This window comes from Scyliorhinus torazame, chromosome 4 (genome assembly GCF_047496885.1).
Source record: "Scyliorhinus torazame isolate Kashiwa2021f chromosome 4, sScyTor2.1, whole genome shotgun sequence".
Classification (NCBI taxonomy): domain Eukaryota; kingdom Metazoa; phylum Chordata; class Chondrichthyes; order Carcharhiniformes; family Scyliorhinidae; genus Scyliorhinus; species Scyliorhinus torazame.
In genome coordinates this window covers 199,974,815-201,128,247 of record NC_092710.1, presented here as the reverse complement: position 1 = coordinate 201,128,247, position 1,153,433 = coordinate 199,974,815, and the positions used below count along the sequence as shown (strand labels likewise).

The window sequence follows — 1,153,433 nt, the reverse complement described above, 5'->3', positions numbered from 1 at the left end:
AGTATGGGGAAAAGGCTAGTCGGATGCTGGCACACCAGCTCCGTAAGAGGATGGCAGCGAGGGAAATAGGGGGAGTCAAAAATGGAAGGGGAGCCACGGTTCGGAGTGCGACGAAAATAAACGAGGTATTCAAGGCCTTTTATGAAGAGCTGTACAGATCCCAGCCCGCAGCGGGGGAAGAGGTGATGAGACGATTCCTAGATCAGCTGAGATTCCCGAGGGTGGAGGAGCAAGAGGTGGCTGGTTTGGGGGCACCTATTGGGTTGGAGGAGCTGAGCAAGGGTTTGGGGAGCATGCAGGCGGGGAAGGACCCAGGACTGGACGGATTCCCGGTGGAGTTCTACAGGAAGTACGCAGACCTGTTGGCCCCGCTACTGGTGAGGACCTTTAATGAGGCAAGAGAGGAGGGGACCCTGCCCTCGACAATGTCGGAAGCGACAATTTCTTTGAACCTAAAGCGGGACAAGGACCCACTGCAATGTGGATCGTACAGGCCGATCTCGCTCCTCAATGTGGATGCAAAGTTGCTGGCAAAAGTGCTGGCCACGAGGATCGAGGACTGTGTCCCGGGGGTAATCCACGAGGACCAGACGGGATTTGTAAAGGGCAGGCAACTAAACACCAACGTGCGGTGGCTCTTAAACGTGATAATGATGCCATCGGAGGAGGGAGAGGCGGAGATAGTGGCAGCTATGGACGCAGAGAAGGCCTTTGACCGAGTAGAGTGGGAGTACCTCTGGGAGGTGCTGCATAGGTTTGGGTTCGGGGTAGGGTTTATGAATTGGTTTAAGCTCCTTTACAGAGCCCCGATGGCGAGTGTAGTGACGAACCGGCGGAGGCCGGAGTACTTTCGACTGTACCGAGGGACGAGGCAGGGGTGCGCCCTGTCCCCCCTGTTGTTCGCATTGGCGATCGAACCATTGGCCATGTCATTGAGGGAGTCTAATAAATGGAGGGGGGTGGTCCGAGGGGGAGAAGAGCATCGGGTGTCGCTATATGCGGATGACCTGTTGCTGTACGTGGCGGATCCAATTGAGGGGATGGTGGAGGTCATGAAGACTCTAAGGGAGTTTGGGGAGCTTTCGGGCTATAAGCTCAATGTAGGGAAGAGCGAGCTCTTTGTATTACAGGCGGGGGACGAAGAAAGAGGGATAGGGGACCTACCGCTGAGGAGGGCGGAGGGGAGGTTTCGGTATCTGGGGATCCAGATAGCCAGGAGTTGGGGGACCCTATATAAACTGAATCTGACGAGGTTGGTGGAGCAAATGGAGGAGCATTTCAAAAGATGGGACATGTTACCGCTCTCGCTGGCGGGTAGACTGCAGTCGGTCAAAATGGTGGTCCTTCCGAGGTTTCTGTTTGTGTTTCAGTGCCTTCCCATCGTGATCACCAAGGCCTTTTTTAAGAGAGTAGGCAGGAGTATTATGGGGTTTGTGTGGGCGAATAAGACCCCGAGAGTAAGGAGAGGGTTCCTGGAACGCAGTAGGGACCGAGGAGGGTTGGCGCTGCCAAACCTGGGGAGCTACTACTGGGCAGCAAATGTGGCGATGATCCGCAAGTGGGTTATGGAGGGAGAGGGGGCGGCATGGAAGAGGATGGAGATGGCGTCCTGTAAAGGAACGAGCCTGGGGGCGTTGGTGACGGCACCGCTGCCGCTCTCGCCGACAAAGTATACCACGAGCCCGGTGGTGGCAGCAACGCTAAGGATCTGGGGCCAGTGGAGACGGCACCGGGGTGCAATGGGAGCATCGGTGTGGTCCCCGATCAGGGGTAACCACCGGTTTGTCCCGGGGAAGATGGACGGGGGGTTCCAGGGCTGGCACCGGGCGGGGATTAGAAGAATGGGGGACCTGTTCATTGACGGGACGTTTGCAAGCCTAGGGGCACTGGAGGAGAAGTTCGAGTTACCCCCGAGAAATGCCTTTAGATATATGCAGGTGAGGGCTTTTGTGAGGCGACAGGTGAGGGAATTCCCATTGCTCCCGGCACAAGAAGTTCAAGATAGGGTGATCTCGGGTGTATGGGTCGGGGAGGGCAAGGTGTCGGAAATACACCAGGAGTTGAAAGAAGAGGGGGAAGCGCTGGTAGAAGAGTTGAAGGGTAAATGGGAGGAGGAGCTGGGTGAGGAGATCGAGGAAGGTCTGTGGGCTGATGCCCTAGGTAGGGTTAATTCCTCCTCCTCGTGTGCCAGGCTCAGCCTGATACAATTTAAAGCGCACTTGACGGGGACGAGGTTGAGTAGGTTCTTTGGGGTAGAGGACAGATGTGGAAGGTGCTCAGGGAGCCCGGCGAACCATGTCCATATGTTTTGGTCATGCCCGGCACTGGAGGGGTTCTGGAGAGGAGTGGCGGGAGCAATATCTCAGGTGGTGAAAGTCCGGGTCAAGCCAAGCTGGGGGCTAGCAATATTTGGAGCAGTGGACGAACCGGGAGTGCAGGAGGCGAAAGAGGCCGGCATTCTGGCCTTTGCGTCCCTAGTAGCCCGGCGAAGGATCTTGCTAATGTGGATGGAGGCAAAGCCCCCAAGCCTGGAGGCCTGGATAAATGATATGGCTGGGTTCATAAAGTTGGAGAGGATTAAGTTCGCCTTGAGAGGGTCTGCGCAGGGGTTCTACAGGCGGTGGCAACCGTTCCTAGACTATCTCGCGGAGTGTTAGAGGAAGGTTGGTCAGCAGCAACCTTGGGGGGGGGGGGGGGGGGTGGAGGGGACGTATTGGGAGGGGGGGGGAAAGGGGGGACTGCCTGGGAGGGTGGATGAACAAGAGATAACATGAAGGGTTTGGGAAACTGGCACGCAAGGGTGAGGGCCAGTGTACAAAGCTGTGTAAATATATCATTTTGCCATGTATATATCTTGCTCTGCGCGATTTCTCGTTTTTTTTTGTTACGAGGGGGGGGGGTGGTGGTTATTGTTTGTAAGGTAGAAAAATTGTGTTAAAAAACTTTAATAAATATATTTTTTTTAAGTATTGAAGAGTGTGTGTTGTCAAAATCCCAAGGATGGACTTCCGGGTGCGGCGATGACCAGCTGAGTCGCACGTTTCGGCAGCTCCCTGTGAAACGGACTTTTGGGCTCTTGATAGGAGCCCCAACGGCAATTTTGACGGCTAAAAACACTGTGCGGTAAACCAGAAGGGAATCCCCCCTGGATACGGATGGAAAAAGGAGGAGAGTGTGGCCAGATTGCAGTGGATCCTTTAGAACAGCGGCAAGGAAGGCAAGCAAAAACCAAGATGGCGTCGGAAGGTGGCAGTTTAACATGGGGCCCTGAACAACAAGAGTTCTTGAAATGCTGTGTGGAAGAGATCAAAAAGGAAATGAAGAAAGAGCTGTTGGCCCCGATACTACAGGCGATCGAAGGGCTAAAGGAGGAACAAAAGACCCAGGAGCGGGAGCTTCGGGTCGTGAAGGCAAAGGCAGCCGAGAATGAGGATGATATACAGGGCCTGGTGGTGAAGACGGAGACGCAGGAGGCACATCAGAAACGATGTGTGGAAAGGTTGGAGGCACTGGAAAACAACGCAAGGAGAAACAACCTGAGGATTCTTGGTCTTCCTGAAGGTGTGGAGGGAGCGGACGTCGGGGCATATGTGAGCACGATGCTGCACTCGTTAATGGGAGCAGAGGCCCCAGCGGGTCCGTTGGAGGTGGAGGGAGCATACCGAGTGATGGCGCGAGGACCGAGAGCAGGAGAAATTCCCAGAGCCATAGTGGTGAGATTCCTCCGTTTTAAGGATAGAGAAATGGTCCTTAGATGGGCGAAGAAAACTCGGAGCAGTAAATGGGAGAACGCGGTGATCCGCGTTTATCAAGACTGGAGTGCGGAGGTGGCGAGAAGGAGGGCGAGCTTTAATCGGGCCAAGGCGGTGCTTCATAAAAAGAAGATAAAATTTGGAATGCTGCAACCGGCAAGACTGTGGGTCACATATCGAGGGAGGCACCACTACTTTGAGACGGCGGATGAAGCGTGGACTTTTATTGTGGAAGAAAAACTGGAATGAGCGGGTTATTAAAAAGAACGTTCGAACAAAGTGGTGGGGCGAATGTGGGGGGCAAAGAGGGGTTTTATGTACTAATCCTGCGATGTGGTAACTTTTCTCTCTCCCACAGGTGGTGATGGGGGGAGGAGGGGAGGTGGAGGAGATGGGGCGTTGGCCATTGGGGGCGGGACCAAGGGAGAAGCGCGGGCTTGGTTCCCGCGCTATGATAATCATGGCGGGAATAGAGAAGCAGGAAGGAGGGGGCGTCGCACGGTGCGAGCCGAGGTCACGGGGGGAAGCTGAGGTCAGCCAGAGTTTGCTGACTTCTGGGAGCAACATGGGGGGAGTAATTACGCTAGCGGGGGATCTAGCGGGGGGGGGTGGGAGGGGGGAATTACTGGGTTGCTGCTGCTGGGGAGAGGGGGGAGCTGGTATGGGAGAGGATGGGCGGGGGGGGCACCGCCTGGGGGAGATACAGCTGCGTGGGAACCGGGTGAGGAGCTGGAAAAAGGTGATGGCTCATCGACAAGGGGGGGGGGTAGGAAGCCCCCCAACTCGGCTGATCACGTGGAACGTGAGAGGGCTGAACGGGCCGATAAAGAGGGCATGGGTACTCGCACACCTTAAGAAACTTAAGGCAGATGTGGTTATGTTACAGGAAACGCACCTGAAACTGATAGACCAGGTTAGGCTACGCAAAGGATGGGTGGGGCAGGTGTTCCATTCGGGGCTAGATGCGAAAAACAGGGGGATGGCTATATTAGTGGGGAAGCGGGTAATGTTCGAGGCAAAGACTATAGTGGCGGATAACGGGGGCAGATACGTGATGGTGAGTGGCAAACTACAGGGGGAGACGGTGGTTTTGGTAAACGTATATGCCCCGAACTGGGATGATGCCAATTTTATGAGGCGGATGCTAGGACGCATTCCGGACCTAGAGATGGGAAAGCTGATAATGGGGGGAGATTTTAATACGGTGTTGGAACCAGGGCTGGATAGGTCGAAGTCCAGGACTGGAAGGAGGCCGGCAGCAGCCAAGGTACTTAAAGATTTTATGGAGCAGATGGGAGGTGTAGACCCGTGGAGATTTAGCAGACCGAGGAGTAAGGAGTTCTCGTTTTTCTCCTATGTCCATAAAGTCGACTCGCGAATAGACTTTTTTGTGCTGGGTAGGGCATTGATCCCGAAGGTGAGGGGAACGGAGTATACGGCTATAGCCATTTCGGATCACACTCCACACTGGGTGGACTTGGAGATAGGGGAGGAAACAGGAGGGCGCCCACCCTGGAGAATGGACATGGGACTAATGGCAGATGAGGGGGTGTGTCTAAGGGTGAGGGGGTGCATTGAAAAGTACTTGGAACTCAATGATAATGGGGAGGTCCAGGTGGGAGTGGTCTGGGAGGCGTTGAAGGCGGTGGTTAGAGGGGAGCTGATATCAATAAGGGCACATAAAGGGAAGCAGGAGAGTAAGGAACGGGAGCGGTTGCTGCAAGAACTTTTGAGGGTGGACAGACAATATGCGGAAGCACCGGAGGAGGGACTGTACAGGGAAAGGCAAAGGCTACATGTAGAATTTGACTTGCTGACTACAGGCACTGCAGAGGCACAATGGAGGAAGGCACAGGGTGTACAGTACGAATATGGGGAGAAGGCGAGCAGGTTGCTGGCACACCAATTGAGGAAAAGGGGAGCAGCGAGGGAAATAGGGGGAGTGAGGGATGAGGAAGGAGAGATGGAGCGGGGAGCGGAGAGAGTGAATGGAGTGTTCAAGACGTTTTATAAAAAATTATATGAAGCTCAACCCCCGGATGGGAGGGAGAGAATGATGGGCTTCTTGGATCGGCTGGAATTTCCCAAGGTGGAAGAGCAGGAAAGGGTGGGACTGGGAGCACAGATCGAGGTAGAAGAAGTGGTGAAAGGAATTAGGAGCATGCAGGCGGGAAAGGCCCCGGGACCAGATGGATTCCCAGTCGAATTCTATAGAAAATATGTGGACTTGCTCGCCCCGGTATTGACGAGGACCTTTAATGAGGCAAAGGAAAGGGGACAACTGCCCCCGACTATGTCTGAAGCAACGATATCGCTTCTCTTAAAGAAGGAAAAGGACCCGCTACAATGCGGGTCCTATAGACCTATTTCCCTCCTAAATGTAGATGCCAAGGTCCTGGCCAAGGGAATGGCAATGAGAATAGAGGAATGTGTCCCGGGGGTGGTCCACGAGGACCAAACTGGGTTTGTGAAGGGGAGACAGCTGAACACGAATATACGGAGGTTGTTAGGGGTAATGATGATGGCCCCACCAGAGGGAGAAACGGAGATAGTAGTGGCGATGGATGCCGAGAAAGCATTTGATAGAGTGGAGTGGGATTATTTGTGGGAGGTGTTGAGGAGATTTGGTTTTGGAGAGGGATATGTTAGATGGGTGCAGCTGTTGTATAGGGCCCCGGTGGCGAGCGTGGTCACGAATGGACGGGGATCTGCATATTTTCGGCTCCATAGAGGGACAAGGCAGGGATGCCCTCTGTCCCCATTATTGTTTGCACTGGCGATTGAGCCCCTGGCGATAGCGTTGAGGGGTTCCAAGAAGTGGAGGGGAGTACTTAGGGGAGGAGAAGAGCACCGGGTATCTTTGTATGCGGACGATTTGCTACTATACGTGGCGGACCCGGCGGAGGGGATGCCAGAAATAATGCGGATACTTGGGGAGTTTGGGGATTTTTCAGGGTATAAATTGAACATGGGGAAAAGTGAGTTGTTTGTGGTGCATCCAGGGGAGCAGAGTAGAGAAATAGAGGACCTACCGTTGAGGAAGGTAACAAGGGACTTTTGTTACCTGGGGATCCAGATAGCTAAGAATTGGGGCACATTGCATAGGTTAAATTTAACGCGGTTGGTGGAACAGATGGAGGAGGATTTCAAGAGATGGGATATGGTATCCCTGTCAATGGCAGGGAGGGTGCAGGCGGTTAAGATGGTGGTCCTCCCGAGATTCCTCTTTGTGTTTCAGTGCCTCCCGGTGGTGATCACGAAGGCTTTTTTTAAAAGGATTGAAAAGAGCATCATGGGTTTTGTGTGGGCCGGGAAGACCCCGAGAGTGAGGAAGGGATTCTTACAGCGTAGCAGGGATAGGGGGGGGCTGGCACTACCGAGCCTAAGTGAGTATTATTGGGCCGCTAATATTTCAATGGTGAGTAAGTGGATGGGAGAGGAGGAGGGAGCAGCGTGGAAGAGATTAGAGAGGGCGTCCTGTAGGGGGACTAGCCTACAGGCTATGGTGACAGCCCCATTGCCGTTCTCACCGAGGAACTACACCACAAGCCCGGTGGTGGTGGCTACACTGAAGATTTGGGGACAGTGGAGACGGCATAGGGGAAAGACTGGAGCCTTGGGGGGGGTCCCCGATAAGAAACAACCATAGGTTTGCCCCGGGGGGAATGGATGGGGGATATGGAATGTGGCAAAGAGCAGGAATAACGCAACTGAAAGATCTGTTTGTGGATGGGAAGTTCGCGAGTTTGGGAGCGCTGACCGAGAAATATGGGTTGCCCCAAGGGAATGCATTCAGGTATATGCAACTGAGGGCTTTTGCGAGGCAACAGGTGAGGGAATTCCCGCAGCTCCCGACACAAGAGGTGCAGGACAGAGTGATCTCAAAGACATGGGTGGGGGATGGTAAGGTGTCAGATATATATAGGGAAATGAGGGACAAAGGGGAGACTATGGTAGATGAACTAAAAGGGAAATGGGAAGAAGAGCTGGGGGAGGAGATCGAGGAGAGGCTGTGGGCAGATGCCCTAAGCAGGGTAAACTCGTCGTCCTCGTGTGCCAGGCTAAGCCTGATTCAGTTTAAGGTATTACACAGGGCACATATGACTGGAGCACGGCTCAGTAAATTTTTTGGGGTGGAGGATAGGTGTGCGAGGTGCTCGAGAAGCCCAGCGAATCATACCCATATGTTTTGGTCATGCCCGGCACTACAGAGGTTTTGGATGGGGGTGACAAAGGTGCTTTCAAAAGTAGTAGGAGTCCGGGTCGAACCAAGCTGGGGGTTGGCTATATTTGGGGTTGCACAAGAGCCGGGAGTGCAGGAGGCGAGAGAGGCCGATGTTTTGGCCTTTGCGTCCCTAGTAGCCCGGCGCAGGATATTGCTAATGTGGAAAGAAGCCAAGCCCCCGGGGGTGGAGACCTGGATAAATGACATGGCGGGGTTTATAAAGCTAGAGCGGATTAAGTTCGTCCTAAGGGGGTCGGCTCAAGGGTTCACCAGGCAGTGGCAACCGTTCGTCGAATACCTCGCAGAAAGATAGACGGAATGGGAAAAAGAAGGCAGCAGCAGCAGCCCAGGATCGGGGGGGGGGGGGGGGGGGGGAGGAGGAACCAGAAGGACTCTCAGGGTTGTTAATATATACTGTATAGTATGTATAGGTCGTTGCTACAGATAATTATATATTGGACTGTTAAATTATATTTTTGGAGAGTGTTACTTGTGACAAGGCAGTTGTCAATTAGGGCTAGTTTTCATTTTTGTTATTTATTATTTATTCTTTTTTTGTTTTTGTTTATAAAATAGGTCATTGTTATTTGTGTTGTTATAATATTGTGTAAAGGATGCACAATGTACTGTGTTGGTTGACCAAAAATTTTCAATAAAATATTTAATAAAAAAAAAAAAGTCGGCGGGGCGTTAATGGCGCCGCTGCCGCGGAGAATGTCACGGGTCTGCGCAAGGCAGCCAATTTTCGGCCTGCCGATATTCTCCCTTCCGGATGGGCCGAAGTCCCGTCGACGTGATGACCGTTCACGTCGACGTGAATCAAACCTCCTTTTCATCGGCGTGACCCGGTGCTCCAGGCTCACGCCGACCAGCGAGGAGGTGAGTGACGGCCTGGGGGGTTGGCTCTGGGCAGGAAATGGCGTGGCCGCAGACTGATTGCCTGAGGAGAGGTGTGTCTCGGCTTGTGTGTGTGTGCGGCTGGGGGGGGGGGGGGGGGGGGGGTGGTTAGAGTAGGCTGGGCTCCGGGGGAGTGCCGGGAGGGGGTCCGTGCCGGGGTGGAGGTTGGGGGTTGTGGAGGGGGTCCGTGCCGGGGTGGAGGTTGGGGGGGGGGCCCGTGCTGGGGTGGAGGTTGGGGGTTGGGGAGGGGGTCCGTGCCGGGGTGGAGGTTGGGGAGGGGGTCCGTGCCGGGGTGGAGGTTGGGGAGGGGGTCCGTGCCGGGGTGGAGGTTGGGGAGGGGGTCCGTGCCGGGGTGGAGTTTGGGGGTTGGGGAGGGGGTCCGTGCCGGGGTGGAGGTTGGGGGTTGGGGAGGGGGTCCGTGCCGGGGTGGAGGTTGGGGAGGGGGTCCGTGCCGGGGTGGAGGTTGGGGAGGGGGTCCGTGCCGGGGTGGAGTTTGGGGAGGGGGTCCGTGCCGGGGTGGAGGTTGGGGGTTGTGGAGGGGGTCCGTGCCGGGGTGGAGGTTGGGGGGGGGTCCGTGCTGGGGTGGAGGTTGGGAGTTGGGGAGGGGGTCCGTGCCGGGGTGGAGGTTGGGGGGGGTCCGTGCTGGGGTGGAGGTTGGGGGGGGTCCGTGCCGGGGTGGAGGTTGGGGGTTGTGGAGGGGGTCCGTGCCGGGGTGGAGGTTGGGGGGGGTCCGTGCTGGGGTGGAGGTTGGGGGTTGGGGAGGGGGTCCGTGCCGCGGTGGAGGTTGGGGGGGTCCGTGCTGGGGTGGAGGTTGGGGGGGGGGTCCGTGCCGGGGTGGAGGTTGGGGGTTGGGGAGGGGGTCCGTGCCGGGGTGGAGGTTGGGGAGGGGGTCCGTGCCGGGGTGGAGGTTGGGGAGGGGGGCCGTGCCGGGGTGGAGGTTGGGGGGGGGTCCGTGCCGGGGTGGGTGATGGGAGGGCAAATGAGTTGGTCCACCTGGCCAGGTGCCAGCCTCCAACAGTTGGACCCATGCGGTCCATGCCACCTGGCTGGGGGGAGGAGGGGATATGGGCAATGATGACATGTCGTCGTTCCCCTCCCCCCCACCAGGCCGTCATGTTTTCAGACCATCCAGCGATGTTGGCCGCCGTGGTGGCAGCTGCTCATGTCTATGTTGCCCTGGATGAGGAGGAGGAGGAGGAGGAGGAGGAGCGTGCCAGAGAGGCGGCGCAGGCTGCCGCAGAGGGGCAGGCGGCAGCCGCCCAGGCTGGAGGGACACCTGACCGACAGGACGAGGAGGGGGAGGAGGACGTCGCGGCCCCACGGCAACGGAGGCACCCGAGGGCGCCCCGTGTGTACCGGCCCCGGCAGTCATACCAGGACCTCACGGACCGGGAATGCAGGAGGAGACTCCGGATGAGCCGGGAAACCGTGGCACACATCTGCCACCTGCTGGCACACCTGTCACCGCGTGGCACTGGCGGGGGACACCCTCTCCCCGTGTCCATCAAGGTTACGGTGGCCCTGAACTTTTATGCAACGGGGTCATTCCAGGCACCGAGTGGGGACCTATCCGGCATATCGCAGACATCGGTGCATCGGTGCATCCGGGCAGTGACAGATGCCCTTTATGCCATGGCGCACCGCTACATCCGCTTCTCCGTGGACCGGGCCAGCCAAGATGCCCGGGCCGTGGGCTTCTCTCTGCCGTTGCCGGGTTCCCCATGGTCCAGGGCGTGATCGATGGGATGCACGTCGCCGTGCGGCCACCTGCAGATAACAGGGCCGTGTTCACTAATAGGAAGGGGACATATTCGATGAACGTACAGGTGGTCTGCGACCACCGCATGATGATCCTGCACGTCTGCGCCCGTCACCCAGGCAGTGTACACGACTCATTCATGTTGTCGCGGTCATCCATCCCCGGCATGTACGAGGGACGCCATCCCCGGCTGAGGGGCTGGTTGCTGGGCGACAGGGGCTACCCATTGCGATCGTGGCTGATGACGCCTATACGGAGGCCACGCAATGAGGCGGAGAACCGCTACAATGATGCCCATGTAGCGACAAGGGGAGTGATCGAGAGGTGCTTTGGCGTGCTGAAGATGCGTTTCAGGTGCCTGGACCTCTCTGGGGGTGCCCTCCAGTATCGGTCAGATAGGGTCGGCCGCATCATTGTGGTGTGCTGCGTCCTGCACAACATAGCCCAGCAGAGGGGCGATGTGCCGCAGGCAGAGGAGGGCGGAGTGGAGGAGCAGCAGGAAGAGGTCCAGTCCTCCCCAGATGAGGGGGATGGGGGCAATGGTCAGGGCAGACGGGGTAGACACAGACGGGTGGCTGTCCACCGTTACCAGCTGGCCCAGCGGGCACGGGACAGACTGATAGACGCCCGCTTCACTGACTAGATGGGCGTGGGAATCGGGTAGTATGGCCACAGACCGCACACCATGACAACAGCCGACCACACACCCCCCACCCATCCACCCACCCAGCACCCTCACCCCCCTCCCCAACCCCACACACCCCACCCGCATGCACACCACCCCCCCACTCCCAATTGCCGATCCACCGGCGGCACAACGGGCCGGGCTCACCCAGTTGCGGGTGGACGCGTGTCTATCGCAGGCCATGGACAATGATGACAACCCGCCTCCGATGAGCTCCTGGCTCTACATCGTTGGACTATGTCTGACCCATGGCCACAGTACCACCATCCACCCGGACCATCCCTGCATGCGGCTGTGACACTGCAGCGCACGGTCCCGTCCTCTACCCGGGGTATGTTGATGGCGGCCCAGGGGGAAGGGGGCAGACTCACCTGGGGCTGAGGTAAGACCACCCCTCACACACACACTTGCGCTCAACGTACATGACACCCCCGCACACTTTGGACAGAGCACAAAGGCAGCTTCGGTAGGTGTAACATTGACTTTAATAACCAAAGGAGTTCATGCACGTGCCCTAGCGCCTAAAACTCATCTGTGCCCTGCACCCGTGCCAACTTACTCAGTGTCTAATTGTTTGGCCTTACGGGCCCTTTGACTACGTCTACGTGGTTCCCCAGACGGTACAGCAGAACTGGAGGTGGACTCCTGTGATTCCTGCCCTCTGACACTGGATCCCTTTGGCGGCCGTTTCCTGGGGCGTCCTGGCCTAGATGGGCCAGGCTGCGGCCCGGGCGACTGGGATGGCGAGCTGCCAGCCTGTCCTGCCCGTTGCCCACCCGATGCACCTGGGACGGAAGGGGGGGAGTCCGAGGTGTCGCGGTGTACCGGGACCTCCCCTACAGAGGGAGCCGGGACGGACCACACCACCTCCTCCTCCCTCGGGGTGCCCGATGGCCCCCAGGCCTCTACATGGGTGGGGGATGCGAACGGACTGGCCATCCGACGCGCCCCCGACATCTGGTGCTGCCAGTCCTGGAGGCCCGTGCTGGTATCGACAGGGGTCTGCAGGTTTGCAGCCATGGAGCCCAGGGGGTTGTCGAACCCTGTCTGCGACAGTGCGACGCCAGCTCGCACATGGCCACTGGCGCCGATGCCCTCAGCGATGGCCTGCTGAGACTGGGCCATGGCCTGCAGAGACTGGGCCATGGCCTGCAGAGACTGGGCTATGGCCTGCTGAGACTGGGCCATGGCCTGCTGAGACTGGGCTATGGCGTTGAACGCCTCTGCCATCTGGCGCTGGCACTGGCTCATGGCCTCCTGTGAGAGGGCAGCCATTTCCTGGGCCACAGACGCCGCCTGCACGGAAGGCCCCAGGCCTCGCAAACCGTTCCCCATGTCTGACACCGTCGCACCCATTGCCTCCACCGCGGACGCCACCCGTGCGGTGTCAGCCCTGGTGGCACGCATGACCGGGACCACTCCCAGCTCCTGGACGCGGGTGGACTCCTCCACCTGCGACCGCAGCCGCCGCAAGCCACCCGTCACCCTATTCGCTCGTCTCCGTGTCGGTGGTTGCATCGGATCTATGTGTGGGTGTGGTAACTGCAGGAACCCGGGATCCATCTGGGCGGCAGATGTTCGCTTGGCCTGGGCTGCCCTCCGACCGCCCGGTCCCTCTGCTGCTCCCACCTCCACCTGCTGTACCGGGACGGCTGTGTTGTGCGCACCAGTGAGTGTACCAGACGCCTCATCACTAAAGTGCCCAACCGTGGTGAGTGTTTCTGCGATGGTGGAGGGTGTTGGTGACAGCAGTGGCGTTGTGTCGTGCTCTTCGTCCCACTCTGACTCCATGGCACTTTGGGGTGGGGGTTCGTCTCCACCCATCCACTCTGAGTCACTGTCCGGTATTTCGTCTTCCCGGGTAGGGGTGTCCTGGGTAGTGCTGTCCCGGGTAGGGGTGTCCTGGATAGTGGTGTCCTGGGTAGTGGTGTCCTGGCTCGGATGTGACGGGGGCCTGTGGCTGCCCCCCTCATCGCTGGGTGGTCGCTCCCGCACGTGACGGGGGTGTCGTCTCCCTGTTGCTCCAGGTCTCTCCGTCTCCCGTGGTCTCCGAGGGGCATCCTGCGGGCGTCGCATGCTGGAGGGTTCGGGTCTCTCCGTCTCCCGTGGTCTCCGAGGGGCATCCTGCGGGCGTCGCATGCTGGAGGGTTCGGGTCTCTCCGTCTCCCGTGGTCTCCGAGGGGCATCCTGCGGGCGTCGCATGCTGGAGGGTTCGGGTCTCTCCGTCTCCCGTGGTCTCCGAGGGGCATCCTGCGGGCGTCGCATGCTGGAGGGTGCGGGTCTCTCCGTCTCCCGTGGTCTCCGAGGGGCATCCTGCGGGCGGTCTGCATCCGCGGGGATGGGTGCCTGGACGTTTGGTCCTGCGATACACAATGAAGCATGCATGGTTAGACATCAGGCAGTGATCAGGTGATACGGGAGAGGGGGATATAGGGGAGGGGGGATATGGGGACGGGCTGTTGGTGGCTCACTTGCTCGTGGGGCCCCGACCTCTGCATCAGCAACCTCCCGGTCCTCAGGTCCGCCAGCCAGTTCCAGGGCCCTTTCCTCGTGTACGGTCAGTGGCCTCTCATCAGCGGGCCCTCCTCCAGTCCTCACATGCTCCCTATTGTTGTGTGCGCGCTTCTCCTGGGGGGGGGGGGGGGGGTGGTGGCAGGGGTAAAAGGCAACAGTGTTAGGCAGGTATATGAATGCACACCATCGGTTGCGCGTGCATTGCAGAGGTTAAGGTTAGGGCTGGATTCACTTGGGGATATGGGGGATATGGTGGAGGGGGGATATGGGGGATATGGGGGAGGGGGGATATGGGGGAGGGGGGATATGGGGGATATGGGGGAGGGGGGAATATGGGGGATATGGTGGAGGGGGGATATGGGGGATATGGGGGAGGGGGGGATATGGGGAGGGGGGATATGGGGGATATGGGGGAGGGGGGATATGGGGGAGGGGGGGGATATGGGGGATATGGGGGATATGGGGGAGGAGGGGATATGGGGGAGGAGGGGATATGGGGGAGGGGGGGATATTGGGGAGGGGGGGATTTGGGGGAGAGGGGATATGGGGGACGCTCACCCTGCCTGCTCTGACGAGGTCGTTCACCTTCTTGTGGCACTGGGTGCCTGTCCGTGGTGTTAGGGCCACAGCGGTGACGGCCTCTGCCACCTCCCTCCACAGACGCCGGCTGTGGCGTGGGGCAACTCTGCGGCCGTGCCCGGGATACAGGGCGTCCCTCCTCTGCTCCACCGCATCCAGGAGCGCCTCCACATCGCGTGACTCGAACCTCGGGGCTGAGCGACGGCCAGCCATCAAGTCGGGTGTTGCGGTCGGCTGTTCCGGTCGGGTGGGGGGGAGCTGCGCGGCCTTATGAGCCGTCACGCCGTGCAGCGCGTATGACGCTGCACGGCGTGAACCACTGCGCAAGCGCGGATCCCGTTACGTCGCTGCTAGCCCATTTCGGGCCGCAGACTATCGGCCCATTTTTATGACGTGACGCAAGTGGGATTTGCGCCGTTTTTTGCGCCGATCGGCGGAGTTTCCGCCGATAACGGAGAATTTCGCCCCTTGTTTTAGCCATGCGTTGATCGTGCAACATCGAGTCTAAACCTAGTTAGGGGTCTTGACTAATTTATACTCGTAGATAACTTACTGCTTTAAATACCTAAGTAAATTGTTGTTCAGAGGCCTGTGCTACAAATTGTTCTAGAATATAGGTATGACTGTAACAGTGGAAGGTGGGCTGTTTTTGTTTAAGTCAGCACCTCCCGGGTATATGAGTAATGCTGAGCTACTGCTGATTTGAGCCATATGTTTGCTATTACCATAGGGTTTCCTTAGAAGCCGGAAGTGGAGTAAATTCCCAGGCCCTTCTATATTTAGCCTCCAGTTACAATGTGCATTTCTGTTGAGAAAAGTAACTGAAGTGGGGAAGGGAATGTTTGCTGTTGATTTTCTTTTTAAATTATCCCCATCTTTAAATTTAAGGAACCTTTCAGATTACAGTAGGAAATAACCCTTTAAGCAGTTCATTTCCTTGCAGCTTTGTTAAAACGGTACCTGCTTCCTATTATATTTCATCTGTCACAGTGACTTTCTGACATTTTGTTACTGTTGTGTATTGTCATCAGAACATTACACACAATCACACATACAGAATTTTTGAACTTTGATAACTGCCTCAAGAAAGCTTTCGGAAAACATTTCCTTCTTCTTGTCATCTTGAAATTCAGCATTTTAAATAATATAGATGTTGCCAGATAATATGACCAAATGCTGGAAAATACCACTCAACGTTCACAAAGTTACCCTTTTCATGTTTTCCAAATGGTGATGAAGCTTTTTAAATCTTAAATACTAAGATGCTCTAAAGTTCTGTCTATTTTCATCCGAGGGAAGCTACAAAGCGTCCTCATGACAAATAAAAACATAAAATATTGGCAAAATTTGACTGCCCCTCACCAGGTTTGCAGGTGGGCAAGCTCTTAAAATTCTCCAGGTGCCCTTCGCCATACCCAACCTGTCTGCAATTTTAAGGAGATAGAGGTGGATGCTCTCCCCCACCTGGCTACTTGAGTGCTGCTTCCTTCCCAGATGCAAGCCTGAGGCACATGGGGGAGGTCAGGCACAGAGAAGCCCAACAGGTTATTCTGCTTGGGTTTTGGGTGGGGGCATCTCCCTCCTGCGCCTCCTTTCCCAAACTGACTCCCCATCCTCTCCCGGTGTTCCTTAGATTTTCCAATCTGCTCCCAGAATCACAGAATATACAGCACAAAAGAGGCTATTTGGCCCATTAAGTCTGCACATGATCATGAAAAATACTTCACCTGCCTACCTAATCCCATTTTCCAGCACTTGGCCCATAGCCTTGGATGTTATGATGGTCCAAGTGCTCATTAAAGTACTTTTAAAGGATGTGAGGCAACCTGTCTCTACCATCCTCCCAGGCAGTGCATTCCAGACCGTCACCACCCTCTGGGTAAAAAGGTTTTTCTTCAAATCGCCCCTAAACTTCCTGCCCTTGACCTTGAACTTGTGACCCCTCGTAACTGACCCTTCAACTAAGGGGAACAGCTGCTCCCTATCCACCCTGTCCACACCCATCATAATCGTGTACACCTCGATCAGGTCGCCCCTCAGTCTTCTCTGTTCCAGTGAAAATAGCCCAAGCCTATCCATCCTCTCTTCATAACTTAAATGTTAACTTAAATAACTTAAAAGAGAGAGCTTAGACGAGCAAGGAGGGGACATGAGAAGTATTTGGCAGGAAGGATCAAGGAAAACCCAAAAGCTTTCTATAGGTATGTCAGGAATAAAAGAATGACTCGGGTAAGAGTAGGACCAGTCAAGGACAGGGATGGGAAGTTGTGTGTGGAGCCTGAAGAGATAGGCGAGATACTAAATTAATATTTTTCGTCAGTATTCACTCAGGAAAAAGATAACGTTGTGGAGGAGAATGCTGAGACCCAGGCTATTAGAATAGATGGCATTGAGGTACGTAGGGAAGAGGTGTTGGCAATTCTGGACAGGCTGAAAATAGATAAGTCCCCGGGGCCCGATGGGATTTATCCTAGGATTCTCTGGGAAGCCAGGGAAGAGATTGCTGGGCCTTTGGCTTTGATTTTTATGTCATCCTTGGCTACAGGAATAGTGCCAGAGGACTGGAGGATAGCAAATGTGGACCCTTTGTTCAAAAAGGGGAGCAGAGACAACCCCGGCAACTATAGACCGGTGAGCCTCACGTCTGTTGTGCGTAAAGTCTTGGAGAGGATTATAAGCGACAAGATTTATAATCATCTAGATAGGAATAATATGATCAGGGATAGTCAGCATGGCTTTGTGAAGGGTAGGTCATGCCTCACAAACCTTATCGAGTTCTTTGAGAAGGTGACTGAACAGGTAGACGAGGGTAGAGCAGTTGATGTGGTGTATATGGATTTCAGCAAAGCGTTTCATAAGGTTCCCCACGGTAGGCTATTGCAGAAAATACGGAGGCTGGGGTTTGAGGGTGATTTAGAGATGTGGATCAGAAATTGGCTAGCTGAAAGAAGACAGAGGGTGGTGGTTGATGGGAAATGTTCAGAATGGAGTACAGTTACAAGTGGCGTACCACAAGGATATGTTCTGGGGCCGTTGCTGTTTGTCATTTTTATCAATGACCTAGAGGAGGGCGCAGAAGGGTGGGTGAGTAAATTTGCGGACGACACTAAAGTTGGTAGTGTTGTCGACAGTGCGGAAGGATGTAGCAGGTTACAAAGGGACATAGATAAGCTGCAGAGCTGGGCTGAGAGGTGGCAAATGGAGTTTAATGTAGAGAAGTGTGAGGTGATTCACTTTGGAAGGAATAACAGGAATGCGGAATATTTGGCCAATGGTAAAGTTCTTGGAAGTGTGGATGAGCAGAGGGATCTAGGTGTCCATGTACATAGATCCCTGAAAGTTGCCACCCAGGTTGATAGGGTTGTGAAGAAGGCCTATGGAGTGTTGGCCTTTATTGGTAGAGGGATTGAGTTCCGGAGTCATGAGGTCATGTTGCAGCTGTACAAAACTCTGGTACGGCCGCATTTGGAGTATTGCGTACAGTTCTGGTCACCGCATTATAGGAAGGACGTGGAAGCTTTGGAGCGGGTGCAGAGGAGATTTACCAGCATGTTGCCTGGTATGGAGGGAAAATCTTATGAGGAAAGGCTGATGGACTTGAGGTTGTTTTCGTTAGAGAGAAGAAGGTTAAGAGGAGACTTAATAGAGGCATACAAAATGATCAGGGGGTTAGATAGGGTGGACAGTGAGAGCCTTCTCCCGCGGATGGAAATGGCTAGCACGAGGGGACATAGCTTTAAACTGAGGGGTAATAGATATAGGACAGAGGTCAGAGGTAGGTTCTTTACGCAAAGAGTGGTGAGGCCGTGGAATGCCCTACCTGCAACAGTAGTGAACTCGCCAACATTGAGGGCATTTAAAAGTTTATTGGATAAGCATAGGGATGATAATGGCATAGTGTAGGTTAGATGGCTTTTGTTTCGGTGCAACATCGTGGGCCGAAGGGCCTGTACTGCGCTGTATCATTCTATGTTCTATGTTCTATCCCAGGAAACATCCTGGTGAATCACCTCTGCACCCCCTCCAGTGCAATTACATCCTTCTTATAATGTGGCAACCAGAACTGCACACAATACTCCAGCTGTGGCTTCACCAAAGTTCTACACACCAACATGACCTTCCTGCTTTTGTAATATATGTCTCGATTGATAAAGGCAAGTCTCCTATATGCCGTTTTCACCAGCCTATTAACCTGCCCTTCTGACTTCAGAGATCTATGGGCAAACAAGCCAAGGTATCTTTGTTCCTCGAAACTTCCCAGTGTCAGACCTTTCAGAGTATACTTCCTTGTCACATTACTCCTTCCAAAGTGTATCACCTCACACTTCTCAGGGTTAAGTTCCATCTGCCATTTATCTTCCCATTTGACCATCCCATCTATATCTTCCTGTAACCCAAGACACTCAGCCCTACTGTTAACCACCCGACCAATCTTTGTGTCATCGCAAACTTATTGATCTCACCCCCGACATAGTCATCTATGTCATTTACATAAATGATCAACAATAGGGGTCCCAGCACAGATCCCTGCGGTACGTCACTGGACACTGGCTTCCAGTCACTAAAGCAGCCGTCTGTCATCACCCGCCGTCTCCTTCAGCTAAGCAAATTTTGAATCCATCTGATCAAGTTACCCTGTATCCTATGTGCATTTGACATTTTTAGAAGTCTCCCATGTGGAACATTGTCAAAAGCTTTGCTGAAATCCATATAAACAACACCACCCTCATTTACACACCTGGTCACATGCTCAAAAACTTAAATCAAATTTGTTAGGTATGACCTCCCTCTGACAAAGTCATGCTGACTATTCCTGATCAAACCTTGCCTCTCCAAGCGGAGATAGATTCTCTCCTTCAGGATTTTGTCTGATAGTTTTCCTACCACTGATGTGAGACTCACTGGTTTGTAGTACCCTGGCTTGTCTCTACAACCTTTCTTAAATAGTGGGAACACATTAGCTGTTCTCCAGTCCTCTGGTATATCCCGAGGCCAGAGAGGAATTAAAAATTTGGGTCCGAGCCCCTGTAATCTCCTCCCTCACTTCCCACAGCATCCTGGGACACAATTCATCCAGAACTGGAGATTTGTCAAGTTTTAAGCCTGCCAACACCTCTAATACCTTGTCACTGCCTATGACAATTTGCCCCTCCCGTGAACCTCTCTGCCAGTTCCAACAAGCAGCCCCTGAACCTACCTGGTTCTGGGCTCCCGGCACTTAGATTCATGGGATTTCATGTAGTTCTAGCATTTCTGGGACTACAGAGTTGCTGGCCAATCAGACTGGCCGACAGCCCACTTGAGGTGGGATTTCTAGGAAGTGTTAAATGGTTTTGGAGTTGCCATCACTCGCGGGAATGCACTCCAATTTTTCAGCCACTAAATCAAGACCTGGGTCAGAATTCTCCCAAGCCCCCACCGGTGGGAGAATATGACGGGAGGTGCAGAAATCAGTTTCACGCTGGCGTGAATTTACAGCAGGGTCTTCCACTTGTGCCCGCATGGTGGATCGGAGACCCGCCAGGGGCTGGCATGAACCTCATTTGTACCCTGTTAATGGAATGCAAATGAGGGTCAAATCCCCACGGTTGATTCTCCGTGGTGCCAGCAGGAAATACATTTGGAACAGTGTGACATGCAGATGTTCGGACTTATCTGAACAATGCTGGGGCTGCTTCCGGCATTGGGGATGGGGGCTGCCCACAACCCTGGACCCCAGAAAACCACAGAAGTAGGTTAGGGGCACATCTGCAGGTGGTCTTTCCAGATTCACTGTCCTGGAGGGGCTCCATCTTCCAGCCTCAGAATATCTCAGGAGGTCCATCTTCCAGTCACAGTGTGCTCCTGCACATCGACCTTCATTTTCAGGAAGCCCACCTTCTTTCTTCAATCATGGGCCAGTGATGTTGGCCACTGTTTCAATATTGGGCCCAGACACAACAACAAACCACACAACTGCCAGGCCTGCCCCGCCACTGAGTATGACATGAAACAGCTGGGTGCATAATTAATGAGGTCAGGCCGGATGATTTGCCATGGTTTTCCGGTCGACTGCCACAGCAGGATGCAAAACAAACACTCATAGAATCCTAGAATCATAGAATTTACAGTGCAGAAGAAGGCCGTTTGGCCCATCAAGTCTGCACCAGCGCCTAGAAAGAACACCCTACCTATGCCCACACCTCAACCCTATCCCCGTAACCCCACCTAACCGTTTTTGGACACTATGGGCAATTTAGCATGGCCAATTGACCTAACCTGCACGTCTTTGGACTGTGGGAGGAAACCGGAGCACCTGGGGGAAACCCAGACACGGGGAGAACGTGCAGACTCCGCACAGACAGTGACCCAAGCTGGGAATTGAACCTGGGACCCTGGAGCTGTGAAGCAATTGTGCTAACTACTATGCTACCGTGCTGTCCACTTTCTTGCCCCTGCTTTAGCACTTAGTCTCAAAATGGGAGAATCTTGTCCATGGATATGCTAGTGTTGTACAATGCAATGCTATATGACCAATCAGAACCATTCAGAACCTGATTATCAACCATCAACCTAGAAACAATCCTGGTATCGAACATATACAGAGCATAGTCATGCTTGAAACCAATGGCAGCACACGAATACTGATTCTTAGAAAAGATACCGAGAATGAAATAGGAATGACAGCAAAGCAGGAGCATAACCAAGGGCTATAAAAGAGCTTTAATTTTACTCAATATCTATAATCTCATCTACAGAACATAATATTAACATAATTTAAAACATTGTGACAGCAACTACTGCCACATATGCAAAAAAGCTCTCCAATTTAAATAATAAATGTAAATAATGCATGAAATGTAACTTCAATCTTCTATGTGAAAGAAATTCTTATTGTGTGTTGATGTTTGCTATGGCACGGAGTGCCAATTTGCTCTGAGCACTGGGGGTTAAGGTAAGAGTGGGAATTTAGGGAAGTGGGGGAAAAGAGATTTAAAAAGAATGGAAGATGAGAGTCAGAGCAGAGATTTAAAAAGAGCAGGAGCTCAGATCAGGGGCGTCATTCTCCGACCCCCCGCCGGGTCGGAGAATCGCCAGGGGCTGACGTGAATCCCGCCCCCGCCGGTTGCCGAAGTCTCCGGCACCGGATATTCGGCGGGGGCGGGAATCGGGCCGCGCCGGTTGGCAGGCGGCCCCGCTGGATTCTCCGGTCCGGATGGGCCAAAGTCCCGCCGATAAATTGCCTGTCCCGCCGGCGTGGATTAAACCACCTTTTGAACGGCGGGACAAGGCGGCGCGGGCGGGCTCCGGGTCCTGGGGGGGGCGCGGGGCAATCTGGCCCCCGGGGGGTGCCCCCACGGTGGCCTGGCCCGCGATCGGGGCCCACCGATCCGCGGGCGGGCCTATGCCATGGGGGCACTCTTTCCCTTCTGCCTCCGCCACGGTCTCCACCATGGCGGAGGCGGAAGAGACTCCCTCCACTGCGCATGCGTGGGAAACTGTCAGCGGCCGTTGACGTTCCCGCGCATGCGCCGCCCCGAGATGGCATTTCCGCGCCAGCTGGCAGGGCAACAAAGGCCGTTTCCACCAGCTGGCGGGGCGGAAATTCCTCCGGCGTCGGCTTAGCCCCTCAATGTTGGGGCTCGGCCCCCAAAGATGCGGAGCATTCCGCACCTTTGGGGCGGCGCGATGCCCGTCTGATTGGCGCTGTTTTGGGCGCCAGTCGGCGGACATCGCGCCGTTTCAGGAGAATTTCGCCCCAGAGCAGAGATTTAGAACGACTGGGAGTTGAGAGTCAAAGCGCAGATCTAAAAAGAGCAGGAGCTGACAGTCAGAGCGCAGATTTAAAAAGAGCGGGAGCTGAGAGTCAGAGCGCAGATTTAAAAAGAGCGGGAGCTGAGAGTCAGAGCGCAGATTTAAAAAGAGCGGGAGCTGAGAGGGATACCTCCGGGCAGTGGACTGAGTTTGAAAAACAGTTCAGGAGTGATATCATAGGAAAACATTATGTTAATTGGCTGGTAAGCAAGTGCCAATTTACATTATCTTTTCTAAATTGCTTTCAGATTAAAGGTAAAAGGAGAAATAATTTACAGATTAGAAAGACTAAAAACCAGCTGGAAATTTAAAATAAGAAAAAAACCAAATGAAAAACTAATAAAATAGAGATGCAGGGCCAGGTGTTGCACCTGCACGGTGGCAGCTGGTGAAGCCCATTGTGGTTCCTCGTGAACACATCTGTAGCAAGTGTTGGTTGTTTGAGGAACTTTGGCTCAGAGTTGCTAAGCTGGAGTCTGAGCTTCAGATACTGCAACACATCAGGGAGGGGGAGAGTTACCTGGATGCTGTGTTTCAGGAGGCAGTCACACCCCTTAGAATAACTACCTTGAATTCAACCAGTGGTCAGGAACAGGGGGGTTTCACTATGAGCGAGGCAGGTAGAGGGATCCAGGAGGTAGAGTTGGAGGAGCCTCAGCCCTTGTTCTTGTCCAACAGGATCGAGGTTCTTGCTCCCTGTGTGGAGAACAGTGGAGACTGTGGGGAGGATGAGCAAATTGACTACAGCACCGTGGTACAGCGAGTCATCCAAGTGGTGGGGGGAGGGGGATGCAAGAAAAGAAATGTAGCCATTATGGGGATGGTATAGTTAGGGGTATAGATACCATTCTCCGTGTCCAGTATCAAGAGTTCCGAAGGTTGTATTGCCTGCCTGCTGCTCGGGTTCGGGATATCTCATCTGGGTTGCAGAGGAACCTGGGGTGGGAGGGTAATGATCCAGTTGTCTTAGTCCACATAGGTACCAATGACATCGGTAGGACAAAGGTAGAGATTATGCTGAAGGAATCTGAGCAACTGGGGGTTAAATTAAAAAGCAGAACCACAAAGGTAATCATTTCCAGATTACTACCTGAGCCACGAGCTAATTGGCACAGGGTCAATAAGATTAAAGAGGTAAATGCATGGCTCAAAGTTTGCTGTGAGAGAAATGGGTTTGAATTCATGGGACATTAGCACCAGTACTGGGGATGGCGGGAGCTGTTCTGATGGGACAGTCTTCACCTGAATCAAGCTGGGACCAGAGTCCTGGCGAATCGCAAAACTAGAGCTGTAGGGAAAATTAGAAAATCACAGTTAAAGGAGAAGGTAGAAGTGCAGGTTCATGATGAGGACTTGAAACGAGTTAAAGTGGGGGAGCGGGGGTGGGGGGGGGGGGTGCTCAGGGGAGATTAATAAACTTTCCAGAACATGAAATAGAACAGAGAATATGGAAAGTGGCAGGAATCTAACTTCAGGCACAGCAGATACTGGGACAACAGTGAGAAGAGGGGTGGTCAACACAGGACTGAGGGGATTGTACCTAAATTTTCACAATATACAAAACAAGGTAAATGAGCTTGTAGCGCACATTGAAATTGGCCGGTGCAATTTTGTGGGCATTACAGAGACGTGGCTGCAAGAAGATCAGGACTGGGATCTAAATATCTCAGAATATGTGTCCTATTGAAAGGACAGGCAGATGGGCAAAGGGGGCGGGGTTACCTCATTAGTAAGGGATGAAATTAAATGGATAGCAAGAAGTGATATAGGATCAGAAGGCATAGAATCTGTGTGGGTAGAATTGAGGAATCACAAAGAAAAAACATTCATCCCAAGGAGGAGGAAACAGGCTAAGGGGAAGGAAGAGGCATCCATGGTTGACGAGGGAAGTCAGGGACAGCATAAAAGCAAAATAAAAAGCATACAATGTGGCAAGGATTAGTGGGAAGCCTGAGGATTGGGAAGCCTTTAAAAACAAGCAGAGGACAACTAAAAATGTAATAAGAGGGGAGAAGATGAAATATGGTGTGTAAGCCAGCTAGTAATGCAAAAGAAGATTGCAAGAGTATTTTTCCATATATAAAAGGTAAGAGGGAGGCAAGAAAAGACACTGGACCATTGGAAAATGAGGCTGGAGAAATAGTAATAGGGAACAAAGAAATGGCAGAGGAACCGAATAGATACTTTGCATCAGTCTTCACGTTGGAAGGCACCAGTGGCATCCCAGAACTTCAAGAGAATCATGGGGGAGGAAGTGAGTGTAATGGCTGTCACTAAAAAGGCACTGGGGAAGCTGAAAGGTCTGAAGGTGGATAAATCATCGAGACTGGATGGAGTACACCCCAGTGAAGGACGTAGCTGAGGAGATTGTGGAGATATTGGTGGTGATCTTTCAGGAATCACTTGAGTTAGGGAGTACCCCAGAGGACTGGGAAATGGCTAATGTAACACCCCTGTTTAAGAAGAGAATAAAATGGGAAATTATAGGCCGGTTAGTCTGACTTCAGTCATTAGTAAGATTTTAGGGTGTATTATTAAGGATGAGATTGCGGAGTACTTGGAAGTCCATGGTAAAATAGGACCGAGTCAGCATAGATTCGTCAAGGGGAGGTCATGCAAAAACAAATCTGTTAGAGTTCTTTGAGGAAGTAACAAGGAAGCTAGACAAAGGAGAACCAGTGGACGTGATCTATTTGGACTTCCTTTGGATTTCCAGAAGACCTTTGACAAGGTGGCGTAGAGGAGGCTTCGAAATAAGACAAGAGCTTGTGGTGTTCGGGGCAAGGTACTGGCATGGATAGAGGATTGGCTGACTGGCAGAAGGCAGGGGGTGAGGATGAAGGGGTCTTTTTAAAATTCCCCTTTTGTGTCCAAAAGGTTAGGTGGGCTCACTGGCTTACGGGGAGAGGTGGAGGTGTGGGCTCAAGGAGTATGCTCCAAGGGTCGTTGCAGACTCGATGGGCCGAATGGCCTCCTTCTGCACTGAAGGGATTCTCTGATTGTTGCCAAGTGTGCAAATGATACAAAGAAATGCAGAGCGACAGGTAGTGTTGAGGAAGCGGGGAGGCTGCAGAAGGACTTTGACTGGCTAGGAGAGTGGGCAAAGAAGTGGCAGGTGGAATACAATGTGGAAAAGTGTGAGGTTATGCACTTTGGAAGGAGGAATGGAGGCATAGACTATTTTTGAAATGGGGAAAGGCTTTGAGAATCTGAAGCACAAAGAGATTTAGGAGTCCTAGTTCAGGAATCCCATAAGGTTAACATGCAGGTTCAGTTGGCAGTTAGGAAGACAAGTACAATGTCAGCATTCATTTCAAGAGGGCCAGAATACATCAGCAAGGATGTACTTCTGAGGCTGAATACAGCTCTGGTTACACCCCATTTGGAGTATTAAGAGCAGTTTTGGACCTAAGGAAGGATGTGCTGACCTTGGAGGGATCCAGAGGAGGTTCACAAGAACGATCCCGGGAATGAAGAGCTTGTCATATGAGGAGCGGTTGAGATGGAGTTTAGAAGGATGACGGGAAATCTTATTGAAACTTACAGGATACTGAGAGGCCTAGATAGAGTGGACATGGAGAGGATGTTTCCACTAGTAGGAGAGACTAGAACCCGAAGGCACAGCCTCAGCCTGAAGGGACGATCCTTTAAAACTAAGATGAGGGGGAATGTCTTCAGACATAGGGTGGTGAATCTGTGGAATTCATTGCCACAGCTACTGTGGAGACCAAGTCACTGAGTGTCTTTAAGACAGAGATAGATAGGTTCTTGATTCATAAGAAGATCAGGAGTTACAGGGAGTAGGCAGGAGAATGGGGACGAGGAACATATCAGACATGATTGAATGGCCGAGCACACTCGATGGGCCAAATGGTCTAATTCTGGCCCCAAATCTTATGGCTTTATGGGGCACGATTTAATGGAAAACGAACAGAGTCCCATTTTGGGCATATTTTGGGGGATGCAGCACCGAGACCGATCCCGCTATTAAATGGGACTCTGCTTCTTTTTGGACCCCGCCAAGGAACGCTCTGCCTAGGCCATACTTAGACTCATTTAGACGAGTGAGCTGAGTTTGTTAGTGCAGGAATAGATCTCTGGACCCCCACAGCAGCCTCCTGACCCGCCCCCAACACCCCAGCTTACCAATTAGAGGGTCCTTGAGGCGCGCACACCCCACCTCGGGCATCCCCGGACCCAAACTCTGGCACGGGCAAGATGCCACCTGGGAACCTGGCACCCTGGCAGTGTCCCTGCCAGCCTGGCAAGGCCACCTGGGCACCTTACAGTGCTGCGGCACCCAGGTGACATCGGGAGTGCCTGGGTACCACCCTGCCCAGAGCCTGACCACTTGGCCCCCGATCACCTGGGAGATCCCCGCAAGTGCCGATAAGCTCGCCCCACATTTGGGAAAACCCGTGCTAAACAACGCTCGGCCTCTTGTGAGATTTAACGGCCTTATTGCATCACCCTGTCTGGTGCAATGAGGCCATTAAATCATGGCCATGGTCTTATGGAAAATGGTATCTGAAGATAAACCATTTCAGCACCAAGTTTTTAAGCACCAACTGTTGCAGTTTTCCATGGACTCTTTAACTGTTCGCACCTCAGACTAATCACCTGCATTTCCCAGATCAACGCAAACTAAATATTCTTTACAATCCCTGAAGTTATAAGTATTTTCATACAGGGCATTGGCAAGCAAAAACATTACTTCCATTTGAAAGAAGTATTCTCACTCCCACAAAAACTTCTATGGCATTGAACATTGACTCAAAGTATAGTGAAAACTTGATTAAAAACAGTTTCATTGGAACAATGTGATAAAAAGCACCATTCGAGTCAAACGATCTTTTAGCACAGAAGGAGGATATTCAACCCATCATGCTTGTGGAAAGAGCGATCCAATTTATCTCGCTCCCTTGCTCTGTCCCCATAGCACTGCTATTCTGTTTTGATCTTATCATTTTGCCTCCTTACTGTGCCAGGAATGGTGGTGATAAAAGAAATCTTATCAGTATGACATAAAAATAATCTTATCAACTTTTGGCTTACAATTTGGCCAATTTAAATAAATCTTTCCCTCTCGCATGCATTAGTCATTGGACAAAACAATGCAACCCCAGACAAATCAATTGCTCTTTTCAGACAAAGGTCCAACTCATATACGTAAAACATGACTTTTGTCTGCAACGTTACTATGTACTTATCAAATTCTGCTATAATAACATACAGATAAGAGTCAAGATCCCCCGTACTCTTAGTTGTATTGCAAACCTTAGACCTCGGAATATAATTACATGATATACCAAATGTTCAAAGAAAGCAAACCTAAATTAGCAGTTCAACATATTTTATGCAAAACATATTCTTTGAGTTGAGTCAGAACATTTTCTATGAGTCAGAACTAAGTGGTAAATTGTACAGCCAAGCTGCATGAACATTCAAGCTGACCGCAGTGACGAACAATTAAACAGTAGAACTCAGCATAAAATAGCAACTGATGACAAAATATTTGTTTACGATTTAATGTTTCATGTACCACTGAGCTCTTTTACATAAAGTGGAGGAACTGCAATTTTTCTGAACTGCACATTTAAAGACAATCATTCATTATCTACTGTGAGCTGAAGCAATATGGGGATTTGTTTTATTGAAGCGCCACACCGATAGGATCGGTGATTTTTGAGGGGTGGAGCTGAGTGTTGTGTATATTTATGCTGTATATTAAAATAAAATCTTGCATTTATAAAGCATCTTTCACAACCTCATGATGGCCCAAAGCACACCATAACCCATTTGACTATTACATACTTAAACTGTCAGACTGCAATGCCAATATCCCATTCAAAGGTCCCACACCTTTCCTTCCAGCTGTCTCTGACCATCAGTGTTATTGGTCACAATGTTTAATCACCCTTGTGCATTCCCTTAATGCTTGTTTTCAGTGTGCCTGTTCGAGCGCTCCAATGCACCACTACCCCAGTGGCTGCAGCATGGTTGGTGGAAGGCTGCTGACTTCCAGCGAAGGAGATTACAGACGGCCCTAAGGGATGACCTCGAGCAGCTGAGCCTAGAAAGCTCGGTTGTAAACTGCACCATCACATCATGGGCAGCAGCAGTCTGGGCTGACTGGCTGACCAGCAGCACCAGGGACATTATTGGTGGAACGGCAATGATGAAAGCATGACTGCTATCTTCGAGAGACAGAAAGTGTGTGCTCCATGACTACTCCACTACTACTCGCCAGGGCAACCCCAGAGCTATCCTAATAATTTGTTGGAGGACAGATTGTTGGACTGCTATGATAACCTGCAAGCTCTTTTGCACACTGTAAACCACGGTCACATTGGTGGCAGCCTGAGCTTGTGTGGCAGCAAGCAGACTTTGCATAGCTTACCTGAGTTCCCATTGCAGAGGTCCAAGTCCTGGTGGATCCTTGTTGTACTGCAATAGAAGCTGAAACATTGGCCATGTGCTTTAACATGGCTGGATCCACATGTGCTGATACAAACTATTAAGAAGTAGCTCCAAGATGTGTGCAAAGCCCTGTGCCAAGCTGAACTCCTCTATTTTCCCTGACTGACTGCAACCTTTCTGATAGTCTTCCCAATACTTAAAGCCTTGCGATGTGAATACGCATCAGCCTTCTCCTGTAGACAACACCAAAGTCCTTATCTGAGTTCCCTTCAGCCAAATCAGTGTCTGACCTTGTCCTCGGGTGAGCCTGCACCTTCATTATCTTTGGTCCCTCCCCTGGCCGCAGGCCACTGGTGCCCAATGTCTCACTACAGTGGGTCCAGCTCTATAAAGTATCCTCTAATATACATACAGTGTCTGTATCTGAGTTGCTAGTGTGAAATCAAGTAACAATGTGATTTCATCATCACTCCCTTACTGTTCTGCCACTGTCTGGTCAGGTTGCACTGCTTTAGTATCCGAAAATAGAAATACACAAGAGAAATGAGGAGTCGGGCAATCGAGGAGATTAACTAAGGGATGCATGTTTACACCATCCGGGGCTTGTAAATCAGAAGAGATTGAAGGAGGAAAGGAAATTGAAATACGAGATTACGTATGAGGGTTCAACCCCACCCCTGGCTACAGCCTCCACAGTGGGCGTCCCTATAATGGTCAGCACTGTCTCTTCCGGGAGACTCAGGATTATGCAACTGTGCCACCTCATGCCTCACTGGTGAGTTATTATGCATCACCTTGTCCTGTAGGAGAGAGGAAAGTGTGTCTGTGAGTCTGTTTGGGTGATGGGCCTGTTAAGCTTGAATATCTGGCAGTGAGTGCACAAGTGCCAAATATACAAGGATGTGGTGTAGCATTTGAATGGCAGGTATAAGTCCAACAGGAATGGTGGTAGGTTACTGATGGGGGTTTGGTGGATTGAGCAGTGACTGAGGTTTAATGGTGAAGTTAGTGGCAGATGGCATTTAAAGATGCATTCGCTGACTCTGACCACTAGTGTGAGGTCTTCAACTTCTTGAAGCACTACATCCAGGCTCTTGAGGCTCGACTCCAGGCACTGACCCCCACAACTTTCTAGTTCCATTGTTTTCTGGTTCCTTGCAAAAAAGAACATCATCCTTTTGTCCCACCTTTTTGCTAAAGCTGGAGTTTGGGGTCTGAAAACATTGGAGCCTACACTCTGCACTGTGCTGTGCCACACGCTAACTGTTCACATGTCAGAATCACTTTCTGGACTATTCCCAGAACCTGCTTCAGCTACAGTACACCTGCTCTTTATGAGGCGCAGGGTAGTTTTAAGTACCTCATCTTCTGATTACAACCTCAGCACTGAGTCCATTAATTTTACACCATGAGCTCTGTGCACCATTTTGATTCTGTTTTTTTGGTCACATCTTAAGCTTGATTTTCACGTTTTTGCTTTTGGATAGAGCTGTTCACATTCTGCCATTCACACTCACTCTGAACAAATGCTATGTTTTTTTTACTGCAGTCATTATCATTCCTCTTGTCTTTAGTTCTGTGACATCTTTGTCATTTAATATCACCTGACCTCTACCCTATTCCAAGCTTTCTCTTTTGCTCTTCCACTCCTTCCCTTTCCATAGCAGAAAATAGGATAATATGTTTGTCAAGCAGTCATCCAGGCTCTCAATGTTAGTTCCCTTCTCTCTCCACAGATGCTGTCAGTCTTGCTGGGATTGCCCAATATTTTCTGTGTTTGTAATAACTCTGAAGGAGAATCATATTTGGCCTGAAACATTAACTCTCTGTCAGACCTGCTGGGTATTTGCAGCACTTTATGTTTTTATTCAGATTTCCAGCATCCGCAGTATTTTGCTTTCACTTTATTTTTAAGCAATGTCGGCTGGCCTTAAGTGGTGCTAGTTATTCAAGATATTCATCTTTTCTCAGGCATGCAGCTAACCAACAGCACGGTTAGTTCTGGCGGATTGCTGAAATAGCAAGAAACAAAAAGAAGTCCCGCTGTCTGCATTGAAATCAATAGGCACGATTTTCTGGCCTCCCTGCTGCGTGTTTCTCGGGGGCAGGAGGCCGCCTGCACCGCGGTGGCTGGATCTTCTGGTCCCTCTACTGTCAATGGGATTTCCCACTGAATCCACCATTAGGGGGTGAGCCGTCGGCGAGACCAGTAGATCCAGCCAGAAGATCTCGCCCAATGAATGCAGGTTAAGTGCACATCATGATCCCTGTGAATGTTACAGACACCAATGAATTTGGATCCCCACTGAAATGGCATGTAATGGATAATCAGCTACAACAAATGTAGGTGATGTTTAAAACTGCAGGAGGTCTCGAAGACTGAAGACACCAGTTATTTCTCGATGGTGCTTAATATTTGCATCTATTGTCCCTAGAAATACTAGCATGCTGATGGTTCCCAGTAAATGGGAAGATTTATCCCTGACAAGTATAATTTTGTTCTTAATCAGTTGCAGGTACAGGACTGTTCCTTGCTGGGAGCAATTACTGAGAGATAATTTGTGTGATTATATGTGCTTCCCTCTTTTTTAAAAAAGGACCAGGACTATTAAATTAAACTTGATTGTGCAGTGCAACTTTCTTTGGAACAGATGTTCAAACTAATCAGCAATTCCACATGTCAGTTGCTATATTCTGCTATTGGGAAACATGACTGTTTCTTCAAACTTGATTTCATTAGGACCCAAATATTATCCCTCTTAAAAAATAAATTTGAACCAAACCAAAGTTTCATGGTGAGTCAATTGAACAGTAAAGATTGTTGGACAGTTAGCTGTGTAGCACAACTTGTTTAAGATGTCTCTCTATGTAACTGTTACCATCAGCTACATAATAAGATAATTCAAATAAAAGTCAGTTGTTCAAAACCAATATTTAACAGTAATGAATGAAACTTTCACTTACTCGGTCATTTATTGATATTTGCATACCTTGTCCTTAGCATCATGAGCTCAAGAACATTCAAGTTCAGTTCTCCATCCATCAAATATACGAGCACAACATGTAAAATGATTTATTTAGCAAACGCACTCCAGGTTTCAGGTTTGATTTAATCATTTACATATGGCAGGCATTGTGCAGTTCTACATAACGGAGGTGAGGTATTTGTTTCAAAGCCCTGTTTTATGTCCTGCTTCGTTGAGAGAGGAAGCATGCAATAATAACTTGCTTGACAGCCATTCTCTTTTAGTTGTCAACAGCATAGGTTTCTCAAATATTTGCTACATTATGTCAAACAAATTAAAGCACGTAGGTGCCAAAGCACAGCAAAATGTTCTACGTGGTATTCACAGCAAGGTTTTTTTCAATAAACAGGCAAACCATCCCTAATGGCTTAGAATGTAAATCCGAAGGGGTAGTCTTTCAACATCCTGCTTGGGGCATAAAACTGACATTGCAAATCAGCCGCTATTATTAAAACTACCCAATTTTTGCCACAGCCAGTATTACTCCAAGCAGAAATGTGACAATCTGTCCCATGGTGTAATAAGAGTCTTAAAAAGCTGGAAGGATAACATGGTTGATCCCTGTTTCGGGTGTGTTAGCTGGCTAGAAGTAGAATTCAGCAGGCAAAATTAACTGGAGCTCCCATTGCTGACGACTGGAGAAAGGATATATGTGGGCACTGGGTGAAGATGGAGACTGGCCACCTGAGTGACATGTTACAGGGCTGTCATCACCAATGGCATTGTAACCAGCCTTATGTTACCTCTTCAGGGGGGAAAGAAAGAAAAATGTACTGCCATTTTCAAATCCAAAGCAGCAAATTTGGGTCAAAAATTTACAAAAGCAAAATACTGCAGATGCTGGAAATCTGAAATTAAAAACCGAAAATGCTGGAAATACGCAGCAGGACAGGCGGCATCTGGAGAGAATGAAACAATCAATCATTAGTTCCAATTATAGTTAATGTTTCAGGTTGATAACCTCTGTCCCTATCGCCCCAGATTAACCTGCTAAACATTTCAGCATTTTGTGCCTTTTGGATCAAAAGTTTGTTTTGTTTGCCATTTAATTTGTAGACTGCTTTCAGTTTGACTCCTATCTCAGGATACTTCATTTTTATTTGAAGGGGCTAATGCTGTTTTGTTCTTTTCTTGATCTTCTCAGGCACAAGCCAATTACAACCTGCTTCTATGCCTCAATCAACATTCTGCTGAGCCAGCCTCTAGATGTTTGTAAGAGTGGCACAGGGGGTGGCACAGTAGCACAGTGGTTAGCACTGTTGTTTCACAGTGCCAGGATCCCAGGTTCGATTCCCGGCTTGGGTTACTGTCAGTGTGAAGTTTGTACGTTCTCCCCGTGTCTATGTGGGTTTACTCTAGTTACTCCGGTTTCCTCCTACAAGTCCCGAAAGTCATGCTTGTTAGATGAATTGGACATCCTGAATTCTCCCTCTGTGTACCCGAACAGGCGCTGGGGTGTGGCGACCAGGGAATTTTCACAGTAATTTCATTGCAATGTTAATGTAAGCCTACTTGTGACAATAGTAAAGACTATTATCTTAGATTTTCCCTCCCACTTTGGGATGTGTTTGGCCCCTAAACATGGCTTCTCCCGGCAGTGGAGCTGGAAATTCATTGATATGAGGCAGTTGCAAGTGCAACAACCATATCCCACTATTCCAAGGCCCTGCCTGTTGCTGCACCAATAAACTACGCAATTTTGTTTTCACCCCTGTCATTTTCATAGAGAGTATGCATTTCAACAGATCCAGTTGCTTACAGGGTAGAAATAATTATGATCTTGCTATTTTTATAAGATTTCTACTAATCACAGCATATTTGTCCAGAATAAAGGGAATCCCAGGCCCACAGTAGTGATATGGATGGTGTTTTGATTCCTTTTTGGGGGATTTTAATTGCGTTTATGTCAATTTGTAGTTAATGTATTTGCATAATTTTGTATATTTTGTTGTTTACATGAGTAAACAACTTACTAGCCATCTTTATGAAGCAATTTCCTCACTGCAATCTTAGGTAATTTGGACATTCAGAATTCTCCCTCAGTGTACCTGAAGAGGCGCCAGAATGTGGCGACTAGGGGATATTCACAGTAACTTCATTGCAGCATTAAAATAAGCCCACTTGTGACATTAAAGATTATTATTCTGACTTAATCCAAAATCTATATTAATCAGATGGGAAACTGCATTAATAACAGTGATCCTATAGCAAGACCATAGTTATTATTCTGCAGCATAAGCAGAACAGTTTCAAAGAGCAATCAAGCTCACCACAAATACAAGTTTAAGTGGAATTAATAATTTAGCATTGCACATGTCAGTTACTACAGCTCAAAATTAAGAACAAACTATTCCAGAATGAGACGCTGGCCATAGCCACAAAAGCTAAATGGAGCTTATCCTGACTGAAAAAAACCTGTCAACCACCACACAAAGGTGAGCCCAGCAGCAAACTACAACCATGAGCTTGCGCATAACCTTGATGGACCTCAGAAAGCAACCCCTTTTCACAGAAGAACTGAGTTCCATAACACTTATAATAGCTCCCAGCAACACCGAGCAAAATGTTTAGAAATCCCCATTCCATCCTCCAGTAACAACTCTGCATTCTGCCTTGAAGAAATCAAAAAATCGGAAATAAAGGCAGATACCAAGAACCTACGGCAAACCCAACAAATAATCAGACACAGTAGTAATGTGAACATCATTCTCCAAACCATCCCACTCTTTACCAGCAGTTGCCAAGTAATAAAAAGCAATTATAGCAACGATACCTCTTTACTGGTGAGATGAAGAAGTCAGACACATCAAGTAGACTGCAGTATATTCCTACTCCTCAATTGCTTAGATGAACACTCAAGAGTTACAGCTACATAGTTTTCTTGATAAAGAGCAGTCTGGATTCCAAAGCCAAAATTCAGTGGTAAATCCAGTTTTCTCCCATTACTGCTTATTGACAGTAGGAACAGAGCAGCACACAAAGCAATAGCTTGTTGTAAGCATGCAGGAAGTGAATAACATCTGCTTTCCTATTTAAGCACAAGAGCATCTGTGTTAAAAAGCAAGCGCCCTTTGCAGCCACGAGCAGCAGCCCACCTTCAGGATGACTTCTGCAGCACACAGACGACACTCGAGTTAAAACATTTAGTGGAAAGTAGTTCAGTCAGAGGAGGAAGGTGGACCCATTTCCTTCACCTTCAGACATCAGCGGGTGGCGACAGGATTAGAACATGAACCAGCAGTCTTTCATTGTACACAGTAAGATCTATAACTGACTGAGTAGCCAGCTTGGGCCAGCCGGATCCTATAATTAGTATTTCTTTAACCTTTCCCTCCTGTTCCCAAGTTGTTCAACGTCTTGCAAGGCAGCTAGGAGGAGGAATGCGATATACAGGGAGCAAGAAGGGATTAAGGTACACACACAGCCCCAGACAAATTGCAATCTGTGCGAGAAATGAGAGGGAGTTCAAGGACAGAAACAGGAAATGACACTGAAAATTTTCAATGCTCCAATACAAACTCCCTGATGTGAACCTTTTTTTAAAAAACTGCACAGTCACAAAAACTGCTGACTGAAGCCAGGGAAGGAAAGTCAGCACAACATATTAAATTGAAAGAACATATTAAGAAGATAGCTTGTAAAATATTGCTTTATCTTTATGACTGTGAGCAATGGATTAATGTTATGGTTTACTACGAATTCAGGAAAGTACACAGCGTTACCAATTTCTCTTTCACTTCAACACTACAATCAGTGTGCTGTATGTACCGGTAATATCTTTTATTTGTACTCATCAATAAATCCATGATCTGTTTTTCAAATCAAAGCAATATATTGGTATCAATAAGGTCCCTGGAAGTTTCAAATCCACCCAGCAGTTTATGGCAAAAATGTTACAAGTCATACATTGGAAACACTCAGTCCATTCATACCTCAAACAAATGCTCAATTCTATGCGAAACAACATACCTATATGCTTCATTTGCTTCTTTCAAAGACACACTACCCTTATTTTCCTTGGCAGACCTAGGCACTTGTGACAAACTGACTCCTACAATAAAACAAAACTGATCTGTGCACATTATCACAATGCTCAATGCCTACAAAAGGCTCATTATTCAATACATAGCAAGGCAATCTGTTCTTTTTTAATAAAGTTCTCACACTCTTGTTTTCTCGCTCTTATTTTTGCAGACAACTTAATTGAAACAGCCTGTAGGTTTCCAACAAAACTGGTTTGTAATTGAGAATTAGTGCAGTCTACATTGTCAGTGGTTTCTAAGATCCTCTCTCTATAGACCAACAAAAGACACCCCAACTCTTATGTAGGAGAAACAAACATTATTTATAATTTCTTTTTGAAGGAGGTTTGATCACTTGTGGCAACAGCCTAACATTTTCATATAAAGATAATTATATAGATTTTCTTCGGGTAGACTCTTTGATGCCCACTGATCTGGGAAGAAATGCTGCAACCATTATTACTTGCAATATTAATATTTCATCTGTTGTTTTATTTGCCTTACTTCAATGTTCGCCAACATATCTGGAACTCCCATACTAACAGCACCAGATGGACTGTTTCGGGTCAAGAAGGTGGCAATGGCAATTGGAAATGGGCAGTAAATGCTGGCCTTCCCAGCCACCCCCACACCCCATGAAAGAATTTTAAAAATCTAAGATGATTCGAAGATACATCAGCTTTACCCATGTTAAAGTTTGTAGGGATCAAGGATGAGCGGGATGATGTTGTTCATGCTCCTTATATATGGGAAATTACTCCATTACAGTGATGCTTCACTGGTGATTAAATATATGAGCATGGAGAAAGTGGCAGATCCCGTTATACACGATACCTTGTTAATTTGGCACCATGATAATCTAAGGACATTGGTAAGGGCATGCACTTGCCATGGAAGGAAAGGCATTCAGACTATGCTAAGTGAGCATCAAGCTAGAATCTATTGTGAAGATTCAGAATACATATGGGGAGGCAGTGGCATAGTGGAATTGTCACTGGACTAGTAATCCAGAGACCTAGTGTAATGCTCTGGGGACCCGGGTTCGAATCCCACCATGACATATGGTTAAATTTGAATTCAATAAGAAAAATCTGAAATTAAAGGTCTGTTGTAAAAGCCCATCTGGTTCATTTATATCCTTTAGGGAAGGAATCTGTCATCCTTACCTACAAGTGACGCCAGACCCACAGCAATATGGTTGATTCTTTAATGCCCTCCGGCAATAAATGGTTTCCCAGCAATGCTCACATCCCATGAACGAATGAAAAAAGGCCCATCTCTGCTGCCTTTATTTTTCTTCTGGTTAAATTTTATTTTGGTTCCTTCCTTCTGTACTGTTGTGACAATGGTTGGCACTTTTTGAGAGGCCCAAGATCAGACGGACTTTGGAAAGATTGTGGTTTGGGTTCTAATGTTTGTTTTACAGATATGGAGCAGTGAGAGTCTGATTAAACTTTAACACTCAAAAGTTAATGTTTCCCCATCATACGAAACAGAAAAATGTGGCAAGAAATTGGGCGGGATTCTCTGTCCCGGGATGCTTGGATTGCATTCCATGATGGGGCAGCGAATTGGGCGTTGGGGGCAAAATCGGGGTTGGCGGCAGGCGCCGACCTGAATGCAAGGCTCCGATGCCCCGCTGTCAGCGGGAATGAGGTCCACACCAAATACCATGGGGAACATGGGAATTAATGCAAATGGGCCTTAATAACCCATGCACATCTATTTAGCAGGCCCGGTGCCCTATTCTCCCGTCTCCCGCTATTTTCTGGTCCCCACAGCTGGGAATCACATGGGAGCAAATCACTTGTGGTTTTTAATTAGCGTGGCCTTGACGTAGTGGAGCTCGCGGTGGGTGAAAGTGCCTTTGTCCACCATATCAGGGCTATGCTGGTAAAGACCCCTGAGCCCATCCAAGGGCCCAGTCCCCTGCAAAAATGCATTGCCGGCCCACGCCTCCTCCCACACACCCCACCCATAGGGACACCTGTAATAGGGGACCATAACCACAGAGGCCCCCTGCCTAAAGGGATGCCCTCCACAGACCGCCCCCCGACACAGTCCTTCTCCCCCACACAGGAACTCCCCCCCCAGAAAAGGGACTCCTGTGTGGAAGCTAGATAAAAGTCCAGATAGGGGCAGTGGGAAACATTATCCTGTAATACTTACCTTGCAGCTCCACATGACAATTCCTGTGCCTGCTTCTGGTTCCCACAGAGAATGAAGGGGGGTGGGGAATAGGGCTCCGAGCCCACTAAATAGATTCAAATGGGTCATTACGACCCATTTGCATTTATTTCTATGATCCTGCTGGCGTGCACCATGGACCTCATTCACGCCGCCAGCGGGGGGTCGGAGCATCACATTCGGGTCAGCGTCTGGTGCCAATCCTGATTTTGCCCTGATACCCGATTCTCCCGTCCCATCGGGAAGCATAGTCTCCCAAATGGAGAATTCCACCCATTGACCTATATCTTTTTTAAAAAATAGATTGCATTAAATAAATTTTCCACTCACCTCAAAAGTTAATGTCTGACCTTGCCAACATCATTGTGACTGAAAATTCTTTAACTATTGCCTCAGTTAGAATATTCTGTGCTGGTTTACACCAGGGACAAATGGCTAAGTTAACGAAATCCGGCTCAAATCACCATACTTTCTTCTTGAAAAAAAATTGTTATGAATGGAATAAGTTGGATTATATGGAAATAAAGTAAAAGGGAATGCCAAAATATGAGAAAGAGCGACCATAAACTTCTTAGCATCTGCCAGCAGTCCAGAAATTAGACCAAATTATAATTACATATTGGTTAGCTGATGAAATTACGTCCCACATGCTTGCGTAGCTATGCCAGAAGCATACTTAGCAAACAATAGTTGCATTACAGTCTTCCCAATTCACCCCAAATAAACAATACTCAGTGTCGTTAGAAAATGACAAATGTCTTCCTTGAGAGAAAAAATAGTTGCTCGGGAGGGAAAAGAAAGACTCGGAAATATTCAAGGTCAGCTATGTCCCAGTAAACATCTTCCGGTTTTACAAGTAAGGGATTCAGCTTTAATTGAGGTCCTGTTTCCCGGCACAGTTGGAGAAGGAACAGTATAACCAGGTGGTTCACGTTCAGCTCACAATAACTGCAGTTAAGCTAACAATATTATTCACAGATGACAAGCTGATTCGGTAACTACAATAGGCATATTATAGAGTGAATCCAGACTATTGAGATTCCTTTTAATTCTGAGTTCAAAAAAATGCAAACCTTCATTCCGAGATTGTTAGAAATGTGTCCAAGCCAGTGGACATTAAACAATCTTCAATAAAGAAGATACAAAGAATGTTTTATACTAAAGCATTAGTAAACCACACTATAATCCATAGACACTCTCCCTGTGATAGCTCCTCTCTTTTCCTGGAAATGTGTTGGGTTCCCGAATCACTGACAGCAAGGACTTGCATCAAAGATGGTTTATTCACTAGCTTAGCAGCTGCTTCAACATTTGTGCTCTGCCTGCGCTCCTGGAGATAACTTACGTGCTCCCTTCATGTGACCTCTTTTTTAGCCGTGTCATCACTCTATCACATGACCACTCGGTCCACATCTTACCCATTTAGTTGGACGACCCTGTTGCATAAGATAGAATGGCGTGCGCCATGGGAAATCATGTGCTGACCATTGTGTAAGATATGAGTTATACAAGCTAACAATGCATGACTATTTATATACACAGTGAGGCATGAATTAAGGTTTTGTAGCTGGTGTACTGCATCTCCACAATCCCACTCCTCCCCCCCCCCTGTTCTGTCAGTGTGTTCTGTGGGCGCAGGGCTTGCTGCCTTGGCCTCTGGAGTAGTCTGCATGTCCACTGGTGTAGTGGGCATGTCCCATAGGCCCGATGACTGAAGTGCTGTGTCATCTGTTGGTGCTGATTCCAATACCTGTAGAAGGTGACGGTGGTTGCATACACAGTGGGCACCCTCTGAGGCCATCACAAAACTGTTCCATCAACTGGCCATCATCATGTGTGGTCTGCATCCTGATCTGGTGCTAGAGAGCCGGGGCTGTGGGCATCTCGATCGTAGTGCGTTTTGCTTCTCAATCTGCATTGCATGAGGACATCATGCACATTGATTTCAAGTTTGAGCTGCAGCAGGGCTTTAGGATTCCCTCTCAGTAGACCCCACAGGAGGGTGCAGGACAGGGGCCGTGGAGCATTGCGCTGGCATGGATAGCGCCAGCCATCAGTATCCCTGTCGGCAGGGATGGGTGGCGGGGTTAGGGGTCCTCCGGTGCTATACATCAACAGGGCCAAGGGCGCAGTATGGAAGGCTGACTGTTGGGGGGAACAACCGGGGGTGGGGGGGGTGAGGGGGACATGCGGGGGCAAGTGCAGTGCAGGCCAGGGCCACCATGTAGCCCATTGGACCTGGGTGGGCACGGGAGTATGCACCATTCTAACATGTCTGCCCTTTACCCACTGCAGGCAATGGATTTCAGAGTCCGGCCAGGAATGGTTGGCATCTGCCTAGCCATGGCGGCCCCTTGTGGACGCAATGCGGCTGCACGAGCAGAAGCTGCTCAAGGAGGACCCTGCAGAACAGAAGCATGCTCAAGAGGAATAGGGGCCAACTGGTGAAGCTGGAGGTCCAGTTGTCCAGCAGGCCAAGGAAGAGGTGGGAAGGCAACCACATCAGGCCTCTCATATATTGGCAGTGCCTGTCATTTGAGGGCCTGCCTGACCGAGCATGTCACCGATGACTGCAGCTAAGCAGGGAGACAGGGCGACATCTGTGCCAGGTGATGACGCACCTGGAACCGTGGGGGCATGGGCGAGGACACCAGTTCCCAATGGCTGTCAAGGTGATGGTCGCCCGGATCCTTCCACGCGTTGAGTAGGAATCTGTCTGGGATCTCGCAGACTTCCATTTACCGGTGAATCCACACTGTCACAGATGCCCTATATAACCGGGCAGCACAATATGGCAAATTCAGTCTGGACCTCGCCCACCAGGTTGCCCGTGCAGTGAGATTCACCGCCATCGCAGGCATGCCCCAGGTCCATGGGGTGATCAACCTATGGGTACTGCCACATGAGCGTGTGTATTTTGTCAATAGGAAGAACTGCCACTTGATGAATATGCAGTCGGTGTGTGACCACCAGCTGCCCATCATGCACGTCTGCGCCCTGTTTCCAGGCAGGGTTCACCCGGGCACATGCGACAGTGCCTGACACCTTTGAAGCGCACCCTTGGGCAACAGGTTGGCTCCCTGGCGACAGGGTTATCCGCTGACCCCATGGCTGATGATGCCTAACTGGAGGCCCCAGACTGATGCGGAGACCTGCTACAACGACCAGAAGCATCATCGAGCGGTGCATCGGCCTCCTCAAGTTGCAGTTCGGGTGCCTGAACCACTCTGGTGGGGTCCTCTAGTATTACCCTAGCAGGGTCTCCCACATCATGGTGGCCTGCTGCGTCCCCCACAATGTCACACAGCAGAGGGGCGGCATGCTGGAGGAGGACGAGGAACACCAGGCCTCATGTGATGAGGTGGAGGGCCAGAATGGGCAGGATAATGGGCCTGGGCAGGCACAGGGGAACGCATGGTGTCTGCGTCAGGGCCACCACACCGAGACAACCTGATCGTTGCCAGGTTTGCCGACTAGGGGGCATGAGCACCGGCAGCTCAACCGTCCCTTCCGACACCCATTTACCAGCACCCCTCCTCCCTGCACTCCATCTCCCCATCCTCAGCACCCCCCCCCCCCCCCCCAAGCTTTCCACCGGCTGCACCACAAGCTGCTGGCCCTGGGTCGGCAGTGACAGCGGGTCTGGTCCATGGGGCAGAGAATGATGACAACCTGCTCCGCGATGAGCTCTGGTTCTCCACATCGTTTGACAGAGTATGATTCCCGCCCCGGTGTCACATTCAACTGTACACAGTGATCCCTGCTTGCCTCTTATCAGTCCATCACACGCCCCTTCAGGGAATGCGGGGGTGGGGATGACGTCCGGGGCAGTGGGGGAAGGGGGGCCCCCTGGCCCAGGCCGTCCTCCAACACCCACACCCCATTTCACCACCCTCCAACACACCCAGCCCCCCCTACTGCATCCCCCCCACCACCAACCCCGCCCCCCACCGGACACAACCTCTGCACCCAGCCCAAACCAACCCTTCAGAGAGAGAACCAATGCAGTTTGGAGCACCGGTGATTAGATGACAGCACTATGCACAATAACTGTACCCTAGTCCCCAACACTATTCTATATGCTGCACCCATGCCAACTCATGTCGACCTTTCTTTTTTTTTTTTTAAATAAATTTAGAATACCCAATACATTAGGCACAATTCTCCCATCGGGAGACTAAGTCCCGACGCCGGAGTGAAAACCGGAATGTTTCACTCCGGCGTCGGAGCCGACTCCCAGCCCCCTATTCTCCCGCCCCCAGGGTGCTAGGAGCGGCGTCGCATCATTTACGCGCGCCAGGCCTTGGCGCCACGTAAAAGCGGCGCCGCATAAATGACACGGCCGGCGCCGGGTAAATGACGTCACCCATACATGCGCGGGGTGGCCGGCGCCAATCCACGCATGCATGGTTGCCATCCTCCCCGAGGCCACCCCGCAAGAAGATGTCGGATGGATCTTGCGGAGCGGCGGAGGAAAGGAGGTCCTCCTTCAGAGAGGCCGGCCTGCCGATCCGTGGGCACCGATCGCGGGCCAGACTCCTTTTGAAGCCCCCCCTGCTGCAGGAACGCCCCTCCCCCCACCACAGGCCGCGCCCCCCCAGAGTTCCCACGCTGTTCCCGTCGGCAGCGACCAGGTGTGGACGGCGCTGGCGGGAACCCGTCGTGTTGGGCAGGCCGCTCAGCCAATGCGGGTCAGAGAATCGCCGCTCGCCCGTTGCAAATGGCGAGCGGCGATTCGCCCAGTGGCCAGCCGTGATTCTCGCCGTGCCGGTTTGGGGGGGGGGAAATCGCGTGCGGGCGTCGGGGCAGCGTGGCGGGACATGCGCGGTGCCCCGGCGATTCTCCCACCCGGCGTTGGGGGGGGGGGGGGGAGAGAGAGAGAATCCCACCCATTTTGTCCAATTAAGGGGCAGTTTAGCGAGGCCAATCCACCTACCCTGCACATCCTTTGGGTTGTGGGGGTGAAACCCATGCAAACACGGGGAGAATGTGCAAACTCCACAAAGGCAGTGACCCAGAGCCAGGATCAAACCTGTGACCTCGGCGCCGTAAGGCAGCAGTGCTAACCACTGCGCCACCGTGCTGCTTCTCGTGTCGACCTTTCTAATCTTACATGTCCTAATGCTCCATCTAGGTGGTTCCCCAGGCGGTACATCAGAAATGGAGGCGGCCTGCTGCATATCATGCCCTGTGACCTGGGACCCCTTTGGCAACTGGAGTCACCCGGCCTGGCTGTCACAGGTTACTCGGTGCCACCCTTTTCTGCCCACTGCCCATGGATGCGCCAGGGACAGGTGGGGGGGATTCAGAGCGCCGCACCTCCCCTGTGGGAGTCACTGGCATGGGCCCCATCACCTTCTCGTCCCTTGGGATTCCTGATGGCCCTAAGGCGACTCCTTGGGTCAATGGTGTGGCCGTTATGAGCTCTTGGGGCTCTGAAATCATGTGGCACTGCCAGTCCTGGAGGCCAGCTCACATCTCAACCAGGGTCTCAATGCTCACGGCCGCGGAGCGCAGGGACCGTACCAGGTCCCTCTGTGTCTGGCTCAGGTCACCCAGCGCCTGACCAATGATCTCAATGTCCACAGCCATGGCCCGTTGTGATCGACCACACTCTGGAGCGCTGCAGCAATTTCCATGTGGCCCTGGTACATGGCTGCCTGTGAAATACTTGCGTTGTCTTGCACATTAGCCATCGACTGCACACGATGCCCCAGGCCTTGGACATCCTGACCGATGACCGTGACCCTCACACCCAAGGACTCCACTGCGGACACCACCTACGTGATATTTTCCTGGGTGGCACATATTATCAGGAGCGCCTCCTGTTTCTGCAGTCGTTTGGACTCCTGCAACTGCCACCTGCAGGCGCTGGATGGTTGCTGACACCCCCTCTTGTAGTCCCCAACTCTGCGTCTGCATCTCCAATATTGACGGGACCACTCTTTCCAGTAGCACTAGACCTGTCCAGATGGCAGCTGGTCCCTGGTGATGGGCTCCCCCCTCCAACTATTTGCTCCCTCGGGGGTTCCTACCTCCAGTTGATGCATTGCTGCATTGTGTGTTGTGCTCATCAGGTAGTGCCCAGGAGCCTCTTCACGAAAGTGCCCAACCGAGGAGAGTGTCTCTGGGATGGGGGAGAGCTTGGAGACAGCCGTGATGGGAAGTCAATGTCATCCCCAGAAATGTGCTCTGGGGTGCTGTGGGGTAGAGATGGGAGCGAGCGACTCCATACGGTCCCCTCTCGTCATCAGGTGAGTCATAGAGTCAAAGATGTTTACAGCATGGAAACAGGCCCTTCGGCCCAGCTTGTCCATGCCACCCAGTTTCTATCACTAAGCTAGCCCCACCTGCCCGCATTTGGCCCATATCCCTCTATACCCACCCTGTCCATGTAACTGTCTAACTACTTTTTGAAGAACAAAATTGTACCCGCCTCTACCACTGCCTCCGGCAGCCCGTTTCAGATGCCCAACACCCTGTGTGTGAAGAAATTTCCCCTCTGGTCTCTTTGCATCTCTCTCCTCCCACCTTAAACCTATGCCCTCTAGTTCTATACTCCTCCATCTTTGGGAAAAGATGTTGACTATCTACCTTATCTATGCTCCTCATTATTTTATAGACCTTAATAAGATCACCCCTAAGCCTCCTATGCTCCAGGGAAAAGTCACAGCCTATCCAGCCTCTCATAACTCAGACCAAGTCCTGGTAGCATCCTTATAAATCTCGGAATCACAGAGTTGGAGGGGAGAGCGAGGTAGAAGACCGGAGGTTGTGGGCCACCTTCTCCTGAGGGAACAGGTAATGCACAGTGTTAAACATTCAGACGTGGGCAACACAGAGGGTATGCAGCTGGCCTATATGTACAGCGCACCGGCCATGACAGATGGTATAGGTGTAGGCATGTGGGTGGGGTACGCGTGGACTGCCGGTGGGTGGGGTTTGGTCGCCCACTTGTAGGGGGCAGATGGATGTTGGGGAGTGTGGGACGGGGCTGGTGCCAGGAGCCAGTGACTCACCCAAGCCGCCCTGAGGATGTTGTGCAGTTTTTCTCTGCACTGCTACCTGGTCCTTCGGCGCTCACAGCTTCTGCCACTTCTGCTCAGGCCCGGTTGACGTTGGCAACCTCCTTCACACCCAAGTGAATAGGGTGTCCTGCCTCTCCTCCAGTGCATCAAGCAAAATCTCAAGCTCTGTGTCTGCAAATCCCGGGTCCGCTCTTCGGTGGCATCTTCTTGGCTGGAATAAAGGTATTTGGGGAGTGGAGTGTTTATAAGCAACTGCAGCTTGCCTGGCTCCCCAGTGATATTCCCTACCCCAGCAAGTCACATGCCAGCATGCATTGGAATTGCACTAGTTCCACGTGGCGTGATGCTGGCCCATTTGCATTACATGAATGGCTCCAGCCATTCAGGTAATGCAAATAGATAAGTCCCCTGGACCAGATGGGATTTATCCTAGGATTCTCTGGGAAGCTAGGGAGGAGATTTCTGAGCCTTTGGCTTTGATCTTTAAATCATCTTTGTCTACAGGAATAGTGCCAGAAGACTGGAGGATAGCAAATGTTGTCCCCTTGTTCAAGAAGGGGAGTAGAGACAACCCCAGTAACTATAGACCAGTGAGCCTTACTTCTGTGGTGGGCAAAGTCTTGGAAAGGTTTATAAGAGGTAGGATGTATAATCATCTGGAAAGGAATAATTTGATTAGAGATAGTCAACACGGTTTTGTGAAGGGTAGGTCATGCCTCACAAACCTTATTGAGTTCTTTGAGAAGGTGACCAAACAGGTGGATGAGGGTAAAGCAGCTGATGTGGTGTATATGGATTTCAGTAAAGCATTTGATAAGGTTTCCCACAGTAGGCTATTGCAGAAAATACGGAGGCATGGGATTCAGGGTGATTTAGCAGTTTGGATCAGAAATTGGCTAGCTGGAAGAAGACAAAGGGTGGTGGTTGATGGGAAATGTTCAAACTGGAGTCCAGTTACTAGTGGTGTACCACAAGGATCTGTTTTGGGGCCACTGCGGTTTGTCATTTTTATAAATGAACTGGAGGAGGGCGTAGAAGGATGGGTGAGTAAATTTGCAGATGACACTAAAGTCGGTGGAGTTGTGGACAGTGCGGAAGGATGTTACAATTTACAGAGGGACATAGATAGGCTGCAGAGCTGGGCTGAGAGGTGGCAAATGGAGTTTAATGCAGAAAAGTGTGAGGTGATTCATTTTGGAAGGAATAACAGGAAGACAGAGTACTGGGCTAATGGTAAGATTCTTGGTAGTGCGGATGAGCAGAGAGATCTCGGTGTCCATTAGATAGATCCCTGAAAGTTGCCACCCAGGTTGAGAGGGTTGTTACGAAGGCGTACGGTGTGTTAGCTTTTATTGGTAGAGGGATTGAGTTTCACAGCCATGAGGTCATGTTGCAGCTGTACAAAACTCTGGTGCAACCGCATTTGGAGTATTGTGTGCAATTCTGGTCACCGCATTATAAGAAGGATGTGGAAGCATTGGAAAGGGTGCAGAGGAGATTTACCAGAATGTTGCCTGGTATGGAGGGAAGATCTTATGAGGGAAGGCTGAGGGACTTGAGGCTGTTTTCGTTAGAGAGAAGAAGGCTGAGAGGTGACTTAATTGAGGCATACAAGATGATCAGAGGATTAGATAGGGTGGACAGTGAGAGCCTTTTTCCTCGGATGGTGATGTCTAGCATGAGGGGACATGGCTTTAAATTGAGGGGAGATAGATATAAGACAGATGTCAGAGGTAGGTTCTTTACTCAGAGAGTAGTAAGGGCGTGGAATGCCCTGCCTGCAACAGTAGTGGACTCACCAACATTAAGGCCATTCAAATGGTCATTGGATAGACATATGGACAATAAGGGAATAGTGTAGATGGCCTTTAGAGTGGTTTCACAGGTCAGCGCAACATCGAGGGCCGAAGGGATTGTACTGCGCTGTAATGTTCTATGTTCTATGTTCTAGCAGTCACACCCCCATTCGGACCGTGGAGCACCCGCATTCAGTCCCGCCATCAGCACCTAGTCTCTCAAACAGAGATTCCTGCCCAGAGAAGTTTCAAAGTCATCGTGGAAAGGGATATCGATAATCCAGAAATAGTGTCTGAATTGGGGGAAGGCCGATTTCAATATAATTAGATGGAATATGGTAAACATAGACTGGGAGCAGCTACTTGCACATGAATTCATGGGAGTCTTTAAAAGTGAAATAGTGAGAGTTCAGGGCCAAATGTTCTCTTAAGAGTGAAGGGCAAGAGTGGCAAGTCCAGGGAACCCTGAATGCCAAGGGATATCGAGGGTTTGATAAAGAAAAAAAAAGAAACATATGGTAGGTAAAGAGCACTAAAAACTGGGCAGGCCCCTGCAGGAGTATGGGTGGCGGGGGGGGTGCTTAAAAACCAAATTAGAAGGGCAAAGAGGAGCAACAAAATATCATTGGGCAGATAGGATTAAGGAAAACCCTAAGGCATTTTATAAGTCTATGAAGAGTAAGAGGATGACCAAGGAAAGAGTGAGGCCCATTTGGGACCAAAGGGCCAATCTGTGCATGGAGCCAGAGGACATCTGCGAGGTCTTAAATTAATATTTTTCACCTGTGTTTACGAAGGAGGAAGGCATGGAAGCTGGTTGTGACAGTGAGATTCTATAGCACGTTAAGATTAATAAGGATGGGGCGGCACGGTGGCACAGTGGTTAGCACTGCTGCCTCACAATGCTGAGGACCCGGGTTCAATCTAGCCCCCAGGTCACTGTGAAATTTGCACATTCTCCCCGTGCGGGTCTCACCGCCACAACCCAAGGATGTGTAGGATTGGCCACGCTAAATTGGCCCTGAATTGGAAAAAAAAAGAATTGCGTACTTTAAATTTATAGAAAAAAAAGATTAATAAGGATGGCGTAACGGTGGCGGTGAAGTCGGTGCTGGTGGTGGTGGTGGAGGTGGCACCGATGGCGGTGCTGATGCTGGCCAGTCATCATGGAATTCCGGGAGCGTGCAAAAGTCCTCTTTGTCCTCTTCTGCGGAAAAGGGTCTGGTGGGGTCAATATTGGCGGTGCGGTGGAAGGTGGGGGGCGGGGCGCATTGGTGGGGGTGTGTGTTGGGGTGCAACCTGACGATGTCAGGTCCCTGAGTGAGACAGTATCTTGGCGGCTGTTGGGGAACTCAACGTTGGCATATTGAGGGTTGGCGTGGAGCAGGTGAACCCTGTAAACCAAGGGGTCCGCCTTGTGGATCGGACGTGCCTACAGAGAAGGAATGGTCCTGGGGCAGCGAGCCAAGTCGGGAGCGACACCCCGGATGTGGACTTCCTGGGGAAGGTAGAAACACGTTCATGGGGTGTATTATTATTGGCGGTGCACAATAGTGACCGGATGGAGAGCAGAGCGTCAAGGAGGACCTCCTGCCAGCGAGAGGCTGGGAGGTTCTTGGACCATAGGGCCAGCTGGATGGCCCTCCAAACCGTCCCATTCTCCCGTTCTACTTACCCGTTTCCCCGGGGGTTGTAGCTGGTCGTCCTGCTGGAGGCTATACCCCTGCTGAGCAGGAACTGACGCAGTTCATCGCTCATGAATGAGGATCCCCTGTCACTGTGGCTGTAGGCGAGGAAACCGAACAGAGTGAAGACGGTGGCAGACGTCATATCGGGGCATGGGATGGCGAAGGAGAATCTGGAGTACTCATCGACCACACTGAGAATGTACGTGTTACGGTCGGTGGAGGGGAGGGGCCCTTTGAAATCCACGCTGAGGCGTTCAAAGGGGCGGGAAGCCTTCACCAGGCGCGCACGGTCCGGCCGGTAGAAGTGCGGCTTGCACTCCGCACAGACTTGGCAGTCCCTGGTGACTGTCCTTACTTCCTCGACGGAGTAGGGCAGATTGCGAGCTTTGACCAGATGGTACAATCGAGTGACCCCTGGGTGACAAAGGCTGTGTAGGGCCCGGAGTTGGTCCACTTGTGCGCTGGCACATGTACCTCGGGAGAGGGCGTCTGGGGGCTCGTTGAGTTTACCGGGGCGATACAAGATCTCGTAATTATAGGTGGAGAGCTCGATTCTCCACCGCAAGATTTTATCATTTTTGATCTTGCCCCGCTGTGTGTTATTGAACATGAAGGCTACCGACCGTTGGTCCGCCAGGAGAGTGAATCTCTTACCGGCCAGGTAATGCCTCCAATGCTGCACAGCTTCAACGATAGCTTGGGCCTCCTTTTCGACGGATGAGTGTCGAATTTCAGAGGCATGAAGGGTGCGGGAAAAGAATGCACGGGTCTGCCTGCCTGGTTTAGAGTGGCGGCAAGAGCGACGTCTGAAGTATCGCTTTCTACTTGGAAAGGCAGTGACTCGTCCACTGCGCGCATCCCGGCCTTGGCGGTGTCTGCTCTGATGTGGGCGAAAGCGTTTGTGACTCGGCAGGAAGGGGGAATTGGGTGGACTGAATGAGTGGGCGGGCATTGTCCACATAGTTTGGGATCCACTGAGCGTAGTAGGAAAAGAACCCCAGGCTGCATTTGAGGGCCTTGGGGCAGTGGGGGAGGGGAAGTTCCATGAGGGGGCGCATGCGGTCGGGTCGGGCCGGAGAAGTCCGCTTTGGACTATATAGCCAAGAATGGCTAACCGGGTCGTGCTGAACACACTTCTCTTTGTTGTAGGTCAGGTTGAGAAGAGTGGCAGTGCGGAGGAATTTATCGAGGTTCGCATCGTGGTCCTGCTGGCCATGGCCGCAGATTGTGACATTATCTAAGTAAGGAAAGGTGGCCCGCAAACCGTACTGGTCGACCATTCGGTCCATCTCTCTTTGGAAGACCGAGACCCCATTTGTGACACCGAAAGGGACCCTAAGGAAGTGGTAGAGGCGACCGTCCGCCACGAAGGCAGTGTATGGCCGGTCCGACTTGCGGATGGGGAGCTGGTGGTAGGCGGATTTCAGGTCAATTGTTGAGCTGCGTGTACCGATTGATGGTCTGGCTATAGTCCACGACCATCCTGTGTTTCTCCCCAGTTTTAACCACTACCACTTGGGCTCTCCAGGGGCTGTTGCTGGCCTCGATAATACGCTCCTTAAGCAGCCGCTGGACTTCGGACCTGATGAAGGTCTTGTCCAGGGTGCTGTACCGTCTGCTCCTGGTGGCAACGGGCTTGCAATCCGCAGTTAGATTGACAAAAAGGGAGGGGGGATTGACCTTGAGGGTCGCGAGGCCGCAAACGGTAAGAGGGGTAAGGGCCCGCCAATTTTGAGGATGAGGCTCTGGAGGTTGCACTGGAAGTCCAGGCCCAACAGGAGTGCAGCGCAGAGATTAGGAAGGACATAGAGGTGGAAGTTACTAAATTCTACTCCCTGGACCGTGAGGGTGACTGTACAAAAGCCTCAGATCGGAACGGAGTGGGATCCGGAGGCTAGGTAGATCCTTTGATTGGCAGGGTGGACCACGAGGGAGCAGCGCCTTACCGTATCTGGGTGAACAAAGCTTTCGGTGCTTCCGGAGTCCAGCAGGCACGAGGTCGCGTGGCCGTTGATTTTAACCGTCGTCGATGCGGTGGCCAGGTTGTGCGGGCGAGATTGGTCCAGCGTCATCGAAGCGAGCTGCGGGTAGCCATCGGATACTTCGGGTGCCGAGCGTGTGCGGTTCCGATGTCGGGATGGCCAGAGACCCTGTGGGGGACAAGATGGTGGCGCCCATGGTGCGCGCATTGCGGGGTCGGGACAAGATGGTGGCACCGATGGGGCGCACGTGGCCGAAGGGGGACAAGATTGCGGCGCCCATTGGTCGCTCATGGACCCGGGAGGAGAAGATGGTGGCTCCCATTGTGTGTCTGGCGTGGGACGATAACGGGCACGATCGCAGCGACTGCGCGGGCCTGGCACACCGCCGCGAAGTGGCCCTTTTTACTGCCGACTTTACAAACTGCAGTGCAGGCCAGGCAGTGTTGGCGGGGGTGTTTCTGCAGCGGGGTGCCCCGGAGTGCGCGGATCGGCGTGCGGCGCAGGCATATTGGGAAGGCAGGGCCCCGGCTGAGGAGGCCGTTGGCGGGGTCCAGGAGGGGTAGGAAGGAGTAGAAGGGTGGGCAGCGCGGCGGGAGGGGTACGATTGTACATTACGGGATGCGACCGCCATGGAGAGCGCCAAGATTTTCGTCTCCACCAGTTCGAGCGTGGCCCCTTCCGGTAATCGTTCTCGGATGCAGTCCGACGCAATCCCCGTCACAAAGGGATCACGCATGAGGATATTCGCGTGTTCGGCGGCCGTAACGGCCTGACAGTCACAGTCCCGGACGAGTGGAACTAGGGCCCGCCAGAAGTCTTCGATGGACTCACCAGGTAGTTGCGAGTGGGTGGCGAGTACATGCCTGGCGAAGAGCGTGTTCGCCTTCTGCGCGTCATGTTCCTTAAGGAGTTACATTGCTTTTGTGTAATTCGTGGCACCTTGGATCAATGGGAACACGCTGGGAACACGCTGGAGCTCAGTCTGGAGTACAGGACGTTTATCTTCTGAGCCTCCGTTGGCTCGGGGTCTGTCGCGTTGATGTAGGCCTCAAAACATGCTAGCCAGTGAGTAAAGTCTTCTCTGGCGTCGGGCGAGTGCGGATCCAGCTGCAGGCAATCGGACTTAATTCTGATATCCATTCTGTGGAAAATCTGACTAATAAATTGATGCACGATCAATTGCACAAAGACTAAAGTTGGGTACAACTGTGGTTTTATTACAGTCAGATGCGTGGCCTCCTGCTGCAGCTGGCGAAATGGCAGGGCACTGGAGGTCATACATATTTATACACTTCTCTGTGGGCGGAGCCAGCCGGCAGGAGCTACCGGCGAACCTGTAGTGCAGGTCCTACCTTACACCTCCCATTACAGTGGTTCACCACATCCTGTTAGAATTTTATAGGTTTCTATGAGTGTCGGATGTCAGATGAAGTGTAAGATGACTGGAAGATAGCTAATGTAGTACTTTTATTCAAGAAGGGCAGCCAGGGTAAGCCAGGACAGGCCAATTAGTGTAATGGCAGTGGTCAGGAAAGAATTATATAAAATTCTAAGGGACAGGATTAATCAACACTTGGAAATGCAGGGATTGATCAGGGATAGTCAGGACGGATGTGTTGGTGGGAGTTCCTGTCTAACTAATTTAATTGAGTTTTTTGAAAAGGTAACTAAATATATGGATGAGGGTAGCACATGAACTTCAGTCAGGCTTTGACAAGATCCCACACAGAAGGCTGGTCCAAGCCCATGGGATCCAAAGCAAATTGGCAAATTGATCCAAAATTGGCTTGTTAATAGAAGGCAAAAGGTGATGGTGGAGGAATGCTTTTGAGATTGGAAGCCTGTGACCAGTGGTGTTTCACAGGGATTGATGCTGAGACATTGCTGTTTGCTATGTACATTCAGGACTTTTACATGAATAGAAGGTATAATTCATAAATTTGCAGATTTGTTGTTGATAGTGAGAAGGATAGCCTTAGGCTACAGACTGATATTGATCAGCTGGTAAATTGGGCAGAACAATGGCAGATGGAATTTAATCCTGATAAGTGTGAGGTGATGCATTTTGGGTAAGGTATGCACAATGAACTGTAGGTCCTGAGGGAGTATGGAAGAACAAAGGGACCTTGTTGTACAAGTCCAAAGATCCATGAAAGTGGCAGCACAGGTAGATAGGGTGGTGAAGAAAACATACGGAATGCTTGCCTTCATTAGCCAGTAAGAAGTCTTACAACACCAGGTTAAAGTCCAACAGGTTTATTTCAAATAACTAGCTTTCGGAGCACAGCTCCTTCCTCCGGTGAATTCACCGGAGGAAGGAGCAGTGCTCAGAAAGCGAGTGATTTGAAACAAACCTGTTGGACTTTAACCTGGTGTTGTAAGACTTCTTACTGTGCTCACCCCAGTCCAACGCCGGCATCTCCACATCATGGTTCATTAGTCAGGGCATAGAATATAGGAGCAGGCAGGCCAAGGTACAACTTTATATTAGTTAGGCCACAGATGGAATATTGTGTGCAATTCTGGTCGCCACACTATCGGAAGAACATGATTGCCTGGAGGAGGTGCAGCGTAGATTCAGCAGGATGTTGCCTGGGATGGAAAGTTTCAGCTTTGAGGAGAAATTGGTTCGGCTGGGTTTGTTTTTCCTGGAGCAGAGGAGGCTGAGGGGGGATCAGTTAAAGGTAAACAAAATTATGAGAGACATAGATAGGGAAGATCGTAATAATCTGTTCTCCATGGCAGAGGTGTCTAAGGCCAGAGGGCATAGGTTTAAGGTGAGGATTAAGTGATTTAGAGAGGGCCTGAGGAAACATTTTTTCACCCTTATGGTGGTAGAAATATGGGATGTGCTGCCTGAGAGGATGGATGATGGAGGCAGGTACTCTCGCGGAGGCCTGAGGCTGCTACTGCAGGCAGGGAGGGCCACTAGGCCTGCCTGGATTGCTGGTTCTGCGATTTGCAATGGGTGTCCGCCCCACCCAGTTGACCTGGGGGCCAACTGGAACAATCCAATCAGTGCCCTTTAACTACACAATGCATAATTTAAACTTGTATTGAAATCTCAAAAAGGCTCCACAAAACAAATCCATATAACCCTGAATTATACATATTCACTTATTGACATGCAGAATGAACAGCAATTCAGGCATCTGTGCATCAATGTATGTGCTCTTCAAATGTACAGCATATCATAGAATCGCTACTGTGCAGAAGGGGGCCATTCAGCTCATCAGGTCTGCATCAACCCTCCGAAATAGCACCCTACAAGGCCCATTCCCCACTCTAGCCCCGTAACTCCATCCAACTTGCACATTTTTGGACACCAAGGGACAATTTAGCATTATAAATCCACCTAAGCTGCACATCTTTGGACTGTGGGAGGAAACCGGAGCACCCGGAGGAAATCCACGCAGACAGGGAGAGAAAGTGCAAACTCCACACAGACAGTCATCGAAGGCTGGATCGAACCTGGTTCCCTGGTGCTGTGAGGCAACAGTGCTAACCACTGTGCCGCCCTTAGGCCAGAATTCTCCGGCCACTGGAATTCTCTTTTCCCGCCAGGCGAGCACTCCTACCCATGGGTTTCCTGGCGGGGTGGGTGGGGGGGGGGTGGCTTCAATGGGAAATCCCATTCACAAGCTACGGGAGTAGAAAATCCCACCACCAGCCAACGGTGCACTGCCGAGAAACAGGCGGCTGGGGCACCTGAGAATTCAACCCATAAAGGCTGGCCAGGGTGATTGCTCAACAGATGAGGGCAGATCCAAACAGGGGAAATATTAAAACGCTTCACTGCCTATGAAGGGTCTACATTAAATTTGATTGGTTATGGCAGCATGAGGAGGACAGAGCGTAGGTCTGTCCTATTAATGTCATCCCACTCTTGTTATGTTTTTTTCACTTAATCATGTATTCACTTATTTACAGGCATACTTCAACTCCAAAACCAGCATAAACAGTGTAGTGAAGTGCAAACGCTGTTTGAAGGCATATTTTACAGGCAGTGTAACATTCACTCTTTTGTTGTTATAAATCTAGAAGAACAGTCTGCTACCACAGTAAATGGATCTCAGCAAACGGGCACGACAGAAATCTGTGATATTCACACAACTGTTACAAATAGGTATATACATCTATTTGAATAGAGAACTTCGGAAGGTGTCAATAAATGAGTCACAGTATCCTGCGAAGGGTGCATAATGGTAACAATGGAGGCGGGCAAACTCGTTGCTTGAGGTCTAATTTGGTTCCCACCCCAGCTGCTGCGTCCAAGGATTCAGATTTCATAGGGCTTTAATTATATTTAAAAGCAGATTTACAATTTCCGTTGAAGGCATTTGAATACTACCAAATTACCTCATCGGGCACGATTCTCCCAAAAATGACTAAGGGCGCAATCTAACGGAAAGGTTTCCAGGTGTCATTTCAGGCGGGTTTGGCTGGGAGTTTCCTCCTGACTCTGTGGGCAAGTTGCCCACCGCTATACAACCACACTTAGCCATTTTTTCTGGCCCTGGGGAGACACTCTCCAGGCTAGCCCACACTTGGAATATTTTCCATCACTGGGGAGCTGAACCTGCTGGCCAGACCTGCTCCTCAGAGATCAGGCCACCATTTTGAACGGGTGCCGCAATCTCTAAGTGAGCTGGAGGGTCCCCCGCACACCCACGGACAATACAACCCTCTGTAGACATGGGTATCACCCCCACCCCCCCCACCCAACTCCCCAGTGAGCGCATCCTGCTATGATGTCACCGAGGGCCCCCTCCACCTTTAGCCACCCCCTTTTAGCCCCACCCTTTCATCCCCAACCTTTAAAAAACCCTTTCATATCCCCCATTCACATCTCAACCATTCATACACCCCTTCACCCTCCCTTTAATGTGTATGGTCGTCCTCAGGCCCCAATCCTTGGCAGTGCCAAGCTGACACCTGGGCAACTGCTAACCTGGCACGCAGGCAGTGTCCCATACGCCCTGGCAGTATCAATCTGGCATCCTAGTGGTGACCGATTGGCACTGCCAGGGTGCCTGGGGAAGTGCCAGGGCACTGGCCTCTCGCTGACTACCTGTGGGGCTCCAATGGCTTCCGAGACCCTACGGAGTGCCCATCATCACTTCTGGAGACCAGTACTAACCGGCAATCGGGTGAGACCTCACCAGTGTAGCTGGTGACTCCTGGGCGTCCAGATCACTCCGGGTGGTGCACGCACGATGAGTTATTACTCGTGTTACACATTTCTCTAGTCTGCTGCGAAGCAGATCACTATAAAGTGAAGCCCAGCAGCAGGGTTATGCCGGAGAAGCTATGGATGAGGTGATTTGCTATCTCCATGGTGATCCTGCATTCAGCTCCCAGCCTTTACACTTTTCCTTCCATTGGGAAGGAGTCATAGGCTAGCGATTAGAAATTATACATAATATACCACACTAACAGCATGCATCATGGGAAAATACACTAAAATCACTGACACTTGGCACACAATTGTGTGATGAATTGCTCGTACTGTCCAAAGAGTTTGTTTCCGATTGTGTCGAAGAAAGCACCAGAAAAATGAAGAATGGGCATCATCCTTAATTGGAGACGTGATGAGGGCAATATTGCAAAAGATGTTCAAAGTCATTGGCAGCAAGATTCCTGAAAGACCATAAGATCATAAGACACAGGAGCAGAATTAGGCCACTCGGCCCACCGAGTCTGCTCCGTCATTCGATCATGGCTGATATTTTCTCATCCCCATTCTCCTGCCTTCTCCCCGTAACCTCTGATCGCCTTATTAATCAAGAACCTATCTGTCTCTGTCTTAAAGACACTCAGTGATTTGGCCTCCACAGCCTTCTGCAGTAAAGAGTTCCACAGATTCATCACCCTCTGGCTGAAAAATACCTCCTCATCTCAGTTTTAAAGGTTTGTTTCTTTAGTCTGGGATTGTGCCCTCGGGTTCTAGTTTCTCCTACAAGTGGAAACATCCTCTCCACATCCACTTCATCCAGGCCTCGCAGTATCCTGTAAGTTTCAATAAGATTCCCCCCTTATCCTTCTAAACTCCATCGACTGCAGACACAGAGTTCTCAACCATTCCTCATACGACAAGCCCTTCATGCCAAGGATCACTCATGTGAACCTCCTCTGGATCCTCTCCAAGTCCAGCACATCCTTCCTTAGATATGGGGTCTAAAATTGCTCACAATACTCCAAATGGGACTCCTAAGTCGGTTTCTGCTTCAGGTCTCCGAAGCCTTTTCCCATTTGAAAATAGTCTATCCCTCTATTCTTCTTACCAAAGTACACTTTGGTAACACCTCACACTTTTCCATATCGTACTCCATCTGACACTTCCTTACCCTCTGTCTCAGCCTCTCCAAGTACTTCTGCAGCCCCCTTGCTTCCTGAACACATTCTGTCCCTCTACATATCTTTGTATCATCTGTAAACTTAGCACCAATGTCCTCAGTTCTTTCTTCCAGATCGTTAATGTATATCGTGAATAGTTGTGGACCCAGCAGACTCCTGCAGAACACTACTGGTCACCAGCTGCCATTCAGAAAAATACACCTTTAGTCCACGCTCTGTCTTCTGCAAGTCAGCCAATCCATCCGTGCCAGTGTCTTGCATCAAACACCATGAACTCTTGTCTTATTTATAACCTCCTATACAGCACTTTGTCAAAGGCCTTCTGTGAATCCAAATAGATCATGCCACTGGCTCTTCTTTGTCTAACTTCCTCATTGCCTCCTCAAAGAACTCTAACAGATTTGTCAGACATGACCTCCCTTTGACCAAGTCACTGATCCACCGTCAATTACTACAAGACAAGAATGGTGGAACAATCGAGGCTTTATTGAACAAGATGTTGTGCCTCCTGTAGCTGGAACCAGAATGGCTGCAGCGCAGGAGAGCACACACTTTTATACGCCGCCTGCTGGGATTACCATTGTACCTCTAATATACGGGCAGTGCCGTAATACATATAATATACCACTAGTGGTGACGACCACATTCACCCCCTGTTAAAAAAAGCACCCGGTGAAGGCGTCCCGTCCCTTTGAACTCCTCAGCGTGGACTTCAAAGGCCCCTCCCCTCCACCGACCGCAACATGTATTTCCTGAATGTGATTGATGAGTACTTCCGGTTCCCTTTCGCCATCCCATGTTAAAAAAAAGAGTCCGGCGGGGGTGGTGGAAACATTACAAGTTAAGTCTGTCGAGGGCCTTGACCCTCCTCTGCGATCGCCTCAGTCCTGGTGGTGATGTGGGCGCCGACTTGGTCACCTGCGACTCCGTCACCCCTGTGTGGAACCAGTGGGAGGACAGATCCTGCTGGGGTGGGGGCTGCGGTGAGGTTCGTTGGAGGGAGGGTGAGTGGTGCAGGGGTGAATGAGACAACTGGGGGGGGTGGAGGGGGCAGTGTCAGGTCGTGGGTGGGGATCCAGCGGGTGCAAGGTCCCGGAGGGAGACTGTGTCTTGGCGCATGTCAGGGTGTGCCACGTAGGCGTACTGCGGGTTTACATATAAGAGGTGGACTTTTTCGACCAAGGGGTCCGACTTATGGGTCCGCACATGCTTCCGGAGGACGACGGGTCCAGGAACTGTCAGCCATGTTGGGAGCGAGACCCCGGAGGTGGACCTCCTGGGGAAGGCAAACACACGTTTGTGAGGGGTCTCATTAGTCGCGGTGCAGAGGAGCAAACGGATGGAGTGGAGCGCGTCAGGGAGGACCTTCTGCCAGCGGGAGACCGGGAGAATTTTAGACCGCAGGGCCAGCAGGACGGCCTTCCAGACCGGCCCATTCTCCCTCTCGACCTGCCCGTTTCCCCGGGGTTGTAGCTGGTTGTCCTGCTCGAGGCGATGCCCTTGCTGAGCAGGAACTGACGCAGCTCAAGAATCATGAAATAGGATCCCTGATCACTGTGGACATAGGTGGGGAATCCGAACAGAGTGAAGATGCTGTGCAGGGCTTTGATTACTGTGGCAGAAGTCGTATCGAGGCATGGGATGGCGAAAGGGAACCGGGAGTACTCATCAATCACATTCAGGAAATACATGTTGCGGTCGGTGGAGGGGAGGGGCCTTTGAAGTCCACGCTGAGGAGTTCAAAGGGACGGGACGCCTTCACCAGGTGCACTCGATCTGGCCGGTAGAAGTGCGGCTTGCACTCTGCGGTGACCCCCAGGTGGAAGAGGTCATTGTGGAGAGCCCGGAGTCGGTCCACTTGTGCGCTGGCACATGTACTACGGGATAGGGCATCATGGGGCTCATTGAGCTTCCCCGGGCGATACAAGATCTCATAATTATCAGTGGAGAGCTCGATCCTCCACCTCAAGATCTTGTCATTTTTTATCTTGCCCCGCTGTGTAGTATTAAACATAAAAGCAACCGACCGTTAGCCAGTGAGGAGAGTGAATCTCCTGCCGGCCAGGTAATGCCTCCAATGTCGCACAGCTTCCACAATGGCTTGGGCCTCCTTTTCGACAGAGGAGTACCGAATTCCGGAGGCATGGAGGGTGCGGGAAAAGAAAGCCACGGGTCTGCCCGCCTGGTTGAGGAGCGGCCAGGGCCACGTCCAATGCGTCTCTCCACCTGAAAGGGGAGGGTCTCTTTGACCGCGTACATCGTGGCCTTGGCGATGTCTGCCTTGATGCGGTTGAAGGCCTGGCGGGCCTCAGCCGTCAGGGGAAAAACTGTGGACTGAATGAGTGGGCGGGCCTTGTCCGCATAATTAGGGACCCACTGGGCGTAATAGGAGAAAAACCCCAGGCATCGTTTCAGGGCTTTGGGGTAGTGGGGGAGAGGGAGTTCCAAAAGGGGGCACGTGCGGTAGGGGTCGGGCCCTAGGACTCCATTTTCCACTACATAGCCAAGGATGGCTAAGCGGTTGGTGCGGAACCTCCTTATTGTTTGTGAGATTAAGGAGTTTGGCGGTATGGAGGAATTTTTGGAGGTTTGCGTCGTGGTCCTGCTGATCGTGGCCGCAGATGGTGACGTTATCTAGGTACGGGAAGGTGGCCCGCAGTCCGTAACCGTCAACCATTCGGTCCATCTCTTGCTGGAAGACCGAGACCCCATTAGTGACGCCGAAAGGAACCCTATGGAAGTGATAGAGGCGGTCATCTGCTTCGAACGCAGTGTATTGGTGGTCCTCCGGGCGGATGGGGAGCTGGTGGTAGGTGGACTTCAGGTCTACTGTGGAAAAGGCTCGAAACTGCGCAATCTGATTGACCATGTCAGATATGCGTGGGAGGGGGTACGCATCGAGCTGCGTGTACCGATTGATGGTCTGACTGAAGTCAATGACCATCCTGTGCTTCGCCCCAGTCTACCACTACTTGAGCTCTCCAGGGGCTGTTGCTGGCCTCAATGATCCCCTCCCGCAGAAGCCGTTGGACCTCCGACCTGATGAAGATCCTGGCCTGGGCACTGTACCATCTGCTCCTAGTCCGGGGTGAGGTTCACAAACAGGGAGGGTGGATCGACCTTAAGGGTCGTGAGGCCGCAGACGGTGAGGGGGGGTAGGGGTCCGCCGAATTTTAAAGTAAGGCTTTGGAGGTGGCATTGAAAATCCAGGCCGAGTAACAGGGCAGCAGCACAGAGGTGGGGGAGGACGTAGAGCCGGAGGTTGCTGAACTCTACGCCTTGGACAGTGAGGGTCGCGATACAGTACCCTCGGATTTCAACGGAATGGGATCCGGAGGCCAGGGAGATTTTCTGGGTGACGGGGTGTACCTGGAGGGAGCAGCGCCTTACCGTAGTGGGGTGGATGAAGCTCTCTGTGCTCCCGGAGTCAAAGAGGCAGATCGTATCGTGCCCATTGATCTTCACCGTTGTCGTCGCGGTCGCGAGGTTGCGGGGCCGGGACTGATCCAGGGTGATGGAGGCGAGCTGCAGAAGATGCTGGGAGATCCCAGGCTGGTCAACGGTGGTGGAGGTATCAGCAGGCAGTGAACGGCCAGACAAGCAGAGGTCCTGAGGCACGGCCCCTGGGTCGCACGTGGGTGAGTGTAGAAACGCCGGGCCTGGAAACTGCGGCGACCGACCGGGCCTGGAAAACAGAAACAAAGTGCCCTTTCTTCCCACACCCGTTGCAGGTCACGCTCCACGCCGGGCAGTGCTGCCTGGGGTGTTTGTTTTGTCCGCAAAAATAACACTTGGGGCCCCCCCAGAGTTGGCTGGCTGCCGGCCGGTGCAGGCTTGCGGTGAGCTGGAGTCGGCAGCTGGTGGGGCCCACGATGCCCATGAGGGCGCCACGCGGTCGGGAGCGTATGACTGAACATTACGGGAGGCCACTTCTAACGAATTAGCGAGCTGCCTAGTCCCCTTAAGGGTCGTGATCGAGCGTACCCCCTTCCAGTAGCCGCTGGCGGATGTACGTAGACTTCATGCCCGTGACGTAAGCGTCTCGAATTAAATGTTTGTTCTGCTGAACTGACAAAACTGCCTGGCAGTCACAGTTCCTACCTGGGATCTGCAGGGCACGCAAGAAATCATCCAGAGTCTCCCGGGGGAGTTGCTGTCTCGTGGCCAGAAGGTGTCTGGCGTGCACTTGGTTCACCGGCCGAACGTAATGTCCCTTCAGGAGATCCATCGGTTCGGAGTAGGTGGGCACATCCCGGAAGAGGGGAAAAATGTCAAACCTCACCCGTGAATAGAGGACTTGGAGCTTCTGCGTGTCCGAGGGTCTTCAGCGGCTCTTCTGAGGTAGCCTTCGAAGCAGGCTAGCCAGTGGTCAAAGGTGGACGTGGCGTTGGCTGCTTGAGGGCTCAGCTGCAGGCGATCAGGCTTGATGCGGAAATCCATCGTTTGAAAATCTTGTTCAATAAATTGATGCACCGTCAATTACCACAAGACGAGAATGGTGGAACAATCAAGGCTTTATTGAACAAGATGTTGTGCCTCCTGTAGCTGGAACCAGAATGGCTGCAGCGCAGGAGAGCACACACTTTTATACGCCGCCTGCTTGGGTGGAGCCAGCAGGCAAGGATTTACCATTGTACCACTAATATACGGGCAGTGCCGTAATACATATAATATACCACTAGTGGTGACTACCACAGTCACGTTAACCCAGCCCTATTTTACCATGAACTTCTAATTACTCCACAGTCTCATCCTTAATAATGCACTCTAAAATCTTACCAATGACTGAAGTCAGGCTAATCGGCCTATAATTTCCCTAAGTACTTGATCAGTTCCTCTGTCATTTCTTTATTCCTCCTTGCTACTTCTCCAGCTTCATTTTCCAGTAGTCAACTGCCCATGCTTGCCTCGCTCTTACCTTTTATACATTCCCTTTTATATATCGATTTAAAAAACTATTTTTTTGTATCACTAGCCAGCTTACACTCATATTTCATTTTCTCCCCCCTTATTGCTTTTTTAGTTGTCCTTTGCTTGCTTTTAATGGCTTCACAGTCGTCTGGCTTCCCACTAATCTGCAACACTATGTATGCTTTTGCTTTTATGCCGTCCTTAACTTCCCTCATCAGCCATGGTTAACTTCTCCTTCCCTTAGCATGTTTCCTCCTCCTTGGGATGAATTTCTGTTTTGCCTCCCAAATGACCCCAAAACACCTGTCATTGCGGTTGCACTGTATTCCCTGCTAGGCTTCCCTTCCAATCAGCTCTGGCCAGCTCCACCATCATGTCTTTGTAGTTACCATTATTTAATTGCAATACCGTTACATCTGATTGCAGCTTCTCCCTCTCAAACTGCAGGGTAAATTCTATCATATTGTGGTCACTGCTCCCTCAGGGTTCCTTCATCTTAAGTTCCCTAATCAAGTCTGCCTCATTACACATCACCAAATCCAGAATTGCCTTTTCCCATTGGGCTCTACCACAGGGTGCTCCAAAAAACCAACTCATAGATATTCCACAAATTCCTTTTCTTGGGATCTGGTACCAATCTGATTTTCCGAGTGCACCTGCATATTAAAGGTACAGCTCCGGCACCAGCACTAGGACTCCTAGACCAGCAATTGCTCAGGCAGGACATTTAATACAATGGTTGGAAAGAATCATCAAAGAGCAGGACTTGACTCTTGGACTGTTGACTGTTGGAGGTTATGAAATTTAACTCTGGAATATACTGTCTTCTGACGAGTGGATTCATAGGATACACTGGATCCATCGATTATTGTCTATGGCTCCAAAAAATGTTGTATAACTAATGCATTCTGCAAAAGACTTCACTGAAGTTGAAAGTTTTTTCTGGACATTGTAACCTTTCAACAGATCAGCCTGAAACTTCAATTCTGCTTCCCCCTCCACAAATGCTGCCAGACCAGCTGAGTATTTCAAGCATTTTTTCCTTTTATTCCTCCATTCTGGAATCCCACCCATGGTTTTAACATTAATGCATAAGACACAACCCCACATTTTAAATGATTTATCTGTGGGAGTATTCGTTATGCTCAAGAGATGAACAATGGATAAAGAAGGACCACTGATTTTAGAGCAAGGATGGAGAATCACAGGCCTTTAAAGAAGGGGTTAGCCCTAAGGCATGAATGGTTAGTTGAGAGTTAAAAAGTAGAGTTTGATGAAGACAAAAACCTCCATCTCAATGAGATATCCATTTATGAATTGTTGGATTTCTTGTCATAGAAACCACTGTTTTGCATCACGCTTGCATTCTCAGGACTATACAAATAAAACTCCAATGTGTATCTTCAACCCTAAAACAGGTTCACAATTTTATACCCATTTCTATGACACAAGCCCAGCGACAGAATTCCGTCACAAATTTAAACCCATTGATTGGAAGTAGAAACAGTGGCGGGATTTTCTGGTCCTGAGGTAAGTGTTGACGCCGTCGTAAATGCCGTCGCGTTTTACGACGGCGTCAACAGGCCCCCAGGATCAGCGATCCTGTGTCTCACATGGGGCCAGCACAGCTCTGGAGTGACTCACGTAGCTCCAGCTGCCGATACCGGCATCAAACGGGCGCCGCGAGTCTGCGCATGCCTTTACGACCAGCGCAAACTCGCACATGTGCGCTAGTTGCCTTCTCCACGCCAGCCCCGACGCAACATGGCGGCGAGCTCCAGAGGCCCGGCACGGAGGAACATAGGCCCCCACCAGGAGAAGCCGGCCCGCCGATCGGTAGGCCCCGATCGCAGGCCAGGCCACGGTGGAGGCCCGCCGGGGGCCGGATCCCCCCTCCCCCCCCACCAGGCCGCCCCCACAGGATGAACACCGAGGTCCTGCCGGGTAGGACCACACGTGAACAGCGCCGGCGGAACTCGGCCTATCTCGGCAGCCACTCGGCCAACGCGCGCGGAGAATCGCCGGTGTGGGGGCCGCGTAGAGTGGTCCCCGACCGGCGACGAGCCGGCGCAAATGGCGCCGATTCTCTGGTCACCGGTCACCTTCGCGTGAATCACGCCCCCTACGGCAATTCTCTGACCTCGCCCGTGGTCTGAGAATCACGCCAAGTATCACAGAAAACATTCATGTAAGATTCAGAAATATTCTTCAAAATATACAAAATTCACTTGACGAGTTCGTAATGTTCATCTCGGCATTTCTGTTGTGCTTGCCATCATTTTCTGCTTTTATTTTCATCTCAAAACATCCTTTTGTTTTCACCAAATTGAAATTTTCACTGGCAAACCCTAAACCGTCTGAATGAAGATGTTCTCAGTTTTCGTTTGCAAGTAAAAGTGAATTAAATCAAGGGTGTAAGTTAATTTGATGGAATAATCTAATTTCTAGAGGTACCAATTTAAAGGATGGATTGTACAAATGCTTTGTGGGTGGTCATGTCCTGACTTTCAGTGTGTGGTGTTTTCATCTGATTAATTGCACATTTAAGCCATAAAATGTCATTCGACATTCTGATGTGGATGACTTCTAATGTGTACTGAAGTGGTTTGACGTTCTAAGAATTAAATGCACACAAAACAGATGTGATCCCACATGTTTGAAAAAGCAAACATCAAATAGTATTAAAAGTATAATGTGAAAATGTAAAATATATCCACAATATATTAAAATACTTAAATCATGGAAACAAAATTGTAAAAGAGGTACAGCAGAGAAGGAGGACATTCCATCGTACACAGGCCGTCTCTGCAACAGCTGTCAGCTAATCTCACTACAAAGAACAAAGAACAATACAGCACAGGAACAGGCCCTTCGGTCCTCCAAGCCTGCGCCGATCACGTGTCCTATCTAAACCAACCGCCTGTATCCTTCTATACCCCGTCTGTTCATGTGCCTATCCAGATAAGTCTTAAAGGTCGCTAACGTATCAGACTCAACCACCTCACTTGGCAGTGCATTCCAGGCCACCACCACCTTCTGTGTAAAAAACTTCCTCCACATATCTCCACTGAACCTTTCCCCCCTCACCTTGAACTTGTGCCCCCTTGTAATTGTCATTTCCACCCTGGGAAAAAGCCTCCAACTGTTCACCCTATCGATACCCCTAATAATTTTATAAACTTCTATCATGTCGCCCCCTCAGCCTCCGTCTCTCTAGAGAGAACAATCCCAGTTTATTCAATCTCGCCTCATAGTTAGTACCCTCCGTACCAGGCAACTTCCTGGTAAACCTTTTCTGTACTCTCTCCAAAGCCTCCACAGAATCCAAATGTGGCCTTATCAATGTTCTATATAACGTTCTATATAATTGTAACATAATTTTCGAGCTTTTATACTCAATACCCCGTCCTCTTTGGCACTCGTTTCTCCCAGCATTGGAAATCATTGCATTGAAAACTTGAGTGAAAGTCTGCTGAATGGTGCGTTTCAGCTGGACGTTTCTCGGCCCCTGCAGCACTGAGAAAGACTCCGCTATTAAAGGGCACTTTACCTGTTAGTTTTGACCTCGGCGAGGAACTTCCTGCTATGGTCGCATTTTTTATCATTTCCTGCACTGGTAGGAAGACTACTCACAGATTAGAGTGCCATTTTTAAAGGCAGCCCCGATCTTTCGAACCCCCTCAGTGAACCGACCGTGGCCTCCGGGACACCACCCCCACTTCACCCAACTTACCTCTTCCAGGATTTTTGAGCTTCCCTCACCCCACCTCTTGTGGGCAAGGCTCCCCTGGGCCCGATCCCTGACACGGGCAACCCAGCGCCTGGGAACCTTGGCCCTGCCAGCCTGGCACTGCCACCTGGGCGTTGTGAGCCAGGTAGATCTGAGGAGCTCCCGGTTTCTATCAGTCATACTGTGCCACGGCGAGCTGCTTTTCGGGAGCAGCATGGCCGTTCGATCAAGCCTCTGTTTCTCAGGCACCTTTTTTAAGATCTCAAAGTTAGGTTGAGGGCCCCACATCATCCACCCACGGATATCATGACCCCCCCCCCCCCCGAGACATGGGCAACATGCCCAACCTTTAACCCTTGACTTCCATCATTAAATGTCCTCGGAGCCCATAAGACCATAAGATATAGGAGCAGAATTAGGCCACTCGGCCCATCGAGTCTACTCCGCCATTCAATCATGGCTGATATTTTTCTCATCCCCATTCTCCTGCCTTCTCCCCATAATCCCTGATCCCCTTATTAATCGAGAACCAATCTATCTCTGTCTTAAAAACACTCAGTGATTTGGCCTCCACAGCCATCTGCGGCAAAGAGTTCCACAGATTCACCAGCCTCTGGCTGAAGAAATTCATCCTCATCTCTGTTTTAAAGGATCGTCCCTTTAGTCTGAGATGGTGTCCTCTGGTTCTAGTTTTTCCTACAAGTGGAAACATCCACTCCTAATTCACTCTATACAGGCCTCGTAGTATCCTATAAGTTTCAATGAGATCCCCCTCATCCTTCTAAACTCTAACAAGTACAGGTCCAGAGTCCTCAACCGTTCCTCAGCCGACAAGCTCTACATAATAAAAATAATAATAATATCCAGGATGAGTAAATGTTATGAAATAATCTTCACTGTCACAAGTAGGCTTACATTAACACTACAATGAAGTTACTGTGAAAAGCCCCAAGTCTCCACATTCCAGTGCCTGCTCGGGTACACGGAGGGAGAATTCAGAATCATTCTGGGATGGGAATAGAGGGGTACGGACCACGGAAGTGTAGAAGATTTTAGTTCAGATGAACAGCATGGCTTGGAGGGCCGAAGGGCCTGTTCCAGTGCTATACTTTTCTTTGTTCTTTGTTCTATTCCAGGGATTACAACACCACCCAGACATGAGTGTGTCCCAACCCTACAACAATCCATCCTCGTCAGCAACCAGGACATCGCGCCCCCCCCCCCCCTCCCCCTCGATGTGTGCATACCCCACTATGGGATCACTGAGGGACCCCAGCTTTAAGGTCACTGCTCTTTTCAGTCACCCCCTTTCAGGCCCCCCCCCCTCTCCTCCCCCCCCCCCCCCCCCCCCATCCACCCACCCCACATGCATCAGTGGTTAGCATTACTGCCTCACAGCACTGGGGACCAGTGTTCAATTCCGGCCTCAGTTGACTGTGTGGAGTTGCACTTTTAGCCCATGTCTGCGTGGGTTTCCTCCGGGTGCTCCGGTTTTCTTCCACTGTCCAAATATGTGTAGGTTAGGTGGACTGGCCATGCTAAATTGCTCCTTGATGTGCAGGTTAGGCTACGGGGATAAGGGCGGGGTCTGTGCAGACCCGATGGGCTGAACGGCCTCCTTCTGCACAGTCGGGAGTGGCACAGAAAGAGGCCATTTGTTGTCCCATTGTGCCTACACTGGCCAATAAATGGAGGTACCCTGCAGGTTATGACACTTCAGGTGCATATCGAGACAGCTTTTAAATGATTTGAGGGCTTCTGCCTCTATCAACGTTTCAGGCAGTGAGTTCCAGATGCTCTCAAGCCTCTGTAACATGGTGACCAGAACTCATTCAGTGCTCAAGTTGTGACCGAACTAATATTTTATATTGTTCCAGTATAACCTCCCTGCCCTTATATTCTATGCCATGGCTAATAAATGAAAGGATTCAGTATGTCTTTTTTTTTGAAAAATATTTTATTAAGGCATTTATAATTTTTAACAACAATTTGAGAGAGGAAAAAAAGCAACAGAACAGATAACACCCACCCAACCAACAACCAAACCCAGCCAACGTGGCGTACACACACAGTTCTCCCGTCCCCCCTTTCCCACTAACTATTTCCCACCTCAACCAACCCTCCCTGCCTCCCTCATTCCCTTAACCCCCCTCAACACCCCTCTTATATCTGCTGACAGCTTAATTTTCCCCAAAGAAGTCAATAAATGGCTGCCACCTCCGGGAAACCCTAGCACCCTAGCATCGATGCTCTCAGGGAGAACTTGATCTTCTCAAGCCTGAGAGACCCAGCCATGTCACTGACCCATACCCCAGATTTCAGGGGTTCCGAGTCCCTCCACGCCAATAAGATCCGCTTCTGGGCTACCAGGGAGGCAAAGGCCAACACATCAGCTTCTCTCACCCCCTGGACTCCTGGATCTTCCAACACACCAAATATCGCCACCTCTGGACTCGGAACCACCCGTGCCTTCAATACCGTGAACATGACATCGGCAACTCCTTGCCAAAATCCCCTAAGCTTCGGATATGCCCAAACCATGTGGATATGATTTGCGGGCCCTCCCGTACAACGCCCACACCTATCCTCCACCCCTTCAAAAAACCTGCTCATATGAGCCACAGTCATATGCGTCCTGTGGACCACCTTGAATTGTATAAGGCAGAGCCTGGCACACGACGAGGATGCATTAACTCTATTCAGGACATCCTCCCACAATCCCACCTCTATTTCCTTGCCCAACTCTTCCTCCCACTTTCGCTTTACCTCCCCTATCGGGGTTCCCTCCCATTCCATTAGCTCTTTATAAATTTCTGAGAAACGTCCCCTGCCCCACTACCATTTTCGACACTACCTTGTCCTGTATCCCCTGGGGCGGTAGGTGCGGAAAGGTCGAAACCTGCCTCCGTGCAAAGTCCCTCACCTGCAGTAGTGGAACCCATTCCCCCCGCCGGGCAGCTCAAACTCCTCCTCCAAGTCCTCCAAGCACGGAAAGCTGCCGTCAATAAACAGGTCCCCAAACCACTCGCTCCCTGCTCATTGCCACCTCCGAAATCCCCCATCCAGCCCACCCGGTGCAAACTGGTGGTTGCCACAAATAGGTGTCCATACTGACGCCCCTCCACTCCCATGTGCTTCTGCCACTGTCCCCACATCCTCAAGGCCGCCATTACCATCAGGCTTGTGGAGTACTGAGCTGACGAAAACAACAGAGGTGCCGTTAACAGTGCCCCTAAACCTGAGGCCCTACATGAGGCCGTCTCCACCCACTCCCATACTGACCACTTCCTAACCATTACTATGTTTGCCGCCCAGTAGTAGTTTCTGAAATACGGCAGAGCCAGTCTCCCCTTCCCTCAACCCCGCTCCAGCAGCACCTTCTTTACCCGCAGGGATTTTACCCACCCACACAAACCCGGAGATCACCGCATTCACCCGCTTAAAGAAAGCCTTGGGGATAAAAATAGGCAGGCACTTAAATACAAACAAAAACCTTTGGAGAACCGTCATCTTTACCCTCTGCACCCTCCCTGCCAGTGACAGCAGGAGCATATCCCACCTTCTGAAGTCACTTCTGCTTCACTAACTGAGCTAAATTTAGCTTGTGTAACTTCTCCCACTCCCGCGCCACCTGGATACCTAAATACCAGAAGCTCCCTCCCACCACCTTGGAACGGCATCCCCATCAATCTCCTCTCTTGTCCCCTCGCCTTAATCGCAAAGACCTCACTTTTACCCATATTCAATTTGTACCCCAAAAACCAGCCAAATTCCCCTAGGATCCCCATAATCTCTCCAATCCCCCCAGAAATATACAAAGGTAGGTCGTCCAATGCCCCCCAGAGGGTCAAAAATATACAAAAGTAAGTTGCATATGCCTTCTTAACCACCTTATCAAAGTGCCCTACTACCTTCAGAGATCTGTGAACATTCACTCCAAGGTCTCTCACTTCCTCTACACCTCTCAGTATAGTCCCATATATTGTGTATTCCTTTGCTTTGTTTGACCTTCCCTAATGCATCACCTCACACTTCTCTGGGTTGAATTCCATTTGCCACTCTTCTGACCACTTAATCAGTCCAGTTTACTCCATTTCCCTGGATTCCATGGGCTTTTTTTTAACCAGTCTGCCACATGGGATCTTGCCAAAAGCTAAAATCCATGTAGACCACATCAACTACACTACCCTCATTAATCCTCCTTGTTACGTCTTCAAAAAATTCAATCAAAGTAATCAGGCACAACCTTCCCTTAACAAATCCATACTGACTGTTCTTAATTAATCCACGCCTTTCCAAGTCACACTTTATCCTATCCCTCAGAATTGATTTGAATAATTTTCCCACTAGTGAGGTCAGACTAACTGGCCTGTAATTATTCAGTTTATTTCTCGCTCACTTTTTAAACATATGTCCAATGTTAACAGACCTCTAATCCTCAGGCACTTCCCCTGTATCCAGTGAGCATTGGAAAGTTATGGATAGGCCCTCTGTAATTTCTTACTTGACTTCTTTTAACAGCCTGGAGCACATTTCCTTCGGCCCTGGTGATTTATCCACTTTCAAGGATGGTAATCCCCTTAATACTTCCTCTCCCCCTGTTCAATACTTCACAATCCTCCTCGTTAACTACAATGTCTGTCTTGTAACCCTCTTTTGTGAATGCAGGCACAAAGTATTGATTAAGAACCATACCTACCCCTGCCTCCCCACATAGGTTGCCGTTTGTGGTAGTGCCAGGTATTGCGGTACCTAAGAGGCTGATGACCATTGGTTAGACCCAGGAGACTACCATTGGCTGTTGTACGTGGCTCCGCCCTGATAAGCAGAGTATAAGAAACTGTGCCATCCCAGCAGCCTTCACTTTCTGTATCGAAGCTGCTGGGGAAGAGTTCTAGTAGATTAAAGCCTTCAGTTATGAATCACTTCGTCTTGAGTGTAATTGATTGCGCATCAATTTAATCCACTACAACTTAAGTTGGAAGGATGGATCTCCGTATCAAACCGGAGTGCCTTCAGCTCAGCCCCCATGTGGACAATTCTGCTGCAATTTTTAAACACTGGCTGGTGTGCTTTAAGGGCTACCTCGACACAGCAGTAGGCACCCCCACGGAAGGTCAGAAAATGCATCTCCTGCGCTCACGGGTCAGCCCCGGGATCTACCCTCTTATCGAGGAGGCGGAGAACTATGCTGCCGCGATCGAACTGCTAGAAGGACATTATATCCGCCCTGTGAACCAGGTCTACGCTCGTCACCTGCTTGCGACTAGGCGGCAAAGCCCCGAGGAAATGTTGGAAGATTTCTACCGGGTGCTACTGGTGCTGGGCCGAAACTGTGGCTGCCCACAAGTTTCAGGGAGCGAACACACGGAACTTTTAATCAGGAATGCTTTTGTAGCAGGTATGAGCTTCCCAGATATCTGCCGAAGACTCCTTGAAAGGGACACTCTGGGACTTAGAGAGGCACGGGCCCTGGCAGGGTCCATGGACATTGCCTACAAAAACACGCAGTCCTTTGCGCCCGACCGCGCGATGGCCTCCTGGGCTGCGTTGCACCCTGCAGCGGCACCCCGCAGCGGCAGCCCCACAGGCCTTCCCCCTGTCCCGCAAGCCTGCGCTACGAGACGGCCCGGTAACACCGCCGGGCCCCGCTGTTTCTTCTGCGGGCAGGCGAATCATCCCTGCCTGCGCTGCCTGGCCCTGGCCCACACCGCCACCTGCAAAGGGTGCGGCAAGAAGGGACACTTTGTGGGGGTCTGCCAGGCCCGCGGTCTCCAGCGACTATCGGCAACCCCCCCTTCAGGCCCCGACCGGCCAGCGTTCACCGCCACCCCCCTATCCTCGGGCCACGTGCGACCCACGGGAGCGGCCATCTTGCCCCCCGGACACCACGCTGGACGGGTGGGCGCCGCCATTTTGTCCATCGCCGCCGCCATCTTGTTCATCCCCGGACATCATGTGCGACCCATGGGTAACGCCATCTTGGATGGGGCCCCAGGCCCCCAGCACAGCCGACTACATGCTGCCCGATCAGAACTCGCAATTGCTTCAGCTGGCCTCGGTGACACTGGACCAAAGTCGACCCTAGATGCTCGCAACAGCTACAACGATGGTCTCCATCAACGGCCACGAGACGTCTTGCTTGATTGACTCTGGGAGCACGGAAAGCTTTGTTCACCCCGACATGGTAAGGCGCTGTTCACTTGTAACCCACCCTGTAAATCAAAGGATCTCCCTGGCCTCCAGGTCACACTCGGTGGAGATAAAGGGGTTCTGCCTAGCGAACCTCACTGTCCAAGGCAGGAAATTCAACAATTTCCGCCTGTACGTCCTGCCGCACCTCTGCGTGGCTACCCTCCTGGGGCTGGATTTCCAATTTCCATTTGCAAAGCCTGACTTTTAAATTCGGTGGCCCTATACCCCCCCTTACTGTCTGCGGCCTCGCGACCCTTACGGTCGACCCGCCTTCCCTGTTTGCGAACCTCACCCCGGATTGCAAACCCGTCCCCACCAAGAGCAGACGGTACAGTGCCCATGACCGGACCTTCATCAGGTCAGAGGCCCAAAGGCTGCTGAGGGAAGGGTCATCGAAGCGAGCAACAGCCCCTGGAGAGCTCAAGTAGTGGTGGTAAAGACCGGGGAGAAACATAGGATGGTCATTGACTACAGTCAGACCATCAACAGGTTTACGCAGCTGGAAGCGTACCCTCTCCCCCGTTTAGCCGACCTGGTAAACAGGATCGTGCCATACAAGGTCTTCTCCATGGTGGATTTCAAGTCCGCCTACCACCAGCTACCCCTCCGCACTAGTGACCGCAAGTACACTGCCTTCAAAGCAGATGGGCGGCTCTATCACTTTTAAGAGTTCCCTTTGGTGTCACTAATGGGGTCTCGGGCTTCCAGCGAGAGATGGACCGAATGGTTGACCGGTACGGCTTATGCGCAACGTTCCCGTATCTGGATAACGTCACCATCTGCGGCCATGACCAGCAGGACCACGACACCAACCTCCGCAAATTTCTCCAGACCGCGGAAATCCTTAATTTGACATACAATAAGGATAAATGCGTGTTTAGCATCGACCGCCTAGCCATTGTAGGCTACGTAGTGCGAAGTGGAGTCATAGGCCCCGACCCTGAGCGCATGCACCCCCTCATTCAGTTCCCCCTCCCTCACAGCCCCAAGGCCCTGAGGTGCTGCCTCGGGTTCTTCAGCTATTATGCACAGTGGGGCCCCAACTATGCGGACAAAGCCCGACCCCTGATCCAGTCCACAACCCTCCCCCTGTCGACGGAGGCCCGCCAGGCTTTCAGCCGCATCAAAGCAGACATTGCAAAGGCCACGATGCACGCCATCGACGAGTCCCTCCCCTTCCAGGTCGAGAGCGATGCGTCCGACGTAGCTCTGGCGGCCACCCTCAACCAAGCAGGCAGGCCCGTGGCTTTCTTCTCCCGTACCCTCCATGCTTCCGAAATTCGCCATTCCTCGGTCGAAAAAGAGGCTCAAGCCATAGTAGAAGCTGTGCGACACTGGAGGCATTATCTGGCCGGCAGGAGATTTACTCTCCTCACGGACCAACGGGCGGTTGCCTTCATGTTCGATAATGCACAGCGGGTCAAGATAAAAAATGACAAGATCTTGAGGTGGAGGATAGAAGTCTCCACCTTCAACTACGAGATCTTGTAACGTCCGGGGAAGCTAAACGAGCCTCCTGATGCCCTGTCCCGCGGCACTTGTGCCACCGCACAAGTGGACCGCCTCCGATCCCTCCACGAGGACCTCTGCCACCCGGGGGTCACTCGCCTTTTCCATTTTGTCAAGACCCGCAACCTGCCCTACTCCATCGAGGAGGTCAGGACAGTCACCAGGGACTGCCAAATCTGCGCGGAGTGCAAACCGCACTTCTACCGGCCAGAGAGGGCGCACCTGATAAAGGCTTCCCGTCCCTTTGAACGCCTCAGCATGGATTTCAAAGTCCCCCTCCCCTCCACCGACCGCAACACATATTTCCTGAACGTGATTGACGAGTACTCCCGGTTCCCATTCGCCATCCCCTGCCCAGACATGACCACAACCACTGTCATCAAGGCCCTCCAGGGTATCTTTGCACTGTTCGGTTTCCCCGCATACATACACAGTGATAGGGGGTCCTCCTTTATGAGCGACGAACTGCGTCAATTCCTGCTCAGCAAGGGCATTGCCTTGAGCAGGACGACACGTTACAATGCCCGGGGGAACGGACAGGTAGAGAGGGAGAACGGAACGGTCTGGAAGACCGTCCTACTGGCCCTACGGTCCAGGAATCTCCCAGTCTCCCGCTGGCAAGAAGTCCTCCCTGGTGGCCCTCCACGCCATCTGGTCGCTGCTCTGTACAACCACAAATCAGACACCTCATGAACGTCGCCTTGTTTTCTCCAGGAAGTCTTCCTCCGGGACCTCGCTCCCAACCTGGCTTGCGACACCCGGACCCATCCTGCTTCGGAAGCATGTGAGGGTGCACAAGTCGGACCCGTTGGTCGAGCGGGTCCAGCTGCTGCGCGCCAACCCCCAGTACGCCTACGTAGCGTTCCCTGATGGCCGGCAAGACACAGTCTCCCTTCGGCACCTGGCACCCGCCGGAACCCCACGCGCACCCAAACCATTGACCCCACCCCCACCGCACCTCACTGGAGGGTCAGTACTCCCGCCGCCCCTGCCTAGGCCCGACCACCCCCCACCCACCCCCCGGTCAACCTTTTGCCCCAACAGCGCCGCCTAGGGGTGACGAAGCTGCCAGGGAGGACGACACCACGCTCCCAGAGTCGCAACCGCTGGGACCCCCATCAGAATCACCGCTGAAGCTCAGACGCTCCAGAAGGACGACCAGGCCACCCGATCGACTGATTGCTCCACTATGAACACTTTGTAAAGATCCTCGACATCACGGTACCTCCATACCTGGTCATACCATGCGAAAGGCGACTATTAACGCTGGCCACCACCCACGCATGGCTCTTTTTTAACAGGGGGTGAATGTGGTAGTACCAGGTATTGCGGTACCTAAGAGGCTGATGACCATTGATTAGACCCAGAAGTCTACCATTAGCTGTTGTACGTAGCTCCGCCGTGATAGGCAGAGTATAAGAAACGGTGCCGTCCCAGCAGCCTTCACTTTCTGTATCGAAGCTGCTGGGGAAGAATTCTAGCAGATTAAAGCCTTCAGTTATGAATCACTTCGTCTTGAGTGTAATTGATTGCGCATCACCGTTTTGGGTCTTTATAGGTTCTACTCTTTCCTTAATTATCCTCTTAGTCTTAAAATATAGAAAAAACATCTTTGGGCTCACCTGGGTTTGATGGTGAATATTCCTTCATGCCCTCTCTTTGCTTTCCTAAGTTCCAGGGAGCTCTAGATTTGACCATCCCACCCTTTTTTTTGTGGGAACATGTTTACTCGGAATCCCATGAATCTTCCCTTTGAATGCCTCCCACTGCTTTGACACTGGTTTACCTTCAAGGAACTGTTTCCAGTCATTTTATTTTGTATTTCCTCAGACTGTGCCTATTTGGTACTCCATTCTATTTTTTTTCTCTCCTTCTCTCTTCCTTTAAGTACACTTGCAATGGAAAAATTCCAACTACAGAACAGTATGTCAAGTTACAGGCACGGTGCTGGTGAGGGACCAAGTTCATGATTGATTGGCTGAACGAAAGAATGTGCCCTCTGGGAATGTGATCACTGGTATTGCTGACATTTTATTGTTTTTAACAACTTAACCTTCCTGAAATCATTATAGAGTGTGTAAAATTCCTGCAATGTTTTGAAGATGAAAAGAAAAAAAAAAAACTGTAAACACCGTTAGTCTCAAATAAAAACTGTAAAATGCAGGAAATGCACAACAGATCAATCAGTATCTGAAAGAGAAAATATTTTACGTATGACCGCCCCTGAATCAACTTCCATCAAAGGGCACATGCGAAAAAATCCTTTGTGCATTCCAGGATTGTTTGTTTTTATGTCCTTCAATCTTATTCCCTGCTGTCATTTTTTCCTGATTTGCACACATTTCCAGTCACTGTAGACTTTGTATGGATTTTGCTTTTCAGCAAAGATATCTACGTGCATTGCCCCCCCCCCCCCCCCCCATTTTAATTCCACAAACTAAACTGGAACTTGGATGTGCTGTGCCCCGAATTTCTACTACATAAATCCATTAAAGATCACATTGGATAATATGATTCAGGAGCAGGATTGGACCATTCAGTCCTTTGGGACTGCTCTGCCATTCAATATGGTCATAGCTGATCTGTCTCAACTCCACCATAACTCTCAACTCCCTTTGCCTACCAAAAACCTTGAATACATCCAATGGTCCAGACTCAACTGCTTTCTGGGGAAGTGAGTTTCACAAACTAACAGCCTCCTGAGAGGAAGAATTTCTCCTCATCTCGGATTAAAAGGTAGACCTGTTATTCTTAAACTGTGTCCTCTCGCTTTAGTCACCCCCACAAGTGGGAAAAAACATCCCTATTAAATCTCCTCTGTTTCAATAACATAACCTCTTGTTCTCCTATACTCCCAATATGTTTAGACCCAACCTCATCAAACATTTTTGCAATGAGTCAAGTGAACCTTCTGTAAACTGCTTCTAATATTTTTTTTCAAGTAAAGAGACTAAAACTCTACATGGTATTCCAGAGGTGGGGCTGAATGCTCCAGTTTGGGAGACTATGGGCGGGATTCACTATTCCCCGACGCTGATATCGTAATCTGCAATCGGGCGGAGAATCCCTTCTGACGCAGAAATCGGGGGCGGCGCCAGTTTGACGCCAGTTTTCTATCCTCCACCCCCTCCAAAATGGCATCATCGCTGGAATGGCATTTGCGGGTCACCTGAAGGTCCTCCCAGATGCTCCGCCCCTGATGGGCCGAGTTCCCAACCGTGCGGGGGACGTGTAGTCTCATGCGGAAGCCATGCTATTGGCTGGGGGGGCTTCTGCGAGTGCTGGGGGGACTGGTGGGTTGTGGCCAAGGGGTGGCCAGGGGGGGCACTATCTGGCAGGTTGAGCACGCGCACAGCCAGCGTCATGTTGTACGCGACCATTCTCCAGGTGTTTATATTGTGTGAGCCGGGAGTTTTACCTGGCACGGCTGCGATCCCCTCACTGGTAGCAGGATCGGTGAGGGATTGGCACCGAGTTTACTGTCATAAAACCACAGTTCCCAAGCCGGCGTCGGCACTTAGCCTCCAAAGCGGTGAATTCAGCCTGGGCACACGCCTAGATGCAGAGGTAGAGCACCGAATGCTAAGCACATCAAGAATCACTGAGAGGGCACTGGGGGAAGGGCAGGGGGAAGGGGGTAAGTGAGGAGGTCTGGGAGGGGTGGGGACAGTGGGTTGGCATCATTGGGAGAGTGAGGAAGTTAGGGACACTTCTGTTACTGAATAAAATTTGTTAACCTCAACCAACATGATGCCTCTGCCTCTGGCACTTGCTTCTGCTATGCAGGCCGAGCACCAATCCGATGCCCCATCTCTCTGGACATGGAGGTCATGGACTCCTCTCCAACCCCCCCCCTTGCCCCCGCCCCCCGGCACACCGAGTGTGACGGGTGTGAGCAAACTCTCAGCAGACAGACAGGAGTCAGACTATGGCATTGAATGAGGAGCACCAATGCTCAGCTCTCTGCGAGTTATCATCACCCCCACTTCCCTCGACAGTGGTCCGCTGACAGTGCGACACAGCCCCAGCACCCTTGAGTAATGTTGCATAGACCCTGGGAGGATGGAAATTGGTGGTGGGGGATGGTGAAGGAGGGGGAATGCGGAGGGATGGGGGCGGGTACTGGGAAGAGAGAGGGGGTTAGGGAGGGAGGGGGAAATGCTGGATGAGGCCTGGTCCTAGGTGAAGCGGGCGAAGATGAGGGCCTCTGAGGCCCTTTGGGCTTGGCGCTCCTGCCCGTACTCTATCCTCCGGCTGGTCCTGCGGGTCCTCCTCGGGCTCAACCTCCAGCCACTCATGGTCCAGCATCTCCTCGTCCTCGTACTCCTCCTTGGAGATAGCCACATATTCCTCCCCCTCCAGCACATCGCCCCTCTGCTGCGCCAGTTTGTGGAGGACACAGCAGACCACCACAAAGCGGGAAACCCTCTGGAGGGGGTGGGTGCACTGCAGTCCACCACCAGAACGGCCGAGGCATCGGAATCACATTCTGAGTCGTCCAATGCACCACTCAATGGCAGACTGGCTGGCTGTATGGGCCTCGCTGTATCAGGTCTCCGCATCAGTCACCGGCCTCCGTACTGGCATCATTAGCCAGGTCCTAAGTTGGTACCCCTTATACTCAAGAACCACTGTTGGCCGCATCGTCCATGGTGTTGCTTCCTGCAGTGTCCAGGCACAGTGTCCAGGCATCACAGTCTGATTGCAATGCTAGGCAATAACCCCCAAATGCTACATGGTACGCCTATCCAGGAGAAGCCACTTGGGAAATGTGAGATGCTCATGAAATGAAAATGAAAATGAAAATCGATTATTGTCACAAGTAGGCTTCAATGAAGTTACTGTGAAAAGCCCCTAGTCGCCACATTCCGGTGCCTGTTCGGGGAGGCTGGTACGGGAATTGAACCGTGCTGCTGGCCTGCCTTGGTCTGCTTTAAAAGCCAGCGATTTAGCCCAGTGTGCTAAACCAGCCCCTAACTACGATTTAACTTCATTTAACTACGATTGCCAATTCCCAATTAACAATAGCCTTCAGCCACGCAACCAGAGGCCTGTGAGAGTTATGGGTGATCGGTGGGGCTGGCGATGCCTCCGGGAATGGGACCTGTGAGCGAAGATGGCTACTCACCTCCTCGGGTCCCCGCAGTAGCCCTTCCGCTGGCTTCACAATTTTAAAAAGGTGTTCTAATCGACGCTCACATGACCACTTGCTGAGAAGGCCGTTAGATCACAGGAAGAAGTTGGATAGCTGGTCACCCCCGTTAATTGTATGGAGATTGGGCTTAAATGGTGATTAATGGTTTCTCGCCACATTACGCCGGGATACTGATTTAGCCAACGGGAGCGGGCCGGTTAGATCGCAAATGGATCAGTGCCGGTGCGATTCTTGTTTACGGCCTCTCTGTGATTTAACGGCCTCGTCGCGCACTTGCGACGCAGCCATTAAATCATGCCCTCAGTCACTTTTTTGTACCCTGGGGTGGTTCGCATCGGTTTAGCCCACACTTAGAATTTTTTACTGGGGAGGCCAATAGTTCCCGGGAGGCTGGTACATACCAGGTAAGTAGGTTTAAGTTACGCGAGTCCGACTTGATCCTGCCCGTTGTGGACGGGTTCCTGATCCCGATGCCTCGTGGGACTTAGGTAGATCCCACGAGGCATTTTGGCTGTCGGGAAGCCCGCGGGACGCTTCACCCGGGATCTACCTGCCACATTGCGCTCCCATTGGGCCGCGACGTGGCCGGGAGATCGTGCCCTACATTTCTATTCTTCCTGCAAAAGTAGACAAGTTCATATTTTCCGACATAATATTCCATTTGTGAATTTTTGCCCACTCACTTAGCCTGTCAATATCTCTTTCCAGATGCTCTACCTCTTCCTGACAACTTACTTTCCTAACTATCTGCCGACAAATGCAACCAAGGTACAGTTTGTCCCTTCCTTCAAATCATTGATGTAGGTTGTAAATAGTTGATCCCCGTGGCACTCCACTCGTTACAGCTTGCCAAGCTGAAAAAGACCAATTTCTCGCTACTCTCTACTTCCTGTTAGCTAAGCAATCCTTTATCCATGCTAACATGTTACTCCCTACACCACGTAATCTTATTTTGTGCAATAAACTTTGATGTGACACATTATCAAATTCCTTCCGGCGAACCAAGTGCACCACATTTATAGTTTTCTTTTTATCCATCTTGCTTGTTACTGCCTCAAAATATTCTAGTGAATTAGTTAAACAGAGGGCGGGATTCTATGATCCTGAGGCTAAGTGTTGACGCCGTCGTGTTTCTCGATGGCGTCAACACGGCCTCAGGAACAGCAATTCTGCTGATCCCAGCGTCACCTGGGCACCGCAGGAGCCGGGCATGCGCAGTGGCGCCGGCACCAACGTGCGCGTGCCCAGTGGCGTCCTTCTCCGCGCCAGCCCCGACGCAACATGGCATAGGGCTAAAGGGGCCGGCGTGGAAGAAAGGAGGCCCCCAACCCGAGAGGCCGGCCCGCCGATCGGTGGCCCCGTGTGCCAGGCCACAACGGAGCCCCCCACGGGGTCGATCCCCCCTTCTCCCCACCACAGGCTGCCCCCGGACCCTTCCACGCTAAGGTCCCACCAGCTGAGAGCAGGTGTGAACGGCGCCGGTGGGACTCGTGTTTTCTACGATGGCCGCTCGGCCCATCCCGGGCCGAGAGTCGGCAGGCCAGCCACGTAGAGCAGCCCTGACAGGCGCCATGCCGACCACGCCAGCGCCAATGCTGCCAATTCTCCACTCTGCGGAGAATCACGTCCCGGCGTTGGGGCGGCGTGGCGCGATTCGCGCCAGTCGCGGGGATTCTACGGCCCGGCCCCAGGCTGAGTATCCCGCCCAGGGTTTCCCCTTCACAAGCCCATGTTGACTCTGTCTGATCAAATTATGATTTCCTAAGTATCCTGCTATAACCTTCTTGATAATGGGTTCTAGCAAAATCTTTATGACAGATGTTAGGCTAACGAGCCTGTAGCTTCCTTCTTTCGGTCTCCCTTCTTTCTTGAACAAAGGTGTACATTATCTATTTTCCAATCCACTGGGACCCTTCCAGAATCTAAGGAATTTTGGAAGATTATACCCGACGCATCTATTATCTGAGACCTGGGCACTCCGTCGAGTGTTTTATTTTAAATCCTTGGGTCCCACAGAAGTCTGGCAGAATAATCTCAATCTGGTACAGCTCATGAAACCAGACATAACAAACTGTCAAGTGACAGATATAGGGGGGATTCTGCATTTCTGAGACTAAGGGCTGGATTCTCCAATTTTGAGGCTACGCCTGAAGGAAGTGTCTGGTTTTCTGACTAAAAGGTCGGCGCCGGCCCCGCACCGATGCTCCGCCCAGTGGGGGCTAGAAGCCGCGCCACATAAAACTGGCTTTACTTGCAGATACGGACGGAGAATGGCCGATCCGAGGCCATGCACAAGCATGGCGGCGACCGCGCCGTACAACATGGCGCCAGATATTGGCCCCCCGGTAACCCCCTTGCCACCTCTGGACCACCCCGCACCAGTCCCCAGATCAGCTGAAGCCCCCCCCGCTGCCAGCGGAACGGCTCCCCCTCCTGACTGTGGCGGCGCTGAACACAGTCCGCAGCCGCCACGTGAGGTCCCTGAAAAGCACACGTGACTGACGCTTTTGAGGGGGGGAGCATCCAAAAACCGCCACCATGCCCGATTTTGGCGTAAAAACGGATTCTCCGGCCAATCGCCGAAAGTGATTTTGGCATCGACAATCGGACAATCCCGCCCTAAGTGTTGATGCCAACGCAGAATCCGTGGACTTTTACGACAGAAAAATCAGCGCCCCGCACCTGGACCGATTCCGCTACCATTGAGGGGCTCGCAACCGTGCCGCATGGAACACAATCGATTCCAATGAAAAATGGTGCGGGATTCGCCGGGTCTGTGATCGACACTCAGGAGGCTGACAAGCTACAGCCACACATACGCATTACATTCCACATACACACTTATTCCAGCAAACAAGGCGACACTGGTTGTGCTGGAGCATGCCCATACAGCTGATGGGACAGCTGGGGCCAGATGGCACCCATGGGGGGGCACCTATATGACTCGTGGCACTAAGTTCAAAGTGGGCTGTTGGCGCTGTGCGCAGCTGCATGGCAGCCGCTACGGCAATGATGCTCCATGCCCGCCCACCCCGGCCCCACGGCCCACCTCCTAGCCACCCCCCACTACTCCCCCCGGCCCCTGGCCAGCGGCACAACTATGGCAACGTTAGACACCTTCCCTCTCTCTCCCTCAGCAGCCGCCATGCCGGTTTCACGATTTTTAAAAACTGGATAAAGCTAAGCCTCGCATATGACGAGGATGCATTCACCCTCCTGAGAGCCTCCTCCCAGTACCCAGCCTCCATTTCCACCCCCCCCACCCCCCCCTCCCACCCCCCCACCCCCACCCCCGCCGCCGCCCCCCCAGTTCCTCCTCCCATTTCCGTTTGACTTCTCCTATCAGGGCTCCCTCCCAGTCCATTAGCTGGTCATAAATCTTGGATACCTTGTCCTCACCCATTCCTTACCTTGATAGCACTTTATCCTGCAATGCCAAGGGCGGCAAACCGGGAAAAGGCGGCACCTGCTTCTTCACAAAGTCCCGAACCTGTCAGTATCTAAACCCATCCCCACTGGGCAGTTCATATTCCTCCTCCAAGTCCTCTAAACCCACAAAGCTGCCCCCCACAAACAGGTCCCCAAAACCTCGTGTCCAGCACCCCCCACCCACCCCCCACCCCCTCGGTGCAAAGCTGTGATTGTAAAACAATGCCCACACTGAGGCACCTTCCAACATTAGATGTTGCCGCCACTGCCCATCAGGGCCTCCACCACCACTGAGCTCGTGGAGTAGAATGGCCGGCTAGAATGGCAGAAGCACCATCAACAGTGCTCTGAAATTTTTTCCCCTACAAGAGGCGACCTCCATCCACCCCTACCCCACTACCCACTTCCTCACCATAGCAATGTTTGCTGTCCAATAATAATTCATTACATTTGGCAAGGTCAGCCCAGCCCCCTTAAGCCCCGTTCTAACAACATCTTAACCCAAGGGATATCCCTGCCCACACAAAACCCAAAATAAAAGTGTTGACCTTATTAAAAAATGATTTTGGGACAAAGATCGGAAGGCTTTGAATGACAAATAAGAGTCTCGGCAGCACTATCATTTTCACTGTCTGCACCCATCCCGCCAGCGATAGTGGCAGCACATCTCACCTCTTAAAATCCCCCCTCATCTGTTCCGCTAACCGCGCCCAGTTCAACTTGTGCAGCTGCTCCCATCCCTGCGCCACCTGGATACTCAAATATCTGAAAGTCACCCCCACCACCATGAACGGCAGCTCTCCCTACCTCCTCTCCTACCCCCTGGCCTCAAATGGGAACACCTCAGTCTTCCCATATTTAGCTTCTATCCGGAAAACCGGCCAAACTCCTCCAGAATACTCATGATTCCCCCAATACCTCCCATAGATCCGAAATATACAGCAATAGGTAGTCTGCATGCAGCGAGACCCTGTGCTCAACACCCCACCCCCTGCACAACCCCTCTCCAACTCTCGACACTCTAACCGCCATTGCCAATGGCTCTATTGCCAAGGCAAAAAGCAACGGGGAGAGTGGTCGCAACTGCCTTGTCCCACGGTGCAACTCACGGTGCTACTGGCGCCTTGTGCAACAGCTGGACCCAGTTCACAAACCCCTGCCCGAACCCAAACTGTCCTAACTCTTCCCACAGATACTCCCACTCCACCCGATCGAAAGCGTTCTCTGCATCCATTGCCACTGCCACCTCTATGCCCTGTCCTTCCGGGGCATCATGATCACATTTAATAATCTCCTAACATTCGCCGTCAATTGCCTCCCCTTTACAACCCCGTCTGGTCTTCCCCCATCATGCCCCGCACACAGTCCTCAATACGCGAGGCCAGGATCTTCGGCAGCAACGTAGCGTCCACATTTAATAATGATATCGGGAAGTATGACCCACACTGCTCCACATCTTTATCTTTCTTCAATCTTAGGGGAGTTCTCCCTTTTCCCTCGCCGCATTATATGCCCTCACCAGCAGAAGCCCCAGGTCCCCTTCAAACTTCTTAGAAAATTCCTTCACATGAATAATTAATGGCCTGAGGGTGTTCTCATTGTTTAAGTAAGGATGGTGGAAACCCTTGAATGCTGGAGGGTCACTTGGAGGCCCTACAGCAAAGAAAGAGCTACAACCTGCTGCAGTAGGTAAGTGAAGAGTCTTGAGACCCCTTTCGCATTTTAAAAATTTGTAAGTGTACAAATGTCCATGGCTGCCAGACCTCCACAAGGCAGGCAATTGCTGTGGCCCTGGTTTAACCTGCCTGCCAACGGAAAACTTCCAGTCAGCATGGAGGAGGGGCTGTGATTCACCCCCTACCCTCTTAATTAGCCCAGTAGACTACTCATCCAATGCTGGTGGGCAAGTAAGTGCTTCACCAACTTGGCCTCCTGGAAAATGAGTCTAGATTGTGCCAAGGAACCTGGACAGCAGCAGAAGATTCTGGGCATGTCCACCTACATTCCCGCCTCCAGCCGACCATGAAAATCCAGCCCCAGTTTTCTTCTCTTGTTTTTAATTAATCCAGTAACCGTCCCCGCCGGCAGTGGAATTCTCCGTTCCTGCAGCCGGCCAATGGGATTTCCCACTGTGGCCACCCCACGTCGTCAGGATGCACTGCCGACGGAGAGGAGGATCCTGCAGCACAATTTTGTGAGTTTACAGGTCATTGATTTACTGTCGGTTTTTACATTGGAGGAAGAGCCAACACCAGAAAAGCTGCGGTTGCAGTCCAGTAAAACTGGTTAAAACGTGACCTTTGCTAGTTCACCTGATCAGGTCTTTAACAATGATTATAACTCAACTGTAGAACATGTTTGATAGAGCAATTCTCCTCACAGGGTCCTGACATAGCACATCAAACACAGTTACTATTCAGATTTGAACTTCATTATTGATTTTCTCCACTTCTGTCTTAAAGTTGTTGACTAATGCTTGGATAAGGTTCCAAAGGATCAGCAGGCTATTTGTTTAAGCAGGGAACGCAGCAGAACCAAGTCAATACTGTCCTCACCCACGTATCTACCAGAAGTCACTCGATGGTAATCAAGAGTGGGAACATTGGATGATTTCCCCTCACCACATCATGACTCTACTTCCAACCTAAACCATTTAAGCGACAACATCTTTTTGATTTAAGCGAGGTCAGTTTTATTTACTTATGGGCAGCACGGTGGCGCAGTGGTAGCACTCCTGCCTCACAGCGCCGAGGTCCCAGGTTCGGTCCCAGCTCTGGGTCACTGTCCGTGTGGAATTTGCACATTCTCCCCGTGTTTGCGTGGGTTTCGCCCCCACAATCCCAAGATATGCAGGGTAGGTGGGTTGGCCACGCTAAATTGCCCTTTAATTGGAAAAAATGAATTGGGTATTCTAAATTTAAAAAAAAAAGTTTTGTATATTTATAAATTCATGGTAAACCTATTTTATTTTTATAAAATTGGGAGAGCTGTCTCACAAACTAGTCCGGCAGCAGCCTGATGCAGCCATGTGCACGGAATACAACCGTCTGGAAGTTCCTTTCCAAGTCACCCACCATTATGACTTAGAGCTACATCATCATTCCTCCACTATCGCTGGATCAAATTTCTTTTAAATTAATGTTTTTTTTACTGGCTGTGGGCCTCACTGGCTAGGCCAGCATTTGTTGCCCATCGCTAATTGCCCTTGAGAAGGTGGCGGTGAGCTGTCTTCCTGGAACCCCCTTCCTAACAGCACTGTGAGTGTACCTACACCACATGGACTGCAGCAGTCTTAAAAAGACAGCTCACCACCACTTTCTCAAGGACAATTGGGGATCAGCAACCCAGATGCCGGGATAAACCACATTAGCTAAGGGTTAGAAATAGGGTCCACGAGGGTCTCCTAAGTCATGCCCTGGAAACCCCAAGAAACCTTTGCTGCTTTTCTGTCAGTACTTCTGGGAATGCTGCCCCACAATGTTCGCCCAGGGCCAATTTTCTACAACCCCTACAGCAGCGAATAGCTAAGATGCGTCCATGCTGTCAATGTTGTCCACCAACTTTATTATCATCACAATTACGACAAACCTGCCCAGACCCCCAAAACTCCAGCAGATTCAGGAGAAAACAGTAATTCCTGTTCCATCATACTTAAACTGAGAGTGAGATCTGTTTTTTTGAGTCTTTCTAAAATCTGCTGCCTCATGCATGCATAAGCTTCCAAAGAGCTGGCACCTAATTTGTCCTTCACCCAGGTAAGCAATCCTCGTGTAAATTTTGAGACTGATTATCAGCAGGCTAGCAGGCTCTTGACTTCAGTCTTTTCCCATTTAACTATGCTTCTGATATGCCAGTGGATACTTCATTTGGCACACCGATCCTACGGTAGCTCACCAGAATGGTTATTCTTCATGTTTGAGCCTGAACCATGAGAGTTGGCAAGCTATTCATACACGTGGGTGCTAAATTGCACAAACAGGAGTCATTCATAGAATCACAGAGTCTTTACAGCACAAATGTAGGCCTCTCAGCCCATCGAGAATGTACTGGCTCTCTGAAAGAGCATTTACCTAATCTCACTCCCCTGCTTTATCCCCGTAACCATGCTTATTATTTCTTCACGTATGGCAATCTAATTCCCTTTTGAATACCTCAATCGAACCTGCCTCCGCCCCCATTTCAGGAAGTTCGTTACAGACTCCAACCGCCATCTTCCTCACACCACTTCTACTCTGTTTGCCCATTATTCTGAATCTGTCTCCTCTAGTTCTTCATGTACCCTTGAGAGGGAATGGTTTCTCAATGTTTACCCTGTCCATCTCCATCAGGACCCCGGATACCTCGATCAAGTCGATCAGAGCTAAACAGGGGCTGGTTTAGCAAAGGGCTAAATAGCTGACTTTTAAAACAGACCAAGACAGGCCAGCAGCACGGGTTCAATTCCCGTACCAGCCTCCCCGAACAGGTGCCGGAATGTGGCGACTAGGGGCTTTTCACAGTAACTTCATTTGTAGCCTACTTGTGACAATCAGCGATTTTCATTTCATTTTCATTCATTTTGAGTCTCCTATCAGCCTTCTTTTCTCCAAGGAAAACAGACCCAACATTGGACAGGAAATCTAATTAGGAAGGTGAGCTGCTGCATCTTATCAGTAATCTGGACATGCGGAAATACTGTTCAAAAAAACAATGAAAAGTGAATGTAAAAGTCAATTTTTTGATGCCAGCTTTTGAAAGGAATCATGGGGCAGCACGGTAGCACAAATGGATAGCACTGTGGATGCACAGCGCCAGGGTCCCAGGTTCGATTCCCCGCTGGGTCACTGTCTGTGCGGAGTCTGCATGTTCTCCCCGTGTCTGCGTGGGTTTCCTCCGGGTGCTCCGGTTTCCTCCCACAGTCCAAAGTTGTGCAGATTAGGTGGATTGGCCATGATAAATTGCCCTTAGTGCCCAAAAAGGTTAGGAGTTATTGGGTTACGGGGATAGGGTGGAAGTGAGGGCTTAAGTGGGTCGGTGTAGACACTATGGGCCGAATGGCCACCTTCTATGTTCTATGATGGTAGTATTTCTCCTTTGAGGCTCTGTGGTAGTATGCATTAGGGGGTCATGTGGGACTGTGAAGCCATGATGTCATTGGCTGACAGATCCCGGGTCCTGGTTGGACGTTGACCTCTAGCTCCGCCCTGAAGGCGGAGTATAAGTACCTGGAGTCCTCCCCCGCAGGCAGTCTACTACCGAACTGCGGGGGAAACAGTCACGCTTAATAAAGCCTCATCGACTTCACTCTATTCGTCTCTCGGAGTCTTTGTGCGCTACAATTTATTAAGCGTGACTAAAAAGGACTATGGAACTCAGGATCATCCCGGAATGCCTGAGGATCAGCCCCCACGCAGTGAACGCAGCAGCAGCTTTCAAGCACTGGCAGACTTGTTTTGAGGCCTACCTCAGAACGGCCACCGGCCGGGTCACAGAAGACCAAAAACTACAGGTCCTGCACTCGAGGTTAAGCACGGAGATTTTCTCTTTCATCGAAGACGCAGAGGATTTCCAGACGGCGTTCGCAGCACTAAAAAGTCTCTATGTCCGCCCAGTAAACCAGATATACGCTCGCTATCAACTCGCAACGAGACGGCAAAGTCCCGGAGAATCGATAGATGAATTCTACGCCGCGCTACTAATTTTGGGACGAGCCTGCAGCTGCCCGTCGGTGAACGCAAATGAACACACGGACATGTTAATGCGCGATGCTTTTGTGGCAGGTATTTCGTCTCTCGGAGTCTTTGTGCGCTACAGGCTCATTTTATCAACAGACGTAAAGGCGCAAAAATCAAATTTCTTATTAAAACAGTGAACACTTAGTAATTTCCAAATCTTTCTACCTTTTGGTATTGACCCAATCATAGACATTTTAATGGAATTCTCCAGATAACTATGAGTGCACTTTTTCCATTTGCCCGCCATGAATATTGACCCCAATTAGCAATGGCAACCCCGGCGCATATCCATAGACGTCGGAGCTACATTTGACTAAATTAGCCTGGAATAAATGTTTGAATCACTGACTAATGAAAAATGGAAAATAAACTAGAACTGGAAGTACTAATGACTTGGTCACCTTCATTGATACTGTTACTCTGCTGGCTGTTCATATGATGAAAAGATAAACCTATGTTTGCGCATTACAACATTTAAAATTGTATTTAAAAAGTAATAAATCCAAAACTTTTCTGGTGCTCCTACTATTCGTCCAGCGACAGTTCATCTGAGCTGCTGCAAACTCAGCTAAGGCCCTGACACACGGGCTCACGGTCTTGAGCCAGAGATTCCAGGATGATTTAGTTGGGGCAGAGCTACTACATAAGATCCCCAAGGAGTGGGGAGACTGGAGTCAGGACCACCTGGGGCTGAAGAAAACATTTCCCACCCATGGGACCGGGACCGGCGCCGGTTCCCTGCCATTCTCCGCCCCCGACCGGACGAAGTCCTAACATGGTCCTGCCGGTCGGGATACTAGCGTGGTGACTGCAGCCACCCTGGTCGGGGGCGGGCCAATCGGAGGGCGGGTCAGGGGCCTTATACGCGACCGGGCAATTTTGGGGCGGGCGGTCCGGGTCGGGAGCGCGGCCGATCGGGGGCACTATGCTTAAGGTCCAGCTCCGTGGTCTGAGTCCACCATGGAGCATGGCGCGGCCACTGGAGGCCGCCGCCGTGCGCATGCGCGGCCTCTGATCAGGAAGTGCGGGGCCCATATCTGCAGCAAAAGCTGCTACTTTTATGCTGGTTCACTGCTAGCCCCCTGCCGGGCTATGAATATGTGGCCCTTTCAAGCCAGTTTTTCTGCCGAGAAACGCCACAGTATTACAACAGCGTGGGGACATAGTCCCAAAACAGAGAATCCAGCCCTTGGTCTCCCCAGGCATATCTCTATTGAGCCCCAGAAAGATGCAGCCCACCCAGAGATCTATGTCATAATATGCACCCATGCACATCATGAGGTAAAAACAGGCAGTGACAGACACCCAGGTTAGCCAATCAACATACAGGAAAGAACACAACCAATCACCAGATAGAACACCAGAGGGGGGCTTCCAACTATAAAACACACAAAGCATCAGCACTCCGCCTCTTTCCACTGGTGACAACTGTAGTGACAGTCAGGGTGTATATATCAGTCAGCACCTTCTACACGTGGACCAGAGCCAGCCTGGTTAGTACACTTAGAGAGTAGAGTGTCAACCCACAGCCAGCTGTGTGCATTGTTACAGAAGTTCAATAAATCCTATTGAACCAACGCCTATGTTTGGTGTATGCTTTACTGTTCATCTGCATCCTGTTGCAGTCCGTGTTACCCCAGGGTGAATAACCCGACATGATACCAGGTGTCTACTTCATCTAAGTAATTTACCTTGAATAATTCAGTGACGACTAACAACTGCCTTCCAGCGGCATGGAGAAGATCCAGGCCCCTCCACAACTCCGGATCTCCGGAAATCTCGGCGCCAACTGGCGGGTCTTCAAGCAGAAATTCAGTCTATACATTGAGGCCTTGGGTCTCGAGGATGCGTCCGACGCCAGAAAAATCGCACTGCTCCTATCGACTGAGGGGGACCAGGCCATCCAAATCTTCAATTCGCTCACTTTTGCCGACGGCGAGGACAAGACCAAGTTCCAGACCGTGTTAGCCAAATTCGACAGTCACTGCGAAGTCGAAACGAACGAGCGCTTTGAGCGCTATGTCTTCCAGCAATGCCTTCAGGGTAAGGATGAGCCTTTTCAATTCTACAACAAGGCCATCAAAGTCACACTGCGATTCGAAATCGTCAAGCCTGACAAGGCTTCCCTGCTTGGTGCCCATGCATGCAAGCTACTCAATCTCATCCAGCGCGTACATGTCATGTCCTCTGCCAATGTGAATCTTCAGGCTGACATTGACAAAATCCTGTCACAATACCCTGATGTGTTCAGTGGGATGGGCACGCTGCTGTACCGCTACAAAATCTTACTCAGGCCTGATGCCACGCCTGTGATCCATGCACCACGCCGGGTGCCGGCTCCTCTGAAGGACCGTTTAAAGGCGCAGCTGCAGGAGCTCCAAGACCAGGGTAAAATCTCTGAAGTGACGGAACCGACTGACTGGGTCAGCTCGATGGTCTGTGTGAATAAGCCCGCTGGAGAACTGCGCATATGTATAGATCCCAAGGATCTTAACCGAAACATATTGCGGGAACACGACCCGATCCCGGAACGGGAGGAGCTAACCAGTAAGATGGCACATGCCAAATTCGTCACGAAGCTAGATGCATCGCGTGGCTTCTGGCAGATACAACTGGACGAGCCCAGCAGGAAGCTCTGCACGTTTAATACACCTTTCGGAAGGTACTGTTACAGCCGCATGCCATTTGGTATTGTTTCAGCCTCTGAAATCTTTCACAGGATCATGGAACAGATGCAGGAAGGCATTGAGGGTGTGCGGGTTTATGTTGATGACGTCATTATATGGTCCACGACCCCAGTGGAACACATATCTCGTCTCCAACAAGTCTTTAGACACATACATGCCAACGGCCTCAAGTTGAACAAGGCCAAATGCTCCTTTGGCATGTCATCAATCAAGTTTTTGGGTGATCAAATATCCCAGCAGGGCGTGCAACCGGACTCGGACAAAGTCAAGGCGATCAACACCGCGAAGACCCCAGAAAACAAAAAGGCGGTACTGGCTTCCTGGGTCTGGTTAACTTCTTGGGAAAGTTCATTCCCAACCTCGCATCACACACCACAGCACTCGGGCATCTGGTGAAGAAATCCACTACCTTTCAGTGGCTACACACACATCAAGCAGAGTGGCTCGAGTTAAAGGCAAAGCTCACCACTGCTCTGGTACTAGCATTTTTTGACCCAGAGATGGAGACAAAAATCTCCACAGACGCCAGCCAGGACGGCATTGGTGCGGTGCTCCTCCAGAAGGATGACTCCTCGTCCTGGGCTCCAGTGGCCTGTGTGTCCAGGGACATGACTCCCACTGAGCAGAGGTATGCTCAGATAGAGAAAGAGTGCCTGGGCCTCCTCACTGGTATTGTAAAGTTCCATGATTACGTCTACGGTCTACCAACCTTCACAGTAGAGACTGACCACAGACCCCTAGTCCATATCATTCACAAGGACTTGAATGACATGACACCCAGGCTTCAGCGCATTCTCCTTCGACTCCGCAGGTATGATTTTGAATTGGTTTACACACCAGGCAAGGAGTTAATCATTGCAGATGCCCTGTCTCGCACCATCACCTCGCCCTGTGAACAGGTCGACTTCATCTGCCAAATTGAGGCACAGGTGCAACTGTGTGCCAGCAACCTCCCAACCTCAGACTAACGAGTCGTCAACATTCAAGAAGACACTGCCAAGGACCCTCTTCTGCAGCGGGTCATACATCACCTTGCAAATGTTTGGCAGAAAGGGCAATGTCCCCAGTTCTTTAACGTCAAGGTTGACCTAACAGTTGTCGAGGGGATCCTCCTCAAGCTGGATCGTATCGTTATTCCTCACAACCTCCAGAGCTTAGAGCTCAAACAGATCCACGAGGGACACCTCGGTATCGAGAAATGCAGGCGCAGGGCCCGCCAGGCTGTCTGTTGGCCTGGCATCAACGAGGACATATCCAACGTGGTCCTCAATTGTGCGACTTGCCAGCGTTTCCAGCCTGCTCAGCCCGAAGAAACACTCCAGAAACACGAGATTGTGACCTCTCCGTGGTCTAAGGTGGGAATCGACCTTTTTCACGCTAATGGGCGTGACTACGTGCTTATAATTGACTACTTCTCGAGTTACCCCAAAGTGGTGAAACTGTCCGACCTAACATCAAGGACTGTCATCAAGGCCCGCAAGGAGACATTTGCCAGGCATGGTATTCCGCTCACGGTTATGAGCGACAACGGTCCCTGCTTCTACAGCCATTGGGTGATCCAACTTCACGAAGCTATACCAGTTCAAGCACATTATCTCGAGCCCGCTTTACCTGCAATCTAACGGGAAGGTCAAAAAAGGGGTCCATATCGTGAAGCAACTGCTCTGCAAGGCTGCGGACTCAGCTTCTGACTTTAACCTTGCGCTCCTGGCGTACAGGGCAACCCCTCTGTCCACCGGTATGTCTCCGGCACAACTCCTTATGAATCGTGACCTGCGGACGACTGTTCCGGCCATTCATTTACCTGACCTGGATCACCTCCCAGTGCTGCAAAAGGTGTAGCAACTCAGAAACCGGCAAAAGCTGACGTACGATGCTCACGACACTGATTTGCCTGTGCTCTCTCCGGAAGATGCTGTTCGCATCAAGTTGCCTGGTGGAGGCTGGTCAGCTCCAGCTGTTGGTGTTTGACAGGCTGCTCCCAGGTCATTCGTGGTTCGCATGGCTGATGGATCCATTGTCAGGTGCAACAGAAGGGCACTACGCAAACTTGCCTGCCCACCACTGGATCTCATGTTCCCAGCTGTCGTTATGCCTTTTCCGGACACCTCGCTCAACGAGGCCACCAATCTGGCTGCATTCCCACCTGTCAAGGCGCTGTCGCGCCTTCCACCTCTCAGGCGGTCGACAAGGATCCGACGCCAGCCCCAGAGATTGGATTTATAAATAGTTCCTTTGTACATATTGTTCTGATCTGCACGCTAGACACCTTACATGTACATATGCCTTCAGTCGTCATTTGCTGTAAATAGTTATATCTGTAAATATGTCGTATATGCTCTAAGCAACCGACAAATTTGTTTTTAAAGGGGGGGGGGATGTCATAATATGCATCCATGTACATCATGAGGTAAAAACAGGCAGTGACAGACACCCAGGTTAGCCAATCAACTTACAGGACAGAACACAACCAATCACCAGACAGAACACCAGAGGGGGGCTTCCAACTATAAAACACACAAAGCATCAGCACTCCGCCTCTTTCCACTGGTGACAACTGTAATGACAGTCAGGGTGAATATAACTCTCCCTTATTCAAATCTCGGGAGATTTACCAGCCTCGTCATGCCCCGTGAGATCTAACAAGACCTTGTGAGGCGTTATGATCTGGATCCCAACCATTGAGGTCGGGACTAAGACTCTCATATTCTGGTGAGCAGTTAGTCTCAGTTGAATATGTCTAAGCTGTATCTACCCAGTGCCCGGGACCCAATGGCCTTATCTCAGAGACTCCATGTGGGTGCAGTTTAGCACTGGTTTCCGCAAACGTGGACCAGGCGTACCAGCACTTGGGGAGGGGCTCCCCAGGCAATCAGGGGCCTCTGGATGGTCAGGCTCTTGGCAGGGTGGTACCCTGGCACCCCCAATCCTACCTATGCACACAGTGCCACCTGGTTGCCACTCTGGCAATGCCAATGTGCCCAGGTTGCATCATTCTCATGCCAGGGATTGGGCCCGATGGGGCCCTGCCCTTATGAGGTGGGGTGCGGGGGGGACTCAATGAGCCCCTTTTTGAGGCGAGTCCATATGCTGCAGTGGATAGTCTCGAAATCGGGCACCATTTTAAAAAGCAGAACTCGTTAGTGCAGGAAAGGGGACTAAGTGAAGCCTTGGTAGGGTGTTCCTCGCGGAGGCCTTGAAATAAAGCAGAGTCCCGTTTAATAGTGTGGACATTCTCGGCAAGTGCCGAGGGACACTAGGCTAAACACGTTTCTGTTAAATCGTGCTCAGAAAATACATACATTCATTTCACTGAATAATGGATCATATTTGAGTATTCAAAAAGGCAGTTATACAGAGATCGGGGCTGGGATTCTCCGATCCGGTGCCGGGTCGCAGAATCCCTGGGGGGGCTTGAGAATCGTGCCCCGCTGCCCCAATGCCGGCTTCCCCATTCTCCGGTGCCATTTTTCGGACGCCAGCGGGATCGCCACCACGCCGGTCAGGGGCTGTTGACAGCGGCCCCCCCGGCGATTCTCCGGGTCCCAATGGGCCGAGTGGCCGACGAGTTTGGCCGAGTCACGCTGGCGTGGATTACTCACCTCCCACACAGCGGGATCTGGAAAGTGAGTGTGTGGGGACCTTCCTGGAGGGGAGGCGGGGGGATCTGACCTCATGGGGGGGGCCATCACACTGGACTGGCCCACGATCAGGGCCTACCGATCGGCGGGCGGGCTGGTTCCATGGGGACCTACTTTACTCCACGCCGGGTCTCTGTAGGGCTCCACCATATTGCCCGAGGGCCGGCATTGAGACGGAAATACACTGGCCATTCCGCGCATGCGCGGAATCACGCCGGCCGTTCCGCGCATGTGCGAACTCACGCGGGCCGTTCTCCGCCGGCTGGTGCTGCGGTGACCACTCCAGCGGCAACCTAGCCCCCTAGAAAGGTGAGAATACGTTAGCACCGGTTTTCACGCCGGGGTGGGGACACAGCCCCATTATTAGAGAATCCCGCTCCAGATGATACATATCGATTACCAATATTACCTGATTTACACGATTCCTTTGAATAAGCTTTTGGGCATTGAAATTAATTTAATTCTTCAATAATCCAAAACTGAGCATCTTTTATAGGGTGCAACTACTGTAATTGAAAACCACTTATGCGGGCGTGATGCGTGGTATGCCATCACTGTGGTAAATGGCAGTAAAAATGACACCAAGGTCCAAATTATGTCAAAAGAACCTGATATTTAAATATTATATTGACCCGACCTTCCAGCCACAGTTACTTTCCCGGGACAGGAAAGGTGGCACATACACATATTTCAGTAATGCTGAAGAAAGTGCCCAACTATAATTTTAACCAACCTCCTGTCATGTTGTTAAAAAAAATGTATTCATTTACGGGATAGTGGCTTCGCTGATTGAATCATATGTCTCCATATGCGACCACCACACATCTATAAGTAAAATTGAAGTTATAGTTCAGTGTCCTTGAAAACATTTTGGTAACTGTATCTTGTGTTCTTCAGACTACCAAGCACTTTTTTGCATTCTACATTCAAGTGCAACTTACGTATAACTGATCACATTTCAATAAAACACGGGATCAAAAGGACACACACCCCCATTCTTTCTTGGACATGTGAGAAGGAAGGAGTTTCAGTAAACTATAGTGAGTCACAAGAGAAACTTCACCCTTTGTGAAAGAACATTAAGTAACACAGTAATGCAATGTCAAAAGTCTTTGATCTGTGAAGGTCAAGAAATCTATGCTCCTACGGTTGATTTAATGATGCTCAGAGCTTTACTCAACATTGCGACTTCAAGCAGCATCCACGTAGAGGAAATTCATTAGATTGGCAATGGAAGAATTTCCCCACCCACACGGAAAATGTGCTGGCTCCAAAACATTTTAGCTCCACATTTCTGGAAAGTTGAACCACTTGTGAAAAAAATCTTCTGAAAGCATTCAGCATCGATTGATTTTCCAAAATCCCCTCCTACTCTTAAACATAATGAAGCCCCTTGTGTAGCAAGAGAACAGCAACTATAACTTTCAATTTGCTGCACAAAGTGCGGGAGTAAGTCAAGGGGAATTATTGGGGTCATTAACAAAGACAGACCCTTTGACAATGAGGAGTTTCTGCTTTCAAATTGATAGAACTCATGGTGGCAGCTCACAGTTTTGTGCAATTATCTCTGTAATTATCACAGTTTCCCTACAGTGCAGAAGGAGACCATTCAGCCCATTGAGTCTACACCGACCCTCCGAAAGAACACTCCAGCTAGCCCCACTTTCACAGAATCACAGAATTTACAGTGCAGAAGGAGGCCATTCAGCCCATCGAGTCTGCACTGGCCGATGGAAAGAGCACCCTACTTAAGCTCCACCCTATCCCCTTTATCCCGTAATCCAGTAACCCCACAAAACCTTTTTGGACACTTTAGCATGGCCAATCAACTTAACCTGCACATCTTTGGACTGTGGGAGGAAACCGGAGCACCCGGAGGAAACCCACGCACACACGGGGAGAACGTGCAGACTCCACACAGACAGCGACCCAAGCCGGGAATCAAATCTGGGATCCTGGAGCTATGAAACTGTGCTAACCATTATGCTACCGTGCTGCCCATCCCATCTCTATAACCGTGTGTATTGATCATGGATAATCCACCTAACTGCCCATCTTTGGATACTAACGGACAATTTAGCATGGCCAATTCATCTAACCTGCACATCTTTGGGCTGTGGAAAGAAATCAGGGCACCCGGAGGAAACCCATGCAGACATGCTTAATCGATGTTGCCAGTTTTACACCATCATCCAAAATTATTCCCATTAGCTTTTGCCAGGCTCTTCATCCATGGAGAATATCAGATTAATCCTCTCTTACCCAATATCTAAATATATGCACTCGACAGGTGCAATCATGGGTTATGGTCCGAAGTGCAATTCCCAGTTGCGTTTTCCATGGTTGAGCCTAAATTGTATAATTTCTAACTGACAAACCGGTTCAAACCAGAATGCTGAGCAAAATGCAAAATCCAGTTCACTGTCTTTCCATTCTGTCTCGCTCAGTTGCACACTTACAATAGTTTCAGCAGCTGAACCATTCAGGGAGCTGCAATAACCATCGAACACAATAGAATTTGAATCATGAAAAATCACAAAGAACTTCCGCATTGCCGCACATTTCGGCGGCTCCCGCTCGAACGGACTTTTGGGCTCTCCAGAGGAGTCCCAACGGAAAATTTTTGACGACTTCCCGTGTGGGAAGGTGAGAGCAAGGTCCCCCTTCCATAGTATATGGAGTGGACCAGAAGTGGAGCGGTACAAAAAGCGGCTTTGGAGCAGCGAAAGAAACGAGGGAGAAAAAACAAGATGGCGGAGGGCGGAGATCGAGCAGCATGGGGGCCGGAGCAGCAGGAGTTTCTCAGGCGCTGCGTGGAGGAGCTTAAGAAAGAGGTGCTGGCGCCACTGCTGACGGCGATCGAGGGGCTGAAGGAGACCCAGAAGGCCCAAGGGGTAGAGATCCGAGAGGTGCGGGAAAAAGCCGCAGAGAACGAGGACGAGATCTTGGGCCTGGCGGTGAAGATGGAGGCGCACGAGGCGCTGCACAAGAGGTGGGCCGAAAGATTCGAGGACCTGGAGAACAGGTCGAGGAAGAAGAATCTTTGGATTCTGGGTCTCCCTGAAGGGGTGGAGGGGGCCGATGTCGGGGCGTATGTGAGCACGATGCTCAATTTGCTGATGGGTGCGGAGGCCTCTCTGAGTCCCCTGGAGCTAGATGGGGCTCACTGGGTCCTGGCGAGGAGACCCAAGGCCAACGAGTCGCCAAGGGCGGTAGTGGTGAGGTTTCATCGTTTCGTGGACAGAGAGTGTGTCCTGAGATGGGCCAAGAAGGAGTGGAACAGTAGATGGGAGTATGCGGTGATCCGAATCTACCAGGACTGGAGCACGGAGGTGGCAAAGAAGAGAGCTGGTTTTAATCGGGCCAAGGCGGTGCTGCATAGGAAGGGGGTGAGATTCGGAATGCTGCAGACAGCGCAACTGTGGGTCACATGTAAGGATCGACACCACGACTTTGAAACGCCTGAAGAGGCTTGGACCTTTATCCAAACTGAAAAATTGGACTCAAACTGAGGGCCTGTGGTTGTGGGGGGTTGTCGATTGTATACAGGGTTTTAACTATGCGTAAGGAATGTTCCACGGGTGGGGCGATGGATGGGGATGGGGGAAGAGATTTGATGGGGAGACTGTGGAGAATGTGGGCGCCGGTGCTGGAGGGAGGGGAGGCCCGGGGATGGGGGAATTGGGATAAGGCCGCAACAGGAGCTGCGCCACAGGGGACGGGGCTGGCTCAGGAAAGCGCGGGCTTTTTCCCGCGTTAGGGGAGGGCGGGGGGGGGGGATGGAGGAGCACAAGGAGGAGGGGGGATTTCCACACGGGGGGGGGTCAACGGGAAGGCGGGGGGAGCCGGGGTCAGCAGGTGTCAGCTGACTTACGGAAGTGTTATGGGGGGAGCAAAAGAGCTAGATTTGGATCTAGTGGGGGGAGGGGGAAGAGGAGGGGAGGGGGGAGAGGGGGGGGGAAATAGGGTTGCTGCTGCATTGGCCGAGGGGGAACTGAAAACGGAAGAGGTGGTCGGGGCGGGGGTTCCCCGCCTGGGGGACTGGAGGGTGCGGGAGGCGCGGGCACGGGACTGGCCTAAAACAGGAGATAGCTAGTCGGCAGGGGGGCGGGGTGGGACCGGCTGATAACGTGAAATGCGAGAGGCCTGAATGGGCCAATTAAGAGGGCCCGAGTGTTCGCGCACTTAAAGGGACTGAAGGCAGACGTGGTCATGCTTCAGGAGACACATTTGCAGATGGCAGACCAGGTCAGGTTAAGAAAGGGATGGGTAGGACAGGTATTCCATTCGCGGCTGGATGCGAAGAATAGAGGGGTGGCAATACTGGTGGGGAAGCGGGTATCGTTTGAGGCCAAGAACATAGTAGTGGACAATGGAGGTTGATACGTGATGGTGAGCGGTAGGTTGCAGGGGACGTGGGTGGTATTGGTAAATGTATACGCCCCGAACTGGGACGATGCTGGATTTATGAAGCGTATGTTGGGGCGCATTCCGGACCTGGAGATAGGAAGCTTGATGATGGGGGGGGGGGGGGATTTTAACACGGTGTTGGACCCAGCATTAGATCGTTCCAGATCTAGGACCGGTAAGAGGCCGGCTGTGACCAAGGTGCTTAGGGGGTTTATGGACCAGATGGGGGGAGTGAATCCGTGGAGATTTGCCAGACCTCTGGCCAGAGAACTTTCTTTTTTCTCCCACGTACACAAAGCCTACTCCCGGATAGATTTTTTTGTTCTGAGCAGGGCGCTGATCCCGAAAGTGGAGGGAACGGAGTATTCGGCCGTAGCCATCTCAGACCACGCCCCGCACTGGGTGGAACTGAAGTTGGGGGAGGAGAGGGACCAACGCCCGTTGAGGCGTTTGGATGTGGGATTACTGGCGGATGAGGAGGTGTGCAGGAGGGTACGGGGGTGCATTGAAAGGTATTTGGAGGCCAACGACAACGGGGAGGTGCAGGTGGGGGTAGTATGGGAGGAGCTGAAGGGGGGAGATTTTAAGGGTGGACAGGAGATATGCAGAGGTCCCTGAACAGGGACTACTTAGGGAGAGGCAAAGTCTCCAGACGGAATTCGACTTGTTGACCACAGGGAAGGCAGAGGCACAGTGGAGGAAAGCACAGGGGGCAACGTATGATTATGGGGAGAAGGCGAGCCGGATGCTGGCACATCAGATCCGTAAGAGGATGGCAGCGAGGGAGATAGGTGGAGTCAAGGATGGAAGAGGAACTATGGTGCGGAGTGCGGTGAAAGTAAATGAGGCATTTAAGGCCTTCTACGAAGAGCTGTACAGATCCCAGCCCCCAGCGGGGGAAGAGGGGATGCGACGATTTTTGGACCAACTGAGGTTCCCGGGGGTGGAGGAGCAGGAGGTGGCTGGTTTGGGGGTGCCAATTGGGTTGGAGGAGCTAATTTAAGGACTGGGGAGCATGCTGGCGGGGAAGGCCCCGGGACCAGATGGGTTCCCGGTTGAGTTCTACAGGAAGTACGTAGACCTGTTAGCCCCGTTGCTGGTGAGGACTTTCAATGAGGCAAGGGAGGGGGGGACCCTGCCCCCGACAATGTCTGAGGCGATGATCTCTTTGATCCTGAAGCGGGATAAGGACCCACTGCAATGTGTGTCGTATAGGCCGATTTCGCTCCTTAACGTCGATGCTAGGTTGCTGGCAAAAGTGCTGGCTACACTGTGTCCCGGGGGTGATTCACGAGGACCAGACGGGATTTGTAAAGGGAAGGCAGCTAAACACCAATGTGCGGAGGCTCCTCAATGTGATAATGATGCCATCGGTGGAGGGAGAGGCGGAGATAGTGGCAGCTATGGACGCGGAGAAGGCCTTTGACCGAGTAGAGTGGGAGTATCTCTGGGAAGTGTTGCGGAGGTTTGGGTTTGGGGAGGGGTTTGTCAGTTGGGTTAAGCTCCTATATAGAGCCCTGGTGGCAAGTGTGGTTACGAATCGGCGGAGGTTGGAGTATTTTCGGCTGTATCGAGGGGCGAGGCAGGGGTACCCCCTGTCCCCCCTGTTGTTTGCATTAGCAATTGAACCTTTGGCCATGGCATTAAGGGAGTCCAGGAAATGGAGGGGGGTGGTCCGAGCGGGAGAGGAGCATCGAGTGTCGCAGTATGCAGACGACCTGTTGCTGTATGTGGCGGATCCAGTGGAGGGGATGGTGGAGGTCATGCAGATCCTAAGGGAGTTTGGGGACGTCTCGGGCTATAAGCTCAATGTAGGGAAAAGTGAGCTCTTCGTGGTGCATCCAGGGGACCAGGGAAGAGGGATAGACGACCTACCGATGAGGAGGGCGGAAAGGAGCTTTCGGTACTTGGGGATCCAAGTAGCTAGGAGTTGGGGGCCCTGCATAAACTTAATTTGACACGGCTGGTGGAGCAGATGGAGGAGGACTTCAAATGATGGGACATGTTGCCACTCTCGCTGGCGGGCAGGGTACAGTCGATTAAAATGATGGTCCTCCCGAGGTTTCTTTTTGTGTTCCAGTGCCTTCCAATTATGGTCGCCAAGGCCTTTTTTAAGAGGGTAGGCAGGAGCATTATGGGTTTTGTGTGGGAAAACAAGACCCGAGGGTAAGGAGGGGGTTTCTGGAGCGTAGTAGGGATAGAGGAGGGCTAGCGTTGCCGAATCTGGGTGGCTACTATTGGGCAGCCAACGTGGAGAGGGGGCGGCATGGAAGAGGATGGAGATGGCGTCCTGCAAAGGAACGAGCCTGGGGGCGCTGGTGACGGCACCGCTGCCGCTCTCGCCGACAAGGTACACCACGAGTCCGGTGGTGGCGGCAACGGTAAAGATCTGGGGGCAGTGGAGATGGCACAGGGGTGCGATGGGAGCCTCGGTGTGGTCCCCAATCTGAGATAACCAAAGGTTTGTCCCAGGAAGGATGGACGGGGGGTTTCAGAGCTGGCATCGGGCAGGGATTAGAAGAATGGGGGACCTGTTCATCGATGGGACGTTTGCGAGCTTAGGGGCGCTGGAGAAGTTTGGGCTACCCCCGGGAAACGCTTTCAGGTACATGCAAGTGAGGGCGTTTGTGAGGCGGCAGGTGAGGGAATTCCCGTTGCTCCCGGCACAGGGGATTCAGGACAGGGTGATTTCGGGTGTATGGGTCGGAGCGGGCAAGGTGCTGGCGATATATCAGGAGATGAAAGAAGAGAAGGTAGCTCTGGTAGAGGAGCTGAAGGGCAAATGGGAGGAGGAGTTGGGGGAGGAGATTGAAGAGGGTCTGTGGGCTGATGCCCTAAGTAGGGTTAATTCCTCTTCCTCGTGTGCCAGGCTCAGCCTGATACAGTGTAAGGATATTCACAGAACGCATATGACAGGGGCGAGGCTGAGTAGGTTCTTTGGGATGGAGGACAGATGTGGGAGGTGCTCAGGAAGCCTGGCGAATCACGCCCATATGTTCTGGTCGTGCCCGGCACTGGATGGGTTCTGGAGGGGTGTTTCATAGAACATAGAACGATACAGCGCAGTACAGGCCCTTCGGCCCACGATGTTGCACCGAAACAAAAGCCATCTAACCTACACTATGCCATTATCATCCATATGCTTATCCGATAAACTTTTAAATGTCCTCAATGTTGGCGAGTTCACTACTGTTGCAGGTAGGGCATTCCACGGCCTCACCACTCTTTGCGTAAAGAACCTACCTCTGACATCTGTCCTATATCTATTACCCCTCAGTTTAAAGCTATGTCCCCTCGTGCTAGCCATTTCCATCCACGGGAGAAGGCTCTCACTGTCCACCCTATCTAACCCCCTGATCATTTTGTATGCCTCTATTAAGTCTCCTCTTAACCTTCTTCTCACTATCGAAAACAACCTCAAGTCCATTAGCCTTTCCTCATAAGATTTTCCCTCCATAAACGGCAACATCCTGGTAAATCTCCTCTGCACCCGCTCCAAAGCGTCCACGTCCTTCCTATAATGCGGTGACCAGAACTGTACGCATTACTCCAAATGCAGCCGTACCAGAGTTTTGTACAGCTGCAACATGACCTCATGACTCCGGAACTCAATCCCTCTACCAATAAAGGCCAACACTCCATAGGCCTTCTTCACAACCCTATCAACCTGGGTGGCAACTTTCAGGGATCTATGGACACCTAGATCCCTCTGCTCATCCACACTTCCAAGAACTTTACCATTGGCCAAATATTCCGCATTCCTGTTATTCCTTCCAAAGTGAATCACCTCACACTTCTCTACATTAAACTCCATTTGCCACCCCTCAGCCCAGCTCTGCAGCTTATCTATGTCCCTCTGTAACCTGCTACATCCTTCCGCACTGTCGACAACACCACCGACTTTAGTGTCGTCTGCAAATTTACTCACCCACCCTTCTGCGCCCTCCTCTAGGTCATTGATAAAAATGACAAACAGCAACGGCCCCAGAACAGATCCTTGTGGTACGCCACTTGTAACTGAACTCCATTCTGAACATTTCCCATCAACCACCACCCTCTGTCTTCTTTCAGCTAGCCAATTTCTGATCCATATCTCTAAATCACCCTCAATCCCCAGCCTCCGTATTTTCTGCAATAGCCTACCGTGGGGAACCTTATCAAACGCTTTACTGAAATCCATATACACCACATCAACTGCTCTACCCTCGTCTACCTGTTCAGTCACCTTCTCAAAGAACTCAATAAGGTTTGTGAGGCATGACCTACCCTTCACAAAGCCATGCTGACTATCCCTGATCATATTATTCCTATCTAGATGATTATAAATCTTGTCTCTTATAATCCCCTCCAAGACTTTACCCACAACAGACGTGAGGCTCACCGGTCTATAGTTGCCGGGGTTGTCTCTACTTCCCTTCTTGAACAAAGGGACCACATTTGCTATCCTCCAGTCCTCTGGCACTATTCCTGTAGCCAATGATGACATAAAAATCAAAGCCAAAGGCCCAGCAATCTCTTCCCTGGCTTCCCAGAGAATCCTAGGATAAATCCCATCAGGCCCCTGGGACTTATCTATTTTCAGCCTGTCCAGAATTGCCAACACCTCTTCCCTACGTACCTCACTGCCATCTATTCTAATAGCCTGGGTCTCAGCATTCTCCTCCACAACATTATCTTTTTCCTGAGTGAATACTGACAAAAAATATTCATTTAGTATCTCGCCTGTCTCTTCAGACTCCACACACAACTTCCCATCCCTGTCCTTGACTGGCCCTACTCTTACCCTAGTCATTCTTTTACGGGGTGCCGCTCTCCGTGCTGCCATCTTGTGGCTGGAAAGAGTGTGTGCGTGGGGAGCGGAGTGCTAATATGCGGCTGCAGCCTGTCAGGCTCCCGAGTGCCGGTCCCAACCCCGGCGAATCAGGCGCTGCCATGCATTGTGGAATTGCACTAGTTCCACGTGGCGCCGGTGCTAGTTCATTAACGGGTCCTGAATTGCTGCAGGACTGGCACCGCTTGTGTCAACGTAGAACACGTGCGATTCAGTCCCAGTGTCAGCACATAGTCTCCCAAACAGAGAATTCACCCCATTATTTTTTGATCAAACATTCATTCCTGTTGCTAGTAACAAGATGCAAGTGTCTCATCAATGACACACCAATGTCACTGCAGAGTCAATCAATTTCACAAAGGACTCAGTTCATGTAAAGGGAGGTCACAACATCCCAAATCATGGCACTGCTATTAGTGTGTTCATTCATCCACATGGATGTCACTGGAATGGCCAAGATTTATTGCCCATCTTGAAATGCCTTTGGGAAGCGACCTTCCTCAACTGGTGCAGTCCATGCGGCATAGGAAAAATGCTTTCAGGGAGGGAATTCCAGGTTTTGAGCCAAAAAATAGTGAACAGAGAGCAATATAGCTCCAAGTAGGAATGGTGTGTGACTTGAAGGGATCTTACAGATGGCAGTGTTTCCATGAACTATCTGCCCTTGTCTTCCGAGGTGATAGAGGGCACAGGTTTTTTCATAGAAAATTGTTGTCTAAGAAGCCTGAACCAATTGCTGTAGTGCATCTTGTTCATGGTACACACTGCCACCACACTGCACCAGTGGTGGAAGAAGTGAAGATTTAAGGTGGTGGGTGGGGTGCTAATCAAGCGGGCTGATCTGTCCTGGGTGTTGTTCAGCTGCTTGAGTGTTGTTGAAGCTGTACTCATTCAGGAAGATGGATAATATTTTGTCACACGCCTGACTTGTGCCTTGTGGATGATCAAAAGAGTTTATTGAGTACAGCATACACAGCATCACCACTGGTAGTTCAGAAAAGTGACTCGTTACCATAAACCCTAAACAATGACCGATGAGCGATAAATGCTGACCTTGCCAGCAATGCGCACATTCCAAGAATTAATTTTAAAAAGGATCTCCTTAGTGGAGAGCAAATAAGAAAAATATAGAACCAAAGAGAAAATGCTGGAAAATCTCAGCCGGCCTGGCAGCATCTGTAGGGAGAGAAAAGAGCTAACGTTTCGAGTCCAGGTGACCCTTTTGGACTCGAAACGTTAGCTCTTTGCTCTCCCTACAGATGCTGCCAGACTTGCTGAGATTTTCCAGCATTTTCTCTTTGGTTTCAGATTCCAGCATCCACAATAATTTGCTTTTATTAAGAAAAATATAGAAAAAGATGAGAATGATAGTAACGTTATTTTACAATTTTGATAAATGTATAAATCATTGTTTACGGTGCCATCTGATTTTTTTAATGCATTCATGGGATTTGGGCCTCGCTGCCTCGGCCAGCATTTATTGTCCATCCCTAATTGCCCTGTTAGCTCCTCGCTTCCTCCCTCCTGGCAATTATTGGTTCTACAAATGTATCACATTTACTCATGTTACAGCTTCAGAGAGAAGGAGACAACCTCCTTTTAACCGATCAGCCACGCAACTGTTTTGTCAGCTGGATCAGTAAATGGAGCAGCCAGCAGTTCCTAATCTGAGGAATGACTGACATTCCATCTCCTTTCGCCTGTCAAATGATCCCTGGCAGCTGGCCTTGCCTGCACTCATTCGGCGCTTTGAAATGAGAAAAAACGAGCTGGATAACAGTCAGAAATAGGTAGGTTTCTCTCAGCACTGAACTACATCTTTACTTACCAAAAGCAGCACTTGCTTTCCCCAGTACCACGAACTGCTGGTCCAAAGCAAAAAGCTGCATTGTGCAAAGGCAATAAAACTATCCATCCGGTTAGGGAGCAAACTTCAGTCAGCAGAGCGGATAGTTAATGAGTTAACAAAATCTAGATCAACTTTTCCCATGGGATCATGTTTTAGTATCCTGTTATTGACAAAGGAGATATCACACACAAGCAGAGGTTTACTATTCTTTTAAAGCTGGTGCCTTGAAAACAGTTAGCATTTGACAGTTTAATTCCAGATCTGCTATTTCCTAGATAGACCCAAGTGTTTCCTTCATCACCAATTGTCATCCTATTGCAGTAGTCCAGCACCTTCAAAGATTAGGTGACTGCAACATATACGAAGATAAGATGGCCAAGAACACAGCGTGGATAAAGAGAACACAGGTGGGCTGTGTTATTATTAATCCCTTCCCAGAAAATGTACAGGTAACTTTATCCTGCACATTACAAGCAAGCCATTCATTTATACTTTATAACAACCAACATCAAAGATCGCAAAGGATCGCCACTTTTACACTGACATTTTTTTAAATCCCAGTCAACTCCTTACAGGGTGAAATCAATTATCCTGCACTCCTACAGTGTGCACAGATAAAAGTATGACACTATGCCCATTATTTGACCTACAATGCCTTTGAACACAGTTCCCTAATGGAAGTGTGGGGTCAGTGAATTCAGTGTTGTGATGATTCCACACCCATCACACTCTGAGGAATAACAATAATGGTTTGGGGAACCTCTGCACACTGACACAGATGCTAAAAGCATTCATGCAGCATTTTAAGTACCAAAGCATGAGTGGTCTAGACACAGCAGAGAGAGAGAAACTGTTTCCTTTGATGGAGGGATCAAGACTAGAGGAGAAAGGTAATCAAGAAAAGAACGAAAGGCCACATGCAATTTTCTTTTAATATACAGCAAGTGGCTAGGATATGAAAGCATTGCCTCAAAGTGTGGTGGAGGCAGATTCAAATGTAACTTCCAAAAAGGAATTTGGTGAGCAACTGAAGATAAAAGATCTGCAGGGTTACGGGAAAAGGGCAAGGAAAGAGATTTGCAGAGATCTGGTACACATTCGATGGGTTCTTCTGTGCGGCAACCATTCCATGATTCGAATCATTGTATTCTGAGATGGGGAAATACTGCCCTATGCCACCGAGTTAACAATCTCAGAAATACTGGGCGGGATTCGCTGATCCTGAGGCTAAGTGTTGACGCCGTCGTAAACGCCATCGCGTTTTACGACGGCGTCAACAGGCCCCCAGAAGCAGCGATCCTGCGCACTACAGGGGGCCAGCACAGCACTGGAGCGACTCACGCAGCTGCCGATACCAGCGTCAGAACAGGCACCGTGGGTCTGCGCATGCGCGCTGTGACTGGCGCAAACTCGGCATCCACGCTAGCTTCCTTCTCCGCGCCGGCCCCAACGCAACATGGCGGAGAGCTACAGGGGCTGGCGCGGAGCAAAAGAGGCCCCCACCAGGAGTAGCCGGCCCGCCAACCGGTAGGCCCCGATCGCGGGCCAGGCCACGGTGGAGGCCCCCCTAGGGTCGGATCCCCCTCCCCCCCACCAGGCCTCCCCCCGCAGAATGGACGCCGAGGTCCCGCCGGATAGGACCACACGTGAACGGCGCCGGCGGGACTCGGCCTATCTCGGCGGCCACTCGACGCATCCCACGCGGAGAATCGTCGGGAGGGGGGGGGCACGTAGATTCTCCGACCTGTTCCGGGGTCAGAGAATCCCGCCCACTGTGTTGTGTTCTGTGACCTTGCTGTTGCAAAGACACACAGAGAACTGCTGATGACTTAACTAGAATGATGATTTAAAAAATGAAAACGTGGAAGGATAACATACAGAATACTATACACACTAGGTTACAACTTGAGTTCCGTGAACTCTCCTAGAACTACCCTTTGTGCGACTGTCCTGTTGTATGCCTTACTACCAACTGGAGAGTGTCCCACATCACGTGACCAATGTCTGACGCCACCAGCTGGTTGGAGGTCACATTGCTAACTATGTACAATATTATTCACAGGCATATCACCATATACTGCAGAACTGAAGGACAGAATTCTTCCCTTGGAGATTATGACATTTAGAAAGAGAATCATATTTTATTACAATCTCTAATGGCTAGCCACGGACAGCGCCAGGAGATCTTTCTGCTTGTCCCCTCAGCTACAGGTGATGCATTGTGTGACACAAGCACACCATGGTGAAACGTAGGAAATAGAATAAATCTTTATCATCTCGTGGAACACTGAAGCTGAGAAGTTAAGCCCAATATGGATATTGGATTCTCCGGTCGCCGAGGCCGAAATCCCGTTCGGCGACTGGCCGGAGAATCAAAGTTTACGACCAAATCGGGGGCGGCGCCGCTTTCACAATGCTCCACCCCCTCCAAAGCGGCATCCGCTAGGTGTATGCCGCGCGACGTGTTGACAGCCTCTGGACGTTGCCGGAGGCCCCCCACCCAATGCTCCGTGCCCGACCGGCCGGGTTCCTGATGGTGTGGGTCTCTCATGGTCTCATCTATTGGGAACTCAAAGTGGCGGCTGCGGACTCACAGTCGGTGGGGGGGAGGGGGGGTGGGGGGTGATCCGCGAGCAGGGGGGAGGCATTATCAGGGTCTGGGGCCATTGTGGGGGAGGGGTCCGGGGTGCATGAGTCGGCCAAAGGGGGAGACACTATTTTGCGGGCCGGGTCCGCGGGCAGCCTCCGTCATGTAGCACGGCATGGCCGCTGCCACAGACCTGGCAATTCTCCGGGCCGTATCGGCAGCTGGAGCCGGGTGCTCTACGGTGCCGACATGCGAACCTCCTGCCAAAAGGAGGATCTGTGGCCGTTTTACCCATTTTTTTCTGGCGTAAAATGCCACCGTTCCCACGCTGGTGTGGCAACATAGCCCCAGAATCGGAGAATCCAGCCCCAGATCTTTGTGAGCCCTGTCACACAGTCCAATCCACAATAGTAAATTTTAAATACAAATATCCGCATGGAATTCCTCTCTCAGCCCTTCAGTCCACAGAAAAAATGGGCAAAATGTTCCAATCCAGGGACTGGCTGGGGTGGGGGTGGGATAGGCACTGTGTTCCCTTTGCAGTGTGGGATATCATGCCCGATTTAACACTTGGAATCTCATTAATTATGCATCGGCAAGCAGCTCTTCGAATCACATGGTGGGGCAGGCACTGATTCATCCGTCCCGTCGTCACCTCATGAGGTCGAAGGTCCTGCCACCATAGTTCACCCAGCTATGTTCACCACCAACACTGAGATGGCCCCCTGGACAAAGTAGAGTGCAGCCCCGAGGTTAAGCCACAATCCCTGGAGGTTTTTATGAGAGGTCGCCTCCAATTTCCCCAGGGATGGTTCTAAGAGGTCCACCAATCCCACCTCAGTGGCCATGGTGGCAGGGGCAAAGCAGGTCTGTGCCATAGGCTACTGCTAATGAAATATCCTGCAGTGCACGAAGTGGATGAAGGATCTCATCTGCTTCACCCGGGTACGTCAATTTTCACCTCGCTCCAAACTCTCACTCTCATAATGGCTTCATGCACTGAAAGGGTTTCACTCCTCAGGGATCTCACACAATATTAGTGGGGGAAACCAAAAGGAAAATGCTGGAAAATCTCAACAGGTCTGGCAGCATCTGTCAGAAAAGAAAAGAGCTAACGTTTTGAATCCAGGTTAACCTTTGTCAAAGCTAAGACAGAGAAAGTGGGAAATATTTATACAGTGGAGTGAGAGAATGAAAGATGAGTCATGGCCACAGAAACCAAGGGGAAAGAGTGCTAATGGCAGTCCCCAGAGAGAACAAAAGATGTGACAGGCCAAACAGCAGAGAAACTAACATCAGAGGGTAAACTGTGACAGATTATCATAGATTATCATAGAATTTACAGTGCAGAAGGAGGCCATTCGGCCCATCGAGTCCGCACAGGCTCTTGGAAAGAGCACCCTACCGAAGGTCAACACCTCCACCCTATCCCCATAACCCAGCAACCCCACCCAACACTAAGGGCAATTTTGGACACTATTGGACATTTATCATGGCCAATCCACCTAACCTGCACATATTTGGACTGTGGGAGGAAACCGGAGCACCCGGAGGAAACCCACGCACACACGGGGAGGATGTGCAGACTCCGCACAGACAGTGACCCAAGCCGGAATCGAACCTGGGACCCTGGAGCTGTGAAGCAATTGTGCTACCCACAATGCTACCATGCTGCCCCCCCAGGTGTAGATGTGGGGGGAGGGGAAGGGGGAAGCAATGGGGAGAAAAGGTAAGCATTGTAGCACGATTGCATTGTGGTTAGCACAATTGCTTCACAGCTCCAGGGTCCCAGGTTCGATTCCCGGCTTGGGTCACTGTCTGTGCGGAGTCTGCACATTCTCCCCGTGTGTGCGTGGGTTTTCTCCGGGTGCTCCGGTTTCCTCCCACAGTCCAAAGATGTGCAGGTTAGGTGGATTGGCCATGATAAATTGCCCTTAGTGTCCAACATTGCCCTTAGTGTTGGGAGGGGTTACTGGGTAATGGGGATAGGGCGGAGGTGTGGGCTTGGGTAGGGTGCTCTTTCCAATAGCCGGTGCAGACTCGATGGGCCGAATGGCCTCCTTCTGCACTGTAAATTCTATGAAAAAGGGGGATAAGATAGGGGGTAAATATATATAAAGAAAGACAAGAAAGAAAGAAATGGTAAAATGCAGTTAAAATGAAATGGGATGAAAACAAAGGGGTCGAGGTGGGATACAGTGTGCGGTCCACCTCCCGTGCCACTACCCTCGCACCCTCCCAGAACAAGGACTAAGGGATACTACATAGGTCTCCTGTGGATCCCTGAAATGAGGTGATGATCTTCAGGGGCATTGGCAGAGGGTGGTCTTTCAGACCATGTGGCGTTAGATACCCCCGCAGAATGTGGTAGATTGAGCCACCAGCTGTATTAACAATCGCAGATATGCATGGACCTGTCTGTCACTCATCTCCAAATAGGAAGAGCATCTTCAGTAGATTGTTGGCCGTACCAATCATCTCCGTGGAATGGGTCTGACCTCCTCAACCTCTGGTTTTCCCCTGGACCATGCTCCTCAGGCAATGACTCTACTCGAAGCTGTGCCAGACCGCGCTGGGCCCTTCATCTCCTCCTCACTGATACTGCCATCAGGAAGGCAGCATTGACCACGGCCTCCATTCTGGCACCTTCCTTCTTCCTGTGGGACAGATAGATCCAACAGATGAATGTGGATTGACCTCTCACCCTCTGTCAGTGCCCCTGAAGATCACCACCTCATTTCAGGGATCCACAGGAAATCTATGTAGTATCCCTTAGTCCTCAACACATAAGTGTATAAATGTGGTGATGGACACCCTCTATAGTAAGGCTCATCGTTAGATAAACTTCACAATGGATGATACTAACCAGGGAGCTCGGTTTCTAGACTTTGTGGTAATTTCAGGCTTCTCTAGAGTGTAGGGTGCAACTGATTGCACAGATGTGGTTTTAAGAGCTCCTTGCAACTGTCCCGGATGTTCATTAACAGGAACGGGCTCCACTCTCTCAACATTCAGCTGGTCTGCGATCATGCCTTGGTGCTGCACTCACGTGACTCGCCTTCCCCCTTTGAAGCCTTGTAGCCCAGCCCTCCCTCACAGATTATAGGTGCCTAAGAAAGCCATCCCCACATCCTGGCACGCCAAGCCCAAAGAAGAAACTTCAGCACAGCCATGCTGTGGTGACCCTCATTACAGGCGCTCATTCGATGCTTGATTTGGATTAGAGATTAAACCGGTCTTTCATTTTTGGAATGAATTAATACCTTTTGGCCCTGAATCCATGTCAATTTGACAATGCACTTTGCAGGGTTTGATGCTGCATCTTGCAGATATCCAGCAGCTGTGTCCCTTAATGGCTGGATGCCTCTTCCCCTCTCGCATGTTTAAATGCTCAATATACCAGCCCTGTGAGCCCGTTGATTATTGCTGTCTCATATAAAAGTGCATTATTACTAATTAGTTCCAACTGTTAGTTCTCAATAAAGTATTCATGAATTCTGTAAAGTGACCCTTAATTCTCCATGTTGAGAAGCTAATAAATATGAGACTGCCTGTGAAAGGGACCCAGAACTCTCCCATGATTTCTTTAGTTTCATTTTTAAACTGAGTCATTGATTTGGGGGTCTCAAGATGGTGGTGCTGTACTTCTATTTCCAGATCACTTTTGACCCTCCCCCATCGCCATTCACTTCCCTTCGGTCATCCTGGAATCTCACAATATGGACGTAGATCTCCCTGCAGTTATTCTCCAGCCTCCCCGGGTAACCCTGGATCTCTTTGACATTGTGATGGACGTTCCTGCCCTCCCCCTGGAGCCCGTCACTGGGGATTGCCCATGCCCCATGTGGGGACCTCATCCCTCCACATTCTGAGGTTGTGTGCAGGGTCACTTTCCGAGGCAACCACCACCCTCCCCCCTCCCACACCACGGGAACTTTGAGTAAGTAAACCCCCTCCCCTCCAAACCTTTATTACATTTTTCTCATTTACAGGCTGCAGATGCTTTCCCTGATCATGGCGAACCCATCTGAATCCCAGCACCAAATCAGTCACCCCCATGACGAATGGGTGTGAAACAATGACCATGGCCTGCACATCAAGCTGTGTTTGATACCCAGTGAGCAGATAGGCCATGCCCCTCCCTAGAACAGGAAAATAATGTGCGAGTCATGCATAGCCCTATAGCAAGGCCGCAAAGCCCCAGGACAGCCTTTAATCTCTGAACCCGACCTGTTGACCTCACCACCAGGACTATGCATGTCTGTCACTCAGCCTCCCAGTTCCTTGAAGACTAACCGCGACACCATTTCCCTCCCCACCTCCAAGAATATCTGTGTAAACATTCCCTCTTGTGTATCCTTAACCCCCATATCTGCCCCCCCAAGTCATGTGGCTACCTGCATCATCTTCCACTCATGTAACACAAAGCTCACCCACCCCTTTGCTGCGTTCACCCCTTCCATGCTGGGCTCCAGCTCCACCATCCGCAATCACCCCGCTGTCTCCCTTGGCATGGTGATCTCAGTCAGCCCTCTGTTCAACAGCATCACCCTGGTCAGACATTTTAAACTCTGAAGTGGCTTCCTCACTCTGCACTTCTCTGCCTGACAGCTGATGAGCAATCCAGACAGTCAGGGACGAATCAATGCAGAAACAGTTTTCTTTTCCTAACATCTGCTCGCTCAGAAATAAGCCTTTGAAGCTGCAGCGTTATGAAGTGTCAGGGCTCTTCTAGAAAACCCAGAACACTTGAAAAGGTACCTTTCACTTGCCTGTGATTGACAGCTTAATGGTTCAGACACTGCTGTTTCAGCAGATCAGACCTGGATGAAGAATTTGAACAAAGGGCATCCTGAAAACACCGTGCCAATAGTGATCTTCAGGTTGCCCAGGGCTGGAAGGGACAGTCCAGATACTGGACCCCCATTCGAGAGAGAGTGCAGGGTCCACCCTTACCCACAGTCCGAGCTGTCATTGCCAGGGTGTCAGTGCCATGATGCCAGAGGGTAGTGTACCTTTGGAAATGTCGAGGGCAAGGACTGAAGGGTGAGGCTTGAAAGGAGGAGTGCAGAGGGGTCGGGTGGAGGGTCGGGTCATCCAGATGGGTGCATAGTGTTGGACGGGTGGGCCATTATTCCCGTGGGGGGTGGGGGGGGGGTATGCTGCTCCTTGCTGAGCGGTTCGGGAGTTCTCTCCGCTTCAGCAAGGGGTGATGCTCCTAACGCCAGCGGGGACCAGTCCTGATTCTCCGCTGGCGGGAGCACCTAGACTCCGGAATAAAGAATCCCGCCCAATGATCGTGGGCAGAGCAAGATTATCAATCTCACACAGTTTTGGTGGAGATATTGGCACAACATGAAACTCATTTACTCCATAATTTCCTGGGACCTGTACAATGTAAAATAAACCACACTATAGACGTGGCACTTCAATAGCACGAGTCTCCAAGGAATTCTGGGCTATTGTGTTACAACGATGAGCAGTTTCCCATCAAATCTGAATCAACTATTCCCTGGATCAGTAGGAAAACTGGGCTCAGTTACAAGTTTCCATTTTGTCATGAAAAATAATAATGTTTATCTGAGCAAGCGCCAGAAAACTGCTGGTTTTGGGTTGACTTCAGACAACTGCCCACATTTCAATAAACTCATAATGTGGACCTGGATTTGCACATGCATATGTATAAGATAATATAACACACAGGCAACCCAAACAATAGCCCTGACTCATTCGCTTATGTTTGCACAATAATCGTTTTTATAAGATTTAATCTAATAAGCAATGCATTCACACAACATGGTACAGCAGCACATACTTTATCAGAGATACTACACTATAGGTTTGAGTGCTGTTCCCCAGATAACAAGCTCCCAATCTCACAAATGGCCACTGAGGAGATGGAGCCTTCATTGGGAAAAAAGAATTCGAGGAGGAGGATCAACCAAGAATGCTCTCACACACTGGGTACAGGGGCATTGTTTGAAGCCTCGGAGCAGCTCATTACTTTTGACCAGGCAATTTGAAAAATAGTAAATTAATATTTCAATGATTAGCACCTCACCAGTTAAAGAATAATGCCAACAATCAAAAAAACAAACCAAAATGCCTCACTAGTTGGGGCTGTTGTAGAATTGGGGTGCTATTTAATGGCCGCGTTGCCCGGCGAGGATCCGTGCGGGCCAGTTAGATCACAGGAGAGGCTCAAATCGGGTACCGTGCCAGGCACAAGCGGTTTGCGATCAAACCGGCCTTCTCCTGTTGGCGGGTTCCGATCCCCACCTAGACGGGCGTGAAGCCAATTAAGGGCAATCTCCATCTCATTAATGAGATGGAAACCCGATCTAATGGTCTCCTATGATCCATCCTGCTCCCCGGCGTGTGGTCACCTGGGTGCTGTTGAGTACTGCTATTTAAAAACGGGATCCTAGAACAATGGCTGCCGATGAAATCGGAGGATGTGAGTAGCCAACTTCATTCTCGGGCGCGCAGCCCAAGGGCAATGGGGCTACTGCCCTGGTGCTGGAGCAGGGGGGCGGGGAGATGAGGTGTGGGTTGGCTCCAGGGGAGCTGTGCCTGGTCAAGGGGGGTGGGGGCCATTGTTTTGGGGTCACGCCTAGGTTGGATGGGAGGTTGGGAGCTCAGCGTCCATGGGTCCCAAAGGCCATCGCCCTAAATGTCTATAGCGGGGTAAACTACAGCCACTGACTGCCTGACCTACCGAACACATCCAGTACAATGCCCGGTGCTTGCTTCTCTGCTGAAGGTCACTTTAATTCCCTTTTTAAAAAACAAATATAGGGTACCCAATTCATTTTTTTCAATTAAGGGGCAATTTAACATGGCCAATCCACCTCCTCTGCACATCTTTGGGTTGTGAGGGCAAAACCCACGCAAACACGGGGAGAACGTGCAAACTCCACACAGACAGTGCCCCAGAGCCGGGATCGAACCTGGGACCTCGGCGCCGTGAGGCAGCAGTGCTACTTTAATTCCCTTTGAGTGTGAGCAGCCTCTGGCTGCACAGCTCAAGGCTATTGTTAATAAGGAATTGGCATTGTCAGTTCTGCGAGAGCACTTCACAGCTGCAGGTTGTGTTCGCTGCTTGCTCCTGCTGGTAGCTGCAGATGCCCGAGGCTGCTGTTGCTGTTTCCTTCCTTTTCTGTAGTCGGAACGAAGGACATTTTTTCTAAGATACCTGGGTCCTGGAAGACCGGGCTCAGGGGACGGAGGAGTCCAGAAGCAATTGAGTTTGAAGCAGGAAGACGCTGAGGGACCTGGTGCGTCACATTGTTCCCAATGGGCTACCTGCTAACACAGTTGAAGAAATCCTTTCGCAGATTGCTGATGCTTTTGTTGCTGGTGTGGTGAGTGCTGCGTGTAACTGGCACGTCACCACGGGGTAAAGACACTGGAAGTCAAGGATGTTCAAACCTTGAGCTCCAGTGGAATATGTTGAATGCCAGGATTTGGTTCCGGTCAGATTGAGCCGGGTGGAAGGGCCTGCACAGCTGTGGCTCCTGGACGGAGAATGACACTGATACGTTGGACAAGTCACACATTGATGGACAGATCATTTCTACAACAAAGCTCTGGTTATGATAACACATTCTCAGGCTTATCCTCCATTTCTCATGAGGAACCTGTGGGGTGTGTTTGTTTTTTTTGTGAAAATTAGCTGATATAGCTTTGTATTGGTACCAATATGGAACAGTGACATTTCCTTGTTGCTTAATAGTTAGTGTATGTGGAATGTTACGTAGTTGATTTTGAAATCTTTGTTACCATTTAATAAACAAAATATTATCAAGTACACCCCCATGAATACACATGCCATGTCTCAGATGAGTGTTATTGCCTATCATTTCAATCAACCCGTTAGGCCTGGACACTTTGCCTGAATCTGGGGGGGGGGGGGGGGGGGGGGGGGGGGGGGGGGTCATCACCACAGAGGCAGCAGGCAAAAATCAAACATCCAAGAGCTAGGCTGCACTGGGGATATCCTCTTGACCAGAAGGTGAGTGCGTGGATCAGGGTATCAGAGCATGGTTCCCCGAATGTAGCCGACAGGGGTCTGGGGTTGAGGGGCTCCCACTGTAGCTGGGGGTGAGTGTGCAGGGATGGGTCCTCTGATACTACAGGCTTGGTGGATGGAAATCTGAGTCAGGACTCGTAAGGGCGGGAAGGTCTTGGGGGATTTGAGTGTCCCGAGGTGGACGCCCTAACTCATTGTCAGTGTCTCGCCTTCTCAAATTCCTTACAGATATAGCAATATGGATGTTATTGCTGACCCCGCAGCAGCTGCCCTCATGGTGCTGGTGGCAGCCCATGTACAGGGGCCTACTGCACACCCTAAGGACCCGGCTGTCCATCAGGACAGGGAGGGACCTGGAGGGGGACGCCAACGGCGGCCCAAGGTGTCCAGGCGCCGTTGGTTGTTTGAGGAGGTGACGGATGGCGTGTGCTGGAGGAGGCTCCTCCTCAACAAGGAGACGGTGCGGCACCTGTGCCATGTCCTTGCATACTTGGAGGATATACGGAGGAGGAGGATGCCCACTCCCAGTGGCTGTCAAAGTCACGGCAACCCTGAACTTCTATGCTCCGGATTCATTCCAGGGCCCGACCGGGAACTTGAGTGGCATTTCCCAAGCTACAGCCCGCAAGTGAAGTCACGGATGCCCTGTATGCCGAGCATAAAACTACATAAACTTTAAATTGGACCAAGCCCATCAAGATGCCCGGGCAGCAGGATTCTCCATCATCACCAGGATGCCCATTGTCCAAGAGGTAATAGGTGGCATGCGTGTTGTCTTGCACAGACCGGGGTATCAGGGTATTAACAGCAAGGGGTTCCGTTCCCTGAATGTTAAACTCTTGTGCGACCACCAGCTCTGGATCATGCACATTTGTGCACGCTTCCCAGGGGGTGTGCACGACACCTACATCCTGGGACTCAGAAATCCCCGACGTCTTTGAGGACCACCCCCAAGCTGACGGCTTGGCTAGGGAGGGATATGGGGTACCCACTGAGGTCCTGGCTAATGACGCCAGTCCAGAGGCCAATGACTGAAGCAGAGACCCGATATAAAGAGGCCCATGTTGCCATCCCTCCTGTCATTCTGCGTGCATTGGGCTGCTGAAAATTAAGCACACCCCCAAGAGGGTCTGCTGTTTTGCAGTGGTCTGCTGTGCCATTCACAACAGCGGGGCGATGTGCTGCAAGAGGAGGAGGAGGAGGAACATACGGCCTTGTCTGAGGAGGGGGCTGGAGAACAAACCTGGGGAAGACCACGGGAGTAGCTGGAGGATGGTGAACACGCGGCGGGGAGGGACTGGCATGCCCAGAGGGCCAGAGAGGCCCTCATTCTTACATGCTTCTCATAGGACGAGGCTTTGTCCATCACCTCAGCCCCTTTGCCCCTTCCCCTCACCCCCTTCCCTCCCCCCACCCAAAAAAACTACCTTGTTCAACCCTCCCAGGGTCTGGGTAACATCACTCCAGGGTGATAGGCCTGTGTCGGCACTGTCAGCAGGTCAATGTACAAAGAGGAGAGTGATGACAACTCGCTTTGAGTTAAGTTCTCGTGCTCCTCAGTCTATGCCAAAGTATGACTCCTGTCTTGTCTGCTGACAGCAGCTCACACTGATCACCCGAAAGTGGTCTGCATCGGGGGCTCTTGCTGTGAGACCACTGTGCATGTGGAGTGGGCGGGGGGGGGGAACGCAGTGGGCAACAGGGTGTCGGGGAGAGGGTGGGGGTCTGGGCCGGCCCGCTGTGAAAAATAACGTAACAGGTGTAACATGTTTTAATTGTGTACATTCGATGTCTTGGCTACAGATTCCTAGCCACAAATGGTGTCCTCCCTTCAGTCACCCCTTTCCACCCCCGCCCCCCCCCCCACAGTGCCGCCCCTCTCTGTGCTCCACTATTCTCCCACTCCCAGTGCCCCCCCCCCCCGCCATGCCCTATCAGTGATCATCTTCATCTTCCGCACACTTCTGCTACCTCAAGCTGAGTCCCCAGGGTGCACATTGGAGATGGAGGCAGCGTGCTGCTTTCCACTCCTGGGCCCTTGATGCATTTGGCAGGGGGTGGAAGGGGGGGGGGGGGGGACCTGGGGCTGGGCCCGGCCGCCTTAGCAGTGACACTGGCGTCACCTTGTCCTTCCCGCAGCCATTGAGTCACGCCGCTATCAGGAGGGGAGCTTCCGTGTGAGGTGGAGATCGCTAGTGTAAGGCATCGGGTTGGCCTCCATCGGTCCCTCCTCCTGGACGGTGCCCCTGGAACCCTGAGGGTCTCTATGGGATTGAGGGGCAGCTAGAGAGAGCTCCTGAAGATCCTGCATCTTCCAGCCCTGCTGGCCCTTGTGCCACCTCCCCCCCCCCCCCCCTCCATTGTCTGCCCAATGGTATTGACACCCTCAGCAATGCTCCTCAGTGACTGGGACATGCTCTGGAGAGCCCCAGAAATGTCCACGGCAATGTCCAACTGTATCTGGGACATGCCCGTCAGCGAATGGGACATGCTGTGTGTGGTAAACCACGTTATTGCATTATATGTACTGTATTGTATTGTACATGCCTGGGCTTGTCCCGGCTGGCTCCGCCTGTGGCTCCTCTCCTCGGGCTTCTGTGTAAAGGTGGCAAGTCTCCGCCTCCGGACCCAGTTCGGGTCCAGAGGAAGGAGGCTTGCTGTTTAGTGTATTAAAGCCTCAGTTACGTTCATCACTCGTTGTGTGTTATTGATGGTGTATCAATTTAATACACTAAACTCCTCAAGATAAACTCATCACTCAAGCCTGATCACTTGGAACTGGACCTACAAGCAGTCGACGCTACCGAGACTTTTGAACACTGGCTAAGCTGCTCGAGACGTATCTCGCATCCTTCAACAAAGACCTCACAGGGCCCCAGAAGAAGCAGGTCCTCCACACACGGGTGAGCCCAAGGGTCTTTCCCCTCATCAGGATCGCCCCCCCATATGCGGAAGCAGTAACGCTGCTAAAAGGACAATACTTGAAATCCGCTAACCAGGTATATGCTCGGCACCTCCTCGCCACGAGACGGCAGCGCCCCGGGGAATCACTCGCAGAATTCCTGCGTGCCTTGCGCATCCTCTGCCGGAACTGTGACTGCCGGGCGATATCGGCTGCCCAGCACGCGGAGCTGCTGATCAGGGACGCTTATGTCGCAGGCACGAACTCGAACTATATCCGCCAGCGGCTACTAGAAGTGGGGGACACTCGGCCTCCCAGAGACAGTACAACTCTCCAATCGGAGGTGGCCTATCAGAACATGGGGGCCTACACCTCTGACGGCACCCTTGTGGGCCCCGTGGGCACAGCCATCAACCGACCCGGGTGCAACACAAGCCTGCGCCATGCAGCGGCCCGCCAACACCGGAGGCCTGAGGTGCTACTTCTGTGGCCAGAGTAACCACCCCAGACAACGCTGTCCGGCATGGAACGCAACTTGTTACGGCTGTGGGAAGAAGGGCCACTTTGCAAAAGCCTGCCAGGCCCAATCCCCTCCCTAAACCTTCTAGCCCCAGCAGCGCTGCCTGCTGCCTGCTGCCTGTCGGGTCCGCCCCAGCTGCTGCGCCACCCGCCATGTGCGACCCGTGGGCGGCGCCATCTTTAACTTCGGCCGACACGTGCGACCGACAGGGGCCGCCATCTTGGACACCATCGCCGCTGCCACCAGACACGCGCGACCCATGGGGGCCGCCATCTTGGACACCACCCACCACGCACAACTCATGGGGGCCGCCATCTTGGGACCACTCCGCAGTTCCCCAGGAGCCCAGCTCACCCGACCGCACGCTGGCCACCGCTACCTCCGACCGGCCTACCAACCACCTTCCGACACTCGCCTCCGTCACACTCGACCAGTTCCTGCCGCACCACCTCACGAAGTCCACGATGACCGTCCGAATCAACGGGCACGAGACGGCTTCCCTTTTCGACTCCAGGAGCACAGACAGCTTCATACAGCCAGATACGGTAAGGTGCTCCTCCCTCCCCATCCTACCCGCGACCCAGAAAATCTCCCTGGCTTCCGGATCCCACGCTGTAGAAATCCAGGGGTACTGTGTCGCGACCCTTACCGTACAAGGCGTAGAGTACACCAACTTTAAGCTCTACGTCCTCCCCCATCTCTGCGCTGCCCTATTACTGGGGCTCGACTTCCAGTGCCATCTGCAGAGCCTTACCCTAAAGTTCGACGGACCCCTGCCCCCCCTCACCGTCTGTAGCCTTGCGACCCTTAAGGTCGCCCCACCCTCCCTCTTCGCAAACCTCACCCCGGACTGTAAGCCCGTCGCCACCAGAAGCAGACGCTACAGTGCCCAGGACAGGACCTTCATCAGGTCGGAGGTCCAGCTACTCCTGCAAGAGGGGATCATTGAGGCTAGTAACAACCCCTGGAGAGCCCAAGTGGTGGTCGTCAAGACTGGGGAGAAGCACTGGATGGTCATCGATTACAGCCAGACTATTAACCGGTACACGCAGCTCGAAGCGTACCCCCTCCCCCGCATATGTGCATGGTCAATCAGATTGCGCAGTATCGAGTCTTCTCTACAGTCGACTTGAAGTCCGCGAACCACCAGCTCCCTATCCGCCAATACACTGCCTTCGAGGCAGATGGCCGCCTCTACCACTCCCTCAGGGTCCCCTTCGGCGTCACCAACGGGATCTCGGTCTTCCAAAGGGAAATGGACCAAATGGTTGACCAGTACAGGCTGCAGGCCACATTCCTGTACCTAGACAACATCACCATCTGCGGCCGTGACCAGCAGGACCATGACGAGAACCTCCGGCGCTTCCTCCACACCACTAAATGCCTGAACCGCAACTAGAATAAATAAAAATGCGTCTTCTGCACAACCCACCGAGCCATCCTCGGCTACGTCGTGGAACACGGAGTCCTAGGGCCCGACCCCGACCGCATGCGCCCCCTCCTGGAACTCCCCTTTCCCCACTGCCCCAAGGCCCTGAAGAGATGACTGGGGTTCTTCTCTTACTATGCCCAGTGGGTCCCCAACTATGCGGACAAGGCCCGCCCACTGATCATATCCACCATTCTTCCCCTGACAGCTGAGGCCGGCCTGGCCTTCAATCGCATCAAGGCATTGTAAATTCTAAGGCAGATATTGCCAAGGCCGTGATGCACGCCGTGGATGAGTCCATCCCTTTCCAAGGGGAGAACGATGCGTCGGACTTTGCTCTGGTCGCTACACTCAACCAGGCGGGCAGGCCCGTGGCTTTCTTCTCCCGTACCCTCCATGCCTCCGAAATTCGACACTCCTCCATCGAAAAGGAAGCCCAAGCCATCGTAGAAGCTGTGAGACATTGGAGTCATTACCTGGCCGGCAGGTGATTCACTCTCCTCACTGACCAACGGTCAGTTGCCTTCGTGCTCAATAACACACAGCAGGGCAAGATCAAGAATGTCAAGATTCTGAGGTGGAGGATCGAGCTCTCCACCTACAGCTATGATATCTTGTATCGACCCGGGAAGCTCAATGAGCCCCCAGGTGCCCTCTCCCGCGGTACATGTGCCAGTGCACAAGAGGACCGACTCCGGGCCCTCCACAACGACCTCTGTCACCCGGGGGTCATCCACTTTTTACACTTTATCAAGGCTCGCAGCCTGCCCTACTCCATCGAGGAGGTCAGGTTCGTGACCAGAGACTGCCAGGTCTGTGCGGAATGCAAACCGCACTTCTATCGGTCAGACAGAGCACATCTGATAAAGGCCTCCCGCCCCTTTGAGTGCCTCAGCATGGAGTTCAAAGGGCCCCTACCCTCCACTGACCGCAACGTCGTTGACAAGTACTCCAGATTCCCCTTCGCCATCCCCTGCTCTGACATGACCTGTCTCCGTTATCAAGGCCCTGCACAGTCTTTTCACCCTGTTCGGGTTCCCCGCCTACATCCACAGTGATCGGGGCTCCTACTTTATGAGTGACGAGTTGAGTCAGTTCCTGCTCAGCAAAGGCACCGCCTCCAGCAGGACGACCAGCTATAACCCCCAGGGAAACGGACAGGCGGAGAGGGAGAATGCGACGGTCTGGAAGGCCGTCCTTCTGGCCCTACGGTCGAAAAGTCTCCCAGTCTCCCGCTGGCAGGAGGTCCTCCCCGATGCGCTCCACTCCATCCAGTTGCTCCTATGTGCAGCCACTAACGAGACTCCTCATGAACGTATGTTTGCCTTCCCCAGGAAGTTCACCTCCGGGGTCTCGCTTCCGTCCTGGCTGACAGTCCCGGGGCCCGTCCTTCTCCGGTCGCATGCGAGGAGCCATAAAACCGACCCCCTCGTTGAGAAGGTCCTGCTGCTCCATGCAAACCCCCAATATGCCTACGTGACGCACCAGGACGGGTGGCAGGACACAGTGTCCCTTCGGGATTTGGCTCCTGCAGGCTTTCCGGCGACCATCACCACCACCTCCCACCCAACACCGCATTCCCCCACCTCTCTCATGAACTGACACCCGCAGACTCACCGGCGACAAGCACCACCACCTCCGCCCATACACCGCCCCCCCCTTCGCCGACTCAACATCTGGGTGAAGAAGAAGAAGACAACACGCTCCCGGACGCGCAGGTCTCGACGCCGGCGCCCACACCACAGCCGGGACTGAGACGATCATGGCGGAAGGTCAAGGCCCCCGACAGACTTGACCTTTAAGACCACTTCACCCCCGCCGGACTCTTTTTTAAACATGGGGTGGCTGTGGTAAACCACGTTATTGCATTATATGTACTGTATTGTATTATGCATGTCTGGCTTGTCCAGGCTGGCTCTGCCTGTGGCTCCTCCCCTCAGGCGTCTGTATAAAGGTGACAAGTCTCCGCCTCCGGACCCAGTTCGGGTCCAGAGGCAGGAAGCTTTCTGTTTAGTGTATTAAAGCCTCAGTTGCGTTCATCACACGTCGTGTGTTATTGATGGTGTATCACTCTGCATAACCTCAACAATGGACACCTTCACTAGGGGCATGCTCTGCGTAGCATCAGCAATGTCCACCTGCATCCAGGACATGTCGCTCAGCACCTGGGATATGTTGTCGAGGCCCCCAGTCATGGTCATCACTGACTGAGCCACGCCATGGGCATCACCATTCAGGATGCAGATGTCGTGCTCCAGTGCGGGTGCCACCCGAGAGATTGTTGGAAGCATCTCCTGCGCACATAGCCTCTGGAACTCCTCCAATCGGCTATGCACCTGCCGGAGTGTCACTGTCATCCCCTCCTGAATCTCACGGCTAGAGTCTAGTGTCTGCATCAGCTCTGGGAAAACCTTGTCCTGATACCCAGCATCTGACTGGGACTCAGCTGAGTCCAGGGATCCAGCAAACCTCCAACTGCTGTCTCCCTTGGATGTTCCTGCCTCCACCTGATGCGCATCAGCAACTGTGTGGTGCTCCCCAGATTGTGCCCCAGAAGCCTGCCCACCACTGTTGCCCACCAAGGCGTGTGTCTCTCCGCTGGCGAAGGGTGGGGATTGCAGCTGTGATGCCTCGACGGTGACATCCTCGGAGGTGTTCTGTGTTCTCCAAGGTGTTCTCTTGGATGGCATGGGGGTAGAGGGGGGGGGGGGGGGTGCACCCGAGTGGCTCGGCCCCGTCGAGAATGGACATGCGGTCAGTGTGAGGGAGGGATTATTCTGTCTTACGTGAACAACTAAGGCAGCTCATCTGGGTGAAGGGGGAGTGGCGCAGGTCAACCTCGTTGTCGGTGACCCCTCTGTCCTCAGCCAGCCCTGTGATCTCCAGGGCCTGATCCTCATAGGTGTCTGATGTCCAGGACTCCTCCCCTGGTCTTGGCACTTTCCCGCCTGTTATGGACTAACGTCTCCGGCGGGCCAGAGAAGGAGCATCGTAAGCCACACGCTTGATGCATGTGGCTAGTGGCATGTGTGGGCACTAAAACTAGACATGGTGGGTGCTGGTGGGTGCCTGGGTGTGTTGGGGACTGGGCACGGTATTGTGCTAGGGTGGTGAGGTGCCAGCGCTGATTCTTGAGGGAGGGTGGCAGTGGTCAGGAGGGTGGCAGGCGGGACCAGCGCCGGGGGGCGGTGTTCACTTACCATTGAGGACCGGTGAAGGTCGTTGGTCTTCATAGATTATCATAGAAGTTACAGTGCAGAAGGAGGCCATTCGGCCCATTGAGTCTACACTGGCTCACCCTACCCAAGGTCAACACCTCCACCCTATCCCCACAACCCAGCAACCCCACCCAACACTAAGGGCAATTTTGGACAGTAAGAGCAATTTATCATGGCCAATCCACCTAACCTGCACATCTTTGGACTGTGGGAGGAAACCGGAGCACCCGGAGGAAACCCACGCACACACGGGGAGGATGTGCAGACTCCGCATAAACAGTGACCCAAGCCGGAATCGAACCTGGGATCCTGGAGCTGTGAAGCAATTGTGCTATTCACAATGCTACCGTGCTGCCCCCTGATGTCTTCTTAAGACATTGGACTGCGGTCCTCCTCGTGACGCTGCCTAAATGGTCAGCCACTGCTGCTAACTCCCAGGCGGCATTGGCGGCCCTGTGGTTAGTCCTCCAACCTCTTCGGGAGAACAGAGTGTCCTGCCTCACCACCATGCCATCACCAGCCTGGCCAGGTTGGCGTCCCCGAAATGTGGAGCTGGTCTCCGTGGTGCCTTGGCTGTGTTGCTGAGTAGAGTGTATAGAGGGAGCATTTATGAGCAGCTCCCCCTTGTCCGCAGGGAGCTGCTGGGCATGGCCCAGGTGGACCAAGTGGCAGGACAGCCAGCTCCAGCATGGAGCCCATGAGGAAACATTTCCGACACTAAGTGCCGTTAAATAATCTGCAGCGGTCTCGCCAGCCTGGCCATCGGGAAGTCCCGCCCGCTACAGCACTTAGAATGTCCCCCGTTGAATCGCGGCCTATGAGATTGGAAGGTCATATACAGTGGATGAATTTGACGTGACAGAAAGCTGAACCACTGGCAAATCTAATTCTGATCACATGCAAACGGTTAACAAACAAGCAGGTTTTCTGAAGAATCCTTGTGGCCGCAATACTCAGTTCTGGCACATGACAGCAACAGTTATACCCTAACAGAAACACTCCAGGTGAAATCACTATGCAAGTCCGGACAAAATCTGTCCCTTGTGGATAGTGCCCAGTAGAGCAGCACAGAGGCAGTCACTCGGATTCATGCCTATCCCTGATGTCTTGCACACCTGCACGTTTGTTTCAGTGTCTTACATGATGCTGCATGAGACAATCCATACTTTTATACTAAACCATGAATGAGTGCTACTGATCCCTCAATCTTTAGTAATAGGAAGCAGAAGCCACTTTTCACCAGTGCACTATATCAGAATACGTTCACAAGGAACCTGACACAGCCACTTTCCACAGATAAACAGGAAGACATTGTGAAACTGTGGTTTTTAATGCGTACAATATCATAAGTCAGTTTTAATTTTTCATCTTTGTTTCTGCCCCTTCTATTAAAAGAAAGTATTGCATTTATATCGCACCCTTCACAGCCCTCAGGATATCCCAAAGTGCTTACGTATTTTTGAAGTGTAGGCACTGTGGGAATGGAGGAAATGTGACAGCCAATTTTGTGTGCAGCGAACTCGCACAAACCAGTATTGTGATAATGATCAGATCATCTGATTGCTTATGTTTATTTTGTGTACCTTCACACACTTTTCTTCCTTTAGAGAATGGTGTGAAGTGTTGGAACGATTGCAGGCTGAATACCTAACTATTGAACCATGTTGTGAATGCTTCTTCCATAGTCAACAAGTCCCGCAGTGGGTCCTGAACACAGGATCTCTTGGGACAGGAATCTTTTATTTCCACCTGACAGGGCAGATGGGGCTACGGTTTCATGTTTTCCATTTCTCAGTGTTTTGGCTAAGATCACGCATCAGATCAAGCCCACGATGAGGTAAAATGTATTTTCTTGTCGGCTTGTATCTTGTATGTCTCTCTTGTGGAGACAATGGGCGGGATTCTCCAGCCGCGTGTTTCTCAACGGCGCACCGTTCGCTCGCGGTGGGATTCAGTCTTCCTGCCACGTGTCAATGGGATTTCCCATTGTAACCACTCAACATGGCCGAGAAACCCACAGGCGGGAAAAGTGAATCACAACGACCGGAAAATTCTGAAAATAAGTTGGATTCAATTTGAATTGGTTTTTGGAGCAAGCAATGAGATGGATTAAAGGCTTGCCCTGTCCGCTCTGCGCATTGACTATTTAACTCAAAGAATGGAATAAAATAATTTTTAATGTCTTACCCAAAAGATCTCAGCCAGTGCTGTAAGTGTCAGGTTTTTTTTTGTGCTGAAGTCAGGTGCAGGATTTGAAATCATCACCTTTTGACTCAGAGGTCAGAGTGGCAGCAATTGACATATCTGGGCAGCTAAAAGGAGAAATGTGTAGGGGTGTGGGCAGAGGGTAGCAATGTTAATGATGGCTGTCATCATATACACCAGTATATCATGGTGCAGACACACACACTGATGGGCACACAGTGGGACCAATCAACACACACAACACCGCAGCCAATCACCAGTGAGAGCACAAGCACTATAAAGACAGGGGACATCAGAGTTCCCGCTCATTCGAGTTGCAGCTAGCTAGGAGGACAGAGCTCACAGCCTGTAACACAGACATTCACCATGTGCTGAGTGCATCGACTGGTTAGGTCAAGGCAAAGTCTTTAGATAAAGCTAGTATCGTATTAACTCACAGTCTGAGTATGTTTAAACAGTTAATGATTCAATAAAATAGTGTTGCACTATTTCAAGTGTTGGTGACCTGTATGTGATCCAGAACACCCAACACATCATGATACCAGGAGTTGAGGGATATTAGCACTTCTTAGACCTACCTGCAAGTGATCTGCCTTCCGCCAGCATTCCGTCATCCTGCAACATGGACAACATCTGCCTGCCGCCACCGCTCCACATCGCTGGCAACCTCGGGCCAACTGGAAGATTTTCAAACCGCGCTTCCAGCTCTTCCTCGAAGCCACAGATAGGGAAGGCGCCTCGGATACCAGAAAGATTGCTCTTCTCCTCTCCACAGCCGGGGACTATGCCATCCACATTTTCAACTCTCTCACCTTTGTGGATGATGAAGATAAAACAAAGTTCAAGACGGTTCTCCTCAAGTTTGATACTCACTGCAGCGTAGAGGTGAATGAAAGTTTTGAACGCTACGTGTTCCAACAGCGTTTGCAGGGTAAGGATGAACCTTTCCAATCTTTTCTCACACACTTCCGCATCCTTGCGCAGTCTTGCAGCTACGGCCCCACCTCCGACTCCATGATATGCGACCAGATCATTTTCGGTGTTCAGTCGGACCCCCTACGTCAGCAGCTCCTCAAAGTAAAGCAACTAACCCTAGCGACCGCCATCGAGACCTGTGTCCTACATGAAAATGCCACCAGTCGGTACTCCCATATACAAGCGGCTGAAACGGCGAGGCAAGGTCCCCACGAGGCGGAACGGGTCCAAGTGATTGAGCACCTCCAGGGCCTCAGCCTGGATGAGGGCGGCCATTTCACATGCTTTTCGCGAACTCCCGCCCTTGTGCGCACCAAACGAGGAGACAACGACATGGAGGAACGTAATGCGCAGGCGCACACCGCGCACGACCGCACCGTGCATGCGCGGTGGCGCAGCGAACGTGCTGACGTCACGTCGTGCGGCAACTGTGGCTCCACCCATTTAAAGCGGCAATGCCCAGCAAAATCTCGACAATGCCTCCGATGTGGCAGACTTGGCCACTATGCTGCCTTCTGCCAAGCAGTTCAGTCTGCCAACTCATATCGCTTCAACCAGCCTCGCAGGAATGTTCGGGCAATTCAACCCACGGTCACCGAGTCCGATGCGGACCTCCCACACAGCAGTGACACCGAGGACACCAAGGCACCTTTTCGAGTCGGTGTTGTAACGAAAAACAGGATGTCCCCGAAGCAAAGACACCAGCCGCTGTCCGTCTACAGCATCGATCCAGACGATGAGTGGTGAGGCACCCTGATGGGCAACCAGTCCCAAATATGATTCCGCCTGGACACTGGTGCCTCTGCCAATCTCTGCCAATCTTCCAAAGCCTTTGTGTCAAACCAGCCATCCTTCCATCAGCCTGCCAGCTATTGGACTACAATGGCAACGTCATTCCTGCTAGCGGCTCGTGCCAACTTGAGGTGATGCACAGGTCACGCAAAGCCATCCTTCCTTTCGAGATCGTGGGCTCCTCGAAAGACTCCCTGCTTGGCGCACAGGCAGGCAAGCTGTTGAACCTCGTTCAGAGAGTGCACTCTCTCTCTCCTGATGACACGTCTACCTTCCAGGACGCTGACTTCAGGGCGCAACTCGACGCCATCATCGAACAGCACCGCGACGTCTTCAAAGGCATGGGCACGCTCCCATATACTTACAAGATCCTACTCAAACAGAACGCCACGCCTGTGGTGCATGCCCCTCGCAGGGTCCCAGCACCCCTTAAGGACCGCTTCAAGCAGCAGCTGCAGGACCTCCAGGACCAAGGAGTGATCTCCAGAGTTACGGAACCAACTGACTGGGTCAGTTCCATGGTGTGTGTAAAAAAGCCTTCCGGCGAGCTGAGAATTTGCATTGATCACAAGGATCTGAATCGCAATATCATGAGGGAGCAATATCCAATTCCCAAGCGCGAAGAGATCACATGCGAGATGGCTCGCGCCAAGCTCTTCACCAAACTTGACGCCTCAAAAGGGTTCTGGCAAATCCAGCTCGACAAATCCAGCAGGAAACTATGTACATTTAATACCCGCTTTGGCAGATATTGTTACAACAGGATGCCGTTTGGGATCATATCTGCTTCAGAAGTGGATCATAGGATCATGGAACAAATGATGGAAGGCATTGAAGGTGTTCGCGTCTATGTCGACGACATAATCATTTAGTCCACCACCCAGCAGGACCATGTCAGTCGCCTCCAGCGCGTGTTCAAACGCATATGTGAGCAGGGCCTACGCCTCAACAGGGCCAAATGCTCGTTTGGTCAGACAGAACTCAAGTTCCTAGGGGACCACATCTCCCAGTTGGGTGTGCAGCCGGATGCGGACAAGGTGGCTGCTATCACAGTCATGAAAACGCCAGAGGACAAGAAGGTGGTCCTCCGATTTCTGGGCATGGTCAGGGAAGTTCATCCCTCACCTCGCCTCTCATACCACGGCTCTCAGGAACCTGGTCAGGAAGACGACAGACTTCCAATGGCTTCCTGCCCACGAGCGCGAATGGAGAGAACTCAAAACCAAACTCACCACGGCCCCGGTCTTAGCTTTCTTTGATCCAGCAAAAGAGGCCAAAATTTCGACCGATGCCAGCCAATCCGGCATTGGGGCAGTGCTCCTGCAACGCGATGTGGCCTCATCATGGGCCCCCATTGCATATGCACCATGCACCATGACCCCCACGGAACAGCGCTACGCGCAGATAGAAAAGGAGTGCCTGGGCCTTCTGGTGTCGTCAAGTTTCACGATTATGTGTACGGCCTTCCCCAATTCACCGTCGAGACCGACCATCGCCCCCGCAGGTCAATATAATACAGAAAGACTTGAACGACATGACGCCTCGCCTCCAGCGTATTCTTCTCAAGCTCCGGAGATACGACTTCCAGCTGGTATACACCCCAGGCAAAGACCTCATCATTGCCGACGCTCTCTCCAGGGTTGTCAACACTCCGTGTGACCCAGCGGGATTCTTCTGCCAGGCTGACGCCCATGTGGCCTTCGTGGCCTCCACTCTACCTGCCACGGATGAACGCCCCATCCAAATTCGCCGCGTGACAGCGGCTGACCCTTTGCTACAACGTGTCATGCGCCACCTAACGGACGGGTGGCTCAAGGGCCAATGCCCTCAGTTCTATAACATCAGAGGTGATCTGGCGGCAGTAGATGGTGTTCTTCTGAAACGTGACCGCATTGTCATCCTGCATAGTATGCGCCAGCTCGTCTTGGAACAGCTACACAAGGGCCATCTTGGCGTGGAAAAGTGCCGCCAACGGGCCCGAGAGGCAGTGTACTGGCCCGGCAAAAATGACAACATAGCCAACACAGTGGTCAACTGCCCCACTTGTCAGTGCTTCCAGCCGGCCCAACCACGTGAAACCCTACAGCCCCATGAGTTGGTCACATCACCTTGGACCAAGGTGGGCATTGACCTGTTCCACGCGCTGGGCAGGGACTATGTCCTGATTGTAGACTACTTTTCAAACTACCCGGAGGTGGTACGTTTACACAACATCACATCGTCTGCAGTCATCCGTGCCTGTAAGGACACCTTTGCTCGACACGGCATCCCACTCACTGTGATGTTGGACAATGGCCGCTGCTTCGCAAGCCAGGAATGGTCCAACGTTGCCAGGAAGTACAACTTTGTGCATGTGACATCCAGTCCCCTGTACCCCCAATCCAACAGCAAAGCGGAGAAGGGTGTCCACGTAGTCAAACGGCTCCTCTGCAAGGCTACCGATGCTGGGTCCGATTTCTACCTCGCCTTGCTGGCCTATCGCTCGGCCCCACTGTCCACTGGCCTGTCGCCAGCCCAGCTGCTCATCGGTCACACCCTGAGGACGATGGTGCCGTCCATTCATGTCCCAGACCTCGACCACGTTCCGGTCCTTCAACGAATGCAGCTGTCTCGTGCACAGCACAAGGCGGCTCATGACTCCGGTGCAGCTTATCTCCCTGCTCTGGCTCTAGATGACAACGTCCGCATCCATCTTCTGGATGGTGGCTGGTCTGCAACCGCTGTGGTTCTTCGGCAGGTGGCCCCCGCTCGTTCCTGGTTCGTCTACCGGGTGGCTCCATTCTGCGCCGCAATCGACGTGCCCTTTGTCTCGTTCCACGCTCGCTAGGTGATCCTCCGCCATTGCCACGCCCTCCTGTTGACCCTGACCTGGACTATGCAGAGATTCCAGTCTCTCTGCATCCTCCTCACTCTGACGCAGTCCAACCCGCTCCTCAGCGGGCGGCTCCCAACCCACCCTTGAGGCGGTCAACCAGAATTCGTCTCCCACCTCAGAGACTTAATTTGTGAACTTTGTGGACTTATGGACTTTCTGATTTGTTCTGTTCTTCCGTTTAATCGTTCAAGTGGTTTGTATATAGTGTTCATCTCATTATTCTTGTTGCATACTGTTTTTCTGCACCAGGCACCTTCCCATGTAAATAGCTTAGTTTTCATGTACATAGTCCAGTAAATATTTCACACACACGTAGTCAGGAACATTCACCATATACTATTTATCGCCACGCAGGTACATTTTTAATAAAAGGGGATGTCATAATATACACCAGTATATTATGGTGCAGACACACACACTGATGGACACACAGTGGGACCAATCAACATACACAACACCGCAGCCAATCACCAGTGAGAGCACACGCACTATAAAGACAGGGGGCATCAGAGTTCCCGCTCATTCGAGTTGTAGCTAGCTAGGAGGACAGAGCTCACAGCCTGTAACACAGACATTCGCCATGTGCTGAGTGCATCGACTGGTTAGGACAAGGCAAAGGTCTTTAGTTAAAGCTAGTATCGTATTAACACACAGTCTGAGTATGTTTAAACAGTTAATGATTCAATAAAATAGTGTTGCACTATTTCGTGTGTTGGTGACCTGTATGTGATCCAGAACACCCAACACATCAATGGCAAGTGTCTCTTAATGAATTGCCTGTTTCAGAGATCCACCAGAGACATAACAGGCCAGCGATTTCTGCACTGTAACAGACCCTAGGGCAGGAGTGTTACCAGCTCAACCACAAAACCTTCCTTTGTGCTGCTGATTGAGGAGTAAAAATTGACAGAGATGCTCTTCTTCGGCAGAGAGTCACGGGGAGCTTTTGCATCCACCTGAGGAGCAAGATGGGGTCTCAGTTTAACATCCCATCAGAAAGATGGTTGGCTGGATTCTCCAAAGATGGGGCTATGTCCCCACGCCAGCATAAAAACGCTGCCGTTTCACTCTGGACTTTTCTTAAGAAAGCCCTGAACGATTCTCCTACCTGTAGGGGGCTGGCAGGGCCCCGGAGAACTCCTCGCAGCTCTGGCTGCGGATACGGGGCCCCGCACTTCCGGTCGGGAGTCCGTGCATGCGCACGGCGGCGGCAGTTTCAGGAGTTGTGCAAACGACTCGAATGGTCATTTGCACAACTTCTGAAACTGTTAAAAGAAAACAGATTTGAGGCAGGGTTTAAATCAGCTCACAAGCCCTTGAGCTATATATTTCTTTATTGCACTCACAGATCTTCAAATGTTCTTGGACGATTCAGGATTTTGAGTTGGGGTACAATGTGTATCGCAATGCTTTGTGGAGTGGGTTCACTACTACCTGGCTCTTTCCATGTCACCAACTGAAGTCTCTTGTCATGTCTCCCCAATCTATGGCCATGTCCATAAAGAACAAAGGCTACAATCATCTGGGTGACTTAAAGTTTATAGCTTGTGTTTTTTTCCCCACTGCATACTGAAGCATTGTCCTGGAACCAATACACCGTACAATAAAGAAAGACAAGGCCCTATGTAGCTATCAAGTAATAACCATTAAACTCCTTCCAAAGCAAACTGAAATAACAGTGTTTATCTTTACCCACTGTATCTCTGTTTTAATTGCATATTACATATTAACTTCCAATATGTTGCTTGATCAGCAGTGCATTCTGGCTTTCATTTCGCAAGTGAGCAGGTTACTCCAGTTTTTCTCACAACTTCTGAGGCACAATTGACTGTTAATTTGAGAATGTGCAATGATTTAGAATTCAACTTACTTCCTGAGCTGTAACTCTGGATCTGGTGGGCAAGCTTGCAGCTGCTTTGAAACTGGTGTACGTTAGACAGTGTGATATGTGTGCCGTATTCCCTGGTCCTCTAATAAATTGCAGAACCAAAAGAAAGTCGTCAATTCAATCATTATGCTGCAAAAATATTACTACAAAAGAAAATCATGATTTAGTCCTTGTGGGTTTTATTTCTAAACACAATTATCCTGTGCATCTAAATAATGGGTCTATCACTATTCCATACAAGGTATCTTCCGAATGGCTTTGCCATTCTAGTAGGATGTGGTACAACTTCCATCCACTCCTTCAACCGGGCTGCAACTTAAACCCATTTTCCTGAATAAGGAGGGATTAAAGTGCATGACTGGCTCCTAGCAAAACTCCTGTGATTAGCAGGAAACCCCGATAATTCATGCATGGCTGCAAAGTTCCAGCAGTGCTACTGCAGGGCTGCAATGCAGAAGAGGCAAACAAGTACTGAAGGGGCGGAAGATCTAAAGATGGATGGATGTGGAGCCTCGACAGAGGTTAAGAGTTGCACAGGTCTAAGGTCAGAGGGATTTTAGGGGATGTAACTATTGCTTCCCAGGGCTCACTGCTACCTTCCCCATGATGGCTCCACAAACGCTGATAACAAGCAGGAGGTAAATCAGCTGGGAGTCATGCAACCCTTAACCATCCCCACCTCAACCGCCACCCAGCAGTGGGAATATAAAATTGCTTGCCTTGCACAAGCAGTTGTATGAGGTATTGGGAATTCTCCCCAAAAACCTTGCCACCATGTCTGAAAGTGTGAAGGAGTAAGTGACTCTAATTAATGTCTACTTGCAAAGCTTCAGAAGTCTGCAGTCTACCTTGGACCAATCTGACCACCTTCAAGAATACGGAGTTGTCGATAGCACCAAGGACAACGTCAGGTCAGGATCCCCAGTTTCTGCCATGGGTCTTCAGGTGACTGAACAGGCTGATTCTCACCCTGCACAATTTGCGCATACGGCACAGTGGGATCCAAAGTGCAGGATTTGCTTCTTTTTCTTTCCTTCTCTGCCACTGCTCTGCCTCATCATTAGGATGTTGTGATTCAAAGCACAATGTAGCTTGATGGACAAGTTATTGCTATTCTGAGTAATTGGTAGCATTCTCCACCCAGTCATTAAGGTCAACACTGCTGAGCTTCAAACAGAACTTCGAGAGTCTTTGAAGCATTTTCTTTGTCATCCCCTGGAATATTGGCCATTTGAGAGCTGAGGAAACAGGGCCTTGCGGGGAGGTGGTTTACAGCCATCCAGACACACTGTCCAGTCCATCAAAATTAATTTTGCAGTAGTTTTGCCTGAATGCTTGTGGAGCTGGTTTCAGAACTCGCTGAAGGGCTAGGAGGGCACTTGCGTTTGTTTGACGTCTATCTCAGTAAATCCGGGAAATGCAGCAAAGACATTACTCGTGGAATTTCTCTAGCACTCTCATATGTCACTGATACACAGTCCAATTTCACTGCAGTACAGGAGTGTGTTGCAGACAATTGCCCTGTACAACAGGATTTTTTGTGACTTGCTCAGATCTTTGTTGTCAAACACTCACTGTCGTAATTTGCAGAAGGTTTAGCTGGTGCTGCTGATGTGGTGTTGGATCTCCTTGTCGGTGGTGTTTTTTTGAGACAGGTGGCTGCCAAGGTATGAGAAGTGCTCAACATATTCCAGAGTTTCATACATGGGAGGTGGGTAGGTGTAGATTGACATAAGTATATGCTTTGGCAACATTCAAGGACTGGCTAAGTTTCACGTGTGCAAAATTGAAGAGAACAGGAGTGGGTTGCAGATTTCTATTGGGCAATGCAACTGCAGTCATCTGTAAATCGTAGATCATGTATGTCTCTCGTGGTTAGTTTAGATTTGGCATGGAGTCGACTGAGGTTAAAGAGTTTTCCTACAATATTAGGTATTTAATATTGACACGAGGCGGCAGTTGAACTTTGGTGAATAGCTACTGTTATTCAGATTGTAAACAGCATGGGGGCTATCATAGAGCCTTGTTTGATACCGTCTGGATTTGAAGTCAAGTGTTTTAGATCTCCCACTCAATACCATAGCAGTCATATCATCACAAAGCAATGTCAGGATTGTGACAAAGGGCCGATTTGATGTAAATGAAACAGAATCCCGGTTGTGGAAACCTGTGCTAAACGGCGCCCATGCATGGGGCGCAATTCTCCAGAAAACATTCTCAGTGCGTTAGCGAGCGGGATTTGCCGCAGGCTTCCCGGTGCTCAGCCCAGCGAAGCCGGCAACACAATACAACATTAATTGGCCCACTTAACGAGGCCTCGGTCTTCCTTGTGAATGAAGGCGCGCCAGCTGATACGCCAGGACTGTCTTGCCAGCCCCCGCTAACAAGGTCGAGCAGCTCTTAAGCTGCACTTGCTCAGCCAACCCCAGCCTTCTCGCAATAATGGCGCCGAGGAGACCGGCCGCAAGATTCGGGGATGCAGACCTGGGGAGGCTGACCTCGGATTCAGAAAGGACAGAGGCACACCCAGCTCTCTTGACCCTGCAGAGTTCTCCTCACTAAAATCTGGTGAAAATTTGCCCAAAGTTGTCTTGCCCATAAAACAAAGAAGAGTACAGCACAGGTACAGGCCCTTCAGCCCTCCAAGCCTGCGCCGACCATGCTGCCCGGGGTCCGTATCCCTCTATTCCCATCCCATTCATGTATTTGTCAAGATGCTCCTTAAACGTCACTATCGTCCCTGCTTTCACCACATTCTCCGGCAGTGAATTCCAGGCACCCACTACCCTCTGTGTAAAAAAACTTGCCTCGTACATCTCCTCTAAACCTTGCCCCTCGCACCTTAAACCTATGTCCCCTAGTAATTGACCCCTCTACCCTGGGAAAAAGTCTCTGACTATCCACCCTGTCTATGCCCCTCATAATTTTGTAGATCTCCATCAGGTCACCCCTCAACCTCTGTCGTTCCAGTGAGAACAAACAGAGTTTATTCAACCTCTCATCATAGCTAATGCCCTCCATACCAGGCAACATCCTGGTAAATCTCTTCTGCATCCTCTCCAAAGCCTACACATCCTTCTAGTAGTGTGGCGACCAGAATTGAACACTATACTCCAAGTGTAGCCTAACTAAGGTTCTATACAGCTGCAACATGACTTGCCAATTTTTATACTCAATGCCCCGGCCAATGAAGGCAAGCATGCCGTATGCCTTCTTGACTACCTTCCCCACCTGCGTTACCCCTTTCAGTGACCTGTGGACCTGTCCACCTAGATTTCTCTGACTGTCAATACTCTTGAGGGTTCTACCATTCACTGTATATTCCCCACCTGTATGAGACCTTCCAAAATGCATTACCTCATATTTCTCCGGATTAAACTCCATCTGCCATCTCTCCGCTCAAGTCTCCAGACGATCTGAATCCTGCTGTTTCCTCTGACAGTCCTCATCCGCAATTCCACCAACCTTTGTGTCGTTCGCAATCTTACTAATCAGACCAGTTACATTTTCCTACAAAAAATCATTTATATATACTATGAACAGCAAAGGTCCCAGCACTGATCCCTGCGGAACACCACTAGTCACAGCCGTCCAATCGAAAAGCACCCTTCCATTGCTACTCTCTGCCTTCTATGACCTAGCCAGTTTTGTGTCCACCTTGCCAGCTCACCTCTGATACCGTGTGACTTCACCTTTTGTACCAGTCTGCCATGAGGGACCTTGTCAAAGGTCTTACTGAAGTCCAAATAGACAACATCCACTGCCCTACCTGCATCGATCATCTTTGTGACCTCCTCAAAAAACACTTCCAAAAAGCAGGACAAATCTAATCTGGCCAATTACTGTCCATCAACCTAATCTCAACCGTCAACAAAGTGATGGAAGGTGTCAATAAGAATGCAATCAAGCAGCATTTACTCACCAAAAAGTGTCAATTTCAACTATACTCAAATTATTTGGGATAAAATCAGTATGAAAGGCATAAAGGACAGAGATCTTAAAATGAAGTGTTCTTTAAAGACATTTGGGAATATGTTGAGCCAGTGCGTAGTAACCCAATTTATGGAATTAATCCAGAATCACCACAATCTCAACATGTGCATTCCAGATCCTAACCACACTCTGTGTAAAAAGATCTTTTCCTCCTGTCACTGTTGCTCCTTTTATCAACCACCTTGCCAGTGGGTAAAATAAACTAACTCAACTGTCCCATTCTCTCTCTCTCAATAATGCTGTACCGATCCAAACCAATTCAAATTAATCCCACTTCCCCGTTTTCTTCCCAGAAACTGGGTCAAATCATCCAAATTTCAGATATCAAATGCAGAATTTTCAAAAGAATCTGGTGCCCATTATTAATCACAAATATCAATTGACAAAGAAAAAAGGTAAAGCTCCCAAACCTAGACACCCCTGGAGAATAGTGTTCAAAAAGATGGCTCAGCCTCCTTCTTGAATAGTTAGGGATGAACAACAAGACACTCACATTCCATGTAAGAATTGAAAGAGAGAAGCTTATGTCAGGTGCTGAGAGCTAAAAACTACAAAAAAAACCTGGAGGGGTTTAGAAAGTGTAGGGGTGAAGTTAATAAAGAAATAACGAAAGCAAAGCGAGGGCATGAAAAAATACTGGCAAGTAAAATTGAAGATAACCCAAATATGTTTATAAAGACATGAAGAGCAAGGGGATAACTAAGGAGAGATCAGAAACCAAAAGGCTAATCTATGCGTGGAGACAGAAGATGTGGGCATAATGCTCAATTAATATTTTGTCTCCGTCTTCACAAAAGAGTGACACTGCAGGCATAGTAGTTACAGAGGGAAGTATGAAATAGTAGATGCAATAAACATAAGAGAGAAAACATTATGGGGTTTAGCACCTTTGAAGTCAATAAATCAGCAGGTTTGGATGAAATGTATCCAATTAAAAGAAGCAATGAAGGAAAAAGTGGAGGCCCAGGCATCATTTTGTAATCCTCTCTGTCTACATGCATGGGGTTAGAACACTGGAGGACTGTTAACATGCACCGTTGTTTAAAAAGGGGAAAAGGAATAAACCAAATAATTGCAATATAGTCACCCCCAACCTCCATGGTGACAAATTATTGGACAAGATTCTGAGACAGTATGATCACTTAGAAAGGCACAGATTAACCAAGCACAGTCATTATGCATTTGTTAAGGGAAGGTCATGTCTGACTAACTTTTGTTTGGTCTGTCTAGCTTGATTGAATTTTTTGAGGAGCCAACAAGGCGAATCAATGAGGATAGGATATTTAATGTAGTCTACATCAACTTCAGCAAGGTTTTTACCAAGTTCCCCATGACAATCCAGTCAGAAAGGGAATACCCATGGGACCCAAAGGATATTGGCAACTTGAATCCAAAATTGGCTCAGTAATGATCAATTGATGTTTTGTGAGACGAAATCTGCTTCCAGTCCAGAGGGTTCACAGCATGGCTAATAGATTTGCAGATGAGACAAAAATTGGCCATGTGTTTGATAGTGAGGGAAAAGAATGTATATTACAGGAAGGTATCAACAGACTGGTCGGGTGGGCAAAAAGTATGAGATAATGCATTTTGGAAGGGCAAACAAGGCAAAGCAATACACAATAAATGGTAAACTGATGAAAAGAAGAACAAAGGCACTTTGGAGGGCATGTCCACAGATTCTGAAGATAACAGCACAGGTAGATAAGGTAATTAAGAAGACAAACAGGATACCTTCCTTTATTAGCTGAGGCACAGAATATAAAAGCATGAAGATTCGGCTCGAACACTAGAGTTCTGGTCACCATATTGCAGAAAGGATAGAGCAGATTTATAAAGATGTCACCAGAATTGGAGAATTCTAACTATGAGGAATGATTAGAAAGGCTAGGGATGGTTTCTTTGGAACAGAGGAGACTGAGCAGAGATTTAATTGAGGTATATAAAATCAGGGGCCATGACAGATTGCATGGGAAGGACATATTTCCCTTTGCAGAGAGATCAATAAATATGAGGCATAGATTTAGAGGGGAAAACGCTCTGCTGTTTGGAGTCTTCCTGCTACATGGTTGTGGTGCTTGTAGGTCAATCATCTTAGCTCCAGGATATCACGTCAGGAGTTCCCCAGAGTAGTGTCCTAGGCCCAACCATCTCCAGCTGCTTCATCAATGATCTCCATTCAATCAGAAGGTCAGAAGTGGAGATGGTTGCGGATGACTGCACAACGTTCAGCACCAATCGCAACTCCTCAGGTACTATGTTCTATGTTCTATGTCCAAATGCAGGAAGACCTGGACAATATCCAGGCTTGGGCTGACAAGCGGCAAGTTATATTTGCGTCACACAAGTGCAAGGCAATGACCATCTGCTACAAAAGAGAATCTAACCATTGCCCCTTGACACTCAATAGCATTACCATCGCTGAATCCCCACAATGAACATCCTGGGGATTACCATTGATCAGAAACTGAACTGGACTAGCCACATTAATACTGTGGCTACCAGGGCAGATCAAAGGCTAGGAATCCTATGGTGAATAACTCACCTCCTGACCTCCCAAAGCCTGTCCACCAACTATAAGGCACAAGTGTGAGGAGTGTAATGGAATACTCTCCACTTGCCTGGATGAGTGCAGCTCCAACAATACTTAAGAAGCCTGACACCATCCAGGACAAAGCAGCCCGCTTGATTGCTCCCCCTTCCACAAACATTCAAACCCTCCACCATCGACAAACAGTGGCAGTCGTGTGTACCATCGACAAGATGCACTGCAGTAATTCACCAAGGTTCCTTAGACAGCACCTTCCAAACCCATGACCACTACCATCTAGATACCTGGGAACCCCACCACCTGGAGGTTCCCCTCCAAGTCACTCACCACCCTGACTTGAAAATATATCGCCGTTCCTTCACTGTCGCCGGGGAAAAAATCCGGGAACTCCCAACCTAACAGCACAGTGGGTTTACCTACACCTCAAGCACTGAAGCGGTTCAAGAAGGCAACTCACCACCATCTTCTGAAGGACAACCAGTGACGCCCACATCCCATAACTGAATTTTTAAAAAGTAATTGGTGGAAGGATTAGGGGTGAGCAAAAGAGGAATTTTTTCATCCAGAGACTGTTGTGTGTCTAGAACTCAATGGTTGAAATTTGGTTGAGGTCGAAACCCTAAACACATTTAAAGCATAAATGAAGTGCCTGAACCATACAAGACAATGGACCGAGAGCTAGAAAGTTGAATAAAAACAGAAAATGCTGGAAAAACTCAGAAGGTCAGACAGCATCTTTGGAGAGAGAAAGAGTCCATTTTTTCAGCATTTTCTGTGTTTATTTCAGATTTCCAGCATCCAAAATATTTTGCTTTTAGTTAGAAAGTGGGATTGGGCTGGGTTAGGCACAGACACACCGGGAAAAATGGTCTTCTTCAGTGCTATAAATTTCTATGTCTGTATGAAACTAAATACCAATGTTTAGTTTTAGTTCTACCAGGATCTCTCGGTTCCAGACTTCATTATGATCTTGTTCCAAACATGGACTAGATAACTGAATTGGTGCGATGAAAGTGACTTCCTTAGATATCTAGGCAGTATTTGACTCAGTTTGGTACCAAAATGCCCCAGTAAAATTAAAGACAATGAGAGGCAGGCTGAAATTCTCCACTGGCTGGAGTCATCCCAAGCACAAACAAAGATGTTTATGATTGTTGGAGTTCAACTGTTTCAGCCCCAGGTTATCACGGCAGGAGGTTATCACTCCCATCCATCGCTAAATCAGAAGTAGAGATGTTTGCTGACAATTGCACAGTGTCCAGATCCATTCAAATTTCATATTTAGAAAACATACATAGAAAATAGAAACAGAAGTAGGCCATTCGGTCCTTTGAGGCATCTACGCCATTCATTATGATCACAGCTGATCAACAAATTCAATACCCTGATCCCACCTTCCCCAATATCATAGAAGTTCATGGAATCCCTAAAGTGCAGAAGGAGGCTATTCGCCCCACAGAGTCTGCACCATCCCTTCGAAAGATTACCCTTCCTAGGCCCATTCGCCCGCCCTATTCCTGCAACCCTAAGGGGCAATTTAGCAGGACCAATCCACCTACCTGCATCTTATGGACTGTGGGAGAAAACCGCAAGCCACGCAGACACAAGGGGCGGGATTCTCCGACTCCCCGCCGGGTGGGAGAATCGCAGGGGGACGGCGTGAATCCCGCCACGCCGCTCCGACGCCGGATGCCGAATTCTCCGGCGGGGATTTCTTTCGGGCGGGGGCGGGGATCTAGCAGGGCCAGCAATTCTCCGGGCCCTGCTGGGCCGAGCAGCCACCCATTTTCGGCCAGTCCCGCCGCCGTGGATTAGACAAGGTCCATACCGGCGGGGACCTGGCTTGGAGGGTGGTTAGCAGGGTCCTCGGGGGGGAAATCGGGGCCCACCAATCTGCGGACAGGCCTGTGCCGTGGGGGCACTCGTTCCCTCTGCGTCGGCCTCTGTAATGCTCCGCGATGGCCGGCGCGGAGAAGAAACACCCTGCGCATGCGCAGGAAACACGGCAGCGGTTCTGCGCATGCGCCAGAACAAGCTGGCAGTCCTGCGCTTGCGCCAACTCGCGCCGGCCAGTGGAGACCCTTCAGAGCCGAATGGCGCGGCGGCAACCCCTCCAGCGCCCCCCTGTGGAAGTGCGGAGGATTCCCACCTTCCGAGCGGCCCGAAGCCAGAGTAGTTCATTCCACTCTTAGGCGCCGGTGTGGGCCGGCCCGCCGATCACGGAAGAATCCCGGCCAAGGAGAATGTGCAAACTCCACACAGGCAATCACCCAAGGGTGGAATTGAACCCGGCTCCCTGGTGCTGAGAAGCAGCAACCAGTGTACCACCATGGTGCCCCTTGATTCCTTAAGCCCCAAGAGCTATATCTAATTCCTTCTTGAAATCACACAACGTTTTGGCCTCAACTACTTTCTGTGGTCGTGAATTCCACAGATTCACCACCCTCTGGGTGAACAAATTACTCCTCTCCTCAATCCTAAAAGGTTTATCCCTTAACCTCAAACTATGCTCCGGACTCTCCCACCATCAGGAACATTCTTTCTGAATCTACCCTGTCTAATTCTGTTAGAATTTTGTAAGTTTCTATGAGATCTCCTCTCACTCTTTAAACACCAATGAATATAACCCTAGCCGACTTAGTCTCTCCTCATATGACAGTCCTGTAATCCCAGGAATCAGCCTGGTAAACCTTCACTACACTCCCTCCATAGCAAGAACATCCTTCCTCAGATAAGGACACCACAACTGCACACAATACTCCAGATGTGACCTCACCAACACACTATGGGGGCGATTCTCCGCGCCGCGGACCAAGTGCCCGCGCCGTCGTGAACGCCGTCGCGTTTCCCGACGGCGAGAACAGGGCCCGGGCATGACCTATTCTGACCCCCACAGGGGGCCAGCTCGCCGCTGGAGCGGTTCACGCCACTCCAGCATCCTTACGTAGCGCCAAACAGACGCCACGCCATCCTGCGCATGTGCGGGGAACTTCTTACGCGCGCCGGCCCCTCACCAACATGGTGCCGGTGTTCTGGGGCCACGCATGGAACGAGGTAGGCCGGGGTGGGGGGGGGGGGGTGGGAAGAGGCCGGCCCGCCGATTGGTGGGCCCCAATCGCGGGCCAGACCACACCAGAGGCCCCCCCCCCTCTCCCCCCCGGTGAAGGAGCCCCCTTCCCCTCCTCCACAGGCCACCCCCCCGGCGTTCCCACAGAGTTCCCGCCAGCAGAGACCACGGGTGGACGGCGCCGGCGGGAACCTGTCGTGTCGTAGCAGCCGCTTGGCCCATCCGGGCCGGAGAATCGCCACTTGCCGTTTGCGGCGATTCTCCGAGCGGACCGTCGCAAATCGCGCAGCGCTGGTTTCGAGGGAGTGGGAGAATTGCATGTGGGGGTCGAGGCGGCGTGGCGCGATTCGCGCAGCGCCCCAGCGATTCTCCCACCCGGCGTGGGTGGAGGGTCGGGGGGGAGAATCGCGCCCTATACCTTTGCAGATAATAAAGCAGTCCATCCCCATAGGCAGGAAAACCTGGGCAACACCCAGGCTGGGCAAATATGTCTCAAGTAAAATTTGCACCACACTAGTGCCGAGCAATGACCATCCCTCACAGCAGAGAATTTAATCATCTTGTTATGTTTTGTATGTCTTGCCTGGCTTTGCGTACTTTGCAAGTCAGCACATTGTGGGATTGCAGGATCCAGGTTTACTTGTCAGTTCGGCTGCTGCAGCAATAAAGGACAGTTGCAATTTAATCACGTCCTTTACCTTCATGTGGTTACCACTGTTGCCTCACAGCACCCAGGTTCAATTCAGGCCTCGGGTGACTATCTGTGTGGAGTTTGCACTTTCTTCCGTTTCTGCGTGGGTTTCCTCCGGGTGCTCCGCTTTCCTCCCACAGTCCAAAGATGTGCAAGTTAGGTGGATTGGCCATGTTAAATACTGTGGGGGAGTGGGCCAAGCTGGGGTGCTCCTTCAGTGGGTCTGTGCAGCCTCGATGGGCTGAATGGCCTCCTTCTGCACTCTAGGGATTCTATGTTTCTATGTGAACTCATTGATCTTGAAAAGTAACAGTGCCAAGAACATAACAAACTGGCCATGGGGATGATGGACCTTTGCGTAATGTCAATGGAAAAGTGAAACTAAAGTAAGGAAACTTTAATTTTCACCTGGCCCACATGTTGGATTGGTACTGCAGAGTACAATGAAAAAAACAATTGCAGCTGTTCGGAAGATTTAAGAAAAAACGGCAATCAGAAACGCTGTTGCTTGAAGTTTAAAAAAAACCAGGACATTAAAATAAACAATAATGAACTTGTAAAAAGAAATTACTAGTGAAAAGAACCAGCTCTTGAGCAAACTACGAGCCCACTGGGACTCCCGCAGTTTAGGAAACACAGAGGGCGAAAGTCCATGCCAAGTAAAAAGAGAAGATCATGAACACCATGTGAGGGTTGGACGAGTGCTTTCAAAAAGCGTGGGGACCATTCATCAGCCTGTTCCAAGACCTGTTTGAGGCCAACAGCGACTATGGAAAGAGAGGGGTGGTGGGAAAGGGAGCGAAGAAGACAAGTGAAGACACACACAAGAGAAAGAGGCGGAGGAGGGGAAAGGGAGAAGGGAAACCAAGGGGGCCACAGAGAGGAACACCAGGGGTAAACCCCAACAGAAAGAAACGGAACATAGTGTATGGCGCCAAAGGCAGAAGGCATCACTAAGAAGGATACTAAGCCACCACAAGGGGAGGGGAGGGGGGGGGGTAAAGGGGGGAGGCAGATGGGGGAAACCACACTTAAAAAGCTGTGTAAATAAGAAACGACTTTATTTGTAAATATCAGACACACTGAGCCATTACTCTGTAAAAACTGGAAACTACCAATAAAAACACTTCTTTAAAAAACAACCTCTTAAATCGCCGAAAAAGAACAGAGATTTGTGCTGTGCATTAAGCAGCAACAAAGGACATTTTTAAACCTTTTAAAACAGAAGCAACCATTTTGTTGATGAGCCTGCCTAAGTTCAGGAGACGTGGGAATTTGCAGCAGAGAAAACTTCAGTAACAGCTCGGGGTATCATCCCAGGTGTTACAACTCTTAAAGTGGCAACTCATTTATAATGGCAGCTCCCCGGGGGCAGCACAGGGGCGCGGTGGTTAGCAATGCTGCCTCACGGCACCGAGGACCCCGGTTCGATCCCGGCCCTGGATCACTATCCATGGGGAGTTTGCACATTCTCCCCATGTCTAGATGGGTCTCAACCCCATAACCGAAAGATGAGCAGGGTAGGGAGATTGGCCATGCTAAAGTTACCCCTTAATTGAAAAAACTAAAAAAAAGTCTTCAACTATCTCTTTTCACCGAGGCAAATCAGAGCTGCTTCTTAGTAAAATGTCACCACAGGCCCAGATGTCCACAGGCATCTCTCCCCTTTGAGAGATAGCTGACTGGTGGTGATTTAACCTGAGGGTCACCACACCATGGTTAGCGGCAAGGTTGAGAAGGTGCGGCCTTCATGAATAACCTCAGCTGGAATAAAACTTGCGCTGCTGGCATCGCTCTGCATCACGAACCAGCCATCCAGCCAACTGAGCTAGCCAACCCCAGATTTTTAGTGCAACTAAGTTTGCTGACTCAAGAAACTATACAGAAGCTCACTGAATTGGCATCAAGTCAGGGAACCTGTTCCCTGGAGGCAAGCTCTCTGTAGTCCATTGTTGAAGACACTCAACAAGCTAATTCTGATCTCTCTGACATTCCCTGTCACTTCTCACTTTCCTTGCAAATCAAACGAGACACAATGTGCTTCATGCTGATAATGAATAACGATGTGCATTTTTGAAACAGGTGCCTCAGTGCCCCTGCTGGGCACACTAATGACTCTCATCACCTCTCTAACCTAGAGTTAGGAATTAAACATCCCTACGCACTTACTTTACGAAATATGATATGCCTCAATACCTCAGGCTAAGGTTTTCTGTGATTACCAATTCCATGAAACTGCCCTATTTCATTCATAGTTGCCCTCAAAACTAATTTAAACTTTCCCAAAATTTAATCTTCAATACTTACACATTATTGTGAAGAAAATTAGGAAACTTGCATTTAATGCATTATGCTACTACACGACAGATGTTGGGTCCCTTCTGCTGCTGCTGCTGTTTAGTTGTGTCAGCATCACAGACTAATCTCCATATAGCAGCCCACCCCTCCAGGATTGCCCTGGAGTCATAATTAATTACCAGTTAACCTTTGGATTCTGCTGTGGCCAACTCGGTGAAAACAATCAAAGGGGGATTTTTCCTTTTAGAAATTGGTTTGAAGACTTCTGTTTGTTAGCTGTGAAAACATCAGGCATGGGGGGAAAAGGCTGTAGGCTGACAGTGGCAAACCACCCAATTGGATAATGGAGAGTATATTACCATCCTGGCTGGCGTAATCCATTTTCCCACAGTTTTGCCCTTGAGACTTGTGAGATGGACTTGTCGGGCAACCAACGGTTGGAGTTTGAAGGCAGAAAGCATGTTGTGAAACCTCTTAGGAATATGCAGAACCAGAGTTGTCAACTTAAGGGAGAGGTTATTTTCCTCCATCTTTTCAATAGTTTTGAAGATGTTGTCCAAGCCCCATAGGTTTCATCTATATATAAGTGTCACTTACCTGATGGCACTTTGCCTGTGAAGTCCCTGCTTTCACATCATTCTGGGAAAATTAGATCCATATAAAACATGTGCAGGGACTCAGTCATTTGATTTGGGGTGGGTGTGGGAAGTTTCATTGTTTTTAAGGATTTGCCGATTTCTGGCTTTGTAATCCATTTCTCCCACAGTTTTGCCCATTGAGACTTGTATTTGAGACATTCCCCCTACCCTGCCCCACACAGTCGCACCTCAGCCCTACATATTTTGACTACCACCCATCCATCCACATACTCAGAATAGCTCAAGATGATTTAATTTTCCACATGGGCAATCCCCTCCAAACCATCCTTAAGGAGATGGAAGAGGAACAGCAAGAGAGAAGGCAAAGAGAATAAGACGTGGCAAAGCTGTTTCCAGTGTGTTTCAGTAGTAAGTCCATTAGACCATAAGATATAGGAGCAGAATTAGGCTACTCGGCCCATCGGGTCTGCTCTGTCATTCAAACATGGCTGATATGTTTCTCATTCCCATTTTCCTACCTTCTCCCCATAACCCCTGATCCCCTTATTAATCAAGAACCTATCTATCTCTGTCTCAGTGGCTTGGCCTCCACAGCCTTCTGCGGCAAAGTGTTGCACAGATTCACCACCCTCAGGCTGAAGAAATTCCTCCTCATCTCAGTTTAAAGGATTGTTCTTTCAGTTGGAATTCTTTGCTGTTCATAGTAAATGTATCAATGATTTAAATTTACATGAAGAAGCAGGATTAAAAAGTTTGTAGGTGCTCCTTCAACAGCATGTTCCAAACCCACGGTCTCTACCACCGAGAAGGACAAGGTCAGCATGAGAATACGACTATCTGCAAGTTCCCTTCCACACCACTCACCATCCTGACTTGGAACTATATGGTCATTTCTTCACTTCGCAGGATCAAAATCTTGATCCTAACCCTAACTTGGAACCCTCTTCCTAAAAACACTGTGGATAGACTGCAACAGTTCAAGAAGGCAGCTCAATACTACCTTCTCAAGGGCAGGCACTGCAGCACAGTGGTTAGCACTGTTGCCTCACAACACCAAGGACCTGGGTTCAATTTCAGCCATGGGTGATTGTGTGGAGTTTGTATGTTCTCCCTGTGTCTGCAGGGGCTTCCTGCGGGTGCTCCAGTTTTATCCCACAGTTCCTGCAGGTTAGGTGTATTGGCAATGTTAAAATTGCCCCTTTGTGTCCAAAGATGTGCAGGTTAGGTGGGATTATAGTGATAGGGTGAGGGTGTAGGCCTAGGTAGGGTACTCTTTCAGAGGGTCGGTGCAGACGCAATGGGCCGAATGGCCTCCTTATGCACTGTAGGGATTTTATGAATTAGGGCTGGGGAATAAATGCTGGCCTATCCAGTGACACTCACATCCCATGAAAGAATAAAATAAATTTGACACATGATTAATGACAAGGAAGAATGCTGTAGTCTGCAGCATTCAATCTATCACCAGATTAATCAGATTGCAGAAAAGTGGCAATGGAATTCAATCCAGACAATTATGAGGTAATGCATTTGGGGATAAACAAGGCCAGGGAATTCATAATAAATAGTAGGATTTTGAGAAGCAGAATACATGTCTACAGATTCTGGAAGGTAGTAGGACAGGAAATGAAGGTGCCCAAGAAGGTATATAGGATACTTTAATTTAGTGGCAGCTTCCAGGATACAAGGCCATGGAGGTTATGTTAGAACTGTACAGAACACTAATTTGAGTGCAAGTCGAGTACTGCATACAATAATGTTCACCATATTACAAGAAGGATGTAATTACAGCAGTGAAGGTACAGTGGCGATTGAATGGAGAATTTTAGCTTTGAGGAAAGATTGGATAGTGTTACAATTCCCATAGGGAAACTATAAACCAAAAGAATCAAATTTACTGAATGATGCCCCAAACATTCAAAATCATAAAAGGACCAACCAGATTTCACTTTTTGTAATTTTTACTTTAACACAAATCAGAACCAACACAAAGCACATATGAATTAACAAGGCAAATGATTCTTAAAGCGAGAAAGTAAATTACATTTATAGTCGATACAGTAATGATACGCATTATGCAACCACAAACATTTGCATCATCCTGCGCACAATGAGCACGACAAAACTACACAGTTCTACAATATATTGCTGTTCATTCACACAGGATGGGTCAAGAGTTCTATTCTACAGCAGCTTTCACCACCCCTTTCAGAGTTTCATAAGTACGATTACCATCAACAAGGCATACTTCTACAAACTCTCTCTCCCTTGGGTCACAATAGTCCTCTCCAGGTAACTCTCCAGGGCTCTTTTTCAATCAACTGCCAAGTAACACCCTAATTCACAATTTGGCCACTTCTGTGAAAACACCCAGCTTTTTAGCATCTCTGAACTATTCATGCAGCTTTCCAAACTTTAGACCTTTGGTCTAAGCGTTCCGGTCTCCTTTTCTGAGAAACAGCAAAACTGATGTCTTCCTAAGAGTTATTTTCTTGTTCTCCTCACAAGAATTCTGTGTTCCCCTTTCTGTCTTTCTGCTTTCTCTTTGTCTGTCTCTGTGCGCTGATTGCTTTCACCCTTCAGCTCATCTTCTTGTAGTTCTCCTTTGTATCTGGCCAAACAGCATTGGAAACTGAACTACTTCCTGTGGCATTGCTTCCAGGTCAAGGATCGCCAGGTCACATGGATCAACATTTCTTATTCTCCATAGTCTTAAAAGTCATCTTCAAATATTCTTAAAAATAATTACGACAGATATTTTAAAGAAATTACAAATTTTCCTTGTGGTACTGCTCCCATAGAATAGAATCCCTACAGTGCTGAAGGAGCCATTCAGCCCATTGAGTCTGCATCAACCCTCTGAAAGAACATCTTCTCCCTGCTCTAGCCCCGTAATTCTACCTAACTGCATAGCTTTGGACACTAAGAAGATGAGCATGGTCAATCCACCTAACGTTAGACTGTAGGAGGAAACCGGAGCACCCGGAGAAAACCCACAGTCATGGAGAAAACATGCAAACTCCACACAGACAGTTACCCACGGCTGGAATTGAACCCAGGTCCCCAGCACTGTGAGGCAACAGTGCTAATCACTGTGCCGCCTTTGTGCCACCCTTCCAGGTCAATGGTCATCATAAACGACTGTATTAGTTTTCTTTGGAACAGAGCAGGGTGAGGAGAGATTTAAGTGATGTGTATAAAATTTAGGAGCTGAGACAGACTGGATAGAAAGGATTGATTTCCCTTAATAGATAGTTCAATAACCAGGTACACAGATAAAGCAATTGGTAAAATGTTTTAAAGGAAGTTCAGAGTAAATTTTTAATTCGGAAGCTAATGTGGGCCTAGAACGGACTGAAAAGATGGTTGAAACAGAAACCCTTATCGTATCTGAGAAACTGTGGGAAATACACCTGAATTTCTGTAACCTACTGGACTATTAGACCAAGAACGAGAAAGTGGGAGTGGACTAGATAGCTCTTTTTTGGATCACACAGAAACAACAGACCAAATGGCCTTCTTCTGTGCTGTAAATCTTTCTTTGTTCTCGGATGTTGGCAGTGATTACCAATGCCACTTCCCTCCAGGCAGCAAATCCAATACACCTGGATGGTTAATTACCTGCCCCACCCAGTAATCTGTCCTCCTGCCTACCACCTCTACCAGGGGGGGTAGATCTTATTGTGATAAATTCACAACCCAGCTGTCCTGCTATGATATCCTGTGGGTGTTTCTGGTCTGTAACTGCTCTATACTCTGGCTAAATACATGTCAGTAGGAGGTGCCTTGAAAATGCTATTAAAGAAGGCCCATAGCTTCCCCGTTATTTAAAGACAGCTGCGCCGTAGCGATTGTGCCACTTCAGCACTGAAGGTACCTGGAGCCGAAAAAATGCATCTTCTGAACACAATTGGAGCTGAACCTATATGACTTCATTTGCAAATTAACTTATCCAGGAAACTTGTGTGTACCTCCCTCTGCTGGTGAATGGCATTACTTTCTGATTATGATGCAACAGCAACACATCAGATAGTGAGGACATTTAGGAATCCTAATCTTACACCCCTTCATTTTAATTACCTTGCTTGAAAAGAGAAAATGGTGACAGTGTTCAAGCCAATTTGTTCCACTCATGGAAAGCGAAAATATGGCAGTGTATAACGGGCATCCATCTTGCCGGGAGGTACGAGTTAGGAAGGTGCTGTCGAATTTGCTACAGTGCATCTTGAAGATGGTATACACTGCTGCATCAGTGGTGGAGGGAGTGAATGTTTAAGGTTATGACTGGGGGGCCAATCAAGCGGGTTGCTTTTTCCTGGATGTTAGCACATAATCGCCGTTTCAAAATTAGCAAGCACTTTGGGGCAGCACGGTAGCCTTGTGGATAGCACAATTGCTTCACAGCTCCAGGGTCCCAGGTTCGATTCTGGCTTGGGTCACTGTCTGTGCGGAGTCTGCACATCCTCCCCGTGTGTGCGTGGGTTTCCTCCGGGTGCTCCGGTTTCCTCCCACAGTCCAAAGATGTGCGGGTTAGGTGGATTGGCCATGATAAATTGCCCTTACTGTCCAAAATTGCCCTTAGTGTTGGGAGGGGTTACTGGGTTATGGGGATAGGTTGGCGGTGTTGACCTTGGGTAGGGTGCTCTTTCCAAGAGCCGGTGCAGACTCGATGGGCCGAATGGCCTCCTTCTGCTCTGTAAATTCTATGAAAGTCTATCTATGAAAGTCTATTTCCATTGGTCACTGAACTGAGTGGATAGGAATCAGCTAGATATCTTCTAATTTCTCACCTCATCTGCACAACTTGTGTCACAAAGTCAGAAGGATGAAAGATGGTAATTTGATGCTAAGAGTCAAGTTACACATGCAAAATCAATTGACATGTCAGTGAAGTTTCCACTTTCAGCTTCAAATGCATTCTGAAGACCACTGACATAACAGATCCAGGTTGATAAATTCATGTTTACAAGTTTGAATTCTGCTCGATCACTGAGTCAAATTGCAGTACTACGGACAGACATTGACTATGCTTCGAAAAATTTATGTGGGTTTTTTCTGAGAAACATGATACAATGCTATTTAAATATGATTCTTGCTTTTTCCTTTTATTATCTTTAATATTGTAATTTATTTTATTCATTAATTATACTAACTTAATAGTCAAGCAAAAATATGGCTTGTCAGACCAGATGAATAATAATAGATCATGAAGAATTACAAATTATTAACTACAGATAACTAAATTAGAGAGGAAATCATAAAACCTTCAATGTTTGGCTTTGTCTGAAACCGACAACCAGTAGGCCATCAAGCAAAGATGGTGGACTGAAAAAGAGAGTAAGCCCCCTAAAGCTGTTCAGGAAAGGATGGGAGAGTGGACCTGATAACTTGAGTCATTCATAATTTTTGGAACATTACCACGAGTGTACTTAAATATAAATTGATATGTATGATCCCTAAAATTGGGTGACAGAGTGCGTTTTCTTCTCCATGGTTCTTTATCCTATTACTGGTTCTGTCTAACATGATGGAAAGTTCTCAAGTGTGTTTTTTTAGCATCACAAAAGCAGACAGTAAATGGCAATAACTTGCAAAAGTAGGATGTTTTAAACATTTTTTTCAATTGCCTTGATTAACAACACGCTAATACAAGCTGTACTCTGAACAGAGTGGCACAGCGGAAACGTGCAGGCCCCATAACCCAGTGGTCGATGGATTGAAATCATCCGCTGCTATTTACATATTGGGGGCCAGTTTAGCTCAGTGTGATGCAGAGCAAGGCCAGCAGCGTGGGTTCAATTCCTGTACCCGCTGAGGTTATTCATGGAGGTCCCACCTTCTTAACCTTGCCCCTCGCCAGAGGTCTGATGATCCTTGTGGTAGTCACCATTGTTGTATTGTATATGCCGCATACGAGGGGTATTACGGTAAGGCCCCTGCACTACAGGTATGGGGGTAGATCCCTGCCTGCTGGCTCCACCCAGTAGGCAGAGTACAAATGTGTGGGCTCTCCGAGCTGCAGCCATTTCGGCAGCAGCTGCAGGAGGCTGCGTAATCTCTCGTCTCGTCGTAATTGATAGTGCATCAATTTATTACGCAGAGATTTTACAACGATGGATCTCCGCATCAAGCCTGATCGCCTGCAGCTGCACCCTCAAGCAGTCAACGCCAAGTCGTCCTTCGCACATTGGCTAGCTTGCTTTGAAGCATACATCGGATCTGCGACAGAACCACCCTCAGAGGCACAGAAACTCCAGATCCTTTACACGTGGCTGAGCTCCGATGTCTTTCCCCTCATGCAGAACACGCCGACCTACGCTGAGGCCATGGCGCTACTGAAGGAGAACTACATTCAACAGACCAACAAAATCTATGCCAGGCACCTCCTGTCCACCCGGCAACAACTCCCCGGTGAGTCTGTGGAAGATTTCTGGCATGCCCTGCACGCCCTGGTGAGAGACTGCGATTGTCAGGCCGTTTCGGCCATTGAACATTCTGACCTGCTAGTTAGAGACGCGTTCGTTATGGGCATAGGGTCGGCCTACATCCGCCAGCGCCTCTTAGAAGGGGCTACCCTTGACCTCGCAGCGACCAAGAAACTAGCGATCCCGCTCAGTCACCTCACACAATGTACAGGCATATGCCCCCGACCGCACGGCCCACCCCTCCTGGGCATCAAGGACCCCACCAGCGAAAACCCCATCGTGGACCCCATCAGCGACCACCCCCAGCCAACCCCAGGCCTGCATCGCGCGGCAGCCAACCAACTCTGGGGGACCCAAGTGCTACTTCTGCGGACAGACAAAACACCCCCGGCAGCACTGCGGAGCGCGCTTTGCAAGGCCTGCAGGAAGAAAGGACATTTCGCTGCTGTGTGCCAGGCCTGCTCGATGCTTGATATTGTGCTTGCACCCCCCCCCCATGCGACCCTTGGGCGCCACCATCTTCCTCGCCTCAGACCACGTGTGGTCTGTGGGAGCCGCCATCTTGCTCGCCTCACAACACGTGCGCCCGTGGGCGCCGCCATCTTGCCTGCCTCAGGACACGTGCGGCCCGTGGGCACCGCCATCTTCCCCGCTTCGGGACCCCTGCTCGTCGGTCACCTCATTGGGCCGCTCATCGCCTGCAACTGTCGCCGACCAGCCGCGTCTCGCCTCCATCATGATTGACCAGTCCTGACTGTGTCGTGACAGTGAAGGTCGACGGGCACACGATATCCTGTCTTCTGGACTCCGGGAGCACTGAGAGCTTCATCCACCCCGATACGGTAAGGCGCTGCTGCCTCGCGGTACACCCCATTAACCAGAAAATCTCTCTGGCCTCCGGATCCCACTCCGTGGCGATCCGGGGTACTGCACCGCCGCTCTCACCATCCAGGGCCTGAAGTTCAGCAGCTTCCGGCTCTACGTCCTCCCCGATCTCTGCGCTACCTTGCTACTCGGCCTGGACTTCCAGTGCAACCTCCAGAGCCTAACCCTGAAATTTGGCGGGCCCCTACCACCCCTTACTGTCTGCAGTCTCATGACCCTTCAGGTCGACCCTCCTTCTCTGTTTGCAAACATTACCCCGGCTTGCAAACCTGTCGCCACCAGGAGCAGACGGTACAGCGCCCAGGACAGGACCTTCATCAGGTCTGAGGTCCAGCGGCTGCTATGGGAAGGTATTATCGAGGCCAGCAACAGCCGCTGGAGAGCCCAAGTGGTAGTTGTGAAAACTGGGGAGAAAAACAGGATAGGCATTGACTACAGTCAGACCATCAATCGGTACACGCAGCTCGACGTGTACCCCCTCCCATGCATATCTGATATGGTCAATCAGATTGCACAGTACCAGGTTTTCTCGACAGTGGACCTAAAATCAGCCTACCACCAGCTCCCCATTCGCAAGGTGGACCGCCCATACACCGCGTTTGAAGCGGACGGCCGCTTTTACCACTTCCCTTTGGCGTCACTAACGGGGTCTCGGTCTTCCAATGGGAGATGGACCGAATGGTTGACCGGTACGGACTGCGGGCCACCTTCCCGTACCTGGATAATGTCACCATCTGTGGCCACGACCAGCAGGACCACGGCGCTAACCTTTCCAAATTCCTCCACACCACTAAACTCCTCAACCTCACCTACAACAAGGAGAAGTGCATGTTCCGCATGAACCGATTAGCCATTCTCGGCTATGTGGTCCAGAACGGAGTGCTAGGGCCCGACCCCGATCGCATGCGCCCCCTCATGGAACTCCCACTTTCCCACTGCCCCAAGGCCCTAAAATGATGCCTGGGATTCTTCTCGTACTACGCCCAGTGGGTCCCTAACTATGCAGACAAGGCCCGCCCACTCATCCACTCCACCGTTTTCCCCCTGATGGCCAAGGCTCACCAGGCCTTCAACCGTATCAAGGCCGACATCGCCAAGGCCACAATGCACGCGGTCGACGAGACGCTCCCGTTCCAAGTCGAGAGCGATGCATCAGACGTCGCTCTAGCCGCCACCCTCAACCAGGCAGGCAGGCCCGTGGCATTCTTTTCCCGCACCCTCCATGCCTCCGAAATCCAGCACTCCTCCGTCGAAAAGGAGGCCCATGCTATCGTTGAAGCTGTGCTGCATTGGAGGCATTACCTGGCCGGCAGGAGATTCACTCTCCTCACTGACCAACGGTCGGTTGCCTTCATGTTCAACAACACACAGCGGGGTAAGATCATAAATGATAAGATCTTGAGGTGGAGGATCGAACTCTCCACCTACAATTACGAGATTTTGTATCGCCCCGGTAAGCTCAACGAGCCCACCGATGCCCTATCCCGAGGTACTTGTGCCAGCGCACAAGTGGACCGACTCCGGACCCTGCACGACGATCTCTGTCACCCAGGGGTCACTTGCTTTTATCACTTCATAAAGGCCTGCAACCTGCCCTACTCCATCGAGGAAGTCAGGGCTGTCACCAGAGACTGCCAGGTCTGCGCGGAGTGTAAACCGCACTTCTACCGGCCAGACTGAGCGCACCTCGTGAAGGCCTCCTGCCCCTTTGAACGCCTCAGCGTGGACATCAAAGGGCCCCTCCCCTCCACCGACCGAAACACGTACTTTCTTAATGTGGCCGACGAATATTCCAGATTCCCCTTCGCCGTCCCATGCCCTGACATGACGTCTGCCACCGTCATCAAAGCCCTCAACATCCAGATAGCCAAGAATTGGGGCACATTGATTAGGTTAAATTTAGGTTGGTGGAACAAATGGAGGAGGATTTCAAGAGATGGGATATGGTATCCCTGTCACTGGCAGGGAGGGTGCAGGCGGTTAAGATGGTAGTCCTCCCGAGATTCCTCTTTGTGTTTCAGTGCCTCCCGGTGGTGATCACAAAGGCTTTTTTTTTTAAAGGATTGAAAAGAGCATCATGGGTTTTGTGTGGGCCGGGAAGACCCCGAGAGTGAGGAAGGGATTCTTACAGCGTAGCAGGGATAGGGGGGGGCTGGCACTACCGAGCCTAAGTGAGTATTATTGGGCCGCTAATATTTCAATGGTGAGTAAGTGGATGGGAGAGGAGGAGGGAGCGGTGTGGAAGAGATTAGAGAGGGCGTCCTGTAGGGGGATTGGCCTACAGGCTATGGTGACAGCCCCATTGCCGTTCTCACCGAGGAACTACACCACAAGCCCGGTGGTGGTGGCTACACTGAAGATTTGGGGACAGTGGAGACGGCATAGGGGAAAGACTGGAGCCTTAGGGGGGGTCCCCGATAAGAAACAACCATAGGTTTGCCCCGGGGGGAATGGATGGGGGATATGGAATGTGGCAAAGAGCAGGAATAACGCAACTGAAAGATCTGTTTGTGGATGGGAAGTTCGCGAGTCTGGGAGCGCAGACAGAGAAATATGGGTTGCCCCAAGGGAATGCATTCAGGTATATGCAACTGAGGGCTTTTGCGAGGCAACAGGTGAGGGAATTCCCGCAGCTCCCGACACAAGAGGTGCAGGACAGAGTGATCTCAAAGACATGGGTGGGGGATGGTAAGGTGTCAGATATATATAGGGAAATGAGGGACGAAGGGGAGACTATGGTAGATGAACTAAAAGGGAAATGGGAAGAAGAGCTGGGGGAGGAGATCGAGGAGGGGCTGTGGGCAGATGCCCTAAGCAGGGTAAACTCGTCGTCCTCGTGTGCCAGGCTAAGCCTGATTCAGTTTAAGGTATTACACAGGGCGCATATGACTGGAGCACGGCTCAGTAAATGTTTTGGGGTGGAGCATAGGTGTGCGAGGTGCTCGAGACGCCCAGCGAATCATACCCATATGTTTTGGTCATGCCCGGCACTACAGGGGTTTTGGATGGGGGTGACAAAGGTGCTTTCAAAAGTAGTGGGGGTCCGGGTCGAACCAAGCTGGGGGTTGGCTATATTTGGGGTTGCACAAGAGCCGGGAGTGCAGGAGGCGAGAGAGGCCGATGTTTTGGCCTTTGCGTCCCTAGTAGCCCGGCGCAGGATATTGTTAATGTGGAAAGAAGCCAAGCCCCCGGGGGTGGAGACCTGGATAAATGACATGGCAGGGTTTATAAAGCTACAGCGGATTAAGTTCGTTCTAAGGGGGTCGGCTCAAGGGTTCACCAGGCGGTGGCAACCGTTCGTCGAATACCTCGCAGAAAGATAGATGGAATGGAAAAAAGAAGGCAGCAGCAGCAGCCCAGGATCGGGGGGGGGGGGGGGGGGGGGAGAACCAGAAGGACTCTCAGGGTTGTTAATATATACTGTATAATATGTATAGGTCGTTGCGACAGATAATTATATATTGGACTGTTAAACTATATTTTGGGAGAGTGTTACTTGTGATTAGGCAGTTGCCAATTAGGGTTAGTTTTCATTTTTGTTATTTATTATTTATTCATTTTTTGTTTATAAAATAGGTCATTGTTATTTGTGTTGTTATAATATTGTGTAAAGGATGCACAATGTACTGTGTTGGTTGACCAAAAATTTTCAATAAAATATTTATAAAAAAATAAAAAAACATCAAAGCCCTCAACACTATCTTCGCTCTGTTCGGTTTTCCCGCCTACGTCCACCAGGGATCCTCATTTATGAGCGATGAGCTGCGCCAGTACCTGCTCAGCAGGGTATTGCCTCGAACAGGACAACCAGCTACAACCCCCGGTGGATCGGGAGAATGGGACGGTCTGGAAAGCCGTCCAGCTGGCCCTACAGTCCAGACATCTCCCGGCCTCCCGCTGGCAGGAGGTCCTCCCCGACGCACTTCACTCCATTCGGTCGCTGCTGTGCAGCGTGACCAACGAAACCCCCCATGAACGTCTCTTTGCCTTCCCCAGGAAGTCCACCTCTGGGGTTTCACTCCCAACATGGCTGGCAGCTCCAGTACCCGTCCTCCTCCGCAAGCACGTGCGGCTCCACAAGGCGGGCCCATTGATTGAGAGAGTACAGCTACTCCATGCGAACCCGCAGTCCGCCTACGTAGCGTACCCCGACGGCCGCCAAGACACAGTCTCCCTCAGGGACCTGGCACCAGCTGGATCCCCACACCTCCCCCCCACCCCCCTGCCCCGGTGCCACCCTCCCTCCCCCCAGCGCACCCCACCACAGCCCCCGCTCCAGGACGATCCGTCCTCCCCTTGATCCCACCCGGGGATCAAGAAGAGGTTGACACGCTCCGGGAGTCACCAACGCCGAAATCGCCACCAGAACTGCGGCGCTCGCAGCAACGGATCAAGGCGCCCGATCGTCGGAATTTTTAAACTTTTCCTTAAAACGTTAAAAACCTGAATATAAATAGTTTTCCACCACCCCCGCTGGACTCTTTTTTAACAGGGGGTGAATGCGGTAGTCACCACTGTTGTATTGTATATACCGCATACGAGGGGTATTACGGTAAGGCCACTGTACTACAGGTACGGGGGTAGATCCCTGCCTGCTGTCTCCGCCCAGTAGGCAGAGTATAAATGTGTGGGCTCTCCGAGCTGCAGCCATTTTGGCAGCACCTGCGGGAGGCTACACATCTCTGCATAATATAGCCTCGATTACACTCTACTCTCGTCTCGGCGTAATTGATAGTGCATCAATCCTCAGGTTAAATCACCACCATCAGCTCTCCCCCTCAAGGGGGAAAGCAGCCTATGGTCATCTGGGACTACAGCGACTTTACCTTATGAAGAACACATGTCCAATAATTCTAGTAATATATTCCTTTATTAATTCCTCAATATCCTTGCTCCTAAAACAGGCAAGGAACGGGGATGATTGAGTATAGTATAGAATCATAGTATTTACGGTGCAGAAGGAGGCCATTCGGCCCAATGAGTCTGCATCGGCCCTTGGAAAGGGCACCCTACTTAAGCTCACATCTCCACCTTATCCCCGTAACCCCACCTAACCTTTTTGGACACGAAGGGCAATTTATCATGGCCAATCCACCTAACCTGCATGTCTTCGGACTGTGGGAGGAAACCGGAGCACCCGGAGGAAACCCACGCAGACACGGGGAGAATGTGCAGACTCCGCACAGACAGTGACCCAAGCCGGGAATCGAACCTGGGACCCTGGAGCTGTGAAATAACTGTGCTAACCACTGTGCTACCGTGCCGTCCATATATATGAATCTTCGATGTGATTTTCTGTTTGCAGGAGTTTGTACTACAATGCAACATAGAAAAATGGAAACTCAATACATTAGCAGGTCTATAGTTATAGATTACAAATCCAACAAAATTATTCAAATCATCTGAGTTTTATTATCTACGGAGTTTCTTAGGTGGACAATCATACTCGTTAAAGAGTGATCGCCAATGAAGGAGAAGATTACAGAACTTTCCATACAAAAGCTCATTCATTCTGAATATATATTGAGAGGTTTTCTTAATGAGTCCTGATTATAAAAAGTTCACCAAGTCATGTTCTGCACTCACACCAACATATAACATGATTAAATAAAGTTTGTCTTAATTACATTAAATCATTTCCCTTTCAGCCACCAGATTAGTGTCAGTGCATTGTTATCTAAGGATGTATTTACATTTTGGAGGATAATCTTTATGGGGGTGGTCCCCAATCGACTACCACAATGTTCAAGATCCACAGAAAACCTGGAGAAAGGACACAAGCCATTGTTTTTATCCATTTATGTTGTTTCGTTGAGAAGGAGAAGCAATTCTCACTCCTCTTTACCCCATAATCAGATCAGGGTTTAACTCCATAATTACACTCCGCAAATCCAGTACCCTTTCCTAAACTGAATATTCGAAGAAGTGTGTATTTTACCACTTTACACCAACATCAAAAAGAAAATTTCAGAAAGTTATCCTTGAAATCATTTTCACTTTATCTCCCATCACAATTCCAGATTTACAACATTACATCTGACTAACCAAATGTCCAGTACTAACATTTAAGACAACTGCACAGTAGTTGTGGAAGTAACATGAGATTATGATGTTCAACTCAAATCAAAACACAACACGTTAATGAAGCATTCCAGCCTGAACTCTGAGAAACCATATTGCAAATTAATTTTGTTTAAGGGCAGAAGTGATGAAGCAGTCTACATGGTGTAACACATAGCGTGTTATGTATCAGAGAATACATCCCTGCTGGTGAAGCGTCACGTGATTTGTAATGACGACAGCAGAGAGTGTTTGCATTGGCTCCGGTTCTCCATCTCAGATTGTAAGAGCAACATCCCTAATAAAACCTCTCATCACGTTTGTAAGAATTCAGAGTGTGGCACCTCCATACCTTTCCTTTTCGCGGCAAACTCAGGGGATATAACGGAGAGATACATGTTTTACATTTTTGGATGGAAGTTGACAATTGAAATTGAAAATAAAATCAGTTAAAATAACCCTTCGTCCACCCTAAAAGCCGACATTTCCTTTTGAATATTTTCCCCCTGTCATTAATTTTATCCCATGACCACCTCTTCCTGAAACAATGACTTCCTGTGGAGCTTCCTCCTATAAGAAGGTACACACTTCCTACTGTACGATCGGGCTAATTCTAACTAAAAAGTAACCTTTCTGATTGAGTTGATGATATTCACACTATTACAGCTAAGCTATGGAAGTCTATTCAAATTCACTTCAGGTAGCAATGTCAGGAGGTTTTGACTTTTATGCCAACATGCCTGGCTAAGGTCAGATACAGGTCAAAGACATAAAACCACAGTATCACATACTAGTATGTTATCATCATACAAAACAGCCGGTTGGTCCATCAAGGAGGCCTCACACCATGATAGCTGAGGCATCAGGACTAAACAACCCTTCACTTCTACAGCCATGTTATCTCCAAGAGGCAGAATCTCAAGGTTTCTCAGAACAAAAATACACCAGAAAATTCCTCTCCAGTCCCCTCAGGTAATCTAAACTAGTCCAGGAGGTTACATGGTTCTCATCCTTTAAATTATATTTACAAAAGTTAAATAATGAGCTGCTGGATGTGGACAATGTTGAGAGTGAATTCCACTGTCTTACCGCAGGTGTAGATGACATTGAGGAATTTGCGGATGCCTGGATAACAGGGATCACCAAACTCATAGGAACTGGCATATACACTGCAGCTTCTCTTCCCATGGCATCGTTTAGTCATAATCTGTAAAGCTAAGGTTGACTGGCAGTCTGGAAGAAACATAATAATGAGGCATAAGTAGTGATTCAGATCACCGCACATCCCTACGTTTAATTATTTCAGCAGCTACTAGTCAAAGGTAGCTCTGTCTTTTCGGACAAAATGCACTGGCAACACTAGTCAATTTTTAAACTTGGCTTTACATGTTCAGAACAGAGTTAATAACTGACACAACATATCTACATTTCTCTTAATTTTAGTGCTGTATACATAATACGTGCTTCATTTAAGGGCAGCACGGTAGCATAGTGGTTAGCACAATTGCTTCACAGCTCCAGGGTCCCAGGTTCGATTCCGGCTTGGGTCACTGTCTGTGCGGAGTCTGCACATCCTCCCCGTGTGTGCGTGGGTTTCCTCCGGATGCTCTGGTTTCCTCCCACAGCCCAAAGATGTGCAGATTAGGTGGATTGGCCATGATAAATTTCCCTTAGTGTCCAAAATTGCCCTTAGTGTTGTGTGGGGTTACTGGGTTATGGGGATAGCGTGGAGGTATAGGCTTGGGTAGGGTGCTCTTTCAAAGAGCCGGTGCGGACTCGATGGGCTGAATGGCCTCCTTCTGCACTATAAATTCTATGATTAAAAAAAAATTCTACCATTCAAAGAATACAAGCAGCTGAGGACAAACGTCAAGCTAGAAAGTCCAAAAGGGGAGTTCCAACAAAATCAGACAATTCATCCTTGCCTGCACTGAGGAAAGCCCTTCAGGTCTGCAGCCAGGCTCTACAGCCACATTAGAATGCATAACAAATCATTCTAAGCACGTAGGGAAAGCCATCGTCGATAACATCTGTCACCATGGTCCGAATAATGAGTACCACTTAGATAAAGGTGGAATTTAACAGGAAAAATAGAGTCCCATTTTGGGAACATTTAGCAGGGTGTTTCTCAGAGCCTGCAGCACCAGGAACGATCCTGCTATTAAACAGGACTCTGCTTTTTTTCTGGGTTTCTCGCACAGGCCGCACTTACCTTCATTTCCTGCACTGTCGAACTTGTCAGTGCAGGAAGAGATCGGGACACCATAATCTCTGGTCCCCTACAATGCCCCAACCTACTTGTTAAGGGTCCTCGAGCCGGCCTCACCCCACCTCATAAGGGCAGGGCACCTGCAGGCCTGGACCCCGGTACGGACAACCTGCCACCTGGTCACCTTGGCACTGCTAGCCTTTCCCCCTGGCAGTGCCCCTACCATTCTAGCAGTATCACCTGGACACTTTGGCAGTGCCTGGGTGACACCTCCAGGGTGCCTGGGTGGCAGTGCAAATGTGCCAGGCTGGCAGTGCCAAGGTGCCTGGGTGGCAGGAGTGCCAGGCTACCACCCCTGCCCAGAGCCCAGCCACCCGGGGGCCTCCGATGCCAGACAAGTTCAGCAGATTTCCTTCCCTATAGGACATGAACCTGATGTTTTAGTTAGGTAGCCCAATAACATGACCACTAAACTCTTTTATTGCTAAATATTGTGGAAGCTGAAATCTGAAATAACAAGAAGTGCTGGAAATACTCAACAGGTCTGGCAGCATCTGGGGATGTGAACGGGCGGCATTTTGTGGGTGTAGGTCGAGTGACAGATTACTCGCACACCACCTAGAAGTAAAATAGGCGAAAGGCAACTTGCTCCTGCCAGCCCACCCCTCAGCCATAACATGTGGTGGGCGGACTAAATTGGTGGAGAGTGGGACATCTGCCCTTCGCTCAGAAGTGCCATTCCTTGGGAGCTGCCAGCCAATTCAATTGGCAAGCTCATCAATCCTGGCATGCCAAAGCTGAGTGGTGAGGGCTGCTGGGAGTGAGGAAGATCACTACTGTCCCAAGAAGTTAAGCCCCTGGGCTTTAGGGTGGGAGAGAATCCCAGATCCTAGGGAGTGGGAAGAATGGTGAGTGGGCGGGCTGGATTCTGTCGAGCAGGGGGCGTTGACATCTTTGCCCCGGATGTGCGCAGGGCAACCCCAAATGTAGTGCTCCCCTTTCCTGCCCGTCATTTCTCATGTAGGCCTTCAATAATTCCTGCACACTATTGCCTGATGGCCCAGGCCAACCATGTTATGGCATGGTGAACGTATTATTCAGGTCAGTAGGCTTGTTAGCAAGTCTAAATGACTCTTAATTATTTATTCATTTTTGGCTGACGGTCTGCCAAAATTGGCTCTCATCCACCCACCTCAGGGCGAGCTCAGGGATGGATGGGAAGGTGGAGGATGGCCACATGACCTATTTTACATATCCGTGCCAAAAACATACCCAGAGGGGGGAAATACAATTTAACCAAATATGTCAAGTCAAATATGACTTTCAACCCCACCCTATAGTATCTTGTGGCTTGGGTCACTGTTTGTGCGGAGTCTGCATGTTCTTCCCGTGTCTGCATGTGTTTCTTCCGGGTGCTCCGCTTTCCTCCCACAAGTCTCGAAAGACGTGCTGTTAGGGGAGTTGGACATTCTGAATTCTCCCTCAATGTGCCGAACAGGCGCCGGATTGTGGCGACTAGGGGCTTTTCACAGTAACTTCATTGCAGTGTTAATGTAAGCCTACTTGTGACACTAATAAAAATTATTATGTTATTCATGAGGTTACATGACTTCCTCACTCAGATTCTTAACATATATTTCAAGCATGGGAACCTCCAAGTGTCGTAACAAGCGGGAATAGTCTGGTGCTTCACGACAGCTGACTTGGCGAGACCGCTACCCGTATCTAACGTCTATTAAGGCCGGTAATGATGCCCATGGGTTTCATGTCGGAAATGACTGTCCCGCCAGCTGATTCACTTGGACTTTGCCCAGCAGCTCCCTGCTAATGAGGGAGAGCAGCGCTTAAACCGATCCCGCAGAGCAAACCGCAGACAGCACACAGCCATGCCACCACGTAGACCTGCCCCACAATTTGAAGAAGCCGACCTGGCCAGACTGTTAGACAACGTGGAGTCCAGATAGGATATTCTGTTCCCCCGAGAGGGTTGGAGGGTCAGCCAGTGCCGTCTGGGGGGCAGTGGCATCAGCTGTCAGTGTGGGGAATGTCACAAGGAGGATTGCCACCCAGTGCCCCACAAGAAGCTAAACAACCTCCACCGGGTCACACAGGTAAGTTGGAATCGGCACCCTGGCACCGGTCCCTCCTGCCACTGACCCCCCACCCCCCCCCCCCCCCCCCCGCCGCCTCTGACAACCCAGATATTGGCATCGTACCATCCCCACCCAACACAATACCGTCCCTGTGCCCCAGCACACCCTAGCATCCACCAGCACATCTCACCCATCGCCAGCAGCGGTGCCCACATATGTCACCTGTGACAGCCATTCCTCGCGATGCATGAAGTGTGCAGCTCACGGTGCCCTCTCTCTGCCCCACAGGTCAACTGTCAGACAGGCAGCAGGGTGCCAGATATCACAGTCCTCACCTCCTTCAAGGAACTGGCACGGAGGTCATGGGGGTGACAGAGAACAAAGGGAGGTCACCGACGTCGAGCTTGGCCTGCATTTCCGAAACGAGTATCCACCGGCCCCCACACAGATGACATGTGTTGTCCATGCCAGAATATTGATCCTTCCCTCCCACTAACCACACATACATTCTTCCGCAGGATCCCCATCCGATAGTGCCAGCCCATCTGGGTTGCCCACCCCACCGTCATCCAAGAGAACATCTTGGAGGACAGCTCCGAAGATGCCACTGTCAAGGCGTCACAGCTGTCATTCCCACCCTCCATCAGCACAGAGGCACATACCTCGGTGGATGAAAGCAATGGATAGGCTTCTGGGGCACAATCTGGCGAGCACCACACAGTTGCTGCTGCAGATCAGATGGAGTCAGGAATGTCCAGGGGGACAGCAGTCGGAAGTTCACACACAGATGATAAGCCTCTGGACCAGGTTTTCCCCTAACTGATGCAGACGCAAGGGTGCATCTGTAAGATTCAGAAAGCGATGTCAGCGACACATCAGCGGGTCCATAGCCAATTGGAGGAGTCTCAAATGACGGCGGCAATGCGTGACATTGAGGCTAACACTGCTAGGATGGTGACCGCAGCGGAGAGCCTGGAGCACAACGTCATCGGCATGAGTGATGGAGTCCAAGGCATTGCTCAGTCAGTGACGGCCGAGAGCCTCGACTGCATGTTCCGGTCACTGAGGGACGTTTCCATGATGTAGGTGGACCTTGCTGAGGCGCTACGGAGCATGGCCCAGTCGCAGGTGAGCACTGCCAAGGCGCAGTATCACTGAGAGGGCACAGCGGAGGAGGGGTTCGGCACGATCGGTAGCTAAGGACAGTTAGGGTCTTGATTACTCACCAGTAAAACACGTTTCATCACTGAGGAACATGTCGCCAGCATAGGTGGAAACTGGCACTGCAGAGCATGGCCAGGTCACAGTGGGGCATTGCTGAGGGCGTCAACACCACAGTGGATGCAATGGGAACCGTCAGGGTTGGCAGAGCCAGATGACGCAAAGGCCTCTGGAGCTCAGTCCAGCTGCCCCTCTGTTCCCATGTGACACCCCCTCCTCCCAAGGCCCTACAGGCACCGACCAGGAGGAGGAAGCGTGGAAGCTAGTTCCCTACAATTCCCTCCCATCCCCACATCAATGACGCATCTCGGGGTCAGTAGGCGGGACAGGGTGGCATGATGAGGCATGTGTCCGGGAAGTCGGCCGGGGCCCTCTGGCCCCAGGACCTCCAGAGGACACCCGTCATGGGCATCAAAGGCTCAGGATGTGGTAAGCAGCAGACTGCCTCCACCTCGGACTTTCATTCTGGGGACACACCTAGTCGTAACGGCAGAGCATGGATGGATAAGCAGATACAGGATCACTGAAAGGGCACAGCGGAGGAGGGGTTCGGTACCATCGGTAGCGAGGGACAGTTATGGTCATGATTGCTCACCAGTAAAACACGTTACATGTGAAGCCTCTGTCATGTTATTCCGCACTGCGGGCAGATCTGCACCCCGCTCCCCCAGTTGCCCTCCCCCGGAACAAGCCCCGGGCACGGTGGTCCTGGATCTGCCCCCCCCGCCCCTGTCCAAGGCACACCACGTGCAGGTGATGTGTGTGAGTGTGCTGTCAGCAGACAGACAGGAATCAGACTATGGCATAGATTGAGGAGCAGCAGAGCTCATCTCACAAAGGGTTATCTTCACCCTCCTGCCTTGTATATTGATTCGCTGACAGTGCCGACACAGGCCCATCACCCTGGAGTGATGTAACACACACCCTGGGAAGGTGGAACAGAGCAATTGGTGGTGGGGGGGGGAAGGTGGATTTGGTGGGGGAGGAGGGGGGATAGGTATGGGGGAAGGTGAGAGGGGTGAGATGATGGATGAAGTCACGTCCTATGAGAAACAGGTGAGGATAAGGACCTCCCTGACCCTCCGGGCATGCCGCCCGCCGCCTGTCCATCCTCTGGCTGTCCCCACGGGTCTACTCCGGCGTTGTCCTCCAGCCCCTTCTAGTCCAGCTTCTCCTTGTCCTCCTCCTCTGATGAAGCCGCATGTTCCTCCACCTCCATCACGCAGCCACCCTGCTGTGCCATGTTGAGGAGGGCACAGAGACCACCTCAAAGCGGGCGACTGTCCGATGGGGTGTACTGCAGTGCACCACCAGAGCGCTCGAGCCATCAGAACCATATTTTAAGCAGTCTGATGCACTGCTCAATGACAGCCCAGGTGGTCACATCGGCTGCATTATATCAGGTCTCTGCATCAGTCTCCGGCCTCTGTACTGGCATCATTAGCCAAGACCTAAGCTGATACCCACTTATCTGATTTACTGGACTAGTAAACCAGAAACCCAACGTATTGCCCTGAGGATCCAGGTTCAAATCCCACCACTACAGATGGTGAAATTTCAGTTCAATAAAAGTCTGGAATTAAAAGTCCATTGATAATCATGAAACCATTGTCGATTGTCATAAAAACCCATCTGGTTCACTAATGTCCTTTAGGGAAGGAAATCTGCCATCCTTACTTGGTCTGGCCTACATGTGACTCCAGACCCACAGCAATGTGGTTGGCTCTTAACTGCCCCCTCAAGGGTAACTCGGGATGGGCAATAAATGCTGGCCCAAGCATTGGGGCAGCAGCCTCGTTATCCCCGGGCTGATTGCCCGATTTCTAAGGTGGTTACTCACCTCCTCTGAACCCCACAGCAGCCATTGTGCTAGCTTCACATTAAGGTGTGCTAAAGGGGGTTACAGGACCTATCGCTGGGGAACCAGTTCCCATTAATGAGATGGAGTTTAGCCTTGATTGATGATTGTTGGTTTCTCGCCACGTCGCGGTGGAATCCGGATCTCGGCAACAGAAGTAGGCTGGCTAGATTGGAATCTGATCGTCGCCCGGCGCGGTTCCCAATTTCAGCCTCTTCCGCGATCAAACTGGCTCGCTCAGATTTGCACCCAGCGTGACATAACCATTAGATCGTGCACATAATATAAGATAGGCTAATGTTTCAAGTTAAAAGTGTTTGTCAGAATGTCACCAGAAGAGGGTAGCACGGTAGCACAGTGGTTAGCACAGTTGCTGCCACAGCTCCAAGGTCCCAGGTTCGATACCCGGCAGGGACATTGTTGGTGCGGAGTCTGCACGTTCTTCCCGTGTCTGCGTGGGTTTCCTCCGGGTGCTCCGGTTTCCTCCCATATCCAAAGATGTGCAGGTTAGGTGGATTGGCCATGATAAATTGCCCTTAGTGTCCAAAAAAAAAGATTAAGTGGGGCTACTGGGTTACAGGAATAGGGTGGAGGTGTGGGCTTGAGTAGGGTGCTCTTTCCAAGGGCCGGTGCGGACTCGATGGGCCGAATGGCCTCCTTCTGCACTGTAAATTCTATGAATTCCAAGAGTGTCTGCTCTGAAAAATTAATCTAGCTTTTTGTTTTAAATATGCTACTGGACCCACCATCCAGCGTCTTATGAGGTACTTCCAATATCCAAATTCATAAAGACCTTCTGAAATCAAGCTCCATCGGGCTTTAAAGAAACAGCCTGCAAAATTATATTGAATTTTAATGGTATTTATACAGCTAAGTATTCTATCAGCATGAAGACTTTGATAAGTTTCAATTAATTGTCAAACTATAATATTGATAATGGCAGAGTTGTAATTGGCTCACAGGTTAATATATGCAAAATAGATGATTGTCAGACATAAAGCAAAAATAAACTGACATAAAAGCAGTTGGTTATTCATCTGCATAAATTTATACCACATCACTGCAATTGACTCATATTCTTCCTTTGCCATCTTGACAAGTCAATATGAAAGAATGCACATTTTGAAAAACAGTGGGCTAGATTCACTGATTCTGCGGCTATGTCCTCAGGATCCATTTGGTCTTACGACCAGAAAGTCGACTCCGCCCCCTCACCGACCCTCCGCCCGGTGGGGGGCTAGCAGCCGCGCAGCGTATAGCCCCAGCTTTACCTGCGGATATGGCCGCAGAATGGCCGGGTCCATGGCAGCGCATGTGCACTGCGGCAGCCTGCGCCGGCCGCGCGCGGACTCAGCCGCCATAAACTGCCCCCCTGTAACCCCCCTCGCCCTCGGACCACCCCCACCAGTCCCCCCCAGCCCCCGCCGAAGTCCCTACTGCCAGCAGAACGGCTCCCCCCACCCTGACTGTGGCGGCGCTGGACACAGTCCGCAGCCGCCACGCGAGGTCCCCGAACGTTGTGAGGACACGCGACCGACGCCATCGGGGACTCGGCCCATCGGGGGCGGAGTATCGGGGGAGGGCATCAGGTAACGTTCTGAGACCGTCCATACGGCGTGCGGCATACTCCCTGAGTACGTCATTTATGATGGGACGTAGTATCGCAAAAACAGTGCCGCCCCCGATTTCAGCGTAAAAGTGGATTCTCCAGTCAATCACCTAACGCGATTTTGGCGTCGCTGATCGGAGAATCCTGCTCAGTAAATATATTCCAGGTGGAAAAGCTTAATTGCACAAGGGAGAAAAGCTTTCAGGTTTTCATGAAATTACAGCTGAAATGGTAAGGAAATCTTGACACACCTCAATGGAAACATAGACAAGGAGACCACTTGGAAATACAAGCAAATTATGAAAATGTGCTTCAATGAGCTAAAGAGTTAAAACGTGTCAGAAAGCAGACTCTTATTTTCTTCTTATCCAACATGAAAGGTTCATGCCTTATATCTTGAGGACAGTTGTAGTGATTGATGAGCGGTTTGTCAGTACAATGGATCTCACTGTCATACTGTTCACTGACAAAGGTTCGTAAATAACTTTGCCAAACCCTCTGTGCTCAGATTCCACACCTACACTTTGTTACTTATTGTTATACTCAAAATTACAGTATTTATTTGAACTAGGGAATGTTGCCTCAGGTTATGGAAATAATACATTTCATTCAAAGTATAGTATGAATGGTTGCACAATTTAAATAATAGTGGCATATGGTAGGATATCCTAGTCCCACCGGTAATGGACACCAAAGCAGGTGGGATGGGGAAACCTGGCAGCTGGCCATTTTGTGACCGCTCACCAAATTTTCCCATCTCACCACTGCCAGGACTGGAAAATCACACCCATAGTGGCAGAATCTATTCCCCACACGGTGGACATCATTTTAGTCCTCTACCAGTGGGTTTGCAAGCAAGGAGCCTCTATAATTCTCCAGGTGGCCTTTCTGCTGCCTTCCTGTCGGCCCTTGACCACCTCAGGTACAAGGTTTTGCTGGATCCAGTGTGTTCATCCATTTGTTCATATCATGCAGAGTGAATTAAATGGGCTGAAAACTGGATACTGTGGTGGTGGGGACCTCAGGAGGTGTTTGAGATGGATCATTCATTCAGCATTTTCTGGATAAAGATGGTTCCTAACACTTTGTCTTTTGCACTCATGTGCTGGGCCCTGCTATCATTGTGAATGGGGATGTTCATGGATGTTCTGGCACTGGAGTTCTCAGACAATCCATGACGGGAGCACAGTGCTGGCTTGCACCGGCAAGAAGCAGTGACCCAAGTTACCCATTCTAGTAAAATAGGAGGGGGCCTTCCGAGCTTCCTATCTCGTTCTCCTGAGCTTCCGAGTGTGGAATATCCAAACAACCCATGGAACTTTGAGGAACCTCAGCAGAGCTTAAGATGTGAGGGGGCTAGGAGAAATTCCAGGAAGAGCCGAAAAGTTAAACTGACATTATTTCCAAAAATATCCATTGGATTATGACTTCTTGTGGCCTTCCGGTTCTGCTGTCAAAGTAATATAGATGCAGGCTTCAAGAAGCCATTAATTCACATATGTTTTAGAAAAACACAAGGTAATCTTGTTTTGACTTCAATATTTGGCTGGAAATTGGGTCAAGAAAGCATCTTGCTGTTTTTAACTAATGTTAACGAGGCTGTGAATGAGACGATTATCGACCATCACAAACACGATGGACTGAATGGCCTCCTTCTTTGCTGTACTATTCAATAACATTGTGCATATTATTTTCCAAACTTTCTGCATTTTTACCATGGTTTCCAATACCAAACCATATAAACTGGGCCCAGAGTGTGTCTGGAAATTGCTTCAAAATGTATCTTGGGAGAAAGCATTGCCAAATAATCAGCTTACTTTTAATTGTGTGAGCTTTTATGGAAATTGCTACTTTTTTCTAATTTTTTTATCCAACAGCTCTGGCAGCGCCACACTGGATTTCCCAATGGGAATGTGCTTATTTGTGCCTTTTGAATAGAAAATCAGCAGAAGGCCACCGGGTTGCATCATAGGTGCTCTGGTGGGCAACCTGCAGCTCGCGAGCCACATGTGACCCAACAGGGTTTGGAGGGCAGTCTGGGAGACATTTTCTTGAGAGAGTGAGAGCACAGTTTGCCAGACCGAATGTGGAGGCTGGAGATAAAAAGTTGAGACTGAGAGCGGTACCGAGAGGATCAAAGAGCACAAGGAAGGGCAAGACTCAGAACAGAGTGATTGATTGGTGAGTATTTTACTTGTTTGCATCCTTTACCTTTTAAAAACTGGTACAATTTGACTTCAGGGTGCGGCGATGACCAGCTGAGTCGCACGTTTCGGCAGCTCCCGGTGAAACGGACTTTTGGGCTCTTGATAGGAGCCCCAACGGCAATTTTGACGGCTAAAAACACTGTGCGGTAAACCAGAAGGGAATCCCCCCTGGATACGGATGAAAAAAGGAGGAGAAAGTGGCCGGATTGCAGTGGATCCTTTAGAACAGCGGCAAGGAAGACAAGCAAAAACCAAGATGGCGTCGGAAGGTGGCAGTTTAACATGGGGCCCTGAACAACAAGAGTTCTTGAAATGCTGTGTGGAAGAGCTCAAAAAGGAAATGAAGAAAGAGCTGTTGGCCCCGATACTACAGGCGATCGAAGGGCTAAAGGAGGAACAAAAGACCCAGGAGCGGGAGCTTCGGGTCGTAAAGGCAAAGGCAGCCGAGAATGAGGACGACATACAGGGCCTGGTGGTGAAGACGGAGACGCATGAGGCACATCAGAAACGATGTGTGGAAAGGTTGGAGGCACTGGAGAACAACGCAAGGAGGAACAACCTGAGGATTCTTGGTCTTCCTGAAGGTGTGGAGGGAGCGGACGTCGGGGCATATGTGAGCACGATGCTGCACTCGTTAATGGGAGCGGAGGCCCCGGCGGGTCCGTTGGAGGTGGAGGGAGCATACCGAGTGATGGCGCGAGGACCGAGAGCAGGAGAAATTCCCAGAGCCATAGTGGTGAGATTCCTCCATTTTAAGGATAGAGAAATGGTCCTTAGATGGGCAAAGAAAACTCGGAGCAGTAAATGGGAGAACGCGGTGATCCGCGTTTATCAAGACTGGAGTGCGGAGGTGGCGAGAAGGAGGGCGAGCTTTAATCGGGCCAAGGCGGTGCTTCATAAAAAGAAGATAAAATTTGGAATGCTGCAACCGGCAAGACTGTGGGTCACATATCGAGGGAGGCACCACTACTTTGAGACGGCGGATGAAGCGTGGACTTTTATTGTGGAAGAAAAACTGGAATGAGCGGGTTATTAAAAAGAACGTTTGAACAAAGTGGTGGGGCGAATGTGGGGGGCGAAGAGGGGGGTTAAAAAGGGGGGAAAGAGGAGTTTTATGTACTAATCCTGCGATGTGGTAACTTTTCTCTCTTCCACAGGTGGTGATGGGGGGAGGAGGGGAGGTGGAGGAGATGGGGCGTTGGCCATTGTGGGCGGGGCCAAGGGAGAAGCGCGGGCTTGGTTCCCGCGCTATGATAATCATGGCGGGAATAGAGAAGCAGGAATGAGGGGGCGTCGCACGGTGCAAGCCGAGGTCATGGGGGGAAGCCGAGGTCGGCCAGAGTTTGCTGACTTCTGGGAGCAACATGGGGGGAGTAATTACGCTAGCGGGGGATCTAGCGGGGGGGGTGGGAGTGGGGAATTACTGGGTTGCTGCTGCTGGGGAGAGGGGGGAGCTGGTATGGGAGGGGATGGGCGGGGGGGCACTGCCTGGGGGAGATACAGCTGCGTGGGAACCGGGTGAGGAGCTGGAAAAAGGGGATGGCTAATCGACAAGGGGGGGGAGGGGGGGGGGGGGGTAGGAAGCCCCCCAACCCGGCTGATCATGTGGAACGTGAGAGGGCTGAACGGGCCAATAAAGAGGGCACGGGTACTCGCACACCTTAAGAAACTTAAGGCAGATGTGGTTATGTTACAGGAAACGCACCTGAAACTGATAGACCAGGTTAGGCTACGCAAAGGATGGGTGGGGCAGGTGTTCCATTCGGGGCTAGATGCGAAAAACAGGGGGGTGGCTATATTAGTGGGGAAGCGGGTAATGTTCGAGGCAAAGACTATAGTGGCGGATAACGGGGGCAGATACGTGATGGTGAGTGGCAAACTACAGGGGGAGACGGTGGTTTTGGTAAACGTATATGCCCCGAACTGGGATGATGCCAATTTTATGAGGCGGATGCTAGGACGCATTCCGGACCTAGAGATGGGAAAGCTGATAATGGGGGGAGATTTTAATACGGTGTTGGAACCAGGGCTGGATAGGTCGAAGTCCAGGACTGGAAGGAGGCCGGCAGCAGCCAAGGTACTCAAAGATTTTATGGAGCAGATGGGAGGTGTAGACCCGTGGAGATTTAGCAGACCTAGGAGTAAGGAGTTCTCGTTTTTCTCCTATGTCCATAAAGTCTACTCGCGAATAGACTTTTTTGTGCTGGGAAGGGCGTTGATCCCGAAGGTGAGGGGAACGGAGTATACGGCTATAGCCATTTCGGATCACGCTCCACACTGGGTGGACTTGGAGATAGGGGAGGAAACAGGAGGGCGCCCACCCTGGAGAATGGACATGGGACTAATGGCAGATGAGGGGGTGTGTCTAAGGGTGAGGGGGTGCATTGAAAAGTACTTGGAACTCAATGGTAATGGGGAGGTCCAGGTGGGAGTGGTCTGGGAGGCGCTGAAGGCGGTGGTTAGAGGGGAGCTGATATCAATAAGGGCACATAAACGGAAGCAGGAGAGTAAGGAACGGGAGCGGTTGCTGCAAGAACTTTTGAGGGTGGACAGACAATATGCGGAAGCACCGGAGGAGGGACTGTACAGGGAAAGGCAAAGGCTACATGTAGAATTTGACTTGCTGACTACGGGCACTGCAGAGGCACAATGGAGGAAGGCACAGGGTGTACAGTACGAATATGGGGAGAAGGCGAGCAGGTTGCTGGCACACCAATTGAGGAAAAGGGGAGCAGCGAGGGAAATAGGGGGAGTGAGGGATGAGGAAGGAGAGATGGAGCGGGGAGCAGAGATAGTGAATGGAGTGTTCAAGACATTTTATAAAAAATTATATGAAGCTCAACCCCCGGATGGGAGGGAGAGAATGATGGGCTTCTTGGATCGGCTGGAATTTCCCAAGGTGGAAGAGCAGGAAAGGATGGGGCTGGGAGCACAGATCGAGGTAGAAGAAGTGGTGAAAGGAATTAGGAGCATGCAGGCGGGAAAGGCCCCGGGACCGGATGGATTCCCAGTCGAATTCTATAGAAAATATGTGGACTTGCTCGCCCCGGTATTGACGAGGACCTTTAATGAGGCAAAGGAAAGGGGACAACTGCCCCCGACTATGTCTGAAGCAACGATATCGCTTCTCTTAAAGAAGGAAAAGGACCCGCTACAATGCGGGTCCTATAGACCTATTTCCCTCCTAAATGTAGATGCCAAGATCCTGGCCAAGGTAATGGCAATGAGAATAGAGGAATGTGTCCCGGGGGTGGTCCACGAGGACCAAACGGGGTTTGTGAAGGGGAGACAGCTGAACACGAATATACGGAGGCTGTTAGGGGTAATGATGATGGCCCCACCAGAGGGAGAAACGGAGATAGTAGTGGCGATGGATGCCGAGAAAGCATTTGATAGAGTGGAGTGGGATTATTTGTGGGAGGTGTTGAGGAGATTTGGTTTTGGAGAGGGGATTGTTAGATGGGTGCAGCTGTTGTATAGGGCCCCGATGGCGAGCGTGGTCACGAATGGACGGGGATCTGCATATTTTCGGCTCCATAGAGGGACAAGGCAGGGATGCCCTCTGTCCCCATTATTGTTTGCACTGGCGATTGAGCCCCTGGCGATAGCGTTGAGGGGTTCCAAGAAGTGGAGGGGAGTACTTAGAGGAGGAGAAGAACACCGGGTATCTTTGTATGCGGACGATTTGCTACTATACGTGGCAGACCCGGCGGAGGGGATGCCAGAAATAATGCGGATACTTGGGGAGTTTGGGGATTTTTCAGGGTATAAATTGAACATGGGGAAAAGTGAGTTGTTTGTGGTGCATCCAGGGGAGCAGAGTAGAGAAATAGAGGACCTACCGTTGAGAAAGGTAACAAGGGACTTTCGTTACCTGGGGATCCAGATAGCCAAGAATTGGGGCACATTGCATCGGTTAAATTTAACGCGGTTGGTGGAACAAATGGAGGAGGATTTCAAGAGATGGGATATGGTATCCCTGTCACTGGCAGGGAGGGTGCAGGCAGTTAAGATGATGGTCCTCCCGAGATTCCTCTTTGTGTTTCAGTGCCTCCCGGTGGTGATCACGAAGGCTTTTTTTAAAAGGATTGAAAAGAGCATCATGGGTTTTGTGTGGGCCAGGAAGACCCCGAGAGTGAGGAAGGGATTCTTACAGCGTAGCAGGGATAGGGGGGGCTGGCACTACTGAGCCTAAGTGAGTATTATTGGGCCGCTAATATTTCAATGGTGAGTAAGTGGATGGGAGAGGAGGAGGGAGCGGCGTGGAAGAGATTAGAGAGGGCGTCCTGTAGGGGGACTAGCCTACAGGCTATGGTGACAGCCCCATTGCCGTTCTCACCGAGGAACTACACCACAAGCCCGGTGGTGGTGGCTACACTGAAGATTTGGGGACAGTGGAGACGGCATAGGGGAAAGACTGGAGCCTTGGGGGGGTCCCCGATAAGAAACAACCATAGGCTTGCCCCGGGGGGAATGGATGGGGGATATGGAATGTGGCAAAGAGCAGGAATAACGCAACTGAAAGATCTGTTTGTGGATGGGAAGTTCGCGAGTCTGGGAGCGCTGACCGAGAAATATGGGTTGCCCCAAGGGAATGCATTCAGGTATATGCAACTGAGGGCTTTTGCAAGGCAACAGGTGAGGGAATTCCCGCAGCTCCCGACACAAGAGGTGCAGGACAGAGTGATCTCAAAGACATGGGTGGGGGATGGTAAGGTGTCAGATATATATAGGGAAATGAGGGACGAGGGGGAGACTATGGTAGATGAACTAAAAGGGAAATGGGAAGAAGAGCTGGGGGAGGAGATCGAGGAGGGGCTGTGGGCAGATGCCCTAAGCAGGGTAAACTCGTCGTCCTCGTGTGCCAGGCTAAGCCTGATTCAGTTTAAGGTATTACACAGGGCGCATATGACTGGAGCACGGCTCAGTAAATTTTTTGGGGTGGAGGATAGGTGTGCGAGGTGCTCGAGAAGCCCATCGAATCATACCCATATGTTTTGGTCATGCCCGGCACTACAGGGGTTTTGGATGGGGGTGACAAAGGTGCTTTCAAAAGTAGTGGGGGTCCGGGTCGAACCAAGCTGGGGGTTGGCTATATTTGGGGTTGCACAAGAGCCGGGAGTGCAGGAGGCGAGAGAGGCCGATGTTTTGGCCTTTGCGTCCCTAGTAGCCCGGCGCAGTATATTGTTAATGTGGAAAGAAGCCAAGCCCCCGGGGGTGGAGACCTGGATAAATGACATGGCAGGGTTTATAAAGCTACAGCGGATTAAGTTCGTTCTAAGGGGGTCGGCTCAAGGGTTCACCAGGCGGTGGCAACCGTTCGTCGAATATCTCGCAGAAAGATAGATGGAATGGAAAAAAGAAGGCAGCAGCCCAGGATCGGGGGGGGGTGGAGGGGGGGGGAGGAGGAACCAGAAGGACTCTCAGGGTTGTTAATATATACTGTATAATATGTATAGGTTGTTGTGACAGATAATTATATATTGGACTGTTAAATTATATTTTTGGAGAGTGTTACTTGTGATAAGGCAGTTGCCAATTAGGGTTAGTTTTCATTTTTGTTATTAATTATTTATTCATTTTTTTTGTTTATAAGATAGGTCATTGTTATTTGTGTTGTTATAATATTGTGTAAAGGATGCACAATGTACTGTGTTGGTTGACCAAAAATTTTCAATAAAATATTTATTTTTAAAAAACTGGTACAATTTATTGGTAACTGCAAGACCTTCTTCATAATAAGTTTTTTTATAAAGCTTATCAGGACCAGTAGGGTTTATTAATTAAAATAAATAAAGACAAGTAAATATAAGTCAATAAAAATAAAATAAGTGTCTGAAACACATATCTGTGTAATTAAGAAATTTTTATATTTTAATTGTGGATAGCACTATTTTTGATCAACAAAGTTATAATATACATATGGCAAGTATAAAAATTTATTTAATAATAAAAATCTTTATCATTGTCATAAGTAGACTTACATTAATACTGCAATGTGAAAATCCCCTAGTCGCCACACTCCGGCGCCTGTTTGGGTACACTGAGAGAGAATTCAGAATGTCCAATTCACCTAACAGCACGACTCCGAGCACCCGGAGGAAACCCACGCAGACCCGGAGAGAACGTGCAGACTCTGCACAGACTGTGGCCCAAGCGGAAATCGAAGCTGGGACCTTGGCACTGTGAAGCAACACTGCTAACCACCGTGCTACCGTGCAGCACGTGTCCCATTTGACGTTGATGACAGTTCAATTAATATTTCAATGATTAAGTATTTTCTATAACTCATTATGAAATATTCAGTGTGTATTGTATAAATTTAATCTTATTCATGGGGTCATGATTAGTGTGGCCCACTGAGAAGAAGGGACCCTCATATGGCCCATTCACAAGCCTACGTATCACATTACTGCACAGGACAGTACTCAGATACTGCAATCTACAGGCAGAATTGTATGTATCTGAGTGTGGCAGAGATCCTGTCAAGATCATAACCACCCCTAACTTCTATGCCTCAGAATCGTTTCAGGTTTCCACTCACATCAACAACACGTCAATCAGCTTACCTAAAGAATTTTGCAGCAAATTGATGCTTCATCCAGCAGCTTGATGGTGAAGTAACAAACTGAAAGCTTTTACTAAATACTGTACTTATTTACAAATGTCTGCCTCCCCACTAACCAACACCCAGTGTCCCAGAAGTCTCTCTTTATGCTGAGAAACATTGAGAAATACATGAAAAATAAGCACTGCTTTGAAAGGGTCATTTTTGCTTTACTTTGACTAAAATATAGACTTGAAAGCAAACTTATCAAATTTAAATGACATTTCTGGTGTTATGCACACCCACATCCCCCACTCCCACCCAGCCCACTGGTCATGGAAAGCCTCAAAAGTATCAGTGGATGCCTGGACATCCTCCCTCTCCAGGTAGACATAGCCTTGTCCAATGCAGACATAGCCTTGGAAGGGAAGCAGGCAGTCAAGCCGAGCCTTACCAGCCCGCTGCCTCGATATCTTTATTGCCACCTTGATCGGCATGGGTGCAGACCAACAAAGAGGTCCTCATCTTCCTGCCCGTCACCAATCCCCTTTCCCAACCCCTCCTCCCCCAACAACCCCCCAACCCCTCTCTTCCACCCCCCCTCCCTCCCCCCAACCCCTTGGCAGATCTAGGAACAGAGTAACAAGGAGATCGTCTGAGGTTTAAGGACCTGGGCCTATGTGAAATCTTGTTCAAATGGGGATTCGATTTGATGGGAGTCCACCGTTCACCTAAGCCACATGGACGTCACAAATGCAGTCGGGACCAAACATCATGATGGCCGTGAGCTAGACACCGACAGACGCAACACATTAAAGTGCACCCAGCCTGCTCTTCTGCTATCCAGCTTGCACCAGAGTCTGGTCGCCCCAGCAGCCCTAGCCCCCTCTTCCACCAGCCACGTGAACCCATATTGGTGGCAATGCGATTCCAGAGCAGCAGCTCCCGGACAATAGCTGTCACTCCTGAAGTGAGAGAGCTCCAACAGGAGACAACCATGTCCCAGACTTTGATCAGTTCATGGTAAAAGAAAAACAACTCCTGAAGGAGGCAGAGAGACAGCCCAGGTCTATAGACCAAGGAGCCATATGCCATAATTAAGGCCATGCTCCTGGTGGAAGACACACATTGTCACTGTAAAGGACATAAACTGTTTCATGTGCTCAAGGTGTTTAATCAATCAGAATCCTCCACCTGAATATCCTGAATCATAATAATGTAATTACAATGCTATTAACACAAGTGGTTCCTTATTTGTTTGAGCAAGAACTGTCAAGAGAGTTCTAGCTCTTTTATAGCTGGCAATATTTCCAATGAGTAAGGGTGTGTAGATTTAACTATATGCTCGAATGTACTGTCAATATCTAATAGTTTGAAACTCTCAGTGCTGGATCACATTACCCAATTCCAACCTCTCTCAATGCCTCCAATGTAAACTAATATTTAACCAAAATTACAACTTTCAGGTGAGCTCCGATATAATCACGCCCTAGATTGACTAGATCGGATAATGTATTGGTGTCATGAACTTAGCTCACCAGCTGAGCACAGTTATTATAGTGTGTTCACACTGGCCACAGTTATCAGTGAGTTGGCATGCACCAAAACAATCGGTGAGCGCACCATTAACATGTTGAAACAGCACTTCAGTTCCATGGAGACACCTCATTGAGAATATTGTGCCCAGTTTTGGTTCCCTCATGTCATACGGTTAATGGAATCTTTGAAAGAGGTACATCGCTCGGCTACAAGATTGATTCCCAGTTTACTGCACTTTAGCTTCCCAGATAAGCTAGAGGAACTGCGACTGGAAACGTAGACTCAGGATTATTTGATCAAAGATTATAAAATAACAAAGGGACTAGATTATGTTTGCGTTGATATTTTAATTGGATGGGCTAGGGGTAGTCCAGGGATTATTCTTACAAATTGCCTAAAGGGAATTTGGTTGGATGTCAGGCAATTTTTCTTTTTCCATAGAATAGTAGGCCTGGTTAGCGGTTTATGAACACTGATTCGTTACATATTGTCAAGAGTAACCTGGAGCTCGTTCTAGCTAGAGCATAGCTTACATTATACAAGAGGTAAGCATCCTGTTGCCCAAGTCAGTGTGATCCTTTGGCCTAGTTTCAGTCGCCTAATAGGTTTGTACAAAGTAATATTCCCATTTTATTTTCTTTGAATTGACCTAAATTCTTAATCTGGTTTCTTCATTCTGCAACAGATTAAATGGATCCCAGTTTGAGAGGTCTTCTATTGTGATGCATCAAGCATCACAACTATATGGACAGGTTGGATGGACAAATGGGGCAGGATTCTCCGACCCCCCGCCAGGCTGGAGAATCGCCGGCGGGCGGCGTGAATCCTGCTCCGCCACCCCGACACCAGCTGCCGAACTGTCCGGCGCCTGTTTTTTGGCGGGGGCGGGAATCACGCCGCGCCGGTCGATTCTCCGCTCCATGATGGGCCAAGCGGCCGCCCGTTTTCAGCCAGCCCCGCCGGCATAAATTACACAAGGTTCTTACTGGCGGGACCTGGCTCTGCAGGCGGCTTGCGGAGTCCTCGGGGGGCGCGGGGGGATCTGGCCCCGGGGGGGGGGGGCCTCCACGGTAGCCTGGCCCATGATCGGAGGCCACCGATCTGTGCCATGGGGGCACTCTTTCCCTCAACGCCGGCCGCTGTAAAGCTCCGTCATGGCCGGCACGGAGAAGAAACTCACTGCGCATGTGCAGGAATCACGGCAGTGGTTCTGGGAACACGCTGGCGCTCCTGCGCATGCCCCAACCATCGCGCCGGCCGATGGAGGCCCTTCGGCGCCGGTTGGCGCAGCGCCAATCACTCTAGCGCCGGCCTAGCCCCCCGAAGGTGCAGAGGATTCCGCGCCTTCCAGGCGGCCCGACGCTGGAGTGGTTCACGCCACTCTTTGGCGCCGGTACAGCCCGCCTGCCGGATACTAGAGAATCCCGCCCCATGTTATTGATCTTTTCCTGTCCAACATTCTCACAGATGAGAATCATTTAATTCAATTGCAAGTTGTACACAGGCGTTGTTGTATACTGCATTCAGTGTAACCTCCTCCTGTAAAGTTACTTCATCACGGAGGCATGAGAAGAGGAAATACCCCAGGTATATCCAGGCACCACAAAGAGGTGTAGTCTCAAGGTACTGCAGAGCAGAACCACACATCGACTAGGATGGCCATTTAGTAAGCACAAATATTGACCACCTTTGCTTAATTTACAAATGCACACCCACTGCACTGGCAGTCCTAAACATCATTTCATACTTTCCAAAAATAGGCCTCCACTCAGATTGACTTAAACCTTTCAGGTAACTCTCAAATCTCACATACTTGCTGCCTGGTAACATGCTTGAATCCCTCTGCAGAAACACTCACTGACTACAGCATCATGCAAGCACAAGTGTTTCAACCCTTAGACCATGATTGGTCAGAGGACCACAGGGTATCATTCATGCCCCAAAACAAGTGCTTTTTATCCTTAACATGGGCATTAGGCCAGGAATCAATGTCTGGACTCTTCAGGTTGCTATGTTTGGACAGCAGTCTTCGTGTCCCTGACTAAGAAGTCTTTCAGGCTGGCTGCAGCAGCACATTTTTCTTTCATTCTTCCAGATCATAATGACATGTCAGGAGAGCATGCAAAAGACTCACAAAGTCAGGACTGGTGTGCAGACCGTAAAAATTGCCCTTTCATGTTGAACCTGGTCATATGTGAGTGCTTAGAGTTTTATTCCCTTGTGTGAAATACATATTCACAACCTTAGTTTCTTTTATTACCTCAGTGGCAGGAGTGTGAGATTTGGCTAGCTGCTGTATTGGCAGAGGAGTTCAAATTCCAGGATGGAGCTGCTGATGGCTGTGTTTTCTAGCAGCTGCGCAGCTATCAAGCATCACTGGAAAGACATTCCAGATTTGTTTTCATTCTGATAAACAATAACAAATTCCACTTCCATTTAAACTATGCCTATACTACGAAGCACTGCCTCATCATGGCCAGTGAACATCAGAACAGCATGCCTCATGGCACCAACAAAATCAGTACTATGTGCACTTCATGGTTCTCACTAAACCAGTCAGTAAGCTAGTTAAATTAGGAAGAGATAGCTCATTCAACTTCGAAACCTAAAGCCTCAATGACTGTAGTCTGAGAATCCATGGAAGAAGCACCAATAATCAAAAGGATCTCTGGATTTGGAATTTTACTGCAGATGATTCTGCAGTCACCCCAGGCTCTTTGGCACTCTCCAGTGTTAAGAAAAGATCATGTTGAATTGTGTGCATGCAGTTTGCAAACTTATCCATCCAAGTCAGCATCTACACTTGACCTAAGTCCCCAATCCATGCACCAAGGCAATAATCTTAAAAACAGATCCCCAGGTTCAACAGCCATGGCAGGATGCAAGCTGACTCACCAGGAATCAGGTCTATCCTCTGCCTCTGATTCCCTCACCAATTCATCACCCTTGGAAGATTGGTAGCAATTGTGTCCCAGAAGCAGCCTTCACATATACCTCTCAGTGTTATTGCGGGGACATGGTTATAAGGTGACCAAGGTTGGGAAATAAATATTCCAGGCTACACAAAATTTTGAAAGAACAAGCAGAATGAAAAAGGAGTAGGGGTAGACCTGATAGTAAAGGATGACATAACAACATTGTTGAGAAAAGATCTGGGCTCAGAAAATCAGAAAGTAGAATCAGTATGGATGGGAGATCAAGAATATCAAGGATCAACAAATGTTGGTGTGTAGGTTTTTAGTCCCTTTACAGTAGTTACCATTGGACAGGGCATTAAACAAGAAATTACTGGAGCCATACAACAAAGACAATGTAATAGTTGTCGGGGACTTTAATTTTCATTTAGACTGGACCAATAAAATTATCAAAGGTGATCGGGATGATGAGATTGTAGAATGTTTCTGCGACAGTTTCCTTCAGAAATATGTTGTGGAACCAACTAGGAATAAAGCTATTTTAGATCTAATATTGTGCAATGAAACAGGGTTAATTAGCAATGTTATCTTAAAATATCCATTGGGGAATAGTGACCACAAGAACATAAGAAATAGGGGGTGGGGATAAGGAGATTGGGGTAGGGTGTTATGTGGAGAGGTATGGCTGGGTGCAATATGTTGAGCAGTGAGCAACATGACACCAGAAGCTGTCGGCTAGTTCCTTCTCTAGCTGCATCAAAAACCCTGGTAATCTTTGGGGCCAGCATATATTATTCACAATCTCCCATTTGTGGTCAGTTATATTACAATATAATCCAAACTACATCATACAACATTTTTACATTGTTTACATCTTGAGCAACCAAAGATACTCATGAGTTAATTTACCCTAAATGATATACTGAGTTCTAGCTTTGTTAGGACCTATGAAGGGAATTTAGAAATTGGTAGCCACTTTCAATTACACAATCAATTGCAAACCTGGCAAAGAGTGTTTTATTGCACTGGCATAACTAATAAACAAACAGAGCTTTCTAGTTATTTATCCCTCCCTTTCTGAACCCAGTTGGACCATAATCGCTGCCTTTGTTGCACTGGAAACAGGAAGGCACCTGCCTTCAATATTTAAATGGTCTTATCCCTGTTTTTAACAAAGGATCATGGGCAAGTTCTGCCCCAGATTTGTAGCCTTCCTGAAAGCATAATTATGAATTTTAAAGGCAATAATCTTTTTCATATCTGTAAAGGATTACATCAAAATTATATTGAAATACCCCAACAGTTCTGGGTGATGTTTATCCTGAATATGAACAGCACTTGAAAAACTGAAAAAATATCATGTGCAAAGCCACGACATAGACAAGGAAAGCACCTTCATAAAATTATGGAGCTGTAATTGCCAATACTTCACGGAGGATAACAAAAAGCCTTTGGTCACTCAATTCTGCACTGGCTGCAGGAAGTACTTTGAAAAGAACCTCGAGACCTCATGAGGCTGATGCTTCATTCATGGTAACATTGCCATGACTACAAACATTGCAGCCCAGTGCTACATGACTCTTCATAATACAAGAGGCAAGGACAACGATGGCTTTAACTTACTCAAGATCTTCATAAATCAAAAATGCAAGTTTCTTTATCTCTAAACAAAGACACGCTTTTTTATTGTCACAACATGGATGATAGTACACCAAGCTTGTATAAGTATTGATATCCATGCTACTGATGAATGGGTGTGTGGAAACACCATGATGGATAGGCTTTCTGAGTGAGAACAAACAAAACAGTCTCTCTTTCATCATTGTGCATGTAGATACTTGGCTTTTATTTTGCTTATAATGAATGTCCGACGAAGCTGCTGCTCAACAGTTGCATAGAAAACCTGAACTAAGTGAAATTCCACCTCTTCTTCGAAAACACGATGTAAAAGAGGAATTCACCATAATCAGTCACCTACAGAGCGATTCATGTCAACACTCATGTCTATACAAGTCTTCTGGCCACAGGATTAATGCAAGAAATTGAACAAAGGTAAGAAGGACTTAACAAAGCTGGAAAGAAATGTAATGACCCTTAAAGGAGTAAGTGGCATGAATCAGTTGCCCTGCCCTTGTTTGTGTCATTCTTGGGAACAATAGTCAATTAACCCAAAATGACATACTGATTTCTGAGATTTCATCAGGATAAGCATTTCTATTCAGAGTATCCACAACATAATTGGTCCAAAATCAAATTACGATTCACCCTGAGCAAAGTAATACATGACCATACTGTCTTTGGAGCAGATTTATACTTATCACTAGATTATCAGGAAATGTTTCTTTTATATTTGTTCTTATATGAGCAATGCTGACAAGGTGCCTTTTTTTAAAAATTCACTCAAGGGTTGTATAAGGGGCCTCAACAGGGAACGCGTGGCCGAGGCCGCACACAGCACTGTTTTGTACAGTGAGAACTCTGCTCAGCCGAACTTCCCAGTGTAGCAAGAGATCGGCGTTTAAAAATGGCGTCCATATCTCCGAGGCCCCCAAAAAATCCCCTACCTCCCCCCAGCCCAAACACAATGAGAGGGTCCACAACCCCCCAACACCCACACCGGGCAACCCTGGCCAGATGCCACATGCACAGAAAATGACACCTTGCCAGTGACAATCTGGCACCCTTGCAGTGCCACCTGGCAGTGCCACCTGAGCACCTTGTCAGAACCAGGCTGACACCCAGGTGGCACTGCCAGGGTGCCAGGCTGGCACTTCCAGGGTACCCAGGTAGCACCAGCAGTGCCAGGGTATCACCCTGCTCAAAGGGCAGGCAGCTGGGGGCTTCCAATCCCCTGGAAGATCCCCATGAGTGCCGTTCCGTCTGGTTCCCGTTGAATCCCAAAGCCTCAGGTACCTCAGGATTCTGCACAGTAGAGTGAGGCTAGCTGTCTAGCTCTAAAATGCAAATTTGCCAATGAGATCGCATTGGATCTGCGAGGCATGTCGAGTCGGGAAGATCCCGTGAGCGGGGTCTCCCGGCTTTCATCGGCCACGCTGCGCCATGGTGAGTTGCTTTTCCGGCGCAGCGAGCCATTGGATCGCGCCCACAGTTCTTGTCATGATGATCCTTCCTCAATGCTGCTCGGTGGGGAATTCTTGGACATGGACCCAGCAACAATGACAGAATGGAAATCTGTTTGTTTTTCTTCACTCAAGGCATGTGAATGTCACTAGCTTGGGCAGCATTCATTGCCATCCCTAACTGCCCTTGAGAATATATGGCACACTCAGAAATGCTGTGTAACTTGGTAAGGACAGTGGAGCTGATGGTGTTCCCAGGACATTATTGCACTTGTTTTTTTTTCAGTGACAAAGTTCGGGGTAGGCTAATGGTGTTGACGGCTTTGTTGACTAATTGCTGCAATGTTTCATAAAGGTTATACTGTTGCCACAGATCACCTGGAATGGAGAAGTAGATATTGAGTCCAGTGGCAGGAATGACAACCAAATACTGCTTTGCCCTGAATGGTATTAAAGCGTTATTATAACTATATTCATCCAGGCAAATAATAAGAATTCCATCACACTCCTGAGCCTGGTAAATGGTCCTTGAGAAACTTTGAATGGTCAGAAGTTAATCCACTCAATAAGCCAAATTGTTCTTACAGTCACGCTGTCAATATAGCTGGTCCAGTTAGTGCTGTGTGCGGCCTCAGCCATGCGTTCCCTGTTGAATAGTGGTCAATGGTAACTCCCAAAAGGTTAATGATAGAAGACTCAACAAGGTCAGAGGAATGGGTTGGGGTTTCAGGTCTTCAAGATGGCACTCATAAGTCTGTCACTTCCAAAGCCAGACCTGGGTGTTGGTGAGATTCTTTATTAAAGCTTCTTTATTAAAGGAATTCTAATTGAGCTGAATCATCATGGAATCAGCAATGAACATCCTCACTCCCAACCATATGATCCAGTGATGTCCTGCAGAGGTGATGTCTGGCCTCTGATAACTGCCAACACCTTCCTTCACATAAGCCTTTGAAGAATTTACCTTTTGACCTCCAATAAGTTCAAATTTGATAGAACTTCTTGTTGCTTGTTCAAATGCTGTCTTGATGGGGAGAGCAGATAGTCTCATCTCTCCTCTGACATCAGCTCTTTTGCCCACTTTGAATCAAGGCTGTGATAAGGACTGGGGCTGGGTGGTTCCAGGAGAACCCACAGTGAGCTTCACTGAGTAAACTCTGAGCGATTGGGTGGCACTTAACTCCTCCAATCATTGTGCTGAGAATTGAAAAGAGGTTCAGAGGATTTAATGTTCTTTTTTGTGGATAGGGATTACCTGAACAATTTTCTATATGATTGGGGATGGAACGCCCTGGGCAGGGGAGGCCTAAACTTCCTTTGTGAGGCTTGGAGGAGTGTGCTTCTCCAGGCACTATAAACAAAACAAGTAAAGACACTTTCCTTTTTGCGCTTCTAATCTTGCTCTTCTTTCCATGAAGCCAGGTGTGAAAGTCATATGGCTTCTCAGCATCCCTCTAATTAAAACAACAGTAGGGTCCAATGCCATCATCAGCGCCTGATCTGACTATTTAAAGAAGCCATGATGTGGAGATGCCGGCGTTGGACTGGGGTGAGCACAGTACGAAGTCTTACAAGACCAGGTTAAAGTCCAACAGGTTTGTTTCAAATCACTAGCTTTCGGAGCACATTCCCCTGAGGAAGGAGCAGTGCTCTGAAAGCTAGTGTTTGAAACAAACCTGTTGGACTTTAACCTGGTGTTGTAAGACTTCTTACTGTATTTAAAGAAGGACCAATTGGTTTGTGATAATTTCTCTAAAGCCTGCTTCAATGAGTAGGTTAAAATCAGAACTCAGGGCAAGATATCAATGGGTGTAAGCCCATTTAGTGATTGCCCACTAGTTTGTTAGGGAGGCAAGATTAAGATCTCCTTTCAAGTAAAATTCTGTTTTTGACAGTCTTGGCAATGAATCAAATTAAACCTTCTGTGGCACTCATTTCTTTTTCCCCAGCTCTCTTCTTTAGGTAGACGGGCCTTGATCTTCATTCCTCTCTCAGCAAATATTAATGACTGGCCCTGAATATGTGCTTCAAACCTCTTTAATTGTCTCATCTGGCTTTACTGTTGAACTTTATCACCTCCTTTATCTTTGGCTATAAACTGGATTTAAATCCTTTTTGAACACACCTCCACTCAATACCTTAATATAAATTGTATACAAATCCTTCTATGGTAAAATGGTCAAAATCTCAAACACAACGGCAACACACCCTATCAAATCCAGCAATTCATGACAAAAACTCCAAATATATTCCATGGTACTTGCAGAAAATTTGCAACAGCAGCAGTTAGTCTGTCTCCTCACCTGCACGTTAGATGGTTGGCCCTTTAAATAGCATCAGCGGTGGTTCCTTCTTGCAGTGAAATGTCTGGTCTTTCATGAGTGGATAATGCATACGTTCAGTGGACCTGGGTGGTCCACTTTTCAAGAATGTGCTTCAAATCAGTTGGGAAAGTGGCTGTTTTCACCAGGATTTGCCCAGTTGGACACTACTGGCACACAGCATGCCACGCTAGCACTTTATCAGTTTTGATCTTCAGTTTCTGCAGTATCGGCCCAGTGACGAAGGAACTCTTGGTCCCAGGATTACAGTTTCAAATCCCACATGAGGTAATTATTTTTAGAGATGGAGTGAGTGGCAGGTAGGAACCCTCTGATGCAGACCAGGAGAAATGTGCAGCAGGTCAAGAGTCCTCTGAAGCAGACCTGGAGGAGTGTGCAGCAGGTTAAGATCACTATGAAGAGACTGGGCGGAGCGTGAAACAGGTCAAGATCACGGTGAAGCAGACCGGGAGGAATGTACAGCAGGTGAGGATTACTGTGAAGCAGACCGGGAGGAGTATGAAGCAGGCAAGATCACTGTGAAACAGATTGGGAAGAGTGTGCAGCAGGTTAAGATCACTATGAAGAGACTGGGAGGAGCGTGAAACATGTCAAGATCACTGTGAAGCAGACCGGGAGGAGTGTACAGCAAGTGAGGATTACTGTGAAGCAGACCAAGAGGAGTGTGCAGCAGGTCAGGAGCCTATGATGCAGACCGGGAGAAGTGTACAGCAGGTCAGCATCTCTGTGAAGCAAACCAGGAGAAGTGTGAAACAGGTCAGGATCACTGAGAAACAGACTGGGAGGAGTGTGCAATCGGTCAGGATCATGGTGAAGCAGACTGGGAGGAGCTTGCAGCTGGTCAGCATTACTGTGAAACAGACTGGTAGGAGGGTGGAGCAGGTCAGGATCACTGAAGAGACTTGGAGCAGTATAAAGCAAGTCAAGATCACTGTGAAACAGACTGGAGGGAGTGTAAAGCAGCTGAAGATCACTATAAAGAGACAGGGAGGAACGTGAAACAGGTCAAGATCACTGTGAAGCAGACCGGGAGGAGTGTACAGCAAGTGAGGATTACTGTGAAACAGACCAGGAGGAGTGTGAAGCAGGTCAGGATCCCTATGAAACAGACCAGGAGGAGTGTGCAGCAGGACAGGATGCCTGTGAAGCAGACCAGGAGGAGTGTGCAGCACGTCAGGATGCCTGTGAAGCAGACCAGGAGGAGTGTGAAGCAGGTTGGGATCACTGTGAAACAGACCAGGAGGAGTGTGCAGCAGGGCAGGATGCCTGTGAAACAGACCAGGAGGAGAGTGCAGCCGGTCAGGATCACTGTGAAGCAGACCAGGAGGAGAGTGCAGCTGGTCAGGATCACTGTGAAACAGACCAGGAGGAGTGTGCAGCAGGGCAGGATGCCTGTGAAGCAGACCAGGAGGAGTGTGCAGCCGGTCAGGATCACTGTGAAGCAGACCAGGAGGAGTGTGCAGCTGGTCAGGATGCCTGTGAAGCAGACCAGGAGGAGAGTGCAGCACGTCAGGATGCCTGTGAAGCAGACCAGGAGGAGTGTGCAGCAGGTCAGGATGCCTGTGAAGCAGACCAGAAGGAGTGTGCAGCAGGTCAGGATGCCTGTGAAGCAGACCAGGAGGAGAGTGCAACTGGTCAGGATCACTGTGAAGCAGACCAGGAGGAGTGCGCAGCAGGTCAGGATCACTGTGAAGCAGACCAGGAGGAGTGTGCAGCAGGTCAGGATGCCTGTGAAGCAGATCAGGAGGAGTGTGCAGCAGGTCAGGATGCCTGTGAAGCAGACCAGGAGGAGTGTGCAGCAGGTCAGGAACACTGTGAAGCAGTCCAGGAGGAGAGTGCAGCTGGTCAAGATCACTGTGAAGCAGACCAGGAGGAGTGTGCAGCTGGTCAGGATGCCTGTGAAGCAGACCAGGAGGAGAGTGCAGCTGGTCAGGATCACTGTGAAGCAGACCAGGAGGAGTGTGCAGCTGGTCAGGATCACTGTGAAGCAGACCAGGAGGAGTGTGCAGCAGGTCAGGATGCCTGTGAAGCAGACCAGGAGGAGTGTGCAGCAGGTCAGGGTGCCTGTGAAGCAGACCAGGAGGAGTGTGCAGCAGGTCAGGATGCCTGTGAAGCAGACCAGGAGGAGAGTGCAGCTGGTCAGGATCACTGTGAAGCAGACCAGGAGGAGTGTGCAGCTGGTCAGGATCACTGTGAAGCAGACCAGGAGGAGTGTGCAGCAGGTCAGGATCACTGTGAAGAGACCGGAAGGAGTGTGCAGCAGGTCAGGATGCCTGTGAAGCAGACCAGGAGGAGAGTGCAGCTGGTCAGGATCACTGTGAAGCAGACCAGGAGGAGAGTGCAGCTGGTCAGGATCACTGTGAAGCAGACCAGGAGGAGAGTGCAGCTGGTCAGGATCACTGTGAAGCAGACCAGGAGGAGTGTGCAGCAGGTCAGGATCACTGTGAAGCAGACCAGGAGGAGTGTGCAGCAGGTCAGGATGCCTGTGAAGCAGACCAGGAGGAGTGTGCAGCAGGTCAGGATGCCTGTGAAGCAGACCAGGAGGAGTGTGCAGCAGGTCAGGATGCCTGTGAAGCAGACCAGGAGGAGAGTGCAGCTGGTCAGGATCACTGTGAAGCAGACCAGGAGGAGTGTGCAGCAGGTCAGGATGCCTGTGAAGCAGACCAGGAGGAGTGTGCAGCAGGTCAGGATCACTGTGAAGCAGACCAGGAGGAGTGTGCAGCAGGTCAGGATGCCTGTGAAGCAGACCAGGAGGAGTGTGCAGCAGGTCAGGATGCCTGTGAAGCAGACCAGGAGGAGTGTGCAGCAGGTCAGGATGCCTGTGAAGCAGACCAGGAGGAGAGTGCAGCTGGTCAGGATCACTGTGAAGCAGACCAGGAGGAGTGTGCAGCAGGTCAGGATCACTGTGAAGAGACCGGAAGGAGTGTGCAGCAGGTCAAGATGCCTGTGAAGCAGACCAGGAGGAGAGTGCAGCTGGTCAGGATCACTGTGAAGCAGACCAGGAGGAGTGTGCAGCAGGTCAGAATCACTGTGAAGAGACCGGAAGGAGTGTGCAGCAGGTCAAGATGCCTGTGAAGCAGACCAGGAGGAGAGTGCAGCTGGTCAGGATCACTGTGAAGCAGACCAGGAAGAGAGTGCAGCTGGTCAGGATCACTGTGAAGCAGACCAGGAGGAGAGTGCAGCTGGTCAGGATCACTGTGAAGCAGACCAGGAGGAGTGTGCAGCAGGTCAGGATCACTGTGAAGCAGACCAGGAGGAGAGTGCAGCTGGTCAGGATCACTGTGAAGCAGACCAGGAGGAGTGTGCAGCAGGTTAGCATCACTGTGAAGACACCGGGAGGAGTGTGCAGCAGGTTAGCATCACTGTGAAGCAGACCAGGAGGAGTGTGCAGCAGGTCAGGATCACTGTGAAGCAGACCAGGAGGAGTGTGCAGCAGGTCAGGATCACTGTGAAACAGACTAGGAGGAGTGTGCAGCTGGTCAGGATCACTGTGAAGAGACCGGAAGGAGTGTGCAGCAGGTCAGGATCACTGTGAAGAGACCGGAAGGAGTGTGCAGCAGGTTAGCATCACTGTGAAGACACCGGGAGGAGTGTGAAGCAGGTTAGCGTTTCTGTGAATCGGACCGGGAGGAGTGTCAGCCGGTCGGGATCCATGTGAAATAGACCGGGAGGAGTGTGAAGCAGGTCAGCATCACTGTGAAGCAAACTGGGAGGAGTACAAGTCACTTGATTGCGGTATGCTATATTAGGGATATCGCGGTACCTAGGTGGGATGTATCTTATACTGTAGTATGAGTGGTGGAACCTGACTGCTGGTTCCGCCCAGCAGGCGGAGCATAAGAGTCTGTGTTTCACCCACAGCAGTCATTCTGTACCGGAGCTGCTGGGGTAACTACTTGTTCATTAAAGCCTTCAATTGGACTAAAATCTCCCTTCAGTAGTGATTGATCGTGCATCATTGATTAGATTTATAAACAATGAAAAGGCACAATGATGATGCACTGGTATCAGACATCACTGATAAAGTCTGCTGTTAACATTTTCACCTTCATTATGTTTAATTCAAGAGGAAACCTGAATACCAGTAGTTTGTCCTGTGGCAAAAGGAGAAAAATAAAACAAAAAGTACATTCAACCTTGCTGCTGCAACATACGTGGCAGCATTTAAGCTAATTTTCACAGCAGCCTCTTCCAAGAACTGAAGCTGCCCTAAAACTCTTCTCATCTCATAACAATACTTCTTTAATTCATAATGTCTGTAGTAATTATATCCTACAAGAGTGGCTGTGAGCCACACAAGAGTTCAAAAAGGAATCAACGACAGATTGAACAGTAACCCTGCAGTTGTGAGTCTCGATGAAACTCCTATTTTTATCCAATTTGATACACTACCTACAGCTGATTTGTAACCCAATTTCAAAAGGTAGATTAATAAAACTAAATTTGGGGAAACATCGTAAAAGCACCAAGATGAATTTCAGAGCCTGGAATGTTGCTGAACTTTCGCCATTTAAAGTTATGATGGAAATTGATTTTTCTGGCATTACTGTTAACCCCTTTGCATCGAAAAGGAGAATAATGCCTGCTTTTGTAAATTATTCATGATTTTTTTTTTCTTTCCTTTTTTATAAATTTAGAGTACCAATTCTTTTTTTCCAATGAAGGGGCAATTTAGCGTGGCCAATCCACCTAACCTGCATATCTTTGTGTTGTGGTGTGAAACCCATGCATACACGGGGAGTATGTGCAAACTCCACACGGACAGTGACCCGGGGCCGGGATCGAACCCGGGTCCTTGGCGCCGTGTGGCAGCAGTACTAACCACTTCGCCACCATGCAGATTATTCATAATTAAATGGCCAAAAAAATTATTTATTTTTGCAGCAACTGTTTTTGAAATCAAGAGCCCAGGAATGAGAGGAACATAGGAAGAGAAGTCGGCCATTTAGTTCCCTGAGCATGTTCCGCTATTTAATTAGATCATGGGTGAACTGTGCCTCAAATCCATTTGAAAGCTTTAACCAACAAGGAGAAATGTGTCTCAGCCTTGAACATTTCAACTCACCCATCATTTACATCCATTTGGGGGCGGACACTTCCAAATTCCCCCTACCCTTTAATGTAAAAATGTTACTGGCAACAGATTTCACTTGCAGGTGAACATTTCCAGTGAATGGAACATTTGGAATGGAGACATAAGACCATAAAATCTCAGGTTTGATCACTGAGCCCAAGTGGGGAACAGGTAGAGATGCTACAATTGCCTCTGGCCTCGAAGGTGAAATCACTGCTGCTCATTATCCAAGAAATCTGCTGGAAATTTCATGCCTTGCCGTTAGGCAAGGACAGGATTGGGCTTGGCTCTGGTACCTCCCAGAATCCGATCAATTCTCACTGTATAAGTTTATTCTTATTTCCTATTGTGAGATTCTGGTCAGAACTTGTAAAACCATAACACAGCATACATCACTACCTTTGGGAACAGAACGGAGATGGGGAAGCACAAAAATAACACATTTCCCTAATATAATTTCTCACAGGACTGCATTGGATATCATTGCCATTATAAACAAAAATGACTGTTCAAGTTCTTTTAAATTCAGGAATAAAGAAATGCTTTCCATGTCAAGTTTTGAAAATTGCATCACTTTAAATTGGTGTATAGCAAAATAGTGTCACACGAGTTGAGGAAAAGATTATTGAGTAGAACCAGTTTTAACAAAACTACTGCTGGCTATCTTTACAGGGGTAGGGCTCCAATTATTACCTCATCCATACATCAGTGGCAGTAAATTAAATATTAAATCATCAAGAAAAACAAACAGCAACGACTAAACTAACAAACACTGCAGCAGGCACCCAGCTCTACTTCTGAAATCAGAATAGCAGGTTAGTTTTTCAAAGCAGACTGTAGATTTACATTATCATAAACGTTACTGCTGAAAGAGCAAAGAGTAAGTGGGAATGCTGTTTGCCTCAAAGGGTAACATTTTAGTGTGTGAAAAGCCATCAATCACACATCATTTAAAATGTTTTGACTAACCATTCATGTCAACAGACCTCAGTGGGGCCTCTGAAAATTATGTCTTGTTAAATCAGTCATCTCCATAGTAATAATCACACTGGCTGGACAGTTTCATTGTTGTATAGGCGTAGAAGTAGAATTCTGAAGTCTTTCAGCATAGAGCTGTAAGAGCCCACAGATTGTCAATAAGATGTGGATCAATAGCTATGATGTGGAATATAGCTTATTTGCTGCTGTTTTCCACCCTCACCCCTTTTTGTACATTTGGCCCTATTCTAATAGAGTCTGTATCAGAGGCGCAGAGTTCCAAATGATATTACTGTCAAAGGGGGTTCACAGGAAGAGAAGTAACATCCTCTGGAATTCATCAAATCTGCAAGTGCTAAGCTGCAGACTAAAACTCCCTGGAACCACATTAATTCTGAGTTTCCACTGAGCATTACCTCCTGCATCACCCAACATATTTCTCCAGTCCAATCTTCCTCATGGCCCCTGGAGTGGAAATTGTTCATTTAGTGGTGTGTGACTTCAATTAAAAGTGGTTTCTGAGAACTTATTCAGAAGTCTAAGATGGTGGATGTCACATTGGAAGAAAGGATCAAAAAAGATACAAAGATATTTAAGATAGAATGGGGGAGAGTTAATTGAAAATCTAATCAACCATGAAGAGGATGAAGCTCCTGTTCTGGGTAGACTATTTCCACACGTTAAAAAAAACCACGGAAACATAGAAAATAGAAGCAGGAGACGACAATTCGGCCCTTCGAGCCTGCTCTGCCATTCATTATGATCATGGCTGATCATCCAACTCAATAGCCTAATCCTGCTCCCCCCCCCCCCCATCTTTTAATTTCCTTCTCCCTAAGTGCTAGATCTAACTGAAGTTGTGGAAGAGACAGCAGAGGCACCATTACATATATATGAAAATTCATTTGTAAAGGAAATAGTGCCAGAGGGCTGTCAGACTGCTAATGCGATTTCAATATTTAAGATGGGAGATGGAAGACGTCCAGACAACCATGGACCAATTAGCTTAATGTTTGTGATTGGAAAGATAATGGAATCCTTATTCAAAGATGAAATGGAAGAATAATCCAGAAACTGAAAATATAATAAAACTTAATTTCAAAAGAAGTCATACTTTATCAAAAGTATTGTTTTTTTGAAGTAGAAGAAGAAAAGGTAGACAAGGATAATGCAGTAGACATAAATTATATTTAGATTTTCAAAAAACCTTCAATAAGGTACCAATTAGTCAATGCATAATTAAGGTCAGAACAAGTGGAGTCAAGTACAAGTAGCAGAGCGGATAGTAAGTTGACTACAAAACAAAAAAAGTGAAACTAGGGGTAATACTCAAGCTGACAAAAGTTTTGGGTTCCACAAGGATCAATGGTGGAATCAATGTTCTTCATAATTTATTTAAATTATTTGAATACAGGAGAAAGTACAAATTCAAGAGTACGGGAACACCAAATTGTGGAGTGTAGCTAATACAGAGAATGACTGAAAATTCAGAAAGACATTACTAAACTTGTTTAATGGGCATATGATTGGCCTATGAGCTACAATATAGCCAAGTGGTACATTTTGGTAGAAAGAATAAGGCGGCCATATAATCCTTGCAAAATAAAGGGGGTAAAATTAATTTGCGATATGTAGACTATGGATGTGATTCAACAACCTCATTGCACCCGAATTGGTGTCGGGCGAGGCCGTTGAATCTCACGATATTCCTCTCATGAGATTTGCGACGCTCGAAATGCCCTGTGAGATTTAACAAAATCTCTGAATTTCACCTTCACTGGGCGGGATCCAGATTAGCATGAAATGAAAATGAAAATGAAAATGGCTTATTGTCACAAGTAGGCTTCAAATGAAGTTACTGTGAAAAGCCCCTAGTCGCCACATTCCGGCGCCTGTTCGGGGAGGCTGTTACGGGAATTGAACCGTGCTGCTGGCCTGCCTTGGTCTGCTTTCAAAGCCAGCGATTTAGCCCTGTGCTAAACAGCCCCTTATCACAGCATATTCAAATGATCTATTAGGCTCATTTAAATATGCGATTGTAGGTTCTCCTGGCCCCCTGGACCTAACGATCGTACCTGGGTGGCCTCACTGGGGTGCTGTTTAGTACTGCTTTCCGCAAATGTGGACCAGTCGTAATGGCACCTGGGCAGTTCTCCCAGGCCATTAAAGACCCCCGGATGGCCAGAGACAAGGCAGGGTAGCCCATTAGCACTCCCTCTGGCACCCAGATGCCTTGGCACTGCCAGCCTGGCACCCTTGTTGGTGCCTCTCGGCACTCCTTAGTTAACGGGAAGCTGGGCAAGTGCCATGTTAAACCAAAAAGCCAGCAGACAATTCAGTCTGACACACTTGAAGGTTCTTCTCAAGACACTCTAAGTGTTGTCAGAAGCTCCCCAGCCTCTCTTTTGAAACTTCGCCAGAGGTAGGGGCCATAAGGGCCTCATGATGATTCCCCTTTAGAGATACTTAATTATGATAATTTCATGGGTTTAAGGCATACCAAAAATTAACTGATCATCAAGAACTGGTTTAGCCTCACTGGTCACTTACAAATATTTCCTCCTCTGCACAATTTTATGGAAACCGAATGTAGCTATGAGAGGCAATTTGCAAATTTATTGTACTAATGCAAACCAAATTGAAACTTAGTCAAATCGGAACTATCTGAATTTGGCCCAATTTAAACTCGTATAACATCTTTCGCTTTGTTTTATATGGGCATGATATTGGTTAAAATTGGAACTTAATTTTCTTAACGATTCTTTTAGTAGTTTGCATCTGTATTCTTCTACAACTCGGGCAGGATATTCCCCTCCTGCAATATTCTGAAGTGGGGTTTCCAAGAAGCTTCTCCTATTTGCCCAGGTTTCAACTTGTTTTTGGTAGTTACTGCACTGGGTAATTTCTACGATGGATAAAATGGGTTCTTGCAGGGATATCCATGATTGGAACGCATCAGGAATTAATCTCGCATGAATGGTATTATATTGAAGGCTCCAGATTGCCTCTATAATTATTGAGATGCTGCTAACATGTCTCAGCTGTGTATTCCTCCCATGATAATACGGATTCCACCCCCTCCCCATCGCAGTGCTGTGATCCGCTCCTTCCAGAAGCCCTACCAGCCCGCCCCAGGAGAGTTTTTTTCTTAGCTGCACTTCCTGCTGCGCCATTGCTTGAAGTTCCAGAATGGTGGTCCTCAGGTTTTATTTCCAGACCAGCTTCGACATTCCCTCCGATTGTTCTGGAGGAGTAAAACATTTGGGTTTCCTTCCCTCCTATTACGGTCAGTCCTCCCCCTGTGATTCTTGATCCCATTGTAATTATGATCGATATCTTTGTGTTACCCCCTGAGCCGTTAAAGGTGGATGTGCCTGTGCTGCATGTAGGCCTTATCCCTGCCCCATCTTGAGGTCTACTGCACCATCACATGAGACCATCGACTGCCCACCCCGACACTATCTGTCGTCGTCCCCACAGGCTACAGAAGAGTCTCCTGATTGTAAGTGCACCACCCGTAGCCAAGTACTACACCGGGAAATAACTGGACTGCTGTGCATGAAGTCACCACACCCTGAACGCAACTGACCATGGACTATTATGCCCTCCCCTTCCCTGGACTGGTACAAAGAGTGTCTTTGGAAGGTGAGCAATGTAAGCTCCATGTTGTTCACTCCACAATCCTCCCATCCTGGCCTCAACTCATTTATGTACTTCTGTAAGAGATCCTGTCCTAATTCTGGTGCAGAGAAAGCTTCTTTGCACCCACCCCAGTCATGTGTAATCTTCACCAGTCTTGCCCCGCACCTCCACCAAATCGAGCCCTTTCCTTCCAGCGCCTTCCCCTTGTCTCTGCCTTGCTGGCTTGTCTTCCCCCAGCCAGTCGAGCCCTTGCTCTCCAGCACCTTCTCTTGCCTCTGTCTTGTCTCTCCCCACAGCCAGTTTAGCCCTTACCCTGCAACACATTACAGCCACCCCTGCCTTACCGTTGGTGTGGTATGTAGGCCCTTGCCTCTGTAACTTCCCTTGAAAGCGATGCGGTGCTGCCTGCGAAGCCAGCCCAGAGTCCGAGGAGCCATAAGCACTGTACAATGCAAGGTAGGCAAAATAACCTTGAAGCCATAAGTAAAGTGCAGGCTGCCAGGCGCTAATTGCTTATTTGTGGGTGTGAACCATGCTGGTCTAATTAAACCCTGGCGAGCTACCTTGGTATTGAGCATTCATGATTTCGAATATATTCAAATAGCATTCCCGACAGAGAAAAGCAGAAAAAACACGCTGCCATTGCCTACACAAAGAGGAAGGCACTTCTGAGATTTCAGATCAAATCTGGAGTTCGGCGGGGCTGCCCTTTCACCTGTCCTGCTTGCGTGTTGTATAGAACCTTTTGCCATGTCCAACAGGAAGGATTCGGGCATAAGGAATGATGATCCCAGACAGCGGAAGCACTCAGGTCAATACCTCCCTGTATGTGAATGATGTCACTGTCATCTGCTCGGTTCCAATGTCAGTGCAGAGGCTAATGATCGTCTGCGGCCACCTCGAACTGGCCTCGAGAGGCAAGGTAAACCGTGACAAGAGCAAGGCCATGTTCTCTGGGAACTGTGCTGGCTGATCTTTTGTCCCCTTCACCGTCAGATCAGATTATCTGAAGGTGCTGGGGATGTGGTCAGAGCAGCTGGGGTGAGCGCCAAAACTAGGAGGAGCTTATTGCCAAGATGAGTCAGAAACTGGGCATGTGGCAGCGATGCTCCCTCTCTATTGTGGGTAAAAACCTGGGTCATCAGGTGTGATATGCTCTCAGTGTTGCTGTACATGGCGCAGGTCTGGCCCTAGGATATCCCGATCCTGTGCAGCAGCAGTCAACCAAGCCATCTTCAAGTTTATCTGGAGATCAAAGATGGATTGTGTTTGAAGGGACACTATGTACAAATCTCTGGATAAGGGAAGGAGAAGCATACCCAACAGGGACAGCACGGTGGCGCAGTGGTTGGCACTGGTGTCTCACGGTGCCGAGGACGTGGGCCCAATCCTGGCCCCGGGTCACTGTCCGTGTGGAGTTTGCACATTCTCCCCATGTAAGCAAGGGTCTCACCCCCACGACCCAAAAAGTTGAGCAGAGTAGGTTAAATGGCCACGCTAAAAATTGCCCCTTAATTGGAAAAAACAATTGTGTACTCTAAATTTATAAAAGAAAAGAAAAAAAAAGAGAAATGTACCCAACATCGCCCTCATCCTGATGGTCACCTTTGTGTGTGGCTGCATCAATCTGTGCATACATCCTCAGAACGCAATCACAAAGTGTCACTCCATACTGAGGTTCTACCTGTTCCCTGTGTTGTGAAGGATGGGTCTGGCCATGTTGCCACGGAACGCTCTGAGGAGTTGGATCACGCCGTTATCACCAGTCCCTTATGAGAAAGTTTGTTCAGAAAAACACGTTTTACCACAAGTCCATCAAGCAGTGGTAATATCCTCGAGGCTGAGGGAAAAGGAGATGGTGGATCATGTTGGATGCTTCCCTGAGCAGACTGTCAATGTCATCCAGCAGAACACCACATTGTCAGAGTTTTCAAACAAGCACCAAGACCTAACTTGGCTCGTGGTGAGGCAATCCTTCATGCATGTCCAAAGTTGCACCACCGCAGGCTGCCCTCAAAGCAGCTGGGGGGGTTGGGGGGGGGGGGGGGATTGGAGAGGGATGATAGCCACACACCTCCTTGTGGAATGTGCCTTTGCAAAGGTCTGAAGAGAGAAGCCGTCGTATTTGTCGAGATTCTTATCCCGAGCAGCTCTAATGCATGACTCTGTTCTCTGTGGGCTGTTCCCAGGGATGCACAAGTGTTGCAGACTGGCACATTCCAAGGTCCAGGACTACATGCTGAGGGCGCACTCAAGCTTGGGGCAGTAGCCACCAAGACACAATGGGGAAAGGTCTCTGCTTAATTAAAGCCTTTCTGCCAATGTACATCGAGGGGCTGGTAACTGTGTAGAACCCCTGTGACATTATGAGAAATGTACAGAATTGTAAGGGTTAATGTTATGTCCAAATCAACCACTGGAGGGAGCTAGATGCACAACTATATAAAGCATTAATGCTAAGCCTTCTGGAAGAGTGTTGAGGAGAAGGATAGAAAAAAGACTGTAGGAAAACTAGTGTGAGTGTATTTGTGTAGAGATTAGTGGTAGGTGAGTGTAGAGTGTATATTTATTGTTAATTGTTTATTATAAAGAAGTAAGAGGTCAAACGCAATTAAGTAGTGTAAATAATCTTTAGCTTGGTCTAATACAAAAGCTAGTTGTGGTCTTTGTGAACACTATGCCAACCATCCTAGGATCTGAACCACAAAGAACACCACAATCCCCTCGGACTGTGTGCTTAATTTTAAATGCATGTAATTATATTGAAGCACCGCAGAGTACAACATGATCAATGTACATAGTTTGAACAGAATTGTCCTCTCCGTAATGAAAATATTGAAATGTTTGTAATATTCGCTTTACTAAATTGAAGCACCTCAGAATGCATCAGGATCTCTGAGGAAAATATGAATATCATTACACTTTCCTGTTATGACGATTTGAAATGTTTTGTAACATCTCTTTCAGAGATTTTATGAGTAAAGCTATGAGTGCTGACAATATTCCAGCAATTTTACTAAAGACTCGTGTTCCAGAACTTGCTGCACCCCTCGCCAAGCTGTTCCAGTGCAGCGACAACACTGGCATCTACCCAGTAATGTGGAAAATTGCCCAAGTACGTCCTGTCCACAAAAAGCAGGACAAATCCAACCCAGCCGATTACCAGTCAGTCTACCCTTGATCATGAGCAAAGTGATGGAAGGTGTCATCGACAGTGCTGTCAAGTAGAACCCATTCAGCAAAAGTCTGCTTATTGACACTCTTGAGTTTGCCAGGGACATTCAGTACCTGTCCTTAATACAGCCAGAGTCCAAACGTGGATAGAAAGGCTGAACTAAAGAGTGAGGTTCACTGCCCTTGGCATCATGGCAAAATTTGGCAGTGACATCAGGGAGCCCCAGAAAAACTGAAGTTGATGGGAATCGGGGAGAAACTCTCGACTAGTGGCAGCCACACCTGGTATAAAGGAAGATCGTTGGGGTTGTTGGATGTCAATCATCTCAGTCCCGGGATATTGCTGCAAGTGTTCCTTAGGATAATGTCCTAGGCCCAACCATCTATAACTGCTTTATTGATGACCTTCCTCCATCTTAATGTCAGAAGTAGGAATGCTCACCACTGATTTCACAACGTTCAGCAACATTCACAACTCAAATGCTGAAGCAATCCATGTCCAAATGCAGCAATTCCAGCACAACATTCAGACTTGCGTTCATAAGCGGCAAGTAACATTCATGCCACATGTGCCAAGCAATGGCCATCTCCAACTAGAGAGAATCTAACCATAACCCCTTGACATGCAATGGCATTGCCATCACTGAATCCCCCACTATCAATATCCTGGGGTTACCATTGACCAGAAATTGAACTGGACGAGCCAAACAAATACTGTGGCTACCAGAAGCTAGGAATTCTGTAGGGAATAACTCACCCTCTACTTCCCCGAAGAAGGGGGCACAAGTCTGTGATGGTATACTCTCCACTTGCCTGGTTGAATGCAGCTCCAATAACACTCAATGAGCTCTCCGTCATCCAGGACAAAGCAGCCCGCTGTTTGGCACCCCATCCACGACCTTTAACATCCCTCCACCACCAATACACAGTGGCAGAAACGCCAACCATCCTCATGATGCACTGCAGCAACTCACCAAGGCTTCAACAACACCTTCCAAACTCACAACCTCTAACTCCTCAAAGGACGGGAGCAGCAGGTGAATGGGAACACCAGCATCAACAAGTTCCCCCTCAAGCCACACTTGGAACTATACTGCCATTCCTTCCCTGTTGTTCAAAATCTTTAACTCCCTAACAGCACTGTGGGTATAGTTACACTACATGGACTGCAGGAGTTCCAGAAGGCAGCTCACTACCACCTTCACAAGGGTAACTAGGGAAGGGCATTAAATGCTGACCAAGCCAGCAACTCCGCAGTCCATGAAATAATTTTTTATATATTGTTCCAGTTGCACTGCACCGATTACAGCAGGTATCTAAGTGGAGTTGAGACAGAAGTCATGATCATATTGAATGGAGACACAAGTTGTATAGCCTACGACTAATCCTTTTTCTTATATTCTTATTATCAGTTGCCTCTCTAAAATCAATGAGGGTCACAGTTGCACTGGCTGACCATATTATGGGGGGGGGAGGGGGGGGGGGAACTCTGCACATCTGCTTAAGCAAAAATATAAAATTGTGCACACAGTTGTTCTCAGATCTCCTTCTGTAAATTCAACAGAAGATTCACAAAAACCCTGGAGAAAAAGTGTAAACTTCCATTTCTGTAATTGTTTTTGTATCTCCACTGATCCTGCACCCACAAATATGGTCGGAGAGCAACCATGGACCTATGAACGTAGAGAGCTCTGTTCATTAATTCCTATCTGTTAATTGAATTCACTATGATGAAAAGTAAGCAATGGCATATCTGCGCATTTCATGAAATGGCAGTGGATCTCTTCAAGGGTGAAGCTATTAAATTTTCGATCTTAAAGTTTAATAGATCTACATTTGACTGTCATTCTGAAGCAAGGAATGCAGTATTAATTAGCTAGAAATCTCTGCTTTCCTCTGCTTGTGAAATATATTCAGCATAATTAAAAGGCCTTCTCTTGTTAATATGTATTTTATAAGATCAGAAGATACTTACAGGTGTATAATGTTGCAAACTTGATCTGATGTAAGTCAACTCCATGTTGCAGTTTTAACAGTGTAATAAGTGACAATTATTGCTGAATGACCTCTCTAGCCCTGGAAAATTAAGTTTACAGATGTGCAGTCTCAGCCTCTTAGGGAAAATTAATGCTGCAGATTTATTTATTTTTTAAATTTGTTTTCATTTTTATCTCAAGTCTCTCCCTTCATCCAAGATGTACATCCCGATCTTTATTTTGCTTCCGAGCAATGATTTAAATGCAAATTATATGTCTTATTTTTTACTTCCAGCCCTGCAGTTTACAACAATGTGATAATTTTTTTAATCTGATTGGTTGAAGAACTTCCCTGCTCCTCGATGTGTCACAGATGTCACAAAAAACAGGTGTAATTTATAGGGACAGATTGCACGATGTGTGTGGACAAGGTTTGTGAGGGGGTGAGAGGGACTTCACTGAGTCTTATGTCATCAAAGAATGTGACGAGCTTGGCTGAAATCTCAGCAGCCAGTGTCTGTTGTACATTATGTTTTATGCATATTCAACAGCACTCCACTTTCCGGGGTTTGCAGGAGCATGGCTCCACATCCATATAGGTTACTTACCTGCTGAATTAAATCCATTTTATTTTAAAGCTGCATTTTCCGTAGAAGAGTCTAAAGTGCAATTGCAACTTGTGGGACTATAAATATTTAGTGTCATTTGAAATCCTCAGGAGAGAATTGGGAAGAAGGTGGCATCTTTCACATGGTCCTCCTGTTAAAGCAAGTTTTCTGACCTTAAAACCTGAAAACTAATTCTTTCAAGAAGGCAACTGAACCCTGGCCATTGGGGTCCCGGTTCAAACAGTAAAAACACATCAGAAAATTGAATCTCTCAGGCACAACATAGTCAAGACGCAAGACCAGCAACAAGAATATAGCAGGTCAAGAATATGACAGCAAGACCTACCCTGGTAGAATTGTGAGCTGTTTGCACAAGCACTCTATGATAGAAATGTGAACATATCAAAGGCAGTTAAATTCTTTTTGCAGAGAAAAAGAAGAAATGAGAGCACTTATTTGCCTTTGATGTGGTCCAAAAACTGTCAATCATAGCTATATGTTTATAAACATTATAGTTAGTTTCATAGCAGGCTACTTGAGATTCACTCAAGTGTGAAGTGAAATTAGACTAAACAATCCGGGTGGCTGTCTGTTAGGAAGCCATCAACCACATCCAACTGAAATCAATTGCACATTGATGTGAATGAAAGCCTTGCAGATAAAAGATCCGAGGGTGTTTAAACCAGTTGATGTGGTTTTAAAGCAGTGATTTTTTTTCATTGTCTCTGTCTGGGCTGCTCTCCAGCTTCCAGGCAGGGGTCTCTGTAATGGGGTCTTCCAGCAGAGGTCTCTGTAACAGGGTCTTCCAGGCAGGGGTCTCTGTAATGGGGGGGCTTCTTCTGATGGGGTGCTTATGGTGGGGGGTCTCTGTATAGGGGATTTCTGGTGGAGGATCTTTGTAATTGGAGATGGGTTCTGGTGGGGGACTCTCTTATGGGGGTGCTGGTGGAGGCTGTCTGGTGGGGGTGGGGTGGGCAGAATGTGCATTATTGGTAGGGGGGGGTAACCTTCTGATGGACTTTGGGACAACTCCCTAAAAAAGTTACCCCATTGACCCACCATGCGATCTACCGCGCCAGGGCCATGCTGTGAAATAGTTGCATCAATTTTCACCCACATGATTCCTGGCCCAAAGGACCGGTGATTCATGCGGGCTTGGAAAGTCAAGTCTGTTAATAGGATGCAAATGGATCAATTTGACCTAAGAGTATATGTGTATAGATCATTGAAAGGTAACAAGACAGTTGGAGAGTGATGTTAATATTCTGGGCTTTATTAATAGGGGCATAGAGTACCAGAGCAAGGAGGTTATGCTGAATTTATACAAGACACTAGTTAGACCTCAGCTGCAATATGGTGTACAGTTCTGGGAGACACACCATAGTATCATGTCAGTGTCCCTTTAAGAAATGTTTTTGTCTTATCACAAGGCTTCATGATGTCATTGTGTGGGTGGAGCTGGGCTGTGAGTCTGTGAGTTTTTACTTTCGCTTTGAGTTTTGGAGCTGGTTTGTGGCTCTGTGAGATTTTACTTTCGTTTTCACATTTGGCTGCTGTAGTTAGACTCAGAGAGGTATTTTGGCCTGTCTCTCTATTTTCAATTTTAAAGAGTTATTCCAAGGAAGAAACCCAATGATTGTACTTACCTGCTGTTTTGGTAAAAAGAGATTTTTGGTTTATGGGATCTTATTATTGAATTGGAACAGTTAAAGGGGGAATTCATTAATGGTTATACATAGATTACCGAAACTGTGTGGGGGCTTTATGTTTGTAGTTGATAATAATTCTTACTGTGTGTGTTCATGCAGATGTTAACTAAATTCGTAGAATAAAGCTTGTTTTTTGATTAAAAGCATCTAAGAACTCTGTTGAATAACACCTGAAAGGCAGACTCTTGTGCTCATCATAACCAAAATCAAGAAACAGTTGTAGGTCAGGTGAACTCCAGAATATACTTTGGTGTTTTCTAAACCCTGGCCCATAACAAATGGAAGGATGTGAATGCATTGGAGGGAGTGCAGAAGAGGTTTACAAAAACGGTTCCAGGGATGAGAAACTTCTGTTCTGAGGATAGATTGGAGAGGTTGGGACTATTCTCCTTCGAGAGAAGAAGGCTCAGAAAAGATTTGATACAGATGTTCAAAATCATGAGGGGCCTGGACAGAGTAGCTATTGAGAAACTGTTCCTGCTTGCGAACAAGAGGGGACAGATTTTAAATTATTTGTGAAAGAAGCAAATGTGATGTGAGAAAAAAACTTTTTGCACAGCAAGTGGTTCAGGTCTGAAATGATCTGCCTGGAAATGTGCTACAGACAATTCAATCAGAGTATTCGCAGGGCATTAGATAAATAGAAACAATGTGCAGGGGTGTGGGAAAATGTCAGGAGAATGGCACAAAGACATGCTGGGCATCTGGAGAGCCGGTGCAGACCCAGTGGCCTCCTTCTGCACAAGAAAAATTCTGTGAATTAGAAGAAGGACTACTCACGAAATCTTTGCTTCATGACAAAAACGGCCAACTGCTGATTTGCTTCCAACAAATCCTGTCCATTTTCTCCCGTTACCAACAACGCTCACTCACACCAGCATCAAACTATCACCCATAAACTCAAAACCAGGCTGGAATCTGCAAATGGGCAACTAAGCAGATACTTAGAAACAACTATCAACCAAATCCCACTCCTCTCCGAAAACTATCAATCGAATCCCATTGCTCCCCGAAAACTAACAACTGAATTCCACTCCTCCCAAAAAACTATCAACCGAATCGCACTCCTCCCCGAAAACTATCAACCGAATCCCACTCCTCCCCGAAAACTATCAACCGAATCCCACTCCTCCCCGAAAACTATCAACCGAAACCCACTCCTCCGCAAAAACTAACAACTGAATTTCCACTCCTCACTGAAAACTAACAACCGAATCCCACTCCACCCCGAAAACTATCAACCAAACGCACTCCTCTCCGAAAACTATCAACCGAATCCCACTCCTCCCTAAAAACTACAACCTATCCCAACCTTCCACAAGAAGTAAAACCGTATCCCACTCCTCCCCAAAAACTACAACCGGATCCCATCCTCCCTGAAAACAATACCATATCCAGCTCATCTCTGAAAATTACAACCGTATCCCACTCCTCGCTGAAAATTATAACCATATCCCACTCCTCCCTGAAAACTATAACCGTATCCCACTCCTCCCTGAAAACTATAACCGTATCCCACGCTTCTCTGAAAACTATAACCGTGTCCCACACCTCCCCGAAAACTATAACCGGATCGCACTCCTTCCCGAAAACTATAACCATTTCCCACTCCTCCCTGAAAACTATAACCGTTTCCCAATCCTCTCTGAAAATAATAACCGAATACCACTCCTCCCTGAAAACTATAACCATATCCCACTCCTCCCCGAAAACTATAACCGTATCCCACTCCTCCCTGAAAACTATAACCGTATCCCACTCCTACCTGAAAACTATAACGCTATCCCACTCCTCCTGGAAAACTATAACAGTATCCTACTCCTCCCTGAAAAATATAACCCTATCCCACTCCTCCTGGAAAACTATACCCGTATCCCACTCCTCTCTTAAAACTATAACCGGATCCCACTCCTCTTTGAAAACAATAACCGGCGCCAATCCACCCTGAAACTACAACCGTATCCCACTCCTCCCTGAAAACTATAACCGTATCCCACTCCTCCCTGAAAAATATAACCCGATCCCACTCATCCTGAAAAACAATAACCGTATCCCACTCCTCTCTGAAAACTGTAACCGGATCCCGCTCCTCTCTGAAAACTATAACCATATCCCACTCCTCTCTGAAAACTACAACCGTGCCCCACACCTCCATGAAAACTACAACCGTATCCCACTCCTCTTTGAAAACTACAACAGTATCCCACTCCTCTCTGAAAACTATAACCGTATCCCACTCCTCTCTGAAAATTATAACCGTATCCCACTCCTCTCTGAAAACTATAACCGTACCCCACACCTCTCTGAAAACTATAACCGTATCCGACTCCTCCATGAAAACTACTACCATATCCCACTCCTCTCTGAAAACTATAACCGTATACCACTCCTCTCTGAAAACTACAACCGTACCCCACACCTCTCTGAAAACTATAACCGTATCCCACTCCTCCCTGAATACTATAACCGTATCCCAATCCTCTCTGAAAACAATAACCGAATACCACTCCTCCCTGAAAACTATAACCATATCCCACTCCTCCCTGAATACTATAACCGTATCCCACTCCTCCCTGAAAAATATAACCCTATCCCACTCCTTCTGGAAAACTATAACCGTATCCCACTCCTCCCTGAAAACTATAACCGGATCCCACTCCTCTCTGAAAACTGTAACCGGCGCCAATCCACCCTGAAAACTATAACCGTATCCCACTCCTCCCTGAAAAATATAACCCTATCCCACTCCTCCCTGAAAAATATAACCCTATCGCACTCCTCCTGGAAAACTATAACCGTATCCCACTCCTCTCTGAAAACTGTAACCGGATCCCACTCCTCTCTGAAAACTATAACCGGCGCAAATCCACCCTGAAAACTACAACAGTATCCCTCTCCTCCCTGAAAAATACATCCGTATCCCACTCCTCTCTGAAAACTATAACCGTATCCCACTCCTCCATGAAAACTACAACCGTATCCCACTCATCCCTGAAAACTATAACCCTATCCCACTCCTCCTGCAAAACAATAACAGTATCCTACTCCACCCTGAAAACTATAACCGTATCCCACTCCTCTCTGAAAAGTATAACCGTGTCCCACTCCTCCCTGAAAACGACAACAATATCCCACTCCTCCCTTAAAACTATAACCGTATCCCACTCCTCCCGTAAAACTACAACCGAATCCCACTCCTCCCTGAAAACTACAACCGTATCCCACTCCTCCCTGAAAACTACAACCGTATCCCACTCCTCCCTGAAAACGATAACCCTATCCCTCTCCTCCCTGAAAACTACAACCGTATCCCACTCCTCCCTGAAAACTACAACCGTATCCCACTCCACTCTGAAAACTATAAGCGTATCCCACTGCTCTCTGAAAACTATAACCGGTTCCCATTCACCCTGAAAACTACAAACGTATCCCACTCCTCCCTGAAAACTACAACCATATCCCACTCCTCTCTGAAAACTACAACCGTATCCCACTCCTCTCTGAAAACTATAACCGTATCCCACTCCTCCCTGAAAACGAAAACCGTATCCCACTACTCCCTGAAAACTATAACCATATTCCACTCCTCCCTAAAAACCAGAACCGTATCCCACTGCTCCCTGAAAACTACAACCGGATCCCACTCCTCCCTGAAAACTATAACCGTATCCACTCCTCGCTGAAAACTACAAATGTATCCTACTCCTCCCTGAAAACTACAACCGTATCCCACTCCTCCCTGAAAACTACAACCGTATCCCACTCCTCTCTGAAAACTATAACCGTATCCCAACCACCCTGAAAACTATAACCGTATCCCACTCCTCTCTGACAACTATAACCGTATCCCAACCACCCTGAAAACTACAACCATATCCCACTCCTCTCTGAGAACTATAACCGTATCCCACCCCTCCCTGAAAACTACAACCATATCCCGCTCCTCTCTGAAAAATACAACCGTATCCCACACCTCCCTGAAAACTACAACCGTATCCCACTCCTCTCCGAAAACTATCAACCAAATCCCACTCCTCCCTAAAAACTACAACCTATCCCAACTTTCCACAAGAACTAAAACCGTTTCCCACTCCTCCCCAAAAACTACAACCGGATCCCATCCTCCCTGAAAACTATAACCATTTCCCACTCCTCTCTGAAAACTACAACCGTATCCCACACCTCGCTGAAAATTATAGCCATATCCCACTCCTCCCTGAAAACTATAACCGGATCGCACTCCTTCCTGAAAACTATAACCGTATCCCAATCCTCTCTGAAAACAAAAACCGACTACCCCTCCTCCCTGAAAACTATAACCGTATCCCAACCACCCTGAAAACTACAAATGTAGCCCACTCCTCTCTGAGAACTACAACCGTATCCCAACCACCCTGAAAACTATAACCGTATCACACTCCTCTCTGAAAACTACAACCGTATCACACTGCTCCCTGAAAACTACAACCATATCCCACTCCTCTCTGAAAACTATAACCGTATCCCTCTCCTCCCTGAAAACTACAACCATATCCCACTCCTCACTGAAAACTACAACCATATCCCACTCCTCCCTGAAAACTAAAACTGTATCCCACTCCTCTCTGAAAACTACAACCATATCCCACTCCTCTCTGAAAACTATACCCGTATCCCTCTCCTCGCTGAAAACTACAACCATATCCCACTCCTCACTGAAAACTACAACCGTATCCCACTCCTCTCTGACAACTATAACCGTATCCCAACCACCCTGAAAACTATAACGCTATCCCACTCCTCCTGGAAAACTATAACAGTATCCTACTCCTCCCTGAAAAATATAACCCTATCCCACTCCTCCTGGAAAACTATACCCGTATCCCACTCCTCTCTTAAAACTATAACCGGATCCCACTCCTCTTTGAAAACAATAACCGGCGCCAATCCACCCTGAAACTACAACCGTATCCCACTCCTCCCTGAAAAATATAAACCGATCCCACTCATCCTGAAAAACAATAACCGTATCCCACTCCTCTCTGAAAACTGTAACCGGATCTCGCTCCTCTCTGAAAACTATAACCATATCCCACTCCTCTCTGAAAACTACAACCGTGCCCCACACCTCCATGAAAACTATAACCATATCCCACTCCTCTCTGAAAACTACAACCGTGCCCCACACCTCCATGAAAACTACAACCGTATCCCACTCCTCTTTGAAAACTACAACAGTATCCCACTCCTCTCTGAAAACTATAACCGTATCCCACTCCTCTCTGAAATCTACAACCGTGCCCCACACCTCCATGAAAACTACAACCGTATCCCACTCCTCTTTGAAAACTACAACAGTATCCCACTCCTCTCTGAAAATTATAACCGTATCCCACTCCTCTCTGAAAACTATAACCGTACCCCACACCTCTCTGAAAACTATAACCGTATCCGACTCCTCCATGAAAACTACTACCATATCCCACTCCTCTCTGAAAACTATAACCGTATACCACTCCTCTCTGAAAACTACAACCGTACCCCACACCTCTCTGAAAACTATAACCGTATCCCACTCCTCCCTGAATACTATAACCGTATCCCAATCCTCTCTGAAAACAATAACCGAATACCACTCCTCCCTGAAAACTATAACCATATCCCACTCCTCCCTGAATACTATAACCGTATCCCACTCCTCCCTGAAAAATATAACCCTATCCCACTCCTTCTGGAAAACTATAACCGTATCCCACTCCTCCCTGAAAACTATAACCGGATCCCACTCCTCTCTGAAAACTGTAACCGGCGCCAATCCACCCTGAAAACTATAACCGTATCCCACTCCTCCCTGAAAAATATAACCCTATCGCACTCCTCCCTGAAAAATATAACCCTATCGCACTCCTCCTGGAAAACTATAACCGTATCCCACTCCTCTCTGAAAACTGTAACCGGATCCCACTCCTCTCTGAAAACTATATCCGGCGCAAATCCACCCTGAAAACTACAACAGTATCCCTCTCCTCCCTGAAAACTCCATCCGTATCCCACTCCTCTCTGAAAACTATAACCGTATCCCACTCCTCCATGAAAACTACAACCGTATCCCACTCATCCCTGAAAACTATAACCCTATCCCACTCCTCCTGCAAAACAATAACAGTATCCTGCTCCACCCTGAAAACTATAACCGTATCCCACTCCTCCAGGAAAACTAAAACTGTATCCAACTCCTCCCTGAAAACTATAACCGTATCCCACTCCTCTCTGAAAAGTATAACCGTGTCCCACTCCTCCCTGAAAACGACAACAATATCCCACTCCTCCCTTAAAACTATAACCGTATCCCACTCCTCCCGTAAAACTACAACCGAATCCCACTCCTCCCTGAAAACTACAACCGTATCCCACTCCTCCCTGAAAACTACAACCGTATCCCACTCCTCCCTGAAAACGATAACCCTATCCCTCTCCTCCCTGAAAACTACAACCGTATCCCACTCCTCCCTGAAAACTACAACCGTATCCCACTCCACTCTGAAAACTATAAGCGTATCCCACTGCTCTCTGAAAACTACAACCGTATCCCACTCCTCCCTGAAAACTACAACCGTATCCCACTCCTCCCTGAAAACGATAACCCTATCCCTCTCCTCCCTGAAAACTACAACCGTATCCCACTCCTCCCTGAAAACTACAACCGTATCCCACTCCACTCTGAAAACTATAAGCGTATCCCACTCCTCTCTGACAACTATAACCGTATCCCAACCACCCTGAAAACTATAACCGTATCCCACTCCTCTCCGAAAACTATCAACCGAATCCCACTCCTCCCTAAAAACTACAACCTATCCCAACCTTCCACAAGAACTAAAACCGTATCCCACTCCTCCCAAAAACTACAACCGGATCCCATCCTCACTGAAAACTATAACCATTTCCCACTCCTCTCTGAAAACTACAACCGTATCCCACTCCTCGCTGAAAATTATAGCCATATCCCACACCTCCCTGAAAACTATAACCGGATCGCACTCCTTCCTGAAAACTATAACCATATCCCACTCCTCCATGAAAACTATAACCGTATCCCAATCCTCTCTGAAAACAAAAAACGACTACCACTCCTCCCTGAAAACTATAACCATATCCTACTCCTCCCTGAAAACTATAACCGTATCCCACTTCTCCCTGAAAACTACAAATGTATCCTACTCCTCCATGAAAACTATAACCGTATCCCACTCCTCCCTGAAAACCACTACCGTATCCCACACCTCCCTGAAAACTATAACCCTATCCCACTCCTCCTGGAAAACTATAATCGTATTCCACTCCTCTCTGAAGACGATAACCGTATCCCACTCCTCTCTGAAAACTACAACTGTATCGCAGTCCACTTTGAAAACTATAATCGTATTCCACTCCTCCCTGAAAACTACAACTGTATCCCACTCCTCCCAGAAAACTATAACCGTATCCCACTCCTTCCTGAAAACTATAAATGTATCCCACTCCTCCCTGAAAACTACAACCGTATCACACTCCTCCCTGAAAATTATAACTGTATCCCACTCCTCTCTGAAAACTATAACCGTATCCCAACCTCCCTGAAAACTATAACCGTATCCCACTCCTCCCTAAAAACTATAAGTGTATGCCACTCCTCTCTGAAAACTATAACCCTAACCAACTACTCCTGGAAAACAATAACCGTATCCCACTCCTCCTGGAAAACGACAACCGTATCCCACCCCTCTCTGAAAACTACAACTGTATCCCACCCCTCTCTGAAAACTATAACCGTATCCCACACCTCCCTGAAAACTATAACTGTATCCCACTCCTCTCTGAAAACTACAACCGTATCCCACCCCTCCTTGAAAACTACAACTGTATCCCACTCCTCTCTGAAAACTACAACCGTAACCCACTCCTCCCTGAAAACCACTACCGTATCCCACACCTCCCTGAAAACTATAACCCTATCCCACTCCTCCTGGAAGACGATAACCGTATCCCACTCCTCCCTGAAAACTATAATCCTATCCCACTCCTCCTGGCAAACTATAACCATATCCCACTCCTCCCTGAAGTCTATAACTGTATCCCACTCCTCTCTGAAAACTATAACCGTATCCCACTCCTCCCTGAAAACTATAAGTGTATCCCACTCCTCTCTGAAAACTATAACCCTAACCCACTCCTCTTGGAAAGCAATAACCATATCCCACTCCTCCCTGAAGTCTATAACTGTATCCCACTCCTCTCTGAAAACTACAACCGTATCCCATTCCTCCCTGAGAACTATAACCCTATCCCACTCCTCCTGGAAATCTATAACCGTATCCCACTCCTCTCTGAAAACTACAACCGTAACCCACTGCTCTCTGAAAACAATAACCGTATCCCAATCCTCTCTGAAAACTACAACCGTATCTCTCTCCTCCCTGAAAATTACAACTGTATCCCACTCCTCTCTGAAAACTACAACCTTATCCCACTCCTCCCTGAAAACCGCAACCGTATCCCACTCCTCCCTGAAAACTATCACCCTATCCCACTCCTCCTGGAAAACTATAACCGTATCCCACTCCTCTCTGAAAACTACAACTGCATCCCACCCCTCTCTGAAAACTATAACCGTATCCCACTCCTCCCTGAAAACTGTAACTGTATCCCACTCCACTCTGAAAACTATAACCCTAACCCACTCCTCCTGGAAAACAAAAACCATATCCCACTCCTCCCTGAAAACTACAACCGTATCCCACTCCTCCCTGAAAACTACAACTGCATCCCACCCCTCTCTGAAAACTATAACCGTATCCCACTCCTCCCTGAAAACTGTAACTGTATCCCACTCCTCTCTGAAAACTACAACCGTATCCCATTCCTCCCTGAAAACTATAACCGTATCCCATTCCTCTCTGAAAACTACAACCGTATCCCACTCCTCCCTGAAAACTACAACCGTATCCCACTCCTCCCTGAAAACTATAACCGTGTCCCACTCCTCCCTAAAAACTATAACTGTATCCCCATTCCTCTCTGAAAACTACAACCGTATCCCACTCCTCCTTGAAAACTACAACCACATCCCACTCCTCCCTGAAAACTAAAACCGTATCCCACTCCTCTCTGAAAACTATAACCCTAACCCACTCCTCCTGGAAAACAATAACCGTATTCCATTCCTCCCTGAGAACGATAACCGTATCCCACTCCTCCCTGAAAACCACTACTGTATCCGACACCTCCCTGAAAACTATAACCCTATCCCACTCCTCCTGGAAAACTATAATCGTATTCCACTCCTCCCTGAAAACTACAACTGTATCCCACTCCTCCCAGAAAACTATAACCGTATCCCACTCCTCCCAGAAAACTATAACCGTATCCCACTCCTCCCTGAAAACTACAAATGTATCCCACTCCTCCCTGAAAACTACAACCGTATCCCACTCCTCCCTGAAAACTACAACCGTATCCTACTCCTCTCTGAAAACTATAACCGTATCCCAACCTCTCTGAAAACTATAACCGTATCCCAACCTCTCTGAAAACTATAACCGTATCCCACTCCTCCCTGAAAACTATAACCGTATCCCAACCTCTCTGAAAACTATAACCGTATCCCACTCCTCCCTGAAAACTATAACCGTATCCCACTCCACTCTGAAAACTACAACCGTATCCCACTGCTCCCTGAAAACTACAACCATATCCCACTCCTCTCTGAAGACTATAACCGTATCCCACTCCTCCCTGAAAACTATAACCGTATCCCACTCCTCTCTGAAAACTCCACCGTATCCCACTGCTCCCTGAAAACTACAACCATATCCCACTCCTCTCTGAAAACTATAACCGTATCCCTCTCCTCCCTGAAAACTACAACCATATCCCACTCCTCACAGAAAACTACAACCGTATCCCACTCCTCCCTGAAAACTAAAACTGTATCCCACTCCTCTCTGAAAACTACAACCGTATCCCACTCCTCCCAGAAAACTATAACCGTATCCCAGTCCTCCCTGAAAACTACAAATGTATCCCACTTCTCCCTGAAAACTACAACCGTATCCCACTACTCCCTGAAAAGTATAACCGTATCCCACGCCTCTCTGAAAACTATAACCGTATCCCAACCTCCCTGAAAACTATAACCGTATCCCACTCCTCTCTGAAAACTACAACCATATCCCACTCCTCCCTGAAAACTATAATCCTAACCCACTTCTCCTGGCAAACTATAACCATATCCCACTCCTCCCTGAAGTCTACAACCGTATCCCACTCCTCTCTGAAAACTACAACCGTATCCCACTCCTCCCTGAAAACCACTACCGTATCCCACACCTCCCTGAAAACTATAACCCTATCCCACTCCTCCCAGAAAACTATAACCGTATCCCACTCCTCCCTGAAAATTACAAATGTATCCCACTCCTCCCTGAAAACTACAACCGTATTCCACTCCTCCCTGAAAACTATAACCGTATCCCACTCCTCTCTGAAAACTGTAACCGTATCCCAACCTCCCTGAAAACTACAACCGTATCCCACTCCTCTCTGAAAACTACAACCGTATCCCACTGCTCCCTGAAAACTACAACCATATCCCACTCCTCTCTGAAAACTATAACCGTATCCCACTCCTCCCTGAAAACTACAACTGTATCCCACTCCTCTCTGAAAACGATAAGCGTATCCCACTCCTCCCTGAAAACTACAACCGTATCCCACTGCTCTCTGAAAACTATAACCGTATCCCTCTCCTCCCTGAAAACTACAATTGTATCCCACTCCTGTCTGAAAACTACAACCTTATCCCACTCCTCCCTGAAAACCACAACCGTATCCCACTCCTCCCTGAAAACTATAACACTATCCCACTCCTCCTGGAAAACTATAACCGTATCCCACTCCTCTCTGAAAACTACAACTGTCTACCACCCCTCTCTGAAAACTATAACCGTATTCCACTCATCCTTTGAAAACTACAACTGTATCCGACTCCTCTCTGAAAACTACAACCGTATCCCACTCCTCCCTGAAAGCCACTACCGTATCTCACGCCTCCCAGAAAACTAATACCCTATCCCACTCCTGGAAAACTATAATCGTATTCCACTCCTCCCTGAAAACTATAACCGTATCCCACTCCTCTCTGAAAACTACAACCGTATCCCACTCCTCCTTGAAAACTACAACCACATCCCACTCCTCCCTGAAAACTAAAACCGTATCCCACTCCTCTCTGAAAACTATAACCCTAACCCACTCCTCCTGGAAAACAATAACCGTATTCCACTCCTCCCTGAGAATGATAACCGTATCCCACTCCTCCCTGAAAACCACTACTGTATCCGACACCTCCCTGAAAACTATAACCCTATCCCACTCCTCCTGGAAAACTATAATCGTATTCCACTCTCCCTGAAAACTACAACTGTATCCCACTCCTCCCAGAAAACTATAACCGTATCCCACTCCTCCCAGAAAACTATAACCGTATCCCACTCCTCCCTGAAAACTACAAATGTATCCCACTCCTCCCTGAAAACTACAACCGTATCCCACTCCTCCCTGAAAACTATAACCGTATCCTACTCCTCTCTGAAAACTATAACCGTATCCCAACCTCTCTGAAAACTATAACCGTATCCCAACCTCTCTGAAAACTATAACCGTATCCCACTCCTCCCTGAAAACTATAACCGTATCCCAACCTCTCTGAAAACTATAACCGTATCCCACTCCTCCCTGAAAACTATAACCGTATCCCACTCCTCTCTGAAAACTACAACCGTATCCCACTCCTCTCTGAAAACTATAACCGTATCCCACTCCTCCCTGAAAACTATAACCGTATCCCGTCCTCTCTGAAAACTCCACCGTATCCCACTGCTCCCTGAAATCTACAACCATATCCCAGTCCTCTCTGAAAACTATAACCGTATCCCTCTCCTACCTGAAAACTACAACCATATCCCACTCCTCACTGAAAACTACAACCGTATCCCACTCCTCCCTGAAAACTAAAACTGTATCCCACTCCTCTCTGAAAACTACAACCGTATCCCACTCCTCCCTGAAAGCCACTACCGTATCTCACGCCTCCCAGAAAACTAATACCCTATCCCACTCCTGGAAAACTATAATCGTATTCCACTCCTCCCTGAAAACTATAACCGTATCCCACTCCTCTCTGAAAACTACAACCGTATCCCACTCCTCCTTGAAAACTACAACCACATCCCACTCCTCTCTGAAAACTACAGCTGTATCACACTCCACTTTGAAAACTATAACCGTATCCCACTCCTCCCTGAGAACGATAACCGTATCCCACTCCTCCCTGAAAACCACTACTGTATCCGACACCTCCCTGAAAACTATAACGCTATCCCACTCCTCCTGGAAAACTATAATCGTATTCCACTCCTCCCTGAAAACTACAAATGTATCCCACTCCTCCCTGAAAACTACAACCATATCCCACTCCTCCCTGAAAACTATAACCGTATCCCACTCCTCTCTGAAAACTACAACCGTATCCCACTGCTCCCTGAAAACTACAACCATATCCCACTCCTCTCTGAAAACTATAACCGTATCCCACTCCTCCCTGAAAACTACAACCATATCCCACTCCTCTCTGAAAACTACAACCGTATCCCACACCTCCCTGAAAACTACAACCATATCCCACTCCTCTCTGAAAACTACAACCGTATCCCACTCCTCCCTGAAAACTACAACTGTATCCCACTCCTCTCTGAAAACTATAACCGTGTCCCACTCCTCCCTCAAAACTATAAGTGTATCCCACTGCTCTCTGAAAACTATAACCCTAACCCACTCCTCCTGGAAAACAATAACCGTATCCCACTCCTCCCTGAAAACTCCAACCGTATCCCACTCCTCCCTGAAAACTATAACCGTATCCCACTCCTCCCTGAAAACTACAACCGTATCCCACTCCTCCCTGAAAACTATAACCGTATCCCACTCCTCTCTGAAAACTATAACCGTATCCCAACCTCCCTGAAAACTATAACCGTATCCCACTCCTCCCTGAAAACTATAACCGTATCCCACTCCTCTCTGAAAACTACAACCGTATCCCACTGCTCCCTGAAAACTACAACCATATCCCACTCCTCTCTGAAAACTACCACCGTATCCCACACCTCCCTGAAAACTACAACTGTATTCCACTCCTCTCTGAAAACTATAACCGTGTCCCACTCCTCCTGGAAAACAATAACCGTATCCCACTCCTCCCTGAAAACTACAACCATATCCCACTCCTCCCTGAAAACTACAACCGTATCCCACTCCTCTCTGAAAACTATAACCGTGTCCCACTCCTCCTGGAAAACAATAACCGTATCCCACTCCTCCCTGAAAACTACAACCGTATCCCACTCCTCCCTGAAAACTACAACCGTATCCCACTCCTCCCTGAAAACTATAACCGTATCCCACTCCTCCTGGAAAACTATAACTGTGTCCCACTCCTCCCTGAAAACTACAACCGTGTCCCACTCCTCCCTGAAAACTATAACCGTATCCCACTCCTCCTGGAAAACTATAACTGTATCCCACTCCTCTCTGAAAACTACAACCGTATCCCATTCCTCCCTGAAAACTACAACCGTATCCCACTCCTCCCTGAGAACTATAACCCTATCCCACTCCTCCTGGAAATCTATAACCGTATCCCACTCCTCTCTGAAAACTACAACCGTATCCCACTCCTCTCTGAAAACTACAACTGTATCCCACTCCTCTCTGAAAACTACAACCTTATCCCACTCCTCCCTGAAAACCACAACCGTATCCCACTACTCCCTGAAAACTATAACCCTATCCCACTCCTCCTGGAAAACTATAACCGTATCCCACTCCTCCTTGAAAACTACAACTGTATCCCACTCCTCTCTGAAAACTACAACCGTATCCCACTCCTCCCTGAAAAACACTACCGCATCCCACACCTCCCTGAAAACTATAACCCTATCCCACTCCTCTCTGAAAACTATAACCGTTTCCCAACCTCCCTGAAAACTATAACCGTATCCCACTCCTCCCTGAAAACTATAACCGTATCCCACTCCTCTCTGAAAACTACAACCGTATCCCACACCTCCCTGAAAACTACAACTGTATCCCACTCCTCTCTGAAAACTATAACCGTGTCCCACTCCTCCTGGAAAACAATAACCGTATCCCACTCCTCCCTGAAAACTCCAACCATATCCCACTCCTCCCTGAAAAGTACAACCGTATCCCACTCCTCCCTGAAAACTATAACCGTATCCCACTCCTCCTGGAAAACTATAACTGTATCCCACTCCTCTCTGAAAACTACAACCGTATCCCATTCCTCCCTGAAAACTACAACCGTGTCCCACTCCTCCTGGTAAACTATAACCGTATCCCACTCCTCTCTGAAAACTACAACTGTATCCCACCCCGCTCTGAAAACTATAACCGTATCCCACTCCTCCTTGAAAACTACAACTGTATCCCACTCCTCTCTGAAAACTACAACCCTATCCCACTCCTCCTGGAAAACTATAATCGTATTCCACTCCTCCCAGAAAACTATAACCGTATCCCACTCCTCTCTGAAAACTACAACTGTATCCCACTCCACTTTGAAAACTATAACCGTATCCCACTCCTCCCTGAGAACGATACCTGTATCCCACTCCTCTCTGAAAACTACAACCGTATCCCACTCCTCCTTGAAAACTACAACTGTATCCCAGTCCTCCCTGAAAACTATAACCGTATCCCACTCCTCCCTGAAAACTATAATCCTATCCCACTCCTCCTGGCAAACTATAACCATATCCCACTCCTCCCTGAAAACTACAACCGTATCCCACTCCTCCCTGAAAACTACAACCGTATCCCACTCCTCCCTGAAAACTACAACCGCATCCCACTCCTCCCTGAAAACTACAACTGTATCCCACTCCTCTCTGAAAACTACAACCGTACCCCATTCCTCCCTGAAAACTATAACCCTATCGCACTCCTCCTGGAAATCTATTACCGTATCCCACTCCTCGCTGAAAAGTACAACCGTATCCCACTCCTCCCTGAAAACTATAACCCTATCCCACTCCTCCCTGAAAACTACAACCGTATCCCACTCCTCCCTGAAAACTATAACCGTATCCCTCTCCTCTCTGAAAACTACAACCGTATCCCACTCCTCCCCAAAAACTACAACCGGATCCCATCCTCCCTGAAAACTACAACCGGATCCCACTCCTCCCTGAAAACTACAACCGTATCCCACTCCTCCCTGAAAACTATAACCGTATCCCACTCCTCCTGGAAACTGGGAGCAGCCATGTTATAACCACATCAGTAGCCCAGCCAGAATCAACGCTGGTGCCTTCACTTCACAGCCCCCTGTAAACCAGCCAACAGAGAAGATGCACAAAATGTTTTAAAAGCACAGATGCAGGGCCAGTTTCTCCGTCCCGCCTGGCCCGTTATCCAGAGCGGTGCGCCTCTGCCGGCAGTGGGATTTCCGTATTCCTGAGCGGCCCATGGGGTTTCCCTTTGTGGCCACCCCACGGCATCAGGTTCGCAGGCGTTGGTGCGCTGCCAGCGAAGCGGAGGATCCCACCGACGAAGAATTCCGTAGCAGTCTCTCAAGACTGCCCAAGAGCAGACAGACATAGAAACATAGAATTCATACAGTGTAGAAGGAGGTCATTCAGCCCATCGACTTATTGCAGCCAACAGAATGGCTGGGAAAAGACTTGCTCCCAGGTTCATGAACACGGACATCATCAGGATGCTGTATGTCATGGAAAAGAGGAGAGATACCCTCTTCCCCGGGGTAGATGGAGGCAGCAGCCAGAGGTGATGATCAAAGCCTGGGAGGAGATGACAGATACAGTGAATGCTGCTAACCTCACCAAGAGGACCGACATGCAATGCTGCAAAAAATGGATGACCTCCTTCGAGCAGCTCAGGTGAGTAACCATCTGTGTGCCCCTGGAATCACTCCGATCTTGACCCTTCACATCTGCCCCCAATCCTCTAGATTCCAGTAACACCCCACCTGCCAGCATGTCCCTCAGAACCCACCCTCCAGGAACGCTAAGCACATGTCCTGCCCCCTTTGTCCAGGTGCCTTGTCCATATATTGTGGTGTTGTTTGTGATTCTTATTATAAGGATGGATGTCGTAGTGTTTACAAAGACCACAGAAGCTAAGTTCAATAACAAAGTTAACATTTATTACACTACTTATTAAAGCTCGACCACTTACTCCTATAGTAAACAATAATCTAGTAATCTGCAATCTACACTCTACTAACACTAGCCTCCACACTCTATCTATAACTGTACACTGCACTCTCTAGACCTCTCCTCTGCACTCTATCCATCCCTCTCCTAGAAGCCTGAGAGTCAGTGCTTTACATACTTCTGCATCTAGCTCCATCTAGTGGTCAATTATGATATTACATTAACCCTTTATATTCTAGACATGTTACATACTGTCACACATACCATCAGCTGGAACCCTCACCCCCCCCCCCCCCCATCAAAATGGTGTGCCAATGTCCCACTATGTCCTGTCTGTGTCCCAAGGATAAAGCCAGCCTGGCAATGTCTTGTCATGATATGCAGACATGCAGATAATGATATACAGACAGGCACAGACAGGCAGCTAATGAACACAGAGAACAGGACATGACCAATGAGCAGGCAGGACACTCAGGAGTGGTATCTCACTATAAAAGGCACGAGGCACTCACACTCTGCCTCTTTCCACTGATGAACATCTACAGTGTGAGTCAGGGTGTATTTACAGTATCACACCTCCAGCCCATGGCTAAGTCAGACAGAGTAACCACACTTAGGTTAGCAGAGAGTCAAACTCATAGAGAACTGTGCTAACTGTGCTACTGGTTCAATAAATCAGATTGAACTAACTTCAAGGTCTGGAGTATCTTTTGGTTAAAGCTGCATCCAGTTGCAGCCTGTGTTATCCCAGAGTGCATAACACGACTGTCTGACTCCTATATTTTAGATAACATACCTCTGTCCACCCGGGTGATCCTTGCATGTGTGATGGGGACTCCTTCTCAGGGACTGCCGGGTGTTGGTGAAGCGGGGCGGGGGATGTAGGCTGGTTGGTAGATGGTAAATAGATTGGCCTCGCTCACTGGGGATGCTATCAGACTAGGCAATCTCACACAGCGACCCCAATGACCTGCCACTTTTCAGTGAGGCTGTATGCATGTGGGAAGTTCATGTATCCCAAGCCTGCTGCTTGACGGAAGCGGCAGAAGACAGGCAGGGATATCCCTGATATTCGGGTCCATACCCACTTTGAGGAACTCGAAACATTAGCTCCCTTTTCTCTCCACAGATGGTGTCAGACCTGCTGAGAGTGCCCAGTATTTTCTGCTTTTGTTTCAGATTCCAGCATCCGCAGTAATTTGCTTTTATCCTTAGGGTTTACTGATAGTCAAAATAGTGAGGCAGTGACTTCCCGGAGTGTGGCAGTGTGCCAGGGAGGGTTCCAGCAGCACCGTGCATGGGTCCTTTGTTTGGAGTCAGTTCTGTTCATCTCCTGGTTCATCCAGTGTGGAACTGTGCATTTAGGGACTGCAATGAGGAGTTTGAACACCTGATGGTCCAGCAATCATTCATGACCACGTCCAGCCACTTGATTATACTGCTAAGACATGAGGCTGTTCAGATGAGTGGGCTGAAGGGATCTCCGCATGACCAGGTGACATCAGAGCCTTTCCAGAGTAGCGTCAGCAGTCAACAGTCCAATAGCCGGGAGCATGTAAGTTACATCCATAGTATGGGTTGAAATGAGTTTAGAGCAGCAAAGGGAGGTTAAGCCAAGGCACCCCGAACCCGGTGGGGGGGCACCCCGAATCCACACCCTCGAGGTCAAGTCATTCCCCTTTGTTTGCAGAGCTCCAGGTATACACCCCCTGCAAGCCAGACTAAAGAGAAACACTTTCTTACTTATCCTCAAAGACCATAGCGCCTTGTACCAAATCACGCTCGCATGATTCCTGGCAGTGTGGGGTGGGGCATACCGGGGGGGGGGGCGGAGAATTAAGCTTCCAGCTCGTTAATCACATTCAAATTTATATTTGTTTTTTGCATGATTCCACCAGCGTGGACAACCCGCCCTGGCCAGCGGTGGGGTAGTGCAAAATGACTGGCGCCTGGCACCAAGTCCATATTTTAAGGGACGCTCCATTCTCTGGCTGATCAGGATTCCCGATCATAGCGGCAGGGATGGAGAATCCTGGCCCAAATCAGTTCACCGGGTATAACCGACAATAGGCTACCACAGTCCTCGCATCAGTTCTCTTTAATATATGTACCAGTGACCTCCCTCCCACAAAGTCAAGGGTTTTCTCAAAAGCTGGATTTCCAGGCAAAGAACTTCAGCACATTGAAGCTTATTTTAGAAAATGGAGACTTTGACCTAAAACTGGCACAATGCATCAGCAACATGAGTAGTGTTTTCCACAAATTTGGAATTCTTGTGTCAATCCTGATGAGTGCAAGATGAAAAGCTTTGACAGCATGTCTCTTTTTTCAGCAATACTCTAATTTGAATTTATAACATGAAAGCTATTTGCCAGATGTAATGCATATGTGCACATCACAGTGTCTTAGCTCAGAGGTAGAATGTATAGCTAACAATACAACACATTTTACTAACATTTTTATATTTACTTCAACAGGAAGTATTTATGTTTCAGTCCTTCAAGGAACACTTTTGGACTTCATAATATTGATTTTTGGAGATGCTTTTTTTGAACTCAGAACATTGAGTAGCCAGCATTCTTAGATTTGGGAATGATTCAGATGATTAGAAACTAAATTCACAGAACTTCCTTTTAGAAACTTGGGTAACAGGCCAAAGTCCTGAGTGCAGAACTCCAGCAAGTTTGCAAAATGTGGTCGCAGCCTACAAGGTTTCGTTATCAGGACATTTTTCATCGCAGAGCTTTTTATCTCATGGATAGGAAAATTGCCAAGTGGGGTTTCACTTGGCCCAAGCTGAGCATTAAGAAGCATCACTTTCAACGTAATGATTCTACACTAAGTTCACAGTTGAAAGAAGGTTCAACAATGGCCTATATTTTCCTGTAATAATAGTGAGCCTGTCAGAATTCACCATTATTATAGGGTAAAACTGACAGCAGCTTTCAGCATCTGCACATGCAAAAATCTAGACCTTCCTGTCAGTGATACACTGCTCCTCCACAGGCTACGCTAAGACAGTCCTCACAGATAGACCAGTGATGGCCTGAACTTTGAACACTCACACACACACATCGGGCACGGTTCAACTAATTGGGAAAAAGTCCCCAAGTGAGCGCGTTTAGCCGCGTGTTTCCCGAGAAACACATGGCTATACAGCGCGACTCACATTGTATAAGTGGCCTCAGCGGGGAACACGTGGCCAAGGCCAGACATAGCCCTCGGTTTGTACAGTGGGCAGCTCTGCTAGCTGGAATTCCCCATTGCAATGAGAGATTGGGACGCCATTTGAGATGACCCCCGGCCTCCCCCCAGCCCAAATGCACTATGGGAGGGTCCCCGGGAGAGCCCAGAAGGCTCCCCCCCCCAACCACACACACCCATGCTGGGCACCCCAGCCCGATCACACGCATGCAAACATGCCACTTTGGCACATTAGCAGTGCTCCAGCCAGCTGGCAGTGCTACCTGGGCACCCTGGCTGGGAGCCTCTGATCCCCTGGGAGACCCCCACAAGTGCCGTTCCATTTGGTCCCTGCTTGTGGGGATCAGTGTTGAACAGCGCTCACCTGAGGTCTCTTGAGGCGAAGAGGATGAATCCCAAAGCCTCAGGTACCTCGGGAATCTGTACAGTAGAGTGAGACCAGCTGTCTAGCACAGCGCAGTGGTTAGCACTGGGACTACAGCGCTGAGGATCCGGGTTTGAATCCCAGCCTGGGGTCACTGTCCATGTGCAGTTTGAACATTCTCCCAGTGTCTGCATGGGTTACAGCCCAACCCAAAGGTGTGCAGGTTAGGTGGATTGGCCACACTAAATTACCCCTTGATTGGAAAAAAAAAGTGATCCCTCCTACAATGGGCGGGATTTACATCGCAACATCGTGTTGGATCTCGCGAGGCATTGCAAGCCGGTTAGATCCTTGAAGCAGGGTCTCCCAGCTTTTATCAGCCATGCTGCCACGGTCAGCTGCTTTTCATGCGCACCGTGGTCATTGGATCGTGCCTACCATTTACACACTAAAGATAGCTGAAAATATTAGGGCACATGCAATAAGGAGTGAGTGAGCTGTGTACTGAGTATTAAGTAATAACAACCTCTCTGACCTGAAAGAGTAAAGTAACTTTACAGGTGTGAAGTCACAATCCTTCAGAAGAAAATGAATATTGTAAATTTAGAAAATATCAAAGTGATTTCTTAAAACTTTTTTTGTTGGTCTCTTTTATTTCTTTTGACATAACCTTGTTTCACTATATAATTTAAATCTGATTTATATTTCCTCCTTTATTATTTCTGGTTTGAATGCTTGCATGCCTCAGTAAGGATTCACGAGTTTGATTGGTTAAAGAGACTTGCTGTTTTCTTCTTCTGTCCACAGTTGCCACAAAGCCCCTGTAGAGGGCACTGTGTTGAAACAGACAGACCTGGGGCGGAATTCTCCGCTGTCGGGATGCTCCATTTTGCCGGCATGGGGACATAGTCCCATTTTGGGAGAATCCAGCTCCTGGATTTTCACCGGGTCAGGTTGGCTCATAAAAATGGTGGGTGAGTCCTGATTCCACGGGCTGCCTAACTTTCAGGAGTACCTTTAAAAGGTGGAGGCTTATTCCTGTCAGAAGCCCACATCCAGCACTCCCCACCTGGCCAGCTCTATTGCGGAGAGAGGCATGCTCTAATCCTCCAAAATTTTCATGTAGTCAGGTCAGTGCTTTAAAGATTCGGTATTCACGGCCCCTTAGAGGAGTCATGAACCCTCGTATGCATGTGCAAATGGTTCCCTTCATGCCCGCTATGCCAAACTTAGCCCTTCCACCTAGCCCCTCATGCCCCCTATGACAAGCTCTGCCCTTCTATCCATCTCCATGTCCCCTCATGCACCCTATTCCAAGCTCTGCCCTTACACCCAGTCCCTCATGGCCCCTAGGGCAAGCTCTGCGCTTTTACCCATCTCCATGTCCCCTCATGCATGCTCTGCCCTTCCAGCCATCCCCTATATCCTTTCAAGCTCTGCCATTTCCATGCCCATTGATCCACTGTACAATTTCTAGAACTAATGAACACCACAGTGTAAATTATAATATTTTTTTTTAATCTTGAAAAAATGTGATCCTTTGATCACTTTCTACTATGCTTGAGAGAAAAGGATGGACAAGCAAAGAAAAGTCACTAGTCCAGGTAATTTGAAGTTTCAAAAAACACAGAACTACAAACATTTGAAAGCAAATGAGTTATGTAAACAAACATCGTAAAATTGACCAAAAAGATCAGGGAGCCTGATCTGTCAGTCAAACAATGTTTCCTCTGGAGAGCAGGTGTTCTATTACTCTGATCGATATCTGGGCTCTCAGGCACACCTGATTGTGTATGCTTTAATTGTGTATGCTTTTTGAAATGTTAAAGGGCCTGAATGATTGCTACTTTAATTAGCTTGTCCAGACATTTTTTCTAACCATTGGGAAAAGTGATCAAAGGATTACATTTTCAAAGCTTTTTTTACATCCCACTTTGTGGTGTTCCACTGTGGTGTTCTTTGATTCTAAAAAGTGTACAGTGGGTCAATGGGCATGGAACTGCCAGAGCTTGGCATAGGGGGCATGAGGATGAGTGCAAAATCAGAGCTTGGAATAGGTGGCATAAGGGAACATGGGGGCGGGTGGAAGTGCAGAGCTTGGCATAGGGGGCATGAGGGAACATAAGGGATGGGTGGAAGGACAGAGTTTGGCACAGGAGACATGAGGGGCCTGAGGGTGTGGATGGGGGAATGAGACAGCATGGCTAGGGCAAGGAGAGTATTTGAAGGGTGAAGGTGATGTAAGGGGTGAGGATCTTTGCGGTTTTAATGATGGAGATAGCCTTAGTGCCAATTGCATAACTCAAGGACGCAGCACCAGTTCTGAAATCAAATCAAAAGGAGGTGGCACCAATGTAAATATCATAACTGTAGGCATGAGCAGGAGTATTTACACTACCTCAGAAGAAGGTCACATCAGTGCGAAGGAAACTGTGCCAGTGCCAATGCCAGAGCTGAAGAAAGCAGCAATCTGAGGTTTTAAAGAAGTGATTTTGAAATAATACAGGAATGGTTAAAAGGGTCAAAACTGCGTGATCCTTCCAGTAGATTCAAGGAGTGGGTTACTGTCGTGCGAGAATGACTGGACAGTTGTAAAAGGATTTGGATATGTTGTAAAATGACTTTAGGTACATATAAAAGCATTGTATTGTTTGTCGTTTCCACGAACAATTGTAATACTATCCTTTTCACCCTTTATGTGTGGAGAGCCACAGACCCCATTTTCTGCAATCTGCACTGAATTTACTAAATTATAGCCTGTCATGGCTTCTAGTATCTTACCTTTGATTGCAGGGGTGTAGACCCACTAATCTAAATCATCTCTTATAGTCTTAAATTTCCTAATAGAAAATTTAAAATACAACATAATTGACAGTAAAATGTGCACTTAAAGTAAATTGTGCCACTCTGCCGGTTTGTGCAGATCATTATCTTTCAATTTTCCCAGAGATCTATAACACCATATTTATCAAAGGAGTTTCCTTATCGAATCAATCATGGATGGCAGATTCTGGTTTTCCTCACTCAGTAATAGCAAGGCTTCAGAGGGTTTAAATTGTTTCTCCAAGAGAATCTTCAGAAATGTAAGCAAGGGCAGCACGGTGGCGCAGTGGGTTAGCACTGCGGCCTCACGGCGCCAAGGTCCCAGGTTCGATCACGGCTAGGATCACTGTCCGTGTGGAGTTTGCACATTCTCCCCGTGTTTGCTTGGGTTTCGCTCCACAACCCAAAAATGTGAAAGCTAGGTGTATTGGCCACGATAAATTGCCCCTTAATTGGGAAAAATGAATTGGGTACTCTAAAAAAAAATTTTTTTTAAGAAATGTAAGCAAAACAAACAAAAATGCTTTGATTCAAATTCTGATGGAAGGTCTAATCATCATTTTACAATCCTCACTGGACACAGGTGAGACACCAGAGGATTGAAGGTCTGATAATGTTTTTAAAAAAGCAAGCGATAGACCAAATAATTCCAGTCCAACCTCTATAGTCGGCAAAGTATTGAAATCAATTTAGAAGGAGGATAAACCATTACTTAGAAAGACATGGATTGGGGCGGCATGGTGGTGCAGTGGTTAGCACTGCTGTCCACGGCGCGGAGGACCCAGGTTCGATCCCAGCCCCGGGTTACTGTCCGTGTGGAGTTTGCACAGTCTCCCCGTGTTTGCTTGGGTTTCGCCCCCACAGCCCAAAAATGTGAAAGCTAGGTGTATTGGCCACGATAAATTGCCCCTTAATTGGGAAAAATGAATTGGGTATTCTAAAAAAAAATTTTTTTAAAGAAATGTAAGCAAAACAAACAAATATGGAAAACCAGAGTTCGATTCACTTCAGCAATGCAACTAAGAAACTTTAATACTGTATTCAGAAAACAATACTGATTTCTTGGTAACTGGACTAAGCCATTGGCGTTACAACAAAAGGGCATTTGTGCATTTGGAAAATGAGCCCTAGCTTCTAACAAAGTGTTTAACTTATTGTTTTTACCATTTTCACAATGGTTTCAACCATTTGTCTAGAGTCTGCAACTGATTCTGACAAATAATGCTCGATCCAGAGTTTATAACTCTGTTCTTGCCATTGGACCTGAAGCTGAAAATGATATCTCCTAAATGACCCTCTTATGGACTGACCTCATTTACACTACACCCTGTATGCTTCATCCGATGCCAGTGCTTATGTAGTTACATTGTATATGTTGGAGAATCACCGGGGGGCAGGAAATTCACGCCACGCCGTTCCGTCGCAGCCAGGCTGCCGATTCTCCGGCGAGCAGAGAATTGGCGCCAATCGGGTCTGCGCGGTCCCCACGCCGCGTACGGGGGCTGCTGAAATAGGCCCCCGCGGCAATTCTCTGCGGGTGACGGGCCGAACTCCCGCCTGCGTGGTTCTAACCTGGTACCACCCGGCGGGAGCTCAGACCCGCGGCCGCTGTGGACATCCTGGTGGGGTGGTGGAGGAATTTGACTCCACAGAGTCCAGGCCCGCAATCGGGGGCATCCGATCGGTGGCCGGCCGCGGATTGGAGGGGGCGTACCTTCTTCCGCACGGTCCGCTGTAAAGTCCCCGACATGTTGCTCTGCGCCGACGCGGTAATGGCCATTGCACGCACGCGCGGACCCACGCCGGCCGTGCAGGGCTGCCTTTCATCGCCGGAGCAGCGCACAGCTCTCCAGCGCCGTGCTAGCCCCCTGAACAGCAGTGAATCGCTTGGCCAGGAGGCCCGTTGACGCCGGTGTACACTACTCCGGTGTTTACGCCGGCGTCAACATTTGGCCGGGATTTCGGAGAATCCCAGTAATGGACTTGGCTTTCAACAATGGATTTAAGTAGAGAATTCCATGTTCAAAACATCCTCTGTGTCATTAAATAACACTAGGTGCATGAGTAGATTCAGGGCAACAAATAGCTGTGGGGCAAGGGGTGGTGATTGGGGTGGTGATTGGGGTGGTGATTGGAGTGGTGATTGGGGTGGTGATTGGGGTGGTGATTGGGGTGGTGATTGGGGTGGTGATTGGGGTGGTGATTGGGGTGGTGATTGGGGTGGTGATTGGGGTGGCTGTTTCCAGTGTAATTATTTGATGAGCAAATTAAATGTGAATTTAGGGGAGGAGAAGCGCAACTGATCACTTCCAAAAGTAACTTATTATCCTGTACCATTCCATCGACTTCCTGGTCTTCTAGTGTGAAAATATGTATTACTGCACAAATGTAATCTCGATATTCGCCATTTAGTTCCAGCACAACAGTCCTGACTTTGGTGATAGTGCAATAAAGTCACGGGGGCATTGGCATCGCTTTAATCAATGCTACCTGAGAAGCTAACCATTTCTCGGCTTAGCAGCATTATAAATATTGCCAGCAGAAACAGAGGCCATCACCTTTGCTTGGTCAGTGGCAGACTGCACAGTTCAAGCCACTCATATCAGCTGCCAATTACATTTACCAATTTCTACCTTTATGGCCCATCCACAGGCATTGAAATGATACAGCAGCCAGAACCAAGCTTTTAAATCATTACTTGAAAACATTAAACATGTGTAAGCCTGTGCATCAGTGCTGGCGAGTTTCCTCCACGCCCCCCCCAACCCAATGTACACCCAAAATATAAATAGAATGGATTACACTGCACCTGGACCCTCGAGCAATATTACTGAAACAAACTATAATTACAGTATATTTTCCTTGCTTCATGGTAGTTGTAAACCATGAGACAATAATGTTTACTGACATACCAGCCAGTGGCATTGAAGCACAAAATCCACAGCCCTATAAGTGTGAGTTATGTTGTATTAATGCCTGATGATAGTCTGTTTACAGAAAATTGCCTTTTACAGGTCACTCATCCACATAATGGAGCAATAAGTCATTGCTATGATCATCATTCAAGGCCGAACGTTTCATTGTGTTCAAGCTAAGTAAAACCTTTAAACCAAAGTCGCCAACTTGAAACATTGGGCTGAATGTTACGGCGTGTTTCAACGGGCGGGAATCACACCCGGAGGTGGGTGGATTGCTGGCTCCCGTCCCCTGCTGTCTTAGCACACAGTTTAATACACAGATCATCTCAGCGATGGCTGCAGGGTGGGTTTTCAGCCCACTAAGTCACCGAGTTGTTGTTTACCTCCACCCGACCCATTGGAGGGGGAGGGCTGCTGGCCCAAAACACAGGCTGTGACCCAGAAGGAGGTCATGGCCACTAATTTAAAGGGGCACCTGGCACGGGACACTTACTGCACTCCAAAGACAGAAGGAAGTTTTTGGTTCCTGCAAGAGTCGCAGAGATTGTCTGAAGTAAGTTATAGAACATACAGTGCAGAAGGAGGCCATTCGGCTCATCGAGTCTGCACCGACCCACTTAAGCCCTCACTTCCACCCAATCCCCGTAACCCAATAACCCCTCCTAACCTTTTTTTTTTGGTCACTAAGGGCAATTTATCATGGCCAATCCACCTAACCTGCACGTCTTTGGACTGTGGGAGGAAACCGGGGCACCCAGAGGAAACCCACGCACACACGGGGAGGATGTGCAGACTCCGCACAGACAGTGACCCAGCAGGGAATCGAACCTGGGACCCTGGCGCTGTGAAGCTGCAGTGCTATCCACTTGTGCTACCGTGCTATTATTAATCTGAACAATGTTAGAAATTCTGAAGAGGCTTAGAATTAAGTGTTTTTGGCAGGGAACTCAGGTGGCATGCATTCTGACCAATTGCATAATACTGAGATCTGAATATTGAGCAGCTACTTGTTTTCCTCCGTGGATGGCCGAGAGAAGAGAGCGAGGGGAGAGAGGGGGAACCACCCTGCGTTTCGATGATGACTCCCTCTGAGCCCTCCTCCAGGCTGTGCCCACCAGATGAGGGGTCCTGATGCCAGCGACAAAAAGAGGAGGCCTCCCTCAACCACCCAACCTGCCTGGACAGAGGTGGCTGCAGAGATAAGCAGCATTGGTGTGGGGCTTTGGAACTGGAGCCAATGCAGCAAGTGGTTGAATGATATTTTGAGATCCGCAAGGGTCCTCACTCTCTGTATTGGTGTACAGAGGGGTTCAATAATGCTAGAGGCTTGAAAGAGGACTTCTGAAGTCCAAGGCACAGCACTGTGACACTATTTGTGTTCCCAATCCTTCTTTGAAGGTGACGTTATTGAACTGAGGTGAAGGGGGATGGGGATTGGGTCTTAGACTTGTTGAATGTCCACAGCGTGTCAGCTGCCAACCATTGTGCTTAGTTTGTGCACACGTTCCTCACAGAGCTCAGACACTTGCTGAAATTAAGAAACCTGAGAATAAACATCACAACAATGTCACACTCATCTCAGGAAATGTGGGCCCACAATTCCAGTGAGAGAAACAGGACAGGAGGTGGCATATCCGATCTGGCAATTCTCACACCGCTGGAGGAAAGGTTTCTGCTGTTGTCCTCCATAGAATGGAGCCACTCTGTGAGCAGAGGACAAATTGGAAGGAAGCCTGGGGCTGCTGAGATTGCAAGGGGTTTTAACCAAATCTGGGACACAAGGGGAAGAGGGCGAGGGGGAAGGTGAAACGTAGAAACATCGAATAAAGGTGCAGGAGTAGGAAATTCGGCCTTTCGAGCCTGCACCACCATTCAATATGATCATGGCTGATCATGCAAATTCATTATCCCACTTTCTCTCCATACTCCTTCATCCCTTTAGCTGCATGGGCCACGTCCAGCTCCCTCGTGAATATATCTAAAGAACTGGCCCCAGCAGCTTTCTGTGGTAGAGAATTCCACAAGTTCACAACTCTCTGAGAGAAGAAGTTCTTCCTCATCTCAGTCCTGAGTGGCTGACCCCTTATTCTTAGGCTGTGACCCCTAGTTCTGGACGTGACTGAGGCTTGGCATGGTAAGATGGTACATTGGTGGTTTATGCATTCAAAGGCCAGGAAGCTTCCTGGGATAGACTTAAGTGCATTCACGCCTGTAAGGATATCATATCTCATAATCTATATACTGCCGATGATATTGAGTATCGTGACCATGCACACCCCATGAAGCCTGAAAAAGGCTATTTAATAGTCTTTCTTCTTTGTGCTCTGTGCAGGTGAACATTCTTCTTCTGACCTCTCCAGCCTTGAGGGACCAACACATACCTCGGAGGAGGAAGAAGCAGCTTGGAGGGTCCAGCATCACACCTGCTCCCCGGACAGATCACCAGTGCAGATACCAGCACCTTGACAGGGATTAGCGCATCGGGACAAGGGCAGGCACAATTTGCTGAGGGCACTCAGAGTGTGGTGGAGCAGGCCTTGGTAGTCGGAGGAGTGTCAGGGGGGATCCAGAGACTGAGCCTGAATCAGATGATGAGACTCTGTCATTATCTCTGAGGCGGCAGATAGTGGACATCCAGCGTGAGGCACATCGAGATTTGGAGGATATACCAGAGGGGTTACATGCTCTGGCCGGACTATGGAAGTGTTCATTCAGGTCATGTGCACCATGATCACACACTCTTCAGAGAGCCAAACTTATTCCATGGAGAGACTGGTGACTGTCCTGGAGGGGCAAATCCACCAAATTACAGGGTATGTGCTCTGACCTGCACACTATCAGCCTGGCCCTGAGTTCAGGGGCCCAGGAGTAACAAGGGCCTGGGAGCATGGCACTAAACAGGTCCAAGGATCTCACAGGGAGGTAGGGAGGACCAGTTGGCCCTTATGACAGAGAAATAGCAGCAGCTGCCGTCACCTGGCACCAGATACTTCTGATGAGGGCAGCCTCTCTTCCACCCCTCCACCATTGGCACAGTCCACTTCAGAAAGTCCTCGTGACACTCATTAAGAGTCTTCTAATGTGGCAGTGCCCTCAAGACCTCAGCCACACAGTGGGTAACCCTTGTCACCCAAAAGCCATCCAAGGCACCAGGTCCATTAAACATGTCTGGCACTGGGGAGTTGAGGAGTAGGCTGCTGCCCGGGTACGTTACGCATACCTGATAGCCCTTCCTCTTAATGAATGTACAGGACTGGCCTGCTGGCATCTTTATGGTGGTGTGAGTTCAGTCTGTTGTTCCCTGAACTCTGGGGAAACCTGCAATTGCCACAAAGTCTCTGGCTCGCTCAGGTTGACTGTGGCAATCCATTGGAAAATGCAACATACTGGTATGTCCTTCAGACCATAATGCCATGATGTGATGCAGACTGCGTAATGCCACTGAGTCTCTATAGGCATCTTGAAGAGATTGAGTGGCAAATAAATTCAGTGCTACAGTCACCTTGATGACTATTTGCATTAGGTGACCACCCATGCAGTTGGAAGCTATCTCTCCTGCCAGAATCTCACAGAGAGATTATTGTGGCTCCAGAGAATCCCAGTCTCCTCTAGCAATGTGTCTTTGACATTTGAAGGTAACTCATTCTCTGCCTATGTACTTGGCTGGCAGCATAAGTCCTTGCTCTCTGCCTCCTTTGTTACAGGAAGACACCTGCGTCATCTTCTTGTGCCGACGGAGATCTGCCACCTTCATGCACTAGCACAGCATCTGGCCCTTTCCCTTTTCCAGTTTGGGCCTATACCCCCTAGAGTTTAGAACAGTGTGGGGAGAACTAATTGAGGTATACAAGATGCTAAACGGTATGGATAAAGTAGATGTGGAGCTGATGCTTCCTCTTGTGGGGCATTCTAAAATGAGAGGTCATAGTCTTGGAATAAGAGGTAGCAAATTTAAAACCGATTTGAGGGAAAACTTCTCCCAAAGGGTTGTGAATCTGTGGAATTCACGACCCCAGAGTGCGGTGGATGCTGGGACAGTGAGTAAATTTAAAGAGGAATTAGACAATTTTTAATTGGTAATGGGTTGAAGAGTTATGGTGAATGGACAGGACAGTGGAGGTGAGGCCAGGATAGGATCAGCTATGACTACATTGAGGGTGTTAGGCTCGGGAGGCTAAATTGTCTACTCCTGCTCCTAGGTCATGTGTTCTAAGGAGGAAATGCTCTGGCTGATTTCACAATCCAGCTCTTGGTCTGTCACATTGTAGGTAGCAGATGAGGAACATATCAGCCACGCCGGGATGATGGAGCAGACCCGATGGGCTGAATGGCCTAATTCTGCTCCTATATCTTATGAAGTTATGACCTCGTGACTCTCCAAAGTCAGGGGTGTAATGGAATACTCTCCATTTGCCTGGTTGAGTGCAGCTCCAACAACATTCAAAAAGCTTGTCACCATCCAGGACAAAGCAGCCCGTTTGGCATTCCACCCACAAACAAACATTCACTCCCTCCACCACCAAGGCACAGTAGCAGCAGTGCATACCACCTACAATATGCACAGCAGGAATTCACCAAGGCTCCTGAGATAGCACCTTCCAAACCCACAACCACTGCCATCTAGAACAGTCATTTTCAAACCCTTGGTCGCAACCCGTGCGGGTGGGCCGCTGGCAGGCGTTGGGAGGGTCGTGGGGCCATGCGTCGCGGCATTCCCGGTCATGGGAAGAAGTGCCCAACGGCACGACCAGCTTTAAAAATGCCAGCGGCGATCAGCTTTCAGAATGCCGGCCGTTCCGTGCATGCGTGCCTCTCAGCAGTGCCCAGATCCGGAGCCCAGTGGGGCAGAACGCCTCCTCCGGAGGTCAGTGCTGGAGTTTTCCTGCCTGGAGCGGTGGCAGAGAGCAGGTCATGCACCCCATATGCTGAAGTCCCATGTTCTGGGTGCGAGAGAGATTCCTCCATTTTGCAGCTGCCAGCAGTGCTGGTGTGAACTCCACGGCCGTTGGTGAACAACCCACAAAGGCAAAGCTGTAAACAGGAACAGAGCAGCATAAAGATGATGACTTGAAGTATGGGTTAGTAATTGTGCCAGTGCAAATCAGGATTCAAAGTTCATGTGTGTTACATGCAGGTAAGCACTGGCTAATGAAAGTTTAAAACCCTCAAAACTTCAAAGGCATTTGAAGACTAAATATGGTGAGTTCAAGGACAAACCTTTTTTATTATTTTCAACGGATACGGTGAGATCTTTAATCATCAGCTGAAATCATCATCAGAAATGTCACAGTGAATAACAAAGCAAGTGAGGTCGTGAGGACCAAGCAGGCTCACCTGCCACATTAAAGGTAGATGAAAATGGTGAGTTGCGAAGTTTAGGCGGCAGGGGTCACGAAGGTCGACTGGCATGGGTCACGAAGGATGGCTGGTTGGTAAAAAAGTCTGAAAAACACGGATCTAGAAGGACAAGGGAAGCAGATTCCGAGGGACACCACCACCTGGATGTTCCTCTCCAAACCACTCACCATCCTGAATTGGAAATATATCGTCGTTCCTTCACTTGTCGCTGGGTCAAAATCCTAGAGCACCCTCCCCAACAACACTGTACCTGCCATAGACTACAGCATTTCAAGAAGGCAGCTCACCACCACCTTCTTAAGGGCAATTAGGGATCACAATAAACGCTAGCCTAGCCAGTTAAGCCCACATCCCTGGAGTGAATAAAAAAACATCTATACCCTAACCACAGGATGGGAACTTCCAGCCATTACTGCTGCCGGGACCTTCTGGTCAAATGGACGGTGGCCAGCCACCACGGGAAGGATACGAACAACAGGAGACCCCATTGACAGCGGTAGATCCCATTACCAGGCAATGGCAGGCTGGCTCTGCTGTTGCAACATTTTGCAGCTTCACTTGTCCATCTGTTAATCTGTTGCAATGTTACCAGCACGTCAAGTATCTCTCAGTAAAAACAAACTCCAATACACTGATGAGAATGCATGATTAGAATTGCACTTCCAATCTTATTTGTGTTATGGAAGCCTAAATGGTGAGGAAAGGAGCCACACTAAGGAGGCCAAAAGTGCCACAAAATAAATCAAAGACAATTTACAATCATTTTGAGGTCAGGGTCTAATTTATTTTAAAATACTAGAACTCACTGCTCGGAATGATCAGCTAAATATTTGTTTTCCACACCTCCTGCATTCTGCAACCTCTTAGATCATAGAATTTACAGTGCGGAAGGAGGCCATTTGGCCCATCGAGTCTGCACCGGCTCCTGGAAAGAGCACCCTATCCAAGGTCAACACCTCCACCCGATCCCCATAACCCAGTAACCCTTCCCAACACTAAGGGTAATTTTGAACACTAAGGGCAATTTATCATGACTAATCCACCTAACCTGCACATCTTTGGACTGTGGGAGGAAACCGGAGCACCCGGAGGAAACCCACGCACACACGGGGAGGATGTGCAGACACCGCACAGACAGTGAGCCAAGCCGGAATTGAACCTGGGACCCTGGAGCTGTGAAGCAATTGTGCTATCCACAATGCTACCGTGCTGCCCTTGATACCAAACTTGGCACCACCTAATCATTGTATCTTATTTTATTTTCTTGTTAATCTTCAACCTTAGCAGTGTCCTGCCTTGGCTATTTAATGTATAAAAACAGGCAGGCCAGTTTTCATCTCAGGTCTGATTGCAGTTTTAGAAGTGTGGTGGTATGTATTAGGGGTAATACGGTACACCACGTGTCGACAGGCTATTGGTGGAGGGATGCCAGGTCCTGATAGGATCTGCCACCTACTGGACTCCACCCAGAAATGCCGGTATAAGAACCCAGTTTTTCCCTCCATTTCCCTCAGCAGCTGCATTCTGTAACCACGCTGCTGGGGATAAAGTTCTGCTTAATAAAGCCTTCAATTGACATTACCTCAACCTGCCTCGTGTCATATTGACGGTGCTAGAAGAAGCTCCTCATGCAATCATGATGTGCTGTGAGCAGTAGCAGATTTCCATTCAGGACATTCAAAATGAGATGTTGGAGTTCATATGGAATGTACAGTGCAGAAGGAGGCCATTCGGCCCATTGAGTCTGCAGCAGCCCTTGGAAAGAGCACTCTACTTAAGCCCATACGTCCGCTCTATCACCATAAACAATTAACCCCACCTAACCTTTTTCTTTGGACACCAAGGGCAATTCAGCATGGGCAATCCACCTAACCTGCACATCTTTGGACTGTGGGAGGAAACCAGAGCACCCAGAGGAAAGCCACCCAGTCACGGGGAGAACGTGCAGATTCCACACAGACAATCACGCAAGCCGGGAATCGAACCGGGGATCCTGGAGCTGTGACGCAACAGTGCTAACCACTATGCTACCGTGCCACCCATTGCCGTCCGGTTGGACAGTTCCACTGAATAATCACCGGCATCCTGATCTCGTCATATAACTCTTCAACCTGAACGTTTCAGCTCATGATAACCTCCAATGCACTGAAAGCATATTCTTTCAACTGGCCCTCTATTTTTATTACTGAAAGGGCTGGTAGTAGCTTTTTTTCTGTAGAAGTGATTAATTACAAGTGTCTTTCACATACCGAGCAAATGATCAGGTCCAGTTACTCCAACATCATTTTTTTAAAACAACATACAATACTGCTTTCATGACCTCAGGTCTAATGTGAACGAGACTTCTTGTACAAATCTGAGTCTTTATTATCTCTCTCTCTCTCACTGAAACAGCGAAGAGCGAAAACAAAACTGCTTTCAGCTATGCCCAAGGAAATTATTTCTACTACCCTAAACAGAGACATCACTGTTTCCTATTATTTGTTAAGTTCTTGGCAACGTACCAGGGGAAGCCTCACAGTTCACTGTAACATTGTTCTAAACAATCCACCTTGTTCCCACATATCTGCAGTGAAGTGAGTGCATTTCTTTTAGTTTAGCTCATGAACATACCTGGTCTTCACAATTGATTGTACCACCCATTTTAATCGCAGCAAGAGGAGTCTAACACCGCTGTGCTAAGCAATATCATTACATATCAGCCCTGAAAGTAGCAACACTAAAATGTTAAACCTAAATTTATCTAAGAACTTCAGTATGTTCGTAAGAATTTTCGACCGGATTGTATGAAAATACAAGGTGTATTTTCAGACATGACTGCTTTATGTTGCACTTTGTGGATGTGGATGTGTTTGCTTGTTACAGTACCAGACCAGACCCCAATGTATGTTCGGAAACTGGACAAGAAATCCCAACAACTTTGTAATGTGTAAACTGTGAAGAAAGGATACTTTATCCCCAGCAGTAATTCCACTGATAAATAGGGATTTTTGCATTAAAACAAACTTTATTCTTAACACAGGACCAACTTTATTAACATCATTTAACTGTTACAATTAACAGTTAAACAATTCTTAACAATAAAAGAAAATACTTAAACTTCTAACTTGTACCTTCTCTCACCAATTAAGCAAAACCCGTTACAAGTCAAGAGTCACTTGTAAATAAAGTTAGCAAACACAGAGATACTTGCTGTCCTCAATGTGGAGAGTTGCTTTCAACCTGCAAATCCTTCTGTCTTTGGCAGCTAAAAGTTAAACTGCTTGCTATAGACCTGGCTCCAACCATTAATTACATAATCTCCATCCCACTAACTGTTTTATGACCATCTTACTAAGGCTAAACCATCTCCTCAATTATTGAAACCCCAGGGAACCTTCTTTCTATAGACAAATGTCCATTAGCCCTATATAGGTAAATAATTAGATGGTTATAATCAATGATTATCGCACTTTTACAGCATCTTAATTGCATATTTTGCAGACACATCACCTTCCTTAATGTTAAACTAGGATTTATAAAAAATAAACAAGGACGGGATTCTCCATAGCCCGACGGCGAAATCGGGAAGGGGGATCAGGCGGAAAATGACTCCAGACGCCGGAATTGGGGCAGGCGCCCGTTTGACGGGTCGTGGTGCTCCGCCCTTCCCAATCGGCATCACTGAGGCGCACGCTGCGCGCAGTCACAATGCCATTGGTACGTCATCAGCTTGCCCATCCGCGATGTTCCGCCTCCGATGGGCCGGGTTCCAGACGGCGCATGCCACATGCGGTCCCAGCAGTCGGGATTACAACACCATAAGACCATAAGACATAGGAGTGGAAGTAAGGCCATTCGGCCCATCGAGTCCAAGCCACCATTCAATCCTGGCTGATTTCAACTCCATTTACCCGCTCTCTCTCCATAGCCCTTAATTCCTCGAGAAATCAAGAATTTATCAACTTCTGTCTTAAAGACACTCAACGTCCCGGCCTCCACCGCCCTCTGTGACAATGAATTCCACAGACCCACCACTCTCTGGCTGAAGAAATTTCTCCTCATCTCTGTTCTAAAGTGACTCCCTTTTATTCTAAGGCTGTGCCCCCGGGTGCTAGTCTCCCCTGCTAATGGAAACAACTTCCCTACGTCCACCTTATCTAAGCCATTCATTATCTTGTAAGTTTCTATTAGATCTCCCCTCAACCTCCTAAACTCCAATGAATATAATCCCAGAATCCTCAGACGTTCATCGTATGTTAGGCCTACCATTCCTGGGATCATCCGTGTGAATCTCCGCTGGACCCGCTCCAGTGCCAGTACGTCCTTCCTGAGGTGTGGAGCCCAGAATTGCTCACAGTATTCTAAATGGGGACTAACTAATGCTCTATAAAGCTTCAGAAGCACATCCCTGCTTTTATATTCCAAGCCTCTTGAGAGGAATGACAATATTGCATTTGCTTTCTTAATTACGGACTCAACCTGCAAGTTTACCTTTAGAGAATCCTGGACTAGGACGCCCAAGTCCCTTTGCACTTCAGCATTATGAATTTTGTCACCCTTTAGAAAATTGTCCATGCCTCTATTCTTTTTTCCAAAGTGCAAGACCTCACACTTGCCCACGTTGAATTTCATCAGCCATTTCTTGGACCACTCTCCTAAACTGTCTAAATCTTTCTGCAACCTCCCCACCTCCTCAATACTACCTGCCCCTCCACCTATCTTTGTATCATCGGCAAACTTAGCCAGTATGCCCCTAGTCCCGTCATCTAGATCGTTAATATATAAAGAGAACAGCTGTGGCCCCAACACTGAACCCTGCGGGACACCACTCGTCACCGGTTGCCATTCCGAAAAAGAACCTTTTATCCCAACTCTCTGCCTTCTGCCTGACAGCCAATCGTCAATCCATGTTAGTATCTTGTCTCGAATACCATGGGCCCTTATTTTACTCAGCAAATTTTACTTATTTTACCATGTGGCACCTTATCAAAGGCCTTTTGGAAGTCAAGATAGATAACATCCATTGGCTCGCCTTGGTCTAACCTATTTGTTATCTCTTCAAAGAACTCTAACAGGTTTGTCAGGCACGACCTCCCCATACTAAATCCATGCTGACAAGTCCTAACCTGACCCTGCACTTCCAAGAATTTAGAAATCTCATCCTTAACGATGGATTCTAGAATCTTGCCAACAACCGAGGTTAGGCTAATTGGCCTATAATTTTCCATCTTTTTCCTTGTTCCCTTCTTGAACAGGGGGGTTACAACAACGATTTTCCAATCCTCTGGGACTTTCCCTGACTCCAGTGACTTTTGAAAGATCATAACTAACGCCTCCACTATTTCTTCAGCTATCTCCTTTAGAACTCTAGGATGTAGCCCATCTAGGCCCGGAGATTCATCAATTTTTAGACCTCTTAGTTTCTCTAACACTTTCTCCTTTGTGATGGCTACTACATTCAACTCTGCCCCCTGACTCTCCTGAATTGTTGGGATATTACTCATGTCTTCTACTGTGAAGACTGACGCAAAGTACTTATTTAGTTCCTCAGCTATTTCCTTGTCTCCAATCACTAGATTACCAGCGTCATTTTGGAGCGGCCCAATGTCTACTTTTGCCTCCCGTTTGTTTTTAATGTATTTAAAGAAAATCTCCTAAGTGTTCCCTTACTTTAAAATCTTTTATCAAGTCTGGCGCATTACATAACACTAAGTCCAGAATGACCTGTTCCCTCGTGGGCTCCATCACAAGCTGTTCTAAAAAGCCCTCCTGTAAACATTCAATTAATTCCCTTTTTTTGGGTCCACTGGCAACATTATTTACCCAGTCCACCTGCATATTGAAGACCCCATGATCACTGTGACCTTGCCTTTCTGACATGCCCTTTCTATTTCGTGGTGCATTTTGTGCCCCTGGTCCTGACCACTGTTAGGAGGCCTGTACATAACTCCCATTATGGGTTTTTTGCCTTTGTGATTCCTCAACTCTACCCACACAGACTCCACATCATCTGACTCTATGTCGTTTAGTGCTATTGATTTAATTTCATTCCTAATTAACAAGTCCACCTGTCTTTTCGATAGGTTGTGAATCCCTGGATGTTTAAATGCCAGTCCTGAACCCCCTGCAACCACGTCTCTGTGATGACTACCACATCATACCTGCCAGTCACAATCTGGGCCACAAGCTCATCTACCTTGTTCCATACACTGCGCGCATTTAAATATAGCACCTTTAATTCTCTATTGACCGTCCCTTTTTGTTTTCTTGGTGTGGTGGACCTTGGTTTACTGAGCCTTTCCATACACTGTGTCATATTTTGTGAGATGGGGACTATCGTAACCTCTCCTGAGTTCTGTCTTTTCGTGCCTTTTTGTATTCCTAAGCAGCTACGCTTCCCACTGATTACTTCACCTCTTGGTTCCCTGACTTTTCCTAGCATGCCGTCGTGCGGAGAGTGTCCAACACCGCCACATTCAGTCGAGGTCCGTACCGCTGCTCGAGGGGCTTCTGCCAGGGCTGGAGGCGGGGTGGGGATGGGCGGGGGGGGGGGGGGGTGGTGTGGTGTGGCCTGGAGGTGGGCTGTGGGGTCGGGGTTGGTGGGTACGCGGTCCAGCACAGCCGGTGCCATCTTTTCCGGCTTGACCGGTGTGTGTGGGGGGGGTGTAGGCCTGCGCGGCTCTGCAGCTTGTCAGCCCTGCTGTGCTGTATTTTTCTATGTTCTTTGCGCATGTGCAGCACGGGACCCGGCGATTCTCCTACTGTTTTCTGCGCATTCCGTGGATGTTTCACACAGCACCGGTGTTAGCCCTTCACCAGTAGCGGAATCGGTGAGGGCGTCATGACGATTTTCCCATTGTGAAATACCACGGATCCTCATTTGGCGTCGGCACTTAGCCTCAGGAACACAGAATCCAGCTCCAAGTCTATTCTTCATATTAATTTTACAAATTCTACATCATTTTATTTTGGTTAACAAACACTGATATGTTTCCATTTATCTTTGGGTAATGTCTTGTGTAATTCACAAAGCCAGCAGAGGGTGAAAATTACCATTCCAATTTATTAAATCCTGTTTCATTATAATCGACAAAGAGTAAAAGATTGAAGCATCAGATGCAGGGTAACTTTCCCTGAATTTTCAAGTATTAATTGAGTCAAACTAAATAAACAACTAAGTGGAAACTACTGGCAGGTTGTTTAGAATGATGAAGCTTACATTGAGTGCATTTAATTAAAATAATATTGCCCCTGCTTACAATATCATTACATATATGAGTCATTTGGCTGAAGAAATATTATTTATTTCAGGTAAAGCTGCTCTGCAACAGAACTGCTGTAAAAGTTTGTGAGCTGTAGCTGAGTATCACAGATGCTGAAGCGTACGAACATTGCAACAGGAAATATGTCTAGATTCGTAGAGATTATATAAACCAAGGTAATTGTATTTCTGCTGTGTAATAATTACTGTACTGGAAAATAAAATGTACGATTCAATTCCTCATCATATCCTACCCCTCCCATGATAAATGATTAACTTTCTAATGTTCGAGTTAATGCAATGCTAATGGAAGGAAATGCAAATTAATCAGTTCAAATCAGTAAAAATTTAAATGAACTTAATTGTAATTATAAACTTATAATTATATATGTGGTTCAGGAATGTTCAGTCAGTTAGCTTACAGCAATTTTCCATGGTTCTTCAATGAAAAAGTTAACCTCTTATCAGTTCATTCATTGGAATTGCCATAAAGTGGATCATTCTAATATGATGCAACTTCTGGAACCAGATGCTAGAAAGAGGGGAATTTATAAAATTAATTTACCAGATGTGGGTGTAGCTGGCTAGGCCAGCATTTATTTCTCATCCTAGTTGCCTTTTGGAAGGTGATGGTGAGGTGCATTCTTGAACCGCTGCAGTCCATGTGGTGTAGGTACACCCTCTGTGCTGTTAGGGAGGGAGTTCCAAGATTTTGACATCACATCAGTGAAGGAATGGCGATATATTTGCAAGTCAGGATGGTGAGTGTCATGTGAGAGTACCTTTAAGAATTGGGTGTTTATTACTGCAGTGATGTTAGAGAGCGGATGGAGCTGGGCTGTCAGCTTTTTACTTTCATTTTAGGCTGTTTGCTGCAGGGTGTGTTTTAGTTTCGTTTTCAGAGCCGGATAGCTGCAGTCACGGCCAGAGGGTGTATTAGAGTCTCTCTCTGTAATCTAAAGACTGTAAATCGATCCTGGTGATTTAAAACTAATAACAGTAGTGACTTTAACCAGATATGCTTCTGGTAAAAGGTGTTTTAAGTCTTATGGATGTTAAAAGGAAAGCTTAAAGGATTACTTAGTGTTGTATTCTTTGGGGGTTGTATTTGAATTAGTGGTTGCTAAGATGTTCACTTTATGTTTTAAAAAGGTTAACTTGAGTTCATAGAATAAACATTGGTTTGCTTTAAAAAATACTTTTCCATTTCTGCTCTACCACAGCTGTAGAGTGGGCCGTATGCTCCCCATACCACAATCTAATAAAAGTTGTGGGTCAGGTGAACTCCATGATACAATTTGGGGTTCTCTAAACCCTGGCCTATAACAAATTGGGGGCCCGAGGGGGATAAAAGTCTATCTATTGGATTGGCTTAGTGAACTTAAAGACAGTGAGGAGTGAGCATATTGTGGGTGCTTTTCAGGTATGGTATTCTAGTTTAAGTAGTGAGTGTGTTGTGGACAATGGCTCTTTCAGAGGCTCAGAAGTTTTTGGGGGTGGAGGTGGTCACACGCAGTACCTTACGACAGAGACTAAAAGCAGACTGTCAGATTTGGAAAAAACATTGCAGTTAACATTACCTGACAAAATGCGAAAAGGTGAGGTAATTATGGCGGTGGCTAAGCATTTAAAGTTGCCTGAAATACAGTTTGACTCATTGGAAATGGCAAAAATTCAGTTACAAATTAAACAAATGGAACATGAGAAAGAATTATAGCAGCTGGAATACGAAAGAGAGAGAGAAAGGAAAAAGAAAGAGGAAGAGAGAGAGGAAAAAGAGAGAGAAGAAAGGAAAACAGAAATAATAGCCCTGGATGAACAAAAAGAAAAAGAAAGGGAGATACAGATCAGGGAAAAAGATAAAGAGAGAGAGTTTGAACTTCAGAAAATGGCCATGAAACATGACAGTCAGTTAAAATTGGCAGGCGTAAAGGGAAACGTACAGTTGGATGATATTGATGACGATAGTGAGAAAGAGCATCAAAGGCGAAGGCTTGGTGGAATCTATTTAAATATGTCCAAGCATTGCCAAGGTTTGATGGGAAGGAGGTAGAAGCCTTTTCATTTCATTTGAGATGGTAGCTAAACAAATGAAATGGCCACAAGACATGTGGGTATCACTGATTCACACAAAGCTGATAGGTAGGGCTAGTGAAGTGTTTGCATCACTACCGGAGGAGGTACCTGGGTTGTATGAGGAGGTGAAAAGTCAAAAGGTTTAGAAATTTAAGGAAACAACCTTGTCAAACATTCATGGAGTTTGAAAGGATCAAACAGAGTAATTTTGATAGCTGGATAAGGGCTTTGAAAATAGACCAAATGTATGAAGCTCTCAGAGAAATTATACTTTTGGAGGAGTTTAAAAATTCAATTCCTGATGTAGTGAGAATTCATGTGGAAGAGCAGAGGGTTAAAACTGCGAGATTAGCAGCAGAAATGGCAGGTGATTATGAATTAGTTCAGAAATCAAAGTTTGGTTTCCGACATCAGTTTCAGCCTGTGAGGGATAGAAACTGGGGACATGAGAAATACTCAAGTGATAAAGGTAAAGGTGATCTGATGGGAGATAATAAGGAGAGTGTACCTCAGATGAAAAAAGAAATCCAGGAGGGTGGAAAAGAAATGAAAAATTTCAAATGTTTTCACTGTAATAAACTAGGCCACGTAAAATCACAGTTTTGGCGGTTGAAGAAAAGCTCTGGGAAGGCTGATGTAGTAAAACAGGATAAGACAGTGGGGTTTGTTAAAGTGGTAAAGGAAAGCCCAAGTGATGACCTGGCCCATAACATGAGTGACTTGGAGGTGGTGGGGTTCCCAGGTATCTGCTGCTCTTGTCCTTCTAGATAGTAGTGGTTGTGGGTTTGGAAGATGCTGCATAAGGAATCTTGGTGAGTTCATCTTGTAGATAGTGAACACAGCTATCATGTTTGTTGACGGTGGAGGGATTGAATGTTTTGTGGAATGGATAGCAATCAAGCATGCTGCTTTGTCCTGTATGCCGTTGAGCTTCTTGAATGTTGTTGGAGCTGCACTCATCCAGGCAAGTGGAAAGTACTCCACTATGTTCCTGATTTGTGCGCCTTGTAGATGGTGCACACACACTTTGGGGTGGTTGGGGGGGGGGGGGGGGGGGTCAGTCAGGAGGTGAGTTACGCTGAAGAATTCCCTAGCCTTTGACCTGCTCTGGCAGACACAGTTTTTATATGGCTAGTCCAGTTCAGTTTCTGGACAATGGTACCCTCCAGGATATTGACAGTGGGGCATTCAATGGTGGTAATGCCATTGAATGTCAGGGGTGGCGGTTAGGTCCTCTCTTGTTGAAGATGGTTATTGTCTGATACTTGTGGGGCATGACTGTGACTTGCCAGTTGTGAGCCCAAGCCTGGATATTGTTCAGATCATGCTGCATTGGAACATGCACTGCTTCAGTATCTGGGGAGTCAGAAATGGGGCTGCACATGCCGCAAACATCCCCACGTCTAGCCTAATAATGGAAGGAAGGTCATTGATAAAGCAGCTGAAGATGGTTGCACCTTGAACATCACCCTTTGGAATTCCTGCAGTGATGATTGATCTCCAACCACCACAATCATCTTCCTTTGTGCCAGGTATGACTCCAATGAGTGGAGAGTTTGCCCCCTGATTCCCATTGACTCCAGTTTAGCTAGGGCTCCTTGATGCTATATTCGGTTAAATGCTGCCTTGATGTCAAGGGCAGTCACTCTCACCTCACCTCAGGAATTCAATACTTTTGTCCATATTTGAACTAAGGCTGTAATGAGGTCAGGAGCTGAATTACCCTGGTGGAACTCAAACTCAATGAGCAGGTTATTGTTGAATAATTGCCACTTGATACTGATGATTGAGAGTAGACTGCTAGGACGGTAAATGGCTGAGTTGGATTTGCCCTGTTTCTTGTGTACAGGACATACCTGGGCAACTGTACATTGGCATCTTTTACCGTTCACTATGAACATTGAAATAAGATTAGGTCCAATCAGTTTAACATTAAATAAGCTGTAATAAGCTTAATAAGCTGATACAAATTAATTACGTATTTCAAAAACCTCTTGGTATAATCTAATATAAAAACAGTAACATTTGAAAATGAACCATAATGAAAAATCATGCTATTCTAAAATTTGATACATGGGTCAAATGTTGCACAGACAATGGGCTGAATGATCTCTGTGCTGCATCATTCATTCTGTGGAGTTTGCACATTCTCCACGTGTTTGCGTGGGTTTCCTTCGGGTGCTCTGGTTTACTCCCACAGTCCAACGATGTGTAGGTGAGGTTGATTGGCCACGCTAAAATGTCGGGGAGAGGGCGGGGCAGTGGGCCTAGGTGGGGTGCTCTTTTGGGGGGTCGGTGACGCCTCGATGGGCCGAGAGTCATTGAAAACCATGTCCATTTTGGTCCTATCAAAAAAACATCATCAGTGCCTGCAGTTCCTGTTACACCTCTAGATGGCGCTGTAATAGTTACCTTCAATGCTAAAGACATCATGGCTGTCTGCTGCACACTCGCTCGTGCCTAGCTTTTCTACCACCAATCATCTTTGTGCTGCTGCAATCATAACCTACTTTAGACCCTACTATCTGCCAATCTGATCACTGATTATAACTTGGGTTACTTTGTTTGTTAAAATGTATGTCCTTTTGAAATATTCTAAAATTTACATACATTTTTAAAACTATATAAATTCAAATCCATGTATTATACAATGTCAATAATAATATGTTATGCATTTTATGTGTACATCATAATTAAAATATTTTTTTAAAACACAATCTAAGTGTAGAACACATTTATTATCGCACTTTACAGAAAATAAGTTAATATTACTCCCTCCTCCATTGTCGTGCACATTTCCCACCTTCCACGGTCAGGTACAAACCCGCCCCCCCCACTCTACCTTCCCCATCTCCTCCAGCTTCTCTGCCCCATCTAACCCCACTTCACCTTTCATCCCTCTCTGATCTGTAACCTCCATCCATGCTCTACTTTCCTCTGTCTCCCAGCTTCTAACATTCCTCTGCCACTGACTTCACAGCCAGTATTACTGCCTGAGCTCTCTTTCCCTTCCTCTCACTCCTCTCTAAACCTTATTCCAATTTTACACTTGAAAGATCAGCTACCATCTACAAATTTGAAGGGAGAAGAAGTGTGTAAAGTAACACCGAGTGTACAATGGAGAAGAGAGGAAATGAAGATCATGGTGAAACAAACAGGACAGATTATCTTTGGCAAAAAAAGAACTGTAAGAATTGAAAGAGAGAGTTTTAAAAGAGCCACAAGAAACTTCTCAATAAGATAGAAAGAGAATAAATACTTGTGAAATGATTGGCTAAAATTGAACTAATTGATACATAGCTAACCTTAACGTTTGCAAAATGTATTCTAGACACGTTAACCATCCTTGGCGTGACATTTCCAACTGGCCCAGCATGATGTTGTCGATAGTATTAATTTATCTTCATCTCTATATCTCCTCAAACTGTCTTACCTTTCTAGCCATAGTTCACAGCTGAACCTCGGGCTGTACTCACCCAATATCCACACATGTGCACATTGTTACAACAGCTTGGGCTAGTACATGGTCAATTCCAGCCCCATGTGCCCCAGAGTCACAGCACAAGTGAATTAATCGATACCTCTTAAAAAAATACCCACAGTGTTTGGCCCTAGGCTGCCCAATATTCGCAGTCATCAGGTTTGTAAATGTAAACCTGATTACTGTTTATTTATAACAAGAACTATCATGAAATAAGCAGTAAATGCAACTTAGTAACGACAAGCTAATGCCCAATACCCACTTTAACGTTCCCCCACCCTCTACACACACTCAAGCACGGTAGCATTGTGGATAGCACAATTGCTTCACAGCTCCAGGGTCCCAGGTTCGATTCCCCGCTGGGTCACTGTCTGTGCGGAGTCTGCACATCCTCCCCGTGTGTGCATGGGTATCCTCCGGGTGCTCCGGTTTCCTCCCACAGTCCAAAGATGTGCAGGTTAGGTGGATTGGCCATGATAAATTGCGCTTAGTGTCCAAAATTGCCCTTAGTGTTGGGTGGGGTTACTGGGTTATGGGGATAGGGTGGAGGTGTTGACCTTGGGTAGGGTGCTCTTTCCAAGAGCCGGTGCAGACTCGATGGGCCGAATGGCCTCCTTCTGCACTGTAATGTCTATGATAATCTATGAAGACAGACAAACACAGAGGGGCGGAAAGGGGTTAAAAATCGTAGTGGAGGAATAAATAGCCTTTGTTTCAGATGATGGTTCTTTAACAAACGTTCTTCACAGTAAGCTTGCAGAATTCAGTCTTTGGTTTGCAGCCTGTAATGAACATTCTTTGTAGATTCATTCATTCAGGTACTTGTAATGTAAAAATGCATTACTTGTCGGTTTTCCTGAAGAGACACCTTATTTCTCATCAAACTTTGCTTTCAGTTTGTGGTTTGTCTCAGGTCTCTGTAGTTCCAGGAAAACAGACTGCAGAGACTTTCTGGGGAGAAAGGGGCTGTTTAGCACAGGGCTAAATCGCTGGCTTTGAAAGCAGACCAAGGTAGGCCAGCAGCAGGTTCAATTCCCGTACCAGCCTCCCTGAACAGGCACCGAAATGTGGCGACTAGGGGCTTTTCACAGTAACTTCATTTGAAGCCTAATTGTGACAATAAGCGATTTTCATTTCATTTCAAGTCAACCCTCACTGTGGCCCTCAGGAGCTGGTTCGCTGGATCTTTCTGGAGAGAGTTAGCTGGACCTTTGTTTCACCGTCCTGCCAGAATCAAAACTCAAACTAAACTCAAACCTTGGAACTCTGAAAAATATCCCAGTGGAATAAGATCCAATCACCACCTGTCACCAGGCAGAGCCCAGCCTGATCCAATCACCACCTGTTACCAGGCAGAGCCCAGCCTGATCCAATTACCACCTGTTACCAGGCAGGGCACTGCCTTTTGGGCCAATTCACTGGCCACCAGCCAATCGATAAAACTGAGTCCCAACTCATCACTCAGTCATTGATGCCAGCCAGCCTGCAGCTTTGGTTTAAACCATCACAGCCTCCTGGACTCTTCCTGCTTGAATGAAAGATACAGGCTTCTTGCCTTAAAAAGGCATCACCAATAATCACCCATGGATCAAAAATGTAATGGCAAAAAGTAAAAGAAAGGGGAAAAGGGGATAAACGGAATAAACAGGAAAGACCCGTACAACATCCATAAAATTCACTGGATAATGAACAGGAAAAGATACATGGCCAATTTTACTCTTGCTAACTATAGGTTACTGAGCTGTATTAGACTCTCAGCTGGGATCTGCTAAGTGCACCTTCCCAATCTGTGAAGGTTAGGTAGTCACTGAATAAACTTCCACAGGCATCAGGAGAACTGAATTTAAATATCATGATGAAAAATATACATTCATAGAATCTCCACAGTGCAAAAGGAGGCCTTCGGCCCATCGGGTCTACACTGGCCCTCTGAAAGAGCACCCTACCTAGGCCCACACACCTGCCCTATCGCCGTAACCCTCTAATAGTTTAATAGTTTAATAATTGCAATGAATAGAAGAATATGCAGTTGGAATTAAAAAAGCAACAGCCTATCCATTTTGCCTTTTTGCATGATTTGCTTCAATATTCTCATTGATATATATGTATTTCGTCAATTCTTAGCTTGGGTAACACATTACACGTACCTATTGCCGGGGCTCCAACATTCCGGAAAGGACATTCCAAGCTTCCCTCCTGTGACCGGCCAAAGATGGCAGAGTAGATGGCTACCACCATACTCCGTTTACAGTTCAGCCGTAGTTTGTCATCTTCACAAGCCACTTTACTCTTGTATTCATCTGTAATTACGTAAAATGACTTGTTAAGTTCTCCTTTTAACCAACCAAATCAGAATTCCACCTTTTACCCTGCTTCTGGAAACTGAGAATTAAACTGGCTAAACCACCTTATTAAATCCTTAAGTTCATGAATAATCGACAGTAATTAAATGATCACATTCCTTTGATTGTGCTTAGCTGTCACACTTCAGGATATCTTACCATTTTTCAACAGAAAGAGATGGGAGGAAGGAAAGTTACATTTAATAGTTATGTGTTAATGGAAATATATTTCCACAGGTTTTAAAAAATCATTGGCACAAAAGGTGATGTAAGTTCTGATGAGCTAAGCTTTACTGTTGTTAGCCAGAAAATTTGTTAGCATCATAGATTCCCCACAGTGTGGAAGGAGGTCATCCGGCCCATCAAGTCTGCACTGACCCTCCGAAAGCGAAACCCCCCACCTCATCCCGTAACTCCACCTAACGTTTGACTATCAAGGGCCAATTTAGCATGGTAAGTCTACCTAAACCTCTTTGGACTGTGGGAGGAAACCAGAGCACCCGGAAGAAACCCATGCGGGCAGCAAGTACAAACTCCACACAGTCACCTAAGGTCGGAATCGAACCTGGGTCCCTGGCGCTGTGAGGTAGCAGTGCTAACCACTGCACCACCATGAACATGTGTTAGGAGATCCCTGTTCCAGGTACTTGACAGGGAATGTCTGTCTGTCTTAAGTTTGCAGTCTAAGAATAATTAATTTATAAATCCATTCTGGGAACAAATGGCCAAAAAAGGTCCTGGAATGTGATGATTTAGGGGCTGGTTTAGCACAGGGCTAAAGAGCTGTTTTTTAAAGCAGACCAAGACAGGCCAGCAGCACAGTTCAATTCCCGTACCAGCCTCCCCAAACAGGCGCCGGAATGTGGCAACTAGGGGCTTTTCACAGTAACTTCATTTGAAGCCTACTTGTGACAATGAGCGATTTTCATTTTCATTTCATGATTGACCGCCCCAGGCTTGGTCCATTACAATTTGTTTGAGAAACTGGGCACTCACTACTATGCGTGCCTACAATGCTGCCGATGCTACTCAACACCAAGATCCTATGAGTTGCATGGAATCCTGTCCAAGGGATGTTTCACCAGTATGCTCAGTGTCCCTAACCTTTTGTATCAACTGTGCTTCCACACGTCCTGGGGTAAGATACCAGGTGACATGGCCTGTACAGCAGGTGAAGCAGTTTCTGCATGTGTGTGAGGCAAGCACTTTGTGCAATGTGGCAATTAACTTTACTGTGCTGGAACAACATATGCCAGCCCTGAGCTGCAAGTTTATATCCCCCCTCCTATTCCATCTTAAAACATCAAGCGGCATGGGCAATTAAACTTCCACCTCTGTGATCCCAGTGCAACCAAAATATTCCAAACAAATTCATGGCCATGGTACATTTGTGGTCATTCAGTCCGTGAACGCAACAACTTTCCTTTTCCAGGATCCTAAAAGAGGTAGCTGAGGCGATTGTGGAGGCATTGATGGTGATGTTTCAGGAATCACTGGAGGCAGGAAGGGTCCCAGAGGACGGGAAAGTGGCTAATTAACACCGCTGTTTAAGAAGGGAGGGAGGCAGAAGATGGGAAATTATAGGCCGGTTAGCCTGACTTCGGTCATTGGTAAGATTTTAGAGTCTGTTATTAAAGATGAGATCACAAAGTACTTGGAAGTGCATGATAAAACAGGACTGAGTCAGCACGGCTTTGTCAAAGGGAGGTCGTTGTTGCTAACTTTGCCTTAGTTTAATTGCTCTGTTGTATCACCTTTGCTCTTGAGTCGCCAGGTATCTTTCTGATACTGCCACGTGGTTCAAGTCCGAGTAATGATCAATAATCCAACACACCGCTGAGTAACATTTAAATCAAAGCACATTTATTATACACAGTAATCGCTACTCATGTACAAATTCGACGTCTAAGCTACTTCTACAGTTAACAGGCCAATACTTAACTTGGAACTGGCCCACCAGGTCAGGGAAAGAAATGGCCTTTCGTTCAGGTTCTGAGCCTGCGGGATTCGAAGTTGATACAGATTGGTAGCTAGGAGTGCCTATCTCGCAGCGAGCGTTGAAGTAAGACTTACAGTTTTTGAGCAGCTGTTGAAGAGTTAAGAGAGCTGGAAGCGGTTGAAGAGAGGTGGAAGAGAGAGTGCCTTGAACTTGGGGCTCAATTCTTATAGTCCCCAAGGGCTTCCCGCCTTTCGGGGCGGACCCTGGACTTGGTCCCAAGTGGTTGGACTTTGTCCCAATTGCTTGGTTCGATTTTCTCCAATGCTGGAGCGGTTCCCTGATCGATGGGCGGTCTTGAGGTGGTCGTTCACCTCCTTTTGTGTAGGCTTCTGCTGGCGCCGAAGAGTCTGGTTTTGCTTCATGAGTCTGCATGTTGCTCATTGTTCCCGGGGATTGCTCATTAGTATGCAGATGGCTGCTGTTTTGTTGTGCTGATGGTTGCTGGTATCGATCTTGTCTGGCCTTTCCAGAGGCAAATACACAGCCAACCTGCAGCTGCTCGTTTTTGTCCTGTTGGCTGACTTTCCCATCAGCCTTTGCCGTTCACCATTTTGAATCGGGAGTTAGCCATTTTAAGTGGCTACATCGTGTCTGACAAATCTGTTAGAGCTCTTTGAGGAGGTAACAAGGAAGTTAGACAAAGGAGAACCAGTGGAAGTGGTTTATTTGAATTTCCAGAAGGTCTTTGACAAGAGTCCATGGTGTTAAGTGTAAGATCCCGGCATGGATAGAGGATTGGCTGACTGGCAGAAGGCAGAGAGTGGGGATAAAGGGGTCTTTTTCAGGATGGCAGCTGGTGACTAGTGGTGTGCCTCAGGGGTCTATGCTGGGACCACAACTTTTCACAATATACATTAATGATCTGGAAGAAGGAACTGAAGGCACTGTTGCTAAGTTTGCAGATGATACAAAGATCTGTAGAGGGACAGGTAGTATTGAGGAAGCAAGGGGGCTGCAGAAGGATTTGGACAGGCTAGGAGAGTGGGCAGTGAAGTGACAAATGAAATACAATGTGGAAACGTGTGAGGTTATGCACTTTGGAAGGAGGAATTTAGGCATAGACTATTTTCTAAATGGGGAAATGCTCAGGAAATCAGAAGCACAAAGAGACTTGGGAGTCCTTGTTCATGATTCTCTTAAGGTTAACGTGCAGGTTCAGTCGGCAGTTAAGAAGCCAAATGCAATGTTAGCATTCATGTCAAGAGGGCTAGATTACAAGACCAGGGATGTACTTCTGAGGCTATATAAGGCTCAGGTCAGACCCCATTTGGAGTATTGTGAGCAGTTTTGGGCCCCATATCTAAGGAAGGATGTGCTGGCCTTGGAAAGGGTCCAGAGGAGGCGCACAAGAATGATCCCTGGAATGGACAGCGTGTCGTATGAGGAACGGTTGAGGACTCTGGCTCTGTACTCGTTGGAGTTTAGAAGGATGAGAGGGGATCTTATTGAAACTTGCAGAATACTGCGTGGCTTGGATAGATGGATAGAGTGTGTGGTGTTGGGTGCTCTGGTGCACAGATGAGCCAACACAGTTGTATGTGGTACAACTCTATTTTATTTTAACTCTTATAATACAGTTCGTTCTGGATACTCTGCACGTGCTGTCTCCCTGAGTGTTTCGTGTAGTAGGTCTGTCCTGGTCCTCCTCTGCAGCTAATACTGACCACCGGGGGTCGTGTCTGTGCTTTTATATCTTTCTGTCATTGGTTGTGGTGTTGTGTGTTCTGATTTGTCTGTTGGTGTGTCTATCATGATGTGTGTGTTTGAATATCATGACATCCCCCCTTTTTACAAAGATATGTGCCTACGTGGTTATAAATATAATTGTGTCGTGAGTGCATCTAAGAGTGTGTGTGTGTGTTGTGTACAGCGTGTGTATATGACGTAACTATTTACATGGGCGATGTCGGGTGCGTCACACTAACAAGGTTGTACCATAACAAAACATGGATGCAAGAGAAAAAAAAAAAACTTGAACAGTGGTCCGGTCAGACGATATCTGGAACAATAAACAACAACAGGTTATAATACAGAAGTGTTTGACTTTTTGAACGTATGAACAGCGTTATAAGTCCAGTCTAATGGGTGACCGCCTCAAGAATGGGCTGGTCCTCAAGCCGGTTCAGCTGTGGAGATTTGGGGTCACACTGGTTCACCTTGGACTGTTGGAGGTGATGCTGTTGCCGAAGTCTCTACTTTACCATTTGTTGTACTTCATGCAGTGCTTGGTTTTTCATTCGTGCAAATATAACATTCAACATCTTTGTTAGTGTTGCCTTGGCTGTGGTTTGGTTCTGGTGGCGATGGAAGGGGCATGATCCATGGCATCTCCACGAAGTCATCCTTGGGAACCAGTGGAGGATCCGGCGTGTGCGTACGGTTCAGTTGCGAGCGTGGAAGGCGACGCAAAGCTCGCTGATTGCGCCTACGCACCAATCCATCCGCCCTGCATGCCAGGAACAAGGTGGAGTCTTTTTTCTTTTTATGTTTGTGGTGGACGGCATCTTGTAGCCGATGGGTCGTTGCCATCGAAGTAGCACCATCACTAATATCATGCAAGGCGATGACTGTGCCAGATGTGGAAGTTGGCCGAGACCGTGCACGCTGGTTCCGGCCACCTGCTGTGCCGGAAGGGCGACTCCGCAGAGAAACGTCGAAGCATGTCGCCTTGGAGAGAGAATTGTTGCTCGCATCAACGTCTGGCGATGGCGCGAATTGGTGTGTCCATCTTGGACCGCCGGTGCTGGTTGCCACTGCCGACCCAGTGGGACTGCCACGCGATCCATTCCCTGTCGCCGTGGCATCCGCCGTCACCCTGAGCGTGCCATCACCGAGGCCGCGACACCGCCCGTCCGGAGCAAGGTCTGGCGTGCGCGAATCAGAGTCGGCGCTTGGCTGCTCCCCATCTGGAGTCCGGTCTGCCTTCCGTCGATGCCCCCCGTCCGGAGTCCCAACAGGTTCACTGGAGGCAGCCGAGGTTCCCTGAAGCTGCACTTCTGGAGTCGGAACATGCAGGAATGCACCAACCAGTGGAGAGGCTCGAGCCATCGAGGGTGTAAGCGGTGCGCCGCCACCGCAGTCGTCAGTGGTCCCACCGTGATCGTCGAGTGCCTCGGTACGCACTAGGCGAGGTCTGTCACCTTGCACCTTTTGCATGGGAAGTGGGATGCTGTCGTCACTCGTCTCACATCCCGTGGATAGATCCTCATTAGCAGCTTGCTGTTCACTAGGGTTGGGTAAATTGTCAGAGTTTTCATCTGGTGGTGCACACCATGTCGGTGGACTGTCATTGTCTTGCCGTTGTCCTTCATTTGGGCTTTTCTTCTTTGGAATTTTCAATCTTCCCCCAGACATTGCAGAACCTTGTTTATTACTCCCAAATTCTCCCATATGTATGGTCTCGAATATAGGATCCAATGTTTCTATCGACATTGTACTATTTTCCAAAGAACATTCCGTTTCACTTTTCTTCTCAGGTACCTCATATGTATCTTTGTCTAATGTACATGCCTTCATGGTCTCTGGGTCTGATTTTGCTGGGACTGGCATGGTCACAGTCTCTCTTTTACTGTTCTCAATTGCCCACATTATACTCCCCATACATAACTGCTTAATCACTGGGGTTAGTGTGGTACAATGGATAATCGGGTCGACCTTATCTGCATCTTCACCATTAGTGGAAAGCACACTTGGTTCACTTGAAACTGCTGTGGGTTTTAAATTCGTTATCTGGCTACTCGATGTCGGTGTCCTCAGGATTCTTGCTCCAATGTTCTGCTCATTTATCAGTGGAGTGTGTCTTGGTTCAATGCAATTAATGTTCCCCTCAAGGTTTGAAGAGTCATTACTGACTAACTGCTGGTCACCGACTTTGCGGCGTTGTGTTGAAGGGAGACATTTGTCCCTGCTGTAGATATGATTCAGGTTGTGTTATTTCCATTACCTGAGGATCAATGTCTTGTCCATTTTTTCGATCCGTACTAAAACACTGGCAATTCTCAGTCTGCTCCTCGCAAGTTAAACATTCAATTAATTTCTTTAGCAAATCCTCAGCATCCTTCTGTGGCCGTGCAGCATTATTAATCTCTGTTCGGCTATAATGGTCCTGAAGGTCAGCGCATAAACCTTTTTTCTTCGGGCTTGGACGAGGCGATTCCTTTGGCTTGTCTTCAGTTGGGCTTGAACAGTCTTCAGCGCTGTGCCCTTCATTGTAGCATGAGAGACCGTCATGGTCATGCTGCTGTGTAGTGGAGCATGGTAGGCTGTTATAGCCTTCTTGCTGTTCACGTGCGCATGGCAGACTTGCATCGTCTGCCGCTGGTTGGTCAGGAGAGTTTGCTAGACCCTCATGGTCTTGTTCCTGCAAGGACTGCACATTGGAGTCTTGCGTTGCTTCTATCGTGGAGGCTGTGCACGAGCTCTCTGTGGAGGCTTGTGACACTGGAGTCACTTCTTGTTCGTGCAAGGACTGCGCTCTGGAGTCTTGCGTTTCTGCAATTGTGGAGTCTGTCCACGAGCTTGCTGTGGAGGCTTGTGACACTGGAGTCACTTCTGGTTCATGCAAGGACTGCGCTCTGGAGTCTTGCATGTCTTCTTTCATAGAGTCGGGAACGTTGAGCGGGACGTGGACCACGCTCTGTGTGGCAGCAGGGCGCTCTCCGTGTGCTTGCAGCGCTCCCTGTCTGTTAATGTCAGGCTGCAGCATCATCCGGTACTGATAAGTTGGGACGTCATATCTGCTGGATTGAAGATCCTCAAATCCGAAAAATGAATCCGCATCTGCGTTGGATTCAATGTGGGGGCCGCCAATGTGCAACACGAAAGGTTCGTCCGAGTCATAGTCGTATAGGACCACGGAGCTCTCATTGGGCTCGCGAGGTCCGGAAACACTGTAAAGATCGTCATTGAAGTATTCGAGGTCGGAATCATCGGCTTGTGCGTAGGTAACTGCTTGTCGGAGGGTTCTTCGGAGGTCAAATTCATCTCCTGGGTCAATTTGCGGCAATGTGCTGTCATTCAGGTGAGGGAAGGTTGTTTTACAGCTTTAACAGATTTTTGTTTTTTTGATTTGGGACGTTTCCCTTTTAAATTGGATTTGGGACGTTTCCCCTTTAAATTGGTGCAGTCTGGGGCCTCTGACATCCTGACGCTCGGTATGTAGCACGTAGGAAGCGACTGCGCATGCTCAGATCGCTGTTCCTTTACCGATGGCCGTTTTCTTGACTGCGCATGCGCAGCATCTCGCGCATGCGCAAACGAAACTTCCGGTTCTGCGCACTGCTCGCGCAACTGTGCTAGCGTGATACCTTTAGCAAGATGGCCGCCGACCTCGACCCAGCCCACTCTCAGGCCCAGGATTTCGGCCTCTGGGAATTCGGGCTCCGGGATCCCAGCCACGAGGTGAGTACTGCAGCTTTTCTTACCTTTACTTGCCGATTGGATTGCGTTTTCTTCACAGTACTTGGAGAATTTGTCCAGGACTGCCTGGTAATCGTACCTTTGCTGCCTCCTGAAGAACCTGAACCTTGTGAATATTTCTCTTGCCCTTGCACCGGCGATGGTGAGGAGAAATTCAATTTTTTCGCTATCATCCAGGTCTTGGAGTTCAGCTGCCACCAGGAACAATTCGAACCATTGCCGGAATCGCCGCCAGTTTTCGCGGAGGTCGCCGTGGCACTGGAGCGGCTGCGGAACCGGGAGCTCTATCATTTTGCCTGGGCACTGCTGGTTGTCTCTGTACACTGAGGTATGCCGGCAGGTATCGATCCACTCCTGTACCATGTGGTGTTGGGTGCTCTGGTGCACAGATGAGCCAACACAGTTGTATGTGGTACAACTCTATTTTATTTTAACTCTTATAATACAGTTCGTTCTGGATACTCTGCACGTGCTGTCTCCCTGAGTGTTTCGTGTAGTAGGTCTGTCCTGGTCCTCCTCTGCAGCTAATACTGACCACTGGGGGTCGTGTCTGTGCTTTTATATCTTTCTGTCATTGGTTGTGGTGTTGTGCGTTCTGATTTGTCTGTTGGTGTGTCTATCATGATGTGTGTGTTTGAATATCATGACAGAGTGGACGTGGAGAGGATGGTTCCACTTGTAGGAAAAACTCGAACCAGAGGACACCATCTCAGATTAAAGGGACGATCCTTTAAAACAGAGATGAGGAGGAATTTCTTCAGCCAGAGGGTGGTGAATCTGTGGAACTCTTTACCGCAGAAGGCTGAGGCCAATTCGCTGAGTGTCTTTGAGACAGAGATAGATAGGTTCTTGTTTAATAAGGGGATCAGGGGTTATGGGAGAAGGCAGGAGAATGGGCATGAGAAAAATATCAGCCATGATTGAAAGGGGGAGCAGACTCGATGGGCCGAGTGGCCTAATTCTGCTCCTATGTCTTATGGACTTTTACACAATAGCAGTCCTTCCCCATGCTACCATTGTGAAAAAGCAGCCAGTGCCTCACAGCCTCCGTAGCTGCTTCCCATTCGCGCTGACAAGGTGAAAGTATGCCGTCAACCTATACACAGCAGTGGTCACTGCATAACTAGATCACTCTTTCAGAGCCCACACAAGTCAGCAGGATTTTTAGGAGACGGGGTGCGTTTGCAGGTGACGTCATGGATTTCTGGCTTCCCAGTTTGAAGGCTAGGCCTCATTAGACTGACGCCCCACTGCAGCTCACCAGTTCTGAGAGTGGGAACTGGGCTGGCTCCTGGGCTGAATCAGTTGGTGGCCACAAACAGCAGGCTGAAGTATTTTAGAGAGGCCCTTGAAGGAGAAGGACTCCTGCTCCCACTCGATACACCTTAAGAAAAAACGAATTAAAAGTTTACAGTGCAGTCCCATTAAGAAATCACATCAAATTGATGTGGAAGCTGCAATAAATTGCTGATCTGCTTTTATATCAAATCCTGACAGGCGGTATGAAACCACTGCTCCGGGAAAAGATAACGGCAGCTCTGTGAAGTGAACTTTTACATGTTCCGAAGTGGACCAGCCTTTTTAGCTACATTTTTTAAACTTAAATGTTAGCAAAGAGTTGGCTGGTGTTGGCTAGCATTAAAAATATAACTAACATTGTAAACGGAGCTCTGCACAAATATATTAGCATACACGTTTAGCTCCAATTTGTCAACCAGACTGCAATATGAAGCCAGCAGTATAAGCCACTGGCTGGCTTGCATTTCTATAAAACAGAAGGTGGTGTCAAAGCGCCTGTAATATACGAGTGGGATAGGATCTTCAGACTGCTTTAAAAAAATGGCAAGAGCCTTTGAATACAGTCAAAAGTTACAATGGGTTTCTCTTTAACTCTCCCTTGTTAAATATCTATAACTCCTGTTTCCAATGTGTGCTTACATGCTTTTGTTTTATTATCAGGCTATCCTTTTGCTTCAGTCACGCTTTTACCAAATACTAAAGCAAACACTGGGTTGAATGATGGTCTGTTCTTATAGCCGGATTTTAACGCATTGGGAATGCCAAATATTCAAAAGGTGGAGAAGTATATGCAGTCTGAAAGGTTTTTTAGAATAATGCAGTTCTGCTTCCTCGGAGGTCAAAGGTGATGACCTCCACCCCTCCATTCTAAAATTGTATTTACCCACCTGCCTTGCAAAGAGTGTCTTGGTACAAAAGCTCGTCTCCCTGTACTGCCCTCTCATCAATACAAAAAGCTGCCTCAAAGGCCATTAGTTTCTGTAATGAAATAGTGCCACAAGCACATTACAAAGGCCACGTGCTCCAACAGCACCAGAATGGAAGCTACTTGTGATGGAGACATGAGTGGCTAAATGTAATTGTAGTCACTCTAGAGATAAAATAAATTATCTGCTGAACTAGCAGTAGGACTGGGGATAATCAAAAATTAAAACGCAATCCAATGTTAAGTGTGTTTATATAGGAGATGAATTGAAATTATAGATGGTTTCTATTAAGCAAACACACTGACAAAAGTGCTGTGCTCTGCAGGCAATTTACAAAGGGTTTGACACCTTGCCAGCGAGTATAGATTTGAAAACTTCCTGAAGCTAAATCTCGAATAAAATAAGCAGGTTAAAAAGTGGCATTGGGTGTGAGTTGAAGGAAATCAATGAGCTAGTTTGACCTCAGAATAATCCACCTGACTGACAAACCTAAAAGAGGTGAAGGAAAATCATCGCTTTAAAATTTCAACCTGAAAAAACAGAACAATGTTAGTGACCTTCCAGCCCAGGCTAAATGTGAAAACAAGAGCATTATCTATCTAAAACAGCATTTTATTTCACTCACAAAAGGAAACAAAACTTAACAAACAGAAATAACCACACTACAGTTTCCACAACTTGTGCTTCATTTCAGCTCAGTCTCATCAATGAAGTCTGACCCAATGGGAATGTTTAACTTTCTTTTAAATGTTGAATATAAATTAGGTTTAAAAAAGCAAGCTGATTTCATGGATTTATCTCTGTGCACAAGTGTTACATTTATCTTGAAATGATAAACGTCAGAGGTCGTTCCAAACAGGGAGATATGCTTTATTCATTCTTATATTTGATGTTCCCTACAATGTTAACAAGCAGGGTTTTGTCTCGGAGAAGATATTATTTCAGTAAATAGTTGGTAACCAGATAGCAACCCATGCCAATACTACCTACAACTCTGACGATGAGACCAGATATGGGGGACGCATATTCCACTGATTCCATTAGTACTGACAGTTTTGCAAAGTAACAAAGGAAGCATTAATCATCTAAAATCAAGTGGCATCAAAGTTAGTTGCTTTGTTTTTTTCCCCTTTTGGAGGGACATGAACCACAGGAAGCTGTTGACTGCTAAACTGATTTATTATTTCCTAATGATATTAACAAATTAATTCTCTTTCGGCAAATAATGCTTTTTTAAAAAGGCCCAAAGAATTATATTAGCATTACATGTATTTCTTCTACCATCGTTCCGATGATTCACAACAATATTTTACTGTTGCCAGGAATAGGTTTACCAACTCCGGCTGGGCATATTCCAGGAGACATTGGTGGAAATGTTGTCACAAAATCCTGGTGACCTGGTGTAACTGGGTGAGCCCATCGGGGAGGAAAGGGGGGAGGGGGGGGGGGGGTGTCTAAAGTACCAGACACTGGCGGGAGGGAATGAGTTTCTGTGACGCATATAAATGAACAAACGATAGACCTCCACAGACATACGCCTGCGAGCACACACACACAGATACCCAGGAGCTCTTGAAGGATGATACCCTCAAGCTGTCATTTTGTGTTCCACTCTCCAGCTAGTAGTGGCCCAAGTTTGCTCCCTCCTGTAGGTTACATTTGCAGACTCAAGCACTGCAACTTTGGGACCAAGGGCCAATTTCCTCGCCAGCTCACACCATACTCACCTCAGTGCTGGCGGGGAACGAATATAGACAGGGTACAAGCAACAACATTCATGAGCTCAGTACATGTGCACAGTCTAAGGATCCTCCTGTTAATAACACTGTCTGACCCTTGTTTTTTTGCTTTTAATTTCTGTTATTCTGCTATTTTAAGTTTTGCACCTGGACTGTTAATGTGTCCTGTACCTTTAAGATGGACTTGAACTTTCATTTAAGAAATGAAAACTCCATCAGGATGTGCTGTTTGATTTGACATCAGTGATGACACATCTTGATGGACTTGGCTGATGGTCAGGAGGCTGTTTCAGATTGCAGGGCCTTATCAATTGACCATGCTGATTGTTCAGGTTTTTCTCTGGAATGTTCCTTCCTCTAACAGGCTGTGTTTCCAGTTTTAGTTTCATTTTGAACTCAGAACTGAAGGAAGCTCTTTTGACTTTCTCTATCCCTGAAAGTGTAAACCTCTCTCAAATACCCAGCTGGAGACTCTGTTTTCTCCTCAATAAAGCTGGAGATCAGTCTAGTGAGTCTGGAAACCAAGCAAGAGTAAACCCCTGGCTGAGAACTGGGTTTGCGGGGAGTCAAAGAAAATCTTTGGCCTTGAATAATGGAACGATATTAATGTAACATATTAATGGTCTATTAAAGGCAATGCAGGTGACTTTAGGAGATTTGGTCAGTAGTTTAAAAATCCTTTTAAAATCTTGTGTGAGGATATCCCACAATATCTCGGAAAGGATAGTGGTAATAGAACATAGAACTGTACAGCACAGTATAGGCCCTTCGGCCCACGATGTTGTGCCTAACTAGTCTGAAACTAAGATCAAATCAACCTACTCCCAATCATTCTAGTGCACTCCATATGCCTATCCAATAACCGCTTGAAAGTTCCTAAAGTGTCCGACTCCACTACCATAGCTGGGAGTGCGTTCCACGCTCCAACCACTCTCTGAGTAAAGAACCTCTGACATCCCTCCTGTATCTTCCACCATGAACCTTATAGTTATGCCCTCTTGTAACAGCTACATCCACCCGAGGAAAAAGTCGCTGAACGTCCACTCCATCTATCCCTCTCATCATCTTATACAGTCATTCTGATAGAGTTGAAAACAAATAAGAATTACACAGGCATGAGGCTGTGAGGGAATCCTACAGCTGGGAATTCTGACTGAATGCTCTTGCCAGAAGATGCGCGTTAGCGATCCAACCGGTGGTTTCAATCACACCACGTCCTGGGAGGACTGCCTGCTGCAATGACTTCAATATTTGAAGCAGAGACACTTGTTTTCCATTTCATATTAATCTTGTATTATTTTGGGGGCAGCACAGTAGCAGAGTGGTTAGCACTGTGGCTTCACAGCGCCAGGGTTCCAGGTTCGATTACCGCTGGGCGACTGTCTGTGCGGAGTCTGCACGTTCTCACCATGTCTGCGTGGGTTTCCTCCGGGTGCTTCGGTTTCCTCCCACTAGTCCTGACAGACATGCTGTCGGTAATTTGGCATTCTGAATTCTCCTGTGTGTGCCAGAACAGGCGCCGGAACGTGGCAACTGGGGGCTTTTCACAGTAACTTCATTGCAATGTAAGCCTACTTGTGTCAATAAAGATTATTATTACTATTTTCCCCTCCCCCTCCCTGTGTGCGTGTCTGTCTTGTGTGCGTTTGGGTAGAGGGTGGGACGGGAAAAGGGGGAGTAGTAGATTGGCAAGCCGATATTTTATTATAATTATTGCATGTCTTATCTCTATTTTTGTGACAAATAAACAGTTGTGTGTTTCACTTACAAATCAGGTGCCTGTAAGTCATTGGAACAGTCAAGGGCCAGAGATCTCGGGTCTCCAGGGTATGTGGGGCTGGAATCGACCATACACTAGCCCAAGGTGTCATAACAACAGCCATGACGTAATGTCCTATATCATCACACTGTCCGAGTCTGTACAGGAGTGCTGGCTAACCTGCTGCCAAATGGCAGTCAGTGAAATGGGCTCCGACTGCTAGGAAGAGAGTCATCGATTAATGGGGAATTTATCATTTTAAAAATCTCCTGCATTGCCTTTAATAGACCATTAATATGTATAATATTGTTACATTATTCATAAAAGTTCAGAATCAATTGTAATGCAAATGTATATTCAGGGTGCCACATTTCCTGCTGCTTTGCAGTCAGGTGCAGAGCAACGATGGGTATCACCGCCAGCTACATGGAGACTGTAAGGAATAGACTTGCTAAAACTCCAGTCTAAATGTGTGCTCATTTGAAACTTTTGGAAAACCAAAAGTCATAACAATGGGAACATTAGAATTCATCCATCAGACACATCAAGAAATGCCTACTAGTTTCTAATGAGGATATTCGCTTAAATTCAACCTTGAGAGATTCTCAAGTCTGCTAACATGCTAGTTAGACTCAAAAGAACTTTAAAAAGAGATAAAGTTCACATAAGCAGTCGTAGCTGCACACATAGGAGAGCCATATTTCAGTGCGTATAGCGCATGGAACTTAGGAATCACATTGCGCGTATTGACCACTGTCAGCCGGCTTGCGGTAGATAGTATTTTACAAACTCTGACTGGATTTCTCAACTACCATGTTGAGAAAAGGGAGCTCATTAGACTGTTCCATTTCAAATATGAATTTGAACATGGAATGGAACGTATTATAGTGTGTAAGGAACTTCTTCCATGCTGCTGCAGAATCAAACATAGCAAATATATCAGCTACATATCAGAATTATGCAAGGTGTAATAGGTCAAGGGCCATCCATTGGAAATGCTTTTTTTGTGGAAACCAATGTTAGCAACAGCTAAGCCTGGAAGTGATCTCATGGCATCATCATTTGTTTGGGTATATATGTTGTCTTAATAAAGCTGAACTCAACTCGATGAGTTTCTAAGTTCAGAAGTTCAATAAATACAGATTCAGAAAATTGTACTGCGTCTAGCTTGCCATGATATAGTTATGCAGCACAATGTTTATGGATCCCTTAAGTGGCACAGTAGTGAATAGACTGGCAGTGTCAAACGAGTGCATAGGCATGGCATTGCTATTGATATGCAGGTCACATATAATCTTCACAACGATGAAGGAATTCTTCATCATGGATGTGAAAAACGCACTTAGAATTGGTTGTAGCAATTCACTCAACCATTTGGCCAATTTTTGTGTGTAGAACTAGTTATAGAGAACTTAGGGTGTAATAGGTCATCACATTTGTGTGCCTTGGGCAGCCCAGACATATGGTGGCATTGTGAACCATAAGGTTAAATGCTATCATATACACCACATGGCAGCTCATTACTCTTACACAGGGTTGTGTAGTCATGCTTGGTGGCAGGTCCAATGGATAAAAATTTAGACCCATCATTAAGAACAGCATGAATTTTGTCAATCTAGTCACACTTGTTGAGGATGACTATTGCAGTCCCTATGTCAGGCTTGGAAATAGCTTTACATTGCAGGACAGATTCACAGCATCAGTTGAAATTTAAACAACTGCATGAGCTAGCTGCTCAAAAGTTGCATTCATAATTCTTAGGTTTTTGATAACAAGCCTCTTAACACAGCACCGTCCTTTCTTCCAACTTCTTACAACGTTTTAAAATGGCCGTTATTACCCAAGCCCATTCGTACAGCAGAAAATACTCTCTAATTTTCTAGCTGAACTCCACAGAAACAGGCAGAATATCTAGAATCAGCAATAGACATGAATATAAGACTGTAATGTTTTGAAAATAAAAACATTATTTAAATAATTCTAAGCAGATGTGCCATATACAAAGGGAATCATCAGATCAGACACTCAAGGGCTGGATTCTTTCGCCCGCCGCAAGAACACCACGGGCGAGAGGCGGACAATGGAGAAGTCCATTGATCTCGGGTGGGATTCTCCGCTCATCGGGCAGATGCGGCCAGAGAATCCTGCCCTTGGTCTTAAGCAATGTACGGTTTGAATGTTGTTAGGAACAAAGATTTCTAATGGCTTTATTTCAAAATCAAACTATCCAGCATATTTTCCATTTGACAGTGGGATTCTGGTCTTCATTTTACTTACCTATTTTTAAAACACTGTGTAGAATAAAGACAGGTTTTATCTATAATTGACATCAGTGTAACATTTTGAATGGACCGTCAAAGGAACAGATAGAAGAATGATGGGCAGGATTCTCGCATTCTGAGGCTAAGTGTTGACGCCGTCGGAAACGCTGACGCGTTTCTCGATGGCGTCAACACGGCCCCAGGATCAGCAACTGCGGCCCCTACAGGGGGCCAGCAGGACGCTGGAGCGGTTCACGCTGCTCCAGCTGCTGATCCAGCTGTGGAATGGGCGCTGGGGGATGCGCGCATGCGCACTGGGTCCAGCGCGAACCTGTGCATGCACAGTCCCACCGGCGCGATTTCCGCGCATGCGCGGTGTCTCCCTTGTCTGCGCCGGCCCCGACCCAACATGGCGCAGGAGTACAGGTGCCAACGTGGAAGGAAGAGGCTGGGAGACAGCGAGGCCGGCCCACCGATCGTTGGATCCCGATCGCGGGCCAGGCCACATCGGAGTGCCCCCCCCCCCCCGGGATCTTAACCCCCCCCCACACACACAGGCCGCCTCAGACCCTTCAAAGCCGAGGTCCCGTTCTGAGCCGGCGGGACTCGTTTTATTCTTTACGGCCGCTCGGCCCATCTGGGCCGGAGAATCGCGGAGGGTCGGTGTAGAGCTGCCACCGACCAGCGCCGTGCCGACCATACTCGCCCCAATGGCGCTCTGCGGAGAATCGCTCCCCGGCGTCGGGGCTGCGTGGCACGATTCGCGCAGCCCACTGGCGATTCTCCGACCCGGTGCGGGGTCGGAGAATCACGCCTGACGTTTCTGCTTTAATTTTCCAGATAATTATGGTTTATTCATATTGAAGGTTAAATATTCAAAACAATGAACAGCACAAAAATGTTTGTCATCATTCAAAGTTAAATGAATGGTAGATGCGCTACTTACTTGGCCGACACTTGTACCATACTATGAGGTATTTACTGGTTCCAGGACAAGGATCTGTCCCAAATATTCGACCATTGACAAGAAGCTGACAATTTCTTCTGTCCTGGCACTCATCCAACATTTTCTGGAGAAACACCAAAAGAAATTGGTCAAATGTTATGCGATTTTTGCAATTGTACATCAGTACTCTGAAGAAAATAAGGGCGGATTAATTTAAAGAAGACTTACACAATGGTAAACCTTCCAAAATATTGTGAAAGAGTGAGCATGGCATTTTCCATGTTTACAACATCAGTCCTATCTAAATGATTTCTCCTACTTCCATTTATTCGGTCATCACCTTGTAAGCAAATTAATCTCCACAAACATTTTTTTCATTCTTTTTTTAATAAATTTAGAGTACCCAATTCATTTTTTTTCCAATTAAGGGGCAATTTAGCGTGGCCAACTCACCTAACTTGCACATCTTTTGGTTGTGGGGGGCGAAACCCACGCAAACACGGGGAGAATGTGCAAACTCCACACGGACTGTGACCCAAAGCCGGGATCGAAGCTGGGACCTCGGCGCCGTGAGGACGCAGTGCTTACTCACTGCACCACTGTGCTGCCCATTTTTTTCATTCTTACGCCACTTATCAAGTCATGTTTCCATGATGTATCTATGAGTTTACCACACTGGAAAACCTAGCTACAGAGGACATATGGGCCCAGATCTTCCACTCCCCAAGGGGTCCCACCCCACCAGAGGTATCCAAGAAGATGCAGTGTAGGATCCCCAGAGTTCCACAACAAGGACTGCATGGGAAGTTTAAACTTCCAATGGTAATTAACCTGCACCGAGAACCATCCGATTAAAATCAGAAACTTTGGTTGGTTCCAACTCTCTTGCCAGGATAGTTAGCCAGGACAAATTTAAAATATTAAATCACTTACAACTCCAGGGTAACTATGGTACTGACGCACTCCTGACTCCACCACTGCACCCTCCCGGCTATCTCCCTGAATCTTCAACTACCCCCCCACCCCCTCCACTCACTAACCACCTGACAACCGCCCAACCACCCACAGCCCGATTTCAATGCCAACCCCCGAGTAGTCATTGGCTTCCCTTCTGACTGCCCTGCCAACTCCCCCACTTTCACCACATCACCTTGACTACCCTTTCGGTCTACCCAACTACCCCACCAACCCAACTAACCTCTAACTATGCTCAACAAACCTCAACTGTCCACCCGACCTGCCAACTACCACCCCACCGACTAGCCACTGACTACCTCCTGACCACTTTACTACCCCTCACCCTGCAGAATAACCAATCAACCCCCAACCAAGCCCCTAACTCCTGAGCACACTCCAAACCTCTCCCTGATTACCCAACACCAACCTCCACCCTCCCCAACTGTCTATCCAATTGTCCTGACCAAATGACCCCCCCCCCAAACACCCAACCCCTTCGACCATCTGACAGCCCGCCCTAGCCCCTGACTACCCTGCTCCATCGCCCAATTGCTTTACACATTTTGCATCTCCCTGGTTTCCCAAAGTGTCTGGGACCTTAAACGTACCTGCTTTGTGGCAGATAGTGCCGTAAAAGGGGGAATTGGCTTAATTTCTTCCAACACTGCTGGGAGTTGCTGCACTGCACATTTCCCACCAGGCCCAGGAAGGAACATCTAGCAAGTAATGTGCAGCTCCCGACCTGGGTAAATAAAATGGAGCAGAGTGGCAATGTGATGGTGTCGGCCACTTTGCAGAGGCTCGAGCTCAATCACATCTGCTGCCTGCCCTGTCCTCAGTACAAATAACAAAGAACATTACAGCACAGGAACAGGCCCTTCGGCTTACCAAGCCTGCGCCGATCCAGATTCCTTATTTAGACCTACCACTTATTGCCCATACGATCTATTCCGTCCATTCCCCACCCGTTTATTTGTCTATCAAGACACATCTTAAACATTGCTCTCGTGCCTGCCTCCACCACATCCACTCGCAATGCAAAGGGCAGAAATAGGCCAGCAGAATTAGCCACAACCCTCCTTGACTGAGGGTGCGGGTGAGGAGATATGGGGCAGGATTCTCCCATTCGGCGGCTGAGTGTCCACGCCGTCGGAAATCCCGTCGCGTGTTTCACCACGGCATGAACGGGCTGCTGGGAGTACCGATTCTGGCCCCTACAGGTGGCCAGCATGGCGCTGGAACGGTTCATGCCGTTCCAGCCTCCCATCCCGGCGCGAACTGTGTGCCGCGGGATCCGCGCATGCCCGGTGGCCTCCCTCAACGCGCCGGCCCCGACACAACATGGCGCGGGAGTTCAGGGGCAGGCGCGGATGAAAATAGGCCCGGGGAGTGAGAGGCCGGCCCGCCGACCGGTGGGCCCCGATCGCGGGCCAGGCCCCATCGGAGGCCCCCCCCCCCCCCCCCACAGGCCACGCCCTCCCCCCCAACCAGCGCACAGAGATCCACCGGCTGCGACTAGGTGTGGACGGCGCCAACGGGACTCTGCCTTTTTAGAGCGGCCGCTCGCACCATCCGGGCCAGAGAATCGGCGGCCTGGCCACGTCCAGCGGCCCGCAACCGGCGGTGTGGCCCGGTTGCGGGGATTCTCCGGCCCGGCCCCGAGCTGGGAGAATCCCGCCCATGATTAATGAAATTACTTTAATTTTCAGAGCTTCTGCATAAACAATAACCTCTTGAGATTGATATTGGAGGTTGCCCAACAAATTGGAAACTGTGACACAGCAGGCATCAGCGTCAGGGGAGAGGAGTAAACATCTTGCTGATTGTTGCTTGCCTAACCTGTTAAATAAATAATCTCATGACATCAGGATTAATATATGTATTTTACCTCCAGGCTCACAAGTTATCTAATGCTGAATCACATTTGGCAATGTTTCGGTCTTCACTGCCCGGCAATAGCAGCTCACACACCCAATTATATGGCCTAGCCGACATTCATTCTGCAGAATCAGTAAAAGTCCAGTGGGTCCGTAAACCACTGGGGAGTAGGTTCCAGTAGTGCACCACCTTGCCAGTGAAGACAAAAGTGTACCCACTCTTTATTTCTCTCAAGAATGCTAGCTTCAATTTACAATACTGATTTACACATTTGTTACTAATAAACAGTTAACAGCTTAACAAAAAGAATATATGTTAAAATGGTCAGGAATTGCTGGGTGTAGAGGTGGTCCCGAGTTCAGAGGTGGTGATATTTGGGGCGTCGGAAGACACGGGAGTCCAGTGAGTGAGAGAGGCCGATGCTTTGGCCTTTGCCTCCCTGGTAGCCCGGAGACGGATTTTGTTGGGGTGGTGGGACTCTGAGCCACCAAAAGCAGAGTGTGGGTGAGCGACCTGGCAAAATTCCTGAAGCTGGAGAAGGCTATGTTTGTCTCGAAAGGGTCGGTGGATGGGTTCACCCAGAAGTGGAAGCCATTTATTGATTTCTTTAAGGAGGTTTGAGGAGTCAGCAGGGCTTCAGGAGCGGGAGGTGGGGGGGGCGGGGGGGGCGTCAACGAGTACATCATAAGATAGGGCTACATCACTATTACTTTATATCTCAGTTTGTGAACATAATGCTTGGAAAGCTGGAGCACAGTCCTTTGGGACCCTTCCTGCCTCCAGTGATTCCTGAAACATCACCATCAATGCCTCCACAATCGCCTCAGCTATCTCTTTTAGGATCCTGGAAAAGGAAAGTTGTTGCGTTCACGGACTGAATGACCACAAATGTACCACGGCCATGAACATCGATACCAGCGACCATCAGCATAACAAAGTAGCAGCCATCTGCATACTGATGAGCAATCCCCGGGAACAATAAGTAACATTTTGGACACACAAAGCAAAGCCAGACTCCTCGGCGCCAGCAGCAGCCAACACAAAGGAGGTGAACGAGCACCTCAAGACGGCCCATCGATCAGGGAACCGCTCCAGTATTGGAGAAAATCGAACCAAGCGATTGGGACAAGGTCCAATAACTTGGGACCAGGTACAGGGTCCGCCCCGAAAGGCGGGAAGTCCCTGGGGACTATAAGAGTTAAGCCCCAAGTTCAAATCGCTCTCTTCACCTCTGCATCCTGCCCGGGTCACCCAGCAACACGAACCAACATTGACCGTGACCGGTGCGGTGACCACCGAACAAGGTAAGTCTTAATTCAACGCTCGCTACAAGATAGGCGCTCCGAGCTACCAATCCGTACCAACTTTGAATCCCGCAGACTCAGAACCCGAACGAAAGGCCATTTGTTCCCCTGACCTGGTGGGCCTGTCCAAAGCTAAGTATAGGCCTGTTTGTTATAGAAGTAGCTTAGACGTAGAATTTGTGCATGCGTAGCGATTACTGTGTATAATAAATGTGCTTTGATTTGAATCTTACTAATCGGTGTATTGGGTTATTGACCATTACTCAGACTTGAACCTCGTGGCAGTATCATAAAGATACCTGGCGACTCGAGAGCAAAGGTAATAAAACAGAGCAATTGAACCAAGGAGAAAGTTAGCAACAAGAGAAGGAAAAGAAAGAAAATAACAGATTGATAAGAAGGTGACCATATTATCTGACTTATCGGGCTGGATTTAATGGAGGTGAGGGGGTCTCGCCCATCAGCCAGAGAACCAGTGAGAACCAGTGAGATTCTCCGACCCTCCACGCCAAAATTGCGCTCGACGCGGGGACTGAGAATTACCCAAAATAGGCTCCCACGCCGGCACACGATTCTCCGGTGACCGGAGAATCGCCTCCATTCGCGCTCGCGATGATGGGCCTTTGGAAAAGGCCCCCCCCACGGTGATTCTCCGCGCTCGACGGACCGAGTGCCCACCGAGTCCTGCCGGCATGGTTCTAATGTGGTTCCACCCGGCAGGAGCGTGGGGATCGGACACCGGGGTGGGGGGGGGGGGCTGGACGACGGGCAGGCCCGCGAAGCGGGGCCACCGATCGCCGGGCCATCGTGACCTGGGTATTAACCTGTGTATAATAAATGTGCTTTGATTTGAATCTTACTAATCGGTGTATTGGGTTATTGACCATTACTCGGACTTGAACCTCGTGGCAGTATCATAAAGATACCTGGCGACTCGAGAGCAAAGGTAATAAAACAGAGCAATTGAACCAAGGAGAAAGTTAGCAACAAGAGAAGGAAAAGAAAGAAAATAACAGATTGATAAGAAGGTGACCATATTATCTGACTTATCGGGCTGGATTTAATGGAGGTGAGGGGGTCTCGCCCATCAGCCAGAGAACCAGTGAGAACCAGTGAGATTCTCCGACCCTCCACGCCAAAATCGCGCTCGACGCGGGGACTGAGAATTACCCAAAATAGGCTCCCACGCCGGCACACGATTCTCCGGTGACCGGAGAATCGCCTCCATTCGCGCTCGCGATGACGGGCCTTTGGAAAAGGCCCCCCCCACGGTGATTCTCCGCGCTCGACGGACCGAGTGCCCACCGAGTCCTGCCGGCATGGTTCTAATGTGGTTCCACCCGGCAGGAGCGTGGGGATCGGACACCGAGGTGGGGGGGGGGGGGCTGGACGACGGGCAGGCCCGCGAAGCGGGGCCACCGATCGCCGGGCCATCGTGACCTGGGAGCGACCTATCTTCCTCCGCATGGGCCCGCTGTGTGGCTCCACCATGTCGGCAGCGCCGGGCCGAGGTGGGTCGCTGCGCGCATGCGCGGACGCGCTTGCGGCCACCGTGTGCATGCGCGGCCCCACGGTCTGTACATTAGGGCCCCGCCAGCAGCCAGAGCTGCGGGACGCAAGCCGCGGTCCTGCTAGCCCCCTGGAAAACGGGGACTCACCCCGAACTTTCGAGGAAAATGTCCGGAGTGATTCTTGCCCGTTTTCCGGCAGGCGTGGGGACTTAGTCCCTCAAATGAAAAATCCCGCCCTCTGTGTTCCCTCTTTTAGGCAAGGCTTGACTAACTAAGTGCCACTCATCCAATTAACTGGACAGCATCGGGCCTTCCCCTAGATCAACAACACCACTGGGAACCGGCAGCCAGTACGAGGCTGCCGTCAATGCAAGACCCATCCGACGTCTATGTTCATCACTGGATCACAGGCCACAGGTGAGTAATGGCAGGAGGGAAGTTGTGGTGGTGGGCATTCATGCAGCAAGGGCAGGGGTGGCTTTCAACGGGCATTCCCTCCCTCTTCCCGATGCTGGGTCCCTCTGAGTGCCTTTGAACAACAGGCACCCCATGCCACCCAGAGAACCCGCAAGCAACCTCACATGGGTTTGTTTGCATGGTCCCCACATGGGACCCCTCCACCCATCACTGGGTTAGTACCGGCAGTGGTGAAATGTGGTCCTTAAGTAGGTATCAATTGTCCACCTAAGGGCCTCAACTGGTGACGGTTAATTAATAGCAGAAAGCTATTAATGGTTTTCCCGTTCGCAGCCTTTATTGAGGTAAAGGCAGGAAGGCAACAAGGTGCCCACCCACCATCGTTCCACTTGAATAAGTGCCCCCCCATCACCAATCTCACCATAGGAAAGGGCATTAAATTTCACCCATTATGTGCTGTGCCATAGGATGTCATCTGATATTAAATATTAGCCCCAAGGAATACAAAACACCTTTCCAGCATGATATACAGAACATCTTTGCTATGCAGATGGTGGTGTGTTGTTAGCTAAAACAATGTGATGATTGCTTGGCATTCCTGCACTTGATCTGCAGCCTGGGCCTGGCGGCATGGATTATCACTGACAGACGAGGCGTTAAATTGATGTGCACTGCCTGCAGCTAGGAACAAGCTGGATGACTAAAATATTATTGTCAAACTTGAGAGGTTCCTTCAAATTTTGTCACTTCCTTGTTCAGTAAAACAAAAACAAATAAAACCTTTACTTTGAATTTCCCAGAATCATGCTTGACTGCACAAATCCTTGATTACGAACATAAGTCAGAAATGGCCAAAGAATGTCCTTATCTCATCAGATTCAATTTGTGTCAGTCAGCACCTTGTATTTCTGCTCCTTTATCAATGTTTTCACTACACTGTCTAGAGTTACTGTAGAAAATAAACTCTCACCACCTTTAATGGAATGCGATGGCAGGACTTCGCTTGACTGAAAACAGAAAGCAGTAAAAATTATCCAATCCATTAAAAAATATATTAAATTCAGCTTAGAACATAAGGCGGGATCCTCCCGAATCGGCGCGATGGCCCGACGCCGGCGTAAAAAACGGCACGAACAATACCGGCGTCGGGCCGACCGGAAGTTGCAGAATTCTCCGCACTTCCGGGAGCTAGGCCGGAGGAGTTGGGCCATCGCGCCGATTCGGGAGAATCCCGCGAACGTGGATTAGTGCATGCGCAGACCAGCCGGCGTATTCTGGCACATGCGCAGGGGGGTGTCTTCTCCGCGCCGGCCATGGTGGAGCTCTACAGGGGCCGGCGCAGAAGGAAGAAGTGCCCCCACGGCACAGGCCCCCTGCAGATCGGTGGGTCCCGATCGTGGGCCAGGCCACCGTGGAGGCCACCGTGGAGGCCACCCCCCCCCCCCCCCCCCCAATTCACGCCGGCGGGACTGGCCAGAAACCGACGGCCGCTCGGCCCATCGGGACCCGGAGAATTGCCAGGGAGGCCACTGCCAACGGCCCCCAACCGGTGTGGCATGATCCCCGCTCCCGCCCGAAAACCTGCGCCGGAGAATATGGCAGCCAGCGTTGGAGTGGCAGGGCGGGATTCACGCCGCCCCCGGGGATTCTCTGACCCAGCAGGGAGCCAGAGAATCCCGCCAGTTGTCTTTCAGGAATCCAAGCAGCTATTCAGAACCTCTAAGACAATCACTTCAATGTCTCCTATTAAAGGTCACCAGTTATCAGGAATGGCTGTTTTGCAGAGAAGATGTTCTTTGGATTAATAATTTTGGCAGCAACATGAAAATTCACCACAATCTTTCCAATATCATATTTTTGAATGAGATTTCTCAGAGACTATTTTGCTTGCATAGATACAGCGAAACAAACACCTCCCAACCACCACCCACCCTCCCCACAACCTTGCCATAGGTTAGAGACCCTTTGCTAAATCCTCAGGGGTGACATTATTTGCTGTTCAGGGAGAGTTGCCAGCATTTTCGGGAGCACATTAGCAACACTTGTTTAGATCTGCACTTGCAAAGCAAAACATGCATCTCTACCTGGAGTCCCACGGGGTCCAAGCTTTAGAGTCCTCATAGAATCAGAGAAGCCCTACAGTGCGGAAGTAGGCTATCGAGTCTCCACCAACTCTCTGAAAGAACACCCTGCCTAGGCCCACTCCCCCACCCTATCCCTGTAACCCCATCTAACCTTTGGTCACAAAGGGGCAATTGAGCAAGGCCAATCCAGCTAAACATGCACATCTTTGGACTGTGGGAGAAAACCAGAGCACCCGGAGGAAACCCACACAGACATGGGGAGAAAGTGCAAACTCCCATACACAGTGACCCAAGGTCAGAATTAAATCTGGATCCCTGGCGCTATGAGGCAGCAGTGCTAACCACTGTGCCACCATGCCAGCATTCAGCAAATCTTCAGCTATTTTGACTTGAAATCTCGCCCTTGTAATCAACTAACTTAATCTAGACAAGGTTTGGGGCCTTTTGAAGGCTTCAAGTGGCCATACACTGTCGACCTGTTCCCACTTTGGGTTGAAGTCGTTCAAGAGTGTAAAGGCAGAATTCATGAAGTAGCCTAGGAACTCAATCCGACACTTCCCTTGGTGTGGGAAATTGGGTGGCAGATGTACCCAAGACCTCCCTCCACTGAAATATGAACAGAGTGGAGTAGAATCCTGGTGTAATTGAGTTTTTCCCAAATTATCCCCTCTCCCTCCAAAGCAGAAATCAGATTTATGCCATCGCTAACCCCAGGAATATGAGGACCGTAGTCTTCATATGAAGATTATTAAACAATTTTCAAAATTATCCTAATGCCAAAGGTCACAGAAAATCCACACTATGATTTCACAATGTAATCTCTGTTCTTTCTAATCCATTAGCCTAAATGGCTGATGCCTACCTACAGGGTTGTTGCAGAACTCTTAAGCAGAAGAGGAAGTTTGTTTTGTGTTAATCTATGGTGGTGTGGTGCACACTAAATTTATGCTTGATGGATCAATCTTTTAGTTTTCTTGTCTGGACTGGCCTGTGCCTTAACGATTGTGAGGGATACTATCCAGAGTTACATTCCCTGAGGATTTGTATTTGTACCAGACTCAAAGTGTTAAGTTTCCTCTTTTTTTTTTTACCCTGACATCTTTTATCTGTGGTTGAATATAAGCCCTTGGCACAATACTAATGAGCTTTATCCAGAACATGTTATAAGCTTATTGCCTCTGGTAAGGCACTAATCACATCTATTTTGTTCTATCCTCAGGACTGAAGTCTTATGCTGCCAACTATCTTGCTGCACAGTACTGCAAATGGAAGAATGCTTGGTACTATTAGCTTGGAAATCTTGCAGCACCAAATCTTGACCAACACTGATTATATGGGATTATAAACTGGAAAAAAATCTGCAACTTGCAAATCAGATGTTTAGGGGAGACAAGAACCCTCTCAGTTCTCTTTAAAATTAAACTAATATATTGTTGACAAGTATCAATAGCAACATATTATGCATTATATTTACAAAGCATATTCAAGATTATTGGGGCATTAAAAATTCTTCTTGAAAATCTGAGTTTTGACTGGTGGCTGGGCCTAATTATTTTACAGACTGAAGGTTTGTGTTGAGGACCTGTGTGAATAGGATATGAAATTCATTGGTACCCCCATCTCCATGTGTAAAAGATGACTTTGATGCATTTCCTATGATAGATGTTTCCCTAATAAACCTAGAGTGCTTCATGTAATGATGCCAATGGTGAAGACGACAAAATAAAATGCAAAAAATACTTTGTCCAAGCAGAGGAATCAAGAAAACATGCCATTGCATTCTCAAACATGGCTTAAAAAAAATGTATTTTAAACTGGTCTGCATCTCTCTAATTAGCAGAGTTTAACGTGGCTTTTGACAAGTTTGCAAATTGGTGACCCTTTTCATTTTGTTTTCACAGAATGGGCAGCACGGTAGCTCAGTGGTTAGCACTGCTGCCTCACAGCTCCAGGGTCCCGGGTTCAATTATAGTTTCAGGTGACTGTCTGTGTGGAGTTTCCACTTTCTCCCTGTGGCAGCATGGATTTCCTCCGGGTGCTCTGTTTCCTCCCACAGTCCAAAGATGTGCAGGTTAGATGGATTGGCCATGATAAATTGCCCCTTAGTGGCCCAAGGTTTAGGTGGGGTGACTGAGTTACGGGGACAGGGTGGAGATGTGGGCTTAAGTAGGGTGCTCTTTGCAAGGGCCGGTGCAGACTCGATGGGCCAAATGGCCTCCTTCTGCACTGGAGGAATTCTATGAAAACCCAGCTTTGTGTATACAAGATCAAATTTTAGACCTTTTTCAAAAATAATTAATAGTACAACACATCAATCCTAATTGTAGAACTATCTGGCAAATGTCATGTGGTCCATCTTGTCTAAAATTAGCCATAGTTTCAATTTTCAATTTTATTATACCAGCCATTCTTCTGTGCGTAACTCATGAGTCACCCAAGACCCGGAGTGTGAATTTTTATGTTTACAGTAATTTTGTTATCACTTTTCATGAGTCTGCAATTGATTCATTGCTGTAATACACTAAATTTGCTGAAACGATGTTTCACATGACTGACAGTAAAATATTAAGCACTTGAGTATTCAAATTTGCAGGCTTCATTGATATAATATGGGCGTAATTTTTGTCGCCATGTGAGGCTCTGACTGAAAACCAGTGTGTATCTAGCTACACAACTGAATTTTCAGACCAGGGTGCGATTTGACGCCCAATAAAACAGAGTCCCGATGTTGGCACGTATAGCGGGGTGTTTATCAGCACCTGCAGCACCGAAAACAACCCCTCAATCAAACGGGACTCTGTTTCCTTTCTGGCCTTGATCAGGAACGCCCTGCTGAGGCCACACTTACCTCACTTCCTTCATTGGCGAGCTCAGATCGTCAGTGCAGGAAGAGATCGGGGCGGCATTTTTAAATGCAGCCCTGATTTCTCGACCCCACCTCACACTCCCCACCGCATCCTCCGGACGCCCCCCCCCCCCCAACGCCCCAACATATCTCTTAGGGGATCCTCAAGCCACGCATCTCTGAGCATGTTCCTTGGCATGGGAAACCTGCCACCTGGACACCTTCGCAGTGCCAACCTGGCACCCCGTCAGTGCCAGGGCATTGTTTTTTCCCAGGCATTGGAAGAATCGGGCGGTGACATATTTAAATGAGTCTAATGACTCACTTAAATATGTAAATCTGGATTTCGACCAGTGAGATCTAATGAGATCTCGCAAGGTGTTCAGAGAGCCGCAAATCTCGCGAAAGGCCTGCAAGATTTAACAACTTCATTGCGTCACCAAGTTGGACCCGACGAGGCCGATCAATCACGCTCCAGATTTTCTGATACTCAATGCACGGAAAATTTGGGGGCAGATAGAGCCGACAAAGCTGGCCCCAAAGAGATCAGGGCGTCATTTTGAAAGTGCAGCCCGATCTGCTCTGAAAATATACTCCCCCCCCCCCCCCATGGATATGGTGGTACTGAGCCACGCAAACATCGGCCGTCCCTGAACATGCCTAAAAGTGAACGCGCCCCCTGCTTGGGGATCACTAGAGGGCCCACCCCGGCACTGTCCCCTGGCATAGGTTGGCACTGCCAGGTTGTCAACCTGTACCAGGGTAGTGCCAATCTGTACCAGAAAGATGTGCCAGGGGGAACATACAGGCATGTCCCTCTCTCCCTTGGGAGTTATAGTTACCTTGGCACCCTCTTGGCTCCCTTTGGCTGATTCCCATTCTTATACAGTTGTAAAGCTCACCGATATCGCGTCAAGTCGGCGAAATATGAATGCTTAGTGAGGAGGGGATTATGTGGCTGGGGTGCTCTTTAATAAATGTTAATGTGTTGAAATTTATTGACATATAGTTCCCTTGTTACATCACCGGCGAGGGATGGGGAAAATCATGAAACATGGGGCTGGATCCTCCGTTCTGGAGACTAAGTGCTCCCACTAGAGGAGATTTGCAACTGGTCTCCACTGGTGCAAGGAGCGGTGGCCAGGTACGATTCCCTCTCCTTTACCACAGGAATAACAGGTCACCACCCCACAGAACGCATGCATGGGGGTGACCCAAAGCCCCCGTGATCCCCCAGCCCTCCCATGGCTGCCTTGCTGGCTGTAACAATGGTGTTCGTGTCGATCCACCCCGACCCCACAGCCCACTCCCGGACATCCCCCGCTACTCCCACCGGCCCTGGCAGAAGCTCCCCAGCAGTCGACACAACTGTCAAAAACTATGGCAATGTTGGGCACTTTCTGTACCCCCTCTCCCTTCCTCAGCAGCCGCTCTGGCGGTTTCACGATTTTTAAAAACATAAGTGAACCGTGCCGTCGGAAACACTTGACTACGTTTTTGTAATTCTTCAGGTACAGGATGAAAAGCTACACAAACTAGACTACTAATTGCAAATCACACATACAAAAACATAGCAATCAACCTCCCCCTCATTCCCACTCATCAATATTTCACCAGCAAGATGCTTGTGGATATCAGAGGCCAATTATGCCAGGCTGCTAGAGCTCCGGAAGGCAGTTTCTTGGGCCCAACCATCTTTCGCTTCTTCATCAATGATTTCACCCCCCCCAAAAAAAAACCTCAACATAAGGTCAGAAGTGTGGTTATTCGCTGATGATTGCACAGTGTTCAGTGGCATTCACGACTCCTCAGAGTTCCCACTCCATATCTACATGCAACAAGGGTTGGACAACATTCAGGCTTGGGCTGACAAGTGGCAAGAAACATTCAGGGCACACAAGCGGCAGACAATATGATCATGTATGAACATATGATTTAGGAGCAGGAGTAGCCCATTCAGCCCCTCAAGCTTGCTCTGTCACTCAATACGATCTTGACTGACCTGTCTGTAACCTCCCGCCTACCTGTTATTACCTTTCACCTACTTGTTTATCAAGAATCTATCTAGCTCTGCCTTAAAAATATTCAAAAGATCCTGCTTCCACTGCCAAAGACTCACTATCTTTTGAGAAAAAAAGATTCTTCTCATCTCGGTTTTAAATGGGTGAACATAATTTTTTAAACAGAGCCGCCTAGTTTGAGATTCTTCTGCAAGGGGAAACATCCTCTCCACATTCACTGTGTCACTACCCCTCAGGATCTTAAATATTTCAATCAAGTCACCTCTTACTCTTCTAAACTCTAAACTCTAAACTCCAGTGGATACAAGCCTAGTCTGTCTAACCTTTCCTCATAAGACAACCCGCCCATTCCTGATATGAGTCTACTAAACATGCTCTGAACTGGTTCAGACGCATGTACATCCTGAAATAAGAAAACTAATAATGTACAATCTCCAACAAGAGAGAATCTAATCACCACCCCTTGACATTCAATGGCATTACCATTGGTGAATCCCCCACTATCAACATCCTGCGGGTTAACAGTGATCAGAAACTTAACCGGACCAACCATTGAAGTACTGTGGCTACAAGAGCAGGTCAGAGAGCTGTGAATTCTCTGGTGAGTAACTCTCCTCTTGGCTCCCCATAGCATGTCCACCATGTACAAGGCACAAGTCAGAGGTTTGATGGAATACACTAACTTTCCTGAATGATTGTGGCTCCTACAACAGTCAAACAGCTCAATGCCATCCAGGACAAAACAACCTGCTTGATTGACACCCATTAACTATCTTAAACATTTGTCCGCTGCACCACCAACTTCGTTCCCTGTACTGTTTACAAGATGCGCTGGAGCACCTCACCAAGGCCCCTTCAACAGCACCTTCCAAACTCTCAACCTCTGCCACCTAGAAGGATCCCAACCTGCTTACTCTGCATAGTCCTGACAATAATACTCACACCAAAATTTCATTCAGAGCACAATGCACCAGAAACACAGACCTCAATTTGTGTATCACAATGCATTAACAGATAAAAGAAAAAAGAAAGCATATATTTTAAGGTGCATGAGACAGTTAGGAATTCCTCCCATCATTTTACAAATGAAGTCTGGAATTTACCTGCAAGGATGTGATGGCTGAACAGGACAAATCTTCCTTTTCAAGGTCTTTGAAAGTTTGTGGGTAGCGAGATGGGCACATCTGGTGGCTGGGTGCCCTTCTGCCATAAAATGAAGACTGGATACTGATGGTTGTTCGATGAGGACATCGCAGAGAAATATATTCTCCATCACAGGCATGCTCTGTATAATTCTTCAATACCCTTGACATATACCCTGTCAAAACAAGATAGGGAATTAAAGCTCAGGAAGAAAATAAGGTTACAAGGTTCAGTCCCACATTAACAGCCCAACATTCCCTCCGTGACACACAATCAACATCAACACCTACTCCACTTCTCACCTTCCCATAAAAGTGCAAGAGAGGCAACACCTGCGCTTTTACCTCTTCCCTTCTCACCATCCAAGGTCCCAAACACACCTTACTGGTGAAATTGCAATTTATATTTACTTCCATCAATTAATATACTGTAGTCATTGCTCACAATGCTACATCAGGGAAACCAGATGCAGATCAATTTGCTGAACACCTCCATTTAGACTAGAAGCACGATCCTCGTATGGCACTGAGGACCCAGATTCGACCGAGTCTTACAAAATTGCCAAAAAATATAGTAAGTGTGAGAATTGGGAGCATTTTAGAACTCAGCAAAGGAGGACCAAAAAAACTGTTAAAAGAAAGGGAGAATAGACTACAAACAATAAGCAAGGGCAGGCCATTCGGCCCCTTCGAGCCTGCCCAGCATTCATGAAAATCCTGGGTGATCCGATAGTAGCCTCAGATCTACATGCTGCCTGCTCTGAAAACCTATCACCTTGTTTCTTTTTTTACAGCCAGTACCTCTACTCCTGCACCTCCTTAAGAATTGTGCCACTTGGGACTTCCGGGTGCGGCGATGACCAGCTGAGTCGCACGTTTTCGGCAGCTCCCTGTGAAACGGACTTTTGGGCTCTTGATAGGAGCCCCAACGGCAATTTTAACGGCTGAAAACACCGTGCGGTAAACCAGAAGGGTGTTCCCCCTGGACACGGATGGAAAAAGGAGAGGAAAGTGGCCGGATTGCAGCGGATCCTTTGGAACAACGGCAAGGAAGGCAAGCAGAAACCAAGATGGCGTCGGAAGGTGGCAGTTTCATATGGGGCCCTGAACAACAAGAGTTTTTGAAACGCTGCGTGGAGGAGATAAAAAAGGAAATGAAGAAAGAGTTGTTGGCCCCGATATTACAGGTGATTGAAGGGCTGAAAGAGGAACAAAAGACCCAGGAGCAGGAGCTTCGGGTCGTGAAGGCGAAAGCAGCAGAGAATGAAAACGACATATAGGGCCTGGTGGTGAAGTCGGAGATACAGGAGGCACACCAGAAACGATCTGTGGAGAGGTTGGAGGCACTGGAAAATAACGCAAGGAGGAACAATTTGAGGATTCTTGGCCTTCCTGAAGGTGTGGAGGGGGCGGACGTCGGGGCATATGTGAGCACGATGCTGCACTCGTTAATGGGAGTGGAGGCCCCGACGGGTCCGTTGGAGGTGGAGGGAGCATACCGAGTTATGGTGCGAGGACCGAGAGCAGGAGAAGCTCCCAGAGCCATAGTGGTGAGATTTCTCCGTTTTAAGGATAGAGAAATGGTCCTTAGATGGGCGAAGAAAACTCGGTGTAGTAAATGGGAGAACGCGGTGATCCGCGTCTATCAAGATTGGAGTGCGGAGGTGGCGAGAAGGAGGGCGAGCTTTAATCGGGCCAAGGCGGTGCTTCATAAAAAAAAGATAAAGTTTGGAATGCTGCAACCGGCAAGACTGTGGGTCACATATCAAGGGAGGCACCACTACTTTGAGACGGCGGATGAAGCGTGGACTTTTATTGTAGAAGAAAAATTGGAATGATTGGACTACGAAAATGAACGTTTGGACAAAGTGGTGGGACGAGTGGGGGGGGGGGGGGCGTTGGCCATGGGAGGCGGGGCCGAGGGAGAGGCGCGGGCTTGGTTCCCGCGCTATGATAATTATGGCGGGAATAGAGAAGCAGGAAGGAGGGGGCGCCGCACGGGGCGAGCCGTGATCACGGGGGGAAGCCGAGGTCAGCCAGAGTTTGCTGACTTCTGGGAGCAACATGGGGGGAGTAATTACGCTAGCGGGGGGTCTAGCGGGGGGGGGGGGGGAGGGGGGAATTACTGGGTTGCTGCTGCTGGGGAAAGGGGGGAGTGGGTGCGGGAAAGGATGGGCGGGGGGGCACCGTCTGGTAGAAATACAGCCGCGTGGGAACTGGGCGAGAAGCTGGAAAAAGATGATGGCTAACCGGCAAGGGGGGGGGGTGGGAAGCCCCCCAACTCGGCTGATCACGTGGAACGTGAGGGGGCTTAACGGGCCGATAAAGAGGGCACGAGTACTCGCACACCTTAAGAAACTTAAAGCAGATGTGGTCATGTTACAGGAAACGCACCTGAAACTGATAGATCAGGTTAGGTTGCGCAAAGGATGGGTAGGGCAGGTGTTCCATTCGGGGCTGGATGCGAAAAACAGGGGGGTGGCTATATTAGTGGGGAAGCGGGTAATGTTCGAGGCAAAGACTATAGTGGCGGATAACGGGGGCAGATACGTGATGGTGAGTGGCAAATTACAGGGAGAGATGGTGGTGTTGGTAAACGTGTATGCCCCGAATTGGGACGATGCCAATTTTATGAGGCGAATGCTAGGACGCATCCCAGACCTAGAGACCGGAAAGCTGATAATGGGGGGAGACTTTAACACGGTGTTGGAACCAAGGCTGGATAGGTCGAAGTCCAGGACTGGTAGGAGGCCGGCAGCAGCCAAGGTGCTTAAGGATTTTATGGAGCAGATGGGAGGGGTGGACCCGTGGAGATTCAGTAGACCTAGGGGTAAGGAGTTCTCGTTTTTCTCCTATGTCCATAAAGTCTATTCACGCATAGACTTTTTTGTGTTGGGTAGGGCATTGATCCCGAGGGTGAGGGGAACGGAATATACGGCTATAGCCATTTCGGATCATGCCCCACACTGGGTAGACTTGGAGATAGGGGAGGAAACAAGAGGGCGTCCACCCTGGAGAATGGATATGGGACTAATGGCGGATGAGGGGGTGTGCTTAAGGGTGAGGGGATGCATTGAAAAGTACTTGGAACTCAATGACAATGGGGAGGTTCAGGTGGGAGTGGTCTGGGAGGCGTTGAAGGCGGTGGTTAGGGGGGAGCTGATATCAATAAGGACACATAAAGGGAAGCAGGAGAGTAAGGAACGGGAGCGGTTGTTGCAAGAACTTTTGAGGGTGGACAGACAGTATGCGGAAGCACCGGAGGAGGGACTGTACAGGGAAAGGCAAAGGCTGCATGTGGAATTTGACTTGCTGACCACAGGCACTGCAGAGGCACAATCGAGGAAGGCGCAGGGTGTACAGTATGAATATGGAGAGAAGGCGAGCAGATTGCTGGCACACCAATTGAGGAAAAGGGGAGCAGCGAGGGAAATAGGGGGGGTGAGAGACGAAGATGGAGAGACGGAGCGGGGAGCGGAGAGAGTGAATGAAGTGTTTAAGACATTTTATAAAAAATTGTATGAAGCTCAACCCCCGGATGGGAGGGAGAGAATGATGGAGTTTTTGGATCGGCTGGAAATTCCCAAGGTGGAAGAGCAGGAAAGGATGGGATTGGGAGCACAGATCACGGTAGAAGAAGTGGTGAAAGGAATTAGGAACATGCAGACGGGAAAGGCCCCGGGACCGGACGGATTCCCAGTTGAATTTTACAGAAAATATTTGGACTTGCTCGCCCCGCTACTGACGAGGACCTTCAACGAGGCAAAGGAAAGGGGACAACTGCCCCCGACTATGTCAGAAGCAACGATATCGCTTCTTTTAAAGAAGGAAAAGGATCCGCTACAATGCGGGTCCTACAGACCAATCTCCCTCCTCAATGTAGATGCCAAGGTCTTGGCCAAGGTAATGGCAATGAGAATAGAGGAATGTGTCCCGGGGGTGGTTCATGAGGACCAAACTGGGTTTGTGAAGGGGAGACAGCTGAACACGAACATACGGAGGTTGTTAGGGGTAATGATGATGGCCCCACCAGAGGGTGAAACGGTGTAGTGGCGATGGATGCCGAGAAAGCATTTGATAGAGTGGAATGGGATTATCTGTGGGAGGTGTTGAGGAGATTTGGGTTCGGAGAGGGGTATGTTAGATGGGTGCAGCTGTTGTATAGGGCCCCAGTGGCGAGTGTGGTCACGAATGGACGGGGATCGGCATATTTTCGGCTCCATAGAGGGACAAGGCAGGGATGTCCTCTGTCCCCATTACTGTTTGCACTGGCGATTGAGCCCCTGGCGATAGCGCTGAGAGGTTCCAAGGGATGGAGGGGAATACTTAGGGGAGGAGAAGAACACCGGGTATCTTTATATGCGGATGATCTGCTACTATATGTGGCGGATCCAGCGGAGGGGATGCCAGAAATAATGCGGATACTTGGGGAGTTTGGGGATTTTTCAGGGTATAAATTGAACATGGGAAAGAGTGAGCTGTTTGTGGTGCATCCAGGGGAGCAGAGTAGAGAAATAGAAGACCTACCGTTGAGGAAGGTAACAAGAGACTTTCGTTACCTGGGGATCCAGATAGCTAAGAATTGGGGCACATTGCACAGGCTAAATTTGACGCGGTTGGTGGAACAGATGGAGGAAGATTTCAAGAGATGGGATATGGTAGCATTGTCAATGGCAGGGAGGGTGCAGGCAGTTAAGATGGTGGTCCTCCCGAGATTCCTTTTTGTGTTTCAGTGTCTCCCGGTGGTGATCACGAAGGCTTTTTTCAAAAGGATAGAAAAGAGTATCATGGGTTTTGTTTGGGCCGGGAAGACTCCGAGAGTAAGGAAGGGATTCTTACAGCGTAGTAGGGATAGGGGGGGGCTGGCACTACCGAGCCTAAGTGAGTATTATTGGGCCGCTAATATTTCAATGGTGAGTAAGTGGATGGGAGAGGAGGAAGGAGCGGTGTGGAAGAGATTAGAGAGGGCGTCCTGTAGGGGGACTAGCCTGCAGGCTATGGTGACAGCCCCATTGCCGTTCTCACCAAGGAACTATACCACGAGTCCGGTGGTGGTAGCTACACTGAAGATTTGGGGACAGTGGAGACGACATAGGGGAAAGACGGGAGCACTGGGGGGGTCCCCGATAAGAAACAACCATAGGTTTGCCCCGGGGGGAATGGATGGGGGATATGGAATGTGGCAAAGAGCAGGTATAACGCAATTGAAAGATCTATTTGTGGATGGGAAGTTTGCGAGTCTGGGAGCGCTGACCGAGAAATATGGGTTGCCCCAAGGGAATGCATTCAGGTACATGCAATTGAGGGCTTTTGCGAGGCAGCAGGTGAGGGAATTCCCGCAGCTCCCGACACAAGAGGTGCAGGACAGAGTCATCTCAAAGAAATGGGTGGGGGACGGTAAGGTGTCGGATATATATAGGGAAATGAGAGACGAAGGGGAGACTATGATGGACGAACTAAAAGGGAAATGGGAAGAAGAGCTAGGGGAGGAGATTGAGGAGGGGATGTGGGCAGATGCCCTAAACAGGATAAACTCGTCGTCCTCGTGCGCCAGGCTAAGCCTGATTCAGTTTAAGGTATTACACAGGGCACATATGACTGGAACACGGCTCAGTAAATTTTTTGGGGTGGAGGATAGGTGTGCGAGGTGCTCGAGAAGCCCAGCGAATCATACCCATATGTTTTGGTCATGCCCGGCACTACAGGGGTTTTGGATGGGGGTGACAAAGGTGCTTTCAAAAGTAGTAGGAGTCCGGGTCGAACCAAGCTGGGGGTTGGCTATATTTGGGGTTGCACAAGAGCCGGGAGTGCAGGAGGCGAAAGAGGCCGATGTTTTGGCCTTTGCGTCCCTAGTAGCCCGGCGCAGAATATTGTTAATGTGGAAAGAAGCCAAGCCCCCGGGGGTGGAGACCTGGATAAATGATATGGCGGGGTTCATAAAGTTAGAGCGGATTAAGTTCGTCCTAAGGGGGTCGGCTCAAGGGTTTACTAGGCGGTGGCAACCGTTCGTCGAATATCTTGCGGAAAGATAGATAGGGGAGAACAAAGAAGGCAGCAGCAGCGGCCCAGGACTTGGGGGGGGGGGGGAGGGATGGGGGGGGATGGGGGGGGGGGGTGGCCTGAGACAAAGCAGTTGCCAATTAGGGCTAGTTTTTATTTATTTTTTTTTTTTTTGTTATTTAATATTTATTTATTTGTTGTTGTTTTTGTTTAAATTTAAAAAAGGTCATTATTATCTGTATTGTTACAATGTTGTGTAAAGGATGCACAATGTACTGTGTTGGTTGACCAAAAATTTTCAATAAAATATTATTTAAAAAAAAAGAATTGTGCCACTTATTTAATCAGCAAGAAACATCAAACAGACTATTAAGGGCTATGGAGAGAGAGCGGGTAAATGGAGTTGAAATCAGCCATGATTGAATGGTGGAGTGGACTCGATGGGCCGAATGGCCTTACTTCCGCTCCTAGGTCTTATGGTCTTACGGTCTTAAAGCCTCTATAGGTATGTAAAAAGGAAACGATGAGCAAAGATAAACGTGGGTCCATCCCAGGCAGAGACAGGAAGTTTTTTTAATGGGGAATAAGAAAGTGACAGAGAAACTAATAAATATGTCTTCATGGAGGAAGTTAAAGAAAACCCTCCCAGAAATAATAGTGAAACAATGGCCTAGCAAGAATGGGGAACTGGAAAAAAAATTGTATTAGTGTATTAGCGAATCCTGTTGATTCACTTATTTCCTATTTCTTTTACTTTGTGTTATCATTTTGATCCATGGATCTTTAATGAACACATACTTTTAAGTCAAGCAAAGGCAGTGAGGAACTCAAAAGTTGCTAAATGGTAGTGTTACACATGTTTAGCTTCTGAACAGAAAAAACAGACGTTTTGGCGCCCGAGAGGTTGGAGAGATTTGTTTCAATTGTTTGGCTGATGGCCAATGAATTGGCAAAAGGCCTTATTCTGCCCAGCGACAGGCAGTGATTGGATCCTACCCAAGGGGATTGGTTTTCAGAAGATGCAGGAAGTGACAGTTGGATCCTGGAAGTTCAGAGGAGCAGCTGTGAGTGCCAGTCTCTCTCTCTCTAGAAATACTGCCTATCTGAACCGACATAGAAGGTTTTTTGAGACTTGGATGAATCTACAGTGAACATCATTACAGACTGAAAACAAAAAACCTCCAACTGAAGGCCTCGATTGAATAAAGGTGAACTGAAAAATGTCCATCTGAAACAAAGACTCTTATCCTTTTACTTTCATCATTATTTTACACCCCTCTTTCCCCTCTGTGTCTGTTAGGAATTAGATAATAGTTAACCAGTTGTATTTGCTGTTATAATTATTGTTATTAATAAAATGAATTGTGTTTAAATTTACAAACCTGGTGACTGTAATTATTGGGCAGCCAAGGGCCAAAGATTTGGTGTATCTTTTAAGAATTATTTGTCAATTTCAATTGTGTTGCGACTCTTGGTAACACTGGGCTGCAATTGACTGTGTGATGGACCATCAATAACAGACGAAGCGAGTTATAGAACTAAATTGTGGCTTTAATACACTGAGATGTGTGCCTGCCTGCTGCTGATCCCCCACTGGGGCAGGGCCACAGATCAACCAACTATATACAAAGCCCGAGGGGCGGAGCCACAGGCGGAGCCAACAGAAGCAACAACAACAACAGTAAGTAACAATGGAACAAACAATAACAGTGAATATATATATATATATACAGCAGTCAGTAACAGTGGAACGTGGTTCACCACACTGTGCACCAGCCCAGGGTGTCGCAACAATTAGTAAAAAGATAGAGCTGGTTAAATTACTGGGACTGAAAGCTGATATATCTCTGGAACATGATGATCTATGTCCCAGAGTGTTGAAAGAGGTTACCATAGAGATAGTGGATGCATTGGTGATCATTGTTCAACATTCTTTGGAATCTGAAATAATTCCTGTAGATTAAAAGGTAGTAAATGTAACCACGCTGTTTAGTAAAGAGGGGAGAGGGAAAACGGTGAATGACAGACTTGTTAACCTGACGTCATTCGTGGGAAAAATGCTAGAATCCATTACAAAGGATCTGACAACTGAACATTTAGAAAATAATGATCTGATTGGGAGGAGTCAACATGGATTTATGAAAAGGAAATCACGTTTGACAAGTCTGTTGGAGTTTTTTGAATATATTACTAGCCCAATAAATACAGTGGATGTATGGTGTATTTGGATTTTCAAAAGGCTTTCGATAAGGTCCAAAGCAGGAAGTTAGTAAAGAAAATTAGAGCACATTCCATAGGGAGTAATATACTAACATGGATTGAGGATTGGTTAATGGACAGAAAACAGAGAGTAGGAATAAAGAGGTCATTCTCGGGTAAGCAGGCTGTGTTTGGTGGGGATTTCGCAAGGATCAGTACTTGGGTCCCAGATGTTCAACACCTTTATCAATGATTTGGATGTGAGGAGCAAATGTAACATTTCCAATTTTGTAGATGACACAAAACTAGGTGGGAATGTGTGTTGTGAGGAGGATGCAAAGAGGCTTAGTGAGTTGCCAAGAACATGGCACATGGAATATAATACGGATAAGTGCGAGGTTCTCCACTTTGGCAGAAGAAACAGAGGTTCAGAATATTTTTAAATAGTGAGAGATTGGGGAGTGGTGGTGTCCAAAGAGGCCTTGCTGTCCTTGTCTATAAAACACTGAAAGCGAACATGCAAACGGTATGTTGACTATATCAGAGGATATCAATACAGAAGAAAAAATATGCTTCAATTGTATAGTCCACACCTGGAATATTGTGTACAGTTTTGATCCCCTTACCCAAGGAAGAATATACTTGCCATGGAGGGTGTTCAGCAGAGGTTCACCAGACTGATCTGTGCAATGGCAGAAGTATCCAATGAGGAGAGATTAAGGAGACTAATCCTATATTCTCTTGAGTTTAGAAGAATGAGAGGTGATCTCATTGAAACGTATAACATTTTAACAGGTTTGCCAAGGTAAATGCAGAAAGAATGTTTCACCTAGCCAGGTTCGAGAGCCAAGGAATGCTGCTTCAGGGCACAATCTTGAGCTGGCACTCGCCGTCCACCAGATGGGTGGCACGGGCAGTAAATCTCGCAAGAATCAGGAAACACAATTCTCGTCGGAGAGATCGCGTTTCCTGATTTCCCCGCCCCTCACCAGCAACGTCACGAGATTCACATTCATTTTAATAAATTTAAATTGATTTCAATATTATTAGCACCCCACCTCCACCCACCAAATGGTAGCCCCTCACTAATGCCAGGTTGGGGTTTTCAACAGGTCAGGCATGAGGCAGTTGAGGGATCCCATAGGGGCATAGAGCTAAGTATAGTCCCCGGGGAGTTAGAGGGACATGCCCCCTGGCACTGCCCCAGCACAAGTTGGCATTGCATCAACCTGTGCCAGGGCAGACCCTCACAGAGACAAGAACCGGCTCCAATGGGGTGGGGGGGGGAATTGATGTGTGGTGCGTGGAGTGGGGGGGGGGGGGGGTGCGAGTGGACACTGAGTGTGTGTGGAGGGGAAAAGACTGCTGAGGTGATAGTAAGGGGTCACAATGCTAGTGAGGAATCTTGGAGGGTGGGGGTATGCCAGTAATGAATGTCAACGAGCAGCATGTGGGCGATGAATGTCAGGGGGGAGCCCCCAATACCTCGGTGATGGGGGCTGAGGGTCATTAGGCTGCAGTGCTGATCTGGGTGCCCTTTAAAGATAGCATCACAAACTCTTTGGTGTCGGTATTCTGCACGAGGCCTTGTCCCGCCTGAGTGATGGAGTAAACCACGCCCACTCATTTTCTGTTCTCTAAGGCTCAAGGTTCCATTGGAAAACTGGTCTGTGGAACTGTAGAGTTACAATCTGAGTCTGACACTTTGCCAAATTCTGGTAAGATTCCACCCTCAGAATAAGGGACAGGTCAGTTAAGACTGAGATGAGGAGGAAGTTCTTCACTCAGAGGGTAGCGAATCTTTGGAATTATGTAACAAAAACAGAAAACTCTGGACGATCTCAGCAGGTCTGACAGCATCTGTGGCGAGAGAATGGAGCTAACTTTTTGAGTCTGGATGACTCTTTGTCAAAGCTGTCTTTGTTTCGGATTCCGGCATCTGCAGTAATTTTCTTTTATCTTTGGAATAATGTGCCCAGAGGGCTGTGGAAGCTGTCATTGAATAAGGTCAAGACAGAATTCAATAGATTTCTGTATAATAATAATAATCTTTATTATTGTCACAAGTAGGCATACATTAACACTGCAATGAAGTTACTGTGAAAAGCCCCTAGTCACCACATTACAGCGCCTGTTTGGGTACACAGAGGGAGAATTCAGAATGCCCAAATTACCTAACAAGCACGTCTTTCAGGACTTGTGGGAGGAAACCGGAACACCCGGAGGAAACTCTCGCAGACATAGGGAGAACGTGCAGGCTCCGCACAGACAGTGACTCAAGCTGGGCATCGAACCCAGGTCCCTGGCACTGCAAAGCAACAGTGCTAACCACTGTGCTACTGTGCCACCCAATGACGTCAAGGAGTATGGGAATGGTACAAGAGAATGCATTGAGGTAGGCGATAAGCCATGATCTAGTTGAATGGTGGAGCAGGCTTAAGGGACTGAATGGCCTACTCCTGCTCCGATGTTCCTATGTCCTAAGCAGGCTTTAAGCAAGTTCAGATGTAAGGAAAATAAGGACGGACTGAAGAACAAAATAGGGGGTCTGTGACAGGGCGAAATGTAGAAGCGATTATATGACAAATGGATGATGATGCGAGCAAAAGCAGATGATAATCATTTTAATCTCTCTTGGAATGTATCAAGCATTGATAATGGGAGTGGAAGAAGCAAAAAATGTCTCTCGTAGTAATTGGGAATTACAAAATCATTACCAACAGCTGCTGTCTAAAATAATAAAGAAGTGGCCATAATCTGAAATTACTGAATTTAATGTCAAGTTTGGAAGTAATTTTTCAACATTTTTTTTGACAATTAATTTTAGTGGTTTGATTTCCATGGATGTCAAGACCACATGAAGATGAACAATCATTTCCCTTTGGCAGACCTGAAGAATTCACTAAGTAGTGTCAAAAATGTAATAACAAATTCTAACCAGCCACTAAGCTATTCACCAGAAAATATACACATTTATATAAATGGAAACAATAAGGAAATATTGCTTTTTTTTTACAAAAACCCTGCCCATTAGCACACTTTGCAGCATGATCAGGTGATGAAACGTCAATGTTGCCTGTGTGGCCTAATTAGCCAAATGTGAATATTTCTTGCTTGATTGATGGCTCTCACTTTGCTTACAGATACTTCAAAGAAGAATTTAAGAAAGGAAAAGTACATCCTGTATGTATGATTGATGCCAGGAAGTATCAGATCTGAAGAGGCACAGATAACCTAATTTGTTGAGGCTTGTCATAAAGGCAATCTCAGCCTCTGTCATTCTGAAGAACTGTAGCATATTCCAGTGATTAACAGCTTCAGATAGAACAGAGGAATACTTAATAATTCTCATTTGTGTAAGGGTGAACTCTGAGACATGCTGGTACATTATCATTTGAGCTATTCAAGTAACAGATGAGACTTCCTGTTTAAGCAACTTTTTTTTTTTTAATTAGCATTTGTTCATTTATGAAATGACATATGATAATGGAAGGCTTCTCAGCTCGCTCAGTCCAAGTTTGCACTGGTTATCACTTGCTTTTTTCTGCACTCTTTCCTATGTTTAATAATTACAGCCTAATTCAATGGCTTAAATCTCTTACAGGCAGCAGGATGGGATGCTATATTTGGTTCCAATGTCCTCTCGCAAGAACAACCACAGATCAGCCAGAATCCTGTTCCCAATGATTATCCATCGATTGCAGCTGGAAACTGCCTGTGTTTTTGCATTGGCAAAGGATGCAATTGACTTGGCTCTGAAGTGATTCCTACAATAAAAAGCTTTTTTAGGACCCAATAGATAGACTCATATGAAGCAATGTACAAGAGGATGTCAGAGCAAAAGCACCATGCATCAAGTTAGTACCTCTGGGAGGAAAGAAAGACAACAAGCCCCCGCAACACAAGGGCTGCGCACCCAAAAGTGGGCAACATTCAGACTTCTGAGCTCACGCCTAAAGACGCTGAATAATGCATCAATTGTGCCACTTAAGCGTGCTGGGTGGGTCCCGGACTGCAGATTGAGAGTACCTCACCCAATCAGAACAATAGGGCAGGATCATAAGAATCATAGAATCTACGCCCCGGAGACAGACCCTTCGGCCCAAACTGGTCCATGCCAACCAAAAAGGTTGGGCAACACAGTAGCATTGTGGATAGCACAATTGCTTCAAAGCTCCAGGGTCCCAGGTTCGATTTCGGCTTGGGTCACTGCCTGTGCGGAGTTTGCACGTTCTCCCCGTGTGTGCGTGGGTTTCCTCCGGGTGCTCCGGTTTCCTCCCACAGTCCAAAGATGTGCAGGTTAGGTGGATTGGCCATGATAAATTGCCCTTAGTGTCTAAAATTGCCCTTAGTGTTGGGTGAGGTTACTGGGTTATGGGGATAGAATGGAGGTGTTGACCTTGGATAGGGTGCTCTTTCCAAGATCTGGTGCAGACACGATAGGCCGAATGGCCTCCTTCTGCACTGTAAATTCTATGAAAAGCCCATCTATGCCAACCCCATTTGCCTGCATTTGGCCCATATCCCTCTAAACCTTCCCTATCCATGTATCTGCCCAAAATGCCTTTTAAACGTTGTCAAAGTCCCTGCCTCAATCACTTTGATCGAAAACAGAAAATGCTGGAAAACCTCAACAGGTCTGGCAGCATCAGTGGGGGGAGAAAATAGAGTGATCGGACTCGATACGTGATGCCAGATCGGAGTTTTTCCAGCATTTTCTGCTTTTGCTTCAAATTCCTGCAATCGCAATATTTTGCTTTTATTTCAGGGAGGGCGGGATTTCTGGCATTGAAGCTCATCTGCGTGACCCCGATCAAGGTGACGACCCGTAATTAAAAGGGCCACTCTGGCCTTTTTAGCAGTGCAATACGGAAATGGACCTCTTTGCAGGCTCTTAGATCATGAATTTCAGTCAGTGTACATCAACTTCTTCCATAAAGCGCTTTCAGCAGCCAGAGAACACATAGCAACCGAAATTTAGCAATCGTCCCTCAGGCAACCCACCATTATATAGTGCCTGGTAAATGAAATGGAAAATGTGGCTGGTGTAAATCCCACTCTGAATCTCCCTTCGAATTAACAACAATAATTGAAACAAGGACACTGAAATGCGTTGGGTGGGATTCACCCTCCTGCCGCTGGCAGCAGAATCTTCTGTCCTGGCAGCCGGCCAATGGCGTTTCCCATTGTGGGCACCACCACGCCATTGGGAAGTCCGTGGGCATGAGTGCGCTGCCGACGGAGAATCCCACCCACTATCTCTGTTCCTCTCTCCACAGATGCTGCCAGACCCATTGAATGTTTCCAACATTTTACGGCGTAAACTGGATATCTTGTTTAAGGCATACTGCTGCTACCACTAATTATCTACATATTTTGATAACACAGAAGGGGATCCCTAGCATGAAGAAGACCCATATCACATGTCTTTCAACTATTCAGAGTCTAAAAGCAAGCGTTATATGTTTCTCTGCAGTCTGCCAACTGAGATGCAGAGCGGAATTCTCCCACCCTGGGACTAAGTCCCAAAGCAGGGCGGGAACATGAGTGTTTCCTGCTCAGAGGCTGGCCGGAAAACATGCCAAATGTTCCAGCCCCGACCTCACTAATTAGGTACAACATGGATTTTGTGCCATATTCCATCGTGGGGCAGGCCTGATGACGTGCAATCTGTTGTGGTATCCGGCGCCACAGTGAAAAGGCGCCCAACATCACTGACCTACTATCGAATAAAGAAGGTGGACCACCTAGAAATGAAGATAGATCTCCGGGAACATTCTGAGGCTTAACACCCTCCTGGACACTGAATCTGGAAGGTCCACCTGCAGATAGCCCACTGACTCACTACTGTGGTGTTGCAGGGTCCAGGGTTGCAGTTGGCCTACATCTTGACCTCCAGAGGCAGCAACAGGCATTGTTCAGGTCCCAACATCTGCATGCCACCTTGTTCCAAGCGTGTTTCGCACTGTCGTGTTTTTCCGCTGGCACCACAAAGCATCGGGCATGGGTAGTCGGATCAGCATCCCATTAGTGGGACACAAATGAGTTTCATGCTGGCCTCCTGCACATTTCCCAACCACCATGTCGGGTAACAGTGGATGATCGTACTGCCAGAGTAAAACTGATTTCTAGACCCCCACCCCCACCCCACCCCACTCGCGGGAGCTTGGGAGAATTAACCCAATGTTTCTTTCAATGACTCACCTGCCACTTCAGTGCTGTGACTGTAAAAGACACAGATAGGTTTCCTTATAAGTTTTAAAAGACAAAGAAATAACACTCAATCTGAGTAAAATAATAAAACACTCAACTCTGAATCACACATGTATTGAAGAGTTCACTTGTACACTCAGAGAAAGAAGTTACCAAGTGGGAGGGTAGGTTAAATTGTTTCAGAGTCCAAAAGAAAGTCAATTATACACAGATCCAGTAGATTGATGACTTGGGTGCTTCAGACTGGTCTCGATGGTCTTTCTGGATTCTGTGTTGAGACAATTTGAAAAAGTTGACAGACGATTTCTGTCATCTTCTGGAGTCAGCAGCTGCTGGGTTGATGTTTAAGAGCTTCCTGTGGTGTGTGACTGGTAGAACAAACAGACAGAGCACAAGCTTGCAGGAGTTCTTTTCCTTGCTGGTATCAACTCAGGGCCATTCGGGTCTCACTGACTACCCCCCAGAAGCAGCTTCTTAAAAGACAAAAGGGGTTCACTTGTTCATCACATGACCTCTGGCAACCTGGCCAGTTACCCAAACATTGTCATAACAGGCTGATTTCAGATTCATTGTTTAAAAATCGATTATATCTGGATATTTTGTGAATAGTTCAGGAGATGTGACATTCACACTCATCAAAGTCAATTGTCTTGTTGGGCTGCATAAAAACAGCCTGGCCCCTTTCCGATAGCTTTGTAATTTGTAAGGGGCAGCTATGTAAATGTTTGGCCATCTTAAGAGCTGCTGTTTATGTCACTTAAAATGCTGCTGTTCAGTCTTTTTCAGCTTATCCAGCGGTTGTAGCTTACTCAATAAATATTAATTTATTGATATAAAAACTGCTGCTTTATTTCATAATCTGTGAACCGTTACTTTAAATAAAACTCATCATCATAAAGAAAGCAACAACATTTGTTGTAAAGGAAATAGTTACAAGACGCCAACTTGCAAAAAAGTACACAACTCAGCAACAGAAAGCAGGGCTGCACTGACTGGCTTCTCTCATTTTTAAGCAGTCTAAAGCTCTGACACTACATCTGCAGATGTGCAGGAAGTACTTCCCTCAGTGTTGCAATACAAATAAACGTTATGCTAATTAAAGTGAGAAAGATCACTGTTGATGAATGCAACACCTCCCCATTTCAGAAACCCAGATTTCTATCATATTTACTGCACGGGATTGGGCTATTTGGCCTAGCATGCCACGTCACTATTTCTACTTCACATAGACCACTTTATCTAATCTCATCAGCATATTCTGCTGTTCCTTTCTCCTTCATATGTCTATCTGGCTTCCCTTTAAATATATTTATGCTAGTGGCCTCAACTAGATCTTCTGATCATGGTTCCATAGCCAAACCATTCTCTGGATAAACAGGTTTCTCCTGAATTCCCTTTTAGATTTACTAGTAGCCATGTATGACCCCTAGTTCTGATTCTCAACATTATTGAGCCCTTTTACAATCTTGAAGACTTACATTACATCACCCCTTAGTTTTTCTTTTCTATAGAGAAGAATCTGAGCCTTTGCCAGATATCCTGATCGGCATAACCCTTCAGTACTGATTTCATTCCAGTGCGTCGTTATCCTTCTGACAACACGTGGCCCGTACCGTCGGGAACTCAGCCCATTGGGGGCGGAGCATCACGGGTGGACCGGCCAATGACACGCCAACGCCATTGAAACGGCACGTCGCGCACGTCACGATGATGCCAGTTTGGAGGTGGTGGAGCATAGCTGACCAGCGTCAAACCAGCGGCGGTCCTGATTTTGGCGTGGAAATCCATTCTCCGCCCGATCGCCAAATACGATTCCGGCACGGGCTACGGAGTATCCCGCCCATGATTTTGTAAAAGTTGACGGCAATATTTTAATTCTGTCCATCTCTGTGTATGCTTGCGCTCTGCTCTTAATGATAAATACATGAGTTTGTTACTGCCTTATCTGTATATAAGCATGTGCAAATTCTTGTGGAAACAGTGGGGGGGGGGGGGTTATGGTGGAGAACTCTTATGTTCTATGTTCTGCCGCCCATGCATCTTGATGGGCCTGGTCCAGGTCAAAGTTTATGTAGCCAGCTGCCTGGGCAAACAGGGCTTCCGTGACGTCACAGATGCACTTGTGGGCTCTTAGTTGGGATATGCCAGACAAGTCCCTGCTCGAGGCCTGGAATGATCCTGAGGTGTAAAATTTCAGGGATGCAGTGACCTTGAAGCCACTGGTTGCGATTATCCCCGTCCTCCACATGATGCACAGTCGAATCGGGCCGCCACCCCTCCACTTCTTCTGTATCGGCATCATTAACAAGTAACACACAGTTCCAGACATAAATCAATAAACATTTAAAAGTCTAAGCAAAATATTCCAGCTACGATATCAACAAACTGAAGAGCAAACCCTCTTCTTTCTTCAGCCCGGTAATAGGCCAGGCAAATGCTCCCCATGCCTCATTCCAAGTCAAAGCAGAAGGTCAGCTACAACAGAGACACATCCTCAAGTATTTACAATAGCAGGCTGGCTTCCTCCTCTCTGTCCCCCTATAGCCGCTTCCAGCAGCCGGATTTCAAAACAGGAACAGTCAGTACCTGAGCCTCGGTAACTCAAAGCATAACATAGGAGTGAGAAAGCACCTCCTCCCCTTCTTCAGACTGGTAGTAGGCTTGTTCACAGCTTTCCTTTGCCTCATTCCAGGCTTGAGGAGTAGAAAAGGCAGCCAGCAAACAAAGCACTGAGGTATTCAAGCAGTTTTTGAGTCAAAAGCAAGGAGCACAGAGCACACACAACCTGCTTTATTTTAGGGTCCAATCAACTTAATAGAATAACAGAAATGAACCCAGGAACAAATTAAAAGAGCACTGCCCAAAAATAACAAAGAACAACGGAAATGTATTAACTTGTAGCCTGGGAGCTGTGACGTGCTCACAATGCTAGAATTGCCATTTCCTATTAGCAATAACCTTCAAATGTACGGCCAGCAGCTGCCATAGTCAGTGGGAGTTAAAGTGAGCATTACCATAGTAACATGGACAGGGCTCTGTCATCGGTGTGTTCAGTGGGACAGCAGCCGGAGCTGCCCCCATTATGGGTGTACACCATCCGGGGAGTGGCATGATGGACCGGCAGGCACTGGACCACTCATCCTCCAGCCCAGGGGCAACCGTTGGCAGCCCACCCCGCCCCGAACAAAGCCATCTCTTACCACTCCTCCCCCCCCCCCTTCCGAGCACTGGGGCAGCGGTCTGACTGCCCGATTTCAAAGAAGGTTACTCACCTCCTCGGATCTCCACAGCAGCCATACCATTACGTTTTTAAATAGGTGTACTAAACGGCATCCGCATGATCGCTCGCTGGGGAGCCACTAAAATCACGGGAGGCCGATCGTTTCATAGGATGGAGATTGGCCTTAATTGGTGGTTATTGGTTTCTCGCTCTGACATGGCACGATCCGGATCTTATCGCCGGTTAGATCAGAAAACCAATCGGCACCCAGCGTGGTTCCCGATTTTGGCCTCTCCCGCGAACTAAGGGGCTCACTCAATAAACTCTTTGGGCGCGACATGGCTGTCAGATCACACCCAAAGGGGACGATTCTCCAAATGGAGCCGCACCGAAAGGGGACGGTTCACACCGCTCCAGCCTCCTTTCCTGGCCCCAAATGGGCGCCGCGCCAACCTGCGCATGCGCGGGGGACTTCTTTAGCACGCCGGCCCCAACTCAACATGGCGTCGGTATCCAGGGGCCGGCCACGCCAGAAAGTAGGCCCGGGGGTGAGAGGCCCGCCCGCCAATCGCTGGGCCCCGATCGTGGGCCAGACCCCATCGGAGGCTCCCCCCCCCCCCGGTGAAGGAGCTCCCATCCCCTTCCACAGGCCGCCCCCCCGAACGTTCGCACAGAGTTCCCGCCAGCAGCGACCAGGGGTGACCGGCGTCGGTGGGACTTTGTCGTATCCGCGCGGCCGCTCGGCCCATGTGGGCCGGAGAATCGGTGGCCCCGCCGTTCCAGCGGCCCGAGGCCGTTGCCACACCAAATGCGCCGGCGCAAATGGCGCCGATTCTCCGCACCTCGGAGAATCGCGTGCCGGCGTCGGGGCATCGTGGTGCGGGGCTCGGAGAATCTCCCCCAAAGTGTTTAAAAATACGTCAGGAAAAGCCAGCAAGGCAGCTGGCACACTGCCCTCCTGGTTTGATTCCTGGAAGATAAACTTTAGCATCAAAGCCTTGAAAAAGGTCTTGCAGAAATCCAATCTGAACTTTTCAAAATACTGTTACAAGAATTAAAACAAGCTTTATAAAATAGAACACATTTTACTGACCATTTCTTTCAAATCAAGTTAAATGGCAAATGAAAGAAATGGAAAATTAGTTTATAGGAAAAGGAGACTAAAAAAAGGCAATATGGGAAGATTCTATCCCCATTTCTGCTGTTAAGGACTGCTACATTCTGGCATTCTAGTATTATGTATTTGTGTATTTTCAGTCCACAAGTTCTGAAAGGCTCGACTCACTAACTTTTTCTACTAAGTTGAAGATTTTGTTCAACTGTGAGAGCTAATTTTTTTGTTGTTTTATTTTCTGTAATTTTATTGTGGTAATTAGAAAAATCACCAAAAGAAACAACTGTAAATTACATCATGATCTTTTCTTAAAAGCACATGTTATGTTTTGTTAACAAGTGCGGGTATGAATTAAATCAGGGGTATCGAGGTGAACAAACTCATCAAGGTGTGAAAAATAGAATTTCATTAGAGGCAATGGTGATATTCTAGTTCTTATGTCAAGGTATGGAGCACTGCTAGAACTGGGTTCCCGGAGGACAGCACTGGCCCCACACCTGCGGGAGATGTTCGCAGGCTCGCTAGCTAGGGGCACACTGCCACCTATGCTAGCACAAGCCTCAATCTCTGTAATACCTAAGAAAGAGAAAGACCCCACTGAATGCTGTTCATAGAGACCCATCTTGCTACTAAACGTAGACCCCAAAATATTAACATAGAACATACAGTGCAGAAGGAGGCCATTCGGCCCATCGAGACTGCGCCGACCCACTTAAGCCCTCACTTTCCACCCTATCCCCGTAACCCAATAACCCCTCCTAACCTTTTCTTTGGTCACTACGGGCAATTTAGCATGGCCAATCCACCTAACCTGCATGTCTTTGGACTGTGGGAGGAAACCGGAGCACCCGGAGGAAACCCACGCAGACATGGGGAGAACGTGCAAACTCCGCACAGACAGTGACCCAGTGGGGAATCGAACCTGGGACCATGGCGCTGTGAAGCCACAGTGCTATCCACTTGTGCTACCGTGCTGCCCCAAGATTCTAGCCAAAAGGCTACAAGACTGCGTTCCAGAAGTGGTCGCAGAGGACCAGACGGCTTTGTCAAAGGTAGACAGCTAACATCGAACATCAGGCGCCTGCTGAATGTGATCATGATCCCATCCGAGGACAGAACACCTGAGGTGACCATCTCCCTCGACATAGTCGAGTGGAAGTACCTCATAGAGGTGCTGGAGCGGTTTGGGCTCGGAAAAGGATTCACCTCATGGGTGAAACTCCTGTACAATGCTCCCATGGCGAGCGTATGGACAAACAATACCAGCTCCCAGTACTTCCAGCTGCACAGGGGCACCAGGCAGGGAAGCCTGCTGTCACCACTGCTGTTCGCCCTAGCGATCGAACCATCAGTGATCGTGCTCAGTTCAGCAAAGAACTGGAGGGGGATCCGAAGCGGAGGCAGAGAGCATAGAGTCTTGCTCTACGCAAATGACCAGCCCCTCCACATCTCGGACCCACAAAGCAGCATGGATGGAATCATCACGCTCCTGAAAGAGTTTGGTGCCTTCTCGGGCTGCAAACCTCAACATGAGCAAAAGTGAGATATTCCCGGTGAACCCGCAAAGGGGAGGGGCAGCACTGGTGGGCCTGCCATTTAAACAAGCCCGACACAAATTCCGCTACCTGGGAATCCAAATCGCTCATGACTGGACGGGGATCCACAAATGGAACCTGACCAGTCTGACAGAGGAAGTCAAAAAGGACCAGTAGAGATGGAACACTCCCACTCTCCCTGGTAGGGAGAGTACAGACAATCAAAATGAACGCACTGCCCAGGTACCTCTTCCTACTAAGATCAATCCCGATCTATATCCCAAGGCATTTTTTTTTAAACTCACTGGACAAGTTAATCATGGTGTTTGGAAGGGGGGAAAGAATGCTAGGATCACAAAGGAGGTCATACAGAAAACAAAATCCAGGGGAGGGCTAGCCCTCCCAAACCTACAATTCTACCACTGGGCGGCGACAGAGGAAAGAGTGATGGGACGGACAAAGGAACCAGAAGCCGAGTGGGTACATGCGGAGCAGGCCGCCAGCAAGGGGACCTCTCTCCGGGCCCTCTCCACAGCGGCACTCCCATCCCCGTCCAAGAAAACACTCCAGCAGCCCAGTGGGGATAGCCACCCTCCAGACGTGGAAACAACTACGGCAGCAATTCGGACTGACCAAAATGTCCGACAAAGCCCACATCTGCAATAACCACAGGTTCACACCAGCACTCACCAACGCCACCATGAAAAGGTGGAGACAGGACAGGGGGGACAATGACAGTCAGGGACCAATACATTGACTGTAGGGTCACAACACTGTACAAACTGATGCAGAGATTCCAACTAGCTGAAGGCAAAAAACTCAGATACCTGCAGCTTAAAAACTTCCTATGGAAGGAGACAAGGACTTACGCGTTACCACCACAACAGACACTATTAGAAGAGTTACTGGACGCAGACATCCTAGGCAGAGGGAACTGTAGTGACATGTACGAACGACTGCTAGAGAGGGCCGACACTGAACTGGACATGACAAGGAGGAAATGGGAGGAAGACTTGGGGTTCGAAATAGGATGGGGATTCTGGAGCGAAGCACTGCACAGGGTCAACTCTACTCCACATGCGTGACGCTCAACATAACGCAGTTAAAAATGGTACACAGAGCCCACTTGACCAGAACCCAAATGAGCAGGTTCTTACCAGAGGTGGAGGATTGATGTGAACGGTGCCAAGAAGGCCCGGCCAACCACACCCACATGTTCTGGTCTTGCCCCAGGCTTTCTGGTACTGGACAGCCTTCTTCGAGGCAATGTCCAAAGTGGTAGGGATGAGGGTGGAGCCATGCCCAAAAGTGGCGGTTTTCGGGGTATCAGACCAGCCAGATCTCTTCATGGGGAGGAGGGTGGATGCCCTTGCCATTGCCTCCATGATCGCCCGCCAGAGAATCCTGCTCAGCTGGCAGTCAGCAGCACCACCTAAAGCTGCAGACTGGCAGTCTGACCTATCGGAATTTCTCCAAATGGAGAAAATCAAATTCGCCATCTGTGAGTTGGAAGGGGGCTTCCACAAAACGTGGGAGCCATTCACCCAACTGTTCCGAGACCTATTTGTGGCCAATACATAAATAAATAAATAGCCAGTAGCCAGGGAGAAATAGCCAGGACAGGACAAAAAAAGGAAAGCAAGGGAGGACCCGCAGGAGGGAGCAAGGTGAGGTAGCAAAACCCATCAAGAAAGAATGTGGGTAAGGGAGAGGGGGGGGGGGGGGGGGGGGAAGGGGTGAGAACAAAATAAGGGAGCCAGAAGGGGGAACAGATAATAAAATGGGGGGGGGGGAACTCAGGGGATGACAACAGCGGCAGTAACCACATCACGGCGAGAGAACGCGAAGACAAATGGGAAGGGGAAACAAACAATGGCCCAGATAGGTGATCGATAAAAAGAAAAGAAGAGAGGGGTGGAAAGACCCCTCCCGTCCGAGTATATTTCCTGGAACTTATGTGTTTGGCTTTGTAAGGTATATACCTGTATCCATAACTTGGACAAAACTGTATTTTAAAACAATTATTTTTAAAAAGGAGGGCATCAGGGGGGGATGGGTTGGGGGTGTCAGGGAGAGGGGAGCTGGAGGGGGGGTAGCGAGGATTGTTTGCTGAGCCAGACGGCGACAGACTGAAAATAGAGAAACCGAAGAAGAAGCCTTTTTGAACTGTACAATAAATGAAAACGAACGACAATGCATATAATTTTGAAAATGCCAATAGAAAGATTTTTTAATTATTATTTTGTCAAAGTATATGTGCCAGTCTTTAATTCCAGATATTGAGGCTTCCACATCTAATGCTTGGTCGGTTTCAGTTTTAAATGTTCAATGTTGGGAATTGCGAATTGAATCGGATTGTTTCATTATCCAGGTTGTCCCAGAAAAGTAGTCTGTGTGAGAAACCTCGTACAGAAAGTTTGGGAACAATCGGAGTTTAATCTACAATGCTATCTTGCCTGTTCAGAATGATTTTCTGTCAGAGTTGAGTGTTAGCAATGATTTTCATTGATTTCAATCTCGAAGGATAACATTTGTGGAAAAGTTGAAGCAAAGATACCAAAGAATTAGAAAAAAAAAATGAAAATTGGGTTTGGTTATTTTCAGATTGAGAAAGTTTTCCAAGTAAGGTTACATGATACAAGAAATGACACAGTTTGGTATATCTGAGAATGTTTTGCTCTGCCTCTTGAAGTCATGTAGAAAAGTTAACCCTTCTGCTAAGAACTATTGTGTTTCTTTAAATTCACCACAGAACATTTATCTTGATTCATGAAATTACATTTTATATATTAGACATTACTAAATTTAACATTTCTAAGGCAGATATAATTGAACATATTAACCCTTTGGACTCCTAACCAGAGCCACGATAAATTTGGTTTTGATTTTTCTTTTCTAACGTGTAATGGAGGTTGCCAGATTCACAAGAGGACTGATATAGCACAGCAAGAGATTTAAAAGTTTAAGAATTTATGAATTTATCCATAAATGCCAAATTTTAGATGACAGGCTTTGCCTTTCAAAGGCTTGAATTTTAATAATTCGGGTCACTTATTATCTTTTGAGACAGACTGCTTGAGAATGTGCGATATTAAATGGAAATTAATTCAAAATTGATTGCAAGCACTTCTGTCTGATGCACAAGCACCATTTAAAACCGCAAGCCTGGGCCTAGTTCTGAAGATTGGAATTGATAAAAATAAATTGATACAAGTTTGCTTGAACACAATCTGGTTTAAAATTCAGTGATCTGTCTTCTATTGCTGAACATGGTGAAGTCTCCCAAACAGGTGAAGATGCCACTTTGAAATGCACAGTTGATAATGCTAACGCCAACACGGTTGTGCCATGTCACCACAACAGTTAATCCCTACAGCAACGAACATGTTACGACATCTGTATAATTTGAGCAGATACTCCATGAAAGAAAGAAACTCCCTGATCAGCGTTCCGTAGATTAAAGTCTGTAAAAGGGAGCTCTCATGCACACGAATTGTTCTGCTGCTGGCAGGCATTTATTTCCACATTCTCTGCCTAATCTGAGTGCACCTGTCAGCACACTTCTTTTCTCATTTCACGTCTGGAGCCTTAGGCCTGTGATTTCTGATCTCCTGACTTCCTACTCATTTCAGTTAGAAAATAGAGTCTGCAAAAAATGCTGTCTATTGGGCCTACAAGGCTGAACATGACTGGATCCATTACAATGTTATATTATGTCCATGCAAATACTTTGATAGGCGTTTTCATTTTACTGGTATTAATGTGATATGGGAATCAACTTAGATCCATATCAGACAAAGGGTTTGGTTTGTGCGGTTGAGGGTAAATGTCCTGCTCATCTGACATACCTCCATTTTAAGAGCTGCAGAAACCCTGCTAAAATGGGTGTAATAAAAATGTCTGTTCCTCATATAACTTCTTCTCAGATAATTACTATCCACCTTCCCTATTATTTGCTGTCTTTACAAACATAGTATTCCTCTCTTGGGATAGAAATCATTTTTGGCTACATGCTGGTTTATTTTTCATTCGGTTCACCTGGCAGTCCAAGAAAGTAAATGATTTAAATGAATTGCTTTCTCTCAGAGTAAGATGGGTTTCACTTGCCAACAAGTGTTATCTTCAATAATAATCTAAGGCAGCAGGCCACCCTCAGTCTCCTCTGGCGGGAACTTTTAAGAGGCTGTAAGTAGCTCTGTACTTGGAATGTTTGTATGTCTGATCCCGAGTCAGGTTGGCCTCTGGGAATTGTGGTTGCTTGCTGTGAGAGAAAGCAGTCTTAGTTCTTTTGTTTGTCTTTCCTAAAGCAAACAGAAAAAAAACAGTACCATGACCAGATACTGTTACATCGTGTGAACATTTCCATAAAAGACAGAGGCGCAAACACAATGAGATGTTTCAATATTCCGATTGACTCCAGGACAAATATGTTGTCTTCTCTGGGGTCCTTTAGTTATGAGAAGCTGTAGGGCAGCACGGTGGCGCAGTGGGTTAGCCCTGCCGCATCACGGCGCCGAGGTCCCAGGTTCCATCCTGGCTCTGGGTCACTGTCCGTGTGGAGTTTGCACATTCTCCCCGTGTTTGCGTGGGTTTCGCCCCCACAACCCAAAAATGTGCAGGCAAGGTGAATTGGCCAAGCTAAATTGCCCCTTAATTGGAAAAAATTAATTGGGTACTCTAAATTTATTTTTTAAAAGTTATGAGAAGCTGCTAGATCTGGAGTCTTTGGCAGGACGGGGTGGGGTTGAAGGGATTGGAAATAAAGAGGACCTTCCATCTTAACCAAGGGTGGTTTAATCTTAGGGGCCCGCTGGATCCACAAAGGGCAGGCCCCTAAGATTAAACCACCCTTACTTCCTGCCCTTTGAAGAATCAAGTTCAAAAAGGAACACAATCAGGTTGTCAATTCCAGCCTGGCTGCCCATATCAAACGCTTTATGGTGTGGACAGCATATCACCAGGGTCCATTGGTTCGATAACAAGCTGAATTGACCTTTGATCACCTATTTGAATATGGGGCAGCTGCCGATTTCGGCACTCGCCCACCCGCCATGTTATGGGGTGAGTTTGGGGCTGGGTGGGAACATGCTGGGGTTGGCATTCTCCCTATTTTAGATGCCCCCTGCTGGAAACACATCAGCGGTGACATGTAAGATGCCGGTGTTACATTTAAAGGCCAGTTATATTACACTTTGATACAATTGACACAAACACGAATGTGAATAGAATTTCAAAAAGTGCTGCAACTGCCTCCAAGGTACTGAAAGTTGTTTCACTTTGTACCCGCTGCATTATAGCATCAAATAACTACTTTTGTAATACTAGCAGAAAGTTACATGGTTATTGCTTTGATACCATTAATTATTAATGTGTTCAGATACTGCCATGCATGTGGCGAATTTCATTCTATTCAGACAAAGAAACCGTGGTATAACTCATGTCAACTCCACGTGCCTCTCAGCAGGTATCACCCTTGAATATTGCTTGTTATATATTGTGGAGCTGTCCACTCTGTTCTGTTGGGGAAAATCAAGTTAATCCGTAGCGGCTGCCAACACTTGAGCATGTGTTCGTTTTACTTAGCGTAATACACAACAGAAAGAGGATGATGAAGCTGGGATGGAACTTTCTTTCACACTTCATTTTAGAAATTAAGGATAGCACAACACTGTGTCACACTTTTTGAAACTTCTAAAGTTGTTCTTGGGAAGTTTGAGCAATTTAAAAGATTGCTCCATGTACATATCATGGTCAGGTACACAATGAGTCAGCATGTTACATAATTCAAAAAAGATGGCAGTAAAGACATATTTGTTGGCAAAGGGGGAATACAACCCTAACCAAAAGTGAACTGGTGTAAGTACAAACAAAGGTTACAAAGTTGACTGAAACTGAATTAATTAGGATATGAGGGTAAAGTAAATGGACGGGTGGGGTTCTGCACCCCACCCCCACCTCCTCCGCGGCATGTTTCTCGGCAGTGGGAAGTGGCCAGCCAGTGACCACCGGCAGGATCTGGTCCAGCCACTGTCAGTGTGATTTCCCATTGAATCCACTCCCCTCCACCAAGAAACCCCCGGGAGATCCCACTGGCGAGACTTGCTGGAAAATCAACCCCCCGTCCCAACCCCCACCAATATTTTTCTCACTATGATGGGGCCAGATGCTTTTGAGGTAGTGGCAAATGAATGTTGCCCAAGAGAACTCTGTACCATGAATAATCCTGAAATTAATAAGATTCTGGACTCATATTACACGAGTGCACTGAAAGTTGCATTCTGTGAAAGGAAGCTTTCACAGCCAAGTGAGCCTGTTGCAAATTACACCCTTGAATTAAAGAAACTCTCTGATCACTGTGAGTACAGAGTGAAAAATTGACCTTTGAGATACGTTTGTAAGAGGCCTAAAGAACAATAAAATCCAGCCTGAGCTTTTGGACAAAGGCAATAAGTTGACAGAGCAACAGCCTGCAATGAGGCCACGTGCATGGAAACGGCAGAAAGAGATGGCTGCAGATTGCAAGGGAGTTCTTTTCCTCAGCTGGAAAGGAAGGTCCACCAGCTTTCAGTGAGATCCAGGCAACAGCAGCTCGGTTCACAGACTCAGAGTCATAAGTTTAGATGCTACCATTGCCATGGTATCCACCAGCCATTTAAATGCCCCCATTTTCGGTCAAGATGAGAAAGTTGGTCATATCCAGATGCAGGACTGGAGGAAACAGTAATATTCCAGGTCATGGTAAAACTCCAGATCACACATGAATTAGGAGCAGGAGTAGGCCATTCGGCCCTTCAAGCCTGCTCCGCCATTCAATAAGATCATGGCTGATCTGATTGTACCACATTCCTGTCTACCCCTGATAGTTTAGCACAGGGCTAAAGAGCTGGCTTTGAAGGCAGACTAAGGCAGGCCAGCAGCACGGTTCAATTCCCGTACCAGCCTCCCCGAACAGGCGCCGGAATGTGGCGACTAGGGGCTTTTCACAGTAACTTCATTGAAGCCTACTTGTGACAATAAGCGATTTTCATTTAATTTCAACATTTCACCCCCTTTTTCCTCAAGAATCATTTTAGTTCTGCCTTAAAAATTTTGAAAGGCTTTGCTTTCGAGGAAGAGAGTTACAAAGACTCACGACCCTCTGAGAGAAAAGAATTCTCCTCATCTGTCTTAAACGGCGACCCCTTATTTTTAAACAGCGACCCGTGGTTCTATATTCTCAGACAAGAGGGAATATCCTCTCCACATCCACCGTGTCACTACCCCTCAGGATCTTAAGAGGGTGATCTAGTCAGCACCTGCAGCGCAATGTGGCTGGTAGAAGCCGGGAGTCCCCGCTCCCGGGGTCTACCTGGCTCACTACACCTCGTGAGACCGAACACGATCTTGCGACACGTCGAAATGTGAATCCAGCCCATTGTGGGCGGGATCACTTTTTGGCAAATCTGCATATAAGAGCAAGACAGTCGCATTCTAATATGCAGTTCCCCGAGGTAACCAAGGCATTGGAATCTATCCCCTTTGCCTTTTAAACCTTGGGTTGGTGTAGTTTAGCACTGGTGCTTGCCTCCAGGTGCTTGCCCTCTGGACAGGGTGGCACCCTGGAAGTTCCAGCCTACCAACCTGGCAGTGCCACATGGGTACCAGCCTGGCACTGCCAAGGTTCCCAGGTAGCACTGCCAGGGTGCCAGTTGGCACTGCCAAGGTAGCATTTTTTAATCTGGTATCGGGCCTGGGCGTGCTATGTGCACATGAGGTGGGATGCAGGGGGGCCTCAGATCCCCCTTAGAGGTGTTTTGGGGCTTTAGGGGTCACGTCGGGGGATCGAGAGATCACAACACCATTTAAAAATGGAGCAGGACTCCTCAGTGCAGGGAACGGGATTAAGTGCAGCCTCGGCCACGGGTTCCCCACAGAGGCCCCAAATCTAACTGGAATTGCGTTAGACAGAAGGGTGTTTCTCAGCGCTGCGAGAACCAGAAACACGCAGCTAAATGCGCTCGCTATGGGATTCTGTTCCCATCTGGTTAGATCGGACCCTAAATGTTTTGATCAATAAGCCTTCTAAACTCTAGGGGAATACAAACCTCTCCAACCATTCCTCATTAGAAAGCCCACCCATTCCTGTTATTAGTCTTGTAAACCTTCACTGAACTGCTTTTAATATATTTCCATCTTTCCTTAGATACAGAGACCGATACTGCACACAATGCTCTGTATGTGGTCTCACCAATGCCCTGTATGACTGAAGCACAACCTCCCTACTTTTGTAATCAATTCCCCTCACAATAAATTATAACATTCTATTAGCTTTCCTAATTACTTGCTGGACTGCCTTTTGTAGTTCATGCACAAGGACACCCAGATCCCTCTGCACCTCAGAGCTCTGCAACTTCTCACTATTTAGATAATAAGCTTTTTTGTTATTCTTCAAAATGGAAAAGTTTACATTTACCCATATTATACTCCATTTGCCAGATTTATGACCATTCACTTAACCTATCTATGTTCCTTTGTAACTTCCCTGCATCCTCTTCACAAGCTACTTTATTACCTATCTTTGTCCATCAGTAAATTTAGCAATCAGACCTTCAGCCCCTCCATTCAATATGTTACTCACTATACCATGAGCTTTTATTTTCCGCAGTAACCTTTAATATAATACCTTATCAAATCTGTTCTGGAAATCTAAATACAGTACATCCACTAGTTCCCCTTTATCCACACCACATGTGACACCTTCAAAGAGCTCCAATAAATTGGCTAAACATGATTTCCCCTTCACAAAACCATGTTGATTCTGCCTGATTGCCTTGAACCTTTCCAAGTGCCCTGAAAGAACATCTTAATAGTGGCTTCTAACATTTTTACTATGACAGATGTTAAGCTAAATGGCCGATAGTTTCCCGATAGTTCTAAAGCCAGTTCAGGAGTCTGGAAATCCTCAAATGTGCATTATGATAGATATGGAAACAGAAGTTGATGTTATCGGGCAGGAAGATCAATAGTTATACTGTCAGAAAGCAAGAAAAACAGCACTTGGAAGATGAGAGAAACAGGACTAAAGATGTAATTGCAACACCCACAGTGAAGTGAAAGTCGGAGATTCACTACTTACTTTCATTGTTGGTACAACTGCAGCTATGTCCATTATCTCAGAAAGAGAGTACAAGAAGTTCCTAAGTCACCGTTCCGTTTTGCAAAGTTTGTGTGAAAATAGAACAGTACAGCACAGTACAGGCCCTTCGGCCCACGATGTTGTGCCGACTATTTATCCTAATCCAAGATCAATCTAACCTACACCCATTCAATTTACTGCTGTCCATGTGTCTGTCCAAGATTTGCTTAAATGTCCCTAAAGACTCTGAATCCACCACCTCCGCTGGCAACGCATTCCATGCACCCACCACTCTCTGTGTAAAGAATCTACCTCTGACATCTTCCCTATACCTTCCTCCAATCCACTCTACGCATGCCTCTCATCACCTTGTACACCTCTTTCAAGTCATCTCTCTTCCTTCTTTGCTCCAGTGAGAAAAGCCCTAGCTCCCTCAATCTTTCTTCATAAGACATGCCCTCCAGTCCAGGCAGCATCCTGGTAAATCTCCCGACTAGTTATTCTAATACCCAGTATTAGGTGATGTTAGAGTTAGGGTGGAATATGATGATGCATCCAATTTGCCATTGGTAGTCAGAGGAAACAAAGTTTATTTGTTGGACAGACATTGGCTTAAGATACAGTTAAATTGGGATGAGTTAGTTACAGTGGGAAACAGTAAGAGGAGAAGTGCTGAGCGAGCACAAAGTGGCCATTGAGTAAGGAGGAGCAAATAATGAAATAAGTCATCAGTACGATAATAAATATTGTCAACAGTTCATGTAATCCCGGATGTTCTTTCAAAATTTCCCATGTAGACGGACTTATTTCTAACCACTGAGTTACCAGTGAATTATTTTACATACACAAATGACATGTCAGTATCTGCCAGAGAAATCAATGAAGAAACTCAGAAAGATGTGATGCTCAGTAAAGTGCTCAATTATGTCATGGGAAAGTTCAGGTGTAATTCACATATAGGAATGATTAAGTGTAGATCAAGACTGTCTCCTATAGAGTTTTAAAGTCATTAAGCCACAAAAGTTGAGAGAGAGATTGAAGAACTACATGAGTTGGTGAAATGTGCAGAAAAAGAAATGTACCAGGCGAGATTTTCCACGCAACCAGCCGTGGCGGAGGTGGTCTGCCATTGGTCAATGGCAGGCTCTTCTGACCTGCCGTTGTGAACGGGTTTTCCCGTTGAATGCACTCCTTGCCACCGGAAAAACTGACAGCGCCACATGAACATAATCAATTCCAATGAAAAACAGTGCGGGATTCGCCAGGTTCATGATTGACACTCGGGAGGCTGACAAGCTGCAGCCACATATACACATTACACTCCCCACACACACTCATCCCAGCCAACAAGATGGCACTGGTTGTGCTGGAGCGCGCCCATCCCGCTCATGGGTCGGCTGGGGCCAGAGGGCACCTAGGGGGTTGCCCTGGGGGGACACCCATATGACCTGTGGCCTTAAGTTCACAGTGGGCAGTCAGTGCCATGTGCAGCTGCATGGTTGCCTTGCAGACTGCAGCAATGGAGTTCCGTGCTTGTCCAACCTGACCCTACAGCCCACCTCCTGGCCACCCCTGCTACACCCCCCGGCCCCGGCAGACGTTCCCTGGCCAGCAGCACAACTGTCAGAAAACTATGGCGATGTTGGACACTTTCTGTACCCCATCTCTCTCCCTCAGCAGCCGCCACGGCGTCTGTTTCACGATTTTTAAAAGGACAAGGTGCACCTCACTGTTGGGAATTTGCCCCAGTGGAGGCGGAGAAACCCGGAGGCCCCGGAGAATACCGGGTCGGGTGCGGTAATGATATGCCACTGCTGTTTACTGTACGTGCTGAGTAGAACCCAGTGACGCCGTTGTCGAGGCTTCAGAGAATTGTGATTTGCCGTGAAACCAGCGCCCGCTACGATTTTGGTGTCAAAGTCGATTCTTCGCCCAATCGCATTTCCCGATTCTGGCATCAGCTGATGGAGAATCCCGCCCATGGTTTTGAAATTGGGAGGGAGTATAGTGAGTGGGATTCCAAGTTTCAGAAACTAAGGGCTGGATTCTCCAATTCTGCGGTTATGTCCGCAGGATCCGTCTGGTCAGCCCCACCCCTGCACCGATCCTCCACCCGGTGGGGGGCTAGCAGCCGCTCCGTGTAAAGCCCCCAGCTTTACCTGTGGATACGGCCACAGAATGGCCGGCTCCGTGGCCGCGCATGTGCACGGCGGTGGCTGCACTATATAACACGGCACCGGCCGCGCACGGACCCAGCCTGACAAAAAATATACCCCTCGCCACCCTCGGACCACCCACCACCAGTTCCCCCAGCCCCTGCCGAAGCCCCCCGCCAGCGGAACGGCTCCCCCTTCAACTGTAACACACTGCACAGTCCGCAGCTGCCAGCGAGGCTCCGAAAGGTGCGAGGACACGCGACGCCTCGAGTACGCCGTTTTTGTGGGGGCGGAGCATCGGGAAAATGGCACCACCCCCGATTCCAGCTAAAAACACATTCTCCGGCCGATCGCCAAGCATAATTTCGGCGTCAGCAATCGGAGAATCCTGCCCTACATTTTGACGCTGGGACTGAATCGGTGAACTTCTACAACCCCGAAATTGAGGTTGGTCCTGGAGAAATTCACGGGTGCTTAATGGGCTAGCACCGGCGCCATGTCGCACTCGATCGATTCCAATGAAAAACGGTGTACGATTCGTTGGGATCCAGATTGCCACCCAAGAGGCTGTCAAGCTGCAGCCACATGCCACATATTAACACTCAACTCCCCACGCACGCACTCATCCCAGCCAACAAGATGGCAGCAGGGCGAGCACACCCCAGTTCATGGACGCAGTGCTCGAGATCCTGCTGGGCAGCGTGGAGAAGAGGCAGGCCACCCTGTTTCCAGGGGTGGGAAGGATGCTGCCACCCACCCCCGTACACCGGCCTGGGTACAGGTGGCAGAGGCCATGAGCGCCAGGGCCCCACTGCCAGGACCCGATAACAGTGCCGGAAGAAGCTGCATGACTTCCTCAGGGCGGCCAGGATGAATAAGCAGCACCGTGCCCCTGACACTAACCCCCTCCCCACCTGGAGGGCAACCTAACTCCACAGACCACCAGGATCCATTCGGCGCCTGGAAGACCCGTGGCCTAAACGCTCAGATGGACCATCACCTTGCCAGCCACTGGGAGAGATTGTCCTCCCCCATGCTGGGCAGCACGGTAGCATTGTAGATAGCACAATTGCTTCACAGCTCCAGGGTCCCAGGTTCGATTCCGGCTTGGGCCACTGTCTGTCCTCCCAGTGTGTGCGTGGGTTTCCTCCGGGTGCTCCGGTTTCCTCCCACAGTCCAAAGATGTGCAGGTTAGGTGGATTGGCCATGATAAATTGCCCTTAGTGTCCAAAATTGCCCTTAGTGTTGGGTGGGGTTACTGGGTTATGGGGATAGGGTGGAGGTGTTGACCTTGGGCAGGGTGCTCTTTCCAAGAGCCGGTGCAGACTCGATGGGCCGAATGGCCTCCTTCTGCTCTGTTAATTCTATGATAATCTATGATAATGCTCCCTCGGTGCCAGGTGTGCTATGGTCCGCTATGGTGTTGCACTGTTCCCCTGCTCAGCTGGAGTCTTCAATGGCATGCTCAGTCCGGCAGTTCCTCGAACGACAGGCGCTGACGGTATACACAAGGCCTGATGTAGCGCCTCCTTCCCACCTCCTCCTCGGCCTGTTGGGGGGCCGACTCTCCATCCTCACCAGCTGGCTCTTGTTCCTCTGGGGCAGGCTCTGCTGCTGCAAGGTCCTCCCTGAGCAGCTCCTGCTCGTACAGCCTCAGTGCATCCCTCAGGGCTGTGAGGGCCAGGATGAAGGCCACCATTCCTGGTTGGATTCCTAAATCCATTATGTGCAAGGGATGACGGCAAACATGTTAGTATGGTGTGTACCCCCATACCCAATCAAGTCCAACGGGCTACAGGGGGCTGTATGGTGATCCGCTGGCGGGTGGCGCCTGATTGTGAGGTAACGGTACTGTGGTGGGGTAGAGGGTGGTGGGGTAGGGGCCCATACGTTGTTACTTTGTGCAACCATGTGCCCTGGTAGGCGGTCAGTGGGGTGCACAATATTAAGGCCGTCTTGCTGGCCGCGGCAATGGTGGTCCGTGCCTGGATACTCAAGTCCCGGGATTGTCATCTGGACCCCCTGCCCATCCCCTGGCTGCCCCCACTACCCCCACCGGCCCTGGCAGATGCTCCCCGCACCAACCCCCCCCACCAGCCCTGCCAGCAGTAGGACCGGCAACCCACAGGAAAGGAACGCCTCTGAGGACATGTCCTACCTCCTCTCTCTCCTTCAGCAGTTATGGCGACTGTTCCCGATTTTTAGAACCACAAGTGAACCTCCCCGCTGGCAATTCCTCCTGAAGGAGCATCACGGGAGACCCAGAAAATACCGGCTCGGGCCCGCTAATGATATGCCCATGGCGTTTACTGTACCTGCAGAGTAAAATGCATTGACGCCGCTGGCAAGGCACCAGTGACTGGCATTCTGATCCGCGCCCGCACCGGCCACGATTTTCAGCTCACAAGCAATTCTCAGTCCAATTGCGTTTCGCGATTCCGGCGCCGCTGGATGGAGAATCCCGCCCAGTATATTGTAGAGCTATCCTTTCTGCTGTGTTGTGGAGATGTATCAAACTAATATTATAATGTGGACCAAGGGAACGCATTTTACTTCCACCCCTTTGAAAGATAGTTCCTTCATATTGTATATTGCTCCTGCTCTCGCCATTCTTGTTCCCAAAACCATTCCTTCATGCACTAGACATGACAACACTCCCCCATTCGTCAGGAATCTTCCTGCCCTTTCCACCTGTAATTACTGTTTTGGTTAAATCCCATCATTCTGTTGAGAGAGAACAGGAGAATGCTGTAGAAGCTAGGCTATACAAACATAATTGCAACATTGAAAGCTTCCAAAGATTTAGGAGTTGATTTATTCCTGTGATGATTCTGGGATAGCTTTACCTCCAATATTGTTGTTAACTTTAACTCCGTCTCCACCAGAGAAAACACTTGTGCAGCCAACTGAACTGTGAGAAACAACGGGAAAGAACAAACAGATAAAAGAAAAAGAAAGATAGAAAAATAAAATAATGAGGAGGGAGACAGGATATATTAATTACATTTTGCCAGTTTCTGCAGTCTGTGTGATAAGTGCAGCTTGTGGATTTACCATGTTTATTCTTTGGCGTGAAAACGTTTGTTAAGTTTGCCAACTCTGCACTTATCTCTAATGCATTCAAGACAGAAACAATAACAGCTCCATTCGTTTTCATTTAAATTTTGTATAAAAATCAAGGGTATTTTGATTAACTTTCTAGCTTTAAAGTAAGCTAGGTAAAGATCTCCGCACTGACATTCAGTTATGTTATTTCCTTCACCAATCTAGAGCAATAAGTACAAGTACAACATGACGATCTTCAACAAGAATAACAGTACATCTGCAATTTATTATTATGTGCACAAAACTGAAATTCCAGAATGCAAAGGAAAGCATCAAGGCACATCTGTGAAATATTAGAATTTATCTCATCCATGCAAAATATTTGGTATAATTGTTCCATTTGAAACAACAGTGATCAAGGCAATATGACAGAACCTAGAATGTATTTCCCACTGTCTATTGATATGACATCTGTTAATACTTGAAAAGTTCAAAATGCAATTTCTTTATTTTCCATTGCCTCAAGGAGATAACTCACTCAGATCCCGCCCCCCGCACCCCCTTGAAATGCCTCACCACGTTATAGGCTTTGAAAGAAGATTCAAACACCCACTGGTCATTTCAGGAGGCAATTCAAGAAAAGAGGGGATTTAAAACTAATTAACCCAGCAAAACTCACTGAACCTTGAGGAGGAAGTCTGCAGTGTTATGGGATGGTAACATCATTGTGCTTTGTTAGAAGTCAACAAGTGGCATTGCTTTGAAAAATGATGCCATAAGCTTTTGGTAATTTCAGTAGGACACATGAGAAATTGGAGGCTTTCAAACGTTTGCACCTCATACAATCATGACAGGCCCAAAGGCTGCGACCAAACTCAACCATTTAAGAAATAACTATTTTCAAGAAATGGGTCAGCTTCACATTGCAATTAAATAAAAAATGTAATCATTTTTTAAAATAGCATTTTTAAAATTATGTTTGAAGTCAAATGTTTCTAATTCACAAATAAATATGAAAACAAAAATGAATTTACAGAACATATTTAGCATTTTATAATTTCCTTTGCTACAGTGAAGACGGGTCACTTTTCTACATGACATGAGATTGGATTGTGCAGTGAGTCAAACTACATTTCAATTACTGGTACCTGGGTTCCAATTAAATTTTCAAAGTAAAACAGGGAGTTAGGATTGGAAGGCTGGTCATTGTGGGAAACTTCTCCTGGATTTGAACATCAGTTATGTGAATTCCCAGCAGAGGCCAATTGAGCAGCATACCTGCCCATCTTCCAGTAATCAGCGTGATATTTGGTAAGTTTTTGATAATGTTTAGAATGTGTATTCTTATTCATGCTAAACCACAGGTGAAGTCACATTCGTGATAAGTTTGAGGTAAAACATATTTAGGGTTAGCCAGAGCTAAAGTATGAAGCCAGATGCGTATTAGTCGGGTGGCTTTTTGTTTGTCCAGCCCCACAAATGTTTACAAGCGCAGGGACTCTGACTCCTGAAGAATTTCGGATGAAGGAAATTTCCCAAAACAGTAGGTTCTGTTTTTTTCCATTTCTTGCAATTCTTTATTGGGAATTCTCTATCACACAGAATACAGCTGATGAAATTCCTTTACAACTATTGTAACAAAAGGTGTTAACTTGTTTATTATTCTAAACAGATTAACAATTCCTTTGTTAAAATAGTGCCAGATGTATTTCATACATGTGTTAATGCCTTTGTAACTAAGAAACACTGTGATTCCAACCCAATGTTTGCAGTGGCAACTGGTAATTGATACATCTGAATTTTTCTCTGTCCCGGCAGAGTGCCTATGGTGAGTTCCTTTCACAGTATAATGGTATCATTAGCCAGGGGTACAATTTAGTCAGAATTCTCCAGCCTGTTTGTTGCCTTCATAAATTGTCAACACAAAATAGCCATAAAAAGGTTAGTGATCTTTTAAACAAGAGCTTTCCTCACTGCCCTTAATGTCCAGGTTCACAGCTACGGAATCCAGTGGAAACTGACTTCAGCATATTCTAAATATATCTTACTGATGGTTAAGAATCACCTGACCACACATACAATTTGTCAAAATTAAATGTACATCATTCACCACTCAAACAGAGGCAGGGACTACAGAAACATGAGACTGACATCTATTTGTCTAAGATAACCTTTAGTCACTAGAGAAATACAAGATCAGTATAGAAAAGAATATAATGATTTCCAACCCAAAGCTCCTCAAGATGGAATGTTTCCAATTTCCCAAAGGGCCAGTTTCAACAGTCACCTGGATTATTTTTAATTCTAAAACATTGGGTAGTCAAGAAACACAAACTGTGGAAAGTAGCGAAAAAAACAAGAGGTACATTTGTTTCATAATATGATCCACATTGATTAACAACACAAACCAAACAGCCGGAGAATTGCCGGGTCCGTGGCCGCGCATGCGTACGGCGGCGGCCTGCAGCGGCCACGCCGCGCAACGTGGCACCAGCCGCGCGTGGACCCGGCCTGCCAAAAACTGCCCCCCTTTGAGCAAAATCGCCACCCCCAGACCATCCCCCCCCAGTGCCCCCAGCCCCCGCCAAAGCCCCCCGCCCCTGCCCGCAGAACGGCTCCCACGTGACTGTGGTGGCGCTGGGCTCACGGCGGGTTCCCGAAGAAAAATAGGATACGTGTTCCACACCTTGGGAAACTCAGCCCAACAGGGGCTGAGCATCAGGGGAGGGCCTTAGGCGACGTCCTGAGGCCGTCCCGTCGGTGTGCGACGTACTCTGATAATATGTCGTTTTGGCGGGGGCAGAGCATCGCAAAAGCGATTTCGGCGCAAACGGGGATTCTCCGGACGATCGCCGAACCCAATTTTGGTGTCGGAGACCGGAGAATCCCGCCCCAGATTTTTGGGAACTGGAGCCATAATTCACAGCTTGCCAGCTCTTGTTCAGACTGAGGGTGCAACAAGCTCAGAAAAACCATCTTGTCTGAATGATTCCAGCTCTATCTGCTGCTGAATGCTGCTACTGAACTATGCACACATCAGGAGGTCCTGGCAGCATTGTTTGCAGAAGGCAAGCAGTATTTTGAAGGGAGACATAATTTAAAGATGGATTAGAAATTCTTGCAAAGTAAATACGAGGGCAGAGAGAGGGATTCACAAGGTCAGATGCAGTACTGGAGACATTAATAGTGCAGGAGGAGAGTCACCATGGTCCCAAGGGGGTCAAGATCCTCCAAGACAGCCCTCAGAAGAGTGGCAGCAGGTGGTCAGGTAGATTCTGGACTGAGGACATGGCAGTAGTGCCAGGCAGTCAAATGCCAATAAAATCATCTTCATATATACCACACCCATCACAACACAACTCTCTCGTGTTGCTCATAACACCAACATTCCCATCACTCACTACTTGGCACATCCAGGTATTCAGTGTTCACTCTTAATATCTAGATACTCCACCTCACCCTCCTGCACATATCAATGCTACCAGCCTAATACCCATTCTTGCTGCCTCCATTTAGATCTCCAGCTATTTAACCAAGGAATGCACATAATTTAACACAGTGCTACACAACCACTGACATTCAGTCCTATTGGCCAGGATTCTCCCTTCTGGGGACTAAGACCCTACGCCGGCGGGAGAAACGGCGCCAACCACTCCAGCGTCAACAGCCCCCGGAAGTGCGGAATTCTCCACACCTTCAGGGGCTAGGTGGACGCCGGAGGGATTGGCGCAGCTCCAGCCGGCGCTGAAGGGACTGTGCGAGTTCATGCATACGCCGAAGGCCGGGTGTGATCTCGCGCATGTGTGGAACCACCGGTGTGGTTCCGCGCATGCGCAGACCAGCGTTTTCTTCTCCGCGCCGGCCATGGCGGAGCCCCACAGGAGCCGGCGCGGAAAGAAGAAGTGTCCCCACAGAACAAGCCCGCCCACAGATCGGTGGGCCCCAAACGCGGACCAGACCACTGTGGAGGCATCCCCCAGGGTCGGATCCCCCCGCTTCCCCCCCCCCCCCCACCCCCCGCCGAGGACCACCCCCGCCGGCTTACCTGCCAGGTCCCGCCGGTACAGGAATTGAGTGATCCACGCCGGGGGGGACTGGCCAAAAACGGACGGCCCCTCGGCCCATCGGAGCCCGGAGAATCACCAACGGCCCCTGACCGGCGTGGCGTGAATCTGGCCCCCGCCCAAAAAACTGCGCTGGAGAACATGGCAGCCGGCGTCTGTGCGGCGGGGAAAGACTCGCGCCACCCCTCCCGGGGATTCTCGGCGGAGTTTCGGAGAATCCCACCCATTGTTTGTAGGACCTGATTGCCTGCAATAGAAAGGGATTGAGTAAAATCAGTGGGAAACAAAGACACCATCTCCTGAGACTTAGTGGCAGGAACCAAGGTAAATTGAGAACATTTAGGATGAAAGAATTGTCCTGCCTTATGCCCCACCCAAACTCCCTGCTAACTCTCATCCTGCTAACTGGCCTGGTGAGCAGCTGATGGTGCAACCATGGACCTCAAAACTTCCCACTCCCAACCCCTTTCCTCGAACAACTTTCCTCTTCCCTTTTCCTGCTTTCAGATGCCTAAGAACTGCCATGTGCCCAGCTACAGGAGGCCCAGGAGCAAGAAAGAAAGCAAGAAAACAACTGATAAAGAGTTCCTGATGTTTGATCTGGCATGGGCAGCCAGCAGCTCAGACATTGACACTGCACTTACCCTGGAGGTTAGTATAGAGTTGGGATCATCACATGACAAGTCATTTGGACATGAGTGGGCTGCAGTCAGGCCAGAGAAAAAGAAAAGTTTGTTTTCCAGCTCACTAGTGGGCAAGGTGGCACACAGATACTGCTACAGAGGACTCAGATAAAGGATTTGATGGGCAGCATACAAGAGAAGGCTGAATTGGCACATGGAGTTGCTGGGTGCACTGGCTGGCCTGTCAAACAGACTCCTGTCATTGTTGAGTACGGGGGTGGAGGGATAGTCAGGTTCCAAGTTGGCAGAGATTGGCCGGGTGTTTGCCCTCTCTCCAGCCTCTGCTCCCCGTTGTACTGCAGACCCAGAAGCACAACCAACGCAGCCCTGTACCAATTGCAGTCATTGCATCAGTTACAGGTCAGTTACTCCCATTCCATCCCTGAGAAGATGAGGCGACACGCTGGCAAATGCAGGAAATCGCCAAAACACCTCTAAGACACTCCACAGCACATTTAGACACCATGCAATAAATAATGTTCAAAAAATTACTTCATCTGTAATTAGGGTCCCTTAAATAATGGCACTGCAGTCCCCACCCACCTTGCACCTTCATGCCTCTTTTCTCGTGACTCAGCAACACAAACTCTACCTGTAAGTTCACTGTCCAAGATTGGAATTCAGGCACTACACCAGCAAGTGCTCAGTACGACATCAAGACAGTGCCAAAGCAAAGTTTTCTGGTGCATGCAGGTGCTACTCATATACAGCCATATCGCCACAGAATGCAGTGCGGGCTCCATAGGAGGCAGTGCATTTTCTGCCAGGAAATGAAGGTAGGCATCTATTACAGCGGTGCTGTTTTACTGACTTTCACACTTTATTTTCAAAAGGAGCACAAGGTACTAATGCAAACACATGGTAAGTGACTGAACCTCAACGAAACGAAGAGAAAGTTTCAGTGTAATATAAAGTTGGGTTGTAAAATCATTGACTGCGGTACTATTCTACAGTCCTGGGTGGCCTCATGATGAAAAAAATTCATGGTGGTCAATCCTAAAACTTACTATCAGTTTTGCACACAAACCTACAATTCTTTTAATTGTGGTCAGCTCTGTACAGGCAAACGTAACCACGACATTTACTGTGCACTGTTGTTTGTTTCAAACTCTACCCCATTGATGCTAAAAATGATACATTTCACCATTTATTGATGAAGGATTTGACATTTCTTGGCTCTTGTTGATGGAATAAGATTATGCAATAGATTGGGTCTGCAACAATACATGATTTCCACTGTCAACTTCGAAAAGTGAAAAATTACAGCACCTGCTTATCTGAGAACATGCAACTGATAAAAGTGAAACCCACCCGAAACAATGCTTTACTATTTTAAACAAATATAGGTACCTCGATAAAGAAAAAAATGTTTTGACACATTATACCATGCTGGTACAATGAAATTGCTGTGTTAAGCGGATGCTGTGGGTTGTCAGCTATTACAAAGAATCATTCAAGCACATGTACTATTGAGTTATTTTGAACTTGGCAGAACACATGCTGTCCCCGGAGGTCTGACAAAACCACTGCTGTGAAAATCAGATAAAAGTACAAAGAAATACATGTATTTACGTTGTGTCTTATCATCTCAGTGAAATATCTCCAAATGCTTCACGCGATCATTTTCATGGTGAGGTGACTTTTAATTTAGACGGCTCTGCCCGGAAAACGTGAAAGGGGAAAATAATGTATTATTTAAACTCTACAGTCTTAGAGAAGGGACTTTGATATTTGTTTGCATTATTTTGGCCTGATGCAGCACAAAAAATAAACTCAGTAATTCTCCATTGATGGAAATGTGCAACAGTAAAAGTTCAGCCAGCCACAATCTTATTCCACTCTTATACCAAAGAACGAAAACTTCATTTTGGTTCATTAAGTGAGGCACTCACCTCGCAGACTAATTTTTCTTCCATTTTATGCAATTTCATGTTGTGACACAGGGCTGTTGGAACGTCTCCCACGTTCACATTTTCAGCACCATCCTATTACCATCAGCATATCTGCAAAAATGCTTCAACGTTAATGGATACACAAAACATGAAAGCCTCGCCTGCTTGACCAATTTGTACCACCAAGATAAGGGAATTATGTTTTGCATCTCTGTTTCATTGAACATTTGGAACAATATCAGTGTCTGGATTTCAAATGAATGCTTTTTCATAGAGGGCTTTACAGTAGAGAGGGAATGAGCCCTTCACATCAGTGCAGAAGATAAGGCTGAAGCATTTTTTATCAGTTGAAGCAATTTGTACTCTTGAACCAACTCCAGGCATTACTGCCAAGTGGGAAGGGCAGCACGGTGGCGCAGTGGATTAGCCCTGCAGTCTCACGGCGCAGAGGTCCCAGGTTCGATCCCGGCCCTGGGTCACTGTCCGTGTGGAGTTTGCACATTCTCCCCGTGTTTGCGTGGGTTTCGCCCCCACAACCCAAAGATGTGCAGGCTAGGTGGATTGGTCACGCTAAATTGCCCCTTAATTGGAAAAATTGAATTGGGTACTCTAAAGTTACAAAAAAAAATACTGCCGAGTGGGTGATCCAACTAAGCCTCGTCCTAAGATGCCCAACATCATAGCATGCTCTGAAGAAATGTCATGTGAACTCAAAATGGTAACTCTATTTTCTTTCTCCACGGATGCTGCCAGGTTTGCTGAGTTTTCCAGCATTTTCTGTTTTTGTGTCATAAGATGCCAGTCCTCAGCCAATTCAATTTGCCCCAGGCGATTTCAAGAAATGGTTGAACACATTGGATACTGCAAAGGGAATGGGTCCTGGCAAAATCCCAGTTGTACAAAGAACAAAGAACAATACAGCACAGGAACAGGCCCTATTGGCCGTCCAAGCCTGCGCCGATCACGTGTCCTATCTAAACCAACCGTCTGTATCATGTACCTATCCAAATAAGTCTTAAAGGTCGCTAATGTATCTGCCTCAACCACCTCACTTGGCAGTGCAATCCAGATCACCACCAGCCTCTGTGTAAAAACACTTCCCCCGCACATCTCCACTGAACATTTCCTCCCCTCACCTTGAACTTGTGCCCCCTTGTAATTATCAGTTCCACCCTGGGAAAAAGCCTCCAACTGTTCGCCCTATCTATGCCCCTAATAATTTTATAAACTTCCATCAGGTTGCCCCTCAGCCTCTGTCTCTCTGGGGAGAACAATCCCATGTAATGCTGAATGCTTGCGCTCCAGAACTAACTCCACCCCTGGTCAAGTTGTTCAAATGCTGCAATAACACTAATATCTGTGGAATAAGTAATTGGTTACAGTATGGAACAAGAGCAAAATAACAAAACAAATAGGACATATTATGGTGATAAAAGACAAAAGAAAAAAGTCTAGGTGAGAGAGCTCGCAAAGAGTGGCCATGCTCCGACGCCATCATCTTGGATTTCGAACGGCCATGACTCAGCCCCTGACACCCATATACACTGTCATACCCAATATAGGCGTGTCTTATTATGATCTTTCAATCAATACTTTTAAAAATTGGACACAAACAAGCTGTTAAGGTGACAACCTCAAATTACGTGACTATTGGCAGTTGGGCAAAAGATTGTGTCCAATCTTCAGTGAAAAGCTAACTAAATTTGAGTACCTCACAGCCATCTGCAGAATTCACACATCTCATTGTTGAAGAATGGACCAACATCTATAGAGCATGGAGTTTCCAGATGCCCTGATTCTATGTTTTGAATTAGAATAAAACAGAAATTGCAACTCAATGGTCACTATCTACTTCCCATTGTAACACAGTGGCCTCCCCCATTCAAATTAGACTGAGTAGACCTCAGAAGTCTTAACAAATGGTCATGCGATCAAAACTGGTTTCAGGAACTGCAGCCTTATTACCCCAGGACTTAGCAGATGTATCAGAACCATCAGTTGTCAGCCTGTCTGACAACCGGTTGTGAAACTAGATAAAGTATTTAACGTGTTCCAGTTTTAAAGTTCCACTGAGAACTAACCTCCTCAATATTCAGCTACAAGAAACCTCACAGCTTGCTATGAACCTTTTGCTTGACAAGACCTCACTTCAACTTTAAATCATCAAATTTATTCAAGAAGCAATAGGTCGGCCACTTACAGAACATAGAACATTACAGCGCACAACAGGCCCTTCGGCCCTCGATGTTGTGCCGACCTGTGAAACCACTCTAAAGCCCATCTACATTATTCCCTTATTGTCCATATGTCTATCCAATGACCATTTGAATGTCCTTAGTGTTGGCGAGTCCACTACTGTTGCAGGCAGGGCATTCCACGCCCTTACTACTCTCTGAGTAAAGAACCTACCTCCGACATCTGTCTTATATCTATCTCCCCTCAATTTAAAGGTATGTCCCCTCGTGCTAGACATCACCATCTGAGGAAAAAGGCTCTCACTGTCCACCCTATCCAATCCTCTGATCATCTTGTATGCCTCAATTAAGTCACCTCTTAACCTTCTTCTCTCTAACGAAAACAGCCTCAAGTCCCTCAGCCTTCCATCATAAGATCTTCCCTCCATACCAGGCAACATTCTGGTAAATCTCCTCTGCACCCTTTCCAATGCTTCCACATCCTTCCTATAATGTGGCGACCACAATTGCATGCAATACTCCAAATGCAGCCGCACCAGAGTGTTGTATAGCTGCAACATGACCCCATGGCTCCTAAACTCAATCCCTCTACCAATAAAAGCTAACACACCGTACGCCTTCTTAACAACCCTCTCAACCTGGGTGGCAACTTTCAGTGATCTATGTACATGGACACCGAGATCTCTCTGCTCATCCACACTGCCAAGAATCTTACCATTAGCCCAGTACTCAGTCTTCCTGTTATTCCTTCCAAAAAGAACCACCTCACACTTTTCTGCATTAAACTCCATTTGCCACCTCTCAGCCCAGCGCTGCAGCTTATCTATGTCCCTCTGTAACTTGTAACATCCTTCCGCACTATCCACAACTCCACCGACTTTAGTGTCATCTGCAAAGTTACTCACCCATCCTTCTACGCCCTCCTCCAGGTCATTTATAAAAATGACAAACAGCAGTGGCCCCAAAACAGATCCTTGTGGTACACCACTAGTAACTGGACTCCAGTCTGAACATTTCCCATCAACCACCACCCTTTGTCTTCTTCCAGCAAGCCAATTTCTGATCCAAACTGCTAAATCACCCTGAATCCCATGCCTCTGTATTTTCTGCAGTAGCCTACCATGGGGAACCTTATCAAATGCTTTACTGAAATCCATATACACCACATCAACTGCTTTACCCTCATCCACCTGTTTGGTCACCTTCTCAAATAACTCAATAAGGTTTGTGAGGCACGACCTACCCTTCACAAAACCATGTTGACTATCTCTAATCAAATTATTCCTTTCCAGATGATTATACATCCTATCTCTTATAAACCTTTCCAAGATTTTGCCCACAACAGAAGTAAGGCTCACTGGTCTAGAGTTACCGGGGTTATCTCTACTCCCCTTCTTGAACAAGGGGACAACATTTGCTATCCTCCAGTCTTCTGGCACTATTCCTGTAGACAAAGATGTCTTAAAGATCAAGGCCAAAGGCTCAGCAATCTCCTCCCTAGCTTCCCAGAGAATCCTAGGATAAATCCCATCCGGCCCAGGTGACTTATCTATTTTCACACTTTCCAGAATTGCTAACACCTCCTCCTTATGAACCTCAAGCCCTTCTAGTCTAGTAGCCTGAATCTCAGTATTCTCCTCGACAGCATTGTCTTTTTCCTGTGTGAATACTGACGACAAATATCCATTTAGCACCTCTCCTATCTCCTCGGACTCCAAGCACAACTTCCCACTACTGTCCTTGACTGGCCCTACTCTTACCCTAGTCATCGAGTCATTCTTTTATTCCTGACATATCTATAGAAAGCTTTGGGTTATTCTTGATCCTACCTGCCAAAGACTTCTCATGTCCCCTCCTGGCTCTTCTTAGCTCTCTCTTTAGGTCCTTCCTAGCTAACTTGTAACTCTCGAGCGCCTTAACTGAACCTTCATGTCTCATCTTTACATAAGTCTCCTTCTTCCTCTTGACCAGTGTTTCGACTGCTTTAGTAAACCACGGTTCCCTCACTTGACCACTTCCTCCCTGCCTGACAGGTACATACTTATCAAGGATACGCAGTAGCTGTTCCTTGAATAAGCTCCACATTTCCATTGTGCCCATCCCCTGCAGTTTGCCTCTCCATCCGATGCATCCTAAGTCTTGCCTCATCGCATCATAATTGCCTTTCCCCCAGATATAACTCTTGCCCTGCGGTATATACCTATCCCTTTCCATCACTAAAGTAAACGTAATCGAATTGTGGTCACTATCACCAAAGTGCTTACCTACCTCCAAATCTAACACCTGTCCTGGTTCATTACCCAGTACCAAATCCAATATGGCCTCACCTTCCGTTGGCCTATCTACATACTGTGTCAGGAAACCCTCCTGCACACATTGGACAAAAACGGACCCATCTAATGTACTCAAACTATAGCGTTTCCAGTCAATATTTGGAAAGTTAAAGTCCCCCATAACAACTACCCTGTTGCTTTCACTCCTCTCCAGAATCATCTTTGCAATCCTCTCCTCTACATTTCTGGAACTTTTCAGAGGCCTATAGAAAACCCCTAACAGGGTGACCTCTCCTTTCCGGTTTCTAACCTCAGCCCATACTACCTCAGTAGACGAGTCCTCATCAAACGTACTTTCTGCCACCGTAATGCTGTACTTGACTAACAATGCCACCCCTCCCCCTCTTTTACCACCTTCCCTGAGCTTACTGAAATATCTAAAGCCCAGCACCTGCAACAACCATTCCTGTCCTTGCTCTATCCAGGTCTCCGAAATGGCCACAACATCGAAGTCCCAGGTACCAACCCATGCCGCAAGTTCACCCACCTTATTCCGGATGCTCCTGGCATTGAAGAAGACACACTTTAAACCACCTTCCTGCCTGCCGGTACACTCCTGCAACTTTGAAACCCTACTCATGACCTCACTACTCTCAACCTCCTGTATACTGGAGCTACAATTCAGGTTCCCAAGCCCCTGCTGAAATAGTTTAAACCCTCCCGAAGAGCATTAGCAAATTTCCCCCCCAGAATATTGGTACCCTTCTGGTCCAGATGCAGACCATCCCGTTTGTAGAGGTCACACCGACCCCAGAATGAGCCCCAATTGTCCAGAAATCTGAAACCCTCCCTCCTGCACCATCCTTGTAGCCACGTGTTCAACTCCTCTCTCTCCCTATTCCTCATCTGGCTATCACGTGGCACGGGTTACAGCCCAGAGATAATAACTCTGTTTGTCCTAGATCTAAGTTTCCACCCTAGCTCCCTGAATTCCTGCCTTACATCCCCATCCCTTTTCCTACCTATGTCGTTGGTACCTATGTGGACCACGACTTGGGGCTGCTCCCCCTCCCCCTTAAGGATCCCGAAAACACGATCTGAGACATCACGTACCCTGGCACCTGGGAGGCAACACACCAACCGTGAGTCTCTCTCGTTCCCACAGAATCTCCTATCTATCCCCCTAACTATGGAGTCTCCAATGACTAATGCTCTACTCCGCTCCCCCTTCCCTTCTGAGCAACAGGGACAGACTCTCTGCCAGAGACCTGTACCCCCATGGCTTAACCCTGGTAAGTCGTCACCCCCAACAGTATCCAAAGCGGTATACTTGTTACTAACGGGAACGGCCACAGGCGATCCCTGTACTGATTGCTTCCTCCCAGCCCCTCTCACCGTCACCCATCTATCTTTATTCTTCGGAGTAACTACATCCCTGAAGCTTCTGTCTATGACCACCTCTGCCTCCCGAATGATCCGAAGTTCATCCAACTCCAGCTCCAGTTCCCTAACGCGGTTTCTGAGGAGCTGGAGATGGGTGCACTTCCCACAGATGAAATCAGCAGGGACACTGACGGCGTCCCTCACCTCAAACATTCTGCAGGAGGAACATTGCACTGCCTTCCCTGTCATCCCCTCTAGATAAAAAAGGGAGACCAGAAATGCTAAATCACAGACTGAAGTAACCTGTAAATATGTAATCTGTAAAAGTGCACCATCTTTAGTGTGTCCAATTTCTGTATGTCCCTGTGTATGCACGTATATACAGGAGATCGACTGAGTAACATTGAGTTAATTTAGAGTAAGTGTGTGAAAATCAGCAACCTTCTTCATATGACTCTCTACGGAGAGCCGTGAACACAGCCCAGTCCATCACGCAAACACGCCTCCCATCTATTGACTCTGTCTACACCTTCCCTGCCTAGGGAAACTGGGCAGCATAATCAAAGACCCCTCCCCCGGGTTATCCTCTCTTCCAACATCTTCCATCAGTCAGAAGGTACGAAAGTCTGAGAACACACGCTAACAGATTCAGAAACAGCTTCTTCCCCATTGCTACCAGACTCCTGAATGGCCCTATTCTGGACTGAACTGATCTCTACGTATCTTGACTACTGTTGCAGCACTATACTCTGTATGCTTCACCCGATGTCTATGTCTATGTATTTACATTGTGTATTTATTGTATGGCCTATGTTTTTCATGTATGGAACTATCTGCCTGGACTGGACTGCAGAACAATACTTTTCACTGTACCTCGACAATAATTCAAAATCGAAATTAAATTCATGATATCTGAATTAATTAATTGAAATAAACATTTTGAGGTAAGAAAAGACAGACTTCTTTCCATAAACATATTGATTCTGGAAATTGAGAGAGCACATACATTCTGTCTGTGACAACAGCCTTGGTTAAAACATGAACAAAAGAGTTAAATTCTATGGCCAGAATTCCACAGTCGTTGTGATTCAATTTTCCCACTGGCAGCGTACCCGCCAGCGGGTTTCACGGCAGCCTGGGGTGGTTAAAATGGTAAATCCCATTAACAAGCAGCAGGAGTATAGAATCCCACTACCAGCAACCGGCGCATGGCCGAGAAACATGCAGCTGGCGGGCCAGAGAATCCCAAGGTGAGATGGGAGTGACTGTCCTCAACATCAAGGCAGATCGCGTGTAGCACCAAGGAGCACTAGCAATATTGAAGCCAATGGGGATCAGAGGAAAACTCTCCATTAGTTGGAATTATACCTAGCACAAGGAAGGTGGCTGTGATTTCAGGAGGCCAAACATCTCATCCCCACGACATCACTGCAGAAATTCATCAGCGTAGTGGCCTAGGCCGAACCATCTTCAGCTGCTTCACCAATGACCTTTCGCCCAACGTATGAACGGAAGTGGGGTTGTTCACTGGTTATTCATAAGATCATTCGAAATAGGCCCGTCAAGCCTGTTCCACCACTCATTAAGATTATGTTTGATCGGATGGTGGCCTTAACTCACCTTTACTTCGTGCTCTCTCATAACCCGTGGCTCCCTTGCCGTTAAAAATCTGTCTAATTCAGCCTTCCATATATTCAATGACCAGCCTCCACTACTCTCTGGCAAAGAGAATGCCAAAGATTAATCACCCTCGGAGAGAAGAAATTCCTCTTCATCTCCATCTTAAATTGGATATACATTTTTTTTTAAACTGTGCCCCTCGTTGAGGAGAAGAAGGATCCTCTCAGCATCCACCCTGCCATGCCCCCTCAGAATCTTATATGTTTCAATGAGAACACCTCACATCCTTCCAAACTCTGGTGAGTATAAGTCCAACCTGCGTAATGTTTCTTCATATGAAAATCCCTTCATCTCAGGAATCAACCAAATTAGCCTTCTGGAAGTAAACCCCTCCTGAAGTAATGAGACCAAAATATTCTGCCCAATTTTGTTTTACAGACTGCATTAGGACTTGGGCAACATCCAAGCTTGGGCTAACAATAACGACCATTATTCGTGCCACATAGGTGTCAGGTGATAAGCATTTCTAACGAGAGAAAGACCTGCCCCAGCTATTTTGATCTTCACTGGCATCGCCATCTCCAAGTACTGAACCATCAACGTACAATGGGTTACTGCTGACCAGGGCCAGGATTCTCGGGGCAGCCCGCTGGTGGTTCATTTGAGTTATTTTGCAGGCAATTGGCAGGTCAGGCGCCCAATTCACCTGCCTCCTGGGATGCTCCAGCCCCCCCAGCCATGAGTCCCACTGGCGTGAATTGGTGCAAGTCCACATAAACATGGATCTGGCGGCTTGCAGCCTGAGGGGTGTTCCGGGGGTGAGTATCTTCTCTACAAATACCTCCACGGTCCCAAGGAGCGTCATAAATTTGAGGTGGGATTCAGGGGGACTTGTGCTGAGCTTAAGAGGCTTAGATCGGGGGGTGTTCCCTGAACCTCTGTGGGGGGGGAAGGAAGTGGGGAGCGGGGAAAGAGAGGGGAGGGGAAAGAGGGGGAGGGCAATCGGGGTGAACACGGCAAAGTTGTTTAACAGCTCTTCCCATCTGCAGTATTTAAATCCTTTAAACAGTCAGTCAATATCTCAAAAATACAGTTCTCTGGTAATAAAGTGAAAATGTTTCCATCTGTACCCTAAACCCTTTAAATAGTCGGCCTGTTCAAAGATCTGTGAGATGAAAGCAAAAGTAATCTCTTTAATGTGGTGGAAACCTTTGAAGTGGTTTTCTCACAGACAATGTCATTGTCGTTTACAGTATGGGATTCATCCCCTTCGCCTCGGAGACCTCAGGCAAGTACCTTTTGGTGTTGGTCTCCACAAACCGGGACCTGGCACTACCAAGGTGCACAGGTGGCACTGCCAGCTGGCATTGGCACTGCCAAGGTGCCAAGTTGGCATTTGTTACACGTGTTCGATCGGGCTGGTGGTGTCCTGCGTGGGTGTGGGGGGGGATGGGGCTGGGGCAGCCAAGATGGCGTCCCTCTCGCTATACTGGGGAGATCCGGCAAGTGGAGCTCCCAGTGTACATAACAACCAAACGTTCCCCGCTGAGGCCCCTTATACAATGTATAGCCATGTGTTTCTCGGCGTTGCGAGCGCTTGCTGGGGGGGGCGTTGTTTGCAATTAGTTGAATCATGCCCTTAGTTACTGATTGGCAGAATTGCGACCCAGATGTTTGAATAGACCAACGTTATGGTTGTAATCTCTTGGTGATGGCTGATTATACTGCAACAAGCAGTACCACCACCCACCCCCGCTCCCGAACCCTCAAAGTCTCTCACAAAACCCAAAGCTTGGCACCATCCAGATAACTGCAACTCATTGGCCTCAATATGCACCCACTTGTACGACAGATGCAATTTAGCTGCAGTAAGCAATATCTAAAAGGTGAATAGCAGCAACTCACCAATGTTACTTTGTCAGAACCCCCCCTCTACTATGGGCCAAGAAAATCAAAGTTATGGGAACATCACTTTTCAATTTTTGCCTCAAACCATCCTAACTTAGCCATATGTTGCCTTTCATTCAGTGTCATTGGATCGATAGCCTCAACAAAATCATTGAATCATCACTGCGACAAGAAATTGATGTTAAATAAGGAGGTCCATCATCACTGCTGAGGGTAACTAGAGAGGGGCGATAAATGCAGCCTTGCCAGCATTGCTCACACTCCAAAAACAACTTTAAAATGTGATGTTTGTACTCCAGCAGAAAAACTCTGTAAAAATAATCTAGCTTTTTCAGTTTAAATTACCGAGCAGTTTTTAGGATAAAAAAACCTTTGCCAATGGCAAAGATCTTATCTGATATATATGGGGTCTCAAAATAATTCTTCAACCACAATATTACATTTCTGAACTATGTTTAACAAAGGATAATTGGAATACCCAAGGTCAAAATCTGTAAAATGGTCCTGTGAAGCAATATTATATGACAACTTATTTTTATAACTCCTGTAGGTGGAGTTGTGAGGTAACTTTATATAACTTGTAACTTCCTAACCACTATATATTGAGAAGAAATTAACAGGAACCAGTAAACTGTTTGAACAGAAAGAGAAACCTTCACGTCATAGGCATTTTATACAGTTGGAATCTGTTAACAATTTTATCTTTAAAAAATTGTACTTCATAAAAAGTATGATTGAAGAATTGTTTTCCAAGCCCATTGCTCACTCACCCCACACCCAATACCCCGCATCAACTGAGGCATTTTGAAATTCGGATTTGAGGTATGTTTCCAACTCTGGTGAATGTTCCCTTCGACCTATCTCTCCTCTCTCTGGCCCTCATTCCCTCTCCTACTCTCCCATCCTCCTCTTCCTTCTAATGTCTCTCCTCTCCCATCAGCCACTCAAAATGTTCCAATTGTAGAGATCTGGAAGTGGAGATTACTTGTCGATCATATCAGCATGTGGGAAGACCCACAGGAGACAAGGAGAGAAAAAATTAAGCAATTTTAAAATTAAATGTATGGCAATTACGCAATGTTGCAAAAACAAACATCAATACAAATAGCTTTGTAACAAAGAACCTGAAGTTATAGCTCACATGCTACTAAGAAATTAAAATGAGTTGAGGAGACTGTGTTCCTATATTAAGGGTTGTATGGTAGAACCTGCACTATAGGTTCACCTGGGCCCCTGCATACTAGCTCCACCCAGGAGCCGGGTTATAAATATGCGTGGCCTTCAGCTCGCAGCCATTTCGTCAGCTGCTGTAGGAGGCCACACTTCAGAGACTAATAAAGCCTCAGTTTGAATTCAACTTCGTCTCCAGCCAAATTGATCGTGCCTCAATTTATTAGTCTCTGATTCAGAAGATGGACCCCCGGATTAAACCAGATCGACTGCAGTTGGATCCACACGCAAGCGATGCCAGAAAGGTCATTCAGCACTGGCTAGCTTGTTTTGAAGCGTATATCAAGGCGATGCCAACCCCTGTTCCAGAGGCTCAGAAGATTCAAATCTTGTACTCCAGACTCAACTCAAAAATCTTTCTGCTAGTCCAGGATGCGCCCAATTACGCTGACGCTATGACTCGACTCAAAGAGAGTTATGAGCAGAAGACGAAAACGCTCTTCGCCAGACACGCACTCGCAATGCGTACTCAACTACCTGGTGAGTCAATCGAGGACTTCTGGAGGGCCCTGATCCCGCTAATTCGGTACTGTGACTGCCCGGATGTTACAGCTAAGGAGCACTCAGATCTCCTTATGAGGGACGCTTTGGTAACTGGGATTGGGTCCGATGTTATCAGGCAGCAGCTCAGAGAAGGGGCCACGCGCGACCTCGCAGAGACTAAAACACTAGCGCTTTCCATGATGGTCGCCCTGCGCAATGTACAGTCCTACGCCCCCAACCGCGCGGCCCACTCCTCCTACGCTTCATGGGCCCCACAGGCAGCCGCCCCAGCGGGGGCTACCCACCCAGTACGCCTGCGCTACGCGCCAGCCAGTGATCTCCGGGGGGCCCCGATGCTATTTTTGTGGCCAACAAAGACACCCCCGCCAACGCTGCCCGGCCCGCGCTGCCCTTTGTAAGGCCTGCGGGAAGAAGGGCCACTACACAGCGGTGTGCCAGGCCCGCGCATAGGCAGCGGTCGTCCCCACCCCCCCTAGTCATGGACAATGGGCGCCGCTATCCTCCCCTCTCCCCCAGGCCTTGTGCGAGCAATGGGCGCCGCCATCTACTCCCCCACACAACACATGCGTTTCATGGGTGCCGCCATCTTGCTCCACCCCCGCAACGTGCATTCCATGGGCGCCGCCATTTTGTGACCCCCAGTACCTCCGGGCGCCATCATCTTGTCCGCCCCGCAGGACACGGAGAAAACGGCGTTTCAGGACCCCAACGCAGCGGCCGCCTCACTACCCGACAGTCAACCACGACTCGCATCCATGGTAATCGACCAGACTAGACCACACACTCTGACCAACGCATCCACCAGTGTGAAAGTCAACGGCCACTTGGCCTCCTGCCTACTGGACTCCGGGAGCACCGAGAGCTTTGTACATCCAAACACGGTAAGGCGCTGCTCCCTTAAGGTACACCCTACCAATCAAAGTATCTCCCTGGCCTCCGGATCCCATCGCATAGCGATCCGGGGGTACTGCACGGTCACGCTCACAGTCCATGGTGTAGAGTTCCATGGCTTTCGCCTTTATGTCCTGCCTAACCTCTGTGCTGCACTTATCCTTGGCCTGGATTTTCAGTGCAACCTCCAGAGCCTGACCCTTAAATTCGGCGGACCCTTACCACCCCTTACTGTGTGCGGCCTCGCGACCCTAAAGGTCGATCCTCTGACCCTCTTTGCCAATCTAACTCCAGATTGCAAACCCGTAGCCACCAGGAGCAGATGGTACAGCACCCAGGATAAGGCCTTCATCAGGTCCGAGGTCCAGCGGTTGCTTCGGGAAGGCATCATCGAGGCCAGCAACAGCCCCTGGAGAGCTCAAGTGGTAGTAGTTAAGTCTGGGGAGAAAAATCGAATGGTTGTGGACTACAGCCAGACCATCAACAGGTACACGCAGCTCGACGCGTTCCCCCTCCCACGCATATCTGACATGGTTAACCAGATTGCGCAGTACCGGGTCTTCTCAACGGTGGGCCTGAAATCCGCTTACCACCAGCTCCCCATCCGCAAATCAGACCGGCAATACACCGCCTTCGAGGCAGACGGCTGGCGATATCACTTCTTTAGGGTCCCCTTCGGCGTCACTAATGGGGTTTCGGTCTTCCAAAGGGAGATGGACCGAATGGTCGACTGGTACGGCTTGCGGGCCACGTTTCCGTACCTAGACAATGTGACCATCTGCGCCCATGATCAGCAGGACCACGATGCCAACCTCGCTAAATTTTTCCACACCGCCACTCTCCTCAACCTCACGTATAACAAGGAGAAGTGTGTGTTCCGTACAAACCGCTTAGCCATCCTCGGCTACGTGGTCCAGAACGGAGTTCTGGGGCCCGATCCCGACCGCATGCGCCCCCTCATGGAGCTTCCCCTCCCCCACTGCCCCAAGGCCCACAAACGCTGCCTGGGGTTCTTCTCGTATTACGCTCAGTGGGTCCCAAGCTATGCGGACAAGGCCCGCCCACTCATACAGTCCACTCATTTCCCCCTGACGGCCGAGGCCCAACAGGCCTTCGCCTGGATCAGAGCTGATATTGCCAAAGCTGGAATGCACGCTGTAGACGAGACACTTCCTTTCCAAGTAGAAAGCGATGCATCGGATGTCGCCACCCTTTATCACCTTTGCCGCCACCCTCAACCAGGCAGGCAGGCCCGTGGCATTCTTTTCCCGCACCATCCATGCCTCCGAAATTCGGCACTCATCCGTCAAAAAGGAGGCCCAGGCTATCGTTGAGGCTGTGCGACATTGGAGGCATTACCTGGCCGGCAGGAGATTCATTCTCCTCACTGACCAACGGTCGGTAGCCTTCATGTTCAACAACACGCAGCAGGGCAAGATCAAAATTGATAAAATCTTGCGGTGGAGAATCGAGCTCTCCACCTATAATTACGAGATTAAGTATCGCCCTGGCAAACTCAACGAGCCCCCAGACGCCCAATCCCGAGGTACATGTGCCAGCGCACAGGTAGACCGACTCCGGACCCTGCACGACAGCCTTTGTCACCCAGGGGTCACTCGGTTGTACCACTTCATTAAGGCACGAAATTTGGCCTACTCTGTCGAGGAAGTAAGGACGATCACCAAGGACTGCCAGGTCTTTGCAAACCGCACTTCTACCGGCCGGACCGGGCGGACCTGGTGAAGGCCTCCCGCCCCTTTGAACGCCTCAGCATGATTTCAAAGGCCCCCTCCCCTCCTCCGACCGACACACGTATTTCCTCAGTGTGATCGATGAATACTCCCTTTTCCCTTCGCCATCCCATGCCCCGACATGACGTCTGCCACCGTCATTAAAGCCCTTAATTCTATCTTCACTCTGTTCGGCTTCCCCGCCTACATCTACAGTGACAGGGGATCCTCATTCATGAGTGATGAGCTGCGTCAGTTCCTGCTCAGCAGGGGTATCGCCTCCAGCAGAACGACGAGCTACAACCCCCGGGGAAACGGACAGGTAGAAAGGGAGAATGGGACGGTATGAAGGGCCGTCCAGCTGGCCCTATGGTCCAGAAATCTCCCGGCCTCCCGCTGGCAAGTGGTCCTCCCTGATGCACTACATTCCATTCGCTCATTACTTTGCACTGCTACTAAGAGTACACCGCATGAACGTCTTTTTGCCTTCCCCAGGAAGTCCACATCCGGGGTATCACTCCCAACTTGGCTCACAGCTCCGGGAACCGTGCTTCTCCGTAAACATGTGTGGCTCCACAAGGCGGACCCATTGGTGGAAAGGGTACACCTGCTCCACGCAAACCCACAGTACGCCTACGTGGTGTTCCCCGATGGCCGCCAGGATACCGTCTCCCTCAGGGACCTGGCACCAGCAGGTTCCACCCACCCCCGTCGCCCCAGGTGCCACCCTCCCCCCCCCCCCCCCACTGCCCCCATCACCCCACCTAGGACTATCCGTCCTCCCCCTGCCCACCCCCGTTGATGAAGAGGATTTCGGCACACACCCGGCGTCAACTTCGACCACGACAACACCAACATCGCTGGCTCCACTTCGTCGATCCCAGAGGACGTTCAAGGCGCCGGACCGGCTGAACCTCTGACCAGTCCACCAGATGACCAGAGACATTTTTTTTTCACTGTTCTGTAAATATTAAAGATTGCGAATTGTATATAGTTCTCCACCACCCCCGACGGACTCAATTTTAACAGGGGGTGAATGTGGTAAACCACTGTGTTCCTATATTAAGGGTTGTACGGTAGAACCCCTGCATGCTTGTTCCGCCCAGGAGCCGGGTTATAAATATGCGTGGCCTTCAGCTCGCAGCAATTTCGTCAGCTGCTGTAGGAGGCCACACTTCAGAGACTAATAAAGCCCCAGTTTGAATTCAACTTCGTCTCCAGCCAAATTGATCGTACCTCAGAGACCAAGGAGCCCTTTCCTTGTTGACAATCAAAGATTCCTTAATGTACCGGTTGAATGTTCACCAAGACAAAAGAAAACTGAACAGAATATTTAGGCTAGCACTGTTTGACATCACGGAAGAACAAGCTATGCCTTTCCAACCCAAATGCAGTAGTCTATTACATTTACTCTTTCCCTGCAGGCGTGTCTTGGACAACATGTTCAGCATTGAAACCAAAATTTTATACAACTGCTAGCTTTATTCCCAATTATACTGTAATGCTTTCTTGACCATTAGAATACTTACTAGAATACAAGAGAGGAGAACCAGGGAGGTGGGGGCGAGGCAGGGAAATGAGAGCCGGAAGGAAGGCAGGGGATACAATAATGAACTTGGCATCTCCAGGAGCAGGGAACGAGGAGAATAAAGACGAAAGACGGGAGGAATGGTAGAAGCGGAGGTGAGCGCGATCGGCAGCGAGATCCGTCCGGGAGAAGCAAGCGACAACACCAACACCAAACCCATTCGAGTATTGCCCACTGTAATCGTTTCTCTGGCACTCAAATGTATATTTACCTCCCCAGTCTCCACACCCCCTCCCTCCCCCCCACAAACAGTCGCCTGCCTATGTGTTGTAAATAATTTTGCCAGGTGTACAGAGTTGCTGCTGTTGAGCTGGGGCACAATACCCTACCAATTATTCTATTTTATTTTTTATTTTATTTTTTTTAATTATTTATTATTTTCTTTTCTTTGGTATGTTTGGGTGTGCCCTTCTCTTCTTTCGTATCCTGTGTACATAATGGTAAATATACTTTGTTCAAAAACCCAATAAAAAGCATTTATTAAAAAAAAAAGAATACTTACTGTAAAAGGAAAATATAATAAATCAAATGTACCTTCAAATTGGTGACAAAAACTACTCTTGTTTCTGGAGTCAACTAACTAAATCAACATGTTTTTGATGCACATGTAATGTGTCAGTTTAAGCATTTAAAACTAAAGGTTATAAAGGGAAAATAAATTAAGATTTGAAGGCATGTACCCTCTTTATGGGAACATTCAAGTTGGACCTTCAGTCAACTTCCTATTAACAGACCCTAACCTATAAAATATATTAAGAAGTCTTACAACACCAGGTTCAAGTCCATCAGGTTTGTTTCGAATCACTAGCTTTCGGAGCACTGCTCCTTCCTCAGGTGAAGGAGCTGTGCTCCGAAAGCTAGTGATTTGAAACAAACCTGTTGGACTTTAACTTGGTGTTGTAGGACTTCTTACTGTGCTCACCCCAGTCCAACGCCGACATCTCCACATCATGTGTAAAATATATATATAGGGCAGAACTTTCCCCAAATTTGGCAGACTGAAACCCGGGGGTGCATCTCCTCAGATGCACAGTCGAATTTTCACTCCAGATTTTCTGGCATTCAGTGCACAGAAAATCTGGACTCTGGTAGGTCATGGCCAGATAGAGCCGGAAAGCCAAGCTCCACAGAGATTGGGCTGCCATCTTTAAATGGACCTCCGATCTGCGAGACAAATAAATTCTCTCACCCCCTCACAAGCATTAGGGCGACCCCCATGCCTCACCCACCACGCATGCATCGGAGCTCCTCCACCCCACTATACACAAGGGGAGCCCCCCCAACGGGGCTCCCCAGAGGGCCCACCCCTGGCAGTGCCAACCTGTAAAGGGCGTGAACCTGATCGTGTCATTGGAAAGGAGTGCGGATGATCGCAAACTGAGATCTCATTTTTGGCCTCGCACAATATTTAGCGGCCATGAAGGGATTTGTACCCATGGCCAAACTGCCCGCCAAATTGCGCCCATCGTGATTTTAGAACCCAGCGAATAAAAGTGTCAAATAAACATAACTGCAAGTCTTGATACAGGTCATTAGTTAAACACATTCTCTGATATTGACACACGCTCTGAAGAACCTAAAACAACCATATAGTATCTTCTAAAATAATCTTTTGTTTTAAAAATAAAGTCCAATAGAATGGCACTGGGGGTAATTTAAGAAATACATGATATCATTGTTCGCATACAGATGTGCTACCAAAGAATTTATTGTTTTTTATTTAGTTATTTTCTCTCCTTTCCTGCCCTGTACCATGCATCCATGCTGCCAGAACTCTACCAATTGCAGTCTGAAACTAGGACTGAAACAAAGGTGGCTGATAGTAACTCTCCTTCCAATTTCCTTTATCTTCTTGGTGTTCTGCTGAAATTTGGAACGTGATGCATTGTTGAACTGAATGGCATCATGATTTAGAATTCCAAATGAATGTCCTGCCACTCACATCAATTCAAATATTAACATACTTCAAAATAGTGTATTTCGAGATTCATCTCCCTGGTGACGTGTGTCGTAGCTTTTTGTGCAGTAATTTGTCAGTGAATATTTGGTGTTTACAGGGATTAAGACCAGTGGACTAATGAGATTTTAATCAAAATTGCCACAAGCTGTCTAATTTAATTGTATTGGTGGGAATGCCGAATCACAAAAAACAGCTTGAAGATTATTTATGTGTCACATCTCTGTAGTTGATATTAAGATGGATTTTACAAAGGTCTGCTGTCTGTTCTGAACTGTAAATTCCCTGTCTGCTAAGGGTAACACCATTTATGGTATCTCACTTTAACCCACCATCTACCGATATGTCATGGAGCTGTTGCCTCCTTTCTCCAATCACTTTGGAGAAAACTCATCATCTCAAACTCTTTTTTGTCACTGCCCAGATTATCTTTCACTGCTTTGTCCAGAATCACTGCTGGTGGAGCTCAGGTAGCCTCGCCTCTGGCTACTCGGACTTGGTTTTGCCTAATTCTAATAAAAGTAAAGCCTAAATAAAAAGGCTTTTCAATAGACCTGACCTATTGACAAACCACAGTTAATATTCTAGTATTTGCATAACAAAGGCAACTGCTTCCTTTTAATTGAAAAATCAAATTGAAGAGCCATAGTTCACTACGCCACCAAGGTTAGTCAGCAAGTAGTACGTCAGGAAACTTGGGTGGCAAAATTGAGTACATTGCACAAGGAATAACACAATAAGTGGGGGGGGCACAACATTTTGCATAGCCTTGAGGACTGAGAAAAGCTAAAGTTGAGAGTGGGAAAAGTACAATTTTTATTAATTTAAAACATATATTTTTATTTGTTGTTTAACATTTTATACATAAAGCAAAAAACAAAACAATGCAAAACAACAAGAACAACAACCCCCCCACTCTATCAACCAATGCCCCAGTAACAAAGAATAGCCCCCCCCCCCCCCAACCACCACCCCCTCCCCCAGCTGCTGATGATAACCAACTGTTTAAAATGAAAAATAAACAGACCCCATCTCTTGGGGAACCCCTTAATCGCACCCTGCAAGGTAAATTTAACCTTGTTCAAATACAGGAATTCCATCAGGTCCCAGGCCCTACTGAGGCACTAAGCTGAGGGGCTGACCTCTATCTCAACAGGACCCAGCAAGAGGTCTCACAACACCAGGTCAAATGTTCGGGTTACCTGGCCCTAGCCCTGATGAAGGAGCAGCGCTCCGAAAGCTTGCAATTTTAAATAAACCTGTTAGACTTTAACCTGGTGTTGTGAGACTTATACAACCTATACAACGTCTTATAAAACTCCTCAAATGCCATGTTCACCTGTTCCAGTGCCACCACCAGCCCCGTCACCCCATCTCAGACCAGGACAATCTCTCGGGAGGCCGCCTGCCTGCGGAGCTGTCCCAACAGCAAGCGACTGGTCTTCTCCCCGTACTGGTACACCACCCCCTTTCCCTATCTCAACAGGCGTAACACTTTTCTTGTAGACAAAAGGTCAAACTGCGTCTGACCAAATGCTCCGGAATTAGATACTCCGCATACTTCCCACCAACTTCCAAGATTTCATCCACCAGCCCTCTGCCGCTCCTCTCTTGCCTCTCTATCAACCTGCACCTTATACGAGATGATCTCACCCCTTACCACAGCCTTCAGTGCCTCCCAAACCACCAATAGTGAGACCTCCCCATTCTTATTAAACTCCACATAATCTTCAATCACCTTTGCCATCCTCTCAAAAACCCGGATCCGTTAGGAGCCCAGCATCCAACCTCCACGTCGGCCTCTGTGCAGGGCAGGCCTCCACTCCAGGACCACATCTTCCAAATGTGGAGCATGATCCGAAATGACAATCACCGAGTATTCCGCTCTCGTCACCCCTGACAACAATGACCTCCCCAAAATAAAGAAGTCAATATTCTCGAATATACATTATGCACTGGTGAAAAAAAAGGAATACTCTCAGCCCCTTGGATGTTAGAACAGCTGCAGATCTGCGCACCCCCCTCCCCCTCCCACGCCCATCACCACCACCCACAGAAGGGGTTCAAGGGCACGGCTTAGATCAATCCATCTTCGGATGCAAAACTGTATTTAAATCCCCACCTAAAATTAACTGATGCGTGTCCAGACTTGGTATAGCCGCCAACATCCTCTTCATAACCCTACATCATCCCAATTTGGGGCATACACGCTAACCAACAGCACCAGCCTCCCCTCCTAAACACCCGTTACTATAATGTATCTGCCCCCCCTGATCTGTCACCACCTTCTCCATCTCTTACCCATTAGTATCCCAACCCCCGGACCTTGCTATCTAAGCCTGAGTGGAACACCTAACTCACTCAATCCTTCCGAAGCCTAACCTGGTCCATCACCCTCAAATGGGTCTCCTGCAACAGCACCTCATCGGCTCTCAAGCTCTTCAAATGCAAGAAAACTCTCACCCACGTCACCGGTCTGTCCAGCCCCCACACGTCCCACGTTACTAATCCGACTGGGGGTCTTTCATCTCCTCTCCCCCTCCTATCAGCCATGACCATGACCATGCCCCCCCCCCCCCCCGTCCCCACTCAACAAGTGAGACCAAGCCCTACCCTTAGTCCTGGTCAGCCAACTGCCCCTCCCCCTCTTCCCAGAAACCTCTCAACCACTTCCTCTCGAAATCGCTCTTTTTTGCATACTCTCCATCCCCCTCCATTCACACCTCCCATACCCATCGAAACCTGTCCACAGCTGCAGCCCCTCCCCCCCACCTCGCTCCCGTTCACCAGCCAACTTAGGTTTGCTAGTGAGGTGGCCCCTGCCAGAGCCCCCTCCCCCCACATGCCTAGTACAAAATCCAACAGAATAATTCACCACACCCAGCTCTTTCAAACCAGCCAAACATGATAAACCCCAAACAAAAGGGGAAAGAACACCCCCCCCAATACATTATCCTACCATCCCCAAACCAACCACAACATCAGAAAACAAAGTCCAAACTCAATTCAGTCCAATCCTTGAGCCTCGTGAATGCCTCCTCCTCCTCCGCCGTTGCAAAGTAATTTTTTTAACATTTTTTTTTTAGAACTAGGAACAGGAGTAGGCCACCTGGCCCCTCGAGCCTGCTCCGCCATTCAATGAGATCATGGCTGATCTTTGTGGATACAGCTCCACTCTCCGGCCCGTACACCATATCCCCGAATCCCTTTATTCTTTAGAAAGGTATCTATCTTTTTCTTAAAAATGTTTAAAGAAGGAGCCTCAACTGCTTCACTGGGCAAGGAATTCCAGAGATTCACAACCCTTTGGGTGAAGAAGTTCCTCCTAAACTCGGTCCTAAATCTACTTCCCCTTATTTTGAGGCTATTCCCCCTAGTTCTGCTTTCACCCACCAGTGGAAACAACCTGCCCGCATCTATCCTATCTATTCCCTTCATAATTTTATATGTTTCAATAAGATCCCCCCGCATCCTTCTAAACTCCAATGAGTACAGTCCCAGTCTACTCAATCTCTCGTCATAATCTAATCCCCTCAACTCTGGGATCAACCTAGTGAATCTCCTCTGCACTCCCTCCAGTGCCAATATGTCCTTTCTCAGGTAAGGAGACCAAAACTGAACACAATACTCCAGATGCGGCCTCACCAACACCTTATACAATTGCAGCATAACCTCCCTAGTCTTAAACTCCATCCCTCTAGCAATGAAAGACAAAACTCGATTAGCCTTCTTAATCACCTGTTGCTCCTGCACACCAAATTTTTACGACTCGTGCACCAGCACACCCAGGTCCCTCTGCACAGCAGCATGTTTTAACATCTTACCGTTTAAATAATAATCCATTCTGCTGTTATTCCTCCCAAAATGGATAGCCTCACACTTGGCAACATTGAATTCCATCTGCCAGACCTTAGCCCATTCACCTAACCTATCCAAATCCTTCTGCAGACTTCTGGTATCCTCTGCACTTTTTGCTTTACCACTCATCTTAGTGTCGTCTGCAAACTTTGCCACATTGCACTTGGTCCCCAACTCCAAATCATCTATGTAAATTGTGAACAACTACGGGCCCCACACTGATCCTTGAGGGACCCCACTAGTTACAGGTTGCCAACCAGAGAAACACCCATTTATCCCCACTCTCTGCTTTCTGTTAGTTAACCAATCCTCTACCCATGCTACCACTTTACCCTCAATGCCATGCATCTTTAGTTTATGCAGCAACCTTTTGTGTGGCACCTTGTCAAAAGCTTTCTGGAAATCCAGATATACCACATCCATTGGCTCCCTGTTATCTACTGCACTGGTAACATCCTCAAAAGATTCTACCAAATTAGTCAGACACGACCTACCCTTTATGAACCCATGCTGCGTCTGCCCAATGGGACAATTTCCCTCCAGGTGCCCTGCTATTTCCTCCTTAATGATAGATTCCAGCATTTTCCCTACAACCGAAGTTAAGCTTACCGGCCTATAATTACCCGCTTTCTGCCAACCTCCTTTTTTAAACAGTGGTGTCACGTTTGCTACTTTCCAATCCTCTGGGACCACCCCAGAGTCTAGTGAATTTTGATAAATTATCACTAGTGTGTTTACAATTTCCCTTTTAACACTCTGGGATGCATCCCATCAGGGCCAGGAGACTTGTCTACCTTTAGCCCCATTAGCTTGCCCAATACTGCCGCCTTAGTGATTACAATCATCTCAAAGTCCTCACCTGTCATATCTTTATTTCCATCAGTCACTGGCATGTTATTTGTGTCTTCCACTGTGAAGACTGACCCAAAAAACCTGTTCAGCACCTCAGCCATTTCCCAGTCTCCTATTATTAAATCTCCCTTCTCATCTTCCAAAGGACCAATATTTACCTTAGCCACTCTTTTTTGTCTTATATATTTGTAGAAGCTTTTACTATCTGCTTTTATGTTCTGAGCAAGTTTACTTTCATAGTCTACCTTACTCTTCTTTATAGCTTTTTTAGTAGCTTTCTGTTGTCACCTAAAGACTTCCCAGTCCTCTAGTCTCCCACTAATTTTTGCCACTTTGTATGTTTTTTCCTTCAATTCGGTACGCTCCCTCACCTCCTTCGATATCCACGGTCGATTTTTCCCCTTTCTACCGTCTTTCTTTTTTGTCGGTATGAACCTTTCCGAACACTGTGAAAGATCGCTCGGAACGTTCTCCACTGTTCCTCAACTGCTTCACCATGAAGTCTTTGCTCCCAGTCTACCTTAGCTAGTTCTTCTCTCATCCCATTGTAATCACCTTTGTTTAAGCACAAAACACTAGTATTTGATTTTACCTCGTCATCCTCCAACTGTATTTTAAATTCCACCATACTGTGGTCGCTCCTTCCAAGAGGATCCTGAACTGAGAGATCATTAATCAATCCTGCCTCATTACACAGGACCAGATCTAGGACCGCTTGTTCCCTTTTAGGTTCCATTACATACTGTTTCAGGAAATTATCCCGGACACATTCTATAAACTCCTCCTCAAGGCTGCCTTTACCAACCTGGTTAAACCAATCGATATGCAGATTAAAATCTCCCATGATAACCGCTGTACCATTTCTACATGCATCCGTTATTTCTTTGCTTATTGCCTGCCCTACCATCCTGTTACTATTTGGTGGCCTATAGACTACTCCTATCAGTGACCTTTTCACCTTACTATTCCTGATTTCCACCCAAATTGATTCAACCTTGTCCTCCATAGCACCAATATCATCACTTACTATTGCCCGGATGCCATCCTTAAACAACAAAGCTACACCACCGCCCTTACCGTCCATTCTATCCTTTCGTATAGTCTGATACCCTTGGATATTTAACTCCCAGTCGTGACCATCTTTTAACCATGTTTCAGTAATGGCCACTAAATCATAGTCATTCACGATGATTTGCGCCATCAACTCATTCACCTTATTCCGTATACTACGAGCATTCAGGTAAAGTACACTTATGCTGTTTTTTATGTCTTTGTTATGAATCCTAACACCTTGATCAGTAACTTTTTGCAAATTATTTTTCCTCTTACCCTTTCTCCTAATTTTCCTCGTCTTTGAACCCATATCTCTACATAATAACCTGTCCCGTAACCTGATGCCCTGCTCTCCATTAACCATTATACTGTCCATAGCTTTACCCTTCCCTTCCCCCCCAACTTGCTAGTTTAAAGTCCTTGTGACCAACCTATTTATCCTATTCGCTAGAACACTGGTCCCAGAATGGTTCAGGAGAAGACCGTCCCAACGGTACAGGTTCCTCCTGCCCCAGTACTGATACCAATGCCCCATGAAATGGAATCCCTCTTTCCCGCACCACTCCTTTAGCCACGTGTTAACTTCCCTAATTTTCTCAACCCTATGCCAATTGGCACGTGGCTCGGGTAGTAATCCAGAGATTATAACCCTGGAGGACCGGTTCTTTAATTTAGTCCCTAGTGTTTGATAATCCCCAAACAGGTCCTCTTTCCTAGTCTTACCTATGTTGTTAGTCCCAACGTGGACCACAACAACTGGATCCTCCCCCTCCCTCTCCAAAATCCGTTCAAGCCGATCAGAGATGTCCCTAACCCTGGCACCGGGCAGGCAACATACCATGCGGGACTCACGATCTGGCTTACAAAGGATGCCATCAATCCCCCTGATTATAGAATCCCCTACAACTACCACTTGTCTTTTTGCTCCCCCCTCTTGAATGGCTTCCTGTACCACGGTGCAGTGGTCAGTCAACGCATCCTCCCTACAGCCTTCTTTCTCATCCACACAGGGAGCAAGTACCTCATACCTGTTCGACAAGGTCAAGGGCTGAGGCTCCTCAACTCCTAAACTCAAGATCCCCCTACCTGCCACCCTTGCAGTCACACCACTCTGTCCCTGACCAAATTAACAGTACTTATTCTACCGGATGTGACTGTCTCCTGAAACAAAGCGTCCAGGCAATTTTCCCCCTCCCTGATGTGCCGCAATGTATGCAGCTCGGTCTCCAGCTCATCAATTCTGAGCTGAAGTTCCTCGAGCAGCTAACACTTGCTGCAGATGTGGTCACTGATGGTCTCAATGGGATCCACCAGTTCCATCATCATACAGCAACAGCACATCACCTATCCAGCCATATTCAACTAGTTAATTAATTTAAATAATTTAAAAAAAATGTTTTTATAGCACCTCAAGGATAAACCCGAACACCAACAAAAACACAGCCCTCTCTCGCCACTCACCCAAACTCAGTCACTCACCTAAACTCAGATGCACTCTGTTCCAATCAGCACTCAGTCACTCACCTAAACTCAGATGCACTCTGTTCCAATCAGCACTCCCTGACTAAAGGCACTCCTGCCACACATTTTGTACCCTGCCTGATTTCCAATGAGCCAATAGGCCCACTCCAGGAATTGAAGTCTCCAACTGCCACTCGACCTGCAAACTAAGCACTTTTAAATATGCACTCACCTCTCACAGCAACCCTGCAGCCTGTGGCCTGCTCCAGGAACTGAAGTCTCTTTTAAATATGCACTCACCTCTCCCAGCAACCCTGCAGCCTGTGGCCTGCTCCAGGAACTGAAGTCTCTTTTAAATATGCACTCACCTCTCCGAGCAACCCTGCAGTCCTTGGAGTTATGCATGACTCTCAATTGTACCAGGTAGACCACACGGAACCATACATTACTCTTATAAAGCGCTGCCTTTACCCTGTTAAAGGCCACCTGCCATCTTGCCAGCTCCACCGTGACGTCCTGGTACAAATACCACTGCTTTCTCACTTCACCTCCTGATTCTGCTTGGCCCATCCCAAGACCTTCTCCTTCATCTGATCGCTGTGGAAACAGACTATCCCAGCTCTTGGTGGATTTATTCGCCTTTGGCTTCGGCCAGAGCGACAAATGAGCCCTATCCAGCTCAAAGAGGGAGGAGTTCTCCTCCTCCCCCAACAACTTGGCGAACATCTCCGCAAAGTACTCCATCAGCCGCCTGTCCTCAGGCAATCACACAATCCTAAGATTCTGCTGCCGTGACCTGTTCTCAAGGTTCTCTACTTTGGTTCTCAGCTCTTTATTACTTTCCTCCACCTTCCACAGCTCCTCTCCCATTGAGGTGAGCTGGTCGCTGTGCTGCGGTAACGCCTCCTCCACCCCTTTCAACACCTCTCCCTGCTCCCACACCATCACCGATGTCTTTCAGCGAGCCTCCTTTATCAGGGCCAATGTATCGTCCACCAGCTGCTTGAGCCTTCCCATCATCTCCTTCCCATGCAGCTCAAATACTTGGCAAACTGCTGCTCAAACTCCACCGCCATCACCTCGGCCAGCGTGTCCACCGTAATGGGCACAACCCCACCCAGCGAGCTTGCCCTCACCATCTTTCTCCCACAGCACTCCTCACCCAACTCGAGCTCTCATGGGGATGGCACTCATTCTTTCTCGTCTACATTCTTCCCGTGGGATTTCGACACCCTCGAAGTGCCACAGAGAATCGAGCATCAGAGAAAAAACAGGATCGGTGCCAGGCAGCAATTCGTTTCCGATGCTCTGGCCGCCAGCTGGCGCAGAGATCGAGGTCCTTAGCCGACCAGGTGCCTTATTATCTGGGCCCACTTAATTCTCCAGTCCTCTGGGCCGGAAATCACGTGAGCAGGATTCACCACAAGTATTTCCCAACATGACCCTGACAAGGTGGACCTCGCGTGGGCCAATAGGGTAACGCCTTTAGGGAGTTGCCTGCAAAGACCATCCGAGGACCACCCTACCCCCCACAATGCAAGATCCGCCTACCCCGCCCCCAGAAGACCACCCCCCCTGAGATCCCTTAAATAGTATCCCCCCCCAGAAAGACCCCCCGAATAAAGAGACTCCCCGAGACCCCATAGACAGGTCACCTGGGTTAAGGAGCAGTGGATCCTCACCTCTGCAGTGCAGGCCTACCTCGTTGTCAATGTCTCTCGTGGGTCAACCCTGAGATCTCCAGGGCCCGTTCTACGTACTGGGTGAGGACTCTGTTATCTGTAACTCCACCGCCCGTCTGGCCCCTTTTACACCTTGTAGCCAAGTTAAAATGGCTAACTCCCGATTTATAATGGCTAACCCCGATTTAAAATGGCGAATGGCAAAGGCTGATGGGAAAATCAGCCAACAGGACTAAAACAAGCAGCTACAGGTAGACTGTGTATTCACCTATGGGAAGGCCAGACAAGATCGATACCGGGAACCATCAGCACAACAAAACACCAGCCATCTGCACACTAATGAGCAATCCCCGGGAACAATGTGCAACATTTTAGACACAAAGCCAACCCAGACTTTTCGGTGCCAACAGGAGCCTACACAAAGGGAGGTGAACGATCACCTCAAGACCGTCCATCGGTCAAGGAATCGCTCCAGCATTGGAGAATATTGAACCAAGTGATTAGGACAAAGTCCAATCACTTGGAACCAGGTACAGGTTCCGCCCCGAAAGGTGGGAAGCCCCTGGGGACTATAAGAATAGAGTCCAAGTTCAAATTGACCCTTCTGCTACCCCTTCTGCATCCTCCTGCTTCTTCTTCTGACCGGGTCACTCAGCAACACAGATCAACCCTTGACAGTGACCGGTCCAGCCATCGCAAAACATCCCGTAAGTCTTACTTCAACGCTCGCAACGAGATAGGCGCTCCTAGCTATCAATCTGTACCAGCTTCGAATCCCGCAGGCTCAGAACCCGAACGAAAGGCCATTCGTTTCCCTGACCTGGTGGGCCATTTCCAAGTTAAGTATTGGCCTGTTAGTTGTAGGAAGAAGCTTAGAGGTAGAATTTATGCATGAGTATTGATTACTGTATATAATAAATGTGCTTTGATTTAACTCTTACTAAGTGGTGTATTGGATTATGGATACCTAGCGACTCAAGAGCAAAGGTGATAGAACAGAGCAATTAAACTAAGGCTAAAGTTAGCGATAACAACCTATTATGGGCTAACTTCTCCTGCATGGACAGAGGGGGGGCATTGTGAGCCGTATGTTTGGTGCATGGTGGGGTAGGGGTCTATAGCGAATGGCATGTGTGGGCACCGCACGTGGACATGGAGGGTTTGTGCTGATGGGTGCCAGTGTGTGCTTGGGCACAAGCGCAGTGATCGGATGTGAGGAGGTTGCTATGTGCCAGCTGCCGCATTGTTGGGGGGGGGGGGGTTGATGCTAGGGGGCTGGCGTAGATGTACCCTTGTGGCTCGGTGGAGGTAGCTGGTCTTCTTCCCACATCGTATGGCAGTCTTCCTGGTCACGCTGCCAAAACTGACAGATACTGCCACTGTCTCCCAGGCGGTGTTGGCAGCCCTGGTGCTGATCCTCCAACCGCCTCAGGAGAACAGGATGGCCCGTCTCGCGGGGAGCAGGTCTGCATGGTGCCATGCTTGTGAGCTGGCTGGGAGTGAGTTGTGAAGGAACATTTGAAAGCAGCTCACCCTAGTTAGTGGAGAGCAACTGAAGGGAGAGTCTGAGGAATCAGACGGTGAGGGAGCCAATAATGGCGTGAAGCTTGTAGGGGCTAATATTCAGCACTAAATGTCGCCAACGCAGCCATCGGGAAACATCCGGCCAATCCGGAAATGACACATACAGGGATCCCTCACACAGAACCCTCCAGAAAAGAGAGATAAGTGAATTCAAAGCACTTAGTGCATTCCAATCTCTCAAGCGTGCAATTTCACTGCACTTACCTCCCTTTGATGTGGTCAATATTTGCAAACATTGTGGGATTTCACCACTTAGGCCATTGAACCATGAAGGGAGGTGAATGAATCAAAGCTGCAGATGGTTTGTAGAAGCTTTCAATCACAGCCCATTCCTAGAAACCTATGAATCGCTTGCAGCTAATAGATCTGTGGGAACCAGACAAAGATCGCAGCTGACCTGAGTGGACTGAGAGGCTATGGTGCAGGTGTCCTCTGGTTGGGGTGAGCACTGCTGATCCCCATTTCATCTGCAATAGGGCAGCGCTTCTGAAGCGTGTCAACACCTGGTCGGCTGAAATTGGCCCTTGATAATACAGCTGGGGTGTGTCCAGAGACAGAAGGGTGGATAATGAAGTGTCCAACCTGCTAATCACATCTGAATGCATGCAAATGCCGGTTTTGCATGCCGCTGTGGGTACAAAAGGGCTGGTTTAGCACAGTGGGCTAAATAGCTGGATTGTAATGCAGAACAAGGCAGCAGTGCGGGTTCAATTCCCGTACCAGCCTCCCCGAACAGGCGCCGGAATGTGGCGACTAGGGGTTTTTCCACAGTAACTTAATTGAAGCCTACTTGTGACAATAAGCGATTATTATTATAAATTTTGTTATCGCCATCAATGTGGGACCAGAGCATGCCGCCCAAATCGGCTATTTTCCTGGGATGTGGTTTTAATAGTGACAGATTGGCAGACCGAAGCCAAGTAATCCCACCAACCTGTATTCCAAAATAATTTCCAGGCAGTGAGTTGTATGGTCATTGACATGACAGCAAACCACCTTCAATACTTACTCCAGTTGACCGGGAGGAAAGGTGCAACAAAACCAATAAAGAAAATCATGGAGTGGTTAAAGCAAAGGTGGCAGCCATTCGGCCAGTCAGGTCTGTGCTGGCTGTCTGCAGTAATTCACCTAGTATCACTCTTTACCCTGTAACCCTTGCACATTCTTCCTCTTCAGCTAATGATCTTCTGAAAGCCACACTTGAACCTGCCTTCCCCACACTCTCAGGCAGCGCATTAAAGATCCTGTGTACTCACTGTGTAAAAAGGCTGTTCCTAATGTCACCATTGCTTCGTTCGCCAACCACCTTGAATCGGTATCATCTGGTTCTCAATTGTTTCACCAATGAAAACAGTTTCATCTTGTTTACTCTATCCAGAACCCACTTGAATTTAAAACGCCTCTCTCAAATCTCAATCTTCTCTTCTCCAAGGAGAACAATCCAACTTCTCCAATCTACCCAAGTACTTAGGTTCCTCATCCTTGGAACCATTCTTAGTTGAATCATAGAATTTAAAATGCAGAAAGAGGCCATTCGGCCCATCGAGTCTGCACCGGCTCTTAGAAAGAACACCCTACTTAAGCCCACGCCTCCACCCTATCCCCATAACCCAGTAACCCCACCTAACCACTAAGGGCAAAGCACAGGGCTAAATCGCTGGCTTTTAAAGCAGACCCAGGCAGGCCAGAAGCACGGTTCAATTCCCGTACCAGCCTCCCCAAACAGGCGCCGGAATGTGGCGACTAGGGGCTTTTCACAGTAACTTAATTGAAGCCTACTTGTGACAATAAGCGATTATTATTATAAATTTTGTTATCGCCATCAATGTGGGACCAGAGCATGCCGCCCAAATCGGCATCGGGCTGGGACCTCGATTTTGGCCGGGCGATTCTCTGCCCAATCGCAGTTTGTGTTTGTGGCATCACGCAGTAAAGAATTTTGCCCTCTGTGACCTAGCACAAAGAAACCAGACCACCTTAACCTCTTAACGAAACACACAAATCCTGAAAACATCTACGGATTCTGGGAGATTCATTCTGACATGGCTGGGGGGGAAGGAGAACTGTTGGAACAGGCTTTACTGCTGGTGGTGAATTTAAAAACTCTTAGAAACTGAGGGAAGCATCTGGAGATGTTTGCTTGAAGTTACTACTCGGTGAAGTGGCTCATAGGAACCTATGGGCAGCTAGGAGCAACGGTGGACTGATTCCTAAAAAGAGTGTAAATCAGTGGAGAGTGAGATGGGCGATAAAAAGAAAAGCGGAATGTTCCTCTCTGTAGTTTAAAGTATAAGCTCCCTACAAAAACAAAAGAGTTCAGTCAATAGTGTTTTTGTTCAGTTTTTATTAAGTAAAAGCTTTAAAAATGTGACATTTTGTGTCATTCTTTCCGTTCCTAACTTGGAAGTTTAAATCTCTTCAAAAGTTATCAGTCTCCACGGAGATTGTAACAGCAGTTTCACTTAAGTTATTCTATTCTTTCAGCAACCAATCAGGTTCAAATTTTTAAGAGGGTACGATTTTGTCATTTAAAATGCAGTTAGATAGTTACGTGGGCAGGTGTGTATAGAGGGATATGGGCCAATGCGGGCAAGTGGGACTAGCTTAGTGATGGAAACTGGGCGGCATGGACAAGCTGGGCCGAAGGGCCTGTTTCCATGCTGTAAACATCTATGACTCTATGACTCTATATCACCATGAAGTGTAATAAATACAACTTTCCCTGCGATTAATCCTACACACCAGCCATTTAGCATTATCACACTTTATTTCAACTGTATCCAGAGCTTCCTTCTGTTGATGCATTATAAAGTATTAGCAGATCAAAAGGATAGGTAATGGGAGTTGCATTGCATAGGAAAACAATCAAGGTGCTGTATTGTGCACATATATAGAGGACTGTTGGTCTATTGGTGTATGGAGCATTTAGCTCAAGGTCTTAACTGTTTGAATCGCTTGCAACAAAAACAGATAATTCAACAGAAATGTTTTTTGGCTCATTGCTGTGTCTTGTCCTGCTCTTGACTGTAGATTAACTTTCTCTTCCCCAGCAGCTCCATAGTTTTTTAGCATTCCTACATGGCATCCTTACTAGTTCTTCTAGAGAAAGTTCTTCTCCCACAATTGCTTGCATCCATTTATGTCATTCTCGGAGTCTTATATTTCTATCTTTATGGTACCTTACAGGTACAAACTGTTTTCTACATGAATTGTTTGACATTAGAGTTAAAATTGCAGATGTGGATGTGCAGCAACAGCCTGCTAATATTACCAGCAGTAAGATCCTGGGTGTAGTACTAAAGACTTGAGCTGCAGAGCTAGCTGTGCTCTGTCAAGCTGTTCCAGTACAGCTACAAGACTGACATACAGAGACACATACATAGAAAATAAAAGCAGGAGGAGGCCATTCGTCCCCTTGAGCGTGTTCTGCCATTTATTATGATCATGGCTGATCCTCAAGTTCAATACCCTGATCCCGCCTTCCCCCCATATCTCTTTAGCCCCAAGAGCTATCTCTAATTGCTTCTTGAAATTACACAATATTTTGGCCTCAACTACTTTCTGTGGTAGTGAATTCCATAGATTCAGCACTCTCTGGGTGAAGAAATTTCTCCTCACCTCAGTCCTAAAAGGTTCCCTTTTCCTTAAACTATGCCTAAATACTGTGGCTGCAAGAGGACGTCAGAGGTTGGGAATTCTGCAACGAGCACCTCACCTCCCGACTTCCCAAAGCCTGTCTACCATTCACAAGGCACAAGTCAGTAGTGTGATGGAATGATGTTCACCTGCCTGGTGAGCACAGCTCCAGCAACATTCCCACCATCAAGCTCCCTTCCCAACCACACATCATTCTGACTTGGAACTTTTATTGCCGTTACTTCACTGTCACTGGGTCAAAATTCTGGATCTCCCACCATAGCAGCTCTCCCTGCACCAGACACACTGCAGCAGTTCAAGAAGGCGACACCACCACCTTCTCAAGGGAAATTAGGGATGAGCAACATATTCTGGTTTTACCAGAGATGTTCACATCCCATAAATGAACAAAATAAGAACTATTAGATTATCGAATCGTTATGAGATGTAATAGAATAGGTTAAAAAAAAATCATCAAAATTAGTGATTCTCATTCTTAATGATAAACTTTAACTGGACTGCAGGGAATGATGATGTGATTTGAACCAGGCTGAAGGAGTGCAATAAATCAGAGGGGAGGCGAGACACGTCAAGGCCCAGAAGAAAATCAGTTGTAACTTCAGATTTGAATACTGGATGAAAGGTACTGGGTGCAAGAAAGAAAGAAGCTGTTTTTCAAAGGCTCAAACTATCTTGCCCTGAAAATTTGGTAGAGAACCAAAAAACTCGGATGGGATATACCGACCACCCCGCCGCGTGTTATTTGGCAGGGGAGGTGGTCCCCTGGTCTACCGGTCCCACTGTTGTCAATGGAATTTCCCACTGACAGCACCCCTTGTCGCAGGGAAACCCGTGCGCTGGCGTGCGACTGGATTTTCCCGCCAGTGTGACCAGCCAGTAAATCCCACCCCCCATGTGGAAATTCACACCACTAATTTTATTTAACTTAAATTAATTTTGTGTAACCTATTCTTGCTATTTTCCTGGGATGTGGTTTTAATAGTGACAGATTGGCAGACCGAAGCCAAGTAATCCCACCAACCTGTATTCCAAAATAATTTCCAGGCAGTGAGTTGTATGGTCATTGACATGACAGCAAACCACCTTCAATACTTACTCCAGTTGACCTGGAGGAAAGGTGCAACAAAACCAATAAAGAAAATCATGGAGTGGTTAAAGCAAAGGTGGCAGCCATTCGGCCAGTCAGGTCTGTGCTGGCTGTCTGCAGTAATTCACCTAGTATCACTCTTTACCCTGTAACCCTTGCACATTCTTCCTCTTCAGCTAATGATCTTCTGAAAGCCACACTTGAACCTGCCTTCCCCACACTCTCAGGCAGCGCATTAAAGATCCTGTGTACTCACTGTGTAAAAAGGCTGTTCCTAATGTCACCATTGCTTCGTTCGCCAACCACCTTGAATCGGTATCATCTGGTTCTCAATTGTTTCACCAATGAAAACAGTTTCATCTTGTTTACTCTATCCAGAACCCACTTGAATTTAAAACGCCTCTCTCAAATCTCAATCTTCTCTTCTCCAAGGAGAACAATCCAACTTCTCCAATCTACCCAAGTACTTAGGTTCCTCATCCTTGGAACCATTCTTAGTTGAATCATAGAATTTAAAATGCAGAAAGAGGCCATTCGGCCCATCGAGTCTGCACCGGCTCTTAGAAAGAACACCCTACTTAAGCCCACGCCTCCACCCTATCCCCATAACCCAGTAACCCCACCTAACCACTAAGGGCAAAGCACAGGGCTAAATCGCTGGCTTTTAAAGCAGACCCAGGCAGGCCAGAAGCACGGTTCAATTCCCGTACCAGCCTCCCCAAACAGGCGCCGGAATGTGGCGACTAGGGGCTTTTCACAGTAACTTCATTTGAAGCCTACTTGTGACAATAAGCAATTTTCATTTCATTTCATTTCAGGCTAATCCACCTAACGTGCACATCTTTGGATTGTGGGAGGAAACCGGAGCGCCCGGAGGAAACCCAAGCAGACACGGGGAGAACGTGCAGTCACCACACAGACAGTGACCCAAGCCGGGAATCGAACCTGGGACCCTGGAGCTGTGAATCAACTGTGCTAACCACTGTGCTACCGTGCTACCCCCTTTTTATCTTTTTTTCCCCAGCCCCACCTCTTTGGGGACTGTGGGAGGAAACCGGAGCACCCGGTTCTTCTCAATTCTTTCTGCGCCCTTTCTAATGTTTTCACAATGGTATGACTTAACAAAAAAAAAGAGCCCTCATTAGCGATAAAAGTGTATTAAAGAACACTTGATATCTTTCACCCAAAAACATAAAGGTATATCACCATGAACATCTTTGAGGCACAATAGCCTAAATATTCGCTCACAGCTGCTGGACAATCACTGAATGGGTTGGCCATCTAACAGGTATGGAACCTCATTTAACTGAGACCAGTAAGCTGCAGAAACCTACTGGGCATACCAAGATAACTCACCTGCAAAGAGGCTTTCAACTTCTGGTTGATGCATTGGTGGCAGCGGGTTCAGGTAAATACTTAAAAGGGAACCCCAGATGTTTGGAATGGGAGCAACTGGGAAAGGGAGTGTGTGATTGGAAAGTTCACAATCAGGAGCAGGAGATGGGAGCAGGGGAGTGGTGGCCTGTGGTTTGGATGCAGAAACTCCTGGTTCCTCATCCAGATCGTTGTTTAAGTATATAAAATAATCTTTTTGGTGGCAGCTACAGTAATTAGGCTAAATATAAACCTGGTTTCCTTGGCACAGCTAGCTCCTTATTTGCAAGTGCAAAAGGTTAACATTGTTTCAAGTCCAGACCTGGGATGGATAATTTTTGCCCATAATAATAGAACAAACAGTGTACTTATGACTTGGTAATAAACACTCGCTTTGGCTCCTGAAGGTTGAATGTGGCATTATCAAAATTCTAGGCCAATAACTATTTTAAAGAGCATTATTAATCAAAAAAAAGTAGCTCAAGGGTCAGTGGACAGGAAGAATCTGTCATGTCCTTTGCCTTCATCAAACATGATAACCTGCACTGAAGGGCAAAACCTAGTTTGATAGCATTGCTTGTAAAGCGGTTTTGGTGGGAAGAAAATGCCTTGTTTAATTGGTTGCATAACAATAAAGCTGTCTTTTGTTAGCACAGAACTGTTATGCATCATTTACTCGAAGAGTCCCCTGTCATGTCCTCCAAAAAGTGACTTTGAAACAGATTGGATCCTTCCCAAAGGAAAGGAGGGGAAATCACAGATAAATTTGCCACAATTGAAGAAGGGCAGGATTGGCATAAGCCTGAGAGAAAGTTACTTGTTTGTCACCATCGCTGCAAAATGTTGTTTAACTTGGTTACGTCATCAATTTTAAACATTCAACATGCTTTCCTAGCAGAACAATTCCACCCCGGTTGTAAATGAATTACCACATTTTGATTGTTGAAAATGATTCTGTTCCTGAAGGAAACACTATTTATGAAAAAGAGTCTTTCATGCATGGGGGAATGACTGTATAAAGCTGCATCATGTACTTGCAGAACACAAGAGTTATTGTTCATGGCTCACTGCATATTTTTATTACAGGGTTCCAATATCTGTTTTGCTTATCTGATGCAGGTTGCATTCCAAGAGGTACTGTATTGCAGTCACACTGTACAACATCCCATTTAACCTCACTCTCTGATTGATGTTTTTTGAAAATTGTTATTTTTCAAACTTCATAAGAAATGAAACAAAGAATTATCATTTGATTGAGGTGTATAAAAACATGAGGGGTTTGGACAGAGTAAATAGGAAGAAGCTGTTCCCCTTGGTTAAAGGGTCAATCACGACTTCCGGTAGCAGCCTTGGTCGCGTTTTCGGCAGCTCCCGCCGCTAACGGACTAACGGGCCCTTTCAAAGAGCTTTGACGGCCCTTTTTCGACGCAAACCGGCGGGCACATTAGTGAAGGCCCCCCACATTAGTTTATGGAGGGGACCAGGAGCAGGACGGCCAAAAAAACGACCAGCGAGAAGCGACAGGAACGGGCGCGGGAACAGAAAATGGCGGCCAGCTTGGATCAGGCAGCGTGGGCCCAGTGGTCGTGGAAACAGCACGAGTTCCTCAGAAGCTGCTTTGCTGACCTGAAAACGGAGATGCTGGCCCCAATGAAGGCCTCAATAGAGAAAATGGTTGAGACCCAGAAAATGCAGGAGAAGGTGATCAAGGAGATTGAGAAAAAGGTCTCGGATAACGAAGACGAGATACTGGGCCTGGCCATCAGGGTGGAGGCACATGATGCCCTGCGTAAGAAGAGGTGGCAGGGGAGGCTGGAAGACCTTGAAAACAGGTCCAGGCGGCAGAACCTGCGCATTCTGGGCTTACCTGAGGGTGCGGAGGAGTCAGACGTGAGTGCATTCATGACCACGTTGCTGGGGACCCTGATGGGGACAGGAGCATTTCCTCGGTGATGCGCTAAGCATCAAGAACCACAAAGACATGTGAGACTTTAACTCAGGCTTTAATATACTACATGGGAGGCTTACCCGACACAGACGACCCCAGACAGAATGGGGCCTGTCCCAGAAGAGGTTCTTATACTGACTCCCGGGGGAGTGGCTCAGGCGGAGCTCTCCGTGGCCAGGTCGGGTTACCTACCAGTGACCGAACCTCTGCAGAGTTACAGTACAATACACAGTATTACAGGGCCACGTTACGCACAACTGTTATATACTATGTACAATGGTAGGGAGGTACAGTGGTGTATCACCACACTCGGCCTCTGGAACTGGATGGGGCACACAGATTCCTTGCAAGGAAGCCCAAAACGAATGAACCGCCGAGGGCCATGGTGGTACGGTTCCACCGCTTCTCAGATAAGGAACGAGTCCTGCAATGGGCTAAAAAGGAGCGGAGCAGCAGGTGGGAGAACAGCGTAATCTGCATCTACCAGGACCTGGGAGCAGAACAGGCCGAGAGGCGCGCTGGATTCAACCGTGCTAGGGCGGCCCTCCACAGCAAAGGGGTGAAATCCTGCGAGGCTGTGGGTCACGTATCAAGATCGCCACCATTACTTTGATACACCGGACGAGGCGTGGAATTTCATCAAGCAAGAAAAGTTGAACTCGAACTAAAGGACAGTCACACTGGGACGTTACTCTGGTGGGGACAGTAATTGCCGAGTAGACGGAGGCAGCGACATTATGTTGTTGCCTCTTATTTTTGTTTGTTTCCTGTTTCTTCGGCCATGTTTTCTTTTTTTGCAGAACTCGGCCATAGAGGGAGGAGGGGGCCCTACACGTGGGGCTGCTCTCCTGGCAGCTGGAGCCGTTTCTTTGATGGGGCCGGGTTTGTGCCCAGGGTTTGCTGTTTGTTTTGCTGGTGGGAGGGGGCGGAAAATGTTCTTTGGGGGCCGCTGAAGCAGATAGGTTGGGCTTTCCATAGGGAGGGAGGGGCCCGCAAAATGAGGCACCTGAGTAATCGGAGACAGGTGGGAGCGGCCGGGGTCAGCATGGGTCGGCTGACTCACGCAAGCGTAATGGGGGGGGGGAGCCAGTGTCAAGCGAGGGCTTGACTTGGGGGTTTGGGATCACGGGGCTGCGGGGGGGGGCGGTTACTGTTTGGCTGACAGAAAAGGTGCCAACATGGGGGAACAGAGGGAGAGTCGGAGGGGGGGCCTCCAATGGGAAGGCTCGAATAAGCGGGGGACACGGGCTCGTGGCTGGCCGAAAAAGGGAGATGGCTAGTTGGCAGGGGAGGGTCAGCCCCCCATCCAGGCTGATCACGTGGAATGTGCGGGGCCTGAATGGGCCGGTTAAGAGGGCTCACGTGTTCTCGCACCTAAAGGGGTTAAAGGCAGACGTAGCCATTCTACAGGAGACGTACCTAAAACTTGCGGACCAAATAAGATTGAGAAAAGGGTGGGTGGGCCAGGAGTTCCATTCGGGGCTGGATTCAAAGACCAGAGGAGTAGCAATCCTGGTCAGCAAACGGGTGGCTTTTGAGGCAGGGAATATTGTAGCTGACAAGGGGCGTGGTAGTCACCACTGTTTGTATAATACGTATATGAGAAGTAATACAGTAAGGCTCCTGTACTACAGGTACGGGGGTAGATCCCTGCCTGCTTGCTCCGCCCAGTAGGCGGAGTATAAATGTGTGTGCTCACCGAGCTGCAGCCATTTCGGCAGCAGCTGCAGGAGGCAACACATCTCTGCTTAATAAAGCCTCGATTACTCTCTACTCTCGTCTTATCGTAATTGATAGTGCATCAATTTATTAAGCAGGGATTTTACAGCGATGGACCAACGCATCAAGCCAGATCGCCTGCAGCTGCACCCTCAAGCAGACAATGCCATGTCGGCCTTCGGCCACTGGCTAGCTTGTATTGAAGCCTACATTGGAGCAGCGACAGAACAACCCTCCGAAGCACAGAAACTCCAGATCCTGTACACACGGTTGGGCTCTGATATTTTTCCCCTTATCCGGGATGCGCCCAACTACACTGAGGCCATGGCGCTTCTGAAAGAGAACTACATCCGGCCGATCAACAAACTCGCCGCCAGGCACCTCCTGTCCACGCGGCAACAACTCCCCGGTGAGTCACTGGACGATTTCTGGCGTGCCCTGCACATCCTGGCGAGGAACTGCGATTGCCAGGCAGTTTCGGCCGTTGAACATACTGAACTCCTAATCAGGGACGCTTTCGTTACGGGCATAGGGTCGGCGTACATCCGCCAGTGCCTCTTAGAAGGACTGCCTCGCGGCGACCAAGAAACCTGCAACCTCACTATCGGTAGCCTCCCGCAATGTACAAGCGTACGTCCCCGACCGCACGGCGCCCCCCTCATGGACATAGTGGGCCCCACCAGCGGCCGCCCCCAGCCAACCCCAAGCCTGTGCCACATGGTAGCCAGCAAACCCCGGGGGGTACAAGTGCTATTTCTGCAGGCAGACAAAGCACCCCCGGCAGCGCTGCCCAGCGCGGAGTGCAATCTGCAAGACCTGCAAGGGGCATTTCGCTGCGGTGTGCCAGGCCCGGTCGATCGCCGCTGTATCCAGGCCCATTGTTCCTGCACCCCCCACGAGCGACCCGTGGATGCCACCATTTTTGTCCCCGCACCCCACGGGCGGCCCATGGGCGGCGCCATCTTCCTCTCAGCAGAACACGTGCAGCCCGTGGGCGCCGCCATCTTCCCCCCCATCAGACCTCGTGCAGCTCGTGGGCGCCGCCGCCATCTTTAATGCTGCCCGCCACGTGCGCCCCTGTGCGCCGCCATCTTCGGCGCCATTTTGGACGGCGCCTCAGGACCCCTGCTCGTCGGGCACCTCATCTGGCCGCTCATCGCCCGCAACTGCCGCCGACCAGCCCAGGGCCCACCAACACCAGCCGCAGCTCGCCTCCATCACGCTTGACCAGTCCCGGCCACGCAACCTCGCAACCGCGACAACGACGGTGAAAGTCGATAGCCGCAAGACATCTTGCCTTCTCGACTCTGGGAGCACGGAGAGCTTCATCCACACCGATACGGTGCTGCTCCCTCACAATACACCCCATTATCCAACGAATCTCCCTGGCCTCCGAATCCCACTCTGTGGGGATCCGGGGGTACTGCATCGCCACCCTCACCATCCAGGGCATAGAGTTCAGCGGCTTCCGGCTCTACATCCTCCCCAACCTCTGCGCTGCCTTGCTACTCGGCCTGGACTTCCAGTGCAACCTCCAAAGTCTAACTCTAAAATTCGGCGGACCCCTACCCCCCCCCCCCCCCCCCCCCCCCCCCCTCACCGTATGCGGCCTCACGTCCTTTAAGGTCGACCCACCCTCCCTGTTTGCAAACCTCACCCGGGATTGCAAGTCCGTCGCCACAAGGAGCAGACGGTACAGTGCCCAGGAGAGGGCCTTCATCAGGTCGGAGGTCCAGCGGCTGCTGCGGGAAGGCATCATTGAGGCCAGCAACAGCCACTGGAGAGCCCAAATGGTAGTGGTAAAGACTGGGGAGAAACACAGGATGGTCATTGACTACAGTCAGACCATCAATCGGTACACGCAGCTCGCCAAGTACCCCTTCTCACGCATATCTGATATGGTCAATCAGTTTGCACAGTACCGGGTCTTCTCTACAGTGGACCTGAAATCTGCCGACCACCAGCTCCCCATCCGCAAGGCAGACCACCAATACACTGCGTTCGAAGCAGATGGCCGCCTTTACCACTTGCTTATGGTTCCCTTCGGCATCACTAATGGGGTCTCGGTCTTCCAACGGGAGATGGACCGAATGGTTGACCGATATGGACTGCGGGCCACCTTCCCGTACCTCGATAATGTCACCATCTGCAGCCATGACCAGCAGGACCACGACCTTTTCAAATTTCTCCACACCGCCAAACTCCTGAACCTCACGTATAACAAGGTGAAGTGCGTGTTCAGCACCAACCGCTTAGCCATCCTTGGCTATGTGGGTGCAAAATGGAGTTCTAGGGCCCGACCCCGACCGCAGGCGCCCCCTCATGGAACTCCCACTCCCCCACTGCCCCAAAGCCCTCAAACGATGCCTGGGGTTCTGTCTCATACTACGCCCAGTGGGTCCCTAACTATGCGGACAAGGCCCGCCCACTCATCCACTCCACAGTTTTCCCCTGATGGCTGAGGCCTACCAGGCCTTCAACCGTATCAAGGCCGACACCGACAAGGTCCTGATGCACGCGGTCGACGAGACCCTCCCCTTTCAAGTCGAGAGCGATGCATCAGACGTCGCTCTGGCCGCCACCCTCAACCAGGCGTGCAGCCCCGTGGTATTCTTTTCCCGCAACCTCCATGCCTCCGAAATTCAGCACCCCTCTGTCGAAAGAGAGGCCCAAGCCATCGTTGAAGCTGTGCGGCATTGGAGGCATTACCTGGCCGGCAGGAGTTTCACTCTCCTCACTGACCAACGGTCGGTAGCCTTCATGTTCAATAATATGCAGCGGGGCAAGATCAAAAATGATAAAATCTTGAGGTGGAGGATCGAGCTTTCCACCTACAATTACGAGATTTTGTATCGCCCCGGTAAGCTCAACGAGCCCCCCCCCCCCCCGATGCCCTATCCCAAAGTACATGTGCCAGCGCACAAGCGGACCGACTCCGGGCCCTACACGATGGTCTCTGTCACCCAGAAGTCACCCGGTTCTTTCACTTCATAAAGGCCCGCAACCTGCCCTACTCCATTGCGGAAGTCAGGATGGTCACCAAAGACTGCCAGGTCTGCGCGGAGTGCAAACCGCACTTCTACCGGCCAGACCAAGCGCACCATGTGAAGGCCTCCTGTCCCTTTGAATGCCTCAGCATGGATTTCAAAGGGCCCCTCCCCTCCTCCGACCGAAACACATACTTCCTGAACGTGGTCGATGAATACTCCAGATTCCCCTTTGCCATCCCATGCCCCAACATGATGTCTGCCACAGTCATCAAAGCCCTCAATAGCATCTTCATTCTGTTCGGTTTCCCCAAGTGACCGGGGATCCTCCTTTATGAGTAATGAGCTGCGTCAGTTCCTGCTCAACAGGGGCATTGCCTCGAGCAGGACAACCAGCTACAACCCCAGGGAAACGGGCAGGTGGAGAGGGAGAACGGGACGGTCTGGAAAGCCATCCTGCTGGCCCTACGGTCTAAAGATCTCCCGGTCTCCCGCTGGCAGGATGTCCTCCCCGACGCCCTCCACTCCATCCGATCGCTACTTTGCACTGCGACTAACGAAACCCCCCATGAACGTCTCCTTGCCTTCCCGAGGAAGTCCTCCTCCGGGGTTTCGCTCCCAATGTGGCTGGCATCCCCAGGACCCGTCCTCCTCTGCAAGCACGTGCGGCTCCACAAGGCAGACCCGTTGGTCGAAAGGGTACAACTGCTACATGCGAACCCGCAGTACGCCTACGTGGCGTACCCTGTTGGCCACCAAGACACAGTCTCCCTCAGGGACCTGGCACCAGCTGGTTCCCCCCCCCCCCTCCAATTGCCCCGGCGCCACCCACCAATGGACAGAGGCTCCTAAACATCATCATGATGCCCTCAAATGGAGGGGAGGCAGAAGTGATGGCGGCAACAGATGTAGAGAAAGCCTTTGACCGGGTGGAATGGGCGTACCTGTGGGAAGCGCTAAGAAGGTTCGGATTCGGCCCCCATGGCAAGTGTGTGCACAAACAGGGCGAGGTCGGAATACTTTAGGCTCCACCGGGGGACAAGGCAGGGGTGCCCCCTCATCCCGTTATTACTCGCCCTTGCGATAGAGCCGCTGGCTATAGCGCTGCGGACTTCAATGAAGTGGCGGGTGTTGGTTCGGGGGGAGGGGGCATCGGGTCTCGCTTTATGTGGATGATCTGCTCCTGTACATTTCGGACCCACTAGAGGGGATGGGGGAGGTCATGCAGATTCTGAGGGACTTTGGCAATTTCTCAGGGTACAACCTAAACGAGAAGAAAAGCGAGATGTTCGTGATCCAAGCTAAGGGGCAGGAAAGGGGACTGGGAGAGCTTCCGCTGAAATTGGTCGAGAAGAGCTTTCGGTACCTAGGGATACAGGTGGCTCGAACGTGGGAAGCCCTTCACAAGCTTAATCTATCTCGGCTGGTAGAGCAGATGGAGGGGGACTTCAAAATGTGGGACATGCTCCCGCTATCTCTAGCGGGGAGGGTGCAGACCGTTAAGATGACGGTCCTCCCCAGATTTCTGTACGTCTTCCAGTACCTTCCCATCTTCATCCCCAAGTCCTTCTTTAAGCGGGTGAACAAGATCATCTCGGGATTCTTATGGGCAAATAAGACCCTGCGAGTAAAGAGACTGCACCTGGAGCGCAGTCGGGGGGGGGGGGGGGGGGGGGGGGGGGGGGGCTGGGATTGCCTAACATTTGCAGCTACTATTGGGCGGCTAACATAACCATGATTAGGAAATGGGTATTGGGGGAGGGGTCGACGTGGGAGCGGTTAGAGGTTCATGTAAAGGTACCAGCCTAGGGGCACCTCTGCCGTTCTTGCCGGCCCGCTACTCCTCTAGTCCGGTGGTGGTGGCGGCATTAAAGATCTGGGGTCAGTGGAGAAGGCACAGGGGGGTGGAAGGAGCCTCAATCTGGACCCCGATACGCAACAATCACAGATGTGTCCCGGGGAAGATAGACGGAGGGTTTCAAAGCTGGCATAGGGCAGGTATTAAAAGGATGGGGGACCTGTTCATAGACCGGACCTTTCCCAGCCTGAAAGCGCTGGAGGAGGAATTCAGTTTGCCCCCTGGAAACGCTTTCAGATACCTTCAGGTACCCACCTTTCTGAAAAAACATGTGGTATCATTCCCGCTGCTACCCCCACGCACGATACAGGATAGGGTGGTCTCCGGCACCTGGGTAGGGGAGGGGAAGGTTTTGGACATCTACCGGGAGCTTCAGGAGGCAGAGGAAGCCCCAGTAGAGGAGCTTAAGGGCAAATGGAACGAGGAGCTAGGTAGGGAGCTGAATGCAGGCCTGTGGGCGGACTCCCTAAATAGGGTCAATTCCTCCTCATCATGTGCCAGGCTTAGCTTAATCCAGTTTAAGGTGGTCCACCGGGCACACAGGACAGCAACCAGGAGGAGCAAGCTGTTTGCGGTTGAGGATAAATGTGCGAGGTGTGCGGGAAGCCCTGCAGATCATGTCCATATGTTCTGGGCATGCCCGGCTCTTAAGGGATTCTGGCAGGGATTTGCTGAGGCAATGTCCAAGATCCTAGGCACGCGGGTGGTGCCGAGTCTAGAGATAGCGATCTTTGGTGTGTCAGACGATCCGGGAGTTCAGGGGGCGAAAGAGGTCGACGTGTTGGCCTTTGCCTCCCTGGTAGCCCGGAGACAGATCCTTTTAATGTGGAGGGACTCGAAGCCCCCGAGTGTGGAGACCTGGGTCAGTGACATGGCTGGGTTTCTCAGTCTTGAGAAAATAAAGTTTGCCTTGAAAGAGTCCATGGCGGGGTTCTCCCGGAGGTGGCAGCCGTTCCTCAACTTTCTAGGAGAGCAGTAAAGGTCAGCAGCAGCAGCATCCCGGTGGAAGGGGGGGGGGGGGGTAATCGTTACGTTGTTTTGTTCTTTTCTTTGTATATACGGTTAACATTTATTTTGTTCTGTTAATTGTTGCGTACGGTTATGCAAAAATTCTGTTTTTTGACAAACATTTGAATAAAAATATATATATATTTTTTAAAAGGGTCAATCACAAGGAGGGGGGAGGTAGTTTCAGGGTGAGGGCAGGAGATTCCAACGGGATTTGAGAAAAAAAACTCTCACTCAGGTACCCACCTTTCTGAAAAAACATGTGGTATCATTCCCGCTGCTACCCCCACGCACGATACAGGATAGGGTGGTCTCCGGCACCTGGGTAGGGGAGGGGAAGGTTTTGGACATCTACCGGGAGCTTCAGGAGGCAGAGGAAGCCCCAGTAGAGGAGCTTAAGGGCAAATGGAACGAGGAGCTAGGTAGGGAGCTCAGAATTCAGAATTCAGAATTTGGAATGCACTGCCTGGGAAGGTAGTGGAGGCTGGAAACCTCACAACCTTTAAAAAGCACTTGGATGACAACTTGAAACACATCGCATTGAAGAATATGGGACAAGTGCTGGTAAGTGGGAATAGCATGAGATTAGGGGTGGTTATATTCGGTGCTGGGTCAATAGGCCAAAAGGCCTTTTCTGGGCTGTACGATTCTATGACTATATGCCATCAACTAATGCTCCTATTTATTCATTTTGAGCACCATCAGAATTCCAACTGGGATTGTGTTGAAATTTCTGTGTAAATTGTATAGTAAGCTTTAAATTAGTAAAGATGATAATTAAACCCTTGCAGATAATTTTGGCTAAGTCTGAAATATAATGTGCCTAACTCTGTATATTGCGTTAAGTCGGCTTTTTGCATCCATCTGAACATGGCTCAAAAAGGAAGAAGGGAATCGCAAACCAAGGTTTTAAATGTAAGTATTGCATCCTTCAAAGGATTGAAAGATACATTCACTGGGAAAATCGAAATTGAATTATGATTGAATAAACCTACAGATAAACAATAGCAAGTATGAACAGTGAATATAAGTATAAATAATAATTTAATACACTGTAATCCCAGTGAATCCCGCTAAAAGGCAAAGGTTTGACTTGTATAGTTTTGCAACGATGTTGAACAAATGAACTCAGAATATCAAAATAAAGGTGTACACAAATGCAAGGAAAACTCAGGAGACCGTGAGATATAAAGTAAAACAAGAAAGGAACAGAAAGAAATTAATGAGCAACAAAAGGAATATGAAAAATATATTTTCAAGGGATAAAGCTAAGGGAGCAATTTTAATAAATATATTAAGAGGAGAGCAGTAAAAGGGAATGTGGGCCAATTAAAGGCAGATACAGGCAAGTCTATAGAATATAATAAGGGAATGGCAGACTTGTTAAATATATACGTTGACTGGCCTTGGAGGATGCAGGGGTGCATGGTCGTATGGTGTGTCCAACAAAGGTTCAACAGGTTTTAGCAGTAGCATCTTGTTATAATAATTTCCTTTCATTCTCTGCCCAGCAGTTGACCAAATTGACTTTGTGAGCCCAATATAGACAGGTTAATAAAGTGTCCCACCTCTTATTGAGAATCAGACAAAATTAAACCCAATGCCATAAAAATAGCGACAGAGGGTAACCAGCTAGGAATACATCCCCAGGTTAAAATTTTTAAATCTCTGAATTCTCTTCTGCCCTTTCTGGGAGGTTTATAGAGGCCTTTGCATCCTTTTAAAAGTAGAAAAAGAGGACATCAGTGGTACAGGGAAAGCTAAACAAAAGTCAGAGAAGGAACTTAACAGACTTAATTAAAGTTTCAAAAAATGGCAAAAAGAAAATAATGCGACTTGAGTCTCCAAATCCGATGATTTATATCATGGACAGAAATAGGTGAGGAACTGCAGCTGTGTTAGTTATAATTTTTGAAAGCTTTCTAGATTCAGGATTTGAATTTAAAATTGCAAATATCTCTCCATTATTGAAGAAGGGAGGAAGAGATGGAATGGGGCAGGTGGTGAGACAACTGGACATGATCTGAGGGGGAATTATTGGCCACCATTGGGGAAAGTTTTCAGGTCATGATCAAAGGAGCAGGGAATCTAGGCCACTAAAATCCCAAAGGTTCCTTCTGAGGTCTGGAGCACTCCTGCTCCCACTGGCCGGCTAAAACAAACATAATTTAATTGATCAAAATGATCTGCTTGGCCTCTTCTGGCCCCCAGTAGGTCTGGCCTGACACAGAAGCTTTCACTGCTTCCTCACTCAAGCTTTCAAAATAAATTTCAGGTCGAGTCCCACTGATATTATCAGATCCAATCCATATATTTAGCAAAAGACCCCGCATCCTTTTTGTTGATGTCCCACTGTTCAAAACAACAAGTGAAGACCGGGACACAACAGGAGGACAGCAGAATCAGCTGATGTCAGGACGTAAGCAATTAGCCTAATTTCTTTTTTAAAATAAATTTAGAGTACCCAATTATTTTTGTTTTCCAATTAAGGAGTAATTTAGCATGGCCAATCCACCTAACCTGCATATCTTTGGGTTGTGGGAGTGAAACCCACGCAGGCATGGGGAGAATGTGCAAACTCCACACGGACAGTGACCCACGGCCGGGATTCGAACCCGGGTCCTCAGCTCCGCAGTCCCAGTGCTATCCACTGTGCCACATGCCACCCAATTAGCCTCATTTTAACAGCCCAGACTGAATGAGTTAAATTTGGAGCCAAAGTGACTGAGCACTTGAGCATGTTTCATTTGATCAAAGAGAGTCAGTATGGATTTGTGAAGGACAGGTTATGGTTGACCGAACTTGTTGAATTTCCTAAGGCGGCCACCACCATGCTGGATAGTTCAGTGTACATCAATAATCTGCATATTGACTTCGAAAAGGCACTTCACAAGGTTCTGCGCTCGAGAGTGTTAGCAAAAATAAGAGCCTATCGAATTGGAAATAATCTTACCATACGGATTTGTAAATTTGTTGGAAGGTAGAAGACAGAGCACAGGAATGAAAGGAATGTTCTATTAGTGGCAGGATGTGATGAATATTCCCACCTTTTCATCATTTACGTTAATCACCTGGTTGAAGGAATAGGGAGTTGCATAGCCAGGTTTACAAATGACAATACATTTAGAGGTACAACAAGTTGTGTATATGGGAGCAGAAAGTTACAAAGGTACATCGACTAAGTCAGTGGGCAAAACTATGGCAGATGAATTTCAATATGGGGAAATGCAAGGGCATTCCCTTTTCATGTGACAAAGATAAAGCTAAAGATCATCTGTATGGTGATAGAATAGGCCCAGTGGAGCAGAAAAGGGATTTGGGATTCCAATCACTAAAAGGTAATACATAGGTTCAAAAGTAATTAAAAGTCTTCAGGAATATGGGGCGTCATTCTCCGACCCCCCGCCGGGTCGGAGAATGGCCGTTGGCCGCCGTGAATCACGCCCCCGCCCCCGCCGAAGTCTCCGCTCCCGGAGATTGGGCGGGGGCGGGAATCCAGCCGCGCCGGTTGGCGGGACCCCCCGCTGGATTCTCCGGCCCGGATGGGCCGAAGTCCCGCCCAGGAATTACCTGTCCCGCCGGCGTAAATCAAACCTGGTATTTACCGGCAGGACCAGGCGGCGTGGGCGGGCTCCGGGGTCCTGGGGGGGGCGCGGGGCGATCTGACCCCGGGGGGTGCCCCCACGGTGGCCTGGCCCGCGATCGGGGCCCACCGATCCGCGGGCGGGCCTGTGCCGTGGGGGCACTCTTTCCCTTCCGCCTCCGCCACGGCCTCCACCATGGCGGAGGCGGAAGTGACTCTCCCCACTGCGCATGCGCGGGAAACTGACAGCGGCCGCTGACGCTCCCGCGCATGCGCTGGGAAACTGACAGCGGCCGCTGACGCTCCCGCGCATGCGCCGCATTTCCGCGCCAGCTGGCGGGGCAACAAACGCCATTTCCGCCAGCTGGCGGGGCGGGAATCCCTCCGGCGTCGGCCTAGCCCCTCAATGTTGGGGCTAGGCCGCCAAAGATGCGGAGACTTCCGCACCTTTTTGCCGGCGCGATGCCCGTCTGATTTGCGCCGGCTTTGGCGCCAGTCGGCGGGCATCCCGCCGTTGGGGGAGAATTTCGCCCATGGTCTTTATCTCAAAAAAGGTTAAAATACAAAAATGAAGAGTCCTGTTTCAGTTTCACAAAGGCTTGCTCAGAACCCGTCAGAAATATTGTGCTTAATTTGGGGCAGCGAAATTCAGGAACGACATTTGTCCTTGGAAGCGAAAGTGGCACAGAGACACCAGTATAACACAAGGGCCTAAAGAATTAAATTATTTTTAAAAATAAATTTAGAGTACCCAAATCATTTTTTCCAATTAACGGGCAATTTAACATGGCACATCTTTGGGTTACGGGCAAAACCCACGCAAACACGGGGAGAATGTGCAAACTCCACACGGACAGTGACCCAGAGCCGGGATTGAACCTGGGACCTATGCACCATGAGGCAACAGTGCTAACGACTGCGCCACCGTGCTGCCCAAGAACTAAATTATAACAATCTTTATTATAATCTTTATTAGTGTCACAAGTAGGCTTACATTAACATGTAATGAAGTTACTGTGAAAAGCCCCTAGTCGCCACATTCCGGCATCTGTTCGGGTACACAGAGGGAGAATTCAGAATGTACAATTCACCTAACAGCACGTCTTTCAGGACTTGTGGGAGGAAACCCAAGCAGACACGGGGAGAATGTGCAGACTCCACACAGACAGTGACCCTGGTGCTGTGAAGCAATAGTGCTAACCACTGTGCTACCATGAGGGTAAGTTGCATAAACTTAGCTTATTTTCCTTTGCATGTAGAATATTGAAGGGTGATCTAATTCCGACACTTAAATGACAAAGGAATTTGATAAGGTAGCTGCAGAGAAATCACGGCCGGATTCTCCGAGCCCGCGCCGGATCGGAGAATTGCTGGTGACGCCAGAAATTCCCGCCCGCGCCGGGCAGGAGAATCGGCACCAGTCACGTGCGCGCGGTCAGTCGACGCAACGCCAGCTGGGGGCCACGGGCGATTCTCTGCAGTCGACCGGCCGTTTTCCCGCCGAGTTCCGCCGCCGTGTTTCCAAACTGGTACCACCCGGCGGGAGCTCAGACCCGCGGCCGCGGTGGCCGTCCTGGTGGGGGGGGTGATCAGACTCCGGGGGGGGGGGGGGGGCCTGCATGACGGACAGGCCCGCGATCAGTGGCTACCGATCGGCGGGCGTGCACGATCTGGAGGGGGCCTACCTCCTTCCGCGCGGGCCCACTGCGTCGCAATGCCATGTTGCATGGCGACGGCGCGGAAACAGCCACCACGCACATGCACCAGTGCGGAAACGGCCACCACGCGCATGTGCGGACCTGCGCCAGCAGTGCAGGGCCACGTATCAGTGCTGGAGCAGCGCACAGCACTCCGGCGCCGTGCTGGCCCCCTGACACCGGCGTGAAACACTACAGTGTAAGTTAGGCCATTCAGTAGTGAAATCAAAAATAACTTTTTCTACACAAAGGCTACTGGAAAGATGGAATGTTTACCTCAAAAGATTGTGATCATTTGAAATTGGCAGGATAGAAATTGATACATTTTTGTTGAATTAGAATATTCAGGGATTATGGAGAAGTCAGATTAATGAAATTGAGGTACAAGTCAGCCGTGATTTAACTGAATGGCAGAACAAGCTCGAGGTTCCAAATGACATTATTCTGTTCCTACGTTTTTCCTCTTGAATAAGATGAACAAAAGCAAAGAAAAACCACTTCATCTTCTACTAACCTATTGGATTTTGAGCCTTATTCAACTTCTGTTTTTACTGCAGCAGTCCAAGTAAATAATTACTAGGTTACGATCCATGATCATTACCATCTCCAAGTGATTATTCACAGCTTTAACTAAAGAAAAGAATGAGATGATGGTTCTGTATGTGGGCTTAAATTGGAGGGTGAGTTCAGCAGGTTGAATGGCCCATTCTCATTGAAAGTCCGAGATGCAATGAAGCTGTAAATCAACTGTCATATTTATCCAATTGGCATAATTGTGGAAGAGGTTCAGCTATTAGTAGAAATAACCATTGTGTGTTTTCACTTGGGTGACGGCTTCTATTAACAGCATGAGAAATGGGAGCAGAAGTAGACCAGTCAATAAGATCATGACTGATCTTTGACCTCTACTCCACTTTCCCCTAGACTCCAAAATCTTTATCGCAACCTTGAATAGGCTCAACAACCAAGAATGCACAGTCTTCCGGGATTTCAAAGATTCACATCCCTCTGAATGAAGAAATTTCTCATCTCATTCCTAAATGGCTGACTCTAAAGATTATTATTACAATTATTGATCATTTTTGTTATTCCTTTTCTTCCTTTACTAACCTTAAATAAACACAGAGGAATATAAATATGTACAAAATCTCAGGCCACAGTTAGGTGCTTATATGCAGTTTAGGCAACTCTATGATATGCAAGATATAAAACAGGTGGAAAATGCGCAGGGTTAAGTCTCACTTAGGATGTTAGCAGAGATGAAAGTTTACAACTATGACAAAAACCTTGACAAGAGGAGCGACCATCTCTGGAGAGTGCGAGAGCGAGGCAGCAGAGGTGATAAGTGAAGTTAGATTTAGATTTACTGTCATGTGTACCGAGGTACAGTGAAAGTATTGTTCTGCATACAGTCCAGGCAGATCGTTCCATGCATGAGAAAACATAGGGCATACAATAAATACACAATGGACACCATCTTCCCAAAAAGGAACAGGGGGCGCGATTCTCCACTCCCACGCTGGTTGGGAGAATCGCCTGGGCCGCCAAAATTTCCAGGGACGCCGGTCCGACGCCCTCCCGTGATTCTCCCAAGCCGCGGGAACGGCCCGGTCGAGTTTCGCGGGCTGCAGGCCGGAGAATCGGCGGAGACACCGAAAATGGCGATTCTCCGGCACCCCCGCTTTTCTGAGGCCCGGATGGCCGAGCGGCCAGGCCAAAACGACGGGTTCCCCCCGGCGCCGTCCACGCCTGGTCGCTGCAGTCGTGGGCGGTGCGTGAACGCTGGGGGGGCGGCCTGTGGGGGGGCGTGGGGGATCCTGCACCGGGCTTGACCTGGAATGTGGGGTGGCCCGCGATCGGTGCCCACCGATCGCCGGGCCGTCCTCTCTGAAGGAGGACCTCCTTCCTTCCGCGGCCCCGCAAGATCCGTCCGCCATCTTCTTGCGGGGTGGACTTAGAGAGGATGGCAACCACGCATGCGCGGGTTGGCGCCGGCCAACCTGCGCATGCGCAGATGACGTCCGTTATGCAGCGCCGGCCGCATCATCTATGCGGCGCCGCTTTTACGCGGGCGACAAGGCCTGGCGCGGGTAGATGACGCGGCCCCGATACTGGCCCATTGTCAGGGCCTGAATCGGTCGGGACCGGGGCTGTTCTGCGCCATCGTGAACCTCGATGGCGTTCACGACGGCGCGGGCGTGGGAGTGGAGAATCCCGCCCAAAGTTCCTGAGCGAGTGCGTTTAGCCGCGTGTTTCCCGGCACTCGCAGTGCCGAGAAACACGTGGCTATTCAACGCAGCTCTCTTTGAATAAGGGGTCTAAACGGGGAACGCGCAGCCGAGGACGCACATAGCCCATTTGTTACAACGGGGAGCTCCACTCGCCAGACCTCACTGTTGGACCGAGAGATCAGGGTGTCATTTTTAAAATGGCGTCCCGGTCTCGGAGGCCCACATAAGAAAGCCCTGACCACCCCCAGCCCGAACTCACCATGGGACAGCCCCCCAGCATGCCCCCCCCCCTACCCACACGCATACCGCAAGACCCATGCCGTGCAAACTCGGCTCAATTACTCGCGTGCAAAAAGTGCCACCTTGGCACCTTGGCAGTGCCACCTGGGTAGCTTGGCACTGCTGGGGTGCCATGCTGGCAGCGCCAGGGTACCCAAGCAATGACAGGGCACCACCCTGCCCAAATCGCTTGCAGCTCGAGGCCTCCGATCCCCTTGGAGACCCCTACAAGTGCCATTCCATCTGGTCCCTGTTTGTGGGGATCAGGACTAAACGGTGCTCACCTGGGGACCCCGAGAAGAAGGGATTGAATCCCAAAGCCTCAGGTATCTCGGGAATCTGTACATTAGAGTAAGGCTCACTGCCTGGCTCTAATATGCAGATTTACCAAAATCTGACCCTGTCCATTGTGGGTTGAATCTCGCGAGGTGTTGCGAGTCAGGTAGATCTCGGGAGTGTATCTCCCAGCTTTCACTGGCCACTCTAAGCTCTGGTGAGCTGTTTTTCTGGTGCAGCCTGGCCGGAAGATCGCACCCAGTGTAAAAACATAGACATAGTGAAGCATATGGAGTATAGTGCGAACAACAGTAGAGAAGAAGCGTAGAAAGATCAGTTCAGTCCATAAGAGGGTCATTCAAGAGTCCGGTAACAGTGGAGAAGAAGCTGTTTTTGAATCTGTGTTCTCAGACTATTTTATCTTCTGACTGATGGAAGGGGTTGGAAGAGTGAATAAGCCGGGTGGGGGTGATTTTCTGGCCACTTTCCCAAGGCAGCGGGAGGTGTAGACCGAGTCAATGGTTGTGGGTTCGCGTGATGGTCTGGGCTGTGTTCACGACTCTCTGCAGTTTCTTACAGTCTTGGGCCGAGCAGTTGCCATCCCAGGCTGTGATGCCACAAAGTTTTTAGCACTACCGTGCTTCTTTATTTTCCTTTCAAACAAGGTAAATCTGAGCTCAGCCTGTTCCTTTCCACAGTTTTGCAAGGGGTGTTGCAAAACTCCCCTAGCTCTCAATTAATTATTGCGGGTACTTGTTACTTTATTTGCTACTCATAGTAGAGGGAGTACTGTTCCAGAACTTTACGGTGGAGCACATGGCAAGCTTCTTTTCATGCTGTCTTCATTTAAATCTTTGTTTAAATTTTGGTTTCTTCGATGGTTGCGATTATTCGGCACACCTCCATTGCCTGCTTTGGTGTAGCAAAGTTTTTATCTTCTTAATCTCTTTCTGGATGGCTGCAACGTGAATCAATAACTTTTCTCACTCCACCGAATTTCTGTGAATCGGAATTAGTTTCTTTGTGGTATTTTGAAAGGATAGGCTTGCAGACCGCAAAAGTACAACCAAACAAGAGCTTTATTGGAAAGGTGTCTTCTCTCCAGGCTGCTAGACTAAACTGACTGTTAGCCCGCCCACCTGCAGATGATAACATCAATATGTCACGTGATCAGACTCCTAAAGCGATCTTTCTCCAACTAGGAACAAACATGGATGCATAACAAGAGGGATGAACTAAGTTTAGAAAGCCAAGATGTAAAAGCAGTTTGGGTAGAGATGAGGAATAATAAAAGCAAGAAGTCACTTGGGGAGTGGTGTAGATGCCGCGAAACAGTAACCACATGGTAGGGTGGAACATAATGGAAAAAATAATGGGAGCTTGTCAGAAAGGCATGGCAATAATCATAGGAGATATATAGGACGTGATGTAAAGGCCTCGCGATCCCCACTCGGAACGCGACAAGGCCGATAAATTTCATGAGAGGTCTCTTGCGAGATTTACGAAGCTCATTGCGCCTCGTGAGATTTAACGAGATCTCGCAAGGTGTTGTGATCTGGATCCCGCCCTCAATGAGTGGGATTCAGACTTACATATTTAAGTGTGCAATTCAGCTCCCTTAAATATTTTCGCACTGCCAGGGTGCCCAGGTGGTACGGCCATGCTGGCAGGGGCACTGCCATGGTGACAGGCTGGCAGGGGCACTGCCATGGTGACAGGCTGGCAGGGGCACTGCCATGGTGACAGGCTGGCAGTGCCTTGATGCCCAGGTGCCCATGCCAGGAATCATACATACATAGAAAATAGAAGCAGGAGGTTGTCATTCGGCCCTCCGAGCCTGCTCTGCCATTCATTATGATCATGGCTGATCATCGAGTTCAATACCCTGATCCTGCCTTCCACCCCATATCCCTTGGTTACTTTAGCTCCAAGAGCTATATCTAATTCCTTCTTGAAATTACACAACATTTTGGCCTCAGCTACTTTCTGTGGTAGTGAATTCTACAGCTTCATCACTCTCTGGGTGAAGGAATTTCTCCTCACCTCAGTCCTAAATGTTTTACCACTAATCCTCAAACTATGACACCTAATTCTGGACTCCCCCACCATCCAGATGGAAAGCATCACAGCCTGGTATGGCAACTGCTCGGCCCAAGACCCCAAGAAACTGAAGAGAGTCGTGAAAACCACCCAACCCGTCACATAAACCCGCCTCGCATTCGTTTATTCTATTTACACCTCCCGCTGCCTTGGGAAAGTGGGAAGCATAATCAAAAACCCCTCCCACCTGGCTTAATAACTCTTCCAACTTCTTCCAGCGGGCAAGAGATACAAAAGTCTGAGAATACACACAAACAGATTCAAAAACAGCTTTTTCCCCGCTGTTACCAGATTCCTAAACGACCCTCCTATGGACTCCTAAACGTCCCTCTTATGGACTGACCTGATTAATGCTACACCCCTTAATGCTTCACCCGATGCCGGTGTCTAGGTATTTACATTGTGTACCTTGTGTTGCCCTATTATGTATTTTCTTTTCTTTTCATGTACTAAATGATCTGCTTGAGCTGCATGCAGAAAAATACTTTTCACTGTACCTCGGTACACGTGACAATAAACAAATCCAATCCAATCGGGAACATTCTGCCTAATCCTGTGAGAATTTTATAAGTTTCTATGAGATCTGCCCCTCACTTTTCTAAACACCAATGAATATAATCCTAACCCATTTAGTCTCTCCTCATATTACAGTCCCACCATCCCAGGAATTAGCCTGGTAAATCATCGCTGCACTCCCTCCATCAAAAGAACATCCTTCCTCGGATAAGGACACCAAAACTGCAAACAATACTCCAGGTGTGACCTCACCAATGCCCTGTACAATTGTAGTAAAACATCTCTATTCCTATACTCAAATCCTGTTGCTATGAAGGCCAACATATCATTTGCGTTCTTTATTGCCTGCTGTACATGCACGCTTACTTTCAGCGACTGATGCACAACGATACCAAGGCCTCGCTCAGTATCCACCTCTCACATTCAAATAATAATCTGCCGTCCTATTTTTGCTACCGAAGTGGATAACCTCACATTTATCCACATTATACTGCATCTGCCATGCATATGCCCAGCTTGTCCAAATCCCGTGAAACATGCCCAAAATGGTACTCAGTTTCATTTTCATTACATCATGCCCATAGACTGGAAATATGAGATGGGCAAAGGTAGCACAGGTGAGGAGCTCATAGAACTTTTTGGGATAGTTTTGTGGAAGAGCATGCTTTGGAGCCAACCAGAAAGCTGGTTTCCTAACAGGATTAATTAATGACTACATAATGAAGGTACCAGCAATCAAAATATGATTGAATTCTAAAATTCAGTTTGAAGGATAGAAGAGTTGTTCCAAGACTAGTATTTTAAAGTTAAATAAGGGCAAATATGAAAACAGAGTGGGCTGAAGTGAACTGGCAAATTAGGTTGAGTGATACATAGGTCAATACATATGTAGTGGAAGACATATAGAGGGATATTTCAGAACACACAGAATAAATACATTCCAATTAAAAAGAAAAATTAAGGGGAGGGCTCACCACCTGTGGTTAACTAAAAAAGTTAGCGTGCCGAATTCTCCGTCAGCCAACGCTGAAATCGGGAAATGCGATTGGACGAGGAATTGGATTTGACGTTGAACTCGTGGCCGGCACCGGTTTCGCACCAAATGCAATTCTCCGGGTCCTTGACAACGGCGTCAATGCGTTTCACCCCACACGTACAGTAAATGGCGTTGGCATATCATTAGCCGGCCTGACCCGGTATTCTCTGGGGCCTTCGTGATTCTCCGCCTCCATTGGGGGGAATTTCCGGCGGTGAGGTTCACTTATGCTTTTAAAAATTGTGAAACAGGCGCCGTGGCTGCTGAGGGAGAGAGAAGGGGTACAGAAAGTGTCCAACATCGCCATAGTTTGCTGACAGTTGTGCCATTGGCCGGAGGGCTTCTGCCAGGGCTGGAGGGAATAGCGGGCGGCAGCCAGGAGGTAGGCTGTGGGGTCGGGGTGGACAGGACACCATTGCCACGGTCTGCAAGGCAGCCATGCAGTTGCGCATGCAGCTGACTGCCCACTGTGAACTTATGGCCACGGGTCGTACGGGTGTCCCCAACAGGCCACCCCTCCTAGGTGCCCTCTGGCAGATGGGCTGCTGATTTGAGAACAGTTCAGGGGTGGGCAGGAAGGTGGTGCGCTGGACACACTTCATAGTTTACTTGACCCCCCCACCCCCCGTTGTGACAGTAAAGTCACCCCCCAGGTCTCCCTATGTCCCAGAAAGGCATTGTAGGTAGTAAACCATTTATTTTTAAGATGAAAAGGAGTTCTGTTCAAGAATCGCTAATTAACATTTCTATCTGGGTGTAAGTTCAATGGGCTGGATTCTCCATTATTGGGACTATGTCCCCCACACCGGCGTCAAAAAGGTAGAGTTTTACGCCAGAAAAACTTGGTACAAAGAGACACAAATTCCAAGCCCTGCAGGGGGCTAGCAGGGACCCGGAGTAGATCTCGGAGCTTTTTCTACAGATATGAGCCCCCGCACATCCAGGTCGGGGGCCGTGCATGCGCACGGCGGTGGCCTCCAGCGGCCGCGCCGTGCTCCATGGCGGATTCGGACCGCGGAGCTGGACCCAAAAAAGAAACCCCTGATCAGCCGTGTGCCTGACCCTCAATGCCCACACAAGCATTTACTGGCCACCTACAAGGTTCCTGCGCCCTCCGGTTTGCCCGCCCCTGACCTGGGTGGCCATGGACTGAGTCCGCAGCTGCCACGCGAGTATCCCGGCTGGCTGGAGCACATTAGTTCCACGCCGTCGGGACTTTGGCCAGTCGGCGGCGGAGAATGGCAGAGCGGGCATCGGGCAGTGGCCCCAGGTAGTTCCCAGGCGGCGCGGCGTACTCTGAGTACGCCACTTTTCGGGGCCCGCAGAATCGGGATACCGGCTCCGGTCACGATTTCTTGTGGGAAAATGTATTTTCCGCCCCCGTACCAGCCGCAATTTCGGCATCTGGGGGGCGGAGAATCCAGCCCAATCTCTTTCATGGTGCCATGGGGACGAGGGCAGAGGAAGCCATTTTTGAGATCAGTCTCCAGGTTTCCCTACAAATTAATGATTCCACAGCAGTTTTGTGTGGTCAGCCAACATAAATTTTGCTTAGCTTTGTGTGGTAGTATGCATTAGGCGTCATGTGGGACTGTGAAGCCATGATGTAATTGGCTGACAGATCCCGGGCCCTGGTTGGACGTTGACCTCTAGCTCCGCCCTGAAGGCGGAGTATAAGTCCCTGGAGTCCTCCCCCGCAGGCAGTCTACTACCGAACTGCGGGGGAAACAGTCACGCTTAATAAAGCCTCATCGACTTCACTCTATTCGTCTCTCGGAGTCTTTGTGCGCTACAATTTATTAAGCGTGACTAAAAAGGACTATGGAGCTCAGGATCATCCCGGAATGCCTGAGGATCAGCCCCCACGCAGGGAACGCGGCAGCAGCTTTCAAGCACTGGCAGACTTGTTTTGAGGTCTACCTCAGAACGGCCACCGGCCGGGTCACAGAAGACCAAAAACTACAGGTCCTGCACTCGAGGTTAAGCACGGAGATTTTCTCTTTCATCGAAGATGCAGAGGATTTCCAGACGGCGTTCGCAGCACTAAAAAGTCTCTATGTCCGCCAGTAAACCAGATCTACGCTCGCTATCAACTCGCAACGAGACGGCAAAGTCCCGGAGAATCGATAGATGAATCCTACGCCGCGCTACTAATTTTGGGACGAGCCTGCAGCTGCCCGTCGGTGAACGCAAATGAACACACGGACATGTTAATGCGTGTTGCTTTTGTGGCAGGTATGAACTCCTCCCAAATCCACCAAAGACTTCTAGAAAAAGAGTCGCTAGGACTCTCAGAGGCACGGGCCCTAGCAGCCTCCCTAGACGTGGCCGCGCGAAATACCCGCGCCTACGGCCCCGACCCGTCGCGACAAACCCACCCCACCCCCCCGGACACCCCACAGGCTTGCGCGGTCCAAACACCAAGTCGCACCGGGGGCGCCCGCTGCTATTTCTGCGGCCAGGCGAAACACCCCCAGCAGCGCTGCCCGGCCCGCGCAGCGATCTGCAAGAGCTGCGGGAAAAAGGGCCATTTCGCGGTTGTGTGCCGGTCCCGCGAGGTCGCCGCTGTCCCGGGAGAACAGGGAGCCCTGCACGCCGCTTACGCTCCCCAACCCCCCCTGCGCCCCATGTACGACCCGCAGGCGCAGCCACTCTGGGTCCCGACCACCGCGGTCCCGGGAGAACAGGGAGCCCTGCACGCCGCTTACGCTCCCCAACCGCCCCCCCGCACCCGCCGGCGCTACCACTTTGGGTCCCGACCACCGCTCTCCCCGGAGAAGAGGGAGTTGTGCGCGGCTCTAACGCCCCCCAAACCCGCCCCCCGCCCCCCCGCGCCCCGCGTATGACCCGCCGGCGCTACCAATTTGGGTCCCGACCACCGCTGTCCCCAGAGATGAGGGAGCCCCGCGCGTTCCTAACGCTCCCCAACCCCCCCAGCGCCCCATGTGCGACCCGCAGGCGCAGCCATTTTGGGTCCCGGCCACCACGAGGGGAGGAAGGGCGCCGCCATCTTGGACCACCCCAGACCTGTACGACGCATGGGGGCGGCCATTTTGTCCACCCCCGCCGCCATCATGTGGCCCTCCAGCCATGTGCGATGCAAGGGGGCAGCCATTTGTTCAACCCGGCGCCATCTTGGACGGCAACAACGGACCCCAGTGTCGACAGCTCCACGGGGTTCGAAGAAGACGCTCAACTACTACAACCACGTCTCGCTTCAATAACGCTGGACCAAGCTCGGCCCCGGACACTCCAGACGACGACGACAACGGTGCTGATAAACGGGCACGAGACACCATGCCTAGTCGACTCCGGGAGCACGGAGAGCTTTATCCACCCCGACACGGTAAGACGCTGTTCTTTGACCACCCATCCCAGCACACAAAAGATTTCCCTAGCTGCAGGATCCCACTCCGTACAGATCAAAGGCTTCTGCATAGTTACCCTAATGGTGCAGGGGAGGGAGTTCAAAAACTACAGGCTCTACGTCCTTCCCCAACTCTGCGCCCCCACATTACTGGGAGTAGACTTCCAGTGCAATCTACAGAGCCTTACCTTCAAATTCGGCGGCCCAATACCCCCACTCACTATCTGCGGCCTCGCAACCCTCAAGGTGCAACCCCCGTCCTTGTTTGCAAACCTCACCCCGGATTGCAATCCCGTCGCCACTAGGAGCAGACGGTACAGCGCCCAGGACCGGACCTTCATTCAGTCCGAAGTCCAGCGGCTACTAAAGGAAGGCATAATCCAGGCCAGCAATAGTCCCTGGAGAGCACAGGTGGTAGTAGTAAAGACAGGGGAGAAGCAAAGGATGGTCATAGACTATAGCCAGACCATCAACAGGTACACACAACTAGACGCGTACCCTCTCCCCCGCATATCCGACATGGTCAATCGGATTGCCCAATATAAAGTCTTCTCCACCGTGGACCTCAAGTCCGCCTACCATCAGCTCCCCATCTGCCCAAGTGACCACAAGTACACAGCCTTCGAGGCTGACGGGCGATTATACCATTTCCTAAGGGTCCCATTTGGCGTCACAAACGGGGTCTCGGTCTTCCAACGAGAGATGGACCGAATGGTTGATCAACACAGGTTGCGGGCCACGTTCCCGTATCTCGACAATGTAACCATCTGCGGCCACGATCAGCAGGACCACGACACCAACCTCCAAAAGTTCCTCCAGACCGCTAAAGCCTTGATCCACACGTACAACGAGGACAAGTGCGTTTTAGCACCAACCGGCTAGCCATCCTGGGCTACGTAGTGCGCAATGGGATAATAGGCCCCGACCCCGAACGTATGCGCGCCCTCATGGAATTTCCCCTCCCGCACTGCTCAAAAGCCCTGAAACGCTGCCTGGGGTTTTTTTCATACTACGCCCAGTGGGTCCCCCAGTACGCAGACAAGGCCCGCCCCCTAATACAGAGCTCGACCTTCCCTCTGTCGACAGAGGCTTGCCAGGCCTTCAGCCGCATCAAAGCGGATATCGCAAAGGCCACGGTGCGCGTCATCGACGAGTCCCTCCCCTTCCAGGTCGAGAGCGACGCCTCCGACGTAGCTCTAGCGGCCACCCTTAACCAAGCGGGCAGACCCGTGGCCTTTTTCTCCCGAACCCTCCATGCTTCAGAAATCCGCCACTCCTCAGTGGAAAAGGAAGCCCAAGCCATAGTGGAAGCTGTGCGACATTGGAGGCATTACCTGGCCGGCAGGAGATTCACTCTCCTCACGGACCAACGGTCGGTAGCCTTCATGTTCGATAATGCACAGAGGGGCAAAATCAAAAACGACAAGATCTTAAGGTGGAGGATCGAGCTCTCCACTTTCAACTACGAGATCTTGTATCGTCCCGGAAAGCTGAACGAGCCGTCCGATGCCCTATCCCGCGGCACATGTGCCAACGCACAAATTAACCGCCTCCAAACCCTCCACGAGGACCTCTGCCACCCGGGGGTCACTCGGTTTTACCATTTTATCAAGTCCCGCAACCTCCCATACTCCTTAGAGGAGGTCCGTACAGTCACAAGGAACTGCCACATCTGCGCAGAGTGCAAACCGCATTTTTTCAGGCCGGATGGTGCGCACCTGATTAAGGCTTCCCGCCCCTTTGAACGCCTTAGTCTGGATTTCATAGGACCCCTCCCCTCCACCGACCGCAACATATACTTCCTTAATGTGGTGGACGTGTACTCCCGCTTCCCATTCGCCATCCCCTGTTCTGACATGACCGCGGCCACAGTCATTAAAGCCCTGAACACCATATTCACACTGTTCGGTTGCCCCGCATACGTCCACAGCGACAGGGGGTCCTCCTTCATGAGTGACGAGCTGCGCCAGTTCCTGCTCAGCAACGGGATAGCCTCGAGCAGGACGACCAGCTACAACCCCCGGGGGAACGGGCAAGTAGAGACGGAGAACGGCACGGTCTGGAAGACCGTCCTACTGGCCCTACGGTCCAGGGACCTCCCAGTTTCACGGTGGCAGGAGGTCCTTCCGGACGCCCTCCACTCCATCCGGTCACTACTGTGTACTAGCACTAACCAAACGCCTCATGAGCGCCTCCTTGTCTTCCCCAGGAAGTCCTCCTCTGGAACGTCGCTGCCGACCTGGCTGGCGGCCCCAGGACCCATCTTGCTCCGAAAGCACGTGCGGGTGCACAAGTCGGACCCGTTGGTCGAAAGGGTTCACCTCCTTCACGCGAACCCGCAGTACGCTTACGTGGAGTACCCCGACGGCCGACAGGACACGGTCTCTCTGCGAGATCTGGTGCCCGCCGGCAACACACACACCCCCCCGACACCAATCACCCAACCCCCCCCTTCCTGCGACCGCCGCACCCCGCGACCGCCCCCTTCCCAGGAGGATCAGTCCTTCTCCCAGGCCCGACCAGGAATGAAGCCCACGCTGAAACCGTAAGGCTCCCGGAGAAGACAACACCGAAACAAGCACCACCACCACCACCGGGGCCGAGGCGATCGACACGGACGACCAGACCGCCCGACCGACTTGTGGCGTCAATCTAACAGTACAATGTGGACTTTGTGGACTTTTAACGAGAACATTTTGTCTTTTCCTGACGATTACTGTAAATAGTTTGAAACAAAAAAAAAAAACCTTGTACATACTGTTATAACATGTGAAAGTTTTCCTCCCAGGACCAGCCTTGTAAACCCTTACCACCATGCGAAGCATCACCCCGCCGGGTTCATTTTTAACAAGGGGTGAATGTGGTAGTATGCATTAGGGGTCATGTGGGACTGTGAAGCCATGATGTCATTGGCTGACAGATCCCGGGTCCTGGTTGGACGTTGACCTCTAGCTCCGCCCTGAAGGCGGAGTATAAGTACCTGGAGTCCTCCCCCGCAGGCAGTCTACTACCGAACTGTGGGGGAAACAGTCACGCTTAATAAAGCCTCATCGACTTCACTCTATTCGTCTCTCGGAGTCTTTGTGCGCTACACTTTGCAAACTACCACAGCCGGATACGGGGTGGAGGGGAATGTGGAGACAGTCACAAGTCGAAGAGATGCACCCTGCAGTGACCTAAGAATTCCAGTAGATTTGCCGTGCCGTGGTTAGGGATGAAGAATCATCCAAACAGGCTTTATGCATGATGGTGGATTTAAGGAACTCTCTAAACACTGAGGATACCAGAGACCATTGTAAACTGGGAGTGACTGCAGACGGTTTGCTCAAAGAACTGTAATTCTGTGCAGATGTGATGTCTGGTAAATATAAATGGGGGATGTTCCATTTTGTAGTTGAAAGTATAAGTTTCCTGCAAAAATAAAGTTTAGTCAGTAGTGCTTTTAAGTATTTGTTATGGTAAGAGTTTTAAACTATGAAGTCTTGCCCTGTTATTTCAGTTAGCAACTGGAAGTTCAAATTTCTTTTAAAAAATTATTAGTCTCTAAAACGATTGTAATACTTTCTAAAACTAGAATTCAGTGAAGGTAATCATCAAATCCTGTAATTGTTTGATCTGACTGGAATATGAATCCAGTCCTTGGATTCTAAAACAGCAGACTGCAGGTACATGTCCCTTCCATAAGTCTTAAGTATGTAAAGCATACAAGTTTCTGAAGAAGAAGGATTAACAGACAACCTCACCCTGATCAAAAATGGCTAATATGTTATCAGCAATGGAGGTGAAATCGGGAATGTTAAATCCTTGACCTTTCAGCCGTACTGGTAATCTTCAAAGTCACATTTGCATCAACCAACCTGACCCTGCAGCCATGATGAAAAGCCATCAAGGAGAGGGAAAGTTTTAAGTGGTAAAAATGAAGAAATAAAATTGCTTCCACAATTGCATTGAAACAAAACTGTGACATTCCTCAGTCAGAAGTTAAAGTCCCTGAAACATTCTTCAGTATCAGTAAAAATACGTAAAACATTTCTCGGTTAAGTACTTAATTGATTGTAAAGCGATTTGACACTCCTGGTGGTTGTGAAAAGTGTTTTCTAAATGTAAGTCTTTCTTTCTTCCTTAACATTGTAACTCCCTGCAGCATTCCTCAGTGCAAGTGTAAATCTCTGAAATATTCCTCAATAGCAGGTTAAACTTCTGAAATGTCTCTCAGTAACAGTTTAAATCCCTAAAAAATAATCTTTCAGTGACCAGACGACTTGCCAAAACATTCTGGCAATAACACTGCAATCCCAAGAAGCTACTGGTCAAGAACACTAAAATTTCCCAAAATATTTCTGCAGTATCAGAATTAAACATTGAACAATTGCTCAGATATGAAGAGTATAAATCCACCAAACCTTCCCCAGTAACAGTACAACTTTCTGTTTCAACAGATGTATTCATCAGAAAACAAAAACATCTTGATGGTTGGAATAGTTTAAAACAGCACAGAACAGTGTTGCACCAGAGACAGTTCAAAACATATCCTAACTTGCAACAGTGTGAAATAGAACTGTCAAAATTATCTGGCACCATAGTCATCATGGCCATAACTTCCTGGTTCCCCAACGTCACATTTAGGGGTACCCCAATGATACATTGGGAGAATCCCTTAAGGAAGTTCCCATGTAAGGGTTTACCCAGCAATTGCACACAAGTGCTAACTTCCCCAGGACAACTGTGCTGGGCTGGGAGAGAGGGTCTTTTCTGACAGAAGCAATTTAAATCGCTAACTTGGGATGGTTCTGCCAGTTTTACCCTAATAAGTCTCTGAAAGAGTTAGAAGGAAATAAATCACTTCCAGCTCCAGAGTATTTAAACATCCAGACAGAGCCTTGCACAGGGCACCCCACACACACACGATCCCAAGTGGATCTCCCACACCACTCCCCCCTGAAACCAACCTCTCCTTACGATCTGACCTGATCCCCCCCCTCCCCACCCCTCTCCAGGATCGGCCTTTCCCAATCTCAACCCACCCCCACCCCACCACAGCCCAACTCCACCCCTCCTCCAGGTCTGAACCCCTCCCCACCCCTCTCCAGGATCAGCCTTTCCCAATCTCAACCCACCCCCACCCCACCACAGCCCAACTCTACCCCTCCTCCAGGTCTGACCCACTCTCCTGGTCTCTCCCTCCCGCTCCAAGTCATTCCCCGATTGTCTTAAGTACTTACATTTGAAGTTTACTTCTCCCTTTAAATTGTTCCTTTTTGGCAGCTAGTGCCAAAAAAGGAGGCGTTCCTTTCTTCCCTGCACTGCAGTTACTCCTCACCAAAGCAGCCAGGGGGGGTCACTTTGCTGCTCCTGTCTCACGCATCCTGAGTGAGGAAGTTTGAGTGAGACAGAGGTGTTGTAATTCCAATGAGGGTTAGTCCATCCAGAGTGGCAATCGAATCACAGATAATTTTCTGTGACTTTATGGTGGAAACTAAAAAGGGTGGATGAGGAATCTAGAATTATCAAGCTGTCAAGTTGTTTAAATTCCCTGCCCTTTGAAAATTAAAAAAACTGCCTACCTGTATCTGTAAGAGATAAAATAAAATCTGATCTAGCAGTTTCAATAGCTGTTTGTTGACATAACACTAAGTTGGTAGCATTATCACAACTTGACTGCTTCCTGTAACCTGTCATTTTCACAGTGGGTGGCTATAAATTCATAATTTGATTGACAGTTCAAAGAGATTATTAAAGGATTAAGTGTCATTGATGTGTGGTCCCAATCCCCAGGCACAGTATTGATATGACTCGGTAATGCAGGAGGGTCCATGGGTCCAGAGGCATAGTGCTGTCCATGAAGACAAGTTTGGTAAGGAGATGGAGGCAGAACCAGTCTGCCCTGGCAGTGTGGTGTACAGTGCATCACTATGGCAGAAAGGCTGTGTTGCACTCAGCTCTGGCAAACTGAGGACCGCTTTGTGCATGCCACTCTTTATCAATCGAGTTTAATGACGATGTTAATTCCCACTGGCATGATGCAAGATTGAAAGGTCTGATGGGATACCGGAGAGCAGCTCTTCTACGGAGCACTGACGAGATGCAAATGGTGTTTGCACCACCTGCTAGTGGGAAGAGCGACCCACCATTGACCTGGGAAGAGTAACCCCACATTGATTGTAATGTGATTTTATGCCAGTGGATATCTGACTTTTTGGCTGCTGCCAGATTCACTGCGCCCCCCCCCCCCCCCCCCCCCCAACTACCACCAAACCTGCTGCCAGCTGGTTGGAAGAATTCTTGCCTATACAGGCAGCAGTTTAGCATTTAGAAACAGAAGAAGTCAAAGGGGTGAAGATACAGATTTTAAAATACGGACTTATGGTGATCAATAATTCCAGTAGTAAGATGGCCTCCTGGGAAGTTAAAAAAATGCCAAAACTAGTCAAGCACTTTAAAATTATGAACTATTTAAGATGATTAAAAAACATGTGAAGCTTTCTCAATGGAAAAAGCATTTGAAGAAATAAATGAGTCCCAAAAGCTTTAAAAAAGTGTAAAGGGTTCTCCCCGTGTTGCGTGGGTTTTGCCCCCACAACCCAAAGATGTGCAGGGTCGGTGGATTGGCCACGCTGAATTGCCCCTTAATTGGAAAAGAATAATTGTGTACTCTAAATTTAAAATAAATAAAAAAATAATGTAAAGGGAATGTATTCTTCTTTTAATTGAACAAGAGGGAGAAATACAATATTTTGTTCACAGATGGTAATATATTATAGTAACAGTCCATATAATATTGCCAATGTGACTCTGGCTAATACATGTCCTAATTTTAGTTAATCGCATTTTGTTCAAAGTAGAGGGACAGTAATCAATAGGTACGATTAGAGAATGAGGACCAGATGGTTCTCCAAGCAGTAATGCTGAAACACTTGATAGACATTGGCAAATGGTTGTTCTTACTGAAAAAGTGACAATTCCCATGTCAAATGGGAACAAAATTCTCGTACTCAGCAGGAAATTGCACTACGCCCACTGTAAGTAAATATTGCACTGTCCAACTGTGGCATGTGAACACTTAATACATTTGTGTGAAATTACTTTTCTACCATTTCATCAAAACATTGGCCCACTTATTTTTTTATTGAAGTGTAATTTCAAGGTTCGAGCTGGTAATGAGTAGCCTTGATATTAATTCTTGTTTATTAGAAGAGACAGATTACACAACTGTTTGTTAACCAGGGAGATAAAATGGGGAAATTACTAACTAAATTGTTGAGACAGACAACAAGGGCAATCCCATCAATCTTGAACAAGGCAAGGGAGCTGTAGACATAGACCCATTGAAGCCTAATCTGCTGAATATCACAGCCTTAGGTGTCAATCTATAACAGTCCTGAATTTGATTGGTTCTTTGTTTGTCTCAAGATTCCAAAACCAACCCAAATGGTTGGTTAGCACTGTTGCTTCACAGCGCCAAGATCCCAGATTCGATTCCCGGCTTGGGTCACTGTCTGTGTCGGAGAGCTGCAGCAGGCTATAACGGAAAGTATAAAAAGAGAGGGTGCTTAAAAAAGGATGTCTCCCCCCCCCCCCCCTTCAACTTTTTCAAATCTTTAATAAATCCTGGCACGCAGGTTAATGGGGAAGAACTCTGCAGGACAGCTTCTGGAAAGCTGCACCTCTAGGCCTGCCTGGAGCACTGACCCACAGACTACTACCAGGTGCCTGCCTCCAGACTCCAAAAAGTGGCCCTCACCACCTGTAGGAACCTGGAAGTCAACTAAAAAATTCCAGTTGGCCTCCTTTAATTGGCCTCAGTTAGGTTTTTAATAAACCTGATCAGGACCTACCTTGTGTGGGCAGGTAGCGCTGCCGTCTCCTATCCTGCCACAGCAAAAATAGCTGAGAGGCAGAATGAAGCAGGGGAACCAGCACGTAGTGGTAAGGCTGGTTTTAGCTCCCACATTTTTCTGACACTAGACCCAGAGGGGGTTGAAAATCCAGCATGTTGCCTCTGCCTAAAATTGATGAAAAGTAGCATTTGACCTATGGGCAGAAGGAAGATTTGTTTCATTATTCTATATCCAAATGGATATTGTCTCCATGCTAAGGGTAAAAATATTCCACTTAGATGTATAATTTCTTGAGATTTAACCAACTGCTTGCAAACAAATTTAGTTTTTCGTGGTTCGGTATCCTGCAAAATGATAAGAAGTCTCCCCATTGAAAACCTTTATTTGTGAAGTTTAATCAAATGATGAATGAGTCCAATCTCTCACAAAACTAGTCAGTTGAGATTTCAAAACAAAACACCAGGGTTTATTTTCATGTGACTTAGCAGTCTTTAATACTGAAGAAACGTAAGAGGATTAAAAAGCTGGTGATTCAGAAGGCTTTTCTGGGGCGGGATTCTCCGACCCCTGCCGGGTCGGAGAATCGCCGGGGGCTGGCGTGAATCCCGCCACCGCCGGTTGCCGAATTCTCCGGCACCGGATATTCGGCGGGGGTGGGAATCGTGCCGCGCCGTTTGGCGGGCCCCCCGCCCCCGGCGATTCTCCGGCCCGCGATGGGCCGAAGTCCCGCTGCTGGAATGCCTGTCGGCGAGAATCAAACCACCTCTCTTACTGGCAGGACAAGGCGGTGCGGGCGGGCTCCGGGGTCCTGGGGGGGGGGGGGCACGGGGCGATCTGGCCCCGGGGGGTGCCTCCACGGTGGCCCGCGATCGGGGCCAACCGATCCGCGGGCGGGCCTGTGTCGTGGGGGCACTCTTTTCCTTCCGCCTTCGCTATGGTCTCCACTATGGTGGAGGCGGAAGAGACCCCCTCCATTGCGCATGCGCGGGGATGCCGTGAGTGGCCGCTGACGCTCCCGCGCATGCGCTGCACGGCAAAGTAATTTCCGCACCAGCTGGCGGGGCACCAAAGGCCTTTCCCGCTAGCTGGCGGGGCGGAAATCAGTCTGGCGCAGGCCTAGCCCCTCAAGGTGAGGGCTCGGCCCCTTAAGATGCGGAGAATTCTGCACCTTTGGGGCGGCGCAATGCCGGACTGATTCGCGCCGTTTTTGGCGCCGGTCGGCGGACATTGCGCCGATAGCGGAGAATCCCGCCCCAGATCTCATTTTGACTTCTCTTTAATCCAGTCTCAAACAAGACAACATTCACCTAAATAACCACAAGTCGCTCTGAGAAGTAACAGAAAATGCTGGGAAAAGACAATCACTGAATCTGGATAACTTGTCAGAAGCTCAACCGGGATCCAGCTCAATTGGGATCCAAGTTGGATCCACCTGTCATCTCCAAATCATGGTACGGACAGGAAGCTTAATATGACCACTGCCAGCCAAGTCTTTTCAATTAAAGCTCTACAAATAGCTCTTGAATTGGCCCTTGGTGTTTTAAGCTTCATTTTCTTTGCGAATGAACTCATTGAACAAAACCTTACATGTAAAAAAAGTTAATGAAGCCAAACATATGCAGCTTTCATAATAGATAATTAATGGGAGTGATTTTCCGGTCGAGTTGCACCTGGCGCAAATCCCACGATGTCGGGAAAATACCGGGGGAGCCCTGAAACGGGATTAGCGGCAGGCGCCAAACAGTTCCCGGGCCCTCCCAGCAGACGTAATCTAGTTCATGCCCTCGCTGAGCATGAACCAGAGTAGCATATTTACGACTTCATTCAAACATGCAGGATCTGCTGTACGCCGGATTCTCCTGACTCCTGAAATTCTCCCACCCGCCGACACAGCATGAAGCCCGGGCAAATCACTACTGGTCTCCACAGAGACCACACATGATGACCATGCTGGGGGAGGGGGCTCTCAGAGGCCATTGTAGCCCCCAGGTGTTTGTGGACAAGGCAAGGCAGTGCTCTGACAGTGCCAATTTGACACTGCCAAGGTTCCAGGAGGCAGTTGCATGGTGTAGTGTCAAGGGGCAGGTCATGAATGGGGTGAGGTATAAGGGGTGGGGCATGGGGGTGGGACATTTGCGACCTCATAGTGGGGTGTCGCTCATTTGAGGGGAGGGGCCGGTACCAGTGACTGGGGGAGGAGGGGGGCCTGATGCTGGCAAGAAGGGCGGGGGTTGGCTGTAGCGTTATTCTGAGATTGGGGCATTCTTTAAATAGGGTGTCCAGATCTCTGAGGATTTGGACCTGCCAGCATGTTTAGGACCCGCCCCTCTCAATGCCTGTGCAAATCACACACCCTCCATAGAAATGACTAAGTGTGGAGGAGTGATTGGAATCACACCAGAACAGCTGGCACGATGTGCACTGATTTGCATGCCTGAAACAACACTAACATTTTTTTTTTTTTTTTTAAATTGCGCTTAATATAGTCTTTCATTTTAATTAAGTTGATTATTTTCTCAAAATTGTTCCTGTACATCCATTAGGAAGCTTTGTTAAACATTAACAGTAATCAGGGAATACTGTTCTTGGTGAGGAAATCAATGAGAACTAGAACGGTGTACACTGGATAAAAGCAAATTACTGCGGATGCTGGAATCTGAAACCAAAGAGAAAATGCTGGAAAATCTCAGCAGGTCTGGCAGCATCTGTAGGGAGAGACAAGAGCTAACATTTCGAGTCCAGATGACCCTTTGTCAAAGCTAAAAGACAGAGAAAGTGGTAAATATTTATACTGTGGAGTGAGAATGAAAGATGAGTCATAGCCACAGAAACCCAGGGAAATGGGGTGCTAATGGCCACAGAAACCAAGGGGAAAGAGTGCTAATGGCAGTCCCCAGAGAGAACAAAAGATGTGAAAGGTCAAACAGCAGCGAAACTAACATCAGAGAGTAAACTGTGACAGATGTAGATGTGGTGAAGGGGAAGGGGAAAGCAAAGGGGAGAAAGGGTAATGAAATGTGGATAAGATGTGGGGGGGGGGGGTAAATATATATAAAGAAAGACAAGAAAGAAAGAAAGAAATGGTAAAAGACAGTTAAAATGAAATGGATTGAAAACAAATGGATTGAGATGGGGTAGAGCTAATCATCTGAAGTTGTTGAATTTGATGTTGAGAACGGAAGGCTGTAGCGTGCCTAACCGGAAGATGAGATGTTGTTCCTCCAGTTTGCGTTGAGTTTCACTGGAACATTGCAGCAGGCCAAGGACAGACATGTGGGCATGGGAGCAGGGTCTTGTGTTAAAATGGCAAGCAACAGGATGGTCGGGGTCCTGAATGCGCACAGACCGAAGGTGCTCAGCAAAGCGATCACCCAGTCTGCGTTTGGTCTCTGTACAGTTACTCTCCAAGGTGAGTGTTCAAGACTTGCAAAATGCAGGTTGTTGTATTCACTCAATTCTACACCATCTGTGAGCATTTGATACTATTTTATTTACCTATTATTTTAATTACACATAATTACACAATTATTTAATGTCTTTTAAACATATATTTTGCCTTCCACTCTTTAAGCCTTTAAAGGATTACACACTGTTCCCTAGCCCAAGTATGAGTGTAAACGTGTGAGTGACATCAATGTCACTCATACGTTTACAAACAGGACATGGATAAGAGACATGCAGCGAAACTCCCATTTAATTCTCACTCTCCAGAAAAGTATTGGCAATAATTAGGTTTTCCCAAAAAAAAGAAAATGCGAGAAACTTTCAGCTGATCATGCAGTATCAGAGACTCGGAATCATGTGGCGGGTAACTCACCTCCCAATTCCACAAAGCCTGTCCACCATCTACAAGGCACGAGTCAGGAGTGTGATGGAATACTCTCCACTTGCCCGGATGAGTGCAGCTCCAACAACACACCAGAAGCTCCAGGATAAAACGGCCCACTTGATTGACACCCTATCCACAAACATTCACGCCCGACGAAAATTGGCAGCCATGTGTACCATCTACAAATGAACTGCAGGAACTCACCAAGGCTCCTTAGACACCACTTTACAAACCTATGACGACTACCATCTAGAAGGATAAGGGAAGCACATACATGGGAACACTACCACTTGCAAGATCCCCTGCAAGTCATTCACCATCCTGACTTGGAAATATATTGCCGTTCCTTCACTGTCGTTGGGTCAAAATCCTGGAACTTCCTCCCTAACAGCACAGGAGGTGTACCTACACCACATAGACTGCAGCAATTCAAGAAGGCAGTTCACCTCCCCCTTCTGAAGGGCAACAAGGGATGGACAATAATTGCTTCACAGCTCCAGGGTCCCAGGTTCGATTCCGGCTTGGGTCACTGTCTGTGCGGAGTCTGCACATCCTCCCCGTGTGTGCGTGGGTTTCCTCCGGGTGCTCCGGTTTCCTCCCACAGTCCAAAGATGTGCAGGTTAGGTGGATTGGCCATGATAAATTACCCTTAGTGTCCAAAATTGCCCTTAGTGTTGGGTGGGGTTACTGGCTTATGGGGATAGGGTGGAGGTGTTGACCTTGGTTAGGGTGCTCTTTCCAAGAGCTAGTGCAGACTCGATGGGCCGAATGGCCTCCTTCTGCACTGTAAATTCTGTGATAAATGCTGGCCTAGTTAGTGGCAGTCTCATCCCTTAAATTATTACTTCTTTAATCTGTGGAGAAAGGAACAGCTGTTTCAGATCGAGAGCTTTCCGTGGGTTCTATTGTAAGGTCACAGACCTGAAACATCTCTCTCCACAAATGTCACCTGACCTCTGAAAATTAAGCATTTCCTGTTATTGTTTCAGAATTCCATACAGTGGAATATTTTGCCTTTGCATTAGGTTTTCCCACTTCCTCTAAAGCCTGCAGAATTATGATGTAAAATAACCATTTATTATTCCTCAAAGAAACACTTTGATGCACCTATATTTTACATTATTCTATACCTTTCCTTAAATAGCAATAATACGTCCACGTGCTGACCATCAGAAATAAAATCAAAGGTGCAACAAAAAAAAAACAGATTTTTTAAAAACTGTTAAATTCAAGAAGGGCGCTTTTTTGTTTGGATAATGTCTGTATTTGAAGCTTAGGCACCTACATTTTTTTCATTAGAACTGACATTTCTATTCCAATCTTGTAACCGTTTACCTCTTTCCACCATTTGGTTCTCTTGTCAGCCCTCCAGCTCATCACATCATTAAAACTCTTGCAACCGCTATCACACTCCAGGGCAAACAAATCATTGGATGGTTCAGGGCCACACACGTGCATCAAATCACAAGAAGTTTCCCTTTTCTGACATTCTGCCAGCTCTGTACTTCAATGGATGTTTTCTCTTTCTACCTTCCAGCTGTCACTGTCTCTTATTTAATGAACCGCTAGAACAGCAGTGCCGGCACTCAGTAGCCCATAACAAAAAGCAGCCCAGGTCCCATGGAATTCATGAGACTGATTACAATTGAGTCAATCGGCTTTAGCTTTTAAATATCCGATCACTCTCAAAATTAGTCAAATGCTGAAGGGTGAAGCTAAAAAATTACACTGCATGATCATCAGAGAATATGTAATATCTAGGGAAGAAAATCTCCATGTGCCATAATGCACTATTGTTAGCAGGTCTGGTATGAAGCAGTTAAATTTACATTTGTAAGTGATTAAGGGATTTAAAAATCTCAAAACTATAGAGCGTGATCCTCCAGCCACGCTGCACCAAAAAAGCAGCTCGCCGCCAGTGAAAGTTGGGAGACACCGCTACCAGGGTCGACCCTGCTCGCAATGTCTTGCGAGATTCAACGCAATCTCATGAGATGTTGCAAGAGGGAATCCCCCTCCCACAATGGCGGGATCACCTTTTACCAAATCTGCATATTACAGCGAGGTAGTAGCCCTCACTCTAATATTCAGATAGATTTGCAAGGTAGCTGAGGCTTTGGGATTCAATCCCTTGCCTCGGGGTCCTCGGGCGAGCATCCGTTTGGCACTGGTCCCCACAAACGGAGACCAGGCGGAACGGCACTCATGGGGGCCCCTTGGAGGCCGCAGCTGCATGCCCTTAGGGCAGGGTGGTGTCCTGGCACTGCCAGCCTATCACCTTGGTGGTGCCACCTGGGTGCCAGCCTGGCACTGCCAAGGTGCCCAGGTGGCACTGCCAGCTGGCAGGGACAATGCTAAGCTGGAGTTTTTTTTGGGGGGGGGGCGAGGGGAAGAGGGCGATGTCAGGGATTCTTTTGGGGGTCTCAGTGATCTCTCGCTGCAACAGGGAGTGCCAGTGAGCGGAGCTCCCCATTGTAAAAAACGGGGCTATGCGCGTTCCCCAATCAGGCCCCTTATTCAACGTGAGTCGCGTTGAATAGTCATGTGTTTCTTGGCACTGCAAGTGTCAAGAAACACGCAGCTAAACGCGTTTACTCGGGCACTTTGCTCCCTTTTGGGAAGATCACGCCAAACAACCCCAAAATGTTTATTAAGGAAGGATCCAATTAGTGCTACTTTTTTAAAAATCACTTAAATTGACGTGTTAAGAATCATTTATCCTAGTTTCGATTGATCTTTGTTTCAAGTTTGATATTTAAATGAGGGAAACTAACTTAGAAAAGACAGGGAACCCAAGAAAACTGAATAAACTCCCATATTGGCTGACATAATAAAGGAAGAACTTAAATGTGATTGTGTTAACCTGGATTTGTAAAAGGGCAGCTGCCTTCAAACAGAAGCAATTATAGTTACTGGGATTTTCAAAGCACGACTTGTGGGCTTTCGGCACGGGCTTGGAGGGCCAAAGGGCCTGTTCCTGTGCTGTACATTTCTTTGTTTTGTTCTTTGATATTTGAGGACAAGATCTAAAGCTACTGGAATATTCAGAGTTGGAAATTACCATTTTGGAGAGGTCAGGACCCCTTTGGGACTGTGAAGAGGGTGAGAGGAGTGAGGGCTGTGATTTGTTTTATTACTTGTCTAATTGGGTTGAAGTTCCATTTAGCCAGACCTTTTAACCAGCCCACCTCAGCAAGCTGCAGCCCTTCTGGCTGCCTCTGAATTCTTTCCAGGATTGGTGGACCCACCTCCCGTAAGCACCCACCATAGTGCATGTGTTATGTGTAAAGCCATCAGGTGAGGACTGAATTGGACTTAACCGTGGTCACCCATGGTTGAACAGCCTGATGCAGCTCAATGCCTGGCTCATCCAGAAAGAATGACTATTTTAGAAAAGGTCCTGAAACTTTGTCTATGACTATGGATGGAGGACCCCAAGATTCAACAGAGAGCCAGGGAGAAAATTAAATATGAATAGGTATGAATTGAAGTTGGTCATGGTGTTGAGCAGAGTAACACCTCTCAACCTGTTCACCTGATATTGGGCTGGATTTTCCCGCCCGCTGCAAGAACGCCACGGGCGAGATGCCGACAATGCAAAAATCCATTGACCTCGGGCAGGATTCTCCGGTCGCCGGGCAAACGTGGCCAGAGAATCCCACCCATTGTGTCCTGATACAATGGTATCAGCACCACTCAAGTAAGAGCATAAATTGTCATCTTCTTCAAGGACTTAACAAGGAAAAACAGCTTTACTGAAAATCTCTTTAAATAAACTTCTTTGATTGTCTAGAATACTGTGGAAATTGTGCTATGGGGACTCAGAATAACAAACATACATACATGCAATAATGTCCAAATGCTTCCAATAAGAAATATTGTGAACTGGCATGGCTTCTGAAATGAAGACATTTTAAAAGATGTACAATGTTGACACTAATTTGTGTTTTGCAAATAAGGATCTTCCCTATAATAAAGACAACCTTTGACCAAATAGCACTAATGACTGCACTAAGCTCTTGTGTTCTCAGTGTTAATATGACCTGCTTCCTTGCTGTGATTTGAAAGCTCTCACAAAAAGGACTGGGTGTAAACCTTGTTTACAGAGTAAATTACACACATTTAAGAATGCCTGATTAAGTTAACATTCAGTAATGTGTGTACACAGTTTAAAAATAGAGTCTAAAAGAATACAAGCATTTAAGGTTCAGCTGCAGCTTGACTATTTAACCAATTGCGTTTTGAAGAACCAATCGGTAGTCTCGGCCAAACAGATTTATAACGATAAAAGATGGGGCACGATTTAACAGAAAGGTTTCTAAGTGTGGTAGCGAGCAGGAATGCTACAGTCGCTGTCAATGCGAGCTTCCCGACGTTCGACCCAGCGAGGCAGTCACCGGTATCAAACTTTAATTGGTCCACTTAATGAGGCCCCATGGGTTTTATGCTGCAAATGATGGTCCTGCTGGCTGATTTGCTGGCACCCCGCCCTAACAAAGGGGAGCAGCACTTAAATCAATCACGCAGAGCAGACCCCACACAGCAGGCAGCCATGCCACCAATTTGGGGGTGCCGACCTGGCCAGAATGTTGGACGCGGTTGAGTCCAGACAAGATGCCCTGTTCCATGAAAGGGTTCCTCGAAGGGTCAGCCACTAGACAGCCAGTGTCCCCGTGGGAGGAAGTGGCAATGGCCATCAGCTTGGGGAATGTCACCAGGAGGACCTGCACCCAGGGCGGTAAGTAGATCAATGACCTCCACTGGGCCGCATGGGTGGGTTGCCACCAGCTCTCTGGCACAAGGCCCGCCGCATCCCCCGCCAACCATACGTCTGACACCACTCCCGTCCAGCATTATACCGTGCCCCGTCCCACCCATGTCCAGCAGTGATATCCACGCCGACCATCCCCACCATCCACCAACCCCCACCCCCAAGATGAATGAAGCATGCAGCTCACAATGCCCTCAGTGTGTCCCCACAGGCTATGTTGCCCCAGATGGACGACGGGGTGAACATCAGAGTCCTCACCCTCTACAAGGAACGGGACCTGGTGGTCACGGGAGTGATCAAGGACAGATCAGTCACCGATGTAGAGGTTGGCGTACAGGGCAAAGGTGAGGAACCACTGGCCGCCACCCCGTTGACATGTCACACGTGAGTTGTTAATGCCATACAGCGATAGCGAAGGCACTGAACCAATATTTTGACTCTGATGATAATACAAATTTTCCAAGAACTGCAATTAATGCAGAGGAACTTATTCAATAACCATCACCAGGGTGATGATATTGAATACACTAATGGGACTAAAAGCAGGTAAGCCTCCAGGACTTGATGGCCTGCACCTAGGGTATTAAAGGAGGAGGCAGCAAATATAGTGGATGCATTGGTTATGATATTTCAACATTTCCTGGATTCTGGAAAAGTCCCGATGGATTAGAACCACGCTAATGTAACTTTCCAACTCACAAAGGGAGGTGTCATACTGGTTGTGGTGAGGGTATTTTAATGTTCCTCATACAAGTGTACAGCACTGCCCACTATCCTAATAGTGCTGCCCACCCTCTCCCTCGCCTCTCCAAATCCCCCACAATGGCCCCCCCAATGCACACTCCCCGCAACACCTCAACAAAGTCAGTCTGGTACTGGGTCACGACCCCAGTGAGTCGGACAGTCTATCGAGGCCCTCAGCCATGGCCGTCACCGACTGCGCAATGCCTTGGACACCTTAGCTCATGCTGCCAACGTCGTGCACCAGGCTCTCCACTCTGCTCGCCACCCTAGCAGTGTTGGCCTCAGTACCTCGCATTGACAGCGACTGTAGCTGTAGCCTTTGGGACTCCTCCAATCGTCTATGTACCTGCTGGAGTGTCGCTGACATCTGCCTCAGGATGTTCCAGCCTTCCCTAATGGCTCGATCTGCTCCAGGTAACCCTGTGCCAGAGGCTTAGCATCTGGCTGGGACCCAGCCCTCTGACTGCTGTCTTGTCTGGGGGACCCTGCCTCCACCTGCTGTGCCTCAGCAATCGTGTGTGGTGCTCACCAGATTATGCCCCAGAAGCCTGTCCACTAACATTGCCCACTGAGGTGTGTGTCTCTGCGATGGTGAACGGTGAGGATAGGACAGTTGTGACGCATTGACTGTGGCATCCTCGGAGCTCTCCTCCGAGGTGGTCTCATGGGGTGCAGGGGAGGGGGCCACCCTGGATGGGACAGCGCCGTCGGCTGGAGGACCTGCGGGAGAATGGACATGTGGTCAGTGGGATGGATGGGTCAGTCTGTATGGTTATAACAACGTACCCACCAGGTCGGACGTTTACCCCGCCGCCCATCTGGGCCAACATCTCCTATGGGGACACAGAGCAGGCATTGGGTGCTGTATGCTTTGTTCATCTTGGGGGTGGGGGTTGTTATAACCATACAGACTGACCCATCCCTCCCTCTAACCACATGTCCATTCTCCCACCAGGTCCTCTGGATGGGGCCGGTGGATCCTCACCAACATCTGCCAACCTCCGCATTGGTGAACACTCTGTCTTCAGCCACCCCCGTAACCTCCAGGGCATCTTGCCCGAAGGTCATGAGGATTCTTATGTCTGCACCCCTCCGCCAGTCTGGGCCCTCTCCTGATGATTGTGGGAGAGCTTCCCCTGCTGAGACACAGAGAGGGCATCGTTAGCCACGCGTGTGGTTCACATTGGTCGGTGGTGGGGGGGTGGTGTGAAGGGAGAGTGGAGGGAGGGGGGGGTTAAGGGTGGGTAGGGGGGAAATGGAGGGTTGGGATGAAGGGTTGGCGGGTGGGTGTGGGGGGGGGGGGGGGTCAACGCAGCCTTCCTCCCCTGTGTAGGTCATTGGCCTTCTTGCGGCACAGAGGCCAGTCCTCCTCGTCATGCTGCCCTTGCTGACGGCCGCTGCCACTTCGTCCCAGGCAGCACTGGCTGCCCTGTGGCTCACCCTCCAGGACCCTCGGAGGAACAGGACATCCCTCCTGGCCTCCACCGCAACTAGGAGCCTCGCCAGGTCCACAACTTCGGTCCAGTCTCTCAGTGCCATGGCTGTGAGCTCTGTGGGGTTGGCTGAGGACGTGCTGCTTAGGTGCTGCTCGACCTTGTTAGCAAGGGGCTGATGAGTACAGTTCCGGTGAATCAGCTGATGAACCTTCATTTGTGGCGTGAAGCCTGTGGGGCCTCGTTAAGTGGACCAATTAACGTTGAATGTGTTGCCCGTCTCGCCAGGCCAAGCACCGGCAATTTTGTGCAATTTGCCACTGGCCACGATGCTTCGAAATCTTTCCGGAGAATCGTGCCCTTGGTGTTGTTGCCGGATGGTTTTTAAATGGGTTACAGGTACGGGAACCTAGAAGGCTGCTGACTCTGCGACCTACTGCTTGGGAACCGATAGTCCAGGCAAAGGAAGAACACGTTTGTTTGTGGGCTTGGAGATTGTTTGCTTTTGGGAAATAAGCAGAAGGAAGGGAGAAAGGCTGAAAGCTGAAGTAGCACAGATCAGGGAACCAGGGTCTGAAAAATGAACGTGTTTGATGAGGATTATGAGACACGGAATTCTTATGGGGAAAGATCTAATTGCATCTTGTAGCAAATCATTTAGCGGAAAACCTGCATGCTGCGAATTTTCTCAGCCCAGTTGGGCGAAAAACATTCTTCTTGTTACAAAACCTAGTCCACCTAGCTAAAGCAGGAGAAAAAAACTACAAAAGCAGTTAATGACAATCTTGGAAGGCCTTTCCCTCCCCGTCCGCTGCTGATTGCTAAAAGATTCCGCTTCTATCGTCGTGCACAAGAGGAAGTGGAAAGCAACACGACATAAATTAGCCAGGTACTGAGAATTTGGTCAAACACCCAATGATACACTTTGGGACAGTTTGGATTGTGGGGCGGAATTCTCCGGTATCAGCGCGATGTCCGCCGACCGGCGCCAAAAACGGCGCAAACCATTCGGGCATCGCGCCGCCCCAAAGGTGTGGAATCCTCCGCATCTTGGGGGGTCGAGCCCTAACGTTGAGGGGCTAGGCCCGCGCCAGACTGATTTCCGCCCCGCCAGCTGGCGGAAGTGCCCCGCCAGCTGGCATGGAAATGACATTGCCGGGCGGCACATGCGCGGGAGCGTTAGCAGCCGCTCACGGCACCCCGCGCATGCGCAGTGGAGGGAGTCTCGTCCGCCTCCGCCATGGTGGAGACTGTGGCAAAGGCGGAAGGAAAAGAGTGCCCCCACATCACAGGCCCGCCCGCGGATCGGTGGGCCCCGATCGCAGGCCAGGCCACAGTGGGGGCACCCCCCGGGGCCAGATCGCCCCCCCCAGGACCCCGGAGCCCGCCCACGCCGCCTTGTCCCGCCGGTAAGAGAGGTGGTTTAATCCACGTCGGCGGGACAGGCATCCTAGCAGCGGGACTTCGGCTCATCCGGGCCGGACAATCGCGGCGGGGGGGGACGGGGCGCCACCAACCGGCGCGGCGCGATTCCCTCCCCCGCCGAATATCCGGTGCCGAAGAATTCGTCAACCGGCGGGGGCGGGATTCACGCCAGCCCCCGGCGATTCTCCGACCCGGCGGGGGGTCGGAGAATCTCGCCCGTGGTCTCAGAAATGAAGCCATACAAACTGTTGACTGAAGGGGCATTAACCCTGAAAACTGTTGAGGAAATCGCTATGGAACTGGTAGCGAAAGAGGCTTTGTTGATTGGAGTCAGATCAAAGGGTCATAAAAATTTACCGTGTCATCGCTCCACTCAAGTGGGGCATTCAGCAGGATAATGCCTGGGTCAGGAGAATAAATGCAAAACTTATGGTAAAGTAGCCCACATCGCCAAAGCATGTTGGTCACGCCAACCTTCATCAGTACAAAAGCAGAGTACCAGGAAAAACACAGCCAGGTCTGCTGGTCAAGTTGAGCAATTAAATTACAGAACTAAAGACTCACTAGGGGGTCAAGTCAGCTGAAAGAATTCAAGCTTGGTGTCTTCTCAGTTAAAAGAGATCAGCAACTCCTTCTGGGTTTAAGATGGATGTGGATGCGGATGCTGCAGTATTACTCATACTGAGACAATATACAGTCGGAAGCTAACACATCTGCCTTTGCAACCATCCAATGTTGCCCTGAGGATATACACTGAAGAGGCTGTGCCGCTGAAGGGATACATAAAGGTAAATGTGGAAGTTAACTGTCAAAAAACGGAGTTTCCCCTCCACGTTGTCCAAGGAAACTTTCCAGCGTTGTTTGGTAGATCATGGTTGAGGAAGATAAAGCTCAACTGGGACGTCATGAACCAACTCATTGATTCAACAAACGATCTACAACCACTTCTGAATTAGTATGCTCAGGTATTTAAAGAGTCACTTGGATCCATGACTAGAGTGGAATTGAAACTCAAGATCAAGGCAGACAGTGTGCCTAAGTGTCTAAAAGCCGTAACCTATGCCATCCAACCAAAAGTGGAAGAAGAACTTGGTAGGTTAATTGAGACTGTTACCACCGGTGTTTGGGCGATACCAATCGTTCCTGTGTTAACGAGGGATGGTTCAGTAGGAATATTGCTTGGTGCCACATAAGCTTGGCACTGGATCAAAGAATGCTTATCAAAGAATGCTAAAAATGCTCATCAAAATGTCAAAGAAGTTTTAAAGAAATCAGAGTTATAGGTCCATTACAATACAAAGCTGAGGTTACAGTTTGCTTCCAACACATCACCCTCTGGGTTGGCGCAATTGTCTCACAGATAATACCCTCCCCTCAGGAGAGGAACAACCAATAGCATTTGACTCTAGAACACAAACTCGAGATGAGTTGAACTATTAATTAGAAAAAGAAGCTTTGAGCATCACTTTTGGTGTGAGAAGCTTCCACCATTACCTTTATGGATGTCATTTTACACTTTTGACTGGCCATCGACCCTTAAATATAATCTTTTGACCAGGAGTCACAGTCTGAGGATTCAGGGTAAACCATTTCGGACAGAGATAAGGAGACACTTCTTCACACAAAGAGTGGTGAGCCTGTAGAATTCATTACCACAGGAAGTAGTTGATGCTAAAACTTTGAATATATTCAAGAGGCGGCTAGATATAGCACTTGGGGAGAATGAGATCAAAGGCTATGGGGAGAAAGCAGGATTAGGCAATTGAGTTGGATGATCAGCCATGATCGTGATGAATGGCGGAGCAGGCTCGAAGGGCTGAATAGCCTCCTCCTCGCTTCTATGTATCTATATGTATATATATGGCTATTCATTCTTCAGCAGTTCCTTGATTGTAGAGATGGTCTTTGATCTTGTTCGCACACGATTATGAATTATGAAGGCCGGAATTCTCAGTTTGGGAGACCAAGGGTAATCGCATTGTGCCTGCCATGGATCCAGGCATGCCGGGTGAATCCCGGAAAGCCCCAAATCAGGCTCCGCGCGTGGGCTGATCACAAGTCACCTGACTCGCCCTGCCTGGCACGATCTGGGTATCACGCTCGCTGGGCGAGATCCAGGTCAGCATATTTAAATGAGCCATTCGGTCATTAGAGACCCTCAGGGGTTGGGGACATGGCAGGGTAGTACCCTGGCACTCCCCTTGGCACTGGGAACATTTGCACAACCAGTCTGGTACCGCCAGCATGACACCCGCATGGTCAGGGTGCCCAGCTGCCACTGCCAGGATTCAGGCCTGGGGGGTCTTGCCCATTGGAGGGCCTCGCCAAGATTGGGAGGGGAGAGTGTTCAACAAAGCGGGGGGGGGGGGGGCAGCACGGTGGCGCTGTGGTTAGCACTGCTGCCCCATGGTGCCGAGGTCCCAGGTTCGTTCCCGGCTCTGAGTCACTGTCCGTGTGGAGTTTGCACATTCTCCCCGTGTCTGCGTGGGTTTCGTCCCCACAACCCAAAGTTTGCAAGCTAGGTGGATTGGCCATGCTAAATTGCCCCTTAATTGGAGAAAATATAATTGGGTAATCTCAATGTTTTTAAAAACAAAGCAGGGGGTGCCAGAAATGGGGTCGGAGCTGTCATTCAAAATGGTGGGCCAATCTGCGAGCAGCCATTCCTACTCGCCTGATCAGCTCACCAGCAGGAAATCCCCCTGAGTGTGGCCTCAGTGGAGAGAAACTTCCGAGGCCAAAAAAAAGGCATGAGATTGTCGGTGCTGCAGCCATCGAGAAACACCTCGCAAAATTTGCCAAAAGCACACTTGGCCACTGAATCGCACCCAGAGTGTTACCACCAGAACTGAATAGCATGCGATTCGCACTTCTGTCAGGGCTGCTATTCGGTAAGCGAGTCAGGACATGCAAGTGAGCCAGCACTCTGCCGACACGGATTGAGAGCAATTTGCAGCCCAGCGGGCATTGTAGCCACTGCGGCTGGAGTTAGCGCCAAAGAGCTTGACGGCTGGAGATGTTCTTGAGTGTTCCACTTACCACAGACTCACTGCAGCGACAAAGATGTCTCACAGAAGATCTATCCCCCGAGTTCAGGAGTCCGAGGTGGACCCACAGCTCCATGCCAGTGAGAAGAGGAGAGACATCCTCTTTCCCCTGGTGAGCCTGCCCTCCTGAACAGCGCCTAGGAGGTGATAGCAGAGACAGTCAGCGCTGCCAGCCTCACCAGGAGGAGACAGCTGGCGATCCTGAGGGGTGGGGGTCACTATTGTGTCCTCTGCCCTGAGAGAGGCAGAGTACCAGGGAGGGGGCCAAAGGCCACTGTGCAGGTGTCTTTTGTTTGGGGTGAGCTCTGCTGCTTTCCTGTTTCTTCGGCAATGGGACAGCACTTCTGAGCAGTGCCAACGCTGGTGGGCTCCTGATTGAGCTTAACCACGCCCATCTCCTTGATGAAACAGCTGGGGTATGAGAGCAGCCTTAGTGGGCTCCCAGATGTCCAGAGGCTCTCTGAGCATCCAAAGGGCACAGGCAGCACTCAGCAGTGTGAGCAGCCAGGTGCCGATAAGTAGCACCAAAAGGATGTGTTTAAAAGACAGGCTGAGCCAGACCATCCCTATCCTGAGGGAGACACCACGAGTCCACGGACATATCATCAAGTTGTTTTCCGCTACTGCCTGAGGCCCGGTAGCCATTCCCCAGCAAGCCCGACAATTTTTGAGGCTTTTCCGGAGTTTTTTCTGGCCTCCTGCTCCCCCTCCGCAACAATGGTGCCCAGGTCCCACTTATAAATACTTGCACTAATTTGCGCCAGCATGATTTCCGCCTAAGAGGGGCGGAGCATCATGGAGGGGTGCAGCATGGAGTGTCCAAGCCGCTAATCATAGTAAAATCCATGTAAATTAAAGTTTTGCATTGATCCGCCAGCGCGGGGTGCAAACTTCAATATTGTCACCAGCGAGGGACTGGAGCATGGCTTCGGAATTGGAACGAGATGCAAAACATATTTTTTACATTTCAGGCGATGCTCCGACCATTGCGATTCCCGCTTCCGTCGTCGTGAACCAGTATCATAAATCAGAGCAGTACGCAAATGCGGACACTTTATCTAGACTTCCGCTATAAGTCAAACAAGAACAAACAAACAAATAACGAAGAAACGTACAGCACAGGAGCAGGCTATTCGGCCGTCCAAGCCTGCGCCGACCTTGCTGCCCGTCTAAACTAAAATCTTCTGCACTGCCGGGGTCCATATCCCTCTATTCCCATCCTACATTCGGAAGTCAAACAAGAATCTGATGAAAATTGCATAAATGTATCTCTCTCATGTTGAAGATGTATTGGTAACACATGAACCAATGCAGTGATTGGGAAGATTATGGATCTGACCCTAAGAGGCACTTTAACAAGTGTACTGAAAGAATCCAGACCTCGAGCCCTCTATCAATCGGCATCTTGAGTTGACAGTCAGAGTGGAGTTCTGCTGTGGGGTATTCGAGTGATCAGTCTGCCGTGTCTATGAAACAGAATCCTTGAAGAGCTACATGAAGGGAATCCTGGTGTGATTAGGATGAAGGAGATGACACGCAGCTACTTTTGGTGACTGGGATTAGATGCCCAAATGAGGAGAAGGTTGGGCTATGCCAATCCCACACTACATTAAGGAATACTCCACTCCTGCAACCTTTGCATTCCTGAGAATGGTCTACACAGCCATGGCAGAGAATTCATATCGACTATGCTGGTCCAATGAAGAGGCATATGTTCCGAGTGATGATTGACACACTCTCAAAATGGCCAGAAGTTGCCATCATGAAGTCCACAACACCCAATCAGCCAATTGAGGGACTGGAGGTTTTTGCAAGGTTCGGAAGCCCAGAGCAACATGTGAGTAATAATGGGACTCAATTTACATCAACAGAGTTCGAAGATTATTTAAAGGGGTGTGGTGATATGCCTGTAGATAATATTGCATGTACTCAGCAGTGTAACCTCCCACCAGCAGATGGCCATGTATGCAGCAGTTTAACCTCCCACCAGCAGACGGCCATGTATGCAGCAGTGTGACCTCCCACCAGCAGACGGCCATGTATGCAGCAGTGTGACCTCCCACCAGCAGACGGCCATGTATGCAGCAGTGTGACCTCCCACCAGCAGATGGCCATGTATGCAGCAATGAGAGATCCCACCAGCAGATGGCCATGTATGCAGTAGTGTGACTTCCCACTAGCAGACGGCCATGTATGCAACAGTGTGACCTCTCACCAGCAGACGGCCATGTATGAAGCAATGAGACCTCTCACCAGCAGACGGCCATGTATGCAGCAGTGTGACCTCCCACCAGCAGACGGCCATGTATGCAGCAGTGTGACCTCCCACCAGCAGACGGCCATGTATGCAGCAGTGTGACCTCTCACCAGCAGACGGCCATGCACACAGCAGTGTGACCTCTCACCAGCAGACGGCCATGCACACAGCAGTGTGCCCTCTCACCAGCAGACGGCCATGTATGCAGCAGTGTGATCTCCCACCAGCAGACGGCCATGTATGCAGCAGTGTGACCTCCCACCAGCAGACGGCCATGTATGCAGCAGTGTGACCTCCCACCAGCAGACGGCCATGTATGCAGCAGTGTGACCTCTCACCAGCAGACGGCCATGCACACAGCAGTGTGACCTCTCACCAGCAGACGGCCATGTATGCAGCAGTGTGATCTCCCACCAGCAGACGGCCATGTATGCAGCAGTGTGATCTCCCACCAGCAGACAGCCATGTGTGCAGCAGTGTGATCTCCCACCAGCAGACAGCCATGTGTGCAGCAGTGTGATCTCCCACCAGCAGACGGCCATGTGTGCAGCAGTGTGATCTCCCACCAGCAGACAGCCATGTATGCAGCAGTGTGACCTCCCACCAGCAGACGGCCATGTATGCAGCAGTGTGACCTCCCACCAGCAGATGGCCATGTATGCAGCAGTGTGACCTCTCACCAGCAGACGGCCATGTATGCAGCAGTGTGATCTCCCACCAGCAGACGGCCATGTGTGCAGCAGTGTGATCTCCCACCAGCAGACAGCCATGTATGCAGCAGTGTGACCTCCCACCAGCAGCTGGCATCAGATATAAGTCAGGACACATCTGGCTATCCTCAGAAGGGTGTAAGACGTACATGACGACAGTTGTGTATAGGGGTAGTTCCAGGGGAGTCTAAAGAAACTCTATGATAACTTAATCTGTATTTGATCGTTACATTACCACATAATTAATGAATCTTGGTTTGGACAAGTCACCAGCATTTCTGTAGATTCCTTGCTGGACAACGAACACAGAACACGACAAGGGGATTGGTATCTGCCATATTAAATCTGCTCCGTATCACCCAGTAACCGACTGGTTGGTAGAATACTTTGTGCAATCGCTCAAACACACAATAACGACATTGAGAGATCAAAATTCTTTACCCAGGCATGTTAACAACTTTCTAATGTCACATAGAAATGTTGTGCATTCAACAATGCAAAGCTCACCGGCGATGTTACTATTCAAGAGGAAATTGGAATGCAATTTGACTTCTTGACACCACCCATAACTTCGGAAATTGTTAACAAAGAACAAAGAGAATTACAGCACAGGAACAGGCCCTTCGGCCCTCCCAGCCTGGACCGATCCAGATCCCTTATCTAAACCTGTTGCCTATTTTCCAAGAATCTACTTCCCTCTGTTCCCTGCCCATTCATATATCTGTCTAGATGCATCTTGAATGATGCTATCGTGCCCACCTCTACCACCTCCGCTGGCAAAGCATTCCAGGCACCCACCACCCTCTGCATAAAAATCTTTCCACGCACATCTCCCTTAAACTTTCCCCCTCTCACCTTGAAATCGTGACCCCTTGTAATTGACACCCCCACTCTTGGAAAAAGCCTGTTGCTATCCACCCTGTCCATACCTCTCATAATTTTGTAGACCTCAATCAGGTCCCCCCTCAACCTCCGTCTTTCCAGCGAAAACAATCCTAATCTACTCAACCTTTCTTCATAGATGGCACCCTCCATACCAGGCACCATCCTGGTGAACCTCCTCTGCACCCTCTCTAAAGCATCCACATCCTTCTGGTAATGAGGCGACCAGAACTGCACGCAGTATTCCAAATGTGGCCTAACCAAAGTCCTATACAACTGTAACATGACCTGCCGACTATTGTACTCAATACCCCGTCCGATGAAGGCAAGCATGCTGTATGCCTTCTTGACCACTCTATCGACCTGTGTTGCCACCTTCAGGGTATAATGGACCTGAACTCCCAGATCTCGCTGTACATCAATTTTCCCCAGGACTCTTCCATTGACCGTATAGTCTGCTCTTGAATTAGATCTTCCAAAATGCATCACCTCGCATTTGCCTGGATTGAACTCCATCTGCCATTTCTCTGCCCAACTCTCCAATCTACCTATATTTTGCTCTATTCTCTGACAGTCCTCCTCGCTATCTGCAACTCCACCAATCTTAGTATCATCTGCAAACTTGCTGATCAGACCACCTATACCTTCGCCCAGATCATTTATGTATATCACAAACAACAATGATCCGAGCACGGATCCCTGTGGAACACCACTAGTCACCTTTCTCCATTTTGAAACACTTTCTTCCACCACTACTCTCTGTCTCCTGTTGCCCAGCCAGTTCTTTATACATCTAGCTAGTATAACCTGAACCCCATAAGACTTCTCTTTTTCCATCAGCTTGCCATGGGAAACTTTATCAAAAGCCTTACTGAAGTCCATGTATATGACATCTACAGCCCTTCCCTCATCAATTAACTTTGTCACTTCCTCAAAGAAATCTATTAGGTTTGTAAGACATGACCTTCCCTGCACAAAACCATGCTGCCTATCACTGATAAGTCTATTTTCTTCCAAATGTGAATAGATCCTATCCCTCAGTATCTTCTCCAACAGTTTGCCTACCACTGACGTCAAGCTCACAGGTCTATAATTCCCTGGATTATTTCTGCTACCCTTCTTAAACAAAGGGACAACATTAGCAATTCTCCCGTCCTCCAGGACCTCACCCGTGCTCAAGGATGCTACAAAGATATCTTTTAAGGCCCCAGCTATTTTGTCCCTCGCTTCCCTCAGTAACCTGGGATAGATCCCATCCGGACCTGGGGACTTGTCCACCTTAATGCCTTTTAGAATACCCAAAACTTCCCCTTCCTTTTGCCGACTTGACCTAGAGTATTTAAACATCCATCCCTAGCCTCAACATCCGTCATGTCCCTCTCCTTGGTGAATACCGATGCAAAGTACTCATTAAGAATCTCACCCATTTCCTCTGACTCCATGCATAAATTCCCTCTTTTGTCTTTGAGTGGGCAAATCCTTTCTCTTGTTACCCTCTTGCTCCTTATATACAAATAAAAGGCTTAAACCTGTTAGCCAAAGATATTTCATGACACCTTTTAGCCCTCTTTATTGCGCGTTTGAGATTTGTCCTACTTTCCCAATATTCCTCCAAAGCTTCATCAGTTTTAAGTCGCCTAGATCTTATGTATGCTTCCTTTTTAATCTTAGCAAGTCTCACAATTCCACCCGTCATCCATGGTTCCCTAATCTTGCCATTTCTATCCCTCATTTTCACAGGGACATGTCTGTCCTGCACTCTAATCAACCTTTCCTTAAAAGACTCCCACATTTCAAATGTGGATTTACCCTTTAACAGCTGCTCCCAATCCACATTCCCTAGCTCCTGCCGAATTTTCTTATTCTTGGCCTTTCCCCAATTTAGCACTCTTCCTTTAGGACCTCTCTCGTCTTTGTCCATGAGTATTCTAAAACTTACGGAATTGTGATCGCTATTCCCAAAGTAATCACCGACTGAAACTTCAACCACCTGGCCGGGATTATTCCCCAATACCAGGTCCAGTATGGCTCCTTCCCGAGTTGGACTATTTACATACTGCTCTAAAATACTCTCTTAGATGTTCCTTACAAATTCTGCTCCATCTACGCCTCCAACACTACACGAGTCCCATTCAATGTTGGGGAAGTTAAAATCTCCCATCACGACCACCCTATTGCTCCTACATTTTTCTATAATCTGTCTACATATTTGTACCTCTACTTCACGCTCGCTTTTGGGAGGCCTGTAGTAAAATCCCAACAATGTTACTGCACCCTTCCTATTTCTTAGCTCTACCCATATTGCCTCAGTGCTTGAATCCTCCATCGTGCCCTCCTTAAACACAGCGTGATATCATCTCTGACCAGTAATGGAACTCCTCCACCCCTTTTACCTCCCTCCCTATCCCTCCTGAAGCATCTATACCCTGGGATATTTAGTTGCCAGTGACATTTAGCTGTTAAGTGACAGCATCAAACACAAATGGTGAGAAAAGCGCAAAACTTGAAGAGTAGAGTCTTTAACTGTGGAGAACGTGTTTTAGCTAGGAATTACACCAGGAGGTCAAAACGGACTCCAGCCATCATTCTAACCAAAACAGGTCCGATACCTTGGACAGTTCAAACAGACAATGAACAAGTTTGGCATCGGCCGCTGACCAATTATTAGCATCTTCACCAGAGATATTCACTTTGGAATGTATGGACAGTTATATGACAGAGCTGAGATCTACTACTGCAGAATTGACTGAATCTGTCACCACAGAATCGCCAGTACCAACAGAGACAGATACTGAGTTAGTTTCACAAGTACCACCAACAAGTGAACAGGAAGACACTTCCGTGATCTCAAAGAGCCAAATTCCTGAATGTCAGATATTATCCAGATGAGACAGACATCCACCAGAGACATTCTTACTTATGTAGATAATGTAGATATGTACAAATAACATGATGATATAATCTAATGAATATTGTGTTGGATCTATTATTTAAGTGTTCAAAAGAAAAATTGTTGGCACTAAAGGAGTAAAGGGGAGGGGTGTTATGTATTCAAGTGACACTATTGGCTGATGAAATTTCATGTGTTATGCTGTGACGTCAGCAGAGCGTTTTGCAGGTTTTGGGGGAGTTCCCCATCTTAACCGGCAGAAGCAACATCAATAAAACCTGCACTATGTTTTTATGAACTTAAAGCGTGGCACCTCAACTTCTTTTTCTCTTTGCTGCGACAATAAATATATCACATATGCCCATGTCATGCGGCACGGTGCCACAGCGGTTAGCACTGCTGCCTCACGGCGCCGAGGACCCGGGTTCGATCCCGGCACCTGGTCACTGTGCGTGTGGAGTTTGCACATTCTTCCCGTATCTGCGTGGGCCTCACCCCCACAACCCAAAGATGTGGATTGACCACGCTAAAATTTCTCCTTTGTTGGAAAAAAAATTGGATACTCTAAATTTCTTTTTTTTTTTTTAAATAGGCCCATGTCCAAGTGTGCCTGCTTTGCTATTTCTTCATGTGGAACAACTGGCATTTATAAGCATTTGTCAAACTACAGAATTCTATATCAAAAGGATGTATCCATGAACAGTCATTTCAAAATTCCAGAAGAACGACAGGACAGTGACCCCAACCTAAATCTCAAGAACAGGGTCACTTACACCGTCAAGGGGGGTGGTCTGCGACTGTAAAAGTACCAACACCATTGCTGTGAGTCACTTTCACATGAAAACGCGATTTCACATTGAAATGGCCCGGTTCAGTTTTAAAATTATATTCCTTGTCTCATGATCCCTTTCATAGAGGAAATATACACGTGTCTACTAATCTGAACACTGAGATAAGATCCCCCCCTTAATCTTCCAAAATACAAACCAAGTTAATAAAACTTGTTTTCACAGCCTTTCAAATCCTGATGTCATCACTGTACTCCAATTGGTTCTGACTAAAGGGGCGAAATTCTCCTACCCGCCCCGCCACATTTCTGCGCCGACCGGCCGGCGGGAGTCTCCGTAACACCGGCCGGTCAATGGGGTTTCCCATTGTGGGGCACCCCCATGCCGTCGGGAAACCCCCGGGCGCCGGCAGAACAGAGACTCCCGCCAGCGGAGAATGACGCCCAAGGTATGCACAATTGGAGTATCACTTCTACACTTTAACGTTGCAAAGCCCTTGAGATAGCCAACATTCCAAAAACATTTCCAATTACTTTTTGGACAGTGGGCGGCACGATAGCACAGTGGGTAGCACTATTGCACTCCAGGGTCCCAGGTTCGATTCCCTCTTGGATCACTGTCTGTGCGGAGTCTGCACGTTCTCCCTATGTCTACGTGGGTTTCCTCCGGTGCTCCGGTTTCCTCCCACAAGTTCCGAAAGACATGCTGTTAAGTAAATTGGATATTCTGAATTCTCCCTCTGTGTACCGGAACAGGTGCCGGAATGTGGCGACTAGGGGCTTTTCATAATAACTTCATTGCAATGTTAATGTAACAATTGTGACAATATTATTATTATTATTACTTTTTCAGGTTAACAATAGGATAATACATCAAGTATACAGGATATAAGAGTAGTTATAAAACTTCCTTGGTCTGACTTTCCAGGAACTATTTTCCAATGAGCAAATTGTTTACTATCCTGCCTTAAGATAATACTGACAAAGAAGGTCACTCATCAATACTCCTCTTTCTGCGGGTAAACAGGACATCTGCTAAATAGGCCTTAACAGATCATTATTAAGTACTCCACATTCCATAATGGTGGCTGCCCGAACAGTAATACCTCCTGTCAAGTTATCCAATCTTGTAAACCAAGAATAAAAAAAACATCAAGTGCAGTAAAAGTACACAAGTGGTGGTTATTGATCACACTTGGGTATAAAACAATTTGGATTTAAAAAACACATTTGCGCAGTGTCACCAAGCCACCCAGAGTAATGTGTCTTACTTCTAAAAATACAATGGAGCACGAGGTCAGTCGAATGAAGATTTCCAATCTGTGCGACTAAAGCTTAACTCTCAGCCCTGACCAATATTTGAACTTGCCTCACATCGCCTCAATGGTCAATTCCTGTAGATTCTCAGCTTGGCATTTGTGGGCTTGCTCTCGACCGAGCGAATAAACAAATCTAATTGATGGCCGTTATAAAGAAGCTGTGACCATCCTTTCAACTGAAAGAGAAAATTATGTTAGTATAGGAGAAGGGAAAATAAAGAGGCCAATCTAGAGATAAAAGTGAAAACTTTGCATTAAAAAGATACAGATTAATTTGGGATTAATAAAGGAATTTCCTAGTCCAGGTAGTTTTTGTGCACATGATCCTTTGAGCTATTAAATTAGATCAATTAAACAATTCTGCATTAGCAAAATTTTGTTTTAGTATCAAAAGAATTAAGACATGTAGATTATTTAATCTATTGCGTTTGCTACTCGTTTGTTTCTGCTCACAGGTGAGCTACCCCTGAAAACATTTTAGGAATTTGTCCCCGACAATATTTGCTGCAACGTGCCTTCATGCAGAAGAAATGTAGGGTGGAATTTTGAGCCGGTTTTGAGCTGTCAGCGAGAACGGAGACGCGGGCGGAAAATACGATGAGAATCGGAAACGTGATTTTCGCTGGCATGATCGCGTTTTCCGTTTTGCAGGCCCCTTGCCGGTAGCATAATGAGAAATCCACCATCGGAGGTCAGGAGCCTCATTTAAATGCATTAACATATCATTAGTGAGCCCTTCCACTGAATATTCATCAGATACCGGCGGGATGTCACACCAGCACCATTTACAACAGCTGACTGAAAACATGAACCTGGCGGCCTCACCGCTAAGGGGATACTGGAGGTGAGCGCTCAGGTCGCCGTCAGCATCCAGGGTGCCAGTTGCAGAGGGGCACCGGAGAGCACACGGAGGACCTAGATAAGTTCAACACGGGGCCGGGGGGCACATTCAGTATTGGCATCTCAGGGTGATCTCGCTCGCAGGCCCTAGCGGCCTTTCATGGCTGTGAGCCTCGAGGTTAAAAGGATTCTGGCAGCTGGTCTGCAGACTTCCTGTGTTCACCTTGCTGGACATGTGGCAATCTAACCACGGAAAGATTGCCCTTCCAGAGTGGCACCGGCTGGACGAGTGCAGTGAGAATGAACCCCACACTCAGGCAACACTCTGAAGTCAGAGGGCACGAGTTGTGTGGAAGTTCCACTGGTTATGCAGTCCAGGCTGCTAAGGATTAGTGCCTAGGTGGCTGGCTATTCAAGTGTGAAGGTTAATTTAACCCATAGCCCTTGTGAGCTGGGCAGTGAGGGTGCCCTATAGGGATGAAGTTGACATGCTAATTTCAGTCTTCACTCGCATCAGGTGCGCCTCACCAGCCATAAGGGGAAGCCAGTTGCCTGATCAGGGCACTTACCTTTCCTTGACAAGTCAGTTGTGCCTATTTAGTCAGCATTTCAATGCATGGGCATGTCACTGACTGCTGCTACTGCCTCCTATGAGGTCAGTGTATCGCCCCGGTGTATCGCCACCTCTTGATGAGGTGGTCAGGCTCGCACACATTTTCAAACAATGGCATCCTGTTAATATCTGACACTTGCTTCTTCCAGCCACAATACCACCTTTCTGTTCATTTAAACTATACCCCCATCCCTTGTTTTTTTTTTTTAAAAAGGAAACATTTTGAGCCTGCAGCCATCTTCCAGTGGACAGAATTATTCCCAACTGCATAATCTTTGTGACATTGTTAAACCAGGGCAGGATTCTCCGTTTGGGAGACTATGATCTCCCGCTGGAGATAAAATGTATCCGATTTGCGCTCGTGCTGGGAGCAAGAATCCAGAGGCAAATTTAAGCATGGTGGGGAATGCGAGGAATTCCCTTGTGAATCCCATTATCACCGCCATTTTGAGCAGGCGGCCCGATACCAAGGTCTAGCAGCTAGCTCCCCGCACACCCCACCCCCCCCCCTCCGTCGCAACATCCCCTTTTAGTACGACAGTGACCTAACCCCTCCCCCACGACCCCCCCCCCACCAGAGACCGACCCCCATAAGACAGCATCCAACCAGAGATCCCCACAAGAAAGCCCCCACCAGAGACCCCCATTACAGAAAGCTGCACCAGGAACCCTGGTATTAGAGAGACCCAACCAGAGACTCCCCATAAGAGCTTCCACCAGACAACATCCTTACAGAGACCCCACCAGAACCTCCCATTACAAGACCCCCACTAGCGAACCCTCATGAGAGCCCCCACCAAGAGATTCCTATTACAGTCCCCCTCCAGAGACCCTCCGCTCCAATTTCCCATGAAATCCCCATTATAGAGACCCCCATGAGAGACCCCTATAAGAGATACCCCCATTAGAGACCCCCAATTGAGCGACCTCGACCAGAGACACCCCATTACAGAGACCCTCACCAGACCCGCATACGAGAGCCCCCCCAGACACCCACCCATGAGATCCCCTCACCAGAGACCCCCACCATAAAAGTGACCACCACCAGAGAATCCCATTACAGAGACCACCATTACAGAGGCTCCCCTATAAGAGAGACCGCCCATCAGGGAAACCCCCCTCATAAGGGAGACCCTCACCACAAATGCCCCCATTACAGAGGCCCCCACCAGACTCCCCCCTCCCCTGCATTACAGAGACCCCTGTCTGGAAGCTAGAGAGCATTCCAAGCAGAGACAGTGAAAAAAAAAATCACTGCTTTAAAACTCACCTGTTCCCTACACCAGCTGGCTCTGGCAGAGAAATCAGCAGCTGTAAATTCCTCAAAAGCAAAAACCACATAAGCTGGGTTTAAATCCATCAGAACATTGATCTGCAAGTCTTTCATTCACATCACTGTGAGATTGGTTTTACTAGGCTGTGATTGACAGCTTTCACACAGCCAGCTGCCTGGATTATTTAATTCAATTTCCTTTCATGCTTGAATGGACCAGAGACTCTCGCAGGCTTGGAAAATCCAGTGCTCAGCCCATTATACAATGCAAATGGGTCAATTTGACCTATTTGTATCCTACCGCTGGCAGAGAGCATAAACCTTGATATCACCGTCAGCAGGGGATCGGAATCCTGGAATGGGCGCTGATCATGTTTTTTTTGACGTCGCTGGGTTCTCTGTCACATCAAGAACTGGCAGCGGAGAATCCAACCTCAGGTATCAAATGGAAGAAAAGCAGTCAAAATAAAAATCAGTCAATCTAAATAAACAAAATTGTTTTAAACCTGTTTGTGAATATTATTGGCAGTAGGTTCTTTGCTGTTCTGAACTTGCAGTAGCTGTTGTTAGACATCAAGTTTGAAATGCCACAGATTTATGTTTGAAGGTTATATCCACGCCTGCTTGGAATTTGTCCCACTCCAAATCCCCAGCGCTGAAATCGATTATAGCTTCTATACCGTCACCGTGGTCAAGATAATTTCGCTACATAATACAAAAATAAAAGCAGTCTGTATGTTCTACAAAGTGGTACTTCTTGAAATAAAGAGAAATTACAGTAAAAGATCCATTTATTGTTGTGGTAACCCCACAAACAAATGACACAACTATGTGTTTCAAAGTGGGTTGTCTGCGTTGTATATAAATAAATATAACATTTGCCAAATATTACCCATGAAGAGTCCACAACTTTAAAATTATCCATAAATGACAAATAATAAAAATTATTCACTGGTTTTATCTTTGAAAAAATTATTTGAGTAGCCGAGAATGTTTTGAACGTTCCGCGATACAAGTTTCTACTTAATGCTGCATATTTCAATGCATATTATCTTTTTTAATTGAAGGAACTGCACTGTCCTTTCTAAAAGTACCCAAGAGGAATGAGGAAGCCTCATATAATGCTGAAGTAAAGAAAGTCCCGTAGTGATCTGTAAATTTAATTATTAATGGAAAACATTCCCACTCCTTTATTTTTACTACACTTGGCTTACAAATGATGGCAGGTTCCTGCATGAGGGACTTTTCAATAGATTAATTCCTGTTGTTATGAAGTGAGGGTTGTGATGTACTTGTGCTTGAAGGAAATGCATTCCTCGCATTGCTGAAAATTACATCAGGCATAACAGCAATATACAAATGAATTACTTCATTGACTAGGTCATGGCAACAAGACCTTCATAGTTCCATAGCCTATGAAATATCTTACTTGTTCTATTCACCGTTCTGGAAAGTACAAATACATTCTGGTATGCAAAAACACATCAATAATTTACTCTGTACAACTTTATTTGAAGATGGGCTTGCTTAGAATTATCTGTATGTATCACAATGAAAACATCCAAACTAGTGCAAAAATAGACATGAAATCCTTCAGATTTCCATGACTGGAATGTACAAAAGAAAGTCAATTCTAAAGTGTCTGTTAAAAATTAAGGTATGCAGAACAAAATGAGTCCAGGTTTGATCCCGGTCAGTGCTAAGTTAACTGATCTCAGCTTGAAAGGTATTAGGGTTATTGCAGTTGGCCTTATACTCCCCAGGTCAAGCATGGGGGAGGAGGCTTATGGAAAGGGCTACTGCTTCTCATCATTTTCCACTGACCCTGGTGAAAAGAAAATGCATGTATGTAGAATGAAGGCAGCTTTAGGTTTGACAGTGATGTGCCACATAGCCTACCAATGCACTGTCAAGTTAGCAAAGGAGGATCATCACCCAGAGGAAGTATTGTGGTGCAATGGATAACATCCCTATCTCTGAGCCAGTGGGTTCAAATCCCAGCAAAGGACTTGATGGCCACAGAAGTATGTTTGTGACATGGCCAAGTAGTTTATTTGTCAACCTGTAAATCCTTCTGATAGACCTATGACCATGCAAAAAGAGTGGGAGAGTTTCCTGGTCTTTCTGTGGCAGCCTCAGCGTGACATGTTAAAAGACTCCACGTGCAAACTCCTGCTTCACTAGGGTTCAGCGGCAAGGGTTCTCCTCACTTTGAAGGAGGATTCTCTCTTAAACATGAGGCAGCATTTTTCAGAGACAAATTAAGGCAGTAGTGAGAAAACGACTATGTAGAGGACAAATACCTACTACAGATCACCATTAATGAGGAGTGATGGTGTGTGCGTGTGTGGACCTATGGGACACCTCAGTTGTGATGCATCATAATGTTAAAATAACTGCCAATCTTCACTGTTTAAGAACATTCATTAAGAATGAAGTGCTGGAATGTCTGTGAAACTGTGCCGTAACATGAGTTAGCATTTTCTGGAGACACGAAAAGAAAACTTGGAAAAATATTCTGGTCAATAATGAGACGTCTGGCTGGAATTCTCTGGCCATTGTGATTCACTTTTCCCACCAGCAGTGCACCCCTGCCCATGGGTTTCCTGGCGGCATGTGGTGGTTTCAATGGAAAATCTCATTGACAAGTGGCAGGAAGACAGAAACCGCCACCAGCAAAATGGAAACCCCTTCTACCTCTCTGCATTTTTGATTTTTCTTAAACTGGAAGTAGATATGGAACCATTTCCAAATACAAATTTCTTGAAAGAGAAATGTCCTAAATATGCAAGTAAGTGAATTTTCTTGTACAATCCTAGATTTTGCAGTAACGTAGCATATTGGCTCATCAATTTATTACACAATGCAAGGGGGAGATTCCTCTGATCCTGTCCATGTACTTGACACAGCAAGCATCCTAAATTGTGTCCCAGGCGCTCAGATCGACGTCTGTTTATTATCTAAATGTTCAAGTAGATAACTATTACCCAAGAAAAATAAACAGTGATGTTAATGAGGTTTGTAAATTTTCTGGCTTCACATTAGAGGGCAGCTGCTTCTCAAAGCAATGTGTTAATAATTTGTGAAACTAAAGGATTACAGTGTCATGTGAGCTACTCCCATCAAATCAGATTATTCGTTATCAAGAGTGAAATACAAGTCAAAGCAAGACCACAAACAAATCCTGCATTTATCTTCATTTTCTTCGGAGGTTAAATGCATTTACAAGTATGTATGTATGCAATGGGAAGGCAGCAAGATTGTTAACGCATAGTTTTTACTAAAGAGATGTGGGGGGAAAGAAGAGGTGAGTACTGGAAGAAAACTGGGATCAATGCTATGCATCTTATATAAACCAAAGAGGAATGATAAAATGAAATAGTGGATAAATAATCTTTACTAGACACAACTCTCAGTCTGCATGTAATTGAGTTCAATGCAGATCCACATAAGGAATGATGTGGTAGCTAAAAGGCATGTTATCATGGTTGTATCTCGGGATTTGTTAACTTCCTACTCGAGATAAATTTATTTACATGTTAACTACAATGGTTAAGTAAGACCAAGTCATGGCTGGAGCTACTCTCAGAGATGCTTCACTCATCTTCTCTCGATGAATGAGATCACTGTGGCATAGCTCTTTACGCACAAGCTCAGCAGCTATTACCATTAACTCTTTACTCTACAATTAGAATCATAAAAGCTCAGAACATAGAAGTATCCCATTCAACTCATCATGGGTGGGTTTACCAGTTGTTCACGCCAGCGGGGGCTGTCACCGGGAAATCCCATTGAGAACGCTGATGAAGCACCTCCGATGTCGAAAAACATGTAAATCCCAACCCACAGGCTGTATTCTCCATTATTGGGACTATGTCCCCACGGCGGCATCAAAACGGTAGGGTTTTACACCAGAGAAACTGGCATCAAAGGGACACAAATTCCTAGCCCTGCAGGGGGCTAGCAGGGACCTGGAAAGATCTCGCAGCTTTTGCTGCAGATATCCGCCCCTGCACTTCCGGGTCGGAAGCCGCGCATGCGCACGGAGGCAACCTCCAGCTGCCGCGATGTGCTCCATGGCGGACTCAGACCACGGAGCTGGACCAAAAAAAGAAACAACCCAATCGGCCACCCGCCCAACCCTCAACGCCTGCACAAGCATCAACTGGCCGCCTACAAGGCCCCCCCCTCCCCCTTCCGATCGGCCCGCCCCCGACCAGGGCGGCCGCGGACTGAGTCCGCAGCCGCCAAGCGAGTATCCCGACCGGCTGGAGCACATTAGTTCCACGCCGTCGGGACTTCGGCCGGTCGGGAGCAGAGAATGGCGGAGGGGGCCTCTGGCAAGGGCCCCAGGTGGGCGCTTTTCAGGGCCCGCAGAATCGGTGAACCGGCGCCACACCGGCCGCGATTTCGGTGTCGGGGTGCGTCGGGGTGTGGAGAATCCAGCCCCATGTCTATGCTGCAATTTGTTAGAACAACTGATAATTAATCACACTATTCCCACTGTCCCATATCACCTGTATACCTTCAGCTGGCAGCTCTTGGACTTCAGGGAGCAAAGATGGGAATTGTAGGTGTGACTGATGGGATGGGAATGAGACATCAATAGCAAAGGTAAGGGAACAGTTAAGCAGGGCAACAGCAGCAGCAGTTTTATAACAGGTATCAGATGAAAACAAATTTGATGGTAAATTTGTGAAAGCTGAAGGAAAGGGACAGTGGATGAAGATGGTCATATTGGAGAAAGTGAGAGGGAATGATAGGTGAGAAAGTTGTGAATGATAGCCTCATCGATGGTCTAGATCTTGAAGTCAGTGAGGCTTTAACAGATAGCTAAGTCAATGACCAGCCATTGGTATGAGTGAGAAAGGATATTTGAGATTGAGGGGCATGGGGGCGAAGGGGCCAGAGAAGTCAGAGGAGCGAAAGGACTAGAAAATCCTAGGTGCAGGTTGAAGCACCAACAGTGAGGTGTCACAGTGGAGGGACTAAGGGAGCCGATCTTTGTGATTTGTTTTTTATTTGTTCATGGCATGTGGGCGTCCCTGGCTGGGCCAGCATTTATTACCCATTCCTGAGGGCATTTAAGCGTTAACCACATCATGAAATCATCATGAGGCTTGGGAGGAATGTTAACAGCAAGATGGAAAACTGTACTCTTTTCTAATACTTCAGGCGTGGTTTTACGGTCACGCTGCACTTGAAAAGCAGTCCGCTGCGGCGCAGCGTGGCAATGGAAGCTGGGAGACTCCCCCGGGATCTACCAGGCTTGCAATGCCTCGCAAAATCTAACGCGATCTCGCGAGACGTTGTAATGCAAATCCCGCCCATTGTGGGTGGGCTCATTTTTTAGCAAATCGGCATATTAAGGCAAGACAGCTAGTCTCACTTTAATGTGCAGAATCCGGAGGTACCCGAGGCATTGGGATCTATCCCCTTCGCCTCGGAGATCTTGGACGAGCGCCGTCAGTACAGGGGTGGGATTCTCCGCATTCCAGCGGGGCGGGCCACTCTGGCGCCGAGGAGTGACGTGAACCACTCTGGCGTCGGGCAGCCCCGAAGGTGCAGAATCCTCCACACCTTCAGGGGCTAGGCCGGCGCCGTAGTGTTTGGCGCCGCGCCAGCTGGCGCAGAAGGGCTTGGCGCTGTGCCAACGGCGCCGAAGGGACTCTGCCAGCCGGCACGAGTTGGCGCATGCACGGGAGCGCCAGTGTGCGCTGGCGTCATTCCAGCGCATGCGCAGGGGGGTTCTTCTCCGCACCGGCCATGGCGGAGGTTGACAGCGGCCGTTGCGGAGGGAAAAAGTGCCCCCACGGCACAGGCCTGCCCACGGATCGGTGGGTCCCGATCGCGGGCCAGGCCACCGTGGGGGCACCCCCCAAGGCCAGATTCACCCCCCCCCCCCCCCGAGGACTCTGCAGGCCCTCCATGGAGCCAGGTCCTGCCGGTAAGGACCTGGTGTGATTTATGCCGGTGGGACCCGCCAGAAGCGGGCAGCCACTCGTCCGACCCGGCGGGAGTTCCGAGAATCCCGCCCCTGGTGTCCACAAGCACGGACCAGACGGAACGATCTCAGGGGATCGGAGGCTCTCAGGTGCCCTTCACCCTGGTACTTTGGCAGTGCCAGCTTGGCACCCTGGCAGTGCCACCTGTGTGCCAGCTTGGCACTGCCAATTGAAAGGAACACTGACAGGGTGCCAGGTTGGCACTGCAAAGGTCAAGATGACATTTTATGCGGGGCTGCCCTGGTGTTGTGGGGGAACCCGGGGACCCTCTCAGGGGAAGGAAGGAGGGGAGGAGGGATAGGCATAGCCACCCAGAGAGAGGAAAGCGCTGGGAAACACGTGACTAAACACGCTCGCTTTGGGATTCTATTCCCATTTAGTAAAATCACACCCTTCCTCTTTTGAGAAGCTAAGTGACAGATCAAACTGAGATTTGGTGATGAGAACTATAACACACTGCTGCAGTTTCAGCCAAGCAAGTGATTAAGTGTTTAACTAAGAGTTGCCCTTTCGGTGAAGTGAAAAATGTCATAAAGTTTAATCCAGGTTTCTTTTAGGGCTGCAAAGTGGATGGAAAGAGTTCTGTTTGAGTGAACATCCTCAAGGGCTGTGTGAAAATGGGCAATGTGTGATAATCCTTGGGGATAGCAACAGGAAAGAGGGTAAGCTAGTCAGGAGTTCCAAGTGAGGAGAAGGATCAAGGGATCTATGGTGTTAGATGAGGACAAAGTATAAATAGGTAAGGCTGAAGAAGATGATGCTGAAGATGGCAGAGTAGGGCAACAGATTAGCTGAAAAGAAGCAAGGGTATAAAGACAGTTAGACCTGGAGTAACCTGGAGTTGACACAGGGGAGCGCTGGATTTGAAGTATCAGAATAGATTACAAACACTTTTCCTGGAGTGGGCTTTGAACCCACAGGCAAGAGTACTACAAATTGAGTCAAAATAGCACTCACAAGAAAATAGATGTTCAGGCTGCTCCTGTAATTTTATTGAAAAATTCACTGTACCAATTCAATCCTATGGCAAAGGTGAATTCTATATTAATTAATTTTGAACTTTGTTTTATTCAAAGAATCAACACTATGGCGAGTTACCTGTTATTTCTCTGCAGAGAATTCTACTGTCACCAATATTTGGGTATTTCGAAACTCCTTCTGGTTATGCTTAAAAGTGCATTTTTGAAGAACATCCTGAAATGCCATATATGTGGGAGGGAACAAGGTGTAACCAACAGCCAATACAGGAGATTGAGTTACATGGAGCCATGTTACTCTTTGCACTGCTCCACGATTCCCTGCCTATCTGTCAACAACACAACAAAGACTTCATTAATAAATTGAGTGGCAATGCCGAGTGCACCCTAGGTTAAATGTTACAAACGAGAGGAATTAATTTGATTCAATCCAGTTAAAAGCAGCAGTAGCTCATAAAAGATTAACAGATTAGACGCTTAAGAGTTGGAGGCACACAAATACCACAATTTCTTGTTGAGCCGAGGTCCAACTGAAGAAAATGCACTGTAATTCTTAACGCACCACAACAAAAACTCAACTTAACTATGGATTTTCCCCACTAATATTTTTTTAAAACTTTTCTTACCTGTTTGTTTTCACTTCTAATTTTGGTGCTGTCTCATATCACACAGTTGTTTTAGGGTGTGTGGTCCAATCAATTTTTTAGAAGAATATTGCATGCTAGCCCAAACTAGCCTGGGAAATTCTGTGCCTCCAAATGCATTGTTTACTTCAGCACATCAAACTGCAGACTCTCAGACAGAAGTCTCAAATCTAAAGCACCTGGTAAATGTGAAGCTGAGATAAAAGTACCTGCAGATACAATGAAGACTACTGTGTAGCACAAGGAGCTGCACAGACATGTGAAGGTATGCAGGACATTTGGCAAAGCTGAATAAAATGTGCATACGACTGGATGGGCCAAAAGCCAGAGAAATTATCTTAACAGTTGTAGCTGACAATCAGGCATTTTAATCCATGCATCATTGAAGTCCAAACATTTCATTTAAAATGTCCTGCCTGTCAGAAAGTGTTAACTACTTTGTTGACTGGTTTTACTGCAGTAATATTTAAATTTCTCAATATGGCACTATGATAGCATGAGCACATTCCTTTCATAGCAAGTCGGTAAAATCATGCACTGCTATAAAAACGGATGGCAGGTCAAACTGACAGAAATATTTTGTGTTCATGTTTACATTTCATAGGTATTCATAGAAACAAGAGATGTCATTCTAGGTTCTGTATGGTTGCTAATACTTCACATCAACTTGCTTTCAACAAAGTTACTCAGACCTTTCTCCAGTTTTCTTTACCAAGACCAAATGGCTGCTGCCAGGAGCTTCACAGCTTGACACCCAATTCCAACCCCCTTTCCGCAGAAACCAAATAACCTGCCAACTCAAGTTAAAGTAGAGTAGAACCTAATGTTTCCTCCTCAACCCTGAGCGGACTACAAGGTTCCATATCCAGTCCATCACCAATTTCCACTTCTGTAATATTGTCTGCTTCTGTCCCTGCCTCACCACCAAGAATCTTCATCTACTATGTAATCAACCTTTCTGATGCTGACCTTGTTACCTCACAAGCTCCATCTGATTCAATTCCCAACTCATTTAAGATTCCACAGCCAACATCTCATCTTGTACCAAGTTCTAAGTACCTATTGACCCTTTCCTTGCAACCACCAGTTCTCTATTCGCCAGCATGCCAATTTTAAGTTTCTCCAGTTCCATTTACAAATTCATCTCTTCCAGTTCTATACGTTATTTCATTGTTGATAGTTCTGAGTAATGAAATAAAACAGGGTGATGTTTTAAATCTGAATTAGTACCTTAAGAATAATCATGATAACGTGATATAGTTTGAGCTTCCAAAAGAATGGGCTGCTGAGGGGAAACTTTGAACAGTGTATAATTGCTATCCATTCATGCGGTGTGAGCATCATTGGCAATGCCTGCATTTATTTGCCCATCCTTAATTGTCCTAGAAAGGATTCTTGTTAGCCACTGATAGACATCAATTCAGACGAGACGCTGAGAAGCAGGGAACCGATGCTTTAATAAGCTAAATATGTGCTGACCTGTAGCTCCTCCCGCACTGCAGGGCTGACCCAGGTCAACAGGCTTTATACCTCCACAGCTGGGCGGAGCCACAGGCGGAGCCAACAGCTGCACCAATAATAACATTCCAACAGTACAACAGCAACAACCAATAACAGAACAGCAATAACAATAAGTATACACAACAGTGGAGATAACAATACTGATAGAACAGTAGAACATATATACAACACCCTTATGTAGCCATACGTGGCTCATCACATTCACCCCCCGTTAAAAAAAAGTCCGGCGGGGGTGAAAGGGACTCACAAGTTCAGTCTCACAGGAGGATGAATTGTTCGCTGCGAACGCCTCAGCTCCGGCTGCGGCATGGACAATGGCGATAAAATCTTCAGCTCCGGGAGCACATCGTCCGCACAACAGGGTCCCGGATAGGGTGACGACGCAGAGGCAGGGCTAAAGGACCCTGTGGGAGATGTTGGTGAAGGTGTAGGTGAGGAAGTGGGTGGGGAGGTGGTTGGGAGGGGTGCGGTGATAATGGGTGCAGGGATACCCGCGGGAGCCAGGTCCCGGAGGAAGACTGTGTCCAGTCGTCCATCGCGGTGTGCCACATGCGCATATTGAGCGTTCGCGTGGAGAAGCTGAACCCGCTCGACCAGGGGATCGGCCTTAAGTCTCCTCACGTGTTTCCGTAGGAGGACCGTCCCAGGTTTTGTGAACCAGACCGGGAGTGAGACCCCAGAGATCGACGTCCTGGGAAAGACAAATAGACGGTTGTGAGGGGTCTCGTTTGTGGCAGTACACAGAAGCGACCGGATGGAGGGGAGCGCGTCAGGGAGGACCTCCTGCCAGCAGGAGACTGGGAGACTTCTAGACCGTAGGGCCAGAAGGACGGCCTTCCAGACTGTAGCATTCTCCCTTTCCACCTGCCTGTTCTCCCGGGGGTTGTAGCTGGTAGTCCTGCTCGAGGCGACGCCCTTACTGAGCAGGTACTGACGCAGCTCCTCACTCATAAAAGAGGAGCCCGATCGCTGAGTATATTGGCGGGGAAACCAAACAGGGAGAAAATGCTGTGCAGGGCCTTGATGACAGGGGCAGAGGACATATCAGGACAAGGGATTGCAAACAGGAAGCGAGAGTACTCATCAACAACGTCGAGAAAGTACACATTACGGTCAGTGGAGGGGAGTGGCCCTTTGAAGTCCATGCTGAGGCGTTCAAAAGGGCGGGAGGCCTTCACCAAGTGAACCTTGTCCGTCCGATAGAATTGCGGCTTGCACTCTGCACAGATTTGGCAATCCCTGGTCACAGCCCTGACATAGTCAGTGGAGTAGGGCAGGTTGCGGGCCTTGACGAAGTGAAGAAGCCGGGTGACCCTCGGGTGACAGAGGTCGTTGTGGATGGCCCGTAACTGGTCTGTTTGCGCGCTGGCGCATATACCGCAGCACAGGGCATCTGTGGGCTCGTTGAGCTTCCCAGGGTGATGCAAGATGTCGTAGTTATAGGTGGCGAGTTCGATTCTCCACCGCAAAATCTTGTCGTTCTTAATCTGGCCCTGCTGCGTGTTATTAAACATGAAGGCAACTGAGTCTGTGAGGAGAGTGAATCTCCTGCTGGCCAGGTAATGCCTCCAGTGTCGCACAGCTTCCACAATGGTTTGTGCCTCCTTCTCGACGGAGGAGTGACGAATCTCGGAGGCATGGAGGGTACGGGAAAAAAAGGCGACTGGCCTTCCTGCCTGGCTGAGGGTAGCGGCCAGGGCAAAGTCAGACGCATCGCTCTCCACCTGGAATGGAAGGGATGCATCCACATAAATTGAACATGGGGAAAAGTGAGTTGTTTGTGGTGCATCCAGGGGAGCAGAGTAGAGAAATAGAGGACCTACCGTTGAGGAAGGTAACAAGGGACTTTTGTTACCTGGGGATCCAGATAGCCAAGAATTGGGGCACATTGCATAGGTTAAATTTAACGCGGTTGGTGGAACAAATGGAGGAGGATTCCAAGAGATGGGATATGGTATCCCTGTCACTGGCAGGGAGGGTGCAGGCGGTTAAGATGGTGGTCCTCCCGAGATTCCTCTTTGTGTTTCAGTGCCTCCCGGTGGTGATCACGAAGGCTTTTTTTAAAAGGATTGAAAAGAGCATCATGGGTTTTGTCTGGGCCGGGAAGACCCCGAGAGTGAGGAAGGGATTCTTACAGCGTAGCAGGGATAGGGGGGGGCTGGCACTACCGAGCCTAAGTGAGTATTATTGGGCCGCTAATATTTCAATGGTGAGTAAGTGGATGGGAGAGGAGGAGGGAGCGGCGTGGAAGAGATTAGAGAGGGCGTCCTGTAGGGGGACTAGCCTACAGGCTATGGTGACAGCCCCATTGCCGTTCTCACCGAGGAACTACACCACAAGCCCGGTGGTGGTGGCTACACTGAAGATTTGGGGACAGTGGAGACGGCATAGGGGAAAGACTGGAGCCTTGGGGGGGTCCCCGATAAGAAACAACCATAGGTTTGCCCCGGGGGGGAATGGATGGGGGATATGGAATGTGGCAAAGAGCAGGAATAACGCAACTGAAAGATCTGTTTGTGGATGGGAAGTTCGCGAGTCTGGGAGCGCTGACCGAGAAATATGGGTTGCCCCAAGGGAATGCATTCAGGTATATGCAACTGAGGGCTTTTGCGAGGCAAGAGGTGAGGGAATTCCCGCAGCTCCTGACACAAGAGGTGCAGGACAGAGTGATCTCAAAGACATGGGTGGGGGATGGTAAGGTGTCAGATATATATAGGGAAATGAGGGACGAAGGGGAGACTATGGTAGATGAACTAAAAGGGAAATGGGAAGAAGAGCTGGGGGAGGAGATCGAGGAGGGGCTGTGGGCAGATGCCCTAAGCAGGGTAAACTCGTCGTCCTCGTGTGCCAGGCTAAGCCTGATTCAGTTTAAGGTATTACACAGGGCGCATATGACTGGAGCACGGCTCAGTAAATTTTTTGGGGTGGAGGATAGGTGTGCGAGGTGCTCAAGAAGCCCAGCGAATCATACCCATATGTTTTGGTCATGCCCGGCACTACAGGGGTTTTGGATGGGGGTGACAAAGGTGCTTTCAAAAGTAGTGGGGGTCCGGGTCGAACCAAGCTGGGGGTTGGCTATATTTGGGGTTGCACAAGAGCCGGGAGTGCAGGAGGCGAGAGAGGCCGATGTTTTGGCCTTTGCGTCCCTAGTAGCCCGGCGCAGGATATTGTTAATGTGGAAAGAAGCCAAGCCCCCGGGGGTGGAGACCTGGATAAATGACATGGCAGGGTTTATAAAGCTAGAGCGGATTAAGTTCGTCCTAAGGGGGTCGGCTCAAGGGTTCACCAGGCGGTGGCAACCGTTCGTCGAATACCTCGCAGAAAGATAGATGGAATGGAAAAAAGAAGGCAGCAGCAGCAGCCCAGGATCGGGGGGGGGGGGGGGGGGGGGGAGGAACCAGAAGGACTCTCAGGGTTGTTAATATATACTGTATAATATGTATAGGTCGTTGCGACAGATAATTATATATTGGACTGTTAAATTATATTTTTGGAGCGTGTTACTTGTGATAAGGCAGTTGCCAATTAAGGTTAGTTTTCATTTTTGTTATTTATTATTTATTCATTTTTTGTTTATAAAATAGGTCATTGTTATTTGTGTTGTTATAATATTGTGTAAAGGATGCACAATGTACTGTGTTGGTTGACCAAAAATTTTCAATAAAATATTTATTAAAAAAAAAGGGATGCATCCACAGCGTGCATCGTGGCCTTGGCAATGTCGGCTCTGATGCAGTTGAAAGCCAAGCGGGCCTCAGCCGTCAGGGGAAAAATGGTGGACTTAATGAGTGGGCGGGGCTTGTCTGCGTAGTTGGGGACCCACTGGGCATAATATGAGAAAAACCCCAGGCATCGTTTCAGGGCCTTGGGGCAGTGGGGAAGGGGGAGCTGGAGAAAGGGGCGCATGTGGTCGGGGTCGGCCCTAGGACATGTTTTCCACGACATAGCCGAGGATGCTAGCCGGGTTGTGTGGAAAACGCATTTCTCCTTATTGTAGGTTAAATTAAGGAGTCGTGCAGTGCGGAGGAATTTGTCTAGGTTCGCGTCATGATCCTGCAGGTCATGGCCGCAGATGGTGACATTATCCAAGTACGGGAACGTGGCCCGCAGCCCGTACTGGTCCACCATTCGGTGCATTGCTCGTTGGAAGACCGAAACCCCATTGGTGACGGCGAAGGGGACCCTCAGGAAATGGAAGAGGCGGCCATCTGCCTCAAAGGCAGTGTACTGGCGGTCTTCCGGCCGGATAGGGAGCTGATGGTACGCGGACTTCAAGTCTACCATAGAGAAGACTCGATACTGCGCAATCTGATTGACCATATCAGATATGCATGGGAGGGGGTACGCATCGAGCTGCGTGTACCAGTTGATCGTCTGACTGTAGTCGACTACCATCCGTTTCTTTTCCCCGGTCCGGACGACCACCACTTGCGCTCTCCAGGGGTTGTTGCTGGCCTCGATGATCCCTTCCTCCAGGAGCCGCTGAACCTCTGACCTGATGAAGGCTCTATCCTGAGCACTGTACCGTGTGCTCTGGGTGGCGATGGGCTTACAGTCTGGGGTGAGGTTCGCGAAGAGCGAGGGAGGGGCGACTTTCAGGGTTGCGAGGCTACAGATAGTGAGAGGGAAATTGGGGGAGTAAGGGATGAAACGGGAACTACGGAGCGGAGAGCAGGGAAGGTAACACAAATTTTCGTGTTAGGCTTTTGAGGTTGCACTAGAAATCTAACCCGGGCAGGAGGGGAGCGCAGAGATGAGGGAGGACGTAGAGCAGAAAGTTAGTGTACTCTACGCCTTGTATTGACAGGTTTTCGACGCAATACCCCCGGATCTGTACGGAGTGCGAACCAGACGCGAGGGATATAATCTGCGAGACGGGGAAGACCTGGAGGGCGCAGCGCCTTACCATATCCGGGTGGACAAAACTATCTCTGCTTCCGGAGTCGAAGAGGCAGGGCGCCTCCTGCCCGTTGAGTTTGACAGCCATCATCGAATTTCGCAGATGGTAAGGCCGGGACTGGTCAAGCTGGACCTCGCTGAGGTAATGCGAAGGACTATCTGTGGCAGCAGCGTGATCACAAAATGGTGGCGTCGCCGATGTCGGCCAAGATGGCAGCACCCCGGACTTCCGGTTGCGGCGATGCACTGCTAAGCCGCACGTTTCGGCAGCTCCCGTTCTAAGGGACTTTTGGGTTCTTTTCAGGAGCCCCAACGGAAATTTTTTCGGACCAAACCCAGTGTGGGGTGACGAAAGAAGATGCCCCCCCGGGTGTGTAGGGAAAGGACCGGTGGTAGTGGCCAGATTGCGAAGGATCCTCTGGAGCAGCGGCAGAGAAGAGAAGGAAGAAGCAAGATGGCGGCGGATGGAGCCCAGACGACATGGGGCCCGGACCAGCAGAAATTCCTCCGACGGTGTGTGGGGGAACTAAAGAAGGAGGTGCTGGCACCAATGTTATTGGCAATCGATGGGCTAAAAGAAACACAAAAGGCCCAGTCGATAGAGCTCCGTGGGGTGAAGGCAAAGGCAGCCGAAAATGAGGATGAGATACAGGGCCTAGTGGTAAAAACGAAGACGCATGAGGCGCTACATAAGAGGTGTATTGAACGGCTCGAGGAGGAAGAACCTCCGGATTCTGGGTCTCCCCGAAGGAATGGAGGGAGCTGACGTTGGGGCTTATGTGAGCACGATGCTCCACACGCTAATGGCAGCTGAGGCCCCCTCAGGCCCCCTGGAGGTGGAAGGGGCTCACCGGGTCCTTGTGAGAAGACCAAAGGCTGGAGAACTACCAAGGGCGATAGTGGTGTGGTTTCACCGCTTCACTGACAGAGAGGCTGTCTTGAACTGGGCCAAGAAGGTACGAAGAAGCAGGTGGGAGAATGCAGTGATACAAGTGTATCAGGACTGGAGCGCGGAGGTGGCGAGAAGGAGGGCGAGCTTTAATCGGGCCAAGGCGGTGCTTCACAGGAAGAAAATAAAATTTGGGATGCTTCAGCCGGCGCGATTGTGGGTCACGCACCAGGGCAAGCACTACTACTTTGAGACGTCGGATGAGGCATGGACATTCATCCAAGAAGAGAAACTGGACCAGAACTGAGGGACTGATGTTGGGGGGGAGACAACGAGGTTGATGTACAGAAATGTAAATTGGGAGGTTCATAGTATCGAGACGATAGACGGGGATTTTTTCTCCTCTTGATGGGGGGGACACTGAGAAATGTGGGCGCCGGTGGGAAAAAGGGACTGAGAGGGGGATGGGGAATAGGGGAGCTGAGCCATGGGGGGCGGGGCCGATCCAGGAAAGCACGGGGCTTTTCCCACGCTAGGGAGATGATGGCGGGAAGATAGGCGCAGGAAGGAAGATAGTTCCACGCACAGGGGGGTCAAGGAGAGAACGGGGGAAGCCGGGGTCAGTTAGAGTTAGCTGACTTTCGGAAGCATCATGGGGGTAGTAACCATGATGGGGATCTAGCCCGGGGGGGGGGGGGGGATCAACTGGGTTGCTGCTGCTGGGAGCGAGTGGGAGCTGGCAAGAGAAGAGGTGGTCGGGACGGGAGGGCGCCGCCCCTGGGGGCGGGTGGGTGCGTGGGACCCGGACGGGGGGCTGACCTAGAACAGGGGATGGCGCCAATCCGGCTGATCACGTGGAATGTGAGAGGCCTAAATGGGCCGATTAAGAGGGCCCGAGTGTTCGCGCACTTAAAAAGACTGAAGGCAGATGTGGTCATGCTTCAGGAGACGCATCTGAAGGTGGTGGATCAGGTTAGGTTAAGGAAAGGATGGGTGGGACAGGTGTTCCACTCAGGGTTGGACACGAAAAATAGGGGGGTGGCGATATTGGTGGGGAAACGGGTGTCGTTCGAGGCTAGGAATATAGTGGTGGACAACGGGGGTAGATATGTGATGGTGAGTGGTAGCTTGCAGGGAAAGGAGGTCGTGCTGGTAAATGTATATGCCCCGAACTGGGATGACGCGGGATTTATGAAGCGGATGCTGGGACGTTTCCCGGACCTGGAGGTGGGAAGCCTGGTAATGGGGGGGGGGAATTCAATACTGTGCTGGATCCAGGGTTAGATCGGTCTAGATCCAGGACCGGAAGAAAGCCGGCAGCGGCCAAGGTGCTCAGGGGGTTCATGGAGCAAATGGGGGGAGTGGATCTGTGGAGATTTGCTAGGCCATTGGCCAAACAGTTCTCCTTTTTCTCCCATGTCCACAAGGTATACTCCCGAATAGATTTCTTCGTTTTGAGCAGGGCACTGATCTCGAAGCTGGCAGGAACGGAGTGCTCGGCCATAGCCGTTTCAGACCATGCCCCACACTGGCTGGATCTGGAATTAGGAGAGGAGAGGGAGCAGCGCCCACTCTGGCGACTGGATGTGGGATTATTGGCGGATGAGGGGGTCTGTGGAAGTGTGCGGGGATGTATTGAGAGGTACCTGGAGGCCAATGATGATGGTGAGATCCAGGTGGGGGTAGTATGGGAAGCGCTGAAGGTGGTGTTTAGGGGAGAGCTGATCTCCATTAGGGCTTACAAGGAGAAAAAAGAGGGGAAAGAAAGGGAGAGATTAGTGGGGAGATTTTGAGGGTGGATAAAAGATATGTGGAGGCCCCGGACGAAGGACTATATAGAGAGAGGCGAAGATTTCAGATGGAGTTTGACCTGCTGACCACAGGAAAGGTAGAGGCACAGTGGAGGAAGGCACAGGGGAAGAGATACGAATATGGGGAAAAGGCGAGCCGGATGCTGGCCCACCAACTTCGCAAGAGGATAGCGGCGAGGGAAATTGGGGGAGTCAGGGATGAAACGGGAACTACGGAGCGGAGAGCAGGGAAGGTAAATGAGGTGTTTAAGACCTTTTATGAGAGGCTTTATAGGTCCCAACCCCCGGAGGGAAAAGAGGGAATGCAACAGTTTCTGGACCAACTAAGGTTCCCGAGGGTGGAGGAGCAGGAGGTGGCCGGTCTGGGGGCGCCAATTGAGGTGGATGAGGTGACTAAAGGGCTGGGGAACATGCAGGCAGGGAAGGCCCCGGGACCAGGTGGGTTCCCGGTTGAATTTTATAGGAAATATGTGGACTTGTTGGCCCCGCTGCTGGCGAGAACCTTTAACGAGGCCAGAGAAGGGGGGACTCTACCCCCAACAATGTCGGAGGTGACGATATCACTAATCCTGAAGCGGGACAAAGATCTGCTGCAATGCGGGTCATATAGGCCTATCTCACTCCTGAATGTAGACGCCAAGCTGCTGGCAAAAGTGCTGGCGACGAGGATCGAGGACTGTGTCCCGGGGGTGGTGCATGAAGACCAGACAGGGTTTGTAAAGGAGAGACAACTGAATGTCAACGTGCGACGGCTGTTGGGGGTGATAATGATGCCCCCAGCGGAGCGGGAGGCAGAGATAGTGGTGGCGATGGATGCAAAGAAGGCATTCGATAGGGTAGAGTGGGAGTATCTATGGGAGGTGTTGAGGAGGTTTGGGTTCGGGGAGGGGTTTGTCAGTTGGGTCAGACTCCTATATGGGGCCCCAGTGGCAAGTGTAGTCACAAATCGGCAAAGATCGGAGTATTTTCGGTTACATAGGGGAACAAGGCAGGGGTGCCCCTTGTCCCCATTACTGTTCGCGTTGGCAATTGAACCACTGGCCATAGCGTTGAGAGACTCTAAGAAATGGAGGGGGGTGGTTAGAGGGGGAGAGGAACATCGAGTGTCACTCTACGCAGATGACCTACTGCTATATGTGGCGGATCCTGTAGAGGGGATGACAGAGGTTATGCAGATATTGAGGGAGTTTGGAGATTTTTCGGGATATAGGCTAAATATGGGGAAGAGTGAGCTTTTCGTAATACACCCTGGGGATCAGGGAAGAGGAATAGACGCCCTGCCGTTAAGGAGAGTGGAAAGGAGCTTCCGATATTTGGGGATTCAGGTAGCCAGGAGCTGGGGAACTCTACACAAACTCAATCTGACGCGGCTGGTGGAGCAGATGGAGGAGGATTTCAAGAGGTGGGATATGCTGCCGCTCTCACTGGCGGGCAGAGTGCAGGCGGTCAAGATGATGGTCCTCCCAAGGTCTCTTTTTGTTTTTCAATGTCTCCCCATTCTGATCACTAAGGCCTTTTTCAAGAAAATAGACAGGAGCGTTATGAGTTTTGTGTGGGCAGGGAAGACCCCGAGGGTAAGGAGGGGGTTCCTGCAGCGCAGCAGGGACAGAGGGGGGCTGGCGTTGCCGAATCTGGACGACTACTATTGGCCCGCCAATGTGGCGATGGTTTGTAAGTGGATGAGGGAGGGAGAGGGGGCAACGTGGAAGAGGCTGGAGATGGCATCCTGTAAGGGAACGAGCTTAAAGGCGCTGGTGACGGTGCCGCTGCCGCTCTCCCCGAAAAGGTATACCACAAACCCAGTGGTGGTGGCAACCTTAAGGATCTGGGGGCAATGGAGGCGACACAGGGGGGTGACGGGTGCCTCGGTGTGGTCCTCGATCAGGAACAACCATAGGTTTGTCCCAGGAAGGATGGACGGAGGGTTCCAGAACTGGCAACGGGCAGGAATTAGGAGATTGAGAGATTTGTTTATTGACAGGACGTTCGCGAGCCTGGGAGCGCTGGAGGAAAAGTATGAATTGCCCCCGGGGAATATCTTTAGATTCATGCAAGTGAGGGTGTTTACGAGGTAACAGGTGAGGGAATTTCCGTTGCTCCCGACACAGTGGATCCAGGATAGAGTGATTTCCGGGGTATGGGTCGGGGAGGGCAAAGTGTCCGAAATATATCAGGAGATAAGAGACGAGGGGGAGGCGCTGGTAGAGGAGCTGAAGGGAAAATGGGAAGATGAGCTGGGGGAGGAGATTGAGGAGGGGCTGTGGGCTGATGCCCTAAGTAGGGTAAATTCCTCGTGTGCCAGGCCTGATACAATTCAAGGTTCTACACAGAGCACATATGACGGGAGCAAGACTGAGCAGGTTCTTCGGAATGGAGGACAGGTGCGGGAGGTGCTTGGGAAGCCCGGCGAACCACACACACATGTTCTGGTCGTGTCCGGCACTGGATGAGTACTGGAGGGGAGTGGCAAAGGTGGTGAAGGCCCGGGTCAAGCCAGGCTGGGGATTAACTATATTTGGGGTAGCAGAAGAGCCGGGAGTGCAGGAGGCGAAAGAGGCCGATATTCTGGCCTTTGCATCCCTGATAGCCCGGCAAAGGATCCTACTTATGTGGAAGGAAGCGAAACCCTCTGGCGTGGAGGCCTGGATAAACGATATGGCAGGGTTCATAAAACTGGAACGAATGAAATTTGCGCTGAGAGGATCGGCTCAGGGGTTCTCCAGGCGGTGGCAACCGTTCCTTGACTATCTCGCGGAACGTTAAGGGAAAATAGAGCGTCAGCAGCAGCCCGGGGGGGGGGGGGGGGGAGCACTAAAAAAAATTTTTTTTGTTGTGTAGCCACCTAAAATGGCTGATTCCCTATTAATTTGGCCAAAAACCCGATTTAAAATGGCTAACCGAAAAGGCTGATGGGAAACGCAGCCAACAGGACACAAACGGACAGCTGCAGACAGAATAACATATTCGGCTCTGGGGAAGTCAGCCCAGATCGATACTCAGGACTATTAGCAGCACATCAACCCAGACATCTGCAGTTTAATCGGCTATCCCCGGGAACAATTGCAACATATTAACAATTGAATGCCGGGCCAGACCTGTCGGTGCCTGCAGTGGGCGAAACAAAGACAGGTGAATGACCACCCCCCGATCGAGGATTCGCCCCATTATTGGAGCATATCGAACCCAGTGATTGGGAACAAGTCCAATCACTTGGGACTCAGGGTCAAGGGCCGCCCCGAGAGGTGGGAAGCCCCTGGGCCCTATAAAGTGAGGGGCCAAGTTCAGATCTCTCTCTCTCTCCCTTCTTCGCCTGCTCGTGACCTTCGGAAGAACCTTCAACAAAGAACCGTAAGTTTGACTCCAGCGATCGCTACCCGATAGAGATTCCTAGCCATCGACCCGTATCAGCCTTTTGAATCCCGTGGGCCAGATCCGATTCGATAAGCCATTCGTTTCCCTGACCCGGTGGGCCCTTCCTAAAGTTAAGTATTGGCCAGTAGTGGTAGGTTTCGATATAGATAGTAGGTTTATTGTGTAAGCATTAATTGTTGTATATAATAAATGACCGTTGATTTCAATCTTACTAAGCGGTGTGCTGACTTATTAATCATAACTCGAGCTTGAACCACGTGGCGGTATCAGAAAGATACCTGGCGACTCGTGAGCAAAGGTGACATAATCAGAGCTAATAAACTAAGGCTAAAAAGAACAGTTGTCACTTTGTTAGCTCACTATTTTATTTAAATAATGTTATTTATCAGCTATTGTGTTATTTTTATGTTGATTTGTAAAGTGGAAAAATTCTGTTTGAAAACTTTAATAAAATATATTTTTTTTAAAAAAAGATGGCAGCACCCACTGGTCACACGTGGCGGGCTGCGTCGGCGACGACGACCAAGATGGGGTCCTCCACGGGTTGCACGCAGTGGATGACGCGTCGGAAGGGGGTGGTCCCGGCAGGCACGATGCCACATTGTGGGTCTGTGAGCCTCCGGCCGACCGGCTTTTGATTTTTGGGCTTTAGAGCGGCTCAGACATACCTTCGCAAAATGACCTTTCTTGCCGCACTCATTACACACAGCGCTGCGTGCTGGGCAGCGCTGCCGGGGATGCTGACCCTGCCGACAGAAATAACAGCAAGGTCCTCCGGAGCTGGCCGGCAGCCGTGCAGTGCAGGAGTGAGATACGCCTGGGGCGGGTGATGGCTTCGCCTCTGACGTCGCCGAGAATGCTGCGTGGTCGGACGGGAAGGCCTCGAGGCTCTGGAAAGCCACTTCTAATGAGGCTGCCAGCTTCACTGTCGCCTCGAGGTCGAGAGCCCCTTTCTCGAGGTGCTGCTGCCGGACATAGCTGGACCGTACTCCAGCCACATAAGTGTCCCAAATCATTAGCTCCGAATGCTCCGATGCAGAGACCACCCGGCAATTACAACTGCGGGCGAGTACCCTCAACTCACGAAGATACTCCGCGAGCGACTCACCCTGGCGCTGAAGCCACGTGGTGAGGAGGTGTCGGGCGAGGACCTCGTTGACCGGCCTCACAAACTGTTCCTTGAGTACATCTACAGCCTCCGCATACGAGCCCGCATCTCGGATTAACTGGAAGATCCGGTGGCTCACCCGGTTGTTGAGGAGACGTTGCTTGAGTGCTGGGGAAACCGCAGCAGTCGAGGATTCGAGGTAGGCCTCGAAGCAGCTGAGCCAATGCTCAAAGATAGCCGGCGCTTCAGCGGCCTGCGGGTCCAGTTCGAGACGTTCAGGTTTGAGGGCTGCATCCATTATCAAAGTTTTAGCTTATTAAATTGATAGACATCAATTCAGACGAGACGTTGTGAAGCAGTGAACCGATGCTTTAATAAGCTAAATATGTGCCTACCTGTAGCACCTCCCGCACTGACCCAGGTCAACAGGCTTTATACCTCCACAGCTGGGCGGAGCCACAGGCGGAGCCCACAGCAGCATCAATAATAACATTCCAACAGTACAACAGCAACAACCAATAACAGAACAGCAATAACAATAAGTATACACAACAGTGGAGATAACAATACTGATAGAACAGTAGAACATATATACAATACCCTTACGTAGCCATACGTGGCTCACCACAGCCACCTACTTGAACGTCTGCAATAAATGTGGTACATCTACAGTGATGTCAAAGAGGGGGTTACAGATGATTGATAGACTGTGCAGATAGAAATAAATTATTACCAATGATTGAGACATCTGGCATGAGGGCACACAGTTAGAAGATTAGATAGAAAAGATTTAGGGCGCAAATTAGGAAACTTTTTTTTCCTATTATTTTTATGCAAAATGTGGTGAGGCTGTGGAATGCATTATCAGAATGCATTTCCAGAATTAGTGACAGAAACAGAAACCATGGCAACATTTAAGAATAAGTGATTGAAGGACAGGGTGATAAAGAGACACTGGAAAGGGCAGACAAGTAGCCTGATTCTCTATGTTCCTAGTTTAGAATTGTAACAATAGCAGCGGTTAGTAATTCAGTGCAGCTTCCTATTAAGAAGACATACTGCATTTAAGAACAGAAGGTTGGCTGTACTATATGCTATGAGCACTGCACCACAAGAGTCTGTGTTGTCCACTCAGACAGCAGTGCAGATACTACTGAGCCGAATGATGCTACCATGTAAATGAGGAGGTAGCAACAAATTTTTGCACTTTCCACCTCCACCAGAACTGGCACAAGATGGTCATGAACCATGGCCCAGCACCAAAAAACAGAGAACATCAATTCTCGCCCTCTGTTTTTGAAGGAGTATTGCCTTCGTAAGATATATGGTTGCAAACATAAAATAGAAGGATAACATGTTGAAATGTAATGGCACATTACTTCTACATGATTTATTAAACAGTTTCTCATGAAAACAGTGCTCCTGCAAGTTACTTAGCCTATACCATTTGCTTTTGTCAGGCATAAAATCTTCCAAATATTCTCCCTATACTCACTTCAGAGCTCCAGGATAAGTATGAGTTTACCTGTTTGCTCCAAAAATGTCACTGGGACTGTCAACAGGACCCTAAATCTGTTCACTCATCTCCACAGGAAAGCAAACTACTCTGTGAACCATAAAGTTGAATGTTTTCCACAACACTTTGAAGTGTTGAGTACTCTGACACACAGATGAAACAACACGGTTGCATATGGTACAACGCAGTTTTATTTCATTGAACTATAAAATAGTAAACTCTGGTATTCAGCACATGGTGAACCTCGGAGTGGCTGGCAATGAGGTCTGTGCCCTGAGCTCTCTCCTGCTCGAGTGCCCAGGAAGTGTCGTGTTCCCTGCTTTGTACTGTGTATGCTCTTGTCCGTGATTGGCTGTCGTGTTGTGTGTGTTGATTGGTCCGTTGATCTGTCCATCATTGTGTGTGTACGTATGTGCTGTGATGTTCACCTGAATATCATGACACACTTGGGTACAGTTGATCGTAGAAAAGAATATTTGGACATCCATGGTGGTATGTAGAGGGAAGGTGCACATGAGGTGCACCTCATGATGGGGCAGCACCGTAGCATAGTGGTTAGCACAATTGCTTCGCAGCTCCAGGGTCCCAGGTTCAATTCCTGACTTGGGTCACTGTCTGTGCGGAGTCTACACGTTCTCCCCGTGTGTGCGTGGGTTTCCTCCGGGTGCAAAAGATGTGCAGGTTAGGTCGATTGGCCATGCTAAATTGCCCTTAGTGTCCAAAATTGCTCTTAGTGTTGGGTGGGGTTACTGGGTTACGGGTATAGGGTGAGGTGTTGGCTTGGTTGGGATACTATTTCCAAGAGCCGGTGCAGACTCGATGGGCCAAATGGCCTCCTTCTGCACTATAAATTCTATGATTCTATGAGGTGCCCAGAAAGACCAGGGCAAAGAAACTTGAATAAAGAAATTAGTCAACAGAATCGGAGACTTCTCGAGGCTCTTCAGTGGAGAAAATGGCGAAGGCCGATGTTGTGACTCTGTCCACTCCACCAATGACTGAGATGCTTACCCGTTACTTGGTGGCTGAATTCGCGAAGCAGCGGTGGTCGATAGAAGAGGCCGTGGCTCCCATTGGAGAAGACAAACAAGTTGGTAAAAGCACATGGCGCTGCGATAAAGGGAGTGAGGACAGCTCTCTTGAGGCACAGTGATCAGATCGCCTCTCTGGAAGCTGAGATGTTGCATTTGGCTGGTGTGAATAAATCACTGAAAGCCAAATCGGATTGTCTGGAGAACCATTCTAGGAGGCAGCATATCAGAATGGTGCAGTTGCCAGAGAGAATGGAAGGTCCAACTCTCATGGAATGCTTTTCGAAGATGGTAGATTGAGTGCAGTAGACACTCCAGCAGACACCCAGTCCCAACGAACCATCATGAGCTGTTATCGTAAAGTTCCATAGCTTTCAGGAAAAGGAACGAGTCCTGGGGTGAACTAAGGATCATCATGATTATAAATGTGAAGGCCACACCATCAGGATGTATCATAACGTTGGTACAGAGCTGGCGAGGAAGTGGGCGGCGTTAATAAAGCCAACGGCGCCCTGGATAAGAGTGGAGTTCGATTTGGGGAGGTGTATCCGGCAAGGTTCAAAGTGACCTTTGAGTCGAAAGACTATTTTTTGATGCGCCAAAGAATGCAGAGGTTTTTATAAGAAAATATGGGCTTGGTGCGATTGGGGTTTATATGAGGTATTTGGAGGTGAGTATGTGATGGTGAGGAGTTGTTGGGGTTTCTTGTATATGCCAGTATTTCTTTGTTCCTGGGTAGGGTGAAGGTTTCGAAGGTTGGATTTGAGTGGGGGGTGCTCAAGGTTATGGGGGGGGGGGGAGGGGGGGGGGTTGTCTTCTTTGTGATATAATTGCTATGGAAAATATATGGCTTCCTATTGGAGTACGTTGTTGTAAGCGGTTTTGTTTTACTTTGTGTATTTTTTTTGTTGTCAGTATTATTCTTCACTCTGAGCAGGGGCCGCCCTGCTAGCCGAATTGTTAGCTAGTAACAGAAGTGGAGCAGTTTGGGTAGCTTCATCTCATTATCTTAGTTTAGATTTGGATAATGAGCTTAGTGTTTTTGTTCTGTTTGAGGTTAAGTTTAGTAAAGTAGGATTTAGGAATTTTTGATCACCTCACTGTTATAATAATAATAATCTTTATTAGTGTCACAAGTATGTGCATTTGGGTGTGGTATTGTTTGAGGGCAGGAAGGTGGGGCGTAGGAATAGTTTGCTGCCAGTAACTACAGATCTTTCTTTGTTTTGTCTTGTTGGTGAGAGTGGCGGTCATCTTGGGTGGGCCTGGTGCCTGTACTCCCAAGTAATTGCTGAATGACCCCTTTTGTTGGAAATAGCTGACTCCCTATCGGGGGGGGATGGGAGGCCCCCAATTTGGCCGGTCAACTGGCAAGTCAGCGGGTTGAATGGCCCAGTGAAAAGGTTGAGGGTATTTGCTCAGCTAAAAGGTTTGAGTGCTGATGTGGTGTTTCTGCAGGCGACGTACTTGTGGGTAAGAACCAGTCTAGGTTGCAGAAGGGATGGGTGAGTCAAGTATTTCATTCAGGTTCTACGGTAAGGCCCGGCGGCACGAATTCTCATGAATAGAAAGGTTAAATTTTCGGCCGCTAAGATCTTGGCGGATCCAAATGGTAGATATACGATTGTTCGTGGATCCTTAGTGGGCTCGTTGATGGTCCTGGTTTATGTCTGTGCACCAAATTGGATGGTACGAGTTTTGTTAACACCTTTCTAGCCTCCATTCGTGACTCAAATCAGCTAATAATGGGGGGGGGGGGGGGGGGCCAAATCGCCAGCTCTGTCTGGGGTGCCAAGGTTGTTGGCTTTTCTGGCACGGATGGGGGGGGGAGATCAGATCTGTGGGGCGCGATTCTCCAAAATGGAGTCTATGTGTTCGCGCCGTCGTGAACGCTATCCTGTTTCACAACGGCGTGAAAAGGGCGCGGGGACTATCAATTCTGTCCCCCACAGGGAGCCAGCACGGTGTTGGAGCGGGTTCACGCCGCTCCAGCCTCCCTTCCCGGTGCCAAATGGGCGCTGCGCCAACCCGCTCATGCGCACTTCGGCCGCGCCAACCCGCGCATGAGTGGGGGTCTTCTTCAATGCTCCGGCCCCGACGCAACATAGCACGGGAGTTCTGCGGCCGGAAGCGGAACAAAGTAGGCCCGGGGGGTGAGAGGCCGGCCCGCCGATCGGTGAGACCCGATCGCAGGCCAGACCCCATCGGAGGCCCCCCCCCCCCCCCCCCCGGTGAAGGAGGGCTTTTCCCCGACCCACAGGCTGCCTCCTGACCCTTCGCGCAGAGTTCCCGCCGGCAGCGACCAGGAATGAACGGCGCCGGCAGGACTCTGTCCTATCCGCGCGGCCGCTCAGCCCATTCGGACCGGAGAATCGGCGGCCCGGCTTCATACAGCGGCCCACGACCGGCGCCGTGCCAAACGCGCCAGCGCAAATGACACCAATTCTCCGCACCGGAGCGGCATGGCACGGTTGCGGCGATTCGCACGCACGGCGCGGGGCTCGGAGAATCGCGCCCGTGGTGTTTTTTCCACCCAATAAAGATTTTTCTTTTTTTTCCGTCAGATCTACTCATGAATTGACTTTTTTGTGATGAGAAAGTCTCCCCTTCCCTGGGTGAAGTAGGCGGGGTATTCAGCAATTGTGATTTCAGACCATGCTCCACATTTTGTGGATTTGGCTCTGGAGTCAGGTCCCTTCCAACGCCCACCATGGAGGTTGAATAGGGTGCTGTGGAAAGCTCTTAAGGTGGTCATTAGGGGGGAAATAATTTCTGTCAAAATACGTGTGGAAAGGACTGCGAGGGTGGAGCAGCAGAGGGTGGAGCAGCAGAGATAGGTACACTCCATCCTTGAGGTGGAGCATCAATACTCACTTGCCCCTACCCTGGAGTTACATCTGAGTAGAAAAAAGCTGCAGACGCAGTTTGATTTGCTATTAACAACTAAGGCAGTGAGCCAGCTGTGACACTCGATGAGGCAGTCAACGTTTAGCTGATCAGCTGAGGTGTCGGAAATTGTACAGATAAAGGTCTCGGGCGGCAGTTTGATTATCAACCCGTCTCAAGTCAATGCAGCTTTCAAAACATTTTATAGTTGTTATGGGGGACTTTAACTTCCCAAATATTGACTGGAAACGCTATAGTTCGAGTACTTTAGATGGGTCCGTTTTTGTCCAATGTGTGCAGGAGGGTTTCCTGACACAGTATGTAGATAGGCCAACAAGAGGCAAGGCCACATTGGATTTGGTACTGGGTAATGAACCAGGACAGGTGTTAGATTTGGAGGTAGGTGAGCACTTTCGTGATTGTGATCACAATTCCATTATGTTTACTTTAGTGATGGAAAGGATGGGTATATACCGCAGGGCAAGAGTTATATCTGGGGGAAAGGCAATTATGATGCAATGAGGCAAGACGTAGGATGCATCGGATGGAGAGGAAAACTGCAGGGGATGGGCACAATGGAAATGTGCTGCTTGTTCAAGGAACAGCTACTGCGTGTCCTTAATAAGTATGTACCTGTCAGGCAGGGAGCAAGGGAACCATGGTTTACTAAAGCAGTCGAAACACTTGTCAAGAGGAAGAAGGAGGCTTATGTAAAGATGAGACATGAAGGTTCAGTTAGGACGCTCGAGAGTTACAAGTTAGCTAGGAAGGACCTAAAGAGAGAGCTAAGAAGAGCCAGGAGGGGACATGAGATGTCTTTGGCAGGTAGGATCAAGGATAACCCGAAAGCTTTCTATAGATATGTCAGGAATAAACGAATGACTAGGGTAAGAGTAGGGCCAGTCAAGGACAGTAGTGGGAAGTTGTGCTTGGAGTCCGAGGAGATAGGAGAGGTGCTAAATGAATATTTTTCGTCAGTATTCACACAGGAAAAAGACAATGTTGTCGAGGAGAATACTGAGATTCAGGCTACTAGACTAGAAGGGCTTGAAGTTCATAAGGAGGAGGTGTTAGCAATTCTGGAAAGTGTGAAAATAGATAAGTCCCCAGTGCCGGATGGGATTTATCCTAGGATTCTCTGGGAAGCTAGGGAGGAGATTGCTGAGCCTTTGATCTTTAAGTCATCTTTGTCTACAGGAATAGTGACAGAAGACTGGAGGATAGCAAATGTTGTCCCCTTTTCAAGAAGGGGAGTAGAGACAACCCTGCTAACTATAGACCAGTGAGCCTTACTTCTGTTGTGGGCAAAATCTTGGAAAGGTTTATAAGAGATAGGATGTATAATCATCTGGAAAGGAATAATTTGATTAGAGATAGTCAACACGGTTTTGCGAAGGGTAGGTCGTGCCTCACAAACCTTATTGAGTTCTTTGAGAATGTGACCAAACAGGTGGATGAGGGTAAAGCAGTTGATGTGGTGTATATGGATTTCAGTAAAGCGTTTGATAAGGTTCCCCACGGTAGGCTACTGCAGAAAATACGGAGGCATGGGATTCAGGGTGATTTAGCAGTTTGGATCAGAAATTGGCTAGCTGGAAGAAGACAAAGGGTGGTGGTTGATGGGAAATGTTCAGACTGGAGTCCAGTTACTAGTGGTGTACCACAAGGATCTGTTTTGGGGCCACTGCTGTTTGTCATTTTTATAAATGACCTGGAGGAGGGCGTAGAAGGATGGGTGAGTAAATTTGCAGATGACACTAAAGTCGGTGGAGTTGTGGACAGTACGGAAGGACGTTACAAGTTACAGAGGGACATAGATAAGCTGCAGCGCTGGGCTGAGAGGTGGCAAATGGAGTTTAATGCAGAAAAGTGTGAAGTGATTCATTTTGGAAGAAATAACAGGAAGACAGAGTACTGGGCTAATGGTAAGATTCTTGGCAGTGTGGATGAGCAGAGAGATCTCGGTGGCCATGTACATAGATCCCTGAAAGTTGCCACCCAGGTTGAGAGGGTTGTTAAGAAGGCGTACGGTGTGTTAGCTTTTATTGGTAGAGGGATTGAGTTTCGGAGCCATGAAGTCATGTTGCAGCTGTACAAAACTCTGGTGCGGCCGCATTTGGAGTATTGCGTGCAATTCTGGTCCCGCATTATAGGAAGGATGTGGAAGCATTGGAAAGGGTGCAGAGGAGATTTACCAGAATGTTGCCTGGTATGGAGGGAAGATCTTATGAGGAAAGGCTGAGGTACTTGAGGCTGTTTTCGTTAGAGAGAAGGTTAAGAGGTGACTTAATTGAGGCATACAAGATGATCAGAGGATTGGATAGGGTGGACAGTGAGAGCCTTTTTCCTCAGATGGTGATGTCTAGCATGAGGGGACATAGCATTAAATTGATGGGTGATAGATATCAGACAGATGTCAGAGGTAGGTTCTTTACTCAGAGAGTAGTAAGGGTGTGGAATGCCCTGCCTGCAACAGTAGTTGACTCGCCAACACGAAGGGCATTGGATAGACATATGGACGATAAGGGAATAGTGTAGATGGGCTTTAGAGTGGTTTCACAGGTCGGCGCAACATTGAGGGCCGAAGGGCCTGTATTGCGCTGTAATGTTCTATGTTCCATCTCTATAGTTTGGAACCTCTGGAGGAGGTATCGGCCATGGCGGAGCTTTTGGATGGGTTGTCCATACCATTGGTAGAGAGAGAAAGATGGGAGGAGTTGGAATCCCCCTTGGGCCCTGAGGAAATTATGGCGTACTGAGTTAGTGCAGATGGGTAAAGCTCCCAGCCCTGATGGATTTTCCATCAAATTTTACAAGGGGTTTGCAGGTCAGTTGATTCCGTTAATATTGGACATAGAATCATAGAATTTACAGTGCAGAAGGAGGCCATTCAGCCCATTGAGTCTGCACCGGCCCTTGGAAAGAGCACCCTACTTAAGCCCATGCCTCCACCCTATCCCTCTACCTAGTAACAACACCTAACCTTTTTGGACACTAGGGACAATTTATCATGGCTATCTTTGGACTGTGGGAGGAAACCGGAGCACCTGGAGGAAATCCACGCAGTCACAGGGAAACGTGCAGACTCTGCACAGACAGTGACCGAAACCGGGAATCGAACCTGGGACCCTGGCACTGTGAAGCAACAATGCTAACCACTGTGCTGCCCTAAGGGTCGGCAGTTATCGGCCAATATACATCAGCTGTTAAATATAGTTATTTTCCCCTCTCTTGTGCCCAAACAAGAGGGGATTATTTCCATGGACACCAAGAAAGCATTCAATAGGGTGGAGTGGGGATATCTCTGTGATTCTTGGGAGATTTGGTTTTGGGCAAAATTTCATTTCTTGGATTAATTTGCTGTAATGGGCTCTCACTACTAGTGTCCGCACTAATGCGTTGAGTTCGGGGTATTTTCCATTGTATAGAGGCAGCGATGTCCATTATCTCCTCTTCTGTTTGCTTTGGCAACTGAACGTCTGGCCATAGCATTAAGATCCTCCAGTAAGTGGAAGGGGAAAAGTCAGGGAGGGAGGGAGACAGGGTCCCCTTGTATGCAGGTGATCTGCTTCTTTATATTACAGATCCAGACTCCACTATGGATGAGATAATGAAGCTAATTCGGCGTTTTGGCTCCTTCCCTGGGTATCTATTGAATTTGGACAAGAGCAAGTGCTTTCCGGTTAACCCCTCCGGGGTTTCACCTGGCCAGGTCTAGCTTTCATTATCTGGGAATCCGGGTGGCCCACAACTGGGCCTCACTCCATAAATTTAATTATGCTCGTCTGTTGAAAGGAGTCAAGTCTAACTTGCAGAAGTGGGATAATCTTTCCCTGTCCCTTCCCCTTTCCTTGGTGGGTAGGGTCGAGACTGTTAAAATGAATGTCTTCCCAACGTTTTAATTTCTTTTTCAGTGTCTCCCCACTTTTCTCCCTCTATCGTTTTTTGCTGGAGTTAATCGGTCAGTTTTATTTGGATGGGTAAGACCCCAAGGATCAGCAGGGCATTTCTCCAGAGGGATAGGCAGTCAGATGGTTCAGCTTTACTCAATTTGTTATTTTATTATTGGGCTGCGAATATTGACAAAGTACTCGGGTGGCTTGATGATCGGAGTTCCATTTGCGGGCAAATGGAGGCAAGTTCTTGTAGGGGCTCCAGTTTGGGTGCTTCATTGACTGCCTGACTGCCTAGCTTCTATTCTTTCCTACGAGATTGTTTAAGAATCCGTTGGTGGTGTCTGTCCTGAGAAGCTGGAAGCAGTTCAGACATGTCGTTGTTAGCCCCTATCTGTAGTAATCATCTCTTCCTGTCAATGAGCTTAGACTCGATGTTTAGGACGTGGGAGGGCATGGGTCTGGAAAGGTTTGGGGACATGTTCGTGGAGGGATGGTTTGTCAGTATTGAGTAGCTGTCAGAAAAATGTCAACTTCTTGTGACCAATTTGTTTAGATTCTTCCAGATTTGTGATTTTTTGCCGAAGACTATTCCTTCTTTCCCCCTGGCACCGCAGTCCTCCCCGTGGAAGAGGATTTTATCTTTGGCCAGGTCAAATGTGGGGGGGGGGGGGTATTTTGGGTATTTATGGTCAGATTATATCAGCGGAACCAGCTCCGTTGGATGAGGTGGAGATATAACGGGAGGATGAATGGATCCTGTTCTGGATGAGGAGGTGTGGAGCAAGGCTCTTCGTAGGGTCAATTCCACGCCCTCCTGTGCTCGACTTAGTTTGATCCAGTTCAAGGTGGTACACAGGGCTCATCTGACCAAGGCAAGGATGAGTGGGTTTTTTTAAGGGGTGGACGACAGGTATGAGCATTGTTCTTGGGGGCCAGCTAACCATACGAATTTGTTCTGGTCATGTCCCAAATTATTAAGCTTTTGGGTCTCTTTCTTTAACGCCATGTCAGGGATTCTTAATGTCCAGTTGGGGCCTCATATCTACTGGTGACCATTTTCGGGGTCTTTGCCTCATTAATAGCCCGGAAGAGAGTTCTCCTTGGGTGGAGGTCTCCTAGCAGTGCCTCAGCCTGGTTGAATGACGTCATGGAGTTTCTACATTGGGAAAAGGTCAAGAACCGTTAGAGGGTAGGTAGAAGGGTTCTACCTAAGATGACAGCCATTCATTTCCTTTTTTAAGGAATTAGTCACCGTCAGTTGTTAAGGGGATTTTGTTTAGTTCGTTATGGGGGAGGTAGATTTGGAGGTGTTCTTCATTGTTGCTTGCTTTCTTTTAATATCTCAACTTGAAGCATCAGTTTTGTATTATAGGGCGCAATTCTCCGGCCACGATGTGCTCTCGCTTGAGCGCACATGGCCAGAGAATGACGAAAAAGGCCTCCAGTGAGCCTGCCGATAGGCTCCGCGCCTCGTGAGATTCTCCGAAGTCCCACCCCAAATGGGCAGGACCAAATGACGTTCGTGGAAGTAGGTCGTAAACCTACGTACAACCTACCTGCGCGGGATCCATCGGCCTCCTTGATTCTCCAGGGAGATGCAGCCGGGCCATCAGGACCCCTGGGTGGTCAGAGTAAGTGCAGGGTGGCTCCCTGGCACTCTCCCTGGAACACGGTCACCTTGGCACTGCCCAGCTAGCACCTTCGCACCACCACCCTGGCACAGCCAAGGTGCCCAGGTGGCACTGCCAAGCCAACAGAAGCACTGCCTGAGTGCCAGGGTGGCAGTGCAAGGGTGCCCGAGTGCCAGGTTGGCACAGCCAAGAGCCAGGGAGCAGGAGGGGTCATGCCCATGAAATGGGGGGGGGGGGGTTTGAAGGGTTGTGGAGTGCAGGGCAGGTAAGTAGGGGCCTCCAGGAGGTTGGGTGGGGGTCCAGGAATGGAGGGGGTGCTGTAAAGGGGTTTGGAGGGGCCTGAGAGTGGGAACCCCAGGGAGCCCATAGCGGGGTGTCCTCACTTGGGGTGGTGTGGGATAGGGTCCATGTGTGTGGAAGTGACATTGCCCATGGGTGGGGGGTGGGGGGGCCCACAAACTCACTTAAGAGATCAGTTCAGATGGAGTTCAGCTCTCCAATGCTGAAAAAAATTCTAGGTGTGGCCTAAACCAGTGAGAAACTCCCGAGGACCCCAAAAAAGTGACTGAATGTCATTGAACTTGCCGGCAGAGCAGGTGGGAACTCCCTGAAAAGCCCGCCACAAATTAACTGAGAAGTCTTTTGGTAGCATCATTCCCATAGTGTTATACTGTTTTGTTCTAATGAAAATGACTTCAACAAAAATATTTTTTTTAAAGAAAAGAAAACTTTTAATTTAAACAGCTTATATTTTCCAATGGGCATTTTAACATCACCAATAGTCCATTGGTGTTCAAGTAACACACATCATAAAATCCAGGAAATAGAACCACTTTTACTTCAGCTTAACTTAAGAAGAAAATGTAAGAACATATCTTTAAACAGCAATGTCACACTTCCAACTCTATATCCATTTTGTACATCATACATCTATGATGACTGATGGAGATTACAAATTTGGCATCAGTTAACACAGTGAGGTACCCTCAATAATGATGCTTAGAGATTAAACTGTAAAGAAGGCTTTATTAGACTAATAACTATACTACAGCTAGAGACGAGAGCTGACTGTTACACAGACCATGAGGCAGGCCTTTATGTATGACTCCCAGATGGGCGGAGCCAGAGGCGGAGTCCCCAGGGTTCCAAGCCCGGTCTTAAAGGGGACATCACCTTACATGATGATAAGGCAGTAACCGTTCATCACATTCACCCCGTTTAAAAAGGATGTCCGGCGGGGGTGAAGTGCCATCATAGGTCCATCCATCTCGGTGGCCGGATCGTCCTCCTCGACCTACTCAATTCGGGAGGTGGTGCGGCGGGCACGGACGTCCCGGTTGAGGGCACATCCGGGAGCACAGCGGTCGGAGCTTCGGTCCGGGTCGGGGCAGAGGAACTAGGCAGGGCCGGGGGTAGCGGAGCCGGCGCCGGCGGGGTGTGTAAAGGGGGGGCGCACGGTGGGAGCTCACCAATGGGTGGTAGGGCCGGAAGGGGGTGTGTTGTAGGGGGCGACGGGTCCTGCAGGGGCGCAGCGCGGGAAGGGGCGTCTGTGGTGGAGGATCCAGCGGGTGCCAGATCCCAGAGGGAAACCGTATCTTGCCTGCCGTCGGAGTACTCCACGTAGGCGTAACTGGGGTTGGCGTGGAGCAGTCGGACCTTTTCAACTAGGGGGTCCGTTTTATGGCTCCTCGCGTGCCTCCGGAGAAGAACAGGTCCCGGAGCCATCAACCAAGGTGGAAGCGAGACCCCGGAGGTAGACTTCCTGGGGAAGAGAAACAATCGGTCGTGAGGGGTCTTATTCGTGGCCGTGCAGAGGAGTGACGTAATGGAGTGTAGGGCATCGGGTAGGACCTCCTGCCAGCGGGTGGTTGGGAGATTTCTCGACCGCAGGGCCAGAAGGACAGCCTTCCACACGGTCGCGTTCTCCCTCTCCACCTGCCCGTTTCCCCGTGGGTTATAACTGGTCGTTCTGCTCGAGGCGATGCCTTTGCTGAGCAGATACTGACGCAGTTCATCGCTCATGAACGATGTACCCCGGTCGCTGTGGATATAAGCAGGGAAACCGAACAGGGTGAAGATGCTGTGCAGTGCCTTAATCACCGTGGCGGAGGTCATGTCGGTGCAGGGAATGGCAAATGGGAAACGGGAGAACTCATCGATCACGGTGAGGAAATAGGCATAACGGTTGGTGGATGGGAGGGGCCCCTTGAAGTCCACACTCAGTCGCTCAAAGGGGCCCGAGGCCTTCACGAGCCGAACCTTGTCTGGCCGATAGAAGTGCGGTTTGCACTCCACACAGACTTGGCAGGTCCTGACCATGGCCTTGACCTCCTTGGTTGAGTAAGATAGGTTGCGGGACTTGATGAAATGGACGAGCCGGATAACCCCCGGGTGGCTGAGGTCATTGTGGATGGCTTGCAGGCGGTCCTCCTGCGCGTTGGCACATGTGCCGCGGGACAGGGCATCTGGGGGCTCGTTGAGCTCCCCTGGACGATACTTGATATCGTACGAGTAGGTGGAGAGTTCGATCCTCCACCTCAATTTTATCGTTTTTTATTTTGCCCCGTTGCGGGTTATCAAACATATAGGCGACCGACTGTTGGTCGGTGACAAGGGTAAACCTCCTACCGGCGAGGTAGTGTCTCCAGCACCGCACAGCCTCCACAATGGCTTGTGCCTCCTTTTCGACTGCAGAGTGTCGAACCTCGGAGGCGGTGAGGGTTCGGGAGAAGAACGCTACTGGTCTGCCTCCTTGATTGAGGGTAGCAGCCAGGGCAATGTCTGATGCATCGCTCTCTACCTGGAAAGGGATGGTTTCGTCCACCGCATGCATGGCAGCCTTGATGATGTCAGCCTTGATGCGGTTGAAGGCCAATTGAGCCTCAGCCGAGAGGGGAAAAGTGGTGGTCTTTAGGAGTGGGCGGGCTTTGTCCGCATACTTGGGGACCCACTGGGCGTAATAGGAGAAAAGCCCCAAGCACCGTTTGAGGGCCTTGAGGCTGCGGGGGAGAGGGAGTTCCTTAAGGGGGCGCATGCGGTCGGGGTCGGGACCTAGGACCTCGTCTTCCACGACATAGCCGAGGATGGCCAGCCGGGTGGTGTGGAAAACGCATTTGCCCTCGTTATAGGTCAGGTTAAGGGCTCGGGCGGTCTGGAGGAACTTTTTGAAGTTAGCGTCATGGTCCTGCTGATCATGGCCACAGATGGTGACATTGTCCAAGTACGAGTATGTAGCGCGCAAACCGTACTTGTCCACCATTTGGTCTATCACCCTTTGAAAGACGGAGACCCCATTTGTGACACCGAAGGGGACCCTGAGGAAGTGGAGGAGCCGGCCGGCTGCTTTGAAGGCAGTATAGGGGCGGTCTTTTGGTCGGATGGGGAGCTGGTGGTAGGCGGATTTGAGGTCGACCGTGGAAAAGACTCGGTATTGGGCGATCCGATTTACCATTTCCGCGATGCGAGGAAGGGGGTACGCATCAAGCTGCGTGAATCGGTTTATGGTCTGGCTATAATCCACGATCATCCGTTTCTTCTCCCTGGACCGGACTACCACCACTTGCGCTCTCCAAGGCCTGTTGCTAGCCTCGATGACCCCCTCTCCCAGTAAACGCCGGACCTCTGACTTGATAAAAGCCATATCTTGGGCACTGTAGCGCCGGCTCCTGGTGGCGACGGGCTTACAGTCAGGAGTGAGGTTAGCGAATAGTGAGGGGGGTGCGACTTTCAGTGTCGCAAGGCAGCACACCGTGAGGGGGGACAAGGGTCCGCCGAACTTCAGTGTCAGGCTTCGGTGGCTGCACTGGAAATCCAGTCCGAGCAGCAGGGGGGCACAGAGGTGAGGGAGGATATAAAATTTGAAACGGGTGTATTTGGCACCCTGGATCGAGAGATCCGCAATACAGTACCCGTGATTTGTACCGAGTGGGACCCAGATGCGAGGGCTATGGTTTGGGATGCGGGATGGATGCGTAGGGAGCAGCGCCTTACCGTTTCAGGGTGGATAAAGCTCTCCGTGCTCCCGGAGTCGAAGAGGCATGCAGTGTCGTGCCCGTTGACCTGGACCTGCATCATGGAGTTCTGCAGGTGTTTTGGCCGAGTTTGATCGAGGGTGATCGCACCCAGTCGCGGGTAGTCGGAGTCGTCAGCCGAGTCGGACTCGTAAAATGGCCGCTGCCGTCGGTCGCACGTGTCGGGTCGAGAAGATGGCCGCCGACCAGATGGCCGCTCCCATGATTCACACGAGGCTGATGACGCGTCAGAAGAGGGCGTGTCGGGTCGGTGCGCAGCAGCATTGCGAGGCCTGCGGGCCTGATTTTCGGGCCGGCTGTTCTTTGTTTTTCTGGCCCCTGGGTCTGGCCAGGCAGACCCTCGCAAAGTGCCCTTTCTTCCCGCAGTCGCTGCAGGAAGTCGCGGAGCGGGCTGGGCAGCGTGGGCGTGGGTGCTGGCCCTGCCCGCAGAAGTAGCATGGTGTGCCCCCATGGTGAGCGGGTCGCCGCGTGGCGCAGGCCTGTAATACGGTTGAGTCCGAGGAAGTCTGGGGGGGCTGGCAGAGTCCGCGGGGTACGTACCCAAGTTATGTTGGGCCACCTCCAGCGAGGAGGCGAGCGTTAGAGTCTCCTGGAGGTCTTTTGCCCCGTTTTCGAGCAGCCGCTGCCAGATGTAGGTCGAGCAGATGCCGGACACGAAAGCGTCCCTGATGTGAAGGTTCATATGGACTTCCCCTGTCACCTCCTGATGGTCACAGTCCCTGGCAAGCGCGGTGAGTTTCTCAACAAACTCGTCGAGCGATTCCCCCGACAGGTAGGTAGAGAGCAGATGCCGGGCATGCACCTCATTGACGGATTTGACAAACCGCTTGCGGAGCAACTCAATCACTTCCTCATAAGTCGTCGCCTTTTCGAGCGTGGCGGAGATTCTGTGACTCACCCGGGCGTGGAGTAGACGCAGCTTGCGTGTCCCTAGGATGGGAATTTCTGCGGAGTCCAGGTAGGCCTCGAAGCACCGCAGCCAGTATTTTAAAATTTCCTTTGCCTCCGGCGTTCGTGCTTCCAGATTGAGCTTCTCTGGTTTTAGGCCTGCGTCCATCCTGAATCTAGTTTAGCCTAATAAATTGAGGTACCCTCAATAATGACGCTTAGAGATTAAACTGTAAAGAAGGCTTTATTAGACTAATAACTATACTACAGCTAGAGACGAGAGCTGACTGTTACACAGACCATGAGGCAGGCCTTTATGTATGACTCCCAGATGGGCGGAGACAGAGGCGGAGTCCCCAGGGTTCCAAGCCCGGTCTTAAAGGGGACATCACCTTACATGATGATAAGGCAGTAACCGTTCATCACACACAGAATTGTGGGTAGTTTGTGTTGTGGCCCCATGCCCAGTAGGAATTGGGACCATCAACTTATCTTAATTTCAGTGTTTATAGCTTCTGTTGCATCAGTCCGGGTTGGGTTCCAATTCAGATTGCAGGGAAAATATTAGTCTGCTAATTCAGTGCTCCACCCAATACCTCAACTTTTCCTTTAATTATATTTGAGTCTCTAGTGATTAATTCGATGAAAATTAATGTTATTCCTACCCACTGAAATTATACACCCGCTGATAAATATCAGCTGCTAAAGCATCAGAGTGGGAAACCAAATTTTTTAGCACATGTCATCCATCAGTGTCAAAGTGGCTCTCCTTCCGAGGGAAGAAGTTGTTACTGTATTTGCCTTCTATAAATTGCTAATACAAATCATTAGTGCACACAGCATATAATGTGGTCACTAGTTTCCAATGACTGCCAGAATTATTCACCATGACAAAGATTCTCCTTTAATTTGTTAATTATAGTGTCTCCCTTGTGCAATTAAACCAGGATCATGTTAAAAGAGTATAATATTTTCTATTTTATTTCTCCAACACAGCATTAAGTCCAAAATGACTAGTCAGAAAGTTAGTGAAGGTCCTTATAAAATCAATCCTCAGTAAAAGTTTCATCTTCTGTCCCTCCAATTAAAATGGTTCATTTTGACCTTTGAGATTTGTTTATATATGTCTGTCTGTGAGGCCCTGCCTGTTCAGCTGTGCCTAAACTATTTGTAAGCACCTTAGCAGTATCCAATTTCCCATTCACAGTTGGGTAAAAAGGCGGAAAGAAGATCCTTATGTATCTTTCCTTTAATCTAACCCAAAAGCAATGACAAGGAAAGGAGGATTCAATCCTTTCATTGCTAGTCTGTGAATTAATGATTATTTCGCTAGCTGCATACAAAAGTTGGTCATACAACTTGGTCACAGGCCATTAATGAGATTTTGTTTCTTTGCCTCAATGAAGACTGAAGTTGCTCGCCTATTTTTATTTGTGCAATTATACAGTAGTCTAATGACAAAGGTGGCTTTTGTAACAAGCTGACTTTACTATTCAAACAATTAATGGTAATTAAGTTTGTTTGCTATACTAATGAATGTCTGATCTCGCTCACCAATTCCAGGTACATGGATAATGCAAAACAAGAGAATGGAAAGCTATTGAAAGAGAAAGTGTAGATTTCAATGTGGAGAGGCCAGAGAGCTTTCAAGCTGTCAATTAAAGCCCTTTAAAACAAGACTTCTCTGCCTTTGGAAAATCCTTGTGGCATTCCAGCACACCACATTAACAGGGTGATAATTTTCCCTGACTAATTCAAATGCTGAAGGTTTATATTTCAACTCAAAGAAACTGTGAAGCTTTATTATGATGTTAATGAAAAAAATCCATCTTCAGTTTGCAACTGACCTGCCTAAATCAAGTTGACCTGCCAATAGGAGCAATAATGCCAGCAGAAGGCCATATAAAGTTTCAATTGGACTCTGGCATTTTGGCTACAGACATTGCATGTGTGGCTAAGTGCTATGTGTGCACTTTCATTATTTTGAAACCAGTTGTTTCGTGCTCAAGCAGTATGGTTGAATTTGCCAATGGCTATGGTACAGCAGAGATGTACTTGTACTTTTTCCATATGAACTTCCATTTTTACATCATATTTTGCACATAATCTGAACTGGTCTGTTAGCCACCCTCATTTTGCAATACATGCTGAGGTTCTCTGCTGCTTATAAAGGATCATACATGAAACAAATGTGGGTCTGGATTCTCCAATTCTGAGACTAAGTGCTAATGGCGGCGTGGGAACGGTGGCGTTTTATGACTGAAAAAAACAGCTATTCACCCTCCCTCTGGTGGGGGGGCTAGCAGGCACACAGCGTAGAGTCCCCGGCTCCAGCTGCAGATACAGCCGGAGAATTGCCGGGCCCGTGGCCGCGCATGCGTACCGTGACGGCCTGCAGCGGCCGCACCATGCAACATGCGCCAGCCGCGCACGGACCCGGCCTGCCAAATAATGTCCCCCTTTGGCCAGGCTTCCCACCCCCGGACCACCCCCCAGCAGAATCCCCAGCCCCCGCCAAAGCTCCCCCTGCCCGCGGATCGGCTCCCCCCCAACTGTGGCGCCGCTGGTCTTAGCCTGCAACCGCCACGCCGAGTTCACGAAAATAAATACCATGAGTGACCAACGCCGTCGCGAACTCGACCCATCGAGGGCGGAGCATCGGGGGAGGGCCTCAGGTAATGTCCTGAGGCCATCCATACGTCGTAGGGTGCACTCTTTTTTTGGAGGGGGCAGAGCATCGCAAAAGCGGCACCACCTCCGATTTCAGCGCCAACGTGGATTCTTCGGCCATTCGCCGAACGCAATTTCACCATGGAGACCGGAGAATCCCTCATGTTGTTTTCTCAACACAGCTTACATGGGAAGTGGAAAAATTCACACTAAGAATGACCTTCTGAATTTGAGGGTTAAAGCACATTGCTGGACAGGCAAAAAATGTTTTGCTTTACTCTGCTTCTAAGCAATGGAATCATCTGTCTGAGTACCATTTGATGCTGGGCCCAATTCAGCGACACCTTTGTACCCGGTGCAGATCCGGACGCAATGGGTGAATCATGCGTCAGCTCAAAATCAGGCCAGGGTGGCACCCTAGCACTCCTCTGGCATATGGGCAACTTGGCATTGCCAGAGTGCTAGCAGCACTTTCAATGTGCCAGGCTGGCAGTGCCAAGGTGCCTAGGTGCCATGTTGGCACTGCCAGGGGTCAGGCCTGGGGGTGGGGGACCCTAGCCAAGGAGAGGGTGTGTTCCCAGGGGTGTCCCCTGTAGTGATCTGTACATACATCTGCACATACACCAGGGACTGCAGCACAGATGTGACAGCCACAGCATCACTAGAGGGAGCATCAGAGACGGGTATAAAGGGTCGAACCCAAGGCAGGATCCGCCTCTTTTAGAAGCACAGAGCTAGTGAGCAGCAGCACACAGGGATAGCTCAGCATAGGCAGCTCACCTTAGTCTCACTGGTGATACCTCTTGGCTGTTTTACATCCAGTTGAGCTCTGGAAGCAGAACGAACCCTTTGAATAAAGTGTTTATGTTAACTGTAAGTCTACAGTTGTTATTCAGAATTAGAGAATAATATATCCCCAAGGTTGGGGGAGTTGAGGGGAGGGATCAAAAAAGGATCACATGGAAGGTGTGGGGAAATAGAGACTGCCAGACAAAATGGCACACCGATCTGCAAAGAGCCTTTCCTACTGGCAAGCCTGAGCTCAACAACAGGAAATCCCTTTAAGTGTTGCCCAGATGGAGAGAACCCCCCCCCCCCACCCCGAGGCCAAAACAAACGGCAAAGTGTCGTTGGATAGCAGGATGCCTCTCGGCTCTGCAGCCACTGAGAAACACCCCGCTAAACACGCCGTTCAGCAGACTAACTACAGTCCGCTGGATTGCGCCCCAAATTACAAAACTGGAATAGTATTCCAACACCATCACAGATATCCTCACTCTGAAGAGCAAGAACAAGCCAGCATTCAAAGCCCCTGTTCTGATGTCAGTTGCAACCCCTTGCTTCGCAGTCACGAGAAGCACTGATATTATATCAACACAATGACTTACATATGAGTGCAAGATGTTTTTTGAATTAGCTTAATACACTGTCTGAAACAGTACCAAAAATTCATTTTAGTCATTGCAAAATGTCAATTCTGACAGTCCCTGTTATCACTCGCATCTTCTTTATTATGAACCATCTCTTAGATGGATGAAGGAAAAGTAATTGAAGGGTAGCATAGCGGGTAAATGTAATTAGAGCTATTTGCTCACATGCAGGATAAACACCAACACAGCCTGGGTGGGCCAAATGGTAATTTCTCATGTTGTAACTTGTACCTGTCTTTTTGTAATTATAACTGCAATTTGATTGCATATGTCCTCAACTCAGCAATAATGTTGGAGGGAAGCATTATTTCCTTCACAAGAGTAAAAGTAGCACTTTCAACCAAAATATTCAGAAAAACACACACACACACACACACACACAGACAACGGCACATCGTCTCCATCAACTAACAGCTTGTCATTCTTGATATTAATTAAGCAGAATGGGTAATTACTCTCTCTGCTAAACACTTCGAACTAATTTACCCCACCACAGCAGAAGCCACAGATCAGCTATAATGACCTTGCACATGCTTGAAATACATCAAACATTGCTGATGGCAAAGATCCAATTATACCAACTGCAGTCTCAAACTGGGATTTTAAATAAACTGTTGTAACCTGAAAATCAAACACTCTCCATTCCCCCAAGGAAAGTGGCCAAGGTTCTTGAGCCGGGATCACTGTGGTACATCCTACATCAACATATGACTTGAAGGTCACATTGCAAAGGCGTGATGTTTTCCCACAGGAAGTGTGTAGAAGCAGCAGTCCAGAATAGCTTTATCACAGCAAGACAACTAACTCAATAAGATCAAGACAGTATCTAAAACATAACTCTGCTGCAATCTATTGATGTTTTTACAGGTTTCAGAATCTCAACATTCCAGACCTTTCGGTGTACGGTCAGTGCCACACTTCTACCAACTGTGTTGGTGCTGGAGAGTCCTGTGATACAGACCATCCACAGTAAGAAAGAGGAAAGACAATTCAATTCCCAATAATGCCAAATGTTGGGAGGGGACAGATGGTCTCAGAGATTTCTTCCTTCCTCAATGTAGGAAGGCACCTGATCTCTCCATGTAGGTCAGGGTGTTCGGAGCGGCATGGTAGTACAGTAGGTAGCACTGCTGCTTCACAACGCCAGGGACCCGGGTTAGACTCCCTTCTACTATCTGGTCACTACCTGCAACTAGGCGGAATGTCAAGTGATCAAAATTAAAATATGTTACACCTGATATATGTGAAGCCTCTCCCATGTTAATTTTCACAGTTGGCCTGCCTGCACCCCCCCCCCCCCCCCCCCCCCGTTGCCCTTGGCTCCCCCTAAACCCCACCCCCTCCGGCACAGTGGTCCAAAACAAAAGCCCCCGACGCAGCCCCCGTTCAGAGGTTGGGTGTGAGCGCGCAGTCAGCTGAAAGACAGGAGTCAGACTTTGGCATAAAGTGAGGAGCACAAGAGCTTCCCTCACAGCGAGTGATCACCAATCTCCTACCTTGCATATTGACCCACTGACAGTGTCGACATAGACCCATCACCCTGGGATGATGTTACACAGGCTCTAGGAGGGTGGAACAGGGTAGCCGTGGGGGAGGGGTCGTGGAATGGGGGTGGGGGGGTGCAAGGTGGAGGAAAGAGGAGAATGGGGGTGGTGTGAAGGAGGGGCATGGGGGATGGGGAGGATGAGGTGAGCTCATGGACAAAACCACTGCAGTGCACCGCCAGAGTGGCCGAGGCATTGGAACCACATTTTGAGCAGTCCGATGGAGCACTTAATGACAGCACGGTGGCGACATGGGCCTCATTATATCGGGTCTCCGCCTCGGTATCCGGCCTCCGCACTGGCATCATCAGCCAGGACCTCAGCGGGTATCACTTATCCTCCAAGAGCCAGCCTGTCATCCTGGGGTGGTCTTCGGAGATGTCAGGAAACTCCAGGTGTCCTAGGATGTAGCTGTCATGCACACTCCCTGGGAAACATGTACACACATGCATGATCCGGAGATGGTGGTCGCACATGAGTTGAACATTCAGGGAATTACCCCTTTCCTTGCAATGAAGGGCACTCCCTGATGCCCCCGGTGCATGCAAAGTGACATGCATGCAATCAATTACTTCCTGAACCTGGGGCATCGCAGCGATGGTGGAGAATCCTTCTGCCCGGGCATCTTGCTGGGCTTGGTCCAGCCAAACTTGATAAAGTTTGATACCCAGGCATACAGGGCTCTATGATCTCACGGATGCACTTGTGGGCTGTGGCATATGAAAAGCCGCACAGGCCCGACATTTCCTCAAATGACTGATGACATATATGTGGACCTTGTGCAGTTGCTACCTTCCCCCTCTGGGCTCCTCCTCAGCCTGATGGGCAGCCAGATCTTCAGGGTGTGTGGCAGAAGGGTTGCCGCCTGCAGTCTGTGGAGGCACTGCTGGGGCTGCCACCAGCAATGTGAGGACATCCTCTGCGGGACGGAAACCACCATCCAATTTGGTATCTGCAAGTAGTTGGGGAAGGAGAGATACCGACAACCATGTTAGTGCTTCTATCCCAGGAACCTCAAATCCCCCAAGCCTCCCCTATTCTTACGTGTTCCACCTTCTCTCAGAGTGCCATCCACCAAGCCAGTTGTGCTGGAAAACCTGCTATGCATACTCACCCCCAGCGACATCAGAAGCCCCTAGAACCCAGACACTTGCTGGAAACATTAGGGACCATGCTCAGGTGCCCTTCCTTGATGCACACACTCACTCTCTAGTCATGGGGATATCCCCAGTGCTGAAACCCAGCCCTTTGATTGTTGGTTGCAGCCTCTCTGGTGATGACACTTCTAGAGTTCAGGTGAGCTTCAAAGTTTGATTGAAATGGGATGCGATAATCATTATGTGAGACATGCCACGTGTACCCACGAGAAGCCACGAGAATATTTTGTTGATTAAACGATCAACAGTATCAAAGATTTGAAAATCAATTATGTAATATTCCACATATCACACTAACCATTAATACTACCAAAGTATTATCAGCACATTTTCACACAAAAAGACAAACACGAGGTATCACCCCTTGCAGGTTCCCAATAGAAATGGATGATAAACCTGAGAATGTGTTACCATGTCCAGACCTTTTGATCTGTCCATCAATGTGTGATTTGTTCCATGTATCAGTGCCATTCTCCGTCCAGGAGCCGCAGCTGTGCAGGCACTTCCACCCGGCTCAATCTCACAGGAGCCAAATCCTGGCTTCTACATATTCCACTGGCGCTCAAGGTGCATTTGAACATCCTTGACTTCCATCCTTGTTTAACCCACCGTGCCATGTCAGTTACATGCAGCACTCACCACATGAGCAACAAAAGCATCAGCAATCTGTGCAAGCATTTCTTCATCGGCGTCATCAGGTGGCCCATTTGGAGCAATGTCACGCACCAGGTCCCACAGCGTCTTCTTGCTTCAAACCGGATTGCTTTATGGACTCATACGTCCCCCTGAGCCCAGTGTTCCAGCACCCAGGTATCTTAGAAAAAATTTGTCCTTCTTTCCAGCTGCAGAAAAGGAAAGAAACAGCAACAGTAGCCTCCAGGCAGCTGCAGCCACCAGGAGGAACAAGCAGCAAACACAACCTGCAGCTATGAAGTGCTCTCACAATTAGCAAGGCCATTTCCTCATTAGCAATAGCCTTCAGCTGTGAAGCTAGAGGCTGCTCACAATCAATGGGAGTTAAAGTGACCTTCAGCATATAATCAACAACAGGGCTCTGAGGGAAGTGTTTGGTCGGACAGACTGGCAGTAACTGTATTTGCCCCTGTAATGGGTATCCACAGTATTTACAGATAGCTTGGAGGCCTCACAGATGAAACCAATCCTCTCCCCAACCCCAGTCCAGCTACGAACCCCAACCTGGAACGCTTCAGCCCTCTGACTAAGCCCAACTTCCGAGAGGTCCCCCACCACTCCTCTTCCCCCCCTTCCCCCCTCCCCCCCACCCCCCCCACCGAGTACTTGGGAAGCAGCTCTAGTGATCTTGAGCTGCATGCCCATAAATGGAATTGGCTACTCACCTCCTCAGATCCCCTCAGCAGCCATTGAGTCAGCTTCACGTTTTTAAAAAGGAATACTGAACAATGCCCGAGCGATTTCTCGCTGGGGAGCCAGTTACTTCCCAGAACACCTATTTAGCACACTGGGCTAAATTGCTGGCTTTTAAAGCAGACCAAGGCAGGCCAACAGCACGGTTCAATTCCCATACCAGCCCCCCCGAACAGGTGCCGGAATGTGGCGACTAGGGACTTTTCACAGTAACTTCATTTGAAGCCTACTTGTGAAAATAAGCGATTTTCATTTCATTTCAATCTCACTAATGAGATAGAAATTTTGTAAATTGTGGTTAATGATATGCTCGCCATAATTTGGCAAAATCTGGAACTCACCATTGGGAGTGAGACAGTTAGATGGCAAACTGATTTGCGCCTGGTGCAAATCTCGATTTTGGTCTTTCCCGCTATTAATCCAACGGACCCAGATTCATGCCAGGCGCATCACGGTGGTTAAATCGTGCCCAATGTATTCATCGCTTGCACCATAGGGAGTGTCAACAATTTCTAATCTCACTCAGCACGGATTTCAATTGTCACAGTGGTTTATTTGCAGTTTCACTGACTTTACCATTGACAGTAAATGACTATATGAGAATGCAGGAACATTTGTTCTTATGGTCCAGGAGCATTTATGTTTTCTAGGATGCGCAATGGCTAAACTCTTTAATTACAGCTTTATTTAATAGCAATATGCCTGATGTGTCGGTTGAAGACGTTGCCACTAAGTCCCCACAATGTTTCGGTGTAGAAATCTAAGGCAATTAAAATCAATGGTGAATATGAAACCTCTGCTAATTTAATTGTCATTTTCCTTATTATTCTGCTAAGCTGAAAGGCTTGTTACAGTGAGGAACTGTGAATTGTACAATCTTAACTCTGCGCATTTAGGACCAAAATATGGAATTTACCTCAAATCATATTTGCGATAGTAATGTTACACAAGTATAAAGGAACCTTTTATTCCCATCTACACATGTACTATAGTTCACGTCGCTGTGTTTTGAAATAAAGAAATAGGTATGGTGGGTGATAGATTCCAAAAAAATTCGGAGGATTATTTACACATAAACATGGCAGTTTTTTAAGACATAGAAGATGGATAGATAGATAATGATAGATTTTTGCTGGACTTCAGAAATCTATTGCCAGAGACGAATGTGCAGCAAAATGCTAGATAAAATGAGGAAACCGCTGGAGTTTTACAATAAACAATATGTTTATTGCAATACGTAGTATGTTCTCTGATACCCAAAGGAGGTTTCTTTGTTCAACTGCTAATGCAACATCATGTTTAAACGTTGGTTGTTATGTTAAAATAAAATGTTTATGTACAATTAATGCAACCTAAGCAAAATCTATGTTTTTCTTATATTATAGTTGCAATTAGGAAGGACAGTACTGAACTTAATCCATTTAATTTGGGCATGGTAATAGTTTGTGTTTGAATGAATATCCGTCCCTTTGTATCACATAATGACATTATCAAATTAGTGGTAACTTTAACTTGGAACTTTCTGTTTAATATTGACTCAGAATGGCCCTAACTGTTATGATAGCTCGACACCCAATGCAGGATCCGATTGTTAACACAATCTCCAGTTTCTCTAAAAAAAATTCTACAAACCTCCACACTCCCCCCCCCCCCCCACCAGCCCCCCCCCCAACCCCAACCAACCCCCCCCCAACCCCTCCCCCCCCCCCCCCCCCCCATCCACCCCATGTGTTTCTCATGTTCCTTCTGAAATCCTTTGCCACAAACCCCCCTCCCATGTGATCATTCATCATTGAGGTCAGATTTAGCCCTCTATCAGACAGGCTGTGACAGGGACATTTTCAATAAAGGCACATGGGAACCCACAAGGAAATGAGGATTTAAAAGTCCTATTATCAACAATTATCTTGCTTGCGAGAAAACAAACAAATAATATTGAATGGAGCCAAATGTTGAATCTTGGGTGTTATTACAGCAACACATTCATTTAAGGCAGCAGTGGACAGATGGAATTTGCCAAAATTTGACAAGGAAAGGCTTCTCTAAATGGACAGCAGGATATAGTTAACAATGACAGGTGAAGATCATGTTATTGCGATAAACATATTGTTTATTTTAAAACTCCAGCGGTTTCCTCATTTTATCTAGCATTTTACTGCACATTCGTCTCACGCAGTGGATGCGCCATGATGACAAAGAAGCCCAAAGCAGAAGACACACAATTAGTGGGACATCACACTGTTCAGGTTACGACAAACAGAGCTGTCGCTTCCTACATGATTTGCAGCAGCTGGCCAGGCTCAGTTGCATCTGTCCGAATTTATCTTCACTTAAGTTGACAGTATTAATGACAGAAAAGGCTTTGTTCTCTTATTTTATTAGGAAAGCCAAGCTGTATTGTTGACTTCAGATTGTTATGTCCCCAACACTTAGCCTTTATGAACCTGGCGGTGGGGGTGGAGTGGCGGCTTTTGAATCTCCTGTATATTTTCTAACATACTTACCATCAGACCAGCCTGAATGCATGTCTGTGCATAACAATCTCTATTATATTAGGGTTTATTCAGGAACAAATAATTTAAAAACTCCAAAAGCAATACTGGAAATTGATGATAAGATCAAAGCTGTTATAACATTTACTAGTGATATTGAAGTGTTTTCATTTCTGTTTTCGTCAAAGATAGAATACGGAGCAGACGATGATCCAACCTATTTAAAGTATATTTCCAGGTTTTGCATGCTTTTTATACTTTTTTATTCTTTCATGGGATGCGGGCATCGCTGGCTGGGCCAACATCTGTTGCCCATCCCTAATTCCCCTTGAGGGGGCATTTAAGCATCAACCACATTTCTGGGGATCTGGAGGCACACCTTGGCTCGACCACGTGAGGACAGCAGTGAACCTGATGGGTTTTTAATGGCAATTAACAATGGCTTAATGGGCGGGGTTTTCCATGCGGGTCGCGCGACAGGTTTCACCGCGGAGGAGGCAGCCTGCCATTGGCCAGTGGCGGGATCGTCTGGTCCCGCAGCTGCCAATAGGGTCTCCCGTTGTATGCACCCTCCTGACATCGGTGATCCCACAACAGGGGTTTTCCATCAGTGGGAACATAAGGTCCTGCCAGCGGGAACAGCCAGAAATCTCTGGCAAACCATTAGACTTTTAATTCCAGATTGTAATCAATCCATCTTCATGTTTGAAAAAAATCAACTCTGGCTTTGGATGTCTCTGGAGTATTTTTTTAATACAAAAGTTGAGGAGGTGAGTAGCCATCTCTTCTCACAGGCAAAGACCCGGGGCGCTGGGCTTGCTGCACCAGTGCTCAGCAGGGGGTGGGGGACTCTCGGCTGGGGCGGGGAGGGACCTTCCCCAGGGGCGGGCTGCCGTGGGAGTGGGAGAGGAGGGGCGGCAACTGCTGGGTCGTTTGCACCCGTTCTGGGGGCACCCTTGTCCAAGCCTGTCTGCCTCAATGACCACCCATAACCCCCCGTCGACTGCCGAGGCCTCTGGCCGTGCGGCTGAAGGCTATTGCTACAAGGGAATTGGAAATCATGGTCAAGTGAGCACTTCACACATCCCAAGTGGATTCCCGTGGGTGGGTGGGCCATGTAGCATGTGGGAGTCATTTCCTTGCATCCCAATCAAACTGTGATGCCTGGACACTGTACCTGAATACTGCGGGAGGCAACACCACACACGCAGCATCCGAACATCCAAGGGACGGGACACAGCTCCAGGGACATGTCGACGGCTGGAGGGTGGGTGAATGCCATGGGGAGGGGACCAGCGCCTGGGCCAGGTGACCTTATGAGTGGGTGCCTGGGGTACAGGGGCTAGGGTCCGTTGAAGGGGGACTGCTGCGGCCGGGAGTGCATGGGCAGAATGTTCCCAGTGGGATGGGAGATCAATGGTGGATTGGAGGGTCCCGGAGTGGGAACCACTGCTGTTTGTCAGTCTAATACTCAATCCCAATGCCTTACAGGTATTGAACGCTATGGCAGGGATATTGGATGCAGAAGTTGCCCCATTGATGCTGGAACTACGCGATGCAGACAGACGCCGGAGAGGGCTGCATCAGCAGCAGTGTCAGCAAATGCTCGAGGCAGCGGACCATGTGCAGGACCCAGCCCCACACCCCGAGGACCCGGCTACCTATCAGGCCAGGAAGGGACCAAGAGGAAGTGCCCCACGACGGCCCAGTATGTGCAGGTGTCTCTAGTCCTTCGAGCAGATGCCGCACAGCGCGTGCCGCAGGAGGCTCCGCCTCAACAAGAAGACGCTGCGGCACCTGTGCCATATCTTCACGGACTTGGCACCATATGGTGGAGGAGGACACCCGCTCTCTGTGGCCATTAAGGTCACCACAGCCCTGAACCTTTACACGCGTGACCATTCCAGGGCTCAAGGGGGGACCTGTGACCTGTATAATATCTCACAGGCCACCGGTTCACCCACAGGTCACGGATGCCCTGTGTGCCCGGGCACAAAACTACATCATCTTTGACAATGGACCAAGCCCAACAAGATGTCCGCGCAGCAAGTTTCTCTGCTATTGCCGGGAAGCCCCAGGTCCATGGGGTAATAGATGCCACACATGTTGCCCTGGGCTGACCAGGCCGTCTAGGGGTGCCCGATGTTAACCGAAAGGGGTTCCACTCCCTGAACATACAGCTTGTGTGCGACCACCAGATGAAGATAATGCACATGTGTGCACGCTTCCCGGGAGTGTGCAGGACAGATACACGTTGGGGCAGTCGGTCATCCCCAGCCTCTTCGAGGAGCACCCCAGGATGGGCGGCTCACTCTTGGGGGATAAGGGACCGCTGAGGACCTGGCTAATGATGCCAGTATGGAGGCTGGTGACCGAAGCGGAGACCTGTTACTTTGAGACCCATGTGGCCACCGGGCAGTCATTGAGTGGTGCATCAGACTCCTCAAGATGTGGTTCTGTTGCCTTGACTGCTCTCGTGGTGCACTCCAGTACACCGCCCAGAGGGTTGCCCGCTTTGTGGAGGTCTGCTGTGCCCTCCACAACCTGGCACTGCAGCGAGGCAATGAGCTGGAGAACATGTGCCCACCTCTAACAAGAAGGAGGATGATGAGGTTGGGCCGAACCAGCAGGGACTGGAGAAACAAGGCCCTCATACCCATCCAATTCACTTGGGACTCCGCCTGCTCCGTCACCCCCCACTCCCATTTCCCACCCTCCCAGGGTATGTGTTACATCACTCCATAGTGATGGGGCTGTGTCGGCATCGTCAGCAGAGAGCTGAGCGTCAGTGCTCCTCAATCTATGCCATAGTCTGACCCCTACTCACACCCATCACCTGCACATGGTGTGCCCGAGGATGGGGGGATTCCTGGAGAGGTCGGCCAAGGGTTCGGAGGTCAGCCTGTATTGCGGAGGAAAGTGACAAGAGGCATCATAGTGGTTGTGCACAAGGGTGTTTAATGTGTAATACAAGTCCTCACTCTCCGGATGGTGCCAGCCCCCACCCTCCCACAATATTGTAGGATCATATAATTTTGTTGTTTAATTGTTTTACTTTCCTCAACAATTCCTTACTTTTGGAGACAAATTCTCTCCAGGCTGGTTGCCTGAGCTTCATGAACCTTTACTCAGAGATGAGAGTGGGAGCGAAACAAATAATTTAAAAAAAACAAATAACTAATTGCAAAATCATCACCAACAGCAATTAATTGAAACATCAAGAGCTTCCAGCAGCAATTTTTTATTAGCCCAGGGCACTTTCATTCAGTAACTTGTTTATCTAGTCCAGGATGTCCTTCAGTTCACAGCACACAGTAAAACAAAAGAGACTGTGATTCATCACAGCAGTAACTCTACATCAGTTTACTGTTTACAAGCTGAACTATTTGAAAGGTTTGACCGAGCCATATTTCTGCAATTTTGCTTTGTTGATATTTTCCGCTGGTCATTTTGTTTCAATATTTTTGTGTTCACGTTTTCGCCTGAAAACAGTGACTCCTTGGCGGGGTGCAGTTCTACAGGTTCTGGAAATCCTCTAGTACCTTGGCCAGAAGGGCTGTTCAATCATTCTGTTGAGCTTAGACCAAGAGTACTTGCAGGCTATTTGTTCATGGGGTGTGGGGGTGCAGTGACATTGAAACCAAGTCAGGTTCTGTTCTCACCCAGCAGCCGCACATGCACTTTTCTAGCTGGTGTCAATGGAGAGCATTCGGAAGAAAGATTATTTATCATTTGCCCCTTCGTAACTATAACAACTTGTATTGATATAGCACCTTTGACATTAAAAACATTCCATGGCGCGCCACAAGGTACAAAGAAAAAATAACACCAAGCCACAAAAGGAGATATTAGGGCAGTTGGTCAAAGAGGTAGGTTGCAAGGAGCATCTTAATAAAAGGAAAGAGGTGGGGAGGTTTAGGGAAAAATGCCAGAACTTTGGACTCAGGCGGTTGAAAGGATGACCACCACTGGTGGAGGGATTAAAATCGACGATGTTGACAAGATAACTAAATTGGAGGAGTGCATATATGTCATTAAGTCGTGGGGTTGGAGAATCATAGAATCTACAATGCAGAAGGAGGCCATTCGGCGCATCGAGTCTGCACCGGCCCATGGGAAGGGCACCCTACCCAAGCCCATACCTCCATCCTATTCTCGTAACCCAGTAACCCCACCTAACATGTTTTTGGACACTAAGGGCAATTTAACATGGCCAGTGCACCTAACTCGCACATCTTTGGATTATGGGAGAAACCCTAACCCGAAGGAAACCCACGCAGACACGGGGAGAAAGTGAAAACTCCGCAAAGACAGTGACCCAAGGAGGAAACAAATCTGGGACCCTGGCGCTGTAAAGCAACAATGCTAACCACTGTGCTACCATGATTACAAAAGCCAGGGAGGGATTTGAAAACAAGAATGACAATTTTGAAAATCAAGGCTTTACTTAACCAAGAGCCAACATAACCCAGCAAGCAGAAGAGTAATGGGTGAACAGGTCTTGGTATAAGTAAGAACACGGGCAGAGTTTTGGATGACCTGGGAATCTGGCCAAGAGTGCATTGGAATGAACAAATCTGGAGGCTAAGAGTTTCGGGAGATGAGATGAGGCAGGCAATGTCAAAGAGGTGGAAATAGGCAATCTTAGTTATGGCACGAAAGTTCATTACAGGATCAAATATGCATCAAGGTTGAGAATAGTCTGGTTAAGCCTCAGAGACTTCCAGGGAGGTGAATGGAATTGGCAGCTCCTTTCTATCAACAGACAATGGTTTCAGGCTTTCCAATATTTATCCGCAGAATATTTCTGCTCCTCCAGTACTGGGCAAGCAATCTGACAATTTAGTGACAGTGAAGAGGTCGAGAGAGGTAGTGGTGAGGTGATGCTGTGTGTTGTCGGTGTACATGTGAAAACTGACAAAATGTTGTCGCATGACGTAATTAAGGGGTAACATACAGATGAGAAATAGAAGAGGGATAAGAATAGATCCTTGGGAGACACCAGAGGTGATGGTAGGGAGCAGTAACAGAAACCATTCAAACTTATTATCTGACCACGATTGGATAGATAAAAATGGATAGGAAAAATAAGATTGTGCAGTCCAACCCAGCTGGAAGATAGTGAACATATATGCATACGTACAAACTACAAATTAGGCCTCTTGAGCCTATTCGGCCATTCAATATCATGGCTGAGCTTCTTGTGCCCTCAACTCCTGCCTAGCCCCTATATCCTTTCAATCCCTTGTCAAACAAGAATATACCTAATTCAGCCTTAAAAATATTCAATGGCCCAGCTTCCACCAGTCTCTAGTGAAGTGAGTTCCACAGAATCATAACCATCAGAAAACAATTATCCTAATGAAACCATTCTTCTTTTCTTGCAGTTGGGCGGCACAGTGGTTAGCACTGATGCCTCACAGCATCAGGGACCAGGGCTAAATTCCGGCCTTGGGTGACTATCTATGTGGAGTTTGCACTTTCTCCCCATGCCTGCGTACGTTTCCTCCAGGCGCTCCGATTTTCTCCCACAATCGAAGGATGTGCAGTTCAGGTGGTTTGGTAGATTGCCCTTTAGTTTCAAAAGATGTGTAGATTAGGTTCAGGGGTTGTTGGGATAGGGTGGGAGATGGGCTTGGGTAGAGTGCTCTAACAGAGGGTAGGTGAGACTCAATTGGGCCGAATGGCCTCCTTCTGCACTGTATGGTTCTAATCAGTCTTAAATGGGAGACTTCAGGGGCGGGATTCTCCGACCCCCCGCCAGGTCGGAAATCGCAGGGGGTCGGCGTGAATCCCGCCCCCGACGTCCTCCTAATTCTCCGGCCCCCCAAAAATTGGCCTGGCGTGAGTTGCGCCGTCCGCCTCGGAGAATGGCGGAGAATGACTCAATGGCCGCCGGGGCTGCCGAATTCTCCGGCCCGCGATGGGCCGAAGTGCAACCTGTCTATTGCCAGACCCGCCGGCGTAAATTGGAGTAGGTCCCTTACCGGCGGGACCTGGCAGTGCGGGCGGGCTCCGGGGTTCTTGGGGGGGGGGAATCTGGCCCCGGGAGGTGCCCCCACGGTGGCCTGGCCCGCGATCAGGGCCCACCGATCTGCGGGCGGGCCTGTGCCGTGGGGGCACTCTATCCTTCCGCACCGGAGGCTGTACTGGTTCGCCATTCCCGGTGCGGAAACTAAGCACTCTGCGCATGCGTGGGGATCATGCCAGCACACGCTGGCGCTCCCGTGCATGCACCAACTCATGCCAGCCAGCGGAGGCCCTTCGCCGCCGGTTGGCCTGGCGCCAAGCCACTTTCCCGCCAACCGGCGGGGCGCTAACCACTCCGGGGCGGGCCTAGCCCCTGAAGGTGCAGAGGATTCCGCACCTTTGGGGCGGCCCGAGGCCGGAGTGGTACACGCCACTCCATCCCGCCGGGACCTCCCGCCCAATCGGGTAGGGGAGAATCCCGCCCCTTGTTTTTAAAGTTGTGCTCATTTCTCATTCTTCTAACCCCCAATGAATACAGGGCTTAACCTGTCCAACCTTTCCTCATAAGATAAATCCCTCATCTCAGCATTCAGTTGAGTGAACCTTCCCTGAGCTGTTTCTCATGAAATTTCTTAAATAAGGAGACCAAAACTGTACACTGTACTTTAGGTGTGGTCTCACCAATACCCTGTATAACTGTAACAAAACATACTGGACTGGATTCTCCATTTGGGAGAGAGGGGAATGGGGACTCTCTTCAGGGGGCCCTTTGTAGACGGGGGCAGCCTCCCCAAGATAGTACCCTTCCCTTTCTTCCTACCCACCAATCCAATGGCGAGATAACAGTGACCAGCTCTTTAAAGTGCACAATGAGCGGCCGCTATCTACGATAGAACCCGTCATTCGACCCTCTTATTATTAACTTGACTTTTTCGAGGTGCAAGAATTCCATTAGATCACTCAGCCTTGCGGCGGTACTGGGTGGCGTTGCCTGCCTCCATCTCAGCAGTATTTGTCACCATGCCAACAGCAATGCAAAAGCCAGAGCATCTGCCCCTGCTCCTGTCCTCATTTCTGGTTGATCTGACACTTCAAAAATAGTGACTAATGGGCAGGGTCCTAAATCAAGCTTCAGGACTGCCAATATGGTGCAAAAAAATAAAAAAAGGCCCTCCAATAGCCCACCAATTTGGGGCAGGCCCTTTTGAGCACCGCTGATGCTTATCCTCAACCTCCTCGAAGAATCTACTCATCCTGGCCTCGATGAGGTGTGTCCTAACAGGGGTTGAAAACAGGGGTTGGCGAGGGCTGGGTGTCAGAGATCTATAAGGAGTTAATGGATTGGGAGGGAGCCCCGATAGGAGAAGGTAAACGGAAGTGGGAGGAGGAGGAGCTGGAGAGGGAACTGGAGGCTGGGTTGTGGGAGGAGGCTCTGAGGAGAGTGATTGCATCCTCCTCATGTGCTAGACCTAGCCTTATTCAATTCAAAGTAGTCCATAGGGCACATATGACGGTGGCCAGAATGAGCAGGTTCATTGAGGGGGTAGAGGATAGGTTTGGGCAGTGCTCAGAGGGGCCTGCGAGCCATCTCCACATGTTTCAGGCTTGTCCGAAGTTGGAGGGATACTGGCGGGTTTTCACTGATGTTATGCCTCACGTACTGAAGGTAAAGGTTGTCCCGAGTCCTGAAGTGGCAATTTTGGGAGTGTTGGAAGACCCGGGATTCCAGGGGGCGAGAGTGGCCGACGTTTTGGCCTTTGCCTCCCTGGTAGCCCGGAGACGGATTTTGTTGGAGTGGAGGAACTCAGAGTTGCCGAAGCCGATGGTGTGGGTGAGCGACCTTGCAGAATTCCTTAGGGTGGTAAAAATCAAGTTGGTCTTGAGAGGGTCAGTGGGGGGGGGGGAAAGAGGGTCAGTGGGGGGGTTTGCCCGCAGATGGAAACCGTTTATTGACTTCTTCAAAGATAGTTCGGACGTAGGGCAACATGTGGCGCAATGGTTAGCAATGGCACTGCGGCGCTGAGGACCCGGGTTCGATTCCCGGCCCTGGGTCACTGTCCGTGTGGAGTTTGCACAATCTCCCATGTCTGCGTGGGTCTCATCCCCACAATCCAAAGATGTGCAGGTTAGGTGGATTGGCCACACCAAACTGCCCCTTAATTGGAAAAAAATAATTGGCTACTCTAAATTTTAAAAAAAGATAGTTAAGACGTCAGCAGTGTTGGGGGGGGGGGGGCGGGGGGGAGTTATAGGGGTAAAAATGGGGGAGGCAGGGGGGATGGGAATGTGGGGTATTATTTATCTGTTATTAGACTTCCAGCTTGTTTTCTTTTTGGTTTTGGTTGTGTTTCATGTATATCGCAGGATGTCATGTGTGACTTTGGAGAAGATCATTTTGTTATGTGGCAGGGACAGAAAGCTGATTGGAGAGATTCACAAATGAGTTCCAGCAACAATGGGTACAGATTTGGAAAGTGACATGGTCAAGGAGAGGAAAGGGAAGTTGGAAAGTTGGAGATCGGGCAATAGTAGGCATCGCCCTTGTTTGGAGACGGGTGATGAGGGAAGTTTTGAAGGAGAGGGGAACGGTACCCAAATAGAAAGAAATATTAACAATTTCAGCGAACATGGAACTCAGAAGGGAAGTTGGGTGCTGAGCAGTTTATAATAATAACAATAATCTTTATTGTCACAAGTAGGCTTACATTAACACTGCAATTAAGTTACTGTGAAAAGCCTGTAGTCACCCCATTCCAGCGCCTGTTCGGGTACACAGAGGGGGAATTCAGAATGCCAAATTACCTAACAGCACGTCTTTCGGGACTTGTGGGAGGAAACCGGAGCGCCCGGAGGAAACCCATGCAGACACAGGGAGAACGTGCAGACACCGCACAGACAGTGACCCAAGCCGGGAATTGTACCTGGGACCCTGGAGCTGTGAAGCAACAGTGCTATCCACTGTGCTACGATGCCGCCCTTCACAACCCAGGCTGCTCGATTTTAAGGTGCTGATATCCTAAGGTCAGTTACCTCAGTGGAGATTGAAGATCAAATCTGAAACCTTCTGTTCTGAAAACCATCAGAGACACAAATCATCTCAACTTAACCACCATTTAGAGTATTTTCATCCTTACTCCGTTACCATTCAACCAAGATCATCAAGTTGTCACATAAAACATAAACATACAATGGCACAACAGGCTTTCATACCAACCTGCTATATCAACATTCAGATTTGCCAGGTATACAAACTGGTTCACTGTAAACCCTGATGTAACAAATGAGACATCATTGGTTGTTATTTTTATGAAAATACAATAACACCTAGGTAGCCTTCCTTAACCTAATGTACATGAAAAATATGTACTCAAGCACCTTCAAAACACGTAGACTATCTACACTGATGCTTTTTTCATTTGCGGTTCATTTTTCACAGCACTGGTCTGTCCTCTTTCACAGCAGAGAATGAAGAATTTCCTCGGAAAGGCAGCTCTAATGATTACTAAAGATTGAGTTCAAAAACAGCTGGGGGTTGAGTGTGGACAATTAGTTTTCAAGTCATGGGCTCTTGTTCAACTTGTTGAATGAACCCATGTTCAGAATTCTTCATTTTAAAAAAAACTGGGGGAAGAGCAGGAAGAATTCAGTGAAATCTACCATGAAAGAAGGAGTTGCAAATTATTTTTCCCTTCAAATAAAAACATCCCATCAGGTGACCATTGATCTGCACAGCCAGTTCCTGCCAGATGTGGCTCAGTGGGAAAGCCCCTTATCTTAAACCCATTCACTTTCACTGATTTAATAGTACAGCTGCACTGAGTTCCAATCCCCCTTCTCCATGGGCCTTCATTCATGAGTCTTCTATGAACTGAGCGAGGACGGAAAAAGAGAAAGAGTGGGAGTGCATTTAAAAAAGTGAGGTGGGCAAAGATGAAGTTGAAAACAAAACCAGGGGCAACTTTGTAGGAAACAAACAATGGCACAGAGCATCCCATGGGGTCAAGCACGATATAATCATTATCAGCACAACTCAGATAATTCCTCTGTGTCCTTACTAATGACACGTTCTTCAGAACATGAAAACATGACAATACTGAACTGGGGTTAAACTAGGTCAAACCATCTTATTTCAACCTCACCCAAACTACATTGAAGCAAATAATTCAATAAATGCACAAGCAAATGGACGTGTTGATAAACTATACCTTTTCCAGGCATTTATTTATCTGGAAAGCTAACCCTAGTCTATAATTATTGCTAACCTTTCGAGTGTCACATTCCCTTTATAGCTTGAAACAGATCAACATTTTTTTTAAACCTGCCCCGCCAAAAATTATACTTTAGAGTTGTCATTATCAGTGTGAAAAGTTATCATTATGAATTGAATGTTCGAGCTGGGTGGGGTGGTGCTACTTTAGAACCCAGGTGCTGGCAAATTACTGTCATCTACTTCGCCCCTCTGTTGAGTGGTGGCCTTTATAATATATCAGATACTCCTATCTTTGTAGACATCTGAACATCTACTGAAGGAATATCATCAACAAATTCAGTTTACTTGCTGCGAAGATGTACATAAAGCTGAGTAAATGGGCAATAAAAAGCAAAAAGATTGTCTAGATTCCAGTTCAGCCTTTTTGCTGTGTTCTCCGAATGCATGTTTCATGTAATCAAACAGTTGTGGAACTTTCTTTACTACAAATTTGAATTCTAATCTGCACTAGCTGTGAATTTGAGGCACTGTCATAGCAACAGACTGGGATTCAATAGTGACTTAATCTGCTTGAGTTTCAGACTTTAAAATACTCGCCTCTTCCACTGGCTTTAACTGTCACAGTAAAGCAGGTGACTCAAGTCTAAATGGATCAGTTTTCTGATAAAGATCTCAGCCAAAAAATATTCTCCAAATTCCAAAGCAGTATTATGGAATTGACTACTATCAAAAAAACAGCTAGTGCAGAAAATGTGACTTGGTTGGCTACTAAAATTCCACCATAGGCTTCAGATTGATAATAGTGGCTGACCTGATCTTCAGAAAATCACAATATGTAAATGACTCAGCTTAAGGGCAACGTACCCATTTGAACAAAAACCTGAGAATAAATTAGCTAACACACTTGCATGAATGCACTGCTTTGAAAACTATGAATTTTGAGAATCTGATTCCACCAACGGGTCATTGCCTCTGAGAAAATGAGACACCCATCTATTTCTCATTAAGAGGAATTTTACCTCCTAGGTTTTCTGAATCTAATACCAGAAATTAGTTGCACTTACGGGCACTCTGTTCTGTCTCCCTGAACATGCATCGATTTAGCCTTTGCTCCTCTTTTCTGCTGCACAGATAATATGAATGGAATTTGAGAATAAAGCTCTTTTCTTCTTGTTCACAGCGTGTACTGAATTGAAGCTTCTCATATTTCATAAACTTAACTACCCATCGTGCCAGTCTGCATTACTGCCTCTTCAGCTGCACGGTTCACCAAAATAACCCCTAAAGCTTTGGAAAATTGAATATGTTAGTACCAATTATCAGAAATGTTAAGCTGTTTAGAATTGCTTATGGAATAAACTTCTTTAGTTTGGTGCGTCGCCTACAGAACGGCCCAGATTTTGCGGTCGTAATGATGGCGAGACTGTAACTCAAACTGACAGTATCTTGAATACAGACGTAGTGAGTTAGGATCTTGAGTAGACTATTCGACCCCTCAAGCCTACTCCCCCATTTGATTAAATCATGGCTGATCGGATTGCTGCCTCAATTCTACTTCCCTGTCTACCCCTGTAACCCTTGATTCCCTTAATCAACTACCACTGCTCATCAACTGTCCTACCTTTTAGTCTTCCAAACCAGTCCATTGGGGTCAAATCTGCTCTCATGCCGAAACAAACTAAAGAAGCTGGTGCTATAGAAGAAAAATTGTGGAAAGTAAACAAATGTTTACAGGTTGAATGACGCATCAGGGGTATGGTATTTCTCAGTTAGGTCCATCCTGCTGAAAATGGGTTATTTTCAGCTAAAAGCAGGCTCAGTAATGTTCCAAAGTTATCACAAGGAGAAAGTAGCAGGAATCTTTACGGTGTATGTTGATGGTTTTCTGTGCGGGGGTGGTTCTGTGGAATTTGAGCAACGAGTGATAGACAAAATAAAGAAGGAGTTTGGCCTTTAAATATATAGGGTTAGAATTAAGCAAAATGAGTCAGGACTGATCTTGAATCAACAGTCTTATTTAGAAAATGTCAACTGCATCCAAATAAATAAGGTTCGCTCAAAAAGAGAATCCTGCATCCAAGAAAGAAATAGACCAAAAAAGAAGTTTAATTGAAAAGTTGAACTGGTCGTGCACTCAAATGAGACCTGACGCTAGTTTTGACATATTGGAACTGAGTTATGGGGGCTAAGAAAACATTTTAAAAATAAATTCAGAGATTCAGAAATTCAAATTTCCAGCCTTGGATCCATAAGCTATGAGGCTAATAATTTCTTGTGACATTTCACAAGCCGATCTTCCAAATGGACATTCTAGTACAGCAAGATTTTCATACTCTTGGTGGGAAATAATAGAAAATGTTGTCCATTGGCCTGAGAAGCAAAGAAAATAAAAAGGATAGTGAAAGCACCTTAGCTGCAGAAATACTGGCACTAGTACAAGCGATAAATATGGGTTTTACCTATCAAGCATTTTGAGAGAATTACTATACAAGGAGTATTCTGAGAAAGGCTTGCCCAATGAATGTTATGTGGATAATCATTCTCTGTGGGATGATGTACACTCAACAGGGAATATGGCTGAGAACAGGTTGAGAATTGACCTTGGTAACGTAAAGGAAATGTTAGAGGGAAAAGTGGGGCAGGAGTCTCTGACCCTCCGCCGGGTGGGAGAATCGCCCGGGGGCGGCGTGAATCCCGCCCCGCCGCCAGCTGCCGGGTTCGCGGTGCTGGTTTTTCAGCGGGGGCGGGAATCGTGCCGCGCCGGTCGGGGGGCGTCGTCAGTGGACCCCCGGCGATTCTCCAGCCCGCGATGGGCCAAGTGGCCACCCGTTTTCGGCGGGTCCTACCATCGTAAAATACACCAGGTCCGTACTGGCGGGACCTGGCACTGCGGGCAGCCTGCGGAGTCCTCGGGGGGGGGGGGTGCGGGGGAATCTGGCCCGGGGGGGGGCACGGTGCCCTGGCCCACGATCGGGCCCACCGATCCGCAGGCGGGCCTGTGCCGTGGAGGCACTCTTTCAGTCCGCGCCGGCTGGTGTAACAATCCGCCATGGCCGGCGCAGAGATGAACCCCCCCTGCGCATGCACTGGGATGACGGCAGCAAACGCTGGCGCTCCCGCGCATGCGCCAACTCACGCCGGCCAGCAGAGGCCCTTCGCCGCTGGCTAGCCGGGCGCCAACCCCGCCGGCACCGGCCTAGCCCCTGAAGCTGCGGAGGATTCCGCAAGCTCCGGGCGGCCCGACGCCGGAGCGGTTCACGTCACTACTCGGCGCCGGTACGGCCGCCCCGAGTAGGGGAGAATCCCGCCCGAGATCTCGAAGATAAGGGGCGGGATTCTCCGACCCCCCGCCAGGACGGAGAATCGCCGGGGGCAGGGGCGGGATTCTCCGACCCCCCGCCGGGTCAGAGAATCGCCGGGGGCTGGCGTGAATCCCGCCCCCGCCGGTTGCAGAATACTCCGGCACCGGGGCCGGGAATCGCGCCGTGCCAGTCGGCCAGCCCCCCCCCCCCCGGCGATTCGATGGGCCGAAGTCCCGCTGCTGGAATGCCTGTCCCGCCGGCGTGGATTAAACCACTTCTCTTACTGGCGGGACAAGGCGGTGCGGGCGGGCTCCGGCCCCGGGGGGTGCCCCCCACGGTGGCCTGGCCCGCGATTGGGGCCCACCGATCCGCGGACGGGCCTGTGCCATGGGGGCACTCTTTTCCTTCCGCCTTCGCCATGGTCTCCACCATGGCGGAGGCGGAAGAGACCCCCTCCACTGTGCATGCGCGGGGATGCCGTGAGCGGCTGCTGACGCTCCCGCACATGCGCCGCCCGGCAATGTCATTTCCGCGCCAGCTGGCGGGGCACCAAAGGCCTTTCCCGCCAGCTGGCAGGGGGGACGTCAGTCCGGCCTGGGCCTAGCCCCTCAAGGTTCGGCCGCTCAAGATGCGGAGGATTCCGCATCTTTGGGGCGGCGCGATGCCGGACTGATTTGCGCACTTTTTGGCGCCGGTCGGCGGACATCGCGCCGATTACGGAGAATTTCGCCCAAGACTGTTAATGCAAGTCACTAATTACAGGATTGTTTTACGAACTGGAAAGCCTGTTTGAAAAGCTTGTGGGAGATCCAAGAAGAGGGCAGTCATGTATTATGATGGGTTATACAAAATGAGGAAAATCATTTTTGAATTTGATTTGTTTTGAAATTATTGTGTATGTTAAATTTTATTTGTTTAAAGAATTAAATAGTAGTTAATTATATTGTTAAGATAAACAGATGAAGGACATTATTTAATTAAGTACTTTGATCACCTATAAAGAGGGGGCAGCCAGAGTGCTGAAAGTTGGAGGCGAGGTATGAAACTGAACAAAGTCAATGGCCGGGATTCTCCAAGCCCCCGCCCCATAATCGCGCTCGGCGCGGGGGTGGAGAATGGGTGGCAGACCCGCGATCGGATCTGACGGCGCTCCCGCGATTCTCCGGGGACCGGAGAATCGCCACCAATCGCGCGCGCGGTCGACGCGACACTGCTCGGGGGCCATTGAAAGAGGCCCCCGCGGCGATTCTCGGCTGGCAACTGGCCCAGTTCCTGCCGCCGTGGTTCACTCATGGTTCCACCCAGCGGGAGCTCGGAGTGGCGGCTGCAGGCTCAGTTCCCGGCCGCTCTGGTGGGGGGGTGGGGGAATCCGTCACCGGGGGGGGCCTCTAGGACGGCCAGACTCACGATCGGGGGCCACCGATCGGCGAGCGCGCGCGATCTCAGGGGGGGTCTATACTGTCGGGGCGGCCCGCGGTGTGGGTCCGCCATGTTGCTGCCGCCGTGCGCATGCGCAGACCCGCGGCCGGAAGTGCAGGGCCCCGTATCGGCAGCCAGAGCTGTGAGGACTACTCCGGGGCCCTGCTAGCCCCCTGCAAAACGGAGAATCACTCTGGACTTTCTCCAGGAAAGTCCAGAGTGATTTGCACCTGTTTTCCACGGGCGTGGGGACATACCCCCATTATCAGAGAATTCTGCCCAATAAACTCAATAATAATTTCCAAGTTCATTTGTGGCGAGTTTTTCATGGAGTTTCCCGTCAGCTCTGCTGGCGAGTTCCCCACCGTTATTCAATGACACTTAGTCACTTTCTTGGGCCTGGGGAGTTTCTCACCAGTTTAGCCCACACTTAGGGCGCAATTCTCCGGAAAGATTTTTAAGTGTTGCGGCGAGCGGGAATTGCCGTGAGCTTCCCGGCGAGGCCCAGCAAGGCCGTTAACGCTATTCAATGTTAATTGGTCCACTTAACGAGGCCTCACAGGCTTCTCGCCACAAATGAAGGTTCGCCAGCTGACTCGCCGGGACCACACTCGCCAGCCCCCCGCTAACAAGGTCGAGCAACAATTAAGCTGCACTTGCTCAGCCAACCCCAGCCAGCTCACAACAATGGCGCAGAGGAAACCAGCCTCAAGATTTGGGGACCCAGACCTGGGGAGGCTGCATAAGTGGTGTGGAGGTCAGGAGGGATGTCCTGTTCCCCAGAGGGTCCAGGAGGATCAGCCATAGGGCAGCCAGTGCCGCCTGGGATGAATGAGGGGGCGGCGACAGTGACCTCGGGGAGTGTGACCAGGAGGACTGGCCTCCAATGCAGGAAGAAGGTCAATGACCTCCACTGGTCAGCAGGAGTGAGTAGACACCAATGACCCCCCTCTCCCCCCATGGATCCTTTCCACCCCAGGGGAGCATCCACCCCCCTCCCCCTTCAATCCCACCAACCCTTCCTCCACAGCGACATGTGCCACTGACCAGTTAGCCGGAGCCCTTCAGTCCCAGAGCCCCCAGAGGAAACCCACCAGGGGCATTGAAGGACACGGGATGAGGTAAGCAGCTGGCTGCCTCCACCTCAGTGTGCATCCTGTGAAATAGCGAGATGTAGTGGTAGAGCTAGGAGGGTCAAGCACATCAGGATCCTTGAAGGCACTGTGGGAGGGGGGTCGGTTGAGGTGAAGGTGTGGTAGGGGAGCGGGACAGCACTATCGGGCAAGTGGGGAATTGTTACATACAACAAACACCCTTGTGCACAATCAGTATGATGCCTCTGTCAATGTGGGTCTACCTCTAAACCATTGTCCCATCTCTCTTGGCATCTCCCCCTCCCTGTTGCACTCGGCCACCCTCTGGCGTGGACATGGCCCCGGAGCTGTGTCTCATCCCCTGGGTGTTCGGATATTGGCTGCTGTGTGTGTTCAAACACAGTGTCCGTGCATCAAGGTGTGACTGGGATGCTAGGCAATAATTCCCACATGTTACATGGTCCGCCTTCCCACGGGAATTCACTTGGGTTGTGTGAAGTGTTCACTTAACCACGATTGCCAATTCCCTATTAGTAATAGCCTTCAGCCACATGGCCAGAGGCCTCGGCAGTCAGTGGGGGGTCACATGTGGTTGTTGGGGCTGATGAGCAGGGACAATGGTTTCCCCGGGAACGGGTACACCTGATCCATGGGTTGGCATCGTGGTGCCGCAAGCAGTTGCCCCCCAGTTGCCCCTCCCTCCCATGGCGGACCACTCCTGCCGAGGGTCCTCCACCCCCCACCGAGCACCGGGTGGCAAGCCCAGTGCCCCTGGGCTCGTTGCCTGTGTGGAAAGATGGCTACTCATCGGCACCAGTGTGACCACTTGTTGGGGAGGCCGCAGAATGATGGGTGGCTCTGCTTAATTGTATGGAAATGGGGCTTAAGTGTTGATAATTGGTTTCTTGCTATGCTGTGGTGAGATCCCGATTTCGCCTACGGGAGAGGACTGTTGCATCGCAAACTGTTTGGCACCTGCCATGGTTCTCTTTTTGGCCTCTCCCGCTATTCACCAGCCTTGTTTCGCTGAGGGCGTGACGAGGCCGGAGAATCATGCCCCTAGCAACCATACATTCAGTCCCTTCATCCAAGTCATTAATAGTTGAGGCACCAATACTGGACCCTACTAGTTACAGCTTATAACCCAAATGACCCATTTATGCCTACTCTCTATTTTCTGTTAGCTAACCAATCTTCCACCCATGCTAATATGTTACCCCCTACAGCATGAGCTCTTATTTTGTGTAGTAGACTTCCATGTGGCACTTTATCAAATGCCATTTGGAAATCGAAGCATTTCACTTATACAGATTCACTTCTATTCACATTGCTTGTTACTTCCTCAAAGAACTCTAATAAATTAGTAAAACACTATTTCCCTTTCACAAAACCATGTTGATCACATGATTGCAGATTTTCTAAGTGCCCAGCCAAAACCTCCTTAATAATAAATTTTCCCTCTGACAGATTGTAGCTGTGCACAGAATGTGGAAGGGAAATTAGAAAAGGGAGTCAGGTGAGGAGGGGTGGGCGGTACTCTTTTGCTTTTCTAACTTTTCCACCCTGTAGGAAGTGGTTTCTGCTGGAGAGTAGTGGAGTTGTTGGTGAGTATCTGGTGAATATCCGGTAAGTGGTTTAGGTCTATTTTCCAACGGTTTAAATTTGTCCTGCAGTTTGTGATAAGATTTCATGATATCTTTAAAAAATTGAATAAAATAATTAGGTAATTAGTTTCGATCATAAATATGGCGAGACAGGTGATGTGTCAAGACTGCAACATGTGGGAGCTCATAGATACTGGTGTGATCTGGGGCAAGTGCGTCTGCAGTAAATGTCTGTGGCTTGAGGGGTTTCAGCTCAGTCATTGAGCTGACGTCTGAGCCGAGGACACTGAAACACATTAGCGAAGGAAAAAATTACCTGGACATTTTGTTTCAGGGGTTGGCCACACCATTTAGGATCGAATCTTCCGGTTTAGAAAGTGGTAAGGGACAGGAGATGAGACTGCAGCTGAGGCAGGTAAGGGGACCCAGGGGGCAGGAGTGTCAGGCACTGCAATTGTCCAGCAGGTTTGATGTTCTTTATGCTTGTTTGAATGAGAGTGGAGGATGGAGCTGACTGGCCAAGACACTGTGGTACAGGAAGTCAGTCAAGTGGGGGAGCACATAAGAAGGTATGGTAGTTGGGGACAGTATAGTGACGGGGATTGACATGTTCTCTGCAGCAAGGATCATGAATCCAGACAGTTATGTTGCCTGGGTACCAGGGTTTGGGAGATCTGCTGTGGGCTGGAGAGCAACTTACAGTAGGAGGGGGAGGATCCCGTAGTGGTGGTCCATAGTTCTGCATAGAGAGGCAACAGGACCCAGTCTCTGGGTTATTACCTGAGCCACACGCAAATTGGCATAGGGTACATAAAATTAGAGAGATTAATACATGGCCCATAGACTGGTGTGGTAGAAGTGAGTTTTGATTTGTGAGGAATTGGCATCAGTACTGGGGAAAGTGGGGACTGTACCGTTGGAATGGTCAAATCTGAACAGTGCTGGGACTAGTGTCATTGTAAACTGCATAACCAGGGAAATAGAGTGGGCTTTCGATTAAATGGGGGGAGGGGAATGGTTCTGGAAAGGAAATATATAGGCTTACAAAGCAAAGGAATGCCGCAGCATTAAAAGGCATCTATTTAGGTAATGGTACCCACAGTGTGACAGCAACAAATAAGGGCAAAAAGAGTAAAAATGGTAACAAGGAAAAATTAATGGCTCTTTACTTAAATATACGTAGTATTCGGCACAAAATAAATTAATAAGCAGCACAAATTGAGGTTAATTGATGTGACCTTATAGCCATTAATGAGACGTGGTTACAAGGAGACCAAAACTGGGAACTAAGGGCTGGATTCTATCATTCCCCAGCTGCGTGTTTCTCGGTGGCGCTCCATTCGCTGGCAGCAAAAATAAAATTGGCAGAGGTATCCATGAGGTAGACTTCAGAGTGTATTCAGGACAGTTTCCTAGAACAATATGTTGTGGATTCAACCCAGAGATCAGGCTATTTTGGATCTGCTAATGTGTAATGAGGCAAGTTGTTTCCATTAGCAGGGGAGACTAGGACCCGGGGGCACAGCCTTAGAATAAAAGGGAGTCACTTTAGAACAGAGATGAGGAGAAATTTCTTCAGCCAGAGAGTGGTGGGTCTGTGGAATTCATTGCCACAGAGGGCGGTGGAGGCCGGGACGTTGAGTGTCTTTAAGACAGAAGTTGATAAATTCTTGATTTCTCGAGGAATTAAGGGCTATGGAGAGAGAGCGGGTAAATTGAGTTGAAATCAGCCATGATTGAATGGTGGAGTGGACTCGATGGGCCGAATGGCCTTACTTCCGCTCCTATGTCTTATGGTCTTAAGTTTAATAAACAATCTGAGTAAAAGATGCCCGAAGAAACAATGCCCATGACATGGCAGAATTTAGCATTCAGTTTGGGAGTGAGACATTTGCATCAGAAACAACTGTGTTATGCTTAAATACAGATAATTAATAATAATAATCTTTATTATCACAAGTAGGCTTATATTAACACTGCAATGAAGTTACTGTGAATAGCCCCTAGTCACCACATTCCAGCGCCTCTTCGGGTACACAGAGGGAGAATTCAGAATGTTCCATTCACCTAACAAGCACATCTTTCGGGACTTGCGTGAGGAAACCGGAGTACCCGGAGGAACCCCACACAGACACGGGGAGAACATGCAGACTCCGCACAGACAATGACCCAAACCAGGAATCGAACCTGGGACCCTGGCACTGTGAAGCAACAATGCTAACTACTGTGCTACCATGCTGCCCCAAAGATCAACTCACTAGGCACCACTGGGGTATAAAGAAATGAGGGCAGAGTTGGATGGAATTGACTAGGAAAGGATTGACATAATAAATGGTTGATCAACAACAGCAGACATTTATGAAAATAGCTCATCATTCAGAACAAAGATATATGCAGTGAGGAAGAAGGATTCTAGGAAGGGGATAAATCAGCCATGATTAACCAAGGGAGCGAAGGATAGTATTAAACCAAAAGAAAAAATATAGGCTGGAATTCTCCGGCCGTTGGGATTCTCTTTTCCCGGCAGCAGCCCACCAGCGACCACGGGTTGCCTGGTGGGCGTGGCTTCAATAGGAAATCCCATTGACAAGCGGAGGAAGAAAGAATTCCGCTGCCAGGGAATGGCATGCCGCCGAAACACACATAAACCAGAGGATTGGGAAAATCTTGAAAACAAACAAAAGAGGACCAAATAAATTATAGAGGGAGAAGATAAGCTATGAAGATAAACTAGCAAGTGATATAAAAACAGACAATAAGAATAACTTCTTTAAATATATAACAAGGAAGAGCGAGAAGCCAAAATGAACTTAGGCCCCTGAGAGAATGGGATTGGGAAATAATAATGGGGAACCATTAAATTGCAGAGGAGTTAAACAAATACTTTGCATCAGTCTTCACGTTGGATGAGACTAATAACATTAAAAAAAATACTAAATAATAAAGGGGAAGAAGTGGGGAGGGTGAAATAAATACAATAACCATCACTAGAGAAAATGTACTCGGGAAATTAATGGGGCTAAAGGCCGTTAATTCCCCTGGACCTGATGAGTTGCATCCCTGGATATTAAAGGAAGTAGCTACAGAGATAGCGGATGCACTGGCAGTAATCTTCCAAAACTCCTTACATCTGGAAAGTCCCAGAGAATTGGAAAACTGCCAATGTAGCACCCTGATTCAAAAAGGGAGACAAAAACAGGTAACTATAGGCTAGTTAGCTTAACTTCTGTCATTGGGAAAATGTTAGAGTCCATTATAAAGGATGTAATAACAGAGCATTTAGAAATGCATAACATAATCAAGAAGAGTCAGCATGGCTTCATAAAGGGGAAATCATGCCTAAGAAATTTATTAGAATTCTTTGAGGTGGTAACAACAGGATAGATAAAGGGGAGCCAGTAGATGTAATATACTTGGATTTCCAAAAAGTGTTTGATAATGTTCTACACAAAAGGCTACTTACTAAGATAAGAGCTCATGGTGTTGGGGGTGGTATATTAGCATGCATAGAGGATTGGCTAACAGGTAGTAAACAGAGAGTTGGGATAAGAAGGGCATTTTCAGGATGGCAACCTGTAACCAGTGTAGTGCCACAGGGATCAGTGCTGGGGCCACAAATATTTAGAATATATATTTATGCCTTGGACGAGGGAAGTGAATGTACTATGGCCAAGTTTGCGGATGACACAAAAATATGTGGGAAGGCAAGTGGTCAGTATCCTTCCATTCCCACCCTCTTCATATATTTGTCTAGATGTCCCTTAAATGCGACTATCATACCTGCTCCTTCCACCTCCCCAGGCAGCAAGTTCCATATATTTACCACCCTCTCCGTAAAAAAAAAAAACTTGCCTCGCACATCTGTTCTAACCTTTTCCTTACGCACTTTAAACCTATGCCCCCTGGTACTGAACTCCCCTACCCCAGGAAAGAGCATACGACTATGCACTCTGTCCATGCCACTCAGAATTTTGTAGACCTCTATCAGGTCGCCTCTCAACCTCCGTCGTTCCAGTGAGAACAGAGTTTATCAACCGCTCCTCATAGCTAATATCCTCCATACCAGGCAACATCCTAGTAAACCACTTCTGTGCCCTCTCCAAAGCATCCTACTCACAGTCTCCATTCAGAAAAGCACCCTTCTACGGCTACCCTCGGTCTTCTGTGCCCAAGCCAGTTCTGTATTCAACTTGCCAGCTCTCTTCTGATCCCATGTGACTTCACCTTTTGTACCAGTCTACCATGAGGTACCTTGTCAAAGGCTTTACTGAAGTCCATGTACACAACATCTACTGCCTTTCTCTCATCTATCTTTTCTTTGTTCTTTGTTCTTATCATCTTTCTAATTTAAGACAGAGGTTAGGAGAAATTGTTTCTTTCTAAGGGTACTGAATCTGTGGAATTCTTTACCACAGAGAACTGTAGAGACGAAGTCTTCAAGTATATTCAAGGCTGAGATAGACAGATGTTTAATCAGTAAGGGAATCAAGGGTTATTGGGATAAGGGCATAAAGTGGAGTTGAGGATTATACCAGATCAGTCATGATCTCATTGAATGGCAAAGCAGACAATATGTGCTGAATGGCCTACTTCTGCTCCTACGTAATATGGTTTAGATGTTTGGCTAACGTGCCTATAGTTTGTTGCTTTCTGTCTGGCTCTTTTCAAGAACACTGGAATGTATCTTTAAAGAGTGCTATGAAATAGCTCCTTTAAAGTCTGCCATTGCATCTCTATCTTTAATCTAATTTCCCAGTTCTGCTATTTTCAAATTTGATGGGACCTTTCCAGAATCTAGGCAATTTTGGAAAATTACAACCAAGGCATCTACTATCTAACCAGTCACTTATTTTAAGATCCTAGGATGCAGGCCACCAGGTCCTGGAGATTTGTCAGCCTTTAACTCCAACAGTTTTCTCAGTATCATTTCATAGTCGATTGTAATTTTCTTTCACCTCTTGATTTACATGTATTTCTGGGATGTTATTTGTATCTACTACAGTGAGAACAGACACAAAAATCTGTTTAATGTTTCCACCATTTTCTTATTTCCCAGACTCACTCTCTAGATGACCACCAGTCGCTTTAATTACTTATTTTCTTTTTGAAGACTTGTAGAATCGATTACTATCTGTTTTTATATTTCTAGCTAGCTTTCTCTCATATTCTAATTCATCCCTTTTTTTAAATCATTCATTGCCATTTTTTATATTCTGTCCAATCTTCTGGTGTACCTCTACCCTTCATAGGATTGTACACTTTTTCTTTCAATTTGATATTGGCCGGAATTCTGTGGCAATTCTCCCCAGCGGGGTTTTCTGGTTCAGCCAACGGTGAACCCCTGCTGTGGGTTTCCCGGCAGGGGGGTGCAGAGAACAAGAAACTGTGTTGACAGTGGCAGGACCAGAAGATCCCACTGTCAGCCATTGTCAGGCCACAACTCCTGATGTGAAACACCCCACGGGGGTTGCAGAAAATCCCACCCAATGTCTTTAACTTCTTTAGTTAGCCACAGATGGTGCGTCCTTCTCTAGTCTTTGTTTCTCACTGGAATGTATCTCTGTTGAGTGTTATGAAATATCTCCTTTAAAGTCTGCCATTGCATCTTTATCTTTAATCTAATTTCCCAGTTCACTTTAAGCAGCTCTTGTCTTCAGGCCCATACAATTGCCTTTAAGTTTAAAACACTCGTCTAAGACCCAAACTTCTCACTCTCAAACTGAATGTGAAATTCAATCATGTTATGATCACTGCTACCCAGAGACTCCTTCACCAAGACATCATTCATTAATTCGGTCTCATTTCACATTACCAGATCCAGAATAGCCTGCTCTCTGGGTGGCTGCAAACATGCTTTTCTCAGAAATTGTCCCGAAAATATTCCAGGAACTTATCACCCAGGCTATCATTCCCAATCTGATTCATCAAATCTACATGTTGACTAAAACTACCTATAATTATTGCTGTACCTTTTTTACAAGGCCCCATTATTTCTTCCTGTATACTCCATCCTACAATGTTGTTATTGTTAGGTGATCTAGAAACTATTCCCACAGGTGACATCTTACATTTGCTTTTCCTGGATCACCTTGCTGCCATGTCTCTGTAATGGGAAATTGCTATTAGGTCATACATATTTATTTCAATTGAGCTGTCAATAGCACAATAGCATGGAAATTCAGAAGCTGCTATTAATGAGTCAACATTTCCTCCATAGAATGCACTGCAGCGGTTAACAAAAAGTACGAACCCCATTGCATAAGAACAAGGAACAGGAGTAGGCCGCCTGGCCCCTCGAGCCTGCTCCGCCATTTAATGAGATCATGGCTGATCTTTGTGGACTCAGCTCCACTCTCCGGCCTGTACACCATATCCCCGAATCCCTTTATTCTTTAGAAAGGTATCTACCTTTTTCTTAAAAACGTTTAAAGAAGGAGCCTCAACTGCTTCACTGGGCAAGGAATTCCAGAGATTCACAACCCTTTGGGTGAAGAAGTTCCTCCTAAACTCGGTCCTAAATCTACTTCCCCTTATTTTGAGGCTATGCCCCCTAGTTCTGCTTTCACCCGCCAGTGGAAACAACCTGCCCGCATCTATCCTATCTATTCCCTTCATAATATTTATATGTTTCAATAAGATCCCCCCGCATCCTTCTAAACTCCAATGAGTACAGTCCCAGTCTACTCAACCTCTCGTCATAATCTAATCCCCTCAACTCTGGGATCAACCTAGTGAATCTCCTCTGCACTCCCTCCAGTGCCAATATGTCCTTTCTCAGGTAAGGAGACCAAAACTGAACACAATACTCCAGATGTGGCCTCACCAACACCTTATACAATTGCAGCATAACCTCCCTAGTCTTGAACTCCATCCCTCTAGCAATGAAAGACAAAAGACATTATGAATTGCATTCATAATTAGGTAAAAACATCTCAACACTGTTGGTCACACGTAAAATCCTTTGGTGAGTTCATGGAGTCTATCGAGTAGATGTTACACACTGCTGCCACTATGCGTTGGTGGTGGAGGGAGTGAATGTTTGTGAGATGGATGCCAATCAAGTGGGCTGCTCTGTCCTGGATGATGTTGAACTCACCCAGGGAAGTAGGGAGTGTTCCATCACAGTCTTGACTTGTGCTTTTGCTGGGCTTTGGAAATCAGGTGGTGAGTTACTTGTTACAGGATTCCTAGCCTTTCACCTGCTCTTGTAGCCACAGTATTTCAAGTTGATTGAATTTTTCAAAGAGGTGACCAGGTATGTAAATGAGGGAAATGCATTTGACATAGTCTACATGAACTTCAGCAAGGCTTTTGATAAGGTCCTACATGGGAGACTGAGAACGAACGCAAGAGCCCATGGGATCCAAGGAAACTATGGCACATTGGATCCAGAATTGTCTGAGTGATACAAAGCAGAGGATGATGGTCGAGGGGTGTTTTTCTGACTGGAAGCCTGTGCCCAGTGGGGTTCTGCAGGGATCAGTGTTGGGGCCTTTGCTTTTTGTGATTTAGACCTGAATATAGGAGGGTTGATCAGTAAGTTTGTTAATTGTACAAAAAATGGTGGGGTGGTAAATAATGAGGAGGATAGTCTTTCAAGAGGATATAGACGGGCTGGTCAGATGGGCTGATCAATGACAAATGGAATTCAATCCAGTTAAGTGTGAGTTGATGGACTTGGGAAGGACAAACGAGCAAGAGAATGCGTAATAAAAGGCAGGGGGACCCTGGGAAGCTCCGAGGATCAGAGGGATCTTGGTGTGCATGTACGCTGGTCTCTTAAGGTAGCTGGGCAGGTAGATAATGTGGCTAAGAAGGCATATGGTATACTTGCCTTTATTAGCCGAGGCATAGAGTTTAAGAGCAGGGCAGTTATGCTCGAACTGCATAAAATGTTGGTTAGGCCACAGCTAGAGTATCGTGTGCAGTTCTGGAATCTACATTATAGGAGGGCTGTGGCAGCACTAGAAAGGGTGCAGAGGAGATTTACCAGAATGTTTCCTGGGCTGGAGAGTTTTAATATGAAGAGAGATTGGGTAGACTGGTGTTGTTTACCTTTGAGCAGAGGAGACTGAGGGGGACATGATTGAGATGTATAACATTGTGAGTGGTATAGATATAATAGACAGGAAGAAACCTTCCCCCTTGGTAGAGGGATCAATGACCAGGGTCATGGATTTAAGGTAAGGGACAGGAGGTTCAGAGGGGATGTGAGGAAATAGGTTTTTCACCCAGAGGGTGGCATGAGTCTGGAACTCACTGCCTGAAAGGGAGGTGGAGGCAGAGACCCACATAAGATTTAAGTAGTATTTAGATGTGTACTTGCGATGCCAAGGCATACAAAGCTATTGGCAAAGTGCTAGAAAATGGGATTAGAATCATTAGGTGGTGGTTTTTGACAGGGGCAGACATGGGCCAAAGGGCCTTGGCTGTGCTACAGACCTCTATGCCTAGTTCAGTTCAATTTATGGTCAATGGTAACCCCCAGGATATTGATGGTGGGGGATTCAGTAATGGCTATGTTATTGAATGTCAAAGGGTGTTGGTTAGATCCTCTCTTGTAGAAGATGGTCATTGCCTGGCACGAATGTTCCTTGCCACTTGTCAGCCCAAGCCTGGATATTGTCCAAGTCATGCTACATTTGGATATGGACTGTTTTAGTGTCTGAGGAATCACAAACCTGAATATTGTGGAGTCATCAGCGAACAGCGAACACTTCTGACATTCTGATGAAAGGGAATCATTGATGAAGCAACTGAAAATGGTTGGGCCTGGGACACTATCCTGAGAAACTCCTGCAGTGATGTCCTGGAATTGAGATGATTGACCTTCAACCACCACAACCATCTTCCTTTGTGCCAGATATGACTCCAACCAGCGGAGAGTTTTCCCCTGATTCACATTGATGCCAATTTAACTAGGGTTCCTTGATGTCAAGGACAGTCACCTTCACCTCTGTTCACCTATCAATGTCCATGAGCAACATAGTGCATCTATCTACATGATTTGTCCATCAGCATAACCTCCATTACAAGCCCACTGACACGCACAACTACCTTGACTATAGCTCTTCACACCCCACATCCTGCAAGGACTTCATCTCCATTCTCCCAGTTCCTTTGCATCTATTCAGATGATTCCAAATAGCGCTGCTGACATGTCTTCATTCTTCCTTAATTGTGGTTTCCCACCCACCATGGTTGACAGAGCTCTCAACTGTGTCCTACCCATCTTCCATGCCTCTGCTTTCACCCCTCCCCCCCCCCCCCCCAGAACCAGGATAAGATCCCCCTTATCCTCATTTTTCACACCAACAGCTTCTGCATTCAAAGAATTCAAGTTCTGCCAACTCCAGAATGATTCCACCACCAAACACATCTTTCTCTCACTCCCCCTGCCAGCATTCCACAGGGTCTGTTCACTTCGGGGTATCCTGGTCCACTCATACATCACCCCCACCTCACCCTCTTCCCACGGCACCTTCCCATGTAATCGCAGAAGGTGCAACACCTGCCTCTTTACCTCCTCCCTGTTCATCATCCAAGGGTCCAAACACTCTTTTCAGGTGAGGCAGTGCTTCACGTGCGCCTTCTTCAACCTAGTCTATTGCATTAGCTGCTCTACATTGGAGAAACTAAACACAGACTAGGTGACTGCTTTGCCATTTCAACTCACAGTCCTGCTCTTGTCAGTCCTTGTAATGTTCCAGCGAAGCCCAATGCAAACTAAAGGAACAGCACCTCATCTTCAGATTAGGACTTCAGGACTTAACATGGAGTTTAACAACTTCAGGCTGAGAATTCTCTCCTCCACCGTCATCCCATTTTTACTTCTATCAATTTATTTTCATTTCTTCCATCAATCTGTTTTTCCCTCACCTTCAAGTCTCATCCTTCCCTACCCCACCACACTAGGGCTATCTGTTCCCTGTTCCAAGTTGTCCTTTGACACACTCCTGTACCAGCCTCCCTGAACAGGAGCCAGAATGTGGCGACTAGGGGCTTTTCACAGTAACTTCATTGAAGCCTACTTGTGACAATAAGCAATTTTCATTTCATTTCATTCACTACTTACCTCTGTTCTGCCATTAACACATTCTGATCTGTTAATGTGCCATTATCAGCATGCATCTTAATCATTATCACCACAATTTACATTCACTTTGTCTTTTTGTCCATAACATCTTTGTCAATCTCCACCTATCGCTAGCCATCTATCTAGCCCCATTGTCACCTCAATGTGGAGCATCAAACAAATGTGTACAAAATTGAGATGATTTGAAAAGATAAATATCAAAGCATATTTCAACTGGTTGGTGAATTTTCAAGAAGAAAAACAACTAGGATTAGCTGTAGAAGCATAACGAAAGTTTAAATTGTTTTTCATATAAAGGATTATTAAAATATGAAATGCATTCCAAGGGGCTATCTATCAGTCATTTCAATAAGAAAAGTGAGCAGGTGTCGACCATATGGCCCCTTGAGACTGCCCCACCTGATCATGATTCGCTGCCCCAAAACTTCACTGAGCCGCAGTTTAAAATGTTAAACTTCTCATCTAAACACATGTTGGTCCTGAAAGGTTAATGAAACACTGAATTAAGAGATCATAAAAAATGTTGTTTGCGGTCTTTCCCCAAGTAGAAAGTGCACACTGCACATGTGCCATCTCAGTCTGCATGTGGTTTGCTGTGATTTACAGGATACAGTGGGCGGGATTCTCTAATCCCGCGGCAGAGTGTCCACGCCGTCGTAAACACCGTTGTGTTTTACGACAGCGTGAACGGGCCACTGCCAGGACTAATTCTGGCCCCGACAGGAGGCCAGCACGGCACTGGAGCGGATTGTGCACAGGATCCGTCCATGCACAGTGGCGCCAGCGCCAACGCACGCATGCGCAGCGGCCTCCATCAATGGCCGGCCCCGACACAAAATAGCGCAGGACTACAGGGGCCGGCGCGTAGGAAAGGAGGGCCCCAGCCAGAGAGGCCAGCCTGCCGATCGGTGGGCCCCGATGGCAGGCCAGGCCACATCGGAGGCCTGCCCCCGGGGTCGGACCCCCCCTCGCCCCCCACAGGCCGTCACCCGACCCTTCAACGCCGAGGTCCTGCCAGCTCAGAGCAGGTTAGAACGGCGCCGGCGGGACTAATTTTATTTATTTATTTTTAAACAGCCGCTCGGCCCATCCAGGCCGGAGAATCGCGGGGGGGGGGGGGGCGCGTAGAGCGGCCCGCGATCGGCGCTGCGCCAACCACACCAACTTCTATGGCGCGTGCCGGCGTCGGGGCCCGGTCGCGGGGATTCTCCGGCCCGGCCCAGGGCTGGGAGAATCCCGCCTAGTAACTCCTGACCAATATTTTACAGTACAGAACATTATTAAAAATAAGTGAATCGGTGCCAAGCAGAAAACATTGCAGGCAAGTGATGACACTTGAACAAAAAGTCACACTCTTAAGTAGACTAAAAGAATGGTGCAAATGCTATCCTGTTGGCCAGGGAATACTTTGTGAATGAATCCACAACCAAGTACGTGCACAGTCTGCCTTATGACTAGCAAGTGGTGGAAAGGGTTTGGGAATCAGGAGATGGGTTACTCACCGTAAATACACAGCCTCTCAGATGGTTTTGTAGCCACAGTATTGATGTGATATTCCAGTTAAATGTCTTGCCAATAGTGATCCCAAGGATATAAGTGGTGAGGAATCCAGCGATGGTAATGACAAAGGGCAGTGATTGGATTCTCTCTTGTGGAGATGGTCATTGCTTGGCACTTTTAAAGCACGAATGTCACTTGCCACTTATCAGCCCAAGCCTGACTGTTGTCAGATCTTGCAAGCAAAGACTGCTTAATATCTGAGTAGTTGCAAATGTAACTGGACACAATCCACTTCTCATCCTCACGTCTGGCATTATGATAGAAGGAATGTCATTGATGAAATAGTTGAAGATGGTTGGACCTACGGCACAGTGCTGAGGAATGCATGCCCAGTCGGACAGAGCCCTGGGTTGATTGGCCTCCAACAGCTAAATTGTATCAGGTATGACTTCACATAGTAGAGAATATTCCCCCTGATCGTTATTGACCTCAATTTTACTCAGGCTCCTTGACGGCAGACTTGGTCAAATGCTGCCTTGATATCAAGGGCAGTCACTCACCTCACTTGTGGAATTCAGCTCTGTGTTTTGTGTTGTTCATGTTTGGACCAAGACCGTAAATAACGATAGAGTTGATTTGTCCAGGTTGAACCCAAACAAAGCATCTGTGAGCAGGTTATTACTGTGTAAGTGCTGCTTGATAGCACAGTTGATAGCACCTTCTATTACATTGTTGATAATTGAGAGTAGCCTGATGGCACAGTAATTGGCCAAATCGGATTTAGAATCAGAGAACGTTAATGGTGCAGATGGAGGCCATTTGCCTGAATTGGTCAAAACAAAATGAACTACCCAGCCGAATCCTCATTTTCCAGCAAGTGGTACAGATTACAGTACTTCAGGTGCACACCACCTAAATCAAATTAGGTCTTCTGCCTCGACCAACCATTCAGGCAGTGAGTTCCAGACCTCTACTGTGCTCTGGGTGAAAATGTTTTTCCTCATTTCCCTACTAATCCTTCTTCCAATCACTTTAAGTCTATGCCGACAGGTCACTGAACTCTCTGTTAAATAGGTCCTGCTCACAATTTTGAATATCTCAATCAAATCTCCCCTCAGCTTCCTCTGTTCCAAGAACAATCCCATCCTACCCAAGCTTTCCTCATAGCTGCAATTTTCCACTCACGGCAACCAGAACCTGGGAGAGGGGGTGAAGCCAGTTCAAAACACCAAGGCCCGGGGACAAGCGGATGCCCAGGCTTTGTGTTAGAAATGGTGTTCATCCAGCCTGAGCTACAAACCTGAAAGCCCATCTGACAGTTCTGATTTTTTTTTAAAGTTAGTCTTTCAGGTCAGTTTTACTGACTTGCTGCTTTGCTGCTTCTGACCTTGGGAAGCTGGTGGTTCCAATTTCTCTTTGTTGCCCGTGGGTCAAACATGACAGTAGAGAAGTGATTAGAGGAACAGCAGGCGCGGGAAAGACAGAGTTGCTCCTCCAATAACAGATCCTACTTCTCCCGCTTGTGTACTGGCTTCCAATTCTCCCATTAACATTCAATGAATATAGACCTGATCAATTACTCCAGAATTTATGAATTCAACTCATGCGAAAGAAAGGAAACAAGGATGATCAGGAAAAGAGAATGGCATTTAAAGATGGTAAGACCAGGGGAGAGGGGAGGGGGGGTGGGGGGGGTAAAGAGAAAGAAAGCCAATGGGTTGGAAATCAAACTTCCGTCTGTAACCACATCGGCCATAGGGAGCTGAGGATAGATAAAAGTTCAAATGGAAATGTGTGTAGATGTGAGAGGCAAAGCAGCAAAATTTTCTTGGGCTCTCAGACTTTACAGGTATCCTTTGTGGGGAAGGTAGCCGGAATCAAAACTTGTCCGTTTAAGATTTCCATGGAAATCTGTCTGTTTATGGCTTCAAGGTAATCAGATAAATAATTGTGCTTTTGAACTTAAAGATCCATTGAAATAAAATTAATATTCTTGAGAGACCAGTGCAGAACAGCATTTCTGTTGTCAGAAATAATTATTTGCATACCTATTATAAATAGTTAGGGTTTTCAGCAGCATCAAATTCATGAGCTTAAAAGGCATCTTTCAGCTGCCTGCACTGAACAATTTGTGATGACACCTTCCAGGAGGTCAAGGAATAGAAAATGAAAGCACAACAAGGAATCTCCACTGGTAACGAGGCCAGAGCAGACTTGGGGGTGCAGGCCCAGAGGAGCTGTCACCTAAAGCTCATGCCAGGCTGGATCTGGCTGTCATCCAGGTCTGCAGCATGAGCCACTCACAAGGAACTGGAATTTTGCTTCCAGTGATGCTGGAGTTACCTTGAGTGAAGCAAGTGTCCAGGAAGGGAGAAGGGCGCTTAAGTGGCAGCAAGTGAATGGGACAGTTCTCCTCCCCACTCTCCCTCCCTCTTTCCCTTCTACAACTCTCCAGCAATGAAATAATGCGAGCTGCAACAGGGAGACAGCTTATCTTTTCTATAAAGAACAGGTAATCAAAATACGTAAAACAAAACCAGAGGTTTTCTTTCAATCTTGGTTGCAGGTATTGAATGTTTCCCCCAAATATGAATTTACTGTCACCGTGTACATATGAGACAATGTGCAGAACATGTTAATGAAGCAGCCACTGAAATCAGTGTCATCATCTGCAGCATTATAAATAACAAATAGGATACTTTATCAAATTAACAATATTGTCCAATACTGTGGTTTGCATAATAGTCACAGTGGGAGCACACAAACTAACATTGCATTATATTGCTACTGTTCTTTATCAATAACCCATGCCAAATATATATCAGACAATATTTGTAACCAAATGCCAACAATTTTACTCTGACCTTTCTGTGATTGTTTGGTGAATCCTGAAAACGGAAAAAAAATAACATGCATGATTTTGGGGGAGGGTTAAAGTGGGAAAGTCTAGAACCAGAGGATATAATCTCAAGTAAGGCGTTTTCCATTTAAGAGAGATGAGGAATTTCTTCTCTCAGAGGGTAGTGAATCTGTGGAATTCGTTATCGCAGAGAGCTGTAGAGGCTGGATTGTTAAGTATGTTCAAGGCTGAGATAGACAGATTTTTAATCAGCAAGAGAATCAAGGATTATGGGGTACAGTGGGAAAATGGAGTTCAGGATTATCAAATCAGATCAGTCATAAACTCATTGAATAGTGGAACAATCTTGATGGATCAAATGGTCTACTTCTGCTTCTACGTCTTATGTGGGGGAAGGAATAAGGGACCCAGAAAGAGAAGTACTGGGGCCAATGTTTTCTCTTCCTGGCCCTGCTGACAACACTTTCCTAAATCCCCTTTGTACCCTCTCTAGCGTCATTACCTCTTTTCTGTAATGAGGTAACCAGAGCTACACTTCCAGTCACAAAACATCGATCAACAATTATCCATTGTTTCTTGCCACTGAGCCAATTTTTCTCCCAGCTTGCCACATTCCGCTGGATCCCATGGGCTTTTTTTAAACCAGTCTGCCATTGGGACTTTGTCAAAAGCCTTACTAAAGTCTACGTAGACCACATCAACTGCACTACCCTCATTAATCCTCCTTGTTACTTCCTCAAAAAATCCAATCAAGTTGGTCAGGCACGGCCTTCACGTAACAAATCCATGCTGACTATCCTTGATTAATCCATGCCTTTCCAAATTTATCCTATCTCTCGGAATTGATTCTAAAAATCTGCACATGACTGAAGTCAAACAGACTCGCTCCCTTTTTTAAACAAAGATACTATTTTGGCAGATCTCCAATCCTGCATCTAGTAAGGATTGGAAAATGATGGTCAGATCTTCTGTTAAATTTGCCCCTGGCTTCTTTTAACAGCTTTGGATGCGATTCATTTCATCTGACCATGGTGACTTATCCATTTTCAAGGATGCTAATCCCCTTAATACTTACTCTCTCCCTATGTTTATCGTATCCAATGCTTCACATGCCTGCTCCTGAACTACAACTTCTGCATTGTTCCCTTTTACTATGAAAATAGATGTGAAGTATTCATTAAGAACCATATCCAGATCTTCTACCTCCATGCATAGGTTCCCTTTTTGTTTTTTATGGGTCCTACTGTTTCCGGAGTCATCCTCTTACTCTTACTGTTTTGATAAAACATCTTTGGGTTCACCTTCATTTTGCTGGTCAATATTTTTTAATGCCCTCTCTTTGCTTTCCTAATTTCCTCCATGATTTCAACCCCCCCCCCTCCCCCCTCCCTCTTTCTATGTCGCTCTTGGCTTTCTACAATATTGAGTTCTCTGTGTCGGACATCAGCTTTCCTTTTCCACCTTTGCCTGTAAGCACCGTGACATCGAGGGAGCTCTTTATCTGGCTGTCCCACCCCTTTTCTTTGTGACATGTTTACTCCGAACCCCTTTAATCTGCGCTTTGAAATTGTCCCATTGCTCTGACACTGATTTACCTTCAAGTTGATTCCAATCCATTTTTGCAAAATCACTCTTCAACTTCATAAAATTGGCCTTGTCCCAGTTTAGAACTTGAACTCTTGTGTTATGCCCTTTTCCGTAATTATGTCAAAAATGAACGGAATTATGGCCACTACCACCAAAATGCTCTCCTCCTGCCAAGCCTTGTACATCCCTCGCTAAAACCAAGTCCAAACCCGCACCCTCTCTTGCTGGACTTGCTACAGACTAGCCAAGTGAGTTCTCCTGAATGCCCCTTAAGAATTATGTCCCCTCCATTCATTTTACACAAATACAATCCTAGTTAATATTTGTCCTGCTTTATGTGGACAAAACATATCTCGGCAATTTTCTCCTTTGTCAGATGGATGCCAGCATTGTAGCAGTACTGGAAGAACTTTGCTCGGGGCTTAACAAATTCTTGAGCACAAGTCTTCAGCACTACAGCCCATAGCTATTGCTGTACACTCCACCATTTCTTGATGTCATGCAGGAAATCAAATTGGCTTGGACACTCATTGGCCCACAGAGGGCACCCCAGCAGCAACGGCCAGCACCACCTACTCTCAGTGAAACCTCTTCCCTCATCAGGGCCCACCTGATTGGGATGGGCATTCCAGATGGCGTTGAGGGTGTACAGCCATTGGATGTGTCCTCTTCCTGTAGTTGCAACCCCTGGCAGTGATCACTGTTCCTGGTGACATTACTCAGCTGTCAGTCCTCTGATTAGGCTGGCTGCTCTCAAGGGCTGGCCCGTGAACCTTAATAAAATGACACCCTGGGTCCCATTGCACGCCATAATGGACCCCTCCCCCTGCTTTCATTCCTGGCAGCAGGACCCCTGCCATTTCCAAGGGGGGGAAATCAGCCATTGTCTTTGAAATTCTTCCCACCACTTATTATCTATAACAATATCAGGTAATTCATTTTCCTGTAGCTCATTCGTATGTAATCTGTTAAATATACCTTACAGTCCTGTGGCATATTATAATTGCCTTGTTCCCTCTATTTCAAGTTTAACTGACGTTTGCAAACTTCCATGTCAAAACATCCTCAGCATTCCGGTGGCAACGTCCAAAATCCCAAATTCATCCATTAGAAGACTGTATAATTGTTTTAATGATTTTGCCTCTTCGAGCTGAAGGATTCGGCTATAGGAAAGAGTACTTTGTGCAACCTGTTAACATTTAGCATTCCCGGGTCAGGAACGAGACAAGCTACATGTGGAGTTAAACTCGCCATGCCCTGCCTAAACAATACACCCAAACCTTCAATCTTAGAACAGCATCACCCCCTGCTGCACCGCGGAGTTTTCCTACGTTCTACCATAAACATCCCAGTGACCGATTCAGATGAATCCTGATGGTCAGCAGGAGCAGCAGGCTTTCCATTTCACTATTTTGGACAGGGTGAAAAATGAAATGGTGAAACGGCACTTTCTACTCAGTACTTTGCAATTTCTTTTAAGCAATGCTTCCAGCCTCTCCCCCTCCCCCCTCTCTATCATATGTTAGATCTATCCACCAAGAAGACGAGCTCACAACTCACCTTTCCCAAGCCCGATATCAGATCCCCTCGATAATCATCTGAAAAGAGCTTGTCAAACAAATCGGTTTTTTATTATTGTCTGATTAAAGGCAACGGGCGATGTTGTCTTCAGACTCGCACACAACTGAAGTGGTCAGCTCGAATAAACATACATTGTCAATTAGCAGATAGGTGACAATGGATGGTTTTACATTTTAAACGACTCATTATTAAACAAATGCATCTTCACTCGCTCTGCAAAACACCCCGGGAGACCCACAAAGGCATGAAAGGGAACTCATAGCAAATCTACCCAACACCTTGCTGCAGTTTGCGTTTTGCTGCGGTCCTGAACGCCGGGTGTAATTTCATCATTAACATGTTGATATGGGACAGAAAGTGGAGCGGGTTGCGTCTCATCCGCCGGTTACTGAACTTAATATGTCCTTGATTGAAAATGTGAAACACTGTGAATGATCTATGGTGAGGATATCCGAATGAGAGAATCACCCGAGTGCCCTTCGCTATGCTTTCTGCAGAGATCGGCTAAGGCAAAGTCATTCAAAACTGAATGGAAAGTATCAAGCTTGGAATGTGCAAATATGGGTATTTAAATTGTCTCCCAAACAAGCTTTGCCAACTCATTCTTTAAAAACATATTTTGTAGCTGCATTGACAATTACTTTGGCGTCATTAGGTTTGGGGGGCTGGAATTCAGGGCAGTTTTACAGTGATCACAGAAACGAAGATTGGGGTGGTTGGTGCCTTTCACAGTCTCAGGAAGATTGGTAGAAAACTGAATTTAAGACAGTTTCGAGTCTCACGGCAGAATTACACCTGAAATATGAATTATTGTTTACTCCAGGAGAAAGAGATGCATTTTAAACCCCTTTGGAACAAAACCCTTACATATGATTTTCAAACATTCCTAAAGCGCGTCAATTTGAAGGAATGCGTACGGAATAAATCACCCCGTTGTCCTGTTTCCCAAAGCTAGGTTAACTTTCAGCTAGAACGTTTCAATTAAAACAATCTCACACGTATTTGATGTTCACTTTGCAATCTTTCCAACTTTCTAAGCTTTGGTAAACCATCTGCTCACAAAACAATTTCAAACAAGAATACTTTGCTCGAATGGGACCTCCCTTCCTGCCAAGGAACCACATTCATCCTTTAAGTTTTGATGGTTAAAACTCAAATGGATCGTCTCTCTGCTCCTCCCCCACCAGCGCCCGTGTGCTCTCGGCTGCTCATCACCTACCGGAGAAGTCCGAAGAAGTTTTCGCAAAGCTGCCCAGCCAAACCAGACCCATCACTCTCAGCAAGATCGCATCCAAACGTGAGCAACGCGCATCTGGGCGCAACATCCTTGAATCAAACCGTGCGATTTGTTTTCCGCACTGTCCCTTGGTCAGTTATTCATTCAGGCAGGTCATGTTTCCAAGCTGGTATGTCACTGTGGTGCCAGCTGGTCCCATTGCTGGAACACAGAGCGGCGCTGGCTGCCAGTGAGAGGAACGAGCGAGCAGCGCAGCTCAGTGACTGAGGGTGAAGCTGACAGGCGCCTTCCCACCTGAGGAAGTTGCTTCCCCACAGGTCCTAACGCCCCTCCCCCCCCCCCACCTTAACACGGCAAGCCACGAAATCACTTTCTGCATTCATTTTCCACCTTCGCCCATGCTACAACTGTGCATTTTAATAATAACTAATGTCACAAGTGGGCTTACATTAACACTGCAATGACGTTACTGTGAAATTCCCCGAGATGCCACATTCCGGCACCTGTTCGGGTACAGAGGAAGAATTCAGAATGTCCAATTCACCTAATAGACGTCTTTCGGGACTTGTGGGAGGAAACCAGAGTGCCTGGAGGAAACCCACCCAGACACGGGAGAACGTGCAGACTCCACACAGACAGTGACCCAAGCTGGGAATCGAACCTGGGACTCTGTCGCTGTGAAGCAGCTGTGCTAAACACTGTGCTACCATGCCGCCATCCTTCCAGTTGTCCTCTCATTCACAGCCGCGACATTTATTTCAACAACACATATTTTAAGCTTCATGGACTTGAACAGTCATTTTCAGTGCTGATGGAATAATTTTAAGGAAAGTCTCTATGTGATGTTATCTCCCTAAAATAGCGTTTCGTATTGCTAGCCCTCACTGCTAGATGATGCATTTCTATGTACTTGTTTTAAGGTCACTGGTTCACAGAAGTACATCATATTATTTAAATAATACTGCTGGTGAGTTTCAAATGCTCCTTCAGTCATTCATTCAGTTATTTGTATATGCATACGTACATTGACATACAATGTTCTCATTTATGCTGGCGAGATAGCACACTGGCCACGCAAGGATGGTCATTTTTAAACTTAACTTGGTTGTGAAGAATGTTACTGTTCATTTCTATTAAAGAACCATTCCAGGGGGAATCAACTCGACTATGTAGTTCCCAGTGCTGGAGAATTCAATGTATTCGGGGCTAATTCCACAGCATCTCCAGAGCAACAATTGATTGTAGATATGCAATTTTCCCAGTGGCACACACAGGGATACATTTCCTTGGCTGGGAGGTGGACAACATGGCAGGGCACATATTGGGGAGCCTTTTTGAGATGCCTTTTTGCATATTGCCAGCAGTGGGGAACTTGGCAGCATGTCCGCCTATTGGTTGTCAAGTGGCTCACTTTAAGTGGGCTGTTAAGGGATACTTCCTGCCCCTGCAGGAGTTGCCCACATTGGGAGGACCTGCCACAATTTGTGACGACCACCAGGTAAACCCCGGTGGCCCCCTCTTTGTGCACTCCATGCTCCCGGTGTTCCACCACATCCTCCCTCTCCCCACCATCCCAATCATCAAGGCCTGTAGTCAGGTCCCAGTTTCCTCCCCAAAATCTAACTTACCTTCGAGGGTGCCGCGCCATGGAGCCACCTGGTGCTTTAGCCTCAGCACTGGTCACTGCCGAGAAGGTCAGTTGTTCTTGGGGGTGGGCTGCTGTCCTTAATTGGAGGCCTAATGGTTTCAGCCCCAACATCAGAACTTCAAGATCGCTGGTACGACTCAGTCAACATTGCTGAAGTGCACCAGACAGCTTAACACTCAGCCTCTCCTTGCCCTGAAATTCATCAAAATTCTGTTGTGATAATGATGTGCATTGCTGGTGGCCTAAACAAAGTGACAAATGTAACTATTATGTAACTATAAACATAGAGCTATTCCTCCTCCTCCTCCACCTTGAGCACTCTGCAGCCTTGGATACAGTCAAATACTTGACCTTCCTTCAACATTTCTCTTGCATTGTGGAGCTCAGTGGTGCTGACCTTGCTCAACATCTATTGTACTTAGAACACCTGCAGCAACAGCTTCTCCACCCAGGCCTACAATTTTATCTGGCCCCTTACTTTTCTTCCTTTAAAGCTGTGCCCTGCTGATATCATTCACAGATGTGGAGATCAGTTTCTACATGGCTGCTGACAACTCCCAGCTGTATTCTCCACACTCCTCAATGATGCACTGCTTCCATTTTGTCAAATTGTTGACCCACATTCAGTCCTGATGAGGTTATTGTTCCTTCCAGTTCAATATTGAGGAAACTGAAGCCATTATTTTTGTTCTACATTACAAACATCCTGGTCGAAATTCTCCATTTCAGAGAACACTGGGACTGAATAGTTCCACTGCCCCGAAAGTGGCGCCAGTCCTGGAGCGATGTAGATTATCCTAATGGGCTAGCACAGACACCAGGTGGAACTACTGCAATTCCAACGATGCTTGCACGTGATTCACCAGGGTCAGGATTTGCACTCGAGAGCCTGACAAGTTGCAGCCGCACATAAGCACTCCGCTCCCCCTACTCTCATTCCAGTCAAGAAGACGCCACCCCAAAGAGCGGCACCGAGGTTCGCTGATGCTGAACTGGAGGCACTACTGGATGTCGTGGAGGAGAGGCAGGACACCCTGTTCTCCGGAGTGGGGAGGAGGCTGCCCACCCGCAGATGTCAACCAGACCTGGGCGCAGGAGGCAGAGCCGGTGAGTGCCATGGGCTCCACATTCAGGACTGGTCAGAGGTGCAGGAAGAAGCTGCATGACCTCTTCAGAATGGCCAGGGTGAGTCACCACCACCATGACGCTGGGACCAAGCCCTGTCCCACACCCACCACCCTCTCACCCCCATGCAGTCCCCACCAGGCGGACCGGTAGGCAGCGGTGGGTGAGGCTGGGCAACCCCCAGGCCAGCTAGGGTTTGCCACATCCACCATCGTGTCCCTGGCGCCAACCCCCATACCACACACCCGGAGACCACCCCCCTAAACCATTGAACCCCACCTGCCAGCAGTCCGCTGCACCCCACCATGCACCACATGCCAACACACATTCTGTACGCCATGGCTGGATGCCCCACATACACAGGCCACCAGCCTCGGACCCCTGTGCTGCCCGCGTCCGAGTGTCTCACACTGTCCCCCCAGGACAAGGCGGCTCACAATCACAGGGAGCGAGAGAAGACCAGATGGGGCCCACCGGATCTGCAGCCCCTTACCATCACAGAACAGAGGGCACTGGATCTGGTCGGTGGGGTCAGAGAGCGGGCAGTCGCTGAGGTGGAGGTCGACATTGGAGAACCAGCTGAGCCCGCAATGAATAGCGGTGACCCTATGGCACATGTGGCACCCCGACCTCCCCACCCGCGGTCTAACCATGTCTTGTCTTTTGTCTTGCAGGATTACCTGGTGACAAGGCTGGTGTCTTCTGATCCCGGCCGCAACCTCGCAACTCATCCGGCGATAAGGCGGGACCTGTTGGTGAACTGTGTCCCTAGCCACATCCCTGCGACATCCCAGAGTATGACACCAACTTCTCAGCACTGCTGTCACCAGCATCCTCCTCCATCCCAAAAACACTCACCTCAGTTGGGCATGTTCGTGAAGAGGCTCCTGGGGCACTATGTGGTGCACACTACATACGTGCAATGGTACAACAGGTGGAGGTAGGAAACCCCTAGGGGGCAGTCGGAGGAGGGCCAACCCCAGGGACTGCCTACTGTCCTGACGGGTCTCGGTCTTTTGGAAAAGGTGGTCCCATCAATGCTGAGATGAAGGCGCAGAGCCGGGGACTACATGAGGGCGTGTCAGCAACCAGCAGTCCAACTGCCTACAGGGGCTAGAGGCGGTACTGACCATGCATGCTTTACCGCACTGGTGGCGTCCGCGGCGGAGGCCTTGGCTGTGACAGTATCGGTCAAGGGTCAGGATGTCCAAGGCCTGGGGCATAGTGTGCAAGTAGTGGCTGAGGCACAGGACAGGGCAGCCATGTCACAGGCAGCAATGTACCAGCGCCAAACGGGGTCCTAGTCACAAGGCGGGGAACCCAGCTGGACATCCCCACTTCTGATGTATCGCCTGGGATCCACCTAGATGGAGGTTAGGACACGTAAGGCTAGAAAGTTAGACGCCAGTTAAGTTGGCACGGGTGAAGCACATGGGTTAGTGATAGGGGCTGGGGCACAATACTTGTAAATATCACAATAAACACCAACTCATCAACCTACCTCCTGGGGCACTATCTGGTGCACACCACATACGTGCAATGGTACAACAGGTGGAGGTAGGGAACCCATAGGGGGCAGTCAGAGGAGGGCCAACCCCAGGGACTGCCTACTGTCCATACGGGTCTCGGTCTTTTGGAAAAGGCGGTCCCACCAATGCTGAGATGGAGGCGAAGAGCCGGGGACTACATGAGGGCTTTGCATGAAGGGTGTGAGGGATGAGCTGGGCTGCATGCAGAGGGTGTACCGGGTGGAGGGGTGGGATGCACTGGGTGGGACGTGGGATTTGGAGTTGAGCGTGGGCCAGGGCCCCAAGGCAGTCAGAGGTCACCCCCGGTAACTCCACCAGAGGCAGCAGGGGTCAGGGATAGAAATGTGGGGGCGCCATGTGGTAGGACCGACCCAGTGCATGAGCCAACCTTGCCCTTCTCCCCACCCCAACCCATCCACACCACCTCAACCCCAAGGGTTCGATGGGACAGTGTGATGGAATGGCCAGCACGCATGCAGGGATCACCCGGGCAGACAGTGGAAAGTGATACCTAAGGCAGGAGTCAGGCATTGGGTCAAACAATCTGGAGCACCAGAGCTCATCGTGGAATGGGTTGTCATCATCCTCTAACCCATGGACCAGACTCGCTGATACTGGCAACACTCTGTCGTGAATCAGGTAGGAAGCACGGAGGAGGGTGCAGGGAGGGTGGACAGGGGAGGGGGTGACTGGGGCATGGGGGATATGTGGGTGGGGCAGGACATTTGAGCTTCCGCTGGACAGGCCACCTAGTCAGTGAACCTGGTGGGGATTAGATTGTCCCATGTGCGATGGCCTTGGCGCGCATGTCATGCAGCCTCCTGTGGCTGTCCAGGCCCTGCCCATCCTGGCCCTCCTCCACATCCTACTCGTTGGACAAGGCCTTGCGTTCATCCCCCTCCTCCAGCATGTCACCTTTCTGCTGCCGCTGTGTTGTGGAGGACAGAGCAGGCCTCCAAGATGTGCAAGACCCTCCTGAGGGTGCATTAGTGGGCACCTCCAGAGCGGTCCAGACACCTGAACCGAATCTTCAGGGCACCAAAGCACCGCCCGATCACAACCCTGGTCACGGCATGGATGTCATTGTAGCGGGTTTGTGCTTGGTCTGTGGCGGATAACCCTGTTGCCCAGGAGCCAACCACTCACCAGGGGGAGCACCTCAAAGGTCTTGGGTACCGTCAAGTAGGCCAGGATGAAGGTGCTGTTCCCGCTGCCTGGATATTGGGCGCAGACATGCATGATGTGCAGCTCATGGTCACACACCAACAGCACATTCATGGAGTGGTACCCCTTTCAGTTTGTGAAGTGCACCCTCTGATGCACCGGTGCTCGTAGGGGCACATACGACCCATTGGTCACCCCCTGGACCTCAGGCTTCCTGTGATGGTGGAAAACCTCGCTGCCCAGGCAACCTGGTGGGCTCAGTCCATGTTCAGGTTGATGTATTGTGCCGCCTGGACATACAGGGCCTCCGTTATGGCTCCGATGCACCTATGCCCGGAGGTCTGTGAGATCCCCAACAGGTCCCCAGTTGGCGCCTGGAAGGACTCCGTGGTGTAAATGTTCAGGGCGACCGTCACCTTGACAGCCACCGGAAGCGGGTGTCTTCCCCCTTCTCCCCGCGGCGCCATGATGTGGCAAATATGCCTTACGCTCCCTGGTCAGTCGGAGTCTTCGATGACACGCCAGTCCGGCAAGTCCTCGAGTGACAGCCGTTGCCAGTAGACAAGTGGCCTGATGTGACGTCTCCATCCCACGTCGTCCTCGGCCGGTTGGGCAGTCGGCTCTCCACTCTCACCGGCTGGCCCATGTTCCTCTGGGCCAGGCTCCGCTGCTGCAGGGTCCCCGTTGAGCAGCTCCTGCTCATATAGCCCCATGGCGTCCGCCATGGTTGCGGCAGCTAGGCAGATGCCAACCACTCCTGGTGGATACCAAACTCCATTGTCTGGAGTGGGTGAAAGACAGACCTGTTAGCATGGCGGTAACCCCCTGCCCAAATAGGTCTGGCAGGCTACACAGTGGCCCTGGCCAGCAGGGCAGTCATTGTGCCCGCATGCTCCCTCCCCATTCCCACTCCCACACCTGGCCGTTCCCCCTGATGCTTTGCCTTCCGGACCGTACCCCTGGCACCGGAGTGGGCCTCTGACCCCGGCATCCATCCCTGCTGGCAGGAGTACCGGAGGCTGGTGCAAACCATGCCAGTAGTATGCTCTGTGGTCCCTGTCCTGTGCCCTCCTGTTGGGCCTGCTGTGGGCGTCCTCCTAAGAAGGCCATGTGATGCCGGACCTGTAGGGAGGCATCTGGTTGTAGCGTAGGGGGAAATAATCGGTGGCGCACTGTGCAACCATGGCCCATGGTGGGCGGTCAGTGGGGTGTGCAGCCAGATGGCTGCCTTGCAGGCCACGGCAATTCCGGTCTGTGCCTGGACACCCCAACACCAGAGCCCATCCACTGGTTGTGCCCCGCTACTCCTCCCGGCTTTGGCAGATGTCCCCCAGCCAGTGGCAGGAATGGCAGCCCACGGTTGAGTCTTTGTGACCGTGCCTTTCCTCCTCTCCCTCCTTCAGCAGCCACGCACCTGTTTCCTGATTTTAAATACCACAAATGAACCTTGCCGTCCGTACTTCCGCCTGGCGACGGCGGAACATCGTGGGAGGCCCAGAGAATGCCGGGTCGGACAGGTTAATGATATGCCAACGGCCTTTACTGTACAATTTGCATGCCCAGACCGGCATGTAGAATAGAACACATTCACGCCGCCGTCGAGGCGCCGAAGCATGACAATCCATTAGGCGCCAGCCTCGATTTGCAGCTCATGTGAGATTCTCCGCCCAATCGCATTCCGCGATTCTGGCTTCGCTGGACGTAGAATCCCACCCCTATCTTTGAACAAGACGGTTTGCAACCTCAGCATGGTATTTGACCCCCAAGCTGCGGTTTTACCCTTATACCATCTCCATTTCTTAAAAAAAATATTTTTATTCTCCTCCTTTTTCACATTTTCTTCCAAATTTACAATAAACAATAATCAGTAACAAACACGTCAATCCCATATCAATAACAACGATCCCATCCTCCCACCAAACCCCAAACATTAGCCCGCATGTTCACACAAACAACTGACAAAAAGGAATCAGGAATCACCCATAATCACCATTAACACATACAGTCCCCCCTCCCCCAACCCTCCCAGCCCCCAACACCCCGAATGTTCGATGTGATCCAATTCTTGAAAGTGCATAATGAATAACGCCCATGAATTGTGGAACCCCTCCATCCTTCCCCTCAGTTCAAATTTGACCTTTTCAAGTGTCAAGAATTCCAGCAGGTACCCCCGCCACGCCAGGGATGTTGATCTCCACCCTATCAGGATCCGCCTTCGGGCAATCAACGTGGCGAAGGCTACAACATCTGCCTCCACGCCCGTTTCCAGCCCCGGCTGGTCCGACACCCCGAATATGGTCTCCCGAGGGCCCGGGTCCAGTTTCACGTGCACCACTTTAAAGATTACCCTAAACACTTCCTTCCAGTAATCCCCCAGCTTTGGACAGGACCAAAATATATTACCGTGGCTTGCGGGGACCCCGCCGCAACATTCACACACATCTTCTACCCCCTCAAAGAGCCGGCTCATCCTTGACGTTGTAAGGTGTGCTCTATGTACCACCTTCAGCTGTATCAGCCCCAACCTCGCACACGAGGTGGAGGCGTTCACCCTCCGGAGCACGTCACACCAGAACCCCTCCTCCATACCACCTCCCAACTCTTCCTTCCACTTTGCCTTGATCCCTTCCAGTGGTGCATTCTCCTCTTCCAAAATAGCCACTTAAACCGCCGACACTACCGCCTTCTCCAGTCCCCCTGTCGTCAGCACCTCCTCCAGCAATGTGGAGGTCAGCTCCACTGGGAAGCTCTATATCTGCTTTCTAGCAAAGTCTCGAACTTTCATAGACTTATCATAGAATTTACAGTGCAGAAGGAGGCCATTCGGCCCATCGAGTCTGCACCGGCTCTTTGAAAGAGCACCCTACCCAAGGTCAACGCCTCCACCCCATCCCCATAACCCAGTAACCCCACCCAACACAAAGGGCTATTTTGGACACTAAGGGCAATTTATCATGGCCAATCCACCTAACCTGCACATCTTTGGACTGTGGGAGGAAACCGGAGCACCCGGAGGAAACCCACGCACACACGGGAAGGATGTGCAGACTCCGCACAGACAGTGACCCAAGCCAGAATTGAACCTGGGACCCTGGAGCTGTGAAGCAATTGTGCTATCCACAATGCTACCGTGCTGTTGGGGAGAGTTTAAACTAATGTGGCCTAAACTAATGAACCTGCATGTATCTAAATATTTCCCCCTGTTCCAGCCCATACTTCGCTCCCAGCTCCTTCAATCCTGCAAACTGACCCCCAAGAAATAAATCTTTTAGTGTCTTAATTCCTTTCTCCTCCCAGCTCCGAAAATTTCCGTACCACTTCCCTGGCTCAATACCATCTCCATTTAAAGGGCACCTACTTCCATTTCTGCAACCACACTTATCTGCACCCATCCCTCAGTTCCTCTGCTCCTGAAACCTTCACCTGTTACTCACAGAATCAGAGAATTGTTACAGCACAGAAGGGGACCAGGGGAGGTGGGACCAGTACAAACTGGACGGTCTGCACCTGGGCAGGACTGGAACCGATGTCCTAGGGGGGATGTTTGATAGAGCTGTTGGGGAGAGTTTAAACTAATGTGGCAGGGGGATGGGAACCAATGCAGGAAGTTGGAAGGTCGTAAAACAGGGACAGAAACAAAAGGCAGTAAGGGGGAAAGTGAAAGGCAGCGAAGCCATAGTCAAAAATCATAAAGGGCGACAGTACAAGGTACAGTGACTGAGGGGAGCTCAGTGAATAGGACCAGCAATACTAAAAGGAATAAAACGGGAAGTAAAAACATTAATGGAAGCGACATGGCAGGTTGTTACATGAAGATATGGGTTCAACGACAAGGAAAATTAGGAGAAAAGTTAAGAGGAAATATAACTTAAGAGAGGTTACTGATCGAGGTGTTAAGATTCAGAACAGAGGTAAAAAAAGCCAACATAAGTGTACTTTACCTGAATGCTCGTAGTATTCGGATTAAGGTAAATGAGTTGATGGCACAAATCATCGTGAATGACTATGATTTAGTGGCCATTACTGAAACATGGTTAAAGGATGGTCACGACTGGGAGTTAAATATCCAAGGGTATCAAACTAGGCCACCAAATAGTAACATTATGGTGGGGCAGGCAATAAGCAAAGAAATAACGGATGCATGTAGAAATGGTACAGCAGTTATCATTGGGGATTTTAATCTACATGTCGATTGGTTTAACCAGGTCGGTCAAGGCAGCCTTGAGGAGGAGTTTATAGAATGTATCCGCGATAGTTTCCTAGAACAGTATGTAATGGAACCTACGAGGGAACAAGCGGTCCTAGATCTGGTCCTGTGCAATGAGACAGGATTGATTCATGATCTCATAGTTAGGGATCCTCTCGGAAGGAGCGATCACAATATGGTGGAATTTAAAATACAGATGGAGGGTGAGAAGGTAAAATCAAACACTAGTGTTTGGTGCTTAAACAAAGGAGATTACAATGGGATGAGAGACGAACTAGCTAAGGTAGACTGGGAGCAAAGACTTTATGGTGAAACAGTTGAGGAACAGTGGAGAACCTTCCAGGCGATTTTTCACAGTGCTCAGCAAAGGTTTATACCAACAAAAAGGAAGGACGGTAGAAAGAGGGAAAATCGACCATGGATATCTAAGGAAATAAGGGAGAGTATCAAATTGAAGGAAAAAGCATACAAAGTGGCAAAGATTAGTGGGAGACTAGAGGACTGGGAAATCTTTAGGGGAAACAGAAAGCTACTAAAAAAGCTATAAAGAAGAGTAAGATAGATTATGAGAGTAAATTTGCTCAGAATACAAAAACAGATAGTAAATGTTTCTATAAATATATAAAACAAAAAAAGAGTGGCTAAGGTAAGTATTGGTCCTTCAGAGGATGAGAAGGGAGATTTAATAATGTGAGATGAGGAAATGGCTGAGAAACTGAACACGTTTTTTGGGTCGGTCTTCACAGTGGAAGACACAAATAACATGCCAGTGACTGATGGAAATGAGGCTATGACAGGTGAGGACCTTGAGAGGATTGTTATCACCAAGGAAGTAGTGATGGGCAAGCTAATGAGGCTAAAGGTAGACAAGTCTCCTGGCCCTGATGGAATGCATCCCACAGTGCTAAAAGAGATAGCTCGGGAAATTGCAAATGCACTAGTGATAATTTACCAAAATTCACTAGACTCTGGGGTGATCCCGGCGGATTGGAAATTAGCAAACATGATACCACTGTTTAAAAAAGGAAGTAGGCAGAAAGCGGGTAATTATAGGCCAGTGAGCTTAACTTCGGTAGTAGGGGAGATGCTGGAATCTATCATCAAGGAAGAAATAGCGAGGCATCTGGATGGAAATTGTCCCATTGGGCAGACACAGCATGGGTTCATAAAGGGCAGGTCGTGCCTAACTAATTTAATGGAATTTTTTGAGGACATTACCAGTGCGGTAGATAACGGGGAGCCAATGGATGTGGTATATCTGGATTTCCAGAAAGCCTTTGACAAGGTGCCACACAAAAGATTGCTGCATAAGATAAAGATGCATGGCATTAAGGGGAAAGTAGTAGCATGGATAGAGGATTGGTTAAGTCATAGAAAGCAAAGAGTGGGGATTAATGGGTGTTTCTCTGGTTGGCAATCAGTAGCTAGTGGTGTCCTTCAGGGATCAGTGTTGGGCCCACAATTGTTCACAATTTACATAAATGATTTGGAGTTGGGGACAAAGGGCAATTTGGCAAAGTTTGCAGACGACACTAAGATGAGTGGTAAAGCAAAAAGTGCAGAGGATACTGGAAGTCTGCAGAGGGATTTGAATAGGCTAAGTGAATGGGCTAGGGTCTGGCAGATGGAATACAATGTTGACAAATGTGAGGTTATCCATTTTGGTAGGAATAACAGCAAAAGGGATTATTATTTAAATGATAAAATATTAAAACATGCTGCTGTGCAGCGAGATCTGGGTGTGATAGTGCATGAGTCGCAAAAGTTGGTTTACAGGTGATTAAGAACGCAAATGGAATTTTGTCCTTCATTGCTAGAGGGATGGAGTTTAAGACTAGAGAGGTTATGCTGCAATTGTATAAGGTGTTAGTGAGGCCACACCTGGAGTATTGTGTTCAGTTTTGGTCTCCATACTTGAGAAAGGATGTACTGGCACTGGGGGGTGTGCAGAGGAGATTCACTAGGTTAATCCCAGAGATGAAGGTGTTGGATTACGAGGAGAGGTTGAGTAGACTGCGACTGGATTATGAGGAGAGGTTGAGTAGACTGCGACTGTTGGAATTTAGAAGGATGAGGGGGGTCTTATGGAAACATAGAAAATTATGAAGGGAATAGATAGAATAGATGCGGGCAGGTTGTTTCCACTGGCGGGTGAAAGCAGAACTAGGGGGTATAGCCTCAAAATAAGGGGAAGTAAATTTAGGACTGAGTTTAGGAGGAACTTCTTCACCCAAAGGGTTGTGAATCTATGGAATTCCTTGCCCAGTGTAGCAGTAGAGGCTCCTTCATTAAATGTTTTTAAGATAAAGATAGATAGCTTTTTGAAGAATAAAGGGATTAAGGGTTATGGTGTTCGGGCCGGAAAATGGAGCTGAGTCCACAAAAGATCAGCCATGATCTCATTGAATGGAGGAGCAGGCTCGAGGGGCCAGATGGCCTACTCCTGCTCCTAGTTCTTATGTTCTTATGTTATGTTCCTATTTGGCCCATCATGTCTGCACCAGCTCTCCAGGTGGGCAATTTAGCTGTGATCATTCTGCCACCTTCTCCCCGTAACCTTCCACGTTCCTCCTTTTTACATAAGAATGCTCCCTTATGATTCTTCAATTGAACCATTCTCAGGTAGCGCATTCCGCTGATGTCTTCTCATATCACTTTTGCATCTTTTACTGATTACTTGAAATCTCTACCCTCTTGTTCTCAATTCTTTCAGAAGGAATTGCCGATGGCGAGGTTCTCTTGTTGTATTCAAAATCAGGAAACCATGGTTGCTGAGGGAGAGAGAGGGGGTATGAAAAGTGTTCAACATCTCTGTAGTGTGCTGACAGTTGTGCTGTTGGCCGGGGAGCTTCTGCCAGGGCCGGGGGCAGCCAGAGTTGGACCATGTGTTCAGGGTGGATGGACACAGACCACCATTGTCATAGCCTGCAAGGCAGCATGCAGCTGCGCACGCCTCTTACTGCCCATTGTGAACCTAGCGCCACAGGTCATATGGGTGCCCCCCAAGGCCATCCCCCCTAGGTAGCCTCTGGCCCCAGCCAACCCAAAAACGCAATGGGCATACTCCAGTGCAAGAGGTGCCATCTTCTTGGCTAGAATGAGGGTGTGTGGGGAGCGGAGCGCTTATACACGGCTGCAGCTTGTCAGGCTCTCGAGTGCCAATCCCAAACCCAGCGAATCACATGCTCACCCTCACCCCCCCCCCCCCCCCCCTCAGCCCCATACCACCCTCACCCCCACCACCCTCACCCTGTCCCCATCCTCACCCACACCCCCACCCTCAGCCCCATACCACCCTCACCTCCCACCCTCATCACCACATCATCCTCACCCTCACCTCCCACCCTCAGCCCCACACACCCTCACCCCAACACACTCACCCTCTCCCCCCATCCTCACCCACACCTCCTCCCTCAGCCCCATACCAGCCTCACCCCTACCACCCTCGCCCTCTCCCCATCCTCACCCACACCCCCACCCTCAACCCCATACCACCCTCACCTCCCACCCTCATCACCACATCATCTTCACCCTCACCTCCCACCCTCAGCCCCACATCCCCTCACCCCAACACCCTCACCCGCTCCCCCATCCTCACCCACACCCCCTCCCTCAGCCCCATACCACCCTCACCCCCACCACCCTCACCCTCCCCATCCTCACCCACACCCCCACCCTCAACCCCTTACCACCCTCACCCACCCTCATCACCACATCATCCTCACCCTCACCTCCCACCCTCAGCCCCACACACCCTCACCCCAACACCCTCACCCTCTCCCCATCCTCACCCACACCCCTTCCCTCAGCCCCTTACCACCCTCACCTCCCACCCTCATCACCACATCATCCTCACCTTCACCTCCCACCCTCAGCCCCACACACCCTCACCCCCACCACCCTCACCCTCTCCCCCATCCTCACCCACACCCCCACCCTCAGCCCCATACCACCCTCACCCTCACCTCCCACCCTTATCACCACATCATCCTCACCCTCACCTCCCACCCTCAGCCCCACACCCCCTCACCCCCACCACACTCACCCTCTCCCCCATCCTCACCCACACCCCCACCCTCAGCCCCATACCACCCTCACCCTCACCTCCCACCCTTATCACCACATCATCCTCACCCTCACCTCCCACCCTCAGCCCCACACCCCCTCACCCCCACCACACTCACCCTCTCCCCCATCCTCACCGCCACACCACCCTCAGCCCCATCACTCACAGTCGCTCCCGACCCACGGTCTAATCATATATCTTGCCTTGTGTCTTGCAGGACCTGCTGGAGATGGGACAGGCCCATCTGGTGTCCCCTGCCCCCAGCTAGTGCCACAGCTGGAGCCCCTCCGTGCGCCGAGTACCGACGCCGAGAGCAGCTTGGACTCCACCCGAGAAGCGGGACACCCTGGAGCTCGAGTCTGAGGATGACACTGTATTCCCGTCACAGCTGTCTCCAACACCGCCCACCATCCCAGAGACACCTCTGTTGGGCACTTTAGTGAAGAGCCTCCTGCAACACTATCTAGTGCGCACCACACAGCTGATCCGGTACAGCAGGTGGAGGAAGGAACACCTGAAGGAGCGAACGCTCGGATGGCAGGCCGACCCAAGGAACGAGCTGCTGGCCAGGTGGGTTTCAGGCTTCTGGAATGGACAGTCCCATCGATTGTGGAGATGCAGTTGCAGAGCCAGGGACTACATGAGGGGTTAACATAGACATAGAATTTACAGTGCAGAAGGAGGCCATTTGGCCCATCGAGACTGCACCGGCTCTTGGAAAGAGCACCCTACTCAAGGTCAACACCTCCACCCGATCCCCATAACCCAGTAACCCCACCCAACACTAAGGGCAATTTTGGACACTAAGGACTATTTATCATAGCCAATCCACCTAACCTGCACATCTTTGGACTTGGGTTGTCTTTGGGTTGTCGGCAAGCACCAGCACCTGCAGGTGCAGTTGGAGGAGTCCAACAGCCTGCAGGAGCAGGAAGTGGTGCCGACCATGCGTGCTACTCAGGCCAACACCACACGGGTGGCGTCCACGCTGAGGGAAATGGAGGTAGCGGTTTTAGCTATGGATCAGCATGTCCAAGGCCTGGGAAATCTGTGCAGGCGCTGGCCGAGGCCCAGGACAGGGAGGCCGCCTCACAGGCAACCATGCGCCAGGGCCATCTGGTGGTTACAGTGGCGCTCCTGATCATGGCTCAGTCACAGCAGGCCATGGCTGGGAATGTCGGCGGTGTTGCCCAGAGGAAGGTGGTCCAATCCCAGCGGGAGCTGGCACAATCACTGGCTGATGTAGCAGAAATCCAGAAGGTGGTGGCCCAGTCAGTGAGTGTTGTGGCGCAATCCCAGACAGAGATGGTCAACTCCCTGTGCTCCCGTGGCACTGTCCCCATGCTCAGCCGGAGCCTTTGACATCATGCCTGTTCTGGCAGGCCCTCGAATGACAGGCACTGCTGGGCATCTTCACCGGCTGCTTCCTGTTCCTCTTGGGCACTCTGCTGCTGCAGTTTCCTCCTCCTTGAGCAGCTCCAGCTCGTACAGCCGCAGGGCACCCCCCAGGGCTGCACGACTGGCAGGAAGGCCACCATTGCTAGTTGAATTCCAAAATCCATTATCTGCACAAGTGAACCGCGACATCGGGAACTCGGCCCATCGGAGGCGGAGAATCACGGAGGCCCCGGAGAATACCGGGTCAGGCCAGCCAATGATATGGAAATGGTGCATTCCGTTACTCATTGACACCACTGTTGAGGTGACGGAGAATTGCGATTTGGTGTCAAATTGGCACCCGCCGCGGTTTTGCCATCAGAATCTCTTCTCCATCCAATCGCATTTTGCAATTTCGGTTTCAGCCAACGGAGAATCCTGCCCCACATTTCTGTCACCAAATCCATTCTAATCCCTCAGGTCTAATGCCTCAGGTCTAACAAGAATCTTCACAACCTTGACATTGTAATTAGCCTCCGGTTTGAGCTTCCAATCCCATATTCTTTCCATCGCAAAGACTGCCCATATCTACCTATCTAATACTGTTTGACTCTGCTCTCGTATTAGCCTATGTGATGCTGAAACTTCCATTTGAGACCTCCAGGCAACTGTTTCAATGCTCTCCAGACCAGCCTCCCATTGTCCAGCCTCCCTAAACTTTAATTACATTTTCCTGCTCCATCATTTCCAACACTAAGTCCAGGGTCTGGATTCTCAGCTGTTGGGATTCTCCATTGCGCCGGCAGCGCACCCACACCCAGGATTTCCCAGAAAACTGGTGTGGCGGGACGGAGAATCCCGCCCCAATTCTTTCATCGCTGTGCCCATTGTTTGTTGTGCTCCCAACACCTCAAATGTAAATTTCTCATCCTTATGTTCAAACTCCTTACAATGGTCTTGCCCTCTCTATTTCCAAAGCCTTGCACAGCCCTACAGCTCCTTAAGAACTCCATGTTCCTCCTACTGTGGACTCCCGTAAATCTCAATCTCACTTCATCCACTAATGGCAGCATTGCCTTCAACTATCTCGATCCTTAGCTTTGTAATACCCTCCTAAACATCTCTGCTTCTCTTGTCCATTCTTAAAATCCATGGACTGGATTCTCCGCAGCCCGACGCCAAAATCACGGCCGGCACTGGGGCAGAGAATCCAGATTAACGCCGTCATCGGGCCCGGCGCCGGTTCAGCGATTATCCAGGATTGTCCACGGCCCGAGTCTGCCATGGAGCAGGCAGCCACTGGAGGCCGCCACTGTGTGCATGCACGGCCTCTGACCCGGAACTGCGGGGGCCCATATCTGCAGCAAAAGCTGCGAGCTTCACTCGCTAGCCCCCTGCAGGGCTGAGAATTTGTTTCACTTTTTTGCCAGAATTTCAGGAGTAAAACTCCACCGTTTTGATGCCGGCGTGGCGACATAGTCTCAATAATGGAGGATCCAGCCCCATCTTTCTGGCCAAACCTTTAGACACCTTCCTAATATCTTTCCTTGGATTGATGACTTTTGTCTGATTATGCTTCTGTGAAATTATCACAGAATTTGGCAGGAAAATTTCTCAATAAAGTCAAAATTCTAGATATGAATGTGTTATTTAGAGGAAAAGTAATAGGATAAAAGGAGGCTTGTAAGATGGATTGAACTTCACCAGAGATAAACTGCTTCCCCTATTTTTGCCATGCAGTTACCTCTACAGAGTCTGTTATGCCTACGTAGACGTGGAAGAAAATTAGGGCGGGATTCTCCAGCTGCCGACGCAAAATCATGAAACGTGATTGGGCGGAGAATAGCCTCCAATGCCAAACTCGGGTAGGCGCTGGTTTGATGCCAAATCAGGATGCTCCGGCACCCCGAAAATGGGTAAATGCGTCACTCGCCACGCGGCATTAAATTACAGTCAGCATATCATTAGCAGGTGTGACACCCTATTCTCCGGGGCCTCCACGATTCACCGCCTCCGATGGGTCGAGTTCCCGACGGCGTCTTCACTTGGGGTTTCAAAAATTGTGAACCTGGTTGCTGAGCGAGAGAGAGGAGGTAGAAAATGGAGTGGAGTAACTGGGCTGCCAGCCCAAACACTGGCCGTGCTGAGGAGCGCCGCTGCAATGTCAGATGGCTCTGGCACATGGCTGCCTGTGAGAGGACAGCCCTGTCCTGGGCCTCGGTCACCACCTGCACAAAATGCCTCAGGCCTTGGACACGCTGATCCATAGCCAAAACCGCCGACCCCAATGCCTCCACCGCGGACACCACCCCTGCGGTGTCGGCCTGGGTGGTACGCATGGCCAGCACCACACCCTGCTCCTGCATGCGGATGGATACTCGCCAACATCCCCTCTTGTAGTCTCTGGCTCGCTGGCTGCTTCTGCACTGTGGCTGGGACTGGACGTTCAGAAACCGGGGACCTGTCTGCAGCTGGTTCCGGGGCCCAGCCTGCCCTCCAACCGTCCGGCCCCTCGGCTGCTCCTACCTCCACCTGCTGTACCAAGACACAAGACCGCATGTATAATTAGACAGCGGGCCAGGGGGGAGTGGGCGGAGGGTGGGGCGAGGTGAGACGGGAGGGTGGGGCAGTGTTGGGCGTGGGGGTGAGGGGGAAGTCTGGACTGTTTCAGAGACTGCAGTTTCTCTATGAGGTCTCAATTGTCTGTGTGAGTTGATGTAACAGGTCTGAAAGCAGTCTTGCCGTCGAAGTCTGAGCACGTGCTGATTTTTTTTCTTCTTAGATTCGTTCTAATTTTAGCTAAATTAATTCAGTAATTACCTGGTACCATGTGATGTTCCTTGTATCGTTCTCCAAGATAGCTAAAAGTCATAATGTTTACAAAGAACATCAAGCTGTCTATTTAAAACAAAGTTAGTTTACTTTACACAACTTTAAATGGTTTGCACACTCTACTAAGTAATAGCTAACAAAATAATAGTATTAAACCTATGTCACAGTAATCTATTGTCTCTGTAATACAACCAACACTAACACAAACCTGCACTTTCCTCTCTATAAGCTTCTCCCAGAATGCTTAGAGAGGCAACGTTTGAGAAGACTACTCAGTGATGCCATCTAGTGTTGAGATACATGAACATCATCGTGTTAACCCTTTACTCTCCTTAGATTATACATATTATTACATGGGATGGGGGGCTATGGGGCAAGGGGGATGTGGGTCGAGGAGGTGATGGGGAGGGGGGTAAAGGGGGTGCCCACACTCGTGTTATGGGCAACTGCAACTCAACGGGGTCTCACTTGCTCGCCCGTGACCGCACTCCACCACAGTGACATCCCTTTCCTCTGGGCCACCGGCCACGTTCAGGGCCCTCTGCTCGGACATGGTTCCCCTCCAGTCTTCTCCCTCTCCATGCGGATGTGCACGGCCTTCTCCTGGGGGAGGGTGTCCAGCTCAGCGTCCTTGAACCGTGGTACTGTTCTCCTTCCAGCCATCTTGTTGGCTGGGATGGTGTGTGTGGGGGTAAGGACCATTTAAGTGCAGCTGTGGCGTGTGAGCCTCATGAGTGCCAATCCTAGACCCGGCAAATCCGACACTGTTTTCCATGGACTTGATCGTGTTCCACGTGGCGACGTTGCTAGCCCATTTAAAGTAGCTGAATCAGTGCAGGTGTTGCGCCTATTTTTCTGTCGGTGCTGTTTCGCTGGGCAGAATGGCCTCATTCTGCACTGTAGGTATTCTATGGTTCTAGGTCTCCACCTTGTGGACAACGTTCCATGCACAGGAGACCTCATTCACTCCACATGAAAAAAAGAATGTATCAAAAGACTACTGATTTTTTTTCCTATTCATTGATGGGATGTGGATATCGTTTGCTGCACCAGAATTTATTGTCCATCCCCAACCGCCCTCCATTTCAGAGATCATTTGAGAGACAACCAAATTACCATGGATCTGGAGTCACATGTATGCCAAGTCTGGCAAGGATGGCAGATTTCCTCCCTGAAGGACATGAGTAAACCAAATAGATTTCTACGACAATTGACAATAGTTTCATGGTCATCATTACACTTTCAAGTCCAGATTTTTCAAATTTCACCATTTGCCAAGGTGGAATTTGTACCTGGGTCTTATCACCTGGCCTTTGATGTATTTTTGAAGTGTACCTCTGTAGCATAACTCAGCAATACTTTTGGCTTTCTGGAATTCTCGAATCCTAGAATCCCTACAGTGCAGAAGGGAGCCATTCAGCCCCATGAAAGACCCACCCAGGCCAGGTTCCCCACAACCCCACCTAACCTCTGAACACTTTGAGGCAAATTTATCATGGCCAATCCACCCAACCTGCATATCTTTGGACTGTGGGAGGAAGCCACAGCATCCAGAGGAAACCCACGCAGACACAGGCAGAATGTGCAAAGTCCACACAGACAGTGACCCAAGGTCGGAATTAAACCTGGGTCCCTGGCGCAGTGAAGCAACTGTGGTAACAAATGTGCCACCTTAGATATTGGTTCCACAGATATTGCCCTGGGTCTCGCCAGTGAGAATACATGGGTGGCACAGCGATTAGCCCTGCTACCTCACAGCTCCAGGGACATGTGTTCAATTCCAGCCTTGGGTGACTGTCCGTGTGGGGTTTGCACTTTCGCCCCATGTCTGCATGGGTTTCCTCCTACAGTCCAAAGATGTGCAGGTTAGGTGAATTGGCCATGCTAAATTTCCCCTTAATGTCCAAAGGTTTAAGTCGGGTTACAGGAATAGGGTGGAGGCATGGGCTTAATTACGGTGCTCTTTCCAAAGGCCGGTGCAGACACGACGGACCGAATGGCCTCCTTCTGCACTGTAAATTCTATAATTCTATGTTACCACTATGCTACTGCCTCCCCTGAATACGTATTTCTAAACGCTGAGACAAGTTTATTATTTCATCCAGAAATGTGGCAGCAGAATGAGAGACTTGTAATTTTTCACATTGTACGATTTTCCCATTGTTCAAGGCATTATAGATAATACCTTTGTAATTATTGTTGTAAAATATTGTGTGTAGTTCGGTAAGTCTCATAAGAACTTCAGAGTTTTGTATAGTTTAACAGAAAGTGTTTAATAACTACTGGCAACATGTTCTTATGATCCTGGACCAGACCTCAACATTTGATCGGATACTGGACAGGAAACCCAATACTTTTTTTAAATTTGTAAAACTGAGGAACGCATACTGTGCTCTAGGAGAGATTCCATGCATAAATAGCATATTAAAACAAAATTCATGATTAACACAGTATTAAACAACTTAACATCACAGAAATATAGCTTACAATTACCAGTTAAACAATGACAACAATAAAAAGAAACACTTTAACTTTAACTTCTAACTGATACCTTCTTTATCTCCAATCAAGCAAAACCCATCACAGGTCCAAAACACTTTTAAATAGAGTTAGCGAACACAGGATTATTTGCGAATCTTTGAATGGAGAGATCTTTTGATAGACTGTTTGAAGAGAGAGAGCGTGATCCTTTCAGATTAATGCTGAATCCCTGACAGCCTTCTTCAAAAGTTACTGTTTAGCTCACAGTCAAAACTAAGCCAACTCAAAACTGACTGCCACAGACCTGGTTCCTCCATTTACTACATCATCTTTATCCCATTAAAGTCCCATGGCCTAATTACTTAAGTTTAAACACAATGGGTGCGATTTAACAGGACAGAAACAGAGCCCCGTAGCAAGGGAGGTGGGATGGAAATTTTCGGAAATGGGAGGAGAAGGGGATTAAGACTGGGAGTTAAATATCCAAGGGTATCAAACTATTCGGAAGGACAGAGTGGATGGTAAAGGAGGTGGTGTAGCTTTGTTATTTAAGGATGACATCTGGGCAATAGTAAGGGATGACATTGGTGCTATGGAGGATAAGGTTGAATCCATTTGGGTGCAAATCAGGAATAATAAAGCAAAAAAGTCACAGATAGGAGTAGTCTATAGGCCACCAAATAATAACATTATGGTGGGGCAGGCAATAAACAAAGAAATAACTGATGCATGTAGAAATGGTACAGCAGTTATCATGGGGGATTTTAATCTACATGTCGATTGGTTTAACCAGGTCGGTCAAGGCAGCCTTGAGGAGGAGTTTATAGAATGTATCCGCGATAGTTTCCTAGAACAGTATGTAATGGAACCTACGAGGGAACAAGCGGTCCTAGATCTGGTCCTGTGTAATGAGACAGGATTGATTAATGATCTCATAGTTAGGGATCGTCTCGGAAGGAGAGATCAGAATATGGTGGAATTTAAAAAACAGATGGAGGGTGAGAAGGTAAAATTAAACACCAGTGTTTTGTGCTTAAACAAAGGAGATTACAATGGGATGAGAGAAGAACTAGCTAAGGTAGACTGGGAGCAAAGACTTTATGGTGAAACAGTTGAGGAACTGTGGAGAACCTTCCAAGCGATTTTTCACAGTGCTCAGCAAAGGTTTATACCAACAAAAAGGAAGGACAGTAGAAAGAGGGAAAATCGACCGTGGATATCTAAGGAAATAAGGGAGAGTATCAAATTGAAGGAAAAAGCATACAAAGTGGCAAAGATTAGTGGGAGACTAGAGGACTGGGAAATCTTTAGGGTGAAACAGAAAGCTATTAAAAAAGCTATAAAGAAGAGTAAGATAGATTATGAGAGTAAACTTGCTCAGAATATAAAAACAGATAGTAAACGTTTCTATAAATATATAAAACAAAAAAGAGTGGCTATGGTAAATATTGGTCCTGTAGAGGATGAGAAGGGAGATTTAATAATGGGAGATGAGGAAATGGCTGAGGAACTGAACACATTTTTTTTTGGTCGGTCTTCACAGTGGAAGACACAAATAACATGCCAGTGACTGATGGAATTGAGGCTATGACAGGTGAGGACCTTGAGATGCTTGTTATCACTAAAGAAGTAGTGATGGGCAAGCTAATCGGGCTAAAGGTAGACAATTTTCCTGGCCCTGATGGAATGCATCCCAGAGTGCTAAAAGAGATGACTAGGGAAATTGCAAATGCACTAGTGATAATTTACCAAAATTCCCTAGACTCTGGGGTGGTCCGGCGGATTGGAAATTAGCAAACGTGACACCACTGTTTAAAAAAGGAGATAGGCAGAAAGCGGGTAATTATCGGCCAGTGAGCTTAACTTCGGTAGTAGGGAAGATGCTGGAATCTATCATCAAGGAAGAAATAATAAGGCATCTGGATGGAAATTGTCCCATTGGGCAGACACAGCATGGGTTCATAAAGGGCAGGTCATGCCTAACTAATTTAGTGGAATTTTTTGAGGACATTAACAATGCGGTAGATAACGGGGAGCCAGTGGATGTGGTATATCTGGATCTCCAGAAAGCTGTTGACAAGGTGCCACACAAAAGATTGCTGCATAAGATAAAGATGCATAGCATTAAGGGAAAGTAGTAGCATGGATAGAGGATTGGTTAATTAATAGAAAGCAAAGAGTGGGGATTAATGGGTGTTGCTCTGGTTGGCAATCAGTAGCTAGTGGTGTCTCTCAGGGATCAGTGTTGGGCCCACAATTGTTCACAATTTACATAGATGATTTGGAGTTGGGGACCAAGTGCAATGTGTCCAAGTTTGCAGATGACGCTAAGATGAGCGGTAAAGGAGAAAGTGCAGAGGATACCGGACGTCTGCAGAGGGATTTGGATAGGTTAAGTGAATGGGCTAGGGTCTGCCAGATGGAATACAATGTTGACAAATGTGAGGTTATCCATTTTGGTAGGAATAATAGCAAAAGTGATTATTATTCAAATGATAAAATATTAAAACATGCCGCTGTGCAGAGAGACCTGTGTGTGTTAGTGCATGAGGCGCAAAAAGTTGGTTTACAGGTGCAACAGGTGATTAAGAAGGCAAATGGAGAACTTCCGGTGGTGACTATGAGGGAGTAGGTCGCACATTTGGTGGCTCCCGTTTCGGTCGGACTTTTGGACCTTTTCCCCCGACTTTTTTGCACTTTTGAGCGCGCAACTGGAAAGCAATAGCACTCAGGCACTGAACCCATACAGAGCTGTATGGACATAAGAAGCCGGAGGGACCGTAAACAGCAGAAGAAGTGGTCAAACAAGGGCATGGTGGAGGCTGTGAGAGAGACCAATATGGCCGGTGTCCAGAGCAAGGCGCCGACAGTCCAGCCTACAAGGGAGCAGATGCTACAGGCCATGCAGGAGGGCTTTTTAGTTTGGGAGCACACCAATTTGGAGTCGCTCCAGAAGTCGATGGACCGTTTGGAAAAAAGGCTGGATGATCAGGCTGAGAAGCTCCAGAAGCTGGGGAAGACGGTGGAGGAGCAGGCAGACTTTCAAACGGTGGCGGACGTGGAGATTCGGAGACTGAGGGATCAGCAAAAAATGCTCCTGGAAAGGATGGAGGACCTGGACAACAGATCTCGCTGGCAGAATGTAAGAATTGTTGGCCTCCAGGAGGGGGCTGAGGGGCTGGATGCCGCCACGTATGTGGAGGGTATGTTTCAGAAGCTGCTGGGGAATGAGGTGTTCCCTCACCCGCCGGTGGTGGACAGGGTACACAGAGTGCAGGTGAGGCAGCCGCAACGAGGGGGGTCCCGCACGAGTGATGGTGGTCCGGTTCCATAGGTACCTGGACAAGGAGCGGGTTCTGCAATGGGCCAAGAGAGCATAAAGCTGTACCTGGGACAATAACACCCTGCGTGTTTACCAAGACCCGAGCACTGAGGTGGCCAGAAGGAGGGGAGACTACAGGGAGGTGAAGGAGATTTTGTACAAGAACGAGGTGAAACTCCGGGCTGCATAAGCTCAACCTGTCCCGATTGGTGGAACGAGTGAGGGAGGAGGTTCGGAGCTGGGATGCGCTCCCACGGGGAGGGTGTAGACTGTTGAGATGACAATTCTCCCGAGATTCTTGTTCATATTTCAGTGTCTCCCCATTTTCATCACGAGCTCCTTCTTTAAGAGGCTCAATAAAATTATCCTGGGGAGGGTGGGCTGGCGTTGCCGAACTTGAGCAACTACTACTGGACGGCCAACATAGCGATGATAAGGAAATGGATGGTGGGCACGGGGTCATTCTGGGAGCGGAAGGAGGCTGCTTCGTGCAGGGGCACCAGTTTGGCAGCCCTGGTTACGGCGCCTCTGCCGCTCCCGCCGGTACTCCACCGGTACATATAGTGGTGGCGGCTTTGCGGATCTGGGGCCAGCGAAGGAGGCATATAGGGGAAGTGCGAGCATCGGTGTGGACCCCAATCTCCGGCAATCACCGATTTGCCCCGGGGAACATGGACAGTGGGTATCGACTGTGGCGGAGGGCTGGGATTGTGAGGGTGGGTGATCTGTTCCTGGAAGGGAGCTTTCCGAGCATAAGGGCGCTGGAGGAGAAGTTCGGGCTGGAGGGAGGGAATGACTTTAGATACTTACAGGTGCGGGATTTCGTGCGCAGACTGGTGCCGTCCTTCCCACGTCTCCTGCCAAAGGGGAGGCAGGACAGGGTAGTTTCTAGGGGAGAGGTAGGTGAGGGTAGAGTCTCAGATATTTACAAAGAACTAATGGGAGCAGAGGATACACAGACTGAGGACCTGAAGCTTAAGTGGGAAGAGGAGCTCGGGGGGGAGATGGAGGAAGGTATTTGGGCAGAAGCCCCGAGCAGAGTAAACACAACCGCAACGTGTGCCAGGCTCAGTCTGATCCAGTTTAAGGTCGTGCACCGGGCCCACATGACGGTAGCCCGGATGAGTACATTTTTCTGGCTGGAGGTCAAGTGTGACAGATGTGCCGGTGGGCCGGCTAATCACGTGCACATGTTCTGGTCGTGCCCTAGACTCAGGGGGTACTGGCAGGGATTTGCGGACATCATGCCCCGGGTTTTGAAAACTGGGGTGGTAATGAGCCCTGAGGTGGCAATCTTTGGGGTGTCGGAGGACCCGGGTGTGCAGGAGGAGAAGGAGGCCGACGTCTTGACCTTTGCTTCCCTGGTAGCCCGGCGACGAATACTGTTGGCATGGAGGGACTCAAAGCCCCCGAAGACCAAAGCATGGCTATCGGACATGGCAAGCTTTCTCGGTCTAGAAAAGGTTAAGTTTGCCTTGAGAGGTTCACTATCAGGGTTTGCCCGGAGGTGGCAGCCATTCATTGACTTCTCCGCGGAGAATTAATCGTCAGCAGGGGGGGGGGGTCTAGGGTAGTGTAGAGTAGGGGGTGGTTTAGGCAGGTCCTTGCGAGAATGGAGTCGTGGTTTGCACTATGTGTTATTTGTTTTTTCTTTTGTATGGTACTACACAATGCCATTGTTTTAAATGCCAAAAATACCTCAATAAAATTGTTTATTAAAAAAAAAGAAGGCAAATGGAATTTTGTCCTTCATTGCGAGAGGGATGGAGTTTAAGACTACGGAGATTATGCTGCAATTGTATAAGGTGTTAATGAGGCCACATTGTGTTCAATATTGGTCTCCTTACCTGAGAAAGGACGTACGGGCGCTGGAGGGTGTGCAGAGGAGATTCACTAGGTTAATCCCAGAGCTGAAGGGGTTGGATTACGAGGAGAGGTTGAGTAGACTGGGACAGTACTCGTTGGAATTTAGAAGGATGAAGGGGGATCTTATAGAAACATATAAAATTATGAAGGGAATAGATAGGATAGATGTGGGCAGGTTGTTTCCACTGGCGGGTGAAAGCAGAACTAGGGGCATAGCCTCAAAATAAGGGGAAGTAGATTTAGGACTGAGTTTAGGAGGAACTTCTTCACCCAAAGGGTTGTGAATCTATGGAATTCCTTGCCCAGTGAAGCAGTTGAGGCTCCTTCATTAAATGTTTTTAAGATAATGATAGATAGTTTTTTGAAGAATAAAGGGATTAAGGGTTATGGTGTTTGGGCTGGAAAGTGGAGCTGAGTCCAAAAAAGATCAGCCATGATCTCATTGAATGGCAGAGCAGGCTCGAGGGGCCAGATGGCCTACTCCTGCTCCTAGTTCTTATGTTCTTACATTCTTATAAGACACTGAAAGATTTGTTTCTTAGGGGTCAGTTTGCAGGATAGAAGGAGCTGGAAGCGAAGTATGAGCTGGAGCAGGTTTAGATACATGCAGGTTCGAGATTTTGCCAGAAAGGAGCTACAGAACTTCCCGGAGGAGCTGGCCTCCACATTGCTGGAGGAGGTGCTGATGACAGGGGGACTAGAGAAGGGGGTAGTGTCAGTGGTTTACGTAGCTACTTTGGAAGAGGAGAAGGCACCACTGGCAGGGATCAAAGCAAAGTGGAGGGAAGAGTTGGGAGAGGATATGGAGGAGGCGTTCTGGTGTGAGTTGCTCCGGAGAGTGAATACCTCCACCTCGTGCACGAGGTTGGGGCTGATACAGCTGAATGTGGTATACAGAGCACACCTCACGAGGGCGAGGATGAGCCGATTCTTTGAAGGAGTAGAAGATGTGTGTGAACATTGCCGGGGGGGGCGGCGGGGTGGGGGGGGGGGGGGGTACTAATCATGTTCATATGTTCACATGTCCAAAGCTAGAGGATTACTGGAAGGAGGTCTTTAGGGTAATTTCTAATGTGGTGCACATGAAACTGGACCCGGGCCTCCGGGTGGCCATATTCGGGGTGTCGGACCAGCCAGGGTTGGAAACGGGTGCGGAGGCTGATGTTGTAGTCTTTGCCTCGTTGATCGCCCGAAGGCCGATCCTGATGGGATGGAGAGCAACCTCTCCACCCTGTGCCCTGGCGTGGTGGGGGGACTTGTTGGAATTCTTGACTCTTGAGAAGGTTAAGTTTGAACTGAGGGGAAGGATGGAGGGGTTCTACAATTCATGGGCATTATTCATCATGCACTTTCAAGAACTGGATAACATCGAACATTAGTTGGGGGGGGTGTGGGAGGGTTGGGGGGGAGGGGGCGATGGGTGTTAATGGTGACTATGGGTGATTCCTGATTCCTTTTTGTCATTTGTTTATGTGATCATGCGGGCTAATGTTTGGGGTTTGGTGGGAGGATTGGATCGTTGTTATTGATATGGGGATTAACATATTTGTTTCTGATTATTGTTTATTGTTGGTGGGTGTAAATTTGGGAGAAAATGTGAAAAAGGGGGAGAATAAAGAAGTATTTTTTTTTAAAGAAAAAAAAAAGAAACAGAGCCCCGTTTTGGGTGTGTTTAACGGGGTGTTTCATGGCACCTGCAGCACCAAGAAAGACACAGCTATTTAACGACATTTGTCTTTTTTTTACTTTGAACACCAAGTCGAGTGCTATGAGGCCACTAAATTGCACCCATGTCTCTAATTATCTGCTCCCCAGAAATCATAACAAAATCCCATTAGGCCTCTCCTTGTAAATAGAAGCATGGCTTGAAAGAATGATGATCTCACTTTTACAATATCTCATTTGCATATTCCGTCACCTCAAAGTATGTCTTTTAAACCAGTATATTTAAAAATATTACTCCAGCAGATTTATACACACCCTAACCCAGGCTCATAAAATATTACTGCAACAAATATATATAATAAAACAGATATACCAATTGCTGACATTCTGCAGAATATATACAGTATAAAGTCTAAGCTAGGAGCTGTCTCCATACTTGCCTCCACACACGTTTCTGCCCAGTACAAGACTACCCTCATGACTCAGATCATGTGTTCTTTTACAGTATCGTAGCTAGTCCCACATTAACCCTTTCTATGCCAGGCATTTATACTACAGTTATCCTATCACATCCAAACAATCCCAAACTCTTGATGAATCATTAAGCTTTTTATTCCATCAATGCCCAGGCGGTGAGTGATCAAGAGCTCAAGATCATGCAGGTCAATGTCCAAGTAAGTCATAATCTCTTCATCTCAAGTCAGTCACCTCTGCCTGGGTTATTTGAAGGAGAAAGCAAGTTGAAAAATGGCTAACAGGGGATCAAGGCAATTCTCTGCATAGCTTGATACAGCCTGTAGACAGTACTGGAGAAATTAATGGCCCAAGAGTGGTGACAAGTCCCCTGGAATTGACAACTGCACATTAAATAATAATTTTTATTGTCACAAGTAGGCTTACATTAACACTGCAATGAAGTTACTGTGAAAAGCCCCTAGTCGCCACATTCCGGCACCTGTTCGGGTACACTGAGGGAGAATTCAGAATGTCCAATTCACCTAACAAGCACGTCTTTCGGAACTTATGGGAGGAAACCGGAGCACTCGGAGGAAACCCAGACAGACATGGGAAGAATGTGCAGACTCCGCACAGACAGTGACCCAAGCCAGGAATCGAACCTGGGATCCTGGCGCTGTGGAGCAACAGTGCTAATCACTGTGCGGCCAGGTTTTAAAGGAGGAGCTGCAAAGATAGTGAATATATTGGTTTTGATTTTCTAGAAGTCCTTACTGTTTAGAACACTTTCCAAGATTTGGAAGATAGCGAACTCTGCTATTTAAGAGACACAACCCAGAAAATTATAGACCAGGTAGTAAATGGCTTACCTCAATATGGTGAAATGCTGGAATCTGTTATTAGGGATGTTGTAATAAGGCACGTGAAAATCAGAATATAATTAAGCAGATTCAGCAAGAATTTATCAAAGGGAAATTTGTGTTGAGAAAGCAATTTTATGAGGACATAACAAGTCGGGTGGTTAAGGGGGAAATCAGTGAATGCAGTATTTTTCGGTTTCAAAGTTACCACATGAGGGACAATGACACAAAATCAGGACTCATGGGATTGGGGATAATATATTATCAAGGACTGTGGATTGGTTAATGGGAAGAGAGAGAATAGGAATAAACAAGGTGTTTACAGGTTGGCAAGCAAACATCTCCACATCTGACATTATGTTGGAAGGAAGGTCATTGATGAAGCAGCTGAAGATTTTTGGGCCGAGGACACTACCCTGAAGAACTCCTGCAGTGATGTCCCCGGACTGAGATAGAATCCTTAGAATACATACAGTGCAGAAGGAGGCCATTCAGCCCATGGAGTCTGCGCTGACCCTCTGAGAGAGCACCCTCCCGAGGCCCACACCCTCTCTATCCCCGTAATTCTATAACCCCACCTAACCTGCACACCTTTGGTCTCTAAGGGGAAATTTTGGCATGGTCAATCCACCTAACATAAAGGTATAACAATTATTCTTTTTGTCCCACTGGCCTGTGTTTCCCCCTAATTTGCATGGTCATATATATTCATGCCATCAACTTCAATGATTGGTGGTGAATCCATTTAAATTGTTGTTATCTAGCTGTTCTTGTTTCGTCATCTCCAGTTTTTACTATTCTAGTGCTCTCCTCTATCTCCATAATCTCACTTTTTTCCATAATTATCCTGGGTGCATCATCCTGTGATGTGCCTTTTGTTGACTACCTTGTCCTCATCAATCTATACTCGGTCTCTGTCGTTAATGCACTGTATTTAAAATCCATATCTTCCTCCCTATATCACTCAATGACCTCTTCCACCACACCTCTGTGATTTTCTTCAGTGATCTTTTTCAGCATGGTATAGCTTTATAAAACATATTTCTCTGACTCAGGTTTATCGAGCATTCGCTCTCCCTTTGCCCCACCATTGGTGGCAGCCTCAGTCCTATGTTCCCTAAACCTACCTTGCTTTTGACCTTTAAACATGTCTGAAAGCCCATCTCTTCTACCACTCTTAGTAATTTCATTCATTTCATTCAACCTTCGGGACCCAACCCGGCCGACCTTCGTGACCCATGCTGGCCGACCTTCGCGACCCATGCCGGTTGAAGATGTCTGCGAACACATCTGCCAGCTGGTCCGCGCAGGCTCTGAGTGCATGACCAGGAACCGCATCTTGACCCGTCGCCTTCTGAGGATTTACTTTCAGAAAGGCCGATCTGACTTTGGAAGCTGTGATGGTGGGTATGGGTGTGTCCGGGGCTGCTAGGTCAGACCTTCTTCTGAGTCTAACTCTTCCAATTCCAGCTCAGAAAGCCCTTTGTTTTGGATTTTACTGCCATATGGTAGAGAAAGAGCCAATGCCATACCTTGTTTTCTCTTTCCCAAAGCAGTTACCTTAGTCCACATAACTACTGCACTTCTCTATTGGTCGTAAGATTCCCTTTCAGAAAATAAGGGAGGATAGTCATATCCAGCCATCTTTATCCTCAGTTCAGCCATATATCCCTTTTTTTTTCTTTTCTCACTCACTCCTTGGTTTGATCTGGAAAAGTTGTATCTTTCAACCCTTCACATTTACACAGCAACCATCCTCTGCTACCAATTGTTAGACATTTTAATTGCTGTGATATGAAGAGTCTAAAGTTCTGTTCCTTTTTCACAAACACACATTTCTTTCATTCCAACAACCTTTGCACAAAACTCTAAATACACATCACCTGACAGAGGCCATCTGAAGCCCCTTTACATATCAGTGTCAATTAATGGATACTTAACATAAATGAGACAACTAATTGCAATGTCTCTTAACCCATTACTTAACAGTCTCCCCTTTCTTGGAGAAAAAAAATAATTGGTGAAAACAAAATTTCAAGAAACTCAAAAACACACACATGATTTCCCCCCTTTTTTTTGTTTGGACGAGAAAGAAAAAAAACACAGTCACAGACACAAGCGCCCTTCATTAACAATATCCAAAAGTTTCTGTGAACTCGCCCCTCTTTTCGTAAAACAGTCTGACAGTTGATAGCTCCTGTCGACCCATTTAATTTTTGTTATTTCCCTCTGTCCAACATCTGCTTCAAACTTGCGATGTCTATCCGTATCCTCTTTTCATTGACACCTTTTGTAGAGTGCACATTTTCCCACAGGGATTTATTGTCAATGTGACATTCAATATGTATATTACCCAAATCCCCTAATCCCAAAATTTCTGTCAATATCATACTTATATAAAAGGCCATATCCACCGCCTCTACAAGGCTTAACGTCTCAGCAGCCAAAGTGCTTTTTACCACTCTCCTTATTTTCTTTGTTTCCCACACAAGCGGGCAACATTTACCATTGTTCCCCAAAAGGAAAATTATAAAACCTTCTGCGCTTGAAACCCCATCACATAAATTTGTGTAGGACGCATCACTATAAACTATGAGTTTCAAGTGCCTAAGGTCACCTAAAACCGGGAATTTCAAAACACACTCCTGCATTTTTAGTTTGGCCAACGCTTTATTTGCTCTTATTATGTCTTCCACTTTGGGATCATTCATTTTTGGACTCAACTCTAAGACATCAAAACTCACATCTGGTCTAGTCTATCTACCTAACCAGTTCAGTTGCCCAATTAAACTTCACAGTTGCTCTTTTTCTATCTTTGACCATTGCGTCTTTTTGTGAAACTCGGCCACGACTAATTACTATTGGGCTGATGCTTTCCAAATAAGATTGCTGACGTAAAGTTGCCCCTAACTTCGTCTGTCCAATTTCCAGTCCAATATATTTAAATGCACCGGAAGCCTGACTTCCAACCCTGAATTCTTTCCTCAAATCATAGATTACAATAGCTTCAAAATCACTAGTCCCACCCCACAAAAAAATCATCGACATGCATCATAAAAATGCCAGAAAGATTTCCTTTATAGTACCAGTAAAACATTGCCGGATCTGCTTTCAACTTGCAACAGCCTAACTTTAACAAAACTGACCTTACTGAAAAATACCAGACTCTAGATGCATCATTTAATCCTTTTACACATTCAACTTCCAGAGTATCCCTTCTGTGTTAGCTGCTTCTTTAAGAGGACGGAGAAAAATGTCTCTCTGGAGCTGATGCCCCTGCAAAAAGGCAGCTTTTATAGCTATAGATTTGCATTCCCATGCCTTTGTGGCTAATAGAGGCAAGAAGATCTTTAAAATAACCTTTCCTGCTGGAGGTGAATCTACCCTTAAATCCTGATCTTCTGAGTTTTCTTCAAATCCCCTTGCCACAAGCCTGGCTTTTGCCTTATAAGTTCCATCCTGAAGAACCTTTTCCGTGCAAATCCATCTGTGGGATAGAGCTCTTTGTCCCCTATCCGGTACTTCCGTGTATACCCCAAATTCACTCCAACTGTGCAATTCTTGCTGTTTAGCTTCTTTGATAACTTTTTCATCTAATTTATTTGAAGCCACCAAAATCTCACGTGCATGTGGGCTTCTACTCCTATTAGTATTCGTAGTCTTACTCATGTTCCGAGATCTTGATAAACGACATTCCCTATCCCGCTTGGTTTCTCGTTCTGTACTGCTACTGCATGATCTTTCCCTTCTGCTGTGGGATGTCCTTTCAATAGTTCTCGACCTTTTCCTGCGGGCCTGTTCACTATCCGATGTACTATCTGAACTGGCACTGCGTTTCTGTGCCCTCCATTTTCGAACTTCGTTTTTCCAATCCATTGTCTTGACTCCTTCCCTTGAATGCTGTACATTCAACCAATGTTTATACTTTCCAGTGGCCTTCACTGCTCTACTAATAACAGTTGCATCCTTCCATTGACTAGACCCTTCAGGCAAGTATGTCACTTTTGTACCAACTTTTGGCAGTTGCCCTTTCGGAAAATTGGCCTGTTCTAATTCATCAGAAGTGTTGTGTTCCTCCACAGAAACCCTGTCTATATCAGTTAATTGGTCCTCATAGTTCTGTAACACATACGTACCAGAAGACTCTGGTTCCTCGTCATGTCTGTCTGCTCTGCCTAAATTTGAAAATTTTTAATCTGTATCCATTATCCTTGATGAATGTACCCTAACAGTTTGATTACCATGTTGCAAAATAATTGTTTTGCCATCTATGCCTATGATCTTCCCTGGGCCTTTCCATTCATTAGAATTGTCTCTCTTATAGTATACCATGCCTCCTTGCTGAAAAACAGCATCTGATGGCTTATGTCTTAAAGCTCTGCGAATTCTTTCAGAAACTTCTGCTTCCAAAAAAGCTTTTCGACTGCTATGTAATGCATTTAAATGTTCAGCAAAACCAGAGCTAATTGTAGTCCCCTCCCAAGCTGGAGGCTGGTCATCCAAAATGGACGGAATTTTAGGGTTTCTACCAAACACTAATTGATAAGGACTATAGCCCTCAACCATCTGCAATGAATTCTTTGCATGGACTGAATTTAGCCTGCAATTTGGTCGATCTGCCAAAATTGTCCGAAGCATGTCATCGATGACAGCATGATTTCTTTCATAGACACTATTACTAAATGGGCTTTCTGCAGCTGTATTCATAACTCTGATATTCATGTTTTCACACATATCCCTAAACTCATCATCAGCAAATTCTCCCCCATTGTCCGTAAGGAATTTTGCCAGTGGACCCATTCCTGTCCCTATCCATTTTTCCACGATTTGATCCAGAATTACTCTCTTCTTTACTTTGTACAATCGTTGATTGACTAAATCTGGTTGCTAAATCTACAAAATGCAAAATAAATATATTATTTGCTTTATCCCAGATCTTAAGGTCCATGGCCACAATATTGTCAAAATCCCTGGCCAAAGGTAGGGTTACTAACGGTCGTGCTGGTGTCCTTCTGTACTTCCTACAAACTTCACAGCGGTCACTAACCTGTTCTATTAGTTTAGTATCGTCATCATCCCTTACCCCTGTATCCTTTAATAAATTTTTCAGCCTCCAAGGAGACGGATGTGCAAATTGCCTATCCAGTTTTAATACCACAAGCTTTTTATCAGCTGAAGTCCCATTTTCAACTGCCATTAACACATCCTTAACCACTTTACTTGAAATATTATTTGTCAGTAATGGAATACAATAGTCCCGACTGTGTAAATTGTGAGTCCATTGTCTTTCCAAAAACTGTTGCCTTATCCTGATCCATATCCAGTTTCATGTGTGCTTTCTTCATCGACGGTCTGCTCAGAAGCAAAGGTATCTCACTTGATACAACATCCGTGCTAATGAAATGATTCATTCCGGCAATATTGCAAGGGATCACCACTCTTTTCAGCGACTTCAGAGTATTATCATCCCCAAACCTGAAACTTGTGGAACTTTCAAATTCCTTAACCTTGTTACGATTTTCAGCATTCAAAGAGTCCAGGTAACATTTTAACCAGTCAATTCCACACACAGTACATGGGCAGCCACTGTCCAATACAGCACAGTTGAAGGATTCTGCAACCAACACCCTCATTACCGGCTTAAAACTGCTTGTCAATAGGACAATGCCTTCTTTCTGGTCACTATCTTTTTCCTCTTCTGACTCTTCCGTGTCATGTGTCGCTTCAAACACTCTATCATAACGAGTTGGACAGTTGAAAGCATAATGGTATTGAAAGTCACATCGAAAACATCAATTTATCATGCCCCGTGCATTTCTGGGGTTCATCTTCCTATTGTAGGTCCTAACTGGGTTTCTGTCTTCATAATTTCCTTGTCTCGGTCTCCTTCTATAATCTTGAGCCCTGTTCATAGCCATACGATTTTGCCATCCTGTTAGTAGTGTATCTTCCATATTCTGCCTTATTGCAGGCTGACCTATTTGGGTCATCGGAGCCATCGGAATCGAATGTTTCTCCAGAAACATTTGTAAACCTTTTGTCATCTGTTCGAATAAGGCATCCCTTTCAGTAAACAGAACTCCTGTCACAACCAGGAGCCTATCCATGTTGCTCACTCGAGCACAGTCAAGTAATTTAAAGGCCAACACAGACTGTGGAAATTCCAGGTTCTGTTTCTGCAGCCTTTTATATAGTCTGCCAAATTCCATTATATAGTCTTCCATGGAGATATCCTCCAATTTCCGGAACTTATCAAAATCCAACCATGCTTCATACGCACTTAACAATTCATCTTTCTTATAAATCTTATCCATATAATGTAATAAAGTCTCCAGACCTTCTTCTGAGTCTAACTCTTCCAATTCCAGCTCAGAAAGCACTTTGTTTCGGATTTTACTGCCATATGGTAGAGAAAGAGCCAATGCCATACCTTGTTTTCTGTTTCCCAAAGCAGTTACCTTAGTCCACATAACTACTGCACTTCTCTATTGGTCGTAAGATTCCCTTTCAGAAAATAAGGGAGGATAGTCATATCCAGCCATCTTTATCCTCAGTTCAGCCATATATCCCTTTTTTTTCTTTTCTCACTCACTCCTTGGTTTGATCTGGAAAAGTTGTATCTTTCAACCATTCACATTTACACAGCAACCATCCTCTGCTACCAATTGTTGGACATTTTAGTTGCTGTGATATGAAGAGTCTAAAGTTCTGGTCCTTTTTCACAAACACACATTTATTTCATTCCAACAGCCTTTGCACAAAACTCTAACTATACATCACCTGAAGAGGCCACCTGAAGCCCCTTTACATATCAGTGTCAATTAATGGATACTTAACATAAATGAGACAACTAATTGCAATGTCTCTTAACCCATTACTTATCATACTGTGTGCTCTATTTCACAGAGATATGGCTCACCCCTGCCTCATCAGACTGTGCCATACAACCTGAAGGCTTCTCAATATACCAGGCGGACTGCACCACGTCATCAGCAAAGCAAAGGATGGAGGGATTTGCCTCCTCATAAACTCCTCCTAGTGTTCGGATGTGACGATCCTGGTGACCTACTGTTGCCCGGACCTGGAATATCTGACCATGGAGTGCCGCCCATACTACCTTACATGCAAGTTCACTTCAGCCATTATCACAGCAGTCTGCATCCCACCGCAGGCAGAAGTGAAGAAGGCGCGGGACGAACAGCACACAGTTATAAACAACAATGAACCAGAACATCCGGAGGCTTGTTCATCATGGCCGGGGGCTTCAACAAGGCCAACCTCAGATTGTACTGCCAAAATTCCACCAACACATCTCCTGTCCCACGAGGGGCACAACATTCTCGGCCACTGCTGATGTGTTGGGTACTCTGGATCTGTGGAGACTGCGTTTACCTTAACAGTAACATAGACAAGCTACCAACACTTGTAATAGTGCAACTCTATTTTATTTAACTAAGAGCTGTTAAACATACTTGCACTGTAGGTCGACACTATGTTAGATTGGCTGAAGACCTATGCCTAACCTGACCAGCCTATACTGCTAGCACATGGTGGATGTTTGTGCTACTGACTGCGGGCGCTGTCTCTCTCAGAGGCTGCATCCCGACTGAGTGGGAAAACTGGTGCCCTCTGTCTTTATAGTGACCATGCCCTAACTGGTGATTGGCTGCTGTGTTGTGTGTGTTGATTGGTCTTGCAGTGTGTCAGTCAGTGCAAGTCTCTGCACCATCATATGCTGATGTATATATTATGACATCCCCTTTTCTAAAAAAAAATGTGTTTGTGGCAATAAATAATGTAGTATGCGAATGTTCCTAACTATGTGTGGCACATGCGAGCATATTTACAGGACTATGTACAGAAACTCTAAGATATTTACATTGGAAGGTGTCCAGTGCAGATGGACAGTATGTAACACAAAATATAACTAGAACAACAGTATGTACAAACCAGTGACTTAATTAAACAGGGTAACGAAACAATCAGTTCATGAGTTCAAAGAGTCCATGAATTCAGGCAGTTCATAAATTCAGTCTTTGAGGTGGGCGACGAATTCTGGTTGACCAAAGGTGCATTTGGCCCTGTTGAGGCGGAGGCCATGCTCATGGATTCGTCGGAAGACGCGTTGGAGTGCGGGGTGGTAGACCAGACGATGATGTCGTCCACATATACGCGAACCTCTTCGATACCTTCCATCATCTGCTCCATTATTCTGTGGAACACTTCCGATGCAGAGATGATGCCAAACGGCATCCGGTTGTAGCAAAACCGGCCAAATGGGGTGTTAAAGGTGCAGAGCTTCCAACTGGATGCGTCGAGTTGGACCTGCCAGAACCCCTTGGATGCATCTAGCTTGGTGAACAATTTGGCGCGAACCATCTCGCAGGTGAGTTCTTCGCGCTTTGGAATGGGATAGTGTTCTCTCATAATATTGCGGTTGAGGTCCTTGGGATCAATACATAAGCGTAAATCGCCGGATGGTTTTTTCACGCACACCATAGAGCTGACCCAGTCAGTCGGCTTTGTAACTTTCAAAATTACGCCCTGGTCCTGGAGGTCCTGCAGCTGCTGCTTGAGGCGGTCCTTGAGGGGTGCTGGTACCCTGCGAGGTGCGTGCACCACAGGCGTGGCATTTGGTTTTAACAAGATTTTATAAGTATATGGGAGTGTGCCCATGCCCTCTATTACACCGTGGTATCGGGTGATGATGGCGTTCAGCTGTGTCCGAAAGTCAGCGTCCTGCGATGCGGAAGCGTCAGCGGGTGACAGGAAGTGAACCCTTTGGACAAGGTTTAGAAGTTTGCACGCCTGAGCACCAAGCAGGGAGACTTTAGTGGATCCCACTATTTCGAATGGCAGGTTAGCCTTTAATGACCGGTACGACACTTCAAACTGGCAAGAGCCACTGTCAGCAATGGCATTACCATTATAGTCCAGAAGCTGGCAGGCGGATGGCAGGATGGTAGGCTTGACATGGAGGCTTTCGAGGTCAGACCGCGTAATGAGGTTGGCTGAGGCGCCAGTGTCCAGGAGGAATCGGATGTGAGATCGGTTGACCGTGAGGGTGGCACACCACTCGTCATCCGGATCAATGCTGAATATTGGGAGAGACTTGGCTTTTGTCTTCTGGAGCATCTTGTGCTTGGTGATGATGCCCACCCGAAATGGTGCTTTAGGGTCCTCGGTGTCAAGGTCCGGAATCAAGTCGGAATCGGTGACCGGTGGCTGGATGGTTCGGACATCCCTGCGAGGCTGGTTGGAGCGACGAGAGGTAGTAGGTTGAGCAGACCTGCATAGGGCTGCATAGTGGCCAAGCTTGCCACATTGCCGCTTTAAGTGGGTGGAGCCACAGTTGCCGCACGCCGTGACATCAGAATGTTCGGTACGCCACCGTGCATGCGTGGTGCGGTCGTACGTAGTGCGCGCCTGCGCAGTGCAGTCTTCAGCCTCACCGTTCCCTCGGTCAGTGCGTGCATGCGCGGGAGCCCGTGAAAAGCGCGCAAAATGGCCGCCCTCATCCAGGCTTAGACCCTGGAGTTGTTTAATGGCTTGCACCCGCTCTGCCTCGTGGGGACCTTGCCACGCCATTTCAGCCGCTTGAATGTGTGAGTATCGGTTAATGGCGTGTTCATGCAGAACGCAGGTCTCAATGGCTATCGCAAGGGTGAGCTGTTTAACCTTGGGGAGCTGCTGGCGTAGGGGGTCCGATTGCACACCAAAAACGATCTGGTCACGGATCATCGAGTCGGAGGTGGAGCCGTAATTACAGGATTGCGCGAGGGTGCGAAGGTGGGTGAGGAAAGATTGAAAAGGTTCATCCTTACACAACAGACGCTGTTGAAAGACATGGCGCTCAAAACTTTCATTTACCTCGATGTCACAGTGACTGTCGAATTTGAGCAGGACTGTCTTGAACTTCGACTTGTCTTCACCTTCAGCGAAAGTGAGAGAGTTGAAGATATGGATGGCGTGGTCCCCGGCCGTGGAAAGGAAGAGAGCAATCTTCCTGGCGTCTGAGGCAGCTTCCAGGTCTGTAGCTTTGAGGTATAGCTGGAATCGTTGTTTAAAGATTTTCCAGTTCGCACCGAGGTTGCCGGTGATGCGGAGCAGCGGGGGAGGGCGGACGCTGTCCATACTACCAGATGGCTGATTGCTGGTCGAAGGCAGATCACTTGAAGGTAGGTCTATTAAACTCTTCCATCACATACTGGTACCATGATGTGTTGGGTACTCTGGATCTGTGGAGACTGTGTTTACCTTAGCAGTAACATAGACAGGCTACCAACACTTGTAATAGTACAACTCTATTTTATTTAACTAAGAGCTGTTAAACATACTTGAACTGTGGGTCAACACTATGGTAGATTGACTGAAGACCTGTGCCTAACCTGACCAGCCTATACTGCTAGCACATGGTGGATGTTTGTGCTACTGACTGCGGGCTCTGTCTCTCTCAGAGGCTGCATCCCGAATGAGCGAGAATACTGGTGCCCTCTGTCTTTATAGTGACCGTGCCCTAACTGGTGATTGGCTGCTGTGTTGTGTGTGTTGATTGGTCTTGCAGTGTGTCAGTCAGTGCATGTCTCTGCACCATCATATACTGATGTGTATATTATGACAACTGCTGCACAAAAATCAAGGGCACCTACCAATCCATCCCCCGACCGCACTTCGGAAAATGAGACCATAAGATAGTGCTCCTTCTCCCGGCATACAAGCAGAAACTCAAGTGGGAGAATCCAGCTAAGAAAGTCATGTAGTGCTGGTCTGGTAAACAGAAGAGCTCCTACGTGACTGCTTGGAGACAATGGACTGGTCCATATTTAGGAACTCAGTGACCAACCTAAATGAGTATGCCACCACCGTCACAGACTTCATCAGCAAATGTGTGGACGACTGCATGCCAAAGAAAGCAGTACGTACATTCCCCAACCAGAAACCACGGCTCAATCGGGAGATTGACTACCTACTGAAGAATAGGTCTGATGCGTTCAAGTCAGGCGACCCTGACCTGTACAAGAAATCCAGGTACAACCTCTGTAAAGCTATCCGGGATGCCAAGAGAGAATATCAGATCAAGCTAGAGTCACAGGCTAGCGTTATGGCAAGGCCTAAACAACACAAATGGCTAGAAAGTGAAGCCGAGCAGTACCTCTAGCAGCAGTGCACCCCTCCCCAATGAATTAAATGCATTCTATGCTCGGTTCGAGCAGGAAACCATCAATCCGCTGTCGACTATTCCAGCAACCCATAACTCACCCATACCCACCGTCACAGTTTCCAAAGTCAGATCGGCCTTCCTGAAAGTAAACCCTCAGAAGGCGACGGGTCCAGACGTGGTCCCTGGTCATGCACTCAGAGCCTGCGCGGACCAGCTGGCAGATGTGTTCACATACATCTGCAACCTGTCCCTACTCCGCTCCGAGGTCCCCACTGCCAAAGAAGAACCAGGCAATGTGCCTCAATGACTACCATCTAGTGACCCTGACATCAATCGTAATGAAGTGCTTCGAGAGGTTGGTCATGAAGCACATCAGCTTCACACTCTCAGGATGCCTGGATCCACTACAATTCGCATACCGCCTCAATGAGGCTGTTTAGCACAGGGCTAAATCGCTGGCTTTGAAAGCAGACTAAGGCAGGCCAGCAGCACGGTTCAATTCCCGTAACAGCCTCCCCGAACAGGCGCCGGAATGTGGCGACTAGGGGCTTTTCACAGTAACTTTATTTGAAGCCGACTTGTGACAATAAGCGATTTTCATTTCATTTTCAACCGGTCCACAGCAGACGCCATCTCCCGGCCCTGCACTCATCTCGGAGCATCTCGACAACAAGGACTCCTACATCAGACTCCTATTCATTGATTACAGCTCCGCCTTCAACACCACAATCCAGCCAAGCTCATATCAAAACTCCAAATCCTAGGACTTGGCTCCTCACTCTGCAACTGGATCCTCGACTTTCTGACCCATAGACAACAATCAGTAAGAATAAACAACAACACCACCTCCATGATAGTCCTCAATACCGGAGCCCCGCAAGGCTCCATACATAGCCCCCTACTCTACTATCTATACACACACGTCTGCATGGCAAAATTTGGCTCCAACTCCATCTACAAGTTTGCTGATGCGACGACCATAGTGGGTGGGATTTCGAATAAAGACAAGTCAGAATACAGGAGGGCTATAGAGAACCTAGTGGAGTGGTGTAATGGCAACAATCTATCCCCCCTCAATGCCAGCAAAACTAAAGAGCTGGACATTGACATCAGGAAGCAAAGTACTGTACACGCCCCTGTCTGCATTCCACATCACCAAAAATCTGCCCTGGCCCACCCACATTGACGTTACCACCAAGAAAGCACAACAGCGCCTATACTTCCTCAGGAATCTAAGGAAATTCGGCATGTCCACACTGACTCTTATCAACTTTTACAGGTGCACCATAGAAAGCATTCTATCTGGCGGCATCACAGCCTGGTATGGCAACTGCTCAGTCCAAGACCGCAAGAAACGTCGAGAACTCGGCCAGTCGGGGGCGGAGCATCGGGGGTCAGGCCTCAGGCAACGTCCTGAGCCCGTCGATACATCGCGCGGCATACCCGGAGATAACACTGCTTTGGAGGGGGCGGAGCATTGCGAAAGCATCGCGCCCCCGATTTGGTCGGGAACTTTGATTCTCTGGCCGATTGCTGAAAGCAATTTCGGTGTCAGCGACCGGAGAACCCAGCCCATGATGTTTTGTGCAACAATTTTGAAATCAAATGGATAGAAAACAGCCCAAAATCCCAAAGATTAGATGGATTTGCTGTTTTCATGCCCATGTGCATTTGTCAGTGCAAAATCCAAGTAATTACAAGAATTACTATTGTTCTGCCCTGCCATTAGATTGAGAACTATTTCACATACTCATTAGCAACATGGAACGTTTAATTGTGTGAGTTATACATATCAGGGATGTATCCACCAGAATCAGGATGGGACTAGGCTGGTATATCTCAGGAGAGGTCTCTCCTGGGATTCCTGATGGACACTATGCCTTGCAGAATCTAACCAGATCTCACAAGACGTCGCAATCTGGATCCCTGTGGCAGGACCCAGTCTGTCACAGTTAAGTGAGTTTAGAAACCCACTTAGCCATGTTGACACCGGATCGAACAGCCACCCGGCATCTATTGGCCTCACCAAGGAGACCTCAGCCAGACTTCCGGTGGCGGCCATGGAGTGAAAGGTCGCACATTTGGCAGCTCCTGCTCGTGGTGGTCTTTATGTGGCTTTTACACCGGATTGTTGCAGGAATTTTGTAAAGTAAAGGTGTGAAGTGGGAACAGAAGGAGGGGACCCCCAGTTTATGGAGCTGCTGCCCAGAAAAATTCAGAAAAGGAGGAATGAGAAGTTGGTGGCGAGTGAGGAGCAGATACCGAGTGGAAGTGGCAGACACGCAGGGTCTGGCCGCGCCAGCTCAGTGGTCGACGGACCAGTTGGTGAGCTTCCTAAATGAGAAGTTCACTCAACAACGTAAGGAGTGTGCGGAGGACCATGCCCGGGCGGTGGACTCGATCAGGGCGGTGGTTGACCGTCTGGAGACGAGACTGACGACCCAGGGACAGGCGATCCAGAGGCTGGAGGAGCTGGCGGGGGAGCAGGAGGAGCAGTCCATCTCGATGGCAGCAGAGATTGGGATGCTGTAAGACCAGCAGAAGCAACTGCTAGAGAAAGTGGACAACCTGGAGAACCATTCTCGGAGGCAGAACATCTGGATCGTGGGTTTCCTGGAAGGAAAAAAGGAATCGGATGCTGGTGCGTATGTTGGGAAGATGTTGGAGAAGCTGCTGGGAGAAGGTGCGTTCGACAAGCCGCTGGAGGTGGACCGGGCCCACAGGGCGCTGATGTGTAAGCCCCAGGGTGTTGAGCTCCGAGGGCGATGGTGGTATTGGTTCCTGGACAAGGGATGCATTATGAGGTGGGCCAGGCAGACGAGGCGATGTACGTGGGAAGATGCTGAGATTCGGGGGTACCAGTACCTGGGAGCAGAGCTCTCAAAGAGGAGGGCGAGTTTTAACAAGGTCAAGTCGGCCCTGTATGAAAAGGGAATAAAGTTTGGACTGCTGTACCCGGCCCGCCTGTGGGTGACCTATGAGGGTCGGGAACTGTACTTTGGCTCAGCGGAGGAAGCGGTGGACTTTATGAAAGATAATAAACTGATGAGAGAAGGAAGACCTTGAACCTTGACTGTGGAGAACTGAGCCATGTTTTGTAAAACTATTAACTTTTAACTTGCGATGTTCGGACTGACTTTGGAGGTTCTGTATATATTTTTTTCGTTTTTCTTTCGGCTCTGTTTGGGATTAGGTTAACAGATAGTACTTTGTTAAGGGAGGAGGGGTGGGCCTTTGTGCTCGGACCTTGGGAGAGACTATTTGTTTGTTTTTGCTTCTTGCCATTGTTGTGATTGTTTGCACTAAGATTGTTTTGCTGAGGAGAACCAGTAAGATGCTAGGCGCCAGGGGCAGGGACTGCCAGGCTAGCTGGGGGGGGGGGGGTGCTCGGTCACGGAAGTAAAGTGATGGGTGAGCTGAAGACCAATGTAGAGGAAGGAGTGGGGGGGATGGGAGGGGGAGGGTTGCGGGAGGGGTTAGACTGCTGACGGGGAATGGACTTTTAAGTTGGTGGAGGAGAGTTGATGGCGGTAGCTGCTGGGGGCAGGTCTGCTGAGGTGCGGGATATGGGCCAAGGACTGGCCTAGGAGAGGTTATGGCTGACCGGCAGGCGAGGGGGGTGGGGTGCCCCACGACTTAGCTGGTTACGTGGAACGTTCGCGGGCTAAATTGGCCGGTCAAAAGGACCCGTGTGTTTGTATACTTGAGGCAAAAGGCGGACGTGGTCATGTTGCACGAGACACACTTGAAGGTGGGGGATCAGGTTAGGTTGAGGAAGGGATGGGTCGGACAGGGTTCAGTCGGGATTGTACTTTAAAACAAGGTGGGTGGCAATCCTGTTCAATAAAAGGTTGGCATTCGAGGCGGGGAAGATAGAGGCAGACCTGAGGGGTAGACTCATCATGGTTAGTGAAAATCGCTTATTGTCACAAGTCGGCTTCAAATGAAGTTACTGTGAAAAGCCCCTAGTCGCCACATTCCGGCGCCTGTTCGGGGAGGCCGGTACAGGAATTGAACCGTGCTGCTGGCCTGCCTTGGTCTGCTTTCAAAGCCAGCGATTTAGCCCTGTGCTAAACTATCAGGGGTAGACAGGAATGTGGTACAATCAGATCAGCCATGATCTTATTGAATGGCGGAGCAGGCTTGAAGGGCCGAATGGCCTACTCCTGCTCCTAATTCATGTGTGATCTGGAGTTTTACCATGACCTGGAATATTACTGTTTCCTCCAATCCTGCATCTGGATATGACCAACTTTCCCACCTTGACCGAAAATGGGGGCATTTAAATGGCTGGTGGAGTTAGTGGGAAGTTGGGGGATTGGCCGTGGTATTGGTGAATATATATGCCCAAACTGGGACAATGTTGAGTTCGTTAGGAGGGTGCTAGATTCCAGGCCTGGATTCACGTTGACTGATTATGGGGGTGTGGTGAATGGAACTACTGTTAATTCACCAGTGCACTGTGATATCATGTTACTGCTGTATCGTGTTACGTTATGTGTTTAACCCTGTGGGCTCCACCTATGGGCCATTGTACGAGACACACTTGAAGGTGGGGGATCAGGTTAGGTTGTACACAGTGGGATATGTCGGGGTATGTGCGGGCGCGCCCATGGCTCCGCCCATGGCTCCGCCCCTTACAGGAAGTATAAAGGCAGCTGACCTGCGGGGCCGCATTCATTATTGTACCGGTCACAGGCAGGCTCAGTTGTAAGCTGATTAAAACCACGGTTTACTTCTCAACGTGTCTCTCAGTGAATTGATGGTCGCATCAGGGGGGAGACTTTAACACGGTCCTGGATCCGAGACTTGACCGGTCGAGTCCCAGGTCCGGAAACGTGTGAGCTATGGCAAAAGAGCTACAGGGGTTTATGGAGTGCAGGGGAGGGGTTGATCCGTGGAGATTTGGGAGGCCAAGGAGTAAGGAGTTTTCATTGTACTCCCATGTGCATAAGGTGTACTCCCAGATAGATTTCTTTGTGCTGGACAAAATGCTGTTGGCTGAGATGTTGGATACTGAATATTCAGCAATTGTGGTGTCAGGCCACGCCCCACACTGGGTAGACCTGCAAGTGAGCAAAGGAAAGGCCCAGCGGCCACAATGGAGATTAAATGTAGGGCTGCTAGCGGAGGATGAGGTGTGCGAGCAGGTGAGGGAGGCCATTTGGGGATACATAAGGATCAATGATATGTGTGAGATCTCAGCAGGGGTGGTGTGGGAGGCACTGAAGGAGGTTATCGGGGGGAACTCATTTCAATTCGGGCCCATAAGGAGAAGGCTGAACGGGCGGAGTTGGACAGGTTGATAGACGACCTTTTACAGGTGGACAGGCGGGATGCGGAGTCACCGGATGAGGGGCTTTTGAAGGAGCGGCAGAGACTGCAAATGGAATTTGGGCTCCTGTCCACAGGTAAGGCGGAGGGGCAGCTGAGGAGGGTGAAGGGAGCGGTGGATGAATATGGGGAAAAAGCCAGCAGGATGTTGGCGCACCAGCTGAGGAAGCAGGAAGCGGCGAGAGAAATTGGGAACGCAAAGGACACAGTGAGGACGGTGGTGGTGGATCCGGCGGGGGGTGAATGATGTGTTTTGGGAATTTTATAGTAGACTATACAAATCGGAACCCCCCAGCCGGGAGGAGGGTATGAAGCGATTCTTGGGGGTGCTGGAGTTCCCGAGGATAGATGAGGAGTTGGTGGAAGGCTTGAGAGGCCCAATCGGGCTTGGGGAGATTATAGACGCATTGGGAGTGATGCAATCGGGCAAGGCTCCAGGACCTGATGGATATCCAGTCAAGTTCTACAAAAGGCTTTCTTTACAAAAGGTTGGGGCTGCTCCTGGTAAAGGCTTTTAACGAGTCCAAGGAGCTGGGAGTGCTCCCCCCAACATTATCGCAGGCATCGATTTCCATTATTCTGAAGTGGGATAAGGACCCAGAGAACTGTGGATCGCATAGGCCGATCGCTCTTTTAAATGTGGATGTAAAATTGTTGCCAAAGATCTTGGCCACGCGCACAAAGGATTGTGTCCCGGAGGTGATAGGGGAGGACCAGACGGGGTTTGTGAAGAGGCGTCACCTGACGTCCAACATTAGATGGCTCTTAAACGTGATAATGATGCCAGCGAAGGGGTGCGAGGTTGAGGTGGTGGTAGCCATGAATGTAGAAAAGGCCTTTGATCAGGTCGAGTGGAAGGACCTGTGGGATATCAAAGAACAAAGAAAAGTACAGCACAGGAACAGACACTTGAGCCCTCCAAGCCTGTGCTGACCATACTGCCCGCCTAAACTAAATTCTTCTACACTTCTGGGGTCCATATCCCTCCATTCCCATCCTATTCATGTATTTGTCAAGATGCCGCTTAGACGTCACTATCGTCCCTGCTTCCACCACCTCCTCCAGCAGCAAGTTCCAGGCACCCACTACCCTCTGTGTAAAAAACGTACTTCGTACATCGCCTCTAAACCCTGCCCCTCGCACCTTAAACCTATTGACCCCTCTACCCTGGGAAAAAGTCTGACTATCCACTCTGTCTATGCCCCTCATAATTTTGTAGACGTCTATCAGGTCGCCCCTCAGCCTTCTTCATTCCAGTGATAACAAACCGAGTTTATTCAACCTCTCCTCATAGCTAATGCCCTCCATACCAGGGAACATCCTGGTAAATCTCTTCTGCACCCTCTCTAAAGCCTCCACATCCTTCTGGTAGTGTGGCAACCAGAATTGAACACTATACTCCAAGTTTGGCCTAACTAATGTTCTATACAGCTGCAACATGACTTGTCAATTTTTACACTCAATGCCCCGGCCAATGAAGGCAAGCATGCCGTATGCCTTCTTGACTACCTTCTCCACCTGTGTGTCCCTTTCAGTGACCTGTGGACCTGTACACCAAGATCTCTCTGACTGGCAATACTGTTGAGGGTTCTACCATTCACTGTATATTCCCTACCTGTATTAGACCTTCCAAAATGCATTACCTCACATTTGTCCGAATTAAACTCCATCTGCCATCTCGCCGCCCAAGTCTCCAAACAATCTAAATCCTGCTGTATCCTCTGACAGTCCTCATCGCTATCCGCAATTCCACCAACCTTTGTGTCGTCCGCAAACTTACTAATCAGACCAGTTCCGTTTTCCTCCAAATCATTTATATATACTAAGAACAGCAAAGGTCCCAGCACTGATCCCTGCAGAACACCACTATTCACAGCTCTCCAATATGAAAAGCACCCTTTCATTGCTACTCTCTGCCTTCTATGACCTAGCCAGTTCTGTATCCAACTTACCAACTCACCTCTGATCCCGTGTGACTTCACCTTTTGTACCAGTCTGCCATGAGGGACCTTGTCAAAGGCCTTACTGAAGTCCATATAGACAACATCCACTGCCCTACCTGCATCAATCATCTTTGTGAACTCCTCGAAAAACTCTATCAAGCTAGTGAGACACGACCTCCCCTTCACAAAACCATGATGCATCTAATATGACTACTTGCTTCCAAATTGGAGTAGATCCTGTCTCAAAGAATTCCCTCCAGTAATTTCCCTACCACTGACGTAAGGCTCACCGGCCTGTAGTTCCCTGGATTATCCTTGCTACCCTTCTTAAACAAAGGAACAACATTTGCTATTCTCCAGTCCTCCGGGACATCACCTGAAGACAGTGAGGATCCAAAGATTTCTGTCAAGGCCTCAGCAATTTCCTCTCTTGCCTCCTTCAGTAATCTGGGGTAGATCCCATCAGGCCCTGGGGACTTATCTACCTTAATATTTTTCAAGACGCCCAACACCTCGTCTTTTTGGATCTCAATGTGACCTAAGCTTCAATGTGACACACCCTTCGCCAGACTCAACATCCACCAATTCCTTCTCTTTGATGAATACTGATGCAAAGTATTCATTTAGTATCTCACCCATTTCCTCTGGCTCCACACATAGATTCCCTTGCCTGTCCTTCAGTGGGCCAACCCTTTCCCTGGCTACCCTCTTGCTTATTATGTACGTGTAAAAAGCCTTGGGACTTTCCTTAACCCTATTTGCCAATGACTTTTCGTGACCCCTTTTAGCACTCCTGACTCCTTGCTTAAGTTCCTTCCTACTTTCCTTATATTCCACACAGGCTTCGTCTGTTCCCAGCCTTCTAGCCCAGACAAATGCCGCCTTTTTCTTTTTGACGAGACCTACAATATCCCTCGATATCCAAGGATCACAAAATTTGCCATATTTTTCCTTCTTTCTCACAGGAACATGCTGGTCTTGAATTCCTTTCAACTGACATTTGAAAGCCTCCCACATGTCAGATCTTGATTTACCCTCAAACATCCGCCCCGAATCTATGTTCTTCAGTTCCCACCTAATATTGTTAGAATTAACCTTCCCCCAATTTAGCACATTCACCCGAGGACCACTCTTATCCTTGTCCACTAGTATTTTAAAACTTACTGAATTGTGATCACTGTTCCCGAAATGCTCCCCTACTGAAACGTCTAGACCTGGCCTGGCTCATTCCCCAATACCAGGTCCAGTACAGCCTCTTCCCTAGTTGGACTATCTACATATTGTTTTAAGAAGCCCTCCTGGATGCTCCTTACAAACTCGGCCCCATCCAGCCCTAGCACTAAGTGAGTCCCAATCAATATTGGGGAAGTTAAAGTCTCCCATCACAACAACCCTGTGTTGGTACCTGGGGATTCAGGTGGCAAGGGACTGGGGTCAGCTTCATACGTTAAATTTGGGCAGTGCGGTTGAGCAAATGAAAGGGGACTTCCGCAGGTGGGACGTGCTCCCGCTGTCATTGGCGGGGAGGGTACAGACTGTGAAGATGACAGTTTTCCCGAGATTTCTGTTTGTATTTCAATGTCTTCCAATTTTTATCCCTAAGGCATTTTTCAGGCAGATGAACGCGGTGATCTCGGGTTTTCTATGAGCTGGTAAGGCCCCGAGGGTGAAGAAGGTCCTTCTGGAACGTTGGCACGGGATGAGGGGCTTGGCCCTTCCGAATTTGATTAATTATTACTGGGCGGCAAATATATTGATGGTTAGGAAGTGGGTAGTGGGGGAGGGGTCGGTGTGAGATTGGTAAGATGGGTCAGTGGAAGATTAGCAGTGTGGGTCAGGGAAGACAGATGGGTAGAAGCCAGTTGTGAAAGAACAGAGGAAAGGGGAGGGATGAGAAAGATGGTTGGTAGATAATATAGGTGGGAGATTGTGGCTTTGGGGGGCCTTGCAATTAGATTGCAGGGAGGGAGAATGACTGATAGCATGGGAGGAAAGAAGGTTACCTTGGTAGGCTGGAGGTAGAAAAGCACTGCTGCTCCTTCCAGCCCATTAACAGTGCTGTGTTGTGTTTGGCTTTCGATGTCTTGCAATGTCTTCCAAACCACTTGAGTTGTCCAAACCAGGATCTTTATTGAATCACACGTGGTAAGATAACGATCTGTTACAGAGCAGGTTATCATGGAGTTTCTTTATACTCCTCTGGAACTCTCCCTAGCACGACTGTTCACCTGTATGTCTTCCGGCCATCTGCTGATGGCCGCATGTACCCCCACTTATATTAGAGTCTCTTGTCACATGACCACTGTCTTGAGACCGCATGGTATGTCTGCACTGCCACTTACTGGTGAAGATCGCACACCATCCATCTATGATATTGCTTACAGGCTGGAAAGCCACTTACCCGCTGGATCCAACAGTCCTTGCCTTCTTTTATTTTCCATGTTCTTGTAGGAACCCTGACCTGCCAGGATTAAGTTCAAATCACAGAATTGTTACAGCACAGAAAGAGACTATTTGTCTTATTGTGCTTGCATTGACTCTCCACATGAGCAACTCACCAAGTGCCATTTTTCCGCCTTCTCCCCACAACCCTGCATATTCTTTCTTTTCAGAAAACAGTCTAATTCCCTTCCGAATGCTTCAGTTAAACTTGCCTCCACCACACTCGGACACTGCATTCCAGACCTTAACCTCTCACTGTCTGAAAACATTTTATCTCATATCACTTTGGCTTCTTTGCCAATTATTTTAAATCTGTGCTCTCTCATTCTCGAACCTTTCATGCGTGGGTACAGTTTCTCCCTATCTACTCTATCCAGACGCTTAGGATTTTGTCTCCTCTCAGCCTTCTTTTTTGCAAGGAGAACAGTCCCAAATTCTCCGTACTACCTTCATAACTGAAGTTCCTCATCCCTGGAATTGTTCTCGTGATTCATATTCCACCCAGAACTGGACACGTTAGTTGAGGCTGAATCAGTGTTTTATACAAGTTTAACATAACTTCCTTACTCTTTTACTGTATGCCCTGTAATTACAGCCATTGGATACTTTTAAAAATTAATTTATGGGATGTGGCATCACTGGCTAGGCCAGCATTTAATGTCCATCCTTAGATGCCATTCCAAAGGTGGTAGTGAGCTGCCTTCTTGAACCGCTGCAGTCTCTGAGGTTTACTTACACCCACAGTACTGTATGTTTTATTAACCACTCCCTCAACCTGTTCTGTCACCTTCAATGACTTTTGCACAAATATATCTAGCTCTTTTAGCGTTGTATCTTTTATTTTATATTGGACACAATTTACCAGCCTCATCGTACCCAATATAGGACACGACGAGTCCGGTAATTCACGCGAAAGGCCTCTTGGGAGATTCACGATGTTCATTTAGCCTCGCAATATCTAACGAGATCGCGCGAGGCAGTGCGATCTGGAAGACACCCTGAATGGGTGCTATCCATATTTGCATATTCAAGTGAGTAGTTAGTCTCCTTTGAATATGCCTGATTCGGAGTTACCGATAGCACGGGATTGAATGGCCTTGCCGTGGAGATTCTGCCATGGTGCCTTTAGCACTGGTGTCAACAAATGTGGACCAGGCGTTATGGCACTTCTGTCGGGGGTCTCCCAGTCAATTGGGGGCCCCTGGGTGGTCAGGCTCTCGGCAGAGTGGTACCTTGGCACTTCCGATGCCACCCAAGCACTGTGGCACTGCCAGCCTGACACCCTGGCAGTGCCACCTGGACACTCTGGCAGTGCTGGGCTGGCAGTGCCAAGGTGCTCATGTGGCATTTTGCCCATGCTGGGTATTCTACCCGGGGGTGGTGGGGACTCGAGTACTCCTTAATTAGTAAGTTGGGGCAGTGGGGGTAGTCCAGAGGCTACGGGAGAGTGTGTGTGTGGGGGGGGGGGGGGGGGGGGGGGAGGGAGTTGATATATCGGGGTGCCAGCCCAAAAAAGAAGCAGAGTCCCGTTTAATAGAGGGGTTGTTCTCGGCATTGCAAGCATCGGTAAATACTCCACTAAACACGCCCAAAATGAGACTCTTGCTTTTCTGTTAAATCGCGCCCAATATCTCTCCAACAGAGTTAAAATCTGAGGCACACAGCTTCACTGGGAGCAGCTTGGTCACCTGCACTCCATCCAGCATCGATTTTCAACATTTTAACATCCTCCCTGACGCAGACCTACCTCTTGTTGGGAGTTAAAATGTCAACCACAGAATTGTACCGCACAGAAAGATACCATTAGGCACATTGTAGCTGTATCAACTCTTTGAAAGAATTCTCTAATTAGTCCCACTCTACTGCTCTTTCTTCATGGTCCTGCATTTTTTTTTCCTTTTCAAGCATATATCTGATTTTCTTTTGAAAGTTACTACTGAATCACAACTCACTGTAAAAAGATTTCTCCTCGTCGCCTCCCTGCTTCTTTTGCCAAATAACATAAATCTCTGTCCTTCAATGTCCTTCTGCCAGTGAAAATAGTTTTCTCTTAAATACATTGCCAAAACTCCTCGTGATTTTAAACACCAATATTAATCTCACTGTAACCTTTTCTGCTCTCGGGAGAGCAATCCAGCTTCTCTAATCTCTTGACATACCTGTTGTTCCTCATCTTTGGCATCATTCTGGTAAAATATTAATAGTAAGGGTTTTGGAGAAAAAGGAACATTGAATGTAAAAGCAGAACATATACTGTTATACAATGCATTCCATTACTGAGTCTTAAATGATCATTTTGTATTTCCATTACAGACTGAAGAATTAGCTCACTTATGCTTTTAAAAACATACCCGAAAGGCCATTCATTGCCTTCATCAAAAAGTGTTTGTGAAGATTTTGTTTTGCACATGTAGAAATACATGATAAAGAAGAAATATATAATTAGTCATTCCCAGGAGGAACCATAGGCATCTTTAACTGTTAGAAAGAGTTAAGTGATTATACTTAACCACTTAACCATCACTTTCCATCAAGCATGGGGCAAAGCAAGGGGGCAGGTCTCCATGAAGAGCCTGTATCGGGATTGAACTTACAGCATTGCACCCCACTCGAACATTCTAGCCAACTAAGCTTTTTTAAAAATCAATTTAGAGTACCCAATTAGTTTTTTCCAATTAAGGGGCAATTTAGCATGGTCAATTCACCTAGCCTGCACATCCTTTTGGGCTATGGGTGTTGTATTGGGCGCTCTGGATCCGTGGAACACATACAGGTCACCAACACTTGAAATAGTGCAACACTATTATATTGAATCATTAACTGTTTAACATACTCTCACTGTGGGTTAACACAATACTAGCTTTAACTAAAGACCTTTGCCTTGTCCTAACCAGTCGATGCACTCAGCACATGGTGAATGTCTGTGCTGCAGGCTGTGAGTTCTGTCCTACTAGCTAGCTGCAGCTTGAATGAGCGGGAACTCTGATGTCCCCTGTCTTTATAGTGCGTGTGCTCTAACTGGTGATTGGCTGCGGTGCTGTGTGTGTTGATAGGTCCCACTGTGTGTCCATCAGTGTGTGTCTGCACCATGATATACTGGTGTATATTATGACAATGGGGACGAGACCCTAGCAGATACAGGGAGAATGTGATCCGGGGCCGGGATCAAACTCAGGTCCTCAGGGCCGTGAGGTAGCAGTGCTAACCACTGCACCACCATGCCCAAATCCAGCCAACTAAACTAACAAATCTTCACAAAGGAATGTTACTAAATATTTTTCTGAAGATATTATGCTTTTGAATGTTGTCTTCATAAAACTATGCATCAATACGACAATTTAGATTCCATTAAACATTCCATTCTGGTAAACAGTACAAGTCCATAAGTTAACTAAGTGATTAGCTGTCATGAATTTGGTTCGCAAATTCTCATTAAGTACAAACTCACATAAGGCTACCTTCCATCGCACTACAATGGTTAGAGGGCCCCCTGGTGAAGGCAAAGCAAAACACCAAAATGTTTAAGTACCCAGTTTTCCTCTCATTTTCGATTTCAGACAGCAGCACACCTGTTCTCGGCACCTTTTAAAAAAGATTTCTTGCCCTATCACCATTCTCCTCGGCCCTGTAAGACTCTTCTGTCATTCAATCTCTTCTGTCTTCCACTCGATCACAGACCTTCCTTTGTCCTTGGCCTTGTCATAGAATCATACAATTCGACCATTCGGCCCATCGGGTCTGCACCGGCCCTTGAAAAGAGGACCCTACCTAAGCCCACACATCCACCCTATTCCCCGTAACCCAGTAAACCCAGCCAGCCTTTTTGGACACTAAGAGCAATTTAGCATAGTCCATCCACGTAACCTCCACATCTTTGGACTGGAGGAGGAAATCGAAGCACCCGGAGGGATCCCACGCTGATCGAGGAGAACTTGCAGACTCCATACAGACAGTGACCCAAGCCAGGAATCGAACCTGGAATCCTGCAGCTGTGAAGCAACTATGCTAACCACTGTGCTACTGTGCTGCCCAACCCACCACTTACGAGGGTGGGTTGGGAACTTTAATGTTTCTCTTCTTCAGGATGGCAATGCCATCCATCAACACTACAGGATTGCAATTAGATTTCTTTGGGGCAGCACAGTAGCACAAGTGGGTAGCACTGAGGCTTCACAGCGCCAGGGTCCCAGGTTCGATTCCCGTCTTTGGTCACTGTCTGTGTGGAGACTGCATGTTCTCTCTGTGTCTGCGTGCGTTTCGTCCGGGTGCTCTGGTTTCCTCCCACAGCCCAAAGATGTGCGGGTTAGGTGGATTGGCCATGCTAAATTTCCCTTTGTGTCTAAAAAAGGTTACTGGGGTTACTAGGTTATGGGGATAGGGTGGAGGTGTGGGCTTAATTAGGGTGCCCTTTCGAAGGGCTGGTGCAGACTCGATGGGCCAAATGGCCTCCTTCTGCACTGTAAATTCTATGATTCTATGATGATGCCCTCTGCCAACTTGGAGCCAGATTCCTGCATGCTACTCGACAGTGACGGGAGGCTGTCTGTTAGGATAGCCAATTAACACAATGGTGCGCAAGTGGGTGATGGAGGGGGAGGGGGCTGCATGGAAGAGGCTGGAGACGGCGTCCTGTGTGGGTACAAGTCTGGGGGCGCTGGCAACGGCGCCGCTGCCGCTCCCTCCAAGGAGGTATACCACGAGCCTGGTGGTGGTGGCGGCCCTCAAAATTTGGGGGCAGTGGAGGCGGCATAGGGGGGAAGTTAGGGCCTCGGCGTGGACCCCATTACGGGGGAACCACTGGTTCGCCCCAGGAAGAACAGGTGGAGGGTTTTCGGGGTGGCACAGGGCAGGGATACGAAAGTTGGGGGACCTGTTTGTGGACGGGAAGTTCGCAAGCTTGGGTGAGCTGGAGGAGAAGTACGGGCTCCCCCCCGGGGAACACCTTCAGGTACTTACAGGTAAGGGCGTTTGCCAGACAGCAGGTGGTGGAATTCCCACGGCTACTGCCACACACAGTACTGGACAGGGTGCTCTCGGGGGGGTGGGTGGGAGTGGGGAAGATCTCGGAAACTTACCAGGTGATGCAGGAGGAGGAGGAGGCCTCGATGGTGGAGTTGAAAGGTAAGTGGGAGGAGGAGTTGGGAGAGGAGATCGAAGAGGGGACGTGGGCAGATGCCCTAGGGAGGGTGAACTCTTCCTCTTCATGCGCGAGGCTCAGCCTCATACAGTTTAAGGTGCGGCACAGGGCACACATGACCGGGACAAGGATGAGCAGGTTCTTTGGGGGTGAGGACAGGTGTGTTAGGTGCTCAGGGAGCCCAGCAAATCACACCCATATGTTCTGGGCATGCCCAGCACTGGAGGAATTTTGGAAGGGCGTAGCGAGGACGGTGTCGAGAGTGGTAGGATCCAGGGTCAAACCGGGCTGGGGGCTCGCAATATTTGGGGTGGCAGAGGAGCCGGGAGTGCAGGAGGCGAAAGAGGCCGGAATTCTGGCCTTGGCGTCCCTGGTAGCCCGCCGAAGGATTCTCCTTCAGTGGAAAGATACGAGGCCCCCAAGCGTGGAATCCTGGATCAGCGATATGGCAGGGTTCATTAAATTGGAGAGGGTGAAATTCGCCTTGAGAGGGTCGGTTCTTTAGGTGGTGGCAACCGTTCTTAGACTTTCTGGCAGAACGATAGACATTGGTCAATGGCAGCAGCAGCTCGTGGGGTGGGGGTGGGGTTTACTATATTTTTGTTTATGTTATTTACACTGGAAGGGTCTGAGGGGGTGTATACACCTGTTGTCTTAAGTCGGGGTGTTAATGTTAATTTATTATTTAGGTACGGGGGGAGGGGTTTGGGGGGTTGCTTTTTTAGGTTGTGTTTTGTACTTAACCCTGTTGGGTTCTTTTTTCTTTCTCATTTTGTTATTGATATTTTATGAAAACCTTTAATAAAAATTATTTTAAAAAAAAAAGGATAGCCAATTAACTCAGCTTCTCATTGTGCATCCCATCAGCTTACTGATAAATGTCACCCAATTGAAGTCCTCAACTGAGTCATGTGTAGCAGCACCTGTCTGCCACCTCTCCTCTTGTGCGGGCACACACACTATTTATTACCCCTGGCTTAGCTGGCTATTCATGCCCAGTGATTCACCACATGCTGAACTCAACTCTAGACTATATGAATTGCCAATGTCTGAGCTAGCTATTGTGGGTGGCAGATCAAGTGACAGGGCCTCTTCATCAATGCTGTCTTTTTCTTCTCTCTCCTTCTCTCTCCTCCTCCTCTTGCTCCTCCTATTAACCGTCTTTGTTTGACCTACATGACTTTCGAAAAGACTGCCATTATCTCCACTAATATTTACTTACTTTCAATTACCTCCAGCCGTCTAAGAGCAACAACAGTGCTGGGTAATCCACTTGGGTCAACCCAAAAAGGTTTGGTCAGTAGGATCTGCTGTTCCTAATTCCAGTGCGTGCAGTGCTCGCAATGCAACAATTCTCCAGTCTACAGTCTTAAGGTTCAATTGTTTCAGGGTATGCTTTGCAATATTTTAATACAGTACATCATAAATATGTCTAACTCTCGGGGTTTAAAATGTAATCTATTGTGATGAATTATTCTTTAAAACATGACACAGCCAGAGAGGCTGACAGTAGTGGTGGGGTGACAGGTTGTAGAGTTCAGATCAGCCTTAGGGAGAAGAGAGATTGCAAAGTCAATCAAGTAATGTACAGGTGGAATTCTGGGATCATGGATAGAACACAGAATAGGGAACAGTGGGAAGAAGAGCACAGATCTACAAGTTGGATTTAAATGCTCTAAGTAGAGGAATATGTATCCACAAGAAATAAATTCCAGAAATTTACAATGCAATATTGAGAACTCTGAGAAAGTATCAGCATTTTATAGTGACAGAAGTATACTTATGATTTCAGCAGCAGGGTAACACAGTGGTTAGCACAGTTGCATCACAGCTCTAGGGTCCCAGGTTTGATTCCCGGCTTGGGTCACTGTGACTGTGCGAAGTCTGCACATTCAGCAGAGGGCAGTAGAGTGGAGCTGCTGATTGGCTGTTGCGGGGGAAATTTGTATACGTCCGTTGTGGTCACCCTAACTTGAAGGTGTACCTGTGCAAAGAGACCCCAGCTGGTCAAGTGAAGAAAAGTATCCAGCAGAGGGCAGTAGAGCGGAGTTGCTGATTGGCTGTTGTGGGGGAAATGTGCATACGTCCGTTGTGGTCACCCTAACTTGAAGGTGTACCTGTGCAAGAGACCCGAGCTGTTCAAGTGAAGACAAGCATCCAGCAGAGGGCAGTAAAGCAGAGCTGCTGATTGGCTGTTGCGGGGAAAATTCGCATACAGCTGTTGTGGTCACCCTAACTTGAAGGTGGTTTGTGGAGGAGCTGTTGTCAAGGGGACATAACTTTAAATTGAGGGGAGATAGATATAGGACAGATGTCAGAGGTAGGTTCTTTACTGAGAGAGTAGTAAGGGCGTGGAATGCCCTTCCTGTAATAGTAGTGGACTCGCCAACACTAAGGGCATTCAAATGGTCATTGGATAGACCATAAGATCATAAGACATAGGAGTGGAAGTAAGGCCATTCGGCCCATCGAGTCCACTCCACCATTCAATCATGGCTGATTTCAACTCCATTTACCCGCTCTCTCTCCATAGCCCTTAATTCCTCGAGAAATCAAGAATTTATCAACTTCTGTCTTAAAGACACTCAACGTCCCGGCCTCCACCGCCCTCTGTGGCAATGAATTCCACAGACCCACCACTCTCTGGCTGAAGAAATTTCTCCTCATCTCTGTTCTAAAGTGACTCCCTTTTATTCTAAGGCTGTGCCCCCGGGTCCTAGTCTCCCCTGTTCATGGAAACAACTTCCCTACATCCACCCTATCTAAGCCATATGGATAGACATATGGACGATAAGGGAATAGTGTAGATGGGCTTTAGAGTGGTTTCACAGGTCGGCGCAACATTGAGGGCCAAAGGGCCTGTACTGCGCTGTAATGTTCTATGTTCTATGTTCTCCCCGTGTCTGCATGGGGTTCTTCGGGGTGCTCCGATTCCCTCCCACAGTCCAAAGATTTGCGGGTTAGGTGGATTGGCCAAACTAAATTGCCCTTGTGTCCAAAATGGTTAGGTGGGGTTACGGGGATAGGGTGGAGATGTGGGCTTGAGTAGGGTGCTCTTTCCAAGCGCTGGTGCAGACTCGATGGACCGAATGGCCTCCTTCTGCACTGTAAATCCTATGATTCTATGATTCTATAAGTATTATACGTTTTAAACTATTGCTTGCACAGAAATATTTTCAGATGGTTGGTAAGCCTGTTAGCTGCTTAAACCAAGTTTAGAAAATAATTTTAGGGAATAAAATTCAGCTTGATTCCTCACTTTTGAATCATAGAATTTACAGTGCAGAAGGAGGCCATTCGGCCCATCAAGGTTGCACCGGCCCTTGGAAAGAGCACCCCAACTAAGCCCACACCTCCACCCTACCCTCACACCTCCACCCTATCCCTGTAACCTTACCTAACCTTTTTGGACACTAGGGGCAATTTAGCACGGCCACTCCACCTAACCTGCACATCTTTGGGCTGTGGGAGGAAACCGGAGCACCCGGAGGAAACACACGCAGACATGGGGAGATCGTGCAGACACTGTCCCAAGCCGGGAATCGAACCTGGGACCCTGGAGCTGTGAAGCAACTATGCTAACCACTGTGCTCCCTTGCCTGCCCATATGGCGGTGCAAACTCGATGGGACGAGTGGCTTAATTCTGCTCCTATGTCTTCTGGTCTTTTCTTCTGCTTAATTATGCTTCACTGATACCTACCAATTGACTGAAATTGCTCACTCATTAAAATTTAATCAATCAAATATTTGATTGGTAACGTTTAGATGAGTGTTTATTTCAGTCAAGTAATGTTTGATGTATAGAGGTAGGTTGCGTCTGGGACAATACTTTCTGAAAGATCCCTTTGAGATCGCCGATGTGTGCTAGCCACAAGAGCTCAATTTCTAAAGATTTTAAGAAGAACCTATTTCCTTCATTGCAGATTGCAATATGATAAAATAGTTGTGGATAATGAAGGCCATTTAGCATATAATAGTTAATCCATGTAGAAATACCCTACAGCCTCCCTCACTCGTGCATCTCTTTGTTTCCTAAATGCATCCAACAATCTTTGCCTCTACCATTCTGTCCAAAAGCTCATTCCAAGAGTTGATGAGGAAGAGCTTTCGATTTCAAACCTAAAGTTACCATTTCCAACTTTGCATCTCTGTCATAACTTAATTAATATTCTAGATTTACCTTTTCCATACCATTTCCTATCACGTCGACCTCTATAAAATCACCTCTCAGGTATTCACTTCCAAGTTGAAAAGCCTTCTCTAAAAATGCAGACCCTTTTCACTAGGAAACAACATTGCATTCTACTCTGTATATTCTCCAGAACTTAAATGCCTCTTAATTCCTCTGACTTAGGTTTGACTGTCTTGACAATGTGGTTTAACATTATATTAGTTTTAAAAGCAAATTACTGCAGATGCAATAATTGCCTCCACTTCCTCCAAACCAAAGGTGTGGCTATGGGTACCCACAGGGGCCCCAGTTTTGTAAGTCTCTTTATGGGGTATGTGAATCATTCCTTGTTCCAGTCCTACTCTCGCCCCTTCCCATAACTCTTTTAGCGGTACATTGACGACTGTTTCGGTGCCACTTCACATTTCCTGTCTGGAAATAGGCCAAAGGGAACCAGGACGTGAGGCGGGAAGGAAGGAACATCTGGATTTACCAGGACGCCGGGGCAGAACTAGTGAAGAGACAAGCATGCCTTTAATAAGGCAAAATCAACACTATAAGAGTGGAGTGCGTTTTAGAGTGATATACCCAGCGAGGTTGAGTGTTACATAAAACTCGAAAGATCATTTGTTAGATAAATCGGAGGAGATGAAAAATGAAATGAAATGAAAATCACTTATTGTCACAAGTAGGCTTCAAATGAACTTACTGTGAAAAGCCCCAAAAGATGGAGGCTTTTGTCAAGGATCCAAACTTCTTATAAAATTTTACCATCTGGCCCCAGCGCCTTCCCCACCTGCATCATTCGCAGAACTGGGCGTGCCTCATGCAACCCCAACAGTGCCTCCAATTCCTCCCTCAGCATCTCATCCTGCTGAAGAAACTCCAACCCCTCTAAAAACCTCAACATCCCCTGCTTGTCCTCCAGCTGCTCCAACTTATAAAGCCCCTAATTGAAGGACCAGAACACCCCATTGACCTTTTCAGGGACAGACATCAATATCCCCCCCTCCCCCTCACCAGACCCATAGACTGCCGGTCACCAGACTGGTGGTGATTTAAGAGAATCACCACACCTCAGGAGAGGGACAAGTTGAGAAGGCAGTGCCTTCATGAAATGAAATGAAATGAAAATCGCTTCGAGTAGGCTTCAAATGAAGTTACTGTGAAAAGCCCCTAGTCGCCACATTCCGGCGCCTGTTCGGGGAGGCTGGTACGGGAATTGAACGGTGCTGCTGGCCTGCCTTAGTCTGCTTTAAAAGCCAGCTCTTTAGCCCTGTGCTAAACCAGCCCCATGAATATATGAGTCAACCCAGTAAAGAAACCCTCAAAATATTAAAATAAACAACAGATGATCCGGGTGGGGGCAGGGGATGATTTTCTGTCTGGAATAACCAAGTGGGCTGAAAGAAAAAAAAAAGATATCTAAGAAATTCAGCAACTTAGGTAGCAGCTGTAAAGAAGGCAAAATGTTTATGTTTCAGATATAGGTCCAGCAGAATCGTAGAATTAAGAATAGAATTTGTACAGTGCAGAATGAGGCTATTTGGCCCATCGAGTCTGCACCGATCCTCCGAAAGAGCATGCTACCTAGGGACACTCCCCTGCTCTATCCCTGTAATGCTACCTAACCTTTGGGCTGCACGGTGGCACAAGTGGAGAGCACTGTGGCTTCACAGCGCCAGGGTCCCAGGTTCAATTCCCGGCTGGGTCACTGTCTGTGCGGAGTCTGCACGTTCTCCCCGTGGCTGCGTGGGTTTCCTCCGGGTGCTCTGGTTTCCTCCCACAGTCCAAAGACGTGCAGGTTAGGTGGATTGGCCATGATAAATTGCCCTTAGTGATCAAAAAGGTTAGGAGGGGTTATTGGGTTATGGGGATAGGGTGGAAGTGGGGGCTTGAGTGGGTCGGTGCAGACTCGACGGGCTGAATGGCCTCCTTCTGCACTGTATGCTCTATGTTCTTTGGATACTAAGGGGTAATTTGGCATGGCCAATCTGCCTAAACAGCAAATCTTTGGACTGTGGGAGGAAACCAGAGCACCCAGAGGAAACCCACGGAGACACGGGGAGAACGTGCAAACTCCACACAGACGATCGCCCAAGGTTGGACTTGAACCTGGGTTCCTGAAACTGTGAGGCTGCAACACTAACCATCATGTCGCCCCTGAAAATACCTCTTGAATGAATGCCACAGACCAGGCTAGCATTTATTTCCCTTCACTAATTGTTCCTGCAGTGAATCTTGTAGATTCACTGCCACAGTGTGTTGGTGGTGGAGGGAGTAAATGTTTTAGGTGATGGATGGGGTGCCAAGCGAGTTGCTTTGTGCTGGATGGTGTTGAGCTTCTTGGGTTGTTGGAGTTGCACTCATCCAGGCAAATGGAGAGTATTCCATCACACTCCTGATTTGTACCTTCTAGGTGATGGACAGGCTTTGGATGGTCAGGAGGTGAGTTATTTGCTGCATAATTCCCAGCCTCTGACCTGCTCTTGTAGCAATGGTATTTGTATGGTTAGTCCAGTTCAGTTTCTGGAACCATTCTCGCAAATGTTCATTACCCTACTGAAACTGAGTTCTATTAGGGATGAGACCAGCAAAGATATAGAGTTACAGATGCTATTTCAGCAACTGATCCTGGTAGCCTGATGAGATTCGCGAACACAACCAGCAATACAGCAGTGGTGGTCGATCAGAGATAACATCAGAAGAATAACATCCAAGAGGGTGCAGGAAAACTTATCCAGAGAATTAAAGAATTCGCTGAATAGGCATCATCACCACATTACCCAAAGGAACACAGGTTTACTGAAAGACATAAAACCAGGAAATAATGGAAAACTTCAGCCATTCTGGCAGTATCTGTGGAGAGAGAAACAGAGTTAATGTCAAAATTCGTAACACTCTTCTCCAGAGCTTAAAGAAGTGTTATATTGGACTCGAAACGTTAACTCTTGTTTCTCTCTCCACAGACGCTGCCAGACTAGCTGAGTTTTTCCAACATTTTCTTTTTTTATTTCAAATCTGCAGTATTTTGTTTTTATTGTTAGAAAAGCACATTTGTTTGCTCCGCTCCCCAGCCCCCCAATTTCACTGCCTGCATGCACAGGTTACTGATGAATTATCTGTGCTCCTGGCTCCCCGCCCCATTTCTGTCGCTCGCACTCGCGCGCGCCCTCGGGTTTGAGTCTCGCCGCTTCCCGTCAGCGCTCGGTCTCGCCGAGGTTGCGCAGTGGAGAGTTGAGGGCAAGATGGCGGCGGTTGAAGCGGTTGTCTTGGGGTCGCGAGCCCTCAGCGCCAGTAAACGTGAGTGACCGTTGGGATGGAACGCGGGCGGCGCGAGCTCCCGCCCTGGAGCGGGGCGGCCCTCGGCCGCGGAGCCGGCGTTTGATTTCGGTTCAAAACCTGTGCGGGTTACACTTATGGAGTGAACTTGGATCTGAATTTAGCTCAACCGCTCCCAGGAATAGATGCCACACTGGCAGCCCGTTTAACTGTGAGAGTGGAATCGCTTCCGCGAAATCCCGTAGGTCCTTTATCTTGTATTCATTCCCTCCAAAGCTCTGGGACCTCCCCGGGAGGTGTCCCTGACACAGCAGCAACATGGCCCTCATCAAGGTCACAAATAACTCCTTTGGCGTGGTCGGCCTCCCTGGTCTCCGCTCTTCGGTTATTTGATTCAGTGAGTCGGCCTTGATTTATTTCCCACTCTTATCCATCGGGTGTTTTTCCAAATCGCACCTCTTTCTGCCCCGGTGCTCCGATCTCAGGACTTTTCCAAGCTTCTGGCCTTGGCGCCCATCTGTTCTTCATACATATGCTAAACCTTGACAATATTCCTTTCCAAGGTGTGGGTACCGGTCTTGAACCCCCCGTGACTGAGAAATAAACTTTCCCTTCTTCTTCTGCACCTGTCCAGTTCCATCGACATGGTTGATCATAGCGCCATCCTCCATCTCCTCTCCCCTGTTGTCCAGCTGAGTGGTACAGCTCTCAACCAGTTATCAAATTGTAGCCTGGGTATCGCTTGCAATGGTTTCTCTTGCTACCACACTGTTATCTCGTGTTCCTGACAATCGGGTATCCTTCACCGCGACCGCTTCCTACTTCACAACTACACTTTGCCGCTCTGTGACATCGTTTGAATCATCGCGTCAGTTTTCATATGTACAATAACAACCCACAACTCTACCATCACCGCCATCTCTCTCTACTTACCTGCTGTTGCTAAATTATCAAACTGCTTGTCTGACATCAAGTACTGGATGGGCTGAAAGTTTCTCGCTATTAAATATTGGGGCGACCAAAGCCATTTGGTCTGGTATCAGGAGTGGTGATGCCCTGAACATAGCTGCGGGTTGGGACCTGAGCAATTCCTGATGTGTACACTGTAATTGCCCGGAATGTTTAAACTTCCAGCGGGCTGATATGTTTTGCGTGGGACCCTCACGAATACCTCTTAGACGGATCTCAATGTCGGTGACTTGAACTAGATATGCATTACTTATCCAGCTACTTATCCTAAAATCATTAGACTGTTTAGCCTCTGGTGTAACTCAGTGATTACCAGGGCAACCCAACCCACCAATCTAATCGACCCCAAATTTCACCCCCTGACCCAACTGTCCATCCTCCCCGACTGACTACCTATTCCCCGGACTCAATTACACTCCCGACTCAATTATCCTCCCATCTACACATTGGCCCCTACAACCCAAAGTCCCAAGCCATCCTGAACCGACTAACCTCATTGAAAGACCTGAGAGCTTTAAATATTTAGCTGAATACGGCAGCTGACCTCTCCATTCCAATTTGTCAGTGTTTTCCATGGATGGCCAGGTGTTTATTGATACAGCTGGGATCGGAAGCAAAAAGGTGATCTCCACAGTCAGCAGTGATGCACGCAGCATCGTCACTGCACGCAGCATCGTCACTAATCAGGTCTGGCCCATTGTCTTCAGTCCCCGGTGCAAACCCCATTTTCTAGCTGCTGTCTCACTCCTTGACAACTGGTCTGAGGCTGAACCAGACTGTTTGCAAGGCTGGTTTCATATTTGACCCGGAGATGAGTTTCCAACCACATATCTGTTACCTTTTTTTTTCCAATTAAGGGGCAATTTAGCGTGGTCAATTCACCTACCCTGCACATCTTTGGGTATTGGGGTGAGACCCACGTAGACATAGGGAGAATGTGCAAACTCCACACAAACATTGACCGGGGCCGGGATGGAACCCGGGTCCTCGGCGCTATGCGGCAGCCGTGCTAACCATTGGACCACCATACTGCCCTCACACATCTGTTATTAAGACCACCTATTTTCATCTCTGTATCATCACCTGCCACTGCCGTGCCTCAACTCATCTACTGCCAAAACCCTCATGCATACCTTTGCTACATCTAGACTTGATTCTTCCAACACGGTCCTGGACAACCTCCCACATTCCACTCTCTGTAAAGTTAAGGGCGTCCAAAACTGCTGCCGAAAGTTCTCACTCGCACAAAGTCCAGTTCATCCATCACCTCTGTGCCCCCTGGCCTACGTAGGGTGGTCAAGTAATGCCTCAATTTTAAAATTCCTATTGTTTTCAAATCCTTCTGTGTTTTCACCCCTCCTATCTTTTCATAATCTCCTCCAGCCCCATAACCCTCTGATATCGTATTCATCTAACTCTGGCCTCTTGAGCATCTCTGAGTTTGATCGAGGCACCATTGTTGGTCCTGCCATCAGCTGCCGCAGCCCTAAACTCTGGACTCCTCCCCCATCGCTTTGACTCTAGCTCTCTTTGTTCTTTTAAAATGTTTCTTAAACTCTACCGGTTTGAGTAAGATTTTGGCCATCTTCCATAATATTGTCTTGGTGTCAAATTTTGCTGTATAACATTCCTTTAAAGTGCCTTGCGTTGTTTTATTATATTAAAGAACAAACAAACAAAGGCCCTCCAAGCCCGTGCCGATCATGCTGCCCGACTAAACTACAATTTTCTAAACTTCCTGGGTCCGTATCCCTCTATTCCCATCCTACTCATGTATTTGTAAAGATGCCCCTTAAATGTCACTGTCGTCCCTGCTTCCACCACCTCCTCCGGTAGCGAGTTCCAGACACCTACTACTCTCTGTGGACAAAAACCTGCCTCGTACATCTACTCTAAACCATGCCCCTCTTACCTTAAACCTATGCCCCCTAGTAATTGACCCCTCTACCCTGGGAAAAAGCCTCTGACTATTCACTCTGTCTATGCCCCTCATAATTTTGTAGACCTCTATCAGGTCGCCCCTCAACCTCCGTCGTTCCAGTGAGAACAAACCGAGTTTATTCAACCGCTCCTCATAGCTAATGCCCTCCATACCAGGCAACATTCTGGTAAATCTCTTCTGCACCCTCTCTAAAGCCTCCACATCCTTCTGGTAGTGTGGCGACCAGAATTGAACACTATACTCCAAGTGTGGCCTAACTAAGGTTCTATACAGCTGCAACATGACTTGCCAATTCTTATACTCAATGCCCCGGCCAATGAAAGCAAGCATGCCGTATGCCTTCTTGACTACCTTCTCCACCTGTGTTGCCCCTTTCAGTGACCTGTGGACCTGTACACCTAGATCTCTCTGACTTTCAATACTCTTGAGGGTTCTACCATTCACTGTATATTCCCTACATGCATTAGACCTTCCAAAATTCATTACCTCATATTTGTGCGGATTAAACTCCATCTGCCATCTCTCCGCCCAAGTCTCCAAACAATCTAAATCCTGCTGTATCCTCTGACAGTCCTCATCGCTATCCGCAATTCCACTAACCTTTGTGTCGTCTGCAAACTTACTAATCAGACCAGTTACATTTTCCTCCAAATCATTTATATAGACTACAAAGAGCAAAGATCCCAGCACTGATCCCTGCGGAACACCACTGGTCACAGCCCTCCAATTAGAAAAGCATCCTTCCATTGCTACTCTCTGCCTTCTATGACCTAGCCAGTTCTGTATCCACCTTGCCAGCTCACCCCTGATCCCGTGTGACTTCACCTTTTGTACTAGTCTACCATGAGGGACCTTGTCAAAAGCCCTACTGAAGTCCATATAGACAACATCCACTGCCCTACCTGCATCAATCATCTTTGTGACCTCCTCGAAAAACTCTTATCAAGTTAGTGAGACACGACCTCCCCTTCACAAAACCATGCTGCCTCTCACTAATACGTCCATTTGCTTCCAAATGGGAGTAGATCCTGTCTCGAAGAATTCTCTCCAGTAATTTCCCTACCACTGAAGTAAGGCTCACCGGCCTGTAGTTCCCGGGATTATCCTTGCTACCCTTCTTAAACAGAGGAACAACATTGGCTATTCTCCAGTCCTCCGGGACATCCCCTGAAGACAGTGAGAATCCAAAGATTTCTGTCAAGGCCTCAGCAATTTCCTCTCCAGCCTCCTTCAGTATTCTGGGGTAGATCCCATCAGGCCCTGGGGACTTATCTACCTTAATATTTTTTAAGACGCCCAACACCTCGTCTTTTTGGATCTCAATGTGACCCAGGCTATCTACACACCCTTCTCCAGACTCAACATCTACCAATTCCTTCTCTTTGGTGAATACTGATGCAAAGTATTCATTTAGTACCTCGCCCATTTCCTCTGGCTCCACACATAGATTCCCTTGCCTATCCTTCAGTGGGCCAACCTTTTCCCTGGCTACCCTCTTACTTTTTATGTACGTGTAAAAAGCCTTAGGATTTTCCTCAACCCTATTTGCCAGTGACTTTTTGTGACCCCTTCTAGCCCTTCTGACTCCTTGCTTAAGTTCCTTCCTACTTCCTTATATTCCATACAGGCTTCGTCTGTTCCCAGCCTTTTAGCCCTGACAAATGCCTCCTTTTTCTTTTTGACGAGGCCTACAATATCTCTCGTTATCCAAGGTTCCCGAAAATTGCCGTATTTATCCTTCTTCCCCACAGGAACATGCCGGTCCTGAATTCCTTTCAACTGACACTTGAAAGCCTCCCACATGTCTGGTGTCGATTTACCCTCAAACATCCGCCCCCAATCTAGGTTCTTCAGTTCCTGCCTAATATTGTTCTAATTAGCCTTCCCCCAATTTAGCACATTCACCCTAGGACCACTCTTATCCTTGTCCACCAGCACTTTAAAACTTACTGAATTGTGGTCACTGTTCCCGAAATGCTCCCCTACTGAAACCTCTACCACCTGGCCGGGCTCATTTCCCCAATACCAGGTCCAGTACCGCCCCTTCCCTAGTTGGACTGTCTACATATTGTTTTAAGACGCCCTCCTGGATGCTCCTTACAAACTCTGCCCCGTCTGAGCCCTTGGCACTAAGTGAGCCACAGTCAATATTGGGGAAGTTGAAGTCTCCCATCACTTTTGTTTTTACTCTTTTCCAAAATCCTCACCTGAGGAAGGAGCAGCGCTCCGAAAGTTAGTGACATCGAAACAAACCTGCTGGACTTTAACCTGGTGTTGTAAGACTTCGTACTTCAAAATAAACACAACTATAGACATAAATATCATTCTGCATTTTGCTTTTGTACATTGGCTACTCAGACTCGCCAGTTGTAATTGTAATTCATGTCAGACAGGAATGTAAGTGCTACAGGTTGGATGGGATATATTATTTTGGGTACCGTTATGATTAAAAAGCAAATATTTGACATTTCCTTTAAAGTTATGCATATTGTCTGTCTCCTCTTCCTTTATTTTTAGGAGTTCTGTTTTCACCAATGAGGCTTTTAAGTTCCTCAACAGGCGATGACAAACCTTCAAAATTTCAGCCTCCGTCAAAACCTGTTATCATAGACAAAACACAGTCTGTAGCAACTCAAAGAAGGTAATTTACAGAAGCAATTCTCTAACATAAAAATCAGATGAGAGTGTGGCTATTTTAATTTAAATGTAGGATTGACTAGATTAATCCCAGTAAATTATATTCTAATGTTTTTATTCTATAAACTTGCATGATTGAGGGTCATAAGGGTGCTAAAAATGAATTGCATCAAGAATTAGATATATGCACCCTAGAGCAGTGTTCTTCAAACTTTTTTTCCGGGGACCCATTTTTTACCAACAGGCCAACCTTCGGGACCCAACCCGGCCGACCTTCGCGACCCATGCCGGCCGGCATTTGCGACCCACGCCGGCCGCCCTGCGCGACCTACTATTTTCTCTTACCTTGTTTGCTGCTGACAAAAAAATGGAGGAAATGGTTTTGGGTTCCTTTGGCCCTCGTACACGCTCCTCCAATGGAACCTATTGGATGAAGGTGAAGCCTTCCGGTGTCGGAAAGTATGGAGTCTCCATCTGTCTAAAGTTGTGCATTTTTTCCTGTAAAACTTTATCAAATAACAACCACCCGAACTTGTAAAAGAAAATAAAAATAAAATGAATAAAATAAATGAAAAAAATAAAAATTCAATGAATAAAACCCTCCCCGAACTTGTAAACCAAAAAGCTGTGACCATTTAAAAAAAAAAAAAGTGTCCGCACTGCGCATGTGTGCACGATCACCGGTTATGCGCATGCGCACCAACGATTGGGCGTGCATGCGCAATGCGGCCGCATTTTTTTTTTACAGGTTCGCGGCCATTTTGAAGGCCGCTTGCAGCCGTCGTTATTAAAAGCCGGCTGCTGTGCACGATTGGGAGCGCCACGAAGGACGGCTCCGCGACCCTCCCGGCACCCGCCCGCGACCCACCCGCGGGTCGCGCCCCTGAGTTTGACAATCACTGCCCTAGAGTAACCGGGGTTCGTGAAAAATCATGAGGTATGAGAGCAAAGACAAATGTTACTCTTTACCCTTTTATCTATTCACCTTGCTATGTTCAGAAAGGAGAACGAGACAAACTGTCAATGGGCTGGTCTTGGGTTGTAATAGCATAATTATTAGGCATCATTGATAGATTTAAAATACAGAAATACTTGGGGAATGGATTGATGGAGATGGTTGGACATGGAGTTGTGAAAGATAAGTAATTACTGACTTGAGAATCTTTTTTTGAAAGAGTAATGGAAAATATTTGACGGTCTTGTGGCACACTACCCTACCTGTGGGCTAGATCTCGGGACTCAAGTCCCACTTAAGGAAGGTGCGTTCATAACATGGCCTAACAGGTTGATTATCAACCTGTAAACTTTAGCCCTCTTGGGGCATGGTACCTGAAGGAGGAAGAGGAATGGAAAGCGTAGACATGTGCTGGGGGATACAGTAGATATAACTTGTATATAAAAGCAAATTACTGCGGATGCTGGAATCTGAAATGAAAGAGAAAATGCTGGAAAATCTCAGCAGGTCTGGCAGCATCTGTAGGGAGAGAAAAGAGCTAACGTTTTGAGTCCGATAACTCTTTGTCAAAGCTAACAGATAGAGAAAGTGGGAAATATTTATACTGTGGAGTGTGAATGAAAGATGAGTCATAGCCACAGAAACCAGGGAAACCGGGTGCTAATGACCACAGAATCCAAGGGCAAAGAGTGCTAATGGCAGTCCCCAGGGAGAACAAAAGATGTGAAAGGCCAAACAGCAGAGAAACTAACATCAGAGGACGAACTGTAGATGTGGGGGGAGGGGAAGGGGTAAGCAGAGGAGAAAGATTAAGAAAAGGTGGATAAGATTGGGGGAGGGGAATGAAATATATATTAAGAAAGAAAGAAGAGGTAAAAGACAATTAAAATGAAATGGGATGAAATCAAATGGGTCGAGTTGGGGTAGAGCTAATCATCTGAAGTTGTTGAGACCGGAAGGCTGTAGCGTGCCTAACCGGAAGATGAGATGTTGTTCCACCAGTTTGCGTTGAGCTTCACTGGAACATTGCAGCAGGCCAAGAACAGACATGTGGGCATGGGAGCAGGGTCTTTTGTTAAAATGGCAAGCAACAGGAAGGTCAGGGTCCTGAATGCACACAGACCGACTTGTGTATATCCTTGGAAGGATGTAACAAAATGTCATATTAGAATTTAGTTTGTGAAAACTAGGGCCCAATAGTAGTATGGGTAGAAAAAGATGACTGAAAGGCAGACAATGCTTATAGATGTTTTAAAAATGAATGTATCAGACCAAACTGAGAAAAATAGCATAGCTTTTCACGGTAACTTCATCGAAGCCTACTTGTGACAAGCAATTATTATTATATTAGAGAATGACTGACAACAAGCCGAGGGACATGTGCAGATAAATTCCAGATGGATTCTGTCCTTTTCTTACCTAAATGCTTCCACTTGGCAACATCATCTCCAAATTTCACATGTACTGACAACATCAAACTTTATATCTCAACCACTTCACGACCTCTTCACTGTCTTTGTACTGTTATTTTTAAATATCTAGTCTTGGATGAGCAGCAGTTCATTGCAGCTACAAGTTGGGAAAACCAAAATCATTGCCATCAGTTTCCACCATACGCTCTGTCCACTTGCTACCCATTCCTTCAGCACCTTTCCTAGCCACTGCCCAGGCTGAACCAGAAGTTAATCTCAGCATTCTGTTCAATCTGAAGGGGTGTTTGCAACCTTGTATCCTCTCCATCAATAGCAAGAGGAAACATCCACCCGGTCAAGTATGTTTCAGTAAAATCACCTCTCATGTTCCAGAGATGGAAATAAATGGTCTTCATGAGGGAGGATATTATGTTCAAAGCTTGCCAAGGCAATCGCATACAACCTGAATAGTATGCCACGGGGCAGGGTAGGAATCAAAGTTGAGTATGTGACAAAATTCTTGTGTGCAAAAGATTAAGGTAGGTAATAGGTAATAGATTACCTATTGGAGGTATTGAAAATGATAGATGGAATAGTCAAGTTTTTAAAAATAAATCTAGAGTGCCCAATTCATTTTTTCCAATTAAGGGGTAATTTAGCGTGGCCAAGCCACCTACCCTGCACATCTTTGGGTTGTGAGGGCGAAACCCACGCAAACACGGAGAGAATGTGCAAACTCCACACGGACAGTGACCCAGAGCCGGGATTGAATCTGGGACCTCGGCACCGTGAGGCAGCAGTGCTACCCACTGCACCACCGTGCTGCCCTTGGAATAATCATGTTATCATAGATAAGCACAGTGGGACCTAAATCGAAAAGCCCATTACCTCAGCAAGTACTAAATAAAAATGCAAAATAAATCTATTCAAAGGGTTCTGCTGCGGAATGCTTTATCACATCTAATCGATGCTAAACTGATTCAGCATTTGAAGATACACAGCATGCTGGCACAGCGGTTAGCACGGCTGCCTCTCAGCGCCAGGGACCCGGGTTCAATTCTGGCCTGTCTGTGTGGAGTTGGCACTTTCTCCCCAGGTCTGTGTGGGTTTCTTCAAGGTGCTCCGGTTTCCTCCCAGTCCAAAGATGAAATGAAATTAAATGAAAATCGCTTATTGTCACAAGTAGGCTTCAAATGAAGTTGCTGTGAAAAGCCCCTAGTCGCCACATTCCGGCGCCAGTTCGGGGAGGCTGGTACGGGAATTGAACCGTGCTGCTGGCCTGCCTTGGTCTGCTTTAAAGGCCAGCTCTTTAGCCCTGTACTAAACCAGCCCCAAAGATGTGTAAATTAGGTGGATTGGTCATGATCAATTGACCTGTAAGAGTCCAAAAGCTGTGCAAGTTAGTTGGGGTTACAGGGTTATGGGGATAGGGCGGGGGACTGGGCCTAGGTAGGGTGCTCTTTCAGAGGGTCTGTGCAGACCTGATGGGCTGAATGGTCTCCTGTACTGTGAGGATTCTATGATACACAATTATTTAAAGATATCAGGATATGGGGAGAAAGCAGGAAAATAGGATTTATTTAGGGAAGAAATAGGACCCAGCAAAAATATCTCCTGTACAGACCTAATCTGATCACAGTTCAGAAAGGACTGGCTGGTATCTTCCTGCACTAAAATTCCAGTTTCTTTACTTAATGATAGATTAAGTTTTCACAGAACTAGTTTTAGGAGGAGATGGTGGTATAATGGTAATGTCACTGGACTAGTAATTCAGAGGCTCAGGCTAATGCTCTGGGGACACAGGTTCAAATCCAACCACGGCAGTTGGTGAAATTCAAATTCAATTCAATGAACACATCTGGAATAGGCTAGTCCCATCATCGATTGTTGTGAAGACCCATCTGGTCCACTATTATCCTTTAGGGAGGGACATTTGCTGTCCTGGTCTACGTGTGACTCGACCCACAGTTGCCCCCTGAAATGTTCAGTTCATGGGTTATTGGGGAAAGGCAACAAATGCTGGCCCATCCCATGAAAGAATAAAGAAAACAAATAATTAATTATTACTTCCTCCATCCTGATTGCTGAATATTTTCAAATAAACTGAACTATTCTCTTACAGGTTTGTCAGTCCTGAGTTCATAATGCGAAGAGGCCGAACAAATCCTCTAAAATTCAGCATAGAGAGAAAGGATATGATTCAGAGACGGAAAGTGCTGAATATACCAGAATTCTACGTAGGTTAGTTATTTTACATGTGTAATAAATCACTTCTGAATAAATCACACTTCCTTACGTAGGTAAAATAGCTGGACACTTGTAGCATTTGCATGTAGAAGAAAATGCTTTATTAAACTTTTCATGGCTCATGTCGTAGAGCTGTTATATTACAGCTATATGATTGTCGAGTCCATGTGATGCTACGCACAGCGCATGATAACAGTGCAATTTTCTGTTTTATATAAATTGCTTCATTTATACAAGGCAATGATTGCATTAAAAGCAAATTTTTGGGCACTCGTCTTATTGACTTTTTTGTGGTCATTGTGTCACAGCTTAATTTTGAGTTGCAAAACTGATGAGATCAAGGGCATAAGACATAGGGGCAGAATTAGGCCACGCGGCCCATCGAGTCTGCTCCACCATTCAATCATGGCTGATATTTTCCCATCCCCGTTCTCCTGCCTTCTCTCCATAACCCCCGATTATTCAAGAACCTACCTATCACTGTCTTAAAGACACTCAGTGCTTTAGCCTCCACAGCCTTCTGCGGCAAAGTGTTCCACAGATTCACCACCCTCTGGCTGAAGAAAGTGCTCCCCGTCTGTTTTGAAGGATCATCCCTTTAGTCCGAGATGGTGTCCTCTGGTTCTAGTTTTTCCTACAAGTGGAAACATCCTCTCCAGGTCCACTCTATCCAGGCCTCACAGTATCCTGTAAATTTCAATAAGATCCCTCCTCATCCTTCTAAACTCCGAGTACAGACCCAGAGTCCTCAGCTGTTCCTCATACGACAAGTTCTTCATTCCAGGGATCACTCTTGTGAATCTCTTCTGGACCCTTTCCAAGACCAGCATAGCCTTCCTTCGATACGGGGCCCAAAACTGCTCACAGTACTCCAAATGGGGTCTGACCAGAGCCTTGTACAGCCTCAGAAGTACATCCCTGGTCTTGTATTCTAGCCCTCTCAACATAAATGCTAACATTGCATTTGCCTTCTTAACTGCCGACTGAACCTGCACGTTAACCTTAAGAGAATCGTGAACAAGGACGCCCAAGTCCCTTTGTGCTTCTGATTTCCTAAGCAGTTACCTATTTAGAAAATAGTCTGTGCCTAAATTCCTCCTTCCAAGTGCATAACCTCACACTTTTCCACATTGTATTTCATTTTCCACTTCACTGCCCATTCTCCTAGCTCGTTCAAATCCTTCTACAGCCCCCTTGCTTCCTCAAACTACCTGTCCCTCGACAGATCTTTGTATCATCTGCAAACTTAACAGTGCCTGAAGTTCCTTACTCCAGATCATTAATGTTGTATTGTGAAAAGTTGTGGTCCCAGCACAGACCCCTGAGGCATGCCACTAGTCACTGCTGCCATCCTGAAAAAGACCCCTTTATCCCCACTCTCTGCCTTCTGCCAGTCAGCCAATCCTCTATCTGTGCCAGGATTGTAGCCTTAACACCATGGGCTCTTAACCTATTTAACAGTCTCCTATGCGGCACCTTGTCAAAGGCCTTCTGGAAATCTAAATAAATCACGTCCACTGGTTCTTCTTTGTCTAACTTCCTTGTTACCTCCTCAAAGAGGTAGGTAGGGGCAGACAGAAATGATCCCAAATGCTACCTATGTACTGGAAGGATTGCTGAGACACGAAATGCAGATACATTGACAAAATATACCCTTTACAAAAGTGTGGTTTAATGCATCTACTGTAAGGTCACTATCATTGGTTGCTATACTGCTATACTGTTAATAATAATGCACAAATACACCTCTTGTTTTCATAACCTTGGTATTATGTGATGAACTAGAATCGGTATTATACTGCCCGGTACAACCCTGGTCCAACTTGGTCTTTCAATAGTCAAGCAGTCTAATGAACGCAACAGAAAACTTTTTACTGCCACCTACTTAAGTCTATAAATTAATACTAATTTTACAACTTGCGTGAATTAATATATTTGTAAAATTTGATTCGAATATTTTCAGCATTAATTTTCCAGCACCTGTAGTATTTTGCTTTTGTAAAATTTGTCTTCACTGCAGTGGCTTTACATTTTTGCAATATACTTTAAATACGTAGCACTGTCCATTCAGCTCCACCACAATAATATTTGTATATACTCGTCCCCTGGTGATTTTTAAGCTGCAAGAGGTGTATGAAACAATGCTTGCAACTTTAGTTAAAGAATTAACTTGAGGTAACGGTAACCCTTGGATGTATATGTAATCATTCAATAGTTTTACTTCCCATCGGTTAAGAATGTAATTTACATCTTTTTGTGAACCCAAACAGATAAAATAATTAATTACAACAACACTCCGATGTGGTGCAATGTAAACATCAAAATGAATATGTACTAGTTGAAACAAAATATTTTTTAAATCAGTTTGAGATTATTTTTTGCAAAAATATTTTACTTTTGGAACATTTTTAAATGGAAGCTGACTTGAAAAATGCACTACCTTTTTCCTAATACAGCAAATGGAGACTGTTCTCTTTGCTTGGTCATAATGGACTGTAGCAGACAAATTGGAGTTTAAAAAGAGTGTTAAAGTCCCAGATCAGGGAGCTTATTTGGAATACTTCACTTAAAATGTTCAGCAAATGATATTTCTACACCACTTTTAACACTTTCACCCTTTTTGCCAATAGGAAGTATCCTTGGTGTTAGTATGGCAGACACAAATGCTAATAGCAAAGTCAACAGGTTTGTTGGAATCTGCACCCAAAGATCAGGAAAAGGATTAGGGGCTACCTTTGTTCTCAGGAATATCATAGATGGACAAGGTAAGAGTTTAATGTTTGACTTTTAAATTCATCTCAATCATTTTGAAGGGGATTAGAATTTAACTGGTTTCAAATAAATAACTTTTTAAAACATTAAACTTACTGATTAGAAAAGATAAATGATGGGAGCCACCTAGAATACTCGGGACCAATTGTATTGCGGATGCTGCATTTGGCCTAGGCCTACTTGCATTACAATGGTCAAAGCTGGGCAAACTATAGTCTAAAGTAAATAAAATTTAAAGATGTGCATCTTCGGTAAATTGGCTATGCTAAATTTCCCCTTAATGCAAGGTTACGGAGATAGGGTGGGCTCATGTGGGGAGCCCTTTCGGAAGGTCGATGCAGACTCAATGACCGCCTTCTGCACTGTGGAGATTCTATGGCAAGAAAGATGTACCACAGGGTGCCTGTAATAAGTTCCCATCCCTGCCGTCATCTGTGATTCTGCTTATAGGAGAGGGTTCGAAAGATAAACGGTGCAAACAACCATACGTCTGATTCTAAAGGTCGGGTGCGGGCCAAGTTTCCTGTGCTAAAGGTCAGGTGCGATCGGTGAGATGTGTGTCGGTTCAAAAAAAAAAAAAAAGTGGGGTTTGGATAAAAGATATTTCCATACCAGAGTGGAAGAGATTTTGAGAGGCCGTATGGTCTACCTTTCCTAAAGCAACAGCAGCTTTGCCTTGGGTAATATTGGACTTTTATAGTCAAACGTCTATAAGGAAGAGTTGCGTGGAAGGTGTTCACTTGTGGGTCTGACCAAGTATGGAATCTTTTGGGGGCATTGTTTTGTAAGACTACTTTGAAATGTGTAACTTGCGTGCTATTTTTCTTGTTAATAAACCTTTCACTTTAAAAAATTTTAAATCCCACAAGTGTTACTGGACTTCTTGCTACTGAGATTAGTACATTTTCTTCTTGTTTTCAGAATACAAATAATTATGGCCTGCAGGCCAAGTTTCCCTCTGGGATTTGGCTTGCTAGCAATTAACTGTGGTCATAACACCATGTTGGCAAGTGTTGGTTAAATTCATGATGTTTCTTGTTCATTCTAGGTGTTGAGATCTGTTATGATATGTATAGCCCTCGAATTCAGCAGATTGAAGTGCTGAAGCTGGAAAAGAGACTGGATGATAACTTAATGTACCTACGTGATGCTCTACCAGAGTACAGCACCTTTGATTTTAACATGAAACCTTTACCATACACTACTAGTTCTGAAGTCCCCATAAATTTGGTAAGAAACTGCTTACATCCATCAAAGTTATATGGACATTTGATTTCAATGTTTTACAGATGTGTATTTTTCATAATCCATTGACACTTTCAAAAATTCCAGGCTAGGTGATAAATGTTTTTTTTTTTAATTACCAAAACATGCAGTGTAAATAATGAAGTGCAATCTCTTAAATTGCCTCGAGCTGTATTTACTGACTACTTTTATTTTAAAACAGCTGAAGGTAAAAATGAAACCAAAACCATGGTCAAAACGTTGGGAACGTCCACAGTTCAAGGTGCAGGGTATTCGATTTGATCTGTGCCTCACAGAAGAGCAAATGGAGGAAGCCAAAAAGCATGATAGACCATGGCTTGAACATGATATGATGAGAGAATATGACACATCACAAATTGAGAAAAACATGGAGCTGTATTTACAAAAGGGGCTGAATAAATAACACTTCTAGGATGTGTTTCTGCATATAGGAATCAAGCACTGCCAGTATGATTGAGAAATTGTCCTAACTGTTGGTGCCAGAGACAAAAATTAGACACTGTTTATTTCACTGTCAGAATTGATGTTTCGGCCATGTTATGCTCAGATTTTAAAAAGGCACCTACAGCATTCATCTTTCTTGGAAGAGCATTCCCGTTGCTTGATCACTGGAAATAATGCTAAACTTTGAGCATTTGTTTTGAAACAGATTAATCAGTACTTTCACAAAGATATGCTTATTATTGGATTCTTGCAATTCTTTGGTTCACTTACTGACTGCCATTTACCTGTAAAGTTGAAAAAAATAAACATTTATTTCAAATATTTAAAACACTGCAGAAAGGCACCACCAAAAGAAAACAAAATTGGCCAGATCTAGTGTGGATATGCTGGCTAGAAGAATGCTCAACCTCCAAATGCACTCCCAACAATCCTGATGTAGTAGCTCCTGTTTTGGTCGTTGTTTAAATCTACAGAATGAGTAGTTCCTTGGTGATCTTCGTTATTGGAATATGTGTGTCTGTGACTTTAAAGAAAGAGGAAGGACATAGAGCCAGAATTTTCAGTCAGGAAGAATGCAATCCTTGGTTAGGATGATAAATGTAACATTTTACAAAATTAAAATTAATTTATTGAAAAATTAACATCTTATAAATGATATACATTCCGATTGTATAAAAGTCTGTTTGGTTACTTTACACCAACAGATAATCCACAGACCCAAGAAGCCAATGCAACAAAAGCTTGGCATGTTTTCCCAGATGATAAAATCAAGGAACAGAATCGCTAGGACTGATGCAACACAAAGATCGACAATCTCTCAAGAGAGAAAATACTTTCCTATCTCCTCCACAAAGTTTAAACGTTAAAGACAATACAAGAATCTACAAAGGGCAGCACGATAGCACTGTGGCTTATCCATTGTGGCTTCACAGCGCCAGGGTCCCAGGTTCGATTCCCCACTGGGTTGCTGTGCGGAGTCTGCATGGGTTTCCTCCCACAATCCAAAGACGTGCAGGTTAGGTGGATCAGCCATTATAAATTGCCCTTAGTGACCAAAAAGGTTCGGAGGGATTATTGGATTACGGGGATAGGGTGGAACTGAGGGCTTAAATGGGTTGGTGCAGACTCAATGGGCCGAATGGCCTCCTACACTATGTTCTATGTAAGTGAACATTTTTTGGGGGAATTTCTTTGCTTTATCACGCAAATCACAGCTGCCATTTAGGTGTAGTCTGCCCATATAATATATAAAACAGAATGGGAAATTAACTAATATGACAATCAATCTTCCCTTGAGATGCAGAGCCAGAACCTGAAAGTTCCTGTTTAGCTCAATCACAAATCAGTCACTAAATTTCTTATGCAAAGAGCCTGGGGCCAGTATCCATACACAAAAAAAAGTACATTGGTGACAAATTTTCATGTCTGAATTCTATAAATTGGTTGTTTCTCATACATTACAAATTATTCAAGAGACTGGTTTGAGATCATGTAGAATTAAAACAGTTTTATCAATAATTATCTTTAAACAAGACAAGCATAGTTGAGGATCATACCATTAGTAAATGCATCACTATGGTGAAAGATTTCATTGTTCAGGTATTATCTTTAAATAATGCATGACCAGAGTTCACATACAGATCAGTTTCCCTTGAAAATCCATTCTAAATAGTCTAGTTTACACTCATTAATGATGATCTCAGTATGATCCAAGGCATGAATCGAGACTAACATCCGAACCATTTCTTTTATTGCTTCTCTGAGGAGACAGAAAAAAGGTAATTACAAATCAAGGATGTAAAATGATCCGATCAAGTAGTTTTGTAGTTTGAACAAGACAAAAGAGTAATAGTAAACTATACATTCACAACTGACTGCTTGCTGGATTTATTGGGGCAGATTTAATTTTGTTGAATAGGCAAGATTTCCATGGACCTTTTCAGTCTGATTTCCTAGTTTTCACGAAGAGCATATTATCCACTGAACACTACAATTAAACAATACCGATAGGCATGCTGGGAAGGGGTCTTTGATACTTCATAACACATGGATCAACATAATGCGCATACCAAGAACTCCATATATCACTTTCGAAGTTGCATAGTAAGAAAATTCACACCTATCACGTTAGAGACGCTGGTGGGGGTGATGGCGCTGGTTTTGGAGAAGTGGAAGGCAGATGGATGGGCAACGAAAGAGAAAATGCTGGAAAATCTCAGCAGGTCTGGCAGCATCTGTAGTGAGAGAAAAGAGCTAACGTTTTGAGACCGATAACTGTCAAAGCTAACAGAGAAAGTGGGAAATATTTATACTGTGGAGAGAGAATGAAAGATGAGTCATAGCCACAGAAACCGGGTGCTAACATCACAGGGTGAACTGTGGATGTGGGGGATGGGGAAGCAAAGAGGAGAAAGGGTAAGGAAAGGTGGATAAGATGGGGGGGGGGTTAAATATATATTAAGAAAGAAATGGTAAGACAGTTAAAATGAAATGGGATGAAAACAAGTGGGTCGAGGTGGGGCAGAGCTAATCATCAAATTGATGAATTCGATGTTGAGACTGGAAGGCTGTAGCGTGCCTAACTGGAAGATGAGATGTTGTTCCTCCAGTTTGCATTGAGCTTCACTGGAACATTGCAGCAGGCCAAGAACAGACATGTGGGCATGGGAGCAGGGTCTTTTGTTAAAATGGCAAGCAACGGGAAGGTCAGGGTCCTGAATGCACACAGATCAAAGATGCTCAGCAAGGCGATCACCCAGTCTGCATTTGGTCTCCGATATAGAGGAGACCACATTGGGAGCAGCAAATGCAATAGACCAAATTGGAAGAGATGCAAGTGAAATGTTGCTTAACCTGAAATGAGTGTTTTGGGCCTGGGATGTTAAGCATGGAAGAGGTAAAGGGGCAGGTGTTACATCTGCGATTGCATGGTAAGGTGTCATGGGTGATGGGAGAGGTACTGGGTATGTCGGAAGAGTGGACTAGATTATCTCGGAGGAAACGGTCTCTGCGGAATGCTGCCAGAGGGAGTGAAGGGAAGATGTGTTTGGTGGTGGCATCACGCTGGAGTTGGCGAAAATGGCGGAGGATTATGCTTTGCATACGGAGGCTGGTGGGATGAAATGTGAGAACGAGGGGGACTCGATCCTTGTTCTGGGAGGGAGGGGAGGGGGCGAGGGTAGTAGCGTGGGAGATGGACTGCACACTGGATGGGAAATTTGAGCGGCAAGGAAAGGAGATTAAAGAATTGTTCAAAGCCACTACTCAGGAGGCGCTTGATTGGATTGAGAAGGGCTGGTGGGATTGTGTGTGTGGAAGTTGGGTTGGGTGGGTTGTAAATATTGCAATTAGTTGTGTTATGTTTTCTTCTTTTTCTTGGAGGTCGATGTTTTTTTCTTGAGGCCAGGGTCATGGAGGATGGTAAAGCAGATGGATGGATATGGTAATTGATGGGAAAGAGCAGCAGGTAAGGATGCTGGAATTTGGACAAGGGAGGGTAGGCCAGAGGGATGGTGTTGGGCTTTTATGGTCATTTTTGGGCGGGCACCTGGCTGGCATTAACGGATAGGATAGTAAATGGGAGTGGTGTGGGTGGAGGTGCTGTGACTTGTCAGGGGTTAGTTGAGGCGGCAGGCAGTCTGCCAGCTTTGCAGGGGGGGAGGGGGGGTAAGAGAGCTAACAGTGACCAGGGGATTCTCTGTGTTAACCATTGGGAGGTACAGGTGGCCCCTGGAGCTGAGGAACTTGTGATGATGGTATGACGCATCACGGCGGTAATTGCTGACTGGGGGGGAGGGGGGGGGGGGGGACTAGATTAGTCACCTAGAATGTGTGAGGCCTGGGAACCTGAAAAGAGAACAAGGGTTTTTGCACATGGGAGCCGATATGGCGTTTTATTTTATTTTTTTTAAACGAGATCCATTTGCACACATGGAACCAGACTAGGCTCCGGAAAGCCTGGGTGAGCCAGGTATTTCACTCGGGCTTTGATAGTAGGGCCCGGGCAGAGAGGGCCATAGCTGATCAGGGAACAGTATGTGACGGCTGAGATGCGTTAGAGGGGCAGCCGGTAGCCCGATTGACCATGTACCGTTTATGAGGTGGCTGCTGGCTGCAGTACTGGATCTGGACACCCACCAGTTGATTTTGGAGGGTGATCTGAACTGTATGTTGGACCTGATTGGAATGGATAAGGTATTGTCTGCGTTTTTGGTGACGACAAGGAGTGGGGGGGGGGGGGGAAAAGAGAGAGCGCGGTCAGATTCTTCCTGGGGAGGAGTTCTCATTATTTTCCCTCAGTACACAAGGATTGGGTATTTTATTATGAGTCAGACTCTTCTCGCTGAGGTAAAGGAGGCTAAGTACTCAGCGGTGGTTATTTCAGACCGTCCCATCATTGTGTGGACCTGGTGCTGGAAATAGGTCAGGAGCGTTGCAGGGGACGTAGGGCCTCTGTCAGACGTGGGATTCTGTGCAAGGATTTCAAGGGCCATACGGGATTATGTAGAACATAACGATAATGGGATGGTCTCGTCCTCTACTTTGTGGGAGGCGCTGAACGCAACGATCAGAGGAGCGATCATAGTGTACAAGGTACATGTGATGGGGAGGCGAGGGAAAAGCGACAGAAACTGGTGGATGAGATTCTGGGGGTGGATCATAGCTATGCGAAGGACCCAACCCCAGAGGCAAGAGAAAGGAGCGGTGTATGAATAAGGGTAGAAGGCCAGTCGAACAGTGGCCAAACCATGGCTTACATGGGAAATTAGATATAACATTAGGTTCAAAGAAGAGGCATACAAATTAGCTAGAAAAAGCAATAAGACCCGAGGATTGGGGACAGTTTATAATTCAGCAAAGGGAGACCAGGGGATTGATCAAGAAGGAGAAAATACAATTTGAAAGTTAACTAGCAGGGGACATAATAATAATAATCTTTATTAGTGTCACAAGTAGGCTTACATTAACACTGAAGTCACTTTGAAAATTCCCTAGTCGCAACACTCCTGCGCCTGTTCCGGTATACTGAGAGAGAATTCAGAAATGTCCAATTCACCTAACAAGCACGTCTTTTGTGACTTGTGGGAAGGAACCGGAGCACCGGAGGAAACCCACGCAGATCCGGGGAGAACGTGCAGACTCTGCACAGACAGTGACCCAAGCCGGGAATTGAACTCGGGTCCCTGGTGCTGTGGGGCAGCAGTGCTAAACACTGCCAAAAATTGATTGTAAAAGTTCCTGTAAAGAGAAAATGATTGATAAAAACTAACGTAGGCCACTTTCAGTCAGAAACGGGGAAATTCATAACAGGGAACAAAGAAATGGCTGAGGAACTAAATTCGGACTTTGCTTCTGTCTTCATAAAGGAAGACTTGAATAATGTACCGGAAATTCTGATACAAGTTTCAGTGAGGAGCTGAAGGAAATTAGTATTAGTAAAGAAAGGGTTTGGGGGAAATTAATGGGACTGAAGGCAGAAAAATCTTCATCCCAAAGTACTTAAGGAAGTGGCCCTGGAAATAGGAGATCCATTTTCCAAAATTTTTTGGACTCTGGAATGGTTCCTACAATTGAAGGGTAGCGAATGTAACCCCGCTATTCAAAAAAGGAGGTAGAGAGAAAACAGGGAACTATAGACCAGTGAGCTTAACGTCGGTAGTAGGGAACTTGCTGGAGTCCATTATCAAGGATTTCATAGCCCAGCATTTGGAAAGCAGTGGTGTAATCAGACAAAGTCAGCAAAAATTGACAAAATGGAAATCATGCTTGACAAATCTACTAGAATTCTTTGAAGGTGTAACTACTAGAGTTGATCAGGGAGAACCAGTGGATGTGGTTTATTTAGACTTTCAACAACGTCTCACATAGCAGATTAACATGTAAAGTTAAAGTGCATGGGATTACAGGTAGTGTCTTGAGATGAATAGAAATTTAGCAGACAGGAAGCAAAACGTTGGACTAAGTGGGTCTTTTTCTGATTGGCAGGCAATGACAAGTGGGGTACTGTAGGGATCTGTGCTAGGACCCATACTGTTCACATTATATAATTTGGACGAGGGAACTAAATGTATTATCTCCAAATTTGCAGATGATATAAAGTTGGGTGGGTTGGTGAGTTGTGAGGAGGATGCAGAGATGTTTCAGCAACATTTGGACAGGCGGAGTGAATGGGCACATGTATGGCAGATGAAGTATAATGTGGATAAATATGAGGTTATCCACTTCGGTAGCAAAAATAGGAAAGCAGATTATTATTTGAATGGGTGTCAATTGAGAAAGCAGGATACTCAGCAAGACCTTGGTGACCTCATGCATCAGTCGCTGAAATTAAGCACGTATAGCAGGCAATAAAGAAGGCAATGGTATGTTGGCCTTCATAGCAAGAGGATTTGAGAATAGGAATGGAGATGTTTTGCTGCAATTGTACAGGGCATTGGTGACACCTGGAGTATTGTGTGCAGTATTGTGTGCAGTTTTAGTGTCTTTATCAGAGGAAGGATGTTCTTGATGTGGAGGGAGTGCAGTGAAGATTTACCAGGTTGATTCCTGGAATGGCAGGACGGTCATATGAGGAGATACGAAGTCGGTTAAGGGTTATATTCATTGGAGTTAGAAGAGTGAGAGGGAATCTCAGAAACTCACAAAATTCAAACAGGATTAGACAGGGTAGATTCATAAAGAATGTTCTCGATGGTGGGTGAGAACTAGGGGTCATAGAGTCATAATTTAAGGATAAGGAGTAAACCTTTTAGGACTGAGGTGAGGGGAAATTTCTTCACCCAGAGAGTAGTGAATCTGTGGAATTCGCTACCACAGAAAGTAGCTGAGGCCAAAACATTGTGTAATTTCAAGAAGGAATTAGATATAGATCTTGGGGCTAAAGGGATATTGCGGGGCGGGGAGGCGGGATCAGGGTGTTGAACCTAATGATCAGCCATGATCGTAATGAATGGCAGAGCTATAAGGGCAAAATGGCCTCCTCCCTGCTTCTATTTTCTATGTCTTTGTGTCTCTATATCTCTTGGTTCACCAGCTAAGGCAGCAGGATGCGGTCAGGGAGATTGGAGGGTAGGCTGGTCTCTGTTCCAGATAAGGTGAATAGAGTGTATAGGTTGGAGCCGCTGAAGGATGATCAGGGTTTGGTAGAGTATGTGGGATTTAGTGTTCCAGCCAAAATATGTGCTCAAATCTGCAGTGTGTTGAACCCACTATGTTCTCAGGGTAAAGTGCTGTCAACTGATCTGTGATGATAAAGAATCCAGACCGTTGCCAGTTGGATCTGCTGAACTGTTTGGAATATGGTTTGATTCAAGATCAGTTTCAACTAACTTTATGGCTTGTTTTTATTTAACTGCAATTAATCAAGTGTCTGTCACCCTGGAATTAGTTAAATTATTATGAAGGAATATGTGGAAAACAATTTCATGATCTATCACGTTGCGATCAGTAATGGTGGAGAAATATTATATATCCACAACAGACAACCAGAACACCAACTCACAATACAACAACAGGGAACTAAACCCAAAGAAACAAACTATTTTTGTTACGAATATTTAATTTACCTGCCGTTGTTTTCAGTATCTGGAGTTGTTGAATTATTTTCATACATGGTACGAATAGATTGCAACAAATATCTACAGAAGTTTTCCAGTTGGGGAATGCTACTCTGTCCTTCAAGATTTTCAAACCAATAAATGGGAAAGAAAGCTATTATCTGCAAGCAACAGAAGGAAAACAGTCAATATAATTTTATCACTGGTTGCCAAAAGTACTTTTACCGAAAGTATATCAGACATTGTACTGATAATTAAATAAAAATACAAGGCTAACACTTCTGCAAAACAAAACTCCACATACTGTAGCTATCAGAACACTTAGTTTGAGATTGTGAGTTAACACCCAAGAATTCTGACTTATTTCGGTTTGGATATTGCAGCATAGGAATCAAATCCTGGCGGCCAGAACGCATTGGCGTCTTTAGAATCCAATTAGTTAAGTGCTTGCTACTGGAAATGCCTGCATATAAAATTTCAATTTAACTAAAAATGCTGCATTGATAAAGATAAACAAAATTATAGCTATACTCCACAGAACAATTTTTTTTTTTATATGTGTTCATGGGATATGGGTATCGTTGACGAGCATTTATTGCCCATCCCTAATTGCCCTTGAGAATGTGACGGTTTACTGCCTTGAACCGCTGCAGTCCATGTGTTGTAGGAACATCCGGTGTTGATAGGATGGGAGTTCCAGGATTTTGACCCAGCAACAATGAAGAAATGGTGATATAGTTCCCCAAATCAGGATGGTGAGTAACTTGGGAGGTGGTATTCCCATCCATCTATTGCCCTTGTCCTAGGTTGCAGAGGTCGCAGGTTTGGACGGTGTGTGACTCGGGAGGTGGTATTCCATCGGTCTGCTGCCCTTGTCCTAGGTGGCAGAGGTTGCAGGTTTGGAAGCTGCTGTCAAAGGAGCCTTGCTGATTTGCTGCAATGCATCTTGTAGATGGTATACACTGCTGCCACAGTAGGTCGGTGGCAGAGGGAGTGAATGGTTATTTGGGTAGCATAGTGGTTAGCACAGTTGCTTCACAGCTCCAGGGTCCCAGGTTCGATTCTCGGCTTGGGTCACTGGCTGGGCGGAATCTGCACATTCTCCCCGTGTCTGCGTGCGTTTCCTCCGGGTGCTCCAGTTTCCTCCCAAAGATGTGCAGGTTAGGTGAATGGGCCATGATAAATTGCCCTTCCAAAAAGCTTAGGTGGGGTTACGGAGATAGGGTGGAGGCGTGGGCTTAAATAGGGTGCTTTTTCCAAGGGCTGGTGCAGACTTGATAGGCTGAATGGCCTCCTTCTGCACTGTAAATTCTATTGTGGTGAATAACGGGCTGCTTCGTCTTGGATGTTGTTGAGCTCGAGTGTTGTTGAAGCTGCACTCGTCTAGGTAAGTGGAGAGTATTCCATCACACCCCTGCCTCGTGCCTGCTTTAGGGAACCAAGAGGTAGTTACTCTCTGCAGAATTCCCAACCTCTGACTTTTTCTCGTAGCCACAGTATTTATTTGGCTGGTCCAATTCAGTTTCTGGTCAATGGTAACCGTCTGGATGGTGAGAGTAATACTTGATGCAAGTTATGCATGATGCCTTAATATCACCTACTGCTAGAACTGAGATTAGCTAACTCAGCATTGGTCGAAGAGTTTTCCACTGCATCGTCTATTTGCTCACCTACTCAACCACATAGAGAAATAAAACTTTTCTTTCAAGACAGAGTTTTACTCAAAAAACTTATGCATCACATATTGGCTGAGCAAGCCATTTAGTTGTATGAAAACCTCTTGGAAACTATGTTCTACAAGTGGTTTCATTGTCGCTGGGTCAAAATACTGGAACTCCCTTCCTCACAGGGCTGTGGGTGAACCTACACATGGCCGGCAGCAGTTCACGAAGACAGCTCACCACCTACTTCTCAGGGGCAATTAGGAATGGGAAATAAATGCTGGTCTAGCCAGCGACGCCCACATGAATTAGAAAATGTCTGCTTCCCTTGCTCAAAGCACAAGTGAGGTAAAGCGGCATGGAACCTTGTGATGTTTGAGAAGTCTCAAATACTGGCTGTTAGAAGACCATGCAACAATAAGAAAGTGTTATTGTGAGTCAGTACTTAACATTGAATCAGAGAGCATGGGATATCATTTCACAAAGTACTGGATGTGGAAATCCTAATGCAAGAGGTCATCAAAAGCTCACAAACAGGACTTTTGAAAATTTTCCAGCAATACATGATTTTAACTTCACAACCATAATATATTTTTGAACAAATTTAAAGATCCAAAAAATATATTTATTTACACACAGGCCATTCATATCTAATTTACGAAGTAATGCATCCATGACTATTAATTACCTTTTTACACTTCTCCAAATTTCCTAGAAGAGGCAGAGAATTTTGAAGGCCTAGTAAAATGTAACGATTGAAGAGTTTGTTGAGACCCAAGTCCTGTAGAGTCTGCTCTGGTAATAAGTCATCCCACTGGAGAATATTACCCAATAGCTAAAAACAGATGAAACATGTAAAGAAAATCTGATACCATCCATAAAGCATTTTAGTGAAATAGTCAAATTAACATCAAAAAGAATAAAATTATCAAATATATGTGTGAAGTTAGGAGCAATAGAAATTTATTCTGTAAGAGAAGCAGGCACATAAATAAATTGGCTTTTAGATTTGGTTATGTTAAAATCAGCTACTGAATTGATTATCCAAAGCAGAAAAAAGGCAACTGTGGTGGAACTCACCACAATAATTTTCTCAAACTTGAATTTTTCCAAGTTATTCCACACACTTTTCTGACATTAATTCCCTTCTTGATGATCACTTTTTTTTATTGTTGGCTCCCTTTTTGTTCCTTTATATTTCTGACATCACATTTATCTCTAATCAATTGTATTTGTGCTTTTATTTTCCCCCCATTGATTTAAATTTCTGGCCTTTAACTATTCAAGAGTTGAAAAAGCAGACAAGTAAACTATTAAAAACAAACAAGAGTATTATGAACACTCTGTAAATTAACTAGAGAAAGTGCATTAACCAAAAGCAGGCGTTGTCTACCAAATTATTTCCTTCCTATGGGAAGTACCAGGTCTCCACTCAATATTATCCCAATGACTCTAAACAACCAAGATCACAAACTTCTTATTAGGTATTTGTCTTTTTTCACTATACTTTAATCCAAATATTATTTTATTCAATACAGATGTGTGCCAGGAACACAAGTATTGCTCTTATCCTTCAAGCATGTTCTTGATATGGACTGTATATGAAGTTAGTTTTCAATTGGTTGCACTCACAATAGCATGTTCTGTTATCAAAGTCCTTGGTCCCTTTATTTAATATAGTTATAAGCGAATGACAAGCTTTCTTAGACAAAGAAATTATTGCATTTAACAATTTCACGTCTGACAGCCTGTAAAAAGAAATGGTGCCCATCAATGCAATATGTGTTCAATAAATGCTTCCTCACCTTCACAGCTGACCAGAAACATCTTTCCCAAAACTGATAATGGATTGATGTTTGATCTTCCAGAACACTGTTAAAATATATAAAGTGAATCTGAAGAACTCATGAAACATTGAGCACACAGCATAATGGATTATCTATTGTAAAAATCTAAATTTGGTGCGTTTTTGTATTATACCAACTAATTAATCTGCCAATATATTTTAAGAGGAAAAATGAATGTTTAAACCAAATGGATAAATCAAAGGAGAGGGATAGTCGGCTCAAATTGACCAATATTTAAAAATGAGAAATTGATAACATTATAAAACATGTAACATTAAAAACAACTATGAAACTTGTGTGTTTCAAATTAGGGATATCTACAGTATAAAAACAAAGTGGTAAAGCTGAACCTGGCTGTAAATACTGTATCCAGTTTTTGATGTACCTTTCTTTAGAAAGGATATCCAAGCCATGGAAAGGGTATAGTAAACATTCACTAAATTGATACCAGAGATAAGGGGTGGAACTTTCCGTCTGTTCATGGAAACGGGATTCTCCGGTCCCGCTGCAGTGATGGGAGATTCGGCTGAGCGCCACATTCTCCATCCTCGCTAGCAGCGGGACAGACTTGCAATGGAGAATCCCGGCTATGGTGTTTTAGTTATGAGCAAAGACCAGCAAAACTGGAGCTCTCTTCATTCAAAGGAGGAAGATTACGAGAAGGTCTATCAGAATCTGTAACTAGAGGACATAAATTCAATATCAAAAGTAAAAAAGGGAGAAAAGTTTTGAGGTTCATGAAGACTAGCATACCCAACTAGAAACATCCATTCTAACTTTATGATAGAAAATAAAAATGTAAAAAGGGTGTGGGAAAATGCAAGGACAGGAATCAAGTGTACATCTTTTTGAAAGTTGGCACTGGTATGACTGTCTAAATGGCCTACCTCAATGCTTTACAATTCTATAATTCCATAATGGCTGGTTGTGTAATGACTGAAAAGATGATTATTAAATGTCTGTCTTCACTTGTACAACTTTTCCCAAATCAAACTAAAATCCTTAATCATGTCAATATTCCATTTGAGGGCAGCACGGTGGCGCAGTGACAGCACTGCAGCCTCACGGCGCCGAGGTCCCAGGTTCGATCCCGGCTCTGGGTCACTGTCCGTGTGGAGTTTGCACGTTCTCCCCGAGTTCGCCCCCACAACCCAAAGATGTGCAGGGTAGGTGAATTGATCACGCTAAATTGCCCCTTAATTGGAATAAAATTAATTGGGTACTCTATACATTTATTTATTTAAATAAAACAAATAAAATATTCCATTTTTGGGGTGGGGGAATTGTGTTGAAGGAAACTGCTGTTGCAAAAAAATACTAAATGTATTTAGCAGAAATCACAGAATGGTCACAACACAGAAGGTGGCTATTTGGTCCATTCTTTTATTGGGCAGAGAATTGATGATTAAATAAAAGGCCTAGAACTTTGATATTCCATTATTTGATCCGAGTGGGTGAGGTTCTAGGCCAGGAATGTTAAATGGAGAAACATAAAAATCAGGTCTTAAATATATGCTACGGAGTTTCATTTCAAAAAACATTATTTTTCATTGAAAGGGATGGCATAGACAGGAAATTAAAGACACATGCAATAAAGGAACATCTGTAATTATGGATGACTTGGGTAAATCAAAGTATTAACAATACCGTAGAGGAGGAATTCCTGGAGTGCGTACAGGGTGGTTTTCTGGACATTGAGGAACCATCTGGAGAAAAGGCCATCCTAGACTGAGTGTTGTGTAATTAGAATGGAGTAATTGGCAATCTAGTTGTGCGAGGCCCCTTGGGGATGAGCGACCATAATATCAAGATGGAGAGTGACATAGTTGCTTCTGAGACTAGGGTCCTGAATCTAAATAAAGGAAACTACAATGGTGCAATGTGACTGTGATGGATTGCAGAACATTACTAAAAGGGATTATGATGGATAGGCAATGGCAAACATTCGAAACGCGCATGGGTGAACTGCAACAATTGTTCATTTCTGTCTGGCACAAAGAGAAAACGGGAAAGGTGGCCAAAACAATTAGAGATAGTATTAGATCCAAGGAAGAGGCATAAAAATTGGCCAGTAAAAGACAATAGATCTGAGGATTGGGAGCAGTTTAGAATTTGGCAAATGAGGACAAAGGGATTGATTAATAAGGGAAAAATAGAGTATGAGAGTAAACTTGCAGAGAACGTGATAACTTGACTTGTTATTTGCACTTGTGAAGGGAAACTCTGAGGGAGCAAAGTGGTGCAGGGCAGCAGGCCATGCTAGTTTTGAAGAATTCTTTGAAGACTTGTTCTGTACATCTGGCGTGGACAGTCACTTATAGTGCTGAAAGAAAGGGTGGATCTTGGGCATCAGTGGGATTTACTATTTTAAATTTTGCCAAGCTATTTGCTGGACGGGGCAACGGACCCCAAAAACCTCCTGTTGTGCAACATTCTTTATTTGAGGTGGGTGGAAGATGTTGGAGTTGGGTTTAAGGATAAATTAAGTAAACGTTTTGCTTGTTTCCTATGGTGATTAATTTTAAGGATTGATAGCCTGACAAGCAAGAAGCTGACACGGAATGCCTGGGCAGGGTTTTCCCTGTGGGCTTCCGTATCCCGATGTAAAGTTCAAATCAGGGTCAGAATCCCACACTCCGTGGGGAACAATCACTTGCCTCAGATTTTCTCACATTTGGCATTTCGCCAGTAGATAGGTTGACTGTCCTGCTTTTGGCTGGCTCTCAATTTTGGAGAGTCAACAGAAGACCTACCAGCATGGAAGCAGCAGCTGGATGCCATGGGAGCCAAGTGAGGGAGAGCGCACCCAAAGGTGGAGTGTCCTCTCTCCAACTTCCTTAAATCTTAAAAAAAAGTGGTCTCAGCAGCCAGGCCACCAGTCTGGAAGGGAAACCCCTTCATGGGGCAGGTCAGCAAGGCTTACAACGCTGCCTGGAAAATTAGCCCAGCACCCACCACCCTTTTGGCCTGCCACTATGAGGCCACCTCCAGGAAGGCAAACAAAAGTCCCAGGCAATGGGCCCTAAGTGGCCATTAAACAGGTCTATTCCTACCCTTCACTTGCAGATGAGTAGCCCTTCTGTCCCCCCCCCATCCGGGGGGCAGGATTGAGCCAGAGCACTGGCACATCGCCTGCCGTCAAGTAAAGTCCATGCCTGTTCACCTCCATTGAGACCTAAAATTCAGCCCCACGTCTCAATCTTCCTCCAATAAAATGTGATTGGGAAGAAAATTAGGACATGGAGAAAGTTTGCTATAATTTTTCGATTAAATAGGAGGAAATAACTCAATTAGAAAAGAGTGGGGGGTAATACAGATCAAGTCATAATAACCGTGAGAGGTAAGGGAGGCAATAGGCGAGAAAGTATGAATGAGCGACTAAGAGAGGCAGTGAGAGGGTCGAGGGTCAACTAGTATACAAGGAAGTGAGCTACAAAGCAAGAGTGTAAGTTAAAAAAATGATGTGCACAGTATTGTTTTAAAGTTATGCCTTGAACCACTGATACTGTTCATCATTAGGCATACTTTGTTCTACATGTCTGAAATCTCCAAGGAAGAAGTCGAACATCTGTTATCCAGTGCTGTCACACAATTAACCAGAGATAGTTAACAGATTGAGTCACAATAGAACTATCATGACAGCCACAAATGGGTTTTTAAAAAAGATACAATGTATTTCTCATCAATCTCTGTATATAATGAAACTTCCTTCCAGAGAAAAAATACTATTGCATCATAGAATCATAGAATTTACAGTGCAGAAGGAGGCCATTCGGCCCATCAAGTCTGCACTTGTAAAGGATTTTAAAAAAATCTTTCCAAGATCTTCTTACTGTGTATGTGATGTGTGTTGGAGGACATGGGGAAAGAGAGACGACTAATTAAAATATAAAACTTACTTTTTTGGATACAGAGGAATGAAGGCCTCCTCTTCCACAGACATAGTTATTCTCATAATAATAGTTCTCCTCAGAATCTGTAGAAGACAAAGAAACCTCAATTTGTTGAAACTAAACCCGTCCGTCTTGAAAGTATTCAATACCCAGGCAAACATAAATATCGCCTTTACATAAATAATTGATCATATTTCTGTTCAAATAGTGACTCAGTTCTACAGATTAACTCGAGGCTTAAACCTCTCCAACACTGAAACCAGTATTGCTGTTGTTGACAAGTTCAAATCATTTGATTTTCTGCCCAATTTTGTGAACTTTCCTTTGCCAAATTTGGTTTATGAATAGCCACATTAAGCTGACTGTACTGTAGGAAAGAACATTTCAAAACCCAGATAAAAAGCAAATGCTGGAATCTGAAACCAAAACAGAAAATGCAGGACAATCTCAGTAGGTCTAACAGCATCTGTGGGGAGAGAGAATGGAGCTAATATTTCGAGTCTAGGTGACTTTGTCTATCCTTTGACAAAGAGCTGTCCAGACACGAACCGTTAACTCCGTTCTCTCGCCATCGATGCTGTCAGGCCTGCTGGGATTGTCCAGCATTTTCTGTTTTTATTTTGAAACCCTTCATGTTTGTTCGTTAATACAATGCTGATAAAGTTTAAAATCTATCAATTATTTCTCAAGCCAGTTTATCAGAATATTAAGGTCTTGGTTATCATCCTTTACATACCATGGATACAAAGTGTTAATGCATCAATTTGAGTCGGAGCAAAACATGTGCAGCTTCTTTTCCCATCATACCTGGCCATCCAATTATCAACTGCAGCAGTATTCTTTGGAAGCATGGATAAAGGCTTGCCTAAAGTAACACTCTTGCTTTTGGTCTACAGATTTAAGAATTTATTTTATTACTTACACACGAGGCTGCCAACATTGACATTTTCTAAATGTGAAATCTCTAGCTGTCAGCCAAGGACCTGAGGCATTATATTAAAAACAAGCAAAGGTACAAATAGATAGCTGTGCCTATAATATGGGTCACAAGGGAATGCTGTCCACAATTAAATCAGAGTTCACTTATGTGATCACTCCACATTATTAATTTTCTTCAGAAATTAGACTGAACAAGACGTTCTTACTAATTACTTAAATGTTTTTAGCCATTTATCTCAAACAAGTTATTTTACATCAGAAATGACATGCAATCGGTATGAACTCATCAAAAAAAGTACTGGTAAAGCAAACCCTACCACCCACTGCATAACAATTCCTATTTTAGCGAATGAAAATAACTTGCCCAGCTCGGTTTTGAACACTTGCAGTGAAACTAGTCTCTCTCTATGTAAGTGGGCAACTTGTTCCAAAGTCATTGACCCTCAGTGAAAAGAAAAAGTCCTGACTTTTAACCTTAGTTCTCTGCTTAACTTAAATGCATGCCCTTGCTTCTCCCAAACCTATGTAATTCAAATATTTTATCCATAATAGGCACATCCTGGTCTTTTAAATTAAAAAAAAAATCTAACAATTAAATCCACCAGAATACTGCATATTTTAGAGGGTAAAAGAACCCAGGTCTGAAAACCAATTGTGGTAATGAAGGGCTTTTACAATGGGTATTATTTAGTAATCCTTGTCTGAGACTTTTCCTGAGCCTTTATATTGGCTATCATGTGAGGGACTAAAACTGGACACCATAGCCTAATTTAATTTAATATTCATTGCATCCTAACCAATAAAAAATGTCTTATACAAGGTTAATACTGTGTTTTTTGCTGTAGATTCATGGCACTGATTATAAGCCTTTGTGGATTAGTGTACTACAACTAGGCCTCCTTCTTGCTCAGTGGACAGGTTGTCATTAGCCCTGTCTATATGCATAACATTAAATTACATCTGCCAGATATGAACTCATTCCCCCCGTCGCACCAGGCTCTTGATTTTTTTTTGCCTGAATCTAGGTTCTAACACTTGTACATTTTTCAGTTATTCGTGAGCTTGTGGGTGGTACCCAAAAAGTCTTCATCCAGACCATTACCATAAATAGCAAGACATGAAACTGAAAGTTGCAGTCTGACCACCCATTAAACACAACTACCAGTTTTCTTTTCCACCGAAGTCAATAGGAAAGAAAAATATAATAACCAGTTTTCTGCCTGTGAAAGATACCTCCAGTATCGCTAATGATCCCTTCTACTTGCCTATATGGGGGCTGCATGGGGCTGTTTAGCACAGGGCTAAATCGCTGGCTTTGAAAGCAGACCAAGGCAGGCCAGCAGCACGGTTCGATTCCTGGAACAGCCTCCCCGAACAGGCGCTGGAATGTGGCAACTAGGGGCTTTTCACAGTAACTTCATTTGAAGCCTACTTGTGACAATAAGCGATTTTCATTTCATTATAACCAAAACTAAGGTAACAGGGGCCAAATTCTCCCCCAACGGCGCGATGTCCGCCGACTGGCGCCCAAATCGGCGCCAATCAGACGGGCATCGCGCCGCCCCAAAGGTGCGGAATGCTCCGCATCTTTGGGGGCCGAGCCCCAACATTGAGGGGCTAGGCCGACGCCGGAGGGATTTCCGCCCCGCCAGCTGGCGGAAATGGAGTTTGTTGCCCCGCCAGCTGGCGCGGAAATGCGGCGCATGCGCGGGAGCGTCAGCGATCGCTGACAGTTTCCCGGCGCATGCGCGGGAGCGTCAGCGGACGCTGACAGTTTCCCGCGCATGCGCAGTGGGGAGAGTCACTTCCGCCTCCGCCATGGTGGAGGCCGTGGCGGAAGGGAAAGAGTGCCCCCACGGCACAGGCCCGCCCGCGGATCGGTGGGCCCCGATCGCGGGCCAGGCCACTGTGGGGGCACCCCCCGGGGTCAGATCGGCCCGCGTCCCCCCAGGACCCCGGAGCCCGCCCACGCCGCCTGGTCCCGCCGGTAAATACCAGCTTTGATTTACGCCGGCGGGACAGGCAATTTCTGGGCGGGACTTCGGCCCATCCGGGCCGGAGAATTGAGCGGGGGGGTCCCGCCAACCGGCGCGGCCCGATTCCCGGCCCCTGCCCAATCTCTGGTACCGGAGACTTCGGCGGGGGCGGGGGCAGGATTCACGGCGGCCAACGGCCATTCTCCGACCCGGCGGGGGGTCGGAGAATGACGCCCCAGGTCCCTATTCGGACTGGTTGCCCTTATTGAATATTAACACAACATTAGCCCATTTCCAATCTATGGGTATAATCCCTGATGCAAGTGAGCCATTAAAATATATACAAGGAAAAGAAAGGTAATTGAAAATAAAAGGTTAGATCATTACATGAGGAAAATTCTTCAAAAGATTCTGCAGTAGAAATTTGCATACCTGGGTGGCTTTATTTTGTTCATTCTTAAAAATACCATATTCCTCTTTTAGCTTTCTGCAGACTTGCACTAAACTTGCTGTTTGTGATGATGACAACGGGTCCCACACATTAATTACCAAGCCTGGAAAATTAAAACCAAATTAAACATGGTTTCAGAAACCTTTTTCAAATTAAACAAGTTATTTCAATCTTTCAAAAGCATAATAATAAGATGTGAAATTAAAGTACCCTTACTATACACTTTTCAAAGTGATTTAAATAATGTCAACCCCCCCACCCCAGAAAACTAAACTTACTGAATAAACAGTCTGCTATAGCTGTGACCCAAAACAAAAACTTTGATGTTATTAAATTACCTTCAATTTTAGGAATGATTGTTTTCTCAATTACTGTGGGAAGTAATAATCTATCAGAGTTTTCCTGTTTCTCAAATTTTTCATCTTCCATCAGGCAGAACTCTTCCAATGCTAAAATCCAGGGCATTTCTGCCAACTCCAGACATTCATGCTAAACAACAACGATGAGCGTTAGGAAGGTGTTAACTGCAGTCGTCACCACTTTCTATCATTTTACACAAATGTCGTACACCAGGAATAAACAAACACACATTTCTGCTGCAATATGTTTAAGACTTGTGAAGTGCTTTTGAAGTGGAAATACCATCGTAACGGAGGAAACGCACTGCAAATTTGCTCACTTCAAGCTCCTACAAAGAGTAATGTCATAATGACCAGATAATAAGGATAACAAGTGGCCACTAACTCCCTTGATTGTCTTTGAAACAGTGCCATGGGATCTTTTCTGTCCACTTGAGGGGGCAGACTTTGGTTCAATGTCGCAGCCAAAAGACAGCAAGAAGGACAGTGCTCCCTAGAGCAATAGCCTTGATTTTTGTGTTCAAGTTCAGGGGTGGGATGAGAACCCAGAATCCTGTGACTGAGCCATGGTCGACACAGGTGCAGCTCAGTCATTCTAAACAAAACCCTGACTGAAGGTCCATTTCACTTTTATTTCATTAATTTTTCCCTACCATGTGCCCTCTGTAACCAAAAGGCCAATGGTCAACCTATTTCTAGGCATCTGACTGTGCTGGCTGAAGGGTCCCCCCAATCCTTCTTTCTCGTCTGGGAACAGAAATGTTAGTGGAGTTATTTATGACAGAACTTAGCTGCTACGGGCAGTACGGTAGCACAAGTGGATAGCACTGTGGCTTCACAACGCCAGGGTCCCAGGTTCGATTCCCCACTGGGTCACTGTCTGTGTGGAGTCTGCACGTTCTCCCAGTGTCTGCGTGGGTTTTCTCCGGGTGCTCCGGTTTCCTCCCACAGTCCAAAGATGTGCAGGTTAGGTGGATTGGCCATGATAAATTGCCCTTAGTGTCCAAAAAGGTTAGGTGGGGTTATTGGATTACGGTGATAGGGTGGAGGTGTGGGTTTAAGTGGGTCGGTGCAGACTCGATGGGCCGAATGGCCACCTTCTGCACTGTAGATTCTGTATGTTCTATTGAACCCTCCTGACTCAAATATCTCTGTACAGAGCGAAAACAATGTTACTCTGCTGGTGCTGGTATCTGATCAACAGCTCCCTGAAGGAACGAAGTTCAGAAAGTAGAAAATGTGTGTTGGATGAGAAAAGATTAAAACCCAAAATTTGTGCTATGAACATCAAAACCACTTTTCACATTGTTTAGATGAGGGTGGCGGACAGAAGGTATATAATTCATCCTGAAAATAACCCATCCCACTGTAGGGAAATAAAACCCTTCCTTAAATGGATTTTTATTTTACAGATATCAAAATCAAGGTGCAAAATTTCTTTCAAAATTGATATTTATAAATACGAACAAAGCTGTACTAGGTAGACGGAAATTACTGGCAGTAGCTCCAGCAAAGAAACAGCAATTTTCCCAAATTATTATTTATTGTTTAGAGATATTACATTGCAAAAGTGAATGGTAGTAAATATAGTGAGGACAGATGACAAACCAAGTAACTTAAAAAACTTATTCACGTGTTGCAGTGGGTTTTTCATTAAAATCACTACAAACAATGAGTAGAAACACTAATGGTTTGTTTCCGTAAATTGCACCCACACCGTGTCTCACAAATTTCTCCAAGTGAAAGGGTTGGCAAAGAACCTGCTCCAAAATGACTACTAATATCAATAATGGCATCCGTCTGGAAGTTTGCATCACTCAGTTTAGGCTATTAGGAACATGGGAACAGGAGAAGGCATTTAGCCCCTCAAGTCTGTTCCCCCATTCAATGAGGTCATGGCTAACCTGATACTAGTAATAATAACCTTTTATTGTCACAAGTATGAAGTTACTGTGTAAAGCCCCTAGTCGCCACATTCCGGCGCCTGTTCAGGTAAGCTGGTACGGGAATTGAACCACGCGGTTGGCCTTGCTCTGCATCACAAACCAGCTGTCAAGCCCACTGAGCTAAACCAGCCCTTGGCCTGAGACCTAACTCCGTATATCCACTTTACCCTCATTAATGCCTTCAGATTTAAAAAAAAAAAAAAATTTCAGAAAATTTACCGTACCTGCCTTCTGAGGAAGACCGTTCCAAACATCTCACACCCTTGTTGTGGAGAAGTATTTACTAAGAGACACCACAGATCAAATTCAAACAGGACCACAGTGAAAAATAGTGGGAACAGGACAAGTTAAAAGGACAAGCCTAAAGACTTTGCGTCACAATGCGCAGAGCAGTCGCAATAAAATTGATGAATTAATCGCGCAAATAAATGTAAACGGATATGATATAGTCTGAATTATGGAGACATGGCTGTAGGGTAACCAGGGATGGGAACTGAACTTCCAGGGGTGTTCAGTATTTAGGAAAGACAGACAAAAAGGAAAAGGCAGTGTCGTTGCATGACTGGTTAACGAGGAAATTAACGCAACAGTGAGGATGAATGTTAGCTCCGACAGTGAAGCAGAGCTGAGAAACTCCAAGGGTGATAAAACATTAGTAAGGGTTGTATATTGAACCCCAAACTGTCGAGGTGATATTGGGATAGGCATTAAACAGGCAATTAGAGACGCATGTGATAAAGGGACGTGAGTAATTGTGGGTGATTTGAATCTGCATATAGACTGGGCAAATCAAATTAGCCACAATACGGTAGATGAGGAATTCCTGGAGTGTGTGCAGGATGGTTTTCTGGACCAATAAATTGAGGAACCAACTAGAGAACACACCATCCTATACTGGGTTGTGTAATGAGAAAGGAATCATTGGCAATCTAGTTGTGCGAGACCCCTTGGGGATGAGTGATTATAACATCACATAATTCTTCATCAAGATGGAGTGACATAGTTGATTCTGAGACTAGGGTCCTGAATCTTAATAAAGGGAATTACGATGATATGAGGGGAAAGCTGGCTAAGATAGATTGGGAAATGTTAACTAAAAGGATAAAAGTGGATAGGCAAAGGTAAACATTCAAGGAGTGCATGGGTGAACATCAACAGTTGTTTATTCCTGTTTGGCGCAATAGTAAAACAGGAAAGGTGGTCAATCCATGGCTTACAATGGAAATGGTAGAGGGGAAAATTCTAGAATCCATTATCAAAGATTTTATAGCAGAGCATTTGGAAAACAGTGACAGGATTGAACAGAGTCAGCATGGATTTATGAAAGGGAAATCATGCTTCATTTCTACTGGAATTCTTTAAGGGTGTAACTAGTAGATGAGAGGGGTAGGGCAGCGGATGCGGTTTATTTGGACTTTCAGAAGGCTTTCGACAAAGTCCTACATAAGAGATTAGTGTGTAAAATTAAAACACATAGAATTAGGATAGTGTATTGCGACGGATGGAAAACTGGTTGGCAGACAGGAAGCAAAGAATAGGAATAAAGGGGTCTTTTTCCAAACGGCAGGCAGTAACTAGTGGGGTACCACAGGGATCGGTGTTGGAATCCCAGGTATTCACTATATATTAATGAGATGAGGAAACTTAATTTTTTTATAACCTTTATTGTCACAAGTAGGCTGACATTAACACTGCAATGAAGTTACTGTGCAAAGCCCCTAGTCGCCACATTCCGGTGCCTGTTCGGGTACACGGGAGGGAGAATTTAGAATGTCCAATTCACCTAACAGCACGTCTTTCGGGACTTGTGGGAGGAAACCGGAGCACCCAGAGGAAATCCATGCAAACACAGGGAGAAGTGGCAGACCCCGCACAGACAGTGACCCAAGCCGGGAATCGAACCTGGGACTCTGGCACTGTGAAGCCATAGTGCTAACCACCATGCTGCCCATTGTAAATGTAGTATCTCCAAATTTGCAGATGACACAAAGTTGGGTGGGAGGGTGAGCTGTGACGAGGATGCAGAGATCCTTTAATGTGATTTGGACAAATTGAATGAGTGGGCAAATGAACAGCAGATGCAGTAGAATTTATATAAATTTGAGGTTATCCACTTTGGTAGCAAAAACAAGAAGGGAGACTATTATCTGAATATCTATAAATTAGAAGAGGAGAATGTGCAATAAGTCCTGGTTGTCCTCGTACACCAGATGTTGAAGGTAAGCATGCAGGTGCAGTAGGCAGTAAAAAACATAAAACATAGTGCAGAAGGAGGCCATTTTGGCCCATCGAGTCCGCACCGACCCACTTAAGCCCTCACTTCCACCCTATCCCCGTAACCCAATAACCCCTCCTAACCTTTTTGGTCACGAAGGGCAATTTATCATTGCCAATCCACCCAACCTGCACATCTTTGGACTGTGGGAGGAAACTGGAGCACCCGGAGAAAACCCACGCAGACACAGGGAGAATGTGCAGACTCCACACAGATAGTGAAGTGACCCAGCGGTATAATGTGATATATTGTCCTTCACAGCTAGGATTTTAGTGTTAGAGCAGGAATGTCTTGTTGCAATTATACAGGGCCATGGTGAGCCACACCTGGAATACTGTGTGCAGTTCTGAACATAAGAACATAAGAACTAGGAGCAGGAGTAGGCCACCTGGCCCTGCGAGCCTGCTCTGCCATTCAATGAGATCATGGCTGATCTTTTGCGGATTCAGCTCCACTTTACCGCCCGAACACCATAACCCTTTATTCTTCAGAAAACTATTTATCATTATCGTGAAAACATTTAATGAAGGATCCTCAACTGTTTCACTGGACAGGGAATTCCATAGATTAACAACCCTTTGGGAGAAGACGTTCCTCCTAATCTCAGTCCTAAATCTACTTCCCCTTAATTTGAGGCTATGCCCCCTAGTTCTGCTTTCACCCACCAGTGGAAACAACCTCCTTCCATCTAACCTATCTGTTCCCTTCATAATTTTATATGTTTCTATAAGATCTCCCCGTATCCTTCTAAATTCCAACGAGTACAGTCCCAGTCTACTCAACCTCTCCTCATAATCCAACTCCCTCAACTCTGGGATTAACCTCGTGAATCTCCTCTGCACACCCTGGAGCACTCTCCAGTATTCCAGGTGTGGCTCACCATGGCCCTATATAATTGCAACAAGACATCCCTACTCTCGCACTCAAATCCTAGCTGTGAAGGCCAATGTATCACATTATACCGCTGGGTCACTGTCTGTGCAGAGTCTGCACATTCTGCCTGGGTTTCCTCCGGGTGCTCCGGTTTTCTCCAACAGTCCAAAGACGTGCAGGTTAGGTGGATTGGCCATGATAAATTGCCCTTAGTGACCAAAAAGGTTAGGAGGGGTTATTGGGTTACGGGGATAGGGTGGAAGTGAGGGCTCAAGTGGGTCGGTGCAGATGCGATGGGCCAAAATTGCCTCCTTCTGCACTGTATGTTCTATGTTCTATGTTCTTTACTGCCTGCTGCACCTGCATGCTTACCTTCAGTGTCTGGTGTACGAGGACATGCAGGACTTATTGCACATTCCCCTCTTCTAATTTATAGACTTTCAGATAATCGTCTCCCTTCTCGTTTTTGCTACCAAAATGGATAACCTCACATTTATATAAATTTTACTGCATCTGCTGTTCAGTACGTCCTTTCTCAGGTAAGGGGACCAAAACTGAACACAATACTCCAGGTGTGGCCTCACTAACACCTTATACAGTTGCAGCATAACCTCCCTAGTCATAAATTCCATCACTCTAACAATGAAGGACAAAACTTCATTCGCCTTCTTAATCACCTGTTGCACCTGTATACCAACTTTTTGCAACTCATGTACTAGGACATCCAGGTCCCTCTGCACAGCAGCGTGTTTTAATATTTTGGTCTTGTAGCCAGTTAAAATGGCTAACTCCCGATTAGAATGGCCAAACCCCGATTTAAAATGGCGAAGGGAAGAGGATGATGGGAAAATCAGCCAACAGGACTCAAACAGACAGCTCAGGTAAAACAGTGTATTCACCTCTGGGGAGGCCAGACAGAATCGATACCTGCAGCCATCAACACAACAACACACCAGCCATCTGAATACTAATTAGCAATCCCCAGGAACAATATGCTACAAATTAGACACACAAAGCCAACCCAGACTTTTTGGCGCCAGCAGGAGCCTACACAAAAGAGAGGTGAATGACCACCCCAAAACCACCCATCGATCAAGGAATCGCTCCAGCATTGGAGAATATCGAACCAAGTGATTGGGACGAAGTCCAATCACTTGGAACCAGGTACAGGGTCTGCCCCGAAAGGCGGGAAGCCCCTGGGGACTATAAGAATAGAGTCCAAGTTCAAATCGAGCCTTCTACGCCTTTCTTCTCCTCTCCGCACCCTTAGAGACCCTTCTGCTGACCTTCTACAACAGCCGCGAGAACCGTAAGTCTTACTCCAACGCTCGCTACGAGATAGGCATTCCTGACTATCTACCTGTACCCGCTTTGAATCCCGCAGCCTCAGAACCCATACGAAAGGCCATTCGTTTCCCTGACCTGGTGGGCCATTCCCAAAGTTAAGTATTGGCCTGTTAGTTGTAGGAAGTAGCTTAGAAGTAGAATTAATGTATAAGTATTGATTACTGTATATAATAAATGTGCGTTGATTTAACTCTTACTAAGCGGTGTGTTGGATTATTGATCATTGCTCGGACTTGAACCACGTGGCGGTATCAGAAAGATACCTGGCGACTCAAGAGCAAAGGTGATAGAACAAGAGCAATTAAACTAAGGCTAAAACGAGCAACAGTCTCCTTATCGGAGGAAGGATGTTCTTGCTCTAGAGGGAGTGCAGAGATGGTTTACCAGACTGATTCCTGGGCTGGCATGACTGATGTGTGAGGAGCGATTAAGTCGGTTCGGACTGTATTTGCTGGAGTTGGGAGGAATAAGGGGCCATCTCAAAGAAACCTATAAAATTCTAACAGAGCTCAACAGGGTAGATGCAAGAAAGATGTTCCGGATAGTGGGGGCATCCAGAACCAGGGGTCAGGGTCTGAGGATACAGGATGACCGTTTAGGACAGAGATTTGGAGACATTTCTTCCCCCAGAGAGTGGTCAGCCTGTGGTATTCGTTATCACAGGAAGTGGCTGAGACCAAAACATTGTATGTTTTCAAGAAGCAGTTAGATATAGCAGTTGGGGTGAAGGGAATCACAGGATATGTGTGTGTGGGGTGTGTGTGTGTGTGTGTGTGTGTGTGTGTGGGGAGGGGGGCGAGAGGAGGAAAGGGAGATTAGGCTATTGAGTTGGATGATCAGCCATGATCATAATGAATGGCGGAGCGGACTCAAAGGGCCAAATGGACTACTCCTGTTCCTATTTTCAATTAATGTACTGTCCACCAAAAACTCTAGCTATGACTTTCTAACCAACACTTACTTTAAGAGGGTTCCAGCTGATCAGCTGCACACGGATTAACGGATTCAGAATTTTTTGAAGACAAAGTCCGATGTAAGCATCATAATATGAATCAGGAAATGTTTGTCGCCACAACCTGAATTTTGCTAAAATTCTGTCAACACTATAGAAGTCCTCATGTACGTCTTCAAAAATCTTCTTGGCCTCCTTCATAATGCGATCTATATTAAATTATGAATAAACTTGTTCAAACAAGAAAACAGGATAAAAATCTAGCCATCGAGTCGGAACAAAAAAAAGACAAAGAAGAAAGCACAAAATTACAACATTTGTAGATCGAAGCATAAAGATCAAAGTTAATTCTAAAATGTTGTTTCCCTCATGTTTTGCGATAAAGATCACCACAGGGGAAAGGGTGGGAAAATCACTGTTGATGCTTGCATTTGCTGTTTAAAATCATCCCTCAATCCCTGTAGAAATACATGCAGGGGGAGTTTCTCTAAATAGTCTGATAATGGTAATAAAGAACATACTGTTCCTAAAAAGAAAAAATGTACAAAACCAAATTATAACCCATCAAAAAATAGATCTACATATAATTTTATTAATTATAAAGTAATTAAAGAAATACTATTATATCTAAGAAGGTATTAATGTTTCAGGAATATGCTTTCTGATGAATTCCATCAAATATTAACTGGGATCTTTGCATTTCCTGCAATTTGTTTGGGCCACTGTCTCCATGTAAAATTTTTCTAGGACTTTGCATGGTAGAAGTGTAACACACTTTTACATGTATGCATTTACTCATCATACCTATATTAACACACACAAGATGGACTGTTGCAACTTTTTCTTTAAGCATGCTATAAATAAACATCAATATGATGGAGACAGATTACTTTACTGAGACGGCAAGTAAGAAAGAGGAGTGCAATTTCAACCAGATTTTGTAGCACAAGAAGGGTGTGGAGAAGAAGCAAACCATACCTTCTTTCTCATGGAAATCAGACAGATCGGTTGGAGCTACTTCGTCATCACTGGACAGACCTTTGTGATGGTCTGCTTCCTTTCCAGACGCTTTTCTTAAGTGCTCCCTATGAGCCCTATATTGGAAAAATGTAGAGTTAAAATCAATAAATACTTTACAATTTAAATTGGATGTTCGGAGCTCCAATTTCCTTACCTTCTTGCCTCTCGTTTTTCAATACGCTGCTGTTTTGCTTTGACACAGTCTATGTCATTTCCAATGCTGGGGCCAGCTTTACCTATAGAAATAGACACTATGTCACCACTTTTACATTAATGAATCATTGAGCCATCTCAATAATTCATACACATTGGGCCAGAATTTTTCCGGTTGTTGCAATTCACTTTTCCCGCCGGCAGCGCACCCATGCCTGCGGGGTTTCTGGCAGCTTTGGGTGGTTACAATGGAAAATCCCATTGGCAAGCGGAGGGAAGATAGAATTCCACCGCCAGAGTATGCCATGCCGCCGAGGAACTGGAGAATCCCTCCCATTATCACCATTACTTACATGACATTACAAAGAACATATTTAAACAATAATGAATTTCAAAAGTTAGTTCCATTCTATGCCTCAATAGCGCAGCAGTCTGCTGAACTCCACTTGTGCATTATATTAACAGAAACAAATGCACAGAATCAACATTGTTAAAACTGTGGCTTTCTGCCATGCACTAAAACGTAATTGCCCTAAATTCAGATGTACTGAAATGATCGCACTTTTTACAATCTGTTGCAAATATAAACACAAGAGAATCCACTATGGATTAAATGGTTTAGCTGAAATTTATTGAGTGTAATTAAATTTCAATTTGAAAGATCGGGCAAAATGAAATACGGCTTACAGTGCCAGAATTTGAGAGATTAACTATTAATGACCATACTAACTTGAAAGCTGCCAAACATCAGTTGATTCATCTTGAACATCATCCTGTCTGCGTTGGAAAAGGTTTCTTGCCTGCTCGACCAGTAGCAGATGCATTTTAGATTCCAGTTCATTAATAATACGTATCTAAAATAAATAACCTCAGTTAGTTTTGCCTTCCCTCTCCACCTATTATTGTGAACTATGCTACACTGATTAATATATTTTACATTCATGACTTTCAATGTCCACTGCTATCCTAATACATACCAATCTATCGTTTCTGGTGTAAAGTACAGGTTTTACTACCTGATGTTTAAACACAAACCCCAAATATGCATAATTTCTACTTAATTTATATTTTGAAGGCAGCAATGCAATGCATAGAGCATACGTGCTCTTTTGTCAATTGTTACGTATTTTACTATTCAGTAGTTATGGTTTAGAATTGTAATGAATCTTCATAGCAAAAAGTCATTTACCATAAGCAAATTGAATCTCGTGCCAAAAACTAACAATTACCCCTTAACTACTGTACATTGCACCAAAAACCATGTAGGATGCCCACCAAATTCTTCTGTTTACCCAAAGGGATGGTATATACTACAATTTTGCACTACCAAATTTTGGTTAAAACTAACAGACCTATTTGCCAATTAAGTATTACGCAGTTTGTAAGGAATTACAACATCCTCTTTAGAATGTTTCTCCTACACAATCCAGTAACCTGCAAAACGTTTTGATGCAAGTTCTTGCAAGGTCAACCTCACAAAGTTTTAACTTCACAAGAAATATGAAGCAAATCTTAAAGAGCTAGAACGGTGTACTTTCGCCAACTCAAGCTTTTATCTCATAAGTGTCAATGTTGAGATATTAACGGTCTTGCTCCCATGAATAACCAATGATGAGTCAGCCAGAGATAATAGCTACAAAATCCATTTGCATATTACCACTTCTAACAGCATGAAAGAGGCCTACCGTTACTTCTTGGCATCGGCAGTGCCAGCTGCCACTATCCACGTGCCCCATGTGGCGTTCTCTTTTGATATGGGCACATGCAGTTACATCCTATTTGCGTTTTGCTGAACCTCTGCAATCCATTTGGGTGCAGGTACACCAACAGTTGAGACATTTTTGATACAATGGAGCGGCTTGCTGAGCCACTCCAGCAGGCAATTAACAGTAACAGTCGCACGTTACTGATTAAGGACTGCAAATTTCCTTCCCTAAAGGACATTAATGAATCGGAAGAGACCAGTGTTGGAGGGGAAGGTAATGGTGCTGAAATAATGCAGATGACCAATTTTGTGCCTTACCAAAGTGGATATGGACGGTACAGGCAAGCTGAAAATCACGGCCCCTGCACCCAGAAACTATGAACTTCTAGCCTAATTAATTCACTTACTTTTTCAGTATGAAGGCTCACTGTATTTATCTGGGAGCATATAAAAATAACCTAAATCCTTGCATCAGGCTTTATTCTAACTTTATCGATTGCCCGAGACATGAATGCCAAAGACAAGCTGCTGCTTCATCAGTGAGGAGGGAAAATTGAACACATCACACCCGACTGCTCTTGCACACTTCCCTTCAGTTAACTTTAAAAAGAAAACACCTGGAATAAGTTCTCTATTTATTGCTTATTGGGGGTCAGTGTATATAGCAGGGGAAGTACAGAATGATTTATCCAGCAACGTTTGAAGTATATACAGTTAACCTCATGTTAAAACCAGCAAGAAATGTTGTCTGGGGTAAAATCCACTGGGGTACCTCAACTGATTAGCACAAAATTCTTAATTCCTGAAGGGAGTTGCAGTTTTCACAAAATATGGGATCTAAATTTATGGAGTTTATTCTGTGTAGTCATTTCCAACCTACTGCAGTTACAAAAGACAGTCTTAATAAGAGGTTAAAACACACAGGTTCAGCACATTTCAGGAGAAAAAAAAAAAACTTACCCTCACACAGATTCTCCTGAAACCAAGCTGATAATCCTGCTTTTCAGGACTACACAACATACTTGACCAGTGCCCCATTGTAACCCACTGAAATTTCCTCTCCCAACAACTGCACAGCTGGACCGGGAATGCAGTGGAGCAAAAATAGCCTACAGCATCCTCAACTTTGCTAGGAGCGATGAAATAGTCAAAGTACATAAACATTTATTTATGCCGAGATCATTTGCACATAATGTTAAGCTCATTGTGGGGCGAGGGCAAACAACTGTTCTGGTCACTTAACTGTAAGTGATATTAATGCACATATGGCAACTAGAGCAAGTCTTCCCACCAAATGTCACATTGTTTTTGACAAATTGAACACAGTTAACAATTCATTTCTAGAAGAATTCTACAACACAAACTTAATCAGTCACTTGATTCAATCAATTTCCTAAAATCTGTTATTTTGTTGGCAGGGATACAAAAGGTACCTTTTACCTTAATTATAGCACCAACAGGTGGTTTGAAAACATTTTACCCTTACCATAAGCACTGTGTTAATTGACAAGATAAGTTAGCTTGGCAGGCTTTTCAGATTAGCTGTCCTTTTGTAATTTTGATGTGGAGATGCCGGCGTTGGACTGGGGTGGGCACCTGGTGTTGTCAGACTTCTTACTTTTGTAATTTAAACTAGATCCAAGATTTCAGATTCCGTTAAACAATTTCCTCTGCAGATTCTGACTGCATTTGCCTGGAAAGTTTAATAGTTTAATCATGGCACACGAGAGCGGTGTTATTTCCATGTGAATTTGATAAACACTGGAACTTTTCTTGAAATGATCAAATGTGATGGAACAAGTTTCTCCGGTAGGCGCTACGCCAATTAACCAACCTACATGCAAAGATTCAGCTGATCTCGATTATCTTTATTTACACCCTGTATGAATCCACTCTTGTTTTAAAATCAATCTAACTCAAGATTGTAACACAGGCCCGGTAACCAAGTTTTTATGAATTAAAGTTTGTCTTGCTCCAAGAGTATCCATGTCATCGCTTGGATTTAAAAAAGAGTTAAAGTATAATAACTGATTAATAGAGTTCATCTGAAACTTAATTAGTTGCTATGGATTTCTGATTCCAAAAGACTTAACAAATAGATCAATCATACTTCATTAACTCTTGTACCTTTTCATTGAAGCAGTTAGTCAGATTTTTAACATAGGTTCGCATTTCTTGATAAAATTTGTAGCGGTGACCAGGGTCAGGAGTACCTTCCAAGTGTTCAATTGTACATTGTGAACTCTCAGCTAACACCTGAATCTTCTCATGCTCTCGCAGATGTGAACGATAAACGTCTTGCAGAGACTCCAGTCTGAAGAAAATATGCTGAGTAGTTAATAAATGGTATTGGGAACAGGTTAAAGACAGAAATGCTACAAACGGTACGAGAGAGAAAAAAAACATTTTTTTGCTCAAAATTACATGTGAATGGAAGGGCTTTGCACCTTAGCCCTCTCTGAGAGCTAATCTTGTCCACGAGACTCACTTCCTGCTCCCTCAATTCTATTCCTACTAAACTGCTAAACACCCAGCTTTCCTCCTGGTCCTCATGCTGGTCAGTATTGTTAACTGGTTTGCTCTCTCTTCAGGTGCTATTGTCTCCTCTCTCCCGATGCTATTGTCTCCTCTCTCCTTTAAGATCATCCTCTCATCTTGACCCTACCTTGCAAACTACCATCCAATCTCCAACACTCCCTTTCTCTCCGGAATCCTTCAATGTGTTGTCACCTCCCAAATCCACGTCCATCTTTACCGGAACTCCATATTCGACTCCTTTAACTCCGATTTCCACCCGACCACATTATCAAAATGACTCATCTCAAAGGTAACCTATCCCTCCTCATCTTTCTTGACCTGCCTACAGCCTTTGACACAGTTGACCATATATCCTCTTCATCATGTGGGGGCCATGCTCATCTGGGTTGTATTCGTGTCTAACCATAGCCATAGAATCACTTGCAGTGGCTTCTCATCCTGTTCCCGCACAAAGGATCTATTCTTGGTCCTCTCCGATTTCTCATCCATTTTGCAGCATGATCCGAAAGCACAGCTTTTGTTTTCACATTTACGCTGATGACACCCAGCTCCATCTCTCTTTTTTTTTTTAAGAATATTTTATTGAAAATGTTTGGTCGACCATCACAGTACATTGTGTATCCTTTACACAATAATATAACAGTATAAATAACAATTACCTGTTTTATAAACAAAGAATAAATAATATATAACGAAAACGAAAACTAAATGGCAACTGCCTTGTCTCAGATAAACACTCTCCAAAAATATGGTTTTAACAATCCAATATACAATTATTTATAGCAACGACCTATACATATTATACATGTATATTAATAACCCTGAGACTCCTTCTGGTTCCTCCCCGCCCCCCCTTCCCCCTGGGCTGCTGCTGCTGCCTTCTTCTTTTCCATTCCCTCTATCTTTCTGTGAGGTATTCGACGAACGGTTGCCACCGCCTGGTGAACCCTTGAGCCGATCCCCTTAGGACGAACTTAATCCGTTCCAGATTTATAAACCCTGCCATGTCATTTATCCAGGTCTCCACCCCCGGGGGCTTGGCTTCCTTCCACATCAACAGTATCCTGCGCCGGGCTACTAGGGACGCAAAGGCCAAAACATCGGCCTCTCTCGCCTCCTGCACTCCCGGCTCTTGTGCAACCCCAAATATATCCAACCCCCAGCTTGGTTCGACCTGGACCCCCACTACTTTCGAAAGCACCTTTGTCACCCCAACCCAGAACCCCGGACATGACCAGATCATGTGGGTGTGATTCGCTGGGCTTCTCGAGCATCTCGCACACCTATCCTCTACCCCAAAAAATTTACTGAGCCGTGCTCCAGTCATATGCGCCCTGTGTAACACCTTAAATTGAATCAGGCTTAGCCTGGCACACGAGGACGATGAGTTTACCCTACTTAGGGCATCCGCCCACAGCCCCTCCTCAATCTCCTCCCCCAGCTCTTCTTCCCATTTCCCTTTCAGCTCATCTACCATAATCTCCCCCTCGTCCCTCATTTCCCTATATATATCTGACACCTTACCGTCCCCCACCCATGTCTTTGAGATTACTCTGTCCTGCACCTCATGCGTCGGGAGCTGCGGGAATTCCCTCACCTGCTGCCTCGCAAAAGCCCTCAGTTGCATATACCGGAATGCATTCCCTTGGGGCAACCCATATTTCTCGGTCAGCGCTCCCAGACTTGCAAACTTCCCATCCACAAACAGATCTTTCAGTTGCGTTACTCCTGCTCTTTGCCATATTCCAAATCCCCCATCCATTCTCCCCGGGGCAAACCTATGGTTGTTTCTTATCGGGGACCCCACCAAGGCTCCCGTCTTTCCCCTATGCCGTCTCCACTGTCCCCAAATTTTCAAAGTCGCCACCACCACCGGGCTTGTGGTGTATTTCTTCGGTGAGAACGGCAATGGGGCCGTCACCATAGCTTGTAGGCTAGTCCCCCTACAGGACGCCCTCTCCAATCTCTTCCACGCCGCTCCCTCCTCTTCCCCCATCCACTTACTCACCATTGAGATATTGGCGGCCCAGTAGTACTCACTTAGGCTCGGTAGTGCCATCCCCCCCCTATCCCTACTACGCTGTAAGAATCCCTTCCTCACTCTCGGGGTCTTTCCGGCCCACACAAAACTCATGATACTCTTTTCGATCCTTTTGAAAAAAGCCTTTGTGATCACCACCGGGAGGCACTGAAACACAAAGAGGAATCTCGGGAGGACTACCATTTTAACTGCCTGCACCCTCCCTGCCAGTGACAGGGATACCATGTCCCATCTCTTGAAGTCCTCCTCCATTTGTTCCACCAATCGCGTTAAATTTAACCTATGCAATGTACCCCAATTCTTGGCTATCTGGATCCCCAAGTAACGAAAGTCCCTTGTTACCTTCCTCAGCGGAAAGTCCTCTATTTCTCTGCTCTGCTCCCCTGGATGCACCACAAACAACTCACTTTTCCCCATGTTCAGTTTATATCCTGAGAATTCTCCAAACTCCCGGAGTGTCCGCATTATCTCTGGCATCCCCTCCGCCGGGTCCGCTACATATAACAACAAATCATCCGCAAACAGAGATACCCGGTGTTCTTCTCCTCCTCTAAGTACTCCCCTCCACTTCTTGGCACCCCTCAATGCTATTGCCAGGGGCTCAATCGCCAGTGCAAACAGTAATGGGGACAGAGGGCATCCCTGCCTTGTCCCTCTATGGAGCCGAAAATATGCAGATCCCCGTCCATTCGTGACCACACTCGCCACTGGGGCCCTAGACAACAGCTGCACCCATCCAACATACTCATCTCCAAAACCAAATCTCCTCAGCACCTCCCACAAATAATCCCACTCCACTCTATCAAATGCTTTCTCGGCATCCATCGCCACCACTATCTCCGCTTCCCCCTCTGGTGGGGGCATCATCATTACCCCTAGCAGCCTCCGTATATTCGTATTCAGCTGTCTCCCCTTCACAAACCCAGTTTGGTCCTCATGGACCACCCTCGGGACACAATCCTCTATCCTCATTGCCATTACCTTGGCCAGAATCTTAGCGTCTACATTTAGGAGGGAAATAGGTCTATAGGACCCGCATTGCAGCGGGTCCTTTTCCTTCTTTAGGAGAAGCGATATCGTTGCCTCAGACATAGTCGGGGGCAGCTGTCCCCTTTCCTTTGCCTCATTAGGCGGCACAGTAGCATTGTGGATAGCACAAATGCTTCACAGCTCCAGGGTCCCAGGTTCGATTCCGGCTTGGGTCACTGTCTGTGGGGAGTCTGCACATCCTCCCAGTGTGTGCGTGGGTTTCCTCCGGGTGCTCCGGTTTCCTCCCACAGTCCAAAGATGTGCAGGTTAGGTGGATTGGCCATGCTAAATTGCCCATAGTGTCCAAAAATTGCCCTTAGTGTTGGGTGGGGTTACTGGGTTATGGGGTTAGGGTGGAGGTGTTGACCTTGGGTAGGGTGTTCTTTCCAAGAGCCGGTGCAGACTCGATGGGCCGAATGGCCTCCTTCTGCACTGTAAATTCTATGATTCTATGATTAAAGGTCCTCATCAGTAGCGGGGCGAGCAAGTCCACATATTTCCTGTAAAATTCAACTGGGAATCCATCCGGTCCCGGAGCCTTCCCCGCCTGCATGCTCCTAATTCCTTTCACTACTTCCTCTATTTCAATCTGTGCTCCCAGTCCCACCCTTTCCTGCTCCTCCACCTTGGGAAATCCCAGCCGGTCCAGAAAGCCCATCATTCTCTCCCTCCCATCCGGGGGTTGAGCTTCGTATAAATTTTTATAAAATGCCTTGAACACTCCATTCACTCTCTTCGCTCCCCGCTCCATCTCTCCTTCCTCATCCCTCACTCCCCCTATTTCCCTCGCTGCTCCCCTTTTCCTCAATTGGTGGGCCAGCACCCTGCTCGCCTTCTCCCCATATTCGTACTGTACACCCTGTGCCTTCCTCCACTGTGCCTCTGCAGTACCCGTTGTCAGCAAGTCAAATTCTACGTGTAGCCTTTGCCTTTCCCTGTACAGTCCCTTCTCCGGTGCCTCCGCATATTGCCTGTCCACCCTCAGAAGTTCTTGCAGCAACCGCTCCCGTTCCCTACTCTTCTGCTTTCCTTTATGTGCCGTTATTGATATCAGCTCCCCTCTAACCACTGCCTTCAGCGCCTCCCAGACCACTCCCACCTGGACCTCCCCATTGTCATTGAGTTCCAAGTACTTTTCAATGCACCCCCTCACCCTTAGACACACACCCTCATCTGCCATTAGTCCCATGTCCATTCTCCAGGGTGGGCGCCCTTCTGTTTCCTCCCCTATCTCTAAGTCCACCCAATGTGGAGCATGATCCGAAATGGCTATAGCCGTATACTCCGTTCCCCTCACCTTCGGGATCAACGCCCTTCCCAAAACAAAAAAGTCTATTCGCGAATAGACTTTGTGGACATAGGAGAAAAACGAAAACTCCTTACTCCTCGGTCTGCTAAATCTCCACGGGTCTACTCCTCCCATCTGCTCCATAAAATCTTTAAGCACCTTGGCTGCTGCCGGCCTCCTTCCAGTCCTGGACCTCGACCTGTCCAGCCCTGGTTCCAACACCGTATTGAAATCTCCCCCCATTACCAACTTTCCCACCTCTAGGTCCGGGATGCGTCCTAGCATACGCCTCATAAAATTGGCATCATCCCAGTTCGGGGCATATACGTTTACCAAAACCACCGTCTCCCCCTGTAGTTTGCCACTCACCATCACGTATCTGCCCCCGCTATCCGCCACTATAGTCTTTGCCTCAAACATTACCCGCTTCCCCACTAATATAGCCACCCCCCTGTTTTTCGCATCTAGCCCCGAATGGAACACCTGCCCCACCCAACCTTTGCGTAGTCTCACCTGGTCTATCAGTTTCAAGTGCGTTTCCTGTAACATAACCACGTCTGCCTTAAGTTTGTTAAGGTGTGCGAGTACCCATGCCCTCTTTATCGGCCCGTTCAGCCCTCTCACGTTCCACGTGATCAGCCGGGTTGGGGGGCTTTTTACCCCCCCCCCCCTTGTCGATTAGCCATCCCCTTTTTCCAGCTCCTCACCTGGTTCCCACGCAGCTGTGTCCCCCCCCAGGCGGTGCCCCCCCGCCCATCCCACCCCATACAAGCTCCCCCCTCTCCCCAGCAGCAGCAGCAGCCCAATAATTCCCCCTCCCACCCCCCCCCGCTAGATCCCCCACTAGCGTAGTTACACCCCCCATGTTGCTCCCAGAAGTCAGCAAACTCTGGCCGACCTCGGCTTCCCCCGTGACCTCGGCTCGCACCGTGCGATGCCCCCTCCTTCCTGCTTCCCTATTCCCGCCATGGATTATCATAGCGCGGGAACCGAGCCCGCGCTTCCCCCTTGGCCCCGCCCCCAATGGCCAACGCCCCATCTCTTCCACCTCCTTTCCTCCCCCCACCACCTCCTGTGGAAGAGAGAAAAGTTACCACATCGCAGGATTAATAACATAAAATTCCTCTTTCCCCCCTTCTTCGCCCCCCATACTCGCCCCACCACTTTGTTTCAAACGTTCTTATTTTTAATAACCCGCTCATTCCAATTTTTCTTCCACGATAAAATTCCACGCCTCACCCGCCGTCTCAAAGTAGTGGTGCCTCCCTTGATCTGTGACCCACAGTCTTGCCGGTTGCAGCATTCCGAATTTTATCTTCTTTTTGTGAAGCACCGCCTTGGCCCGATTAAAGCTCGCCCTCCTTCTCACCACCTCCGCACTCCAGTCTTGGTATACGCAGATCACCGCGTTCTCCCACTTACTGCTCCGAGTTTTCTTTGCCCATCTAAGGACCATCTCTCTGTCCTTAAAACGGAGGAATCTCACCACTATGGCTCTAGGAATTTCTCCTGCTCTCGGTCCTCACGCCATCACTCGGTATGCTCCCTCCACCTCCAGCGGACCCGCCGGGGCCTCCGCTCCCATTAACGAGTGCAGCATCGTGCTCACATATGCCCCGACGTCCGCTCCCTCCGCACCTTCAGGAAGGCCAAGAATCCTTAGGTTGTTCCTCCTCGCGTTGTTCTCCAGCGCCTCCAGCCTTTCCACACATCGTTTATGGTGTGCCTCGTGCATCTCCGTCTTCACCATCAGGCCCTGTATGTCGTCCTCATTCTCGGCAGCCTTTGCCTTCACGACCCGAAGCTCCCGCTCCTGGGTCTTTTGCTCCTCCTTTAGCCCTTCGATCGCCTGTAATATCGGGGCCAACAGCTCCTTCTTCATTTCCTTTTTGAGTTCTTCCACGCAGCGTTTCAAAAACTCGTGTTGTTCAGGGCCCCATATTAAACTGCCACCTTCCGACGCCATCTTGGTTTTTGCTTGCCTTCCTTGCCGCTGCTCTAAAGGATCCATCGCAATCCGGCCACCTTCCTCTCCTTTTTCCATCCGTATCCAGGGGGGATTCCCTTCTGGTTCACCGCACAGTGCTTTTAGCCGTTAAAATTGCCGTTGGGGCTCTTATTAAGAGCCCAAAAGTCCGTTACACCGGGAGCTGCCGAAACGTGCGACTCAGCTGGTCATCGCCGCACCCGGAAGTCCAGCTCCATCTCTCTTGATAACACACCGTTGCTAAATTAACAGACTGCTTATTCAAAATCCACTACTGGAGGATTAGAAATTCCTCCATTTAAATATTGCATACATCAAAGCCATTGCTTTGGTCCCTGCTTCATTCTCCACTTTGGTGTCATGCTTGACCCTGAGAAAAGCTGCCGAACACAAATTCGCACTGAGATGCATTTCCACCTCCTTATCATTGCCTGCCTTTGCCACTGTCGTGGCTCATCTGCAGCTGAAACTCTCATTCATGTCTCTTTTACCTCTAAACCTGACTATTCCAGCACACCTTTGGCTCGTTTGCCACTTTCAATGCTCAGTTGTCCGTGCCAAAGGTCACACCAAATCCCATTCCCCTATCACCCCTGTGTTTAATGACTTGCATGGCTCCAATCAAGCAACATCTTGATTTTAAAATTCTCATCCTTGTTTTTAAATCCCTCCGTTGCCTTGTCCCTCCCGATCTCTCCAATCTCAGTCAGCCTCACAACACTCAGATATCCGCACTCATCTAATTTTGGCCTCAAACATCTGCAAATGTAATCACTCCACCATTGGTGGCCATGCCTTCATTGCCTATTCCCCAAGCTCTGACATTTCCTCCCTAAATCTCTCCACCTCCCTCCTCCTTAAAACCTACCTGTTTGACCAAGCTTTTGGTTTCTGTGGCTCAGTGGCACATTTTGTTTTATAATGCTCCTGTGAAGTGCTTTGGAAGGTTTTATTATGTTAAAGGTGCCAAATAAATAAGTTGTTGTTGAAGTTTTAAACCCTATTAAATGTTATGATTAAAAATAGAAATCACACACAAAAAGGGACAAATGCAGCTGAGCACATAATAATGTTGTCCAGCGAAAGCACAATGACATATGGCCAGCCTAAGGATTGTTTGGAACAGTGTGAAAGCCCAATAGATAAACTGTCCTGTACTTCCTTCACTGAAAATCTATGAAAGAATTGCCTTGCAGAAATTATTAAAAAATGAAAGGTTTAGCTGTCATCCTACAATAAGAATATTTCCAGTAAAACACAAACCAATTTTCAAAATTGCACATTAAAAAATATGACTTTTAAATAGGAACTCTGTCCAGTGATGCATAGATATTATGGGTTTAACACAGTTTCAGAAATATAAAAAGCAACTATGTTGCAAGTAGCCCTGGTGAAAATAGTCAATTGTCAGCCTTGGTTCAGTGGTAGCACTTCGCCAGATTCAGAATGCTGTGGATTCAAGTCCCACTCCAGGTATTTGAGCGCATAATCTAGGATTACACTTCAGCATTGTAATGAGGAGAGCTACACTTGGGAGGTGCTGTCTTTGCAATGAGATATTAAGCCAGAACCTGCTCTCTCAGGTGCACATCAAAGATACAATGAAGTACAGGGAATATCTCCTTGCTGTCTTGAGCTATCATTTATCCTTCAGCCAATATATGTTTAAAAAATGTTTATCTAGTCAGTATCTCATTACTATTTGTGGGACCTTGCTGTGCACAAATTGGCTGCTGCCACATTTTCTACAACAGTGACTGCACTTCAAATGTATGCAATGGTTGTGAAGCACTTTGTGACATTGTGTGGTTGCGAAAGGCTGTATATAAATGAATGGCAGAGCCTAACAATCCATGTTGGACTTGCAATCTACCAAGTTAGCTGATTACAATGGCATTATTGGTCTCTGCACCTTGGGGTTAAAGAGGGCTGAATGAACACGAGTGCTAGTTACTAATTATTACAGTGCTTCTTTCAGTAAAATAACCTGCAAGAATGGCCAATTGAGTGAAATATCGGGGTTGGACACTCATGTTGTTTTATCCCAGCAAGGTGTCATAGTCTTGAAGAGGTGAAAGCTCAGAAAATTGTTAAAAAAGGGAGGGGATTATGTGCCTAATCCTTTAAGATTACTTCAGTTTTCATTTATCATAATGCAAAAACCTTTTTAAATTTTAAAGAGTACAATTTTACAATATATGAATTATTTTTAAAAATAGTTAAAATTAAAAAGTAAAACTTAACATACTTAATGGTCAATTGTTTTTTAACAGTTTCCAGGTTGGTTGGTGGTAGTTTTCGCCAAGTTTCCCACATTGTATTCTTAATGAGTGTACGCGGCTGACTGGCTGTCTCAATACTGGGTGACTGAGAAAAGAAAACTTCAAATTAATGAAAAACAAAGCTGGAGAGAGATATGTTATTGAAATGATATTTTAAACACATGATCTACAATATCATTTCTGAGTAAATAAAATGTATGATAATATCTATACTTGGAAACGATGACTGGCAATTTTAAAATAGCTAACATCACAAAATAATGTACTGTACACATGTAAAAAGGCTCTGAACAAAAGTCAATGGCCAAATCCACGGCTTCAACATGACTGAATTCATTGAATAACTTTGGCATTCAAGATTTTTCTTGTACTGGGGAAGACATTCCACAATTTAGTTGTCTTTGAGAAAAATAAAATAAAATGGCCTCACATATAACATACAAGAAAAAATTGTAATAACAGAACAAAAGATCATAAGAATAGACAATTCTGCCCCTCAACTCCGCTCAACAATTCAGTACCATCATGGCTGATCTCCCCTCGGCCTCAACTCCACTGTCCTGCCTGTTCTCCATAACCCTTCAACCCATTACTAATTAAAAATCTATTTCCTCCTTAAATCTACTCAGTGTCCCTGCATCCACCGCACTCTGGGGTAATGAATTCACGACCCTTTGAGAGAAGTAATTTCTTCTCATCTCGGTTTTAAATCTGCTGCCCCTTATCCTAAAACTATGACCTCTCGTTCTAGGTTGCCCCACAAGAGGAAGCATCCGCTCTACGTTTACTTTGTCAATACCTTTTATCATCTTGTATAGCTCTCATTCTCCTAAACTGGAGAGAGTATAGGCCTAAACTGCTCAACCTCTCTTTGGATTTGTTTATTGTCACGTGTACCAAGGTACAGTGAAAAGTATTGTTCCGTGTACAGTCTAGACAAATCATTCTATACATGAAAAAAAAACCCATAGGGCATACATAAATACAGAATGTAAGTACATAGACATCAGCTGAAGCATATAGGAATGTAGTGCTACTCAGTAGAGAATATGTGTGGAAATCAGATCAGTCCATAAGAGGGTCATTTAGGAGTCTGGTAACAGCAGGGAAGAAGCTGTTAAGTGTGTGTTCTCAGACTTTTGTATCTCCTGCCTTATGGAAGAAGTTGGAAGAGTGAATAAGCAGGGTGGGAGGGGTCTTTGATTATGCTGCCCGCTTTCTCAAGGCAGCAGTAAGTGTAGACAGAGTCAATGGATAGGAGGCGGGTTCACGATGGACTGGGCTATGTTCGGGACTCTCTTAGTTTCTTACAGTCTTGGGCCGAGCTGTTGCCATACCAGGCTGTGATGCAGCCGACAGGATGCTTTCTATGGTACACCTGTAAAAGTTTGTAAGAGTCAATGTGGACATGCCAAATTTCCTTAGTTTCCTGAGAAAGTATAGGCACTGTTGTGTTGTCTTGGTCATAGCGTCGGCGAGGGTGGACCAGGACATATTGTTGGTGATGTGCACACCTAGGAATCTGAAGCTATCAACAATCTCCACCTTGGCCAAGCTGATGCAGACAGGGGTATGTACGATACTTTTCTTCCTGACGTCAATGACCAGCTCTTTAGTTTTGCTGACTATGAGTGAGATTGTTGTCGTTACACCACTCCATTAGGTTCTCTAGCTCCCTCCTGTATTCTGACTCATCGTTGTTTGAGATCTGATCCACTACTGTGAAATTTTGGCAAACTCACCTATCCTATCTATATCCATTTATAAATTTCTTATTTCCTCTTTGCAACTTACTATCCCACCCATTTCAGTGCCACCTGCAAATTTTGCTATCGTACCTTCTTATCCCTACATCCAAGTCATTTTTTTGCAAATAGTTGGGGCTCGAGGACTAAACCCTGTGACACCCCACTAGTTACAACTTGCCAGACAGAAAAAGATCCATTTATCCTGACTCTATGCCGTCTGTCAGTTAGCCAGTTTTCTATCCAAGCTAATAAATTATCCCATATCCCATGTGATCTTACCTTGTGTATTAATCTTTTGTGCGGCACCTTATCAAATGCCTTCTGGAAGTCCTGATGTACTACATATACAGAATTCCCATTGTCCAATTGACTCGTTCCATCTTCGAAGAACTTTAGCAAATTAGTCAAATATGGCTTTCCCTTCATAAAACCATGCTGACTCTGACGGATTGCATTTTGCCTTTCTAAATGTCCTGCTATTACTTCCTGAATAATTATAACAATTTCCCAACGACAGATTATAAACCAATTGGTCTGCAGTTTTCTATTCTCTGCCTCCCCCAACTTTTTGAATAAGGGAGTTACATTGGCATTTTTCCAATCCTCTTTCCTGCATCTGGGGATTTTGTAATATTATAACCAATGGATCCACTACCTCCGCTGTCCCTTCCTCCAAGGTACTAGGATGCAGGCCATTCGGCCCTGGGGACTTGTCTGCCCTCAATCCCAAAAGTTTGTTTGGTACTTTTTCCCTATTGTGTCGTTCTAAATTCCTCCCTTTCTATTACCTCTACATTACCTGGTCCTATTGAGATTGTACTAGTATCCTCCATCGTGAAAACGGAGGCAAAATCTTTTTAAAAAAATTATATTTATTAAAGTTTTTTAACACAATTTTTCTCCCTTACAAACAATAACCCCCCCCCCCCACCCCCGTAACAAAAAAACCCGAGAAATCGCGCAGAGCAAGATATATACATGGCAAAATGATATATTTACACAGCTTTGTACACTGGCCCTCACCCGTACGTGCCAGTTTCCCCAACCCTTCATGTTATCTCTTGCTCATCCACCCTCCCAGGCAGTCCCCCCTTACCCCCCCCTCCCCTCCACCCCCCCATTCTTTCAATCCCCGCCCGATGCCAGCTCTGGAACCCCCCGTCCATCTTCCCCGGGACAAACCGGTGGTTACCCCTGATCGGGGACCACACCGATGCTCCCATTGCACCCCGGTGCCCCAGATCCTTAGCGTTGCCGCCACCACCGGGCTCGTGGTATACTTTGTCGGCGAGAGCGGCAGCGGTGCTGTCACCAACGCCCCCAGGCTCGTTCCTTTACAGGACGCCATCTCCATCCTCTTCCATGCCGCCCCCTCTCCCTCCATAACCCACTTGCGGATCATCGCCACATTTGCTGCCCAGTAGTAGCTCCCCAGGTTTGGCAGCGCCAACCCTCCTCGGTCCCTACTGCGTTCCAGGAACCCTCTCCTTACTCTCGGGGTCTTATTCGCCCACACAAACCCCATAATACTCCTGCCTACTCTCTTAAAAAAGGCCTTAGTGATCACGATGGGAAGGCACTGAAACACAAACAGAAACCTCGGAAGGACCACCATTTTGTCCGACTGCACTCTACCCGCCAGCGAGAGCGGTAACATGTCCCATCTTTTGAAATCCTCCTCCATTTGCTCCACCAACCTCGTCGGATTCAGTTTATGTAGGGTCCCCCAACTCCTGGCTATCTGGATCCCCAGATACCGAAAGCTCCCCTCCGCCCTCCTCAGCGGTAGGTCCCCTATCCCTCTTTCTTGGTCCCCCGCCTGTAATACAAAGAGCTCACTCTTCCATACATTGAGCTTATAGCCCGAAAACTCCCCAAACTCCCTTAGAGTCTGCATGACCTCCACCATCCCCTCCATTGGATCCGCCACGTACAGCAACAGGTCATCCGCATATAGCGACACCCGATGCTCTTCTCCCCCTCGGACCACCCCCCTCCATTTATTAGACTCCCTCAATGACATGGCCAATGGTTCGATCGCCAATGCGAACAACAGGGGGGACAGGGGGCACCCCTGCCTCGTCCCTCGGTACAGTCGAAAGTACTCCGACCTCCGCCGGTTCGTCACTACACTCGCCATCGGGGCTCTGTAAAGGAGCTTAACCCAATTGATAAACCTACCCCGAACCCAAACCTACGCAGCACCTCCCAGAGGTACTCCCACTCTACTCGGTCAAAGGCCTTCTCCGCGTCCATAGCTGCCACTATCTCCGCCTCTCCCTCCTCCGATGGCATCATTAACACGTTTAAGAGACTCCGCACATTGGTGTTCAGCTGCCTGCCCTTTACAAATCCTGACTGGTCCTCGTGGATTACCCCCGGGACACAGTCCTCGATCCTCGTGGCCAGCACTTTTGCCAGCAACTTTGCATCCACATTGAGGAGCGAGATCAGCCTGTACGATCCACATTGCAGTGGGTCCTTGTCCCGCTTTAGAAATTGTCGCTTCCGACATTGTCGGGGGCAGGGTCCCCTTCTCTCATTAAAGGTCCTCACCAGTAGCGGGGCCAACAAGTCTGCGTACTTCCTGTAGAACTCCACCGCGGAGGCAAAATCTGATTTAGCATCTCCACCATTTGTGTTCCCCACTATTAACTCCCCAGTGTCATCCACCAAGGAACCAACATTCATTTTAGCTACTTTCTTCCCTTTTATATACTTGTAGAAGCTTTTGCTGTTTTTTTTTTATATTTTGCGCTAGTTTTCTTTCATAATTTACCTTGCTCTTTTTATTACTTTTTAGTAACCCTTTGTTGATCTTTAAAGGTTTCCCAATCTTCCAGCCTGTCACTGGCCTTTGCAATATGGCATGCCTTGGTCTTTGTCTGTATTTTATCTTTAACTTCCTTGCTTAGCTATGGATGTTTTTTCCCTTCTTACAATCTAGTTGTGAGGAATTTAATTTATTCTTAAACAATTGCCACTGCCCATCCACTGTCCTTCCTTTTAGCCTTCCTGCTCAGTCCACTCGGACCAAATCTGTCCTCATTACCTTTATTTAACTCCAGAACGTTAGCATGGGACTCCAGTTTTTCACCCTCAAACTCAATTTGAAATTTTATCATGCTATTATCATTCTTTCCTCGAGGATTTTTAAATACGAGGTCATTAATTAATCCCTCCTCATTGCACAATACCAAATCCAGAGTAGCCTGCTTCTTGGTTGGTTTGACAACATATTGCTCAAAGAAACAATCTCTAATAGAGTCAATGAACTCTCCCTCGAGGCTATTCTTGCCAATTTGATTCCTCCAGTCTATGTGCATATTAAAATCACCCAGGATTATTGTCATACCTTTCTTACAATCCTCCAATATTTCTTGGTTAATACTGTGCCCCAATGTGGAAGTACTTTTGAGCAACTATAAGATTACTCCCACCAAGGACTTCTTTCCTCTGCTATTCTTATTTCTACCCAGACCGATTCCACATCTTGATCTCCAGTGCCTATATAATTTCTCACTGCAGCATTGACCCCTTCCTTTACCAGCAAAGTTATACCACCCCCTTTAGCTTTCTGGCTAACCTTCCGAAATAGTGATCACCCTTGGATATTACCTTCCGAAAAACTGAGTACCCTTGATTATTCAACTCCCAGATCTGGTCTCCTTGTAACCATGTCACAGTAATCGGCATCAAATCATACTCCATCTCTACTTGCACTGTTAGTTTATTAATTTTGTTCCGAATGCTTTGTCCATTCAGACACAAAGCCTTTAAGTTTCTTCTGTTTTCAAATTTCCCTACTCTTGTCCGATTCCTTGGTGTAATATTACTTTCACACGTTCTGCCCGCCCCCCCCCCCCCCCCCCCCCCCCCCCCCCACCCCCCTCCCAATTATTTAGTTTAAAGCCCTATCTACAGCCCTAGTTGTGATTCAACAGGAAACTGGTCCCAGCATAATTCAGGGGAAGACCGACCTAACAGAACAGCTCCTTCTTCCCTAGTACTGGTGCTAATGTCCTATGAATTCAAACCCATTTCTTTCACACCAACCTTTGAGCCATGCATTTACCGCTTTAATCTTATTGACCATGTGCCAATTAGCCCGTGGCTCAGGTAGTAACCCAGAGATTATTACCTTTTTGGTTCTGCTTTTTAATTTAGCTCCTAGCTGCTCATATTCATTCCTTCAGCAGAACCTCTATTCTTGTTCTATCTATGTTACTGGTACCTACGTGGACCACGGCAGCTGGATCTTTACCCTCCCAGATTCCTCTGCAGCCTAGATATATCCCTAACCCGAGAACCAGGTAGGCACCACAAACTTCAGGACTCAATCCTGGTCACTGAGAAAGTATCTATACTCCTAACTATACTATCCCCGATTATGACTACATTTATTTTTTCTCCACCCATTTGATGGCTCCCTGTACCACGGTGCTGTGGTCAGTTTGCTCCCCACAATCCCCACTCTCGTACAGACAGCGAACAAGAATCACAAACCTGCTGGTCAAGGACAAGGGTTGAGGCTCCTGCAACGTTACCTCATGAACCCCTCTACCTGCTTTACTCATAGTCGCATGAATTTCTTATGACTTCAGCTGCACTTAATAGGGGCAGCGCAGTAGTTAGCAGTACTGTCTCAACACCATGGACATGGGTTCAATTCAGGCCTTGGGTAACTGTCTGTGTGGAGTTTGCACATTCTCTCCGTATCTGCATGGGTTTCCTCTGGGTGCTCCGGTTTCCTCCCACAGTCCAAAGATGCGCAGGTTAGGTGGATTGGCCATGATACAAATTGCCCCTTAATGTCCAGGGATGTGCAGATTAAGTGGGTACAGTAAGAAGTCTTACAACACTAGGTTAAAGACCAACAGGTTTATTTGGAATCACTAGCTTTCGGAGCGTCGCTCCTTCATCAGGCTCCTGATAAAGGAGTGACACTGCGAAACCTAGTGATTCCAAATAAACCTGTTGGACTTTAACCTGGTGTTGCAAGACTTCTTACTGTGCCCACCCAGTCCAATGTTGGCATCTCCACATCAGGTTAGGTGGGGTTAGGGTTAGGTCACAGGGCAGGGGAATGGTTCTGGGTGGGGTGCTCCTCAGAGGGTCTGTGCAGACGCGATGGGCCAAGTGGCCTCCTTCTGCACTGGAGAGATTGTAGGATAAGCCATCAATTATAAGGAACAAAGTAAAGGCCACATAAGTGACATTTTGCAACATGCGATTTGGACAGTTTGAACAGAAATTGAACACGGATGGTATAACATTTCCAGGGGAGGGGGGCTAGGTTTAGCATGCAGGAAATCTTGACTTTTGACACTTTTTTGTTCCATTTTCGAATATTTTGAAGTTGCATGAAATTCAACATGAAACATTGGGGAGAAGAGAATAATAATAATAATAATAAAATAATAATAATCACGTCACAAGTAGGCTTCAATGAAGTTACTGTGAAAAAACCCCAGTCGCCACATTCCGGTACCTGTTCGGGGAGGCCGGTACAGGAATTGAACCCGTGCTGCTGGCATTATTCTTCACTACAAGTCGGCTGTTTAGCCCACTGTGCTAAACCAGCCCAAGATAGAATGAGATATACTGAAAGTAAATTGTGGGATGCTGAAGAGAGGTAGCGCCACTTCAACCGGTGTTATCTGATGGTTAAGTCACTGTCGTCCAGTTCCTGTGTTACTTAAGTTGGCCAGAGTTCAGTGACTGAAAATCCATAGCAATGGTCTTAAGCAAAGCTCACATTTGGGTTTGCATGAGGATGTGAACATACAAGAGACATGAAGTCTACAATTCATAACATCTGGCTCGATTTAGGTTAGTCCACAAAATGAAAAAAGAGCTTGAACTATTTATACAGCGCCTTCCACGACCATCTCAAATCATTTTACAGCCAATGAAGCATAACAGTGTTGTGATGTAGGAAATGCGGCAGCCAATTTGCACTCAACAAACTCCTCCAAACAGCAATGTGGTATAGATCAGAATATTTGTTTTTGTGGTGCAGATCGAGAGATAAATATTGGCCAGGACACCAGGGTAGGAATAAATCTGCTGCTCTTCTTCACATTAGTGCCACGGGATTTTTATATCCACCTAGGCGTGCAGATGGAACTTTGATTTAATGGCTCATTTGAAAGGTGACACCTCTGACAGTGCGGTGCCCCATCACTACTGCACTGGTGCCTTGATATTTGTGCTGAAGTCCCAGAGTGGGACTTGAATCCCTAACCTTCTGACACAGAGGCAAGAGTACATCCAACGTATCTACATTCAGTGACTTCTGATCTTAACTGGGGAAGATTGCAAACAGGGAAGGTTAACCTCAGCAGATTCAGATACCTACAGCTATTCACATGGAATCCTGGAGTCCTTGGACTCCCCCACAAAGAAAATCCTTTCAATGTCATTACACTGAAACCAAGTAGCTGAATATGCTAACCAGAGTCACAAAGATTTCATTTCACCAGAGTCCTGTTTCGCATGGACAGGGAACCAACAAGGACTTTCAATAGTCCTCTTCATTTTGGATTTGTAAGCTAGAAGACATGGCAAGTAAGGTGTTTTTTTGACAATTCCATCCCATTCTAATTTACTGCAGAATACAAGAGCATCAAACCTTACTGGGAACACTTTTACTCTTTGGATTTGCTGCTGCTCCCACAGTTTCTGATCATCATCCTCGTCTTCACTTTTTAAGCTCTCATCGTCACTTTCATTTACACCTGAAATTATCAAAGTTATAGATTACCACGGTTAATAAGTAAGCTTCCAGCATGCTCGGGTGTTCAATAGGATCATGAATAAATTTCTACTTCAACTGCACTTTCCGGCTCGATCTCAATATAAACCCCCTCCGATTCCCTCAGTCTGCAAAAATGTATCAGCCTTTGTCTTCAATATACTCAACGATTTAGTATACATAACTTTCTGCAATAGACGGTTCAAAAGATTCATAACCTCTAAATGATGGCATTCCTCCTCATCTCGGCCTTAAATGACTATGACTCTGATTCTAAGTTCTCTAGCCAGAGGAAATAGTCTCCCAGAAGCTATCCTGTTGACCCCTGGGAGCAAATTGTATGCGGCCAAATTTTAATCATCTTCATGGACTTGGGAGGTTAATGAGTTGCTGCTAGTTGGGACCGCACCTTGTCTCCACTCAAGTTCCATTTTTTTTTAAAAAACTTTGTTCTCAGAATATGAATCATGCTGGAAGTTCACTCATTGTTCATTTCTAGCTGCTTGGAAGTGCTGGCGGTGGTTCTTCTGGAATTGCCACATTTGTTGTGGTGATAATGATTAGGCAGGAAATTCCAAGACATTGAGCAAGTGACGAGGAAGGAACAAGGACAAGTCCAATTCAGGGTAGTACATGACTTGGAGATGACGGTATTCCCAAAACTGTCAATCTGATCACCTCTCTTCTCAACTCCAGAGAATATATATAGCCCCAACCCACTCCCTCTCCTCACAGTACAACCTTCTCAACACAGAAATCAATCCAGTGAACCATCACTGCATCCTCCTCCAAGGCAAATATATCCTTCTTTATCGCATAATATAGTGTGAACAATTAAATTTTAGAAATTGGAAACAGAGTATCATTCAAACGATGCTATATGATAGCAACAAACAATCTTTCCAGAATTTGAAGATCAAGTTCATTAGAGCCAGCCCCCCTTCACCTTCAACAACATCACCATTATAGAGTGATAATCCCCTGTCCACACTTAAACTTGTCTGCCACGTACAAAGCACTAATCAGCAACACAACTGAACACACACCACTCAACTGGATGGGCAAAAGTACATTTAAGAATGTCAATAACATTCAGGATAGAACCAGTTCACTTTATTGCTGCTGTATCATTAAACAGAATATTCAATGCCTCCCTTACTGCCACAATCTGACTGCAGTGTCTTCAGGCTACACTGCAGCAAAATTACTTCAACAGCACCTCCCTTCGCTGTGATCTCCACCACGAAGAGGAGCGACAAAGGTGTGGCAACACCGACAGCTCAAAGTCATGTGCTACCCTGAATTTCACAGATATGAATTGAAATGAAATGAAATCGCTTATTGTCACAAGTAGGCTTCAAATGAAGTTACTGTGAAGAGACCCTAGTCGCCACATTCTGGCGCCTGTTCGGGGAGGTTGGTACGGGAATTGAACCCGCTGGCCTGCCTTGGTCTGCTTTAAAAGCCAGCTCTTTAGCCCTGTGCTAAACCAGCCCCTATCCTTTCTCAATACTTGTACAGTGTCTTAATTCACCACCTAACACGACAGTGCGAGCACCATCACCACAACAAATGTAGCGAATCACAAAGGACCACCAGTGCCTTCTCAGGGAAACTAGAAAGGAGCAATAAATGTGCTTTCCTAGTATCATCGACATTGCGAACAGATTAGAAAATAATGGAACTTGTCCAGGAAAATATAGCTTAAATTATCGCAAGCTAAATATCCAGATCAAGTAAGCACAGATGTCCCAAGTAGCAGCTAGTTCATGAATTTAAAAATAAAGAAATTTTCAGGAATTATTTTCTCACACTTAGCAATACAACACAGTCTTTGGAATTAGGCAGCTGGTTGCAAGTACTACCTGGCATTATATGCCATCTTTTGCATCCAGCTTTATTAATCCACACACACCATATCCAGGGGATTTGAACTGGCTTTACAAAACACATGGTGGGGTTAGATTACGTGGTAATGTTAGTGCTGAATTGGATCTCTCAAGGCAAAGTCCATTGGCATTCAAGAAAGCAATGGAACATAGAGTCATATAGCACGAGGCCAACATTCAACCCATCGTGCTTTGAACGACTTATCCAATTAGTCCCTGCCCTCGACCCTTTCCCCATAGTTCTGCAGCCCTGAAGGCTGTAAAGTGCCCAATTGAAAGATGAGGTGTTGTTCTTCAAGTTACATTGAGCTTATTGAACATGGCGTTGTTGTCAATCGGCACCGGAGACGCCAATAATGTTGCTCTTTAATAATGAGTGGAATACTATCCCACCAGCATCACCAATAATGTTGCCAATCGGCACCGGAGTCACCAATAATGTTGCCAAATTAACTAGATATGGCAGTTATTAATGATAATATTGTTTTTCAGAGTCGCCAGGTATCAAATGATACCACCACAAGGCTTTACCAGATATCGATCAAAGATCAAATACCAGTTAGTCAGTTCAAGTTCAGAGATAGTTTATTTACACACAAGGATTACTTTGACATGCAACATAAAACACTACAAGTTAAACTACACCTAACAACTACAATAACCTATACTTAACTTGAGGACAACCGGCTCTTTGCAGATGAACAAGGCCTTTGTTCGGATCTTGCGTGGCTGGGTAGAAGAAGTTCTGCTTCGGTTCTGCTGGGCTCATCCGTCTGGAAGCGATCGTTGGTCTTGAACTTGTCTTCTGGTCGTAATGCTACACTTGGTTTTAGGCGTAGGCCGGGGCCAAGCGAGACCAAACACGTGGCTGTGTCTCTTTTTATCCCTCTGGGATTTTGCACTCTTTGGGGCGGTCCTTAGCTATGGACCCAATAATTCGACAGGCTTCGATCACTGCCTTCGATTTTGGCCAATAAAGGGGCGGGTGCCTTGATGGCTGGGTTGTGTCCTGAGCGGTCATTGACCTTAACTGTTTGGGCTTTCTTAGCAAAGGGAGTGGTGCCGGTTAGTCTGCATCTGTATCGGTTACCTGAGTGCAGTCCTTTTGTTCTGGGGAAATGGACCATTTGAATGCAAACGAGCAGGGGTTAATCGCGTCTGGGTTGCAAATACACACACAAGCTCTGAGTGTGTCTGCGTCTTGGATTGGTCATAATTCCCATAGTCCTTTGCAGGTGGCCATCTGAGATGGCTACAGCATTCAACAATTCAGACAATAATCTTGGTATTCATTTTGTTTACTTTTCTTTGCAATGTTTTGTTTTCATTTTCTGATTTTTGCTTTCAGTCAGCAGCACCTATTCTAGACACATTTTCTTTGTTTCTTTTCCTGCGCCAACACCATTCCCTGTTACCCTGGAAGACTAACATTTCTGTCTTTCAATCTCTCCGGTCTTTCACCTTATCCCAGACTTTCCTTTGTCCTTGTCCCAATCACATTACATTTCTAACTTTCCTCAGTTCTGATGAAAGGTCACAGACCTGAAACGTTAACTCTGTTCTCTCTCCACAGATTGCTTGCATTTTCTGTTTTTATTTCAGATTTCCAGCATCAACAGTATTGTGCTTTTCAACCCTTAGACCATGCTCTGTGTTCATTTGATTATTTTCCAGTTGACTGGTAAAACAAAGAGAATGTGTAGATTGTGTGGCCGAGTAACGCAGACGTTTATGGGAGTGTCATATGCACAATTTGGTTGCCACATTGATTCAAAGGGACTTCATGAGTCGAAAATCACTTTGACAGCCCTGAGATTGTGAAATGTACCAAATAAATGAAAAATATTGATAAAGAAGGCATTACGTGGATCCAGAGTCTTACCTATTAATTCCGCCATTCGCTGTCTTTGTGTTTTCAGTTGCTTGGTGAATTCTATCCTTCTCTCATGATCGTCAAGCTCATCATCACTGATTAGATCTTCTTCATTCAATTCCGACACTGAAATATCGCTTCTTCCGCATGAGTGAAGGGGAATGAAGTCGGTTTGGGCTCGAGCCACCTGTCTCTTTTTACGGGCAGCACGAATGTACCTGGCGTTTGGAATCTCACCTGCACTGAACAGAATATATAGCGAGGACAAGAAACAAAATCTATACAAAAGATACAAAATGCAACATTTTAAAGTCAACAACAGAAACCAGGACTTTAGCTCCTTTGATTCATAGTTTGGTTACAAATCTGTACTTTTAAGACCATGATGCCATTTTTCAGCACACTCCTTCAGCCTAAACATGCCACCACTATTAACCAAATGCATTTACACAGGCCATGCCCCACTGCTTTTGTAAGTTATAATTTGCGAATGATTTACTTATTTTCTAAATCATTTTCATTTGGACTAAATGAAAAGCATGAACCAATCCTGATGACAGAAAACATCAATATAATTGATGTTCTCCCATCTTTCAGAGTGATCTAGGGGTGCACTGCTTATCAAGATTGCAGAATGACCAAGTATACATTTATATAACTCCTTTAACATAGTAAAATATCCCACGGCACTTTCGTAGAAAGTGTAATAGAATAAATACTGTCACCAAGTCAAAGGAGTTTAAGTACTTTAGATGGGTCCGTTTTTGTCCAATGTGTGCAGGAGGGTTTCCTGACACAGTATGTAGATAAGCCAACGAGAGGAGAGGCCATATTGGATTTGGTACTGGGTAATGAACCAGGACAGGTGTTAGATTTGGAGGTAGGTGAGCACTTTGGTGATAATGACCACAATTCAATTACGTTTACTTTAGTGATGGAAAGGGATAGGTATATACCGCAGGGCAAGAGTTATATCTGGGGGAAAGGCAATTATGAAGCGATGAGGCAAGAATTAGGATGCATCGGATGGAGAGGAAAACTGCAGGGGATGGGCACAATGGAAATGTGGAGCTTGTTCAAGGAACAGCTACTGCGTGTTCTTGATAAGTATGTACCTGTCAGGCAGGGAGGAAGTGGTCGAGCAAGGGAACCGTGGTTTACTAAAGCAGTTGAAACACTTGTCAAGAGGAAGAAGGAGGCTTATGTAAAGATGAGACATGAAGGTTCAGTTAGGGCGCTCAAGAGTTACAAGTTAGCTAGGAAGGACCTAAAGAGAGAGCTAAGAAGAGCCAGGAGGGGACATGAGAAGTCTTCAGCAGGCGGGATCAAGGATAACCCTAAAGCTTTCTATAGATATGTCAGGAATAAAAGAATGCCTAGGGTAAGAGTAGGGCCAGTCAAGGACAGCAGTGGGAAGTTGTTCGTGGAGTCTGAGGAGATAGGAGAGGTGCTAAATGAATATTTTTCATCAGTATTCACAAAGGAAAAAGACGATGCTGTCGAGGAGAATACGGAGATTCAGGCTACTAAACTAGAAGAGCTTGAGGTTCATAAGGAGGAGGTGTTAGCAATTCTGGAAAGTGTGAAAATAGATAAGTCCCCTGGGCCAGATGGGATTTTTCCTCGGGTTCTCTGGGAAGCTAGGGAGGAGATTGCTGAGCCTTTGGAGTTGATCTTTAAGTCATCTTTGTCTACAGGAATAGTGCCAGAAGACTGGAGGATAGCAAAATGTTGTCCCCTTGTTCAAGAAGAGGAGTAGATACAACCCCGGTAACTATAGACCAGTGAGCCTTACTTCTGTTGTGGGCAAAATCTTGGAAAGGTTTATAAGAGATAGGATGTATAATCATCTGGAAAGGAATAATTTGATTAGAGATAGTCAACACGGTTTTGTGAAGGGTAGGCCGTGCCTCACAAACCTTATTGAGTTCTTTGAGAAGGTGACCAAACAGGGTAAAGCAGTTGATGTGGTGTATATGGATTTCAGTAAAGCGTTTGATAAGGTTCCCCCACGGTAGGCTACTGCAGAAAATACGGAGGTATGGGATTCAGAGTGATTTCGCAGTTTGGATCAGAAATTGGCTAGCTGGAAGAAGACAAAGGGTGGTGGTTGATGGGAAATGTTCAGATTGGACTCCAGTTACTAGTGGTCTACCACAAGGATCTGTTTTGGCGCCACTGCTGTTTGTCATTTTTATAAATGACCTGGAGGAGGGCGTAGAAGGATGGGTGAGTAAATTTGCAGATGACACTAAAGTCGGTGGAGGTGTGGACAGTACGGAAGGATGTTACAAGGTGCAGAGGGACATAGATAAGCTGTAGCGCTGGGCTGAGAGGTGGCAAATGGAGTTTAATGCAGAAAAGTGAGAGGTGATTCATTTTGGAAGGAATAATAGGAAGACAGAGTACTGGGCTAATGGTAAGATTCTTGGCAGTGTGGATGAGCAGAGAGATCTTAGTGTCCATGTACATAGATCCCTGAAAGTTGCCACCCAGGTTGAGAGGTTTGTTAAGAAGGCATACGGTGTGTTAGCTTTTTTTGGTAGAGGGATTGAGTTTCGGAGCCATGAGGTCATGTTGCAGCTGTACAAAACTCTGGTGCGGCCACATTTGGAGTATTGCGTGCAATTCTGGTCGCCGCATTATAGGAAGGATGTGGAAGCATTGGAAAGGGTGCAGAGGAGATTTACCAGAACGTTGCCTGGTATGGAGGGAAGATCTTATGAGGAAAGGCTAAGGGACTTGAGGCTGTTTTCGTTAGAGAGAGGAAGGTTAAGAGGTGACTTAATTGAGGCATACAAGATGATCAGAGGATTGGATAGGGTGGACAGTGAGAGCCTTTTTCCTCGGATGGTGATGTCTAGCACGAGGGTACATAGCTTTAAATTGAGGGGAGATAGATATAGGACATTTGTCAGAGGTAGGTTCTTTACTCAGAGAGTAGTAAGGGCGTGGAATGCCCTGCCTGCAACAGTAGTGGACGCGCCAACACCAAGGGCATTCAAATGGTCATTGGATAGACATATGGACAATAAGGGAATAGTGTAGATGGGCTTTAGAGTGGTTTCACAGGTCGGCGCAACATCGAGGGCTGAAGGGCCTGTACTGCGCTGTAATGTTCTATGTTCTATGAGACATCAGAACAAGTGACCAAATGCATGGCCAAAGAGACAAGTTGTATGCAGCATCTTAAAAGGACAGGAAGCTGGAGGCCAAGACATTTGTGGAGGAAGATCCAGAAATGAGGGCTTAGATGGTTTAAGGCACAGACGTCAATGATGGAGGGAAGCCAGTCAGGGACCTACAAGTGGCCAGAATTGGAAGACGACAGACGTTCAGAGGGTTACAGGACTGGAGCAAATTACAAGGGTAGAGGTGCAAGGCTGACCGCTGGATGTGGTAGGACTGCAAAGCTTTAATTTGATCCATTGGCTATGGGGTCACTTAACTCAGTCATGCTGGTTCTACTGCTTAGCATGTATGTAGCCCTGTATTCTAGCTTCAAAAGGTTACCACCTCATTTTTATGTTTACTTAATGCTGCTCCTGGAATGCTCTCCTCCACTCCTTATTGAAAAAGAGTCAGTCCCCTGCCTAGATGGTAATGGAAGAGGGAGAGATGTGTTAGGTCATGGGGCCACAGATTGCGATGGAATATAATTCTGCTGCTGGCTCACTCTCCTCATGTTTTTACTTTATTAAAGCTGTGAGCAGTGACCTAAGTGCAGCCTAATAGCGACCATTTGGAGGGAGTAGAGAAGCTGGAATTATTCTCCTTAGAAAGGAGAGATTTGAGAGTTTGATAGGGTAACTGCTTCTATCGGAAGGGTAGTTAGTGACCGGCGGACACAGATTGTAACTGGCAACAAAAATCCAGCAAGGAAAGGAGTATTCTTTTGCATATGATGTGATAATGATTTGAATGTACCACCTGAAAATGCATTGGAATTAGATTCAGATCCCTATTCAAAGGAAATGTGATATCTACTTGAAAAGGACAAACCTGCAGGGCTATAAGAGACACGTGACTAATTGGATAGCTCTTTCAAAGAAGCAGCACAGAGACTGTGGACATAATAGTCTCCTTCTGTGCTGCATGATAGTATTCAATGAACCAGCTTCACTACTTTTGAATTGGATATGCTGCTCATGAATGCTATGCAGTGAGCTCTGCTGCACAATCGGTGTATATGAGCAATGAGCACACCCTGCTGTAGAAAAATAAGAAAAGGTGCTTTGCGTATAAACACTCCTTGTCTGCAAATGAGAAGAGCAACTAATGCCCTAACCTCTCCTTTTGTTTTACCAAACTAACGAGAGTAATAATATTAATGCTTATTAGGGTGCATATGGATTTCCAAACCTGGTTGTATATTGTGCTGGAATGCCCTGCATGTCTCAGGTTCATCAAATCCTGAACCAATCTCCTCTTTAGTTTCTGTATGCTCTTCCACTGTTTCTTCCTCAGAACTGCTTCCTTTTTGAAACTTTGTCTGTGTAGAATCATGAAGAATTTTCTCATCTAGTCAAAGAGAATACAGTATACATGAGTAACAATAAATCTACAGATGAAAGACAGGGCACAGTCCAAGTCAGTTGATTTATCACATACTGTGTTGTATTTCTCAGCATCTGGAATCCAAATTTTACACAACTGTTCTGTCTGTAAGCTTAACAGAACACAATAAATCTTCAAACCATAATTTTTGCTTCACCCTCATGCAAAAGGAAGTTCCTTTTTAATCTTCCCGCAGTAGCCAAGTTACGACAAAGGGATAGAGATCAATGAGAACCAGATGCAATTCCAGAACAAAAGATTTTAAAAGGGGGGAGAAATGGTAGTGAATCAAAGTCATGGTTTCTAGGAGTAGCACAGTAGGTAGCACTGACGCTTAACAGCTCCAGGGTTCCAGGTTCGATTCCCGCTTGGTTCACTATCTGCTCGTTCTCCCAGTGTCTGCGTGGGTTTCCTCCGGGTGCTCCGGTTTCCTCCTACGGTCCAAAGATTTGCGGTTAGGTGGATTTGCCATGCTAAATTGCCCCTCAGTGTCCAAGGATGTGCCGATTGGCCTCTTTCTGCACTGTAGGGATTCTGAAGATATACAATTCCAAACTTTTTACTGATGCTGATAAAGTTTACCTTTTGCAATATCCTCATCTTTTTCGGCATTATTCTGTTTTTCATTTTTCCAATATGATGAAAATAAAATAGTATTTTCAGTCTTCTTTACTTTAAATTCTTCTTCACCCTCTACATTTAGAAAAAAAAATGTTTATTGGTTCCATGGTTAGTTGTTAAAATAGAGGTGAATAAAATTATCAGATGAAACTATCACACAGATTCTCCTTCTAATGTACCCCGCTACTGGTCATGAAAAAATGACATAATTGAAAGTTATTGAAAAGACAGATGTATCCCTGCCAGTGAGATACAAGATTGAATTTTGTTAGCACAATGAACTTCACTAAGTGTCTTGTAAGGTAAAGTCTTGTAATGTCTCCATCGTCCACCCACAATCTTCCAACTGAGACAAGCAGACACATGGAAAGGTTGAAAGTTAAACAGTTAAACACATTCCATGTTTTCAGGTGAAGCCTGAAACACACTACTGACTATAGTGTGTTTCCAGGAAGGTTAGTGTCCGCAATGGGCTAAACATTGCGGGAAGGTTTCCTCTGGTCATTGTGTTGGGCTAAACATTGCACATCCCACCGTGTATGGAATTGTACCCCAATACGCTTGCAGCCTCACCCCAGCAGCCATGGAGACATATCCTGACATGTTTGGAAGTGTACCTGGATTTGTGTGCAGCACATACACCAACGCATTTACAGCTGCTACCCAACATGTGTGGAGCAGGTACACCCACATTTGTAGAGCCCATATCCAACATGTGTGAATCAGGTACTGAGACATATGTGGAGTCCGTACACTGACATGTGGGGCTGGTACCCTAACACGTGTCATGTCAATGCCTTCGGTGGGCAAGGGAATGAAACGAGAGGTGATTTGAAAAATATTTGAAATTTCACGTTCATTTACGATAATTGGTGGCAACAGGCCAAAATCATGGGCAGCATGATAAATGACTAGCTTTTGAAATCACTTCTCACAGCATCTTCCCATGCAATCGTAGAAGCTCCAACACGTGCCCTTTTACCTCCTCCAATTTGGTCCAATATTCGCTGCTCCAATTGCAGTCTCCTGTACCATGGGGAGACTAAATGCAGAATGGGTGGCCACTTTATGGAATAACTTCACTCAGTCCACAATTATTACCTTGACTTTGCTGTCACTTCTTCCCCCCTCCCCCCAATCTGCGACAGTTTTGCTTTCATAGAGTGGTGACCCTTGTTCTGCTGTGTTCCTTTATGCCACTATCAACACCTTCTTTAGGTCTTTAACACAACCATTAACACTCCTTTTATCTTGTGTTCATAACTTCCTTGGTGATCACCCCTGAATTTCTACCAACCCCGACCTTCTATTTTGCTCCACAGAAGATGGCGCCGGAGGTGACTCTCTGCGAGCTCTCCCCAACAGATCCACTTTTTGCTTAACTTATACTCATTCTAATCTTTTAAAATTTAATTCTAAGACTAACATTATTACTAACCTCTCTCTTTTATCTTTTCTTGCAGGCCTGAACATCCTCAGAGGCCCGTGGAGACCTTTTGACCCGACCAGACCTGACCTCCAAGACCTGGAAATGGAATAGGCCCAAACCGGAAGTGAAGCCCCGACCTCGATTTGGAGCCGACCCGGACCTCAGAGCTCCCAACCCGGCCTAACAACCGACGCCAGCTTCCGGATCTCCAGGCCCAGTTCTTGGAGCTCCCAACCCCCGACGACGAGATCCAGCCCAACTCAACTCCGAGAGACCCGCACAGCGATCCGACCCGGAGAGGCCCGCGCAGCAACCCGACCTACCTGGAGATGGAAGAAAGAAAAATCCATGTGGAGGCCCGACCGGGCCTACTTCAAGACCCGATCCCAGGAGCGCCCAGGGAGGGAACAGACCACGGGATTCAGCCCAACCTGCCTCAGGAAGCCCCTGCCCACGACCCAGGACACCCAAAATGGCAGAGACCCTGCGCTAGGACCTGAACACGCTGCAAGGTATTCCCATGCCCACAGAACGCAAACATGCCCCCCTAGCAACCCCTCTACTTCAACCAGCGCCTGGGACCCTGCCAGATGCGATCCCGGAAACGTAACCAGCGACCTGGTCCCCGCCAGCGCCCTGGACCCCACCAGTCGCAACCACCTACCTTCCACAAGGTCAGATTTCTCCCATCGGATCCCAGGATCATCCAGCCACAGCCGCCGACCGAGGAAGCGAGGTAAACGTGGCGGTCTGCAGGTTAGACTGAAGCAATGCGGTTTCAAGATCCCTCTCCCCAGCATACTCCTGGCAAACGTCCAGGCGATCGAAAACAAGCTGGATGAACTTAACACCAGACTTGCCTCTCAGGGGGAAGTAAGAGACCGCTGTCTGCTCTGTTTCACAGAGACATGGCTCACCCCGGCCTCACTCCAGACTGTGCCATACAACCTGAAGGCTTCTCAATTCACCGGGCAGACTGCACCTCGTCATCAGGCAAAGCAAAGGGTGGAGGGGTGTGCCTCCTCATCAACTCCTCCTGGTGATTGGATGTGGCGACCCTGGCGACCTACTGCTCCCCGGACCTGGAATACCTGACCGTGAAGTGCCGCCCATACTATCTTCCACACGAGTTCACTTGAGCCAATATCACAGCGGTCTACATCCCACCCCAGGCAGAAGTGAGGAAGGCGCTGGATGAACTGTACACCGTTATAAACAACTACAAAACAGAACACGCAGAGGCCTTGTTCATCGTGGCCGGAGACTTCAACAAGGCCAACCTCAAGAGTGTACTGCCAAAATTCCACCAGCACATCAACTGTCCCACCAGGCGCAACAACACTCTTGACCACTGCTACTCAAAAATCAAGGGCGCCGACCGTTCCATCCCCGACCACACTTTGGGGAATCAGACCATAAGACGGTGCTCCTTCTCCCGCCATACAAGCAGAAACTCAAGCGGGAGAATCCAGCTAAGAAGGTCGTGCAGTGCTGGTCTGAGGAAACAGAAGAGCTCTTACGTGACTGCTTAGAGACAGTGGACGGGTTCATATTTAAGAACTCAGCGACCAACTTAAATGAGTATGCCACCACCGTCAGACTTCATCAGCAAATGTGTGAACGACTGCGTGCCAAAGAAAGCAGTGCGTACGTTTCCCAACCGGAAACCATGGCTCAATCGCGAGATTGACTCCCTACTAAGGGACAGATCTGAGGCGTTCAAGTCAGACAACCCTGACCTATACAAGAAATCCAGGTACGACCTCCGCAAAGCCATCCGAGATGCCAAGACAGAATATCGGACCAAGCTAGGGTTGTGGCAAGGACTAAACAACATAACGGGCTACAAAGAGAAGCCGAGCAGTATTTCCGGCAGCAGCACACCCCTCCCCGATGAAGTCAATGCACTCTATGCTCGGTTCGAGCAGGTAACCAACAATCCGCTGTCGAGTGCCCCAGCAGCCCATAACTCACCCATACCCACCGTCACAGCTTCCGAAGTCAGATTGGCCTTCCTGAAAGTGAACCCTCGGAAGGCAACGGGCCCGTACGGGATCCCTGGTCATGCACTCAGAGCCTGCGCGGACCAGATGGCAGAGGTGCTCGCAAACATCTATAACCTGCCCCTACTCCGCTCCGAGGACCCCACCTGCTTCAAGAAGACCACCATCATACCGTGCCAAAGAAGAACCAGGCAACGTACCTCAATGTCTACCGTCCGGTGGCCCTGACGTCAGTCGTAATGAAGTGCTGAGAGAGGTTGATCATGAAGCGCATCATCTCCATACTCCCAGAACACCTTGATCCACTGCAGTTCGCATACCGTCGCAACCGGTCCACATCAGACACCATTTCCCTGGCCCTACACTCATCCCTGGAGCATCTCGACAACAAGGACTCCTACATCAGACTCCTATTTATTGGCTACAGCTCCGCCTTCAACACCGTAACCCCAGCCAAGCTCATATCAAAGCTCCAAAACCTAGGACTTGGCTCCCGACTCTGCAACTGGATCCTCGATTTTCTGACCAACAGCCCACAATCAGTAAGAATGAACAACAACACCTCCGCCACAATAGTCCTCAATACCGGGGCCCCGCAAGGCTACGTACTTAGTACCCTACTCTACTACCTGTACACACACGACTGCGTGGCAAATTTGCTGGCAAATGCCAGCAAAACTAAAGAGCTGGTCATTGACTTCAGGAAGCAAAGTATTGTACACACCCCTGTCAGCATCAACAGGACAGAGGTGGAGATGGTTAGCAGTTTCAAATTCCATGGGGTGCACATCTCCAAAAATCTGGTCCACCCACGTCGACGCTACCACCAAGAAAGCACAACAGCGCCTATACTTCCTCAGGAAACTAAGGAAATTCGGCATGTCCACATTAACCCTTCACAACTTTTACAGATGCACCATAGAAAGCATCCTATCTGGCTGCATCACAGCCTGGTATGGCAACTGCTCAGCCCGGACCGGAAGACACTTCAGAGTCGTGAACACCACCCAGTCCATCACACGAACCTGCCTCCCATCCATTGACTCCATCTACACCTCCCGCTGCCTGGGGAAAGCGGGCAGCATAATCAAAGACCCCTCCCACCCAGTTTACTCACTCTTCCAACTTCTTCCATCGGGCAGGAGGTACAGAAGTCTGAGAACACGCATGAACGGACTAAACAACAGCTTCTTCCCCGCTAAATGACCCTCTTATGGACTGACCTCATTCACACTACACCACTGTGTGCTTCATCTGATGCCAGTGCTTATAGAACATAGAAAAATACAGCACAGAACAGGCCCTTCGGCCCACAGTGTTGCGCCGAACCTTTGTCCTAGATTAATCATAGATTATCATTGAATTTACAGTGCAGAAGGAGGCCATTCGGCCCATTGAGTCTGCACCGGCTCTTGGAAAGAGCACCCTACCTATAGTCAACACCTCCACCCAACACTAACGGCACTTTTTGACACTAAGGGCAATTTATCATGGCCAATCCACCTAACCTGCACATCTTTGGACTGCGGGAGGAAACCGGAGCACTCGGAGGAAACCCACGCACACACGGGGAGGATGTGCAGACTCCACCCAGACAGTGACCCAAGCCAGAATCGAACCTGGGACCCTGGAGCTGTGAAGCAATTGTGCTATCCACAATGCTACCGTGCTGCCCTTAAGAACAAATTAATCTACACTATATCATTTTACCGTAATCCATGTACCTATCCAATAGCTGCTTGAAGGTCCGTAATATTTCCAACTCAACTACTTCCACAGGCAGTGCATTCCATGCCCCCACTACTCTCTGGGTAAAGAACCTACCTCTGACATCCCCGCTATATCTTCCACCATTCACCTTAAATTTATGTGCCCTTGTAATGGTTTGTTCCACCCGGGGAAAAAGTCTCTGACTGTCTACTCTATCTATTCCCCTGATCATCTTATAAACCTCTATCAAGTCGCCCCTCATCCTTCTCCGTTCTAATGAGAAAAGGCCTAGCACCCTCAACCTTTCCTCGTAAGACCTACCCTCCATTCCAGGCAATATCCTGGTAAATCTCCTTTGCACCTTTTCCAAAGCTTCCACATCCTTCCTAAAATGAGGCGACCAGAACTGTACACAGTACTCCAAATGTGGCCTTACCAAAGTTTTGTACAGCTGCATCATCACCTCACGGCTCTTAAATTCAATCCCTCTGTTAATGAACGCTAGCACACCATAGGCCTTCTTCACAGCTCTATCCACATGAGTGGCAACTTTCAAAGATGTATGAGCATAGACCCCACGATCTCTCTGCTCCTCCACATTGCCAAGAACTCTACTGTTAACCCTGTATTCTGCATTCATATTTGTCCTTCCAAAATGGACAACCTCACACTTTTCAGGGTTAAACTCCATCTGCCACTTCTCAGCCCAGCTCTGCATCCTATCTATGTCTCTTTGCAGCCGACAACAGCCCTCCTCACTATCCACAACTCCACCAATCTTCGTATCATCTGCAAATTTACTGACCCACCCTTCAACTCCCTCATCCAAGTCATTAATGAAAATCACAAACAGCAGAGGACCCAGAACTGATCCCTGCGGTACGCCACTGGTAACTGGGATCCAGGCTGAATATTTGCCATCTACCACCACTCTCTGACTTCCTATCGGTTAGCCAGTTCATTATCCAACTGGCCAAATTTCCTACTATCCCATGCCTCCTTACTTTCTGCCGTGGTCTACCATGGGGAACCTTATCAAATGCCTTACTAAAATCCATGTACACTACATCCACTGCTTTACCTTCATCCACATGCTTGGTCACCTCCTCAAAGAATTCAATAAGACTTGTAAGGCAAGACCTACCCCTCACAAATCCGTGCTGACTATCCCTAATCAAGCAGTGTCTTTCCAGATGCTCAGAAATCCTATCCTTCAGTACCCTTTCCATGACTTTGCCTACCACCGAAGTAAGACTAACTGGCCTGTAATTCCCAGGGTTATCCCTGGTCCCTTTTTTGAACAGGGGCACGACATTTGCCACTCTCCAATCCCCTGGTACCACCCCTGTTGACAGTGAGGACGAAAAGATCATTTCCAATGGCTCTGCAATTTCATCTCTTGCTTCCCATAGAATCCTTGGATATATCCCGTCAGGCCCGGGGGACTTGTCTATCCTCAAGTTTTTCAAAATGCCCAACACATCTTCCTTCCTAACAAGTATTTCCTCGAGCTTACCAGTCTGTTTCACACTGTCCTCTCCAACAATATGGCCCCTCTCATTTGTAAATACAGAAGAAAAGTACTCGTTCAAGACCTCTCCTATCTCTTCAGACTCCATACACAATCTCCCTCTACGGTCCTTGATCGGACCTACCCTCGCTCTAGTCATTCTCATATTTCTCACATATGTGTAAAAGGCCTTGGGGTTTTCCTTGATCCTACTCGCCAAAGATTGTTCATGCCCTCTCTTAGCTCTCCTAATCCCTTTCTTCAGTTCCCTCCTGGCTATCTTGTATCCCTCCAACGCCCTGTCTGAACCTTGTTTCCTCAGCCTTACACAAGTCTCCTTTTTCCTCTTAACAAGACATTCAACCTCTCTTGTCAACCATGGTTCCCTCACTCGACCATCTCTTCCCTGCCTGACAGGGACATACATATCAAGGACACTTGGTACCTGTTCCTTGAACAAGTTCCACATTTCACTTGTGTCCTTCCCTGACAGCCTATGTTCTCAACTTATGCACTTCAATTCTTGTCTGACATCGTATTTACCCTTCCCCCAATTGTAAACCTTGCCCTGTTGCACACACCTATCCCTCTCCATTACTAAAGTAAAAGTCACAGAATTGTGGTCACTATCTCAAAAATGCTCCCCCACTAACAAATCTATCACTTGCCCTGGTTCATTACCAAGTACTAAATCCAATATTGCCACTCCTCTGGTCGGACAATCTACATACTGTGTTAGAAAAGCTTCCTGGACACACTGCACAAACACCACCCCATCCATACTATTTGATCTCAAGAGTTTCCACTCAATGTTTGGGAAGTTATAGTCACCCATGACTACTACCCTGTGACTTCTGCACCTTTCCAAAATCTGTTTCCCAATCTGTTCCTCCACATCTCTGCTACTATTGGGGGGCCTATAGAAAACTCCTAACAAGGTGACTGCTCCTTTCGTATTTCTGACTTCAACCCATACTGCCTCAGTAGGCTGATACTCCTCGAACTGCCTTTCTGCAGCTGTTATACTATCTCTAATTAACAATGCCACCCCCCCCCCCACCTCTTTTACCACCCTCCCTAATCTTATTGAAACATCTAGAACCAGGGACCGCCAACAACCATTTTTGCCCCTCTTCTATCCAAGTTTCCGTGATGGCCACCACATCGTAGTCCCAAGTACCGATCCATGCCTTAAGTTCACCCACCTTATTCCTGATGCTTCTTGCGTTGAAGTATTCACACTTCAACCCATCTCCGTGCCTGCAAGTACTCTCCTTTGTCAGTGTTCCCTTCCCCACTGCCTCATTACACGCTTTGGCGTCCTGAATATCGGCTACCTTAGTTGCTGGACTACAAATCCGGTTCCCATTCCCCTGCCAAATTAGTTTAAACCGTCCCGAAGAGTACTAGAAAACCTCCCTCCCAGGATATTGGTGCCCCTCTGGTTCAGATGCAACCCGTCCTGCTTGTACAGGTCCCACCTTCCCCAGAATGCGCTCCAATTATCCAAATACCTGAAGCCCTCCCTCCTACACCATTCCTGCAGCCACGTGTTCAACTGCACTCTCTCCCTATTCCTAGCCTCGCTATCACGTGGCACCGGCAACAAACCAGAGATGACAACTCTGTCTGTCCTGGCTTTCAACTTCCAGCCTAACTCCCTAAACTTGTTTATTACCTCCACACCCCTTTTCCTACCTATGTCGTTGGTACCAATGTGCACCACGACTTCTGGCTGCTTCCCCTCAACGATCCTGAAGACACGATCCGAGACATCCCTGGCCCTGGCACCCGGGAGGCAACATACCTTCCGGGAGTCTCGCTCGCGACCACAGAATCTCCTATCTTTTCCCCTAACCATTGAATCTCCTACAACTATTGCTTTTCTATTCTCCCCCCTTCCCTTCTGAGCCCCAGAGCCAGACTCAGTGCCAGAGACCTGGCCGCTAGGGCCTTCCCCCAGTAGGTCATCCCCCCCCCAACAGCATCCAAAACGGTATATTTGTTTTGAAGGGGAACGGCCACGAGGGATCCCTGCACTGTCTGTAGTTACATTGTGTACCTTGTGTTGCCCTATTATGTATTTTCTTTTATTTCCTTTTCCTTTCATGTTCTTAATAATCTGTTGAGCTGCTCACAGAAAAATACTTTTCACTGTACCTCGGTACACGTGACAATAAACAAATCCAATCCAACCCTCTTAAACAGTATAAATTCCAATACATTTCACCTCCTCTTTAGCTTTGATGTCATATATGCTCAAAATGTTAATTGTTTCTCTGTACAGGTGCTGCCAGACTTGCCCAGTTTTTCCAGCTTTTCCTGTTTTTGTTTCAGATTTCCAGCATCTGCAGTATTTTGCTTTTATCTCCTTATCTGGCTTATTGTTACATCTTGTTTCAGAATATGCCTGTGAAACATGTTGGGATGTTTATGGTGCTATACAAGTTGCAGCTGCACAAAGATTATATTTGAATTCTCAAACAGCAATTTAAAATCCCCATTTCATCATACCCAATCATGGTTGAGCTATCATTTGATGATTGATTACTCTTAAGGAGCATTAGTCACCAAGTTATGGAGGTCTGTAGCACAGAAAAAATCATGCCAGTCAAAAACAACCACCAAAATATTCAAATCCCATTTTCCAGCACTTGGTCATGTATGCCTTTGGCATCACAATAATAATGTTTATTATTATCGTCACAAGTAGACTTACATTAACACTGCAATGAAGTTACTGTAAAAATCCCCTGGTCGCCACATTCCGGTGCCTGTTCGGGTATACAGAGAGAATTCAGAATGTCCAATTCACCTAACAAGCACATCTTTCAGGTCTTGTGGGAGAAAATCGGATCACCCGGAGGAAACCCACATAGACACGGGGAGAACATGCAGACTCCCCAGACAGTGACCCAAAATGGGAATCGAACCGGAGACCCTGGCGCTGTGAAGCAACAGTACTAACCATTCTCCTACTCTGCCGACAACAAGTTCACATCTAAACACTCTTAGGGTCTCTGCTTCCACCACCCATTCAGGCAGCAAGTTCCAGACTCCTATCACCTTGGGTAAAAAGGTTTTCCTCACTCTATCCACGCCCCTCATAATCTTGTAAACCTCTGTCAGGTCACCCCTCAACCTCCGTCTTTTTTTAAACATAAATTTAGAGTGCCCAATTAATTTTTTCCAATTAAGGGGCAATTTTGTGTAGCCGATCCATCTACCCTGCACATTTTTGGGTTGTGGGGGCGAGACCCACACAAACATGGGGAGAATGTGCAAACTCCACACGGACAGTGACCTAGGGCCGGGATCAAACCCAAGACCTGTGCGCCGTGAGGCAGCAGTGCTAACCACTGCACCACCATGCTGCCCACTACCTCCGTCCTTCTAATGAAAACAGTCCGAGTCTATTCAGCCTCTCCGCATAGCTAACACCCTCCAGACCAGGCAACTTCCTCGTAAACCACTTCTGAATCCTCTCTGAAGCCTCCACATCCTCCTTCTGGTAGTATGGCGACCAGAATTGTGCGCAATATTCCAAGTGCGGCCCTTCCAAGGTTCTATACAACTGCAGCATGACTGCCAGTTTTTATACTCGATGCCCCGTCCAATGAAGGCAAGCATTCCGTATGCTTTCTTCACTACCTTGTCCACTTGTGTTGCCACTTTCAAAGATCTGTGAACCTACACACCCAGATCTCTCTGACTTTCTATATTCCTATGAGTTTTGCCATTTACGGTATATTTCCCCTCTGAGTTAGACCTACCAAAATGCACTACCTCACATTTGCCATTTCTGTGCCCAAGTCTCCAGCCTATCTATGTCCTGCTGTATCCTCTGACAATCCTCAACACTATCTGCCACTCCATTAACCTTGGTGTCATCCACAAACTTAGCAATCAGACCAACTACATTTTCCTCCAAATCGCTTATATATACTATAAACTACAGCACAGATCCCTGTGGAACACCACGGGTCACAACCTTCCATTCAGAAAAACACCCTTCTACTGCGACCCTTTGCCTTCTGTGACCGAGCCAGTTCTGTACTCATCTTGCCACCATGCCTCTGATCCTGTGTGACTTCACCTTTTGTACCAGTCTGCCATGAGGCACCTTGTCAAAGGCTCTACTGAAGTCCATGTAAACAACATCCACCGCCCTCCCCCATCAATCATCTTTGCCACCTGTTCAAAAAACTTGATCACGTTAGTCAGGCACAACCCCCCCTTCACAAAACCCGGAGAGCCCCCTTTCCAGTGCTATCACATCCTTCCAATAATGTAGATTCTAGCTGTGACCTAACCAACATTTTATACATTTCCAGCATAATTCCCCTGCTCTTAAACTCTATGCCTTGGCTAATAAAGGCAAGGAAACCAAATGCCTTCTTAACCACTGTATTCACCTGCCCTGCTACCTTAAGGGACCGTTGTACATGCACACCAAGGTCTGTCTGATCCTTGGTGCTTTAAGGGTCCTGCCATTCATCATTCCTTTGCCTTGTTTGTTCTGCCCGAGTGCATCACCTCACACTTATTGAATCCCATTTACCACTGATCAGCCCATCTAGATCCTCCTGTAATCTGAGGCTACCCCCATTATTTACCACCCCATCAATTTTCATATCATGTGCAAACTTACTGATCAACCCTCCTAATAATAATAATAATCTTCATTAGTGTCACAAGTAGGCGTACATTAACACTGCAATTAAGTTACTGTTAAAATCCCCTAGTTGCCACACCCCAGTGCCTGTTCGGGTCACAGAGGGAGAATTCAGAATGTCCAATTCACCTAACAAGCACGTCTTTCGGGACTTGTGGGAGGAAAACGGAGCACCTGGAGGAAACCCACGCAGGCCGGGGAGAACGTGTAGATCCGTACAGACAGTGACCCAAGCCGGGAATCGAACCCGGGTTCCTGGCATGGTGAGCAACAGTGCTAACCACGGTGCTACCGTGCCTCCCTATATCCAAGTCTAAAACATTTATATAAACCACAAACAGAAAGGGACCCCACTGGACACAGGCCTCCAGTTAGAAAAACACCCTCAACCATCACCCTCTGATTCCTAACACTCAGCCAATTCTGCTAAATTTCCATGGATCCCATGGGCTCTTATTTCGCCATCAGTCTTCCATGTTGGACCTTATCAAAAGCCTTGCTGAAGTCCAAGTAGACTACGTCAAATGTATTGCCCTCCTCTACACACCTGATCAACTCTTTGAAAAATTAAATCTAGTTGGTCAGACATGACCTCCCCTTAACAAAACCATGCTGACTGTTCTTGATTAATCCCCACCTCTCCAAAGGCAGACTAATTCACAGTCTCTCGGAATGGCTCCCAATAATTTCCCCACCACTGAAATGAGACATACTATTGAATACATACTTTGGTTCTGTCTTCACAAATGAGGACACAAAGCAGATCCCAGAAATGTTGGAGAATGAAAGGTTCAGTGAGAGTGAAGAACTGAGGGAAATCAACATTAGTAGAGAAATGGTGCTGGGAAAACTGATGGGATTGAAGGCGGATAAATCCCCAGGGACTGAGAATCTGCATCCGAGAGTGCTTAAGGAGGCGGCTCTGGAAATAGTGGATGCATTGGTGGTCATCTTCCGGGATTCTATAGACTCTGGACCTGTCCCTGCAGATTGGAGAGTAGCTCACGTCACTCCGATATTCAAAAAGGGAGGTAGAGAGAAAGCAGAGAATTATAGACTAGTAAGCCTAACATCGGTAGTGGGGAAAATGCTGGAATCCATTATCAAGGACTTTATAGCAGAACATTTAGAAAGCAGTGGCAGGATCAGTCAGAGTCAGCATGGATTTATGAAGGGAAAATCATGCTTGACAAATCTGTTGGAATTCTTTGAAGAGGTAACCAGCACAGTCAACAAGGGGAGTCAATGTGGTATATTTGGACTTTCAGAAGGTCAAAGCCCCGCATAAGAGATTATTGTGCAAAATTAAAGCGCATGGGATTGGGGAAAATGTACTGAGTTGGATAGAAAACTGGTTGGCAGAGAGGAAACAAAGAGTAGGGATTAATGGGTCCTTTTCAAATTGGCAGGCAGTAACCAGTGGGGTACCACAGGGATCGGTGCTGGGACCCCAGCTATTCACAATATATATTAATGATTTGAACGAGGGAACAAAATGTAACATCTCAAAGTTTGCAGATGATATTAAATTAGGTGGGAGGGTGAATTGTGACGAGGATGCAGGGACCCTACAGCAAGATCTGGACAGGTTGGGCGAGTGGGAAAACCAATGGCAGATGCAGTATAATTTGGATAAGTGTGAGGTTATTCACACAGATTACTACCTGAATGGTTGTAAATTGGGAGAGGGGAGTGTCCAGCAGGACCTGGGTGTCCTTGTGCACCATTCGCTGAAGGCAAGCATGCAGGTGCAGCAGGCGGTACAGAAGGCTAATGGTATGTTGGCCTTCATTGCGAGAGGTTTCGAGTATAGAAGCAGGGATGTGTTGCTGCAATTGTACAGGGCCTTGGTGAGGCCACACCTGGAGTATTGTGTGCAGTTTGGGTCTCCTTCTCGGAGGAAGGATGTTCTTGCTCTCGAGGGAGTGCAGCGAAGGTTTACCAGACTGATTCCAGGGATGGCAGGACTGTCATATGAGAGATTGACTAGGTTGGGATTGTTCTTGCTATAGATCAGAAGAATGAGGGGGGAATCTCATAGGGACTTATAAAATTATCATAGATCATAGAATTTACAGTGCAGAAGGAGGCCATTCGGCCCATCGAGTCTGCACCGGCTCTTGGAAAGAGCACCCTACCCACGGTCAACACCGCCACCCTATCCCCATAACCCCACCCAACACTAAGGGCAATTTTGGAAACTAAGGGCAATTTATCATGGCCAATCCACCTAACCTGCACATCTTTGGACTGTGGGAGGAAACCGGGGCACCCGGAGGAAACCCACGCACACACGGGGAGGATGTGCAGACTCCGCACAGACAGTGACCCAAGCCGGAATCGAACCTGGGACCCTGGAGCTGTGAAGCAATTGTGCTATCCACAAGGCTACCGTGCTGCCCCAGGTATTCTAACAGGACTAGACAGGGTAGATGTTACCAATGATGGGTGTGTTCAGAACCAGTGGTCACAGCCTGAGGATTCAGGGTAAACCATTTCAGACAGAGAGGAGGAGACATTTCTTCAAACAGTGGTGAGCTTGTGGAATTCATTACCACAGGAAGTAGTTGATGCTAAAACTTTGAATATATTCAAGAGCTGGCTGGATATAGCACTTGGGGAGAATGGGATCAAAGGCTATGGGGAGAAAGCAGGATTAGGCTGTTGAGTTGGATGATCAGCCATGATCGTGATGAATGGCGGAGCAGGCTTGAAGGGCCAAAAGGCTTCCGACTGCTCCTATCTTCTATGTATCTGTATGAGACTGACTGGCCTGTAGTTTCCTGGTTTATCCCTTCCTGAATAATGACCAGCCTGTAGCACCTCTCCTGTGGCCAGAGAGAAATTGAAAATTATTGCCAGATGCACAGATTTTCCTTCCAGTTCTCTATGAACTTTGTACCACAGAGGGCTTTCAACAGTGGGAAAAAACTCAGCCAATTCGTGTCCAAGGGGGATTAAGGTAGAAAAGGCACCACACAAGTTAGACTGCAGTCCCACAAAACTGTCAACTATAGCCTTAAAACGTTATGAAGTTAATTCTGTTACTGTCTCCTCAGATGCTGAGTTTTTCCAGCATTTTCTGTTTTTAATTCCAGATTTCCAGCATCCCCGGTGCTTTTTTCTTGCAACCTGGTTTCTTTTGCAACATTATGGAATTGCTAAGAATAGCTTTTAAACAAACCGAAATGTGTTTATTTTCCCCCCAGAGCGACTGTGATGAAAATGGTAATTCACAGTTCCAAAGTGGGTGAGTCCTCATCACTGCATAAAGGGTCCAGGTTGGGCAGGTCTTGAGGCTGCCACATAAGCGGGCTAGGTAGTATGCAGCATGCAATAATTACCTTCCCTCTCACACCCAAAGCTCAGCAGGCTCTGGTCACGTTTCCCAATGTGACTGGCACTTTTTCCAGGCTCGTCCCGAGCCTGATTTCTCCATTCGACTCCAGTGTCTGCAGCTTCCTCGCTCCCGCACTCAGAGGCTGAGTTGGGGCTGGAGGACTGGGCCCGGGCTGAGCTGCCGGCTGTCGGGGGGTCTTTCGAGGTGCAGCTTAAGCCCCGTTTGGGAGCGGCAGCAGCCAGAGGCTGAGGCACCTCCTGAGTGTCCTCTTCGCTGGACTCGCTCCTCCTGCGACGGAAATTCCGCTTCGGGTTCTTTCTGAACATTCTATGGACAATCGGCCCACCGAACGCGGCGGCCCCAACGTTCGGAGCACGCGCGCCGGAAGCGAGGATGGATTCTCCCACTGTAAATTTGCGAGGGGGAGGGGGGAGTTGCAGATAAACAATTATCTTCAGCACTTCATTTTAAACCTCAGTAGCAACACAAAATATAACTAAGGATGTAGAATAAAATTATTAGTGTCAAAATATTTGCTTTTATTTTTTGTTAAAGCATCATCGAAGAATTATATTTTATCTCTCCAACCCAGTATTTTAAATCAGAGATTCTGGGATTTTACAGCTGTTTGTAGCAAACATTGTGTCATGATATGCACATAATGAGATACAGACAGGCAGTGACAGACACCCATTACAGCCAATCAACACACAGGACAGAACACAACCAATCACCAGGCAGAACGCAAGAAGGGGGTTTCCCACTATAAAACACAGGCAGCACCAACACTCGGTCTCTTTCCACTGGTGACAACTGGTGTGACAGTCAGGGTGTATATATCAGTTAGCACCATGATGTGGAGGTGCCGGCGTTGGACTGGGGTGAGCACAGTACAAAGTCTTACAACACCAGGTTAAAGTCCAACAGGTTTGTTTTGATATCACTAGCTTTCGGAGTGCTGCTCCTTCCTCAGGTGACACGCAGCTCAGAGCTAGTCTGGTCTAGTTAGTTATAGTAAGCACACTTAGATTAGTAGAGTGTCAAACCCACAGTGAACTGTGTGCACTGCTTAACCAGTTCAATAAAGCGTATTGAACCAACACCAAAGTTTGGAGTCTACTTTCAAGTACAACTGCATCCAGTTGCAGTCCGTGTTACCCCCTGGGTGATTAACATGACATGGTACCAGTAATCTACTATCTCAAAGTGGTTTACCTCGAGTGATTCCATGATGACCAAATGCCTTCCAGCGGCATGGAGAAGATCCAGGCCCATCCACAGCTACGGATCTTCGGCAATCTTGGCGCCAACTGGGAGTCTTCAAGCAAAGGTTCCTTCTCTACATTGAGGCCTCTGACCTCGAGGATGCGAGTGATGCCAGAAAAATCGCGCTGCTCCTATCAACTGCGGGGGACCAAGCCATCCAGATTTTCAACTCGCTTAATTTTACCGATGGCCAGGACAAGACCAAATTCAAGAACGTTTTGGAGTTCAACAGTCACTGTGAAGTCAAAACAAATGAGACCTTTGAGCGCTATATCTTCCAGCAAAGCCTTCAGGGTAAGGATGAACCGTTACAATCCTTTCTAGTTCACCTCCGTATATTAGCGCAGTCCTGCAATTATGGTGCAACTGATGATTCCATGATCAGGGATCAGATCGTGTTTGGGGTGCACTCCGATTCCTTGCGGGAGTAACTCTTCAAAATTAAGCACATGACCCTGCCAGTCGCAATCGAGACGTGTATAGTGCATGAGCATGCGAGAAATCGGTACTCCCGTCTCAAATCGGCAGAATACGAAAAACTTGCCACCCACGAGGCAGAGCGTGTACAGGCCATCGCCTGGATGCAGCACCTCAGTATCGATGAAAGCGGCCATTTCACGCGCTTTTCCTGGGGCCCCCTGCATGCGCAACATGAACGGGAGAACGAAGCAGCCGAAAACCAAACTGCCCATGTGCGAATGTCGGCTGACCGCACTGCGCATGTGCGACGACGCAAGGAGTGTAACGACATCAACGTCATGACTGCCCGAACTGCGGCACCGCCCACTTAAAGCGGCAATGCCCTGCAAAAGCAGGCTATGTTTAAATTGCGGGAAGCCTGGACATTATGTAGCCTTGTGCAGGTCTGCACCACCAGTCAAGAGCCAGCGATCCCAATTCCAACGCAAGCGCATTCGATGTGTACAGCAAGGTTTACTGGATTCTGATCCTGCTAGCACTACGGATGCAGAGGACGAAGGCCTGGAGTCACCCTATCATGTGGGCATCATTACTACATGCGAGTATGCCTCTTCAAATTCAGCAAGACGCCTATCTATCCTCAATGTGGATTCCGCGGACGAATGGCGTGCTATCATACACGTTAATCGATGCAGCATCCAGTTCAAGCTGGACACTGGTGCTTCTGCCAATCTCCGCTCTCAAGCTGATTTTGACCGCATTAAAAAGCAACCCGAAATTCTTCCACCAGCCTGCCAGCTCCTCCATTATAATGGCAATGCCATAACTGCACTAGGATCTTGTCATCTATTTGTCTCCAACAAGACCATCAATGTCACACTGATTCGAAATCGTCAAGCCTGATAAGGCATCCCTGCTCGGTGCCCATGCATGCAAGCTACTCAACCTCGTACAGCGAGTCCATGCCATGTCTTCTTCCGATGTGGATCTTCAGATTGACATTGATGACATCCTTGCCCAATATCCGGATGCCATACTGCTACAAGATCCTACTCAGGCCTGATGCCACACCTGTAATCCATGCGCCACGCCTGGTGCTGGCTCCTCTGACGGAACGTTTAAAGGCACAGCTACAGGAGCTCCAAGACCAGGGCATAATCTCTAAAGTGACGGAACCGACTGACTGGGTCAGCTCGATGGTCTGTGTGAAGAAGCCCTCCGGAGAGTTGCGGTAATGCATAGATCCGAAAGATCTTAACCAGAATATAATGCGGGAACACTACCCGCTCCCGAAGCGGGAAGAACTGACCAGTGAGATGGCACAAGCCAAATGCTTCACAAAGCTCGATGCATCACGTGGTTTCTGGCAGATACAACTGGACGAGTCCAGCAGGAAGCTCTGCACGTTCAACACACCATTTGGCAGGTACTGTTATAGTCGTATGCTCTTCGGCATTGTCTCAGCCTCTGAAATCTTCCACAGGATCATGGAGCAGATGATGGAGGGCATTGAGGGTGTGCGTGTCTACGTAGATGATGTAATCATATGGTCCACGACCCCCGAGGAACACATCTCGTCTCAAACAAGTCTTTCGACGTGTCCATGCAAACGGCCTCAAGCTGAACAAGGCCAAGTGCCCCTTTGGCATGGCAATCATCAAGTTCTTGGGCGACTAGATATCCCAGCAGGATGTGCGATCAGATTCGGACAAGGTCAAGTCCATTAACACCATAAAGACCCCGGAAGCCAAGAAGGTGGTACTACGCTTCCTCAGAATGGTGAACATACTGGGAAAATTCATTCCCAACTTGGCCTCACACACCACGGCTCTCAGGCATCTGGTGAAGAAGTCAACTGCATTCCAGTGACTACCCACACATCAAACAGAGTGGCTCGAGCTCAAAGCAAAGCTCACCACTGCTCCAGTACTAGCGTTTTTTGACCCGGACAGGGAAACAAAATTCTCCACGGACGCAAGCCAGGACGGCATTGGTGCGGTGCTCCTCCAGAGGGATGACTCCTCGCCCTGGGCTCCAGTTGCTTATGCGTCAAGGGCCATGACTCCTACTGAACAGAGGTACGCCCAAATAGAAAAAGAGTGCGCCTAGGCCTCCTAACCGGCATTGTAAAGTCCCATGACTACGTCTACGGTGTCCCTACATTCACAGTGGAGACTGACCACAGACCCTTGGTCCATATCATTCATAAGGACTTAAATGACATGACGCGCAGGCTTCAGCGCATTCTCCTTCAACTCCGAAGGTACGATTTTGAGTTAGTATACACACCAGGCAAAGAGCTGATAATTGCGGATGGCCTGTCCCATTCCATCACCTCGCCCTGTGAATAGGTTGACTTCATCCGCCAGATTGAGGCACAGGTGCAGCTGTGTGCCAGCAACCTCCCGGCCTCAGATGAAAGAGTGATCAGCATTCGTGAAGAGACTGCCAACAACCCTCTTCTGCAGCGTGTAATGCACCACCTTGCAAATGGCTGGCAAAAAGGGCAATGCCCTCAGTTCTTTAATGTGAAGGACGACCTGACAGTCGTCGAGGGGATCCTCCTCAAGCTAGATCGTATCGTTATTCCTCACAGCCTGCAGAGCTTAGTGCTCAAACAAATCCACGAGGGACACCTAGGTGTCAAAGTGTTGGCATTCCACTCACTGTCATGAGTGACAATGGTCCCTGCTTCCACAGCCAAGAGCGGTCCAATTTTGCCAAGTCCTACCAATTCAACCACATCACCTCCAGCCCACACTACCCGCAGTCCAACGGGAAAGTTGAGAAAGGAGTCCATATAGTGAAGCAACTGCTCTGCAAGGCTGCGGACTCTGCTTCTGACTTCAACCCTGCGCTGTTGGCATACAGAGCAACCCTTCTGTCCACCGGTATGTCTCCGGCTCAACTCCTCATGAATAGAGACTTGCGGACGATTGTTCCAGCCATACACTTACCAGACCTGGATCACCTCCCAGTGCTGCAAAAGGTGCAGCAACTCAGGAACCGGCAAAAGCTGACGTACGATGCTCATGCTACCGATTTGCCTGTGCTATCTCCGGAAGATGCTGTTTGGATCAAGCTACCTGATGGAGGTTGGTCAGCTCCAGCTGTTGTTGTTCGACAGACTGCTCCCAGATCGTTTGTAGTTCATATGGCTGATGGCTCCATTGTCAGGCGCAACAGAAGGGCGCTGCGCAAAGTTGCCTGCCCACCACCAGATCTTACTTTTCCATATGTTGTCGTGCCTGCTCCGGTCACCACGAGGCCACCAAACTGGCAGCAATCCTGCCTGTCAAGGCACCGTCGTCCCCCACCTCCACCTCTCAGGCGGTCGACAATGATCAAACGCAAGCCCCAAAGATTGGACTTATAGACATTTATCTTGGAAATTTTGTTTTGTATCTGCACGCTAGACACCTCTTCTGTATATATTCATCCACTCGCTTTCATCCACTCGCCATTTAATGTAAATAGTTCTACATGTAAATGCAGTCGCATATGCTCCAAGCAACCAACATTTTTTTTTAAAGGGGAGATGTTATGATATGCACTCATACACATAATGAGATATAGACAGGCAGGGACAGACACCCAGTACAGCCAATCAACACACCGGACAGAACACAACCAATCACCAGGCAGAACACAAGAAGGGGGTTTCCCATTATAAAACACACGAGGCATCAACACTCTGTCTCTTTCCACTGGTGACAACTGTAGTGACAGTCAGGGTGTATATATCAGTTAGCACCTTCTACACGTGGATCAGAGCTAGTCTGGTCTAGTTAGTTATAGTAAGCACACTTAGATTAGTAGAGTGTCAAACCCACAGCGAACTGTGTGCACTGCTTAACAAGTTCAATAAAGCGTATTGAACCAACACCAAAGTTTGGAGTCTACTTTCAAGTGCAACTGCATCCAGTTGCAAACCGTGTTCCCCTGGGTGATTAACACGACACATTGTAAGAAGCCTTACAACACCAGGTTTCGGAGCACTACTCCTTCCTCAGGTGAATGAAGTAGTATTTTCTGTCATGATATGCAAACATGCAACCAATGAACACTCAGAATAGGACACAACCAATGGGCAGTTAGGACACTCAGAGGTGGCATCACCACAAGGTGGTATGACACAAACACTATAAAAGGGATGGGGCACTCACACACTGCCTCTTTCCACAGACAGACATCTAGAGAGTTAGACAGGGTTGATCAGCAGCATCACACCCCAGCTCGTGGCTTAGAGCAAGCTGGTACAGTTAGACTGAGTTACTACAGTTAGATTAGCAGAGTCAAACTCATTTGAGAACTGTATTAATAATTCAATAAACACATTGAACTCATTTCAGAGTCTGGAGCATTGTTTAGTTAAGACTGCATCAAGTAGCTGTTATCCGAAGCAGCATAACACAATATGTTCCAGAAGCATATATATAGACAAAGTCAAAGATGCACGACAATGCTTTGATTGCAAGCATTTGCAGGTAATTATGTCTTTACAGATCCAGAGATAGGGGTAACCCCAGGTTAAACAGGTGTGAATTGTCTCAAACCAGGACAGTTGGTAGGATTTCGCAAGCCCAGGCCAGATGGTGGGGGATGAATGTAATGCGACATGAATCCCAGGTCCCGGTTGAGGCCGTACTCATGTGTGCGGAACTTGGCTATAAGTTTCCGCTCTGCAATTTTGCGTTGTTGCGCATCCTGAAGGCCGCCTTGGAGAACGCTTACCCGGAGACCAGATGCTGAATGCCCTTGACTGCTGAAGTGTTCTCCGACTGGAAGAGAACATTCCTGCCTGGCGATTGTTGCGCGATGTCCGTTCATCCGTTGTCGCAGCGTCTGTATGGTCTCGCCAATGTACCACGCTTCGGGACATCCTTTCCTGCAGCATATGAGTGATGTCCCTCAGACCGTTCTGCTGGTGGCCTGATTTAAAAACCGATGTAACGCTCTACATAGAGAATTGCTTAATCTGTGCCCAGAACAATCCGGACAGATATGCTAAAAAGGCTCAACTTAGTCTTACCTGCCCCGTTAATGGACCCTGTACAAATCTCCAGATAGAGTATATAGGACCCCTACCCCCTGCAGAAATGGTTATAAGTATGTGTTGGTGGTCATAGACACCTTCACAAAATGGATGGAAGCTTTTCCATCAAGAACTTACACAGCCAAGACAACGGCTAAAATATTAACTCACCACTTCTTTTCAAGATGGGGACTCCCCCGCAGTATAGAATCCAATCAAGGAATGTATTTAAAATGGTTTCGGTAAAATTGTGTTGCATAGGATAGGACAGTGTAGAGCCTAGGTATGGGTGCCCTGTTTGGTCAGAGGACAAAGACGACGCGGTAATGTGATCCTTCACGCTTCACGTTGAGGATCACAAGGAGGGTGTGCAGCCATCTGGGATGGCCACGTCCCGATTACAAAATGGACACTTGCAAAGAATGCAGGGAAAATTGTACAATACTGAAAAACAAGCAGGTACAAGGTCTGTCTGTTGATTAGAGCAGTGGCTCTCAGACAGGACCGGTACTGCTAAGCCATCTACATATTAATGAGCCATCTCTGGGGACAAAAGGGAAACATTTAGATAAACAATATTAAGGCAGACACCCCAGCGCCAGAGGGGACTCAAACAAAGCAAACCAACGGCCACCTAAGACACACCCAGCAACCAGGGAACCCACCCCTCTATTGGAGGAAGATCGATAAGAATGGTTGGGAAAGGCCCAATTAATTGAGGCCAAGTTCAAGGCCCGCCCAAAAGCGCGCGAAGCCCTTTCGGGTATAAAAAGTATTCCCCAAGAGAGAATCTTTCTTCTTTGGCCTTGGCTATCAGCGAAGAGAGACCAGCCGAGCAGTTACGCCAGACCAAGTAAGTTCCAAGTCAATGCACGCTATGAGATAGTCACTCCTAGTTGCTATCCTGTAAACAGCTCAACCCAGCAGCCTCAGAACCAAGCAACGGCCATTGTTCCTCTGACTGAGTGGGCACCTGAAGCTAAGTATAGGCTTTTAATAATAGTGATAGTTTAGGTTGGAGAGTTTTATGCATGAGTAGATTTGACTGTGTGTAAATAAATGAGCATTGCTTTTGAACTTACTAACTGGTGTATCGAGTCTTTGATCAGTATTCGGTTTTTGAACCTTGTGACGGTATCGAAAGATACCTGGCGGCTCTTGAGCAAACGTAATTAAACAGAGCCAAATTAAGAGGCAACACAAGTTAGCAACAGTCTGACAAACAATACCATTTGGGCAGCTGGTGATCAAGGATCAGTATCTTAGTTGACTATATCCTTGTTAAACCACTACTTACAGAAACAAGGGGAAGAGAGGAATTTGATCGGAATTTAAAAAAAATTTAGCCTGCAAGTTGGATTGATGGGTAAGCAGAAGAGATGGAAAAATTGTGATGACATCTTATAAAATGGTTAGATTTTTTTAAATGGTGGCTTGTTGCTTTTTGATAATTCCTCTATCTTTAACTTATCCAGGTGTATTCAAAAGTACAAATTTGATTAATCTTCTATTCCAAACAGCAATGGAAAGGCTGGCTGGCTTTCATCATATCATCATATCTAACAAGAGTCCTTTCATGAACATAGTAAGTAGGCATCATTACTTTACAACACAAGAACAAAAATGTGCGCAATCGCTATGGCACCCAATGTTAAACTACTGGCAACATCACCTTGAACAATGCAACACACAAACTGCGCCACAATTTTTGCGTGTACAGCAAGTTTGTTGAAATTCATATTAAGTATTAGAATTACTGACCACATCATGCATTTCACCTTGCTTGGTTAAGCCTTTTCCAAGAGTCTGGTATAATAATAAATGGACTGCAGTTTGCAGTTTGTAAGGTGAACTGTGATCCTGCTCAATATATAGTTCTCATTGGGAAATAAGTAGATTTTGTGAATTCCCGATTAGTCTCTGACTCTTTGAAACACACTGGGCGGGATTCTCCACTCCCGCGCCGAAGTGCCCATGCCGTCGTGAATGCCGTCGAGGTTCACGATGGCGCGAAACGGCCCCGATCCCAACCGATTCAGGCCCCGACAATGGGCTAGGATCGGGGACGCGTCATCTACACGCTCCAGGCCTTGTCGCTGCGTAAAGGGCGGCACCGCATAGATGATGCGGCCGGCGCCACATAACTGCCATCACCTGCGCATGCACGGGTTGGCCGGCGCCAACCCGCGCATGCGTGGTTGCCGTCCTCTCTGAGTCTGCCCCGCAAGAAGATGGCGGACGGATCTTGCGGGGCCGCGGAAGGAAGGAGGTCCTCCTTCAGAGAGGACGGCCCGACGATCGGTGGGCACCGATCGCGGGCCGTGCCACATTTGAGGTACCCCCCAGTGCAGGCAGCCCCCCCCCCCCCCAGCGTTCCCGCGCTGTTCCCGACGGCAGCGACCAGGTGTGGACGGCGCCAGGGGGAACCCGCCGTTTTGGCCTGGCTGCTCGGCCCATCCGGGCCTGAGAATAGTGGGGGTGCCGGAGAATCGCCATTTTGGGTGTCTCCGGTGATTCTCTGGCCTGCGGCCCGTGGAACTCGACGGGGCCGTTCCCGCCGCTTAGGAGAATCGCGGGAGGGCGTTGGACCGGGTTCCGGGAAATTTTGGCAGCCCAGGCGATTCTCCCAACCGGCGCGGGAGTGGAGAATCTCGCCCACTGTTTCTCATTCTCAATGACACCTCCCCTCTGTTTCTCACTCTCTCTGAGTGCTCCCCATGAGATTCTCACTCAGACTCATCCCCTGGATTTCTGCACTCTCTCTGACTCCCCCCCTGGATTTCCGCACTCTCTCTGACTCCCCCCTCCCTTTCTCACTCTGACTCCTCCCCCTGAGTTTCACACTTTGACTAGAGATTCTCAGTCTCTGACTCCTCTGGTGTTTCTCACTCTCGCTGACTCCTCCCCATTGGTTTCCCACTCACTCTAATTCCTACTCCTCCCCTCTCAATCTCTCTGATTCCTCCTCCTAGGGATTCACTCTCTCTAATTCATTTCCTGGGTTTCTTACTCTCTCTGACTCCTCCCCCTGGGTCACTCACTCTCTCTGACTCCTCCTCTGTTTCTCACATTCTCTGACTCCTATCCCTCTGTTTCCCACTTTCTGTTTCCTCCACCCGTTTCTTACCCACTGATTCGTGCCCCTATGTTTCTCACCTTTCCTGACTCCCCTCCCCACCCCGTTTCTCACTCTCTGACTCCTACCCCTCTGGTTCTCACTCTGACTCCCCCCTGGGGGGTTTTGCTCTCTCTGACCGGTCCCCCTGAGGGTTCGCACTTTCTCTGAATCCTTCCCCTGGGCTTCTCACTCTCTGACCCCTTCCCCTGGGGTGTTCTCACTCTGACTCCTCCCCCTGGGGATTCTCACTGCCTGACTCCTCCTCTGGGGGTTCTTACTGACTCTTCCCCTGGTGACTCTCTCCCTGACTCCTCCTCCTCCTGAGGGTTCTCACTGACTCATCACATTGGGGGGGGGGGGTTCTCAAACTGACTCCTGCCCCTGGGGGGTCCTACTCTGACTCCAACCATGGGGGTTCTCACTCTGACTCCTCTCCCTGGAGGTTCTCACTCTGACTCCTCTCCCTGGGGGTTCTTACTCTGACTCCTCCCCCTGGGGGTTCTCACTCTGACCTCTCCCTGGGGGTTCTCACTCTGACTCCTCCCCCTGGGGGTTCTCACTCTGACCTCTCCCTGGGGGTTCTCACTCTGACCTTTCCCTGGGGGTTCTCACCCTGACTCCTCTCCCTGGGGGTTCTCACTCTGACCTCTCCCTGGGGGTTCTCACTCTGACCTCTCCCTGGGGGTTCTCACTCTGACTCCTCCCCCTGGGGTTCTCACTCTGACCTCTCCCTGGGGGTTCTCATTCTGACCTCTCCCTGGGGGGGTTCTCACTCTGACTCCTCTCCCTGGGGGTTCTCACTCTGACTCCTCCCCCTGGGGTTCTCACTCTGACCTCTCCCTGGGGTTCTCACTCTGACCTCTCCCTGGGGGGGTTCTCACTCTGACTCCTCTCCCTGGGGGTTCTCACTCTGACTCCTCTCCCTGGGGGGTTCTCACTCTGACTCCTCTCCCTGGGGGGATCTCACTCTGACTCCTCTCCCTGGGGGGGTTCTCACTCTGACTCCTCCCCCTGGGGTGGGTGTTCTCACTGACTCCTCCCCCTGGGGGGGGGTTCTCACTCTGACACCTTCCCCTTTGGGGGGGGGATCTCACTCTGACTCCACCCCCTTGGGGGGGGGTTCTCACTCTGACTCCTCTCCCTGGGGGTTCTCACTCTGACTCCTCCCCCTGGGGTGGGTGTTCTCACTGACTCCTCCCCCTGGGGTGGGGGGTCTGTGACTACACCTCCCCTGGGGGGGTTCTCACTCTGACTCCTCCCTCTGGGGGGGGGGAGGGTTTCTCACTCTGACTCCTCCCCCTTGGGGGGGTCCTCACTCTGACTCCACCCCTCTGGGGGGAGGGGTTCTCACTCTGACTCCTCCCTCTGGGGGGGGAGGGTTTCTCACTCTGACTCCACCCCTTGGGGGGAGGGGAGGGTTTCTCACTCTGACTCCACCCCTCTGGGGGGTCCTCACTCTGACTCCACCCCTCTGGGGGGGAGGGGTTCTCACTCTGACTCCACCCCTCTGGGGGGGGTCCTCACTCTGACTCCACCCCTCTGGGGGGGGGAGGGTTTCTCGCTCTGACTCCACCCCTTGGGGGGAGGGGAGGGTTTCTCGCTCTGACTCCACCCCTCTGGGGGGGGAGGGGTTCTCACTCTGACTCCTCCCCTCGGCGGGGGGGGGGGGGAGGGGTTCTCACTCTGACTCCACCCCTCTGTTTCTCACTCTGTACCCTCTCTTCCTGTCTCTGCTGTCAGCGCCATGTTATTGCTGTGACACTGTGGCTCGGCAGCGAGTCTGGGGGGTGATCGGGGTAGCCGGCCTCGGGCTGCGAGGAGAACGGACCACAGGTCCTGCGGGCAGGAGGTGAGTGAGGCCGGGGCGGGGGCGAGCTGGGGGCCGGGAGGGGGAAGGCCGCGCCGGTCCGGGGAGAGAGCCGCCTGTGCGGCGAGGCAGGCCTCGGTGTCCCGGGCGGCAGGTGGTTGGAGTTAAGTCTGCGAGTGGATGTCTGGCCCACTGCCGGGTTAAATCACTCGGCATCGTCGCGGGTTGCTTTGGGATCTGGCGTGTGAGTAATATGTGAGGAGGGTGGTTTGGGATTGACAGGATTTTGGGGATGTACGGGGGTGGGGTTTGGGAATGTTTATGGTTGGGGATGGACAGGGGCTGGGTTTGGCTGAAGGAGAAGTGGCGTGTTTATGCTTGGGGTGGACGGGAATGTGTTTGTCAAGTGCAGGATTGGGCTTTCAATCTCCTGCTGTTTGACAGTCACAAACTTGAGTTCTTGGTCTGCAGGCTCGCCACAGGCTAGGTCGGAGAGGCGAGAGCAGAATTCACAGTCGGGGTTGTGGGTTAGTTGGTGATTTGTTGCTGCTATTTAAGTTCAGGTTGTACAGGCTGAAATGTTAGATGCAGTTCCATTAACATGCCAAGATTTAGTAAATTTCATGAAGGCTTGAATATATGTGTAGAAAATACGAACCTACGTGGGGCAACGTTGTAGATAAAATGTAGGCCAGCAGGTTTCTTGGTCGTGGATCTTGTTCCCTCGAGCTGGACAATTTAATTGAGACCTCTTATGTTTTTGAAAGAGGTTTTTCATGGAGTTTTGAAACATTGAATTATAATTTTCTGTTTTTTATTAATTTAAAAATGAAACTCCTCGGGCACCATGTTATCGGTATTGTATTATTTGTAGCATTGTCAGGGCTTGATCAGAACCATTGACAAACAGCTTCTTGGAAAGATTACATCTGCGGCCACAGAGAGGATGGGATCAGGCTTGTTCATGATGCTTTATTTCCTCCATCACCCCCCCTCCCCCTCCCCTTACCTGCATCCATCCGCAAGGAGGACATGGTCTGTTGACACTTTTTTTAGGCTCACACATTAAGGATTATCCCTTGGGTGAGTTACTGCAAGGCTCCACCATCTGTGGTGAGTCCATGCCTTCAGCAACAATTAGAAAAGGGTTGGGGGAAAATGTGTTGTATTTTTCTGTCTGAATTTTGAAGTTGGGTGTCTAGGCTTTGAGTATACAGTATTAAACATATCTTTTGTTACCAAAATACCCATTCATCACAAACCAAAATGTAGGAATTTGGGATCCAGGATGTACAGAATTATTTAGGAGACTTACAATAACATGACTATATGTCGGCACAGTAGCACAGTGGTTAGCACTGTTGCTTCACAGCGCCAGGGACCAGGGTTCGATTCCAGGCTTGGGCCAGTGCGGAGTCTGCATGTTCTCCCCGTGTCTGTGTGGGTTTCCTCCCGGTGCTCCGGTTTCCTCCTACAGGGATTGGGTGGCGGTGTGGGCTTAGATAGGGTGCTCTTTCCAAGGGCTGATGCAGACTCGATGGGCCGAATAGCCTCCTTCTGCACTGTAAATTCGATGATTCTATATGCATATGTTTTTGATAAACGAAGAGCTCATTAACTGCAAAATCTCTTCCCCCCTCCTGTTGTGTGAGGTTTTACCAGGTGAAAACATGAACAAATACAAAAGATTAAAAGAGGCATTGTTGAACCTTTATGTCTAATTTGAAGTGTAGCTCAGAGTAAGGCTGCTGCAGCCATCAGTTTTTCTGTGGATGATCAAAACACTTTGCCTCAATACAAATACTGGCCGTGTTTTCTGTGATGTAGACAATACCTGCCCAATGGAGGGAGCAGCAAGCCTGTAACACAGTGGGGGGAGTCTCATGACATCATCAATTGAATTTGCATTTTCAGTCATTTAACTATGTATTTTGAATCTTGAGTTTGTCTGACTTTTCCAAATCAGATTGTTCCCCATGAATCATGTTCACCTGGAAAAATTATGGTCATGTATGAATAAATTATGGGAAGTTAATTGTGGTGGTACAAAACTGACCCAGTCCACTCCCAACAATCATGGTGATAGTTTAGTCGGAACCATCCAAGGCTGTGGAGTTGTGGTGGGGGTTTAAATGAAGAGATGGTAAGTTTTCAAGTGTGACAGGTTTGGATATTTTGAGAGGTTAAGAATGCCGAATGATTGTCACCTGGATGAGATTTGTAAAGCACTAATCTAATTGATGTTACAGATATCTCAAACTGCAAGCTTCAACTTGTTCTCTAAATATCACCTAAAACATGAAAATAAACCACCGCTTTAAAATCACTTCAAGTATCACTTCAAATATTATTCTTTGAATAATATTTTCCTTGTTTTTATCGGTTTGTTTTTTCATTTTTTATTGTGTGTGTACGTATCTGTACTGGCAGCAATTATTAGTGCGCAGAACAATTACTATATAATCACATAGACTAATAATTGTGATATTGGCAGTTAATTACTGGAAAGTAATTAACCGCTGAATCTCCACAGTTTATTATTCCTTTGGTGGAATAACTTTAAAACTGACGAGTACTTAGTTATGTGTACATTTGACTCTGTTCTGTTCATGACAGAACAGTTTAGATACAGTCTTGAAACTGCAGAGGGGAGAAAAATGATTACTCCGTATTTAAGTGGAGATGATCTGCTTTGATTCTTGTTACAATGTTCTCAAAAACAAAGGTTTGGTTTTAGTTCATGGATTTTGACCGTGAAATTGGGCAAAATAAAAACAAGGCTAATGGCATTCATCATTATTAATGCATAAAATACACCCATTTCTTTGTCTCTTTTCTTTCCCTTAATCTAATCTTTCTTACCCTCTCTGAATTTCTGTATCTAGTTTGACATTGAACCCATTCTAACATATTTCCTCCACTTTCCTTGTGCTGTTCATTTCACAATCCTCGGGCAGCACAGTGGTTAGCGCAGTTGCTTCACAGCTCCAGGGTCCCAAGTTTGATTACCGGCTTGGGTCACTGTCTGTGTGGAGTCTGCAAGTTCTCCCTGTGTCTGCGTGGGTTTCCTCCGGGTGCTCTGGTTTCCTCCCACAGTTCAAAGATGTGCGGGTTAGGTGAATTGGTCATGCTAAATTGCCCTTCGTGTCCAAAAAGATTGAGTGGGGTTACTGGGTTTCGGGGAGGGGGCGTGGGGCTTAGGTGGGGTGCTCTTTCCCAGGGCCGATGCAGACTCGATGGGCCGAATGGCCTCCTTTTGCACTGTAAATTCTATGATTCAATCTGATTGATTAATGAGATACCCATTTTCTTACTTGTTCACTCAGTTCTATTTCCCTCATTGCGCTGTTATCAGGCATGCAAGATATGTTTAAAAACTTAAATGTGTCCAGGAAAGTTTAACTAACAGCAGATGCTATTTGATGCTCTGCTGCCACAGAATCTGCTTCATAGTGTAGATATTATAGTGTATATGACCTAAGCTCTTGCATGATATTGATTGTTTTTACAAGAGTTATTTTTGGAACAACGTGCTTTGATATTCTGTAAGTTTATATATTACAATGATTCTATGTCTTTCACTGTTTATACTGTTGTCAGTTTCACAAATTATTGAGAAAGCAAAATGTTCTTGATTAATCTGGTATGTTTGGTGTCATAAATCTGCCAACTTTGATATATATGTCTATATGTTTTGGCAGTTAGTGCGTATGTAGCATTCTCTAAACATTACACTTCAGATTGTCACACTTTATTACAGAGGCAATGTAACCTTAAGAAAAGCAAAGAAAAGTCATTAATTGACCTGAAAATTTATTAGCGTTTATGACAGATTGACTTCTCCAGTTTCACCAGATGATCAAATATTTCTGAATTTGCATATAAAGAGCAGTGACTCTAAAGGCAGAGGTAGCAGTTCAGCTAACACTGGAGTGTGAAATGTGACCCAGATTATCTATGAATACCGCCACTGTTATTAAATATGTAAGCTTTGAGAAACTTCCAACACATTTCAGGTGTCACAATTGCAAATTTCTGTCACACCTTTTAGATAGTATAAAAGAAGAATCGATAGCTTCTGATTTTGAGGAAACAACTGTAATTGACCTCAGGATGTTCTAAAGTGTCATTACCTCTAACTTCCCCTCAGGATGTGCCTATTTATGGCAGCACAGTGGTTAGCTTGGTTGCTTCACAGCGCCAGGCTCCCAGGTTCGATTGCCGGCTTGGGTCACTGTCTGTGCGGAGTCTGCACGTTCTCCCAGTGTGTGCGTGGGTTTCCTCCGGGTGCTCTGGTTTCCTCCCACAGTCCAACGATGTGCAGGTTAGGCGGATTGGCCATGCTAAATTGCCCTCTGTGTCCAAAATGGTTAGGTGGGGTTACTGGGTTACACGGATAGGGTGGAAATGTGGGGCTTAAGTGGGGTGCTCTTTCTAAGGGCTGGTGCAGACTCGATGGGCTGAATGGCCTCCTTCTGCACTATAAATTCTATTATGACCTTGCGGCCTAAAAGACTGGTTTTCACGCACATCTATCCCTTGGAAGCGGAGCTACACATTTTGTATTGTGTGGTCTAATGCTTCTGTCCCTACCATGAACAACGTTAACAATAAAGCTGTGTAGATTACTCTTCCTGCCACCCTTCTTCCCCTGACTATTTTACTATATCTATAGCAATTGATTAGCACAGTGGTTAGCACAGCTGCCTCACGACCTTGGGTGATTGTGTGGAGTTTGCATGTTCTCCCTGTGTCTGTGTGGGTTTCCTCTGGATGTTCCGGTTTCTTCCCCCAGTCCAAAGATGTGAAGGTTAGGTGGATTGGTCATGCTAAATTCCTCCTTAGTGTCCAAAGGTTAGGTGGGGTCACGGGGATAGGGTGGGGGAATGGGCCTAGGCAGGGTGCTCCTTTGGAGGTTTGGTGCAGTCTCAATCCTACCATAGTTGTTTTGCAATAGTGTGCACCTATTGAGTGTCACATTTCAGGAAATGGAGTACTGATGTAGAATATTGCACCCCGTGGTAAATATGTCTCCTGTTCTCGAAGCATGCAGTGACATTGCTGTGTACACAATGACTGTGAAGCATGCAGTGACATTGCTGTGTACACAATGACTGTGGCCTGTAGGAAGTGATGAGATAACAGCAGTGTATTTTGTATGAGTTCATGGAAAAAGCATGGAATTTTTGATTTTCTAAGAGATGGTGTTTATGAAGTGTGGTGATCCATTGTAATGGGTGGTGTAAGGTAGGACCTGCACTACAGGTTCGCCGGTAGGTCCTGCTGGCTGGCTCCGCCCAGGGAGAACTGTATAAATATGCATGACCTCCAGTGCCCTGCCATTTCACCAGCTCAGCAGGAGGCCACGCATCTGACTGTAATAAAGCCACAGTTGTACCCAACTTTAGTCTTTGTGCAATTGATCGTGCATCAATTTATTACAGTCAGATTTTCCACAGAATGGATATCCGAATTGCATGGATCCGCACTCGCCCGACGCCAGGAAAGACTTTACTCACTGGCTAGCATGTTTCGAGGCTTACATCAACGCGGCGGACCCCGCGCCAACGCTCAGAAGATAAACGTCCTGTACTCCAGACAGAGCTCCAGCGTGGTCCCGGTGATCCAAGACGCCACGACTTACACAAAAGCAATGGAACTCCTCAAAGAACACTACGCGCAGAAGGCGAACACGCTCTTCGCCAGGCATGTACTTGCCACCCGCTCGCAACTATCTGGTGAGTCCATCGAAGACTTCTGGCGGGCCCTAATTCCACTCGTCCGGGACTGTGACTGTCAGGCCGTCACGGCCGCCGAACACGCAAATCTCCTCATGCGCAATGCCTTCGTGACGGGGATCGCGTTGGACCGCAACCGAGAACGATTGCTGGAAGGGTACACGCTCAAACTGGCGGAGACGAAAACCTTGGCGCTCTCCATGACGGTCGCATCCTGTAACGTACCTCTCCCGCCGCGCTGCCCACCCTTCTACCCCTTCCTACCCCTCCTGGACTCCGCCGACGACCTCCTCAGCCGGGACCCTGCCTAAGCAATACGCCTGCGCCGCACGCCGATCCGCGCACTCCGGGGTTCCCCGCTGCTACTTCTGCGGTCAGCAGAAGCACCCCCGCCAACACTGCCCGGCCCGCACTGCAGTTTGTAAAGCTTGCAGTAAAAAGGCCACTCTTCGGCTGTGTGCCAGGCCCGCGCAGTCGCTGCGATCGCGCCCACTATGGCCCCCTCCACCACGCCAGACACACAATGGGAGCCGCCATCTTCTCCTCCTGGGTCCATGGGCAACCAATGGGCGCCGCCATCTTGTCCTCCTTCGGCCATGGGCACCGCCATCTTGTCCCGACCCCGCAATGTGCGCACCAGTGTGCGGTCCCTGGACATCCTGACATCGGAACCGCACACGCTCGCCACCCGAAGCATCCGATGGCTACCCACAGCTCGCTTCGATGAAGCTGGACCAATCTCGCCTGCACAACCTGGCCACCACGTTGACGACGATTAAAATCAACGGCCACGCGACCTCGTGCCTGCTGGACTCCGGGAGCACCAAAAGCTTTGTCCACCCAGATACGGTAAGGCGCTGCTCCCTCGCGGTCCACCCTGCCAATCAAAGGATCTCCCTAGCCTCCGGATCCCACTCCGTCCTGATCCGAGGCTTTTGTACAGTCACCCTCACGGTCCAGGGCGTAGAATTTAGTAACTTCAGCCTCTATGTCCTTCCTAATCTCTGCGCTGCACTCCTGTTGGACCTGGACTTCCAGTGCAACCTCCAGAGCCTCACCCTCATTCGGTGGGCCCTTACCCCCCCCTTACCGTTTGCGGCCTCGCGACCCTCAAGTTCGATTCCCCCCTCCCTTTTTGCCAATCTAACTGCGGATTGCAAGCCCGTTGCCACTAGGAGCAGACGGTACAGCACCCAGGACAAGACCTTCATCAGGTCCGAAGTCCAGCAGCTGCTATAGGAGGGTATTATCGAGGCCAGCAACAGCCCCTGGAGAGCCTAAGTGGTAGTGGTTAAAACTGGGGAGAAACACAGGATGGTCATGGACTACAGCCAGACCATCAATCGGTACACGCAGCTCGACGCGTACCCCCTCCCACGCATATCTGATATGGTCAATCAGATTGCGCAGTACCGGGTCTTCTCAACAATTGACCTGAAATCCGCCTACCACCAGTTCCCTAACGGAAGTCGGACCGGCCATATACTGCCTTCGAGGCGGACGGCCGCCTCTACCACTTCCTTAGGGTTCTTTTCGGTGTCACAAATGGGGTCTCGGTCTTCCAAAGAGAGATGGACCGAATGGTCGACCAGTGCGGTTTGCGGGCCACCTTTCCGTACTTAGATAATGTCACCATCTGCGGCCATGACCAGCAGGACCACGATGCCAACCTCGATAAATTCCTCCGCACTGCCACTCTTCTCAACCTGACCTACAACAAAGAGAAGTGTGGGTTCAGCATGACCCGGTTAGCCATTCTCGGGTATATAGTCCAAAACGGACTTCTCGGGCTCAACCCCGACCGCATGCGCCCCCTCATGGAACTTCCCCTCCCCCACTGCCCCAAGGCCCTTAAACGCTGCCTGGGGTTCTTTTCCTACTACGCTCAGTGGATCCCAAACTATGTGGACAAGGCCCGCCCACTCATCCAGTCCATCCAATTCCCCCTCGCGGCCGAGGCACAACACGCTTTCGCCCGCATCAGAGCAGACATCACCAAGGCCGGGATGCGCGCGCAGTGGACGAGTCACTGCCTTTCCAAGTAGAAAGCGATGCTTCAGACATCGCCCTTGCCGCCACTCTAAACCAGGCAGGCAGACCCGTGGCATTCTTTTTCCGCACCCTTCATGCCTCTGAAATTCGACACTCATCCGTCGAAAAGGAGGCCCAAGCTATCGTTGAAGCTGTGTAGCATTGGAGACATTACCTGGCCGGTAAGAGATTCACTCTCCTTATGGACCAACGGTCGGTAGCCTTCATGTTCAATAACACACAGCGGGGCAAGATCAAAAATGATAAAATCTTGCGGTGGAGAATCGAGCTTTCCACCTATAATTACGAGATCTTGTATTGCCCCGGTAAACTCAACGAGCCCCCAGACGCCCCCTCCCGAGGTACATGTGCCAGCGCACAACTCCGGGCCCTACACGACCGCCTTTGTCACCCAGGGGTCACTCGATTGTACCATCTGGTCAAAGCTCGTAATCTGCCCTACTCTGTCGAGGAAGTAAGGACAGTCACCAGGGACTGCCAAGTCTGTGCGGAGTGCAAGCCGCACTTCTACCTGCCGGACCATGCGCGCCTGGTGAAGGCTTCCCGCCCCTTTGAACGCCTCAGCGTGGATTTCAAAGGGCCCCTCCCCTCCACCGACCGTAACACGTACATTCTCAATGTGGTCGACGAGTACTCCAGATTCCCCTTCGCCATCCCATGTCCCGATATGACGTCTGCCACCGTCATCAAGGCCCTCAGCACCATCTTCCCCCTGTTCGGTTTCCCCGCCAATATCCACAATGACAAGGGATCCTCATTCATGAGCGATGATCTGCGTCAGTTCCTGCTCAGCAGGGGTATAGTCTCCAGCAGGACGACCAGCTACAACCCCCGGGGAAACGGGCAAGTAGAACAGGAGAATGGGACGGTTTGGAGGGCCGTCCAGCTGGCCCTACGGTCCAGGAACCTCCCAGCCTTTCGCTGGCAGGAGGTCCTCCCTGACGCTTTACAGTCCATCCGGTCACTATTGTACACCGCCAATAATAATACACCCCATGAACGTGTTTTCACCTTCCCCAGGAAGTCCACATCCGGGGTGTCGCTCCCGACTTGGCTCGCTGCTCCAGGACCGGTCCTTCTCCGTAGGCACATCCAACTCCACAAGCCGGACCCCTTGGTGGACAGGGTTCACCTGCTCCACGCCAACCCTCAATATGCCTACGTTGAGTTCCCCGACGGCCGCCAAAATACTGTCTCACTCAGGGACCTGGCACCGTCAGATTCTACCCCAACCCCCCCCCCAACCAATGTGCCCCCACCTCCCACCGCGCCGCCAACATTGACCCCACCAGACCACCCCCCCTCCCCTTTTCCGCACAAGAAGACGAAGAGGACTTCTGCACGCTCCCGGAGTTCCCTGATAACTGGCTAGCATCAGCACCGCCCTCGCTGCCACCGCCAGCACCGACTTCGCCGCCACTGTTACACCGCTCCCAACAAAGCACCGGACCGGCTGAACCTTTGGCGGACTCCGGACCGGCAACATGGACTTTTCTTTCCCTACCACTGCACATAATTGTACTACTTGTATCTAGTTTCACGTCACCCCCCGCCGGACTCATTTTTAACAGGGGGTGAATGTGCTGATCCACTGTAATAGGAGATGTAAGGTAGGACCTGCACTACAGGTTCGCTGGTAGCTCCTGCCGGCTGGCTCCGCCCAGGGAGAACTGTATAAATATGCATGACCTCCAGTGCCCTGCCATTTCGTCAGCTGCAGCAGGAGGCCTCGCATCTGACTGTAATAAAGCCACAGTTGTACCCAACTTTAATCTTTGTGCAATTGATCGTGCATCATGAAGCTATTTGGCCGAACAGCTATGTTTCAAAGGCATGATGCAGTAGAAGGTTCTAGCCCAAGAAGTGGGGGCTTCAGTAAGTGTTGATGACAGGAAGAGGAAATATATGATAGCATACGTATTTTGTTTTCTGTTTTATATCTATGGTGCTTGGTTTGTCATTCCTGTGTATGGTGTTACAGGCCACAGGTGTTCAAACTAGGGTCTTTGAGCCCAAGGTGTCATGGAAGCAAAACCGTATCTTTTCTGACATCAGATCTTTGTATGTCTTGATTTACTAATATGCTATTTACTGTTATCTTGGAAATATAATGTTCAGCACCATTCGCTACCCCTCAGATAATGAAGCAGTCTATGTCCAAAGACAGCAAGACCTGGAGAATATCCAGGCTTGGGCTGACATGTGGCAAGTTACATTCACACCACACATGTGCTAGGCAATGACCATCTTCTGGAAGAGAGAATCTAACTAATGCCCCTTGACATTCAATGGCATTACCATCGCGGAATATCCCACAATCAACATCCTGGGGGTTACCATTGATCCGAACTGAACTGGATTAGCCAGGGCAGGTCAAAGGCTAGTAATCTACTACTGACCCACACCTCCCCAAAGCCAGTCCACCATCTACAAGGCACAAGTCAGGAGTGTAATGGAATATTCTCCACTTGACTGGATGAGTGCAGCTCCAACAACACTCAAGAAGCTCAATACCACCCAGGTCCGCTGATTGCATCCCCCCCCCCCCCCCCCCCCTCCACAAACATTCAAACCCTCCGCCACTGATGAACAGTGGCAGCTGTGTGTACCATCTACAAGATGCACTGCAGTAACTCGCCAAGGTTCCTGAGACAGCTCCTTCTAATCGCATGACCACTGCCATCTAGAAGGACAAGAGCAGCGGATACCTGGGAACCCCACCACCTGAACGTTCCCCACCAAATCACACATATTTCCTGACTTGGAAATATATCATCCTTCCTTCACCGTCACTGGGGCAAAATCCTGGAACTCCCTCCCTGACAGCCCCGAGGTGGGCGTACCTACACCTCGGGGACTGCAGCGGTTCAGGAAGGCACCTCGCCACGACCTTCTAAAGGGCAACTAGGGATTGGCAATAAATGCTGGCCCAGCCAAAGGCACCCACACCCCCATAAGTGAATAAAAAAATATAATTGTCATAAAGTAGTCTGCAAAGCACTTTTTTGGCAGTTGGATAAAGTTACTTGGAATGTGTCACTCCTGCATGGGATCTCTATATACCAAAGCTTGAAAAACACTGATGTAGGCAATATATATATTTGTAAATTAATGTTTAATGTCCTTCTCACTAAAAGCAGATCACTTCAGACAAATGGATTGTAAGTTTGAGCAGAAATAGCCGTTTTTCTTGCAGTTATTCTGTTTGATCTTTCACTAGCTTTGTTGTAGTTGTTGTTTCTTTTGGTTTAATTTCCTAATCTGGAAATGGGATCCACAGTACATGGAGCGTTGTTGCAGGTTGAACTGCAGCCAAGTGTTGTAGTGCTGACTGTACAGGCCGATGCAATGAAAAAATGAATTAATTTAAAAGCGGAAGTGTAAATTTCTAATCATGATTTGATCTTTTTTTTCTGATTTGCTTCAGGAAATGACTTTTTTCTGAAAAGTAATGCTATTTATTATACATGGCTTCATTTTTAATCTTTTTATGAGGAAGAGCAAACAGTGAAGTGTAAACGTTTCAAGTTGAGTAGTCGATAGAATTTGAAAATGCAACAGTGCTGTATATGGGCAGCAATTTGATGATTGCTTCTATACTTCACGCCTGTCCAGCCTTGGTCCCTCTTCCCCATATCTGATGGAAGAACAGCTGCGTAGTTAAGATCAAATGGTGGCCTTCTTGCTATTGTACTGATCTAAGTAGACCAGGAAGGTCTCGGGTTTGATTCGTGGACAATGCTGAATTATCAGGTATCAGATAGAACCGTATTAGTGGGGTTAAAACTGATGTAATTCTCTTTCTCAGGTTTTACTTTTCTTGGTCGAGGAGGGAAAATTAGATAAGATGCCAACTTTATTTGGTGCCTAGTGACCCTCAAGAGTGAGGGTGTATGGGTGCTGGCTGATGTAATCTGCAACAACTTTTGGTTGAACAGTTTGCTGATGCTCGGGATCAAAGGACAGGATTAACAGGGTAAGTGGGTGAATAGGTAGAGCCAAAGAATGGAGAGGAGGAAAATAGCTCCTGCAAATTAAGAGACAGTTGGTGTTATTTTGAGGTTGCCTCCACCATTATAACTAATGCACTTATCTCTATCTCTAAAATCAAAAAACTATGATCTTCCAAAATTCTCTTGGATTGGAAAGTTGGGTGTACAGCATTATTGGTTAAAGATTCAATTACAGACTTCCGGTTGCGGCGATGCGGAGCTAAGCCGCACGTTTCGGCAGCTCCTGCGACAACGGACTTTCGGGCTCTCCAGAGGAGCCCCAACGGAGCTTTTTTTGAATCAATCCCATGTGGGAAGGTGCAGTAAAGTCCCCCCATACGATATATGGCAGAAATTAGCGGTGGAACGACGAGGAAAGAGGCCCTGGAGCAGAGACCAAAACGAGGGGGAAAAAAAGCAAGAGTGCGGAGGGCAGAGAGCGAGCAGTGTGGGGGCCAGACCAGCAGGAGTTCCTCAAGCGATGTGTGGAGGAGCTGAAAAAGGAGGTGCTGGCGCCAATGCTGTTGGCGATCGAGGGGCTGAAGGAGACCCATAAGACCCAGGCGGTGGAGCTTCGTGAGGTGAATGATAAAGTGAATACCAACGAGGACGAGATCCTGGGCCTGGCGGTAAAAATGGAGGCGCACGAGTCGGTGCACAGGAGGTGGGCCGAGAGAATTGAGGTCCTGGAGAACAGGTCGAGGAGGAAGAACCTCTGGATTCTGGGTCTTCCCGAAGGAGTGGAGGGAGCTGATGCCGAGGTGTACGTGAGTATGATGCTCCATTCGCTGATGGGTGCGGAGGCCTCTCCGAGCCCCCTGGAGCTGGAAGGGGCCCACCGGGTCCTGGCGAGGAGACCCAAGGCCGATGAGCCGCCAAGTGCAATAGTGGCAAGGTTCCATTGCTTCGCGGACAAAGAAAGTGTGCTGAGATGGGCCAAGAAGGTGCAGAGCAGTAGATGGGAGAACGCGGTGATCAGAGTCTACCAGGATTGGAGCGCGGAGGTGGCAAGGAGGAGAGCTGGCTTCAACCGGGCCAAGGCGGTGCTGCATAAAAAAAGAGTCCGGTTCAGCATGCCGCAGCCTGCGCGACTGTGGGTCACTTATCAGGACCGATACCATTATTTTGAAACGCCAGAAGAGGCTTGGACCTTTATTCAGATGGAAAAACTGGACTCTAACTGAGGGGATGTGGTTGCGGGGGGAAATGTCGGTTGTATATGGGGTTGTAAATATGGGTAAAGAATACTTCATGGGTGGGATGATGGATGGGGATGTGGGTAGAGTTCTGGTAAAATTCCTAAAATTCCTTTTTTCTTTTCGGTAGACGAGATGATGATGATGGGGAATGTGGGCGTCGGTGCTGGAGGGAGGTGAGATTCGGGGATGAGGGAATTGGTATAAGGGCCGCAACAGGAGCTGCGCCGCGGGGCTGGTTCAGGAAAGCGTGGACTTTTTCCCGCGCCAAAAGTGGGGGGGAGATGGAGGAAGGTAAGGAGGAGGAGAGACTCCCACACGGGGGAGATCAACGGGTAGGCGGGGGAAGCCGGGGTCAGCAGAAGTCAGCTGACTCACGGAAGTAATATGGGGGGAACAAAAGAGCTAGACGTAGATCTAGCGGGGAAGGGGGGAGAGGTTTTTTTTTAGGGTTGCTGCTGCACTGCCCGAAGGGGAACTGAAAATGGAAGAGGTTGGGGTGGGGGTTCCCCGCCTGGGGGACTGGAGGGTGTGGGAGGCGCGAGCACGGGACTGGCCTAAGATAGGAGATGGCTAGTCGGTGCGGGGTAACCCCCCAATCCGACTGGTCACGTGGAATGTGAGAGGCCTAAATGGGCCGGTTAAGAGGGCCCGAGTGTTCGCGCACCTAAAGGGACTGAAGGCAGACGTGGTCATGCTTCAGGAGACACATCTGAAGGTGGCAGATCAGGTCAGGTTAAGGAAGGGATGGGTAGGACAGGTGTTCCACTCGGGGCTGGATGCGAAGAATAGAGGGGTGGAAATACTGGTGGGAAAGCGGGTGTCGTTTGAGGCCAAGAACATAGTAGCGGACAAGGGAGTCCGATACGTGATGGTGAGTGGTAGGTTGCAGGGGACGGAGGTGGTACTGGTGAATGTATATGCCCCGAACTGGGACGATGCTGGATTCATGAAACGGATGTTGGGGCGTATTCCAGACCTGGAGGTAGGGAGCTTGATAATGGGGGGGGGGGGGGGATTTTAATACGGTGCTGGACCCAGCATTAGATCGCTCTAGATCTAGGACATAGGCCAGCTGCGGCCAAGGTGCTTAGGGGGTTCATGGACCAGATGGGGGGAGTAGATCCGTGGAGATTTGCCAGGGCTTTGGCCAGAGAATTTTCTTTTTCCCCCCACGTCCATAAGGCCTAGGCCTACACCCGGATAGATTTTTTTTTGTTCTGGGCAGGGCATTCATCCCGAAAGTGGAGGGAACGGAGTATTCGGCCATAGCCATTTCAGACCATGCCCCGCATTGGGTGGAGCTAGAGCTGGGGGAGGAGAGGGACCAACGCCCGTTGTGGAGGTTGGATGTGGGACTGCTGGCAGACGAGGAAGTGTGCGGGAGGGTGCGGGGGTGTATCGAAAGGTATCTGGAGGCCAACGACAACGGGGAGGTGCAGGTGGGAGTAGTATCGGAGGTGCTGAAGGCGGTGGTCAGGGGAGAGTTAATCTCCATCAGGGCTCATCGGGTGAAGAGAGAGGGCAGGAAAAGGGAGAGGTTAGTGGGGGAGATTTTAAGGGTGGACAGGTGCTATGCAGAGGCTCCTGATGAGGGACTACTCAGTGAGAGATGAAGTCTCCAGACAGAGTTCGACCTGTTGACCACAGGGAAGGCAGAGGCACAGTGGAGGAAGACACAGGGGGCGATATATGAATATGGAGAGAAGGCGAGTCGGATGCTGGCACATCAGCTCCGTAAGAGGATGGCAGCGAGGGAAATAGGCGGAATCAAAGATGGCAGGGGAACTACGGTGCGGAGTGCGGGGAAAGTGAATGAGGCTTTTAAGGTCTTTTACGAGGAGCTGCATAGGTCCCAGCCCCCAGGGGGAAAAGAGGGGATGCGGCGATTCTTGGACCAATTGAGGTTCCTGAGGGTGGAGGAGCAGGAGGTGGCTGGTTTGGGGGCGCCAATTGGGGTGGAGGAGCTGGTTAAAAGACTGGGGAGCATGCAGGCAGGGAAGGCCCCGGGGCCGGATGGGTTCCCAGTGGAGTTTTATAGGAAATATGTAGACCTGTTAGCCCGTTGCTGGTAAGGACCTTCAATGAAGCAAGGGAGGGGGGGAACCTGCCCCCGACAATGTCGGAGGCGACGATCTCTTTGATCTTGAAGTGGGATAAGGACCCACTGCAATGTGGGTCGTATAGACCGATCTCGCTCCTTAACGTAGATGCTAAGTTGCTGGCAAAAATGTTGGCCATAAGGATTGAGGACTGTGTCCCGGGGGTGATTCACGAGGACCAGACGGGATTTGTAAAGGGTAGGCAGTTAAACACTAATGTGCGAAGGCTCCTAAATGTGATAATGATGCCATCGATGGAGGGAGAAGCGGAGATAGTGACAGCCATGGACGCAGAGAAGGCCTTTGATCGGGTAGAGTGGGAGTATCTCCGGTGGAGGTTGGAGTATTTCCGGCTGTATCGAGGGACGAGGCAGGTGGTGCCCCCTGTCCCCTCTGCTGTTCGCATTAGCAATTGAACCTTTGGCCATGGCGTTAAGGGAGTCGGGGAAATGGAAGGGGGTGGTTCGAGGGGGAGAGGAACATCGAGTGTCGCTGTACGCAGACGACCTGTTGCTGTATGTGACGGATCCAGTGGAGGGGATGGTTGAGGTGATGCAGATCCTATGGGAGTTTGGAGACTTTTCGGGCTATAAGCTCAATGTGGGAAAGAGTGAGCTCTTTGTGATCCATCCGGGGGACCAGGGAAGAGGGATAGACGACCTACCGTTGAGGAGGGCGGAAAGGAGCTTTCGATACTTGGGGATTCAGGTAGCTAGGAGCTGGGGGGGCACTGCACAAACTTAATTTGACGCAGTTGGTGGAACAGATGGAGGAGGATTTTAAAAGGTGGGACATGTTGCCACTCTCGCTGGCGGGAAGGGTACAGTCGGTTAAAATGGTGGTCCTCCCGAGGTTTCTTTTTGTATTCCAATGCCTCCCAATTGAGATTACTAAGGCCTTCTTTAAGAGGGTAAGCAGGAGCATTATGGGATTTGTGTGGGCGAGTAAGACCCCGAGGGTAAGGAGGGGGTTCCTGGAGCGTAGCAGAGATAGAGGAGGGTTGGCGCTGCCGAATTTGGGTGGTTGGTATTGGGCAGCCAACGTGGCAATGATCCGTAAGTGGGTGATGGAGGGAGAGGGGGCGGCGTGGAAGAGGTTGGAGATGGCGTCCTGCAAAGGAACGAGCCTGGGGGCGCTGGTGACGGCACCACTGCCGATCTCGCCAACAAAGTAACCCACGAGCCCGGTGGTGGCGGCAACGCTAAAGATCTGGGGGCAGTGGAGACGACACAGGGGTGCGACGGGAGCCTCGATGTGGTCCCCGATCAGAGACAACCATCGGTTTGTCCCAGGAAGGATGGACGGGGGGGTTTCAGGGCTGGCATCGGGCAGGGATTAGAAGAATGGGGGACCTGTTCATTGACGGGACGTTTGCGAGCTTAGGGGCGCTGGAGGAGAAGTTTGGGCTACCTCAGGGAAACGCTTTCAGGGATATGCAAGTGGGGGCGTTTGTGAGGCGGCAGGTGAGGGAAATTCCGCTACTCCCGGCACAGGGGATTCAAGATAGGGTGATTTCGGTGGTATGGGTCGGAGAGGGCAAGGTGTCGGCGATATACCAGGAGATGAAAGAAGAGGGGGAGGCTTTGGTAGAGGAGCTGAAGGCTAAATGGGAGGAGGAGTTGGGGGAGGAGATTGAGGAGGGGCTATGGGCTGATGCCCTAAGTAGGGTTAATTCCTCTTCCTCGTGTGCCAGGCTTAGCCTGATACAATTTAAGGTGGTTCATAGAGCACATATGATGGGGGCGAGGCTGAGTAGGTACTTTGGGGTGGAGGACAGATGTGGGAGGTGCTCAGGAAGTCCGGCAAACCATGCCCATATGTTTTGGTCATGCCCGGCACTGGAGGGGAGTAGCGGGAACAGTATCTAAGGTGGTGAAAGTCTGGGTCAAGCCAAGCTGGGGGCTAGCACTATTTGGAGTAGTGGACGAGCCGGGAGTGCAGGAGGCGAAAGAGGCCGGCATTCTGGCCTTTGCGTCCCTCGTAGCCCGGCGAAGGATCTTGCTAATGTGGAAGGAGGCGAAGCCCCCCAGCGTGGAGGCCTGGATAAATGATATGGCTGGGTTTATTAAGTTGGAAAGGATAAAGTTTGCCTTGAGAGGGTCTGCGCAGGGGTTCTACAGGAGGTGGCAACCGTTCCTAGACCATCTCGCGGAGCGTTAGATGAAGGTCGGACAGCAGCAGCACCAGCCCGGGGGGGCGGGGGGTAACATCGTTCGTTTAGGGGGGGGGGGGTTCCTTTGGGGGGCATTTGAGCAAGAAAACACATGAATGATCCGGAAACTGACGTACGGGAAGAATCCAATGTACAAAGTTCTGTATCTTATTGACTTGCCATGTTCATGTCTTACCACGCGAGTTCTCTTTCTTTTCTTTGTTTCGGGGGGGAGTGTGGGGGGGGGGGGTTGTTTGTAAGGTGGAAAATATTGTTGAAAAATTCTTAATAAAAACATATTAAAAAAAAAAAAGATTCAATTCCAGCTGTTTGGAGGGATGATATACTAAATAAAGCATCAGTTGAAGCCATATGGATTGAGTTCAGTAATAGAAAAGGGGCAGCCACACTGCCAGGAGTATACTGAATGGAAAAACAAAATAGAGCAATAATAGTTGGAGACTTGGGATATGAATAGGAGGGCACAAAATACTTGAACTGCATTCAGGAGAATTGTTTTAGCCAGCATGTAACAAACCCAATGAAAGGGGGTGCAATTCTAAATTTAGCCTCTTAGAATGAAGCTGTGCAAGTGGATGAGGTGAGATTATTTTGGAGCATGTGACTGTAAAACAGTTAGATTTAGCAGAGTTATGAAAAAGATGAAGATAGAACAGGAGTAAAAGTTCTATATTGGGGCAAGACATATTTCACCAAGAGTTGAACTGGCAAGAATGGACTGGGCACAGCTCCTGGACACAGGGAAAACAGTGTCAAATCAGTGTAAGTCATTCAAACGCAAAAATCTATGGACACAGTGTAGACATGTTCCTACAAACAAGAGTGGTACTGCCAAATCTAGAGCCCCCTGGTTATCCAGAAGCATACAGGGTAAGGTAAAGCAGAAAAAGAAAGCAACAAATAGCTTTTTAAAAAAATAAATGTTTTATTCAAGTTTTTCCAATCAGCGTTTTTACATAACAGAAATAGAAATACAGATAGTAATACAAAATAACAATAAGCATAGCCCAAAGCTTACAATAAAACTACTTCCAAAACAGAATTAAAAAAAAAAACAGAACAAGGTGTGTTTTGTCTCCATGCCCAACTCGCATTATATCAACAGTACCTCCCCACCTGAACCCCCCCTCCCCCCCAGGATGCTGCTGTTGACACTTGCTGCTCCCCTAGAAAGCCAAGGAAAGGTTGCCACCGCCGGGAGAACCCCATCAAGGACCCTCTCAAGGCAAACTTTATTTGCTCCAGGTTGAGGAACCCCGCCACATCGCTAACCCAGGTCTTCACGCTCGGGGGTTTCGAGTCCCTCCGCATTAACAAAATCCGTCATCGGGTACCAGGGAGGCAAAGGCCAGTACCTCGGCCTTTTTCGCTTCCTGCACTCCCGGATCCTCCGCCACCCCAAATATCGCTACCGCTGGACTCGCCTTCACCCGAGCATCCAAGACCCTAAACATCACCCTTGCAAACCCCTGCCAGAATCCTTTAAGCGCCGGGCATGCCCAAAACATATGGGCATGATTCTCCGAACTCCCTGCACACCTCGGGCACCTGTCCTCCACCCCAAAAAACCTACTCATTCTTGCCGCCGTTATATGCTCCTGATGCACCACCTTAAACTGGGTTAATCCGAGCCTGGCACATGATGAGGAGGAGTTCACCCTGCCCAGGGCCTCGGCCCACAGGCCCTCCTCCAGCTCCTCGGCCAGCCCCTCCTCCCATTTATCCTTCAACTCCCCCACTGAGGCTTCCTCTACCTCCTGCAGCTCCTAATATATGTCCGACACCTTCCCCTCCCTTACCCAGATGCCAGACACCACCCTATCCTGGATCCTACGTGGGGGCAGCCACGGGAATGTCCCCATCTGTTTTCAAAGGAAGTCCCGAACCTGAAGGTACCTGAACGCGTTCCCCGGGGGCAGGCCGAACCTCTCCTCCAGCGCCTGCGTGCTGGGGAAAACCCCGTCTATAAACGGGTCCCCATCTTCTTAATACCTGCCCTAGCCCACATAAATCCCGTAACAATCCTATTCACCCGCTTAAAGAAGGACTTGGGGATGAAAATGGGGAGGCACTGAAATACGAAGAGGAACCTGGAGAGAACCGTCATCTTCACAGTCTGCACCCGTCCCGCTAGGGAAAGCGGGAGCATATCCCACCTTTTAATCTCTCTCCAGTAGCCGGGTTAAGTTGAGCCGGTGCAGGGCATCCCAGTTCCTGGCCACTTGTATCCCCAAGTACCGAAAGCTCCTCTCCACTATCCTGAGCGGGAGCTCCCTCAGTCTCTCCTCCTGGCCCCAACCGTAGACCACGAACAGCTCACTCTTCCCCACGTTCAACTTATACCCCGAGAACCTCCCGAAGTCCCCCAGGATCCGCATGACCTTCCCCATCCCCTCTAACGGGTCCGAAATATACAACAGCAGGTCATCCGCGTAGAGGGAGACCCGGTGTTCCTCCCTTCGGCGCACCAGCCCCCTCCAATCCCTCGAAGTCCTGAGCGCAATGGCCAACGGCTCAATTGCCAGGGCAAACAGCAATGGGGCAGGGGACACCCCTGTCTCGTTCCCCGGTGCAGCCTGAAATCTTCCGACCGTAGCCGGTTTGTGGACACACTCGCTACAGGGGCCTGGTACAGCAGCTTGACCCAACTTATGAATCCCTCCCCAAATCCAAACCTGCCTAGTGCCCCCCCCCCCCTTCAGGAGCCTCCTCACATTCGTGTTCAGCTGCCTGCCCTTAACAAAATCCGTCTGGTCCTCCCCAATCACTCCCGGGACACAGTCCTCTATTCTGGTGGACAGAATTTTTGCCAACAGCTTGGCATCTACGTTCAGGAGCGATATCGGTCTGTAGGACCCACACTGAAGCGGATCTCTCCCCTTCAGGATGAGCGAGATCTATGCCTGCGACATTGTCGGAGGGAGGGTCCCTTTCTCCTTTGCCTCATTGAAAGTTCTCATCAGGAGCGGGCTCAGCAGCTCCAAGAACTTCTTATAAAATTCTGCAGGGAAGCCGCCCGGGGCCTTGCCCGTCTGCATGCCTGCCAGCTTCCTGACTACCTCCTCCAACTCAATCGGGGCCCCCAGTCCCTTCACCCGCTCTGCTTCCACCCTTGGGAACCTCAACCGGTCCATGAACTGCCTCATCCCTTCCCCCTCACCGGGGAGTTCCAACTCTTATAACTTCCCGTAGAACTCCCTGAAGACTTCATTAACCCTCTCTGGGCTCAGCACCATGTTGCTTTCCCTATCCCGCACTCCCCCAATCTCTCTGGCCCCCTCCCTCCTGCGCAGCTGGTGCACCAGCTCGCCTTCTCTCCATACTCATAAACTGCCCCTTCGCTTTCCTCAGCTGCGCCTCCGCCTTCCCCGTGGTCAGCAAGTCAAACTCCGCCTGTAATTTTGGGCGCTCGTTTAACAGCCCTCCCTCTGGTGCCTCCGCGTACCTCCTATCTACCCTGAGTATCTCTCCCACCAGTCTCTCCCTCTCCGCCCTCTCCTTCTCTCTATGGGACCTAATGGATATTAACTCCCCTAATCTCCGCCTTCAGAGTCTACCAAACCACTGCCACCGTCACCTCTCCTGGGTCGTTTGTTCCCACATAATTCTCAATACTCCTCCTTATCCACCCGCACACCTCTTTGTCCGCCAGCAGCCCCACATCCAGTCGCCAGAGAGGGCGCTGACCCCTTTCCGCCCCCAGTCGCAGGTCCACCCACTGCGGGGCATAGTCCCAGACCGCAATGGCTGAGTATTCAACCCCCTCCACCCTCTGGATTAACGCCCTACTCAGCACAAAGACATCTATTCGCGAATAGACTTTATGGACATGGGAGAAAAAGGAAAACTCCTTCGTCCTTGGCCACGCAAACCTCCAGGGGTCCACTCCCCCCATCTGGCCCATGAACTCCCACAGGGCCCTGGCCACCGCCGGCCTCTTTCCCGACCCGGACTTGGAATGATCCAAGCTCTGATCCAAGACCATATTAAAGTCCCCTCCCATTATCAGGTGACTTATCTCCAAGTCCGGGATCCTACCCAACACGCGCCTCATGAAGTCCGCATCGTCCCAGTTCGGGGCATATACATTCACTAACACCACTAGGGCATATACATTCACTAACACCACTAGGGCCCCCTGCAGCTTGCCACTCACCATTATATTCCTGCCCCCTTTGTCCGCCACGATGCTCCCCGTCTCAAATGTCACTCGTTTACTGACCAAAATGGCCACCCCTCTGGTCTTGGAGTCTAACCCCGAGTGAAACACCTGCCCCACCCATCCTTTCCTTAGCCTCATCTGGTCTGCGAGCTTTAAGTGTGTCTCTAACAACATGGCCACATCCACCTTCAACCCCTTCGAATGCGAGGACACGCGGGACCTCTTGACCGGCCCATTCAGGCCCCTCATGTTCCACGTGATCAGCCTGGTCGGGGGGTTGACCCCCCCCCCCCCCCCCCCCCCCCCCCATCCCGCCGACTAGCCATCTCCCTTTTTCGGCCAACCGCGTGCCCCCTCCTCCCTCTTCCAGCTCTCCCCCCTCCCTCCTGCCGGCCGACTCTTCATCCATACCCCTCACCTGGCTAACCCATCAGTCAGCAAAGCAGCACCCCCCCCCTCCGCTTAGCTCTGGTTCCCCCCCCCCCCCCCATTGTGCTTCCGTGAGTTAGCACACCCATGCTGACCCCGGCCGCTCCTGCCTCTATATACCAACCCTTAACTTGTTGCCTCCTTGGGCCACCCTACCCCCTTCCCCCACAGGGTAGAGGGGCAAGTGCCATCTGGGACCTCCCCGTGCGCCGGACAGCCGGTCCCGGGCGTTTCCCGCCCCCTAGCACCGAACACCTGGAAAACAAGACACCTGGAAAACAAACAACAAAACCACCAACCAAACTAGGGCAGACAGGCCCATAAACTTATGCTTTACCCGCCGTCCTCCCCTCGGTCCCTCCTCACCCGCACATTTCACCCCCATACAACTGTCCCTCAGTTCAGGTCCAGCTTCTCCTGCCTGATGAAGGACCACGCCTTGTCTGGCGTATCAAAATAGTGGTGCCTGTCCTGGTATGTTACCCACAGTCTCGCCGGTTGCAGGAGCCCAAACTTCACCCCTTTACTGTGGTGGACCGCCTTCGCCTGGTTGAAATCTGCATGCCTCCTCGCCAGCTCAGCTCCCAGGTCCTGGTAAATTCTGATCTCGCTGTTCTCCCACTTACTGCTCCGCTCTTTCTTCGCCCACCACAGGACTCGCTCCCGGTCTGCCAAGCGCTGAAACCCTATCACCATCGCCGTCGATGGCTCGTTTACCCTCTGCTTTCCGGCGAGAACCCTGTGCGCCCCATCCAGCTCCAAGGGCTGCGGGAAGGCCCCCGCACCCATCAACGTCCCCCGCATTGTGGCCACGTACGTGCTCACGTCCGCGCCTTCGGGAAGGCCCAGGATCCGCAGTTTATGGCTCCGAGACCTGCACTCAACGTCATCCAGCCTCTCCTGCCATCTCTTATGGAGCGCCTCGTGCACCTCCACCTTCACCGCCAGGCCCAGGATCTCGTCCTCACTCTCCGCCACCTTCCTCCTCACCTCCTTGATCTCCTTCTCCTGCGTCTTCTGGGTCACCACAATTCTTTCCATGGAGGCCAGCATCTCTGTTTTCAGCTCCATGAAGCAGTTTTTAAGGAGCTCCTGTTGTTCTCTGGCCCACTGGGCCCACACCTCCCGATCTTCTCCGGCCGCCATTTTGTCCTCCCGGACCTTCTTGACCTTCTTTCCTGGGTTTGCTCGTCTGCCGGCTCCGCTCCTGGTTTTCTCCATGCACCGCCGGGGGGGAACCTCTCCCACGTCCGCTCCTGCGCCGGTCCCTCCTGTCAATTACCGCCGCCGCTCCTTTTAGCGGCCCGAAAAACCGATCCCGGCGGGAGCTACCGTTCACGCGACCTAGCAGGTCATGGCCGCTACCGGAAGTGTCAACAAATAGCTTGTAATGCTGTAGAAAGCCCAGAGAATATAGGACGTTCGGGAATGAAGTAATAATGGAAATTAGGAAAGCAAAGCGAGAATATGAGAAAATATTGGCAGGTAAAATCAAAGAAAACCCAAAGATGTTTTGCCAGCACAGAAAGAACAAGAGAATAACTAAGGAACGGATAGGGCCTATTAAAGGTAGGAACATAGAAATTAGGAGCAGAAGTAGGCAATTCAGCCCCTTGAATCTGCTCTGCCACTCAAAAGTTAATGGCTGATCTCTTCCTGGTCTCAAATCCACCTCCCTACCTGTTCTCCATATCCCTTTAATCTGTTTTTTAAATACAAAATATATCTATCTCCTTCTTGAAACCATTTAATGGCTCAGACTCCACCGCACTATGGGGCAGTGAGTTTCACAAATTCACTACCCTCTGTGAGAAGTAGTTCCTCCTCTATGAGTACTTTGTCTCTGCCTTCAATAAGGAGAGGGATGATGTAAAGATTCTAGTTAATGAGGAGGAGTGTGACATATTAGATACAATAAGCAGAATGAGAGAGTAAGTAATGGAGGGTCTGACATCCTTGAAGGTGAAATTACCACACTGTGGTAGTATGTATTGGGGGTCATGTGGGATTGGAAGCCCTAATGTCATTGGCTGACAGGTCCCGGGTCCTGGTTGGCCGTTGACCTCTAGCTCCGCCCTGAAGGCGGAGTATAAGAAGCCGGAGTCTTCCCCCGCAGGCCAGTTTACTATCGAGCTGCGGGGGAAGAGACACGCTTAATAAAGCCTCATCGACTTCACTCTATTCGTCTCACGTAGTCTTTGTGCGCTACAATTTATTAAGCGTGCCTAAAAAGGACTATGGAGCTCAGGATCATTCCGGAATGCCTGAGGATCAGCCCCCACGCAGTGAACGCGGCAGCAGCCTTCAAGCACTGGCAGACTTGCTTCGAGGCCTACCTCAGAACGACCACCGGCCGGGTCACAGAAGACCAAAAACTGCAGGTCCTGCACTCGAGGGTGAGCACGGAGATTTTCTCCCTCATCGAAGACTCGGAGGATTTCCAGACGGCATTCGCAGCACTGAAAAGTCTCTATGCCCGCCCAGTTAACCAAATCTACGCTCGCTACCAGCTCGCGACGAGACGGCAAGCTCCCGGAGAATCGATGGACGAATTCTACGCCGCGCTGCTGATTTTGGGACGAGCCTGCAGCTGCCCGTCGGTGAACGCAAACGAACACACGGACATGTTAATGCGCGATGCTTTTGTGGCAGGTATGCAATCCTCCCAAATCCGCCAAAGACTTCTAGAAAAAGAGTCGCTAGGACTCTCAGAGGCACGGGCCCTAGCAGCCTCCCTAGACGTGGCCGCGCGTAATACCCGCGCCTAAGGCCCCGACCGCGCGGCAACCCATTGGGCCCAGTACGTACCCGTCGCGGCAAACCCCCTACGGCCCCCCCCCCCGCACACCCCACAGGCTTGCGCGGTCCAAACGCCGAGTCGCACCGGGGGCGCCCGCTGTTATTTCTGCGGCCAGGCGAAACACCCCCGACAGCGTTGCCCGGCCCGCGCAGCTATCTGCAAAAGCTGCGGGAAAAAGGGCCATTATGCGGTTGTGTGCCGGTCTCGCGAGGTCGCCGCTGTCCCGGGAGCACAGGGAGCCCTGCAAGCAGTTTACGCGCCCCAACCCCCCAAGCACGCCATGTACGACCCGCAGGCGCAGACGCTCTGGGTCCCGACCACCGCGGTCCAGGGAGAACTGGGAGCTCTGCACGCCGCTTACGCTCCTCAACCCCCCTCCCCGCAGCCCATGTATGACCCGCCGCCGGCGCTACCGCTTTGGGTCCCGGCCAACACTCTCCACGGAGAGGAGGGAGTTTTGCGCGTCCCTAACGCCACCCTAACCCCCACCCCGCGCCCCACGCCTGACCCGCCGGCGCCACCTACTTGGGCCCCGACCACCGCTGTCCCTGGTGAGGGAGCTCCGCGCGGTCCTAGCGCTCGCGGTCCTAGCGCTCGCGGCCCTAGCGCTCCCCAGCCCCCCCAGCACACCATGTGCGACCCGCAGACGCCGCCATTTTGGGTCCCGGCCACCACGAGGGGAGGAGGGGCGCCGATGTGCGACCCGCAGACGCCGCCATTTTGGGTCCCGGCCACCACGAGGGGAGGAGGGGCGCCGCCATCTTGGACCGCCCCAGACCTGTACGACGCGTGGGGGTGGCCATTTTGTCCACCCCGCCGCCATCTTGTGACCCCCCAGCCACGTGCGATGTATGGGGGCGGCCATTTTGTCCATCCCCGACGCCATCTTGGACGGCAACAACGGACCCCACTCCACTACTACAACCACGTCTCGCTTCAATTACGCTCGATCAAGCTCGGCCCCGGACACTCCAGACGACGACGACAACGGTGCTAATAAACGGCCACGAGACGCCATGCCTAGTCGACTCCGGGAGCACGGAGAGCTTTATACACCCCGACGCAGTAAGACGCTGTTCCTTGACCACCTATCCCAGCGCACAAAAGATTTCCCTAGCTGCAGGATCCCACTCCGTACAGATCCAGGGATTCTGCATAGTTACACTAACGGTGCAGGGGAGGGAGTTCAAAAACTACAAACTAAACGTCCTTCCCCAACTCTGTGCCCCCACCTTGCTGGGATTAGATTTCCAATGCAATCTACAGAGCCTTACGTTCAAATTCGGCGGCCCAATACCCCCACTCACTATCTGCGGCCTCGCAACCCTCAAGGTGCAACCCCCGTCCTTGTTTGCGAACCTCACCCCGGATTGCAAACCCGTCGCCACTAGGAGCAGACGGTACAGCGCCCAGGACCGGACCTTCATTCGGTCCGAAGTCCAGCGGCTACTAAAGGAGGGCATAATCCAGGCCAGCAATAGTCCCTGGAGAGCGCAGGTGGTAGTAGTGAAGACAGGGGAGAAACAAAGGATGGTCATTGACTATAGCCAGACCATCAACAGGTACACACAACTAGACGCGTACCCTCTCCCCCGCATATCCGACATGGTCAACCGGATTGCCCAATATAAAGTCTTCTCCACCGTGGACCTCAAGTCCGCCTACCATCAGCTCCCCATCCGCCCAAGTGACTGCAAGTACACAGCCTTCGAGGCAGATGGGCGATTATACCATTTCCTACGGGTCCCTTTTGGCGTCACAAACGGGGTCTCGGTCTTCCAACGGGAGATGGACCGAATGGTTGATCAACATGGGTTGCGGGCCACGTTCCCGTATCTCGACAATGTAACCATCTGCGGCCACGATCAGCAGGACCACGACTCCAACCTCCAAAAATTCCTCCAGACCGCCAAAGCCTTGAACCTCACGTACAACGAGGACAAGTGCGTTTTTAGCACCGATCGGCTAGCCATTCTGGGCTACGTAGTGCGCAATGGGATAATAGGCCCCAACCCCGAACGTATGCGCGCACTCATGGAATTTCCCCTCCCGCACTGCCCAAAAGCCCTGAAACGCTGCTTGGGGTTCTTTTCATACTACGCCCAGTGGGTCCCCCAGTACGCAGACAAGGCCCGCCCCCTAATATAGACCACGACCTTCCCTCTGTCGACAGAGGCTTGCCAGGCCTTCAGCCGCATCAAAGCGGATATCGCAAAGGCCACGATGCGCGCCATCGACGAGTCCCTCCCCTTCCAGATCGAGAGCGACGCCTCCGACGTAGCTCTAGCGGCCACCCTTAACCAAGCGGGCAGACCCGTGGCCTTTTTCTCCCGGACCCTCCACGCCTCAGAAATCCGCCACTCTTCAGTAGAAAAGGAAGCCCAAGCCATCGTGGAGCTGTGCGACATTGGAGGCATTACCTGGCCGGCAGGAGATTCACTCTCCTCACGGACCAACGGTCGGTAGCCTTCATGTTCGATAATGCACAGCGGGGCAAAATCAAAAACGACAAGATCTTAAGGTGGAGGATCGAGCTCTCCACCTTCAACTACGAGATCTTGTACCGTCCCGGAAAGCTGAACGAGCCGTCCGATGCCCTATCCCGCGGCACATGTGCCAACGCACAAATTAACCGCCTCCAAACCCTCCACGAGGATCTCTGCCACCCGGGGGTCACTCTGTTTTACCACTTCATCAAATCCCGCAATCTCCCATACTCTTTAGAGGAGGTCCGTACAGTCACAAGGGACTGCCACATCTGCGCGGAATGCAAGCCGCATTTTTTCAGGCCAGATGGAGCGCACCTGATTAAGGCTTCCCGCCCCTTTGAACGCCTCCGTCTCGATTTCAAAGGGCCCCTCCCCTCCACCGACCGCAACGCATATTTTCTTAATGTGGTGGACGAATACTCCCGCTTCCCTTTTGCCATTCCCTGTTCTGACATGACCGCGGCCACAGTCATTAAAGCCCTGAACAGCATCTTCACACTGTTCGGTTACCCCGCTTACGTCCACAGCGACAGGGTGTCCTCTTTCATGAGTGACGAGCTGCGCCAGTTCCTGCTCAGCAAGGGCATAGCCTCAAGCAGGACGACCAGCTACAACCCCCGGGGGAACGGGCAAGTCGAGAGGGAGAACGGCACGGTCTGGAAGGCCGTCCTACTGGCCCTACGGTCCAGGGACCTCCCAGTTTCACGGTGACAGGAGGTCCTCCCGGACGCTCTCCACTCCATCCGGTCGTTATTATGTACGAGCACTAATCAAACGCCCCATGAGCGTCTCCTTGTTTTCCCTAGGAGGTCCTCCTCTGGAACGTCACTGCCGACCTGGCTGGCGGCCCCAGGACCCATCCTGCTCCGAAAGCATGTGCGGGCACATAAGGCGGACCCGTTGGTCGAAAGGGTTCACCTCCTCCACGCGAACCCCCAGTACGCCTACGTGGAGTACCCCGACGGCCGACAGGACACGGTCTCCCTGCGGGATCTGGCGCCCGCCGGCAACACGCACACCCCCCCGACACCATCAACCCAACCCTCCCCCTTCCTGCCACCACCGCACCCCGCGACCGCCCCCTTCCCAGGAGGATAGGTTCCCCTCCCCTCAGCACCGACCAAGAATAAAGCCCAAGCTGAAACCGTAAGGCTCCTGGAGGCGACAACACCGGTACAAGCACCACCACCACCGGGGCCGAGGCGATCGACACGGATGACCAGACCACCCGACCGCCTCGTGGCGTCGATCTAAAACTAAATATGGACTTTTCACAAGAACATTTTGCTTTTCTTCCCATACCCTTTGTAAATAGTTGCAACAGGACAAAATTGTACAATACTGTATTGCCTTGTGAATGTTTTTTTTCCTCCCAGGACCAACCCTGTAAACCCTTACCACCATACGAAGCGTCACTCCGCCGGGTTCATTTTTGACAAGGGGTGAATGTGGTAGTATGTATTGGGGGTCATGTGGGACTGGAAGCCCTAATGTCATTGGGTGACAGATCCCGGGTCCTGGTTGGCCGTTGACCTCTAGCTCCGCCCTGAAGGCGGAGTATAAGAAGCCGGAGTCTTCCCCCGCAGGCCAGTTTACTATCGAGCTGCGGGGGAACAGACACGCTTAATAAAGTCTCATCGACTTCACTCTATTCGTCTCACGGAGTCTTTGTGCGCTACACACACCCTGATGGATTATATCCCAGGTCGTTAAAGGAAGCCAGGGAGGAAATAGATGATCCTCTGAGGACCATTTTTCAATCCTCACTAGATTCATGCAAGATCCCAGGGGATTGAAGGTCGGTGAACGCTGTACCATTATTTAAAAAGTGTGCAAAGGATAGGCCAGATAACTGTAGGCTGGTGGGCAAAGTATTGAAATCAATTCTGAGAGATAGGAGAAACTGTCACTTGGGCACTAATTGATCTTGTAAGCATGGTTTTGTTGGGGGAAGATTATTCTTACTAACTTAATTGAATTTTTTGAGCCAGTAACAAGGAGGATTGATGTGGTAGTGCAGTGGATGCTATCTACATGGATTTTAACAAGACATTTAACAAGGTCTCAGATGGCAGACTGGTCAGAAAAGCAAAAGCCATTGGGATACAGAGGAGGGAGGTGAGTTGGATTCAAAATTGGCTTAACGACAGAAACAAAGAGTAATGGTCGCTGGATGGTATTGTGAATGGAAACAGGTCTCCGCATTGGAGTCCTTGCTGTATGCTGTCTATATTAATGATTGGGACTTAAATGTGGGAAGCATGATTGGGGATTTTGCAGATGACACAAAAGTTGACCACGTAGTTGATGGTGAGGAGAATAACTGATGTCTCCAGAATGATATCAATGGTTTGGTTGAGTGGGTGGAAAAGTGGCAAATGGAATTCAATCCGGAGAAGTGTGAGGTAACGCATTTGGGGAGGGTAAACAGAACAAGGGGACACTCAATAAACGGGAGGATATCGAGAAGAGCAGAGGAAGTGGCCTTGGACTGCAACTCCTAGAGGGGAGTGCAAGTGGAGGACACTGGGACAGATAGTCAGTAGTTGCGAGTGGAGGACACTGGGACAGATGGGCAGTCAGAAACACCTAGAGGAGAGTGCAGGAGGAAGACTGAAAACCGCGTGAGATTATCGGGAGCTCTGGAGTTTGGAGCTCTTGAGCTGACATCCGGATTCAAAAATGATGTGGGGCAAGTGGAAGCAGCTGAGTGGGTGAGTATGTTCAGGTATGTATTTACTACATCTAGCGCTTATATTTTGTAAAGTGTTTATTTTGTGGTATATTCTTTATAAGGGCTATATTTTGTAGCAACAAGGTCCAGGGAAGAAGGACCCTAGCGTAATTGGTGTTGTTTAATTTTAAATATCTTCCAAAAGATTTCATTGAATGAGGTAAGTCATGGCAGGAGAGCTCAAAGCCGTGGTGTGCGTCTCTATGTGGGAAGCCGGAAACATTTCCAGTGGTATGCAGGAAGTGTCTCCAGCTGCAGCTCCTGAAAGCTTAGGTTTTGGAGCTTTTCTAGAGGCTGGGATACTGCAGAGCACCAGCGAAGCTGAGTTTATCATGGATAGCACGTATAGAGAGGTGGTCACACCACAGGCTAAAACTCCACAGGCAGGAACGGAATGTATGACTATCAGGCAGAATAAGAGGACGAGCCAGGCAATGCAGCAATCTCCTTGTCGCCATTCCCCTCCAAAACAGATATACTACATTGAATACTGTTGAGGGGAATAGTCAGGGGAAAGCTGCAGCAGCCAAATTCTTTACACCATGGTTGACTCTCCTACACAGGGGCAGAGTAAAAAGTGTGGGAATGTAATAGTTATCAGGGACTCAATTGTAAGGGGAATAGATAGGTGTTTCTGTGGCCACAAACAAGACTCCAGAATGGTATGTTGCCTCCTTGCCGCTCGCGTCAAGGATGTCTCAGAGTGACTGTGGGACATTATGAAGGAAGTGGTGAACATCCAGTGATCATCAAACACATTGGTACAAATGACGTTAGGTTTAAAAAAAGGGATGAGGTCTTAAAAGCAGAATATAGGGAGTTAGGAATTAAGTTGAAAAGTCGGTCCTCCAAGTTAGTGATCTCAGGATTACTATCAGTGCCATATGCTAGTCAAAATAGAAATAGCAGGAAATATCAGATGACTATGTGGTTGAAGAGATGATGGATGATGCGAGGGGGTAAGTTTCAGATTCCTGATACATTGGGACCGGTTCTGGGGAAGGTGGGACTGAACAGGTTGCACATGGGCAGGTGCAAGGGATGTCCTAGGGGGAGTATTTGCAAAAGTGGCTGGTAGGATTTGAACAGGCGGATGGGAAGACAGGGGAGGAGGAAATAAGGACAAGAGCAAAAGTCAGAATGGGGAATAAAAAAGTGACAGGCAGAGAAATCAAGACCAGAATCAAACAGGACCAGAATGAAAAATAATGGGAACAGGACAAGGAATGTTTAAAAAGGCACGCTTTAATGCTTTGTGCCTTAATGCACACAGCATTCACAATAAAGTAGATGAAAAGACGACTCGGTCGTGCAATGGTTAGTGCTGCCTCACGACATTGAGGAGCCAGGTTCGACCCCAGCCACAAGTCACTGTCCATGTGGGGATTACATATTCTCCCCCTGTCTGCACAGGGTCTCACCCTGACAACCCAAAAATGTGCAGGGTAAGTGGATTGATTACACTAAATTGCCCCTTAATTGGAAAAAAAAAAGATGAATCAATCGGACAAGTAGATGTAAATGGTTTTGATTACAGAGACATGGCTGCAGGGTAACCAGTGTTTAGGAAGGACAAATAAGAAGGAAAAGGCAATGGGGTTGCATTGCTGGTTAAAGAGGAAATTAATGCAATAGTGAGGAAGGATATTAGCTCCCGACGATGTTGAATCTGAATGGGTAGAACTGAGAAATTCTAAGGGGCATAAAACATTAGTGGGGGTTGTACATAGACTGTTGCTAACTTTTGGTTGGTTCAATTGGCTCTGTTTTATTACCTTTGCTCTCTATACCTTTATGATACCGCCACGAAGTTCAAGTTCAAGCAATGATCAATAACTCAATACACCAATTAGTAAAATTCAAATCAAAGCACATTTGTTATACACAGTAATCGCTACTCATGCATAAATTCTACTTCTAAGCTACTTCTACAACTAACAGGCCTATACTTAGCTTCGGACTGGCCCACCAGGTCAGGGGAACAAATGGCCTTTCGTTCGGGTTCTGAGTCTGCGGGATTCGAAGTTGGTACGGACTGGTAGCTAGGAGCGCTTACCTCGTAGCGAGCGTTGACTTAAGACTTACTGGCTTTCGGCGGCAGCTGAACCAGTCACTGTCAAGGGTTGGTTCGCGTTGCTGAGTGACCCGGTCAAGAAGAACAATTAGAACTTTATAGTCCCATGGGGCTTCCCGCCTTTCGGGGCGGACCCTGTACCGGGTTCCAAGTGATTGGACTTCGTTCCAATCGCTTGGTTCGATTTCTCCAATACTGAAACGGTTCCCTGATCGATGGGCGGTCTTGAGGTGTCCATTAACCTCTTTCGTGTTGGCTCCTGCTGGCGCCGAGGAGTCTGGCTTGGCTTTGTTTATCCCAAATGTTTCGATGGTACCTGGGGATCGCTCATTAGTATGTAGATGGCTGCTACATTATTATGCAGATGGCTGCTTGTACCGATGCTGTCTGGGCTTTTGCAGAGTTTAATACACAGTAAACTTGCACCTGCTAGTTTCTGCCTGTGTTGGCTGAATTTCCCTGCAGCCTTTGCTGTTCTCCATTTTACGTCGGGAGTTGGCAAACCCAGGTGGCTACAAGACCCACTGTTGGGGATGACATTAAACAGTAAATTAGAGACGCATGTGGTAAAGGAAAACCTGTAATTATGTGTGACTTTAATTTGCATATGAAGTGGGCAAATCTAATTAGTAACAATACCATTGAGGAGGAATTCCTGGAGTGTGTACGGGATGGTTTTCTGGACTGCTACGTTGAGGAACCAACTAGAGAACAGGCCATCCTAGACTGGGTACTGTGTAACAAGAAAGGAATAATTTACAATCTAGTTGTGCGAGACCCTTTGGGGATGAGCGAACATAATACGCTACAATTCAAGATGGAGAGTGACATATTTGATTTTGGGTCTAGGAGCCTGAATCTAAATAAAGGAAACTGTGATGATATGAGTTGGCTATAATGGATTGGGGATTGTGACTTAAAGGGATGATGGTGGATGGGCAATGGCAAACATTCAAAGAGCGAATGGGTGAACTGCAACAATTTGTTCATTCCTGGCTGGTGCAAAAATAAAATGGGAAAGGTGGCCAAAACCAGGGCTTACAAGGGAGATTTGTGATAGTATTAGATCCAAGGAAGAGGCATACAAATTGGCCAGAAAAAAACAGCAAACCTGAGGATTGGGAACATTTAGAATCCAGCAAAGGAGTCAAACGGATTATTAAGAAGGGGAGAATAGAGTGTGAGAGTAGGCTTGCGGGTGAACATAATAAAGGACTATAAAAGCTTCTATAGGTAGGTGAAGTGAAAAACATTGGTAAAGACAAATGTAGGTTCCTTACAGTCAGAAACAGGGGAATTTATAATGGGGAACAAAGAAATGATTGAATAGACAAAGGAAGACACAAATGAAGTCCCAGAAATGTGGGGAGCACAGAGTTTAGTGAGAAGGAGAAACTGGAAGAAATCAGTAATGGTAGGGAAATTATGTTTGGGAAGTTGGTGGGATTGAAGGCTGATAAATCCTTAGGACCTGTGGCCTTAGAAATAGTAGATGCATTGGTGGTCATCTTCCAATATTCTGCAGACTTTGGAACAGTTCCTAAGGATTTAAAAAGGTAGAGATAAAACAGGAAATTATGACCAGTCAGCCTGACGCTGATCAAAGATGTAATAGCGGAGCACTTGGAAAACAGTAGCAGGATCAGACAGTCAGCATAGATTTATGAAAGGGAAATCATTTAAAACATTTTTTTTAGAGTCCTCAATTCATTTGTTTTCCAATTAAGGGGCAGCACGGTAGCACAAGTGATTAGCACTGTGGCTTCACAGCGCCAGGGTCCCAGGTTCGATTCCCCGCTGGGTCACTGTCTGTGCGGAGTTTGCACGTTCTCCCCGTGTCCGCGTGGGTTTCCTCCGGGTGCTCCGGTTTCCTCCCACAGTCCAAAGACGTGCAGGTTAGGTGGATTGGCCATGCTAAATTACCCGTAGTGTCCATAAGGGTTGGGTTGGGAGGGGTTATTGGGTTGCGGGGATAAGGTGGAAGTGAGGGATTAATGTGGGTCGGTGCAGACTCGATGGGCCGAATGGCCTCCTTCTGCACTGTATGTTCTATGTAATCTATGTAATTTAGCGTGGCCAATCCACCTACCCTGCACATCTTTGGGTTGTGGGGGCGAAACCCTCGCAAACACGGGGAGAATGAGAAAAGGGAAATCATGCTTAACAAGTTTACTGGAATTCTTCAAGGATGTAACTAGTCGAGGAGATGGGAGTGTGCCAGCGGATGTGGTTTATTTGGACTTTCAGCAAGCTTTTGACGAGACCCCATATAAGAGATTGTATGTAAAATTAAAGCTCATGAGCTTGGGTGTAGTGTATGGGGAATATATATATAGAATGTGCAGCAAGATCTAGGTGTCTTTGTCCACCAGTTGCTGAAAATAAGCATGCAGGTGCAGCAGGCGGTGAAGAAGACAAATGGTACAGTGGCTTTCTTAGGAAGAGCTTCAAGTACAGGAGCAGGGATGTCTTGCTGCAGTTATACAGAACCTTGGTGAGGCCACACCTGGAATATTGTGTGCAGTTTTGGTCTACTTATCTGAGGAAGAATGTTCTTGCTATGGAGGGAGTGCAGGGAAAGGATGGCAAAACTGATGTATGAGGAGAGATTGAGTCCATTAAGATTATATTTGCCAGAGTGTAGAAGAATGCACAGTAGGTGTACCTACACCTGATGGACTGCAGCGGTTCAAGAAGGCAATTCACCACCACCTTCTGAAGGGCATCTAGGAATGGGCAATAAATGCGATGCCCCCATCCCATAAATGAATTAGAAAAAAAGAGGGAACTGGGCGTCCTTGTCCATGAGTCTCTGAAAACTAGCATGCAGGTACAGCACGTAATAAAGGAAGGAAATGGAATGTTGGCATTTATAGCTAAAGGAATAGAGTATAAAGGTAAGGAAGCATTGTTGCAACTATACAAGGCATTGGTGAGGCTGCACCTGGAGTATTGTGCATACTTTTGTTCCCCTTATTTGGGGAAAGTTGTGGTGGCATTGGAGGCAGTTCTGAGGAGGTTCACTAGATTGATTCTAGATATGAGGGATTTGTTTTGTAAAGGGATTTGGAGCAGTTTAGGCCAATACTCTCTTGTGTTTAGAAGAGTGAGGGGAGATCAAATTGAGGTTTACAAGATGATAAAAGGTATGGATAAAGTAGACGTGGAATGGATGCTTCCTCTTGTGGGGCATTCTAGAATGAGACATCATAGTTTCAGGATAAGGGGCAGCAAATTTAAAACCGAGATGAGGAGAAACTACTTCTCCCAAAGGGTTGTGCATTTGTAGAATTTTTTGCTACCCCAGAGTGTGGTGGATGCAGGGACAATGAGTAAATTTAAGGAAGAGTTGGACAGATTTTTAATTAGTAATGTGTTGAAGGGTTATGGAGAACGGGCAGGACAGTGGAGATGAGGCCATGATGAGATCAGCCATGATTGTATTTTTTTTTGATAAACAATTTTATTAAGACATTTCTGGCACAATAAACAACAATAATATAAAACTGTGCAAAAAACAGTAATTATAGTGCAAGAAAACCAGCTCCACTCCCACAAGGACCAGCCTAACTACCCCCAAGCCATGATTGTATTGAATGGCAGAGCAGGCTAGAAAGGCTAAATTGCCTACTTCTGCTCCGAGTTCTTATGTTCTAAGAACGACCTATTCTGTCTAATTCCACCTTCCAATTCTTGATCTGTAGCCCTATAGATAACGGAACCTCAAGCACAAATCTGGTGTTCTCAATTGGTAAGGGGATCAGGAGTTGCAGGGAGAGGACAGGAAAATGGGGATGAGAAACATATCAGCCATGATCGAATGGCGGAGCAGACTCGATGGGCTAAATGGCCTAATTCTGCTCCTATATCTTAAAGCCTTATGGTTAGGCCTCCACTGTTTTTTTTTTGTGTACAGTTCTGGTTGTCACATGATAAGGCCATAATTGCTCTGGAGGGAGTGCAGAAGAAATTTGCAACATTGATGCCTGGGCTTGAAAATTGTAGCTATGAGGAAAGATTGGATAGGTTCGCGTTGTTTTCCAAAGAACAGAGGAGGCTGAGATGTGACCTAATTGACAAAACTATGCGGGGCCTAGACGGGGTAGATAGGAAAGATTTGTTTCCCTAGCTGAGGGGGCAATTACAGGGGGCATGAATTTTAGCTGATTGGTTTATTCAATGAATAGCCTGACACTGGGAAGTTCCGAGTAACAAAGGGATCTTGGCGTGTTTGTCCATAGATCTCTGAAGGCAGAAGGGCAGGTTAATAGGGTGGTGGAAAACATACTTGCCTATATCAATCCAGGCATAGGTTACTAAAGCAGGGAGGTCATGTTGGAGTGGTATAGAACTTTGGTGAGTTCATCGGAAGGGTGTGATTGCATTGGAGGGGGTGCAGCGGCAATTCACCAGGATGTTGCCTGGAATGAAGTTATGAAGGGAGGTTGGAAAGGGTTGGGTTATTTTTGCTGGCGCAGAAAAGACTGAGGGGTGACCTGATCAAGGTGTACAAGATTATGAGAGGCATGGACAGGGTGGATAGGGGGCAGCTATTCCCCGTTAGTTGAAGGGTCAGTTACGAGGGGACACAAATTCAAGGTGAGGGGTAGGAGGTTTAAGGGGTATTTGAGGAAAATCTTTTGAGGGTGGTGACAGTCTGAAATGCACTGCCTGGGAGGGTGGTAGAGGCAGGTTGCCTCACATCGTTTATAAAGTACCTGGATGATGAGCACTTGGCATGTCATAACATTCAAGGCGGCCAAGTGCTGGCAAATGGGATTAGGTAGACCGGTCTGGTGTTTTTCATGCGTCGGTGCAGACTCGATGGGCCGAAGGGCCTCTTCTGCACTATTGTTTTGTGATTCCATGGTAGAAGGATTAGAAGAGATATGAGGAACAACCTTTTCACCCAGAGGATGTTGTGCGTCTGAAATTCACTGCTTAAATTGCTGGTTGAGGCTGAAACGCTCAACTCACTTACACGGTATCTGGAATCCACACTTAAGTGGTGTAACCTGCAAGGCTCCATATCACATGCTGGAAAGTGGGATTAAAATGAGCAGGTGGTTTATGTTATTTCTCCTTCTTGGCCGGCCCAGACACAATGGGCTGAATGGCCTCTTTCTGTTTGTAACCTTTCGATGGTTCTATTCGTTTTGCATTAATTTTGGAGAAGTTACTAAAATCTTCCATTCGGAATAGTGTCTGAGCATTTGGAATTTGAGTATGAATTTGTAAAAGGCAAGTGTTATTGAACAAATCTTGATTTTATTTTTGCGAAGATAACTAACCTGGTAGATAAGTGAGTGTCTATGGAATTATTTATATAGACTTTGAGGCATTTGATAATAGTTCACTTAAGAGGCTGTTAACAAAAATGAGTGTGCATGAAATCTGAGGCAACCTTTTCACGTGTATAAAGAATTGCTTCAGAGCTGACAGTAAAAAAGCAGGGATAATGGGTGTGTATTCAAATTGGCAGCATGTGACTGGTGTCCTCCTGGGACCTGTACAAAGGTCATGGTGTTTTACTATATTTGTAAATGACTTGGGTAAAGAAATACCTTTTATAGAGAGATATAGAGGCCGGAATTCTCCGGCCATTGGGATTCTCTTTTCCTGCTGGCAGTGCACCCCCACCCACGGGTTTCTCAGCTCCATGGGGTGGCTTCAATGTGAAATCCATTAGGAGTAGAGATTCCCATTTCCAGCGAGTGCCTCTCCTTCGAGAAACGTGCAGCTGCAGGACCGGAGGTTCCCCCCCACCCCATGACCTCAGTTTTTATTTGAGGAAGTATATGTGGAGGCTGAAAGTTGCAGGGAACACTGATGGGTTAAGTGCATAGGTAAAACTGTGGCAGATGGAATTCAACATGACAAAAATGTGAGGTTACCCACTTTGAACATAAAAGATGTATCAAAGTATTTTCTAAGTGATGAGGGAAGCTAAGAACTGTGGATCAACAGAGAGGGATTTAGGGGTCCAATTGCAGAACTCATTCACCACAAAAAAAACCCCAAATCTAATGGAACGTTGGCCTTTATTTCAAAAGGGCTGGAAGGCAAAGTTTATTAGCGCTGGTTAGACCCCACCTGGAGTGCCTCATTCAGATGTGGCCAAGGAAGGACCTGAGGGAGAGTTGTTCCCCCTCCATCTCCAAGAGTTGACTTCAGGGCTGTTTTAGCAGATGCTTGGTGGCAGGCTAGTTGTGCAGTTGCTGAAAGGTGAAGTGTTGCGCATCACAAAAATTAATTAAAGCCATTAATTAAGTGGTATTATGACTATTTAAGATTAAAAAAAATGTTTCACCTTTGTTTTGTGAGGGATGGTTGTAATCAAAATGTATTTTTTGAGCTCTGGTGTTTACTCTGTTCAGAGCCCGATCTGGAGTGGGCTGTCTGGAAAATGTCAGAAATGTAAACTGGAAACTAAAAACCTGCTGCTTCTTCGGAAAAAATGTTTTAAATAAAAAAACCTTATCTTGCCCTATCAATGTATATGGGAGCATTGTTATTAAAGATTTTCAGTTAGCAGGAAAGAAAACATCAGAACTCAAGCTATATTCCCACATTTAATAAGGTGCCATTATAAGCCAGTTTTTGACACCTTGGCAAAAGATTTTTGAGATTGATATCACATGTACTATTTAATTGTGCTACCGCAGCACGGTGGCACAAGTGGTTAGCACAGTTGCTTCACAGCTCCAGGGTCTCAGGTTCGATTCCCGGCTTGGGTCACTGACTATGTGGAATCTGCACATTCTCCCCGTGTCTGCGTGGGTTTCCTCCGGGTGCACCGGTTTCCTTCCAGTCCAAAGATGTGCAGGTTATGTGGATTGGCCATGCTAAATTGCCCCTTAATTGGAAAAAAAATAATTAGGTACTTTAAATTTATATTAAAATTTAAAAAAAATGAAATGCCCTAATTAACGTTAGATATTGGTGACGTCCTCACCGGGACAGCTGTCGGGAAACACCCGGTGATTCCCGCCACTACCACATTTAAAACAAAGTTGGTTAGATTGCTCCCACTGTGTCCAATAAATTATCACTAGTGGAGACTTTTAGGATTGCTCCCGCAGAGGTTAAATGGTTTCTTACGTTCCAGGCATTGCTACGTATTCGCAACATTTTAGCAGTATTTAAGTCCCTTATAGCAGGAAGGTGCATCTTCTAATGGGGCTTGAGATTAAAGGAAGTATTCTTTTTCCTTGTTAAGTGTAATATCATTCTTCTGCTGGTCTTGCTTTCAAAGTACCAGCATTCATAAATAGAACCGTAATTACCATATTACACACAGAAAGTTAATGATCCTCCTGATCTCATAAGGATGACTCAGCGTAACTTTGCCTAGTCAAAATAAAATTGGATTATTTACCCCTGGGTCAGATCATCTGCTGCTCAAACCCTCATCCATATATTTTCTACCTCCAGACTGACTATTTCAATACTCTCCTGGGCAGCCTCCCACTTTCGGCCCTTCAGAAACTTGAGCTCATTCGAAATTCTGCTGCCCATTTCTTATCTGGTATCAAATTTTGTTCAGCTATCACCCCTGCACACATTTCATTTCCTACCTCCTTAAAATGCTACAGCACCCCAGGTTCTTTGGGCTCCTTCAGTTCTGGCCTCCTGCCATCTCCAGATTTTGGGCGTAATTCTCCGACCCTGCGCCGGATCGGAGAATCACCGGACGGCCATGCGAATTGAGCCACGCCACCCCGACACGTGATTCTCCGCAGAGCGAAGAATTGGCGCCAGCGTGGTTGGCGCGGCACCGGTCGCGGGCCGCTCTATGCGGCCCGGCCGCTGATTCTCCGGCCCGAATGGGCCGAGCGGCCGTAAGAAAAGAGCCGAGTCCTGCTGGCGCCGTTCTAACCTGCTCTGGGCCGACGGGACCTTGGTGTGTAAGGGCCGGGTGGCAGCCTTTGGAGGGGGAGGGTGTTGTCCGACTCTGGCAGGGCCTCCGATGTGACCTGGCCCGCGATCGGGGCCCACTGATCAGCGGGCCGGCCTCTGTGTCTGGGGGCCTCCTTTCCTATGTGCCGGCCTCGACAGTCCTGCCCCATGTTGCGTCGGAGCCGGCGTGTTGAAGGAGGCCACTGCGCATACGTGCGTTGGCACCGGTGCCACGGCACATGTCCTCTTTGGCGTGGCGCAACTGCGCATGCGCGGATCCCGTAGCGCACAGTTTGTGCCGGGATCTGCAGCTGGAACGGTGCGAACCACTCCAGTGCCGTGCTGGCTCCCTGGAGGGGTCATAATTAGTTGTGGGAACGGCCCGTTCACGCCGTCGTAAAACGCGACGGCGTTTACAACGGCGTGGACACTCTGCCGCGGGATTGGAGAATCCCGCCCTTTATCTCTCCACCATTGGCAGGCATGCATTCAGCTGCCTCGACCCTAAGCTCCAGATATCCTACCCTCATTGTCTCCTTTGCCTCTCTATCTTTCTCTCCTCCTTTAAGTAATTCTCTAAAGTTTACCTCTTTGGCCAAATATTTGACCAGCAGTTTTGATATCTCTTTATTTGGCTTTTTACCAAATTTTGTTTGATAACATTTCTGTGAAGCTCCTTATTTTTACTATATTCAAGCTGAAATATAAATGCAACTTTTTGTTTTAGGTTACTTGATGTTGACCAGTCGGACCAGGGAAGGGGAAAACATATCTGGAGAGGGGATGTTACCATAATCAATTTTTTTTTACTCGGCTGTTTAATCCTATTAGAAAGTCTTTGATGTGATGTTGGCTGATGGTGAGCATGGTGGTTAGCACAATTGCTTCACAGCTCCAGGATCCCAGGTTCGATTCCTGGCTTGGGTCACTGTCTGTGCGGAGTCTGCACGTTCTCCCTGTGTGTGCGTGGGTTTCCTCCGGGTGCTTGTGTTTCCTCCCACAGTCCAAAGATGTGCAGGTTAGGTGAATTGGCCATGCTAAATTGCCCTTAGTGTCTAAAATTGCTTGGGAAGGGTGCTCTTTCAAAGAGCTGGTGCAGACTCGATGGGCCGAATGGCCTCCTGCATTGCAAATTCTATGATAAAAATTCTATGATATGATTTAGACTAGAACATCTGAAATTTTGAGGAACCATGACCATAAACTATAGGAGCAGAATTAGGCCGTTCGGCCCATCGAGTCTGCTCCGCCATTTGCCCATGGCTGATATGTTCCTCATTCCTATTCTCCTGCATTTTCCCCATAACCCCTGATTGCCTTATTAATCAAGAATACCAGATTTGTGCTCGAGATGCTGTTGCCCGCAGGAAGGTGGAATTTGGCAGAATAGTTATTTTTCGAACATAAGAACTGTGAGACGTAGGCAATTTAGCCTCTCGAGCCTGCTCCACTATTCAATACGATCATGGTTGATTTCATCATGGTCTCATTTCCATTGTCCTGCCTGTTCTCCGTAACCTTTCAACCCATTATTAATTAAAAATCTATCTATCTCCCCCTTAAACGTAATAATAATCTAATAATCTTTCTTGTCACAAGTAGGCTTACATTAACACTGCAATGAAGTTACTGTGAAAAGCCCCTAGTCGCCACACTCTGATACATTGAGGGAGAATTCAGAATGTCCAAATTACCTAACAGCACGTCTTTCAGGACCAGAGGGAGGAAACCGGAGCACCCGGAGAAACCCAAGCAGACATGGAGAGAACATGCAGACTCCGCACAGACAGTGACCCAAGCCGGGAATCGAACTTGGGGTTCGAAAGACTCTGCAAAACAACAGTACTAACTAACCACTGAGCTACTGTGCCACCTTACATCCAAGTCTAAATCATTTATATAAACCACAAACTGCAAGGGCCCCAACAGAGACCCTGCAGGATCTCACTGGACGCAGGCTTCCAGTCAGAAAAACCCCCTTAACCAACACCCGGGAGTTGGGGACCTCGGAGATCAGGACACGATTTAAAAATGGCATTCCGATCACTCGCTGCACTGAGGAGTTCCAACGATCGCAGTGCCTTAGTGCACAAAACAGGGCTATGCTGCCTGCGCCAGGAAACAAGTGGTTAAGCATGCTCGCTATGGGACTTTGTTCCCTTTAAGTTGAATCGCGCCCTATATATCTACAGGATCCCCATTATTCACTTGGCTTGTTACATCTTCAAAGAACTCGAGCAAATTAGTCAAATTTTCCTGTGAGCAAGAAATGAACTTTCGCTAACTGCAGAGTGATTTTTCTTTTTGTTGTAAAACTAAGCTGAAGTTCCAATGGCCACTAAAGTTGAAAGAAAAATTGGTTAAATAAGAAAGAAATGGTTAGGTGACACCAAGGTCGCATTTCATAAGCGGAGGAAGATAACAAATACCACAATCGTTCATTATTAGTCATATATCAGTCATATCTCCCAGGAGGTCTCATGCCTATGTGGGCAGGGGAGTGCCTAGTCATGATGCTCCAACCATCATGTTCCATGGGCAGACTTGATGGTGGTGTTTTATTGTTCATCAACTTTGTATGTTTATATGTTCATGATTTAAGTTCAAGTCCATTGAAAGTAGCATGACTAGATCACATGTTGTGGCCATTTTTATTTGTATATTGCATAGTTTTAAAAGTGATTTCTGTTAAATTGTAACAAGCAACATAATTGATGTTGAATGTTAATTCACATTGTAATACTGTATCTGAGAAGCATATTGGAAACAGCACTCAATGGTCTGCTCCTGAATCAGAAATACAGTGAAATACATTTCTTGCTGAAGTCTGTGAACCAACATTCTACCCTAAAAATGTAGCAGGCAAAACAATCTTGTTTGGCAGATTAAGATAAAAGATGCAGGCATGCATAAACTGACCTTTACTGCCGACACAAAAGATTTATGGAGAATTGTTACACTCTATGGGGATGTTTTTAAGTCAAATTTATGACATGTTTAAAAGTTCTTGAGAGAGAGTGGACTTTGAATGTGGATTTATTTTTGTATCTATAAATAGGTTTCCCTCAGGATTTTTAGTCACTTTCTGCCTGCAGAAAGGAAGGACCGGCTTGAATGTTTCATTATTACCACTCAAACACTGTTAGTTCTAAGACAGGGAAAGCAGAATCAGGATCCGAGTTACCAAAACAAATGATATAATGTTTCCTATGTATGCTTGCCTCTGAAACATCAGACTCTGCAACCTTGTTACTTTGACATTTGAGAGCCAGGTTGGGATTTCACATCAGCATGATGGAATTACTTGTGTGACTTAACAATTTTTAGTTGCTGACTTTGTACATCTTGGATAAACAGGTTCAAAACATTCAGAAAAGCTGTAAATATTAATCAAAAGCAGCAAATACTAAAACGCAAATGCATTTTCAGCATTTAAAAAAGAAAATTGTTTAACATTATAGGTGGGATTTGTTGTCAGAACTAGATTTGAGTCCTCATGGAGCAGTTTGATGCTGCTGTACATTTTTGGGAACATTTTTTGCCCAGAAAACATTCCAAACATGCCATGTGTGCATTCAATAGTATGATCCTTAAAGTGATCTTGAAGTGCTGTAGGAATATCTATTCTGGTTGGATTGGTTCTGTGGTTGAAGAATCAAACATCGGGGAGAAGTTAGAAATAGAAAATCAACAAAAACCTGTCCCGCTCTGAAACTGAAACAATTTTTCAATCTGACCACCATTTTTGTGTTTAAGGTGAGTTGACCAGATGTTATAAAATTATTTTATTTTGTTACTCCACTGCAGAGCCTAGGTTTTATCCTGTGGGTGGAGATCTTTGTCTCGTGAAATTATTATGTCACTATTATGTCATAGTGTGGAACAATCAGAGTTGGAGCCAAGTCTGAGTGTTGTTTTGATTGAGTGGAAGATTGGTTTAAAGTTTATATGTATTATTGATATAAAAATGAGATGCAGAATGACAGCAATGTTCAAGATATTGTTTTCCCGCTTCTTTCCCTGACAATTGCTGATGATGTGCAGTGAGTGATTTGAGTGCTGGCAGTCCTTGTTCAAGTGGGCATTCTTTATTTTTAAGTCTAATTCGTGACTTTAGCAGGTTTACATAACAGGGGAGCCTGATCCTGTCTTCATTGGCTCATTCAGTACTCACATACTACTATTCAAGTGAGATCAGCTAAGCTAACATAGCATAGAGATCAAACCTGGAACCTTTGTACTCTGAATGTTTTAGTACTACACCGAGCTGTGCATTTAACCACTGAGTCAGAGGAGTTGAAACTTGAAAGTTTAACATGCCTGGAGGTTAGACTTTGCCTACCGATGGTATTTCAGGGATTATAGTGCTGGACATTGAGCTCAAATCCCATAAATTTGAAATTATGACCTTGAATTCAGTTATCAGTTTGTGAATCTTGTGTGCTAGTAGTCGAAACATGACTGAAATTTGACATATTCTTGTAAAAAGCTCACTCAACTAGTTTGCCAGTGTTCTTTACTTGGTCTGGTCAGCATATGATTGCAGTTCCATCCTATATGGATGATTCTTAATGCCTTTAGGGCAACCAAGGAAGGTTCATTAAAGCAGGCTTGCCATTGTTGCCCAAGAATAAATGCTTCAAAAAAGAGAAATCTTGGAACTTCAAATATAATTTTGACCTTGATTAATGTAATTGTATGTGACAAAAGTGGAATTTGGAGGTATTAATCTGCTTTCAAAAGGTGCTAATTTATATATGTGCCTTGTATTGTTTCTAGGTGAATGCTTGTCAAAGTGGATACCAATGGGAAACATACTTTACCACATTACCTGAACAGAAGGGCAATCGGATAGTGTTCTCTGTATGTATAAATTATCTATTTAAGTTAGTTTTGTAATTCAACAGTGTTATTCTCAGTATCCTGCCATTTATAGCTGCAAATCCACTGTTAGAATGGTTTTGTTCCAAATCAGTTTACCCTCCATTTAAAAGAAAAACATGAATTTGAAGAATTTAAAGCTCTGGATAAAGATCCTTCACGAGAACAAGAATGTCAATGAGTCTTTATCCAATGCATTAACCTATAATTTCTTGTCCTGGATGTTGATGAAATGTCTGTATTATGTCCAGCGTTTGTTTTTTTCAGTGGTCTTAACATTTATGTTATTTTCAAACAAATTATAGGATTCACTGACATTTATGTAGACTTGGAAACAAGAGGTGTCTGGCTGACACCTATTCTTCTTGCCTTCCATAAATGGTTTTGTGCTGTTGTGGCATGTCATGGCTATTGCAGCTGTGTAATTTTATGTACAATCTGCACTACAAATATACCTTAAAAGACTTTGGTGTTTGACACATCTAGGACTGCAACAGTGTTTCAAATGACACATTTCTGACTGGGTTTGTCCTTGTGTATGCAGCAGGTGCAGGTAGTACATCTGGTAGGCTGGACATGACCATAGCTATTCTTGGTGCACCTGTTATTCTCTCATTTTTATTTCCGATTTCCAGCTTTGGCACTATTTTTTATTTTTTCATGTCCATGTTTCTCTTGTTTTCCTTCATTGGGTGATATATATGTCTTGTAATTGTTTGATAGTAGCTTGTTTAATCTAGGCAGTTTAATTCCTAATGTACTGTGCATCTGCAGCTACTTCCCTTCATTTGTGCTTTAAACATTCTGTAGTTTTCACTCAAACTGGTTGGTATGAATTTCTTTGTTAAGTTTGCCAGTTTGTTTTGCTTTGACTGAAATGTTCTGTTATTCAATTGAACCACAGTGTTTTGTGGACTTATTTACATTAAAATGGTTCAATATTCTAGTTCAACTTTTCCTCTCCACACATTTTATTAGTTTATTCTTACTGGCATACACTTAAGAATAAATATAACTAAAACAATTTCAATCTATTAATTCTAAATACAATACATCAATGTTTCATTCAGTCTTTTCCTGGAGACAGTTCATTTTTCATTAGTTTCATTACTACAAATGTAATTAATCTATTGTGTGAATTTATTTTAAACACTTAAAATTTGTTGTAAATGCTGAATGATGTACCAGAGGTACTCATGGGAACCTAGTGGTGGTAGACTCATCTGTGGTTCTTTCTCAGACTGTTCAACCTATTTGGAAGTAAAATATTGGAGTCATTGGAGTTTAGGAGGTTGAGGGGAGATCTAATAGAAACTTACAAGATAATGAATGGCTTAGATAGGGTGGACGTAGGGAAGTTGTTTCCATTAGCAGGGAAGACTAGGACCCGGGGGCACAGCCTTAGAATAAAAGGGAGTCACTTTAGAACAGAGATGAGGAGAAATTTCTTCAGCCAGAGAGTGGTGGGTCTGTGGAATTCATTGCCACAGAGGGCGGTGGAGGCCGGGACGTTGAGTGTCTTTAAGACAGAAGTTGATCAATTCTTGATTTCTTGAGGAATTAAGGGCTATGGAGAGAGAGCGGGTAAATGGAGTTGAAATCAGCCATGATTGAATGGTGGAGTGGACTCGATGGGCCGAATGGCCTTACTTCTGCTCCTATGTCTTATGGTCTTATGTTGGGAGAGAAAGAAAAAGGGAGATTTTGTTTTCGTGTTTACTTGCCAGCAAAAAACTGAAAAAGAATGGGAGAAATTATACATAAGATAGAACTGGGAACTCTTTTGAATTGATGTATTACCTCTAAAGTACAGTCTTATGAGAAAAAAATGTTTGTACAGTATGAAGTCTGCAGAGGAAAGGATAAGTATTATAATTTGTTATTATTTAATAATAAATTTGAAGCAAAGTATATTAAGAATATGATTCCTTGTAAATAATCGTAACACCATTACTATCAACATTCTGGGGGAATTACATTGACCAGCAACTTAACTGGAGGAGCCATACTGTGGCTATAAGAGCAAGTCAAAGGCTGGAAATCCTGCAGTGAGTAACTTACCTCTTGACTCTCCAAAGTCTGTCCACAATTATAAGGCATAAGTCAGGAGTGTGATGGAACGCTGTCCGCACCTTAGAAAAGCTCCTTAGACACCACCTTCCAAACCCATGACCACTACCATCTAGAAGGACAAGAGCAGCTAATACGTTAACACCACCACATGGAAGTTCCACTCCAAGTCACTCACCATCCTATCTTGGAAATGCATATTGCCGTTCCATCTCTGTTGCTGGGTCAAAATCCTGGAACTCCCTCCCTCAAAAAGCACTCTGCGTCTACGTACACCACATGGACTGCAGCGGTTCAAGAAGACAGCTCATCACCAGGTTCTCAAGGGCAATTAGGGATAGACAATGAATGCTGACCTAGCCAGTGAAGCCCACCCACATCCCTTGAATTAATAAAAAAAAGGCTTGCTCTGTCGTATGTAGGACATTGGTTATCACTCCTAATTTCTCATGTGGTAAGCTCACCCAGCTTTTCCTGCAGTGCCTAGGAATTTACCCACTGAGACAGAGAAACTGAAAATTGGTGAACAACTTTACATTTTCTTATCTTGTGTCCTTTGTAGTTGTGCTGGCTCAAAAAAGCTTTTGCACTTACTTGGAACAAGTCACCTGCCTCCTTTCTTGATTCAAAGAGAGATTAGCGACATGCAAGGCACAAAAGATTTAAATTTAAAATGGAGGGGGAAAGAGTTTCAAGAGGATTTGATGCTCTAGATGGCTTTCTTGCTAATGGCAAGATGGAAAACTTTTTGAAAGGGGTGTGGATGTTTAGAACAACACAGACTGTACTTGGAATTCATTCTTGAATCCCAGTAAATTTTGGACCTGTCCAAATGTATCCCTTTTCTCTATAGAGATTTCCTAATTCAGTACAGTAACACTGGATAGAACAGCCTCAATACATGCTCACCTTGGACCATGGAATACAGTTGTGAACATTGGTGAAAATGCTGTAATCTCGTGTAATGAAAATAATTTGATTGTTTTGTCATAAATGAGCCTAATCATAAACAATTAAATCATGCAATATGATCCTCAAAACATCTAAAAATCCCACTATTTCATGCAACAAAACAAAATGTAGCTTACTCTAACATTCGTCTTGTTGCTAACTTTTGGTTAGTTCTTAATTTGGCTCTATTTTATCACGTTTGCTCAAGAGTCGCCAGGTATCCTTCGACACCGCCACAAGGCTCAGAACCGAATACTGATCAATGACTCGATATACCAGTTAGTAAGTTCAAAAGCAATGCTCATTTATTTACACACAGTTAAATCTACTCGTGCATAAACTCTACAAACTAAACTACCACTATTACTAAGGCCTATACTTTGCTTCGGGCGCCCACTCAGTCAGAGGAACAATGGCCGTTGCTCGGTTCTGAGGCTGCTGGGTTGAGCTGTTTACAGGGTAGCAACTAGGAGCGTCTATCTCGTAGCGTGCGTTGACTTGGAACTTACTTGGTCTGCTGTAGCTGCTAGGCAGGTCCCTCTCTTCGCTGAGAGCCAAAGCCAAAGGAGACAAATTCTCCCTTGGGTGATACCTCTTATACTGCAAAGGGCTTCGCGCTCTTTTGGGCGGGCCTTGAACTTGGCCTCAACTAATTGGGTCTTTTCCAATCATCGGTATCGATTTTCCTCCAATAGAGGGGGGTTCCCTGATCGTTAGGTGTGTCCTGGTGACTGTCAGTCTGCTTTGTCTTAGCTTCTACTGGCGCCGGGGAGTCTGTCCTAACATTGTGTATCTAAATGTTTCCCTTTTGTCCCCGGAGATGGCTCATTAGTATGTAAACCGTTTGGTAGTTTCTGTCCTGTCTGAGCGTTTAAGGTTCTCATCAACAGACAGAGCTTGCACCTGCTTGTTTCTTAGCATTATCCAATTTTCCCTGCAGTCTTTGCAAGTGTCCATTTTGTAATCGGGACGTGGCCATCCCAGATGGCTACAGTCTTGATTATATAGTCTTCATCATCTCAGTACATATGCATTTAATTTTAAAAATATATATTTTTATTGAACAGATTTTTCATTATAACAAAGCAATGCCTTTCTAAACAACAAATACATATGCCATTCTAAACAACAAATAAAACGCATGAATCAGTAATGAACAACCCCACCAAATCCAACCATTCAACATCAAACAAAACAATAACCAACCCCCCAACAGTTGACGATGACTAACTCTCTGAAAAAGGAAGTGAATGGCTGCCATCTAGAGTAAAAGCCTTCAACCCTCTAATTGTGCATTTTTCTAGATATAGGAATTCCATTAGATCACTCAACCAGACCAGGCACTGGGCGATGAGATCTCCACCCCAACAGAACCTGCCTCTGGGATATCAACAAAGCAAAGGCGAGGCCATCCGCATTCACCTCCTTCTGCAGTACCAGCAAATCAGCTCACCCTTCCACTCTCTCTTCACCTCACCCAAAGGAGCCTCCTCCACTGACAGGATCTGGCCATAATTATCTGAAATCTTCCCGTCAACCCAACTTGACCAGAGATAAGATCCTATTCAAGAGGGAAGGCAAAAGTCACAAGGAAAATTAAGAGATCTCCTTACGCAAGAAATTGCACACCTGTGAATACTTGGACAAATTAGTCCTTGGGTGTTGGAATTTATACTCAAAACCGCCAAACCTACCCTCCACAAAGAGGTCCCCAAACCTTTCCAGACCCTCCTTCCCCCATGACCTGGACTTAGAAGCTAAACCCACTGGCACAAAGAAATAATTCTTATAAATTGGGGCTTACAACGACATGGAGCTGACCTTAAAATGTTGTCTAAACTGCCTTCAAGACTGCACGCCACTACTGGACTTGAGATAAATTTTTCCAGGGAAAATGGAAGCGAGGCAGTTACCAAGGTCCCAAAGCTAGAACCACTGCAAGAGCTCACCTCCCATCTGCCCCAATATGGAATTCGGATACTTGAGCCACCTCCGTACTTTTTCAATATTAGCTACCCAGTAATAAAATAATAAATTATGTAAAGCCAAGCCACCCGACTGTGTCTGTCTGAAGAAACACACTACGAATCCTTGGGGTCTTGCCCGCCCAAATGAAGGAAGCTATCATCTTGTTGACTTCAGCAAAGAAAGATTTGTGGAGAAAAATGGGGAGACACTGAAAATGAAATAAAACCCTGGGAGGACTTTCATTTTATCAGTCTGAACAATGCCAGCCAAGGACAGGGGGAGGTTATCCCACTTCTGCAAGTCAGATTTAACCCCATTCATCAGACTAGAATAATTTAATTTATAAAACCAGGCCCAATCATGGGCCACCCGGATTCCCAGATAACAGAAGCTAGATCTGGCGAGGCAAAAAAGCAAGAACCCCAGATCGGCTCCCTCCCTGGAGGATTTGCCGTAAAGTATTCGCCCCGATCCAAAATCAGCTCATACTCCGAGATGGAGCCAAAACTCCTAAGTGGCTTCATTATCTCATCAATTGTGGGAGACTGAGTCCTTGATATAAAGAAACAGATCATCTGTATACAGGAATACCCAATGCTCCCTCCCTCCCTGCTTTATCCCCCTCCACTCAGTGGAAGATCTTAATGCCTTGGCCAGTGGTTCAAGTGCCAAAGCAAACAAAAGCGGAGAGAATGGCCAACACTTGATTTCAGGTTACTTTCAAGGGGCTGGATTCTCTGCCCTGCCGCACCACTTTTCTGCCCCGACCCGCTGGCAGGATTCTCCATTACGCCGGCCGGTCAATGGGGTTTCCGATTGTGGGGCAGACCCATGCCATCACCTCCAGTCAGGCGCTTGAGAGGGGGAAAGGACGATATTTAACAATTGACGTTTATTGGCCGACAGCTGCCGACCCTTGACAAACCCTGGATAAAAGCGAATTACTGCGGATGCTGCAATCTAAAACCAAAAGAGAAAATGCTGGAAAATCTCAGCAGGTCTGGCAGCATCTGTAGGGAGAGAAAAGATCTAATGTTTCGAGTCCAGATGACCCGCTGTCAGAGCTTGACAATCCCTGTCTGTTCTTCCGAGATCACCCCTGGAAGGCAGGGCTCTAATCACATTTTAGCCAGCAATTTAGCATCAGCATTCAGCAAAGAGATAGGCCACATTCTGTACGGTCCTTATCCTTCTTCAAAATCTGGGAAATAGAGGCCTGCGCCAATGTAATCACCCCCACCCCTGGGACAAGGAATGATTAAACATGTCTGATATCAGTGGGATCAACTGTCCCGAATATGTCTTCTAGAACTCGATGGGAAATTCATCTGGGCCCGGATCTTTACCCAACTGCATTTTAAAAAAATATATATATTTTTTTATTAAGACATTTATAATTTTAACAATTTTCAAGAACAAAAACAAAGTGAACAAACCTACCCAACCATCAATCAAATCCAGCCAACATGGCTTACATTCACACTTCCCCAATCTCAATTTCCCAATAACCATTTCCCACATTATCCAACCACCCATGCCTCCCTTTTTTACCTTTTACCTTTTCTCCATCCCCACCTACTGCTGACAGCTTAATTTTCCCCAAAGAAGTCGATAAATGGCTGCCACCTCCGGGCGAACCCTAGCATCGATCCCCTCAGGGCGAATTTGATCTTCTCAAGCCTGAGAGACCCAGCCATGTCACTGACCCATACCCCAGATTTCAGGGGTTCCGAGTCCCTCCACGCCAATAAGATCCGTCTCCGGGCTATAAGGGAGGCAAAGGCCAAGACATCAGCGGCTCTCGCCCCCTGGACTCCCGGTCTTCCGACACACCAAAAATTGCTACCACCCTTTCCTTCAACACCTTCGACATGACATTGGCAAATCCCTGCCAAAATCCCCTAAGCTTTGAACATGCCCAAAACATATGGACATGATTCGCGGGTCCTCCCGCACACTGCCCACACCTATCCTCCAACCCTTCAAAGAACCTGCACATCCGGACCACAGTCATGTGTGCCCTGTGGACCACCTTAAATTGTTAAGCCTGGCACACGACGAGGATGCGTTGACTGTCCTCTGGGTATCCTCCCATAACCCGACCTCCCAACTCCCTGCCCAGCTCTTCCTCCCAATTTCGCTTCACTTCCCCTATCGGGGCTCCCTCCGGCAGATGCGGAGGGGAAGGTATCGGACATTTATAAAGAACTCATGGAGTGGGAGGGAGCCCCTCCCCCACTACCTTGTCCTGTATCTCCTGGGGCAGCAGGTGCAGAAAGGTCTAAACCTGCCTCTGCACAAAGTCCCTCACCTGCAGGTAGCAGAATACCTGACTGCATTAAATAAATACATTTCAGAATCTCCTAGGGGCCCAATGGGGATTCTAACTCCCCTCTTCACCACTGGGAAGGACGACCCCTCCAAAAACTGCGTTAAAGACTTTGATAAAAGGCTTCAAAATGCAGCATTAACTTGGGTGAGGCGGAAACCAATGCCCCCACCTGAGTCCCGTATCTGTACAATCTCCCGGGAGGCAGCCTGCCACCTCAGCTGGTGCACTAAAAGGCGACTGTCTTTCTCCCCATATTCCTAGAATATCCCCTTCACGTGTCGCAGCTGGCTCACCGCCTTACCCATTGAGAGTAGCTCAAAGTGCGTCTGCAACATTTTCCTACTCGCTAGTAACTCCAGTGTAGTGGCAAGTCCACCTCAAGGATGGAATCCACCAGCCTCTGCCTCCCCACCCTCCCAATCCTTTCCTTGTGTGACTTGTAGGAAATTACACCCCCCCCCCCCCCCGCCCCCGCACCTCCACCCCACCACCACAATGACCGCCTTAAGGGCCTCCCACAACGTAGAAGGTGAGATAGACTCACTCTTATTGAACATAAAACACTCCCCAATGGCGGAGGATATGTGCTTGCAAAATCCTTTGTCTGCCAACAACACCATGTTGTTGAGAGGGACCTGGCACTAACACCAAATCCACAAAATGTGGGGCATGATCTGAGCTAACAATTGACAAGTACCCCACCCTCTTCACCCCAGGAAGGAGAGACCTTCCCACCACAAAAAAGTCAATCTGAGAATAAACGTGATGGATATGGGAGAAAAGAAAAATCCTCATCACTCAATGCAATAAACGGCAGGGATCTGCCGCCACCCCCCCAGCCCCACCCCCACCACCATCTGCCCCACAGAAGCCAAGAATGCCTTTGCCACCCCGATGGAATCAGAAACTTGGGTCCAGATTGGTCCAACTGAGGGTCTAAAACACAATTTAAGTTCCTCCTCCCCCCCCCCCCCCCAAAAAAAAATTAGCTGGCGTGAATCCAAGTCAGGAATAGAAGCCAGAACCTCTGGTGACTGGGATGTGTTGAGCGAACACACGGAAGGTGGCTCTTCTAGGAAATTAAATTTAGGCAATTTTAACCGAAAATAGCCTGCCAGACCCTCATCAACCCCTTCAACCTACAGACGAAGATACAAAATATTAACTAAAATGCCGAACAATAGCTGCACCAGAGGCTGCAAGGAAATAAGAGGCAGCAGGAGCCTGGGGAAACCAGCGAGCGAGACGGTGGACCCATGAGGCGAGAAAGCCCAGGCAGCACCTGAAGGAGAGAGCCAACAAGCCGTGCACTAAACTCCCCCTTGCCAGAGGGCAGCTTGAATAAGTTCCTCACCAGAGAGCTCAAGGAGGACATAAGACTTGGATTCCAGGCAGCGATCAAGGTGGCAGTCACAGAAGCACTGGCCCTCGACAAAGAAGAATGGTGACTCGAGGCCCAGGGGAGCACAATCAACGAGCGTGAAAAGGCCTCCATGGCCCAGAGCGACCGGATTGTTGCCCTAGAGGCACAAATAGTAAGGTTGGTGGCGACCCAGGGAAATCTTGAGGGGAAACTGGACTGAGTTGAGGCGCCAGAACCTTTGAATAGTGGGACTGCCAGAGAAAACGAAGGCAGGAATCGCTTCGACTACGTGGCCCAGATGCTGGGAAACCTGGTGAGAAGGGTCAGCTTCACCAGCCAGCCAGAGATAGACCGGGCACACCGATCGCTCCGACCAAACCCCAGAGCCGGGGAACAGTGCCGCTATCAAGACCGGGAGAGAACCCTGAGATGGGCCAGGCAGACGAGAACCTGCAACTGGGAGGGACACCAGATACAAATACATCTGGACATTGGGGCTGTCCTGGCCAAGCGCTGGAATGAGTTCAACAGAGCAAAAGTGGCCCTATTCAAAAGTGGGGTGAAGTTTGGAATGCTCTACCCAGCCAAAGCTATGGGTAACCATCCAGGCAGGGAACACAATTTTACAGCCCTGCAGAAGTGAACGGGTTTGTCCAAAAGAACCGGCTGGGGAAACAGCCGCAGAACCAGAGTTGAAACTGTCACCTTTAGAAACTGAGAGACTGAAAGACAAGTTGCCCGGGCGACAGAGGTGGTGGCAGAAGACCAGATGGGCTTTGTTAAGGATAGGCAGCTAACGTCAAACATCAGGCACCTGCTAAACGTGATAATGACCCCATCCGGGGAGAGAACATCAGATGTGATTATCTCCCTGGACGCAGAAAAGGCCTTCGACAGAATCGAGTGGAAGTACCTCGGAGAGGTACTGGAGTGGTTCGGGCTAGGACCAGGGTTCACAACGTGGGTGAAACTTCTGTGCAGAGCTCCCATGGTGTGCGTGCGGACCAACACCACCAGCTCTATGTACTTCCAGCTGCATGGAGACACAAGACAGGTATGCCTGCTGTCCCCGCTGCTATTCGCCCTGGCAATCGAGCCACTAGCGATCGCAATCAGAGCGGCGAAAAGCTAGAGGGGGATCCAGAGGGGAGACAGAGAGCACAAGAGTCTCACTCTATACTCCTCTACGTTGCAGACTGCTAAAGCAGCATGGAAGAGATTATGGCGCTCTTGAAAGAACTTGGTGCCTTGTCTGGCTACAAACTCAACCTGAGCAAAAACAAATTCTTCCCCGTGAACCCGCAAGGGAGAGGGGCAGAGCTGGAGGGACTGCCATTTAAAGAAGCCCCAAATAAATGTTGTTACCTGGGGATCCAGATTGCCCACACGGATCCACAAATGGAATCTGGCTAGTCTGGTGGAGGAAGTGAAAAAGGACCTACAGAGATGGGACACACTCCCACTCTCCCTGATAGAGAGTGTGCAGATGGTCAAGACGCCCAGGGTCCTCCTTCCTATTCAGATCCCTCCCGATTTACATCCCCAAGGCCTTCTTTCACAAAGTAGATAATTTTTTTTGTGTAGGGTCTAAGTGGGGTAAAAGAGAGAGGGATGAGAGAAAGAATCCAAGTTCCCCCCAAAAAGGTCTTGCAAAGAATGCGAAGCATGGGCCTGGCCCTCTCAAACCTGCAGTACTACCATTGGGCAGCCACAGCGGAAAGAGTGAGGATATGGGTAAAGGAACCAGAAACTGATATGGGTAAAAACGGAGGAAAGTTCCTGCACAGGGGTGTCCCTCTGGGCCCTGGCGCCCACCCCCACCAGGCTGTCCCTCTGCGCCCTGGCTCCCACCCCCACCAGGCAAACACTCAACAAGCCCAGTGTTAATAGCCTCGCTCCGGATGTGGAAACAATTAAGACAACACTTTTTGGTCTGACCAAAATGACTACCATGGTCCCATCTGTAGCAATCACGGGTTTGTGCCAGCCAAAATGGATGCCACCTTTAAAAGGTGTAGATGTCTCTAACTGGCAACAGACTGGCAGCGCTAGAAGAACTGATGGAGAGGCTCCAACTGATCGGGGGAACGAGCTACAACATATTCAAGTCAAAACGTCCTCCGACGGGAAACAAAGACATACCCACGGGTGCCGGGGCAGTGACTCTGAGAAGAACTGTTGGATGTGGACAGATTAGGGGGGAAACTGCGGTGACTTGTATGGGCAACTGTTGTGAAAGGCACACTCCCCAATGAATGAGACAAGAGAAAAATGGGAGGAAGAACTCGGATTGGGATAGGGTGGGGACCCTGGAACAAATCACTGAGCAAGGGTGAACTCCACGTTCACATGCACAAGGCATGTCTAATGCAGCTGAAAGTGGTACATAGAGCCCACTTTCTCTTGGTTTGGTTTTTCATTTCACTTTGGTTCTGAAGCCTGGACAAAGGAGTTCTAACTCTCTTTCAAAGATCTGATGAATTCTCTCTCGAAATCCCAGTGTGAGAGTTCACTCTCTCTCCCCCAAAAAAGGCTGAAACAGAAACCAGAATCTAATAACTCCCTCTGCAAGAAAGAGGCTGAAATGCCAACAGAGACCAGAATCTGATAACGCTCTCTGAGAACAGGCTGATGCGAAGCCAGAGGCCTCTCGTGGAAAAGCTGTGAGGAAGATATGCTGCTGAGCTGCAAAGAAGATCATTACACGCTGTATTCCAGAGACTTTAATCCACACGCATACTGTGAAGCAAGTGCACTAAAGGACTTATCATCTGAAGCAAGGACTCTTATTTTTTCACCATGTTCCTGATTATTTTCCCACGTTTTCCCTCCTTCTGTGCTTGTCTGTCTTGTGCGTAGGTAGACGGTGGGCAGTTGAAGGGGAATTGGGCATCAGCTCAACCTTAAGCAGCTGTGTATACTGTATAATTCATATTTGTTCTGGTTATAAATAAGCAGTTATTGTGTTTCAACTTGCAAACCTGGTGACTGTAATTATTCAGCAGCCAAGGGCCAAGGATTTCAGGGATTTTTATGAGAATCTTTGGTTCATTCACTTGTGCTGTGACGTGAGGCTGGAATTGACCGTGCTCTTGCCCAGGGTGGTGTAAATACCCATATAAACAATCAAACAACCAAAAGGTGAACAAAAAACAAAAGGTGAACAAAAAACCCTGGCCCCTACCTCAACTATCCCACCTCAAAACAAAACAAAATCCCTGAGCTCATTATCTTAAAGTACAATAAAATAATGAGCTTCAGTTACCCCCACTACTTCGCTCCCGTTAATAACTTTTCAGCCAGCAGGGTAGCCCCACCAGGAGTAAAGACCAATAAACAGCCCCCCACCCACATCCAACTTTAATAATGAAAGAAAAAAATACTTACCCCACACCAGAATAACTAAATACAAAATTGTGCAAGAAACCCCAACAAATCCTCATAGCCACATGCTTTCCCCAATAATACAACAACCTTGTGATAATTACAATTAACTCGCCCCCAGCCCATGCTTCCTAACGAAACCATCCGCCTCCTTCGGCGCATCAAAATACTCGTCCTTTGTACCGTAAGTAACTCGGAGGCATGTAGGGTATACCACCCCAAACCCAACTCCACTCTTGTACAATGCGGCCTTGGCCTTGTTAAACGCCGCCGCCTTTTAGTCAGTTCCACACCCACGTATTGATAAAGCCTGATGGCGTGGCCTTCCCATTTGTAGGTTTGATTATCCTTTTTCCACCTCAGGACGTGTTCCTTCTCCTGAAAGCCTTGCGATGATTGCCTGTGGTGAATTGCCGGAATGGGGCTTCTGCCTAAGTGAACATGGACTCGATCCAGCTCGGGAGGGGACGTCAATCCGCCCTCCACCATCTTCCCAAACATCTTCGAGATGTAGTTCGTCGGATTTGAGCCCTTCACTCATTCTGGTACCCCGACGATTCTAAGGTCTGTCTCTTGGAGTGATTCGCCAGATCATCCACCTTGGCTCTCATTGTTTTATTATCACCGGCCAACAGTGCCATCTCAGCTTCCAAGGAGACATCTGATCGCTCTGCTTCAAAGGAGCCACATCCACACCCTGTAATGCCGCACTATGTGCCTTTACTGTCTCGTCAGTCTTTGCCAGTGCCGAATGCAAGCTTGGCCTCCTCTATGGACTTGTGAAGGTCCTCGGAGACAGCCTGCCGCTGTTCCTGAAATTCCGCTGCCAAGATGCTTGTAAGCATCTCAATAGGCAATGGAATGGCCAGAGTTGTGGTTGTGACCTGCGTTATTTTCTCGGCAGAAGAGCCTCAAGAAGCTTCTGAATCCGTCGATGAATCTTTATTACTGGACTTTCTGGGCATTTCGCTTGTGTGGGACCCTTAGCCCATTGAACGTGGTGAGGTTTTAGCCCAAACGCCCCCCCAAAAACTGTGCGAAAAGGGCTAAAAATAAAATACCCCAGCGGGAGCCACCTCGCGTGCGACTACTCCCTACATGCTGCCACCGGAAGTCCCATACGCATTTCATTAAACCTGAATGTAGAAGACATGAATTTTGTGTTACAGATTTAAAATAAATTTGAGCACAGGCATTTTAATTGAAATATGACATGTTAAAGTCAGCATTTACTTTGGGTTAGGCTTTACTAAAGTTTCCTGAAGCAAGAATATCATCAGAATACTTTGTTCATAGCATTTTTCAGCGAGATAATCTGATTTCTTTTCTGTTATTTCATAATTTTTTTCTCTGAAAATAGTAGATTTCACCCAACCTCGTATCTACATATGTGACTCCATGTCATACCTTTTATAACGCTCCTGTGAAGCATCTCAGGTTATTTATTACTTTAAAGGTGCTATATAAATATAAGCGAGACAATGGGATGGTGGTATTGTCACTGGCCTAGTAATCCAGAGACCAGGGGAATGTCACTGGACTAGTAATCCAGACACCAAGGGAGTGCTCTGGAGACCCAAGTTCTAATGCCACGGTGGAATTAGAATTCAATAAAAATATGGAAATAAAAGTTGAACGATGACCATGAAACCATTGTTGATTGTCATTAAAAAAATCTGCTTCACTGATGTTACTTAGGGAAGGAAATCCACCATCCTTACTTGGTTCGGTCGACATATTACTCCAGACTCATAGTAATGTGGTTGACTCTTATCATCTGAAATGGCCTAGCAAGCCACCCCATGTATCCAACCACTACAAAGACAATAAAAAGGAATTAAGCTGAACAGACCACCAGGCATGAACTTAGGCAATGCAAATGACAATGACAAATACAGCCCTGTCAAACCCGCCCTCTTTACTAACATCTGGGGCTTGTGCCAAAATTGGGAGAGCTGTCTCACAGACTAATCAAGCAACAGCCTGACATAGTCATACTCATGGAATCAGACCTTACTGATATTGTGTCCATGTTGAACACCACTTGAAGAGGAGCACTGAGGGTGCCTCATCTTCATCTGCCGTAGATGCATCTATCCATGACAGTATCGGTAAGAGTGACCACTGCACAGTCCTTGTGAAGACAAAGTCCCATCTTCATATTAAGGATGGGCTGCATCATTTTATGTTGTGTGGCAACCATGAGACGCTGTGGGCAATCAGCAACAGAATTGTAATCAACCACCTTATAGCCCAACATACCCCTCACTCGACCATTACCACCAAGCCAAGGTTTCAAGTGACGGAAGGAGCAATCAACAGCAGTATCATTTGCACTTGCTTCATAAAAACCTGCTCACGGACGCTCAGTTTCGGTTCCACCAGGGTCACTCAGCTCCTGACCTCATTACAGCTGTGGTTCAAACACAGTCCAAAGATGTGTGGGTTAGGTGGATTGGCTATGTTAAATTGCCCTTAGTGTCAAAAATTGCCCATAGTGTTGGGTGGGGTTGCTGGGTTCTGGGGATAGGGTGAAGGTGTGGACCTTGGGTGGGGTGCTCTTTCCAAGAGCCGGTGCAGACTCGATGGGCCGAATGGCCTCCTTCTGCACTGTAAATTCGATGAAAAAAAAATAAAAAAATTCTATGGACAAAATATCTGAATCCCAGAGGTGACGTGAGAGTGACTGCCCGTGATATCATTTGAGAAGCCCTAGTAAAACTGGGGACAATAGGAATCGGGGAAAACGATCCGCTGCTTGGAGTCATACCTGGCAAAAAGAATGATGGTTGGGTGGTTGGAGATCAATCATCTCAGCTTCAGGACATCACTACAAGAGTTCCGCCGGGTAGTGTACAGGCTAAACCATCTTCAGCTGCTTCATCAATGATCTTTGGATGAAGACTTGAAAAGATGCACAGAAATTTTTAGGTTTATGTTAACAATAATTCAATCATTATACATTTTTTTTTAAAGTTAAGGAACAGGTTGGTAGGATTGTTTTGGTATTTTATGGAGATATTTGGATAATAGGAACACAAAAATGAAAATAGTATGTGACTGGGAACTGGAAAATTAAGTAATTAATTTGTATTTGTGAAAATGAATAGGGCTTTATACATTTGTACTTCTTCCAACTCCTTTTTTTGAACATGTATGTGCTGTATGTTATTTGGTATTTTATCTATGTATTGCATAATGTAGTATTTTATTATTTTGTCATGTTCGAACTAATAGAGCAGGTTGCTTTGTCCTGGATGGTATCAAGCTTCTTGAATGTTGATGAAGCTGCACTCATCCAGGCAAGTGGGGAGTAATCCATTACGCCCCTGACTTTTGCCTTGTAGATGCTGGTTGGGATTTGGGGAGTCAGGAGGTGAGTTACTCACCACAGAATTCCCAGACTCTGATCTACTCTTCAATAGAAACATACGTAGAAAATCGAAGCAGGAGGAGGCATCAGGCTCTTGGAGCCTGCTTAGCCATTCATTATGATCGTGGCTGATCATCAAGTTCAATGTCCAAATCCCACCTTCTCCCCATATCCCTTGATCCTTTTAGCCGGAAGAGCTAATATCTATTTCCTTCTTGAAATTACACAACTTTATGACCTCAACTACTTCCTGTGGTAGTGAATTCCATAGGTTCACCCACTCTTTGGGTGAAGAAATTTCTCCTCCCCTCATAAAGATTTACACCTTAGCCTCAAACAATTACCTCAGTTCTGGACTCCCCCACCATCGGGAACATTCTTTCTGAATCTACCCTGTCTAATCCTGTTAGAGTTTTATAAATTTCTACAAGATCCCCTCTCATTCTTCTGAAGTCAAATGAATATAATCCTAACCGACTTAATCTCTCTCATATGACAGTCCCACCATCCCAGAAATCAGCCTGGTAAACCTTTGCTGCATTCCCTCCAGAGCAAGGACATCCTTCCTCAGATAAGGACACCAAAACTGCACACAATACTTCAGTTATGGGCTCACCAACACAAATACAATTGAAGTAAAACATTCCTAACCCTATACACAAATCCCCTCGCTATGAAGGCCAACATATAATTTACCTTCTTTACTGCCTGCTATAGCTGCGCGCCTATTTTCAGACTGATGCATGAGGATACCAAGGTCTCGCCGAGTATCCACCTCTCTCAATTTGCACCATTCAAATAATAATCTGTCGTCCTTTTTTTGCTACCAAAGTGGATAACTTCACATTTATCCACATTACACTGCATTTGCCATGCATATGCCCACTCACTCAGCCTGTCCAAATCCTGTTGAAACATCTCTACATCCTCCTCACAGCTCACTCTCCCACCCAACTTTGCACCATCTGCAAATTTGGAGATAATACATTTAGTTGCCACGTCCAAATCATTAAAATATAATGTGAACAGTTGGTGTCCTAGTACAGATCCCTGCGGTACCCCACTAGTCACTGTCTGACAATCAGAAAAAGACCCATGTATTCCAATTTTTTGCTTCCTATCTGCTAACCAGCTTTCTATCCGTCTCAAGACACTACCCACAATCCCATACGCTTTAACTTTACAATCTGCAATGCGAGACCTTGTCGAAAGCCTTCTGAAAGTCTAAATAGACCACATCTACCAGTTCTCCCTGATCAACTCTACTAGTTGCATCTTCAAAGAATTCGAGTAGATTTCCCAAGCATAATTTCCCTTTCGTAAATCCATGCTGACTTTGTCTGATTATACCACTGGTTTCATAGATACTTACATAGAAGATAGGAGCAGGAGGAGGCTTTTTGGCCCTTCAAGCCTGCTCTGCCTTTCATCACGATCATGGCTGAACATCCAACTCAATAGCCTAATCCTGCTTTCTCACCATAGCCTTTGATCCCATTCTCCCCAAGTGCTATATCTAGCCGTGAGTGAGATACGGTCCCCCCCAGTCTCCTGCGGCCCCCAGGAACCCCCCCTCCAGGTCTACTGTCCCATCCCCCGGGACCCCCACCCCCGGGCCCCACATTACTATGGGATCTTGCTCAGTCTGACAGGCGGTGTCATGAGAGTCGCTGAGTTTCTGACAACGGGGACTGACCCCTGAGAGGGGTAACGGATTCCAACTGCTGTGCTATGAAATCCTTAATAATGGACTCTAGCAACTTCTCTACTACTGACGTTAGGCTCATTGGTTTTTAGTTCCCTGTTTTTTCTCTACCTTTCTGAATAGTGGGTCATATTAGCTACCCTCCAATCTGTAGGAACCATTCCAGAGTCCCAACGAATTTTGGAAAATGACCACTATTTCTAGGGCCACTTCCTTAAATACTCTGGGATGAAGATGATCAGGCCCTGGAGATATATCCGCCTTCAATCCCATTAATTTCCCAAAACTATTTCTCGTACTAATTTCCTTCAGCTCCTCACTGAAACTTGTGTTTCTCAGAACGTCCAGTACATTATTCATGTCGTCCTATGTGAAGACAGAAGAAAAGTACGAATTTAGTTCCTCAGCCATTTCTTTGTTTCCCATTATGAATTCCCCTGTTTCTGACTGTGATGTTTTTTTTTGTAGTTATAGTATTTATCTGGCTGGTCTAGTTCAGTTTCTGGTGAATGGTAACCTTGAGGATGTTGATGATGCGTGATCCATCAGTGATGGCAATGTCATTGAATTTCATTGGGAAATGTTTAGATTCTCTCTTGTGGTCATTGCCTAGAACTTGTTTTGGCACGACTGTTACCTGCTACTCACCCCAAACCTGAATCTTGCTGCATATACATTTTCCCCCTGTCCTGGAGCTGCAGTGATTTTACAGGTATCTTGAGCAGGAAGTTATTGCAACCTTAGTCTGAGCACCCATTATGTAGTTGGTTTCCTCCTCTATCATGGAATCCTAGAATTTACAGTGCAGAAGGAGGCCACTCGGCCCATCGAGCCTGCACTGGACCCCGGAAAGAGCAACCCACCAAGCCCACACCTCCACCCTATCCCAGTAACCCCACCTAATCTTTTTTGGACACTAAGGGCAATTTAGCATAGCCAATTCACTTAACTTGCACATCTTTGGACTGTGGAAGGAAACCGGAGCACCTGGACAAAAAACGTAAAGATTTTGGAAGTGACCTAAGCGGGAATCAAACCTGGGACCCTGCTAAGCACTGTGCTACCATGCCGCCCACTGTATGAAAATGAAAGTCACCAAAGTCTCAGAGAATGTTAGGCTGCTCTCCCTTTTGTGTGAGAGAGCTGACTGGTGGTGATTTAAGTGACCACTCCTCGTGCCAGGGGCAAGGTTAAGAAGGCAGGGCTTTCAAGAATAATTGAATTGAACCTGTAATGTCACTCTATATCACGAACCTGCCATCCAGCCACCTCAGCTAACCGACCCTCAGTTGGCTATATATACAACTAAGGAATGGTCTGCTTTAGTAATGCAATGATGTGGAGATGCCGGCGTTGGACTGGGGTGAGCACAGTACGAAGTCTTACAACACCAGGTTAAAGTCCAACAGGTTTGTTTCGCTGTCACTAGCTTTCGGAGCGCTGCTCCTTCCTCACCTGAGGAAGGAGCAGCGCTCCGAAAGCTAGTGACATCGAAACAAACCTGTTGGACTTTAACCTGGTGTTGTTCGTAATGTAAGTCACTTAACTACAATAGTGAATTCATAGAATCCTTACAATACAGAAGGAGGCCATTCGGCCCCTTCGAGTCTGCACCGACATACTGAAATTGTACCTGACCTAGGCCCATTCCCCTACCCAAACCCCGTAACCCCATCTAACCTGAATATTTAGCAAGGCCAATCCACCTAACCTGCACATCTTTGGACTGTGGGAGGAAACCAGAGCACCCGGAAGAAAAACCCACGCAGACACGGAGAATGTGGAAACTCCACACAGACAGTCACCTGAGGTCAGTATTGAACCCAGATCCCTGGCGCTGTGAGGCAGCAGTGCTAACCACTGTGCTGCCCAGAGTTGTTGTGATAGAGAACACTGGCAGTTGTTCAACTTTGCTTTATTAAAAAATGTCTAAACATTTCTCGATGAAAATATGTCTTCTTAGCTTCTTACTGGAAATATGGGAGAGTTTGGAGAACAGTCTGGTTTAATAGAATAATAATTGAGCAACTAGTACTTTATTAATTGTAATGTTTACTATGGTAATTTAGCACAGAAACTGATCTTTATGTAATGTTCAGAGACCCAGTTAATTTGCAAGTGGTACTTAGAATGTAGTTTTTCAAATTGGGCCCCCCAGTTTCCAGTGAGTCTACAAGGTCATCAGATTTCTGTAATTTGTTGTCACATTTCTCTTATTTGTTGACTAAGTACTGTGTTATTTCTATTACTTGTGTGTGTATATACACTAATAAAAACATTTTGCAATAATATCATTTGGACAGCTGATGCAGTTCGCTGATGTTGAATGTTTGACAGTCCCAGGGAGCAAATCAATAATTGTAGGTGCATCTTAATGCATCAAAATATCTCAAAAGAGTGTCACACAATTACTTTTGGACTACAGTGATTGTTGTTCTGTGAGCAAATGTCCTATATTACCACAGTGACAACACTTCAAAAATACTGCTTTGACTGTGATTTGGGTTGGTATGTCTTGTAGTGTGTAATGTGCTGCATAAATTTGTCTTTGTTTTTAAAATAAGTGGTAGCCACAAATAACAATGAAATGAATGACTAGTTATTCTGTATTTCTGTGCGCAGTAGTCCTGATGTTGACTGGATTGGCTCTTGACAGTGTTGGAAGACATTGGAGAGACTGAAGATACAGACAGCACATAAGAAATCTGTGGAACAAAAGCAACAATGAGAGTAGCGAAAAGGCAGTGTGTTATTAGAAGAGGAGTTCGACAAGGATACTGTTTGTCAACAGTTCTCTTCAATGTCTACGCAGAAGTAATGATCAAAGAAACTTCTGAAAATACAAAATCTGGTGCTAAGATTGGGTCTGCAGAGGAAAGATGCAACAAAGAAATAACAACAAGGATAGCAATGGGGGAGGTCGTAATTGGTAGAAGAGATGGTTGTTAACCGGGAAACTGAGAAACAACCCAAGAAGCGACTTGTCAAGAGCTTAGAACCACAGAATTCCTACTATTTAGAAGGAGGATATTCGGCCCATTGAGTCTGCACCAACCCTCTGAAAGAACAGCCTACCTAGGCCCACTCCCCCGGCCTATCCCTGTAACCCCACCTAACCTGCACATCTTTGGACTTGATTCAGAGTGTTGTTTTACACAGATATGAGACTTGGACCTTACAAAACAAGTTGACCAACTTGTTAAATAGTTTTGAATTCTGGGTATAGAGGGGAATTGCAAGGGTCAGTTGGATAGAAAAAGTAACAAATGATGACTTGCTGAGGAGAGTGAAAGCACAAAGAAACATGCTGGACGTAATTAGGAACAGTGAGCGATTGGGCAGGGCGCATATTAAGAGAAAATGGACTTGTAAGAGGGAAGATTTCGAGGAAAAATAGGAAGGAAGAGAATATCAATGCTGAATGGATTGAAAATTGAAAGTTATTGGCAAATGAAAAAACTGTCGCAGGCTAGAGGAACATGGGGAAGACCAGCAGCCAAGGGAATGTTTTCAGCCAAAGCACACATGATGATGACCTTTTAACCCAGACTGCTACAAAATAAAACAAACCGATACCATAGCTTTCCACCTTGGGGTACTTTCCCTTCAAAGCACTGAGGAGGATGTTCCTTGAAATAGTCAACTCTTACCCCCATACCTCCTTCTTCTAATGTATTCAATTGCTTCTGGAATTCTTTGGAGATAGGTAGATTTATGATGCCATAGCAACTTAAGATTGTATAAATGTTACAACTTTTCTCACACTCCAGTTAGTTCTAAGTTGCTGATCTATTTCCATTTTATCCTTGTTGCAAATTTCTGTCGGGTCATTTAAAAGAAACCGACATCGTGTTTACACACTAACTAGATTCCATGCTGTACTGAAAATAAATAATCATATTAGTTTTATCAGACTATAAGGTTTCATTATTTGTTATTTCTCCCATTTACAAATTGATTTTTTAAGAATATGATGAACCAACAAGTACAGAAGGCAGCCATTTGCACCTTGATGCAGGGCAGGCATAACAGAGTCCTGTGCATTTTGGAGTTCTTTGTGTAACTGAGCATGGTTGGTGGTTAGGCCAACAAGTAGGAAAAACAATGGGTAATATCACCTATTTTTGTTTGGTTATCAGTTATGTCTTCAAACTTTGATGTTGCATGAAGCATGGTACTGGTTGAAAACATTTTAAAGGATGGAATGACTTGGGCTGACATTTGCGCTGCATGATTTTTGTGGTATGAAACGACACCACTGCAGCTTTCTTCACTTCCCCCGACCCCTTTTCAATTCACATGTTTTAACTTGAAAATAACAGTACTTAGTATTTTTAGTCCTCTGAATTAAGCTGATAGTCATTGTGTCCCTATCTTCCCACTGCTTTTACATGGTCTCGCAACAGAAACCCAAACATTTGTGTATAACCCTGCTGCATAAGTGGAATTTCACAGGGTGGCATGTGGCGCAGTGGATAGCACTGGGACTGCGACGCTGAGGACCCGGGTTCGAATCCTGACCCTGGGTCACTGTCCGTGTGGAATTTGCACATTCTCCCCATGTCTGCATGGGTTTCACCCCCACAACCCAAAACATGTGCAGGTTAGGTGGATTGGCCATGCTAAATTGCCTCTTAATTGGAAAAGAAAATAATTGGGTACACTAAATTTATATTTTAAAAAAATAAGTGGAATCTCACACATTTGGAACAAAAAGATTTGTAGTGGAGAATGTTTCAAAAGTTACCTACATTCCATTGGCTTGTAGGTTAAAACTAGAAATAGCTCAATGATAATTTTACTAAATGAAAATATGTTTTAACTTTCAGTTCCTCTAATTTCTCCGTTTTCTATTCCTACTTTCTGTGTCCCCAGTCATTTACCACAAATTGAAAATATGCAAATGCTCTGGACCATAACATGTTTCTTCTTTTTTACAATAATTTATGAAAAATATGAAAAGTTATATATTTTAAAAATATATATCCCAAACAATATTGTAGCATTCATTGAATTTTGAGCACTATATGCTTTTTAATTTTTGGCCATTAGTGCAGGAAGGGGAATTTATTGTCGCACAACTGATAAAACTGGTTTACAAAGTATCATATTTTTGGCAGGTTGATAAGGAATTGGTGGTGTCATTTTCTTAGGTTTATTAATAATCTGAGTTAAAGTGCATTTAGGCCTGAGTGGCTTGTTTCCATGTTAATACACAAGATGGTTTCAGATCGTTTTTTTCTGGTGTTGGGGAAACTTCAATTTCTAGTTGGGAAGTTAAAAGTATAAACTGGGGTTAGAGGAAATGTTTATGTCTTACACTTTCTAAATTCCTGTTGGAAACGTTGCCATGCTAACTTTAGTTGTGTGTGTTTGTGCAACTAGATCATTTTTATGCACTCAGGAACATATAGCACAGATGAGGGAAGTGACCTCAAAACTGGTATTTGATTTGGGTGTACTTCAGTGTTATGCATTTGCCATAGGAGAGTTATTTTGGGACTCCTTGAAAAGCTTTCCATTTATAACGATGTTATGGTCTGAGACCAGATCCCCAACTTTTGGTAATATCTGGTTAGGGACCAAAACATTTTGTTTAAAGTAGACCAAGTTTGAGATTCAAGCTACTTAACAAGAGAATAAAGCCATAAGATTCCACAGGTTTTGGAGATACAAAAGTAAACTTAACTACAAGGTCAGAAAGATAAAACAGTTTACAATAGTTATCTTTCAGGGATATTTTGAGATGCATATGAATTAACAAGCAAACTGTGGTTGAACACATCGCGGTGTATAATAAAGGCAGACATGGGCAGCACGGTATCCTTGTGGATAGCACAATTGCTTCACAGCTCCAGGGTCCCAGGTTCGATTCCAGCTTGGGTCACTGTTTGTGCGGAGCCTGCACATCCTCCCCTTGTGTGCGTGGGTTTCCTCCGGGTGCTCCGGTTTCCTCCCACAGTCCAAAGATGTGCAGGTTAGGTGGATTGGCCATGATAAATTGCCCTTAGTGTCCAAAATTGCCCTTAGTGTTGGGTTGGGTTACTGGGTTATGGGGATAGAGTGGAGGTGTGGACCTTGGGTAGGGTGCTCGTTCCAAGAGCCGGTGCAGACTCGATGGGCCGAATGGCCTCCTTCTGCACTGTAAATTCTATGAAAAAAAAAACATGACCAAAACAGTTTCCATAGATTTCTCAACAGCACATCCAGACATCCGTATACACTGAGTCAACCAATCTCACTGAAACTCTTCAATTATTCTCTCGCAAGTGATCCCAGTCTTCACCTTCGAAGATCTCACTTTGGAATTCTCCCCACAAGTTGGCACAGCTTAGATGGCATCGGCAACAGCCCACATTACGGTCTCAATTTCATCCCCTGAGATTTCATTCCTCCGGATGCACGAATCTGCGCTCAAGCACCACCAACTCACAAGCACAACTCAGCTCTTCGGCAGAACACTTGCTCTAAAGGGGTACTGCTTCACAGTGCCAGGGACCTGAGTTTGATTCCTGGCTTGGGTCACTGTCTGTTCGGAGTCTGCACATTCTCCCCGTGTCTGCGTGGGTTTCCTCTGGGTGCATGGGTTTCCTCCCCCATTCCCGAAAGACGTGCTGTTAGGTGAATTGGACATGCTGAATTCTCCCTCTGTACCCGAACACGCGCCGGAGTGTGGCAACGAGGGGATTTTCACAGTAACTTCATTGCAGTGTTAATGTAAGCATACTTATGACACTAATAAAGATTATTATTATTATTGCCTTTGGCCCAAAGGTACGCAGGACAAAATCACCAACCTTCTTTGGTCACTAGGACTTCTCCCAAACCCCCTTCGACTGTCAGGACTTCTCCTGAACCCTTTTCGATTAAAGTCTGCCGACTACAGCCCTTTTCCTGTTTGGATCTCTTTCGATGCTCCTCTCATTTTAATTTATCTGGGACCTCTTCCTATCCACTGCCTGGGACACTTTCTTTGGGATCTGTCCCTGTACCTTGCCTGGGAATCTTGTCTTCAGTTTTTATCCCATTTCCCCCTTATGCTCAGGTTCATTGGACTGGTCCTCAGCCCAAAGAACTCTAAATACTGAACTGGCATATGTAGCCCATTCCTGGTTTATGCATGCGCAAAATCCAAGATCTGTTGGGACTTTGAGTTCCTGACCCCTCCTCTAAACATGATGAGCCTGGCATTCTTAACAACCGTTGCAATGGCTAGACTTTACAGCTGAAGGAATCAGATAATCTAGGAACACAGACGGCAATTCAACCTATAATTCTTGCGTTGGTTTATTTGATGCAGCTGTCCAATAAGTTCCTATCCCTCACACTCTCTCCATAGTTCTGAACATTGTTTAATACTTACTACGTGAGGGCTGCCGCAGACTTGATGGGCCGAATGGCCTCCTTCTGCACTAAGTTCTATGAAAACGGGAGAGATTTTGTAAATATATACACTGGAGGATAGTGACTGAAATCTGTAACCTCTGCAGCATTTGTTGTACCCCTCATATTTCATAGAAATATGAAACTGAAAAATTGTACTGTTTTCTCCCTTTCTTGAAGGGCAAATTCTACCTGCTGTAGATAAAAGCTAAAGGTAGAAAACAAAACCAAGGTTACCTACCTATTACACCGAGTTTTGGCAGAGGACCAAACCCCCACATGCTTTCTCAATTGATCTTCAGCCTACTCTTGGGGAGACAGTGGCGTAGTGGTAATGTCATTGGACTGGTAATCCAGACGCCTGGGCTAATGACCTGCCAATATGGGGTTGAATCTCACCAGGGCAGCAGGTGAAATTTGAATTCAATTGATTAACAAAAATCTGGAATACAAAACTGGTCTCAATAATATGGCCATGAAACTATAATTGATTGTTGTAAAACCCATCTGGTTTAATGGTGTCTTTTAGGGAAGGAATTCTGCCTTCCTTACTCAGTTTGACCTGTGTGACTCCAGACCCACAGCAATGTGGTTGATTCTAAAATTGCCCTCTGAAGCCATCTACTCGGTTCAAGGGCAAGAGGAAATAAATGCTGGCTTTGCCAACAATACCCACAAAACGTGAATGAATAAAGAAAAATGCAGTTGTTTGTTATTGAAGTGAACTTTTACCAGTAAAAAGTATAATGTACATTGTCAATTCTAAGAAAAACGGTTGCTTGATTTACAGATTTAGAACGGTGGCAGAGTGGTTAGCACTGCTGCCCCATAGTGTCCAAAAGGTTAAGTGGGGTTACTTGGTTACAGGGATAGGGCGGAGGCGTGAGCTTAAGTAGGATGCTCTATCCAAGGGCTGATGCAGATTTGATGGGCCGAATGGCCTCCTTCTGCACTGCAAGTTCTATGAAAACGGGAGAGACTTTGTAAATTTGACAGAATGTACTTTGGACTTGGGAAAATTAGGTCAGAAGACAGCAGACACTTTTAATGAAGGAGCAGTGTGGTCAGTCCAGTTGTAGGGTGGTTTGGCATCGAAATTGTTAATCCAACATTGCCAATTTCCATACATGACAACTTTCAAATATTTGAGATATATTTACATATGTATGCGAAGCAATTAGAACGCCATTCATATCATCAGCTCATCCTAAAACCATTGCTGTGCTCTGAGCGAGTGGTATATTTATCAGAAATGCCATCTTTTGGATGAGTCCTCATGCCTGCTTATTAATAATAATAATAATAATAATAATAATCGCTTATTGTCACAAGTAGGCTTCAATGAAGTTACTGTGAAAAGCCCCTAGTTCCTCATTCCGGCGCCTGTTCAGGGAGGCTGGTATGGGAAGGTAGACATAGAAGATCACCAGGCACTTTATAGGAAATGTATCGAGCTCCACTCAAAATCTTTCCTCAACCAGCATCAATAAATTAAAACTGATCATTGGAAATACTGCAGATGCCGGAAATCCGAAATAAAAGCAGAAATACTGGGAACGGGCTCAGTGCATCAGACAGCACCTGTGGAGCGTGGTAGGCAGCATATTGTTTCATATCAAAGACCTTTTGACAGGACGTGATCTAACGTTTGTCGATGTAGCAATACTTCCTAATTTGAAAAATAACTGGGACCCTGATGCGAGCATTCTCGGAAAAATGGCGATACATTATTTCCACTCCTAACTGAGGTGGGACTTTAAAATGATCACAGAAAGAATTGGAATAGGGAGGTGACAAAGCCTCTTTGTGTATAGAGTGGATCAAATAGAGAATTCTTGCCACAAACAACTGATTGTTGAGTCATAATCTATTAATTCTTTTAACAGAGAGCTATGTCATTGCCTGGAAAAAGCAAAATATCAGGTGACAGGTGAGAATGTAATTAGGGTGCAATTTGGTGCTTTGGGCCAAATCATGCTGATTTGTCAAAGTGAAGTTATGGTTCAAGTTTCTGTTCAAGCTGTGGGGAGGTGGGTGGGTGGTAAGGGTAAGTGGGAGGGTGTGGGGAGGTGGGGGCGGGGGGGGGGGGGAAGTGGGGAGGTGGAGGTAAGGGGTAAGTGAGGAGGTGAGGGGGTAAGTGGGAGGTGTGGGGGGGGGTATAAGTGGGGAGGGTGGGGGAGATAAGTGGGGAGGTGAGGGGGTAAGTGGGGAGGTGGTTGGGGGATAAGTGGGGAGGTGGTGGGGGGGATAAGTGGGGAGGTGGTGGGGGGATAAGTGGGGAGGTAGTGGGGGGATAAGTGGGGAGGTGGTGAGGAGGTGGTGGTGGAGGGGATAAGTGGTGTGGGGGATAAGTGGGGAAGTGGTAGTGGGGGGATAAGTGGGGAGGTGGAGGGGATAAGTGGGGAGTGGTGGGGGGGATAAGTGGCGAGGTGGTGGGAGGGGGGATAAGTGGGGGTGTGTGGGGAGGTGGTGGTGGGGGGATAAGTGGGGAGAGGATAAGTTGGGAGGTGAGGGGGGGGTAAAAAAAAATGTTTCTGTTCAAGCTTATTTGTATAATCACAGCCACAAAATCTTCCATCAACCAGTGCAATTGGGTAAAGTTTTCGAACATAATCATTTAGTTTTTCCCTTACATTGAATAATATTCCTTGACATATTTTGAGAGTGGTAACCTCGTTCAATTTCATTAGTGCAGCTGAATCTGGATTTATCACAAAATGTCAGCATTTTTAATAAGTGTCACCTGACTTTTACTTATCTATAGTCATTTACTTGTTTCATTGATGTGCACTAATCATTTTCTTGAAACCTCCTTGAAGAAACTTGCCAGGCTTTTTAATTTGCTCTGGGGCATGACCATTTTTCTGCACAATGTTTGTTAAAGAAGCATAAATCATGGTTTAATTAGTGCTTGAAATTCCTTGATCGTTTACACTGGCTTGGTTGATTTCAGGAGAATTTGTTAACGAGCGCAAATTGGTGGAAACTGTCCCAGTGGTGCCTGAAAGATGTTCCTGCAGGATTTGACTAATGCTATATACTGTAGAAATACTAAATTTTACATGGAAACATAGAAGATAGGAGGAGGCCTTTGGGCTCTTCGAGCCTGCTCCGCCATTTATCACAATCATGGCTGATCATCCAACACAATCGCCTAATCCTGCTTTGTCCCCATAAGCTTTGATCCGATTCGCCCCAAGTGCTGTATCTAGCCGCTTCTTGAATATATTCAATGTTTTAGCATCAGCTACTTGCTGTGGTAATGAATACCACAGGCTCACCACTCTTTGGGTGAAGAAATGTCTCCTCATCTCTGTCTGAAATGGTTTACCCTGAATCCTTAGACTGTGACCCCTGGTTCTGGACACACTCACCATCGGGAACATCTTCCCTGCATCTACCCTGTCAAGTCCTGTTGGAATTTTATAAATCTCAATGAGATCCCTCTCATTCTTCTGAACTCTAGCAAGAACAATCCTAATCTAGCCAATCTCTCCTCATATGACAGTCCCACCATCCAGAATCAGTCTGGTAAACCTTCGCTGCACTCCCTTGAGAGCAAGAACATTCTTCCTCAGAAAAGGAGACTAAAACCGCACACACTATTCTAGATGTGGCTTCACCAAGGCCCTGTATAATTGCAACAACATAGCCCTGCTCCTGTACTCTAATTCTCTCACAATGAAGGCCAACATACCATTAACCTTCTTTACCGCCTGCTGCACCTGCATGCTGACCGTCCGCGACTGGTGCACAAGGACACCCAGGTCCCGCTGTACACTCCCCTCTCCCCTCTACAAGGCAGCAATCTGCCTTCCTGTTTTTCCTTCCAAAGTTAATAACCTCACACTTATCCAAATTATACAGCATCTGCCATTGATTTGCCCACTCGCCCAACCTGTCCATGCTATAGGATCTCTTCATTCTCATCACAGTTCACCCTCCCACACAACTTGGTATCACCTGCAAACTTTGAGATGTTATATTTTGTTCCCTCATCCAAATCATTAATATATTGTGAATAGGTGGAGTCCCAACACCGATCCCTGTGGCACCCCACTAGTTACTGCCTGCCAATTTGAAAAGGACCCATTAATTCCTACTCTTTGTTTCCTCTCTGCCAGCCAGTTTTCTATCCACCACAATACACTTTCCCCAATCCCATGTAGTTTAATTTTGCACAATAATCTCTTCTGCGGGACTTTGTCAAATGCCTTCTGAAACTCCAAATATACCACATCGACTGGCTCCCCCTTGTCAACTGTATTCCAACAGATTTGTCAAACATGATTTCCCCTTCATAAATTCACGTTGACTTTGACTGATCCTGCCACTACTTTCTAAATGTTGCACTCTAAAGTCCTTGATAATGGATTCAAGAATTTTCCTCACTCATGTTAGGCTTACTGGTCTAGAATTCCCTGTTTTCTCTCTTCCTCCCTTTTTGAATATTGGAGTGACATTAGCTACCCTCCAATCTGCAGGGACTGTTCCAGAGTCTATAGAATCCCGGAAGATGACCATCAATGCATCCACTATTTTCAGAGCCACCTCCTTAAGAACTCTGGGTGCAGATTATCAGGCCTTGTGGATTTATCCACCTTCAATCCAGTCAATTTTCCCAGCACCATTTCTCTACCAATGTTGATCTCCCTCAGTTCTTCCCTCTCACTAGACCTTTCATTCTCCAACATTTCTGGTGTCTGATTTGTGTCTTCTTTTTTTGTCCTTTTTATAAATTTAGAGTACCCAATTCATTTTTTCCAATTAAGGGGCACTTTCGCGTGGCCAATCCACCTAACCTGCACATTATTGGGTTGTGGAGGTGAAACCCACACAGACATGAATGTGCAAACTCCACACGGACAGTGACCCAGGGCCGGGATTCAAACCCGGGTCCTCAGTGCCACAGTCCCAGTGCGCCACATGCCGCTATTGTGTCCTCTTTTGTGAAGATTGAACCAAAGTATGTATTCAATTGCTCAGCCATTTCATTGTCCCTTATAATACATTACCCTGTTTCTGTCTGTATGGGGCCTACATTTATGTTGACCAATCTCTTTCTCTTCACATACCTATAGAAACTCTTAGTATCAGTCCTTATGTTCCCTGCAAGTTTACTCTCGTACTCTATTTTCCCGTTCTTAATTAATCCCTTCGTTCTTCTTTGATGAATTCTTAGCTGCAACCAATCCTCAGACCTATTATTTTTCTTGGCCAATCTGTGTGCTTCTTCCTTGAATCGGATACTATTTCTAATTTCCTTTGTAAGCCATGGATCGGCCTTCTGACCCATTTTGCTTTTGTGCCAGACGGGAATGAACAGTTGCTAGAGTTCCCCCATGCGATCCTTGAATTGTTGCCATTGCCCATCCCTTTAAGTAACTGTCATCCTTTAAAGTAACTCTCCCCAATCTATCAAGGCCAATATCCTCTATAGTTATATCTTCATAGTTTCCTTTATTAAGATACAGCACCCTAGTCTCCTAAACAACTACTTCACTCTCCATCTTGATAAAAAATTCTATCAAATTATGGTCGCTCATCCCCAAGAGGTCTCACACAGCCAGATTCACATTGATTCCCTTCTCATTACACAGTCTAAGATGGCCTCCACAATATGGTCAAGAAAACCATCCTGTATACACTCCAGGATTATTTAAATAAATATCTAGTTTCACTTAGTAAATGTAACTTATCAAAGTTTGCTTATATGTGCATTGTAAAAACAGATTATGGTGATGATTTCACTTTAGGCTATGTTCAAGTAGTCTTAGAAGTAGGACATAAATATGACTGGCATTGCTGCGTGCAACATTGTACAGTGGGCATGTCTTACATTCTTTTTTTCTTAAAAATTACAGAGAAATGTGGCTCTCTATCTTCATGATGTGAATATTTTTTTAAATACCATTCTTTTCCTACCATCTCACAAAAAAAGAATGTCTGCAATAATTTGGAGCTTGAAGTAGTCTTTGCGTTTCCAGATTTGACTTAATTGGTCACTAACGATGGTGCTGTGATTTTGTTTAAGGAAAATAATAATTTATGTTATTGAAATTTCACAAGCAAACTTGTTCAAAGACAAGTTGGCAAAAATCTAAATGATTTCTTCATGATTTTAGAAACATGGCGTTGATCACATTTGCTTAAGTTTCATGCTACGTGAGGCTTTCAGAATTCACCAGAATTCTAGAGTGCATGATTAATTATTAAACAAGATAAAACAATTTAAAATAAATTAGGTTTAGGAGAGGTGTGGCTCTGGTTTTGAATACAATCTGTGTAACCCGGTGTACTTCATGCATTAGGAAATGTTACACTACTTTTAATTAAGAAAAGACCTTCACCAAGACTACGAGTTAAGGAAATGAAAGATGACTGAAAGGAATGACCGGGGTTTTGCTGAAAGTTCCAAGTTAACATATGTGAATAATGCAATTTGGCAACTTTTTTTTATAAGACGATGATCAATAGAGCACCAGTTGATCTTTGCTCATCTGCTGTCATTCATTTAGCACTTCCAGATTCTTATGGTTTAAAGCAGTTGATCTTTTGCCTTTCCATATTCAGTGACATATCATACACTTGCCTTTTTATTGTTGGCAAGCTTCCAGTAGTAAATCAGTTTCAGAATCAAGGTAGGTCTGGTTTAGCACAGTGGGCTAGACAGCTGGTTTGTGATGCAGAACAAGGCCAGCAGCGCGAGTTCAATTCCCGTACCAGCTTACCCGAACAGGCGTCGGAATGTGGCGATTAGTGGCTGTTCACTAACTTCATACTTGTGATGATAAAAGGTTATTATTATTATTATTATTATTAAAAGCGAACAAATGTATGTTCAGGCTAGAGTGGACTTCAGATGGCTCAGCCCTTATGTATGGTTAATTAATACCACTGTGTGTTAAGTTTGATTCTTTTAGTGTTCTTATTTTTATGTGCAGGTAGAATCCGACAAATTATACAAAATCCATCGCATTGAAGATAATAAAACATTGAAGTATTGTTGTATTGAATAGTTCCTATTATTGATGCTTAATCTCTCACTCCTTTCCACCACACCACACCCAAAAGGTAATAAAATCAGTTGTGCTATTTGTGTACACTTAAATGCTACTATTGAGCAGATTTCACAATATAAACTTATGTTCATATTACAATAAAGAAAATATTTTCTTAAGCTATTATGATGATTCCTTGAGAATACTAAGCAATAAAAAACCCAAGAAATCTTACTAGAAATCTTGCAGCAAATTTAACAAGATTTACAAATGGAATTTGTGATGCTCCAAGTTAAGATTTAAAAAATATCACAAAGCTCCTCCCTTTCATGGCTTAGTAGTGATTATCTGGGCCAGTCCAAGGTTTAATTCCCCTCTTTGTTGAGTGAGCTGAGCACACTCTGGGGTACTCTTACCCAGATTTATTGGTCTCCATATAAATTAGCATTGCCACTTCCTTGCATTGTCTACTTCCTTCTGAGGACCTCTGAATTCTTCATCTAGTCCAGCCTTTATTTCTGAAAATCTTCAGGCTTTTAAGAGCCAGGGTTGGCGTGCCTCAGTAACTGCTTTCTAAGTTACCATTTATTTTATGAGTCTACATCTTTATGTTGCCCAGTGCTATGGGCAGAGAAATGGACAAAGACAGTGGGATTAATTTTGGATTGCTGTGGCAAAAGGCTGGCACAGATTGGATAAACTAGGTAGCCTCCTCTGTGCTGTTAACGTTCAATAATCCAGTCTTTGGTCTTTGGCCCTGCAACTTTCTTATTGAGAGTAAGAAAATAAATAAATTACTCAGTGCATCTGGCTGCTCATCTGGAGTTGTTTATTCAAATTCCTGCCCCTTTACCAGCCAACATCTCTTTTTCAAAAAATAATTATCTGGTCTTTATCACATTGCTGTTTGTGTGACATTGCTGTCTGAAAATTGGTGGCATAATTCCATACAGTGCAGAGGTGAATACTCTCCAATAGTATATTGGCTGTAAACCACGTTGGGACGTCCGTTCATCGTGAAAGGTGCTATATAAATACAAGTCCTTTTTTGTTTTTGTTGTTTACCTGCCATTGGTATAATTTTGCATAATGCCTGTGTTTTCATTTATATATTTGTAAAGGGTTTTCTTAACTTTCCATTTTAAGACAGCCCTCAATATATGTTTTTGAATCTGCAACCATACTGTGTCATGTGAGAGTACCTTTAAGAAATGGGTGTTTATCAAATAGCTGTAGTGGATGTACCTTTAAGAAATTAGTGTTTATCAAATAGCTACAGTGATGTCAGAGTGGGGGTGGAGCTGGGCTGTCTGTCTGTTTTACTTTCATTTTTGAGCTGGCAGCTGCAGTGTTTGTTGAGTTTCGTTTTCAGAATTGGAGCTGCATCCAGCCAAACGAGGTGTAATTTTGATCTCTCTGTATGAAAAGATTGCCTTCAGATCACTTGCTGATTTAAAAGTGATAACTGCTCTCAGTAGAGAATTTAAACCTGATGGCAGCATGGTAGCATAGTGGTTAGCACAGTTGTTTCACAGCGCCAGGGTCCCAGGTTCGATTCCCGGCTGGGTCACTGTCTGTGCAGAGTTTGCACGTTCTTCCCGTGTCTTCGTGGGTTTCCTCCGGGTGCTCCGGTTTCCTCCCACAGCCCAAAGATGTGCAGGTTAGGTGGATTGGCCATGCTAAATTGCCTTTAGTGTCCAAAAAGGTTAAGTGGGGGTTGCGGGGAAAGGGTAGATACGAGGGCTTGAGTAGGGTGCTCTTTTTGTAAGGGCCGGTGCAGACTCAATGGGCCGAATGGCTTCCTTTTTCACTGTAAATTCTATTTTATGGTCTGTGTTAAAGAGGGTATTTGTCTTATGGATGTTGCTAGGAAAGATTAAGGGTTACATATAGAGTACTGTATTCTTTGGGGGGAGTATTTGAGTTGATAGTTGCTGAGATGTTTACTGTGTGTTTATAAAATGTTAACTGGATTCACAGAACAAACATTGTTTTGTTTTAAAAGTACTTTCGATCTCTCTTGCATCACACATGTAGAGTGGGCCCTTGTGCTCCCCATAACTGAAATCTATTAAAAGTTGTGGGTCAGGTGAACTCCATGATACACTTGATACCATGATACTCTAAACCCTGGCCCATAACAACTGTTCTAAAATAACCTTCGTGAAATGAATGATTGTGGTCAGTGGAATTTGTGACACTAATTTTCCTTTCCTCTTGCCCTCTCGAGATGTATTTTTCTCCCACTCACTGTAGGACAGTAGAGCTCAGAGCTTTAATGTGTGATGACTGTAGATGTGAAACTTCCTGAGGCCTAATATATTTGTACTTCCAACATGCTGTACTGACATCTGTAACACACTTGAGAAAAATTAAGTTTCTATCAGATTATTGAAAGTAAACAGCACAGAGGAGGCTACCTAGTTTATCCAATCTGTGCCAGCTTTTTGCCACAGCAATCCAAAATTAATCCAACTGTCTTTGTCCATTTCTCGGCCCACAGCACTGTTTAATCTTTGGGTAAAAGATTCTCCTCGCCCTGCTCTTCACTCAGAGTGACATTCTTAAACTGATAATTTCTCAACACTGATTGTCCACCCGGAGGATAGTCTCTTTCCTTATTTAAAATATTTCAATATTTCAGAAATATTTCAGAATGTCAAACTGATTATTAAATCTTTACTTGTCCTCTATTTCAGTACATTTATTCTCAGTATTTCAAATCTTGTAGGGAAGCACTGAGCACAGTGGGTAGCACTGTTGCTCATAGCTCCAGCGTCCCAGGTTCGATTCCCAGCTTGGATCACTGTCCATGTGGAGTGACCCACGTTCTACTTGTGACAATAAAGATTATTATCTCTTGCCAGAGCTGTCATTTCTCAGGGGTGTTCTTAAACCACAGGCAGCGACCCCCCCCCCCCCCCCCCCCCCCCCAAACATGGCGTCATGGGATGGAATTTTGGGGTCATGAGCTTTGAGGTCGTGATGGCGGCTGTGGAACAGAGACTCTGTGGGACTGATTGATTTATTGTCACACGTACCGAAGTACAGTGGAAAGTATTTTTCTGCGTCCAGGGGAACATCTACACTACATACATAGTAGACAAAAAAGAATAATCAACAAAGTACATTGACAAATGGTACATCGACAAACAGTGTTTGGCTACTGTGCAGAACAAGGGCCAAACAAAGAAAATACATGAGCAGGAGCAGCATAGGGTGTGGTAAATAGTGTTCTTACAGAGAACAGATCAGTCCGACGGAGAGTCATTGAGGAGTCTAGTAGCTGTGGGGAAGAAGCTGTTCCTATGTCTGGATGTGCGGGTCTTCAGACTTCTGTATCTTCTGCCTGATGGAAGGGTCTGGGAGAGGGCAAAGCCTGGGTGAGAAGGGTCTCTGACAATGCTGTCTGCCTTCCTGAGGCAGCGGGAGGTGTAGACTGAATCAATGGGAGGGTGGCAAGCTTGTGTGATGCGTTGAGCTGAGTTCACCACACTCTGCAGTTTCTTGTGACCTTGGGACGAGCAGTTGCCATACCAGGCTGTGATGCAGCCAGATAGGATGCTCTGTCTGGCACATCTGCAGAAGTTTGTGAGAGTCGATGCAGAAATGCTGAATTTCTTTAGCTTCCGTAGGAAGTAGAGATGTTGTTTGGCTTTTTTGACTATTGCACCAATGTGAGTGGACACGCTGTTGGTGATGGTGACCCCCAGGAACTGAAAGCTATCAACCAACTCACTTCGGAGCCATTGATGTAGGGGGAGGGGTGTTGGGGTGTGCTATGCTTCCTGAAGTCGATGATCAGTTCTTTGATCTTGTCGACATTTAGAGAGGTTGTTTTCGGTACACCATGCAATGAAGTGATCTATCTCCCTTCTGTCGTCTGATTCGTAATTGTTTGAGATACGACCCACCACAGTCATATTATCCGCAAACTTAGAGATCGAATTGGAATTAAATCTTGCCATACAGTTGTGTGTATCGGGAGTACAGTAGAGGACTGAACACACATCCTTGCGGAGCCCCAATGTTGAGGACTATTGTGGAGGAGGTGCTGTTACCTATCCTGACATATTGCGGTCTGTTGGTGAGGACGTCAAGGATCCAGCTGCACAGGGAGGGGTCAAGTCCAAGATTGCAGAGTTTGGTTGTTAGTCTTTTCGGGATAATGGTGTTGAAGGCGAAGCTGTAGCCTATGAACAGCAGTCTGACATAGGTGTCCATGTTGTTGATGTGTTTGAGTGTTGATTATAGAACCAGAGAGACAGCATCTGCTGTGGACTGGTTGCAGCGATAGGCAACTGCAATGGATTGGGACCGTCTGGGAGGCTGGCGTTGATCCGTCTCATGACTAGCCGCTCGAAACATTTCATGATGACAAACATCAGGCCACCGGTCGGTAGTCGTTGAGGCACGCTACCTTGTTCTTCTTTGGTACTGGTATTATGGTGCTCGCCTTGAAGGATGTGGGAACATCGGAGCGGAGAAGTGAGGCGTTGGAGATGTCTGCGAATACACTCACCAGCTGGTCTGCGTAGGCTCTGAGTGCTCGCCCAAGGATTCCGTCGGGGGGCCATCGCTTTCAGCGGGTTCGCTTTCAAGAAGGCAGCTCTTACCTCTGAGGCTGTAATAGTGGGTATGGGTGTGTCCAGAGCTGTTGGGCGGGTGGCACTGATGTATTGGCTCTCTGTTCAAAGTGGGCAAAGAGCTTGTTCAGTTCATCGGGGAGGGATGCTCCTGCCCCAGAGATTCCACCTGGCCTTGCTTAAACCCTGTGATCTCGTGTAAGCCCTGCCATAGACTCGAGGGTTTGTGTTGTTGGCCTGGGACTCTAGTTTTATCCGGTATTGTATTTTGACATCACTGATGGCTTTATGTACGTCGTACCTGGATTTCTTATATAGGTTATGGTCGTCAAACTTGAACACCCCCGTCCGGGACTTCAGCAGGGAGTGAACCCTTCGGTTAAACCAGGGTTTCCGATTGGGGAACATGCGTATTGTCTTCTTTGATATACAGCTTCAAAGGCTTCAAAACCTTACAATAGTTGAATCTGATTTTATTTTTTCACAGTTTGCAGTTCACTGGAAGGGCGGGAACGAGCTTTGGAAAAGGAGACCCAGTGTCCGTTGTGAATTCACCCAATTTCTTCTCTGGCTTGAAGTTTGTTGAGAAGGGAGGGGAGTGAACTTTCAATGACCCCACACATTCCAGGGTCACAACAATTGACAGGAACTCCTATTGGAACACCTGTAAGTGGCAGTGCAGATGTTTCTAAATTTTGAGAGATCATATTACAACATGCATACCCATGTGCCACATTAGGTCCTGTGAGTATTTTCACAAAATAGTTTAAATTTAAAAACACAGATTTCTGTATATATAAAGTCTGTGTGAACTCTAGTAATTAAATTTAAGTTCCTCTTCAAGTCCATGTCCAACTGTCATTTAATAGACCCGAAGAAATCTGATTCGACTATCCTTTCAGAGAGTGAGGTAATGTAACCTAGATCTTAACAACCCTCTGAGGAAATGGCTTTTCATTTCCCCTTTAGTTCTTTTGCCAATTACAATAAATCTATGAGCTCTGGTTACAGACCCACTAACTAGCCAGAGGAAATAGTTTCTTCATATTTGTTCTATCAAATCTCTCAATTTTGAATAGTGATATTCGTTCTCCCCTTAACCTTCTCTGCTCTAAGAAAAAGGATCCAATTTTCTGCAATTCTATGATGTAATCTCATCCTCACTCTCTTCCAGGTAAACCAGCTCTGTACTCTTCCCGGTATCTTGACACTTTTCCAAAGTATGGGACCGAGAATTGCACACCATTCCCTCGGTGAGGCCTAAACAGGAATTTGTAAAGATTTTGGATGACTTCCTTGTTCTTGTATTCTTTGGTCCTTTTCACAAAGCCTCCTTTAGGATTTCCATTAAAATCTATCCCTTTGATCAAGCTTTTGGTCACCTGACTATTTATAGCTTGGAGTCAAATTTTGCCTGATCACGCACCTGTGAAGCACCTTGGGATGTTTTTAACAATGTTGAAGATGCCATATAAATGCAAGTTGTTATTGCTGAATTGTTACTAGATCTAATTCACACTGAATGAACACATAAACCAATGGTTATGGTCGTTGCTTTACTAAACTTGTATAATATTTCTTCATTTCGCCAGAACAAAAGTAATTAATATGCTCCACTAACTGCTATCTATGCAACAATCCTAAAAAGTCAAAAACCTCCCCTCAGCTGTTTAATGCCGTGTAAATAGTTTGATTTAAAAATGTATATAAGACTGAGCATGTTATCAGAGCTTCTCTTTCTATCATGGGTAAATTGACGGTGGGAACCTGGTTGCAGAGATTCAAGCAGAGAATTAAACAAAGGATGGGCAAGAATTTGGGAGATGCCAACACATATAAGGAGTTGGGAGGGCAGGAAGATTGAAGATGAGTAGAGCTTCCCTTAGCACAGGACAAGGGTATTTTTTCAAGAAAGGTCGTGGTCACGGTTTTGAAAGGAAAGGGGGAGAATAATACCTGAGGAGGGAGAACTGTTTACAACATAAACTAGCATGAAGTCCAGGAAGGGAAATTGCATGATCGTCAATTTAGTGGGAATGCGGGGAAAATTAATCATGTAGTTTGTACAAGGAAGGGAGAGCAACGTTCAGAAAGAGTAGGGACCGTGGTTTTTGGGGATTATTAGTAAATAGGCTTTCTCCTAACTGAGAAATAAACCTCTCACAGTTATGCAGGTTGGGAGTGAGTAAAATTGTCATGGACCCAACACAGTGGCCCCGATTCAAAGGCCATGCTGCGCCCGAAAAGCAGCTCGCTGTGGTACAGTGTGGCTGATAGAAGCTGGGAGACTCCGTTCCTGGAATTACCCGGCTCGCAAGATCTAACACGATTTCGCAAGACGTTGTGCTGTAAATATATGTCCCGGGTTCAATTCCCGGCTTGGGTCACTGCCTGTGCAGAGTCTGCACGTTCTCCCTGTGTCTGCGTGGGTTCTCTCCGGGTGCTCCGGTTTCCTCCCACAAGTCCTGAAAACTATGCTGGGTTAGATAATTTGAACATTCTCAATTCTCCCTCTGTGTACCCAAAGAGGCGCCAGAGCGTGGCGACTATGGGCTTTTCACAGTAACTTCGTTGCTACTTGTGACAATAATAAAGATTATTATTATAAATCCCGCCACTGGACGGGATCACTTTTTAGTAGATTGCATATTAGAGCGAGACAGCTAGTTTCACTTTAATGTGCAGACTTCTGAGTTACCCGAGGCATGGGATCAATCTCCCTCTTTTTGGAGACCTCAGGTGAGCACCGTTCAGCACTTGTCTCCACAAACGGGGACCAGACGAACGGCACTTGTGGGGGTCTACCAGGGGATTGGAGCCCCTCAGATGCATGCCCTTTAGACAGGGTTATACCCTGGCACTGCTGGTGTTACCTGGGTACCCTGGCACTCAGTGTGGTACCCTGGTAGTGCCACCTGGGTGCCAGTCTGGCACTGCCAATGTGCCAAGTGGCAGTGCCAGATTGGCATTGCCACTGTGCCAAGCTGGCATTTTATGTGCGCTGGCGATCGGACCGGTGGTGCCCTGCATGAGTGTTGGGGGGGGGCTGCGGACACCCTCCCATAGTACGTTGGGGCTTGGGGGGGGGGGGGGTGGGGAGGGAATGGGTCATATCGGGGCCTCAAAGATGTCCCGATCTCTCGCTGCACTAAGGATTTCTGGCGAGTGGAGTTTTTCAGTGCACAAAATGGGGCAATGTTCCCCCCTTCGGCCCCTTTTCTGATGTGGATGGAGGTTTATAGCCATGCGTTTCTTGGCACTGCATGTGCCGGGAAACACGCGGCTAAACGTGCTCGCTGTGGGACTTTGTTCCCTTTTAGTTGAATCGCGCCCAGTATATCATAATCTTTTGGTGGCGAAACACTATTTTCAACATTAAGACTGCAAAAGTCTCTCAGTTAGCAGTTTTGTGAATCAGAGGAAATATTTAAATTCAGTGACAATTATTTACCAATGAGCATTTTGAAACTGAATTATAGAGACCCAAGATTATGATTTTCATTTAACACATTTAGGGGGCGATTCTCCCAAATGGAGCCCAAGTGTTTGCGCCGTCGTGAACGCCGTCGCGTTTCACGACGGCACGGACCGGGCCCGGTTATGACCGATTCCGTCCCCCATAGGGGGCCAGCACGGCGCTGGAGCGGTTCACGGCGCTCCAGTCTCCCTTCCCGGCAGCAAATGGGCGCCGCGCCAACCCGTGCATGCGCAGTTGGGGGGGGGAGGGGAGAGGCTGGGCCGCCGATCGGTGGGCCCCGATCGCGGGCCAGACCCCATCGGAGGCCATGCTCCCCGGTGAAGGATTGCGTTTCCCCGCCCTACAGGCCGCCCCCCGGCCCTTCGCGCAGAGTTCCCGCCGGCAGCGACCAGTGGTGAACGGTGCCGGTGGTACTCTGTCGTTTCCGCGTGGCCGCTCGGCCCTTCCGGGCCAGAGAATCGGTGGCCCTGCCGGCACCGCGCCAACCGCACCGGCGCAAATGCCGCCGATTCTCCGCACCTCGGAGAATCGCGCGCCGTTGTCGGAGCGTCGTGGCGCGGTTGCGACGATTCTCCGGCCCGACGCGGGGCTCTGAGAATGCCCCCAGAGTTTAACTCTAGTTTTGGGGGTTTTATGAAACATACGCATTTTCTTGTATTTCAGTATAAACCAGTATTCTTAATTTGACAACATAATGGAATAGAAGAGCTGGACATGCACATGTCTTTGATATCTGTGCAAGTTCAGGGTAGGAGTATGTTCAGGATAGGAGTATGTTAAGGACAGGACCATCAAGCATATTGCTCTTGTATTCTTTCTCCCACTCAGTGTACAGTTTCATTTTAAAAACACTGAAAATTTATGGGCCAGAAATTGTTGTTTTAAGGATGCATTCATAAATCATCCAGCAATTTGTGGCATGAATTGTGATTCTCTGCAATTTACCAGACCGTTTGCAGCACTCTGCCATTAGCCTCACCCAGGCCAATAAGTCTTTTTTCACCTTGAAGCTCCCATTGAACTTGATGGTGGTATGAGCATAACAATTTAACAATATTATTCCTATCACAGCCATTTACAACTGATAATGTTGTATGGAGCCCTGTTAGTATTTATGGTCCTGAAATGACACTCGAGCTTGGAGGCCTAGTAATGGAACAAAAAAGCTGTGGAATCTTTACTTCTGCCGATTTTCAAAATTCTTGTATCTATCTAAAATATATATATATTTTTGTCCTAGCCTTGCCATCCACACACAGTCAGTGTTGGAAGGCAAGAAGTTTCAGTACTAGGGCAGCACGGTGACACAGTGGGTTAGCCCTGCTGTCTCATGGCGCCGAGGTCCCAGGTTCGATCCCGGCTCTGGGTCACTGTCCGTGTGGAGTTTGCACATTCTCCCCGTGTTTGCGTGGGTTTCGCCCCCACAACCCAAAGATGTGCAGGGTAGGTGGATTGGCCACACTAAATTGCCCCTTAATTGGAAAAACTGAATTGGGTACTCAATGTATTTGTAAAGAAAAAGAATTTTCAGTACTGTATCTATTTCGATGCTGAGAAGAGAATCGGTCATTAAAATCCAAATTAATAATAATCTTTATTCGTGTCACAAGTAGGCTTACATTAACACTGCAATAAAGTTACTGTGAAAATCCCCCAGTTGCCACACTCCGGGACCTGTTCGGGTACACAGAGAGAATTCAGAATGTCCAATTCACCTAACAAGCACGTCTTTCGGGACTTTATGGGAGGAAACCTGAGCACCCGGAGGAAACCCACACAGACACGAGGAGAACGTGCAGACTCAACACAGACAGTGACCCAAGCGGGAATCGAACCTGGGACCCTGGTGCTGTGAAGCAACAGTGCTACCGTGCCGCCCACTGATAGACCACTTTGGAGAATAGCATTTTGCAAGACAGAATTTTATGTACTTTGAGACATTGCATGTCTAGTGTGCTTGCTTGGAATGAAAAAGGTGACTTTGGACTAATGTTTCACAAAGCTCTCCAGTACCAGGGTTGGATCTATTGTAGACTAATTGAAATTAAATGAAATGAAAATCGCTTATTGTCACAAGTAGACTTCAAATGAAGTTACTGTGAAAAGACCCTAGTCGCCACATTCCGGCGCCTGTTCGGGGAGGCTGGTACGTGAATTGAACCGTGCTGCTGGCCTGCCTTGGTCTGCTTTAAAAGCCAGCTTTTTAGCCCTGTGCTAAACCAGCCCCTGATAGAGATTAATTGAGGCGATTAGTCAACAATTCCATTTTGATGCATCATACAACCCCCAGGAAGATAGAAGGTGAACTAGATGAGTATTGGTCTTTTTTTGTGGAACAGCTTACATGTTTGTGTAAAAGCAGTGCTATAGCTTATACCTCCTGGGTGTTCTACTGCTCCTGATCACAATGGCTGAAATGGTTGGTTCTTCACTTCATGGATTAAAAATGTTTGTACGTTTCATGCAGACTGCTATTGACTCGTTAACTTCTCAGTGACCAAGATGGTGATTTTTCCAAACACAAATTGGGTTTTTATTTATTTTATTTATTCGTCTTTCATTTTTCTCACTCTTAATTTTTTCCTCCCCATTCTTCTCTATTTATCTTTCTGTCTTTATATAATGTGTTTGACATTATCAAGGAGATAGGTAATTGGGCACAGCATAAATCAGGCCCCAGGTGTGACATTGCTTGTGGTATTGTTGCTGAATGGGTGTTCCAGCAATTTGCAACTTAAGTATGTGATGTTCATGGCAAGTTCAATTCGCATTTTCTGTCGCAAGGTTTGCCATTTGAGCAATTTTGCGTCATTTACGTTTACTCTATCCTGTCGACCACATTTTTGCTTGAAGAAGTTGCTTTTGGTGTTTGCTTTATATTAGTTGTTCACTTGTTGGTACTTATTAACTCTGATCCTACCATCTTGCTTTATTATGTTGCTTAGGATTCATATTTCAACAGAAAGCCTTAGCAATATCATTCAGTGATATGAATGTTCTTTCGCTAATTTCAAAATATTCACTTTTTGCAAGTTACTTTGGTTATTGAAATGAATCAGTTAGTCCTAAAGGATAGAGCAGTTCTTACTTTTAACACTGCACATCATGGAGGTCCAGTTTTGAGCTGCTAGACATGTTCTGAATATGTCCCATTTAGTACCATGGTAGTGTCACACAACACCATGGAGGGTGTTTTTAATGTGAGGACAGGACTTTGTGTCCACAAGGACTGTGCGGTGATTACTGTAATAAATACCATCATGGATAGTTGCACCTGTGAAAGGTACATCTCTCTCCAAAGTCAAATGGAGCCTGGCAATACTCAATATCAGCATTTGTGCGAAGTTCAGCTACTTGGGCTGGTGGCTGCGCAATGGTCCTTCAGTATATCATCAGCATCTTCAGAATTGTGGACAGAAAGTTGGAAGGCTTTGACCTTTGTCTCCTTGGTAGCCTGGAGACGGATCTTATTAGCGTGGAGGGACTCAAAGTCCCCAAAATCAGGGGTTTGGATTAGTGGCATGGCTGGGTTTCTCAGACTTGAGAAAATTAAGTTCGCCCTGAGAGGATCAATGTGAGGCTTCGTCCGGAGGTGGCAGCCGTTTATCTTCCTCGGAGAAAACTAAACTGCCAGCAGAGTCAATAGGGGGGGGGAAACGGGGTAGGGAGGAGTTAGGCTATTTTGTGTTTAGAGTACACGGGAACAATGGGAGATGGAGGAATGGGTTACGCACTGAACTTTGGGTATATTTGTATTTGTATTGTTTCTTGTTATAAAATCATAAATGCCTTAATAAAATGTTTTTTTTAAAAAAAGAAAGTTGGAAGGCAAAACCAAATTTGTGAGTAGGGAGGAATTCGAGAGAAAAAAATAGGGAATACCGATCGTAATATTTGTAACATCTAGGCCCTTAGAATCATAGACATTATAGAATTGCTACAGTGCAGAAGGAGACCATTCGTCCCATCGATTGTACACCAATTCTGAAACCCCATAACCCACCTAACCTTTGGACACTAAGGGACAATTAAGAATGGCCAATGCACCTAACCTGCACATCTTTGGGCTGTAATACATTTAATAATAATACATCTTTCTCATTAGAACAGGTCATAGAGTAAAGTCAGCTATATCTGTCTGGCATGAAAAAAGATAATTTATCACAGCCAGAGCAACTGGGTCTTCTGATAGCCTTTCACGCAGGAAGGAAAGTTTACTGATAGGAAGCTTTGGGTTTCTTAAATGCTACACATAGCACAGAAAGGAGTTGTATCCACCTCATACTAATGTACAAACAAATTGAGAAGATAAATATTTATTCTGAAAAATAAGATGTTATTTAAGCCTGGTAGAAAGCCCCTGTTTTAAACAAAGGAAGTTCTCAAACATTAAAAATGAAACATTTTAGTCAGACATTTGAAACAGGAAGCATTTAGTTTTAAACTGACTTTCAGGTCTCAAAAAAACATTAAATGCCTGCTCCTTTAGGTAGTACTGTGCAACCGAAATATTTATTTTGAAAGTCTGCGCTATAGGTAACACAGTGGGACACAATTTTTTCAATTCTGGAGGATAAATTTGAATCAGCTGAGGAAGACGGGTGCAAGTTCTTTCTCCCTACAGAGATTCATAGTTGTTAAACTTGGCGGCGTGACCCACGGGTGGGTCGCGGGCGGGTGTCGGGAGGGTCGCGGAGCCGCCTGTCGCGGCGCTCTCGATCGCGCAAATCCGCAACAACCGCAGCAGCTAGCTTTTAATAATGCCGGCTGCAAGCGGCCTTCAAAATGGCCAGGAACAGATAAAAAAACATTCGGCTGCACTACTATGCGCATACGCAGCGATGATCGGGCACACATGCGCAGTGCAACCGCATTTTTTATATGGTTGCAGACTTTTTTTCCCCCAAGTTCGGTGGGACAAAGGGATCATTGGGGCCAAAGGGACCCAAAACCATTTCCCCCATTTTTGTCAGCAACAAACAAGGTAAGAGAAAATGGTGGGTCGCGTAGGTCGGCCGACGTTGGTCGCGAAGGTCGGCCGGGTTGGGTCCCAAAGGTTGGCCGGTTGGTAAAAATGGGTCCCCGGAAAAAAGTTTGAAAAACACTGGTTTAGATCGTCTCAATCTGCCCATCATTCAGCATTAATTGGCGAACGAAAACATTGGGAATGGAAGAGACTGTCCATTGTCTGGAGTTGTTGTTTGTGGCCATTCGCACAGGGCTAAATCGCTGGCTTTGAAAGCAGACCAAGGCAGGCCTGCAGCACGGTTCAATTCCCGTATCAGATCCCCGAACAGGCGCCGGAATGTGGCGACTAGGGGCTTTTCACAGTAACTTCATTTGAAGCCTACTTGTGACAATAAGCGATTTTCATTTCATTTAATTTAATCTCTGATCCAGAATATTGCTGCAGAAATTCCTCAGGCCAACTATCTTAAACTCCCCTCCACCATAAGGTCAAAAGAAATATTTTCACTGATGGGTTCATTTCAATTTGCAATTCCTCAGGTAATGAAGCAGTCCATGCCCGCAAAACCTAGGTACCGTTCAGGATTGGATTGTTAAGTGCTCAAACACGTTTGTTAGCCAATGACCATCTCCAATAAAAGTGAATACCCACTTCTTGACATTTAACAGCATTACCTTGAATGAATCTTCCTCCATTAACATTTTGGGAATTTCCATTGACGAGAAACTTAACTGGACCAACTACATAAATGCTGTGGCTACAAGTCAGGTCAGGTCAGAATTCTACAGCTCATAACTCACCTCCATGCTCCACCAAGTCTTTTCATAGAATCAGAGAATTTACAGTGCAGAAGGAGGCCATTTGGCCCATCGCGTCTGCACCTGCCCTTGGAAAGAGCACCCTAGTTAAGCCCATGCCTCCACCCTATCCCTGTAACCTAGTAACCCCACCTCACCTTTTGGACACTAAGGGGCAATTTAGCATGGCCAATGCACTTAACCTGAACATCTTTGGACTGTGGGAGGAAACCTGAGCACCTGGAGGAAACCCACACAGACACTGAGAACGTGCAAACTCCACACACAGTCACCCGAGGCTGAAATTTAACCGGGACCCAGGAGCTGTGAGACAGCAGTGCTAACTACTGTGCCACATTGCTGCCCCATTTCTCCATCGACAAGGCACAAGTCAGGAGTATGATGGGATATTCTCCACTGGCTTGGATGAGTGCAGGCCCAACAATACTCCAGAATCTTGAAACCATTCAGGGCAAAGCAACCTGCTAGATTGAAATGAAATGAAAAATCGATGAATTAGCAGCCCATCCACCACCATAAACATTCACTGCGCCACCCTTTGCACACCGTGGCTACATGTATACCACTTACAAAATGTACTGCAGCATTTTCCAAACTGACAACCTAAATGGAAGAACAGGGGCAGCAGATGCTTGGGAACATTACCACCTGCCAGCTTTCCATCAAAACACACACTTGAAAATATACTGTTGTTTCTTCATTCTTTCTGAGTCAAAATACTGGAACTCCTTTCCTATAAGAACTGTGGTGCATCTATTACTCCTGGGATAGAGCTGTTTAAGAGATGGCTCATGACCACCTTCTCATGGGAACTTAAGAGGTGGATAATAAATGCTGACTGCGCTATGAATGAATGAATGAAAATCGCTTATTGTCACAAGTAGGCTTCAAATGAAGTTACTGTGAAAAGCCCCTAGTCGCCACATTCCGGCGCCTGTTCGGGGAGGCTGTTACGGGAATCGAACCGTGCTGCTGGCCTGCCTTGGTCTGCTTTCAAAGCCAGCGATTTTGCCCTGCGCTAAACAGCACCACACCCACACTCCATGAATAAATAAAAATATGTACTAAAATCACATTAGATCTTTTCTCACCAAACTATGACACACGCAGACATTACAACATGAGTCATTGGATGGTTGGAGCTGACCACAAATTGTGTAGAAAGCACAGCGACATAGTATTGGACATCACTGCTGCCCCATGCCTTCTATGGTGGTGTCCTAGTTTACTGATGGGGTGTCGGGTATGATGAAACCCAACTTCCCTATGAAAATTCTTTTTGCATAGAGTACCAAAGTTAGAACGTCATGATGAACTTGTATTAAAAAAATTGTTTGACCTCAACTGGAGTATTGTATTCAATTCTGGACACTACACTCGGAAGAATGTGAAGGCTTTGGAGAAGGTACAAAAAAGATGTGTGAGGATGCTATAGGGGTCCTTCCTGTTTATTCCCTTATTTCCCCTTTTAAAAATTTTGTCGCTGGAGGTCGGGAAAGCGTGGGAGCAACTGGAGCTCGGGCTGCAATAACAATTGTTACCCAGAAGTTAGAAGAGGTTTTAGTTCACATTTTTTCTGAGTAACTATTGGTGTAACCCTGTCACAGCCATCCGTAGTATCACATTTTCAGATACTTCCCAGTGCAGGACAGTTGCCCAGAGAAGATTTGCACTTCCGCGGAGGCAATTGCCGTGGAAATCCTTACTTCTGAAGTTCCGAGTAGCATTCACTAACACATCTTTGCCCCCCCACCCCTCCATCCGATGCTGGAAATCTCGGCCCTATATTTCCTGAGGTTAGTGGGACAACGGACTGTTGTTTCTGGTGAGGAGGAGGCAGAATTTATTAATTTGACTTCTTGCGAATTTTAAAATATTTGTTCGGCAGTGATTTCACTTTTTTAGGGTTTATATGTGGCAGGTGAGGAAATATGAAAGTTTTACTTTGGAAAAATCGTTCATTGGAATATGATTGAGGTGAGAATTGATTTTGGTGGGGGGTAGGGTTTTGCACATTATGATTGGTGAGCAATTAAAGCAGAAAATAAATACTGAGGGAAAAACAGAGGCTTAAACATTTGGCCAACGAAGAAGAAAATTGATCACTTGACAGTCATAATGCAAACAGACCAGATACATGACAGATACAACATTTTGTTCGTTATTTTTTTAAGGGAGAAAAAGCAGTTTTGTACCAATCAATCTCTCTCTCTCTCAGTTCAACATTGGAAAGATAAATGGGTTTGTTCAAGTTTGTGATACCAGAACACTAACCTGGGTATAAATCATGCAAATGCCATATTTGCATATTTCTCTCTTGCCTTTGTCATTTTTGTTGGACGCTCTCATTCTGCCTGATATTTTGCACTGCCAGCCTGGGCACTTACCTTATTAAATGTGGAGAAATGTTTTTGCTTCCACGTCACACAATAGGAACAGAGTGTTTTACTGAAAAATAATACAGCCTGTTCCTCGTTCCTGTCAGTGGGTTGCAGTGACATTTGGGCAGGATTCTACTTGTGACTTAATCTTTCAGTTAGAGGGTTGACTTCACCCTTGGAATGAATTCTGTATCCTGTGCAATCCCTCATATTTCCGTCATGTATATGGAACAGTAGCACATTCCATGATTAAAGTATATGGGGGGGACAGGTGGTAAGTCAGTACGAAACACTTTACGGTATTTTATCTTCAAATGTCAGACGGTATTTGTCTGTGAAATACTTTGTGTGTTATAATTATACCGAACTTATCATAAGGATTCTTTTTTCAAAGAGCAATGCTCGTGTTTTTACTGTGAAATCCAGTTAAGGCTGTTAGAGATAATGTTATTAATTTTAAACCTCTAACTGCTATTGTGAATTGGAGAGGAATTGTGCATCTCTGCTTGCTTAATATTTTTGGGTTTATCCAGCAATAGTACTTAATATGCTTCTGTTTCTTTGGGAAAACCCTCCTATTTGCTTTGCCTACTCTGTGAACTTTTCTTTTGTCCATGTTTGAATTCGGCTTGATCAGCACAGGCCTGGACCCATGCATTGTTCATTATCGGAAGTGTGAGCTAAAGGGAGCTGACATTCTCCCTGCTCAGCAGGGCAGTAAGCCTGTGTCTGTCCTTGATGCATAATTAATAGAGCATGTTTTTGTTGCAGATGGCTGATAGCTAGCAAGGCGCACCCATGACCATGATGGCTCAGTTTCCCACAGTCATGAATGGTAAGCAGCTTATTCTTTACTTCACATTGCAATATGATTGGAAGTAGGTGAGATTTTTCTTCTTTAGGGTTTCCCTGTGAAATTCAGTAGATAGATCCCCGTGCAGTAGATTGGTATCAGCTTTTTAGTAATTTTAAAGTATATAAACCCCAAAACAGATGAACTACTCTGCAGCATTTTAACATAATACAATGGTTTGAACAAGTTTTCAGTGAGTTATGTACATCCAGCCTCACTTAACAGTTTATTAGGATTAATGCTACACTGTCCATCTCATGCAGGTTCATTCAAGGATAGTATTAATTTAATTTATTTCAATTAATTTTTTTGTAACAACTTGTCATGGTATATCTTATTCACTACTTCTTCCTATCCCATCTTTGCACTGTTCTCTGAACAGTGGCCTGATAAACAAGACAGATAAAGTTTGGATTGGTGCATTCAGTCATAATAAAGGGCATACTCAGTCATAATTATAGTTAACTGACCTCTCTGGTACTGAAATTGCATTGTCTTCAATTCCTGAGAGACCAAAAGATCTGCCTATCCCAGCCTTAAATATACTCAAAGTTGGAGTGTCCGCAACCTGCTGGCATAGAGAATTCCAAAGATTCACAATACTCTGAGTGACGAAATTTCTCCTCATCTCCGTTTTAAATTAACGATCCCTTAACCTTAGACTGTGCGCAAATGCTCCAGATTCTCCAGCCAGAGAGAACTCCAGCCAGTGTCTACCCTGTCAAGCCCCTTCTGAATTTTGTATGTTTCAATGAGACCACCTCTCATTTTTCTAAATTCCAGAGAATATAAGCCTAATCTACTCAGCCTCTCATCATAGGATGATGACCTCAGGAACCAATCTAGTGAATTTCTGTTGTGCTGCCTCCAGTGCAAGTATATCCTTTGCTAGACATGAAGACCAAAGCTGCACACAGTACTCCATATATGGTCTCAAGACTTCCTTATTCTTGCACTCAAATCCCTTGTAATAAAGGCTAACATGCCATTTGCCTTCCTAATTGCTTGCTGTACTTGTGTGCTAACTTTGTGTTCCTTCTTTGAGTGCACCCAAGTCTCCATGCACATTAACATTTACAAGTTTCACACCTTTTAAAAAATATTCTGCTTTTCTATTACTGCCATAGTGAATAACCTCACATTTTCCACCTTATTCCACATTTAGCTTCCACCTTGTTGCCCACTCTTAATCGATATCTGTCTATAGCTCTTGTGTCCTCCACAAAAATTACATTTCCACCCAACTTTATATCATTAGCAAATTTGGATACACTACTCTCGGCTTCTTTGACCAAGTCATTAACATGGATTTTAAATAGTTGAGGCTGCAGCAGTAGATGCAGCTGCCAACTTGAAAATGCCCATTTATCCCACTCTCTGCTTCCTGTTCATTGACTAATCTTCCACCCATAGCCCCAGCTCCAGGTGCCCTTATCTTGCATGTTAACCTTTTGAGTGGAACCTTAATGAATGAATGAAACGGAACAACTTATTTTTGTGTCAAGTATGAAAAGAGTCATTATAAAAGTGAAATATCGACCAAAATATCTTGGTTATCATCACACATGGATCCTGGTGAGGCGGCGATACAGGTTAAATTTTGTGGCTATTGTTACACCTGCAGTCTTTGGCTGCACCTCGGCTAAATCATGCAGCACATTCAGGAATTCCCAAGGAACCACCTTGCATGTTACAACTTCAATAGCAGCAGAAACTACGAACTACGGAAGAAATAAAGGAAAAATACTCAGGTCAGGCAGCGTTTGTTCAAGTCAGTGACCTTTCATCAGAACAGAATAGTGAAGAAACTATTGGGGGTGGCAGATTTCCTGAAGTCTTGGAATACCTAACAAGGTCTTGGAACAAAATGTAATAAAAAATTTAAAGACAGCATTGAAACTGTTTTGGAAGTCTGCACATTAAGTAAATCAGGTCCTAGGTGTGGCAAAATGTAAATTTTGGGAAAATCAAGGCTTGTGTTCTGAATTGGTGTGAAATTTACACCACTGTCCTTCTAAGGTTATGTTGAAATGTTTAACTGACGTTCCTTGCTTGAAGTATGAGAGTTCTCCCAATGCAATGAATCATGCTTTTGTGCCATGAGAGAAAATAGAGTTAATGCTTACAAATATATTTCATATTTTTCATTGTACAAGTTGAATAAACACTCAAATGTTTTTTTTGTACCAATGGATTTGATTTTATAATACATACCTGTGTGCTCTTGCCAGTTTGTGTTTAGACTATGTTTTTGGAAATATTCTGTATATATCATCTGCTCTTTCCTTGTGTTAAATATTTTCAGCACTGCTCCCTGTTTAAATTATAGTCCTGGAGGAAGAGATGATAGGCTGATGAATGTATTTCTTTGTTCCTTTGCGGTTATCTGCTATTCAACATTTGGATAGAAGTGGGAATACCGGTAACCAGCCAAGGTTTACTTGTGATACTACAAATATAAATAGCAGGTTTCTTTGTAATGTTTAGAACAGCATTTTAAACAACATGTGCGAGCAGGATCCAAGAAAAAATTATGGGCAGAATTCTCCGTAGATCGGGTGGAAAACGGCATCCGACGCGGAATCGGGCCAGGTTCGCAATGCTCTGCCCTCCAAATCAGCATCATCGGGGCGGGTGCCGCATGCAGCAGCAATGCTGTTGGCGCATCATCAGCCAACCCACCTGTGATGCTCTGCCTCCAATGGGCCACGTTCCCGACAGCGCGGGCCATGCGTGGTTCCAGCAGTCGTCCAGTGCCGCCACACTCCGCCGAGATCTGTGCCGCTGCCTGGGGGGGTTTCTGCTCGGGTTGGGGGGAATGGTGGTGGGTGGCCAGGGTGTGGACTATGGGGACGCGGTGGGCGGGTACGTGGTCCATCACGGCTGGCGCCATGTTTCCCGGCGCAACTGGTGGGGATGTAGGCGTGCGAGGCTGCAGCGTCAGCCCTGTGCAAGAGCGGCTTGGGACCCGGTACCTGAATTGGTGAAGGGTTTGCGCCGTTTTCCCGTTGTGAAACACCATGGGTCCTCTGTTGGCGCCGGCACTTAGTCTCAAGAACGGAGCATCCAGCTCACCCCCTGGTCACCCCCCACTACTCCTCCCAGCCCTCGCAGAAAACCCCCGGGCAGTGACACGGATCTCGGCCGAGTGTGGTCACTGCCTGCAGTCGGCACACCAGGCTTACAACCGCTGGGATCACACTTTTGGGTGCTTTCAGTGCATAGATTGAGCAGGGAATATTTTTATTTGTATTTCTGTGTCCTGACCGATATCTATCCCTCAACCAACATCACACAGAAAACAACAGACAATGTGATCATTACTTCAGTGCCATTTGTTGAAGTTTGCTGTACATAAATTAGTTTCTGCATTTTCTACATTACAGCAGTAGCTACAATTTAAAGTCTTTAAATTCCTGTCAGGTGCTTGGGGACAGCCCGAAATAGTGAAAGGCACCATAGAAATGCAAACCTTTCTTTCTAAAACATTGTGTGAAATATGTTCTCTTGAATGTTGGTCAACAATTGGAGGTGTGGTGACCATTTTATTTCAAAGGTTGTGCATTATTTTTAAAGGGACATGACTTCATCACTTGATGACAGATAACACTTGTACCCCCTCTCCCCAACATCCCTAAGCTTCTGTTTGTCAGCCTTGAGCCAGAAAATGAGGATATGGGTTTTCTGTTGATGGAATCACTTTCTATACTTCCGTCTGGGGAAATGCATTCCTGATGATTTGGCAGACGTTGTTGAATTGAAACCAGCTCACCTACAAAATTATAGGTGGCAACCTGTATCCTACCACTCCCTGATAAAGCGTGCTACTGTATGTCAATGTGTTCTACAATGAAGCAAACATATTAATATTCAGGCAATATAAAGTGTAGACATCTGGGAAATTACAAACTCTAATTTATCAGTTGGTAATTAATCTTGCCTTGTGTGCCAATGATGCGAGTATCCCACTGCTCAAAAGAAAGATGAAAGAAAGTGTGCAACTTAGGTGGATTGGCCATGCTAAATTGCCCCTTTGTATCCAAAGATGTGCAGGTTAGGTGGGATAGGGCGGGGAGTGGGCCGGGGTGGGGTGCTCTTACGGTCGGTGGAGACTCAATGGGCATGGCCTCCTTTTGCACTATATAGGGATTCTATGGATTCTTACTTGGTATGAAATCATTCTGATATTTTTCAATGACCTCTCCTCCGCCCCTTTTCCTGAAGGTGGAGTAGAATTTGTTGACGTACAATTCCACAAAATCCCAGCACCGTCCAATATCTTGCCCAACCATTGTTCTATTGAAAGATATTGGCAGGCTAATTCGACTGCAGAAGGCAACACAGTTAAGATAAATGGCCATGGCATCCATTTCCATTTGGGTCACTGGATTATCATGAATTGGAACAAGCCAAATCAGTTGTTATAGCCAAGCATAACAGCTTTACCACAATAATCAGGATGATATTGAGAGGGGTAGAGGAAGTCAGCCTGTTCACATGAATGGAAAAGATGCCTTAGCATTATTTAGGCAATAGCAGGGATGTTCTCCAATATCCAGGTCAACAATATAATTTAAACAAATCCGATCTCCTGGTCAGTTATCTCATTGCGGTCAGTGGAATCTTGCTGCAAATAAATTTGTTGATGTGTTTGCCTACATAGAAACAATGATTAGATTTTCAAGTAACTCATTGGCTGTTAAACGCATTGGAGTGTCCAGTGGACATGAAAGATGCTCTATAAATTTTAGTTCTTTCTCTTTCATACTGCAAAGATCCTGTTAAGGTGGGGCAGTCGGACTGGGTAGAATGCTCTTTCAAAGAGTCAGTGAGGACTTGATAGGCCGAATGGCTTCCTCCTGCACTGAAAAGAATCTTGTGATTCTGTTGAAATGAAATCGCTTATTGTCATAAGTAGGCTTCAATGAAGTTACTGTGAAAAACCCCGAGTCGCCACATTCCGCCCGCCGCCTGTTCGGGGAGGCTGGTACGGGAATTGAACCGTGCTGCTGGCCTGCCTTGGTCTGCTTTAAAAGCCAGCTCTTTAGCCCTGTGCTAAACCAGCCCCTTTTAGAGTTTTCTCTAATCTAGAAATTATGTAAAAACATTGGATTATTTTGTGTGTTGCAGATTGCATAATTATAAAATAAATATATTTTGTTCTCTCCCAGATAACTCACTAGTGCTTAATATTAAGGACATCTCTCAGTACTGAGGACATTTCTTAAAGCAATCGGCACTCTATATAAACTGATTTGTGACAGCACAAAATATCTGTAATGTATTGTTGCTCCGGATTGGACAGACAACCTTTATTTTTATTCACTTACGGGACTTGGGCATCGGTGGTAAGGCCAGTATTTATAGAACCATCAAACCATAGAAACGTTACGGTGCAGGAGGCCATTCAGCCCATTGTATCTGTGCCGGCTAAAACAAAGCTGGCCACCCATTCTAATCCCACTTGCAGCACCTGGTCCTAGCCTTGTAGGTTATAGCACTTCAGGTGCAGATTACGGTTCTTATTAAACATTGATAGTTTCTGCCTCAACTACCAAACCACCAACAGTTCTCTATTTTCTATGCTTCCTAATGTATTAATATTTTTGTGACTGTCATAAGCTTTCTTTTTCTGCTTTATCTTACCCTATTATTTATGCATTTTGGTAATTAGGGGGCTCTAGATTTGGTAGTATCGTCCTTTTTCTTTGTGAAGATATAGAACATACTTAGAACATGCAGTGCAGAAGGAGGCCATTTGGCCCATCGTGTCTGCACCGACTCACTTAAGCCCTCACTTCCACCCTATCCCCGTCGCCCAATAACCCCTTCTCATCTTTTTTTGGTCTCGAAGGACAATTTATCAAACCCACGCACAGACAGTGACCCAGCGGGGAATCGAACCTGGGATCCTGGCGCTGTGAAGCCACAGTGCTAGCCACTTGTGCTACCATGCTGCATGTCTACACCAGTCATTGTCAAACTCGGGGGCGCAACCCGCGGGTGGGTCGCGGGCGGGTGTCAGGAGGGTCGCGGAGCCGTCCGCTGCGGCGCTCCCGATCGCGCAAATCTGCATGCAAAAAATGTTTTAAAAAATGCAGCCGCACTGCGGATGAGTGCCAGATAATTGGCGCGCGTGCGCAACACTATGCACATGCGTGCCGATGATCGGGCACGCATGCGCAGTGTGGCCGCTTTTTTTTTTTAAGCGGTCGCAGCTTTTTCTTGTACAAGTTCGTGGGGGTTTTATTCATTAATTTTCTTTTTTTTTTTTCATTTATTTTATTCATTTTATTTTACATTTTTTTCAAGTTCAGGGGGGTTTTATTTGATAAAGTTTTACAGGAATAAAATGCAGAAATTTAGACTCCATACTTACCGACACCAGAAGGCTTCACCTTCATCCAACAGGTTCCATTGGAGGAGCGTGTACGAGGGCCAAAGGGACCCAAAACCATTTCCTCCATTTTTGTCAGCAGCAAACAAGGTAAGAGAAAATGGTGGGTCGTGCAGGTCAGCCGGTGTGGGTCGTGAAGGTTGGCCGGGTTGGGTCCCCGAAGGTTGGCCGGTTGTTAAAAATGGGTCCCAGGAAAAAAAGTTTAAAAAACACTGGTCTACTTGTAGAATCTCACTTTTGAATGCCTGCCACTGGTCTGTTATGGATTTTGCTTCAAGTAACAAATCCACGTTTACCAGATCACCTCTCAGTTTGTAAAAATTTGTCTTTTCTCTATTTAGAATTTTGCTCTTGTTTTATATTTATACTTTTCTATAATTATGTTAAATCTAACTGTTTCTATCTCCAAAATGGCCACCCACTGCTCTATCATCCATTTGTCCAGCTTCATTTCCTGAGACTAAGTCTAGAATCCCTTTCTTTGGGCTTGTGTGAAGAACCCCGCTAATGTTAAATGAGAGGGTATGTAAAACCCAGAAGGGTAACTTGGAAAAGCAGTTCTTGGTGGTGTGTATCTTCAATTTGGTATACTGTGAAAAAGATATGCAGACCAGGATGGAATAGTCCTGTCGTTGTGTGACCAATCAATAAAGAATATTTATTAACTTTTTTTTAAAAAATGACAAGAAGGACTATAATGCACTACAACACCTAATTACACTAATATCATTTAGACCTTCCCATCAGCACTAGCAGATTTCTCTGCAAGGATATTTGTCCCGGTCCTCTTCAGGTGTAGATTATACAGATCCCGCCTTATCCAGGACCGGTCCCAATGCCTCAGAAATCTAAAACCCTCCCTCCTGCACCACCTCTCCGGCTACACATTCATCTGCTATATTTTCCTCTTTCTATACTCACATCAGATGGCCTTGGGAGTAATCTGGCGAGAACCACCTATTGAGGTATTTTTCATAATCTCTTTCTGAACTCCTCAAACTCAGTCTGCAAGACCTCATCACTTTTTCCACCTATATTGTTGGTATTGATGCAGACCATGGCCTCTGGCTGTTCACGCCCATCCCCCAGAAGGATGTCCTGCAGCTGCTCCGTAAATCCTTAACCCTGTCACCAAAGTGGCAACATACCACCCTGGAGTCATGTTTTCAGCTTCAGAAATGCCTATCTGATCCTCTGACTCTCGAATTCCCTATCAATATTGCTGTTCCACTCCACTTCTTCCCCCTCCTGTGTAATGGAGACACCTGTGGTGCCACAGATTTGGCTTTGGCTGCACTCGCCTCCGTAGAGGAGTAACTCCTGGAGTGTATACAGGATGGTTTTCTTGACCAAAATGTGGAGGAACCAACTAGAGAGCAGGCCATCTTAGATTGGGTACTGTGTAATGAAAAGGGAATCATTGCCAATCTGGCTGTGTGAGACCCCTTGGGGATGAGCGACCCCAAAAATGTTAGAATTTTTTATCAAGATGGAGAGTGAAGTAGTTGATTCGGAGACTAGGGCGCTGAATCTTAATAAAGGGAACTATGAAGATATGAGGCGTGAATTGGTCTTGATAGATTGGGAGAGTTACTTAAAGGGATGACAGTGAATAGGCAATGGCAAACTTTCAAGGAACGCATGGGGGAACTACAGCAACTGTTCATTCCTGTCTGGCACAAAAGCAAAGGGGGTAAGAGGGCCAATCCATGGTTTACAAAGGAAATTAGAAATAGTATCCGAACCAAGGAAGAAAAATACAGATTGGCCAAGAAAAATAATAGGTCTGAGGATTGTGAGCAGTTTAGAATTCAGCAAAGAAGGACGAAGAGATTGATTAAGAAGGGGAAAGTACAGTACGAAAGGAAGCTTGCAGGGAACATAAAGACTGACAACAGAGTTTCTATGGATATGTGAAGAGAAAGAGATTGGTAAACATAATTGTAGGCCCCCTACAGACCGAAACAGGGTAATGTATTATAAGGGACAATGAAATGGCTGAGCAATTGAATACATACTTTGGTTCTATCTTCACAAAAGAGGACACAATGGCGGCATGTGGCGCACTGGGACTGTGGCACTGAGGACCCGGGTTTGAATCCCGGCCCTGGGTCACTGTCCGTGTGGAGTTTGCACATTCATGTCTGTGTGGGTTTCACCCCCACAACCCAATAATGTGCAGGCTAGGTGGATTGGCCACGCTAAAGTGCCCCTTAATTGGAAAAAATGAATTGGGTACTCTAAATTTATAAAAAGGACAAAAAAAGAAGACATAAATCAGACACCAGAAATGTTGGAGAATGAAAGGTCGAGTGAGAGGGAAGAACTGAGGGAGATCAACATTGGTAGAGAAATGGTGCTGGGAAAATTGACTGGATTGAAGGTGGATAAATCCACAAGGCCTGATAATCTGCACCCAGAGTTCTTAAGGAGGTGGCTCTGAAAATAGTGGATGCATTGATGGTCATCTTCCGGGATTCTATAGACTCTGGAACTGTCCCTGCAGATTGGAGGGTGGCTCACGTCACTCCGATATTCAAAAAGGGAGGTTGAGGGACTTCCGGTGACGGCGGGTGGGAGGCAGCCGCACATTGGAGGGCTCCCATTCGGGAACGGCATTTTCGCGGAGTAACGCCCGGTCCTAGGGCCAGCGACGGCAGTAAAAGTCGGGAGATAGCGCAAGGAGAAGAATGATGTCGAAAATCACCAAAAAAACAGCCGGGAAAAAAGCGGCTGAAAGTCTGTTGGAGAGGGGAAAGGTCACCGCGGGGTCAACAAAGGAAATGGAGGCTGGAGCACCAGCGGAGGCCGCAGTGCTTACGGCTGAAGAACTAACTAAGGTGATGGCTGCGGAATTCCAAAAGCAGTTGGCGCAGATTGAGAAATGTATGGAGATGGTGAGGAAGGAGATGAGGGAGGTTTTGAATGTGCTGGTGGAGGAGGCGGTTTCCCCGGTGAAGACGGCGGTGGCGAGCGCAGTGGCGGAGGTGCGAGAGCAAGGGGAGGCGCTGAAGGAAGTGGAGGAGACGGTATTGCAGCACGGTGATCAACTTGCCTCGATGGGGAAGGAGATGCGGAAGGTGATGGACACAAACAAGAATCTGAGAGGAAAAATGGAAGATCTGGAAAACAGATCCAGGCGACAGAATTTGAGGGTCGTGGGGCTGCCCGAAGGAGTTGAAGGACCGAAGCTGACTGAGTATTTTGCCGCGATGCTGGCAAAACTACTGGAGGAGGGGGAGGACCCCTCCCGATATAAACTGGATCGGGCTCATCGGTCGTGGAGGCTTGCACCAAAGGCGAGTGTGCCGCCAAGGGCAGTGACTCTGTGCTTCCGTAGGTACAGTGTGAAGGAGAAGGTCCTGAGCTGGGCCAAGCAGAAGCGGGTGGTGCAGTGGGCTGGAGCTGGTATACGTGTATACCAGGACTTTACGGTGGAGCTGGTGACGAGGCGGGCTGCCTTCAACCGGGTGAAGAGGGCACTGTACATTGGCAAGGTGCAGTGCGGCATTGTATATCCAGCGAAGCTGAGGGTGCCTGACAAGCTCAGGGACTTTTATTTTGGAACGGCGGAAGCAGCGGAGGAGTTTGCGAAGGCAGAAGGACTGTGGCAGAACTGACAAATTGAGGAATGGTCATGTGCCGATGTAACCTCATGACTGTATTTTCTTCCTTTTTTTTTGTATCACTGCGTGCGGGTGTAGAGGCTAAAGGAGCCAATGTTGCATATATTTGGACAAGGGAAGGGACGGGACTTTCACTCGAAAGGAGGGCTCTTTGGGGTGTAGGTGGATATGCGGGGTTTGTGTGCTAAAAGGGGATCTTTGGGCTTTCCTAGGGCCGGGCAAGGGGGAAAGGGACCAGGGCGGCGGCCTCCACTGGCCAGCGAATGGGAGTGAGGTGGGGGGAGGGGCTGCGGCCATCAGAGCCTGACAGAACAGGGTCCGAGTGGTCTAGCCGGCGTGGAAAGTTGGGGGGAGGGAACCGAGGTTGGGAGGAGGAGTTTTACAAGAGACATTGGATGGGAGGAGCTGGAGACTTGGGAGGGGGGGGGGGGGGTGGAGGGGGGTGTGGTACAACTTTGGGGTATCATGCACGGTACTCTCTTAGAGGCTGGATGGCGTTGGTTGGGGGGCTGGAGACCTGGGGTGTGTGGGGGGGGGGGGGGGGGGATGTGTAAGATTAAGGGTGGCTACGGGTAATCCCTGATTCCTTTTTGTCATTTGTTTAGGTAAACATGCGGGTTGAGGTTTGGGGGTTGGTGGGTAGATGGGATCGTTGTTATTATGGAGACTGACATATCTTGCTGATTATTGTTTATTGTTGATGGATGTAAATGTGGGAGAAAATGTGAAAAAGGAGGAGAATTAAAAAAAAAAAAAAAATAAATTAATTAATTAATTTTAAAAAAGGGAGGTTGAGAGAAATCAAGGAATTATAGACCAATAAGCCTAACATCGGTAGTGGGGAAAATGCTTGAATCCATTATCAAGGACTTTATAGCGGAACATTTAGAAAGCACTGGCAGGATCAGTCAGTCAGCATGGATTTTTGAAGGGAAAATCATGCTGGACAAATCTGTTGCAATTCTTTGAAGATGTAACCAGTACAGTTGACAAGGGGGAGCCAGTCGATGTGGTATATTTAGACTTTCAGAAGGCGTTTGACAAAGTCCCGCAGAAGAGATTATTGTGCAAAATTAAAGCACATGGGATTGGGGGAAATGTATTGAGGTGGATAGAAAACTGGTTGGCAGAGAGGAAACAAAGAGTAGGGATTAATGGGTGCTTTTCAAATTGGTAGACCGTAACTAGTGGAGTATCACAGGGAGCGGTGCTGGGACCCCAGCTATTCACAATATATAGTAATGATTTGGATGAGGGAACAAAATGTAACATCTCAAAGTTTGCAGATGATACCAAGTTAGGCAGAAGGGTGAATTGCGACGAGGATGCAGGGATCCTACAGCATAATCTGGACAGGTTGGGCGAGTGGGCAAATCAATGGCAGATGCAGTATAATTTGGATAAGTGTGAGGTTATTCACTTTGGAAGCAAAAACAGGAAGGCAGATTACTACCTGAACGGTTGTAAATTGGGAGAGGAGTGTGCGCAGCGGGACCTGGGTGTCCTTGTGCACCAGTCGCTGAAGGTAAGCATTCAGGTGCAGCAGGCGGTAAAGAAGGCTAATGGTATGTTGGCCTTCATTGCGAGAGGTTTCGAGTATAGAAGCAGGGATGTGTTGCTGCATTTATACAGGGCCTTGGTGAGGCCACACCTGGAGTATTGTGTGCAGTTTTGGTCTCCTTCTCTGAGGAAGGATGTTTTTGCTCTCGAGGGAGTGCAGCAAATGTTTACCAGGGATGGCGGGACTGTCATATGAGGAGAGATTGACTAGGTTGGAATTGTTCTCGCTGGAATTCAGAAAAATGAGGGGGGATCTCATAGAGACTTATAAAATTTAAACAGGACTGGACTGGGTAGATACAGGTAAGATGTTACCAATGATGGATGTGTCCAGAACCAGGGGTCACAGTCTGAGGATTCTGGGTAAACCATTTCAGACAGAGATAAGGAGACATTTCTTCACACCAAGAGTGGTGAGCCTGTGGAATTCATTACCACAGGAAGTAGTTGATGCTAAAACTTTGAATACATTCAAGAGGTGGCTGGATATAGCACTTGGGGAGAATGGGATCAAAGGCTATGAGGAGAAAGCAGGATTAGGCGGTTGAGTTGGATGATCAGCCGTGATCGTGATGAATGGTGGAGCAGGCCCGAAGGGCGAAAAGGCCTCCTCCTGCTCCTATCTTCTATGTATCTATGTAACTGTCGCCCTCATCAGTATCCAAAATGGAAAACCAATTGGTAGGCAAGATCGATTCAGTGGGCTCCTGCACTACCTGTCTGGATAGACTTCCTGGTAATCACCCAGTCCATCTCTGCCTGCTCCTTGCCTGAGGTGCGACCACCTCCCTAAACGTGCTATCCACGTAGTTGCACCACAGTGACACTAGCCGCTGTTCGATTTCTCAAATCACAACCTTGCTTAACTGGTTACACTTGCAGATGTGTTTGCCTCGGTCACATGGTGCATCCATGATCTCCCACAGTCCACACATTGCACTGGGCCGAGCTGACCTGCCAGGCCATAACTGTAAAACAGAATAAGTAGAATAATGTACCCGTTACTCTCCATCAGCTTCATCCCTGTCCTGAAGTACGAACCTGCTACGGGAGGCTGAAAAAAAGGTATAAGAAGAAAGAGAAAGGAACACTTCCTTCCCCTCGTCATCAAACTCCCTGAATCACCAAACTCCCATTCCTAATTGCTCTGGGAAAGGTGGTGGTGAGTTGTCTACTGGAATAAGTACAGGTGATGTAGGTCTACCCACGGTGCTTTTAGAGATTGATTTTCAGGATTTTGATAGAGGGATGATAAAGGAGCGCTAATATTGTTACAATATGACTTCCGGTTGCGGTGAGGATGAGCTAGCCGCACGTTTCAGCGGCTCCAGCTCCGACGGACCTTCGGGCTCTTTTAAGAGCCCCAACGGGGATTTTTCGGCCAAGCAACCCGGTGTGGGGTGTATGGGAAGGGAGTCCCCCTCGAACGACAAAGGAAAAAAACGGCGGCGGCGGCAGCAGCCTGAAGAATCTTCGACCATAAGGTCAGAGGGAGTGGAAGACAAAATGGCGGCGGAGAAATCGCAGGCGACATGGGGGCCTGAGCAGGACGAGGTCGTGAGACGGTGCGTGGACCTGCTGAAGAAGGAGGTACTGACCCCGATGCTACAGGCAATTGAGGGGCTTAAGGAGATTTTAAAGACCCAGGAGACTGAGCTTCGCGTGGTGGAGCAGAAGGTGTCAGGTATTGAGGACGAGGTCCTGGGCCTGGCGGTTCAGACTCAGACGCACGAGGCACTTCATAAAAAGTGTGCTGAAAGGATCGAGGCCCTTGAAAACGGAGCGCGAAGGAAGAACCTTGGGATACTAGGTCTCCCTGAGGGTGTGGAAGGAGTGGACTGTGGAGCGTACGCAAGTAAGATGCTGAGCTCACTGATGGGTGCTGAGGCCCCTGCGGGCCCCATGGAGGTGGAGTGGGCAGGTCGGATCCCGGCGAGAAGACCAAAAGCAGGAGAACCACTGAGGGCGATAATCGTGCGATTCTACCGCCTTAAGGTCAGAGAAGAGGTCCTGAGATGGGCTAAAAAGGTGCGGAGTAGCAGATGGGAGAATGCGGTGGTACGGATATACCAGGATTGGAGTGCGGAGGTGGCGAGAAGGAGGGCGAGCTTCAACCGAGCCAAAGAGGTTTTGCACAAAAAGAAGGTGAAGTTTGGGATGCTGCAGCCGGCAAGACTATGGGTCACGTATCAGGAGAGACACTATTACTTCGAGACGGCGGAGGAAGCATGGACCTTTATTCAAGAAGAGAAACTGGACCGGAACTGAGGGACTGATGCTGCAGGGAATTGTTATTGTTATTGTTTTGTTAATGTTATGGTGAAAGTTAATCGAGAAGTAAACAGGGAAGGGGGGAGACACTGGGGAAATGTGGGCGCCGGTGAGGGGGGAAAGACGGGACATAGTCGGAGAATGGGGAAGGGGAGGGGGAGGGGAAAGGGAGCTGCGCCATAAGAGGCGGGTCAGGTAAAGGGGTGTTCCCGCGCCAGAAAGAATAAGGAGGGAAAACAGGCACAAGGCGGATGGGAGTTCCCTCACACCGGGGGGGTCGAGGAGTGAGCAGGAGTAGCCGGGGTCAGTTGAAATCAGCTGACTTACGGAAGCGATATGGGGGGAGCAATCAAGCTAGATAGGGATCTAGCGGGGGGGAGGGGGAGGGTGGGGGGGGGAAGGGGACGACTGGGTTGCTGCTGCGGAAATCCAAAAGGGAATGGCTAAAGAGTGGGTGGTCGGGGACGGTGTGCGACGCTGGGGGAGCGAGCGGGAGCGCGGAGGCGGGATATGGGACTGGCCTAGAGAAGGTAATGGCTAGTCGACACGGCAGGTAGCCCCCTAGTGAGGCTGATCACGTGGAACGTGAGAGGCCTGAATGGACCGATAAAAAGGGCCCGAGCGCTCGCGCATTTGAAAGGACTAAGGGCAGACGTGGCTATGCTCCAAGAGACGCACCTAAAGGTGGCGGATCAAGATAGGCTAAGGAAAGGATGGGTGGGACAGGTGTTCCACTCAGGACTGGACGCAAAGAACAGAGGGGTGGCCATTTTGGTGGGGAAACGGGTAGCATTTGAAGCAAAGAACATCGTAGCAGATAGCGGAGGTAGATATGTAATGGTGAGTGGTAGGCTGGAGGGAATGGAGGTCGTGTTGGTTAATATGTATGCCCCAAATTGGGACGATGCGGGATTCGTGAGACGGATGCTGGGGCGTATACCGGACCTGGAGGCAGGAAATTCGATTTTAGGAGGGGACTTCAATACGGTGCTGGACCTGGGGCTAGATAGATCCAGCTCAAGGACCGGAAGAAGGCCGGCAGCGGCCAAGGTACTTAAGGGGTTTATGGACCAAATGGGGGGAGTGGATCCATGGCGATTTCTAAGACCTAGGGCTAGGGAGTATTCCTTCTTCTCCCATGTCCATAAAGTGTACTCCCGGATAGATTTTTTTGTTTTAGGAAGGTCGTTGATCTCTAGGGTGGAAGAAGCTGAATACTCAGCCATAGCGGTTTCGGATCATGCCCCACATTTGGTGGACCTGGAAGTAGGAGAGGACAGGGAGCAGAGAACACTCTGGCGATTAGATGTGGGACTGATGGCGGATGAGGGAGTGTGTGCAAGAGTGAGTGGGTGTATTGAGAGATACCTGGAGGTCAATGACGACGGCGAGGTCCCTGTGGGAGTGGTCTGGGAAGCACTAAAAGCGGTGGTCAGAGGAGAGTTGATCTCTATTGGGGCCCACAAAAGGAAAACAGAGGCCAAGGAAAGGGATAGATTACTGGGGGAAATTTTAAGGGTGGACAGGGAATTTGCAGAGACCCCGGAGGAGGAGCTGTACAGGGAGAGGAGACGACTCCAGACCGAGTTTGACCTTCTGACCACCAGAAAGGCGGAGGTACAGTGGAGGAAGGCACAGGGGAGGAGGTACGAATATGGGGAAAAGGCTAGTCGCCTGTTGGCGCACCAACTGCGAAAGAGGGCAGCAGCGAGGGAGATAGGAGGAATTGGGGATGAAAGGGGAGACACTGTGCGAAGGCCAGGAAAGATAAATGAGGTGTTTAAGACCTTTTATGAGGAACTGTATAGGTCTCAACCCCCAGGGGGAGAGGAGGGGATGCGGCGGTTCCTGGACCAATTGAGGTTCCCGAAAGTGAAGGAGCGGGAGGTGGCAGGCCTGGGGGCGCCGATTGAGGTGGATGAGGTTATTAAGGGACTGGGAAGCATGCAGGCAGGGAAGGCTCCGGGGCCGGACGGGTTCCCGGTGGAATACTACAGAAAATATGTGGACTTGTTGTCCCCGTTGATGGCGAGGACGTTCAATGAGGCCAGGGAAGGGGAGACTCTACCCCCGACGATGTCGGAGGCGACAATACCGCTAATTTTGAAGAGAGACAAAGATCCGTTGCAGTGCGGGTCCTATAGACCTATTGAACGTGGACGCCAAGTTGCTGGCAAAGGTACTGGCATCGAGGATAGAGGACTGTGTCCCGGGGGTGGTGCACGAAGACCAGACAGGGTTCGTAAAAGGGAGACAACTGAATGTTAACGTGCGACGACTATTAGGGGTGATAATAATGCCCCCAGTGGAGGGGGAGGCAGAGATAGTGGCGGCAGTGGGAGTATTTATGGGAAGTGTTAAGGAGGTTTGGGTTTGGGAACGGGTTTATTCGCTGGGTTAGACTTCTTTATGGGGCACCAACGGCAAGCGTAGTTACAGGCCGACATAGATCGGAGTATTTCCGATTATATAGGGGAACAAGACAGGGATGCCCGCTGTCTCCATTGTTGTTTGCGTTGGCAATTGAACCTCTGGCCATGGCGTTGAGAGACTCCAGGAAATGGAGAGGGGTGATTAGAGGGGGAGAAGAACATCGAGTCTCGCTATACGCGGATGACCTATTGTTATACGTGTCGGACCCAGCGGGGGGGATGATAGAGGTTATACGAATTTTGAGGAGGTTCGGGGAATTCTCGGGGTATAGGCTAAACATGGGGAAGAGTGAATTATTTGTGATACATCCAGGGGACCAGAATAGAGAGATAGAAGGCTTACCGCTAAGGAAAGTGGAAAGAAACTTCCGATACCTGGGGATTCAGATCGCGAGGAGCTGGGGAACCTTGCACAGACTTAATTTGACACGGCTGGTAGAACAAATGGAGGAGGACTTCAAGAGGTGGGACATGCAGCCTTTATCGCTGGCGGGCAGGGTGCAAGCAATTAAGATGATGGTCCTCCCGAGGTTCTTATTTGTATTTCAATGTCTCCCTATATTAATCACCAGAACCTTTTTTAATAAAATAGATAGGAGCATCACGAGCTTTGTGTGGGCAGGGAAAGTTCCGAGAGTAAGGGATTAGCGAGACTCGATGTTCTTCTCCCCCTCTAATCACCCCTCTCCATTTCCTGGAGTCTCTCAACGCCATGGCCAGAGGTTCAATTGCCAACGCAAACAACAATGGAGACAGCGGGCATCCCTGTCTTGTTCCCCTATATAATCGGAAATACTCCGATCTATGTCGGCCTGTAACTACGCTTGCCGTAGTAGGGATAGAGGAGGACTGGCACTACCGAACTTGGGAGATTATTACTGGGCCGCCAATGTGGCAATGATACATAGATGGATGATGGAGGGTGAGGGAGCGGCGTGGAAAAGACTGGAGGGAAAGTCCTGTAAAGGGACGAGTTTAGAGGCGCTGGTGACGGCACCGCTACCGCTCTCACCTAAAAAGTATACCACGAACCCGGTGGTGGCGGCAACACTGAACATATGGGGACAGTGGAGGCGACAGAGAGGGGTGCGGGGAGCCCTGGTGGGGTCCCCTATCAGGAACAACCATAGGTTCGCCCCAGGAAGAATGGATGGAGGATTTCAGATCTGGTACCAGTTGGGAATTAGGAAGGTGGGAGATTTATTCATAGATGGGACTTTTGCGAGCTTGGGAGCATTGGAGGAAAAGTATAAGTTACCCCGGGGAAATTTCTTGAGGTATATGCAGGTGAGGGCGTTTACTAGACAACAGGTGAGGGAATTTCCGTTGCTCCCGACACAGGGGATACAGGATAGGGTGCTTTCAGGGGTGTGAGTCGGAGAGGGCAAGGTGTCAGAGATTTACAGAGAGATGAGGGAAGAGGGGGAGGAGTCGGTGGGAGAACTAAAGGGAAAGTGGGAAGAAGAATTAGGGGAGGAGATAGAAGAGGGTATGTGGGCTGATGCCCTAAGCAGGGTAAACTCCTCTTCCTCATGCGCCAGGCTTAGCCTGATTCAATTTAAGGTGCTACATCGAGCACACATAACGGGGGCAAGATTGAGCAGGTTCTTTGGAGTGGAGAACAGATGTGGGAGGTGTGGCGGGAGCCCGGCAAACCACGCACATATGTTTTGGGTGTGCCCGGCACTGGAAGGATATTGGAAGGGAGTGACGGGAGTGATCTCGCAGGTGGTGAATGCCCGGGTCAAACCAAGCTGGGGGTTAGCTCTATTTGGAGTTGCGGAAGAGCCGGGAGTGCAGGAGGCGAAAGAGGCCGATGTCGTGGCCTTTGCGTCCCTAGTAGCCCGGCGCAGGATCCTACTTATGTGGAAGGAGGCGAAACCCCCCCGGTCTGGAGGCCTGGGTAAACGATATGGCGGGGTTTATTAAACTGGAGCAGATAAAGTTTGCCCTGAGAGGATTGGCTCAAGGGTTCACCAGGTGGTGGCAGCCATTTCTCGACTACCTAAGGGAACGTTAGAGGGAAGACAGATGACCAGCAGCAGCAACCCAGGGGGAAGGGGGGGTTTTAGTTTAGTATAGGACAACAGATAATGGGGTTTTGTCACTTGTGTACTGTTAAAAATTTCTATTTTGTTACTGTTCCGTTTGTTTTGTAAGAGGGAAAAATGTTGTTTAGAAAAAATTGTCAATAAAATATATTTCAAAAAAAAAAAATATTGTTACAATATAGCTCGTCCATGACTGGGAGGGAACCTGAAAGTAGTCATGTTCTCATCTTTCTGCTGCCCTTGTTTCTGTGGGCAGAAGAGGTTGTGGGCTTTGAAGGTGTTATTGAAGAAACCTTCCTAAATTTCTGGCTGCAGTAGTGCATCCTGTAGATGGTACAGGTTGCACTTAGTGTATCAGTGGCAGAGGGGATGAAGGTTTAAGGTGGTGGGTGAAGTGATCATAAAGGATTTGCTTTGTCCTAGATGATTTTGAGCTTCAGGCAGTGATCAACAAGCCTTCAGATGACTGCTGTGTGATGGTTCAATCTGTACAGGACGTGCAAAGGATGCTTGACCTCTTCAACGCCTCCTATAAAAGGCTTGACCTATCTTTAAACATTGCCAAGATGAAGGTCCTTCCCCAGGCCAGCTGAGCATCACCCGCGCTATCCATGTAGATGGGGTAGCTCTGGAGTATATATAGCACTTCCCATATTGCAGCAGTCGCCTCCCCCAAGGCATCACATTGATGAGAAAGTCCAGCACCAAGTCAACTATGTCAGCATTGCCCTCCTTGAGATGCACCATTGTGTCTTTGACAATAAGGAGCTTTCGAAGTCAACACAGGTCTTGGTTTATAAGAACTTTCTGTTGACCACCTTTCTTTACTGTAATGAAACCTGGATTGTCTATCAACACTATGTGATTCTCTGGACTTGTTGCGCTCTCGCTCCAGCGAAACGAGGCCGATGAATAGCGGGCGAGGCCAAAAACGAGAACCGTGCCAGGCACCTAACAGTTTGCGATGCAACCGGCCTGCTCCCGTAGATGATATCGGGATCTCGCTGTAGCGTGGCAAGAAACCAATTATTACCACTTAAGTCCCATTTCCATACAATTAACGAGAGGCCTATATCCAGCGGCCTCCTGGCATTCATCAGCCTCCCCAGCAAGTGCTGTCACTGGCGCCGATTAGAAGTCCTTTTTATAAACATGAACTCGGCAGAACAGCTTCTGTGGGGAGCCGAGGAGGTGAGTAGCCATCTTTGCTCACAGGCAATTGGCCTGGGGCGCTGGGTTTGCCACTCCAGTGCTCAGCAGGGAATGGGGGACCTTCGGCTGGCAGTGGCGCAGGGGGGAGGGGGGTCCTCTGGCCGTGCAGCTGAGGCTTTTGCTGAAGGGAATTGGCAATCATGGTTAAGTGAGCACTTCACACAACTCAAATGGATTCCTGTGGCTGTGCAGGCCCTGTAGCATGTGAGAGTCATTGCCTAGCATCCCAACCAGACTGTGATGCCTCGACACTGTGCCTAAACCCAGCGGGAGGCAACACCACACAAACAGCAACCAACATCCGAGCACCCAAGGGATGAGGCACAGCTCCGGGGACATGTCCACGACCGGAGGGTGGGTGAGTGCTACAGGGAGGGGACCAATGCCATGTCGAGGTGACGTTATGAGCGGGTGTCTGGGGTCCACTAAGAGGGCCTGCTGCAGCCAAGTGTGCGTGGATAGGGTGTTCCCAGTGGGGGGGGAGGGGGGTTTCAATGGGGGAATGAATGGTCCCGGGGTGGGAGCACCACTGTTTGTCAGTCTAACATCCTCTCCCAATACTTACAGCTATTGAACACTATGGCAGGGATTTTGAACCCAGAAATTGCCCTTGTGGTGCTGCTTTGAAGACCCTTAAGACATTTTGGTTTGTTAAAGTCACAATATAAATGCAAGATATTGTTACAATCCTAAAATTGAAAACTGTCTTTGGGATTAATTAAAAGACTGGTGATCAGTTATATACAGCCATTTAAGAAAGTTTGAAAAATTTGTCAGCTGTGTTGAGGTTAAGGTTTTGAAATCAGTATTCAGGATCTGCATCCTTGCCCCTAATACAAAGCCCATTGTAGAAGCTGGCACCAATGCACTCAATTGTTGAGGTGTGATCAGTTTCACACTGAAGGACAAGTAGTTGTGGAATGATTTACGCAGATATTACTGTGTGATCAGGCCTGATTAAAATCACGTGATAAACATATCTCTTTCCAAACATAATTCATTCTTGGATTGGAACCGTTAGGAATGTTTTTTAAAATCAGTTCTGGAACAGCAAAGTTTGAAGATTTAAAAATAGATCCTCAATTTGAACTGTTTCAATTACTTTGATTCCATCTGTACTCCCTCTTCATTAATAAGAACATAGAATTTACCAGAAAAATGAATAATTTTGAGGACTGATCATATAAATAATGCAGACAGTTTTGTGTTATCCTTGGTTTGAAGCTGTAATCTTTTAAGTCAACCAGTGGATTAGAAACATAGAATAATACAGCACAGAAGAAGGCCATTCAATCACCTGCTGTTCATCCGTAGAGATAGGTTGTTCGCCTTAGAGCAGAGATTAAACGCATGTGTTCAAAATCATGAATGGCTTTGACAGAGAAAATAGAAAGAAACTGTTTGCAGTGGCACAAAGGACCAGTAAAGGAAAGAAAGGAAAGCTTGCATATATAGGGTGTGATCTTCCAGAAAAATTTCCCAAGTTCTGTAGTGATCAGGAAATGCAGTGAGTTTCCCAGCCCAGCGAGGCCGGCAACGCTATTCAACATTAATTGGTCCCCTTAACGAGGCCTCATGAGCTTCCTGCCCGAATGCCGGCTCACCAGCTGATTCACCGGCACCGTGCTCATCAGCAACCTCCCCCCCAACAACGTCCTGTTCCCCCGAGGGTGCCGTAGGGTGAGCCACAAGGCAGCCGGTGCAGCCTGGGACGATGTGGCGGCAGCAGTGGAGAGCCTGGTGCACGACGTCGGCACCATGAGTGAAGGTGTCCAAGATGTTGCGCTGTCGGTGACGGCCATGACTGAGGGTCTCGGCAGTATGTCTGCCTCACTGGGGGATGTTACCCAGTACCAGGCCGACCTTGATGGAGTTCTGCGGGACATATCCCGCTCTCAGATGGGAATGGCCGAGGCGTTGCAGAGCTTGTCCAAGTCGCAGGTGGGCATAGCTGAGGCACTGCAGAGCATGGCCCGGTCACTGGGGGATGTGTCCCAGTCACTGAGGAGCATCGCCGAGGGCAGCAACACGATGGTGCGGACTATTGGGAACCACCATGGCTGGCAGAACCAGGTGATGCAGGGGCAGCCGGGCTTGAACCAGTTGCTCCTCTGTCCCAAGATAAACCCCAGGGCCCTATGGGAGGAGGGGGCGCTGTGTGCCAACCCAGGCCCGTCCCATGTGGCAGTGACGGTGGCGACCAGCACCCGAGTTCCACCCCCCCTGATGAGGCCACGTCTCTGGGTCAGCATACGGGACAGGGCGGCACGGCTGTGCATGTCCTGATGACAAGTGAGTCGGGACCGTCAGGATCCAGAGCCCACAGAAGATGCCCGCCAGGGGCATCGACGGCCACAGGACGAGGTAAGCAACTGGCAATATCCACCTCCGAGATGTGACTCCTGGGGACACACCTAGACGTTGTGGTAGAGCTAGAAGGGCCAGGCACGTTGAGCATCATGGAGGGCTTCGGGAGAGGAGTGTGGTTGGGGCTGGGGGCGTTGGGGGTCGGCACTATCGGGAATTGGGTATTGTCAGCACATTAAACAACTTTTTGCACAAACATTATGATGCCTCTGTCACTTTCTTCTGCAATGCAGGCTGATCCCCGGGTATTTTGCTTATCTCTCCAGGCTACCCCCCCCCCCTCTCTACCTGGCACCCACCCTCCCTCCGGCCGTGCACATGTCCCCGGAGCTGTGTCCCATCCCCTGGGTGTTCAGATGTTGGTTGCTGCGTGTGGTGTTGACTCCCATTCAGTGTCCAGGCATCAAGGTGTCGTGCAGATGCTCGGCAATGACTCCCACATGCTACACGGCTCGCCTACCCACGGGAATCCACTTGGCATGTGTCAAGTGCTCACTTAACCACGAGTGCCACTTCTCTATTAGCGACTGCCTTCAGTCGCGCAGCCAGAGGCCTCAACGGTCGGGGGTTGTGGGTGATTGATTTGGCAGACAGGCAGGGACGAGGATTACCCCCAGAATGGGGTTAGGATTCAGGGATTGGCACGGTGGTGCCGCAGCGATTGGCCCCCAGGACCCCCCCCCCCCCCCAATCTACCTCATGGCGGCCCACCCTGCAGAGAGTCCCCACCCCCTGCCGAGCACTGGAGTGACAAGCCAGCACCCCCGGTCTCTTTGCCTGTGAGCAAAGATGGCTGCTCCCCTCCTCGGCTCTCCACGGAAGATCGTCCCCCACGTTCACGTTTGTCAAAAGGAGTACTAATCGGCGCCAACTTGACCACTTGCTGGGAAGGCCATTCGCTGACAGGTGGCTCTCGTTAAATTGTATTGAAATGGTGGTGATTAGTTTCTTGCCACGCCACGGGACCAGGCTGGTTGCATCGCAAACTGTTTGGCGCCTGCCACGGTTCCTGTTTTTGACCTCTCCCACTATTCACTGGCCTCTTTACACTTGAGCGCGAGTGTAACGAGGCCGGAAGATCGCGACCATAGAGTACCTTTCCTGACATCTCAAAGGATACCCCAAAGCACTATACAGCCAATGACGTGTGCTGCCCATTGTACACCGTGCCGCCCAGGGTGGGCCACAGACTCTAGGCTTCCCTCCTAAAGCCTGCCTGGGAGGTGGCAGCAGAGGCAGTCAGTGCTGCCAGTCTCTCCAGGAGGAGACAGCTGGTGATCTTGAAGGTTTGACGGGAGGGAGGGTGGGGGTCACTGGTGAGTCCTGTGCCCCAAGAGGGGCAGAGAACTAGGGAGGATTCCAAAGGCTGTGGTGCAGGAGGAGACAGCTGGTGATCTGGAGGATTCGGGGGGAAGGGGGGGTCAGGGGTCAAGGTTGAGTCCTATGCCCTGACATGGGCAGAGAACCAGGGAGGATTCCAAAGGCTGTGGTGCAGGTATCCTCTGGTTGGGGTGAGATCTGCTGATCCCCTGTTTCCTCTGCAAAGGAGCGGCGCTTTTGAGGAGTGTCAACACCTGGTGGGCTCCTGATTGAGCTTGGCTCTTGATGATGCAGCTGGGGTATGAGGGAGTCCAGAGGAGCAACCTGGGTGGGTTCCCAGATGAACAAGGGTTTTCTGAGCCTTTAAAGATCACAGGCAGCACTCAGCAGTGTCAGCAGCCAGGAGTCTGTAAGTAAAAAGTACTGAAGGAATGCGTTTAATAAACGGGCTGCAGCAGTGGTGGTCTGGGCCAGGTCACCCCGTATCCGAGGGACATTCCAACTTCACGGACCTGGCACCAAGTCACTACCCGCTACTGTTCCCAGCCCGCCAGCCATCCCGCCGCAAGCTTGACAGTTGTCAACAGTGTTTCAGTGTTTTTTAGCCTCATACTCCCCCTCCACAGCCATGGCCACCAGCCCACGATTGTAAATACTTGTAGTAGTTCACAGCCTGCGAGACGTCCACCTGAGCATCGGGTAAGGTCGGAGCATGCTGTGCCCAACCCACTAATCACATTTAAATGCATGCAAATGCCAGTTTTGCTTGCTGCCGCTGGCGGAGGTAAATCTCGTTATCACCACCCCACCACTGGAGCATGGCGCCTGAATCGGTGCCAGGTATGGAACTCTTTTTTTGGCTGGTTGCCCGATTCTCCACCCGATTGCAGTTCACGTTTGTAGCGTTGAGAGTTGGAGAATTTGCCCAGTGTTTCATGATACTGGGCATAAAAAGTATGGTCATTAAAGGTTGTATTTGTGGGAGGCATCCAGAGAAAACCAGTGATGGTAGGTAGCTTGAACTTTTTTCTTATCACGGTACCATTCAGTAATGCAGCTACAACCCTACTGTGGTGATAACACTTTCAAGGTTATTTAGCTGAGAATAAGATCACATGCCATGGAAATGTTTTTTGTGGTCAACACAATATTGAGAATTTTAAATTAGAAGTATTGAAGAGCTGAGGTCAAAGTAGGTTAACAAGAACAGGGGTGAACAGGTGAGATAAAGAATACAGGCAACAGAGGTTTCCATGAGCTGACGTTTAAAGTGTGGAGGATGTGAGAGCAGCCAGGAGAGGATCGGAGTAATAAATTCAAAGCTCTGACTAATGATTTCAGTGGCAGATGTACTGAGGTATGCCTGGAGTGTTATACTCAAGAAAGCCACAAGGTGAAGGATAGAACTGGAGCCAATCTTTACACACTTTTAGCATTTCAAACATGCACTTACTAACCCAGCAAATATAGGTTCAATCTGTTTCTATTTGGAGGTGCATAAGTGAATCTTCAGTTCAAGCAAACAACCTTCTCACAATTAAGTATAATTAATATATAGTTAGCAGAGAGCTCGGTACTATTCAGTAAGTGGAAGTAGACTGTCTTTGTGATGGCACGGATGTGGGATTGGAAGCTTAGCTTGAACAACAAACAAAGAACAAAGAAATGTACAGCACAGGAACAGGCCCTTCGGCCCTCCAAGCCCATGCCGACCATACTGCCCGACTAAACTACAATCTTCTACACTTCCTGGGTCCGTATCCTTCTATTCCCATCCTATTCATATATTTGTCAAGATGCCCCTTAAATGTCCCTATCGTCCCTGCTTCCACTACCTCCTCCGGTAGTGAGTTCCAGGCACCCACTACCCTCTGCGTAAAAAACTTGCCTCGTACATCTACTCTAAACCTTGCCCCTCTCACCTTAAACCTATGCTCCCTAGTAATTGACCCCTCTACCCTGGGGAAAAGCCTCTGACTATCCACTCTGTCTATGCCCCTCATAATTTTGTATACCTCTATCAGGTCGCCCCTCAACCTCCTTCGTTCCAGTGAGAACAAACCGAGTTTATTCAATCGCTCCTCATAGCTTATGCCCTCCATACCAGGCAACATTCTGGTAAATCTCTTCTGCACCCTCTCTAAAGCCTCCACATCCTTCTGGTAGTGTGGCGACCAGAATTGAACACTATACTCCAAGTGTGGCCTAACTAAGGTTCTATACAGCTGCAACATGACTTGCCAATTCTTATACTCAATGCCCCGGCCAATGAAGGCAAGCATGCCGTATGCCTTCTTGACTACCTTCTCCACCTGTGTTGCCCCTTTCAATGACCTGTGGACCTGTACTCCTAGATCTCTTTGACTTTCAATACTCTTGAGGGTTCTACCATTCACTGTATATTCCCTACCTGCATTAGCCCTTCCAAAATGCATTACCTCACATTTGTCCGGGTTAAACTCCATCTGCCATCTCTCCGCCCAAGTCTCCAGACAATCTAAATCCTGCTGTATCCTCAGACAGTCCTCATCGCTATCCGCAATTCCACCAAACTTTGTGTCGTCTGCAAACTTACTAATCAGACCAGTTACATTTTCCTCCAAATCATTTATATATACTACAAAGAGCAAAGGTCCCAGCACTGATCCCTGTGGAACACCACAGGTCACAGCCCTCCAATTAGAAAAGCATCCCTCCATTGCTACCCTCTGCCTTCTATGGCCTAGCCAGTTCTGTATCCACCTTGCCAGTTCACCCCTGATCCCGTGTGACTTCACCTTTTGTACTAGTCTACCATGAGGGACCTTGTCAAAGGCCTTACTGAAGTCCATATAGACAACATCTACTGCCCTACCTGCATCAATCATCTTAGTGACCTCCTCGAAAAACTCTATCAAGTTAGTGAGACACGACCTCCCCTTCACAAAACCGTGCTGCCTCTCACTAATACGTCCATTTGCTTCCAAATGGGAGTAGATCCTGTCTCGAAGAATTCTCTCCAGTAATTTCCCTACCACTGAAGTAAGGCTCACCGGCCTGTAGTTCCCGGGATTATCCTTGCTACCCTTCTTAAACAGAGGAACAACATTGGCTATTCTCCAGTCCTCCGGGACATCCCCTGAAGACAGCGAGGATCCAAAGATTTCTGTCAAGGCCTCAGCAATTTCCTCTCCAGCCTCCTTCAGTATTCTGGGGTAGATCCCATCAGGCCCTGGGGACTTATCTACCTTAATATTTTTTAAGACACCCAACACCTCGTCTTTTTGGATCACAATGTGACCCAGGCTATCTACACCCCCTTCTCCAGACTCAACATCTACCAATTCCTTCTCTTTGGTGAATACTGATGCAAAGTATTCATTTAGTACCTCGCCCATTTCCTCTGGCTCCACACATAGATTCCCTTGCCTATCCTTCAGTGGGCCAACCCTTTCCCTGGCTACCCTCTTGCTTTTTATGTACGTGTAAAAAGCCTTGGGATTTTCCTTAACCCTATTTGCCAATGACTTTTCATGACCCCTTCTAGCCCTCCTGACTCCTTGCTTAAGTTCCTTCCTACTTTCCTTATATGCCACACAGGCTTCGTCTGTTCCCAGCCTTTTAGCCCTGACAAATGCCTCCTTTTTCTTTTTGACGAGGCCTACAATATCACTCGTCATCCAAGGTTCCCGAAAATTGCCGTATTTATCTTTCTTCCTCACAGGAACATGCCTGTCCTGTATTCCTTTCAACTGACACTTGAAAGCCTCCCACATGTCAGATGTTGATTTGCCCTCAAACATCCGCCCCCAATCTATGTTCTTCAGTTCCCGCCTAATATTGTTATAATTAGCCTTCCCCCAATTTAGCACATTCATCCTCGGACCACTCTTATCCTTGTCCACCAGTACTTTAAAACTTACTGAATTGTGGTCACTGTTACCGAAATGCTCCCCTACTGAAACATCTACCACCTGGCCGGGCTCATTCCCCAATACCAGGTCCAGTACTGCCCCTTCCCTAGTTGGACTGTTTACATATTGTTTTAAGAAGCCCTCCTGGATGCTCCTTACAAACTCCGCCCCGTCTAAGCCCCTGGCACTAAGTGAGTCCCAGTCAATATTGGGGAAGTTGAAGTCTCCCATCACCACAACCCTGTTGTTTTTACTCTTTTCCAAAATCTGTCTACCTATCTGCTCCTCTATCTCCCGCTGGCTGTTGGGAGGCCTGTAGTATACCCCCAACATTGTGACTGCACCCTTCTTATTCCTGATCTCTACCCATATAGCCTCACTGCCCTCTGAGGTGTCCTCTCGCAGTATAGCTGTGATATTCTCCCGAACAAGTAGCGCAACTCCGCCTCCCCTTTTACATCCCCCTCTATCCCGCCTGAAACATCTAAATCCTGGAATGTTTAGCTGCCAATCCTGCCCTTCCCTCAACCAGGTCTCTGTAATGGCAATAACATCATAGTTCCAAGTAGTAATCCAAGCTCTAAGTTCATCTGCCTTACCCGTAATGCTCCTTGCATTAAAACATATGCACTTCAGGCCACCAGACCCGCTGTGTTCAGCAACTTTTCCCCGTCTGCTCTGCCTCAGAGCCACACTGTCCCTATTCCCTAGTTCTCCCTCAATGCTCTCACCTTCTGACCTATTGCTCCCGTACCCACCCCCCTGCCATACTAGTTTAAACCCTCCCGTGTGACACTAGCAAACCTCGCGGCCAGGATATTTATGCCTCTCCGGTTTAGATGCAACCCGTCCATCTTATACAGGTCACACCTGCCCCGGAAGAGCTCCCAGTGGTCCAGAAAACGGAAACCCTCCCTCCTACACCAGCTGTTTAGCCACGTGTTTGTCTGCTCTATCTTCCTATTTCTAGCCTCACTGGCACGTGGCACAGGGAGTAATCCCGAGATTACAACCCTCGAGGTCCTGTCTTTTAACTTTCTGCCTAGCTCCCTGAACTCCTGCTGCAGGACCTCATGACCCTTCCTGCCTATGTCGTTAGTACCAATATGTACAACAACCTCTGCCTGTTTGCCCTCCCCCTTCAGGATTCCCTCTACCCGTTCGGAGACATCCTGGACCCTGGCACCAGGGAGGCAACATACCATCCTGGAGTCTCTTTCACGTCCACAGAAGCGCCTATCTGTGCCCCTGACTATAGAGTCCCCTATTACTATTACTCTTCTGCGCTTTGACCCTCCCTTCTGAACATCAGAGCCAGCCGTGGTGCCACTGCTCTGGCTGCTGCTGTTTTCCCCTGATAGGCTATCCCCCCCGACAGTATCCAAAGGGGTATATCTGTTCGAGAGGGGGACAACCACAGGGGATTCCTGCACTGACTGCCTGCCCTTTGAGGTCAGATAAGTTCTAGAGGTTATGAATAACCAGCTTCAACATGAGACAGTAGCTTGGAGATTGTGGCAAGTGTACAGTTTAGGTGCCAAAGGCAGTGACCTCAGTCTTCCCAGTACTAGGCTGGAAGTAAGTGGCTGGAGGTTGGACGACTTGTTTAGCAACAGAGAGGCAATGAAAGAGTTAAGGGAGATGGTGCAGAATTTGAATGCTTTTGGTCATTCCCTCTGTAACACCAAATGTTACCTCAATCTTAAGTCAAAAATATGTAGGGATGGCGATTCACTCATGAGTGGACATAAATTTTGAGGGCAGAAATAATCGAGGCTTAAAACGTTAGAAAAGATCCAAATATATAATAATAACAATCATTTCCAAGTATATTCGCCCTAACAGCACTGTGGGTGTTACCTATGCCACAAGGACTTGAAGAAGGCGGCACACCGGCCCCTTCTCAAGGATAATTAAGATGAGCGTTAAATAGTGATCTAGCCAGCCACACCACATCCCAAGAAAGAATAAAAACAAAATTGGTTTTAGTTAGTTTGTATCAATGCATGTCATGTAACTTTTAATAATTAACATTTAAGTCTCTCCTATACAGTATTTAAATACTGCAGCCAAAGAAGTACTTTTGAAGCACAGCCACTGTTATAATGGAACAATTTTGACAGCTACTTCACACACATCAAGGTTCAGCGAAGAACAAATGACATCAACAACCATATAATCTATTTTTAATTGTGTTGCTTGAGAGACAGAAAGATTAGCTAGGACACCGGGAGAAACCCTGTGCTGTTCTTTGAATAGTGCCATGGGCTGTTCTTTGAATAGTGCCATGGGAGCTTTTACATTCATTTGAGAGAGCAATTGAGTCTTATTTATTTCTCGTCTTGTTTGAAAAACTGGTTCTTATATAGTGCTGCACTCAAATTACCGGAATGGGGCTTAAAGTCACAATTTGCTGGCTTCAAGGTGTTACAAATGATCCAATGTAATGTATGTAAATTCTAAAGATTTCTCACTTGCAGAATTCGGGCAACATTGGATTAGGCACATGCCTGAACCTCCTGACTGTAGTACAGTTGTAATCATTTTTACGTATGCATCATTGTTATTAAGGTCAAGTTTGCAAATTGGTTGGTTACATAATCAGCATTCAGGTATTGTTATACTGTAATCACCAACACTAATTACATGCAGTCGTCATTTGTTCCATGCCTTATTTGGTGCATAACTTTTTTTTTTAAATAGGAACGGGATTGTCTCACTTGATTTGTAGATATTCTGGTGTTGTCCAGGTTTTCAGCAAAGCAGAATGGTGGCTATGTTAAAATTTAATACCATGACAACTTGACCCCTGAAAGTGGAAAGCAATATAATATATTTGGTCCTTCCAAATGAGAGTTGTGCCTGCAAATTACATTTTGAGTTTGATATTACATGAGAATCAATGCTCGAGCCTACCAGATACTGATGCTGGGCGCAATTTGCACTTCTTGTTTGCTACAAGCTGACAGTGTATTGCTTTAAGTGAGATTTTCCTTTTTGGTATCATTGTGCCAAATGTACTGAGTGGGAGCACTGTGATATCAGTAAAATAAAGTCTCCATCCTTCTCTGTCATTCTGCATTATTCAAAGTTTCCATTCAAAGTTTTGGTTGGATCAGCAAACAACAAGGTGACCCAGTGAGCGTGCTGTCTAGATTCGTGGACACTGTTATGCAAACGAAGATTCTGTGACCATTTTCTTGAATTGCATTGTTTTTCAGTAAATAATGCAATGTGTCAAAACATATGAGATGTTACGGGCACCTTGGAACTGAAGAGTTTTTGAAATGGCCATTTCTCAACTCTCAAATGTAATAATGACATGATGTAAAACAATATTATCTCAGTAAAATTACTTGCTTATATGTCCAATAGAATTGTTTTTTTTCAGAGAAGCAAAATTAAAGTGACAGGTATAGTACTATAAAGCTAATGAAGCCGAGACGGCCATTGTTCAGGTGATAACAAAGAAGTAGGAATTTGTTTCATTAAAAAATATATTTTCAGACAAGTGAAGCAGCAGGTCGGGATAACAATGTGCTGGTACAAAAATAATTGCAATCGTGCTTCTCCCCCCACGTGCTAACTGGAATCACCAATTTCTTTTATGAAAAGCAAAAATGGAATTGGTCATCCAGAGTAGATTTGACTATCTGTATTATAATATATTAATAAATCATTAGAAAATATAAACTTTGAAGGAGAAGATCCTGCCTTGACATCTTTGAGAAAATGACAACCCACATTAATGGTGGGAAGAGATTTTAATGATGGCATACGTAGATTTCCAAATGGCATCTGAATAGCCCCTCATTAAAGTTGTTTTTCAAACTCGATGCTGTAGCAATTCAAGGGAAGCTTTGGGAATGGATAAGAAACTGTCTGCAAGGTGGGGAAAAAATGATTCCGCATTGACGGAGAAGTACAGAAAACGACTGAGTGGAGGTGTCCAGAGTTCACTATTAATATTCAGTTTGAGAGAGAGAAACGTGGGTCAGAAACAACCGTGTTTAACTTAAATAAAAAGACTTACAATGAAATGAGGATAGAGTTAGTTAACGTGGACTGGGTGGATAACAGGAAGAGAGAAAATAAACAGAAAGAAAATAAACTACGAAGGAAAACTAGCGAAGAATATAAAAACTGACAATAAGCTTCTTTAAATATGTAAAAAGGAACAGAGGTTAAAGGGAATATGGGCTCCTTAGAAAATGAATCTAGGGAGATAATTATGGGGAACAAGGAAATGGCAGAGGAAGTAAATAGATTTTTGCATCAGTCTTTATAGTGGAAGATACTTCTAACATCCCATGAATACTAAAGATACAGGGGAGGAATTAAATACCATTACTAGACAAGTAGAAGTATTCGACAAACTAATAAAGCTGAAGGCAGTTAAGCCCTCCTGGCCCTGATGGCTTGCATCCTAAGATCCTAAAAGAAGTAGATACAGATTTAGTGGATGCATTGGTTGTAATTTTCCAAAAATCTTTGAATTCTGAATCAAAGAATAGTAGAATCCCTACAGTGCAGAGGGAGGCCATTTGGCCCATTGAGCCTGCACCGAACCTTCGAAAGAGCAATCTACCCATACCCACTCCCCTGTCCAGTCCCCCCCATTCCCCATAACTCCATAACCTAACCTGCACATCCCAGGACACTAAGGGGCAATTTAGCATGGCCAATCCACCTAACGTGCACATCTTTGGACTCTTTGGTACAAACTCCACACAGATAGTGACCCTAGGTCAGAATTGAACCCAGGTCCCTGTCGCTGTGAGGCAGCAGAACTAGCCACTGTGCCACCCTGCCACCCAGAAGAAGTACCAGAGGATTGGAACACTGCCAAGTGACCCCCCTATTCAAAAAGGGAGGGAGGCAAAAAATGGGAAGCTATAGGCCAATTGCCTAACATCTATTATTGGAAAATGTTGGAATCATTAAGGAAGGAATAGCAGCACATTTGGAAAATCATAATCATAATCTAATCAAGCAGAGTCTGCATGGCATCATGTAAGAGAAATCATGTCTGACTAATTAGAGTTTTTTGAGTGGATAGAGGGGAACCAGTAGATGTTTTCTATTGGACTTCCAGAAGGCATTTGACAAGGTACCTCATAAAAGCTAAAGTCATAAGATAAGAGCCCATGGCATTGGAGGCAGTATATTGGCATGGATGGACAATTGGCTAATGGGCAGGAAACAGCAAGTGGAATAAGGGGTTCCTTTTTAGGTTGGCAGCCTGTAACTAGTTGGGTTCCACGGTGCTGGGACCGTCACTGTTTACAATATTTATTAATGACTTGGAAGAAGGAAGTGAATGTACTGTAGTCAAATTAACAGGCAATACAAAAATAGGTGGAGGGCAAATTACGAGAGTGATACAGTTTGCAAAGAGATATTTATAGGTTACGTGAGTGGGCAAAAAGTTGGCAAATGGAGTAAAATGTGGGAAAATGTGAAGTTCATTTAGGAAGGGAGAAAAAAAGAACAATGTATTATTTAAATGGAGAAGAGCTTCAACACAAAGGAACTTGAGAGTACTTGTGCATGAAACACAGAAAGCTAGCACACGGGTGCAGCAGGTAATCAGGAAGGCTAATGGAATGTTGGCCCTTATTTCAAAGGGGTTAGAGTATAAGAGTAGGGAAGTCGTCCTCCAACTGTATAAGGTACTGGCAAGACTGCACCTGGGGTAATGTGAGCAGTTTTGGTCCACTTATTTACAGATAGATATTATTTCATTTGAGGGGGTTCAGAAAAGGTTCACTGGGATGATCCTTGGTATGGAGGGATTGTCTTATGAACAAAGATTAAACCGGTTGAGACTCGACTCATTGGAATTTAGAAGAATGAGAGGTGATCTCGTTGAAACATACAGGATTCTTAAGGGGATTGACAGGGTAAATGCTGAGAGGATGTTTGCCCTCAGGGAGAGTCTAGGACCAGAGGGCAAAGTCTCAGAATAACGGGTGCCAATTTAAGACTAAGATGAGGAGGAATTTCTCCTCTTAGAGGGTTGTGAGTCTTTGGAACTCATTGCCATAGAGAGATGTGGAGGCAGCACGGTAGCACAAGTGAATAGCACTGTGGCTTCACAGCGCCAAGGTATCAGGTTCGATTCCCTGCTGGCTCACTATCTGTGCGAAGTCTGCACGTTCTCCCCATGTCTGCGTGGGTTTCCTCCTGTGGGTTTTCTCCCACAGCCCAAAGACGTGCAGGTCAGGTGGATTGGCCATGATAAATTGCCCTTAGTGACTAAAAAAAGGTTAGATGGGGTTATTGGGTTACGGGGCTAGGGTGGAAATGAGGGCTTAAGTGGGTCGGTGCAGACTCGATGGGCCGAATGGCCTCCTTCACTGTATGTTCTATGTTCAGTGTCCTTGTGTATATTTAAGGCTGAGATAGATAGATTCTTGATAAGTAAAGGAATCAAGGGCAAAAGGCAGGAAATTGGATGTGAGGAATGGTGGATCAGCCATGATCCTATTGAATGGTGGAACAGGCTCAAGGGGCCGAAGGGCCTAGTCCTGGTCTTATTTTTTATGGTCTTGTGGTCTATTGTGAGAACTGCAGTTTCTCAGTTACCAAAATAACCCGGATTCAAAAATTTGATGTACAATGGTCCAGTGTATTCATGGCACCACATTGAGAGGGTGGTGGAAATGGAAGAAAGAGCTCAGAAATTATAGAATGTTTAGAACAAGGTAATTTAGATAGAACATTGGCAAATTAAATATAATGCAAATCAGGGGCCTCCCAATCGAGTAGAGGAAGTGAACTGTTGCAATACGAGTGGGGAATTGTAGGGTGCTGCTTTTGGAGGGATGCACAAAATAGCTTGAATGGTCTTTCTCATACGTAATTGATTATCTTATGGTCTTGCAAACTTTCATTGTTTCATTGTACAGCTATCCCAACATATACTGGCCTGAAATATGTACTTGATCGGATGTACATTTGTAATTTGCTCCGTCGTCTGTTAGTTTGTGAGTCTTGTAGAAGATTCCTTTTCCTTTTTCTTCCTTTTGCTAGATTGTGTCAGAGTGAGTTGACCTCATCAATGTATTAGCCATTGGTAATTAAGATCTATGGTATATCACAACAGACATGTAAGATCACATCTAAGTTTTAAATGTTAGTTTTTTTTATCGCATCTAAAACTTTCAATTAGCCATTGTCCCTCTCAGAAGCTTTTGTTGCCCAGAATATAATGCAGTTCAAGAGCAGCCATTCACGAAGACAAAGATGTGTTGATAGTAATTACAACAATATTTTACAGTGACATTCTTTATTATATTCAAGATGACCTCTAATCATGATGTTCACTTTCAATTCTGAACCTGTAAAATTAGTTTTCTAAAGGGTTGTTGTTACATGATGCAACAAAATTTCTGTATTAGTTAATTTTGCCTATCATTTTGAATTGTCACAAACATCTATGTGTTACATATATGATGTAAATCCTTTATTTATGGAGAGAAACTTTACTTTGAATTGATATTGCTCTATTTTTTTCTGATATTTAATATGTAATGTTCATTTTACATATTGAAGCATAATTTGTCATCACTGTTGTTATGTGGCCATTTTTAAGCAAACGTTTAGGAGCATTTGAATCTCATATGACAGATGGATTTCTGCAACAATTTCTACCAGTTTTGTGATGTGAGCCCTACAGTTTGGCTATGTTTTAGGGTGAGTTGTAATAAAAGGAGGAAGCACTCAGACTCGCTATGGTAGGCGTGAAAGAGACAGCAGCCCAAAAATCTCCGAGATCTCACTTTTTAAAAAAGTAGTAAATTCCATACAATTGCCAAAATGATATTTATATTGAAGAGTTTTCTGTGTTTTAAACTATCAGGTGACAGTTGTGTTTGTTTGCATCCTAGTTACGGTGACACTGCAGAAATGATGGGCGGTTAAAGCCTTGATTTAATGCAACTGTTGCAGTTGCCCATTGTATGTTAGAATGGCGCAGCGTGATGCTATTTAAACATGTTTTTGCATTGATTATGCTTCCACCATCTTTTTAGATAGGTGAGTTTTTGTGGTGGCCTGGCCATTATTATTGACAGTACACACCGTGCACAATGTACAACAACAAGTTGTTGTGTAGTCTTTGGCAAACAATAGTAGGAGTCCTCTTGCTTTCTTCCCAATTCCTGGAATGTTCAGCTGAACTGAATCTGAGACAAGTGATCATCGTCTGAGGTTTGGCCAGTGACATTGAATTGTTTGGTTGGCGATGTGGGAGTTGAGTCTGGGGATTACTGTTGGTATAGATTTTTCAAAGAGGAAAGATGTAATCATGGCTAACATTGCCTATTACTTAAATAAGGAGACACATATGGTTGGCTTCACACTGGCAATATGTAACTGAATGCTGGGGAGTGAAATACAGAAAACCATTATTGGCATTAACATAACGGAGCATGTCTAACACTGTTGGAGGACGTGTATGTGCTTCACGTGCAAAGATTGAGGACTCGGGTGTGAAGATCTTGTCTGGAAACTTGCATGCTTCTGTGTCATAGCACAGTGGTGTCACTATGCATGGTCAGAGATCAGATTTGGAGATGGACATAAAATGCTGGGAATACTAGGCAGTTTTGGTAGCATCTATAGATAAGAACAGAGTTAATGTTTTATATCTGTGACCCTTCAGAATTGGGAAAAGTACAAATATAATAGGTTTTGAGCATTTGAAAGTTGGCTGGGGGGTTTGGTCTTGCAGTGTAGTTGGTAGAAACAAGAACGAAAGGAAGGTTGTTGTTGGAGTGGATGAGATTAAATGACCAGGCCAACAAGGTGAAAAGGATTGGTAATGGGACAGGTAGTTCACGAAGGTAAAAGCAAAATAAAGAAACATAAGATGTGTGTAGAGGAGGTGTGAAAGGTAAGATTCCGAATAGTTACCATCTGAAAGCAAAGTAAAGGAAAGAGAAATGAAAAAAAAAAACCGAAGGATAATGAAACAAAATGGGGTCAGAGGTTGCAATCTAAAGTTGTTGCACTCAATTTCGAGCCTTAAAGGCTAGCAGAACGAAAGTGCTCGATGCTGACTGAGTGACATATAATAAAACATTTCATTTTCCAGCACTGCTTTTAGCAAAACAAAAGCTTATCACAAAAGGTTGCCAAAAGATATTTCCAACAGAGTTAGCTTCAGTCTTCAGAGCTTCAACGGCAGACAGTGACACTTGGTGAATTGCTCCTTCAGAGGGCCAGCACAGACACAATGGACCAAATTATCTCTTTCTGTGCTGCAGCCATTCTACGATTCTATAACCTCAAAAACTGTAACTGCAAATTACGGCAGTGATATCTCACCATCCATTGTTATAGTTGGAAATTTTGTTGAGGTTTTTAATCCAAATTATCACTTGTCAACACAATCTCATCTCACTAACAATACAAATTAATGAAGTTTCAAAACGCTGGTGTTAAGATCCATAGAAAATGAGGCCCAAAATGCCAAACCTGTTTCAGTTCCTGCGTTCCAGCTTAACAGCTGCCCATCTCCATCATATTCCCACATAAAATCATTATAGAACCATAGAGTCAGACAGTACAGAAGAAGCCCTACCGTCCAACAGGCTGCACCAAAACGACATTAAATCTACACTAATCTGACTTTCCAGCACTTGGCCCATAGTTTTGAATGTTCTGACAGTTCAAGTGCTCATCCACGTACGACAAAAAAAAAGAAAAAATTATTTTTAGTCTCCTTTTTCACATTTTCTCTCAAATTTACACCCACCAACAATAAACAATAAGCAGTAACGAATATAATGTCAATCCCCATATCAGCAACAACGATCCCATCCTCCCACCAACCCCCCAACAACTGCCCGCATGTTAACATAAACAAATAACAAAAAGGAATCAGGTATCACCCATGGTCACCATTAATACATACAGTCCCCCTCCCCTCAACCCACCCAACACCCCCCCACACTAATGTTCGATGTAATTCAAATCTTGAAAGTGCATAATGAATAACTCCCATGAATTGTAGAACCCCTCCATCCTTCCCCTCAGTTCAAACTTAACCTTCTCAAGAGTCACGAATTCCAACAGGTCCCCCCGCCACACCAGGGCACAGGGTGGAGAGGTTGCTCTCCATCCCAACAGGATCCGCCTTCGGGCGATCAAAGAGGCGAAGGCTACAGCATCTGCTTCCGCACCCGTTTTCCAACCCCGGCTGGTCCAACGCCCTGAATAAGGCCTTCCGCACCACTCTAGAAATTACCCTAAAAACCTCCTTCCAGTAATCCTCCAGCTTTGGACAGGACCAAAACATAGGAACGTGGTTTGCAGCCCCCCTCCCCCCCTCGGCCACAACGTTCACACACATCTTCGACCCCCTCAAAGAATTGGCACATCCTCGCCCTTGTGAGGTGTGCTCTAAGTACCACCTTCAGCTGTATCAGCCCCAGCCTCCCCCACAAGGTGGAAGCGTTCACTCTCCGGAGCACCTCATCAGAATCCCCTCCTCCATACTCTCTCCCAGCTCTTCCTCCCACTTTGCTTTGATCTCTTCCAGTGGTACTTTCTCCTATTCCAAAATAGCCCCGTAAACCGCCAACACTATGCCCTTCTCCAGTCCCCCTGTCGTCAGAATGTCCTCCAGCAATGTGGAGGCCGGCTCCACCGGGAAGCTCTGTGTCACCTTCCTGGCAAAATCTTGAACATTTTCAATGCTCCAGCCCATACGTTGCTCCCAGCTCCTTAAATCCTGCAAAGTGACCCCCAAGAAACAAATCTTTTAGTGTCTTAATCCCCTTCTCCTTCCATTTCCGGAATGTTCCATCGCCCTTCCCTGGCTCAAATCTGTGGCTCCCCCGAATCATCCACATACTTTTAAACGGTTGTGAGGTTTCCCGCCTTGAAATACAAAACTCACCACTATTCTTAGAATTCCCCCTATACCAAACAAGACATTCTAAATGGTGAACAGGGATTCTCACTCCCTGACTCCTATGCAGACTTAGGTGGGTGCTAATCAAGTCAATCTATATTTTCAAGTTATTCCCCGGTATAATCTATATCTTCATAGAAGGATTTTATCTACTTACCACTTAGTAGCATCGATCCTGGGTCCCGTGTTGCTAAGTAAGTAAAGTAGACTTTGGAATAACCACTGTTTCAGGTTAAAACTTTTAAGTTATTTTATTATTATATATTTTATTTTAAAAGATGCAATCACTGTCTTTACAGAAAAGTAAAAAGATCTTGTTTCTGGATTCTCCTGATTGGTTGAAAAGACCTTCAGGTCCACCTTGACAACCTCTCTTCTTTAACTTTAGGTCTTCCTCAGATGGATTCGCTGTTCTGCTCGGTTGCCATGTTCTATTCTTCCTATGACCGATGGCAGCAATGAGAGCTAACTCTCTTTTTTAGCTTTTGGTCTTCCTCAGATGGATTCGCTGTTCTGCTTGGTTACTGTGTTCTACTCTTCCCATGACCGAGCTATGAGAGCTGACTCTGCTGGTTGTCCCCTTTGTAAGGGTTTATATTCCCCTTCTAGCAGTTATTACATTTATATGACATTATCGTAAAGTAACTTTATTTTACTCTTGATTGTACAAGGTACCTTTAATCTGAATTATTTCTAACACGACTATGTATTCATATTGAGCATGACTTCAGCTCATCGAACTCTTGATTACATTGTTTCCTTTGTGATTTTCAAAAGTGCTTTGATCCCAAAGGGGTGTTACATCTGGTTTCTGTCATTCATAAAGTTGCTTTTTTCTCAAATAGTGCCCTTTGCTCCTAACTCTGACTCCGATTTGGGGTTAACGTGTGTTCCCGTTGTCTCCAGCTTCCCATACTCACCTGGTGTCAGCAGAATTTCACACCTAAACATTTGTCTCCCCATTCAACTGAAAATCCTAACAATTTTTTTTAGCTGCTTACTAATCTGCTGTGACTTAAAAGACATACATCGGTTTTACAGCTTCAGTAGTCACAAACTGTTTTCTTAACGCCTGTTTGATAAAGGCTATCTGCGTTTCAAAACCTTCTTTTGCAGCTGCTGTTAACCCTTCGTGGGATTCTTCCCTACGTTCTCTCATGTACTCTTAGGTCAGGTATTGCCAGACTTCCATGTTTCAAATGACATTTTTTCCCATTTTTATCTTTTACACCCCGTCTTGGCATTTGAAACATAACTATATCTTTGGCTCAATTATCCCCCCATTCAATTGTATTGACGAACATATATCCCCGATCTTTGCCATTTGTATGTACATGTCGTGATTTTAAATTGAGCACCAAAATCAATTGTGAGTGTATCCATATCTCACACCAGTGTCAATAGACTCTTTTTTCGTTCTTTCCTCAAGTCCAATCACCGTGAACCATAGCTGTAGCTGCTCAGGAAGGTAACGCAATGGCTATATCCATGTGTTCCACTACCTCCAAAGCATTTTACCTCCTTGGGATAGCAGCGCCGTAGAAGCTTCCTCATGTCCCTTAGAAACAGCACACAGCTCAGTCCATCAGTAACCAAAAAGGTCTTTTGTTCATCACTGGCTGTCTAGTGTCCCATTTTTCCGTCATCCAAATTGCTTTCCGTTTCTAAGTGGAATGGTAAATTATGATATCATGTACTATCCACTGATTCCCTTGCTTTATTAATTTAAAAGGTTCAATCAATCCTGCTTATATTCCTGACTTCCTCACATTAATGTCTAACATTGTCCTGAACCATGTATGTCTGCCAGCCCCTGGTTTACATGAGATAATAACTTTCGACCAAATTTCCTTCAAATTCCTTTCGTCCGTTATCTTTTCCCTTACCACATGAAATGTATATTTGCCATTATAACATTTGTAACATAATAAGCCAACAGTAGTTGCAAAACCACCCCTAGGACATCAGTAGGCACATTTAATACATTCAACTTTTGGGGTTACCCCGCCTCACCGGACTGTGCCATACAACCTGAAGGCTTCTCAATTCACCGGGTGGACTGCACAACGTCATCAGGCAAAGCGAAGGGTGGAGGGGTTTGCCTCCTCATCAACTCCTCCTGGTGATTGGATGTGGCGTTCCTGGCGACCTACTGCTCCCTGGACCTGGAATACCTGACCGTGAAGTGCCGCCCATACTATCTTCCACGTGAGTTCACTTCAGCCATTATCACAGCGGTCTACATCCCACCCCAGGTAGAAGTGAGGTAGGCGTGGACGAACTGTACACAGTTATAAACAACTATGAAACAGAACAACCGGAGGCCTTGTTCATCATGGCCGGAGACTTCAACAAGGCCAACCTCAAGAATGTACTGCCAAAATTCCACTAGCACATCTCCTGTCCCACCAGGGGTGACAACACTCTTGACCACTGCTACTCAAAAATCAAGGGTGCCTACCTTTCCATCCCCCGACCGCACTTTGGGAAATCAGACCATAAGACGGTGCTCCTTCTCCCGGCATACAAGCAGAAACGCAAGTGGGAGAATACAGCTAAGAAGGTCGTGCAGTGCTGCTCCGAGGAAACAGAGGAGCTCTTACGTGACTGCTTAGAGACAGTGGACTTGTCCATATTTAAGAACTCAGCGACCAACTTAAATGAGTATGCCACCACCGTCACAGACTTCATCAGCAAATGTGTGGACGACTGCGTGCCAAAGAAAGCAGTACGTACGTTCCCCAACCGGAAACCATGGCTCAATCGCGAGATTGACTCCCTACTGAAGGACAGATCTGAGGCGTTCAAGTCAGATGACCCTGACCTATACAAGAAATCCAGGTATGACCGCCGCAAAGCATTCCGAGATGCCAAGAGAGAATATCAAACCAAGCTACAGTCACAGACAGATTCTTGATGATTGTGGCAAGGACTAAACAACAGAAAGGGCTACAAAGCGAAGCTGAGCAGTATCTCCGGCAGCAGCGCACCCCTCCCCGATGAACTCAATGCATTCCATGCTCGGTTCGAGCAGGTAACCATCAATCCGCTGGAGAGTGCCCCAGCAGCCCATAACTCACCCATACCCACCGTCACAGCTTCCAAAGTCAGATCGGCCTTCCTGAAAGTGAACCTTTGGAAGGCGATGGGCCCGGGCGGGATCCCTGGTCGTGCACTGAGCCTGCGCGGACCAGCTGGCAGAGGTGTTCGCATACATCTTTAACCTGTCCCTACTCCACTCCGAGGTCCCCACCTGCTTCAAGAAGACCACCATCATACCGGTGCCAAAGAAGAACCAGACAACATGCCTCAATGACTACCGTCCGGTGGCCCTGACTTCAGTCGTAATGAAGTGCTTTGAGAGGTTGATCATGAAGCGCCATACTCCATACTCCCAGAACGCCTTGATCCACTGCAATCCGCATACCTCGCAACCGGTCCACAGCAGACGCCATTTCCCTGGCCCTACACTCATTCCTAGAGCATCTCGATAACAAGGACTCCTACATTAGACTCCTATTTATTGACTATAGCTCCGCCTTCAACACCATAATCCCAGCCAAGCTCATATCAAAGCTCCAAAATCTAAGACTTGGCTCCCCACTCTGCAACTGGATCCTCGATTTTCTGACCAACAGACCACAATCAGTAAGAATGAACAACAACACTCCTCCACAATAGTCCTCAATACCGGGGCCCCGCAAGGCTGCGTACTTATCTCCCTACTCTACTCCCTGGACACGCACGACTGCGTGGCAAAATTTGGTCTGAACTCTATCTGCAAGTTTGCTGGCGATACGACCATAGTCGGCTGGATCTCGAATAACGACGGGTCAGAATACAGGAGGAAGATTGAGAACCTAGTGGAGTGGTGCAGCGACAACAATCTCTCCCTCACATGGGAGCGGGTGGACATGCGAGCAGATGAAGGCGGCGTCATGCAGAGGCACCAGTTTGGGAGCACTGGTAACGGCACCTCCGCCGTTCTCGCCCGGCCCGTTACTCCACTAGCCTGGTGGTGGTGGCGGCATTGAGTGTCTGGGGGCAATGGAGGAGGTATAAGAGGGTGGAGGGTGCGTCGGTCTGGACCCCGATTTGCAATAACCACAGGTTCGCACGGGGCAGGATAGATGGAGGGTTCCGGAGCTGGCAGAGAGCAGGAATTAGACGAATGTGAGATCTATTCATAGACGGAAGTTTTCCCAGTCTGGAGGACAAGTTCAAGTTGCCGCCGGGGAATGGTTTCAGATATCTGCAACTACGGGACTTTCTGAGGAAGCAGGTGTTGGCTTTCCCGCTGTTGCTGCCACGGGGGATACACGACAGAGTAGTGGGGAGGGGAAAGTACCTGGGTGGGGGAGGCGAAAGTGTCGGCTATCTATCAGGAGTTGTTGGAGGCGAAGGAAACCCCGGTGGAGGAACTGAAGGGCAAGTGGGAGGAGGAGCTCGGTGGGGAGTTAGAGGCGGGTCTGTGGGAGGCGCCCTAAGCAGGGTTAATTCCTCCTCATCATGTGCCAGGCTCCGTCTAATACAGTTTAAAGTGGTACACCGGGCACACATGACGGCGGCGAGAATGCGCAAGTTTTTCGGGGTAGAAGATAGAGGTGCGAGGTGTGCGGGAAGCCCAGCAAACCATGTCCATATGTTTTGGACATGCCCAAAGCTTGGAGGATTCTGGCAGGGGTTTGCCAAGGCAATGTCCAAGGTGCTAGGTACGCGGGTGGTGCCGAGTCCAGAGATGGCGATCTTTGGAGTGTCAGAAGACCCGGGAGTTCAGGGAGTGAAAAAGGCCAACATTTTGGCCTTTGCCTCCCTGGTAGCCCGGAGACAGATCCTTTTAAATGGAGGGACTTGAAGCCCCCAAGTGTGGAGACTTGGGTCAGTGACATGGCGGGGTTTCTCAAGCTGGAGAAAATAAAGTTTGCCTTGAGAGGGTCAATGCTGGTGTTCTCTCGGAGGTGGCAGCCGTTCGTCGACTTTCTCGGGGAAAATTAAAATGTTAGCAGAAGAAGCACTCTGAAGGGGGGGGGGGGGGGGAAGCGGGCAGGTAAGTGCAATATGATTAAGGGATGTACAGAAGGGGTTGGGCGGGAAATGTCTAGCTTACCATGTTTTTTTTAAAATATTTTATTGAAATTTTTGGTCAACCAACACAGTACATTGTGCATCCTTTACACAATATTATAACAACACGAATAACAATGACCTATTTTATAAACAGAAAATGAATAAATAATAAATAACAAAAATGAAAACTAACCCTAATTGGCAACTGCCTTATCACAAGTAACACTCTCCAAAAATATAATTTAACAGTCCAATATATAATTATCTGTAGCAACGACCTCTACATATTATACAGTATATATTAACAACCCTGAGAGTCCTTCTGGTTCCCCCCCCTCGACGAACGGTTGCCACCGCCTGGTGAACCCTTGAGCCGACCCCCTTAGAACGAACTTAATCCGCTCTAGCTTTATAAACCCCGCCATGTCATTTATCCAGGTCTCCACCCCCGGGGGCTTGGCTTCTTTCCACATTAGCAATATCCTGCGCCGGGCTACTAGGGACGCAAAGGCCAAAACATCGGCCTCTCTCGCCTCCTGCACTCCCGGCTCTTGTGCAACCCCAAATATAGCCAACCCCCAGCTTGGTTCGACCCGGACCCCCACTACTTTTGAAAGCACCTTTGTCACCCCCATCCAAAACCCCTGTAGTGCCGGGCATGACCAAAACATATGGGTATGATTCGCTGGGCTTCTCGAGCACCTCGCACACCTATCCTCCTCCCCAAAAAATTTACTGAGCCGTGCTCCAGTCATATGCGCCCTGTGTAATACCTTAAACTGAATCAGGCTTAGCCTGGCACACGAGGACGACGAGTTTACCCTGCTTAGGGCATCTGCCCACAGCCCCTCCTCGATCTCCTCCCCCAGCTCTTCTTCCCATTTCCCTTTTGGTTCATCTACCATAGTCTCCCCTTCGTCCCTCATTTCCCTATATATATCTGACACCTTACCATCCCCCACCCATGTCTTTGAGATCACTCTGTCCTGCACCTCTTGTGTCGGGAGCTGCGGGAATTCCCTCACCTGTTGCCTCGCAAAAGCCCTCAGTTGCATATACCTGAATGCATTCCCTTGGGGCAACCCATAATTCTCGGTCAGCGCTCCCAGACTCGCGAACTTCCCATCCACAAACAGATCTTTCAGTTGCGTTATTCCTGCTCTTTGCCACATTCCATATCCCCCATCCATTCCCCCCGGGACAAACCTATGGTTGTTTCTTATCGGGGACCCCCCCCAAGGCTCCAGTCTTTCCCCTATGCCGTCTCCACTGTCCCCAAATTATCAGTGTAGCCACCACCACCGGGCTTGTGGTGTAGCTCCTCGGTGAGAACGGCAATGGGGCTGTCACCATAGCCTGTAGGCTAGTCCCCCTACAGGACGCCTTCTCTAATCTCTTCCACGCCGCTCCCTCCTCCTCTCCCATCCACTTACTCACCATTGAAATATTAGCGGCCCAATAATACTCACTTAGGCTCGGTAGTGCCAGCCCCCCCCTATCCCTGCTACGCTGTAAGAATCCCTTCCTCACTCTCGGGGTCTTCCCGGCCCACACAAAACCCATGATGCTCTTTTCAATCCTTTTAAAAAAAGCCTTCGTGATCACCACCGGGAGGCACTGAAACACAAAGAGGAATCTCGGGAGGACCACCATCTTAACCGCCTGCACCCTCCCTGCCAGTGACAGGGATACCATATCCCATCTCTTGAAATCCTCCTCCATTTGTTCCACCAACCGCGTTACATTTAACCAATGCAATGTGCCCCAATTCTTGGCTATCTGGATCCCCAGGTAACGAAAGTCCCTTGTTACCTTCCTCAACGGTAGGTCCTCTATTTCTCTACTCTGCTCCCCTGGATGCACCACAAACAACTCACTTTTCCCCATGTTCAATTTATACCCTGAAAAATCCCCAAACTCCCCAAGTATCCGCATTATTTCTGGCATCCCCTCCGCCGGGTCTGCCACATATAGTAACAAATCGTTCGCATACAAAGATACCCGGTGTTCTTCTCCTCCTCTAAGTACTCCCCTCCACTTCTTGGAACCCCTCAACGCTATCGCCAGGGGCTCAATCGCCAGTGCAAACAATAATGGGGACAGAGGGCATCCCTGCCTTGTCCCTCTATGGAGCCGAAAATATGCAGATCCCCGTCCATTCGTGACCACGCTCGCCATCGGGGCCCTATACAACAGCTGCACCCATCTAACATACCCCTCTCCAAAACCAATTCTCCTCAACACCTCCCACAAATAATCCCACTCCACTCTATCAAATGCTTTCTCGGCATCCATCGCCACTACTATCTCCGTTTCCCCCTCTGGTGGGGGCATCATCATTACCCCTAACAGCCTCCGTATATTCGTGTTCAGCTGTCTCCCCTTCACAAACCCAGTTTGGTCCTCGTGGACCACCCCCGGGACACATTCCTCTATTCTCATTGCCATTACCTTGGCCAGGATCTTGGCATCTACATTTAGGAGGGAAATAGGTCTATAGGACCCGCATTGTAGCGGGTCCTTTTCCTTCTTTAAGAGAAGCGATATCGTTGCTTCAGACATAGTCGGGGGCAGTTGTCCCCTTTCCTTTGCCTCATTAAAGGTCCTCGTCAATACCGGGGCGAGCAAGTCCACATATTTTATATAGAATTTGACTGGGAATCCATCCGGTCCCGGGGCCTTTCCCGCCTGCATGCTCCTAATTCCTTTCACCACTTCTTCTACCTCGACCTGTGCTCCCAGTCCCACCCTTTCCTGCTCTTCCACCTTGGGAAATTCCAGCCGATCCAAAAAGCCCATCATTCTCTCCCTCCCATCCGGGGGTTGAGCTTCATATAATTTTTTATAAAATGCCTTGAACACTCCATTCACTCTCTCCGCTCCCCGCTCCATCTCTCCTTCCTCATCCCTCACTCCCCCTATTTCCCTCGCTGCTCCCCTTTTCCTCAATTGGTGTGCCAGCAACCTGCTCGCCTTCTCCCCATATTCGTACTGTACACCCTGTGCCTTCCTCCATTGTGCCTCTGCAGTGCCCGTAGTCAGCAAGTCAAATTCTACATGTAGCCTTTGCCTTTCCCTGTACAGTCCCTCCTCCGGTGCTTCCGCATATTGTCTGTCCACCCTCAAAAGTTCTTGCAGCAACCGCTCCCGTTCCTTACTCTCCTGCTTCCCTTTATGTGCCCTTATTGATATCCGCTCCCCTCTAACTACCGCCTTCAGCGCCTCCCAGACCACTCCCACCTGGACCTCCCCATTATCATTGAGTTCCAAGTACTTTTCAATGCACCCCCTCACCCTTAGACACACCCCCTCACCTGCCATTAGTCCCATGTCCATTCTCCAGGGTGGGCGCCCTCCTGTTTCCTCCCCTATCTCCAAGTCTACCCAGTGTGGAGCGTGATCCGAAATGGCTATAGCCGTATACTCCGTTCCCCTCACCCTCGGGATCAATGCCCTTCCCAGCACAAAAAAGTCTATTCGCGAGTAGACTTTATGGACATAGGAGAAAAGCGAGAACTCCTTACTCCTAGGTCTGCTAAATCTCCACGGGTCTACACCTCCCATCTGCTCCATAAAATCTTTAAGTACCTTGGCTGCTGCCGGCCTCCTTCCAGTCCTGGACTTCGACCTCTCCAGCCCTGTTTCCAACACCGTATTAAAATCTCCCCCCATTATCAGCTTTCCCATCTCTAGGTCCGGAATGCGTCCTAGCATCCGCCTCATAAAATTGGCATCATCCCAGTTCGGGGCATATACGTTTACCAAAACCACCGTCTCCCCCTGTAGTTTGCCACTCACCATCACGTATCTGCCCCCGTTATCCGCCACTATAGTCTTTGCCTCGAACATTACCCGCTTCCCCACTAATATAGCCATCCCCCTGTTTTTCGCATCTAGCCCCGAATGGAACACCTGCCCCACCCATCCTTTGCGTAGCCTAACCTGGTCTATCAGTTTCAGGTGCGTTTCCTGTAACATAACCACATCTGCCTTAAGTTTCTTAAGGTGTGCGAGTACCCATGACCTCTTTATCGGCCCGTTCCGCCCTCTCACGTTCCACGTGATCAGCCGGGTTGGGGGGATTCCTACCCCCCTCCCTTGTCGATTAGTCATCCCCTTTTTCCAGCTCCTCACCCGGTTCCCACGCAGCTGTATCTCCCCCAGGCGGTGCCCCCCCGCCCATCCCCTCCCATACCAGCTCCCCCCTCTCCCCAGCAGCAGCAACCCAGTAATTCCCCCTCCCACCCTCCCCGCTAGATCCCCCGCTAGCGTAATTATTCCCCCCATGTTGCTCCCAGAAGTCAGCAAACTCTGGCCGACCTCGGCTTCCCCCCGTGACCTCGGCTCGCACCGTGCGACGCCCCCACCTTTCTGCTTCTCTATTCCCGCCATGATTATCATAGCGCGGGAACCAAGCCCGCGCTTCTCCCTTGGCCCCGCCCCCAATGGCCAACGCCCCATCTCCTCCACCTCCCCTCCTCCCCCATCACCACCTGTGGAAGAGAGAAAATTTACCACATCGCAGGATTAGTACATAAAACTCCTCTTTCCCCCCTTTTAAACCCCCCTCTTCGCCCCCCACATTCGCCCCACCACTTTGTTCAAACATTCTTTTTAATAACCCGCTCATTCCAGTTTTTCTTCCACAATAAAAGTCCACGCTTCATCCGCCGTCTCAAAGTAGTGGTGCCTCCCTCGATATGTGACCCACAGTCTTGCCGGTTGCAGCATTCCAAATTTTATCTTCTTTTTATGAAGCACCGCCTTGGCCCGATTAAAGCTCGCCCTCCTTCTCGCCACCTCCGCACTCCAGTCTTGATAAACGCGGATCACCGCGTTCTCCCATTTACTGCTCCGAGTTTTCTTTGCCCATCTAAGGACCATTTCTCTATCCTGAAAACGGAGAAATCTCACCACTATGGCTCTGGGAATTTCTCCTGCTCTCGGTCCTCGCGCCATCACTCGGTATGCTCCCTCCACCTCCAACGGAACCGCCGGGGCCTCCGCTCCCACTAACGAGTGCAGCATCGTGCTCACATATGCCCCGACGTCCGCTCCCTCCGCACCTTCAGGAAGACCAAGAATCCTCAGGTTGTTCCTCCTTGCGATGTTCTCCAGTACCTCCAACCTTTCCACACATCGTTTCTGATGTGCCTCATGCGTCTCCGTCTTCACCACCGGGCCCTGTATGTCGTCCTCATTCTCGGCTGCCTTTGCCTTCACGACCCGAAGTTCCTGCTCCTGGGTCTTTTGTTCCTCCTTTAGCCCTTCGATCGCCTGTAGTATCGGGGCCAACAGCTCTTTCTTCATTTCCTTTTTGAGCTCTTCCACACAGCATTTCAAGAACTCTTGTTGTTCAGGGCCCCATGTTAAACTGCCACCTTCCGACGCCATCTTGGTTTTTGCTTGCCTTCCTTGCCGCTGTTCTAAAGGATCCACTGCAATCCGGCCACTTTCTCCTCCTTTTTTCATCCGTATCCAGGGGGGATTCCCTTCTGGTTTACCGCACAGTGTTTTTAGCCGTCAAAATTGCCGTTGGGGCTCCTATCAAGAGCCCAAAAGTCCGTTTCACCGGGAGCTGCCGAAACGTGCGACTCAGCTGGTCATCGCCGCACCCGGAAGGAAGTCCTAGTTTACCATGTTGATGTTTATGTTATTATTTTGTTTGTTATTATAAAAATTTTGCAAATACTTCAATAAAAATATATATTAAAAAAAAACAATCTCTCCCTCAATGACAGCAAAACTAAACAACTGGTCATTGACTTCAGGAAGCAAAGTACTGTACACACCCCTGTCAGCATCAATGGGGCTGAGGTGGAGATGGTTAGCAGTTTCAAATTCCATGGGGTGCACATCTCCAAAAATCTGTCCTGGTCCACCCACGTCGATGCTACCACCAAGAAAGCACAACAGCGCCTATACTTCCTCAGGAAACTTAAGGAAATTTGGCATGTCCACATTAACCTTTACCAACTTTTACAGATACACCATAGAAAGCATCCCATCTGGCTGCATCACAGCCTGGTATGGCAACTGCTCAGCCCCGGACCGCAAGGAACTTCAGAGAGTCGTGAACACCGCCCAGTCCATCACACAAACCTGCCTCCCATCCATTGACTCCATCTACACCTCCCGCTGCATGGGGAAAGCGGACAGCATAATCAAAGACCCCTCCCACCGGCTTACTCACTCTTCCAACTTCTTCCATCGGGCAGGAGATACAGAAGTCTCAGAACACGCACGAACAGACTCAAAAACAGCTGCTTCCCCACTGTTACCAGACTCCTAAATGACCCTCTTATGGACTGACCTCATTAACACTACACCCTGTATGCTTCATCCGATGCCGGTGCTTATGTAGTTACATTGTATACCTTGTGTTGCCCTATTATGTATTTTCTTTTGTTCCCCTTTCTTCCCATGAGCTGTTGAGCTGCTTGCAGAAAAATACTTTTCACTGTACCTCTGTACACGTGACAATAAACAAACCCAATCCAATTGAATCCTCTTTTGTCACATCGAACCATCACTTTTTCTTTTTCCAAATAAATTCTCCCTATTGTTAAATGCACAGTCAAGAAAAAAAGTCTTATCTTAACACATTGCTCATTACCTAACCACACAAATAGTTTGTGTGTTACAACTTTACATATTTTCAGCAGTTATCACAGTTTCAACACTAAAAGATAAAGTACAATATCGACACATCCCTTCGTGGCTCTATCCGAGTGCTTTATGAGCCAGCACTTGGGACCAATAGTTATTACATTATTACAACATGATTATTATTTGTGATGTTGCGTGCAGTTAAATCAAGAAAACACACCAAACTACCACTATTATACTTTGTTTATTTTTCCCATGTTTACCCCTCTATTAAAACATTCACTCAGTTTAGAAAAATCCTCACCCTTGGTGATTGCTGATCAAGTTCTTGAATGGCACATATACCCCCATTATCATACGTACATACATCCTCGTGCTGGTTCATCTTGTGCTGTGGCTTGCCTTCATTCTCAATCTCTATTTAACTCTCAAGATTCTGTTCTGCTGCTTTTGACTAGAAGTTTATCAATTGTATCTGTAGACCTAACTCTTCTCTTTAACATGAGTTATGGACCAACATCACCCAATCCTATCCTAATTGTTTTATTACTCAGCTATCTACCACCTATTTTAATTTAGTGTGCTTTAAAACTCCCTCTTATTAAAATAAACTATAAAATTCCAGCATTCTTTCCTTATCAATTGGACATCTCTATGCCAAGCCATGTTAAGTCCCTTTCTCATACATGTATAACAGTCTCTAACAATATACATGACATTTCTTCCTTAATAACTATTTCAGCTCTCCAATGCAATATCGTTTGCTGCATTGGTTACAAATTTCCCGCCGTGGCATCAAGCTGCAAAAACGTTTAAACTATTGTCATTTAGCATGTGGGGGTTCCTAGTCAGTCACTGCTGTCTGCCGAGACCCTTAATAATTCCACTGCATAGTACGTGCCCCGTGGAGACCACAGATCATCTAACAGCTGATGTCCAGGACACATGTCCAGTTAGAGATGTGTGACCGAAGGTTTCACTGCTCAGTAATAATTTGATTTGTTTCTAACCCGTAAAGTTTTCCTCTGGGCTCTGTCATTTAATTCTCTCAAATATGTAGCCAATTGTATAATTTTTCATTCTTTCCGTTGAGTAATTTTATTGCAACATAAGTTTTGACTTAATTTAAAAATTCCCAATTTCCAGAGCAATGCGACGAATATTACTCCTTCTTGTGGTTTTGTTTTGTAATGCATTTCCTGTCTTAACTTGCCCTTTCTTGCCATCCCATTGAGTATCATTAGTTTCCCCCGAATATTGTCTAAAAATCTTTAATTTATCTGATAAGTTTAGTATGTATCCCAGGCTGCTTATAAGTGCTCCTCACATTTTAACCCAACTAGCCTACTCCTAGTCCTAGCTTTTTCCCTTCCTTCTTCAAACTTGATCATTATTTTTCTCTGGAGTGTAGTCCTCTTTCTCCGTCCGAACAAGTATGTCTATTATTTTTTCCATCTGAAAAATCAAATGAACAGGTCAAGGGTGGAGAGGGCCCTATTCTTTAATTTGTACTTTCTATGTTTGTTTGGATACTCCAGAAGTGCCCTCTCCAGGACTTCTGGATTTGCTTTGCCATCATTTCTTTCCTTTTTCGTTTTTTTAACTGGTTTGATTTCCTTATCATTTATGTACAAAGAACAAAGAACAAAGAAATGTACAGCACAGGAACAGGCCCTTCGGCCCTCCAAGCCCGCGCCGACCATACTGCCCGACTAAACTACAATCTTCTACACTTCCTGGGTCCGTATCCTTCTATTCCCATCCTATTCATATATTTGTCAAGATGCCCCTTAAATGTCCCTATCGTCCCTGCTTCCACTACCTCCTCCGGTAGCGAGTTCCAGGCACCCACTACCCTCTGCGTAAAAAACTTGCCTCGTACATCTACTCTAAACCTTGCCCCTCTCACCTTAAACCTATGCCCCCTAGTAATTGACCCCTCTACCCTGGGGAAAAGCCTCTGACTATCCACTCTGTCTATGCCCCTCATAATTTTGTAGACCTCTATCAGGTCGCCCCTCAACCTCCTTCGTTCCAGAGAGAACAAACCGAGTTTATTCAATCGCTCCTCATAGCTTATGCCCTCCATACCAGGCAACATTCTGGTAAATCTCTTCTGCACCCTCTCTAAAGCCTCCACATCCTTCTGGTAGTGTGGCGACCAGAATTGAACACTATACTCCAAGTGTGGCCTAACTAAGGTTCTATACAGCTGCAACATGACTTGCCAATTCTTATACTCAATGCCCCGTCCAATGAAGGCAAGCATGCCGTATGCCTTCTTGACTACCTTCTCCACCTGTGTTGCCCCTTTCAATGACCTGTGGACCTGTACTCCTAGATCTCTTTGACTTTCAATACTCTTGAGGGTTCTACCATTCACTGTATATTCCCTACCTGCATTAGCCCTTCCAAAATGCATTACCTCACATTTGTCCGGATTAAACTCCATCTGCCATCTCTCCGCCCAAGTCTCCAGACAACCTAAATCCTGCTGTATCCTCAGACAGTCCTCATCGCTATCCGCAATTCCACCAACCTTTGTGTCGTCTGCAAACTTACTAATCAGACCAGTTACATTTTCCTCCAAATCATTTATATATACTACAAACAGCAAAGGTCCCAGCACTGATCCCTGTGGAACACCACTGGTCACAGCCCTCCAATTAGAAAAGCATCCCTCCATTGCTACCCTCTGCCTTCTATGGCCTAGCCAGTTCTGAATCCACCTTGCCAGCTCACCCCTGATCCCGTGTGACTTCACCTTTTGTACTAGTCTACCATGAGGGACCTTGTCAAAGGCCTTACTGAAGTCCATGTAGACAACATCCACTGCCCTACCTGCATCAATCATCTTAGTGACCTCCTCGAAAAACTCTATCAAGTTAGTGAGACACGACCTCCCCTTCACAAAACCGTGCTGCCTCTCACTAATACGTCCATTTGCTTCCAAATGGGAGTAGATCCTGTCTCGAAGAATTCTCTCCAGTAATTTCCCTACCACTGAAGTAAGGCTCACCGGCCTGTAGTTCCCGGGATTATCCTTGCTACCCTTCTTAAACAGAGGAACAACATTGGCTATTCTCCAGTCCTCCGGGACATCCCCTGAAGACAGCGAGGATCCAAAGATTTCTGTCAAGGCCTCAGCAATTTCCTCTCCAGCCTCCTTCAGTATTCTGGGGTAGATCCCATCAGGCCCTGGGGACTTATCTACCTTAATATTTTTTAAGACACCCAACACCTCGTCTTTTTGGATCACAATGTGACCCAGGCTATCTACACCCCCTTCTCCAGACTCAACATCTACCAATTCCTTCTCTTTGGTGAATACTGATGCAAAGTATTCATTTAGTACCTCGCCCATTTCCTCTGGCTCCACACATAGATTCCCTTGCCTATCCTTCAGTGGGCCAACCCTTTCCCTGGCTACCCTCTTGCTTTTTATGTAAGTGTAAAAAGCCTTGGGATTTTCCTTAACCCTATTTGCCAATGACTTTTCATGACCCCTTCTAGCCCTCCTGACTCCTTGCTTAAGTTCCTTCCTACTTTCCTTATATGCCACACATGCTTCGTCTGTTCCCAGCCTTTTAGCCCTGACAAATGCCTCCTTTTTCTTTTTGACGAGGCCTACAATATCACTCGTCATCCAAGGTTCCCGAAAATTGCCGTATTTATCTTTCTTCCTCACAGGAACATGCCTGTCCTGTATTCCCTTCAACTGCCACTTGAAAGCCTCCCACATGTCAGATGTTGATTTGCCCTCAAACATCCGCCCCCAATCTATGTTCTTCAGTTCCCGCCTAATATTGTCATAATTAGCCTTCCCCCAATTTAGCACATTCATCCTCGGACCACTCTTATCCTTGTCCACCAGTACTTTAAAACTTACTGAATTGTGGTCACTGTTACCGAAATGCTCCCCTACTGAAACATCTACCACCTGGCCGGGCTCATTCCCCAATACCAGGTCCAGTACCGCCCCTTCCCTAGTTGGACTGTTTACATATTGTTTTAAGAAGCCCTCCTGGATGCTCCTTACAAACTCTGCCCCGTCTAAGCCCCTGGCACTAAGTGAGTCCCAGTCAATATTGGGGAAGTTGAAGTCTCCCATCACCACAACCCTGTTGTTTTTACTCTTTTCCAAAATCTGTCTACCTATCTGCTCCTCTATCTCCCGCTGGCTGTTGGGAGGCCTGTAGTATACCCCCAACATTGTGACTGCACCCTTCTTATTCCTGATCTCTACCCATATAGCCTCACTGCCCTCTGAGGTGTCCTCTCGCAGTATAGCTGTGATATTCTCCCGAACAAGTAGCGCAACTCCGCCTCCCCTTTTACATCCCCCTCTATCCCGCCTGAAACATCTAAATCCTGGAACGTTTAGCTGCCAATCCTGCCCTTCCCTCAACCAGGTCTCTGTACATCATACAATTCAGGTCTGTTAAGCCTCTTCCTTCTGTCATTGCACCCCTGAGTGAGATTCAAAGAATCTCAAACTCCTCTTTTGCTTGCTCAGTGATCCAATCTGGTCGAAACCTTACCCTGATACATTTCGGATATTGCTACTGCTTTTACTTCAGTTTTTTAATTTTTTATTATGACCGAATTTTTGTGAAAGGTAAGTTCCGAACGTTACATTTTAACTTTATCATCTGTCCTATCAATTCTGCTAATGGGTTTTAATTCACTGTCTTCTCACTCTACATCATCACATAATACTAGTAAGTGCAGTAATCCCCTGACACTCATAACCAAACATTCCTTTTTCCCTTGACCAATTGGTTTGGGGATATGATCTATCCTGTGGCACGGCATCATTGCGGTGATACAGTCTCTAAACTAATTTACGTCCCCGGGTCATCCCGACATCTTTTAAACTATGTACTCCCTCACTTATTGGGACTATAAGTTTGTCACTTCTCCACAATCCTGCACATCCTTTCAGAATTACATCGTCGTCAGCTAGGTTTTCTCTGCAGTAATTACAATTTGTCATTATCATACCATCCCATATACAATTACTCCTCCCACGGTCAAAATCTATCTTGTGGTCACAAACTTTAATCATTAGTGTTGTCTGATATTTTACAAAACAGTTGTGGCAAAACTGAATTCTTCAAATTTCCTTTAGAGCCGCAGCATTTCCCCATCGTTGTCGTTCCAAATGCAGTATCAAATCACCTGAATACTCTGTATCTGCCATTCTCCTAGGTTTCATATGACTACTCCCTGTCCAAACAATTGCACGACACCCTTGACACAATGTTTCCTGATGTTCACAATTAATCATTTTAAACTGAGGTCCATTAATAACAGCCCTTGATCTATCATCCCAGATTCTCAATTCTTTGTTGATTCGGTTTCGTCGTTCGCTGCCGCAAGGTTGCCTATGGATTATCATAATCCCTCTATTATTATTTAATTGGCACAGATGTTTTAGTTCTGATACAATTTCTTTTGCTCCAGACACCACGTTTCTCCAATTCAACTGTATGTTTACCCAGATTCTGAATGATCTTGTCTTTACATTTTACAGCTTCACTGATTACTTTTCCTGCAGTTTTAGTTGGTAGCTTCACCCAAACTTCCTCTGTTATACATTGGTTTTAATATTTTAATTTTTCCTGTCTCTAATTTTATTAAATCTTTCCCTGCCATCAGATTCTCATTTCCTGATACTGCAAGTAATTCTCCTAATCTAACTTCTGGTCTAACATCTTTATTCCCTAAAGCTCCTTCTACCATGTATTTAACATTCCAAACATCATTTTTCCTGTGAGTATCTTTCTTGTGATCATCGGGCACTAGGACCCTGGTGGAGATGTGCCGTGTCAATTTCAACACATTAGTTTCAAAGTAATTTCCTTATACAGTTCTGACTGCTCCCGAGTTAACTTCTTTATGTGTTTATTCTAAGACCAATTTAGTTCTGAACATACTGATTTACTACCTCATAATACTGATCACATTTCTACCTGTCGTTTATAACTTCTAATTGATGTGAAACTCGGTTTTGCAAAATACAACATTTTAAAAACTACAAACACCAAAGGAAATTCACCAATCCTTATTAAACATACACACACTCATTCATCCACTCAGATCTTGGGTCTCTACTCAGTAGGGCTTCACAAATCTTATTAAACACACGCACACATTTATCCACTGAGATCTTTGGTCTCTACTCTGTAGGGCTTCACAAATCCTTATTAAACACACACACACGCTCATTCATCCACTCAGATCTTGGACCTCTACTCTGTAGGGTTTCACAAATCCTTTTTAAACACATACTCATTTACCATTGAGACCTTGGACCTCTATTCTGTTGGGCTTTAGGTACTCTAACAAAAATTGAGGCCTCCATCCTGATAAGTCTCTCTTATCCAGGAGTTTTTTGCCTCTGTTAATTTCTTCCACTCTTGTTTCATTGCTTCAACTCTCTTGACCGTGTTTCCGAGCAAGAGGATTATTCTAATTGCCATTTTTTGGATTTCTAACTTCTGTTCCTGGTTGTCCCTTTCAGGTCAACACTGAAATTAAGGATAAGTACCCTTTCTGGGCCCTATCCAAATGTACTAAGGCACTATCTTCCTGTTTTAGTTAAAGGTCGATTGGTTATTGGTCTCTAAAGGTTTCAAGGCGTCCCTATTTCTGTAGGCTTTCCCTCACAATCTGCCTCACTCTAAGGATGATTTATTTTTAGGCCTCCTTTTACCAGTAATGGATGCACGATTTTTAGTGCTGTCACCAAGATGTCTTGCAGACTTTTTCTCAGGGTTAGTATCTTCTGGTCTACTGGTTTTCACACCCAACCTGAGTTTTATGTCCCCCGGATCCACAGAATATCCTTACAAAAGTCAATCACACGACTTTCAAACTAAACTCGGCAGGTAATGTTTGACTCACACATAGACTAGAAATGTCTAATATTCTAGCCTTTGTGCCGATTAGAAACTTCTAATATTCTAACCGTTGTTTGGGAACTAGAAACTTCTAATATTCTAGCCCCTGTGCCGGTTAGAAACTTTGAATATTCTAGCCTCCACTTTGCTTAACTAGAAACTTCTAATGTCCTAGCCTCACTTTACCTAGAAACGTCTAATACTCTAGGTCTCCACGCTGGGTGCCATGAAATAAAAAACTCACCACTATTATCAGAATTCCCCCTATACCAAAAAAGGTCAATTAGACATTCTAAATGGTGAACAGGGATTCTCACTCCCTGACTCCTATGCAGAATTAGGTGGGTGCTAATCAGGTCAAACTATATTTTCAAGTTATCCCCGGCACAACCCATATCTTCAGAGAAGAATTTTACCTACTTACCACTTAGTAGCATCGGGCCTGGGTCCCGCATTGCTAAGTAAGTAAAGTAGACTTTGGAATAACCACTGTTTCAGGTTAAAACTTTTAAGTTATTTTATTATTATATATTTTATTTTAAAAGATGCAATCACTGTCTTTACAGAAAAGTAAAAAGATCTTGTTTCTGGATTCTCCTGGTTGGTTGAAAAGACCTTCAGGTCCACCTTGACAACCTCTCTTCTTTAACTTTAGGTCTTCCTCAGATGGATTCGCTGTTCTGCTCGGTTGCTATGTTCTATTCTTTCTATGACCGATGGCAGCTATGAGAGCTGACTTTCTCCTTTTTAGCTTTTGGTCTTCCTCAGATGGATTCGCTGGTCTGCTTGGTTACTGTGTTCTATTCTTCCCATGACCGAGCTATGAGAGCTGACTCTGCTGGTTGTCCCCTTTGTAAGGGTTTATATTCCCCTTCTAGCAGTTATTAAGTTTATATGACATTATCGTAAAGTAACTTTATTTTACTCTTGATTGTACAAGGTACCTTTAATCTGAATTATTTCTAACATGACTATGTATTCATATTGAGCATGACTTCAGCTCATCGAACTCTTGATTACATTGTTTCCTTTGTGATTTTCAAAAGTGCTTTGAACCCAGAGGGGTGTTACATCTGGTTTCTGTCATTTCTAAAGTTGCTTTATTCTCAAATAGTGCCCTTAGCTCAGACCTCTGACTACGATTTGGGGTTAATGTGTGTTCCCGTTGTCACGTTGTCTCCAGCTTCCCATATTCCAGTCCATCACATGAACCTGCCTCCCATCCATTGACTCCATCTACACCTCCCGCTGCCTGGGGAAAGCGGGCAGCATAATCAAAGGCCCCTCCCACCCGGCTTACTCACTCTTCCAACTTCTTCCATCGGGCAGGAGATACAGAAGTCTGAGAATAGACTCAAAAACAGCTTCTTCCCTGCTGTTCCCAAACTCCTAAATGACCCTCTTATGGATTGACCTCATTAACACTACACCCTGTATGCTTCATCCGATGCTGGTGCTTATGTAGTTACACTGTATACCTTGTGTTGCCCTATTATGTATTTTCTTTTATGTATTTTGTTTTATTTCCTTTTCTTTTCATGTACTTAATGATCTGTTGAGATGCTCGCAGAAAAATACTTTTCACTGTACCTTGGTACACGTGACAATAAACAAATCCAATCCAATCCAATTTCACACCTAAACATTTGTCACCCAATTCAACTGGAAATCCTAGCAATTCTTTGTAGCTGCTTACTAAAATAATTAACTTCAAAGAAGGTGCAAAATATTGCTTTTTTCCATTTCACTAAAAGTTCAATCTGCTGTGACTTAAAAGACATACATCAGTTTTACAGCTTGAATAATCACAAGCTGTTTTCTTAACGCCTGTTTGATAAAGGCTATCTGCGTTTCAAAACCTTCTTTTGCAGCTGCTGTTAACCCTTCGTGGGATTTTCCCTACATTCTCTCATGTACCCTTAGGTCAGGTATTGCCAGACTTCCATGTTTCAAATGACATATTTTCCCATTTTTTCTTTTACACCCTCCACTATCCCCCCCCCCCCCCAGGCATTGTCTTCCAGACTCTCACCACATTCTGCGTGGAAACAAATTTAAAATGATGCCCCCCTTCTTATTGACCCTTCAACTAAGGTGAACAGCTGTGTCTTATCCACCCTGCCCATACTCCTCATAATCTTACACACCTCAATCAGGTACCCCCTCAGCCTTCTTTGCTCAAAGAAAACAACCCAAGCGTATCCAGCCTCTCTTCATAGCTCAAATGCTCCATCCCAGGCAACATCCTGGTGAATCTTCGCTGCATTTTTCTCTTCACTACAATCACCCCCTTTCTATAATGAGGCAACCAGAACTGTGCACAGTACTCTAGCTGTGGCCGAACCAAAGTTTTGTACGCTCCAACATAACCTCCCTGCTCTTAACTTCATCAGTCGTGGCACAGATTATAAGTGTCCCATGCCTTCTTAACTACCCTATTAACCTGTTCAGCCGCCTTTTGTTCCTCTGAGCTTCCTAGTGTTCTGCCATTCATTGAATACTCCCTCGTCTTGTTACTCCTTCCAAAGTGCTTCACCTCCCACTTTTCAGGATTAAATTACATCTGCCACTGATCTGCCCACCTGACCAACTTGTCCATTATCTTCCTGCAACCTGGAACCTTCCTCATTATTAACCACCATGCCAATCTCTGTATCATCCGCAATCTTACTTATCATCTCCCCCACATTCTCACCTATAATCATTTATATATAAGGGACCTAGCATTGAACCCCACTCAAACTCCTTCAGTGAAATACTGAACCAGTGATTCTGAATTCTCCCTCTGTGTACCCGAACAGGTGCAGGAGTGTGGCACAGTAACTTCATTGCAATGTTAATGTAAGCCTCTATGTGACGCTAATAAAGATTATTATAAAATGTACTTAAAAGCAACAGTTTTCTGAACTGCCATTAACAGTTTGTCAATACATAGGATGGATTTGCCAATGCACATTTAGATTGGTAAGGGTACGTCTTTCCCTTCACCTGATCGAAATATCAAGCTGGCTACTTTAAACAGAATGACACAAAAAGTGCGGGAGTATCTGATCCTGAGGCTAAGTGTTGACAGCGTCGTGACGGCGTCAACATGGCCTCAGGAGCATCAGTTCTGACCCCTACAGGGGGCCAGCATGGCACTGGAGCAACCCACGCAGCTCCAGCTGCCGATCTCGCCGTCAGATGGCGTCGCAAATCTGCGCATGCACAGTGCGACTAGCGCGATTTCCGCGCATGTGTGATGTCTCCCTTCGTGCCGGCCCCGACGCAACATGGTGTAGGGCTACAGGGGCTGGCGTGGAACAAAGGAGGCCCCCAGCCCGAGAGGCCGGTCCGCCAATCGGTGGGCCCCGTTCGCTGGCCAGGTCACAGCGGAGCCCCCCCCCCCCTCCCCACCGGATCCATCCACGCTGAGGTCCCACCGGGTAAGACCAGGTTAGAATGGCGCCAGCGGGACTCGGGTTTTTTGTACGGCCGCTCGGCCCATCACGGGCGGAGAATCGCCGTGGGGTAACCCCATAGAGCGGCCCCCGACCACCACCGCACGACCGCGCCGGCGCCAATGGCCCCGATTCTCTGCACTCCGGAGACTCTCATCGGGGCGGCATGGCACGATTCGCGCCGGTCACGGCGATTCTCCGGCCCGGCCCCGGGGTGAGAGAAGCCCGCCCAAGATATCTCAAGCTGCCGCTGGGGCACAATGCATTTGGTGACCCTTTTTGTGCACCAAATGTGATGTTCTTGTAGCTTGTAGAAACAACAAGCAGTAACAAAATATTGCCTCTGCGTGTGCCATGACTAGCAAAGACTAAAGCGCATATCCATAGTGACACATTAGTCAGGTCAATTTTGTTCATTGTTTTAAGATTCCAATCAGGTCCTTCAAAACATTTATGAAGAACAACTTCCTCAATCGTTCCTTACAATTTGGGGTGCAATTATACTGCCATTTTTAACACATTGGAGCTGTTCCCAATTCAGTGATACAGAAGTGGCAGTATAATCAGAAGTCTGATCGATAATCTGACTGCCAAGTACATTAAAGCAGAGGAAATAAAGGATTTCACACTATATCTCAGTGTGTAAGTAGCAGTATACTTTGCTGGAATTTTTTGTTGGATGGCATTTGGAGTATCAGCTGCTACTCATCTTTTCCCTCCAAGTCCCCTCCGAGTCCAGTTGTTTTGCTTCAAAATAGAATCCTTCCTGTACATTTTTAGATTCCCAACCTACTTTGCATGAAATGTGCAGGAACAGTCACATGTGCATCATCGTACCATTGATATCCATGAAATGTGTACTTTCTAGGCTCAGAACCTGCATTTCAATTTGAAAAATAGCATAAGTTCAGGCTACCTGATACACACTCAAAACAGATAACAATCCCAGACCAGTGTATATAGTGTAATGGCAGCCTTAAACTCTTGAAGTGGGAAGTAACATAATACACAGTATTTAACAGTGCACTAGCCCATTGGTAAATTCCTTTGGAAGCTTTGTAGAACTGAACTTTTAGTTTTATTGACTAACCAGTCTGAAATATGAACAATGTAAAATTGTCAAGTTATGTCTAAAATGCTATAAAATACTAAAGTTACAGCTATACTTAATAATCAGCTTTATGGTTGCCAGTGTCAAACAAAACTTATCTGGTTTCCCACAATTTGTATATCATTGAGAAGGAAACCTCAGATTAAAAGGGACTTCTGAGCTGAATGTACATACAACCTTTGAGGGGCAAAGCAGGGAGATGCTGGAAGAATGATGCTATTGGAAAGTGAGCAATTCTCATTGGAAATTACACCACTGAATGTTTACTTGGGATGGTGGATTTGGAGTCATTGTGTGTTCATCCCAGGGACATGAATTGTGTGCTGGGCTAAGCATATTACTGCATACAGCTTCAACTCATTTCATAGAATTGTGCCTGATAAAGTCTGCTTTCCATATAGTATGGGGTGCTAATCAGATCTGCTGTGCCGGCAGTTATTATACACAGTACTAAAACAGATCATGTGGCCCAGCTAGTCTGTGCTGATATCCACGAGTCCCTTTTTCTCCCATTTGCTCTTGTCGTCTCCTTTAGAAAACAACCAAGCTCTTTGGTCCAGTCACTTACTGTGGTAACGGGTTTCACATTCTAACCACCAAGTAAAAAAACAAAAATCTTCCTATAGTGCGTAACTATATTATGTATTTATGGCCCCAGGGTTTTGGATTCTTCAATAGTTCAACCTAGCCATTATTTTTAAAACTACTATCAGGTGTATCTTTTCCTTCTCCTTTCGAAACCTTTCCCAATAGCTGTAATCTCTCTGTTTTGCTGCCATTCTTGTAAATTGTATTTCTCCATTAGGTCACCCAACCATAACGAGGCATTGGGTGGAGTGGTAGACCTCCACCCTAGTAGAATTTCCCTTCGGGCGGTCAATGAGGCGAAGGCAGGGACATCTGCCCTGACCCCCGTCTGTAGCCCAGGCGCGTCCAACACCCCAAAAATGGCCACCAGAGAACAAGGCCCCAGATGGATATTCAGAATCGCTGACATGGTGCTGAAGAAGGAGATCCAAAAGCTACCAATTTGGGGCAAGACCAGAACATGTGTGTATGATGGCTGGACCCTGGAACAGCGCTCGCACCTGTCTTCTGCCTCCTGAAAATACACACTCATCCCAGTTTTGGTCAGGTGTGCCCTATGCACCACCTTAAGCTGGTTTAGACCAAGCCGCGCGCAAGCTGGTTTAGACCAAACTGTCCTAAGAAGTGCCTCGCTCTACATCTCATCATCCACTATCGGTCCCAACTTCCTTTCCCACTTCGCCTTCACCCCATCCGCCGAGTCTGAATCCTTAGACAGAATTTTCCCATTAATACCAGACGTGCTACCCGCCAGAGAAACGTTCCTTTCCAACAGAGACGTCCGCGGTGCCACGGGAAATGTTGGGAAGGCCAACCGTTCAAAATTCCTTATCTGGAAGTGCCTAAACGAGTTCGACCCCACAAGCACAAACTTCGCCGACAATTCCTCCAAGCTGGCAAACCATCTCTTGACAAACAAATCCCCAAATCTTTCAAGCCCTTCCTTTCCCCCACCCCGAACATGGTGTCCAATCTCGACGGCTCAAATAAGTGATTGGCACAGATAGGGTTCATCTTCGATACGGATCCAAACTTAAAATGCTGCCTGAATTGAATCCATTTCCCTAAAGTGGATGCGATCACCGGGTTCGAGGACCTAGCCTGAGAAAACGGAAGTGAGGTTGTCACCAGTGCACCCAGACTAGATCCCTACATAGTATTGACCGCCCAATAATAATAAAGCAAATTTGGCAATGCTTGGGCCCCCGACTGCCCAGCCCTTTGAAGAACTACCCTGCGGATCCTCGAGGTCTTGTCCACCAATATTCACAAAGAAAGGGAGGAAGGCAGAAAGACATTGAAACAAAAACTTTTATTTTAATAGACTGGACTCTGCCTGCAGGTCATACTTAACTGTGTCCACCAGACTTGCAAAGTTCAATTTATGAAGCCCTGGCCACTCGGACACCCAGATACCTGAAGCTAGAGCTGGCCAAGCAAAAAGGCAACTCCCCAAAGTATGCTTCTGTCCCTGGGGAGTTAGCCGGAAAACATTCGCTCTTTTCCAGATTCAACTTGTAACCTGAAAATGAACCAAAGCTCCTCAATATATATAGCTCCCGTTATATCACCCATAGTGGGGATCTAGTCCATAACATAAAGCAACAGATCATCAGCATATAGGGACACGCTATGCTCCACCACTCCCCTCGTTACCCCCTTCCACTTACACAAAGCCCTGAAAGCTATGGTTAAGGTGTCAATCGCTATTGCAAATAGGAGGGTGGACAAAATAGTCACCTTATTCAAATGGAAGTACGCCAAACTCAAAGAATTGGTACGAACATTAACCAAGGGGTCCCATACAGCAAGCGTACCCATGAAATCAAATTTGGCCCAGACCAAACCTCTCCAGAACTTCGAAATGGTACCTCCACTCCACCCTTCTCGGCATCTCAAGACACAATCACCTCCTGCTTGGGCTCCTCAGACGGGGAGGGAGCAACATTCAACAGCCTTGGAACATTGGCTGATAATTGCTGGAATATTGGCTGATAATTGTCTTACCAAAGCCTGTCTGATCCTCTGAAAAACACCTTAGCCAGTACCTTGGTGTCCACATTTAACAGCGAGATAGACTGGTATGATTCACACTCCGTTGGTTCCTTATCCTTCTTCAACAGAAGAGAAATAGAGGTCTGCAAAAGTGTAGCAGGCAGGGATCCCTGGGACAAAGAGTAATTAAATATATCTACCAGCAACAGGACCAACTGATCAGCAAACTTACAGAATTCCACAGGAAACCCATCAGGCCCAGGAGCTTTACCCATTTGCATTCACCCAATACCAATCAAAATCTCTTCAGGGTCTAACTCTTCCCATCTCTCTCCCACCACCGAAACTCCAATCCATCTAAAAATGTTGACTTGTCCAAGCCCCCCACCGAGGGCTCTGGCCTCTAAAGATTCTTGTAAAAAGCCTCAAACATAGTGTTAACTTTATCTGGGGCGGAAACCAAACTACCACTCGAGTTCCTAACCTGAATAATTTCCAGGAGGCTCCCTGCTGTCTCAGCTGATGAGCCAACAGGCCCGACTCCAAAACCAAATCCACCAGATGTGGGGCATGATCCACGATGGTAGCCATGATGTGGAGATGCCGGCGTTGGACTAGAGTGGACACAGTAAGAAGTCTTACAACTCCAGGTTAAAGTCCAACAGGTTTATTTGGAATCATGAGCTTTCGGAGCGTAGCCCCTTCATTAGGTGAGTGATTCACCTGATGAAGGGGCTACGTTCTGAAAGCTCGTGATTCCAAATAAACCTGTTGGACTTTAACCTGGTGTTGTAAGACTTTTTATCATGATCCACGATGACACTGGCTGAGTATTCTGCCTTCCTAACCCACGGGAGAAGAGACCTACCCACCAGAAAAAAGGCAATCCTGGAATACACCGTATGTACTGGGGAGAAGAACACAAATTCTTTATGCCATGGGTGCATAAACTTCCATGGATCTGCCCTCTGTTAGTATTTTTAATGCTTTGTTAACTTGGAATGCTGCTTTTAATGATTTACTCATCTGTATCCCTCTGCTCTTCTACCCTTTTCAGTTACTTATTTTCGAAGATTATCTTTCCATTTTCCATACCAATCGCCTCACATTTATCATGTTAAAGTTTATTTGGTATTTAACTGTCCAATCTGCAAGCTTACTAATGTATTATTCTATTTTTCATTCTTTCTCAGCGTTAGCTATGCCCATCTGTGAATATTGATATTGAGCTACTTGTTCCTAAATCTAAATAAATAATGTAAATTATGAATAATAATGCCAGCACTGATCCTTGTGGAACACTGCTTTTTACCTTCCTCACGTCTGAATAACTACTCTTTGTCCCTTTTTTCTGCTTTCTATTGTTTTGAGCCAATTTGATAACCATATAGCTATTTGTCTCCTACCTCAAAGTGCCATGAGCCTACCATATGGTCCCCTATCATAGAATCGACGGCATGGAGACAGGCCCTTCGGCCCAAACTGGTCCATGCCAACCAAAAAGCCCATCTAAGCTAACCCCATTTGCCTAAAGAATCATAGAATGTGCAAACGGCTTTTGAAAAGTCAAGTCATATGGCTTCAACTGCATTACCCAGATCTATTTCTGCTCATCAGGTGAGTTAAGACTTTCATAATACATGAAGACTTCTTATCTCTATCTCTAGATTATCATTTATTTTAGTATAGATTTGAGCCTCATTTGCCATCGCTGGCACTAAACTGACTGGCTTATAATTCTCAAGTTTAATTCTGTTTCCACGAGATTATGCATTTTCCTTTGGAATATATGTAGTTTGTCCCTGAGATTTTCTGCATCTTGTGGCCTGAATGACCATGCAGGTCATCAGCCTCCCCGAACAGGCGCCGGAATGTGGCGACTAGGGGCTTTTCACAGTAACTTCATTTGAAGTCTACTTGTGACAATAAGTGATTTCCATTCCATTTCCATTTCCATGATCATGTCTGAATTTCTCCAAGGAAAGGATTGCTACATTGCCACCTAGTGGACATATTTATACATTATTCTGATATTTGATAGATGGAATTGATTGAGTTATATAACGAACGTTAAGTGGGGGGCTATTAAAGGTAATTGCAAGGATTTGCTTGAAGTGATGCTCACTCCATTGCCAAAATTTAATTGGAAGTACTGTAAAACTTTAGATCTGAGAAAGTTGGCAGCCAATGAGTCACAGAACATGACTCTGACAGTAAGATAGAAGCAGAATACCGTGGATGCTGGAGGTCGGTAATAAAACCAGAAAGTGCGAAAAATAAATTCAGCAGGTATGGCAGAATCTGTGAGACGTTTCTAGTCCAACATGACTCTTCGGAGAAGAATTCATATTGTTGAAGGAAGAGTCATATTAGACTCGAAAACGTTAACTCTGTTTCTCTCTTCACAGACGCTGCCAGACATGCTGAGTTTTTCCAGCACTTTGTTTTTTTCGCTCTGACAGTGCTCGCCACTCTTGACAGTTTACATACTGTAGTGTGAGTCATAGGAAACTTGAGACTGGGGCCAAAGTCAAGAGAATTGAGCTAGATTTCTAGAGTTAAAAGGTTGGAAACTCTCTTGTGTTCCAGTCTGATGTGGAGCCGGGGGTGAGAATGGTAGAGAGCTTGGTGGGAACATGACTGTCTTGGTCTCAAGCTGGAGAATGAAGGACAGCAGGAATAATTATACCCCACATGGAGATTCTAATGTCATTTGTGAAGTACTGTCTGTGTAATTGGAAATGATCCATGTGTTTACTTGTGCGTCTGTTTGCTTTATAGGTGGTCCAAACATGTGGGCTATCACCTCCGATGAACGAGTCAAACATGACCAGCAATTTTTAAGTCTTAAACCGCTTGGAGGGTTACTTTCAGGTATGTGTCCAGTAGAACTTTGAGAGTACATCAGCGTATCAAAATAAAACATGTGCGTTAGCATGCGTTTTATATGGCTGTCCTAGACTGCTGATTGCTATGCTATGCGACTTGTATTGAGTCGATGTGGTTTTCCCATTATTCTAACGTAGAATTTGTGGTATAACTGCACTTTAAAGAGTGCATTCAAGTACAAATCAATGACTCAGATTTTACAGTTGTAATGATGGAAAAGACAGTATTTCTAACCATTAGTCTATGAAACTGACAGCAACTCTTAGCATCTGCACGTAAGGCCTTAAATGTGAATATTCATAAGCTGCTGTCGGTGATCTCCTGCTGCTTGACGGAATGCACAGTTTAAATCTCTATAGGAGGCAATCTTTAGATATCAGTGAACCAACAAGAACTCCCTCGTTTGTGCTGTAATGTTACTCTTGAAACCCTGCCAAGAGGTTACACCTTGTTATTGAGGTGGAATTGAGATTGGAATGCCCTAATGAGTCATATCTACGACTGAATGACTGCTCTGGCCCTGAGAAACTAATTTTACAGTTGTGTAAATTCCATTATGATAAAAGTTCCATACATTTTTTAAAATTCGAATAGAAATTATTTCTTAAGCATTATTTATGATATTTTAGCTTCTCATGGGTATTTCCAAATCTTTATTTCTTGCTTTGAAAAATTTATAAAAACGTAATGGAATAATCATTGCATTTTACTTCTTAGTTTGCTGTTTGTGAGAATTCTTCAATGTAATTAGCTGCTTCCCCGGCTTGATTATGTCACTTTTCCTGACTGCCAGAGATCCCATTGACTTGACACCAGAGTTAAATTGGGAGCGGAAAATCTAGTCCACTAGATCATTAGATCTTTGCGGGCAGCTTTCTTTGAGGTCAACTGACCACAAAATCGAGACTTCCGGGTGCGGCTATGCAGAGCTAAGTCGCATGTTCGGCAGCTCCCGCTTGGAACGGACTTTTGGGCTCTTTACAGGGCCCCCAACGGCATTTTTTCGACATTTCCCGGTGTGGGAAGAAGACTGCAACATTCCCCCGACAGTGTCCCCCAGGAATGGTATGTCTCTTGGTTACCAGACCCGGCAGAAACAGTAAAAGATTTGGCTGGAAAGACAAAAGCCTCTTCCAGCATGCAGGCGGGGGAAGGGCAAGCTTAAAGGCTTCAAGCTGACTTGAGGGCCTTTATTAAAGGTGAATTCTAGCAGCAGAGGGAACAACTGTGAAAAGATCTCACTAAGGTAATTGAAGAAGCGGGGACGAGGCTTCCGGTGGCGGCCATGGAGGAGTAGGTCGCGCATTCGGCAGCTGCAGTCTGGAACGAACTCTCAGACCTTTTTCAGGAGTTTCCACAGAATTCTTTGGGCAGATTGGTGAAGCGAACACTGCCAAAAGGATTACCTCTCGAGACTTCCGGTTGCGGCTATGCAGAGCTAAGTCGCACATTCAGCGGCTCCCGCAAAAACGGACTTTTGGGCTCTTTTCAGGGCCCCCAACGGCACTTTTTCGATGTTTCCCGGTGTGGGAAGGAGTTAATAACAGCTCCCCGTCAGTATATGGCTTTAACTAGGAGCGGGGCGACAGAAAAGGTGGTGGTGGACCCGAAGAAGGGAGGGAAGAAGGACAAAATGGCGGCGGGCGGAGACCAGACAGCGTGGAGGCAGTGGGCGGAGGAGCAACAGGAGGGTATCCAGCGCTGCCTCAGAGATTAAAACTGACCTGCTAGTGCCGATGAAGCTGCTGGAGACACAGACGGCCCAGGGGGTGGCGATCCGCGAGGCCCGACAAAAGATCTCCGACAATGAGGACGAGATCTTAGGCCTGGCGGTAAAGGTGGAGGCGCATGAGGCGCTCCACAAGAAATGGCAGGAGCGGTTCGAGGAGATGGAGAATCGGTCGAGGCGGAAGAATCTGCGGATTCTGGGCCTCCTGGAGGGGCTGGAGGGGCCAGACGTGGGGGCCTATGTGGTCACCATGTTGAACTTGCTGATGGGAGCGGGGTCCTTCCAGGGGCCCCTGGAGCTGGAAGGGGCCCATAGAGTGTTGGCGAGGAGGCCCAAGGCTAACGAGCCTCCGCGGGCGGTGCTGGTGCGCTTCCATCGGTTCGCTGATCGGGAGTGCGTGCTCAGGTGGGCCAAGAAGGAGAAGAGCAGCAGGTGGGAGAACGCGGAGGTTCGGATATATCAGGACTGGAGTGCGGAGGTGGCGAAGAGGAGGGCCGGGTACAATCGAGTGAAGGCGGTGCTGCACAGGAAGGGGGTGAAGTTTGGCATGTTGCAGCCGGCGCAACTGTGGGTCACCTATAAGGACCGGCACCATTATTTTGAGTCTCCGGAGGCGGCGTGGGCCTTTGTTCAGGCCGAGAAGCTGGACACAGACTGAGGGTCGGGATGGGCGATTGGGGACTGCGGTGGTTATGTTATGCCTATTTTTTGTTCGGGGAGGGGGGCGGGGCCTTTGCATTGTTTTGGGTTTCTTTTTTCCTGTGTTTTTCTCTTTCGGGTTGGGGAGGGTGGATGGGGCGGGTTGGGCACTGTTTTGGTTGGTTGCGGGGCCTGGTAGGTGGAGAGCGCGGGCTTTTTTCCCGCGCCGAAGACTGGGGGGGGCGGGAAGCGAGGATTGTTTCCCGCGCTTAGAACGGGAAGGGCGGAGGGGGAGAGCCTGTGGATGGGGAGCGGGAGAGGAGGGTGTGCCACACAATGGGAGGAGTCGAAGGGGAGACGGGAATGGCCGGGGTCAGCAGGAGTCAGCTGGCTGCGGAAGTGCAATGGGGGGAGTAAACCAGCTAGGATGGGCCCTAGGTGGGGGGGTGGGGTGGGTGGGGGGGAATTGAGTTGCTGCTGCTAAGGTCAAGGAGGAGCTGGAGCGGGTGGGGGGGTTCGAGACGGGGGTATGCCGCTGTAGGGAACGGGCCGGGTGTGGGATGCGGGCGCGTGGCTGGCCGAGGAGTGGTCATGGCTAGTCGGCGGGGGAGGGGGGCGGGTAGCCCCCTGATCCGGCTGATAACCTGGAATGTAAGGGGACTGACTGGGCCGGTTAAGCGGGCCCTCGTGTTCGTGCACCTGAATGGGCTCAAGGCGGATGTGGTGTTGCTCCAGGAGACACACCTGAAGGTGGCAGACCAGGTAAGATTGAGGAAAGGGTGGGTAGGTCAGGTGTTTCACTCGGGGCTGGATGCCAAAAATCGAGGGGTGGCGATCTTGGTGGGAAAGAAGGTGTTATTCGAGGCGTCGAGCATTGTGGCAGATAATGGCGGTAGGTACATAATGGTAAGTGGTAAGTTGCAGGGAGAGAGGGTGGTACTGGTCAATGTGTATGCTCCGAACTGGGACGATGCGGGCTTTATGCGGCGTATGTTGGGTCGGATCCCAGACTTGGAAGTGGGGGGGCCTGATAATGGGGGGAGACTTTAACACGGTGTTGGATCCGGCACTGGATCGCTCCAGGTCTAGGACGGGTAGGAAGCCGGCGGCGGCTAGAGTGCTGAGGGGGTTTATGGGCCAGATGGGAGGGGTGGACCCTTGGAGATTTGCAAGGCCGGGGGCTAGGGAATTTTCATTCTTCTCACATGTCCATAAGGCTTATTTTCGAATCGACTTTTTCATTTTGAGTAGGGCGCTGATAGCGAGAGTAGAGGATACTGAGTATTCGGCAATAGCCATTTCGGACCACGCCCCGCATTGGGTGGACTTGGGGATGGGGGAGGAGAGGGACCAGCGCCCGCTGTGGGGCTGTTGGCAGACGAGGCGAGCGAGCGGGTCCGAGGTAGTATAGAGAGGTACTTGGAGACCAACGACAACGGGGAGGTCCGAGTGGGGATGGTATGGGAGGCACTGAAGGCGGTGGTGAGGGGAGAGCTGATCTCCATTAGGGCCCACAAGGAGCGGGGGTAGAGGTAGATGCTGGTGGGGGAGATGGTGAGGGTAGACAGGAGGTACGCGGAAGAGCCTGAAGAAGGATTGTTGAGGAAGAGGCGCAGCCTCAAGGCCGAATTCGACCTGGTGACCACCAGGAAGGCGGAGGTGCAGTGGAGGAAGGCCCAGGGGGCGATTTACGAGTATGGGGAAAAGGCAAGCCGGATGCTGGCGCATCAGCTTCGGAAGCGGGACGCAGCTAGGGAGATCGGGGGAGTTAAGGACAGGGGAGGGAATGTGGTGCGTTGTGGGGTTGGCATCAATGGGGTCTTCAGGGACTTCTACGAGGAATTGTACCGATCCGAGCCCCCACGGGAGGAGGGAGGGATGGGCCGTTTCCTGGACCAATTGAGGTTTCCAAAGGTGGAAGAGGGACTGGTGGCGCGACTGGGGGCCCCGATTGGGCTGGAGGAGCTGATCAAAGGGATAGGAAGCATGCAGGCGGGGAAGCACCGGGGCCGGACGGTTTCCCGGCCGAGGTTCATCTATATAAAATATATGGACCTGTTCGGTCCGCTGTTAGTTAAGACCTTTAATGAGGCAAGGGAGGGGGGGCTTTACCCCCGACGATGTCCCGGGCACTGATCTCCTTAATCCTGAAGCGGGACAAGGATCCCCTGCAATGTGGGTCTTACAGACCGATTTCCTTGCTAAATGTAGATGCCAAGGTGCTGGTGAAGGTCTTAGCCACGAGGATTGAGGATTGTGTGCCGCAGATCATCCGCCACAGATCATCCATGAAGACCAGACGGGGTTTGTGAAGGGGAGACAGTTGAACGCGAATGTGCGGAGGCTTTTGAACGTTATCATGATGCCGGCGAGGGAGGCGGAGATAGTGGTGGTGATGGACGCTGAGAAATCCTTCGATAGGGTGGAATGGGGGTACCTGTGGGAGGTGCTGAAGAGGTTCGGATTTGGGGAGGGGTTTGTCAGGTGGGTTAGGCTGTTGTATGAGGTCCCGATGGCGAGTGTGGTCCCCTGTCTCCCCTGCTCTTCGCACTGGCGATTGAACCCCTGGCACTGAGAGAGTTGAGGAACTGGAGGGGGTTGGTGCGGGGTGAGGACTTTATGCGGACGACCTGCTGCTGTATGGCGGACCCGGTGGGAGGAATGCCAGAGGTAATGAGGATCCTTAGGGAATTTGGGGACTTTTCGGGGTACAAGCTCAATATGGGGAAGAGCGAGCTGTTCGTAGTTCAGCTAGGGGACCAGGAGAGGGGGATTGGCGAGCTCCCACTAAAAAGGGCGGAGAGGAGCTTCAGATATTCGGGGGTCCAGGTGGCCAGGAGCTGGGGGGCCCTGCATAGGCTCAATTTCACAAGGCTGGTGGAGCAAATGGAGGAGTTCAAGAGGTGGGAAGCGTTGCCGCTGTCCTTGGCGGGTAGGGTGCAGTCAATCAAAATGACGGTGCTCCCAAGGTTTTTGTTCCTGTTCCAGTGCCTCCCTGTGTTTATCCCGAAGGCTTTTTTTAGGCGGGTTAACAGGAGTATAATGGGGTTTGTGTGGGCGCGAGGGACTCCGAGGGTGAGAAGGGTGTTCCTGGAGTAGAGATGGGGCGGACTGGCGCTGCCCAACCTCTGTGGGTACTACTGGACCGCCAATGCGACGATGGTGCACAAGTGGGTGATGGAGGGGGAAGGGGCTGCATGGAAGAGGCTGGAGACGGCGTCCTGTGTGGGTACGGGTCTGGGGGCGCTGGCAACGGCGCCGCTGCCGTTCCCTCCAAGGAGGTATACCATGAGCCCGGTGGTGGTGGCGGCCCTCAAAATTTGGGGGCAGTGGAGGCGGCATAGGGGGGAAGTTGGGGCCTCGGCGTGGACCCCATTACGGGGGAACCACCGGTTCGCCCCAGGAAGAACAGGTGGAGGGTTTTCGGGGTGGCACATGGCAGGGATACGAAAGTTGGGGGACCTGTTTGTGGACGGGAAGTTTGCGAGCTTGGGTGAGCTGGAGGAGAAGTACGGGCTCCCCCCGGGGAACACCTTCAGGTACTTACAGGTAAGGGCGTTTGCCAGACGGCAGGTGGTGGAATTCCCGCGGCTACTGCCACACACAGTACAGGACAGGGTGCTCTGGGGGGGGAGGGGGGGGGTGGGGTTGGGGGGGGGGGGGGGGGGTTGGGGGGGGGGTGGGAGTGGGAAGATCTCGGAAACTTACCAGGTGATGCAGGAGGAGGAAGCCTCGGTGGTGGAGTTGAAAGGTAAATGGGAGGAGGAGTTGGGAGAGGAGATCGAAGAGGGGACGTGGGCAGATGCCCTAGGGAGGGTGAACTCTTCCTCTTCGTGCGCGAGGCTCAGCATCATACAGTTTAAGGTGCTGCACAGGGCACACATGACCAGGACAAGGATGAGCCGGTTCTTTGGGGGTGAGGACACAGGTGTGTTAGGTGCTCAGGGAGCCCAGCAAATCACACCCATATGTTCTGGGCATGCCCAGCGCTGGAGGAATTTTGGAAGGGCGTAGCGAGGACGGTGTCGCGGGTGGTAGGATCCAGGGTCAAACCGGGCTGGGGGTTGGCAATATTTGGGGTGGCAGAGGAGCCGGGAGTGTAGGAGGCGAAAGAGGCCGGAATTCTGGCCTTTGCGTCCCTGGTAGCCCGGCGAAGGATTCTCCTTCAGTGGAAAGATGCGAGGCCCCCAAGCGTGGAATCCTGGATCAGCGATATGGCAGGGTTCATTAAATTGGAGAGGGTGAAATTCGCCTTGAGAGGGTCGGTACAAGGGTTCTTTAGGCGGTGGCAACCGTTCTTAGTCTTTCTGGCAGAACGATAGACATTGGTTGATGGCAGCAGCAGCTCAGGAGGTGGGGGGGGGCTGAGTTTACTTTATTTTTGTTTATGTTATTTACACTGGAGGGTTTGAGGGGGTGTATACACCTGTTGTGTTAAGTCGGGGTGTTGATGTTAATTTATTATTTATGTACAGAGGGGAGGGGTTTGGGGTTTGCTTTTTTAGGTTGTGTTTTGTACTTAACCCTGTCGGGTTCTTTTTTCTTTCTCATTTTGGAATTGATATTTTATGAAAACCTTTTTTTTAAATTGACCACAAAATCCAGATCAGCAGGTCAGAATTTATGTGAGAACATCTCGAGGATGTATTTCACACTAGTTGCAGTATAACTACAACCAACTTTGATGAAAATATTTAAACTTTGAAATTGAAGTTTAAAAGGCATTTTAAATGGCTAATTGGACTAGTATTAATTCATTGAAGGGCTGTCAGATTAACACTCAAATACTGGGACAGAGAATTTTGTGCAAGCATTTATAAGGAGTACAGTATAATATGGTGCACTGATCTCAGTATGTTCTAGTGATAATTTGTTAGAAGAAGAGTAACTAGATTAACTATTAATCTTTTGTCATTCTGTAAATGCATCAATCAGTAATTGATTACTCTCAATCTTTTGAAAATGTTTCATATCCAGTAGATACTAACAGCTTTTAAATGTTTCTTTTTCCTCTTCTTTATGTATCAGTATATATTTTTGCCACTCTGAATCTTTGGGTCAACCATTTTAAAAATGTTTTTAATTTGAGGACTCAATTTGAATCAAGCTTTGTAGAGATCTCTTTTTTCCTTCGGGTAAAGTTTTTATTTATCAGTGCAATACCGCTTAACAATTCCAGCATATCACTGTCAACCATTTTGATTTTAGAGGTCTCTTTTTGTTTTAAGAGTAATAGTTTGAACCACGCAGTTTCAAATAAATAATAATTCTTTGCTACATCTCAGCAGAGTAGGACTCCCATCTTTCAAGCTCCAGTCATTTAAAATTCAGTATGTAAGCATGACCAATTGATTAATTTTTCACAACTTCTCCACTACTCCCTTCTAATGTGGGAATAGCCCATTGCACACATTTCTTCATTGAAAAACAGTGAATGGGCTACCAACTGTATCCATATTAGGCTTTTGCTGTCGTACTTGTTCAGATTTTAAAAAATGCTTTCATGGAATGTGGGCTTTGCTGGCTCGGCCAGCATTTGTTGCCCATTCCTAATTGCTCCAGAGAAGGTGGTGGTGAGCCGTCGCCTTGAACTGCTGCAGTCCACCTGGTGGAAGTACAGTCACACTGCTGCTGCGAAGGGTGTTCCAGGAGTTTGATCCTGCGACCAGTGGAGGAGTGGGGATATGGTTCCAAGTCAGAATGGTGTGTAGCTTGGAAGAGAACTTGCATGTGGTGATGTTGCCACACGTTGCTGCCTTGCCCTTCGAGGTGGTAGAGGCCATGGAATTGGAAGGTGCTGTTGAAGTATCTTGGTGAGTTGCTGCGCTGCTTCTTGTATGCTGTACTGCTGTATACTGTATATTGCTGCCACTTGGTATCAGATGATTGAGATGCTGATCAAACAGGCTGCTTTATCTTGGATGGTGTTAATCATCTTGAATGTTGTTGGAACCTCACATCAGACTGAAGCAGGCAAGTGAAGAGTATTTCATCTGATATTTCTTTGCTGATGGTGGACAGACTTTTGGGAGACAGGAGGTGTGTTATTTGCCTCACAATTTCCAGCCTCTTGACCTGCTCTTGCAGCCACAGTATTTATATGGCTGCTCCAGTTCACTTTCAGATCAATAGTAACCTGCAGGATATTGAGAGCGGAGGATTCGGCTTTTCAGCAGTAATGTCATTGAATGTCAAAGGGAGGTGGTTAGATTCTCACTTGTTTGAGATGGTCATTACCTGGCTGAGGTACCCTCAATAACGACGCTTAGAGCGTAAACGGTAAAGATGGCTTTATTAGACTAAGAACTATGCTAGAACTGAGACATGTGCTGACTGCTGCACAGCCCATGAGGCAGCCCTTTATATATGGCTCACAGATGGGCGGAGCCAGAAGCAGAGTTCCAAGCCCGGTCTTAAAGGGGACATCACTATACATGATGATAAGGCAGTAACCGTTCATCACATTCACCCCCTGTTTAAAAAGAGTCCGGCGGGGGTGAAGTGCCATCATAGGTCCATCCGTCTCGGTGGCCGGATCGTCCTCATCGACCTCCTCAATTCAGTTGGTGGTGCGGCAGGCACGGACGTCCCGGTTGAGGGCACATCCGGGAGCACAGCGGTCGGAGCTTCGGTCCGGGTCGGGGCAGGGGGACTAGGCAGGGCCGGGGGTAGCGGTGCCGGCGCCGGCGGGGTGTGTAAAGGGGGCGCCGGGTCCTGCAGGGGAGCGGCGCGGGAATGGGCGTCTGTGGTGGGGGATCCAGCGGGTGCCAGATCCTAGAGGGAAACCGTATCTTGCCTGCCGTCGGGGTACTCAACGTAGGGGTAACTGGGGTTGGCGTGGAGCAGTCTGACCTTTTCGACCAGGGGGTCCGTTTTATGGCTCCTCGATTGCCTCCGGAGAAGAACAGGTCCCGGAGCCATCAGCCAAGGTGGAAGCGAGACCCCGGCGGTAGACTTCCTGGGGAAGACAAACAATCGGTTGTGAGGGGTCTCATTCCTGGCCGTGCAGAGGAGTGACCTAATGGAGTGTGGGGCATCGGGTAGGACCTCCTGCCAGCGGGTGGTTGGGAGACTTCTCGACCGCAGGGCCAGGAGGACAGCCTTCCACACTGTCGCGTTCTCCCTCTCCACCTGCCCATTTCCCCGCTGGTTATAACTGGTCGTTCTGCTCGAGGCGATGCCTTTGCTGAGCAGATACTGACGCAGTTCATCGCTCATGAACGATGTACCCCGGTCACTGTGGATATAAGCGGGGAAACCGATCAGGGTGAAGATGCTGTGCAGTGCCTTAATCACAGTGGCTGAGGTCATGTCGGGGCAGGGAATGGCGAATGGGAAACGGGAGAACTCATCGATCACGGTGAGGAAATAGGCATAACGGTTGGTGGATGGGAGGGGCCCCTTGAAGTCCACGCTCAGTCGCTCAAAGGGACCCGAGGCCATCACGAGCCGAACCTTGTCTGGCCGGTCGAAGTGCAGTTTGCACTCCGCACAGACTTGGCAGGCCCTGACCATGGCCTTGACCTCCTTGGTTGAGTAAGGTAGGTTGCGGGACTTGATAAAATGGACGAGCCGGGTGGCAGAGGTCATTGTGGATGGCTTGCAGGCGGTCCTCCTGCACGTTGGCGCATGTGCCGCGGGACAGGGCATCTGGGGGCTCGTTGAGCTCCCCTGGACGATACTTGATATCGTACGAGTAGGTGGAGAGTTCGATCCTCCATCTCAAAATTTTATCGTTTTTTATTTAGCCCCGTTGCGTGTTATCGAACATATAGGCGACTGACCGTTGGTCGGTTGAGGGTAAACCTCCTACCGGCGAGGTAGTGTCTCCAGCGCCGCACAGCCTCCACAATGGCTTGTGCCTCCTTTTCGATTGCAGAGTGTCGAACCTTGGAGGCGGTGGGGGTTCGGGAGAAGAACGCTACTGGTCTGCTTTCCTGATTGAGGGTAGCAGCCAGGGCGATGTCTGATGCATCGCTCTCTACCTGGAAAGGGATGGTTTCGTCCACCGCGTGCATAGCGGCCTTGATGATGTCGGCCTTGATGCGGTTGAAGGCCAATTGAGCCTCAGCCGAGAGGGGGAAAATGGTGGTCTTTCTGAGCGGGCGGGCTTTGTCCGCATACTTGGGGACCCACTGGGCGTAATAAGAGAAAAGCCCCAAGCACCGTTTGAGGGCCTTGAGGCTGCGGGGGAGAGGGAGTTCCTTAAGGGGACGCATGAGGTCGGGGACGGGACCTAGGACCCCGTCTTCCACGATATAGCCGAGGATGGCTAGCCGGGTGGTGTGAAAAACGCATTTGTCCTCGTTATAGGTCAGGTTAAGGGCTCGGGCGGTCTGGAGGAACTTTTTGAGGTTAGCGTCATGGTTCTGCTGGTCATGGCCGCAGATGGTGACATTGTCCAAGTACGGGTATGTAGCGCGCAAACCGTACTGGTCCACCATTTGGTCTATCACCCTTTGAAAGACGGAGACCCCATTTGTGACACTGAAGGGGACCCTGAGGAAGTGGAGGAGCCGGCCGGCTGCTTCGAAGGCAGTATAGGGGCGGTCTTTTGGTCGGTTGGGGAGCTGGTGGTAGGCGGATTTGAGGTCGACCGTGGAAAAGACTCGGTATTGGCCGATCCGATTTACCATTTCCGCGATGCGAGGAAGGGGGTACTCATCAAGCTGCATGAATCGGTTTATGGTCTGGCTATAATCCACGACCATCCGTTTCTTCTCCCCAGACCGGACTACCACCACTTGCGCTCTCCAAGGGCTGTTGCTAGCCTCGATGACCCCCTCTCCCAGTACGCGTTTGACCTCTGACTTGATAAAAGCCATATCTTGGGCACTGTAGCGCCGGCTCCTGGTGGTGACGGGCTTACAGTCGGGAGTGAGGTTCGCGAATAGCTAGGGGGGTGCGACTTTCAGTGTCGCAAGGCAGCATACCGTGAGGGGGGGCAAGGGTCCGCCGAACTTCAGTGTCAGGCTTCGGTGGCTGCACTGGAAATCCAGTCCGAGCAGCAGGGGGGCACAGAGGTGAGGGAGGATATAAAATTTGAAACGGGTGTATTTGGCGCCCTGGATCGAGAGATCTGCAATACAGTACCCCTTGATTTGTACCGAGTGGGACCCGGATGCGAGGGCTATGGTTTGGGATCCGGGATGGGTGCGTACGGAGCAGCGCCTTACCGTTTCAGGGTGGATAAAGCTCTCCATGCTCCCGGAGTCGAAGAGGCATGCAGTGTCGCGCCCGTTGACTGGACCTGCATCATAGAGTTCTGCAGGTGTTTTGGCCGAGTTTGGTCGAGGGTGATCGCACCCACTCGCGGGTAGTCGGAGTCCTCAGCCGAGTCGGACTCGTAAAATGGCCGCCGCCATCGGTCGCACGTTTTGGGTCGAGAAGATGGCCTCTGACAAGCTGGCCGCTCCCATGATGCGCACGAGGCTCATGCCGCGTCAGAAGGGGTCGTGTCGGGTCGGTGCATTGCGAGGCCTGAGAGCCTGATTTCCGGGCCGGCTGTTCTTTGTTTTTCTGGCCCCTGGGTCTGGACAGGTAGACCCTCGCAAAATGCCCCTTCTTCCCGCAGTCGCTGCAGATCGCGGAGCGGGCTGGGCAGCGTGGGCGTGGATGCTGGCCCTGTCCACAGAAGTAGCACGGTGTGCCACCATGGTGAGCGGGTCGCCGCGTGGTGCAGGCCTGTAATACAGCTGAGTCTGAGGAAGTCCGGGGGGGACTCGCAGGGTACGTACCCAAGTTATGTCGGGCCACCTCCAGTGAGGAGGCGAGCGTTAGCGTGTCCTGGAGGTCTTTTGCCCCGTTTTCGAGCAGCCGCTGCCGTATGTAGGTCGAGCGGATGCCGGACACGAAAGCGTCTCTGATGTGCAGGTTCATATGGACTTCCCCTGTCACATCCTGATGGTCACAGTCCCTGGCAAGTGCTGTGAGTTTCTCGACGAATTTGTCTAGCGATTGCCCCGAGCGCTGCTGGCAGGTAGAGAGCAGATGCCTGGCGTGTACCTCGTTGATGGGTTTGACAAACCGCTTGTGGATAACTCGACCGCCTCTTCATAAGTTGTCGCCTTTTTGAGCGTGGCGGAGATTCTGTGACTCACCCGGGTGTGGAGTAGACGCAGCTTGCGTGACCCCAGGATGGGAGTCTCTGCGGAGTCCAGGTAGGCCTCGAAGCACCGCAGCCAGTATTTTAAAATTTCCTTTGCCTCCGGTGTCCGTGCTTCCAGATTGAGCTTCTCTGGTTTTAGGCCTGCGTCCATCCTGAATCTAGTTTAGTCTAATAAATTTAGGTACTCTCAATAACGACGCTTAGAGTGTAAACGATAAACAAGTCTTTATTAGACTAAGAACTATGCTAGAGCTGAGACATGTGCTGACTGCTGCACAGCCCATGAGGCAGCCCTTTATATATGGCTCACAGATGGGCGGAGCCAGAGGCAGAGTCCCCAGGGTTCCAAGCCCAGTCTTAAAGGGGACATCACCTTACATGATGATAAGGCAGTAACTGTTCATCACACTGGCACTTGCGCGGCACAAATGTTACTTGCCACTTATTAACCCAAATCTGAATGTTGCCCAGGTCTTGGTACACAGTCCAGAACAACATCTCATCTTCCGGTTAGGCACACTACATGTAGCCTTCCGTTTTCAAAATCGAATTCAACAACTTCAGACCCATTTGTTTTCATCCTATTTCATTTTAACTGTCTTTTACCATTCCTTTCTCTCTTGTCTTTCTTTATATATATTTAACCCCCCCCCCCCCCATCCTTACCCTTTCTCCCCTTTGCTTCACCCTTCCCCTCCCCCTTGCTTCACCCTTCCCCTCCCCCCCACATCTACATCTGTCAGTTTACCCTCTGATAGTTTCGCTGCTGTTTGACCTTTCACACCTTTTGTTCTCTCTGGGGACTGCCATTAGCACTCTTTCCCCGTGGTTTCAGTGGCCATTAGCACCCTGTTCCCTTGGCTTCTGTGGCTATGACTCATCTTTCATTCTCACTCCACAGTATAAATATTTGCCACTTTCCCTATCTTATAGCTTTGACAAAGGGTTATCTGGACTCAAACGTTAGCTCTTTTCTCTCCTTACAGATGCTGCCAGACCTGCTGAGATTTTCCAGCATTTTCTCTCTGGTTTCAGATTCCAGCATCTGCAGTAATTTGCTTTAATCTTGGTTCACAGTGGCAGGAACTGTTTCAGTATTTAAAGAGTTGAATAGTGCTGAGTACTGGGCACTCATCAGCAAACATCCTCGTTTCTGATCTGATAATGGAAGCAAGGTCATTGATGAAGCAGCTTAAAGATGGTTGAGATCAGGACACTATCATGAGGTCCTCCTGCAGATATGGACGAGCACAGTTTGGGTTAGTGTCTGCGGGAGAGGTGGTGGGGCAGTTGCAGAGGCCAGAGGGGCTGTGCATGAGTATGAGGAAGGCAAGGAGGCTGTTGGCCCATCAGTTGAGGAAGCAAGCATCGGCACGGGAGATTGGTCGAGTGAACAGCGAGAGGGGTAATGTGGTAATGGACCTGGAAGGGGTGAATGGGGCATTTGAGGCCTTCTAGAAGTCTGAACCCCCGACGGAGTAAGAGGAGATGCGGTGGTTCCTGGATGGGTTAGAGTTTCCCAAGCTGGAGGGGGAGTGGGTTCAGGGCCAAAGGGTCCCAGTTGAGCTGAGGGAGGTGATGAATGGCATGGGTGCGATTCAGGCAGGGAAGGCCCACGGCCGGATGGGTTCCCAGTTCTGTTTTATAAAAAGTTTGAAGCTGGGGCCATTGCTGGTGAGGATGTATAATGAGGCGAGGGAGAGGGTGAAGTCCACCCGACATTGTTGCAGGCTTCCATCTCCCCATTTTAAAGGACCCGGAGCAGTGTGGGTCATACCACCCGATACCATGATTGAATGTTGATGCCAAGCCATTGGCAAAGGTGCTTGCACAGATTATACAGATTAAGAACTGTATAACGGGGGTGATCGGGGAGGACCAGGCGGGTTTTGTGAAAGGAAGGCAGTTGTCGGTGAATGTGCAGAGGTTACTTAACGTGATTATGATACCCTTGGAGGGGCAGGAGGTCGAGATAGTGGTGGCGTTGGTCGCGGAGAAGCCTGTTGATTGGGTGGAGTGGGCATATTTGTTTGAGGTGCTGGCGGGGCGGGGGGGGGTTGGGTCCGGCTGTTGTACAAGGCGCCAGTGGTGAGTGTGCGGACGAACCAAGTGGGTTCAGGTTACTTTGGGCTACATAATGGGACGAGGCAGTGGTGCCCGCTCTTCCCGATGTTTTTCACCTTGGCGTAGAATCATTGGCAATGGCGCTTTGGGCATCAAGGTATTGGAAAGGGATTAATCGGGGGTGGTGCCGAGCATAGGGTTTGGCTATATGCGAATGACTTGTTATTATATATTTCGGACCCGAAGGGCAGCATTGGGGGATTTGGGGGATATTGGGGAATTTGGTTGCTTTTCAGGATATAAATTGAACATGGGAAAGAGTGAGGTTTTCCCAATCAATCCCAGAGGGCAGGAAAGGAGATTACTGGAGTTGCCGTTTAGGGTGGTGGGGACGAGTTTCAGGCACTCAGGGATTCAAGTGCACGGAGCTGGGCCCAACTGCATAGATTGAACTTGGCTTGATTGGTGGAGGGGATGAAGGCAGATTTTAAGAGGCGATGTTTTACCGCTGTCACTCGCTGGGTGGGTGCAGACAGTGATGATGACGAAGCTGCCTAGGTTTCTGTTCATCTTTCAGAACGTTCCTAGCTTCCCCCCCCCCCCCCCGAGTCTTTTTTTTTAGGAAACCCAATGGGCTGATCTAGGGGTTTGTGTGGACAGGGAATGCCCTGTGGGTGCGGCGGACCTTTCTGGAATGGGGGGCGGGGGGGGGATTACAATGGGGAAGGCGGGACGTGGCGGGTGTTGGCTCTGGCATTGCCGAATTTGATAAATTATTATTGGGCAACAAATATTGCGATGGTGAGTACATGGGCTGTGGAGGAGAGATCAGCCTGGAGGCAGGTGGTGGGGGCGTTGTGTAGGACAATGAGTTGGAGTGCTTTGTTGTTGGAGCCTTTGCTGTTCTCGCTGGCCAGGTACACTGTGAACCCACTGCTGGTGTCAGTGGTAAAGGTGTAGGGGCACTGTAGGCAGCACTTTGGGTTGGAGGGTATGTCGCTGTGTGCGCCGATCTACGACAAGCATAGGTTTGTGCCGGCAGGGCTGGAAGCAAGATTCCGGGAGTGGCGGCAGGTGAGGTGGGGCCAGGACGTGGGCGGAGGCTTTGCAGGGGGTGAACGCATCCTTGCCATGTGCGTGGTTAAGCCTCATCCAGTTTAAAGTGGTGCATAGGGCCCACATGATGGTAGTGAGAATGAGCAAGTTCTTTGCAGGAGAGGAGGATAGGTGTGCGAATCACGTCCACATGTTCGGTTAAGTTCACTCTGCAGGGGTCGGTCGAGGGGTTCGCCCAGAAGTACAAGGAGAATTGGGGGGCGGGGGGGGGGGATTACAATGGGGAAGGAGGGACGTGGTGGGTGTTGGTGTCAGGTGGGCTGGAGGGTTGTGGTTGTTTATTGGTTTGATGTGTTCTGATATTCTGTTTATATTTGTTAAATGCCTTGAATAAAAATATTTAACAAGAAACTCAAAAAGCACTTGGTTATTAACCTATGATGTGAAAATAAAGAGTTATGCGGGCTCTGTAATTTATGATAAGTGTACATAACATTTTAAAAAATAAATTTAGAGTACCCAATTATTTTTTTTCCCAATTCATGGGCAATTTAGCGTGGCCAATTCACCTACCCTGTATCTTTGGGTTGTGGGGGTGAAACCCATGCAGACACTGGGAGAATGTGCAAACTCCACACAGACAGCGACCCGGGGCCGGGATCAAACCGGGTCCTCGGCGCCGTGAGACAGCAGTGCTATCAACTGCGCCACCATCCCGCCCTAGGTGTACGCAACATTTCTTCATGTTTATTGGCTTAAAAAACATCAGTACACAATAGCATAAAGGTAAAAATCAAATGTTGATGGTAGAAAATAGATGCAGTGTTTATATGAGTCGAGGGGCAACTTCTGGAAAATACTGAATATTTGCATTAAGAAAACTTTCTGGTAAATTTTAAGTCCATTTATATTTCAGAATTTCAAACCTCTCTCCTTCCCTCCATTCTACCTAGAACTCTTCGTACCCCATACCAGCTCAATTAAGAAGGTGATTACAGATCTATAGAAAAGAATAGTTAGACCATGTTGGAATAGAGCAAGCAATTTAGATGCATGCAGTTTAGATGGAGTAGAGCATGCAGTTTCAAATGTAACATTCTCTAAGAAAACCGCATTGCGGAGTGCTTTACACCAACTAAAATACAAAAAGGTGAAGGGCAAAACAGGGATCACTGTGGGGAGATGAAGACGCAATGTTTAAACATCGTTTTGGAAACTAATGATTAGGTTGCAAAGTAGAGAACTATTGGGAAAGTGTTCTGGAGGGTGCAACTAAAGTGGCTGAAAGACCTTTGACCAGTGGTGGACTGATGGAAGCAAAGAACAAATCCAGGAAATTGTACATGTGCAGGCTGGAGAGAGTGTGGTGAGGCCTTAGAGGAAATTGAACACATTGGTGAATTGGGGTCCAGAAAAGCCAGTGGAGCTTGGTGAACATATGTGGTAGGAAGGTGCAGGTTCTGTGCAAGATTATATCTGACTTCTGTTATATGTGGCGACTAGGGGTTTTTCACTGTAACTTCATACGTGACAATAAAAGATTATTATTATATCATCACAGAGAATGCGAAACTCGGTAGTGAAGAGGTTGTTGGAAAAGTAATCCCAGTTTTGTGAAGTTGTATTTTGTGAAAACTAGGAGGCTAGCACGGAGAACAGGTAAGAAGTCAAGCCAGAGACCAGGGTATCTATCGCAATGTGAGAAGAATGGACAGCAATGGTTTAGCTCACTGGGCTAAATCGCTGGCTTTTAAAGCAAAACCAAGGCAGGCCAGCAGCACGGTTCAATTCCCGTACCAGCCTCCCCGAACAGGTGCCGGAATGTGGCGACTAGGGGCTTTTCACAGTAACTTCATTGAAGCCTACTCGTGACAATAAGCGATTTTCATTTCATTTCATTTTCATATTAGTCTTCAAGTCAATGCAGCAACAGCCACATGGTGTTCCCTCTTGCATGGGATACGATGCATCACTGCACACAAGGTTGTGATTGTTAACACATTTTTCTTTCCTAAGATCTTTGCGATGGAGCTATGTTTTCAAAACAACTTATAAATACCTTCCTTATTATATTCAACTGTGTTTATTTTAATGCTTAACAGGTGACCAAGCTCGCAATTTCTTTCTGCAGTCTGGTTTGCCGAAGGTAGTACTGGCTGAAATATGGTGAGTACTGACCTCAGAATATGTCATACTGTTTTTGCAGTGATTTATTTTTTGTATTTTAACTGCTAGCATTGAGACAAGTAAATAAAATGTAAAATTTGTAACCCAACCTAATATGTTCAAATTGTGACTGGGGCTTTGTCCTACTGAAGGGTTTTTCAAATTGGTGATCAAAGTAGTGAATGACACCTCATCTGCCTAACTTCACTTGTGGGAACCACCATTTAAACTAACCAGGCCAACCTGTCCTCTCAGTCAGAACCTTTGTAGCGCTCCATTTATTCCACTCATCTTTCTTTTAAAAATAAGTTTTTAGACTACCCAATTCATTTTTCCCAATTAAGGGGCAATTTAGCGTGGCCAATCCACCTACCCTGCACATCTTTGGGTTGTGGGGGCGAAACCCGCGCAAACACTGGGAGAGTGTGCAAAATCCACACGGACAGTGACCCGGAGCCGGGATCAAACCTGAGACCGTGGCGCTGTGAGGCAGCAATGCTAACCACTGCACCACCCTGCTGCCCTATTTATTCCACTCATGAAGAAAATATTTGTGGCTCTTGTGTGACTTGGTTGCTGGTCAGTTATTTTTTTCTCGTTTTAAAAAAAAAGTTAACTTGTTGTTTGTCTTTGTGTACCTTGTGTTTGTTAAACTTTTACTGGGATATTGCATCAAAACTTCAGTTATAGTGTTATTGTTTTCAATGTGTGAACATCACTCGGGCGTGTTTAATGCATCAGGGTTTCAAAACCTGCACGAGACTTGCAAAGTGGCCATGATTAAACTCCCCGTGAGCCTTGCTGAATATGACGAGCTGCCCCGTTAAAGGAGGCGGGGAACCCTAAACCATGTCTCGCTAAATTTCTGTATAAAGTCCGCCAGTTTGGGTACTGACATAGATCGTTATTGTAATAAAACATTATTTCTTTCTACAGTTCAGTGTGGACTCCCTTCGTCGTCTACTAAACAGAGCCAATATGCTGTGATGTTATTTTAATATGATTCTTGTGGGCTGATCTTTATTTGACATCTCAAATTATTCTTACCATTGCCACCAAATTATTCTTACCATTGCCACCACCAGTAACAGATCTGCATTCACCAGTGCTGAACTTAGTTTTATAGCTCACACTGCTCTTTCCATTTGAAAGGACAAATGTATGATTTTACTGCTTTTTTTGCCACAATTTAAACAACATAACATAATTTCCCCAGTAAACGTCACTGAAATCCTAATTGAAGCAACAGTATAGATAATAAATCTAACTCCTCCTCCTTGTTCAAATATTTCCACAACTTCACTGCTCTCTATCTCTTCACTTCCTCCAACACTAATCCTTTCCACGGTCTCTGCCCCTCCAGTCCTGACCTTGTGCATGTTCCCAATTTCTTTCACTTCACCATTGAAGGCCATGCCTTTGGTTGTCTGGGTCTTGAGCTCTGGAATGCATTGCCTGGGTCTTGAGCTCTGGAATTCCCTTGCTCCATCACCTTTTTGTCACTTCTTACCTACCTCTTTGACTATCTGTACTGATATCATTATGTAGCTTGATGTCAAATTATGTCTGACAATACTCCTGTGAAGTACTGTGAGAGGTTTGTTGCCAAGATAGAGGAGCTTTATAAATGTTAGTTGCTGTGGTTAAATAATAGCAAGAAAACAATCAAGTTTGATATAATATTAAATCACTCCAGCACATAAACTAGTATTTTACACGTTCTCTTCAAGCTGTATGGAGCATGGTATTGAATATAATTAATCAATGAAATGTATCCCGACTGCTAAATGTTTTGATTTTCTATAGTGAATGACTTGGAAAATCTATGTACGAATCTATTGCATACTTGTTATTCTAACTTATTTTGAAGTGGGCTTTTGCTTGGTGCAATCCTCTTTCTCTTTAGTTGCAGGTACATAGCTTGTCTGCTCTCATTCCATACTGAATGAATATTCCATACTGTATGCTATCGGACAAGCCTCCTGATGTACCTACTTTCTTACTATGTTTTTTTTTCTTTTGAAATTTTCTCTTTAAACCCCTCCAATTCTATACCTGCTTCTCCTCCTTTTTCATTCTTCTTAAAACTTAACATTTCAACCAAACATTTCATCATCTCTTTTTTTTATTCTTTCATTGGGTGTTAGCTTCGTTGGCAAGGTCTCATTTGTTGTCCATCCATAATTGCCTTTGAGAAGGTGGTGCGGTGAGCTGCCTTCTTGAACCGTTGCAGTCCATCTGGAGTAGATATACACCCTGAAGTTCGGAAAGGATATCCATATCTCACTCGACTGTTATTTTTGTCAGATTATGGCCCTGTGAAATATTTAGGGATTTTTTTTCCACATTAAAGAGCTATGTATAAATGCAAGTTGTTTTAGGTGTCTTGTATAGAATCTTTTCACACCATTAAAATCTAATTTCTACTTTGAAAATTGAATGGGTTTTGGGAGATATGTGGATTATCAGTGTGATATCTCAGAAGCTAATTGAACGTTTAAGTATCATGTCAATTATATTTCAGTTCTGTGAGTAATGCCCTGAAGCCAGTGAAGTCTCTGCAATATAATTGTAGATTTTGTTTTCCTCTTTCAATATAGGACTCTGGCAGACTTGAACAAAGATGGAAAGATGGACCAACTAGAATTCTCCATAGCTATGAAACTGATCAAGATGACGCTTCAAGGTTACCCAGTGCCCACTACTCTACCACTCATTATGAAACAGCCACCAATCCCTTCACCTTTAAGCTCTGCGCGATTTGGTAAATAAAATACTCCAAATAAGTGTAGAATAGATTATTAAAATATTGTATTTGGTTCCTCATATAATATTTTAGTGCAGTGTTTTCGCTGTATACATTGTATTGGGATTTAAAAAAGGTACATTTAAGGCAATAAATCTCTGTATTTTACTAATTGAGCATCTGTAGCAACGTGTACCGCAAATTGAGACTAAATATAGGCTTCAAGTGAAATGGGGATAGACTGTAAAATGTAAATGAAACCGGCTTGATTCATATCCCATTTTAAAATCTTAAACTCTGCCCTTATTTTGACATAATGTATTTAGAATGTTTTTATAATTCAATTGGATGCCAGTAATCAAGAATACTGGAGCTTAATGTTAGGTGGTTTAATGTGTTTTCTCCAAAGATTGCCCAAGTCAGACAATAAAACCTCTAATTATTCTCCAGGGTGTCTTGAATTTTAAATGTACCTTGTACAAAATCCAGTTGATCCAGACTGATAATTTTCCTCCAGCTTTTTATATTGGGAAGACCAACCTATTGTCTGCCATCTCAAACTTGAACACCATTCACGAGCCCTCTCTCTGGTCACTGTTTGTAGCTGAACCAGTCTATTTTCAACCTATGTTCCATTTGATCCTGACCTTCCAAATCAAACTCTCTCTATCATCAAGACCACCTAGTTCAGCCTCTGTAATATCTTTGTCTGCAACCCTCTTCCATGCTTTTGTTACCCCCAGAATGGAGAATTGCTACCTCTATGTCGGTAGTCTCCTTGTAGGCCACCCATCTTCCACTCTCAATAGACTTGAGATCCTCTAAAACCCTGAAGCCTTAAAGCATGCCATTTGATGCAGCTCACCATTATCCCTGTGTTCACTAAATTACATTGGCTCCTGGTCCAAAAATTCAAGAATTCTCATTCTAGAGTTCAAATCTCTCTATGACCTCTCTATCTCTGTAATCTCTTCCAGCCTACAACCCCTTCTAGAATTTTGCGTGCTTCCAATTCTGGCCTCATGAGCATCCCTGATTTCCTTCACCTTGTTTGAACCTTTCGCCATCTTGAGCCAAAGTTCTGGAATTCAAACAGTAAACCTCAAACTCTCTCTTCTCCTTTAAGATACTAATTTTGGTCACCCATAGTAATATCTCCCCATGTGACTCGGTGTTACATTTTATCTGATACAGTTTCTGTGAAGCACCTTTGGATGTTTTGCAAGGATGAAGGCACAATATATATTATATATGCAACTTCTGATTGTTACGGAAATCATAATGTCAATGCTAAAAATTGGGCTTCTACTTTTCTGGTAACTACATGTCAGCTTCTGCTACCTTTAGAAAATAACAAGTATTTAAAGGAATTGTCCATGGTGATGAATTGCTAATTGTTCATATTTAAATTCAAATATAGGGATGGGAAGTATGCCAAATCTATCAGTCCCACCAAACATGCCTTCATTTGCTTCCTTGGCTCCCACATCATCGTTGACATCAGTAACCTCCATGCCACCTTTGGGTATGTCCGTTCCCATGCTTCCTGCTGTGAAGACATCAACATTGCCAAATGGTACATCTATCCTTATTCCGCCATTATCTGCACAGAGTTCTGCAAGTAAGTAATACAGATTGATGTGTTGAATTTTGATCTATAATTGACAACATCATTTCAAACCGTAGATTTTTTTTTAACAAAACATACCTTGCAGTTTTGTTCATTTTCTTATATTTGCTCTCGTAGACCTTTATCTTGAATCTTCCATTGAGAAACTGAGGTAAAGTTCTTTATTGTTTCACTGGCCCAAAAATATACAAATAATTATGTTAACTATTTGGTGGGGTTATGAGGATAGGGCGGGGACATGGCCCTGGGTGGGGTATGCCTTCGGGGAATTGGTGCAGGCTCGATGGACCGAATGGCCTCTTTCTGCATGTCGGGATTGCATATAGGGATTCTATGTGAAAATGCTGCAGTTTCTTGAAATCTGAAATGAGAACACAAAATGGTGGAAATATTCAGCAGGTTTGGCAACATCTGTGGAGGGAGAAATCATTTTAGGTTATGACCTCATTAGAACAGGGAAAATGTGATGGCATTTAAGTAGGTGAAATGGGGAAGGGAGAGAAAACCAAATAAAAATCAAAGTCTGTGATAGGGTGGAAGATAGGAGACATTTAGTGGCAGCAGAGTTGGTGGTGCAGAGCCAACGTGAGTAGCAATGGAACAAATAAGGAAACAGAAGATGGGTCCAGAGGAGATGTGAATGACAGAATAATTTTTGCAACCAGAAACAAGAAAATAATGATTAAGACCGACACGTGAAATGATAAGGAAACAAAATGGGGGTGGGGAGGAGCGGGAGTGAGCAGAGTTTATAGTCCGAAATTGTTGAACTTGTGTTAACTCCTGAAGGCTGCAAAGTGCTGAAGCAAAAGATGAGGTGCTGTACCTTCAGCTTGTGTTGAGCTTCATTGGAACACTCTGTGAGGACAGAGATCAAGGTGGAGAAGTAAAATGGCAGGTTACCAGAACCTCCAAGTCATGCATGAGGACTGAGCAGAGGTGTTTCACAACACAGTCACCCAATCTGTGTTTGGTCTCCCCAGTGTAGAGCTAACTACATATGTGCAGTGAATGCAATATACTAAATTGAATGATGCACCTGTAACTTGCTTCTTCACCTGAAAGAAGCCTTTAGGGCCTTGGATGGTGAGGTGAGAGGACATGAAACGTTAACTCTGTTTCTCTCTCCACAGATGCTGCCAGATCTTTACGTATTTCCAGCATTTTTTTGTTTTTATTTGCCTTTTGTTGATAGTTACAGAAGCACTGTAACCTGAAAGTGAAATCATCTCTCAAAAACCACTCACCAAATCCTTAATTCATGAATATATTTTGTAGGCCCCACCTATGATAAATGCACCATAATAGTAATAATCAGTATACAACAAAACCTATGTTATCTGGCTTGCTCAGAAAAAGGGTGGTGCTGTTAATCAAAACTGCCAGCTAGCAGGGAGTTACATTACTCCGGGTATGAGGCAAAATGCTGCTCTGTCTTTGAGGCATTCAGAGGACAGGGGCAACAGTCGGGCAGTCAAGTGTCCACAGTAAAACCATCACAACTGAAGACAACGCTGATACCACCACTGACATCATGACCTTCCAACTGTTTTTTAAAAATTGAGCTGTCTGTTTTACAGACCGTTCTGGCACAATATTGTTGTTCAGGCACAATAGCCAAAACTGATCCAATAATTTAACAGCTTCAGGTAAAGCCAGAGAACAAATTCTGTGCATTTACAATCTGTTGTGATTAGTTTTCTTTCAAAAATGCATTATCACTGAGAGTAAGGAGGTTTTGTGGCACAGTGGGTAGCACTGCTGCCTCACAGCTCCAGGGTTCCGGGTGACTGTGTGGAATATGCATGTTCTCCCCGTGTCTGTGTTGGTTTCCTCCGGGCGCTCCGGTTTCCTCCCACAGTCCAAAGATGTGCAGGTTAGGTGGATTGACTATGCTGGATTGCCCCTTAGTGTCCAGAAGGTTAGGCTGGGTTTACGGGATAGGGTGGAGGCGTGGGCTTGGGTAGGGGGTGCTCTTTCCAAGGGCCGGTGCAGGCCCGATGGGCCAAATGGCCTCCTTCTGCACTGCAGATTCTATGTCCCTATTTCTAGACCAGAAGCTCCAGGTTGAAGTTCACAATGTGGTTCAACGGGCTGATAATCAGCTCGGGATTCCTTCCACCACTTACCCACTATTCCCCAAAGAAAACAATTCGCTAAAAGTGAGTGACTTTAAAAAAAAAAAAAAAAATTGAGCTGTCAGAAATTAAAGTTACTATAAAATTCTGGTTGGCAGAGTGCTGGAAAACTCAAAATTTGCTGTAGTTTTATTTTAGTCACCTTCAGTCAGCATTCTCGTTTTGCTATCTATTAAGGAATTAATAGCATTTAATTGACTTGCACTGATTAAAAAAAATGAAGTTCTAAAATCATATAGGTCAAGGTTTAATTGCATTTAGATGACATTTTGTTTTCATATGGAATTAATGTCAACGTAAACTGGAGACAGTCAAATTAATTGTGCTTCAATAGCTCTATAGACATAGGAACGTGGGACTTGGGAGCAGACCATTTGGCCCATTGTGCCTGCCCTGCCATCTCAACTCATGGCTGATCTGGCTGTGGTAACTCCACTTTTATGTCTGCCCCCCATAACTCTTAACCTATCTAAAATCGATCCAACTCCACCTTGAATAAATTCAATAACCCAGCCTCCACTGTTTTCAGGGGGAGAGAATTCCACATACTAATAACCCTCTGAAACAAATTCTCCTAATCTCTGTCTTAAAAGCGGGACCTCTTGTTCTTAAACTGTGACCACTAGCATCCTCCTGGTATCTCCCTATCAAGTCCCCTCAGACCTTAAGTGTTACAATAAGATCACCTCTTATTCTTCTAAACTCCGATGGTTATAGGCCCAATCTGTTCAAAATTTTGTCATAAGATAAACCCTTCATTCCAGGAATGAGTTGAACAAACTTTTTGAACTGCTTCTAACACAATTCTATCTTCTTTTAATTATGCAGCTAAAGCTGTAGACAAGTTCTAGATGTGGCCTCACGACGGCCCAGTACAATTGCAGTAAAACTTCCCTACCATTATATTCCACCCCTCTTGCTAAATAGTATCATTCCATTTGCCTTCCTAATCACTCGGCGTAACTGCATGCTCACCTTTTGTGATTCATGCGCCAGAATACTCTGATCGCTCTGTACCACCGATTTTTGCAATCTCTCCACATTTAAATAGTATACCACTTCACTATTCTGCCTGCCAAAGTGGACAAGTTCACATTTTCCCACATTTTCTGCCATCTGCCAATTTTTTGCTCCCTTATTTATCCTGCCTATATCCCTTTGCAGACTCTACTTCCTCTTGATAACTTACTTTCCTACCTATCATCGGCAGATTTATCTGCTATACAGGTCCCTTCACCTGAGTCAATGGCAGGCACTCTCAGACTGACAGATTAAATGGTTGTAATCTCTGAGAATATAATTGTTTCTTCCATTTTATACATTCGACCGAATAAAATTCTCCCTTCCAAATATGTCCTCTTTCTCAATATCCTCCTTCATAGGGACATAAGACAGATGAGCAGCAAGAAAAGGCCCCTCAACCCTGCTCCACCATTTATCATGGCTAATCTTCTAACTAAAAGTCATTTTCATGCAGTATCTCCATATGTCCTGATATTTTTAATATCTAGAAATCTATCATTTCCTGTCTTGAATATACTCTATGACTGATCCTGCAACCCCTAGGCTAGAACATTCCAAAAATTCAGCACCCTCTTGAGCGAAGAAGTTTCTCCTTATCTCAAACGCAAATAGCCCGTCTCTTATTCCGAGACTGTGTCTCCTGGTTCTAGACCAAAGGGACTCACCAAAGTCTCTTCCAAACCCATAACCATTACCATCTAGAAGAACAAGAGTAGCAGATACCTGAGAATGCCACCGCCTGAACTTTTCCCTCCAAGCCATTCATCATCTTGACTTGGAACTATATAGTTGTTCCTTCACTGTCACTGGGTCAAAAGCCTGGAAATCCTTCCCTAACAGAACTGTGTGTGCACCTACACCTCAGGGCCTGTCGCAGTTCAAGAAGGCAGCTGAAGGACTACCTTCTCCACCTGCGTGGTCACTGAAAGGGGCAACACAGGAGAAGGTAGTCAAGAAGGCATACGGCATGCTTGCCTTCTTTGGCCGGGGCATTGAGAATAAGAATTGGCAAGTCATGTTGCAGCTGTCTGGAACCTTAGTTAGGCCACACTTGGAGTATAGTGTTCAATTCTGGTCGCCATACTACCAGAAGGACGTGGAGGCTTTAGAGAGGGTGCAGAAGAGATTTACCAGAATGTTGCCTGGTACGGAGAGCATTAGCTATGAGGAGCGGTTGAATAAACTCGGTTTGTTCTCACTGGAACGACGGAGGTTGAGGGGCGACCTGATAGAGTTCTACAAAATTATGAGGGGCATAGACAGAGTGGATAGTCAGAGGCTTTTCCCCAGGGTAGAGGGGTTAATTACTAGGGGGCATAGGTTTAAGGTGCGAGGGGCAAGGTTTAGAGTAGATGTACGAGGCAAGTTTTTTTACACAGGGTAGTGGGTGCCTGGAACTCGCTACCGGAGGAGGTGGTGGCAGCAGGGACGATAGTGACATTTAAGGAGCATCTTGACAAATACATGAATAGGATGGGAATAGAGGGATACGGACCCAGGAAGTGTAGAAGATTGTAGTTTAGCCGGGCAGCATGGTGTTGCTCTTATTAGCCTTAGTTTATTTAGTTCTAATTACGTCACCTTTGCTCATGAGTCGCCAGGTATCTTTCTGATACCGCCACGTGGTTCAAGCTCAAGTTATGATTAATAAGTCAGCACACCGCTTAGTAAGATTGAAATCAACGGTCATTTATTATATACAACAAGTAATGTTTACACAATAATCCTACTCTCTAAATAGAAACCTATCACTACTGGCCAACACTTAACTTTAGGAAGAGCCCACCAGGTCAGGAAAACGAATGGCTTATCGAATCGGATCTGGCCCGCGGGATTCAAAAGGCTGATACAGGTCGATGGCTAGGTGTCTTTATCGGATAGCGATCGCTGGATTCAAACTTACAGTTGCTGGTTGATGTTCTTGCGAAGGTCTCGAGCAGGCGAAGAAGGGAGAGAGAGAGAGATCTGAACTTGGCCCCTTACTTTATAGGGCCCAGGGGCTTCCCGCCTCTCGGGGCGGCCCTTGACCCTGAGTCCCAAGTGATTGGACTTGTTCCCAATCACTGGGTTCGATACGTCCAATTGCGAGGCGATTCCCCGATCGGGGGTGGTCGTTCACCTGCCTTTGTTTCGGCCACTGCAGGCACCGACAGGTCTGGCCCGGTATTCAATTGCTAATATGTTGCAATTGTTCCCGGGGATAGCCGATTAAACTGCAGATGTCTGGGTTGATGGGCTGCTAATAGTCCTGAGTATAACTGCAGATGTCTGGGTTGATGGGCTGTTAATAGTCCTGAGTATCGATCTGGGCCGACTTCCCCAGAGCCGAATATGATATTCTGCCTGCAGCTGTCCGTTTGTGTCCTGTTGCCTGCTTTTCCCATCAGCCTTTTCGGTTAGCCATTTTAAATCGGGTTTTGGCCAAATTAATAGGGAATCAGCCATTTTAGGTGGCTACAATGGTCGGCACGGGCATGGAGGGCGAAGGGCCTGTTCCTGTGCTGTACTTTTCTTTGTTCTAGGGATGGGAAATAACTGCTGGTCGAGCCAGCAACGTCCACATCCCATAAATACATTTTTAAAATCTTTTGGAATGGCTGCAACATACCGGCAATGACATGGACCTCTTCCTTGACTGTGAAGTATGTTTTGCAGTTGAAGCGTCCAGAATCTGATGTTGTTCAAGACCCACACTTAGTAAAAGTTCCAGAGATGTAGAGGAAAGGATTGCAAAGATGGTTCTGGATAGGGGTGAAAGTAACAGGATAGTTGTTATGGGGGACTTTAACTTTTCAAATATTGACTGGAAACGCTATAGTTCGAGTACTTTAGATGGGTCAGTTTTTGTCCAATATGTGCAGGAGGGTTTCCTGACACAGTATGTAGATAGGCCAACAAGAGGCAAGGCCACATTGGATTTGGTACTGGGTAATGAACCAGGCCAGGTGATAGATTTGGAGGTAGGTGAGCACTTTGGTGATAGTGACCACGATTTGGTTATGTATAATTTAGCGATGGAAAGGGATAGATATATACCGTAGGGCAAGAGTTATAGCTGGGGGAAAGGCAATTATGATGCAATTAGGCAAGACTTAGGATGCATAGGATGGGGAAGGAAACTGCAGGCGATGGGCACAATTGAAATGTGGAGCTTGTTCAAGGAACAGCTACTGTGTATCCTTGATAAGTATGTACCTGTCAGGCAGGGAGGAAGTGGTCGAGCGAGGGAACCGTGGTTTACTAAAGTAGTTGAATCACTTGTCAAGAGGAAGAAGAAGGCTCATGTTAAGATGAGACATGAAGGTTCAGTTAGGGCACTTGAGAGTTACAAGTTAGCCAGGAAGGACCTAAAGAGAGAGCTAAGAAGAGCCAGGAGGGGACATGAGAAGTCCTTGGCAGGTAGGATCAAGGAAAACCCTAAAGCATTCTCTAGGTATGTCAGGAATAAAAGAATGACTAGGGTAAGAGTAGGGCCAGTCAAGGACAGTAGTGGGAAGTTGTGCGTGGAGTCCGAGGAGATAGGAGAGGCACTAAATGAATATTTTTTGTCAGTATTCACACAGGAAAAAGACAATGTTGCCGAGGAGAATACTGAGATACAGGCTACTAGACTAGTCTGGATTGAGGTTCATAAGGAGGAGGTGTTAGCAATTCTGGAAAGTGTGAAAATAGATAAATCCCCTGGGCTGGATGGGATTTAGCCTCGGATTCTCTGGGACGCTAGGGAGGAGATTGCAGAGCCTTTGGCTTTGATCTTTATGTCGTCATTGTCTACAGGAATAGTGCCAGAAGACTGGAGGATAGCAAATGTTGTCCCCTTGTTCAAGAAGGGGAGTAGAGACAACCCCGGTAACTATAGACCAGTGAGCCTTACTTCTGTTGTGTGCAAAGTCTTGGAAAGGATTATAAGAGATAGGATTTATAATTAGAAAGGAATAATTTGATTAGGGATAGTCAACATGGTTTTGTGAAGGGTAGGTTGTGCCTCACAAACCTTATTGAGTTCTTTGAGAAGGTGACCAAAAGGTGGACGAGGGTAAAGCAGTTGATTTCAGTAAAGTGTTTGATAAGGTTCCCCACGGTAGGCTATTGCAGAAAATACGGAGGCATGGGATTGAGGGTGATTTAGCGGTTTGGATCAGAAATTGGCTAGCTGGAAGAAGACAGAGGGTGGTGGTTGATGGGAAATGTACAGCCTGGAGTTCAGTTACAAGTGGTGTACCACAAGGATCTGTTTTGGGGCCACTGCTGTTTGTTATTTTTGTAAATGACCTGGAGGAGGATGTAGAAGGGTGGGTGAGTAAATTTGCGGATGACACTAAAGTCGGTGGAGATGTGGATAGTGCGGTAGGATGTTGCAGGTTACAGAGGGACATAGATAAGCTGCAGAGCTGGGCTGAGAAGTGGCAAATGGAGTTAAATGCAGAAAAGTGTGAGGTGATTCATTTTGGAAGGAGTAACATGAATACAGAGTACTGTGCTAATGGTAAGATTCTTGGTAGTGTGGATGAGCAGAGAGATCTCGGTGTCCATGTACATAGATCCCTGAAAGTTGCCACCAGGTTGATAGGGTTGTTAAGAAAGTGTACGGTGTGTTAGCTTTTATTGGGAGAGGGATTGAGTTTTGGAGCCATGAGGTCATGTTGCAGCTGTACAAAACTCTGGTGCGGCTGCATTTGGAGTATTGCGTGCAGTTCTGGTCGCCGCATTATAGGAAGGATGTGGAAGCATTGGAAAGGATGCAGAGGAGATTTACCAGAATGTTGTCTGGTATGGAGGGAAGATCTTTTGAGGAAAGGCTGAGGGACTTGAGGCTGTTTTCGTTAGAGAGAAGAAGTGAAGAGGTGACTTAATAGAGGCATACAAGATGATCAGAGGATTGGATAGGGTGGACAGTGAGAGCCCTTTTCCTCGGATGGTGATGTCGAGCACGAGGGGAAATAGGTTTAAATTGAGGGGAGATAGATTTAGGACAGATGTCTGAGGTAGGTTCTTTACCCGGAGAGTACTAGGGGCATGGAATGCCCTGCCTGCAACAGTAGTGGACTCGCCAACGTTAAGGGCATTTAAATGGTCATTGGATAAACATATGGATGATAATGGAATAGTGTAGATGGGCTTTAGAGTGATTTCACAGGTCGGCGCGACATCGAGGGACGAAGGGCCTGTACTGCGCTGTAATGTTCTAATGTCTAATGTAAATCAGAAGAGTCTATGCACGAATCATGCTTTGACAGTTGCCTTTAAGTCTAACCACCAAACTTCACATCAATTATAAGGGAGTAACTTTTCATTTTTGCTGTGAAAATATTTGAATTAAGACAAAATTCATGTCCATGATTTAATAATTGTAAGTTGCCTCCACATTGCTGTGTATTTTAACTGGTTATATCTGGTTTGACCAACCCTTGTGTGTCTATTGCCATGATTGATAGAATAATGATGTGGAGGTGCCGGCGTTGGACTGGGGTGAGCACAGTAAGATGTTTTACAACACCAGGTTAAAGTCCAACAGGTTTGTTTCGATGTCACTAGCTTTCGGAGCGCTGCTCCTTCCTCAGGTGAATCAGATGGAATAATGAGCAGCATATTCTGTTACATGGAGGGAAGTTTTGAGATAGACTACAGAAAAGTAAGGGAATCTATTATTGTACCTCTTAATCTTTGTTTCTCATGTCATGGTGTTCATTTTCTTTTAGCACTCCCCCATACTGGACCTCTGAGGCAACCATTAGCAGGATTTGGAGGCACTGGCCTGCACAAGGCGCAGTCACTGATTGATCTTGGCTCCAGCAGGTACAAGCACAATTTTTCAAAATTTAATATTTTTCTGCCCATTGATTTTGGGTGGATTACACCAAGGTGGTGGGTATATTGCAGATTTAGTGGTCTGTCCAAATAAAACCAGATGTTGTTTTGAGTGAAAGTAAACATTATTTAAGTACACATTCTATTGTTAGCTGAAACTTAAATCAGCTCGGAGCAAAGCAGCATTTTTGAATCAGAAATGTAATACATTTATATTTTGTGTCCAATAAGCCAGAAACATTTGTTGCCGTTCTTTGTTCTTATTTGACAAATGGTCAGATAATCCTTTTCCTAGAAGAACTAAGGAAAACTATTACTGAAACCATTGCAAAATTCTCATTCGATCCTTCCCTACTGAATAAGCGATGGCACAATGTGGTAAACATAGCAGGTTGTGTTATGTTTAAAGATCCTTAATGATTCCACTTTCAACAAAAATAGAAGAATGCCTGATCCACTTGATAATTAACAGCCTGCTTAATGAAATATGTGACTGAGGCGTGATTTCATTATCAGTTAATTAAATTCTGGAAAATAGGTATTCTCCAGTTAGTTTTTGTAAGGAATTACAATTAAGTGAATAAAGGAGAGCGTAGGTGATGTAGCTAAAAGTCTTTGGCATTGCATTGATTATTTTCACAGTGTAGTGTGAAATTTGACGATTAAATCTGTGTTGCACATTTAGCAAATGCAGAATACCAAGCAGTGATTTTGTTTCTAGTCAGTGTCTTTTTGAGAGTTCACTGTCCGCTGATTTTTTTTTCTTTAATATTTATAATGAAATGTTGGACTCTGAAAACAAAATATCCTCATTAGATAATTTCAACATTTTTGTCTTTGTTCACAAAATTACGTGATTGAAAAGGTAGCCATTACAGGCACAAAAAACCTGTACCTGTAACACTTGGTTAATAAATGAACGAGTTTAACATATTAACAAATTTGTATAAAGTTCCTTTGTCCATATTTATTTAAAGAGTGAACCGAAGTATTTCACAAAATGCATAAACACACTTTTTGCAAAAGGACTATTTCAAATAACATGAACAAAATTTTTAACATTTGCATCAGTGATATAATATACGATATTGCAATATATCTTGGATGAAGGGAATGAAAGAATGGTAGCTAAATTTGCAGATGACACAAAGATAGGTAGGAAAGTATGCTGTTAAAGGATATAAGGAGGTTGCAGTTGGATATAAGTAGGTTGAGTGAGTGGGCTGTCCATGCGGCAAATAGAGTTGGAAAATGTGCAGTTGTTCACTTTGGCAGGAAGAATGAAAAGCAGAGCATTACTTGAGTGGATAATGACTGCAGAATTCCTGGGTGCAGAGTGTTCTAGATGTTCTAGTGCATGACTTATAAAAAAGGTAATGCAGATAGAGCATTAATTAAGAGACTAATGGAATGTTATCCTTTATTACGAGAGGAATTGTTCTACAGGGCATTGGTGAAATCACATCTTGAATACTTGGTCTCCTTATTTAAGTATGGATGTAAATGTGTTGGAGGAAGTTGACTGGATTGATGCCTGGAAGGAATAGGTTGGCTTATGAAGAAAAGTTAGACAGACTGGGCTTGTTTCCACTGGAATTTAGAAAAGTGAGGAGTGACTTGATTGAAGTATATAAGTATACAAGGTGGGTGTGGAAAGGATGTTTCCTCTTGTGGGTAAGTCCAGAACCAGGGGGCACTGTTTTAAGATTAGGGATTGTCCTTTTAGGACAGAGATGAGGAGAAATGCTTAATGCGATGGAAAGGCCTCATTGCACCCGACTCGGCAATGCAACGAGGCCGTTAAATCTCGCAAGAGGCCTCTCGCGAGATTTGCGACGCTCAGAATACCTCACAAGATCTAATGAGATCTCAGGGCAAATTATACATTTACATATTTAAGTGTGCCATTAGGCTCATTTAAATATGTCCGCACCCGATTCTCCTGAACCAATGCCTGGGAGACCTTGCAATGGCAGTTTAGCATTAGTCCACACAAGCATAACGACGCCTGGGGGGTTCCTCCCAGGGTATCGGAGGTCTCTGAATGGTTGGGCTCTGTACAGGGTGGTGTCCTGGCACCCGGGCTCCTTGGCACAGAGTGCCCATGTATCACTATCAGGCTGGCAGTACCAAGACCCGAGTGCCAGGTTGCCCATGCCAGGAATCGGGGCTGGGGTTCCCAGCCCTTATGAGGTGGGGTGAGGGGTAGCTCGAGGACCCCCTGAGAGGTAAGTTGGGGCGTTTGGGAAGGGGGGGGGGTGGAAATCCGGAGGCCCTGGTGGGGAGTCCGAGGTCGGGTTGAGAGATCAGAGCGACATTTAAAAAGTGAGGGAAGTGCGGCCTCGGCGGGGCATACCAGACTAATTCCAAAAAGTCCTGAGTCCTGTTTAATAGCGGGGTCTTTCTGGGTGCAACACTCCTCTATACATGCCTAAAACAGGACTTTTTTGGGGGGCGTTAAATCGCGCCCGTTATTTCTCAAGACAGTTCTGTGATTTTGGAACTCTTTGCCTCAGAAGATAATGGAGGCAGGGCCACTGAATATTTTTAAGATGGAGGTGGACAGATTCTTGTTAGGCATGGGATTCAAAGGTTACTTGAGATTCCATTACATGCCTGCAGTTCCAGGAGATGGTGGACAGTCTTTGCGGAGCCAGCAGATGAGTAGCTATCCCAAATATTCCCAGTCTCTGACCTGCACTTGTAGGTACAGTATTTATAGTGGCTGGCCCAGTTATGTTTCTGGTCAACGGTAACCCCCAGGATGTTGATATTACGGGTTCAATGATGGTAATGGCATTGAACATTAAGGGGAGGTGGTTTGAATCTTCCTTGTTGGGGATGGTTATTGCCTGGCACTTTTGTGGCCTGACTGTTACTTGCCACATATCAGCCAAGCTTGACTGTTACCCGGGTCACTCTGCAGGTGGGCACAGAGGAGTCACGAATGGTACTGAACACTGTGTAATCATTAATGAATATTCCTACATTTGACCTTATGATGGAGGGAAGGTCATTGATGAAGCAGTTGAAAGGCACAACCCTGAGGAGGTTGATTTACACCCCATCCACAATCTTACATATTCATTCCTTCCATCACCAGTGCAAGGTGGCAGGAATGTGTATCATCTACACCGTGCACTGCAGCAAATTGCTAAGCCTCCTTTGACAGCACCTCCTCAGCTTACATTTTCTTCCACCTTGAAGAACAAAGGGAGTAAACGCATGGCAACACCATAGCATGAAAGTGCTCCTTAAGTTACATGCCATCCTGACTTGGTATTTTATTGCACTTGCTTCATTGTCAAAATCCTGAAAAATCCCTTCCGAACAACTGTGGGGTTGCAGCAGTTTACAAATAGTACTCATCAGCATCTTCTCGTGGGAAACTAGAGATGGGCAACAAATGCCACTGTTGCCAATGACATTCAAACCCAATGAACAAATGGGAAAAAAACTGGGATGTGAGGTGGCAGGGAGAAGTGAGGGGAGCTGCAAGGTGTGTTCACCTATTGAAATCTGTGCAGAAGAATGCTAGGAAAATCAGAGGTTGGGCTTGGCACCTGACATTGCTATCCCACTTGACTTTCCTGCACTCCTGTGGCCCTGGAGATTTTTGATGCACTATTTCAGGTTGGTAGGAGCACATTTTAGCTGCTGACTTTGTCAGTCACTTCCATCCACTCCTGCTTTGTTGGAGAGAAAGTACTTTCTTTCCCCTCCTTCGAAGACCTTGCCTCAATGTCGCTTCCATAGTAGAAGCTCCAGGTGAGGGTCGGGCAGCCTTCCCAGGTCTGTCCCCCATTCTAGCCTAAAAAATCCCACGTTCTGATAGGCCCATGTGACTCATGTCGTGGTCACTCTAATTCAAAATCTTCCCTTTGACAGAATGGATTTCCTAATCCCTAATTGGTCAGGGAAACTAGAGGTAGGGTTTTAATGCTGTTGTTCTGGGAAAGAGCCTTGGCAAAGCCTACCCATTAGAAAATCAGATACCCAACCCCAAAAATGGTCCCAGTGTTCTGGCAGTGGGCAAAATCTGGCCCAGTGTGTCTGCTTTTCACTTTTCACTCTATTACTAAATTGCATTACTCAAGCCTGTATTTTCAGCATTAGTTTCTGCATGGGTTTTAATCTTCATGTGAATAACATAAGAACTAATGCTTTGAAACGTTGTTGTTGAAATGATTTCCAATTATTTGCATTCAATCTTTCTGTTTCCCGTTTTGCAGCAGTTCATCATCATCCATTGCTTCTCTCGCCTCACCTAAAATGAGTTCCTCTGACTGGGGCGTTCCTCAACCTGCCAGGCTCAAATATCGACAATTGTTCAACAGCCTTGATAAGTCCATGAGTGGTTATCTCTCAGGTCAGTGAAGTATATCTACTTGTGATGGTTGCAGTTTTTTATTTGGTGCTGACTTAGTAATGGTGATTTGATTAACCATACCACAGCACTTAGGAGCTCATCTGTCACAATGCAAGCTCATCCCAAGGGGTTTGTGGGGAATATAGGTTGACCTTGAAGAATAGTCTCTATGGAGGATGTACTCTGCCATAGTGATGATTTCCATTCTAATTCAATAAGAATATTTATATATGGTTGAAAGTATTAATGTTTGTGTTAATAGACAATAGTTTGGGGATATATTTAAAACTGAGCTCCAGACACTTCACAGAACCACAACTGCAAGTTTTTCCAGCATTCAGATGCTGCATTAACTCCTGATCTTAGTGCTGCTGCCTGCTTGCTCTACCTTTGTCCAGTTATGATTAGAAATGGTGATTAATCCAGGTTTTGCTAAATATGAATGGATGATAATCGTTCAGTTAACACTGTAGTAACCATCTACACCAATACAAATTAAATGAGAATTTCAAATATTTTGATCAGAAATGGTAAAATGTTATGTAGGGCGAATGACGAAGATTAATTGAATGTGGGGCAATGCCCCTAGTTGTTGCAAGTGCAATGTGTTAGTCTGCTAATAATTTGGCTTTGATTTCAGGCCCCCAAGCCAGGAATGCTCTTGTACAGTCCAATTTGTTGCATAACCAACTAGCTACCATATGGTGAGTTCTGGGGTAATTATGCATTCCCTACAGATGTTCTGTGAACACAGAGTATGACCACCCAATTAATAGGCTTTCAGATTTAATTCAAGACACTGTTTGTTGAATATTGCAAAGTTTAACACAGTATGACATTTTCTGTGGTGATTTTTAAAGCCTGTTATGTTTTTTATTATAAATTGCAATCTGGTTGAAATGCAATGAGGAAAACCTGCTGGATACTGCATCTGTTTGTTCTTATTAAAAACAAATGACAGTCATAATGCTAAAGAGCTTCTCAAGGTGTTTAACAAAAATGAGTGCTGGAAATGGAAAGGATCATGTAGTGATGGGGGTTAGTGTTGTAAGCATGATGGAAGAGCTAAGCGGTGTTTTGGGAGACTTTTGCTAGAAAGCAACGGAACAACTGACAACAGCACCAGCCTGCAATTATATAACACTTCAAATGTAGAAAAAAATTGAGAAGTACTTCACAGAGGTGTAATCAGACACAATTGAATTCTGACTCAAAGAAGGGGGTGTAGTATAGGTAACCAAAAAACTTGATCAAAGAGGTTGGTTTTATGGAGAGGGAGGAAATTCTAGAGCTGAACGAAATATCACCAATTGTGGAGTGAAAAGAGTGTGATTGCAATAAAAGATAAACTTGGGAGAAAAAAATGTTGGAAGATGTAGCACTTGAGGTTATAAATACAGGGATGAATCAGCCTTTGAAAGTAATTAGATACTAAGATGAGAATTGTAAATTGCTGCAAGTGGGTGTGGGGGGGGGGGGGGGTGGGGGGTGGGGGGGGAGCAGATGTCAATGTAGGTTAGCAAGGACAGAATTGGTGAATCCTGGGGTTAGGAAGGCAGAGCTGTGCTGGTGGGAACAGAAACCGTGGTGGGCGATGTCCTTGAAATTATTGACAAGGGTCCGGAGTTTATGCTAGTGGGACAAAGACAATTACCGTAGTCTTATTGATGTTTAATGACAGGAAATTGTGGTTCATCCAAGACTGAATGTTAGATGTCTGACGATCGAAAGACAGAGGTGAAGAGGTAGTTCCCACTGTTAGCAGCATGTATGTGGAATGTTGAATGACTGAAAGCACTACACGAAATGTTAGAGCATAGGGAGTAGGGACCAAGCAGTAATCTGCTGTTGGAGTGGAGAGGGTGGTTGGGCTTTGTGACTGGTAAATAAATAATCTTTATTGTCACAAGTAGACTTACATTAACACTGCAATGAAGTTACTGTGAAAAGCCCCTAGTTGCCCCACTCCGGCACCTGCTCGGGTACAGGGAAGAAGAATTCAGAATTCTCAGCTGGTACGGGAATTGAACTGTGCTGCTGGCCTTGTTCTGCATTACAATCCAGCTGTCTAGCCCACTGAGCTAAACCAGACCACTTGGAAAACGGGGAGCTAAATAATGGCTCGGTTTAAAAAGCTTTTTGTTAAAAATGAGCAAAATGAGGACATTCTTCCTATTTGTTTTGTTGCACAATAGGGAGGAGAGAACATCTCACAGTGGCAAGGCTTTGTTAGTGTCAATGCATCACCAGTGGTCCGGATGTATATTTAAACAGTCCTGATTTACCTTCCCAGCTTGCATGGTGATGTCTGGACAATACATGGTGCCTTGAGCCTTGGTCACTTACAAACTAATTGAAGAATAATAAATTTAAAGCATTGAAAAGAGATTGTAAAATATTTTAAACGATCCCACATTGGATGCTACCTACCATTATGACTGGAAAGATCCTGGTGAAACAGGCAGCCTTTGAACAAATCATTGCTTGAAATTGTGGCCTTTGACCAAATGTTGAAATTTTTTTGATTTTTGCTGTCAAATCATCTTGTCATGTTTAGAGAAACTACTTTGTTTAGAAAGCCAACATAAAAAAATGCATTACGTCTCTTTCTCTGTTACACTGTTGAATTACAGGAACCTGGCAGATGTTGATCAGGATGGAAAGCTCAGAGCAGAAGAGTTTATTTTAGCAATGCATTTGATTGAAATGGCCAAGTCTGGTCAACCTCTTCCCCTCACGCTTCCCCCAGAGCTGACACCCCCCTCCTTTAGGTGAGTGATCCATACATTGTAATTTCCTCTCGATAATCATCAGGGCTACACCATACTTCATTGGTAGAGCTCTATGAATGTGATCTGACCAGCCTCTCGATTTCATCCAAGGGTCCACTGTCATACAAGCCAACCTGGAAACCTTGCAAAAGCTGACTGCTGGAAAAAGTCCTTTGTCATTTAAAGACAAATATTTAGATACTGTACAGTAGGTCATGGGCTTGGTGTGATTTAAGCAGCAACAGTGTTCAACAATTTTTATTGTGGATAAGAACTTGTACACAACATGGTTTGCAAGTTAGATGGATTTAGAAATTACTGAAGGGAAATGTGAGTGCTGCAAGTATTACATTTGTTTTCCAATGATGCTTGAAACATGCCCCCTCCTCCCAGAATGTTTTATTTTTATTTATTTTTTGCTGAATAGATTTTCGGCATTTTAGAGCCTGCTCTAAACCAAAAATATTCTATCTTGGAAGATTATACATAACTCAAATATCAAACTACAAGTAATATATGTGCTTCGGTATAACTGCAGAGCTCAGTTCATTTGATAAGGAATCTAATGCTGGCACAATATGTTAATTTCTTAAATAAAACGTTTTTGAATGTATTCCGACAATAATCCCAAATTCTTCTGTATTCTACATTTACAAGAGAAAAATACTCAATGTTGCTCCTATTCTGCCCCAGACCCCATGCTGAGAAGTGGACAAGAAATAAGTGGGAAGAGGAGCTCGGAGGTGAGATAGAAGAGGGCTTATGGGCAAAGGCATTGAGCAGGGTAAACGCAGCCGCAACATGCAATAGGCTCAGCCGGATTCAATTTAAGGTCGTCCACCAGGCCCACATGACAGTGGCCCGGATGAGTAAATTCTTTGGATTAGAGGATAGGTGCGGCAGATGTTCGGGAGGACCAGCGAACCATGTCCACATGTTCTGGGCATGTCCAAAAGGGGTTTCGGACATGCCCTACCTACTGGTAGGGATTCGCGGACGTTATGTCCCGGGTACTGAAAACGAGGGTGGTGATGAGTCCAGAGGTGGCAATTTTTGGGGTTTCGGAGGACCCGGAGTCCAGGCGGAGAGAGAGGCTGATGTTTTGGCCTTTGCTTCCCTGGTAGCCCGGCGACGAATTCTGCTGGCATGGAGGGACTCAAAGTACCCGAAGTCGGAGGCCTGTCTATCGGATATGGCGAGCATTCTCGGTCTGGAGAAAATTAAGTTCGCTCTGAGAGGGTCACTGTCAGGGTTCGCCCGGAGGTGGCAACCATTTATCGACTTTTTCGCGGAAAATTAATCATCACAGGGGGGGGTTAGGGCAACGTAGATTAGGAGGGTAGTTAGGCAGGTCCTTGTAGGAGGGGAGCTGGTTTTTGCATTATGTTGATTGTTCTTTGCACACTGTTTTGTATTGTTGTTGTTTACTATGCCAAAATGCCTCAATAAAATTGTTTATCAAAAAAAAAGAAATGACCTGGATTGTTGGTATGGTGATTTAGCTGTTTTAACTAATAATTTCAGAAGAGACAACCTGAACAAAACCTTTGATCAGAGTTCTGATAAGGGAATGGATCCAAGAATATTAGCCTCTTTTCTCTTTTTTGATGTTCATTCATTTGTTATACATTTCGCATTGTTTTTAAAGCATTATGAAGCCAAAAATGGGTGGTAACCATTTAAAGTTAATTCGGTAATACCTGTTAGAAAAGCGGATGCTCCCTTTCCTTCGTTCTTACTGCATTTGACTCCATTTTTCATAGAAGGAATCTAACATTCTGCAACCTGTGCCATTGTGAAATTTGTGACATAGTTGATCATTAAAACAGCCCTTTGAAATGATGCAGGAAGTGCTTTTAGCTATATAAATACAAAATTGGAGAAGACTGTAGTTCTTCTGTTTTTTTTCCTCTTTAGATCAAGCAAATTGGGTGATGGAATAAATGGAACCCCAGCTCAGTATCAGGAAGTAGCCCAGGAAATCCAGGATGCCCCCAAAAAATCACCTGGTAAACCTGCTACCCTGCATGTGTCTTATTTCTCTCTTGCATGAATGTATTGCATAGTATTAAGTGTAACATTTATGATTGCTATTCTCATCTTGTCCAAAATGTTAATAGTGAATGTCTCACACATTCATAAAGCTTCAAGAAATCATTACAGAATGCAGTATTGTTTGTTTGTGCAGGCCATAAACATTGTGATGGTGAACGTAGGTTGCTAACACATAAGCAATGCTGCTGATGTAAACATAACACCAAACATGCACATTATCAAACACATAGCAAATTGCATTACTGTAATCTAAGTTACATTAAAGTACTATATTAGCATAGTGTAAAGTTTAAAGGCTTCTACTTAAAGGTAAGGTAAAGTCACCATAGTCCCAGATGACCATAAGCTGCTTTCCCCTTTGAGGGGGAGAGTTGACTGGTGTTGATTTAACCTGAGGTTCACCACATCTCAGGCTAGGGGTAAGGTTGAGAAGGTGGGCCTTCATTACATAGATTACATAGAACATACAGTGCAGAAGGAGGCCATTCGGCCCATCGAGTCTGCACCGACCCACATTAATCCCTCACTTCCACCTTATCCCCACAACCCAATAACCCCTCCCAACCCTTATGGACACTACGGGTAATTTAGCATGGCCAATCCACCTAACCTGCACGTCTTTGGACTGTGGGAGGAAACCGGAGCACCCGGAGGAAACCCACGCGGACACGGGGAGAACGTGCAAACTCCGCACAGACAGTGACCCAGCGGGGAATCGAACCTGGGACCCTGGCGCTGTGAAGCCACAGTGCTAATCACTTGTGCTACCGTGCTGCCCATGATTAACTTAAAGTTCCCTAGCTTATAACCGGCTGAAATCTTTTGTAGAAGTAACAGATGGTTGATGAGGGTAATGTTGATGATGTGGTATATGTGGACTTTCAAAAAATATTCAATACAGTCCAACACAACAGCCATGTGAGAAAGTTCATGGAATAAAAGGGATGGTAGCAACGTGGATACAAATTGACTGAGTCATCGGAAACAATTGAAGGGTCAATAGATATTTTTTGGGATGGAGGAAGGTTCATAGTGGAGTTCCCCAGGGGTTGGTATTGGGACCCTTGCTTTGCATTTTTTAAAAATTTAGAGTACCCAATTTTTTCCAATTAAGGGGCAATTTAACGTGGCCAATTCGCCTACCCTACACATCTTTTGGGTTGTGGGGGTGAAACCCAGGGACCCTTGCTCTTCCTGATATATATTCATGATCAAGATCAGTGTTTTTCAAAACGTTTTTCTCCAGGTGCCACTTTTGTAAACTGGCCGCCCTTCGGGATCCACGCCGGCCAACCTTCGGCACCAATGTTTGCTTACCCAGTCTATCCTGAGTCAAGACAGTTTTTGGGGGACTAAAGTTTGCTTTCCCCAGTCAAGGGAGGGAAAGAAATCATCTTATTTTCCTATTCTTAATCACTATCCAGTAGCCCTGGTGCATTTAATTTATGTCACAATTTGGTAAGGAAGTGATAATTGCGCTAACCAACACCTAGATGCAAAGAATCCAATTTTCAAACTGACAATAGTGGAAATACTCGGCAGATCAAGCAGCTCCTGATGACCGATATGGAAGGCCATCTACCTGAAAATTGTGTTCGGCGATCGGCCGGAAAATTCAATTTGGCGGCGAAATCGTGTGAGACAAAGCGCTTTTGAAATACTCCGCCCCCTCCAAAACGGTGTACTCGGAGTACGCCTCACGCCGTCAGGACGGCCTCAGGACGTTACCTGAGGCCCTCGCCCCGATGCTCTGGCCCCGATTGACCAGGTTCCTGACAGTGGTGGTCGTATGTGGTATTTATTTTTGGGAACTCTGCGTGGCGGCTATGGACTAAGTCCAGCGCTGCCACAGTCGGGGGGGGGGGGGGGGGGGTCGTATCCGCATCTAGAGCCGGGTGCTCTACGCTTGTGTGCCTGCTAGCCCCCTCCCACCAGACCCGGTGGGGGGGGGGTTGGTGGCCATTTTGCACCCTTTTTGTCGGTCGTACCGTTCCCACGCCGGTTTCAGCAATCGGTCTCAGAATTTGAGAATCCAGCCTCCTGTCTCTCCTTTCTTATCGACATGGTGTCTTTCATTTTCCATGTGTTGAAACCGCTGTAAGTTACGTTAACTGGGTGAGTTGTGTGATTGAATACATGCCCATTCAGACACATGCAATCAGCACAAGTGGGCCAGCATTTAATTCTAATAGAGAGAGAAGGGACTGACAATTTTTGTGGTCAATGGTGTGGAGGGTGAAACAGTCACAAACTGTCTAAATCCCATTTGCAAATCTTTCTAAACATGCCGAGTGCTCAATTATATTAAGCAATAGGGTGTCATGGTGGCACAGTGGTTAGCACTGCTGCCTCACGGCACTGATGTCCCAGGTTTGATCCCAGCCCCGGGTCACTCACTGGAGTTTGCACATTCTCCCCGTGTATGCGTGGGTCTCATCCCAACAACCCAAAGGTGTGCAGGTTGGGGGAATTGGCCACGCTAAATTGCCCCTTAATTGGAAAAAAATAATTGGGTGCTTTAAATTTAAAAAGAAAAAATTATATTAAGCAATTAGAACAGAATTTCGGAGAGGGCCATATATATTTGCCTTCGAGTCAATGTGCAATTTCACCTCTATCATTTATAAGCAATTATTATTATAACATTAAATGACTCCCTCCCTTAGTCAATAGATAAATAAATTGATTAGCTACGACATTTGTGATCTTGTCAATCCTACCCTTTAATAGAGAAGTTGCCTCCCGTGCTTTAACTATTTGTTAGGTTAATGCCACCTTAAACACCCTTCACTCATCATCATCCAGAATTATCACATTTCCAGGCAGAAATGCTGAGCACAAATTAGGAAAGGATTTTAAGATATGAAGCGTAATTCTATTCTGACCTGCAGTCACTTCCACCGAACTGCATTCACTCTATCGTGATCTTCTGATCAGCACACATCCGTCAGCTCCTATGTCCCTGAAACCAAATACAGTGAACTGAAATCACTTATTTAAAACAGTTAATTGGAGAAACATTGCTAAACATCTGGTGCAATAAGGCAGGATTCCTAATGGTCAAATCTGTCCTCATTGTAATCTGTTTGTGTAAGGAGGGGACTGATTTGACATTTTAGACAGGATTTACTCTGCAGGCTTCTGATTGCTGCCGTAAGGAAACTCTGTGTTAGCGGCTGATGGGTGCAGCGAGACGCAGTTTGATCCTCCCTTCGTGACCCTTCTGACACCCACCTGTGGGTTGCGCCCCGCAATTTGAAAAACCCTGAAAAAGATCTTTGTGTGTGGGGGATAATTTTAAAGTTTGTAGATGATTAAAAACTTGGAAACATTGAAACTGTGAGGACAGTACAGAACTTCAAAAGGTCATAGACAAGTTGGTGGAGTAGGGGTGGGCGGATAGACCATAAGACCTAGAAGCAGAATTAGGCCATTTGGCTTATCGAGTCTGCTCTGCCATTCACTCATGGCTGATATTTTTCTCATCCCATTCTCCTGCCTTCTCCCCATAACCCCTGATCACCTTATTGATCAAAAATCTATCTATCTCTGTCTTAAAGACACTCAGTGATTTGGCCTCCACAGCCTTCTGCGGCAAAGAGTTCCACAGATTCACCACCCTCTGGCTGAAGAAATCCCTCGTCATCTCTGTTTTGAATGATCGTCCCTTTAGTCCGAGATGGTGTCCTCTGGTTCTAGTTTTTCCTGCAAGTGGAAATATCCTCTCCAGTCCACTCTATCCAGGCCACGCAGTATCCTGTAAGTTTCAATAAGATCCCCCCCCTCACCCTTCTAAACTCCAACGAGTACAGACCCAGAGTCCTCAACCGTTCCACATATGACAAGCTGTTCATTCCAGGGATCTTGTGAACCTCCTCTGGACCCTTTCCAAGGCCAGCACATATTTCCATAGACACAGGGCCCAAAACTGCTCACAATACTCCAAATGGGGTCTAACCAGAGCCTTGTACAGCCCCAGAAGTACATCCCTAGTCATGTATTCTTGCTCTCTTTACATGAATGCTAACATTGCATTTGCTTTCCTAACTGCCGACTGAACCTGCACATTCACCTTAAGAGAATCGTGAACTCCCAAGTCCCTTTGTGCTTCTGATTTCCTAAGCATTTCCCCATTTAGAAAATAGTCTTACATGGTATTACATTAGACACTTTCCAGTCCTCTGGGACCCTTCCTGCCTCCAGTGATTCCTGAAAGATCACCGCCAATGCCTCCACAATCTCCTCTTTTAGAACTCTGGGGACCATCCAGTCCAGGTGACTTATCCACCTTCAGACCTTTCAGTTTCCCAAGAACCTTCTCCATCGTGATTGCCACTGCACTCACCTCTGCCCCCTGATTCACCTGGATCTCTGGCATCCCGCTGGTGTCTTCCACCATGAAGAAGTAACTACTCAGTTTGTCTGCCATTCATTGGGATAGGTGGCAGATGACGTTCAATGCGGAGAGGTATGAGGTGATCCATTTTGGTAGGAGGAGAGACAATATAAAATAAAGAGTGCAATTCTTAAGGGGTGTATATGTGTATTGAACTCTAAAGGTGGCAGGACAGATGGAGAGCGATCAGTTAAAAATTCATATAGTATTCTAGGCTGTAGGGCAGCACGGTGACGCAGTGGTTAGCACTGCTGCCTCAATCGCTTCTCGGCCTTTTGGCTAAGATGAGCGTGAGGTCAGGTGTAATGCCTGGATCTGGTATGTCTCTTGTGGGCATCATGAATTGGATTCAATTTGAATTGTCTTTTGGAGCAGGCAAAGTGCTGGATTCGGGCTTTGCTCCTGTCCACACTCTGTGCTCTGGCTTTGCAAAAACAAAAAGCACTGCTGCCTCATGGCGCCGTGGAACCGGTTCGATCCCGGGTCACTGTCTGTGTGGAGTTTGCACATTCTCCCCGTGTTTGCGCGGGTCTCACCCCCACAACCCAAAGATGTGTAGGGTAGGTGGATTGGTTGGTCCCTTCATTAGAAAAAAGAATTGGGTACTCTAAATTTTTTTTTTTTTTTTTAAGTATTCTGGGCTTTATTAATAGGGGCACAAATTTCAAAAGTAAGGAGGTTATGTGGAACTTAAGACCTTCGCTGGAATATTGTGTACAGTTCTGGAAATTCCAGGGATGAGAAAATCAGTTATGACGATAGATTGGAGAGATTGGGACTGTTCTCTTTGGCGAAGAAAAGGCTCTGAGGAGATTTGATAGCGGTATTAAAAATCATGAGGGGGCTGTATTTAAAGATAATCATTTAAGGAATATGGACTTCACTGGCAATACCAGCATTTATTGCCCATTCCTTGTAGGCCTTGAGAAGGTGGTGGAGTTGCTTTCCTGAACCGTTACAGTCCATGTGGAAAAGGTACACCCACATGTTAGGGAGGGGGTTCCAAGATTTTGACCCAGTGACAGTGAAGGAATGATTATATATTTTTAAGTCAGGGTGGTAAATGGCTTGGAGGGGAACTTCCAGGTGATGGTGTTCCCGTGTATGTACTTCCCTTGATCTTGGTAGTGGTCGTGGGTTTGGAAGGTGCTGTCTCAGGAGACTTGGACCATAAGACATATGAGCAGATTTAGGCCATTCATCCATCTGCTCCGCTATTCAATCAAATTTGATTCCAGAGCATCGATGCCCAACACATTAAGAACCATTCCCTCCTTAACAACTTCTTCTCTCCACCACTCTCCTTAAACATTCCCCTAAAAACCTTACGCCATTGACCAATATGTCGTAATATCTCCTCCTGGGCTTCAGTGGCAGATGTTGACTGATAATTGTTGTTGTGAAGCCCCATGGGACACTTTTCCCATAATATAGGTGCTATATAAAGCCATAGTCTTGTTAATGTGCAGAAAAAAACATAGCAAGCAAATAGTCAAAAATGAGCTAGCAAAAGTCCAAATGAAAGGGTTTGCATGTATTGCACTATTAGGTTTTCACTGCTGATGAGCGAAGTTGTACTCATACTTAATTTTTTTAGAACTGATTGCAATTGATATTTACAGTCACTTTTGAGGATAAAAGAAAAGCAAACTATGAAAAAGGGAACGCGGAGCTGGAGCGGAGGCGTCAGACCTTTCTGGAGCAGCAACAGCGGGAGATTGATCGCAGAGCACAGCGGGCAAGGGAGGAACAGGAGAGAAAGGAGCGTGAGCTGCAAGAGCAGGAACGGAAAAGGCAGCTTGATCTGGAGAAACGTTTGGAGAAGCAACGCGAGTTGGAAAGACAAAAAGAAGAGCAAAGGAGGAAAGAAATCGAAAAACGAGAGGTTTGCAATAAAGATTTTTAAACTGGAAACAGTGCATTTTCTAGATTCTGTGGGCAGTGGGCACAAGATGGAGGAATTTGAATCTTACATTCGTTTGAAAGAATCTGCGAACCATCTCAGTTTCAATGTGCTGTGCTCTGAAGTCATGATCTTATGATTGTAAATTTCATGACTTCATGTCATGGCCGTGGGGAGAATGTGGTTGGATTTCTGTACAGTAACACCAAACTGCTGTTTATTTACCTCCTAACACCCAGCTTATACAATGTTGGCAGAGGTTGCTGAGGATCTATACTTGACTTGGAGGAGAAATAAGTCATAAAGTGTGCCAAAAAGTTTGATTCTAGATCTGACCCGATATGCTTACGATGTACAATCTAAGAAAGTAAACTTATTACTACCAGAAGCTATGTGCTCCATTTACACAATGGTTTACCACTACTCACAAAATCTAAAACCGCTTCCTTTATACATGTGTATATATATAATATATATATATATATATATATATATATTGTATATATATAAATGGTACTTGCATGGAATTTCCTTGAGACAGTTCAACATTACGAGTTAGAGAGTAAAAATGGGCTTTACTTCATTGAGTTCTGGTAACTTGTATGGATTCGGAGAGTTGTATTTTACAGAGCTGGTGTGAAGCATAAAACAGAAGCAGTTTTAACCTCTCAGAATGGCAGCATAGCTATAATGTGATGGGACTTGCGAATTGTCATCTCGGATAATGCCAATAAGAAACTAATTTGGCATCCTTTTAAACTTAATTTTCTAAAAATTATAAAAACATCTTTTTTTGTTTGGTGGTTTTCTGAGCATTTTCCTTTATCTCGATTTTGCATTGTAAAGTAGTATTATTTTAGGACGCCAGTGTTCTCGAGCTACTTTTGCATTTGTTGTGTACCTTTAGGCAGCTAAGCAGGAACTTGAACGTCAGCGTCAGCTTGAGTGGGAGCGGATCCGGCGACAAGAACTCCTCAACCAACGAAACCGGGAACAAGATGAAATTGTCCAGTTAAAGGCCAAAAGAAAAAGCCTGGAACTTGAACTGGAGGCATTAGTAAGTAGATATGCAGGACCCAGCAAGTATAATTCATACTTCACATGGCTGGTGTGGATCTATTTTTGCCGTAGTTCGTTAATGTTGAGACCTTGGATGTAAAATCATACAAACCCTTTTACAGGCATCTGTTCCTTCCTACTTCCATTTATTATATTAACCAAGCTGGGGAGATCGAGAACATCTAGATTCGATACCAGGAAAATCAAATTCATTCTAAATTGTAAGCATTGCAACAAGTGTTTCATAGAAATAAAATCCTGTCATTGATTGATATTGAATGAGGTTTCGGTAACCACAGATTCAACAGTTTCAATAGATTATATTTCAACCACACGCACGCAAACACAAATACAGCTCCCTGTTTGAATTACAGTTTTCAATATTTGAATGTACAGCAAAAACAAATGAAAAGAAGAACATATTGAAAGGAGAACCCCCGCCAATCCCTCACCATTGATGTGCAATATTTTAAAATAGAGAGGTAAGCAGTTGCCCTTAAAACACAGCCAGAGTTGCCAGAGGTTCACTGTACATTTCAGTTAGCCTAGTTTTCGAAAGCCAACTTATGCGGATAGTAATTAATTAATTCTCAGAATTTTTGGAGCAAAGATATTTTGAGAAAGCAGTTTTAAAATTCTCACTGTGTTTTGAAAAATAATGAATGGTTATTGATTGAAGCTCTGGTCAAAAATGAATGCTTATTAGATACAGCTGTGAACCTATTCAGTTTATTCAGACTTGATTTTCTCTGCAAAATAAGCAATTTTGGTTCAAATAAAATGTAAAAATCAATTTAGTGTATCCAATTCTTTTTTTTCCAATTAAGAGGCAATTTAGCGTGATCAATTCACCGACCCTGCATATCTTTTTGGGTTGTGGAGGTGAGACCCATGCAGACACTGGGAGAATGTGCAAACTCCACACGGACAGTGACCCCCGGGGCTGGGATTGAACTCAGGACCTCAGCGTGGTGCGGCAGCAGTGCTAACCACTGTGCCACCATGCCGCTCCATAAATTGAATGCAACATTGTTGTGGGTCCCTGAAACTTTAATGGCAATCTTTTTAAAGTTTCTCGTATATTTCTGAATTAAAAATTTATTTGCTAAAAGTACTGTTTTGAATGTAAGGCCTCTCTTTGTTTTTAGATAAGGTCAGACATCTGAAAGGTACAGGGCTGGATTCTCCGTTTGAGAGACATGGGGAAGGATTCTTCGTTGGCTGACGCCGAAATCAGGAAACGCAATTGGGTAGAGAATAGGTTCTGAAGCCAAAATCGCAGCGGGTGCCAATTTGACGACAAATCGCAATTCTCCATCACCTCGACAGCGGCGTCAATGCGTTTCGGAATGCATGTACATTACACACCATTTGTATATCATTAGTGGGCTCGACCCGGAATTCTCCGCCTCCGATGGGCTGAGTTCCCGCAATGGGCGCAGTTCACTTGTGCTTTTAAAAATCGCGAAACTGGCGTCATGTCTGACGAGGGAGAGAGAGGACGTAGGACACTGAGGCACGACCGGGGGCTGCCGGCCGGACACTGGCTGGGGCGGGAGGGCTGTCAGGGCCATGGGGTGGGATGGGGGATAAGGCCATGTACCGGGGTGACCCCCCACAGGACTGGGGCGGTGGCCAGGGACAGACCGCTATTATCGCGGCCTGCAAGGCAGCCATCTTGTGGCGCACCCCACTGATTACCCACCTTGGCCACTGGTTTTGCAGAGTGACACTGGCTTTATGGATGCCCTGCACCCCCCCTTCCACCTTACCACCCCACCCGCCAACCTGGCCCCCATCCACCGGCAGGGCATCAGGCGGCCCACTAGGACAATGCCCTTACAGGCTCTCTCTCCTTCATCAGCCATGGGGGTACCACTGGTGGCCGTGCTCGGAGGCGGCACGGGCTTGGGCCAGAGGTGTGGGCCTAGCCAGTGCATGACATGGCGGGGAGACCGGTGTATGGGGTTGGCCCGGGAAGGTGAATCTGCTGGTGGCCAACCTAGTCGGCGAACCTGGAGGCAATCAAGTTGTCCCATGCGCGGTGGCCGTGGCACACACATCGTGTGGCCTCCTGTGCCTGGCTGGGCCCCATGTCCTCCACGTCCTCCTCGTTGGATGAAGCATGCCGTTCCTCCACCTTTTCCAGCATGTTTCCCCGCCCTGTGGAAGACACGGCTGTCCACCGTGATGCGGGAAACCCTCACAGGGCTGTATTGGAGGGCCTGTCCTGAGCGGTCCAGGCACCTGAACCATGCCTTCAGCACACGAATGCCCTTGGACACTGCATGGATGTCGTTATAGTGGTTCTCCGTGTTGGTCTGGGGCCTCCGGATAGACATCATCAGCCATGACTGCAGCGGGTAACCCAGGAGCCAGCGCCTTTCCCGGGGGCACGCCTCATAGGTGCCGGGCACCGTCAAGTGTGCCAGGACAAAGGAGTCATGCACGCTGCGTGGATATTGGGCGCAGGCGTGCATGATGTGCAGCCGGTGGTTGCTCGCTAGCTACACATTCATCGAGTGGAATCCCTTCTGATTGATGAAGGGCAGCCCCTCATGCGCCGATACCCGTCGGGGTACATGCATCCTGTCAATCACCCCCTGGACCTGGGGCATGCCAGCGATTTTGGCGAATCCCGCTGCCCGGCCAAACTGGTTAAATCGGTCCACGTCGAAGGTTATGTACTGTGCCGTCTGGGCATGCAGGACATCTGTTGTGGTGCAGATGCACCTGTGTACGGAAGTCTGGGAGTATGATACTCCACCAGCAGTGTGCCACCTTGTTGCAGGGGGCAATGTGTGTCACCGACTGGCATGTGTGCAGGCAGAAACTGCGGAAAGTGCTGGGTCAGCACTTGTTAGGACTGTAGCTGTATTGTACCATGGGTTCTCTGTGCAATGCACAGGGGCAGGATGGAAGGAGCAGATACGCAGTGGGAGGCAGGGCTTGAGCCGACTGCTGGTCCTGCGGGTAGGCTGACTACTGGTGGGGCATCTGCCCTGGGGCGAGCAATGTGCCAGGGAAGGTGACAAACGTCAGGGTGCATGCCTCCACTATTCGGGGTGCGCTCTGCACCCCATGGGGTAACCCCTCGGATGAGGTGCCAATACCTGATGGGCCACTGGCTGCGCACGCACGTCCCGTTTATGGATCAGCTGGGGTCCGGGGTTTCCTAGGGGTGGGGTGGCCTAGTGGAGAGGGGGCACCCATGCGGTCAGTGGCGCTCTGCACATTACGTGCTCCTCTCATCCTCCGCACCCAAGGCACCCGGTTCCCGTTTTTAAATACCACAAGTGAACCACGCCGGTGTTACTTCCACCTGGCAGAGGGGGAGCATCGCGAGGCTGGAGACTACCGGGTCAGGCCCGTTAATGATATGCTAATGGCCGTTACACGCTGGAGGCACTGGAGCATGGCTTTCTGTTAGGCGCCTAGTCTCGACCTCAAATTTTGGCTTATGCCCGATTCACCACCTGATGGCGATTCCGGCGTCGCTGGACGGAGAATCCTGCCCATAGTGTTTACAGATTTTGCTGTCATTGACTGTGCATAATTAATCCCTGTCAGATAAGTCACAATAATGTATAAATATTAGATTGTTGACAATCTTAGTTCTGCTGAGAAAAATAAAAGAAACTTGTTAACCGTCAAGAAATAAATGTGTGTGTCTGAGAGACTTTTTTTGCACCTGATAGAACTATTTTTAAGAGTATATTGACTACAATGCATTGTGGGCTGGAACAGCAAATCTGCAATACAGTAAAGTGGCAAATCACCATTGAACGAATAAGATTTCCCCGAGTGTAGTTCCCACCAAGATTAACCAACTTGTGGGTAGATAGAGCAGGATATTCCACTGAATGAGCAATTATCAGCTCACTGAATTAAACCTAAAAAATCAAAAAGGTACTCCTTTTGATTATTACTATGTAACTCATTGCGGCAATGTGGTGCAGTGTTTCATTTTCAAAATTATCTGTACCTGCCCACATGGCCCGCATGAATGTGGTGCCATTGTACTTTCCCTTGGTTCAGCGCAATTAATGTTGGTGTTTTCATTTTTTCCTCCTAAATGTGACCATAACTCTAATCTGTTTCAGACTGAGAAGCAGCAAAATGTGACGAGCAGAGTGCAAGAAGTTCAAAGTAGAAAGGAAGTTCAAAAAAATGAACTGAATCTCGTAAACAAGAAACATGACCAGAGGCGAATAGAAGTAAACCTTTTACAGCAACAGCTCCAGGTAGTGGACGATCTATTTCTTTTCCAGCTTGACTCCACCTTTATTTGACAAAAATATTGAGTCAAATCTGATTAATCTTCTTGAGTGAGGCTAACAATGCCAAATCTTTCACATTGGGATAACCTCAAAGATGGGGCAGACTGATTTATGTTTGTACTACTTTAATACACAGATTAAAATGGAGGCACAGTGACACAGTGCTCCAGTAGGTACGCTACCGAATGGTAGCAAAAACAGAAAAACATTGCAGGTCTAACAACATCTGTGAAGAAAGAAACAGAGTTAATGTTTCAAGTCCGTATGATTTCTCTTCACTTCGGAAGACAGGTAGAAATGTGATGGATTTGATATTGCTGAAGAGACCCTGGGCGCGATTCTCCGAGGTCGCGCCGGTTGGGAGACTCGCCGGCCACGCCATTATATCGCGCGACGCCGTCTCGCCATTCTCCCAACCAGCGAGAACGGCCCCGTCGAGTTCTGCACGGCGCCAGCCGGAGAATCGCCCGAAACACTCACAACGGCGATTCTCCGGTACCCCCGCTATTCTCCGGTCCAAATGGGCTGAGCGGCCGCTCCAACGTGACAGGTTCCCGCCGGCGGCATCCACACCTGGGCGCTGCCAGCAGGAACTGTGCGGGAACGCGGGGTGGGGGGGGGGGGGGGGGAGAGAGGGATGTTCCTTCACCGGGGGGGCCTCCGATGGGGTCTGGCCCGCGACCGGGGCCCACCAATTGGCGGGCCGACCTCTCTAAAGGAAGACGTCCTTTCCTCCGCCGCCCCGCAAGATCCACCCGCCATCTTCTTGCGCGGCGGCCTCGGGGAGGACGGCAACCGCGCGTGCGCAGTTTGGCGTCGGCCAACTCGCGCATGTGTGGGTGACTTCATTTACATGATGCCGGCCGCATCATTTATGCGGCGCCGCTTTTTACGCGGCGCCAAGGCCCAGCGCGCATAAAATACGCGACCTCGCTCCTAGCCCCCCGGGGGCGGGAGAATAGGGGGCTGGGAGCGGGCTCCGACGCCGGAGTGAAACACTCCGGTTTTCACTCCGCCATCGGGACTTTGTCTCCCTTTGGGAGAATCGCGCCCCCTAAGACATGGGAGCAGAAATAGGCCATTCGGCCCATCCAGTCTGCTTCGCCATTCAATGAGATCCTGATTGAACTGATATAATCCTCAACTCCACTTCTCCGCCATATACCCATAACCCTTGATTCCCTTGCTGATTAAAAATCTGTCTATCTCAGTCTTGAACATGATTAATGACCGAACCTCCACAACCCTCTGGGGTAAAGAATGTGACATTTTCACTACCATCTGAGAGATTAAATTCCTCCTCATCTTTGTCTTAAATGGGCGACCCCTTACTCTGAGATTATGCCCTGAGGTCCTCGACTCTTCCACAAGGGGAAACAACCTCTCAACATCTACCCTCTCAAGCCCACTGAGAATCCTCAATAAGATGTCTCAATAAGATTGTCTCTCATTCTTCTAAACTCCAATGACTACAGGCCCAGCCTACTCAACCTCTCCTCATAAGAGAATCCCACCATACCCAGGATCAACCTACTGAACCTTCTCTGGACTGCCTCCAATGCCAGTCTACCTTTCCTGAAATAAGGGGACCAAAACTGTTCACAGTATTCCAGGCGTGGTCCAACTAGCGCCTTGTATAGTTTTAGCAAGACGACCTTATATTTATACTCCCTTTCCTTTGAAAGAAAGGCCAACATTCCATTTGCCTACCCTATTACCTTCTGAACTTGGCTGCTAGCTGTTTGTGAATTATTCACGAGAAGCTCGCAAAGCACTCTGTGCTGCAGTCTTTTGCAGTCTTTCTCCATTTAAATAATATTCAGCTCCTTTATTCTTCCTATCAAAGTGCATAACTTCACATTTTTATCATTATATTCCATCTGCCAATTTTTGCCCACTCACTTAACCTGTCCACATCCCTCTGTAGACTCTTTGTGTCGTCCTCACCACTTGTCTTCTAAACCTATTTTTGTGTCATTCACAAACTTGCAATAGTACATTCACTTTACTCGTCCAAGTCATAATATATATTGTAAATAATTGTGGCTCAAACACTCACCCCTGTGGCACTCCACTAGTTACAAGGTGCCATCCTGAAAATTCCCCTCTTATCCCAATTCCGCCTTCTATCAATTTGTCAATCCTTTATCCATGTTAATATACTACTACCTCAACACCATGGGCTCTTATCTTATTAAATAGCTTTTTGATTAGTACCTTATCGAACACTTTTTGGAAATCCAAGTTTCTTACATCTACTGGTTCCCCATTATCTATCCTGCTCATTACCATCTCAAAGAATTCGAATAGATTTGTTAGGCGTAGTTTCTCCTTCATGAAGCCATGTTAACTCTTCTTGATTATATTATGTATTTCTAAATGCTCTGCTATTACATCCTTATAATAAACTTGAACATTTTTCCAATGGCAGATGTTAAGCTAACTGGCCTATAATTAACTTTTTTATCTCCCTCCCTATTTGAATAAAGGTGTTCTTAAAAATTGGCAGTTTTCCAATCCTCTGGGACTTTTCCAGAATTTAAGGATTCTTGGAAGATTATGACCACCGCATTCACTATCACTGTAACTACTTCCTTTAAGATCTTAGGATGCAACCCATAAGGCCCAGGGGACTTATCAGTCTTTAGTCCCATTAGTTTTCCTACTTTTTCTCTAGTCATAGTTATTGTATTTATTTCCTCCCCCCTCCCCCTTTTTTGCCCCTTGATTATTTAGTATTTTTGGAATGTTATTGGTGTGCCCAACCAAGAAGGCTGATTTCAGTTGGGCTTCACTGGAACATTGCAGCAGGCAAAGGACTGAAATGTGTGCATGAGAGCAAGATTGTGAGTTGAAATGGCAAGCTACAGATAGGTTGGGGTTGTGCTTGAGCAAAGATGTTCTGCAAAGTGGTCTGCCTGTCTGCATTTAATCTCCCCAATGTAGAGGGGACCACATTGTGAGGAGAAAATTGAAGGAGATACAAGTAAATCACTGCTTCACCTGAAAGGCCTTGGATATTACGGAGGGAAGAGGTAAAGAGGCGGACCTTCTGCAATTGCATGGGAAAGGAACGAGGAGTGGGGGTGATGGAGGAATGGACCAGGCTGTCATGTGAGGAAAGGTCCCTATTAATGCTGTTGGGGAAGGTGAGGGGAATATGTGCTGGATTTGGCAGAAATGGTGGAGGATGATCCTATGAATGTGGTAAGCTGGTGGGGTGAAAATAATAATAATCTTTTGATTGTCACAAGTAGGCTTACATTAACATAAATGTTAAATACAGTTGAGGGTCCTGTCAGCCAAAGCTGGGGGAAGCCCCGGCTCAGGAAAATGGACAAATCTGGAAGGTAGCATCATCGGAACAGATATGACGGTGGGGAGAAATGGGATGGAATGCTGGCAGGAAGTATGGTGTGAGGATCTGTAGTTAAGTAGCTGTGGGAGTTGGTGGGCTTGTAATGTAGATTGGTAGATAGTCTATCACCGGAAAGGGGGACAGAGAAGTAACGAAAGGGAAGGGAAGTGTCAGAGATTGGTCATGAGAAGGTGAGAGAAAGTTGAAAAATGGAAGCAAAGTCGATAAATGTTTCCATGTCCAGCTATCTTACCTTTTTGCCACTATTAGCACCTCCTTTAGTCTTTAATACTATCATAAACACTACCTTTGTCTTTTGTCCATGACATCTTTGTCAAATCTCTCCTGAGCTCCCACCTATTCCTGACCTATTTTGTTCTACCAGCTCCACCCCCCATTCACAGTATACAATCCACCACATTTGTATCTGTCTTCAGCTCTGAAGAAGAATTGTACGGATTTGAAATGTTAACTCATTTCTGTCTCCACAGACGCTGCCAAACATGCTGAGTTTTTTCAGATTTTCTGTTTTTATTTCAGATTTCCAACATCTGTAGTATTTTGTTTTTATTTTGCTGAATGGTAATAATATTGATTTGTGAGGGCCAATTTTACAGCATCAGTTCATTTGAATTAAGACACCCAGTTGAACATTATGAACCCAAATTAAATATGTCAATAAACATTCTGCCTCTCCACGAGAAAGTTGGAAGCCCTGATATAGCATGGTAATGACGGCAGGCATGTGTGTGGTGTGTTGGGGACGAGTTTAGTGAATTTCAATTTTTAACTTCTTCTCCTTCTGGACTCTCTTGCCCATCACGAGGATGGGGTTAATATCAAAGCCAATGAAACTGTGTTGATATCAGGATTGGAATTCTTTGGAGGAGTGGAGATGGATGAAACAGGATCTTGACAGGGGTGAATCAGGGAGAATGCGTGGAGGACAGTGTCGGTGAAATGGGAAGCCACTCACAGAGACTGGCGATACAAGAGCTCAGATCCAATGAGGCAATTAGCTTTAGTTGAGTCCAACTGCCTATATGAATATTTTCTGAGAATACCTGCCTTTAATTTAAGTTTTACTTTACTTATGTTTTCTTAAAACCCAGCTAAAATATGTTCCTTTACTATATGGTTCTTTTAGGAGCTTCAGAATATGTTGACTCAGTTAATTCCTGAAAAGCAAGCACTGGATGACCAAATTAAACACCTTCAGCCCAATTCTGTCCACAGTGAGTATGTTGCATTCTTTAAAAGCTTGCTTATTTTCTTGTACTTCATTTTCCATAAGGATCATGCCCATTTGTATATGGGCAGAATGGACTCGCAATTAGATGCTGACACTGCAAAGGCTATTCCAGCAATAATACTGAAGTCTGCACCCTCAGCCAAGCTGTTCAAGTACAGCAACAACACAAGCATCTACCCACCAATGTGGAAAATTGCCCAGGTTTGTCCTGCCCAGAAAAAGCAGGACAAATCCAAGCCAGCAAATTACCATCCCATCAATCTATTCTTAATCATCAGCAAAATGATGGATGGGATCGTCATTAGTGTTATCTAGTGGCACTTACTCAGCAGTAACGCGGTCACCGATGTTGAGTTTGTGTTCCACCAGGGCCACTCAGCTACTGACCTAATTACAGCCTGAGTCCAAACATGAAAAAAGAGCTGAATTCCAGAGGTGAGGTGACATTTGACCAAGAGTGACATCAAGGAGCAGTAGCAAAACTGCAATCAATGGGAATTTGGCGGGGGGCGGGGGGGGGTAAACTCTCCATTTGTTGGGAGTCATACCTGGCAGAACGGAAGATGGTTGTGGTGGTTGGCAGTAAAAAATCACAATCCCGGGTTATCCCATTCCTCCCACCCGGCTTACTCACTCTTCCAACTTCTTCTATCGGGCAGGAGATACAGAAGTTTGAGAACACGCACGAACAGACTCAAAATCAGTTTCTTCCCCGCTGTTACCAGACTCCTAAACGACCCTCTTATGGACTGACCTCATTAACACTACAGCCCTGTATGCTTCATCCGATGCCGGTGCTTACGTAGTTATATTGTGTACCTTGTGTTGCCCTATTATGTATTTTCTTTTATTTCCTTTTCTTTTCATGTACTTAATGATCTGTTGAGCTGCTCACAGAAAAATACTTTTCACTGTACCTCGGTACACGTGACAATAAACAAATCCAATCCAATCACTACAGATGTTCCTCAGTGTAGCATCCGTGTCCCAACAATTCTTTATCAATGACCGTACCTCCATCATAAGGTTGGAAATTGGAATCTTCGCTGATGATTGTACAGTGTTTAGCATCATTCGCATTCCACCGATACTGAAGCAGTGCATGTGCAAATGCAGCACAACCTGGGCAACATTCAAGCTTGGGCCAATAAATGGGAAGTAATATTTGCGTCACACAAGTGCCAGGCAATGACTATCTCCAACAAGAGAGAATCTAACCATCGTCCCTTGATGTCCAATGACATTACCATCGCTGAATCCCCAACTATCAACATCCTGGGGTTACCACTGACCAGAAACTGAGCTGGAATAGCCATATAAATATTGTAGCTACAAGAAGAGGTTAGAGGCTGCGAATTCTGTGAAGAGTAACTCATCTCCTGACTCCCCAAAGTCTGTCCACCATCTAAAAGATACAAGTCAGAAGTGTGTTAGAATACTCTCCACTTGTCTGGATGAGTGCAGCTCCAACAACACTCAAGAAGCTCAGCACCATCCAGGACAAAGCAATTTACTTGAGTGGCATCCCATTCACCACTTTAAATATCCACTCCTTCCACCATCGACGCATCCATACAAGTGGAGAGTACTCCATCACACTCCTGTACATTGCGGCAATGTGGTGCCGTGCCTCATTTTCTATAGTTAGCTGTATCTGTTCCCACAAGAGGTCTACATGGATGTGAAACCTATACAATTTTTCTTCGGCCTTGTAGCTGATGGACAGGCACTGGGGAGTCAGGAGATGAATTATTCACTGCAGAGTTCCCAGCACTGACCTGCTCTTGTAGCATCGTATTTTTGGTCATTGGTAACCCCAGGATGTTGATAGAGAGGATTCCATCATGGTGATGCCATTGAATGTCAAAGGGAGATGGTTAAATTCTCTACTGTTAAAAGGGTCATTGTCTGGCATTTGTATTGTGTGAATGTTCCTTGACACTTATCAGCCCAAGCCTGAATGTTGTTCAGGTCTTGCTGCATATGAGCATGGACTGCTTCAGTGTATGAAGGGTCACGAATGGTGCTGAACACCATGCAGCCATCAGTGAACGGTCCCACTTTTGACCTAGTTCTGGAGGAAAGGTCATTGATGAAGTAGCTGAAGATAGTCGGGCCTCGGACATTCACTCATGTTCTGTAGCTAAAATAATTGGCCTCCAAAAACCGCAACCATCTTTCATTATTCTAGGTATGGAGGATTTTCCTCCTGATTCCAATTGGCTTTAATTTTGCTGGGGCTCCTTGATGGTGCACTAGGTGAAATGCTGCCTTAACGTCAAGGACAAACACTCTCAACTCACCTCTGGAGTTCGGCTCTTTTGTCCATATTTGAACCAAGGTTGTAATGAGGTCAGGAGCTGAGTGGCCAAGCTGGACATTGGTAAGCAGGTTAATACTGTGTAAATGCTGCTTGATTGCAGTGTCAACGACACCTTCCATCACTTTACTGATGATTAAGGGTAGACTGATGGGGTACTGGCTGGCCAGATTAAATTTTCCTGCCTTTTTAAAAAATATATATTTTATTCAAGATTTTTTGGCCAAACATAACAGTACATAGTTTTTCTTTTAAACAACAATAAAGCAATATAAATAACAGTGGCCAGTTTTAAACAAGTAAATAAATAATATATAAACAGAAACAAAAACAAAACGGCAACTGCCTTGTCAAAAATAGTTACTCTCCAAAGATACAATCCAACAGTCCAATAGACATTACCCATAACAAATGTCTATACATATACAATGGCATCCCTAAGAGCCCGCCCGGATCCTTCCCCCCCCCCCCCCCTCCCCCCTCCCCCCTGGATTGCTGCTGTTGTCTTCCTTCTTTTTCATTCCCTCTATCGTTCTGTGAGGTAGTTGACGAACGGTTGCCACCGCCTGGTGAACCCTTGAGCCGAACCCCTTAATACGAACTTAATCCGTTCTAACTTTATAAATCCTACCATGCCGTTTATCCAGGTCTCCACACCTGGGGGTTTGGCTTCCTTCCACATTAACAATATCCTGCGCCGGGCTACTAGGGACGCAAAGGCCAAAACATCAGCCTCTCTCGCCTCCTGCACTCCCGGCTCTTCTGCAACCCCAAATATAGCCAACCCCCAGCTTGGTTCGACCTGGACCCCCACCACCTTCGAAAGCACCTTTGTCACCCCCACCCAGAACCCCTGTAGTGCCGGGCATGACCAGAACATGTGGGTGTGATTCGCTGGGCTTCTCGAGCATCTCGCACACCTATCCTCTACCCCAAAAAATTTACTGAGCCGTGCTCCAGTCATATGCGCCCTGTGTAACACCTTAAATTGTATCAGGCTTAGCCTGGCACACGAGGACGATGAGTTTACCCTACGTAGGGCATCAGCCCACAGCCCCTCCTCAATCTCCCCCCCCCAGCTCTTCTTCCCATTTCCCTTTCAGCTCATCTACCATGATCTCCCCCTCGTCCCTCATTTCCCTATATATGTCCGACACCTTACCATCCCCCACCCATGTCTCCGAGATCACTCTATCCTGCACCTCCTGCGTCGGGAGCTGCGGGAATTCCCTCACCTGTTGCCTCGCAAAAGCCCTCAGTTGCATATACCGAAATGCATTCCCTTGGGGCAACCCATATTTTTCCGTCAGCGCTCCCAGACTCGCAAACGTCTACGAACAGATCTCTCAATTGTACTACCCCAGCTCTTTGCCATGCTCCAAATCCCCCATCCATTCTCCCCGGAACAAACCTATGGTTATTTCTTATCGGGGACCGCACCGAGGCTCCCGTCCTTCCCCCATGCCGTCTCCACTGCCACCAAATTTTTAATGTTGCCACCACCACCGGGCTTGTAGTATATTTCTTCGGTGAGAACGGCATAGGTGCCGTCACCATTGCTTGTAAGCTGGTCCCCTTGCAGGACGCCCTCTCCAATCTCTTCCACGCCGCTCCCTCCCCTTCTGCCATCCACTTACACACCATTGAAATATTGGCGGCCCAGTAATAATCATTTAGGCTCGGTAGTGCCAACCCCCCCCCCCCCCCCCTATCCCTACTACGCTGCAAGAACCCCCTCCTCACTCTCGGGGTCTTCCCGGCCCACACAAAACTCATAATGCTTTTCTCGATTCTCTTTAAAACAGCCTTCGTGACCATCACCGGGAGGCACTGAAACACAAAGAGGAATCTCGGGAGAACCACCATTTTAACCGCCTGCACCCTACCCGCCAGTGACAGGGACACCATGTCTCATCTCTTGAAGTCTTCCTCCATCTGTTCAACCAATCGTGTTAAATTAAGCCGGTGTAAGGTTCCCCCATTCTTGGCTATCTGAATCCCCAAGTACCGGAAGTCTCTTGTTACCTTCCTCAGCGGTAAATCCTCTATTTCCCTGCTCTGCTCCCCCGGATGCACCACAAACAACTCACTTTTCCCCATGTTCAATTTATACCCTGAAAAATCCCCAAACTCCCCAAGTATCCGCATTATCTCTGGCACCCCCTCCACCGGGTCCGCCACATACAACAACAAATCATCCGCATACAAAGATACCCGGTGTTCTTCACCTCCCCTAAACACTCCCCTCCACTTCCTGGAACCCCTCAGTGCCATGGCCAAGGGCTCAATCGCCAGTGCAAACAATAACGGAGACAAGGGACACCCCTGCCTCGTCCCTCTGTAAAGCCGGAAATAATCAGACCCCCGTCCATTCGTAACCACACTCGCCACCGGTGCCCTATACAGCAACTGTACCCATCCGATATACCTATCTCCAAAGCCAAATCTCCTCAGCACCTCCCACAGATAATCCTACTCCACTCTATCAAATGCTTTCTCGGCATCCATCGCCACCACTATCTCCGCTTCCCCCTCTGGCGGGGGCATCATCATTACCCCTAGCAACCTCCGAATGTTCCTGTTCAGCTGTCTCCCCTTCTCAAACCCAGTTTGGTCCTCATGAACCACCCCCCGGGACACAGTCCTCTATCCCCGTCGCCATTACATTGGCCAGAATCTTAGCATCCACATTTAAAAGAGAAATGGGCCTATAGGACCCGCATTGCAGCGGGTCTTTTTCCTTCTTTAGGAGGAGCGATATTGTTGCCTCTGACATAGTCGGGAGCAACTGCCCCCTTTCCCTAGCCTCATTAAAGGTTCTCGTCAGAAGTGGGGCCAGCAAGTCCATACACTTCCTATAAAATTCCACCGAGAATCCATCTGGTCCCGGGGCCTTCCCCGCCTGCATGCTCCCAATCCCTTTCACTACCTCCTCCATCTCAATCTGTGCTCCCAGTCCCGCCCTCTCCTGCTCCTCCATCTTAGGGAATTCCAGCTGATCCAGAAAACACATCATTCTCTCCTTCCCTTCCGGGGGCTGAGCTTTATATAATCTTTCGTAGAATGCCTTGAACACCCCATTCACTCTCTCCGCTCCATCTCTCCCTCCTCGTCTCCCACCCCCCCATATCTCCCTCGCTGCTCCCCTCTTCCTCAGTTGGTGGGCCAGCAACCGGCTCGCCTTCTCCCCATATTCATACTGTACAACTTGTGCCTTCCTCCATTGTGCCTCTGCATTACCCGTAGTCAACAAGTCAAATTCTACATGTAGCCTTTGCCTTTCCCTGTACAGTCCCTCCTCCGGTGCCTCCGCATATTGTCTGTCCACCCTCAAAAGTTCTTTCAGCAACCGCTCCCTTTCCCTACCCTCCTGCTTTCCTTTATGTGCCCTGATAGATATCAGCTCCCCTCTAACCACTGCCTTCAACGCCTCCCAGACCACTCCCACCTGAACGTCCCCATTGTCATTAAGCTCCAAGTACCTTTCAATACACCCCCTCACCCTTAAACATACCCCCTCATCTGCCAATAGTCCCATGTCCATTCTCCAGGGCGGGTGCTGTTCTTTTTCCTCCGCTGACTCCAGGCCCACCCAATGTGGAGCGTGGTCCGAGATAGCTATAGCCGTGTACTCCGTCCCTGTCACCTTCGGGATCAGCGCCCTTCCCAAAACAAAAAAGTCTATCCGTGAATATACTTTATGTACATAGGAGAAAAACAAGAACTCCTTACTCCTAGGCCTGCTAAATCTCCAGGGGTCTACTCCTCCCATCTGCTCCATAAAATCTTTAAGCACCTTGGCTGCAGCCGGCCTCCTCCCGGTCCTGGACCTCGATCTGTCCAGCCCTGGGTCCAGCACCGTATTGAAGTCTCCCCCCATTACCAACTTTCCCACCTCTAGGTCTGGGATACGTCCCAACATACGCCTCATAAAATTGGCATCATCCCAGTTCGGGGCATATACGTTCACTAGAACCACCGCCTCCCCTTGCAGTCTGCCACTCACCATCACATATCTACCCTCACTATCCGCCACTATGGTCTTTGGCTCAAACAGTACCCGTTTCCCCACTAATATAGCCACCCCCTGTTCTTTGCGTCTAACCCCGAATGAAACACCTGCCCAACCCATCCTTTGCGTAGTCTGACCTGGTCTATCAGTTTCAAATGCGTCTCCTGCAACATAACCACATCTGCCTTTAATTTCTTTAGGTGTGCGAGTACCCGTGCCCTTTTAATCGGCCCGTTCAGCCCTCTCACATTCCACGTGATCAGCCGGGTTGGGGGGCTCTTTACCCCCCCCCCTTGTCGACTAGCCATCCCCTTTTTTAATCCAGCTCCTCACCCGGTTCCCACGTAGCCGTATCTACCCCCGACGGCACCCTCCACCACCCCACCCCGTACCAGCTCCCCCTTCTCCCCAGCAGCAGCAACCCAGTTAACCCCCGCTAGATCCTTTTCTAGCGTAATTGCACCCCCCATGTTGCTCCCAGAAGTCAGCAAACTCTGGCTGACCTCGGCTTCCCCCCGTGACCTCGGCTTCCCCCCGTGACCTCGGCCCCCACTGTGCGAGGCCCCCTCCTTCCCGCTTCCCTGTTCCCGCCATGATTACCATAGCGCCGGAACAATGCCCGCGTTTCCCACTTGGCCCCACCCCTAATGGCCGGCGCCCACAATTCCTCATCCCCCCCCCCCCACCACCACCACCACAACATGGGGGAGAGAGAAAAGTTACAGGGTCGCAAGATTAACAACTTGAGAGATCATCCCTTCCCCCTTTTTCCCCCCTTTCACCCCACGTAATCACCCCACCACTTTGTCCCAAACGTTCTTTTTCTGGCCCGCCTATTCCAGCTGCTCCTCCACAATAAATGTCCACGCCTCTTCTGCCGTCTCAAAGTAGTGGTGCTTCCCTTGGTGTGTGACGCACAGTCTTGCCGGTTGCAACATTCCAAAGTTGACCTTCCTTTTGTGAAGCACCGCCTTGGCCCAATTAAAACTTGCCCTCCTTCTCGCCACCTCCGCACTCCAATCTTGATATACGCGGATCACCGCGTTCTCCCACCTACTGTTCCGAGTTTTCTTCGCCCATCTGAGGACCATCTCTCTGTCATTATATCGGAGAAATCTCACCACTATGGCTCGAGGTATTTCTCCAGCCCTCGGTCTTCGCGTCATAACTCGATAAGCTCCCTCCACCTCCAACGGGCCCGTCGGGGCCTCCAATCCCATTAACGAGTGAAGCATCGTGCTCACATATGCCCCGCCGTCCGCCCCTTCTGCACCTTCGGGAAGACCAAGAATCCTTAAATTCTTCCTCCTCGCATTATTCTCCAGCACCTCCAGCCTTTCCACACACCTTTTGTGTTGTGCCTCGTGCATCTCTGTCTTCACCACCAGGCCCTGTATTTCGTCTTCATTTTCAGCGGCCTTTGCCTTCACGACCCGAAGCTCTTGCTCCTGGGTCTTTTGCTCCTCCCTTAGCCCTTCAATCGCCTATAATATCGGGGCCAGCAGCTCCTTCTTCATCTCCTTTTTAAGTTCTTCCACACAGCGCCGCAGGAACTCTTGTTGGTCAGGGCCCCATACTAGACGGCCACCTTCCGACGCCATCTTGCTTTGCGCTTGCCTTCCTTGCCGCTGCTCTAGAGGATCCTCCGCAATCCGGCCACTTTCCTCTCCTTTTTCCATCCGTGTCCAGGGGGAATTCCCTTCTGGTTTACCGCACAGTGTTTTTAGCCGTTAAAATTGCCGTTGGGGCTCCTATTAAGAGCCCAAAAGTCCATTCCACCGGAAGCTGCCGAAACGTGCGACTTAGCTGGTCATCGCCGCACCCGGAAGTCTTTTCCTGCCTTTTTATGGACAAGGCATGCCTGAGCCGTTTCTTTCCACATTGTTGGTTAAATGACTGTGTTGTAGCTATACTGGAGCTAGGGGTTTGGCACATTCTGGAGGCAAAAGTCTTCAGTACTACTGCTGGGACATAGTCAGGGCCCAAAGCCTATATTCTATCTATTCTGCCATTTCTTGATATTATGTGGAGTGAATCAAATTGGCTGAAGACTGACATCTGGGATGCTGGGAACCTCAGAAGGCGACTGAGAGGGATCACCTATATGGCCCTTCTGACTTAAGTTGGTTGCAACTGTTGCAGTCTTGTCTTTTGTATTGACGTGTTGGCCCCCCTCCCAGCATTGAGGGTGGGGATATTCCAGTTAATTGTTTAGTTGTCCATCACCATTCGCAACCTGATGCAGCAGAGCTTTTATCTGATCTACAACCTTGCTTCAAATATGGACAAAAGAGCTGAACTCCAGAGGTGAGTTGAGAGTAATTGCCCTTGACATCAAGGCAGCATTTCATCTCGTGCGCCACCAAGGAGCCCTAGCAAAAATGAAACCAATGGAATCAGGAGGAAGATTCTCCACTGGTGGAAGTCATCCCTAGCACAAAGGAAGACGGTTGAGGTTGCGGAGGACATATTTTTAGGTATGCCTGCTGCTGCACCTGACATGCTGTCCTGCACTCTTCATTGATTCCCTGGCTAGATGATAATGGTAGAGAGGGGGGATATGCCAAGGTATGAGGTACAGATTGTCGTTAAATAAAGCTCTACTCCACTTGATGGCCCAGTTTTTAACTGCTAGATCTGTCTGAATCATTTAGCAAACTGATCGTGCCACATAACAATGCACAGTATCCTCAGTGTGTAGACAGGACTTTGTCAGTACGGTGGCCACTCCTACAAATACTGTCATGGGCATATGGTTCTGCAAAAGGTAAATGGGTAGGGACAAGTAAGTTTTTCCGCTTGTTGATCCCCTCGCCATCTACCCAGTCTGACAGATATGTAATTCTGGATTTGGCCAGCTCAGTCAGTAGTGGTGCTACTGAGCCACTCTTGATGATTGGCATTGAAGTCCCCAAGCCAGATTACATTCTGTGCCATTAGTGCTTCTTCCAAGTGGTATTCAACATGGAGGAGTATACCAGCTGAGAAACAGTAATAAATGCTAATCAGCAGGACATTTCCTTGCCCAAGACTCCTATTGAGGATTTGCTGTCATTTCATGGGTTTAGGTCAAAGTGCTTTGTCTGATTTTATTCTGTTCTGAGGTTTCTGCAGTAGTTTGGTACAAATGAGTGGCTTGCTCGACCATTGTGGAGGCCATTTAAAGGTCAACTGCATTGTGTGGATCTAGTGCCACATGTAGACCAGGTAAGGATGGTAGATTTCCTTCCATAAAGGACATTAGTTAACCGGATGGGTTTTAATGAAAATTCAATAGTTTTATGGCACCCTTCACTGAGATTAGCTTTTAATTCCAGATTCATGAATTGAATTCATCTTCTACCAGCTGCCAAGGTGGGATTTGAACCCGTATCCCTCGATCATTAGCCTGGGCCTCTGGATTACTAGTCCATTAACATTGCCACTACGCCACCATCTTCTCCCTTACCCTCAGCAGTGGCTACTTGTTGCACGTTTATGTCTAAAACAAAACTGATTTACATATCTCTGAGCTCTTGATTGAAGAAAATTGTGTTCTTTAGCTACGAGTTTCATGCTGTTGAATCGGAACCATGCAGAAAGGAAAGAATCTTGTGAACGACTTCGACAACAGCTGAATGACCTGGAGAAAGAGACAGCAGACAAACTTTCTGAAATGGATGCTTTTAACACTCAGCTACAGGTAATATCCAAACAGTGTTGTTAACGAGGTGTGCTGCTCATAACTAGAAAATGTGATCTTTCTAAATTTTAATTCAATTTCTGAACCTTTAAACTCTTCTCCTAACAAGTATACTTTCTAACTGGATCACTGAATTACATTCAGAACCTGGAATCCTGCTTGATTTAATCTCCACAGGCCAGGGATACTGAGACCAACTTCAGTATTAGAACATAGAAAAATACAGCACAGAACAGGCCCTTCGGCCCACGATGTTGTGCCGAACCTTTGTCCTAGATTAATCATAGATTATCATTGAATTTACAGTGCAGAAGGAGGCCATTCGGCCCATGGAGTCTGCACCGGCCCTTGGAAAGAGCACCCTACCCAAAGTCAACACCTCCACCCAACACTAAGGGCAACTTTGGACACTAAGGGCAATTTATCATGGCCAATCCACCTAACCTGCACATCTTTGGACTGTGGGAGGAAACCGGAGCACCCGGAGGAAACCCATGCAGACACGGGGAGGACGTGCAGACTTCGCACAGACAGCGACCCAAGCCGGAATCGAACCTGGGACCCTGGAGCTGTGAAGCAATTGTGCTATCCACAATGCTACCGTGCTGCCCTTAAGAACAAATAAATCTACACTATATCATTTTACCGTAATCCATGTACCTATCCAATAGCTGCTTGAAGGTCCCTAATGTTTCCGACTCAACTACTTCCACAGGCAGTGCATTCCATGCCCCCACTACTCTCTGGGTAAAGAACCTACCTCTGATAGCCCTCCTATATCTTCCACCTTTCACCTTAAACTTATGTCCCCTTGTAATGGTTTGTTCCACCCGGGGAAAAAGTCTCTGACTGTCTACTCTATATATTCCCCTGATCATCTTATAAACCTCTATCAAGTCCCCCCTCATCCTTCTCCGTTCTAATGAGAAAAGGCCTAGCACCCTCAACCTTTCCTCGTAAGACCTATTCTCCATTCCAGGCAACATCCTGGTAAATCTTCTTTGCACCTTTTCCAAAGCTTCCACATCCTTCCTAAAATGAGGCGACCAGAACTGTACACAGTACTCCAAATGTGGCCTTACCAAAGTTTTGTACAGCTGCATCATCACCTCACGGCTCTTAAATTCAATCCCTCTGTTAATGAACGCGAGCACACCATAGGCCTTCTTCACAGCTCTATCCACTTGAGTGGCAACTTTCAAAGATGTATGAACATAGGCCCCAAGATCTCTCTGCTCCTCCACATTGCCAAGAACTCTACCGTTAACCCTGTATTCCGCATTCATATTTGTCCTTCCAGAATGGACAACCTCACACTTTTCAGGGTTAAACTCCATCTGCCACTTCTCAGCCCAGCTCTGCATCCTATCTATGTCTCTTTGCAGCCGACAACAGCCCTCCTTACTATCCACAACTCCACCAATCTTCGTATGATCTGCAAATTTACTGACCCACCCTTCAACTCCCTCACCCAAGTCATTAATGAAAATCACAAACAGCAGAGGACCCAGAACTGATCCCTGCGGTACGCCACTGGTAACTGGGATCCAGGCTGAATATTTGCCATCCACCACCACTCTCTGACTTCTATTGGTTAGCCAGTTCGTTATCCAACTGGCCAAATTTCCCACTATCCCATGTCTCCTTACTTTCTGCAGAAGTCTACCATGGGGAACCTTATCAAATGCCTTACTAAAATCCATGTACACTACATCCACTGCTTTACCTTCATCCACATGCTTGGTCACCTCCTCAAAGAATTCAATAAGACTTGTAAGGCAAGACCTACCCCTCACAAATCCGTGCTGACTATCCCTAATCAAGCAGTGTCTTTCCAGATGCTCAGAAATCCTATCCTTCAGTACCCTTTCCATGACTTTGCCTACCACCGAAGTAAGACTAACTGGCCTGTAATTCTCAGGGTTATCCCTAGTCCCTTTTTTGAACAGGGGCACGACATTCTGAACTGAGTTCAGGTGACTAGTCAAAGATGTACCTGAAGCTGGGACTTTTCTGATCTGTGTGATTCACTATCACTCCTAATTATACTGAATCAATTACTGACTGAGCCAACTGGACAAATGCTTCGATTTCATTTGAGATGGGGTATTAATTGTAATGTTGGGCCTTTACTTGGTTGCTGGTTCTGCATTCTTTTCTCTTCCTTAATCTGTTCCCTCATCTAAAATGTGCTTTTCCCCCCACACTTTCTCAGCTTTGAGTCGACTTGCTCTGCCAAGGCTAGTTTTGAGTTGACTTTTGGGAGACTTTTAAGAATGTCTCAAGGAGACTTGGTCTTCGTTCCAATCAGCACGTGCCTGCACCTTTCACCTCAATTCTCAATATAAGAGGATTCCCATTTTGTTTCTCGCCTCCCCTGCTTGATTTCTTTCCTGATCACTCTGAAGTTGGGGAAATGCCTTCAAGAGCAAAGTCCCACAACTCCAAATGACAAAACAGGTGTTGTTAAAAGACGTTCATTATATCTTTAAAAGATCAATTTGCTGCTGACCAGAAGATAGTGTTACATATTACCATTGCTATCAACAAAGAGTGATGTTTGCTAAAATTCTGAAGAATACCTGTTTTTTCACTTTACCTGACCTACTTATTTTCGTTCAAAAGCAGTGTTAAAATATAGTCGAGCATTCCCAGCTTGCTTCTAAGTGGGCAATTCATTAATTTCCCTTCCACACCTTGAGACAAAACCCTGAGCATTTTTCCAGATTGGGCACGATTCCCCGTAAACATTTCTAAATTCATTTGTAGTGGCGGGTTTTTCAGGGAGTTTCCCACCGGCTCTGCCAGCGGGTTCCCCATCGCTATTCAATGACATTTAGGGTGCAATTCTCTTACTGCTTTGCGCTGAAGCGCGAGCACAACCTGGCCGGAGAATCCTGGGAGTGGCCTCCACCGGACCTCCCAACAAGCTCTGCGCCTCGCGAGATTCACCGAAGCCCTGTGTGACGTCTGAGTTGGACCTCCACCCAAAATGGGCGGGACCAAATGACACTCGCAGAAGTATGTCGTAAACCTACTTGCGACCTACCTGTCCGGGTTCCACCAGCCTCCCTTGATCCTCCGGCCTCCACAGGGAGGCTGCAGCTGGACGCCGATAAGTGCTGGTCCATACAAACATGGACCAGGCGGAACGGCACCCGTCTCCCGGGCCATCGGAGAGGCCCTCCCCCTGCAATGTGGGCACAGTGGCACTGTCTAGCTGGCACTTTGGCACTGCCAAGGTGCCCGAATGACGCTGCCAAGCTGGCAGCTCAGTAGCACAGTGGTTAGCACCGTTGCTTCACAGCGCCAGGGTCCCAGGTCGAGTCCCTGCGGAGCCTGCACCCGTGTCTGCGTGGGTTTCCTCTGTGTACTCCGGTTTCCTCCCACAAGTCACAAAAGACGTGGTGCTGAATTCTCCGCCTGCTGACGCCCAAATCGCGTTCGGCGGTGGACTGGAGAATCCAAAATCCCGACAGAATCGGGGCGGTGACCGGCCGAGTTTCCTACGGCGTGGGTCGCGTGTGGTCTTACCCGTTGAGTACTCAGCGTTGCAGATACGGACTCAATCCAACACCGCCACATTCCGGGGAGGACCGATCCGTGGGTATGGAAGACATTCAGGGCGGGGGGCACCATGGTGGGGCGGTCTGGGGCACGCGAGCCGGCTGAAGGTGGGGACTAGTTTTGCGGACTGGATCTTGTAACATGGTGCGGCCGCTGCAGGCCACCGCCGTGCTCATGCAAAACGGGGAATCGGTGGCCGTTTTGCGGCAGTTTTCCTATCGTAAAACGCCACCATTCCCACACCAGCATGGGGACATAGTCTCCAAATCGGAGAATCCAGCCCCTGCTGTTAGGTGAATTGGATATTCTGAATTTTCCCTCAGTGTACCCTAACAAGCGCCTGTGTGTGGCACTTCATTGCAATGTTAATGTAAACCTACTTGTGACAATAATATAGATTAATTAAGGAGTACTGCTGCCTCGGTGCCAGTGTGGCAGTGCAAGGGTGCACAAGTGCCAGGGTGGCACTGCCAAGGGCCAGGGGGCGAGGGTGGCCACACCCATGAAATGAGGGGTGTATTTGAAGGGTGGGAAGTGCCGGATAGGTAAGTAGGGGCCTCTGGGAGGTTTGGGGATGATGTGTGAGGGTCCTGGAAGGGAGGGGTACTGTAAGGGGGCATGAATAGGGAGGACCCCCAGGGACTTCATAGCGGGGTGTCCTCACTTGTGAGGTGTGGGGTAGTGTCCATGTGTGAGGGAGGGTGACATTGCCCATGGGAGGTGGGTGTGAGGGACCGACAAGCTCACTTTGAGATCAGGGCACCCTCAAAATGGCAATCCGATCTCCGAGTTCAGCTCTGCAGTGCTGAAAAATGTTCCAAGCGTGGGCTAAACCAGTGAGAAACTCCACAGGGCCCAAAAAAGTGACTAATTCATTGAATAGCAGTGGGGAACTCACCGGCAGAGCCGGCGAGAAACTACCTGAAAAACCCACCACAAAATAATTAGGACAATCGCAGCCTTGGTCATATTTTTGGGCCCTGGGAGTTTCTCACCATTGTCTTTTTCTTCATGTTAACTTTTAATATTTCAGATCATTGCATTCCGTATTTGGAACTTCGGGCGCGATCTTCCGTCCACGCAACGCAATCTCGCAAGGCCTTTCAAGGGGAATCCCACTCACAATGGGTGGTATCTGTTTTTGGCAAATCTGCATTTTGGAGCGAGGCAGTAAGCCGTACTCTAATAATAATCTTTATTGTCACAAGTAGTCTTACATTAATACTGCAATGAAGTTGCTGTGAAAAGCCCCTAGTTGCCACATTCCGGCGCCTGTTTGGGTACACGGAGGGAGAATTCAGAATGTCCAAATTACCTAACAGCACGTCTTTCGGGACTTGTTTCGGAGGAAACCGGAGCACCTTGAGGAAATCCATGCAGACACGGGGAGAACAGACAGGACAGGAATTGAACCTGGGACCTTGGAGCTGTGAAGCAACACTGTGTCACCATACAGATTTCCAAAGTACCAGAGGCTTTGGATTCAATCACTTCACCTCAGGGACATCGCCGAGCACCATTTGGTACTGTTCCCCACAAACAGGACAGAATGGCACTTGTAGTGGTCTCCAAGGGGATCTTTGGGCAGTGTGGGACCCTGGCACTGCTGCGCTGGTGCCATCTGGGTACCCTGGCAGTATTGCTAAGGTGCCCAGGTGGCACTGCCAGGCTGGCATGTTTTGTACACGCGCGCAATCGGGCCGGGATTGCCTGCGGGGGGGGGGCATATTGCGTTCGGGTTTTGGGGGGGGGGGGGGATTGTTTTGTGAGCCTTGGAGATCAGGATGCCATCCGAGAGTTCCAGTGAGCAGAGTGCCCCGTTTTTTTTAAATGGGGAAATGTGCGGTCTTGACCAAGCGCTCCCTGTTTAGGCCCTTTATTCAAAGTGAGTCACTTTGAATAGCCATGTGTTTCTAGGCACTGCGAGCGCTGGGAAACATGCAGTTAAACACGCTCGCGCGGTGACTTTTTTCCTTTTTGGGAAGATTGCACCCTTCATGTTATCCTTCTCCACACTTAAAAATTTTCATGGATTGTCCCACCGCTCCCAATTTTTAATCTGTGCATTCTGCTATGTCGCACAGCACCTGACCTCAGCAGAATGTGGTTAGGATGGTCATAGAGATAGAGAAATACAGATGAGACTGCAACCAAAAGATTCTCTTTCCAAGAAGACCTCTGCTTCCTGTACATTAGTAAAGGATCCAGTCTTGATTAATCCATTTTAAAATCATCTCGTGCTAGATCTCAACCGCCCTTTAAATTGTTTTGAAGGAGTCAAAAACCTTGCAGCTGCTAAATAGCTGATAAGAGGCTAAAAAGGAAATGAAATGCGGCAGATATATCAACAATTCTGCAACAAATCCGGGGTCTGGTTATTAGGGTCATGAATTAAGTTGTTCAGCCAATACAAGAACAGAAGTGAGCAGCAAAAACATCTCAAGTCAAAGCTCAAACAGAGAAGGAGAAGACCGAGACTAATGCTGAAGGGGAAAATGAAATGAAAATCGCTTATTGTCACAAGTAGGCTTCAAATGAAGTTACTGTGAAAAGCCCCTAGAATGGGAGTAAAGCAAATGCAGAAATGGATATCTGAGAAAATCAGAATAAGACGGTGAGGGCAGCAAAGAGAAATAGAAATAGCAATGGAGTACAGAAACCGAACTAAAAATGGAAAGCAATGAAGCGAAGAATGATAGGTTAACACTGAATCACAAAATTAAAGGGAAAGGATACAGGAAACCGAGTGAAAGGGACAGAGAATTATAGAATAATGTAAAGGAGCACCAACAATCATAGTGATAAGCTATGTTTGGGGTAGGCCATTAAACATATTATACTGACTATACTGCTTAGGATATGAATCAAAGCTAGGGAGAGGGAACTAATGTGCCTATTAACTCAGGAGCTAACACAGCACGAATGACTTCTCAGTCTCGAATGGGCAGAACAATGGAATTCTAAAAGAGCAGGAGAATGGGCACTTTCTAAAGACTTTTAAGCAGCCTGTAATAATGGTTTTTAGAAGAACCTGAATCGAAAATTGTGCGAAGATTAAATATATCAACTGGAGGGGAATATAGCATCAGTAAATTTCAGATATTTTTTCAAACCTCTGTTCTTCTTTAAAGTGTGAATTGATCATTTAAATTTTTTTAACATCAACTTGTTTCTCTTGCTTTATAATTCAACCACTTGTTAAGTTTCTTACAGCTATTGAAACTATTGAATTTAATATTGCGCTAATATGTCTATGTGGATGACATTTGCTTCATTTATATTATATATGCTTACAAGTAGATAATTGATGTTATGTTTACAATGCATTGCCTTATATATGATACAAAAACTATCCAATTTGCTTTAATGTTCTATTGCCCTACATTTATTGCCCTACAACATTTATTGACCTTCATTTAGGCATGTGCTTGTATTGGCAGTACCTAGAAGTATTAGTCAGCTCTTCTGAACCTTCTAGTTTGACTTACAAGCATGCAAACATTAGAAATAGGAGCAGAAGTAGGCCATTCGACCCCTCAAGCTTATCCGCCATTCAAGAAGATCAAGATTGATCTGTTTCGAATTCTACATTCACATCTACCCCTGATAGCCTTAGATTCTTGCTAGACAAGATAATCCATCGACCTCTGCCTTAAAAATATTCAATGACCTCACCTCTGTCTTCTGACGCAGAGTTCCACATTTGCACAAACCTCTTGAGAGAATTTTTTTCCCTTGTCTCTGTGCTAAAAGGGCGACCCCTAATTTTAAAACCGTGTCCCCTAGTTCTGGACTCATCCACAAAAGGAAACATCCTTTCAACATCTACCTTGTCAAGACCGTTCAGGGTCTTGTATACTTCAATCATGTCATCCTCTTTTAACCCCAAGTGGAAACAAGCCCAGTCTGTCCAACCTTTCCTCATATGACAACCTGCTTATTCCAGGCATCAATCTAGTAACCCTCCTCTGAACCACATTGTTCCTTAAATAAGTAGAACAAAGCTGTACATAGTATTCAAGATGTGGTCTCGCCCCAATGCCCTGTATAACTGAAATGGAACAAACTTGCTTTTATGTTTGAGTCCTTTTTTAAAATAAATTTAAGAGTACCCAATTCATGTTTTTTCCAGTTAAGGGGCAATTTAGCGTGGCCAATCCACCCCGCGCATCCTTTTGGGTTGGGGTGAGACCCATGCAGACATGGGGAGAATGTGCAAACTCCACACGGACAGTGACCGGGATCGAACCCGGATCCTCAGCGCCTTGAGGCAGCAGTGCTAACCAGTTTGAGTCCTTCCTTAATAAAGGGGAGCATTTCATTAGCTTTCTTTTTTTTAAAGTATTTTTATCGGCATTTTCCAATTTTAACAGTAACAGTTTGACATATAAAACACAAAATATTTACAGTGTGTGATGTTTCTTATGTACAATTTTACACACGCCCCTTCTGTCAGCACACCCTCCCCCTCCTCCCCTGTTTTTTTTATAAATGTTTTTTATTGGATTTTTGAACAAAGTATATTTGCCGTTACGTACACAGGATATGATATATATAAGTAGGCATCTGTTTGTTCCGGAGAGACAATTCCGGAGTGCAATCCTTGAATGGGTCTGGTGCCAGTGTTGCCCCTCGCTTCTCCCGGACGGATTTTGCCGCCGTTGTCTTCTCGTGATCACTACCGCTTCAGCCATCCTTCCCATCTTCCACCTGTATTCTCCTTTTTCTCTGTTCCTGTGGATGTCAAGTTAGTTAACGTTTCCCTGCCCCCCCCCAAAGCCTGGCTCTCCTCTATTGTTCCCTGTCTCTTGCCTCCTCTCCCGCCCCCCCCTGTGGTTTGCCTTTCCTTCCACTTAGATTGAGCTGTTTCCCCCCCCCCCCCTCTCATGCTTTGGCTGCTTACCCCTGGTTCCTGGCTATTCTTCTGCTTGTTTGTTGGCCACAAACAAAGCCCGGAACAATTGGGTGAATGGCTCCCACGTTCTGTGGAAGCCGTCGTCTGACCCTCGGATGGCGTATTTGATTTTTCTCCATTTGGAGAGATTCCGAGAGGTCGGACAGCCAGTTTGCAGCTTTGGGTGGTGCTGCTGACCGCCAGCCGAATCCTCCCCTGTTGATAGTGGGGCTCCCTCATGGCACCACCATTCTTCCTGAGTGTCGTATTGCTATACTTCTTTCCTTCCTTATGCGATTCGTGCTGTTATCCTTGTGGGTTCGCTGGTGGGGGGGGTTGCGGTGCTTGTGTTTGCTGTCCCCTCCCCATCTCCCTTTTTTCTCTCTTGCCTCTCCCTGATAATCCCCTGGGATCCTTCCTTAACTTCTCTCTCTCTCTCTCTCTCCCCCCTCTCTCCCCTGTTGTTGTCCTCTGCTTTGTGCGCTCTTGTCTGCCGTCATCTGTCCCCCCCTCCCCCCTTTCATCCTAATCACTATTAGCTTCAAACAGGTCTTGGAACAGGCTGACGAATAGCCCCCATGCTTTGTGTAAACTCTCATCCGACCCTCGGATGGTGTATTTGACCTTCTCCAGGTGGAGAAATTCTGACAGGTCTGCTAGCCAGTCTGCAGCTGTGGGTGGTTCTGTGATCGCCAGCCAAGCAGGATTCTTCCGACCAGTCAGAATATGTAGTTCTGGCAGGTCCGAAACCCAGAAGACTGTCACTCTCGGGCATGGCTCCACCCTCTCCCCTACAACCTTGCACATCGCCTCGCAGAAGGCTGTCCAGAACTCGACAAGTCTGCGTCATGCCCAGAACATGTGGTGTGGTTTGCCGGGCCTCCCTGGCACTGTACACATTTATCCTCCACTTCTGTGAAGAACCTGTATATTTGGGTTCTGTTCAGTTGAGCTCTGTGCACCACTTTAAACTGCATGAGGCTTAGCTTTTCACAGGAGGTGGAGTTGGCTCTACTTAGCGCTTCACTCCTGAGTCCACACCCCACTTCCGTCCCGGGTTTGTCCTCCCATTTCTGCCTAGCTCTGTCCAGTGGTGTTCAATTGCGAGGGCGAACAAGAATGGGTATTCCTGCCTTCTGTGCAGCTGGAAGTATTCAGAACTGGTGGTGTTGGTCCGAACGCTCGCCTTGTGGGCGTTGTACAGAAGTTTCACCCACGAGGTGAATCCTATCCCTCGCCCAAACTGCTCCAGTACCTCAGTGAGGTACTTCCATTTGACTCTGTCGAAGGCCTTTTTTGTGTCCAGGAAGACAATCATCTCTGGTGTTCTCTCCCCAGATGGCGTCATTATTACATTCAACAGCCTGATGTTCGCAGTTAGCTGTCTACCCTTGACGAAGCCAGTCTGGTCCTCTGCGATCACCTCTGGTGCGCAGTTCTCCAGTCTCTTAGCCAGGACTTCCGCGAGTATCTTCGCATCCACATTGAGCAGCGAAATGGGTCTATATGATCCACATCGTGTCGATCATTGTCTTTTTTGGTATCAAAGATATCGTGGCCTGTGTTAGCGTTGGAGGCAGGGTGCCCCTCGCTAGCGAATCTGCAAACATTTCCCGTAGGTGTAGGGCCAGGGTTGGTGCAAACTTTCTATAGACGGGTCCCGGTGCCTTTCCCGCCTGAATGAACTCTCCATGATCTCTCTATGTCCTATTGGTGCTTGAGCTCCCCTCACCTATCGTCCCCCACGACTGGCGTGCCCAGTCCATCGAGGAACAATTTCATCTCCGCATCCCCGTCGGGGGTTCGGAGGTGTACAGTCCTCAATAGAAGGTCTCAAATGCTTGGTTGACCTTTTTTGGTTCAGCTACCAGTTCACCTCTGCTGTCCTTCACCTGCACTATCTCCCTCGTGGCAGCCTGCTTTCTCAGCTGGTGAGCCAACAGACGGCTAGCATTCTCTCAGTGTTCATAGAATGGATGGAGTCGATCATTTGCTGCCCAGCTCCCCTCTCCCTGTCTCTACATGCCTTGTAGGCTATAATCTCTCTCCTAATCACCGTCTTCAGTGCCTCCCAGAAGGTGGAAGGTGAGACTTTTCCATTCTGGTTGTTAATGATGGCCTATGGCCTGTGATATTTTCTGACAGAAGACCTTGTCGGCCAAAAGGTCCGTATCCAGCCTCCATGCGGGGTATTGGGCACGGCCAGTCTGCAACCTCACGTCCAAGTATTGTGACTAGCGCAGGGTATTCCGCTCTTACTATGTCTGGAAGCACCGATTAAAGTTCCAGGTTCCCCATTTTGGGGTTTGAGCAGTCCGTCAGTGGGTCCTGTGCGCACATGACGTCACCCTCCATGATCAGTCGGTGTGTGTCGATATCAGGGATTTCTGCCATGGTCTTTTTTCTGAGGTCCATGGCCGGGATTCTCCGAGCCTCCGCGCCGCAACGTGCTCAGCGCTAGGGGCAGAGAATGGGCGCCACACCCGCGATCTGTTGCGACGGCGCTCCCGCGATTCTCCAGGGACCGGAGAATCGCTGCCAATCGCATGTGCGGTTGACGTGGCGCCAGTCGGGGGCCGACAACTGGCCGAGTTCCCGCCAGTGTCGTTCACACATGGTTCCACCCGACAGGAGCTCGGAGTGGCGGCTGCGGACTCAATCCTCGGCCGCCCTGGTGTGTGTGTGGGGGTGGGGCCTCCAGGACTGCCAGGCTCGCGAACGGGGGCCACCGATCGCCGGACGCACGTGATCTGGGGGGTGGTGGGGGGTGGGGGGTGGGGGGAGGGGGGTGCCCTATATTGTCAGGGCCGGCCCGCGGTGTGGGGCGCCATGTTGCGCGGGGCTGCTGGCGCGGCCCCGCGGCCGGAAGTGCAGGGCTCCGTATCGGCAGCTGGAGCTGTGAGGAGCACTCCGGGGCCGTGCTAGCCCCCTGCAAAACGGGAAAGTCCAGAGTGATTTGCACCCGTTTTCTCACGGGTCTGGGGACATAGCCCTATTATCTGAGAATTCCGCCCCTTGTGTCCCAGTTGGGCGTGTACACGTTTACTGGAACTACCAGTGCCCCATCCAGGACATCACTGATCATGATGTACCGACCCCCTTGGTCCGTAACCATCTTAGTCGCCGTAAACACTGTCCTCTTACTAATCAGTATTCTACACCTCCTAGCCCTCATCCTGTAACATGAATGATATGTCTGTCCCACCCAGCCCTTCCTTACCTGCAGTCGGTCCTTCTCAGTCAGATGTGCCTCTTGCAGAAAGACTGTGTTGGTTTTCAAACTCTTGAGTGGGCAAAGACTCTGGATATTTTCACTGGACTGTTAAGTCCCCTGACATTCCAGGTGATAATCCCGATGGGGGTTTCTGTCCCCCCTTCCTGCGGGATCAACCATATTTACCTGGTGGACGGATTTCCCTTTGTTAGGGGACCATCCAAAATGGCCACGGTCGCCGTTCTCACCATGAGGTCGGGCCTCTGTACTTCGGGGTTACCCTTTGTCAGGAGGTACTCAACATTGCCGCCATTAGTGTGTATCCCCGTGTGTGCGCCCCTGCAGTCTGGGGTTTCCCTTTGTTTAGGGACCCTCCAAAGTGGCTGCTTGCAGCGCCAGCTTGTTCCCTCAACCTGCACTTCACCTGCTGAAGCCAATCTGAAGACCAACCCTTTCTTCTCCTCATACTCCCCTTGTGTTCCTTCATCCTCCCTACTGTTCCCCCCCCCCCCCGTGTCACCCCCTCCCCATCTCCCCCTTTGCATTACCCCTCCCTGTCTTTCCCCTTCCCACCCGCCAGACTTCCCCTTCCCACCCCCCACCCCCCTTGCCGGGAGGTGCGCCGTGCCCCCTTGCTATCTCACTTCCTGTGCTAGCTATCCCTGCTAGTGTGGTGACCCCCCTCCCGGGCTGATCTTACCCCTGTCCCATGCCTGCTGACTGTCTGCTCCCGCTGTCTGTGCCTCACCCTCACCTGCGTTCCACTGCCTCGCCCTTCCCTGTGACCCGGTCTTTCTGATCAAAGCGAGTAGCATAGTCCCGCGCAAACATATCATGTGTCCATCAAGTTTCTTTCTCTCTCTCTCTTTCCTCCTTTGCTTTGCCTTCATCGCTGCCTCGCCTGCCCCCTGTCCAAGCCGCTGGACCCAACTCGTCCGTCTGCACCGGGGTGTTGAAGTAATGTTCCTTATTATGGAACGTGAGCCAGAGCCTGGCTGGGAACAGCATTCCAAATTTTATCCCGTTCCTGTACAGGGCCAATTTTGCCTGATTAAATTCGGCCCTGCGTTTTGCCACGTCAGCCCCGATATCCTGATAGACCCGGATTCTGTGTCCTTTCCAGCTATTCGCCTTTGTCTGTCTTGTCCACCTCAGGATCCTCGTATCGATGTAATTTCGTGATAATCGTCCTCGGTTGATCCCCCGCCTTGGGCTTCGCCCGGAGTGAACGATCTGTCGATCTCCAGGGGGTTGGGGAAGCTGACCCTCACGAAAAGGTGGCCCAGCATTTGGGCCATATAGCCCGTTGGGCCCCTGACCTCTATCCCCTCTGGCAGGCCCACAATACGAATGTTCTGGCGTCGGGACCTATTCTCCTAGTCCTCAGGTTTTCCCTTCAAGCTTCCCTGGGTTGCCACCACCCTTCGGATTTTCACCTCCAGGGCGACCATCCTGTCGTTCTGGTCGGTTGATGCCTTCTCCATCTCCTCGATCATTTTTCCCTGTGCCTCCACCTTCTTCCCCAGTCCAGTGATTGCCGTTTGCATGGTGATGAACGTCTCTGTAACTGCCACCTTGACCCCCACCTGGATTTCTATATTTATCGCTTCTCTCATCGCGGCCAGTGGGGAGGCTGGTGCCCGAGTCGTCAGTCTCCCTCTCTCCTGGGTGGCCGGGCCCCCCTCGCCTCGTGGGTCTGGCAGCACGTCGGCCTGTTGCTCATGTCCTTTTCTTCCGCTCCTGTCGTCCCTTCAATCTCCCATTTTTTGGCATGCTGGCTCTGTTCCTTCTCTTTCTCGATTGAGGGTGCGATGCTGTCGAACCTTCGGGCTAAATTCACCTAAAAGTGCCTTTTTGGTTATATTCTGGAGGAGAGCCACCTGATGTGCGTCTGCTCATGCGTCTGCTCAGCACATTACCGTCACCGGAGGTCTCTCCATTAGTTTTCGTAATTACTTGTCTTGTATGCTGACACTTTGTGACTCATGCACAAGAACACCGGGATCCCTCTGAGCCTTGAAATTCTGCAGCCGTTCTCTGTTTAAGTAATACTCTGCCTTTTTATTCTTCCTGCAACTTCAAATTTTCTTACAGTAAATTCCATCTACCAGATTTGGCCCATTCACTCAACTTATCTATATCCGTTAGCAGCCTCCATATGCCCTCTTCACAAAATACCTTTCTACCTATCTTTATGTCATCTACAAGTTTAGCTACCATGCCTTCTCTCCTCTAATCGATGAAAATTGTAAAAAGGTGAGGCCACAGCACCGACCCCTGTGGGGCTCTACTCGTCACATCCAGCCAATCAGAAAAAGAACCATTTATGCATACTCTCTTTTCTGCCAGCTGGCCAATCTTCTACCCATGTTAATATGTTATCTCTGTACCATGAGTATTTATTTTCTGCAGTCACCTTTGATGTCGCCCCTTCTGGAAATCCAAGTACTAGAGGTCTGCAGGCTCCCTTTTTATCCACAGCACAATACTCCTTCAAAGGACTCCAATAAATTGGGTTAAACATGATTTCTCTTTCACAAAACCATGCTGACTCTTCCCGATTACCGTCATTTTTTCTGTGTACCCAACTATAACCTCCTTCATGGTCGATTTCCTGTTTTCTGCCTCCCTCCCTTGAATTAGACGGGTCCCATTTGCTACTGATGAAACCTTTAATTTTGGAAAATTAACTCCAACATATCTACTAGTTCATTAGTCATGTCATAGAAGACCCTATGTTGAAGTCCATCTGGACCTGAAGACCTGTCAGCCCACAGCTCCATCTGTTTGCTCAGTATCGCTTCCCTAGTGACTGTACTTTGACCAAGTTCTTCTCTCCCTTCCATCTCCTGATTTACAGCTAGTATTGGAACGGTTTTTGTATCTTCTATCGTGAAGACAGAAGCAAAATATTTATTCATTTAATCCGCTATTTCCTTATTATCTACCATTAACGCCCCATTCTCACTCTCTAGAGGATCAACACTCACTTTACTTACTATTTTCCATTTTAAATACCTGCAGAAACTCTTACTATCAATTTTTACATTTATAGCTAACTTCCTCTCATACTCTAATTTCTTTCTCCTGATTAGCCTTTTAGTCATTCTCTGCCGTTCTTTATATTCTGACCAAACATCTGACCCGCCACTCATCACTGCACAGCTCTAAGTTGTTTCCTTAAGTTTGATGCTTTCCTTAACTTCCTTAGTTAAGCAGGGGTAGTGGGCCCACTCCTTAGAATCTTTCTTTCTGGTAGAAATATACTTATTCTGAACATTCTGAAATATCTTAGGTTGGCTTTCAAAATAATCAATGTATCTTTCATTTGCCACTGTAACAAATATGTTAATATAACTATCAATATGTTCATTTATGCATTGGATAGAAACTATCAATTTTTCCTCCTAATCACTCAAAATTTTACTGAGTTCACTCAATTCACTCCGAATTTCACATGACTTATTTTTAAAGCTTGAAACCATTGCATGTCCTGACCTTAAAACCTTGGCAGAATTGAAGGCTATGGTGAATTCAGTGTAAATTAGGACAATTGTGAAATCATTAATCCATTCACTGATAGGTTATACATTAAATTGGTAAACTTGTTCAATTAATGTACTGTACTACTTCTGGTTTTGAATTTGAGGGCCAGTTGAGGGAGTTTTTTTTTTTTTTAAAGCTTCTTTCCTTTCCTAATGCATTCCGTAAGCATATTTTGTTGTTGGCCGCAGTATAGTTGCTGTTCATTCAGTATACAACTTATCTTTTGTTTACTTATTTCCCTACTTTGTTATCTTACAGTGTGAGGAATTGGACGACTTTGTACTTGAGTGCCTTCTCTCTCTGCTGGGCTGTCTCAGCAGCTTGTTCCTTTTATTGAAGGTTATTTGCTGAAAAAAGTCTTATTCTCTTCCCGCTTTCATGTATTACTGTTTCTTTAGTCATTTACCCACTTGTGCTTTATTGATGATATATCCTCAGTGCACAGGATAACAATTTTAAGCAAACTCCAGAATTTGTTCAGGGACTTATTAATTTATTAAATGGATTGATCTGTTTAGATATCCAGCTTGATCATTAATAATTACGCAGCCACGCAAATAACACAAGGTGTGTTTCCTAATTTCACATAAGGAATTTACTTAAAGTTACTGTTTTTCTAGATTCTAGGAGGCATGTTGTTAAGAACCACAACTGTAGTTAAACACAAACTGGCTATTGCACACTGTAATCAGAATATTACAGAACAAATATTCTTCGACACCAGTGAGAAACTGGTTAGACACTTGAGAAACCGAGCATTTCACAATGTGAATTTAGCTACATTGGCAAATCATTTAATGTTCAAATATAGAAAATCATAGCACTATGGCCTTTCACCTCAGAAGTATGGCCATCTTTGTAAGGGTACCACATTAAACAAGTGTGGTGCCATCTCGCATCAGTTGCTAGTGGGTATAGGTGAACAACACAAAATTACCTTGAAGCCAACACTAAATCGATAAATGATACTCTCATCCACTGTGGACTGGCAAATGAACCAATAATGCACACTGTGGTCAGGAGTAAACTTATAAAAACAGATCAATTTGTGAATTCCAAAAGCATCTATGCCACTAAGAATCTTAAATGCCTGTGGTGTTACTTTTGTGTTTTTAAAAATAACTATATCAATACGGTGAGGCCTTGAGAATATAGATAAGAGTATCCTGCAAAGTTTTTGAGTCGGATTGTGACGGTGCCACATCAGTTGCTTATAATTGAGGATGAAGACTGTAAGTACTGTTGAACAATGTCCGTGACCATAAGTATCTTTTGAATGCAGGAGCTATTCACTTTTCCTCTCTGGAGCTGCAGTGCCTGTGATATATTAACAAATTGACAGTAAACAGTAAAGCACAATCCATGCTTTCCAATTCGTATAGGCATCAGTTGTCCATCGTTGCATACCACGTACTCTATTCAGTCATACTTCATTGCTGGCTGCTATTGTTTTCAAATACCAGATTTACTAATGCTTTCTATCTTTGTGTTTCGACTTAACTTTATTAATCTCAGATTTTCACTTTGTTTTATTCCTTGCTGTTCTGCTTGTATTAAATTATTTACACATTGGCTTCAATTTTTCCTTCTGTGACAGTGAAATTTATTTAAATACAGTACAATCCAAAATGGCAAAGATGATAGCAAATAATGAATTAATGCTCTGTTATTGAGCCTATTCTGGAAATGATCTCTGGGTCTTTTCCCATTTATCTCTCCCATCCCAACCAACCATTCTATGATGGATGAATCATAGAATCCCTACAGTGCAGAAAGAAGTCATTTGGCCCATTGAGTCTGTACAGACCCTTTGAAAGAGCACCCCAATCTAGATCCCAATTTCCCGTCCTAGCAGCGTAATCCTACCTAACCTTTTGGACACGGGGGGCAATTTATCATGGCCAATCCACTTAACCTGCACATCTTTGGACTGTGGGAGAAACTGGAGCACCCGGAGGAAACCCACGTAGACATGGGGAGAATGTGCAAACTCCACACAGACAGTCACCCAAGGCCGGAATTGAACCTGGGTTCCTGGCGCTGTGAGACGGCAGTGCTAACCACTGTGCCCCTGTGATGAGTTGGGGAAAAGAGTTCCTTCCAATTTTCTCCAAAAGCATTCCAAAGGCTTTCTAAAAAGTGAGAGAAATTGAGGTGATTCGTTCACTATTGTTTCCTCTATCCCTTATTTCCATTTAGCTCTAATAATGTGGCTGGGTTTGGAAATTCTAGGGTGTGTTAAGGAGTTGAGAAGAGAAGGGGCTGATTGTTGACACAGGATTTCTTAATGACATACTGTCGTTAATTTGAAGGTTGGAACATGAGACACAGATTTCCTTGGCAAAATAAGTGGCAATATTTCAGATTTTATTCTTTTGTTTTCAGATTATTTTTATAACTGGACTTAATGTTTAATGAGAAAAGCAAATTGATTTTTAAATATCCTTCCTCTCTGAGGTATAACATTTCTTATAAGAAAAGGGAAACATTGAATAAAAATGTAAAAGACTTCCTGTCCTGTTGTCAACCACCCTGGAACCTCGCAACTGTGTTGCCACTTGTACAATGTGAATGAATCCTTGGACGGGGCAGTGGAAAACTTTGATGTTTTGTAAAATGGCTTATTAGCAACAGGATGTCAAAGGGAACATTGGGGCCATTGTTTTTAATGGAGACTTGCATTGTAGTGTTTGCTTTGATAATGTGAAGTATGGAGTAGTTTCATGCTGAATAAAGTGTTTATCCATTAGAAGATGGTCAGTGAACATTCTCCCATCACTTGTTGTTCACACACAGTTTTAGATATTCCTACAATAAGCTGGGTAAACTGCACAAGAAAAAAATAACAACTTTAGTCTTTGAAAAATTTGAACCAGAACAGAAACCTACTGAACCCGAGTAATAAATCTCAAAGTTAAAAGCAATAATGTATCTACAGTCCTGTAATCCAACCCATAAATAGCAACTGATAATGCATCACTTATCCAAACGGTCTATGTGGTGCATTAGTTCAGAAATAAATTATGTTTTCAAGTAGTACAAGTTCTCTGCAACCTTCGAAATTTGCATCTTTTTTATCATTAGACATTAGTGCAGGACTTTCCTATGGCTAACCTCTGTTGAAACTAGAATGAAAGAAATGTATATAACCGTGGAATTTTTCAACCTAAACTAATTTTCTGGAATTCTGCCTTTTTGTATGAAGAAATTTGAATATTTAAAAAAAATATATATATATTAAAGTTTTTTAACAACACAATTTTTCCCCCTTCCAAACAATAACCCCCCTCCCCGTAACAAAATAACACAAAATCACACTGAGCAAGATATATACATGGCAAAATGGTATATTTATATAGCTTTATACACTGGCTCTCTCCCGCACGTGCCAGTTTCCCCCACCCTTCATGTTATCTCCTGCTCATCCATCCCCCCAAGCAATCCCACGTTCACCCCCCCCAGGGTTGCTGCAGCTGCTGACCGACCTTCCTCTAACGCTCCGCGAGATAGTCTAGGAACGGTTGCCACCGCCTGTAGAACCCCTGCGCAGACCCTCTCAGGGCAAACTTAATCCTCTCCAGCTTTATGAACCCAGCCATGTCGTTTATCCAGGCCTCCACGATAGGGGGCTTCGCCTCCTTCCACATTAGCAAGATACTTCGCTGGGCTACTAGGGACGCAAAGGCCAGAATGCCGGCCTCTTTCGCCTCCTGCACTCCCGGCTCGTCCACTACTCCAAATATTGCTAGCCCCCAGCTTGGCTTGACCCGGACTTTCACCACCTGAGATATTGCTCCCGCCACTCCTCTCCAGAACCCCTCCAGTGCCGGGCATGACCAAAACATATGGACATGGTTCGCCGGGCTCCCTGAGCACCTTCCACATGTGTCCTCTACCCCAAATAACCTACTCAACCTCGCCCCCGTCAAGTGCGCTCTGTGAACCACCTTAAATTGTATCAGGCTGAGCATGGCATACGAGGAGGAGGAATCAACCCTACCCAGGGCATCAGCCCACAGACCTTCCTCGATCTCCTCCCCCAGCTCCTCCCATTTACCCTTCAACTCTTCTACTAGCGCTTCCCCCTCTTCTTTCATCTCTTGGTGTATTGCCGACACCTTGCCCTCCCCGACCCATACACCCGAGATCACCCTGTCTTGAATTTCTTGTGCCGGGAGCAACGGGAATTCCCTGACCTGTCGCCTCACAAAAGCCCTCACCTGCATATATCTAAAAGCATTTCCCGGGGGTAACTCAAACTTCTCCTCCAGTGCCCCATGGCTCGCAAATGTCCCGTCAATGAACAGGTCCCCCATTCTTCTAATCCCCGCCCGATGCCAGCCCTGGAATCCCCCGTCCATCTTCCCCGGGACAAACCGGTGGTTACCCCTGATCGGGGACCACACCGAGGCTCCCACTGCACCCCTGTGCCATCTCCACTGGCCCCAGATCCTTAACGTTGCCGCCACCACCGGGCTCGTGGTATACTTTGACGGCGAGAACGGCAGCGGTGCCGTCACCAACGCCCCCAAGCTCGTTCCTTTACAGGACGCCATCTCCATCCTCTTCCATGCCGCCCCCTCTCCCTCCATAACCCACTTGCGGATCATCGCCACATTTGCTGCCCAGTAGTAGCTCCCTAGGTGCTGAATCTAAAATATTAAATTTAAACTAAACAAAATGAATGTCATTTGGAATAGCTTTGACATGGTGGGAAATGGGGCATTGGAATCCATGTACAGAGCTACCTTGGGAATATTCAACTAATTTATTTTTCAATCCAAGGATATGGATGTTGCTGTAAAAGCTGGCATTTATTTCCCATCAGCAACAAAACAAAACAACCAGAGTAGAATGGGACTTGAGTCACATGGAGGCCGTCCTAAAGCACAATGAATCTGTTCAGTTTGAATGACAATTCCAACAGTTTCATAGTCACTTTAACTGACTACCAGCTTTCTATTTCCAAATTTTAAACATACTCAATTTCTCAATCAAAATGTTTTTTTTATTTTGAACTGACATCTGCTGGATTATTGTTCCAAGCTTCTACATTACTCGTCCAGTAACACAACTAATTTTTATTCTCATTCTCATCCCTAGACCTCCCATATTTCAATATCAATGGAAGTAAATATTGACCTGAAAATGTTAAATCTGAAAGTACACCTTCCTCCTTATACTTTGGAGATCTGTACCATTTTCTGTGCAGTTTAATTAAATTGTATCATTTATTAATACACATTCCAAAACAGTTAACACAATAACTGCATTTGTACAAACAATGTAGTGAATTGAGGTGTATATGGCTACTATGCCTACAATTTCAGTCTGTGTGCAGCAAGCGGTGGCTGCAATGAGTGCAGGGCCATAGCCTGTGCACGTTCAGCATTTCCATCTCGGTGGTTATTGTAAGATGCATGTTCCGTTTGCATTTTCAGGACTGATTTATGTTAATAGTAGTAGCTAAAAGGAAGCATATTCAGCAGCAGTTACGTTGCTCTGCATAATCCAACAGGAACTGAGAGAAAGCTACAGCAAACAGCAGTTTGCCTTGGAGCAGCTCTATCGAATCAAGGATGATAAAATTCGAGCAATCGAAAGAAAAAAGACTGAAGAACAAGAAAGGCAAAAAAGGGAAGAGGAGGATGCTATACGGTAAATTAGTCGATTTTTAGTGCTTAATGAGTGAACTTTTGTTTCCAAAGATTGTAATTGAAAATGTTTGAATTCTAAAGAATCACTCCAGTTTGTAAATTTTCCAAATGCATACATTCACCGTGAATGAGCAATAGATACATTTTTTTTAAAACTGGGAAACATTTAAGGATCAAGAATGGGAGAGAGGTGCAATAACTTCAAACAGAAGTGCTGCAAATTATTGCAGGATGTTTTGACTTATTGGCGGAGGCTGCTGCTTCTTATAATTCTAAACCTACCTTGTTACTTGGCTCCTTCTCCAGCTAAAACAGTAGATTAATTGCCATCAGCACCGCCTCATAATTAACTCATCGGAAACTGTACTTGAAGCAGTCCAATATGAATCATTCCAATGTGAATCATTCATTCCCCCTCTCCCTGGAATAAATTACTTCACCGTGATACCGCTGAATTTCCTGGCTGAAAGTTGCCCAAGATCCAGAAGGAAATTCATGGTGCATGGAAATTGGCAAATTATTCACATTTTCAAGTTGTAGGTCAATTATTTTGAATTTACTTAGTTGTGTAATTAAAAAAATAAAGATCCTGAAACTCGTGGTCCATCTGTCAGAACAATAAACTTGTCCAAACAGGCCATCATAAGGAATTCTGCAGCGTTAATTTGTTGTAATAGTTCATCTTTATACCTTTTGTTTAGAAAAGCAAAGCAAGAAAAAGAAAATCTTTGGAAATCAAAAATCAAAAGAGAAGAAGAAATAAGGCAGCAAAAACTGGAGGAGGAACGACTCCAAGACAAAATCCGTGAGGAAGAAAATCGGAAAACCGAAGCATTTGCTGCCAGGCAAAGAGAAATAGAAGCAGAAAATAAAAGACTGGCTGAGGAGAAGCGTCATCGTGAAGAAGTGGATAAAAAGAGACTTGCACAGCTTCAAAGAGAAGCCGAGGAAGAAGGGAAAAGGAAAGCACAGACTCTAAGAAAAGCAGAGGAAAAACGGCAGCATGAAGAAGAAGAGAAGAGAAGGCAGGAAACGATAAAGCGAGATGAGTCTGAGAAACGTCAATCAAAGACTGATGTACAAGATAAGTTGAAGGACGTGCTGAAACACTTGGATGATAAGCCAACGTATGGATCTAGGAAAGAAGGTAAATATATTAGGTTCTCACTAGAACAGTGTGGTGCACTCTCTTCTGAGTCAGATGATTGTGGGGTTTAAACTCCATTCCAGAGGCATGAGCATTAAATCCAGGCTGACACTTCAGTGCAATACTGAGAGAATGCTGCACTGTTGAAGTTGCATTCTTTTCATCGAGATTTTAAACCAAGGGCATGTCTTCCCTCTCGGGTAGATTTAACAGATCTCAGCACTATTCAGAGAAAAGTAGGGCTCTTTGCCCAGTGTCTTAGCCAATAGCTTCAGTCAACATCACTAAAAATGAAAACTGGTTGATCATTGCTGTTTGTAGGATTTTGCTGTGCACATACTGACTGCCATGTTTCGTACATTGCAACTACACTTAAGAAAGACCTGTGTCATTGGCTTTGAAGTGCTTTGGGATATCTCAAAGTCATGAAAGTTGCTTTATAATTAAGTTTTTATTTTCTGTCCATTTGTCAACAAAAGGAGGGTGGGTGGATGTGTTTGTAATATTTCTAATATCATTCATTAAGCCTAACCCGTTCTATACATACTGCTACATTTTCTTTTATTTCATACGCCAGCTTTTTGTAACATTAGTAAAATATCTTCTTGCATTCCTCCTGAAGAGTTGTACACGCATTCTTTCCTTCAGTCCCTACTTCAAAAACAATTTTTTTAACAAAGGTAACTTTCTTTCATAAATCTGTGCTGACTTCCTTTCTAAATGTTCCCTAATTTTCTCTCATATTATGGATTCTAGGAAATTTTCACAAAACTGATTTCAGACTACCTAGTTGATCTGATTAATCTCCCTTTCCCTTGAACTAATTAAATTGTGAACTCCCAAGATTTCCGGAACCATCTACACATCTAAGGAAGATTGAAAGATTGTGATCTCAGGCTTTTTATTTCCTTTACGAGTGAGGGTAAGACCATAAGTCATGGGAGCAGAATTAGGCCACTTGGCCGATTTAATTAGTTAAACCAATGTCAATCAGAGGGGTGCAGTGCTCTGACTGTGAGATGTGGCAGGTCCGGGAGGCTTCCAGCGTCCCGGATGGCTTCATCTGCAGAAAGTGCACCCAACTGCGGCTCCTCACAGACCGCATGGTTTGGTTGGAGCAGCAGTTGGATGCACTTAGGAGCATGCAGGTGGCGTAAAGCGTCATAGATAGCAGTTATGGATATGTGGTCACACCCAAGGTGCAGGCAGAGAGATGGGTGACCACCAGAAGGGGCAGGCAGTCAGTGCAGGAATCCCCTGTGGTTGTCCCCCTTTCGAACAGGTATACTATTTTGGATACTGTTGGGGGGAATAGCCTATCGGGAAAACAGCAGCAGCCAGAGCAGCGGCACCATGACTGGCTCTGATGTTCAACAGGGAGGGTCAAAGCACAGAAGAGCAATAGTCACAGGGGACTCTATAGTCAGGGGCACAGATAGGCACTTTTGTGGACGTGAAAGAGACTTCAGGATGGTATGTTGCCTCCCTGGTGCCAGGCTCCAGGATGTCTCAGAACGGATCGCGGGCATCCTGAAGGGGGAGGGCAAACAGCAGAGGTTGTGGTACACATTGGTACTAACGACATAGGCAGGAAGGGGGATGAGGTCCTGCAGCAGGAGTTCAGGGAGCTAGGCAGAAAGATAAAAGACAGGACCTCTAGGGTTGTAATCTCTCTGCCACGTGCCAGTGAGGCTAGGAATAGGAAGATAGAGCAGTTAAACTCATGGCTAAACAGCTGGTGTAGGAGGGGGGTTTCAGTTATCTGGACCACTGGGAGCTCTTCCGGGGCAGGACGGGTTGCATCTAAACTGGAGAGGCATAAATATCCTGGCCGCGAGGTTTGCTAGTATCACATGGTAGGGTTTAAACTAGTATGGCAGGGGGGTGGGTACTGAAGCAATAGGTCGGAAGGTGAAAATATTGAGGGAGAACTAGGGAATAGGGCCACTATGGCTCTGAGGAAGAGCGGACAGGGAGAGTTGCTGAAAACAGCGGGACTGGTGGCCTGAAGTGCATATGTTTTAATGCAAGAAGTATAACAGGTAAGGCAGATGAACTTAGAGCTTGGATTAGTACTTGGAACTATGATGTTGTTGCCATTACAGAGACCTGGTTGAGGGAAGGACCGGATTGGCAGCTAAACGTTCCAGGATATAGATGTTTCAGGAGGGACAGAGGGGGATGTAAAAGGGGTGGAGCGGTTGCGCTACTGGTTAGGGAGAATATCACAGCTGCACTGTGGGAGGACACCTTAGAGGGCAACGAGGCTATATGGGTAGAGATCAGGAATAAGAATGGTGCAGTTACAATATTGGGTGTTTACTAGAGTCCTCCCAACAGCCAGCGGGAGATAGAGGAGTAAATAGGTAGATAGATTTTGGAAAGGAGTAAAAGCAACAGGGTTGTTGTGATGGGAGAGTTTAACTTCCCCAATATTGACTGGGACTCACTTAGTGCTCCGGGCTCGGACAGGGCAGAGTTTGTAAGGAGCATCCAGGAGGACTCCTTAAAACAATATGTAGATAGTCCAACTCGGGAAGGGGCTGTATTGCACCTGGTATTGGGGAATGAGCCCGGCCAGGTGGTAGAAGTTTCAGTAGGGGAGCATTTCGGGAACAGTGACCACAATTCAGTAAGTTTTAAAGTGCTGGTGGACAAGGATAAGTGTGGTCCTAGGGTGAATGTGCTAAATTGAGGGAAGGCTAATTATAACAATATTAGGCGGGAACAGAAGAACCTAGATTGGGGTGGATGTTTGAGGGTAAATCAGCATCTGACATGTGGGAGGCTTTCAAATGTCAGTTGAAAGGAATTCAGGACCGGCATGCTCCTGTGAGGAAGGAGGACAAATATGGCAAATTTCGGCAACCTTGGATAACGAGAGATATTGTAGACCTCGTCAAAAAGAAAAAGGAGGCATTTGTCAGGGCGAGAAGGCTGGGAACAAACAAAGCCTGTGTGGAATATAAGGAAAGTAGGAAGAAACTTAAGCAAGGAGTCAGGAGGGCTAAAAGAGGTCACGAAAAGTAATTGGCAAATAGGGTTAAGGAAAATCCGAAGGCTTTTTGTAAGTATATAAAAAGCAAGAGGGTAGCCAGGGAAAGGGTTGGCCCACTTAAGGACAGGAGAGGGAATCTATGTGTGGAGCCAGAGGAATTGGGCGAGATATTAAATGAATACTTTGCACCAGTGTTCACTGAGAAGGAATTGGTGGATATTGAGTCTGGACAAGGGTGTGTAGATAGCCTGGGTCACATCGGGATCCAAAAAAACAAGATATTGGGCGTCGTGAAAAATATTAAGTTGGATAGGTCCCCAGGGCCTGATGGGATCTACCCCAGAATACTGAAGGAGGCAAGAGAGGAAGTTGCTGAGGCCTTGACAGAAATCTTTGGATCCTCACTGTCTTCAGGTGATGTCCCAGAGGGCTAGAGAATAGCCAATGTTGTTCCTTTGTTCAAGAAGGGTAGCAAGAATAATCCAGGGAACTACAGGCCGGTGAGCCTTACGTCAGTGGAAGGTAAATTACTGAAGAGAATTCTTCAAGACAGGATCTACTCCCATTTGGAAGCAAGTGGACGTATTAACAAGAGGCAGCACGGTTTTGTGAAGGGGAGGTCGTGTCTCACTAACTTGATAGAGTTTTTTGAGAAGGTCACAAAGATAATTGATGCAGGTAGGGCAGTGGATGTTGTCTATATGGACTTCAGTAAGGCCTTTGACAAGGTCTCTCATGGCAGACTGGTACAAAAGGTGTAGTTACACAGCATCAGAGATGAGCTGGCAAGATGGATATGGAACTGGCTAGGTCATAGAACGCAGAGGGTAGCATTGGAAGGGTGCTTTTCTGATTGGAGGGCTGTGACTAGTGGTGTTCCGCAGGGATCAGTGCTGGGACCTTTGCTGTTTGTGGTATATATAAATGATTTGGAGGAAAATGTAACTGGTCTGATTAGTAAGTTTGCAGACGACACAAAGATTAATGAAATTGCGGATAGCGATGAAGACTGTCAGAGGATACAGCAGGATTTAGATCATTTGGAGACTTGGGCAGAGAGATGGCAGATGGAGTTTAATCCGGACAAATGTGAGGTAATGCATTTTGGAAGGTCTAATGCAGGTAGGGAATATACAATGAATGGTAGAACCTTCAAGAGTATTGAAAGTCAGAGAGATCTCGGTGTACAGGTCCACAGGTCACTGAAAGTGGCAACACAGGTGGAGAAGGTAGTCAAGAAGGCATACGGCATGCTTGCCTTCATTGGCCGGGGTATTGAAAAATGGACTAGTCATGTTGCAGCTGTATAGAGTCTTAGTTAGGCCACACTTGTAGTATAGTGTTCAATTCTGGTCGCCACACTACTAGAAGGATGTGGAAGCTTTGGAGAGGGTGCAGAAGAGATTTACCAGGATGTTGCCTGGTATGGAGGGCATTAGCTATGAGGAGCGGTTGAATAAACTCGGTTTGATCTCACTGGAACGACGGAGGTTGAGGGGTGACCTGATCGAGGTCTACAAAATTATGAGGGACATAGACAGAGTGAAATGAAATGAAAATCACTGATTGTCACAAGTAGGCTTCAAATGAAGTTACTGTGAAAAGCCCCTAGTCGCCACATTCCGGCGCCTGTTCGGGGAGGCTGGTACGGGTATTGAACCGTGCTGCTGGCCTGCCTTGGCCTGCTTTCAAAGCCAGCGATTTAGCCCTGTGCTAAACAGCTCCAGAGTGGATAGTCAGAGGCTCTTTTCCAGGGTCGAGGGGTCAATTACTAGGGGGCATAGGTTTAAGGTGCGAGGGGCAAGGTTTAGAGGAGATGTACGAGGCAAGTTTTTTTACACAGAGGGTAGTGGGTGCCTGGAACTCGCTGCCGGAGGAGGTGGTGGAAGCAGGGACGATAGTGACATTTAAGGGGCATCTTGACAAATACATGAATAGGATGGGAATAGAGGTATACGGACCCCGGAAGTGTAGAAGATTTTAGTTTAGATGGGTCGCATGTTTGGCGCAGGCTTGGAGGACTGAAGGGCCTGTTCATGTGCTGTTCCTTTCTTTGTTCTTTGAGTCTGCACCGCCATTCAATCATGGCTGATATTTTCCTCTGACTTCTCCCCATAACCCTTGATCCCCTTATTAATCAAGAACCTATCTATCTCTGTCTTAAAGACACTCGGTGATTTCGCCTCCACAGCCTTCTGCGGCAAAGAGTTCCACGGATTCACCAGCTCTGACTGAAGAAATTCCTCCTCATCTCTGTTTTAAAGGATCGTCCCTTTGAGTTTATGCCCTCTGGCTCTAGTTTTTCCTACAAGTGGAAACATCCTCTCCACGTCCACTCTATCCAGGCCTCGTAATACCCTGTAAGTTTCAATAAGATCCTCCCTCATCCTTCTAAACTCCCAACGAGTACAGACCCAGAGTCCTCAACTGTTCCTCATACGACAAGCTCTTCATTCCAGGGGTCATTCTTGTGAACAATCTCTGGACCCTTTCCAAGGCCAGCACATCCTTCCTGAGATACGGGGCCCAAAACTGCTCATAATATTCCAAATGGGGTCTGACCAGAGCCTTATGCAGTCTCAGAAGTACATGCCTGGTCTTGTATTCATAGAATTTACAGTGCAGAATGAGCCCATCTGGCCCATCGAGTCTGTACCGGCCCTTGGAAAGAGCACCTACTTAAGCCGCCACCTCCATCCCATCCCCGTAACCCAGCAACCCCACCCAATCTTTTTGGACACTAAGGGCAATTTAGCATAGCCAATCCACCTAACCTGCATATCTTTGGACTGTGGGAGGCAACCGGGGGAATCCCACGCAGACACGGGGAGAAAGTGCAAACTCTGCACAGACAGTGACCCATGCCTGGAATCGAACCTGGAACCCTTGAGCTGTGAAGCAAATGTGGTAACCACTGTGCTACTGTGCCCCCTCGCGACATGAATGCTAATGTTGCATTTGCCTTCCTAACTGCCGACTGAACCTGCGCATTAACCTTAAGAGAATTGTGACCAAGGACTCCAAAGTCCCTTTGTGCTTATGATTTCCTAAGCGTTTCCCCATTTAGAAAATAGTCTATGCCTCCATTCCTCCTTCCAAAGTGCATAACCTCACACTTTTCCACATTGTACTCCATCTGCCACTTCTTTGCTCACTCTCCTAACCTGTCCAAGTCCTTCTTCAGCCCGTCTGCTTCCTCAATACTACCTGTCCCTCTACAGAGCTTTGTATCATCTGCAAACAGTGCCTTCAGTTCCTTCTTCCAGACCATTAATGTATATTGTGAAAAGTTGTGGTCCCAGCACGAACCCCTGAAGCACACCACTAGTCACCGACTGCCATCCTGAAAAAGACCCCTTTATCCCCACTCTCTGCCTTCTGCCAGTCAGCCAATCCTCTATCCATGCCAGGATCTTACCCATAACACCATGGGTTCTTAACTTATTTAACAGTCTGCTGTGTGGCACCTTGTCAAAGGCCTTCTGGAAATCTAAATAAATCATGTCCACTGCTTCTCCTTTGTCTAACTTGCTTGTTACCTCCACAAAGAACTCTTAACAGATTTGTCAGACGTGACCTCCCCTTGACGAAGCCGTGCTGACTCAGTCCTATTTTATCATGCACTTACAAGTACTCCACAATCTCATCTTTAATAATGGACTCTAAAACCTTACCAATGACCGAAGTCAGGCTAACTGGCCTATAATTTCCCATCTTCTGCCTCCCTCCCTTCTTACACAACGGTGTTACATTAGCCACTTTCCAATCCTCTGGGACACTTCCTGCCTCCAGTGATTCCTGAAAGATCACCACCAATGCCTCCACAATCTCCTCAGCTATCTCTTTAGTCCATCCGGTCCAGGTGATTTAAACACCTTCAGACCTTTCAGTTTCCCCAGAATCTTCTCCTTAGTGATGGTCACTGCACTCACCTCTGCCCCCTGATTCTCCTGGAGCTCTGGCATCCCACTGGTGTCTTCCACCGTGAAAACAGATGCCAAATAACTGTTCAGTTCCTCTGTTTCCTATTATTACTTCTCAAGCCACATTTTCCACGGGTCCAATGTCTTTTTTGTCTCTTTCTTACCTTTTATATATTGAAAAAAACTCTTCCTATCTTCTTTTATATTACTAGCTCGCTTGCACAACCCCCTTATTGCTTTTTTAGTTGTCATCTGCTTGCTTTTAAAGGCTTCCAGTTCTCTGGCTTCCCTCTAATGCTCGCCACTTTGTATGCTTTCTCTTTTTCTTTTATGCTATCATTGACTTCCCTTGTCAGCCATGAATGCCTTGTCTTCCCCTTAGCATGTTTCTTCCTCCTTGGGATGAATTTCTGTTGTGCCCCCCGAATAACCCCCAAAATCTCCTGCCATTGCTGTTCCACTGTCTTCCCTGCTGAGCTCCTTTTCCTATCAACTCTGGCCAGCTCCTCCCACTTGTCTTTGTAGTTACCCTTATTTAATTGTAATACCGTTACATCTGATTCCAGCTTCTCCCTCTCAAACTGCAGGGTAAATTCATCATATTGTGGTCACTGCTCCCTCCGGGTTCCTTCACCTTAAATTCCTTAATCCTCATTACACACCACCAAATCCAGAATTGCCTGTTCCCTAGTAGGCTCTGTCACAAGCTGCTCCAAAAAAACATCTCTTAGACATTCCACAAATTCCTTTTCTTGGGATCCACTACCAAATGGGCAGCATGGTAGCACAGTGGGTAGCACTGATGCTTCACAGCGCCAGGGTCCCAGGTTCGATTCCCGGCTTGGGTCACAGTCGGCGGAGTTTGCATGTCTCCCTGTGTCTGCGTGGGTTTCCTCCGGGTGCTCCGGTTTCCTCCCACAAGTTTCGAAAGACGTGTTGTTAGGTAATTTGAACATTCTGGGTTCTCCCTCTGTGTACCCGGGCAGACGCCGGAGTGTGGCGACTAGGGGCTTTTCACAGTGGCTTCATTGCAGTGTTAGTGTAAGCCTACTTGTGACAATAAAGATTATTATTATTAAACCTGATTTTCCCAATGCCTCTGCATGTTGAACTCCCCCATGATTATTGTCATATTGCCTTTTTAACATGCCTTTTCTATCTCCTGATTTATTTTCTGCCCCACATCCTGACTACTGCTAGGGGGCCAGTACATAACACCCATCAGGGTCTTTTTTACCTTTGCGATTCCTCAACTCTACCCACAGAGATTCTATGCCTTCTGATCCTATGTCGCACCTTGCTATCGATTTAACTTAATTCCTTACTAACAATGCAACCCGCCCCCTTTGCCAATCTGCCTGTCCTTTTGATAGGACACATATCCTTGTATATTTAGATCCCAGCCCTGATCCCCTTGCAGCCACGTCTCTGTGATGCCCACAACATCATACCGACCAATTTCAATGTGCGCAATAAGCTCATTTACCTTGTTCCGTATATTGCGCGCATTTAGGTACAACACCCTCAGTCCTGCATTGACCACCTCCCTTCTCACACTTGTCACTCTTTTTGATCTGCCTGAGGGTGATGTTGTTCTCTTATTTTTGTTCTGTGTATCCCCTTCAGTTATTACAGCTTCTCAGCTAATGCTCTGGTTCCCACCCCCCTGCCATACTAGTTTAAATCCTCCTGAGTGGCTCTAGCAAACCTCCCAGCCAGGATATTGGTGCCCCTCCAGTTTAGATGCAACCCATCCTTCTTGTCCAGGTCCCACCTGCCCCAGAAGAGATCCTAATGGTCCAGAAATCTGAAACCCTCCCTTCTACACCACCAGTTTAGCTATGTGTTTGGCTGCAGTATCCTCCTATTTCTCGCCTCACTGGCACATGGCTCAGGGAGCAATCCTGAGATTACAATCCTCGAGGTCCTGCTTTTTAGCTTACTGCCTAATTCCCTGAACTCCTTCTGCAGGACCTCATTACTCTTCCTGCCTATATTGTTAGTACCTATGTGTACTACGACCTCTGGCTGTTCACCCTTCCCCTTCAGGACGTCCTGTGCTCGTTCAGAGACACCCTTGACCCTGGCACCAGGGAGGCAACATACCATCCTGGAGTCTCTTTCAGAAATGCCTATCTGTGCCCCTTGCTATAGAGTCCCTCCAGGATGGTACATGTCAGGGTTATAATCTTATCCATTTGAGTTTTCTTTTCACTGAGTATTATTTAGGAAAATTGTGCAAAAACACAATTTACTTCCCCTCTCCCAATATTGATTCAAGTGAAGGTTTTTGTTTGGTTTCTCAACAGAAAATACTCAGCAAATCTGATAGCATCTTTGGAGAGAGAAACGTTAACATTTCAGTTCAATGATGGCAATCAACCTGAAAACTGTGTTTTTGTCCCCATAGATGCTGCCAGACTTGCTGTGCATAACAGCAGAATTTTCTATTTTTCCAACATCCATACTAGTTTGCTTTTGAACAAGAAATTGTACTCTATTGTTCATGAGCATGTATAAATTGGTGCATTCTGCAACCTGCCGTCTTAAGTCTTTTTAGTTCATTGTTATGGATCTAAGAACTTTAATGAGCTCAATACTTGGATTTCTCAGAATAACAAAGCCTTCAGTGGAAAAGACTGTTAGAGGCATTTCAAGCATACAAAAATGCTTTTATGCACGAGTTTAGTAAATTCTTTGTAAATAATCCAATTTATTTATCTGTATTACATGCCTTATTCTTGTCATAAGGGCTCCGTTTAGTAGACAATTGGAAAAGCTGAACAAAAGCATTAAATACATTATAACCTTTTATGCCAATCACTTTTCCTTGCTTTTTTGATAGAGATTGTTGACCATGCATTGTCACTATTTTCCCATGTCTCTAGGAGCTCTGCATTTTTAGCTTTTCTAACTGCTTTCCTGAAGTGTGATTTCTCCCTCCCTCTACCTTATTTTCTGCACAATAGGGGTTAAGAACTCATCAAGCTAAGGGGCTGAACCTCATGCTATCACCGAATAAAACTACTCATCGAGAATTTTAACACATTGCCCGACTCTACATGGTACTTCATTACTTTGCTACCCAGCTGCCAACTTCCTAAATCCTTAATCACAATGCTCATAATACCCTTCCTAAAGAAAAACAGGTTTTGCTGCTTGATATTATCTACCAAAATGAAAATTTGACCAATATAAATCATGTGTCATGGAGTGATAGGTCTGCAGCACAGAGAAGGCCCTTCAGCCCATTATGTCTGTGCCAGTCTAAACCAACCACTGAAGTATTCTAATCCCACTTTCCAGCATTTGGCTCATAGCCTTTGTGTGCCTTGTATCTTTCAGTCCTCCAGCATCCCTCCTGTGGCCAGAGAGGATTTGAAAATTATTGCAGCCCCCTGCTATTTTCTCCCTTGCCTCACAACAGCCTGGGATATATTTAATCTGGTCCCTGAGATTTGTCTACTTTTAAGCCTGACTGTCTATGTTAATCTCTTTAATTTTAATACAGTCCTTCTCCCTGATTTGTATACCCACACTGCCCCTCTCACTAGTGAACACTGACACAAAGTATTCGTTTAGAACCGTACCTACATCCTCTGGCCCCACTCACAAGTTACCATTGTGGTCCTTAATGAACCCTACTCTTTCCCTAGTTATACTTTTACCCTTAATGTATGTGTAAAGCAGCTTTGGATTTTCCTTTATTTTACCTGCCAGCATCTTTTCATGTCCCCTTTTTGTTCTCCTAATTTCCTTTTTAGATTCTCACTTGCATATTCTGTACGCGCCTCAGCCTTCTGTTGTTTTGAATCCTCGATACCTGCCATAAGCCTCGCTTCTTCTCCTGATTCAATGCTGGTCACAATTTAACATCATAAGGTGAATGCTGAGAAAATAAATAAAAAATGTAGATCGCAATTAGGAAATAAAATTTGTTTCGTATGCATGTTTTCTACAGTGCCAGTAAACCAAAATAAAGTCTCCCTGCGTAGAAAATCTGCAGTCTTGATGAGTTATCGAGCATTATATTCTTTTGAAGCAAGAAATAATGATGAACTAAGCTTTCTGGCTGAAGATCTAATAGAGGTATGTTTGTTTTTCAATCAAACTAGTTATTCACTTGAATTTATTTTGTTTCTTTGAAAATAGTTTGATGAAGGTATTTATAAATATACATAATACACAACCAAAACCAAAAAAAGAGAACAAACAGGAAGTCTCATAACAAATAGATAGCACCCTACTGCCCTGCCCAACCTGCCTGCTGTTGCCCTCCATCCACTCAGCCTTCCCCCTTTTTCCTCCCTATGAAGAAATCAATAAATGGCTTCCATCTCCGGGCAAACCCCTCTACAGACCCTCTCAAGGAGAACTTGATTTTTTCCACCTTAAGGAGTTCTGCGAGGTCGCTCACCCCCCCGGTTTTGGCGGCCCCGAGTCCCTCCATTCCAACAGGATCTGCCTCCGGGCTACCAGGGAGGCAAAGGCCAAAACATCGGCCTCTCTCACCCCCTGGACTCCCGGGTCTTCTGACATTCTGAAAATTGCCACTTCTGGACTCTGGAACAACCTTCACCTTCAGCATATCAGACATAACATCAGCAAACCCCTACCAGAATCCCTTCAGTTTCGGACAAAGCCCAAAACGTGGACATTGTTCGCAGGATCCCCCGCGCACCGCCCACACCTATCCTCCACCCCCTCAAGGGGCCACCATCATATGCACCGTTGAACCACTTTGAATTGAATAAGGCTAAGCCACTCTCCTCTGAGTCTCCTCCCATAACCCAGCCTCCCCCTCCCTCCCTAGCTCTTCCTCCCACTTCCGTTTAACTTCTATCGGGGCTCCCTTCTAATCCATTAATTCCTTCTAAATCTCCCACACCCAACCCTCGCTAATCCCTGCTTTCGACACCACCTTGCCCTGCAGTCCCGGGGGCGGCAGGTCGGGAAAGGACGGCACCTGCTTCCTAACATAATCCCATACCTGTAAGCACCGGAACCCATTCCTGCTGGGCAACTCGTACTCCTTCCAATTCTTCTAGGCTCGAGAAGCTGCCCCCCACAAATTGGACCCCAAATCTATGATTTCCACAGATCGGTGCCCAGACCGAGGCACCGTCCAAGCTCAGGTGCTACCACCACTATCCCTACATCCTCAGGGCCGCCACTACCACCGGGTTTATGGAGTACCTAGCCAGCGAGAACGGCAGAGGTGCCATCAACAGTGCCCCCCCCCCCCCCCACACACACGTCACCGCTCCAGCAGCACCTTCTTTACCCAGGGGGATTTCCCCGCCCAAGCAAACCCCCAAATCAGGGTGTTATCTTTCTTTAAAAAGGCCATCGGGATAAAAATCGGAAGTTTCTGAAAAACGAATAGGAACCATGGAAGCACCATTATTTTCCCGCCAGCGACAGCAGGAGCATGTCCCATCTCTTAAAACCCCTCTTCATTTGCTCTACCAATCGCGCCAGGTTCAATTTGTGTAATTGTTCCCACCCCTGCGCCACCTGGATGCCCAAGCATCTAAAGTTTGTCCCCACCACTTTAAACGGCAACTCGCCCAGCCTCCCCTCCTGACCTGAATCGAAAGGATCTCACTCTTTCCCATGTTTAATTTATACCCGGAAAATCGGCTAAATTCCTCGACGATGTTCATGATCCCCCCCCCCCCCCAAAAGCCTTTAAACGGATCCGAAATGTAAAGTAACAGATGGTCTGCAAATAACGAAACTGTATGCTCCCATCTGGCACTATCCCTTTCCAACTCCTCGACGCTCTAAGCACCATTGCCAATTGCTCTATCGGCAGGGAAAAAATCAACAGAGAGAGTGGGCATCCCTGCCTTGTCGCAGGATGAAATCCAAAATACCCCAAACGCACCTGGTTCATCCTAACACTCGCTGCCGGTGCCTGATACAACAACCGGACCCAATCCACAAACCTGCCCGAACCCGAACCATCCCAGTCCTTCCCACAGATATTCCCATTCTAGTCGATCAAAGGCTTTCTCCATCTCCATTGCAACCACCACCTCCTGTCCCTCCGGGGGCATCATTATCACATTCAATAAGTGCCTAACGTTCACCGACCGATGCCTGCCCTTTACAAACCCCGTCTGGTCTTCCCCTATCTCCACGGCACACAGTCCTCGATCTACAAGGCCAAGATCTATGCCACCAGCTTGGCACCCACATATAGCAGTGATATCAGGCAGTAGGACCCACAATGCTCCAGGTCCTTATCCTTCTTCAGAATTAAGGATATTGAAGCCTGCGCTAACATAGGGGGAAGCTCCTCCTTCTCCCTCGCCTCATTGTATGCCCTTACCAGCAGGGGCCCCAGATCCCCCGAAAACCTTTTATAAAATTCCAACAGGAACCCATCCGAGCCCAGGCCCTTCCTTGCCTGCTTCGCCCCCATCCCCATCATCATCTCTATGAGTCCACTGGGTGCCCCTAACCCATCTACCAGATCGTCCTCCACTTTAGGGAACTCCAACGCATCTAGGAATCGCCGCATTCCCTCCCCCCCCCCCCCCACCGGGGGCTCTGATTCATATAACCTCTTATCAAATTCCACAAACGCCCAATTTACCCCCACCCCAAGACCGCCCTTCCCCTCCCATCCTTAACCTTTCCGATCTCCCTCGCCGCCTCCTGCTTCCTAAGTTGGTGAGCCAACATCCTACTTGCCTTCTCCCCATAATCATACACTGCCCCCCTGGCCTTCCTTAACTGGCCCACTGCCTTCCCGATTGACACCAACCCAAACTCCATCTGGAGCTCCTGCCGCTCCTTCATCAAGTCTGCTTCCGGGGCCTCCGACTATCTCCTATTCACCCGCAGGATCCCTTCCACCAGCCCGAGTTGACCACCCCCGCCAGCAGAGTCTCATCCACCACAACATAATCGGTCTGAGAGTACACCCTATGCGCATGGGAGAAGTACAAAAATTCCTTCGCCCTCGGCCTTCCAAACCTCCACGGGTCCACCCCCTCCATGCGTTCTATGAACCCCTTAGCTCCTTCGCCACTGTCAACACCCCGATTGCAGACACAACCGATCCAATCTCGGCTCAGTGACCGTATTAAAAAAAAAACATGATCAACCGGTATGAGTCCAGGTCCGGGATCCTCCCCAACACCCATCTCATAAATTAAACACCGTCCCAATATGGGGCATACAAGTTCACCAGGACCACTGGCATCCCCTTCAATTTCCCAGTCACCATCACAAACCTTCCCCCGGGTCTGCCACTATGCCCCCCACCTCAAACGCTACCCACTTCTTTATTAGCACCGCCACTCCCCATGGCTTCATATCCAATCCTGAGTGAGAAACCTTTCCAAACCGCCCTTTCCTCAGCCTAATCTGGTCCCATGTCTTCAAATGCGTTTCCTGTAGAAATGCCACATCCGCCGTTAAGCTCCTCAGGTGTGCGGACACGTGACCGTTTGGCTGGCCCATTCAGCCCTGTCATATTCCATGTGACCAGCCTGGTCCGGGGGAACCCCGTCTCCCTGCCCTGCTGATCAACCGTAACCCTTCTTGGGCCAGCCCCCGGCTCGCATCCCACAACATGCCTGGCACACCTCGGATGTCCACCGTCAGCAACTCCCTCCGTATTGTACATTATTACCCCACCTGTATTGTCCCTCCTCCATCAGCAGTTTCTTCCCCCCCCCCCCCCCCCCCCCCCCCCCCCCCCATTCCATGGACAACACAACAATCCCATCCCCCTCTAAAGCTCTAACCAACCGAGCACCCCCCACTACGCTTCCGTGAACTAGCTCGCCCAGCTAGCCTGGCAGCCCCCACCCATGGCGCCAAGCATCCTATCCCCCACTGATTTCTCCCCCCATTCGCACACTACCATAGTGCAAACAACAATAACAATGAAAAGAAAAAAAAGATACATGCACCCTCACCGGCCTCTCATCAAAGAACCCCAAGAAAACGCTAAACAGCCCCCAAGAGAAGAGAGGTTCATCCCTGGCCATCACCCAAATTCGAACACCGAACAATACAACAAAAAGAGGGGCAGGGAGAACCAACACCAACTCACATTTTCTCCAAAGTTCAGTGTCCTCCTTCTGCTGCCAATCCATTGTCTCTCAAATACTCCGTTGCCTCCTCTGGTGTTCCAAAGTAATATTCGCGGCCATTGTGGGTCACCCAATGGCGGGCCGGGTACAGCACCCCGAACCTCACCCTCTTCTTGAAGAGGCCAGCCTTGACCCGGTTCATTCTGGCTCTCCTCTTTGCGAGGTCCTGATATACCCGAAGCTGGTTACCTTCGCAGATACACCTCCTCGTCTGCCTGGCCTCCGCAAGATCTTCTGTTTTTCCAAGAACTGATGTAACCTCATCACCATCGCCCTCGGCAGCTCATTCGCCTGCAGCTTCCTCATAAGCTCCCAATGCGCTCGATCGATCCCCAGAGGCCAGTCGAAGGCCCCCTCCCCCATTAGCTGCTCCAATATCTTGGTTACATAAGAGTATGCGTACGCTCCCTTGATGCCCTCCGGCATCCCCACTATTCTCAGATTCTGCCTCCGGGAGCGGTACTCCAAATCTTCCACTTTCTCCCTGAGCCGCTTCTGAGTCTCCCTCAGCATCCCAACAGCCGCCCGTCAAGTAAGTTGCTCCTCGTGCTCCCCCACCGACTCCTCCACCTTCTGGATCGCCTGGCTCTGGGCCTCCAGCCTCAGCTCCACACGGTCGATCCCCGCTTTCAGCGAGTCTACCATCTTCACCAGGTCCTCCTGAACCTCCCTCCTCTGTTGGCTGAACTTTCGTTTAGGAAGTCCACCAACTGCTCCATCAACCATTGAGTTGGTAGGGCCGACCCTGTACCGTCCGCCAACTTCCCCTGTGTCGCATGAAGAGTTTCTTGTCCCTGTAGCTCCTTTCGTCTAGACCCACTTCTGGTCCGCGGATCCACCGCCCTCACTAGTGGCGGATAGCTTTCCAAAACCACCTCTGCACTCTTTTTCTCCAAAACATCCGCCCGGCAACCGGGGAAAAGGATCCACTCACTCCGTGGCCGCCACCGGAAGTCGCTTGAATTTTATTTTGTGTTCAGAAGTCTCATCATTGGCTAAGTGTGGAGTCTAATGAAACCAAGTGTTACAGCCAGATAGACTAAGGATCCCAAAACATTTCAAATGTCTCCAAATTTAGCTGAGTAAATAATTCTCACAGTTTACACAGCCTTTGCCACACAATCCTGTTGAAGTTGCATAATCTCAAAACTAAATTTGAGTGTTTTGTATCCCAAAGGAATACATTTTCTTTCCTTGTGAGAGGAATGTGAATGTGATAACAAATTAGTAGAAATAATGTTTTTATAAACTGATATTTCTGGAGACAAAGGGTGGGATTTTCCACGTGCTCCTGCGGCGTGTTTTGCGGTAGCCCGCCATTGGCTGGCGGCGGGTTCTTCTGGTTCCGTTACTGACTACGGGGTTTCCCGTTGTAGGCACCCCCACCTCCAGGAAACCCATGTCAGGGGTTCGCCGTCAGCGGGAAGAGTCGGAAATTTCCGGCCAAATTTTCCCCTCTATTGAAACAACTTTCCCCTCATTTCTGTACTTTAACCTTTGCTGATATATGGTTCTGTGGACATCAAGCATTCCATCTTCATATATGAACCTAAAAGGAAGGAAAGTGAAGAAGTTTAATCTGAATCTTGGGTCTTAAATCTAAACCAAGGAAACTACGAAGAGTGTGAGTTAACTTGCAAGTAACATCAAAGCGCTGTAAAAACTTTGTAAGTATATAAAAATAGAATGATTATTGAAGACAAATGTAGGATCCTTACAGAAGAATTTATAATAGAGTACAAAGAAATTGCACAACAATTAAACAATTCCTTTAGTTCTGGCTTCGTAGAGGAAGACACAAAAATCTTCCCAGAAATGCGAAGGAATCTAGGGTCTAATGAGAAGGCGGAATTGAAGGAAATTAGTATTACCAGTAAAATAGAGTTGGAGAAATTAATGGGATTGAAATCCGATAACCCCCAGGGTACTAAAGGAGGAGAAATTGGGTTGAATGGGTTTGTATTCACTGGAATTTAAAAGAATGAGAGGGCATCTAATTCAAACATATAAAATTCTGACAGGGCTGGACAGACTGGATGCACCCACGTTGTTTCCCCTGGCTGTGGGTGTGGGGGGGGGGGGGGAGAGATGGTAGAACAAGGTGTCACAGCCTCAGGATACAGGGTAGGCCATTTAGGACTGAGATGAAGAGAATTTTCTTCATTCAAGGGTGGTGAACCTGTGGCATTCTCGATCACAGAAAGCTGTGGAGGCCAAGACACAAGTATGTTTAAGACGGAAATGGATAGATTTCTAGACTCTAAAGGTGTCAAGGGGTATGGGGAGAGCACTGGAGTATGATGTTGAGATAGAGAATCAGCCATAACCGTGTTGAATGGCAAAGCAGGCCTAGCCCTGCTCCTATTTTCTATGTATCTATGTACACTTCTCTGGTCAGCAACTTTTCCCTTGCCTGCCATCGCTGTTTGTTAAGATGCCTGAAAGTTTGTATATGTGTAGTTTTTATGTATATATTTTCTTTTAATCGGGGAGAGTAGTTGATACAATAACAGCTGGGAATTGAAATTCAAGAGGAGAGTTTTCTCACCAGACTGTACTCCAGCATCCTCTAACTTTATTCTGTAACACACAGGTTGATGAAACGACTGAAGGGGAATCGGGCTGGCTCTATGGTACTATACGAGGCAAATCTGGTTGGTTCCCAATGAACTATGCAGAGAAGATGACAGAGAGTGAAACTCCATTAACCCCCAAAAGGGCTTTATTGCCACCCGCAAAACCGGCTTCAACTACCTCAACATCCCCTGGGTTTGTCCACCTGTTGTTCATTTTAAGATACTAAAGTTCTCTTGAATTTTAGCAATCATGTTCTCGAATAACAGAATTACAGTTTGAGTCATTAAAGTTCACTTGGAGCATTCGTGCTATCTTCCTCTGTAAAGCATTCTTTTCAGAAAGTGAAGCTTGCAAATTAGTTTTGTCTTATTACAGTGACACATAATGTTTTGCTTTGGTGTCTTTTTGGCTAATTTATCCCAGATTGCTAACTACCTTCAACAATATTCATTTTTACCTTTGCCAGTAAATCCTTTTCAAACCTGAAAACCAGAAATAAAAACTGAAAATGCTGGAAATACTCAGCAGGTCAGACAGCAAGGGAGGTCGGCACCACGGGGTCTGCGAATGCGAAGTTGAACCGGCGCCAACCAGCCCTTGCACAGTGGCCTTCTTCCCCGCACCGGCCCTGACGCCAAATGGCGCAGGGCTACAGGAGCCGGTGCGGAGGAAAGGAGGCCCCCAGACAGAGAGGCCGGCCCGCCGATCGGTGGGCCCCGATCGGGGGCCAGGCCACTACAGAGCCCCCCCCCCCCCCTTACTGGGTCGGACCCCCCTACCCCACACAGGCCGCCTTCGGACCCTTCAACCCCGCGGTCCTGCCGGCTTAGAACGGCGCTGGCGGGACTTTGCTTTTTGTTGACGGATGCTTGGCCCATTCGGGCTGGAGAATCGGCATGCTGGTCCGGGCCGGAGAGTCGGCGCATACCCCGGCCGGCGCGGAGAATTGCGTCGGGGCGGCGTGGCGCAATTCGTGCAGTGCCGCCCGATTCTCCGACCCGGCAGGGGGTCGGAGAATTCCACCCAATGTTTCCGATCAACGACCTTTCATTAGATGTGGAGAAAGTTGGAAATGTAATATGTTTCAAGCAAGTGAAAAGGGGGAGGGGGTAAGAACAAAAGATAAAGTCTGTGGAAGACACGAGAGATAAAATGATAAAAGAGTTGATTGTGCCGGCCTAAAGGAGTGGTAATGGGATATATGAAAAAACAATGAAGACAAAAGACATGTCTAAAAGCAGTGTGAGCGGCAGAATTCTGAAGACCTGCAGTTTGAAAGTAAAAACAAGGGAAAAACAAGAGAAAACCGAAATCTGTAAAGAAAAAGGAAACATTGGGAGGCATAAATTGCAGTCTTAAATTGTGGAACTCCTGTCGAGTCTGCAAGGCTGTAGAGTGCCTAATTGAAAGTTGACATGCTTACATCGAGCTTCATTGGACATTGCAGAAAGCTGAGGTCAGTGTAAGAAAAGGGTACAGAATTAAAATGACAGGCGACTGGAAGCTTGCGGATATGCTTGCGGAAAGAGTGGAGGTGCTCCACAAAGCAGTCACCCAATCTGTGTTTGATCTTGCCAACGATAGAGCAAACTAAATTGAAAGAAGACCACTTAAATTATTGTTTCACCTGGACGGAGTGTTTGGGGCCTTGGATGACGAGAAGAGAGGAGGTACAAGGGAAGGTGCTGCATCTCTTACTCTTGCATGGAAAGATGACATGAGAAGAAGGGGATGTTTGGGAGTGATTGAGGAGTAAATCAGAGTTTGTGGAGTGAGTGGTGGAAAGGGAAAAGGAAGTTGGGTTTGGCATCACTCTGGAGGTGGCGGTAATGACAGAGGATGATCCGTGGAAGCAACAGGGTAAGACAGACTGAGAAAATGGAATGGAATCCTTATGTGAGGAAGTGTAGTCCAGGTAGCTGTACGAGTCAGGGGATTTATAATGAATATTCGTTGATTCACTAACTGCAGAAATGGATACAGAAGAATCAGGGAAGGGAAGAATCAGAAGTGCACCATTGAAGGTCAATGGTAAGCCAATGGAAATTGGTTGCTGAGTTCAGGAGAAGAACAGGACACAGCACCAATAAAGTTATTGATGTACTAGAAAAATGATTGAGGGACGGTCGGGGGACCCCAAGCAAAACTATAACAAGAAATGAATCTCATATCCACACAAGAGGGCAGACATAGCTACGATCGATGCAAGTACTCATAGCAGCACCTTTTTGGAGGTAATTAGAGTTAAGTGCAAAGATGTTTAATGTGAAAGAAAGGTAGTGGTGGATGGAGACTGATTGAGCCTCCATTCAAGGAAGAAGTGGAGAATCTCCAGTCTTCCCTGGTAGAGGATGTACTTATCAAGAGATTAAGTGCTGGATTCTCCGCAGGAACGTTAAGACCAGAAAGTCAGCGCCGCCCCCGCACCGATCCTCCGTTCGGTGGGGGACTAGCAGCCACGCAGCGTAAGGCCCCCGGCTTTACCTGCGGATACGGCCGCAGAATGGATGGGTCCATGGCCGTGCATTCGCACTGCAGCGGCCGCGCGCGGAATCGGCCTGCCAAAAATGGACCCCTGTAACCCCCCTCGTCACCCCTGGATGACCCCCCACCAGTCCCCTTAATCCCCGCCGAAGCCCCACCTGTCAGCGGAACGCAGCCCCCGACACAGTCCACAGCCACCACACGAGGTCCCAGACTACGCCGTTTTTGAGGGGGTGGAGCATCACAAAAACGGCGCCGTGCTCGATTCCAGTGTAAATGTCGATTCTCCAGCCGATCACCGAACGCGATTTCAGCATCGCCGATCGGAGAATCCCGCCCTCAGTGTCTGTGATAAAGAGGGTGGTGAAAAGGAGATGGTTAGAACCGGGAATGTGGAAACTGTTCCAAGTATGGGTGGCATTGGAAGAGTCCCACATGTAGGTGAGTAAGAGACTGGAAAGGGGGAGGAAAAGGTAGTTGTGATAGGAGGAACAGGTTTAAACGATAGATCCACCATGACAGTCCTGTTTGTGGATCTTGGCAAACAAATGGAGTAGTTTGTTCAGGATGAGGGTCAATGAGGTGAGAGAGGAACGATCTCCAGATGAGATCAGACCTGGAGATGATGCCTTTATGTTCAGTGGTTTCAGTGCTCCAATATATTAATTCTGCTTTTCAGTAACAAAGAAGTAGAGGACTTGAAGAATGAAACTAAGAGAACATTAACTCTTAATTGTAAACTGTGCTTTAATGAACATTTCTAATTTTATTCACAATATACATTTGATGAAAGTGATCTTGTTCTTGGAAACAGTCACTGACTGGACAACAAATCAACATCCTGGGGTGGGGGGCTTACCATTGACCAGAAACTTAACTGGACCAGACATATAAATTTTGTGGCTATAAGAGCAGGTCAGAGACTACGATTTCTGCTTCTGATTCCCTAAAGCCTGTCCACCACCTACATGGCACAATTCAGGAGTGTGATTAAATATTGTCCACTTGCCTGGATGAATATAGCTCCAACAACCCTGAAGAAGCTCCACACCATCCAAGTCAAAGTAGCCTGCTTGATCAGCACCCAATTCTCCATCGTAAACATTCACTTCCTCTACCACCAGCACACAGTGGCAGCAGTGTGTACAGCAATTTGCAAAGTCTCATTCGACAGCATTTTACGACCTATGACCTCTTCCACCTAGAAGGACAAGGATAACAGAACTTTACACCTGTAAGGTCACCTCCAAGTCACACACCGTTCTGGCTTGAACTATATCACCGTTCCTTCATTGTTGCTGGGTCAAAAAAACAATTCCCTTCCTACCTTTATTATGTCATGTTCTTCAACCAAATGGACTGCAGTGGTTCAAGAAGATGGCTCACTGACACTTCTGAAGGGCAATTAGAGGTGGGCAACAAATGCTGCCTCGCCAGCGAAACTCCGATCACATTAAAGAATAGAAAAATCTTATTTCTGTAAAACTGTTTCAGCATTTTCCTATCAAAAAGTATTTTATAGAATATTGATATATGCCTGAAGCTACCCTAGTGCATAGTTGGTCACAGGAAGGTTTAACGCAGGTTTTTGAAGTGGACTAATAGCTCAGTAACATAGAAGTAAATTACTGTGGATGCTGGAATCTGAAACAAAAACAGAGAGCTCTGATGAACAGTCATCCAGATTTGTAATATGAGCTGTTCTCTCCACAGATGCTGTCAGACCTGCTGAGATTTCCCAGCATTTTTTGTCTCAGCTCAGTAATGTAAATTGATCATTCTTATGTAAGGTATAAGAGCTAGCAGCAGTAGTCGGCAATTCAGCCTCTCGGGCCCGCTCCGCCATTCTATACGATCATGGTTGATCTCCTCTTGGCCTCAACTCCAACTTTCTGCCCGTTCTCCATTACCCCTCAACCCATTACTCATTAAAAATCTGTCTATCGCCTTCTTAAATTTACTTAAAGTCCCAGCATCCACCACACTGGGGTAATGAATTCCACAGATTCCCAACCCTTTTGAGAAAATCTGATACCCCTTATCCCAAACCTATGACCTCTCATTCTAGATTGCCCTAAAAGAGGAAGCTTCTGCTCTACATCTACTTTGTCAATACCTTTTATCATCTTATATACCATAGTTCCATGCTATATGAATTATTGTTTAATGTTCTATATTTTCTCAAGGATTTTGGTCTGAAACAATGAAACATCTGTTTCCTCCTTTCCAACAGACCACATGCTCAAAGTAAAGTGGGTGTTGAAGGGAATCTCCAGTCAAGTCGAGCCTTTTCCGGGATTAGTGGCAGTCCCATATGGCAGAAATCTGCTTTTACTCCAACTCTTCCTCCTGGTTCTGGATCACCTATTTATGATCAGGTATGTCTGTCTCGTACCTTCTTGCTATTTTTTGAAAGAAAGTAATGTGTTTACTCTGTTCATGTGTACTTGAAATCTGCAGACTTGTTTACATATTTCCATTAATGCAATGAAATTCGATCTTACTTAACTCTGAGCGACACACTCTAAATGTAACAAGATGGTTTAACCCCATAGTGTTTTTACACAGACAGTCGTAACTCCTGTTAATAACATCTTAAATCATATGACACTTTTAATGGTGAAAAATTTCCCAAGTTTCTTAACAGGAGTGTCTTAGGACCAAAATCGACAGAACGAGATATTAGGATGGATGACTAAAAACTTGTTTGAGTATTTAAGGTTAATGAGGTTCTTAAAGGAAAAGGAAGCAGAAAGGTTCAGGGATGAAATTTCAGAGCTTGGGGCCTATAGACTCGAGGCATGACTGCCAGTGACAAAGGGAATGGAGGATACACAGGGGGCCAGATTTGGATGAGTTTTTGTAGGACTGGAGGATGTTACAGAAGTAGGGAGGGAGTAGGGCCTCTCATAATGATGCTTCTCCAAATCCCAATTTCAATGCACCACTCTGCCTCTTTGACCTTATCAAGCTCAAATGCTGCTTAAATTCACTTACAGCCTCCTTTTGTGCCTCCCTTTGCATCCTCCGAACCCATTGAGAGACTTGTTGCAGTCAACGTACGAGTATCAACCACAGCTGCTCCATCCTTCTGTCTCACCAACTTACTTCTTGCGTACCTTCTGGGAATTCACCTCCACCACTTACTTCTCATCCTGCACACCTATGTGTACATTATTGCCCCTAGAACTACAGGCAATCAACAGCCATCACCTGTCTCTGAATTCCTTTTTGTTTTGTTTAAGGTGCACTGTTTTAGTTATTGTGCTATTGTTCTTAAATTTTTTATTTGTTATTTGGTATGTACTCCAAACTAAGTTGTTAAAAATTCAACTTCTGTAGGTTGAAAATATAAAAGCTTTCAAGGCACTGGCACTTTGTTCATGGACAGCAAAGAAAGAGAATCATTTGAATTTCTCAAAAGACGATGTGATTGATGTCCTGGAGCAACAGGACAACTGGTGGTTTGGAGAGGTTCGTGGTGGAAAGGGCTGGTTTCCCAGGTCGTATGTCAAGGTCATCACTGAATATACCCAGCCATCCGTAGAGTAAGTTATTTTTTCTGTTGATGCCTATTTCTGGCACGTCAGCTAAATCAGGAAGATAATAATGTGAACTGCATATGAAATTTAATGAGAAATCTGTACATGTTCTAACTGTATAACCATGTGCACTCCCTGATAACTTTTCTGGCCACTATAAATTCCAGTGTCCACATTTATAATGGAAACTGTCCATGCAAATCTTGTCAGGCTATAATTATACAGTATCTCAGGAGGTCTAATCAGATGACAGGTAACTCTCCAGCCTGAAAGCACCACTGGGAATGATGGCCCTGTCGAGAGTGCAGTTGTCCACCATGAGTATCATCACTGGAGGCCAAACAGGATTTGCCTGGTGGCCTTGCAATGTGACAGGAGTATCTCCCCTGTCATTAAGTGGCCACATGAGGACCTCCGTTAGACCATGGATAGTGTGTCCAAAACCCAGACAGCTAGTGAAATCCCTGCACAAGTGGGTGGGCAAAGGGCATGGGGCCTCTGTGGGGGGACTTCATTATCCACCACCGAGTGGCTTGGTAGCACCATCACGGCCAAGATTTGAAGGACATGGCTGGCAGACAGGGCCTGCAGCAGGTGGAAAAGGAACCAGCAAGAGAGAAAAACCTAATTGACCTCGTTCTCATTAATCTACCTCTCATTTGTCATAAATTGGTAGGAATGATTACCTCACAGTCAAACCCCATCTTTACATTGTGGATATCCTCCATCCTGTTATGTGGCACTACCACTGTGCTAAATGGGATAGATTTCAAACAGATCTACACAGGGCATTCATGAGCCATCAGCAACAGTAGAATTAAATTTAACCACAATCTGTAGCCTCATGGCCCAGCATATTCCTCACACTTATCATTACCATCAAGCTGGGGATCAACTCTAGTTCAGTGAAGAGTGGAAGAGAGCATGTCAGGAGCAATATCAGGCAGACCTAAAAATTATGTGTCAACCTGGTGAAGCTACAACAGGATATTTGCATGCTAAACAGCCGAACAGCAAGTAATAGACAGATCCAAGCACTCCCATAATCAATCGATTAGATCTAAGCTCTGCAGTGCTGCCATATCCAGTCATGAATGGTGGTGGACAGTTAAGCCACTCATTAGAGGGGGCCTCCATAAATACCCCCATCCTCAATGATAGAGGAGCTCAGCACAACAATGCAAAATACAAAGCTGAACCATTTACACCCATCTACAGCTAGAACTGCTGGATGGATGATCCATCTTGTCCTCCTCCTGATATCCCATCACAGATGCCTGACTCCAACTAATTTTATTCACTCCACGTGAAATCAAGAAGTGATTAAAAGCACTGGATACAGCAAAGGCTATGGACCATGACAACATTCCAGCAGTAGTCCTAAAGTCTTGTGCTCCAGAACTAGCCATACTCCTGGCCAAGCTACAACATTGACATCTGTTTAACATTGCGGAAAATTGCACAGGTATATCACGTCCGCAAAAAGGACAAGTTCATCCTGGCCAATTACCGCCCCATCAACCTCTTCTTGATCATCAGCAAATTGAGGGAAGGCATCATTTACAGTGTAATCAAGCAGAACTTGCACACAAATAACCTGATGCTCAGTTTGGATTCCGCCATGGTCACTCAGCTCCTGATCTCATGACAGCTTTGGTACAAACCGACAAACTACTGAACTCTAGAGCGGATGTAAGAGCGACAGCCCTTGACCACAATGCAGTATGTGGTTAAGTGTAGCATTAAGGAGCCCTAGTAAAATTCAAGTCAGTGGGATTGATGGGAAAACTCTTCACTGGTTGCAGTCATACCTGGCATAAAGGAAGATGGTTGTGGTTGTTGGAGGCAAATCATCTCAGACCCGGAATATCAGAAGTCTCAACCATCTACAGCTGTTTCATCAAGGACCTCCCCTCCAACATAAGATCAGAAGTGGGGATGTTCACTAATGATTGGTCAATATTCAGTATCATTCGCAACTTCTCAGATACTGAAGGAGTCCATGGCCATATGCAATGAGACCTGCACAACATTCAGGCTTGGACTGATAAGTTGCAAGTGACATTTACGCCACACAAGTACCAAGCAGTGACGATCTCAACAAGAGAGATCCTAACATTCTCCCCTTGACCTTCAATGGTTAACTCAAAGCATCCATGTTCCAGTGGCAACATGCACTTTTGCATACCTGTTGTAACCTTGAGCCATGCATAATGATTGTAGAGGCTCCAACCTTTGTTCCATCACATGGCTGGCCAAGAATCTCTCCCACTCTTACCGCCTACTATTGGTAGAAGGAGTTGCAGGTTGATACTCAAATTGTTTGACTACCTTATGAACGCACCTTCATTGTTCATCAGGTCATGCAGTGGGATTTGAGCCTGATATTTCTGGCTCAGCGGCAGGGTTGCTACCTCTGCAGCACAAGACTTCCTTCAATGGCATTACCATCACTGAATACCCCACTATTGATATGGAGGGTGTGGTGGGGGGGGAGTGGAGGGGTACCATTGACCAGCTATATAATTACTGTATCTACAAGAACAGGTCAGAGGCTGGGAATTATGTGGCAAGTAACTCCTCTCCAAACTTTCTTTTTTATTAAGGTTTTCATAAAATATCAATAACAAAATGAAAAATGAACCCAACAGGGTTAAGTACAAAACACTGTCTAGAAAAGCAACCCTCCCTACCCCGCTCCCCCCTGTACATAAATAATAAATTAACATTAACACCCTGACTTAACACAACTGGTATATACACCCCCCTGGACCCTCCAGTGTGAATAACAGAAATAAAATAAAGTAACCCCCCCCCCCCCGAGTTGCTGCTGCCATTGACCAATGTCTACCGTTCTGCCAGGAAGTCTAAGAACGGTTGCCTCCGCCTAAAGAACCCTTGTACCGACCCTCTCGAGGCGAATTTCACCCTCTCCAATTTAATTAACCCCGCCATATCGTTGATCCAGGATTCAACGCTTGGGGGCCACGCATCCTTCCACTGAAGGAGAATCCTTCGCCGGGCTACCAGGGACGCAAAGGCCAGAATACCGGCCTCTTTCGCCTCCTGCACTCCCGGCTCCTCTGCCACCCCAAATATTGTGAGCCCCCAGCCCGGTTTGACCCTGGATCCTACCACCCTCAACACTGTTCTCGCTACGCCCTTCCAAAATTTCTCCAGCGCTGGGCATGCCCAGAACATATGGGTGTGATTTGCTGGGCTCCCTGAGCACCTAATACACCTGTCCTCACCCCCAAAAAACCGGCTCATCCTTGTCCCAGTCATGAGTGCCCTGTGCAGCAACTTAAACTGTATGAGGCTGAGCCTCGCGCACGATGAGGAAGAGTTCACCCTCCCTAGGGCAAAGGCCCACATCCCTTCCTCAATCTCCTCTCCCAACTCCTCCTCCCACTTACCTTTCACCTCCACCACCGAGGCTCCTCCTCCTCCTGCATCACCTGGTAAGTTTACGAGATCTTCCCCACTCCCACCCATCCCCCCGAGAGCACCCTGTCCTGTACTGTGTGTGGCAGTAGCCTCGGGAATTCCACCACCTGCCGTCTGGCAAACGCCCTTACCTGTAAATACCTGAAGGTATTCCCCGGGGGGAGCCCGTACTTCTCCTCCAGCTCACCCAGGCTCGCGAACTCCCCGTCCACAAACAGGTCCCCCAACTTTCGTATCCCTGCCCTGTGCCACCCCGAAAACCCTCCACCTGTTCTCCCTGGGGCGAACCGGTGGTTCCCCCGTATTGGGGTCCACGCCGAGGCCCCAACTTCCCCCATGCCGCCTCCACTGCCCCCAGATTTTGAGGGCAGCTGCCACCACCGGGCTCGTGATATACCTCCTTGGAGGGAGCGGCAGCGGCGCCGTTGCCAGAGCCCCCAGACTCGTACCCACACAGGATGCCATCTCCAGCCTCTTCCATGCAGCCCCCTCCATCACCCACTTGCGCACCGTCGTCGCATTGGCGGCCCAGTAGTACCCACAGAGGTTGGGCAGCGCCAGTCTCCCCCTATCTCTACTCCGCTCCAGGAACACCCTTCTCACCCTTGGAGTCCCTCGCGCCCACACAAACCCCATTATACTCCTGTTAGCCCGCCTAAAAAAAACCTTCGGGATAAACACAGGGAGGCACTGGAACAGGAACAAAAACCTTGGGAGCACCGTCAATTTGATTGACTGCACCCTACCCGCCAAGGACAGCGGCAACGCGTCCCACCTCTTGAACTCCTCCTCCATTTGCTCCACCAGCCTTGTAAAATTAAGCCTATGCAGGGCCCCCCCAGCTCCTGGCCACCTGGACCCCCAAATATCTGAAGCTCCTCTCCGCCCTTTTTAGTGGGAGCTCGCCAAACGCCCTCTCCTGGTCCCCTGGGTGAACTACGAACAGCTCACTCTTCCCCATGTTGAGCTTGTATCCCGAAAAGTCCCCGAATTCCCTAAGAATCCTCATTACCTCCGGCATTCCCCCCACCGGGTCTGCCACATATAGCAGCAGGTCGTCCGCATAGAGCAACACCCTATGCTCCTCCCCACCCCACACCAACCCCCTCCAGTTCCTTGACTCCCTCAGTGCCATAGCCAGGGATTCAATCGCCAGTGCGAAGAGCAGAGGGGACAGGGGACACCCCTGCCTCGTCCCTCGGTGCAACCGAAAGTACTCGGACCTCCTCCTGTTTGGGGCCACACTCGCCATCGGGACCTCATACAACAGCCTAACACACCTGACAAACCCCACCCAAACCCGAACCTCTTCAGCACCTCCCACTGGTACCCCCACTCTACCCTATCGAAGGCTTTCTCAGCGTCCATCACCACCACTATCTCCGCCTCCCCCTCCCTCGCCGGCATCATGATAACGTTCAAAAGCCTCCACACATTCACGTTCAACTGCCTCCCCTTCACAAACCCCGTCTGGTCTTCATGGATGATCTGCGGCACACAATCCTCAATCCTCGTGGCTAAGACCTTCGCCAGCACCTTGGCATCTACATTTAGCAACAAAATCGATCTGTAAGACCCACACCGCAGGGGACCCTTGTCCCGCTTCAAGATCAAGGAGATCAGTGCCCGGGACATCGTCGGGGGCAAAGCCCCCCCTCCCTTGCCTTATTGAAGGTCCTGACTAGCAACAGGCCCAACAGGTCCATATATTTTTTGTAGAATTCGACCGGGAAACCGTCCGGCCCCGGTGCCTTCCCCGCCTGCATGCTTCCTTTCCCTTTGGTCAGCTCCTCCAGCCTAATCGGGGTCCCCAATCCCGCCACCAGTCCCTCTTCCACCTTTGGAAACCTCAATTGGTCCAGGAAGCGGCCCATCCCTCCCTCCTCCCGTGGGGGCTCGGATCGGTACAATTCCACGTAAAAGTCCCTGAAGACCCCATTGATGCCAACCCCACTCCACACCACACTCCCTCCCCTGACCTTAACTCCCCCGATCTCCCTAGCTGCGTCCCGCTTCCGAAGCTGATGCGCCAGCATCCGGCTTGCCTTTTCCCCATATTCGTAAATCGCCCCCTGGGTCTTCCTCCATTGCACCTCCGCCTTCCTGGTGGTCACCAGGTCGAATTCGGCCTGGAGGCTGCACCTCTTCCTCAACAATCCTTCCTCGGGCACCTCCGCATGTCTCCTGTCTACCCTCGCCATCTCCCCCACCAGCCTCTCCCGCTCCCTCCGCTTCTTGTGGGCCCTAATGGAGATCAGCTCTCCCCTCACCACCGCCTTCAGCGCCTCCCATACCATCCCCACTCGCACCTCCTCGTTGTCATTGGTCTCCAAGTACCTCTCTATACTTGCTCGGACCCGCTCGCTCACCTCCTCATCCACCAACAGCCCCACCTCCAAGCGCCACAATGGGCGCTGGTCCCTCTCCTCCCCCAACTCCAAGTCCACCCAATTCGAGGCGTGGTCCGAAATGGCTATTGCCGAATACTCAGTATCCTCTACTCTCGCTATCAGCGCCCTACTCAAAATGAAAAAGTCGATTCGGGAATAAGCCTTATGGACATGTGAGAAGAATGAAAATTCCCTAGCCCCCGGCCTTGCAAATATCCAAGGGTTCACCTCTCCCATCTGGTCCATAAACCCCCTCAGCACTCTAGCCGCCGCCGGCTTCCTACCCGTCCTAGACCTGGAGCGATCCAGTGCCGGATCCAGCACCGTGTTAAAGTCTCCCCCCATTATCGGGCCCCCCACTTCCAAGTCTGGGATCCGACCCAACATACGCCGCATAAAGCCCGCATCGTCCCAATTCGGGGCATACACATTGACCAGTACCACCCTTTCTCCCTGCAACATACCACTTACCATTACGTACCTACTGCCATTATCTGCCACAATGCTCGACGCCTCGAATGACATCTTCTTTCCCACCAAGATCGCCACCCCCTCGATTTTTGGCATCCAGCCCCAAGTGAAACACCTGACCTACCCACCCTTTCCTTAATCATACCTGGTCTGCCACCTTCAGGTGTGTCTCCTGGAGCATAACTACATCCGCCTTCAGCCCCTTCAGGTGCACGAACACGCGGGCCCGCTTAACCGGCCCATTCAGTCCCCTTCCATTCCAGGTTGTCAGCCGGATCAGGGGGCTACCCGCCCACCTCCCCCGCCGACTAGCCATAACCCCTCCTCGGCCAGCCACGCGCCCGCACCCCACACCCGGCCCGTTCCCCACAGCGGCATACCCCCGTCTGACCCCCCCACTCACTCCAGCTCCCCCTTGACCATAGCAGCAGCAACTCGATCCCCCCCCCCCACCCGCCAAGGACCCATCCTAGCTGATTTACTCCCCTCATTGCACTTCCGCAAGTCAGCTGACCCCGGCCACTCCCGCCTCTCCTTCGACTCCTCCCATTGTGTGACACACCCTCCTCTCCCGTTCCCCATCTATAGGCACTCGCCTACCCCTTCCATTCTAAGCGCGGGAAACAACCCTCGTTTCCCTGCCCCGGCCCCTGGCCCCGCCCCCCTCCAGTCTTCAGCGCGGGAAAAAACCCGCGCTTTCCACCTACCCAGCCCCGCCACCTCTGACGCAGCTCCTTTTACAGGCCCAGTCCCCTCACCCCCCGGCTCAGGCCTCCCCCTCCCCCGTGGGGCCCCATCTCACTGCCGGCCACCACCCCTGTTCCGTTTACCTACCCCCCTCCAAGAGCCCCCCCATGACAAACCCAACCAAAACAGTGCCCAACCCGCCCCAACCACCCTCACTGACCCGAAAGAGAAAAACACAGAGAAAAAGAAACCAGGAGCAAAGCAAAGGCCCCCCCCCAAAAAAAACAAATAACATATCAACCACAGTCCCCAAACGCCCATCCCGACCCTCAATCTGTGTCCAACTTCTCGGCCTGAACAAAGGCCCACGCCTCCTCCGGAGACTCAGAATAATGGTGCCGGTCCTTGTAGATGACCAACAGTCGCTCCAGCTGCAACATGCCAAACTTCACCCCCTGCCTGTGCAGCACCACCTTCGCTCGATTGTACCCGGCCCTCCTCTTCGCCACCTCCGCACTCCAGTCCTGGTATATTCGAACCTCCGCGTTCTCCCATCTGCTGCTCCTCTCCTTCTTGGCCCATCTGAGCACACACTCCCGATCAACGAACCGATGGAACCTCACCAGCACCGCCCGCGGAGGCTCGTTGGCCTTGGGCTTCCTCGCCAGCACTCTATGGGCCCCTTCCAGCTCCAAGGGCCCCTGGAAGGACCCCGCTCCCATCAGCGAGTTCAACATGGTGACCACATAGGCCCCCACGTCCGGCCCCTCCAGCCCCTCCGGGAGGCCCAGAATCCGCAGATTCTTCCGCCTCGATCGATTCTCCATCTCCTCGAACCTCTCCTGCCATTTCTTGTGGAGCACCTCGTGCGCCACCTCATTGTCAGAGATTCTTTGTCGAGCCCCGCGGATCGCCACCCCCTGGCCCGTCTGTGTCTCCAGCAGCTTATCAATAAAAGCCTTCATCGGCTCTAGCAGGTCCGCTTTAATCTCTCTGAAGCAGCGCTGGATACCCTCCTGTTGCTCCTCCGCCCACTGCATCCACGCTGCCTGGTCTCTGCCTGCCACCATTTTGTTGTTCTTCCCTCGCACCTTCTTCGGGTCCACCACCACCTTTTTAGTCAGCCCGCTCCTGGTAGAAGCCATATACTATGGGGGAGCTGTTATAATCTCCTTCCCACACCGGGAAACGTCGAAAAAGTGCCGTTGGGGGCCCTGAAAAGAGCCCAAAAGTCCGTTTTTGCGGGAGCCGCCGAATGTGCAACTTAGCTCCGCATAGCCGCATCCGGAAGTCGCCTCTCCAATCTTTCTAAAATCTGTCCACGATCTGCAAGGCAGGACTGTGATGAATACTCTCAACTTTCCGAGATGACTGCAGCTCCAACAGTACTAAAGAAGCTAGACACCATCCAGGCTTGGTAGATTGCACCCCTTTTGCTACCTTAAACATTCACTCCCTTCACCGCTGATGCACAATGGAAACTGTGTGTACCATGTATAAGACAAGGTAAAGTAACTCGTCAAGCTTCCTTCGACAGTTCCTTCCAAATCTGAAACCTTTACTACCTAGAAGAACAAGGGAAGCAGATGCATAGGAACACCACCACCTACAAGTTTCCCTTCAAGCTATCCTGACTTGGAACTTTATCACCGTTCCTTCACTGTCGTGAAATCACAACACTGTCGGTGTATCTACACCACATGGACAGCACCGGTTCAGAGGATGGCTCACCATCAACTTCCCGAGGACAATTAAAGACGGCAACAATTACTGATCTAGCCAACGGCACCCACATCCCATGAAAGAATAAATTGAAAAACATGCCACCAGATTTTACTTCCCCAAGCCCTGCTGCCTGCCAGCTCACTCCTGAGATGGGGATGAAAAATTCTGGCCATTTTGTTTTGAAATTATTTTGTAAGATATACCATTTATACCATCATTACTTCCAAATAAGTATATTTTCCCCAATCCCTTTCTCATTTGTCCTCTCCACAGCAGGAGTGGGTTGGTAGAGGTCAGGTGATGTTTTTGTGAGTTGTTAAAAATGTAACTGTTTTTTTCATGCCAAATACCAAATTATTTTAGCAGAATGCTGTAGATGCTGGAAATCTAAAACAAAAGCAGCAAATGCAGGCCAGACCGAGTTTTGTGAAGAGGGGAACAGGGTTAGCAGTTCAAGGACCAGAACTGATGAAAGGTCCTCAACCTGAAATGTGAACCTTGTTTCTCTCTCCACAGATGTTGCTTCATCTGCTGAGTGTTTCCAGCATTTTCTGTTTTTGCACTAAATTAACTACATTGCTGAACTGCCTGTAAACGTTTTGTCAACAGATCAGAACCTGTTTATGCGACGGTCAACAAGAGCTCCAGTCCAGTCTCTCAACTTATCGATGGTAAAACATCTCCAATACCTTTTTTCAATGACTCCAAGATTAACCTAAGAGAACTTTCCTTGCATCAGTATGGATGTAACGTAACTGCAAACAAAATAGGATATAATGCTAGCTTTGCCAATCATTACTTTCAAATAAGCATATTTTCCCCCAAAATCCTTTCTCATTTGCCCTCTCCACAGCAGAAGTGGGTTGGTGGAAGTCAGGTGATGTTTTTGTGATTTAAAAAAAATTAAATATACAGTACTCTATTTATTTTAATGACCAAAGAAGACACAGATGGCAGGTTAGTCCATTGACAGGCTGTATCAAAAAGCATGAGTGTTAATTGAAACAGGATTCCTCACACAAGGTCCCAGTCTCGGGTATAACCTGACACAACGTAGAGTCTACCAGAAAAATAATGTCCGGACGAATTCTTCGAAACATAACATAGGCATTGTCATTTACAAAACAAAGATGTTTAATTGTCTTTGCTGTTTATTTGTTGTCTATTCTTTCATGGGTTACGAGCATCACTAATTACCCTTGAACAGAGCAGCTAGTCACACAATTTCAGAATCAACCACATTACTGTGGACCTGGAGTCACATTTAGGCCAGGTCATGTAAGAGTGGCTGAATTTCCTTCCCTAAAGGACAGTAGTGAACCAGATAGGTTTTAAATACAAATGACAATGGTTTAATGTCACTATTAGACTAGCTTTCCAATTCCAGATTAGGACTAGTAACCTAGAGATCTGGACATGGGTTCAAATTCCCACCATTGAACCCGGGTCCTAGGAGCTGTGAGGCAGTAGTGCTAACCACTGTGGCACCGTGCCACCCGTCAAATAAAAAATCATTTTCTGGGGCAGGGAGTATTGAACAGATTGAATAGAAATTTCTCTGCCCTGTGGAGAGGATGAGAATGTGGGACTGGGAGGAAACTTGAGAATTAGCACACCGGTTGGCTACCCAACATGTTCCTCACTTTGAGCAATCTTGCCAGAAGGTGGGTCAATGCAGCAGTGGCTGGTAACCAATTAGGCCAATTGAAGCCCAGATTACAGTGTCACTGGGATCCTCTCTTTAGTGGACAATTCCCCAGATGATGCTGGATTCCGGCAGGTAACTGGAGGTGACCTCCTGGCATCCGACCAAAAGACCATCAACACCTCGAAATCAGCCTGACACGGAGCCTTTGGGGCGAAAGGATCACAGCCACAAGAGAGGCTCCCCATCCACCTTGAAGGCCTGACAGCTATGGCCCTGATTGATTTTGTAATAATTACAATACTGCCGTGAGCCTCCATTTTGAGGTGCCTTTGCCACCATTTGCCTGTCTCAGTAGCGTCCACATCTCCCAGTGGCGCTACCTACCATCCTGAGCATGGGGCCCTTGGTTTCTGGCTCCCACTTCAAAAGCCTGCTTGCTGGTCCTTACTTAGAATACAAACCGCTTTAATTGGCCACCTCCCATAAGATCACATACTGTACGGCTATCTGAGTTAAGACCCACCTTTATTCCTAATTACATGAAATTTTCAAAGAGAATAGGACTCCACCTATTAGTTCTGCTGCATGAATTTGGGAGTAATAGGTAGACTGTCAAAGAGTGGATTTGAAAGAAAGGGGAAAAGGAATTGATGAAAATTAAAGTCTGGGAATAGGTCACTTCTTCTCTGAAAGAAGTACAAATATACTGTGTAAAGGAGAGGATGTGAACAAAAATTGTTTCAGTGTGGGTGGGGGAACAGAGCAAAGTGCAAGGTTAGCTTGGCTGATTGGATGACTTGAATTTGTCAATTTAACTGGTTGAAAATAATGTGCATGCATTACTTTTGTTAGTTGAAAGAAACCTCAGAGTTGTGGCATACATCTATTTTAATAATAATCTTGCATTGTTTTAGTGGAGTACATTGCACTATACCCATATGAAAGTGCTGAAGCTGGAGATTTAACCTTCATGGAGGGTGACGTTGTTCTGGTCACAAAGAAGGAAGGTGAATGGTGGACAGGAGTTATTGAAGATAGAACGGGTGTCTTTCCTTCAAATTACGTCAAACCGAAGGATCCAGATGTAGGTTTATCACTTTATTATTTGTGTTCCATGCCCACCTATCATGAAACATGTTAGTCTGAACTACAGTATATATATTAAATAAGCTTTCCATTATTTTAATGGGTTGAAAAACACACATTTGGGTGAGTTGAGTTTGGGTGAACAAGAATTGTGATAACAATGAAGTAGGTTACATGATCTCAAATGTTTTGTATACTCTTTGTAAGTTATCTTTAGTAAAGAAAAGAAACCCCCTCTTTGGCTTCCCCCCTTAACCAATATTGTTTCAGTTCAGATAACTTTGAGGCCAAGAGGATAGGATAGACAAAGCAGTCTTGTACATCACCAATATTACTCCTGATATCTGGTTAGTTGCTAAGGCACTGTATGGATGGTAATTTCACAAAAACTCAAAGTCATCAACATACTTGGCATGCTACTTACAACCCACTAAGCAAGGCTCTCACAAAGTTATTAAGAGCTTGATTCCAGGACTGATTAAAGGAGAATTCCACTGGAACGATTGCTCCCAGTACTCATGAAAACAACACCCTGAAGTTTGCACTTAATTCTGATAGTGCTTCAGAATAGGGAAAGGGATAAAGGTGGGGAGAGTCACACTGGCTTGTCTAGTCACGGGCAGTGTCAGGAGACTTGAAGCAGGCTATATCATTACTTTTTTCAGTGTCCTGGTATCAGATCAGGCAGCAGAAGAAAGAGGGAATCATAGAATGTTTTACAGTGCAGAAGGAGGCCATTCGGCCCATCGAGTCTGCACCGGCCCTTGGAAAGAGCACCCTACTTAAGAGAGAGGAAAGTTGCCAGGAAAAGGGAAGATCTAAATATCCCATAGAATGAAAATTCTGTTTTAATTCTAATTATTGTTTCTTTGGTCAGGGATCAAGTAGTTCGGGAAGAGCAGGAACATTAAACAAGAAGCCAGGTACTTCTGCCGTGTATTCATTTTGTAAACGTTGTGCTAATGTTTAAAAATATGAAAAACCATTGCTATTACTAAAGTTCATGTAGAAACTTAGGTGCTTGATGTCTTAACACATCATTTGGAAATATTAAAGTTGTGATTTAATAAAATTAGATTTTCCTAAAGGGAAAGAAACCCTGGAGGAAAATTTATTTTGGTTTAGGTTGCTCTTCCAACTTTGGGAAGGCAGGATGTAATGCGGGAAGTCCTCATCTGACCATACCATGATTTTATTGGTGGTTGCACCTTTGCCATTAATTTGTATTTTAGTGCACAGTGAAAAATATTTTCCACCTGGATAGTAATTTTAAAATTAGCCTGTATTGTTTGCTTGACTACTTGCATTGTAGCTAATTTAATATTTTCTCACAGAAATTGCTCAGGTAACCATAGCGTACACTGCAACAGGCACTGAGCAACTCAGCCTCACCCCAGGCCAGTTGATACTTATTCTGAAGAAAAATGCTTCTGGATGGTGGCAGGGTGAGTTACAGGTAAGCACTTCAATAATATTAGTACTTTTGCAATAAGCATGGATAAGCACAAAAAAATGGCAGTTGCCATTATTGCAAGATCATTGTGTTCCTGTGGCATGGAGAAATAAAATGCACATGTAAGTGTGATAGTTTTCTACTATCTTCTGTCTTGGTAATGTACAAGTCAAATATTCCTCAATTGTGAGGAATCAAAAGGATAACTAGTGGAAGTACTTCCAGAAAATGCCTAATCAGATTCTTGCAGGTAGGTTTGTTCGTGCTGTTGGGAGGCGTTCAAACTAGTTTGGCAGGGGGAAGGGACAACAAAGTATTAGTAAAATAGAGACACATCATGTAGTAAAGGAAGCATGTCTGAGTGAGTTCAACTATGTTGAATGTCAAGAGAGTAAGACAAGGCTTGATAGTCTTTACTTTAATGTTAGGAGTGTAATAGGTAAGACTGATGAGTTAAGGGTGTGGATTAACACATGGAATTGTGACATTATTGCCCTGGTTTAGCTCAGTGGGTTAGAACGCTGGTTTATGATGCAGAACAAGACCAGCAGCGCGGGTTCAATTCCCGTACCAGCTGAGAATTCTGAATTCTCCTGAGTACCTGAACAGGTGCCAGAATGTGGCGACCAGGGGCTTTTCACAGTAACTTCATTGCAGTGTTAATGTAAGCCTACTTGTGACAATAAAGATTATTTATTTTATTTATCACGGAGACATGGTTAAAGGAAGGGCAGGACTGGCAATTTAACATTCTGGGGTATAGCATCTATAGGCAAGACAGAGGAGGGTGTAAAAAAGGAAGTGGTTTGCACTATTAATTAAGGAATCAATTACTGCAATGAGGAGAGATGATATCTTGGAACAGTCCTCAAACGAGGCTTTATGGGCAAAACGTAGAAATACAAAGGGGCAGTCACATTACTGGGAGTATAGGCCCCCAAAGAGTCAGTGGGAAGTAGAGGAGCAGATATGTAGATAATTTACTGAGGCGTGTAAGACTAATAATCGGGTAATTTTACGAGGGGATTTCAACTTCCTCAACATAAAATGGGATAATCATAGTGTAAACGGTTTGGAGGTGGCCCAAGAAGAGATGGAGCAGTGTTGGATCTGGTTCCGAGAAACAGCTGGACATGTGTCCAATGTGACAGTGGGGGAGCATTTTAGTAATGGCGACCACAAACGGTACGGTTCAAGTTTCTTATGGACAAGGACAAAAATGACCTACAAAAGACGGTTTTGGATTGGTGCAAGGCAAATTTTACTAAAATAAGGCAGGATCTGGCCAAAATTGACTGGGAACAGCTTCTTGCGGTAACATCTACAGTGGAGGGCATTCAAAACAGAAATGGGGGAGAGTACAAGTCCAACACATTGGGGGAAATGAAGGAGCAATAAGTTATGGGAACCCTGGATAGCTATCATATCATATATCATATCATAGAATTTACAGTGCAGAAGGAGGCCATTAGGCCCATCGAGTCTGCACCGGCTCTTGGAAAGAGTACCCTACACAAGGTCAACACCTCCACCCTATCCCCACAACCCAGTAACCCCACCCAACACTAAGGGCTAGACCAATCCAGGACGAGATAAGAAGGAAGAGAAAACCTTTTTGCAAGTCTAAAAGGAGAAATTTAACTGTGGCCCTAGAGGAATATAGGGGGAGGGATTCTCCGTTTTGCTGGCACCCGGGGGTTTCTCGACAGCGTGAAGCTGTCCCACAATGGGAAACCCCATTGACCAGCCGGCGTAATGGAGAATCCCGGCGTCGGGTCGTGGCAGAAATGTGGCGGAGCGGAGAATCCAGCCCGGGAAGTGCAAGAGGGAATTTAAGAAAACAAAAGAAGAGCCAAAAGGGGGGATGGGAAAGGACTTTTGAATAAGATTAGAGAAAACCCTAAGATATTCTATAAATACATTAAGGGAAAGGTTAACCAGGGAAATAGTAGGGCCCATTAGAGACAAAGAGTGCAATCTGTGTGTGAAGGTGCAGGACATTGCAAGGGTGTTAAATGAATACTTCTCATCGGTCTTCACTCAGAAGAAGAAGAGCATAGGTACTGAATTCAGGAAATGAGACTGAGGACCTTGAGCAGTTTGATTATAGGAGGTGAGGAGGCTCTGACGGCCTTAAAAATAGACAAATCAGCAGGCCCAGGTGAATTGCATCCCAGGCTGCTGTGGGAGGCATGGCAGGAAATTGCAGGGGCTCTGACGTAAGTTTTTAATTCCTCTCTGGCCATGGGGGAAGTGCCAAATACTGGACTACAGCTAATGTTCCACTTTTCAAGCAGGGTGGTAGAGATAAACCAGGGAATTATAGACCGGTGCATCTCATGTCAGTGGTGGGGAAACTATTGGAGAAACTTCTGAAGGAGAGAATTAATTTCCACTTGGAAAGGCATGGATTCATTAGGGATCGTCAACATGACTTTGACAGAGGAAGGACATCATGCCTAAAAAATTTGATAGAATCTTTTGATAAATTGATCAAGTGTGTGGATGAAGGAGGTGCAGTTGATGTAGTTTACATGGATTTTAGCAAAGCCTTTGACATGTGAGACTGATTGAGAAGGTCGAAGCACATTGAATTCAAGGAAATTTGTTGAGATGGATCCAAAACTGCCTTAGTAATAGGACACAAAGGGTGGTGGTAGAAGGCTGTTTGAGTAACTGGATGCTGGTGTCCAAAGACATACCACAGGGACCAGTGCTGGGTCCCTTATTGTTTGTTTTATATACACAAATTATAGAGACGAGAAAGTGGGGGAATGATAAGTAAGCTTGCAGACGACAGCAAGATTAGTAGGGTGGTTAACAGTGAAGAAAAGGGTCATAGATAACAGGAATATATAGATGGGTTGGTCAGATGGGCAGATGATACTTAACCCTGACAAGTGCGAAGTGATGCATTTTGGAAGAAGAAACAGGACAAGGGAGTATGTAATGAATGGCAGGGCACTAGGAAGTGCAGAGGAACAGATGGATCTTGGGGTACTTGTTCACAGATCCCTGAAGGGGGCAGAGCAGGTGAATAAGGGTAGTTACAAAGGTATATGGGACACTTGCTTTTATCACTCATGGCTTAGAATATAAGAGCAAGGAGGCTATGTTGGAGCTGTGCAGAATGTTGGTTACGCCACAGCTGGTGTACTGTGTACAGTTCTTCACCTCACTATAGGATTGCACTGGGGCTCAGAGCAGATTCGCCAGGATGTTGCCTGGGATGGAGCATCTGAGCTCTAAGGAGAGACTGGGTGGGCTTGGATTGTTTTCTTTGAAGCAGAGAAAGCTGAAGGGAGATATGATTGAGTTGTATAAGATTATGAGGGGTTTGAACAGGGTAAATATGAAGCAGCTGCTCCCCTTGGTTGAGGGGTCAATAACCAGGGGCATGGTTTTAGGGTGAGAGGTAGGTGATTCTGAGGGGATTTGAGAAAATCCCTTTTGAAAAAAAATCACCGAGGTGGTGAGAATCTGGAATGCAGTGCCTTGGAAGGTAGTGGAGGCTCGAAACCTCACAATCATTAAAGAGCACTTGGATGAGCATTTGAAACACCATCAGATTCAAGGATACAGGAAAGTTCTGGGAAGTGGGATTAGCACAAGATAGATAGTAGTTATTGTCGGTGCAGACTAGATGGGTCGAAGGGCCTTTTCTGCACTGAATGAGACCAGAATCAGGTATGTTTTCAAGTGAATCCAGAGGAGGGTATGATCATCTGATAGTGTTGGATTATTTGAGTTGTTCTATTTTTAAAGAACCAGTTTTTAAAAAAGTTATAATTGTGCTTCTGCAATTTAAGCACTTGCTTTGTCGTGGCTATTATGAAAGTCATAAAGGAAATAACATTCAAAGGGGTATTAACAAATCATACTGAAGGACTTATGAATAACGTACATGCACATAATGTTCATTTAAAAAAAATAGATAATGAAGGGGGCTTATGTGTGATTATTGACAACTTACTCTGTGTAACTCACTGTTAAAGCCACATTTGGAATATGATGTGGAATTTTTGGCAGTTTCCCCTCAGAGAAATATTTACAGTCCAGACATCCTTTCCTTGCTTCATAAGACCATAAGACATAGGAGCAGAATTAGGCCACTTGGCCCATCGAGTCTGCTCCGCTATTCAATCATGGCTGATATTTTCTCATCCCCATTCTCCTGCCTTCTCCCCATAACCCCATTCCCCTTATTAATCAAGAACCTATCTATCTCTGTCTTAAAGACACTCAGTGAATTGGCCTTTACAGCCTTCTGCGGCAAAGAGTTCCACAGATTCACCACCCTCTGGCTGAAAAAATTCCTCCTCATCTCTGTTTTAAAGAATTGTCCCTTTAATCTGAGATGGTGTCTTCTGGTTCTAGTTTTTCTTACAAGTGGAAACATCCTCTCCACTTCCACTCTATTCAGGCCTCGCAGTATCTTGTACGTTTCAATAAGATCCCCTCTCATCCTTCTAAACTCCAACGAGTACAGACCCAGAGTCCTCAAACGTTCCTCATACAACAAGTTCTTCAGTCCAGGGATCATTCTTGTGAACCTCCTCTGGACCCTTGCCAAGGCCAGCACATCCTTCCTTAGATATGGGGCCCAAAACTGCTCACAATACTCCAAATGGGGTCTGAACAGGGCCTTATACAGCCTCAGAAGTACATCCCTGGTCTTGTATTCTAGCCCTCTTGACATGAAAGCTAACATTGCATTTGCCTTCTTAACTGCCGACTGAACCTACACATTAACCTTAAGAGAATCGTGAACAAGGACCCAAGTCCCTTTGTGCATCTGCTTTCCGAAGCTTTTCCCCATTTATAAAATAGTCTGTGCCTAGATTCCTCCTTCCAAAGTGCATAACCTCACACTTTTCCACATTGTATTTCATTTGACACTTCATTGCCCACTCTCCTAGCTTGTTCAAGTCCTTCTGCAGCCCCCTTGCTTCCTCAATACTACCTGTCCCTCTACAGATCTTTGTATCATCTGCAAACTTAGCAACAGTGCCTTCAGAACCTTCTTCCAGATCATTAATGTATATTGTAAAACGTTGTGGTCCCAGCACAGACCCCTGAGGCGCACCACCAGTCACCGGCTGCCATCCTGAAAAAGACCCTTTATCCCCACTCTTTGCTTTCTGCCAGTCAGCCCATCCTCTATCCATGCCAGGATCTTACCCTGAACACCATGGGCTTTTAACTTATTTCACAGTCTCCTATGCGGCACCTTGTCAAAGGCCTTCTGGAAATCTAAATAAATCACGTCCTCTGATTCTCCTTTGTCTAACTTGCTTGTTACCTCCTCAAAGAATTCTAACAGATTTGTTAGACATGACCTCCCTTTGACAAAGCCGTGCTGACTCAGTCCTGTTTTATCATGCACTTCCAAGTACTTTGCGATCTCATCTTTAATAACAGACTCTAAAATCTTACCAATGACCAAAATCAGGCTAACCGGCCTATAATTTCTCATCTTCGGCCTCCCTCCCTTCTGAAACAGTGGTGTTACATTAGCCACCTGAAAGATCATCACTAATGCCTCCACAATTTCCTCAGCTATCTCTTTTAGGACCCTGGGGTGTAGTCCATCCAGTCCAGGTGACTTTGCACCTTCAGACCTTTCAGTTTCCCCAGAACCTTCTCCTTAGTAATGGTCACTGCACCTACCTCTGCCCCTGGTTCTCCTGGAGCTCTGGCATCCCACTGGTGTCTTCCACCGTGAAGACTGATGCAAAGTAACTATTCAGTTCGTCTGCCATTTCTTTGTTTCCTATTATTACTTCTCCAGCCACATTTTCTAGTGGTCCAATGTCTATTTTTGCCTCTCTCTTACCTTTTATATATTGAAAAAATCTCTTCCTATCTTCCTTTATATTACTAGCTAGCTTGCACTCATACTTCATCTTCTCCCCCCTTATTGCTTTTTTAGTAGTCACCTGCTCGCTTTTAACGGCTTACCAATCCTCTGGTTTCCCACTAATCCTCGCCACTTTGTATGCCTTTTCCTTAACCTTTATGCTGTCCTTGACATCCTTCGTCAGCCATGGATGCCTTGTCCTCCCCTTAGCATGTTTCCTCCTCCTTGGGATGAATTTCTGTTGTGCCTCCCTAATAACCCCCAAAAACTCCTGCCATTGCTGTTCCACTGTCTTCCCTGCTTGGCTCCTTCTCCAATCAACTCTGGCCTGCTCCTCCCTCATGTCTTTGTAGTTACCCTTTTTAATTGTAATTCCGTTACATCTGATTGCAGCTTCTCCCTCTCAAACTGCAGGGTAAATTCGATCATATTGTGGTCACTGCTCCCTAAGGGTTCCTTCACCTTAAGTTCCCTAATCAACTCTGCCTCATTACACATCACCAAATCCAGAATTGCCTGTTTCCTAGTAGGCTCTGTCATAAACCTCTCCAAAAACCATCTCTTAGACATTCCACAAATTCCCTTTCTTGGGATCCACTACAAACCTGATTTTCCCAGTCCACCTGCATATTGAAGTCCCCCATGATTATTGCAATATTGCCTTTTTTGCATTCCTTTTCTATCTCCTGATTTATTTTCTGCCTCACAGCCTGACTACTGCTAGGGGGCCTGTACATAACTCCCATCAGGGTCTTTTTACCTTTGCGATTCCTCAACTCTACCCACAGAGATTCTATGCCTTCTGATCCTATATCGCTCCTTGCTATCGATTTAACTTCATTCCCTACTTACCATGCAACCCCGCCCTCTTTGCCCATCTGCCTGTCCTTTCGATAGGACAGATATCCTTGGATATTTAGATCCCAGCCCTGATCCCCTTGCAGCCACGTCTCATTTACCTTGTTCCGTATACTGCGCTCATTTAGGTACAACACCATCAATCCTGCATTGGCCACCTCCCTTTTCACACTCGCCTCAGTCACTGTACCCTGTACTGTGGCCCTTTTTGATTTTTGACTATGGCTTCTCTGCCTTACACTTTCCCCCTTACTGCTTTTTATTTATGGCCCCGTCTTACCTCCCTCCGCCTTCCTACATTGGATCCCATCCCCCTGCCACATTCGTTTAAAACCCTCCCCAACAGCTCTAGCAAACACCCCCCCTAGGACATCGGTTCCAGTCCTGCCCAGATGCAGACTGTCCGGTTTGTACTGGTCCCACCTCCCCCAGAACCGGTTCCAATGCCCCAGGAATTTGAATCCCTCCCTCTTGCACCATCTCTCGAGCCTCGCATTCTTCCTATCTATCCTGACATTCCTACTCTGACTAGCACGTGGCACTGGTAGCAATCCTGAGATTACTACTTTTGTGGTCCTAACTCCCTAAATTCAGCTTGTAGGACCTCGTCCCGTTTTTTACCTATATCGTTGGTGCCTATGTGCACCACGACAGCTGGTTGTTCACCCTCATCCCCCCCTCCCCCCCCCCCCCCCCCCCCCCCCCCCGGAATGTCCTGCAGCCGCTCCAAGACATCCTTGACCGTTGCACCGGGGAGGCAGAACCGCCTGTTTATTCCCCTTACGATTGAGTCCCCTATCACTATAGCCCTGCCATTCTTCTTCCTACCCTGCTGCGCAGCAGAGCCAGCCACGGTTCCATGAATCTGGCTGCTGCTGCCTTCCCCTGGTGAGCCATCTCCCTCAACAGTCTCCAAAGCGGTATATCTGTTTTGCAGGGAGATAACCGCAGGGGACACCTGCACTGCCTTCCCTCTCTTGCTCTGTCTTTTGGTCACCCGTTTTCTATCTCCCTCAGTACCTTTCACCTGCGGTGTGACCAACCCGCTAAATGTGCTTTCCACGACGTTCTCAGCATCGTGGATGCTCCATAGTGAGTCCATCCGCAGCTCCAGAGCCGCCAAGCGGTCTGACAGGAGCTGCAACTGGACAAGTGAAGGAGCCGGGGACAGTGGACGTGTCCCTGAGCTCCCACATCGCACACGAGGAGCATGACACGGGTCTGGGATCTCCTGCCATGTCTTAAACCCTAGGTTAACTTATACAACTACAATTCCAAAAAATGATAGAAAAAATAAATAAATATACAAATGAAAAGAAAAACTGCTTACCAGTCACAAAATCATATTGGCCCAATCAGCCAGCTGTTTAGCTCCAGGGCTACACATCCACATTGGTGGTCATCATGATATTTCTGTTGTATGGGGAGCATTTAATTTAGTTTATTTCATTTATGACTTATATATTACATTAATGCCACTGTCTCATAAGTTCAGAGGTGAAAACAGTGTTCTCACAGCCAAAGGAAAGTCATGTATTTTGCAGTAAAAAAACAAAAAAAGAAAGTTGCACCAGTAAATGGGTTTGTAATTAAAAACAATTTGGTCTTTGGCTCTTGCTGGAGATGTTAAACTTCAATGTAGAATTATAGAATTTACAGTGCAGAAGGAGGCCATTTGGCCTATCAAATCCACACCGGCCCTTGGAATGAGCACCCTAGTTAAGCCTCCATCCTATCCCAGTAACCCCACCTCACCTTTTGGACACTAAGGGGCAATTTAGCATGGCCAATCCACCTAACCTGGACATCTTTGGACTGTGGGAGTAAACCAGAGCACCCGGAGGAAACCCATGCAGACACGCAGAAATTCTCTTTTTTTTCTCAATTTTTAAAAATAAATTTAGTATATCCAATTATTGTTTTCCAATTAAGGGGGCAATTTAGCGTGGCCAATCCACCACCCTGCACATCTTTGGGTTGTGGGGGTGAGACCCACGCAGACATGGGGAGAATGTGCAAACTCCACACGGACAGTGACCCGGGGCCGGGATTGAACCCGGATCCTCAACGCCGTAGGCACAATGCCGCCCCTCGTCGACATTCACAAGGGAGCTTCACACTTATAAATACTTGGCTGACTTCATGTCATTTTGAGCTCTTGGATGGAGCACCAACTAACAGAAAGGATCTACATCAGAATACGGATTAAATTGAACCGCCTATTATTACCTGTGATGTTGAGCATGTTGAGAAATGTTTTTTATTCCACTGCTTGTTTTCATTTTTTATGGTCTTTTTCATTCACAGGCCAGAGGTAAAAAGCGCCAAAAAGGATGGTTTCCTGCTAGTCATGTCAAGCTGCTTGGGCAAAGTAGTGGAAAATCCACTCCAGCTCCAACTCCAGGTGAACAGAATGATGTTTCTAATGGCTTTAGGGTGTGACTTGTGTTTTCTTAATAGTCTAAGACTTGATTTGAAAAGTAGTGCTTTATTCTAGTGAGGGTAGACATCCACTTTTAAATCTTTTAAAGTGTTAATTCATTCACAGATCTGTTGAGCTTTTGTTTGAGAAAGAAAGAATTTGGATTTATTCAGCACCTTTCACAACCGCGGGATGTCCCATAGCGCGTAAGAGCAAAGAAGTACTTGTCCACTCTTGTAATCATAGAATAATACAGCGTAGAAGGAGTTATTATCCCCAGCATCCCTATTCCAGCTCTGTAAAAGAGTGATTCAATTAGTCCCACTATCCTGCCTTTTCCCTATAGAATTCAAGGGCTGGATTCTCCGATTTGAAGTGCGGACGGCGGCATGGGAACAATGGCGTTTTACGCCCGAAAAGACGGTGTAAAAGCTGCATCAATCCTCTGTCTGGTTGGGGGGGGGGGGTGGGGGGGGGGGAGGGGGGGGCTAGCAGGCACACAGCGTCAAGCCCCCGGCTTTAGCTGCGGATACGCCCGGAGAATTGCCGGATCCGTGGTCGCGCATGCGCACGGCGGCGACCTGCAGCGGCTGTGCCGTGTAACATGGCACCGGCTGCGCGCGGATCCGGCCTGCCAAATAATGACCCCCTCTGGCCAGGCTCGCCACCCCAGACCACCCCGACAAGTGCCCCCAGCCCCTGTCAAAGCCCCCCCCGCCTGCGGAACGGCTCCCACCCAACTGCCGGCACTAGACCCAGCCGCGATGCCGGGTTCATGAAAATAAATAGCATGAGTGACCCACGCCGTCGGGAACTCGGCCCATTGGGGGGCGGAGCATTGGGGGAGGACCTCGGGTGACGTCCTGAGGCCGTCCATACGGCATGGGGCGTACTCTGTGAGTATACCATTTTGGAGGGGGCGGAGCATCGCAAAAGCGGTGCCGCCCCCGATTTCGGCGCAAACGTGGACTCTCCAGTCGATTGCCGAACGCGATTTTGGCATCAGAGACCAGGGAACCCGCCCCAAGTCTTCAACCAATTGCTTTCAAAATTTACCATTGAATCTGCTTCCAATACCCTCTCAGGTAGTGCTTCCAGATCATAATTTTCTCTTTAGTTCTTTTTTCCTCAAGTCTCCTTTTTTTGACATTTCAAGTATGAGAACTCTGGTCATTAAACCTCCTGCCACTGGAAACAGTCACTCCTTACTTATAAGCACTCGTCATGATTTTGAACACTTCTGTCACATTTGCCTTTCACCTTCTTTATTCGAAAGAAAACGATTCCAATTTGTCTAGTCTCTCCTCAAGAATTGTGGCACAAAACAATAATTTGGAACTGGATTACTGATCCAGTAACATGACCACTGCACCATCTATTGCAAATTGCTTTGAGAACACAATGGTGGCTCTTTTGATGGTGTAGGGGAGAGAATTCCAGGTTAGTAGCCTAGCAATAGGGTGGGAATGAGGGTTGGCCATTTTAACTAAAGACAAGATATTGAGTTCATAATTTTTGAAGTTTGTGAATCAAATTAAATTTTGTGCATTGTGGCTTTACAATTATTTGAAAACCTTCTCCCAACCATATTTATGTTTCTAATTCTTAGGCACTGATTTGCAGTATTGTTTGTTGTTTACCTTTTTTTGAGGTCTACTTTCTCTCTGCTTATGCCCAAATCTGTACTTGGATACAAATGATCTCTCTGGCAAGCTCACTCACTTGATTTCAAAATGTTTTATTTCTTTTCCAGTGTGTCAGGTCATAGCTATATATGACTACATTGCCGTGAATGACGATGAACTCAGTTTCTCTAAAGGGCAGTTGATTAATGTGCTAAACAAGGATGATCCTGATTGGTGGCAGGGAGAGCTAAATGGAATAAACGGCTTATTCCCTTCCAATTATGTCAAGATAACCACAGAGTCGGATCCAAGTCAGCAGTGTAAGTAATGAAAACCTATTCAAATATTATCCTGCAAAGTTGAGACAAACACCGGTAAAATAAAGTTTAAATATTTTACTCATCAATTCTGGCTGTGTTCTGGCACAGCCAGGTAAAGGGTGAAAGACCAGTGTGGTGAAATCAAGTGAAAATAGTTCATACAAATTTAACCCGATAAGCAAGCACTTTGGCCCTTTTTAATAATTTGCAAACCAAGATTTATTTTTGGGGCTGTTGCCCTGTGGCCTTCCTGCCTTTGCAGCTAAAATGAAATACAAACACAGATGCTGGAAATTTAAAGTAAAATAGAAAACATCGGGAATACATGGCAGGCCCACTAGCAAGAGTAAATGGAAAATCTGATTGTTGATCAGTGGTGCAAATGAAAGCAAAATATACAGGTGTAATTTATAGTCATTGGCAATAATTGCCAATAAAACCTATTGTGCTGAAAAATGCTACATTTGAGCTGACATTCTTGGAGCAAAGTTCAGACTGATGCAAGCAATAGTCTTAGAGTCATAATGACACAGAGGGAGGTTGTTTGGTCTGTCGAGCCCTTGCTGGCTTCCTGAAGAACAATCAGTTATCAGAAACGAAAGGAAATGCAGCTACAGTATAAAAATGTGAAGCTGTTACAAATGGAATATACATCAAGAGAAGGATCATTAGTTCCAGTCGTGGTAAATAAGCTAGTCCTGCTTTATAGACCTCTTGCCTGCAATTGATCAGTCAGAATCAGTTCAATATGAATGAGACTGAATTTAACTTAATTCTTAAGTATGGCTATTCGGTGATCTGTCCGATTCACCTATGTTGACAGGCTGTTCTGAAAAATCATTTAGCAAACATTAGTTTAATTTTCCAATATCAAAATGATTGTAACCTGTAGGGCTTTGCATAAAATTCACTAATTTCAAGCTGCACTCAATGCCCAGTGTCATTACCTGGTGTGTTACTGAAGCATTTAGACCAGAAATCCTTGTTTTAAATCAACAGCCTTTGCTGAGGCAGCTTAGCTGGGCAATAGTGGGGACTCACCATTGACCTCAGAGCTTGGGAAAGGAAAAACCAGGTGGGATGCTTATTCATGATCACTATGCAGTTACTTTTGGATACTGGATGAGAACGGGATTTTACTCACCTCCTGATTTGAGTTGCCTCATTGGCTTAGTACTGACAAAGCCTTAGTACTGACACAGCAATCTGACTTTAAAAAAAATTAAGGGTTGGGGTATTAAAACGGCATTTACTTGTGTTTCAGAAATATGTGGGTTCAAAATTCGGTTTACAAATTATGATTTAATGATTAGGTAAGTCGTCTTCCAGTTCACACCTCCATTTAAATCATCCGACTTGAGGAAGTATGTCTTTTTTAAAAATAAATTTAGAGTACCCAATTATTATTTTTCAATTAAGGGGCAATTTAGCATGGCCAATCCACCTAACCAGCACATCTTTGGGTTGTGGGGGCGAATCCCATGCAGACACAGGAAGAATGTGCAAACTCCACACTGACAGTGACCCAAGGCCGAGATTCGAACCCGGGTCCTCAGCGCCATAGTCCCAGTGTTAACCACTGCGCCACCATGCAGCCCTTTTGAGGGAGTATGTCTGATACATAGATAAATAGAACATACAGTGCAGAAGGAGGCCATTCGGCCCATCGAGTCTGCACCGACGCACTTAAGCCCTCCCTTCCACCCTATCCCAATAACCCCTCCTAACCTTTTTGGACACTAAGGGCAATTTAGCATAGCCAATCCACCTAACCTGCACGTCTTTGGACTGTGGGAGGAAACCAGAGCACCCAGAGGAATGTCATTAAAACATAATTACTTCCGACACTTTAAGGTATCATGGTCAGACTTGAATTCCAGCCATCACTATCTTGTCATCACTTCATACCTTCAGAAGAAATAGGATTGCAATTTTATTTTGCCCCACTGATTGTGGAGAGTTTAAAAAATATATACTATTCCCATGTGTGAAAAGGCAGCGTGCTCCTGCTCACAGTCTGCTGTTAAGTCTCTTGTTAGTCCTTACTGTGATTTTATTTTTAAGATAGAGATTTCACAAATTAAAGCAGCAGCTTTTATTTAACAGTAATGTCTACCAGGATGGATTAATGACTTGAATAGGAACACAAGTCTGGTCAGTGATTTAATTGGCCGATCTATATCTTAACTTTATTTACCTGCCTTGGATCCAGAACCCTTAACAGCCTTGCCTAACAACATAACATCAGTTTTGAAGTTTTTCAACTTTTAAATTAATCTAACCTCCCAGCTTTTCGAGAAAGAGACTTCCAGAATCCTGGGATCCTTTGTGTGAAGAATTGTTTTCTGACTCCTTGTTCAGAAACTAATTTCTCTGCTGAATGAATGCTGATCAACAAACCTTAAGTTCATTGCCAAGTAGACTTGTCAACTTTTGTCCATTTTCTTTTTTGAATTTTTATCAATATCCTAGTTTGGTTGGTAAGTGTGCAACTACATAAAAATCAGGAGACTCTCAAATTTAATACCTGATCTATGCTGGATTAGCTGATCTTGGTGGGGAGGCAAAGGGACATTGCAATTGACCAAAATGCTAGGAGAGGGGAAAGAATCTGAGCTTTGACCTCTTGTTGCTATCAAGTAACTCATTGAGTCATACAGTACAGAAGAGGCTCTTCGACCCATCGGGTCTGCACCAACAAAATACACCAAGTCTGCACCACCAAAGTACACTAATCCCACTTCCCAGAACTTGGTCCATAGCCTTGAATGTTATGATATTTCAAGTCTCATCCATGTAATTTTTTAAAGGTTGTGAGGTTTCCTGCCTCTACCACCCTCCCAGGCAATGCATTCCAGACTTTCACCATCCTCTGGCTGCAAAGATATTTCCTCAAATCCCCATTGAACCTCCTGCCCCTCACCTTAAAATTATGCCCCCTCATTACTGACCCTTCAGCTAAGGGGAAACATCTGCTTCCTGTTCACCGTATCCGTACCTCTCATAATCTTATATCCCTCAATCAAGTCCTCCCTCAGTCTTTTCTGCTCCAAGGAAAGAAACCCGAGCCTCTCTTCATAATTCAAATGCTCCATTCGAAACACCATCCTGGTGAATCTCCTCTGAACCCTCTCCAGTACAATCACATCCTTCCTATAGTGAGGTGACCAGAACTGCACACAGTACTCCAGTTGTGGCCTAACCAAAGTTTAGTATAGCTCCAACATAACCTCCCTGCTCTTATAATCTATGCCATGACTTATAAAGGCAAGTGTCCTGTATGCCTTCTTAACTACCCTATTAACCTGCCCTGCTGCCTTCAGAGATCTGTGGACAAGCACCCCAAGCTCCCTCTGTTCCTCTGAGGTTCATAGTACCCTACCATTCATTGAGTTCTCTCTTGTCTCTTTGTCTTCCAAAATACATCATGTTACACTTCTCAGGGTTAAATTCCATCTGCCTCTGATCTGACCTACCCATCTGACCAACCTACCTGTACCTTCCTGCAACCTAAGACCTTTTTACTCACTATTTACCATCCTGCCAATCTTTGTGTCATCCGCAAACGTATTTATCCCCCCTGCACTAACCTCATCTACGCACCCAATCACCTGCTCGAGAAATCCAATCAAATCTGTTAAGCAAATCTGTCCGGCTAAATGCACACAGTGTCTCCCCGGGTATTCTCTTCCCTTTAATATACTTATGCAATATCATAAGATTCTCCCTAATCTTACCCACCAGTGCTTTGTATAATATAATAATCTTTATTGTCACAAGTAGGCTTACATTAACACTGCAATGAAGATACTGTGAAAAGCCTTTAGTCGCCACATTCCGGCGCCTGTCCGGGTACACAGAGGGAGAATTCAGAATGTCCGAATTGCCTAACAGTATGTCTTTTGGGACTTGTGGGAGGAAACCGGAGCACCCGGAGGAAACCCACACAGACACAGAGAGAATGTTCAGACTCCGCCCAGACAGTGACCCAAGCCAGAAATTGAACCTGAGACCCTGGCGCTGTGAAGCAACAGTGCTAACCGCTGTGCCCCTTTTTGGTCTCCTAATTGCTTTCTTAAGTTTCCCCCGAACCTTCTATACTGCACTAAGGACTCTGCTGATTTGCTTCCTTTGTACCTTCTAAAAGCCTCTCTTTTCTTTCTTATCCAATCCTGAAGATTCCTGGACACACAGGACACTCTGGACTTGTTGCTCATACATTTCACCCTGAAGGGAACATGTTGAACCTGTACTCTCCCCATTTCCTTTTTGAATGCCCCCACTGTTCTGCTGTAGATTTACCCAGAAGTAAAGACTTCCCAATCTACTTTGGCCAATTCCTGCCTTATTCTAATAAAATCTGCCTCCCCCCAATCCAAAAGCATTTTTTGCAGACTATCTTTTTCCTTTTTCATAACAAACTTAACTGTACTGTATTACAGAACATTACAGCGCAGTACAGGCTCTTCGACCCTCGATGTTGCGCCGACCTGTGAAACCAATCTAAAGCCCAGCTACACTATTCCCTTATCAACCATATGTTTATCCAATGACTATTTAAATGTTGGCGAGTCTACTACTGTTGCAGGCAGGGCATTCCATGCCCTGACTACTCTCTGAGTAAAGAACCTACCTCTGACATCTGTCCTATATCTATCTCCCCACAATCTAAAGCTATGTCCACTGCAGTCTCACGGCGCCAAGGTCCCAGGTTCGATCCCAGCTCTGGGTCACTGTCTGTGTGGAGTTTGCACATTCTCCTCGTGTTTGCATGGGTTTCGCCCCCACAACCCAAAGATGTGCAAGGTAGGTGGGTTGAACATGCTAAATTGCCCCTTAATTGGAAAAAATGAATTGGGTACTCTAAATTAAAAAAATTTTTTTTTTAAAGCTATGTCCCCTTGTGCTAGCCATCACCATCCGAGGGAAAAGGCTCTCACTGTCCACCCTATCTAATCCTCTGATCATAGTGTATGCCTCTATTAAGCCTCTTAACCTTCTTCTCTCTAACGAAAACAGGCTCAAGTGCCTCAGCCTTTCCTCATGAGATCTTCCCTCCTTACCAGACAACATCCTGGTAAATCTTCTCTGCACCATTTCCAATGCTTCCATATCCTTCCTATAATGCGGCAATAATGCAGAACTGCACGCAATACTCCAAAAGCGGCCGCACCAGAGTTTTGTACAGCTGCAACATGACCTCATGGCTCCGAAACTCAATCCCTCTACCAATAAAAGCTATCACACCGTACGCCCTCTTAACAACCCTATCACCCTGGGAGGCAACTTTCAGGGATCTATGTATATGGACACCGAGGCCTCTCTGCTCATCCACACTACCACAAATCTTACCATTGGCCCAGTACTCTGTATTCCTGTTACTCCTTCCAAAATGAATCACCTCACACTTTTCTGCATTAAACTCCATTTGCCCCTTCTCAGCCCAACTCTGCAGCTTATATGTCCCTCTGTAACCTGCAACATCCTTCCACACTGTCCACAACTCCACCGTCTTTAGTGTCATCCGCAAATGTACTCACCCACCCTTCTACGCCCTCCTCCAGGTCATTTATAAAAATAACAAACAGCAGTGGCCCCAAAACAGATCCTTGTGGTACACCACTAGTAACTGAACTCCAGGCTGAACATTTCCCATCAACGACCACCTTCTGTCTTCTTCCAGCTCGCCAATTTCTGATTTAAACCACTAAATCACCCTCAATCCCATGCCTCCGTATTGTCTGCAATAGCCTACCGTGGGGAATCTTATCAAATGCTTTACTGAAATCCATATACACCACATCAACTGCTTTACCCTCGTCCACCTGTTTGGTCACCTTCTCAAAGAACTCAATAAGGTTTGTGAGGCACAACATACTCTTCACAAACCGTGTTGACTATCCCTAATCAACTTATTCCTTTCTAGATGATTATAAATCTTATCTCTTATAATCCTTTCCAGGACTTTGCCCACAACAGAAGTAAGGCTCACTGGTCTATAGTTACCGGGGTTGTCTCTACTCCCCTTCTTGAACAAAGGGACAACATTTGCTATCCTCCCGTCTTCTGGCACTATTCCTATAGACAATGATGACATAAAGATCAAAGCCAAAGGCTCTGCAATCTCCTCCCTAGCTTCCCAGAGAATCCTAGGATAAATCCCATCCGGCCATGGGGACTTATCTATATTCACACTTTCCAGAATTGCTAACACCTCCTCCTTATGAACCTCAATCCCATCTAGTCTAGTAGCCTGTATCTCAGTATTCTCCTCGACAACATTGCCTTTTTCCTATGTGATTACTGATGAAAAATATTCTTCAGCGCCTCCTATTTGCTCGGACTCCACGCACAACTTCCCACTACTGTCCTTGACTGGCCCTACTCTTACCCTAGTCATTCTTTTATTCCTGACATATCTATAGAAAGCTTTAGGGTTTTCCTTGATCCTACCTGCCAAGGACTTCTCATGTCCCCTCCTGGCTCTTCTTAGCTCTCTCTTTAGGTCCTTCCTGGCTAACCTGTAACTCTCAAGTGCCCTAACTGAACCTTCACATCTCATCTTTACATAAGCCTCCTTCTTCCTCTTGACCAGTGATTCAACTACTTTAGTAAACCATGATTCCCTCGCTCGACCACTTCCTCTCTGCCTGACAGGTACATACTTATCAAGGACACGCAGTAGCTGTTCCTTGAACAAGCTCCACATTTCAATTGTGCCCATTCTCTGCAGTTTCTTTCCCCATCCTATGCATCCTAAGTCTTGCCTAATCGCATCATAATTGCCTTTCCCCCAACTATAATTCTTGCCCTGCGGTATATACCTATCCCTTTCCATCGCTAAAGTAAACGTAACCGAATTGTGGTCACTATCACCAAAGTGCTCACCTACCTCCAAATCTAACACCTGCCCTGGTTCATTACCCAGTACCAAATCCAATGTGGCCTTGCCTCTTGTTTACCTATCTACATACTGTGTCAGGAAACCCTCCTGCACACATTAGACAAAAACTGACCCATCTAAAGTACTTGAACTATAGCATTTCCAGTCAATATTTGGAAAGTTAAAGTCCCCCTTAACAACTACCCTGTTACTTTTGTTCCTATCCAGAATCATCTTTGCAATCCTTTCCTCTACATCTCTGGAACTTTTCAGAGGCCTATAGAAAACTCCCAACAGGGTGACCTCTCCTTTCCTGTTTCTAACGACAGCCCATACTACCTCAGCAGCGAGTCCTCATCAAACGTCCTTTCTGCCAACTTAATACTGTCCTTGACTAACAATGCCACCCCTCCCCCTCTTTTACCACCTTCCCTGAGCTTACTGAAACATCTAAACCCCGGAACCTGCAGCAACCATTCCTGTTCCTGCTCTATCCATGTCTCCGAAATGGCCACAACATCGAAGTCCCAGGTACCAACCGGTGCTGCACGTTCACCCACCTTATTTTTGATGCTCCTGGCGTTGAAGTAGGCACGCTTCAAATCACCTTCCTGCCTGCCGGTACACTCCTGCGACCTTGAAACCGTACTCATGACCTCACTACTCTCAACCTCCTGTACACAGGAGCTACAATTCAGGTTCCCATCCCCCTGCTGAATTAATTTAAACCCTCCCGAAGAGCATTAACAAATTTCCCCCCCCCCCCAGGATATTGGTACCCCTCTGGTTCAGGTGTAGACCATCCCGTTTGTAGAGGTCCCACCTACCCCAGAATGAGCCCCAATTATCCAGGTATCTGAATCCCTCCCTCCTGCACCATCCCTGTAGCCATGTGTTCAACTGTTCTCTCTCCCTATTCCTCGTCTCGCTAGCACGTGGCACGGGTATTAACTCAGAGATAATAACTCTTGTTTGTTCTAGCTCTAAGATTCCACCCTAGCTCTCTGACTACCTGTCTTACATCCCCATCCCTTTCCCTACCTATGTCGTTGGTGCCTATGTGGACCACGACTTGGGGCTGCTCCCCCTCCCCTTAAGGATCCCGAAAACACGATCCGAGACATCGCGGACCTGGCACCTGGGAGGCAACATACCAACCGCGAGTCTCTCTCGTTCCCACAGAATCTCCTATCTGTCCCCCTAACTATGGAGTCCCCGATGATTAATGCTCTACTCCTCTCCCCCTTCCCTTCTGAGCAACAGGGACAGACTCTGTGCCAGAGACCTGTACCCCATGGCTTACCCCTGGTAAGTCGTCGTCCCCCCCCACCAGTATCCAAAGTGGATATACTTGTTACTAAGGGGAACGACCACAGGGGATCCCTGTACTGACTGCTTCCTTCCGGCCCCTCTCCCCGTCACCCATCTATCTTCATTCTTCGGAGTAACTACATCCCTGAAGCTACTAGTTATGACCACCTTGCCTCCCGAATGATCCGAAGTTCATCCAGCTCCAGTTCCGTAACGAGGTTTTTGAGGAGCTGGAGATGGGTGCATTTCCCACCGGTGAAATCATCAGGGACACTGATAGTGTCCCTCACTTCAAACATTCTGCAGGAGGAACATTGCAATGCCTTCCCTGCCGTCCTCTCTAGATAACTTGCGAATAAAACAAGATAAAGAAAAAAAGAAAGAACTTCCCTGATATTCACCCAACTCCTTAGGTTAGAGGAGATGACTCCTCTCCCACGCTTTTAAATCTCTGGCTCCTCTCCCGCTTTTAAATCTCCCGCTCCTCTCCTGATTTTAAATCTCCCGCTCCTCTCCTGCTTTTAAATCTCTGGCACCTCTCCCGCTTTTAAATCTCCAGCTCCTCTCCCGCTTTTAAATCTCTGGCTCCTCTCCAGCGCTTTTAACTCTCTGGCTCCTCTCCCGCACTTTTAAATCTCCGGCTCCTCTCCCGCGCTTTTAACTCTCTGGCTCCTCTCCCGCTTTTAAATCTCCGGCTCCTCTCCCGCTTTTAACTCACTGGCTCCTGTCCGCGCTTTTAAATCACCGGCTCCTCTCCTGCTTTTCAATGTCCCGGCTGTCTCTCCTCTCGCGCTGTTTTCACTCTCCCGGCTGTTTCTCCTCTCGCGCTGTTTTCACTCTCCCGGCTGTTTCTCCTCTCGCGCTGTTTTCACTCTCCCGACTGTCTCTCCTCTCGCACTGTTTTCATTCTCCCGACTGTCTCTCCTCTCGCGCTGTTTTCACTCTCCCGGCTGTCTCTCCTCTCGCGCTGTTTTCACTCTCCCGGCTGTCTCTCCTCTCGTGCTGTTTTCACTCTCCCGACTGTCTCTCCTCTCGCGCTGTTTTCACTCTCTCGGCTGTCTCTCCTCTCGCGCTGTTTTCAATGTCCCGGCTGTTTCTCCTCTCGCGCTGTTTTCACTCTCCCGACTGTCTCTCCAACCTTATGGTTGCTATCACTAAAATGTCCCCCACTTCCCCACTGCCACCTCAAAGACCTGTCTGGCCTCGTTCCCCAAAATTTGATCCAGCACTGCCCTATCCATTGTTGAAACCTTCTGCATAGTCTCCTGAATACATTTCACGAAATCCGCCCGCACTAAACCTTTTACACTATGAGTATCCTAATTAATGTTGGGGAAGTTGAAATCCCCTAATATATAATTACCCTATTATTATTTTCACACGCCTCAGTAATTTGTCGAAATAGTCTACATATCTGCTCTTTTATGCGCTGAATGTTTGGGGATCTATAATACGCTCCCAGCAATTTGACTACCCCCTTTTTATTCCTAAACTCTATCCATAAAGCCTCATTTGAAGACTCTTCCAATTTGAAAACCCTTTCCCCCTGGAAAATTTGCCTGTGTTAACTTTGAGAAAGGACAGGGTTGAACCCAATTGTGGTATCCACCCTCATCCCCACCATTGAGCAGCTCACTGATTCTCACTGTCTGGATTCACACAAAGAATGCTCAGTTGGATGAAGAAGCAGCATTCAGATGTCATACCACAAACAAGAATTAAGGCTTTTGGGAGAGCGATCTTTAATCTTTGTTAGAAACAAAGGGAAAAGTGTAAAAATATAATCGTAACTATGGTTTCTTTGAAGTAATATTTTGTTTTGACAAAAGTACTTTGCATCATTTATCCAATCCTTTTATTTTATAAAAACTCATAACTGATCAGATGGATGATAAAGCTTGTTTAATCTTCGAGCTATACCATTCTATTCCTCATTTCAACATTAGATATAGTCTGGAAAAGTGGTTTAGAGCACATTGTGTGAAACAATCTGAAGTTGAACCATTTTATAACTGGATTATGTAATTTTATACTAATGCCTTCCTGAGGAAATATTATTTAAAACTTACAGAAACATCTAAATAAGTAAATTTTAACATGATTTTACCATGGTCATCCTTTCTTAATTGTTGAATTTTTGCTCTAACTCTTCTACTTTCTGCCACAAAACTGTATACATCTTTGAAATTTCATTTGTTGTCCATAGTTACTGTCTTCTTTCTGTACCTCTACCTTTTCATCTATAAATGTGTTCTGTTTTCTTATTTTTGTTTCCTCATTTTATTTTTTAGGACCGTATTGTTGCCTTCTCAAAGTCAGAGTATGAAAGCCCTCAAAGAGACCCACTATCCCCAGTTTCACTGCAGGGTGGACGCTGGGCATACGCATACAGTCTTGATCAAACGAATGCCGCATGATTAATCCTACTTATTAAATATTGCAGAAGTCTGGTTAAATAATATCTATCATATTTAATTCATAGGGCTTTCAGTTATTTGGTTACTTGGGCAACCTTGTGATCTTAATACGTAAGCTACTCAGCTGACAGTGAACCAAATGAATTTCCCACATTAGTACAATCCTTGTGTGTAATTGTAATCGGGGCCAACAGCTTTGAGCCCTTCTGATTGTTCACCTTGTACACAAATGTGGTAAGGTGGGAAAATTCATTGGTGGCTTTAAAATATGTTGCTCCTGATCACATTTACCTGCAAAGATGTCAAAAGCCTTTTCAAATAACCTGAGATTTTTTCTATCCCTGCCCTTGAAAGTGAAAGCCCTATTAATTCGTATTTCACAAGTTTAAAGGAAGGATAGTGGGTCTTTCTGTGGCTTTCTACCCTGTTGCCTTCAGTGTTCCTGTGTTTTCTTTTCTCCCCCAATCAGACAATTTAGACCCTGTGCAATCATAGGAATATTATAGCTTGTAAGATGGGCATTCCTTGCTCCTAAGTGAAATGTTGTCACAAAAAGACCCACTATTAGTATTAATAGTAACCATTGAAATGTAAGTGTTTGTGCCTGCCCTGTCCTGATGAATCTTTTTTAACTCTTCAACCCATTGAGCATTATTTGGACATCCATCTCAAGTTCAGTGACTGGAGGCTACAGCCAACTAGTTTATTCCAGGTGCTCTTTTTGACCATGTATTCATTTTGCCTGTTGAACTGCTGTGTTGACATATTCAATGCAGTGCCACATACGTGGAAATGTATCCATATTTTGGAATTTCTCTGGACTGGACTGTTTAATTAGAGTGTCTCCATGGTAGTGTTACTCATAACATGACACGAGGACCACCTTTGGCCCTTTACTCTTTTGGGTGTGACCACTTTCTCCTCCGTACGTGCCTGGGGATTCTATTTGTGTTCCCTCCTCAGCTGTGCAGAACTGAACCGAGATTCAGGGCTACCTGTCTCCTCCCTTTGCTAACCAATGAGAGAAAACAAGGGGATAATATTAGGAGGCAGGGCTATCTCAGCATGCATAGATCAAATGAACGTACTTCAGTAAAGCTGTCAATCTACCGATTCTGGATTTTCAATTCCGTACCCAATTTGTGTGGGGAAATGGCTAGATTCTATTAAGAAAGTACCTCAGTGATGCCATTGTATTTAAACTCTCAGGTTCCATCACCCCGTGGTGCAGTGTTAGCGTATTCCCGAGAGTGGCACCCTGAGCAAGATGAAATGAAATGAAAATCGCTTATTGTCACAAGTAGGCTTCAAATGAAGTTACTGTGAAAAGCCCCTAGTCGCCACATTCCGGCGCCTGTTCGGGGAGGCTGTTACGGGAATCGAACCGTGCTGCTGGCCTGCCTTGGTCTGCTTTCAAAGCCAGCGATGATGCTGAGAGTTGCAGTCCTCAATAAAAGCTAGTAAAAGAAAACTTCTCTATGGGTTAAAGAGTTAAAAAATACTTGGGTAATGTGTGAATCTGTTGCTATGTAACAAGGTGAAGGAAAAATCTCCTTCAGAATCTATTTTCTGAAAATGGTCTTTGTTGAAGACTACTTGAAGAGAACTATGCTTAAAAAGGTAGTCTAATTATCAGTTGCATTAAGAAGATCAGTAACTTTACTGTATCCTGGCATGCTTGCTTTAGAACTCTTCATCAAGTTGGATAGCTGGAACAAGCAGACACGTATTTTGCACCTTCATAAATCTAGCAGTGTGTCTTATAGATAGTCCAAAGGTGGTGATGTATATTTTGCGAGGTTATATAGTACTGTACACAAACCCTGGAAACCTCAGAGGCCACATCTTTGGATTGATTGTATCTATTTTATTATCACAAAAGTGGAGGCATTAGACTTGGAAAGCTCACACATTGTAGAAAAAAGGAAATGTGATATGGCACCTTTTTGTATCATGTACATATATTATTAGTAATCCAGTTATTTCACATATTTTCTGAGTTTATCAGTGATTTCGCTCATATTAAACTAGCAGTTGATGCACCATTTAGATAAATTGTTTGTTTTTAGACCGTGCATTGCAATACATAAAATGATCATTAAAGCCACCCTGTCATATGATTTTATTTTTTGCTTTCCCTGTAAATTACATTTGAAATTGAATTTACTTTGAAGGTGATTCTTTCCAAAAGGGCTTAAGATTGACAGTGTTTGGTTTACATATGTGGTTCACCATGCTCTTGTACCTGAGCTCTGGTTTACTAATAGGAATTGGAGGTGAGGAACATATCTCAGTTTTGTAAATGCATAAACTCTACACTTGCCAGAAACAATCTTGAATACATATACGGTTTATTTCAAACCTAATTTATTAACAGTGAAGCTATTCTTGGTGGAAAATATAATTGTGGGCAGTGGAGCTTTAAACCAAGATGGATAGTTCAACCAGATAGACTAGACTTTAGTTTTGGTCAAGTTAGCTCATCTTTAGGGCAGCATGGTGGCGCAGTGGTAGCACTGCAATCTCACGGCGCCGAGGTCCCAGGTTCGATCCCAGCTCTGGGTCACTGTCCGTGTGGAGTTTGCACATTCTCCCCGTGTTTGCGTGGGTTTTGTCCCCACAACCCAAAGATGTGCAAGGTAGGTGGATTGAACATGTTAAATTGCCCCTTAATTTGAAAAAATGAATTGGGTACTCTAAATTTTAAAAAAAAAAGTTAGCTCATCTTTGCTCGGTAAAGTACAAGATACCATTTCCAACAAAGGTTCAATAATTAAACAAGCTGAGAAATGTTTGGTTGCTGCTCAGTATTAAAGCCCCTAGTATTGACGACAGAGTCCTACAGATGCAATATAATGTTTCCCATTAAGTGTTAGCATGAACCTACTATGCAAGCACGGTGGTATCTTGTTATTACTGTGAGTGCAAAGGTCATAAATGCTGCTTAGAATGAAATTTGCACGTAACAGGAAATGCCGTGTACTATACCAGTGACATCGAAATCAATGACAAACTGAAATTTTGTTAAGAGATTTGCTTACATGAAGAAATTGCTTCCAACGGATCTACATATAAATGGACTTGCGTGTATATGCATTTATCATTATTGTACTATGCAAGTTTTCATTAAATATAATAATTTGAGGGTACAAGAGTGTGAATTTTCTGTTTTGTCCATGTTCAAAAATGCATCGTGATTGAATTTTGTATTTTTCTCATTTATCTGCCTTTTTCTAATTACATGTAGCGGTTCTTGATAACATACAGATAAAAGATACAAAAATTATTTCATGGCATTGTCTGATAGCTCAGAGCAATTTTAATTCTCAGCCAGTTGATTGGGCTGCAAGGGGAGGGAGCTGTGCAGCTGCCAGCCAGAGCTGTTGGCAAATCGTCACAAACTTTCCCAAGGCAAACTGAGTAATCAGGCTACCAGAAAGTCTAATTAACAAGAGGTCTTGCACGAGATGGTAGCTTTCTTGTATTTGCCATTTAAGCCAAGCCAGAAGAATTATCTATGGTCAAGTAAGATCCAGTTCATTATAATGAAGAACATTTTAAATTATTTTTCTCCGAGGTTGCTGGCATGAGTCTTCACAGTTCAGCTTTTGCAGACTGGCAACTCTGTATTCGAAGTATTTTTGTTTACCTGGCAGTAATCACACTGCTTGGCCAAACCTTGGACTGAAAATCCATAACTGAATTGACCATCCTTTGACAGAGAGAATTGCAAAGTTGATAATATCTCAATTAATAACGAATATTCAGTTGTCCACAAAGATGCAGAAAATAAAACTATAACTATTTACCATTTGTGGGAATTTGCCAGCAGAATGTGCTTTTATACATGCTAGATTCTGGCAATAATGCCCATGTGAAAAATGATCTTAAAAAATGAAAATTAATTCCACATTTTCCTAGGATTTGTATGCAAATAAAATTTTATTTTCACTTTTAGCGTATAGTCAATAGTAATCAAGTGATGTCTATATTTGAGATACATTATAACTCTGATGAAGACAAAGGATAATTACTGTACATACATATAATAGTTTGTACACTGGAATATCTTAGTTGCTGCACTCCTGGCAGTCCTAACCTGAATTCCTATAGTGCAGAAGGCGGTCATTCGGCCCATCGAGTCTGCACTGACCTTCCGAAATAGAACCCTACCTAGGCCCACTCCCCCTGACCTGTAACCCCACCTAACCTGCACATTCTTGGACTGTGGGAGGAAACCGGAACACCCGGAGGAAAAGCACAGAGACACGGGGAGAATGTCCAAACTCCACACAGTCATCCAAGGCCGGAATCAAACTCGGGTCCTTGCGCTGTGAGGAAGCAGTGCTCACCATTGTGTCACCGTGCTGCCCATTAAAAAATGAGTAACACCTCAAAAAATTATATGGAGCCTGTTAATTTTTTAAAAATATTTTTTTATTCTCCTTTTTCACATTTTCTCACAAATTTACATCCAGCAATAAACAAAATCAATAATGAATGTAATGTCAATCCCCATATCAATAACAACGATCCCATCCTCCCACCAAACCCCCAGACATTAGCCCGCATGTTAACATAAACAAATGACAAAAAGGAATCAGGAATCACACATAGTCACCATTAACACATACAGTCCCCCAACCCCCCTAATGTTCGATGTGATCCAATTCTCGAAAGTGATAATGAATAATGCCCATGAATTGTAGAATCCCTCCATCCTTCCGCTCAGTTCAAATTCGACCTTTTCAAGCGTCAAGAATTCCAGCAGGCTCCCCGCCACGCCAGGGCACAGGGTGGAGAGGTTGATCTCCACCCTAACAGGATCTGCCTTCGGACGATCAATGAGGCGAAGGCTACAACATCTGCCTCTGCACCTGTTTCCAACCCTGGCTGGTCCGACACCCCGAATATGGCCTCCCGAGGGCCCGGATCCAGTTTCACGTGCACCACTTTAGAGATTACCCTAAAAACCTACTTTGCGTAATGTTCCAGCTTTGGACAGGACCAAAACATATGGATGCGGCTTGCGCCCCCCCCCCCCCCCCCCCTGCAATGTTCACACACATCTTCTACCCCCTCAAAGAGCCTACTCATCCTCGCCCTTGTACAGTGCGCTCTATACACCACTTTCAGCTGTATCACACAAGGTGGAGGCATTCACCCTCCGGAGCACCTCACACCAGGACCCCTCCTCCATACCCTCTCCCAACTCTTCCTCCCACTTTTGCCTTGATTCCTTCTAGCGGCTCCTTCTCCTCCAAAACAGCCCTGATAAAATCCACTGATACTACCCCCTTCTCTAATCCCCCTATCGTTAGCACCTCCTCCAGCAATGTGGAAGCTGGCTCTACTGGGAAGCTCTGTGTCTCCTTTCTGGTGAAGTCTTGAATCTGCATGTATCTAAATAGTTCTCTCTGCTCCAGCCCATACTGCTCCCAGCTCCTTCAATCCTGGAAAACGACCCCCCAGAAACAAATATTTTAGTGTCCTGATTCCGTTCTCCTCCCATCTCTGAAAATTTCCATCCCACTTCCCTGGCTCAAATCTATGATTCCGCCGAATCGGCATTTCCCTTGACCCTGCGGTGATATGCATCACTGTAAATGACAAGGGGTTAATGTAGATACACTAGAACTAAATAAACACTAGAGGGAGCACCAGAGACGAAATGACACACAGACATTCAACCAAAAGGTCAGTAAGATAGGACGCGACCAATGGGCAGTCAAGACACACCCAGAGGTGACACTACCACAAGGGGGCAACACATATAAAAGGACAGGGCACACGTGCTCTTTCTCTTTTCCACAGGCGACACTCAGTGAGAAACACAGGGGCAGATCAGGAAGCATCACACCCACCGCATGGATTAGAGCGGACTCGTTAGTTAGATTGAGTTACTATAGCAAGATCAGCAGGAGAGTCGAACTCAAGTAGGAGGATTGTTAACTGTTCAATAAATGTGTTAAACCTATCTCCAAGTCTGAACCTTCCTTTGTCAGAGTATACATCAAGGAAGCAGCTTATACTACATGAAGAAGCATAACACAACACCCCCAACCCGAAGTGCTCTCGAAACTATCTCCAAATTCTTAACAAAGCTATTACTAACGGACTCACTGAGTATCTCCCCGTGGCTGTCGGGAGCGGTGCCGTCGCTACCGCCTTCAATCCCGACCCCCTACCCAAACTCTCCTCCATTCTGACCCATTGAGAGTCAACCCCTCTGACCCAGCTACGTACCTTCTCCACATTCGCCACCCAGTAATAATACATCAAGTTCGTAAGACCCCAAACCCCCTGCCTGCCTTCTGCTCTGTAGTAGCACCTTTTTAATTCTGGCCACCTTCCCTCCTCATATGAATGAGGTAATCATCCCTTCAATCTCTCTAAACAATGCCGTTGGCAGGAATATCAGCAGGCATTGAAAAACAAACCGGAATCGCGGCAGCACATTCATTTTACCCACCTGTACCCGACCCGCCAGTGACAGAGGGAGACCATCCCACCTTCGAAATGGCAGCCCCCCCATCCCTGCCCCCACCCCTGGCCGAGACACCACAAAATATCCACTCTTGTCTAGATTTAATTTGTACCCTGAGAAAGACCCAAACACCCAAAGCAGCTCCAGTATTCCCCCTATTGACACACTTGGTTCAGACACGTATAATAACAAGTCATCGGCATATAAGGACACCCTATGCTCTATCCCCCCCCCTCGCACTATCCCTTTCCATACCCCCGAACTTCTTTATGTGATGGCTAATGACTCAATCGCGAGTGCAAACAGCAGGGGCACATAGGACATCCCTGCCTAGTCCCACGGTGGAGAGGAATGTATTCTGAGCTGATGTTATTTGGGCGGACACTGACCCTCAGCTCCTTATATAATAGCTTTACCCAGGGGCAGCACGGTGACGCAGTGGTAACACTGCAGTCTCACAGCGCCGAGGTCCCAGGTTCAATCCCGGCTCTGGGTGACTGTCCGTGTGGAGTTTGCACATTCTCCCCATGTTTGCGTGTGTTTCGCCCCCACAACCCAAAGATGTGCAGGCTAGGTGGATTGAATACACTAAATTGCCCCTTGCATGGAAAAAATGAATTGGGTACTCTAAATTTTTTTTAAAATAATAGCTTTACCCAGTCCACAAATCTGGGTCCAATTCCAAACCGCTCCAGAAATGCCATAAAGTACCCCCATTCTACCCAGTCAAACGCTTTCTCAGCGTCCAATACCACAACCGCCTCTGTTTCCTTCCCCTCCGCCGCTACCATAACCACGTTCAATACACTCCTAATGTTCGAAAAGACCTGCCTCCCTCTCACAAACCACGTCTGATCTTCACCTATCACCTTTGGAGGCACCCCTCTAGCGTACCTGCCAGTACCTTCGCCAATATCTTTGCGTAAACGTTTAAAAGTGATATGGGCCTAAACGACCCACACTCCGTCAGATTCTTATCTTTCTTAAGTTACAGGGAAATTGATGCCTGCCCCATAGTGTGTGGTAACACCCCCTTCCCTATTGCGCCCTCAAACATCCCCACCATCTGCGGGTTATTTTTGAATTTTTTATAATATTCCACCAGAAACCCATCCGGCCCTGCCACCTTCCCCGACTGCATCCTCTCAATCGCATCTTTTATCTCCTGCTCCATTATCGCCTCTAATGTCACCCTGTCTCCCTCCCCTAACCTCGGGTACTCCAGCCCACCTAGAAATTCCTGCATCTCCCAGCCTCCCCCTGGTGGCTCTGACCTGTACAACCTCTAATAAAATTCCTTAAAGACCTTGTTAATCTGATCTGGAGCTACCACCAACTTCCCTTCCCTGTCCCAAACCTGGACAATTTCCCTTGCCGCAGCCTCCCTACGGAGCTAATCTCTCCATACTCGTAAACTGCCCCCCTTGCTCGCTTCAATTGGCGTACCGCCTTCCTGGTAGATAGTCGGCCAAAGCTCGCCTGGAATTCCTGTCTCTTTTCCAACTGCGCTGGGTCCCTATCTTCTGCATACCTCCTGCTAACCTCTCATATATTACCCTCTGACGTTCCATCCTCTCCTCTTTGTCTAGCCTAGCCTTGAACGAGATCACCTCACCACCCACTTTTAAAGCCTCCCAGACAACCGCCTTTGACACCTCACCCGTGCAGCTAAAACCTACATATTCCTCGATTACTTTTTCACTTTTGTCACAGAACCCTCGGTCCCCCCAACAGTCCCACATCTAACTTCCACCCTGGTCTTTGTACCATCCCCTTCTCCAGTACCATGTCCACCCAATGCGGAGCCTGATCTGATATTGCAATGCTGAGTTCTCCGACCTTTTAACCCCAACCAGCAGTGCCTTCCCCACCATGAAAAAGTCAATCCGTGAGTACACCTTATGGATTGCTGAAAAAAACAGAGTACTCCCGCTCCCTCGGATACAGAAACCTCCAAGGGTCCACCCCTCCCATTTCCATCATTAGCCCAGCCAGCGCCTTCACCCCCCCCCCCCCCCCCCCCCGATGGGACTAGTGAGCGTGGCCGTGACCTGTCGAATTTTGGGTCCAGTCCTCCCCCACTATCCATTTGTGTGTGTCCAAGTCGGGGATGGCCGCACACACCTTCGCGAATCTCACATCCGCTCAATTGGGACCATATACACTTACCAGCGCCACTAGCCTACCCTCCAGCACCCCTGTCACAATCGCACACCTACCCCCCCACCTGATCTGCAACCACCTTCTCCATCTGGAACCGTATACTTTTGCTGACCATTACTGCTACCCCTCGAGCTCTTCCATCAAATCCAGAATGAAACACCTGACTAACCCAGCCCATTTTAAGTTTGAGCCTGATCATTTTTTTCTGGCATTTTGAAGGCTTCCCCAGAAATAAAGAACTTTTGAAATGTTATCACTGATACAAGGCAAATTCAGTGGGCAATTTGCAAAATAGCAAGGCCCCACAATGTGATCAATAATCAGTTCATCTGTCTTTTAGGATGTTGGTTGAGGGTGGAATGTTGGCCAGGACTCTGAGAGAACTCTTGCACCTCAAAATGCCCATCAGAATGAGTAGATGGGGCTTTGGTTTGACTTTTCAACCCAATCACAGCATCTCCAACAATACAGCACTCCCTCAGTTATGCACTCAAGTGTCAGCCTAAATTATGTACTAAAATCCTTGAGTGGGACTTGAGCACATGGCTTTCCAACTTAAAAATTGGAGTACTGCCAACTGAGCCAAGCTGACAAATAGAAAGTGTTTTGTGATTGAAATTATTAAATCTATGCAGACAAATTCCAATGTTATAAGATACAAATCCCATCTATAGCAACGTGGGAGGGAGGCTATTGGAATTCATATTCCTCCCCTTGAAGAAATAGTAATAAATTCTCAACTGCTATTAAAAATAAAAAATGAATTATAAAAAGGTTAGGAGAATTAATGCCACATATTGACTATTATTTTGATGTCCATTGAACTTGATGGTTCAATCTGGAAACCATCCATTCAGAAAGCCTTCAACATTCTATCAGCTTTTGCAGCTCTTTATCTTTGACCTCAATTCATCAACATTTCTTCATTACACTTTAAAAAGAGCCTCATTTCCCAAATAAAATCTATCGAACTTTTTCTGAATAACTTGATTGATTTCACATTTCTGATCTTAACCCTTTGTGTGAAAATATTTTTTGTACATTCACTTTTGAGCAGCTATGTTCTAATATCAAAATCATATTCCTTTGATTTTAGATTTCTTACTACTTGAAAGAGCCATTCCTTATCAGTCCTGTCAATTCCATTCATTGCTTGCGACCTATCAAGATATCTTACCAACTTATTTTAGAGTATCTAACCCAGATTTACATGCGCTCTTTCATCAGCTGTTTCCCAGTTTATGGGTGCAATTTTCACACCTTGTGCCCGGTGCCAATCCCATTGCGGCAGCTGCATAGCAGGAAAGGCCCAAAACTGATCACGATGCATCTGATCCACTATGTTCAACGCAATCTGGATCACACCCTCGCTGGGCGCGATCCAGATAATCATATTTAAATGCTCATTTAAATATATGCAGATCGCTTGAGGCCGCATTCACCCGGCTCACGGTAGTCACCGGCTGCACTGGCGAGGCCTTGTGCCGTCGTGAACAAGGAACAAGTACTGGTCTCCACAAACGGGGACCAGGCGTGATGGCTGCGCCTGGAGGCTCGGAGGCAATTGGAGATTCCTGGGTGTTTTGGGGATAGGGCAGGGCAGAGCCCTAGCACAGCTCCTGGCACCTTGGCAGTGCTCGGTTGTGGAGGCCAGGCGCAGTGCCTGAGTGCTAAATTGGCACTGGCAGGGTGCTACAAGGTGGGATCTGAAGGATGGGGGGGGGGGGGCTTGAAAAGGGGAGGGGAGTCTGAAAGGGGGGGCCATCAGTGACCCCACAGTGAGGTATGCTCTCTTGAGGGGAAGTGATGCCTATAAGGATGGATTGGTGTGGGGGGGGGTTACCCTCGTACCTGGGGGAGGGAGTGGTATTCGAGTGGAACTCACACGGATTTTTAATGATAGGGGGAGGGCAGTTTCCCCTACGGGATTGAGAGTTGGGGCTGTTGCCCATATCTGAAGAGGATCTCTGTCCATGGGGGGATGTGGTGGACCCTGAACCTCACCTTGACATCTGCCATGCTTCAAAAATGACAGCTCAATCTCTCGGGAGCCTGTCTTGCTGGCGACTTTAATTCCCCACTACAGAAAGAAATTCTATGTGTAGGATTTACCAGTGAGAAACTCCCTAAACTCCAAAAAATGACCAAATGTGGGTAATACCGGTCTGGATCGCACCTAAACACCTGGCACGAATTACCCCGCTGAACCTCCCAAAATGACACCGGGTGGGATTTACCGGCTGTTCACGCAGGTGGGAAACTCCGGTCCCATGCCGGTGCACAGGTTTCCCGGAGGAGAGGGCTGCTGTCAACAGAGAAGCAGAGACCTTCATAACCATAAGACATAGGAGCAGAATTAGGCCACTCGGCCCATCGAGTCTGCTCCGCCATTCAATCATGGCTGACATTTTTCTCATCCCCATTCTCCTGCCTTCTCCACATAACCCCATATCCCCTTATTAATTAAGAACCTATCTATCAAGACACTCAGTGATTTGGCATCCACAGCCTTCTGCGGCAAAAAGTTCCACAGATTCACCACCCTCTGGCTGAAGAATTCCTCCTCATCTCTGTTTTAAAGGATCGTCCCTTTAGTCTGAGATGGCGTCCTCTGGTTCTAGTTTTTCCGACAAGTGGAAACATCCTCTCCACATCTACTCTATCCAGGCCTCGCAGTATCTTGTAAGTTTCAATAAGATCCCCTCTCATCCTTCTAAACTCCAACGAGTACAGACCCAGAGTCCTCAAAAGTTCCTCATACGACAAGTTCTTCATGTTAGGGATCATTCTTGTGAACCTCCTCTGGATCCTTTCCAAGGCCAGCACATCCTTCCATAGATATGGGGCCCAAAACTGCTCACAATACTCCAAATGGGGTCTGACCAGAGCCTTGTACAGCCTCAGAAGTACATCCCTAGTCTTGTTTTCCCATTTGTTTTCATTTCATTTTAACTGTCTTTTCACATTTCTTTCTTTCTTAAATCCCCCCCCCCCAATCTTATCCACTTTTCCTTCACCTTTCTCCTCTTTGCTCCCCTTCCCCTCCCCCCACATTCTCTGATATTAGTTTCTCTGCTGTTTGACCTTTCACACCTTTTGTCCTCTCTGAGGACTGCCATTAGCACTCTTTCCCATTGGTTTCTGTGGCCATTAGCACCCGGTTTCCCTGGGTTTCTGTGGCTATGACTCCTCTTTCATTCTCACTCCACAGTATAAATATTTCCCACTTTCTCTGTTAGCTTTGACAAAGAGTCATCGGACTCGAAACGTTAGCTCTTTTCTCTCCCCCTCAGATGCTGCCAGACTTGCTGAGATTTTTCAGCATTTTCTCTTTCGTCCCTGGTCTTGTATTCTAGCCCTCTTGACATGAATGCGTGGGTTTCCTCCGGGTGCTCCGGTTTCCTCCCACAGTCCAAAGACGTGCAGGTTAGGTGGATTGGCCATGATAAATTGCCCTTAGTGACCAAAAAGGTTAGGAGGGTTTATTGGGTGACAGGGATAGGGTGGAAGTGAGGACTTAGGTGGGTTGGTGCAGACTCGATGGGCCAAATGGCCTCCTTCTGCACTGTATGTATGTTCTATGTCCTATCTGGTCATGCAATTTCAATAGAGCTCCTTGTTGACATTTCCCCAAGGGCTGTAATGAATGCTTTGCTGAATTTCATTAACGACAATTATCTCAACAGAGTTCACAGTTTGGTTGACAGTTTAAAAAGGTTTAAAGAATTCGCTGTCTTTGATCTGAGTCTGAGTAGAAATTTGTTTTTATAAGAGATTGACCACGTGAGGTTTAAAATCTTTCAATCGGTTCTCTAAATGGGATTTATTTTTACTGTTATGTATGTAGGTGTGAGACTTCTGTGACGGCATGTGTGAGCAAGTCTCACAAAAGATGGCTCTTTGTATTTTTTTATCCCTTTTGCCCATTTTTCAGGGGATTTTTATCCCCATACCCAGTTGGCTGATATAGGAAACATTTGCTCAAATAACGTATGCCGAAAGATTCGATGAGAAAGCCCGTTAGGAAGAAAACCCAGATTGGTAGTCCATCGAAGGAATCTGAAGGGGTGAAGATGGCGGAGGCAGCCACGCCCATTACAGTGGACATCCTAGTAATAGTGATGGTGCAGGAGCTGAAAGATTTGGAAAGCAGATGGACAAGTAGTTTGAGTGACACGGTAAAAAGATGAAGGAATCCTTTAAAGCCACTATCGAGGAGGCATTGGGCCCGATCGAACAGCTGGGTAAGACCTCGAAGGCTGTGAAAGAGCAGGGTGAGACGTTGAAGGGTGTGGAGGAGGCCTTGTCATAGCATAAGGGGCGGTTTGTCTGTTTGGAAGCGGAGTTGCTGCTTGTGGCGGAGAATAACAAGGGCTTGAGGGCAAAACTGGAGAATCCGGAGAACAGATCAAGGCGCTTGAAGGTCAGGATGGTGGGGCTGACAGAGGGAGCGGAGGGCTCGAGGCCAACCAGTACTTCTTGGAGAAGTTCTCCCGCTTGGTGGGAGGAGATGAGGTATTCGCCCCTCCAGAGTTGGATAGAACCCATCGGGCACTCCAGCAGAAGCGACGGCCAAATGAACCACCGTGGGTGTGATTATCTACTATCATATTTTCCAGAGGAAGGAGCGGGTCATGGAGTGGGCAAAGAAGAGCCGTAACATAATAATCATCTTTATTGTCACAAGTAGGCTTACATTCACACTGCAATGAGGTTACTGTGAAAATCCCCTGGTTGCCACATTCCGGCACCTGTTCGGTTACACAGAGGGAGAATTCAGAATGTCCAATTTATCTAACAGCACGACTTTCGGGATTTGTGGGAGGAAACTGGAGTACCCGGAGGAAACCCATGCAGACACGGGGAGAACTTGCAAACTCCACACAGACAGTGACCCAAGCCGGAAATCGAACTTGGGACCCTGGTGCTGTGAAGCAACAGTGCTAGCCACTGTGCTACCGTGCTGCAAACATTGACTGGGATGGGCACATGGTGCATATCTATCAGGACATTGGGACCGAGCTGGCAAAGAGGTGTGCGGCCTTCAACAAGATGAAAGCGGTGTTTTACAGCAAAGGAGTGTGGTTCAAAGTGGCGTACATGCCGCAACTGAGAGTCACGATGGACTTGATACGCCCGAGCAAGCAGAGGTCGTCATCAGAGATATGGGACTGGGCTCGGTCTGAGGAGGATGGATGTGGCACTTGTGAGAGATGGGGGAGGGGGGCGGTGTTGATGTTTTATTACAATGTGTTACTGTTTCTTCTTATTTTTTCTTGGATGTTGGGGTTGTAAAAGCGTTGTTTGAAAGTGTATCAGTAAGGGAAAAGGAGGATAGTTAGGGCTTGGGTGCACAGGGAGGGCTAGAAGGGATTAGGTTGATGTTTTTGATTGGCTTTTGGATGGGAATCTTGGGTGGAGGCCCACCTGGCTAGCAAACACGAGGAGCTAGTGAACGGGAGTAGAGTGGGGGAAGGGGCTGCGACTCGTTAGGCCAGTGTTGGTGAGGCGCAATGGGTCTAGTTGTTTGTTGGGGTTAGCCGAGGTGACCGGTAGTCTGCAGGCCTTGGGAGGGGGGGGGAGGAAGTGATACTGGGTGAGGGTTGGTGGGGAGGGGGAAGAGGAGAGCTAACATTGACCAGGGGCTTTTTGTCTCATGCTTGGGGTGGGGCTGGAGCCATCTTAGATGGGACTGGAACCCAGGAATTTATACAGAGGAGATTATGTATTCCAGTGGAAGTAGCTGACTTGAGGTTATGCGGGGAGAGGAGAGACCCCCGACAAGGTTAGTCATTGAATTTTACAGTGCAGAAGGAGGCCATTCGGCCCATTGAGTCTTCACCGGCCCTTGGAAAGAGCACCCATACCTCCACCTTATCCCCGTAACACAGTAATCCCACCCAACCTATTTTGGACATTAAGGGCAATTTGGCATAATCAATCCGCCTAATCTGCACATCTTTGGACTGTGGGAGAAAACGAGAGCACCCGGAGGAAACCCACGCAGACACTGGGAGAACGTGCAGACTCCACACAGACAGTGACCCAAGCGGTTATCAAACCTGGAACCCTGGCGCAGTGAAGCAACAATACTACCCACTGTGCTACCGTGCAGCCTGGAGCGTGCTGGGCCTGCAGGGACCGGTGAAAGAGTTTTTTTCCCATTTTAAAGGTTTGGGGGCCATTGTGGTGTTCTTACAGGAGACTCACTTGCGGGTGCAGGACCAGACCAGGTTGCAGAAGGGCTGGTTGAGCAAGGCTTTGAAAGCAGGGCCTGAGGGATGACAATCCTAATCAACAAAAAGATCCGTTTCCAGGCAAAGGTCTTGGCTGATCAGAGGGGTTGGTACGTGATAGTTGCAGGCACATTCGAGAGGAAGGCGGTGGTGTTAGTGAATGTATATCCACTAACTTGGGACAATGTAAAATTTATAAGTGGTTGTTGGTCGCAATACAGGATTTAGATACTCATCAACTGATTTCAGGGGAATGTTTAATTGTGTGCTGGACCCAAAGCAGGATCGTTCTAGGCCAAAGTTATTGGCCCCTTCGGGGATGGCAAGTGAGTTAGCGGCATTCATGGAAGAGACTGGAGGGACGGTTCCATGGCGGTTTGTACACCCTGGGGGTAAGGAGTTCTTGTTTTATTCCCCGGTGCACAAGGTGTACTCGACGATAGACTTCTTTGTCATGGGTAGGACGCTCCTCCCCGTGGTGAAAAAGGCAGAATATTTGGCAGTGGTTATTTCTGATCATCCCCCGCTTTTGTTAGATCTGATGTTAGAGGCGGGTCAGACTCAGCACACGGGATGGAGGTTGGACGTATGCCTCTTATTGAGTTCTGCGGGAAGGTCTCCAGAGCCAGAAGGGAATATGTAGAGTTGAATGGGGAAAAAACATTCTCAGCCTCTACTCTGTGGGAGGCATGATTAGTGGGGAGATCATACCGTACAAGGCGCACATGGTTGAGGGGGCTCGGAAGGAGCGACAGTTAATGGATGAGAACCTGGAAGTGGACAGTGGGTATATGAGCTACTTTGGAACTATTTGCATGCAGGAAAAAGCTGCAAATGCAGTTTGACCTTTTGTATACGGACAGGGTGTGCGCCAGCTGAGGCATTTGAAGGGGGTGACGTATGAGTATGGGGAGAAGGCCAGTCATCTCTTGGCCCACCAGCTAAAATGGCAGGAGACCTCTAGGGAGATCATTCAAGTTAGGGATTTGATGGTAGGCTAGTCTCTGCCCCAGGTTAGGTGAATGGGGTATTTTGAGCCTTTTATGAGAGGCTGTATAGGCCAGAGCTACCAGGGGTGAGCGGAGAATGGCAGAGTTTCTAGAGGGTCTGGACTTCCCCAAAGTGGGGGAGGACTTACAAGAAGAGCTGGAGGCACCGGTGGGATTGGAGGAGGTCTGAACAGTCCTAGGAAAGATTCAGATGGGGAAGGCGCCGGGGCCAGATGGGTTCCCTGTAGAATTCTATAAGAAGTTTGCTGATCAGTTGGTTCCCTTACTGATGGGTATGTATAATGATCTCCTGCAGCGAGGTTCTGTCCCTGATACATTGGGCAGGTGTTCATCTCCATTCTCCTGAAAAAGGATATGGATCCCATGGAGTGTAAGTCCTATCTCCCAGTCTCACTGCTCAAACTGGAGGTGAAGCTTTTGGCCAAGATCCTGGCGGTGCGGTTGGAACACTGCCATCCCGAAGTAGTTGGGGATGACCAGTTAGGATTTGTGAAGGGCCGAAAGTTGTCATCCAACTTGAGGTGTCTAGTCAGTGTGGTCTCGCCCCAGCGGCTGGGCCGTATCCGGAAATAATCGTGTCGCTGGACGCAGAAAAAACATCCGGCAGGGTTGAGTAGAGGTACCTCTTTGCGGTTTTGTGAAGTTTGGGTAGGGCCCTGGGTTTGTGTCGTGATTGTATGCAGCTCCTTCGGCCAGTGTGCGTACCAACACCATGAGTTGGGGATTGTTTTGGCTAAATAGGGGGACGGGACAGGGTGCCGTATGTCTTCCCCCTTTGTTCGCGCTGGCAATTGAGCCATGGTGATTGCTGTGACAGCCTAAAACAAGTGGAGAGGGATTGTTAGAGGTGGGGTGGAGCACAGGATGGCGTTGCATGCTGATGACCTGCTATGTGTAAGGGACCCGGGGCCAGTTATGGGGGGGAGGGGGGGGGGCATAATGGGTATATTGAAGAGCTTTGGTTCCTTCTCAGGATACAAATTAAATTTAGGAAGAGCGAGTATTTTGTGGTCAACACTTCTGGGAGTGGAGCCGGTTTGGGGGTTTGCCTTTCCGCCTGGCCGGGACTAGCTTTCAGTATTTGAGGGTCCAGGTGGCTCGGGATTGTGCGCAAATCTGTAAATTGAATTACACCAACCCAGTGGGGAACCTCACGGCTCACTTGCAAAGGTGGGACAGCCTTCCAGTGTCTTTGGGGTCCAGGTGCAATCCGTCAAGATAATAATCTTGCCGAGATTTTTATTTTTATTTCAATGTCTTCAATTATTCCTAACCAAGTCTTTTTTTCAGGGGATTGAGCGGCTTATGTCGAGTTTCATATGGGCAGGGAAAACCCCGAGAATTCAGAGGAGGTCCTGCAGAGGGATAGCCAGCCAGGAGAGTGGGGCTTGCGCTGCCAAATTTGATGTTTTACTGCCAACGCAAAGAAGGTGTTGGGGTGGTGTGGAGACCTGGGGTGTACCTGGGTGCGGATGGAGTCTGGGTCTGTAGAGGGTCCAGTTTGGGGGCCCTGGCGATGGTGTCTTTGCCTTTTGCTCCAGTAAAGTACTCTGCAAATCTGTGGTTGTCTCCATTTTTAAAATATGGAAGCGCCAAGGTGGGCCCCTATTTGTATAACCACTTGTTCAATCCGGCGAAGTTGGATGCCGCATTTTTGGGGGTTGGAAGGGGCTGGAGAGAGTGATGGATTTATTTTTGGAAGGGCGGTCTTCCAGCTTGGAGGAGCTGAAAGAAAGTCAAGCTATCGAGTGTTTAGGTACCTCCAGGTTCAGAATTTAGTTTGACGGACATTTCCGACCTTTCCAGTGGCGTTGCCTTCAAACTTATTGGATAGGACCCTTTCTTGTTCAGGGTCGGAATCTATGCATGGATTTTTGTATGTCTCGGTGGAGGGGATGGAGGCCAAATGAGAGGAGGAGCTGGGACCCATGCTGGGCGAGGAGGTGTGGAGTAAGTCGTTCTGCAGGTTGAACACCACGCCAACCTGTGCGAGGCTTAGCATGATCTAGCTCAAGGTAGTGTTTAGGGTGTACCTCCGGAAAGCCAGAATGAGTTGTTTCTTTGAGGGGATTGTGGATAGTTGCGAGTGCTGTTTGAGAGGGCCTGCGAACCACACGCACATGTTCTGGTCCTGTCCCAAGCTTTTTTTCGCACCACATCAGCAATTCTGAATATTGAACTGGAGCCCTGTCCTCACTGGTTGCTCAGAGGAAAATCCCCTTAAGTTGGAGACTGGTGACACCACCTAGTGCCTTGTGCTGGCTTGGTGACTTGATGGAGTTTTTGCAGCTCGAGAAGGTCAAGTATACAGTGAGGGGGTCAGTTGAAAGGTTTCCACTGCAGATGGCAACCATTCTTATTGTACTTTAAGGAATTGGTTGCTGTTGGAGGGAGGGAAGGCGTAGGTAGGTTTACTAGGTTATTGTTTTATTCTGTTTACTAGTGTTTTGTAGTTTTTGTATTTTTTTGTATAAAATTATAAAATTTTAATTAAAAAAAAAAAAAAAACAGTTGTGTAGGTGTGAGAGCTGTCTTACATTGTTGAAAGTTTTTTTTCATGGCACCTGAGGTCTGTCCATGGTTGTTACTGGGTGAGTGTAACATAGGAGCAGGAGTAGACAATTGACCCCCTTAGCCCTGCTCCACCATTTAACTAGATCTTGGCTGATCTTCGACCTCAATGCCATCATTTTACGCTATTTACGAAGATGGAATCAGCGAATCAGGAAATTTCCTGACTCTTAAACTACCCACCTGAGTAGCCAAAAAACAACCCTAACTAATACTAGACAATTTTACTTTTAGGCGAATCATTGCTGGACATAATCCTGATCCAACCAGCAGCCCACAAAAGTTATTTCCATTAGAGTTCAATGATATTGACCAGGAATGCAGAGCAACTGCTTTCCCATTCCTGGCGATGCAACACCTCTGCAGCCAACATTGCTGATAACAGTTCAGACTTGGAACCAAATTTAGGACCTTCTCAATGGCTTAGTTCACATTGGGGTGGATTTTAAGTCCACCTGGCCCCTTGGCCAGAGAGCGTGCTGTTTGAGATCAGTCCACATAGCCATGGTTGTACCATTTTCACCCAGCAATATCCTACTGTCACCAGCTTTGAAGTGGACCAAGGCTCCCATTCTGGGCAAGTGAAGGCCTGATTTAAATGTTAATGTTGTAACCTGATAGTATAATTTCTACCAAAATATGATTTGTTCAACATCGATGTTGCCAGAGAAACTTTGCTGCACATAGCAGAGTAGCCTGAAAAGACCATGGTAAGTAAATTATATTAATTCTTCAGAAGGTACCCTCAGGTCTCTCGTGCACTGGCTCTCCCTCTCATACTGAGATTTCCACACTGACATATATTTGAGAACCTCCAGCCATCTCTCCCTCCCAACTCAAGTCGTGGCTTATTACCCTTAGGTGCGCAATGGTGGCTGGTTCCTACTTCTGCCCAACAGCCGTGACATTATGCTCCCTCCATAACTGCCATCTGATTCAGGTACCTTTTAAACTAAGGCTATTATCCTTACAAGTTGAGCCATTGGGAAACTTACATTGCCCAGTTCGAAAGCTGGTTCAACATCTGTTATTTGTTCACCCTGCAAAGAAAATCCAATCTTGAGCTGTTGGACCTGGTCACGGAGGAAGCCAAGTTTGATGTTCAAAGTTGATGCAGACAGTTTTGATTTGAAAAGAAAATCTTACCGCTTGGTCTGTTGGAACAATATTTGAAAGTTTTTTTTTCTGATGTCAAGGGAATAGGAAGAACCTCCTTAATTCTGGTCAGTGGAATCTAGACTAAATTTTAGGTGGTTTAATTTTCTAATGCTTTGCTAATGGTAGTGATAGGCAGGTGGAGAAGAGAGTCAATTCATTTCATGACATTGCAATTTATGAAAGTAGTCCAGAACATCAAGCATCCCTTGAGTTACCTCTAAAGGAGGATTAAAGCTAATTCTTCACAACCCAGTAGATACTCCTTTGAACTTGTCTGGCTTTTGCTGAGTGGAGTGGTCTGACAATAAGTCTCTCCCTCAATGTCAGCAAAACTAAAGAGCTGGTCATTGACTTCAGGAAGCAAAGTATCGTACACACTCCTGTCTGCATCAGTGGTGCCGAGGTGGAGATGGTTGACAGCTTTAAATTACTAGGTGTGCACATCACCAACAATTTGTTCTGGTCCACCCACATTGACGCTACGACCATGCAAGCACAACAGCGCCTATACGTCCTCAGGAAATTCGGCATGCCCACATTGACTCTTACCAATTTTTACAGATGCACCATAGCAAGCATCCTATCTGGCTGCATCACAGCCTGATATGGCAACTGCTCCACCCAAGACCGTAAGAAACTACAGAAGTCGTGAACACAACCCAGTCCATCACATGAACCCGCCTCCCATCCATTAACTCTGTCTACACCTCCTGCTGCCTTCGGAAAGCGGACAGCATAATCAACGACCCCTCCCACCCGGGTTCTTCTGTCTTCCAACCTCTTCCATCGGGCAGGAGATACAAAAGTCTGAGAACACACACTAAATGTTTCAAAAATAGCTTCTTCCCCGTTGTTACCAGACTCCTGAATGACTCTCTTATGGACTGAACTGATCTCTTCACACATCTTCTCTACTGAGTAGTACTACACTCCGTGCGCTCACCCGTTGTCTGTACCTATGTATTTACATTGTTTATTTTTGTATGTCCTTTTTTTATGTATGGAATGATCTGTCTGGACTGTACGGCGAACAATAATTTTCACTGTACCTCGGTACACATGACAATAAAATAAATCCAATCCAAAGCCTTGTCTAAGAAGGTCATCAGGCCATACTGAACTCCATATTTAAGGTTAGGATAAAGGCATACTCCATCTCAGGGTATCACTATCACAGTTCTTACTCAAAGATCGGAAATGCTATTTAGGTTTTTGCTGTTTTAAGCTCATTGAACAAGTTGTGCTAGTTTGTTTTGGTTCTTTAAACAACCTATGGCCTCCAATTGTTCCAGCATAAGTTAATGAATTGGCCAGATGAGAACATTTTCTACCATCACCAATGGGCAGTCAGGAAACTCTTGAGAGAAGTGGGTTGCAAATATACTGTCAAAATAAATGGTCAGTTTGTCAAATAGAATTAGAAAGGGTGATGTTCAAATCGATCCTTTTGCACTCAATGATGAAAAGATAACGCAAAGTTAAGGAGATCTAACACCTTAATCCTTTGAAATCAAGATCTCTAAGTTTTCACTTAATTCCTCAAATCAACTGAAAAGATGTGCTGGGCGTAAATTTTTTGTCATTGGGTTTACCATAGTCTATAAATCAACCACCTTCTTGAGTATCTATACTTTCACTAAACTTTTTGAAGACTATATTGCTAACTGTTCCTCATATTATTATCCAAGTTCAGGGTATTTTTCTACACGGTACTTAGTAAATACACAATGCCCTTTCATATCTGTAGGATATGTGTATGGCATTATCCTATAACAACAAATTAGATAAATTACCCGTTACCGGGCTATATTTTACTGCCAAAGTAATGATGAGGATAATGGTGTTTGCCGTTATTTAAGCATAAATGCGTAGCAATTTGAAACAGAAGTTAAATGGCAATATCTAACTAACGGACTAAATTCTTACTTTGTTTCTGTCTTCTCAAAGCAAGACATGAATAATGTACCGAACGTTCTGAGAAACACAAGTTTTAGTGAGGAGCTGAAGCAAATCAGTATTAATAGAGAAATGCTTTTGAGAAAATTAATGGGATTGAAGGCAAATAAATCTCCAGGGTCTGGTAATCTTCATCCCAGAGTCTTTCAGGAAGTGGCCCTAGAAACAGTGGATTCATTGCTGGTCATTTTCCAAAATTCTTTGGACTCTGGAATGGTTCCTACAGATTGGAAGGTAGCTAATGTCAGCCTGCTATTCAAAAGGGAAGTTGAGAGAAAAGAGGAAACTATAGACCAGTGAGCATAACGTCAGTAGTGGGGAAGTTGTTAGAGTCCGTTATCAAAGATTTCATAGCACAGCATTTGGAAAGCAGTGGTCTAATCATGCAAAGACATTATGGATTTATGAAAGAGAAATCTATTGGTAGATGTTACTTGTAGAGTTGGCCAGGGAGAACCGGTGGATGTGGTTTATTGAGACTTTCAGAGGTTTTCGACAAGGTCTCACAAAGCAGATTACTATGTAATGTTAAAACGCATGGGATTGAAGGTAGTGTCTTGAGATGAATAGGAAGCTGATTAGCAGATAGGAAGCAAAGAGTTGGAATAAATGGGTCTTTTTCAGGTTGTCAGGCAGTGACTAGTGGGGTACCGCAGGGATCTGTGCTAGGACCCCAACTGTTCACATTATATGGCCATTTTCTCACCCAAACAGAAATAAAACGCATCAAAGCTGTTTTACAGGACAGTGACTATCCGAATCAGATAATCATTCAATGTGTATCTGCAAACTGGCTAGTGGGCTGAAGGTGTCATTTTCGGAGCTGTAAAGTACCTGATCCAAAAATTTAAACAAGTTAAGCAAAATATTTCACCCTCCTCCAATGCAGTGGTGACATAGAACATAGAACATAGAATGAGTGGTGTTTTGCTCTGATTCAGTGATTTTGTAACACTTGCTGAGCAATCCTGAGTGCTAATAACTACACTGACAACTAATTTATAATAGTCACTCAAACTCGTAATGTAGTTCTTTACACTTGCTAGATTTGACATACATTCGTATGCAGGGATCTGTGCTCTGCAAACTAAAGGAATATGTTCAAACTCCTTGTGCCTTTAAAAAATTTCCCAGAAGCATGCGGGACATTGTTGCTTCTTCATGGGAACGCCAAAACCCAATCAGAGTCAATTTGAAAACCAATATGCACCCTTTGTGATCATTTGCAATTTGGCATTCTTGCATTTGTCCTGAGTGCAAGGCAGAAAGTCCCAGCACCAAATCTCTTTTTCCTGCATTATTTTCAGTCCTTCTGCTTTTATTTCATATCATTTAATTTTCCAAATACCTTGTTTACCTTGCTGCAACATTATCAGCTCGCACACTGAGCAATTGAGTGGGCAAACATGTTTTGAGCTTCAGGAGCAAGTCCAACTGGCAGCAGTCTGTTAGCCCGCGACAGCCAAATCTTCTGCAATATGTCTCTGGTGGTTTGGTTAGAGAATGAACTTTAGTCAGGGCATAGGAAGATTCCTGCTCTTTTGCAAGTAGTATCACAGGATCTTTTATCTCCAGCTGCACAGATGGGCAGGACCTTAGTTTAGCATTTTACTCAAAAAGTTGCATGTTCAACATCCTAGATTTTCAGTGTTTGCCAGGAAAGTAGAAAATTAGATTGTTCACTTGTTATAGAAACTGCTTGATTTTGAGTTGCATTGAAATACACTGCACCAGTTTATTAGCTTGGGGGCCAGTTTAGCTCGCTTGACTAGACAGCTGCTTCGTGATGCAAAGCAAGGCCAGCAGCTCGGGTTCAATTCTCTTTTTCGTCTGAGGTTATTCACGATAGCCCACCTCTCAACCTTGCCCCTCGCCTGAGGTGTGGTGATCCTCAGTTTAAATCACCACCAGTAAGCTCTCCCCCTCAAAGGGGAAAGCAGCCCCTGGTCATCTGGGACTATGGCGACTTCACCTTTACCTTATTAGCTGAGTGGTAAAAGCATAGGGCTGGATTCTTCCGCCCGCCTGCTGCAAGAACGCCACAGGCGAGAGGTGGACAGTGGAGAACCTCGGGCGGGATTCTGCAGTCGCCGGGCGAACGTGGCCGGAGAACCCCGCCCACAATTTACTGAAAATCCTTCCTTTTCACCACCCCCCTCTACATTATTTTTTAATATTTGTTCATGGGTTAGCACTGCTGCCTCACGCCGCTGAGGACCTGGGTTCAATCCCGGCCCTGGGTCACTGTGTTTTCTCCCTGTGTTTTCGTTTGTCTCACCCCTACAACCCAAAGATGTGCTGTTTAGGTGGACTGGCCACGCTAAATTGCCCCTTAATTGGAAAAAAAAGAATTGGGTACTCTAAATTTATAAAACAAAAAAATATTTGTTCATGGGATGTGGCTATGGCTGACATTTATTGCCCATCCCTAGTTATCCTGACAAGGTCAGGAGTGGCCCTACTTCAACCACTGTGGTCCTGAGTGCCAATAGCACTCCCACAATGGTATTAGGTAGAAAATTCCAGGCTACTGAGCCAGTGACATTGAAAGAAAGACGTCCAAGGCAGGATAGTGTGATTTTAAAAATCACATTTGTTACATTCCCATTAATGCTAATATGTTTAAGTACTTTAAGTACTGCACATAGGAAGGAAAAATGGATGGCACGTATACTTCATGGATGGTGTTGAAATGGCTAAAGATGGATTTGAAAGAGAGAGACCTACAGATTTTTGCAGACAGAATGGTAAACACGTCTAACCATTGCAGAACCATTTGGTGCTGAGGCTTTCTGCCTTGCACTCAGCAAGAATGCCAAATTTCAAATGATCACAAAGGGTGCAAATTGGTTTGCAAGTTGACTGATTGCTTGAGGTGTTGCCATGAATTAGCAAAATACACTGAATTACATAGCCAAAAGTGTGAGTCAAGCTGCATTCCGGAACTTCAGTTTTACAGTATATCCCATTCTGATCACCAAGAAGTAAGAGAGGCACTTAAACCTTGGAGGCAGCAAAGAACAACAACAAAGCTGATCTGACATGTAAAACGTTTGCACTATGAGGAGAAACTTCAGCGTTTCAGTTTGGAAACAAAATATCTGAGATTGTCTGCGAGATATTTACGAGAGGGGGAATGGAAAAACTATATCCAGAGTATTCAAAACTATATCCAGAGTTGTAACCGAGAACATAGGAAAGCAGTTTTAAATTGATATTGATAAGGTACCACATAAAGGTTATTGCTGAAAAAAAAGCTCATGATATAAGGGGTAACATATTGCCAAGATTAGACACAGGCTAGCTAACAGTAAACCGAGTAGGCATAAGTGGGTTTAAAAAGTCATTGGTTGGATGTAATGAGTGCTGTGCCACATGGAGCAGTGCTGTGGCCTCAACGTTTTACAATTTATATAAATGATTTGGATGAAAGGAGCAAAGGTAAATTTGTTGATAATACAAATATAGCTGGGAAAATAAGTTGTGAAGAGGACATAAGGAGACCACAAAAGTTAGGTTAAGTTAGTGGGCAAAGATCTGGCAAATGGAGTATAATGTAGGATAAAATGTAGAGCATATTATCTAAGTGGTGAGAGACTGCAGAACTCTGAGATGCAGAGGAATCTTGGTGTCTTAAAGCATGAATTGCAAAAGGCTAGAATGCGGATACAGCAAGTAATTAGGAAAGCTAATAGAATATTATTTACTGTGAGGGCAATTGAGTACAAAAGAAGAGAGGTTATGCTTCTGCTATACAGCGCATTTGTGAGACGACACCTGGAGTACTGTGTTCCGCATTGGTTTCCTTACTTAAGGAAGGGTATAACTGTGTTGGCAGGTTTACTAAGTCGATGCCTGGAAAGGTTGGGTTGTCTTATGAGGAAAGGTTGGACAGGCCAGGCTTGTATCCGCTGGAGTTTAGAAGAGTAAAAGACTGAAACATATATCCTGAGGGATCTTGACAGGGTGAATGTGGAGCGGATGTTTCCTTTTGTCGGAGAATCTAGAAATAGAAGTTGTTGCTTAAAAATATGGCGTCACCCATTTAAGACCGAGATGAGAACACTTTTTCTCTCATAAGTCTTTGGAACTCTCTTCCCTGAATATTTTTAAGGCAGAGGTAGATAGCAAGTAAATGGAGATGTGGGGGCGATTCTCCCAAATGGAGCCCAAGTGTTCGTGCCGTCGTGGACACTGTCGCATTTCACGACGGCGCATTTCACGATGGCGCAAAACGGGCACGGGGACGACCGAGGGCTAGCACGGCGCTGGAGCGGTTCACGCCGCTCTAGCCTCCCTTCCCACCGCCAAATGGGCACCGCACCAACCCGCGCATGCGCAGTTGAGCCGCGCCAACCTACGCATGCGCTGGGGACTTCTTCAGCGTGCCGGCCCCGACTCAACATGGCGTCGGTGTTCAGGGGCCGGCCGCGCAGGAAAGTAAGCCCGGGGGGGTGGAGAGGCCGGCCCGCCGATTGGTGGGCCCCGATTGCGGGCCAGACCCCATCGGAGGCCACCCCCGGGGACGGAGCCCCTCCTGACCGTTCACGCAGAGTTCCCGCCGTCAGCGACCAGGGGTGAACGGCACCGGCGGGACTCTGTCGTATCCGCGCGGCTGCTCGGCCCATCCTGGCCGGAGAATCGGCGGCACCGCCGATTCCAGCGGCCCGCGGCCGGCATCGCGCCGGCGCCTCAGAGAATCGCGCACCGGCATCGGGGGGTCATGGCGCCGATTCTCCGGCCCAGCTCGGAGAATCGCCCCCGTGAAGTTGTGGTTACAATCAGATCAGTCATTATCTTATTGAATGACGGAAAAGGCTCGAGGATCTAAGTGGCCTATTTCTTATGTTCGTAATAGAAGGGAAATCTAAGACTAATACCGTAAAGTTCTTATCACAAAGAGTGATCTAAACACGGAAAAGATTTCCAGATAGAGTGGTGGAGGTGGAAACCCAAAATCATTTCAGAAACAGATGCAGCAGTCAGGTATTGTAGGATCTTTCTAAATGAAAAATTAAAGTGTGCCAAATGGCCATTTTATTGTAATTATTCTGTCATTTTGTGAATTCACGTTGCTCACCCTGTAGCCATAATGAAGGGGCAGGGAAATTTAATCCTAAAAAATAGAATCTTCACAATATCAATGTTGTACCCATCATGTCAGAAGTTGTCTTCTATGGTGATGGTTTTGATTATTTTGCCGGTATTGGTTGGCATGCTGCAATATGTCTTGTGGCAGAAGCAAATATGGTAATTAAAAAATGCTGACTATAAAGTTTGGTGAGATATTCTATTTTTTTTTTTTAATTTAGAGTACCCAATTAATTTTTTTCAATTAAGGGGAAATTTAGTGTTGCCAATCCACCTACTCTGCACATCTTTGTGTTGTGGGGGCGAAACCCGCGCAAACATGGGAAGAATGTGCAAACTCCACATGGGCCGTGACCCAGAGCCGGGATCAAACTGGGACCTCAGCGCTGTGAGGCAGCAGTGCTATTCACTGCGCCATCGTGCTGCCCTATGGTTTTGATTGGTTTTGGATATGCCTATTAATAATAATAATAGTAATCGCTTATTGTCACAAATATGGCTTCAATGAAGTTACTGTGAAAAGCCCCTAGTCGCCACATTCCGGCGCCTTTTCAGGGAGACCGGTACGGGAATTGAACCCGCGCTGCTGTCTTGTTCTGCATTACAAGCCATTATTCTCTGTGTATACTGCTGCTTCAGCACATAAGCAAGGCCAGCATTCATCACTCATCGCTGGTTGCCCTGAGAAGGTGTGTTGAGGATGTAACAAGTAGCATTGATAAAGGGGTATCAGGAGACCTAGTGTATTTGGATTTTTAAAAGGTTATTGCATAAGATAAGAACTCATGCTGTTGGGAGTGATATATTAGCACAGTTTGAGTATTGGCTACTGAACAGGAAACTGACAGTCAGGATAATTGAATCATTTTTAGGTTGGCAAACGTTTGATACCTGTGACACTCCACTTGTTAGTGCTGGGTCCACAACTATTTACGACCCATAATAATACTTGGATGAAGGGACGGACTGTACTGTATAGCAAAATCTGCTGATGCTATCTCGGTGGGAAAGCAAGATGTAAGGAGGATACAAAGAGTCTACAAAGAAGTGAGAAATGAGTGAGAAAAAATTGCTAGATCGGGTGTAATGTGAGAAAATATGAGGTTGTCCACTTAGGTAGAAAGAATAGAAAAGCAGAATTTTTTTTTAACGTAAAGAGACTGCCCTGTGCTGCAGAATAGAGGGATCTGAATGTCCTTGTACACAAATCATAAAAAGTGAGCCTGCAGGTATAGCAAGTAATTAGGAAGACAAATGGAATGTTGACCTTTATTGCAAGAGGATTGGAGGAAATGCTTGCACTAGAAGCAGTTCAGAGAGGATTCATTTGGCTGATTCCTTGTATGAAGGGGTTGTCTTATGAGGAAAGGTTAAGTAGGTTGGGCCTACACTCACTGGAGTTTAGAAGAATGAGAGACAACCTTATTGAACATATAAGATTGTGAAGGGGATTTACAGGGTAGATACTGAGAGGATGTTACCCCTCATGGGGTAATATAGAACTAGGGGGCTTCGAATCAGAATAAGAAGGTCTCTCATTTAAGATGGAAATGAGGAGAAATTTATTCTCCCAGACTGTCATTAATCTTTGGAATTCTTTACCCCTGAGAGCATTTGAAGCTGTGCCATTGATTATATCCAAAGTTGAATTAGACAGATTTTTGATTTGCAAGGGTTATGAGGGCAGTCAGGAAAGTGGAGTTGAGGCTATAATTAGGTTAGCTGTAATTTTGTTGAATAACAGAATGGGCCTAATGGCCTACTCCTGCACCTATTTCTTAGAATGGCTGCACTATCTTTGTAGAGCTTTGGCACTACTGAATAACTTGTGTGATTGAAGTTAGTTATATGTCAGATATGGTAAAGGGTGGCAGATTCCTTCCCTGAAGCACATTGGTGAACCAGTTAGATTTTTACAAAAATCCAATAGCTTCCACTCTTATGCTAATCTAAATATTAGAATTTCGTCTAATCATTCAAAATGATTATTCAGCAAAAGATGTAACAGAATTAAAGCAATTCTTATTTCCTTTAGTGCATCTTTCTGTGGAATGTGATAAACTGGAAAATACCACTCTTGCATCACAGTATTCAATATTCTCAACATCAACCGTGTTAAATAAATTCAAGACCAAAATCTAACTTTGGAATATATTTCCATTGATAAAATTGGGATATCACTTGTGGAGTTCTTCAATATACTGTGAGGACAAATGACCAGCTTCAAGAGCCATCATTAAGTCATTCATTATATTTACATAAGATTCCTCAATATAAAAATATGATGAGAACACCATGGAACAGATTTTGTTGACGGCTCTAAACTATATAAAATTATGTTGAAGACCGAAAGGATGCTTGCAGTTCAGTTGGTAATGAACTCTTAATAACCTGCAGGGTGCGCTGACCTCCAATTCCTTGATACCATGCCACCTATGGAAAGAAAACGTCAGGGTTATATTCATGAACTAATTCAGACTGAAGAGAGATACATGGATGATTTGCAGCTGGTTTTAGAGGTAAGGTCTGAAATAACTGAATAACTAATATATGGGACAAAAATTGAGCTAAGAGACTAAATGCTTCAGTGCATTGATTGATCCACATCTGTGTTGGGAGTTGGGTTCAGTTTCAACTATACTGCTGATTTCACCCATACTGTTGTGAAAATGTAATGCCCAGGCCCACTTCTTGTTTGGGAGGGATGGTGGAACAAAAGAAAGGAAAGCTCAAAGTTATCACTGGCTTGTTTTCACGACTTAAAACAGAAACCGGGGAACAACTCTCTCTCAGCTGAGGATAGTACACAGTCAAATAGTGGAATCTCATGCAACAAAGTACTTTATTAAAGTGGACAGCACGGTGGCTCTGGTTAGCACTGCTGCCTCACGGCGCCGAGGACCCAGGTTCGGACCCTGCCCCAGGTCACTGTCCTTGTGGAGTTTGCTCATTCTCCCTGTCCTGTGTCTGCGTGAGTCTCATCCCCACAACCCAAAAGATGTGCAGGGTAGGTGGATTAGCCACTAAATTGCCTATTAATTGGAGAAAAAAAAGAATTGGAAACTCTAATTTTTTTTTGAAAGTACTTTATTGAAGCAACTGAATAGAATAGAATTCCTACAGTGCAGAAGGAGTCCATTCAGCCCATCGGGTACCCACCCCCTGAAAGAGCACCCTACCTAGGCCCACTCCTGCCCTCCCCATACCCGCAATCCCCCTAACCTGCACATCTTTGAATAGAGGACTGAATTTAAGTATGTAGTTTGCTGTCACATAATTTTGCAATCAGAAACTGTTTCCACCACGCAATCTGCTTTAACACAACTAATCATATTTTGAAATTGAAGTTAAAATGTTTTTTTTTTGAAGGGCTGAAGGTGGGCATCAGTTTTCATTTACTGGAAGGAATTAAGAGTTATATGATCAAAGAGAATTTTGCTCTTTGAAAATGAAACTCAGCTTGTATTCTTGAACTATGTACTTGAACGTTCTCTTTGCAGATTTTTCAAAAGCAAATGGCTGAATCCGGGCTTCTGACAGAAACTGAGCTAGGAACAATCTTTGTCAACTGGAAAGAACTGATTATGTCCAGCACAAAACTGTTCAAGTAAGTGTGTGTGTATTGGTCTTGTTCAAGTGTAGGCTTTTTTTTCCTCATGGATATTCTTCCTGGCAGAATCACCAATGTTTTACTAATTACGACAGCAGTTGTTTCATGCTGTTAGAAATGTTGGCTTGAAGTTTCCACTTTGGTTGTGTTTGGTCACCCCGACGTAAATTGTGCCCAACATTTCAGTGGTTTTTTAAAATGTGTTTTTTTTTCTATGTTCGACTCAAACTCATTTGTATCAAAATAATCTAATAATCTTTATTAGTGTCACAAGTAGGCTTACATTAACACTGCAATGAAGCCACTGTAAAAATACCCTCATCGCCAAACTACGACACCAGTTTGGGTGCACTGACGGAGAATTCAACCAATTCACCTAACAAGCACATCTTTTGGGACTTATGGGAGGAAACCCTGGCATCTGGAGGAAACCCACGCAGACACGGGGAGAACGTGCAGACTCCGCACAGACAGTGACCCGAGCCGGGAATCGAACCCATGTCCCTGGCGCTGTGAAGCAACAGTGCTAACCACTGTGCTACCGTGCCACCCGTATATCACCAAACATAAAATCTGTCATCAACCGGTGCAATTGGGCAGCATCTTACAATGTAATTAAAAAGAAAATTACCCTTTTAAAAAACTCTCTTGATATATTTGAGTGGTAACTTGGTGCAGTTTGATTTATACAGCTGAAATAGGTTTATTGCAACAGATAACCATTTCAATTAGCTCAATTTTAAAGAACTTAAAATAACTGAGGTGAGGTAGTGGCACTAGTAATCCAGAGGTCAACGCTCCTCCTACAAAGAACAAAGAAATGTACAGCACAGGAACAGGCCCTTCGGCCCTCCAAGCCCGTGCCGACCATGCTGCCCGACTAAACTACAATCTTCTACACTTCCTGGGTCCGTATCCTTCTATTCCCATCCTATTCATATATTTGTCAAGATGCCCCTTGAATGTCCCTATCGTCCCTGCTTCCACTACCTCCTCCGGTAGTGAGTTCCAGGCACCCACTACCCTCTGCGTAAAAAACTTGCCTCGTACATCTACTCTAAACCTTGCCCCTCTCACCTTAAACCTATGCCCCCTAGTAATTGACCCCTCTACCCTGGGGAAAAGCCTCTGACTATCCACTCTGTCTATGCCCCTCATAATTTTGTATACCTCTATCAGGTCGCCCCTCAACCTCCTTCGTTCCAGTGAGAACAAACCGAGTTTATTCAATCGCTCCTCATAGCTTATGCCCTCCATACCAGGCAACATTCTGGTAAATCTCTTCTGCACCCTCTCTAAAGCCTCCACATCCTTCTGGTAGTGTGGCGACCAGAATTGAACACTATACTCCAAGTGTGGCCTAACTAAGGTTCTATACAGCTGCAACATGACTTGCCAATTCTTATACTCAATGCCCCGGCCAATGAAGGCAAGCATGCCGTATGCCTTCTTGACTACCTTCTCCACCTGTGTTGCCCCTTTCAATGACCTGTGGACCTGTACTCCTAGATCTCTTTGACTTTCAATACTCTTGAGGGTTCTACCATTCACTGTATATTCCCTACCTGCATTAGCCCTTCCAAAATGCATTACCTCACATTTGTCCGGATTAAACTCCATCTGCCATCTCTCCGCCCAAGTCTCCAGACAATCTAAATCCTGCTGTATCCTCAGACAGTCCTCATCGCTATCCGCAATTCCACCAACCTTTGTGTCGTCTGCAAACTTACTAATCAGACCAGTTACATTTTCCTCCAAATCATTTATATATACTACAAAGAGCAAAGGTCCCAGCACTGATCCCTGTGGAACACCACTGGTCACAGCCCTCCAATTAGAAAAGCATCCCTCCATTGCTACCCTCTGCCTTCTATGGCCTAGCCAGTTCTGTATCCACCTTGCCAGTTCACCCCTGATCCCGTGTGACTTCACCTTTTGTACTAGTCTACCATGAGGGACCTTGTCAAAGGCCTTACTGAAGTCCATATAGACAACATCTACTGCCCTACCTGCATCAATCATCTTAGTGACCTCCTCGAAAAACTCTATCAAGTTAGTGAGACACGACCTCCCCTTCACAAAACGGTGCTGCCTCTCACTAATACGTCCATTTGCTTCCAAATGGGAGTAGATCCTGTCTCGAAGAATTCTCTCCAGTAATTTCCCTACCACTGAAGTAAGGCTCACCGGCCTGTAGTTCCCGGGATTATCCTTGTTACCCTTCTTAAACAGAGGAACAACATTGGCTATTCTCCAGTCCTCCGGGACATCCCCTGAAGACAGCGAGGATCCAAAGATTTCTGTCAAGGCCTCAGCAATTTCCTCTCCAGCCTCCTTCAGTATTCTGGGGTAGATCCCATCAGGCCCTGGGGACTTATCTACCTTAATATTTTTTAAGCCACCCAACACCTCGTCTTTTTGGATCACAATGTGACCCAGGCAATCTACACCCCCTTCTCCAGACTCAACATCTACCAATTCCTTCTCTTTGGTGAATACTGATGCAAAGTATTCATTTAGTACCTCGCCCATTTCCTCTGGCTCCACACATAGATTCCCTTGCCTATCCTTCAGTGGGCCAACCCTTTCCCTGGCTACCCTCTTGCTTTTTATGTACGTGTAAAAAGCCTTGGGATTTTCCTTAACCCTATTTGCCAATGACTTTTCATGACCCCTTCTAGCCCTCCTGACTCCTTGCTTAAGTTCCTTCCTACTTTCCTTATATGCCACACAGGCTTCGTCTGTTCCCAACCTTTTAGCCCTGACAAATGCCTCCTTTTTCTTTTTGACGAGGCCTACAATATCACTCGTCATCCAAGGTTCCCGAAAATTGCCGTATTTATCTTTCTTCCTCACAGGAACATGCCTGTCCTGTATCCCTTTCAACTGACACTTGAAAGCCTCCCACATGTCAGATGTTGATTTGCCCTCAAACATCCGCCCCAATCTATGTTCTTCAGTTCCCGCCTAATATTGTTATAATTAGCCTTCCCCCAATTTAGCACATTCATCCTCGGACCACTCTTACCCTTGTCCACCAGTACTTTAAAACTTACTGAATTGTGGTCACTGTTACCGAAATGCTCCCCTACTGAAACATCTACCACCTGGCCGGGCTCATTCCCCAATACCAGGTCCAGTACCGCCCCTTCCCTAGTTGGACTGTTTACATATTGTTTTAAGAAGCCCTCCTGGATGCTCCTTACAAACTCCGCCCCGTCTAAGCCCCTGGCACTAAGTGAGTCCCAGTCAATATTGGGGAAGTTGAAGTCTCCCATCACCACAACCCTGTTGTTTTTACTCTTTTCCAAAATCTGTCTACCTATCTGCTCCTCTATCTCCCGCTGGCTGTTGGGAGGCCTGTAGTATACCCCCAACATTGTGACTGCACCCTTCTTATTCCTGATCTCTACCCATATAGCCTCACTGCCCTCTGAGGTGTCCTCTCGCAGTATAGCTGTGATATTCTCCCGAACAAGTAGCGCAACTCCGCCTCCCCTTTTACATCCCCCTCTATCCCGCCTCAAACATCTAAATCCTGGAACGTTTAGCTGCCAATCCTGCCCTTCCCTCAACCAGGTCTCTGTAATGGCAACAACATCATAGTTCCAAGTAGTAATCCAAGCTCTAAGTTCATCTGCCTTACCCGTAATGCTCCTTGCATTAAAACATATGCACTTCAGGCCACCAGACCCGCTGTGTTCAGCAACTTCTCCCCGTCTGCTCTGCCTCAGAGCCACACTGTCCCTATTCCCTAGTTCTCCCTCAATGCTCTCACCTTCTGACCTATTGCTCCCATGCCCGTCCTCTGAAGACATGGGTTCAAATCCCACCATGGCTAGTGGAATTTAAATTCAATTAATAAATCTGGAACTAAAAGCTTGTATCAGGGGCAGCACGGTGGTGCAGTGGTTAGCATTGCTGCCTCACGGAGCTCTGGTCCCAGGTTCTGGGTCACTGTCCGTGTAGAGTTTGCATTCTCCCCTTGTTTGCGTGGGTTCTCCCCCACAAACCAAAGATGTGCAGGTTAGGTAGATTGGCCACGCTAAATTGCCCCTTAATTGAAAAAAATGAATTGTGTACTCTAAATTTTTTAAAAAGCTCGTATCAGTAATGGTGTCCATGAATTGCTTGTCATAATACCAAACTATTGGTGCACTGAATCTGTCATCGTTTTCTGTCTAGACAGACAGCAAAGTGCTCTCTGAAATGGCCCAGTGAGCCACTCGGTCCTTTCAAATCCCTCCAGGACACACATCTTGACTTGGAACTATACTGCCATCCCTTCACTGTCATTGGATCAAAATCCTGGAGCTCACTTCCTAACAGCACTGTGGTTGTACCTACACCATATGGACTACTACAGTTCAAGAATGCAGCTCAACGTGATTAAGGATGGGTGATAAATGATAGCCTAGCCAGTGATGCCTAATAAATTGAAAAACGATTATATTCAAAAGCATCCAAAATGTGCCTATTAATGTCGTTGCGCCTCAAAGGCCTACAAACAGCACAATTAGCGAAAACTGAGAGTTTTTTGGGAAACTTTGTGGACAGGGCCAACTTCTAGCATGGTTTTTAAAGTAATGCTAAAGATTGTGGACGTGTTATAGCAGTGGAGTGTTTAAATTAGCCTCAGCCTGTTGGACTGAGTGAGCCAGGGCAGTGAGGGAAATCAACAAAGGTATTCTTCATCACTTTATAGTGTTGCAAGTTGCACCTGCATGAAGATTGAATAAGAACAGAATTTGGGCTTCAGGGTGACCTCACAGTGTAATAGCCTGATGGTCAAGCTGCACGAGGTCAGTGTTTAATCTCGCAGGACTTCCGCCTTGAGCTGCAGTTGGATTAGAACTTGCGTGAAGTGAGGAAGTAAACCATCAGTGGTCTTCATGGGAATTCGAGCCAACACTACATTTTTAAGTTCGACACAAAGGGCTTTAGTGCGGGGAGCTCTTTTGATATACGTGGATTGCGAAAAAGGGCTATCATGGATTCACAGTATATTCAATACCACATTTGCACTCAGTGCTGGAAAATACATCTCCAGAGTGAAGGATATCTGTGCTTTAGTAGCAATTTGCCACATTCCTCATTGTCGGACAGGATCAGAGATTTTTGGATCATACCGTTTAGAATATGGTCACCCCACCGCCTACATGTTATTTTGCATAAGATCCTCGGCTAGTCGTTCTGCTTCATCTAACGGCATTGAGTCATGATGGCATAGGAGGAAGCCATTCAACCTATTGAGTCTATGCCATGTTTACTTTGGTTTATCTGGCAAATGCATGACTTCCATTGTCCTTGGTTCTAGGGCTCTGCGTGTGAGGAAGAAGACTGGTGGGGAGAAGGTGGCAGTGCAGATGATAGGAGACATTCTGGCAGCAGAGCTATCACACATGCAGGCCTACATCCGATTTTGTAGCTGTCAGCTAAATGGAGCAGCTATACTTCAGCAGAAAACCGATGAAGAACCAGAATTTAAAGAATATCTTAAGGTGTGGAAAAATATTTTTTCTTTCTCCATGAAAAATCTTTGAAAATATTTTATGTAAATACATTTTTTATATCTATTCCTTTTTTTGTTTTACCAACCTATATTAAAGCTTAAATTTTGGTTGGGAGAGGAGATGTTGTGGGAGTATGCATACTTTCTTACCGATGATCAATTTGTGAAGTACAAAGCTGGACTCCTTTTTCTCCTCCCTGTTGCCAAGGATCCATCAATCCTAAACATTTCTAATTTGCGAACCAACCTGTCACGTGGCACCATATCATATGCTTTCTGAAAGGCCAAATATACAACATCCATAGCATTACCCTGTGTCACCTCATCAAAGAATTAAATTACATTTTTCCGACATGACCTTCCCTTGACAAAGGCATGTTGACAGTCTATTATTAACTTATTTTTCTCTAAATGTATTATCCCGTGTTATGACCTCCATCAAGCTGACAGGTCTGTAGTTTCCTGCATTATCCTTTGCCCCTTGCTTAAACAGCAGCATCACATTTGCAATCTTCCAGTCCCCCGGGACTAATCCTGTGTTCAGAGAGGCCTGGAAAATTTCTGTCAACAACTCCACAATTTGCTCCCTTACCTCTCTCCGAAATCTAGGATGCATCCCATCCGGCACTGGCGACTTCTCTACCTGGTGTGCTGCCAGATTTTTTAGCACCTCTTCTTTATCTAGGACTATACTGCTCAGTTGCTCAACACCCACCTTTTCAACTAGGCCATTGTCACCATCTTCTAGTTTGGTAAAGACAGAAGCAAAGTACTTATTTAATACCTCTGCCATACCTGCTGCCTCAGTGAGCAGCTTACCCTGCTTGTTGCTTATGGGCCCCACTCTATCTTTCACTACTCTTTTACTATTACAGGTTGAGAGTAAAAAGAGAAGAGAAATAATCTTTATTGTCACAAGTAGGCTTACATTAACACTGCAACGAAGTTACTGTGAAAAGCCCCTAGTCACCACACTCCGGCGCCTATTCGGGTACATTGAGGGAGAATTATGAATGTCCAATTCACCTCATAAGCACGTCTTTCGGGACTTGTGGGAGGAAACCCACACAGACACGGGGAGAACCGTGCAGACCCCGCATAAGCAGTGGCCCAAGACGGGAATCAAACCTGGGTCCCTGGAGCTGTGAAGCTACCGTGCTAACCACTGTGCTACCCTGCCGCCCTAGATATCCCTTATTCGAAATGCTTGGGGCTGAGAGTGTCTCGGATGCCCTGACATCCAAGAATATTATCCCCTTCCCTTCTCCCCCTTTTAATCGATTGGCCTCACCCCCTTCTCCACCTCCCCTCACCAGTCCCCCACCCTATTTTTGGCATTTCTTTGGGGGTTTCCTTTCTTGTGGCCTCATTCTAGGCCCCCTGATTTCTGTATTAGCCGAGGCATAGAGTTTAAGAGCAGGGAAGTTGTGCTGGAACTGTATAAAACGTTTGTTGGGCCACAGCTAGAGTATTGGGTGCATATGCTGCATGAAAAAACTCACAAGTTTTTTGTTTCTTCCCCTCCCAATCCTCCTAATGTCATCAACTATTTGCTGAGTATTGGTTCCTCAATATCATTTTTTTTTTTAAATCATGGGATGTGGGTATTACTGGCAGGGCCAGCATTGTTGTCCATCCATATTGCCCTGGAGAAGGTGACGCTGAGCCACCTTCATGAACCTCTGTAGTCCATTCTGTAGCAATTTGGTACAACTGTGAGTGGCTTGCTAGGCTATTTCAGAGACCTCTTCGGAGTTAATCACATTGATATGGGTCTGGAGGCCAGACCAGGTAGGAATGGGCTGATTTCCTTCCCTAAAGAATATTCGTGAAACAGATGAGTTTTTTAATGACCATCGATAGTGTCATGGATACCATTACTGAGACTAGCTTTCAATTCTAGATTTATTGATTAATTGAATTTAAATTCCATCAGCTGCCGTGGTGGGGGTTGAATCCATGTCCCCAGGGCAATACCAATATGTCACTAACTCCCCAATACCGATCTTCCAGTATCATGCTCAAGTAGACGTTATTTTTGCATAAGGACAGTACAGCCAAGCCAAATCCAGTCTTCATTCAAGGTCCATGCACATGCTTTCCACAGGTAGCTTGCTGATTTTCCACCATGTCCTTGTCTATTGCCCAGGAATGCTCATGCAATAGTCCACTGCACTGACTTGTGATCAGATAATTCAGCAAATGCACTATCAGACTATTTTAAACACAGGTATGTCTAATAGACCAAAGAGGTTTACAGAGAAAAAACATTCAGTCTATTGCATCTGTACCAGCTACAACAATCCAAAACTAATCTGTCCATTATGCTATCCCAGTACCTTAATTTCTAGTAGTTATCCAGTTTTGGATGCAAGGGTTTCTGCTTCTACCAGTTCCTGTACTAAATCATTTAATGCTTCAACAGTAATATCCCTAACCTCTTCCTTCCTTCTCTTCTGACCGGCTTGAAAGGATACTGGAGAGGGAGGGGGAGGATCCAGCTGTTGTGGTCCATGTCGGTACCAACAACATAGGCAAGTCTAGAAAAGAGGACCTGTTTAGAGATTATAAAGAGCTAGGATTCAAATTAAAAAACAGGTCCTCAAGGGTCATAATCTCCGGATTACTGCCCGAGCCAAGTGCAAATTGACATAGGGAGGCAAGAATAAGGGAAGTTAACACGTGGCTGAAAGAGTGGTGTGGGAAAGAGTGGTTCCTTTTCATGGGACACTGGCATCAGTTTTGGGACAGGGGGGACCTATACCGTTGGGATGGTCTCCACCTGAACCGAGCTGGGACCAGTGTTCTGGCGAAAAGAGTAAATAGGGTGGTCAATAGGACTTTAAACTAGAGATTGGGGGGGAAGGGAAAGTCAGGGAACCAAGAGGTGAAGTAATCAGTGGGAAGCGTAGCTGCTTAGGAATACAAAAAAGCACGAAAAGACAGAACTCAGGAGAGGTTACGATAGTCCCCATCCCACAAAATATGACAGTGTATGGAAAGGCTCAGTAAACCAAAGTCCACCACACTAAGAAAACAAAAAGGGACGGTCAATAATTAAAGGTGCTATATTTAAATGCGCGCAGTGTACGGAACAAGGTAGATGAGCTTGTGGCCCAGATTGTGACTGGCAGGTATGATGTGGTAGGCATCACAGAGACGTGGTTGCAGGGGGTTCAGGACTGGCATTTAAATATCCAGGGATTCACAACCTATAGAAAAGACAGAGAGGTGGGCAGAGGGGGCGGGGTTGCCTTGTTAATTAGGAATGAAATTAAATCAATAGCACTAAACGACATAGGGTTAGATGATGTGGAGTCTGTGTGGGTAGAGTTGAGGAACCACAAAGGCAAAAAAAACATAATGGGAGTTATGTACAGGCCTCCTAACAGTGGTCAGGACCAGGGGCACAAAATGCACCACGAAATAGAAAGTGCATGTCAGAAAGGCAAGGTCACAGTGATCATGGGGGACTTCAATATGCAGGTGGACTGGGTAAATAATGCTGCCAGTGGACCCAAGGAAAGGGAATTCATTGAATGTTTACAGGAGGGCTTTTTGGAACAGCTTGTGATGGAGCCCACGAGGGAACAGGCCATTCTGGACTTAGTGTTATGTAATGAGCCAGACTTGATTAAAGATCTTAAAGTAAGGGAACACTTAGGAGGCAGTGATCATAATACGGTAGAATTCAATCTCCAATTAGAAAGAAAGAAGGTAGAATCAGATGTAAAGGTGTTACAGTTAAATAAAGGTAACTACAGGGGCATGAGGGAGGAACGGTCGAAAATCGACTGGGAGCAGAGCCTAGTGGGAAAGACAGTAGAACAGCAATGGCAGGAGTTTCTGGGAGTAATTGAGGACACAGTACAGAGGTTCATCCCAAAGAAAAGAAAGGTTATCAGAGGGGGGATTAGGCAGCCATGGCTGACAAAGGAAGTTAGGGAATGCATCAAAGCAAAAGAGAAAGCCTATAATGTGGCAAAGAGTAGTGGGAAGTCAGAAGATTGGGAAGGCTACAAAAACAAACAGAAGATAACAAAGAGAGAAATAAGGAAAGAGAGGGTCAATTATGAAGGTAGGCTAGCCAGTAACATTAGGAATGATAGTAAAAGTTTATTTAAATACATTAAAAACAAACGGGAGGCAAAAGTAGACATTGGGCCGCTCTAAAATGACGCTGGTAATCTAGTGATGGGAGACGAGGAAATAGCTGAGGAACTAAATAAGTACTTTGCGTCAGTCTTCGCAGTAGAAGACATGAGTAATATCCCAACAATTCAGGAGAGTCGGGGCAGAGTTGAATATGGTAGCCATCACAAAGGAGAAAGTGCTAGAGAAACTAAGAGGTCTAAAAATTGATAAATCTCTGGGCCCAGATGGGCTACATCCTAGAGTTCTAAAGGAGATAGCTGAAGAAATAGTGGAGGCGTTAGTTATGATCTTTCAAAAGTCACTGGAGTCAGGGAAAGTCCCAGAAGATTGGAAAATCGCTGTTGTAACCCCCCTGTTCAAGAAGGGAACAAGGAAAAAGATGGAAAATTATAGGCCAATTAGCCTAACCTCGGTTGTTGGCAAGATTCTAGAATCCATCGTTAAGGATGAGATTTCTAAATTCTTGGAAGTGCAGGGTCGGATTAGGACAAGTCAGCATGGATTTAGTAAGGGGAGGTCGTGCCTGACAAACCTGTTAGAGTTCTTTGAAGAGATAACAAATAGGTTAGACCAAGGAGAGCCAATGGATGTTATCTATCTTGACTTCCAAAAGGCCTTTGATAAGGTGCCTCACGGGAGACTGCTGAGTAAAATAAGGGCCCATGGTATTCGAGGCAAGGTACTAACATGGATTGACGATTGGCTGTCAGGCAGAAGGCAGAGAGTTGGGATCAAAGGTTCTTTTTCGGAATGGCAACCGGTGACGAGTGGTGTCCCGCAGGGTTCAGTGTTGGGGCCACAGCTGTTCTCTTTATATATTAACGATCTAGATGACGGGACTGGAGGCATTCTGGCTAAGTTTGTCGATGATACAAAGATAGGTGGAGGGGCAGGTAGTATGGAGGAGGTGGGGAGGCTGCAGAAAGATTTAGACAGTTTAGGAGAGTGGTCCAAGAAATGGCTGATGAAATTCAACGTGGGCAAGTGCGAGGTCTTGCACTTTGGAAAAAAGAATAGAGGCATGGACTATTTTCTAAACGGTGACAAAATTCATAATGCTGAAGTGCAAAAGGACTTGGGAGTCCTAGTCCAGGATTCTCTAAAGGTAAACTTGCAGGTTGAGTGCTTAATTAAGAAAGCAAATGCAATGTTGTCATTTATCTCAAGAGGCTTGGAATATAAAAGCAGGGATGTACTTCTGAAGCTTTATAAAGCATTATTTAGGCCCCATTTAGAATACTGTGCGCAATCTTGGGCCCCACACCTCAGGAAGGACATACTGGCACTGGAGCGGGTCCAACGGAGATTCACACGGATGATCCCAGGAATGGTAGGCCTAACATACGATGAACGTCTGAGGATCCTGGGATTATATTCATTGGAGTTTAGGAGGTTGAGGGGAGATCTAATAGAAACTTACAAGATAATGAATGGCTTAGATAGGGTGGACATAGGGAAGTTGTTTCCATTAGCAGGGGAGACTAGGACCCGGGGGCACAGCCTTAGAATAAAAGGGAGTCACTTTAGAACAGAGATGAGGAGAAATTTCTTCAGCCAGAGAGTGGTGGGTCTATGGAATTCATTGCCACAGAGGGCGGTGGAGGCTGGGACGTTGAGTGTCTTTAAGACAGAAGTTGATAAATTCTTGATTTCTCGAGGAATTAAGGGCTATGGAGAGAGAGCGGGTAAATGGAGTTGAAGTCAGCCATGATTGAATGGTGGAGTGGACTCGATGGACCGAATGGCCTTCCGCTCCTAGGTCTTATGGTCTTAGTATAATAATAATCTTTATTGTCACAAGTAGGCTTGCATTAACACTGCAATGAAGTTACTGTGAAAATCCCCTAGTTGCCACATTCCAGTGCCTGTTCGGGTACACAGAGGGAGAGCTCAGAATATCTCATTCACCTAACAGCACGCTTTCGGGACTTGTAGGAAGAAACCGGAGCACCTGGAGGAAACCCATGCAGACACAGGGAGAAAGTGCCGACTCCACACAGACAGTGACCCAAGCCGGGAATCGAACCTGGGACCCTGGAGCTGTGAAGCAACAGTGCTGCCTAGTGTGCTGCCCGATTCTGTATGATGGCCCCATGTCGCTGCTTCTCCAAAGAAAAAATGTTGTATTCCTCTTCATCCTATCAAACACTTCATAATTTAAAAGACAATCAATTTAATTTAATCAGCTTTCGCTGCTCCAATAGAAATAGGCCCAGTTTCTCAAGTCTCTCCTCTAAGCAACAACTTTGCATCCCTGGCACCATCATGAACAACCCATACTGTACAATATATCTTTAATATCCTTGCACAGGGCATCATCATGGTGCAGAAGGATAAATATTATATAGCATGTACCAATGGATCTTCTTCTGTCTATTATTTCTGCATATTCTATAATGAGGCACCCAAAACTCCAGACATACTGTGATTTAACTAGAGTTGCATGTGCATTTATCATAATTTCTGTGACAACTTACTCTGTTTAAATTTATAAAAAACGAAAATGATATTGACCTTTTTTTTAAAGTATATTTTATTAAAGTTTTTTGATCAAACAAAAATTTCCCATTTTACAACTTTGTAATAATATATACATTGATCGTTTTTTAAATAAATAATATGCTAACTAACGGCAACTGCCAACAACAAAATAAGAAACAACAGAAATAATAACTAAAATATTAACTTTGAGAAATCAAATATAAATAACTAATATATAAACACACACATAAAACCCCTGAAGACCCCAATGAGCCCTTCCCCCCGCTCCCCCCCTGGGTTGCTGCTGCTACCTTTCCTATTTTCCCTTATCGCTCTGCGAGATAGTCGAGGAACGGTTGCCACCGCCCGGTGAACCCCTGAGCCGAACCTCTTAATGCATATTTTATCCACTCCAGTTTTATAAACCCTGCCATGTCGTTGATCCAGGCCTCCACACCCGGGGGCTTAGCTTCTTTCCACATAAGTAGAATCCTTCGCCAGGCTACTAGGGACGCAAAGGCCAACACGTCGGCCTCTCTTGCCTCCTGCACTCCCGGCTCATCTGCAACCCCAAATATAGCCAACCCCCAGCTTGGTTTGACCCGGACCCCCACCACCTTCGAGATCACTTTTGCCACACCCACCCAGAACCCATGCAATACCGGACATGACCAAAACATGTGGGTGTGGTTCGCCGGGCTTCCCGCGCATCTCCCGCACCTATCCTCCACTCCAAAAAATCTACTCAGCCTTGCTCCCGTCATATGCGCCCTGTGTAGAACCTTGAATTCTATCAGGCTGAGCCTGGCACACGAGGACGAAGAGTTTACCCTACTTAGGGCATCCGCCCACAGCCCCTCCTCAATCTCTTCCCCCAGCTCCTCCTCCTATTTTCCCTTCAGCTCCTCTACCATCGTCTCCCCCTCGTCTCTCATTTCCCTATATATATCTGACACCCTACCATCACCCACCCATGCCCCCGAAATCACTCTGTCCTGGATCTCTTGCACCGGGAGCTGCGGAAATTCCCTCACCTGTTGCCTCACAAATGCCCTCACTTGCATATAGCGAAATGCATTCCCAGGTGGCAACCCATATTTTTCTGTCAGTGCTCCCAGACTCGCGAAAGTCCCGTCTAAGAACAAGTCCTTCAATTCCTGCTCGCTGCCAAGATTTAAATCCCCCATCAACCTTCCCGGGACGAACCTATGGTTGTTCCTTATCGGGGACCACACTGAGGCACCCGTCACTCCCTTATGTCGTCTCCACTGCCCCCAGATTTTTAGAGTTGCCACCACCACTGGGTTTGTGGTGTATTTTTTCGGGGAGAACGGTAACGGCGCCGTCGCCGGTGCTTTTAAGCTAGTTCCCCTACAGGACGCCATCTCCAGTCTTTTCCACGCCGCTCCTTCCCCTTCCCTCATCCACTTACATATCATTGACACGTTGGCGGCCCAATAATAATCAGTTAGACTCGGCAGTGCCAGTCCCCCTCTGTCCCTACTGCGCTGCAGGAACCCCCTCTTTACTCTTGGGGTCTTTCCAGCCCACACAAAGCTCATATTACTCTTGTCCACCTTCTTAAAAAAGGCCTTTGTAATCAGTACAGGGAGGCACTGGAACACAAAAAGAAACCTCGGAAGGACCACCATTTTAACCGCCTGCACCCTGCCCGCCAATGACAGGGGCGCCATGTCCCACCTCCTAAAGTCCTCTTCCATCTGCTCTACCAGTCGTGCCAAGTTAAGCTTATGCAAGGTTCCCCAGTTCCTGGCCACCTGGATCCCTAAATACCGCAGATATCTTGTTACTCTCCTCAACGGTAAATCGTCTATTCCCCTGCCCTGTTCCCCGGGGTGCATCACAAACAGTTCATTCTTCCCCATATTCAATTTATATCGTGAAAATTCTCCAAACTCCCTGAGTGTCTGCATTATCTCAGGCATCCCCTCCACTGGGTCCGCAACATACAACAAATCATCCGCGTATAATGACACCCGATGCTCTTCTCCTCCTCTAAGTACCCCCCTCCACTTCCTAGAGCCCCTCAGCGCTATGGCCAATGGCTCAATTGCCAACGCAAACAGTAACGGGGACATCCCTGTCTTGTACCCCTATATAGTCGGAAGTGGTCAGATCGTTGCCTATTTGTAATCACACTTGCCACCGGGGCCCTGTACAGGAGCTGAACCCATCTAATGAACCCCTCTCCAAATCCAAATCTCCTCAGTACTTCCCACAGGTAGTCCCACTCCACTCTATTAAATGCTTTCTCTGCATCCATCGCCACCACTATCTCCACCTCTCCCTCCGGTGGGGGCATCATCATCACCCCCAACAGCCTCCGCATATTAGCATTCAATTGCCTCCTTTTAACAAACCCCGTTTGATCATCATGCACCACCCCAGGGACACAGTCCTCTATCCTCATCGCCATCACCTTGGCCAGAAGCTTGGCATCTACATTCAAGAGGGAACTAGGCCTGTATGACCCGCACTGCAGCGGGTCTTTGTCTCTTTTCAGGATCAGCGATATCTTCGCCTCCGACATCGTCGGGGATAGTGTCCCCCTTTCCCTAGCCTCATTAAAGGTTCTCGTCAGAAGTGGGGCCAGCAGGTCCACGTATTTCCTATAGAACACCACCGGGAACCCATCCGGTCCCGGGGCCTTCCCTGCCTGCATGTTCCCAATTGCTTTTACCACCTCCTCTACCTCAATCTGCGCTCCCAGTCCTGTCATCTCCTGTTCCTCAACCTTCGGGAACTCCAGCTGGTCTAGGAAACGCATCATTCCCTCTTTCCCTTCCGGGGGTTGAGCTTTATATAGCCTCTCGTAAAATACCTTAAACACCCCGTTCACCCTCTCCGCATCCCGTTCCATCTTTCCCTCCTCGTCTCTAACCCCTCCGATCTCTCTTGCCGCCCCCCTCTTTCTAAGTTGTTGGGCCAGCAGCCGGCTCGCCTTCTCTCCATATTCATACTGCACTCCCTGTGCCTTCCTCCATTGTGCCTCTGCCTTACCCGTGGTCAACAAGTCAAAGTCCGTGTGCAATCTCCGTCTTTCCCTGTATAGCTCTTCATCTGGAGCCTCCGCATATTGCCTATCCACCCTCAAAATCTCCCCCAACAATCTCTCCCTTTCTTTACCCTCTTGTTTCCCCTTATGGGCCCTTATGGAGATCAGCTCCACTCTAGCCACCGCCTTCAGCGCCTCCCAGACCACTCCCACCTGGACCTCTCCGTCATCATTGATCTCTAGGTACCTTTCAGTACATCCTCTCACCCTTACACATACCCCCTCGTCCGCCAACAGTCCCATATTTAATCTCCAGAGTGGGCGCTGCTCCTTTTCTCTCCTACTTCCAGATCTACCCAATGTGGGGCATGATCTGAAATGGCTATAGCCGAATACTCCGTTCCTGCCACCTTCGGGATCAGCGCCCTTCCCAGGACAAAGAAGTCTATCCGGGAGTACACTTTGTGGATATGGGAGAAGAAGGAAAACTCTTTACTCCTTGGACTAGTAAATCTCCAGGGATCCACTCCTCCCATCTGCTCCATAAAGCCCTTAAGCACCTTGGCCGCTTCCGGCCTCCTCCCAGTCCTAGATCTGGACCGGTCCAGCCCTGGGTCCAGCACCGTGTTGAAGTCCCCCCCCATTACCAACTTTCCCATCTCCAGGTCCGATTGAAACTCGCCCTCCTTCTCGCCACCTCCGCACTCCAATCCTGATACACGCGGATCACCGCGTTCTCCCACCTGCTGCTCCATGTCTTTTTCACCCATCTCAGGACCATCTCCCTGTCCTTGTAGCGGTGGAACCTCACCACTATTGCTCGAGGTATTTCTCCTGCCTTTGGTCTTCTCACGAGGACTCGGTACGCTCCCTCCACTTCCAGGGGGCTCGTCGGGGCCTCAGCTCCCATTAAGGTATGGAGCATCGTGCTCACATACGCCCCAACGTCCGCTCCCTCTGCCCCTTCGGGAAGACCCAAGATTCTTAAGTTCTTCCTCCTCGAGCTATTTTCCAGGGCTTCCAGTCTCTCCATACACCTCTTATGCAGTGCCTCGTGCGTCTCCGTCTTCACCACCAAGCCCTGTATCTCGTCCTCATTTTCGGCAGCTTTTGCCTTCACTCCACGGAGCTCCATCTCTTGGGTCTTCTGCGCCTCCTTTAACCCCTCAATCGCCTGCAGCATCGGCGCCAGCACCTCCTTCTTGAGCTCCTCCACACATCGCCGGAGGAACTCCTGCTGTTCCAGGCCCCATACCAACTGGCCGCCATCTTGCTTCTCACTTCCCTTCTTTGCCGCTGCTCCAGAGGATCCTCCGCAATCTGGCCACTATTATCTCTTCTGTCCATTCACATCCGGGGGGACTCCCTTCTATGTCGCCTCACAGTGGGTTTAGCCTTCGAAAATTGCCGTTGGGGCTCCCGATAAGAGCCCAAAAGTCCGTTAAAACGGGAGGTGCCGAAACGTGCGACTTAGTTGGTCATCGCCGCACCCGGAAGTCGATATTGACCTTTTAATTGTTGTATCTATCTACACTTGCACTTTTGTGGAATTGTATATTGTGGTTCAAGTTTCTACATTCATCCATACCTGTTAGTCTTTCAAATTGAACGTTTAATCGTATTCATTTGAATTCTTCCTAAAATAATAACCTCTCTGTGTCGCCCTAAAGTTTTTTATAGTCCTTCCTGTATGCTAAACCTCCTACCTTTTGAGATTGCATTCCCTCCACCAAAGCCCAAATTATCTCTATATGCCAATGAAAAGGTTGGTCTGTTAATAGGATTTAGTTTCTTTTTTCTTATCTGAAGATTTAAGCATTTGCAGTTTATGATCATAACTAAACGCTGAGTGTTAATTTTCAATCATTTGTTCACTTTCTCCCACAGAAATTGGCTTCTGACCCTCGATGTAAAGGGATGCCATTGTCCAGCTTCTTACTGAAGCCTATGCAGAGGATTACACGTTATCCACTGATTATTAAAAATGTAAGCACTTTCTTGTAAAATGCTCCCTAGTGATCCAGCATACGATTTGCAGCTGGTCTTTCAGTTATACCATTTGTAAACACTTTATTCATTGCAGTATTAGTATATTTAAATACAGTTAAAAAAATATTTTTATTTAAGTGTGCCTGAGAATTGTGTGCTGTGAAATTTTGCTTTCCATAACTCTGTTTGACTTAAGCAGCAGAACTCTCTTCAACTGAAGGTCAAGCTAACCCATCTTTACATGGCCATTCACTTAGTCCAGATTCGAGAAGATTTACATTCAGAAGTTGGCTCCCAATATTTACAATAATAAATCTGGGTGGTTGAATCATGGAACCAGCTTCTGTGGATTTTTTATTTTGTCCAAGCTGAAGTGGTTGCAACTTAGACAGATCACAGACACAGCTTCCCAGAAACCAAATTAAACACTTGCCATAAAGCAGCAACTTTATACTTTAGCAAGTGAAGTCAACTTTAACATGGTAGATAATGGGCACAATCTAATGGAAAAGTTTCCAAGTGTCATTTGTGGTGGGTTTTGCTGAGAGTCCCGGCTCTGTCGATGAGTTCCCCACCGCTATCTAACCACGCTTAGTAACCCTAACTCTAATTTTTGAACCCTGGGGAGTTTCTCCCTGGTCAAGCTCGCACGTTATTGTTTTCATCTCTGGGGTGCTGAGTTTGTTGGCCAGACTAGCTCCTCAGAGACCATGCCATCAGTTTGATAGGGTGCCCCTATAAATGAGCTTGAAGGACCCCACACCCACCACTCACAGGTAATGTCACACCCCTCAACACATATGGACACCCCACTATGGGGTCACTCAGTGCCCCCCATTTTCAGGCCTTCCCACACCCCCTTTCGCTCCCTCGCCTTCAAGGATGCCCACCCTTCACCTCCCCAACTTTTTCCAGAGCCCCTTCATACCTGCCCTTCACCTCCTCCCCTCAAACCGCCTTTTATGGGCATGGCCCTCACCTATGGCAGTGCTACCCGGGCACCCTGGCAGTGCTCCTGCCAGCCCGGAAGTGCCACCCAGATACCTTGGCAGTGCCAGGGTAGCAGTGTCAAGGTGCCAGGGTGCCAGAGGGAGAACCAGGGTGCAATCCTGCCTTGTCCCTGATCACCCAGGGATCTCCAAATGCCTGGGAGACCTCCAAGTGCTGTGATGCATGGTCAACATTTGTGTGGACCAGTACTAATCGGTGCCTCCGTAACTGCTAGCTGGGAAGCCATATAGATCACGGGAGGCTTTTAGATAGCGGGCCATCCCGTTAACAGCCTGGGTTTTGGCCTTAATTGGTGATTTTTGGTTTCTAGCCACATCGCAGCGGGATCCGGATCTCGCCAACGGGAGTGGGCCAGTTAGATCGGAAACCGATTGGCGGCTGGCCAGGCTTCAATTTCATCCTCTCATACCCGGCGCGAAGGGGCCATTAGATCGTGCCCAATGACTTGTAAAATAGGTTACCATATGGAGTGAATAATATAAATGGATTTAAGAGGCAGTTCAGTGTGAGAAGGAAAGAGATTGAACAGTATGTTGAAAATATAGGTAAATAGGTTGAGATCAGGGAGAATACACTGGGCTTTTCATGTTCATAAGAATGCATTGGTTCTCCTGACCCCATTGAAATGTTGTTGTAGGTAGGGAAGGTGACATTTTTCTTCAAATGGCATCTTAAACAGATCGCTTAAGTTACTCAAGTATCTGTGTTCAACCAATATTCTGACTCCATGAGAATGTCATGCGAAATTTAACAGAGCGCTTTGAACTTTTTAAGGATTACCCCAGCGAAGATACACAGATGATATTTAGATAGTCAATTTCAAATGGAAAATAAATTAACAGCAAGGAACCTACAAGTTTATTTGGTTGCAAAAGAATTATACAAGGCTCAATTCTGGAATATTTTCAGGAAAACCTACTTTGGAAAAAACATGAATAGAAAAAAAATAAGCTCTGGTTATTGTACCTCCTATGTGTTATAATATCAAAGCAGGATATTTACGAGACAATCTGACACTCAAAGATGTAATTTAATGTACAAAACTCTCTGAAATGTTCCATTGTGATAAGGCATGACATAAATGCAAATATTATTTGTAGAAGAAATGGTGGGATCATCACACCTAGATATTCCTAATTTCTATTGATAACTTATTTCACAATAACTGCAGATTTTGGAAAACACTCCAGAGAATCATGCCGACCTTAGCCATTTGATGTTGGCATTGGAGCGCGCAGAGGAGCTATGTTCCCAGGTAAACGAAGGTGTGCGTGAGAAGGAAAACTCTGACAGGCTGGAGTGGATTCAGTCGCATGTTCAATGTGACGGACTGGCAGAGGTGAGGATGCTCGGGTTGCTTCTGTGGTCTGATGTGCAAATGATCAATTCCAGTTTAATATTACAACAGCCTTCTTGATGGGGACAGGTAGGGATTTGATGCCATTCACCAACTCTGTAATTGAAAAAGGAAGTTCATTAATTCAATCTGACTGACACTCAAATTCATTAGAATAACGTGCCTCCAAGTGTTTGCTCCCATCCAGCACTCCGCCTTCCAAATGTGTCTTGCAGTGAACAGGAATCCTTGTTTCTCAGCTGAATTTGTCAGGCAGCCTGCAATCTCCCCACTGAAGCCACTGAGTGGCACCAAAGAATTCAATTTCCTGATTGGGATACATCCAATGTTCCTTCTTTCCAATTCTTGTCAGCGGATTTACAACAGCCCCCTCATTTTAGAAAATGGTAGGTATTCTGTTCATGGTTCCCTTAATCATCCCCCGCTCCAGTGCATGAAATTTTGATTCCACCTGTCTCAATAGAGGATCGCCACTTGTTCCAATCCCCACAGAAAAATAAGTTTGAACTTCCTGTGAATGACTGAAAGAGTTGCACTACTAGTTTTAAGATTTATTTCTGTAACAAGCAAACTAAAAGCAACATTGACTAAACACTATTTCAGGAGCCAACTTATACTTTAAACTACAGAAAAGATCCCCCATTTAATATTTTTAAAAACTGAAACTCTCCCTCACCATTTATAGGTGTGAATATCATTGAGGAAGGGGATATTTGTGGAACATCCTTCTCCTGTTAGCTGTTTATTTGTCCACCATCATTTGTGAATGGGTGCGGCAAGACTGCAGATCTTTGATCTGATTTATTGGTTGCGGGGTTACTTAGCTCAATCACATGCTGCTTCAACATGGAGGAGTACTAATTCATCAGCTGAGGGGGGCGCTTAAGGTGAAAATCAATAGTTTTCCCTGACCATGCTTTACTACGAGCTTTACAAACATAAACTGCAGATCTGTACAAACTGTCTGCCTCTCTAATTGAATCGGAGAGATGTTTGTTGACATTTTCAAAGTGTTTAATGTATTCAGAATGAGAAATAATCACAAACTCTATTTTGTCTGATCACATTTCTATACCATACTTTTCTCTGCCCACTTGACCCATCCATCACCTTGGAGCGTTTTGAATGTTCTCGATTATATTTTGCTGTCCAGCTTCTAGCTGGTGGTCACACAAGTTCTAAGATGTCTCGAACACACTGATCATTTTCCACAATAATTAGTCTTTTCTTTCAAATGCTGTAATCAATTCATTTTCCAAAAGGCTTGAAGGATCAATAGGACCTCTGGAATCTTGTTCAACGGGTCAGATTGCGATCAACCTTAATCCTTGCTATCTCAACATTCTATTGGGAACTGTTGAGGGGGGGAAGGGGGGAGGGGGTGAGAGATGTGTTGAAGATACCAGTAGCTGAAACAGTACATTGAATCCTGAACAAAAGGCAAGATATTAAACGGATAGGACATTCAAAGCAGAAGGTAAAAATGGGTTGGATAGACAGATCACTTTCTAGAGATATAGCGCACTGAGAAATACACGGAGGAAACAGGTAAGTAGGTTGATTTGTCGCAAAATGACAGATTTAAAATTGAGTCCAATACTGGATTTCAGAACATTGGGTCTGAAGATTTGAGTGAACTCTTGCTTTCAGCAACTAAGAACCAATCGCATTATTTTATTCAATAATTCCAGCTTCCTTCCAATACATGCTCAATTTCTGGAGGGTGCCTATAAGTAACACCAAATTTTTTGACTTGCATGTTGCAAAAACTATAATTTGTTGGTTAATTTAACATTATTGTTTGCTTATTTTTCAGCACATTATTTTCAACTCCATAACAAACTGCTTGGGACCACGGAAGTTGCTGTATAGTGGAAAACTTTACAAAACAAAGAGCAACAAAGAATTATATGGCTTCCTATTCAACGACTTCCTGCTACTCACTTACATAGCAAAACAAACATTTATTTCATCAGGTTCTGAAAAACTCTTCAGCTCCAAATGTAACTCACAGTTTAAAATGTACAAAACGGTAGGTTGGTAGAAGCAAATATCACCGCAAGTGAACTTTAAATGCATGATTCAAATGTGGCTTGTAAACCCAGAGTTAGCACTGTTTTATTGAAGGCAGGCAGCGATAAACAAACCCTGAGTGTTTTCTCCCTATATTGGGCCTTTTCTTCCAAAGACACTCATGCTTGAACAACAACTTGCCTTTATATAGCACCACTAATGTACTAAACCGATCCGAGGCGCTTCTTAGGAGCATTTGACATGAGCCACATGAGGAGATATTGGGGCAGTTGATCAACAACTTGGTCAACTTGGTTTAAGATAAGGAGTATCTTAAAGGAGCAGAGAGTGACATAGAGAAAGAAAGAGAGACAAAGATGTTTTGGGAGCGGATTATAGAGCTTAGGATCCAGGCAGTGGAACTCTCCCTTCTTTGGACATAGAACTACAGGTGGGCGAGAGAATTGTTGAAAAGATCCAAGTGAGTAGCTATAAAAACTACTTGGTAGAAAACATGAACTCAAGAAAACTGGGTCAGAAAAATGAAATCAGTTTTAGAGCGGGCAAAATGAGGACCTGGAGGCAGAACCACCACTTCAAAAAGCAGGTGAAAAGAGGACCCAGAGGCAGTAACCACCACCTGGAAGTGCAGATCAGGTGAAATGCTTGTTCTTGTCAGCTTGGATCGAGTATGTCTCTTTTGTGGGGACTATGAATTGGGTTCAATGTGAATTTGAATTGGTTTTTGGAACAAGCAAGGAGATGAATTAAGGGCTTACCCAGTCCATCCTGCGCATTGGTTCTGTTTCTCTGAAAAAGGAATCAATTTTATTTTTAAAATCATCTGAAAGAGCATCAAATTCAGTCCAGTCTCTGGCTCCAAAGTGAAAGTGCGAGAAATCAGTGTGATAACACAGATAAGTAATGGCTGGTGAATGTTTTGCTTGTTCATCTTCAGAGCTTGCGTAATCTAATAATAATTGTAAGTTTTTGTTAGTTGTGGTAAGGTTCACTAGCAGTAATGAAACAAGTAGCAATGTTTATTCATTATAAATTAATGTTCATTCATTGTGTTTATTAATTATAAATTAACGAAGAAAAATAAATAAATTAACATAAAGATGTGTTGCGATTGGAGAATGTGGGAGCTCCTGGACGACAGTGTGATCCAGGGCAATTACGTGTGCAGTAAGTGTCCATGGTTTGAGGAGCTTCGGCTCAGAGTCAGTTGAACTGGAGGTCAGGTTGCAGATACTGCGATGCATCAGGGAGCAGGAACCTTTGTACCAGGACACAATCACATCCTTTAGGTTCGAATCATCTGATTTGATCCGTGGTTCGAGAGAGAGAGCTAGTATCAGAACTGCATCAAGTTGCAATGAGTCTCATGAAAGTTGAAGCAGCAATTTTCCACCTTTGCTGAACCTGAAGACTATTTCCCAGACGTGGCCACCTTAACCTGGTTGTGGTAATTATTTGTTGGGTTTAGCTAATAAAGTTACTTATAATTGGATTTGTTTGGGAAAATGAGTGTCTGAGTTCAGGGGCAGGATTTTCCAATACCCGGCGGGGTGGAGGGTCCTGGCGTGATGGAGTGGCGGGAACCACTCCGGCGTCGGGCCGCCCTAAAGGTGCAGAAGTCTCCGCACCTTTAGGGACCAAGCCCTCACCTTGAGGGGCTAGGCCCGCGCCGGTGCGGTTTCCGCTCCACCGGCTGGCGGAAAAGGCCTTTGGCGCCACGCCAGCCGGGGCTGAAAGGTCTTCGCCGGGCGACGCGTGTCCGCGCATGCGCAGGAACGTCAGCGGCTGCTGACATCAACCCCGCGCATGCGCAGGGGAGGGGGTCTGTTCCGCCTCCGCCATAGTGAAGACCATGGCGAAGGCGGAAGAAAAAGAATGGCCCCACGGCACAGGGCCGCCCGCGGATCGGTTGGCTCTGATCGCGGGCCAGGCCATCGTGGGGGCACACCCCGGGGCCAGATCGCCCGCGCCCGACCCCGGAGCCCGCCCGCGCGGTCTTATCCCGCCGTTGAAAAGGTGGTTTAATCCACGCTGGTGGGACAGGCATTCCAGCAGCGGGACTTCGGCCCATCGCGGGCCGGAGATTCGGCGGGGGTGGGCCCGCCGACTGGCGCGGCGCCCCTGCCGAATCTCTGGTGACGGAGACTTCGGGACACGGCAGTGGCGGGGATTCACGACAGCCCACGGCAATTCCCCGACCCGGCAGGGGGTCGGAGAATCCCGCCCCAGGTAAACGTAGGTAGTTGGGGACCAAGAGGTGGTGCCATGTAATGTGAAGTCATCATTATACACTTATTATGGTCCTTCTTGTCATTGTACTTTTGTCTTTTAAGTTAATAAATATTCTTTATTAATTCTTCACACAACGACTGGACTGTTCCTCGTTGTACATCGTTTCCTCATCAGAAACAACACAAACACCACTACGAACTGGTGTTCCAAGGTACCCTTCTGGGTTTGGGATCCCCTTGCATTTAACATCAGTGTGGTTCGTAACAATAAGTTAAATGAGTGGCCAAAAATTTGGCAGATGGAGTATAATGTGGGAAAATATCAACTTGTCCATTTCGGCAGGAAGAATAAAAAAAGCAACATATTCTTTAAATGGAGAGAAATTCCAGAACTCTGGGGAACAGAGGGAATCTGGATGTCCTGGTACCTGAATTGCAAACTGTTATTATGCAGGTAGAGCAAGTGATTAGGAAGTCAAAAGGAATGTTGTTGTTTCTTGCCTGGAAATGGAATATAAACGTAGGGAAGTTACAGTTATACAGGGCACTGGTGAGATCACATCTGGAACACTGAGTTTTGGTCTCCATATTTCAGAAAGATATAAATGTGTTAGAAGCAGTTCAGAGAAGAATAACTCGACCAATTCCTGGGATAGTTGGGAGCGTTATGTTACGAGGAAGGGTTGGACAGGCTTGACCTGCATCCATTGGAGTTTAGAAGAATGAGAGGTGATGCTATTTAAACATATAAGATTCTGCTGGTACTTGACAGGGTGGATTCTGCAAGGATGTTTCCCCTTGTGGGAGAGACTAGAACTCGGGGGACACAGATTAAAAACAAGAGGTCTCCCATTTAAGACAGAGAAGAGAAGAATTTTTTCTCTCAGAGGGTCGTGAGTCTTTGGAACTCTCTTTCCCAGAGTGGTGGAGGCAGGGTCATTGAATATTTTTAAGGCAGAGATAGATAGATTCTGCCCAACAATGAGTCACAGGTTATCAGAGGTAGACGGAATGTGGAGTTGAAGCCACAATCAGATTTTATTGAATGGTGGAGCAGGCTCGAGGGGTGTATAGCCTCCTCCTGCTACTAGTCTGTATGTTCATACACATATTAAGCTAAAAGGAAACCGAAGGAAAGGCCCTATTCACTGTGCTAAGTCATGCTGCTACTTTCAACTATTTTCATTCAAGTCAAATGTTCTGAGATATCATTCCAAGGTTGGTTGCACATCATGGACTCCCTCAAATAGTAGCACATTCCAGGATTCTGACATTGTGTTACTCATAAATGTTGGCTGGCAACAGTTAATTCAATTTACTTCAGTAAAGTTCACTCTTCAGGATTTCACTGTCTGGATTGATAGCTCAACGTGATCTGCAATGAGTGAGAGTATTAACCTACATTCTCTATTTCTGATTTCTTTAGCCTATTTTCTTGAATGAAGTTCTTGTGAAACTGCCAACTGATCCATCAAGTGATGATCCAGTCTTTCACATTTCGCACATTGACAGGGTGTACACACTCAGAGTGGAATCTCTAAATGAGAGGTGAGCAGCATCAATCTATTTAGTAACCTGCATTGTGTTATTATTCGCAAGATCTTATTCACAGGTCGAACCAACTGCAGCACTATCAAACGGAACTTACCAACTACACAACTTAACATAGGCTGGAATCCTCCGGCTGTTGGGATTCTCTGTTCCTGCCAGCAGCGTATCCCCACCCGCAGGTTCCCGGTGGCGTGAGGTGGCTTCAATGGGAAATCTTTGACAAGTGGCAGGAGTAGAGCATCCTGCTGCCAGCGCACGTCCACCGCCAAGAAACATGCAGCTGGGGGACCAGAGAAAACAGCCCTTAATTGATATAATCCTCGTTCCTAGCAGAATGTGCATTTATTTTAAACATTGCCTGTTAGAACAGGCCACAAGTGTACCATGTTAGTGTACTAGCAGTATCTCTGCAATGAAAGGATATGGGTTTGCAGTGTTGTTTCTAATATATACCTATCATCGAATCATAGAATTTACAGTGCAGAAGGAGGTCATTCAGCCCATCGAGTCTGCACCATCCCTTGGAAAGAGCACCCTACTTAAGGTCACACCTCCACCCTAGCTGCATAACCCAGTAACCCCACCTAACCTTTTTGGACACTAAGGGCAATTTAGCACGGCCAATCCACCTAACCTACACATCTTTGGACTGTAGGAGGAAACCCACGAAGACACGAGGAGAAAGTGCAACCTCCATACATACAGTCACCCGAGGCCGGAATTGAACCCGGGTCCCTGGAGCTGTGAGGCAGCAGTGCTAACCACTGTGCCACCGTGCCTCCCCTGTTTAATTGCACCCAGATACTTTTGCATAGCTCTTATAACTTGAGCACAAAGTAACATTAGTTGAGTCCTAAACACAAATTGCAGAAGTACTGTTATTTTCTTGCAGGAACAGTTATGAACCCACTCAATCAGATAGGCTTTTGGACCGACGTCCTGTACTTATTCCTAATTTAAATAATACTTTGTTCAATTGAAGTGCTAGCCACAAACCTTAATTCAATAACTGCCATTTAATGCAAGTTAGCCCTGAAGTTAAATCCATTTTAAATTCTGTCACAAAGACAAAAACATCTCCCGATAAATATCAAAATCCTATTTCATCGTTGACTTTTTAAAATTTGCTTTTAATTTCATACAAATATATTCCTAAATTCCAGTAAAAGTGCCACTATAATTCGATCGCAACCTTCAAATATGAGTATGTTTTCAATCCTATTAAATGACATAATTGCAATTGCTTTCAAACTATAGTCAATAACATACGCTCTGTTATGATTACACTGTAATCACTGTGATTGTCCTGCCATATGTATCCAAAAGTCAAACAGATTTTATTATTGAAGAAAAAGACTTGGTCAAAAATATTTTCAAAATTTAACAAACTCCAGAATTGTTCTTGGATCTCTTAGCAACCTTAAGGATAATCATCTAATTACTAATATAAAAGCAGAATACTGTGGATGTTGGAAATCAGAAATAAAAACAGTAAGTACTCAACAGGTCAGGTACCTTTCATCTGATGAAGATCATTGACCTCAAATGTTAACTGTATTTCTTTCTACAAATGCTGCCTGACCTGCTGAGCATTTCCAGCATTTTGTATTTCACCTAATTACTCCTCCTTTCCCAAGTTAAACAGGGTCTCCATTAAAAATCTCCATCCATCTATCATTTGTAAGTGATAGGTTTGAGGCATAATTTTTTTTTAAACATTACCAGAATACAAGATACAACTGTGGTATTTATATAGGAAGTTCCTGTTGTGGATGTTTACAAAATATAATGGAAAAATAGTTTTAAAATCCATGTGAAATAAACTTGTGGTACCTACCATTAATGCTTGAATAATAAAAGTCTCAGTTTAGAGCCAGTGAGCAAGGACTGCATCACAATATCATGAAGATGGCGAGTGACAAAGCTGGGAGTTAATACTGGCATTGAAAGAAAGAAAAAGAATAATAAAATAGGGGAGGTGTGTGAAAAAAGAAAGGAAAAACACAAATGGCATATGATAGCAAAACAAAACTACAAATATCGCTTAAATAAAGAAGGTGCAAGCAGAAAGATTGAAGGACAGCAAAAGCTTGTATTTATTTTCCATGATCAAACTGATAATGAATGGAAGGTACAGAAAAGGGCAGTTTTTAATTTCACAGATGTTTGAGGCAGATGAAATTTTCAACTGTCCTCATTCTTTGCATCAAATAAAAGGGTGACTAATTTCTATTTTGCCAATGCTGTGGAAAGAGGAATGGACTATATCATAGAGAAAAGACCAATCTCGTCTCATTTCTGATGCTTCCTCTTATGTCAGCGGCACATTGCTGTTACTGTTGTTCCTCAGCTGCATCACCTGTTACTATGGATATGTCCAAGTTATAGGTACATATCAAAGTATCTGGTAACAGCTAAAATTGCTCGAGTGAAAGGTAAATACTAACACAGACCAGTTAGACCGAGCTGCTGGCCTCTTTCCACATACCTGGTTTTCTACAGCAGGCTGCAGCAGGAACTAAGATTGAAATTGTCCCGAAAGACGTGCTGTTAGGTGAATTGGACATTCTGAATTCTCCCTCAGTGTACCCGAACAGACGCCGGAATGTGGCGACTAGGGGATTTTCACAGTAACTTCATTGCAGTGTTAATGTAAGCCTACTTGTGACAATAATAAAGATCATTATTATTGGAAGGGAGGGAGAAACAATTGGGTTAGAATTGCCAATTAAATATTACTGAGCAGGAGAAATTAGATAGCACTTCAGAGGTTATTTGGCTAACTGGAAAATTGACACAGAATGAACATTAATCACTCGAGGAATGATGAGGAAATCTGGTCAAACAAATGCACATTAGGTTTTAAAACATGGAGTGACAGTTGAAGCACAGACTAACAACATTTAAAATGGAATTAATGTGGTAGAATCTTATCTAATCAGGAAGCAGATAAAGGCGAAAGAGACGTTTAAATTAGATAACTCTAATTGAAGACCTAACATTGACTAAAGGACAAATGGCTGTATTTCTATGATTGCTATGGAAATTATTCCAAGTGACCTCTCGGAACACTATAGCTGCCATTTTGTTGAGTCTGGTATGCCATGGTGACAAGGGAGCTGCTACCTGACCTTTGTTGCTGTTGCATAATCCAACCTGTTTTTCAAGTTGCCATTCATTTGCTTTGCCTTTGTATTTTAACATATGCAGCTTGTTGGCTTGGACTGTGTGGTTGGCTGATTTTATTCCTTAGAATTAATTGTATGCATGGGAAATACTTCTCTATGTGTTGTCTGCTTTATTCCTTTATTATTCTCCATAGGTGATCAACAGGTGAAAATGCATTGCACAGTCACTTTAAGACTTGTAAGCCTGACTCAATTTGTCTCTTTCCTGCCCCCTGTAATAACAGACCTGCTAATAAGTCCTTGAATTTTAATTTGATTTTGATTTGATTTATTGTCACATGTACCGAAGTATAAATGAAAAGTATTTTTCTGCAGCCGAGGGAACGTACACAGTACGTACACAGTAGACAAAAGAATAATCAACAGAGAACATTGACAAATGGTACATCGACAAACAGTGATTGGTTACAGTGCGGAACAAGGGGCCAAACAAAGCAAATACATGAGCAAGAGCAGCATAGGGCATCGTGAATAGTGTTCTTACAGAGAACAGATCAGTTCAAGGGGGAGTCGTTGAGGAGTCTTGTAGCTGTGGGGAAGAAGCTGTTCCTATGTCTGGAAGTGCGAGTCTTCAGACCTGTACCTTCTGCCTGATGGAAAGGTCTGGAAGAAGGCAAAGCCTGGGTGGGAGGGGTCTCTGACAATGCTGTCTGCCTTCCTGAGGCAGCGGGAGTTGTATGCAGAATCAATGTGGGGGTGGCAAGCTTATGTGATGCATTGGGCTAAGTTCACCACACTCTGCAGTTTCTTGCAATCTTGGACCGGCGGTTGCCATACCAGGCTGTGGCAGTCGGATAGGATGTTCTCTATCGCACATCTGTAGAAGTTTGTGAGAGTCGGTGCAGACATGCCAAATTTCTTTAGCTTCCGTAGGAAGTAGAGACATTGTTGGGCTTTCTTGACTGTTGCATCAACGTGAGTGGACCAGGACAGACTGTTGGTGATGGTGACCCCCAGGAACTTAAAGCTATCAATCATCTCCACTTCGGAGCCATTGATGCAGACGGGAGTGTGTGTCGTGCTACGCTTCCTCAAGTCGATTGTGACAAAATGTTTGTAGTATTTGAACCCAATGATTCCATTACAATACCAAAAGGCAATTTGCCACATTGAAAATTTTTTAAAAAGAAGAGATTTGTAAAATATGGAATCCATTGCAACTTGTCAGCTTAATTCATCTGATGTTACTCAATTGCACGTGCAACCATATACAGCATCAAAATAGATCAGTTGGTTATGTGCAAACAAGTTGTCATATTTATCTCTTTGCACAACAATTGAAATTTAGAAATAATTCAAAAATATGAAATACTTTGAAACATTTCCAAGATGCTGCTATTTCCTTTTAGGCCTTAATATCATTTCTATCCCCAACTTTGTCATTTTTCAAAAAAATAAGTTAGTATATATGAACAAGTTTGATCAATATTTTTAAAGTCTTGGTGAGCTGTCCCTCCTTCACTTCCCAACAGGACTGCCTGGGTTCAGAAGATTAAAGCAGCTTCAGAACACTTTATAGAAACCGAAAAAGGGAAACGTGAAAAAGCTTATCAAGGTATACATTTTAAAATAATCATCTTATTACGCCACTTAACCCACTTCCCCTCTTAAATCTTTCTATAATTCCCATTCCTCAATTAAGGACACAAAGAGATTAGCATGGACATTTTGGATCTGTATCCATTGGCGTTTAGAAGAATGAGACCTGGTCTTATTGAACATATAAGATTATGAGAGGATATGGCAGGGTGAATGCTGAGAGGATGTATCCTCTTCTGGGAGAGATTAGAATTAGGAGGCACAGTTTAAAAAAAGGGATCTCCCATTTAAGATGGAGATGAGGAGAACTTTTTCTCTGAGGGTTGTTGGTTCTGTGGAATTCTCTTCCCGAGGGAACAGTGGCGGCTGGTCATTCAATATATTCAAGGCTGAGTTAGACCGATTCTTGATTGACAAGAGAATCAAAAGTGTTTGGAGTTGACAAAAAAGTAGAGACCACAATTAGATGAACCATGATCTTATCAAATGGCAGATCTGTCTTGAGGGGCCGAATAGCCCTCCTACTCCTAGTTCTTAGCTAGAATAGTTGCTGCATGAAAATTATTATATTATCTTTCACTTCAAATTTCCTCCTTCCCAGTGAGGGAGTACCTGGCCTCAACTTCCACCTCTACCTGATGCTGGGCTGAGATAAGATTTTCCCTGTGGTAAATCATTGGGACACCACCTTATCTTTCTAATCAGTGACATAAAATTAAATAGTGATGCAGCAGACTGATTTACTCCTCAGTACTACTGCACCAGCTTTGCATTCTAGTTTAACAGTTTTGAAAACTGCCTTTCTACACACCTTACTTTTTATCTTGTAGCACGCTCACAGAAGACAAGTGGAATAGGGCGACTTTTCGTGGGCATTATTGAAGCAACAGAACTGAAACCCTGCAGGGCAAATGGTAGAGTGTGATAATTATCATTGTCTTGGCTCACTTTGACAGTATTTATAATTGTTTAACAGTTAACAAATAAGCAATATAATATGTTTATTACAATTTGTATTTGTATATTATTTGAGTTTGTTTGCTGATTAATTTGTGCTATAAAATATTAATTGTAAATATAAATGTGAAAAAAAAATACATTGGCACTGATTGTAATTTAAATTTTTTATTTATTTTCATGGATTTCAGTTATTGAAAAATAATCACTTTTTTTTCCAAGAAATTGCAGCTGGTGTGAACTTTTACCTAACTTGAGCATTAGTGATTACTTGAGCAAGGAACATGCAAATTAACTAAAAATACATCATTAGTACCTCAACTAAGCCTAATTCCAGCAACATGCCAGAATGAAGAGGTCCAAGGACCAAAGTAAATCTTTCCTCGGGTGTCATCAGTAATGGTTGCTTTCCAACTGTAGGACCTCACTGATGCCAAGAGATAAGTCCAAAGGGAGAGAGTGTGTGTGGTTTGGTAAAGCTCAAAGTTGATTTGTGAAGCTTGTTGGAACAGTCCTGCTTTATCTCATTCCAGAAGATACTTAAGATTTCCAACATTTTTGGTCCTGCTTCGAATGGTCTCCAGCAATCCCTTGAAAGGCCATTGGTTAGGCTGCTCAAAACTCTAAAAAGCCAGATGGAGCTTGCGCATTGCAAACTCCAACTAGTGGAAACTAATTTAGGAGTCCATGTCTGAAATGAGTACGGAATCATTTTGAAATGAGGCCTGAACTCAATCCAGATGGTCCAACCATATACGGTGGCATGAATGTCCGTGCCAATCAGCCATGGATCTCTGCACTTCTAAATAGGTTACTGTTTAACCAGTTTTAGACCCTGCATTGCTAAAATATACATTTCTTGTTCCTTTTCACCAGAAACCTACTTACATTTCTTGTTCCTTTTCACCAGAAACCTACACCTTGGTTTACGTTTGATGAGGAAATGTAGTTGTAGTAAAGGGTGAAGAATTGCAAGTGTAAGAATAATTTAAAGAAAACTGCTAAGACAATGACAATGACTTAAGTGATCACATTCATATGTGTCAAGTCACTGTGAGATAAAAACATGCAATTGTCCTTAACATTATACAATGAGCACAAAGTCTATATGCAATTAATTCCAATATTTGTATAGGGACCAGAACCCTGATAATTATTTTGAGAAACATTGTTTTAGGTAAGTTTTAAGGTAGAAATGTGAACATGAAAGTTCAGCTTCTGTATTGTGGAACTGTCAAACATCATCTCAGCAGTTGTGTACATGCTGTTGAACACAGCAGTTTTAGTAAGAAAGGTTATGTTAGCAAAAGGAATGCATGATATTCTGAAGTTGGACCACAACTGCACCACTCTGAATGCATGTCTAATGTTCTTTTTGAAGGTTTAGGAATCATTAATCATCTCAGATGGAATGGATTATTCAAGAGCTAACAGACTAAATGTTTGTCCCACCCAGCATTTCTCAATAGAATGTCCAAGGCAGGATTGTACAAGAGTGTCATGCTGCAAAAATTTAGTAACTAGTCCATGGTCTTTTTCCTGTATAAAAAAAAAAGGTACCTCCTCACTAGCCAGGATTAATGAATGCAAATGTTTTGTGAAAAGTACTTTGTTTGAAATGCAGATTTAAGTGCCACTTAAATCTCTTGTCTGATCCATGTCATTATTAGGAAAAAGCAATCCTTACTGTGAAGTCACCATGGGGTCCCAATGTTACACGACCAGAACACTGTCAGACACTTTAAATCCAAAGTGGGGCTTTAACTGCCAGTTCTTTATCAAGGACATTTACCAAGATGTATTGTGTATCACAGTCTTTGAAAGAGATCAGTTTTCACCTGATGGTAAGAGTTGCTGTAATCGTCATTTTATTTCCAGTACAGTAACATTGTGATATTTTGATGTTTTCTAAAAGTTCCTCTCGCTATACCTACTTTCAGTGAGGAAATAGAGAGCAATTTAAAAATAAAATTTGCTTGAATTGGTATAAAAAGTTTTTCTTTCAACCAGTCAGGCGCAAAAAAAAAATATTTTCTATCAGTTGAAGGAAGTGGAGATGGGGAGGGGAGGGGGTGACAAAATAATATGTAAAGAAGCTCTGGTCATTTTTATTTCTTTATTTCTTCAGACCTTTTCTTCTTTATCCAACCCTTTTCCTCCTTGCCATTACAGTCAATACCTTCTTCGATGATACAAAAATAAAATACTGTGAATGTTGAAAATTGAAATAAAACAGAAAATGCTGGAAAATGTTCAGCAGGTCAGGCAGCATCTGTGGAGGGAGAATCAAAATTTAAAGCAGGATTTATCCAAATGCCCCGAGGTGGGATCTTTTGGTTCCTCTTGGGATGATCCATTGTATGCAACCCCCCCCCCAGTTGCCGGGAAACCTGTGATAGGGGTATACCGTTGGCAGGACCGTAAGATCCCACCAGCGGGAATAGTCAAAAGATTCCAGCCAATGTTGACTATCTTTCATCAGAATTGATGAAAGCTCACATCTGCCACCTTCCTAAGATCTATAAAAACTACCCTGATAGACCTGTTGCTTCTGCCTGTTTCTGCCCAAATGAACCGATTTCTTCCAATCTCAACCCAATTCTGTCCCTCCAGTTATGATGAGAAATCAATGACCTGAAACATTAGCTCTGTTGTTCTCACCACATTTTTTCCCAACATTTTTTGTGTTTAGTTCTTCCGTGAAGGTCATTGTATGATGCTACCTTGTGGGAAAATTAGAAGTGGAGAAATAATGACTCTCCCCACTTTATTCACAGCATAAAACCCATCTGGGGCGTGATTTACCGACTTGGTGACGCGACAAGGCCGTCAAGTCTCGCAAGAGGCCTCTTGGGAGATTCGCGATGCTTGAGATGTCTCGCAAGATTCAACTGGACCTCGCGAAATATTGCGATCTGGATCTCGCCTTCGCTGGGCGAGATCCACATCAGCATATTTAAATGAGCCATTAGGGTCATTTAAATATGTCTGTGCCAAATTCTCTTGCGCCCAGGAATTTACAGTCCCCAGCTAGGCCTTTACAAACATGGACCAAGTGTAGCGGCACCTGGGTGGTTTCCCAAGCTATTGGATATTCCTAGGTGGTCGGGGACAGGACAGACTGGCACCCTGGCTCTCCCTCTGGTATCTGCGTACCTTGGCACCCAGCCTGGCACCTTGGGAAAAGCCATCCTGACTGCCAGGGTGCTAATGTAGCAGTGCTGGGATGCCCTGGTGGCTCTGCTAAGGATCGAGGCCTAAGTGGGGGGATGCCATGTCCATGAAAGGGGGGTTATGAAAGGTGGGGGCGTCATAAAGGTTGGGGTGTTAAAGGTGGGGGTCCTGAAAAGGGAGGGTGCTGGGGAGACTCAAAAGAAGAGGGCCTCAACAATCTCATAGCGGGGTGTCCTCACTTATGGGGAGCTCATGTGTGCAGGGGGTGATATTGTCCGCGGTTAGGGTGACCCCTCAAGCTCACTTAGAGATCGGGACCCCCTTTCAAAATGGCGGCCGGATCCCTGAGGAGCTGGTCTGGCCGGCGAGTTCAGCTTCCCAGTGTTGAAAACATTTCTAAGTGTGGGCTTGACCGGGAAACTCCCAAACCAGAAAATGACTGTGTTTGAATAGCGGCGTGGGTCTCACCCAAAATGCCGGTGAGGAACACCCCGCTAAACCTGCTCAAAATGACACTTAGAAAGTTTTTGCTTGAATTCCACCCCTCATTCCTCCCTCTCTACAGTTCCGAAGAAGAGTCATATTAGACTCGAAACGTTAACTTTGTTTCTCTGTCCACAGATGTTGCCAGATTTGTTGAGTTTCTCCAGCACTTTGTTTTTACTTATAGTCTTGGGTAAGGCAGTTTAGAGCTTCAATTGCTGAACAGTGTGAAGAAGGAACTGCCTTCAAAGGCACATTTCAGTGTTCCTCTAAAGATGCAATGGGGAAGAGATAGGATTGCTTAAAGGTTTTGATCACAGGTTTGCGCACTTTTAAGCTGGTATTACCCCACCTTTTTACTTTGTGGTCTTCCTGGCAATATTTATTTTTGTATTTTTCCATTGCAAATGAGTCTTGCAAATATCATTTTTTGATTCAACCAATGTGGATCTTAGTTAAATTTTGTAAAACATTGTTATCTGCTATATCTTTGTGCTTTATGTTACCTGCTATTAACTGCTTGTCAATATACGTTCAGTACATGGACGATACATCAGAAAATTACAAACAAATGTGAGTGCAAGCTCTCTGACTGCTTGCTTAGTAAATAGCCTCCCCATCCTAGATGTTAGACACAGGCACTTGGATGATTCTTGATTTTATTCCAGTTTGGTGCTGAGCTAAGGTACTGTTAGGTGTTTTATGGTTGGTCTCTGTCTCAGGGCTGTGGTAGGGGAAAACTGTTCTTCATCAATATTGAGTAGCATCTGCATGTATGGAACTAGGCCTTTCCTCGTCCAGTAAATTGAATGAAATAGCAGAGCCCTTTTGGCACCAGCAGATTTAATGCCGTAACACGAGGCCGCACAGAAGAATAGTGGGGAATGGAGGGGAGAGAAACAGTAAAATTAAATGATCTCTCAGCAATAACATCTTATAATGTTTTGGCCAGATTTTCTAGGTCGGACAGAGGTTCCAGTAGCAACAATCAAAAAAGAACAAGAAGGCAAAGGAGCGACTACAAAGCGCCTTCTTTTACATGAAGTCCCGACTGGGGAGGTATGGGTTCGTCTTGATCTTCAGCTGTATGAACAGAAGACCTTACTTTGAATTTCAGTCTTCAAAATTGTGTGGATTTTGAATGCTCAGTGACTAAAATAATGGCAATCATTTATGGATAACAATTATAGAAATATTTTTTCTAGGAATGTGGAGTAAGTCTAACAAATGAAACCTCACAACCAACGTACACTGTGATGTTCAGTAATGGTTGTAGCTAAACAGGTGCCAGTTTTGTTGTTGTAAAATCGCAAATATTTTGCCCTTTTTTTTCCCACATTCTGCCCATTTTCCTCAAATAGTGTAAACTTCCATCGGTGATCAATGAGGAACTTTAAATACAACTTTCAGCAGTGTAGACAATGAAGGAGCAAAATTATTTCTCCCACTTGAAGGTAGCCAAACTGGTTGAGAATTACTCAAAACAAACTGCACAATGACTTCACTGCTGATTTGTCATTAAACATAATGCAATGAGGGACTAATAACCTATGCAAAGTCCAAGAAGTCGAGCAACAATTGAGCCTTTGTAAATCTGAAAACAAACAACTTTTGAATTAACTGGAAATTTCTCTGTAATTGCAAAAACTGTGCTTCTGGAAGCATTTTTTGAAGTAACTGAACAGAATTTGGACATACTTTCAAGTGAACAGCTGGAGTGAAAAATTGGCATCATGCAGTTAATGGAAGCTAAGGGTGGTGTACACTGGGTCATAATATCTCAGGATATTTGGTGTAATTTTGAGCTGTTTTATAACAGCTTAAATCAAATGAAAGATCCACAGCTACTGAATTTAAAAAATCACTTTTGTAGAATTTTCTTTGTTGCACTGAATAAAAACAAATACAAATTGTTTTTTGTACATTATAAAAGCAGTGCATTCAGAAATCTTTACCTGGGATGAAGTTTTTGTCTAGTTAACATTACATAATGCAACATTCCTCGTCTTAGTTCAGGTAGTTTGTATAATGAAATCTTACTGTTTGAAAAATTATTTCTTTTTATCTAGTCATATGTCAAAATATTTGTCCATCTCCAGATTTTGGAAGCACACAAATTAATGGTTTTGTAACTTTCAGTAAATTTTCTATACATTGGTGGAAGTAGTTTTACACTTAGTGGTATTACCTTGAAATTTCAGATTTTGTAAGTAAAATATTTTATCAGATCAGACCAAATTTGATGACTAGTTTCTCAGGTGCCAGTTCCTTTATTAGATGTTTATATTACATATTTAAAATCTTGGTTAGATTTTTTTAATGATGTGTATTTTGTACTTGTACATCATTTAACTGGTGTAGCTTTACCAGCAGAAAACCTGTTTGGACTGAGTGAGAGAGAATGGTTATAGAGAGGTGATAAAACGCAGAAATGACTTGTTAGGTTTCTTTCTCTTGTCATATTTACTTGAGAAACCACGGATCAGTTTAGTCCAGATTTCAGGGAAGCTGTCTTAAACATGTTCTAAAAATGGTTGCTGTAAATGTAAAATAAATTACAAAGTGTTGGAAATGGTCAGCAGGTTGGACAGAACATGAAAGTGAAAGACAGATTAATGGTTCAGGTATTTATGAAGGGTTACATCCAAAATATTGACTCTCAGAGATGCAAAACTAGTCAATCAGCAATTACTATTATTTGGTTTTATTTAATGTACTGCCAACATTTCTTTGACTAGATAGAAGACATGCACTAAAATGTATGCAGGCAAATTATTTACCAGTATCTATCTCATTTCTTCTGGCAATATTTTTAACCAATGTTTTTTGGAGAATCTGCAATTAGTTAAATTGTCAGTTTTCTACATATGCATATGTAGTGGTTAATATGCTTTCTGCTGACTCTGTTCCTGCAGGCGTGCAGTGGGCTTTCAAACAGTTCATATTGCCTTAATTTCAAGTGTATAAGCAACATTTATTTTGAACTTACTGCCACACCTTGGGTTTCCTGCTTGAACATTAACATTTTATTGAAAAAACAATCTACTTAACTTTGAAATAGTGCAAGTATTGGGCCTTTAATGTATTTATAATACAGCATAGACTGTTCATCACTGTGCATGTGCTGTTAAATGATACCAGGAAAACATTTTTTTTAAAAAATCACTTTCTGGTATTCATTACTGAAGAGACAAGTTGAAACTTTCCTCACATTTTTACTCTGGGAAGATGCAGCTAAGTTTAGTGGAAGTGGACAATAAGGCTACATACATATACATATGTGTGTGTAGTCAATAACATAACCCTTACAATACAGAACTACTGCAACATTAATAGATGGGAGCTCTTGGTGCTGTGGAGTCCATTATTCATCTTCCAGCTAGGCAAACAAGCTTTCACGTGCACACTTTTAACTTCCAACATCTGGTTTAATAAATGAAAACCACAACAGAAACAGAAAATGCTGGAGTACTCAGCAAGTCTGACAGCACCTTGGAAAGAGAAAGAATTTCATGTTGATGACCCTTGATCAGAACAATAATGGAAAGGCGCCGTAAGTGAAATATTTTCCTTCCATTTAGTTGTGAGATCTACAAAATACATTCAGAATAATGGCTAAGTTACCTCTGCAAGCTCAAGTGATATCTATTACTTTAACTCAAGTTCAAATTGATTTAAAAGCAATCATTGATACTAGATGGGAAAGATAATGATCAGAGCTATGCACATAGTTCATGTAAGGAAGAATCATATATAATGCATTACCTGAATAGGTTTCCAGTAAACCCACAATAAAATCTTTTAAGTAAACCAGATATGCACCTGAAATTTTCACAGGGGTTCTGTCACATCCGCTGGAACCAACACAAAATCAGCAGAAGCCTACTTTTTGGGAGATTCAACTAAATTACAGCGTGAGATTTGGAGAATCCCATGGAAATGTTGTCCTATATCCTGCCAATGAGTCTCAAAAGTGTCCTTCCTGCATCCTCTTTCCCTGCCTAAAAGTATTGCTGTACAGTTCAAGAGTCCCAGCAATTCTGATAGCTCATACAACTGACCACTCTGTGTGCGAGAACTCAATTGAGCACTGTGATTAGAGAAGGGATTTTGGTGAACAAGAGCCGAGTTGCATGCTTGCACATTTTTCACAAGGCATCTAATGGACAGTAACCAACAGTAAAAACTTGACAATTTAACTCCATATGTCCTCTCCCAACATGCGATGTTGAGCTATGATTATATAGCCAGCACAGTACTGTATTGTTAGTCAGTGTGGCTCAAAGCCACACCAAACCTTCACCTTTACTTCGGCAAAACCTGTGTTTACCTTCAGAGATGGTGGGTGGACAGCTATATTGTTTATCATTCTATTGTTTACTAAAAATTATTCTTTGCAATGAAGAGTTAGAACTCGTAACTGATGTATCCATTCATTTTTACACTTCTAATTTACTGGCCAAGCAGGAACTTGAAATGAAAGGTGGCAGAGTTCAGGATTCAATTAAGGCTCTTGTGAACTTCTGGTAACAGGTTTCCTGATTACTTCTATGCTTAGATTTGTGGAGAAATCCCTTAAGCACCTCAGCAATATCTGGCTGCTGCAATGTCTGAAAACTACTTTAGCTATTGTAAGAAAAAATGCCCTCTGTAATCCAGTAAAAAGTGAAAAAATGCCCTGCGTGAGGATTCTGATCATTCTTCAAAAATGATTAATTTCAAACAAAGATGCTAAATTGTATAACTATATAAATACCATGATTTATTGTTGACTTTTTTCCAATTATCTTGAAAGCAATCATTGTACAGTTGACCAAGCTGCTAGGAAATTGGCATTGACTGCCATACCATGCCACAATATGGCATATTTATTGGTCATTTAAAATGTTTGCATCTGACCTTTAAATTTGAATGTATGAAAACCCAAAATAGCTGCAAGCTCTGCAGTGTTAGTTTTCTAGAGTGCAAAAATGTACATTATAAATGAGGGAACAGGGAATGTCTATTTTGCCAAATATTTTTCCTACCTACAGGAGCAATAGCTGTAAACGGTTTTGAAAACACACTGTGAGGTATTAAACCTCTTTGATAATTCAGTCAAACCACTGTCAAACTGTTACGAGTATTGAAAACAAGCATGTTAAATAGGGTTTAAAGGAGGAATGCAACTGGAAGTTATATAGTTTAATATTTAAAGTCTTCGCATGTATGTTCTTTTTTTTCTTTGCATTAAATCATGTAAAACCTTTTTTAAAATCTGTTTTTATGCCACTGCCCTTTCTATGCAGTCTGCTGTAGAGAATCTCTTTGCACTACTGTGGTATGTCTCAGTTGCTTAATATTTTGTAGACTGAATTCTGTTGTATAGTATGCAGTTTGATAACAATTCTCAAAAATACATTGTCAATAAAATTGACACTTAAGTTACTGGATGGTATTCGTGTCCATATTTTGCTTTGCGTAAATAATAGCAATAAAGTTCAACTTCTGAACAGAAGTTGGTTAATACAATACCCACTCCAGAACTTGTATGGATAATCTAGGTTGATTCTCCATTGCAGTACTGTGAGAGTTCTACATTGTTGGAGGTATGATTGGTCTAAATTAAATGATAAAGCAAGCTTGCTTCAGTGGTTCAGCTGCATATTCTAATGACAGTAGATGTGGATGCCTAGCATCTATTCATACTGCCAACTTTGATTTTATGCAAATCTGGCCTTTGAAGCACACAGCAATGTAATTTGGCCCATGGAAATTCTTTCATGCAATGGGAATAATTTTAACCTAACCCAGCCAGTAAAAAAACAGCAGTAACCAAATCAAGCACCTGTATACAAAATTATGAAGGTATACAAAATTATGAAGGGCATAGACAGAGTGGATAGTCAGAGGCTTTTCCCCAGGGTAGAGGGGTCAATTACTAGGGGGCATAGGTTTAAGGTGAGAGGGGCAAGGTTTAGAGTAGATGTACGAGGCCAGTTTTTTACGCAGAGGGTAGTGGGTGCCTGGAACTCACTACCGGAGGAGGTAGTGGAAGCAGGGACGATGGGGACATTCAAGGGGCATCTTGACAAATATATGAATAGGATGGGAATAGAAGGATACGGACCCAGGAAGTGTAGAAGATTGTAGTTTAGTCGGGCAGTATGGTCGGCACGGGCTTGGAGGGCCGAAGGGCCTGTTCCTGTGCTGTACATTTCTTTGTTCTTTGTTGTTGTTTGTTTGTTTTACACTCTCCAATTCTGCCTTCCATTGAACTCAAATGGAATTTTATGTCAAGATCAGGAAACAAGATTGTAAACATTAAAAAGAAGCAAATGTTTTGATAGCGGTATTAAATAATAAATACCACTCAAATTCTACCCCGGATCCTGGAATATTCTCAACTAAATGCCAAAAATCTAGAATTGCAAGTGCTTCACGAGAGAAAACAAAATCAAGCCCTACTAATACTTTTTAAACATTAAAGATATATTTTTTTAAAAAATAAATTTAGAGTACCCAATTCTTTTTTCCAATTAAGGGGCAATTTAGCGTGTTCAATCCACCTACCCTGCACATCTTTTGGTTGTGGGGGTGAAACCCATGCAAACATGGGCAGCACGGTAGCATTGTGGATAGCACAATTGCTTCACAGCTCCAGGGTCCCAGGTTCGATTCCGGCTTGGGTCACTGTCTGTGCGGAGCCTGCACATCATCCCTATGTGTGCGTGGGTTTCCTCCGGGTGCTCCGGTTTCCTCCCACAGTCCAAAGATGTGCAGGTTAGGTGGATTGGCCATGATAAATTGCCCTTAGTGTCCAAAATTGCCCTTGGTGTTGGGTGGGGTTATTGGGTTATGGGGATAGGGTGGAGGTGTTGACCTTGGATAGGGTGCTCTTTCCAAGAGCCGGTGCAGACTCGACGGGCCGAATGGCCTCCTTCTGCACTGTAAATTCTATGATAATCTATGATAACATGGGGGGAATGTGCAAACTCCACATGGACAGTGACCCAGAGCAGGGATCGAACCTGGGACCTCGGCGCCGTGAGACTACAGTGCTACCACTGCACCACCGTGCTGCCCAAAGATATTTTCTTGAGTTCAATATCATTGGCCAACTCTAAATCAGATCTCCATTGTCTACAATTGGTGTTTTTTCCCTGCTTAAAAATCTAGGTTAATGAGAGCAGTTGCAAAAGACAATGCTTACTCTGTGAACTAGAATACATCAAATGCCACCATGTTATTCTCCCAGTTTTGAAAAGCAGACTCAATAATAACATTATTAAACAGAGGATTAACTTTGCATCAACAATCTGAATTATCGCCATTTCTTTGATGGTTTTCTCTGAACATAGGGGATAGATTTCCTTGCTATTTCCGGGACACTTTATGCAGATGGTTTTGGAACGTTTTTGGGAAGAGGTTATTTCTGCTTACCGAAGGATCTGCTGCCCAAGTTACCTCGCGTTTCTGCAACTCTCTTATGATCCATCAGACCTTACAATATAGGAACTGAATTAGGCCATTTGGCCCATCGCGTCTGCTCCGCCATTCATGGCTGATATGTATCTCATCCCCATTCTCCTGCCTTCTCCAAATAACCTCTGATCCCCTTATTAATCAGAACCTATCTACCTCTGTCTTAAAGACATTCAGTGACTTGGCCTCCACAGCCTTCTGCGGCAATGTGTTCCACAGATTCACCACCCTTTGGCTGAAAAAATTCCTCACCTCAGTTTTAAAGGATCGTTCCTTCAGTCTGAGGTTGTGCCCTCGGGTTCTAGTTTCTCCTACTAGTGGAAACATCCTCTCCACATTCACTCTATCTAGGCCCCTCAGTATTCTGTAACTTTCATGAGATCCCCCTTTATTCTTCTAAACTCCATCGTGTACAGACCCAGAGTCCTCAACCGCTCCTCATATGACAAGTCTTTCATTCTGAGGATTATTCTTGTGCACCTCCTCTGGACCCTTCAAAGGCCAGCACATCCTTTCTTATATATGGCCTTTGAAGTCCCCCATGTTTATTGTAATATTGCCTTTCTCATATGCCTTTTCTATGTCCTGATTTATTTTCTGCCTCACGTCCTGACTCTGCTAGGAGGCCTGTACATAACTCCCATCAGGGTCTTTTTTCCTTTGCGATTCCTCAACTCTATCCACACACATTCTACACCTTCTGACCCTATATTCGCTTTTTTTTAAAAATCTTTTTATTGGCATTTTTAACATTATATACATTGCCATTTGTTTTTGTTTACTGTACAGTACAAAAGGTTTTGTCTTAAGTTTATCTATTTACAATTTGCCGTTGTCTGACTCGGCGTACAATCCTCCTCTCAACCCCCCCTCCCGATGCCTCCCTGCTTGTTCTGGGGGGCCCTCCTCCTCATTTCCCCCTATATCGCTTCTTGCTATCGATTTAAGTTAATTCCCTACAATGCAACCCCACCCCCCCTACCCATCCTTTCAAGAGGGCACATATCCTTGGATATTTAGATCCCAGCCCTGATCCCCTGCTGCCACTTCTCTGTGATGCAAACATCATACCCACCAATTTCAATGTGTGCAACAAGCTCATTTACCTTGTTTTGTATACTGTGCGCATTTAGGTATAACACTCAGTCCTGTGTTGACCCCTCCCTTCTCTGCTGTACCTGAAGTTACATTCCTGCCACTTTCTATACTCTCTGCTCTATTACGTATTCTGGAAACTTTACTAATTTCTCTTGAGCCCTTGGCTCCTTTAACTTGTTTAAAGTCCTCATCATTAACCTGCACTCTCACCTTCTCCTTTAACTTTGGTCTTCCAATTTTCCATACAACTGAACCCTCCCCTCACTATTTAGTTTAAAGCCCTATCTACAGCCCTAATTATGCGGTTCACCAGAACTCTCACAGGGTCACCACAGGCCTCACCTTAATATGCCAAAAGTTATAGCTGACAGAAAATTATTTGTTCAAAATATTCTCTCTACCCCAGATGTACTTGCACTACATTTGTAAATAGAAATAGCTGAAATCCATGAAAAAGTAGAAGAGAATGTTGTTTCAAGTCTTCAGAAGGCCACAGATGCTGCCTGACCCAAGCATTTCCAGCTTTTACTGTGGTTTGTAATTCCCAGCCCAGCATCTTGGGCATTTTGCTTTTCCATTTTAGCAAACATTAATGCAGTGTAAATTGCTGTTTGGTCAATTCTTCGCTAAGTAAAGAAGAACAGAAATGTCTTTAATTTTGTGTAATATATATTACTTCGCCTATAGATTCTGACAATCTCTGCTCTTTACATGTAAAAGCTTCTAATTCAGCAGTCATTAAACAATAATAGTCATTGCATTTCATAAGTAACATTTTATTACTAATTGGATTTAGAGATAGCTGGTAGCAAGAAGGCCTAGGACAACTTTCAGGAACTGGCAAATCTTTGGACGTGCATAGATCTGGGATGTCTGCTTCTCCCTGCGGTGGTAGGTAACTAGAATACCCAGTCAGTCTCAAAAAAGCTCCTTACAAATCTGTATCTTCCCAGTAAAATAGATGATGAAGTCACATGTGTTTAGTTTTCCACGTGAAGCGTTTCCTTGTATAAATAAAATACAATTAATGTAAAGAAAATCAAACATACAAGTTCAATACTAAACTGGTTAATCAAACATGCACACAAAATCTAAGTACTCTAGATGCCAGAAATTAAAAAGCAAAATGTTGTAAACACATAGGCTGGACAGCATCTGTAGAGAGAGATGTTAACATTACATCATTCAGTTTTCATAAAATTAAATAAATTCCTAATCTGCAGCTCTGAACTTCACAATGGCAACAACGTTAATTTATACAGGGCACGATTCTCCAGCCTCATTATGCTCTTGCTCAAGCGTAATGAGGCCGGTGAATAGAGGGAGGCCAAAATCGAGATCTGCGTCAGGCGCCAGTTTGCGATGCAACCAGCCCGCTCCCATAGGCAAAATTGGGATCTCGCCGTAGCGTGGCGAGAAACGAATTATCACCACTTAAGCCCCATTTCCACACAATCAACGAGAGCGACTCCATATTCAACGTCCTCCCATCATTCAGTGGCATCCCCAGCAAGTGGTCACGCTGGTTCCGATTAGTACTCCTTTTGAAAAACGCGAACCTGGAGGTAGGGCTTCTGTGGGGAGCTGAGGTGAGTAGCCATTTCTGCTCACAGGCAAAGAACCAGAGGGTGTTGGGCTTGCCACCCCAGTGCTTGGTGGGGGATAGGGGACCCTCCACAGGGGGAGGGGGGAAATCATTCCTGGCACCATCATGCTAGCCCCTGGATCATATGTAACAGTTCCGGGGACAACCCCTGTCCCTGCCCGTCTGTCCCAATGTCCACCCACATCTCCCACCGACTGCCGAGGCTTCTGGCTGTGCGGCTGAAGGCTATTGCTAGTAGGGAATTGGCCATCGTGGTTAAGTGAGCATTTCACACAACCCAAGTGGATTACCGTAGCATGTGGGAGTCATTGCCTAGCATCCCAAGCACACCCTGATGCCTGGACACGGTGCCTGAACACTGAAGGATGCAAAACCACTCATACAACATCCAAACACCCAGGAGATGGGACACAGCTCCAGGGACATGTCCACAGGTGGAGGGTGGATACCACAGGGAGGGGGGGGGGGGGGCGATGAATGGAGAGATGGGCAAAGAGTCCAGGGGTCAACCTGCATTGCGGAAGGGATCATAATGGTTGTGCGAAAAGTTGTTTAATGTATTGTAGAAACCTGACGCCTGATGGTGCCCCCCCCCCCCCCCCCCCCCAACTACCTACCTCTCACATATCCTCCCTCGGTGCCCTCTGTGATCCTCAACGTGCTTTGCCCTTCTACTTCGACCACTACGTCTTGGTGGTTCCCCAGAATGCACATTTGAGGTGGAGGCAGCCAGCTGCTTACCTCTTCCAGGTCCTTCGAAGCCCCTGGCAGGCGTCCTCTGCGGCCAGAGGACCCCGGCTCACTTGTTGGCAACACATGCACAGCCATGCTGCCCTGTCCGCTGTGCTGGCTGCGAGACGCAGCCTCATCAGCGGGTTGGTACTCTGGGGAGCTGGTGCCACCATCCCCAGTCCATGGGACGAGTCCGGCTTGGCATCCAGCGCTCCCTCCTCCCGATCGGTGCCCATAGGGCCCTGGGGTTCACCTTAGGTTGATGGGGTAGCTGGTTCGAGCCCCAGCTGCCCCCGCATCATCGCTCTGTCAGCCCTGGCACTTCCCCATGGTCTGCACCATTGCGTCGACGTCCTCGGCGATGCTCATCAGCGACTGGGCCATACTCTGCAGTGCTTCGGCAATGCCCACCTGAGAGTGGGACATGTCCTGCAGAACCTCATCAACGTCGGCCTGGTGCTGGGTGACATCCCCCAGTGAATCGGGCATTCTGCCGAGACCCTTGGCCATGTCCATCAGCGACTGCACAACGCCTTGGACACCTTCACTCATCGTGCCAACGTTGTGCACCAGGCTCTCCCCACTGTGGTCGCCACGCTAGCAGTGTTGGCTTCAGTGCCACTCATTGCTAGGGCCATCTCGTGCGCCCGTAGCCTCAGGGACTCCTCCAAGCGGCTATCGATCTGCTGGAGTGGTGCTGACACCTCCCTCAGAACGTCCAGGTTGGTCCCTATTTAACTAACGCTCAATTGAAATTACTGAATCGGCATCCACCACCCTTTCAGTTAGCACATTTCAGATCACAGTTAGTCTGTAAAAAAAAAAAAATGTTTCCTCATCTTTGCTGATTATTTTTCCAATAATCTTAAATCTATGACCTCTGGTACTGATCTTTCTGCCACTGCAAAGGTTCTTCTTATTTCCTCTATCAAATTCCCCCTGATCTTCTCTGCTCCAAGAACAACCTCAGCTTCTCTAGTTTCACCACATAACTGAAATTCCTTAACCTTGGTACCATTCTAGAAGATCTCTGCTGCACCCTCCCCAAGGTCTTGACATGCTGCCAAAGGCTTGTGCCAAAATTAAATATAATACTCCGCTGAGCTCTAATCGGTATTTTGTAGCATAAATCCTGCCACCTTCAAAGATTTGTGTACAAACCCCAGATGCCTGTTCCTGCACCTCCATTAAAGCTGTACCATTTTGGTTCAAACTATCTAAATATATTACTTGACAACACTTCGTTAAATTTAATTTGTCGCAGTCTGTCCATTGACCAGTTTCATTCTGAAGTCTGTTACTATCCTCTTCACGGTTTACCATATTTACAAGTTGTGTCATTTATAATCATTGAAATCACACCCAAATGTTCATTAATATAGAATCCCTACAATGCAGGAGGCCAACCGACCCATCAAGTCTGCATCGACCCTCTGAAAGAGCACCCCACCCAGGCCCAGTCAGACACTTTGGCAGAAACAGAGGATCACCAGAGCTTTCCACACAGCAAGTGATCATCACTCTCCTGCGTTGTATATTGACCGCCGGACAGTGCTGACACAGGCCCATCACCCTGGAGTGATGTTACACAGACCTTATGAGGGTGGAACACTGGGAATGGGACTAGGGGCAGAATGGGGAAGGAAGGCGAGGGGTAGTGGGGAAGGAAGGTGAGGGGAGGGGGAAGTGAGCTGACGGACAAAGCCTCGTCTTATGAAAAGCAGGTAAGGATGGTCCTGCAGACACGCCGGACCCTTCCGCCGATCCTTTTCCATCCTCCAGGTCCTCTTGCGGCCCCTCCCCGGGGTTGTCCTCCAGCAATCCCTCCACTTCTCCTCAGACGAGGCCACACGAGTTAAACATTCAGGGAGAGGAACTCCTTCCATTTAATGAAGGACACTCCCTGATGCCCCGGTGTGCGCAAGGTGACGTGTGCCATCAATTACCCGCTGGACATGGGGCACCTCGGCGATAGCGGAGAATCCTGCAGCCCAGGCATCTTAATGGGCTTAGTCCAGCTCAAAGTTCATATAGTCTTCTGCCCAAGCATACAGGGAATCCATGACCTCACGGATACACTTGCGGACTTTAGGTTGGGAAATGCTGCACAAGTCCCTGCTCGAGCCCCGGAACAAATTGGTGGCGGAAAAGCTCAGGGCTGCAGTGACCTTGACGACCACCTGGAGCGGGTGTCCTCCTCCTCCACGGGGTGCTACGTCTGCAACGGTGTGACACAGGTGCCACATTCCTGGTTGAGACAGAGTCTCTTGCGGCACATGCTGTCCGTCATCTACTCGAATGACCAACGACACCTGTACATCTTGGGCAGTCGATGGTGTCCCTCTCTGGTTCCTCCTCGGCATGATGGGTGGCTAGGTCTTCAGGGTGTGCTCCCTGCACATAGGGTGCCACTTCCAGTCTGCATCGATGCTGCTGCCTTCTCCGGCTTCTGTCGCCTAGGCTGCTTTGAGCATCACAAGGGATCGATAACACCAGCCATTCTGGTCTCTGTAAAGAATTGGAGATGGTGAGTGACCAACAATCAGTTAGCACTTCCACCCCAGGATCCTCAAATTCCCAAGCCTCCCCCTCCCTTGCGTGTCCTGCCTTCTCTGAGTGCCATTCAGCGAGCCAGTTGTGCTGGAGAATCTCACTCTGCACTCTCCCTCCAGGAACCCCTAGACCCCAGACCCCAGCCGGAAACATTAGGGAGACCGTGCTCAGGTGCCTTCGCCTGACCATACACTCACCCTTTGGTCGCAAGGATATCCCCAATGCGAAAGCCCAACTCGAGTGTTTGATTGTTGGCTGCTGCCTCAATGGTGCTGACGCTTCTAGAGTTCAGACATCAAGGTCTGATAGAATTTGATGCAATAATCATCGTCTGAGACATTCCCACGGGAATGAGTGTACTATTTATTTGGCAAATACGGTCAACATTAATAAAGGTTCGAAAACCAATTAAGTAACATTCTGCATATCACACTAACCATTGAACAACAAGGAAACATCACCATTCCATATTGGTACCAATAGCTATATCAGCTCATTTTCACAAAAAAAAACAGTATCACCCTTGCAGGTTTCTCAACAGAAATGGGAGGATAAAACTGAGAATGTTGTGGAGGAGAATGCTGAGACCCAGGCTATTAGAATAGATGGCATTGAGGTACGTAGGGAAGAGGTGTTGGCAATTCTGGACAGGCTGAAAATAGATAAGTCCCCGGGGCCTGATGGGATTTATCCTAGGATTCTCTGGGAGGCCAGGGAAGAGATTGCTGGACCTTTGGCTTTGATTTTTATGTCATCATTGGCTACAGGAATAGTGCCAGAGGACTGGAGGATAGCAAATGTGGTCCCTTTGTTCAAAAAGGGGAGCAGAGACAACCCCGGCAACTATAGACCGGTGAGCCTCACGTCTGTAGTGGGTAAAGTCTTGGAGGGGATTATAAGAGACAAGATTTATAATCATCTAGATAGGAATAATATGATCAGGGATAGTCAGCATGGCTTTGTGAAGGGTAGGTCATGCCTCACAAACCTTATCGAGTTCTTTGAGAAGGTGACTGAACAGGTAGACGAGGGTAGAGCAGTTGATGTGGTGTATATGGATTTCAGTAAAGCGTTTGATAAGGTTCCCCACGGTAGGCTATTGCAGAAAATACGGAGGCTGGGGATTGAGGGAGATTTAGAGATGTGGATCAGAAATTGGCTAGCTGGAAGAAGACAGAGGGTGGTGGTTGATGGGAAATGTTCAGAATGGAGTTCAGTTACAAGTGGTGTACCACAAGGATCTGTTCTGGGGCCGTTGCTGTTTGTCATTTTTATCAATGACCTAGAGGAAGGCGCAGAGGGGTGGGTGAGTAAATTTGCAGACGACACTAAAGTCGGTGGTGTTGTCGACAGTGTGGAAGGATGTAGCAGGTTACAGAGGGATATAGATAAGCTGCAGAGCTGGGCTGAGAGGTGGCAAATGGAGTTTAATGTAGAGAAGTGTGAGGTGATTCACTTTGGAAGGAATAATGAATGCGGAATATTTGGCTAATGGTAAAGTTCTTGGAAGTGTGGATGAGCAGAGGGATCTAGTTGTCCATGTACATAGATCCCTGAAAGTTGCCACCCAGGTTGATAGGGTTGTGAAGAAGGCCTATGGAGTGTTGGCCTTTATTGGTAGAGGGATTGAGTTCCGGAGTCAGGAGGTCATGTTGCAGCTGTAAAAAACTCTGGTGCGGCCGCATTTGGAGTATTGCGTACAGTTCTGGTCACCGCATTATCGAAAGGACGTGGAGGCTTTGGAGCGGGTGCAGAGGAGATTTACCAGGATGTTGCCTGGTATGGAGGGAAAATCTTATGAGGAAAGGCTGATGGACTTGAGGTTGTTTTCGTTGGAGAGAAGAAGGTTAAGAGGAGACTTAATAGAGGCATACAAAATGATCAGGGGGTTAGATAGGGTGGACAGTAAGAGCCTTCTCCCGCGGATGGAAATGGCTGGCACGAGGGGACATAGCTTTAAATTGAGGGGTAATAGATATAGGACAGAGGTCAGAGGTAGGTTCTTTACACAAATAGTAGTGAGGCCGTGGAATGCCCTACCTGCAACAGTAGTGAACTCGCCAACATTGAGGGCATTTAAAAGTTTATTGGATAAACATATGGATGAGAATGGCATAGTGTAGGTGAGATGGTTTTTGTTTCGTGGGCCGAAGGGCCTGTACTGCGCTGTATCGTTCTATGTTCTAATGTTTTTTATCATATCCAGAACTTTGTCATAGAAATGATCTGTTCATCAATGCATTACTTGTTGGTTGTTTCACGTATCAGTGCCATTCTCTATCCATGACCCACAGCTGTGCAGGCCCTCCATATGGCCCAATCTCACCGGAACCAAATCTTGGCATCTACATATTCCATTTGCGTTCAAGGTGCAGTTGAACATGCTTGATTTCCAGCGTGCTTGGCCAGCAGTTGCATGCTAGTTACATGCAGCACACATCACACGAGCAACAAAAACATTAGCAATCTACAAAAGCATTTCTTCAACATCTTCATCAGGTTGCTTGTTTGGATCAATATCGCATACCAGGTCCCACAGCGTCATCTTGCTTCAAACCTGATTGCCTTCTGGACTCGTATGTCCCCCTGAGCCCGGTGTTCCTGGTATCTTACAAAGAAATTGTCCTTCTTTCAGGCTACAGAAAAAGGAAGAAACAGCAACAGCAGCTCCAGGCATTTGCAGCCACAAGCAGCATCAAGCAGCAATACAGCCTGCAGCACTAGTTGAGAATATTTTGTTTATTAAATATGTACCTTTATACAAAAAAATGAAAACAAACCACTGAATAGTCCACATTTCACCTTAATCAGCAAGGAATAGGCACCATGCCAGACACAACCTTTTCACTGCAGAATATTGGTACAAATACAAAGTTACAACAGTGAATGTATACAATAATACCCAACACACTTTAAACATTAAACAGGCAACAGTACAATAAAATAGCCAGCAATCTGCAAAAGCATTTCTTCAACACTTTCAAGTTACACATTCAGAGCAATCGGCCCCTCTCTCCCCCTCCCACAGCTCCCAGCAGTAGACTCTCAAACAGTGGAAAGTCACACCAGAAAGTTGCACCGATGCAGAGCATGCCAGAAGAGAGAACGAACACCCCTTCCCCTTTTCCAGCGCTGGTAGATCATCATACATCCTCCCTTTTCTCGCTCCAAGACACAGAAGCAAAAGAGGCGGCAGCAAACAAACATGGTTTCCAGGCATTTGCAGCCACAAGCAGCAGCAAACTCAACCTGCAGCACCACTTGAGAATATTGTGTTTATTAAATGGTCAACTGTAACAAAGATTTGAAAATCAACGATATAACATTCCACATATCACACTAACCATTAAATAACAAGGAAACGCCATCATTCCACATTGGTACCAATACAAAGCTATATCAGCTCATTTTCACAAAAAAACACACAGTATCACCCTTGCAGGTTTCTCAACAGAACGGGAGGATAAAACTGAGAATTTTTAAAAATCATATCCAGAACTTGTCATAGAAATGATATGTTCATCAATGCGTTACTTGTTGGTTGTTTCACGTATCAGTGCCATTCTCTATCCATGACCCACAGCTGAGCAGGCCCTCCATACGGTCCAATCTCACCGGAACCAAATCCTGGCATCCACATATTCCACTGGCGCTCAAGGTGCAGTTGAACATCCTAGACTTCCAGCGTGCTTGACCAGCGGTTGCGTGCTAGTTACGTGCAGCACTCATCATACCAGCAACACAAGCGTCAGCAATCTACAAAAGCATTTCTCCAACGGTGGCCCATTTCGAACAATGTTGCGCACAAGGATCCACAGCATCTTCTTGCTTCAAGGCGAACTCATATGTCCCCCAGAGATGCTTTAAAGGCCTCAGACCAAAAGCTCCCCCCCCCCGCCGGCCCAGGTGCGACTCCTTATTGGAACGCTTGAGCCACCCCCCCCCCCCCCAACCAAGCCCCAATCCCCGAGGGGTCGTCTACCCAGGCCCCAGCACTTGGTAGCATCTCCAGTACCTTTAAGCTGGATGCCTGAAAATGGAAATGACTACTCATCTCCTCAGATCCCCTCAGTTGCCATTGTGCCAACTTCACATTTTTAAAAAATACTAAACGACGCCCGCGTGAGTTCTTGCTGGGAAGCAGTTAAGTCCCGGGAGGCCGTTATATTCGACTTCAGTCTCTCTAGGAGATGGAAGTTGGTGCTATTGGGGTTAGTGATATGCTCGCCATACTTGGGCAAAATCCAGAACTCACCATCGGGAGGCTGCTGGTTAGATAGCAAACTGATTCCTCCTCCCCCCCCCCCCCCCCCCAGCGTTCACGCGCTGTTCCAGACGGCAGCGACCAGGTGTGGACGGCGCTGGGGGGAACCTGCCGTTTTGGCCTGGCCGCTCAGCCCATCCGCGCCTGAGAATAGCGGGGGTGCCGGAGAATCGCCATTTTGGGTGTCTCCGGCGATTCTCCGGCCTGCGGAACTCGACCGGGCCGTTCCCACCGCTTGGGAGAATCGAGGGAGGGCATCGGACCGGCGTCCCGGGAAATTTTGGCGGCCCAGGCGATTCTCCCAACCGGCGCGGGAGTGGAGAATCTCACCCTTGGTTTGCTGGATGGCTCAACGTAAAACAACCCTGTTACATGGCCAAGACTGGAGTTGTTCAAATTACTTTAATTATAGTTTTTGGACTATGTTTTGAGTTGCGATTTAATTTTAGAAGAGAAATCCAGACATCAGGCCAGCAGAAGTTTTGGATCAGCTCAAGGCTATGGAGGATGAAAGATGGGAAGCTGGCCAGAGGAATGTGGATTCTATAACATCGACTTGTAAGTTTCTGCCAGCGGTCTTCACTAGATAATTACTTGAAAAGATATTGCACGCATGACAGCTGGTCTGCAAGCAGCAAAGTCCTTGCGACACGAGCTGGTTGGTATTGATTGACAGTTTGTCCAAACATCTTTTTACATATTGACTTTGAGCACAAATTTAGTTTTGAGGCATTTAATAATTACATTCTGCAATTAGCCAATTAATCCACTAGTTGTAAAACGGTTTACTAATTTCTGTATCTACTGTCTTCCATGAAGCTTGCATTGTTACTTCAAGTGCCCAAGTACATATATTTAGTTGCAAAGCACATGCCAGAACATTAACTGTGACATTATTGAAATGCTTATTGAAATGCTTTTTGTAAGAAAATGTGGAAACTTGTGACTACAAATAATATTAAGGTTACTAATTTATTAACTACACACCAAATGTAAAATTTTAGACCCACAGTTACAAAATCAGAATTGACTTAATGCATCATTGTTCTGGGTATGATTTAAAGATAAGGTTGATTGTTAAAATAAAGTGTTTGAAATACTTTCCTTCAATGAGGCTTAATTTACAATCCACCATTCAAATAAAATTTCACACTATGTAATTAATTGTCATTGTTTTAATCTTTGTATTCGTGGACACGTTGAAGTTGGGACTATCCAGTCCATGACTTCTGAATAATAAAGGAAGAAATTAAAAGTGAATATGGCAAAGTATTGATTACCTTCTTCTTTGTCGGACTTCACTCTCAATATAGCCTAGTGGAACTCTGAGCCACGTGATGCTGTCAATATTTTCGCGACCCAATGGAACCAGAGGTAGCTGTGACTTTTGGAATTCTTCACTTTCTTTCAATGAATAAACTTTACCTGGGGCAGCATTACAGATGTAAATGTTCAGTAATTAAAATAATGACACTGAATAAAATGTTCAATTAACTGTTGAATACATGCGTCCAAACATTTGTCATATTAATGTTTATTTTTAGTCCTGACTGTTCATCCATGATTTTAGACACAGCACCAGGAATGTTCCTAGAATGTCCTGTATCAATATCACACTTAAATGTTGTTACTCAATCTTTCCCTCACGTTTTTCGATCCCGGCCCGGGGTCACTGTCCGTGTGGAGTTTGCACATTCTCCCCGTGCCGGCGTGGATCTCACCCCGACAACCCAAAGATCTGCAGGATAGGTGGATTGGCCATGCTAAATTGCCCTTTAATTGGATAATAAAAGAATTGGGCACTTTAAACTTTAAAAAAAAATCTTTCCCTCCAATTTGTCCAGACTAAGGCCCCTTTCATCTCTCTGTAGTTTGCTCTTTTTCAATCAACTTTAGTTTTGACATTGTTTTCTGGCATGTTCTGTAGACTGGCCGATATGAATGAAGCACTACAGAACATCTAGTTTAAATAATTTATTATGAAACAACTGCGTGGTAAAGATAACTGGAATAAATAAGTAACAAACTACTAACACTACCTAACTATTATAGAGCTACTGCAAAATAAATCTGTCCACCAACACGACTTACTCCCACCTGCCTGGAGGCACAGAGCCACATGGTGAACTTACACTGCCTCCTGCTGGTCGGAGGTTGTGTGTAATATTATATACAGAGCTGCTTTATGCATATCATCACATCCCTTTTCCTTTGGAAAATGTAATTATTTAGATTGATTCGATCATTTTTACAATTTAATATACTATGCTTAACTAAATCTTGAAAGTATTTACAGTCTGTCACAGATTCAGTCTTTTGAGTTTGCGTCTTAGCCTTGCTGATCTTCTAAGTGGCTGCTGAACCTGTGAAGTTACTTCATCTTCCTTTGTAGTTGTTGATGCCGTTTGTTGTTCATTCATGTATTGTGGTGTCTTTATCTTGTTGTTGTTGTTCCGTATGCTGCACTGTATGTTCTTTAGCTGTTTTAGGACTGTTGCATGCTTCTTCTGGTGCTTGCATTACAATGCTTGGAGACTTTTCATAGATTCATCGTCCAGCCTCTGTGAATTTGGTCTTTTTGGACTTGTGGGAGGAAACCGGAGGAGACCCACGCAGACACGGGGAGAACGTGCAGACTCCACACAGTCAATGACCCAAGCCAGTAATCGAACCTGGGACCCTGGCGCTGTGAAGCAACATTGCTAACCACTGTGCTACCATGCATTAGGTGAACTGGACATTCTGAATTCCTTCTGTGTACCCGAACAGGCGCCGGAGTGTGGTGACTAGGGGATTTTCACAGTAACTTCATTGCAGCGTTAATGTATGCCTACTTGTGACACTAATAAAGATTATAAAGTCCATATTATAAAGTCCATTTTGCTCTTTCCTGAAGCCACATTGTTGATAGTAAGGGTTTAGTTAAGCTTCTCCTCAGTGATGATTCCCTCGATATATGTGATGGAGAGTGTGGTAATGGTGGTGCCTAAAGGCCAGGAGATATGGAATGGCTTTATCATGTCTGAGATGATCATTGTCTGGCACTTGTTCCCCATGATCACCCAGATTCCAAAGCCACAGCCATTCTTTTAGAGGGTGGATATCAAATAAGTGTTCTTTTCCCAAGGCTAACATTATTTCTGAAAATAGTCAATTTTTTTGTGGAATGAGATCCCTACAACATCCACTTAACTGAGATCAGAATGAGGAAAAAGTTTTATTCTTTTTTAGCACAAGTCCCAGAATTCCTCACAAATAGTCAAGCTGAACTAATTAATAGTAGGTATCCAGCTGGCTCTTCCACTTTCTCGATATCTTTCTGAATTATGTTTCTCATTATTTCTCCAGCAATTAAACCTAATCTCCACTAAGATGACTTCATACGTGGACAATGCAAAATACTTTTTCCTAACCAACTGTAATTTAGTGCCATTGTTGTTGGTAATTTGTGCTTGGTCTAAACGGATTCTCTCTGGTGTTAGGTACATGTGGAAAATGAATGAAATAGATCAAAATATACAGAGGGACAGAGAGTCAGATTTGCAGCCCTCATCACTCCACCAACATTAACTCAGATATAAACAGGAATATATAAAAATATCTGTAAGATTCTGAAGAGGCGTGACAGAGCAGACAGAGGGTATTTTCCCAGTTGGGAAATCCACCTGGTTTGTTAATCTTTAGAATTCTCCACTCCATCACTGCGTATATTTAAAGTTAATTGAGACAGATTTATGGTCACTCGTAATCAAAGGAGCGGGCAAGGAACCAGAGGTGAGGTAGAAATACACAGCAGGATTGAGGGAGCATAAGGTCTATCCTGCATCTTTTTTCTTATATTCTTTATGTAAAAAAATATTTAAAGACTCCTCCTTGAAGCATAATCAAAAAAAATATATTAGTGCAGAGCTACGAGAGGATATTAGGGCAAGTACCCAAAAGTGTGATCAGAGGTAGGTTTTCAAGAAGATTCTTAAAGTAGAGAAAGGCAGTGGAAAGATTTAGAAAGAGGATTTCAAAGCTTAGAGCTGTCAATATTGGGGCAAAAGGAGTTGATTATGCACAAGAGCCAGACTTGCAGGAATACATACTTAGGGATTAGAACAGTGTGCCACCACCTGTATTTTCCTTTTCTGTACAGGACAGATGGTTTATCTGGTCATCAACTTTCCAAAAAACCAATGTCCCAACTCTCTTCTCTGATTTTAACTTCCTACAGGTCCAACTAGTGGAGGGAGGTTGGGGGGGGGGGGGGGGGGCAGATGCCAGGGGATCCATGTTGATGGTGACTCACCTTGGCTGCCCTGAGGAGATTGTGCAGCTTCTTCCTGCACTGCTGCCCGATCCTGGCGGTGCACTCACGGTCTCTGCCACTTGAACCCAGGCCCAGTTGACGCTGGCGGGCGGTAGCCTCCTTCCCACCCAGGGAGCAGGATGGCCCGCCGCCTCTCCACAGCATCCAGCAGTGTCGCCAGCTCTGCATCTGTGAATCTCGTGGTCGCCCTCCGGGGTGGCATTTTCTTGGCTGGAATGAGAGCGTGTGAGGAGTGGAGTGCTTACATGCAGCTCCAGCTTGTCAGGCTCTCGAGTGCCAATCCCGACCATGGCGAATCATACGCCGGCATGTGTTGGAATAGCACTAGTTCCACATGGCGCCGGTGCTGGTCCATTAACATGTCCTGAATGGCTTCGGGACCGGCGGCGCCATCGGGACCCTAGAACACCTGCGATTCAGTCCCGGCGTCAGCACTTAGTCTCTGAAATAGAGAATCCCACCCAAGGAATCAACGTTAAAATATTAAATTTGTCTAGCTTTGTACATGAAGACTGAAGCATACTTTAGTCACAAGACTATCCAAACAGCGTAAAATGAAGCTCTTCCCTACAAACTAACTAAATGGTCTGATTTTTCCACCTGGAAAACTAGTCCAATGAACTCAAATCCAATCTTTAAATTAACTTCACAAACCTTTTTGACATTGTAATATTGCATTGTCTTCGACAGTCTTGTTTCTACTCTGCAACAGCAGAGGATCATTGAGAGTTGAAGTCCTTGTCTGTGGGAAGAATAAATCTTATAGAACTGCCATCAAAATGAATTACAAGAAAATAACACTCAACAAACCTTGGTACTTAAAAATACAGAATACAGAGCGGCAAAAGATTTTTTTCTCTATAACTACTGGGCAATTTTCTCTCAGCAGATTATTCAATTAGAAACCCCCATAATATCCTTATTTGAAAATCTTACTATACTACAGCATGGTAGCACATTGGTTAGCACAATTGCTTCACAGCTCCAGGGTCCCAGGTCCAATTCCGGCTTGGGTCACTGTCTGTGCGGAGTCTGCATATCCTCCCAGTGTGTGCGTGGGTTTCCTCTGGGTGCTCCGGTTTCCTCCCACAGTCCAAAGATGTGCAGGTTAGGTGGAATGGCCATGATAAATTGCCCTTAGTGTCCAAAATTGCCCTTAGTGTTGGGTGGGGTTACTGGGTTATGGGGATAGGGTGGAGGTGTTGACCTTGAGTAGGGTGCTCTTTCCAAGAGCAAGTGCAGACTCAATGGGCCGAATGACCTCCTTCTGCACTGTAAATTCTATGAATTTTAATTTACCACAGAGAGTTGCAAGAGACAATAACATGGAAACGTTCTTCGACCGAAAGGGAGCAAGCTGATGATGGGTTACTTATATAGAATTACAGACAATCTACAGCACAGAAGCAAGACATTTGGCCCAACTAGTCTGCATTGAAATAAAAAACAAACAAAGCTGGGAACATTCAGCAGGTCTGGCAGATTTGTGGCAGTGTGAGGCAGTGTTAACATTTCAGGTCTGCAACCTTTCATCGGAACTGGAAAAAGTTTGAAATATAATCGGCTTCGAATTACATCAAATGGGGAGAGTATAGAAAGAACAAAAGGGAATAAGCCATGAATTGACAAGAATTGGTGGGGCAGAGCCAAATGCAATAATAATGGCACAAGAAAGAAACAAAACAATGTGTATTGAGGTCATGTGACTGGCAGAATAATTAACAGTTGAAATCCAAAAAGAAGAGGAACACCAGGACTAAGACCGAGAAACAGAATCGGGGTATGGGGTGGGTGGGGTGCAACAATTACAGTCTGAAATTGTCAAACTCAATGTTGAGTTCACGGGGTTATAAATTGTATATTTAAAAGATGAGTTGCTGTTCCTTGAGCGTGCAATGGTATTTTTACTCCGAGCACATCTCCTATTCTTAGTCTTTGTGCATACCTTGAGCTGGATTGTACGGTCCCCAACCATGTGTTTCTCAGGATTCCCTACTCCCACCGCTGATCAATATGATTTCCCATTGAAGCCACTCGACGCCACTGGCAAACCTGGGGGTGGGATGCGCTGCCGGCGTGAACAGAGAATCCCAACGGTCAGAGAATTACAGCCTTGTATTTAGAACAAAGAAATGTACAGCACAGGAACAGGCCGTTCGGCCCTCCAAGCCCGTGCCGACCATGCTGTCCGACTAAACTACAATCCTGGGTCCATATCCCTCTATTCCCATCCTATTCATGGATTTGTCAAGATGCCCCTTAAATGTCACTATCGTCCCTGCTTCCACCACCTCCTCCAGTAGCGAGTTCCAGGCACCCACTACCCTCTGTGTAAAAAACTGGCCTCGTACATCTACTCTAAACCTTGTCCCTCTCACCTTAAACCTATGCCCCCTAGTAATTGACCCCTCTACCCTGGGGAAAAGCCTCTGACTATTCACTCTGTCTATGCCCCTCATAATTTTGTAGACCTCTATCAGGTCGCCCCTCAACCTCCGTCGTTCCAGTGAGAACAAACCGAGTTTATTCAACCGCTTCTCATAGCTAATGCCCTCCATACCAGGCAACATTCTGGTAAATCTCTTCTGCACCCTCTCTAAAGCCTCCACATCCTTCTGGTAGTGTGGTGACCAGAATTGAACACTATACTACAAGTGTGGCCTAACTAAGGTTCTATATAGCTGCAACATGACTTGCCAATTCTTATACTCAATGCCCCGGCCAATGAAGGCAAGCATGCCGTATGCCTTCTTGACTACCTTCTCCACCTGTGTTGCCCCTTTCAGTGACCTGTGGACCTGTACTCCTAGATTTCTCTGACTTTCAATACTCTTGAGGGTTCTACCATTCACTGTATTTTCCCTACCTGCATTAGACCTTCCAAAATGCATTACCTCACATTTGTCCGGATTAAACTCCATCTGCCATCTCTCCGCCCAAGTCTCCAAATAATCTAAATCCTGCTGTATCCTCTGACAGTCCTCATCGCTATCTGCAATTCCACCAACCTTTGTGTCGTCTGCAAACTTACTAATCAGATCAGTTACATTTTCCTCCAAATCATTTATATATACTACAAACAGCAACGGTCTCAGCACTGATCCCTGCGGAACACCACGAGTCACAGCCCTCCAATTAGAAAAGCATCCTTCCATTGCTACTCTCTGCCTTCTATGACCTAGCCAGTTCGGTATCCACCTTGCCAGCTCACCCTTGATCCCGTGAGACTTCACCTTTTGTACTAGTCTACCATGAGGGACCTTGTCAAAGGCCTTACTGAAGTCCATATAGACAACATCCAGTGCCCTACCTGCATCAATCATCTTTGTGACCTCCTCGAAAAACTCGATCAAGTTTGTGAGACACGACCTCCCCTTCACAAAACCATGCTGCCTCTCACTAATACGTCCATTTGCTTCCAAATGGGAGTAGATCCTGTCTCGAAGAATTCTCTCCAGTAATTTCCCTACCACTGAAGTAAGGCTCACCGGCCTGTAGTTCCCTGGATTATCCTTGCTACCCTTCTTAAACAGAGGAACAACATTGGCTATTCTCCAGTCCTCCGGGACATCACCTGAAGACAGTGAGGATCCAAAGATTTCTGATACTTCAGTATTCTGGGGTAGATCCCATCAGGCCCTGGGGACTTATCTACCTTAATATTTTTTAAGACGCCCCACACCTCATCTTTTTGGATCTCAATGTGACCCAGGCTATCTACACACCCTTCTCCAGACTCAACATCTACCAATTCCTTCTCTTTGGTGAATACTGATGCAAAGTATTCATTTAGTACATCGCCCATTTCCTCTTGTTCCACACATAGATTCCCTTGCCTATCCTTCAGTGGGCCAATCCTTTCCCTGGCTACCCTCTTGCTTTTTATGTACGTGTAAAAAGCCTTGGGATTTTCCTTAACCCTATTTGCCAATGACTTTTCGTGACCCCTTCTAGCCCTCCTGACTCCTTGCTTAAGTTCCTTCCTACTTTCCTTATATTCCACACAGGCTTCGTCTGTTCCCAGCCTTTTAGCCCTGACAAATGCCTCCTTTTTCTTTTTGACGAGGCCTACAATATCTCTCGTTCTCCAAGGTTCCCGAAAATTGCCGTATTTATCCTTCTTCCTCACAGGAACATGCCGGTCCTGAATTCCTTTCATCTGACACTTGAAAGCCTCCCACATGTCAGATGTTGATTTGCCCTCAAACATCCGCCCCCAATCTAGGTTCTTTAGTTCACACCTAATATTGTTATAATTAGCCTTCCCCAATTTAGCACATTCATCCTAGGACCACTCTTATCCTTGTCCACCAGCACTTTAAAATTTACTGAATTGTGGTCACTGTTCCCAAAATGCTCCCCTACTGAAACTTCTACCACCTGGCCGGGCTCATTCCCCAATACCAGGTCCAGTACCGCCCCTTCCCTAGTTGGACTGTCTACATATTGTTTCAAGAAGCCCTCCTGGATGCTCCTTTCAAACTCTGCCCCGTCTAGGCCCCTGGCACTAAGTGAGTCCCAGTCAATATTGGGGAAGTTGAAGTCTCCCATCACCACAACCCTGTTGTTTTTACTCTTTTCCAAAATCTGTCTACCTATCTGCTCCTCTATCTCCCGCTGGCTGTTGGGAGGCCTGTAGTAAACCCCCAACATTGTGACTGCACCCTTCTTATTCCTGATCTCCACCCATGTAGCCTCATTGCCCTCTGAGGTGTCCTCCCGTAGTACAGCTGTGATATTCTCCCTAACCAGTAGCGCAACTCCGCCACCCCTTTTACATCCCCCTCTATCCCGCCTGGAACATCTAAATCCTGGAATGTTTAGCTGCCAATCCTGCCCTTCCCTCAACCAGGTCTCTGTAATGGCAACAACATCATAGTTCCAAGTACTAATCCAAGCTCTAAGTTCATCTGCCTTACCCGTAATACTTCTTGCATTAAAACATATGCACTTCAGGCCACCAGACCCGCTGTGTTCAGCAACTTCTCCCTGTCTGCTCTGCCTCAGAGCCACACTGTCCCTATTCCCTAGTTCTCCCTCAATGCTCTCACCTTCTGACCTATTGCTCCCGTGCCCACCCCCCTGCCATACTAGTTTAAACCCTCCCGTGTGACACTAGCAAACCTCGCGGCCAGGATATTTATGCCTCTCCAGTTTAGATGCAACCCGTCCTTCTTATATAGGTCACACCTGCCCCGGAAGAGCTCCCAGTGGTCCAGATAACGGAAACCCTCCCTCCTACACCAACTGTTTAGCCACGTGTTTAGCTGCTCTATCTTCCTATTTCTAGCCTCACTGGCACGTGGCACAGGGAGTAATCCCGAGATTTCAACCCTAGAGGTCCTGTCTTTTAACTTTCTGCCTAGCTCCCTGAACTCCTGCTGCAGGACCTCATGCCCCTTCCTGCCTATGTCGTTAGTACCAATATGTACAACGACCTCCGCCTGTTTGCCCTCACCCTTCAGGATGCCCTCTACCCGTTCGGAGACATCCTGGACCCTGGCACCAGGGAGGCATCATACCATCCTGGAGTCTCTTTCACGTCCACAGAAGCGCCCATCTTTTTTTCCAAGTAAAAAAGTTTATTATAAAAGATGTTATCATTCCCACAAAGACCAAGAACTTTTAAAAAAAGACATTTGAATTCTCAGTGAGTGACTCAGGAGGATCACATGACAAGATTAGACATTTTAAGATGTTTACAGTAACAAACAAATCAATTAAATACTTCTTTTAGAGGCAGCACGGTGGCGCAGTGGGTTAGCCCTGTTGCCTCACGGCGCCGAGGTCCCAGGTTCGATCACGGCTCTGGGTCACTGTCCATGTGGAGTTTGCACATTCTCCCAGTGTTTGCGTGGATTGTAGCCATGTAAAATGACTAACTCCCGATTAGAATGGCCAAACCCCGATTTAAAATGGCAAACGGAAGAGGCTGATGGGAAAATCAGCCAACAGGACTCAAACAGACAGCTGCACGTAAAACAGTGTATTCGCCTCTGGGGAAGCCAGACCGAATCGATACCTGCAGCCATCAACACAACAGCACACCAGCCATCTGCATAGTAAGTAGCAATCCCGGGAACAATATGCTACAAATTAGTAACACAAAGCCGACCCAGACTTTTCGGCACCAGCAGGAGCTTACACAAAGAGAGGTGAATGACCACCCCTCGATCAAGGAATCGCTCCAGCATTGGAGGATATCGAACCAAGTGATTGGGACCAAGTCCAATCACTTGGAACCAGGTACAAGGTCCGCCCCGAGAGGCGGGAAGCCCCTGGGGACTATAAGAATAGGGGCCAAGTTCAAATCTGCCCTTCTTCCCTTCTTCTCCTCTCCGCACCCTTCGAGACCCTTCTGCTGACCCTCTGCAACAGCCGCGAGAAATAGTAAGTCTTACTCCAACGCTCGCTACGAGATAGGCACTCCTGACTATCGACCTGTACCAGCTTTGAATCCCGCAGGCTCAGAACCCATACGAAAGGCCATTCGTTTCCCTGACCTGGTGGGCCATTTCCAAAGTTAAGTATTGGCCTGTTAGTTGTAGGAAGTAGCTTAGAAGTAGAATTAATGTATAAGTATTGATTGCTGTATATAATAAATGTACGTTGATTTAACTCTTACTAAGCGGTGTGTTGGATTATTGATCATTACTCGGACTTGAACCACGTGGCGGTATCAGAAAGATACCTGGCGACTCAACAGCAAAGGTGACTGAACAAGAGCAATTAAACTAAGGCTAAAACGAGCAACAGGGTTTTGCCCCCACAACCCAAAGATGTGCAGGCTAGGTGGATTGGTCACGCTAAATTGCCCCTAATTGAAAAAAATGAATTGGGCACTCTAAATTTTAAAAAAAAGAAAAAAAATTACTTCTTTTAGGCAACTGATACATTAAGCTAGAAAAAAAATTAGAACCCCCCCCATTATTTCCGAACACAATCACAAATCCCAAGCCTTTAATATTATATACACTCTTCTCAGAACTGTAGGGCCAAATCTTCTTGTCTCCAGTTCGGAAGCTTGGCGTACAACTGAAAATGAAACAAGAAGCTGTGAAAATCCTGACGCTCGGAACTATGTGGGTTTAAACTTCCAATAACCAATCCCCCATCTCCCTGTGCAAATGTCTCTGACTCTGAACTACTCGAGACAAATCCGGAGTACGTACCTTGATAGTTACCCAGGAAATGTCAGATTAAAGCCCGAGTAACTACATGACCGGCCCCCAACCCCTCCCCAACTGACCCCCACAATCCACCCGAGTACTCCTCCAACCTGATCTGGTCACCCTCCCCAACCATCCCATGCATCTATCTATTCACTTAAGCACTCATCCATTCTAACATTCAAATATTGGATCTTTAAACTTTCATACAGCAGTGAGTACTATAAAATAGGGGGCATATCCTGTCGTCCCCCAATTCTACGCTGCACTGTACAGTGCACTGCTTTGACAGCCAAGATCAGACGTTACTGGAAGAAATTCTCAGCAGTGTCGGGCGAGGAGAATCTTCAAGTGCAGGGGCAATCCTCTCATCATTGCTGTTGCTGCTTGGAAGCTTTGGGGGAAACCCAAGTTGTTTGTATGTTACGCTACACACTCTGCAGAATTGTAGTTTTTAACCAGTTGAAAGTTAGTCCCAACTTCTAACTGGGTTGCTTCTGTGTTTCATTGAGTTGTAATGTTAGTGTCTGTCTAAAGTCAATCCCTTAGTTTTCTGATAATCCTCAAACAGACTTTCAGCAGCAAGACTCACTCCAGTGACTTCTTCTCCCAACTACGCCGGGGCAAATTTTCCAGAGTTCTTGAACCTTAAATATCCATGGATCCTGTCTCTTCGACCAAAGAACGAGCTCACACCCACATTCTGCCTGGTGACTAACAGAGAATTTTCTCTCTTGCTGTCCTTAACAGCTGCTGTTTCCCTGACGTTCTCTCCAGGGCTTTCACTCTGTCCAGGTCTGTGAGTCAGTAAATCCAAGAGTCTGCCAGTCTAGCAAAGCCAGCTGCTCCTTTCTTAGTGTGAAGGTGTGGCAGATAACACATGAAATTTCAATTTGTGCTCAAGATCATGAATCCTTCCTTCTAGCTCCATGGTATCATTATAGGTGATTTCAAAGCAATGCTTTGCTTTGTTCCATCATTAGTTTAGAATGCCATAGTTAGCTGTTTTAACACCTCTTGCTCAGGTTCAGTTTGCAATTGTATTTAGACAGCTTCAATTCATCTCCACCTGTCGTTAATCCTATTTTGTCAGTCTGATATTATGTCCCTTTAAATCAGCAGTCTGTTCTTTTCACTCTTTGGACATTCATTTTCACAGTAAGAAGTCTTACAACACCAGGTTAAAGTCCAACAGGTTTGTTGCGAATCACTAGCTTTCGGAGCACAGCTCCTTCCTCAGATACTGCAGAAAGTCGTGGATTTTTGTCCATGATTCGATATCCCTTGTACATTTTCAGATTTTACAACTTCACTGGTCTTTGCAGGAACCACTGGAGATGGCAACACATTGGGCTGGATTCTCTGATTTTGTAAATATGTCCGGAGGAAGCGTCTGGTCCTACGACCAAAAGTTGGCACCGCACCGATGCTCCACCCGGTATGGGGTGAGCAGCCGCGTAAAGCCCCCGGCTTTGCCTGCAGATATGGATTGAAAATGGCTGTGTCCATGACCGTGCATGCGCATGGCGCTGACCTGCGGCAGCTGCGCCATACAACATGGCGCCGGCCGTGCACCGACCCGGCCTGCCAGATACTGGCCCCCTGAAAAAAAACTTTGCCACTCCCCACGAGTCCCCCCAGCGCCCGACGAAGCCCACCCGGCCAGCTGAATACTCCCCCCCCCCCCCCCAACTGTGGCGGCGCTGGACATAGTCCGCAACCGCCAAGCGAGGTCCCCGAAAACTGAGAGGAGACGCGACTGACGCAGTTGGGCAGAGCATCAGGGGAGGCCCTCAGGTGACATCCTGAGGCCGAATCAACGTCGTGCGGCGTACTCCGTGATTACACCATTTTTCAGGGGGCAGAGCATCCGAAAATGGCACAGCCCCCCGATTTCAGCGTAAAAATGGATTCTCCAGCCAATCGCTGAATGCGTTTTCGGCGGAGGCGATCGGAGAATCCCGCGGCTAGGTCATTTCCTAATATAGATTGTACATCTTCAACATAATTTATAGATACAATCCTCACTACAATACTGGAACTTAAACTACATCTTAAATTAACTTTATGCAACAAAGCAGATAAACAGCTTCCATTATACCTTGTATCAATACATTTTGAAATAGTGAACCTTCCAGATGGTTGTTTCCATCACCAACCACAATCAGCAATTGAGCTGGCTTGTATCTCTTAAGAATATTTTTTTTAAATCTGCTTTACCAGTGGGGTTACTTCACCTTTGAACTACACATTTTAATAATCTTCTGTTCTATGCTTTGATCTATTCCAAAAGTAATTACATTCAATTACATTGATTTGTCACAAGCTTCACTGGTACAGCATTTTCTAAAGACCCATGTAAGGATCCTCCTATTTATACCTGATTTCCCTTGTGTATTTTTTTGTTATCTTGACTGTTATAACATTTGTATCTGGACAATCACTTAAATTCTCCCGGCAGAGGTGCTATTTGGTCGGCCCAGTGATTACATATTTTGATGGACTTGGCTGGCAGCCAATCTGCTGTTTCGATTTTCCAACACTTGGCTGGCTTTCAGTGATGATTTGGTGCTGGTGTTATGCCAAACTCAAACAGGCTCCATTTTGTAGAGTGAAGTTCACTTTTGATTATGAAGCTTGGAGAGCTGGAGTTCTCATTTTTCTCTCTCCAAGATCCTGAATAAAAGGCCTTTCTGTCTCTCTGTCCACAGCCAGTTAAACCTGCAGGAAGATACAGACCAGCACCAGGCAAGCTGGGCTATTTGAAAACCTCCTTTTAAAATCTGATAATTGGGGAACTCAAATCTTACCTCAGTGAGGCTGACAATTGTGATTTCTGACTGAATGCACATGCCAGAAAATGATTTTCAACTCTAGAGTCTGGGAAGATAGCGGAAAGCAAAGACTTCAACATCAGCAACAAGAATCTTCCATTTTTTAATCCCCTATCATTTTACCCCTTTCCCTTCCTCCAGGTGCGTCTGGGTAGAGGGTGAGACTGCCAAAGGGGAAAATAGTAGATTAGCAGGCCGTTATTCTAGTTCTGTTATTGCATGTTTGCTTTTGTACAAGGCTGCCTTGGCTGCATTGAATTTGGCTCGCCGTTTGGCCAGGTCTGCACCGATGTCCTGATCCACGCAGATCACGTGCCCTTCCCAGTTACAGGACCATGTGCATCTTGTTTGGTCCTTTGTACTTTACGAAGGAATCCACCAAACACTTCCGACTTGTCCAAACCAGAATCTTTTAATGAGTCTCGTGTAGTAAGGTAGCAATCTGATACAGCGTACGTTATCATGGAGTCTGCCAACTACTCCTCTGGAACTTACACCTAGCCCTGACCATTCACATGTATGTCTTATTACCCTCTCAATCTTCTTCTGAAGATGGTCGGATGTGTCTCCCATTATGTCGGAGTCACAGGTCACATGACCTTGGTCTAGAGACTACAGGGTGTGCCTGTACCACCACCTGCTGGTTGGAAGTCACACAACATCGAACTATGATATAGCCCATAGGCATATCACCACATTGCCCAATTCAGGATCCGCTCTATCTTGGAACCTGTTTAGCTTGGCAATGATGGCCCGTAGTTGCTCCCCTGCTTTTGTCAGTGGCAGGACTGACCTGTGGGCCCTGCCTATTTCTGAGGGCTTGGGGAAGTTCCCCCACCCCCCCAACCAGCTTACTCAGCATCCGAGCCAAGTACTCCCATGGGTTTCTGCCATCGCTGATCTCCGGCAGGCCTACAATGCGGAAGTTCTGGCGGCACGATCGGTTCCCCTGGTCCTCCACTTTTCCCTTGAGCATTCCCTGGGTCACCACCAACAGTGCCACCTCCACTTCTAATGAGTCGGTTCGGTCTCTTTGGTCGGTCGTCACCTTTTTGAGCTCCTGTGCCATCATTTCCTGCGCCTCTAATCGGCACTCCTGTTTTTCAAGCGCCTCCTTGAAGGGGGCCAGGGCATCTGCGGCCGCTGCTTTTCCATCACCATCATTTCCAGCTTGTTCCCCTGTACATCAGGAGCTCCTGCGTTAGGTACTTCATCTACTGACTTATTGGTGAGTAGTCCGGCGTGCATGTCGGCGTCCCGGCTCAGTCAGCTATCTCCAGCTCTACATTACTCCCAGTGTCCGCCACCCCGGCTTTCTTCTCCTGGCTACTGCTAGTTTTATCGTCTCTTTGGCCCCTTGGATGGTTGAGGGCATCTCGGTGTGACCCCTAATTTAGTATTCACCAAAAGAAGAAACCATTCTCTTTTGATCTAATCAGTCCAACCAATTCACTGTTAGTATTCCACTATCATGTAATCTCTAAATCTCCTTTATTCTAAAGAACAAAAAGTATTTCAACTTTTCCAACAAAAATTCTTACATCCATAGTTATGAATGAAAATTTAAGCATATTGCAATTAGATTCTCAGGCCAATCATAGAATCCCTACAGTGCAGGAGGTGGCCATTCGGCCCATCGGGTCTACATCGACCTTCTGACAAAGCACCCTACCTATCCCGATTCCACCACCCTATCCCTGTAACCCCACCCAAGGGCAATTTAACATAGCCAATCCACCTAACCTGCACATCTTTGAATTGTGGGAGGAAATCAGAGTACCCAGAGGAGACCCACGCAGAGACGAGAAGAGTGTGCAAACTCCACACAGACAGTCACCAGAGGTCGGAATCAAACCCGGGTCCCTGGCACTGTGAGACAGCAGTGCTAACCACTGTGCTCATTGTACTGTACCAAAGTTTAGTGGCAACCACCTCAGCCAGTACTGCAGAGAAACTATACTCCAATTGAGTACTTCTCTGCTTCCTGAACTGCTCTTAGTGTTCCTATTTAACTAAAATTAACTTAAAAATTCAAATATTATATAAAAGCTATGATTTTCAAATGTGGACTTAATTATTCTGCACATCCTGATGCAATTATCCCCACCTATTGGTTTGGTCTCAACTCCTTGCATTGCCCAGGAGATCTGCTAGTTTACAATTTTTTTTAAAGTATAAAAGCCTCAAAATAGTACAAAAGATATTTTGGCTGATTCCCATCAAACTGTCAAGACAGATTGTTTCCAATTTCCTTTACATTAAGAAGCAGTTCCACTGCAGGCCGGCTTCCTTCAGTACTCAAAAATTCCATCATTTTATGATTCCAACGTCATCCAGGACCGAGAAATTTGTTTGACTGATGGACTTACTACTGGGCTCCATGTCAACCCCATCCATCAGCAGCACACTGTGGCTACACTATGTGTAATCCACAGGATGCACCTCAGCAACTCAAAATTACTTAAGCAGCACCTCCAGTCCATGCAATCTCTACCACTAAGAAAATTAATGTATGGGACCAAGTTTTACATGGTTCAGACATGGGCACATGTCATGTTCCTTCATCTTATTTCATCATTCCTCCATTGTACCTCTTTAACCAAACCTTTGGTCATCTAGTATTTCCTTATGTAGCTCAGTGTATGTAGCTCAGTGTCATACTTTGTTTTATAAAGCTCTTGTGCATTGCCTTGGAATGTTTTATTACGTTAAAGCACAATATAAAAACAAGTTTTATTCTTCATCATTGCAAAAGAATACTGAAATTTCCTACCCAACGTCACAGTTGGAGCACCGTCACTACAAAAACTACAGCAGCTCAAGGAGAAGGTTATCACCATTGTTCCAGAGGAGAGAGGTATACCTGAACTCCTTTATTTTTTCACTGTCTGTCCAGAGACAGAGGCGTTTTAATTTTTGAAATAGGTTATGGTGCGTATCCCCCCCAAACCATCCATGTCAGTGAGGTCAATTTTAAAGTGACTCGCAGCAAACTCCAAGTTTAAATCAGAAGTATAGTTTATTCATATGTTCAAATTCACAACATCATACCAGATTCACACAAGCACACAATAAGGAGATAGGAAAAGAGGAGTTTCACTATGAATAATTCAAAAAGGCATTCCAGATGTGGATTGCAGTCCAGAAAGTCAGTCTAGTGAGGGTTCCTTAAATAGAAGTTAGAGTTGTGGCAGGTTCAACTAGCTGACGCAGGAGTTGCAGAATTCCTTTGATTTGGATTTGACTTGTCACGTGTAGCGAGGTACAGTGAAAAGTATTGTTCTGCATATAGTCCAGACAGATCGTTCCATACATGAAAGAACATAGGACATACATAAATACACAATGTAAATACACAGGCATCAGGTGAGCATACGGAGTGTAGTACTACTCATTAGAGTCCACAAGAGTCTGGTAACAGTAGGGAAGAAGCTGTTTTTAAATGTGTTAGTGGGTGTTCTCATATTTTTGTATCTACTGCCCGATGGAATAAGTTGGAAGAGAGAATAACCTGGGTGGGAGGGATCTTTGGTTATGCTGCCCCTTTCCCAAGGCAGCGGGAGGTGTAGACAAAGTCAATGCTTGGGAGGCGGGTTCCCGTGATGGACTGGGCTCTGTTCACGACTTTTTGTAGTATCTTATGGTCTTGGGCCGAGCAGTTGCCATACTAGGCTGTGATGCAGCCAGATAGGATGCTTTCTATGGTGCATCTGTAAAAATTGGTAAGAGTCAATGTGGACGTGCCAAATTTCCTTAGTTTCCTGAGGAAGTTATAGGTGCTGTTGTACTTTCTTGGTCGTGGCGTCGATGTGGGTGGACCAGGACAGATTGTTGGTGATGTGCGCACCTTGGAATTTGAAGCTGTCAATCATCTCTACACTTCTGCACCATTGATGCAGACAGGGATGTGTACGATACTTTGCTTCCTGAAGTCAATGACTAGCTCCCAAAAGTTGGTATAGAGAGACTTGGTCTGCTTGACAGACGATGGCAGGGATCTTCAGAGTAACGGGCTTCAAGGAGGCTTGAAATGATGCAGGCTGTTCAGCCTGGAGTCCTGTTTTGATGTTCACAGCCTGGAGGTTAAACAGCAGACTGAGTCTTAAGTTTAGAAATGCAATATTGAAACTTTCCAAAGGCTAAAAGCTTAGGCCATGTGTTGTTGCCTAATGAGTCAGTTGCAGGTCAACAAGCAGTCTCTATGCCTTTGGACAAAATCCATTGTTCACCTTTGGAGATAATGGTAGCTTTTCGTGCCTCCCTGTGTGTAACAAATTTTGATGACTCTCCCTTTGTTATAGGACTAGACTGAGGAGACAGATACGCTGCTGGTCCTAGTTTTGTTGATTATAATGTGTCTTCACAATGAGAGGTGAGATTCCACAGCATGTGGGTTGAGCATTTGTCCTGGAACTGCTGCTGAAATTTCCAGAATCTGTAGCCGACTTGTGAATGTGACCTATGTAGCAGCCACCTTTTGGTTCAGCAAAGTTCCATTTTTTTGAAGAACCAAAAAGGAAGGTTTGATTTAAACACGTTATGATCTCTTTCATGTCTTGGGAACATAACACCATCTTCTCAGAGCAACTAAGGATTGGCAATAAATCTGACAACGCATCCAAAGAATGTATTTAAAAACAAAAAGAACAAATTATTGCAGCAGCACACATTTCTACAGAAAGCTGCCTAATGCAGTATTCTGGTTGCAAAAGTATTACTCCAGTGAAGATATCAAAAAGTTATTGATCTAGACTCCAGGCAAAGACCAAGGTCTTCAGGGACATACCTCGTAGATCATGAATCATTCGGCAGATAAAGCTTGCTCTGGCAATTCTTCCATGTGTCTGATTGCCACTACAGATGGCTCAAAGGGTGTGCTGCTGAGATAAGTGAGTACATCCACCAGTGACAGCTTCTAGTCATGAACTAAACATTAGGCTCAAGACAGGACTTTTCTGGAGCAGGCTGGCACATTGCTTTGGTTTCCTTCATCCTGATCATAAGACTAAGTTGTTGCATGCATTGGAGAACAAGACTAGGCTATATTGCATGCCCAGCTCTGAACATGTAACCAGTGCACAGGCATCATAAACAGGAAATTGTTAATATGTCGTTGGAGACCTTGGCCTTTGCCTGGGCTAGTCTCAAATTGAGCAGCTTCCTGTCCATGCATTATCTGACTTTGATGTCAGGATCACCATCATGGAAGGCGTCAGAGAGCCTGGTAGAGAAAAACATGGAGAGGGTTGGCGCAAGCACAGAGCCCTGTTTAACTCCATCAGTAACAGGGAATTGGTCAGAATACACACCATCATGCAGAGCACAAGTGAGGATTCTGTCATGGAACTGTCGAATCAGTGTGGTGAATTTCTCAGGGCCGCTGGACTTGTGGCAGATAAAATGTAATGAAATTACGCATTTTGGTAGGAAGAACAAGGAGAGGCAAATTATACTAAATGATCCAATTAAAGGGGTTGCAAGATCAGAGACACCTGTGATCTTTATGGACAAATGAAAGTAGAAGGGTAAGTAGAAAAAAAAGAGGTTAATAAAGCACACAAGATCCAAATAAACAAAGACCATACAGGGGCAGCACGGTAGCATTGTGGATAGCACAATTGCTTCACAGCTCCAGGGTCCAAGGTTCGATTCCGGCTTGGGTCACTGTCTGTGCGGAGTCTGCACATCCTTCCCGTGTGTGCATGGGTTTCCTCTGGGTGCTCCGGTTTCCTCCCACAATCCAAAGATGTGCAGGTTAGGTGGATTGGCCATGCTAAATTGCCCTTAGTGTCCAAAATTGCCCTTAGTGTTGGGTTGGGTTACTGGGTTATGGGGGCAGTTGACCTTGGGTAGGGTGCTCTTTCCAAGAGCTGGTGCAGACTCGATGGGCCGAATGGCCTCCTTCTGCACTGTAAATTCTATGATAATCTATGATGAAAAAGCATGGAGGTTATGGTGATCTTTTATAGACTACTGTTTGGTCTCAACTGGAATATAGTGTCGAATTCTGGGCGCGATACTATAGGAAGGATATGAATACTTCAGAAAGTGTGCAGTAAAAATGTAAGAAAATGGTCCCAGGGATGAAGGACTTAATTTACATGGATAGATTAGAGAAGCTGGAGCTGTTCTCCTTAGAGAAGGTTGAGAGGAGTTTTGGTAGAAGTGTTCATGATCATGAGGAGTCTGGAAAAAGTAGATAAAAATGTAGAAAAACATTTTCTTTTATAAACGCAGCATGTGGCTGCAGTCTGGAATGCACAGCTTGACAAGTATGGTGAATGCACATTCACTTGTGGCTTTTAGAATGTGACTGGATAATTATCCAAATTGGAAACATTTGCAGGAAGACAGGGACAATGTGGGATCACGGGATTAGCAGTTACTTTGCAAAAAGCCGACGTAACAAGCTGAAACATCTCCTCCTGTAGTGTAACCAGTTATGATTCTTTAAACAGCAAAGGAACCCTCAACATTTATTTCAATAGGGAAAAGCGCACGTCTAAAAATAATTATCTAGTAATGGTTTATTTGAAGCCCCAAACTAATGCCATAATTGGCACATATTGTTGAAATCCATTACGCTCAACAATTCAGGATAATATAACCCCTGCCTTCCTAGAAGTTCTCAAAATACAAATGTTTAATTTAAACACTGGGAGTGTGATTCAACGGAAACATTTCCAAGTTCATTTGTGATTGTGATTTCAGCCACCACGATCCAATGACACTTACAGCGGGATTCTCCGTTGGCGGAATCCTCCGCTTCGCCGGCAGTGCACCCACGCCCGCAGCTTTCCCAACGGCATGGGGTGGCCACAATGGGAAACCCCATTGGCAGGCTGTGGGAACAAAGAATCCCACTGCTGGCGGGCGGGCGTGCTGCGCCAAAACACAGGGCTGGCAGGACGGAACATCCCACACCTAATCACCTTTTTGGGCCCTGGGGAGTTTCTCACTGGTTTAGTCCACACTTAAGAGTATCGGGGAGCTGAATGCATAGATCGGGCAGCCACTTTGAAAAGATGCCCCGATCTCAAAGTGAGCTTGTGGATTCCCCACACTCGCACCCATGGGCAATGTCACCCCCCACACCCATGGGTACTACCCCATACCCCAAGTAAGAACATCCTGCCATGGGGTCCCTGGGGTTCTACCTCTTCAGGACCATCCCCTTAAAGGGCCTCCCCTTCCAGGGCCCCCACCAGTCACCTCTATTTACCTGCCATGTACGCCCCACCTTCAAACCCCTCTCCACCCTCCCTTCATTGGCCTGGCCCTCCTTTGGCCCCTAAACCTTGGCAGTGCCATCCTAGCACCCAGGCACCCTTGCACTGGCACCCAGGCAGCTTGGCAGTGTCACCCTGGCATGGGCACCCTTGCACTGCCACCTTGGCAGTGCACTCCGGCACCTTGGCAGTGCCGGGGTGGCAGTGCCAAGGTGCCAGCTGGGCAGTGCCATGGTGACCACGTTCCAGGGGAGGGCCAGGGGCCCACCCTGCAGTATCCCTGACCACCCAGGAGTCACCAATAGTCCGGGAGATCCCCGGGTGCAGTTCCGCCAGGTGCACGTTTGTGAGGACCAGTGCTGAATGGCGCCCAGCTGCGGCCTCACTGGGTAGGTCGGTGGATCCCGGGAGGTCGGTGGATCCCGGGTAAGTTTGCCGAAGTCGGTTTAAAACTAACTTGGCACGCGGCGTTTGTTCCCGCCCTTTTTGGCCGTGCTTCTGACTCCAACGCCTCACACGAGGCGTGAAGGCTGCCGGGACACCCAAGGGAGGCCTCTCCTGGCATCCACCAGCCGCATTGCGCTCTCGCTCGAGTGCTGTGCAGCCGGTGGATTGCGCCCTGGGTATAGTATTTGGAATATATATTCAAAATATAATAAATTATGACAGCCAATTGATTCTGCATATCAAAATCGATGGACATCCAGGAATATAATCCCAAGTCCATAATATGTGTAACCGGAAAATGCAAAATAGTCCTGTGTATAACTGAAAAGCAGTTTTAGTACACCCAAATGTCAATTGTGTTGTCTTCCAAATTCATAGGAGGAGCCATGCCATTTAAATTAATGGACTACATTCTGGAATAGATTTTGAATAGACTAAATCAGTATGATGTGGTCCCGTGTACCAGCCAGCAATATGTCATAAAACAGTAGTGCAATAATTGCACAAGAACCAACTGTTGTAAAATCATACAAAACTGTACCTTAAATCTATGAGGTTTACACAGTTGGTGGACAAATGGATTGAAGTCATCTGGGTTATATTCTTCCAAAAACACAGGTTCCTATTAAAAAATAGTGTAATATTTCTGTGATTGAATAATACATATATAAATTGGTCTTGATTAATTAAAGTTGTCAAATCATACCTTTTTATTGCAGTAATCCAAATACTGTAAAATTGAAGGACGTCGTCTTTCAATTGACTGATTTAATTTTGCTTTGACTTTCCATTGTAGTGGTTCATAGACATAGTCATTCCATTTCTTGTAGAGCAGCTCTTTCTTTCGTAGGTTTAGCATATCTTTGTAGGCTGAATATTTATCCAACTCCTAATGAAAATCAAAGACAGGAAAATGATTTACAAATGAAATGCCAGCACTCAGAATCTACTGTTATTACATTTGTACAGGTAGGAAATATGCAACACATCTGAATTTCAGAACAGGTAATAAGCTATCTTAGAAACAGCACATTGAACATCAGGTGCAGGCTCAATAAGATAATGATTGATCTGTACCGCAACTCTATTTACCTGCCTTTGATCCATTTTCCTTGCAACCTTTAGCCAATAAAACTTAACAACTTCACTGAACTCAGCATCTACAGCCTTTTCAGAGTTTCCACGGCCAATTAACCTTATTAAAATCCTTTCTATTGCTGCAAGTGTATTTTATCAATATTAATACTACAATTCTTTTCCTGACTTACCCATCCTTTCTAAATACCCTAAAACATGGAATATTTTGCTCCCAGTCATGCTCATTGCAGATTTCTGCATTTCCACAACTTTAAGCTGAATTGTGCTTGTAAATCATCTGTTTTATTTCTTACACTGTGCATTTAAAGAAGTTTTATTTGATAACTCTTCTCAATCCCTTCATATCCCCTGAAGGTATTTTCCTCTCACTTTTTGACTTGTTACATGTTCGGCTGATGCTTTATACATTGCTACTTAGGCAATCTAAAATGTTATCATTTTTCATCACTCCTGTTTAATTACGGTAAATTGGGTAGGAACAAAAAGTATAATTTTTTACTCAATTTTTTAATGTTCATCCTCATTCGGTTACTTCACTTCCCCTCCTTTATGTTTAAAGTCATTTTTTAAAAAAAAATATATTTTATTGAAAATTTTTCGATCACAATTTTTTCCCCTTACACATCAAACATAACAAAAAAGAAAATTTAACAGTAAACAAATGGCTAATCAACATGGTAAACTAATCATTTAACATAAACTAAAACTTCCCCCCCCCCCCCCCCCGCCCTTCCCCCTGGGTTGCTGCTTTGCTGCTGCTGGTTATCTGTCTTCCCTCTAACGTTCCCCTAGGTAGTCGAGGAATGGCTGCCACCGCCTGGTGAACCCTTGAGCCGATCCTCTCAGCGCAAACTTCATCTGCTCCAGTTTTATGAACCCCGCCATATCGTTTATCCAGGCCTCCAGTCCGGGGGGTTTCGCTTCCTTCCACGTGAGTAAAGTCCTACGCCGGGCTACTAGGGACGCAAAGGCCACAACGTCGGCCTCTTTCGCCTCCTGCACTCCAGTCTCATCCGCAACTCCAAATAGAGCTAGCCCCCAGCCTGGTTTGACCCGGACCTTCACCACCTTCGAGATCACTCCCGTCACTCCCTTCCAATACCCCTCCAGTGCCGGGCACGACCAAAACATATGTGCGTGGTTTGCCGGGCTTCCGCCGCACCTCCCACACTTGTCCTCCACTCCAAAGAACCTGCTCAATCTTTCTCCCGTTATGTGTGCTCTATGTAGCACCTTGAATTGAATCAGGCTAAGCCTGGCGCACGAGGAAGAGGAATTTACCCTGCTTAGGGCATCAGCCCACATACCCTCCTCTATCTCCTCCCCTAGCTCTTCTTCCCACTTTCCTTTTAACTCGCCCACCAGCTCCTCCCCCTCTTCCCTCATCTCTTGGTATATCTCTGTCACCTTGCCCTCCCCGACCCACACCCCCGAAAGCACTCTGTCCTGGATCCCCTGTGCCGGGAGCAGCGGAAATTCCCTCACCTGTTGTCTTGTAAACGCCCTCACCTGCATATGCCTAAGGAAGTTTCCCCGGGGCAACTTATACTTTTCCTCCAATGCTCCCAAGCTCGCAAACGTCCCATCTATAAATAAATCTCCCACCCTCCTAATTCCCAACTGGTGCCAGCTCTGAAATACTCCATCCATCCTTCCTGGGGCAAACCTGTGGTTGTTCGTGATTGGGGACCCCACCAGGGCTCCCCGCGCACCTCTCTGTCGCCTCCATTGTCCCCAAATATTCAATGTTGCTGCCACCACTGGGTTCGTGGTAAACCTTTTTGGTGAGAGCGGTAGCGGCGCCGTCACCAGCGCCTCTAGGCTCGTCCCTTTACAGGACTTCCTCTCCAGTCTTTTCCACGCCGCTCCCTCTCCCTCCATCATCCATTTACGAATCATCGCCACATTGGTGGCCCAATAGTAGTCGCCCAAATTCGGTAGCGCCAATCCTCCTCTGTCTCTGCTACGTTGTAGGAACCCCCTCCTTACCCTCGGGACTTTCCCTGCCCACACGAAGCTCGTGAGGCTCCTGTCTATTTTTTAAAAAAAGGTCTTAGTGATTAGTATAGGGAGACATTGAAATACAAATAAGAACCTCGGGAGGACCATCATCTTAATTGCCTGCACTCTGCCCGCCAACGACAGAGGCTGCATGTCCCACCTCTTGAAGTCCTCCTCCATTTGTTCTACCAATCGTGTCATATTAAGTCTGTGTAAGGTTCCCCAGCTCCTAGCGATCTGAATCCCCAGATATCGGAAGTTTCTTTCCACTTTCCTTAGAGGCAGGCCATCTATCCCTCTACTCTGGTCCCCAGGGTGTATCACAAAAAGCTCACTCTTTCCCATGTTAAGCCTATATCCCGAGAAATCTTCGAACTCCCTCAGTATCTGCATGACCTCTGTCATCCCCCCCACTGGGTCCGTCACATACAACAGTAGGTCATCTGCGTATAGCGACACTCGGTGTTCTTCTCCCCCTCTAATCACCCCTCTCCATTTCCTGGAGTCTCTCAACGCCATGGCCAGAGGTTCAATTGCCAACGCGAACAACAATGGCGGACATCCCTGTCTTGTTCCCCTATATAGTCGGAAATACTCCGATCTTTGCCGACCCGTGACCACACTTGCTGTTGGGGCCCCATAAAGGAGTTTGACCCAGCTAATAAACCCATTCCCGAACCCAAACCTCCTTAGCACCTCCCATAAGTACTCCCACTCCACCCTATCAAATGCCTTCTCTGCATCCATTGCCGCCACTATCTCTGCCTCCCCCTCCACTGGGGGCATCATTATCACCCCTAATAGTCGTCGCACGTTGACATTCAGTTGTCTCCCCTTTACGAACCCTGTCTGGTCTTCGTGCACCACCCCGGGACACAGTCCTCTATCCTCGATGCCAGTACCTTTGCCAGCAATTTGGCGTCCACATTAAATAATGAAATAGGTCTATAGGACCCGCACTGCAACGGATCTTTATCCCGCTTCAGAATTAGCGATATCATCGCCTCCGACATTGTCGGGGGTAAAGTCCCTCCTTCCCTGGCCTCATTAAACGTCCTCACCAACAGCGGGGCCACCAAGTCCACGTATTTTCTATAAAATTCCACCGGGAACCCGTCTGGTCCCGGAGCCTTCCCTGCTTGCATATTCCCCAGCCCCTTAATAACCTCGTCCACCCCAATCGGTGCCCCCAGGCCTTCCACCTCCTGCTCCTCCACCCTCAGGAACCTCAATTGATCCAGGAACTGCCGCATCCCCTCCTCTCCCTCCGGGGGTTGGGACCTATACAGTCCTTCATAAAAGGTCTTGAACACCTCGTTTATCTTCCCTGCTCTCCGCACCGTAGCTCCTTTTTCGTCTCTAATTCCCCCTATCTCCCTCGCCGCTGTCCTCTTTCGCAGCTGATGGGCCAGCAGGCGACTAGCCTTTTCCCCATATTCATACCTTCTCCTTGAGATCAACGACCTTCCCAGAACAAAAAAATCTATCCGGGAGTGCACTTTATGGACATGGAAGAAGAAGGAGAACTCCCTGGCCTTCGGTCTAAGAAATCGCCATGGATCCACTCCCCCCATTTGGTCCATAAACCCCTTGAGCACCTTGGCCGCTGCCGGCCTTCTTCCGGTCTTCGATCTGGATCTATCTAACCCTGGGTCCAGCACGGTGTTGAAGTACCCTCCCAATATCAAGTTTCCTACCTCCAGGTCCGGTATACGACCCAACATCCGTCTCATAAATCCCGCATCGTCCCAATTCGGGGCATATACATTAACCAGCACGACGTCCATTCCCTCCAGCCTGCCACTCACCATTACCTATCTACCTCCGTTATCTGCTACAATGCTCCTTACTTCAAATGCTACCCGTTTCCCCACCAATATGGCCACCCCTCTATTCTTTGCATCTAATCCTGAGTGGAACACCTGTCCCACCTATCCTTTCCTTAACCTAACTTGGTCCGCCACCTTCAGGTGCGTCTCCTGGAGCATAGCCACGTCTGCCCTTAGTCCTTTCAAGTGCGCGAGCACTCGGGCCCTTTTAATCGGTCCACGCGATCAGCCTCACTAGGGGGCTACCTGCCCCCTTCCCGTGTCGACTAGCCTTCTCTAGGCCAGTCCCGTATCCCGCCTCCGCACTCCCGCTCGCTCCCCAGGCGTCGCATTCCATCCCCGTCCACCCACTCTTTAGCCATTTCCTCTTTGATTTCCGCAGCAGCAACCCAGTTATCCCCCCCTCCCACCCCCTCGCCGCTAGATCCCCTTCTAGCGTGATTGCTCCCCCCATATTACTTCCGCAAGTCAGCTGACTTCAACTGACCCCGGCTACTCCTGCTCCCTCCTTGACCCCCCCGTGTGGGGAACTCCCATCTGCCTTGCGCCTGTCTTCCTGCCATTATCTTTCTGGCGCGGGAACATCCCTTTATCTGACCCGCCTCTTGTGGCGCAGCTCCCTTTCCCCTCCCACTCCCATTCCTCATTCTCCGCCTAGGTCCCTTCTTTCCCCTCTCACCGGCGCCCACATTTCTTAGTGTCTCCCCCCTTCCCAATTTACATCGACAATAACATTCCCTACAGTATCAGTCCCGATCCAATTTCTCCTCTTTAATAAAGGTCCATGCTTCTTCCGCCGTTTCGAAATAGTGATGTCTCTCCTGGTACGTGACCCATAGTCGTGCCGGCTGCAGCATCCCGAACTTCACCTTCTTTTTGTGTAACACCTCCTTGGCTCGGTTAAAACTCGCCCTCCTTCTCGCCACCTCCGCACTCCAATCCTGGTACACCCGTACCACTGCATTCTCCCATCTGCTACTCCGTACTTTTTTAGCCCATCTCAGGACCTCTTCTCTATCTTTAAGGTGGTGAAATCGCACGATTGTCACCCTAGGTGGTTCTCCCGCTTTTGGTCTTCTCGCCGGGATCCGATGTGCCCCCTCCACCTCCAAGGGGCCCGCAGGGGCCTCAGCTCCCATCAACGAGCTTAGCATCGTGCTTACATAAGCCTCGCAATCCGCTCCTTCCACTCCCTCAGGGAGACCCAGTATCCGAAGGTTCTTCCTTCGCGCTCTGTTTTCTAGGGCCTCAATCCTTTCAATGCACTTTTTGTGGAGCGCCTCGTGCGTCTGTGTTTTGTCCGCCAGGCCCAGGATCTCGTCCTCATTATCCGTCACCTTCTGCTCCACCACGCAGAGCTCTGTCTCCTGGGTCCTTTGTGCCTCCTTGAGCCCCTCAATTGCCTGTAGCATCGGGGTCAGCACCTCCCTCTTTAGTAGCTCCACACACCGTCTCAAGAATTTGTCTTGCTCGGGCCCCCATGCCGCCTGGGCTTTCTCCGCCGCCATCTTGTGTCTTATCCCTTTCTGTCCCTATCGTCGAGGATTCCTCGCGCTGCAGCCGCCGCCGCCGATATTTTCCTCTTTCGTTGGGGGGGGGGGACTCCCTATTCACTCACCCCACACCGGGTTTCGTCGCGCAAAAATTTCCCGTTGGGGCTCTTAAAAGAGCCCGAAGGTCCGTTGGAGCTGGAGCCGCCGAAACGTGCGGCTTAGCTAGTCATCGCCGCAACCGGAAGTCCCTCGTTTAAAGTCATTTTGGCTATTCAATTTATCTTTTCTGCTCGGACCTTAGTCTCAGCACAGTTCGGATGAAATCATATCCAGAGGTACAGTTCTGTCCTATTCCAATGCTAGTGCCGGTGCTCCAAGGGAACATCTCTTGCTCAGACCAATCTTACAGCAGTAGAATACAGTATTTTAGTAAGGGCAATTAGACAGAAGAAACACTACTGTAGAGCAAAGCAAGTAATATTATGGCGGAGCTGTCTACATACTCATGATGTAGTGAAGGAATATAAAAATATGGAAGTCAGGAAAGAAAATTGCGGAAACAATGTGGTTATAATGGAAGTTTTTAATTTTACTTTCCTAATCTCGGTTTTCCTTGAAAATTAGCAACTGCTGAGACGTTTGTTACCTTGATAAAGCATTCTTCCATATCATGCAGGGGCTGACAGACAGCATTAACTTCACAGGATTCCTTAACTGCTTTAGCCTGCAAAACACAGACATTTAATAACTACTACAGTCTGCTCACTCAAGTATTTGAACATTCAGCACTTCCACACTGAACTACAATTGTACGTTTTTTAAAGGCTTAGAATTGTTGAAGGTTTTTACAGTTATTTTATTTCTCTGTTGCGGAAGTTTCACCGGTAATCATTCACTCCCCAACCGACCAGATGACACACAAGAGTTGAGTTTCAGTTTAAAACTTTATTGCAAGCTATGGCAGGGGAGCTAAGCTACCACTAGATGGCTTGCCAGCTCCCCGATCACAGCAAGGATTGATCAATAATACTTTGCGTGTTATCTCAGGTAATTAACATGCAACAATCAAAAGAATACATTTGTTCAAAAATGATCCACGTCCATTCACAACTAATAATTAGGATTACATATGAGTATAGTTACCAATCATAATCAAAACACGTAGTATTATAATATTGCCAGGCGCATAGGTATCTCTGCTTATTTACAAGCTTTCAGACATAGAACATAACACAGTGCAGTAAGTTATTAGATGAAGTATATGCCCGAGCTCTAGCCCACAGACTCCCTCCCATTATCCTGTGTTCTATGATGATCACATGAGCGGCAGCTGCCAGGTACCAATTAACTTTATGGGTACAGTCATCCTTGCCAAACTACAAGTCCTTGGGAGTTTTATCTGTTGCCACAGATACAGCTTTTCTATGGAAAGCTCCTAGCCTCTGCAAGCAGGAACTCTTGTTATCCCTTAGGTTTTATTTAAGTGAGTATTCAGGTCTTAAACCTAAATCCACCTCTTTACTTCGTTACATTTGTATTTCAACACCCTTCTGTGAAGACTTTTAAAAATTAATTTACGGGATGTGGGCGTCGTTAGTTAGGCCAGCATTGGTTACCTATCCCTAGTGGCCCTTCAGAGGTGGTGGTGAGTTGCCTTCTTGAACCACTGCAGTCCCTAAGGTGTAGGTCCATCCACTGTGCTGTTAGGGAGGGAGCTCCAGGATTTTGCCCTAGCGACTGCGAAGGAACAGAAATATACTTCCAAGTCAGGGTGGTGAGTGACTTGGAGGGGAACATCCAGGTAGTGGAGCTCCCAGGTTATCCGCTGCTCTTGTCCTTCTAGATGGTAGTGGTCATGGGAGGGAAGGTGCTATCTAAGGAACTTTGGCGAGTTACTGCAGTGCATCTTGTAGTCAGTTGTGGAGGGGTTGAATGTTTGTGGAAGGGGGAGCAATAAGCGGTTTGGATGGTGTTGAGCTTCTTGAGTGTCGCTGGAGCGGCACTCATCCAGGCAAGTGGAGAGTATTCCATTACACTCCTGCCTTGTGCCTTGTAGGTGGTGGACAGGCTTTTGGGGGGAGGGGGGTCAGGAGGTGAGCCTTTGACCTGCCCTGGTAGCCACAGTATTAATATGGCTAGTCCAGTTCAGTTTCTGATCAATGGTAACCACCAAGATGTTGATAGTGGGGGATTCAGCGATGATAATGCCATTGAATTTCTAGGGGTGATGGTTAGATCTTCTCTCGTAGGAGATGGTTATTGCCTTGCACTTGTGTGGCACGAATGGAACTTGCCACTTGTCAGCCCAAGCCTGGATATTGTCCAGGTCTTGCTGCATTTGGACATGGACTGCTTCATTATCGGAGGAGTTGCAAATTGTGCTGAACGTTGTGCAGTCATCCGCAAACATCCCCACTTTTTTTTTTCTTTTAAAAAAATTTAGAGTATTCAATTCTGTTTTTTCCAATTAAGGGGCAATTTAACGAGGCCAATCCACCTACCCTGCACATCTTTGGGTTGTGCTGGTGAAACCAACACAAACACGGGGAGAATATGCAATATCCACAGGGACACTGACCCAGAGCCGGGATCGAACCTGGGACCTCGGCACCGTGAGGCAGCAATGCTAACCACTGCGCCACCGTGCTGACTCAACCCCCCACTTCTGACCTTATGATTGAATGGAGGTCATTGATGGAGCCTCTGAAGATGTTTTGGCCTAGGACACTACCCTGAGGAACTCCTGCAGTGATGTCCTGGAGCTGAGATGATTGACCTCCATTCATCACAACCATCTTCTTTTGTGCCAGGTACGTCTCCAAGCAGCGGAGAGTCGTCGTCTCCCCCCCCCCCCCCCAACTTTGAAGCATCAGTCTTCGATCTGTGCTGGTAACACCGAGCCACTCTTGGTGATGGACACTGAAGTCCCCCACCCAGAGCATATTCTGTGCCTTTGCCATCCTCAGTGTTTCCTCCAAGCGGTGTCCAACATGGAGTATTGATTCATGATGTCTTACCCCAAGTCAATAACACGGAAAGAATAAAGAACTTCAATTCATATGGAGTCTTTCACAAACTCAGGGCACCTCAAAGAGCATCATAGATCAAGTACTTTTGAAACAGGAGCCCCAATTTTAACACCCCTCCACACCCTGTCCACTACCAGGAATGGTAGCAGGTGATGGCAGTTAAACTGAGGGCAGCATTAACCCACTGTTTTATGTAAGACACCCAATCCAAGCTAGCTGGATGTCATTTATATAACGTAGATTGAGTCCTGATATCGTTCTCAGGACCTGATTTGCTATTTTAGATTGATGCCCAAGAGGGACACCAATGACGCAATCATCATCAGGCTAACATATCAGGATCAAGATCATGGACCAGATGAGGCTCACGCAAGTACACATTAAAATTTTATCCCAAGTGTCTTTGTGAGCCAAAAGGAAAAAGGGCCTTCCTTGTCTTGAGGTCTGTCCAATCACACCTTCAACCCACCACATTTTGGAATGCCAAGGCTCTAAGCCTGCTGGATCCCTGCTTTGGTCTCCTGCCAATTTTCAATCTTAGCCACCAGCCAGGTGGTGGAACCATGTTTGGGCAGGAGTCGGAAAATAAATCATGGAAATAAGGCCCAGCCAGCATCCATATACCAAGATGCACTGCCTGCTTTGGTACTCGAGGTACCATACCTGCCTTCCCTTTTTTAAAACCAGGGTCATAGTCACTGTTGTCATGTAGGGAAACACAGCAGCCAATTTCATACAGGAAGTTGCCACAAATAGCAAGTTGCCACAACCAGCAATCAGATAAATTATCAGATTTTTTTGTATGACCAATGAGACATACATGTTGCTCAGATCACTAGGAGGACTCTCCAATGCTCTCCTTTGAATAGTGCCATGGGATATTTTACCTCCATCTGGAAGGGCAAACGAGGCTTTGGACTGGTGCCTCTTCTGAAACACAGCATCTCCAAAATGTGACACCTGTTCATTGCTATACTGGAATATCAGCCTAGATTATATGTTCAAGGCTTTGCAGTGGGATGTATTCCCTCAACTTTCTGATTCAGCAAGAGTAATGTTACCCCTGAGCACTGAACAACAGTTGCTGAAAATGATAAGACTTAATCCAAAAGGTGGCGTTGCAGAGCAATCGTATCTAAAAATCAATGCCACAATATTCTGTGGTAGTTAAGAGTTAAAAATGAAAATTATAGCTTGCTACTTCAGTCAAAATTAACTCAAAAACTAATTAGCTCTGAATCTGATTAAATCTAAGAGTGTAGATCTGATTTATGAAATTATTGCAAAGAATTCAGATATTTTCAAAATGTCATACAACAGTACCTCATTTGATAGAGATTTAAAAATTATTTCACTATGGGGCATAAATAATTTATTTATATTTTTAAGAGTCCAGATTGCTCATGTCCCAATTATAGAAAACATCTACTGTAACCATAGCAGAGCAGGTTATAATAGATCAAAGCACATTACTACGGATGTTGGAATTTGAAACAAAAACAGAACATGCTGGACAATCTCAGCAGGTCTGACAGCATCTGTGGAGAGAAAACAGAGCTAACGTTTTGAGTCCAGGTGACTCTTTGTCAAAGCTTTAACACAAAATATTAGTTCTGTTCTCTCTCCACAAATGCTGTCAGAGGTGTTGGTTATAATGGATTTGTGTTTCAAACAAAACTAAGTTAAACATTAATACATAAAAACAAGTCTCACCCACGAATGCAGGTGATTTACCATACATTAGCATTCTGACTGATACAATTCATCACAACTAAACTGTGAATTAGTAATTTTATTAAAATTAGAAATTATTGTAGTCAAAAGTTGATACACTGCTTTGACTGGGACTGATCTAACGCAAGATTGCAAACATCTTGAACAATTATTTTATCTGGAATCACATTATTCATTTAGTCTTCCATCCATTTCTACTTTACTGAGCTTCCCCTGGGAAATGTATAACAATTATAATTAATAAAAGATGCTATTTAAACAGCTTACCTGCTTCACTGAGGTGAGATGTGTCAAATTTTGAAAAGCTAATGCAGATGACAAATGCACTTCAGAATCAAAAATGTGACATTAAGACACACCTGGTAAAATGGCTGAAAAAGCTAGAAATGCAAATATCAAGACATTTTAGTCCTGTTTATTGCAGTTTCCATCTCCACTGTAGTCCAAAGTCAAACAGACCACCAGATTTATAACAGCATGTGAAGAGTGTCAAACAGCTTTTGGTCATCTAGCAAGATCATGACCAGTGTAAGAGTTGCTTACAATTAAAGTTAGTCTACTAAGCAACTCTCCCCTATACATCACAGGCATTCGTAACTCAGTTTTTCATCTGGAGCTTCAAATGCAACACTGAACAAGGGACAGCAGAATGTGATTGGCCAAAATCTCTGGTTTACCTGTTGACACTTTAACGTAGCTTCAGCGTACATCCAGAAATCTTACCATTGATTACATATTTTATTATTAGAATACCTGGAGATATGCAAAAGACTTCCTTGAGAGCCAGTCCACACAATTATGTTCTGTTGACCAAACAGGCGCACTTTGACATTTTTCTGGTCGTTCTATTCTTGCATGCCTTTGTGCTGAAAGAGATTTCATTGGACTTTCATTGGAATGGCTTGCAGCAGAAATCTATAAAAAGAGGAAATAAAGACAATGTAAAATTAAAAACACTGACCTGACAACTTTGATTAGAGGTATCTTTAATGCTGTTCCTCTGAACCAAAGCTTTTAGACCAAACAGTATTCTATGGCTGCAAGGTCAAATTTTGCTGCCCAGGAAAGAGTTCTGCTTCACCAATATTCAAAAGATGCCCAATGCACTTTCTAAACTCAGTTATACTCCATGCAGTACAAGACTTTTACCTCCAAGAAAACCAACACTACTTCATTCCAGAGTTAAATATCCAGATTGAATGCAAATTTCAACTTTAGCATCCGTGCAGAGCAAAAATACAAAAACTCATTTTATCCATACAGCATAACTGTACACACAGTACTAACAAGGCTATTTTGAACTTGATCACCTCGAAACATTGTGGGTGGGTCCAGCTATATATTTTTGCAACCCACGGCACCCCACCATTATGTGGAAGTATGTCAAAAAGACTAATTATATCAATGCATGTCTCTGCTAACTCTTAGGATCCCTCATTCAATATAAAATTAGTGAGCATTTAGAAATGTATGGGCTAATAAAGGATTGGTTCCACTTGACAAAGTTAATTTTTTGTAGAAGTGACAAATTGGTAAGCTACAGGGAATGCAGCATATTTAATGTATATAGATTTTCAAGAAGGATTGAATTTAAAAAAAATAAAGTTAGAGTACCCAATTCATTTTTTCCAATTAAGGGGCAATTTAGCGTGTTCAATCTAACTACTCTGCACATCTTTGAATTGTGGGGGCGAAACCCATCAAATACAGGGAGAATGTGCAAACTCCACACGGACAGTGACCCAGAGCCGGGATCGTCGCCGTGAGGCAGCAATGCTAACCACTTTGCCACCATGCTGCCCAAGAAGGATTGAATTTTTATGAATTTTTAACAAGGCTGATAATATATTAAAATAAAAGCAAAATAATGTGATGCTACAAATCTGAAAATAAAAAGAAAGTGCTGGGAAAACGCGGCATATCAGGCAGCATCTGAGGAGAGAGTTAAAGAGTCATATACAACTCTTCAGAACAGTTCAAGCGGGACGGCATGGATTTGTAAAAGGCAAACCACATCTGACAATTCAATGGAGCTCGTTGGATAAATGGGTGTACTGATCTCGGGTGGCAGCCACGAAGTGAGTGGTCGCACATTTGGTGGCTCCCGCTCAAGGTGGATTTCTTTGGTCCTTCCCAACCTGTATGGGGTTTATTTTGTGGGCAAAAGGTGTGAGAGTGCCCGGGGAAGGTAATGCTCCTCTGGTGAGGCTGGTGTATGGCCCAGCAGACAAGAAGTGCCACGAGAAAGAGAGAACAGCTCTGCAAGAAGGTTTTGTGGTACGCCACAGGTGAAGATGGCGGAGGGCAAGGGGACTGTTTGCCCAGCTGGTGGAGTTTTTGAACAACAACTTCCAGCAGCAAAGGAAAGAGGCTTTAGAGGATTTGGCCACGGTGGTGGAGCCACTCAAGAGTTGCGATTGAGAAAGTAGAGCAGAGGAGGCTCAGGGCCTGGCGATCCAGAAGGTGGAGGAAGCGGTCGGGGAGCGTGAGCAGCTGCTGGCCTCGCTGGAGACAGAGTTGGGGATGGTATTGGGACAGCCAGCAAAGGCCAAAAGAGAAATTGGAGGACCTTGAGAACCAGGAGGCAGCATCTGAGAATCGTCGCGATGCCAGATGGCATCGAGGAAGCGGAGGCCGACAAGTATGTGGCGAGCATGCTGGAGTGGTTGATGGGGGGAGTGGGCCTTTGGCCGGCCAAATGTGGATCAGGCGCACAGGGCGCTGAGGAGGAGGCCACAGATGGGAACGTTGCCGAGGGCAATGGTGGGGAGGCAGCAAGGACAAGGAAAAAAATTCTGAAACAGACGAGTCAGACCAAGATATGCACCTGGGAAGGGAGTGAGCTGCAGGTCTACCAGGACCTGGGTGTGGAGCTGGTGAAGCGGAGGGCTGGGTTCAACCGGATAAAGGCTGCCCTCTTTAAGAAGGGGATGAAGTTCGGGGTGACGCATCAGAAGCAGGAGATTTATTTTGACTCACCAGAGGAGGCGATGGACTTTATGAGGGACCACAGACTGGGAAGAGTGTGAGAACATTGAACTTGGGGTGGATAATTTGAGGTGGTTTTCGATGGGAGAGTGGCGATGGCAAGTGTGCCTCTTGTTGCTCTTTATTTGTTTGTGGTTGGGAGGATTGGGGGGAGCGGGGTGGAATGGAGAGGTGAGGGGAAGTCTTATGCGTGAGCCATCATGCTCGACGGGTCGACTAGTTAATGGGAGTGAAGTGGGGGAGGTTGGCAGGAAGGCATGGGAGGCAGGTGTTGATTCTCTGCTGGAGGGCTGAGGAGTGTGGGTTGCTGACATAGGTGCGGTTGGGCATGGCACAGTTGGGAAGGGAAAGATAGTGGCAGACATCTGAGGGTGGGCCTGGAGGGGTGCATGATGCGGGTTGGCACAAAAAGGGGTATGGATGATCAGCAGGGGAAGGGTGGGGCGTGTAGCCCCCGACCAGGCTGGTCACGTGGAACGTGCGAGGGGTGAATGGGCCAGTTAAACGGTCGCGTGTGTTCATGCATTTGAGGAGTCTGAAGGCGGACATTGTGCTTTTGCAGGAGACGCACCTGAAGTTGGGGGATCTGACGAGGCTGAGGAAGGGATGGGTGGGGCAGGTGTTCCATTCGGGGCTGGATATGAAGAACAAGGAGGATGGCAGTGTTGGTTAATAAGAGGGTGTCTTTTGAGGTGGGGAGCATTGTGGCCGATCCAGGGGGTCAGTATGCGGTGGTCAGTGGGAAGTTGGAGGGATAACGGTGAGTCCTGGTAAACGTTTATGCCCCAAATTGGGACAACGTGGACTTTATGAGGCGGGTGCTTGGAAGATTCCGGCCCACGCGCCGCATTGAGTGAATTTGCAGGTGGTTCAGGGGGAGGCCAAACAGCCGCAGTGGAGGTTAGATGTGGGGCTGTTGGCAGATGAGGGGTGTGCGAGCAGGTGAAAGCTGCCATCGGAGCTACGTGGAGTTGAATGATGCGGGGGAGGTCACAGCCGTCATGCTGTGGGAGTCACTCAAGGCAGTAGTCAGGGGGGAATTTATTTTGATTTGGGCGCAGAGGGGGAGGGTGGAACGGGAGGAGAGGGCAAGGGTGATAGATGAGATTCTGAGGTGATGCCAGAGTGGTGTTAAGGGAGAGACAGAGGCTCCAGATAGAATTTGGATTATGGACACAGGGCAGTTGCGGAAGGCCAGAGGGGCAGTGTGCGAGTACAGGTAGAAGGTGAGCATGATGCTGGCCAACCAGCTGAGGAAGCAGGCAGCGGCGTGGGAGACCGGTAGGGTGAGGGATGAGAGGGAGAAGGTGGTGACGGACCCAGGGGGGGTGAATGGGGCATTTGAGGCCTTTTATAGAAGGTCTAAGAGCTGGAGGCCCGATTGGGCTGAGGGAGGTGAAGGATGGCAAGGAAGCGATGCAGGCAAGGAAGGACGTGGGGCTGGACAGGTTCCCAGTAGTTTTATAAAAGGTTTGGGGAGGAGCTGGTGAGGACGTATGATAAGGCGAGGGAGATGGGGGTGGGATGTTTCCCCCACACTGTCGCAGGCATCCATCTCCCCAATTTTAAAGAAGGATAAGGACCTGGACAGTGTGGGTTGCACCGCCTGATATCGCTGCTGAATGTTGATGCTAAGCTGATGGCGAAGGTGCTTGCATCGCAAATTGAGGAGCGTGTCGGGGGTGATAGGGGATGGCCAGACAGGACTTGTGAAGGGAAGGCAGTTGTCGGCGTATATGCGGGGGCTACTTAATGTGATTATGATACCCTTGGGGGCATGGGGAGGGGGGGGTGGCAGGAGTTGGAGGCGGTGGTGGCAATGGATGCGGAGGCTTTTGATTGGGTGGAGTGGGCATATTTGTTTGAGGTGCTGGGGGGCTTGGGTTCGGGCAAGGGATTGTGTATTGGGTCTGTCAGTTGTACAAGGCTCCAGTGGCAAGCGTTCGGATGAACCAAGTGTGTTTGGGGTACTTTGGGGTAGGTTATGGGATGAGACAAGGGTGCCCGCTCTCCCCGCTACTTCTTGCCTTGATGATCGAGCCATTGGCAATGGCACTTGGGGCATCGAGGGAATGGAGAGAGATTGAACAGAGGTTGTTGCCGAGCATTGCGTTTTGTTGTACACAGACGAATTGTAATTACATATTTTGGACCTGATGGGCAGCATTGAACGGATTACGGAGATGTGGTGGAATTTGGCTGTTTTTGGGATATAAATTGAACATGGGAAAGAGTGAGGTGTACCCGATCAATGACAGAAGGCAGGAAAGGAGATTAGGGGAGTTGCCGTTAAGGGTGGTGGGAACGAGTTTTAGATACTTGGGTATCCAGTGGCAAGGGACTGAATTTGGTTCGATTGGTGGAGGGAATGAAGGGGAATTTAAGATGTATGTGTTGTCGCTATCGCTGGCTGGGCGTGTGCAGACAATGAAAATGATGGTGCTGCCCAGGTTTCTGTTCATGTTGCAGAACCTCCCTATCTTTGTCCCCAAGTCTTTTTTTAGGAAGGTCAGTAGGGTCATTTCGGAGTTAGTGTGGGTGGGGAAAGCCCAGTCGATGAGGCAGGCATTTTTGGAATGGGGTGAGGGAGGGAGGAGATGGTGTCATGTCATGGATGAGTTTAAGGGCTCTGTTGTTGGCACCTCTGCCGTTCTCGCCGGCCAGGTACACCGTGAGCCCAGTGGTGGTGTCGACGTTAAGTGTGCAGGCAATGCAGACAACATTTTGGGTTGACAGACATGTTGCTGTGGGCACCAATTTGCAACAATTCCATGTAGCCCCGATAGCAGCTCTCACCTGCTCACACCCCCTCTCATCTGCCAACAGCCCCACATCTAACCTCCAGAAGTTGGTGCCAGCAGGGCTGGACGCGAGGTATTAGGGATGGCAGCAGTTGGGGATTGACTTTCGTGAGAGAGGTGCCATCCTTCCCGAGGGCTGCTGTCTCCGGCGTTGCAGGATAAGTTTTTAAATCAGAAGATAAAATAGGAGGGGATTGTTGTATATTTATAAAGAATTAATGGAGAGGGAGGGAGCTCCAATGGAAGGTATTAAGCGCAAGTGGGAGGAGCTGCGTGGGGCGATGCGGGCCGGGACATGGACAGAAACCTTGCGGAGGGTGAATGCGTCTTCATCGTGTGTGAGGTTGAGCCTCATCCAGTTTAAAGTGATGCAGGGGGCCCACATAACAATAGCGAAGATGAGCAGGTTCTTTGCGGGGTGGAGGTAAGTTGTGCATGGTGTGCGGCGAGGGGGAGCATGCAAATCACATCCACATGTTCTGGGCATGACCAAGACTGAGGGGGTTCTGGCACGGGTTCTCAGAAGTGATGTCCGAGGTGCTGGGTGTCGGACTGGTTCAGAGTCCGGAAGTGACGATATTTGGTGTGTCGGAACACCCGGGGGTCCGGGAGGAGGTGCGATGTATTGGCCTTTTCCTCCCTGATAGCCCAGAGATAGATTTTGTTGGGTTGACGGGAGAATTCCTAAGGTTGGAGAAGGTCAAGTTCGCTCTGTGGGAGTCGGAAGAGGGGTTCACCCGATGGTAGAAACCGTTCATTAATTTCTTCAAAGAGAATTGAGGAGTCAGCAAAGGGGAGGGGGTTCACCCGGAGGTGGAAACCGTTCATTGATTTCTTCAAGGAGAATTGAAGGGGAGGGCGGTGGGGGTAAAATGGGTCAGGCGAGATGTGGTTGGGTGTTGGTATCAGGGGGGTTTGGAGGTCTGTGATTGTTTGTTGGGTTGATGCGATGTTCTTCTGATATTCTGTGAATGTGAATATATGTAAAATGCCTTGAATAAAAATATTTTGTTTAAAAATCTGAGTGTATTGAATAAAAATATTTTGTTTAAAAATCAGAGTGGTTGTCAAAGGAGATTGACACCCTACTGAAGGCCATGTTTGAGGTGTTCCAAGTCAGTGGACCCTGACCTAGACACGAAATCCAGGTACAACCTCCACACAGTCATCAGGGATGCCAAGAGGCAATATCAAACCAATAGAGTCACAGACTAGCGTTACAGATTCTCGCAACCTAAAGAGTTACAAAGCAAAGCCAAGCAGAATCTCCGGCAGCAGCGCACCCCTTCCTGATGAACGATGAACAAAGAACAAAGAAATGTACAGCACAGGAACAGGCCCTTCGGCCCTCCAAGCCCGTGCCGACCATGCTGCCCGACTAAACTACAATCTTCTACACTTCCTGGGTCCGTATCCCTCTATTCCCATCCCTCTATTCCCACTCAACGCATTCTATGCTTGGTTTGAGCAGGAAACCATCAAACCGCTGTTGACTGCCCCAGCAGCCCCGGATACACCAACACCCACCATCACAGCTTCCGAAGTCAGATCAGCCTTCCTTATCGTGACCCCTCAGAAGGCGACTGGCCTGGACAGGATCCCTGGTCGTGCACTCAGATCCTGAATGGACCAGCTGGCAGATGTGTTCACGTACATCTTCAACCTCCCCATACTCCATTCCAAGGTTCCCACCTGCTTCAATAAGACCATCATCATACCGGTGCCAAAGAACCGGGCAACGTGCCCCAATGACCATCGGCCGGTGGCCCTAACATCAATCGTAATGAAGTTCTTCGAGAGGTTGGTGATGAGGCTCATCAACTACAAACTCCCAGAATGCCTAGATCCACTGCGATTCACATACCGCTGCAACCAGTCCACATCAGACGCCATCTCCCTAGCCTTACACTCATTCCTGGAGCATCTCGACAACAAAGACTGCTACATCAGAGTCCGATTCATTTTTCTTTTTTTAACATTTTAAGACATTTATGATTTTATAACAATATAAATGTACACATAGTTCAGTACGTAACACATCCCTCCATCTCCTATTGTTCCCGCCTACTCTAAAACACAAAATAGTCTAACTCTTCCCCCCCCCCCCCCCCCCTGAATCTGCTGACGCTTTAGTTTTCTCCGAAGAAAGTCGATAAACGGCTACCACCTCCGGACGAACCCTAATGTTGATCCTCTCAGGGCGAGCTTAATTTTCTCAAGTCTGAGAATGATACTAACCCAAACCCCTGATTTAGGGGGCTTTGTGTCCCTCCACACTAAAAAGATCCGTCTCTGGGCTACCAAGGAGGTAAAGGCCAAAAAGTCAGCCTCTCTCGCCCCCTGGTCTCCCAGATCAGACTCCTATTCATTGATTACAGCTCCATCTTCAACACCATAATCCAGCCAAGCTCATATCAAAGCTCCAAAACCTAGGACTTGGCTTCTCACTCTGCAACTGGATCCTCGACTTCCTGACCCATAGACTTATAATCAGTAAGAATAAACAACAGCTACTCCATGATAGTCCTCAATACCAGGACCCGAAAGGCTGTGTATTTAGCCCCCTACTATACTCCCTAAACTCACGATTGCATGGCAAAATTAGTCTCCAACTCCATCTACAGGTTTGCTGACGACACGACCATAGTGGATCGGATCACGAACAACGATGAGTCAGAATACAGGAGGGAGATAGAAAACCTCATGGCATGGTGCAGCGACAACAATATCTCCCTCAATGTGAGCAAAACTAAAGAGCTGGTCATTGACTTCAGGAAACAAAATGTTGTACACGCCCCAGTCCGCATGAACGGGGCTGAGGTAGAGATGGTTGACAGCTTCAAATTCCTAGGGGTGCACATCACCAAAAATCTGTCCTGGTCCACCCATGTTGACGCGACAACCAAGAAAGCACAACAGCACCTATACTTCCTCAGGAAACTAAGGAAATTCAGCCTGTCCACATTGAGTCTAACCGACTTTTACAGGTGCACCACGGAAAGCATCCTATCTGGCTGCATCACAGTTTAGTATGGCAACTGCTCGGCTCAAGACCGCAAGAAACTTCAGAGTCGTGAACACAGTCCAGTCCATCACATGAACCCCCATCCACTGACTCCATCTTCACCTCCCACTGCCTGGGGAAAGTGGGCAGTATAATCAAAGACCCCTCCCACCAGGTTTACTCACTCTTCCAACTTCTTCCATGGGGCAGGAGATACAGAAGTCTGAGAACACGCACGAACAGACTCAAAAACAGCTTCTTCCCCACTGTCAGCAGACTCCTAAATGACCCTCTTATGGACTGATGGGTATATAATTCAGATGTTTACAGTTTCAATGATAAGGCTGTTCGGACACTACCCCGACATCACAAACGGTGCTCAGCACGGAAAATAAAAGGTCACCAAATCCCGGTAAACCCCCCACCACCAAAGCAATAAACCCGGCCAAACATAAACCCGCCCCTCTGGACAGCCTCTGTAGCGAAAACAGAAACCACTGGACAATCTGGGCAGGTCTGACAAGAGTCTGTGCAGAGAGGAGGGGGTGACGTTTAGCGCCTGGCCGGTTCTCTGATCCTCTTGTATCCGACATGCAAACCGCAATTCGCGCACCGACGGCAGCCTCCAGAAAGGCGAGACTTTTCAGCTTGAGATTACTGACTCGCTTGCTGGACAGTTCCCTCTCGGTAGGTGCCTGACAACTAACAACAACAAAAGGGGGCACATTTATTCGGCGGCGTCGCTCCCAGGAGCGGGCCCGGAGGAGGGGGGCTGGAAGTAAACGATTCGGGTATCGATCGATAAACATCACACGGTTAATGGGGACGAGGAGCGGGTGATGGGAGTCAGAAACCACACGTGGGGGGGAGGGCAACTGTGCGAATCATATCGTTTAATGTCCCCACTTTCCCCTCACTCACTACTCCGCCGCTGGTGAACGGCCGGTGGACACTGATGTGACCCGAGCCGCTGCTCCTCCAACTCATGGGGGTCCCGCTCGCCCCCGGCGCGCGTCCCCACATCCTGAGCGCGGCCTCCCGGCGCGCGTCCCTCGCTCGCCTTTCCAGCGAAGGAGAGCTGAGCTGTTTGTTTTGGGGAGGGGGGGGGGAGGAAAAGAAACCGTCCGGCGGTCAGCGGGACGCGGAACGGTTTCTATGGCGACACTGCAACGGTTTAAGAATGACGCGCCCTGATTGTTAGCCTCACCGACCAATCGCCACAGTGCACTGGGCGAGCGCCCCGCTCATCTATCCAATCAGAGTGGGCGGGGCCTGCCCCTCTTCATTGTCCCGTGGCTCCGCCCCGGCGCTGCGGCTTTGGAGCCCCGCCGAGGGGAAAGAAGGGATGGCGGTTGAGGTATGAGGGCCGGTGAGGTATGAGGGCCGCGTCGTCGCTCACTCACTTACTAGATTGGTGATCAGGAACATGACCCCATTTGGGGTTAGCACTGCTGCCTCACACTGCCAGGGACCCGGGTTCAATGCCGGCCTTGGGTGACTGTGTGGAGTTTACGGTTTCAGTAGAAATAAGTGCCGGTTAGGTGGATTGCCCACCCTTTTGACGTCAACCAACAAAATAGAAGAAAGGAAAATAGAAGAAAGGACAAAGCAAAAACAGCCGCTCCTGTTAGGGGCACTGCCCCAAAAGTAACAAAAATCACCAGAAACTTAAAAACATAAAATGAGAGTGCAATTCAAAGGGTCAATAAAGCATCCCAACCCCGATGGTGCCCACCTGGCATGGAAGGCCTCAACGGTGCCCGTGGGTCACCCGGCCGCAAATGTAGCCGCGGAAGAGGGATATACAGCCTGGTCGGACGAATGGCATGCTCCGCCAGTGCCAGGAGCAGGCTAACAAGGAGGTGCTCCGCTTTCCCTGCCCCTCCACACCGGATGCTCATAGATCAGGAGCGTGGGGCTGAAGTGCAAACAAAAACTCAACAAAAGATTTGACAAAAAACTAAAATGGGGGTGCAGCCTATAACACGTAACATAATCGTGGTCCATGGACTCACAAGGCTGCAAAAATAGCAGGCTTCTTGGGAGTCAGTCAACCAGTGCAATCATTGATTGTATGGCATTGCTGCATGCAACACCCTCCATCCCAGGTCCCCTAAGATTGAGGGGTCGGACTCCTCCATAGAGGGACCTTCAGTGGTCGACCTCTGCCGCCGGACGACAACAAGCCACGCCGTGGCATGTCCAGGTAACGGTGAGGAGCGGCAGCCTGCAGAGGAAAACTCCACGCAGTGCGAAAAGGCACTGAGGGCATTTCCATGAGACGGCTAGGATTGTGGGGCACCAGCCCCCGAGGGAGGTTTCGGGGCCTGGGGCCAATGTGGAATTCCGTCCAGGCAGGGGTTCACCCTGATGGGGTACCACCTGCATGTCCTCCAGACCGTGAGTGCGATCGGGTCCGAGCAGACCGTTTTGAGGTCTCGGATGGCATTGACCGCGAGCCAGAGCTTGCGCCTCTGCCAGTCGCTCAAAATGGTGTTCGTGAACTAGTCAGGGTGAATCATGTGGTCCAGCATGGTGCCAAGGCGCAAGCACATCACCTTGACGAAGATCTTGTAGTCCGTGCTGAGGAGGGAGATCAGTCGGCAGTTTTTAAGGTGTGGAAACCTCCCTCTCCTCCCCCACCCCCCCCCCCCCCCCCACCCCTCTTGACAGCAGGGTAATGGTTCCCCCAGGACTCCCGCGTAGTCGCTCTCCAGGATGTCCCATAACACCCTGAAGGTCTCCATGGTCAGCCCGTCCAGCCCTGGGGTTGTGTCCCTGGACAGGCTATCGAAGTTGCCAATCAGCTCCCCAAGGCTTATAGGGGTATCAAGCCTCCCGGTGCCCTCCGGGCTGACCTGCGGCAGGTCCTCCCACAAAACTCTGCAAGCAGCCTCGCTGGACAGAGCTAGGGAGAAAAGGGCACTGTAGAAGCTTCGGATTTGGACCCTGACCTCCGCATCCGAGACGAGAAATGCATTGTCAGCATAAGGAGCTGCTGACAGATCCCCCGCCTTATTTCCAGCGACCAGAAGATGAGGGAGCTGCGGCCCATGTCCATTAGGGTCTGGATCCGCGACCTCACGTATGCACCGGGGGACCCGACAAGTTGCTGACCGAGACGTGGCTGCAGGTCGAGCACCTCCTTCTCCAGTTCCTCGGCCCTGGATTTCCGGCTCTTTGTCAAGCTCCTTGTATTCTCCTGACAGGAAGCATGTACGTGAGTCTTGCCCACATCGCACCATAGCCTCAAGGAGGGGAAGCCTCCCAGCTCTCCTCCAGACGGTCCAGAAGCGACGAAATGAGCCCAGGAATCGCTCATCCTCCAGCAGCAGGTTGTTAAAGTGCCAGTACGCGGAGCCCCACCCACACCAGACAGTGGTCCGAGCACGGCACCTGCTGCATAGAGGCAGTCGGGACATAGGGCAGGTAAGCCCTGAAAATGTAGAAGCGGTTGATTCTGGGCGCTCCGACCCCAGGCCTCACAAAGGTGAAGACCCTGAAGTCAAGAGAGAGAGTCTGCCAGACATCCACCACGTCAAAGAACCCGACCAGGTTCCTTAACTTTTCCACCGCACGAGAGCCACGGTGTGTACCAAGGTGGTCCTTTGTCCCAAGGGTGCACTTGCCTGCGGCAATGGTGCCAAGATGAGTGGACACTTGCTCGAAGAAAGTCATCTGCTGTTGGCCAGCCTGGGAGCGTAGACATTCACAAAGTGAAGTACCTCACCCTCCCTCGCGGACCGTCAGGTGCAGCAACCGGCCTGGCACTAGCTCCTTGATCCCTAAAATCTCCAGCTGAAATTGTGAGGCCAACAAGATAGCCACCCCGCCTAAACGTGAGGTCAGGTGACTCATGTAGACTGCCCCTCGTCACTCCGGGAGCCACGTGGCTTTGTCTCTTGGAGTGGTGTGGGTTTCTTGCAGGATGCACGCCACATACTTCCCATCCCGGAGGACAAGAAGCTCTGGAAACTGCGGAGAGCATACCTGCTGCCGTTGATGTTCAGGCTGGTTATGGTCACCTCCATGTCAGCATTAAAGTGCCATCTTCACCGTCACCATTTTAGTGTTTGGAGGGAGCAGAGGAGCACGTGCCCCTCCACTCCCTCTGGAGTCTGTCAAGGAAAGATTTCAGCCAGCACTGCTCAGTTGCATCCGTGTCTCCTGCATCTTTAACGTAGGCGCGGGAAGACTTAATGAGCAGTGCCATCTCTGACCACTGGTCGAGGGCTAGCTGCATTCAGTTTCAGCGACCGCGGTTGGCATATAGAAAATCCCAGAGTTCCCTCGGAGATATGGGGCGACATGGTGCCAGGCACGAGAGAGTTCACCGCCTCGCTACAGATGGACTCAAAATCAGTCCATCAGAAGGGGACAGCGGGCCAGCTGATGCCACCTTTGTGTCCATGTTGACCTTGGATGGGAGACTTTGAATCCCCCCTCTAATACCTCTTCTCGGGCCAGGCAGACAAAAGCCTGGCACCGGAAGGAGTAGATGTGCCCGAGGGGTGCATCCCTTAGGCTAAGAGGGAGCAGTGCATCCTCGGAACGTACCTCCCCAAGTAGTTGGATGTGGGGGAGGAGGAGCTCCATAGGGAGGTTCGGCGGAACGCTGGCGAGCATGACTCTCTCGGCGGTGGCCCCCTAGTACGTCTCGGCCACTGAGAGCCCCTTTTCAAGGGCGAGGTGAACTGCCTTCTCGCCTTTCCTGTAGATACGAGGCGGCCACAATGGCCGGGGTTGTTGGCTCCTCGGCCATTGTGCAAACACACGCCTTTATGGTGACGGTGGGGTGAGCGCAGCACTTAACCCTCAGTTTCTGGGTTAGCAACCGGAAGGGTGGCGAGGCTGTGGGAGTAGTGGAGGCCGCGTGGCCACCACCCCTGCATAGCTGGATTTGGACTGCCCCACCGCCGGCATAGGTGGAGTAGCCGTCAGGACAAGTGCCATGCCCACTCCAATGGGGGCTTTGTCGTGTTGTAGTAGATTGGAAAATAGACTGGGGGTGGGGGGGGGGGGGGGGTGGTTTAGGGGAAGAGCGAGGTGGAACAATGTATTCTTCTCCCAGGAAGGTATGCGGAGGAACGAGGAAGGAAGGGAAGAGAGAGCAAGGGACACAGCGGGAGGAGGAGAATTGCGGCTCAGGAGGGTGGGGCACCGTAGATGAATTGGTGCCTGAGGTGGGAGACTGTTGAGACTCCTGTGAAGCTGGGAGGATAAGTGAGCACAAGGAGATCTTCAGCCCGCAAGGAAGCCCAGCAAAACCTCAGTCCGTGCTCACACTCCAGGACGACCACAACGATGTAAGTAGGTGCTGGTTTGCGAGGTCTTCAGCCTGAGTAAGGCTCAGCAAAAACACTGGAATCCGATGTCCTCCCTGTAGAAATAAGCCGCTGGTGTATGGGGTCTACGGCCCAAGAGGGACTCAGCAAACAAACTGTACATGGATCCCTCTGTCTCAGAACAAACACACCTGATGGAAAATGAGGGCTTTGTCCTTGCTGAAGGAAGATGATGATTAGGAGAACCAGGCTATCAGCCCAGAAGGGGCCCAGCGAACAAGCAGTCCAAAGGACTCTATTCCCAACTCAGTGTTGAATCTTGAAGTCGCCTTCTTGTCTTTCTCTCCTTCCTTCCCTCACGTCTCCACCCTCCAGGCAACTCAGCAGCAAACATCACTGAGAACAGGCAGTAAACTGAGCAGCAGCAACAGAGAGAGAGCAGTAGCAGCAGCCACTTTCCACCACAGCAAGAACCTCAGAACTCCAAAATCTACACTGGGAGTGCCTGCTTCGGATTGGACATGCTAAATTACCCCTTAGTGTCCAAAAGGTTAGGTGGGGTTACGGGATAGGTTAGAGACATGGGCTTGGGTAGGGTGCTCTTTCCAAAGGCCGGTGGCCTCCTTCTGCACTGTAGGGATTCTATTGATCTAGTCTATCAAGCCCAAGATGAGGGGCAATGCATTTTCTTGTTAACTTGGATCTTGTATGTCTTTCTTGTGAAAGTCTTAGAACACCAGGTTAAAGTCCAACAGGTTTGTTTTGAATCACTAGCTTTCGGAGCGCAGCTCCTTCATCAGGTGAGTTAGTGATTCGAAAGCTAGTGATTCAAAACAAACCTGTTGGACTTTAACTTGGTATTGTAAGACTTCTTGCTGTGCCCACCCCAGTCCAACGTCAGCATCTCCACATAATCTCTTGTGGAAACCATGGGCTGGGCTTTCCGGTCCGCCAGCGTGTTTCCCGGTGGTGTGTCATTTGCTGGTGGCGGGATTCTATCTTCCCGCTGCTTGTCAATGGGATTTCCCATTGAAGCCACCTGACTCCGCCAGGAAACCCGCAGGCAGGTGTGCACTGCCGGCAGGAACATTGAATCACGATGACCAGAGAATTCCAGCCCATGAATTGGATTCAATTGAATTTGAATTGGTTTGCAGAGCAAGCAGTGAGATGGATTAGGGGCTTTCCCTGTCCACTCTGCGCATTCCATAGAATCCCTACAGTGCAGAGGTAGGCTGTTCGGCCCATTGCGTCTGCACTGGGCCTCCGAAAGAGCACTCTACCCAGATCCACTTCCCAGTCTATCTGCGTAACCTAACTTGCACATCCTTGGACACTAAGGGGCAAATTAATGTGGCCAATCCACCTAAACTTGCAGATCTTTGGATTGTGGGATGAACCCGGAGCACCCAGAGGAAACCCACGCAGACATAGGGAGAACATGCAAACTCCACACAGATAGTCACCCAAGGTCAGAATCTAACCCAGGACCCTGGCTGTGTGATACAGCAGTGCTGACCACTGTGCTAGCCAAAGCAGTGGTGTTGTAACTTTAAGAATGGAGTAAAACATTTGAAAACCAAAAAAAGCAAAATACAGCAGCTGTTGAAAATCTGAAATAAAAACAGAAAGTGCTTTAAAAAACTCAACAGGTCTAGGAGCAGGGCTGTGAAGAGAGAAACAGAAGTAACATTGAGTCCAATATGGATTACCTTTCTTTAAGATGTGAAACCTGACAGATCTTACTCCCCTCATTCTTGATCGCACACCTAGCATGGGAGAGGGTTCTTCTAAAGTAACTTTGATAAGTTGCTGTAATGCATCCTGTAAATTACATATACTGTAGCCATAGAATACTCAGGTGATAGTGGGGGTTAGATTTCTGTGCAAATACAGACACCAATCAAACCAACTGCTCTATTCTGAGTTTCTTGGGGTGTTGCTCCCAAACAACTGAGTTGCGAGAATTCCTTCCATCTACATCTACCTTACTTCAACCTTATCAATGGTATATAGACATCAAGTGATCAATACCATAATGTTTATATAGCTGGCCCATTTCAACTTTTGTTCAGTAGTGTCTTTAAGGATGTTAATGGCGGAAGACTCAGCGATAGTGACGGCATTGAAGGTTGGCTGGATGGGAGGATAGGGGTGGATGCTCAAGATCATCATTACTTGGCAATTTTCTAATTAGTTGGTTGGTTATGCTATTATTTTATAGAGAAGACATTGTTAAAAATGCTGAGCGAAGATGATGTCCAAGTACCCAAACCTAACATTGAAGAAAACATAGGTTAAAATATGCTTTTAATGTTTTGAATTACTGTATAGTATTATGATTATTTTTTCTTAACAGGATACATTTAAATTGAGTGAGCACCAGGATTTATTAACTCAGTCTCTTCTTGCAACAAATCATGTTCAAGACTGTGCAATCATAAGTTTGAAAACTTCCTCAGTGGTGTCAATCTCCCTTGGATTTAAAGTAAGAATATTGCATTTGTTTTACTTTTGGTGATAAGTTCAATATCTTCAGATGTAATGTTTGTTCTGCTGACGAAGAAAATCAATCTCTGGTTCCAGAAGGGGAAGATTGACTCCCCTAAAGGGAGTGATTCTATAGGATTATCACAAAGTGACAATATGGGACTATGCTCTGGTGCACTGGGAAAATCTCTCAATTTCCTATGTGGTCAGTCCACCCTGGCTTCCAGTGATATACTGAGCTGCATAAGAATTAGACATGGCTTAAAGGGGTTATTTGCACCTGTGCAACCAACCTATTTTTCTAAATTCTGTCGATTACTTCAGGCTCAATCCCTTAATTGCAGCTGGAAAAGCATACAACCAAGAAACTGCACTGTACGTTACTGCAGCATTTAAGGACCCAGCTGGATGGCTTGAGATCAACAGACTCCTTAGGCTTTAATGGACATGTGACTGTAATGTTCTTTAATTATGCTGATCTTGGATCTTGATGTGGTAGTGTTAACAAAGAACATTAGACTTTGTTTTACAACAAAACTATTTATTACTAACACTACTCTAAAGGGTTACTATAATGTCTAAGATTAATACAGTTGGCAATAATGGTCTAACACTAACTTACACTAAGATACTACAGAGCTACTCTAATATGCTACTGCTATCAACTCCTTACTAACACCTTGTCCTCGAACACATGGTGCATCTGGGTTACGTGCCTGCATACTCGCACCACCTACAGGTCGGATGCTAGGGCGGCACAGTAGTTAGCACTGTGGCTACACAGCGCCAGCGTCCCAGGTTTGATTCCCGGCTTGGGTCACTGTCTGTGTGGAGTCTGCATGTTCTCCCCGTGTCTGCGTGGGTTTCCTCCGGTTCTTTGGTTTCCTCACACAGGTCCCAAAAGACGTGCATGTTCGGTGAATTGGACATTCTGAATTCTGCCTCTGTGTACCCAAACAGGCGCCGGAATGTGGTGACTAGGGGCTTTTCACAGTAACTTCATTGCAGTGTTAATGTAAGCCTACTTGTGACAATAAAAGATTATTATTATTATAACTACAACAGTAAAACATATAACTTTGAATACACATACAGATGATGATCTAATATATACAGATGATAGTCTACCTATCATCACATTCTCCTTTCTTTCGAAATGATTTTGAATGATAAACATGTACATTCAAAATCTGTACATATACATTGATTTTAGTCATGTAAAACTGCATGCATGCAAACGTGACTGTTCATCAGTTCAATCAATCAGGCTAGTGATGTTTATAAATGAAATCTATTGGGTTGTCTTCGAACACTGGTGGACCGTCGCAGTGCCTGCCCTAGCATCTGACCTGCAGGTGGTGCGAGTATGCAGGCACGTAACCAGTGCCTGAGGTGACAACGAGGTAGTCTGGTTATTTTCCGGTAAGCAACTTGCTCATTGGTTGCTTCAATGTTCGGTGTTTCCACAGCCGTGTGGGTAATATCAGGCGTGCAAGGAGGAGCAACCCCATCGTCCATTCTTGATTGAAGAGTAAACGGTTGACTCGCCTCGAGCTTTAGAAACACTCTGTGATTGCATCTCAATATTGAGTCTTGATCCGTGAGAACAACAAAAGAGTTGGGACCTGCCTGTCTTATGACTTTGGCAGTCATGGACCATCCTTGTGGTGTCTCAATCCGAACGGTATCAACTGATCCAACATTCTGCTGGAGTGGTTTAGTAGTATGTTTGTTTCTGCTTTTGAGCAGCGGTTTTCTGCATTATGGGCTTATTACGGATTTTTTCCAGGAATGTTGGGAAGTGTTGTCCGCAGCTTCTTCCCTATTAGCATAGAGCTGCAGCGAATCCATTACTCAGTGGTGTGGTGCGATACGACAACAGGGCTAGATACGGGTCACTGTGTGAAGCAACGACTTTCTTGAGCAGAGTCTTAGCAATGTGGACCCCTTTTTCTGCTTGCCCATTGGATTGAGGGTAGTGAGCACTGGAGGTGACATGCTTGAAATAATATCTCCCAGCGAAATCCTGCCTCTCCCAACTGTCAAAGCAGGGACCATTGTCACTCATGACAATTTGCGGTGTGCAATGACGTGCAAAAATTTCTTTTGCACATCGGATCAGGCTGGCACTGCTGGAATTCAGTAGTTTCATTACCTCCGGATAGTTGGAGTAGTAATCAATTCGCAGTATGTATTCAGTGCCATCCAGGTAAAACAGATCAACCTTCTTCCATTGTTTATTGACTAACTCACTTTCAGTCATCACAGAATTTACAGTACATAAGGAAGCCATTCGGCCCATCGAGTCTGCACCGACCCTTGGAAAGAACACCCCACTAAAGTCCACACCTCCACCCCATCCCGGTAACCCAGTAACCCCACCTAACCTTTTTGGACATTTAGGACAATTTAGCAAGGCCAATCCACCTAACCTGCACAACTTTGGACTGTGGGAGGAAACCGGACCACCCAGAGGAACCCACGCAGACAGGGGGAGAATGTGCAGACTCCGCACAGACAGTGACCCAAGCTGAGAATCAAATCTGGGATCCTGGAGCTGTGAAGCAACAGTGCTAACCACTGTGCAGCCCATTGTGCTACCGTGCCGCCCATTCATGGGTTGCTTGCGTTGATGATTCTGATATCTTTGGCAAGTTTCACAATGTTCCACTGTTCGTTGAATGTCCTGATTGATCCCTGGCCAATAAACCGATTCTCTGGCCCGCCTCCTGCACTTCTCAATACCCAAGTGTCCTTTGTGAATCTACCCGAGGGTCAAGTGTCGTAATGAATGTGAAATACTATTCTGTTTTTCTTAAGCACAAAGCCATTGATGTAGCTGAGTTTGTGCCTGACATTCCAGAACTTGGAGCATGAGTCTGTAGGCCATCCCTTTCTCATATGCTGGACAGCCTTCTGCAAGGTTTCTGTCTCAGCCTTTATCAATTTGTACTTGTTGTCTGATACAGGCAGGGTTTCCATCACCAGATCGACCTATCCCGGTAATATTTCAGAGATGTCTTTTCGCTCCTTATTGTCGGTTGCTCTGGAAAGGACATCCACAACCACTATACACTAGCTTGAGGTCATACCTCTGTAGCTTCATGATTAGTCTCTGGATTCAAGGTGACACCTCACTTAGGCTCTTTCGAATAATGGACACTAGTGGTCTGTGATCGGTCTCCACAATGAATGTTGGCAGGCCGTAAACGTAATGGTGGGATTTTTCAATTCCCAACACTAGTCTGAGACATTCTTTCTCGATTTGGGCATACCGTTTCTCGGTTTCTGTCATTGACCTAGATGCGTATGCTACCGGTTGCCATGACTTGTCAGCGTTTTCTTGTAGCAAAACTAGTCCATTCTGGCTGGCATCAGTCGATATCTTTGTGTTCTTTGCTGGGTCAAAGAACGCTAAAACTGGTGTGTTGGTCAATGCATTTTTTGGGTTTGACCACTCTGTTTCATGACTGTCAGTCGATTCAAACAGAACAGCCTCCCGTATTAAATTCCAGAAGGGCACTGTTTTTGAGGCTAAGTTGGGGATGAATTTTCCCACAAAATTCACCATTCCAAGCAAACGTAGTACCGCTCTTTTATCATGCGGACGAGGCATGCTGATAATGGCTTTTAGCTTCTCAGGATCAGGCTGTACTCCTTGTGCTGATAATTTGTCTCCTAAAAAGGTGATCTCTTTGAGCCCAAACTGGTTCAGGTGGAGGATAGGAGACCACTAATAAGAGCTGTGAATAATCAAGCCTGGAGGTGACCAGGGCATGTGTAGAATTTCAGTGGTTGAGCTCCAGAGTTTGCCAGAAATGCCTGGATTACGATCCATCTCAACTTTCACCTGAGTTCCCTCATCATACATTATCTTCAGCCAATTGATTCAGTCCACAAGACATCAGGATATGGCTGAGTGCATTGCTGCAGCAAAGATATGAGCCCAAACAACATTCCGACCGTAGTGATGGAGACTTTTGTTCCAGAACTAGATATATCTCTACCTTCCTCAGTACAGCTACAATTCTGGCGCCTGCCTGACAAAGTAGAAAATTACCCAGGTACGTCCGTCCTGTCTACAGAAAGCAGGACAATAGATCAATTACCACCCATCAGTCTACACTCAATCCTCAGCAAAGTGATCAAGTGAGAGTGCTACGAAACAACATTTATTCACCAACAATATATTCTCCAGTGTTAAGTTTAGGTTCTGCCAGGACCACTCATCCAGATCTCATTACATTGGTCATGAGTAAAGGGCTGAACTCCAGAGGTGAGAGTTATTGTCCTTCACATCAAGGTAGTATTTGACCAAGTGTGGCATTAAGGAGCCCTATAATTTTTTTTACTCGTATGTGAGATGTGGGCATCGCTGGCTAGGCCAGCATTTATTCCACACCCCTAGTTACTCTTGAGAAGGTGGTGGTGATGAGCTGCTCTCTTGAACCGCTGAGTCCCTGAGGTATAGGAATACCCACAGTGGATTTTGACCCAGCGAGAGTGAAGGAACGGCGATATAGTGACTTTGAGCGGAACCTCCAGGTGGTGGTCCCAGGTATCTTCTGCCATTGTCCTTCTAGATGGTAATGGTTGTGGGTTTGTAAGGTACTGCCTAAGAAGCCTTGGTGAGTTCCTGCAGTACATCTTGTAGATGGCACACACGGCTGCCTCTGTTTGTCAGTGATGGAAGGATTGAATATTTGTGGAAGGGGTACCAATCAAATGGGTTGCTTTGGCCTGGATTGTGTCAAAATTCTTCAGTGCTGTTGGAGCTGCACTCATCGAGGCAATTGGAGAGTATCCCATCACACTCCTGACTGATGCCTTGTAGATGGTGAATAGGTTTTTGGGAGTTTGAAGGTAAGTTACTCGCCACAGGATTCCATTGACCTGTTCTTGTAGCCACAGTATTTATATGGCTACACGGTAGCATGGTGGTTAGCACAATTGCTTCACAGCTCCAGGGTCCCAAGTTCGATTCCCTGCTTGGGTCACTGTCTGTGTGGAGTCTGCACGTTCTCCCCGTGTGTGTGTGGGTTTCCTCCGGGTGCTCCGGTTTCCTCCCACAGTCCAAAGATGTGCAGGTTAGGTGGATTGGCCATGCTAAATTGCCCTTAGTGTCTAAAATTGCCCTTAGAGTTGGGTGGAGTTACTGGGTTATGGGGATAGGGTGGAGGTGTGGACCTTGGGTAGGGGGCTCTTTCCAAGAGCCGGTGCAGACTCGATGGGTCGAATGGCCTCCTTCTGCACTGTAAATTCTATGATTCTAGTCCAGTTCAATTTCTGGTCAATCATGATCCCCAGGTTGTTTACAATGGGGGATTCAGTGATAGTAATGCCATTGAATATCAAGGGGCGATGACAAGATCCTTTCTTGTTGGAGATGGTCATCTCTTGGTACTTGGGTGCAAATAATACGTGCCACTTTATCACCCCAAACCCAGATATTATTCAGGTTTGCTGCACTTGGACATGGACTGCTTCAGTGTCTGAGAAATCATGAACGGCGTTGAACATTGTGCAGTTATCAACAATCATCCCCACTTTTGCCCTTATGATGGAAGGAAGGTCATTGATGAAGCAGATGAAGAAGGTTGGAACTAGGATGCTATCGTGAGGAAACATTGCAGTGATGTCCTAGAGGTGAGATGATTGACCTCAAACCACCACAGCCATCATCCTCTGTGCCAGGTATGACTCCAACCAGCAGATGGCTTTCCCCCAACTCCCATTGACTCTAGTTTTGCTGGGGCTTCTTGATGCCATACTTGGTCGAATGCTGCCTTCATACTGTTGACAACCATTTCCATCACTATGCTTATGATCGAGAGCAGAATGATGGAGCGGTAATTGGCTGGGTTGGATTTGTCATGTTTCTTGGAGAAACCTGGGCAATTTTCCACATTGCATTAGGTGCCTGAGTTGTAACTGTACTGGAACAGCTTGGCTCGGAGTGCGGCAAGTTCTGGAGCACCAGTCTTCAGTACTATTGCTGAAATATTGTCAGGGCCCATCGCCTTTGCGGTATTCAGTACCATCAGTTGTTTCTTGATGTCAAGTGGAGTGAATCGAACTGGCTGAAGACTGGCATCTGTGATGCTGGGGACCGCCAGAGGAGGTAGAGATAGATCATCCACTCTGCATTTCTGGCTGAAGATTGTTGCAACACTTTTAGCCTTACCCTTGCACTGATGTGCTGGGCTCCTTCATCATTGTGGATGGGGATATATGCGGAGCCTCCTCAATCAACAATTGTTCACCATCATTTATGGCTGGATGAGGCAGGAGTGCAGAGTTTAGCATGATCCGATGGTTGTTGAATTGCTTAGCTTTGTCTATTACTTGTTGCTTATGCTGTTTGGCATGGTAGCTTCACCAGGTTGACATCTAATTTTTAGATATACTTGGTATTGCTTGGTATATACGTATTATTGCTCCTGGCATGCCCTCCTGTACTCTTCATAGAACTAGAGTTGATCCCCTGGCCTAGTGGTAATGCTAGATTGGGCGATATGCCAGGCCAGGAGGTTACAGATTTTGGTTGAGTACAATTCGGCTGTGATGGCCCACAGTGCCTCATGGTTGCCCAGTTGTGAGTGGCTAGATATGTTCGAAGTCCATCCCATTTAGCACGATGATAGTGCTACACAATGCAATGGAGGACATTCTCAGTTTCAAGATGGGACTTTGTCTCCACTGTGGGATGGTCACTCCTAATGATGCTGCCACAGACAAATGCATCTGCAGCAGGCAGGTTGGTGAGGATGAGGCCAAGTATATTTTTCCCTCTTATTGGTTCCCTCACCATCTGGCGCAGTGCCAGTGTAGCAGCTATGTCCCTTAAGACCCGGCCAACTCGGCTTGTGGTGGTATTACTGAGCTACTCTTTGATGGACATTAAAGTCCCCCCACCAAGAGTGCACTCTGTGCTCTTACCACTCTTAGTGCATCTTCCAAGTGGTGTTCAACATGGAATACTGATACATCAGCTGACAGTGGATGGTACGGGGTAATCAGCAGGAGGTTTCCTTGCCCATGTTTGACCTGGTGCCATGAGACACCATGGGGGTCCAGAGACCATGTTCATAACACATATAAGATATAGGAGCAGAATTAGGCCATTTGGCCCATCGAGTCTGCTCCGCCATTTGATCATGGCTAATCTCATCCTGCCCTTAACTCCACCGTCCTTCCTGTTCTCCATAACCCTTCACCCCATCACCAATTAAAATTCTGACTCACTCTTCCTTAAATTTACTCACTGTCCCTACATACACGTCACTCTGGGGTAGCAAATTCCACAGATTCACAACCCTTTAGGTTGTGAATTTTGGTGATGTCAGTAAGGAAGATTGTGTCAACAGGTTTGGATTTTTCATTGTTGTTTCGAGTGTCTAGGTTAATTCCAGATGGTCTATCTGGTTTTATTCCTTTTTGTTTTCTAGGTAGTAACGGCTGCATGTTTGGAAGGTGCTGTTGAAAGAGTCATTGCAAGTCTCTGCAATTGAAGTCAAAGGAAATCAGGACTAAACTCTTCTTCGAGTCGTAGCTAGCACATAGGAAGGTGCCTGTAGTTATTGGATGCTAATGATCTCACCCCAGAACATTATTGCAGCAGTTTTTCAGGGCAGTGCCCCAGGCGCAAAGAGCTTGAGTTGCTTCAGCAATGACCTTCCCTCTATCATCAGGTCAGAAGAAGGAATGCGAGCTGAATGTACAGTGTTCAATTCTATTTACAATTCCTCAGATAATTAAGCAGTCCCCGCCCGCATGTAGCAAACCTGAAGAATATTCAGACATGGGCTGTTAAAAGGAACACAAACTTTGGTGCCTCACAAGTGCCAAGCAATGATGATCGGCAAGCACAAAAGGCTTGCCGATCATCATTGATTTTCAGTGTTATTATCATCCTCTTGATTTTCAGTGTTATTATCATCTCTTAATCCCCTACCATCAACATTCTGGGGGTTACCATTGACCAGAACCTTAACTGAGCAAGTCACATCAATACTGTTGCTGCAAGAGGGGCCAGAGATTAGACATGACTAACTTACTCCCTACTCCCAGAGTCTTTCTAGCATCTCCAAGCCAGGAGTGTAATAGAATGCCTCGATGAATGCAGCTCCAAGAAGCTCAACATCATCCAAGACAAAGCAATCAACTTGACTGGCACCACATCCACCACATTAAACATTCAGTCCTTCTATCTGCCGCAGAAAATGTCTACAACGTATACTATCTACAAGATGCACTGCAGCCACTTACAATGACTTCTTCAAAAGCACCTTCCAGACCCGTGACCTTTACCACTTAGAAGGACAAGAGCGGTTCAAGATGTTTGTTCACTACTACCTTCTCAATTAGGGGATCCTTTTATTTATTATTTGGGGCATAGAATATCAGAGCAGGGAGGTTTTACTGGAGCTATATGAAACATTAGGCCACAACTTGAGTATTGTGTGCAGCTCTGGTCGCTTCATTACAGAAAGGATGTAATTGTATTAGAGTGGGCAAAGAGGAGATTTACGAGGATGTCAAAATTTGAAAATTGCAGCTATGAGGAAAGATTGGATAGGTTGGATTCTCCTTGGCATAGAGGAGGCTGAGGGGAGATTTGATTGAGATGTGCTGGTTGAAAGGACGCCCAATCAACACAAAAAATAACCTCCACCCCCCCTAAAGACAAGGGGAACCCCCCAAAAAAACATTGGTTGTTCCCAACCCCCCATCCATCAGCATCAGGCCTTTGCACCTCCCCACCAGCAACAGCATAGGGCCCCCCACCCTCATCACAAGCATCAGGGCTCTCATCCCCCCCCCCCAACCCCCGTCACCACCAATAGCATCAGGGCTCATCGCCCCAGCCCCAATAAATATGATGTGAACCTCATTCTCAATGGGGCACTCCAGCAGGTCCGCCCTTTACACTGCTCCATCACACAGGTTGGGGTGCCAGGGGGCATCGGTAAGGCACTGCTTGGCTCCCCCCACACCCCCTCACCACCACGAGGGCTGTGCTTACCTTTGTGCCCTGGGGGAATCCCCTCGACTATCCTGTTTTTCCAAACCTGTTGTAAACCCGTCAGCGAGGTTTGAATATTCAGTGAAGGGGAATTATGTGGCAGGGCGGGGAAGCTCGGTAATGAGATTAAAATATATGTAACTCTATTAAAATGAGGTTCTCGCCGCTGCTAGAAGAGATCAAGGCAAAGTGGGAGGAAGAGTTGGGAGAGGGTATGGAGGAGGGGTTCTGGTGTGAGGTGCTCCGGACGGTGAATGCCTCCACCTCATGTGCGAGGTTGGGGCTGATACAGCTGAAGGTGGTGGATAGAGCGCACCTTACAAAGGCGAGGATGAGCCGGCTCTTTGAGGGGGTAGACGATGTGTGTGAACTTTGCGGGGGGGGGGGGCCGCAAACCATGTTCATATGTTTTGGTCCTGTCCAAAGCTGGAGCATTACGCAAAGTAGGTTTTTAGGGTAAACTCTAAAGTGGTGCACGTGAAACTGGATCCGGGCCCTCGGGAGACCATATTCGGAGTGTCGGACCAGCCGGGGTTGGAAACGGGCTCGGAGGCAGATGTTGTAGCCTTCACCTCGGTGATCGCCCGAAGGCGGATCCTGTTAGACTGGAGATCAACCTCTCCAACCTGTGCCATGGCGTGGCGGGGGGAACCTGCTGGAATTCTTGACGCTGGAAAAGGTCAAATTTGAACTGAGGGGAAGGATGGAGGGCTTCTACAATTCATGGGTGTTATTCATTATGCACTTTCGAGAATTGGATCCCATCGAACATTAATCGGGGGGGGGGGGGGGGGGGGGGGGCTGGGGGGATGACTGTATGTGTTCATGGTGACTATGGGAGATTCCTGATTCCTTTTTGGCATTTGTTTATGTTAACATGCGGGCTAATGTCTGGGGTTTGGTGGGAGGATGGGATCGTTGTTATTGAGATGGGGATTGACATTACATTTGTTACTGATTATTGTTGGATGTAACTTTGGGAGAAAATATTAAAAAGGAGAATAAAAATTGTTTTTTTTAAAAATGAGGTTCTCGACATTTGTAGGCAAGAACCTCATTATGTCACCGACACAGGACATGGAAAATCAGGAAATTAGATCTCGCCAATGAAAATCTCGATTCTTGCTGTCACTGTTCTCGCTGACGACGGGCGCGAGTGCAAAATTGCCTCCAATGTCACATTCAGGATTGTAGTGAGAGTAAAGGAGGTCTGATGTGTAACTGAGGTTGGAAGGGATGAATGGATCAAGGGTAGGATTTTAGTTCATGTTGATGGCGGTTTTGAAGGCATCTTCCTTTGGAGAGAAAACTGTCAGTGACACTGAACAAAAAGACACATACCAGGTTATCCGCAGCAACTATGCACTGATTGGCCACACCATCAGGATGCAACAACCACATTTGCAGACTTTGGCACATTTCACTGGCAATGACTGTGTGGCAATGACTGTGGGGAACAGTCTTCATTGGAATGTTGTTTTCTGTTCCCAACATTTATGCATTCTAATGAACTCACTTTGGAAAATTGGGTGGAGAAAGCCCTCATTTGTGTCATTTTAAAAAAATGATTTCTCATCAAATGAGTGTATTCCGCATGTATACAGGAAAATCTACTCTGCTGTGGGCATATTGGTCAAAGATGAACAACAAGTCACTTTTTATAATATAGTTTCAAGGTATGAATGAAATATTCCATAATCACAGGTTGTGTTGAACTATGCTTAACCATCCCTGTATCAAAGTAAAGCATGTTCATTAACAGTAGATTTCAGTAAAATGAAACATCTTTTCCAATAACTTGAAACACTTTGTTTTTATTAGTTGGATCCAGGACAAGTTCAAGCTTTCCTGAATGCTTTCAACCAGCCAAACAACTTCCGAGATGATGGCCTTTACTTTAAGAATATAACCTACTCATGTGTCAGAGCAGATAGTAATTCGGTATACGGTAAACATGTAAGCTGAAATATATTATTATTGATATTAAAATAGGCTCATTAAATTTTCCTTCAATAGATGTTCAGATTTACGATTGTACTTACTGTAGGTCCTTTTGTACATTGTTCTATGAATAGGTTGTGCTCAAAGACCAATCTGAATGAGAAATGCTTAAAATAACTACAAAATGTGTGATTGAACTGTTAATATCTATCAACTTTAAAATGAAAAGATGAGTAGACTTCCAACGGCAGCACATGCAGTGCCCCCACCCCCCAGGGTGTTTTAGGTCATTTTTGCCCAGTTTGGGGGGATATTTGATTTGTTTTATGGGATAAGGTCCCCACATAATAGTAATGCCCAACAAGTAAATTAAATAATCTTTATTATTGTCACAAATAGGCTGACATTAACACTGCAATGAAGTTACTGTGAAAATCCCATAGTCGTCCCCCTCTGGTGCCTGTCTTGGTACACTGAGGGAGAATTCAGAAAGTCCAAATTACCTAACAGCACATCTTTATTACAAGGGAGCAGTCAGGCAAAGAATCGTCATTGATCTCAGAAGCCTTGAGCCTCGTTGGTGGAGAAAATGGCGGAGGCTCCTGCTGTGACTTTGGCCTCTCCATGGACGGCTGAGATGCTGGCAAGCTTCTTGACAGACAAATTCAAGAAGCAGCAGGAGGTCGCTGAGGACCTTGATAAGGCAATGGAAGGGGCTTGAGCCCCCCATCCGTGCGGCCTTGAAGAAGACGGATCAGAGGATAAAGGAGCACAAAAGGTGGAGGTGGCACTCTTGGACCAGAGTGACCGGATTGACTCCCTGGAGGCAGAGATAGCATTGCTGGTTGAAAGGCACAAAGAGTTGAAGGCCAAGGTAAACGATCTGGAAAACCGCTCCAGACGGCAAAATTTAATAATCTTGGGCTGCCGTAGGGTCTGGAGGGCCCAAATTCTATGGATTATCTGTCCAAGATGTTTAGCAAGATGGTGGGAAGAGGGGATTGCCAATCTACTGAGTTAGACCAGGGCCATCGGTCCCTGAGGCAGATCCCAGATCTGGGGAACCATTACAGGCGATCATTGTCAGGTTTCACAGGTACCAAGATAAAGAATGAGGAAAGACCATTGAGACTATAGATGGGAGGACCACACCGTCAGAATATACCAGGACGTGGGATCAGAACTGGCGAGAAAACAAGTGACAAAGCTGTGTTGTACAAGAGTAATGTGTGATTTGTGGTGGTGTTCCCGGCTCATCTTTGAGTGACTTTTAATGAGAGACACTTTCTTTGAGCCAGGGGATGCAAATGAGTTTGCTATAAACATGTACTGGGAGCGAACTGAATAATTGTTAACTATTAGGTGCACTTGTATCTGTATTTATTTTTTAAAATTTTTTTTTAAAATAATTTTTTCCAATTAAGGGGCAATTTAGCGTGACCAATTCACCTACCCTGCACATCTTTTGGGTTGTGGGAGTGAAATCCATGCAAACACGGGGAGAATGTGAAAACTCCAAAAGGACAGTAACCCAGAGCCGGGATCGAACGTGGGACGTCAGCGCCGTGAGGCAGCAGTGCTATCCACTGCGCCACCGTGCTGCCCTTTGTATCTGTATTTATTGTGGGGTTTCTGTATTGTGGGTGAAGGAATGTGGTTATGGGGATTTGCTGGGGGGGGGGGTTTCTAGGCACGTTTGAGTCGAGTCATGCAGCACACAAAAGACCCTTTAGTCCATTGCGTCTGCGTCAGTTAAAATCAACCACCTAACTATTCTAATCCCATTTTCCAGCATTTGGCCCATAGCATTGTATGCCTTGCGATCGCAAGTTAATTCTAAATGCATCTTTTTTGACAAATATTTTTGATTAAAGTTTGCATTTTTACACTGTACAAGAAATGGGTGAGATGGTTACAATTTACACGCTGTTCCTTTTCAGCAACCCCTCCCCCCCACACTCCTTTTTCTGCTGTCTCCGAGTCCTAACCTAGGCCCTTACTTTCACCGTAGATGGTTTGCTCTGGAGTTTGTTTCACTCTTATAGCTTTGTGAGGGGCCCTCTGGAATGTGTCGGTCTCTCCCTGGTGCTTCCCTTTGGCATTCCACCCCCCACCCCACCCCCCCTCTCCCATTCATGTCTGGTTTCTGTGGCCCTGGTGGTTCTCATGCGTCCCCACCCTCATCTCCCCCCATTCAATCATTGTTGGCTTCAAACCGGTCTTGGAACATGCTGATGAATGACCCCCACGTTTTGTGGAAGCCTTCTTCCGACCCTCGGATGGCGTATTTGATCTTCCCCAGATGGAGAAATTCCGATAGGTCTGCCAGCCAGTCTGCAGCAGTGGGTGGTGCTGCTGATCAGCAGCCGAGCACAATTCTCTGCAGGGCGATTAGGGAAGCAAATGCAAGGGAGTTCGGCCCTCTTCCCCATATGAAGTTCTGGCTGGTCCGATACCCCAAAGACTACACGCCATCGGGCACAGCTCCACTTTCACTATCACAACCTTGGACATCGCCTCGAAGAAGGCTGTCCAAACCCCGACAAGTCTGGGGCAGGCCCAGAACATGTGGGCATGGTTGGCCGGGCCTCCCTGGCACCCTTCACATTTGGCCTCCATCTCCGGGAAGAACCTGCACATTCGGGTTCTCTGTGCACCACTTTAAGCTGCATGAGGCTTAGTCTTGTGCAGGAGGAAGTGGAGTTGGCCCTGTTCAGTGCTTCGCTCCAGAATCCCCACCCTACTTCCATTCCTAATTCTTCCTCCCTTTTTCCCCTAGTTCCGTCGTGGAGAGCGTGTCCTTTCTAAAAGTCTTCCGTATATGTCTCCGCAGTTCCCTTTTCCAGACTGTTCAGTAGCTCCTCCAACATTGGTAGGTCTCACATCCCCCCCCTATCCTCCTTTCTACCCTCCCCGCCAACCCTGTAATACCCACACACTCCCCTGACAGGTGCTCCCTCCCCCCTGGCGCTGCCCCGCGGCCTGCTTCTCTTTCATACATCCTGCCGCTAGCTTTCCCCGCTAGTGTGATGGCCCCTTCCCAGGACTGATCTTGCCCCCTCCTTATGCCCGATCAATTACCACCCTCTTTGTCTCCTCTTCCCCCTTTCCTGCACTCCGACTGCCCTCGCCCCTTCCTTCCTGTGAGCTAGTGTTCCTGCTCAAAGCGAGTCTGTACCGTCCCACGCAACTTTTTCTTTTCTCTCTTGCATCTTCCCCATCGCTGCTTTGTTTACCTTTTGTCCAGGCCATTCGCAGCACAAACCCGTCCGCTTCTACCGGAGTGCCGAAATAGTGTTCTTTATTTTGGAACGTCACCCAGAGCCAGGCTGGGAACAAATTTTACGCCGTTCTTGTACAGGGCCGACTTCGCATGGTTAAACCCGGCCCTGTGCTTTGCCAGGTCTGCTCCAATGTTTTGGTACACCCGCATTTTGTGTCATTCCCAACTGCTCGCTTTGGTCTACCAAGCCCGACGCAGGATCCTCTTCCGATCCTGGTACCTTTGTAACTTGGCAATTATCACCCTTGGCTGTTCCCCGGCCTTGGGCTTCGATCGGGGAGACCTGTGGGCCCTGTTGATCTCCAGTGGCTTGGGAAAGCTGTCTCTTTCAACCAGATTGCCCAGCATCTAGGCCACGTAGTCCGACAGGTCTCTGCCCTCAATCTCCTCTGGCAGGATCGCTATTCAAATATTCTACTGCTGAGACCGGTTCTCCTGGTCCTCGACCTTCCCCTTCAGGCTTCCTTTTTATCTCTGCTTCCAGAGCAACTGTTTCTTTTTTTAAAAAATATTTTTATTCAAATTGTTTACATATTTTCAACAAACCCCTCCCCCCCCCTTACATAAATAAGAAAAAACAAAGAGCACATAAATAAACATCTTATAGCTATGTCACGTATTCCCCCAATATACAAGCACCCCATTAAACAATAATAAACACAGTAGTAAACACAAAGTAACCCCCCCCCCCCGTGTTGCTGCTGACCACCTCCTATTGCTCCGCTAGAAAGTCTAGGAACGGTTGCCACCGCCTGAAGAACCCTTGCACAGATCCTCTTAAGGCAAATTTTACCCTCTCCAATTTAATGAACCCTGCCATGTCGCTGATCCAGGCTTCCAAGCTTGGGGGCCTCGCATCCTTCCACTGTAGCAGAATCCTCCGCCGGGCCACGAGGGACGCAAAGGCCAGAATACCGGCCTCTTTTGCCTCCTGCACTCCCGGCTCGTCCGATACCCCGAATAGTGCGAGCATCCAACTCAGCTTAACCCGGGTGTTTATCACCTTAGACACCGTCCTCGCAACGCCCCTCCAGAACCCATCCAGCGCTGGGCACGCCCAGAACATGTGGGCATGATTTGCTGGGCTCCCCGAACACCTCACACGCCTGTCCTCCACTCCAAAAAAACGACTCAGCCTTGCCCCTGTCATGTGCGCCCTGTGCAGAACCTTAAATTGTATCAGGCTAAGCCTGGCGCAAGAGGAGGAAGAATTTACCCTACCCAGGGCGTGCACCCACGTACCCTCGTCTATCTCCTCCCGCAGCTCCTCCTCCCATTTACCTTTCAGCTCCTCCACCGAGGTCTCCTCCTCCTGGTAGATCGCCGAGATCCTGCCCTCTCCAACCCACACCCCCGAGAGCACCCTATCCTGGATCCTACGTGCCGGCAGCAGCGGAAATTCCCTCACCTGCCATCTTACAAACTCCCTTACCTGCATGTACCTGAAGGCATTTCCAGGGGGAGCCCAAATTTTTCTTCCAATGCCCCAAGGCTCGCAAACGTTCCATCTATAAACAGGTCCCCCATCCTTCTAATACCTGCCCTGTGCCAGCTCAGGAACCCCCCATCCATTCTCCCCGGGACAAACCGATGGTTCTCTCGGATCGGGGACCACACCAAAGCCTCTGCCTCCCCCCTGTGCCATCTCCACTGCCCCCAAATTTTGAGGGTCGCCGCCACCACTGGACTCGTGATATACCTTGTCGGCGGGAACGGCAGCGATGCCGTCACCAATGCTCTCAGGCTCATGCCCACTCAGGACGCCATCTCCAGCCTCTTCCACGCCGCCCCCTCCCCCTCCATTACCCACTTGCGTATCATCGCCACATTTGGCAGCCCAGTAGTACCCACACAGATTGGGCAACGCTAGCCCTCCTCTGTCCTTGCTCCATTTCAGAAACACCCTTCTCACCCTCGGGGTCTTTTTTGTCCATACAAACCCTATGATGCTCCTGCTGAACCGCTTAAAAAAGGCCTTAGGGATCAGGATGGGGAGGCACTGGAATATAAAAAGGAACCTCGGGAGCACTGTCATCTTCACCGACTGTACCCTACCCGCCAGGGAGAGTGGCAGCATATCCCACCTTTTAAACTCCTCCATCTGCTCCACCAGCCTTGTCAAGTTGAGCTTGTGTAGGGCCCCCCAGCACCTGCCCACCTGGATCCCTACGTATCGAAAACTCCTTTCCGCCCTCTTCAGTGGAAGCTCGTTTAATCCCCCTTCCCTGGTCCCCTGGGTGTATCACTAATAGCTCACTCTTCCCCATGTTGAGCTTATACCCGGAAAAGTCTCCAAACTCCCTGAGGATCCGCATCACCTCCGGCATCCCCCCCACCGGGTCCGCCACATACAGTAACAGGTTGTTTGCATACAGTGATACGCGGTGTTTCCCACCCCCCCCTGCACCAGCCCCCTCCAGTTCCTGGACTCCCTCAAAGCGATCGCCAAAGGTTCAATCGCCAATGCAAATAGCAGGGGGGATAGGGGGCACCCCTGCCTCGTCCCCCGGTACAGCCGAAAGTATTCCGACCTCCTCCGATTTGTGGCCACACTCGCCACCGGGGCTTTGTAAATAACCTAACCCACACTGTAAAGGGTCCTTGTCCCGCTTCAAGATCAGCGCCCTGGACATCGTTGCGGGTAGGGCCCCCCTCCCTCGCCTAATTGAAAGTCCTCACTAGTAGTGAGCCCAACAGGTCCAGACACTTCCTGTAAAATTCCACCGGGAACCCATCTGGCCCCGGTGCCTTCCCTGCCTGCATACTCCCCAGCCCCTTAGTCAGCTCCTCCAGCCCTACCGGTGCCCCAAGCCCCGCCACCTGCCCCTCCTCTACCCTCGGGAACCTCAGCCGGTCCAGAAAACGACGCATCCCCCCCTCCTCCATCGGGGGCTCAGACCTATACAGCCCCTCATAGAAGTCTCTAAATACCCCATTTATTCCCACCGCACTCCGCACCGTGTTCCTCCCTTTATCCCAAACTCCCCCAATCTCCCTCGCCGCCTCCCGCTTCCACAGCTGGTATGCCAGCATCCGGCTAGCCTTCTCCCCGTATTCATACACCGCCCCTTGCGCCTTCCTCCACTGCACCTCCGCCTCCTTGGTGGCCAACAGGTCGAACTCGGCCCGGAGGCTTCGTCGCTCCTTGAGTAGCTCCTCCTCGGGGACCTCTGCATACCTCCTTTCTACCCTTAAAATCTCCCCCTCTCCCTCTCTCTCATCTCCTTCCCCTCCTTGTGGGCCCTAGTGGAGATTAGCTCTCACCTAATCAGCGCCTCCCAGACCACCCTACCTGCACCTCCCCATTATCGTTCACCTCTAGGTATCTTTCAATGCACCGCCGGATCCGCCCGCTCACCACCTCATCCGCCAGAAAACCCACCTCCAGGTGCCACAGCGGGCGCTGGACCCTCTCCTCCCCTAGCTCGAGCTCCACCCAGTGCGGGGCATGGTCTGAGATGGCTATGGCCGAATATTCCGTGTCCTCTACCCTCGGGATCAGTGCCCTGCTCAAAACGAAGAAGCCAATCCAGGAGTAGGCTTTATGGACGTGGGAAAAGAAAGAATTCCCTGGCCCCCGGCCTAACAAACCTCCATGGGTCCACCCCTCCCATCTGGTCCATAAACCCCCTCAACACCTTGGCCGCCGCCGGCCTCTTACCCGTCCTGGATCTATAGCGGTCCAATGCTGGATCCGATACCGTATTAAAGTGTACCCCCCCCCCCCCCCCCCCCCCCATTATCAAGGCCGGAATCCGGCCCAACATGCGCCGCATAAATCCGGCATCGTCCCAATTCGGGGCATACACATTCACCAAGACCACCCCCTGCAGCTTACTGATCAGGCTGCCCCCCCCCCCCCCCCCCCACTGCCGATTAGCCATCTCCCTTTCTAGGCCAGCCGCGTGCCAGCGCTTCCCACACTCTCCGTTCCCCACAGCGGCAGACCCCCGCCCCGACTCTCTCTTCAGGCTCCAGCTCCCCTTTGGCCAATGCAGCAGCAACCCAGTCCCCCCCAGCTAGGTCCCCCCCTAGCTGCGTTGCCCCCCATAGCACTCCCGTAAGTCAGCTGACCCCGGCCACTCCCGCCACTCCATCGACCCCCCCCCAGTGTGAGAATCCCCCCCCCCCCCCCCCCCCCCCCCCCCCCGTCCATCAACGGGCACTCCTCTCCAGCACCACTCCTCCCCCTGACTCCGCCCCCTTCCCTAGCGCAGGAAAAAAAAACGTGCTTTCCACCAAGCCGGCCCCGCCCCCTCAGGCGCAACTCCCTTTCCCAGCTCCCCCACCTCGGGCCTCCCCTCTCCCCTCTTCTCCCCTCCCCCCCCCAAATGGGGCCCCCTCTTCCAACCACCGACGCCCACACTCTCACCAAACCCCCACTACGAACCATTTCACCCTACCCCACCCAGCACCCAAAAACACCAGCACCAAACAGAACAGAACATCCCCCCAAAACACAACAATCACATCAATCCCCTCTCGACATCCCCTCGCAACCGACCCTCAATCCGAGTCCAATTTTTCAGCCTGGATAAAGGTCCACGCCTCCTCCGGCGTCTCGAAGTAGTGGCGGTCCTTGAAAGTGACCCACAGTAGCGCCGGCTGCAATATTCCAAATTTCACCCCTTTCCGTGTGTCAAACCAGCCATCCATCCATCAGCCTGCCAGCTATTAGATTACAATGGCAATGCCATTGATGCCAGCGGCTCATGTGACGCACAGGTCATGCAAAGCCATCCATCCCTTTGAAATCGTGGGCTCCTCGAAAGCCTCCCTGCCTGGCGCGCAGGCATGCAAGCTGTTGAACCTCGTTCAGAGAGTTCACTCTCTCACTCCTGATGACACATCTGCCTTTCAGGACACCGACTTCAGGGCGCAACTCGACGCCATTATCGACCAGCACCACGACGTCTTCGAGGGCATGGGCATGCTCCCGTACACCTACAAGATCTTATTGACACAGAATGCCACGTCTGTGGTGCACGCAGCTCGCAGGGTCCCAGCACCCCTTAAGGACTGCCTCAAGCAGCAGCTGCAGGACCTCCAGAACCAAGGAGTGATTTCCAAATTCATGGAATCAACCGACTGGGTCAGTTCCAAGGTATGTGTAAAAGAGCATTATCCAATTCCCAAGAATGAAGAGTTTACATGTGAGATGGCTTGCACAAAGCTCTTCACCAAACTCGACGCCTCAAAAGGATTCTGGCAAATCTAGCTCGACAAATCCAGCAGGAAACTTTGCACATTTAATACCCCCTTTGGCAGATATTGGTACAACAGGATGCTGTTTGGGATCATATCTGCATCAGACGTGTTCCATAGGATTATGGAACAAATGATGGAAGGCATTGAAGGTGTTTACGTCGATGTCGACGACATAATCATTTGGTCCACCACCCCGCAGGAGCATGTTAGTCGCCTCCAGCGCGTATTCAAACGTATACGTGAGCATGGCCTCCGCCTCAACAGGGCAAAATGCTCTTTTGGTCAGACAGAACTTAAGTTCCTCGGGGACCACATCTCCCAATTGGGTGTGCAGCCGGATGCGGACAAGGTAGCTGCTATCACAGCTATGAAAACACCAGAGGACAAGAAGGCGGTCCTCCGATTTCTGGGCATGGTCAATTTTTTAGGGAAGTTCCTCTCTAACCTCGCCTCTCATACCACGGCTCTCAGGAACCTGGTCAGGAAGACGACATACTTCCAATGGCTCCCTGCCCACGAACGCGAATGGAGAGAACTCAAAACAAAACTGACCACGGCCCCGGTCTTAGCTTTCTTTGATCCAGCAAAGGAGACCAAAATCCCGACTGATGCCAGCCAATCCGGCATTGGGGCAGTGCTCCTTCAACGTAATGAGGCCTCATCATGGGCCCCCGTTGCATATGCGTCACGCGCCATGACCCCCACGGAGCAGCGCTACACGCAGATAGAAAAGGAGTGCCTGGGCCTTCTGACCGGTATGGTTAAGTTTCACGATTATGTCTGTGGACTTCCTCAATTCACCGTTGAGACCGACCATCGCCCACTGGTCAATATAATACAGAAAGACTTGAACGACATGACGCCTCGCCTCCAGCGTATTCTTCTCAAGCTCCAGCGATATGACCCAGGCAAAGACCTCATCATTGTGGCATTCGGGGCCTCCAATCTACCTGCCACGGATGAATGCCTCGTCCAAATTCGCCGGGAGACGGCGGCTGACCCTTTGCTACAGCGTGTCATGCGCCACCTAACAGACGGGTGGCTCAAGGGCTAATGCCCTCAGTTCTATAATGTCAGAGATGATCTGGCAGTAGTAGACAGGGTTTTTCTAAAACTGGACCGCATTGTTATCCCGTCTGTGTATAGCATGCGCCAGCTCGTCCTGGAACAACTACACGAGGGCCACCTTGGCGTGGAAAGGTGCCGCCGACGGGCCCGAGAGGCAGTGTACTGGCCCGGCATTAATGAGGACATAGCCAACACAGTGGCTCAACTGCCCCACTTGTCAGCGCTCCCAGCCGGCCCAACCACGTGAGACCCTGCAGCCCCATGAGTTGGTCAAGTCACTATGGAGCAAGGTGGGCATCGACCTGTTCCACGCCCCGGGTAGAGACTATGTCCTGATCGTGGACTACTTTTCGAATTACCCGGAGGTGATACGGTGCACAACATCACCTCGTCTGCAGTCATTCATGCTTGTAAAGAAACCTTTCCTCGACACGGCATCCCGCTCACGGCTATGTCGGACAATGGCCCCTGCTTCGCCAGCCAGGAATGGTCCAACTTTGCCAGGCAGTACAATTTTGCCCGTGGCATCCAGTCCCCTGTACCCCCAATCCAACGGCAAAGCAGAGTAGATATAGGGAGTAGATATAGTCAAACGGCTCCTCTGCGAGGCTGCCGATGCTGGGTCCGATTTCTACCTCGCCTTGCTGGCCTATCACTCCGCCCCACTGTCCACTGGCCTGTCGCCAGCCCAGTTGCTCATGGGTCGTACCCTGAGGACGACGGTGCCGTCCATTCATGTCCCAGACCTCGACCACGTTCCGATCCTTCGCCGGATGCAGCTGTCTCGTGCACAGCACAAGGCGGCTCATGACTCCCATGCAGTTGATCTCCCTGCTCTGGCTCCAGATGACAACGTCCGCATCCATCTTCCGGAAGGTGGCTGGTCTGCAACCACTATTGTCCTTCGGCAGGTGGCCCCCCACTCGTTCCTGGTTCGTCTACCGGATGGCTACATTCTGCGCCGCAATCGACGGTCCCTTCGTCTCGTTCCACGCTCGCTACGTGATCCTCCACTGTCGCCTCGTTAGGGGGGAGATAATCTCCTACAACGTGCATGAGGATAAATCTGGGAGGGTGGAGCGGCAGAGGCTGATGGATTCCATTCCCGAGGTGGACTGTGATGCACGATCAATTGCACAAAGACTAAAGATGGGTACAACTGTGGCTTTATTACAGTCAGATGCATGGCCTCCTGCTGCAGCTGGCGAAATGGCAGGGCACTAGAGGTCATGCATATTTATACAGTTCTCCGTGGACGGAGCCAGCTGGCAGGAGCTACCGGCGAACCTGTAGTGCAGGTCCGACCTTACATCTCCTATGACAGTGGTTCACCACATTCACCCCCTGTTAAAAATGAGTCTGGCGGGGGTGACATGAAACTATATACAATTAGTGCAATTATATACAGTGGTAGGGAAAGAAAGGTCCATGTTGACGGTCCGGAGTCCGTCAAAGGTTCAGCCGGTCCGGTGCTTTGGTGCTTCATTGGGAGCGGCGTAACGGTGGCGGCGAAGTCTGTGGTGGAGGTGGCACCGATGGCTGTGGTGGCGCTGCTGATGCTGGCCAGTCATCGGGGAACTCCGGGAGCGTGCAGATGTCCTCTTCGTCCTCTTGTGCGGAAAAGGGGATGGAGGGGTGGTCTGATGAGGTCAATATTGGCTGGGAGGTGGGGGGGGGGGGGGGCGCATTGGTGGGGGGTTGTGTTGGGGTGGAACCTGACAGTGCCAGGTCCCTGAGTGAGACAGTATTTTGGCGGCCGTCGGGGAACTCAGCGTAGACATATTGAGGGTTGGTGTGGAGCAGGTGAACCCTGTCCACCAAGAGGTCCGCCTTGTGGAGTTCGACGTGCCTACAGAGACGGACCGGTCCTGGAGCAGCGAGCCAAGTCGGGAGCGACACCCCGGATGTAGACTTCCTGGGGAAGGTAAAAACACGTTCATGGGGTGTGTTATTAGTGGCGGTGCACAATAGTGACCGGATGGAGTGTAGAGCGTCAGGGAGGACCTCCTGCCAGCGAGAGGCTGGGAGGTTCCTGGACCGTAGGGCCAGCTGGACGGCCCTCCAAACCGTCCCATTCTCCCGTTCTACTTGCCCGTTTCCCCGGGGGTTGTAGCTGGTCGTCCTGCTAGAGGCTATACCCCTGCTGAGCAGGAACTGACACAGCTCATCGCTCATGAATGAGGATCCCCTGTCACTGTGGATGTAGGCGGGGAAACCGAACAGAGCGAAGATGGTGCTGAGGGCCTTGATGACGGTGGCAGACGTCATATCGGGGCATGGGATGGCGAAGGAGAATCTGGAGTACTCATCGACCACACTGAGAATGTACGTGTTATGGTCGGTGGAGGGGAGGGGCCCTTTGAAATCCACGCTGAGGCATTCAAAGGGGCAGGAAGCCGTCACCAGGCGCGCACGGTCTGGCCGGTAGAAGTGCGGCTTGCACTCCGCACAGACCTGGCAGTCCCTGGTGACTGTCCTTACTTCCTCGACGGAGTAGGGCAGATTGCGAGCTTTGACCAGATGGTACAATCGAGTGACCCCCCGGGTGACAAAGGCTGTCGTGTAGGGCCCGGAGTTGGTCCACTTGTGCGCTGGCACATGTACCTCGGGAGAGGGCGTCTGGGGGCTCGTTGAGTTTACCGGGGCGATACAAGATCTCGTAATTATAGGTGGAGACCTTGATTCTCCACCGCAAGATTTTGTCACTTTTGACCTTGCCCAGCTGTGTTATTGAACATGAAGGCTACCGACCGTTGGTCCGTAACGAGAGTGAATCTCTTACCGGCCAGGTAATGCCTCCAATGCCGCACAGCTTCAACGATAGCTTGGGCCTCCTTTCCGACGGACGAGTGTCGAATTTCCGAGGCATGAAGGGTGCGGGAAAAGAATGCCACGGGTCTGCCTGCCTGGTTTAGAGTGGCGGCAAGGGCGACGTCTGAAGCGTCGCTTTATACTTGGAAAGGCAGTGACTCGTCCACTGCGTGCATCCCGGCCTTGGCGATGTCTGTTCTGATGCCGGCAAAAGCGTGTTGTGCCTCAGCCGCGAAGGCGAATTGGATGGACTGAATGAGTGGGCGGGCCTTGTCCGCATAGTTTTCGACCCACTGAGCGTAGTAGGAAAAGAACCCCACGCAGCGTTTGAGGGCCTTGGGGCAGTGGGGGAGGGGAAGTTCCATGAGGGGCCGCATGCGGTCGGGGTCGGGCCCGAGAAGTCCGTTTTGGACTATATAGCCGAGAATGGCTAACCGGATCGTGCTGAACACACACTTCTCTTTGTTGTAGGTCAGGTTGAGAAGAGTGGCAGTGCAGAGGAATTTATTGAGGTTGGCATCGTGGTCCTGCTGTTCATGGCCGCAGATGGTGACATTATCTGAGTACGGAAAGGTGGCCCGCAAACCGTACTGGTCGACCATTCGGTCCATCTCTCTTTGGAAGACCGAGACCCCATTTGTGACACCGAAAGGGACCCTAAGGAAGTGGTAGAGGCGACCGTCCGCCTCGAAGGCAGTGTATGGCCGGTCCGACTTCCGGATGGGGAGCTGGTGGTAGGCGGATTTCAGGTCAATTGTTGAGAAGACCCGCTACTGCACAATCTGATTGACCATATCAGATATGTGTGGGAGGGGGTAAGCGTTGAGCTGCGTGTACCGATTGATGGTCTGGCTGTAGTCCACGATCATCCTGTGTTTCTCCCCAGTTTTAACCACTATCACATGGGCTCTCCAGGGGCTGTTGCTGGTCTCGATAATACCCTCCTTAAGCAGCCGCTGGACGTCGGACCTGATGAAGGTCTTGTCCTGGGTGCTGTACCGTCTGCTCCGAGTGGCAACAGGCTTGCAATCCGCAATTAGATTGGCAAAAAGGGAGGGGGGATCAACCTTGAGGGTCGCGAAGTCGCAAACGGTAAGGGGGGGGTAAGGTCCCGCTGAATTTGAGGGTGAGGCTCTGGAGGTTGCACTGGAAGTCCAAGCCCAACAGGAGTGCAGCGCAGAGATTAGGAAGGACATAGAGGCGGAAGTTACTAAATTCTACGCCCTGGACCATGAGGGTGACTGTACAAAAGCCTCGGATCGGGACGGAGTGGGATCCGGAGGCTAGGGAGATCCTTTGATTGGCAGGGTGGACCACGAGGGAGCAGCGCCTTATCGTATCTGGGTGAACAAAGCTTTCGGTGCTCCCAGAGTCCAGCAGGCACGAGGTCGCGTGGCCGTTGATTTTAACCGTCGTCGACGCGGTGGCCAGGTTGTGCGGGTGAGATTGGTCCAGCTTCATCGAAGCGAGCTGCGGGTAGCCATCGGATGCTTTGGGTGGCGAGGATGTGTGGTTCCGATGTCGCGATGTCCGGAGACCCTGTGGGAGACAAGTTGGCGGCTCCCATGGTGCGCACATTGCGGGGTCAGGACAAGATGGCGGCACCCATGGGGCGCACGTGGCCGAAGGGGGACAAGATGGTGGCGCCCATTGGTCACACATGGACCCTGGAGGAGAAGATGGTGGCTCCCATTGTGCGTCTGGCGAGGGGAGGGGGCGATAGCGGGCGCGATCGAAGCGACTGCGTGGGCCTGGCACACAGCCGCGAAGTGGCCCTTTTTACTGCAGGCTTTACAAACTGCAGTGCGGGCTGGGCAGTGTTGGCGGGGGTGCTTCTGCTGACCGCAGAAGTAGCAGCGGGGACCCCCGGGGTGCGCGGATCGGCGTGCGGCACAGGTGTATTGGGAAGGCAGAGCCCCGGCTGAGGAGGTCGGCGGCGGGGTCCAGGAGGGGTAGGAAGAAGTAGAAGTGTGGGCAGCGCAGCGGGAGGGTTACGATTGTATGTTACAAGATGTGACCGTCATGGAGAGCGCCAAGCTTTTCGTCTCTGCCAGTTCGAGCATGGCCCCTTCCAGTAATCGTTCTCGGATGCGGTCCGGCGCAATCCCCATCACAAAGGCATCGCGCATGAGGAGATTTGCGTGTTCGGCGGCCGTGACGGCCTGACAGTCACAGTCCCGGATGAGTGGAATTAGGGCCCGCCAGAAGTCTTCGATGGACTCACCAGGTAGTTGCGAGTGGGTGGCGAGTACATGCTTGGCGAAGAGCGTGTTCGCCTTCTGCACGTCGTATTCCTTTAGGAGTTCCATTGCTTTTGTGTAATTCGTGGCGTCTTGGATCAATGGGAACACGTTGGAGCTCAGTCTGGAGTACGGGACGTTTATCTTCTGAGCCTCCGTTGGCGCGGGGTCCGCCGCGTTGATGTAGGCCTCAAAACATGCTAGCCAGTGAGCAAAGTCTTTCCTGGCGTCGGGCGAGTGCAGATCCAGCTGCAGGCGATCGGGCTTAATTCGGATATCCATTCTGTGGAAAATCTGACTGTAATAAATTGATGCACGATCAATTGCACAAAGACTAAAGTTGGGTACAGTCAGATGCGTGGCCTCCTGCTGCAGCTAGCGAAATGGCAGGGCACTGGATGTCATGCATATTTATACAGTTCTCCGTGGGCGGAGCCAGCCAGCAGGAGCTACCAGCTACCAGCAAACCTGTAATGCAGGTCCTACCTTACATCTCCTATTACAGTGGTTCACCACAGACTGCCAATACTTGATTGCCCCGACACCGGAGTTGTTGGCAACAGGATAAAACTGCACACGGAGTTTGAGCTGCTTGCAACGGGTAAGGAGATGAACCAGTTGCGATGCTCAAGGGGGGACCTTTTATGAAAAAGGGGAGAAGGCCAGTCATATTCTAGCGCACTAGCTGAGTTGGCAGGCTGCCTCCCGGGAGACAGTGCAGTTTAGGATTTGGGCAGCAGGCTGATTTCTGCCCCAGTGAAGGTTGATGAGGCATTTGAGGCCTTTTATCGAGATCTATATAAATCAAAGCCACCAGAGGAGACATTGTCAATGATGCAGTTTTTGGACGGGTTGTCCTTCCCGGTGATGGAACAGGAGACAAGGGAGGAGTTCAAGGCGTTGATAGGACCGGAGGAGGTCACGAAGTATATTGGTTTGATGCAGTCAGGTATAGTACCGGGTCCGGGTGGTTTCCTGTCAAATTCTATAAACAATTATCGGGTCTGTAGATCCTACTTGTGCTGGATATGTTTCGCAATTCTTTGTCCTGGGGGTGCCAGCCACATTGGCGCAGGCATCGATTTCCCTGATCCTGAAGAAGGATACGGATCTTATGGGGTGTGGTCATACCGACCCATTTCGTTGTTGAATGCTGACACTGAGTTGTTGGCGAAGATGTTGGCAATGCGTTTGGAGCCCTGCCTTCCATGGGTGATTTCGGAGGAGCAGACTGGTTTTGTTAAGGGCTGGCTGTTGTCAGCCAACATACGGAGATTGCTAAACGTCATTCTGTCGCCATTTTCAGTGCCTATGCCAGAGGTGATTATTTCAATGGAAACTGAAAAGGCATTTGTCAGGGTTGAGTGGGGGTACATATTTGAAATGCTTGGAAGGTTTGACTTTGGACAAAAATTCATATCATAGATTTGGATTTTGTACCGAGCCCCCAAGTACAAATGTCCTGAGTTCTTCTTACTTTCAATTGAACAGGGGTGCAAGGCAGGGCTGTCCACTGTCCCCATTTTGTTTACTTTGGCGATTGAGCCTCTGGTCATTGTGTTGAAGTCACCACTAGATGAAAATAGGGCCTGGGGGGGTGGGATTTGCAGGTGAAGATTTGCGGATGATTTGTTTTTGCATATTATGGACCAGCTCTCCAATGTATAGGACATAATGAAGCTACTTAGGAGTTTTGGCTCCTTCTCTGGGTATAAGCTGGACAAGGGAAAAAGTGAATACTTTCCGGTGAATCCCCCAGGGAGGGGAGCTGATCTGGGGAAGTTGCCGTTTTTGCATGGCCAGGACTAGACTTTGTTGCCTGGGAATCCGGGTGGCCCACAATTGGGCCCCGCTCCACACACTTAACTTTGTTAGTCTGGTGACTGGGGTGCGACATCCTCCCTCTGACCTTTGCAGGCAGGGTGCAGACTGTGAAAATGAGCATTTTCCAGAGGTTTTTGTTTCAGTGTCTCCCAGTCTTTCTTCCCAAAGCTTTCTTTTGTATGGTCAATTAAATGATATCCTCCTTTGTTTGGGCATGCAAGACCCAACGGATTCATAGGATGTTTCTGTAAAGAGAGAGGCAGTTGGGGGGTTTAGCACTAACTAATTTGTTATTTTACTATTGGGCTGCAAATATTGAAAAGTTGCGGGGGTGGCCTCAGGATCCAGATTCTACATGGAGGTTCAAGTCTGAGGGTCCTGGTTACGGTGCATACACGTTTTCCCCTGTAAAATTCACTTTGAGCCTGGTAGTGATGGTAGTGATCCACTTTGAGGATTTATTTGGAGGCAGTTTAAGCAACATTTTAAGCTGGCCCCTATTTGCAGGAATTCTCCCTCCGTGTACCCGAACAGGTGCCGGGATGTGGTGACGAGGGGCTTTTCATGGTATCTTCATTGCAGTGTTTTTTGTTTTTAAAAAAATATATTTCTTAAAGTTTTTTAACACAATTTTTCTCCCTTACAAACAATACCCCCCCCCCCCCCCCCCCCGTAACAAACAAAAAACGAGAAATCGCGCAGAGCAAGATATATACATGGCAAAATGATATATTTACACAGCTTTGTACACTGGCCCTCACCCGTACGTGCCAGTTTCCCCAACCCTTCATGTTATCTCTTGCTCATCCACCCTCCCAGGCAGTCCCCCCCCCCCCCCCCCCCAGGACGTCCCCTCCACCCCCCCCCCCCCCCCCCCCCCCCCCCCCAAGGTTGCTGCTGCTGCTGACCGACCTTCCTCTAACGCTCTGCGAGATAGTCTAGGAACGGTTGCCACCGCCTGTAGAACCCCTGCGCAGACCCTCTCAAGGCGAACTTAATCCTCTCCAACTTTATGAACCCAGCCATATCATTTATCCAGGCCTCCAGGCTGGGGGGCTTCGCCTCCTTCCACGTTAGCAAGGTCCTTCGCTGGGCTACTAGGGACACAAAGGCCAGAATGCCGGCCTCTTTCCCCTCCTGCACTCCCGGTTCGTCCACTACTCCAAATATTGCTAGCCCCCAGCTTGGCTTGACCCGGACTTTCACCACCTGAGATATTGCTCCCGCCACTCCCCTCTACCCCAAAGAACCTACTCAACCTCGCCCCCGTCAAGTGCGCTCTGTGGCCCACCTTAAATTGTATCAGGCTGAGCCTGGCACATGAGGAGGAGGAATTAACCCTACCTAGGGCATCAGCCCACAGACCTTCCTCGATCTCCTCCCCCAGCTCCTCCTCCCATTTACCCTTCAACTCTTCTACCAGCGCTTCCCCCTCTTCTTTCAACTCCTGGTGTATTTCCAACACCTTGCCCTCCCCGACCCATACACCCGAGATCACCCTATCTTGAACTTCTTGTTCCAGGAGCAACGGGAATTCCCTCACCTGTCGCCTCACAAAAGCCCTCGCATGCATATATCTAAAGGCATTTCCCGGGGGTAACTCGAACTTCTCCTCCAGTGCCCCTACGCTCGCAAACGTCCCGTCGATGAACAGGTCCCCCATTCTTCCAATCCCCGCCCGATGCCATCTCTGGAACCCCTCGTCCATCTTCCCCGGGACAAACCGGTGGTTACCCCTGATCGGGGACCACACTGATGCTCCCATTGCACCCCGGTGCCGTCTCCACTGGCCACAGATCCTTAGCGTTGCCGCCACCACCGGGCTCGTGGTATACTTTGTCAGCGAGAGCGGCAGCGGTGCCGTCACCAACGCCCCCAGGCTCGTTCCTTTACAGGACGCCATCACCATCCTCTTCCATGCCGCCCCCTCTCCCTCCATAACCCACTTGCGGATCATCGGCACATTTGCTGCCCAGTAGTAGCTCCCCAGGTTTGGTAGCGCCAACCCTCCTCGGTCCCTACTGCGTTCCAGGAACCCTCTCTTTACTCTCGGGGTCTTATTCGCCCACACAAACCCCATAATACTCCTGCCTACTCTCTTAAAAAAAGCCTTCGTAATCACGATGGGAAGGCACTGAAACACAAACAGAAACCTCGGAAGGACCACCATTTTGACCGACTGTACTCTACCCGCCAGCAAGAGCGGTAACATGTCCCATCTTTTGAAATCCTCCTCCATTTGCTCCACCAACCTCGTCAGATTCAGTTTATGTAGGGTCCCCAAACTCCTGGCTATCTAGATCCCCAGATACCGAAAGCTCCCCTCCGCCCTCCTCAGCGGTAGGTCCCCTATCCCTCTTTCTTGGCCCCCGCCTGTAATACAAAGAGCTCACTCTTCCCTACATTGAGCTTATAGCCCGAAAACTCCCCAAACTCCCTTAGAGTCTGCATGACCTCCACCATCCCCTCCATTGGATTCGCCACGTACAGCAACAGGTCATCCGCATATAGCGACACCCGATGCTCTTCTCCCCCTCGGACCACCCCCCTCCATTTATTAGACTCCCTCAATGACATGGCCAATGGTTCGATCGCCAATGCGAACGACAGGGGGGACAGGGGGCACCCCTGCCTCGTCCCTCGGTACAGTCGAAAGTACTCCGACCTCCGCCGGTTCGTCACTACACTCGCCACCGGGGCTCTGTAAAGGAGCTTAACCCAATTGATAAACCCTACCCCGAACCCAAACCTACGCAGCACCTCCCAGAAGGACTCCCACTCTACTCGGTCAAAGGCCTTCTCCGCGTCCATAGCTGCCACTATCTCCGCCTCTCCCTCCTCCGATGGCATCATTATCACGTTTAAGAGCCGCCGCACATTGGTGTTTAGTTGCCTGCCCTTTACAAATCCCGTCTGGTCCTCGTGGATTACCCCCGGGACACAGTCCTCGATCCTCGTGGCCAGCACTTTTGCCAGCAACTTTGCATCCACATTGAGGAGCGAGATCGGCCTGTACGATCCACATTGCAGTGGGTCCTTGTCCCGCTTTAGGATTAAAGAAATTGTCGCTTCCGACATTGTCGGGGGCAGGGTCCACTCCTCTCTTGCCTCATTAAAGGTCCTCACCAGTAGCGGGGCCAACAGGTCTGCGTACTTCCTGTAGAACTCCACCGGGAATCCGTCCGGTCCCGGGGCCTTCCCCGCCTGCATGCTCCCCAAACCCTTGCTCAGCTCCTCCCACCCAATTGGTGCCCCCAAACCAGCCACCTCTTGCTCCTCCACCCTCGGGAATCTCAGCTGATCTAAGAATCGTCTCATCCCCTCTTCCCCCGCTGGGGGCTGGGATCTGTACAGCTCTTCATAAAAGGCCTTGAATACCTCATTTATTTTCGTCGCACTCCGAACCGTGGCTCCCCTTCCATCTTTGACTCCCCCTATTTCCCTCGCTGCCATCCTCTTATGGAGCTGGTGTGCCAGCATCTGATTAGCCTTTTCCCCATACTCGTAGGTCGCCCCCTGCGCTTTCCTCCACTGTGCCTCCGCCTTCCCTGTGGTCAACAGGTCAAACTCCATCTGGAGCCGTCGTCTTTCCCCAAGTAATCTTTCCTCCGGGGCCTCTGCGTATCTCCTGTCCACTCTCAAAATCTCCCCCACTAACCTCTCCCTTTCCATACCCTCTGTCTTCTCCCTATGAGCCCTAATGGAAATTAGCTTCAACGCCTCCCATACCACCCGCACCTCCCCGTTGTCATTGGCCTCCAAGTACCTTTCGATACACCCCCTCACCTTCCCACACACCACCTCGTCCGCCAGCAGTCCCACATCCAGCCGCCACAACGGGCGTTGGTCCCTCTCCTCTCCAAGCCCCAGTTCCACCCAGTGCGGGGCATAGTCCGAAACGGCTATAGCCGAATACTCCGTCCCCTCCACTCTCGGGATGAGCGCCCTACCCAGAACAAAGAAATCTATCCGGGAGTAGGCTTTGTGTACATGGGAGAAGAAAGAAAATTCCCTGGCCTGCGGCCTTGCAAACCGCCATGGGTCCACTCCCCCCATCTGATCCATAAACCCCCTAAGTACCTTGGCCGCCGCCGGCCTCTTTCCAGTCCTTGATTTGGAGCGGTCCAGTGCTGGATCCAACACTGTATTGAAGTCCCCTCCCATTATTAGGCCTCCTATCTCCAGGTCCGGAATGCGCCCCAACATGCGCTTCATGAATCCTGTATCATCCCAGTTCGGGGCGTATACGTTTACCAACACCACCCACGTCCCTTGCAGCCTACCGCTCACCATTACATCTCGCCCTCCATTGTCCGCTACAATAGTCTTGGCCTCAAATGACACCCGCTTTCCCACCAATATTGCCACCCCTCTATTCTTCGCGTCCAGTCCCGAAAGGAATACCTGTCCTACCCATCCCTTTCTTAACCTGACCTGGTCCGCCACCTTCAGATGTGTCTCTTGGAGCATGGCCACGTCCGCCTTCAGTCCCTTTCAGTGCGCGAACACTCGAGCCCTCTTCACCGGACCATTCAGGCCCCTCACATTCCACGTTATCAGCCAGATTGGAGGGGCTCTCACCTCGCCCCGCCGACTAGCCATCTCCTTTTCTGGGCCAGTCCCGTGTCCATGCCTCCCTCACCCTCCAGTCCCCCAGAGGGGGGACCCCCGTCCCGACCACCTCTTCTGTGTCCCATTCCCTTTCGGCCAGTGCAGCAGCAGCCCTTTCCCCCCCCTTCCCCCTCTCCCCTCACCCCCGCTAGACCCCTGTCTAGCTTTTTTGCCCCCCCCATGTCACTCCCGTAAGTCAGCTGACGCCTGCTGACCCCGGCTTCCCCCGCCGTCCCATTGACCTCCCCGCGTGGGAGTCTCCCAATCCATATGCATTCCTTCATTCCCCTTCCCGCCTTTCTTCCCGCGCGTGGGAAAAAACCCCGTGCTTTCCAAAGCCCGCTCCGCCCCCTCTGGCGCAGCTCCTGTCGCGGCCTTGTCTCTCTTCCCCAGCCCATGTAACATTTCCTGCGCGCAATTGACCCCCTATATACAACAACCATCACACATCAAACCCCAAAACATCCCCCCCACCCTCACAAACCCTCAGTTAGAGTCCAACTTTTCGGCTTGTACAAAGGTCCACGCCTCCTCAGGCGTTTAAAAGTAATAGTGTTGGCCCTTGTATGTGACCCACAGTCGCGCTGGCTGCAGCATTCCGAATTTCACTTCTTTCCGGTACAACGCCGCTTTGGCCCGGTTGAAACCCGCTCTCCGCTTTGCAACCTCCATGCGCCAGTCCGGGTATATTCGAATCTCTGCATTGTCCCACTTACTGCTCCGCTCCTTCTTGGCCCATCTCAGGACCCACTCTCTGTCCGTGAACCGGTGGAACCTCACCACCATCGCCCTTGGCGGCTCATTTGCCTGGGGCTTCTTCGCCAGCACCCGATGTGCCCCGTCCAACTCCAGCAGCCTCGAAGGGGCCTTCGTGCCCATCATCGTCTCGAGCATCGTGCTCGCGTATGCCCCGGCATCAGCCCCCTCCACTCCCTCAGGGAGACCCAGGATTCGCAGATTCTTTCTCCTCGACCTGTTCTCCAGGTCTTCGAGTCTTTCCGCCCACCTCTTGTGTAGCGCCTCGTTCTGCTCCACTCTCACCGTCAGGCCCACGAGCTCATCCTCGTTCTGACTGACTCTTTTCTGTACCTCCTGGATCTTAGCTTCGTGGGCCTTCTGCGTGATCCCAAGTCCTTCAATTGCCGAAAGCATAGGCGCCAACATCTCTTTGCGCATCTCCTCGCGCTGCTCCTCGAAGCAGCGCTTGATGAACTCCTGCAGCTCCCCTTTATCCCTGGCCGCTGCCATTTTGTTTTCTTTCCCTCGCTTCTCCCGTTGCTCCAGTGCCGCTCCTTTGGCCGTTACACTTTTGGTCCGTTTCATAGAAGTTGGCAGTGTTTGCTTCACCAGTCTGCCCCAAAAAGTCTATGGAAACTCCTGAAAAAGGTCTGAGAGTCGGTTCCAGACTGGAGCTGCCGAATGCGTGACCTACTCCTCCATGGCCGCCACCAGAAGCCTCGTCCCCACCTCTTCAATGGCCTTGGTAGATCCTTTCACAGTTGTTCCCTCTGCTGCTAGAATTCACCTTTGATTAAGTCAGATTGCAGCTTTAAGCTTGCCCTTCCCCCGCCTGCATGCTGGAAGAGGCCTCTGTCTATTGCTGCAGATCAAACCAAATCCTTCACTGTTTCTGCCGGGTCTCGCAGCCAAAAGACACAACATTCCTGGGGGACATTGTCAGGGGAATGCTGCAGTCTTTTTCCCACACCAGGAAATGTCAAACAAATGCCGTGGGGGCCCTGTAAAAGAGCCCAAAAGTCCATTCCAAGCGGGAGCTGCCGAATATGCGACCTAGCTCTGCATAGCCGCACCCGGAAGTCTCTTCATTGCAGTGTTAATGTAAGCCTACTTGTGACAATAAAGATTATTATTATTTAATTTAAACATATTGGATTGGATTGGATTTGTTTATTGTCACGTGTACCGAGGTATAGTAAAAAGTATTTTTCTGCGAGCAGTTCAACAGATCATTAAGTACATGGGAAGAAAAGAAAATACATAATAGGGCAACACAAGGTATACAATGTAACTACGTAAGCACCGGCATCGGATGAAGCATACAGGGTGTAGTGTTAATGAGGTCAGTTCATAAGAGGGTCATTTAGGAGTCTGGTAACAGCGGAGAAGAACCTATTTTTGAGTCTGTTTGTGCGTGTTCTCAGACTTCTGTATCTCCTGCCCGATGGAAGAAGGTATTCAAAGGTATAAAATCATAAATAAATCAGAAAACCTTCTCCACACCTCACAGTTCGTGCAAATCTTTCCCTCTTTTCACCCACTCCCCTCCCTCCTCCTACCCTGCGACGAACAATTCCTACAAACTCCATCCTTTTGCTCAAAACGATACCCATCCTGCACGACTTTGAATCAAACCCCGAGTGAAATACCTGACCAACCCATCCCGTTCTCAACCTAACCTGATGCTTCACCCAGAGGTGCATCTGCTGCTGAAAGACTACCCCTGCCTTCAAGCTCCTCAAATGCGCATAGACCCGGGACTTCTTCACCTGCCTGTTCAATCCCCATACATTACATGTTACGAACCTTACCGGAGGCTTGTGCCTCCACTCTCCTCTCCTGTCCGCCATTGCCCCCTTCCAGTTCTACCTCCTTTAATTTTGCCCTGAACCGGACCTATCCAAGAAGGCCCCCTTCTCCGCCCATGACCCCATTCATTCTCCAACACTGCCACGTCGCCTGCCCCTCTCCACTCCCACTTGGCCAACCCGCAGGGCCACCTCCACCAACACACATCCATTCACCAGCATTACCTGCCAGCGTGGCAGCTCCTACCCAAAGGCTCCTCCTTCCCTCTTTGGTCTGTGTAAACGGCTCCCTGTGGATCCTGCCCTTCCCCATACAAACAAAGACAGATCCAAAACCACAGGTCACACCCTCGAAAAAGAAAAACACTACAAACAGCAGTTGCCCCCTTAAAAACTTGTTGCCCCTTAGCAAACAATCAGAACAGCAAAATCACCCCATGCGAGAAAAAGCCCTCCACCCTCCAGCCCCTCCGATCTCTGTTGTTCCCGGCCTTCATAGTTCACCCACAGTTTCATGAGGTACAGTACCCCAAACCCGGTATAGAACTGCTTTGGCCTTATTGAACCCAGCGCGACTTTTCGCCAGCTCTGCTCCAATGTTCTGATAGATTCGGACCCTGTTCCCCTCCCATGTCCTTCTCCATCTCCTGGATCTGCGACCCCTGTGCCTCCAGGCACCTCTCAACCCCCTCCATTGATCCTTTCAGGGTGCTACCACTCCCTTGATGGCCTTCGACCGATCTTCATGCATCTCCTTTCGCTGCCAGCAGATCTCCTCTCTAATAAATGCCATCAACTGCTCCATCTGGGGTTTTCCAACTTGCGACAAACCTTCCCTCTCTGCCATCTTCCCAATTGCTACAGCTCCACAGATCTCCTCCAGTTCCTTTGCCAGGTCTTTAACCTTCTTCTGCCGGGTCTGATAATCAACAGACATGCCACTCACGTGTGTACTCCGCCTCCACACCTTCAGTTACACATTCCTGTCAAATTTCCCCCGTTTTCGGATAAAAAAAGCTCAAACCAACACCTTTGAGACTGAGCTACCCTGTGTGCGATCACTCACTCCATGACCACCACCAGAAGTCGGATGAGTTTATTTTGTAAAGGTATTTGCTATATGTTAGTGTCTTGATCTACTTTAGGGCAGCACGGTAGCCTTGTGGATAGCACAATTGCTTCACAGCTCCAGGGTCCCAGGTTCGATTCCGGCTTGGGTCACTGTCTGTGCGGAGTCTGCACATCCTCCCCGTGTGTGCGTGGGTTTTCTCCGGGTGCTCCGGTATCCTCCCACAGTCCAAAGATGTGCAGGTTAGGTGGATTGGCCATGATAAATTGCCCTTAGTGTCCAAAATTGCCCTTAGTGTTGGGTGGGGTTACTGGGTTATGGGGATAGGGTGGAGGTGTTGACCTTGGGTAGGGTGCTCTTTCCAAGAGCCTGTGCAGACTCGATGGGCCGAATGGCCTCCTTCTGCACTGTAAATTCTATGAAATAAATTCTATGAAATTATAATGAAAAACCTTTCTGAATAAAAAGGTTTTTTTTAAATGACAAGATAAGAGAAATTGAATTACATTTGGTTCAGTGTTGTGTACTACAGTTTGAACATTTTATGAAGGGCATATCTGTGAGTTAATAATTGTTAAAATTTCAAAACTGATACTGTGTCATGAATTAAGCTGTTTAACAACTGGATGTTGGTTTCTTTCAACAGGATAACGTAGGCCTGGTATTAGTAAAGACAGGATTATATGTTATCTGTGCCACTTACAGGGAGGGGATGTATCCAAGTGTGTGTGTTGAAGCTGCAGAGAAACTTGGTGAGTATTGAGAAACTGAGGTAAGGCTAAGAAGTGCTGACCCTTATTTGTGTCTGCCTTCCCATTTTTCACTGTGAACACTGCAATTGTAACAGTAACATTACAGATAATGACTTATTTTTGGTATATCACCCAAAACACCCACTGCAGTTTATGAGTGACCAATTTTGGTGACCAGTGCTCCTGCACTAATAGCTATGCAATGCAATTTTGGGTTCAAAGAAGTAGAGATGACCAAATTTTGGTAGTGTTTAACACTGTGTCTACTGCAAGTAACAACACCAACGCCAGATCCATTCGCGTATTGCCCTCTGTATATTGGACATAACTAATGTAAAGGTCTCCCCGGCACCCAAATGTATATGTACCTTCCCCAGTTTCCCCACCCCCCACAAACAGGTGGGGGGTGTTTATGTGTTAAAAATAATTTTGCTAACTGTACGGAGTTGCTGTTGTTGAGCTAGTGCATAATATCTACCAAGTTTTTTTTGTGTTTTCTTCTCATATATATATATATATATATATATTTTATTCTGTGTACATAACTGTAAATATACTTTGTTCAAAAACCCAATAAAAAACATTTATAAAAAAAAACACTGGCCGGGATTCTCTGATCCTGAGGCTAAGTGTTGACTCCGTCGTAAACGCCGTTGCGTTTCACAACGGCGTCAACAGGCCCCCAGGAGCAGCGGTTCCGAGCCCTTCTGAAGGCCAGCATGGCACTGGAGCGACCTACGCCGCTCCAGCTGCCGATACCGGCCTCAAGTGTGCGCCTCAGGTCTGCGCATGCGCGCTGCGACCGGCGCGATTGCACGCATGCGTGGTGGCTTCCTTCTCTGCACAGGCCCCGACACAACATGACGTAGGACTACAGGGACCGGCGCGGAGCAAAAAAGACCCCCAGCCCGAGGGGCCGGCCCGCCGATCGGTAGGCCCCGATTGCGGGCCAGGCCACAGCGGAGTGCCCCCCCCCCCCCCACACTGGGGTCGGACCCCCCCACCACCAGGCCACCCCCTCCCTCCCCCCACCAGGCCGCCCCCAAAAGGATGCACGCCGAGGCCCCGTCGGGTAAGACCACACGTGATGGCGCCGGCGGGACTCTGATTTGTTTTGCGGCCACTCGGCCCATCCTGGGCAGAGAATCGCCGGGCGCGGCCCCCGACCGACCGCACCGGTGCCAATGGCGCTGATTCTCCGCTCACCGGAGAATCGGCGGACCGGCGTCAGAGAGAATCTCGCCCACTGTGTCCACTGACTACGTGACATGTGACCTAGAAACCCTAATCTGGAAGCGGTCCCAGCAGAAAGGAAGTTAATGTTCAGACACTGTAGCCAGACTCAAAAGAGAACTTTGTGGAGCTGGAGGGTAATGACTGCGATGTAGACACAAAGAGAAAGTTGAAAGCGACAGAAAGAAGAATACACTGAATTCTTGTAAGGAAAAGAAACAATTCTCTCAGAAAGAGGACAGTTTTTCTGTTTGGCAGTAAAGTTGACAAGAGACTATTAGCGAGCTTGCTAAACAAAGGTCCAAAACCCCGAAAGCTGTCTGAATAGCTCAAAGACGTTAAACACATATTATTTTCCCAGAAGTGACCAAACCGTGAACCCAGTGTTTGATCAGTTGATAAGGAACTCTGGAAAGTTATACCACCAGGACTGTTGTGACCCAAGGACGAGAGGATTCATGGAGGTGTGCCTTGATAATGTCAATTGTACCCATGAAACACGGGGTGAAAGCTATTGTCAGATATGACTCCTAACCTGCGCTGCATAAATGGAACTGTGCAGTTGTGTAATGCCACATTTGTGCAGGGAATAATGCAAGTGCTTTGTGGTCCCTTTTTCAAAATTATATGGCACAATGGTTAGCACTGCTGCCTCACAGTACCAGGGACCCCGGTTCTGACCCGGGGTGACTGTGTGTACTTTGCACGATCCCCCCGTTAAATTGCCCCTTAGTGTCCAATGGTTAGGGTTACGAGGATAGGGCGAGGGAATGGGACTGAGTGGGGTGCTCTTTCAGAAGGTCAGTGCAGACTTGATGGGCCCAATGGCCTCCTTCTGCACTGTAGTGATTCTATAATTTTAAGAAACAAATCTATAATAATAAATAAATGACCCGCTGTTATATCTTCAATAATGAATTTGAGCATTTTACCAGTGAATGATGTTCGACTAACTAGCCTATATTTCCTGCTTTCTTTCCCTCCTTTCTTGAATATAGGTATTACATATGTAGTTTTCCAACTTACTGGGACCTTTCCAAAATATAGGCAATATTGGAAGCTTGCAACCAATGCATGCTCAAAGCCCGATTGATCTGAATGAGAAATGTTTAAGCACAATGACGACAAAAAGCTTTGAAAGAACCTTTAGTATCAATCAGCTTTAAAATGAAAAGATTAGAGAAACTCAGTTACATTTGGTTGGGTTTGGTACACGACAGATTTTAGCCATTTATGCAAGGCACATGTGAGAAATAACAGCAGGAATCTTCTAGCCTTTCGCCAGTAGGATCTTGAGGTCCCGCCAAAGTGGCACCCTCACCCCGGCGGCGGTGGTCCATTCAACAGGAAACATCATTTACAACTGGTGAACCAAAAGGTTCTGTCTCCGGCTAATGGCAGACTGCCTCTGCTGCCACTCAACACGTGGCGAAGGGGTGGGGAGCAAGGGGCATGTCAGCCTTTAGTCTCATTAGGTTTCCATGTACTTTTTCTCCAGTGATTATGATTGTTTTAAGTGCTTCCTTCCCTTTGCCTTTTGATTTTCTATTCTTGGATTGTTTTCTGTGACACCTACTGGAAAGAGATAAACAAAATACCCTTGTTTCACATTATTAATTCCACTCTCAACCTCTAAGAGAAGTCAATGCTTTCTTTTTTAATTTTTAACGTTTTTTCCAATTAAGGGGCAATTTTTAGCATGGCCGATCCACTTACCCTGCACATCTTTTTGGGTTGTGGGGGTGAGACCCAAGCAGACAAGGGGAGAATATGAAAACTCTACATAGTGACCTAGGGCCGGGATCGAACCCGGGTCCTCGGCACCATGAGGCAGCAGTGCTAACCACTGTACCACCGTGCCACAGTTATGAAATACCTGCAAGTCCTCAAATATCTACTGCTGTTTACCTATTTTCCCCATTTCAATTTAGCCAACTCTATCTTCACACCTTTGTAATTGCCTTTATTTAAGTTAAGATTTCAAACACAAATTTTCTCACCCTCAAATAGAGAGCGGAATCTTCCCCTGATTGATAGAATGTTGGCTGAGGCGAGAACACCGGCATGTAGCTCTCCAGCTGCACAGACACATTTTCTCTCCAGATTTTAGTGCACACTGTGCAAAAACAAATGGGGGCGTGGCTTTTGCCGTCTCTGTGGCAGGATGGAGCCTGATAGAGCCGGCAACATTGGCTCCACAGAGATAGGGGAATCCCAGCCTCTCCCACCGACATACGGCAATGTCTGGGCACAATCCTCTCACCTCAGAGGCAATACCACTTGGCGTCCCTGGCGGGTTCCCCACGGCTGATTGCCATTTTCATATACCTATTGCAAACCCCGTCAACGTGACATCACATTGGCACGGTATGAATATACAGTGTGGGGTATCATATGGCTGGGAAGCCCTTTAATGATGTTTACATTTATTAAAATGCATTGAATTGAGAGGACAGAACCTCGATATGTCACTGGCATCGGGTGGGGAAAATCAGGAAACAATATTTCACCAGCGTGAATCTCATTTCCTGACTCTTCCAAGATTTTGGGCCCGCGTCACCCTTTACACTGCCGATAACGCAGGCTTAAAATTCCACCCCAGAATTTGAAATTCTGTCCTGTTATGGTCACTCTTACCTTTACTATGAGGTAATTACTGAACCCTGTATCATTACACATTGTAAGATCTAAAATAGCCTTGTTCGAGATGAAGAACTTTTAATGCTGTCTTTTTACCATTTTTCCTATTCTTACCTTGTTTGCTGATTCACTCTTATGTTTGTATGCTCTGTCCCTTCCTAGATATCATTACTCACTGTACTATTGCCTCATTCTTTCTCTTTAACTTTCCAAAACTCTCCTCATGTGAAATGTTAACTGTTTCTCTCTCCACTGATCCTGCCAGACCTGCTGAGATTTTCCAGTATTTTCTGTTTGTATCTTAAAATACAATATAATTTGAGATAAAATTAGTGAGCATATAGAATTACATAGATTATTCAAGGACAGTCACTGTGGGTTTATTAAAGATTAGTTGTATTTGATAAATTTAATATTTTCTTGAATGTATGAAAAGTTGGATGCATTAAAGACATGCAGTATATTTAGTGCACATAGATTTTCAGAAGCCATGTGTTAAGATGTTTCATAGAGAATAATGATTTTTAAAAATCAGGGAAATGGAGTTGAAATTTTACCATGGAGACAGGAAACAGTAGCCGGATCTGTTTTCACGTTAGAAATCTGCAACTGGGGAGAAACTGGTTAGCGTTCAGGGTTTTGCATGTGAAAGCCTTTAATTGATATGGTGACAGGGTTTCCTGTCTACTCTGAGCTGGTGAGAATGGGGATGGAGATGGGTCATATAAAGCATGCACATTTACATTCCAGCAGCAACCATCATTGAGGCTGCTGATTGTTCTGAGGAAAAGATCTGCAGTTTGAGCCAGAACCTTCCACAGCATCAGAGGGGAGCTGGAGATGTGGCTCCATGCTGCACCTCACTTCATCAATGCTGACTCACTGCTACCTGCACCACTCAGGATACCTAATCACACAATGAATCTCCCTTTGACCCTCTCATGGAGGCAGGTTGATACAGTGATGCAGTTTTGACTGGCTCGTTCCTCACTTTGTACCCTCTTCCTCGCAGCAGTTCAAGAACTAACAGCTTTTGAAACCCATGTGCTCCTTTGAAACTTCCACACTGCCCTTCAACCAGTTCCTAACAAGCTTTTTAATTAGTTTATTTGACCTCATTTGGAAGGAGAGCAGGTTTCTCCTGTTCTCCCTCTGCTCAGCACTGGTATTTACAGGCATTCCTGCCACCTACATTTCTGCTTTCAGAGAATCATAGGATCTTTACAGTGCAGAACAAGGCTATTCGGCCCATCAAGTCTGCACCAACCCTCTGAAAGAACACCCTACCCAGGCTCCCGCCCCTGCAACCCCACCTAACTTGCACATCTTTGGACAGTGGGAGGAAACCGGAGCATCCGCAGGAAACGCACACAGACATGGGGCGAATGTGCAAACTCCACAAAGTCTCCCAAGGCCGGAATTGAAGCCAGGCCCCTGGCTCTGTGAGGCAGCAGAGCTAACCGGTGTGCCACTGTGCTTTGTGGGGAGGGGTTGCTAGCTCCAAAACTTCAGCTCATGGGATGAGAGGAAGTGTAGCAGCATGGATGTAAAATTAGTTGAATGACAAAAAAACAAGCTCTAGATTTGAGGTTTAATGGATGCAGCTCATACTAGAAAAGGATTAGAAGTGATGGAGTCCAGAAGACAATACCAGTTTTTATAAGGACAATTATTGCTATTTCAGTAAACAATACTCTTTAAAAAAAAAAAAGATTTTTCTTTTCAATTTACTTTTGTTTACTAAACAAATTTCAAAAGAAACATTTGATCCAAATAGCATATTTGTAAAAATCATTCCAGCATTCTGTAGTCATTGAATGAGCGAAAATAGATAATTTTGTATTTTATGCTGTGAAAACACCTAGCGGTGTAACTTACATAAATGTATGTGCTTCATATAAGAGTACAGCATGATCATGTTACTATGGCAAAAGCATACTAACACAAATCTGTTTCCTTATTTAAGGTGATTACTTTAAGTCTAAGGGCATATGAAAAGATGAAGGTCTGGCTTTTGGGTTTATTGGTGATACATACAAACTTGAAAAAAATGAGAAAAGGCCATTCAGTGAATCAAGTCTACTTCTGAAGATTCTGTGAATATACCACATATTTCATGGATCCATTCCACCTATTTCTATAGCATTTACAGAGTGAACATTTCATCACAAGATCTGTAGCAAGATTTGTAAATTCTTCACACCAGAAACAAACTGAAATTTTTCACTCCAGCTATGTTTTTGTATTCCTATGTTAATTAAATGAATGTCTTTTTGTCAGAAAATCGTGTGTTTGTTATTCCATAAAATTGCATAGAATTTACAGCATTGAAACAAGCCATTCAGCCCAACTGGTCTATATTTATGTTTATATTTCATACGAGTCGCCTCCCATTGTATCTACCTCACCTTGTCTAGTTTTCATTATTGTCTTAATATGGATAACCATCTGATATTTGTGCCCCTTAGTTTTGTATTCTCTAAAGTGGAAAATACATTTTATGGGCTTTGCCAGCATTTATAGCCCATCCCTAACTACTTGTGAACAGTTTGTCATTTCAGAGGGCATTTAATCATATTGCTGTTTGGTCTGGAGTCAAAAACCAAATGGGTTTTTGCAACAATCAACAATGCTTTCATGGTCATCATTAGATTTTTAATTCTAGATTTAAAAAATTGAATTCAAGTTCCACCATCTGTTGTGGTGGGATTTGAACACAGGTCCTGAGAGCATTACCCTGGATCTCTGGATTATTAGTCCAGTGGCAATACCACTACATCACCGTCTCATTATCCACATCTTCTCTGTCCAACCCATTCATAATGTTAAAGAGTTCTATCAGGTCCCCTCTAAGTGTTCTCAAAGCTTACAATCTTTCCCAATTGTAAATCTCTTTGTTCTTTTAACTGATTTCCTTTGCCACTGTCTTTAATAATTGTCTTTTTGAAATTCAGGATACTACAACTGCATGTTGTTATTTTAATTTGGAAGTGAGAAAATTTGAATTCAAAATAGTAGTACTTGGGTTTTCAGCCCCTAAGCACTGGACAAATTAATTCTGCTGAATCCTTGTTTCAGCTGGACTATGGATTTTCCCAGCAAGTCTGGCTGGCTCAACTTTCTCTGACATAATGTTAAAATGTAATATTATTGCAGTTAATAATGATCCCTGGTGTACCAGTCTCCCATTGGCAGTATGTAAAAGAGTGTTCCATGCAGCTCTTAAAGAGGAAGAGGCTATTCATCTTATTTTTGTTTTAGTGGCTTCTTCGGCTGACATTTCAGCATAGCGCAGCTTTTGGATATAAGAGGGAAAAAATCAAGTCCCTGTTTACGTGGACATAAAAGATTTCATGACACTATTTACAGAGCAGCAGTAAGGTGCTTTGGGACATACTGAGGCCATGAAGCATGCTCTCTCTCTCTCTCTATATATATATATAGAAAAAACTTGCATATATATATATATATATATATATATATAGAGAGAGAGAGAGCATGCTTCATGGCCTCAGTATGTCCCAAAGCACCTTACTGCTGCTCTGTAAATAGTGTCATGAATCTTTTATGGGTTTTATATATATATATATGCGCAAGTTTTTTCTTTCTAGACTGTGAAAGGGACCATATAAAACCAAGTCTAAAGCAACGATTCTCTAGCCACGTTGTGACCACAAATCCTGCTATGTCGGGAGAATTGCACAAGAGCCCCGAAACGGGATTTGCGCCTGGAAATGGGATCTGTCAGATGAAGGTAAAATTCTTCTCTTTGATGTGTTGAAATTCTTTAAGTGCTATTTTCACATTCTATTTCATTCCCCTTTAACTTTTTCAAGACTCTCAGCTTGCTGAGAAGCCTAAAAGCTTTAAGCTTCATTGTTACATTAAATGTCACGGTCCATTACCTTTTACAAGCCTCTTGATTGACAGGTCCAGATTATTTCAAAGGAGGGATTAGCTTTGTTTGTTTTTAATGGCGCTTCGTGGTTCATTAGCTCTAAAGTGCTTCCTTTTTTGAGCAGATGTTGTTTCTATCCATGTTTTTTTAACAAGGTTGTTTCTTTGTTCTGAAGCACTTCCTATCAAGATCAGGTGTTGTTTCTAACTGCTTTTTTTGTTGCTGGGTGTTCTCTGTCCTCAAGTCCTTCCTAGATAGACTGGTGCTTTGCCTGAGTGTTACTCCCTGGCACCTTGATCTTCTGCTCTTGTGTGGGTCCCATACCCCCAGCTGGTGACTATGCTTCGTAGGTACTGGTAACTAGACCAAAGGCGGGGTGGGGTTGAAAAGTGTCTGTTTACTGGTTTGGGTGAGTGAGAGAGGGGCTGATTAATGTGTGTGGTGGGAGAGGTAGAGGCCTTGGGCCCTGACCCTTGGCAGTGCCATCTGGGCACCTTGGCAGTGCCAGGGTGGCCGTGCAAGGTGCCAGCTGGGCAGTGCCAAGGTGCCTACGATCCAGGGGGTGGGTCAGGAGGCCATCCTGCACCGGCCCTGACCACCCAAGGGTCTCCGATGCCCTGGGAAACCCCTTGGTACCGTTCCACCTAGTCCACGTTTGTATGGACTAGCACTGATTGGCGCCCAGCTGCAGCCTCCCTGGGGTGGCTGTACAATGAGGGATGCCAGTGTATCCTGGGTGAGTAGGTCTTGAGTAGGTTTAAGACCTACTTCCAGGACCGCTGTCTGTTCAGGCCCCTTTTGGGTGGAGTTCCTAATCCGACACCCCCCAGGATTCTCCTGCTGCATTGTGCTGTCGTTCGAGCGCAAAGCGGCCAGAGAATCACGGCCGAAGTGTGATTTTTGGTGAGTAAACCAGTGAGAATCCTGCTGGCTGTTTCAGCGCGATTCCCATTGCAATTCTCTCACTTTGTCATTTTTCTGGAGCTTGTGGAGATTCCCACCAGGAATGAGATGTGCAGGGCTTAAAAACATCAACCAAGCTGGCTCCAAAATGTGCCCCGTTCTCCAGACAATGGTAGCATTGTGGATAGCACAATTGCTTCACAGCTCCAGGGTCCCAGGTTCGATTCTGGCTTGGGTCACTGTCTGTGCGGAGTCTGCACATCCTCCCCGTGTGTGCCTGGGTTTCCTCCGGGTGCTCCGGTTTCCTCCCACAGTCCAAAGATGTGCAGGTTAGGTGGATTGGCCATGATAAATTGCCCTAAGTGTCCAAAATTGCCCTTAGTGTTGGGTGGGGTTTCTGGGTTACGGGGATAGGGTGGAGGTGTTGACCTTGGGTAGGGTGCTCTTTCCAAGAGCCGGTGCAGACTCGATGGGCCGAATGGCCTCCTTCTGCACTGTAAATTCTATGATAATCTATGATATGCCCCGCCTCCACTCACCGGCAGAGACCCCATTATGGATCCACTGAAGAATCCACCCTTTTACAGGCCTTCCCCTCCTCGTCCCCCCCCACCCCCCCCCCCCCCCCCCAGATAATGATTTACAACAGCTTAATTTCTGCATTTGTAAATGTCACCAGGTTTCAAATCATATTTCAAATATGTATTAAAAATAATGCAGTATGTTGTTATTGCTCAGTAATCTTCATCTATACTCATCTACAATCGAGTAGTGGTTAGGAATTTCTCCTTATAGAAAACCTGATGGAACAAAGCAAAATAACACAAAGTGCTGGAATATATAACATATCTGAGAGCACCCGAAAAGAGAAATCAGATGGTGGTGCCAAGTGAGAATTGCTGATTTGCAGATTCAAAACATGGCTTACAAATACAAGCATGTTATTTCACTTTTTTGTCCAATGTCTTTAGAAAGTCATTTACTTTCTCTATCCTTTTCTCATCCAATAATTTCCTGAATTTCTCTCGTTCTTGCAAACGGTCAAGTTTCTGTCTTTCCATTTCCTTTTGATAGATGCTTTCAATGCTGGCCATACGACGTAATTCTTTGTGCGTTAAACACTGGGCATCACCACCATCTGCAATTCTCCCCCCCAGAGACACAATTGACTTGGACCTCCTGAGACCAGGAGGCCCTGAAGAGCCATTATTAACAGAAGCGGACATGTGAGAAATATTCTTCATATACTGATTTGTAGAAAATCTTCCATCTATTTCATCTTGACCAAAAGAATTAGGACTGGTTCTCCCATCTAATCCAGCCCAGGCACCCAACAAACTCGCACGCCGCTGTCCAGATTGTAAATTATTCACTGTTGATGAAGGAGCCGTTTGAGCTCTTCCAAGAAACAAAGGATTCATTCCGTTTGTCATTGAATCATCATTTGAATTCTTAGCTCTGTCTCCTTTATTGAAAGTCTTTATTTGCCTAATTAAATCATCTAATTTAAATTTTCGGAGTATTGTTTTTTGGGTTAACAGATTCTGTAGGTCCTCTGATACAGTTGTACTTTCTTGCTGTAATGATGAGAGGACAATGCGATGGCCATGGTACATATGATCCAGCCTTGTGTGCAAAAGCACATCTTCTTTCTTGTTTTTCAAATGTGCATCCACTGTCAGCATGATTGAGTCCTTTGCCAACTTGCTCATGACTGCACGATTAGATGTTGCCGACACACCTGCCGAAATATCCGACACCAAGTATTTGTACAGTTAAAATCAGAAACATATAGTAGTTATTCATTTTCATTTACATATGAAGGTGCATCTGTTGAGAGCTGAACTCCTTCAACTCATTGTTTATATTTGAAGTTCTCGTGCACATACAAAATAATTGAAATGAATGAAAGTCACCATGGTCCCAGAGAATGCTCTCCCCTTTGAGAGAGAGATAAGTTTGCAATGACAGGTGGTGGTTTAACTGGAGGGTCACCAAACCTCAGGCGAAGGCAAGGATAAGAAGGCGGGGTGTTTGTGGTAACCTCAGCCAGTAGGGGAATTGAACTCCCGCTATTGGAGTCACCCCATATCACAAACAAGCTATCTGGCCAACTGAGCTTCAATGGGATAAATAGCCACATTGTGAAATACATCTAGATCAATTAATGGCTGGAGCAGATGCAGTTTAGAGCTGTACAATACGACTACTTCAACACTTACTTTTTCAACCCCAGTCTTAGAAGACAAGAGTAAGAGTGTTATTTCGCAGGTACTTGTGACTCATGGCATAATTTTTTAAAATTAATTTTTACGAGTTGTGGGCATTTGTTGTCCATTCCTAATTGTCCTTGCGAAGGTGGTGGTTTAACCTGAGGGTCACCACACCTCAGGCAAGGGGCAAGGATGAGAAGGTGGTGTCTTCGTGTTAACCTCAGCCTTCTTGAACACTGCAGTCTATGTGGTGTAGGTTTACCTACTCTGTTATTAGGGAGTTCCAGGATTTTGACCCAGCGACATTATTGACATATATGGATTGCACTAAATTCATCAACAACCAGGCTGAGGCTGCTCCATACTCGTCTCATCTCAAGAACTTTACAGTGAAATAAGACAAGGAAATTTTAAATAAGTCAGGAAGGGATACTACAACTGGCTCTAAAAGAGAAGAAAGTGGGCTTAATATCATCGGTTTGTATAAGGAAAGGGAACCTGTTATTTTTAATGTTTCTAGCAACTTCAAATTAACAAATCGTCATAACATGTCTCATTCCTAAGTGACAATTATGAGAACACAAATTGGAAAGTGACAATTAACTATTGGTCAAACAAAATTATGAATTCCTGCTACACTAGGCTACTTGTGAACAGAATTTTGGGCATGTCTGGGGGAATTAATAGGGTCTTGTCCCCATGCCAATAAAAATGCCTCCCTAAAAATCCCAAAGAGTGACATTTCCCCCAAGGTTCAAGACATGGAAACAGTCCCAAATCCCCTAATGAGAAAACTCAGTCCATAGTGGTATTACAGCACAGAAGGGGGGGGGGGGGGGGGCTATTTGGCTCATCAATTCCATGCTGGTTTTCTGTGGAGCAATCCAATCAGTCCCATTTTTCCTGCCCATCCCTGTAGCCCTACAAGTTCAGAACCCGATAATATTACCACCCCTTCCATTAGATCTAGATCTGAGAATTAAACGCTAAACAATATGCAACAGAAAATATAAGTTAAAGTTTATATATAATTAAATTGGCTTACTTTCAGTTTTTCTATGAATTAATCAATCAATCTTACATTGTAGGATAACTAAATTAAACATTTACCTGTTGACTCAGCCTAGGTGACGCTTTTTGCTATGATTTGACTGTGTTATTTTGTATTTCTCTCCCGTCCTGTGCACAGATTCAGAGAGAGAGACCACTTCTATGTCCTGGCTTCGTTCTTTCTAATCACCGTGCGGCTGGCCTCGCTCTGTGATCGTTCTGCTCCCAGCCTCGCCCTCTTCGTGCAATCTCATAAGTTATCATCTAAGTTGAAATGAAAATCTACACCAACAGAATATTTTTTCTGCCTGTATAGAATAAAACAGTCACTGAAAATCTAGCTGCAATAATTGGCAATTGCAGGCACACTAAAAATAACCCAGTCTCATTGGTTTCACAATGTTCAAATATTTTTAAATTCCAACACGAAGGGTTGTTGTTCTTGTTAAAATGTTGCTATGATGCTTGAATGGTAAGAACGATCCAAAGTTTAGCAGTGGTTTAGAACAACCTGTATTTATAAAGCACTTTTAACATACAAAACATCTGAGGTACTACAAAGGTCGGGGGGCGGGACATTGTGGGAACAATTGATACTGATCGGGGATTAGAAAGGTTAAGCAGTTAAGAGAAGTGTTGGGGAAATAAATAAGTTTTCAAGCTGGGGGTTGTAAATTGCTCTTGAATAAACTAGCTTTAACTCCAGAGATCCATCATTATTTAATCAAAATCTTGTTCTTCTCATTCAATAGTTTATTGTTCCAAATCATAGTCCTTTGTCAGAGGAGGAGGAACAGTTATCTATAGTCAGTAATCAAAATAATCTCTGGCATTTAGATGCTCTCCACAGATTTTCATCATATTAATTAAAAACTGAAAGGCTCTTATGGACACCGAGCAATGTGGGTTCTCATAGAATCCCGACAGTGCAGAAGGAGCCCATTCGGCCCATCCAATTTGCACAGACCCTCTGAAAGAGTACCCTACCTATGCCCCACCCTTTCTCAATAACCCCACCTAATCTTCTGGAAAGTAAGGGAAAATTTAGTATGGCCAATCCACCTAGCCTGCACATCTTTTGACTGTGGGAGAAAATCGGAGCACCCTGAGGAAACCCACGCAGACACGGGAAGAATGCACAGACTCCACACAGTCACCAAAGGCTGGAATTGAACTCAGGTCCCTTGAGCTGTAAGGCAGCAGTGCTACCATGCCGCCCCACTAATTTGCTTCCACCAAATGTAGGGACAGAACTACATTCCAGAATATTTTCTAACACCACGAAAATGTTTCACATTACATTTTTTAAAAGTTAACTTCTGGGGAAAAAAGATTTGTAATCTTACTTTTATCTTAGACAATTTGTTTCACTTCCGAACTATGAATACAATGTATGTAGACCATGAGTGCTTCTCTAAACCGATGAAAATTAAATTACTTGCTAGGTTAGCTTTATTTAACCCTGAGTACCTATATTCATGAGATCCTGCAGCTCCATTAATGTAGGATCAGTCTCTGAAACTCACTGGATAATTAAAATTAAGTTTCATCTCCAAACTTAATTTTTCACAGTGCACAACCAAGTTCAATTTATAAAGATACTTGGTAGAATGTAAAAAGGTTTATTTGTCTTCAAAGGGTTAGCAATGTGTTAACATTTTTTGTTTCAAATTGATGCTATAGCAACACAGCACTATACATTACATTTAGTTCATGAACTTAATTCACATGTTTAATCTCAGATTGCTGGCGTTGGATAATTCTTTTTGACAACAAAAAGAAATACTTAACTGAAATCAAATACGCCCAATTTTCTTTGTTCAGCTTGTTAATTCTCACCATTTTTGCCAACATGAATGAGATGGTAAAAAATGTCAGGCATTCAATTCAAATACTTGTGTACCACATTTGTACTACAGGTGGTTGGTCCTGTAACACATTATTATGCCCAAGGTGATAATTATTTCTGGCTGATGGGAGGGAATTACCAATGCTTCTGTATGAATGGCATCATGTAAAGCCCCTGACAAGGGGCAGGATTTAATGACCAAATAATATTTCTCTAATTTCATACTTCCTTATACTAAAAACCAGCATTGCGGGATGTTCATGATATTCAAATCAATACAACTTTTTGCAATATATCCACTTAAAATTATGCTACCAAGGGGCACTTACTTAACAATAACCTGCTCACGGACGCTCAAGTTTGGATTCTGCCAGGGTCACTCTGCTCCTGACCTCATAACAGCCTGGTTCAAACATAGACAAAAGAGCTGAACTCCAGGGGTGAGGTGAGAGTGAATTCTCGACATCAAGGCAGCATTTTATCGAGTATGGCATCAAGGAGCCCTAGCAAAACTGGAATCAATGGGATTCAGGGGTGAAACTCTCTGCTGGTTGGGGTCATACCTGGCATAAAGTGATTTGGTTGTGATGGTTGGAGGTCAGTCGTCTCAGTCCGTAACTTCACTGCAGAAGTTCCTCAGAGTTGTGTCCTAGGCCCAACCACCTTCAGCTACTTCGTCAATGACCTTCCTTCCAACATAAGGTCAGATATGGGGATGTTCGCTGATGATTACACAATGTTCACCATTCGTGACCCCTCAGACACTGAAGCAGTCCACATGTAAATGAAGCAAGACATGGACAATATCCAGGCTTGGGCTGAGAAGTAATATTCGTGCCACAAAAGTGCCAGGCAATGACCATCTCCTATAAAAGAGAATCAAACCATCATCCCTTGATATTCAATGGCATTACCATTACTGCCCCCCCCCCCCCCCCCCCCACTATCAATATCCTGAGGGGGGTTACCATTGACCAGAAACTGAACTTGACTAGCCATTTAAATATTGTGACTAATTGAGGACGGTGGCCCATCCTCTAAAGCTGCTGGCCCCGTCAGAAGGCTAACAGCTCAGGAGCCCTAGCAGCGTCACTGCTAGTGGTGGTCACTGCTGAAGCTAAAGCTCAGGGATGAGGGTGTTTCAATGGTGAGGCGCACAAGAAAAGCAGGTAGCAGGAATGCCCTGCGACTGTGGGGATAGATCATAGTGCATGGGTGGTGGCATTGCTGCAGGAATGAACATTGCAATGGGGGGCCCTCCGTGGACCATGGTGTGCCCATAAAGAAGGGCCCCTCTGGCAACCAACTGGGAACCTACCAGTGTTTACCTGGCAGCCTCCCCACTTGACAGTGGGCCTTACTGGTGCAGGCAAAATGCTCAAAGGTGCAGGAAATAGCCATGGTTGAGCCATTGTGTGACTCTATTGTCCATCTGATGGAAAGCCATGCCGCTGTTTTCTACCTTTGACAATATGTTATGGCACTGGAAAGGCATCAGGCCTCACTCCCAGCACCATCACTCTACACTTACAGCCCAACTCCAATGACCTAGTGCTTATGGGCTAGGGAGCTAAAATCAACCAGGGTTACCACCTCAGTTGTAATTCAGCAACCTGGTGAAAATTTACAATTATGTTAAACTGATGCTCTTGTTGGGTCCCTCCAACATGGGACAAAAAGGCAACCCTGTATATATTTAAAAATGTTTGCATTATTATAATTTATTTTTTTAATTTGTTCATGGGACGTGGGTGTCGCAGGCTGTGCCAGCATTTACTACCCATCCCTAATTGCCCTTGAGGGGCTGTTAAGAGTCAACCACATTGCTGTGGGTCTGGAGTCACATATAGACCAGACCAGGTAAGGATGGCAGATTTCCTTCCCTGAAGGTATAGTGAACCGATGAATATTTACAACAATTGACAATGATTTAATGATCAACACTAGACTTTTAATTCCAGATTTTTATTGAATTCCAATTTCACCATCTGCAGGTGGGATTTGAGCCTGGGACCCCAGAGTACACTGGATTATTAATCCAATGACAATACCACTCTGCCACTCCGCTGATCAAAGACAACTAAAACAGTTGACTCTCTGTCTGAAAATATACCCTAGCGGTCACCAGAACAAAGGAATTTTCAATTTTGGGAATGTCACATCTCGTGATGTCTAAAGAGCTTCTAACAGACAACTTGGGACCGTACAGACCAATTTCAAAGGGAGCTGCATGGAAATCCATTTGCATTTGATAATCCAACCTTGCCAGCAGAGTCTGTGGGTCTGTTGAGGCAATGACTTCTCAATGACCAGACCCTCAACATGAATCTCCACTGGTCTCCAGCCGCTGATCATCGAATGCCGACATGAAAGTCTTTCTGACTTCGGGACTCTGGAACTCACGTGAACCAATATTCATTTTCTCGGCGGTCCTTGTACTATAAAACCTCCTTTTCGCAAACCCTCCCTTTCCTGTGTGAATGTGGAGTGGGACACTGCTAACACCCCCTTTCACCGGTTTTGAATATGTACAATAAACTAATCTGCTGAGTTAATCCTAACTTGAGTTTGCTGTGGGATTATTAGTAAAATTGGATCCCAAAAACTGAGCGGTTGGGAAAATACACCAACGCTTGTTCAAAAAAAAATTAATTCAAAACACCTATTTAAGGACAGGTGATACGAGGAAAACAGTGCTGTTTGAACTGAATCCATCCTGTTTTCAGAACACGCTGTAAACAAATAGCCGACTGACATTCCTTTCGGGTGCATATTCCAATTGCATGTAAGGCCGACAGGAGGTGTGAAAATCAGACCTTCCCACAGTATCAGAGTCACATTAATGTAATATTGAGGATCAATTCCAGTCTTGGTGATTACCTGTAATGGGGAGCTCACCCAATGGGAATTCTGACAGCAGGTTTTGAGAAATGGCTTGTTGGTTTCTCAGAGTTGGAATTCAGGAGCCATGTGACAAAACGATAACGCCTGGAAAGAGTGCAAGGGCCAGAGGTTGACCCATTCCTTGGCCGCCTTCAATGCTGCGTGCCCCTTGGTCCCAACCAGAGAATTTGCAATAAAAATCTGGTAGCTGTAATGGTGACCCTATAGCTACCCAGTTGTTGTAAAATCCCACCTGGTTCACCAATATTCTTTAGGAAAGGAAATCTTCCATCCTTCCATGGTCTGCTCAATAGGTGACCCAGACACACAGCAACGTTGCTGACTGTTAACTGACCTCCGAAATGACCGAAGATACTCAAGACACCAAAAAGGAGGCTCTCTAGCACTTTCTCAAGGGAAAGTACGAATGGTGACTTTGCCAGCAATATCCACAACCTATCCAGAGCAGGTGGCTCACCTCACTCCATATTATGTCAGTCAATTTTGATATTTTGTGACTGCTGTTAGGGTGAAAGACAATAGTTATTCCCATAGCAGGTGCACTGCTGACTGAAAGTAAGGGGAAAAGCAAAACAGGGAAATAAAGGAAAATAAAAGTGTGTGTGTGTGTGTGTGGGGGGGGGGGGGGGGGATTATCATCGGTGTTGAGTCCGGAAGGCTGTAAAGTGCCTAATTGAAAGATGAAGTGCTGTTCTTTAATCTTAGATTGAGCTTCACAGGAACAATGTAGTAGACCGAGGAGAGAAATGTAAGCGTGAGAGTAAGGTGGAGAATTAAAGTGGCAGGCTTATAGACAAAATGGAGGTGTTCCACAAAGTGTCATATAATCTGTGTTTGGTCTCCCCAATGTAAAGAAGAACATATCGTGAGCAGCGAATGCAGCAAACTAGATTGAAAGAAATACGCATTGCTGCTTCACCGGGAAGGGCTGTATGGGATCTTGGGCGGTTGCATGGGAAATGAGAAACTGAGAGATGGGTGGAAAATGGAAGCAAAGTTTATGAAGTTTCATTATTCAAAGTGAGACCAGGGCATGGCACCAATGCAGTCGTCAGTGTACCCGAAAAAGTGTTGAAGGAGGGACTTGAGTAGGATTGGAACAATATTTGACATATCAAAAAATAGCAAGCATGGCTAGGATCCATGCAAAAGCAACACCTTTTATTTGGAATAAGTGGAATGAATTATAGGAGAAATAGTTCAATGAGAGAAGATGTTCTGCCAGGCAGAGGAGGGTGTGGGCTGATGGAAACTGGTTAGACCTTGGAACAAGGAAGAAATAGAGATGTCTCAGACCATCCTGAGATGCAGAGAGATTGGGCACCCATGGCCACGAGGAAATGGTTAGGGCCAGGAAATTGGGAACTTTTAAAGTGACCGAGTGCATCAGAAGATTCATGGATGTAAGTACAGAAGGACTGGATAATGGGAAACAGATTTGAGACAAGATAGGAGTAAATCAGCTCAGGGAACAGGAATAGGTTGAAAGGATAGGGCCACTAGGGCCTGTAAACAGATCTTGGGAAACAGATAGAAACAAGCTGTCCGCTGTCTGTGAGGTTGCCTTGGAGGGAAGTTCACCAGAGGAAATTTCTCACCTCACTTCCTCCAAATAAAAGGTGTTGCTATGGGTACTTGCATAGGTTCCAGCTATGCGTCTTTTCCTGGATAGGTTGGAACTTGTTTCCATCCTACTTGGGCACCCTCCCATTCTTTTTCTGGTATATTGATGCCTGTGTTGGTGCCGTGTACTGCTCTTGCCCTGA

At 47.3% G+C, this 1,153,433-nt stretch overlaps 6 protein-coding genes across 27 annotated transcripts in view; 3 read left to right on the top strand and 3 right to left on the bottom strand.

The window, feature by feature from the left end:
• The window catches only part of LOC140410695 (protein eva-1 homolog A-like), a 548,454-nt gene extending 49,446 nt beyond the window's left edge, over window positions 1-499,008 (bottom strand). Inside the window, exons 1-5 of one of the 7 annotated variants that reach the window (XM_072499126.1) lie at window positions 498,747-499,008; window positions 280,096-280,310; window positions 265,976-266,099; window positions 249,434-249,586; window positions 159,854-159,997 (exon numbers count right to left, since the gene is read on the bottom strand). In XM_072499126.1, the coding sequence (XP_072355227.1) occupies window positions 159,854-159,997; window positions 249,434-249,586; window positions 265,976-266,099; window positions 280,096-280,310; window positions 498,747-498,852 (742 nt within the window). In that variant the 5' untranslated portion in view covers window positions 498,853-499,008. Of the gene's footprint in view, window positions 1-34,424; window positions 35,083-36,839; window positions 37,006-104,751; window positions 104,767-159,853; window positions 159,998-249,433; window positions 249,587-265,975; window positions 266,100-280,095; window positions 280,311-498,746 lie in introns of those variants that run through there. The other 6 variants (XM_072499127.1, XM_072499131.1, XM_072499129.1 and 3 more) reach the window with 6 other exon arrangements.
• Window positions 499,009-560,712: 61,704 nt separating this feature from the next.
• mrpl19 (mitochondrial ribosomal protein L19) lies at window positions 560,713-575,805 on the top strand. Of its 2 annotated transcripts, none has more exons than XM_072499124.1 (6): window positions 560,713-560,854; window positions 566,262-566,385; window positions 570,871-570,989; window positions 573,626-573,760; window positions 574,816-574,997; window positions 575,215-575,805. In XM_072499124.1, exons 1-6 carry the CDS (start codon window positions 560,800-560,802, stop codon window positions 575,434-575,436), a joined length of 837 nt encoding a protein of 278 aa, XP_072355225.1. In that variant the 5' UTR covers window positions 560,713-560,799; the 3' UTR covers window positions 575,437-575,805. The 2 variants fall into 2 exon arrangements, with proteins under 2 accessions (XP_072355225.1, XP_072355226.1); XM_072499125.1 differs by lacking the exon at window positions 560,713-560,854 and adding an exon at window positions 561,094-561,230.
• Window positions 575,806-576,082: 277 nt separating this feature from the next.
• LOC140410693 (intron Large complex component GCFC2-like) lies at window positions 576,083-648,085 on the bottom strand. 4 transcript variants are annotated; one of them, XM_072499119.1, is made up of 19 exons: window positions 647,712-648,085; window positions 633,002-633,112; window positions 632,752-632,853; window positions 632,225-632,383; window positions 627,872-628,099; window positions 623,983-624,083; window positions 615,562-615,680; window positions 606,558-606,744; window positions 603,456-603,579; window positions 602,727-602,808; window positions 602,531-602,646; window positions 601,562-601,761; window positions 594,139-594,289; window positions 593,782-593,903; window positions 590,441-590,517; window positions 586,500-586,566; window positions 585,383-585,529; window positions 583,043-583,194; window positions 576,083-577,236 (listed from the first exon to the last, which is right to left on the bottom strand). In XM_072499119.1, exons 1-19 carry the CDS (start codon window positions 648,031-648,033, stop codon window positions 577,119-577,121), a joined length of 2,685 nt encoding a protein of 894 aa, XP_072355220.1. In that variant the 5' UTR covers window positions 648,034-648,085; the 3' UTR covers window positions 576,083-577,118. The 4 variants fall into 4 exon arrangements, with proteins under 4 accessions (XP_072355220.1, XP_072355221.1, XP_072355222.1 ...); XM_072499120.1 differs by lacking the exon at window positions 632,752-632,853; XM_072499121.1 differs by lacking the exons at window positions 632,752-632,853; window positions 647,712-648,085 and having other exon boundaries at window positions 627,872-628,104.
• Window positions 648,086-659,244: 11,159 nt separating this feature from the next.
• LOC140410690 (intersectin-2-like) lies at window positions 659,245-1,036,563 on the top strand. Of its 4 annotated transcripts, none has more exons than XM_072499104.1 (41): window positions 659,245-659,395; window positions 703,973-704,056; window positions 752,608-752,671; window positions 819,239-819,331; window positions 837,045-837,108; window positions 839,709-839,872; window positions 841,275-841,475; window positions 850,345-850,441; window positions 854,686-854,822; window positions 855,463-855,526; window positions 857,456-857,593; window positions 859,511-859,602; window positions 865,667-865,929; window positions 866,855-867,004; window positions 871,110-871,250; window positions 875,792-875,879; window positions 885,771-885,910; window positions 901,390-901,470; window positions 906,650-906,789; window positions 907,490-907,935; window positions 918,818-918,945; window positions 925,564-925,739; window positions 930,265-930,409; window positions 931,374-931,579; window positions 940,903-940,964; window positions 942,856-943,025; window positions 943,905-943,950; window positions 944,362-944,483; window positions 953,506-953,602; window positions 955,374-955,565; window positions 995,246-995,367; window positions 996,349-996,455; window positions 1,001,776-1,001,959; window positions 1,013,510-1,013,608; window positions 1,015,794-1,015,961; window positions 1,017,796-1,018,011; window positions 1,021,671-1,021,792; window positions 1,026,456-1,026,538; window positions 1,027,353-1,027,436; window positions 1,029,150-1,029,323; window positions 1,032,089-1,036,563. In XM_072499104.1, exons 3-41 carry the CDS (start codon window positions 752,635-752,637, stop codon window positions 1,032,244-1,032,246), a joined length of 5,397 nt encoding a protein of 1,798 aa, XP_072355205.1. In that variant the 5' UTR covers window positions 659,245-659,395; window positions 703,973-704,056; window positions 752,608-752,634; the 3' UTR covers window positions 1,032,247-1,036,563. The 4 variants fall into 4 exon arrangements, with proteins under 4 accessions (XP_072355205.1, XP_072355207.1, XP_072355208.1 ...); XM_072499105.1 differs by lacking the exon at window positions 659,245-659,395 and adding an exon at window positions 661,393-661,496; XM_072499106.1 differs by lacking the exon at window positions 901,390-901,470.
• fam228a (family with sequence similarity 228 member A) lies at window positions 1,015,458-1,091,916 on the bottom strand. 6 transcript variants are annotated; one of them, XM_072499108.1, is made up of 9 exons: window positions 1,091,746-1,091,916; window positions 1,082,785-1,082,946; window positions 1,077,915-1,077,992; window positions 1,071,554-1,071,736; window positions 1,071,389-1,071,469; window positions 1,053,823-1,053,910; window positions 1,050,134-1,050,278; window positions 1,021,893-1,022,075; window positions 1,015,458-1,016,075 (listed from the first exon to the last, which is right to left on the bottom strand). In XM_072499108.1, coding segments are annotated over exons 1-9 (1,023 nt in total). In that variant the 5' UTR covers window positions 1,091,848-1,091,916; the 3' UTR covers window positions 1,015,458-1,016,074. The 6 variants fall into 6 exon arrangements, with proteins under 6 accessions (XP_072355209.1, XP_072355210.1, XP_072355211.1 ...); XM_072499109.1 differs by lacking the exon at window positions 1,091,746-1,091,916 and adding an exon at window positions 1,091,010-1,091,119; XM_072499110.1 differs by lacking the exons at window positions 1,015,458-1,016,075; window positions 1,021,893-1,022,075 and adding an exon at window positions 1,039,603-1,040,324.
• Window positions 1,091,283-1,147,619, top strand: pfn4 (profilin family member 4). Of its 4 annotated transcripts, none has more exons than XM_072499115.1 (6): window positions 1,091,298-1,091,511; window positions 1,098,469-1,098,597; window positions 1,109,446-1,109,580; window positions 1,134,872-1,134,977; window positions 1,142,462-1,142,604; window positions 1,147,054-1,147,619. In XM_072499115.1, the coding sequence occupies exons 1-6, from the start codon at window positions 1,091,416-1,091,418 to the stop codon at window positions 1,147,126-1,147,128; spliced, it is 684 nt and encodes a 227-aa protein (XP_072355216.1). In that variant the 5' UTR covers window positions 1,091,298-1,091,415; the 3' UTR covers window positions 1,147,129-1,147,619. The 4 variants fall into 4 exon arrangements, with proteins under 4 accessions (XP_072355218.1, XP_072355216.1, XP_072355219.1 ...); XM_072499116.1 differs by lacking the exon at window positions 1,091,298-1,091,511 and adding an exon at window positions 1,092,106-1,092,181; XM_072499117.1 differs by lacking the exon at window positions 1,109,446-1,109,580 and having other exon boundaries at window positions 1,091,283-1,091,511.
• The last annotated feature ends 5,814 nt before the right edge of the window (window positions 1,147,620-1,153,433 follow it).

Bases quoted from the DNA above. Each gene is read 5' to 3' on its own strand.
- LOC140410693 (XM_072499119.1), bottom strand. From the start codon at position 648,033: ATGTTCAGAAAGAACCCGAAGCGGAATTTCCGTCGCAGGAGGAGCGAG. The intron at 633,113-647,711 runs GTAATTATTGCA...TTCTAAATGTAG, and splicing joins CTTTGGGTGTGAGAGGGAAG to AGGGTGAAGAAGAATTTAAA. The intron at 577,237-583,042 runs GTAAATTAAATA...CTGTCTCCTCAG, and splicing joins GATACTGAAAACAACGGCAG to AGAAGCAATAAAAGAAATGG.
- pfn4 (XM_072499115.1), top strand. From the start codon at position 1,091,416: ATGCAAACCGCAATTCGCGCACCGACGGCAGCCTCCAGAAAGGCGAGA. The intron at 1,091,512-1,098,468 runs GTAGGTGCCTGA...TTTTCTTAACAG, and splicing joins TGCTGGACAGTTCCCTCTCG to GATACATTTAAATTGAGTGA. The intron at 1,142,605-1,147,053 runs GTAAAATTCTTC...TCCTGTGCACAG, and splicing joins ATGGGATCTGTCAGATGAAG to ATTCAGAGAGAGAGACCACT.
- LOC140410690 (XM_072499104.1), top strand. From the start codon at position 752,635: ATGACCATGATGGCTCAGTTTCCCACAGTCATGAATG. The intron at 854,823-855,462 runs GTCAGTGAAGTA...CTTTGATTTCAG, and splicing joins CATGAGTGGTTATCTCTCAG to GCCCCCAAGCCAGGAATGCT. The intron at 931,580-940,902 runs GTAAGTTATTTT...TTTTGTCAACAG, and splicing joins TATACCCAGCCATCCGTAGA to ATCAGAACCTGTTTATGCGA.
- fam228a (XM_072499108.1), bottom strand. From the start codon at position 1,091,847: ATGTGGGGACGCGCGCCGGGGGCGAGCGGGACCCCCATGAGTTGGAGG. The intron at 1,071,737-1,077,914 runs GTAACAAACGTC...GATTTTCATTAG, and splicing joins TGGAAGAATGCTTTATCAAG to GAGTTGGATAAATATTCAGC. The intron at 1,071,470-1,071,553 runs GTATGATTTGAC...ATTTTTTAATAG, and splicing joins TGGATTACTGCAATAAAAAG to GAACCTGTGTTTTTGGAAGA.
- mrpl19 (XM_072499124.1), top strand. From the start codon at position 560,800: ATGGCGGCGGTTGAAGCGGTTGTCTTGGGGTCGCGAGCCCTCAGCGCC. The intron at 566,386-570,870 runs GTAATTTACAGA...ATTCTCTTACAG, and splicing joins TCTGTAGCAACTCAAAGAAG to GTTTGTCAGTCCTGAGTTCA. The intron at 574,998-575,214 runs GTAAGAAACTGC...ATTTTAAAACAG, and splicing joins CTGAAGTCCCCATAAATTTG to CTGAAGGTAAAAATGAAACC.